Source organism: Corythoichthys intestinalis, chromosome 15 (assembly GCF_030265065.1).
Source record: "Corythoichthys intestinalis isolate RoL2023-P3 chromosome 15, ASM3026506v1, whole genome shotgun sequence".
NCBI classification, from domain to species: domain Eukaryota; kingdom Metazoa; phylum Chordata; class Actinopteri; order Syngnathiformes; family Syngnathidae; genus Corythoichthys; species Corythoichthys intestinalis.
The window spans coordinates 3,515,397-4,661,505 of NC_080409.1; the positions used below are offsets into that span (position 1 = coordinate 3,515,397).

At 41.0% G+C, this 1,146,109-nt stretch overlaps 9 protein-coding genes and 1 pseudogene across 26 annotated transcripts; 5 read left to right on the top strand and 5 right to left on the bottom strand.

The window, feature by feature from the left end:
• The first annotated feature begins 11,456 nt into the window (after positions 1-11,456).
• Positions 11,457-20,445, top strand: LOC130931275 (P2X purinoceptor 7-like). Its single transcript, XM_057859925.1, has 3 exons — positions 11,457-11,668; positions 19,709-19,945; positions 20,221-20,445. Exons 1-3 carry the CDS (start codon positions 11,457-11,459, stop codon positions 20,381-20,383), a joined length of 612 nt encoding a protein of 203 aa, XP_057715908.1. The 3' UTR covers positions 20,384-20,445.
• Positions 20,446-54,062: 33,617 nt separating this feature from the next.
• On the bottom strand, positions 54,063-56,411 carry gsc (goosecoid). The gene is made up of 3 exons (XM_057860401.1): positions 55,952-56,411; positions 54,991-55,250; positions 54,063-54,209 (listed from the first exon to the last, which is right to left on the bottom strand). Exons 1-3 carry the CDS (start codon positions 56,262-56,264, stop codon positions 54,063-54,065), a joined length of 720 nt encoding a protein of 239 aa, XP_057716384.1. The 5' UTR covers positions 56,265-56,411.
• A 23,797-nt stretch (positions 56,412-80,208) lies between these two features.
• On the top strand, positions 80,209-92,828 carry LOC130931276 (uncharacterized; annotated as a pseudogene).
• A 6,435-nt stretch (positions 92,829-99,263) lies between these two features.
• Positions 99,264-102,361, top strand: LOC130931401 (paraneoplastic antigen Ma2-like). The gene is made up of 2 exons (XM_057860165.1): positions 99,264-99,397; positions 99,618-102,361. The coding sequence occupies exon 2, from the start codon at positions 100,425-100,427 to the stop codon at positions 101,949-101,951; it is 1,527 nt and encodes a 508-aa protein (XP_057716148.1). The 5' UTR covers positions 99,264-99,397; positions 99,618-100,424; the 3' UTR covers positions 101,952-102,361.
• Positions 102,362-329,949: 227,588 nt separating this feature from the next.
• Positions 329,950-537,661, bottom strand: dicer1 (dicer 1, ribonuclease type III). 9 transcript variants are annotated; one of them, XM_057859860.1, is made up of 29 exons: positions 537,363-537,661; positions 511,787-511,879; positions 503,654-503,842; positions 501,663-501,825; positions 475,366-475,496; positions 471,407-471,541; positions 470,891-471,051; positions 469,142-469,310; positions 468,498-468,970; positions 462,162-462,294; positions 459,020-459,262; positions 444,493-444,647; positions 444,283-444,415; positions 426,823-426,898; positions 426,604-426,743; positions 425,743-425,922; positions 412,056-412,269; positions 408,266-408,419; positions 403,535-403,717; positions 398,402-398,507; positions 397,943-398,118; positions 389,301-390,003; positions 371,953-372,105; positions 358,369-358,992; positions 356,666-356,918; positions 355,026-355,294; positions 347,061-347,223; positions 340,412-340,487; positions 329,950-337,757 (listed from the first exon to the last, which is right to left on the bottom strand). In XM_057859860.1, exons 3-29 carry the CDS (start codon positions 503,765-503,767, stop codon positions 337,592-337,594), a joined length of 5,646 nt encoding a protein of 1,881 aa, XP_057715843.1. In that variant the 5' UTR covers positions 503,768-503,842; positions 511,787-511,879; positions 537,363-537,661; the 3' UTR covers positions 329,950-337,591. The 9 variants fall into 9 exon arrangements, 6 of the variants coding, with proteins under 6 accessions (XP_057715843.1, XP_057715845.1, XP_057715844.1 ...); XM_057859862.1 differs by lacking the exons at positions 329,950-337,757; positions 340,412-340,487; positions 347,061-347,223; ... (1 more) ...; positions 356,666-356,918; positions 358,369-358,992 and adding exons at positions 364,794-365,210; positions 365,278-365,386 and having other exon boundaries at positions 537,363-537,660; XM_057859861.1 differs by lacking the exons at positions 329,950-337,757; positions 340,412-340,487; positions 347,061-347,223; ... (1 more) ...; positions 356,666-356,918; positions 358,369-358,992 and adding an exon at positions 364,794-365,386 and having other exon boundaries at positions 537,363-537,660.
• Positions 537,662-537,672: 11 nt separating this feature from the next.
• On the top strand, positions 537,673-697,273 carry LOC130931246 (uncharacterized). Of its 6 annotated transcripts, none has more exons than XM_057859873.1 (14): positions 537,673-537,738; positions 611,865-611,926; positions 642,737-642,832; positions 642,939-643,022; positions 643,106-643,198; positions 647,697-647,887; positions 647,985-648,178; positions 661,466-661,548; positions 662,767-664,474; positions 669,937-670,100; positions 670,919-671,079; positions 694,264-694,348; positions 694,430-694,494; positions 695,052-697,271. In XM_057859873.1, exons 2-14 carry the CDS (start codon positions 611,906-611,908, stop codon positions 695,173-695,175), a joined length of 3,069 nt encoding a protein of 1,022 aa, XP_057715856.1. In that variant the 5' UTR covers positions 537,673-537,738; positions 611,865-611,905; the 3' UTR covers positions 695,176-697,271. The 6 variants fall into 6 exon arrangements, with proteins under 6 accessions (XP_057715856.1, XP_057715858.1, XP_057715853.1 ...); XM_057859870.1 differs by lacking the exon at positions 537,673-537,738 and adding an exon at positions 542,041-542,586 and having other exon boundaries at positions 695,052-696,011; XM_057859871.1 differs by lacking the exon at positions 537,673-537,738 and adding an exon at positions 542,042-542,586 and having other exon boundaries at positions 694,264-694,342; positions 695,052-696,010.
• On the bottom strand, positions 695,254-834,297 carry syne3 (spectrin repeat containing, nuclear envelope family member 3). Of its 4 annotated transcripts, none has more exons than XM_057859866.1 (17): positions 834,178-834,297; positions 827,721-827,883; positions 822,946-823,118; positions 819,036-819,345; positions 814,868-815,023; positions 805,660-806,016; positions 804,752-804,888; positions 754,668-754,842; positions 749,230-749,412; positions 748,859-749,002; positions 734,788-734,922; positions 724,353-724,514; positions 720,149-720,321; positions 718,459-718,918; positions 709,817-709,960; positions 707,614-707,799; positions 695,259-702,524 (listed from the first exon to the last, which is right to left on the bottom strand). In XM_057859866.1, the coding sequence occupies exons 2-17, from the start codon at positions 827,862-827,864 to the stop codon at positions 702,342-702,344; spliced, it is 3,222 nt and encodes a 1,073-aa protein (XP_057715849.1). In that variant the 5' UTR covers positions 827,865-827,883; positions 834,178-834,297; the 3' UTR covers positions 695,259-702,341. The 4 variants fall into 4 exon arrangements, 3 of the variants coding, with proteins under 3 accessions (XP_057715851.1, XP_057715850.1, XP_057715849.1); XR_009067185.1 differs by lacking the exon at positions 695,259-702,524 and adding an exon at positions 708,009-708,112 and having other exon boundaries at positions 707,681-707,799; XM_057859868.1 differs by lacking the exon at positions 709,817-709,960 and having other exon boundaries at positions 695,254-702,524.
• A 20,624-nt stretch (positions 834,298-854,921) lies between these two features.
• On the bottom strand, positions 854,922-941,619 carry gabrr2a (gamma-aminobutyric acid type A receptor subunit rho2a). 2 transcript variants are annotated; one of them, XM_057860189.1, is made up of 9 exons: positions 941,334-941,619; positions 922,605-922,711; positions 903,807-903,874; positions 901,607-901,830; positions 898,688-898,770; positions 888,014-888,154; positions 864,806-864,958; positions 860,282-860,490; positions 854,922-855,432 (listed from the first exon to the last, which is right to left on the bottom strand). In XM_057860189.1, the coding sequence occupies exons 1-9, from the start codon at positions 941,453-941,455 to the stop codon at positions 855,097-855,099; spliced, it is 1,443 nt and encodes a 480-aa protein (XP_057716172.1). In that variant the 5' UTR covers positions 941,456-941,619; the 3' UTR covers positions 854,922-855,096. The 2 variants fall into 2 exon arrangements, with proteins under 2 accessions (XP_057716172.1, XP_057716173.1); XM_057860190.1 differs by lacking the exon at positions 888,014-888,154.
• A 24,948-nt stretch (positions 941,620-966,567) lies between these two features.
• Positions 966,568-969,326, bottom strand: LOC130931523 (uncharacterized). Its single transcript, XM_057860409.1, has one exon. It carries the CDS (start codon positions 969,087-969,089, stop codon positions 968,211-968,213), a length of 879 nt encoding a protein of 292 aa, XP_057716392.1. The 5' UTR covers positions 969,090-969,326; the 3' UTR covers positions 966,568-968,210.
• A 23,629-nt stretch (positions 969,327-992,955) lies between these two features.
• ankrd6a (ankyrin repeat domain 6a) lies at positions 992,956-1,038,774 on the top strand. The gene is made up of 13 exons (XM_057860314.1): positions 992,956-993,092; positions 996,933-997,037; positions 997,124-997,222; positions 1,001,367-1,001,465; positions 1,001,598-1,001,696; positions 1,006,237-1,006,314; positions 1,006,619-1,006,750; positions 1,010,241-1,010,348; positions 1,019,119-1,019,271; positions 1,020,905-1,021,178; positions 1,024,130-1,024,320; positions 1,025,504-1,025,644; positions 1,038,089-1,038,774. Exons 1-13 carry the CDS (start codon positions 992,985-992,987, stop codon positions 1,038,272-1,038,274), a joined length of 1,773 nt encoding a protein of 590 aa, XP_057716297.1. The 5' UTR covers positions 992,956-992,984; the 3' UTR covers positions 1,038,275-1,038,774.
• Positions 1,038,775-1,146,109: the final 107,335 nt, after the last annotated feature.

The following is a 1,146,109-nucleotide window of genomic DNA, read 5'->3' on the forward strand; positions in this document are numbered from 1 at the left end:
TGCCATACCATACCATTCCATCATCTTCCGCTTGCTCCGAGATCAGATCAAAGTGGTAGCAGCTTTAGCAGGGAAGCCCTGACTTCCCTCTCCCTAGCCACTTAAACCAGCTCCTCCAGCGGGATCCCAAGGCGTTCCCAGGCCAGCAGAGAGACATTGGTTTTCCAGCGTGTCCCGGGTCGTCCCCGTTGCCTCCCGCCGGTGGTACACCTCTCCGGGGAGGCATCCGAACCAGATGCCCGAGCCACCTCAGCTGTCTCCTTTCAATGCGGAGGAGTAGTAGCTCGAAGCCGAGTCCCTGCCGGATGACCGAGCTTCCCATCCTATCTCTAAAGGAGAGCCCGGACACCCTGCGGAGAAAACTCATTTCGGCCGCTTGTATCCGGGACCTTGTTCTTTCGGTCATGGGAAGACAACATCAAGAAGTGGCCGAGGGTGACCACAAGTAAAATATTATCGTATTTTATTGACTCTATGGCAGTAGATGGAAACGCCATCGGGAACCTGAAAAGCTCAGAGGCATTCCAGTACTTGCATAGCGACAAAGTTGGATGTCCTTATACACGAACACCGGAATTTTATTTTCATGAAGGCGGATGTAGTACAAAGCCAGTGCTTCAATGCTCCTTACCACAAACCATAGGTGGTGGTAACACCGCAGGGAGACGTCGAGACTGCAGGTTGTACATGCATCGCGGGTCCTGGGCGTTCGTGTAGTCATGCCGCCGCTGTGTTATGTGCTCCAAAAATACGAATCCTAAAATCTGGCACATGAAACGACTTTTGCCTTTGCTATTGAGATGATGATGATTGTAATTATGAATAGCGCTGTCAAACGATTAAAATTTTTCGAGTTAATCACAGCTTAAAAATGAATTAATCGTAATTAATTGCAATTCAAACCATATCTAAAATATGCCGTATTTTTCCGTAATTTATTGTTGGAATGGAAAGATAAGACATAAGATGGATATATACATTCAACATACTGTACATAAGTACTGTATTTGTTTAATATAACAATAAATCCACAAGATTGCATTAACATTATTATCATTCTTTCTGTTAAAGGGATCCACAAGAAAGGCTTGTAATTCTTAAAAGATAAATGTTAGTACAAGTTATACTAATTTTATATTAAAACCCCTCTTAATGTTTTCGTTTTTAAAAATCTGTAAAATTTCCAATCAAACAATAAACTACAAACACTAAATACACCACAAGGTGTCAATGGCGAGTTTTAAATTAACTTAGAAATCAAGCCAAATAGTGTGTTTTGTCCCTCGACTGATGTCGTAGTTTCCTGGTCCATCCATTGTAATTCACATCATTTGAGTGCTGGCTTCACAACGTATGAGACATCTGATAGTTTGTATATTGTGAATAAGTATTGCCATCCAGTGTATTTGTTGAACAAAACGAAATGTTTGAATAGCGTTTGACCAAAGTCTGAGCAAGTTTTATTTGTATGTTGCATAGCTATTTTGATTGGGATTGCCAGTTCTCTTTGCACTGTTGTTTAACTGAGTGAGAATAGGGCCTCATCAATACAGATTGAAGCACTTTTCTTTTTGTGAACATTATTTTTTTTTGAGAGATATTATTTTTGTTGTGCTTTCACTAAATGATACTTATGTTTGTTGTGAAGGAGTTGCCGAAGCTTATGCCAATAAACGGCACGGTCCAATGATCACCTGTGTCCACTCGCCTGTTGTAATGTTCTGATATAGAATTATCCGAGGTACATTGAAGTGCACGCGGCGCCAATGCTGTTTACTCACATGATGCAGGAGTGAGTTAGAGTTAAGGCCTGCCAAGAGCCGTAAGCTGTGTAAATGTTCAATTCAATTCAATTCAATTCAATTTATTCACACACATTCATATTTACAAATTGTACATCATATCATAGTGCTGAACCAAGATTATGTGTGAGTCAGGTCTCCTTAAGAAGCTACTAAAAGCTTATAGTCAGGAGCCTGCGTACATCAAGGCAATGAAGAAGAAAAAAAAAAGATCAGATGAGCAGAAGGGTGAGTTGTCGTATTTTACAGTGTTCTCATTCACCCACACACATACAGAAAAAAAATAAAAATATTTTTAAAAATTTTTTAAAAAAAAATAATAATAATAATAAATGAAAAGAAATACTTCCCTAGAAAAGAATTTATAACATACGTATGTTGGAGTTGTTGTATTTACTGATCAGAATGCTTTTTAGCATCATTTTAAAGGTGGAGATGGATTTCAACACTTTTAGATTTTCGTCAAGCTCATTCCAAATCTGAGGACCTCTAGTTGCAATGCTCAGGCTAGTGCTAACAAGTCTTCTCTTTTTTCCACTGACTTTATTTCTGGTGTTATGAGTATGGAGAGGAGTCCAGACTGGAATGAGTTCAGAGAGCTTGCTATTCATATTATTTACAATTTGGAACATTATACCTGCGTTATGAAATGTGTTCAACTCAGTGAGTCGAAGAAGGCGTAAACTGTAAAACAAGGAGTTGGTGGGGGCATTAAAACTAGCCCAGGACATGGCCCGTACCATCTTCTTTTGCAGAGTTTCCAATTTCTTTAGGTGGCTGGGGAACGTATTGCACCATATGATGTTACAGTAGTTGATATGGGGCTCAAATAAGGTTTTGTACAAAGTGAGAAGTGCGGTTAAAGGGAGATGGTGTCTTATTTTGAAGAATAGACCAACATATTTGGATAGTGTTGATATAAGATGTTCTATATGGCATTTGAAATTGAGAGACTTATCAATGAAGACCCCCAGGAACTTCGTGGAATCGACTTGTGATAAATTGTCGTTGTTTACTTTCAGACAAATCCTGTTTGTGTCAATTGCTTTCTTATTTGATCTAAATACTATGTAATTGGTTTTGTTGATGTTGAGGGATAGTTTGTTGCATCTGAGCCAGCTTTGTATTTTAATTAACTCTGCGTTTAAAATGTGCTGTAGGTCTAATGGGTTTTTATGTGAAACAAACAAATTTGTGTCATCAGCAAACAAAATCATATGTAGTATGTCAGAAGAATTAACAAGGTCATTAATGTAGATAAGAAAAAGCAGTGGGCCCAAAATTGAACCCTGGGGGATTCCATATTTTATTTCCTTTTTTTGTGAAACATGATTTTTAATACCAACATATTGTTGTCGCCTGAATAAATAACTTCTGAACCAGTTGTATGCTATTCCTCTAATACCATAGTGATGCATTTTCTCCAGTAAAATATTATGGTCAATGGTGTCAAAAGCCTTAGATAAGTCCAAAAAAATGCCCACTCCGCACTTGCCCTGCTCAAAGGCATCATTAATTTTTTCAACAAGATCTAGAATGGCCATGCATGTTGAATTCTTCTTCCTGAAGCCATATTGTGAACTGGTTATGATATGAAACTTGCGAGGTATTCGCTTAGTCTATTGTGTACAACTCTTTCTAGTACCTTAGAAAGCGTTGGTAGAACGGCAATTGGGCGATAATTATTCATGTTATTTTTATCTCCGGATTTGTAGACTGGAGTGATTCTGGCAATTTTGGTCTGTTTTGGCACTACGCCATAAAGTAGGGATAAATTAATGCAGTGTGCAATTGGTTTTGCAATTAAATGGGCAATAGGAATGAGAATCCTACTGCTTATTTCATCTGCTGCTGCTGAATGGGAACTTCTCAGGTTTTTGATAATTGTACAGACTTCAGTAACGTCTGTAGGTCTAAGGAAAAAAAGAGTTTAAATAATTGCCTGAAAGATAGTGTTTGTAAAATGAACCTATAGGGGGTCTGATTTTATTTGCAAGTTCCTCGCCTATGGAAATGAAGTGGTCATTTAAGTTGTTTGCCAGTAAGGAAATGTTGCCATCCAAAGAATGGGCCTCCTCCCACGTGAAGTGCAATCGAAGTCTAGCGACACCTGCGCTCAACGTTGAGGTCCGGGGCCAAACTTTAGAGTCAAGGGTCAAAGGTCGAGCGCGATGCGGCCTCTGTCTTCAAATCGCGAAACGTTGACTGATTTGTATCAATTCTGCCCTACAATTAAATACGCCCTCTCTGATTGGTCATCAGTCCAGACTGTGGGGTGGAACCCCAACCCTGCTCTGATTGGCCAGTACTCCTTCCGGTTTGCAATCTGTGTGTGACCAACCCACTCCAATTGAACATCCCCTCCAGGGTGGCAGCTGTGAGTTTTTTGTAAAACAGTTTATGAATGAGTTTAAAGTGTATTTAAACAATGAGCACTAATTCCGGTTGCTTACTGCACTTTAGGCCCACATAGTCTAGTCAAATCATTTTCTCCATCATGTTTTGCCCGTTAAAGACTATTTAACAGATGAATGTGAGATTATTCCACTTACTTACTTCAGTAAATATTGCCATTTGTTCTTATTAAGCACATACATCTAAAAAGTTGTTCATTTTTTACCTAAATAAAAAAAATTGCTTTCAAATAATGTTTTGAACCATATTTATTCTGGAATTAAGAATATTTATGACATTTCAAAGCTTTTTAAAGATTACATATAGGAATTTATTTTAAGGAAGTGTGTTTTTGGCCAATGTAAAAGAATCCTAAATGCCTTGTTTGTTATATAAAATACGTATTCACAGATGAGCTGATTCATTCATATTTTAGGTCAATTTGTGTGTGTTGTCTTTTCTGTGGTAGTAGCAGGCGGTTGAATACGGCTGTTTGAATGTTAGAATAGAATAGGCTTTGTCATTCAAATAGTACAATGACATTAAAAATAGCAACACCCTATCAGTGCATCACACAATAAATTAATGTCAATACATAAATAAATAATATACACTACTACTACCTAAAAATAAATTTAAACTAAGCAGTGTACGAAGGATGATGTTGAAATAAATAAGATAGCTGACTCCTGAACTACGCCAATAGCAAACTGCAATATGCAAGTGTTAATCAGATATACAAGTGTTAAGAAACTAGTATTCCATTAGAAGTAAGTCACTAGGTTTTAAATTTTCATTCACGAGGTCATTCTGCCCAACAGGTAACAAGTTACCTCTGGGTGGTCTTGGCATCTTTCCATTCCGCAGGGTGGTTGAGCATCTGTTCAGAGGCTGCGGGAGGGCGGGACCAAAGTTTGACGTTGTTTCCCTCAAGTGACGTCGTAGTCCGAAGCGCAGCATTATAGATTTCATCATTACTGCGTTTTAGCTGTTGTGTTGTCTTGGCCTATTTTTTCTCCACTTTCAATTAAGGGCATTAGGACTTTTCCCAATCTCTATGCTTTAAATGTATTTGTTATAACACTCAAATTCCAGTTTTTTTCTTGTATTTCAATAAAGGAGCTATAGTACACAGTAAAAGTTAAGCAGCCTGTATTGAGTCTTAAATAAGTTTAATGATAAGCAAGTGTTTTGCAGATATTGAAGTGTTGAGAAATAAGGACTAGGTTTTTAATTTTCTGTCTGCACTCATTGGGAAAGTGCACAATATACAGGACTATATGCTATGCCGAACATACTGCATATTTGTGTGTGTAAAAAGTAGCTGAGACATGAAGTACATATCAATGTGTTTTATTTTACAAGGTCATTGACCGCCTCCTTAAAATTTACAAAGTTTTCAAAAGACCTGCCAGAAAGTCCTTTGGACGTGGACGCCTTGACCGTGTAGTTTTTTTTTTTTTTTTTTTTTTTTTGGAATATTTTTTTTGACCCTGTGCGGATTGGCCACAAAGCGCCCAGGCGCGTAGTATTTTACATTGCCAGTCTTCATCATCACCTTGTGGTGGTGGTGCTTGTTGTTGTGCTGCTGCTACTGCCGCTGCTGATGATGGTGTATTTGCTACAGCAGGTCATGTTGATAATGCTGCTAATGCTGATGCACAAGCTGACGTGAGGGGCGTAGCTGGTGCAACTTTGCCTTTAGCTCGCTACAGAACAAAAAATAAATATCACGGGTAAGCCCTGAAATGCATTAAAACACTGGCAAAGGAAATTATGTTATTTTTTAATCGACCTACTAACCTCCTCCTCCTTTGTGAGGATGTACAATCGAAATCTCTTAACGTGACATTGATGTCCTACTCCGTCATCAGTAGCCACTGACGCACAAAGCAGAAGGCTTCCTGGGCCATCTTCCATTCTTCTGCGCTTTCGGCCTGGAGATCGTTACGGATGAGCTTGGAGAAGTCATAAAACTGCCACATATCCTCGAACGTGAAGGACCGGAAGCGGCCATGCCCGCAGATGGCCCGGTCGATGTTCTGCTCCAAGTGGCATGACACCGGAGGGAACATATCCACGTAGCGTAGAAGCTGCTCCTTCAGCCTCCACTCCCCAGTTTTGGTGTCGCACCTTCCCTTCTGTCGTCGCCTCTCCTTCACGTGGCCATCGAGGAGACTTTTTAAGAGAGCATGCAGTAGTTGTTTTAAACCGACATTTTTTATTTTGGGTAACAAAGACACACAATCCACTGCCTATTATCAATTTCTTATATATACTCACTACTTGACATAGCCGACATCTTCCTCCGTAAGCCACATGAAGGTCTTGCCTTTGTATTTCCCAAAGGTCACCGTGAGCTGGCCGGGGATCTGCTGGCCTGTTGGAGCTGCGGTGACGGCAAGGCAGTTTTTCCTACCTGTTAGGTGTAAAAAAAAAAAAAAAAAAAACAACACATCAGACAAGAAGTAATAATATAGTTCAATTCATTTTTTAAATGAAGGAGATGTTTTTTTTTTTTGTTTAAAAGGCATCCAGAACAATACCTTGTTTGTACATGTACTTCTCAAGCGCAGTTTAGGCAGCAAAGCGTGGTGGCCGGTCATCGCTTCTGATGTACACTGAGAAACACAAAGGCAAGTGTCAACACAAAAGCAGGACATGACACGGAGGAAAAATTCTAGATGATGGTAATAATAAAATTGCGTTTTTGTCGGTTGTGAAGAGGATGCCTCCATTCCTAGCTGGCAATTAGAAAAAGAAAAATGACTTGATGTTCAGAGATGCTAAAATGTTGAGAGGGGTGTCTTGAGTTCATATAATTCCCAAATTCCAAATAAAAACGAAGTTATTGGGGAAAATGCAAAATTGGCCCACTTACAAAATGATGACGTCTATGTAGTACAGTATTTCTGTTTTGTTTAGTGTTTTTTTGTAATCCAAATAGGGAGCAATTACAGTGTGGGCATCATACTAGGGAGGATCACGTCACAACAAAAAATGCATTGAACAGAAGTGAAATGAATGAGTTATCGGTTAAATTTGTGACTAGTTACAAGTAATACAAGACGTATAGCACACGGAGTCATTGAACGTTAACTTTACATGCGTCGGCTAATTATTATTAGCGCGGCGCAACGCGCACAACACGGCTTATCCACACACCAGCTAGCCTAGCTAGCGTTAGCTCGAATCGGTAATTGAAAAACAACACTCGGTTTGCATCGTTTTTGGCGAATTTCATACACAATATTTACCTTTTCGGCTTGTCGATTGAGCGCGTGGGTCTTTTCGCCGATTGCGTCTTTTGGGCCAACCGCAGGCGCGTCGTAAGGAGGAGGCGGGCCGCCGCGGTCTGCGTTCGCGGAGCCAATCACGGGCGTCCGCGGTCGTAGGCGAGGAGAGCCGATTGGCCGCGGCCGAAAAAAGGAGGCGGGCCGCGGTCCACGTTTCGGCCAACGGCGACGCGGGATTTTCTAGGACACGAGGAGGAGGCGGACCGCGGTCTACGTTTCGGCCAACGGCCGCGCGCCGTCTACGCTCGTCCACGTTCTACGTTTGCACTCTCCGAGCTCCGAGTCCTAAAGAATCCGGTAGCACTGGTGACTTATGGCCTCTGTTTATGACTTTATTTAAAACTGCCCAAGTTTTTTTAGAGTCACCTTGGGCTGCACTAATATGTTCTGTATAGTAGCTGCATTTGCTTTTTCTTAAAATATGCGTGAGTTTATTTCTGTATCTATGATATTTATTTCTGTTATCGTCAGTAGGATTTTTCAAATAAGACTTATAAAGTTTATTTTTATGTTTTATGGAGTTTAGTATCCCTTTGGTAAGCCAAGGGTTACAACTATTATTACTATATGTGACTGTCTTCTCAGGAATGGAGTTGTGAATGGAATCACTTAATTCATGGATCAAGTAGTCATATGCAGTGTCGGGATCACAAGCATTGTAAACAACTGCCCATGATTTAGCCTCCAAACTTTCACAGAGTTGCTGCAAAGTTTTCGCATTCAAAACTTGGAGCGGACGGGTGCAGGTTTACATGCAAGGTTTAAAAACAAAACAATAGGAAAGTGGTCAGATATGTCAGTAAGAACTGTTCCAGACTGTAACTTTAAGTTCCGAATATTAGTGATAATATTATCAATAGTAGACTTGGATGAATAAGATACTCTAGTGAATGTATTTATGGTCAGGAAGAATGAGGAAGAATATACAGTATTAATAAATTCTTTTTTGATAGCATCATCCTTGGAGATATCTATATTGAAATCCCCAAGGAGGATGCATTTTGTGTTTTTCTTGTTTAGTGTATAAAGAGTTTCCTCTAGTTTGGTATTAAAAATGGTGGGGTTCGAATCAGGTGGTCTATAAAGCACTCCAACAATACGATTACAATTTTTACCAGTATTTATACTAACAAAAAGTGAGTCAGATTGATCATCTTCTAAAACTAAATCTTCGCACACATTGGCATGGAGTCTGGAGTTTACATATAGACACACACCTCCACCTCTTCTACCAAGTCTGTTCTTGAAATATACTTTATAGCCCTGCAGGTGAAGACCGTCAATGTATGACCTATCACCTAGCCAGGTTTCACTGCAAGCAATCAAATCAAAGCTACACCCAGTAATGGACAATAGAGAGATTAATTGATCATGGTGTTTGGTAAGGCTTCTGATATTAAAATGAATTACAGAAAAGTTATTGCTATCATTAAGGTATTTCAGTTGTTCAGGGTTGTACTGTTTGCAAGTAATATTAACATTATCATTATAGCAGTGTTGAATATCTCCATCATTGTTATCCAAGTCATCCATACCAATTTAAGTACAATTTTTCAACATTTAGAACTATAGGGAAAGTATACAAACATAAAATAGATAAGCATGCCCACAAGCACACGGACAGCCATGCATCAGTGTCTATTTTCATATAGTTGCATTCACACTCATTCATACTAAAGAACACCCATCCACTCATGTGAAATATAGAAGCTGAATGTGCTAATAAAGAAACAAAGTGCCAGCATGTCGCTTGTGGTATACTTTTGTTAAGAAAAAGCACAAAACAAGACACCTTTCTCTGCCTCTTAGCTCTCAACGTCCTCATTGTAATCTGTTTGAGGCAATGCACGAGCGGGTCATTCCGCGCATGCGTTAAATATTTTAACGTGATTAATTTAAAAAATTTATAACCGCCCGTTGCGTTAAATTTGACAGTCCTGATTATGAAGTTTAATAATTTTTACTACGACTACTGCCGCTGCTGTTGCTAGTCAGTACGTGTTGATGACATCGCATAAATCCAAGTGTTACAAGTTTTTGTACGTTTGTTTACAGATGAAAAATGCTGTTAGGCAAGGGAAGACAACTTGACCTATACGTTGATGGACATATATCGTGATATTCTGACGTGTGTTCTACTTTGATGATGGACGGCTCGACTCCTGGAGGCGCTAGCTCGCCTCGAAGCAGATCGTCAGGGCTCGATCCCATGATCCAACTATTAACTTTTTAAGTGCAGCAACTTTATGATACGATATTGGAGCTGGAATTACCGAGGACAGCGGGAGAAAGCCCTTCTGAATGCCGCCGAGGGTCTCGTAATGTCGGGTGAAAGTTTGGCTCCCTTAAGCTCTGCTGTCTGATAACACATTCCTCGTATGCTTAACCTTCGTTAATAGTTTTCTAATCATTTTATAAATTGTGATTTATTAACCTGTTTTGCTCATGCACCAATCGTTTTAAACAAAACAAAAAATGGAATCATGTTGTTCAAATGTTTATTTGCGTTCAATGGCTGTAATAAAAAATAATGACATACTATTTTTGTTTATATGTTATGTACATACCTTATAGTATTTCCTTGTAACAACAAAATGCGTCTCAGCCCTTCTGCATTTGGCAAATGTAATATAATGTTTAATTTCATCTCTTGGTCACTCAAGTGGCCGGCGTATCAATCTATACCTCATGTCAACACAGGCTGACAGGTTGTTATAATATTGTCCACGAATGATCAACAAAGTGATAAGAACAATCATACAATCTCATCAACGTCTCATCGACGTCATGCTGAATCCATTTATGGAGATTCTGTGAGTTCCTCTGCTTTAATATTGCACTTTTAACTTTGTCAAAACACTGCTTACTTCAACTGTAATTCATGATGTTTTTTTCTGAACCGGAAGTTCGAGGCAGACATTGTCCAAGATAGCGCCGCCCATATTTCGCTCAGGAAACTTGTCTATATATAATCAAACTGAAATACAAGCTTCTGTAAAAAAAAAAGTGTTTTTTTTGTGTGGTTTTTTTGCCATCAGTATTTAAAATCAAAATTTAGACATCCCTTGTTGATAGTCAATTCACACAATTCACCTCTGCTCATGCTCATCAACTTCCATCTCTCCTTCACCTCTTCTTTTACTTTGCTGCTAAAGGTTGTTTATGTTTCCTAGGTGGGTTGCCTAGCTAATCTCTGTTATTCCTCTTGTTGATTTATCCTTGCTTTGAGCAGGAAATACAATAGAAATAGAAATTAAAGAAAGGGGAAAAAAAGACATCTTTTTACAGATTACAGGGACTGCAGTAACAAAATGCTTTTAAAAAAGTTGGAAATTATGATGAGCACACATACAAAATGGTTAGAGGTTATATCCCAAAGATAGGCAATTAATTCATACAGATTGATTCTATTCACTTTGGCATTCTGGTCATATAAACGAATAGCAATAAATATCATCATTACTGATACAGTTCAAATACCACATATCATATTAACACAATATTTGACAAAGCTCTTGAATGAGAGCCTCTCACTCAAATTGCATTTAACTGTCATTGTATACAGTTACTGTAGCTAATAGACGGCAGCTAATCTGCTTCTTCAATTTGCAATGGAGTGGTTTACCGCGATTAACTGCCTGATAACTAAATAGTAAAGTTGAACTATTTAAAGGGGATGTAGTGCCCTGGGAAAATTTTAATATTCCATCATTTATCCATAAACGCATACCTTTTGTATTCATATCATGCCACTTCGTGTAATTACACACAAGAAAATGAGAGAAATTTGGCTCGATTGTCAAGCTAAAACGACCGGCGCCCGAGATCTGGCCGATTGTGTGCGTGACGTCACGTCAAGTGACAAGAGTGCCACCGGACACTAGGGGGCAGCGTTCAGAATTGACAGTGACAGTTTCTTCAACAAGGTTAAGGGTCATTACTTTTATAGTGAATGGCAGCGATGATGGCAGACAATTTCGTTTCTAGTTCCAGCGACGAATCTGACGTAGAATGTTCATCTAATGGTGATGAGGAGAGTTACAAAGCTATAAATGATGTTTTAGGTTACCAATTTGAGCCCAAACGAACGCCAACGCAGCGTACTGAAGCGGTCATTGAGGAGAGCAGTAACACTGATGAAACATCGGCAGCAGATCGTGTGGGAAACACCGAATGGTTTGTGTTGCCTTTCTTTTTGTGAAGCTGATACATGACCGCAAATTAAAGTAATATATAGAATGATTATCATTTATTGTGCTATCATAGGTTTTCGCTTTGCCAACTGTTACGTGCCAAAGATGGCTCGCGAAAGGCGTAACATAAAACAATCCACACAAATGGACAAGTGGACACAAATTTATTTACACAATAATCAAACTCGCAATGAATATGTACAAAATGCCGAGGAAGCGTGACTTCAGGGTAAGCCCAGGCCAAAACAACAAACAAAAACAACTACACTTAAACCCCACCCGCTAACTAAGCCCTGATCATGTAAAAGGAACAAAGAAAAGACAGCTTCTAACCTAACTTCCTACTCTATACAAAACAGGAGAAAACGGGTTGAACAGAAATGGCGACTTACCCTTATTTGCTTCAGTGCTCTTATTTACAGTGGTGAACAAAAACGATCCAATAACGAATAAACACAAAAGACCTCACCGAAAAAGCGGGAGTGTATCAAACTAGCGATCAAAATGCAAACGAGCGTGAATGGCGAGCAAACAGCTAGCGAGGAGGAACGCGACAGAATACTGCCAAATTGCGACCTCATAGAATGTTGACAGCGGCAAGTTTATGAAGCTTGGCGCCTTTTTCTTGGCCAATCAGCTGCGGCGACGGTCCGTCCTGCGTCGATCAGCTTCCGTCACAGTGGGAGGGGAAGCAGCCAGCTGGTGGAGGCGACGATCAGCTGACTGGAAAAATCTCAGAAATTAACTGTTAAACGGCCAGGGGCCGTCACACCCCCCACCTTAAAAACAAACCTATACCCTGGACAAAATACCTGTGCGTAATACCTGGGCATAAGGGTCCTATGATACAGGGGCGTAAGCCCGGGAAAGTGCATCAGCGATCACATTGTCAGTACCTTTTTTGTGACGAATGTCCAGGTTGAAGTCCTGGACCAAAACGGACCACCGCATTAGCCGTTGGTTGTTGTTCCGCATTTGTCGGAGGAACACCAAGGGGTTGTGGTCAGTATACACCGCGATCGGTAGCGGGCTCGAACCTAAGTAAACCTCAAAATGTTGAAGCGCCAATAACAATGATAGGGCCTCCTTCTCAATAGTGCTATAATTAACCTGGTAGGCACTGAACTTTTTCGAAAAATAGCAAATGGGATGCTCAATACCTTCTGTGTCGTCCTGCAGCAATACCGCACCTGCTCCACTATCGCTTGCGTCGACTTAGAGTTTAAACGGATGAGAAAAGTTTGGAGCGGCCAACACAGGGGTGCTGCAAAGGAGAGCCTTACAAGAAGAAAACGCATGTTGGCAGGCGGGTGACCAAATGAACGGCACTTTAGTGCTAGTCAAACTAGTGAGGGGGGCCACCACATCGGCGAAATTACGGCAAAACCCACGATAATATCCTGCCATCCCCAAAAAACGTCGCAACTCCCGCCGGGTAGTTGGCGTCGGATATTTTAGAATGGCCTGAACCTTTTCCTCAATAGGACGAACCTGGCCCTGTCCCACCTGCTTTCCCAAATAGGTAACTGTGGCCTTCCCGAATTCACACTTAGCAAGATTTAAAGTAAGATTAGCCCCCTTTAAACGGTCAAAAACTTTCTCGAGCACCTGAAGGTGTGCAGACCAAGTGTCCGTGTAGACCACCACATCATCAAGGTACACCTGGCAGTTATCCATGCCCCCCAACACGAGGTGCATCAGCCGCTGGAAGGTGGCAGGGGCGTTTCGAAGGCCAAAGGGCATGACTGTATACTGTAAAAACGCGTCAGGCGTGACAAAAGCAGAGATTTCGTAGGCTCTAGGAGTCAATGGAACTTGCCAGTAACCTTTTAACAAGTCTAATTTTGTGACAAATGTCGCTGCACCAACCCTGTCAACACAATCCTCCATACGAGGCAAGGGGTACGAATCTGCTTTTGTAACGCTGTTTACTTTCCTAAAATCTGTGCAAAAACGTTTGGTATCATCGGGTTTCGGAACTAAGAGGCATGGGGAGCTCCATGCACTAGAACTAGGGACAGCTAAACCATTTTCTAAAAGATATTGTACCTCTTTCTGGAAGAGAGCACGTTTTGTGGGGTTCACCCTGTACGCATGCTGCTTAATCGGCGCGTGGCCATCTACATCGACGTCATGGGCTATCACAGAGGTTCGCGAAGGGGTATCTGAAAACAGACATAGGAATTTAGTGATCAAGTGCATAACGTCTTGTTGGGCAGAAGCACTTAAATGTGGAAGTTGTCCCTGTAAGTCGGCTAAGTACTCAGAATTGTTCAAACGGGAACATGGTGGTCCAATTTCCTGTAGGCCGTCATTCTCAAGAGCATAAGGCACAGGAGTTACCTGTGCCACCGTACAGACACTAGTAGGCCCATCATGGTCTTGTTCATGGCAATGATAAGCTTTTAGCATGTTTATATGACAAACCCGTGTTTTGCGCCGCCGATCTGGAGTACGTAGCACGTAGTCGGTGTCACTCAGCCTCTGTTCTACCACGTAGGGTCCACTGAACTTAGCCTGGAGAGCAGAGGTTGTAAGAGGAAGAAATGCTAAAACTTTATCACCGGCCCGAAAAAATCTTTCTCGCGATCGTTTATCATAATATCGTTTCATCTTTTTCTGGGAAGCAGCCAGCGCATCCCGTCCTGCTCCCCAGGCCTGATGCAATTTTTCTCTAAAACGACTAATATATTCGAGGACACTAGTGGAGGGACTTTTAGTCCCCGAAAGGAACTGTTCTTTCAACGCACGAAGTGGACCACGAACAGTGTGGCCAAACACTAACTCAGCAGGGCTAAAACCAGTAGATTCATGAACGCTTTCGCGGGCCGCTAATAAGAGGAAGGGCAAACCTTCATCCCAGTCCCTACCGGTCTCTAGACAATATTTCCTCATCATACTTTTTAAAGTTTGATGAAAACGTTCCACAGCCCCCTGAGACTGGGGGTGATAGGCGCTAGAAGTTTTATGCCTAATGGCTAATGAAGCCAGCACTTGAGCAAATAATTTGGACTTAAAATTTGTCCCTTGGTCAGACTGAATATATTTTGGCAACCCAAAAATGGAAAAGAATCCTATGAGCCCCTTAGTCACTGCTTTTGCCTTCAAGGTGCGCAAAGGAATAGCTTCGGGAAACCGAGTGGCCGCGCACATTAATGTTAGCAAGTATTGGTGGCCCGCCTTTGTTTTAGGAAGGGGACCTACACAGTCAATGATGAGGGTTTCAAACGGCTCCCCCATGATGGGAATGGGCTGCAAGGGAGCAGGAGGAAAAACTTGGTTGGGCCTCCCACTAAGTTGGCACACATGACACGAGCGGCAAAACTTAATAATACTAGATTTCAACCCAGGCCAAAAAAAATAACGCAGTATCCGGTCATACATTTTACGAATCCCCAAATGACCAGAGACTGTGTCGTGAGCGAGGCGAAGGACCTGGGTACGAAATTGCTGCGGTACGACCACTTGCTGTACAGAGTTCCACCCCAAGTCGCCTACCGAAGGTGGGAACCAGCTACGAATTAAAACATTATTTACCAATTTGTATGCGGGTGAACCGTCAGACTGTGGCAAGGCAGCAGCTTTCAAATACGAGTTTAGGCTTGGGTCACCTTGCTGAGCCCTAATTAAAGTCTCACGGTCCACTTCGAATTTTAACTCAGCTCCAGCAGGTGGCAGCTTAACACTTTCTACTGTCTTTGTAGATCTCTTGGGCACTGTCTGAGTCCCCTCCACACATAGGAAGGTGTCCTCTAATGACTCAGCGTCAGCCATTTTACGTGCTTGTGCTCTGGTCACTACACATGACGGAAATAATTTTTGCATGTCCTCAGAAATGGACAGCACCGACTCACATATAGGGTCGTCGCTCACTTCTAGTGTTGGAAAAACTTTTTCGCCCGCCAGATCGTTTCCCAATATTAGGTGAATACCGGCAATAGGTAGCTGCCCACGCACAGCGACCTTTACTGGGCCAACAACCAGCGGACAATTCAAGTATATTTTATGCAATGGTGCCCGAAACGGGACCATTTTAACACCCCATACTAATGTGTCTCTTCCACAAAATGACGAATCCGAAAAAGGCAAAATGGACTCTAATACGAAGGACTGGCTTGCACCAGTATCACGCAGAATTGTGATAGTCACTGGATTGCTGTCATCAGCTGACAAAGATGCCTGGCCTTCAAAAGTGAATGGCCTGTAAGACTGCTCAATTTCACTAATTTTAACCCCCTTTGCTGCTAGATTGTGCGGTGCAGAAGATGGTTTGACACAACCGACGGATTTGGGCGGACTAGGAGTCCGACGTTGTTCCTTCCTTTGCAGGACAGGGCAGTCAGCAATTCTATGGCCTTTTAGGTGGCAGTAAAAACACTCCCCGTTAAAAGGAGACACTGAACTAGGCCGCGGCAAACCACTAGGCGGCACTTTTTGTCTTTTTAACGCGGAGTTAACCGAAACTCTATCGTGGCGATCAGCAGACCGCACGCCCCTATGAGTCAACACGAACTCATCTGCCATAACGGCAGCCTTCGACACGGAGTCCACCTATTGTTCATTTAAATACATGACTAAATTTTCGGACAGACACGATTTAAATTCCTCCAGGAGGAATAGTTCGCGCAGCTGCTCAAATGTGCAAACTTTGCTCGCCATACACCAACGATCTAACAGTACAGCCTTCTCACGAGCGAATTCTACAAACGTTTGAGTAGGCGTCTTTTTACACTCCCGAAATTTCTGGCGGTATGCTTCAGGGACAAGCTCATATGCCTTTAATATCGCAGCTCTCACAATGTCATAGTCCATGCTTTCGTCCATGGAGAGACACGAACACACCTCCTGCGCCTTCCCTACTAATTTACATTGGAGCAAAATGCTCCACCAATTTTACGGCCAAGCGAGAGCTGAGGCGATGCGCTCAAAGGCGTTAAAATACGAGTCGACCTCACTCTCGCGAAACGTCAGAACCAAAGCAATGAACTTACTTGCGTCAACTGGGTTCGGCTGCATCATGGGTGCATGCGGGGCTAAGGGGGTGGATGTGGATGGGGTCCGCTCCAGCTCCAAGGCCCTGATGCGCAGATGCATGAGCTCCACCTCCCGAGTTTTCATCTGGAGCTCCACCTCACGAAGTCGAAGGGCCAGCTGTAAGTCTCCCCCGTCCACCCCTGCCTGGAGTAACGCCGCCGGATCGGCGGCTGGCGGCGGGTCCGCGGCGGAGTCATCCGCGCCCGCTTGGGATCGTGAGCTGGCAGCAGCCGCGCCCACGTCCCCCTCGACAGGCGTAGCCACACCCATGTGCACTAGACGCTCCGACAAACAGGCCTTTATTTCTTTCTTACGCGCGTTTAATGGTACAGGAACGTCAAATAAGCTTGCTACCAACAGTAGGTCGGCTTTACTGCAGCGATCTAATTTCTCGATGGACGGAAAACGCGCAAACTCGTCCATGTCGAAGGTGGCGGACATAATACTGTGGAAGCTGACTTACACAACCGGGAAGAAGCGAACAAAAAAAATTTAAAAATACCACGGCCAAACGAGCACGGGCATCGCACACTGCGAGGTCAAAAAATAAACAAAAAGCGAACACAAAACACCACGGCCAAAAGAGCACGGGTAACGCACAATACGAGGGATCCAAAAATGACCCAAACGAAAAGAACACAAAACACCACGGCCAAAAGAGCACGGGTACAATCACTGCGAGAGGTCCCGGGTCCGACTCCCGGACGAGCCCCCAATTTTATGTTACGTGCCAAAGATGGCTCGCGAAAGGCGTAACATAAAACAATCCACACAAATGGACAAGTGGACACAAATTTATTTACACAATAATCAAACTCGCAATGAATATGTACAAAATGCCGAGGAAGCGTGACTTCAGGGTAAGCCCAGGCCAAAACAACAAACAAAAGCAACTACACTTAAACCCCACCCGCTAACTAAGCCCTGATCATGTAAAAGGAACAAAGAAAAGACAGCTTCTAACCTAACTTCCTACTCTATACAAAACAGGAGAAAACGGGTTGAACAGAAATGGCGACTTACCCTTACTTGCTTCAGTGCTCTTATTTACAGTGGTGAACAAAAACGATCCAATAACGAATAAACACAAAAGACCTCACCGAAAAAGCGGGAGTGTATCAAACTAGCGATCAAAATGCAAACGAGCGTGAATGGCGAGCAAACAGCTAGCGAGGAGGAACGCGACAGAATACTGCCAAATTGCGACCTCATAGAATGTTGACAGCGGCAGGTTTATGAAGCTTGGCGCCTTTTTCTTGGCCAATCAGCTGCGGCGACGTCGTTGGTCCGTCCTGCGTCGATCAGCTTCCGCCACAGTGGGAGGGGAAGCAGCCAGCTGGTGGAGGCGACGATCAGCTGACTGGAAAAATCTCAGAAATTAACTGTTAAACGGCCAGGGGCCGTCACACCAACAGACACAAATATGAATGGGATTAAAGGATTTGTTCTATATATTTTACGATCGATAATAAGTACATTACATGGTAAAACACAGGCCAATTAACATAGGACTACACAGCTGACAGCTTTTCTATGATCACTAACATCAGTATATTGTGATAAGTAGAGCTGGGAATCTCTGGGCACCTAACGATTCGATTACGATTCAGAGGCTCCGATTCGATTATAAAACGATTATTGATGCACTCCCCTCCTTTTTTTTTTCTCTCTTTTTTTTTTGTTTTTTAATGTTTTGTACATTAGTTCCAAAATTGTTCAAAAATACTCTCAGGCTAAACCACACTACTATTTCAGTATCAAGTTAACATATAGCAGTAAACAAATATACAAAAATAACATTAAATAAAAAACTCCAGTCCCCATTCTGTATCAGCAGCTTTAAACTACATTCAATTAATTTAATGTTGTGAATCAACCGTTAAATTTGTTAAAATTGCTCCCGTTATTCCATAATTTCCCTTTTGTCTACTTTCGACATGTGAAAGTTTTAAAACTATTTTAAAGATATTCAAGTCAATATTTTACCGATTTAGGAGTATTTTAGATAAAAAGTTAATTAGGTTTGCTTGGAAGGTTCGCTACAACAGCCTTTCAGGGAAGTGTACTGCTTTAAGATGGCGGCCGTTTATAACTCCCCCATCTAGCTTTTTGTAGATGTGCTGCTAACACGACCAAATCTATATATGCATCTAATCCTATATAAATGATATCGACCGTAACACTATATGGATGTAAATGTAGCAGCTTTTCGGCAGCAGTCAGGTATGTTGTTGTGTTTTTTTATCTCGTTGCATGAGTTGAGCTAGAGCCGTGAGTTGAGCATTGGCATTACCCGAGGGGCCGGGTAATGGGAAGCATGATGTTTAGTTACTCTCGCTCCGTTCCGTCCCGAAGACCGCGCGGCGCGCTGAGTGTTGTGTACTTCCGCTTTACTTCGCATATTTCAATAATCGGAATTTGGATGTTTGTGAATCGTTCTTGAATCTTCCACGGCCGAATCGCGAATAATCTAAGAATCGGAAATTTTGAACACCTCTAGTGATAAGGCTTACACATGATAGGGTTAGGGTTAGGTGTAGGCAGTCTACAATTTCCCATCAAATTTGTTATTGTACAGTGCTATATTTCACGTATTACTCATAATTGGTTGTCGGTGCCTGGAAAGTTATAATTATTAGGCAGCTTGGCTAATCACTGAAAATGTCGTATGAATAGAAAACATTCATTTCTATTTTAGTCTATGGACTTTATGATTCTAATTCACCAGTGTGATGGTAAATATTTAAATGCATTAATTTATTCACTACTTTGGTTAAAAAAAACAACTATATTCTCAGAGCCTGGCAAATAACTTATTTTCTTGTTTTATTAGTATCTGTGTTAATACCTGTATTTTTCATAATTTGTCTTATACATTTATGTATGTTTACAATTACAGCATCATCAAAGTGTATCAGGCCGAAAATGTACTGGAATATCTAAGATTTTTATGATTACATCAGAATTTAGTCAATTTATCAATTTACAGGTGCACATGTTCCAACTGTGTGGCCATGGACACTCAGATCGAGAGTCGCTGCTGCATGGAGAGACCTCAGATCCTCACAAAGATGGAGGAGTATCGGGACCAGACAGATTCAGCATTGTCCTGCATGACGGAGCACCCTGGATTTACTGCTAACTGTCTGAACCCGTGGGTACTTGAGGTGGCGTACCTGCAGTACAGACAACAGGACGAGGAAACACTGGAACTTGCACAAAATGAGTAGGTGAACATACAAAAAAATAGTATTTGCATGCTTTATAGCTTGATTTATGAACGATCGGATTGATCATGAACTATCATTTTGAGACACTTGGGCAGTTCATTTGCTGATATCCTATGTCAAAGTTGAAAAAGCAAAACAAACCGATTTGACATAATCACTGAATAAAGAACCATTGTTTTGCATTGATATGTAGATCTGCATTGATGTATTTAATATTGCATAAAAAAAACCATTGCATTCATACAATCACAGATATGCCACTCTTTTTCAGGATATACAGACACACAGCTTATCGGCAGCTGGTCAGATGGTGTTGGGGAATCGTTGGACGTAATAACAGAGTGACGTTACCTTCATGCTGTGTGAGCAAAATAAGAAACACCTTCCCAAATGCAGAGGGAGTGTACACAGGCTTTAGGTTGCCAGTTTTGTGAAATCACATTTTGTAAATTGTACAAGAAAAACTACATGTATATTAGAAATTACAATGTGAAGAACAACCTGTAATTCAAATAATAATTCATGCCTCTTTTACTGGCATATTTATGTTGTACAGGAATAATGGAGAAATTATGAATAAATATGTCAATAAACTTACACATGGCGTCTCTTAATCACTTACGATTTCTCATAGAACACATTTAATACTGGAATATATTTCCATAAATCATGCTTAACTGAATGTTTTCAAGGTTATGTATATGGCAAATACATGAACAAAAACATTTTTTTTTATTATGATGTCATGTAACAAGTTTTGAGTTGAGTGATTGGTTGTTTTTTATCTGGATGTTCAAACTGTGAACTCATTGGCAGAGGCTGGTCTTCTCTAACTTCACAGATGGAGTTGCGCAGTGTATCAGGATTATTGGAAAAAGACTGAATAATACTGTTCATCAACTTGTAAGCATACTTGTGTGTAGGTGCCGTTTTCACAGGTTTCACAGTGTGATGTCCACTCTTAAACTTTAGAAAAATCACCTGGTATTGGGGCAGCCCATCCACCGTTACAGCCTGGAGTCTCGATACGTTTTCGTTGTGGTGCATAGCTGCCAAGTATGTTCTGGCCATCGGACTAAGCCATCCAAAGTGGGTGTGCTTTGGTGCAAAACAGATGACCAAACTGTGGAAAGCTTCCAACGATGATGTCTGAAATTTTGGCGAGAGGTTCTGTACATCTGTGACCACGTTTTTTGATGTAATTATGTCTGATAAGAGTGTGCTGGCGACGCTTCCTGGCAGAAGCCACGCCTTGTCGCGGTCATACAACAGGTCATCATGGTCACAGTATGGGAAAAGCTCTGACTCATGCTCATGAATATCATTCACATGGTTGTCAAGAGCCAACCACAATGCTCGAAGGTGCTCTTTCCTGTTTTCCTGTGGAGCTTTTGCAGCAACATAGTACATGTGGTTTATGATGGATCTAGTCCACATCCTGACCTCTTCATGTTTTACTTTTTCCAGCTTCTTCCGTAGACCTTTAGCCGTGTGCCAGGTGTCGTTGTAGTGCTCCATATCTTTGCACTTTGGGTTGTTAACCCTGATGTCATCACTGATAAAAGCAGCAATAGACTTGTGCCTATCCGTGACAATGCTTTTTACGGTCAATCCCTCGGACTCTGTTATGAAAGACATGGCACGTTTAAATCCAAGCAGTTCACAAGCATTGCAACTACCTGTCTCATTGCTTTGAATAAGTTGTAGGTCGACAATTTTCTTGGTGCTTTGCTCCAAAATTGTATACGTGCCATACTTCGCAGAGTATCCCGGGCTATCGTTGCGGCAGTCACCAGCAATATGGATGCCTCCCTCAATCTCACGGACTTCCTCAACAACAGTGGCCTGCTCCTCCTTCCATGCACTAATCACTGCAGGAATTACATAGTTATTTTGATGCCTTTGGTAGGTGCTTCTGCTGTATGTTTGAACTCCAAGGATATTGAGCATTCTCAACACCTGACTGATCTGTCCACCACTAAGGAGAACAGATGCAGAGAGCATCAAGTTGCCTAGAGGCATATGATTCTTCATGGGTTGACTGTCCCATGTACGCTTGAAGCTACACTCTTGGCACTTGTGGTGTATTCGAACCAGCGTACCAAGCTTGCAGTCAACAATATGACCACGACTTTGCCCACAACAGATGGGACAAACCTCAAAAAGCTGAAGAAGATGACTGTGGAAAACAATGAACTTCAGTTCGGAGGCAGGATCCATTGTTTTGTGCTCATCCAGTTCATCAGGCATGTCCTGTTGCTGTGTTTCCAGTTCTCTTTCATCCTCACTAATTGAGATCTCAGACGGATAGTATTCCAGGTCTTTTGAGTGCTCTTTAACAGTATAAGGGATTGGCGACAATTTGATGGGACTCATGACTGGCATCTTTCTGGGAGTGCTGATATGAAAACAACCAGGTTCTGTTTGTGTACCAAAATTCTTCTTCACTTTGGTGGTGTTGGTCCCGATTGAATGTTTGCTTGATTTTCCGAACGTGACCTGTGTGCCTTTAGACCTAACAGAAATTCTGTCTGTCTGACAAGCTGAAGACACAGCGTTTGACTCTTCAACTTGAGGCTCATCCTAGTCATTGGTTTCTGTGTCATTGATGCATTCAGTGGAATCATGCAGCAACTCAAAAACATGATGAATTTGTGGTTTAGATCTTGCTTGTACAGTTAAAATAACACAAAACGTGCATGGGCAATACACTTTCAACCTAATTTAAAGATTTTAAAATGACTTTTTAACAGTAATCTGTTGACATATTGACAGTTAAACACACATTTTGATTTAAATACATGTACTGATATACATTCTTACAAATCAGAAAAAAAAAAAAATATTTTTCGTGTGTTGGATGAGATCTGTACAGGGTCTGACAATTTGACGAGTATTGTATGAGGTGAATGATAGAGAAAACAGCCAAAACGGTTCACGGAGGAATAGTATTTTAGACAATTCAGTGATTGTTCATCAAATGTAGAAAAAAATCTGATAGTGTTGTTTCTGTTAAACGGCACGAAAAAAAGACATTTTCTCAAACCGCATTAGGTCTATGCAGAGGCGTAGCAAGGGTCCCCGGGGGCCCCAGGCAACAAGCAACATGGGGCACTTCAAGCGTGTGCATGTGAAAACATTTTTAAAAATCGGAAAATTGCCGTTTACGGGCGAAACGGAAAATTTTTCGGGGCCGTTTGACACAAAGCCACAGTCACACGAAAATTCCGGACGTGTCGATACCTGAACGGTGCCGATCGGTGTAATGGTTCGGGCTGCGCGGCGCGCCGAAAAAACACGGAGAATAAGATGATTAAATAATAATAAAGTTGAGGAATAACAGTATCTGGCTTTGCTAAAATTGGCAAAGACTAGATAATAAATAATAATAATAAAGTTGAGGAATAACATTATCTGGCTTTGCCAAAAAGGCAAAGACCAGACAGTGCAGTAAAGCTGCGTGTGCTAAATCTGTTGGCCCTATGGGCCCCCTGCTTGCAATTGCCTAGTTTTCGTGACGCCCTGGGTCTATGCACTCACTAACATAATTGAAATCTTCATATGTCATGGGCAGATTACATATTCATTCATTCATTCATTTTCCATCAAATTATCAATCACAACAGCCAATAAATATAATTATTAGTGGTGTACTGCCCTGCAATGCTGTAAAATATTATAATTGCTTTTATTTATAATTTATTCATGTGTCCAATGCGTGATATGTTTTTTATAATAGAAGAGTACTCACTCTGGCCATTTCCAGCTTAGCAACTACTCTCCTTTGCTTTCCATGGGATGGTGAGGTGGTATCATCAGTGGCAGTCTTCGTCCTCTTTCTTGGTGTCTTGGGACATTTAGGTGGCTGTGCGTGTATGGTGGGCACCGCATCTGCTTTGAGCAGCAAGTTTTTAGCAAAACCTAAGTTCACTTGTCCATAATTCGAGAAGCTTTCAGGGGTAAAATGCGCACCACACAAAACCGTGCAGGAGGCTGGGTCTGCAAAATTAGCCCTCTTAGCACGGACGAAGGTTACCCATTGTCTGCGTTGTCCAGCTCTTTTTTTCGCGTTCGGGAACTCATGGACACTATATTTCGATAAATAGCTATTTGTACACCACATAGCACAGCAGTTTTGAACCATTTTTGTGATGTTTTCGCCAAACAAACCCCAACGCTACTCTGTCGTCGTTAAAAAACAATGGCACCTGGCTCCGCCTCGACTTTCATTCACTTGTCGTGACGTCGCCGCCCCATTCGGCTGTTTCCGGAACACTTTCGGGAATGTTCGTCATTTTCGATCTATTTTCGATAATTGCTCATTAATGTGATTGATTTTTTTGATAACTTTATCAATATTTGTTATCTTGGCACATAACGGTTCTATTGATGTCTCACACCCCCTTTGCCGCTACATCCCCTTTAAATTTATAATTCACATAAATAGGCAGGGGAATAACAAACATCAACACGGGGAAAAACGGACAACAAGGATGGGCAGTTTATCTGGCACTAACCTGCAAAGCAGATGGGAATACATAATTTCGCCTGTCGACTGTACGATTGGCAGTTTGGTACACACACCATAATATTGATGCTGCATTCATGTGTTGTTGGAGTAATCGATAAAATTATTCTCTATGACATTGTATCTATAAAAAGCGCAAGTCACTCAATTTGTGATGTATCGTTGGAGCATTAAAATAGGCTACTCTTCTTTGTAGCAAGTTAGCAACATTGTTTTTATCCCACATTATGACTTTACAACACATCAGAATGATTTTCCACCTCAGATCACCCGATACACTTGAACACAGCATATCTCCCGATGGTGCTTTGTAGAAGTATCAGTTCATATGCCTATCACAACCAAAGTTACGTACATAAATTACCATATTCTCCTAATAAATAAAACATATCAAAGAAACCGCAATGGGATTATAGCAAACTTTCGTGTGATACATTAAAACTATTCAGACCATAAAGACGCTCAGATTCCTATTCTCTGTGTTTAAGCAGCTGAACAGGACAGGTAAAAAATTTAAAAAATTTAAAAAATAAAAATATTGATTTAGAAACACTTAATTCTTTTCATTTTTAACATTGTCACATTCTGAGATGATTGATTTATGGCTAGCAAGGAATCGTAGTGTGACTGACAGTTTTTGTTTTGCACTGATAGGCTTTCTCATTTTTGTGTCCTGACGAATTAATGGCTCCACCACCCAGAGCTGACAGCTGAATTCTTTAACATCCATATTTAAAAGATCTCGGAAATGATTCCTATCATTGTTGGATGGAATAATGAAAAGAAAGTAAGAAGTGTTTAATAAAACCCAGATATTCGAAGATCTTGTTGATCTTCATGCGTGAACTTAATTGTTGTTGTGTGATTACATATTTACGACAGAAGAAGTGAAGACAAAGAAAAGATGTGGTTCATTGGCTATTTCAAGACATTTCTTTTTGTGTTGCTGGTGTAGCATCTACAATTCCAAAAACGTATTATTTCCTCCTCATATTTATACAACATGACGGCAGCTACAAGCAGTTAGCAAACGATGTTTGGCGAATTGGTTTTACCGCAAGTTGAGTTTGAAGGGTGAAAAGGACATCCACCTTTCACCAATGAACGAGTCCATAGTCTTCTTCTCTTCTTTTAGGAGCTTTCCAGTGGTGGGTGGTAACCAGGGTGAAAGTGGCCCGGAACGGTCCGTAACGCCGTTTCAATATTAGATTCGGGGGCGGAACTGTGCTTTCATCCCAAAAATATGATGGCAACTGTCAAACCTCCATTTAAAAAAAACAAACAAAAAAACTGCCAGGCTACCACACACACACATACACACACACACACACACATACACGCACCCCCCCTCCACACACACACACATTTCCAAAAAGAAAATAATTTACTAAAGTCAGATTTACATCCACGAGAGTTAACAACAAGCCTAATAAAGTGCTTGTGTAGATACACCAGTTTCCATCAACTGTATATTTATTATTCATTTATTTCGCGCAGTTCTACAGAGTTGTCTCAGCCTGTGTATTTGAGTCCGATGAGACCGTCGACTCACGTCGATGTGCACGCAGCGAGCCACCCTGATCAATCCTAGTTGTCCGTTCAATTGGCTGACATACTGACATGTGATCAGCATGGATAGTTTACTCTGATTGGTTAAAATGCACGTTGCTGGGGAACAAGAAAAGAAAAAAAAAATCAGCGTGTTAAATTAATGCAATAAAAAAGTGCAATGCAAAGAGTGAAAAGGCTTATTTTATTTTATTTGCTCTGATGGGGAGGTTAAAAAAAAATAGAAAAATGTCATTGCATGTTCCTATAAATTAATTTAAAGGGGAAGTTCAGATGTTTTGACATAAAGCATAAAGTGCGTGTGACAGCATGAAATAAAAAATCTTAAATAGCATTATTATGTGAATTAGAATCGTATTTTGAGACGATTCGACTATATACAACAATTTGGCAAAGCGAAGATGACAAGAAATTAGTCTTCTAATCTGCCGTTTAGCTACGCCTACCATTACACGGCTCTAGCGTCCCAAACAGGAGGATGACGTCGGCAGGAGAATGGTTTCATCTGATTTAGACTTCAGCCCATTGAGGGGGAATTATTCATGACGAGGAAAATGTGACGAAGAGAGCCGCAAAATTCCATTGTTTCAGTCTCTCTACTCCAATATTTTTTACAGGATATTCTTTTTATTTAAGTATGTTTCCCAAATAGCTAAATAATTGGTATGGTCAGTCTTGTGCTAAACGGAATATGAAATATTACAAATGCATTTATTCAGTACGACAGAGCAAAATTACTGCATAATGGGCAAACCTTCCGACCGGTATTTTATGCCACCGGAGTTCGTCCGGCTTTTGTCATTTCCCTGCCCCCGCTTCGGAGACGGAGGAAACTGCGTAAACAATGGCGCGCTGGCATTCTCTGTGAACAAACCGGCCGACGTCAAAGCGGGGAGCTGCTTGTAGCCAAGCTGAGGAAAGCACATTCTCGGCGGGCACGCAAAAATGGACACAGCGGGCTGGATCGGCCAGTCAAACCAGCTGACGTCATAGCGGGGGTGTGCTCGTTGCCAAGCCGAGGAAAGCACATTCTCGGCGGGCATGCAAAGAAAACTGGATCGGCCAACCTAACTGGCCGACTTCAAAGCGGGGGTCTGCACGTCGCAATGCCACAGTAAGCGCATTCTCGGCGGGCACTGCTTTATCGGCCGGCGACCATGGTATGCGACAAACTGCCGGTCGTCGGCAGTGTGGCCTTCTTGGTGGACATTAAAACGTGTGCCATGATCCCAGTCTTTGACATGATATAAAACACGTAGCTTACTCACCTCACAATGGCATTTTCCATTGAAAGGGAACTTTTTGAAACTCTAAAAGGCTCAAACGCCTCTCCCTGGCACATTGGGCTGGCGTGATGCAAAAAATAAACAAAATAATCTGCGAAATCAGATCACTCCGCAGTCGTTCTGCATACTGTAGTATTGGCTGTATACTGAAGATGATTATTCCGTTGACGTCACATTCGCAAACCTCATCAATCCAGGAAGTCGCTCATTTTCATGGCGCGGGATTCAAAAAGTTGAATAAATATATCAATCGCTTCTACACACATCCAAGCGGTTCATTTCATTCAGGAGTATAAAATACTGTCTGAAATATGAAATAAACATGCTTTTTGCTGTTATATGCACTTTAATCTACGAGTTAGTGGTGGTTTAATTAGTCGGTGGAGCTGATTTTCAAAATTCTTTGCAGTTTGTTAGTTATTTGTTAGTTTCAGGGCTCCAGAGTGGCTAAACTAGAGCGAGTCAATGGTGCCTGCCAATAAAAAACAACATATGGATTCATGCATGAGAATGCATGCATGACCGATGACCCATACAGTCGGTAGTATTGGCTATGTTTTTAAGATAAATTCATTAAAACCTATCATTGCATGTCAATAATTGTAGTATGAACAGCAACATTTGTAATCCGGCAGCTCTGCAGGGAACAGGCTGTCTAGGTAAGCAATGCGGAGTGATTTCGTATCAATTTTTTTTTTTTTTTTTGGAAATGTGGCAACGAAAGGGACTCCCCAGCAGACTGAGCATGAGTGGCTGAAGCACTCCTCTCTACTGCGGTCACATTACACATCTAAAAAAACAATAATCCTGCAGAATGAAATGAATTACAGCAGATTGGTGTGACATTGTTTTAGCCGCATGGGTATTTTGAACAATGATCTTCAACTGATTTTATTTGACTATTTAAAGTCATTTTTTTGGCATGCTAAGCAGGCACCATTGACTCACGCTAGTTTAGCCACTTCGGAGCCCTGTAACTAACAAATAACTGACAAACTGAACGGAACTTGTAAAATCAACTCCACTGACTAATTAAATACCCGCTAACCTGAAGATTAAATGTAATTTAAACAATTCTGAATTTAAAAAATTCTGAATTTGTTGTTTATAAAAGTTGTGAGGTATGGAGCCCCTAAGGGGACATGGGAGAAAAAAAAAACATGAAAAAAAAAAAAAAGTGCCCTGAAAGGGACACGGAAGATTTTTTTTTGTCAAAGAAAAAAAAAGAAGCAAAAAACATTTCTTTACATTGAAGCAAATAAAAAAAATTAGGACGAAGCAAAAAAAAAATAATAATAATAATAAAAACTTCTAATTGGTATTTTTAAATGTGCATTGTTGGTCCTTGTTGACTTCATTCGAAACCAATTGCTAACTCCAGACAGCTAAGATACCGGCGAGGGGCGTTGGGAGGGGCGGCTGGGTAGGATCTCCATGCGGGGCTCCCACTGCCCCAAGCCTGGCTCTCATATTTTAATGCAGTGGGCAATGGCTGCCAGTTGGGGATCTGGCAGGCACAGTAATAGGGTGGTAGGTGGGTCCCACACAGGTATTAAATTTTATTGGGGACCTTAAAGTTGGTATTGGCTTGCTTTTGAGAAATGATTAAAAATACATACAACATACATTTTCTGCTTGAGCAATGAAATAAAATACATTATGGAAAATTAAACTACTGTTACCTTTACATATTGAGTTGATTAATAGCTTAACAGAATTGAATCTTTGCTACAATTCATCAAATGCTGGAAATGAAAAAAACAACTTTTTTGATGGGCAGTAGTCATGTTAATCTAAATCAGGGGTCGGGAACCTATGGCTCGCGAGGCAGGAATGGCTCTTTTGACGGCTGCATCTGGCTTGCAGACAAATAATTAATTATTTAAAAAAAAAAAAAAAAGTTGTTATACTCCTTTGCGCATACCACGAAATGGTGACGGTCACCGGTCATACACTGGTGTTGTGCAGTAATGACTTTTATGGCGCATATTAACTTTTAAATGCTCCGACAACACTCCCGCACTTCGCACTAGATAACATCAAATAGCAACCTAGATGTGTTCCGTTAGATCCCCCCAAGTCCCATGCCATTGGCTGCGTGAGCCCAGGGTGATCATGGGACACGTAGTCCATATAATACAACCGGCAACTAGAAAGCTGGTTTTCAGTCATTTTCGTAGGAAAGTGGTAAACATACATGTCGTTATGTCTATCTATCTATTTATTTATCTATCTACTAATCGCATAGGCAACGCAGATGAGGCAGAGACCCTGTTCAGGTGGGGTTGCCGTAATTTGCTGTCAAAAATAGCGTCCTATGTGCGCTATAGACCTCATTCACGTGACGTCACAAGATCGCCCCCTGACTTGTGCCGCCATATTGTCCGTCAGCTGATCGTGTTTACATGTTACCACTACGTACATTCCTCCTATTACTGTGTGTTTTTCTGCCTGTCTAAGGAATCACCGCCTAGTAAACGAACCCAAAATCCTTCCTGACAATCGTTAACATTGTTTAATCAAAATGGTGAAGGCATGTGTGGCGGTTTGTTGCAGTAACAGGGAAGATAAATGGAGAGACTTGAAGTTCTATCGTATACCGAGAGACCCGAAGAGGAGAGCGAGATGGACTGCTGCAATTAGACGACAAAACTGGGCACCAAACGATCACCACAGACTATGTAATAGTCATTTTATATCTGGTAAGATGCATTTAATATATATTTAGAGAGTTTTGGGCTGACAAATAACCACAATTAAAATCATTTCGAGGCTAATCGCCGACAACGTACAGTTTCAGTTTCAAATTCAAGATGTTTATTTCTTCCCATTCTTGCACCATCATTAGTTTTTGAATAATATTTAGCTGGGACCAAGTGAAAGAAGCTGGCCTCGTCTACTGATCATCAGTTAAGATCTTCACATATACACAGCATATGGCCACATACTACATACACTACATAGTACATTTAGGGAATACGATCGAACACACGACGTCACATTCAGCGGCGTATATCAATCATTTATTTTTGGACATGGCAATCCACGTACTGAGATGTTAGTGAGAATAAAAGATTTTGAATTGAAAATTTCGTAACTCACCTTCCCGAGCACAAGATTCCTGTCGAATTCTCGTGGACAAGGATCTGTTTTAACCAACCAGCAATGAAGTATTTATAAGCCTCCAAGATCTTAAAGTTTTTCAAAATTTCGTGAGAATAAGCTGACTTCGTATGGACAAGATAGTTGTAGATATCCAGTAGGAGATGTCAGGCAGAGACGGCGAAGACATCGATTTGGGCATCAAATATGGATCTGGCGACTGGATTGACCGAAGCTTTTCCAAATAACGTTTTTTTATGCAACTCATCCAATAAGTTTACAGCATCTGAAAGCACCGGGGCTTCCATAATTTGCAAGTGAATCCACCTTTAGAAACTATGATCATTGACAATACGGACAAACAATGACGGACACAATAAAGCGATCACGTTATTGTGTGACGTAGGTGAATTGGGTCTGTAAGCTTCTCAGCGCCTGCATGAAGCTTAAGCCAAGCATCAACCAGACTACATAGCAATCAGAGAAACCATGCAGCACCAGAAGTCGCATTAGTGTTATGAAATGCTCAGCATTGATTAGCAACAGCATAACTATGTTATTTAAATGAATTCAGAGACTTATTGTACTCAAGAAGTGTTGAAATTACACAAAATGCGTACATTACTTGTATTTTTACTTTTAGTTTGTAGTATGGCTCTCACAGAATTACATATTTAAAAAATGTGGTGTTCATGGTGTTGCCTTGTGAAATTAAGTGAACGCTAGGGGGTGCACTTGGATAGGATAATGAAGGGCATCCTAAAATGCTGTGTGAAAAAAAAAAGAAGAGTAATGAGGAATTCAAGCCAATACACGTCTCCTGCTTGCTTTGTTACTTTCTTTGCTACAATACCACATTTTTGGCGACGAGGATGTCGATTTCAGTGCCTTTGCCTGCTCAATTCATGCCCTGCCCTGGGGAACCAACTATTCCATTTTCAACATGGATGAAAATGTTTGAAAACTACATTTTGGTGATAGGAGCTATGGGAGATGCCTGGCCTGACGAGAGAAAGCGCGCGGTACTCCTTCATGCTTTGGGAACGGAGGGCCAAAGAGTTTTCTACACACTGTCTGAAACTGGGACTACATATGCTTCTGCTATTTCGGCACTGAGGAACCATTTCGTGCCCAAAGTGAACATCGTTGCTGAGTGGCACAAGTTACGTCAAAGAGGCCAGAGACCAGATGAGACGGTAAAAGAATTCCTAGCTTCGCGACGTGTAGGCTTGCCACCCGTCCCTTAAAATACGGAATCGTTCCGTAATTGGGTATTAAAAGTTGTGTTCCGTATTGGTTCAATACGGAACGCAGTTTATCCCGTATTTCATATTCGTCCCATGGGGCGACCCCGCGCGACCCGCGGCTCCGGCGGCGCGCCCAGCCGATGCACGTCTGGCACAGACAAACACACACCTGCGCTCATGAGTGAACACTGAGCCAACAATAATGAACAAAAATGGCAGGAGATATTAAAGACAGCAAGATAGTTATCTCCCTGCCCGCTGCTGTCTGCCCTGCACTGCGCTCCACTTCCGGGTTCGTTGCCTAGTTACATCGCTTGCTCTGCTCAGTGTACCGCCCCGCGCGTTTTGAAAACAAAGATGTCTTCAACACCAGACGCTAAGAACACCCCACCTCATCCTCAAAAGAGGAAACGTCTCCAAAAAATAGACTGGAGTGGGAAGACTCGGGTAACCCGTGGCTCGATATACACTGATGATGATTATAAAGCGAACTGCAAGGCAGGCAGGAAAGTTTTTGCACTGTCTCACGGAGGTGTAAAACAGCATGCTGCAACGGACCTACACAAACGGAATATAAGATCCCAGAAGAGCCTTCGTCACAATTCTTTGTACCTGAAACATCCCCTGAGCTTGATTTGGTATGTTATTAAGCTCTTGTATATGGATAACATATAGGCTATATTTATATTTACCTTCATACATCTTGCATTGATGGGAGCATAGCTAGGCTATTTCAGTTGCTACTATGGTTGATTATTTTCAGGAATGTTTTTTTTTTTTTTTAAACATGCATTTCTTATCAATCAATATGGAATTAATTTATGTACTTATAAAGAACATCTTACTTTGTTATGCTAACTAATGATCCTCATTTGGAATTATTCCTAATAGATTAACAGCAAATAAATACTGAATAAATATTCCTACTGTCAATATAAAATATCCATTGATTGATTAATAGTGATACCAAAATTAAAGCAATAATTTGACATCATCTCACTCCTACCATCTAAATTACTGCAGCTGAGGTGACACAGGCATAGCACACATTAAAACGTGGCCAGAGCTAAAATAGCGCTGACTGTGGACACATGCTCAATCAGATGATTTTATCTGATTCCATTATGGTGAAGAAAATGACTTTGGGGAGAACAAAGCAAGAGGCACTGTTGAAACAAGTCCTGGGTCCAAAGGCAGTGGGTGGTGTGCTCAAGATCTTATCATCATCCATCCCATTCTCCATACAGACTGATGCCTCGAATAAATTGAGCAGGAAGATGTTTCCCCTTGCTGTCCAGTACTTCAGTCCAGAGTCTGGGGTCACCAACAAAATGCTGGACTTCATAGAGAATGCAGACGAGTCACCTGCTGGAAGTTAGCTTTCCTGGAACATTCCCTTAAGAAATTTGGCTTGTCAATGGGTCACGTGACAGGATTCAGTGCCAACTACACAAATGTTAATTACGATATTCTTAACTTCGTTTTCACTAACCTGCAGAAAAAGAAGAAAAAAAAACAGTCTGCTGCAAGGAAACTGCCATGCCCATATAGTGCACAATAAAGTTTTCTCATCTAAAAATAGATACATTTCTATGCATTTTCAGAGTTTTGGGATGCCCCCTTTTTTTTTTTTTTTCGCCCGTAAGGCTTAGGGCGCGTGGGGGGGCGTCCCTCATTTCTTTATCTCAAAGTGGCAAACGGACGAACGGGTTGCTAATACGTGCATATGAGACAGACTCTTACTCGAGGCAAGTTAACCCTAGACAAGGCTACTACATTAGCGCTGCAGATTGAGTGGATTGAGAGATGCTAACGTCCTTTCGGATGCTAATGCTATGGCGGCTGCTGTTGCTGCTCCGGTGAGAGCGCTTCAAAAACAGCCCAAGTCAAGTCGTTGCTGGGATAACAAGAAACCAACGATTTCTGGTCCTGCCAAGATTCAACCTGCTGGTAACAACCGCTTTTGTTATCAATGTGGCTCTACTGCTCACCTGGCTAATAACCCTGCTTGTCCAGCTGCGAAAGTTACCTGCAACAAGTGGGACATTTTTCACGTGTGTGTCGTTCAAGTCAAAAAGAGGTATGTGAAGTTGTGATCAATGAGCCCACAGTTCTTTACATGAACAATGCTGCACAGGATAAGATCCTATGCACAATACAAGTAACTGTTGATGGACAATGTAAGGACATTGAACTGATTGTGGACACAGGATCTTCTGTTTTATTGTTTCCGAGAGTATTTGCCGCACTCTTTTTCCAAAATGTGTCTTAACTGAACCTACATTTGCTATTGTTACATATGCAAAAGAGAAAATCGCTGTAAAAGGCTGCTTGAAAGCCACTGTTACACATGATGGTCACTCTACTGTTGGCACATTAGTTGTAGTTGAGTCAGGAGCTGCTCTCCTTGGCTTGGACTTATTTGAAGCTTTACAAATGAAACTTGAAGGGAGGAAAATTTTAACAACAGGTCTTTCTCAAGTTCAAGTGCCTACTCCTGCCACTGTTACTATGCAATGTGAGCCTACTATGCTAAATGCTGAACCTAATAATGCTTCAGAAGTTCTAGTGCAGGAAATTGGATGTGCTAAGAATTTTGTTCATAAAGTGCAAATACTACCCAATGCTGTTCCAATCCAACAAAAACTCAGAAGACTCCCACTGACAGTGAGACAGGCAGTTACAGAGGAGCTAAATGATCTTCAACAGAAGTGGATCATAGAACGCATTGATGCTTCTCCTTGGGTCTCTCCCATAGTTGTGACACAGAGGAGAGATGGTCGCAAGCCACGCATGTGTTTGAATTTGAGAGAACCAAATAAAGCAATCGTTGCGGATTGTCATCCCTTACCTCGTATGGATGAACTATTCTCAAATCTCAGAGGGTCAACTGTTTTCTCCACAATTGACCTGGCATCTGCCTACTACCAAATGCCACTCCATCCTGAAAGTCGTGATATTAACTGCATTTATCACACATGATGGACTGTTCCGTTTTTGTAGAGTGCCATTTGGTTTGGCTTCTGCTCCATCAGCGTTTCAGAAAATGATGTCAATCCTGCTTTCGGGTTTGTCTGGTGTACAGGCGTACCTTGATGACATCATCTGCTATGGGAAAACACCAAAGGAACGTAATGATAACTTACCCCAAGTACTAAACACGTTGACCAATGCCGGCCTCAAGCTGAACATGCAGAAATGTAAGTTCAACCAACAATCTCTGAACTACTTGGGACACAGCATTTTCAAAGATGGACTTCACCCGGACCAGGATAGAATTACAGCTGTCATCAATGCTCCAGCCCCACGTGATACATCTTCGCTGAGATCTTTCTTGGGTTTTGCATCTTGGTCTAGCAAGTTCATTCCGGATTTTGCTACGGTTGCTGAACCACGTGCAGTGCTCAGAGACTCTAGTGATGTAAACTTCAGATGGTCAAGTCAAGCAGACACTAGTTTTGCTGCACTTAAAAGCCTGATCATGAATAGCCCTGCTTTGGCTCTTTATGACCCTAAGTTGCCTACTTATGTCACTACTGATGCTTCTGATTACGGACTGGGAGCAGTACTGACACAAATGCACGTTGATCAGACTGAGAGAGTTGTAGCTTTTGCCTCCAGGACTCTCTCCGCGGCTGAACGGAAATACTCTACTGTGGAACGTGAAGCTCTTGCCTGCGTGTGGGCTGTGAAAAAATGGAGAACTTACCTCTGGGGACGTCGTTTTGTGTTGCGCACGGACCATCAGGCGCTTACGACACTACTCACTACTGAGAATCGCTAGGTGGTCAGCATGCCTGCTCTGCTTCACTTATGATGTTACATATCGCCCTGGCTATGTGAATGTGACTGCAGATTGCCTTTCTAGGTTGCCACTGGCTGATACAAATGAGGACACTGATGAACCAGACATGACTGCTGCTATATTCAGAGAATCACTGTGTGCTATTTCCCTTACAGAATTCACTGCTTCATCTGAAAATTGTCCTGAGTTTATATTATTACGGCGGCAGATTCGAGAAGGTTGGCCTAAAACAAAAAAAAGGCCTGCCACAGTATGTTGCACCTTATCTTCAGTTGCGGGATGAACTATAGGTGCATGATTCATTTGTCTTGAGAGGCACTGACCGCCTAATTGTTCCAATTTCGCTCAGGGCTAGAGTAGTTGATTTAGCACATGAGGGACATCAAGGCATTGTCCGTACTAAACAGAGGTTACGTCAGCTTTACTGGTGGCCACAACTAGACGACCTAGTTCATTCTGTCATTTCATCTTGCATTAATTGTCAATTCAGTGATAAAGTTGCTATTACTGCTCATGCACCACTTACACCTGTTGAATTTCCCAATACACCATGGGAAAAAGTGGGTGTTGACATCACTGGCCCATTTGAGAATGCTAATTGGGATTGTCATTATGCCATTGCATTTACAGATTATTACAGTAAATGGCCTGAGGTTGCATTCTCCTCTACTGTTACTACAGAAGTTGTGATTCGCTTTTTAGCCACTGTGTTCAGTAGGGAAGGAAATCCGGATTTCCTTGTCTCTGATAATGGTGCTCAGTTCACATCCCATGAAATTTGCAAATTTTCTAAAAGAGAGAGAGAAAAAAACCTGAGATCTAGTGTGTACTATCCTAAAGCAAATGGCACTGTTGAAAGATTTAACAGAGTGCTAAAGGAGTGCATACAGACAATTGAAAGAAACCGTAGACCATGGAAGGAGGCTGTTACAGAGTTCTTACACGATTATAGAGCTACTCTTCATGCGACTACTGGTGCTACTCCATTTGAGTTACTCCGTAACAGGAAAATGCGTACCAAACTAAACATTCTTCCAACTGTTAACAAAAACAGAATCCATGAACAGGTGAAAGAAACGGTGAAAAGAAAACAAAACAAAATGAAAGAATACACTGACAAAAGAATCTGAGCAAAACAACCTTCATTTAAAGTGAGTGATACTGTTCGTGTCCGCAGAGCAGAACATGTATCCAAAGGATCTTCTAAGTTTACAGAACCGTTGACCGTAATGAGAAAAGTAGGACAGAACACCTATCTTTTGAGTGATGGACGTAAGTGGAATGTTTCAAAACTCGCACACTTTCCAAAACAAGCTGTAAACGTTGCCACTGAAAATAATGGCGCCGTAATTGATTCTCTTGCATTGCCTGAAAACCCTAATGTACCTGATCCTGTTCCTAGACACAGCCAGAGATCTAGAAACACACCAAGATGGTTGGCAGGTTTTGTAAGATAGAGGGAATTAATAATACATTATTGTCACTGTTCTACAGGTAAAATAAGAAGTTAAAAAGACATGTTTAAAATGAGGGTACACAAGTGTTATTAACCATCTCAAATGTCACTGTGTAATACAGGTTGCAAAAATGTGTTATTGTACTAATTCAAATGTTACTTTGAACAAAGTTTGTTGTATGATACAAATGTAAGTAATTGCTTCAGAGAAAGGGAAAATGTTGTGTTGTGAAATTAAGTGAACGCTAGGGGGTGCACTTGGATAGGATAATGAAGGGCATCCTAAAATGCTGTGTGAAAAAAAGAAGAGTAAAGAGGAATTGAAGCCAATACACGTCTCCTGCTTGCTTTGTTACTTTCCTTGCTACAATACCACACATGGCTCTCTCAGCCATAAAGGTTCCCGACCCCTGATCAAAATGGTTTGATTAACCATTAGGTAGACTGTCTATACTGTATGTAACAATTTTGTACTTTTGATTGTATGCTTTTGCATTAATAAGGGATTTTTTTTTTTTTTTTTTTTTTGGGGAGGGGGGGGGGTGAATTGATCCACACCATCTAAAGCAACAATTTGATGGTGGATTCTTTCTTCAGAAATACTGTAATTTATTGAGGTTTTATGAACCTGCATGTAACTACAGATGTCCCTGATCATGTGATCCGATATCATCCAAAACACTTTTTTTTTCCCCCACAGAGGATCGGAATCAAATCAAGTGTAAAACACAGACAAGACTGAAAAAGCAGTTTTTGCTCTTGCTCTCCTCTTTAAAAGAAACTGCAGTATTTTAAGCCAAAACAACTGTTTTGTTTGATAGAACAATATGTCTATATGCTGCCATAGCAAATTCATGGTGCATTAAGCCCCGAACTATTTTTAATTTGTCCGTTTTACCCTGAAAACCCCGTTTACAGACGTCGTGCAACCGCTTTTGTTTCAACCTAGCCATAAAAAGAAGGTAAGTAATTATATTTATTATTCAAAATGTCTGTCATTTTTAGCTTAGAATCATTAATTGATGTCTAGTATTTACTTTAAAAAAAAAAAAAAAAAAAAACGACTTTAAAAAAATTATTCACTCGCATATTTTAATCTTTTAAACAAATTACGTCACAATGAAAAAGTCTGTAAAAAGTCACGGCTATCTACATCATGACTATCGCTTAATTGTATTTTTTTTATTACTGTCACATTTTCCCCAATATGTTAGATGATGAATAATCGATCCAAACAAAGAAAATTTTTAAAATAACGTTTAAAAGTGTAACTATATGGAAAAGAAAATCTCAACCAGTCCTTGGTGTCTGCGATTTCTGCATCGCAACCCTTGTAACATCACCATTTTTCACCCATTAAATCCCCTAAAAATCTGACAGCTGTGTCTTGACACTCAGTAATACATGCTACATGGAGTTTTTGGATCGAAACAAGGTAAGTACGCGATAATATCTCATTAAAATCGTGGCGTCTTTTACTGCTCTCGCGTGCTCTCGCCTCCAGTTAGGGTTTTGCTGTTTAGAAATTTTTTTTTTTAATTAAAATACCCTCCTGTTAAAAAAATTTCTTCCCTCAGAAAATTGAGATTTTAAGCTTTCCAATGACGCATCACACATGCATATAGGACAATTTTGAAATTTGGCCAAATTCTTGCAAGTCGCCTGAGTGTTTTGCGCCACATACTGTACATTATAATGTCCGAGACTAACGTCTGATAGCTTTTTAAGTCGTACATGTCTGTACGGATGTTTTCACGTGCATTTATACAAATGTTTGACCAAGGAATGTGAGATATTTTTCAGTCTTATGTGTGAGAGGTTATTTACTTGTGTGTATAAGAGGATCTCAGTAATGGGACTGCACAGAATCTCACATGTGTGTACAAGCGCATCTCAGTAATCAGTGTGCACAGAATCTCACTACACAATGTGAAATGTCTTTATATATTAGGAAACAGTATTGGGCCTTTTCAAAATAAGCGTATTTGCGGCGGAAGCGATATATTTTTACTTGTATGAAGCATCATTCAAGCTTGGCAATATTCTTAATAGAATAAATACATACGTGCATATAATCTAAATAAGTGTCATGGACCTTTTTATTTTGTGTTTAATCACCCTTTTCCTATTTAACATAATGTGCCTGCTTTTATTTTGTAAGGTCGTGGGGGGATTACGTTAGTTTGACCAATAAGCTACATTGTAGCTCCAGATGCAATAGACGTAGGCGTTGACTGTTCCTCCGGTTTTTAGCCCATTGAAATGAAGGCCTCAGGCCGGTACGTGGACGAATCGAGGTTTCTTGCCGTTTCGACGAAGGACGCGCGGGATGAATTGTCATACAATGACGGAATGTGGGTGCCAATGGTCGTCTGTCTCTTGGTGTTCCCTGTGATTAATCATTTCAGCATGCCGCCCGTCTTCCATTGCAAGTGTTGGTAACTCGGTGGTACAGTTCTCGCACGCCGCGCGGGAACCACGAGACCAATTCCCGGGCACGCCAATGTATCTTAGGGTGGCCTTTAGTGTTGTATTGGTCGTGAACGATTCATTCTTTTTGTATGAATTTTTTGGGTGAAGGAGACCGAACTAATCACCTTCTGCACTGATTAGTTCTAGGAAGCTTGGGCTTGCTTGCTGCGTGGGAGGGCGTTGAGCAAGCGGCAGAGTCTTGACATCGCGAATGAGCGGAAACAGAATCAGAGCGTCTGTCACTCACTTTCACGTGTGGCCAATAAGCAGCCAGCGTGCAAGCAGGGGGCAAGACTGAGTTGTGTCACTTGTGTTCACTTACTCGGTCCTCCGGCTCCTGACCGAGCTTGCTGCTAACTTGACTTTCCAGTCAAGCGGTGAATGAGTCGAAAAATGAAAGGAAATGACTTTGGCCCATATTTGTTAATGTGGAGCCGATCATATTCTGCTCAAACAGACACAAACCTAGCGAGCATGGTTTAGTGTACTACTTTTCTCAACAGACTCGGGACTACATATGACGACATACTATCAAATTTACAGTAGTTTAAAACACTTTCGCGCGTAGCTACGGGGCAAGCAAAAGCTGAGCTGCGGTCGCGTGACGGCAGTGCAGGGGGGAAGATAACTCACTGATTGGAGGCTACATGGCAGCGATATTTACCCCATGCAGAGGTTTCGCTAGACTTTATCGTTGTCTGTCATTTTGACTGATAGGGTCATAAAAATCCGGTCATAATCTATTTTTACCCGTCACTTAAATTTTTAAAATGTTAATAATGACATATTCAATAGTATTTAGTTTTCATTCATCTTTAATTAATATTCTGTCCGAACAAGCTTAACAGAGAATCCACACCGCGCCATCACACATCAAGCAGCTGTGCGTTATTAGCGCCTAGCTTGCCTTGAACACGGCTTTTTAGGAAGGGTCGGACTTGACAAGTAATAATAATTTTTAAAAAAGGGGTTTGAGGATAAGCCTGAGAATGATCGGTTTTCTCTCTGCTCCACTTAAGCAATATTTCAACATTGCTTACACGGCCGAGAGTCGGGGCAAACTGCTCGTATGTGTGTGTGACATGCACGAACAGTGCGTGCATGCTATCGATCCATATACTTTGAATATAAACCTGTACAAGGATTATTTATGCCTATTATTTGTGTCCTCTTTTTAATAAGCAAAATATGATATCCCTGGAATGACGGATGACAGCCAGCATGTGTGATTGTATGGTCATTTGTTTTGATGCTTCTGCGCATGCGGGTCGTCTTCCTCAGCACATGTCGGACTGCGAATTAGTGCGCAGATATGACAAAAAATCGGATTCGTGCATTAAGACCTGTAGTATGAACGTAGCCCTAGGCTTGTTGCTGTTAAAAAGAAGACACAAATAACAGGCATATACAGTGGGGAGAACAAGTATTTGATACACTGTCAATGGGTTTTCCCATTGGCAGTGTATCATGCTAGAGAAAGTCCGTGCGCCCCCAAGCCCAAATCCACAAAAGGAAAATGTTTAACATTGTCCTAAATCAAAATGCAACCACAAGCCACGACAGACGACGCGGAAGTTCTCCCTCAACAGCGGGGTAGAGACTAGCCTGCGAAAACAGAATGATATAGTCTGTCACTCACTTCTGAATCTGCAACGAGCGGCCGATGAGGAGCCTGTGTGCAAAAGGGGGCAGGACCAAGCAATGTCACTTCCCGTTCAGTTATATTGCTAAGCTGTCTTTGAAGATTCGTTCGGCAACGTCACTTCCCGTTCACTAACCGAACGATTCATTTGGGTGGGTGGGGGGATGAAGTGGGCGAACGAGTCTTTTTACTGAACGAAGTGGAATGGATTCGTTTCCTCAAGTGAACGACATATCCCGTCACTAGTAGCCTTTGCAGCTAGCCTAGCATCGGGGCACCAGTTCCTCTACGACAACGCAAGCAGACCAGGATTTACGGGGTTGGAAATGTCCCAAACTACAACTTCTCTACAATGGGAGGTCTACATTTTCTTCTGTTCTAAAACTATAATACTTGTAAAACTCCCATTCCATAGATATTATTTATGGTACAATAGAGAGCATATTCGCAAGAACAAATCATTATTTTATCCACACTGGTTTGAGCGCAATATTGTTTTGGTTGGTTAGTTGTTTAAAATGTGTAAAAGAAATAATGTTTGTTTTGCTTCTGGGATGAGAATTCAGTAAACAGCATATGAGCTACTAACTTGCCCCCCCAAAGTAATTAAGTTACTGAATATCTATATAAAAATGGATCTTTAACTTTAGCTTCTACACAGAGTATGGTTTGATAGTCAATATCAGTTCGCATAATAGTGATGAAAAAGGTAAAATTTCAAATTTGAAGAAGTCCATTGGAGCTGTATTTTGAAATGATAAAAAAACAAAATGACAGTGTTGCACCCCACCCCACCTTATTTCCAATTGCCAAATAAATATGCCTTGGAGGCTGAAGTGCAAATTGTGTGTTTATGCAAGATGCAAGACAGTGTTACAGTATATGAATAAAATGCTTGGTGCTGATTGCAGCTATGCTCCTGACCTTCGTTCCGTCGACTTTCGCTGGAAGTGGTGGTAAGTTAACGCAGTGCCAGCTGTACAACAACAGACGCCGAATCTCAATGACACACCCTGAGCCATCCAGGTTTAATTTTTGCAACATGTTGACAGTCGAAGTTTCTGAATGGGAAACGTTTAGGAACATAAAAATAATGCCAGTTTTAACTCCAAGGCTGGTAATGACAGCGTTAGACATCCGATCTTCGTTGCTCTCCCAGTCAAAATGGATTGGCCATGTAGCACAGTCTTTGGCACCCAAAATACAGTTTCACATGTGTACGTGTCCATCCATTCACATGTGTACGTGTGCAAAAAATGTTTCACATGTATACGTGTGAGCGTCTCAAATGTATACATGCGAGGATTTCACATGTATGCGTGCGAGCGTCTCACATGCATACGTACGAGAATTTCACATTTATGCGCGTGAGCGTCTCACATGTATATGTGCGAGAATTTCACATTTATGTGTGTGAGTGTCCTTCATGTATAAGTACGAGAATTTCACATGTATGCGTGCGAGTGTCTCATATTTTTACATGCGAAAATTTCACATGTATGTGTGCGAGCGTCTCACATGTATAAGTGACAAAATTTCACATATATGCATGCGAGCGTCTCGTGTATACGCGCGAGAATTTCAAATTATGCGTGCATGTGTCTCATGTTTACGTGCGAGGACTTCACATGTATACGTGCGAGCGCCTCACGTGTATACATGAATTTCACATGTATGCGTGTCAGCGTCTCACATGTATAGGTGAGAGAATATCACATATATGCGTGCGCACATCTCACATGTAGACGTGAGAGGATTTCACGTATGCATCAAAATCTCTCGATACATGGTCCCGTTCATTCTTTCCTATACACAGATCAGTCGTCCTGGTCCCTTTACAGAAAAACATCCCCAAAGCATGATGTTTCCACCCCCATGCTTCACAGCGGGTATGGTGCAATTGAGTATTCGTTCTCCTCCAAACACAAGAACCTGTGTTTCTACCAAAAAGTATTTTAGTTTCATCTGCCCATAACACATTCTCCCAGTCCTCTTCTGGATCATCCAAATGCTCTCTAGCGAACCGCTGACGGGCCTGGACGTGTACTGGCCTCAGGAGGGGGACACGTCTGGCTGTGCAGGATTTGAGTCCCTGGCGGCGCATTGTGTTACTGATAGTAGCCTTTGTTACTGTGGTCCCAGCTCTGTAGGTAATTCACTAGCTCCCCCCGTGTGGTTCTGGGGTTTTTGCTCACCGTTCTTGTTATCATTTTGACGCCACGGGGTGAGATCTTGCATGGAGCCCCAGATCGAGGGAGATTATCAGTGGGCTTGTATGTCTTCCATTTTCTAATAATTGCTCCCACAGTTGATTTCTTTACACCAAGTGAAGACTGAAGAGGTACAGAAAACGTTTGGCCTCCGTTATTGCCAACAAAAGGTGCATAACAAAGTATTGAGATGAACTTTTGGTATTGACCAAATACTTATTTTCCGCCATGATTTGCAAATAAATTCTTTAAAAATCAAACAACGTGATTTTCTGGGGGGGGTTTTCCACATTTTGTCTCTCATGGTTGAGGTTTACCCATGTTGACAATTACAGGCCTCTCTAATCTTTTCAAGTAGGAGTACGTGCACAATTGTTGGTTGACTAAATACTTATTTGCCCCACTGTATATATATCCATCGAGTCCGTATCCGCTTCTTCAAAAGTGTCATGGAAGATAATTCGGGGAAATCATTAGAATTTGGGAGATTCACCCAAACTCTGTCATTTGTGTAGGTGTCCTGCCCCTGGTCAATGTCTTTCTTTCTTGGGTGTTTGGGTTGAAAAAGAAGGTTGGGATTTTTCTTCCCAATTTGCTCTCCCAGTCTCAGATATTCCTCTTTGTTTTTAAAATCTTGGTTTCAGATGCAGATTCTGAAACAATTTTAACACAAATTATTGTCAGCAGTAGTTTAAGGTCATGAGTTGGTAAAACATTTTATCTGAATTAAATGTCATGCAAACAATATAGATTAGGACTTCCTGAAAAAAAATGCAAGACTCAGGTTATTAGAGTATCTTCAACCCTTCTTCCATCTTTACGATGCACCGCAACAAACACACTTGTGAATGAATGAAGAAAAATGTGAAGAAGATGGCCTATGCCATTAGGCTCAGTGATCAACATGCTTGACTGCTACAGTGGCAGCCTAAGTTCAAATCTCAGTTGGAGAGAGATGAAAATGCAGTACAGTGATGCTACCATCAGACCAATTACTATTTTACAGCTGTTTGCTGTAGAACAAGTTAAAATGCGGTTCTTTTTATAGTACCATATTTTCCGCATTATAAGGCACATCGGAGTATAATGCGTACCTCAATGAATGGCCTATTTTAAAATTGACTTCATATATAGGGCACACCACATTATAAGCAGTGTTGCTAATTTTACTTTAAAAAAGTAATTAATTACAGTTACAAATTACTTCTCCCAAAAAGTAATTGCGTTAGCAACTTGAGGTGTTGAAAACCATTCTTTTATGCAGATGTAAAGTCTAAGCAGCCTCAGTTTGGTCTTTTCATTCAGTCTGCCAACCGTTTCATCTAGAGAAACCGTTTCATCTAGAGAAAAAGGTAGCTACGTGATCACCATATGAAGTGATATATTTGCCAATTTGCTCATTAGTCATAATGGAAATTACTGCCATATCAACCGGCAAACAGAAAATTTGAGTAAATACATAACATTTAATAATAACGACTGTAAAGTTGTGTTGAGTTCATTTTGTCAACACTTTTAGATTAGTTGAAATTTTATTTTATCCCAGACAATAGTTATAGGTTGCTTTATTTACCTGACATGTTTCGGCGAACACTTCCTTCCGCCTTCGTCAGAGAGTCACTGGTGTTGGTGTGACGCGTCTTTATGAGCTGATGGATGAGGGTGTGACTCACCTGTCAGATTGACAGGCGAGTCACGCCCTCTGCTGACCATTCACTCTTCCAGGATGCCGGTCCAGGTAGTAGAAGCTAGTGATGGGCGATACCAGTGATTTTAGAATCGATCCGATACCAAGTAATACCAAGGCCAAATATTGCGATCCCCAGGCATGAAAATCTCTCACCTTTCGGCGAAATTCGCCGTTTTGAAGTCAAAAAGGATGACCTACGTGAATCGTGTAGATCCGAGGAGAATTTTTTTTTTTTTTTGGGGGGGGGGGGGTCGTTTGTAGGCATGTGCCAGTTACCTTCACGGATTACCATGCTATGAAAACGTCGCGGTTACAAAACCACTAAAATTTTCCGTCATACAGTAGTACGTATTCGTTATTTTTCATGTGTCGAAAATGCAGCCAGAATTAGCTTGGCGCGGCAGCGCTTACCCCTTCCCCTGTTTGATGCTGCGTGTGTCAGTGACGCTATTCCAGCAAACCCAAAAACAAGCACTCCAAACGCAAGGCGTAGATTCTTCAATTTATTGATCTCTCAAATCGTGGTAACTGAAATATACCAAATGAATACATTTAAAACGTACACTCGTATTTTTCCACATGTGAGTAGCTTCAACAGTTTAGCTTCATGAAAAAGTTCGTCAGAAACAAAACACACATTTTCCTTTCAAATTCAATACACAAAGTTACTAAAAACTTACAAAGACGAATGATAGGCAAGGCTTGGCTAGGACAGCAACTTCATTGAGGTTAATCACAGCCGCTGAGAGAGAAACAAGTTTGTATGCGGGGAGGAAAAAAAAAAAAAGAGCGTCAAAGATCGCTAATTGCGACAGATGATCTTGTACTAAGCACAAATTCACATTCGCTGGAGGAGGTAAAGTATCACTCCCAATTGTTTTTAGATGAATGCATTTGCCAGCATATTGAATTTAGTGAGTAATGGTTTTCGTTTTCATATTTTGTGGTATGACAAAGTTACTGCCGTTCGTTGCAGCTTGCGTTGAACACTGCCGGAGCGTCCGGTGAAAAAATAGCTCCCGTTAAGGTAGCGTCAAGCTTGTGTATTTAACGGTAATATAAAAGCAGTGTTGTCAATAACGCGGTATCGTAATGCGTAACTAATCTGATTACTTTCTTTCAGTAAAGAACAATCTAACGCGTTCATTTTTCTAAATCAGTAATCTGAGTAAAATTACTTTCCTTGATGCCTGTGTGTTACTATTTTGTTATTGCCCCATAATGTGTGTAGAATGAAGAATACTGTAGTCATGGGAGTGACATCACATGTCACATTTTTTAATCGGGGATGGAACAAAAAGGGTCACGTGTATTACCATGACGCGTGAGCGCTGGGAGTTTGCGGCCAAAACAACATAGCCTTGCTACCTCGCCAGGATGCAATGAAATAGGCAGGAGATATACTACAAACGGCTGCATTTGCACACTGGAAACACAGCCATTACTTCACTTTTTTGTCCAGTAAAGATAACAAAAATATCTCCGTGCGCTGCAAACTTTGCGCTGGCTCAAAAAGACTGTCCACCGCTATAAGCATCCAATTCAAGCACCACTTGGAATTACAGCACAACAGGTAACACGACAGCCAGGACTTTTTGATACTGCTCGTGCTCAATCCTCGGTTCAAGCTCAGTTGTTGTTGAGGGTTTTGAAAGCTTAGGTTTAAAGAAATTCTAAATATCCATCTTGCCTCCTCAGCTGTAGTTTTGGCTAAGCAATGCAAACAGCTGTCTCTAAGGTTCTATAGTCACATGATCTGTTCGAAAAATAATTTGGACCCATTATGAAATACTTTGAATGATTCCTGTTCATTTTATTCATTTGTGTTGTTTGTTTTATTGCTCTAAAACTTTTATAGACAACATTTTAAGGGCCATATTCAATGGTCTTTATTTTAAAGGGGAAGTTCAGAATTTTTTACATTAGGCTTAATCTTTGAGTTAGCCGGGGTTTAATTAGTCGTTGGAAATGATTTGAACAAATTCTGTGCAGTTTGACAGTTATTTGTTAGTTTCAGGGCTCCGGAGTGGCTAAGCTAGCACGAGTCAATGGTGGTTGAAATCAACTCCTTCAACTAATTAAACCCCCGTTAACTCGAATATTAAGCATTATGTGAAAAATTAAAATGGTCAAATTCGCCACATGTAGGACGTTTTGCCGACGGCGGACATTTTGGCAGAACGCCGGAACATATTTCCTCCACACCTTTCTCACCTTTTTAACCCCTGACCCATTTTCATGCCTGGATCCCGATCCGGTATCGATACCGGAAGTTATATATATACATATATATATATATATATACGCATATATACACATATATACTGTATATACAACCCTGCAGAGTTCTCAGCCATTCTGATGATATCTAATGTACAAAAACAGCAAGCACTCAAAAACTAATAAAAGTCTCTCTGTGTCAAATATGCATTTCAATGGAAAAACTGCTGTTTTTAATAACTAGCAAAGCAGTTTCCCTACGAACTAATCCATCAACAACAAAATCTTATTAGTCAGTCTCACTCTTTAAACATGACCCTTAAATTCATATGCACAGAACATTTCCCAGCTACACGTTGTATTTGATCAAATTTTAATCTACCTAAGTTTAATATTTTGAATCTAATAAAGACGGAATTAATAGTAGCATGTTACCGCCTTCTAAAGATAGATCATTAAAAACAAATCCAATAAACAATAGTCACTTGCAATTTAAAAAAAAAAAAAAGGAATAATAGCTAATGTTAGAAATACAGTAAGTGGAGATGTGTGTATTTAAAATATTAAGTAATAATTCATATATTTTTTATACCCAACTTGCTTGCTTGTAGTTCACTTGACTATCCTATGGAATATGATGTGGGCTGATTTGTCCTCATTGTATCAAAAACTAATAAAATGGAGACACACATTAAGGTTACAGTAATACTTCACTGTTGAATATGTCACTATGGCCATTTTACTTTTTTTTATATAATGCAGTATGAACTTTGCTTTTCACAAACAAGATGTAGCTATAACTTTCCATTACAAAGCATATTCAATAGTGCTGCAAAGTTCTTTTTATGTGAGATGACAAAAACACCATATTTATCGTTTCATATTGCACATCAGCCACTAATGCTTATATCGTCTCTGATTATCTATTAGCACCTACGTTACCTGGATAAGTCCTGCCTTTCGCAATCGCCCCTTCTAAAGTACTTTGCTTTGCTTCGGCGGCGTGCTCTTGTCTTTTCTCGTGTCCTCCTCGGCTTGAGCAGCATGTTTTTCATTTAATTCGTCGTGTGCTTCGGGATGCACATTTCTTAAGTGTTTCGTGAGGCTTTTGGTATAACCAGAATATCTGACAGTTTCGGCACAAACTGTGCACTTAGCCTCGTTGCTATTTATTAAAATGAAATATGTCCAAACCACACTTCTTTTATGATCCGTCATCGGTGCCGCAGCCATGCTACCACTAGCTTCCAAATGTTTGTTTGTTGTGATTGTGTTAGTGCCTCGTGAGAGGGGCAGAGGAAAAGCATGCTGATCGACGTATGATAGGGACGTAAAGGGGGGCGGGAGCAGACACCGGTGCTCTGCTTATGTGCGTGCACTGCTTACATGCGTGTAGAACGCGAAAGGCAAAAGTCTTACAAAAAGTGCACAAAAATATACCCAAGAAACAGCTAAAGAAAATATAATATACTGTATTTATTCCAAATATCGATACTTTTGCTTTGGGATCGATACCTAAAACTTAACGCGCTGGATCGAAATATCGATATTTTGGTATCGATCCGCCCATCCTTAGTAGAAGCGTGAAAGCCCCCTCGTCCCTGTTGATGGTCCTCGGGCCTCGCTTGCGGATCTCATTGGCGTCCCTGATCCAGCACTGATGTTTGTTTTCTTCGGTGCGGATGACTCTGGCCTTTTCCCAATTCCGTGATGGGGTTTCCCCTTTTGCAGTTTTTGGTGATGGCTAACTTGTGATGTTCCTGTTGTGCTTGTTCTTTGCCTGGGAAAAATGTATCAAAGTGCCAGTAAAGGTCTACTTTCGTCTTTGAAAAACCAAGGTTGTATCCTTCTAGGCTTTCAAAGCCGTCGTCACTGCAGTGCTGGAAACAAAGACGCAATCGAGGAGCCGGGGAGAAGTTCTTCCACTTGACTCTCACAAAAGATGTCCAAATCCTCGCAGAAGGTTTTTTGGGCCACTCATAAAGTCTCGAACCTTCGTGTGTGCAATTCATAATTACACATCGAGATGGCATGATGAATCTCGCCAGTAAAACCCAGAAAATGTTTGCAATATATGGCGAGGATAGGGTGGAGCTATACTTTCGTATTGGAGCGCAGGTGAGAACTTCGGGAATTGACGACATCAGGTAGCGGCTGGCAGCGAGGCACGTCCCTCGTTGCTAAGGTGTTGCTATGGAAGCAACTCAAAAACTATACACGGTCAATTCAAAAAAATTTGGGGAAATGTGAGGTTTGAGACAGCTAATGATGCATTCATTATAATTTAACCAACTAAAACACTCATGAATTGAAGTCTTCACCTGCCCTTTAAACGATACATGCAACACACACACACCTACACCCCCCCACACACACAAACACATACATACAAAGGTAGCGTATTAAGTGTCCATGTTCATGCTGCTGTTTAGACTTCGATTACATTGACAGTGTGAATACGCACCTTGTCTCTTGTCATGCGCTTAATATGCACGTGAAGGATATCTTTTGACTGCAAAAACCGTTCCAAGTCCTCCCCCATGATCTCTCCGACTTCCAAAACACAAAAACCTGGGGGCACAATTATCTTCCAAGATTTTTTTTTTTTTTTTGCTTCGATGTACTTTTTTTTTTTTTTCCTTCAATGTGAATTTTTATTTTATTTTTTTGTTGTTGCTTTTTTTGCCTCTTCTTCTTCCTCTTTTTTTCTCATTCCACATCACCTTAAGGCAGGGGTGGGCAAACCGGTCCTCGAGGGCCGCAGTGGGTCCTGGTCTTTGTTCCAACTGACCCAGCAAAGATAGTATAACCAATGAGGTTTCAGCAGAAATGAGAAGCACCTGACTGCAATCGACTGATTGCGCTTGTAAAACAGCAGATTGGTGAAAATGTGTCCTCTTAATGGGTTGCAACAAAAACCCGCACCCACTGCGGCCCTTTGTGGAATAGTTTGCCCACCCCTGCCTTAAGGCATAGGTGTCCAAACCTGTCATCAAGGGCCGCTGTGGGTCCTGGTTTTTGTTCCTACCAATCGAGCACAGATAGTTTAACCAATGAAGTTTGTGCTAAAACAAGCAGCACCTGACTGCAATCAACTGATTACACTTGTGAGACACCAGATTGGTGAAAGGCTGTCCTCATGATGGGTTTGAACAAAAACCCGATCCCACTGCAGCCCTATGTCGAATAGGTTGGACAACACTGCCTTAGGGGCTCCGTAGTGAAGCAATGAAACAAAACAACAAAACTGAATGAGATGAACAAGAATCCTACTAATTATTTCATAATGGGTCAAAATTATTTTTCAAACAGATCATCTGACAAGCACTTTAGAGACGGTCCTTTGCTTTGCCAAAACTAATATTTATACTTATATACAGATGAAGTGTATGAGTGCTTTGGAAGTCAGCTGCTTTAGTGAGTTCAATCAATTTATATAATTTAATTTGTTTTGTCATTTTATGTCATAAATAATAAATCAGTGATAACGAATGATATATTTAAAGTATCTACAGTACTACCTGAATAATTAGAATTGCAAGTATAAGTTTTTCATTTTGGAAATTTAACATAATGATTAAACCAACAAATTTAGATTGAGCCTTTACATGCAAATTGACATATCTCAAGCAGTTTTTTGTTGTAACTTTTCAGATTGAAAGATTTTCCATTTTATTAAAATGACAAACTTAAAAGAATTAGCAAGCTTTGTTTTTGTTGCCACGTGTGTCATTCAAAACACGTGCAAAAGGGTCCTGAGCACAGTCTCAGAACAGTTCAGAAAAACATGGGGAGACTGCTGACACGACAGCATATTTGGGAAAAACTGATGTTTATTCTATCTTTACAAGTTTAAAGTTGCCCAACTTTTGTTTCTAATTAAGCTTAAATTTGACTTATGTAAGGTGAGAGCTTACAGTGCTGGCCAAAAGTATTGGCATCCCTGCAATTCTGTCAGATAATGCTCAATTTCTCCCAGAAAATGATTGCAATTACAAATGCTTTGGTAGCAATATCTTCATTTATTATGCTTGCAATGAAAAACCACAAAACAGAATGAAAAAAAAATCATTATCATTTTACACAGAAATCCAAAAATGGGCAGCACAAAAATATTGGCACCCTTTGAAAATCATGTGATGCTTCTCTAATTTGTGTAATTCACAGCACCTGTTACTTACCTGTGGCACCTTGCAGGTGGTGGCAATAACTAAATCACACTTGCAGCCAGTTAAAATGGATTAAAGTTGACTTAGCTCTGTCTGTGTCCTTGTGTGTACCACATTGAGCATGGAGAAAAGAAAGAAGACCAAAGAACTATATGAGGACTTGAGAAGCAAAATTGTGAGGAAGCATGGGCAATCTCAAGTCAATCTAAAAAGACCTGAATGTTCCCGTGTCTACCGTGCGCAGTGTCATCAATAAGTGTAAAGCCCAATGGACTGCGGATAACCTCCCTAGATGTGGACGGAAAAGGAAAATTGACAAGAGATTTCAGTGAAAGATTGTGCATATGGTGGATAAAGTACCTCGACTAACATCCAAACAAGTTCAAGCTCTCCTGCAGTCCGAGTGTACGACAGTGTCAACCCAAACTATCCGTCGGCGTCTGAATGAAAATGCTAATGATTTAATTTTTTTTTTTCATTCTCCTTTGGGTTTTTTTTTCATTGCAAGATAAATCAATGAAGATATACCACCAAAGCATTTGTAATTGCAATCATTTTCTGGCAGAAACTGAGCATTATCTGACAGAATTGCAGGCGTGCCAATACTTTTGGCCAGCACTGTAGGTCAACTCCTGTGCCAATAAGTATTTCAAAATTAAAATATATACTGTAATTAATTATATAATTTTTGCATTAGGAAAAAAATACTATTAATCACGAGTTAACTATGGACAACATGCAATTCATCACAATTAAAATTTTAATCGCTTGACAGTACTATAAGTACATTATTTCAATATGGTAGATTATAAATACATTATTTCAATATGGTAGGTCATGATATAAAGTGGGCTAGTCTGTGGCATGAAACTCCAGGGCTGAAATGAGTCCCACTCCGGCCCTGCATGTCTTGCTACAATTCTCAAAAGAGCTGCGTGCCTTCAGTTGGGTTTAATACCGGTTGTAAAAGAGGGAACATTGGTGCGCAATAAAGTGACACACGCACTATTTACCTAAACTAAAGTCCCATGTTGTATTCCGACTACTTCAACTGCATAAGCATTGTGTGTAAGCGTTAACTTGTCGAACTGAGTTTTCCATTAACCTAAAAAAACAGTGAAAATGGTTCACTTGAAATCTCAAATTCAATCAATTTATTTATTTTTTTACAGTACGGGTGACAACGTCAGAACCACAGACGGGTTTTGTGTACGACAAGGATGCGTAAGAACCACTTGAAGACCACCCCCCCCCCCCCAAAAAAAAAAATGTTTGCCGATCCCTTCCCCCTCAGCCAAGTGAATCATACAAACACTCAGTATACAGTAATTGGAAACATTCGGAAATCTTTTCAATCAAATATTATCACTTGTTTGTAACATTAAAATATTTTATAAGCCATTTTTACTATTCTTATATCAGATATTTGCGCAATTTTAAATATACTATTAGCGATAAACATTTCACCATAATGCCCTTTTGTTTACTTGTTTTCGTCTCTCTTTTTTTTTTTTTAAATCATCTATTAGTGCTTGTTGGTCATCGTTTATCTAAATTCTATTTCAAAGAGAAACTACTGAAATATTTTTCAGTGCGATCAGCGTAAATTGTGATGATAAACACATTTTAGCTTGACCAATAAAAAATTAATTAAACACATCCTATTAATTATCCAATTAAAGAAACTATTTAGCTCGTCCATCGCTCATTGAATTTATGTAAAGTTAGAAATTATTTTTGATAAATTCATTTGATTTTAATAATTACTAGTGCAACATCCGTCCTAATCTAGCTGTCTTCATCCGAGCGGGTTGGATTTGAGGGTAACCCGCAGTGAACTTTGGCTACGATCGACAGCTGCATACAAACAACCTTTCACAATCAAATTTAACCAATTAACAGGACTTTTTTGTGATGCAAGCTGGAGCCCGTTTAGCTGCGAGCAAGCAAGGAATAGGATGCACATTTCAACACCGTTGCAAGCCGAGATTTGAATTAAGAGCCTTAAAAATGAAATTTGCACAAAAATGGAGTCCCTGTTGGACATCATTTGCAGACTATTAATATATAATAAGGTGACTCAAATGCCCCCTCATATCCTTGAAAATTACGAGGACGTTAATGTTCATAACCAATTTAAAAAATAATTAATTTTTTTTTTTTTTTAAATTAAAAACGGGGTCCTATATAAATAGTAATGTATTTTTATATGATGGCATCGACCTAAAGTGAAATATATTGTCATCCTCTATCCTTGTCATTGTTGTAAAATGAACATTTTCTGTTAGTTTACCGATGTGCCTTGAACCCGGACCGAACCGCAGTTAAATCAGACAATTTCTGGTTATTTAGGATATTTTAATGTTTAATCAACGTCCTCATTTTTTGTTATTACAAGATGAAAGCGGACACGCCAGTGTCATTTTCCGACTACGTGAATTTCGAAGCTCTTCCCAGACAAATTTCATAATTGGTGTACAGAGTGAACTCAACTTTACAACTGATATCAGAATTACAACATGAATATAGAGGTGTCACGTGTATAGCATTGTAACATAACTGAGAGTAAAGACACTGGACATTTGCGTCTCTTAATTCTCTTAACATTCAAACTTAAATAAGATATAAATAGACAACGCATAATACAACTGGAATATGTACATTTGTGCAACACATTCACCAATAGGACTGATCCAGCGAAACGCTCATGGTTCAATTCAGTCAGAGTCAACTTCATTTTTGCGCTCCTTGCTTTGTCCGACGGACGTTTTATTAGATTTGTTCAATTTCTGAGCGTTCTCTGATTCCTCCGACGACGACCTTTTCTGTCTTCTCCATTTGGCACGTCTGTTTTTGAACCACACCTGATAAGAAAGCATAACTTTAATTGTGCCCATTTATTATTTTTGTTCATTTAAATATATATTTGTTAATAAAAAAAAAAACATAAATAAGGCATATCACAAAATATTTAAACAATCTGTATGTAGAAAATAGTCATATCAATTTATACTAAATAAAACATAGCGACATGAATTAGAGCTCGACTATAAAGACAATATTATAGTAGCATATAATAGTATCACAGTAGCAAATTAGATGACTGTTAGCAAAGACCCATTTTAATTTGTATTTTAACTTATTTTTTGGGCTCAACTTTATTAATTTACCGACCTGTTTTTGTTGTTGTTGTTGTTGTTGTTTTGTTTTTTTTAATTAAGATTTCATCGTCTGGTCCAGACCAAATTGTAGTTTATTCCGCTGCTCTTTTCCACGTCCCTTTCGTGTTGTTATACTAATTTACACAAATGCGCGAACACACATATGCATATATTTGATGCATGTTAGCATTACAAGGCTCAAGATTGTAATACTACTACTACTACTACTAATAATAATAAGATTTTGGGTTTCGAATCTGCTGAACCTGTTCAATTTCGCCAGGAGTGCTCGCTGTACATCTCAAAGCCTGTACTAATTATTTTATTGAATAATTATGATCTCGTCATCAAAATAATTTAAAAATGAATTTTTACAATGAAATAATCAAAACAATTATTTTATAAAGTGATAATAAAGCCATTTCATAGATATACACGCACGAAAAATAGTAGCTAAATTAAAGAAAAATTCATTTGTTCTGACCTCGACCTTTTCCTCTCGGAGATGGACCTTGCGAGCTAGTTGTTCCCTCGTGCCTACGTCGGGGTACTTGGTCTCACTGAAGAGGCCCTCCAAAGCCTCCAGTTGCTCGTCGGTGAAGATGGTTCGGTGTCTTCGCTTCCTGCGGCAGTGCAGTTGGTTGAGAAGTTGCAGGTCACTCCGTGAAAAACTGCCCATATTGACGTAGGACATCATGTGGTTCGGCACTGGCGAGACCAACACCGAGCCCGTACTTTCATAGCCTGCGTGGCAAATGCGGTATAGCGCTCGTGAAATGGGTTAAACATGCTGCATCCTTACATGTATTTTGGAACAAATTGACTAACAAAGGTGGGATAATTCTATATTGCCAAAAATCTCACTTGAAAATGGGTTATTAAAATGGGACCAGCTACTTGGGTGATCTTGACCAAAATAGTTATTGATAATTATAATAATAATAACATTTTAGACAACAGGTTAACCCTTGATCCCTTTATGACACAGTATTTTTAAATAAACCCAAATTAAGCCGTTCTTTTGTTTTCATATTTCGTTCAGTCTGCTCCATGCAGTCAATTTTTTGGGTGGGTTATTGCAGCCTATTCAAGGACATTAGTCGTTAAGCACTCAGTTTCCATATTTTCGCATGAGATGGATGCTGAGCGGCAAATCTCTGTGTACCCAATTGTTGCACACAAGCCTGATGGATTGGTCTTTAAATATACCCACTTTGTAGATGAATATGTGGTGTGTCGTTGGAAAAATTGGGATTAGACATCTTAATGAATACTTTCCAAATTTAATCACTAAAGAATTTAAGGTGAGTTTTAGGGGGAAGAGGCCAAAACTTTCTCGGGGTATCTTGATTTTTCTGCATTCTGAACATTCGTAATAAAACATTTGAATGTACAGAATGCACGATGGTTAAAATGGAAACATGAGAAAGCAGAGAATGTCGTACCTGACATGATGCACGGGCATTGCTGTGGGCCGAGGCTGTGTACTGCACCACAGCACGGCAGCCCTCCCGTACCTTGAACGTGGAGCTGTCCATAATAATAACCATTATATCCGACTCTGGCTCCGTTCATAGACTGAACTCCGGGACCAGCGGGGGCGCACGTAGAAGCGTACAATCCATTGTAGTCTGTATAAACAGAGTCATTCAAGCACCCGGGCAGCACGACTTGGCCGCTCCGGTGGAGCAGCAGCGGCTCCTTACAACGCGGCCGTCCGGACAGGATACTGTCGATGCTAAACATCTCGGCGGGCATCACATAAACTGAAGATCGGGGGAGGTGAAGATCAAAATAATGTTTGAGAAAATGAAATCGAAGAAAAAAACTAGGTTTTCGCGTTTCTGGTTTCCCAGGAGAGAAAGAAAACTCCTATATCTGGGCCATGGTGACTCTGGAAGAAACTTTTCCCCCTTGCATTCGCGAGGCAGTGAAAGCAGCAGACTGTTGCTTTTCGCGGAGCCAACTGTGAGAAGGGCAGACTACTGGTGACGTCACGTAGCAGCGACGAATGCTGCACCAATATCAGCGCTGCGCTTAGGTGCGAACCGACTTTAAAATGATCTCAATTAACCTTATCCTGTTGTGAAACTTGAACATTTGTTGCCGAGTCAGAAATCATTTACTACACTAAACAGTCACCTTTCTGGAATATGTCGTTTCTGAAGTCACTGAAGGTGCATGTCGTTTGGCTGACTCTGGTGAGTCTGTGGTGGTGCTAGTGTTTGTGAGTGCGAATGGTTTTCCTTCTCATGTGTGTGTCCTACGACTGACTGGAAACCATTTTAGTCAGCTCGGATAGGCTCTAGCACAAGCGGTGTTGAAAATGTTGCAGAGTCAAAGATCATTTTCCCAAAACAGTCATATGATTACTTTCTAGAACACTTCGAGATTGGAAAATGCAAGATCGCATACATTTATACCGTACATGTTATAACTCCGGCAGTAATTGAATTTGAGGATAGGATTTTAATGGATGAAATGCATTAGACGTAACATTAAAATTGTATACACTTTCTTAGTCGTTTAAAACTATTGCTATATGTAATCAATATATTGTTTGAAATCTATTGCATGCGAACCAATCTGTTATCGCTGAGGCACATGCAAACAACTAAGCAAGCACATAAAAGCCAAATTAGCTCAATTTGCTTCTCTTTATGACCTTTTGTTAATAATCATCATACTTTCAATTGAGATATGAGAATTACGCACATCGAAAATTCATCTCTTTATCCTTCCTCTTCTCGCCTCTCTGCAGGAAGCTCCACAGGTCAACAAGCAGAACGTGCCCAAGACGGATAGATAGTGCTCTACTCAGCACAGAAAAGACAGCTTATATACCGCAATCAACATGGACCGAAGTGGTGGCGAGTATATGTGTGTTTGCGTGCTTGAAATGCGTATTGGCATGTGGGGAGGGGGCGCATCTAGTAGTAATTAATAACTGATTGACACGATACCGTGGCTAAACACACACACACAGCAGGTTGGCAGATGAATTGTCGTTTAGAAATATGAGTTCTGAGATAGACGCGTTGATGAAATTGTTGGCCGCTCGGCGCCCGCACCTGTGGATGTGGTTAAAAATGCTGAAAATGAGCTTTTTTCCAAACGACTCAAGACTCTATTGCCCTCATTATTATCATTTTTTAAATATTGCAACCACCTTCCATCTTCTTTCTTTTTTCGCTCTTTTTTTCTTTTTCTTTCTTTACTTCTTTCTTTCTCTCTTTCTTTCTTTCTTTCTTTTTGATGACTATACTAAGGTCCATCATTTGGAAATGTCAGAATTCATTTGTTGATGACACAACACACTAAAAAAATAACTGGTGGATTTACTTGATAAAATCATTGTAACAATTTGCACTTACTTTTATTAAGTAAATTTGACTGCTTGATTCTATCAAGTAAATCTTGATTCTATCAAGTAAATCCATATGTAACAATTTGCACTTACATTTATTAAATACATTTGACTGCTCCACCAATTACTTTGTTCAGTGCACTGCAAGCAATCAATTTCCAACCTTAATAAAGAAATGTGTAACAATCGGACGGAGGTTCAACAACAACGTCAGCAAGAATTGAGATGGTTAACATACATGGACCAAAGCATATATTAAGCCATTGCAAAGAACAATAATTGTGGACCAATAGTTCACTCTTTCAATCAAGAGAAACGTGCTAATCGTCTTGTTGCTGAATGGCCATAAGGCTTGAGATGAGTAACGAAAAGACTGGTATTCACATTTAGTTAGTGCATTTCAAACCCCTCTGCTAAAGGAATTAGTCAAGAGAGATTGCTGACTTTCAAATCTGCACTGTAAAATATGATAAATTGACTTTGCTGAAAAAAAAATGCTAACTTGTTGCCTTTTAAAAACTCAATTAACCTTTATAATTGGATTATAGTAAATTGTGTAAATTTTGAGTTTGCCATACTAAAATTGAATGAATTAGATTACGTTATTTATTTGTGAGTTGTCAGTACTTCGCTTTATTGCTGCTCGTTCATCATATGCAGCTATACCTCTTTTTTTTTATTTTACCTGAAATAATTCTACAATATACATGCCAATTTAATAAATAACACATTTTCAAACAGTAATGACTACTGATGCACCGATACGCGGGGGGGAGCCGATCCAGCCCGAATATGTGGTATCGGTTCGGCGGGTACCAACAAACAGGGTGCTGATACCATTTAACGGTTCAGTAACACTGAACGCAGCCTTTTTTTCTCCTGACACTCACTACACTCTGTGTTGTGTGATCACACGTGAGATTACTTTGCATGCCAAGCAGCTATCGCTATTGACTTGCTCCAGACCAACCTTCCTTCTTTTTATGGCTGTGCTCAAACAATAGCGGTTGCGCTGAGTCTGTAAATGGGGGTCTCCAGTATAAAACGGACAAATTAAAAATAGTTCGGAATACTGCTATGGCAGCATAGAAACATACCGTTTTATCAAACACAACAGTTCTTTTGGCTTAAAATACAGCAGTTTATTTTAAAGCGGGTTGCAAGAGCAGAAACTGCTTCTTCAGACTTGTTTTTGTTTTCCTCAGACACTGAGGTGGTTTGAAGCTCTGCGACCCCTCAATTTGGCCAGATTTCAAAATTGTCCTTTATGCATGTGTAATACATCATTGGAAAGCTTAAAGTGCCGATGACAGCAAAAAGCATTTTTATTTCGTATTTTCCGCGGTATTTTATGCTCCTGAATGAAATGGACTGCTTGGATGTGTGTGAAAGCAATCGATATATTTATTTATTTATTTTAATCCCGCACAATGAAAATTGGTTTAATGACGGCAGAAAAGTCAGAGCCACGGAGAGAGAAGAGCGGGAGTGGGAAGGACGGAAGAGTGTAGTGACGCTGTTGCAAACTCAATGCTAGGGTAGGTGGCTCCAATATTTCCTGACTGTGGCCGACAGCCCACAATCTACGCCTAGATATCACATGCATATAGAATTACATGCGAAATGACAGACTCGGCCGCGTTAGCAAACAGCCACCATTTTAAAGGAGTAGACTTCTCAGAAAGGCTCTGTTGTAGTGAACCTACGTAACGGACCTAAGCAACTTTTTATCTAAAATACTCCTAAATCGGTAAAATCTCGAGTAGAATCGATCTTTAAATGATGAAGCCATTTTAAAACTTTCTCAAGTCGAAAGTAGACAGAAGGGAACTAATGCAAAAGCGGGAGCAATTTTAACAACTTTAACAGTTGATTCACAACATGAAATGACTTCCAGACATAGCAAAGGTTACTATGTTATTTTTATTTTAAATAATAATTTCCAAAAAAAAAAAAAACATGGAAGGTAACACCAGTTACTTTGCCAAGTAACTAATTATTCTTTCATTCAGGTAACTGAATTACTAACTCAATTACTTTTAGGAGAAGTAATTTGTAACAGTAATTAATTTCTTTTTTAGAGTAATATTAATAACACTGGTCATAAAGATGAAGTCTGCAGAATGAAAAGTGACGAAATCGGAGGTTTACTTCTGCCAATTTGTTGCCGAACACAATTTGCCTGCAACTATTGCTGATCACTTCTTAGAATTAGCAAAAGAAATGTTTCCTGACTCAAAGATTGCATCGGTAAGTTCATTTTATCAATTGACATTTTAAATTCATAATTGGACACACTAACGCACTACCTTCAAGTCAAACTGAATTGCGAGCTGAAGTACCATGATGTGCAGCCATTAAGACATGATAGAAATTGCCAAAAGTGCTACATACAATTATAACAAAAAGTCACTGAAGATATTGATTCTTCTTTGATTGCACCAGGTTATATGTGACAATATTACCAACAAAATTCATATTATTTTAAACATAGACTTCATAATACTTGACAGGACACGGGACATGGGCCGAACCGTAGGGGGCCTATTTTCAAAATTAAAGCTGCTACTGACCTAAAACCAAAGCAGGCACCTACCTTAGCCATATATGAGTCTCCATGAGCGGCGGCATAAAAAAATTCAAAGTCGTTCCCTTATAAAATCCCGATTATTATTTTTTTTAAAATAGAAGTATAACTTAAAATGGCTATAAAATTCTCAGATTTTACACTAGATGCACAAAAATCACCAAATGGAGAGATAATCACCTATATTTTCAGGATCAATAGCATTATTAAACATAAATGTTTTTGCCCAAAATAGCATCTTAATTTTTTTTTTTTTTAATTTACTGCAAGTTTTCAACAGATAATGAATGACTCAATTTTCACATCAGAAACATAATAATCTGGTCTCATCTGACCAAAGCACACGGCCCCAGTTGAAGCCTGGGACCGTGTGTATTTTTGTGTGGGAAAAAAAAGATTGAGCCTTTTGGCAACAAACACTCTAACTGACGTGCCACGAAAGATGCGCATGCTGAAAAGCACCTCATACCCACTGTGAAGTATGGGGGTGGGTCAGTGATGCTGTGGGGCTGTTTCGCTTCCAAAGGCCCTGGGAACCTTGTTAGGGTGCATGGCATCATGAATGCTTTGAAATACCAGGACAGTTTAAATCAAAATCTGTTGCCCCCTGCCCGAAAGCTGAAGATGGGTCGTCACTGGGTCTTTCAGCAAGACAATAACCCTAAACATATGGCCAAATCTACACAGAAATGGTTCACCAGACACAAAATCAAGCTCCTCCCATGGCTATCTCAGTCCCCAGACCTTGTTTTGTTGGCAAAAGGGGGTTGTACAAAGTATTAACGCCAGCGGTGCTAATAATTGTGACACACATTATTTGATGTCAAATATTTTTTTCATTATGTGGGATTTTTTCCCCACTGAATGAATGCATTTGTATTGAAGTTTGGATTTTTCTCTTTTTTTCCATAAAGGTCCCATATTATTTTAATCTTTAAAAAAATATTTGAAGCTAAAAAACACATCTTTTTCAGGGGGGCCAATAATTATGAAGGGCACTGTAGGTGTTTTGATTAATCTTTTTTATAACGTGAATAATGCTGGCCACTTACCTCAGCCTCAGGACACCTGGGCAGCACCATACAGCCGTTGTTGTAGAAGCTGCTGTAGATGTTCTTCCAAAGGTGCACTGGGTCAAAGTAGATGAAGATCTGCTTGTTGCCGTCACCGTAGGGCAGTACTTCTCAAATAGTGGGGAGCGCCCCCCTGGGGGGGCGCAGAGCGATGCCAGGGGGGGCGCGTGTGACCTCGGGGAACATGCTTTTTTTTTTTTTTCTGCCGTACTGGAATAAAGTGTACTTGCGCATCCACTCAGTGGGTGGCAGTGGCGCTCTCATTTTCAGAGTGCGTGCAGTATTTTTGAACTAAGGAAGAGCACTCATCACACAGAAAACAAATATGAAGAGCAGTGCGCCGCCGCCATTTTCGAAAGCCGTTTTCCGACCGGACTCACTCACGCAGCGACCCACTGTCTTGTCCGGTTCTCACGTCGCCGCCCGAGAAGTGCCATTTTCGGCTTGGGATCGTCACGACGACTGCCCTCACCTACGGTTCTACCTCGGACGCCGAGAATGCGCTTTGTTCGTGCCGTTTGCCTTTTAGCTTTGACTTTTAATACTGTGGGTGATGAGGAAAGACTGTTTACTGTGTCTAAAAATAATTATAGCGGACCGCCAGAAGCCAAATCAATTAAGACGCCACTTAAAGACATTCGACCCCAATCTCATTGATAAGCCGCTTGATTGTTTTTCAGCGAAAACGTGCCGAATATTGCCAACAATTGTCCTGCTTTGTCAGTGTTATATCAGTAAACCAGTGAGCATTGTTAGCATGTTCATTGCAAAATGACTCCACACCATTGCAAAGGAGGTAATACTGAGTGTGAGCAGCAAAAATAAAAACTGTCCTTCTGTCCAAGGACACTCTTTTTTTCCTTTATTCATTTTTGTTTTTTCGGTCAAATTTTTTGGTATATTGTCCTCATGAGTGAATGTTTCTAATCAATTTGAATGTGTTATTATTTACTGATTTTATTACATTTTATTTTTCTGTATCAAATGGTCAAAAATGTACCTTGAGTGTATTTTTACAGTTTGAATGTGACTTTTTTTTTTTTTTTTTTAATTCAGGCAAATTGATGCACGTCAAGTCTTCTCTGTTACAAACAAAACAATGTTAATAAAGTTATACTTTATTATAAGTTGATCTATGTTACTTTTTTCTTTATTAGAAAAAAAGGACACAATATTAGGCAGATGCGTATTTATAATAGTAATTTTATAGACAAATAATACTATTTACAGTGGCGGCAGAGAGTTTGGGGGGGGCGCGAAACATTTACGTCTTGCTTGGGGGGGGCGTAGCAGAAAATAATTGAGAAGCACTGCCGTAGGGGTTGGTGTAGGACCATGGTGTTTCACCGAAAGTTATTAGATTGATATATTACATAAAATAAAACACGTAAAAGCCGATCGTTTTTAAATATGAACGCAGAGCAGAAATTTCTAAAATAAAATCTAGAGATACAAAATCCAACATGGCCGCCGTAGCAAAACAGTGAGGTTTTTACGTTGAATTTCTTGTGAATAAATGCTTGAATCCCTGAATTCTATATAGATATGGGCGTAAAACATTCTCGATTCTTGGTTAAAAGCAAAAGAAACCGTGCAGGAAGCATTTACTTCAGGTAAAAACGGCTCGTCCTTAAGCACTCTGGCACTGCCTTACCACAAGTCCATAGCAATGACAGAGCTGCCAACTTTTAGAAAAACCTAGGAATTAAATTTTGTTGGGGAAGACCAAAATTTTGCATGAGAAATTGGATGTGTGGCGTGTGTGCGTGAGAAAACAGGCAATTGCGTGTGTCTCACGCTCAGCCGCATTTTAATCGCATTTTAATGTATTCAATTAAAATGCTAACGATGGACTACGTTTGCCTATTTGGTTGACCAACGTTACAAACCGTTATGTGTGGTGACGTTTAAGATAGAATCTCGTTTAGAATACTCGCTCAAAAGGCGCTCAGTAGGCCAAGTGTGAACACTGCCTAATACTAAATAAACAATGAGCTGATGTTTTGAGCATGCTTGCAGTAGGCAATACTACGAGGCTAACAAGATGATCTCATGATCTTATGGGAACTGAGTTTACATTTACAACACAAAATCAAGTTCACACGAACAAACACAAACAAATTTCTTGCAAGATTTAAAGTTTAAAAGAGTGGGTACTTAATTGACGATATATGTCACTAATTATAACATACCTAATCTCTGTAATCTTCCAATTGGATATGACCAAGGGCGTAGGTTTGGTCTCAATATTGGTAGGGACGAAATAACAGCATAACCTCCATGTACACTTTTTGCTTGAGACGGGACATTAATAAGATCAAGCAGATTGGGTGAACGGCAGTCACGGCTACACTTCTCACCAATGTGAACCAAATTAATTGATAGGTTAAATTATTAATGCAAAGAAATCAATACAAATGTATTTAACTTCCGCACTGCAAATTTATAACGTCTTAATCTGATAATTTTTCTTAAATCTAGTCGAATAATTTTCCCCATCTTGTTCTGAGTGTTAAAGGCTGGTTAACAGATTAATGCATCAGATTCTCCCACTTACTTTAATATTACTATTACTACAGTATTTGTTCTTATTAAGGCCATACAACTAGAACTGGTTCATTTTTCACCAAAATCAAGAAAAAAATGCTTTCAAATAATGTTTTTTAACTATATCTATTCTTGAATTAAGACCATTTCTGACAAACAAGTTTTTAAAATAAATAAATAAATATACAAACGTTTTGCTTAAAATAAGTCTGTTAAGCTTATTTTCAGCTAAGTATTTTTCTTATTTCAAGAAACCTGAGTAAAATTTACTTGAAGCACTAGCAGATAATTTCACTTATTTCTAGTAGATTTACACTGAAAACAAGGGAAGTTAAGCTTTTTTCTCCGTTTTAAGAAGGTGAAGTTTTGCATTGCATATGTATTGGTTTATTTAGGTGGTACACCAGTGTCTGGATTTTATAAGCAAATTTAAATTTAGCCAAAATGTTTACTCAAGTAAGAGTAGCGTTACTTCAAAATAATATTACTCAAGTAAGAGTAAAAGTAGTCATCCATAAAATGTACTCAAGTACAAGTAAAAAGTATAGTGAAAAGAATACTCAAGTAAGAGTAACATTTTGAGTAACTGCTTATTTTTGTATCATTTTTTTTTTTAAACAATGGTATATGAACTGTTGTTATAATGATACTGGACAATAACACATTACATAACCACATTAAGCCAAAGAAATTTAAAAAAAAAAGATACATTGAAATTGTCCGTAGGTTTGAGTGTGTGCGTGAATGGTTGTATGTGTCCTTGTGCCCTGCGATTGGCTGGCAACCAGTTCAGGGTGTCCCCTGCCTACTGCCCGTAGTTAGGTGGGATAGGCGCCAGCACCTCCGCGACCCTCGTGAGGACAAAGCGGCATGGAAAATGAATGAATGAATGAATGAATTCCAATGAGAAAAAAAACAAACATAAATGAGGCATTATTCGTCCAAAGAGCATTGACGCCCTCTGGTGGAGAAAATAATTCCTAGTTTGAATAGTGAAGAATTCCTTCAGAATTACTATTTAGAAATTAAAATGAGCATATATCCTGTGTTCCATGGTCAATCAGTGCCAAATAAAAACTGAGAGAGAGGTTGAAATCCGCACTTTCGAGTCATGTTGAGAGCAGCGTTCAATATCAAATACTTCATTTTTTACGGTGCTAAAGACACATGATTGAACAGGCTGGCGTTAAGCTATAATGGCAAGCTTGTGTCTGATTGGTATAATGGAGTCATGTGATTATTTTTGCGAGGTCTCATTGGTGAAATCGGTAGAGCTACTTTCTTGCAAAAAAAATAATCTAATATTCACTTGTTTATTTTGTTATTGGACTCTCAAAGTTATGATAACTTTGAATGTAATGTAATGTAATGGTGTTTATTCACCACCACAAAAGCTTCGGGAGCAAAATAGTATCATGGTGAAAAATTTGACAGAACAGCGGCTGTGAACGTGCGTAAATGTCAAGTAATCAGCCAATCAAACTTGCGTTTGAGGGGGATTTTTGGACTAGCACATTCAGCAAATGAAGAGGGGTCAATGCAAGTCTCAACATATTGAAAGTACTTTAATTCACTTAATATTGGTAGGGTTAATTCTATCCTTACAACATGGGATGACAATTTAAATTATCTATATAATTGAAGTCATTATATAATGCAAATAAGGTTGCGTAAAAGTTGGTGGGGACAATTTAAGCATCCCGAAAAGTTGGTAGTGATATGTCCCTACCGTCCCTATGCAAACCAACGCCCTTGGATATGATTTTCTTCAGAGATTCTTTTTCCATTCGAGTTTTTCCCACGATTGTCTTCTTGAAGGTCTTCTGCTGTCGCAACTAGGATGTTTATGCAGCAAATAGAGTTACAGTGGCGAGTAGCGCCATCTACTGTCGGAGAGTTTGAAAAAGAAACAAACGAGTCTCGGCCCAAAATCAGATTTTTTTTTTTTTTTGCGTGAGAAATTGGATGTGTGGCGTGTGTGCGTGAGAAAACAGGCAATTGCGTGTGTCTCATGCTCAAAGCATGAGAGTTGGCAGCTCTGCAATGAGGTTTTTACATTGAACGTCTTGTGAATAAATGCTTAACTCCCTGGATGCTTTATAGATATGGGCGTAAAAAAGTCTGGATTCTTGGTTAAAAGCAAAATGAACGGGCAGTTTGAGTTCACTTTAACTTAACTCTGTCAAAGAATTAAGCTAGTCCGTTAGCTTTGTTGTGATAAGGGGGCTGCAACAATGGCATTTTCCGTTCAAAATTCTTGTGAATAAATGCTTAAATCACTAAATTCTTATAGATATGGATGTAAAACATTCTCGATTCTTGGTTAAAAGCAAAGGAAACCGTGCAGGAAGCATTTACTTCACGTAAAAATGGCTCGTCTTTAAAGTTTACTCTGGCGCTGCCTTACCACAAATCCATAGCAATGAGGTTTTTATGTTGAACTTCTTGTGAATAAATGCTTAAATCCCTGCATTCTTTATAAATATGGGCGTAAAACAGTCTGGATTCTTGGTTAAAAGCAAAACAAACGGGCAGTTTGAGTTCACTTTAACTTAAATCTGTCGAAGGATTAAGCTCGTCCGTTAGCTTTGTTGTGATAAGGGGGCTGCGACAATGGCGTTTTCCGTTCAAAATTCCTGTGAATAAATGCTTAAATCACTCAATTCTTTATAGATATGGACGTAAAACAGTCTCGATTAGTTAAAAGCAAAAACCGGGCAGTTATTTTACATAAAATTGTCAAAGAATGACGCTCCCATTGATTTTTTTTCACGACGTTTCAAAATGCATGCATTGTACGAAAAATTTAATTATTACCTTGAATCCTCGAACAAATCACTCCTGAGACAATCCTTGTTGTTAGTATGCGGTCCAGATTTCGTACATTTTGAAGGTAATTTCACAGTTCAGTTCAAAAGTGAGAGTCATTCCAATCGACTTCTAATAAATGAAGTTGACTCACACAGCCCCCTATGGGCTGCCATGCGCGGACAACACCTGATCTTATCCGTCAAGTATCTTGTAGTCTCTGATTTTAAAAATTGAGTTTTATTTTTGTTTCATACTGCACGCTCTATAAAACGTTGTAAGATTAGTCACCAATTTGTAAGGGCATAAGTCACTATTTGTAAGATTGCCAACGACCTCGGGTTGACAGGTATGGTACATTTACCTTGTTTCGAACCAAAAACTCCGTGTGGCGTGTATCTTCGAGTCGAAATACACAGCTGTTAATGGCCAAAGCCGGACTTTGTTTGGATCTTAGAAAGTACCTTCAAGTCTGAGGCCATAGTTCTCAGCCGGAATAGGGTGGACTGCTCGCTCCAGGTCAGGGGTGTGTGTCTGCCAAAACTCCTACAGTTTAAATATCTCGGGATGTTGTTCACGAGTGAGGGTAGGTCAGAGCGTGAGATCAACAGGCGGATTGGGGGAGCATCCGCAGTGTTGCGGGTGCTTAACCAGTCTGTCGTGGTGAAGCGGGAGCTGAGCCGTAAGGCGAAGCTCTCGATTTACCGGTCAATCTACGTTCCCGCCCCCACCCGTGGCCATTAACTTTGGGTAATGACCATTGAGGGTGTTTGGACAACTAATTAGGATGCCCCCTGGACGCTTCCCTCGGGAGGTGTTTCAGGGAACTGGGAAGAGACCCCAGGGCCGACCCAGGAGACGCTGGAGAGATTATATCTCTCGGCTGGCCTGGGAACACCTTGGGATTCTCCCAGACAAGCTTGTGGATGTGGCTCGTTAAAATCATCGTCTCTTTAATCATGCTATCTAATGCTAGCTCCTCGAGTTACCGGAAAGCCACAAAAAGACATACATTGCAGTCGAACGCTGGCGCGGGAATTATGGACACAGCAGGCTAACTGACTAGCGTGCTATCCATAATTTTTTCAACACTTGTTGCCGTTTGGATTTATTATGGGATGAGATCGATTTATTAGATCCAGTAGCTGCTTAAATAGTAAAGTTTAGGTACAGGCTTCAAGGCTATACAATAAATAGTGTTATGTACTCACGTTTATATGTTCCCTTTAGGCATGTGGAGCCTTTTATTCTCAGTATCTCACATTCAGATTCTTTAATCATAATTGAAAAAAAGTATTTTAAAAGCCCACAGCAAAAATTTAAATATTATGGTATTGGAATTTAACCTCTAAAATTCCCCTGGAATGTTTTTTTCTTTGCACAGATAAAATCAAGCCAAATCAAAAATGTATACAGTAAAGTTATCATTAACTATACAGCTTACTCCCCGTCTCGCCATGTTTATTTACAAAATACAACACAGGGCTAAATTAAATCTACATTTCCTCACACACCAATTTCCTTTGATATTTGTACATCAACCCACGTTTTTGTGCATGCATATTGATTCCGAAAGACTTGTGTAGACAAAGGGGGATCATCTTGAAGTGTTCGTTATTTATTATGTACCAGGATGGGTGTCCAAAACCTTTTTTTTTTTAAATGAAAAACTTATAGAAAATGTCAAAGGTCTCAAAAATGTTTATTTTTCACTCACCTGATTTGACCTACTTTTAAGGTGTCAAAAAATGCCCTCCTGTTCCCCCCAGAAAATAGAGATTTTAAGGTTTCCAATGATGTATCACAAATGCATATAGGAAGATTTTGAAATTTGGCCAAATTGGGTGTCTCAGAGTGGAACTTCAATACACCTGTTGTCTGCCATACTGTATATATAAGCTTGTACTTTTACTTCAGAAAAAAAAAAAATCGAGTACTTCACCCACCACTGATAACCAGAGCTCTCTTCAAAACCTTTACCTACTTCACATCAATTTGGTAAGTAAATATTGTGGCATGACAGAGACTGACTTTTGTTATTAACACTTGCTGTTTGTGTGCCCAATACAACCTGAAGAAACAGCACACTTTATTGAACAGAACACACGAAATAACAACAGCAACCACTACTCTCAGTCATGGTTGCCACAACTACCCATCATCTATTGAGGCGGAACAAATAAATAACAGTCACATACAATATTTTACTTTTTTATAAACTGTCACTGTTATTAGGAGAATGCAGCTTGCAGGAGGGGTTTATGGGGTGACAGAAAGGAAAATAAAAAAGGAGCGAGAGAGAAGAGAAGAACAAACAACAAGAAATACATTCAACGCCTACACTAATATGAATATCGTAGTGCTATCGTTGGCTGCGTAACTGTATTTCCGGTGGACACCATGTGAAAAAAAGGAGGGGTGGATAGAAAGAGGTGTGTTTAGGTCGGGTGGAGCGGACACAAATCAGCAATGTGAGGTGTAGAACCCAGTTTATGTGACTCGCTTGTAAGTGTGGATATGTTGACATCCTATTAAAGCTGCCTGATAGCTAATCCTGGCACCGATAGTTTCTCTACTTGAGTATGTCTAATTGCACTTAGTCATACGTGAATCCCATCAGACGTGTTATAGTTTTGCAGACAAGTGGAAATGCTGCGCGGGCGTTGTCCCAGGGCTAAGGCCCCTTCCCAGCCAATAAGTAAGCCAGCCCACCCCTTCGCTCGCAGCTCCAGCAAGCGGGTCGCCATCATCGCCCCGGGATCCTGGGTGATCGCCGAGACCATCCGCGGCCCAACTAACCGGCCTTAAAGGAAGGGATGAAGGGATGTGCCACTGCCCACTAGCCACGCCGCAACCCCCCAACCGACATGGCGGGACCCCCCACGGCCTACTGGGCCCAGGACAGGACATAGACAGGTCTCCACCCGGAGTGGGTTACACACAGCAGACCCACTGGCACTCAGCCAGCGACCGGCGCTGGAGCCCAAGGAGAACACCCGGGCCGAAAATATGGGGGGAAGGCAGAAGCAGGAAAGCCACCGCGGGACCGGAACCCTGACCTCCGCCCACCCCCACACCCGGCAGCCCAGACGAAGAGGAGGCCATACCCCGGCAGCCACACCATCACATATGTATATACAGAACAATGACCCCTTACTTATCGCTGTTAATGGGGACTGGAACCGTAAAGTGAAAAAACGCAAATTAGTTTAGGTTCATCCTGCAGGTCTTAATGCACGAATCCAATTTTTTCATGTTTCTCCGACTTGAGTGAGGCATTAACTTGACGGTCTGAACAGGACAAGTCGCATAGAAGCGGACCATTTTAAATCTGATCTGGGTCACTTTTGCATGTGGTTTAAATCCGATCTGGGCCACATTTTTCCAGAATGAACTTTTTAAGTCTCCCAAATCGGAATTCATGCAGCAATTACGTCATCACAGAACGAGAGAGACAGGGTGCTATGGTAGCGGCGCAGCTGTGCGTTAGCGCCTAGCTTGCCTTAACACGGCTTTTGGGGAGGAGTCGGGCTTGACAACAGTCATAAAAAATCAAATGGGTTGAGGATTAGTCTGAGAATGCTCGGTTTTCTCTCAGCTCCCTGTGAGCAATATTTCAAGATTGCCTGCGCGGCCAAGAGTTGGGGCAAACTGTCCGTAGGGGTGTGTGTGTTTGTAGGTGTGTGAGGGGGGGGGGGGGGGTGCGTGTGTGTGTGTGTGACATGCACGGACAGTGCGTGCATGCTATCGATCCATATAAACTTTGAATATAAGACTGAACGGGGATTATTTATGTGTGTTATTTGTGTCCTCGTTTTGGAATATGATCAACTTTGAATGACGTTGAGCCAGCATGGGTGGTCATTTGTTTTGATGCTCCTGCGCATGTGGGTCACTTTCCTCAGCACATCTCGGACTGCAAATTAGTGCGCAGGCTCAATGGACAAAGGCAGTCTGAACGGGGATGCCAAAAAAAACAGATATGACAAAAAATTGGATTTGTGCATCAAGACCTGTGGTATGAACCTAGCCTTAGAGTCACGTACACCCATTTTTACCATGCATTTATTTGTGTGTGTGTTTGTGTGTTTATAAAACCCTATAAATGCATGTTATCATTATAAAATTATAGCTTAAAACAAGTGGGGCAAATAAGTATTTAGTCAACCACTAATTGTGCAAGTTCTCCCACTTGAAAATATTAGAGAGGCCTGTAATTGTCAACATGGGTAGACCTCAACCATGAGAGACAGAATGTGGAAAAAAAAAAAAAAAATCACATTGTTTGATTTTTAAAGAATTTATTTGCAAATCATGGTGGAAAATAAGTATTTGGTCAATACCAAAGATCGAGGGAGATTATCAGTGGTCTTGTATGTCTTCCATTTTCTAATAATTGCTCCCACAGTTGATTTCTTTACACCAAGCTAAGAGTGAAGAGTTAAAGAAAACATTTGGCCTCCGTTATTGCCAACAAAGGGTACATAACAAAGTACTGAGATGAACTTTTGATATTGACCAAATACTTATTTTCCAGCATGATTTGCAAATAAATTCTTTAAAAATCAAACAATGTGATTTTCTCTTCTGTTTTTTTCCACATTCTGTCTTTCATGGTTGAGGTTTACCCATGTTGACAATTACAGGCCTCTCTAATCTTTTCAAGTAGGAGAACTTGCACAATTGGTGGTTGACTAAATGCTTATTTGCCCCACTGTGTATTGTAAAATCTCATTGTGCTGAAAAATGGCATTATGAAATAAGGTTATTGTGGAAAAGGGGATTATGAGATTTAGGAAAAAAAACTGTGAATAACGCTTTTAATATTGTGAAATCTTTTTTAAAATAATATTACCGTATTTTACAATTTAAGGTCCAAATTACACAATTTGTCTGTTGTTTATCAAAGGGCATTTAATTTTTTTTAATTTGGACCCTTTTGGGGTTCCATAGAGGCAGACTGTAATCAGTCCGTTTTCTTTATGGAACAGTTGTTCATATATACAATCCAAATCCAATTTCAAAGCACTCTCGTATGACAATTTACAGTTTCAATGGGAGCTTGTGTTGGAAGGAGAGTCTGAATGGGTTTGTGTGGTTTCTTTATAAAAGAAATGAGACAACCTTACTATCAGTGTTGTTAATCTTACTTTAAAAAAGTAATTAATTACAGTTACAAATTACTTCTCCCAAAAAGTAATTGAGGTAGTACCTCAGTTACCCGAATGTAAGCGTAATTAGTTACTTGGCAAAGTAACTGGTGTTACCTTTCATGTTTTTTTGTCATTACCCCCCCCCCCCCCCCCCCAAAAAAAATAAATAATAAATAACATAAAATAAACACAGTAACCTTTGCTATGTTTGGAAGTCAATTAATGTTGTGAATCAACCGTTAAAGTTGTTAAAATTGCTCCCGTTATATCATTGGTTCCCTTCTGTCTACTTTTGACATGTGAAGGTAAACTTAGTAAACAGCCACCATTTTAGAACAGTACACTTCTCTGAAAGGCTCTGTTGTAGTGAACCTTCCTTCTTTTAATCTGCCGTTTAACCCTGCCTGTCATAGTAGCGCTCTAGCATCCCCAGCTGGAGGATGACGTCGGCAGGGTCAAGATTTCATCTGATTTAGAATTCAGCCCATTGAGAGGGAATTATTCAGAATGAGAAAAATGTGACTAAGAGAGCAACAAAATGTAATTGTTTCAATCTGTCTACTCCAATATTTTTTACAGGATATTCTTTAAGTATATTTCCCCAATTGCTAAATAAATGGTATGGTCATGATAAATAACAGTCTTATGCTAAATGGAATATGAAATATTAAAAAAGCATTTATTCAGTACGACATGGCAAAATTACTCCATAATGGTCAAAACGATGGATTTCTTGCACCTCCCGAACGATATTTCCTGCCACAGGGTTAATCCGCCTCTTGTCATTTCCCTGCCCCGGCTTCGAAGAGCATAAACAAACCAGGAGGCGTGACAGCTAGCCGACATGCTATCCTGAACCAAGCGGCATTTCCAAGTTTCATTCTCGCCTTTCGAAGCGAAAAATCACACACAACTACCCCAGATCATGTCACACGGCAACGGGGTTGTGGATTGTCTTCACTGATCGGTAACTCCTCCGGCGGCAAGCAAGTTACAGCTCGTCTTTCCCCTACTGCTGGCAGGAGAGCTCGTTTGCCGGGGAAGCAGCTGGAGAATGACCGCCGGACAAGCCGGCCGACATCGGCGGAGCTCGTAGCTGCTTGAGCCCAGCCCGAGGATAGTGGTCTATTGCCGGGCACACGAAGAGGGCAGGGGGGCTTGAAGTCTAGACGATATGGAGAACCGCATGAGCATAAGCCTAGTATAGCGCTCTCCTGGGGGGCACGCGATGAGGACCGATGGGGGTGTGCGACAAGCTGCCAGTCGTCGGCATTCTCGGTGGACAAAGTGCATTGTCAGTGTTGAAATTCGCCCCCCGGCCCAGACGCACCCGGGAACAACACCAGCCAAAACAAGTGCCGCTCGGCCGACGCTGCCTCCACGCGCGCCGACCGGGAAGGCAGAACTTCGCGCGTCCTCTTATTTTAACCCTTTGTACTGACTCCATGTTTTAAAAGCTTGAAGAACACTCACTGAAAACAGGTTGACAATTTATTCGTCGACAATGGTAAAAACAAGGCAAAAACAGACGACGGAGGGACAATTCTGGATCCAAAACAAGGCTACATGTTTTCGGGCAGCAAAAAAATCTGTGTTATCTCAGTGTCCAGTCTTTTTATAGTCTTTGCTGAGGCGGGCCTTGTCGAAGGCGTTTCTGGGCGTTGCTTTTGGGTCATCCCCTCTGTGGCCGGTTTTGGGCGGCTTAGGTTCGTGCGCGGACTGGGACGCCCGCTATCAACTTTGCTGTCCGGGCTGGTTGTACTTCTTTTAGAATAAAGCGCTTTGTCCTTGGAGTTTGCTGGGAGAGCTGATTGCAAGAGTTGGTGCGTCAATCTTGTGATAAGACGGCATTGTGTATCTCTTCTATTTCTTCTCATTAAACTATGGCATGCTATTTATTTTATATTAGTAGTGTAGTCCTACCGTGAATATGAAAATGATACTATTTCCTGATTAATTATATTACGTGTGTTAAAGTAATGCAAACAGTTAGACGGTGCCTACGAGAACCTGTACCATATGTATGTGTTAGACTATATATATGTGTTAGACTAATGCAAACAATTATATGGTGTGTGCGATGACGATATCTTTTCCCCTCCATCAGCCACAAAATGCAAGCCACCTCTGTATTAAAACGTGTGCCAGCATCCCATTATTTGACATAATAGAAAACATGATGTTTACTCACTTCCTTGGTCCTTGGTCTAATCGTCCCACAGTTGCCAGACTTGTTCAATCTCGGGGTCGGGGTCTTTGAAAACCCCCCAAAAAAACTCTCCCTTGTGCAGCAACAAACCCTGCAGCACATTTTGGTGGCGTGATGCGAAAAATAAACAAATTAGTCCGCAAAATCAGCTGAATCCATCTGAATGCTATGGAGCAACGCTGTACTGTGAGATGCTGACCTGCACTCCTCCTCAAAACAGGAAGTTATTCATTTTCATGACATGGGATTAAAAAATTGGATGTATAAATTAAAGATGCACGATAATATCGGTCAGCGATAATTATCGGCTGATAATGGCAATTATGACGTCACACAGATAATCCAGATAATAAAAAAAATTCCACTGATAATGCAATCCGATAATTATATACTTGATTTAGCCTCCAAATGTGCACAACTAAAGAATTCAGCACGCCGCCTCCTCAACCCCTCCCCTCTAAAGCCCCTGAGGGAGGAGAAGTTGAGGAGGCGGAGTTACACAACAAGAAGCAATTGTATTATGTTACGGCTGGATTTATCGTGTGTGGAAAAAAAACGACACTCTCGCCATCTGTGAAACATGCACTACAGAAGTTCCTCGAGGCGGAAAGAAAGCGTCCTCATTCAACACCAATAACCCAGAAGCCATTTAAAACTCCATCACAAAAATGTTTGGAACGAATACGAGGCTGCTGCTAGCGGGAATGCTAAACCATTGTGAACACAAACTAAGCTAAACTATGGGGCTTGTGACGATACAGAGTCGGGTTGTTTGGGAATGCAGGCCAAAGCAGGTGGTAAACTTGCATCTAAGGCTAAACACCGGCATGACTCGAGACCGATAGTCGACAATTAGCCATCTTCCGACGGAGCCCACCGCTCTGGCTGGTCCGGCAGGCCGCCGCCGCCTCGCCCTGGGCGGGCAGAGCTGAACCATGCACCGAATACGCCACGGCGAGCCGGCCTGGGCGGGCGGATATCAGGTACAAACTTAGCTGTCGCCGCCACTCCGGTTCAAGACAGAGACCTGGCGTGGGTGCTAATTTGGCGGCCGGACGGACTGAAGGGCACAGGCGGGAGGAGATCCCCGAAATGACCCGATAGCCAAACCCCTGGATGAAAAAATAATGCAGTTTATACGACCACCATTCTTTGTGAAAAACATGTCGGTCACATCAGTTTCACCACGGACATTTGGACAAGTGATGTCAAGTAAGCATGTTTATCATGACGGCACAGTGGTTAGATGATAATTGTAACATGCACCAAACCACACAAAGAAGTCAGCCAGTAAAGATGTCCGGCGAACGCCCCGGTTTCTCGAGCATTCCCCCAGGCATGTGCCTCCGTCAGGAGCAGAGCCAGGCCCCGAATACGCCGCGGCGAACTAGCCGGGCCTGGCGGATTATCCGGTAGGAACGTAGCTGCAATTTTTTTTTTTTTTTTAATTACCGAAATGACCCGAGAGCCAAAGCCCCAGATTGCAGTTTTTACGACCACCATTCTTCATGAAAAGCATGCCAATCACATCAGTTTCAACTCGAACATTTGGACAAATAATGTCCAGTTAGCAAGCTTATCATGACGGCACAGTGGTTAGATGATAATTTAAACATGCAGAAAACGAAGATATCCAGTCAGTAATGCATTCAGTATGTAAAATGATGAGTGGTCAGATGACTTTGTAACGCTGCCTTTATTTTCGGCTTAACAAAACTCATACAAAACAACACGCATGGGAATGCAAGCTCCAACTCCGTCCAAATAGTACTGCCGTGTATCAGTTTAGCTGCTGTAAAGCAAGTGTCGTGAGTGCGCTGCAGAATGTATACAGTGGGGCAAATAAGTATTTAGTCAACCACTAATTGTGCATGTTCTCTTACTTGAAAATATTAGAGAGGCCTGTAATTGTCAACATGGTTAAACCTCAACCATGAGAGACAGAATGTGGAAAAAAAAAACAGAAAATCACATTGTTTGATTTTTAAATAATTTATTTGCAAATCATGGTGGAAAATAAATATTTGGTCAATACCGAAAGTTCATCTCAATACTTTGTTATGTACCCTTTGTTGCCAATAACGGAGGCCAAACATTTTCTGTAACTCTTCACAAGCTTTTCACACACTGTTGCTTATATTTTGGCCCATTCCTCCATGCAGATCTCCTCTAGAGCAGCGAGGTTTTGGGGCTGTCGTTGGGCAACACGGACTTTCAACTCCCTCCGCAGATTTTCTATGGGGTTGAGACCTGGAGACTGGCTAGGCAACTCCAGGACCTTGAAATACTTCTTACGAAGCCACTCCTTTGTTGCCCTGGCTGTGTGTTTGGGATCATTGTCATGCTGAAAGACCCAGCCACGTCTCATCTTCAATGCCCTTGCTGATGGAAGGAGATTTCCACTCAAAATCTCTCGATACATGGCCCCATTCATTCTTTCCTTTACACTGATCAGTCGTCCTGGTCCCTTTGCAGAAAAGCAGCCCCATGGTCACCATGATGTTTCCACCCCCATGCTTCACAGTGGGTATGGTGCAATTCAGTGTTCTTTTACCTCCAAACAAGAGAACCTGTGTTTCTACCAAAAAGTTCTATTTTGGTTTCATCTGACCATAACACATTCTCCCAGTCCTCTTCTGGATCATCTAGATGCTCTCTAGCGAACTGCAGACAGGCCTGGATGTGTACTTTCTTCAGCAGGGGGACACGTCTGGCAGTGCAGGATTTGAGTCCCTGACTGCGCATTGTGTTGCTGATAGTAGCCTTTGTTACTGTGGTCCCAGCTCTCTGTAGGTCATTCACTAGGTCCCCCCGTGTGGTTCTGGGATTTTTGCTCACCGTTCTTGTTATCATTTTGACGCCACGGGGTGAGAGCTTGCATGGAGCCCCAGATCGAGGGAGATTATCAGTCGTCTTGTATGTCTTTTTGTAATTTTGTAATAATTGCTCCCATCGTTTATTTCTTTACACCAAGCGTTTTATCTATTGCAGATTCAGTCTTGCCAGCCTGGTGCAGGTCTAAAATTTTGTCTGTGGTGTCCTTCGACAGCTCTTTGGTCTTGGCCATAGTGGAGTTCGAAGTGTTACTGACTGATGTTGTGGGCAGGTGTCTTATATACCGATAATGAGTTAAAACAGGTGCAATTAATACAGGTAACGAGTGGAGCCTCGTTAGACCTCGTTAGAAGAAGTTGGTCCTCTTTGATAGCCACAAATCTTGCTTGTTTGTAGGTGACCAAATACTTATTTCCACTCTAATTTGCAAATAAATTCTTTAAAAACCAAACAATGTGATTTTCTGTTTTTTTTCCCCACATTCTGTCTCTCATGGTTGAGGTTTACCCATGTTGAAAGTTACAGGCCTCTCTAATCTTTTCAAGTAGGAGAACATGCACAATTGGTGGTTGACTAAATACTTACTGTATGTCCCCCACTGTATGTTAGGAATGGCTTACTTTTAAAGGCATTTTTGTGCAACTATACAGATATTTACTCTGTAAGTAACTGTTGCCAAAAGTTTACCATTGCACAATGTCATTATTTAGATGTTGGAATTTACTACTTGTTCATATTTGATGTTGGAAAGAAAGAGCAATAAATTTTATTTTTGAACAGTAATATTTTCTCTTGTGTATACTTTAAAGTTTTTCATAAATCTTTTAAAGAATTATCGGCTTGACATTATCGGTTATTGGTTGGAATGAGGAGGAAATGATCAGTTATCGGTATCGGTTGAAAAATGTATTATCGTGCATCACTAGTATAAATCCGTCGCTTCCACACACATCCAAGCGGTCCATTTCATTCAGGAGCATAAAATACCGAGTGAAATGTGAAATAAACATGCTTTTTGCTGTCATAGGCACTTTAAGACACTGATTAGCATAATCACTCTGTGCTAAATTGTAATGTCTCATCAACAAAGAATACCAACAATACAAGTGACCTCATTTACTCACCTCTGACGGAGGCACACGGGATCTGACAACACACAAGACAATCTCACTCTCGACACTTTGTAATATTATTGATCCAGCAACCCAACCTGAATCAACTCTTTCTCTCTTTCTCTAAACACTGGTGCGCACGCGGCCTCACATTACACACAAAGCCCCAAACGGACTGCTCATAGGGGCCGCAAAAAAATCATTTTTCGAATTCGTTGGCAAATAATTTATTAATCGATTTAATCAATTAGTTGTTGCAGTCTTAACATACATACTAGTACATATACATACACATATATATTTTCGATACCAACTAAATAAAACTTGGTACATTTTCTTATTTATTGACTGTATTTTATGTAGTAGCAAGTTACATACATAGTAGCAACAAACTACAACACAATATAGTTACTGCATTGGCATTGCTTAAGTTTCTAGTTTTTATTTAACTGTCTTAACTTTCTTCACTGTCTTATGGTAATGCATGGTGGTACGTATTACGAAGATCTAACTTGAAGATTCTTGCCTGATGGAGTTGATCGAACACGGAGGACATGAGAGGCAGTGGGTTCTTGATAGCAATTGCATTTAGAGGGCTGTAGCTAATACAAGGCTTTAACGACCCATCCTTCTCAGCCACAAAAAAGAACCGAGCTCCAGCCGCTGAAGAAAATGGACAAATAAGCCCTGCCTTTAGCGAAGTTTCTATGTATTCAGTCATGGCTGCCTTCTCCGGACCGGAAACTGAGTAACGGCGACCCCTGGGAATGGTGGAACCAGGTAGTAGCTCAATGGCGCCATATCCATATAGTGACCATATAGTCATATGGTCTACGTATGTGGCGGCAGTGACATGACTTTGGATTTCCTGAAAACTTCCCGGACATGGTGGTAGCAAGAGGGCACAGTGCTCAAGTCGACCTCAGGATATGTGGCAACATGGAGAGAAATATTATTAACAGAGGCAGCAGACATCCTAGACCCAAGGTGGTGCACACGAAGATCAGAGCAGTCTTTTCCCCAACTCAGGATTGCCCCTGATCCCCAGTCTATGCGGGGTCTGTGTCTGCACCAAGCCGGCCCAGACTATGCAGCTGCTTAGGGCCACCACTAAGGGGCCCCCAATCTGGCAACCTCATTTTATACATTGTTAATAGAGCATCGTGAATAATGTGGCGCGCATTGCCGTTTATCTATGCAAACATCCATTTTCTTGTCATTACAATCTGGCAACCTGAGGAGTGACGTTGAACCTGCTTTGCCATGATTGGTGCTCAAACTTGCTTGGAAAATAGATGCACGAATACGTTAAAGAGAATTTATCCTTCTAGAGCAGAAAAACGAAAGAAGACAATCAGAGAAGAAAAGAAACAACAGTATCAAGGTAATAGAGCATGTTGTTGATGTTGTTGTTGTGCAAGACACTCCGACTTGAACGTTGTTGTAAGCTGAGCTTGTCAATATGTCGTACCGGTGTTTGCCATTAGCCGCAGGGTGAAGGCCCAGAGCTAATCAAGTAAAGCCGAGCAAGTTGTCACCTATCAACAACGACAAATGAACGGCTTCCGCTGATTGTAGTCAAACGAAATATTGGCATAATATGCATTTGGACTGGAGAGCGTAGATATACTGTAGGCTACGTCTACAGTAGGACGGATAATGGCCTTAAACGTATAATTACTTGGACTATTGTTAAACTATGCTCTCAATTATGTGTTAATTTGCCTGATTGTGTGCACCTGTGTGGTGGTGAATAAATGCCCTCCTGCATGCAGTCAGTGTGTGCAGCGAGTGACCAAGCAAGCAGCAGCGTCTCCTTGTCCTCAGTTTGTATCTACTTTTATATTCGGTGCTTTTGCTAACTGCAAAGGTACGCTACGTGTACCGCTGTGACGGTTAACTCTGCCAACAGGTTGTGGGCCCAGACACAGCAGTATTTTAAACAGTTTAGCGACAGCGTGTTTCCACTTGTGTGTAAGTGATGATAGCACGTTGCTAGCACGGTAGCACCATGAGCGGACGAGCTGACACGAGACCCAGCAGCCGCTGGCAGCGTCTCCAGTTCGATGGCGATGAGAAGAAGTACGAAATATGGGAGGCGAAATTTTTGGTACACCTTCGTTTAGAAGGGCTGCGAGACACAATTCTGACAGAGCCGACTACCGAGGAAGAGGATGAGCTGCTTGAAGACGAGCGAAAGAACGAAGAAGCATACGCCGAGCTCATTCAATTTTTGGACGACAAAAGTTTGTCACTAGTCATGCGTGAAGCTGCCGATGACGGGCGGAGAGCACTGCACATCCTAAGAGACTACTATCAAGGTAAAGGAAAGCCGCGCATAATAAGCCTCTACACAGAATTAACGTCACTGCAGAAGGCGGAAAGCGAAACCGTGACAGAGTACGTGATCCGGGCGGAGACCGCAATCACAGCGCTACGAAATGCCGGCGAGACCTTGAGCGACGGACTTTTGGTGGCGATGGTTTTGAAAGGTTTGCCCGAGTCCTTCAAACCATTCACAATTCATATCACACAGAGTGATGAAACTGTATCGTTCGCCGAATTTAAAACAAAGCTGCGCAGCTACGAAGACACTGAGAAGATGCGCGCAGCAGCAATAGATGACAACGTCATAAAAGTGCGCCAGCAGAGGAGACCCGCTGAAGCAGGTGACCGGTTAACCGAGAAGGCCACGGCCGAAATGGCGTGTTTTAAGTGTGGCATGAAAGGACACTTGGCGAGAGCCTGCCATCGTAAACTCTGGTGCAGCTATTGCAGGAGCAACACTCACCGGGACGCAACTTGCAGACGGAAGCAGCGGCGAGAACGAGACGAATCACGCACAGTTTCCGGGAAGACAGCCGACCAGGACGGCGAATACTACTTCCGAGCAAGCGAGGGAGCAGCGCGAGTGGACGTGTGGGGCCTAATGGTTAACTGTGGGGCCACCTCGCACATACTCACCGACATCGCAAAGTTCAAAAGGTTCGATGACAAGCTCCAGGCCAAGACCCACTACGTGGAGCTGGCAAACGGCACACGGTGCAAGGGCGTCGCAGAGCGCCGAGGCGACGCACAAGTTCGTCTGATCGACAACAGAGGAAGACACGTGAACGCAACGCTGAAGAATGCGTTGTATATTCCATCATATCCACAAGACATTCTGTCTGTGAGGGCAGCCACTGCAAATGGAGCGACGGTGATCTTCAAGAAGGGGAAAGACGTTTTAATCTACAAAGACGGTACGAGATTCGTTATGCACATGCACGATAGGCTATATTATTTACACACAGTAAATTATAATAATGATAACGAATGTAATGATAAATATAAAGGGTGTCATGATCTGCAAACGTGGCATGAAATACTTGGACACTGCAACTATAATGATACTCAGAAGTTGCAAGAAGTCGTTGATGGTATGGATATTAAGGGGTTAACTAACAAACCTTTAGAATGTGAAGTGTGTATCCAGGAAAAATTTTATCAAACGAGAAACAGGAACCCTGACGTACGGGCCAAAACCCCACTAGAATTGGTACATACAGACATAGCAGGACCAATTCATCCTGAGTCTAGAGATGGGCACAAATATGCACTTTCATTTACTGATGATTTGACCAATATGGTGTTTGTGTATTTTCTAAAGAATAAAAGCAACACAATATTTGCCACAGAAAAATTTATAGCGTATATAGCCCCATATGGAAAAGTAAAATGTCTCAGATCAGATAACGGTTCTGAATTTACAAGTAAAGCATACCAAACATTACTCATTACAAATGCAATTAAACATCAGACCTCAGCACCATATTCTCCCCATCAAAATGGGACAGCTGAGCGAAATTGGCGTACACTTTTTGATATGGCAAGGTGCATGCTGATTGAAAGTGGTTTGCCAAAACAATTGTGGACTTATGCAGTCCAAACTGCAGCTATAATTAGAAATCGATATTTTAATAAACGTATTGAGCAGACACCAATCCAAATGCTGACAGGAAGACGACCAAATTTGTCAAAAATGCAAAAGTTCGGTTCGGAGTGTTTTGCCTACATCCAAGACAAAAGAAAACTTGATCCAAGGAGTGAAAAATGTGTTTTTATTGGCTTTGACAAATATAGTCCGGCGTACATTGTTTATTTCCCTGCCAGCAGAAAGGTACAGAAACGGAGATTGGTAAAATTTGTGACGAAATCGGGTGAAGAAACGCTGACTAATTTTGCACCTAATAGTGATGATGATGATGACTTCATCCAAAACAGGTCTAGGTCAGACCAACCACAAAGTATTGAGATAAAGCGTGATCCTGAGTCTCCTAGACGTTATCCTACTAGAGAGAGGAGACAGCCAGACAGGTACACAGATTGTGGAGTTTTTAAAGAAGAGACTGATCAAGTCCAGAGCAACATTGATTATTGTTACCGTGTAATGTGCGGTATACCTGTGTCATTCACAGAAGCCGTAAACTCTGATAAATCAAAAGAATGGATAAAAGCAATGGACGAGGAAATGGATTCTCGTAGAGAGAATGACACATTTACCCTGACCAACCTGCCAGAGGGCAAGAAAGCAGTGGGGGGTAGATGGGTGTATACAATCAAAACGAATATTGACGGATCTGAAAAATACAAAGCCAGATATGTCGCAAAGGGGTACAGTCAGAAGATGGGTGTAGATTATGAGGAGACTTTTTCTCCAACAGTCAACATGACAAGTGTTAGAATTTTAATGCAAAAAGCAGCACAAGAAAACTTAATTTTACACCAAATGGATGTTAAAACTGCATATCTAAATGCCCCTATTGATTGCGAAATTTACATGAAACAACCAGAAGGGTACAAAGTAGAATATCGCACAGGCACAGAGTTGGTGTGCAAGTTAGAGAAGTCATTATATGGGCTAAAACAATCTGGCAGAAATTGGAATATATTGTTGCATGAATATTTGACACAAAACAAATTTTTGCAGAATCAGGCTGATAACGGTGTTTACACTCATCAAAAAGAACATGAAAAGGTGATCATTTTAATTTGGGTTGATGACTTCATCATCGCAGCAAGTGATGAAAATGCTATGAAAGTCACAAAAAGAATGCTTACAGCAAGATTTAAAATGAAGGATCTGGGGAAGCTCAGACATTTTCTTGGTAGTGATTTTGAGCAAAGCAACAACTGTGTAACAATGTCACAAGCTAAATATGTTGACAAAATTCTTGAAAGGTTTGGGATGCATGATTGTAAACCTAGATCGACGCCATGTGAACAGAAACTAATTTACACAGATAATTCATTAATGGATAATGTTGCGAAGTACAGAGAGGCAGTAGGGAGCCTAATTTATTTGACAGTTTGTACAAGACCAGATTTGTGTTTTATTGTGAGTAAACTGTCGCAGTATTTTAATGAACCCTCTGATCAAAATTTTGGAACAGTTAAACATGAGGTATCTTAAAGGTACAAGTGATAAAAAATTATGTTATAGGAAGTCAGACGAAAACTTAGGTATTCACGCCTACAGTGATGCAAACTGGGCTGGTGATGTTCAAGACCGACGAAGTACAACCGGGTACTGTTTTAGCCTGACTAAGAAAGGCGCTTTAATTTCTTGGAAAACTAAAAAGCAGCCTACTGTAGCACTATCCACATGTGAGGCTGAGTATATTGCTCTTGCCGCAACTATTCAAGAGTGTTTATATCTTTCACAGTTTTTGAGTGGCATTGATGGACATGTATATGGACTACCCAGAGTGTATGAAGACAACCAAGGAACAATTGCTTTGAGTAAGAACCCAGTGAGTCGACAGCGATGCAAACATGTTGATATTAAGTATCATTTTATTCGTTCAACTGTAACTGGGGGAAAAGTTGTATTGGAATATTGTCCAACTGAAGATATGTTAGCAGATGTGATGACGAAGCCTGCAACAAAATTTAAGTTGATGAAATTTGAAAAATTTATGTTTGGAGAATGACTGAAACAGCAGTAGTGCAATATGACAGATTGTGAATACATGTTGTACTACATATGTAATATTGCAATTGTGACATGTGTATATTTTTGTTTTTGCTTATAATGTGAGAGCAAGTGGGGGTGTTAAACTATGCTCCCAATTATTTGTTAATTTGCCTGATTGTGTGCACCTGTGTGGTGGTGAATAAATGCCCTCCGGCATGCAGTCAGTGTGTGCAGCGAGTGACCAAGCAAGCAGCAGCGTCTCCTTGTCCTCAGTTTGTATCTACTTTTATATTCGGTGCTTTCGCTAACTGCAAAGGTATGCTACGTGTACCGCTGTGACGGTTAACTCTGCCAAAAACTATACCACATGTCGGCTACACTAGTATGGATTAGTTGTTAGGCGGATAATGTTACCCGCCGCCTACGCGCCGCCTAATATGGACTGCTGTCACCGCACAACATTCGGATAGTCAGAAGGGATGTCATGCTGTCGCTGTTTTTAGTGCGGCATGACAGCATCGTAAACAATGGAGGTGGACGATCACGACGTGGCATTCCTGCTCTTTTCTTTTCCACACATTTTTCGAGAGACAGCGAGAACCAAAAGTGGTTTTTGCCATATGGCAAAAATGATTTGCCATGTGGCATTTTTTTTGCCATGTGGCAAAATGTTTTTGCCATGTGGCATTTTTTTGGCCATGTGGCAAAAATGCTTTGCCATGTGGCATTTTTTTTTGCCATGTGATATTTTTTTTTGCCATGTGGCAATATTTTTTTTTTTTTTGCCATGTGGCAATTTTTTTTCGATGTGGCAATTTTTTTCGCCATGTGGCATTTCTTTTTGCCATGTGGCAATTTTTTTGGGCCATATGGCAAAATATTTTTGCCATGTGGCAATTTTTTTTGCCATGTGGCATTTTTTTGCCGTGTGGCAAAATGGATTTTGCCATGTGGCTTTTTTTTTTTTCGCCATGTGGTATTTTTTTTTGGTATGTGGCAAAATATATTTTGGTTTGTGGGGGGGTGTATGGCATTTTTTGGGGTATATGACTGTTTTTTCAGGCCATACAAGTCCATGCCATTGACGGCTCTGCACGTCCAAATTTTATTTTCATTTTAAATGGCGGAAAAACATGTGTGGCTGTGGTGTTTGACCATTAACTTTACATTAGAGCATATCGACGTTCAACTGGCACCCAAGTAACATTCTGCCATTGACGGCTCTGCACGTCCAAATTTTATTTTCATTTTAAATGGCAGAAAAACGTGTGGCTGTGATTTTTGACCATACACTTTACATTAGAGCATATCGACGTTCAACTGGCACCCAAGTGACGTTCTGCCATTGACAGCTATGCACGTCCAAATTTTATTTTCATTTTAAATGGCAGAAAAACATGTGTGGCTGTGATTTTTGACCATACACTTTACATTAGAGCTTATCGACATTCAACTGGGACCCAGGTAAGGCTCTGCCATTGACGGCTATGCACGTCCAAATTTTAATTTCATTTTAAATGGCAGAAAAACGTGTGCCTGTGATTTTTGACCATACACTTTACATTAGAGCTTATTGACCTTCAACTGGCACCCAAATAAGGCTCTGCCATTGACAGCTATGCACGTCCAAATTTTATTTTCATTTTAAATGGCAGAAAAATACATGTGTGGCTGTGATTTTTGACCTTACACTTTACATTAGAGCTTATTGACCTTCAACTGGCACCCAAGTAACGTTCTGCCATTGTATGCTATGCACGTCGAAATTTTATTTCATTTTAAATGGCAGGAAAACATGTGTGGCTGTGATATTTGACCTTACACTTTACATTAGAGCTTATTGACCTTCAACTGGCACCCAAGTAAGGGTCTGCCATTGACGGCTATGCACGTCCAAATTTTATATTCATTTCAAATGGCAGGAAGGTCTGTTCTTTACCTCATTCTCTGCAGCCTATTTGGCATAATAAATAAAACATTATAAATATTTCTTTAAAGTCGATATGCAGAACATAAAAACAATATGTTGTTAGTTACTGTACATCCTGTCCCATGGTTGGTCAGTTTATTTAGAGGAAGGAACATTTTATTTTCGGCGTTTTAACATTTTACAACCTTAACAAACCTGACATTATCACGTCTGCATTACTTTTGTATCTTATAAATAACTAATCCATTCCATTACGCTTATCCTTTTAACTTTTAAAAGGTAATTTAACGATTGCCCAACATCAGAGGTTGCGCTAAACTTTTTCGTTGTCTGTCATTTTGACTGACAGGGTCATAAAAATCCGGTCATAATCTATTTTTACCCGTCACTTAAATTTTGAAAATGATGATAATGACATTGTGGTGATCCTTCGTTTGGCATAATTCACCTTCCGTACTTGTTTGTCCATTTGGCCGAGCGCGTTAGCGGCTACGACACAGTCACGTGACAGTGACAATTAAGAGCCGTACGTGTTCCGGCTTGAATAGAGAGTTCACAGAGAGCAGCAGAGCTACAGGGGCTGGACACAGCAATTCGAGCTAACAAGACTCTTAACATTGCATACCGCTTCAACATATTCAATAGTATTTAGTTTTCATTCATTTTAAATTAATATTCTGTCCGAACAAGCTTAACAGAGAATCCACACCGTGCCATCACACATCAAGCAGATGAATATGTAACTTTTTTCTCCGCAGTGACAAAAACAGCTGACTGTGGCCCCAGTAGCTAGGCTAAGTATGGAACAATGAAATTAACAGTTCACCTGCTGTGGCCTGAACGGAGTCTTACAGCTTCCTCCTGGTGCGCATGGACTTGAATTGTGTGCCCGCTTGTGCAGTCCCTGTTTTTTCACCTCTTTTATCAACACCCTCGTCGTTTTGGGGCTTGGGGCTAGAAAACTTCGGACACTCAGTTGCCTTGACATTTTTCAGAGTAAGGCCAATGACGTCATGCATCAAGAGAGATAATAGCTAACTAATATGCTCACTCGCCACCTTGCGGTCTGGGGTGTGAATTGCAACCTGTCAAAATGACAGGTGGACTTCAGTTTTTTCCATCACCGTTTTAAAAAATCGGTCAACGACGGAAAATATTCGGTTAACGCGACCCCTGCCCAACATATAAATATCATTATTTTATCTTTTCATACCTTACCTAAAATTAGTACACTATACGGTCGTTACCTTATGTGTCAATAAATTAAGGTTGAGAACTGAACACAACGGGATTTCGACTGAAGATTATACCGTTTATACAGCGGCGCAGTGACCGAACAGCACGAGACGCTAAACTACTGCTTCACGTTCACCTCACCCGAGGCAGGACGCCCTCAGCCCACAAGCAGCCGCAATTTCGCGCAAAAATAATGTAGCATTGATGTCATCCTCCTCAGCTCTTTTTGCCACATACATTGTTTTTTATTTCTAGCGGTGAAATTGGAGTGGCAGCCTTACAGTTGTTTGGACGGACGAAAAACTAGAATTAATACATTGCGTCAGAGTGTTTCAGTATATTTGTATGTGTAAAAAGAGAATAACAGAAAATTAAGGACCAAGTGGCACTTCATACAAAGTGTATAAGAACTGCCCCAAACTCACCAGAGCAATGGCGAGTGGCGGAGGGGGTGTGGATCCCAACGGAGGGGATCTCCACCCAGTTATTCACTTCTGCATCATTTCCCTGCTGAGCGTCGAGGCAAAGGTCTTCTTCAGTGTAATCTCAAGACAGCTGACCACCTACCTAGTAAAGAACATCTAGATTGATACATCAGTCCAGAAGGGTGGTATTCCAGGGATGCCAGGCTGTATGCAGCATACCGGTGTGGTGACACAGCTAATCCGAGAGGCCAGGGAGAACAAAGGCAACCTGTCGGTGTTGTGGCTCAACATGGCGAATGCATTCGGCTCCATTCCTCATAGGCTTGTTTTTTCTTAAATTAAGCTTAGGTTTTCTCTGGCAAAACATCATGTTCCCAGCAGTTGTAGAGACTTAATCGCTGACTACTACAACATCTTCAGGGTGAGGGTCTCTTCAGGAACAACAGCATCTTCATGGCACAAGGTAGAGGTCGGCATCATTACAGGGTGGACAATCTCTGTGGTGCTTTTATCCCTGGCCATGAACATGCTCACCAAGTCTGCTGAGCCAGATTGCAGAGGGCCTCAATCGAGATCCGGGCAACGGCAGCCACCTATCAGGGCATTCATTGATGACCTCACAGTCACAACAGAATCAGTCCCAGGCTGCCGGTGGATCCTGAAGGGTCTAGAGAAGCTGGTGAGGTGGGCCTGGATGAGTTTTAAACCAGCCAAGTAAAGATCTATAGTATTGAAGAAAGTGAGGGTGAAGGACAAGGTCCAGTTTAACATCTTAGGAAAAGTCCCCACCATCTCAGAGAAGCCAGTCAAGAGCTTAGGCAAGATTTTTGACTGCTCTCTGAGAGATGCATCATCACTTCAGTCAACTTGCATTGAGTTGGATGGCTGGTTGAAATCTGTGGACAAGTCAGGCCTTCCCAGGAAGGTTCAAAGCTTAGGTCTACCAGCAGGGCATTCTCCCCAGGATCCTGCGGCCCCTCCTCATCTACACCTTCCCAATTTCGGCAGTGGAGACACTGGACAGGAAAGTCAGCAGTCACCTCCAAAGATGGCTTGGGTTACCGAGGAGCCTAAACAGCATAGCTCTGTATGGGCATAACAACAAGCTCCAGCTGCCCTTGAGATCCCTGGAGGAGGAATTCAAGGTGTCAAGAGCCAGAGAAGTGTTGCAGTTCAGGGACTCAAGTGACCAAAAAGTGGCCAACGCTGGGATCCAAGTAAAAACTGGCAGAAAGTGGAAAGCAGAGGATGCGGTTCAAGAAGCCGAGGCAAGGCTTAGCCATAGGAACCTAGTGGGTGTGGTCCCACGAGGTCGAGCCGGGCTAGGGTCCTTCCTATCTCCCCGAGTGAACATCAAGGGAAAGGAGAGGAATCGCCTAGTTCAGGAGGAGGTTAGGGCAGTCGAAGAGGAGTCAAGATCCCGCTTGGCAGTGGCAATGAAACAACAGAGAGCCTGGACAAGATGGGAGAATGCAATGGAGAGGAAAGTGACATGGGCGGAGCTATGGAGAGCTGAGCCTCAGCGCATTAGGTTCCTCATTCAGGCAGTTTACAATGTGCGATCCAGCCCATCGAATCTGCACACTTGGAGCTTAGCAGAAACACCAGCTTGCCCCTTGTGTTCTAAACGAGAAAGCCGGGATCATATCCTTAGCAGCTGTACCAAGGCGCTTGGAGATGGAAGGTACCGTTGGAGGCACGACCAAGTCCTTAAAGCCATTGCTGAAGCTATCAGCACTGGATTGGTGTGGGCAAAGCAGGCCCAACCCTCAAGGACAACCATCACCTTTGTCAAAGCTGGGGAGAATGCAGCCCCTGCCAGAATAACATCTGCTGGCATTCTGGCTTTGGCAAGAGACTGGCAGCTACTGCACAAGGTCTTTAATTTTTCAACATACAAAACAATCATATACAAACAAAAGCAGCAATAAAATTAAGACTTTCCTTTCATTGTTGGCGAGGCTCCTGAAATAACCTGGTGGTCCAACCGCGAGCGTAGTGACCATATACCCAAGATTCATCAGTGCAGAAAGAAAGTTGACATGGAAAGGTTGACGTGCATTGCCATTTATGGCAGAGCCTTACTTGGCTGTCAGTTGAATACCAATACACTCCAATGTAAAGTGTATGGTCAAAAATCACAGCCACACGTTTTTCTGCCATTTAAAATGAAAATAAAATTTGGACGTGCATAGATGTCAATGGCAGAACGTTACTTGAGTGCCAGTTGAACGTCGATATGCTCTAATGTAAAGTGTATGGTCAAAAATCACTGCCACACGTTTTTCTGCCATTTAAAATGAAAATAAAATTTGGACGTGCATAGCCGTCAATGGCAGAGCCTTACTTGGGTGCCAGTTGAAGGTCAATAAGCGCTAATGTAAAGTGTATGGTCAAAAATCACAGCCACACATGTTTTTCTACAATTTAAAATGAAAGTAAAATTTGGACGTACAGAGCCGTCAATGGCATGGACTTGTATGGTCTGCAAAACAGCCATATAGCCAAAAACTGCCATATACCCCCCACAAACCAAGATACATTTTGCCACATACCAAAAAAAATACCACATGGCGAAAAAAAAAATGCCACATGGCATAATCCATTTTGCCACATGGCAAAAAAAAAAAAAATGCCACATGGCAAAAAAAATGCCACATGGCAAAAACCACTTTTGGTTTTCGGCCCTGCTGAAGATGGAGACATTTTTCTTGAACCTTCAAACTACGTCTCAATAATATGCTTCAATTCAGTGCCCATTTGGGATCCTCCCAACGCGGATGAGGTGGAGATGAGCGTTTTTTAGACATCGTCTCCCGAGTTGTCTCCTATAAGCCTGCTGCGGGGCTGGCCCCTCCCAACTCAATGCCGACCGAACATGAGTACTGAAAATAAAAATGCGTAGAGGAAAAGTAAACCCCGAAAAGTGACCTTCGTGGTACCCCCAGTCAAAGAGGCAATAATCCAAGAAAATTCCAACAGAATACTGTCTTTGATCAATCGCATCCGTAATAATTTCCATTGACTCCGTCAGCGCATGTGCAGTTGAGTGGTCTTTTCTAAAACCATACTGTCTATGATTTAGTAAGCTATGCTTTGATATGAACTTGTCAAGCCTGTTATGAAAAAGTTTTTCGAGGATCTTGGATAATTGTGGCAGAATGGAGATACTCTATAGTTGTTAAATACATGTGCGTCCCCTCGTTTTCTGTATATACGGGGACGACTTTCGCTATTTTCATTTCATTCTGAAATGTTCCAGTTTCAAAAGAAAGATTAAAAATATATGTTAAAGGTGGAAGAATGTCATCTATTATAAGTTTTATAAGCCTCATGTCCATGCCTTGCACGTCTGTCGAGGCTTTGTTTCCCAATGTCAGATGCCTGATCTCAGTGTCCTTCACTGGATGCAAAAATAAGGAGTGCAGAGCCCTTTGCTGTGTGTTATTGTAATGTACCTGTGGAATGTTCTCTGCTAACCTAGGAGCGATTGTAACAAAAAATTCAGTAAAATTATTTGCAATGTCATCTGTATTAGTTATCTTCAAGTCATTAGCATAAAAATAATTTGGGTACGCTTGTTCAGACTTTTTGTTTTTTTTATAATTTCATTCATGATTTTCCATAATCTACAAGTGTAGTCTCTGTTATCTTCTAATAATTTTTGTATAATGCAGTTTTTTTTACAAGCTCTCAAAATAGAGTTTAATTTATTTCGATATTTTTTGTACCTAACCTCTGCCTGTTTTGTCTTTTGGGTAATGAAATTTTTGTATAAAATATTCTTTTATCTGCAAGCATTTATAAGAGACTTGGTCATCCAAGGTTTATTTTGAGAATTGCGTTGTCTGTAAATTAACTTCATAGGACAGTGTTTATCATATAGTTGTTCTAGTTTTTTTTTTATTATTATTATTTTTTTTATTTTTTATTTTTTTTATGAAACAGCCAAACGCTTCATTTACACCACTTGTATGATCGACACAGTCCCAGCTTTGAGTTAACAAGTCCTTTTTTAATTCTGCGATATTTTGCTCTGATTTTAGTCTCCCATCGGTTGCCTGAGTTTGATTTGTGTTACTTGAGTGCAAAGTATAATTAGTGAAAATTGGTAAGTGGGCGGTAATATCAGGAATTAAAATACCACTTTGGGTCTCATTTAGCATGACATTAGTAAAGATATTGTCTAATAGGGTAGGACTGTGCGTCGTAATTCTAGTCGGCTGTGTTATCAATGGATGCAGCCCTAATGTGTACATAGTACTGGTAAAATCCTCAATATGTAAACTCTTGTTGGGCTTTAACAGATCAATGTTAAGTCACCAAAAACAAAGACATGCTTATTATTTGTTTTCGACAGAAGTTTTCCTACAGGTTCAGTGAAAAGTTCAACACTGGAGTCAGGAGCGCGATAAATACAACTTATGATTATATTTTTACCTTTTGAAAGAAGTAATTCAATTGTAATGCATTCCATAAGATTCACAATCTTAGTAGACATGTCTAATATATCAAACTTAAGGTTGTCGTCAATAAACAGAGCAACACCCCCACCGCCCTTATTAGTCCTATCCATTTTTGCCATATTATAACCTTGAAGGTTAAAGTCAGAGCCTTTGACATCCTTAATCCAAGTTTCTGATACAGCAAAGACGTTGAACTTGTTGCCTAACTTGTGTAAATAATCCTTAATGTGTTCAAAGTTCTTGTAGAGACTTCTGCCATTGAAGTGGATTAATGAAAGCTTACTGTCCAATTTAAAACAGCTGTTAAATTGATCATCACTGTAGTATACACGTCTGTTGGCGTGAAAGTATTTATCAGGATCGAATATGTCATTTGGTTCATTGGAACAATCTTCAAATTGGTATTCCAACTGTAGTTGTGATGAGAGCATAGAGTCCGCTACTTGGGTCATGATTAGTTTTCATAAGCTGCCAGATCTTCGACTTGCTTGATAACTTTCGTTTTCTGGTCTTGCGTTTTGACGAAAATTCTGCAATCTGCGGTCCATGTACTCTCAATCTTTCCGGCTTTCTTCAGTTGACGTGCCTTTCTTGCTATTTCAGCGTTGCGGCGGGTAAGATTCTCATTGCAGAAGATGTTGGATCCTTTCAAGAGACGACCTTGTTTAAGCAGAGCAATCTTGTTCTTTCGATCAGTAAGCTTCATAAGTATCATTGGCGGTTTATTCCCTCGTGAAGCTAGCGGAAAGCATTGTTGAATGAATTGCTGTTCCACTCTTATTCCCAATTCTTGTAACTTGTCAGTCACCTGTTTTTCCACCGTTGCGTGGTTTGGTTCATGGTCATTCTGAAGAACTTGCGAATATGCGCGTGTTCTCACTTTGATACCAGTGATGAGGAGATCGTTTGCACGTCCACTTTGATCCAGATCCTCTGCAAAAGCTTCCAGTTTTTTGATACGATCATCTCTCTCTTTCATCGTCTTCTTCAGTTGCTCGTTTTCAGCCTGCAGCAATTGGAATTCCTTCAAGATGTCTTGATTCTGCTTCAAAATTTGTTCTAATTTTTGCATAGAAGATTTTAAATCTTCCATGTCTTCAGTCTTGTCAGTCTTGTCTCCTCTTTTCGCTGGATTATGCATATTTGTTTGGCAGTTGTATGATATTGATTTCAACATACAAGTTAATGATGTGATGTTAGATAAAGAGTTTGTAAATTTCTTGTATTAACCGATGACAAGATCTGCTGGAACCCCTACATTAGCTATGTCCGAGCCAATCCATCACCAAGAATTTCAATTCTTGGTATGGCCAGTCATATCTTGAACACAAAATCATAACAAACTCTATAACTCTAAACTCTATCTATCATGGATCGCTTTAACAGAATGTTAATAATGTTAATGCCATCTTGTTGATTTATTGTTATAATAAACAAATACAGTCCCTATGTACCGTATGTTGAATGTATATATCCATCTTGTGTCTTATCTTTCCATTCCAACAATCATTTACAGAAAAATATGGCATATTTTATGGATGGTTTGAATTGCGATTAATTGTGATTAATTACGATGAATTCAATTCATTTTTAAGATGTAATTAACTCGATTAAAAATTTTAATCGTTTGACAGCCCTAAAATAAATAAATAACCCAAAACATAGTAACAATGCTACATTAGTCATGGTGTCATATAGGGGTCATGACATTCCTATGAGCAGATATGACGAGTTTTTTGTTCCTTAAAATTGCTTCCATACCGCACAGAAACCTTACATGCACATGCAATCGAAACTTTATGCACAGGCAAACGAACCGAAATTGGTAAGGGTCTTTCTCGATGCTACAAATTTATCAAGAAACGCCATCAATGTTGTGCATTTCCACGTTGGCTGGCGCCGAACCAGCCGCTGCTCCGCTAGATAATTGTAAAGAAATAAAGCATAGCAGTTTTCCCGTTTTGTCCTAGTTGTAGTAAGTTGTTGGCTTTAAGTACTGTAGCCCGTAATTTAGCATTTGCTACTTTTTTTGCGTTAGCTGCGGCGTTTAGTACTTACCAGAAACATTGAGCACATCGCTTATTTCCCTCCAGGCAGCATCCTTCTTGTTCTGGTCTTTCTATGTTGGCAACATCGTGTTGTAAAGGACAGTATGGTCACTCACAGCAATTATCAAAGCGCCATCCATTTTCTGAGTAGTTCGAAATGTTTGGATGTTCACCGGATGTGGTGGCAGGTTTCCAGCTCCGGCAGCTAAATTCACGTGAATGAGAAAACGTATTCGATTGGCTGCTTCCCCCTCGACGCCGAACTCTTGTCGCAGAAAGTTCAACCAAACCATCTCCTTGCGGCGCGTGAAATTTGATGCGCGACAGTCGATTTGGCGTCATCGCGACGCGTGACGTGAGGCAGCTTGAGGCGCCTATTTGCGCGTTTACATTGACTTTCAATGGGAACCCGACGCGCCACAAGCAAATGACGCCGCCGGTGTGAATGCAGCTTAAGACAGGCATAACCATGACACGATAAACCTCACCACGGTGTGACACTTAGGGGGAAACGAGCACGTGGAGTGGGACAGAACAGGCTGAGAGCTCGTGATGGCAGTCGCACTTGGCAGCAGCCCGCTGTATAATTGTTTTCAATGTTGTCACAGTGAGTGAAGCTATTTTTGATTCCTCTCCTCTCTCAGCAGAGGGCGTTACAGTATAAAGTTTGATTTATTTTTCCTACCGACACTGGTTGTGTGCTGGTCACCTATTAATTGATTTATGATGAGCCGCTAGCCTAGCTTGTTTAACAGACGGGAGTAGGAATTCGGCTAATTTAAAGAGTTGCACAGAGACAAAAGTTACTTCGCGAGACAAGCAGTTAAGCAACTGAGGTTTGGGGGGGGGGGGGGGGGGCACATACACATTATATCTCACCTCTGCCTTGGGGCTGCAGTCTAGGGCGAGGACATGGCGTGGATGGAAGCTATTGTACTGTGCTGCAGTGTGTTTCCGCGTTTGAAGGACAGAGGGCGCTGTCACAGTGACTGGCTGCGGCGCTTAGGGGGTAAACGCATTACCGTATTTTTCGGACTATAAGTTGCAGTTTTTTTCATAGTTTGGCTGGGGGTGCGACTTATACTCAGGAGCGACTTATGTGTGAAATTATTAACACATTATGATATCATTTCACATGTTATTTTGGTGTTTTGGAGTGACACTGATGATTTGGTGAACTTGTTAGCATCTTCTTTATGCTATAATTATCTGAATAACTTAATAGCTATGGCCACGTTCGCGTTCTGCCTTTGGCAATGTGTGTTCAATTGTATTATTGACTTTTTTTATATTGAAATGCATGCTTTTTTGTTTGTGGCGCTTTCACGCCCACTTGGGGGCGCACTCAAACTTGTTTACGTGAAGAAGAGCGCTCACACGCCAGAAGAAGACCGACAGCTACGTAGCTGAGTGAGTGGGCGAGTTAGCGAGAGAGAAACACGACTGCGAACCTACGTTCATTGTTTATGCTTGTAAAATAACTCACAGAGGCAACACCTGTGTGTATCATCTTTTCTGTTGTTGTTGTGTGTTTTCCACCCGCGATTGGACAGTTAGAGCCAGTTGTGTGGTTGTTTGAACTAGAGATGTCCCGATCCGATATTTGAACCGGATCAAACACCGATATGGGCAAAAAAATGTGCATCGTATCGGATTGGCCGACACGGAAAAATTCCGATCCAGACTTCCGATCCAGTTTTTTTTTTTAAAGTCCGGTTTTCCAGCGCACCGATTTACATAATCCATTACAGTTTTTGCTTCGGTTTCCCTAAAATCCGGTCCGCATTTTACGGCACACCTTTAACACACTACATGACTGTCTCCCAATTTACCGAAAGACTTTATCGGTAAAAATGTCAGCTGTGTGGGATCATTTCACCTTAAAGGACGACAAAGACGAAGAGGCAGAGTGCAACATATGCCACAATAAAGTCAAGCGTGGTGGTAAAGCTGTAAGAAGTTTTAATACAATCAACCTAATCAAGCATTTAGCGAAATACCACCACAAACAATATGAGTATGTTAAGAAAACCGAAGACAAAAAGAAAGGTCCTACACAACTAACACTGGCAGAAACCTTTTGCTATGCATGACAAACTGGCACTCGACAGTCCCAAAGCCCAGGGAATAACAAGAGTCATTGCTGAAGAATTCATTCTGGATGACGAGTCATTATCTCTCGTGAGTAAAGACGCACCATCCAACACTTAGAACCACGGTACAACATGCCCAACCGTCATTACATCCTTGAGGGATTCGGCCGTGGAAGATTTCAGAACGATTCACAAACATCCAAATTCCGATTGTTGGAATATGTCAAGTAAAGCGGAACTAATACACAGCGCGGTCTTCGGCACGCAATGAGAAACGGACCAAATTGCGTCCCGAGAGTAAACATCATTGTTACGGATGGAGAGTAATTTATCTTTTTGTTCAGGTATGTATGTTTTCCCTTTCACTTTATATTGGTTTATGTTGGTTTTCACCTGTATTTTTCCTTTGCAGTAGTTTCCACCTGTGTGATCTCAGAAGGCCTCCACAGCTGGAACCACTTCCTCATTAGCCAATCATCTATTCGTCCTGCCACTATATAAGTTGAATTGTTTGCTCTGTTCAGGAGAGGTGGTGGCAGCTCTCAATTTGGTTGTCTTAGTTTGTTGAAGCCTGTTATGTTTTGACTTAGATTTTGTTTGTGAAGTTTGCTTTCTGCCACTTGTTTATTAATGATCTCTTTTGTCTTTTTCTTTAGGCTGGCACAGACCACAGAGGTAGGGACTTTAGTTAGACACCTGCAGGTATACATCGTGTCTCCCACCTCATGTAGGTACTAACTCTCTGTATTAGTCCATTTGATAGAGCGGCAACACCACCCATGTATTTTGGGGTACACAAGGTGCCTGCTACAGTAATGCTTTAGTTTGGGGGTTGTTTTGGGTTCTAAGTTGGGGTTTTTTGGAACTTTTATTTGGCGTTTGCTGCATAGTGCAGGGGGTTGGGTAAATGTTTGTGTGCTCTGTGTCCATTGCCTTTTTCTGTTAAACTTTTTATTTGCAATTTTGATTTGTCACTGCCTTCTCCTTGCACACCTGCCGTCTTATGTTACGCTCGCGGCCCCCTGACCACCAGGGGTACTCGTAACAATCATGCTTGTCATAGACCCGGGTAATGCCAATGCATGGGTGAATAGTTGTTCTGCAAATCAAGAAATTTTCAGGTACCATAGCTCAAAGGTTTAGAAAGAAATTTCCAGGACTTTCTGAATAAAATTCGGGGGTTTGGACGGGTTTACTTTATTGTATTATTTTCACAATCCAATAGTGTGTAGGATTTTTCTTGACAGCTGTGTTGTTTTTGGCAGCCCCTTTAATTTATGTCTTAGTCTTTTGGACGAAAATACTTATTAGTCTTGGTCATATTTTAGTCATTTGAAATGTTTTCGTCTTCATCTAGTTTTATTTGCTGAAATGTCATGCAAATTTCATCTAGTTTTAGTCGACAGATACTCAAATTGTTTTCATTTGTAAAATTCAAATTCAAAGTTTGGTCCAAAAAGAAGGCAAGGGGGGCAAAGGTGCCGGGGAAGAGGAAGCAGGAACAGAAGAGTCTGCCCCGGACTCTGAACATTCGGGCAACCCATCCTGACATCGACCAGTGGATGTCCCTGGCGTGGAGGTTGCGCAACCTCCAAAGGTAAAGAGGAATCCATGCACTGTCCAGCGAAACCGTCCAAAACCAAACATGCTCATGAACTCTTCTCTTGTCACAGGTACATGCTCCCGTCGAGTCCATGTTTCCTTGGAGTGCCGTCCGCCCTCTCGCCTGCCCAGCCTTCATCAAACCAGTTTGAATAAACATTATCAGAAATCATAACCATTGTGTTATTTCGTGTCCGTGCTGGGGTCCCGTCCGTTCCGCGACACCTAACATTAATGACTAGTGTAGCCTAAAGTAGCAGTGTAAGAATATTGTGTCTTCTTCACAAAGCTACACAAGTAAAAGTGAAGTATTGTGTGGTAAACTACTCCAAGAATTTTTTGTTTCTCAAAAAGTGACTCAAGTAGATGTAATTGGGTAAATGTAACAATTACTACCAACCTCTGCTTGAGACACATCCTAAACTCTGGTGAGGAGGGAGAGGCACAGCACATTTCACATGAATGACACGACCCAAACACTGCCACAATAAAAGCTGTCATACAATATGATAATTTCACGCATTGTGAACACGTTACAGAAACTATGGTGCATTTTCGTCTCGTTGTGATCTCGTCAGGCAAAAAACTGGCATTTGCCTTGTTATGTTCGAGTCTCCTAAGCCACGTTTTTAGCTTGTTTTCGCCATGAAAAATTATTGACGAAATATTTTCTTTATAGTCATCGTTGATGAAAACAACACTGCTTGACAGCCACAATCCTGGAAGATCTAAAGAGGAAATTATTAATCCAAAGGACAAAACACCCTGTTTATGTATTGTATCATAGACTTCATAATACTTAACATGACACAGGAAACGGGGCCGATCAGTAGGGGTCCTATAGTGGGGCAAATAACTATTTAGTCAACCACTAATTGTGCAGGTTCTCCCACTTGAAAATATTAGAGAGGCCTGTAATTGTCAACATGGGTAAACATCAACCATATGAGACAGAATGTGGGAAAAAAAAAAAAAAAAAAAATCACATTGTTTGATTTAAATAATGTAACCCAAGGGAAAAAACACTACACTATTTCAATAATTAGTTAATAAATAAATAGTTAAGATAGTTATTAAAAAATAAATAAGTTCTAAAATGTTGTTCAAGAATGTTAAAATGTTGAAAATAATCCATTTACACTATGATGATGTCATATTGTTGACCAGTAATGTCTGTTAAGCAGTTTTTTTTTCTCTCCTTCCCAACTGTCCTTCATCTCATATGAATCTGTTGATTGGTTATTTGTATGTGGCCTGATGTTGTATTCCAACGGGGAGAACGACAAAGGGGAGGGACTTTGGGAGAACGAGGCAAATTGACGAGCGAAGCAGACGAGCAGAGCTCACATGAATGAGGAAAACGTCTGTCCTGGAGTTTTTTATCGTCACACAACGATAAATGCGGAGTTTATCTACAGTGTGTGGACCTTAAAACATCCCGAAGGTAAATTAAAAGGAGCAATGTAACTCATGTTGCTTTTAGTTGCTAAAAGAAGAAGCTAACCGTTATTAGCGATTAGCATATGCTAACATGCTAGCGCGAGTGGAAACGTTTTCCCCTTGTGATAGTGTGTGTGTACATTTTGCTGTTTTTGAACTCAAAAAGACTTCAGATTAGCATTGAATATTTTACACTGGCTAAGTGTAAATATCTGTTTGTCAAGGGACACGACGTGCGTGCTCCTTGGACCTTTTTTCGTTATTTGGATAAATTGCTTGAGGACCACCGAGGGGAAAAACGGGCGTCGACGGAGGTGTCGGGCTGCATGCGTCTTCCCAACGTTCTCAACGGTCATCAACCATCTTGCCACCAACCAGATGCCATCTCTCATCTCTTTTCCTTCTTCTTTCTAACTTCCATCTATCTCTCTCTCAAGAACATCTGACTGTGAGTACTGAGACACACAGAAAGTGCACTTATTGTATTTTTTTGCTGTTAAAGCGAAACGGTCACTAAGTTTATGACCTCAACGTTCACAAGCAACGACCCAGGCCTGCAACGTTTTTTTTTTATGGTGGGAAGTTTTTTTTTGCTTTATACATTATTTGATTTCCTCTGTGTATATATGAGTGTGTGAAAAGTTTAAAGTATTTCGGTTGTGTGAGTTAAAACAAAATACACATTTTTACTTTAATGAAAGACTGAAATCTTATTATTTCTTAGTAGGCTAAATATATTTAAAAATTCTACTAAGTGGAGGCACCAAACCATTTAAGTTGTTTTTTCATACTTTAATCAAATTCTAGCAACGGCACCACTTACACAAAAAATTCGAACCCAGAGCCCACCCAGCGTGTCACGTGGGTAGGGGCTACCTAAATTGGAGGCACCGCTGGGATAATTACATATACTTCTTATTATTTATTGATTGCAAAAGGTAAATAACCAAAGATTTCCTAAAGTGTTTTTTTTCCTTTTGGTAAAGTGATTTATTGAATTATAAACAACTTAGTGACCAAACATTTTAAACATGAGTAAATCAACCCAACATCAGTTGACCAACTGGTGCAGAGGGGAAGGAATTTCTGTGACACATGCCCTTTTATTGTATGATGTTTCAGAAGATGAAGACATGACTGTTATTGAAGAGACAATGCAAACTATTAAAGCCCTTGGTAGAGTTAGAGTCCGAGGCAAAATGTTTGACACCCAGACCCAGACTCTCACTGTTTTGTGTGAGTGTAGGGAGGAAGTAGATTCATCCAAAGTCCCGCCAGAACTGATTTCACCCACAAGTGGTGGACGGTGGACAGTAGTGGTAACTCAGCCGCAACAAGATGACTTCTCAGAAAAATTGGCCAAATTTCTTGAAGAGGAGGGGAAAACGTTGGAAGACATTACAACAGAGAGCACTAGTGGTAGTGCTTGGAATCCTGAATCCATAATTCGTGCTGTTGGCGATGTTCTGCGACAAAGTCCCAAACCCACAGAAAGTCACAATTACCGCCGTCTGAGAACTTTCTCAGGTATCAGCCCCACTCCAGCTGGTGAAGAAAGTTTAGATGGCTGGTTGGATCAAGCAAGATTCATGGCAGAGGAATATGAGTGCTCGGAAAGAGAGAAGAAACGGAGGATTGTTGAAAGTCTTAAAGGGCCAGCCATGGAGATCATTCAGGCTGTTCGAGGGTCCAACCCTAATGCAAGCTGTATGGAATATATACAAGCTATTGATGACACATTTGGAAGTACGGAGTCTGGAGAAGACCTGTACTTGTCTTTCAAATCCCTCTATCAGAAACCAAATGAAAGATTATCAGATTTTTTACACAGACTTGAAAAATCCCTCAGTAAAGTAATTCAAAGAGGTGGTCTGCCACACGTTGCTGCAAACAGAGCCAGGCTTGACCAACTCATTAAAGGTGCAGTTGAGTCCGACCTCATGTTAGTCCAACTCAATTTAAGAGATAAAAGAACCGCTCCTCCAACATTTCTTGATCTATTGAAAGAGATACGTGAAGCAGAAGATCTGGAAGCTGCCAGACGTTGTCTCCGAAAGCCTGCGTCTCGTCAATATGTACATGCAGTGCAAGTAGAGAAAAATTGTGAGCTAACCCAACAAAGTGAAGCCCAGTTACGAGCTGAAGTTGAAGAGTTAAAAGCCAAACTGAACGAGCAAAGAAATGTGCAGTCATTGTCGATTAATGAGGATTCTACAAAAAGGTCCAGGAAGAATAGTGATGCTAACTGTTCATCTAACCAAGAAATGCAACTGTTAAGAGCTGAAGTAAACACACTCAAAGACCAGTTAAAAGTGATGACAGTGCAGTCTTCTCACTACTCAAGAGGAAAACCTGAATACAGTAGGAACAAAGTGACATTAAATCCAAAAGCTGCTCCATTCAAACCCCAGACTGACAAAGAGTTTTCCAGATTTTTTTGCTACAGGTGTGGGGAAAATGGACATGTAGCGACCAAATGCACCGCCCCTGAAAATTCATCAAAAGTTATTAAAAAGCTCATTCGTCAGCTCCGTAACAATCCTGCTGAAGAGGGGTAGAATCCCAAAAGACCAGACAGTGATGTTGCGAGGGTGAATACAATGAAACTTTCTAATACAAAAACAGACCTACCTGAAGTTGGTCCATCTTCCATTTGCAAAATCAAAGTCAATGATCATACCTGTGATGCTCTCATAGATTCTGGATCAAATGTGACCATAATTTTCAAAGGCTGGTATGAAAAGTATCTGTCACATGTCGTCATACAGCCTATTTCTCGACTGGCCATCTGGGGTCTTGCTGAGTCTGAGTACCCCTACAAAGGTTATGTAGTGGTGGAGATGGAGTTCCCGGAAGAAATGTCAGGTGTCAAAGGTTCTGTAACTGTTCTTGCTCTCATATGCCCAGAACCTCGACATGGACAGCAGGCACCTGTCATAGTTGGGACAAACACTTTTCTATTCCACAGACTATGGGACATTGCAAAAGAGTATGGCAGTCAACACAAAGTTCACTCAATGAGAATTAGAGCACTGTATGAGCAGATACAGTCACAGTAATCTTTGCCTCAGAAAACAGCCGAGGAAGAAACAATTGGACAGGTGACATGGCAAGGTCCAGGTCCACTCACTTTAGCTCCTGGAGAGAAAAAGAGCGTCACCTGCAAAGTGGAAAAGCAAACTTTGTCATCAAACGACATGGTTCTCATCGACAATCCAGTGATGCAACAACTTCCAGCTGGTGTTATGATTCAGCCGGGGGTTCTTCCTGATTTCAACATTGACAATAACATCTTTACAGTTCTTCTGCAAAATGAGAGCCAGAAATCTACCTCAATCCAAGTCGGAACAGTTCTTGCTGAAATGTATGCTGTAGATACAGTGGCTGTGCCACATCTGTCAGACAAGTCTGATGATCCCCTTGACTTGAGTCTTTTTGACTTTGGAGACTCACCTGTCCCAGAAAAATGGAAGAAGCGACTTTGTGAAGCACTCGCAGTAAGGCGAGATGTTTTCACTCTTCATGAATGGGATGTTGGTCTTGCCTCTGGAGTGGAACATCACATTCGTTTGAGTGACTCCACCCCTTTCAGGGAACGATCTCGTCGGCTAGCTCCTGCTGACATAGATGACGTGAGAAGACATATCCAACAGTTGATTGCTGCTGGTATTGTGAAAGAATCACGATCCCCTTATGCTTCACCTATAGTGGTGGTTCGCAAGAAGAATTGTTCCATCAGAATGTGCATTGATTATCGTCTGCTCAATAGTCGAACAATACCAGACCAATACACCACTCCTCGCATTGACGATGCTTTGGATTGCCTGACTGGAAGCAAATGGTTTTCAGTATTAGACCTTCGGAGCGGGTATTATCAGATCGCCGAGTGAGCAAGACAAAGAGAAAACAGCATTCATCTCTCCAGTTGGTTTCTACCAATTTGAAAGAATGCCCCAAGGGATTTCTGGTGCTCCAGCCACTTTTCAAAGACTCATGGAGAAAGCAGTCGGTGATATGCATCTTCTTCAAGTCATTGTCTATTTAGATGATATAATTGTCTTTGGCAAAACACTGGAAGAGCATGAGCATCGCTTGCTTAAAGTTCTAGACCGTCTGAAAGAAGTTGGCTTAAAAGTGTCTCTTGATAAGTGCCAATTTTGCCAACCTAAAGTCAAATATGTGGGTCACATTGTGTCAGAGGCAGGAATTGGCACAGATCCTGAAAAGATAGCTGTTGTGAAGAACTGGAAAGAACCAACAGATCTCAAGAGCTTAAGGTCATTTCTTGGGTTCTGTGGTTATTACCGCAGATTCATTGCAAATTACTCCCGCATTGTTCGACCACTCACCGAGCTCACCAAAGGGTATCCACCCACACAGAAAGGGAGGAAAACGCAAGCCACAGTTTCCACCAAGTCTAACCTCAAGGTATCTGAGCAGTTTGGAGAGCGATGGGATCAGTCGTGCAAAGATGCCTTCAAGAAAATAATCGACTGCCTCATCAGTGCTCCAGTACTGGCTTTTGCTGACCCTGCTAAGCCATATATTCTACATGTTGATGCTAGCACGACTGGTCTAGGAGCCGTCTTAAATCAACAGCACCCTGAAGGGCTTCGGCCAGTGGCCTTTGCAAGTCGAAAGCTCAGCCAATCAGAACAACGATATCCTGCACATCAACTTGAATTCTTGGCATTAAAGTGGTCTGTAGTTGACAAATTTCACGACTACTTGTACGGAGCGAAGTTCACTGTGAGGACTGACAATAATCCCCTCACTTATGTGCTCACTTCAGCACGCTTGAATGCAACAGGACATCGTTGGCTAGCAGTTCTATCTACTTATGACTTCACAATTCAGTATCGACCTGGCTGTCAAAATGTCGATGCTGATCTGTTGTCGAGACAGTATGCTGCTGAGATTCAAAACGACTGGACAATCATTCCGCCATCAGGCATCAAAGCTCTCTGCAAATGGGCACATGCTGCTGAAAATTCGGGCATAACACAAAGACTAGTAGACCAGCTTGGTACTCCTCCACAAGTTGTTCCTGAAGTTTATGCCTGTCCAGTTAGTCTCAGTGGAAACACCATTGATCAGCTCACGCCAAAAGAGATCAAGGTTGCCCAGGATTTGGATCCTAACATAGGACCAGTTAAAACTGCCATTGGTGCTGGCAAAGTACCAGCTGCAACCACACATGACTCTCCTGATGTTGCTTTGATTTGTCGAGAAGCATCCAAGCTCCAGCTTCAAGATGGGGTACTGTACAGAGTCAAACAAACAGTGACTGGCAAAGAGGTTAAACAACTCGTTTTACCTCAGAGGTTCAAATCCATGGTCTTAAGATCTCTTCATGATGAATGCAGTCATTTAGGAATAGAAAGAACATTAGAGCTTCTAAAAGACCGGTTCTATTGGCCACATATGGCAAATGAAGTAGAACAGTATGTACAAACATGTGGAAGATGCATCTCTAGAAAACAGCTTCCCCAACGTTCTGCTACTCTGAATAAGATTACTAGTACTGGTCCATTAGATCTCGTCTGCATTGATTTTCTTCAGATTGAGCCAGACAGTAAAGGGACAACAAATGTACTCGTGGTTACAGACCATTACACCCGATATGCACAAGCTTTTCCTACAAGGGACCAAAAAGCCATGACGGTAGCAAAGGTTCTCTGGGAAAAATATTTTGTTCATTATGGTCTGCCAGCACGTATTCAGATCAGGGAAGAGACTTCGAGAGTCGAATTATTAAACAGCTCCTTTCAAGTCTTGGTATTAAAAAGTCACGAACGTCTCCTTACCATCCGCAGGGTGACGCACAACCAGAGCGATTCAACAGAACACTCTTATCAATGTTGGGTACTCTGCAGAGCGAGAAAAAACACAAATGGAGTCAACACATCAGTCAGTTGGTACATGCATATAACTGTACAAAGAACGATGCAACTGGGTACTCTCCATATTTTTTAATGTTTGGGAGGGAAGCACGTTTGCCTGTTGACCTTTGTTTCAATGTCACTCAAGGTGAAAATGCCACATCCAATCATATGCAATATGTGGAGAAGTTAAGACAAGACCTCAAGAAAGCCTACAAGCTTGCGACAGAAGCAGCAGACAAAAATCATCTCCGAAACAAGACTAACTATGATCGACGTGTGAGAGGTCAGCCATTGGCAGAAGGCGACAGAGTCTTGTTGAGAAATCTTGGCTTGACCGGGAAGCACAAACTCCAAGATAGGTGGAGATCTACTCCATACATCATTGTCAGACAGCTACCTAACTTACCCGTGTATGAAGTGAAACCAGAAAGTGGTTGTGGAACTAACAAAACCCTTCACAGAGACCATCTCTTGCCAATTGGTTATCTGGTGAGGCTGCCGGATGTCCAGGATAAGACAGAGAAAGTAGTAAACAGGCCTGCGACTAGGTCAAGAAGCAAGAACATGCACCAGCGACTTAAACAACCAATAGTGACTGGTGACTACATTGATTCTGAGTCAGATAGTGTTGTATAGGTCGCGAACGATTCGTTCTTTTTGAACGAATTGTTTTGGTGAACGAGACCGAACTAATCATCATCTGCACTGATTCGTTCTATGAAGGTGGTGCTTGTTCGCTGCGTGGGAGGGCGTTGAGCAAGCGGCAGCGTCTTCTGACATCGCACACGACCAATCAGACGCCAGCCTCATCGCGGGCAGGGGAGGGACCGGAAACAGAATCAGGGCGTTTGTCACTCACGTCCACGTGTGGCCAATAAGCAGCCAGCGTGCAGGCAGGGGGGCAAGACTGAGTTTTGTCACTTCCCGTTCAGTGACTCGGTCCTCCGGTTCCTGACCTAGCTTGCTGCTAACTTGATTTTCCAGTAATGACTATGCGGTGAATGAATCAGAAAATGAAAGGAAATGACTTTGTCACATATTTGTTAACGTGGAGCCTATCAAATGCTGCTCAAACAGACAAAAACACCACACAAATCTAGCGAGCATTGTTTAGAGTAGTACTTTTCTCAACAAACTCGTGACTGCCTATGACGACATACTATCAAATTTACAGTAATTTAAAACACGGGTAGCTACGAGGCAAGCAAAAGCTGAGCTGCGGTCGCGTGACGGCAGTGAAGCGGGCAGAGAACTGTCACTATATGGAGGCTTCATGGCAGCGATATTTACCTCATATGTGCACAGAAAAAAATATTTAGTATGATCACCATAATACTGATTTGCAATGAAACTGTATATACATGTCAATTTTTTCTCGAGTATTTTTTTTTTTTTTTTCGTGTCAGCGTGTCGGGTGTTGGTTGGTTTGACAAATTATGTCAATCCGTCCATCATGTGCTACTCAAGCGCCCAAAACAACGCACGCAGACACGGGAGATGTCGCAATATGTCTACATTTTTCTTAACAGACTAATGAGAGTAGAAAGGCGACATCGTAAAGAGCTGACAATTATTTCTCGTCAGCATTTGACGATCTGAGATGCGGGGACGACAGGGGAGCTGACCGGATTATTTTATTTATTAATACCAGTGCAAAAAAACAATATGATCACCATAATACTGATTTGCAATGAAACTGTATATACATGTAATTTTTTTCCGAGTGTTTTTTTTCTTTTCTTCGTGTCATGTGTTGGTTGGTTTGACAAATTATGTCAATCCGTCCATCATGTGCTACTCAAGCGCCCAAAAAACAAAGCACGCGGACACGGGAGATGTCGCAATATGTCTACATTTTTCTTAACAGACTAATGAGAGTAGAAAGGCGACATCGTAAAGAGCAAACAATTATTTCTCGTCAGCATTTGACGATCTGAGATGCGGGGACGACAGGGGAGCTGACCGGATTATTTTATTTATTAATACCAGTGCAAAAATTCAACACGATCATCTTAATACTAAAAAACAAAAATACAACAGAGCGAGATGTAAATATGATGTGTTGGTCGTTCCATATTCACAAATTAAACTTTCGATGTATTTTTATTTTCGTGACAGCAAACATGCTGTATATGTGATTGTATGTGTGATCAAGAACCTGCTAAAGAAAGTCCGTGCGCCCCCGCCCCCTACTCCCCTCACAAAAGGAAAATGTTTAACCGTGTCCTAAATCGAAATGCAAGCACGAGCCATGACTTTGAGCCCATAGAACTAGGACAGACGACGCGGAAGTTCTCCCTCGCTTTTGCAGCAGCAGGAGGGAGACGAGGCTGTCTGTGAAAGCAGAATGATACCGCCTGTCACTCATTTCTGAAACTACGACGAGTGGTCAATGTGGAAGAGAGGGAGGGACCAAGCAATGTCACTTCCCGTTCAGTTATACTGCGAAGCGGTCTTTGGTGATTCGTTCGGCAACGTCACTTCCCGTTCAGTAACCGAACGATTCGTTTGGGCGGGGAGGGAGATGAGGGGGGCGAACGATTCGTTGACCGATTTGTTTGAACGAATCTTTTTACTGAACGAATCGGAATGGATTCGTTTGCTCAAGTGAACGACAAATCTCGTCACTAGAGTCAGAGTGGGAAGTGGCACCTGAACTCCATTCATTTGATATGGATGAAGTTGAGAGACGTGTTTTGTATACACACCAACCATCCAGTCAGATCACTGAAATTCAAGAGGAGGACTCGGAGGTCATGGAAAGTGAAGCAAGTGAGTCAGACAGTCCAGAAAGACAATCACACAATGATTTAGAACCAGAAAACAGTGACAATGACGTAGAAGAATCAGAAAACAGTGACAATGATTTAGAAGAATCAGAAAACAGTGACAATGATCTAGAAGAAGAACCAGAAGCGACATTACCTTTAGAGCAGAGTGTTAGAACTGAAAACCTGATGAGACATTCTCAACGACAACGCAAACCAGTCATTCGCTTGACTTATGACAAACCTGGCCATTCCGTAGACCAACCGGTGACTATTGTACATCATGGCATGGTCATAAAACTTGATCTTAGTCCAAGAACTGCTGGTAGTTCTTTAAAACACAAAGACGGTACACCTTCCAAGAAGCCCCAGTCCAAGACACACAGAGTTAGATGAGGACATCTAAAACTTTTAGAAGGGGGAGGGTGTAACCCAAGGGAAAAAACACTACACTATTTCAATAATTAGTTAATAAATAAATAGTTAAGATAGTTATTAAAAAATAAATAAGTTCTAAAGTGTTGTTCAAGAATGTTAAAATGTTGAAAATAATCCATTTACACTATGATGATGTCATATTGTTGACCAGTAATGTCTGTTAAGCAGTTTTTTTTTCTCTCCTTCCCAACTGTCCTTCATCTCATATGAATCTGTTGATTGGTTATTTGTATGTGGCCTGATGTTGTATTCCAACGGGGAGAACGACAAGGGGGAGGGACTTTGGGAGAACGAGGCAAATTGACGAGCGAAGCAGACGAGCAGATCTCACATGAATGAGGAAAACGTCTGTCCTGGAGTTGTTTATCGTCACACAACGATAAATGCGGAGTTTATCTACAGTGTGTGGATCTTAAAACATCCCGAAGGTAAATTAAAAGGAGCAATGTAACTCATGTTGCTTTTAGTTGCTAAAAGAAGAAGCTAACCGTTATTAGCGATTAGCATATGCTAACATGCTAGCGCGAGTGGAAACTTTTTCCCCTTGTGATAGTGTGTGTGTACATTTTGCTGTTTTTGAACTCAAAAAGACTTCAAATTAGCATTGAATATTTTACACTGGCTAAGTGTAAATATCTGTTTGTCAAGGGACACGACGTGCGTGCTCCTTGGACCTTTTTTCGTTATTTGGATAAATTGCTTGAGGACCACCGAGGGGAAAAACGGGCGTCGACGGAGGTGTCGGGCTGCATGCGTCTTCCCAGCGTTCTCAACGGTCATCAACCATCTTGCCACCAACCAGAGCCCATCTCTCATCTCTTTTCCTTCTTCTTTCTAACTTCCATCTATCTCTCTCTCAAGAACATCTGACTGTGAGTACTGAGACACACAGAAAGTGCACTTATTGTATTTTTTTGCTGTTAAAGCGAAACGGTCACTAAGTTTATGACCTCAACGTTCACAAGCAACGACCCAGGCCTGCAACGTTTTTTTTTATGGTGGGAAGTTTTTTTTTGCTTTATACATTATTTGATTTCCTCTGTTTATATATGAGTGTGTGAAAAGTTTAAAGTATTTCGGTTGTGTGAGTTAAAACAAAATACACATTTTTACTTTAATGAAAGACTGAAATCTTATTATTTCTTAGTAGGGTAAATATATTTAAAAATTCTACTAAGTGGAGGCACCAAACCATTTAAGTTGTTTTTTCATACTTTATTCAAATTCTAGCAACGGCACCACTTACACAAAAAATTCGAACCCAGAGCCCACCCAGCGTGTCACGTGGGTAGGGGCTACAATAAAAATATATTTGCAAATCATGGTGGAAAATAAGTATTTGGTCAATACCAAATGTTCATCTCAATCCATTGTTATGTACCCTTTGTTGGCAATAACGGAGGCCAAATGTTTTCTGTAACTCTCCCCCACAAGCTTTTCACACACTGTTGCTGGTATTTTGGCCCATTCCTCCATGCAGATCTCTTCTAAAGCGGTGATGTTTTGGGGCTGTAGTCGGGCAACACGGACTTTCCTCCACAGATTTTCTATGGGATTGAGATCTGGAGACGGGCTAGGCCACTCCAGGACCTTGAAATGCTTCTTACGAAGCCACTCCTTTGTTGCCCTGGCTGTGTGTTTGGGATCAAAGTCATGCTGAAAGACACAGCCACGTCTAATCTTCAATGCCCTTGCTGATGGAATTAGATTTTCACTCAAAATCTCTCGATACATGGCCCCATTCATCCTTTCCTTTACAAAGATCAGTCATCCTGGTCCCTTTGCAGAAAAACAGCCCCAAAGCATGATGTTTCCACCCCCATGCTTCACAGTGGGTCTGGTGTTCTTCGGATGCAATTCAGTATTCTTTCTGTTCTCTAAACACGAGAACATGTGTTTCTACCAAAAAGTTCTATTTTGGTTTCATCTGACCATAACGCATTGTCCCAGTCCTCTTCTGGATCATCCAAATGCTCTCCAGTGAACCGCAGACAGGCCTGGACGTGTACTGGCTTCAGGAGGGGGACACGTCTGGCAGTGCAGATTTTGAGTCCCTGGCGGCGCATTGTGTTACTGATAGTAGCCTTTGTTACTGTGGTCCCAGCTCTCTGTAAGTCATTCACTAGGTCCCCCGTGTGGTTCTGGGATTTTTGCTCACCGTTCTTGTTATTATTTTGACGCCACGGGGTGAGATCTTGCATTGAAGCCCCAGATTGAGGGAGACTATCAGTGGTCTTGTACAGTATGTCTTCCATTTTCTAATAATTGCTCCTACAGTAGATTTCTTTACACCAAGCGTTTTACCTATTGCAGATTCAGTCTTCTCAGCCTGGTGCAGGTCTACAATTTTGTCTCTGGTGTCCTTTGACTGCTCTTTGGTCTTGGCTATAGTTTAGTTTGGAGTGTGACTGACTGAGGTTGTGGACAGGTGTCTTTTATATCGATAATGAGTTAAAACAGGTGCCATTAATACAAGTAACGAGTGGAGCCTCGTTAGACCTCGTTAGATGAAGTTAGACCTCTTTGACAGCCAGAAATTTTGTTTGTAGGTGACCAAATACTTATTTTCCACTCTAATTTGGAAATAAATTCTTTAAAAATCAAACAATGTGATTTTCTGTTTTGTTTTTTTTTTCCCGACATTCTGTCTCTCATTGTTGAGGTATACCCATGTTGACAATTGCAGGCCTCTCTAATCTTTTCAAGTAGGAGAACTTGCACAATTGGTGGTTGACTAAATACTTATTTGCCCCACTGTATTTTCAAAAACTTAAAATTCAAATATTTAAAGCTGCTACTGACTCAAAACCAAAACAAGCATCTACCTTAGCCATATATATATATATATATATATATATATATATATATATATATATATATATATATATATATATATATATATATATGTATATCCTCGAAAAATCCCCGAATTCTTTATAGATATGGGCGTAAAACAGTCTCGATTCTTGGTTAAAAGCAAAAACCGGGCAATTGTCACTTATTTTACGTACATATTGCAAGGTATGGAGCGGCTAATTTCTCCCATAGATTTTTTTCACAACGTTTCAAAATGCATGCATGGTACGAAAGATATGATAATTACCTTGAATCCTCGAACAAATCACTCCTGACACAATCCATCTTGTTAGTATGCGGTCCAGGTTTCGTTCTTTCTAAATGTAAATCCGGCTTTGTGCTCAAGAGCATGTGTGAGAGTTTCACTCCCACTGACTTCTAATAAATGAAGCTGAGTCACACAGCCCCCTATGGGCAGGTGGGGCGCAATGAATGAAGGAGCTTTAAAGTCAAGTATTTTGATGTCCATGATTGTATTTAAGTGTAAAATATTTTCTAGTTTTCTAGTTTCTCCTCCAATCAGTCCATTGTAGAAGAACTCAAATGATGTTATCCCTGGGACAGAATCTGCAACCAAAATATGTGTAATATACTCTTCCTTCAAATACAAAACATTTACTATTTGTTTTTAACTATATGTAATGTGTATTCTGTAGGATACAGTTTGTGAGAAACCATCTCAATTAAAGTGCCTGTGACACGAAAAAGCATGTTTATTTCATAATACACGCGGTATTTTATGCTCCTGAATGATATGGACCGCTTGGATGTGTGTGGAAGCGATCGCTATATTTATTTAGTTTTTTGAATCCCGCGCCAGGAAAATGAGTGACTTCCGGCTTCGGTCTTGCATTGAGGAGGAGGGCGCTGTGACGTGTACGGTAGAAGACGTCCTCTTCACGCTACAGTGTACTGTTGTGTATGAGGACGAAGGATTCAGTTGATTTTGCGGATTAATACGTTTATTTTTCGCATCACGCCAGCCAAACGGCTGCAGAAAAATCATTCTGTATGAGGGAGAGGCGTATGCGCCTTTTTGGAGTTTCAAAAGGTTCCCATTCACCGTGGATATTTACTGTGGGACCATTGGACTTACGAGGAAGTGAGTAAACATCTTGTTTTGTATTATGTCAAATACGAATACAGCGATTACAAAGTAAACACTACAAACTTCCTTTAAATGAAGGACTACTTACGTTTGATCATTGATAGGCATGTAAAAAGCTCTCCTAATGCATTAGCAGCAGCACGTTAGCTGCGTTAGCTCCAGCCACCCTCCTCCGGGGAACGAACTGTAAATTGCTCTCCGCCGGGGGGTTTGCCGATCCGCTAAGACATTCGACAACCGGGTCGTCATGTCAAATAACCCAGGATAGCTTTGTGTGATTTTCCGCTTTAAGACTTTGAAACATCACTCGGTTCGGGTTAGCATGTCGGCTAGCTGTCACTCCTTCTGGTTTGTTTACATTCTCCGAAGCCGGGGAAGGGAAATGACATATGTCCGATTTAGGTGTCATAAAGTATCGTTCGGGAGGTGCGACACTAAAGGTGAAGTCGATAGTTTTGACCTTTATGGAGTAATTTTGCCATGTCGTCTTGAATAAATGGATTTTTATTATTTCATATTCCATTTAGCACAAGATTGTTATTTGTCTTGACCATGCCATTTATTTAGCAATTGGGGAAAATACTTGGATAAAAAGAATATCCTGTAAAAATATGGAAGTAAAGAGACAGAAACAATGACATTTTGCCGCTCTCTTCGTCGCGTTTTCCTCATTGTGAATAGTTCCCCCTCGACGGGCTGACTGGTCCTTCTCAAGCCATTTATATAGCTATTGGGGGAAAATACTTGGATAAAAAGAATATCCTGTAAAAATATGGAAGTAAAGAGACAGAAACAATGACATTTTGCCGCTCTCTTCGTCACGTTTTCCTCATTGTGAATAGTTCCCCCTCGACGGGCTGACTGGTCCTTCTCAAGCCATTTATATAGCTATTGGGGAAAAATACTTGCATAAAAAGAATATCCTGTAAAAATGTTGGAGTAGAGAGACTGAAACAATGACATTTTGCGGCTCTCTTCGTCGCGTTTTCCTCATTCTGAACAATTCCCCCTCAGTGGGCTGAATAGTAAAACCGATGAGCCCAGTCTACCGCTGACGTCATCCACCTGTTGGGGACGCTAAAGCCCTATAATGGTAGGCGTGGCTAACCGGCAGATTAAAAGACTAATTTCTCGTCATCTGCGCTTTGCTAAATTGTTGTATATAGTCGAATCGTCTCAAAATATGATTCTAATTCACATAATAATGCCATTTAAGACTTTTTTTCTGGTGTCATATGCTCTTTAATCTATAAATTCAAATAGTGAAGGTGGTTTGGAGGGTGTGTTATTTCCAGTCAAAGTTCAACTGGAGTGCACGCTTAATTGGAGGCATACAACGGGCTCTGGGTTTCATCTGATTTGCAATGGCAATAAAAACAAAGTCAGCGCACCACAAGCATGCGATTTCCCGAATTAATATTGTAATGTGTTATTAGAATGGTTAAACACGATTAATTGGACCAGACACCAATCATCTAGGGATCTGGAATGTGATGGTGGTGGAATGTAAATATGTGTGTCAGGGTGTTTTGGGATATATTCCAGATGAACCAAAAATAAGCACTAACTGTCCAGGATTTTCCATTTCACTCCTCTTATGTGGGTATTTTTGTGCAACTAAGTGCCTCTCCTGTTTGCAGTTTCTCATAGCCAGCTTGTCTCAGAGCAGATTGAACACAGCTGAGAATGTTGGTCAGAGGCTGCAGCACACCATCCTGAGGGAATATGCAGGAACCACAGGGCTGGACTTGGCTTGCCCCCTTATGACAATAAAATGCCATGCAAAAAGGCAGGGGTCCAGGTGGATTGACTTGCGAGATAATTAATATGGCGGGATTTCCAATTAAACGCCTCAACTGCATTAAAGGCTATGAATCACAGTTTTTTAGCTAGCTAGCACCAAGTTCAATTTTAATTCTTCTTTTATTCTTTTGGGGTTGTTGGGAGTGATGGTCCTTTCTATAACAGCTGCCGTCTTGCTGTTAACAAGGAAAATATGCCATTATTTTACTCGATATTGCTCGAGCTGTGAGCATGAGTGAATTGGCAACCTTCCTCTTGACAGCATGGGCCAGAATAGCTCACACGGGGAGCAGACCCCCCACTTGTTTGAATGACGTATAAATACAAGCCAGAACTGACGGACAACCTAAGTCAAACTAGTTTACAGAAGGCCAAAAAAGTCAAAAAGCAGATCCTAGTGCTCACGTGTTATTATCCTTGCCTTGCATGTCACTTGGGTAATTGCAAAATCACAGAGTTGTGATGTAATCCATCACGGAGTACACACAAAAAATATACACAATAGAAAGAAAAAGGACCAAAACAGTCAAATAAATATATAGACATGATCAAGTGCTTAAGATAGAAGCAGTATTTATTGCAACCTTCTTTTTATTTATTTATTTTTTTTAATTATTTGGAGAAAATATAAACACGTGTAGACAAAATCTTTGGTACCCCTGTGTTACTGAGGGGAAAAAAGTAACAGAAGTAGCTCTTTAAAAGATTTAAATAAAAAGATTTTTTTTTCTTTTAAACCTGTCCTGTTCAGCTATACTTTTAATGTAATATACAGGAGTTTGAAATTCTCCCACTGCGGTTACTCAGTGTTTTTTTTTTGTTTTGTTTTTTTACGATCAGGAATAGCTTATGGGTCGACAGAAAGGAAAATAGAAGAGGAGAGACAGAAGAGGAGAAGAACAAACAACTACAAGAAATAAATTGGACACCAACCCTACAGATGAACATCGTAGGGCTATCGTTAGCTAATTGTATTTCCAGTGGACACCACGAAGGGGGCTTGATAACAGAGGAGAAAGAGGAGGGAAGGAGAGTCAAAGTTAGGTGGGGTGGTGCGTACACAAAACAGCAATGTGAGGTGTGGAACCCAGTATTATGTGAATCACATATAAGTGTGGATATGTTCACATCCTATTCTATGTTGCCTGATCGATAATACTGGGAAACTACAATCTTTCTACATTAGGGGTGTAACGGTACATGTATTTGTATTGAACCGTTTCGGTCCAGGGTGCTCGGTTCGGAACGGAGGCGTACCGAACGAGTTTCTGACGTAAAGTACAGTGCTATCAAATTTAGCGCGTTAACGGGCGGTAATTACTTTTTGAATTAATCACGTTAAAATATTTGACGCATTTAACGCAAGCGCAGAATGCCCGCTAATGCATTCCATAATCCCACTGTTACGTCCCACGGACGGCTCGCTAAGGGCGTAACACGTAAAACGAGCCACACACACAAGTTGCAAGTGGACACAAATTTATTCACGCAAATCGAACTCGCAATGAACAAAATGCGGAAGAAGGTGGCTTCAGCGTAAGCCGAGGCCTAACCAACACACAAAATGAAACTACACTTAACCCCACCCGCTATGTAAACCCTGATCGTAAAAAGGAAATTAAAAAAAAAGACAGGTTCCTACACTAAACAAAACAAAAGAAAACGAGTTGAACGAAAACGGCAGTTTATGCCTATGTGACGGGTACACGCAGGTCCGTGTGAGTGAGGCGGTGCGTGGAAAACCTTCCTTCTAATGCCTTCATGTAGGGACGCTAACAGATGCGCCATTGGCTTGGGCTTTATTGGCGCAGTGGTTAGCGTCCCTGCACTGTTGATGTGGAGCGCGTCGTGGGTTCGCGTCCCAGCCTGGTCAGAGAGGTGGGAGCGGATCGCGTCAGGGCGCGGCACGTTTTAAACTGCTTACTGCTGCGGTGCTCTTAATTACAGTAGTGAACAAAAACGATCCAATAACGAATGAACACAAAACACCTCACCGAAGAAGCGGGAGTGTAACAAAGAAGCGATCATATGCACAGGTGCATGAATGGCGAGCAAACAGCTGGCGAGGAGAGCAGGTATGCTGCAAATGCGAACTCTCAAGGGGGTAACACACTAGAAACATCAACGTCGCGTCAACGATCCCGCCGTGATAACGCAGTGAAACGCGGCCGTTCAAGTCAATCAGCCAATGCACACCAGTCGCAGTGCGGCCGCGTGTTGGACGCGTCCCAGAAGCGCTAAACGCGACGCACACGAAAAGAACAGCAGAGTTTGTTTTTTGACACGAGACGCGGCCCCCCTGCGTCAATACTACTAGGTAGGATCGGACGGACGGGAAGTCACTCGTGTAAAAATACGGTGGATCCGGTCGATTTTCAAAATAATATGCAATCGTAACTTACTATATAAATAAAATTATTTGAAATGAGCTAAAACACAAATAATACACCAATCCTGCTATACAATTAAATTTATTAATTTCTGCGTGGTGCTTTAACTTGAGAAAAAACCTCAATAAAGCTTAGATAAATGTTCATAAGAAAGAAATTGATTGAGGCATTTAATTTGTAAAATACATGTTAAAATCTTTGTCACTGGATTGCTTTTTGCTTTAGCACGACTTCTTTTTTCTTCTTTCTTTCAAAAAGAAAGCTGGCCAATACGCGGGGTCTGAAAGGCAAAGTGTTGTTGTTTTATTACCTTTAAATACCCGCTATTCTCGCGCGATCTTGAAATCCTCGCGTGAACCGATCGAGCCGCTCCACAGACGCGCTGCTCGTGAAACGCGTCCTATGGAAATTGACGCCGAGCGTCACTGGTGCGTTATCGCGGCGGGATCGTTGACGCGACGTTGACGTTGCTGGTGTGTTACCGCCTTCAGAGTGTTGACAGCGGCTAGTTTTTGAAGTTGTAACCCTTCCCTCGGGTCATCAGCAGCGGCGACTTCGTCTTCCCGTCCGGCGTCAATCAGAGTACGTCACGTTGGGAGGGGAGCAGCCAACTGGCGGACGTGATGATCAGCTGACTGACAGTCTCAAAAAAGATAACAATTAAACGGCAAGGGCCGTCGCACCACTCAGAAGTGCAGTGAGCAACGTGGGTAACGCTCAAATGTAAACATGGAAGAAAATCAGGTTGGCCCTCTGGGTGGGTAATTCAAATTAAAAAAGAATATAGATGGAACAACTCTCAGAAAATGTAAATAAGTTGGTTTGCCTCAACGACTGGCTAGAGGATGAGTAGGGAAGAAAGCCACATTTATGTGTACACTACACACACTTTGCACACATTATAAATAATATTGTTTTTTTTACTGTTCTAAGGCTCTGTTGTGTGTTTTTGCTGAGAAGAAGAAATTGACTTCAACAGAAAGAATGTTAATGTTAATCTTGTGGATTTATTGTTATAAACAACAAATACAGTACTTATGTACAGTATGTTGAATGTATATATCCGTCTTGTGTCTTATCTTTCCATTCCAAAAATAATTTACAGAAAAATATGGCATATTTTTTAGAGATGGTTTGAATTGCGATTAATTACGATTAATTAATTTTTAAGCTGTGATTAACTCAATTGAACATTTTAATCATTTGACAGCCCTAAACCTTACTTTTCGAGGCTGTGGTCATAAAGTTAATATGAGAAACTTGAAACTGTTCAGTGCTGCAACTGTTCAATTTTGCACATCACATATTTTTGTAAAGAAAAAGTCTGAGCCAATGTTATTTATTTTTATTTTGTTTTTCAAATTATCTACATTTCAGAATATTGTATTTTCTATTTTTGAGCAGAATTCTAGCTTTGTATATAATGTTCCTATTGCTGAAAGCACAAAAGTGTGTAATAAACATCTAGCACATTTATATTTTGCATTGTTTTCTTACTGTACCGAAAATGAACCGAACCGTGACCTCAAAACCGAGGTACGTACCGAACCGATATTTTTATGTACTGTTACACCCCTACTCTACATGAGTGTGTCTAATTGCACCCAGACATAAGTGAATCCACTCAGACGTGTGATATTCCTGCAGACAAGTGGAGATACATCGGGATGGTGAGCCAGCGTGTGTGATGGTGTAGCGTATTCTGTTTCCACCGATATTTATTATTTATTAACTCCACAAAGTTCTGCCCAGCGGCTCTGTCTCAGCATATCTGTGTCTGACAAGTCATGTTAATGTATGCATGCACGCAGCAAACCACCCTGGAGTCTCAGTTGACCGTTTACATGGCTGACAGACTGACATGTGAGCATGAATAGTTACTTCTGATTGGTTCAAATCCACGTTATCTGGAACAACAAACCACAGAGCTAAAGAACAACTTGTTGAAATAATGTGGTAAAAAGGACAATGAAATGAAGAGGCTTTTTTTTTTTAATTTCATTTTATTTGCTCTGATGGGGAGAATCGAAACATCTTCCATGTTAATGTTTAAATCCTGTGTCACACTTCAGACATTTATGCAAATACCTGTCAGGGAAGCTCAGATTGAACTCCAACACAAGTGTTACCTCGATAGCTCGATTACAGAGATGAATACGACCCCAACCATGGATTGCTTTTCTTCGAAGGCTGAATAAACAAGAACTCTTGGGTACAAAATGATGTGACCAAGCCAGAAGCTGTGATCACCCAGAAAGTTCGATGCTGTACAATAGAAGCTGGACATTTATACCGTTGAAAAGGGCGGTGCCGAAGCCCACCGTGAAACGAAACTTTACAAAGAGACGAAACTCATCATCTCACAAGCCTGGGTATTTTTCCATACAAAAACATCTTCAAGATGAGACCTTGAACACCGGTCCTGGCTGGAACAACGATAAGAAAACAGTCCTCCCTTGTATTCATTTAGGGCATATTGAAAAACAACAGAACATAACAGTCCATATTTGGGCATATGGTGATACAGTCAAGGCCATGAGAAGGCACACTCAACAGATTAATGCTATAATGTTCTCATGCAAGCATAACAAAAAGCATACAAAATATACAGTAATGTATAATGGTTGTGTTTTAAGCATGAATAAAATATATTCTTTCACAATACTCACCTTCTTTTCTTTTCACCCAATATTATCAGGAGCGCTGACCAGTCTGGAGGTTGTCACTTCCGGCATACGGTAAATATAAATAAAACAATATTGAAATCCATACATGCGCAACCACCGACCTCCCTCCCACAACGCTCTCTGCCATTTACCCAGGTGAGACGCACCTCAGTTGGTGTTAAGTTGACATTCTCCTCTTGTCCGCGATCAACTTAAACCGTCCCTCCATCCTGCAGCCCTCACTGACATTTACCTAAGAGGTGCTACCGCAGGCTTGTTCGCTGCTAAGTCGCCATCCGTGTTGTTTCCTGACACTTGCGAGACTACGACAAACTCCACACACCGTGTAAGTGTGTTGGCATCAAGTGAGTGACCGAGTATTTCAGCAGAAATAAGGAATTTGTAACCAGGAGGTCATAGCAAATGCTTGCCTCCTTACTGAAATACACCCCTCTGCGCACACAGAACCCCGTTGAAGCCAGGATTTAAAGTGAGTGAACACTTTTATTTTTGTATAATAGTGAAATAGCAAAGCTTTAGCCCTTTTCAGATTTATATCCTGCTATATTCCCGAGTAAGATGCCATTGGACTTACCTGTGTCATGGCTTTCAGCAGTGTTGTTAATTTTACTTTAAAAAAGTAATTAATTACAGTTACAAATTACTTCTCCCAAAAAGTAATTGCGTTAGTAACTCAGTTACCTGAATGTAAGAGTAATTAGTTACTTGGCAAAGTAACTAGTGATTTTTTTTTTTTTCTCAAAAAAAAAAAAACAAACAAAAAAAAAACAGGTCACACAATGTGAAGCTTAAAGGGTTTGGGGGACAATTGGCCCAAGCCCAATTCTTTACCCTCCACTTAACTAGACACAAGGGTATTGCGATAACTAGCTAGTAACCTTTGCTATGTGTGGAAGTCATTTAAAGTTGTGAATCAATCATTAAAGTTGTTAAAATTTCTCCCGTTATTGCATTAGTTCCCTTCTGTCTACTTTAAACATGTGTAAGTTTTAAAACTGTTTCATCATTTAAAGATGGATTTAAGTTAAGATTTTGCCGATTTAGGAGCATTTTAGATTTAAAAAAAATTACTTAGGTTCGCTAGGAAGGATCTCTACATCAGGGCCTTCCTGAGAGGTCTACTGCTTTAAGATGGCGGGTGTTTACAAACGCATGTAGTCCTTAAAACATGTTGGCAATGCAGCAGTGTCTGTCATCTGCATCTAGTTGTATAATATGATATCTACCGTGTCATGTGGGCGTAGTTTGTCGGCTATGGCTGCAGTCAGGTATTATTGGAGCCATCTAGCATCGCGGTTGCAACGGCGTCTTCCCCACTCCTGCTCTGCTCTCGACCCCGTGAGTCCGTTTCTCTCAGACTTTTTTTTATTTAACCAACTTAGTAACGCATAGTAACGCACGCCTTTCCCGCCTCAGTAACGGTAACGGCGTTGCCAAGATGAGAAAAGTAATTAATTAGATTACTCATTACTGAAAAAAATAACGCCGTTAGTAACGCCGTTATATTGTAACGCCGTTATTAACAACACTGGCTTTCAGACATGGGGAGATGTACCGGGAATTTCCCAGGTTGGACACTTTCAGACTTGTCCCATGTTGGCGACACGGTGTTCTCTGTGCAGGGAGGGCGGGATTTTATAACCTAGTTATTACATCATTTTTGGTTCGTTTGGTAACAAAATAAACCACACATTTCCAAAGGCTCTAAAATCCAGTATCTTTCCAGTTTGCTACTTTGATAATTGTTGTGTTTGTTTACCACTTTTCATCTTACTCCGAAGAAAGAGGAAATGACGATCAGCCCCACGATCAGCCCCCCATGATCATCAGCCTTCGCGCTGTAACCCGGGAATTAAATGGCTGCTTTCACACATGCTGCGCCCTGTGTAAACCCGGATCGTGTCCGTGTCATCTCCGTGTTCGTCGACCCAGGAAATTGTTTTCAGACATAAGGGCTACCCGTTTCAGTCCCGGGATTTAACCGATCAGCGTATGTCTGAAAGTGGCTGTAGTGTCAATGTGTAAGTCACCATACGCATTATCAACGCCCATGACCTTCCGACCAATAGACCTTCTCCATCGATGGCCTATCCGAGCACAGAGAATGCAAATTAGCTCCAGCCAGTCATTTTTGTATGGGAGCCAGAAAAAGACCACCTAAAATGGCTTAGAAAGAGACGTTCTGTGCACTTTCAATGGAAATTGCCTTGCAAACCTGGTTAAATGTCATTCAATGTTGTGAAAAATAATGCAAAAAAATAATAATAATAAAGTCAAGCACACCTTTAAAAATGTTCATACCACGTACCACTAGGAGGTGCTTGTCACAGTTTGAGAACTGAGGCTATCCTTTACATGACCCATGACCTGAGACCAGGACAGCACATTTCTCTGTAGAAAAGATTGGTAGATTTTAATTTTATTATACCCTATTAAGATCTAGACACCCCGTGCCAGATTTAGCAAAGGAGTCCCAAAGAATAACCAAGTTACATCAGTGTTTTAAAATAGGGACAGTGTATGACAACTGTGGATTGAAGAGAGTGGTTGAACACTTTTGAATGTGTAAATAATTCACTTAAATTCATTAAGTGACAATTTACACTTAAAACTTTCTCTCAGGGGTTTTGTGGTTTATCAAGCATGGAGTTTGTCAAATTCCAGTCACTTTTTTACAAGATTTACACAAAAGTTTATAAGTGTTAGTGGCCCTTCGTTAATCCTACACTGCTGGCCAAAACTAGTGGCACTCCTGCAATTCTGTTGGATAATGCTCAATTTCTCCCTCCAAATGATTGAAATTACAAATGCTTTGGTAGCAATATCTGAATTTATTTTGCTTGCAATGAAAAAACACAAAAGAGAATGGGGAAAAAATTTAATAATTATCATTTTACAAGAAACTCCAAAAATGGGCCGGACAAAAGTATGGGCACCCTTTGAAAAATCATGTGATGTTTCTCTAATTTGTGTAATTAACAGCACCTATTACTTACCTGTGGCACATAACAGCTGGTGGCAATATACACTTGCAGCCAGTTAAAATGGATTAAAGTTGACTCAACCTCTGTCCTGTGCCCTTGTGTGTACCACATTGAGCATGGAGAAAAGAAAGAAGACCAAAAGAACTGTCTGAGGACTCGAGAAGCAAAATTGTGATGAAGCACGCGCAATCTCAAGGCTACAAGACCATCTCCAAAGACCTGAATGTTCCTGAGTCTACCACGCGCAGTGTCATCAATAAGTGTAAAACCCATGGCACTGTGGCTAACCTCCTTAGATGTGGACGAACAAGAAAAATTGACGAGAGATTTCAACAAAAGATTGTGCGGATGGTGGATAAAGAACCTTGACTATCATCCAAACAAGTTCAAGCCGTCCCGCAGTCCGAGGGTACAACAGTGTACCATCCGTCGGCGTCTGAATGAAATGGGACTCTATGGTAGGATACCCAGGAAGACCCCACTTCTGACCCAGAGACATAAAAAAGCCAGGCTGGAGTTTGCCAAAAACTTACCTGACAAAGCCAAAAACGTTTCGGAAAAATGTTCTCTGGTCAGATGAGACAAAAGTCAACATAGAGTTTATAGGGAAAAAAAACAAGGCCTTTAAAGAAAAGAACACGGTCCCCACAGTCAAACATGGTGGAGGTTTGTTCAACTTCATTGGTTAAACTGTCTGTGCTCGATTGGTAGGAACAAAAACCAGGACCCACAGCGGCCCTTGCGGACAGGTTTGGACACCCATGATTCACAGGGTGCACATTTAAGACCTTTTCGCCAAGGGAGTTAGTTGGATTGTCTTCAAATTTGGTGAGACTGTTCAGGAGACATAGGAAATCTTAAGTATTCAAAATGGTGAATTTTTATTCATGGGTCTGACCTGGGCGAGGTGCCAAAGTCGGCCATTTTTTTGGCAAAACGACAAATTCAGTAAATGACTAATAACTTCCTCATGCAACGTTCAATCTTATTTCATATTTGGCATGTATGAGAGGTATCAGAGCCTGAACACGACTGCATTGAAATATTAGCCATTAGGCCTGGCGCCCCCTAGTGGGAATGGGTAATGCCCATTTTTATGAGACAGGCTCTTCCTCCAAGGGAAAAAAATCTATTAACCTCAAACATGGGAGCCTTAAGACGTGTTCAGGTGCCTGATGAAAAATATTGAGGTTTCGTTGAAGCGGTGGGGTCCAAACGGGAAAGTGAAAATGATTGTAGCCATTTTGTCCCACCACAAGTTTTGAACAGTCATAACTTGGCAGATATACAGGATATCTGCGCCATACTTCCCATATTTGGTCAGCGTCTTATCCTGAAGAGTCCTGTAGTGCTCATTCAAAAATTCTCTTGCACCCATAATCCAAACCCAACAGGAAATCATGTATGTTGGATCGAATGTGAAATTTTTATCGATTTACCGGGTGCACATTTGAGACCTTGTCGCCCAGGGAGTTAGTTGGATCCTCCTCAAAATTGGTGAGACTCTTCATGAGACATATAAGATCTTAAGTTTTCAAAATGGTGCATTTCCATTCATGGGTCTGACCTGGGCGGGGTGCCAAAGTTGGCCATTTTTTGGGCAAAACCACAAATTCAGTAAATGACTAATAACTCCTTGATACAACGTTCAATCTTTTTCATATCTGGCATGTATGTGAGGCATCCCAGCCTGAACACGATGGCATTGAAATATTTCCCATTAGGCCTGGCGCGCCCCCTGCTGGGAACAGGAAACTGCCTTATTTACGAGACTGGCTCCTCCTCCTAGGGAAAAAAAACAGTAGACCTCAAACCTGTTTGAGGGGAGCCTTTACACATGTGTTCAGGTGCCGGATGAAAAATATTAAGGTTTCATTGAAGCGGTGGGGTCCAAACGGGAAAGTGAAAAGACATCATTTTGTCTCACCACAAATTTTTAACAGTCATAACCTGCTAGATATACAACATATCTGCGCCAAACTTCCCGTGCTTATTGAGAGTCATACCCTGAAGGCTCCTGCATGGGTCATTTGCATCAATTCTGCAGCGCCAACTAGTGGCAGCAGAATTTAAGGCTTTAACAAGCTCAAAAACTCAGCAAAATTTGCACATACATGCAGCTTGGCGTAAATTTCGATATTTTTGCAACCTCTCAAAAAAACAACAAAATGGTTCAGTGGAGCCACTTGAATTTTTCAAAAAGGCCTCTCCTATAAGGTTTTTTTTTTAACATAGAGCGAATACATTTTGGTTTTGAATAAGGGCATGGCTGCACAGCTCAGTAGCGCCTCCTGTTTTGTAGGACCCTTTTCAATAGGGTTATTTTCTCTTAGGTGTGTGAATGAATTTTTAATCCCCCCAAAATAGAGGTGCGTTTGAGCAAGTTAGGTTCTAATGAGATGATGAGAAGGGGACGATCTGCCACAACCCTGACCTGCGTGCCGTCCGAGTTTGTGTGACGTCCGAGTTGCGCCAAACTGCGAGGGCCCGTTCACTCCTGCTTGCAGGCCTAGTTCATTTTTATTGTTTTTTTTTTTTTTTTTTTTTTTTTTTTTTTTTTGCTTTACAACTTTTATAGACAATATTTTACCGGAAATTTTTAATTTTAAAATCATATACTGTGTAGTATAGTCAATTACATGCAATCACACATTTCAGCCATCGGGGGCGGGGATTGGCCTTCCTGCCTCCCCCTGAAAATACGCTTATGGTTAGTTTAGTCTAGTATATTTTGCATTAAGATTACATTACTGTTTTTCAGTGTGCTTATATTACTCAAATATGTACCTAATCCAGTTTGAATAAATAATTATTTATAAATAATTCATAATATTATATATAATATTTATAAATAATACAAACAAACAGGGCTGGCTCAACCAATGAGGCGTCCCTTATTTATTTATTTATTTATTTATTTATTTATTTATTTGTTTGTTTGTTTGTTTGTTTGTTTGTTTGTTTATTTCCGAGCATTATCAACCTACTTGTACATGTCCTGGACGGTAACAATAGCAAAAATAAATAAAAATGGAGCCTTCCTTCGGGTAAAACATTGCTGCTTTTGTCCACAAGCACAGCTAAACTCAAAAACAAAAAATTATTGCTCTTGTGGGCTGCTTTAAGACCACATAAATAAAATAAAAATGACAATTGGGAGAAGGAAGTAAACCTCAATTCACTACATTTCTCACAGTTTAATTAACGTTAACAGTACAAAACACATACAGGAGGACACTTCTCTCTACGGAACTTCCTACTCGAGGTTTGCAGGTTAGTAAATTCATACAGTTTAATTTTATGCTAACTCTAATGCAGCTTGGACTTTCAGTAGCAAAATTAGTGGTGTATTCCCCACTTCCACCACGTTTAAATCTTAAACATTACTTAAAGTGACAGCTGCTGCTGCTGCTGCTTCTGGCTGGGAAAAAATAACCTTGTAATATCCCTCGTCTTCGGAGGAGGCAGCATGTTGTTGACATGTTGTATTTCTGTCAGGACTGTGAGTGTGTGTGTGGAGGGGGGGAGCTGGGGATCAAATCATCAGCCATTCCCTGTCAGGACTGTGAGTGTGTGTTTTGGGGGTCAAATCATCAGCCATTCAAACGTGCATTTGAAAATAATTCACTTAATAAAAGAGTGCCAGATATCTACCAGTGGTGTGTCCCTTTTTTCCAGCGAAGTGGAAAACCTAGGCAGCAGTGCTAGGAGACTAGTTCTATACTACAGTTTGGCCAAAATATGACTTATGCAAATACGTTAGGAGGCTAACGAAATAAATACGAGAGCAGATAAGATACAGTCCCTCAGCCAAACATCCAGTGACCTCAGAGAGTTGTGGATACAACATAATAAAAGAGGAGGAAGAGGATGATTCTAAAAGTATCACTACTTGTATGCTCCTTAAAAATTAACAATAACAATGCAGACCTTTGAAAACATTTCAAGGAAAATGTATAGGCTATATTTTTAGGACCAGTATAGGCCCCCTACCATATTTGTAATGAAATGTAGATGCGATACAGTTATTAAAGCAGAAAATTCTGTGCCGTACCTCTCTAGTGACAAGACACAGAATCTCTTCCAACAGGGAAACCATTGAATTTTGCAACAAGCTGTTGTGATTGGTAATAACATACAGCTGTGACCATGAAATCAGGACTTAGCTTAATTAGCCACTTTGAAGCGGAGATTTAATACCTAAACCTTTGACAAAATAACAGGGGATCTCGAGCAACTTGAAGATAATCTGATACCCATGTCTCTCGTCTCATGCATTTTCCCTCTTAACAACATTGCATTTTGAGCAGTGAGATGAGACGTGGATTCCATTTGAACTGTCTGTTCAGCCATGGGAAACAACAACAAAAAAAAATTGCTGTGGTGCAGCGCCCTTAATTCCCATTTTTCGGATGAACCCCAACATGACACGTGCATGGAAAAGAGAAGTATATATAATATTACACTGTTATTATGGTAGTCTTTGCCATCTGTAAAATGGTATTATTTGTGCGACTGATTTGAGTGAAGCTTTGAAAGGTGCCCCGACCCTCTACTGGGCTTCCTGAAATCAGGAATTGTAACATGGTCTGGATCTAGTCATTCTTTTTCTGTAATATTTATCCTGTTTTGGATTGCCTGAGTTAATTTCTCCTGACTTTAGAGAAAGGCTGAAATGATAATCTCATAAATATTGTGCTTACACAACACACTCTTCCAAAGGTATTGAAATGGCAATGACTTGATTTTTGCGACAGACAAGTGAATATACATGTGAAAAGATGTATATGAGATAAGGGATCAAAATTCAGCTTTTTTATTTTCAGCTTCATCATAAACCCACAATATAGCACCATTTATTGGTGGGTAGTAATGAGTGAGACATTGAATGTGTGACCTTTACTTGAGTAACTTTTGGAGAAAAATGTACTTCTAAGAGTAGTTTTACCACACCATACTTTTTACATATACAGTGATCCCTAGCTACTTCACACTTCAAACTTCGCGACCTCAGTCCATTTTTCAATAAAAATAAATAAATACTGTATTTTATTTAAAAATGCTAAGATATATGCAACTATACAGTGTATCACAAAACTGAGTACACCCAAAGGCGTAGCGTCCAATTAGACATACGCAGGCAAAATATAACATATATGCATCTAAAAACCTAAACAATTTTATTAGCAATTTTAATACTCCTTTTAGAAAGGTTCCTTGGGTATGCGGTATGCCGCTGCGTACGTTCCCATAGCAACCAGTCCTGTTATTGTCCTACGTCACAAGCGTTGCATATTCTGAGAACGAGAATAGCCGTAAGCGTAAGGTGCGCATTTCGAGCAGAGGACGGCCACCCCACCTGTTAGAGGATTAATCTGTGCGTCCATGAACGAATGTAAGTATTTCCTGTTCATGCCATAAAGTTCTTATGATAAGTTTGAGCCGTTATCAGCATGACCGTTTCGTGTCTTTCCTGTTACGTTGGTTGGTTCTCGCTGCGTCGAGGAAAGCGTTCTTCACATTATATTCGCATTGCACATTTGCTTTAAGAGGGAAGGTGTTAGTTTAGCATTTTACAATGATGTTGTGCATCCATATGAGTGTAAAGTGCTTAGTTTTGTGGTGGTGACTTTTATGGCCAAGATGACCGCATGCAGCGCGCACTCGAACCCCCCCCCCACACCACCACCCCACCTTCGTGTTCATTTTACTGCGCAAATATGTATGTGTGTCACGTGACTCAGAGTGAGAGTGGGCGGCGATCGGGCCTTTTTTTAATTGGCAAAATGAAGAGAAGTTATCCGTCTGGAAATGAAAAAAGAAAGAAAAAAAAGCAGAAAGCGAGAAGGAAGCAAGACAGCGGTGAGTGTACTATGTTACTGTAGTTTTATGTCCTAATGTAGTAGAAGCCGGGCACTTTGAGTGTCCTAAAAAGCACTCTATGAGACTGAGGCGTTATTATACTTTTAATAAATATGCTATTGCTCCAAGTCCAGCTGTCCCCCTTACTTGCACACGCTCAAAGGGCCTCATGTTGCTTGTTGCCTGGGGCCCCCTGGGACTCTTGCTACGCCTCTGAGTACACCCCTTGCATTTCTGCGGATATTTAAGTATATCTTTACATGGGATAACACTGACAAAATGACATTTTGACAGAAGGAAAAGTAGTCTGTGTGCAGCTTATATAATAGAGTTATTTTATTGTCCCCTCAAAATAACTCAAAATATAGCCATTAATATCCAAACCCCTGGCAAGAAAAGTGAGTTCAGTGATCCCTCATTTTTCGCGATTAATGGGGACCAGAACCCGCCATGATGAGTGAAAAACCGTTTTTTCACAATTTTTTTTTTTTTTTTTTTGTGTGTGTGTACGATGTATTTATTCAGATTTAGCATTGGAAAGAGATACATATGAGACATTTTTTTCACGTTTTTCAAAAGTAGTATTTTAAAAAAAATATATTTATATATACTGTCTTGTAATAAATGTTTTTTTGTATACACACGCATATTCATTCCAGCCACCCCCCCACAATCACGCAGGGCCGGCTGCCTCTAACCTTGCCACGCACACACATTACAGCGCGCACGTCCCTATCTCTCCCCACCCGCATGCACACAAAGATCAAGCTTCCATCCATTCATCTATTATCTTCCGCTTAGTGCGGGTTCGGGTCGCGGGGGCAGCAGCTTAAGCAGGGAAGCCCAGACTTCCCTCACCCCAGCCACTTCAGCCAGCTCCTCCGGCGGGATTTCAAGGCGTTCCCAGACCAACGGACCGGTGCAGAGTTCGCATCACTGCAGACGCTGCACTGATCCGCCTGTCAATCTCCCGCTCCCTCCTACCCTCACTCGTGAACAAGACCCCAAGATACTTGAACTCCTCCACTTGGGGCAGGATCTCATCCCCGACCCGGAGAGGGCATGCCACCCTTTTCCGGCTGAGGACCATGGTCTCGGATTTGGAGGTGCTGATCTTCATCCCAACAGCTTCACACTCGGCTGCGAACCGCCCCAGTGAGAGTTGGAGGTCACGGCTTGATGAAGCCAACAGCACCACATCATCTGCAAAAAGCAGAGATGCAATGCTGAGGCCACCAAACCGGACACCCTCAACGCTTCGGCTGCGCCTAGAAATTCTGTCCATAAAAATTATGAACAGAATCAGTGACAAAGGGCAGCCTTGGCGGAGTCCATTCCTCACTGGGAATGAATTCGACTTACTGCCGGCAATGCGGACCAGACTCTGACACCGGTCGTACAGGGACTGAACAGTCCTTACCAAGGTGCTCGGTACCCCGTACTCCCGGAGCACCCTCCACAGGACTCCCCTAGGCACACGGTCGAACGCCTTCTCCAAATCCACAAAACACTTGTAGACTGGTTGGGCGAACTCCCATGCACCCTCGAGGACCCTGCCGAGGGTGTAGAGCTGGTCCACTGTTCCATGGCCGGGACGAAAACCACACTGCTCCTCCTGAATCCCAAGATTCGACTTCCCGACGGACCCTCCTCTCCAGCACCCCTGAATAGACTTTACCAGGGAGGCTGAGGAGTGTGATCCCTCTATAATTGGAATACACCCTCCGGTCCCCCTTTTTAAAAAGGGGGACCACCACCCCGGTCTGCCAATCCAGAGGCACTGTCCCCGATGTCCACGCAATGTTGTAGAGGCGTGTCAGCCATACAGCCCCACAACATCCAGAGCCTTTGGAACTCTGGGCTGATCTCATCGACCCCCGGGGCCTTGCCACCGAGAAGCTTTCCAACAACCTCAGTGACTTCAACCCCAGAGATTGAAGAGCCCACCTCGGAGTCCCTAGACTCTGCTCCCTCCGAGGGAGGCGTGTCGGTGGAATTGAGGAGTTCTTCGAAGTATTCTCCCCACCAACTCACGACGTCCCGAGCCGAGGTCAGCAGTACCCCATCTTCACTATACACAATGTTAATGGTGCACTGCTTTCCTTTGCTCAGACGCCGGATGGTGGACCAGAATTTCCTCGAAGCCGTCCAGAAGTCGTTTTCCATGGCTTCGCCAAACTCCTCCCAAGTCTGAATTTTTGCCTCGGCGACTGCCGAAGCTGCAGTCCGCTTGGCCAGCCGGTACCTGTCAGCTGCCTCCGGAGTCCCACAGACCAAAAAGGCCCCTAGGCCTCCTTCTTCAGCTTGACGGCATTCCTTACCGCTGATGTACACCAGCGGGTTCGGGGATTGCCGCCATGACAGGCACCAACTACCTTACGGCCACAGCTGTGGCCGTAAGGTAAGATCAAACTTGTTAACATTTATTGGCAGTTAAACGATGATTGACATGTGCAGTGCAATCATCTGTCACCATCGTTAACTTCAATTAGCAACTCCAATGCATGCAGTGCTTGCCTGGGGAATCAGAGAGCAAAGAAAGAGGTAGGGAGCGACAGTGACACGGATCCGTGATGGACTGAGGGCGCGAAGTTTGAAGCGTGAAGTAGTGAGGGGTCAATGTACACCCCTTAGAAACTATCCATCCCAACAACCATCCCATATCTCCAAAATGTCATGTGACTCGTTACAGGAGTGCTGTCAGCATTGCTGCAGAGATCGAAGAGGTGGTGGTGGGTGGGGGGGTGTCATTCCCATTAACCATGCTTGACTTTAGCCATGACACACTTATCTTTGTACTCCTCACCTGGTCGCCACCACTCATGCTTGAGACCATTGGAACCAAACAAATTAATCTTCGTCTAATCAGACCATAGGACATGGTTCCAGTAATCCATGTGCTTTGTTGAAATGTCTTCAGCAAACTGTTTGTGGGCTTTCTTGTGGACCATCTCTAGAAGAGGCTTCCTCCTGTGGTGACAGCCATGTACACCAATTTGATGTAGAGTGCGGCGTATGGTCTGAGCACTAACAGGCTGACCCCTCACCTCTTCAATCTCTGCAGCAATGCTGACAGAACTCCTGGTAACGAGTCGCATGACATTTTGGAGGGCAAATGACAAGCAGTACTCAATTTGGACATTTAGGGATCTATGTATTTAGTAAGGGGTGTACTCACGTTTGTTGCCAGGGGTTTAGATATTAATGGCTATATTTTGAGTTATTTTGAGGGGAAACTAAATGAACTCTATCGATTATATAAGTTGCACACAGACTACTTTTCATCGTGTCAAAGTGTCATTTTGTCAGTGTTGTCAGTGAAAAGATATACTTAAATATCTGCAGAAATGCGTGGGGTGTACTCACTTTTGTGATACACTGTACACGTACAAATCATTTTCATTCATCTTATATGTGTATCTCGTTTTCATCATAACTATTAGGGTCCGAGCATTAGAGGGTGCGAGAGCCGTATTGTAATGCAAATGTTTGTTATTTATTTATTTTCAGGGAAAATGCAAATAAACAATTTGAAGGCCTTTACATGCTTGAAAACTCACCAAAATGTGGTTCAATTTCCTTGCATTTGTGAGGACTCTGGCTGCAGCATTCTGTATTTGCTACAGCTTCCTGACTGATTTTTTTTATCAAGACCTGTAAATATACCGTTGCAATAGTCCAATCTACTGAAAATGAATGCATGCATAAGTTTTTCCATGTCTTGTTGAATCAGAAGCCCCTTAATTCTGGCTATATTTTTTTTAGGTGGTAATAAGCATATTTAGTGAGACTTTACCAAACTTTAGATGGGTAGCAAATTTTAGGTCTGAGTTTAATTAATTAATTAATTAATTAATTATGCCAAGATTTCTCACTTGATTTGTAGTTTTCAGTGACATTGTGCTAAGGTGCCTGCTTATCTTTGACCTTTCCTTTTATGACCCAAAAATGATCACTTCTGTCTTCTCTACATTTAACTGGAGAAAATTCTGGCACATCCATTCATTGATTTGATGAATGCATTTACTCAGGGCAACTACAGGACAATAATCATGTGGGGACACAAAAATGTAGAGTTGTGTGTCATCTGCATCGGTGTGATAGGAGATGTCATACTGTTCCATAATCTGAGCTAGAGGACGCATATAGATGTTAAATAACAGTTGTCCAAGAATTGACGCTTGAGGGACTCCATATGTGAATTTGGTTCTTTCTGACTGATGGTTTTCCAATTGTAAGTAAGCCCGAGCCACTGTTCCAATCTGCTGAGTAGTATGTTGTGATCATGTGATTATGGGGGAACAGAAGGAGAGAGAGAGAGAGAGAGAAGAGAAGCACAAACACAACACGAAATACATTGAACACCTACACTACGTATGAATATGTTGGTGCTATTGTTAGCTAGTCGGATTTCCGGTTTACACAATGTGGGGGGCCTGATAACCAAGGAGAAAGAGGAGGGGAGATAAGTGATTTGGAGGGGTGAAGTGTACACAAATCAGCCATGTGCGGTGTAGAACTCAGTATTTATGTGAATCCCGTGTGAGTGTGGACATGCTGGCATCCTGTTCTATGATGTCACACTGCTGTTGCCATAGTGTGCACTTCCTGTGGTTGTGGTATTACAGTATAAAAGGAATCTCTGTGATGTCTCTGTGATATATATGCTGAGAAGCACACTGAATAAAGAAGTGTTGTTCCATTCAAGCCTCGGCCTTACATGTACTTAGATTAAGGAAGTACATACAGTACGGTCAGGAAAGCAGTTCCGGTATAAGATACAGGCCCAGAATGCTGTTCCGGTACACAGTGCTTTGATTCCGAAAATATGACGGCAACTGTCAAAACGCTATGTAAAAAATTTTTTTTTTTAACTTTTAAATGCTAAGCTGCCACACATACATTTCATCTCCAACAAGAAAACAATCTACCAACATCAGATTTATATACACAAGTGTTAACAACAAGCATAATAAAGTGCTTGTGTAGCGTAATCCGTTTCCACCAATATTTCTTATTTTATTCCACGAACGGCATGGAGGTTTCCCCAGGTGCTGCAGTTTTCTGAGTCACGTCAATGTGCGGCACGCAGCAAAGCAAAACGCCTGGACTCATTTATCCGTTCAATTGGCTGTCACAGTGACATGTGATCAGCAGAGATAGTTAGCGCTGATTGGTTCAAATGTGCATGTTTTCTGGAGTAGCAAAAAGAAAAAAAAAGGTTGAATTGATGCGACAAAAAAGCAGCATAAAATGGATCAAATCTTTAAGAGCAACGAAAGACATGAGGAGGCTTACTTATCATATTTAGTTTTATTTGCTCTGATGGGGAGGTTCAGAACATCTGAGCTGTCAATGTGCGCATTGGACTTAAATTTGTTCATTTATGTTAGGCTATTTATTCATATCCTTATGATTTAAAAAAGTCAATGCGCGATCTTCAAAATACTGTATATTCCATTTCACTCTGCATAATTTGTCATTTGTACTTACTTTTCTTTGCATTTCAGTAGTGTGACCCCCCCCCCCCCCCCCAAAAGAAAGAAAGAAAGAAAAAATATAAATAAATAAAATTTCTGGCTCCGTGGCAACGTTCGCGTCGTGGAGTTCCGGCAAGAAATTCTAGCCACTTTCACCCCTGGGTGGCAGGCCAGCGCAGCCCATCCCTCCTCCCACAGCCAAGCAAAGGGGCCTCCGTCATCCCCCGGGATCCATGGTGGTCCCCCAGACCATCTGCGCCCCCATCAACCGGCCTTCAGGGAGGGGCTGAGAGGATGCGGCACCACCGTCCGCCCCACCCAGGCCATGAGCCACCGCTGCAGCCCCCAACTGACATGGCACACCGCAGGAGCCCCACGGCCCAATGTGACCCACGCCGGAGCGCAGGGAGACCCAGTCCCGCCACGGGAGGGGCGCGGGATTGGGATTGGAGCCTATACCACCCCACTCCGCGGCTGGCTGTCCAGGCAGAAAGGAGGCCACAGCCCAAAGCCACACCATAGAGAAAAAGTGTGGGACCCACCTACCGCCCTATTACTGTGGCTGCCAGGTCCCCGACTGGCATCAGTTACCCAGCACCGTGATGGAATTGTGTGGGGAGGGTAGTGCAGTGTATGCATTAAAATAGGAGAGCCCAGCATAGGGCCGTGGGACTGCCGCACGGAAGTTCTTCCCAGCCGCACGTCCCACCGTGGAGTATGATCTATGCGGTGCGTTAAAAGAGGTGCGGGAATGGCGGGGCATGCTGTGAGGAGGCAACTGTGATGTCAGGAAGTGTCCCCTAAATGTCCCCAAATCAACAGGAAGTGACTCCAAAACACCCCAAAAAAAAACAACTGGGTAGGTCTTAAATCTGTATCTACCACACCAAAGCTCAATCACAGTTTCTCCAGTTATTTATTGATTTTATTAAATTTTATTTTTCAGGATCAAAAGGTCAAAAAGTTGTACCTGGAGTGTACTTTTTACGGTTTGGTTGTGCCTTTTTTTTTAATTAAGGCAAATTGGTGCTTTAAGTCTTTTCTGACAAACAAAACAATGTTAATAAAGTTTTACTTTCTTGTGCTGTAAGTTTATCTATATTACTTGTTTTAAGTACAATGTCATGCAGAGTTGCACTTATAATTAAAGTTGCACCGATACCGATACCAGTATCGGTAGGGGGCGCCGATCCGGCCTGAATTGGTGGTATCGGTATCGACGAGTACCAACATTTAGGGTACCGATACCATCTACTGGCATCACTTGAACGCAAATATACTGTACTCCCCACGTGATCTAACTTCCCAAATCATTACATCTGTCTGTCTTTGTCCCGAAATTACCAAACGAAATTTACACTTTCCTTTTCAATACTACGAATGCATGCGATGTTACGCTGCTCATCTAACATGGCATTAACAAACGATTAGCATCCATAAGCTAACGCTTGCTGTTGTAGCGCCGAAGGAATCAGAAAGCTTAAGACCGTGGGAGACTAAGCAAACTCATGGTTTCATGATGAACAATGAGTGGCAAATTAAGCGCGCCATACTTCAAACTCGTCCTGTTTATGAAAGTCGATTTTCATATGCTGGTGTTGCGCAGTAATGAGCAGAAGTGACTTCTGTGACCAGAAAACACTCAAGCGGCGCAGCGCACACACTAGATATCATCAAATAGCAACCTAGATGTCCTGTGTTAGATCCCATGCCAACTCTCGCGCGCACACACTAGATATCATTAAATAGCAACCTAGATGTGCTACATTAGATCCCATGCCATTAGCTGCGTGAGCCCAGAGCGACGCGTAGTCCATATACTACATTGATGAAATAGAAACCGCCATGACTGAATGGAAAAGCAGGCCAAATCAATCCATACCAGTGACTATAGATATTGCTGCAAATACTGTTAATTCAGTACATGTTACAGATGGACTCGGACCACAAATAGGATGTTTTGCTTATATGGTAAATATAGCTGCTAAGAGAGCTGCAGCAATCAACAGTGTGCCCCACTTTACAAACAGTAAAGATTGTTCTCAGCACTTTTATACAAAATTTCTTCATATCAGTATAAGTAAGCACATAAATATTATGCACTAAAATGCTTGTTTATATGATGGCACTGTTATTTTTTGCTTGTTAGCAAATAAATAAATATAATAATAACAGTTGTATTTTCTGTGTCAGAGCATTAAATGTATTGAATTGTATCGAAAATTGTACCGAACCGTGACTTAACTGTATCATTGCATCCCTTATACGTACACATACATATACATATATATATATATATATATATATATATGTATTTTTTTTGCTAACAGAGTGGTATCGGAATGGTATTGGTATCGGCCGATACTGCACAGCCAGGTATCTGTATTGGTATCGGGCCCAAAAAATGGTATCGGTGCAACACTACTTATAATAATCATAATTTTATAGACAAATGATACTATTTACATTAGCGGCAGAGAGTTGGGGGGCACAAAACGTTTACATCTACCTTGGGGGGCTAACAGCAAATAGTTGAGAAACACTGCCATAGAATTTAGAGACACCTCAAATAATAAAAGGTGAAATTTGGGCTGTGTTGAAAAGAAAATTAAAGGTGAATTGTTTCAAAATAATATCCCAGAAATACGTCCGAGCTAATTTGACTGATAGTGACCACCAGCAATGTAACATGAGAGCAGTTGTCAGATGATGAGGCATGAACGGACTAAATCAAGCCTCCACTCTAGGGGAGAATTGGCTGAGGTCTCCGTGCGCTCGACCTTTTAAGCTCCGTATAATGCCTTCCCTCAAGCAGCATTGGGAGGGCCTTTAATGAAGTGTTCTCAGATGGAAAGGTTTTTCCTCAATGCTTCGATCACCCCAAACCTCCCGGCAAATTCAAGTTTATATTAAAAAGAAAAACTAATGTGGTAAGCGTCTTACCACATAAGCCTATTGAATGGATCTGTACACCTCAACTCTACTTTTATAAACTCCTCTGCTATATTGATTTGTTCTTTATGTTTTGTTCAACGTTTTGTGACGCATGCAACTTCATGGTGTGCTCCTTATAATAATGACTGGGTCTCTGTTATTTTTTAAACATGTTTTATAAGCAATAGCAAGGGACCTGAAGGCCCCAGTCTGTGGATATTAGACAGTAACCTAATTTGCACTTGCTCCATGTAATGCACACCAGTGTTAAGTAGGGAGGGTAGGTAGCTACGCAGGTCACTGGTAGCCTGCTGCATTCAGTTGTGTAAAAAGGAGGTTATGTTTACATTATAACATGGGCACCTTTAGGGGTTGAGGGGGCAAAGTAAAAGAGGGGTTTAAGCAGGAGTAACGAGGTGTTTCGGGACCTGTTTTTTAGAGTCAAATTACGTCACTGTTCTTGCTCTTGAGAGCCATTGCATGCACTTTCCTCTCAAACGGATATCAGGAACATCATTATGCTTTTGTGTAAAAATGAGGTTACAACAAACAAAAAAACACACACAAGGTAATTTTATACTCTATATATATACATGCAGCTACCAACCAGCGGTCACACTACCAAATAATGGAGTGTACATTTTGATATTGTTTGAGATTAAAATATACAGATTCCTAGTTAAATATAAAAGAAGGCATTAGTTGTCATTTTAGTTGTTTTTCTTCCACTTTACATGGTCTTTAAGGGGGTGGGTGGGGCTGAATAATTAGGGGGGGAGGCATAATTGTTTTTCCAATATTTTGTGCTCAAAATGTAAGCATTACTGTATACATGTATATTTTCATTCAGAAAGCACTGATTCAAAACATCTTAATTAAAACAACCTCTTTCCTGCCTAATTTGAAGTTGAAAAATGAATGAGGATTTCACATCTCAAGATTTGATACAACACTAATAATGTTTGCAGCATATCAATAATTTGCATTTGGTTTTTTTCCACTTTCCTGTCATATGAATGGATTTTGTTTTACTCAAACTCCTACGGAAGAATACATCTTCACAAACGATTGAGGTGAAAAGAGTAACCTTGATTATAAACAGACAATCAATGATGTCAAATGTCTTTAGCTACACAAGTATTTTTTAAATTTTTTATTTAATTTTAGACAATATAAATCTCTCGTCAGGCGAACAGGGACTAAAGCTAAAGGCGGGGGGGTCACTAAGCACAAACAACTTCTTGTCTACATGGCACCTGAAGGGCAATTTTCACTTTTGACAAATAATGACTTCTTTACGATGAGTAATACGTCCATACCTTTCAGCTTTTCTTTACAGTGACAATTCCCTAGGTGTTGCAATCAGAGTATTTCTTTGTTTAACTCAGCTATGCCTCAGCTACAACAAGGACTCAGGCGAACACACATGGCCAATGTCAGCTGTAATTAACTTTGACAAGGGCATTTAGCGGTTGTAATTCAAATCTGATTCAGAGCATCTTAACCCTGAAGTCTGTCAAGTCATTTAAAATACACTGGAACACTCATGGTCCCAATCAGGTCTGTGTTTGTGCGGCAACATACTGATGTGTCAACTAAGCCAGCTGGGGTGGGCTGAGCTTCTTTTACATTGCTTTGCCTACGATGTCAGCCGTACAGTCACACCTGGAGTATTTGGCACTCTACCTTGAACGTTTAGGAGATAAACTAAGGTAGCCGGAGAAAACCCATACAGGCACAGGGATAACAAGCAGGACTGAACTGTGTATTCATCTTAGAAATTGTAGGATGCAACATGCACCAACATTCCACTCGTCACAGTATATATAAATACTATTATATATTTTATTAAATATAGTATATAAAGTTTATATATATACACATACATACATACATACATACACTACATGTATGGTCTTTGTATTATATATATTTTTTTCATATAATGAATTGTGTTTTACATGTAAATGCCTAATTCGTTCCATGCTCTCCTAGAACACCACATTAAATTTGCTGTCATATCCTCGAATGGCTGTTTTTATTTGTAATGGTTTGTCGCCACCTAATGGAGCTTAAGTGTAACTAGGTTGTTAGTCGCATTCTACAGACATTATTACATGACTACTCAAGCTGATAGCAAACACAGTGAGTTAAAAGATCAACTAACTTCTGTAGCCATTGCTTGCTTATGTCACACTTAGGCCATCACTACACCTAGCAGCGTTTTTTTTTTTTTTTTTTTTGTTTTTTATAACCGAGGATCCTGCCCTAATACGTCGGGAAAATATAATTAGGTCCACATCAGCACGTTTGTAGGGAAGAAAAAAAAAAAAAACGCAACCACATTCATTCATTTTAAGTACATTCATAACAATGCATGAAAAATAATTGTCCATAATACCCTCATTCTTCAATATGAAGTACTGCATGAGTTTGTAAATAAATGGATGCAAAAAAAACACCTGTCTAATTTACTCTAAATGTAAACCTTGGTCTCATGTGTGACGTGAGGACAAAGTTTGTTGCAGTCAGTGACGTTTCCACAGTTAAATCTTCTGTTATCAGCATCCAACATGATTGCGCTACAAACGCAGAATTCGCACATCTTCACTTTAGATGGAGGTTTTTAGAACTCCCGTTTAAATGGGCATGTGGATGATGGGCCAAACCGTATAAAAAGTTCTTTTTGCCAAATACCCTGCTACGCGTTGTCATGGCCTTAGAAAAAATGGAGCAGACTCAGATGTAGTATTCAGTTCTTCTAATTACTTAAATGGTCAGAGGCAGGAACAAACTGAGGGCGCTTCAGAAGGAGGAAATAACGGGCTATGAAACAAAATGATACAAATGAGAAACAAAGGAGCAAGGCAAAATGCACTGGAGTAGTAGACTAAAGCAAAGGACTAGGCATAAGGCATGAAATAAGAAAAAACTGAGGCAGAACACTATGAACAAACTTATGACTTAGAATTACTGTGACAATGGAGTCAGCCTGTAAAGCAGACATGTCCAAAGTGCGGCCCGGTGGCCAAATGCGGCCCGTGGTCAAATTTCATCCGGCCCCCAGCCTCTGTCATAGATCAATAACGTCTGGCCCGCACACAGACTTTTAATAAATTGGTCAGCAGTACTGCTACCGGCATATGAAGTAGCTTACACATTAAATGCTGCTCCTCATTTACCCACTAAAAGGCAGCAGCACTCTAAGCAATATTACCCCGTGTGACACTTGACTTCCAATTTTCTAAAATGGCAGCAATCAACAACAACAACAAAAAAGTTGACTGCGACAGCCGACGCTTCATGGATAGGTGGAAATTGGACTATTTCTTCACTAAAATACCCACAACTGTGTCTGCCTCATTTACAAAGAGACAGTCACTGTTTTTAAAGAGTTCAATGTGAGGCGATATTACCAAACAAGACACGCTGACATGTACCACAAGATTACAGGGAAGATACGCATTGAGAAATTGAAGCAACTTGAAGCTAGTTTAATTTCACAGCAGCAAGATACCGACAGTTGAACGCCACAAAGGCTAGTTGCGAGATTGTTGAAATTAATAATTAAAAATAATAATAATAAAGCAAATGTGACACACAGAATGGTTTGCTAAAATTTGCTTAAATATATTGTTCTACGTAAAGGACGTCAGCCAAGGTCGGCCCCACACATTTTTACCACACCAAATGTGGCCCCCTTTGCAAAAAGTTTGGACACCCCTGCTGTAAAGGCAACAAAGGATGAAGACTCTTTGGGGCACAGGTGGGAAAGAATAGGTAATTACAATCAGAGACAGGTTGCAGTAAGTGGGGTGAGTGGTGGAAACAGGAGGTTGAGGCTTCAAAATAGAACGGGAAGAGACACGCAATATACCTAGACAGGACAGAACCCTCAGCTATTGACAGCTATTTTCATCTGTCTTTCATCTGTCACTGACATCCTAAATGGAACTGGACATGTGTGTCGGTCAAATGAGTGACTTTCTGTTGCCACTAGTTGCCGTTGTACGGTTGATGCAAATAGTGCATGATTCATCAGGCACCTGAACACATGTCTTAAGGCTCCTGGGGTTGAGGTCAAATGATTTTTTTTTTTCCCTTGGAGGAGGAGCCTGTCCAGTAAAAAAAGGGCGTTACCTGTACCGAGCAGGGGGAGCCAGGCCAAATGGATAGTATTTCAATGCAGTCGTGTTCAGGCTGTGATACCTCATATACATGCCATATATGAAAATATTCAGGAGCAGGGAGTTATTGGCACCCTGCCCAAGTCAGGCCCGTGAATAGAAACTCACAATTCTGATAACTTTAGATTTCTTTTGTCTCATGAACAGTCTCACGAAATTTGAGGAAGATCCAACTAACTTCCTAGGTGCCAAGTTCTCAAATGTGCACCCTGTAAATCAGTGGTCTTCAAACTATTCCACATAGGGCCGTAGTGGGTGCAGGATTTCATTCCAACAAAACAAGATCACACCTTTTCACCAATCCGGTGTTTTATAAGTGTAATCAGTTGATTGCAATCAGGTGCTGCTTTTAGTAGAAACCACAGTGGTTAAAAGGTCTGTGCTTGATCGGTATGAACAAAAACCAGGACCCACAGCGGCCCTTGAGGACCAGTTTGGAGACCCCTGCTGTAGATCGATAAAAATGTCACTTTCTATCCAAATACCCCATTTTCTGTTGGATTTGGAATATGGGTGCAAGAGACTTTTTAGACCAGTTTTGCACAATGTATCGACTCCTTCAATTTCATCACTCTATGTTGAAAAGGCCTTTTGAAAAATTTAAGGGGGCGCGACTGAGCCATTTTGTTACGGTTTTTTACAAGGTCACAAAATTATCGAAATGTATGCCAAGCCGCATGTATGCGCAAGAGCTTTTGAGCATGTTAAGGCCTCCAAATTGGCCATTTTCATTTGCCCTGAAGAAAGAAAAAAAATAGTGAACATCCTTTGCATTTACAATAGGGCTCTCGCGCCAGTTGATGCTCAGGTCCTAACAATAGTAGTAATAATCCTTTGCATTACAACAGGGCTCTCACACTACATGGTGCTCGGGCCTTAAATATGAAGCGAAAAAAAACTTTGTGAAATGAATTTTTCACTTACCAAAGATTTCGTATCTCGAGGTATCAAAGCTGCAATTCAAATCTTATTTTCCACCAGACATTGGTATTAACTCAAATAATCCACACATGAAAAGAAATCACATTAGAGTCTATAAATAATGATTCTATGGACTATAGTGCAATAACACAGAGACAGCATGTGCAGTCATTTTGTTTTCATGCTTCTGCTCATACCGGTCAAGTTTGCTCAGTGTGTGTTAGACTGCGAGCTAGTGCGAATGTGGAATAATTGACCTGGCCTAATGGAAAAAAGGCAGTCTGAACGGTCATGTGAAACGAAGAAGGTTTTGGGAGGTAGGATTGAGGGAGTGCTAAAAAACACACCCCACACAAATTCTACTAGAAGTTACCCATTAGAAATGACATGGTGGTTTTGAAAATCAGGATACAAGCATTCACAATTCACGCCGTGCATATTTTCACCAATCTGGCACAACCCAGATTTTGAACTTAACAAAATCCCCATTTATTTTAGCACATGGGGGGAAAGAGGAATAAACAGATTATGGCATCTGTGTAAAGATAAAATATTTACCGTATGTACAGTATATGATAAAATACTACAAGATTTCCAAATCAGAGGTGTCAACTTAATTCAATACGATAAAATCAGCGCAGCCAGCAAAAGCAAATTCCCATCACTTTGATCCACCACCTTATGTAAAAGAAATAGTAAATAACCTCCCTCAACAAAAAATACTTTCTAAAGTTTATGAATTAAGTCATGAAAAAATTCTTGTTTACAATCAAAAAATGGAGTAAAGACCTTTCATTAACGCTGGATAATAATTACTGGACACAGATTTGTAAAAAATACATTTATAATGACTAAGATAGCAATCTCCAACTTCTCCATTTTAAAATACTGCATAGATTGCATATGACTCAAACTAATATGAACATTAGAATGGAATTTTCCCAATCGCATCAATGTACAAACTGTAACAAAGATACTCCAGATACATAGTTGCATGCTATTTGGCGATGTAAAGCAAATCTCTGTCTGCTTGGTGATCTCAATGCAGTGAATATCTCAAATAATTAAGCCTGTCCACTTCTAGCAATTTTAACGGTAGCTAAAAAAACAATATCGCTAAATTGGGAAAATAAACAAAATATTACTACGAACCAAGGGCTAAATTTAATCATAGAACATGTAACATTGGAGAAAATATCTGCAAAACAGACAAATAAATTGGATTAATTAAATAATGAATTAACTACAAACAACAATTCAATACAAACAACTTTTCAGTTTTTTATTTGTTAAAAAAGTTTAAATTATCCAATAAATGTTGTTCCACTTCACGATTGTGTCCCACTTGTCGTTGATTCTTGACAAAAAAATTAAATTTAATATCTTTATGTTTGAAGCCTGAAATGTGGCGAAAGGTTGCAAGATTCAAGGGGGCCGAATACTTTTGCAAGGCACTGTATATATATATATATATATATATATATATATATATATACACATAATTAATAAATAAATTAGTGCTGTCAAACGATTAAAAAATGTAATCTAGTTAATCATATGTCAACTGTGTGATTAATCATTATTAATCACATTTCCCTTGGGATAAATAAAAATCTCGGAAAATACTATAATTCAATTAAAATTTGTTTTAAGATGAAATGTATGATGTGTGAATGAGTTAATACTTAACCAAATAGAGTTTTAAAATTTTATTTAACAACTCAGCTTGTATAAAATAATAAATAAAATAAATTGTATGATACAGCAAAGAGCATTAACAGATTAAAGTACCTCAATCTAATAATGTGGCTCAAGTACCGTTTGGCATATTACCCAAAATTAACTGCCAATTTAAAGAGCAGACAAGCACAATACAGTAACAATAGCTAGTGTTTTAAAAAATGTGTAAAGGACTTGTCTGTTAAATTGAACATTTCACACAAATAAATGTAGCATTTGCAGTTTTACACTAAATGGCCTGAAAGCTGTGTGAGATATAAAAAAAATAAATTGTCAATTTTCACACACTGAACTGAAAAACGTTACACTAAACTGTGTGTAAAGGTGTTTAGAAACACTGCTTAAGTTAGCCAGTCATACTGTTTTTTTTTTTAACCAACTGCTCAGGCAAACTAGCTTGTTGACATTTTCAGATAACAGAGCAGACCTTTTCTTTTGAACAATGTGCCCTGTCAAAGAAAACAGTCTCTCGCAAGGAACGGTTGTGGCAGGTGTGACCAGATACTTTTTTTTGCATGGGCCAGCTTACTGTGGGCACCACTGTGCGCAGACCACCACAGTAGTGGACATGAGTCCATGCTGGCACTGCCTTGTACCTGTCTAGTGGTTTGTCGTTGTTGTTTGTTGTCAATGGATTTTCAACGCCCTCGTCTTTGACTATTTTAATGGGTCTACGCTCTACAGTCTCTGTCTACCCATGTAGCGATAGCAGTAGTCAACCTACTTGTTGTCTTTTGTTGACAAGTCCGAGTCTGCACTCTGCCTGTGTAGCTTGATGACTGCGGCTTGTTTTCCGCAGTGTTAGCGTCATTGCTAACACTAGCTGTGCTCGAAGGTGGTACTTTAGGCTGGTTGAGCATCGATCGAACGACAGTTCATTACATCAGTATGTGCACACAACTTTGGTTTTATCCAGATTTCCATTAGGCAGCTTTTTAAAACGGAATTTGTTCATCATCCTCACTCATCGTGGCTGGCTGCATTATGTCCTGCATTGCCGCGCGGAGAATGTAAACATCAGCGTGTGGGACTACAGGAGGCAGTTGTGGCCAAACTTAGTGTGAGCAATAAATTGTGTTATTTTTTTTAATGCGTTAATATTTCCAGATTAATCATGGTCGTTAACGTGTTATTGTTGACAGGCCTAATATATATATATTTATATATACCCCACACAATCCCGTCACGGTGCTGGGATATGGCTGCCATATATACGGCGGAAAACACAGACAAGACTGAAAAAGCAGTTTCTGCTCTTGCACTCTTCTTTAAAAAAAAAAAAAAACTACTGTATTTTAAAACAATTCAACTGTTGTGTTTGATAGAACAATATGTCTATATGCTGCCATAGTAGATTCATGGCGCATTAAGCCCCCAAACTATTTTTAATTTGTCCATTTTACACAGGAAACCCCCGTTTACAGACGTCCCGCAACCACTTGTTTCAAGCCAGCCATAAAACGAATGTAATTAATTATATTTATTATTCAAAATGTCTGTCATTTTAATCGTAGAATCATTAATTGATGTCTAATATTTCGCTTAAAAAATTATTCACTTGCATATTTTAAACTTTTAAACAAATTATGTCACAATGAAAAAAATGGTGTCTGTAAAAAAGTCACGGATATCTACTTCATAACTATCGCCTAATTTTATTTTTTTTCCTTTTGTTTTTGTCGCATTTTTTTCCGATATGATCAGGGGTTCCCAACCTATTCCACTAAGGCACACTGTGGGTGCAGGATTTCATTCTTACCAAACAAGATGACAACACTTTTTCCCCAATCTGGTGTTTTACAAGTGCAATCAGTTGATTGCAGTCAGGTGTGGCTTGTTTTAGCAGAAGCCTCATTGGTTCAACTGTCTCTGCTGGATCGGCTGGAACAAAAACCAGGACCCACAGTGTGCCTTGAGGACTGGGTTGAAAACCCCTGTGATAGATGATAAATAATCGATCCAAACAAAGAAAAATCCCAAAAAAACATTTAAAAGGGTAAATATATGAAAAAGAATATCTCGACAACATTTCGATGTCTGCAATTTCAGCATCACAACCCTTGTTATATTACCATGTTTCACCCATAAAATCCCCCAAAAATCCAGCTTTGGCCATTCACAGCTGTGTCTTGACACTCAGTGATACATGCTACGTGGAGTTTTTGGATCGAAACAAGGTAAGTACGCGATAATATCTCGTTGAAGTCATGGCGTCTGTAATTCTGCTCTCGCGTGCTCTCACCTCCAGATAGGGATTTGCTGTTTAAATTTTTTTTTTTTTTTTTTAAGAAAAATGCCCTCCTGTTTAAAATTTTCCTTCCCCCAGAAAATTGAGATTTTAAGGTTTCCAATGATGTATCACACGTGCATATCGGACAATTTTGAAATTTGGCCAAATTGGGGGTCTCAGAGTGGAACTCCAAGTCATCTGAGTGTTTTCCGCCATATTTATAAAAACATATTTTTACATGAATCTCAACATGTGTTGTTATGAATGTTTAATGTTCAAGTTGAGCTCAAAAAGTGTAGTGAAACTTGACTCTAGTTTCTTTTCTTTCTTTCTTTCTTCCTTTTTTTTTTCTTTTCTGCGCAAACTGTTCAATGCTTGATAAGTTTACATGCCAATTTGGTTTCCAATGAACAACTGCTAAGAGGTTGCAGGTACTCAAATCAACAAAAGGACAAGAATACTCCCTTATCTGCACCTGTGTCATTTTGTTTTGAGGCAAACTGCATATCTTCTGTGACTCCAATATATCTACTCTCACTACTGAAATATTACTCTGTCCATCAGTTTAATGATATTTCAAAAATGAAGTTGCTGATACAAACACTCAATGATTTATAAATGGAAATAATGTAAACAAAATCATGTCATACTGTATTTCATGTGCTTTTCTGCCTTTGTGATCATTGTCTGTGGGCATTTTGGCTTCCACCCATGATTCATTAACACCTACAATATATAGCATTCATTTACTATTAATTGGAGACTAAATTGCTCCTTCTGTTTATTTCCTCTATTTTCCAAGTGGCTCTGATGTAAAGAAAGCAATCATATAATTCAATGGCTTAAATCTCACCCCTCTGGTGCAATGTGTTCGTTCCTCTCTAGCATTTCACTTTCACAACCTGTTTATGTTACTTACTGTAAAAAGGTTATCTGGTGAATTATTCTTATTTGTGCATTTTTTATTGATTGCAACCCGCAGTGTATTTGAGATGGACGGATGGTTGGTTGGATGGATAGAACCTTTCATAAACAGTCCAATTTTATAATTCATCCGCCTCTAGATGGGTTAATGCTTCGCAGCTCTTTGAAGATTCCTTGCGCTGTAAAGACCCTTATCATCTTCTGTAATGCATAGGTAATCACATGTGTCACCTCTCAACACTTACCCTCCTTGACAGGCCAATCAGCTGGCCACTCCATGTGAAAAACATGCATTTTGCCACGTTTTTTCTGTCATCCTTTTCAGTTGCTTTTATTCATCTGTGATTGACATCTGGGGGGACTGCCTGACACTGATGGCTGTGTGAGGGCATCATTTCCATGAGTAAAATATCAAACCCGTCAGATCAGCTAGCACACACAAATTCAAACTCCAACTGTCTCCTGATGTTTTTTTTTTGTTTGTTTTTTTAAATTTCGTCCTTGAGTTTTCCTTTTTTTAAAATTGATATATCTGACTATGAAGGAAGCTTTGTATTCACATTGGAGCAGTCCGAGGACCATGCCGTATGTTACAGGTTAGATTGTCAACGTTTGAGGCTTTTGATGGTTTTTATGATGGTAGCAAAAGACAATACCCAAATACACGGAAGCAAGTAGGACAGGCGTGTACAAACAGTAAACGTGTCTTGTGAGACTGAAACATAACAAGACGACTTTTTTTTATTGTACGTGTAGTACCTCAGCCTGCATCGTAGCAGTGTTTGGGTCGTCTCACACAGGTGACATCCCCCATCTCCCGCCCATGGGTATTTAGAAAGTCCTTCAAGGGGGATGCGTCCCCTCCTGCCATCCCTGAAGGCCGGTTGATGGGCGCGCGGGTGGCCCGGGGGACCACCCTGGGTCCCGGGGGGGGGACGGTGGCTCCTTTGCTGGGCGGCGGGAGGAGGGATGGGCTGCGCATGGCCCCCCCACCCCCCAGCCCGCCCTCCCTCCCCGGGCTGGCTGGGTGGGGGCCGTGGCCCTGGGTTGGCGCCCGCGCGGTCTCTCCGCCCGTCTGCGTGGCTGTCGCGCGCCCGGTAGGGCTTGCGTGCTGCTGGATGTGGTAGGGCATGCTCGGGTTGGGGGTTCCGGTGCCGGGATTGGCGATGCGGCGGCGTAGGGTTGGTCGCCAACGGGCTTACACTCATAAGAGATTCACACGATTACTGGGTTCTAGATCACAGAACTGATTTGTGTACACTCTACCCCTTTCAATCACTTAGCTTATAGTCTTATAGACACCCCCACCCCCATTCTCCTCTTTCACTGGCCAATTGGCCCCCACATGGTGTAAACCGGAAATACATCTCGCTGACCATAGCACCAGCATATTAGTAACTAGTTTAGATGTTCGATGTATTTCTTGTTGTTGTTTGTGTATGTGTTTCTTTTCTTTCTTCTCTTGTATTTCTTTTCTTCTGTCCCCCCATAATCCCTTCCTGTTCGCTGCTTTGTCATAATAAAAAGGTATTTTGAAGGATCACAATGGGAGTATGTCAGACTCTCCATTAAAACTGTTCAGAATCCGGGCACTTTGACTTCCATTCTCTGTGTCAAACAGCTGAACAGGACAGGTTTAAAAAAAAAAAAAAAAAAAAAAATAGAAAGTCCTTCAAGCCAGTCTTGCTTGTTTTGAAACATATGGTAAGATTTGTTTTCTTATCTTGGTAAGAGAATATGCAATGTCGGTTTGTGCTGAGTGATCATCACACACAGGCTGCGTTTCAATCGCGGTTTAAATGAGCCCTTGCTCACTTGCCCTAGCCACCACCCCGCGGGGGAATCCCCGCTGCCATCTTAAGGGCCGTTCCAATTCCCAAAACAGCAAAGTGAACTTGGTGAGATGGACCCTCAGAGGGCTCAGTGATCGAGTGAAAAACGATGGTCACTCCAGAGCTTCCTGTATCCCACAATGCATTGCAATGGTGCATGGAAAATATGTCCATGCGGTGGTGATAATTAAGCTCAAACACCGTTGGCTGCTGTATACAGTATATACCACCAAAGAAGAAGAAAATGAATTAAACTGATGTTTGAATGATATACCAAACTGCCTTTCGAATTGTAAAATTCATCAGTGTTGTTAAAAAATAAAAAAATTAGACTGTATGTGGCAGTTATGGCAGAGCGTATGAAATCACAATAGTGCCAAAATAAAATAAAAAAAACACATGAATAAATAAATAAATATAAAGGTAAATAAATGACTAAATAATAATAAAGTAACTTTTCTTTTGCCATAAAAAAGGGAGGAAAACAAGAATTGTTTTCATTGATGTTTCTATTTCGCTTATCTTTTCTATTTTGCTTTTAACGAAAGGAATGGTCTGTCAATCAAATGGCATTGGGAGGGACTGAAACTAAACTTCAAATAAGTTAAATGCATTTAAACAATAAAATTGTCTACAAATTATAAGGTATTGACAGATAAAGAATTGCCCAAATAAAATTTGATACAAAACTAATAATTTCATAATTCCCTGGTACTGACGTATTGCCATCAAGCGTGGAATACCTCTCTGGCTTATTGACATGAGTCGACGTGCATTTTGTGCAATGTAGAATGTAGTCCAGGGGGTGGCCAGGCCTGGCCACGGCTCCCCCCGATGAATTTGTTGGCCACCTCACGTGCCAGTATAATGTTAGATTATCGTAGCTGCGGAACTCAAAATGTTGACTGGACTATTATGGACTATGCACATTAACACAATATAATAGTGTACAAAATACAACAAAAAAACACAATCAACAAAAGTATATCAGTAGGTGTGTCCTTAAGTCAATCTGACAGCTTTCTACTGGCCTGTTTATTACTACAACATAGTAAAAACTTGAAATGATGGCTTTTATTTTTTTGGTGTGCCACCTCAAGGTTTTAAGTGGCCCTATTTGGCCACTCCTATGAAGAATTTTTAGAGGCGCCACTGATTTGGAATTGGCACTATAGCGCTACTCCAAAACCTTGTGGTTGTTTCATGATTTTCTTGCCTGTGAGTGAACGAGGGCAGGTGTGTTCCATTTACGTCTTTCGCTCCCCCTCCGCCCTCCAAGTGACCTCCGTGTGACGTCATAGCAAGTGCTTAGGGCAAGTGAGCGAGGGCAACTCAAACCGTGATTGGAACGCAGCCACAGAATGTAACTTAGCCTTACCATTTATGTTAGCATTGGCATTCATTTTAAATGAAAAGCATCCTCTTAAGAGCAAAAATGAATTAGCGATTTTTTTCCCCCTACAAAAACAGTGACATTTTCTAAAATTCAATTCGAGGTTGAAAATGAAGATGATTATAATGGTAGTTCTATAATAGATGCTTGCATTGTAGCCATATAATTATTTGTTGTTGTTGTTGTTGAGTTGCCGCCGTGCAAAGCGCTTTTGGATTTTCGTGTACAATTAATTTAGTGTCGTGAAAGGGGGCCTTAAACCGAGGCTTATTGAACCTTTTTTTTTTTTTTTTTTTTTTTTTTAAACCTGTCCTGTTCAGCTGTTTGACACAGAGAATGGAAGTCTAAGTGCCCGGATTCTGAACAGTTTTAATGTTTCACATGGAGAGTCTGACATACTCCCATTGTGATCCTTCAAAATACCTTTTTATTATGACAAAGCAGCGAACAGGAAGGGATTATGGGGGGACAGAAGAAAAGAAATACAAGAGAAGAAAGAAAAGAAACACATACACAAACAACAACAAGAAATACATTGAACATCTAAACTAGTTACTAATATGCTGGTGCTATCGTCAGCGAGATGTATTTCCGGTTTAGACCATGTGGGGGCCAATTGGCCAGTGAAAGAGGAGAATGGGGGTGGGGGTGTCTATAAGACTATAAGCTAAGTGATTGAAAGGGGTAGAGTGTACACAAATCAGTTCTGTGATCTAGAACCCAGTAATCGTGTGAATCTCTTATGAGTGTAAGCCCGTTGGCGACCAACCCTACGCCGCCGCATCGCCAATCCCGGCACCGGAACCCCCAACCCGAGCATGCCCTACCACATCCAGCAGCACCCAAGCCCCACCGGGCGCGCGACAGCCACGCAGACGGGCGGAGAAACCACGCGGGCGCCAACCCAGGGCCACGGCCCCCACCCAGCCAGCCCGGGGAGGGAGGGCGGGTGGGGGGTTGGGGGGGCCATGCGCAGCCCATCCCTCCTCCCGCCGCCCAGCAAAGGAGCCACTGTCCCCCCCCCCCGGGACCCAGGGTGGTCCCCCGGGCCACCCACGCGCCCATCAACCGGCCTTCAGGGATGGCAGGAGGGGACGCATCACCAACCCCACGCCTACACCCACCCCCGCCCGCCCACCTGGCCCACGAGCCACAGCCCCCCAACCGGCACGGTACGCCACGGGACCCCCAGCGGCCCACCAAGCCCCAGGCAAGGCAGGGTCCCCCGCCGGTGCAGGCGACACCCCGCTTATACACCGGTGCCCAGCCAGCGACCCGCGACGGAGCGCAGGGCGGATGCCCAGCCAGAGAAGAGAGGGGAAGGCGGAGGCAGGAGAACGCCCAGGAACTGCCACGGGGCGATGCAAGATCGGAGACCCGACCCCCCAACCCACTCCCGCGGCCGGTAGCCGAGGCTTATTGAACCTTTTAGTTTTCAAATGTGTTCGTCTTTCATTGCTCTCTCTAGCTGGGGGGATTTGTATTATGACACACAGGCGCTTTTATTTCCAAAACAACAACTCCAACACTCACTAGGTGAAATAGAATGCTGTCTTTGTAGTAGCCTAGAAGTAGAACGCAGTGTTGTCAATAATGGTGTTAGTTTTTTGGGCATTACTAACGGCGTTATTTTTGTCAGTAGAGTGTAATCTACTTAATTAGTTTTCCCATCTTTGCAAAGCCGTAACCATTACTGAGGATAAACCTTGTGTGATCCACCCCCCCTTTTTTTTTTTTTAAATCAAAACAACTACAGCAAAGATAGAAGGTTGAAGAGATTCAGAGCCTCACTTGCATACTGAAAAATATATATCTATATATTTGGGGTGTGACGGGACACACAAGTCACAGTTCAGTACGAGGGTAGCGGTTCGATGCGGGTTCAGTACAACAGGAAAAACAAAAAGTTTTTTTTCTCACAGCATTTTAAAGTTAGTTTGTATACCATTACACATATGAGATGTTTTTATTGTAAAAAAAGGGTGAGCTATGTTTTTATGGAATGAAAAAGACAGCTCAATTCAATCAGTTAATATAAACATATTTGATGTGTTTGAAAATGGAAAAAGATGGGGAGGGAAATATATTTTTTGTTTTAATATGGTTTCTGTAGGAGGACATACATGACACATACATGATTCTTCTAATTCATTCTAATTAAATATAGTTACAAATTACTTCTCCCAAAAAGTATTTGAGTCTCAGTTACCTCATTACAAGAGTATCGAGTTACTCTGCAAAGTAACTGACGTTACTTTTCATGTTCTACAGTGCTGGCCAAAAGTATTGGCACCCCTGTAATTCTGTCAGATAATGCTCAATTTCTCCCAGAAAATGATTGCAATTACAAATGCTCTGGTAGTAATATCTAGACCTTAATCCCATAGAACACCTGTGGAGAGATCTGAAAATGGCACCCTTCAAATCTCAGAGACCTGGAGCAGTTGGCCAAAGAAGAATGGTCTAAAATTCCAGCAGAGCATTGTAAGCAACTCAATGATGGATACCGAAAGCGGCTGTTCGCATTTATTTCCTCTAAAGGTTGTGCTACCAAGGATTAGGCCATATGTATTAGGGTGCCAATACTTTTGTCTGGCCCATTTTTGGAGTTTTGTGTAAATTGGTAATGATTTTTTCCATTCTCTTCTGTATTTTCATTGCAAGCAAAATAAATGAAGATATTACTACTACTATGATCTCGTGCCACACCGCGGCGGCTTCTCTGTATTTCTACTTCCGCCTTCCCCTCTCTTTTCCGCCTGGGTATCCATTCGGCGCTCCAGCGCAGGTCGCTGGCTGGGTGCCAGTGTTGACTGGGAATTGCCTGCTCCGGTGGGGGATACTGCCCTGCCCTGGGATTGGTGGGCCATCGGGCTCGTGGGCTGGTTATGCGAGCGTTGGGGTTGGTGTTGCGTCCCCTTATTACATTCCTGAAGGCCGGTTGATGTGGGTGCAGATGGCCCGGGGGACCACCCTTCCTGTTCGCTGCTTTCTTCGAATAACTGAGATACTTTGAATGATCACAATGGGAGTATGCTATATTCCCTTGTGATATATATTTAAAACTGTTCAGACCAATCGGACACTCAAATTTCCATTCTCCGTTTCAAGCAGCTGAACAGGACAGGCTAAAAAAAATGGTGCTCGCCACGCTACATGCTATTGCTAACGAGAACGTTAATGCTATGCAAACACTCCAAGCCACCTAGCCAATCATCACCTCATTTGCAAGTGTCACAAGTCCCTACCCTCCTCCCCCCTTTTGCCCTGCTCTCTCCAGGGTAGGCAGGCAGGTGGATGTGTGACAAAATCAGACAACTTGCACTTCATTCAACCAAATTGTAGTAACGCGCCGCTTCTCATCCTCAGTAATGGTAATGCCGTTGCAAAGGTCCATCCATCCATCCATCATTTTCCGCTTGCTCCAGGGTCGGGTGGCGGTGCAGCAGCTTTAAGAGGGAAGCCCAGACTTCCCTCTCCCCAGCCACTTCAACCAACTCCTCCGGTGGGATCCCAAGGCATTCCGAGCCAGCCAAGAGACAGACTCTCCAGCCTGTCCTGGGTCTTCCCCGGGGCCTTTCGTCAGTGGGACATGCCCGGAACACCTCTCCAGAGAGGCATCTTTCGTGACCAAAAGAAGATCCCAGATACAAGTGGCTGAAATGAGTTTCCTCCGCAGGGTGTCCGGGCTCTCCCTTAGAGATAGGGTGAGAAGCTCGGTCATCCGGAAGGGACTCGGCGTGGAGGCGCTACTCCTCCAAATTAAGAGGAGCCAGCTGAGGTGGCTCGGGCATCTGGTTCGGATGCCTCCTGGACGCCTCCCTGAAGAGGTGTTCCGGGGTTGTCCCACCAGCGGGAGGCCCCGGAGACAACCCAGGACACGCTGAAGAGACTACCGTATTTTTCGGACTACAAGTCGCACCTGAGTGTGAGTCGCACCAGCCATAAAATGCCCAACGAAGAGAAAAAAAACATATAATTCGCACTGGAGTATAAGTCGCATTTTTGAGGGAAATTTACTTGATAAAATCCAACACATAGAACAGATATGTCATCTTGAAAGGCAATTTAATATAAAAATACAATAGAGAACAACATGCTAAATAAATATGTACAGTGCATGAACAACGAAATGCGAATATACTGTCCTCACCGTGGCGCTACGGCTCGGTCCTGGCTATACAGCGAACTCCCAAATGACGATGCTGGAAGTCCGTATAATTTTGTTAGAGTTGAAGCTAGGTTTATGTACACCTAGCTTGGCTAAAAAGAACACATGGAGGTTGTGGAGGTTGGTTGCTGCCCAGGCTGCTGTGAAGCAACCATATTTATTCAGGCAAAACAATAGGATGGGAGGGATCAGGAAGGCATCATGGGACATTGAGTAGATCACATGAGGGCCACATGGCCCAGAACAAAGGAAAGGCAAACTAGACAGAGGTTATCCTATCTGGGAACTAACTATAAGGAAAGCATAAATGTTAACTGTATGCACAACAATTCCAACAAATTTGCTGAATCAGTTTGGTCCTCGATACCAAACAGGTTCGCATCAACGTAAACAAATGATAATTAAGTGCTTTTACAGCAATGACATAACCGGTTAGCATGTGTTCCCTAGCATTAGCACATCATTCAAACAACCACACAGCTGGCTCTAAGTGTCCGATCGTGGGTGGAAAACACACAACAACAACAACAGAAAAGATGATACAAACAGGCGTTGCCTCCGTAGAGATATTTTAAAAGCATAAACAATGAACTTAGGTTCGCAACCGTGTTTCTCTCTCGCTAACTCGCCCACTCACTCAAGGCTACGTAGCTGTCAGTCTTCTTCTGGCGTGTGAGCGCTCTTCTTCACGTAAACAAGTGTGAGTGCACCCCCACGTTGGCGTGAAAGCGCCACAAACTAAAAGCATGCATTTCAATATAAAAAAAGTCAATAATACAATTGAACACACATTGCCAAAGGCAGAACGCGAACGTGGCCATAGCTATTAAGAGTTATTCAGATAACTATATCATAAAGTACATGCTAACAAGTTTACCAAACCATCAGTGTCACTCCAAAACACCAAAATAACATGTGAAATTATATCATAATGTGTTAATAATTTCAAACATAAGTCGCTCCTGAGTATAAGTCGCACCCCCAGCCAAAATATGAAAAAACGCGACTTATAGTCCGAAAAATACGGTATGTCTCCCGGTTGGCCTGGGAACACCTTGGGACCCCGCCGGAGTTGGTTGTCGTGGCTGGGGAGAGGGAAATCTGGACTTCCCTGCTAAAGCTTCTGCCACCGCTGCCCGATCCCGGATTAAGCAATGGATGGATGGATGGATGGATGGATGGATGGATGGATGGATGGATGGATGGATGGATGGATGGATGGATGGATGGATGGATGGATGGATGGATGGATGGATGGAGATAAAATACAATAGCAAAAATAAGCATGTGCTGTTGATATTCTTCCAGTATCTGTGGTCCAAAAGTCAAAGCAAACACATGTTTGAGAGTTATCTCATCTTTGAACAGTCCAACAGGAGTCTGGAATCTTTGAAATACAAATTGATTTTTTGCCTAGGATTTGGGACTAATCATCTCTGTCATTGCCAACTCTGCCTAGAGAAAGCGACACATAAGGTGAGAGAGAGAGAGAGAGAGAGAGAGAGAGAGAGAGAGAGAGAGAGAGAGAGATCTAGTACTGGGCCCTAATTAACAGCTGCCACAAATGAAAAGCAGCTGGCAACAATTACATAATTAAAGTGCCTTTGGGGGGAAGAAAAGCATAATTTCTGTAGCTATCATCATAAATCTTGTGCTGTCCAAGCTCATACGTTTAACATGAACTTTTAGGTTAATGCATTACTCATATAAAACACACACACTATGCCTTTGTGTTTGACTTAGACCTGCTTAATAACAAAGGGCCATCGGCTTTCCGTGCTCAGAAGCTTTAAAGAGCTGCTGTTGATTGAAATCGTTTCTTCATTTGAAACTAATTCTCAAAATTATGTTAAAGCTGTTTAAAAGAGATATTTTTTTTGTATTCTAGTGACTACTAAAAATCATCACATTTTTAGTGGAGCAATAAAATCCTGATATCATTTGTTTTTTCATTGGGTAATTTTGCCAAACTCAAGTCAGACAGTAATTTTCATGCTGACAGCCACCACCTAAAGAGCAATTAAGCAGTTAAGCTTAATTTACAAAGGAAGCCATAAACACCACTAAGTGTATTGTGAATTAACCCAGCCAGTAACAGCGAGTCTGTGCTAAGATTTGTTTTTGTCACTCTACAGCATTAATAGTTATTTTTTTAAATGGTTAGGACACAAATAATTTGATACGGGGGGCTATTACCACATCCATAATAGACATGTTACCATGATGAAAGCTTTGATTTGTTTTAAGAGCACTTACAGAGGTTACAAAAGCCACTCCGCTCTCCATAATCAATCATATGTCACTTAGCAGAACTGTCTTATTATAAGAGAAATGCAAATACGCTGGCTTAAATGCATGTGTCCCGACAGCTGGCTTTTCATTGCTCTTTGAATTTCTGCATTCTGTTTTCACTGTTAAGAAAATTACAAGTAGTCATTTGGCAGAAGATTTGTCCTCAATGAATGATGAAGGGGGCTGTCAGTTAGCGTAACACTGCAATGTTTTAAGAAACCGCTTGCAAACAATAACAGACACCATGAACTCACACGTCTTCCTCTATATGTATATGTAACACAGTCTTTGAAAAAATATAAAAACTTCATTCATGATGAACATTTGTACTAATTGATAACCTGGCACGCCGTGAAGATTGGTTCTTTTGTTTTATGCTACAAATCAGGGGCGTCACTAGACCTAATACAATACTGAAGCACAGCGGGGCAATGACGAGCCAGCAATTTTTTTTTCAGCACTTATCTATTATAAAAGTCAAAAATAGCGCTTTAAACTATTTACAATCACACCAAAATACACGTTTCTGTAAAAAAGTGACTGATTTTCAGCCATTAGTATTCAAAATCAAAATTGGGACATCCATTGTTTATACTTAATTCACCTCAGTTCAGGCTCATCAACTTTCACCTCCTCCTACACACTTCTGCTTTACCTTGTCTGGACAGAATTGGGGATTTATCACTGTAACTGTTATGCATTAAGTCAGTGTTTTTTCAAGTGGTAGGTTGTGACCTAAAAGTGGTTGATGTTGCCTAGGTGTGTTACCTAGCTTACCTCTCTCATTCCTCTTTGCTGATTTATCCTTTCTGCGAGCAAATAACTTTCTAATATCCCTTCACGCTATCTCTAATCCCTAATATCCCTAATGCTGTTTGAGTCAAATAGAAATAAATAAATTTAAAAAAAAAAAAAGACATCTCGTTACAGATTACAGGAAGTGCAGTAACAAATAAAATGCTTGTAATACAGCTGGAAATTATGATGAGCACACATACAAAATGGTTAAAGGTTATATCTCAAAGATTGGCAAGTCATTCCTACAGATTGATTCTATTCATTTTGGTCATATAAACAAATTGCAATAAACAGCATCAGAATAGACACAGTTTAAAATACCACATATCATATTAACACAATATTAGACAAAGCTCTTAAGTGAGAGCCTCGACTCAAATCCTATTAAATTGTCATTGTATTCATAGCCAGTTAGCTAAAACAAGGCAGCTAATCTGCAGCTAATCAATTTGCGACCAGAGTAGTTTACCGCAGTGAACTGCCTAATACGTAAAGTTGAACCATTTAAATTCACAATTCATGGGAATAGGCGACCCAACAAACATCATCACAGAGGTAAAAATGAACAACAAGGATGGGTAGTTTTTCTGACACTAACTTGTAAAGCAGGTGGGAAGATATGAATGGCACATGCACCGTAATATTGATGCTGCATTCACGTCTTATTTGAGTAATTGGCAGAAAAACGTGCGCAAACTACCAAATTAAGGAGCCATGTGCAGATTGTGTAAACGGAGTGAATAGGGTAATATGACCATGTTAAATAAGTGAATTCTCTAGATTATGCTATGTAGACTTAAAACTCCAAAGTACTGTATTTTATTTACTGAAATTTATACTGGGGCACTACAGATCAAGACTTGGGCACGTGCCCTAATGAAATATCTCTGTCGACGTCCATGGCACACACTCAATCAAACAAATCATAAATCTCCGGTTTTAAAGCGACGATGTCAAAATAAAAGCATATCATTCCTTATGTACAGTTGGGTACAGGTGGGCTACAAGTATGACACCCCTGATCTACAGCATGTAGTGCTTTTACAACAATATCAGCTGTACTAAACCATCGTATAAAAAAACAAACTAACAGTAATACAGTGATAACCAAGGAAAACATTCATTTGTATATAATTGTAATTGTATAGGCAATTTAGCTCCCTTGACAAAGGAGCTTCGCATACAGGTGGTGCAGTTTCATTCTTGTTGCAATTGCTGTGAGAAACATACAGTCGCTGTCTGAGTCCGATCAAACAGGAATTACATACAGAGTCCAACTGGCTCTTACTTATTCTTGTTTTTTCCAAATCCGGTGCAACTCTCGGTGTTATTATTCTGATCAAATTAGGGTTTAGTTTATCTATTATATATATATATATATATATATATATATATATATATATATATATATTTTTTTTTTTTTTTTTTTTTTTTTTTTTTTACAAAATGTTCTGTACATTCGATGTGCAATTATAGACAAACACTTTTATACATGCTATGAAAGATATTGTTTTAAATAACAATTCTGGTAGGTTCACAATTCTGGCAGGTTCCCTTGAGAGCGAATATTAGATTAGTTGCTTTTATTTGAAATGAAGTGAGAATAAAACATGACCACGTCCACTCCATGAAACAAGGATACAAACAAACAATCATGTATGTGTTATATTTAAATGGCTCCAAACATATTTTCTTTTTCCCCACAAGTAGTTTGATTCACAATTACCTGTGGACTCATATCTCTAAAGTCCCTAGATTGAGTCCCCCCTGTTGATGGCATTTTTCTCAATTTTGTTAAATCAAGGAGGCATGGTGTCAGACCTAACCATCTCTCATTATCATCATTGCAGGAGTACAGCATACAATTTACCTGTGGAGACACGGTACTGCTGAACGGAAATAGGCTGCGTAGGGACTGAAATGACTTAATTATGTAGTGCCATGCTGTCATCATCAGCATCATTCCCCATGATGTTACTAAAATCATTTCAATATTGGCGTTTCATCAGTCAGTATTAAAGGGGCATCCTATTTTGTTGAGGAGACGCTATTTGCACAAGGAGTGGTGAACTTCCCCACCGAGGCAGCGCAACCAAGCAGGCAAACTAGACAATTGCCTAAGGCTCCAAGTTGACGGGGGGCCCCGAGAGACAGCTGGTATTGGCCCATTAAAAATCTGCCCCCCCACCCCCATATGCACACATACACGATTATAGCTATTTAAAATTTTATTGGGAAATATGAGCCTGGCATGTTTTGTTTGATATTTATGCACTGCAGTGGCATAAGCTTGACACGAAACAACTCGCTAAAACAGTGCTTTTCATCATTTGATTCATGGCCTTCTTGTCTGGATAGGAATTGCATTGATATGATGCTGAAAACACACTTGAATCCATTCACAGTAGGACTGTTGTGAATCCAAATGTTGATGTCATATTTCTCGGAAATGTAGTCTTCTCTATCTCTTTTCTATTGGCAATTTTTTTTTTTTTTTTTTGCTCTGCTTTTCCATCTTGTGCTTATTTATTGGTTGCTAACTGTTAGACTAGAATATCCATATGATATCCAAATATGCTTATCCATTGAAGGCAAACGTAAACAAAATCTCTCAATGGGTCATTTATAATCCGGTCAATAACAACAAAACATGAAGTATATATGAAATTGCTAATTCTACATTCATTTTAATATACTGTATTATTTATGGTGGCCCCAAACACGGCATATCAAAAAACAAAACGGCAAATCCAAAAACACAATGGGAAATAATTTTTTAAAAATTTTAAATTAAAAAAAGACATAAACAAATCAAAACACACAATGGCAAATAAGTAATAATGTAATAATAAATAATAAATAAATAAGAATATTACATTAAGGAACCGGGAAAGGTAGGTACCAGTCACAAAGTACACTCATCCCTGATTGGACAAATCTACCGGAAAGGGTAGGTACTGATAAATTCGGAAGTTTTTCCGCTTCTGTGCAGCATTTGAAAATGAGCATTACCAAAGACACGAACATGGCTTCTGCTGTAAATCAACATTTTTATTTTGGACTTACATATGAAGTAAAATATTACGTCCCCGTATATCCCGGTAAAAAATATTCATTTACATATGAATGAATATTACATTGTAGCATCACCAGGAGTACTGCCCGTGCCGCGATGCTGTTCCAGCGCGACTTTCTTATTGGTGTGTTCGATGTGGCAACGCGACGCTCCCATCGGTTAGATTCGCAGGCACAAAGACTCCTGGGTTAACTGACACTACGATGGTAAATAGCAAGCATTAACAGCAGTAATATGCTTCCCTGAATTAAACACAAGAGTCAAACTCAATTTTCAACAGACGTCTTACAATATAGCTTGACAAATGTTTTAAATTTTTAATGGAATGTATGTTGTTTAGTTTTGAGAAAAAAAAAGAGTCATTGACACAATTTATATCAGCACTTTGCCGACAGAGGAAAAATATCAGTCAGCAGCACTTTTTCATTTGATTGAACAGGACTTTGCCTGACTTGTGTACTGAGAAAACGTTTTGTATTATACTCAGAACCTTTCAACAAATGTTATATACCGTATTTTCCGCACTATAAGGCGCAGCGGAGTGTAAAACGCACCTTCAATGGATGGCCTATTTTAAAACTGTTTCCATATATAGGGCACACCACGTTATAAGACACAGTAGTAGTAGTGGTTGGGGTTGTATTATGCATCCACAAGATGGAGCTACGCTAACGGGAATGTCATGTCATGAGTAACCAATACTGATCCATGTACAGGGTATATGAATACTGTCAATTTAATCCTTAATTCACCAAGGTGACTAAAATGGCACATTTACTTTCTCAAGGTCATTGTTTCACAGTGCTCATGTCTGCTAATACACAAAAATTCCTGTTTTTTATTTCAAGAATGCAATCATGCAGGCATTTAAATTCCATAATTATTTCTTAAATGGAATTACTATGAATAAAAGATTGTTCTTCCATCACTCTTGGTTTTACCTCACTTTTCACTCTTTATTTTTCTCCACACCGACCCAGGTTACGCACCATACCACTGTAAGTAATCATGGTGCAGTAACCCACCAATGGGAGGATGGCCTTGCCGTATCGAACACACCAATAAGCGTGTCGCGCTGACACATCACTGCGGCGCCAACAGTCGTCCTGCTGACGCTACAATGTGTTTCTCTTGAATTTTATTTTGTGTGCTGCATAGATTTTCTTTTGCGCTGAGTATGTGCAAGCAGTGTGCGATTGTGCACGCGCGCACCTTAGAGGGAACACTGCTTATAGCTGCCATGATATGGCAAATCGCTCACACATACGTAACTCCAAAAACTGCAGCTCTAAACTGAATTACAAATGCATACACAAACATATATTACCTGAAACAGTACGGCCTTACCAGAGCGCAACCATCCTTACAGCCATATCAGACAAGTCTGCTCCTCAGTCAAAACAAAAAACAAGGCAAGAGTCCAGCCAGACCAAACGCTGCCACCAGACGGCAGTGTGTCCTCCATCATTATACAACACAGTACTTTCAAATAAAGAGTTATTTTAGATTTAGAGGGTATTTAGGGAAACTTATCCCTTTAACACCTGAGCCTATTTTGTCTGAATTTGCATGCCTTTGATGTTGCCTTTAAAGTTCATAGAAAAAACTGCTCACAATGGTCTGGTTGGGTCCCTTTTTTCAGGACACCCTAACTGTCATGATCAAACTGTTGTTTTAGTCACTGACAAATTGTAATCAACATTTTGGACCTAAAATGACAACAAAATCCCCAAATCTTTTGTCAAAATTTGTAATATTTATGTCCCACTGACAACCAAACTTGCTCAAAGAACCTTTTTGAAGCCCGATAATATTTATTCAGCTTGTTAGCATGAATATTCAACAGAAAAAAATAAGACTGAATAGTTTGATATTCGGCAATTCAACACAAACAGCAGGTATGGACAACAGGAGTCAAAACAGGTTATATACAGTAGACCAATTGTACAAAATAGTGAAAAAAATCTAGAATACACAATATTCTAATTTCCTGACTGTCTCAGGAAATTAGAAATATTGTGTATTCTAATTTCCTGAGACAGTCCTGTATATATACACAGGACTGTCTCAAAAAATTAGAATATTGTGTATTCTAATTTTCTGAGACAGTCCAGTATATACAGTATATATATAGTGGGGAGAACAAGTATTTGATGCACTGCCAATGGGTTTTCCAATTGACTGTGTATCAACTGTGTATTTACTTGTTCTCCCCACTGTACATATAAACAGAGACAAGACTGAAAAAGCAGTTTCTGCTCTTGCACTCCTCTTTAAAAGAAACTGCTATATTTTAAGCCACAAGAACTGTTGCGTGTGATAGAACAATATGTCTATATGCTGCTATAGCAGAATAATGGCGCATTAAGCCCCCGAACAATTTTCAATTTGTCCATTTTACCCTGAAAACCCCCGTTTAAAGACGTCGCGCAACCGCTTTTGTTTTAACTCAGCCATAAAACTGCGGTAATTAATTATATTTATTATTCAAAATGTCTGTCATTTTTAGCTTAGAATCATTAAATGATGTTTAATATTTCGTTTAAAAAAAAAAACGACTTTCAAAAATTATTCACTCGCATATTTTAAAATTTTAAACAAATTATGTCACAATGAAAAAAATGACATCTGTAAAAAGTAACGGATATCTACCTCATAACTATCGCTTAATTGTTTTTTTGTTACTGTCGCATTTTCTCCGATATGTTAAATGATAAATAATCGATCCAAACAAAGAAAATTTGAAAAAAAAAAAAAAAAAAAACGTTTAAAAGGGTAAATATATGAAAAAGAAAATCTCGACCACTCCTTGATGTTTGTGATTTCTGCATCGCGACCCTTGTTATATTGCCATGCTTCACCCATAAAATTCCCCATAAATCCAGCTGTGGGCATTCACAACTGTGTTTTGACACTCAGTGATACATGCTACATGGAGTTTTTGGATCGAAACAAGGTAAGTACGCGGTAATATCTTTTTTTTTTTTAACCTGTCCTGTTCAGCTGTTTGACACAGAGAATGGAAGTCTAAGTGCCCGGATAGTCTGAACAGTTTTAATGTTTCACATTGAGAGTCTGACATACTCCCATTGTGATCATTCAACAATACATACCTCGTTTATTATGACAAAGCAGCGAACAGGAAGGGGTTATGGGGGAAAAGAAGAAAAGAAACACAAGAGAAGAAAGAAAAACACAAACTACAAAAAGAAATACATTGAACATCTAGACCAATTACTAATATGTTGGTGCTATCGTCAGCTAGATGTATTTCTGGTTGACACCATGTGGGGGGCCTGTTGGGGGCCAAGCGCAGCCCATCCCTCCTCCCGCAGCCTAGCAAAGTAGCCATGGCCCCCCCCCCCCAGATACAGGATGGTCCCCCGGGCCACCCACGCACCCATCAACCGGCCTTAAGGATGGCAGGAGGGGACGCACCACAAACCCCACGCCTACCCACCTGCGCCACGAGCCACAGCCGCAGCCCCCCAACCAGCACGGCACGCCACGGGACCCCCAGCGGCCCACCAAGCTCAGGGCAGGGCAGGGTCCCCCGCAACACCCCACTGATACACCGGCGCCCAGCCAGCGACCCGCGAGTGAGCACAGGGCGGATATCCAGATGCGGATATCCGGATATGGCCGAGGAACTGCCACGGGGCGATGCAAGATCGGAAGTGCGTGAGTTAATATGCAGGCTTTCGCGGGCGTGGCCCCATCCACCAGAACCACCGGCCGCAGGGCGGGAGAAGCGCCAAGGCCCCGATCAAAAGCGCCAAGGCCCCGATCAAAACCACCCACGGCGCCTCCACGATCGCCCCCCTCACCGCCCGAGCACCCACCCCGCACTCCAAGCAGGCGCTACGCCAAGCACCGGCGACCAGGGGACGCCTACCCCAGCGGCAAGGGACAGCAAGCCCCACCCAAGGCCTCGCGGGCTCCATCGACGACCCCGCCGGAAGGGGGGCAGCGGTGTCCGCCGCGGCCCAGAGAGGCAGACAGGGCCAGAGGCGGACCGAGGGGACGGAAGCGCACCCCCCTCCAATCCAACCCCGGGCCAGGAGGGGCGCGCGGTATGACACCAGGGGGCACCTCCCCGGCACCCGGTACAGGGAGTCGCAGCTCCGGCCGGGCCGACCCGGGAGAGAACCATGGCTGCCGCATACACCCCACAGCCCCCACCCCGGCCGGCCAGGGAAGGGTCGCGGCCCCCGGACCGGCACACCCACCCACCCACCCACGACACCAGCGCGCACCCGACGGGACCCCCGCACGGCCAGACGCAACCAGACAAGCCCCAGCTTAAAATCCCGGGGGCCAAGACCGGCGAAGAGACGGCCCAGGGCAGGACGCCAACAGACTCCACCTGTAAAGCTGACAGAAGAAGAGGTTTATCAAACACCATTAGATGTATGCCAAGGACCAATGAAGTGTATTATTTAAGCATAGTTCCTTAATTGTTCTAAGTCTGGTAGGTAATATATAGGGTGTTCCAGAAAAATTGCATACGTTCCCCAGCAGCTGGCAACCAAATTGTCTATGGGTTTCTTTGTGAATTAAACCCACTGACCGACTAAACCGTGAAGGAAGAAAAAATATTCATTACATGCTGCTGGGAGTGTATAAAGCAGTTCAGATTTAAACATGTCCAGTTTCCAGCTGCAAAAGAATGCAGCTAGAACATCAAGAACTTCCCTGGACACCCCGCATACATCAATTTATGTATACATTTTAATTATTTTTGTGGCATTCCTTCGCAGGAGAGAGAGAAGCCTTATTCTATGTTCATCATTCTTGCCACTGTTTCCCACTGTTGTTCATATTTGTCCATTTTATTTGTCTGTTTGGCAGATATTTTCTCTAATGTTATATATTCAATGATTAGATTTAACCATTGGTTAATGCTAATGTTTTGTTTGTTTTTCCAATTCAACAATATTGTCTTTTTTGGCTATCGTTAAACTTGCTAGTAGTGGACGGGTTTGATGGTTAGAGATATTCACAGTATTCAGATCGCCAAGCAGACAAAGAGTTGGAGACAATGGAATCCTGCAGTTCAATAGGAAAGAGAGTTTCTTCGTTACCTGTGACCTAAACTCTCGCACTGATTTACATTGCCAAAGAGCATGAAGGTATGTGTCTGAAGAATCTTCGTTGCAGCTTGTGCATTTATCTGATTGGGAGCACCCCATTTTGTACATTTTAGATTGAGTAATATGCCATCTGTGCAGTATTTTGAACTGTATAAGTTGAAGGTTCTTATTCTTTGTCATTACAAATGTATTTTTACAGATGTTGGACCAATAGTTATTATCTAATGTTACCGAAAGTTCGTTATTCCATTTTTCGATTGGTAGGCAAGTAGAGTTGCTACATGAGAAGGCTTAATGTACTTTTGAAAGTATTTTTTTTTGTTGAGGATGGATGTTTAGTATTTTATTTATGAAAGGTGGTGGGCCTGACGTACCCGTTAGTGATGGGAATTTGCTTCTGATGGCTGCCCTGATTTTATTGTATTGAAGGAAATTGAACCCTTTGATCTGGAAATCTTGTAGTATTTTTTCATATGACATGAATGTATAATCTTTAAACAAATGCTGTAACTGGTTTATTCCCGTATCATCTCATGTGCAGAAATAAATAGGAATTTTATTAACTCTAAAGTCTGGGTTGTGCCAGATTGGTGAACATTTACACGGGGCTAGTTGTGATTGCATAATTTCCATACCTCTCCACCAGGCTTTCAAGGTACATGCTATCATTGGGTTTTTGAAGCAGCTATGGTGCTTAATACTAGAACTAATAAAGGGGGGGTTTGCCAACTGTATTTGGTTGCAGTCTGTTTGCTCTAATTCTAGCCATGACTGTTGTTGTGTTAAGATGTAACCACCTAATAAGAAATTGTATTTGATTTGCTATATAATAGTGTTGGAAATTGGAGGCCTCTAGACCCCCCTCTGGTTTATTTCTTTGCAATTTGGCAAGGCTAATTCTGTTTTTCTTGTTCTTAAAGTAGAATATTGTGACGGCTGAGTCTAGGTCTTGAAACCATTTTTGAGTGGGTTTACAGCGGATCGTTGAGAACAAATAATTTATTTGTGGTAATATTTTCATTTTGACTGTCGCTATCCGTCCCAAAAGTGAGATGGGTAGATTATTCCAGTGTGTCAAATCGTCACATATTTTTGCTAAGAGGGGTGTATGATTTAGTTTAGTTAATTCTGTAAGTTTTGGTGAAATGTTGATTCAAAAATACTTTATATTCCCTATTGGAATATTGTAATTTAGATTTTAATCTGCAGGATTCCATGAGTTTGTTGATAAGGGCATAATAATTGATTTTGACCAATTTATAGCATAATCTGATATTTGTGAAAATGTATTTATTAGTTCAAAAATCTCATGTAGGGAGGATTCTGGTTTTTCTAGATATAATAGCAGAGCTGCCAACTTTTAGAAAAACCTTGAAGTGAGATTTTGTTGGGGGTGACCAAAATTTTGCCCTGTGAGAAATTGGATGTGTGGCGTGTGTGCGTGAGAAAATAGGCAATTGTGTGTGTCTCACGCTCAAAGCGTGAGAGTTGGCAGCTCTGTAATAGTATATCGTCTGCGTATACTGTAAGTCAATTTTGTGTTCTGATGTTTGCGAGCGGATCCCTTTGATATTAGCATTTTGTCTCATTGCAATTGCTAATGGTTCAATAAATAGAGCGAATAATAGGGGTGAGAGTGAACAGCCTTGTCGAGTTCCCCTTTGAAGACAGAAACTTTGTGAAATGACCCCGTTTGTGTTGACAGTGGCTTTTGGGGCGTTGTAGAATGTTTTTATCCAACGGATAAATGGCTCACCGAAGCCAATTTTTTCCAAAATTTTGAAGGGAAAAATCCAGTTGACTTTGTCAAATGCTTTTTCTGTGTCCAAAGAGAGGATAATTGCTTTCTGTTTATAATTCTGTACTCTATTAATGAGATTTAACAGACATCTTATATTGTTTGTAGAGTTACGTCCTTTAATAAAGCCGGTCTGGTCTTTATGAATTATAGGCAAATTTATTTATTATTTATTTATATAGCACAATTCAACACAAGGCAATTGTGTTGAATTGTAGTGGGAAGAGTTTGTTCTAATCTAGTAGCTAAAGCCTTTGCAATAATTTTGATATCTGTATTCATTAAGGATATTGGTCAATAGTTTGCTGGTTGGGTTAGGTCTTTCCCCGCTTTTGGCAGTAGTTTGATTACTGCAGTGTTCAAATTGTCTCTAATTTGACCCTTGGCACTGATTTCTTGAATCATTCTATAGAAAAGTGGTGCCAGCATATTCCAAAAGTATTTAAGATATGATGTCGGGCCCCGGTGCGCGACCTGTTGGCATGTCCTTTACGGCATTCCATAATTCAGCGAGGGTAAGTGGGGTATATAGCAAGTGTTGGCTTTCTGAAGTTATTTGGGGGATGTCAAGATTACTAACGAATAAGTCAATGTCTTCTTTGTTATGATCATTTGTCACCGAGTATAAGTTTTTGTAGTAGTTATAGAAAGTTTTGTTATTTTTTTCTGGTGATTGTGTTATTATGCCGGCTGAATCTTGTATTGTTGTAATTAATGTTTTTTCTTTGTTACGTTCAAGTTGGTTTGCTATGTATTTCCCAGATTTGTTATTATGCTCAAAGTTGGTATATTGTAGTTGTTGTAACAGAAACTGAGTTTTTTGACAGAATGCTATTGAGCCGTTCTTTGGCGCTGAAAAGTTCTTTTGTGGTATTGTCTGTGGGATTCTTGGCGAATTCCTCCGTCAGTTGTTTGATTTTTATTTCTAATTCGTTTTCCAACTTCTGTTCTTGGTTTTTTTTAATATGATGAGTATGAGATAATCTTGCCTCGAATTACGCATTTTCCTGTTTTCCAAAGCAATGATGGTGAAATGTTTGGGGAATCGTTAAGTTCCATAAAGTCTTTCCAGTCTTTCTTAACGAATGTATCAAATGCTGGGCCATCTAATAAGGTGTGGTGACCCTTTGTTTGACATAATTCACCCACCGTACTTGTGTGTCTGTTTGGCCGAGCGCGTTACTGGCTGTGTCACAGTCACGTGACACACTATAAAGAGCTGCGCGCGTTCCGGCTCATTAGAGAGTGCACAAGAGTTACAGAGCTGGACACAGCAATTGAGCTAACGACTCTATAAACATTGCAGACCGCTTCAAAGGAATCATTACAGCGCCAGGTTGTGTGGGGTATCGTGCGGGAGTCAATTTTAAGGGCTAAAGAGATTGGTACATGATCACTGATGATTATTGGATGTATTCTTGGCGAGATACTGTTAATAGCGGAGTTATTCGCGAGAAAAATATCGATTCTTGAACACGAACCATTGGCTAGGGATTGAAAGGTATATTCCCTTTTCGTTAAATTTTTTGCTCTTCAAACGTCACTTAAGCCGAAATCGTCCATATATTTCCTAAGGGTTCTTGCAGTTTGTGACTGTTTAGTGAGTTTAAAATTAGAGCTATCTATACCTGGATCAAGTGTTGTGTTAAAGTCCCCTCCGATAATAATTGTTGAGTTCACTGACATGTCACTCAATTTACCAAAGATTTTTTGGAAGAACTGTGTATCCTCGTTGTTTGGGGCATATATGTTCACTAATGTGAACAGTTTATTACTTATGGTAGCTTGTACTATTATGAATCTACCTTCAGGGTCTGCAATTGCATTATTTAGTGTGAATGAGATTCTTTTATGTATTAATATTGAAACTCCTCGATGATATCTTGTTAAAGTCATGGCGTCTGCAATTCTGCTCTCGCATGCTCTCGCCTCCAGATAGGGTTTTGCAGTTTATAAAACATTTAAAAAAAAAATTTTTAATGCCCTCCTGTTCAAACGTACGCTACGTCATACCCTACGTCGCACAGCTGTTTGCGCTGTTAGTCTGTCACTCTTCCCAACTCGCCAACTCATCCGGAGAAAACAACAAAAATTCTTTTGATTAAATAATAGATTTAGATTAATAGGTTTTCGATTCATTTCGCTCGTTTCAAAGTCGCTCGACCAATCCAACCGGTCGTCGCTGGCTACCTCGCCTCCCTCTCCTTAGGTGGCACCTTGCTCTGCAATTTATTAAAAATGTTCACATTACGTCCGTCCTTCTTGACCTCACAATGACTCCTGGGATATGTAGTCTTTCGTGGTGCTTTCCATTTTGAAAAAGGACAAGAAATGATGGAAATATGGACATAAAAACATGGTCCATGCAGCGTTTTAATGCTTATTTATGAGGGCAATAAAACTATAAAACTCAAATTAATCCATCTCCCTTTTTAGTTGGTCGATTAACTTCAACTAAAAACAGGCGTGGACCTCAAATGCGTAATTTTCATGCCCGCGCCGATTAGTGACGAGATTTGTCGTTCACTTGAGTAAACGAATCCATTCCGGTTCGTTCAGTAAAAAGATTCGTTCAAACAAATCGTTCAACGAATCGTTCGCCCCCCTCATCTCCCTCCCCGCCCAAACGAATCGTTCGGTTACTGAACGGGATGTGACGTTGCCGAACGAATCACCAAAGACCGCTTCGCAGTATAACTGAACGGGAAGTGACATTGCTTGGTCCCTCCCTCTCTTCCACATTGACCACTCGTCGTAGTTTCAGAAATGAGTGACAGGCGGTATCATTCTGCTTTCACAGACAGCCTCGTCTCCCTCCTGCTGCTGCAAAAGCGAGGGAGAACTTCCGCGTCGTCTGTCCTAGTTCTATGGGCTCAAAGTCATGGCTCGTGCTTGCATTTCGATTTAGGACACGGTTAAACATTTTCCTTTTGTGAGGGGAGTAGGGGGCGGGGGCGCAAGGACTTTCTTTAGCAGGTTCTTGATCACACATACAATCACATATACAGCATGTTTGCTGTCACGAAAATAAAAATACATCGAAAGTTTAATTTCTGAATATGGAACGACCAACACATCATATTTACATCTCGCTCTGTTGTATTTTTGTTTTTTAGTATTAAGATGATCGTGTTGAATTTTTGCACTGGTATTAATAAATAAAATAATCCGGTCAGCTCCCCTGTCGTCCCCGCATCTCAGATCGTCAAATGCTGACGAGAAATAATTGTTTGCTCTTTACGATGTCGCCTTTCTACTCTCATTAGTCTGTTAAGAAAAATGTAGACATATTGCGACATCTCCCGTGTCCGCGTGCTTTGTTTTTGGGCGCTTGAGTAGCACATGATGGACGGATTGACATAATTTGTCAAACCAACCAACACCTGACACGAAAAAAAAAAAACACTCGGAAAAAAAATACATGTATATACAGTTTCATTGCAAATCAGTATTATGGTGATCATATTGTTTTTTTGCACTGGTATTAATAAATAAAATAATCCGGTCAGCTCCCCTGTCGTCCCCGCATCTCAGATCGTCAAATGCTGACGAGAAATAATTGTTAGCGCTTTACGATGTCGCCTTTCTACTCTCATTAGTCTGTTAAGAAAAATGTAGACATATTGCGACATCTCCCGTGTCTGCGTGCGTTGTTTTGGGCGCTTGAGTAGCACATGATGGACGGATTGACATAATTTGTCAAACCAACCAACACCCGACACGCTGACACGAAAAAAAAAAATAAAACACTCGGGAAAAAATTGACATGTATATAGTTTCATTGCAAATCAGTATTATGGTGATCATACTAAATATTTTTTTCTGTGCACATATGAGGTAAATATCGCTGCCATGAAGCCTCCATATAGTGACAGTTCTCTGCCCGCTTCACTGCCGTCACGCGACCGCAGCTCAGCTTTTGCTTGCCTCGTAGCTACCCGTGTTTTAAATTACTGTAAATTTGATAGTATGTCGTCATAGGCAGTCACGAGTTTGTTGAGAAAAGTACTACTCTAAACAATGCTCGCTAGATTTGTGTGGTGTGTTTGTCTGTTTGAGCAGCATTTGATAGGCTCCACGTTAACAAATATGTGACAAAGTCATTTCCTTTCATTTTCTGATTCGTTCACCGCATAGTCATTACTGGAAAATCAAGTTAGCAGCAAGCTAGGTCAGGAACCGGAGGACCGAGTCACTGAACGGGAAGTGACAAAACTCAGTCTTGCCCCCCTGCCTGCACGCTGGCTGCTTATTGGCCACACGTGGACGTGAGTGACAAACGGCCTGATTCTGTTTCCGCTCCCTCCCCTGCCCGCGATGAGGCTGGCGTCTGATTGGTCGTGTGCGATGTCAGAAGACGCTGCCGCTTGCTCAACGCCCTCCCACGCAGCGAACAAGCACCACCTTCATAGAACGAATCAGTGCAGATGATGATTAGTTCGGTCTCGTTCACCAAAACAATTCGTTCAAAAAGAACGAATCGTTCGCGACCGATACAACACTAGCGCCGATACGTTCGGTGTCAAAGGGTTCATTCCAACTTGCTCGGAAATTTGGGTTACGTCGCCAGCACAGGAACGGAACTCGTTCAGGACTACCTGTAGTCAAGTAATGAGTATCTTCTTATCATGTTTTTTTTTTTAAAAACAATGGTTAATTTTTTTTATCAGCACTACATCATTTCCATGAACTGAAAAAATGCACAAAATCATCCAATTCCAACTAGAAAAACACAAAATTGAAACATCACCCATCCAAAGAGTGAGTGTGTTTCAGTGGAAAAAAACCTATTTCCTACCCTGAAATTAAAACGATTATATCTGCTATTGTCCATGGTCTATCAGTTCCAGATAAAAACCGGGAGAGGTCAAAAGCTGCACTATGGGTAATATTGACGGCAACGCGCTATGTGAAATAGTTTGGTTTTTTTACAGCGCTTTAAGACGCCACATGAATGAATAGGCCAGCGTAATCATAGGACTTCCGACTGCAAGCTCTTGTGTGATCATGTGACTGTATCGTTTCGTCTTATTGGTATAATAATGTCATCTGATTGTTGTTGAAACTGGGAGAGCCACTGAGGGCATCTCAGCAAAGAATAGTCAAATCCAATATCTTAATTTATACTTACCGTGTATATATATAAATGGAACTTTGTGTGTTCGTTCCTTATGGACTTCGAAACGGCTGGGAGGATTTTGACGAAATTTTACACCGTTGTACTTGTATGTTTCTGGGAGTGTTCTCTGTAGGCCTTCATATAGTATGGAAATTTCATTCGAAACTCCCAAAAATTAGCATAGAAAATCCCTGATTGTGGAGGCAACAGCACCGTCTTTTGTGCAGAAGACACATCTCATGCGATTGCAATGTTGCAGTTGGCTTTCAAACTTTACAGTTTCATGAACAAATTTAAATGTGCTGTTATGATACATTGTAGCTTCGAGTACTTCACAACAATACCCTGGATTTTTTAAAAAAAATGTACAAGTTTCCGGAATATTAAAAAGGCGTTCATTTTACTGTGTTTCACTGTGTGATAGAAAAACGATTGCCCCTTTATGGTGTCCTTTTGCTATTACTACATTACATATATTACAGATATTAGACATTAGAAGGTTTTGTTTTGTTTTTTCGGCCACAGCAGACACTGTAAGTAATGTAAAAAGACGTCAATATTGTGAAGGTGGGAAACACACCACTAATTTTGCTACACGACCTGCATCAGTGTTAGCATAATATTATAACCTGCAAAACTTGAGTAGGAAGCTGCTTAAAGAGAAGTGTCCTCCTGTATGTTTTCTACTAGTTAAACTGTGAGAAATGTAGTGAATTAAGGTTTACCCCCTTCTTCCCAATTTTTATTTTTATTTTATTGATGTGGTCTTTAAAAGCAGCTCAAAAGAGCTTTCATTTTTTAGTTGAATTTGGCTGTGCTTGTGGACAGAAGCAGTAGTGTTTTACCTGAAGAAAGGCTCAATTTTTATTATATTTAGACAATGTTGAGTGGCCTTAGGACAAATGTTTATTTTTTGCATTCTTGGACAGTTAAGAAAATAATAATAAGTCTGTATTTATTGTATATGGTAATATAATTTATGTTCAAATATTGCAATATAAATTTGCTAATAAAATCCAGACATTAGTCTGCAAGTTTTCCAAATGTATCTTTAGTAGTTTGTGAAAACTAAGGTTTGAATCGAATGCTGTAGAGGGACGGACTGGGGTGGGGGGTGGGGGGGTTGGAGTGGCCCGGGAGTCATTAAAACTCCGGCCTATTTCATGGACGGTGTTGGAAGCAACACAAGTACCTGTACCTTAATGGAAAAAAAACAGATGTTGTTTTGGACAAAAATCCTATAGTAAACATAACCCGAGCCCTTAATTAGCCTAGAGTAAAATAATACCAACAGTGTAGTGATTTTAAAGCATATAGTGATTCTAATGCAAACATGTCATTGATACAATCAATTATACAGTGGGGCAAATAAGTATTTAGTCAACCACCAATTGTGCAAGTTCTCCTACTTGAAAAGATTAGAGAGGCCTGTAATTGTCAACATGGGTAAACCTCAACCATGAGAGACAGAATGTGGAAAAAAAAATAGAAAATCACAACAGAATTAGCCTTGCCAAATTGCAAAGAAATAAACCAGAGGGGGGTCTAGAGGCCCCTAATTTCCAACACTATTATATAGCAAATCAAATACAATATCTTATTAGGTGGTTATACCTTAACACTGAACAACAGTCATGGCTAGAATTAGAGCAAACAGACTGCAACCAAATACAATTGGCAAACCTCCCCTTTATTAGTTCTAGTATTAAGCACCATAGCTGCTTCAAAAACCCAATGATAGCATGTACCTTGAAAGCCTGGTGGAGAGGTATGGAAATTACGCAATCACAACAAGCCCCGTGTAAATTCTCACCAATCTGGCACAACCCAGACTTTGGAGTTAATAAAATTCCTATTTATTTCAGCACATGGGATGATACGGGAATAAACCAGTTACAGCATTTGTTTAAAGATAATACATTCATGTCATATGAAAAAATATTACAAGATTTCCAGATCAAAGGGGTCAATTTCCTTCAATACAATAAAATCAGGGCAGCCATCAGAAGCAAATTTCCATCACTAACGGGTACGTTAGACCCACCACCTTTCGTAAATAAAATAATAAATATACATCCTCAACAAAAAAAAATACTTTCAAAAGTATATAAAGCCCTCTCATGTAACAACTCTACTTGCCTACCAATCGAAATATGGAATAACGAACTTTCGGTAACATTAGATAATAACTATTGGTCCAACATCTGTAAAAATGCATTTATAATGACAAAGAATAAGAACCTTCAGCTTATACAGTTCAAAATACTGCACAGATGGCATATTACTCAATCTAAAATGCACAAAATGGGGTTCTCCCAATCCGATAAATGTACAAGCTGCAACGAAGATACTTCAGATACATACTTTCATGCTCTTTGGCAATGTAAACCAATACAAGATTTCTGGGCACAGGTAACGAAGAAACTCTCTTTCCTATTGAACTGCAGGATTCCATTGTCTCCAACTCTTTGTCTGCTTGGCGATCTGAATACAGTGAATATCTCTATCCATCAAACCCGTCCACTACTAGCAAGTCTAACGATAGCCAAAAAAACAATATTGTTGAATTGGAAAAACAAACAAAACATTAGCATTAACCAATGGCTAAATCTAATCATTGAATATATAACATTAGAGAAAATATCTGCCAAACAGACAAATAAAATGGACAAATACGAACAACAGTGGGAAACGGTCGCAAGAATGATGAACACTGAATAAGGATTCTCTCTCACCTGCGAAGGAATGCCACAAAAATAATAGAAATGTATACATAAATGGATGTATGCGGGGTGTCCAGGGAAGTTGTATGCATCCTTCTGCAGCTGGAAACTGGACATGTTTAAATCCGAACTGTTTTATACACTCCCAACAGCATGTAATAAATAATTTTTCTTCCTTCACAGTTTAGTCGGTCAATGGGCTTATTTTACAAGGATACTCATAGACAATTTGGTTTCCAGCTACTGGGGATCATATGCAACTTTTTTTTGGAACACCCTATATATTACTTATCAGACTTGGAACAATTAAGGAACTATGCGTAAATAATACTCTTCACTGGTCCTTGGCATACATCTAATGGTGCTTGATAAACCTCTTCTTCTATCAGCTTTACAGGTGGAGTTTGTTGGCGTCCTGCCCTGGGCCGTCCCGCCGCCGGTCTTGGCCCCGGGGATTTTCGGCCGGGGCTTGTCTGGTTGCGTCTGGCTGTGCGGGGGGTCCCGTCGGGCGCGCGCTGGTGTCGTGGGCGGGTGCGGGGGCCGCGCGGGTGCCGGTCCGGGGCCACGGCCCTTCCCCGGCCGGCCGGGGTGGGGTGGAGTTGGGGTGGGGGCCGGGGGGTGTATGCGGCAGCCATGGTTCCCTCCCAGGTCCGCCCGGCCGGAGCCGCGTCTCCCTGTACCGGGTGCCGGGGAGGTGCCCTCTGGTGCCATACCGCGCGCCCCTCTTGGCCCGGGGGTGGGTTGTGGGGGGGTGCGCTTCCCTCCCCTTGGTCTGTTTCCGGCCCTGTCCGCCTCCCTAGGCCGCGGCGGCCGCGGCTGCCCCCCGGCCGGTGGGGTCATTGGCGGGGCCTCTTGGGGCCCGCGGGGCCTAGGGTGAGGCTCGCTGTCCCTTGCCGGTGGGGTGAACGCCCCCTGGTCGCCGGCGCCTGCTCGGGGTGCGGGGTGGGTGCTCGGTGGGTGGGAGGGGGGTGGGCGGTCGCGGAGGCGCCGTGGGTGGTCTGGGGCGGGGATTGATCGGGGCCCTGACGCTTCTTCCGCCCTGGGGCCGGTGGTTCTGGTGGACGGGGCCACGCCCGCGGGAGCCTGCCTCTTAACTCACACACTTCTCACTTCGGCACTGTAAATATTTTTCACCCTGGCACTTACATGCTCATACATTTCTCCGGGGAGAGTTGGGACGGGGCTTTACAGTCCCAGCCCGACTCCCCCTGTTTTTAATGCACCACACACCAAGGCTGTGGGATGGTTGGGACCTGTTGGGGGGGGGGGGGGGGGCCTCACGGCTGCCTCCTCACCACAGGCCCCGCCATCCCTGCACCTTTTTTAAATGCACCACACACATCATACTCCACAGGAGAGCTCCGGCAAAGGGCGGTGGGACGGGCGGCTGGACAGAAACTCCATGCTGCGGTCCCACTGCCCCAAGCCAAGCTCTCCTATTTTAATGCATACATTGCACTACCCTCCCCTCACACCCCCATCACGGTGCTGGGTGATGGCTGCCAGTCGGGAACCTGGCAGCCACAGTAATAGGGTGGTAGGTGGGTCCCACACTTTTTCTATATGGCGTGGCTCCCAGGGTGTGGCCTCCCCTCTGCCTCGGCTGCCGGCCGCGGGAGTGGGTTGGGGGGTCGGGTCTCCGATCTTGCATCGCCCCGTGGCAGTTCCTGGGCGTTCTCCTGCCTCCACCTTCCCCTCTCTTCTCTGGCTGGGCATCCGCCCTGCGCTCCGTCGCGGGTCGCTGGCTGGGCGCCGGTGTATCAGCAGGGTGTCGCCTGCACCGGCGGGGGACCCTGCCTTGCCTGGGGCTTGGTGGGCCGCTGGGGGTCCCGTGGCGTGCCGTGCCGGTTGGGGGGCTGTGGCTGTGGCTCGTGGCCCGGGTGGGCGGGCGGGGGTGGGTGTAGGCGTGGGGTTGGTGATGCGTCCCCTCCTGCCATCCCTGAAGGCCGGTTGATGGGCGCGCGGGTGGCCCGGGGGACCACCCTGGGTCCCGGGGGGGGGGACAGTGGCTCCTTTGCTGGGCGGCGGGAGGAGGGATGGGCTGCGCATGGCCCCCCCAACCCCCCGCCCGCCCTCCCTCCCCGGGCTGGCTGGGTGGGGGCCGTGGCCCTGGGTTGGCGCCCGCGCGGTTTCTCCGCCCGTCTGCGTGGCTGTCGCGCGCCCGGTGGGGCTTGGGTGCTGCTGGATGTGGTAGGGCATGCTCGGGTTGGGGGTTCCGGTGCCGGGATTGGCGATGCGGCGGCGTAGGGTTGGTCGCCAACGGGCTTACACTCATAAGAGATTCACACGATTACTGGGTTCTAGATCACAGAACTGATTTGTGTACACTCTACCCCTTTCAATCACTTAGCTTATAGTCTTATAGACACCCCCACCCCCATTCTCCTCTTTCACTGGCCAATTGGCCCCCACATGGTGTAAACCGGAAATACATCTCGCTGACGATAGCACCAGCATATTAGTAACTAGTTTAGATGTTCAATGTATTTCTTGTTGTTGTTTGTGTATGTGTTTCTTTTCTTTCTTCTCTTGTATTTCTTTTCTTCTGTCCCCCCATAATCCCTTCCTGTTCGCTGCTTTGTCATAATAAAAAGGTATTTTGAATGATCACAATGGGAGTATGTCAGACTCTCCATGTGAAACATTAAAACTGTTCAGAATCCGGGCAATTAGACTTCCATTCTCTGTGTCAAACAGCTGAACAAGACAGGTTTAAAAAAAAAAAAAAAAAAAAAAAAATAGACATTGTTTGATTTTTAAAGAATTTATTTGCAAATCATGTTGGAAAATAAGTATTTGGTCAATACCAAAAGTTCATCTCAATACCTTGCTATGTACCCTTTGCTGGCAATAACAGAGGCCAAACGTTTTCTGTAACTCTTCACTCTTCACTTGGTGTAAAGAAATCAATTGTGGGAGCAAATATTAGAAAAAGGAAGACATACAAGACCACTGATAATCTCCCTCGATCTGGGGCTCCATGCAAGATCTCAACCCGTTGCGTCAAAATGATAACAAGAACGTTGAGCAAAAATCCCAGAACCACACGGGGGGACCTAGTGAATGACCTACAGAGAGCTGGGACCACAGTAACAAAGGCTACTATCAGTAACACAATGCGCCGCCAGGGACTCAAATCCTGCACTGCTAGACGTGTCCCCCTGCTGAAGCCAGTACACTTCCAGGCCCGTCTGCGGTTCGTTAGAGAGCATTTGGATGATCCAGAAGAGGACTCGGAGAATGTGTTATGGTCAGATGAAACGAAAATAGAACTTTTTGGTAGAAACACAGGTTCTCCTGTTTGGAGGACAAAGAATACTGAATTGCATCCGAAGAACACCATACACACTGTGAAGCATGGGGCTGGAAACATCATGCTTTGGGGCTGTTTTTCTGCAAAGGGACCAGGACGACTGATCTGTGTAAAGGAAAGAATGAATGGGGCCATGTGTCGCGAGATATTGAGTGAAAATCTCCTTCCATCAGCAAGCGCATTGAAGATGAGACGTGGCTGGGTCTTTCAGCATGGCAATGATCCCGGGCAACCAAGGAGTGGCTTCGTAAGAAGTATTTCAAGGTCCTGGAGTGGCCTAGCCAGTCTCCAGATCTCAACCCCATCGAAAATCTGTGGAGGGAGTTGAAAGTCCGTGTTGCCAGCCACAGAACATCACTGCTCTAGAGGAGATCTGCATGGAGGAATAGGCCAAAATACCAGCAACAGTGTGTGAAAAGCTTGTGAAGAGTTACAGAAAACATTTGGCCTCCGTTATTGCCAACAAAGGGTACATATCAGAGTATTGAGATGAACTTTTGGTATTGACCAAATACTTATTTTCCACCATGATTTGCAAATAAATTCGTTAAAAATCAAACAATCTGATTTTCTGAGTGTTTTTTCCACATTCTGCCTCTCATGGTTGAGGTTTACCTATGTTGACAATTACAGGCTTCTCTAATATTTTCAAGTGGGAGAACTTGCACAATTAGTGGTTGACTAAATACTTATTTGCCCCACTGTAACATGAGTAAACCATGAGAGAACTGTAACCTAATCAAAATACACATGTATGACTTTTAATTCAAATTTTTAAAAATGTGTAATTTTCAGTTTGTGAGTAGTCAGAGAGGTCCACTACTAATACTTATCAACCTTGGCAAGAATTTATTCAGAATTTTGGATTTACATTACCACAAAAATGAGAACTGTAACATGACCAAAGTATACATGTATGACATTAAATTCCTTTTTCTACATATTGGTCCAGTAAAAATGCAGTTTTGAGTATTGGCGCAGTCAGAGAGGTCCACTACTAAAATCCACCAACCTTGGCCAGAACTTATTCATAATTGTGGATTTACATTTAATTTCTTCTTGCATTTTCCATGATGCAGGTCTGCCTATTCTACTCATGCACAAAGATGAGAGGTTCCGTCATCTCTATTCATGCATAAAGCACAAAGTTAAACCACCAGTGATAGTGCAAACTAGCGTCTTCCTCGACACTTATATTCCAAATGTCTCACTTCCGCATTCTAAGCTGTAGCGCCCCTGGCGGCCATCACAAAATGCACAAATCGCACAAATTGACCGCATCATTGCACACGCTGCACGACCCAAAATGAGGAAAAAAAGTACCGGCTTGTAGTCCGGAAATTACAGTATTCGACCACGGGAACACGAACGTCCGCAGGCTTGACCGCAATCACTAATTCCTTTTATTTTTCACGCAATTCTTATTTTACCCGTGTGCGTGTAAAATATATAGGGTCGCAGTTCGTGCATGTCTTGTGACACCAAACCCTACTTATTTTAGGAATTACGACCCTACTTATTTCTCCTGATACCACTTGGTAGCTTCTGGAAGTTTTTTCACGTCTAATGTTCCCGCTCTCTCTCTTTCAAATGGGTGGGTAGATCAAGAGATGGCGTACACTGCGCTGTGGTGCGTAGCCTAAACTCAGCGCTCCATTTAACCCAAAAATGTGGAAAATACATATTAAAATGATTTGCTGAACAAAACTGTAAGTTTATGATATCTTAAAATGATTTGTAACAACTTACCTTCCCATAGATGTCAGCGTGTCCAACTTTGATGTGCCACTTGAGATTCGTAGTACAGGTATTTTCTCCACCAAGTGTGAGGCCACAGCCGCCACACTTGTCTCCCAGGGGGAGAGTGCATTGCATGCTTCTTTCGGTTGGATCACTGTAAAATGGGACCACGAATCCTCGCTCTTGCAGCCGCCATTGTTGTTGATATATCACTGCACTGCTTCAGGGGAGGGTGGGGGCGTGAGCAAGGCACGTGAATGACAGCTCGGACGCAGGCTGACTGACTACAACACCAAAAAAAAAAAAAAAACTACATGCACAACTATCAAACATTATTGTGAACATATGACGGTACGATGGCACATTTTCATGTCGTTGTCGTCTCGTCAGACGTAAATTGGCAATCTTTTCATCACGTTAGAGTCATCCAAGATGCGTTTTCCGGTCCTCGTCATCATGACGTCATCGTCATGAAAAAAATGTTAACGAAATGTTTTCGTTGTCGTCATCGTTGACGAAAACAATAGTGGATCAAACTTAAAGCATGTGATTTGTTATGAATGAGCCAGAACGTGCCTGTCAGGCACATCAACCCAGTGGGCCGGATTAGACCCTCACGCAGCCCGCTTCTGGCCCATCGACCGTATGTTTGACCTTGTCCTAAGACTGGGACCAAATGCATGACTGTTTCATGAATAATCTATTCTTAAGAGTGAATTTATTGTGCATAATTTATAATCATTGTCATTACTAGATTCATACAGCTACCCGATTGTGTCACTTCCTGTCAAGCTGCGATGGCGCTATAGTTTCATCTATATGCGACCCGTGTTGCCACAGGTACTTTATACTTGTAATAGTAATGTGATTAGGAATTAAAGATGACTCATTTTAAAAGTAATTTAGTCAAGGTGTTTTGATTTTTAAAATTAAAAAAATATTACAAGTTACATTCAGCAGTCTCAACATAGTGGCTGCGTTTCAATAATGGTTTTATGCAACCTCGCTCACTTGCCGTAGGCACTTGCCCTTGGGGGAATCCCCACCGCCATCTTAAGGGCTATTCCATTTCCCTAAACAGCTGAAGTGAACTTGGTGAGATCGACCCTTTAAGGGCTTAGTGATCAATTCAACAACGATGGTCACTTCAGAGCGCCCTATATCCCAAAAAGCATTGCAGTGGTGCACAAAAAACATTTCCACGCGGTGGTGGCTCAAACACCGTTGGCTGCTGTCTATTCAACAGCAGGAAAGAACAAAATGAATTCAAGAACCAGTACAGTGTTTAAATGTGATACCAAACTGCCTTTCGAATTGTAAAATTCATCGTTGTTAAAAAAAAAAATGTCTGTGGCAGTCATGGCAGAACGTATGTAATCAGTTCCCGAAAATATAGAAATAAATAAATCAATAAAAATATAAAAGTATGTTTTGTTATTGAATTTCACTTTTGTCATTAAAAATCACAAAAGGAAAAAACAATGACAATTTTTGTCATTGACTTTTCTATTTCGCTTGCCTTTTCTATTTTTGCTTCTAACGAAAGGAATGGTCTATCAATCAAATGGCGTTGGGAGGGACTGAAACTAAAACTAATTTCAAGTCAACTTAAATTAGTTGAAATGTATTTAATAGTGATGCACGATAATGCATTTTTCAGCCGATACCGATAACCGATAATTTCCTCCTCGTTCCAACCGATAACCGATAATGTCAAGCCGATAATTTTATTAAAGATTTATGTAAAATTTTAAAGTATACACAAGAGAAAATATTGCTATGCAAAAATAATATTGCTCTTTTTTTTTCAACATCAAATGTGAACAAGTAGTAGTAGTAGTAAATTCCAACATCTAAATAAAGACAGATTGTCTGACATTGTGTAATGGTAAACTTTTGGCAACAATTACTTACAGAGTAAATACATAAGTTGCACAAAAATGGCTTTAAAAGTATGCCATTCCTAAAGTATAACATTACTACACAGCAAAAACACAGCTCCTTAAGACTAGTTAAAGTCCCTTGTTTTCAGTGTAAATCTATTGGAAATAAGTTAAATTAACTGCCAGCACTTCAAGTATATTTCACTCAGATTTCTTGAAGAAAAATGGCCAGCTGAAAATAAGATTAACAGCCTTATTTTAAGCAATAAATTATTATACATAATCCAAAACAACAACAAAAAACTTGTCAGAAAAATGTTCTTTATTCAAGAATATGTATGGTTCAAAACATTATTTGAAAGCAATTTTTTCTTGATTTAGGTGAAAATGACCTTATTTTTTTTAGATGTTTGGGCTTAATAAGAACAAATTGCAATATTTAGTTCAAGTAAGTGGAATAATCTGGCGCATTCAACTAGTCTTCAACACTCAAACAAGATGTGGAAAATTATTTGACTAGATTTAAGAAGAATGATCTGATTAAGACGTCATAAATTTAAAGCGTACTGAATGCATTACTGACTGGATGACTTCTTTGTGTCGTTTGGTGCAAGTTTACAATTATCAACTAACCACTGTGCCGTCATGATAAACATGGTTTGTTGACATCACCTGTGTAAATGTCCGTGGTAAAACTGATGTGATCGGCATGTCTTTCACGAAGAATCGTGGTCGTATAAACTGCATTATTTTTTCATCCAGGGATTTGGCTACCGGGTCATTTCGGGAATTTCCTCCCGCCTGTGCCCTTCATTCCGCCCGGCTGCCAAATTAGCACTCGCGCCAGGTCTCTGTCTTGAACCGGAGTGGCGGCGGCAGCTAAGTTCGTACCGGATATCTGCCCGCCCCGGCCGGCTCGCTGCGGCGCATTCGGTGCATGGCTCTGCTCTCATCCTCTACCCGCCTAGGGCGAGGCGGCGGCGGCCTGCCAGACCGGCGGGCTCCGTCGGAAGACAGCTACTTGTCAATTATCGATCTCGTGAGGTGTTTAGCCATAGATGGGAGTTTACCACTCGCTTTGGGCTGCATTCCCAAACACCCCGACTCCGGGAGGACCGCAGCGTCTCTGTATCATCACAAGCCCCGTAGCTTCCTTTATAGTTTATTTGTTAACAATAGCTTAAGCATTCATACTAGCAGCAGCCTCATATTCGTTCCAAAAATCATTGTGATGCAGTTTTAAATGGCTGCTGGGTTAGTGCTAGTGGTGTTCAATGAGGACGCTTTCTTTAGGCCTTGAGGAACTGTTTTGTAGATGGCGAGAGCATCGTTTATTTCATTTCACACACGGGAAAAGCAACGCACGCTAGTGAGAGCGCCTCAACAGTGTCATCACTGATGTGTAACACCGCCTCCTCTATGACGCCGTACTCCTAAACCCCTCCTCCCACAGGGGCTTCAGAGAGGGGAGGGGTTGAGCAGGCGGCAGTGAAAAAGTGGAGAAAACTGCTTGATTGCGCACATTTGGAGGCTAAATCAAGTATATAATTATCGGATTGCATTATCGGTTGATTTTTTTATTATCTGTATTATCTGTGTGACGTCATAATTGCCATTATCGGCCGATAATTATCAGTAGCCGATATTATCGTGTATCTTTAGTATTTAACAACTAATCTGTCGACAAATTATAAGGTAAAGATAAATAAATAAATATAATAAAATTTGATACGAAACTAATCATTCTGATGATTCCCAGGTACCGACGTATTGCCATCAAGCGCGGAATATGTCTCAGTCTTATTGACATGAGTCGCCATATATTTTGCGATTTAGAATAATGGCGGCCAGCCATGCTTGTCATGGCCCCCCCAATATATTTGTTGGCCACTCCAATGGTCAACCCCACTCGCCGGTATAATGTCAGATTGTTGTAGCTGTGGAACTCAAAATGTTGACAGGACTATGGACTATGCACATTAAATCATTAGTAACATGAAACATAGCACAATAAACCAAAGTATACGGGTAGACGTGTCCTGAAGTCTTTCTGACAGATTTTTATGGCCTGTTTACTCCAACTACATAATAAAAACCTGAAATTATGTCTTTTATTTTTTGGTGTGCCAGCCCAAGATGTTAAGTGGACCCATTTGGCCACCCCTGTGAAAAATTTCTGGAGGCGCCTCTGATTTGGAATATGCAGTATAGCGCCACCTCATGTGGTTGATCCATGATTGTCTGGCCTGTGAGTGAACGAGGGCAAGTGTGTTCCATTTACGTCTTTCGCTCCCTCGCCACCCACCTTCCCTCCGCCCTCCAAGTGGCCTCCATGTGATGTCATAGCAGGTGCCTAGGGCAAGTAAGTGAGGGAAACTCAAACCGTTATTGAAACGCACCCAGGGGTTTGGCAATGTTTTCACAATCCTTAAAACTTTCCCACACACGTAATGACCACAAACAAATCTGACTGGAATTTTAGATGAGTGAAATACAATTGTGGAGGAGAAAGAAAACTACATTATTTTATGTGTTGTTATTTATTTATTTTTTTTTTTTTTACAAATAACCCAAGCCACTCTGAGTCAATACCTTGTGGAACACCTTGGCTGCGTTTCAATAACAGTTTTAATCGCCCTCTTATCTCACTTGCCCTTGGAGAAATCCCCGCTGGCATCTTAAGGGCTGTTCCATTTCCCTAAACAGCGAAGAGAACTTGGCGAGATCGACCCTTCAAGGGCTTAGTGATCGAGTCAACAACAATGGTCACTTCAGAGCTCCCTACACTGCATTGCAGTGGTGCATGGAAAACATGTCCATGGCTGCGTTTCAATCGCGGTTTAAATGAGCCCTCGCTCACTTGCCCTAGCCATCGCCCCCCGGGGGAATCCCCGCCGCCATCGTAAGGGCCGTTCCAATTCCCAAAACAGTGAAGTGAACTTGGTGAGATGGACCCTCAGAGGGCTCAGTGATCGAGTGAAAAACGATGGCCACTATGGAGCTCCCTGTATCCCACAATGCATTGCATTGGTACATGGAAAACATGTCCATGCGGTGGTGATAATGAAGCTCAAACACCATTAGCTGCTATATATATATACATACCACCAAAGAAGAAGAAAATAAATTAAGCTGCCAGCACTGTGTTTCAATGTTATACCAAACTGTCTTTCGAAATGTAAAATTCATCACTGTTGTTAAAAAAGTAAAATTTTAAAAATTAGACAGTATGTGGCAGTTATGACAGAACGTATGGAATCACAGGAGTGCCAAAACAAAAACAAAAAAACGCATGACTAAATAATTAAAGAAATAAATGAGTAAATAAAAAACAACTTTTTTTAAATTGACTTTCACTTTTGTCATTAAAAAGCAAAAAACAATGACAATTTTTGTCATTGTTTTTTTTTTTTTGCTTTTAACGAAAAGAATGGTCTGTCAATCAAATCATTGGGAGGCACTGAAACTAAACTTCAAATAGGTTAAATGTGTTTAAACAACAAATCTGTCAACAAATTATAAGATATAAACAAAAAATAAATAAGTAATGAATTGCCCAAATAAAACTTGATACAAAACTAATAAGTCTGATAATTCCCAGGTACCGACGTATTGTCACCAATCGCGGAATGCATCGCCGTCTTATTGACATGAGTCGCCGTATATTTTGTGTGTTAATGCCACCAGGGGGTGGCCAGGCCTGGCCAAGGCTCCCCCCAATGAATTTGTTTGCCACCCCACTGGTCACCCCACTCGCCAGTATCATGTCAGATTGTAGTAGCTGCGGAACCCAAAATGTTGACTGGACTATTATGGACTATGCACGTTAACACAATAATATATAAAATACAATATAACACAATCAACCAAAGTATATCAGTAGGCGTGTCCTGACGTCTTTCTGACAGTTTTCGACTGGCCTGTTTATTACTGCAACACAGTAAAAACCTAAAATTATGGCTTTTATTTTGGATGTGCCACCTTAGGTTCCAAGTGGTCCCAATTGGACACCTCTATGAAGAATTTATGGAGGCGCCACTGATTTGGAATAGACAGTATAGCGCTAACACCTTGTGGTTATTCCATGACTTTCTTGCCTGTAAGTGAACAAGGGCAGGTGTGTTCCATTTACGTCTTTCGCTCCCCCTCCGCCCACTTTACCTCCGCCGTCCAAGTGGCCTCCGTGTGACGTCATAGCAAGTGCTTAGGGCAAGTGAGTGAGGGCAACTCAAACCATGATCGGAACGCAGCTCATGCGTTGGTGATAATGAAGCTCAAACACCATTGGCTGCTGTCTGTTTACCACCAAAGAAAAAGAAAATGAATTAAGGAGCCAGCACGCTGTTTGAATATTGTAGCAAACTGCCTTTCGAATCGTAAATTTCATCATTGTTGTTGGAAAAAATAGACTGTTTGTGGCAGTTATGGCAAAACGTATGGAATTACAGGAGTGCCAAAATAAAAAGAGGGAACAAATGAAAATATAAACGTATATTTTGTTATTGACTTTTAACTTTTGTCATTAAAAATCACAAAAGGAAAAAACAATGGCAATTTTTGTACCTGACCTTTCTATTTTGCTTGTCTTTTCTCGCTTGGCAGCTTCCTACTCAACAACTAAGACAACTAAGAGTCTCTGGTGACGTCACATCCGGTGAGTGTATTGTTTGTTTGTTTGTTAGCACTGCTACCAGTCGCTATTCTCCTAGTCGCTAATCTCTTAGTGATCCTCAGTTGGTTTTATCCCACAATTTAACAGCGTAAAAGCCTGCTCGTGGATTAAAACTACTCTACTCTCCTATTTAACTCTCTCCTCTTTAGCTCTATCTTGCTAGCCTAGCTTATCCAAGCCATGGCTAGCCCTCTACCTTCTCCCTCCTGTCTTTTCTGCTCAGTGTGCTGTATGTATAGCGAGCACCCTGGCTCCTTCATCGAGGACAGTAGTAGTTGTAGGAAGTGTAGTTTAGTCTCAGGGCTGGAGACCAGGGTTTCTGAGCTAGAAGCACGGCTCTGCACTCTAGAGATGAAAGCTAATCTGAGCTATAGCCAGGTAGTAGCAGGGCCCGCAGGTCGTGCTTGCAGTAGTAGGAATGCTAGCGCAGTTAGCCCCCCAGCGATCCCCGTGCAGTCGGGGGAAATTAAGGACGGATTTGTGACTGTACGGGGGAAGAGTAGTGGTAAACGCACAACCTTAGTGCACCAGCAGCTTCACGTCAGCAATAGGTTTGACCCCCTCAGCAACACACCAGCTGAACCAGAAACTCTTGTAATTGGAAGCTCCATAGTTAGAGACGTGAAGCACCCGGCGGTGTCTGTCAGGTGTTACCCTGGGGCCAGAGTCTGTGACATCGAAGGAAACCTCAGGCTCTTAAAGCAGAGTAGGAAGAAGTTCCGCTGTATCGTGATACACGCAGGCGGTAAAGACGCCCAGCGGAGACAATCTGAGGTGCTTAAATTAAACGTAGCATCGGTGTGTAAGCTTGCTAAGTCGATGGCGGACACCGCAGCATTCTCTGGTCCTCTGCCTAATTTGGTCAATGATGAGATGTACTCTAGGTTCTCATCATTTAACCGCTGGTTGTCTAGATGGTACCCAGAAAACAACATAGTCTTTATTGATAATTGGCGTGCGTTCTGGGGGAAGCCCAGGGTTCGTAGAGACGGCATTCATCCAACTTGGGACGGTGCTGCTCTCTTAACTCGAAACATGGCCGCCAAACTTAGTCTCCCAAAGTGACACTCCAGAGTGGGGGCCCGGGAGCAGTGTTGGAGTGTAAAACACAACTCTGTTAATTTTGATCACTCGCCTCTTTCCGAGCTGTCACAAATCCAACATTCAGGACAGAAGATACAGACTGTGTCCGTGCCTCGTATAGTGAACAGTAGAAAATATAGTACTATTGGAATGAGACCAAAGAATTTAATACATATACCCCCTGATAGCAGTGAAAATAAAATAACTCCTAATAATTATATAAAATGCGGATATTAAACATCAGGTCAATCTTACCCAAATCTCTGTTAGTTAATGACTTAATTGAGGATTATAATATTCATATTTTGGCCTTGACTGATACTTGGCTTCAGCAGGATGACTTTGTCAGACAAAGTGCATGTGACACGAAAAAGCATGTTTATTTCATAATACACGCGGTATTTTATGCTCCTGAATGATATGGACCGCTTGGATGTGTGTGGAAGCGATCGCTATATTTATTTAGTTTTTTGATTCCCGTGCCATGAAAATGAGTGACTTCCGCCTGCTGTCTTGCATTGAGGAGGAGGGCGCTGTGACGTGTACGGTTGAAGGCGTCCTCTTCACTTTCCAGCCGTACTGTTGTTTATGAGGACTAAGGATTCAGTTGATTTTGCGGATTAATACGTTTATTTTTCCCATCACGCCAGCCAAACGGCTGCAGAAAAATCTTGCTATATGAGGGAGAGGCGTGTGTGCCTTTTTGGAGTTTCAAAAGGTTCATATTCACCGTGGATATTGGCCAAAACAAGCCCGACTACTGTGGGACCATTGGACTTACCGGGAAGTGAGTAAACATCTTGTTTTGTATTATGTCAAATACGAATACAGCGATTACAAAGTAAACACTACAAACTTTCTTTAAATAAAGGACTACTTATGTTTGATCATTGATAGGCAGGTAAAAAGCTCTCCTCATGCACATTAGCTGCACGTTAGCTGCATAACAGCTGCAGCTGCCCTCCTCCGGCGAACGAGCTGAAAATTGTTCTCCGCCGGGCGGTTTGCCGGTCCGCGAAGACAATCGACAACCCAGTCGTCATGTCAAATAATCCGGGCTAGTTATGTGTGATTTTCCACTTTGAAGACTTTGAAATATCACTGGGTTCGGGTGAGCATGTCGGCTAGCTGTCACGCCTCTTGGTTTGTTTACATTCTCCGAAGCCGAGGAAGGGAAATGACATATGTCCGATTTAGGTGTCATAAAATATCGTTCGGGAGGTGCGACAGGAAAGGTGAAGTCGACAGTTTTGACCATTATGGAGTAATTTTGCCATGTCGTCCTGAATAAGTGCATTTTTATGATTTCATATTCCATTGAGCACAAGACTGTTATTTGTCACGACCATGCCATTTATTTAACAATTGGGGAAAATACTTGGATGAAAAGAATATCCTGTAAAATTATTGAAGTAAAGAGACAGAAACAATGACATTTTGCAGCTCTCTTCGTCGCGTTTTCCTCGTTGTGAATAGTTCCCCCTTGACGGGCTGACTGGTCCTTCTCAAGCCATTTATTTAGCTATTGGGGAAAAATACTTGGATAAAGAGAATATCCTGTAAAAATATTGGCGTAGAGAGACTGAAACAATGACATTTTGCGGCTCTCTTCGTCGCGTTTTCCTCGTTCTGAATAACTGAACTCAATGGGCTTAATAGTAAAACCGATGAGCCCACTCTCCTGCTGACGTCATCCACCTGTTGGGGACGCTAGAGCCCTATAATGGTAGGCGTGGCTAACCGGCAGATTAAAAGACTAATTTCTCGTCATCTGCGCTTTGCTAAATTGTTGTATATAGTTGAATCGTCTCAAAATATGATTCTAATTCACATAATAATGCTATTTAAGACTTTTTTTCTCCTGTCGTAGGCTCTTTAATGAATCCACACCCCCAAGTCACGTGAATTTTCACACAGCTAGAAGCACGGGCCGCGGAGGGGGGGTGGTAGTAATATCACACTCTTGTTTAGGTATGAGCCCAAAAAGTAAAGGTAATTACATTTATAACTCCTTTGAAAGTCTAGTACTATCAATTATAGATGCTAACTGGAAGAACCAAAAACCAGTTCTTTTCATAGTGGTTTACCTACTCACAGTTTTTGTTAGATTTCTCTGACTTTTTATCCAGTATTTTGCTAAGCTGGGATAGAATGTATATAAACCAACTCATAATCACAAGCACACCCTGGACCTGATTTTAACCTACGCTACGGAGATTAGTGATCTTAGTGTCCATCCCCACAACCCCGTACTCTCTGATCATTTTCTAATTACTTTTCAGTTTGTACTTCAAGATAATCCTTCACTAGTGACTAAATCTCAGATGAAAAGGACATTATGTGATCGCTCTGTTTCAGAGTATAAACAGATAATTCAGCCAATATTTGCCTCCACGTCATCTGATTATGAAGGAATAATGTTTGGCCTTGCTGTTAATGACGAGTTTGTTGACAGTGTCATGTTTACTCTATCAACTGCTCTCGATGTAGTCGCTCCCCCCAAATTAAAGTTTGTCAAGCCTAGACAAGCTTCTCCCTGGTATAATGCTGAAACACGTTCTCTTAAACAATCGGCACGTAAATTAGAAAGACTTTGGCGCCGTTCCAACACAGAGCACACTCTCTCTGCCTGGAAACACAGTTTAGTGACCTATAAACAGGCCTTGCGTACGACTAAAACCAGATATTACTCATCCTGAATAGATGGAAACAAGAATAATCCTAGGTTTCTGTTCAGCACTGTAGCAAGGCTGAAAAACAGTCACAGCTCAATAGAACCTTATATCCCAACCACCCTTAGCTGTGATGACTTCCTAACAGTTTTTGACAATAAAATGTCAACTATTAGAAACAAAATAAATGAATTACTTCCATCTATTAGGTCTGATAAAGTGCGGACTGAAAATTCAGAATCTCCTACAAACCCCTCTAAAATATTAAATAACTTTACCAAAATATTAAATAACTTTACCACTGTAGACCAAACCGATGTAATTTCAATTATAATGTCCTCCAAATCATCGACGTGCCTCCTAGACCCGATCCCAACCAAACTTTTTAAAGAGACCCTGCCTCTAACTATTGATATTATCCTAAATATAATAAATACCTCATTAGTTACTGGCCTCGTGCCTCAGTCCTTTAAATAAGCAGTTATTAAACCGCTTTTGAAAAAACCCTACTCTTGATCCTGACATCTTGGCCAATTATAGACCTCTCTCATCTACCCTTTCTCTCCAAAGTCCTTGAAAGAGTGGTAATTAAACAACTCTGTCAGCACCTACAGGACAATAGTTTATTTGAACGTTTCCAGTCTGGCTTTCGAGCTCATCATAGCATTAAAACTGCATTAGTCAAAGTAACTAACGACTTGTTACTATCCGCTGACGTTGGATTAGTCTCGATCCTGGTTCTGTTGGACCTGAGTGCAGCCTTTGACACAATCGACCATAATATCTTATTGCAGACACTAGAATGTGACATAGGCGTTAGAGGAACAGTCCTCTGCTGGTTTAAATCATATTTATCTAATAGGTACCAGTTTGTCAATGTAAACCAGCATCATCACCGCACTCTAGAGTTAGTTATGGTGTGCCACAAGGATCGGTCCTCGGGCCCATCTTGTTTACGCTGTATATGGTATCTAGGTAATATCATCAGAAAATATAGCATTAACTTTCATTGTTACGCTGACGACACACAACTGTATTTATCAATTAAACCTGAGCAGATCAGGCAAGTGGATAAACTAACCACCTGCGTCTGAGATATGAATACCTGGATGAGCACTAACTATCTTCTACTTAACCCTGAAAAGACAGAAGTCCTTATAATAGGCCCGAAAAGTGTCTCTTTAACTGCCCAGATAGTCACTCTGGACAATGTAAGTGTGGCCTCCAGCACCACAGTTAAAAACCTAGGGGTTCTATTTGACCCAGACTTATCGTTTAAAGCTCATATTAAACAAACCTGCAGAACGGCCTTTTTTCACCTGCGCAATATAGCCAAAATTAGAAATATTTTATCTAAAAACGATGCAGAAAAATTCATTCACGCGTTCGTTACATCTAGATTGGATTAATGTAACTCCCTACTTGCAGCTTGTCCTAAAAGTTATCTAAAAGGTCTTCAGCTAGTCCAAAACGCAGCAGCAAGACTTTTAACAGGAACTAATAGAAGAAAGCACATCACCCCTGTGCTCCAGGCCCTTCACTGGCTTCCAGTCGAGTTTAGAATTAAATTTAAAATCCTCCTTCTTACATTTAAGACCATTAATGGGTTGGAGCCATCTTATCTCACCGATGCTCTGGTTCCATACTGCCCCAACAGAGTACTCCGCTCTCAGAATGCAGGTCTACTGATAGTTCCCAGGGTTTCTAAAAGTACTGTCGGAGCCAGAGCCTTTAGCCACCAAGCCCGTTTTATGGAATCAGCTTCCAGCTAATATTAAAGAAGCCGAGACAGTCTGCACATTTAAGATTAGATTAAAAACGTCCCTACTGGACAAAGCATATGGTCAGGCTAGTTGAAGTCGGATTAGACTCACAGTTCAGTCTAAGCTGCACTAAAACCTATCATGCCGGGGGAAGTACAGCCACTGAGTTCTATCTCCTTTTTCTCACTTACCTACCACTTGTCTTACTTTATTTCTATTTTCTAATGTTAATATCTAGTTGTCTAGTCTCTTCATCACTAGTCACCCGGTGTCCCCTTTCCGTAGGGAGGGGCTATTTTTCAGCTGCATCCTCCTGACTATCCGGACCCCTGGCTGGATGGTTGTCCTCATTGCTACCCCCGTCTCATCTGGCTAGATGGACCTCTTCTTGTTCCTTTACTCTACTGCATCTTTACAGACTGTAACCCCGTCTGCTAATTCCCATTAGCAGTCCTGGTGCATCCTGTCTATCCGTCCTGGGAGTGGATCTCTCCTGACTGTGGTACTCCCCAAGGTTTCTCATTTTCTCCCAAAGAGCTTGGAGTTTTTGGAGTTTTTCCTTGCCGACATGGAGGGTCCAAGGATGGGGGATGCCCAGGACTTGAACTTTATTTATTCATCTTTGTTTATTTCATTTGGTGTTTCTGACTGTGTATCATATTGCCTCTGCAAAGTCCTTTGAGACAAACTTGTTGTGATTTACGGCTATACAAATAAAATTGAATTGAATTGAAATTGAATTTTCTATTTTGGAATGGTCTGTCAATCAAATGGCATTGGGAGGGACTGAAACGAAAACTAATTTCAACAAAAGTTGGTTAAATGTATTTACACAACAAATCTATCTGAAATTTATATGGTAATGAAAAATAAATAAATAATCAATTGCCCAAATAAAATTTGATACAAAATTAATCATTCTGACCATTCCCAGGTACCGCCGTATTGCCATCAAGCGCGGAATACATCTCCGTCTGATTGAAATGAGTCTCTGTATATTTTGTGTGATTTGGAAAAGGCAGTATAGCGCCACTTCAACAACATGTAGTTGATCCATGATTGTCTGGCATCTGAGTGGACGAGGGCAAGTGTGTTCACTCCCCCACAATGCACTTTCCCTCCACCCTCCAAGTGGCCTTCGTGCATCGTCATAGCAAGTGCCTGCGGCAAGTGAGAGAGGGTGACTCAAACGGTTATTGAAACGCCGCCACGGTGTCTGAATGTTATACCAAACTGCCTTTCAAATTGTAAATTCATCATTGTTGTTTAAAAAAAAAAAATGACTGTCTGTGGCAGTTATGACAGAATGTATGGAGTGCCCAAAAATAAGTAAAAAAAAAAAAAAAACATAAATAAACAAATAAAAATAAATGACTTAATACAAACATAAAAGTATATTTTGTTATTGACTTTCACTTTTGTCACTAAAACCACAAAAGGAAAAAACAATGACAATTTTTGTCAATGACTTTTTCTAAAGACGTAAATCTCTACAATAATTGCTATGCATATCTGGTACAGTGATCCCTCGCTATTTTGCGCCCTCAGTCAATCGCAGGTTATCTTTTCAATTAAATAAATAAATGCAGTGTTTTATAGAGCTGTCCCGATCCGATCACGTAGTCTCTCACTCTCCCTCCTGCTGCTTTTCTTGGTCAGGCAGTGCACTGTAGTTCAGACATGTCCAAAGTCCAGCCCGGGGCCAAATGCGGCCCATTGTCAAATTTCATCCGGCCCCCAGCCTCTGTCATAAAATCAATAACGTCTGGCCCGCACGCAGACTTAATAAATTGGTCAGCAGTATTGCTACCAGCATATGCAGTAGCTTACACACTAAATGCTGCTCCTCATTTACCCACTAGAAAGCAGCAGCACTCTAGGCAACATTACCCCGTGTGACCATTTACTCCCAATTTTCTAAAATGGCGACAATCAACAACAACAAAAAAACAAAATGAAAGTTGACTGCGACGGCCGACGCTTCAAGGATAGGTGGAAATTGGACTATTTCTTCACTAAAATACGCAACAACTGTGTCTGCCTCATTTGCAAAGAGACAGTCACTGTTTTTAAAGAGTTCAATGTGAGGCGATGTTACCAAACAAGACAAGCTGACATGTACGACAAGATTACAGGGAAGATACGTAGCGAGAAATTAAAGCAACTTGAAGCTAGTTTAATTTCACAGCAGATAGAGTCGAAAAAGAACGCCACAAAGGCTAGTTGCGAGATTGTTGAAATTATTCATAAAAAAAAATAATAAAGCACATGTGACACACAAAATGGCTTGCTAAAATTTGCTTAAATATATTGTCTACGCAAAGGATGTCAGACAAAGTCGGCCCCCCACATTTTTACCACACTAAATCTGGCCCCTTTGCGAAAGGTTTGGACACCCCTGCTGTAGTTGCTTGTTAAAGTTAACGATGATTGATTGGTGTTAGGGTTTGATCTTGCGGAGAAGCTCGGAAGCCGACACTTCAAGGCACCGCATGTATCAATCATCGTTTAGCTTGGTAACTCATTGTGTGAGTGAGCAGCGTGAGGGGGTTTGAGTGGACTCACTCAATGAAGCATATAAAAATGCTTGTCTTTATTATGTTATCCTTGTTTAAAAATAATTCGCTGGGACAGTAATATGTTTAAAACTAATCATAATTATTACATCTGAAGTGCTTAAAAAACCATTTATTAAAATATCTACACAAGTTTTTTCTTTTTTCTTTATTTGTACTTTGGGGGGGAAATGAAAAACAGGTATCTCTTTCCATAGCTAAATCTGAATAAATACATTTAGCACACTTTTTTTGGGGGGGGGCTACGAGGTTTTTCACCTATCGCTGGGGGTTCTGGTCCCCATCAACCGCTAAAAACGAGGGATCACTGAATTTCCTTATACCTCAGTAAATGTGCGGTCCACTTTCCTTGGTTGCACTCTGACTTTTTTCTGTTAGTTTAGACCATTGCTTTTACGTTAGGAAGCGGGAGTGAACACCAGGTAACATTTCAAAAAGGTAGAGAAACGGTGCGGGCTCAGCGATGCCCCCCGTTCGTTTGCTATTAGCCCACTAGCTTATTGAGCGGCATTCGTTTTCACCGCTGGATCGGTGCAACTAATAGCTGCAGTTTTCCCTGTTAAATTGCCCAAGATTTGGACCTTATTTCTCGGTATTATTGTGCAGCCATTGAGGTATATTTTTATTCAGCAAATATGTTTCTATTGATTTACTTTATGGCATTTTCATATGTTCTTTGTCATTATTGTATTGTATTTTCCAATACAGTGGTACCTCTACATAGGAAGTCAATTCGTTCCAGGACCTTGTTTGGAAGTCAAAATGGTCATATGTCGAGCAGTATTTTCCCATAGGAATACATTATAATTCCATTAATTCGTTCCACAGCCCAAAAACCTACACTTAATACTTAATAAATACTGCTGGTAGTATTACAAATGGCAATTACACATAGCAAAACAAATAAATTGTAAATTAAAATTGGAAAAATATAATAATAATTCCTGTAATAATATAACGACTCGGGTTAATGTGTCTGGCGTTTTTTGCTGTACCTGAACGCACCGCGTGGCTGACATGACAGAGAGAGGGAGAGTTGAGCTTGAGTTTACTTTCGTTTTCAATATTTTCTTGAGAACACAACTGCGGAAGGCATTTTGTGTTGGATAAGTTGTGAAAAAGATGATAAAAACTTGAAGAAGCTGGCGATTTCTTTGGCGGTGTTACCACAATAATAATTGTCACCGTAACTTATAAAGACTGGCTAACGGTGGTCGGAGGAGGTCCGTGAAGATGTATTGTTGAACCAGTTCACGGATGCGCACCCCACGCTCATATTCCTCTATAATTTGCATCTTCATTTAGAAGTCAAGAGTCACCTTTTTCCTTGTTTCACCTCCTGTACCAACCTTTTTGAAACCTGTGTTGGTTTCTCACACAAGAAAATCCGCCGTGCGTGCGTCCGCGGTGCTGTAATGTCGTCGTATTTTGAGCATGTTGTCGGATGTAGACACAAAAGGCGAGTCAAATTTTACGTCAGATGTCAAAAAGATCGTGTCGAAGCAATCGTGTGTTGAGGTATCACTGTAGTGTATTCATAGCTTGACTGTGACAAATTAATAAATGCCAGTTGTAAGAAGAACCATGATGTGATGGGTGTTACCAGAGGGAAGTAATATCTTTTTTTTTTTTTTTTTACTTTATTTTATTAATATGACATGTGTTTTGGATTTTAAGATTTATGGGTACTTAAGGGGTTAATTCAAATTTACACGGGAATTCGTGCTACTTTGCCAGCGTAGGAACAGAACTCCTTCCTAACCAGGGGACTACCTGTAGTCTCTTTATTCTTAACCTTCTTTACATTAGATAAAGGTTAGCAATATACTAATAAACAACCCATACGGTATATTAAAGTTTCAAATATCATTTCAGTCAGACTTTGTTTTTAAACATTGCCAAGGCTAAACGATAAACATACAGCTATAATTACGTTTTCAGTTTAATTTTGTGTAATTTTGATGACTAGAAAATCTGGAGAAATTGCATGGGGATGCTTTACTCTCTCTCTCTCGCATTAGATGTCGAATCGAGCTTCACTGAGAGGGGGTGAATGAACGTACATTGACCTATAACGACTAAATTGTCTAATTTTTTTTTTTACTTTGGATATTTTCCCCCCTTTGTCGTTTTTACATGGCTGTACCTCTTTGTGCATTTTTTTGTTTTGCATTTTCCGTGAATTTTCTTTTCTTTTTTCTATTTTGGGAGATTCTTGAGTTGTTGTTTTTTTTTTTTTTTTTTTTTTTTTTTTTTTTTTTTTTTTTTGCGGTTTTCTTTCTGGTCATGCTTTTTTTTTTCGGGGGGTTATTGTGTTTAGTTTTTTTTTTTTTTTTCAGCACAAACATAAATACGAAAAGACAGAATTCATCAACAACAATCACTAAAGCTTGTGAAATTAACCGCAGGGCTTCTCTATAGAGGACAGTAGCACTCCAATTTCCCCTATGAGCTGCATCGATCCTGCAATTGACCACTAGTGCTACCTGCTGGCGGATCTTTGTCATTACCACGGAGGATTTTAACCAACTAACTAGAATGACGAAACGGTGTACTTGTTTAATCTAGGTTTATTATAGGTGTAAAATAGTCAAGACATACAGAGGATGTAAATGTTGATGACCCTGAAATGCAGTGTTTGCATTAAAATTTACAAGAATATTTGTAATAATAAGTTGAAAATTAGCGGGCTTTTTATTGTGGTTGCCATCATCCTTGAGGGGAAATTTAAATCAGGCTGCTTAGGACAGCTATACTTTTCACCAAGATCGTCATCCATTGACTAGGGTACGCCTGCCGATGTCGTGCCAATGTAGTTACCCCCGTCAAAAATGTGTTTTGGTGATGCAGTTATCTATGAGGTTTTAAAACATGGACCGTCCATCAAAAAATCTACGACATGGACCATCCATCAAAAAATATATAACGTAACATACATACTGAACGTTAAAAAAAGGCAATGTTTTACTGTTTTACTCGTAGGATGATGTATAACTGTTATTACTGTAATTCAAGACCTGTATGGAGGTTCTCCAGTTTAATAAACGTGGATGTCCAAAATATATAACTGTGGTTCTTTTTTGGCTTCAATTATTTGTTTAAGTCGACATGACTCATAACTAATGTGTGTGTGCGCTCCCGTGGCCAGATGATACAGATGATTTTTGATGGGGGTAACTACACTGGCAAGACACCGGTGGTGGCTTTGTTGTATAATTGTATAATTAGCTCAGTAGTTGTTGTCATTTTGAAAAATTAGGTTTGAAAAAATTACGTATATCCATCTTGCCTCTTCGGTCCTCGGGTGGTTTTAGCTAAGGAAAGCAAATGACCGTCCAAAGTACTAGTCACATGATCTGTTCTAAAAATAATTTGGACCCGTTATAAAACTTTTAAAATCATTCTTTGTTCATTCCATTCATTTTTGTTTTATTGCTTTAAAACTTTTATGGACAATATTTTACCGTAAAACTCTTAGTTTTAAAATAATATATAGATAAGTCAGTTACATGGAATGACACTTTTTGGCCACCGGCCCCCCCCTTAAACTCTGTGTATGTGTAATAAGCATGTTGTGTGAGCACTGTGTTTGAATATTGCCTGGCACAGCCAGACTGTTCTCGCTGTATTTTTCAAACACTGTGAGAATAGTCTGGGACCCAGCCCATTAACGGCCTCTCCAGCAAGCACAAAATCAACCGTCCAATCAGATTAGTTTACTTGCGTGACTTGTTCATAATGACGTCACTCTTCCGCGTCAAGTCATCTCCACAACAACACGGATGGCGAACACGAGAGCCGAGAATATGTGCCAATCCACGGTAAAATCAGCGACACATGTCATTGACAACAGTCCGTCTCGCGCTAGCCATGTTGAATAAACTCCGCTCTCCTCGTATGTTTACTTCCGCGCGCAAGTCCCTCGTCGCTTAACTAACATCACGTCCGCCCGTCGCTGATTGGTCCACTCCGCTGTGTTTGCTGTGGCTTGCTCCGCCCTGGAAATGTTATCTGCTGAATGGTGGCCAGACTCAATAGCTGGAACAGCGTGAGTCTTGTGTACCAGGCTAGTTTGAATATATTTCAATTAAAGGCATATTGCACTCAAAGAAAAAAGTTGAACCCAAATACAGTATTTGGAAATTGAATTGTAACTGAAGTCAATTTGAGTTATTACGTTGTCATACCAACGCTTCTGTAAGCAAAATATTCAGTTTACAAAAGGTTTTGACGCTTTTTCGCTTCATATTACTAAAAATAAAAGCATGAAAGGTACTACAGACTGTAAAAGATCCTTATTTCCCTCTCGCAGAAAATTCGCGCCTGTACTGAACCTGCTAGACAGCGAGCTAAATTCCCAAAGTATGATGGCAAAAGTCCGTGTTTTTCGGCCTTTACTGAATGAAAATAAAAACGAAACTAGGCCGTAAAGACGACTGAACGGGCATCGCAGTTTGGCGCAACTCACACACCACACAGCTAAGGGTGGTGGCAGAATGTCCTCTCATCATCTCATGAATCTTCTAATTTGGCCAGTTGGATCAAGTATGCCAGATTTCTTGGACCCAAGTCCCTGAAGAATCTACTTTTAATAGCGAACAAAGAGTCATCGTGGCAACAGACGGACATGTGGACATGGGCCTTAAAATGTAGGCTTACAAAAGGTCTTGTAACTACATTGACCCACCTGAGAGGAACTGGACATGTCCAAGTTTAGGGTTGATGCAAATGACCCCTACAGGGCCCCTCAGGATTTGACTCTCATCAAACACGAGACGTGTTGTATATCTGCCACGTTATGACTGTTCAAAATTTGTTGCGAGACAAAATGGCGAAGGTCATTTTGACTTTCCTGTTTGGACCCCTCTGCTTCAACGAAAACTCAATATTTTAATATTTTGTCAGTAAACTAATATTTTGTGGCTGACATGCTGCTTGTCCACTTGGCCGGTCGGCTTGTCGCATATCCCCCCCGCCGGGAGAGCACGATACTCGGTTTATTGCCCTCTTCATGGGTTCCGGTGTTCTGTCAAATTTTCAACCCCATCAGAAATTGCAACTTTGCGTTAAAAATGGCCACGAATACAGCGATTATAAAGTAAACGCTACAAACTTTCTTTAAATAAAGAACTATTTACTTACGATTCATCATAGATAGGCATGTAGAAAAGATCGAAGACACATTGCTGTCTGTCATGTTAGCTGCACAACAGCTGCACGCCGCTCTTTGTTTATGTCGTCGCTGTGTAGTAAATAGGGTTGGGAATCTCTGGCATGAAGCCGATTCGATATGTATCTAGATACACAGGTTACAATTCGATTAAAAAAACGATACATTTTTAAGGCCGAGCGATTCGATACGCGTTACAGTTTAAGAACGATACGGTTCGATACAGAGTGAAAACGATACGATAGTAAACATTTGTTGTGTGTGTTCGTAGTGTATTTTAAAACTATATGCCCGTCATTTTGTTGGATGGGATTGATAATAAAATAAAACTCCAGTGACAGACAACAATAAAGTGCAGTAATTAGGGCCCAAGCGCTAGACGTGCGAAGGCCCTATTGTTTTGCAAAGGATTATTATCATTATTATTATTATTAGGGCCCGAGCACTAGGCGTGCGAAGGCCCTATTGTTTTGCAAAGGATTATTATTAGGGCCCGAGCACTAAGCGTGCGAAGGCCCTATTGTTTTGCAAAGGATTATTTTTTTATTTTATTTTATTTTTTTTTCAGGGCAAATGAAAACGGCCAATTTGGAGGCCTGAACATGCACGTAAAGTCACCAAAATTTGCACATACGTGCGGAAAATTGTAAATTTCGATAATTTTGCAACGTTGCAAAAAAATATAACAAAATGGCTCAGTGGCGCCCCCTTGAAATTTTAAAATTGGCCTATAACATTAGGGTCTGTCAGCGGAGAGCAATGAAATTTGGGGGGTCTATACCTTGTCCAAAACCGCTCCAAAAAAGCATTTACACCCATATTCCAAACCCAACAGGAAATCGGTTATTTTGGATCAAATATGAAATTTTTATCGATTTACAGGGTGCACATTTGAGACTTTTTCGCCGAGGGAGTTAGTTGGATCATCTTCAAAATTGGTGAGACTGTTCAGGAGACATATGAAATCTTAAGTTTTGAAAATGGTGCGTTTTCATTCACGGGTCTGACCTGGGCGTGGTGCCAAAGTCGGCCATTTTTTCGGCAAAACTACAAATTCAGTAAATGACTAATAGTTCCTTGACACAACGTTCAATCTTTTTCACATTTGGCATGTATGTGTGGTATCCCACCCTTAACACGAGTGCATTGAAATATTACCCATTAGGCCTAGCGCCCCCTAGTGAGAACAGGAAATGCCTTTTTTTACGAGACAGTTTCCTCCTCCAAGGGAAAAAAATCTGTTGACCTCAAACCTGCATCAGGGGAGCCTTAAGACCTGTGTTCAGGTGCCTGATGAAAAATATTGAGGTTTCGTTGAAGCGGAGGGGTCCAAACATGAAAGTGAAAATGATCATCAACAATTTGTCTCGCAAAATACTTTGAACAGTCATAACTCAGCAGATATACAACATATCTGCGCCAAACTTCCCATGCTTGTTGAGAGTCATACCCTGAAGGGTCCTGTAGGGGTCATTTGCATCAACTCTACAGTGCCAACTAGTGGCGACAGAAAGGAGTTTTAAAAAAGGCCTTTCCTATTGGGTTTTTTCAACGTAGAGCAATGAAATTTGGGGAGTAGATACCTTATGCCTAACTGCTCAAAAAAGCCTCTTGCACCCATATTCCAAATCCAACAGAAAATCGGGTATTTTGGATCGAATTTGAAATTTCTGTCCATTTCTAGTCCAGTTTACATTTGGAGGCCTGGACATGCACGAAAACTCACCAAATTTTGCACATACATGTGGCTTTGTGTGGATTTCGATAATCTTGCAACGTTACAAAAAATTGTAACAAAATGGCTCAGTGGCGCCCCCTTGAATTTTTCAAAAAGGCGTTTCCTATTAGGGTTTTTTAACGTAGAGCAATGAAATTTGGGGAGTCGATACCTTGTGCAAAACTGTTCCAAAAAGTCTCTTGCACCCATATTCCAAACCCAACAGGAAATCGGGTATTTTGGATCGAATGTGAAATTTTTATCAATTAACAGGGTGCACATTTGAGACCTTGTCACAGAGGGAATCAGTTGGATCATCTTCAAAATTGGTTAGACAATTCAGGAGACCTATGAAATCTAAACTTTTTAAAATGGTGCGTTTTCATTCATGGGTCTGACCTGGGCGTGGTGCCAAAGTCGGCCATTTTTTCGGAAAAATGACAAATTCAGTAAAGGACTAATAGCTCCTTGAAACAACGTTCAGTCTTTTTCATATCTGGCATGTATGTGCGGGATCCCACCCTTAACACGAGTGCATTGAAATATTACTCATTAGGCCTAGCGCCCCCTAGTGGGAACAGGAAATGCCTTTTTTACGAAACAGGCTCCTCCTCCAAGGAAAAAAAATCTATTCACCTCAAACCTGCATCAGGGGAGCCTGAAGACATGTGTTCAGGTGCCTGATGAAAAATACTGAGGTTTGATTGAAGCAGAAGGGTCCAACAGGAGAAGTAAAAATGACTGAAGCCATTTCGTCTTACCACAAGTTTTGAACAGTCATAACTTCTACAACATATCTGCGCCAAACATATCGTGCTTGTTGAGTCATAGTCTGAAGGGTCCTGTAGGGGTCATTTGGATCAACCCTACAGCGCCAACTAGTGGCAATAGAAAGTCACTCATTTTTTAAAATATATGTCCAGTTCTTTTCAGGTTGGTCATTGTAGTTTCAAGACCTTTTAAAATACTTATTTTACGGCCCATGTCCACATTTCTCTGTCTGTTGCTGTGATGACGCTTTATTCGCTCCTTTTTTGTAGTCTTCTGTCCAATAGGGGTTTTTATCTCTTAGGTGTGTGAATGTAGAGAGGCAACTTTCGCGCATGTTAGGTTCTAATGAGATGATTAGAGAGGACGATCTGCCACCACCCTGACCTGCACACTGTCCGAGTTGCATGACGTCCGAGTTGCGCTAGATTGCGAGGGCCCGTTCAGTCCTGCTTGCAGGCCTAGTTATTATTATTAGGGCCCGAGCACTAGGCGTGCGAAGGCCCTATTGTTTTGCAAAGGATTATTATTAGGGCCCGAGCACTAGACGTGCGAAGGCCCTATTGTTTTGCAAAGGATTATTATTAGGGCCCGAGCACTAGGCGTGCGAAGGCCCTATTGTAATGCAAAGGATTATTATTAGGGCCCGAGCACTAGGCGTGCTAAGGCCCTATTGTAATGCAAAGGATTATTATTATTATTAGGGCCCGAGCACTGAGCGTGCGAAGGCCCTATTGTTTTGCAAAGGATTATTATTATTATTATTATTATTATTATTATTTTTATTAGGGCCCGAGCACTAGGCGTGCGAAGGCCCTATTGTAATGCAAAGGATTATTATTAGGGCCCGAGCACTAGGCGTGCGAAGGCCCTATTGTAATGCAAAGGATTATTAGGGCCCGAGCACTAGACGTGCGAAGGCCCTATTGTAATGCAAAGGATTATTATTAGGGCCCGAGCACTAGGCGTGCGAAGGCCCTATTGTAATGCAAAGGATTATTATTATTATTATTATTATTATTATTAGGGCCCGAGCACTAAGCGTGCGAAGGCCCTATTGTTTTGCAAAGGATTATTTTTTTTTTTTTTTTTTTATTTATTTTTTTTTTTTCAGGGCAAATGAAAACGGCCAATTTGGAGGCCTGAACATGCACGAAAAGTCACCAAAATTTGCACATACGTCCGGAAAATTGTAAATTTCGATAATTTTGCAACGTTGCAAAAAAATATAACAAAATGGCTCAGTGGCGCCCCCTTGAAATTTTAAAATTGGCCTATAACATTAGGGTCTGTCAGCGTAGAGCAATGAAATTTGGGGGGTCTATACCTTGTCCAAAACCGCTCCAAAAAAGCATTTACATGCATATTCCAAACCCAACAGGAAATCGGTTATTTTGGATCAAATATGAAATTTTTATCGATTTACAGGGTGCACATTTGAGACCTTTTCGCCGAGGGAGTTAGTTGGATCATCTTCAAAATTGGTGAGACTGTTCAGGAGACATATGAAATCTTAAGTTTTGAAAATGGTGCGTTTTCATTCACGGGTCTGACCTGGGCGTGGTGCCAAAGTCGACCATTTTTTCGGCAAAATGACAAATTCAGTAAATGACTTATAGTTCCTTGACACAACGTTCAATCTTTTTCATATTTGGCATGTATGTGTGGTATCCCACCCTTAACACGAGTGCATTGAAATATTACCCATTAGGTCTAGCGCCCCCTAGTGAGAACAGGAAATGCCTTTTTTTACGAGACAGGTTCCTCCTCCAAGGGAAAAAAATCTGTTGACCTCAAACCTGCATCAGGGGAGCCTTAAGACCTGTGTTCAGGTGCCTGATGAAAAATATTGAGGTTTTGTTGAGGCGGAGGGGTCCAAACAGGAAAGTGAAAATGAACGTCAACAATTTGTCACGCAAAAAACTTTGAACAGTCATAACTCGGCAGATATACAACATATCTGCGCCAAACTTCCCGTGTTTGTTGAGAGTCATACCCTGAAGGTTCTTGTAGGGGTCATTTGCATCAACTCTACAGTGCCAACTAGTGGCGACAGAAAGAAGTTTTAAAAAAGGCCTTTCCTATTGGGTTTTTTCAACATAGAGCAAGGAAATTTGGGGAGTAGATACCTTATGCAAAACTGCTCCAAAAAGTCTCTTGCACCCATTTTCCAAATCCAACAGGAAATCGGGTATTTTGGATCGAATGTGAAATTTTCATGGGTTCACAGTAGGAGTTTACATTTGGAGGCTTGAATATGCACAAAAACTCGTAAAAATTTGCACATACATGCGGCTTTAGATAACGTTCGATAATCTTGCAATGTTACGAAAAAATGTAGCAAAATGCCTCAGTGGCGCCCCCTTGAATTTTTCAAAAAGGCGTTTCCTATTAGGTTTTTTTGACAGAGAGTGATGAAATTTGGGGAGTCGATACCTTGTGCAAAACTGCTCCAAAAAGTCTCTTGCACCCGTATTCCAAATCCAACAGGAAATCGGGTATTTTGGATCGAATGTGAAATTTTTATCGGTTCACAGTAGGAGTTTACATTTGGAGGCTTGAACATGCACGAAAACTCACAAAAATTTGGACATACATGTGGCTTTGCATAACGTTCAATAATCTTGCAACGTTACGAAAACATGTAACAAAATGGCTCAGTGGCGCCCCCTTGAAATTTTCAAAAAGGCCTCTCCATTTAGGTTTTTTCAACGTAGAGGGATGAAATTCGGAGAGTCGATACCTTGTACAAAACTGCTCCAAAAAGTCTCTTGCATGCATATTCCAAACCCAACAGGAAATCGGGTATTTTGGATTGAATGTGAAATTTTTATCGATTTACAGTGTGCACATTTTACACCTTGGCACCTAGGGAATTAGTTTGATCATTCTCAAAATTGGCGAGACTGTTCATGAGGCATATGAAATCTTAAGTTATCAAAATGGTGTGTTTTCATTCACGGGCCTGACCTGGGCGGGGTGCCAAAGTCGGCCATTTTTTCGCCAAAACACCGAATTCGGAAAATGACTGATAACTCCCTCATACAACGTTCAATCTATTTTAAATCTGGCATGTGTGTGAGGTATACCAGCCTGAGCAGGACTGGATTGAAAATTTACCATTTGTGCTTGGCGCCTCCTAGTGGGAACAGGAAATGCCCTTTTTTTACGGGACACACTCCTCCTCTAAAGGGAAAAAATCAATCTACCTCAAAGCTGCATAAGGGAAGCCTTAAGACCTGTCTTCAGGTGCCTGATGAAAAATATTGAAGTTTCGTTGAAGCGGAGGGGTCCAAACAGGAAAGTGAAAATGACTGTCAACAATTTTTCTCTCCAAAAACTTTGAACAGTCATAACTCGGCAGATATACAACATATCTGCGCCAAACTTCCCGTGCTTGTTGAGAGTCATACCCTGAAGGGCCTTGTAGGGGTCATTTGCATCAAACCTACAGCGCCAACTAGTGGCGATAGAAAGTCACTCGTTTTTCCAATACATGTTCAGTTCTTTTCAGGTTGGTCATTGTAGTTTCAAGACCTATTAAAATACTTATTTACGGCCCATGTCCACGTGTCTCTGTCTGTTGCCGTGACGACCCTTTGTTCGCCATTTAAAGGAAATATTTTTTTTCAGAGACTCAGGCAGCTTATAGAGCCACAATATTTGGCACACTTGGTCGAATTGGCCCACTTAGAAGATTAGTTTTGGGTTTTGAATAAGGGCTTGGCTACACAGCTCAGTAGTGGCTCCTTTTTTGTAGTACTCTCTCCAATAGGGGTTTTTGCTACTTTCGAGCATCTTAGGTTCTAATGAGATGATTAGAGAGGAGGATCTGCCACCACCCTGACCTGCACACAGTCCGAGTTGCGTGACGTCCGAGTTGCGCTAGATTGCGAGGGCCCGTTCAGTCCTGCTTGCAGGCCTAGTTAGGGCCCGAGCACTAGACGTGCGAAGGCCCTATTGTTTTGCAAAGGATTATTATTAGGGCCCGAGCACTAGGCGTGCGAAGGCCCTATTGTAATGCAAAGGATTATTATTATTATTATTATTATTATTATTATTATTATTAGGGCCCGAGCACTAAGCGTGCGAAGGCCCTATTGTTTTGCAAAGGATTATTATTATTATTATTATTATTCTTTTTTCAGGGCAAATGAAAATGGCCAATTTGGAGGCCTGAACATGCACGAAAAGTCACCAAAATTTGCACAAACGTGCGGCTTTGCGTAAATTTCGATAATCTTGTGTCGTTTTGAAAAAATGTCAAAAAATGGCTCAGTGGCGCCCCCTTGACCCTTAAAATTTTCAAAAAGGCCTCTCCTCTCAGGTTTTCAACGTAGAGCAATGAAATTTGGGGAGTAGATACCTTATGCCTAACTGTTCAAAAAAGCCTCTTGCACCCATATTCCAAATCCAACAGGAAATCGGATATTTTGGATCAAATGTGAAATTTTTATCGGTTCACAGTTTGAGTTAACATTTGGAGGCCTGAACATGCACGTAAACTCACCAAAATTTGCACATACATGCAACTTTGCGTAAATTTTGATAATCTACAAAAAAATTTAACAAAATGGCTCAGTGGCGCCCCCTTGAAATTTTCAAAAAGGCCTTTCCTATTAGGTTTTTTCAACGTAGAACGATGAAATTTGGCGAGTCGATACATTGTGCAAAACTGCTCCAAAAAGTCTCTTGCACCCATATTCCAAACCCAACTGGAAGCCAGAAATTTTGGATCAAATGTGAAATTTTATCGATTTACATTTGAGACCTTGTCGCTGAAGAAAATAGTTGGATCGTCTTCAAAATTGGTCAGACTATTCAGGAGACATATGAGATCTTAAGTTTTCAAAATGGTGAGTTTTCACTCAAGGGTCTGACCTGGGCGTGGTCCCAAAGTCGGCCATTTTTGGGCAAAATACCAAATTCAGAAAATGATTAAAAACTCCGTGATACAACGTTCAATCTTTTTCATTTCTAGCATGTATATGAGATATCCCAGCCTGAACACGACTGCATTGAAATATTACCCATTAGGCCTGGCGCCCCCTAGTGGGAACAGGAAATGGCCTTCTTTACGAGACAGGCTCCTCCTCCAAGGGAAAAAAATCTATTGACCTCAAACCTGTTTCAGGGGAGCCTCAAGACATGTGTTCAGGTCCCTGATGAAAAATATTGAGGTTTCGTTGAAGCGGAGAGGTCCAAACTGGAAGTGAAAATGACCGTCAACAATTTTTCTCGCCAAAAATTTTGAACAGTCATAACTCGGCAGATATGCAACATATCTGCGCCAAACTTTCCGTGTTTGTTGAGAGTCATACCCTGAAGGTTCTTGTAGGGGTCATTTGCATCAACTCTACAGTGCCAACTAGTGGCGACAGAAAGAAGTTTTAAAAAAGGCCTTTCCTATTGGGTTTTTTCAACATAGAGCAAGGAAATTTGGGGAGTAGATACCTTATGCAAAACTGCTCCAAAAAGTCTCTTGCACCCATATTCCAAATCCAACAGGAAATCGGGTATTTTGGGTCGAATGTGAAATTTTCATGGGTTCACAGTAAGAGTTTACATTTGGAGGCTTGAATATGCATTAAAACTCACCAAAATTTGCACATACATGCGGCTTTGGATAACGTTCGATAATCTTGCAACGTTACGAAACAATTTAACAAAATGGCTCAGTGGCGCCCACTTGAATTTTTCAAAAAGGCCTCTCCATTTAGGTTTTTCTAACATAGAGTGATGAAATTTGGAGAGTCAAAACTTTGTGCAAAACTGCTCCAAAAAGTCTCTTGCACACACATTCCAAATCCTACAGGAAATCGGGTATTTTGGATTGAATGTGAACTTTTTATCGATTTACAGTGTGCACATTTTACACCTTGGCACCTAGGGAATTAGTTTGATCATTCTCAAAATTGGTGAGACTGTTCATGAGGCATATAAAATCTTAAGTTATAAAAATGGTGTGTTTTCATTCACGGGCCTGACCTGGGCGGGGCGCCAAATTCTTCCATTTTTTCGCCAAAACACCGAATTCGGAAAATGACTGATAACTCCCTCATACAACGTTCAATCTATTTTAAATCTGGCATGTGTGTGAGGTATACCAGCCTGAGCAGGACTGGATTGAAAATTTACCATTTGTGCCTGGCGCCTCCTAGTGGGAACAGGAAATGCCCTTTTTTACGGGACACACTCCTCCTCTAAAGGGAAAAAATCAATCTACTTCAAACCTGCATAAGGGAAACCTTAAGACCTGTCTTCAGGTGCCTGATGAAAAATATTGAAGTTTCGTTGAAGCGGAGGGGTCCAAACAGGAAAGTGAAAATGACTGTCAACAATTTTTCTCTCCAAAAACTTTGAACAGTCATAACTCGGCAGATATACAAGATATCTGCGCCAAACTTCCCGTGCTTGTTGAGAGTCATACCCTGAAGGGCCTTGTAGGGGTCATTTGCATCAACCCTACAGCACCAACTAGTGGCGATATAAAGTCACTCGTTTTTCCAAAACATGTCCAGTTCTTTTCATGTTGGTCATTGTAGTTTCAAGACCTATTAAAATACTTTTTTACGGCCCATGTCCACGTGTCTCTGTCTGTTGCCGTGACGACCCTTTGTTCGCCATTTAAAGGAAATATTTTTTTTCTGAGACTCAGGGAGCTTATAGAGCCACAATAGTTGGCACACTTGGTCGAATTGGCCCAGTTAGAAGATTAATTTAGGTTTTGAATAAGGGCTTGGCTGCACAGCTCAGTAGCGGCTCCTTTTTTGTAGTACTCTCTCCAATAGGGGTTTTTATCTCTTGGGTGTGGGAATGTAAATAGGCGACTTTCGAGCATGTTAGGTTCTAATGAGATGATTAGAGAGGAGGATCTGCCACCACCCTGACCTGCACACAGTCCGAGTTGCGTGACGTCCGAGTTGCGCTAGATTGCGAGGGCCCGTTCAGTCCTGCTTGCAGGCCTAGTTATTATTATTCTTTCTTCATGGCAAATGAAAATGGCCAATTTGGAGGCCTGAACATGCACGAAAAGTCACCAAAATTTGCACATACGTGCAGATTCGCGTAAAATTTGATAATCTTGCGTCGTTTTGAAAAAATTTCAAAAAATGGCTCAGTGGCGCCCCCTTGACCCTTAAAATTTTCAAAAAGGCCTCTCCTCTCAGGTTTTCAACGTAGAGCGATGAAATTTGGGGAGTAGATACCTTATGCCTAACTGTTCAAAAAAGCCTCTTGCACCCATATTCCAAATCCGACAGGAAATCGGATATTTTGGATCAAATGTGAAATTTTTTCAGTTCACAGTTGGAGTTTACGTTTGGAGGCCTGAACATGCACGAAAACTCACCAAAATTTGCACATACATGCAACTTTGCGTAAATTTTGATAATCTACAAAAAAATTTAACAAAATCGCTCAGTGGCGCCCCCTTGAAATTTTCAAAAAGGCCTTTCCTATTAGGTTTTTTCAACGTAGAATGATGAAATTTGGTGAGTCGATACATTGCGTAAAACTGCTCCAAAAAGTCTCTTGCACCTATATTCCAAATCCAACAGGAAGTCGGAAATTTTTGATCAAATGCGAAATTTTATCGATTTACATTTGAGACCTTGTCGCTGAAGAAAATAGTTGGATCGTCTTCAAAATTGGTCAGACTATACAGGAGACATATGAGATCTTAAGTTTTCAAAATGGTGAGTTTTCATCCAAGGGTCTGGCCTGGGCGTAGTCCCAAAGTTGGCCATTTTTGGGCAAAACACCAAATTCAGAAAATGATTAAAAACTCCGTGATACAACGTTCAATCTTTTTCATTTCTAGCAAGTATATGAGATATCCCAGCCTGAACACGACTGCATTGAAATATTACCCATTAGGCCTAGCGCCCCTAGTGGAAACAGGAAATGGCCTTCTTTACGAGACAGGCTCCTCCTCCAAGGGAAAAAAATCTATTGACCTCAAACCTGTTTCAGGGGAGCCTCAAGACATGTGTTCAGGTGCCTGATGAAAAATATTGAGGTTTCGTTGAAGCGGAGAGGTCCAAACTGGAAGTGAAAATGACCGTCAACAATTTGTCTCGCCAAAAACTTTGAACAGTCATAACTCGGCAGATATGCAACATATCTGCGCCAAACTTTCCGTGTTTGTTGAGAGTCATACCCTGAAGGTTCTTGTAGGGGTCATTTGCATCAACTCTACAGTGCCAACTAGTGGCGACAGAAAGAAGTTTTGAAAAAGGCCTTTCCTACTGGGTTTTTTCAACATAGAGCGAGGAAATTTGGGGAGTAGATACCTTATGCAAAACTGCTCCAAAAAGTCTCTTGCACCCATATTCCAAATCCAACAGGAAATCGGGTATTTTGGATCGAATGTGAAATTTTCATGGGTTCACAGTAAGAGTTTACATTTTGAGGCTTGAATATGCATAAAAACTCACCAAATTTTGCACATACATGCGGCTTTGTGTGGATTTCGATAATCTTGCAACGTTACAAAAAAATGTAACAAAATGGCTCAGTGGCGCCCCCTTGAATTTTTCAAAAAGGCGTTTCCTATTAGGTTTTTTTAACGTAGAGCAATGAAATTTGGGGAGTCGATACCTTGTGCAAAACTGCTCCAAAAAGTCTCTTGCACCCATATTCCAAACCCAACAGGAAATCGGGTATTTTGGATCGAATGTGAAATTTTTATCAATTAACAGGGTGCACATTTGAGACCTTGTCACAGAGGGAATCAATTGGATCATCTTCAAAATTGGTTAGACAATTCAGGAGACCTATGAAATCTAAACTTTTCAAAATGGTGTGTTTTCATTCATGGGTCTGACCTGGGCGTGGTGCCAAAGTCGGCCATTTTTTCGGCAAAATGACAAATTCAGTAAAGGACTAATAGCTCCTTGAAACAACGTTCAATCTTTTTCATATCTGGCATGTATGTGCGGGATCCCACCCTGAACACGAGTGCATTGAAATATTACTCATTAGGCCTAGCGCCCCCTAGTGGGAACAGGAAATGCCTTTTTTACGAAACAGGCTCCTCCTCCAAGGAAAAAAAAATCTATTCACCTCAAACCTGCATCAGGGGAGCCTGAAGACATGTGTTCAGGTGCCTGATGAAAAATACTGAGGTTTGGTTGAAGCAGAAGGGTCCAACAGGAGAAGTAAAAATGACTGAAGCCATTTCGTCTCACCACAAGTTTTGAACAGTCATAACTTCTACAACATATCTGCGCCAAACATATCGTGCTTGTTGAGTCATAGTCTGAAGGGTCCTGTAGGGGTCATTTGCATCAACCCTACAGCGCCAACTAGTGGCAATAGAAAGTCACTCATTTTTTAAAATATATGTCCAGTTCTTTTCAGGTTGGTCATTGTAGTTTCAAGACCTTTTAAAATACTTATTTTACGGCCCATGTCCACATGTCTCTGTCTGTTGCTGTGATGACCCTTTATTCGCTCCTTTTTTGTAGTCCTCTGTCCAATAGGGGTTTTTATCTCTTAGGTGTGTGAATGTAAAGAGGCAACTTTCGCGCATGTTAGGTTCTAATGAGATGATTAGAGAGGACGATCTGCCACCACCCTGACCTGCACACTGTCCGAGTTGCATGACGTCCGAGTTGCGCTAGATTGCGAGGGCCCGTTCAGTCCTGCTTGCAGGCCTAGTTAGGGCCCGAGCACTCTCAGCGTGCGAGGCCCTATTGTTCTTCGAAGGATTATTATTATTATTATTATTATTATTATTATTATTATTTTTTCATGGCAAATGAAAATGGGCAATTTGAAGGCCTGAACATGCTCAAAAACTCACCAAAATTTGCACATACATCCGGCTTCGCGAAAATTTCGAAAATTTAGCAACGTTTTTAAAAAAAATCAAAAAATGGCTCAGTGGCGCCCCCTTGAAATTTTAAAAATGCCCTTTGCTTTGATGTTTTTCAACGTAGAGCTATGAAATTTGGGGAGTGGATACGTTGTCCAGAGACGCTTCAAAAAGTCTGCAGCACCCATATTCCAAACCCAACAGGAAATCGGATATTTTGGATTGAATGTTGAAAAACATAGCATTTTGGGCGAAAACCAGCATGCACGTTTCAGACCATTGCGCCGAGCCAGTACGTTGGATCTTCCTCAAAATTGGTGTACGTCTTCATGAGACATATGAGATATTAAGTTGTGAAAATGGTGAGTTTTCGTCCACGGGCCTAACCTGGGCGGGGTACCAAAGTCGGGTGTTTTTTTGGCAACGCGCCAATTTCAGTAAATGATTAATAACTTCCTGATACAAGGTCCAATCTTTTTCATATTTGGCATGCGTGTAAGGTGTCTTAACCTGAACACGACTGCATTGAAATATTTTCCATTAGGCCTGGCGCCCCCTTGTGGGAAGAGGAAACACCCTTTTTTACGAGAAAGGCTCCTCCTCCTGGTGAAAAACATCAATTGACCTCAAACCTGCATCAGGGGAGCCTTAAGACATGTCTTTAGGTATCTGATGAAAAATATTGAGTTTTCGTTGATGTAGCAGTACCCAAACAGGAAAGTGAAAAGACCCTCGGCATTTTGTCACAAAATGGCCAATTTCGAGGTCTGAACATGCTCGAAAACTCACCTAAATTTGCACATACATGCGGCTTCATGTAAATTTCATGAATTTAGCAACATTGCCAAAAGATGTAATAAAATGGCTCAGTGGCGCCCCCTTCAATTTTTAAAAAAGGCCTGTCCTATTAGTTTTTTTCGACGTAGAGTGATGAAATTTGGGGAGTGGATACGTTGTGCAAAACTGCTCCAAAAAGTCTCTTGTACCCATATTCCAAACCCAACAGGAAATCGGGTATTAGGGATTGAATCTTGCACAACATGGCATTTTTGTCTAAAACCAGCATGCACGTTTGACACCATTACGCCGAGGCAGTAAGTTGAATGCTCCTCAAAATTGGTCAGACTATTCATGACACATATGAGATGTTAGGTTATCAAAATGGTGACATTTCATTCACGGCCCTTTCCTGGCCAGGGGAGCAAATGTGTCTTATTTTTGACAATACAATTCAGTAAATGACTACTGTATTTTTCAGACTATAAGTTGCGTTTTTTTCATATTTTGGTTTGGGGTGCGACTTATACTCAGCAGCGACTTATTTGTGAAATTATTAACACATTATGATAAAATTTCCCATGTTATTTTGGTGTTTTGGACTAATGGTTTTGTAAACTTGTTAGCATGCTATAGTTATCTGAATAGCTCTTAATAGCTATGGCCACGTTCGCGTTCTGCCTTTGGCAATGTATGTTCAATTGTATAATTTACTTTTTTATATTGAAATGGATGCATTTAGTTTGTGGCGCTTTTACGCCCACCTGGGAGCGCACTCTCACTTGTTTACGTGAAGAAGAGCGCTCGCACACCAGAAGAAGACAGACAGCTACGTAGCTCTGAGTGAGTGAGTGAGTGAGTGAGTGAGTAAGTGAGTGAGTGAGTGAGTGAGTGAGTGAGTGAGTGAGTGAGTGAGTGAGTGAGTGAGTGAGTGAGTGAGTGAGTGAGTGAGTGAGTGAGTGAGTGAGTGAGTGAGTGAGTGAGTGAGTGAGTGGGCGAGTTAGCGAGAGGGAAAGACGGCTGCGAACCTGCGTTCATTGTTTATGCTTATAAAATATCTCTACAGAGGCAACGCCTGCGTGTATCATCTTTTCTGTTGTTGTTGTGTCTTTTCCACCCGCGAGCGGACACCTACAGCCAGTTGTGTGGTTGTTTGAATGGTGTGCTAATGCTAGCGAACGCATGCGAATCTGTTACGTTATTGCTGTAATAGTACCTAATTATCATTTATTTACGTTGATGTGAACCTGTTTGCTATCGAGGACCAAATCGGTTAAACAAATTTTGCGGACGTCCAGCATTGTCTTTTTGGAGTTCGCTGTATATAGCCAGGACCGAGCAGTAGCGTCCTGGTGAGGACAGTATATTCGCATTTCGTTGTTTATGCACTGTACACTGTACATTTATTCAGCATGTTGTTCTCTGTTGTATTTTTATATTAAATTGCCTTTCAAGATGACATATGTGTTCTATGTGTTGGATTTTATCAAGTAAATTTCCCCCAAAAATGCGACTTATACTCCGGTGCGACCTATATATGTTTTTTTTCTCTTTGTTGGGCAGTGGTCTCAAACCGGTCCTCAAAGGGCCGCAGGGGGTACTGGATTTCATTCCAACCAAACGAGACAAATATCTTTTCACCAATCTGGTTTCTTACAAGTGTAATCAGTTGATTGCAATCAGGTGCTGCTTATGTTAGTAGAAACCTCATTGGTTGAACTGTTTGTGCTGGATCTGTTGGAACAAAAACCAGGACCCACTGCGGCCCTTTGTGGAGTCGGTTTGAGACCGCTGTTGTTGGGCATTTTATGGCTCGTGCGACTTATACTCAGGTGCGACTTGTAGTCCCAAAAATACGGTCATAACTTCCTGATTGAAGGTGCAATCTTTTTCACATTTGGCATGAATGTGAAGTATTTCAGCCTGCACATGACTTTATTGAAATATTACCCATTACGCCTGGCCCCCCCTAGTGGGAACAGGAAACACCCTTTTCATTAAATAAAAAGGCTCCTGCTTCTCAGGGACAAAAATCAATTGACCTCAAACCTGAATCAGCGGAGCCTTAAGACATGTGTTCAGGTGCCTGATAAACAATTTTGTTTTGTTAAAGCAGAGGGGTCCGATAGGAAAGTCATAATTATTATTATTCTTTTTTCAGGGCAAATGAAAATGGCCAATTTGGAGGCCTGAACATGCACGAAAAGTCACCAAAATTTGCACATACGTGCGGCTTTGCGTAAAATTCGATAATCTTGTGTCGTTTTGAAAAAATGTCAAAAAATGGCTCAGTGGCGCCCCCTTGACCCTTAAAATTTTCAAAAAGGCCTCTCCTCTCAGGTTTTCAACGTAGAGCAATGAAATTTGGGGAGTAGATACCTTATGCCTAACTGTTCAAAAAAGCCTCTTGCACCCATATTCCAAATCCAACAGGAAATCGGATATTTTGGATCAAATGTGAAATTTTTATCGGTTCACAGTTGGAGTTTACATTTGGAGGCCTGAACATGCACGAAAACTCACCAAAATATGCACATACATGCAACTTTGCGTAAATTTTGATAATCTACAAAAAAAATTTAACAAAATGGCTCAGTGGCGCCCCCTTGAAATTTTCAAAAAGGCCTTTCCTATTAGGTTTTTTCAACGTAGAACAATGAAATTTGGCGAGTCGATACATTGTGCAAAACTGCTCCAAAAAGTCTCTTGCACCCATATTCCAAACCCAACAGGAAGCCGGAAATTTTGGATCAAATGTGAAATTTTATCGATTTACATTTGAGACCTTGTCGCTGAAGAAAATAGTTGGATCGTCTTCAAAATTGGTCAGACTATTCAGGAGACATATGAGATCTTAAGTTTTCAAAATGGTGAGTTTTCACTCAGGGGTCTGACCTGGGCGTGGTCCCAAAGTCGGCCATTTTTGGGCAAAATACCAAATTCAGAAAATGATTAAATACTCCGTGATACAACGTTCAATCTTTTTCATTTCTAGCATGTATATGAGATATCCCAGCCTGAACACGACTGCATTGAAATATTACCCATTAGGCCTGGCGCCCCCTAGTGGGAACAGGAAATGGCCTTCTTTACGAGACAGGCTCCTCCTCCAAGGGAAAAAAATCTATTGACCTCAAACCTGTTTCAGGGGAGCCTCAAGACATGTGTTCAGGTCCCTGATGAAAAATATTGAGGTTTCGTTGAAGCGGAGAGGTCCAAACTGGAAGTGAAAATGACCGTCAACAATTTGTCTCGCCAAAAATTTTGAACAGTCATAACTCGGCAGATATGCAACATATGTGCGCCAAACTTTCCGTGTTTGTTGAGAGTCATACCCTGAAGGTTCTTGTAGGGGTCATTTGCATCAACTCTACAGTGCCAACTAGTGGCGACAGAAAGAAGTTTTAAAAAAGGCCTTTCCTATTGGGTTTTTTCAACATAGAGCAAGGAAATTTGGGGAGTAGATACCTTATGCAAAACTGCTCCAAAAAGTCTCTTGCACCCATATTCCAAATCCAACAGGAAATCGGGTATTTTGGATCGAATGTGAAATTTTCATGGGTTCACAGTAAGAGTTTACATTTGGAGGCTTGAATATGCATAAAAACTCACCAAAATTTGCACATACATGCGGCTTTAGATAACGTTCGATAATCTTGCAACGTTACGAAACAATTTAACAAAATGGCTCAGTGGCGCCCCCTTGAAATTTTCAAAAAGGCCTCTCCATTTAGGTTTTTCTAACATAGAGTGATGAAATTTGGAGAGTCAAAACTTTGTGCAAAACTGCTCCAAAAAGTCTCTTGCACACACATTCCAAATCCTACAGGAAATTGGGTATTTTGGATTGAATGTGAACTTTTTATCGATTTACAGTGTGCACATTTTACACCTTGGCACCTAGGGAATTAGTTTGATCATTCTCAAAATTGGTGAGACTGTTCATGAGGCATATGAAATCTTAAGTTATAAAAATGGTGTGTTTTCATTCACGGGCCTGACCTGGGCGGGGCGCCAAATTCTTCCATTTTTTCGCCAAAACACCGAATTCGGAAAATGACTGATAACTCCCTCATACAACCTTCAATCTATTTTAAATCTGGCATGTGTGTGAGGTATAACAGCCTGAGCAGGACTGGATTGAAAATTTACCATTTGTGCCTGGCGCCTCCTAGTGGGAACAGGAAATGCCCTTTTTTACGGGACACACTCCTCCTCTAAAGGGAAAAAATCAATCTACCTCAAACCTGTATAAGGGAAACCTTAAGACCTGTCTTCAGGTGCCTGATGAAAAATATTGAAGTTTCGTTGAAGCGGAGGGGTCCAAACAGGAAAGTGAAAATGACTGTCAACAATTTTTCTCTCCAAAAACTTTGAACAGTCATAACTCGGCAGATATACAAGATATCTGCGCCAAACTTCCCGTGCTTGTTGAGAGTCATACCCTGAAGGGCCTTGTAGGGGTCATTTGCATCAACCCTACAGCGCCAACTAGTGGCGATAGAAAGTCACTCGTTTTTCCAAAACATGTCCAGTTCTTTTCATGTTGGTCATTGTAGTTTCAAGACCTATTAAAATACTTTTTTACGGCCCATGTCCACGTGTCTCTGTCTGTTGCCGTGACGACCCTTTGTTCGCCATTTAAAGGAATTTTTTTTTTCAGAGACTCAGGGAGCTTATAGAGCCACAATAGTTGGCACACTTGGTCGAATTGGCCCAGTTAGAAGATTAATTTTGGTTTTGAATAAGGGCTTGGCTGCACAGCTCAGTAGTGGCTCCTTTTTTGTAGTACTCTCTCCAATAGGGGTTTTTATCTCTTGGGTGTGGGAATGTAAATAGGCGACTTTCGAGCATGTTAGGTTCTAATGAGATGATTAGAGAGGAGGATCTGCCACCACCCTGACCTGCACACAGTCCGAGTTGCGTGACGTCCGAGTTGCGCTAGATTGCGAGGGCCCGTTCAGTCCTGCTTGCTGGCCTAGTTAGGGCCCGAGCACTAGGCGTGCGAAGGCCCTATTGTAATGCAAAGGATTATTATTATTATTATTATTCTTTTTTCAGGGCAAATGAAAATGGCCAATTTGGAGGCCTGAACATGCACGAAAAGTCACCAAAATTTGCACATACGTGCAGATTCGCGTAAAATTTGATAATCTTGCGTCGTTTTGAAAAAATTTCAAAAAATGGCTCAGTGGCGCCCCCTTGACCCTTAAAATTTTCAAAAAGGCCTCTCCTCTCAGGTTTTCAACGTAGAGCGATGAAATTTGGGGAGTAGATACCTTATGCCTAACTGTTCAAAAAAGCCTCTTGCACCCATATTCCAAATCCGACAGGAAATCGGATATTTTGGATCAAATGTGAAATTTTTTCGGTTCACAGTTGGAGTTTACGTTTGGAGGCCTGAACATGCACGAAAACTCACCAAAATTTGCACATACATGCAACTTTGCGTAAATTTTGATAATCTACAAAAAAATGTAACAAAATCGCTCAGTGGCGCCCCCTTGAAATTTTCAAAAAGGCCTTTCCTATTAGGTTTTTTCAACGTAGAACGATGAAATTTGGTGAGTCGATACATTGCGTAAAACTGCTCCAAAAAGTCTCTTGCACCTATATTCCAAATCCAACAGGAAGTCGGAAATTTTGGATCAAATGTGAAATTTTATCGATTTACATTTGAGACCTTGTCGCTGAAGAAAATAGTTGGATCGTCTTCAAAATTGGTCAGACTATACAGGAGACATATGAGATCTTAAGTTTTCAAAATGGTGAGTTTTCATCCAAGGGTCTGGCCTGGGCGTAGTCCCAAAGTTGGCCATTTTTGGGCAAAACACCAAATTCAGAAAATGATTAAAAACTCCGTGATCCAACGTTCAATCTTTTTCATTTTTACCATGTTTATGAGATATCCCAGCCTGAACATGACTGCATTGAAATATTACCCATTAGGCCTAGCGCCCCTAGTGGAAACAGGAAATGGCCTTCTTTACGAGACAGGCTCCTCCTCCAAGGGAAAAAAATCTATTGACCTCAAACCTGTTTCAGGGGAGCCTCAAGACATGTGTTCAGGTGCCTGATGAAAAATATTGAGGTTTCGTTGAAGCGGAGAGGTCCAAACTGGAAGTGAAAATGACCGTCAACAATTTGTCTCGCCAAAAACTTTGAACAGTCATAACTCGGCAGATATGCAACATATCTGCGCCAAACTTTCCGTGTTTGTTGAGAGTCATACCCTGAAGGTTCTTGTAGGGGTCATTTGCATCAACTCTACAGTGCCAACTAGTGGCGACAGAAAGAAGTTTTGAAAAAGGCCTTTCCTACTGGGTTTTTTCAACATAGAGCGAGGAAATTTGGGGAGTAGATACCTTATGCAAAACTGCTCCAAAAAGTCTCTTGCACCCATATTCCAAATCCAACAGGAAATCGGGTATTTTGGATCGAATGTGAAATTTTCATGGGTTCACAGTAAGAGTTTACATTTTGAGGCTTGAATATGCATAAAAACTCACCAAAATTTGCACATACATGCGGCTTTGCATAACGTTCAATAATCTTGCAACGTTACGAACACATGTAACAAAATGGCTCAGTGGCGCCCCCTTGAAATTTTCAAAAAGGCCTCTCCTTTTAGGTTTTTTCAACGTAGAGGGATGAAATTCGGAGAGTCGATACCTTGTACAAAACTGCTCCAAAAAGTCTCTTGCATGCATATTCCAAACTCAACAGGAAATCGGGTATTTTGGATTGAATGTGAAATTTTTATCGATTTACAGTGTGCACATTTTACACCTTGGCACCTAGGGAATTAGTTTGATCATTCTCAAAATTGGCGAGACTGTTCATGAGGCATATGAAATCTTAAGTTATCAAAATGGTGTGTTTTCATTCACGGGCCTGACCTGGGCGGGGTGCCAAAGTCGGCCATTTTTTCGCCAAAACACCAAATTCGGAAAATGACTGATAACTCCCTCATACAACGTTCAATCTATTTTAAATCTGGCATGTGTGTGAGGTATACCAGCCTGAGCAGGACTGGATTGAACATTTACCATTTGTGCCTGGCGCCTCCTAGTGGGAACAGGAAATGCCCTTTTTTACGGGACACACTCCTCCTCTAAAAGAAAAAATCAATCTACCTCAAACCTGCATAAGGGAAGCCTTAAGACCTGTCTTCAGCTGCCTGATGAAAAATATTGAAGTTTCGTTGAAGCGGAAGGGTCCAAACAGGAAAGTGAAAATGACTGTTAACAATTTTTCTCTCCAAAAACTTTGAACAGTCATAACTCGGCAGATATACAAGATATCTGCGCCAAACTTCCCGTGCTTGTTGAGAGTCATACCCTGAAGGGCCTTGTAGGGGTCATTTGCATCAACCCTACAGCGCCAACTAGTGGCGATAGAAAGTCACTCGTTTTTCCAAAACATGTCCAGTTCTTTTCAGGTTGGTCATTGTAGTTTCAAGACCTATTAAAATACTTATTTACGGCCAATGTCCACGTGTCTTTGTCTGTTGCCGTGACGACCCTTTGTTCGCCATTTAAAGGAAATCTTTTTTTTCAGAGACTCAGGCAGCTTATAGAGCCACAATATTTGGCACACTTGGTCGAATTGGCCCAGTTAGAAGATTAATTTTGGTTTTGAATAAGGGCTTGGCTGCACAGCTCAGTAGTGGCTCCTTTTTTGTAGTACTCTCTCCAATAGGAGTTTTTATCTCTTGGGTGTGGGAATGTAAATAGGCGATTTTCGAGCATGTTAGGTTCTAATGAGATGATTAGAGAGGAGGATCTGCCACCACCCTGACCTGCACACAGTCCGAGTTGCGTGACGTCCGAGTTGCGCTAGATTGCGAGGGCCCGTTCAGTCCTGCTTGCAGGCCTAGTTATTATTATTCTTTTTTCATGGCAAATGAAAATGGCCAATTTGGAGGCCTGAACATGCACGAAAAGTCACCAAAATTTGCACATACATGCAGATTTGCGTAAATTTCGATAATCTTGCGTCGTTTTGAAAAAATGTCAAAAAATGGCTCAGTGGCGCCCCCTTGACCCTTAAAATTTTCAAAAAGGCCTCTCCTCTCAGGTTTTCAACGTAGAGCAATGAAATTTGGGGAGTAGATACCTTATGCAAAACTGCTCCAAAAAGTCTCTTGCACCAGTATTCCAAATCCAACAGGAAATCGGGTATTTTGGATCGAATGTGAAATTTTTATCGGTTCACAGTAAGAGTTTACATTTTGAGGCTTGAATATGCATAAAAACTCACCAAAATTTGCACATACATGCGGCTTTGCATAACGTTCAATAATCTTGCAACGTTACGAAAACATGTAACAAAATGGCTCAGTGGCGCCCCCTTGAAATTTTCAAAAAGGCCTCTCCATTTAGGTTTTTTCAACGTAGAGGGATGAAATTCGGAGAGTCGATACCTTGTACAAAACTGCTCAAAAAAGTCTCTTGCATGCATATTCCAAACCCAACAGGAAATCGGGTATTTTGGATTGAATGTGAAATTTTTATCGATTTACAGTGTGCACATTTTACACCTTGGCACCTAGGGAATTAGTTTGATCATTCTCAAAATTGGCGAGACTGTTCATGAGGCATATGAAATCTTAAGTTATCAAAATGGTGTGTTTTCATTCACTGGCCTGACCTGGGCGGGGTGCCAAAGTCGGCCATTTTTTCGCCAAAACACCAAATTCGGAAAATGACTGATAACTCCCTCATACAAAGTTCAATCTATTTTAAATCTGGCATGTGTGTGAGGTATACCAGCCTGAGCAGGACTGGATTGAACATTTACCATTTGTGCCTGGCGCCTCCTAGTGGGAACAGGAAATGCCCTTTTTTACGGGACACACTCCTCCTCTAAAAGGAAAAAATCAATCGACCTCAAACCTGCATAAGGGAAGCCTTAAGACCTGTCTTCAGGTGCCTGATGAAAAATATTGAAGTTTCGTTGAAGCGGAAGGGTCCAAACAGGAAACTGAAAATGACTGTTAACAATTTTTCTCTCCAAAAACTTTGAACAGTCATAACTTGGCAGATATACAACATATCTGCGCCAAACTTCCCGTGCTTGTTGAGAGTCATACCCTGAAGGGCCTTGTAGGGGTCATTTGCATCAACCCTACAGCGCCAACTAGTGGCAATAGAAAGTCACTCGTTTTTCCAATACATGTCCAGCTCTTTTCAGGTTGGTCATTGTAGTTTCAAGACCTATTAAAATACTTATTTACGGCCAATGTCCACGTGTCTCTGTCTGTTGCCGTGACGACCCTTTGTTCGCCATTTAAAGGAAATATTTTTTTTCAGAGACTCAGGCAGCTTATAGAGCCACAATATTTGGCACACTTGGACGAATTGGCCCAGTTAGAAGATTAATTTTGGTTTTGAATAAGGGCTTGGCTGCACAGCTCAGTAGTGGCTCCTTTTTTGTAGTACTCTCTCCAATAGGAGTTTTTATCTCTTGGGTGTGGGAATGTAAATAGGCGACTTTCGAGCATGTTAGGTTCTAATGAGATGACTAGAGAGGAGGATCTGCCACCACCCTGACCTGCACACAGTCCGAGTTGCGTGACGTCCGAGTTGCGCTAGATTGCGAGGGCCCGTTCAGTCCTGCTTGCAGGCCTAGTTATTATTAGGGCCCGAGCACTAGGCGTGCGAAGGCCCTATTGTAATGCAAAGGATTATTAGGGCCCGAGCACTAGACGTGCGAAGGCCCTATTGTAATGCAAAGGATTATTATTAGGGCCCGAGCACTAAGCGTGCGAAGGCCCTATTGTTTTGCAAAGGATTATTTTTTTTTTTTTTTTTTTATTTTTTATTTTTCAGGGCAAATGAAAACGGCCAATTTGGAGGCCTGAACATGCACGAAAAGTCACCAAAATTTGCACATACGTCCGGAAAATTGTAAATTTCGATAATTTTGCAACGTTGCAAAAAAATATAACAAAATGGCTCAGTGGCGCCCCCTTGAAATTTTAAAATTGGCCTATAACATTAGGGTCTGTCAGCGTAGAGCAATGAAATTTGGGGGGTCTATACCTTGTCCAAAACCGCTCCAAAAAAGCATTTACACGCATATTCCAAACCCAACAGGAAATCGGTTATTTTGGATCAAATATGAAATTTTTATCGATTTACAGGGTGCACATTTGAGACCTTTTCGCCGAGGGAGTTAGTTGGATCATCTTCAAAATTGGTGAGACTGTTCAGGAGACATATGAGATCTTAAGTTTCTAAAATGGTGTGTTTTCATTCACGGGTCTGACCTGGGCGTGGTGCCAAAGTCGGCCATTTTTTCGGCAAAACACCGAATTCAGTAAATGGCTAATAATTCCTTGACACAACTTTCAATCTTTTTCATATCTGCCATGTATATGCGGTATCCCACCCTTAACACGAGTGCATTGAAATATTACCCATTAGGTCTAGCGCCCCCTAGTGAGAACAGGAAATGCCTTTTTTTACGAGACAGGTTCCTCCTCCAAGGGAAAAAAATCTGTTGACCTCAAACCTGCATCAGGGGAGCCTTAAGACCTGTGTTCAGATGCCTGATGAAAAATATTGAGGTTTCGTTGAGGCGGAGGGGTCCAAACAGGAAAGTGAAAATGAACTTCAACAATTTGTCACGCAAAAAACTTTGAACAGTCATAACTCGGCAGATATACAACATATCTGCGCCAAACTTCCCATGTTTGTTGAGAGTCATACCCTGAAGGTTCTTGTAGGGGTCATTTGCATCAACTCTACAGTGCCAACTAGTGGCGACAGAAAGAAGTTTTAAAAAAGGCCTTTCCTATTGGGTTTTTTCAACATAGAGCAAGGAAATTTGGGGAGTAGATACCTTATGCAAAACTGCTCCAAAAAGTCTCTTGCACCCATATTCCAAATCCAACAGGAAATCGGGTATTTTGGATCGAATGTGAAATTTTCATGGGTTCACAGTAGGAGTTTACATTTGGAGGCTTGAATATTCACAAAAACTCGTAAAAATTTGCACATACATGCGGCTTTAGATAACGTTCGATAATCTTGCAATGTTACGAAAAAAATGTAGCAAAATGCCTCAGTGGCGCCCCCTTGAATTTTTCAAAAAGGCGTTTCCTATTAGGTTTTTTTAACAGAGAGTGATGAAATTTGGGGAGTCGATACCTTGTGCAAAACTGCTCCAAAAAGTCTCTTGCACCCGTATTCCAAATCCAACAGGAAATCGGGTATTTTTGATCGAATGTGAAATTTTTATCGGTTCACAGTAGGAGTTTACATTTGGAGGCTTGAACATGCATAAAAACTCACCAAAATTTGCACATACATGCGGCTTTGGATAACGTTCGATAATCTTGCAACGTTACGAAAAAATTTAACAAAATGGCTCAGTGGCGCCCCCTTGAAATTTTCAAAAAGGTCTCTCCATTTAGGTTTTTCTAACATAGAGTGATGAAATTTGGAGAGTCAAAACTTTGTGCAAAACTGCTCCAAAAAGTCTCTTGCACACACATTCCAAATCCTACAGGAAATCGGGTATTTTGGATTGAATGTGAACTTTTTATCGATTTACAGTGTGCACATTTTACACCTTGGCACCTAGGGAATTAGTTTGATCATTCTCAAAATTGGTGAGACTGTTCATGAGGCATATGAAATCTTAAGTTATAAAAATGGTGTGTTTTCATTCATGGGCCTGACCTGGGCGGGGCGCCAAATTCTTCCATTTTTTCGCCAAAACACCGAATTCGGAAAATGACTGATAACTCCCTCATACAACGTTCAATCTATTTTAAATCTGGCATGTGTGTGAGGTATACCAGCCTGAGCAGGACTGGATTGAAAATTTACCATTTGTGCCTGGCGCCTCCTAGTGGGAACAGGAAATGCCCTTTTTTACGGGACACACTCCTCCTCTAAAGGGAAAAAATCAATCTACCTCAAACCTGCATAAGGGAAACCTTAAGACCTGTCTTCAGGTGCCTGATGAAAAATATTGAAGTTTCGTTGAAGCGGAGGGGTCCAAACAGGAAAGTGAAAATGACTGTCAACAATTTTTCTCTCCAAAAACTTTAAACAGTCATAACTCGGCAGATATACAAGATATCTGCGCCAAACTTCCCGTGCTTGTTGAGAGTCATACCCTGAAGGGCCTTGTAGGGGTCATTTGCATCAACCCTACAGCGCCAACTAGTGGCGATAGAAAGTCACTCGTTTTTCCAAAACATGTCCAGTTCTTTTCATGTTGGTCATTGTAGTTTCAAGACCTATTAAAATACTTTTTTACGGCCCATGTCCACGTGTCTCTGTCTGTTGCCGTGACGACCCTTTGTTCGCCATTTAAAGGAAATATTTTTTTTCAGAGACTCAGGGAGCTTATAGAGCCACAATAGTTGGCACACTTGGTCGAATTGGCCCAGTTAGAAGATTAATTTTGGTTTTGAATAAGGGCTTGGCTGCACAGCTCAGTAGTGGCTCCTTTTTTGTAGTACTCTCTCCAATAGGGGTTTTTATCTCTTGGGTGTGGGAATGTAAATAGGCGACTTTCGAGCATGTTAGGTTCTAATGAGATGATTAGAGAGGAGGATCTGCCACCACCCTGACCTGCACACAGTCCGAGTTGCGTGACGTCCGAGTTGCGCTAGATTGCGAGGGCCCGTTCAGTCCTGCTTGCAGGCCTAGTTATTATTATTATTATTATTATTAGGGCCCGAGCACTAGACGTGCGAAGGCCCTATTGTAATGCAAAGGATTATTATTATTATTATTATTATTATTATTATTCTTTCTTCATGGCAAATGAAAATGGCCAATTTGGAGGCCTGAACATGCACGAAAAGTCACCAAAATTTGCACATACGTGCAGATTCGCGTAAATTTCGATAATCTTGCGTCGTTTTGAAAAAATGTCAAAAAATGGCTCAGTGGCGCCCCCTTGACCCTTAAAATTTTCAAAAAGGCCTCTCCTCTCAGGTTTTCAACGTAGAGCAATGAAATTTGGGGAGTAGATACCTTATGCCTAACTGTTCAAAAAAGCCTCTTGCACCCATATTCCAAATCCAACAGGAAATCGGGTATTTTGGATCGAATGTGAAATTTTTTCGGTTCACAGTTGGAGTTTACGTTTGGAGGCTTGAACATGCACGAAAACTCACCAAAATTTGCACATACATTCAACTTTGCGTAAATTTTGATAATCTCCAAAAAAATTTAACAAAATGGCTCAGTGGCGCCCCCTTGAAATTTTCAAAAAGGCCTCTCCTATTAGGTTTTTTCAACGTAGAACAATGAAATTTAGTGAGTCGATACATTGTACAAAACTGCTCCAAAAAGTCTCTTGCACCCATATTCCAAACCCAACAGGAAGCTGGAAATTTTGGGTCAAATGCGAAATTTTATCGATTTACATTTGAGACCTTGTCGCTGAAGGATAAAGTTGGATCGTCTTCAAAATTGGTCAGACTATTCAGGAGACCTATGAGATCTTAAGTTTTCAAAATGGTGTGTTTTCATTCAAGGGTCTGGCCTGGGCGTGGTCCCAAAGTCGGCCATTTTTAGGCAAAATACCAAATTCAGAAAATGATTAAAAACTCCGTGATCCAACGTTCAATCTTTTTCATTTTTAGCATGTTTATGAGATATCCCAGCCTGAACACGACTGCATTGAAATATTACCCATTAGGCCTGGCGCCCCTAGTGGAAACAGGAAATGGCCTTCTTTACGAGACAGGCTCCTCCTCCAAGGGAAAAAAATCTTTTGACCTCAAACCTGTTTCAGGGGAGACTCAAGACATGTGTTCAGGTGCCTGATGAAAAATATTGAGGTTTCGTTGAAGCGGAGAGGTCCAAACTGGAAGTGAAAATGACCGTCAACAATTTGTCTCGCCAAAAACTTTGAACAGTCATAACTCGGCAGATATGCAACATATCTGCGCCAAACTTTCCGTGTTTGTTGAGAGTCATACCCTGAAGGTTCTTGTAGGGGTCATTTGCATCAACTCTACAGTGCCAACTAGTGGCGACAGAAAGAAGTTTTAAAAAAGGCCTTTCCTGTTGGGTTTTTTCAACGTAGAGCAATGAAATTTGGGGAGTAGATACCTTATGCCTAACTGCTCAAAAAAGCCTCTTGCACCCATATTCCAAATCCAACAGAAAATCGGGTATTTTGGATCAAATGTGAAATTTCTGTCCATTTCTAGTACAGTTTACATTTCGAGGCCTGGACATGCACGAAAACTCACCAAATTTTGCACATACATGCGGCTTTGTGTGGATTTCGATAATCTTGCAACGTTACAAAAAAATGTAACAAAATGGCTCAGTGGCGCCCCCTTGAATTTTTCAAAAAGGCGTTTCCTATTAAGTTTTTTTAACGTAGAGCAATGAAATTTGGGGAGTCGATACCTTGTGCAAAACTGCTCCAAAAAGTCTCTTGCACCCATATTCCAAACCCAACAGGAAATCGGGTATTTTGGATCGAATGTGAAATTTTTATCAATTAACAGGGTGCACATTTGAGACCTTGTCACAGAGGGAATCAATTGGATCATCTTCAAAATTGGTTAGACAATTCAGGAGACCTATGAAATCTAAACTTTTCAAAATGGTGTGTTTTCATTCATGGGTCTGACCTGGGCGTGGTGCCAAAGTCGGCCATTTTTTCGGCAAAATGACAAATTCAGTAAAGGACTAATAGCTCCTTGAAACAACGTTCAATCTTTTTCATATCTGGCATGTATGTGCGGGATCCCACCCTGAACACGAGTGCATTGAAATATTACTCATTAGGCCTAGCGCCCCCTAGTGGGAACAGGAAATGCCTTTTTTACGAAACAGGCTCCTCCTCCAAGGAAAAAAAAATCTATTCACCTCAAACCTGCATCAGGGGAGCCTGAAGACATGTGTTCAGGTGCCTGATGAAAAATACTGAGGTTTGGTTGAAGCAGAAGGGTCCAACAGGAGAAGTAAAAATGACTGAAGCCATTTCGTCTCACCACAAGTTTTGAACAGTCATAACTTCTACAACATATCTGCGCCAAACATATCGTGCTTGTTGAGTCATAGTCTGAAGGGTCCTGTAGGGGTCATTTGCATCAACCCTACAGCGCCAACTAGTGGCAATAGAAAGTCACTCATTTTTTTAAATATATGTCCAGTTCTTTTCAGGTTGGTCATTGTAGTTTCAAGACCTTTTAAAATACTTATTTTACAGCCCATGTCCACATGTCTCTGTCTGTTGCTGTGATGACCCTTTATTCGCTCCTTTTTTGTAGTCCTCTGTCCAATAGGGGTTTTTATCTCTTAGGTGTGTGAATGTAAAGAGGCAACTTTCGCGCATGTTAGGTTCTAATGAGATGATTAGAGAGGACGATCTGCCACCACCCTGACCTGCACACTGTCCGAGTTGCGTGACGTCCGAGTTGCGCTAGATTGCGAGGGCCCGTTCAGTCCTGCTTGCAGGCCTAGTTATTATTATTCTTTCTTCATGGCAAATGAAAATGGCCAATTTGGAGGCCTGAACATGCACGAAAAGTCACCAAAATTTGCACATACGTGCAGATTCGCGTAAATTTCGATAATCTTGCGTCGTTTTGAAAAAATGTCAAAAAATGGCTCAGTGGCGCCCCCTTGACCCTTAAAATTTTCAAAAAGGCCTCTCCTCTCAGGTTTTCAACGTAGAGCAATGAAATTTGGGGAGTAGATACCTTATGCCTAACTGTTCAAAAAAGCCTCTTGCACCCATATTCCAAATCCAACAGGAAATCGGGTATTTTGGATCGAATGTGAAATTTTTTCGGTTCACAGTTGGAGTTTACGTTTGGAGGCTTGAACATGCACGAAAACTCACCAAAATTTGCACATACATTCAACTTTGCGTAAATTTTGATAATCTACAAAAAAATTTAACAAAATGGCTCAGTGGCGCCCCCTTGAAATTTTCAAAAAGGCCTCTCCTATTAGGTTTTTTCAACGTAGAACAATGAAATTTAGTGAGTCGATACATTGTACAAAACTGCTCCAAAAAGTCTCTTGCACCCATATTCCAAACCCAACAGGAAGCTGGAAATTTTGGGTCAAATGCGAAATTTTATCGATTTACATTTGAGACCTTGTCGCTGAAGGATAAAGTTGGATCGTCTTCAAAATTGGTCAGACTATTCAGGAGACCTATGAGATCTTAAGTTTTCAAAATGGTGTGTTTTCATTCAAGGGTCTGTCCTGGGCGTGGTCCCAAAGTCGGCCATTTTTAGGCAAAATACCAAACTCAGAAAATGATTAAAAACTCCGTGATCCAACGTTCAATCTTTTTCATTTTTAGCATGTTTATGAGATATCCCAGCCTGAACACGACTGCATTGAAATATTACCCATTAGGCCTGGCGCCCCTAGTGGAAACAGGAAATGGCCTTCTTTACGAGACAGGCTCCTCCTCCAAGGGAAAAAAATCTATTGACCTCAAACCTGTTTCAGGGGAGCCTCAAGACATGTGTTCAGGTGCCTGATGAAAAATATTGAGGTTTCGTTGAAGCGGAGAGGTCCAAACTGGAAGTGAAAATGACCGTCAACAATTTGTCTCGCCAAAAACTTTGAACAGTCATAACTCGGCAGATATGCAACATATCTGCGCCAAACTTTCCGTGTTTGTTGAGAGTCATACCCTGAAGGTTCTTGTAGGGGTCATTTGCATCAACTCTACAGTGCCAACTAGTGGCGACAGAAAGAATTTTTAAAAAAAGGCCTTTCCTATTGGGTTTTTTCAATATAGAGCAAGGAAATTTGGGGAGTACATACCTTATGCCTAACTGCTCCAAAAAGTCTCTTGCACCCATATTCCAAATCCAACAGGAAATCGGGTATTTTGGATCGAATGATAAATTTTCATGGGTTCACAGTAAGAGTTTACATTTTGAGGCTTGAATATGCATAAAAACTCACCAAAATTTGCACATACATGCGGCTTTGCATAACGTTCGATAATCTTGCAACGTTACGAAAACATGTAACAAAATGGCTCAGTGGCGCCCCCTTGAAATTTTCAAAAAGGCCTCTCCATTTAGGTTTTTTCAACGTAGAGGGATGAAATTCGGAGAGTCGATACCTTGTACAAAACTGCTCAAAAAAGTCTCTTGCATGCGTATTCCAAACCCAACAGGAAATCGGGTATTTTGGATTGAATGTGAAATTTTTATCGATTTACAGTGTGCACATTTTACACCTTGGCACCTAGGGAATTAGTTTGATCATTCTCAAAATTGGCGAGACTGTTCATGAGGCATATGAAATCTTAAGTTATCAAAATGGTGTGTTTTCATTCACGGGCCTGACCTGGGCGGGGTGCCAAAGTCGGCCATTTTTTCGCCAAAACACCAAATTCGGAAAATGACTGATAACTCCCTCATACAACATTCAATCTATTTTAAATCTGGCATGTGTGTGAGGTATACCAGCCTGAGCAGGACTGGATTGAACATTTACCATTTGTGCCTGGCGCCTCCTAGTGGGAACAGGAAATGCCCTTTTTTACGGGACACACTCCTCCTCTAAAAGGAAAAAATCAATCTACCTCAAACCTGCATAAGGGAAGCCTTAAGACCTGTCTTCAGGTGCCTGATGAAAAATATTGAAGTTTCGTTGAAGCGGAAGGGTCCAAACAGGAAAGTGAAAATGACTGTTAACAATTTTTCTCTCCAAAAACTTTGAACAGTCATAACTTGGCAGATATACAACATATCTGCGCCAAACTTCCCGTGCTTGTTGAGAGTCATACCCTGAAGGGCCTTGTAGGGGTCATTTGCATCAACCCTACAGCGCCAACTAGTGGCAATAGAAAGTCACTCGTTTTTCCAATACATGTCCAGCTCTTTTCAGGTTGGTCATTGTAGTTTCAAGACCTATTAAAATACTTATTTACGGCCAATGTCCACGTGTCTCTGTCTGTTGCCATGACGACCCTTTGTTCGCCATTTAAAGGAAATATTTTTTTTCAGAGACTCAGGCAGCTTATAGAGCCACAATATTTGGCACACTTGGTCGAATTGGCCCAGTTAGAATATTAATTTTGGTTTTGAATAAGGGCTTGGCTGCACAGCTCAGTAGTGGCTCCTTTTTTGTAGTACTCTCTCCAATAGTTTTTTTACCTGTTAGGTGTGTGAATGTAAAGAGGAGACTTTCGAGCTTGTTAGGTTCTAATGAGATGATTAGAGAGGAGGATCTGCCACCACCCTGACCTGCACACAGTCCGAGTTGCGTGACGTCCGAGTTGCGCTAGATTGCGAGGGCCCGTTCAGTCCTGCTTGCAGGCCTAGTTATTATTATTAGGGCCCGAGCACTGAGCGTGCGAAGGCCCTATTGTTTTGCAAAGGATTATTATTATTATTATTATTATTATTATTCTTTTTTCAGGGCAAATGAAAATGGCCAATTTGGAGGCCTGAACATGCACGAAAAGTCACCAAAATTTGCACATACGTGTGGCTTTGCGTAAATTTCGATAATCTTGTGTCGTTTTGAAAAAATGTCAAAAAATGGCTCAGTGGCGCCCCCTTGACCCTTAAAATTTTCAAAAAGGCCTCTCCTCTCAGGTTTTCAACGTAGAGCAATGAAATTTGGGGAGTAGATACCTTATGCCTAACTGTTCAAAAAAGCCTCTTGCACCCATATTCCAAATCCAACAGGAAATCGGATATTTTGGATCAAATGTGAAATTTTTATCGGTTCACAGTTGGAGTCTACATTTGGAGGCCTGAACATGCACGAAAACTCACCAAAATTTGCACATACATGCAAATTTGCGTAAATTTTGATAATCTACAAAAAAATTTAACAAAATGGCTCAGTGGCGCCCCCTTGAAATTTTCAAAAAGGCCTTTCCTATTAGGTTTTTTCAACGTAGAACGATGAAATTTGGCGAGTCGATACATTGTGCAAAACTGCTCCAAAAAGTCTCTTGCACCCATATTCCAAACCCAACAGGAAGCCGGAAATTTTGGATCAAATGTGAAATTTTATCGATTTACATTTGAGACCTTGTCGCTGAAGAAAATAGTTGGATCGTCTTCAAAATTGGTCAGACTATTCAGGAGACATATGAGATCTTAAGTTTTCAAAATGGTGAGTTTTCACTCAAGGGTCTGACCTGGGCGTGGTCCCAAAGTTGGCCATTTTTAGGCAAAATACCAAATTCAGAAAATGATTAAAAACTCTGTGATACAACGTTCAATCTTTTTCATTTCTAGCATGTATATGAGATATCCCAGCCTGAACACGAATGCATTGAAATATTACCCATTAGGCCTGGCGCCCCCTAGTGGGAACAGGAAATGGCCTTCTTTACGAGACAGGCTCCTCCTCCAAGGGAAAAAAATCTATTGACCTCAAACCTGTTTCAGGGGAGCCTCAAGACATGTGTTCCGGTCCCTGATGAAAAATATTGAGGTTTCGTTGAAGCGGAGAGGTCCAAACTGGAAGTGAAAATGACCGTCAACAATTTGTCTCGCCAAACATTTTGAACAGTCATAACTCGGCAGATATGCAACATATCTGCGCCAAACTTTCCGTGTTTGTTGAGAGTCATACCCTGAAGGTTCTTGTAGGGGTCATTTGCATCAACTCTACAGTGCCAACTAGTGGCGACAGAAAGAAGTTTTAAAAAAGGCCTTTCCTATTGGGTTTTTTCAACATAGAGCAAGGAAATTTGGGGAGTAGATACCTTATGCAAAACTGCTCCAAAAAGTCTCTTGCACCCATATTCCAAATCCAACAGGAAATCGGGTATTTTGGATCGAATGTGAAATTTTTATCGGTTCACAGTAGGAGTTTCCATTTGGAGGCTTCAACATGCACGAAAACTCACAAAAATTTGGACATACATGCAGCTTTCCATAACGTTCAATAATCTTGCAACGTTACGAAAACATGTAACAAAATGGCTCAGTGGCGCCCCCTTGAAATTTTCAAAAAGGCCTCTCCATTTAGGTTTTTTCAACGTAGAGGGATGAAATTCGGAGAGTCGATACCTTGTACAAAACTGCTCCAAAAAGTCTCTTGCATGCGTATTCCAAACCCAACAGGAAATCGGGTATTTTGGATTGAATGTGAAATTTTTATCGATTTACAGTGTGCACATTTGAGACCTTGGCACCTAGGGAATTAGTTTGATCATTCTCAAAATTGGCGAGACTGTTCATGAGGCATATGAAATCTTAAGTTATCAAAATGGTGTGTTTTCATTCACGGGCCTGACCTGGGCGGGGTGCCAAAATCGGCCATTTTTTCGTCAAAACACCGAATTCGGAAAATTACTGATAGCTCCCTCATACACATTCAATCTATTTTAAAGCTGGCATGTGTGTGAGGTATACCAGCCTGAGCAGGACTGGATTGAAAATTTACCATTTGTGCCTGGCGCCTCCTAGTGGGAACAGGAAAAGCCCTTTTTTACGGGACACACACCTCCTCTAAAGGGAAAAAAACAATCTACCTCAAACCTGCATAGGGAAGCCTTAAGACCTGTGTTCAGGTGCCTGATGAAGAATATTGAGGTTTCGTTGAAGCGGAGGGGTCCAAACAGGAAAGTGAAAATGACCGTCAACAATTTGTCTCGCTAAAAACTTTGAACAGTCATAACTCGGCAGATATACAACATATCTGCGACAAACTTCCCGTGCTTGTTGAGAGTCATACCCTGAAGTGCCTTGTAGGGGTCATTTGCATCAACCCTACAGCGCCAACTAGTGGCAATAGAAAGTCACTCGTTTTTCCAATACATATCCAGTTCTTTTCAGTTTGGTCATTGTAGTTTCAAGACCTATTAAAATACTTATTTACGGCCCATGTCCACGTGTCTGTCTGTTGCCGTGACGACCCTTTGTTCGCCATTTAAAGGAAATATTTTTTTTCCAGAGAGTCAGGCAGCTTATAGAGCCACAATATTTGGCACACTTGGTCAAATTGGCCCAGTTAGAAGATTAATTTTGGTTTTGAATAGGGGCTTGGCTGCACAGCTCAGTAGTGGCTCCTTTTTTGTAGTACTCTCTCCAATAGGGGTTTTTATCTCTTGGGTGTGGTAATGTAAGAGGCGACTTTCGAGCATGTTAGGTTCTAATGAGATGATTAGAGAGGAGGATCTGCCACCACCCTGACCTGCACACAGTCCGAGTTGCGTGACGTCCGAGTTGCGCTAGATTGCGAGGGCCCGTTCAGTCCTGCTTGCAGGCCTAGTTATTATTATTATTATTATTCTTTTTTCAGGGCAAATGAAAATGGCCAATTTGGAGGCCTGAACATGCACGAAAAGTCACCAAAATTTGCACATACGTGCGGCTTTGCGTAAATTTCGATAATCTTGTGTCGTTTTGAAAAAATGTCAAAAAATGGCTCAGTGGCGCCCCCTTGACCCTTAAAATTTTCAAAAAGGCCTCTCCTCTCAGGTTTTCAACGAAGAGCAATGAAATTTGGGGAGTAGATACCTTATGCCTAACTGTTCAAAAAAGCCTCTTGCACCCATATTCCAAATCCAACAGGAAATCGGATATTTTGGATCAAATGTGAAATTTTTATCGGTTCACAGTTGGAGTTTACATTTGGAGACCTGAACATGCACGAAAACTCACCAAAATTTGCACATACATGCAACTTTGCGTAAATCTTGATAATCTACAAAAAAATTTAACAAAATGGCTCAGTGGCGCCCCCTTGAAATTTTCAAAAAGGCCTTTCCTATTAGGTTTTTTCAACGTAGAACGATGAAATTTGGCGAGTCGATACATTGTGCAAAACTGCTCCAAAAAGTCTCTTGCACCCATATTCCAAACCCAACAGGAAGCCGGAAATTTTGGATCAAATGTGAAATTTTATCGATTTACATTTGAGACCTTGTCGCTGAAGAAAATAATTGGATCGTCTTCAAAATTGGTCAGACTATTCAGGAGACATATGAGATCTTAAGTTTTCAAAATGGTGAGTTTTCACTCAAGGGTCTGACCTGGGCGTGGTCCCAAAGTCGGCCATTTTTGGGCAAAATACCAAATTCAGAAAATGATTAAAAACTCCGTGATACAACGTTCAATCTTTTTCATTTCTAGCATGTATATGAGATATCCCAGCCTGAACACGACTGCATTGAAATGTTACCCATTAGGCCTGGCGCCCCCTAGTGGGAACAGGAAATGGCCTTCTTTACGAGACAGGCTCCTCCTCCAAGGGAAAAAAATCTATTGACCTCAAACCTGTTTCAGGGGAGCCTCAAGACATGTGTTCAGGTCCCTGATGAAAAATATTGAGGTTTCGTTGAAGCGGAGAGGTCCAAACTGGAAGTGAAAATGACCGTCAACAATTTGTCTCGCCAAAAACTTTGAACAGTCATAACTCGGCAGATATGCAACATATCTGCGCCAAACTTTCCGTGTTTGTTGAGAGTCATACCCTAAAGGTTCTTGTAGGGGTCATTTGCATCAACTCTACAGTGCCAACTAGTGGCGACCGAAAGAATTTTTAAAAAAGGCCTTTCCTATTGGGTTTTTTCAACATAGAGCAAGGAAATTTGGGGAGTAGATACCTTATGCAAAACTGCTCCAAAAAGTCTCTTGCACCCATATTCCAAATCCAACAGGAAATCGGGTATTTTTGATCGAATGTGAAATTTTCATGGGTTCACAGTAAGAGTTTACATTTGGAGGCTTGAATATGCATAAAAACTCACCAAAATTTGCACATACATGCGGCTTTGCATAACGTTCGATAATCTTGCAACGTTACGAAAACATGTAACAAAATGGCTCAGTGGCGCCCCCTTGAAATTTTCAAAAAGGCCTCTCCATTTAGGTTTTTTCAACGTAGAGGGATGAAATTCGGAGAGTCGATACCTTGTACAAAACTGCTCCAAAAAGTCTCTTGCATGCGTATTCCAAACCCAACAGGAAATCGGGTATTTTGGATTGAATGTGAAATTTTTATCGATTTACAGTGTGCACATTTTACACCTTGGCACCTAGGGAATTAGTTTGATCATTCTCAAAATTGGCGAGACTGTTCATGAGGCATATGAAATCTTAAGTTATCAAAATGGTGTGTTTTCATTCACGGGCCTGAGCTGGGCGGGGTGCCAAAGTCGGCCATTTTTTCGCCAAAGCACCAAATTCGGAAAATGACTGATAACTCCCTCATACAACGTTCAATCTATTTTAAATCTGGCATGTGTGTGAGGTATACCAGCCTGAGCAGGACTGGATTGAAAATTTACCATTTGTGCCTGGCGCCTCCTAGTGGGAACAGGAAAAGCCCTTTTTTTACGGGACACACACCTCCTCTAAAGGGAAAAAAACAATCTACCTCAAACCTGCATAAGGGAAGCCTTAAGACCTGTCTTCAGGTGCCTGATGAAAAATATTGAGGTTTCGTTGAAGCGGAGGGGTCCAAACAGGAAAGTAAAAATGACCGTCAACAATTTGTCTCGCTAAAAACTTTGAACAGTCATAACTCGGCAGATATACAACATATCTGCGACAAACTTCCCGTGCTTGTTGAGAGTCATACCCTGAAGTGCCTTGTAGGGGTCATTTGCATCAACCCTACAGCGCCAACTAGTGGCAATAGAAAGTCACTCATTTTTCCAATACATGTCCAGTTCTTTTCAGTTTGGTCATTGTAGTTTCAAGACCTATTAAAATACTTATTTACGGCCCATGTCCACGTGTCTGTCTGTTGCCGTGACGACCCTTTGTTCGCCATTTAAAGGAAATATTTTTTTTCCAGAGAGTCAGGCAGCTTATAGAGCCACAATATTTGGCACACTTGGTCAAATTGGCCCAGTTAGAAGATTAATTTTGGTTTTGAATAAGGGCTTGGCTGCACAGCTCAGTAGTGGCTCCTTTTTTGTAATACTCTCTCCAATAGGGGTTTTTATCTCTTGGGTGTGGTAATGTAAGAGGCGACTTTCGAGCATGTTAGGTTCTAATGAGATGATTAGAGAGGAGGATCTGCCACCACCCTGACCTGCACACAGTCCGAGTTGCGCTAGATTGCGAGGGCCCGTTCAGTCCTGCTTGCAGGCCTAGTTATTAGGGCCCGAGCACTAAGCGTGCGAAGGCCCTCTTGTTTTGCAAAGGATTATTATTATTATTATTAGGGCCCGAGCACTGAGCGTGCGAAGGCCCTATTGTTTTGCAAAGGATTATTATTATTATTATTATTAGGGCCCGAGCACTAAGCGTGCGAAGGCCCTATTGTTTTGCAAAGGATTATTATTATTATTAGGGCCCGAGCACTAAGCGTGCGAAGGCCCTATTGTTTTGCAAAGGATTATTTTTTTTTTTATTTTATTTTTTTTTTTTCAGGGCAAATGAAAACGGCCAATTTGGAGGCCTGAACATGCACGAAAAGTCACCAAAATTTGCACATACGTCCGGAAAATTGTAAATTTCGATAATTTTGCAACGTTGCAAAAAAATATAACAAAATGGCTCAGTGGCGCCCCCTTGAAATTTTAAAATTGGCCTATAACATTAGGGTCTTTCAGCGTAGAGCAATGAAATTTGGGGGGTCTATACCTTGTCCAAAACCGCTCCAAAAAAGCATTTACACCCATATTCCAAACCCAACAGGAAATCGGTTATTTTGGGTCAGATATTAAATTTTTGTCGATTTACAGGGTGCACATTTGAGACCTTTTCGCCGAGGGAGTTGGTTGGATCATCTTGAAAATTGGTGAGACTATTCAGGAGACATATGAAATCTTAAGTTTTGAAAATGGTGCGTTTTCATTCACGGGTCTGACCTGGGCGTGGTGCCAAAGTCGGCCATTTTTTCGGCAAAATGACAAATTCAGTAAATGACTAATAGTTCCTTGACACAACGTTCAATCTTTTTCATATTTGGCATGTATGTGTGGTATCCCACCCTTAACACGAGTGCATTGAAATATTACCCATTAGGTCTAGCGCCCCCTAGTGAGAACAGGAAATGCCTTTTTTTACGAGACAGGTTCCTCCTCCAAGGGAAAAAAATCTGTTGACCTCAAACCTGCATCAGGGGAGCCTTAAGACCTGTGTTCAGGTGCCTGATGAAAAATATTGAGGTTTCGTTGAGGCGGAGGGGTCCAAACAGGAAAGTGAAAATGAACGTAAACAATTTGTCACGCAAAAAGCTTTGAACAGTCATAACTCGGCAGATATGCAACATATCTGCGCCAAACTTCCCGTGTTTGTTGAGAGTCATACCCTGAAGGTTCTTGTAGGGGTCATTTGCATCAACTCTACAGTGCCAACTAGTGGCGACAGAAAGAAGTTTTAAAAAAGGCCTTTCCTATTGGGTTTTTTCAACATAGAGCAAGGAAATTTGGGGAGTAGATACCTTATGCAAAACTGCTCCAAAAAGTCTCTTGCACCCATATTCCAAATCCAACAGGAAATCGGGTATTTTGGATCGAATGTGAAATTTTCATGGGTTCACAGTAGGAGTTTACATTTGGAGGCTTGAACATGCACGAAAACTCACAAAAATTTGGACATACATGTGGCTTTGCATAACGTTCAATAATCTTGCAACGTTACAAAAACATGTAACAAAATGGCTCAGTGGCGCCCCCTTGAAATTTTCAAAAAGGCCTCTCCATTTAGGTTTTTTCAACGTAGAGGGATGAAATTCGGAGAGTCGATACCTTGTACAAAACTGCTCCAAAAAGTCTCTTGCATGCGTATTCCAAACCCAACAGGAAATCGGGTATTTTGGATTGAATGTGAAATTTTTATCGATTTACAGTGTGCACATTTTACACCTTGGCACCTAGGGAATTAGTTTGATCATTCTCAAAATTGGCGAGACTGTTCATGAGGCATATGAAATCTTAAGTTATCAAAATGGTGTGTTTTCATTCACGGGCCTGACCTGGGCGGGGTGCCAAAGTCGGCCATTTTTTCGCCAAAACACCGAATTCGGAAAATGACTGATAACTCCCTCATACAACGTTCAATCTATTTTAAATCTGGCATGTGTGTGAGGTATACCAGCCTGAGCAGGACTGGATTGAAAATTTACCATTTGTGCTTGGCGCCTCCTAGTGGGAACAGGAAATGCCCTTTTTTTACGGGACACACTCCTCCTCTAAAGGGAAAAAATCAATCTACCTCAAAGCTGCATAAGGGAAGCCTTAAGACCTGTCTTCAGGTGCCTGATAAAAAATATTGAAGTTTCGTTGAAGCGGAGGGGTCCAAACAGGAAAGTGAAAATGACTGTCAACAATTTTTCTCTCCAAAAACTTTGAACAGTCATAACTCGGCAGATATACAACATATCTGCGCCAAACTTCCCGTGCTTGTTGAGAGTCATACCCTGAAGGGCCTTGTAGGGGTCATTTGCATCAACCCTACAGCGCCAACTAGTGGCAATAGAAAGTCACTCGTTTTTCCAATACATGTCCAGTTCTTTTCAGGTTGGTCATTGTAGTTTCAAGACCTATTAAAATACTTATTTACAGCCCATGTCCACGTGTCTCTGTCTGTTGCCGTGACGACCCTTTATTCGCCATTTAAAGGAAATACTTTTTTTCAGAGACTCAGGCAGCTTATAGAGCCAAAATATTTGGCACACTTGGTCGAATTGGCCCAGTTAGAATATTAATTTTGGTTTTGAATAAGGGCTTGGCTGCACAGCTCAGTAGTACCTCCTTTTTTGTAGTACTCTCTCCACTAGGTTTTTTTTTTATCTGTTAGGTGTGTGAATGTAAAGAGGCGACTTTCGAGCTTGTTAGGTTCTTATGAGATGATTAGAGAGGAGGATCTGCCACCACCCTGACCTGCACACAGTCCGAGTTGCGCTAGATTGCGAGGGCCCGTTCAGTCCTGCTTGCAGGCCTAGTTATTATTATTATTATTATTCTTTTTTCAGGGCAAATGAAAATGGCCAATTTGGAGGCCTGAACATGCACGAAAAGTCACCAAAATTTGCACAAACGTGCGGCTTTGCGTAAATTTCGATAATCTTGTGTCGTTTTGAAAAAATGTCAAAAAATGGCTCAGTGGCGCCCCCTTGACCCTTAAAATTTTCAAAAAGGCCTCTCCTCTCAGGTTTTCAACGTAGAGCAATGAAATTTGGGGAGTAGATACCTTATGCCTAACTGTTCAAAAAAGCCTCTTGCACCCATATTCCAAATCCAACAGGAAATCGGATATTTTGGATCAAATGTGAAATTTTTATCGGTTCACAGTTTGAGTTTACATTTGGAGGCCTGAACATGCACGAAAACTCACCAAAATTTGCACATACATGCAACTTTGCGTAAATTTTGATAATCTACAAAAAAATTTAACAAAATGGCTCAGTGGCGCCCCCTTGAAATTTTCAAAAAGGCCTTTCCTATTAGGTTTTTTCAACGTAGAACGATGAAATTTGGCGAGTCGATACATTGTGCAAAACTGCTCCAAAAAGTCTCTTGCACCCATATTCCAAACCCAACTGGAAGCCAGAAATTTTGGATCAAATGTGAAATTTTATCGATTTACATTTGAGACCTTGTCGCTGAAGAAAATAGTTGGATCGTCTTCAAAATTGGTCAGACTATTCAGGAGACATATGAGATCTTAAGTTTTCAAAATGGTGAGTTTTCACTCAAGGGTCTGACCTGGGCGTGGTCCCAAAGTCGGCCATTTTTGGGCAAAATACCAAATTCAGAAAATGATTAAAAACTCCGTGATACAACGTTCAATCTTTTTCATTTCTAGCATGTGTATGAGATATCCCAGCCTGAACACGACTGCATTGAAATATTACCCATTAGGCCTGGCGCCCCCTAGTGGGAACAGGAAATGGCCTTCTTTACGAGACAGGCTCCTCCTCCAAGGGAAAAAAATCTATTGACCTCAAACCTGTTTCAGGGGAGCCTCAAGACATGTGTTCAGGTCCCTGATGAAAAATATTGAGGTTTCGTTGAAGCGGAGAGGTCCAAACTGGAAGTGAAAATGACCGTCAACAATTTGTCTCGCCAAAAATTTTGAACAGTCATAACTCGGCAGATATGCAACATATCTGCGCCAAACTTTCCGTGTTTGTTGAGAGTCATACCCTGAAGGTTCTTGTAGGGGTCATTTGCATCAACTCTACAGTGCCAACTAGTGGTGACAGAAAGAAGTTTTAAAAAAGGCCTTTCCTATTGGGTTTTTTCAACATAGAGCAAGGAAATTTGGGGAGTAGATACCTTATGCAAAACTGCTCCAAAAAGTCTCTTGCACCCATATTCCAAATCCAACAGGAAATCGGGTATTTTGGGTCGAATGTGAAATTTTCATGGGTTCACAGTAAGAGTTTACATTTGGAGGCTTGAATATGCATAAAAACTCACCAAAATTTGCACATACATGCGGCTTTGGATAACGTTCGATAATCTTGCAACGTTACGAAACAATTTAACAAAATGGCTCAGTGGCGCCCCCTTGAAATTTTCAAAAAGGCCTCTCCATTTAGGTTTTTCTAACATAGAGTGATGAAATTTGGAGAGTCAAAACTTTGTGCAAAACTGCTCCAAAAAGTCTCTTGCACACACATTCCAAATCCTACAGGAAATCGGGTATTTTGGATTGAATGTTAACTTTTTATCGATTTACAGTGTGCACATTTTACACCTTGGCACCTAGGGAATTAGTTTGATCATTCTCAAAATTGGTGAGACTGTTCATGAGGCATATGAAATCTTAAGTTATAAAAATGGTGTGTTTTCATTCACGGGCCTGACCTGGGCGGGGCGCCAAATTCTTCCATTTTTTCGCCAAAACACCGAATTCGGAAAATGACTGATAACTCCCTCATACAACGTTCAATCTATTTTAAATCTGGCATGTGTGTGAGGTATACCAGCCTGAGCAGGACTGGATTGAAAATTTACCATTTGTGCCTGGCGCCTCCTAGTGGGAACAGGAAATGCCCTTTTTTACGGGACACACTCCTCCTCTAAAGGGAAAAAATCAATCTACTTCAAACCTGCATAAGGGAAACCTTAAGACCTGTCTTCAGGTGCCTGATGAAAAATATTGAAGTTTCGTTGAAGCGGAGGGGTCCAAACAGGAAAGTGAAAATGACTGTCAACAATTTTTCTCTCCAAAAACTTTGAACAGTCATAACTCGGCAGATATACAAGATATCTGCGCCAAACTTCCCGTGCTTGTTGAGAGTCATACCCTGAAGGGCCTTGTAGGGGTCATTTGCATCAACCCTACAGCGCAAACTAGTGGCGATATAAAGTCACTCGTTTTTCCAAAACATGTCCAGTTCTTTTCATGTTGGTCATTGTAGTTTCAAGACCTATTAAAATACTTTTTTACGGCCCATGTCCACGTGTCTCTGTCTGTTGCCGTGACGACCCTTTGTTCGCCATTTAAAGGAAATATTTTTTTTCAGAGACTCAGGGAGCTTATAGAGCCACAATAGTTGGCACACTTGGTCGAATTGGCCCAGTTAGAAGATTAATTTTGGTTTTGAATAAGGGCTTGGCTGCACAGCTCAGTAGTGGCTCCTTTTTTGTAGTACTCTCTCCAATAGGGGTTTTTATCTCTTGGGTGTGGGAATGTAAATAGGCGACTTTCGAGCATGTTAGGTTCTAATGAGATGATTAGAGAGGAGGATCTGCCACCACCCTGACCTGCACACAGTCCGAGTTGCGTGACGTCCGAGTTGCGCTAGATTGCGAGGGCCCGTTCAGTCCTGCTTGCAGGCCTAGTTAGGGCCCGAGCACTGAGCGTGCGAAGGCCCTATTGTTTTGCAAAGGATTATTATTATTATTATTATTATTATTATTATTAGGGCCCGAGCACTAGGCGTGCGAAGGCCCTATTGTAATGCAAAGGATTATTATTATTATTATTATTATTATTATTATTCTTTTTTCATGGCAAATGAAAATGGCCAATTTGGAGGCCTGAACATGCACGAAAAGTCACCAAAATTTGCACATACGTGCAGATTCGCGTAAAATTTGATAATCTTGCGTCGTTTTGAAAAAATTTCAAAAAATGGCTCAGTGGCGCCCCCTTGACCCTTAAAATTTTAAAAAAGGCCTCTCCTCTCAGGTTTTCAACGTAGAGCGATGAAATTTGGGGAGTAGATACCTTATGCCTAACTGTTCAAAAAAGCCTCTTGCACCCATATTCCAAATTCGACAGGAAATCGGGTATTTTGGATCGAATGTGAAATTTTTTCGGTTCACAGTTGGAGTTTACGTTTGGAGGCTTGAACATGCACGAAAACTCACCAAAATTTGCACATACATTCAACTTTGCGTAAATTTTGATAATCTACAAAAAAAATTAACAAAATGGCTCAGTGGCGCCCCCTTGAAATTTTCAAAAAGGCCTCTCCTATTAGGTTTTTTCAACGTAGAACAATGAAATTTAGTGAGTCGATACATTGTACAAAACTGCTCCAAAAAGTCTCTTGCACCCATATTCCAAACCCAACAGGAAGCCGGAAATTTTGGGTCAAATGCGAAATTTTATCGATTTACATTGGAGACCTTGTCGCTGAAGGATAAAGTTGGATCGTCTTCAAAATTGGTCAGACTATTCAGGAGACCTATGAGATCTTAAGTTTTCAAAATGGTGTGTTTTCATTCAAGGGTCTGGCCTGGGCGTGGTCCCAAAGTCGGCCATTTTTAGGCAAAATACCAAATTCAGAAAATGATTAAAAACTCCGTGATCCAACGTTCAATCTTTTTCATTTTTAGCATGTTTATGAGATATCCCAGCCTGAACATGACTGCATTGAAATATTACCCATTAGGCCTGGCGCCCCTAGTGGAAACAGGAAATGGCCTTCTTTACGAGACAGGCTCCTCCTCCAAGGGAAAAAAATCTATTGACCTCAAACCTGTTTCAGGGGAGCCTCAAGACATGTGTTCAGGTGCCTGATGAAAAATATTGAGGTTTCGTTGAAGCGGAGAGGTCCAAACTGGAAGTGAAAATGACCGTCAACAATTTGTCTCGCCAAAAACTTTGAACAGTCATAACTCGGCAGATATGCAACATATCTGCGCCAAACTTTCCGTGTTTGTTGAGAGTCATACCCTGAAGGTTCTTGTAGGGGTCATTTGCATCAACTCTACAGTGCCAACTAGTGGCGACAGAAAGTAGTTTTAAAAAAGGCCTTTCCTATTGGGTTTTTTCAACATAGAGCGAGGAAATTTGGGGAGTAGATACCTTATGCAAAACTGCTCCAAAAAGTCTCTTGCACCCATATTCCAAATCCAACAGGAAATTGGGTATTTTGGATCGAATGTGAAATTTTCATGGGTTCACAGTAAGAGTTTACATTTGGAGGCTTGAATATGCATAAAAACTCACCAAAATTTGCACATACATGCGGCTTTGCATAACGTTCGATAATCTTGCAACGTTACGAAAACATGTAACAAAATGGCTCAGTGGCGCCCCCTTGAAATTTTCAAAAAGGCCTCTCCATTTAGGTTTTTTCAACGTAGAGGGATGAAATTCGGAGAGTCGATACCTTGTACAAAACTGCTCCAAAAAGTCTCTTGCATGCGTATTCCAAACCCAACAGGAAATCGGGTATTTTGGATTGAATGTGAAATTTTTATCGATTTACAGTGTGCACATTTGAGACCTTGGCACGGAGGGAATTAGTTTGATCATCCTCAAAATTGGTGAGACTGTTCATGAGGCATATGAAATATTAAGTTATAAAAATGGTGTGTTTTCATTCACAGGCCTGACCTGGGCGGGGCGCCAAATTCTTCCATTTTTTCGCCAAAACACCGAATTCGGAAAATGACTGATAACTCCCTCATACAACCTTCAATCTATTTTAAATCTGGCATGTGTGTGAGGTATAACAGCCTGAGCAGGACTGGATTGAAAATTTACCATTTGTGCCTGGCGCCTCCTAGTGGGAACAGGAAATGCCCTTTTTTACGGGACACACTCCTCCTCTAAAGGGAAAAAATCAATCTACCTCAAACCTGCATAAGGGAAACCTTAAGACCTGTCTTCAGGTGCCTGATGAAAAATATTGAAGTTTCGTTGAAGCGGAGGGGTCCAAACAGGAAAGTGAAAATGACTGTCAACAATTTTTCTCTCCAAAAACTTTGAACAGTCATAACTCGGCAGATATACAAGATATCTGCGCCAAACTTCCCGTGCTTGTTGAGAGTCATACCCTGAAGGGCCTTGTAGGGGTCATTTGCATCAACCCTACAGCGCCAACTAGTGGCGATAGAAAGTCACTCGTTTTTCCAAAACATGTCCAGTTCTTTTCATGTTGGTCATTGTAGTTTCAAGACCTATTAAAATACTTTTTTACGGCCCATGTCCACGTGTCTCTGTCTGTTGCCGTGACGACCCTTTGTTCGCCATTTAAAGGAAATATTTTTTTTCAGAGACTCAGGGAGCTTATAGAGCCACAATAGTTGGCACACTTGGTCGAATTGGCCCAGTTAGAAGATTAATTTTGGTTTTGAATAAGGGCTTGGCTGCACAGCTCAGTAGTGGCTCCTTTTTTGTAGTACTCTCTCCAATAGGGGTTTTTATCTCTTGGGTGTGGGAATATAAATAGGCGACTTTAGAGCATGTTAGGTTCTAATGAGATGATTAGAAAGGAGGATCTGCCACCACCCTGACCTGCACACAGTCCGAGTTGCGTGACGTCCGAGTTGCGCTAGATTGCGAGGGCCCGTTCAGTCCTGCTTGCAGGCCTAGTTATTATTATTATTTTTATTATTATTATTATTATTCTTCTTTTTTCAGGGCAAATGAAAATGGCCAATTTGGAGGCCTGAACATGCACGAAAAGTCACCAAAATTTGCACATACGTGCGGCTTTGCGTAAAATTCGATAATCTTGTGTCGTTTTGAAAAAATGTCAAAAAATGGCTCAGTGGCGCCCCCTTGACCCTTAAAATTTTCAAAAAGGCCTCTCCTCTCAAGTTTTCAACGTAGAGCAATGAAATTTGGGGAGTAGATACCTTATGCCTAACTGTTCAAAAAAGCCTCTTGCACCCATATTCCAAATCCAACAGGAAATCGGATATTTTGGATCAAATGTGAAATTTTTATCGGTTCACAGTTGGAGTTTACATTTGGAGGCCTGAACATGCACGAAAACTCACCAAAATTTGCACATACATGCAACTTTGCGTAAATTTTGATAATCTACAAAAAAAATTAACAAAATGGCTCAGTGGCGCCCCCTTGAAATTTTCAAAAAGGCCTTTCCTATTAGGTTTTTTCAACGTAGAACAATGAAATTTGGCGAGTCGATACATTGTGCAAAACTGCTCCAAAAAGTCTCTTGCACCCATATTCCAAACCCAACAGGAAGCCGGAAATTTTGGATCAAATGTGAAATTTTATCGATTTACATTTGAGACCTTGTCGCTGAAGAAAATAGTTGGATCGTCTTCAAAATTGGTCAGACTATTCAGGAGACATATGAGATCTTAAGTTTTCAAAATGGTGAGTTTTCACTCAAGGGTCTGACCTGGGCGTGGTCCCAAAGTCGGCCATTTTTGGGCAAAATACCAAATTCAGAAAATGATTAAAAACTCCGTGATACAACGTTCAATCTTTTTCATTTCTAGCATGTATATGAGATATCCCAGCCTGAACACGACTGCATTGAAATATTACCCATTAGGCCTGGCGCCCCCTAGTGGGAACAGGAAATGGCCTTCTTTACGAGACAGGCTCCTCCTCCAAGGGAAAAAAATCTATTGACCTCAAACCTGTTTCAGGGGAGCCTCAAGACATGTGTTCAGGTCCCTGATGAAAAATATTGAGGTTTCGTTGAAGCGGAGAGGTCCAAACTGGAAGTGAAAATGACCGTCAACAATTTGTCTCGCCAAAAATTTTGAACAGTCATAACTCGGCAGATATGCAACATATGTGCGCCAAACTTTCCGTGTTTGTTGAGAGTCATACCCTGAAGGTTCTTGTAGGGGTCATTTGCATCAACTCTACAGTGCCAACTAGTGGCGACAGAAAGAAGTTTTAAAAAAGGCCTTTCCTATTGGGTTTTTTCAACATAGAGCAAGGAAATTTGGGGAGTACATACCTTATGCAAAACTGCTCCAAAAAGTCTCTTGCACCCATATTCCAAATCCAACAGGAAATCGGGTATTTTGGATCGAATGTGAAAGTTTCATGGGTTCACAGTAAGAGTTTACATTTGGAGGCTTGAATATGCATAAAAACTCACCAAAATTTGCACATACATGCGGCTTTGGATAACGTTCGATAATCTTGCAACGTTACGAAACAATTTAACAAAATGGCTCAGTGGCGCCCCCTTGAAATTTTCAAAAAGGCCTCTCCATTTAGGTTTTTCTAACATAGAGTGATGAAATTTGGAGAGTCAAAACTTTGTGCAAAACTGCTCCAAAAAGTCTCTTGCACACACATTCCAAATCCTACAGGAAATCGGGTATTTTGGATTGAATGTTAACTTTTTATCGATTTACAGTGTGCACATTTTACACCTTGGCACCTAGGGAATTAGTTTGATCATTCTCAAAATTGGTGAGACTGTTCATGAGGCATATGAAATCTTAAGTTATAAAAATGGTGTGTTTTCATTCACGGGCCTGACCTGGGCGGGGCGCCAAATTCTTCCATTTTTTCGCCAAAACACCGAATTCGGAAAATGACTGATAACTCCCTCATACAACCTTCAATCTATTTTAAATCTGGCATGTGTGTGAGGTATAACAGCCTGAGCAGGACTGGATTGAAAATTTACCATTTGTGTCTGGCGCCTCCTAGTGGGAACAGGAAATGCCCTTTTTTACGGGACACACTCCTCCTCTAAAGGGAAAAAATCAATCTACCTCAAACCTGTATAAGGGAAACCTTAAGACCTGTCTTCAGGTGCCTGATGAAAAATATTGAAGTTTCGTTGAAGCGGAGGGGTCCAAACAGGAAAGTGAAAATGACTGTCAACAATTTTTCTCTCCAAAAACTTTGAACAGTCATAACTCGGCAGATATACAAGATATCTGCGCCAAACTTCCCGTGCTTGTTGAGAGTCATACCCTGAAGGGCCTTGTAGGGGTCATTTGCATCAACCCTACAGCGCCAACTAGTGGCGATAGAAAGTCACTCGTTTTTCCAAAACATGTCCAGTTCTTTTCATGTTGGTCATTGTAGTTTCAAGACCTATTAAAATACTTTTTTACGGCCCATGTCCACGTGTCTCTGTCTGTTGCCGTGACGACCCTTTGTTCGCCATTTAAAGGAAATATTTTTTTTCAGAGACTCAGGGAGCTTATAGAGCCACAATAGTTGGCACACTTGGTCGAATTGGCCCAGTTAGAAGATTAATTTTGGTTTTGAATAAGGGCTTGGCTGCACAGCTCAGTAGTGGCTCCTTTTTTGTAGTACTCTCTCCAATAGGGGTTTTTATCTCTTGGGTGTGGGAATGTAAATAGGCGACTTTCGAGCATGTTAGGTTCTAATGAGATGATTAGAGAGGAGGATCTGCCACCACCCTGACCTGCACACAGTCCGAGTTGCGTGACGTCCGAGTTGCGCTAGATTGCGAGGGCCCGTTCAGTCCTGCTTGCAGGCCTAGTTTTTATTATTCTTCTTTTTTCAGGGCAAATGAAAATGGCCAATTTGGAGGCCTGAACATGCACGAAAAGTCACCAAAATTTGCACATACGTGCGGCTTTGCGTAAATTTCGATAATCTTGTGTCGTTTTGAAAAAATGTCAAAAAATGGCTCAGTGGCGCCCCCTTGACCCTTAAAATTTTCAAAAAGGCCTCTCCTCTCAGGTTTTCAACGTAGAGCAATGAAATTTGGGGAGTAGATACCTTATGCCTAACTGCTCAAAAAAGCCTCTTGCACCCATATTCCAAATCCAACAGGAAATCGGTTATTTTGGATCGAATCTGAAATTTTTTCGGTTCACAGTTGGAGTTCACATTTGGAGGCTTGAACATGCACGAAAACTCACCAAAATGTGCACATATGTTCAAGTTTGCGTAAATTTTGATAATCTTTGAAAAAAATTAACAAAAAGGCTCAGTGGCGCCCCCTTGAAATTTTCAAAAAGGCCTGTCCTATTAGGTTTTTTCAACGTAGAATGATGAAATTTGGTGAGTCGATACATTGTGTAAAACTGCTCCAAAAAGTCTCTTGCACCTATATTCCAAATCCAACAGGAAGTCGGAAATTTTGGATCAAATGCGAAATTTTATCGATTTACATTTGAGACCTTGTCGCTGAAGAAAATAGTTGGATCGTCTTCAAAATTGGTCAGACTATTCAGGAGACATATGAGATCTTAAGTTTTCAAAATGGTGAGTTTTCATCCAAGGGTCTGGCCTGGGCGTAGTCCCAAAGTTGGCCATTTTTAGGCAAAATACCAAATTCAAAAAATGATTAAAAACTCCGTGATACAACGTTCAATCTTTTTCATTTCTTGCATGTATATGAGATATCCCAGCCTGAACACGACTGCATTGAAATATTACTCATTAGGCCTGGCGCCCCCTTTGTAGGAACAGGAAATGGCATTCTTTACGAGAGAGGATCCTCCTCCAAGGGAAAAAAATCTATTGACCTCAAACCTGTTTCAGGGGAGCCTCAAGACATGTGTTCAGGTGCCTGATGAAAAATATTGAGGTTTCGTTGAAGCGGAGAGGTCCAAACTGGAAGTGAAAATGACCGTCAACAATTTGTCTCGCCAAAAACTTTGAACAGTCATAACTCGGCAGATATGCAACATATCTGCGCCAAACTTTCCGTGTTTGTTGAGAGTCATACCCTGAAGGTTCTTGTAGGGGTCATTTGCATCAACTCTACAGTGCCAACTAGTGGCGACAGAAAGAAGTTTTAAAAAAGGCCTTTCCTATTGGGTTTTTTCAACATAGAGCGAGGAAATTTGGGGAGTAGATACCTTATGCAAAACTGCTCCAAAAAGTCTCTTGCACCCGTATTCCAAATCCAACAGGAAATCGGGTATTTTGGATCGAATGTGAAATTTTCATGGGTTCACAGTAAGAGTTTACATTTGGAGGCTTGAATATGCATAAAAACTCACCAAAATTTGCACATACATGCGGCTTTGGATAACGTTCGATAATCTTGCAACGTTACGAAAACATGTAACAAAATGGCTCAGTGGCGCCCCCTTGAAATTTTCAAAAAGGCCTCTCCATTTAGGTTTTTTCAACGTAGAGTGATGAAATTTGGAGAGTCGATACTTTGTGCAAAACTGCTCCAAAAAGTCTCTTGCACACACATTCCAAATCCTACAGGAAATCGGGTATTTTGGATTGAATGTGAACTTTTTATCGATTTACAGTGTGCACATTTTACACCTTGGCACCTAGGGAATTAGTTTGATCATTCTCAAAATTGGTGAGACTGTTCATGAGGCATATGAAATCTTAAGTTATAAAAATGGTGTGTTTTCTTTCACGGGCCTGACCTGGGCGGGGCGCCAAATTCTTCCATTTTTTCGCCAAAACACCAAATTCGGAAAATGACTGATAACTCCCTCATACAACGTTCAATCTATTTTAAATCTGGCATGTGTGTGAGGTATACCAGCCTGAGCAGGACTGGATTGAAAATTTACCATTTGTGCCTGGCGCCTCCTAGTGGGAACAGGAAATGCCCTTTTTTACGGGACACACTCCTCCTCTAAAGGGAAAAAATCAATCTACCTCAAACCTGTATAAGGGAAACCTTAAGACCTGTCTTCAGGTGCCTGATGAAAAATATTGAAGTTTCGTTGAAGCGGAGGGGTCCAAACAGGAAAGTGAAAATGACTGTCAACAATTTTTCTCTCCAAAAACTTTGAACAGTCATAACTCGGCAGATATACAAGATATCTGCGCCAAACTTCCCGTGCTTGTTGAGAGTCATACCCTGAAGGGCCTTGTAGGGGTCATTTGCATCAACCCTACAGCGCCAACTAGTGGCGATAGAAAGTCACTCGTTTTTCCAAAACATGTCCAGTTCTTTTCATGTTGGTCATTGTAGTTTCAAGACCTATTAAAATACTTTTTTACGGCCCATGTCCACGTGTCTCTGTCTGTTGCCGTGACGACCCTTTGTTCGCCATTTAAAGGAAATATTTTTTTTCAGAGACTCAGGGAGCTTATAGAGCCACAATAGTTGGCACACTTGGTCGAATTGGCCCAGTTAGAAGATTAATTTTGGTTTTGAATAAGGGCTTGGCTGCACAGCTCAGTAGTGGCTCCTTTTTTGTAGTACTCTCTCCAATAGGGGTTTTTATCTCTTGGGTGTGGGAATGTAAATAGGCGACTTTCGAGCATGTTAGGTTCTAATGAGATGATTAGAGAGGAGGATCTGCCACCACCCTGACCTGCACACAGTCCGAGTTGCGTGACGTCCGAGTTGCGCTAGATTGCGAGGGCCCGTTCAGTCCTGCTTGCAGGCCTTGTTTTTATTATTCTTCTTTTTTCAGGGCAAATGAAAATGGCCAATTTGGAGGCCTGAACATGCACGAAAAGTCACCAAAATTTGCACATACGTGCGGCTTTGCGTAAATTTCGATAATCTTGTGTCGTTTTGAAAAAATGTCAAAAAATGGCTCAGTGGCGCCCCCTTGACCCTTAAAATTTTCAAAAAGGCCTCTCCTCTCAGGTTTTCAACGTAGAGCAATGAAATTTGGGGAGTAGATACCTTATGCCTAACTGCTCAAAAAAGCCTCTTGCACCCATATTCCAAATCCAACAGGAAATCGGTTATTTTGGATCGAATCTGAAATTTTTTCGGTTCACAGTTGGAGTTCACATTTGGAGGCTTGAACATGCACGAAAACTCACCAAAATGTGCACATATGTTCAAGTTTGCGTCAATTTTGATAATCTTTGAAAAAAATTAACAAAAAGGCTCAGTGGCGCCCCCTTGAAATTTTCAAAAAGGCCTGTCCTATTAGGTTTTTTCAACGTAGAATGATGAAATTTGGTGAGTCGATACATTGTGTAAAACTGCTCCAAAAAGTCTCTTGCACCTATATTCCAAATCCAACAGGAAGTCGGAAATTTTGGATCAAATGCGAAATTTTATCGATTTACATTTGAGACCTTGTCGCTGAAGAAAATAGTTGGATCGTCTTCAAAATTGGTCAGACTATTCAGGAGACATATGAGATCTTAAGTTTTCAAAATGGTGAGTTTTCATCCAAGGGTCTGGCCTGGGCGTAGTCCCAAAGTTGGCCATTTTTAGGCAAAATACCAAATTCAAAAAATGATTAAAAACTCCGTGATACAACGTTCAATCTTTTTCATTTCTAGCATGTATATGAGATATCCCAGCCTGAACACGACTGCATTGAAATATTACTCATTAGGCCTGGCGCCCCCTAGTAGGAACAGGAAATGGCATTCTTTACGAGAGAGGATCCTCCTCCAAGGGAAAAAAATCTATTGACCTCAAACCTGTTTCAGGGGAGCCTCAAGACATGTGTTCAGGTGCCTGATGAAAAATATTGAGGTTTCGTTGAAGCGGAGAGGTCCAAACTGGAAGTGAAAATGACCGTCAACAATTTGTCTCGCCAAAAACTTTGAACAGTCATAACTCGGCAGATATGCAACATATCTGCGCCAAACTTTCCGTGTTTGTTGAGAGTCATACCCTGAAGGTTCTTGTAGGGGTCATTTGCATCAACTCTACAGTGCCAACTAGTGGCGACAGAAAGAAGTTTTAAAAAAGGCCTTTCCTATTGGGTTTTTTCAACATAGAGCGAGGAAATTTGGGGAGTAGATACCTTATGCAAAACTGCTCCAAAAAGTCTCTTGCACCCGTATTCCAAATCCAACAGGAAATCGGGTATTTTGGATCGAATGTGAAATTTTCATGGGTTCACAGTAAGAGTTTACATTTGGAGGCTTGAATATGCATAAAAACTCACCAAAATTTGCACATACATGCGGCTTTGGATAACGTTCGATAATCTTGCAACGTTACGAAAACATGTAACAAAATGGCTCAGTGGCGCCCCCTTGAAATTTTCAAAAAGGCCTCTCCATTTAGGTTTTTTCAACGTAGAGTGATGAAATTTGGAGAGTCGATACTTTGTGCAAAACTGCTCCAAAAAGTCTCTTGCACACACATTCCAAATCCTACAGGAAATCGGGTATTTTGGATTGAATGTGAACTTTTTATCGATTTACAGTGTGCACATTTTACACCTTGGCACCTAGGGAATTAGTTTGATCATTCTCAAAATTGGTGAGACTGTTCATGAGGCATATGAAATCTTAAGTTATAAAAATGGTGTGTTTTCTTTCACGGGCCTGACCTGGGCGGGGCGCCAAATTCTTCAATTTTTTCGCCAAAACACCAAATTCGGAAAATGACTGATAACTCCCTCATACAACGTTCAATCTATTTTAAATCTGGCATGTGTGTGAGGTATACCAGCCTGAGCAGGACTGGATTGAAAATTTACCATTTGTGCCTGGCGCCTCCTAGTGGGAACAGGAAATGCCCTTTTTTACGGGACACACTCCTCCTCTAAAGGGAAAAAATCAATCTACCTCAAACCTGTATAAGGGAAACCTTAAGACCTGTCTTCAGGTGCCTGATGAAAAATATTGAAGTTTCGTAGAAGCGGAGGGGTCCAAACAGGAAAGTGAAAATGACTGTCAACAATTTTTCTCTCCAAAAACTTTGAACAGTCATAACTCGGCAGATATACAAGATATCTGCGCCAAACTTCCCGTGCTTGTTGAGAGTCATACCCTGAAGGGCCTTGTAGGGGTCATTTGCATCAACCCTACAGCGCCAACTAGTGGCGATAGAAAGTCACTCGTTTTTCCAATACATGTCCAGTTCTTTTCAGGTTGGTCATTGTAATTTGAAGACCTATTGTAATACTTATTTACGGCCCATGTCCACGTGTCTCTGTCTGTTGCCGTGACGACCCTTTATTCGCCATTTAAAGGAAATATTTTTTTTCAAAGACTCAGGCAGCTTATATAGCCACAATATTTGGCACACTTCGTCGAATTGGCCCAGTTAGAAGATTAATTTTGGTTTTGAATAAGGGCTTGGCTGCACAGCTCAGTAGTGGCTCCTTTTTTGTAGTACTCTCTCCAATAGGGGTTTTTATCTCTTGGGTGTGGGAATGTAAATAGGCGACTTTCGAGCATGTTAGGTTCTAATGAGATGATTAGAGAGGAGGATCTGCCACCACCCTGACCTGCACTCAGTCCGAGTTGCGTGACGTCCGAGTTGCGCTAGATTGCGAGGGCCCGTTCAGTCCTGCTTGCAGGCCTAGTTATTATTATTAGGGCCCGAGCACTGAGCGTGCGAAGGCCCTATTGTTTTGCAAAGGATTATTATTATTATTATTATTATTATTATTATTAGGGCCCGAGCACTGAGCGTGCGAAGGCCCTATTGTTTTGCAAAGGATTATTATTATTATTATTATTATTATTATTATTCTTTTTTCAGGGCAAATGAAAATGGCCAATTTGGAGGCCTGAACATGCACGAAAAGTCACCAAAATTTGCACATACGTGCGGCTTTGCGTAAAATTCGATAATCTTGTGTCGTTTTGAAAAAATGTCAAAAAATGGCTCAGTGGCGCCCCCTTGACCCTTAAAATTTTCAAAAAGGCCTCTCCTCTCAGGTTTTCAACGTAGAGCAATGAAATTTGGGGAGTAGATACCTTATGCCTAACTGTTCAAAAAAGCCTCTTGCACCCATATTCCAAATCCAACAGGAAATCGGATATTTTGGATCAAATGTGAAATTTTTATCGGTTCACAGTTGGAGTTTACATTTGGAGGCCTGAACATGCACAAAAACTCACCAAAATTTGCACATACATGCAACTTTGCGTAAATTTTGATAATCTACAAAAAAATTTAACAAAATGGCTCAGTGGCGCCCCCTTGAAATTTTCAAAAAGGCCTTTCCTATTAGGTTTTTTCAGCGTAGAACAACGAAATTTGGCGAGTCGATACATTGTGCAAAACTGCTCCAAAAAGTCTCTTGCACCCATATTCCAAACCCAACAGGAAGCCGGAAATTTTGGATCAAATGTGAAATTTTATCGATTTACATTTGAGACCTTGTCGCTGAAGAAAATAGTTGGATCGTCTTCAAAATTGGTCAGACTATTCAGGAGACATATGAGATCTTAAGTTTTGAAAATGGTGAGTTTTCACTCAAGGGTCTGACCTGGGCGTGGTCCCAAAGTCGGCCATTTTTGGGCAAAATACCAAATTCAGAAAATGATTAAAAACTCCGTGATACAACGTTCAATCTTTTTCATTTCTAGCATGTATATGAGATATCCCAGCCTGAACACGACTGCATTGAAATATTACCCATTAGGCCTGGCGCCCCCTAGTGGGAACAGGAAATGGCCTTCTTTACGAGACAGGCTCCTCCTCCAAGGGAAAAAAATCTATTGACCTCAAACCTGTTTCAGGGGAGCCTCAAGACATGTGTTCAGGTCCCTGATGAAAAATATTGAGGTTTCGTTGAAGCGGAGAGGTCCAAACTGGAAGTGAAAATGACTGTCAACAATTTGTCTCGCCAAAAATTTTGAACAGTCATAACTCGGCAGATATGCAACATATCTGCGCCAAACTTTCCGTGTTTGTTGAGAGTCATACCCTGAAGGTTCTTGTAGGGGTCATTTGCATCAACTCTACAGTGCCAACTAGTGGCGACAGAAAGAAGTTTTTAAAAAGGCCTTTCCTATTGGGTTTTTTCAACATAGAGCAAGGAAATTTGGGGAGTAGATACCTTATGCAAAACTGCTCCAAAAAGTCTCTTGCACCCATATTCCAAATCCAACAGGAAATCGGGTATTTTGGATCGAATGTGAAATTTTCATGGGTTCACAGTAAGAGTTTACATTTGGAGGCTTGAATATGCATAAAAACTCACCAAAATTTGCACATACATGCGGCTTTGGATAACGTTCGATAATCTTGCAACGTTACGAAACAATTTAACAAAATGGCTCAGTGGCGCCCCCTTGAAATTTTCAAAAAGGCCTCTCCATTTAGGTTTTTCTAACATAGAGTGATGAAATTTGGAGAGTCAAAACTTTGTGCAAAACTGCTCCAAAAAGTCTCTTGCACACACATTCCAAATCCTACAGGAAATCGGGTATTTTGGATTGAATGTGAACTTTTTATCGATTTACAGTGTGCACATTTTACACCTTGGCACCTAGGGAATTAGTTTGATCATTCTCAAAATTGGTGAGACTGTTCATTAGGCATATGAAATCTTAAGTTATAAAAATGGTGTGTTTTCATTCACGGGCCTGACCTGGGCGGGGTGCCAAATTCTTCCATTTTTTCGCCAAAACACCGAATTCGGAAAATGACTGATAACGCCCTCATACAACGTTCGAGCTATTTCAAATCTGGCATGTGTGTGAGGTATACCAGCCTGAGCAGGACTGGATTGAAAATTTACCATTTGTGCCTGGCGCCTCCTAGTGGGAACAGGAAATGCCCTTTTTTACGGGCCACACTCCTCCTCTAAAGGGAAAAAATCAATCTACCTCAAACCTGCATAAGGGAAACCTTAAGACCTGTCTTCAGGTGCCTGATGAAAAATATTGAAGTTTCGTTGAAGTGGAGGGGTCCAAACAGGAAAGTGAAAATGACTGTCAACAATTTTTCTCTCCAAAAACTTTGAACAGTCATAACTCGGCAGATATACAACATATCTGCGCCAAACTTCCCGTGCTTGTTGAGAGTCATACCCTGAAGGGCCTTGTAGGGGTCATTTGCATCAACCCTACAGCGCCAACTAGTGGCGATAGAAAGTCACTCGTTTTTCCAAAACATGTCCAGTTCTTTTCATGTTGGTCATTGTAGTTTCAAGACCTATTAAAATACTTTTTTACGGCCCATGTCCACATGTCTCTGTCTGTTGCTGTGACGACCCTTTGTTCGCCATTTAAAGGAAGTATTTTTTTTCAGAGACTCAGGGAGCTTATAGAGCCACAATAGTTGGCACACTTGGTCGAATTGGCCCAGTTAGAAGATTAATTTTGGTCTTGAATAAGGGCTTGGCTGCACAGCTCAGTAGTGGCTCCTTTTTTGTAGTACTCTCTCCAATAGGGGTTTTTATCTCTTGGGTGTGGGAATGTAAATAGGCGACTTTCGAGCATGTTAGGTTCTAATGATATGATTAGAGAGGAGGATCTCCCACCACCCTGACCTGCACACAGTCCGAGTTGCGTGACGTCCGAGTTGCGCTAGATTGCGAGGGCCCGTTCAGTCCTGCTTGCAGGCCTAGTTATTATTATTAGGGCCCGAGCACTCAGCGTGCGAAGGCCCTATTGTTTTGCAAAGGATTATTATTAGGGCCCGAGCACTGAGCGTGCGAAGGCCCTATTGTTTTGCAAAGGATTATTATTAGGGCCCGAGCACTAGACGTGCGAAGGCCCTATTGTAATGCAAAGGATTATTATTATTATTATTAGGGCCCGAGCACTAGACGTGCGAAGGCCCTATTGTTTTGCAAAGGATTATTATTATTATTATTATTATTATTATTATTATTATTATTATTATTATTATTATTCTTTTTTCAGGGCAAATGAAAATGGCCAATTTGGAGGCCTGAACATGCACGAAAAGTCACCAAAATTTGCACATACGTGCCGCTTCGCGTAAATTTCGATAATCTTGTGTCGTTTTGAAAAAATGTCAAAAAATGGCTCAGTGGCGCCCCCTTTACCCTTAAAATTTTCAAAAAGGCCTCTCCTCTCAGGTTTTCAACGTAGAGCAATGAAATTTGGGGAGTAGATACCTTATGCCTAACTGTTCAAAAAAGCCTCTTGCACCCATATTCCAAATCCAACAGGAAATCGGATATTTTGGATCAAATGTGAAATTTTTATCGGTTCACAGTTGGGGTTTACATTTGGAGGCCTGAACATGCACGAAAACTCACCAAAATTTGCACATACATGCAACTTTGCGTAAATTTTGATAATCTACAAAAAAATTTAACAAAATCGCTCAGTGGCGCCCCCTTGAAATTTTCAAAAAGGCCTTTCCTATTAGGTTTTTTCAACGTAGAACGATGAAATTTGGCGAGTCGATACATTGTGCAAAACTGCTCCAAAAAGTCTCTTGCACCCATATTCCAAATCCAACAGGAAGTCGGAAATTTTGGATCAAATGTGAAATTTTATCGATTTACATTTGAGACCTTGTCGCTGAAGAAAATAGTTGGATCGTCTTCAAAATTGGTCAGAGTATTCAGGAGACATATGAGATCTTAAGTTTTCAAAATGGTGTGTTTTCACTCAAGGGTCGGGCCTGGGCGTGGTCCCAAAGTCGGCCATTTTTGGGCAAAATACCAAATTCAGAAAATGATTAAAAACTCCGTGATACAACGTTCAATCTTTTTCATTTCTAGCATGTATATGAGATATCCCAGCCTGAACACGACTGCATTGAAATATTACCCATTAGGCCTGGCGCCCCCTAGTGGGAACAGGAAATGGCCTTCTTTACGAGACAGGCTCCTCCTCCAAGGGAAAAAAAACTATTGACCTCAAACCTGTTTCAGGGGAGCCTCAAGACATGTGTTCAGGTCCCTGATAAAAAATATTGAGGTTTCGTTGAAGCGGAGAGGTCCAAACTGGAAGTGAAAATGACCGTCAACAATTTGTCTCGCCAAAAACTTTGAACAGTCATAACTCGGCAGATATGCAACATATCTGCGCCAAACTTTCCGTGTTTGTTGAGAGTCATACCCTGAAGGTTCTTGTAGGGGTCATTTGCATCAACTCTACAGTGCCAACTAGTGGCGAAAGAAAGAAGTTTTAAAAAAGGCCTTTCCTATTGGGTTTTTTCAACATAGAGCAAGGAAATTTGGGGAGTAGATACCTTATGCAAAACTGCTCCAAAAAGTCTCTTGCACCCATATTCCAAATCCAACAGGAAATTGGGTATTTTGGATCGAATGTGAAATTTTCATGGGTTCACAGTAAGAGTTTACATTTGGAGGCTTGAATATGCATAAAAACTCACCAAAATTTGCACATACATGCGGCTTTGGATAACGTTCGATAATCTTGCAACGTTACGAAAAAATTTAACAAAATGGCTCAGTGGCGCCCCCTTGAAATTTTCAAAAAGGCCTCTCCATTTAGGTTTTTCTAACATAGAGTGATGAAATTTGGAGAGTCAAAACTTTGTGCAAAACTGCTCCAAAAAGTCTCTTGCACACACATTCCAAATCCTACAGGAAATCGGGTATTTTGGATTGAATGTGAAATTTTTATCGATTTACAGTGTGCACATTTTACACCTTGGCACCTAGGGAATTAGTTTGATCATTCTCAAAATTGGCGAGCCTGTTCATGAGGCATATGAAATCTTAAGTTATAAAAATGGTGTGTTTTCATTCACGGGCCTGACCTGGGCGGGGTGCCAAAGTCGGCCATTTTTTCGCCAAAACACCGAATTCGGAAAATGACTGATAACTCCCTCATACAACGTTCAATCTATTTTAAATCTGGCATGTGTGTGAGGTATACTAGCCTGAGCAGGACTGGATTGAAAATTTACCATTTGTGCCTGGCGCCTCCTAGTGGGAACAGGAAATGCCCTTTTTTACGGGACACACTCCTCCTCTAAAGGGAAAAAATCAATCTACCTCAAACCTGCAAAAGGGAAGCCTTAAGACCTGTGTTCAGGTGCCTGATGAAAAATATTGAAGTTTCGTTGAAGCGGAGGGGTCCAAACAGGAAAGTGAAAATGACTGTCAACAATTTTTCTCTCCAAAAACTTTGAACAGTCATAACTCGGCAGATATACAACATATCTGCGCCAAACTTCCCGTGCTTGTTGAGAGTCATACCCTGAAGGGCCTTGTAGGGGTCATTTGCATCAACCCTACAGCGCCAACTAGTGGCAATAGAAAGTCACTCGTTTTTCCAATACATGTCCAGTTCTTTTCAGGTTGGTCATTGTAGTTTCAAGACCTATTAAAATACTTATTTACGGCCCATGTCCACGTGTCTCTGTCTGTTGCCGTGACGACCCTTTGTTCGCCATTTAAAGGAAATATTTTTTTTCAGAGACTCAGGCAGCTTATAGAGCCACAATAGTTGGCACACTTGGTCGAATTGGCCCAGTTAGAAGATTAATTTTAGTTTTGAATAAGGGCTTGGCTGCACAGCTCAGTAGTGGCTCCTTTTTTGTAGTACTCTCTCCAATAGGGGTTTTTATCTCTTGGGTGTGGGAATGTAAATAGGCGACTTTCGAGCATGTTAGGTTCTAATGAGATGATTAGAGAGGAGGATCTGCCACCGCCCTGACCTGCACACAGTCCGAGTTGCGTGACGTCCGAGTTGCGCTAGATCGCGAGGGCCCGTTCAGTCCTGCTTGCAGGCCTAGTTATTATTATTATTCTTCTTTCTTCATGGCAAATGAAAATGGCCAATTTGGAGGCCTGAACATGCACGAAAAGTCACCAAAATTTGCACATACGTGCAGATTCGCGTAAATTTCGATAATCTTGCGTCGTTTTGAAAAAATGTCAAAAAATGGCTCAGTGGCGCCCCCTTGACCCTTAAAATTTTCAAAAAGGCCTCTCCTCTCAGGTTTTCAACGTAGAGCAATGAAATTTGGGGAGTAGATACCTTATGCCTAACTGTTCAAAAAAGCCTCTTGCACCCATATTCCAAATCCAACAGGAAATCGGGTATTTTGGATCGAATGTGAAATTTTTTCGGTTCACAGTTGGAGTTTACGTTTGGAGGCTTGAACATGCACGAAAACTCACCAAAATTTGCACATACATTCAACTTTGCGTAAATTTTGATAATCTACAAAAAAATTTAACAAAATGGCTCAGTGGCGCCCCCTTGAAATTTTCAAAAAGGCCTTTCCTATTAGGTTTTTTCAACGTAGAACGATGAAATTTGGCGAGTCGATACATTGTGCAAAACTGCTCCAAAAAGTCTCTTGCACCCATATTCCAAACCCAACAGGAAGCCGGAAATTTTGGATCAAATGTGAAATTTTATCGATTTACATTTGAGACCTTGTCGCTGAAGAAAATAGTTGGATCGTCTTCAAAATTGGCCAGACTATTCAGGAGACATATGAGATCTTAAGTTTTCAAAATGGTGTGTTTTCATTCAAGGGTCTGGCCTGGGCGTGGTCCCAAAGTCGGCCATTTTTGGGCAAAATACCAAATTCAGAAAATGATTAAAAACTCCGTGATACAACGTTCAATCTTTTTCATTTCTAGCATGTATATGAGATATCCCAGCCTGAACACGACTGCATTGAAATATTACCCATTAGGCCTGGCGCCCCCTAGTGGGAACAGGAAATGGCCTTCTTTACGAGACAGGCTCCTCCTCCAAGGGAAAAAAATCTATTGACCTCAAACCTGTTTCAGGGGAGCCTCAAGACATGTGTTCAGGTCCCTGATGAAAAATATTGAGGTTTCGTTGAAGCGGAGAGGTCCAAACTGGAAGTGAAAATGACCGTCAACAATTTGTCTCGCCAAAAATTTTGAACAGTCATAACTCGGCAGATATGCAACATATCTGCGCCAAACTTTCCGTGTTTGTTGAGAGTCATACCCTGAAGGTTCTTGTAGGGGTCATTTGCATCAACTCTACAGTGCCAACTAGTGGCGACAGAAAGAAGTTTTAAAAAAGGCCTTTCCTATTGGGTTTTTTCAACATAGAGCGAGGAAATTTGGGGAGTAGATACCTTATGCAAAACTGCTCCAAAAAGTCTCTTGCACCCGTATTCCAAATCCAACAGGAAATCGGGTATTTTGAATCGAATGTGAAATTTTTATCGGTTCACAGTAGGAGTTTACATTTGGAAGCTTCAACATGCACGAAAACTCACAAAAATTTGGACATAAATGCGGCTTTCCATAACGTTCAATAATCTTGCAACGTTACGAAAACATGTAACAAAATGGCTCAGTGGCGCCCCCTTGAAATTTTCAAAAAGGCCTCTCCATTTAGGTTTTTTCTACGTAGAGGGATGAAATTCGGTGAGTCGATACCTTGTACAAAACTGCTCCAAAAAGTCTCTTGCATGCGTATTCCAAACCCAACAGGAAATCGGGTATTTTGGTTTGAATGCGAATTTTTTATCGATTTACAGTGTGCACATTTTACACCTTGGCACCTAGGGAATTAGTTTGATCATTCTCAAAATTGGCGAGACTGTTAATGAGGCATATGAAATCTTAAGTTATCAAAATGGTGTGTTTTCATTCACGGGCCTGACCTGGGCGGGGTGCCAAAGTCGGCCATTTTTTCGGCAAAATGACAAATTCAGTAAATGACTAATAGTTCCTTCACACAACGTTCAATCTTTTTCATATCTGGCATGTATGTGCGACATCCCACCCTTAACACGAGTGCATTGAAATATTACCCATTAGGCCTAGCGCCCCCTAGTGAGAACAGGAAATGCCTTTTTTTACGAGACAGGTTCGTCCTCCAAGGAAAAAAAATCTGTTGACCTCAAACCTGCATAAGGGTAGCCTTAAGACCTGTCTTCAGGTGCCTGATGAAAAATATTGAAGTTTCGTTGAAGCGGAGGGGTCCAAACAGGAAAGTGAAAATGACTGTCAACAATTTTTCTCTCCAAAAACTTTGAACAGTCATAACTCGGCAGATATACAACATATCTGCGCCAAACTTCCCGTGCTTGTTGAGAGTCATGCCCTGAAGGGCCTTGTAGGGGTCATTTGCATCAACCCTACAGCGCCAACTAGTGGCAATAGAAAGTCACTCGTTTTTCCAATACATGTCCAGTTCTTTTCAGGTTGGTCATTGTAGTTTGAAGACCTATTGTAATACTTATTTACGGCCCATGTCCACGTGTCTCTGTCTGTTGCCGTGACAACCCTTTATTCGCCATTTAAAGGAAATATTTTTTTTCAAAGACTCAGGCAGCTTATATAGCCACAATATTTGGCACACTTGGTCGAATTGGCCCAGTTAGAAGATTAATTTTGGTTTTGAATAAGGGCTTGGCTGCACAGCTCAGTAGTGGCTCCTTTTTTGTAGTACTCTCTCCAATAGGGGTTTTTATCTCTTGGGTGTGGGAATGTAAATAGGCGACTTTCGAGCATGTTAGGTTCTAATGAGATGATGAGAGAGGAGGATCTGCCACCACCCTGACCTGCACACAGTCCGAGTTGCGTGACGTCCGAGTTGCGCTAGATTGCGAGGGCCCGTTCAGTCCTGCTTGCAGGCCTAGTTAGGGCCCGAGCACTCTCAGCGTGCGAGGCCCTATTGTTCTTCGAAGGATTATTATTATTTTTTTTTTTTTTTCATGGCAAATGAAAATGGCCAATTTGAAGGCCTGAACATGCTCAAAAACTCACCAAAATTTGCACATACATCCGGCTTCGCGAAAATTTCGACAATTTGGCAACGTTTACAAAAAAAATAAAAAAATGGCTCAGTGGCGCCCCCTTGCAATTTTCAAAATGCCCTTTGCTTTGATGTATTTCAACGTAGGGCGATGAAATTTGGGGAGTGGATACGTTGTCCAGAACCGCTTCAAAAAGTCTAAAGCACCCATATTCCAAACCCAACAGGAAATGGGATATTCTGGATTGAATGTTGAAAAACATAGCATTTTGGGCGAAAACCAGCATGCACGTTTCAGACCGTTGCGCCGAGCCAGTACGTTGGATCTTCCTCAAAATTGGTGTAAGTGTTCATGAGACATATGAGATACTAAGTTGTGAAAATGGTGAGTTTTCGTCCACGGGCCTGACCTGGGCGGGGTACCAAAGTCGGGTGTTTTTTTGGCAACGCGCCAATTTCAGTAAATGATTAATAACTTCCTGATACAAGGTCCAATCTTTTTCATATTTGGCATGCATGTAAGGTGTCTTAACCTGAACACGACTGCATTGAAATATTTTCCATTAGGCCTGGCGCCCCCTTGTGGGAAGAGGAAACACCCTTTTTTACGAAAAAGGCTCCTCCTCCTGGTGAAAAACATCAATTGATCTCAAACCTGCATCAGGAGAGCCTTAAGACATGTCTTTAGGTATCTGATGAAAAATATTGAGTTTTCGTTGATGTTGCAGTATCCAAACAGGAAAGTGAAAAGACCCTCGGCATTTTCTCTCAAAATGGCAAATTTCAAGGTCTGAACATGCTCGAAAACTCACCAAAATGTGCACATACATGTGGCTTCATGTAGATTTCATGAATTTAGCAACATTGCCAAAAGATGTAATAAAATGGCTCAGTGGCGCCCCCTTCAATTTTTAAAAAAGGCCTGTCCTATTAGTTTTTTTCGACGTAGAGTGATGAAATTTGGGGAGTGGATACGTTGTGCAAAACTGCTCCAAAAAGTCTCTTGCACCCATATTCCAAACCCAACAGGAAATCGGGTATTATGGATTGAATCTTGCATTTTTGTCAAAAACCTGCATGCACGTTTGAGACCATTACGCCGAAGCAGTAAGTTGAATGCTTCTCAAAATTGGTCAGACATCCCAAAAACATGCATGGTAGGCTGATTGAGCACTCTAAATTGTCCGTAGGTATGAGTGTGCGCGTGAATGGTTGTATGTCTCCTTGTGCCCTGCAATTGGCTGGCAACCAGTTCAGGGTGTCCCCTGCCTACTGCCCCGAGTTAGCTGGGATAGGCTCCAGCACCTCCGCGACCCTCGTGAGGAAAAGCGGCATGGAAAATGAATGAATGAATGAATGTTCATGACACATATGAGATGTTAGGTTATCAAAATGGTGACATTTCATTCACGGCCCTTTCCTGGGCAGGGGAGCAAATGTGTCTTATTTTTGACAATACAATTCACTAAAAGACTACTGTATTTTTCCGACTATAAGTCGTGTTTTTTTTTCTTCATATTTTGGTTTGGGGTGCGACTTATACTCAGCAGTGACTTATGTGTGAAATTATTAACACATTATGATAACATTTCCCATGTTATTTAGGTGTTTTGGACTAATGGTTTTGTAAACTTGTTAGCATGCTATAGTTATCTGAATAACTCTTAATAGCTATGGCCATTTTCATTTGCCATGAAAAAATAATAATAACGAGTGCGCTCCCAGTTGGGCGTGAAAGCGCCACAAACTAAATGCATCCATTTCAATATAAAAAAGTCAATTATACAATTGAACATACATTGCCAAAGGCAGAACGCGAACGTGGCCATAGCTATTAACAGTTATTCAGATTACTATAGCATGCTAACAGGTTTACAAAACCATTAGGCCTGGTGCCCCCTGGTGAGTGAAATTATTAACACATTATGATATAATTTCCCGTGTTATTTTGGTGTTTTGGACTGATGGTTTTGTAAACTTGTTAGCATGCTATAGTTATCTGAATAACTGTTAATAGCTATGGCCACGTTCGCGTTCTGCCTTTGGCAATGTATGTTCAATTGTATAATTGACTTTTTTATATTGAAATGGATGCATTTAGTTTGTGGCGCTTTCACGCCCACCTGGGAGCGCACTCGCACTTGTTTACGTGAATAAGCGCTCGCACACCAGAAGAAGACTGACAGCCACATAGCTCTGAGTGAGTGAGTGAGTGAGTGAGTGAGTGAGTGAGTGAGTGAGTGAGTGAGTGAGTGAGTGAGTGAGTGAGTGAGTGAGTGAGTGAGTGAGTGAGTGAGTGAGTGAGTGAGTGAGTGAGTGAGTGGGCGAGTTAGCAAGAGAGAAAGACGGCTGCGAACCTACGTTCATTGTTTATGCCTTTAAAATATCTCTACAGAGGCAACGCCTGCGTGTATCATCTTTTCTGTTGTTGTGTGTTTTCCACCCGCGAGCGGACACTTACAGCCAGTTGTGTGGTTGTTTGAATGGTGTGCTAATGCTAGCGAACGCATGCTAATCTGTTACATTATTGCTGTAATAGTACGTAATTATCATTTATTTACGGTGATGTGAACCTGTTTGCTATCGAGGACCAAATTGATTCAACAAATTATGCGGACATCCAGAATTGTCTTTTTGGAGTTCGCTGTCTATAGCCAGGACCGAGCGGTAGCGTCCTGGTGAGGACAGTATATTCGCATTTCGTTGTTTATGCACTGTACACTGTACATTTATTCAGCATGTTGTTCTCTATTGTATCTTTATATTAAATTGCCTTTCAAGATCACATATCTGTTCTATGTGTTGGATTTTATCAAGTAAATTTCACCCACAAATGCGACTTATACTCCGGTAAGACTTTTTTTTCCTTAAAGCAGAGGGGTCCAATAGGAAAGTCATAATGACCGTGTTCAGGTGCCTAATAAACACTTTTGTTTTGTTAAAGCAGAGGGGTCCGATAAGAAAGTCATCATGACCGTCGCCATTTTCTCTCCCCACTAATTCTGAACATTCAGACATGCAATATATCTGCCTGGATATCTGTCTGTTGTCGACTGCCACCGCCCCGACCTGCCTGCCCTCCGACTTTGTTTGACGTCCGAGTTGCGCCATACGCGAGGGCCCGTCAGTCCTGCTTGCAGGGCTAGTTATTATTATTATTATTATTCTTTTTTCAGGGCAAATGAAAATGGCCAATTTGGAGGCCTGAACATGCACGAAAAGTCACCAAAATTTGCACATACGTGCGGCTTTGCGTAAAATTCGATAATCTTGTGTCGTTTTGAAAAAATGTCAAAAAATGGCTCAGTGGCGCCCCCTTGACCCTTAAAATTTTCAAAAAGGCCTCTCCTCTCAGGTTTTCAACGTAGAGCAATGAAATTTGGGGAGTAGATACCTTATGCCTAACTGTTCAAAAAAGCCTCTTGCACCCATATTCCAAATCCAACAGGAAATCGGATATTTTGGATCAAATGTGAAATTTTTATCGGTTCACAGTTGGAGTTTACATTTGGAGGCTTGAACATGCACGAAAACTCACCAAAATGTGCACATACATGCAACTTTGCGTAAATTTTGATAATCTACAAAAAAATTTAACAAAATGGCTCAGTGGCGCCCCCTTGAAATTTTCAAAAAGGCCTTTCCTATTAGGTTTTTTCAACGTAGAACAATGAAATTTGGCGAGTCGATACATTGTGCAAAACTGCTCCAAAAAGTCTCTTGCACCCATATTCCAAACCCAACAGGAAGCCGGAAATTTTGGATCAAATGTGAAATTTTATCGATTTACATTTGAGACCTTGTCGCTGAAGAAAATAGTTGGATCGTCTTCAAAATTGGTCAGACTATTCAGGAGACATATGAGATCTTAAGTTTTCAAAATGGTGAGTTTTCACTCAAGGGTCTGACCTGGGCGTGGTCCCAAAGTCGGCCATTTTTGGGCAAAATACCAAATTCAGAAAATGATTAAAAACTCCGTGATACAATGTTCAATCTTTTTCATTTCTAGCATGCATATGAGATATCCCAGCCTGAACACGACTGCATTGAAATATTACCCATTAGGCCTGGCGCCCCCTAGTGGGAACAGGAAATGGCCTTCTTTACGAGACAGGCTCCTCCTCCAAGGGAAAAAAATCTATTGACCTCAAACCTGTTTCAGGGGAGCCTCAAGACATGTGTTCAGGTCCCTGATGAAAAATATTGAGGTTTCGTTGAAGCGGAGAGGTCCAAACTGGAAGTGAAAATGACCGTCAACAATTTGTCTCGCCAAAAATTTTGAACAGTCATAACTCGGCAGATATGCAACATATGTGCGCCAAACTTTCCGTGTTTGTTGAGAGTCATACCCTGAAGGTTCTTGTAGGGGTCATTTGCATCAACTCTACAGTGCCAACTAGTGGCGACAGAAAGAAGTTTTAAAAAAGGCCTTTCCTTTTGGGTTTTTTCAACATAGAGCAAGGAAATTTGGGGAGTAGATACCTTATGCAAAACTGCTCCAAAAAGTCTCTTGCACCCATATTCCAAATCCAACAGGAAATCGGGTATTTTGGATCGAATGTGAAATTTTCATGGGTTCACAGTAAGAGTTTACATTTGGAGGCTTGAATATGCATAAAAACTCACCAAATTTTGCACATACATGCGGCTTTGGATAACGTTCGATAATCTTGCAACGTTACGAAACAATTTAACAAAATGGCTCAGTGGCGCCCCCTTGAAATTTTCAAAAAGGCCTCTCCATTTAGGTTTTTCTAACATAGAGTGATGAAATTTGGAGAGTCAAAACTTTGTGCAAAACTGCTCCAAAAAGTCTCTTGCACACACATTCCAAATCCTACAGGAAATCGGGTATTTTGGATTGAATGTGAACTTTTTATCGATTTACAGTGTGCACATTTTACACCTTGGCACCTAGGGAATTAGTTTGATCATTCTCAAAATTGGTGAGACTGTTCATGAGGCATATGAAATCTTAAGTTATAAAAATGGTGTGTTTTCATTCACGGGCCTGACCTGGGCGGGGCGCCAAATTCTTCCATTTTTTCGCCAAAACACCGAATTCGGAAAATGACTGATAACTCCCTCATACAACCTTCAATCTATTTTAAATCTGGCATGTGTGTGAGGTATAACAGCCTGAGCAGGACTGGATTGAAAATTTACCATTTGTGCCTGGCGCCTCCTAGTGGGAACAGGAAATGCCCTTTTTTACGGGACACACTCCTCCTCTAAAGGGAAAAAATCAATCTACCTCAAACCTGTATAAGGGAAACCTTAAGACCTGTCTTCAGGTGCCTGATGAAAAATATTGAAGTTTCGTTGAAGCGGAGGGGTCCAAACAGGAAAGTGAAAATGACTGTCAACAATTTTTCTCTCCAAAAACTTTGAACAGTCATAACTCGGCAGATATACAAGATATCTGCGCCAAACTTCCCGTGCTTGTTGAGAGTCATACCCTGAAGGGCCTTGTAGGGGTCATTTGCATCAACCCTACAGCGCCAACTAGTGGCGATAGAAAGTCACTCGTTTTTCCAAAACATGTCCAGTTCTTTTCATGTTGGTCATTGTAGTTTCAAGACCTATTAAAATACTTTTTTACGGCTCATGTCCACGTGTCTCTGTCTGTTGCCGTGACGACCCTTTGTTCGCCATTTAAAGGAAATATTTTTTTTCAGAGACTCAGGGAGCTTATAGAGCCACAATAGTTGGCACACTTGGTCGAATTGGCCCAGTTAGAAGATTAATTTTGGTTTTGAATAAGGGCTTGGCTGCACAGCTCAGTAGTGGCTCCTTTTTTGTAGTACTCTCTCCAATAGGGGTTTTTATCTCTTGGGTGTGGGAATGTAAATAGGCGACTTTCGAGCATGTTAGGTTCTAATGAGATGATTAGAGAGGAGGATCTGCCACCACCCTGACCTGCACACAGTCCGAGTTGCGTGACGTCCAAGTTGCGCTAGATTGCGAGGGCCCGTTCAGTCCTGCTTGCAGGCCTAGTTATTATTATTATTATTATTATTATTATTATTATTCTTTTTTCAGGGCAAATGAAAATGGCCAATTTGGAGGCCTGAACATGCACGAAAAGTCACCAAAATTTGCACATACGTGCGGCTTTGCGTAAATTTCGATAATCTTGTGTCGTTTTGAAAAAATGTCAAAAAATGGCTCAGTGGCGCCCCCTTTACCCTTAAAATTTTCAAAAAGGCCTCTCCTCTCAGGTTTTCAACGTAGAGCAATGAAATTTGGGGAGTAGATACCTTATGCCTAACTGTTCAAAAAAGCCTCTTGCACCCATATTCCAAATCCAACAGGAAATCGGATATTTTGGATCAAATGTGAAATTTTTATCGGTTCACAGTTGGAGTTTACATTTGGAGGCCTGAACATGCACGAAAACTCACCAAAATTTGCACATACATGCAACTTTACGTAAATTTTGATAATTAACAAAAAAATTTAACAAAATGGCTCAGTGGCGCCCCCTTGAAATTTTCAAAAAGGCCTTTCCTATTAGGTTTTTTCAACGTAGAACGATGAAATTTGGCGAGTCGATACATTGTGCAAAACTGCTCCAAAAAGTCTCTTGCACCCATATTCCAAACCCAACAGGAAGCCGGAAATTTTGGATCAAATGTGAAATTTTATCGATTTACATTTGAGACCTTGTCGCTGAAGAAAATAGTTGGATCGTCTTCAAAATTGGTCAGACTATTCAGGAGACATATGAGATCTTAAGTTTTGAAAATGGTGAGTTTTCACTCAAGGGTCTGACCTGGGCGTGGTCCCAAAGTCGGCCATTTTTGGGCAAAATACCAAATTCAGAAAATGATTAAAAACTCCGTGATACAACGTTCAATCTTTTTCATTTCTAGCATGTATATGAGATATCCCAGCCTGAACACGACTGCATTGAAATATTACCCATTAGGCCTGGCGCCCCCTAGTGGGAACAGGAAATGGCCTTCTTTACGAGACAGGCTCCTCCTCCAAGGGAAAAAATTCTATTGACCTCAAACCTGTTTCAGGGGAGCCTCAAGACATGTGTTCAGGTCCCTGATGAAAAATATTGAGGTTTCGTTGAAGCGGAGAGGTCCAAACTGGAAGTGAAAATGACCGTCAACAATTTGTCTCGCCAAAAATTTTGAACAGTCATAACTCGGCAGATATGCAACATATCTGCGCCAAACTTTCCGTGTTTGTTGAGAGTCATACCCTGAAGGTTCTTGTAGGGGTCATTTGCATCAACTCTACAGTGCCAACTAGTGGCGACAGAAAGAAGTTTTAAAAAAGGCCTTTCCTATTGGGTTTTTTCAACATAGAGCAAGGAAATTTGGGGAGTAGATACCTGATGCAAAACTGCTCCAAAAAGTCTCTTGCACCCATATTCCAAATCCAACAGGAAATCGGGTATTTTGGATCGAATGTGAAATTTTCATGGGTTCACAGTAAGAGTTTACATTTGGAGGCTTGAATATGCATAAAAACTCACCAAAATTTGCACATACATGCGGCTTTGGATAACGTTCGATAATCTTGCAACGTTACGAAACAATTTAACAAAATGGCTCAGTGGCGCCCCCTTGAAATTTTCAAAAAGGCCTCTCCATTTAGGTTTTTCTAACATAGAGTGATGAAATTTGGAGAGTCAAAACTTTGTGCAAAACTGCTCCAAAAAGTCTCTTGCACACACATTCCAAATCCTACAGGAAATCGGGTATTTTGGATTGAATGTGAACTTTTTATCGATTTACAGTGTGCACATTTTACACCTTGGCACCTAGGGAATTAGTTTGATCATTCTCAAAATTGGTGAGACTGTTCATGAGGCATATGAAATCTTAAGTTATAAAAATGGTGTGTTTTCATTCACGGGCCTGACCTGGGCGGGGCGCCAAATTCTTCCATTTTTTCGCCAAAACACCGAATTCGGAAAATGACTGATAACTCCCTCATACAACGTTCAATCTATTTTAAATCTGGCATGTGTGTGAGGTATACCAGCCTGAGCAGGACTGGATTGAAAATTTACCATTTGTGCCTGGCGCCTCCTAGTGGGAACAGGAAATGCCCTTTTTTACGGGACACACTCCTCCTCTAAAGGGAAAAAATCAATCTACCTCAAACCTGCATAAGGGAAACCTTAAGACCTGTCTTCAGGTGCCTGATGAAAAATATTGAAGTTTCGTTGAAGCGGAGGGGTCCAAACAGGAAAGTGAAAATGACTGTCAACAATTTTTCTCTCCAAAAACTTTGAACAGTCATAACTCGGCAGATATACAAGATATCTGCGCCAAACTTCCCGTGCTTGTTGAGAGTCATACCCTGAAGGGCCTTGTAGGGGTCATTTGCATCAACCCTACAGCGCCAACTAGTGGCGATAGAAAGTCACTCGTTTTTCCAAAACATGTCCAGTTCTTTTCATGTTGGTCATTGTAGTTTCAAGACCTATTAAAATACTTTTTTACGGCCCATGTCCACGTGTCTCTGTCTGTTGCCGTGACGACCCTTTGTTCGCCATTTAAAGGAAATATTTTTTTTCAGAGACTCAGGGAGCTTATAGAGCCACAATAGTTGGCACACTTGGTCGAATTGGCCCAGTTAGAAGATTAATTTGGTTTTGAATAAGGGCTTGGCTGCACAGCTCAGTAGTGGCTCCTTTTTTGTAGTACTCTCTCCAATAGGGGTTTTTATCTCTTGGGTGTGGGAATGTAAATTGGCGACTTTCGAGCATGTTAGGTTCTAATGAGATGATTAGAGAGGAGGATCTCCCACCACCCTGACCTGCACACAGTCCGAGTTGCGTGACGTCCGAGTTGCGCTAGATTGCGAGGGCCCGTTCAGTCCTGCTTGCAGGCCTAGTTAGGGCCCGAGCACTAAGCGTGCGAAGGCCCTATTGTTTTGCAAAGGATTATTATTATTATTATTAGGGCCCGAGCACTCAGCGTGCGAAGGCCCTATTGTTTTGCAAAGGATTATTATTATTATTATTATTATTATTATTATTATTATTATTATTATTATTATTATTATTATTCTTTTTTCAGGGCAAATGAAAATGGCCAATTTGGAGGCCTGAACATGCACGAAAAGTCACCAAAATTTGCACATACGTGCGGCTTTGCGTAAATTTCGATAATCTTGTGTCGTTTTGAAAAAATGTCAAAAAATGGCTCAGTGGCGCCCCCTTTACCCTTAAAATTTTCAAAAAGGCCTCTCCTCTCAGGTTTTCAACGTAGAGCAATGAAATTTGGGGAGTAGATACCTTATGCCTAACTGTTCAAAAAAGCCTCTTGCACCCATATTCCAAATCCAACAGGAAATCGGATATTTTGGATCAAATGTGAAATTTTTATCGGTTCACAGTTGGAGTTTACATTTGGAGGCCTGAACATGCACGAAAACTCACCAAAATTTGCACATACATGCAACTTTACGTAAATTTTGATAATCTACAAAAAAATTTAACAAAATGGCTCAGTGGCGCCCCCTTGAAATTTTCAAAAAGGCCTTTCCTATTAGGTTTTTTCAACGTAGAACGATGAAATTTGGCGAGTCGATACATTGTGCAAAACTGCTCCAAAAAGTCTCTTGCACCCATATTCCAAACCCAACAGGAAGCCGGAAATTTTGGATCAAATGTGAAATTTTATCGATTTACATTTGAGACCTTGTCGCTGAAGAAAATAGTTGGATCGTCTTCAAAATTGGTCAGACTATTCAGGAGACATATGAGATCTTAAGTTTTCAAAATGGTGAGTTTTCACTCAAGGGTCTGACCTGGGCGTGGTCCCAAAGTCGGCCATTTTTGGGCAAAATACCAAATTCAGAAAATGATTAAAAACTCCGTGATACAACGTTCAATCTTTTTCATTTCTAGCATGTATATGAGATATCCCAGCCTGAACACGACTGCATTGAAATATTACCCATTAGGCCTGGCGCCCCCTAGTGGGAACAGGAAATGGCCTTCTTTACGAGACAGGCTCCTCCTCCAAGGGAAAAAAATCTATTGACCTCAAACCTGTTTCAGGGGAGCCTCAAGACATGTGTTCAGGTCCCTGATGAAAAATATTGAGGTTTCGTTGAAGCGGAGAGGTCCAAACTGGAAGTGAAAATGACCGTCAACAATTTGTCTCGCCAAAAATTTTGAACAGTCATAACTCGGCAGATATGCAACATATCTGCGCCAAACTTTCCGTGTTTGTTGAGAGTCATACCCTGAAGGTTCTTGTAGGGGTCATTTGCATCAACTCTACAGTGCCAACTAGTGGCGACAGAAAGAAGTTTTAAAAAAGGCCTTTCCTATTGGGTTTTTTCAACATAGAGCAAGGAAATTTGGGGAGTAGATACATTATGCAAAACTGCTCCAAAAAGTCTCTTGCACCCATATTCCAAATCCAACAGGAAATCGGGTATTTTGGATCGAATGTGAAATTTTCATGGGTTCACAGTAAGAGTTTACATTTGGAGGCTTGAATATGCATAAAAACTCACCAAAATTTGCACATACATGCGGCTTTGGATAACGTTCGATAATCTTGCAACGTTACGAAACAATTTAACAAAATGGCTCAGTGGCGCCCCCTTGAAATTTTCAAAAAGGCCTCTCCATTTAGGTTTTTCTAACATAGAGTGATGAAATTTGGAGAGTCAAAACTTTGTGCAAAACTGCTCCAAAAAGTCTCTTGCACACACATTCCAAATCCTACAGGAAATCGGGTATTTTGGATTGAATGTGAACTTTTTATCGATTTACAGTGTGCACATTTTACACCTTGGCACCTAGGGAATTAGTTTGATCATTCTCAAAATTGGTGAGACTGTTCATGAGGCATATGAAATCTTAAGTTATAAAAATGGTGTGTTTTCATTCACGGGCCTGACCTGGGCGGGGCGCCAAATTCTTCCATTTTTTCGCCAAAACACCGAATTCGGAAAATGACTGATAACTCCCTCATACAACGTTCAATCTATTTTAAATCTGGCATGTGTGTGAGGTATACCAGCCTGAGCAGGACTGGATTGAAAATTTACCATTTGTGCCTGGCGCCTCCTAGTGGGAACAGGAAATGCCCTTTTTTACGGGACACACTCCTCCTCTAAAGGGAAAAAATCAATCTACCTCAAACCTGCATAAGGGAAACCTTAAGACCTGTCTTCAGGTGCCTGATGAAAAATATTGAAGTTTCGTTGAAGCGGAGGGGTCCAAACAGGAAAGTGAAAATGACTGTCAACAATTTTTCTCTCCAAAAACTTTGAACAGTCATAACTCGGCAGATATACAAGATATCTGCGCCAAACTTCCCGTGCTTGTTGAGAGTCATACCCTGAAGGGCCTTGTAGGGGTCATTTGCATCAACCCTACAGCGCCAACTAGTGGCGATAGAAAGTCACTCGTTTTTCCAAAACATGTCCAGTTCTTTTCATGTTGGTCATTGTAGTTTCAAGACCTATTAAAATACTTTTTTACGGCCCATGTCCACGTGTCTCTGTCTGTTGCCGTGACGACCCTTTGTTCGCCATTTAAAGGAAATATATTTTTTTCAGAGACTCAGGGAGCTTATAGAGCCACAATAGTTGGCACACTTGGTCGAATTGGCCCAGTTAGAAGATTAATTTGGTTTTGAATAAGGGCTTGGCTGCACAGCTCAGTAGTGGCTCCTTTTTTGTAGTACTCTCTCCAATAGGGGTTTTTATCTCTTGGGTGTGGGAATGTAAAGAGGCGACTTTCGAGCTTGTTAGGTTCTAATGAGATGATTAGAGAGGAGGATCTGCCACCACCCTGACCTGCACACAGTCCGAGTTGCGTGACGTCCGAGTTGCGCTAGATTGCGAGGGCCCGTTCAGTCCTGCTTGCAGGCCTAGTTATTATTATTATTCTTCTTTCTTCATGGCAAATGAAAATGGCCAATTTGGAGGCCTGAACATGCACGAAAAGTCACCAAAATTTGCACATACGTGCAGATTCGCGTAAAATTTGATAATCTTGCGTCGTTTTGAAAAAATTTCAAAAAATGGCTCAGTGGCGCCCCCTTGACCCTTAAAATTTTCAAAAAGGCCTCTCCTCTCAGGTTTTCAACGTAGAGCGATGAAATTTGGGGAGTAGATACCTTATGCCTAACTGTTCAAAAAAGCCTCTTGCACCCATATTCCAAATCCGACAGGAAATCGGATATTTTGGATCAAATGTGAAATTTTTTCGGTTCACAGTTGGAGTTTACGTTTGGAGGCCTGAACATGCACGAAAACTCACCAAAATTTGCACATACATGCAACTTTGCGTAAATTTTGATAATCTACAAAAAAATTTAACAAAATCGCTCAGTGGCGCCCCCTTGAAATTTTCAAAAAGGCCTTTCCTATTAGGTTTTTTCAACGTAGAATGATGAAATTTGGTGAGTCGATACATTGCGTAAAACTGCTCCAAAAAGTCTCTTGCACCTATATTCCAAATCCAACAGGAAGTCGGAAATTTTGGATCAAATGCGAAATTTTATCGATTTACATTTGAGACCTTGTCGCTGAAGAAAATAGTTGGATCGTCTTCAAAATTGGTCAGACTATACAGGAGACATATGAGATCTTAAGTTTTCAAAATGGTGAGTTTTCATCCAAGGGTCTGGCCTGGGCGTAGTCCCAAAGTTGGCCATTTGTGGGCAAAACACCAAATTCAGAAAATGATTAAAAACTCCGTGATACAACGTTCAATCTTTTTCATTTCTAGCAAGTATATGAGATATCCCAGCCTGAACACGACTGCATTTAAATTTTACCCATTAGGCTTGGCGCCCCCTAGTGGGAACAGGAAATGGCCTTCTTTACGAGACAGGCTCCTCCTCCAAGGGAAAAAAATCTATTGACCTCAAACCTGTTTCAGGGGAGCCTCAAGACATGTGTTCAGGTGCCTAATGAAAAATATTGAGGTTTTGTAGAAGCGGAGAGGTACAAACTGGAAGTGAAAATGACCGTCAACAATTTGTCTCGCCAAAAACTTTGAACAATCATAACTCGGCAGATATACAACATATCTGCGCCAAACTTCCCGTGTTTGTTGAGAGTCATACCCTGAAGGTTCTTGTAGGGGTCATTTGCATCAACTCTACAGTGCCAACTAGTGGCGACAGAAAGAAGTTTTAAAAAAGGCCTTTCCTATTGGGTTTTTCCAACATAGAGTGAGGAAATTTGGGGAGTTGATACCTTGTGCAAAACTGCTCCAAAAAGTCTCTTGCACCCATTTTCCAAATCCAACAGGAAATCGGGTATTTTGGATCAAATGTGAAATTTTTATCGGTTAACAGTAGGAGTTTACATTTGGAGGCTTGAACATGCACGAAAACTCACAAAAATTTCGACATACATGCGGCTTTGCATAACGTTCAATAATCTTGCAACGTTACGAAAAAATGTAACAAAATGGCTCAGTGGCGCCCCCTTGAAATTTTCAAAAAGATCTCTCCATTTAGGTTTTTTCAACGTAGATGGATGAAATTCGGAGAGTCAATACCTTGTACAAAACTGCTCCAAAAAGTCTCTTGCATGCGTATTCCAAACCCAACAGGAAATCGGGTATTTTGGATTGAATGTGAATTTTTTATCGATTTACAGTGTGCACATTTTACACCTTGGCACCTAGGGAATTAGTTTGATCATTCTCAAAATTGGCGAGACTGTTCATGAGGCATATGAAATCTTAAGTTATCAAAATGGTGTGTTTTCATTCACGGGCCTGACCTGGGCGGGGTGCCAAAGTCGGCCATTTTTTCGCCAAAACACCGAATTCGGAAAATGACTGATAACTCCCTCATACAACGTTCAATCTATTTTAAATCTGCCATGTGTGTGAGGTATACCAGCCTGAGCACGACTGGATTGAAAATTTACCATTTGTGCCTGGCGCCTCCTAGTGGGAACAGGAAATGCCCTTTTTTACGGTGACACACTCCTCCTCCAAGGGAAAAAATTAATCGACCTCAAACCTGCATAAGGGAAGCCTTAAGACCTGTCTTCAGGTGCCTGATGAAAAATATTGAAGTTTCGTTGAAGCGGAGGGGTCCAAACAGGAAAGTGAAAATGACTGTCAATAATTTTTCTCTCCAAAAATTTTGAACAGTCATAACTCGGCAGATATACAACATATCTGCGGCAAACTTCCCGTGCTTGTTGAGAGTCATACCCTGAAGGGCCTTGTAGGGGTCATTTGCATCAAACCTACAGCGCCAACTAGTGGCAATAGAAAGTCACTCGTTTTTCCAATACATGTTCAGTTCTTTTCAGGTTGGTCATTGTAGTTTCAAGACCTATTAAAATACTTATTTACGGCCCATGTCCACGTGTCTCTGTCTGTTGCCGTGACGACCCTTTGTTCGCCATTTAAAGGAAATATTTTTTTTCAGAGACTCAGGCAGCTTATAGAGCCACAGTATTTGGCACACTTGGTCGAATTGGCCGAGTTAGAAGATTAATTTTGGGTTTTGAATAAGGGCTTGGCTGCACAGCTCAGTAGTGGCTCCTTTTTTGTAGTACTCTCTCCAATAGGGGTTTTTATCTCTTGGGTGTGGGAATGTAAATAGGCGACTTTCGAGCATGTTAGGTTCTAATGAGATAATTAGAGAGGAGGATCTGCCACCAGCCTGACCTGCACACAGTCCGAGTTGCGTGACGTCCGAGTTGCGCTAGATTGCGAGGGCCCGTTCAGTCCTGCTTGCAGGCCTAGTTATTATTATTATTATTATTATTCTTTTTTCAGGGCAAATGAAAATGGCCAATTTGGAGGCCTGAACATGCACGAAAAGTCACCAAAATTTGCACAAACGTGCGGCTTTGCGTAAATTTCGATAATCTTGTGTCGTTTTGAAAAAATGTCAAAAAATGGCTCAGTGGCGCCCCCTTGACCCTTAAAATTTTCAAAAAGGCCTCTCCTCTCAGGTTTTCAACGTAGAGCAATGAAATTTGGGGAGTAGATACCTTATGCCTAACTGTTCAAAAAAGCCTCTTGCACCCATATTCCAAATCCAACAGGAAATCGGATATTTTGGATCAAATGTGAAATTTTTATCGGTTCACAGTTTGAGTTTACATTTGGAGGCCTGAACATGCACGAAAACTCACCAAAATTTGCACATACATGCAACTTTGCGTAAATTTTGATAATCTACAAAAAAATTTAACAAAATGGCTCAGTGGCGCCCCCTTGAAATTTTCAAAAAGGCCTTTCCTATTAGGTTTTTTCAACGTAGAACAATGAAATTTGGCGAGTCGATACATTGTGCAAAACTGCTCCAAAAAGTCTCTTGCACCCATATTCCAAACCCAACTGGAAGCCAGAAATTTTGGATCAAATGTGAAATTTTATCGATTTACATTTGAGACCTTGTCACTGAAGAAAATAGTTGGATCGTCTTCAAAATTGGTCAGACTATTCAGGAGACATATGAGATCTTAAGTTTTCAAAATGGTGAGTTTTCACTCAAGGGTCTGACCTGGGCGTGGTCCCAAAGTCGGCCATTTTTGGGCAAAATACCAAATTCAGAAAATGATTAAAAACTCCGTGATACAACGTTCAATCTTTTTCATTTCTAGCATGTATATGAGATATCCCAGCCTGAACACGACTGCATTGAAATATTACCCATTAGGCCTGGCGCCCCCTAGTGGGAACAGGAAATGGCCTTCTTTACGAGACAGGCTCCTCCTCCAAGGGAAAAAAATCTATTGACCTCAAACCTGTTTCAGGGGAGCCTCAAGACATGTGTTCAGGTCCCTGATGAAAAATATTGAGGTTTCGTTGAAGCGGAGAGGTCCAAACTGGAAGTGAAAATGACCGTCAACAATTTGTCTCGCCAAAAATTTTGAACAGTCATAACTCGGCAGATATGCAACATATCTGCGCCAAACTTTCCGTGTTTGTTGAGAGTCATACCCTGAAGGTTCTTGTAGGGGTCATTTGCATCAACTCTACAGTGCCAACTAGTGGCGACAGAAAGAAGTTTTAAAAAAGGCCTTTCCTATTGGGTTTTTTCAACATAGAGCAAGGAAATTTGGGGAGTAGATACCTTATGCAAAACTGCTCCAAAAAGTCTCTTGCACCCATATTCCAAATCCAACAGGAAATCGGGTATTTTGGGTCGAATGTGAAATTTTCATGGGTTCACAGTAAGAGTTTACATTTGGAGGCTTGAATATGCATAAAAACTCACCAAAATTTGCACATACATGCGGCTTTGGATAACGTTCGATAATCTTGCAACGTTACGAAACAATTTAACAAAATGGCTCAGTGGCGCCCCCTTGAAATTTTCAAAAAGGCCTCTCCATTTAGGTTTTTCTAACATAGAGTGATGAAATTTGGAGAGTCAAAACTTTGTGCAAAACTGCTCCAAAAAGTCTCTTGCACACACATTCCAAATCCTACAGGAAATCGGGTATTTTGGATTGAATGTGAACTTTTTATCGATTTACAGTGTGCACATTTTACACCTTGGCACCTAGGGAATTAGTTTGATCATTCTCAAAATTGGTGAGACTGTTCATGAGGCATATGAAATCTTAAGTTATAAAAATGGTGTGTTTTCATTCACGGGCCTGACCTGGGCGGGGCGCCAAATTCTTCCATTTTTTCGCCAAAACACCGAATTCGGAAAATGACTGATAACTCCCTCATACAACGTTCAATCTATTTTAAATCTGGCATGTGTGTGAGGTATACCAGCCTGAGCAGGACTGGATTGAAAATTTACCATTTGTGCCTGGCGCCTCCTAGTGGGAACAGGAAATGCCCTTTTTTACGGGACACACTCCTCCTCTAAAGGGAAAAAATCAATCTACTTCAAACCTGCATAAGGGAAACCTTAAGACCTGTCTTCAGGTGCCTGATGAAAAATATTGAAGTTTCGTTGAAGCGGAGGGGTCCAAACAGGAAAGTGAAAATGACTGTCAACAATTTTTCTCTCCAAAAACTTTGAACAGTCATAACTCGGCAGATATACAAGATATCTGCGCCAAACTTCCCGTGCTTGTTGAGAGTCATACCCTGAAGGGCCTTGTAGGGGTCATTTGCATCAACCCTACAGCGCCAACTAGTGGCGATAGAAAGTCACTCGTTTTTCCAAAACATGTCCAGTTCTTTTCATGTTGGTCATTGTAGTTTCAAGACCTATTAAAATACTTTTTTTACGGCCCATGTCCACGTGTCTCTGTCTGTTGCCGTGACGACCCTTTGTTCGCCATTTAAAGGAAATATTTTTTTTCAGAGACTCAGGGAGCTTATAGAGCCACAATAGTTGGCACACTTGGTCGAATTGGCCCAGTTAGAAGATTAATTTTGGTTTTGAATAAAGGCTTGGCTGCACAGCTCAGTAGTGGCTCCTTTTTTGTAGTACTCTCTCCAATAGGGGTTTTTATCTCTTGGGTGTGGGAATGTAAATAGGCGACTTTCGAGCATGTTAGGTTCTAATGAGATGATTAGAGAGGAGGATCTGCCACCACCCTGACCTGCACACAGTCCGAGTTGCGTGACGTCCGAGTTGCGCTAGATTGCGAGGGCCCATTCAGTCCTGCTTGCAGGCCTAGTTATTATTATTCTTTTTTCAGGGCAAATGAAAATGGCCAATTTGGAGGCCTGAACATGCACGAAAAGTCACCAAAATTTGCACACACGTGCGGCTTTGCGTAAAATTCGATAATCTTGTGTCGTTTTGAAAAAATGTCAAAAAATGGCTCAGTGGCGCCCCCTTGACCCTTAAAATTTTCAAAAAGGCCTCTCCTCTCAGGTTTTCAACGTAGAGCAATGAAATTTGGGGAGTAGATACCTTATGCCTAACTGTTCAAAAAAGCCTCTTGCACCCATATTCCAAATCCAACAGGAAATCGGATATTTTGGATCAAATGTGAAATTTTTATCGGTTCACAGTTGGAGTTTACATTTGGAGGCCTGAACATGCACGAAAACTCACCAAAATTTGCACATACATGCAACTTTGCGTAAATTTTGATAATCTACAAAAAAATTTAACAAAATGGCTCAGTGGCGCCCCCTTGAAATTTTCAAAAAGGCCTTTCCTATTTGGTTTTTTCAACGTAGAACGATAAAATTTGGCGAGTCGATACATAGTGCAAAACTGCTCCAAAAAGTCTCTTGCACCCATATTCCAAACCCAACAGGAAGCCGGAAATTTTGGATCAAATGTGAAATTTTATCGATTTACATTTGAGACCTTGTCGCTGAAGAAAATAGTTGGATCGTCTTCAAAATTGGTCAGACTATTCAGGAGACATATGAGATCTTAAGTTTTCAAAATGGTGTGTTTTCATTCAAGGGTCTGGCCTGGGCGTGGTCCCAAATTCGGCCATTTTTGGGCAAAATACCAAATTCAGAAAATGATTAAAAACTCCGTAATACAACGTTCAATCTTTTTCATTTCTAGCATGTATATGAGATATCCCAGCCTGAACACGACTGCATTGAAATATTACCCATTAGGCCTGGCGCCCCCTAGTGGGAACAGGAAATGGCCTTCTTTACGAGACAGGCTCCTCCTCCAAGGGAAAAAAATCTATTGACCTCAAACCTGTTTCAGGGGAGCCTCAAGACATGTGTTCAGGTCCCTGATGAAAAATATTGAGGTTTCGTTGAAGCGGAGAGGTCCAAACTGGAAGTGAAAATGACCGTCAACAATTTGTCTCGCCAAAAATTTTGAACAGTCATAACTCGGCAGATATGCAACATATCTGCGCCAAACTTTCCGTGTTTGTTGAGAGTCATACCCTGAAGGTTCTTGTAGGGGTCATTTGCATCAACTCTACAGTGCCAACTAGTGGCGACAGAAAGAAGTTTTAAAAAAGGCCTTTCCTATTGGGTTTTTTCAACATAGAGCAAGGAAATTTGGGGAGTAGATACCTTATGCAAAACTGCTCCAAAAAGTCTCTTGCACCCATATTCCAAATCCAACAGGAAATCGGGTATTTTGGATCGAATGTGAAATTTTCATTGGTTCACAGTAAGAGTTTACATTTGGAGGCTTGAATATGCATAAAAACTCACCAAAATTTGCACATACATGCGGCTTTGGATAACGTTCGATAATCTTGCAACGTTACGAAACAATTTAACAAAATGGCTCAGTGGCGCCCCCTTGAAATTTTCAAAAAGGCCTCTGCATTTAGGTTTTTCTAACATAGAGTGATGAAATTTGGAGAGTCAAAACTTTGTGCAAAACTGCTCCAAAAAGTCTCTTGCACACACATTCCAAATCCTACAGGAAATCGGGTATTTTGGATTGAATGTGAACTTTTTATCAGTTTACAGTGTGCACATTTTACACCTTGGCACCTAGGGAATTAGTTTGATCATTCTCAAAATTGGTGAGACTGTTCATGAGGCATATGAAATCTTAAGTTATAAAAATGGTGTGTTTTCATTCACGGGCCTGACCTGGGCGGGGCGCCAAATTCTTCCATTTTTTCGCCAAAACACCGAATTCGGAAAATGACTGATAACTCCCTCATGCAACGTTCAATCTATTTTAAATCTGGCATGTGTGTGAGGTATACCAGCCTGAGCAGGACTGGATTGAAAATTTACCATTTGTGCCTGGCGCCTCCTAGTGGGAACAGGAAATGCCCTTTTTTACGGGACACACTCCTCCTCTAAAGGGAAAAAATCAATCTACCTCAAGCCTGCATAAGGGAAACCTTAAGACCTGTCTTCAGGTGCCTGATGAAAAATATTGAAGTTTCGTTGAAGCGGAGGGGTCCAAACAGGAAAGTGAAAATGACTGTCAACAATTTTTCTCTCCAAAAACTTTGAACAGTCATAACTCGGCAGATATACAAGATATCTGCGCCAAACTTCCCGTGCTTGTTGAGAGTCATACCCTGAAGGGCCTTGTAGGGGTCATTTGCATCAACCCTACAGCGCCAACTAGTGGCGATAGAAAGTCACTCGTTTTTCCAAAACATGTCCAGTTCTTTTCATGTTGGTCATTGTAGTTTCAAGACCTATTAAAATACTTTTTTACGGCCCATGTCCACGTGTCTCTGTCTGTTGCCGTGACGACCCTTTGTTCGCCATTTAAAGGAAATATTTTTTTTCAGAGACTCAGGGAGCTTATAGAGCCACAATAGTTGGCACACTTGGTCGAACTGGCCCAGTTAGAAGATTCATTTTGGTTTTGAATAAGGGCTTGGCTGCACAGCTCAGTAGTGGCTCCTTTTTTGTAGTACTCTCTCCAATAGGGGTTTTTATCTCTTGGGTGTGGGAATGTAAATAGGTGACTTTCGAGCATGTTAGGTTCTAATGAGATGATTAGAGAGGAGGATCTGCCACTACCCTGACCTGCACACAGTCCGAGTTGCGTGACGTCCGAGTTGCGCTAGATTGCGAGGGCCCGTTCAGTCCTGCTTGCAGGCCTAGTTAGGGCCCGAGCACTCTCAGCGTGCGAGGCCCTATTGTTCTTCGAAGGATTATTATTAGGGCCCGAGCACTCTCAGCGTGCGAGGCCCTATTGTTCTTCGAAGGATTATTATTATTATTATTATTATTATTATTATTAGGGCCCGAGCACTCTCAGCGTGCGAGGCCCTATTGTTCTTCGAAGGATTATTATTATTATTATTTTTTTTTCATGGCAAATGAAAATGGCCAATTTGAAGGCCTGAACATGCTCAAAAACTCACCAAAATTTGCACATACATCCGGCTTCGCGAAAATTGCGATAATTTGGCAACGTTTACAAAAAAAATAAAAAAATGGCTCAGTGGCGCCCCCTTGCAATTTTCAAAATGCCCTTTGCTTTGATGTATTTCAACGTAGGGCGATGAAATTTGGGGAGTGGATACGTTGTCCAGAACCGCTTCAAAAAGTCTAAAGCACCCATATTCCAAACCCAACAGGAAATGGGATATTCTGGATTGAATGTTGAAAAACATAGCATTTTGGGCGAAAACCAGCATGCACGTTTCAGACCGTTGCGCTGAGCCAGTACGTTGGATCTTCCTCAAAATTGGTGTAAGTGTTCATGAGACATATGAGATACTAAGTTGTGAAAATGGTGAGTTTTCGTCCACGGGCCTGACCTGGGCGGGGTACCAAAGTCGGGTGTTTTTTTGGCAACGCGCCAATTTCAGTAAATGATTAATAACTTCCTGATACAAGGTCCAATCTTTTTCATATTTGGCATGCATGTAAGGTGTCTTAACCTGAACACGACTGCATTGAAATATTTTCCATTAGGCCTGGCGCCCCCTTGTGGGAAGAGGAAACACCCTTTTTTACTAAAAAGGCTCCTCCTCCTGGTGAAAAACATCAATTGATCTCAAACCTGCATCAGGGGAGCCTTAAGACATGTCTTTAGGTATCTGATGAAAAATATTGAGTTTTCGTTGATGTTGCAGTATCCAAACAGGAAAGTGAAAAGACCCTCGGCATTTTCTCTCAAAATGGCAAATTTCAAGGTCTGAACATGCTCGAAAACTCACCAAAATGTGCACATACATGTGGCTTCATGTAGATTTCATGAATTTAGCAACATTGCCAAAAGATGTAATAAAATGGCTCAGTGGCGCCCCCTTCAATTTTTAAAAAAGGCCTGTCCTATTAGTTTTTTTCGACGTAGAGTGATGAAATTTGGGGAGTGGATACGTTGTGCAAAACTGCTCCAAAAAGTCTCTTGCACCCATATTCCAAACCCAACAGGAAATCGGGTATTATGGATTGAATCTTGCATTTTTGTCAAAAACCTGCATGCACGTTTGAGACCATTACGCCGAAGCAGTAAGTTGAATGCTTCTCAAAATTGGTCAGACATCCCAAAAACATGCATGGTAGGCTGATTGAGCACTCTAAATTGTCCGTAGGTATGAGTGTGCACGTGAATGGTTGTATGTCTCCTTGTGCCCTGCAATTGGCTGGCAACCAGTTCAGGGTGTCCCCTGCCTACTGCCCCGAGTTAGCTGGGATAGGCTCCAGCACCTCCGCGACCCTCGTGAGGAAAAGCGGCATGGAAAATGAATGAATGAATGAATGTTCATGACACATATGAGATGTTAGGTTATCAAAATGGTGACATTTCATTCACGGCCCTTTCCTGGGCAGGGGAGCAAATGTGTCTTATTTTTGACAATACAATTCAGTAAAAGACTACTGTATTTTTCCGACTATAAGTCGTGTTTTTTTTTCTTCATATTTTGGTTTGGGGTGCGACTTATACTCAGCAGTGACTTATGTGTGAAATTATTAACACATTATGATAACATTTCCCATGTTATTTAGGTGTTTTGGACTAATGGTTTTGTAAACTTGTTAGCATGCTATAGTTATCTGAATAACTCTTAATAGCTATGGCCATTTTCATTTGCCATGAAAAAATAATAATGAGTGCGCTCCCAGTTAGGCGTGAAAGCGCCACAAACTAAATGCATCCATTTCAATATAAAAAAGTCAATTATACAATTGAACATACATTGCCAAAGGCAGAACGCGAACGTGGCCATAGCTATTAACAGTTATTCAGATTACTATAGCATGCTAACAGGTTTACAAAACCATTAGGCCTGGTGCCCCCTGGTGAGTGAAATTATTAACACATTATGATATAATTTCCCGTGTTATTTTGGTGTTTTGGACTGATGGTTTTGTAAACTTGTTAGCATGCTATAGTTATCTGAATAACTGTTAATAGCTATGGCCACGTTCGCGTTCTGCCTTTGGCAATGTATGTTCAATTGTATAATTGACTTTTTTATATTGAAATGGATGCATTTAGTTTGTGGCGCTTTCACGCCCACCTGGGAGCGCACTCGCACTTGTTTATGTGAATAAGCGCTCGCACACCAGAAGAAGACAGACAGCCACGTAGCTCTGAGTGAGTGAGTGAGTGAGTGAGTGAGTGAGTGAGTGAGTGAGTGAGTGAGTGAGTGAGTGAGTGAGTGAGTGAGTGAGTGAGTGAGTGAGTGAGTGAGTGAGTGAGTGAGTGGACTAGTTAGCGAGAGAGAAAGACGGCTGCGAACCTACGTTCATTGTTTATGCCTTTAAAATATCTCTACAGAGGCAACGCCTGCGTGTATCATCTTTTCTGTTGTTGTGTGTTTTCCACCCGCGAGCGGACACTTACAGCCAGTTGTGTGGTTGTTTGAATGGTGTGCTAATGCTAGCGAACGCATGCTAATCTGTTACATTATTGCTGTAATAGTACGTAATTATCATTTATTTACGGTGATGTGAACCTGTTTGCTATCGAGGACCAAATTGATTCAACAAATTATGCGGACATCCAGAATTGTCTTTTTGGAGTTCGCTGTCTATAGCCAGGACCGAGCGGTAGCGTCCTGGTGAGGACAGTATATTCGCATTTCGTTGTTTATGCACTGTACACTGTACATTTATTCAGCATGTTGTTCTCTATTGTATTTTTATATTAAATTGCCTTTCAAGATGACATATCTGTTCTATGTGTTGGATTTTATCAAGTAAATTTCACCCACAAATGCGACTTATACTCCGGTAAGACTTTTGTTTCCTTAAAGCAGAGGGGTCCAATAGGAAAGTCATAATGACCGTGTTCAGGTGCCTAATAAACACTTTTGTTTTGTTAAAGCAGAGGGGTCCGATAAGAAAGTCATCATGACCGTCGCCATTTTCTCTCCCCACTAATTCTGAACATTCAGACATGCAATATATCTGCCTGGATATCTGTCTGTTGTCGACTGCCACCGCCCCGACCTGCCTGCCCTCCGACTTTGTTTGACGTCCGAGTTGCGCCATACGCGAGGGCCCGTCAGTCCTGCTTGCAGGGCTAGTTAGGGCCCGAGCACTCTCAGCGTGCGAGGCCCTATTGTTCTTCGAAGGATTATTAGGGCCCGAGCACTCTCAGCGTGCGAGGCCCTATTGTTCTTCGAAGGATTATTATTAGGGCCCGAGCACTCTCAGCGTGCGAGGCCCTATTGTTCTTCGAAGGATTATTATTATTATTATTATTATTATTATTTTTTCATGGCAAATGAAAATGGCCAATTTGAAGGCCTGAACATGCTCAAAAACTCACCAAATTTTGCATATACATCCGGCTTCGCGAAAATTTCGAAAATTTAGCAACGTTTTTTAAAAAAATCAAAAAATGGCTCAGTGGCGCCCCCTTGAAATTTTAAAAATGCCCTTTGCTTTGATGTTTTTCAACGTAGAGCGATTAAATTTGGGGAGTGGATACGTTGTCCAGAGACGCTTCAAAAAGTCTGCAGCACCCATATTCCAAACCCAACAGGAAATCGGATATTTTGGATTGAATGTTGAAAAACATAGCATTTTGGGCGAAAACCAGCATGCACGTTTCAGACCATTGCGCCGAGCCAGTACGTTGGATCTTCCTCAAAATTGGTGTACGTCTTCATGAGACATATGAGATATTAAGTTGTGAAAATGGTGAGTTTTCGTCCACAGGCCTAACCTGGGCGGGGTACCAAAGTCGGGTGTTTTTTTGGCAACGCGCCAATTTCAGTAAATGATTAATAACTTCCTGATACAAGGTCCAATCTTTTTCATATTTGGCATGCGTGTAAGGTGTCTTAACCTGAACACGACTGCATTGAAATATTTTCCATTAGGCCTGTCGCCCCCTTGTGGGAAGAGGAAACACCCATTTTTACGAGAAAGGCTCCTCCTCCTGGTGAAAAACATCAATTGACCTCAAACCTGCATCAGGGGAGCCTTAAGACATGTCTTTAGGTATATGATGAAAAATATTGAGTTTTCGTTGATGTAGCAGTACCCAAACAGGAAAGTGAAAAGACCCTCGGCATTTTGTCACAAAATGGCCAATTTCCAGGTCTGAACATGCTCGAAAACTCACCTAAATTTGCACATACATGCGGCTTCATGTAAATTTCATGAATTTAGCAACATTGCCAAAAGATGTAATAAAATGGCTCAGTGGCGCCCCCTTCAATTTTTAAAAAAGGCCTGTCCTATTAGTTTTTTTCGACGTAGAGTGATGAAATTTGGGGAGTGGATACGTTGTGCAAAACTGCTCCAAAAAGTCTCTTGCACCCATATTCCAAACCCAACAGGAAATCGGGTATTAGGGATTGAATCTTGCACAACATGGCATTTTTGTCTAAAACCAGCATGCACGTTTGACACCATTACGCCGAGGCAGTAAGTTGAATGCTCCTCAAAATTGGTCAGACTATTATTGACACATATGAGATGTTAGGTTATCAAAATGGTGACATTTCATTCACGGCCCTTTCCTGGCCAGGGGAGCAAATGTTTCTTATTTTTGACAATACAATTCAGTAAATGACTATAAGTCGCGGTTTTTTTCATATTTTGCTTTGGGGTGCGACTTATACTCAGCAGCGACTTATGTGTGAAATTATTAACACATTATGATAAAATTTCCCATGTTATTTTGGTGTTTTGGACTAATGGTTTTGTAAACTTGTTAGCATGCTATAGTTATCTGAATAACTCTTAATAGCTATGGCCACGTTCGCGTTCTGCCTTTGGCAATGTATGTTCAATTGTATAATTGACTTTTTTAAATTGAAATGGATGCATTTAGTTTGTGGCGCTTTCACGCCCACCTGGGAGCGCACTCGCACTTGTTTACGTGAAGAAGAGCGCTCGCACACCAGAAGAAGACAGACAGCTACGTAGCTTTGAGTGAGTGAGTGAGTGAGTGAGTGAGTGAGTGAGTGAGTGAGTGAGTGAGTGAGTGAGTGAGTGAGTGAGTGAGTGAGTGAGTGAGTGAGTGAGTGAGTGAGTGAGTGAGTGAGTGGGCGAGTTAGCGAGAGGGAAAGACGGCTGCGAAGCTACGTTCATTGTTTATGCTTTTAAAATATCTCTACAGAGGCAACGCCTGCGTGTATCATCTTTTCTGTTGTTGTTGTGTTTTTTCCACCCGCGAGCGGACACTTACAGCCAGTTGTGTGGTTGTTTGAATGGTGTGCTAATGCTAGCGAACGCATGCTAATCTGTCACGTTATTGCTGCAATAGTACCTAATTATCATTTATTTACGTTGATGTGAACCTGTTTGCTATCGAGGACCAAATTGATTCAACAAATTATGCGGACGTCCAGCATTGTCTTTTTGGAGTTCGCTGTATATAGCCAGGACCGAGCGGTAGCGTCCTGGTGAGGACAGTATATTCGCATTTCGTTGTTTATGCACTGTACACTGTACATTTATTCAGCATGTTGTTCTCTATTGTATTTTTATATTAAACTGCCTGTCAAGATGACATATCTGTTCTATGTGTTGGATTTTATCAAGTAAATTTCCCCCAAAATTGCGACTTATACTCCGGTAAGACTTATATATGTTTTTTTTCTCTTTGTTGGGCATTTTCTGGCTTGTGCGACTTATACTCAGGTGCGACTTGTAGTCCGAAAAATACGGTAATAACTTCCTGATTGAAGGTGCAATCGTTTTCATATTTGGCATGAATGTGAAGTATTTCAGCCTGCACATGACTTTATTGAAATATTACTCATTACGCCTGGCGCCCCCTACTGGGAACAGGAAACACACTTTTAGTTAAAGAGAAAGGCTCCTGCTTCTCAGGGACAAAAATCAATTGACCTCAAACCTGAATCAGGGGAGCCTTAAGACATGTCTTTAGGTATATGATGAAAAATATTGAGTTTTCGTTGATGTAGCAGTACCCAAACAGGAAAGTGAAAAGACCCTCGGCATTTTGTCACAAAATGGCCAATTTCCAGGTCTGAACATGCTCGAAAACTCACCTAAATTTGCACATACATGCGGCTTCATGTAAATTTCATGAATTTAGCAACATTGCCAAAAGATGTAATAAAATGGCTCAGTGGCGCCCCCTTCAATTTTTAAAAAAGGCCTGTCCTATTCGTTTTTTTCGACGTAGAGTGATGAAATTTGGGGAGTGGATACGTTGTGCAAAACTGCTCCAAAAAGTCTCTTGCACCCATATTCCAAACCCAACAGGAAATCGGGTATTAGGGATTGAATCTTGCACAACATGGCATTTTTGTCTAAAACCAGCATGCACGTTTGACACCATTACGCCGAGGCAGTAAGTTGAATGCTCCTCAAAATTGGTCAGACTATTATTGACACATATGAGATGTTAGGTTATCAAAATGGTCACATTTCATTCACGGCCCTTTCCTGGCCAGGGGAGCAAATGTGTCTTATTTTTGACAATACAATTCAGTAAATGACTATAAGTCGCGGTTTTTTTCATATTTTGCTTTGGGGTGCGACTTATACTCAGCAGCGACTTATGTGTGAAATTATTAACACATTATGATAAAATTTCCCATGTTATTTTGGTGTTTTGGACTAATGGTTTTGTAAACTTGTTAGCATGCTATAGTTATCTGAATAACTCTTAATAGCTATGGCCACGTTCGCGTTCTGCCTTTGGCAATGTATGTTCAATTGTATAATTGACTTTTTTAAATTGAAATCGATGCATTTAGTTTGTGGCGCTTTCACGCCCACCTGGGAGCGCACTCGCACTTGTTTACGTGAAGAAGAGCCCTCGCACACCAGAAGAAGACAGACAGCTACGTAGCTCTGAGTGAGTGAGTGAGTGAGTGAGTGAGTGAGTGAGTGAGTGAGTGAGTGAGTGAGTGAGTGAGTGAGTGAGTGAGTGAGTGAGTGGGCGAGTTAGCGAGAGGGAAAGACGGCTGCGAAGCTACGTTCATTGTTTATGCTTTTAAAATATCTCTACAGAGGCAACGCCTGCGTGTATCATCTTTTCTGTTGTTGTTGTGTGTTTTCCACCCGCGAGCGGACACTTACAGCCAGTTGTGTGGTTGTTTGAATGGTGTGCTAATGCTAGCGAACGCATGCTAATCTGTTATGTTATTGCTGCAATAGTACCTAATTATCATTTATTTACGTTGATGTGAACCTGTTTGCTATCGAGGACCAAATTGATTCAACAAATTATGCGGACGTCCAGCATTGTCTTTTTGGAGTTCGCTGTATATAGCCAGGACCGAGCGGTAGCGTCCTGGTGAGGACAGTATATTCGCATTTCGTTGTTTATGCACTGTACACTGTAGATTTATTCAGCATGTTGTTCTCTATTGTATTTTTATATTAAACTGCCTTTCAAGATGACATATCTGTTCTATGTGTTGGATTTTATCAAGTAAATTTCCCCCAAAATTGCGACTTATACTCCGGTAAGACTTATATATGTTTTTTTTCTCTTTGTTGGGCATTTTCTGGCTTGTGCGACTTATACTCAGGTGCGACTTGTAGTCCGAAAAATACGGTAATAACTTCCTGATTGAAGGTGCAATCTTTTTCATATTTGGCATGAATGTGAAGTATTTCAGCCTGCACATGACTTTATTGAAATATTACTCATTACGCCTGGCGCCCCCTAGTGGGAACAGGAAACACACTTTTAATTAAATAGAAAGGCTCCTGCTTCTCAGGGTCAAAAATCAATTGACCTCAAACCTGAATCAGCGGAGCCTTAAGACATGTGTTCAGGTGCCTGATCAACAATTTTGTTTCGTTAAAGCAGAGGGGTCCAAAAGGAAAGTCATAATGACCGTGTTCAGGTGCCTAATAAACAATTTTGTTTTGTTAAAGCACAGGGGTCCGATAGGAAAGTCATAATGACCGTCGCCATTTTCTCTCCCCACTAATTCTGAACATTCAGACATGCAATATATCTGCCTGGATATCTGTCTGTTGTCGACTGCCACCGCCCCGACCTGCCTGCCCTTCGACTTTGTTTGACGTCCGAGTTGCGCCATACGCGAGGGCCCGTTCAGTCCTGCTTGCAGGGCTAGTTATTATTATTTTTTTTTCATGGCAAATGAAAATGGCCAATTTGAAGGCCTGAACATGCTCAAAAACTCACCAAAATTTGCACATACATCCGGCTTCGCGAAAATTTCGACAATTTGGCAACGTTTACAAAAAAAATAAAAAAATGGCTCAGTGGCGCCCCCTTGCAATTTTCAAAATGCCCTTTGCTTTGATGTATTTCAACGTAGGGCGATGAAATTTGGGGAGTGGATACGTTGTCCAGAACCGCTTCAAAAAGTCTAAAGCACCCATATTCCAAACCCAACAGGAAATGGGATATTCTGGATTGAATGTTGAAAAACATAGCATTTTGGGCGAAAACCAGCATGCACGTTTCAGACCGTTGCGCCGAGCCAGTACGTTGGATCTTCCTCAAAATTGGTGTAAGTGTTCATGAGACATATGAGATACTAAGTTGTGAAAATGGTGAGTTTTCGTCCACGGGCCTGACCTGGGCGGGGTACCAAAGTCGGGTGTTTTTTTGGCAACGCGCCAATTTCAGTAAATGATTAATAACTTCCTGATACAAGGTCCAATCTTTTTCATATTTGGCATGCATGTAAGGTGTCTTAACCTGAACACGACTGCATTGAAATATTTTCCATTAGGCCTGGCGCCCCCTTGTGGGAAGAGGAAACACCCTTTTTTACGAAAAAGGCTCCTCCTCCTGGTGAAAAACATCAATTGATCTCAAACCTGCATCAGGGGAGCCTTAAGACATGTCTTTAGGTATCTGATGAAAAATATTGAGTTTTCGTTGATGTTGCAGTATCCAAACAGGAAAGTGAAAAGACCCTCGGCATTTTCTCTCAAAATGGCAAATTTCAAGGTCTGAACATGCTCGAAAACTCACCAAAATGTGCACATACATGTGGCTTCATGTAGATTTCATGAATTTAGCAACATTGCCAAAAGATGTAATAAAATGGCTCAGTGGCGCCCCCTTCAATTTTTAAAAAAGGCCTGTCCTATTAGTTTTTTTCGACGTAGAGTGATGAAATTTGGGGAGTGGATACGTTGTGCAAAACTGCTCCAAAAAGTCTCTTGCACCCATATTCCAAACCCAACAGGAAATCGGGTATTATGGATTGAATCTTGCATTTTTGTCAAAAACCTGCATGCACGTTTGAGACCATTACGCCGAAGCAGTAAGTTGAATGCTTCTCAAAATTGGTCAGACATCCCAAAAACATGCATGGTAGGCTGATTGAGCACTCTAAATTGTCCGTAGGTATGAGTGTGCGCGTGAATGGTTGTATGTCTCCTTGTGCCCTGCAATTGGCTGGCAACCAGTTCAGGGTGTCCCCTGCCTACTGCCCCGAGTTAGCTGGGATAGGCTCCAGCACCTCCGCGACCCTCGTGAGGAAAAGCGGCATGGAAAATGAATGAATGAATGAATGTTCATGACACATATGAGATGTTAGGTTATCAAAATGGTGACATTTCATTCACGGCCCTTTCCTGGGCAGGGGAGCAAATGTGTCTTATTTTTGACAATACAATTCAGTAAAAGACTACTGTATTTTTCCGACTATAAGTCGTGTTTTTTTTTCTTCATATTTTGGTTTGGGGTGCGACTTATACTCAGCAGTGACTTATGTGTGAAATTATTAACACATTATGATAACATTTCCCATGTTATTTAGGTGTTTTGGACTAATGGTTTTGTAAACTTGTTAACGGGTATTATGGATTGAATCTTGCATTTTTGTCAAAAACCTGCATGCACGTTTGAGACCATTACGCCGAAGCAGTAAGTTGAATGCTTCTCAAAATTGGTCAGACATCCCAAAAACATGCATGGTAGGCTGATTGAGCACTCTAAATTGTCCGTAGGTATGAGTGTGCGCGTGAATGGTTGTATGTCTCCTTGTGCCCTGCAATTGGCTGGCAACCAGTTCAGGGTGTCCCCTGCCTACTGCCCCGAGTTAGCTGGGATAGGCTCCAGCACCTCCGCGACCCTCGTGAGGAAAAGCGGCATGGAAAATGAATGAATGAATGAATGTTCATGACACATATGAGATGTTAGGTTATCAAAATGGTGACATTTCATTCACGGCCCTTTCCTGGGCAGGGGAGCAAATGTGTCTTATTTTTGACAATACAATTCAGTAAAAGACTACTGTATTTTTCCGACTATAAGTCGTGTTTTTTTTTCTTCATATTTTGGTTTGGGGTGCGACTTATACTCAGCAGTGACTTATGTGTGAAATTATTAACACATTATGATAACATTTCCCATGTTATTTAGGTGTTTTGGACTAATGGTTTTGTAAACTTGTTAGCATGCTATAGTTATCTGAATAACTCTTAATAGCTATGGCCATTTTCATTTGCCATGAAAAAATAATAATAACGAGTGCGCTCCCAGTTGGGCGTGAAAGCGCCACAAACTAAATGCATCCATTTCAATATAAAAAAGTCAATTATACAATTGAACATACATTGCCAAAGGCAGAACGCGAACGTGGCCATAGCTATTAACAGTTATTCAGATTACTATAGCATGCTAACAGGTTTACAAAACCATTAGGCCTGGTGCCCCCTGGTGAGTGAAATTATTAACACATTATGATATAATTTCCCGTGTTATTTTGGTGTTTTGGACTGATGGTTTTGTAAACTTGTTAGCATGCTGTAGTTATCTGAATAACTGTTAATAGCTATGGCCACGTTCGCGTTCTGCCTTTGGCAATGTATGTTCAATTGTATAATTGACTTTTTTATATTGAAATGGATGCATTTAGTTTGTGGCGCTTTCACGCCCACCTGGGAGCGCACTCGCACTTGTTTACGTGAATAAGCGCTCGCACACCAGAAGAAGACAGACAGCCACATAGCTCTGAGTGAGTGAGTGAGTGAGTGAGCGAGCGAGCGAGTGAGTGAGTGAGTGAGTGAGTGAGTGAGTGAGCGAGCGAGCGAGCGAGCGAGCGAGTGAGTGGGCGAGTTAGCAAGAGAGAAAGACGGCTGCGAACCTACGTTCATTGTTTATGCCTTTAAAATATCTCTACAGAGGCAACGCCTGCGTGTATCATCTTTTCTGTTGTTGTGTGTTTTCCACCCGCGAGCGGACACTTACAGCCAGTTGTGTGGTTGTTTGAATGGTGTGCTAATGCTAGCGAACGCATGCTAATCTGTTACATTATTGCTGTAATAGTACATAATTATCATTTATTTACGGTGATGTGAACCTGTTTGCTATCGAGGACCAAATTGATTCAACAAATTATGCGGACATCCAGAATTGTCTTTTTGGAGTTCGCTGTCTATAGCCAGGACCGAGCGGTAGCGTCCTGGTGAGGACAGTATATTCGCATTTCGTTGTTTATGCACTGTACACTGTACATTTATTCAGCATGTTGTTCTCTATTGTATCTTTATATTAAATTGCCTTTCAAGATGACATATCTGTTCTATGTGTTGGATTTTATCAAGTAAATTTCACCCACAAATGCGACTTATACTCCGGTAAGACTTTTGTTTCCTTAAAGCAGAGGGGTCCAATAGGAAAGTCATAATGACCGTGTTCAGGTGCCTAATAAACACTTTTGTTTTGTTAAAGCAGAGGGGTCCGATAAGAAAGTCATCATGACCGTCGCCATTTTCTCTCCCCACTAATTCTGAACATTCAGACATGCAATATATCTGCCTGGATATCTGTCTGTTGTCGACTGCCACCGCCCCGACCTGCCTGCCCTCCGACTTTGTTTGACGTCCGAGTTGCGCCATACGCGAGGGCCCGTCAGTCCTGCTTGCAGGGCTAGTTATTATTATTAGGGCCCGAGCACTCTCAGCGTGCGAGGCCGTATTGTTCTTCGAAGGATTATTATTAGGGCCCGAGCACTAGGCGTGCGAAGGCCCTATTGTAATGCAAAGGATTATTATTATTATTATTATTCTTTTTTCAGGGCAAATGAAAATGGCCAATTTGGAGGCCTGAACATGCACGAAAAGTCACCAAAATTTGCACATACGTGCAGATTCGCGTAAAATTTGATAATCTTGCGTCGTTTTGAAAAAATTTCAAAAAATGGCTCAGTGGCGCCCCCTTGACCCTTAAAATTTTCAAAAAGGCCTCTCCTCTCAGGTTTTCAACGTAGAGCGATGAAATTTGGGGAGTAGATACCTTATGCCTAACTGTTCAAAAAAGCCTCTTGCACCCATATTCCAAATCCGACAGGAAATCGGATATTTTGGATCAAATGTGAAATTTTTTCGGTTCACAGTTGGAGTTTACGTTTGGAGGCCTGAACATGCACGAAAACTCACCAAAATTTGCACATACATGCAACTTTGCGTAAATTTTGATAATCTACAAAAAAATGTAACAAAATCGCTCAGTGGCGCCCCCTTGAAATTTTCAAAAAGGCCTTTCCTATTAGGTTTTTTCAACGTAGAACGATGAAATTTGGTGAGTCGATACATTGCGTAAAACTGCTCCAAAAAGTCTCTTGCACCTATATTCCAAATCCAACAGGAAGTCGGAAATTTTGGATCAAATGTGAAATTTTATCGATTTACATTTGAGACCTTGTCGCTGAAGAAAATAGTTGGATCGTCTTCAAAATTGGTCAGACTATACAGGAGACATATGAGATCTTAAGTTTTCAAAATGGTGAGTTTTCATCCAAGGGTCTGGCCTGGGCGTAGTCCCAAAGTTGGCCATTTTTGGGCAAAACACCAAATTCAGAAAATGATTAAAAACTCCGTGATCCAACGTTCAATCTTTTTCATTTTTACCATGTTTATGAGATATCCCAGCCTGAACATGACTGCATTGAAATATTACCCATTAGGCCTAGCGCCCCTAGTGGAAACAGGAAATGGCCTTCTTTACGAGACAGGCTCCTCCTCCAAGGGAAAAAAATCTATTGACCTCAAACCTGTTTCAGGGGAGCCTCAAGACATGTGTTCAGGTGCCTGATGAAAAATATTGAGGTTTCGTTGAAGCGGAGAGGTCCAAACTGGAAGTGAAAATGACCGTCAACAATTTGTCTCGCCAAAAACTTTGAACAGTCATAACTCGGCAGATATGCAACATATCTGCGCCAAACTTTCCGTGTTTGTTGAGAGTCATACCCTGAAGGTTCTTGTAGGGGTCATTTGCATCAACTCTACAGTGCCAACTAGTGGCGACAGAAAGAAGTTTTGAAAAAGGCCTTTCCTACTGGGTTTTTTCAACATAGAGCGAGGAAATTTGGGGAGTAGATACCTTATGCAAAACTGCTCCAAAAAGTCTCTTGCACCCATATTCCAAATCCAACAGGAAATCGGGTATTTTGGATCGAATGTGAAATTTTCATGGGTTCACAGTAAGAGTTTACATTTTGAGGCTTGAATATGCATAAAAACTCACCAAAATTTGCACATACATGCGGCTTTGCATAACGTTCAATAATCTTGCAACGTTACGAACACATGTAACAAAATGGCTCAGTGGCGCCCCCTTGAAATTTTCAAAAAGGCCTCTCCTTTTAGGTTTTTTCAACGTAGAGGGATGAAATTCGGAGAGTCGATACCTTGTACAAAACTGCTCCAAAAAGTCTCTTGCATGCATATTCCAAACCCAACAGGAAATCGGGTATTTTGGATTGAATGTGAAATTTTTATCGATTTACAGTGTGCACATTTTACACCTTGGCACCTAGGGAATTAGTTTGATCATTCTCAAAATTGGCGAGACTGTTCATGAGGCATATGAAATCTTAAGTTATCAAAATGGTGTGTTTTCATTCACGGGCCTGACCTGGGCGGGGTGCCAAAGTCGGCCATTTTTTCGCCAAAACACCAAATTCGGAAAATGACTGATAACTCCCTCATACAACGTTCAATCTATTTTAAATCTGGCATGTGTGTGAGGTATACCAGCCTGAGCAGGACTGGATTGAACATTTACCATTTGTGCCTGGCGCCTCCTAGTGGGAACAGGAAATGCCCTTTTTTACGGGACACACTCCTCCTCTAAAAGAAAAAATCAATCTACCTCAAACCTGCATAAGGGAAGCCTTAAGACCTGTCTTCAGCTGCCTGATGAAAAATATTGAAGTTTCGTTGAAGCGGAAGGGTCCAAACAGGAAAGTGAAAATGACTGTTAACAATTTTTCTCTCCAAAAACTTTGAACAGTCATAACTCGGCAGATATACAAGATATCTGCGCCAAACTTCCCGTGCTTGTTGAGAGTCATACCCTGAAGGGCCTTGTAGGGGTCATTTGCATCAACCCTACAGCGCCAACTAGTGGCGATAGAAAGTCACTCGTTTTTCCAAAACATGTCCAGTTCTTTTCAGGTTGGTCATTGTAGTTTCAAGACCTATTAAAATACTTATTTACGGCCCATGTCCACGTGTCTTTGTCTGTTGCCGTGACGACCCTTTGTTCGCCATTTAAAGGAAATCTTTTTTTTCAGAGACTCAGGCAGCTTATAGAGCCACAATATTTGGCACACTTGGTCGAATTGGCCCAGTTAGAAGATTAATTTTGGTTTTGAATAAGGGCTTGGCTGCACAGCTCAGTAGTGGCTCCTTTTTTGTAGTACTCTCTCCAATAGGAGTTTTTATCTCTTGGGTGTGGGAATGTAAATAGGCGATTTTCGAGCATGTTAGGTTCTAATGAGATGATTAGAGAGGAGGATCTGCCACCACCCTGACCTGCACACAGTCCGAGTTGCGTGACGTCCGAGTTGCGCTAGATTGCGAGGGCCCGTTCAGTCCTGCTTGCAGGCCTAGTTATTATTATTATTATTATTATTATTTTTTCATGGCAAATGAAAATGGCCAATTTGAAGGCCTGAACATGCTCAAAAACTCACCAAATTTTGCATATACATCCGGCTTCGCGAAAATTTCGAAAATTTAGCAAGGTTTTTTTAAAAAATCAAAAAATGGCTCAGTGGCGCCCCCTTGAAATTTTAAAAATGCCCTTTGCTTTGATGTTTTTCAACGTAGAGCGATGACATTTGGGGAGTGGATACGTTGTCCAGAGACGCTTCAAAAAGTCTGCAGCACCCATATTCCAAACCCAACAGGAAATCGGATATTTTGGATTGAATGTTGAAAAACATAGCATTTTGGGCGAAAACCAGCATGCACGTTTCAGACCATTGCGCCGAGCCAGTATGTTGGATCTTCCTCAAAATTGGTGTACGTCTTCATGAGACATATGAGATATTAAGTTGTGAAAATGGTGAGTTTTCGTCCACGGGCCTAACCTGGGCGGGGTACCAAAGTCGGGTGTTTTTTTGGCAACGCGCCAATTTCAGTAAATGATTAATAACTTCCTGATACAAGGTCCAATCTTTTTCATATTTGGCATGCGTGTAAGGTGTCTTAACCTGAACACGACTGCATTGAAATATTTTCCATTAGGCCTGGCGCCCCCTTGTGGGAAGAGGAAACACCCATTTTTACGAGAAAGGCTCCTCCTCCTGGTGAAAAACATCAATTGACCTCAAACCTGCATCAGGGGAGCCTTAAGACATGTCTTTAGGTATATGATGAAAAATATTGAGTTTTCGTTGATGTAGCAGTACCCAAACAGGAAAGTGAAAAGACCCTCGGCATTTTGTCACAAAATGGCCAATTTCCAGGTCTGAACATGCTCGAAAACTCACCTAAATTTGCACATACATGCGGCTTCATGTAAATTTCATGAATTTAGCAACATTGCCAAAAGATGTAATAAAATGGCTCAGTGGCGCCCCCTTCAATTTTTAAAAAAGGCCTGTCCTATTAGTTTTTTTCGACGTAGAGTGATGAAATTTGGGGAGTGGATACGTTGTGCAAAACTGCTCCAAAAAGTCTCTTGCACCCATATTCCAAACCCAACAGGAAATCGGGTATTAGGGATTGAATCTTGCACAACATGGCATTTTTGTCTAAAACCAGCATGCACGTTTGACACCATTACGCCGAGGCAGTAAGTTGAATGCTCCTCAAAATTGGTCAGACTATTATTGACACATATGAGATGTTAGGTTATCAAAATGGTGACATTTCATTCACGGCCCTTTCCTGGCCAGGGGAGCAAATGTGTCTTATTTTTGACAATACAATTCAGTAAATGACTATAAGTCGCGGTTTTTTTCATATTTTGCTTTGGGGTGCGACTTATACTCAGCAGCGACTTATGTGTGAAATTATTAACACATTATGATAAAATTTCCCATGTTATTTTGGTGTTTTGGACTAATGGTTTTGTAAACTTGTTAGCATGCTACAGTTATCTGAATAACTCTTAATAGCTATGGCCACGTTCGCGTTCTGCCTTTGGCAATGTATGTTCAATTGTATAATTGACTATTTTAAATTGAAATGGATGCATTTAGTTTGTGGCGCTTTCACGCCCACCTGGGAGCGCACTCGCACTTGTTTACGTGAAGAAGAGCGCTCGCACACCAGAAGAAGACAGACAGCTACGTAGCTCTGAGTGAGTGAGTGAGTGAGTGAGTGAGTGAGTGAGTGAGTGAGTGAGTGAGTGAGTGAGTGAGTGAGTGAGTGAGTGAGTGAGTGAGTGAGTGAGTGAGTGAGTGAGTGAGTGAGTGAGTGGGCGAGTTAGCGAGAGGGAAAGACGGCTGCGAAGCTACGTTCATTGTTTATGCTTTTAAAATATCTCTACAGAGGCAACGCCTGCGTGTATCATCTTTTCTGTTGTTGTTGTGTGTTTTCCACCCGCGAGCGGACACTTACAGCCAGTTGTGTGGTTGTTTGAATGGTGTGCTAATGCTAGCGAACGCATGCTAATCTGTTATGTTATTGCTGCAATAGTACCTAATTATCATTTATTTACGTTGATGTGAACCTGTTTGCTATCGAGGACCAAATTGATTCAACAAATTATGCGGACGTCCAGCATTGTCTTTTTGGAGTTCGCTGTATATAGCCAGGACCGAGCGGTAGCGTCCTGGTGAGGACAGTATATTCGCATTTCGTTGTTTATGCACTGTACACTGTAGATTTATTCAGCATGTTGTTCTCTATTGTATTTTTATATTAAACTGCCTTTCAAGATGACATATCTGTTCTATGTGTTGGATTTTATCAAGTACATTTCCCCCAAAATTGCGACTTATACTCCGGTAAGACTTATATATGTTTTTTTTCTCTTTGTTGGGCATTTTCTGGCTTGTGCGACTTATACTCAGGTGCGACTTGTAGTCCGAAAAATACGGTAATAACTTCCTGATTGAAGGTGCAATCTTTTTCATATTTGGCATGAATGTGAAGTATTTCAGCCTGCACATGACTTTATTGAAATATTACTCATTACGCCTGGCGCCCCCTAGTGGGAACAGGAAACACACTTTTAATTAAATAGAAAGGCTCCTGCTTCTCAGGGTCAAAAATCAATTGACCTCAAACCTGAATCAGCGGAGCCTTAAGACATGTGTTCAGGTGCCTGATCAACAATTTTGTTTCGTTAAAGCAGAGGGGTCCAAAAGGAAAGTCATAATGACCGTGTTCAGGTGCCTAATAAACAATTTTGTTTTGTTAAAGCAGAGGGGTCCCATAGGAAAGTCATAATTAGGGCCCGAGCACTCTCAGCGTGCGAGGCCCTATTGTTCTTCGAAGGATTATTAGGGCCCGAGCACTCTCAGCGTGCGAGGCCCTATTGTTCTTCGAAGGATTATTATTATTATTTTTTCATGGCAAATGAAAATGGCCAATTTGAAGGCCTGAACATGCTCAAAAACTCACCAAATTTTGCATATACATCCGGCTTCGCGAAAATTTCGAAAATTTAGCAACGTTTTTTAAAAAAATCAAAAAATGGCTCAGTGGCGCCCCCTTGAAATTTTAAAAATGCCCTTTGCTTTGATGTTTTTCAACGTAGAGCGATGAAATTTGGGGAGTGGATACGTTGTCCAGAGACGCTTCAAAAAGTCTGCAGCACCCATATTCCAAACCCAACAGGAAATCGGATATTTTGGATTGAATGTTGAAAAACATAGCATTTTGGGCGAAAACCAGCATGCACGTTTCAGACCATTGCGCCGAGCCAGTACGTTGGATCTTCCTCAAAATTGGTGTACGTCTTCATGAGACATATGAGATATTAAGTTGTGAAAATGGTGAGTTTTCGTCCACGGGCCTAACCTGGGCGGGGTACCAAAGTCGGGTGTTTTTTTGGCAACGCGCCAATTTCAGTAAATGATTAATAACTTCCTGATACAAGGTCCAATCTTTTTCATATTTGGCATGCGTGTAAGGTGTCTTAACCTGAACACGACTGCATTGAAATATTTTCCATTAGGCCTGGCGCCCCCTTGTGGGAAGAGGAAACACCCATTTTTACGAGAAAGGCTCCTCCTCCTGGTGAAAAACATCAATTGACCTCAAACCTGCATCAGGGGAGCCTTAAGACATGTCTTTAGGTATATGATGAAAAATATTGAGTTTTCGTTGATGTAGCAGTACCCAAACAGGAAAGTGAAAAGACCCTCGGCATTTTGTCACAAAATGGCCAATTTCCAGGTCTGAACATGCTCGAAAACTCACCTAAATTTGCACATACATGCGGCTTCATGTAAATTTCATGAATTTAGCAACATTGCCAAAAGATGTCATAAAATGGCTCAGTGGCGCCCCCTTCAATTTTTAAAAAAGGCCTGTCCTATTAGTTTTTTTCGACGTAGAGTGATGAAATTTGGGGAGTGGATACGTTGTGCAAAACTGCTCCAAAAAGTCTCTTGCACCCATATTCCAAACCCAACAGGAAATCGGGTATTAGGGATTGAATCTTGCACAACATGGCATTTTTGTCTAAAACCAGCATGCACGTTTGACACCATTACGCCGAGGCAGTAAGTTGAATGCTCCTCAAAATTGGTCAGACTATTATTGACACATATGAGATGTTAGGTTATCAAAATGGTGACATTTCATTCACGGCCCTTTCCTGGCCAGGGGAGCAAATGTGTCTTATTTTTGACAATACAATTCAGTAAATGACTATAAGTCGCGGTTTTTTTCATATTTTGCTTTGGGGTGCGACTTATACTCAGCAGCGACTTATGTGTGAAATTATTAACACATTATGATAACATTTCCCATGTTATTTTGGTGTTTTGGACTAATGGTTTTGTAAACTTGTTAGCATGCTATAGTTATCTGAATAACTCTTAATAGCTATGGCCACGTTCGCGTTCTGCCTTTGGCAATGTATGTTCAATTGTATAATTGACTTTTTTAAATTGAAATGGATGCATTTAGTTTGTGGCGCTTTCACGCCCACCTGGGAGCGCACTCGCACTTGTTTACGTGAAGAAGAGCGCTCGCACACCAGAAGAAGACAGACAGCTACGTAGCTTTGAGTGAGTGAGTGAGTGAGTGAGTGAGTGAGTGAGTGAGTGAGTGAGTGAGTGAGTGAGTGAGTGAGTGAGTGAGTGAGTGAGTGAGTGAGTGAGTGAGTGAGTGAGTGGGCGAGTGAGTGAGTGAGTGGGCGAGTTAGCGAGAGGGAAAGACGGCTGCGAAGCTACGTTCATTGTTTATGCTTTTAAAATATCTCTACAGAGGCAACGCCTGCGTGTATCATCTATTCTGTTGTTGTTGTGTGTTTTCCACCCGCGAGCGGACACTTACAGCCAGTTGTGTGGTTGTTTGAATGGTGTGCTAATGCTAGCGAACGCATGCTAATCTGTTATGTTATTGCTGCAATAGTACCTAATTATCATTTATTTACGTTGATGTGAACCTGTTTGCTATCGAGGACCAAATTGATTCAACAAATTATGCGGACGTCCAGCATTGTCTTTTTGGAGTTCGCTGTATATAGCCAGGACCGAGCGGTAGCGTCCTGGTGAGGACAGTATATTCGCATTTCGTTGTTTATGCACTGTACACTGTAGATTTATTCAGCATGTTGTTCTCTATTGTATTTTTATATTAAACTGCCTTTCAAGATGACATATCTGTTCTATGTGTTGGATTTTATCAAGTAAATTTCCCCCAAAATTGCGACTTATACTCCGGTAAGACTTATATATGTTTTTTTTCTCTTTGTTGGGCATTTTCTGGCTTGTGCGACTTATACTCAGGTGCGACTTGTAGTCCGAAAAATACGGTAATAACTTCCTGATTGAAGGTGCAATCTTTTTCATATTTGGCATGAATGTGAAGTATTTCAGCCTGCACATGACTTTATTGAAATATTACTCATTACGCCTGGCGCCCCCTAGTGGGAACAGGAAACACACTTTTAATTATTATTATTTTTTTTTTTTCATGGCAAATGAAAATGGCCAATTTGAAGGCCTGAACATGCTCAAAAACTCACCAAAATTTGCACATACATCCGGCTTCGCGAAAATTTCGACAATTTGGCAACGTTTACAAAAAAAAATAAAAAATGGCTCAGTGGCGCCCCCTTGCAATTTTCAAAATGCCCTTTGCTTTGATGTATTTCAACGTAGGGCGATGAAATTTGGGGAGTGGATACGTTGTCCAGAACCGCTTCAAAAAGTCTAAAGCACCCATATTCCAAACCCAACAGGAAATGGGATATTCTGGATTGAATGTTGAAAAACATAGCATTTTGGGCGAAAACCAGCATGCACGTTTCAGACCGTTGCGCCGAGCCAGTACGTTGGATCTTCCTCAAAATTGGTGTAAGTGTTCATGAGACATATGAGATACTAAGTTGTGAAAATGGTGAGTTTTCGTCCACGGGCCTGACCTGGGCGGGGTACCAAAGTCGGGTGTTTTTTTGGCAACGCGCCAATTTCAGTAAATGATTAATAACTTCCTGATACAAGGTCCAATCTTTTTCATATTTGGCATGCATGTAAGGTGTCTTAACCTGAACACGACTGCATTGAAATATTTTCCATTAGGCCTGGCGCCCCCTTGTGGGAAGAGGAAACACCCTTTTTTACGAAAAAGGCTCCTCCTCCTGGTGAAAAACATCAATTGATCTCAAACCTGCATCAGGGGAGCCTTAAGACATGTCTTTAGGTATATGATGAAAAATATTGAGTTTTCGTTGATGTTGCAGTATCCAAACAGGAAAGTGAAAAGACCCTCGGCATTTTCTCTCAAAATGGCAAATTTCAAGGTCTGAACATGCTCGAAAACTCACCAAAATGTGCACATACATGTGGCTTCATGTAGATTTCATGAATTTAGCAACATTGCCAAAAGATGTAATAAAATGGCTCAGTGGCGCCCCCTTCAATTTTTAAAAAAGGCCTGTCCTATTAGTTGTTTTCGACGTAGAGTGATGAAATTTGGGGAGTGGATACGTTGTGCAAAACTGCTCCAAAAAGTCTCTTGCACCCATATTCCAAACCCAACAGGAAATCGGGTATTATGGATTGAATCTTGCATTTTTGTCAAAAACCTGCATGCACGTTTGAGACCATTACGCCGAAGCAGTAAGTTGAATGCTTCTCAAAATTGGTCAGACATCCCAAAAACATGCATGGTAGGCTGATTGAGCACTCTAAATTGTCCGTAGGTATGAGTGTGCGCGTGAATGGTTGTATGTCTCCTTGTGCCCTGCAATTGGCTGGCAACCAGTGCAGGGTGTCCCCTGCCTACTGCCCCGAGTTAGCTGGGATAGGCTCCAGCACCTCCGCGACCCTCGTGAGGAAAAGCGGCATGGAAAATGAATGAATGAATGAATGTTCATGACACATATGAGATGTTAGGTTATCAAAATGGTGACATTTCATTCACGGCCCTTTCCTGGGCAGGGGAGCAAATGTGTCTTATTTTTGACAATACAATTCAGTAAAAGACTACTGTATTTTTCCGACTATAAGTTGTGTTTTTTTTTCTTCATATTTTGGTTTGGGGTGCGACTTATACTCAGCAGTGACTTATGTGTGAAATTATTAACACATTATGATAACATTTCCCATGTTATTTAGGTGTTTTGGACTAATGGTTTTGTAAACTTGTTAGCATGCTATAGTTATCTGAATAACTCTTAATAGCTATGGCCATTTTCATTTGCCATGAAAAAATAATAATGAGTGCGCTCCCAGTTGGGCGTGAAAGCGCCACAAACTAAATGCATCCATTTCAATATAAAAAAGTCAATTATACAATTGAACATACATTGCCAAAGGCAGAACGCGAACGTGGCCATAGCTATTAACAGTTATTCAGATTACTATAGCATGCTAACAGGTTTACAAAACCATTAGGCCTGGTGCCCCCTGGTGAGTGAAATTATTAACACATTATGATATAATTTCCCGTGTTATTTTGGTGTTTTGGACTGATGGTTTTGTAAACTTGTTAGCATGCGATAGTTATCTGAATAACTGTTAATAGCTATGGCCACGTTCGCGTTCTGCCTTTGGCAATGTATGTTCAATTGTATAATTGACTTTTTTATATTGAAATGGATGCATTTAATTTGTGGCGCTTTCACGCCCACCTGGGAGCGCACTCGCACTTGTTTACGTGAATAAGCGCTCGCACACCAGAAGAAGACAGACAGCCACGTAGCTCTGAGTGAGTGAGTGAGTGAGTGAGTGAGTGAGTGAGTGAGTGAGTGAGTGAGTGAGTGAGTGAGTGAGTGAGTGAGTGAGTGAGTGAGTGAGTGAGTGAGTGGACTAGTTAGCGAGAGAGAAAGACGGCTGCGAACCTACGTTCATTGTTTATGCCTTTAAAATATCTCTACAGAGGCAACGCCTGCGTGTATCATCTTTTCTGTTGTTGTGTGTTTTCCACCCGCGAGCGGACACTTACAGCCAGTTGTGTGGTTGTTTGAATGGTGTGCTAATGCTAGCGAACGCATGCTAATCTGTTACATTTTTGCTGTAATAGTACGTAATTATCATTTATTTACGGTGATGTGAACCTGTTTGCTATCGAGGACCAAATTGATTCAACAAATTATGCGGACATCCAGAATTGTCTTTTTGGAGTTCGCTGTCTATAGCCAGGACTGAGCGGTAGCGTCCTGGTGAGGACAGTATATTCGCATTTCGTTGTTTATGCACTGTACACTGTACATTTATTCAGCATGTTGTTCTCTATTGTATCTTTATATTAAATTGCCTTTCAAGATGACATATCTGTTCTACGTGTTGGATTTTATCAAGTAAATTTCACCCACAAATGCGACTTATACTCGGGTAAGACTTTTGTTTCCTTAAAGCAGAGGGGTCCAATAGGAAAGTCATAATGACCGTGTTCAGGTGCCTAATAAACACTTTTGTTTTGTTAAAGCAGAGGGGTCCGATAAGAAAGTCATCATGACCGTCGCCATTTTCTCTCCCCACTAATTCTGAACATTCAGACATGCAATATATTTAGGGCCCGAGCACTCTCAGCGTGCGAGGCCCTATTGTTCTTCGAAGGATTATTATTATTATTATTATTAGGGCCCGAGCACTCTCAGCGTGCGAGGCCCTATTGTTCTTCGAAGGATTATTATTATTATTATTATTATTATTAGGGCCCGAGCACTCTCAGCGTGCGAGGCCCTATTGTTCTTCGAAGGATTATTATTATTATTATTTTTTTTTCATGGCAAATGAAAATGGCCAATTTGAAGGCCTGAACATGCTCAAAAACTCACCAAAATTTGCACATACATCCGGCTTCGCGAAAATTTCGACAATTTGGCAACGTTTACAAAAAAAATAAAAAAATGGCTCAGTGGCGCCCCCTTGCAATTTTCAAAATGCCCTTTGCTTTGATGTATTTCAACGTAGGGCGATGAAATTTGGGGAGTGGATACGTTGTCCAGAACCGCTTCAAAAAGTCTAAAGCACCCATATTCCAAACCCAACAGGAAATGGGATATTCTGGATTGAATGTTGAAAAACATAGCATTTTGGGCGAAAACCAGCATGCACGTTTCAGACCGTTGCGCCGAGCCAGTACGTTGGATCTTCCTCAAAATTGGTGTAAGTGTTCATGAGACATATGAGATACTAAGTTGTGAAAATGGTGAGTTTTCGTCCACGGGCCTGACCTGGGCGGGGTACCAAAGTCGGGTGTTTTTTTGGCAACGCGCCAATTTCAGTAAATGATTAATAACTTCCTGATACAAGGTCCAATCTTTTTCATATTTGGCATGCATGTAAGGTGTCTTAACCTGAACACGACTGCATTGAAATATTTTCCATTAGGCCTGGCGCCCCCTTGTGGGAAGAGGAAACACCCTTTTTTACGAAAAAGGCTCCTCCTCCTGGTGAAAAACATCAATTGATCTCAAACCTGCATCAGGGGAGCCTTAAGACATGTCTTTAGGTATCTGATGAAAAATATTGAGTTTTCGTTGATGTTGCAGTATCCAAACAGGAAAGTGAAAAGACCCTCGGCATTTTCTCTCAAAATGGCAAATTTCAAGGTCTGAACATGCTCGAAAACTCACCAAAATGTGCACATACATGTGGCTTCATGTAGATTTCATGAATTTAGCAACATTGCCAAAAGATGTAATAAAATGGCTCAGTGGCGCCCCCTTCAATTTTTAAAAAAGGCCTGTCCTATTAGTTTTTTTCGACGTAGAGTGATGAAATTTGGGGAGTGGATACGTTGTGCAAAACTGCTCCAAAAAGTCTCTTGCACCCATATTCCAAACCCAACAGGAAATCGGGTATTATGGATTGAATCTTGCATTTTTGTCAAAAACCTGCATGCACGTTTGAGACCATTACGCCGAAGCAGTAAGTTGAATGCTTCTCAAAATTGGTCAGACATCCCAAAAACATGCATGGTAGGCTGATTGAGCACTCTAAATTGTCCGTAGGTATGAGTGTGCGCGTGAATGGTTGTATGTCTCCTTGTGCCCTGCAATTGGCTGGCAACCAGTTCAGGGTGTCCCCTGCCTACTGCCCCGAGTTAGCTGGGATAGGCTCCAGCACCTCCGCGACCCTCGTGAGGAAAAGCGGCATGGAAAATGAATGAATGAATGAATGTTCATGACACATATGAGATGTTAGGTTATCAAAATGGTGACATTTCATTCACGGCCCTTTCCTGGGCAGGGGAGCAAATGTGTCTTATTTTTGACAATACAATTCAGTAAAAGACTACTGTATTTTTCCGACTATAAGTCGTGTTTTTTTTTCTTCATATTTTGGTTTGGGGTGCGACTTATACTCAGCAGTGACTTATGTGTGAAATTATTAACACATTATGATAACATTTCCCATGTTATTTAGGTGTTTTGGACTAATGGTTTTGTAAACTTGTTAGCATGCTATAGTTATCTGAATAACTCTTAATAGCTATGGCCATTTTCATTTGCCATGAAAAAATAATAATAACGAGTGTGCTCCCAGTTGGGCGTGAAAGCGCCACAAACTAAATGCATCCATTTCAATATAAAAAAGTCAATTATACAATTGAACATACATTGCCAAAGGCAGAACGCGAACGTGGCCATAGCTATTAACAGTTATTCAGATTACTATAGCATGCTAACAGGTTTACAAAACCATTAGGCCTGGTGCCCCCTGGTGAGTGAAATTATTAACACATTATGATATAATTTCCCGTGTTATTTTGGTGTTTTGGACTGATGGTTTTGTAAACTTGTTAGCATGCTATAGTTATCTGAATAACTGTTAATAGCTATGGCCACGTTCGCGTTCTGCCTTTGGCAATGTATGTTCAATTGTATAATTGACTTTTTTATATTGAAATGGATGCATTTAGTTTGTGGCGCTTTCACGCCCACCTGGGAGCGCACTCGCACTTGTTTACGTGAATAAGCGCTCGCACACCAGAAGAAGACTGACAGCCACATAGCTCTGAGTGAGTGAGTGAGTGAGTGAGTGAGTGAGTGAGTGAGTGAGTGAGTGAGTGAGTGAGTGAGTGAGTGAGTGAGTGAGTGAGTGAGTGGGCGAGTTAGCAAGAGAGAAAGACGGCTGCGAACCTACGTTCATTGTTTATGCCTTTAAAATATCTCTACAGAGGCAACGCCTGCGTGTATCATCTTTTCTGTTGTTGTGTGTTTTCCACCCGCGAGCGGACACTTACAGCCAGTTGTGTGGTTGTTTGAATGGTGTGCTAATGCTAGCGAACGCATGCTAATCTGTTACATTATTGCTGTAATAGTACGTAATTATCATTTATTTACGGTGATGTGAACCTGTTTGCTATCGAGGACCAAATTGATTCAACAAATTATGCGGACATCCAGAATTGTCTTTTTGGAGTTCGCTGTCTATAGCCAGGACCGAGCGGTAGCGTCCTGGTGAGGACAGTATATTCGCATTTCGTTGTTTATGCACTGTACACTGTACATTTATTCAGCATGTTGTTCTCTATTGTATCTTTATATTAAATTGCCTTTCAAGATCACATATCTGTTCTATGTGTTGGATTTTATCAAGTAAATTTCACCCACAAATGCGACTTATACTCCGGTAAGACTTTTTTTTCCTTAAAGCAGAGGGGTCCAATAGGAAAGTCATAATGACCGTGTTCAGGTGCCTAATAAACACTTTTGTTTTGTTAAAGCAGAGGGGTCCGATAAGAAAGTCATCATGACCGTCGCCATTTTCTCTCCCCACTAATTCTGAACATTCAGACATGCAATATATCTGCCTGGATATCTGTCTGTTGTCGACTGCCACCGCCCCGACCTGCCTGCCCTCCGACTTTGTTTGACGTCCGAGTTGCGCCATACGCGAGGGCCCGTCAGTCCTGCTTGCAGGGCTAGTTATTATTATTTTTTTTTTTTCATGGCAAATGAAAATGGCCAATTTGAAGGCCTGAACATGCTCAAAAACTCACCAAAATTTGCACATACATCCGGCTTCGCGAAAATTTCGATAATTTGGCAACGTTTACAAAAAAAATAAAAAAATGGCTCAGTGGCGCCCCCTTGCAATTTTCAAAATGCCCTTTGCTTTGATGTATTTCAACGTAGGGCGATGAAATTTGGGGAGTGGATACGTTGTCCAGAACCGCTTCAAAAAGTCTAAAGCACCCATATTCCAAACCCAACAGGAAATGGGATATTCTGGATTGAATGTTGAAAAACATAGCATTTTGGGCGAAAACCAGCATGCACGTTTCAGACCGTTGCGCTGAGCCAGTACGTTGGATCTTCCTCAAAATTGGTGTAAGTGTTCATGAGACATATGAGATACTAAGTTGTGAAAATGGTGAGTTTTCGTCCACGGGCCTGACCTGGGCGGGGTACCAAAGTCGGGTGTTTTTTTGGCAACGCGCCAATTTCAGTAAATGATTAATAACTTCCTGATACAAGGTCCAATCTTTTTCATATTTGGCATGCATGTAAGGTGTCTTAACCTGAACACGACTGCATTGAAATATTTTCCATTAGGCCTGGCGCCCCCTTGTGGGAAGAGGAAACACCCTTTTTTACTAAAAAGGCTCCTCCTCCTGGTGAAAAACATCAATTGATCTCAAACCTGCATCAGGGGAGCCTTAAGACATGTCTTTAGGTATCTGATGAAAAATATTGAGTTTTCGTTGATGTTGCAGTATCCAAACAGGAAAGTGAAAAGACCCTCGGCATTTTCTCTCAAAATGGCAAATTTCAAGGTCTGAACATGCTCGAAAACTCACCAAAATGTGCACATACATGTGGCTTCATGTAGATTTCATGAATTTAGCAACATTGCCAAAAGATGTAATAAAATGGCTCAGTGGCGCCCCCTTCAATTTTTAAAAAAGGCCTGTCCTATTAGTTTTTTTCGACGTAGAGTGATGAAATTTGGGGAGTGGATACGTTGTGCAAAACTGCTCCAAAAAGTCTCTTGCACCCATATTCCAAACCCAACAGGAAATCGGGTATTATGGATTGAATCTTGCATTTTTGTCAAAAACCTGCATGCACGTTTGAGACCATTACGCCGAAGCAGTAAGTTGAATGCTTCTCAAAATTGGTCAGACATCCCAAAAACATGCATGGTAGGCTGATTGAGCACTCTAAATTGTCCGTAGGTATGAGTGTGCACGTGAATGGTTGTATGTCTCCTTGTGCCCTGCAATTGGCTGGCAACCAGTTCAGGGTGTCCCCTGCCTACTGCCCCGAGTTAGCTGGGATAGGCCCCAGCACCTCCGCGACCCTCGTGAGGAAAAGCGGCATGGAAAATGAATGAATGAATGAATGTTCATGACACATATGAGATGTTAGGTTATCAAAATGGTGACATTTCATTCACGGCCCTTTCCTGGGCAGGGGAGCAAATGTGTCTTATTTTTGACAATACAATTCAGTAAAAGACTACTGTATTTTTCCGACTATAAGTCGTGTTTTTTTTTCTTCATATTTTGGTTTGGGGTGCGACTTATACTCAGCAGTGACTTATGTGTGAAATTATTAACACATTATGATAACATTTCCCATGTTATTTAGGTGTTTTGGACTAATGGTTTTGTAAACTTGTTAGCATGCTATAGTTATCTGAATAACTCTTAATAGCTATGGCCATTTTCATTTGCCATGAAAAAATAATAATAACGAGTGCGCTCCCAGTTAGGCGTGAAAGCGCCACAAACTAAATGCATCCATTTCAATATAAAAAAGTCAATTATACAATTGAACATACATTGCCAAAGGCAGAACGCGAACGTGGCCATAGCTATTAACAGTTATTCAGATTACTATAGCATGCTAACAGGTTTACAAAACCATTAGGCCTGGTGCCCCCTGGTGAGTGAAATTATTAACACATTATGATATAATTTCCCGTGTTATTTTGGTGTTTTGGACTGATGGTTTTGTAAACTTGTTAGCATGCTATAGTTATCTGAATAACTGTTAATAGCTATGGCCACGTTCGCGTTCTGCCTTTGGCAATGTATGTTCAATTGTATAATTGACTTTTTTATATTGAAATGGATGCATTTAGTTTGTGGCGCTTTCACGCCCACCTGGGAGCGCACTCGCACTTGTTTATGTGAATAAGCGCTCGCACACCAGAAGAAGACAGACAGCCACGTAGCTCTGAGTGAGTGAGTGAGTGAGTGAGTGAGTGAGTGAGTGAGTGAGTGAGTGAGTGAGTGAGTGAGTGAGTGAGTGAGTGAGTGAGTGAGTGAGTGAGTGAGTGAGTGAGTGAGTGAGTGAGTGAGTGGACTAGTTAGCGAGAGAGAAAGACGGCTGCGAACCTACGTTCATTGTTTATGCCTTTAAAATATCTCTACAGAGGCAACGCCTGCGTGTATCATCTTTTCTGTTGTTGTGTGTTTTCCACCCGCGAGCGGACACTTACAGCCAGTTGTGTGGTTGTTTGAATGGTGTGCTAATGCTAGCGAACGCATGCTAATCTGTTACATTATTGCTGTAATAGTATGTAATTATCATTTATTTACGGTGATGTGAACCTGTTTGCTATCGAGGACCAAATTGATTCAACAAATTATGCGGACATCCAGAATTGTCTTTTTGGAGTTCGCTGTCTATAGCCAGGACCGAGCGGTAGCGTCCTGGTGAGGACAGTATATTCGCATTTCGTTGTTTATGCACTGTACACTGTACATTTATTCAGCATGTTGTTCTCTATTGTATCTTTATATTAAATTGCCTTTCAAGATGACATATCTGTTCTATGTGTTGGATTTTATCAAGTAAATTTCACCCACAAATGCGACTTATACTCGGGTAAGACTTTTGTTTCCTTAAAGCAGAGGGGTCCAATAGGAAAGTCATAATGACCGTGCTCAGGTGCCTAATAAACACTTTTGTTTTGTTAAAGCAGAGGGGTCCGATAAGAAAGTCATCATGACCGTCGCCATTTTCTCTCCCCACTAATTCTGAACATTCAGACATGCAATATATCTGCCTGGATATCTGTCTGTTGTCGACTGCCACCGCCCCGACCTGCCTGCCCTCCGACTTTGTTTGACGTCCGAGTTGCGCCATACGCGAGGGCCCGTCAGTCCTGCTTGCAGGGCTAGTTATTATTATTTTTTTTTCATGGCAAATGAAAATGGCCAATTTGAAGGCCTGAACATGCTCAAAAACTCACCAAAATTTGCACATACATCCGGCTTCGCGAAAATTTCGACAATTTGGCAACGTTTACAAAAAAAATAAAAAAATGGCTCAGTGGCGCCCCCTTGCAATTTTCAAAATGCCCTTTGCTTTGATGTATTTCAACGTAGGGCGATGAAATTTGGGGAGTGGATACGTTGTCCAGAACCGCTTCAAAAAGTCTAAAGCACCCATATTCCAAACCCAACAGGAAATGGGATATTCTGGATTGAATGTTGAAAAACATAGCATTTTGGGCGAAAACCAGCATGCACGTTTCAGACCGTTGCGCCGAGCCAGTACGTTGGATCTTCCTCAAAATTGGTGTAAGTGTTCATGAGACATATGAGATACTAAGTTGTGAAAATGGTGAGTTTTCGTCCACGGGCCTGACCTGGGCGGGGTACCAAAGTCGGGTGTTTTTTTGGCAACGCGCCAATTTCAGTAAATGATTAATAACTTCCTGATACAAGGTCCAATCTTTTTCATATTTGGCATGCATGTAAGGTGTCTTAACCTGAACACGACTGCATTGAAATATTTTCCATTAGGCCTGGCGCCCCCTTGTGGGAAGAGGAAACACCCTTTTTTACGAAAAAGGCTCCTCCTCCTGGTGAAAAACATCAATTGATCTCAAACCTGCATCAGGGGAGCCTTAAGACATGTCTTTAGGTATCTGATGAAAAATATTGAGTTTTCGTTGATGTTGCAGTATCCAAACAGGAAAGTGAAAAGACCCTCGGCATTTTCTCTCAAAATGGCAAATTTCAAGGTCTGAACATGCTCGAAAACTCACCAAAATGTGCACATACATGTGGCTTCATGTAGATTTCATGAATTTAGCAACATTGCCAAAAGATGTAATAAAATGGCTCAGTGGCGCCCCCTTCAATTTTTAAAAAAGGCCTGTCCTATTAGTTTTTTTCGACGTAGAGTGATGAAATTTGGGGAGTGGATACGTTGTGCAAAACTGCTCCAAAAAGTCTCTTGCACCCATATTCCAAACCCAACAGGAAATCGGGTATTATGGATTGAATCTTGCATTTTTGTCAAAAACCTGCATGCACGTTTGAGACCATTACGCCGAAGCAGTAAGTTGAATGCTTCTCAAAATTGGTCAGACATCCCAAAAACATGCATGGTAGGCTGATTGAGCACTCTAAATTAACCGTAGCTATGAGTGTGCGCGTGAATGGTTGTATGTCTCCTTGTGCCCTGCAATTGGCTGGCAACCAGTTCAGGGTGTCCCCTGCCTACTGCCCCGAGTTAGCTGGGATAGGCTCCAGCACCTCCGCGACCCTCGTGAGGAAAAGCGGCATGGAAAATGAATGAATGAATGAATGTTCATGACACATATGAGATGTTAGGTTATCAAAATGGTGACATTTCATTCACGGCCCTTTCCTGGGCAGGGGAGCAAATGTGTCTTATTTTTGACAATACAATTCAGTAAAAGACTACTGTATTTTTCCGACTATAAGTCGTGTTTTTTTTTCTTCATATTTTGGTTTGGGGTGCGACTTATACTCAGCAGTGACTTATGTGTGAAATTATTAACACATTATGATAACATTTCCCATGTTATTTAGGTGTTTTGGACTAATGGTTTTGTAAACTTGTTAACGGGTATTATGGATTGAATCTTGCATTTTTGTCAAAAACCTGCATGCACGTTTGAGACCATTACGCCGAAGCAGTAAGTTGAATGCTTCTCAAAATTGGTCAGACATCCCAAAAACATGCATGGTAGGCTGATTGAGCACTCTAAATTGTCCGTAGGTATGAGTGTGCGCGTGAATGGTTGTATGTCTCCTTGTGCCCTGCAATTGGCTGGCAACCAGTTCAGGGTGTCCCCTGCCTACTGCCCCGAGTTAGCTGGGATAGGCTCCAGCACCTCCGCGACCCTCGTGAGGAAAAGCGGCATGGAAAATGAATGAATGAATGAATGTTCATGACACATATGAGATGTTAGGTTATCAAAATGGTGACATTTCATTCACGGCCCTTTCCTGGGCAGGGGAGCAAATGTGTCTTATTTTTGACAATACAATTCAGTAAAAGACTACTGTATTTTTCCGACTATAAGTCGTGTTTTTTTTTCTTCATATTTTGGTTTGGGGTGCGACTTATACTCAGCAGTGACTTATGTGTGAAATTATTAACACATTATGATAACATTTCCCATGTTATTTAGGTGTTTTGGACTAATGGTTTTGTAAACTTGTTAGCATGCTATAGTTATCTGAATAACTCTTAATAGCTATGGCCATTTTCATTTGCCATGAAAAAATAATAATAACGAGTGTGCTCCCAGTTGGGCGTGAAAGCGCCACAAACTAAATGCATCCATTTCAATATAAAAAAGTCAATTATACAATTGAACATACATTGCCAAAGGCAGAACGCGAACGTGGCCATAGCTATTAACAGTTATTCAGATTACTATAGCATGCTAACAGGTTTACAAAACCATTAGGCCTGGTGCCCCCTGGTGAGTGAAATTATTAACACATTATGATATAATTTCCCGTGTTATTTTGGTGTTTTGGACTGATGGTTTTGTAAACTTGTTAGCATGCTATAGTTATCTGAATAACTGTTAATAGCTATGGCCACGTTCGCGTTCTGCCTTTGGCAATGTATGTTCAATTGTATAATTGACTTTTTTATATTGAAATGGATGCATTTAGTTTGTGGCGCTTTCACGCCCACCTGGGAGCGCACTCGCACTTGTTTACGTGAATAAGCGCTCGCACACCAGAAGAAGACTGACAGCCACATAGCTCTGAGTGAGTGAGTGAGTGAGTGAGTGAGTGAGTGAGTGAGTGAGTGAGTGAGTGAGTGAGTGAGTGAGTGAGTGAGTGGGCGAGTTAGCAAGAGAGAAAGACGGCTGCGAACCTACGTTCATTGTTTATGCCTTTAAAATATCTCTACAGAGGCAACGCCTGCGTGTATCATCTTTTCTGTTGTTGTGTGTTTTCCACCCGCGAGCGGACACTTACAGCCAGTTGTGTGGTTGTTTGAATGGTGTGCTAATGCTAGCGAACGCATGCTAATCTGTTACATTATTGCTGTAATAGTACGTAATTATCATTTATTTACGGTGATGTGAACCTGTTTGCTATCGAGGACCAAATTGATTCAACAAATTATGCGGACATCCAGAATTGTCTTTTTGGAGTTCGCTGTCTATAGCCAGGACCGAGCGGTAGCGTCCTGGTGAGGACAGTATATTCGCATTTCGTTGTTTATGCACTGTACACTGTACATTTATTCAGCATGTTGTTCTCTATTGTATCTTTATATTAAATTGCCTTTCAAGATCACATATCTGTTCTATGTGTTGGATTTTATCAAGTAAATTTCACCCACAAATGCGACTTATACTCCGGTAAGACTTTTTTTTCCTTAAAGCAGAGGGGTCCAATAGGAAAGTCATAATGACCGTGTTCAGGTGCCTAATAAACACTTTTGTTTTGTTAAAGCAGAGGGGTCCGATAAGAAAGTCATCATGACCGTCGCCATTTTCTCTCCCCACTAATTCTGAACATTCAGACATGCAATATATCTGCCTGGATATCTGTCTGTTGTCGACTGCCACCGCCCCGACCTGCCTGCCCTCCGACTTTGTTTGACGTCCGAGTTGCGCCATACGCGAGGGCCCGTCAGTCCTGCTTGCAGGGCTAGTTATTATTATTTTTTTTTTTTCATGGCAAATGAAAATGGCCAATTTGAAGGCCTGAACATGCTCAAAAACTCACCAAAATTTGCACATACATCCGGCTTCGCGAAAATTTCGATAATTTGGCAACGTTTACAAAAAAAATAAAAAAATGGCTCAGTGGCGCCCCCTTGCAATTTTCAAAATGCCCTTTGCTTTGATGTATTTCAACGTAGGGCGATGAAATTTGGGGAGTGGATACGTTGTCCAGAACCGCTTCAAAAAGTCTAAAGCACCCATATTCCAAACCCAACAGGAAATGGGATATTCTGGATTGAATGTTGAAAAACATAGCATTTTGGGCGAAAACCAGCATGCACGTTTCAGACCGTTGCGCTGAGCCAGTACGTTGGATCTTCCTCAAAATTGGTGTAAGTGTTCATGAGACATATGAGATACTAAGTTGTGAAAATGGTGAGTTTTCGTCCACGGGCCTGACCTGGGCGGGGTACCAAAGTCGGGTGTTTTTTTGGCAACGCGCCAATTTCAGTAAATGATTAATAACTTCCTGATACAAGGTCCAATCTTTTTCATATTTGGCATGCATGTAAGGTGTCTTAACCTGAACACGACTGCATTGAAATATTTTCCATTAGGCCTGGCGCCCCCTTGTGGGAAGAGGAAACACCCTTTTTTACTAAAAAGGCTCCTCCTCCTGGTGAAAAACATCAATTGATCTCAAACCTGCATCAGGGGAGCCTTAAGACATGTCTTTAGGTATCTGATGAAAAATATTGAGTTTTCGTTGATGTTGCAGTATCCAAACAGGAAAGTGAAAAGACCCTCGGCATTTTCTCTCAAAATGGCAAATTTCAAGGTCTGAACATGCTCGAAAACTCACCAAAATGTGCACATACATGTGGCTTCATGTAGATTTCATGAATTTAGCAACATTGCCAAAAGATGTAATAAAATGGCTCAGTGGCGCCCCCTTCAATTTTTAAAAAAGGCCTGTCCTATTAGTTTTTTTCGACGTAGAGTGATGAAATTTGGGGAGTGGATACGTTGTGCAAAACTGCTCCAAAAAGTCTCTTGCACCCATATTCCAAACCCAACAGGAAATCGGGTATTATGGATTGAATCTTGCATTTTTGTCAAAAACCTGCATGCACGTTTGAGACCATTACGCCGAAGCAGTAAGTTGAATGCTTCTCAAAATTGGTCAGACATCCCAAAAACATGCATGGTAGGCTGATTGAGCACTCTAAATTGTCCGTAGGTATGAGTGTGCACGTGAATGGTTGTATGTCTCCTTGTGCCCTGCAATTGGCTGGCAACCAGTTCAGGGTGTCCCCTGCCTACTGCCCCGAGTTAGCTGGGATAGGCCCCAGCACCTCCGCGACCCTCGTGAGGAAAAGCGGCATGGAAAATGAATGAATGAATGAATGTTCATGACACATATGAGATGTTAGGTTATCAAAATGGTGACATTTCATTCACGGCCCTTTCCTGGGCAGGGGAGCAAATGTGTCTTATTTTTGACAATACAATTCAGTAAAAGACTACTGTATTTTTCCGACTATAAGTCGTGTTTTTTTTTCTTCATATTTTGGTTTGGGGTGCGACTTATACTCAGCAGTGACTTATGTGTGAAATTATTAACACATTATGATAACATTTCCCATGTTATTTAGGTGTTTTGGACTAATGGTTTTGTAAACTTGTTAGCATGCTATAGTTATCTGAATAACTCTTAATAGCTATGGCCATTTTCATTTGCCATGAAAAAATAATAATAACGAGTGCGCTCCCAGTTAGGCGTGAAAGCGCCACAAACTAAATGCATCCATTTCAATATAAAAAAGTCAATTATACAATTGAACATACATTGCCAAAGGCAGAACGCGAACGTGGCCATAGCTATTAACAGTTATTCAGATTACTATAGCATGCTAACAGGTTTACAAAACCATTAGGCCTGGTGCCCCCTGGTGAGTGAAATTATTAACACATTATGATATAATTTCCCGTGTTATTTTGGTGTTTTGGACTGATGGTTTTGTAAACTTGTTAGCATGCTATAGTTATCTGAATAACTGTTAATAGCTATGGCCACGTTCGCGTTCTGCCTTTGGCAATGTATGTTCAATTGTATAATTGACTTTTTTATATTGAAATGGATGCATTTAGTTTGTGGCGCTTTCACGCCCACCTGGGAGCGCACTCGCACTTGTTTATGTGAATAAGCGCTCGCACACCAGAAGAAGACAGACAGCCACGTAGCTCTGAGTGAGTGAGTGAGTGAGTGAGTGAGTGAGTGAGTGAGTGAGTGAGTGAGTGAGTGAGTGAGTGAGTGAGTGAGTGAGTGAGTGAGTGAGTGAGTGAGTGAGTGAGTGAGTGAGTGAGTGAGTGAGTGAGTGGACTAGTTAGCGAGAGAGAAAGACGGCTGCGAACCTACGTTCATTGTTTATGCCTTTAAAATATCTCTACAGAGGCAACGCCTGCGTGTATCATCTTTTCTGTTGTTGTGTGTTTTCCACCCGCGAGCGGACACTTACAGCCAGTTGTGTGGTTGTTTGAATGGTGTGCTAATGCTAGCGAACGCATGCTAATCTGTTACATTATTGCTGTAATAGTATGTAATTATCATTTATTTACGGTGATGTGAACCTGTTTGCTATCGAGGACCAAATTGATTCAACAAATTATGCGGACATCCAGAATTGTCTTTTTGGAGTTCGCTGTCTATAGCCAGGACCGAGCGGTAGCGTCCTGGTGAGGACAGTATATTCGCATTTCGTTGTTTATGCACTGTACACTGTACATTTATTCAGCATGTTGTTCTCTATTGTATCTTTATATTAAATTGCCTTTCAAGATGACATATCTGTTCTATGTGTTGGATTTTATCAAGTAAATTTCACCCACAAATGCGACTTATACTCGGGTAAGACTTTTGTTTCCTTAAAGCAGAGGGGTCCAATAGGAAAGTCATAATGACCGTGCTCAGGTGCCTAATAAACACTTTTGTTTTGTTAAAGCAGAGGGGTCCGATAAGAAAGTCATCATGACCGTCGCCATTTTCTCTCCCCACTAATTCTGAACATTCAGACATGCAATATATCTGCCTGGATATCTGTCTGTTGTCGACTGCCACCGCCCCGACCTGCCTGCCCTCCGACTTTGTTTGACGTCCGAGTTGCGCCATACGCGAGGGCCCGTCAGTCCTGCTTGCAGGGCTAGTTATTATTATTTTTTTTTCATGGCAAATGAAAATGGCCAATTTGAAGGCCTGAACATGCTCAAAAACTCACCAAAATTTGCACATACATCCGGCTTCGCGAAAATTTCGACAATTTGGCAACGTTTACAAAAAAAATAAAAAAATGGCTCAGTGGCGCCCCCTTGCAATTTTCAAAATGCCCTTTGCTTTGATGTATTTCAACGTAGGGCGATGAAATTTGGGGAGTGGATACGTTGTCCAGAACCGCTTCAAAAAGTCTAAAGCACCCATATTCCAAACCCAACAGGAAATGGGATATTCTGGATTGAATGTTGAAAAACATAGCATTTTGGGCGAAAACCAGCATGCACGTTTCAGACCGTTGCGCCGAGCCAGTACGTTGGATCTTCCTCAAAATTGGTGTAAGTGTTCATGAGACATATGAGATACTAAGTTGTGAAAATGGTGAGTTTTCGTCCACGGGCCTGACCTGGGCGGGGTACCAAAGTCGGGTGTTTTTTTGGCAACGCGCCAATTTCAGTAAATGATTAATAACTTCCTGATACAAGGTCCAATCTTTTTCATATTTGGCATGCATGTAAGGTGTCTTAACCTGAACACGACTGCATTGAAATATTTTCCATTAGGCCTGGCGCCCCCTTGTGGGAAGAGGAAACACCCTTTTTTACGAAAAAGGCTCCTCCTCCTGGTGAAAAACATCAATTGATCTCAAACCTGCATCAGGGGAGCCTTAAGACATGTCTTTAGGTATCTGATGAAAAATATTGAGTTTTCGTTGATGTTGCAGTATCCAAACAGGAAAGTGAAAAGACCCTCGGCATTTTCTCTCAAAATGGCAAATTTCAAGGTCTGAACATGCTCGAAAACTCACCAAAATGTGCACATACATGTGGCTTCATGTAGATTTCATGAATTTAGCAACATTGCCAAAAGATGTAATAAAATGGCTCAGTGGCGCCCCCTTCAATTTTTAAAAAAGGCCTGTCCTATTAGTTTTTTTCGACGTAGAGTGATGAAATTTGGGGAGTGGATACGTTGTGCAAAACTGCTCCAAAAAGTCTCTTGCACCCATATTCCAAACCCAACAGGAAATCGGGTATTATGGATTGAATCTTGCATTTTTGTCAAAAACCTGCATGCACGTTTGAGACCATTACGCCGAAGCAGTAAGTTGAATGCTTCTCAAAATTGGTCAGACATCCCAAAAACATGCATGGTAGGCTGATTGAGCACTCTAAATTAACCGTAGCTATGAGTGTGCGCGTGAATGGTTGTATGTCTCCTTGTGCCCTGCAATTGGCTGGCAACCAGTTCAGGGTGTCCCCTGCCTACTGCCCCGAGTTAGCTGGGATAGGCTCCAGCACCTCCGCGACCCTCGTGAGGAAAAGCGGCATGGAAAATGAATGAATGAATGAATGTTCATGACACATATGAGATGTTAGGTTATCAAAATGGTGACATTTCATTCACGGCCCTTTCCTGGGCAGGGGAGCAAATGTGTCTTATTTTTGACAATACAATTCAGTAAAAGACTACTGTATTTTTCCGACTATAAGTCGTGTTTTTTTTTCTTCATATTTTGGTTTGGGGTGCGACTTATACTCAGCAGTGACTTATGTGTGAAATTATTAACACATTATGATAACATTTCCCATGTTATTTAGGTGTTTTGGACTAATGGTTTTGTAAACTTGTTAACGGGTATTATGGATTGAATCTTGCATTTTTGTCAAAAACCTGCATGCACGTTTGAGACCATTACGCCGAAGCAGTAAGTTGAATGCTTCTCAAAATTGGTCAGACATCCCAAAAACATGCATGGTAGGCTGATTGAGCACTCTAAATTGTCCGTAGGTATGAGTGTGCGCGTGAATGGTTGTATGTCTCCTTGTGCCCTGCAATTGGCTGGCAACCAGTTCAGGGTGTCCCCTGCCTACTGCCCCGAGTTAGCTGGGATAGGCTCCAGCACCTCCGCGACCCTCGTGAGGAAAAGCGGCATGGAAAATGAATGAATGAATGAATGTTCATGACACATATGAGATGTTAGGTTATCAAAATGGTGACATTTCATTCACGGCCCTTTCCTGGGCAGGGGAGCAAATGTGTCTTATTTTTGACAATACAATTCAGTAAAAGACTACTGTATTTTTCCGACTATAAGTCGTGTTTTTTTTTCTTCATATTTTGGTTTGGGGTGCGACTTATACTCAGCAGTGACTTATGTGTGAAATTATTAACACATTATGATAACATTTCCCATGTTATTTAGGTGTTTTGGACTAATGGTTTTGTAAACTTGTTAGCATGCTATAGTTATCTGAATAACTCTTAATAGCTATGGCCATTTTCATTTGCCATGAAAAAATAATAATAACGAGTGCGCTCCCAGTTGGGCGTGAAAGCGCCACAAACTAAATGCATCCATTTCAATATAAAAAAGTCAATTATACAATTGAACATACATTGCCAAAGGCAGAACGCGAACGTGGCCATAGCTATTAACAGTTATTCAGATTACTATAGCATGCTAACAGGTTTACAAAACCATTAGGCCTGGTGCCCCCTGGTGAGTGAAATTATTAACACATTATGATATAATTTCCCGTGTTATTTTGGTGTTTTGGACTGATGGTTTTGTAAACTTGTTAGCATGCTATAGTTATCTGAATAACTGTTAATAGCTATGGCCACGTTCGCGTTCTGCCTTTGGCAATGTATGTTCAATTGTATAATTGACTTTTTTATATTGAAATGGATGCATTTAGTTTGTGGCGCTTTCACGCCCACCTGGGAGCGCACTCGCACTTGTTTACGTGAATAAGCGCTCGCACACCAGAAGAAGACAGACAGCCACATAGCTCTGAGTGAGTGAGTGAGTGAGTGAGTGAGTGAGTGAGTGAGTGAGCGAGCGAGCGAGCGAGCGAGTGGGCGAGTTAGCAAGAGAGAAAGACGGCTGCGAACCTACGTTCATTGTTTATGCCTTTAAAATATCTCTACAGAGGCAACGCCTGCGTGTATCATCTTTTCTGTTGTTGTGTGTTTTCCACCCGCGAGCGGACACTTACAGCCAGTTGTGTGGTTGTTTGAATGGTGTGCTAATGCTAGCGAACGCATGCTAATCTGTTACATTATTGCTGTAATAGTACGTAATTATCATTTATTTACGGTGATGTGAACCTGTTTGCTATCGAGGACCAAATTGATTCAACAAATTATGCGGACATCCAGCATTGTCTTTTTGGAGTTCGCTGTATATAGCCAGGACCGAGCGGTAGCGTCCTGGTGAGGACAGTATATTCGCATTTCGTTGTTTATGCACTGTACACTGTAGATTTATTCAGCATGTTGTTCTCTATTGTATTTTTATATTAAACTGCCTTTCAAGATGACATATCTGTTCTATGTGTTGGATTTTATCAAGTAAATTTCCCCCAAAATTGCGACTTATACTCCGGTAAGACTTATATATGTTTTTTTTCTCTTTGTTGGGCATTTTCTGGCTTGTGCGACTTATACTCAGGTGCGACTTGTAGTCCGAAAAATACGGTAATAACTTCCTGATTGAAGGTGCAATCTTTTTCATATTTGGCATGAATGTGAAGTATTTCAGCCTGCACATGACTTTATTGAAATATTACTCATTACGCCTGGCGCCCCTTAGTGGGAACAGGAAACACACTTTTAATTAAATAGAAAGGCTCCTGCTTCTCAGGGTCAAAAATCAATTGACCTCAAACCTGAATCAGCGGAGCCTTAAGACATGTGTTCAGGTGCCTGATCAACAATTTTGTTTCGTTAAAGCAGAGGGGTCCAAAAGGAAAGTCATAATGACCGTGTTCAGGTGCCTAATAAACAATTTTGTTTTGTTAAAGCAGAGGGGTCCCATAGGAAAGTCATAATGACCGTCGCCATTTTCTCTCCCCACTAATTCTGAACATTCAGACATGCAATATATCTGCCTGGATATCTGTCTGTTGTCGACTGCCACCGCCCCGACCTGCCTGCCCTCCGACTTTGTTTGACGTCCGAGTTGCGCCATACGCGAGGGCCCGTTCAGTCCTGCTTGCAGGGCTAGTTATTATTATTCTTTTTTCAGGGCAAATGAAAATGGCCAATTTGGAGGCCTGAACATGCACGAAAAGTCACCAAAATTTGCACACAAGTGCGGCTTTTCGTAAAATTCGATAATCTTGTGTCGTTTTGAAAAAATGTCAAAAAATGGCTCAGTGGCGCCCCCTTGACCCTTAAAATTTTCAAAAAGGCCTCTCCTCTCAGGTTTTCAACGTAGAGCAATGAAATTTGGGGAGTAGATACCTTATGCCTAACTGTTCAAAAAAGCCTCTTGCACCCATATTCCAAATCCAACAGGAAATCGGATATTTTGGATCAAATGTGAAATTTTTATCGGTTCACAGTTGGAGTTTACATTTGGAGGCCTGAACATGCACGAAAACTCACCAAAATTTGCACATACATGCAACTTTGCGTAAATTTTGATAATCTACAAAAAAATTTAACAAAATGGCTCAGTGGCGCCCCCTTGAAATTTTCAAAAAGGCCTTTCCTATTTGGTTTTTTCAACGTAGAACGATAAAATTTGGCGAGTCGATACATAGTGCAAAACTGCTCCAAAAAGTCTCTTGCACCCATATTCCAAACCCAACAGGAAGCCGGAAATTTTGGATCAAATGTGAAATTTTATCGATTTACATTTGAGACCTTGTCGCTGAAGAAAATAGTTGGATCGTCTTCAAAATTGGTCAGACTATTCAGGAGACATATGAGATCTTAAGTTTTCAATATGGTGTGTTTTCATTCAAGGGTCTGGCCTGGGCGTGGTCCCAAATTCGGCCATTTTTGGGCAAAATACCAAATTCAGAAAATGATTAAAAACTCCGTGATACAACGTTCAATCTTTTTCATTTCTAGCATGTATATGAGATATCCCAGCCTGAACACGACTGCATTGAAATATTACCCATTAGGCCTGGCGCCCCCTAGTGGGAACAGGAAATGGCCTTCTTTACGAGACAGGCTCCTCCTCCAAGGGAAAAAAATCTATTGACCTCAAACCTGTTTCAGGGGAGCCTCAAGACATGTGTTCAGGTCCCTGATGAAAAATATTGAGGTTTCGTTGAAGCGGAGAGGTCCAAACTGGAAGTGAAAATGACCGTCAACAATTTGTCTCGCCAAAAATTTTGAACAGTCATAACTCGGCAGATATGCAACATATCTGCGCCAAACTTTCCGTGTTTGTTGAGAGTCATACCCTGAAGGTTCTTGTAGGGGTCATTTGCATCAACTCTACAGTGCCAACTAGTGGCGACAGAGAGAAGTTTTAAAAAAGGCCTTTCCTATTGGGTTTTTTCAACATAGAGCAAGGAAATTTGGGGAGTAGATACCTTATGCAAAACTGCTCCAAAAAGTCTCTTGCACCCATATTCCAAATCCAACAGGAAATCGGGTATTTTGGATCGAATGTGAAATTTTCATTGGTTCACAGTAAGAGTTTACATTTGGAGGCTTGAATATGCATAAAAACTCACCAAAATTTGCACATACATGCGGCTTTGGATAACGTTCGATAATCTTGCAACGTTACGAAACAATTTAACAAAATGGCTCAGTGGCGCCCCCTTGAAATTTTCAAAAAGGCCTCTCCATTTAGGTTTTTCTAACATAGAGTGATGAAATTTGGAGAGTCAAAACTTTGTGCAAAACTGCTCCAAAAAGTCTCTTGCACACACATTCCAAATCCTACAGGAAATCGGGTATTTTGGATTGAATGTGAACTTTTTATCAGTTTACAGTGTGCACATTTTACACCTTGGCACCTAGGGAATTAGTTTGATCATTCTCAAAATTGGTGAGACTGTTCATGAGGCATATGAAATCTTAAGTTATAAAAATGGTGTGTTTTCATTCACGGGCCTGACCTGGGCGGGGCGCCAAATTCTTCCATTTTTTCGCCAAAACACCGAATTCGGAAAATGACTGATAACTCCCTCATACAACGTTCAATCTATTTTAAATCTGGCATGTGTGTGAGGTATACCAGCCTGAGCAGGACTGGATTGAAAATTTACCATTTGTGCCTGGCGCCTCCTAGTGGGAACAGGAAATGCCCATTTTTACGGGACACACTCCTCCTCTAAAGGGAAAAAATCAATCTACCTCAAACCTGCATAAGGGAAACCTTAAGACCTGTCTTCAGGTGCCTGATGAAAAATATTGAAGTTTCGTTGAAGCGGAGGGGTCCAAACAGGAAAGTGAAAATGACTGTCAACAATTTTTCTCTCCAAAAACTTTGAACAGTCATAACTCGGCAGATATACAAGATATCTGCGCCAAACTTCCTGTGCTTGTTGAGAGTCATACCCTGAAGGGCCTTGTAGGGGTCATTTGCATCAACCCTACAGCGCCAACTAGTGGCGATAGAAAGTCACTCGTTTTTCCAATACATGTCCAGTTCTCTTCAGGTTGGTCATTGTAGTTTCAAGACCTATTAAAATACGTATTTACGGCCCATGTCCACGTGTCTCTGTCTGTTGCCGTGACGACCCTTTGTTCACCATTTAAAGGAAATATTTTTTTTCAGAGACTCAGGCAGTTTATAGAGCCACAATATTTGGCACGCTTGGTCGAATTGGCCCAGTTAGAAGATTAATTTTGGTTTTGAATAAGGGCTTGGCTGCATAGCTCAGTAGTGGCTCCTTTTTTGTAGTACTCTCTCCAATAGGGGTTTTTATCTCTTGGGTGTGGGAATGTAAATAGGCGACTTTCGAGCATGTTAGGTTCTAATGAGATGATTAGAGAGGAGGATCTGCCACCACCCTGACCTGCACACAGTCCGAGTTGCGTGACGTCCGAGTTGCGCTAGATTGTGAGGGCCCGTTCAGTCCTGCTTGCAGGCCTAGTTATTATTATTATTATTTTTATTTTTTTTCATGGCAAATGAAAATGGCCAATTTGAAGGCCTGAACATGCTCAAAAACTCACCAAAATTTGCACATACATCCGGCTTCGCGAAAATTTCGAAAATTTAGCAACGTTTTTAAAAAAAATCAAAAAATGGCTCAGTGGCGCCCCCTTGAAATTTTAAAAATGCCCTTTGCTTTGATGTTTTTCAACGTAGAGCGATGAAATTTGGGGAGTGGATACGTTGTCCAGAGACGCTTCAAAAAGTCTGCAGCACCCATATTCCAAACCCAACATGGGAAGTTGAGGCAACCACGACCGTGAGTTGTGCTTGTCCATATTATATCATGCTTGCGGTCTCAATCTAAGTGCGCTGTGTAGTGAATGACACAAGCGCAGCATGAGAAGTAAAAGCTAAATTATCATCCCATTAAGCAATGCATTAAACTAGGCATTAGAAACCGATTCTTGTGCTCGCGATAGCCAAATTCTATCTCTACTATCGGTTCATTGAATATTTAATGGCTAATTACTGTCGAATGGTCACTTTACTATCGATACAACTGTATCTCTCACCTGTAAAACCGGATATCCGGTCGTATCGGTTTATCGTTCTCAAGCTTAGTAGTAAAGCATGATTTTTCATTATCCGGTCGTATCGGTTTATCGTTCTCAAGCTTAGTAGTAAAGCATGATTTTTCATTATATTCGTGTTGACCATGTGGCAGCTACGCGTTCCTCCGACGTCGGCCGGTTTGTCCGGCGGTACTCTCCAGCTGCTTCCCATGCGAGCTCTCCTGTCCGTAGTAGCAGGGGAACGAGCTGATTTTTCGCTTCAAAAAGTAAGACTTTCAGACGTCACTCAGTTCGGGTTAGCATGTCGGCTAGCTGTCACGCCTCTTGGTTTGTTTACATTATCCGAAGTCGGGGGGCAGGAAAATGTCAAAAGCCTGACTAACTACGGCGACATAATATAGCGTTCGGGAGGGGCGACAGTAAAGGTGAAGTCGACAGTTTTGACCATTATGGAGTAATTTTGCCATGTCGTACTGAATAAATGCATTTTTATTATTTCATATTCCATTTAGCACAAGATTGTTATTTGTCATGACCATACCATTCACTTAGCAATTGGGAAAAAATACTTTGATAAAAAGAATATCCTTTAAAAATATTGGAGTAGAGAGACTGAAACAATGACATTTTGTGGCTCTCTTCGTCGCATTTTCCTCGTAATGAATAATTACCCCTCAATGGGCTGCACACTAAATCAGATGAGCCCATTCTCCCGCTGACGTCATCCACCTGTTGGGGACGCTAGAGCCCTATGATGGTAGGCGTGGCTAGAAGGCAGATTAAATTTTGAAAACAAAATTTTGACACATGGCTAGACAGAAAAAAAAAAAAAAAAAAAAAGTCATTTTGGGAATATGAAACCCAATAAATCTATGAATTGAAAGAGTTAGGACATAACAGTACTATGCCACCACTTATCCAAAGCACACAGAATGTATTTGACAATGTCATCAAGAAAGATGAATCTGAAGTAGACATTAAATGTGGCAATGATATCACAGGCTAACAGTAAAAGTGACGTGAATTTCAAATCAAGATGAATGACATCATCTTCATAAAGCCAAGAGTTCACCCTGACGTACAGTAGAAGCGCCTGCATAATTTTTGTACGACTACATTCAAGATATCAAAACCCAGGTAAAAATTGATTTGTTATTAACGTTAGATTCATTTAAACCAGAAAGACTGGCTGCGAACACTCCTGTAACACCATTTACCATGTTTCCACGTCATCGACGGTCGCATCCATTTGGACGGGAAGTGCCGGTGTTGGGAAAAATAAGTTTGGCCTGTAAAATAAATTCGGTTTGGAGTTACTTTGCGTGCGCTAACTCCACACAAACTTATTTTACTAATACAGTGGGGCAAATAAGTATTTAGTCAACCACCAATTGTGCAAGTTCTCCTACTTGAAAAGATTAGCGAGGCATGTAATTGTCAACATGAGTAAACCTCAACCATTAGACAGAATGTGGAATAAAAAACAGAAAATAACATTGTTTGATTTTTAAAGAATTTATTTGCAAATCATGGTGGAAAATAAGTATTTTGGTCTATTTATATTTATATTTGGTATTTATATTTTATTATATTTGGTCTATACCAAAAGTTCATCTCAATACTTTGTTATGTACTCTTTGTTGGCAATAACGGAGGCCAAACGTTTTCTGTAACTCTTCACTCTTCGCTTCAGGTAAAGAAATCAATTGTGGGAGTATTATTAGAAAATGGAAGACATACAACACTTCTGATAATCTCCCTCGATCTGAGGCTACATGCAAGATCTCACTCCGTGGCGTCAAAATGATAACAAGAACGGTGAGCAAAAATCCCAGAACCACACGGGGGGACCTAGTGTATGACCTACAGAGAGCTGGGACCACAGTAACAAAGGCTACTACTATCAGTAACACAACGCGCCGCCAGGGACTCAAATCCTGCGCGGCCAGACATGTCCCCTTGCTGAAGCCAGTACACGTCCAGGACTGTCTGCGGTTCACTAGAGAGCATTTGGACGATCCAGAAGAGGACTGGGAGAATGTGTTATGGTCAGATGAAAACAAAATAGAACTCGTGTTTGGAGGAGAACGAATACTCAATTGCACCATACCCACTGTGAAGCATGGGGGTGGAAACATCATGCTTTGGGGCTGTTTTTCTGCAAAGAGACCAGGACGACTGATCTGTGTAAAGGAAAGAATCAATGGATGTATCCATGTATCGAGAGATGAAAATCTCCTTTCATCAGAGTGAAAATCTCCTTTCGTCAGCAAGGGCATTGAAGATGAGATGTGGCTGGGTCTTTCAGCATGACAATGATCCCAACCACACAGCCAGGGCAACAAAGGAGTGGCTTCGTAAGAAGCATTTCAAGGTCCTGGAGTGGCCTAGCCAGTCTCCAGACCTAAACCCCACAGAAAATCAGTGAAGGGGGTTGAAAGTCCTTGTTGCCCAATGACAGCCTCAAAACATCACTGCTCTAGAGGAGCTCTGCATAGAGGAACGGGCCAAAATACCAGCAACAGTATGTGAAAAGCTTGTAAAGACTTACAGAAAACGTTTGGCCTCCGCTATTGCCAACAAAGGCTACATAACAAAGTACCGAGATGAACTTTTGGAATTGACCAAATACTTATTTTCCACCATGATTTGCAAATAAATTCTTTAAAAATCAAACAATGTGATTTTCTGTTTTTTCCCCCCGACATTCTGTGTCTCATGGTTGAGGTTTAACCATGTTGACAATTACATGCCTCTCTAATATTTTCAAGTGGGAGAACTTGCTAAATTAGTGGTTGACTAAATACTTATTTGCCCCACTGTATACTGTGTATATTGGACTATTGAATGTTTTCTCACTGACACGTCAGAATTGCACTTACTGTACCTCAATTGCAGTCGTAGAATGTAACAAAGTACTTCATTAGTGTACTTAAGTACATTTTTGTGAATCTGCTTTGAGTACAAATATGAAGTGGTACTTTTCACTGTTACTTCACTCCATTTTACAGCACGAAGATGTACTTTTTACCCCACTACTTTTCACATTTTCGCCTGCGTTACATGTTACTTTTGTTTTTTTTTCTCACTGTGAAATGATAGTTTCGTTTCCATGCCTCCGGCGCAATCAATAAGCCCCGTGCAACTACCTGTATACTCTAATAGAGCACTAGAGGCAGCAACACGAGTACAAGCAGTTAGGCAGTTGAAGATATTGGTTCGAGCTTGTTAAGCTTCTGTTTATAGTGCAGTCAATTTTACTGCTTGTTTTTGTCTTTTCTGCACAGTTTTCAATAAAACTGAGCATTCAATGAATTATCTGTCCCTTTCTTTGAATATTGACTCAGATATCTGTACTTATGTATAATTAAAACAAAGAAAAAAAAACACGTATATTCTTTTACTTTTTACTTGTAAATTTTAAAGCAAATACCTTTTTGAGTAAATTTTTCCTTAGATACTTGTACTTTTACCAAAGTAATTTTTTGTTACACCTGTATCAGTACTATGACTTTAAAAAAGTGAATACAGGCAGTCCCCAGTTACGAAAGTTGTTCCTACGCTGGCAATGTAACCCGAATTTCCGCGCAAGTCGGACTTAACCCTTCAATACCCCTAAATCTCAAAATAACTATCCAAAAACATCGCCAAGACGTTGGAGTTACGTCCTAGCTAGACAGTGAGCTAAGCATCAAAATGATGGTCAGATGTCTTTGGGGTTTGTGGACTTCATTCAGCTGCTCATGACATCCACACTTGCAGAATAAAACTAAAATAAAATTGAAAATAAATCAGTTTCATCTACAATAGCGTTTGCGTTTATAATCAGCTGCTGAAACAGCAATAACAATACACACAAACGATTAGCATGTATCAGTTAGCGTCCGCACATCACCAAAAACGATCACATAAACTCAGCCCAAGTATTCAACCACAATTCAAAATGCACAATAAACATTACAAAATGTGTTATATACAAGTGTTGCTTCTGTGGATACTTCACAAACAACAAATGTGCACGCAGGCTTTTTTCCCCTCTCTCTTGGCTCTGCGACTTCGTGTGTGCGCGTGCACTCTTCTGCGTGTGTACATGCGCTCTTACTCGTGTGCAAAGGTACTACCTGCTCTGCGCTTCCTGCACCAAAATGAAGGAATACATCACAAGACAAAAGTCAACATAATTAAAAAAACAAAAACAAAACAAAAAAAAAACGACTGGAGACAAAATGGCGGATGAGACTCCGGCGTTGTAAAGTCGAAATCACATAAATCGGGTACGTCGTAACTAGGCATGTTTCAGTTACCGGTTTCAAGGTTTACCATGGTATTAAAACGTCACGGTTTCAAAACCAATATTTTTTTCCGTCACACCACGTACGGTATTAGCTATTTTTTATGTCCAAAAAATGCAGCGAGAAACGGAGCGGTCACCCCACCCCCTCCAGTTGTTGCTATGTCCGTCAGTGAAGCTACTCTGCGCTACAGACTAGAGATGAAACAATGGCTGAAGGTGGTGAGCTTTTTCCTCCATCAAAAATAAAACAAATCAGTGTATTTTGGCTACCGAAAAAGAAGCAGACGGCCGCAGATCAGTGGAGGAAGGACATCCCACGTGCAAGACGGAGAGTGGCTGCCAAGGGAGGCAACACCTCAAACTTGATTTCACATTTACGTGACCATCATCCGTCACTTTATACAAAATTGAAGGTAAGTAAACGCTGCCATTTACGTTTCCTACCAGCTACGGGACTTTTCCCCCAGCTTGTTTAGTGTGTCTAGCGATGGTAAAACCAATACTAACTATATATAAATACTATATACATAACTAGCTTGTTAATGAGGCAGATAATGTGGCTAGTTAGCATGCCAAGACTGCTAACCGGGTTCCTCTCTACCATTAGCCAACTTTTCTTAAGTTTTCCACACTAGGGTACTTGCCAACAGTCCTGGATCGTGCCGGACAAGCTGCAATACAGTATAGGGAATTCCGATTGGTACCGCCGCTGCCGACGGAACCAATCTGAACTTCTTTTATTGCGGGCTGCCCCACACAATCTGGGACTGTTGGCAACATTAATTCTTTCACCATTGTAAAAATCTGTTCAAAACAACATTTTCATAATACAGCCTGTGGTGTTTTTTCTCTCTGGTGAATTTCTGTGTTGAGAGGGTGTGTCTGTGTGTGTGTCTGTGTAAATAATGATTAAAATCACACTCTTTCTCTCCATTAATATTCAACTAATTAATACCGTATTGGCCCAGATATAAGACGGTGTTTTTTTGCATTAAAATAAGACTGAAAAAGTGGGAGCCATGTTATATTCGGGGTCTCGACATTATCCCCATTCACGACGCTAGATGGCGACCGATATCATTGAAGCGAATGCTGAACTTGAGGAGTAATGTTCTGTCATGACAGATCTCAGCTACTCTCAAGTTTAACCAGTTTGCATTATTTTATTGTAATGTTTTTCCTTATTCAGATTTGTTTCAAGACTACAGTTAGAGTTAGACCTCACTTTGATGGTTAATGCAGTTATTGCTATTGTGTTGTTTTATCACAATATATTGGTTTATTTACATTTCAAAAACCAGAAGCCATTCATTTACGAATGTGATTGCACTTTAGTTTACATATTTAAATGTTCAGGTATTAAGATTTCAATGAGGCAAAATAACATGCTTTTTCTCTCAAATATATTGTTATAATCATTTGTTTCAGATGTACTGTAATTATTTTCTGTATAAAAAATAATTTGGTGCTCAAAAAGTCTTTTTTCCAAACTTGAGTCTTGAAAACGAGGGGGTCGTCTCATAATCAGGGCCCTCTTATATTTGGGCCAATACGGTATTACCAGTAGTAATGGACACATCATCTCACCTCACCGCTCCAAACTTAACCCAGAAAAGGTGAACATGCTCACATTCCTGCATCATAACTTGGACTGAGTGAGAAATATGGAGAAAACGAGCAAGTCTCTGACATGTAGATGTGCCTGCAAAATATATATATTTTTTCAATTTTATTTAGAAGAGTTTACTTTTTATGGTAAATTATTTTTTATTTTTAAATTATTTTTGTTCTTGGTCTACGTTGAGCTACTTGAGCTGTGGCTGCAGGTTTACGTAAAGTTCGATGTATGTTAATTTTATTTAACATACTTATTATTTCTTGTTATTTTTATTTATTTTGACATTAAATTATTGTTGGTCTAATTTGCATATATGTTCTGAAAAATAAAAAATCCCATTCAAGGGATTTTTTTTTTTTTTTTTTTTTAACCCATGCATCTCAAAATAACACATTTTAGAACTATAATTGCAATACCGTGATACTGCGGTATTTTTGCTGACAGTTATCATAACAACAAAATCTCATACTGGCACATGCCTAGTCATAACCCGGGAACTACTTGTACTTTATCCACTACTGCTATACTGTTGTCTAGTTTGAATCATAAAAACTAACCTGGGGGAGAGGTTAAACTTTCGAGTCATAGTGACGGGAGCACCCTATGTCAAATACTTTATCTTTTACGTTGCTTTAAAGACGCCACATGATTAAACAATGAAGGTGGAACGGCAAGCTTGAGTTTGATTGGTATAATTGAGTCATGTGCTTATTGTTGCGACGTCTTATTGGTGAAACTGGTAGAGCTACTGTTGACATTGCTGGGCTGGGGGCTGTGAAGTCAAATATGTAGAATAAAGAGGAAAAATCGAACCACTAGTGTAACCCAAAGTAGTGAAGTAAGCGCAGTGTTCGTCACAAATCTACTCAAGTAAAGACTATTGCTCCGTAAAACTACTCTTAGAAGTGCATTTCTTTCTCAAAAAGCTACTCAAGTAAATGTAACGGAGTAAACGTGTTACTACCCACCTCTGGTTAAGAAGACCATCAAAATTGACATTGATACATTTCCGGGCTGTCCGGCATGATTATGAGTGCAATCTGATTACTTCCATAGGTTCACATAGCATCCAATTGGATTGTTTGTTTTTGTTTTTTTAATCCTGATAAACATTCTCAACCTAATGACAATAATTTTCTAATCTCAAAACTGGGGAGAAGATTCCCCACAGCTTGATGACAAAAAACAACGTCAAAATAAAAAGGCACCCCATAGAACAAAATACATCAAATTAAGAGGTATTACAGTTAGAGTGCAAAAAAGGTCAGAAATTCAAGCTTCATATTAAAAAAAAAAAATAGCACCCAACAAAAAGGAAAAAGCCAAATATGCATGCATGAGGTACTGAGGTGAAAATGGACATATTGACGAGAACAATATGACACCTGACAATAAGACAAACAACAATTTAAATGAACAATCTGTCAGGAGTCAGGACAAATAACATTAATGGGTTAATAGCTTGATTTTCCACGATTAATGTTTACCCCATAACTGCTAAAAGGATTTGTATTGGATTTCAAGAAAACACTTGCATGTCATAAATTGGCACCCACAAACATGAGTATATAAAGGGCAAGTTCAGAATTTTTGACATTAGGCTTGATCTTCGGGTTTAATGAGTCGGTGAAGTTGATTTCAACAAATTCCGTGCAGTTTGTCAGATATTTGTTAGTCTCCGGAGTGGCTAAACTAGTGCGAGTCAATGATACAATCTTATCATGCCAGTATAAAACAATCGATATTAACAGTCGAACATTGTCAAATACATTCAAAATACAGATCATTGTTTGAAATACCTACGAGGCCAAAACTGTCACACCAAATGGCCGTAATTGATTTTTTAAAATGCGTAATGCAACCACAATAAAGATGAGTGCTTTGGCCACTCGTGCTCATGCTGTATTCGAAGAAGGTCAACTCCCACCTTCCTCGAAGGCAGGATCAGTCTCCTGAGTTGATTGAAGGACGGCAAAATGGTGAAATGTGGAAAGTGATGGAAGAAAAATGGCAAAGGAAAGTTTCCTAAAATAAGAACGAGGAACAATATAAGCTGTGGGTACTTGCTGCTGGCTACTACATAAAAAAAAAAAAAAATCAGCTGTGATATCACGCCGCACTGCTCCCTGCAGAGCTGCTCGATTAGAAATGTTGCTGTTCCTACTACAATTATCGACATGCAATGGTAAGTTCTAATAACCTTATCCTGAAGACATACCCAACACAATTGATTGCATGGGTCTTTGGTGATTTTCATGTGAGCATATGTTGTTGTTTTTTTTATTGGCATACTGACTCGTGCTAGCTTGGCCACTTCGGAGCCCCGAAACTAAATAACAAACTGCACGGAATTTGTTGAAATCAACTCCACCCACAAATTAAACCCCTGCTAACTCGAAGATTCAGCCTAATGTCAAAAATTCTGAACTTCCCCTTAATGTGTGTAAAAAGACTGCAACATTGTGAAAATTCTGCAGAATACCGTCAAATTGATATTAAGTAGTTTGTATTTCTCTTGTCTAGTCGTAAACATAACAACAACAAAAATCTATTATTTTGTTGAAAGCCATTACAGGACAAAAAAACCCAATACTTGATCTATTCTTGGTATGAAAACATCTTTAAACCTGATAACCAAAATAATGCCACAATATTTAATCTCACGGTCATATACAAAATAATCAAAACACAAAAGAAATCCAGTTGGTACAGTTTTAGATGGGAACATGCCACCCAATTGTGGTTTGAATTACAGCCACTGGGAATGTTTTATAAGCCGATATTTTTTGCAGGATAGAACATCATTTGTGATTTTGAAACATATTTTTTTGAGTCAATTTGACCACAAAACTATCAAAATGACAGACCCTCAATGACAAAGTGTAAGAATGATTACAAATACAATTTCAAGGAAGTTTTCCAACACCACGTGTGTATGTGAGTGTTTCCCTCCAGTGTCATCTGGTCGCTACGTCTGCTGCTAGCATTTTCAAAGCAACTGTCATTTGCTTTTTTTTTCTTCTCCTTTTTGTCTCTCCCCATTATGCATGTTGATTTACAGTTTTATTGAACTATGTACAATGTGATTACATAACCTCATCTTAAAGAGAAAAAGACATTGCAACCTGACCATCTGAACACTTTGCTTAATGTTAATAAAATACTCATACACAAAAGCAAAGAGCGAAATCAAGATTGTGTTTGCGCAAAAAGGACTAAAGATATCAGACCTAAAAATCTGTTGGGGGGGGGGGGGGGGGGGGTCTTTTTCTGTTGCATCTCCAGTGTTTACTGGCTGCCTCAGATGCAAAGCAAACATAGTAATGTTTTGTGTTCGATAGCAAATACTTCTCCCCCCCCAAGCATCAATACTGTAGGTGCTTAATGCTGAGAGGAACTCAGTTGTTTTGGACCTGAGGTTGATTGGCTTTGAGGCTGCGCAGAGCTCGTCGGGCTGCTGCTGACTTGGCAATACGGTAGCTGCGTCCGACTCCTTTGAATTTCCCCTTTCCGACGACCTCCACGGTTACCCGGACCTTCCCGTCGTAGGTTCTTTCTGCAGGGCTGTGCACAATGGAGAGTATCAGAAAATGGTTTTATCAGCACATTTTCATATCAAATTATTGGGGCTGCAACCATACATAAACCCACGATACTAAAGGCCTAAACAATACTGAAAAAAACTATCATCGCGATTTTTGGGGGGTTTGTGATATTATAACTTGAAGAATTGTCATCAGATAACTTGAATAGCTCTGTTTGGGATAGGCCTGGGTGAAATTGGAAAACATTAATATTGCAATATATATTGCCAAGGCTGCACACTTACTTTTTGCATTGGTTGCACTGGTGGCGCACCAGCACAAAATGTAGGCTCACTCACATTTTTTATTGCATCACCTTTAACGCTATACTTTTAATACATTCATACAATTTATTCATTTCCCTCACGAGGGTCGCTGGGGTGCTGGAGCCTATCACAGCTATTTCCAGGCAGAAGGCGGGGTACACCTTGAACTGGTTGCCAGCCAGTCGCAGAGGACAAGAGGAAGGCCAGAGCCAGGATTGAACCCAGGATCCAAGAAATGTGAGGTGGACGTGCTAACCACTGTGATGTAATAATAATGTCATAATGTAAATCACTTTGACACAACAATACTGTAACTCAGGCCTATTTGACTCATCTACACTAAGACGGAAAATCTTTTTACCTTATAATTCGGACAATATTTTATACCTGGAGGGTGTGTTCAAATTATATAGGGATCACACTCTTCAGCCTCCCCAGTAAAGTCTTTTCAGGGGTGCTGGAGAGGAGGGTCTGTCGGGAAGTTGAATCTCGGATTCAGGAGGAGCAGTGTGGTTTTCGTCTCGGCCGTGAAACAGTGGACTAGCTCTACATCCTCGGCAGGCTCCTCGAGGGTGCATGGGAGTTCGCTCAACCACTCTACATGTGTTTTGTGGATATGGAGAAGGCGTTCAAACGTGTGCCTCGGGGAGTCGTCTAGGGGGTGCTCCAGGAGTACAAGGTACAGGGGCTGTTCGGTCCCTGTACGACCGGTGTCAGAGTTTGGTCCGCGTTGCCGGCAGAAAGTCAAAATCGTTCCCAGTGAGGGTTGGACTACCAGTGAGGGTTGGACTCCGCCAAGGCTGCCCTTTGTCACCGATTTTGTTCATAATTTTCATGGACAGAATTTCTAGGCGCAGCCGAAGTGTTGAGGGTGTCCGGTTTGGTGGCCTCAGCATTACATCTCTGCTTCTGCAGATGATGTGGTGCTGTTGGCTTCGTCAAACCTTGACCTCCAACTCTCACTGGAGTGGTTTGCGGCTGAGTGCGATGCGGTTGGGATGAAGATCAAGCATCTCCAAATACAAGACCATGGTCCTCAGCCAGAAAAGGGTGGCATGCCCTCTCCGATTAAGGGATGAGATCCTGCCCCAAGTGGAGGAGTTCAAGTATCTTGGGGTCTTGTTCACGAGTGAGGGTAGGAGGGAGCGGGAGATTGACAGGCGGAGCAGTGCAGCGTCTGGAGTGATGTGGACTCTGCACTGGTTCGTAGTGGTGAAGAAGGCTGTGAGCCAAAAAGCAAAGCTCTCGATTTACCAGTTGATCTACGTTCCTATAATCACCTATGGCCACGAGCTGTGGGTCGTGACCGAAACAAAAAGAACCCAGATACAAGCGGCCGAAATGAGTTTCCTCCGCAGGATGTCCGGGCTCTCCCTTAGAGATAGGGTGAGAAGCTTGGTCATCCGGGAGGGAGTCAGTGTCTAGCCGCTACTCCTCCGCGTTGAGAGATGACTCCTTGACGCAACCCTGGAGAGGTGTTCCAGGCATGTCCCACCAGCGGGAAGCCCCGGGGACGACCCAAGACACGCTGTAGATACCATGTCTCTCGGCTGGCCTGGGAACGCCTTGGGATCTCACCGGAGGAGATGTTTGAAGTGGCCGGGGAGAGGGAAGTCTGGCCTTCACTGCTAAAGCTGCTGCCCCCACGACCCATACCACGAGCCCCTCCCGGCCCGGTTGCACCTCTGTCCCCTTGGCCATCTGCTTCCCCAGGCCTGTGGCAGCTGCCACTGCCCCTCTGTCGGCTTAGTTGCCGGCGGGGCCCATGGGGCCTGGGGTGGGGCTTGTTATCCCCTGCCGGTGAGGTGGGTATCCCCTGGTCTCCGGCGCTCGGGGTGGCGCCTATCTGGAAGTGCGGGTGGCGTTGTTGTGGGGTGCTGGGGGTTGTCGGGGGTATGTCGGGGCCCTGGTGCTTCTCTCGTCCTGCGGCCGGCGGACGAGGCCATGCCTGCGGGAGCCTGCCTTTAAACTAACGCACTCTTCACTTTGCAGGCTAAAGTACTTAGTGCATGTCTTTTTTCCATTAGCCTCAATGTAGCAATGCTAATGTTTTACAATGTTCAAAATAGATGTTTTTTTTTTGTTTAATTCTATGGTGTGTTGATGGCCAATAAATATATGTGAAAGGAACTGGAATCCCATATGCAATCAACACGCACGTGTTCCAAGTGCACACAGCAAACGCAAACAAGCATGCACAAATGTATACATGCACGCATGCGATGTTAAATCATTGCCAGGGAAGTTACCGACTCCATTTTTATTAACAGTGCGATTAATTGACTTATTGCGTCAAGCTTAGTCTTGAATCCCTTCAGTTCTTGACAGTTCACATGCAGGAAAAGAATTGAACACACATTTTACTTACCTGAACTTAGCAGTTTCTGGTTCCATTTCGAGTAACTCCCTTACAGGTGACCGTGGTACATTTGCAGAGAATTTCTCTGCAGATCATACAAGGGTTGGACAATTGTGATCGAAAGTACATTACAACTTTACGTATTAATTTTAAACCTCTAGATCAGGTGTTCCCCAAACTTTACAGGCTGCGAAGACCAAAATTAACAGCTAGGCTGACCTATTTATTATTGAGTGGAGGGGAGTTAAAGAGGTTGGTTTCACGGTACATTGTGGAGGAAATGCTGCTGCTGAAACTACTGATGCACTGTTGTTTTGTGTCATTATATAGAAGATTCCTGCTACTGTGAAGTACAATCTTCCTCATGAATTTCGTTTTCATTCGACCTGAAGAAAGTGTATGCTGAAACGGAACGCAATGTCAAAATTGAGATGATGGCGTGACTTTGTGTCAACTGCAGTTAATATTATGACGGCGGATAACAGGAGTTTTATGGAAGTGATGATGCACTGTAAGCATTGTTATAATGCTTTGTTTGATTTAAATTCAACTTTATATACATTGCTGATGCTGCACCAATAAGAATAATGTTAACTAGAAACTGCAATTTCGGGAGAAATTACACACCTTGGTCTTTCCTCTGTGGAGATACAAATCTTAGCCCCACTCAGGTCTATCAATAGAATGGACCATAATGCCAGTCAATGCACTAAACAAAGTAAAAGCCATTAGAAAAGATTGGGAGAATTGGACGTCCATGGCCGTCAATGGCATCACCCTCCATAAGCGGCAATCCAATCGGGGACATTTGGGGGACACGTCCTAATGATATCTAGTCATTTTTTGTTGATTTTGGGGGGGAAAAAAAAATTCCTATTGAAAATGAATGGGAAAAAATTTGGACGTCCATGGACGTCAATGGTATCAATTTACATAAGCGTCAATAGAATCCAAGTACATTGGCATCAATAGAATGAACAAACATGAAGAAATGCCATTGGAAATGAATGGGAAGTTTGGACGTCCATGGACGTCAATGGCATCATCCTCCATAAGCGGCAATGCGATCGGGGACATTTGGGGGACACGTCCTAATGATATCTAGTCATTTTCTGTTGATTTGGGGAAAAAAAAAAATTTCCCATTGAAAATGAATGGGAAAAATTTTGGACGTCCATGGACGTCAATGGCAGCACCCCCCATAAGCGTCAATTGAGTTGGGGACGTTTGGGGTATACGTCCTATTGATATCTGGTCATTTTCTGTTGATTTGGAGAAATGTAGTTTTTTCCCCATTGAAAATGAATGGGAAAAATTTTGGACGTCCATGTAAGTCAATGGCGGCACCCTTCATAAGCGTCAATGGAATTGGGGAAGTTTGGGGGACACGTCCTATTGATATCTGGTCATTTTCTGTTGATTTGGGGTAATTTTGTTTTTTCCCCATTGAAAATGAATGGGAAAAATTTTGGACGTCCATGGCAGTCAATGGCATCGACATCCATATAATCAATTGAATCCAAGTACATTGGCATCAGTAGATTCGACATGCATGGCCGTCAATGGCATCAATGCAATGTAAATTCCATTGGAAATCCCATTGGAAGTGAATGGAACTTTTCCCATTCGAAATGAATGGGATAGTTTTTGGCAAATTTCCGAGGAAGCGTAATTTTTTTCCAAATTCTGTATACAACTTTTATGCCCCTCACCGTCCCGGAATTTTTGATGCCCAAATTATGTGATTTGGTCAAAAATTGTAGGACTAGATACATTTTGAAACTTTTTTTTTTGTCACGGAAAATTGCCGTTTACGGACGAACGGAAAAATTTTCGGGGCCATTTGTAAAGTTTCCTGTGTCACGCGAAAATTCCGGTCGTGCCGATACTTGAACGGTGCCGATCGGTCTAACGGTTCGGGCTGTGAAGCGCGCGTTTTTTTTCCATTCAAAATGAATAGGAAAGTTTTTGGCAAATTTCCGGGGAACCGTAAATTTTTGCCAAATTCTGTATATAACTTTTATGCCCCTCACCGTCCCGGAATTTTTGATGCCCAAATTATGTGATTTGGTCAAAAATTGTAGGACTAGATACATTTTGAAACTTTTTTTATTTTTCGGAAAATTGCCGTTTACGGGCGAACGGAAAATTTTTCGTGGCGGTTTGAAAAATTCCCATCGTCACGCGAAAAATCCGGTCGTGCCGATACTTCAACGGTGCCGATCGGTGCTACGGTTTGGGCTGTGCGTTGGCTCAAAAAAACGCGGAGAATTATTGAATAATAATAATAATAATAATAATAATTATAATAATAAAGTTGCACAATAACAATACCTTGTTCTTTCCCTTGGAAAGACCAAGGTAATAAGATCTGTTGTCATTCTGTGGTGAAGGGTAGCCGCAGTAAGTAGCTGAAAAAGTAACAGGTGATGTAACTCAGTTACTTTTGCAATAAAGTAATCTGCAGAGGAAATAAATTACTATATAAATCAGTAATTAGAGGTCAGTATTCAGATTACTCTTTTTTTTTAGGAACTGTGGCAACATATTTAATAATTAACCCCTTCAGACCTAAGCATGCTGCTGAAGGACATGACGCATTCGCGTCTCTAAACCAATAAATACACGAAATTTATTTGCTATCGACACTTCAAGGAGATGATTGGGCTAAACTTTACTCATCGAAATCACATCTTGAAGTTTAGCACGCTCTCTTTGCTTTTTTTGGCTGTTTTAAAATGGCTGTCAAAACGCAACTTCAAAAAGGCCAACGTAAGTGCTCATTTCTTATCAAAAACGCATATTTATGTGAAGGTTAATCAAACGAACTTGCTTTCTTTATAATTTGAAAATATATCACGGTATTTCTTTAGAAGTTTTTTTTTCCTAATTCGAGTGTGCCACACAGTAGACATCCGCGGTAATGCGGTGTAGTTCGACAATTATATGACTGGTGATACAAGGTGTGATGCCACTGTTTATTCATTGTGAAAATGTGTATTTCTATTCTGATTGTACATAATGTTCTAGTGTATAAGGTTGCAGACTTCCTTGAATGTCTCCTAAATGGAGATTTATCTGAACTTGACTCCTTGGGTTCAGAAAATGAGGAACAGTGTGAAATTAGCGGTAATCTTTCCAAAGTAAGTGTTTGTACACACATACACGTTGTTTTCAACAATTTCATGTTTTATATGAGGGAGGATCCAAGTGACCAAAAAGGACGCATTCAGATAGCATCACAGGACTTTCACGCCAGTCTTTGACACTTCCTTTTCACTTCCTCAAACTGATGAAAATCAGCCGATGAATCCATTTCAATATTTCAAAAAGTATATTGTATACCAAATAAAATCTTCTATATAATGGTTGACAACACTAATATTTATGTTTTACAAAGTGGCTCACTAATATCTCTTCAAACCAAATTCAAGTGAAATCAGAACCCTGATGGCAAGGGCGTAGGTTTGGTCTCAACATTGGTAGGGACGATATAACAGCATAACCTGCATGTACACTTTTTGCTGGGGACGGGACATTAACAAGACCAAACAGTTTGGGTGAGCGGGGCAAAAGGCCACATTTCTCATGAATATGAACCTAAATAATTGATAGGCTAAATGATCAATGTTAAATAAATCAGTATCGAGTGATAATAACTTTTATGTGCATTGGTTCAGGTGATACACTGTTCGATTCAAACCTCTGTTTTAAAAAATTACTAAAGAAATATTTTTGAAAACCAGAATAAATGTTTTTTATTAGCAAACATAAACAAAATGAAAATCATTCCCTAATATTGGTAGGGTCAATTTTATCCTTACAATTTATGGGAAGACAACCTAAATTCCCTATATAACTGAACTGATTATATAATGCAAATAAGGTTGCTTAAAAGTTGGTGGGGACAATTTTAGCATCCTGAAAAGTTGGTAGTGTTATGTCCCACCCGTCCCTATTCAAACCTACACCCTTGCCTGATGGGTCTTCACCTTGCCATGGGAGTGATGAAGATGCCAATGGTCTCCATGTACTGGGAAGGTGCGATCGACAGTAGTATTTTCGAAAATACAATGCCCCGTGACAGATTTTTCCAGCTCCGGTCAAATTTGCATTTGGTGAACAATTTAGAGAAGTGCTTTGTGCCACACCACAACTGCTTCCTGGCTGTTTATTGAGAATAAGATAAGGTGACAGTAGCCACGTTTACGTGCTGACTTTTATTCATACCGATTCAAATCATTCCGAATGGAAATTTCAGATAGCTGTTTACATGTCGCTTCATCTATTCCAATCCAGCGTTTACATGTGACTGCCTTTATGTCCCAAAAGGACATTTGACAACTGCCGTCTGACATGCGCAGATTAATCAAAACAAAGCGTCACGTTGCAAAACATGGAGATCGATCGTCGGAGTGTTGCTGTTTTAACTTTAACCCACTTGTTGTGTTTGTGGGGTCGTATCCGCTTCTGCTGTTTTGCTCTTTTGCCTTGTAGTAGCCGGTTTTCCACCGGTTTCTAATCTGGTCAACGCTCCGGTCTACTCCGGCTTCGTGTAACCTCTCGTGAACTTTTTTAAATAGTTCACTGTTCCTCGTTTTACGCCCGTCTAAGCGAGCAATTATATTCAATTCTTTTAAAGTTTGAATTAAATACAATCTTTCCGCTGGACTGCAATTAGGTGCGCTGTGCTTGGAAGCCATGTTGCAAGTGACGTTACTTACGTCACAAAGTGACGTCACCACGTCAGTACGGAGCATGTGCAGAAAGAACGCAACCAGACACCATTCCGCTTCCCTGTTTACATGATATAATTTTACTTCTAATCGGTTTGGGAAAAGGAATATTCCACCCCTGTGAATCGGAATGAAATTCCATTCAGTTTGGGCCTGTTCATTCCGAATGAGGTGTTTATATGGAACACATTTATTCGGTTTGAACAAATATTCCGATTGTAATTGGAATATTTGGCTCCATGTAAACGTGGCAAATGTTCAATACCAAGTGTAATTGCCAAGTTTTATAATTTAATGAAAGCAAGGTTCAGATGTCATATCTTTCTTTTTGTAGATTCAGCAATTGACTGTTGATGACCTTGGCTGTTTCCTGCCATTTCTGGACAAGGAAGTTCAAGTACATTTTCATGTTCGAATTTATTCTATGTTAGCTTTGTTAAGTTGATATGACAATTTATGGCCACATTATCCTGGCCAGTAGGATGCTCCTGTGACCACATAAAAAAATAAATAAATAAATAAATAAATAAAAAAAACGCATGAACTATCACCGACCAAAAAAATTGCACTTTGTTCTGGTGATTGAGCACAGTAAAGATCAGCAAAGGTTTTTTTTTTGCCCATCAGAAAAAAATGCGGGTCTGAAAGGGATAACAAGCAAGCATCTCAATAGCATCGTTTGTTGTTCCTGTTTTTGTTGATTCGCGACAATTAATGTTAGCAAGCTAAGTGCATGCGTATTTATTAAAGATGTCCCGATCCGATCACGTGATCAGAAATCGTGTCGATCACGCCATTTTCTAATTTAAAAATATATTGATGTTTTTCTGCTTCATGCGTGTACAGTGCCACACTCTCCCTCCTGCTGCTTTTCTTGGTCAGTAGTGCCCTGAAGTTAGCTATTTAAAGTTAACGATGATTGACAGGCTCAGCTCCTTCTTCACCACACCAAAGGTGAAGCTCTTGATTTACCGGTCGATCTACGTTCCTACCCTCACCTATGGTCACGAGCTGTGGGTCGTGACCGAAAGAACAAGATCCCGAATACAAGCGGCCGAAATTCGCAGGGTGTCCGGGCTCTCCCTTAGAGATAGGGTGAGAAGCTCGGTCATCCGGGAGGGGCTTGGTGTCGAGCCGCTACTCCTCCGCGTTGAGAGGAGCCAGCTGAGGTGGCTCGGGCATCTGGTTCGGATGCCTCCTGGACGCCTCCCTGGAGAGGTGTTCTGGGCATGTCCCACCGGCGGGAGGCCCCAGGCTCGACCCAGGACACGCTGGAGAGACTGTCGCTCGGCTGGCCAGGGAACACCTTGGAATCCCGCCGGAGGAGCTGGCTGAAGTGGCTGGGGAGAGGGAAGTCTGGGCTTCCCTGCTGAAGCTGCTGCCCCCGCGACCCGACCCCGGACTAAGCGGAAGATAATGGATGGATGGATGATTGAAAGGGATGTAACTTTGATTTTGTCAGAGAAGCTTGGTAGCTCTACCATCAAAGGTGCACATGTGTCAATCAACGTTTAGCTTGTTAAACACTAGTGGTGCTGTGGCAACTCATTGTGTAAGTGTAAGCAATTTTCTACATTATTCTTGTTTAAATTCACATTATGAAGGTGGCACGGAGGGACAGGAACATGTTTATAACTTTTGTTCCCCCCCAAATGTTTTTTTTTTTTTTTTTCATATCGGCTCGGGACTCGGTATCAGCAGATTCTCAAAACCAGGTGATTCAGACTCAGGTGCAAAAATATGTGATTGGAACATCCCTAGTTTTTATAAAAAACTCTGTATATAATTTAAGTTCCATGGAGAGTGCTTAAAAAAGGTTGGGGAACCACTGGAACAAACATGTCCAACATATGTGCAGTCAATTAATATTTAGCCATTATTAGTCTTTCACAACTAGAGGACGAAAGGATTTTTTTCCTCACCGATAAGTGGCCTCATCATCGGATAATAAACTTGCCACACTTTCTCCAATGACATGCCACTGTCCATGTAAATGGCTCCAGCGAGCGACTCGAAAATATCGCCCATAGCCTTGGGGACTTCAATGTCTTCTTCTTTCTCCTCATCTTCTTCAGAGCGTCGAAGCTAAGATGAATTAAAAAAAAAAAAAAAATTCAAGTAATGAAAGTACAAAAATAAACAGTAACACTTCACAATATTACACTTTACAATAAAAACAAAAGTTCCAGCATCATCACCTTGTCAAGACTCAAGAATCTGCAATGGACAATGTGTCAAGAGTCAAGAATCTGCATTGGACATGGTGATGATTAGAGGCGTGCGAAATTTCCGATTCTTAGATTATTCACGATTCGGATGTGAAAGATTTGAGAACGATTCACAAACATCTAAATTCCGATTATTGAATTATAACAGGTAAAGCAGAACTAAGACACAGTCAGTGCGGTGTTCGGCACGCAATGAGGAATGGAACGAGAGTAAATATCATGTACAACTCATGCCGCTAGATAAAAAAATAATAATACCTGACTGCGGCCGACAGCTGCTTCAAACAACGCCCAGTTGCTAGTTGCTAAAAACATATGGACACATACGGCTATAATAGATATCACATATATATACACGTATATGTACAGTGCCTTGCAAAAGTATTCGGCCCCCTTGAATCTTGCAACCTTTCGCCACATTTCAGGCTTCAAACATAAAGATATGAAATTTAATTTTTTTGTCAAGAATCAACAACAAGTGGGACACAATCGTGAAGTGGAACAACATTTATTGGATAATTTAAACTTTTTTAACAAATAAAAAACTGAAAAGTGGGGCGTGCAATATTATTCGGCCCCTTTACTTTCAGTGCAGCAAACTCACTCCAGAAGTTCAGTGAGGATCTCTGAATGATCCAATGTTGTCCTAAATGACTGATGATGATAAATAGAATCCAAATGTGTGTAATCAAGTCTCCGTATAAACGCACCTGCTCTGTGATAGTCTCAGGGTTCTGTTTAAAGTGCAGAGAGCATTATGAAAACCAAGGAACACACCAGGCAGGTCCGAGATACTGTTGTAGAGAAGTTTAAAGCCGGATTTGGATACAAAAAGATTTCCCAAGCTTTAAACATCTGAAGGAGCACTGTGCAAGCCATCATATTGAAATGGAAGGAGCATCAGACCACTGCAAATCTACCAAGACCTGGCCGTCCTTCCAAACTTTCTTCTCAAACAAGGAGAAAACTGATCAGAGATGCAGCCAAGAGGCCCATGATCACTCTGGATGAACTGCAGAGATCTACAGCTGAGGTGGGAGAGTCTGTCCATAGGACAACAATCAGTCGTACACTGCACAAATCTGGCCTTTATGGAAGAGTGGCAGGAAGAAAGCCATTTCTCAAAGATATCCATAAAAAGTCTCGTTTAAAGTTTGCCACAAGCCACCTGGGAGACACACCACACATGTGGAAGAAGGCGGTCTGGTCAGATGAAACCAAAATTGAGCTTTTTGGCCACAATGCAAAACGATATGTTTGGCGTAAAGGCAACACAGCTCATCACCCTGAACACACCATCCCCACTGTCAAACATGGTGGTGGCAGCATCATGGTTTGGGCCTGCTTTTCTTCAGCAGGGACAGGGAAGATGGTTAAAATTGACGGGAAGATGGATGCAGCCAAATACAGGAACATTCTGGAAGAAAACCTGTTGGTATCTGCACAAGACCTGAGACTGGGACGGAGATTTATCTTCCAACAGGACAATGATCCAAAACATAAAGCCAAATCTACAATGGAATGGTTAAAAAATAAACGTATCCAGGTGTTAGAATGGCCAAATCAAAGTGCAGACCTGAATCCAATCGAGAATCTGTGGAAAGAGCTGAAGACTGCTGTTCACAAACATTCTCCATCCAACCTCACTGCGCTCGAGCTGTTTTGCAAGGAAAAATGGGCAAGAATGTCAGTCTCTCGATGTGCAAAACTGATAGAAACATACCCCAAGCGACTTGCAGCTGTAATTGGAGCAAAAGGTGGTGCTACAAAGTATTAACGCAAGGGGGCCGAATAATATTGCACGCCCCACTTTTCAGTTTTTTATTTGTTAAAAAAGTTTAAATTATCCAATACATTTTGTTCCACTTCACGATTGTGTCCCACTTGTTGTTGATTCTTGACAAAAAAATTAACATTTTATATCTTTATGTTTGAAGCCTGAAATGTGGCGAAAGGTTGCAAGGTTCAAGGGGGCCGAATACTTTTGCAAGGCACTGTATATGCAAAATGACAGACGACGGCGACGTTAAAACATATAAAGAGAATTAGATACGAAATGACAGACTTGCCGTTTAGTAGTTGCCGCGTTGTAAACAACCGCCATCTTAAAGCAGTAGACTTCTCTTGAAGGCTCTGTTGCAGCGAACCTAAATAACGTTTTATCTAAAATACTCCTTAGTTGACAAAATCTTGACTTGAATCTATCTTTAAATGAAAAAACAGTTTTAAAACATTGACATGTCAAAATTAGACAGAAGGGAAATTATGGAATAACGATAGTAATTTTAACAACTTTAACAATTGATTCACATCATTAAATTAACTGAATGTATTTTAAAGCTGCTGATACAGAATGGGGACTTGAGTATTTTATTTACTGTTTCTAACTGTTAACTTGATAATGAAATATTAGTTTGGTTTAGCCTGAGAGGATTTTTGAACAATTTTTGAACTAATGTACAACATATTATAGGTGCGGGGGGTAAAATCAATAATCGATTTATAATCGAATCGGAGCCTCTGAATCGTAATCGAATCGTTAGGTGCCCAAAGATTCACACCTCTAGTAATGATGCTTGAACTTTTGTTTGGTGCTGTTCCAGTGAGATTTAGAAAGATGACTGCCTGAAGAAAACATCAAAATTCATTCAGTCCTTGATGATATGGGGCTGCATTTCAGGCAAAGGCACTGGGGTGATTAAATCTTCCATAAATGCACAAGTTTACGTTGAAATTTTAGACAGCTTTCTTATCCCTTCAATTGAAAATATGTTTGTCATTTTCCAAGATGACAATGCATCATGCCACAGAGCTAAAACTGTTAAAGCATTCCTTGGAGAAAGACTCATCCAGTCAATGTCATGGCCTGCAAATAGCCCAGATCTCAACCCTATTGAAAACCTGTGGTGGAAATTGAAAAAAAAAAAGGTCCACAACAAGGCTCCGACCTGCAAGGATGATCTGGCAACTGCAATTAAAGAGAGTTGGCATCAAATTGATGAAGTAAACTCATCAAGTCCCCCCCAATGAGTCATCACCTTATCGTGGTGGAGGGGTTTGCGTGTCTCAATGATCGTGGAGCTATGTTGTCTGGGGCTTTAAGCCCCTGGTAGGGTCACCCATGGCAAACAGGTCCTAGGTGAGAGGCCAGACAAAGTATGGCTCAAAAAGACCCCTTATGATGAGCAACATTAATGAACCCCAGTTTCCCTTGCCCGGACGCGGGTTACCGGGGCCCCCCTCTGGAGCCAGGCCTGGAGGTGGGGCTCGAAGGCAAGCGTCTGGTGGCCGGGCCTGTCCCCATGGGGCCCGGCCGGGCTCAGCCCGAAAAGGCAACGTGGGTTCCTCTTCCCATGGGCTCACCACCTGTGGGAGGGGCCAAAGGGGTCAGGTGCGTAGGGAGTTGGGCGGCAGCCAAAGGCGGGGGCCTTGGCGGTCCGACCCCCAGCTGCTGAAGCTAACTCTTGGGACATGGAATGTCACCTCTCTGGCAGGGAAGGAGCCTGAGCTGGTGTGTGAGGCAGAGAAGTTCCGACTAGATATAGTCGGACTCCCCTCCACACACAGCTTGGGTTCTGGTACCAATCCTCTCGAGAGGGGTTGGACTCTCTTCCACTCTGGAGTTGCCCATGGTGAGAGGCGCCGGGCAGGTGTGGGCATACTTATTGCCCCCCGACTTGGCGCCTGTACGTTGGGGTTTACCCCAGTGGACGAGAGGGTAGCCTCCCTCCGCTTGCGGGTGGGGGGACGGGTTCTAACTGTTGTTTGCGCTTATGCACCGAACAGCAGTTCAGAATACCCACCCTTTTTGGAGTCCTTGGAGGGTGTGCTAGAGAGCGCCCCCTCTGGGGACTCCCTCGTTCTACTGGGGGACTTCAACGCTCACGTGGGCAATGACAGTGAGACCTGGAGGGCCGTGATTGGGAGGAACGGCCCCCCCCCGATCAGAACCCGAGTGGTGCTCTGTTATTGGACTTCTGTGCTCGTCACGGTTTGTCTATAACGAACACCATGTTCAAACATAGGGGTGTCCATATGTGCACTTGGCACCAGGACACCCTAGGCCGCAGTTCGATGATCGACTTCGTAATCGTGTCATCGGACTTGCGGCCACATGTTTTGGACACTCGGGTGAAGAGAGGGGCGGAGTTGTCAACTGATCACCACCTGGTGGTGTGTTGGCTCCGATGGCGGTGGAAGATGCTGGCCAGACCTGGCAGGCCCAAACGTATTGTGAGGGTCTGCTGGGAACGTCTGGCAGAATCCCCTGTCAGAAAGAGTTTCAACACCCACCTCCGGCAGAACTTCTCCCTTGTCCCGGGGGAGGTGGGGGACACTGAGTCCGAGTGGGCCAGGTTCCGCACCTCCATTGTTGAGGCGGCCGATCAGAGCTGTGGCCGTAAGGTGGTTGGTGCCTGTCGTGGCGGCAATCCCCGAACCCGCTGGTGGACACCAGCGGTAAGGGATGCCGTCAAGCTGAAGAAGGAGGCCTATCGGGCCTTTTTGGCCTGTGGGACTCCGGAGGCAGCTGACAGGTACCGGCTGGCCAAGCGGACTGCGGCCTCGGCAGTTGCCGAGGCAAAAACTCGGACATGGGAGGAGTTCGGTGAGGCCATGGAAAACGACTTCCGGACGGCTTCGAGGAAATTCTGGTCCACCATCCGGCGTCTGAGGAGAGGAAAGCAGTGCACTATTAACACTGTGTATAGTTAAGATGGTGTACTGCTGACCTCGACGGGACGTCGTGAGTCGGTGGAGAGAATACTTCGAAGCCCTCCTCAATTCTGCCGACACGCCTTCCTTTGAGGAAGCAGAGTCTGGGGACTCTGAGGTGGGCTCTTCGATCTCTGGGGTTGAAGTCACTGAGGCGGTTGGTAAGCTCCTCGGTGGCAAGGCCCCGGGGGTGGATGAGATCCGCCCGGAGTTCCTAAAGGCTCTGGAGTTGTAGGGCTGTCATGGCTGACACGCCTCTACAACATCGCGTGGACATCGGGGACAGTGCCTCTGGATTGGCAGACCGGGGTGGTGGTCCCCCTTTTTAAAAAGGGGGACCGGAGGGTGTGTTCCAATTATAGAGGAATCACACTCCTCAGCCTCCCCGGTAAAGTCTATTCAGAGGTGCTGGAGAGGAGGGTCCGTCGGGAAGTCGAATCTCGGATTCAGGAGGAGCAGTGTGGTTTTCGTCCCGGCCGTGGAACAGTGGACCAGCTCTACACCCTCAGCAGGGTCCTCGAGGGTGCATGGGAGTTCGCCCAACCAGTCTACATGTGTTTTGTGGATTTGGAGAAGGCGTTCGACCGTGTGCCTAGGGGAATCCTGTGGAGGGTGCTCCGGGAGTACGGGGTACCGAGCCCCTTGGTAAGGGCTGTTCGGTCCCTGTACGACCGGTGTCAGAGTCTGGTCCGCATTGCCGGCAGTAAGTCGAATTCGTTCCCAGTGAGGGTTGGACTCCGCCAAGGCTGCCCTTTGTCACCGATTTTGTCCATAATTTTTATGGACAGAATTTCTAGGCGCAGCCGAAGCGTTGAGGGGGTCCGGTTTGGTGACCTCAGCATTGAATCTCTGCTTTTTGCAGATGATTTAGTGCTGTTGGCTTCATCAAGCTGTGACCTCCAACTCTCACTGGAGCGGTTCGCAGCTGAGTGTGAAGCGGTTGGGATGAAGATCAGCACCTCCAAATCCGAGACCATGGTCCTCAGTCGGAAAAGGGTGGAGTGCCCTCTCCGGGTTGGGGATGAGATCCTGCCCCAAGTGGAGGAGTTCAAGTATCTTGGGGTCTTGTTCACAAGTGACGGTAGGAGGGAGCGGGAGATCGACAGGCGAATCGGTGCGGCGTCTGCAGTAATGCGGACTCTGCACCGGTCTGTAGTGGTGAAGAAGGAGCTGAGCCGAAAGGCAAAGCTCTCGATTTACCAGTCGATCTATGTTCCTACCCTCACCTATGGTCACGAGCTTTGGGTCGTGACCGAAAGAACAAGATCCCGGATACAAGCGGCCGAAATGAGTTTCCTCCGCAGGGTGTCCGGGCTCTCCCTTAGAGATAGGGTGAGAAGCTCGGTCATCCGGGAGGGACTCGGCGTCGAGCCGCTACTCCTCCGCGTAGAGAGGAGCCAGCTGAGGTGGCTCGGGCATCTGGTTCGGATGCCTCCCGGACGCCTCCCTGGAGAGGTGTTCCGGGCATGTCCCACCGGCGGGAGGCCCCGGGGACGACCCAGGACACGCTGGAGAGACTATGTCTCTCGGCTGGCCTGGGAACGCCTTGGGATCCCGCCGGAGGAGGTGGTTGAAGTGGCTGGGGAGAGGGAAGTCTGGGCTTCCCTGTTAAAGCTGCTGCCCCCGCGACCCGACCCCGGAACAAGCGGAAGATAATGGATGGATGGATGGAACTCATCAAGTCCATGCCTCTGAGACTGCAAGCTGTCATAAAAGCCAGAGGTGGTGCTACTAAACACTAGAGATTAGTTTTGTTATTTCTTTGTTTGTTTCCGATGATTCCATTTTTTCCCTCAGAATGGAGTCATTCCATATATACTTTATTTCCCTGCACTTGCCCTATAAAAGTAACATTTACTGAGCACCACAATGTTTTTATTCATTTCTTTTAGTGTTTCTAAATGCTAAAGAGTTGCACTTTTGAACTAATTCATTATTTTTTTAAGCTTTTAATCAGAGTTTGTTCTACATGATAAAATGTCTGAGTGAGCGCTCGTCCGAACACTGGTGATTCTATACTTTTTGCTAGGGGTTGTACATTTAAAAAATTATATATTTATTATTGGTTATAGATATCTGTATCGGCTTTGAGGAGCAGAAAGTTATCGATATCGGTTTCAAAAAATGGATATCGTGCACCCCGAGCGTCTACACACTGCTGACTTCAGCCGCACTTCATGTTGTTCTGTCTAAACCAGAGGTCCGTTGCAGAAAATGTAAAAGATGGCGCCGCCCATGTTTCGCTTAGGAAACCTGTCTGTAGTCTGAAAATGCTATTACTTAATTAACTCTCTGGGCCATAACATCTGTTGTACTCGTCATTACGACGTCATTTTTTAACAGTATATCATTGTAAAGTAGCTTTCATTCAACACCAGATGGCAGCACTGTATTATCGTAACATAACGAGTTTTCCCGAGGCGACCGGAAAGGTCCAGTTGTAGTTCGATTTATAATCTTTCAGTAATCAAGCAATGTGTGTGATTTTCCATATTTGGCATTCGAAATTCTTCAACTTTAACTGGTTATGACACTTTCAAAAATGTAAACATTTTGGCAAAAAGTTTATGCCATAATCATTTGATGATTCAGGAAAAAAAATATGTACAATAAGGCATGTTTGAACAGTTTATTTAGTTTATAATTATTCATAGATAAATCAACCCCCTAATTTCACAAAAAAAATGCTCAGAGTGTAAAGTGTTAGTCGTATTTTATTTGTTAATTCTGTTCCATTTGTGCTGCAAAAATATGCGACTTGCCATGTGAAGGGAATGCGAAGTGACACGCATTCGTCATTTATTAAACCCAATGACATGTGACGTATTGCAGTAGTCACGGAAGTAAATATGGTCCCTTGATAGCTTCATGCGTGGTACCAAGAAATAAACCTTATTTCCTACACCTTTGTCTGCCATTGCTTGTACGTCTCTTGACTTGACTTACCTCAGAGTCCATGCCTTGCATCTCATTCTTTTCCAGTTGAAACTGCACAAAGTCATCAATAACGTGGAAAAGTTCCGGTGAGATAGATTTGAAGTACTTGTGGTAGTCATACTTCACGGCCAGAGAGGCAAAAATGGTGTTGTTGACAAGTGCTGAGCGCAGATCAGTCAGTACACCAGGCGAGTGTTGCCGTGGGTCTTCATAAAGGTGCTTTGTAATGAGGTAGTCAAGTATTGCATCACCAAGGAACTCCAATCGTTGATAACAATCTGAAGAGTCAAGGACCGTGAAATAAATGCATAATAACATACCAAAGATGACACGCATTGATGAATTAATCATTTTCAGGATTGTGGTGTCTATTTTCTCCTTTTGTCAATTTTTGTTGGCTTTTGTTGAATTAAACTCTCAACCGTGGTTTCTAAAAAAGAATTGGGTTGTGAATATTTCACATTCCATTCCAGCCAAATAAACTACTTCATTAGTCTATGTCAGTCAGTTTGTCCAAAACATTACATATTAGGGATGTCCCAATCCAATCACGCCATTTTTCAGAGGATCGGAATCGGGTGAAAAGGATCAAATTTTTAATTAAAAAAAATATATTCATGTTTTTTTGCTTCGTAATCGTACAGCCTCTCACTTCCCCTCCTGCTGCTTTTATTGGTCATCAGTGCCCTGGAGTTGGCTTGTTAAAGTTAACGAAGATTGACAGGTTTAAAGCTTTGGTCTTAGCAGAGAAGCGTGGTAGTTTTACCTTCAAAGGTGCAGATCTGTCCATCCTCATTTAGCTTGGTAACTCATTGTGTAAGTGAGAGGCTGTTCTCAGCATCGTGAGCGTCAAAGCATGAGTGGATTTGACTGGACTCACTCAATGAAGCATTTCATAAAAACACGCATTTTGCTACATTATGAAAGTGGCTAGGAGGGACAGTAACATGTTTAAATCCTTTTTTTTGTTTGTTTTAAACACTTCTTTTCGGTATCGGATCGGCACATTCTCAAAATCGGGTGACTCAGGTGCAAAAATATGCGATCAGGACATCCCTATTACATACTAGTTCTTTCTAATTATGTACAGTTCAGTTGGGCTACAAATTGCATCAATGGAGGGACACATTTGTAATTCATGTCTCTGTGGATCTTGCGTTAATCAAGCACTGGTGCACATGTTGGAACAGGAACGTGATGTCACCAGACTGTTTCGGAGTCACTGTAGATTTTGAGGCTTTTCAAGTCACTTCGTATTAATATCGGGTCATTTTTTCGCATTGGGAATCAATGGGGCCCTTGGAAATATGTATATGGGGATATTTTAATCAAATTTAGGTAGAACTGTAAAATTTTTGGCAAAAACTTATACGACTTTTGTGTGCTTTGCAAAACTGCAAAGTTTTTATGTTTTTATGTGTAAATTATGTGAATCGAATATAAAAGTGTAAGACAATAAAAAACACGATTTTGAAATGTTTTTACCATTGGAAAAGGGATATTATTTGTGGAGAGCTTTGTTTTGCAAAGCATCCCCACAAATAAACTTGTTTTACGTCGTCTTATATATTCGTCATAAAAAAAACAAAACAAAACCACCCCATGTAAACAAAATTGAAAAAAAATTGTGTCAAATTCTTAAGTTTTACCTGTGATGGTGTTGTAATGGTAGGAAGCATGAGTGAAGGCCTGCAGTACATAGGCCTTATTCTGAAAAGTGTAGTTAATCTTTTTTTCAAAATTGTCAAAGCCAGAAATCAGATGATTGAGGGTCCGCTCTGCATCTGGATGTTCAAGCATGCACCGTGGTGGGATTTTCAACCAGCCATAGCTCAATTCACCAGCTGTTTGTGGGCTGATATGAATTTCTTCTGTCAAGCTTCCTCTCTGGATTGGTAATACCTGCCACCACCCAAAAAAAAAAAAAATAATAATAACAAATGTATAGGTTAGTGATATAGGGCTAGTAACATTTCATGCTAATAACAATTTATAAATTCTAAATTACATACTGATTAAATATAAATGATAAATTTATTAATTCAATTTATTCATGAAATGAACATTTATCATCAGTGTCAATAATATCAATTATCTGTTATCTGTGAATAACTTGTAAATAAATGCCACTAAAATGATCCCTTTCACATCACTCAAATCTGCATGCCCTTTGTCTTTAAAAGCTGTGGATGAAGTACTCACTTTTCTTACTTAAGTAAAAGTACAGATACAGCTAAAAAAAAAAAAAAAAAAAAAGTACAAGTACAAGTATCTCAGAAAAAAGATACTCAAGTACAAGAGTACTTGCTTTAAAATTTACAAATATAAAAGTTTTTTTTTTTTTTCCTGATACAAAAATAATAATAATAATAAATATACATATACCGAGATCTGGGTCAATATTCAAACAAAGAACCAAAAAAAATTCACTGACTGCTCAGTTTTATGTAAAACAGAATGGGAAAAAAAACAAGCAATAAAATTGACTGTGCTGTAAAAAAAGCTGAACAAGCTCAAAAGGGTGCATTCATCTATTTTACAGGCATGAATCTGGAGTAAAGTTTCATTCTTGTTCCCAGAGAAAAAAATTACCATCCCATTCATCCCAATCATGGGGCCGAGTGAAAAGGTAAATCCGATCCAGTCCCACTCCAGTAGAATGACTCCAAATCCCGTCCCGCTCCCTGTCAAAATTACTCCCGCTCCCCCAGTAAACACATACAGTTGGGACCCATATGGATATCACTTAGGCTGGTTGGGCATGAGACGGCACGCGCGTAGACGTGACTCGCAGTCAAGATTTTTGAAGGTGCACATTAGGCTACGGCGTAGGGTCGTAAATCGGGTCTGTGTTAACGGCGTAGGTCCGCTGTCACCGCTACGCAGAAGCATAAATCAGCCTTCAGAGTGGGCTACATTGCTGGGCCCCAAATGCACTCTAGATGAGCTCTAGGCAATAGGCGGGCTACAGCTGGGCTCCACTGCCCCAAATTTTTCCTTTTGATTTTTTTATGGAAATTTTAAGAAACAAATCATGATTTTAATTATACAGAAAATACACTTACATTTGAGTCCATTATTTTTTTTCTTCATAAGGGGTCTTTTGAGCCATGTTTAGTCTGCCCCCTCAACTAGGACCTGTTTGCCATGGGTGACTCTGCCAGGGGCATAAAGCCCCAGACAACATATCATGATAGAGGACTTTTCCCATATTGCACACTACTACACACATAAATGTGTTTAACTTTAGATGAAAATTTTCTCTCTCTGCCTTTCTCTCCCAGGTATGCTTAAGTGTTCTAAAAGACAAAAACAACTTCTATTGTACAATATGGAACAAATATCACCTTACCTTCAAGCCCAATGAGCACAGGAACATCTGGGCAGCTCTCTCACCACAGCTGGTCAGATAGCAGCCAAGCAGAGCCTCGACACAGTCAGCGATGCTCTTATCTGCTATGCACTGCTCTGTGTGCAAGTCGTAAGAGATGGACTGCTTTCCAAGCTCAGTGCCATTGTTCTCCTCTGATGGATCCCAGAATCCCACCACAAAGTCGTCCTCCTCACCTGCCTTGCTGGGGTCTAAGTAGCACATGGCATCCCATGAGCTGTAGTCAAAGTCCTCGGCTGAAGATTCCGTGTGTAGTGGTTCAGAGTGATGGTGGGACAAGGGGTAGGTTTTTTTGGGAGGAGCTTTCCATTCATATGGCGTCTCTATGGATGGTGATAGGCCTGAAGCATTGGTTAGAGAAGGTGGGAAGCTGCTCAGAGAGATCTTTTTTCCAAATGCACCAGATCCTAGCAACATATTGTCGATGAACTTGATGTGTTCCTTGTAGTACTCCAAGTCATCTTCCAAGTTGACCTCATCTTTTGTTTCATCCTTTAAAAGCAGGTCTCTGTCATTATTGACCTCCTTCAACTCTTCACCACAGTCATCAACAGAAGGTCCATTAGATAGATGTACTTCTCCACCCTATATGAGGACAACAGATATAGTGCATGTATTTAAAAAAAACTTTTATATCCCTTTCCCACTGGCCAAAAAACCCATGTCAAACCACTAACAATTGGCTTTTGGTGGCAGTGGGAAAGGTGCAGCGACCGTGTCAATCAACTCGCCAAGCGACCCACGTTAAAATCACCTCGGCTCTGATCGTCATGCCGTGTGATAGCAAAACCCCGGGTCAACAGTCAACACCCTAATCTACGTGGTGACGTAGGCTCTTACGTTATGCGTCATAACAACGTGCCAGTCGCCTCCCATTTAACACGATGCTAACAACAAAGCTAGTAGAAGAAGAAGAATTCACGTCGCCTACGATGCCTCAGCACAAGCAGAGTGTTGATCCTTTGCTGCATTTCGACCAATTATGAGGGCTGTAAAAAGCATGAAAACAGAGAACACAAACGGAAAGGAGGCTTCCATGTTGCTCTGGATCGTTTACTTCCTTGAACTGAGTGAATTCGGTCGCACTTGTCGACGTTCGTCTTAGCGTGGTGACGTCATGTAACCTTACCCACGGCTGAGGAGGGGTGGGGGGTTAGACGGGTGAAAAATTTAAAAAAGACACGACTTTTTTTTTGTCAATGGGAAAGGTGCCCAATGCCAAATGCCAATTGCTAGTGGGTTGCATCGCTTGGAAAAAACGCACGTTGACCCACTAGTTTCAGTGGGAAAGGGGCATTAGATTGAAGGACACAATACTTTGAAAATCAAGCGGTTTTGTCAGCTTGTAAAAAAATTAACGATTACGCATCCTAGCAAAAGACTAAGGCAGACAAAGAACAGTTCTCGGGACTACGACTCAATTTGTATTCTCAAATTTCCCAACCTTTTTGCCAGCTGTCCCTACGGAGTCAAGGAGAGCATGTTTTTAGGACGCTTTCTTTCAAACATAGTTAAGGTCTCCCAAATCGGAATTCATGCAGCAATTACGTCAGCAAAGAGCGAGAGAGGCAGGAAGGATTACAGGGTTGGAGCTGTACATTAGCGCCTAGCTTGAACTCGGCTTATAGGCAAGAGGCGGGTTTGACAACTGTCATGAAAAAATTAAAAAAGGGGGAGGGGGAAAAGCCTGAAAAAGGCTCGTTTTTTTTTCTGTGCGCCAAACGAGCAGTAGTTCAACATTGCTTACATGGCTGAGCGTCGGGGCAAACTGTGTGTGCATCATGCGCGCACGGTGCTTGCATGCGTTCTATTAATCCATATAAATTTTGAATATAAGAATAAACTTCCTCTTTGCAGAAATCAAAATTAGGGCTGTCAAAATTATCGCGTTAACGAGCGGTAATTAATTTTTTAAATTTATCACATGAATATTTGACGCATTTAACGCACATGCCCTGCTCAAACATTAAAATGACAGCACAGTGTCATGTTCACTTGTGTTTTTTGGTGTTTTGTTGCCCTCTGCTGGCGCTTGGGTGCGACTGATTTTATGGGTTTCAGCACCATGAGCATTCTGTAATTATTGACATCAACAATGGCGAGCTAGTAGTTTATTTTTTGATTGAAAATTTTATAAATTTTATTAAAACGAAAACATTAAGAAAGGTTTTAATATAAAATTTCAATAACTTGTACTAAGATTTACCTTTTAAGAACTACAAGTCTTTCTATCCATGGATCGCTTTAACAGATTGTTCATGTTAATGCCATCTTCTTGATTTATTGTTATAATTAACAAATACAGTACTTATGTACAGTATGTTGAATGTATATATATCCGTCTTGTGTCTTATCTTTCTATTCCAACAATAATTTACAGAAAAATATGTCATATTTTATAGATGGTTTGAATTGCAATTAATTACGATTAATTCATTTTTAAGCTGTGATTAACTCGATTAAAAATTTCAATTGTTTGACAGCCCTAATCTAAATATGATCACCTGAGAATGACGTAGAGCCAGCATGTGTCATTTGTTTTGAGGCTTCTGTGCATGCGGGTCAGTTTGCTTAGTGCATATGGGACTAGTTATGCGTAGTACATGAACGGGCTAAATGGAAAAAGGTAGTCTAACGGGCACGCCAAAATGAATAGATATGAAGAAAAATCTTGCACACACGCTGAGATGCTAACAGTGAGCGTCCTCTTAAAACTTTTGGACGACAAGACAATGAGACTAATAAGTATTATTGTCCAAAAGACTAAGACAAAATTTAAAAGGGTTGCCAAAAACAATACTTAAGATTAATGGCTTATAATAACAGATTTGTTTACATTGAAAATTCCTGTATCCTTTTTTTTGTTTTTAAACATGGTGGGCAGCCGGTGGGTTTGCAAATGTTCTGTGGTAAACCCCGTTCATTAACTTTGATCTATCAAACCTTAAAACAATACATTTGCAATAGAGCAGGGCGGTAAACCGAAAATTTACCGTTACCGAAATTCTTCACGATGACCGACGTAATTTTGACCATGTCTGTAAATTCGGTAATTTAATAAAAGAAGAAAATATAGTCTTTTCATCCCGCTTTGACTCTGTGTTGTTCGGCTATGTTCATTCCCCTTTAAGAAAGCAGACAGTGTGCTTACGTTTGGAGTCACATGGTTTTCAGGAAGCCAATCAAACAGAAACCCGGTAGGCTAACGCTAGCTGCTAACGCTAGCGGCTAACGCTACAAGTAAACAGGATGAAGTCGGGCTTAAGTTAGCTTTGTCAAACTTTCACCCGACATTAAGTAAACTCTTGACGGGTTCCAGATAGGGATGGAAAAACCGAGGCTTTCTGAAACAATGAACCACTTTTAAGACAATTGCCCTAAATTGAATCACTGTTTGACACACTGCAAGAGCCCCATCTACTGGATAAACAGTGCATGTTTCTTTTTAAAAGTAAAGTTGACATATTGCCTCAGCATTACATATCTTCAATAGAATTAAGTGGATGTCGTCTATTTCAACCAGGAGATCGTGTCATTGAGTGTGATTTACACAATTAAAGTTGACCTTTTTAAGCCTGTGTCATTGCTTTTGTCTGTGAAGATGTGTTCAAAGCAGTATTTGTAATACACGACAGTGGTAGTCTTGTAAGTGGCTCGTCCTAGTTGACGGGGAGTAACTATGTATTGTTTATTCATTCATTCATTCATTTTCCATGCCGCTTTTTCCTCACGAGGGTCGCTTTTTTGTAAAAATTACAGTACAGTAAGCACAGTGCTTGGGAACAGGAATATTATTTATTGCATACTGTAAGGATTTCCAAAATCAGAAGATGTAAATAATTGAGCTGAATAAAAGAAAGGTTTGTGAAACATTTTATTTTTTAATTAAGTATAATTTCTGGGGGACGGGTGGATGTGTCGTATTTGTATCTATTCTAAATATCTAAACGTATGCCACTATCTAGTGTATAACAATGCGGAATGAATTTAATGAAATTCAAGTGATGATATTTTTCAAGTCATACAAGCTGTTATAAATGTTCACACAAGAATTCTTATTGTTTACAAGATTTTTTTTAATACTTAATTTTTAGACTGCATGTGCAATTGTTAAATTGAAAGCTGGTAAATAAATTTAAGGAGAAACTGTTAATTTGTATTCCATGCATTGATTCAAATTTTCAAATTATATAACAGTTTGCTTGGGCGAATTTATCGTCATTTATCGTTATCGAGGTAAATCTGCTCAATTTATCGTGATACGTACTTAAGGCCATATCGCCCAGCCCTAATTTGCAATGTAGTTCAGGATATAGCGCTCTTTTTGCCAAAACCTCTTTTGGGATAAGTTCCAGCAAGATCCATGACGCTTAACGGGAGGAGAAGCATTAAAATTTAATATATGTAGGTATCGATGAATCCAGGATAGTGCCACAATTATCAAACTCTACATCCAAAGTTGTTGACAGTCCAAAGCAGGGGTCGCGTTAACCGAATATTTTCCGTCGTTGACAGATTTTTTAAAACGGTGACGGAAAAAACTGAAGTCCATCAGTCATTTTGACCGGTTGCAATTCACACCCCAGACCACAGGGTGGCGAGTGAGCATATTAATTAGCTATTGTCTCTCTTGATGCATGACGTCGTTGGCCTTACTCTGAAAAAATGTCAAGGCAACTGAGTGTCGGAAGTTTCTTCAAAAAGCCCCAAAACGACGATGGTGTTGATAAAAGAGGTGAAAAAACAGGGACTGCACAAGCGGGCACGCAAGTCAAGTCCATGCGCACCAGGAGGAAAGTGTGAGACTACGTTCAGGCCATAGCAGGTGAACTGTTAATTTCATTGTTCCATATGCTACATATGGTAGGCTACCTACCTACTGGGGCCACAGTCAGCTGTTTTTGTCACTGCGGAGAAAAAGTTACATATTCATCTGCTTGATGTGTGATGGCACGGTGTGGATTCTCTGTTAAGCTTGTTCGGACAGAATATTAATTTAAAATGAATGAAAACTAAATACTATTGAATATGTTGAAGCGGTATGCAATGTTAAGAGTCTTGTTAACTGTAGGCGCACTATCCTATTCCCCTCACTATCCACTCGCGGGGGCCTGCGCTTGTCAGTGACGTTTCTTATTCTCGCTATATGATTATACAACTTTAACATTTGTTAATAATACGCTCTGTGTGTAGTATCATCCATCGCTTTTCCTTTTTAAATGGGCACTTATAAGCGAACGCAAGAAGTAACAACATGAACATTTTTAAACAGGCATTTCACGGGAGAGCATTTCGACTCTTCGGCCAATCATATAGCGAGAGCGAGTGGATAGTGAGGGGACCGCGCACGGCTCTTAAGTGTCTCTGTCACGTGACTGTCGTAGCCGGTGTAGGCGCTTGAATCTACACCGGTAACACGCTCGGCCAAATGGACACACAAGTACGGAAGGTGAATTATGCCAAACAAAGGGTCACCACAGTGTCATTATCATCATTTAAAAAATTTAAGTGACGGGTAAAAATAGATTATGACCGGATTTTTATGACCCTGTCAGTCAAAATGACAGACAACGAAAAAGTCTAGCGCAACCTCTGGTCCAAAGGTGATTCCAAAATAATGCATGCATGAATGAATTGACCTTTCGCAAACTCCTCCTAAATGGCAATCGACTCATCAAACATCTTAGAGACCATTGTTAATGGACCATATCTGGCAAACTCTCGGATGCCCCATTGTCTAATTGATAGATTTGGTGGTTTTGAGATCGCCAACTGCACTGAAACTTGACCTAAGACCACGAAAAAGATCAACATTCTGCGCACGTCCAAAATGGTAACGCAATGCACCTATTGAATATCTAAATCTGACACGGGGTACGCCAGGAGTATATGAGTATGAATAAGTTCTTTGCCTTCACAAAGCCAAAAAACAACTGGATTTTAATGGAACCCTGATGGATGGTAAAAACAGGAGTAAGTGTACCCTGCCCGGAGGAGTACCGGGGCTCCGCCCTGGAGCCAGGCATGGGGTCGGGGCCCATGTGCGAGCATGGTCGGGCCTTCGCTCATGGGTGCCAGCCCGAACCGAATACATGGGCTCATCGTCCCGTGGACCCACCACCCGCAGGGTCCGGTGCAGTGTGGACTGGGTAGCAGACCAATGTGGGGACCTTAGCGGTCCGGTTGGCTTTTGGAACATGGAACGTCACCTCTCTGTCGGGGAAGGAGCAGGAGCTTGTGGAAGAGGTTGAGCAATTCTGACCAGATATAGTCGGCCTCACCTTGACACATAGGTCTGGAATCCAAGTCCGGAGAGGGGTTGGACACTCTCCTTTTCTGGAGTTGCTCCGGGGGGGGGGCGGGGGCGGAGGGCTAGGGTGGGTCTTTTAATTGCCCCATGGCTTCCTGCCTCTGTGTTGGAGTTTACACCGATAGACGAAGGGTCGCTTCCCTGCGCCTTAGGGTCGGGAACAGGTTCTCACTATAATCAGCGCATATGCACCGAATGGTAGTACATATTACCTGCCCTTTTTGGAGTCCCTTGGAAGGCCCAGACAACTCTCTTCCCAGCTACTTCCACCAGCTTGTCTGGGAGAATCCCAAGGTGTTCCCAGGCCAGCAGAGATATATATTCTCTCCAGCGTGTCCTACGTCGGCTGTCCTAGGTCGGCGCCCAACTGGTTCCTCACGACATGGAAGAGCAGTGGCTCTACTACGAGTCCCTCCCACGGCCTAATGTGTCCTGGTGCCATGTGCACCAATGGGCATCCTTATGCCCGAACATGGTGTTCGTTATGGCCAAACTGTAGGGAGCACAGAAGTCCAATAACTAAACACCACTCGGGTTCAGATCAGGCAGGCTGTTCCTACCAACCACTCCTCTCCAGGTCAAACTGTCATTGCCCATGTGGGCGTTGAAGTCCCCCAGTAGGACAATGAAGTCCCCTTTCGGGGCGCTTTCCAGTACCCTTCCCACAACCTGGATTAAGATAAGCGGGAGACGACGACGATTTCAATGGATTGAATCATCTTGACATACGGTATCACACCAAGTGGAATGCCTAAAAAATAAACAAGCTTACAGACGTGTTCTTTCAAGGTAAAATTAAGCTAATGCCAGAGGCTAACCAGCGAGTACCAGCAACATTCAGAAAAATGATATAAAAAGTTGTATTTACATCATGTCTTGCTTAAGTCTGCTCTATAAGTGCGCAAAAATTAAAGCAAGTTATATAGCATCCTATTAAGGGCATTGAAATGATATTTTAAAATTTTCATGTAACATTTTGTGAATAGACATCTTGGTATACCAACACTTGGCGTGTCTGTGAGTGTTGAACCTGTATGCTTTTGCCTTGATTTGTGCTGCAACGAATAATCAATTTACTTATGTAATTCGATTAGAAAAAAGCTGAATAAATTTCCAAGATTCGTTTAGAGTAACTTTGTAATGGTTGTTTTGAAAGTTACATTCAATTTTATTGATTTGGGTGGATATAATGCCCTCTAGTGGTAACAGGAAATATGGCATAACTAGTCTAACATGGCTGAATCCAGCTGCTCCCTGTTAAGACCAAAATAAGGTATGTTTTATTTTGAGCTAATATTTTTGTTAATGCATTCGTTATTTAGTTTAGAAGTATATTTAGCAGGTTTTTTTTTTGTAGGAATATGTGTTTGAAAGATTTGTTAAGAGCATTGTAAAAAAATTTATAATTAAAAAAAAAAAAAAAACATTAGCATTTTAAAGCCTTTAAGCTAGTAGACTTTGCTACACAATTTAGCCAATTGTTCTTTTGTTGTATTTAGATCCTCATTTATTATTCTTTTTTTATATTGTTTAAGGCTAAGCTCAGGTATTTTTATTCTTAAATATAAATATTGCTCTTGTGAAATAAAAGTGCAATTTTGCATAGTTTGAAGAAACACTCAGGAATTGTATTTTGTATTTGCATTAAATGCTCTTTTGAAAGTGTAATTTTAGCAAGCCAAAACAAATATTATTGCAAGCATAAACATTTGCTTGTTTTACAGATGATAAAATTTATCCTGCAACACATTTTCGTAATCCGATTACTTGATTATTCAAACTGATAGATAAATTGATCACCTAATTAATTGATAGCTGCAGCGTTGATAGCTTGCTACAATTTTCCATATTTTCAATACAACCCTGCGCTGCATGTTGTAAACATTTTTGCCTCAATCTAGAGCAGTGATTCTTAATCTGGGTTCGATAAATCTGAAGGCTGGTTTATACCTGACGCATCCACGTGTTCTGAACGGCTTCACGCAGAAAAATGACATATCAGCAAATATGCCTTTCCACGCAGCACACAAAACCGTCAGATTTCCGCAACGCATACCTGCTGAATTTCTTAAACCACACGGACGTTTCCGTGCCATTTAAAATGCACAGTGTACGAGCTACCCAGGCATGAAAATGGGTCAGAGGTTAAAAAGGTGAGAAGGGTGTGGAGGAAATATGTTCCAGTACACTGTACACCCCAACAAAATATTGAGCTCTGTCGACCCACACTGTGTTTCAGCAGGGCCGTGCAGAGACCGGTGGAGGGGCGGGTGCTCGTAGATCAAAAGGAGCACATGAACAAGTATTTAATACACCTTAAAACAACATAACTTCAATTTTAACCAGCTTTAGATAATTATTGGCTGCGACTGTGACATACTTTAATTGGGAGGGGGGCAACAGTGAATAGAAATCAAAACTGTCATCAACACTTTCTGGCTTTGACTCAGTCAGTCTGCCTATTTTCTTCCCTCAACCTCTGCATCAAAACTTCCTTCCTCAACTTGTTCATCTGAGAACAAACCACATTAGATGGTCATTGAGCCACCAACAGCACAGTTTTCTTAAAACTATTATTTCATTATTATCCATACTTAACAACTCTAGCACCTAATGATTAATAAAGCAATGACATAAAATCTTATAGAAACATAACATTGTAATTGTGTTTATAATTGTATTTAATACCCGACTATCCTTGCAAACTTGTTCTTACCAGGTCTGCTATTCACCCAGCTGATGAGGTATCCACTGCCTTTAGCAGCCTCATCTAACTCCTTTTTTTTATCCCTCAATCTCCCTTCCCTACGAGGCATGTCTATGTAATGAAATATAAATATTAAAAAAAAACAAAAAAAACAGACTCCCCGGTGGCTTTAGTTTTAAAGCTTTCTTAATTTCTTTCTCTCTCAATAACGATGGAGGTAGATTTGTGTTTTTATTATTCAATCAAAAAACAAAGTTACTTCTATCAAAAACAAAGTTGCTTCAATCAAAATACAGTATATACTTTTAATCCCCAAAAAGTCACTTCAATTAAAAAAATTGTTTTTGATTGCAAAAATAAATCTGAGACAAAAAAAGCATTTGAAAACTATTTTACTTGATTGAAACAAATTTTTCCATTGAAGTAATGTTGTTTTGCGTTTGGGCCACATTTTGGCTAGGACATTTGTGTCTTTATTATTCAATCAAATAAGTTGCTTCAAACAAAAAAATACATATAAAAAGAAAAACTTTGTACACGTGTCAATCACCGTTTACCAAAGCCTGAGAGGGTTTGAATAGACTCACTATGAAGCATTTAATAAAGCCAAGTATTTTCTTACTACTTTATTCTTGTTTAAAAATAATTCGGTGGGGCAGTAACATGTTTAAAACTTATCATAATTCTTACATTTTGAAGTGCTTGAAAACCATTTATAAATGATACTTTGGTGAAAAAAGTGAAAAAACATGTCATATATATGTATCTTTTTTCAATGTAAAATCTGAATAAATGCATTGAACACGCACAAAAAAATGGGGGGGGGGGGGTACTTCGCGGTTTTCACTTATTGCGGCGGGTTCTGGTCCCCCATTAACCGCGAAAAACGAGGGATCCCTGTATTTCTGAAAAGCTTTAAGAAGCAGGACTCATTCCCACCACTCGTCGGGCCGCTGTTGTGCCGACACCGGCCGTCAGCTCAAATCCAAGCCGAAAATAACGCATCTCCGGCGGACGACGGGAGCGATGTGAGGCGCCACCTCCATCCGAGAGCATGCTGCTTAATTTGACTCAACAGTGTGTTTCTTCGTTTATATTACCGCTAAATACACAAGCTTGACGCCAATTTAACGGGAGCTATTTTTTTTCATGGGAGATTTGGCTAGCTCTGGCAGTGTTCAACGCAAGCTGCAACGAATGGCAGTAACTTTTTTATATCGCAAAATGGGAAAACGATTGAAACCATTACTCACCAAATTCAATCTGCTGGCAAATACAGGCAAGTGTGTATGCTGCGCTCTGGTCTGCCCCGGTGTGGATAAGGCCTGCTTTTTGTTTTCGCAGCTATGCAATGCCACCCGAAGGCTCTCCGAGCACTCCATGTACAGTAAGGAGTGCGCGCGTTTGGAATAATGGAACGCACCTTGGGCCGATGATTGGTTCTCGTCAGCGAAGCATCTAGAAGGATTTGCTGACTGTCCAAGTGTGACATTTTTTAAAGAACCGATTTCTTAAGTGCTCAGTTTACGTACTAAGTTAATCACATGATGATAATAATAATGTAACGTTGATAATAGTCAACCGTTTTATCAGATTGAAATTCTTTATTTGTGGAAACTTATTGAACAACACGACTGCTATCTGCCGCAGCCAACGCACATATCTCCCCCGCCAGAACAAACGTAAACACGGAAGGCACGTCCCTCGCTCTCCCGCACCTCCATCACCCCTGTACGTCATGCGGTGCATTCAGGAACACATGCTAACACCCTCGCCACATTATAACTCGATTCGTTACAATAATAATAATAATTAAATAAAACCTCCCGACCCCCACCCCCCCCCTCCCAAAAAGAATTTCTCCTCGGATCTACGCAATTCACGTAGGTCGCCATTTTTGACTTCAAAACGGCGAATTTCGCCGAAAGGTGAGAGATTTTCATGCCTGGCTACCATTGGCGGACGCGAGTGGAGGGGGCGGAAAGGACTCATCAACTCTTTTGGCAAGACATGGCGCACAAACTATTAATTACATAAGTTCACACAGTGCGCCTTGGGTGGTATGGGTCAGGGGTTGATTGGGGGCCTGGCGCTTCTACCACCCTGTGGCCGGTGGTTCCGGTGCACGGGGCCATGCCCGCGCGACCCTGCCTCTTAACTCACGCACTTCTCACTTCGGCACTGTAAATATCTTTCACGCTGACACTTACATACTCATTCATTTCTCCGGGGAGAGCTGGGACTGGGCCATACAGTCCCTGCCCAGCTTCCCCCTGTTTTTAATGCATCACATCCCAAGGTTGTAGGAGGGTAGGGACCAGTTGGGGCGGGCTTCATGGTTACCTCCTCGCGGCTGGCCCCGCCATTCCTGCACCTTTTTTAAATGCACCACACACACCATACTCCACAGGAGAGCTCCGGCATAAGACGGTGGGACCGGCGGCTGGGTAGAAATTCCATGCTGCGGTCCCACTGCCCCAAGCCAAGCTCTCCTATTTGAATGCATACATTGCACTACCCTCCCCTCACAATCCCATCACGGTGCTGGGTAATGGCTGCCAGCCGGGAACCTGGCTGCCACAGTAATAGGGTGGTAGGTGAATGTTGAATGTATGTACAGTGGGGCAAATAAGTATTTAGTCAACCACCAATTGTGCAAGTTCTCCTACTTGAAAAGATTAGAGAGGCCTGTAATTGTCAACATGGGTAAACCTCAACAATGAGAGACAGAATTCGAAAAAAGAAAAAAAAAAAAAAAAAGAAAATCACATTGTTTGATTTTTAAATAATTTATTTGCAAATCATGGTGGAAAATAAGTATTTGGTCAATACCAAAAGTTCATCTGAATACTTTGTTATGAACCCTTTGTTGGCAATAACGGAGGCCAAACGTTTTCAGTAACTCTTCACTCTTCGCTTGGTGTAAAGAAATCAACAGTGGGAGCATTTATTAGAAAATGGAAGACATGCAAGACCACTGATAATCTCCCTCGATCTGGGGCTCCATGCAAGATCTCACCCCATGGCGTCAAAATGATAACAAGAACGGTGAGCAAAAATCCCAGAACCACACGGGGGGACCTAGTGAATGACCTACAGAGAGCTGGGACCACAGTAACAAAGGCTACCATCAGTAACACAATGCGCCGCCAGGGACTCAAATCCTGCATTGCCAGACGTTTCCCCCTGCTGAAGCCAGTACACGTCCAGGCCCGTCTGCGTTTCTCTAGAGAGCATTTGGATGATCCAGAAGAGGATTGGGAGAATGTGTTATGGTCAGATGAAACCAAAATAGAACTTTTTGGTAGAAACCTAGGTTCTCGTTTTTGGAGGAGAAAGAATACTGAATTGCATCCGAAGAACACCATACCCACTGTGAAACATGGGGGTGGAAACATCATGCTTTGGGCTGTTTTTCTGCAAAGGGACCAGGACAACTGATATGTGTAAAGGAAAGAATGAATGGAGCCATGTATCGAGAGATTTTGAGTGAAAATCTCCTTCCATGAGCAAGGTCATTGAAGATAAGACATGGCTGGGTCTTTCAGCATGACAATGATCCCAAACACACAGCCAGGGCAACAAAGGAGTGGCTTCGTAAGAAGCATTTAAAGGTTCTGGACTGGCCTAGCCAGTCTCCAGATCTCAACCCCATAGAAAATCTGTGAAGGGAGTTGAAACTTCGTGTTGCCCAATGACAGCCCCAAAACATCACTGCTTTAGAGGAGATCTGCATGGAGGAATGGGCCAAAATACCAGCAACAGTGTGTGAAAAGCTTTTGAAGAGTTACAGAAAACTTTTGCCCTCCGTTACTGCCATCAAAGGGTACATAACAAAGTATTGAGATGAACTTTTGGTACTGACCAAATACTTATTTTCCACCATGATTTGCAAATTAATTCTTTAAAAATCAAACAATGTGATTCTTTTTTTTCCACATTCTGTCTCTCGTGGTTGAGGTTTACCCATGTTGACAGTTACAGGCCTCTCAAATATTTTCAAGTTGGAGAACTTGCAAAATTAGTGGTTGACTAAATACTTATTTGCCCCACTGTATGTTGAATGATCACAATGGGAGTATGTCATACTCTCAATGTGAAACATTAAAACTGTTCAGACCAACCGGGCACTTCGACTTCCATTCTCTGTGTCAAACAGCTGAACAGGACAGGTTTAAAAAATAAATAAATAAATAAATAAAAACAGGCTGCCAAAATGAGAATTTGAATGGGAATTCGCTTACAGTAGATAGAAGCTTGTTATCTTAGCTACATCAGTTTTGAATTTGTAAGACATTGCGTCATTATTTAATTACGAGTGGTTTGATGAATACACATGTAAAACTCATGGGGTTCGGTACCTTTAGCAAGGTTAAGAACCACTAATCAAGAAGATGTTGCACTGGCATTGCTCCAAAATAAATCACTTAATCCACTCCGGTATATGTATGAAGTCACAAAGCTTTTCAGATTAGCAAGCATAACTCAAGGCAAAAAATGTCAAAATACAGATTCACAGTCCACTTACCTCATCTGGATCCTGTTTGTCACTAATGGTCTTGTCCTGATTGACCACATAGCCAGGAGGCAGCCAGTTGACGGGGGGATCAAAAATGGACACCACCATCCTACTAGGAAGTCCCTTCTTTTTTCCTAAGCGGTACAGGTTGCAGTTGCTCACCTAAACATTGTGAAGGTATGAGAGGATGTGTCATGAATCCCAGAAGCTGTTGTGTACAATTCACTTTCTGTTGAGATGTGTATGTCTTTTAATTATGAAAGGAACACTGCCATGCTGGTGATCCCGCTAAAATAATTTTGCAAACAATGCACTATTGCTGGGTCTACTTTTACACATTTAATATACTGTACATTGTGACCAGGCTAGTGCTGCAACAATTAAACGATTAACTCGAGTATTTCCATTAGATAAAAAGCTTTGAATCAAATTTTGCTGCTTCGGGGATTTGTTTAATTAGAATGGCATCGTAATGGTTCATTATGGAAGTGTTTGCATTTAGTTTTATTGATTTGGGTGGACATACTGCCCTCTAGTTGCAACAATGAATATGGCATAACTCATTTAAAATGGCTAAATCGAGTTGCTCCCTGTTAAGACCAACATATGTAGGTAAGTTTTTGTTTGAGCAAACGTTTATTATATGCATTTGTAATTTAGTTTATTGGTATATTTTGCAGATTTTTGTGGGAATGTGTGTTTGAACGATTTGTTAACGGCATTATAGAAAAAAACGTTAGCGTTTTATAGCATTTAAGCTAGCAGACTTTTGCTATACAAGTTAGCCAGTTGTTCTTTTGTTGTACTGAGATCATCATTTATATATTTTTTCATACTGTTTGAGGCTAAACTCAGGTATTTTATTCTGAAATGAAAGTGCAATCCTGCATAGTTTGAAGAAACTCAGGAATTTTATTTTGTATTTGCATTAAATGCTCTTTTGAAACTACAATTTTAGCAAGCCTTTACATCTCCTAAAATGCATTATTTATTATTTTTATTATAATTTTAATTACTCCACTTTCTCCACTATTGATTATGCAGAACAGACTTGAAATAAAACTAAAAAAAAAAAAAATTATGAGAATTCAGAATAAAACTAGCTTTATCACGATTATTTTAAAAGTATGCTTGACAGAGCCAACTTAGGGCTTGCCATGCTCTGGTATGTCATCCTATAAACATGCATTTAAAAAAAAAAAATCATGTATTTTTCGGTCCTCAGATGGCTGAAAAGTCCAATTCTGGAACCAGAGACTTTTGTGTAGTGTGGGCATGGGATGTGTTACTGGGGGTGGAATTTGATGTGGATTCTTGGGTGGTAGTTTCCCTCTCCTTTCTGCACTGTCTTTTGACTGTGGCAGTCCGGCGGAGATTAAGTTCATGGAATGTGGCTCCCTTGCATAGACGGTCTCTCCATGCAGACCTATTTTAGGCAAGGTCTTCCAAGCAAGCGCTGTTGATGTTGAACTGCTTGAGGCAGTTTCTTATGTTGTCCTTGTAGCACTTCTTCTGCCCTCCAGGAGCTCTCTGGCCAGTCAGCAGCTCTGAATAAAAGACCTGTTTGGGCAGTCGCGTGTCTGGCATTCGGACAACATGGCCGGTCCATCTAAGTTAATGTTTAATGACGGTGAGGCCAATGCTGTCTTTGTTTGCCTTCCTCGATTACACTGACATTTGTCCGTTTCTGCTTCCACGTGATGTCCAAGATTTTACGTAGGCACCTCTGGTGGTAGGACTCCAGAGTTTTTATGTGCCTGCTGTAGGTGGTCCATGTCTCTGCTCCGTATAGAAGTGTAGGGATGATAACAGCCTTGTAGACAAGGATTTTTGTCCTTGCCAGCAAGTCGGGTTTTTCAAAGACCCTTCTTAGGAGCTTTGCAAAGGCTCCTCTGGCACAATAGATTCGATGGTGCACCTCAGAGTCAATGTCTGCGCGCGAGGAGAGGTGGCTGCCCAGGTAGGAAAACTGGTCCACATTTTCAAGGACTGTGTTGTCGATCTTTATTGTTGGCGGGGTAATGGTGGAATCTTGTTGAGGCTGATAGAGCACCTTGGTCTTTTTAACATTTATGGCCAGTCCTAGGAGCTTGTATGCTCTAGCAAAAGCATCAAGTATGGTCTGTAGATCTTTCTCTTTGTGGGTGACGATGGAATTGTTGTCTGCATATTGCAGTTCCACGATGGATGTATTGGAGATCTTCGTCTTGGCCTTGAAACGATTAAGATTGAAAAGCTTGCCATCTGTTTTGTAAATGATCTGGACTCCAGGGGGTAGACTGTTACTAACTAGGTGGAGAATGGTTGCAATGAAGACGGAAAACAGGGTAGGGGCAATAATATTCCCTCTTTTGACCCCAGTTTCCACCTTGAAAGAGCTCTTCTGAGGCATTGGGAGGAGTAGATGTCCATCAGGGAGGGGAGAGGACAGCCCATGATTCTCTGCGTCGTCTTGAATGCCCTCTGAAGCCTCGCCTTGTCTGCGTCAGGGCAGCTCCCGTACCAGGTGTAAATGCAGTATGTTAGCAGGCTCTCAATGGATGAGTGGTAGAAGGCCAGCAGCAGCTTCATATCCAGCTTGTTCTTTCTGAGAACTCGCAGGAAGTGCAGACGCTGCTGAGCTTTCTTTATGATAGCTGTTATATTTGCTGTCCATGAGAGGTCATCTGAGATCTGGACTCCCAGGAACCTGAAGGTGTGGACCCTCTCCACACACTCGCCGTTGATGTACAGGGGCGGCAGGTCGGTACCGTTCCTCCTGAAGTCCATGATGACTTCTTTGGTTTTGGTGGTGTTCAGGGCCAGGTTGTTGTCAGAGCACCAGGCTGATAGTTTGTGGACTTCTTCTCTTCCTGTGAGATTAGTCACTGTGGTGTCAACAGCAAACTTGACGATGGTGTTGTTCCTATGGATTGGGCTGCAGTCGTAGATGTAAAGGCAGTACAGGAGGGGGCTCAGCACGCAGCCCTGTAGTGAGCTGATGCTCAGTGTGCGGGTGGAAGAATGGTCAGGGCCAAGTCTCACAGTCTGGGGTCTGTTGGACAGGAAGTCCTTGATCCAGGAGCATGTGGGGGGGGGGGGGGGGGGGGCAGCTTGGTAATGAGAATGTCCGGGATGATCATTTTGAAATCAGAACCATAACCCACAAAGAGCATCCTGGTATAGCTCTGCTGCTGTTCCAGGTGACTCAGCACCGCATGCAGAGGTCTGGTGATGGCGTCCTATGTGGATCTGTTCGCCCGGTATGCGAACTGGTGAGGGTCAAGTGTGGGGGGAAGACTGTCCTTGATGCGCCGGAGAACCAGCCTCTCAAAGCACTTCATAATTATTGGGATGAGGGCGAAAGGGCGGTAGTTGTTTGGGCCAGATACTGGTCTCTTCTGGGGAACCGGGGTGATGGTAGCGGATTTCAGGCAGGTTGGGATGACTGGTTGGGATAGGGACAGGTTGAATATCCTGCAGAAGATCTGGGACAGCTGGTCAGCACATGCTCTGAGTACTTTCCCTAGTACTATGTCCGGCCCCGCAGCCTTCAAGGGGTTTACTGACTGTAAGACGTTCCTCACATGAGGCTCCTCTATGGTGAATGGGGCGGTGCTGGGTCCAGTGAGGGGTGGGGGCTATTTCAGTGAAATTAAAGTATTTCGGACTGAAAGCGCAAATTCACTTCTGCCCTTTTCCGTCCTTCAGAGGCCACCTGTCCTCTCTTGACCCCATCTTCCTATTCCCTTTTAACCAGGTGTCCTCCTTGGGCCTCCGCAGTGGTCGGCATGCTGTTATCGCTGGTTGGTGGTGGGGTGTCGCTCTCTATAGGTGAGGGTTCTCTCCTGTCTTTGAGGTATGTGGGGGTCTTGTGGAAAGTGGGAGGAAGACGGTGGGAGTGGTGCAGATGGATAGGTGGAGGGATGGAAAGTCTCTTAATCTTAATCCTCTTCCTGTAGGCTGGTTGGCAGCAGCGCAAATGAACTCGGGGACCACCCCGGGTTCTGGGGCGCTGATGGTGTTCCATCCGCTAAGACTGCGGCAGGGGCGGCAAGGGCGGCCCCATACCAACTTAACAGCTACGGAACATTATACAAAAAATATACCTGTTTTAGCTGGAGTTTCTTTTTATTCCCCCACCCCCCAAGAAAATCAAGACATGTTTTTGTGCCGCTATGAGGAGTGTTGTCTGTCAGTTCATTGTGCTCCAGCGAGTGGTAGGATTTCATGATGTCAGCCAAATGTTTAACATGCCAGTGGAACATTCTATGTAGGTAGAGGCTTGCCCCCACCCCCAGGTTGTCTGCTCCATCTCTTCTGCACTCTAGTGAGGTCTCTGCTGCCTGAGACATTCACTCACCAACTTATACTTCGGGCCATTTTCTTGATGTATTCTAGGAGTTTTCGATGTTTCATTCTGTAATGTGGATTTGACACTCACCCGTAATCACTAGGGCGTTGGACTTACGGTGAAAACTTTCTGGTCTGGATATCTACGGCTTCCAACTCCTCCTTTAGGCAGTTTATGATCCCCGCTGAGTATCTGATGACTCCAAATGTATACATATTGATGGATTGGATCTTGTTCTTACCTTTCAGCTGACTTGTCAGGAGTGGCCTTACTCTCTGGAGGTATTTGACTGTAGCTGACTTTCCTGTGACCTTATCATGTTTTCCTTTAGTCTGCGGGATACCAATGTACTTGTAGTTGGCTTGGTTTTTGCCTTTTTTTGGGTAGGCCTACCCCTTCAGTTCTCATAACCTTGCTTCTCTCTGAGACCATCTGGCCGAACGTATGAATGTCATCTCTTTGTTGCTGTAGATCCTGGTTGTGTAGATCAGTTAGTGAATTTCTCTCTTATTTTTAACATAATTGTGGTCATCCACGTAACGTAAGTGGCTGACTGTTTCTACCACTTCGGAATTAGTACGTGTAGCCACTCAGATATGGTTTGGTTAGGGTTAAGTAGTGATAGCACATCTCCTTGGTACAGTATATGCCAAACTTGAATTTGAATTGGCCTCTATGGGTGTCCTTCTCATTGAGTTCTAGATGGTGGCTCGTGTTCCTGTTGTTCTTTTACATTTCCAGGCGTTCTAGTATCCATGTGTCGTAGGCTTTTTATCAGTCAAGCCAGTCAGTGCACAGGTTGAACTGTGTATTCTTACAATGCACTAGACCTGAAACGAATACTCGAGTAACTGGAGTTTAAAAATTGATCCGAGTAATTTTATTCGCCTTGAGGAATCCTTTAATTTTGCCAACTTTAAGCATCACGTTTTGCCCGGACTACTTTTAATGAGGGACAACGCGCTGACGTCACATACATTCAATATTAGGTTAAATGTCTTTTCTTACAGTCTTGGCCATAACCCTTTGTGGATGAGTGAAATTTTAAATTTATTCAGACCTATGTCCTTGATGGAGTACACCATTTTAGACAGAGATACAGTATTTATGGTTTTCATTCCCAGCATAAAGCCTGGCCACAAGTCTATACATAAGAGGTGGATAGTCATTTTTTTCTCCTAAAAGGATGATGTTAGAAAACGGAACAGTAACTTCAACTTGGATTAAAAAACAACATGAAATTGTAAAAGCTGCACTGCTCAAAGTCTGGAGGGAAAGTCAAAATAGCAAGGCAAGGTGAAGTTGGGCCATGTCTACACCTAGCAGGATTTTTTAAAACCGACGATCCTGCCCTAATACGTACGGAAAAAATTATTACATCTCCACCAGCACGTCTGTAGAAAAACAAGCTTCTACAGCCAACCGCATTAATTCGTTTTTAATGTGCGAAAAATAATTGTCATTAATAACCCCATTCTTCACATGTGTTCTTCAAAGTGAATCACTGCAAGTGTTTGAAAAATAAATGTATGCAAAAAGCACCAGATTAGCCTGATTAGGTCTTTAGATCCATGTACAGTATACTCCAAATGCAAACAGTGGTCTCATGTGTGACGTAGGAACAAAGTTTGTTGCAGTCAGTAACGCTTTCACAGTTAAATCTTCGGTTAGTAGTGTCAACATGATGGCGCTACTAACGTAGAATTTGCACATCTTCACTTTGGACGGAGTTTTGAAGAACTCTGGTTTTCAATGCCCAAAATGTGCGTGTGCGTGTAGTTGATAGGCCAAACCATGGAAAAAGTTCTTTTTGCTAAACACCCTGCTACGTGTAGACATGGCCTACGAGAAAGGGGAGATTTTCAGGCATATGGTATCATGCTACAGCACTTTCAAGTAACAATTGTACCTTGAGTTGATTTGTGAAAGCTGTATACAGTGGGGCAAATAAGTATTTGGTCAACCACTAATTGTGCAAGTTCTCCCACTTGAAAATGTTAGAGAGGCCTGTAATTGTCAACAAGGGTAAACCTCAACCATCAGAGACAGAATGTGAAAAAAAAAAAAAAACAGAAAATCACATTGTTTGATTTTTAAAGTATTTATCTGCAAATCATGGTGGAAAATAAGTATTTGGTCAAAACCAAAAGTTAATCTCAATTAGAGCGGAAACAAATACTCGAGCAACTCGAGTAACTCGAGTTTAAAAACTGATCCGAGTAATTTTATTCACCTCGAGGAATCGTTTAATTTTGCTCTAAGCATCACGTTTTGCCTGGACTACTTTTTAATACGGGACAACGCGCTGATGTCACGTGCATAGAGGAAGAAGCAATCAAAAAAATACCCTACTACAGCCAACAGCCGCTACAAACTACTCCGAGTTGCTAAAAACTAGCCCGCATGATGCTACGCAGAGCATGCTACGGTGGTAGCAGGTAGCGTCTGAAACGTCTCATAGATATCACTGTTTAGTTGAACTATATGCGAAATGACTGAGTCAGCGGCGTTAGTAATCAGACGCCATCTTAAAGCAGTAGACCTCTCAGCGCCAACAAATATGACTATTGTTACTGTCACTCGCTCACGTAACGGTAGCCCTGCAGAGGGCTAGGTTTCTATTAATTTTGACCACTGTCGATGTGTGGCTAACGTGTCTAACATACAGGCTTTATTTAATCTGTGAAAACATAGCGCTGTAGAGTGGTGAGGGTGTAAAATAAAAACTTAATAATCCTAACTGTCAATTTTAGCTTAGTAGTCATTGCTATATAAAACACCAAGTAGCACTGGTCCCTAACGTGCTCCAATAACAGGTATTATACTGTAACGTTGACAAAGAGTCACCCGCTTCGTTAGGTTGCAATTATTTATTTTTTTGGAACTTGTGGAATAACCAACACACGAATGCTGTATGCGCAGCCGATGCACGCACACCTGCCAGAAGGACAACAACAACAGGAAGGCACGTTTCTCGCTCTCCCGCACCTCCCTCACCTCCGCACGTCAAGCGGTGCATTCAGGAAGGCATGCAAATATCCCCGCCATATTATAACCTGATATGTTACAATTAGGGCTGTCAAAATTATCGCGTTAACGGGCAGTAATTAGTTTTTTAAATTAATCACGTTAAAATATTTAACGCAATTAACGCATGCACGGGACCACCTACTCATGCATTACCGTAAACAGACTAAAATGGCGCCGTTTTATGTATATTGAGTGCTAAGAGGCAGAGACAAGTGAGTGAACACCAGTACAAAGAGCCGGCTCTTTGAAGTAAACGATGAGTGCCGGCACCATCTCTTGAGAGCCGACTCTCAACATTTTCCCTCTCTCTCTCTATGTCGCTCTCTTTTTTTCACGTGTCTGAAGCGAGGTTTGGCAGTGGAGTAGAGAGTGAGACACGAAGAGAAAGGGGAGGGGTGAGGGGCTTGGTACTAGGTACTGCACACTGAGCACTTGCTCCATCGCATCTGCGCAGCCACAGACAGACACAGGAGGAGGAAAGGACGACACACGAACGAGGTTTGGATGCCTTCAAGATGAGGCACTCATTGGGGCCGCGCTACTTACTGGCATATGCTTTGGCATCTCTTCCACAACAATTATAACTATTGTGGTGAGCGACGTGGGGAAGAATGACAGGAGATAAACTTTTTCTTAGCACCCTGTATTGAACATAACGCAGAGACGATATACCATTTGCAGCCACCACTGAGTCATGTTGCCCAAAATTTTACAAATTTGATTAAAACGATAACATACAGAGGAGTTTTCCTTTTAATATAAAATTACTATAACTTGTACTCACATTTATCTTTTAAGAATTACAAGTCTTTCTATCCGTGGATCCCTTTCACAGAAAGAATGCTAATGTTAATGCGGTCTTGTGGATTTATTGTTATAATAAACAAATACAGTACTTATGTACAGTACGTTGAATGTATGTATCCGTCTTCTTTCCATTCCAACAATAATTTACAGAAAAATATGGCATATTTTAAAGATAGTTTGAATTGCGATTAATTGCAATTAATTACGATTAATTAATTTTTAAGCCGTGTAACTCGATTACAAATTTCAATCGTTTGACAGCCCTAGTTACAATACATTTATTTTGAACACGGAAAAACTCAAAATCCTATCAGGACTTAGTTTAGATTAACTTAAAACTAAACTAGAACTTAGAAATAGCTTGACACAAATGGAAATTCAATTGAAACACGTGGAAATAATCACTTTTAAGTGATGTGCGTTATCAAGGGTAATGGCATTTTTAGGTAAGAAATATATAATTATATATGTTTTTATAAGATCTAAAAGTTTTTTGAGTGAAAGAAGTGAATTAGTCTTTTCTTTAATTGTAGTCACATCTGAGATGCAATTGTTGGCTGTTTTCAACAATGTACATCGAAAATAAAGACATTGATTGACTGAAAGTGGTTCAATATTAGATGAAATGTCTTGTTTTCTCATGTATATTTATAATTGCTCTTTACCTAAAAAAATGTTTTATCTGATTACTCGATTAATCGAAAGAATTTTCAGTCGATTACTCGATTACTAAAATATTCGATAGCTGCAGCCCTGATCTCAATACTTTGTTATGTACCCCTTGTTGGCAGTAACAGAGGCCAAAAGTTTTCTGTAACTCTTCACAAGCTTTTCACACACTGTTGCTGGTATTTTGGCCCATTCCTCCATGCAGATCTCCTCTAGAGCAGTGATGTTTTGGGGCTGTCGTTGGGCAACACGGACTTTCAACTCCCTCTGCAGATTTTTTATGGGGTTGAGATCTGGAGACTGGCCAGGCCACTCCAAGACCTTGAAATGCTTCTTATGAAGCCACTCCTTTGTTGCCCTGGATGTGTGTTTGGGATCATTATCATGCTGAAAGACCCAGCCACGTCTCATCTTCAATGCCCTTGCTAATGGAAGGAGATTTTCACTCAAAAACTCTGGCTACATGGCCCATTCATTCTTTCCTTTACACAGATCAGTCGTCCTGGTCCCTTTGCAGAAAAACAGCCCCAAAGCATGATGTTTCCACCTCCATGCTTCACAATGGGTATGGTGTTCTTTGGATGCAATTCAGTATTCTTTCTCCTTCAAACACGAGAACCTGTGTTTCTACCAAAAAGTTCTATTTTGGTTTCATCTGACCATAACACATTCTCCCAGTCCTCTTCTGGATCATCCAAATGCTCTCTAGCGAACCGCAGACGGGCCTGGACGTGTACTGGCTTCAGCAGGGGGACACGTCTGGCCGTGCAGGATTTGAGTCCATGGCGGCGCATTGTGCTACTGATAGTAGCCTTTGTTACTGTGGTCCCAGCTCTCTGTAGGTCATTCACGAGATCCCCCTGTGTGGTTCTGGGATTTTTGCTCATCGTTGTTATCATTTTGACGCCACGGGGTGAGATCTTGCATGGAGCCCCAGATCGAGGGAGATTATCAGTGGTCTTGTATGTCTTCCATTTGCTATTAATTGCTCCCACAGTTGATGCCTTTACACCAAGCGTTTTACCTATTGCAGATTCAGTCTTCCCAGCCTGGTGCAGGTCTACAATTTTGTCTGTGGTGTCCTTCGACAGGTCTTTGGTCTTGGCCATAGTGGAGTTTGGAGTGTGACTGACTGAGGTTGTTTACAGGTGTCTTTCATACCGGTAATGAGTTAAAACAGGTGCCATTAATACAGGTAACGAGTGGAGCCTCGTTAGACCTCGTTAGAAGAAGTTAGACCTCTTTGACAGCCAGAAAGCTGTCCAAATACTTATTTTCCACTCTAATTTGGAAATATTTTTTTCAAAAAATTAAACAATGTGATTTTCTGTTTTTTTTCCCTCCACATTCTGTCTCTCATGGTTGAAGTTTACCCATGTTGACAATTACAGGCCTCTCTAATCTTTTCAAGTAGGAGAACTTGCACAATTGGTGGCTGACTAAATACTTATTTGCCTCACTGTATTTCATACATGACTTAATATAAACTTTGCACCATGGCTGTCTCAAACGGCTGAAAACTGGATGGAGGGCGGGAGCATCGTGGCACAAGTCAGAGCAAAGAAGCGCGAGAAAAATTGTGGAGGTAAGTAATAGAGAGCGTTTCGGCAGCCTCGAATGGCAGACACCTTCTTAAACATAAGGGAATGGTTCAGAAAACCACTCCATCTGTGTTTTTACAGGCATGCAAACTGGTTAGGGGTGAAAAAGGTGACAAAGTAACATGGACACACGGCATGCGCGGAAAAGTGCATTTCATAGTGCAACCAGAGACATCTCGAATTAAACTCAAGTAGATAATAATTTAACATATAAAAGTCTAAATCTCTCATCCTGAAATCAGAACATATAAGACGCATTAATTAGCAAATTATACAAAATCTAAATTATAATATGTACAGTATGTCCCATTTGCATTAAGCAGAGAACAGCTGTACAGCATAAAATATGAATTTACAGGTACAGTATAAATTCCATTCACTGAACTATTATGTGTTAGTTAGATAAAGAAAAAAAATTAAAAGTCTTTGAAAGCATCAACTGTAGTGATCATAACTTTATTTACATTCAACCAAAGCAATTAGTCCCATGGTCCTTAACTTTGATTGATAGGACATCATACTGGATAAACAGAAGTACACCTGTAGGCTGTTTTATGAACGGGGGTGTGTACGAACAGAGCGGGAATGGGGTACTTTCAAATGCGACCTGTAGCGGAGCTCTCCGGTTTGATAAACTCTCGATGGCTAAACAAATGAAACGACCTCCACAACAAGGCAAAACTCTTCCCTTTCTGTAATTATCGGAGAGTATAGAGGGGCCTTAAAGCAGAAATGTGAAGTAATTTTATAACATGCCAAATAGGGTCACAATTAAAGTAATTAAACATTGTCCAAAAATAAAGCATGAAAAAATAATTTATATGTTGTATATTTGACAAAATAATCGCGTTTCCGAAGTTTCGAGCCTGAAAGGGGACAAACCCGGAAGTGATACGTCACACTGGGAACAGCGATGGCAGCTCCATACATACGGCCGCCATACAAAGCCTTCAAACAATGATTCAAACAGCGATATAAGCGATAGATCAAGCGCAAGGGAGGAGATCCAAGTTTTTGAAGAGTTGGAGCAAGAAGAGGAGGTTGGAATTTTATGTTGGACCTAACATGTATTAGCCAGACACTAATCAGGATGCAAACAATGTGCCTAGACTACCTGACATGGAATTGATACAAGACCCATCGAGATTACAAGATTGTTAAGCTATAGGCTGTTATTATTTTCATGATTTGAAGATGCAGGCATTTGCACATAATTTTATGTTTTTGTCTATCTGATGACATTGTTAAAAAAAATAATAATCAGACTTCATGTTCATTTTGGCAGATCCGGCAGCTCTCGTGCATATAAAATAATAATATAAAAATGTTGGGGGGAAAGAAGGAGATGAGTCGTTGATGGCTTTCTCCACTTTATTGTGGCAACAATAAGAAAACAAAATAATTGCGGACTGCCACCACATTTGACCGCGGAGTTTTGCTTCTCGCTGATCTCCTCCTCGCCTCCTACTACTCCAGCGTCTCTTAAACGGATCGTGCATAGTGTCTTGTTATGAGCTTTTTGTTTACAAATGTATCGAACACACAACGTGCTGACAACTTTGTTTCTTTATTAACACATGGAGCTAACAGTACGAACACAGCTCGGGACTCTCGGCAGGAAGTGGCGTCTAATGGCGTGAGGAAATGTAGTGTTTTTTACACAAGCGAACAGATTCCAAAGCACCACTTCAGTGTTGTCCCAAGACTACATTTCCCATGATTCACTGCGTGAACTGCGCGCTTGCTGATTCGCTGCCAGACATTAAAACCAACATGCTTGTTGTTGTCACCTGTCAGCGGCTCTCGTACGTAAAACACAAACTAGAAGGCTATCAAGCGATCACCGTGAAAGAAACGCCGAACCGTACAAATGCTTGATGCATGAAGGTGGAAATACATAATACAAATACAAATAAATGTGCAAACTCACCGGCGGTGTGTGTCTCATACGGCAACATGACCGTGAATTATCGCAACGCCGACCCGCTTATATGCACATCCACACCCCTTTCCCGATTGACAGTGATGAACCCTTTCGGACAAGATCGTAGATGACCCACAATTTAAACACGCTTAACCTAGCAAACGCAACAACAACTATGACCGGGGATTGCCACGAGTTAACTTTCGGCTAACGTCGCTAGCTTATACTGTTCATTCCACAACAGTTGGCAGCTCCGCTTTGACAAAGTCATCATCAGTCAACTATCCAAAAATCTCACTTTTTGGCAAATCCTTGATCATAAGCAGACCGGTTAAGGAAGCAGGCATCTTCGACGTGTTTGGAGAAGAGAACACTACTCGATGATGGCGTGATATTCATTCGCTTCGTGCGAACGAAAGATGTCCATTTACATGCCCTGCTATCCTTTGGCCACTCATACGACTTTTCGTTTGAGTGAGAACAAAACATTCCCACACACCGTCGTGGCATCTTACCGAGAAGCAATGCAACAAACAATAATGTTCTATGCTGGACTTCCCTCGCATTTCCCGGTGTGACGTAATTTCCGAAGATTGCCGAAGAAAAGCATTTTCGTTGTCAAGGGTGTTGCTATGGGTTAAACAAAGAATCTGGAAGGGCTGCGTTAAAAAAAAAAAAAATGAAAATATGCTTATAATTGTTTAGCCATTAATATTATTCAAAAACATTCAAAAACACCTCATTTCTCATGATTTTTTAAATTTTTATTTTATTGTTAAAAAGCGCTTTACAAAGGGGCCTTAAAGTGCCCATGACACGAAAAAGCATGTTTATTTCATAATACACGTGGTATTTTATGCCCCTGAATGATATGGGCCGCTTGAATGTGTGTGGAAGCGATGGGTATTTTTATTTACTTTTTTGATTCCCGCGCCATGAAAATGAGTGACTTCCGGCTTCGGTCTTGCATTGAGGAGGAGGGCGCTGTGACGTGTACGGTAGAAGACGTCCTCTTCACGCTACAGTGTACTGTTTTGTATGAGGACGAAGGATTCAGCTGATTTTGCGGATTAATACGTTTATTTTTCGCATCACGCCAGCCAAACAGCTGCAGAAAAATCATTCTGTATGAGGGAGAGGCGTATGCGGCTTTTTGTAGTTTCAAAAGGTTCCCATTCACCGTGGATATTTACTGTGGGACCATTGGACTTACCAGGAAGTGAGTAAACATCTTGTTTTGTATTATGTCAAATACGGATACAGCGATTACAAAGTAAACACTACAAACTTCCTTTAAATGAAGGACTACTTACGTTTGATTATTGATAGGCATGTAAAAAGCTCTCCTAATGCTCATTAGCAGCAGCACGTTAGCTGCAGAACAACTCCAGCCACCCTCCTCCGGGGAACGAACTGTAAATTGCTCTCCGCCGGGCGGTTTGCCGATCCACGAAGACAATCGACAACCGGGGTCGTCATGTCAAATAATCCAGGATAGTTATGTGTGATTTTCCGCTTCGAAGACTTTGAAACATCACTCGGTTTGGGTTAGCATGTCGGCTAGCTGTCACGCCTTCTGGTTTGTTTACATTCTCCGAAGCCGGGGAAGGGAAATTACATATGTCCGATTTAGGTGTCATAAAATATCGTTCGGGAGGTGCAACAGTAAAGGTGAAGTCGACAGTTTTGACCATTATGGAGTAATTTTGCCATGTCGTCCTGAATAAATGCATTTTTATTATGTCATATTCCATTGAGCACAAGACTGTTATTTGTCATGACCATGCCATTTATTTAGCAATTGGGGAAAATACTTGGATAAAAAGAATATCCTGTAAAACTATTGAAGTAAAGAGACAGAAACAATGACATTTTGCCGCTCTCTTTGTCGCGTTTTCCTCGTTGTGAATAGTTCCCCCTCGACGGGCTGACTGGTCCTTCTCAAGCCATCTATATAGCTATTGGGGAAAAATACTTGGATAAAAAGAATATCCTGTAAAATATTGGAGTAGAGAGACTGAAACAATGACATTTTGCGGCTCTCTTCGTCGCGTTTTCCTCGTTCTGAATAATTCCCCCTCAATGGGCTGAATAGTAAAACCGATGAGCCCAGTCTACCGCTGACGTCATCCACCTGTTGGGGACGCTATAGCCCTGTAATGGTAGGCGTGGCTAACCGGCAGATTAAAAGACTAATTTCTCGTCATCTGTGCTTTGCTAAATTGTTGTATAGAGTCGAATCGTCTCAAAATATGATTCTAATTCACATAATAATGCCATTTAAGACTTTTTTTCTCGTGTCGTATGCTCTTTAAATAACTCGTCGCAACGCCAACTGGCGACAATTCAGATCCCAACTGACGTTCGCTAACTTTACTAGCAAAGCCCTGTGTGAAAGGCGCTAGTTAGCCCCTCCACAGTTAGAGCTACCTCGAGTAACTGCGTTCTACGAGGCGGTGAAATATCTAGGACTATCTGAAGTCAGTTATCAAGAAATTAAGCAAATGCTTGTGTTATAGACACCATTACAAGCTCAGGAATTGATCGAACGACACGATAATGATTTACGAAGACTATTATAGACCATCACTCAAACTTTTAGCAATTTTTGACATTGATCCCTTACCTTGCCGCAATTTCCAACGGGTCTGTGACGGCCCCTGGCCGTTTAATGGTTAATTTTCTGAGATTCTTCCAGTCAGCTGATCGTCGCCTCCACCAGCTGACTGCTTCCCCTCCCACTGTGACGGAAGCTGATCGACGCAGGACGGACTGACGACGTCGCCGCTGCTGATTGGCCAAGAAAAAGGCGCCAAGCTTCATAAACCTGCCGCTGTCAACGTTCTAGGAGGTCGCAATTTGGCAGCATTCTGTCGCGTTCCTCCTCGCTAGCTGTTTGCTCGCCATTCACGCTCGTTTGCATTTTGATCGCCAGTTTGATACACTCCCGCTTTTTCGGTGAGGTCTTTTGTGTTTATTCGTTATTGGATCGTTTTTGTTCACCACTGTAAATAAGAGCACTGAAGCAAGTAAGGGTAAGTCGCCATTTCTGTTCAACCTGTTTTCTCCTGTTTTGTATAGAGTAGGAAGTTAGGTTAGACCAGTACTTCTCAAATAGTGGGGCGCGCCCCCCTGGGGGGGCGCAGAGCAATGCCGGGGGGGCGCATGTGACCTCGGGGAACGTTTTTTTTTTTTTTTTTTTTTTTTTTTTTTTTTGCCGTACTGGAATAAAGTGTACTTGCACATCCACTCAGTAGGTGGCAGTGGCGCTCTCATTTTCAGAGTGCGCGCAGTATTTTTGAACTAAGGAAGAGCACTCAGCACACACAAACAACAGATATGAAGAGCAGTGTGCCACCGCCGTTTTCGAAAGCCGTTTTCCGACCTGACTCACTCACGCAGCGACCCACTGTCTTGTCCGGTTCTTACGTCGCCGCCCGAGAAGTGCCATTTTCGGCTTGGGATCGTCACGACGACCGCCCTCACCTACGGTTCTACCTCGGCCGCCGTGAATGCGCTTTTTTCGTGCCGTTTGCCTTTCAGCTTTGACTTTTAATACAGTGGGTGATGATGAAAGACCACTGTTTACTGTGTCTAAAAATAATTATAGCAGACAGCAAGAAGCCAAATCAATTAAGACGCCACTTAAAGACATTAGACCCCAATCTCATTGTTAAGCCGCTTGATTTTTTCAGTGAAAACGTGCCGAATATTGCCAACAATCGTCCTGCTTTGTCAGTGTTATATCAGTAAGCCAGTGAGCATTGTTAGCATGCTAATTGCAAAATAACTCCACACCATTGCAAAGGAGGCAAATACTGTGAGCAGCAAAAATAAAAACTGTCCTGTCCAAGCACACTTTTTTTCCCCTTTTATTCAGATTTGTTTTTTCGGTCAAATTTTTTGGCACATTGTCCTCATGAGTGAATGTTTCTAATCAATTTTAATTTGGTATTATTTACTGATTTTATTACATTTTATTTTTCTGTATCAAATGGTCAAAAATGTACCTTGAGTGTATTTTTTAGTTTGGATGTGAATTTTTTTTTTTTTTTTTAATTCAGGCAAATTGATGCACGTCAAGTATTCTGTTACAAAAAAAAACAATGTTAATAAAGTTATACTTTATTATAAGTTGATCTATGTTACTTTTTTCTTTATTAGAAAAAAAGGACACAATGTTAGGTAGATGCGTATTTATAATAGTAATTTTATAGACAAATGATACTATTTACAGTGGCGGCAGAGAGTTTGGGGGGGCGCGAAACATTTACGTCCTCCTTGGGGGGGCGTGACAGAAAATAATTGAGAAGCACTGGGTTAGACGCTGTCTTTTCTTTGTTCCTTTTACATGATCAGGGTTTAGTTAGCGGGTGGGGTTTAAGTGTAGTTCCTTCTGTTTGTTGTTTTGGCCTGGGCTTACCCTGAAGTCACGCTTCCTCGGCATTTTGTACATATTCATTGCGAGTTTGATTATTGTGTTAATAAATTTGTGTCCACTTGTACAGTTGTGTGGATTGTTTTATGTTACGCCTTTCGCGAGCCATCTTTGGCACGTAACAGGGTCTGGGCAAGAAGCTGGGATGGAGAAGGGTTCAGGCTCCTCATTGCTAATTGGTGATAACTGTGCTCCCGTCTCTCACTCTTAATGTCAATCATTTGTTGTCATGAGAAGAGAGTGGCGGTGATAGGTCTAGGTGAGTGTAGTTTTGAGCATTGACTACGGTTTTGAAGTTAACGGTTTCACTCGCTCGTTGACACCCCCCCGCCCCCCCCAATTTTTTTCTCCTCGGATCTACGTGATTCAGGAGAATGACCCATTTTGATTTCAAAACGGCAAAATTTCGCCGAAAGGTGGCAAGTTTGCATGCCTGTTTTAACCAGGTAATGACCATATAGCATGATTAAAAGCTCATCGAAGTGAAATTTGGATGCATACCACCCCCCTTTAGTTACCTTATCATCATACTTGAAATGAAACTACAAGACTCACCTTCTTGCTGCGCATGTAGCTGAGCCTGCCCTCATGGGCATCTGGATAGGTACAAAAAAGATAAGTGGTAATGGCATGTTTGAGGAACGAATCACCAAGCATTTCCAGCCGCTCTAGGTTAAAACCATCACTGGCATTGGAAAGGGTTAAGGCCTGAAGTATAAGACCCGGGTTAGGCCCCAGGATTGTTATGGAGTCCCCTGCCATTTTGCTGGGATGCAAAACAGTAGAATGATTTTGTGAAGGTGCTTTGTGAGCATTGGGACACTCTTCGTGCTGGCTGTAGGCTGAGGTAGTGGAATTCCTGTGGACCGTGCTCCTTCCTGGTGTACACTGAACCCTATGATGTGGAGGACATGCATCAGGATTCTTCAAGATGTGAGAGGGCTGCACAGGAACTGAGGTAGGGATTTCCTTTGTTTCAGGGTGAAGCAGTTCAAGAAAGTTACATTGAGAACATTGGCAATTATGTTTCTTAATAAGCCTCCCGTCTGAGAGACTGTGGTCAGGAATTTGAGTAGTGATATTCACAGAGTCTTTGCTGCAAGTGACGATGGCTTGGGAATGTTGGAGACAACTGTAATCCATTAATGAAATGCAATCGGGTGACTGGTGCTTTAATTGAAGGCCATTGTCCTCACTTAATGATATGGATATTTTGCTGTCAATTGATTTCTTCCACCCAAAGTCCAAGTTTGGATACCTGCAAGATAGAAAGAATATGTATATAAACACGTATATCCATTAGATAAATATATTTTCAAACAGCATTTCAATCAAAAGCTTGATGAAAGAAAAAAATGGTCATTTGTATAGGTGTTTAAGTTTCGGACAGGGTTGTTAAATTCCTTCGGTTCATATCAGTTGTAATGAGCAAATATGGCTGGGTTTGGTGGTTAAAGGGAACCACGGATAGAAAGACTTGTCGTTCTTAAAAGATAAATGTTAGCATGAGTTATAGTAATTTGATATTTAAAAAAACCCACTTGATGTTTTCGTTTTTATAAAATTTGTAAAACTAGTTTATTAGATTGCCATTGTTGTTGACGACGCAATGCATTCTGGGAAGCAACGTCATTGGGTGGCGCTGCCTGGCTTACAGAGTAGGACTCTAGCGACAAACATATCATCTGTTGAGCCCTTGCAATTTGAACCCAAGAGGAACATTAGGACAGCACTGTGGACATTTCACAAAACGAGCAGCAAAAGCAAAATGAACAGGAAAGATGAGACGAGAGTCGGACAAAACCGGTAGTGTTCATGTGGCAAGTCCGTCTAGTGACTGTGACAGCCGCCTGATATGTAGTAGCAGACTCTGCAGGAGGTAGCTGTTCTGGGTTGACAAATGATTTGGCAGAGACAATTTTCTTGCTGAGATGTTTGTAGCGCAAAGATGCAAGAGAATCTGTATCTTTGCCACCAGACATAAAAGCCATCACCCGTCTCCCAAGGTCTTCTATGACATTATTTGCTTGATTAGGGAGCAGAAACCCATTTGCTCTGGTCTGGATGGTTGAACCACCTTTCCCAAATTTCTGGAACACAGACTTTTCCTTCATGCATGATATGCATCATTCCCTGCCACCCAGGGATTTCCTTCAGCAACATGTACACTGTCTCCTTACTTTTCTTTTAGCTTTGTTTTGAGGTAGGTCTTTCCAAATGGTTCGGAATCTGTATTTGACATAAATTCCTTCATCTTATCTTGCAAATGTGTAACTGTCAACTGTTCCTCATCATTATTCTCAAGGTAAAAGCAACCCTCATGAAGGCCTGCTCCTGATCATCATTTTTGGGCCGGCCAGACTTTCTACTCTTTGCCTCTGGGTCGTTCTGGAACTGTAGTGGTGGTAATTTCCCAGTACGGAAATTAATACCGCATGTGTGATGGTAAACACTATCCGCAGCATGTAGATCACGGGCATAAAATTCAATTCTGCGCTTGACGGTGAAGGCCCATTCATCGGAGCGACTTTCACAATACTCAACAATGGACTTGACAAATGTACCTGTCTTAACATAGCTTAAGTCTGCACTTCCATGTGTCTCTAACCCCACAAAATAGACAGTTGGTTTGGCAGTTGAAAGGACCGGTTACTATTCTGGCACTTCTCTTTGGAGGCTCTACTTTGGTTTTCTGTTGCCTTTGAATGTTTTTGGGATTTACATACTGTTGTCGACATTTTGAGTGTACTTTTTCACCAGCCGAAATAACTGTTATCCCCACTTTGGACACTTGCACTATTGATTCCATCAGCTCCCTTCTGACGAACTTCAACCATATCTGAAGAGTCTTTTATTTCTTCATGGCAGATTTTGCAAGCCTTTTTCCATCAAGAAAGAATAATAATAAAATGGGATGGACATTTATTTATCATTAGTTTATATACCTTGAAATGGGTTATCATTTTAGAGGTGTCATGAAATTAATATAGCAAAATATAGAATTTCCATATTAACTAATTGTATATCAGTGATTTTAACATGTCAAATGGATTCCTTGGTCCCAAAAATATAAGGTTAGACACAAAAAGTACTAGATAAATCATGACGGAGTAAGGCTATTTTAAAGGGCAACTGAAGAGCTTTTCGGATTTCGTTCCTGAGCGTTTTACTCAGTTGAATTGTATTAAATGCATCACTGGCTGTCTTAAAACTCATATTTAAAAAAAAAAAAAAAAAAAAAGATAATTGCCCGCTTAGTTTTTAAGTTATAGCCATAGCAACACCTTAGCAATGAGGGACGCAGCTCGCTGCCGACCGCTACCCGATGACGTAACTTCCAGGAAGCCACTCTAACACGGAAGTATAGCACTACGTGGCTGTCGCCATATATTGCAAACGTTTTCTGTGTTTTACTAGCAAAATTCATCATGCCATCTCGATGCGTAGCGATGTATTGCTCTCACGAAGGCTCAAAACTTTATGAGTGGCCCAAAAAAATATCTTCTGCAAGGATTTGGACTGCTTTGTGAAAGTGAAGCGGAAGAACTTTTCTCCTGTTCCCTCGGTCGGTACTTTGTTTTCATCATTTCAGCGACGACAGCTTTGACAACCTACTAGAATACAGCCTTTGTTTTACAAAGATGTAAGTAGACCCTTACTGGCTTTTCTAATTCTAAAATTTGATGCATTTCTGATGATATACAAGTGCAAATCCTACTTCCTGTTCGTTGAAGTGCGACATGTTTTTATAGTAGATAGGTTAGCCGACATGTCGTCTAGTCATGTGAATTTGATACATTTATTGCTAGCTCTATAGGTATTATGTCAATCAAAATGTCCTCAGCACCAAATAGGACCTTGGCTAGTTATCTTTTGGCCTGTCACAGGGTAAATATAAAGTCTACTAGCCTATGGATCCCTATACTCTTTTGTTATTCATTTCTAGGCTCCGTCTGAAGAATTTATATTATTTATATTATTTATATTATTTATATTTTGTTTTATTATTTTAATTCAATTATATTTATATCCAACTGTGATTATTTTTTTTTCAGGATGTCAACCATTAAAGATAAAGCGGCGGAAACGCCCAACACGACAAAAAAAGCGTTTCAAGTCAGTCGCTATCCAGTTTCCTGAAGTCAAAAAGAGAAAGTGGGTCGACTCGGATGACGATACAAGTAATTCAGAGTCCCTCAGTGAGTCAAATACCACTGCTCAATATTTTATTGAGTGCCAGTATCTTGTTCTCGGGGTCCACACCAGAAAAAGCATTCCGCTTATTTAGGTAGGCTTATTGATTGAAAGAGTGCTGGTCCTTGAATTGAGGTTACATTACTAAGTGTCATTTCAATTTTGCAGATTCCTGAATATACAAGGCCAATAGGTGAGGACATTTTTTAACCATCAGTCTAGCTATTTGCATGATGCCATTATGAAAACTTGGATCCAGTCCAAAGACAAGTTGTTTGCAAGGCTTCAGGGTAAACCTCTTGTTTTGGGATGGGACGCAAGATGTGACAGCATGGGGCTTTCTGCAAAATTTGGCTGTTATAGCCTTATTGAACTTGGAATGAATAAAATTCTATCAGTTCAACTGTTACAGGTTAGTACAAATTTAGTCTGAATGTTGACTTACCTAGTGTGCGACTTATAGAAGATATATGTGCTTTTTGGTAAGTAGAGTAACAAGACGAAGAGAAGTTACCATATGGAGCTGAAAGGTCGCAAGCGTTGTAAGGGAGATGTCAGTGAACTCACTATCCGGGCTCTTATAACTGACAGAAATCGCCAAGTTGCAAAGTGGGTGCGAGAGTCATGGAAGATTTCACATTATTATGACTGCTAGCATGTAGTGAACGGTTGGTAGGTTTCGAGCACATTCAATTTTGCAATGAAAGGTTTGACCATTTTTGAGCACAGACCTTCTCATTTTTAGGTCTGACTAAAAAGATTAGATGCACTGGCAAAACCTCCTCCAGTATAATCAAGGATTGGATCAAGAGCATTGCCAACCACCTGTATTGGTGTGTTGCATCTTCAACACCGGGTGATGAAGACATCAAGAGGAAGTGGTTGTCTGGTGTTGAACATATCCAAAATATACATGACTACTGTTATCATGGTCCTTTGGAGAGAGAAAAAATGGCTCAAACCAGGTAATAATTCACTCATGAGGTGAAATAAATGATAATGATCAATTCTTTTCTTTTGGCATTTCCCTTTAGGGGTCACCACAGCGAATCACTTACCTCAATTTAACCCTGTCCTCTGAATCCACTGCTTTCACATGTAGTATATACACCTTTTCATTTGTTCATTACGTATGTTTTTTCAGGAAGTGAGGCTTGTGAAAGACTTGTTGATATTCTGACCAAGAAGCACTTTGTCAAAGATGTTTGCAGCATGTCTGCTCTTGGTCAGACTAGTGGACTTGAGGCCTTTCACAGCCTTGTTAATGAATTTGCCCCCAAGATGTTCCGGTTCTCATATCGAGGAATGCACAGTAGGTCCGTAATGATTAAATAAAATTATACACATGAACATTTGAAAATTTAGCCAAGTATTTGTGATTGTTAATTTTAAATTTTCTATCTCCAGGATTTGGAGATAGAAGATTTGCCCTTCATTATAACAAGAATGCTGGAAGACCTAGGGCTTTAACAAAAGCAGGGGAACGGCGGTATAGCATTATATTCCCCAAGTACAAGAAGGGAGGTTTTTCATTGACAAATGTGTTGGTAAAACCTAGGCACTGTAAGTAAACATACAATAATGAAATTTATGACATTTATTCTTTGAAAATATTTATTTTCTCATTTTGTGTGCAGGTTGATCAGGATAAGTATTTCAATTTCAAATGCATGTAACTCACACTAAACTGTGTCTCTCGCCTTTATCATTTTTCAACGCTGCAAAAAGTCTGTTGCCATAGTAACTTTGTGCTGCTTACTAAATTTATGTCAAGTTTATGCCATTGTTATGTCACAATCTGCCAAAAACACCTGCAATTATTTTCCTATTTATTTTAAAATGAATGAATGAATGAATTTTGTTTTCGTTTCCAGTGTATGTCTAATAATTAATTAATTAATTAATTAATTAATAATGTTTCAATAATTTGATGGAGTTGGTGCTGCAAAAGCCAAGGCATAAGGCACCATCAAGGGAAGATGAGCCCCGACCACTCAGCGACTTGTACGTGAAACCAGTGAAAGCTGATGCTGTCAATTCAGTTTTATCAGGCCAACATAAATGTGGAATCATTGTTTGCTGTTGTCACCGTTACTATTGTTTTGTTTTTGTGGAATATAATGTTGAAAAAAAAAAAGGATAAATGCATTAAACAGTCATCAAAATATTACAATTTATTGTTTTACTTCTTCAATGGTGGTAGTTTGAGCCCTGTAAACACAAAATCTTCTTCTAGACCAGGAGGAGGGAAGTGTGCCCTGATGGAAGACACAAAACATGAGGGGAGTACCACTCTAATGTCTTTGCCTAGATACTCCCAGCACCAGGTGACAAATTGTCTGTAGGTGACATGTCTAAATTTGGCATCCGTGGGCCCCTCAAATGCCTTGCCACCATACAGTTGCTTGTACCTGGCCCATGCAAACTGAAGGGCCCAAGGGTTGAAACAAATGGCATTCAGGCCAGGGTGATCCAAAATGCACTCCGGCAATGTATCCGTCAGTGCTTCTACCTCCTCAAGTTTGCCTCTCACTTCTGGGATCTCCTGACGGCAAAGGCATTCTCTTGGAAGGTTCATTACTTGACAGTGGTTTACAGCTACACCTGGAAAAAAAAATGTCATTTGCTTTGAAAAATAATTAAAATCACTCCTTTATTTAGCCATATTTGGGCTCGCTAGACCATATTACTATCTTTACACAGGGTTGGCATAAGTACATTTGATTACGGTACTTTTTCTTTTTCAGCTCTTTGACACAGAGAATGGAAATCTGGGTGTCCTATTGGTCTGAATGTTTTCCAACTCGTCTGATTACTGATAATTATATTACAGAATGACGGGGTGGTGGTGGATGGTTGGGGGAGGGGGGGGTTCAGAGAGAAATGTACGATGCTAGACATAAACTTACCACTCCTCCTTACGTGATGTGTCAAGTCGCCAGTCTGCGTCATCACCACCGTCTGATGTGCTGTGTAAATCGTCATCTGACACCTCAGGTTCAAACATGTAAGGAGTTATTGTATACAGTCTTTCCTGGGACCCCTCGCCACGAAACAACGATCCTGAGGGGCTACTTTCGCTGGAAATATCAGAATCGCTGGTGCTGCTATGGTCCGCTATGTCTTCTGCTGCCTCCTGGAGCCTACGTCACACTTGCGGGTTTGGGAAGGGACATTTAACGGAGTGCAAAAAAGTTAAAAAAACCCCGCAAATTATCGTCACAGTTATGCGTTAAAAATGACATGGTTGTCTATACAAACTCGTCCAAAGTTTATATTCTTAAAATTAAACCAATATCCAAAAAGCTCTTCAGTTGCCCTGTAATGTTTTTTTTTTTTTTTTTTTTTTGTTAACCATTTTGGATGCCATCTTGAAAATAACACCTTTTCAGTGGTCATATTTTTGGAAACTTTTGATATATTGTTTAGTACACCAATCCTACAAAAAACAGTTGCAAAACCTTTTGTTGAAATTTTTTTAGGGTTAGGTGCCTTTTTTTTAATAACTGCGACTTTTTCAGCCCTCCACATCTTTGCAAGTCAATTTGGCACCAGGGACATCATTTCCGGAGAGAATTGGTAGGTTTAGCTTTGTAAACATCTCCCTCGTACATGATTTCCATTAATTTCCTATTGGGGACAAACAGTGGTGTGTCCTCCCTTAGCAAAAGTAGCTAACGTCATGAATATTAATGAACGGAAGTGACATGTGTCTTGCGGTACGCCATTAGCTTCTTTAATATTTGCAAATCCGGGGCTCCCTTGGCTTTGTCGAACACGGAGATGGCCAGTCGCCGTGTTCTACAATATGATTGACATGGCAGCACTGAATGCATATGTGTTGTATCAGGCATGCACCGGAAGGCAAGAGGGACGGGTGGACTTGTTGGTGGGTCTTGCAAAGGAATTGGCTCACTCTCATTTGGGCGCAAAGAAGGCACAGAAGGAAAAATTGCTTCCTCCAACACCTAGCCCCGGGAAAAGGGCAAAATGTCATACGTCACCACACAAATTTTTTTTTGTTTTTTATTACACTGTCCCTTTTATTGTAGGCAAACTGCAGCTTTTGGAATATGTAAAAAGGTTGTCCGCCCGATAGCCTGCCTGAGCGGTCCACTGTCCGACAAAGCAAAGGCAGCCCTGCCCTGCAAACCCTCAAGATGCTAATCGGAGCAATCCAACCCTGTGGTCATATTTGCTCAAACAGACATTTAAGACCTTATGTTGGTCTTAACAGGGGGCAGTTAGATCCAGCCATGTTAGAAGAGTTATGTCATATTCTCTGCTGCAACTAGAGGGCAGTGTATCCAACCAAATCAATAAAATAAAATGCAAACACTTTCAAAACAAACTTTTACAAAACCACTCTAATTAAACAAATCTTTAAACCAGCAAAATTTGATTTAAAGCTTTTTTTAAATCAAATTACTCTAGTTAATTGATTAATTGTTGCAGCACTAGTATTTTTGCCTCTCGTAATCTGAAATTTCTTTCATGAGGAAATATTCTCCCATTTAGGCTTGTTGTGACCTGAAAATTATGTTTGTAAAGACGTTTGTAAGTAGAGGTACCACTGTATATTTCTTTCCTAAGCACGTCATCTATATGAACTGTTATCATTATACTGAACTATATTAATGACCATATTAGGACAAAGAAATACACAAAAATCATGAAATTCCCACTTGAAAAACCTACAGACAAGAAACATCACCCGTCCAAAGAGCATGTGCGCCGTCGAGTAGAGAAAACATATCCCCTACCATGAAATAAAAACGATCATATCTCTGGTTTCTGTGATTGGCAGGGTAAAACTACTTTTAGAAGCTACTCAAGTACGGTAAATGGAGTAAAAGTAACGCATTACTACCCATCTTGTCATATGGAATACCAACGTTTAATACAGTGTTAGCAAATTTTGGCCATATGGTGGAGAGCTATTCCTTTGTTGTTCTTTAATTTTGTTAAGACAACACGTAATCTTGAAAAACTTAATTTGATACCTGAAATCAGTAGGAAGGATTTGTGATCCAACTCCAGCTTCGCTGGCTGTCTGGGATCTTAGTTCCTCTGCTGTCAGGAGGCAATGGAGACGGTAGAGGATACTGGGTAAACACACCGCCTTCCTCCAAAGGGAGGCAGGGATGGGGTGAATGGCACAAAGTTCTGGAACCAGGATCTGACAAATACAAAACTCCTTACATGGAATGATTAAAAAACATAATATGATGCATAAAAAGAAGCCTCCATTTACGAGCAAATTGGAAAGAGTTGGAACCTTGTTTAAAAAGCCAATTAAAAACAATGTCATGCATTTATAGCATGAGGTAACCAAAAGGGTAACACTCAACAGGATAAGTGATATATATCACACAATAATTAAACAACAGGGATTTATACTCCAAACCCAATAAGAAGCATCAAGATATATGAAAGATGGGAGTAACCACAAAAAGAAATACCTGTTTGTTCTGCAGACTTTCCCATTTTGCTTTCCTCTTCTCCGCACTGCTGAGGGGCAACGCTTTGCCTTTTTGGTTGAGGTGACGAGGCGTTAAGAGATTCAGTCTGTGATCGGAAGAAAATTTATTCTTCATCATTTCAAACAATTTCCATCATACGTCACCCGGTAAAAAAGGTCTCGGAAAGGTTCACTCAGTTGTTTCATTTGTGTAGAACAGAGCGGACCAATGTACAGACTGCGGTCAGGGGGTCGAATCCCCCCCCCGCTGGGTTGTTCTGCCTGACAGGCACATTGTAGCTCATTTATACTGTCCACACAAACTCATCCTTATTTTGACATTGGTACCGTAAAACCGTATATTTGCGATATGTGTGATCAGGTGTGTGCACGACTGCACTTAGCAAACTTTCGTGTCCGCAGTTGCATTCGTTCATTCGCTCCCTCCCCATCGAAATTGATAAGCCGTCTAACACTATCAAAGGTAGCCAATGAGTTAACAAGGAAATGCCCCAAAATCAACAGAAAGCAGTCTGGGAAAAAAAATCAACAGGAAATGATCCAAAATGTACAGGAACTGCTCTGTAAGTATCATAAAATGAAAAAGAAGTGAAGCTCAACCAGTGCTGTTTTCGTCAAAGATGACGCTAATGAAAATATTTTGTCAACGAACACTTTTTCATTACGACGATGAGACGATAAAGAGCCTAAAACTGCATGTTTGGGAGACTAAAACATAACGAGATGAATAGCAGCTTTCATCTGACGAGACGATGCACAATATTTTCCGTCACATGTCCATAATGTGTGACATTTCTATGTGTGTAGTTAGCCTGTATCGTAGCAGTGTCTGGTTGTGTCTCTCATGTGACGTTCTGCACCCCCCCCACCTGCCCGACTGTCTTCTCCAGTCTCCATGCAGGTTCACACACATTTAAGATTTCTTTTCTCGCCTTGACCAGAGAGAACATGCAATGTTACTTTAGCTTTTAAGGTTCACAGAACTTAAAGTGATCATCTGAGTGATCATCACACACTAAATGTAACTCGTAGCGTTAGCACAGCATTCCCATTCATGTTAGCTTTAGGCTAATGCTAACGGCGAGCATCCTCATAAACTCTCGGACGACAGTTGTTGTTTTTTTCCTTTTTACAGGTACATACAGGTCATGGCATCCAGGTGGGTATAAATTATTAGAAATAATGTACTGTTTTCCTGCTGAGTGGGTATTATCACCAAGTTGCCGTTGTCCTTGTAGATGCTACAATATGTTCTTGTCAATGTTCATTCAAAACAGTTGGACATTTATTTTGGGAGTAATTAAAAAAAAAAAATTATAGACGAAAACATTTTTTTATGAACCGACTAAAACTAGGCAAAATTAGTCTTGAGTTTTCGTCAACAAAAACTAGACGTAGAAACATTTAGAGACGACTAAAATATGACAAAGACTAATAAGTATAATTGTCCAAAAGACTAAGACGAAAATTAAAAGGCCTGCCAAAAACAACACTGAGCACACCTAAGTCAATGTCTGCCATTGACAACGATCAATGTCCAATCCACTCACACGGGAAGAACTGCCTGTGAATGTTCATCTTTCAGTGCCATTGACACAGCTAGACGTCCAATCTATTAGGACTCCTCCAGTCAAACCGGATTGGATGTCTAACACAGTCAAAAAGTGCTTGTAAGTTAATTGGAAAAAAAAAAAAAAAAAACTAGTATGGCCCACATGGGACCTAATTGCCATAAATCTGGCCCGCAAACCAAAATGAGTTTGACACCGCTTGGTCTAGAACAGTGCTTCTCAATTATTTTCTGTTACGCGCCCCCGAAGACAAACATTTTGTGCCCACAACTCTCTGCCGCCACTGTAAATAGTATCATTTGTTTATAAAAATGACTATTAATATAAGTACACCTCTGCATAACATTGTGTCCTTTTTAATATCTAAGAAAAAAATAATATAGATCAACTTAAAATAAAGTACCACTTCATTAACATTGTTTTGTTTGTAACAGAAAACACTTAAAGTGCCTATGACACCAAAAAGCATGTTTATTTCACGCAGTATTTTATGCTCCTGAATGAAATGGACCTCTTGGATGTGTGTGGAAGTGAATGATATATTTATTCAACTTTTAAATCTGGACTGCACTAATTGTTTCATGATGCTGCTATGTAGCGACTTTTGCACAATATTTATTTATTGTCTATTATTTAGTAGTATGTTTAAGTTGTGTGTTATTTTACTGCCCTGTGTCTTGTGGGTGTTTTATGGTACCACAGAGTAGCTATCTAATTTCGTTGTTTGCTCGGCTTGCAATGACAATAAAGGAATTGAAATCCCGCGCCATGAAGGTGTGTCTTCAGGCTAGAGTCTCGGGTTGAGGAAGAAGGCGGATGTGACTTCAATGAATAAGATCTGTGTACTGTATAAGAAACTTTCTAAACCGCTGCCGTGAGGACGTGCGTGGTCGTAGACAGGCATGGTTCGCCCAGGGTGTTCGACCAAACTCGCTCTATTGAAAGGAAGAAAAAGGGCTTTTTGAGGCACTCTCATTGATGGAGTAGAAAAATATTTTAAATTAACCCTAAAAATTTCGTACAGGACCTAAAATAAGATGCTGTACTTGTATTGCTGAGAGGTGGATGGAGAATCAAGGAAAGCTGAGAGAGCTACAGTGGGGCAAATAAGTATTTAGTCAACCACCAATTGTGCAAGTTCTCCTACTTGAAAAGATTAGAGAGGCCTGTAATTGTCAACATGGGTAAACCTCAACAATGAGAGACAGAATGTGGAAAAAAAAAAAAAAAAATCACATTGTTTGATTTTTAAAGAATTTATTTGCAAATTAGAGTGAAAAATAAGTATTTGGTCACCTACAAACAAGATTTCTGGCTGTCAAAGAGGTCTAACTTCTTCTAACGAGGTCTAACGAGGCTCCACTCGTTACCTGTATTAATGGCACCTGTTTTAACTCATTATCGGTATAAAAGACACCTGTCATAAACTTCAGTTAGTCACATTCCAAACTCCACTCTGGCCAAGACCAAAGAGCTGTCGAAGGACACCAGAGACAAAATTGTAGACCTGTACCAGGCTGGGAAGACTGAATCTGCAATAGGTAAAACGCTTGGTGTAAAGAAATCAACTGTGGAAGCAATTATTAGAAAATGGAAGACATACAAGACCACTGATAATCTCCCTCGATCTGGGGCTCCATGCAAGATCTCACCCCGTGGCGTCAAAATGATAACAAGAACGGTGAACAAAAATCCCAGAACCACACGGAGGGACCTAGTGAATGACCTACAGAGAGCAGGGACCACAGTACCAAAGGCTACTATCAGTAACACAATGCGCCGCCAGGGACTCATATCATGCATTGCTAGATGTGTCCCCCTGCTGAAGCCAGTACACGTCCAGGCCCGTCTGCGGTTCGCTAGAAAGCATTTGGATGATCCAGAAGAGGACTGGGAGAATGTGTTATGGTCAGATGAAAACAAAATAGAACTTTTTGGTAGAAACACAGGTTCTCGTGTTTGGAGGAGAAAGAATACTGAATTGCATCCGAAGCACACCATACCCACTGTGAAGCATTAGGGTGGAAACATCATGCTTTGGGGCTGTTTTTCTGCAAAGGGACCGGGACGACTGATCTGTGTAAAGGAAAGAATGAATGGGGCCATGTATCGAGAGATTTTGAGTGAAAATCTCCTTCCATCAGCAAGGGCATTGAAGATGAGACGTGGCTGGGTTTTTCAGCATGACAATGATCCCAAACACACAGCCAGGGCAACAAAGGAGTGGCTTCGTATTCGCATTTCAAGGTCCTGGAGTGGCCTAGCCAGTCTCCAGATCTCAACCCCATGGAAAATCTGAGGAGGGAGTTGAAAGTCCGTGTTGCCCAACGACAGCCCCGAAACAGCACTGCTCTAAAGGAGATCTGCATGGAGGAATGGGCCAAAATACCAGCAACAGTGTGTGAAAAGCCTGTGAAGAGTTACAGAAAACGTTTGGCCTCCGTTATTGCCAACTAAGGGTACATAACAAAGTATTGAGATGAACTGTTGGTATTGACCAAATACTTAATTTCCACCATTATTTGCAAATAAATTCTTTAAAAATCAAACAATGTGATTTTCAGTTTTTTTTTTTTTTTTTTTCTCCACATTCCGTCTCTCATTGTTGAGGTTTACCCATGTTGACAATTTCAAGTCTATCTAATATTTTCAAGTGGGAGGACTTGCACAATTAGTGGTTGACTCAATACTTATTTGCCCCACTGGATGTGCACACCTGCATACGTTTGGTGTAATGTTAGGAGATTGAAGCAATATGAAAAGGAAAAACGTCTTGGCATTACGAGATCAAGCTTCAACATGGTTTTGCTATGAGCTGTCCATGAAAAGCACAGGAATCCAATAGTAGAACACCAGTCAGAGTCTGGTTGCAGAAGGATCAACCATGTTTATTTCTTTTTCCTCTACTGCATTCTTGACTCTGTGCATCACACATTGCAAGTTTATTTTGTACTTGAAATTAGCACTCAGAATGGCTCCAAGGAAAGTGAAAACTGCTAAAAGGAAACGAGTGCCCATGATTAGGCATGTAAATCTCTGACCACAATTTGAAATGCTATTTCCATTGAAGGTGGGAATCTTGGGCCACTTCACGATTCAATTACGATTCGATTATTGATACAGGAGTTGATCCACACGCTCAGATGAAAGTGTGCTGCGATGTGCATTGACTCCTGCAGATGAAAAAGTTACCCAGCTGGGCAGCGACAACCATATTAGCTGCGTTGTTTCTCGAAAAATCCAAAACAATTCCACACGTCTGCTTTTAAATTTATGTGAGCAGTTCTGATCTCACGGAGAGGTTGGTAGGTTGGGTCAACCATGCTTGTATGCATGTTTTGTATCTAGCGGCATGAGTTGTGGATGGCGTGAACTCTCGGTCCGTCCCGAAGAGCGTGCTGTGTTTTAGTTCTGCTTTATTTGGCATTTTTAAATAATCGGAAGATGGATGTTTGTGAATCGTTCTGGAATCTTCCACGACCGAATCGCGAAAAATCTAAGAATTGGAAATCTCACACACCTTTAATTACCATACTACTAACCTCGATGACGTATGGTCAACATCCAGTAGAGGCTGGTTCAGGTTGGACAGATCCAGGTTGTATTTGGTTTTGTAGTACTCAGCAAATGTCTCGTATTCTGGTGAAGGAAACTTGCTGAGAGGAGTAAGGTCTGTATATACATCAGCGACGTAAAATCGATGAGGCTGGTCGAAATTACGGTACCTAGGAGAGAAATGGCAAAAAATGATGCGTTGAAGAGTAACGCGTATGCATTTCCGCAATCTGTGTAAGGTACATTCTCCAACTACAAATCATTAAATTTGCATTTACCAATGAATGGAACCACAGTATATCAGTTCTGTTGAGTTTTCTCCGCTATGACTATGCTAACTAAGCTGCCAACACACAACTGCGGGCACACAGCAAAACCAGCTTGTGTTCGATTCTGACCGGGCAGCACAGGTAGTTCCGCTTTGTTGTTATGTTAGAACAGCCTCAAAAATCGAAACATTTAGAAGCGAGACTGAAATTGATGCAGGTTCTAAATAAATGCAACGTCAACAGATTTTTAAGACCTTTCAAAATTGTATTTAAGACCTTTTCTGACATTTTATGAGAATTATAAACATTTTTAGGCCTTAAATTCAAATTATTGGATTTAAGACTTTTTATTTTTTCCCTAGATATCCTCTATAGGAAGATCTTTTGTGAAGTCATTGCTTATGTTTCACGTGTTGCACCACAGTAGCGTGTTACAAGAAACGGTGTACAGTGTTACCCTATGATACGAAATCAATTAGCTCTGGAGTGGCTTTCGTATCATTATTTTTTTTCGTATACCGTATTTTTAAGAGTATAAGTCGCACCTGAGTATAGGTTGCACCAGCCCAAAAATGCGCAACGAAGAGGGAAAAAAAACATATCTAATTCGCACCAGAGTATAAGTCGCATTTTGGGGGGAAATTTACTTGATAAAACCCGACACAAAGGCAATTTAAAATAAAAATACAAAAGAGAACAACATGCTGAATAAGTGTACAGTATGATTATGTTACATGATGCATGAACAACGAAATGCGAACGTGACCGATATGTTAACGGAACATAGGTATTAAGAGTTATTCAGATAACTATGGCATAAAGAACATGCTAAGAATTTTACCAAACCAGGTGTGTCACTCCAAAACACCAAAATAACATGTGAAATGATATAATGTGTTAATAATTTCACACATACTAAGTATAAGTTGCAGCCCAAGCCAAACTATTACAAAAAAAAAAAAAAAAAAAAAACGACTTATAGTCTGAAAAATACGGTAATAACCCGCGTTTTACATGTAAATCGCCTAATTCGTTCCGAGCACAACTAAAACACCCAATTAAGTTTTATAATAAGGGTAGAACCAGATTAAAATAACAGCTAAATACATTTGAATCATTCAATATACCTAAACAGACTGCTAATACCTGTAATGAAGTACAAATAGAAAATAATGCGCCAAAAAAATAAAATAAAATAAAAAATGTGGAACCTTATCTTTATTTTGGCGCAAGCAGCTTGGACTTCAGCATGCGAAGAACCATTTTACGTCAGCACCCAGCGTGCTTTGCGACGTCAACAACAATGGGGACCGACTATCTACCGATATTGGGAGGTTTTTAAAGATTTTTTTTTAATCAATCAAATTATTACAACTCATACTAACATTAATCTTTTAAGGACTACTAGTCTTTATATTTGTGGCTCCTTTTAACAACGGTCTCTAAGACATATGGTTGGTCAATGGCGGTGTCTGCCAAAGGCCAATTGACACATCACACCTCCATAGATTTTTATTAGTGTTTCATAAGGCAAAAAGTTGTCATTTATAGTGAGTTTAGTTTTTGGGTTATTTCAAAGATCTGCTCTTCTTTGACGGAATGTGCATTCTCCGGGCCTGGTGATTCCATGAATATTTGCCAGAAGTTTTATTTCAACGTATTTCAGATGAAACCAATTGAATTCCGTTGTGACATAAAATTGTTGAATGATGTTCACGTGTGACTATTGGTGGCCATGAGTCGGAACCTTTCAAGGTGAGGACTGTTGCACGCCAGGGTTGTGTGCTACCGAAGCTCTGTTCAACATCTTTTTTCTATGTGTGACGCAGTTGCTCAATTAGAGGACTGAGAAGGACAGTGGGGTTACCATAGATTACCGACTTGACGGAAATCTCTTCAACATCAGAAGGCTCTCCAAGCAGTCACAAAAGTAAGATCAGAGAAAGTCATCGACCTCCAATATGCAGACGACTGTGCAGTTGTGGCCCACAAACCCGAAGCAGTGCAAGCTAGTCTCTCAGCTGCTGCAAGTGCCTATGGTAGACTGGGCCTCTCTGTTAATGTGGCAAAGACTGAGGTTACAGTGTTATCACAAAAGTGAGTACACCCCTCACATTTCTCCAGATATTTAAGTATATCTTTTCATAGGACAACACTGCCAAAATGACACTTTGACACAATGGAAAGTAGTCTGTGTGCTGCTTATACAATAGAGTTCATTTATTTTCCCCTCAAAACAACTCAAAATATAGCCATTAATATCTAAACCGCTGGCAACAAAAGTGAGTCCACCCCTTGGAAAAAACGTACATCCCTAAATGTCCATATTGAGTACTGCTTGTCATTTTCCCTCCAAAATGTCATGCGACTCGTTACAGGAGTGCTGTCAGCATTGCTGCAGAGATTGAAGAGGTGGGGGGTCAGGCTGTTAGTGCTCAGAACATACGCCGCACTCTAGATCAAATTGGTTCAATTAAATTCAATTTTCAATTCAATTTTATTTGTATAGGCCTATACCACAACAAGGTGGTCTCAAAGGGCTTTGCAGAGGCAATATGATACACAGTCAGAAACAGTAGATGAATTAGATAAAGTTCAAGTCCTGGGCATCCCCCAACTTTAGACCCTCCATGTCGACAAGGAAAAACTCCCAAAACCCTTTGGGAAAAATGAGAAACCTTGGGGAGAACCACAGTCAGGAGAGATCACTCCCAGGACGGACAGGCAAAAGATGCACCAGGACTGATGGTGGGTATTAGCAGCAGGAGGTCCAGTTTGTAGTGATGCAATGGAATGAAGAAACAAGAGGAGGTCCATGGTGTGCATGGCTATCACCCCAGGAGGAAGACGGTACACAAGAAAGCCTGCCCGTCTCATCAGACCATAGGACATGGTTCCAGTAATCAATGTACTTTGTTGACATGTCTTCAGCAAACTGTTTGCGGACTTTCTTGTGTACCGTCTTCAGAAAAGGCTGACATGCACACCAATTCGATGTAGAGTGCGGCGTATGGTCTGAGCACTAACGGGATGACCCCCCCTCACCTCTTCAATCTCTGCAGCAATGCTGACAGCACTCTTGTAACGAGTCACATGACAATTTGGAGGGAAAATGACAAGCAGTACTCAATTTGAACATTTAGGGATGTACGTTTTTTTCAAAGGGGTGTACTCATTTTTATTGCCAGGGGTTTAGATATTAATGGCTATATTTTGAGTTATTTTGAGGGGAAAATAAATGAAGTCTATTATATAAGCTGCACACAGACTACTTTTTTATTGTGTCAAAGTGTCATTTTGTCATTGTTGTCCCATGAAAAGTTATACCAAAATATCTGCAGAAATGCTAGGGGTGTACTCACTTTTGTAATACACTGTATATGTCAATGGGCATCCATTCCTCCATCTCATCCACCAACCTTCACCATCTCTGATGAGCCACTTCCAGTAGTGGACTCATTTAAAAACCTGGGCAGCTATCTCTCTGATGATTGCAGTATCAACAGAAAGATACAAAACTGGATCAAGCAGGCATCAGCATCTTTTGGCAGACTCAGGAGAAAAGTCTTCCAAAACAAAGATCTTAACCTCCACACTAAGACTGCGGTTTATCAAGCCGTTGTAATGACAACTGTCCTGTATAGCTGTGAAGCATGGACCTTATACAGCCGCCAACTCAGGATGCTGCAGGCCTTCCACATCCGGTGCCTACACTGCATCCTGGGGATATCCCGGAAGGACAGAGTCCACCACACTGAAATACTATCTATAACCAACTCCACCAGTGTGGACGCAACAGTCACCCAGCACCAACTTAGTTAGCTAGGCCATGTAGTCCAGATGCCCGAGGAGCGCTTGCCCCGAAAGGTGCTTCATGGCCAGCTCCATCTTGGGTTTCGTTTGGTATGACGGCCAAAAAAACGCAATACAGATCAGGTGAAGGCTGCCATGAAAAAACGTGGTCTTAACCCGATCCAGTTGGAAACCACTGCAGCCCAACGATCCATCTGGATGCAGCTCCTCCAACACTGCGTCCACAAACTTGAGGAGGACCGAGGTGACCAACGGACCAGGAAATGTCAAAAGAGACATGAAGCCAATGCCACACCCACACTCCCAGTCAATGTCTTCACCTGCTCTGCCTGTGGCAAGCAGTGTGGATCTTGGATTGGGCTACACAGCCACATGAAGTGGGCTCACAAAAAATAGAGATGGATTGCCATCATCGAAAACGATGGACAACCTAAACGGAAAGTTTTGGGTTATTTCGAAGATCTGCTCTTCTTTGACTAAGTGTGCATTCTCCGGGCCTGGCCTTTCCATGAATATTTGCCAGAAGGTTTATTTCAACGCATTTCAGATGAAACAAACTGAATTCCGTTATGTATATTCTACATAAAATTGTTCTAACTATCCCAAAAAAGAGAGACAAGGAAAAAATGTAATTACCTAGGAATGATAACAGCATCCTGGTAATCCTCCAATTTAAAGGTGAAGGGGTTCTGTTTGGTATAATGAGTATTAGGAATACCAGTTCGGGCTTCAGACTTTTCGATATCCTCCATGAATTTGAAGTCCATATCGAGTGTGTTAGAATCTCCAACTATGGAAAAAGAATTAGAGCACATTCTGTTACTAAAATTATCTTAATATAATTTAATTACATGTGAGCCAGATCCAAATATCATACATTTTGTGCACTTTTGCACGTAATCCTGAGGGACCCCTGGGTTGTTTTTTAAAAATGGAACATTTTTTCAATTGTCTACAGATCTTTCAATTTAAATGTCAGAGGCAAGACAAGGCAAACTTATTTGCACAGCACAATTCAACACAAGGTTTAACAAGCACAATGAGCTTCATATCACATTAAAATGATCATGTGAGAAGAGAAATTTTTATTTTATTATTTTTATTTTCAACAAGCTGAACCTTTTATACTCTAACACCATTAGAAATAAGTGTTTTTTATTCATAGGAGCCTCCTTAGACACACCTGTTTTAATACACTCTAATACTGATTTGCTAAAAGATTTCCTCAGGGAAACTGAATAAATCTATTTATACCTCAACTGGTTTGAAGTGTAACGACCTACCTAAACTACATTGTAGAAATTACTCACTAACCGAAATAAATGATGTTTTTTCAGATTTGTGTTCATCCATCCACCTATTATCTACTGCTTAATCCGGGGTCGGTTCGAGGGAGCAGGAGTCTTTACTCCCTCTCAAAAAAAAAAGCTGGAAATACAACTTGAATAAATTGACAACTGGTGAGTTGGGAATTATATAGACAGTGATAGGTAGAGTAGCCAAAATTCTTACGTAAGTTTTGTTACTTCAAAAATAATGTAACTCAGGTAAAAGTAGTCAGCCAAAACATTTACTCAAGTAAAAAAAAAAAAGCATTTGATGAAAAGAACACTCAAAAATGATTAACCGCTTTCAATGTTTTGATTTTTTCCTCAGCATGTCATCTATATGAACTGTTATTATTAATCTCTCCATTACATATTAGGCCCAAAAAAGATAAATCATCAAATTTCCACTAACATGAAGCAATCATATTTCTGGTTTTCAGCTGTCTATTGGTGCCGAAAAAAAAACAACAAAAAACTTTTACTTCGTCACATTCCGCATCTGGTTGACGGCAGCACTTTATGATTAGTGGAGTCATGTGACTATTGTTGCAACGTCTCATTGGTGAAACTGGTAGAGCCACTGTGGGCCTCTGGCAAAAATTAAGTCAAATCTAATTACGTAGATTAACAAGGTAAAACAATGACTCAAGTGTAGCTCAAAGTAGCGGAGTAAGACTCTCATTTATTCTTCACAAATCTACTTAACTAAAATTAAAAAGTCTGGTGTAGTAAAACCTCTTTGAAAAAAGGATGTTCCGATCGCATATTTTTGTACCCTAGTTTAAGTTCGAGTCACCTGACTATGAGAATCTAAAGATACAGAGTCCTGCTCAGTTACCGAAAAAAAAAAAAAAAAGTTTTCGTTCAAAAAACCTCTAAACATGTACAGTTGTGGTCAAAAGTTTACATACACTTGAGAAGAACATAATGTCATGGCTCTCTTGAGTTTGCAGTTATTTCTACAACTCCGATTTTTCTCTGATAGAGTGATTGGAACAGATACTTCTTTGTCACAAAAAACATTCATGAAGTTTGGTTCTTTTATGACTTTATTATGGGTGAACAGAAAAAAGTGATCAAATCTGCTGGGTCAAAAATATACATACAGCAGCGCTAATATTTGGCAACATGTCCCTTGGCCATTTTCACTTCAATTAGGTGCTTTTGGTAGCCATCCACAAGCTTCTGGCAAGCTTCTGGTTAAATCTTTGACCACTCCTCTTGACAGAATTGGTGCAGTTCAGTTAAGTTTGATGGCTTTCTGACATGGACTTGTTTCTTCAGCATTGTCCACAAGTTCTCAATGGGGTTTAAGTCAGGACTTTGGGAAGGCCATTCGAAAACCTTAATTCTAGCCTGATATAGCCATTCCATTACCACTTGTGATGTGTGTTTGGGGTCATTGTCCTGTTGGAACACCCAACTGCGCCCAAGACCCAATCTTCGGGCTGATGACGTTAGGTTATCTTGAAGAATTTGAAGGTAATCCTCCTTCTTCATTATCCCATTTACTCTCTGTAAAGCACCAGTTCCATTGGCTGCAAAACAGCCCCACAGCATAACACTACCACCACCGTGCTTGACGGTAGGCATGGTGTACTTGGGGTTATAGGCCTCACCTTTTCTCCTCCAAACATATTGCTGGGCATTGTGGCCAAAAAGCTCGATTTTTGTTTCGTCTGACCACAGAACCTTCCTCCAGAAGGTCTTATCTTTGTCCATGTGATCAGCAGCAAACTTCAGTCGAGCCTTAAGGTGCCGCTTTTGGAGCAAGGGCTTCCTTCTTGCACGGCAGCCTCTCAGTCCATGGAGATGCAAAACACGCTTGACTGTGGACCCTGACACCTGTGTTCCAATGGCTTCTAATTCTTGGCAGATCTGCTTTTTGGTGATTCTCTGTTGAATCTTCACCCTCCTGACCAATTTTCTCTCAGCAGCAGGTGATAGCTTGCGTTTTCTTCCTGATCATGGCAGTGACAAAACAGTGCCATGTACTTTATACTTACAAACAATTGTTTGCAGTGTTGCTATTGGGACCTGCAGCTGCTTTGAAATGGCTCCAAGTGACTTTCCTGACTTGTTCAAGTCAATGATTTGCTTTTTCAGATCCATGTATGTATATTTTTGACCCAGCAGATTGGATCACTTTTTCTGTTAATAAAGTCATAAAAGAACCAAACTTCATGAATGTTTTTTGTGACAAAGAAGTATCTGTTCCAATCACTCTATCGGAGAAAAATCTGAGTTGTAGAAATAACTGGAAACTCAAGAGAGCCATGACATGATGTTCTTCAAAAGTGAATGTAAACTTTTGACCACAACTGTAACTGTCTCACGGTGCTGCCTTCATAATGTGAATTCATTTTAAACTAGAATAACGTTGAAAATGCTTGTATTTGCTTCATTGAGTGAGTCCAGTCAAATCCTCTCACACTTTTGACGCTCTCGCTGCTGAGAACAGCCTCTTTACACAATGAGTTGCCCCTGCACACTTATGGAAGTTTAACGATGACTGACACATTTGTGCCTTTGGTAGTAAAGCTACAATCTTCTTTTGAAAGATCAAAGCTACAAACCTGTCAATCATCGTTAACTTTAAGTACCAAGTGCAAGCTGGACAGTTTGGCCGCACTGCTCACAAGGAGGGAGTGTGAGAGGCTGTGGCGCTGTAAAAGCATGAAGCGGAAAAACATCAACATATATTTTTTAATTGAAAACCCAATCCTTTTCACCCAATTCTGTTCCTCTGAAAAATGGTGCGATCGACCCGATTTCCGATCACGTGATCAGATCAGGAAATCCCTACATAGAAGTACATTTTTCTCAAAAAGTTACTAAAGTAAATGTAACGGACTAAATAACTCCCGGCCTCTGGTGCCATATTACAGCACATACTGTATTTAACAATTGTGAAACTGGTCACAGAATTTACAAGTCAGAATTTTGCGTTTTAATTTGAATGAATAAAACTTATGATTTCAACACCTAAGATTTTTAACGGTGTTGGGCTGGCTTTATTCATTTCCTAGATATTTGCTAAAATGTTTTTTTGGGGGTGTTCCCCTGTACTCACAAATTCTGAGAGTGCACCTACTCACCAACATTAAGAGGTAGAACACAGTAAGCAGAATCGGCAAGTGTAGGCTTGAACTCTAGTGCAGGTTTCTCGAGGCGGAGAATATGCGAGAAGATGTACTGGTGCAGGCGAATGATTAGGTCGAGCTCTGTGGCGGTGAGATTGAAGCCGGACTTGAGAAGCTCGATGGAGATGGTCACCTCACCCGAGCGTGTGTAGACCGGGAAATGTGGGACCTATTGTGAGGAGATAAAAAAATTTATATCAGGGAAAGTGAGGAGTTGTGCCAGTTTTTACTTTAAATCAAGAGGATGACAGTAATGCCTCCAGCTGAAATATTTACAGTTGTGGTCAAAAGTTTACATACACTTGTGAAGAACATAATGTCATGGCTCTCTTGAGTTTCCAGTTATTTCTACAACTCTGATTTTTCTCCGATAGTGAATGGGACAGATACTTCTTTGTCACAAAAAACATTCATGAAGTTTGGTTCTTTTATGACTTTATTATGGGTTAACAGAAAAAGTGATCAAATCTGCTGGGTCAAAAATATACATACAGCAACACGAATTAGCAATTTCTTGTGAGTGATTATTGACTTGAACAATCATTGACTTGAACAAGTCTGGAAAGTCACTTGGAGCCATTTCAAAACAGCTGCAGGTCCCAAGAGCAACAGTGCAAACAATTGTTTGTAAGTACATGGCATGGCATGGCATGTTTGTAAGTACATGGCACTGTTTTGTCACTGCCACAATCAGGAAGAAAACGCAAGCTATCACCTGCTGCTGACAGAAAATTGGTCAGGAGGGTGAAGATTCAACCGAGAATCACCAAAAAGCAGATCTGCCAAAAATTAGAAGCTGCTGGAACACAGTTGTCAGTGTCCACAGTCAAGCGTGTTTTGCATCTCCAGTGACTGAGAGGCTGCCGTGCAAGAAGGAAGCCCTTGCTCCAAAAGCGGCACCTTAAGGCTCGACTGAAGTTTGCTGCTGATCACATGGACAAAGATAAGACCTTCTGGAGGAAAGTTCTGTGGTCAGACGAAACAAAAATCGAGCTGTTTAGCCACAATGCCCAGCAATATGTTTGGAGGAGAAAAGGTGAGGCCTTTAACCCCAAGTACACCATGCCTACCGTCAAGCACGGTGGTGGTAGTATTATGCTGTGGGGCTGTTTTGCAGCCAATGGAACTGGTGCTTTACAGAGAGTAAATGGGATAATGAAGAAGGAGGATTACCTTCAAATTCTTCAAGATAACCTAACGTCATCAGCCCGAAGATTGGGTCTTGGGCGCAGTTGGGTATTCCAACAGGACAATGACCCCAAACACACATCTAAAGTGGTAATGGAATGGCTAAATCAGGCTAGAATTACGGTGTTCGAATGGCCTTCCCAAAGTCCTGACTTAAACCCCATTGAGAACTTGTGGACAATGCTGAAGAAACAAGTCCATGCCAGAAAGCCATCAAATTTAACTGAACTGCACCAATTCTGTCAAGAGGAGTGGTCAAAGATTCAACCAGAAGCTTGCCAGAAGCTTGTGGATGGCTACCAAAGCGCCTAATTGAAGTGAAAATGGCCAAGGGACATGTTACCACATATTAGCGCTGCTGTATGTATATTTTTGACCCAGCAGATTTGATCACTTTTTTCTGTTCACCCATAATAAAGTCATAAAAGAACCGAACTTCATGAATGTTTTTTGTGACAAAGAAGTATCTTTTCCAATCACTCTATCAGAGAAAAATCAGAGTTGTAGAAATAACTGCAAACTCAAGAGAGCCATGACATTATGTTCTTCACAAATGTATGTAAACTTTTGACCACAACTGCACATTTAGTTGAGAATGCTGTGTAGACTTAAGAACAATTGTACAGCATTGTAGAAGGTAAACAATATTGTAACATTCCTCCATTTGTCTAGAAATTACAGCATAAGTAGTTTTGTTATGTAACGTAATGAATGTAAGGGCGTTAGTTCCAACACTGCTCTTAAGAAACATGAATTGGGCAACTTGTAAAGATGAATGAACCAACTTGTAAAATGGGTGGAAGCATGGTTAGCACGTCCACCTCACAGTTCTGAGATCAAGTGCCTTTCTGTGTGGAACTTTCATGTTCTCCCTGTGCTGGTTTGCATAGGGACGGACTACCAACTTTTTAGTATGCTCAAATTGTCCCCACCAACTTTTAAGCAACCTTATTTGCTAGGGTTGTTCCGATCATGTTTTTTTGCTCCCGATCCGATCCCGATTGTTTTAGTTTGAGTATCTGCCGATCCCGATATTTCCCGATCCGACTGCTTTTTTTGGCTCCCGATTCAATTCCGATCATTCCCGATAATTTTTCCCGATCATATACATTTTGGCAATGCATTAAGAAAAAAATGAATAAAACTCGGACGAATATATACATTCAACATACAGTACATAAGGACTGTATTTGTTTATTATGACAATAAATCCTCAAGATGGCATTTACATTATCAACATTCTTTCTGTGTGAGGGATCCACGGATAGAAAGACTTGGGACTTTGTGTATTGTGACTAAATACTGCCATCTAGTGTATTTGTTGAGCTTTCAGTTCAGATACTGCAGCATGCCCCAAGGCATGATGGGAAAGTGGAACCATGATGGGAAGTAAAACCATGACTGTGAGTCAACCTAACAATGGATATACCATCTGTGCTTTGGGAAATAAATTATGGAGTATAAACAATGATTTATTGACACCTTGCTTCCCCACATTGCTTCCCATGACATTTCTAGTCACAGGGAGGGAGATTGCAAGGTTTTAATCAAATGAGAGGTGGGTTCAAAGGCTGTCAAAGTTCACTCTACTCAAATAATGCTGAATTTTATCTCTCTTTGAAGGGAAAATGGCATCACAACAGATTGAGTGCGACAATGAGTGAAAGGGGCGTACGCCGCAAATATTAATAGCTTTAAATACTTTAACGTGATTCATTTATCAATCAAGTAAATGCCGCCGTTTTCGGGATATTTATGATAACCCTACGCTAAACCTAAACTAAAGACTCAGGATGAGTGTAACATATTATGTCTGCAACGTTAAATACAATTAGAATACGATTTAATTAAAAAATATATATATTAAAAAAAGGCATGGCCGATATTTTTTTGCCGATTCCGATACTTGGAAAATGACGTGATCGGACCCGATCGATCGATCGATCGGGACATCTCTATTATTTGCATTATATGTGAATTCAGTTATATACGTAGAACATTTAGATTGTCTTCCCATATGTTGTAAGGTCAGAATAGACCCTATCATTACTAAGTGAATTATTTTCATTATGTTCAGACTTACATTTATCCCTTTTCACTTGCCCTGACCGCCGTTTAATAATGTGTTTACTCTTATTAATGTCCCGTCTCCAGCAAAAAGTGTACATGCAGGTTATACTGTTATATCGTCCCTACCAATGCTGAGACAAAACCTATGCCGTTGGCTACATGGGTTTTCTTCCAGGAATTTTCAGTTTCAGTGCTGGTGATGCACTGCTTTCCCATCCTGAGATTCCGGATGGTGAACCTGTATTCCTTTGAAGCCGCCCAGATATCGTTCTCCATGGCCTCACCGAACTTCTCTCATGCCCAGGTTTTTGCCTCAGCGACCACACGGGCCATGTGCCGCTTGGTCAACTGGTACCCATAAGCTGCCTCTGGAGTCCCGCAAGCCAAAAAGGTGTGATAGGACTCCTCTTCAGCTTGACGGCATCCCTCACTTCTGGTGTCCACCAGCAGGTTCTGAGATTGTCGCCACGACAGGCACCGACCACCTTGCGGCCACAGCTCCAGTTAGCCGCTTCAGAACTTGAGGTGCAAAACATGGTCCATTCAGATTCAATGACCCCCACCTCTTCCCTGGACATCGGCGAAGCTCTGCCAGAGATAGGAGTTGAAGCTCCAACGGACGGGTGACTCCGCCAGGCGCTCTAAGCAAACCCTCATAAAACGTTTTGGTCTGCCGGGCCGGACCAGCATCTTTCCCAACCATCGGAGCCAACTCACCACCAGGTGGTGATTGGTTGACAGCTCCGCCCCTCTCTTCACTCGAGTGTCCAAGACATGCGGCCGCAAGTCCAATGACACTACTGCAATGTCGATCATCAAACTGCGGCAGAACTGTGTCCTTGTGACAAGTGTACATATGGACACCCTGATGCTTGAACATGGTGTTCATTACCGACAATCCACAACAAGCGCAGAAGTCCAGCAATAGAACACCACTCGGATTCTGATTGGCGGGGCCATTCTTCCCAATCACGCCAGTCCAGGTCTCACTATCATTGCCCACGTGAGCATTGAAGTCCACCAGCAGAACGAAGGAGTCCCCAGGAGGAGGAGCACTCTCCAGCACCCCCTCCAAGGACTCCAAAAAGGGTGAGCACTCAGAACTACTGTTTGGGGCATAAGCACAAACAACAGTTAGGACCCGTCCCCTCACCCGAAGGCGGAGAGAGGCTACCCTTTCGTCTACAGGGTTGAACCCTAATGTACAGGCGGCGAGTCGAGGGGCAATAATAATAATAATGTGTTTTATTCATAACGCACTTTACATTTGAAAAACAAATCTCAAAGTGCACATTGCCAAAAAAGAAAAATAATAATAAAATAAATTAAAAGCCTAAAAATAAAAGAGTAAAAGCAAAGCAGACACAAGCACAGATAAAATCAGATACCAATCTGATAAAAGTAAGACAGTCAAATAAAATTAGCTAGAATAAGCTTTTTTAAAAAGGTGAGTTTTTAGTCCTTTTTTAAATGCATCCACCGGGGCGCTGAGGTGGTCTGGGAGGGCGTTCCACAGATGGGGAGCAGCAGCTGCAAAGGCCCTGTTGCCCATAGACTTGAGCCATGTCCTGTACACGGTGCTGTTGGCCTGACCAGGTTCTGGCTGAAGTATGTGATGTGAGGAGTTTGGTGAGGTAGGTGGGGGCTACACCGTGTAGACAGTGATGGGTGTGAAGGAGGATTTTGAATTCAATACAGAGGTGAACAGGGAGCCAGTGTAGGGTGCGAAGGATGGGGGTGATGTGCTCATGTTTACGCACCCTCATCAGGACCCTGGCAGCGCTGTTTTGGACATACTGAATGAAGCCTTTGTAGGCTCTTGCCAGGGATTCCGATGAGGAGTGCGTTGCAATAGTTCAACCTGGAGGAGATAAAGGCATGGACGAGTCTCTCTGCAGCAGGACGGGTGAGAGATGGCCGGAGTTTGGCAAGATTGCGGAGGTGAAAGAAGGAGGTTTTGCAAATGTAATTGATGTGATTGTTAAAGCTAAGATGGGGGTCAAACCTGACTCCCAAATTAGTCACAGAAGGGGAGAGGGAAAATTTGTGGTCGAAAAAGGAGACTGAGGAAATGGGGGCGGAACGGAGCTGGTGAGGAGTACCAATGTGAATAGCTTCTGTTTTGGAGCTGTTCAGCTGCAGGAAGTTTTCACTCATCCAAGCCTTTATCTCCTCCAGGCAGGAGTCAAGTTGAGAAACAGAGGAGGAGGGGGTGGAGGACGGAGTGACCTCTAAATATAGTTGTGTGTCGTCAGCATAGCAATGGAATTGTATTCCATACCTGCTGACGACACGACCGAGGGGTAGTATGTAAATGGTGAAGAGGGTTGGACCGAGCAAAGAGCCCCGGGGGACTCTGCAGACGACAGTGTTAGGGTGGGATTTAGCATCCCACAGGGCTGCAAACTCGGTCCTTCCCGTGAGGTATGAGTTAAACCACTAAAGGGCGTTGCCAGAGATACCTATATCGTGCTGGAGGCGGTGAAGGAGGATCTGATGATCAACAGTATCAAATGCAGCAGGGAGGTCGAGAAGGATAAGGAGGGAAGTAGAACCGGAGTCAGAAGGTCATTGGTGACTCTGATGAGCGCTATCTCGGTGCTGTGGGATGGACGAAAACCAGATTGGAATTTTTCATATAAAAGGTTTGATTTCAGGTGGTTGTGGAGTTGGATGGATACAATTTTTTCAAGAATTTTGGAAATGAAGGGGAGATTGGAGATGGGTCTATAATTTGACAGAGGATCAGGGTCAAGAGTGGGTTTTTTTGAGGAGGGGCTTGATGATAGCTGTTTTGAGGGTGGCCGGAACATGCCGGGTTTGAAGGGAACCGGGTTTGAAGGGAAAGATTGATCATTTTTGTTATTAAGTGACTAATGGAGTGCCAGTGTGCTTTAAGCAGAGGGGAAGGGAAGGGGTCTAAGGAGCAAGTGGATGGTTTGGATTTATTGATGACCTTTTTGACCTCCTGCTGCATTGTGGGGGAAAAGATAGACAGGTCGTGGGTGACGGGTGCAATGTCACATAATGTGACAGAACTGTAAGTATGGGAGAAAGACGCGCGGATATTGTGTATTTTGAAAGTGAAGAAGTCCATGAATGTGTTGCACTGTGAGGCTGTCTGATTGTGGTGTGCTATAGTTGGAGGTTTAAGGAGGTGTTTGACGGTGGTGAAGAGTTGTTTGGAGTTACCTGAGTTGCTGTTAATAATGTTGGAGTAGTGAGCTAACCTGGCCTTGGAGAGTTCTTTGGCATATTTCCGTTGATGTTCCCGTTAGGCCAACTTATGCACCAGCAGTCCTGATGTAACATAGGCCCGCTCCAGGACTCGGCCAGTCCTTTTTAGTGATCTTAGCTTCTCTGTGAGCCAGGGAGCTGAACGGGTGAAGGTGACCGTCCGTTTTTTTTGTGGCGCATGAGTGTCAAGGATAGACAGGAGATAGTGGTTGTAGTAATCCATGAGTCCAGTGACTGATGTATTTGGAGGAGGGGAAAGGAGCTGCAGATGCTGACTGAGGGATGTGGAGTCGATGTTCTTGAAATTCCTGAAGGATATATGACGACGTGGTTTGGAGAGGGGGGCAGGGAGAGGGATTTTGAAGGTGACTGCATGGTGATCAGAAATGCCAATGTCCTGAATGTGAAGATCTGAAATGTAAATGGAATCTGTAATGACTAAGTCCAGGGTGTGGCCCTTGGTATGGGTGGGACAATCAACAGATTGGTGGAGATTGAGACAGTCCAGAACCTGTTTGAATTCTGCAGCCAATCGACAGGAGAGTGAGTCCATGTGAATGTTGAAATCGTCCAGTACCGGTACATTAGCGTGTAGGGTGCAAAGTGAAATGAGAAAATCATGAACTTCAGAGAGGAATGATCGATGTGGTTTTGGGGGGGGGGGGGGGGGGGCGATAAATAACTGCTGTGGTTGCAGAAGTGGCGTGATGTGAAGTGATGTTTTTACAGTTGAATACCAGGCATTCACCCCCCCCTCCCCCGGCCAGTTGTGCGAGCCTTACTGAGGCTGTTATATCCAGGGGGGCAAGCCTCATTGAGGACAGAATAAACATCCGGCTGCTGCCAGGTCTCTGTAAGACAGAGAATGTCTATTTTCTTGTCTGTGATATGATCCTGGATGAGTCCAGCTTTGTTAGACAGTGATTGCACATTGAGTAGTTCCAGTGTGGAATGGCTTGTAGAGTCCGGTCCAGTTAGTGGGCGAAGAACTCTGTGATCCACTCCGGATTTTGTCACCGTCGAGCCGCACGAACCCCCACCTCCACCATTCGAAGCAATGGCGCGCACCACCGACCAGAGGGATGCGATGCGCCCGGCACGGTCACCGAGACCCGACTGAACAAACTGGCGACCGGATCCTCCATGGATGTAGCGGGGTCGGCATGGGAGATGGAACTCACCAGAAGAGGCGCCGGTGTGACGGGAGCTCTGAAGCGGCGCAAAAATGACGGTGGAGTGGCCAGGAGCACCGGCGCTAGTCATTAGCCAGGATCCCGGCGAACGACGATGGATGGCAGCCGCGCAGCCAGGACGATCGTAAGCCCCCACAGAGATGGCAGTCCACCCCCAGACACCCACTCGAGGGCAGACAGCAAGCGGGAGCCGATAAGAGGCGAACAGATGGATGTCTGCTCAAACGGCAGCACCGAGGTGAGCTTGACAGCTAGCTCCGTGTTAGCAATGCCATTCAGGCTGAAGGTGCACCCGGCTTGATGGTCAAATGTATAAAAAAAAAAAAAAAAGGACCGATGGTGGGAACGTGGAGAGCCAAAGTAGAAAAAAAAAAAACTTATCTCGTGGAGGACGGATTTGAAGGGTTATGTGGTGTGCGGGAATGAATCCGGTATGGAGGAGCGGCGAACAGTCAACGCCAGCGTCCTCTCCCACCGACTTCCCTAGTATACCCACACCTGCTCCTCGCTTCTCATCATGGGCAACTCCAGAGTGGAATAGTGTCCAACCCCCCCTCGAGGGTACTGGTACCAGAGCCCGAGCCATGTGTGGAGGTGAGCCTGACTACATCGAGTCGGAATTTCTCTACTTCACGCACAAGCACAGGCTCCATCCCGACCAGAGAGGTGACATTCCACGTCCAAAGAGCCAGCTAGTGCAGCTGGGGATCGGACTGCCAAGGACCAATCCTTTGGCTGCCACCCATCAGTCTGCACACAAGACCTTCTTGTCCCCTCCCACAGGTGGTGATCCTGCAGGAAGGAGAACCCAAGTTACCTTTTCTGGCTGTGCCCGGCCGGACCACATAGGTACAGGCCCGGCCACCAGGCGCTAGCCATCGCGCCTCACCTCTAGGCCTGGTTCCAGAGAGGGGCCCCGGTGACCAGCATCCTGGCGAGGGTTTAAAATTGGTGCTCATTATAGAAGGTCTTTTAAACTCTATACCGGGGGGGTCATGGTAGGTCGCCAAAACCAGTCTTCATGTGTTTTAGGGACTTGGAGAAGGCGTTCGGCCGTGTCCCCCGGGGAGTCTTGTAGGGGGTGCGCCGGGAGTATGGGGTACCTGAATCCCTAATACGGGGGATCCGGTCCCTGAGTTTGGTCCGTGTTGCCGGTTGTAAGTTGGATCCATTTCCAGTGAGGGTTGGACTCCACCAGGGCTGCTCTTTATCACTGGTTCTGTTCATAATTATTATGGACAGAATATCTAGGCACTGCCAAGGCGTTGAGGGGGTTCGGTTTGGTGGCCTCAGTATAGCATCTCTCCTTTTTGCAGATGATGTAGTGTTGTTTCCATCATCAAGCTGTGACCTTCAACTCTCTCTGGAACGGTTCACAGCCAAATGTTATGCGGTCGAGATGAGAATCAGCACCTTCAAATCAGAGACCATGGTCCTCAGTTGGGAAAAGGTTGAATGCCCTCTCAGGATCAGGGATGAGGTCTTTCTCAGAGTGGAGGAGTTCAAGTATCTTGGGGTCTTGTTTACGAGCGAGGGTAGGAGGGAGCGGGAGATCGACAAGCGGATTGTTGCAGCGTCTGCAGTAATGCTGACTCTGCACCGGTCCGTAGTGGTGAAGAAGGAGCTGAACCGAAAGGCGAAGCCCTCGATTTACCAGTCGATCTACGGTCCTACCCTTTACCTATGGCCACGAGCTGCGGGTCGTGACCGAAACAACAAGATCCCAGATACAAGCAGCTGAAATGAGTTTCCTCCGTAGGGTGTTCGGGCTCTCCCTTAGCGATAAGGTGAGAAGCTCAGTCATTCGGGAGGGGCTTAGAAGAGAGCCGCTGCTCCTCCACATCGAGAGGAGCCAAATGAGGTGGCTTTGGCATCTAATCAGGAGGCCTATGGGGCGCCTCCCTGGTGAGGTGTTCTGGGCACGTCCCACTGGGAGGAGGCCAAGGGGCCGCCCCAGGACACGGTGGGGAGACTGTCTACCTGCTGGACAGGGTACGCCTTGGAAATCCCCAAGAAGAGCTGGATGAAGCGGCTGAGGAGAGGGAAGTCTGGGCTTTCCAGCTAAAGCTGCTGCCTCCGTGACCCGACCTCGGATAAGCGGGAGAAAATGTATGTATGTGTGTGAGTTTCCTCCCGCATCCCAAAAATATGCATGAAGGCTCTAAACCAGGGGTCCCCAAACTTCTTCCTGTGGGGGCCACATAACTTTTCCCTTCTCTGATGAGGGGCCGGGGTAAGTTTGTAACAGAAAAAGTGACACGATTGCAGGAATGCCTAAATGTAAAAATGTATTGTTTTTCAGAAAGCCACAATCAAATAACCCTTTTTGGATTCTTCACGGAACTAAAGTAAATAAAATAATAATATATTATATAGTAATAACTGAAAATGAGGGTTAATTTGACTGGGGATCCCTCTGTGGGTGTGTAGTATAAAGGCGGCGACGCTATGGAGTTGTGACTCCGATCAGAGAATCAACAGGGGACGTTCAGGATTTATTTGTTTGATGATGATAGGAGTACGAGATTTATTTTGATTACAAGATAACCATATGTCAGTAATATATATAACCTATAAACATATACTGTATTATAAACATATCTAAATTCATAGGAACAACTTTAAATATAATATAAATGAAATACACCCCTTACATATTGCATACAATGCTAATCATTCACAATGATGACCATGCACATTAAGCAGGAAAATAACTAACAATTTAGATAAGTGAATTGGAAACAAACAAAACTCAGCCTCCACCATGTAGCCAAAGGAGCCAGCGATTACCATTAGCGATTAGCGCTAGCGGCTAACGGTTAGCACACGGCGGCTAGCGGGTAGCTCGTGGCGGCTAACGACTACAAGGGACCCTCAGCAGGTAACTCATCTGCCAAACGTGTTTATGCACTGCCAAGGCACACTTCTGCAATACACCCACCTCTCTCATTCACACCCAACACTTGGATTGCCACTAAACAGGACGGCAGCTTGAGGAACGAACCACAGGCAGTGAAAGGAGGAAAAAGTGACTCATGTACAGTGTACACCGGCAGTGAAGGGAGGAGAGACAGTAACTCGTGCGCGCCAATGAAGGGAGGAAAGAAAGTAACTCGTGCGCGCGTCGCTTTTCTTAAAGGGATTTTAAGACAAGTAATCCTTAAAAGATAAATGTTAGTATGAGTTATAGTAATTTGATATTAAAACCCCTCTTAATGTTTTTGTTTTAATAGAGTTTGTAAAATTATTTTAAGTGATAGGTCGCCATTCTTGTTACGTCGCAGCGCGTGACGTCACGAGGCCGTTGCCGAAATTCTAGCGTGTCACTCGTTAGCTTTCCCAACATGTCGTCAGTTCTACTCTTCCCATTTGAACCAAATCTGAAAAGTGAAGGGCAGGACAGCACTGTCGGTCGTTCACAAGACGAGCTTCAGGGAAAAATGCATGCAGCAAATGCCTGATAAGACAAAAGTTGGGCAAAACTGGTGATGCACTCGCTGCAAGTGAGTCTCAATTGCAACAGAGCGAGAGAGTGCTGTTGGGAACTCCGGTTGGGAGCGAGAGTGTATGCTGTTGGGAACTCCGGTTTTATTAGCAGATATTCAAGGTAAGCATATTGCGCTTTTAAACTTATCCCAATATAATTATGTCGATTGTTAGCATCCAGAGCTGCCGTGTTCTTTACATACAGTACAGGCCAAAGAGCACACCTTGTGTAATCCATGTCTTGTACATTGTAGGATACGTGTATAAAAGTACCAAAAAGGGGAGAAGCTTCCACTTATGCACATTTATTCACAAAAAATAATATTTCCACCTTGACCACGCTTCACTCGGGAGCTCAGCAGTACGCAAACACGTGTTCCCTGACGAAGTCCAACATTGTTGTAAAGGTTGCGCTAGACTTTTTCGTTGTCTGTCATTTTGACTGACAGGGTCATAAAAATCCGGTCATAATCTATTTTTACCCGTCACTTAAATTTTTTAAATGATAATAATGACATTGTGGTGACCCTTTGTTTGGCATAATTCACCTTCCGTACTTGTGTGTCCATTTGGCCGAGTGCGTTACCGGCTACGACACAGTCACGTGACAGAGACGCTTAAGAGCCGCGCGCGTTCCGGCTTGAATATGAATAGAGACTTCACAGAGAGCAGCAGAGCTACAGCGGCTGGACACAGCAATCCGAGCTAACAAGACTCTTAACATTGCATACCGCTTCAACATATTCAATGGTATTTAGTTTTCATTCATTTTTAATTAATATTCTGTCCGAACAAGCTTAACAGAGAATCCACACCGTGTCATCACACATCAAGCAGATGAATATGTAACTTTTTCTCCGCAGTGACAAAAACAGCTGACTGTGGCCCCAGTAGGTAGGCTACATATGGAACAATGAAATTAACAGTTCACCTGCTGTGGCCTGAACGCAGTCTGACACCTTCCTCCTTGTGCGCATGGACTTGAATTGCGTGCCCGCTTGTGCAGTCCCTGTTTTTTCACCTCTTTTATCAACACCATCGTCGTTTTGGGGCTTTTTGAAGAAACTTCGGACACTCAGTGGCCTTGACATTTTTCCGAGTAAGGCCAACGATGTCATGCATCAAGAGAGACAATAGCTAATTAATATGCTCACTCGCCACCCTGTGGTCTGGGGTGTGAATTGCAACCTGTCAAAATGACAGATGGACTTCAGTTTTTTCCGTCACCGTTTAAAAAATCGGTCAACAACGGAAAATATTCGGTTAACGCGACCCCTGGGTCCACGTCAGAGTCACTGTCGTCACCGTAGCGTGCCATAGTGCTTTAATTATTTAGTATGATTTGGGGAAAACTCCCACGAAGAATAGTCAACAAAAAAGATAGTAATCCAAATCCGCGTTTTTTACACACTCGAAGATCCAGGAATTAGACCGATCCCATGGCAATGTTGCAGCCGCGATCAGGCCATCAATTTCACAAAATAGACTTATCCGAAAAGCCGCTGTGGGACCAACGAATAAAAAAAAATAGACTGATCCCTTACTTGATTGAGGATCCAGGAAAAATGTTCGGGCGCCAGTTGTAACGCGGCGGTGGGTGGGATACGTGCATACAGGGACCAAAAAAGGGGAGAAGCTTCCACTTATGCACATTTATTCACTAAAAATAATAATTCCACCTTGACACTCACTTCACTTCCCTTGTTTCCATTTGACTGGAAATTGCATCCAAAAACAGCACATCGTGGCATTTTACTTCGCGAGTTTAGGCAGCAATAAGCAATTGTTGAACACGCTACACATTTGGAAAAATCCCAATTACGTCATCACTGCGAGCCCGCAAACCATGGCGCCAACTAACGGTCAAAATATGTACTAAATATTATAAAATATTGCCATTGATTTAACATTTTATGTGTTTCTAACAACATATTTTAGTACAAGAGAACAATTGTGGTTTATTAGAGCTTACATGTATTTAAGTTAGAGGATCACTTTAAAGGGCCAGCATAGAAACAATTAAACTAAAGCACAAACATGCAATGGGGCTTTCCTACAATAACACTATTAATTAAATAGACAATAACCAAATAACCCTCTCTGGGTTCTTCACAGAAAAAAAGCCAGGAAATAAATAACACTATTGGGGGGAAAAAAAATCAAAATGCTCTCTGGTATTGTTCAGGGGGCTGGACCAAATGTGGAGGCGGGCCGTAGTTTGGGGACCCCTGCTCTAAACCATTGTTTTTTAACATATTTTGACCCACCACACACTTTTAGCATGGAAAATGGCACACCACCAGCAAAACATGAAACATTTATTTCTGTAGCTTAACAATATTAAGTCATGCATTGAGTAAGAACCATACAAACACAAAAAAACACATTTTATAATCATTTTTACTCACTCAGTGTGGGCTTGATGTATTGGAGTGGGTATCATTTCATATTATTCAATTTTAACTTACTCGTGGTATCGGTTTAGCAGTCAGGATGCCAAAACAGCGTGTGCTGTCCTCTGGTGGGTAAAGCTTCCTTCTGCGGAAGTTGAGCTCGTCAGGAAGTGGCGTAGTGAGGTTCATCCCAATCACATATAGGTAGTAAGTATGCTCAGGTACAGCATAACTCTCCTGCAAACACTCTGGTATCTGATCATAGGGAAAGAATAAAGAATTACATAATAAATGAATGTAACAATACCTCCGAAGCGCTAATTTAAAAAAATGTAAATGCTTAAGTATAATCTGCTGTTTAGTATGCCCACCAAAATCATACTTCCAAATCATTGTTTTGTTTGTAGCCATTCATTCAACACTGCCCCAGATTTGCTGGTAACTGTAGATATACTGTATATTTTCATATAGTCATATATAATCACACCTATTTGCTCTATGCTGTTTCATCAGTGTGTTCAATTTTATGCACAAAAGTGTTTGTCTCCCATTTGTAACGAAAATCTGCTCAGAGCAGATAAGCTCGGAATTTATCGTTTACTCTTTGCCACTTGCTAGTCATTTTTCTATCATGTACAGCCCAGGCCCGCCCCTTTTTCTATCATGTACAGCCCAGGCCCGCCCCTTGAACTGCTCATTTGTAGGGTTTTGGAGGAGTCGGTAATGTGAGTGAGCTTTTCAGTATTAGATGTCTGACAGCGACAATACAACTACAGCTGTATATTGCATTAGCAACAAACATTTCAATAGCTCAAGCTATAAAAAACAACAACTAAACACTCCCTGAAGACGCCTCCTTAGTCACAACAATTGAGTTTTTATCAAAAAATGTCACAACATGAAAAACGTTACTGTTCATCCAAATGAATCCCTCACAGCTTTAGGATAACACTGTCTCCTCTTCGTTGAGCCCGGTCGGCCAGGGACGCAAGTTTCCTCTTCATCATGAAGATCCAGCTCTTCCTCATACTTGACAGTCTCCTTCCCGACGGGCATCAAATGATCATCCAGTTCACCTTGGAGAGACGATAAACCTTAAAATACAGGAATAACATACTACCAGTAATACTAAAATAAACAATTTCCAAATTGTACCTATTTGATGTAGTTTCTCACAACAAAGTAATGCAACTGCTTTCTCTGCTAATCTGGCACAATTCATGTTGGGACCCTGTGAAGATAGAATGTCTTTAAAATTAATGTGTTTGCCAAAAAAAAAAAAAAAAAAAAAAAATATATATATATATATATATATATATATATATATGTATGTATGTATGTATACACTGCTCAAAACAATTAGAGGAACACTTCGAAAACATCAGATCTAAAAAAAATAGAAGGGGGGGGGGGATTACCTTGAATATCACAAAAAATTTGTTTTTATTTATATTTCTTTAAATATACACTGCAAACTAGTAACCCAGCGTTCCACTGCCCATAAGCCAAAACTCCTATCATAACAAGAAACTGACGAGATGATGCTCTCCCGGCAGACGACCCGCACTCCGGCTGTGGAAAGGGGCGGGCGGCGGGGCGGCTGCTTCATCAGCCGTGGCGCGCCGAGTCCCGCTTCGCACCTCTGGGAATCCCCCGCGATTCCGCGGCCGGCCCCACAACTGGGGCTGTTGCGGTGGGTCAGTGAGGGATCCTCTCCCACCCCACCTACGACTGCGTCGCCCTAAACGCGCGTACCGAATGAACCATGGTAAAACAATGCTATGGCAAGGGGGAGCCAGGACCAACGGTTAGCGGGGAATGCCATCACCACCCCAACAATTCGACATTGTATTTGATGGGGCTTGGTACCGGTACCCAAACGGGCTCAATCAGGCTCAGAAGAGCTGCTGACCCACAAACGAAGATCATGAAACAAACAAAGACTAACTAGCCTGGTACACCAGACTCACCGCTGTTCCAGCTATTGAGTCTGGCCACCATTCAGCAGATAAAATTTCCAGGGCGGAGCAAGCCACAGCAAACAGACAGCGGAGTGGACCAATCAGCGACGGGCGGACGTGACGTTAGTAAAGCAACGAGGGACTTGCACGCGGAAGTAAACATACGAGGAGAGAAGAGTTTATTCAACATGGCTAGCGCGAGACAAACTGATGTCAATGACTTGTGTCGATGTGTTTTTGGTCATTTAAAACTGATTTTACTGTGGATTGGGACATATTCTCAGCTCTCCTGTTCGCCATCTGTGTTGTTGTGGAGACGACTTCCGACGCGGAAGAGTGACGTTGCTCGTTAAGAACACGTCACGCAAATAAACGAATCTAATTGGAGGGTTGATTTTGTTCTTGCTCGAGAGGCCGTAAATGAGCTGGGTCCCAGACTATTCTCACAATGTTTGAAAAATACAGGGAGAACAGTCTGGCCGTGCCAGGCAAAAGACTAACAGCCCAGGCCACCCAGTCAAAGAGATAAACCAAGGAGGGCGAAGCCAGTAGAATAAACAAGATGTTCTCCACCAAACCAGCCGAAGTGTACTCTCAGTGGCAGGGAAAAAAACAACCGGTCAGACCCACCAAGACTGCAGACGAAGGAGAGCGGACCACAGCAAAATCTGACAACAAGAACCAGCAACCATCTGAAGGGCAGACTTCCAAGAAAGAGGATTAAAGATGAAGAGCTGGACAGCGAACGCCTAGAAGCACACATGAACCAGGGAAAAAAATTCCTGATCTTGAAAGACCTCCAGACAGACCAATCCCATCCAACTCCCGACCAATAACCTGTCTCTGCACAAAAGAACGGACCAGAACAGAACCTGTCCACTGCCTGATCGACTACAGGAAAGCCTACCCACTCGATACTTGAATTGCTGTAATGTATAAGACCAAAAGGGATCCAAGAACCTTCATCCAGAACTGAATGGGGATGTCGAGAAAAAACAGAGGCCTACTCAAGGTGAATTGCCTAAATCAACATCAAGTGTGGCATATACCAAGGGGATGCTATTGAGCATAAGTCAGAAACCCCAGAGGTAACAAGGGGCTTAAAGAGCAGTTGGAGCGAAAGTGGAAGGTGAAGACTAGCATGGTTCCTATAGTAGTGGGAGCACTCGGGGCAGTAACCCCCAAGCTGTGAAAAGCAGATCCCGGAAAACAACATCTGAAGCCTCAGTCCAGAAGAGTGCAGTCCAAGAAACAGCTAAGGTACTGTGCAGACATCTGGAAGAGGACCCGGTCTTGAAGATGACACAGATACCACCCCACGAGGGGTGAGATATATATATATGTAAATTAGGGATGTACCGAAAGCTAAATTCTTGTCCGAAACCTGAATATTTTTTCGTTCTACTTTTAAAAATTATTTCATCATTTTCCTATGGTAGTGGTAAATGGTGTTATACTTGTTTAGCCTTTTCACCTTTCAAGGCCCTCAAAGCGCTTTAGACTGCATCGCCATCCACCTACTGGTGATGCAGCACCAGGAGCAACGTGGAGTTCAGTATCTTGCTCAAGAATACTGTACTTGGATAAGTTCATCGGGGCGGAGAATCGAATCCACACCTCAGGATTGAGGGACAACTACTCTACTAGTGAGCCACGCCAGGCCACACCTACTGCCCTTTGCCTTGGTTCTGAAATTTAGTGTGAAAGGTGCCGACTCTGAAACCTCATGGAAGTCGTGCGGCGGTGCTTCTAGGATTTTTCTGAAACAGGGGCCAAGAAGGGGCCCCGTGTAACCTTCAACGGCCATGTGTCGCTGCCATCTTTGTTCAGAGTTTGTTTTGCTCAACAAGGCAGTACGCAGATTTTCCTGCATGAGGCGGTGAAAACATCTTCGAAGAACTACTACTGGTAATAACCAGTAACGTTAGTAATAATTTGAATGTAATCATAATGTGTGCAAGTAAGCATTCTCTTTTCTGGCACTGGGCACTGGTCTCCAACCATTTCTTGGTGCCATTTTAGATATGTTTTGGGTTAATATCCTGTTGAAACACCCACAACCGGCCCAAAACATTTTGATAGTCTCTATATTTTATGACTCCTTGCACACTGTCAAGGCACCCAGTGCCAGGAAAAAAAAGAAGGCCTACAAAAAAAGAACACAGTGCCTATAGTCAAACATGGTGGGGGTCCAATGATGTTTTGGGGTTGTTTTGCTTCCTCTCGCACTGGGTGCATGGACAGTGTGCAAAGAATCATGAAATATGGAGACTATCAAAATGTTTTGGGCCAGAATGTAGGGTGTCGTGTCAGAGAACGGGGTCTGTGTCAGAGGTCATGGGTGTTCCAACAGGACAATGACCCAAAACATACTCCAAATAGCATCAAGAAATGTTTGAAGACAAAGCGCTGGAGAATTCCCAGGTGACCATCAATGAGTCCGGATCTAATCATATTAATCACTATGGAGAAATCTCAAAATTGCTGTTGCAAATCTGAGAGACCTCGAACGGTTCGCAAAAGAAGAGCGGTCCAAAATTCCATCTGAGAGGTGCACGAAACTTGTTGATGGTTATAGGAAGCGAATGCTTTCTGTTATTTCTTCTAAAGCAGGGGTGTCCAAACTTTTTGCAAAGGGGGCCAGATTTGGTGTGGTAAAAATGTGGGGGGCCGACCTTGGATGACGTCCTTTACGTAGAACAATATATTTAAGCAAATTTTAGCAAGCCATTCTGTGTGTCACATTTTCTTTATTTTATTTATTTTTTATTAATAATTTCAACAATCTCGCAACTTGCCTTTATGGCGTTCTCTTTTGACTCTCGGGCTCTTGCGAAATACTGCTGCTGTGAAATTAAACTAGCTTCAAGTTGCTTCAATTTCTCGCTGCGTATCTTCCCTATAATCTTGTCGTACATGTCTTGTTTGGTATTATTGCCTCACATTGAACTTTTTAAAAACAGCTACTGTCTCTTTGCAAATGAGGCAGACCAAGTTGTTGCATATTTTAGTGAAGAAATAGTCCAATTTCCACCTATCCTTGAAGCATCGGCCGTCGCAGTCAACTTTCTTTTTTGTTGATTGTCGCCATTTTAGAAAATTGGAAGTACATGGTCACACGGGGTAATGTTTCTTAGAGTGCTGCTGCCTTTTAGTGGGTAAATGAGGAGCAGCATTTAGTGTGTAAGCTACTTCATATGCTGTTAGCAGCACTGCTGACCAATTTACCGTATTGGCCCGAATATAAGACAGCCCTGATTATAAGACGACCCCCTCTTTTTCAAGACTCAAGTTTGAAAAAAGACTTTTTGAACAACAAATTAATTTTTATTCAGAAAATAATTACAGTACATCTGAAACAAATGATTATAACAATATATTTGAGAGAAAAAGCATGTTATTTTGCCTCATTCAAATCTTAATATCTGAACATTTAAATATGTTAACTAAAGTGCAATCACATTTGTAAATGAATGGCTTCTGGTTTTTGAAATGTAAATAAACCAATCTATTGTGATAAAACAACAAAATTGCAATAACTGCATTAACCATCAAAGTGAAGTCTAACTGTAACTGTAGTCTTGAAACAAATCTGAATAAGGAAAAACATTGCAATAAAATAATGCAAACTGGTTAAAATTGAGAGTAGCTGAGATCTGTCATGACAGAACATCGCTTCAATGATATCTGGTGCCATATAGTGTCGTAAATGGGTATAATGTCTGGACCGCGAATATAAGACGACCCCCACTTTTTCAGTCTTATTTCAATGCAAAAAACACCTTCATATATTCGGGCCAGACATAATTGATTTTATGACAGAGGCTGGGGGCCAGATGAAATTTGACCGCGGGCCGCATTTGGCCCCCGGGCCGGACTTTGGACATTTCTGTTCTAAAGGATGAGCAACCAAATATGGAGTTGAGGGTGCCAACAATTTTGTCCGGCCCATTTTTTGCATTCTGTGTAAAATTGTGTACATTTTGGCTCTTCTATTCTGCTTTTTTTGTGTCTTTCCAATGCACATCCAAGAAATAATCACATTCATACTGAAAACATTTGTAATTGCATTCATTTCTGTGAGAAATGCTGTATTTTCTGGAAAAATTCCAGAGTTGCCAATAATTTCGTCCATGACTGTATGTTCAATTTCACTATAATACTGTGTTTTGCGTCACACCTGAGACATCATTAGCCTTGCTAAATGGTAGTTTTACAATGAAAGAAATGGAAATCACTCATCTACTACAAGTCATACATGGGCTGCTTACCCGAAATTAAAGTGTTACAAGTTTGTTTATAACTTACAGGTGGAAAATGCTGTTAGGTAAAGAAGGACAATTTGATGTGCCTCACAACAACTTACTGTACGTTGATGGACATATATCGAGACAACGTGCATTCTACTTTTCACACATGCTGCCTAAAGCTGTGGATGACTGTTGATGGAAGGCTGGAGTTATGCTTCACCTGCGTTATTATTTTTCTATTAATTTTTATAAATTGTGATTTTATTGACCTGTTTTGCACATGCACAATTGTTATAAATAAAATAAGAAATTAAATCATGTTGTCCAAAAGTTTTATTGTGATCAATAGCTGCAATAAAAAAAGACATACCGCTTGTGTTTATATGGATTTGCATTCAGCAACTGTCATATTATTTGTAATTTTGTCTCATTTTGGTCACTCAGGTGGCAGGCGTATGAATCCCCACCTCATGTTAACACAGGCTGCACAGACTGTTAGAATTTAGTCCACGAACGATCAGCGAAGTGATAAAGAACATATAATCTTTTAGATGGATCCTTTAAGTTTTAAGCGAGCCACATCCTTAACTTATTGTCTACTGCTGGTTTCGATTTAAGATGTATGGTGAGTTAGATCCACACTGGCGCTTCTGTAGCAGCTGGTTGCTAATCAAAACATTTTGCTTCCAACCATATATTTAGGCGCTTTGAGGAGTTGAAACAACCACGCACAGCACACAAAGTCCTGTAGTGTCATCTACGTCGTGCTGAATCCATTTTTGAAGATTCTGTGGGTTCCTCTGGTTTGATTTTGCAGTTTTTAATTAGTCTAACACTGCTTACTTTAGCCGCACTTCATGTAGTTCTGTCTAAACCGGAAGCCCGGAGCACAAAATGTCAAAGATGGCGCCGTCAATGTTTCGCTCAGGAAAATTGTCTATAGACGGGGGAAATCAAAGACACCCCAGTGAAAGTGAAAAAATGATGCAACAGACTGCTCCAATTTCCCAAAATATTATTATAGCAACTCAAAACGATTTTCAGTCATTTGTGTGGCCCCCATGTGCTTGTATGCATGCTTGACAACATCAGGGCATGCTCCTGGTGAGACGAAGGATGGTGTCCTGGGGATGTCCTCCCAGATCTGGACCAGGGCTTCACCGATCTCCTGGACAGTCTGAGGAGCAACCTGGTGGTGCCACATGTACCAAAGCATAATATCCCAGAGGTGTTCTATTCGGTTTAGGTCAGGTGAACTTGGGGCTGGTCAATAGTATCAATTCCAACATTCTCCAGGAACTGCCTGCATCCTCTAACCACATTAGGTCGTGGTTCTGGAGGAACCCAAGTCCCACTGCACCAGCGTACGTTCTGACTATCGGTCCGAGGATTTCATCCCAATACTTAATAGCAGTCAGAGCGCTATTATCCAACTCAGAGAGGTCTGTGCATCCTTCAAGCAATATGCCTCCAAATCATCACTGACCCACCACCAAACCGGTCGTGCTAAATGATGCTGCAGGCAGCATAACGTTCTCCACGGCATCTCAAGACAGCTTTCACATCTGTCACATGTACTCAGGTTGAGCCCGCTCTCATTGGTGATCAGCACAGGGTACCAGTTCTTGCCAATTCTGCTGGTCTATGGCAAATGCCAATCAAGCTCTACGTGCTGGACAGTAAGCACAGGGCCCACTGCAGGATGTCGGGCCCTCAGGCCAACTTCATGGAGCCTGTTTCTGACTGTTGGGTTAAAAACATTCGCATCACTGGACTGCTAAAGGTCATTTTGTAGGGCACTGGCAGTGCTTGCCTTGTTCTTTCTGGCACAAAGGAGCAGATATCTATCTTGCTGATGGTTTAAGGACCTTATATGGCCCTGTTCAGCTTTCCTAGAGTAACTACCTACTAAATTGCCTCCATGCTGTTGTGGTGAGAGACACCGCAAACCTTCCTTTAACAAGTATTGATGAGAAATCCTGGAGGAGTTGGACTACTTGTACAACCTCTTTAGCATCCGGCTAACGCCCCATGATATCGACAGAGATGTTGATCAATGCCAAATGAAAAATTGCAGCAGTAGAAAGTCAGTCAGTTAAAAAAAAAAAAAAAAAAAAAAAAAAAAAAAAAATCAGCCAAAAGAGACGAGGAAGGAAGAAAAGTATCTGTGGCCTCAACCGTGAAAATCATCCTTGTTTTGGGGATGGTGTCATTGTTGCCCCTCTGATTCACCTGTAATTGAGCCCATTCACAACCACCCCCTCTGTTGCTTAACTGACCAGATCAACAACCCAGTTTGACTGATAGGTTGCTACACTCTTTTTAAAAAGTGTTCCTCTACGTTTTTGCCAAAATAAAACAACTTTTACTTGATATTCTAATATTACAGTAATGTACATATAAACACCTACATACAGGGTGTCCCCCGAAAAAATATGCTCTCAGCAGTTAGTCACTAAACAGTCAATGGATTTTTTTGTAGACGAAACAATTGAATCAGTGATGGCAGCCAGAATAAACTTTGAAGGAAGGAAATTCATTTTCAAATGCTTCTGGAAGTATGAAAATGCAGTTCAAGAGTGTCAAAGTATCAGCTGCAAAAAGGTGTATTCGTTTTTTGGGACACCCTGTACAGACATATACAGTATATATTTAAATAAATACACATACATAGGCCTGTTCCGATAAGATGTTGTCTGCAATATTATTGATTATTGTGAGAAAAACATTCTTTAACCTCTAAAGAAGTGTGAATATACAGTGGTACCTCGACATACAAATTTAATTCTATCCAGGACCTGGTTTGTATGTCGAAAAGGTCATATGTCGATACGGAATTCCGCATAAGAATACATTATCATTCGATTAATTTGTTCCACAACCCAAAAACCTACAATAAATCCCCAAAAATGCTGTAGGTACAATTTACAAATAGTAATTACAAATAGCAAAACTAATACATTATAATAATAATAAAGTGTTTTCATTGTCACCTTAAGTTATAGAGACTGGCAAACGGAGGTCGGAGAAGACGGTGGCACTGGAGGTAGAAGAGGATACGGTGAGCTGTGTTCTGTCCAATTCAAAATTAGACAAATGTAATGCAATTATGAATAAATAAAAAATGAAAAAAAGGTTTTTTTATTGTCACCTTAACTTACTGGTGAACGAAGGTAGGAGGCGAGAGCGGGTGTGTTGGTAGAGGAAGATATGGTGAGTCATGTTCAGTCTAATTCCCGTTCCCTCACACGCAAACCACGTTCATACAAGAGCTGCAGTTATCGATTATTTAGGGAATCGATTAATCTATCCATTAGTTCGAATAATCGAGTAATCGGATTACAAACATTTAGTGCATTGCTGAATAAATTTTAGGATGTGTAAACAAAGTGTTTATGCTGGCAATAATAATCAATTTTGGCTTGCTAAGATTACCGTACACTTTCGAAAGAACATTAAATGCGAATACAACATTCCTGAATGTTTCTTCAAACTATGCAGAATTGCACTTTTATTTCGCAAGATCAGTAAATATATTTTAAACGATACCAAAAAAAAAATAAATGAAGACCAAAATACAAAAAAAAAAAACAATTGGCTAACTTGCACAGCAAAAGTCCTGTAGCTTAAATGCTATAAAATGGTAACGTTTTTAGGTTTTGTTTTTTTCTGAATGCTCTTAACTAGTGATGCAGATAATGAATTTTTCAACAGATACCGATAACCGATAATTTCCTCCTCATTCCAACCGATAATGTCAAGCCGATAATTCTATTAAAAGATTTATGTAAAATTTTGACGTATACACAAGAGAAAATATTACTGTGCAAAATAATATAATTTATTGCCCCCTTTTTAAACGTCAAATAAAAAAAGTAGTAGTAAATTCAACATCTAAATAATGACAGATTGTCTGACATTTTGTAACTGTAAATTTTTGGCAAGAATTACTTACAGAGTAAATACCCAAGTTGCACAAAAATGCCTTTGAAATTAAGCCATTCCTAACATATTATTAAGATGACATTACTACACTGCAAAAACACACCTCCTTAAAATTAGTCAATTTTAAGTGTGAATCTATTGGAAATAAGTGAAATTATCTGCCAGCGCTTCCAAGTGTATTTCACTTAGATTTTTTGGAAGAAAAATAGCTAGCTAAAAATAAGATTAACAGCCTTATTTGAAGCAATAAATGATTATACTTAATCCTAAAAAAAAACTTGTTTGTCAGAAATGTTCTTGATTCAAGAATATGTATGGTTCAAAGCATTATTTGAAAGCAATGTTTAAATTCAGAAGTGTTAATGAGTGCCAAAACGTTTTGATTATCTACTGTGACTACAGACATTTAAATAATTTGAAAAGTGATTGCTAATATTACATGCGTTGTTGCACACTGTGAAAAAATGATTAACTCAAAAGCGGGAGAGGTCATGTATCCATTGTACAGCGCTTTGTTTACATTTGCAGCACTCACGACACTTGCTTTACGGCAGCTCAGCTGATACACGGCAGTATTATTAGGCCGCAGTTGGAGCTCGCATCCCTGTGCGTGTACCTGAGTTTTGTTAAGCCGAAAATAACGGCAGCGTGGCTGCATTTATCCTTGTGTAAAAAAAAATATCCTCTCGCCTGTGCCCTTCAGTCCGTCCGGCCGGCCGCCAAATTGGCACCCGCGCCAGGCCTCTGTCTTGCTCGATGAGGGGAACCGGAGTGGCGGCGGCAGCTAAATTCGTAACAGATATCCGGCCGCCCCGGTCGGCTCGCCGTGGCATATTTGGGTCCTGGCTCTGCTCCGGACGGAGGCGCACGCCTCGCGTCCCGCACGGCGTAGGGGAACACTCGAGAAACCCGCCTCGCCCTAGGCGGCCTGCAAGGACTGGCCAGAGCGGCGGGCTCCGTCTGAAGACGGCTACTTGTCGACTATCGGTTTCGTGCCGGTGTTTAGCATTAGATAGAGTTTACCACTCACTTTGGGCAGAATGAGGACGCTTTTTTTCCGCTTCGTGAAACTTCTACAGTGCATGTTTTGCAGATGGCGAGAGCGTAGTTTTTTTTTTTACACAAATCCAGCCACGCGACAGCAGCCATTATCTCAAACTGTTTCTGTTGTGTAACTCCGCCTCCTCAACCCCTCCTCCCTCAGGAGCTTCAGAGAGAGGAGGGGTTGAGGAGGCAGCGGTGCTGAATTCTTCGGTTGCGCACATTTGGAGGCTAAATCAAGTATATTAAGTATATAGTATAATCTGATTGCATTATCGGTTGATTTTTTAAAAAATCTGGATTATCTGTGTGATGTCATAATGGCCAATATCGGCCAATATTTATCGGTAACCGATCTTTACCCTTAACGATTCGTTCGAACACATATTCACACAAAACACTGCTAAATATACTTCTAAACTAAATAACAAATGCATAAACAAACATATTAGCTCACACAAAAACTTAACTTATGATGGTCTTAACAGGGAGAAGCAGGATTCTACCATCGTACATAAAAAGTACTCAAGTACAAGTAAAAAAGTATCCATTGAAAAGAATACTCAAGTAAAGAGTAACATTGTGAGTAACGGCTCATTTTTGTTTTATTTTAAACTTTTTTTTTTTTTCTCAGCACATACAGTGGGGAGAACAAGTATTTGATACGCTGCCGATTTTGCTGGTTTTCCCACTCGCAAGCAATGTAGAGGTCTGTAATTTGTATCATAAGTTCTCTTCAACTGTGAGGGACGGAATCCAATACAAAAATCCATATTTTTAAATAATAAATTTTTATATACTGCATGAAATAAGTATTTGATAAATTACCAACTAGTACATATTTCGGCTCTTAGTTCTTTTTTGAGAACCCCTCCTGTTCTCCACTCATTGCCGGAAGTAACTGCACCTGTTTGAACTTGTTACCTGTATAAAAGACACCGATTCACATGCTCAAACAAACAAACAAACAAACAAACAAACAAACAAACTCCAACCTCTCCACAATGGCCAAGACCAAAGAGCTGTGTAAGGACATCAGGGATAAAATAATAGACCTGCACAAGGCTGGCTGGAAGCTGGCTACAGGAAAATAAGCAAGCAGCTTGGTGAGAAGGTAACAACTGTTGGAGCGATTATTAGAAAATGGAAGAAGTTCAAGTTGACGGTCAATCTGCCTTGTTCTGGGGCTCCATGCAAGATCTCACCTCGTGGGGCATCAATGATCATGAGGAAGGTGAGGGATCAGCCCAGAACTACACGGCGGGACCTGGTCAATGACCTGAAGAGAGCTGGAACCACAGTCTCGAAGAAAACCATCGGAAACACATTACGCCGTCATGGATTAAAATCCTACAGTGCACTCGCTGCTGAAGCCAGTGCATGTCCAGACATGTCTGAAGTTTGCCACTGACCATCTGGATGATCCAGAGGAGCAATGGGAGAAGGTCATGTGGAGACCAAAATTGAACTTTTTGGTCTAAACTCGGCTCGTCGTGTTTGGAGGAAAAAGAAGGATGAGTACAACCCCAAGAACACCATCCCAACTGTGAAACATGGAGGAGGAAACATCATTTTTTGGGGCTGCTTCTCTGCCAAGGGTACAGGACGACTGCACCGTATTGAGGGGAGGATGGATGGGGCTATGTATCGCCAGATCTTGGCTGACAACCTCCTTCCTTCAGTGAGAGCCCTGAAGATGGGTCGTGGCTGGGTCTTCCAGCATGACAACGACCCAAAGCACACAGCCAAGGCACCTAAAGAGGGGCTCCGTAAGAAGCATCTTAAGGTCCTGGAATGGCCTAGCCAGTCACCAGATCTGAACCCGATAGAAAATCTATGGAGGGAGCTGAAAGTCTGTGTTGCCCGGCAGCAGCCCCGAAACCTGAAGGCTCTGGAGAAGATCTGCATGGAGGAGTGGGCCAAAATCCCTGCTGCAGTGTGTGCAAACCTTGTCAAGGACTACAGGAAACGTTTGGTATCTGTAATAGCAAACAAAGGTTTCTGTACCAAATATTAAGTTCGATTTTTGTGATGTATCAAATACTTATTTCATGCAATTAAATGCAACTTCATTATTTAAAAATCATACAACGTGATTTTCTGTTTTTTTGTATTAGATTCCGTCCCTCACTGTTGAAGAGAACTTATGATACAAATTACAGGCCTCTACATGCTTTGCAAGTTGGAAAACCAGAAAAATCGGCAGTGTATCAAATACTTGTTCTCCCCACTGTACCTATCTGTATGGACTGTTATAATGATACTGTACAATGACCCATTACATAACCACATTTAGCCAAAGAAATACAAAAAAAAAAAAATTTAATCATAGAATTCTGGTGAGAAAAAAAAAAAAAAAGAAGCATTATTTGTCGAAAGACTGAGTGCACTCTCGCGGAGAAAATAGTTCCTAGTTTGATTAGTGAATACTGTAGTTCCTTCATAGTTACTATTTTGAAATTAAAAGGATCATATCATTTTTTCCGTGGTCAATCAGTGCCAAATAAAACTGGGAGAGAGGTTAAAAATCCGCTCTTTCGAGTCATGTTGAGGTCAGCCCTCTATGTCAAATACTTTATTTTTTACAGTGCTTTAAAGACGCCAAGTGATTGAATAGGCTGCCGTGATCATAGAATGGCAAGCTTGCGTCTGATTGGTGTAATGGAGTCATGTGATGATTGTTGGGACGTCTCATTGGTGAAATTAGTAGTGCTACTCTTTGCATCGCTGGCAAAAAAAGAAAATAATAAATCTAATATATAGACTAAAGAGGAAAAATATAACAACTCGTGTAGCCCAAAGTAGCGGAGTAAGAGTAGTGTTTTTTCTTCACAAATCTACTCAAGTAAAAAGTATAGCTTAGTAAAACTACTCTTAGAAGTACATTTTTCTCAAAAAGTTGCTCAAGTAAATGTAACGGAGTACGTGTAACCTGTGATTACCCACCTCTGGCACTAGCTCATTTTTTTCTATGATTTCTTCCATCATTTCAACTTCTTCTTGGGACCCATGATTTCTCCCACAAGAAAAACTGACGAGCTGCCCTCTTGCAACCAAAGTCCAAAGTCTCCAAAGTCCTTGAAAGAGTGGTAATTAAACAGCTCTGTCAGCACCTACAGGACAATAGTTTATTTGAACATTTCCAGTCTGGCTTTCGAGCTCATCATAGCACTGAAACTGCATTAGTTAAAGTAACTAACGACTTGTTACTTGCCGCTGATGTTGGATTAGTCTCGATCCTGGTTCTGTTGGACCTGAGTGCAGCCTTTGACACAATCGACTAGGCCTGAACGATATATCGTTTAAACATCGCCATCGCGATGTGCGCATGTGCAATAGTCCCATCGCAAGGACGTGCGATAGTTTCTAAATTTCATTTTTTTTAATCCACAAACGTTTGTTTTGAGGAAGGAGAGGGGAAAAAAGCGCACAGCTTCTCTTTCTCTCCAGCAAGTCATCGGCTCCTCCCCCTCCCCCTGCAACAGCGGAGTGGAGGGAGGAGGGGCCGAACAGCAGAGCGGAGGGAGGAGGGCCCGTTCTCAAAGTGAAAGCAAGCAATCAACACGTTGGAGGAGCAAGGAAGACTGTATCCAAAAGGAGTTTTGGAAGTATTTTGGCAAGAACAAGACTATAAGGGACAAAAAACAGCCCTGTCGACAGTGCCTCGCCATGGTTGCCTCAACAAGAAGTAATCTGTCAAACATGTGGGACCATTTAAAACGCAGGTATCTATGCATTCCTGCTACGAGCTCCCCATCAGAGGCTTTTTAGCACAGGTGGGAACATTGTTACGTGCCAACGTTCTTGTCTCAAGCCTGCTATAGTGGATAAACTAATAGTCTTGGCCAAAAACCTATGAGACCCAGTTGAGAATTGCTGAGCAAGGGAGGTGGACGATATGCAGACAAATACATAACACAGCTGAAGGAATGTCTTTTCTTCTTTTTATTCATGTGACAGCTATCAGGAAGGCAGGAAATTTGGGAGTTAAAATGGTTCTGTTAGTCATCACAGTTATTTGCAGTTATTCAGTTCAATTATTTACAAGTTCAATTGAGTTTGTTTCTTTTATATTTAAATTTATTGTAAACCGTATTTTTCAAATAACTATATATAGTACAGCTGCACATAAAGTTTTGATACTTAATATTTTTGTTGAAATATTTTTACAACTTTGTTGCCGTTTTGCAGTTTTATATTGTTATATTTTGTGTAAACAACTCAGGGGACTACTGCACTTGCATTTTTATTAGTCAGATTTAATATTTAAGTTCAAATATGTTGACAACTTTGTTGTTTAACTGAGGTTTTTATGTATTGTTATAGTTTGTGAACTCTTTTGTCATATTTAATATTTTTGTTCAAATATGTTGACAACTTTGTTGTTTTACTGAGGTTTTTATTTATTGTTATAGTTTGTGAACAACTCTTTTATTTGTCATATTTAATATTTTTGTTCAAATATGTTGACAACTTTGTTGTTATTTTACAGAAGTTTTTATTTATTGTTATATTTTGTCAAAAACTTAGGGGACTAATGCACCTGCTCTTTTATTTATCATTTAATGTATTTGCTGCTGTTGAAGTGTAAAATATTGTATTCAATAAATGATCTATTTTGTGCAGACATGACTTCCTGGATACCTTCATACAGAAATCTTCATCATTCACAAATTAAACGGTATTATATGAATACACTGTGGTCACGGTGTGTTATGTAAAGTATTTCCAAACAGCTATTCAAGTCATTTAGTGAAAATTTCTTTAAAAAAGATAGATCTTTTTTTTTTTAAATATTGCAATATAATATCGCAATATATTGCAAACCTAAAAAAAAATCGCAAGAATAGTTTTTTCCAATATCGTTCAGGCCTACAATCGACCATAATATCTTATTGCAGAGACTAGAATGTGACATAGGCATTAGAGGAGCAGCCCTCTGCTGGTTAAATCATATTTATCTAATAGGTAGCAGTTTGTCAATGTAAACCAGCAATCATCATCGTACTCTAGAGTTAGTTATGGTGTGCCGCAAGGATCGGTCCTCGGGCCCATCTTGTTTACGCTGTATATGCTTCCTCTAGGTAATATCATCAGAAAACATAGCATTAACTTTCATTGTTACGCTGACGACACACAACTGTATTTATCAATTAAACCTGAGCAGGTGAGGCAAGTGGAAAAACTAAGCTCCTGCGTCCGAGATATAAATACCTGGATGAGCACTAACCATCTTCTACTTCACCCTGAAAAGACAGAAGTCCTTATAATAGGCCCGAAAAGTGTGAGAGACTCTTTAGCTGCCCAGATAGTCACTCTGGACAATGTAAGTGTAGCCTCCAGCACAACAGTTAAAAACCTAGGAGTTTTATTTGACCCTGACTTATCATTTAAAGCACACATTAAACAAACCTGTAGAACGGCTTTCTTTCACCTGCGCAACATCGCCAAAATTAGAAATATTTTATCTAAAAGCGATGCAGAAAAATTAATTCACGCGTTCGTTACATCGAGATTGGATTACTGTAACTCCCTACTTGCAGCTTGTCCTAAAAGTTCTCTAAAAGGTCTTCAGCTTGTCCAAAACGCAGCAGCAAGACTTTTAACAGGAACCAATAGAAGAGAGCACATCACCACTGTGCTCCAGGCACTTCACTGGCTTCCAGTCGAGTTTAGAATTAAATTTAAAATACTCCTTCTTACATTTAAGACCATTAATGGGTTGGGGCCATCTTATCTCACCGATGCTCTGGTTCCATACCGCCCCAACAGAACACTCCGATCTCAGAATGCAGGTCTACTGGTAGTTCCCAGGTTTTCTAAAAGTACTGTCGGAGCTAGAGCCTTTAGCCACCAAGCCCCTGTTTTATGGAATCAGCTTCCAGCTAGTATTAAAGAAGCCGAGACAGTCTGCACATTTAAGATTAGATTAAAAACGTTCCTATTCGACAAAGCTTATGGTTAGGCTAGTTGAAGTCTGAGTAGACTCACAGTTTAGTCTAAGCTGCACTAGAAGCTATAATGCTGGGGGAAGTACAGCCACTGAGTTCTTTTTCTCACTCTACCTACCACTTGCCTTACTTTATTTCTATTTCCCAATGTTAATATCTAGTTGTCTAGTCTCTAGGGAGGGGCTATTTTTCAGCTGCAGCCTCCTGACTGTCCGGACCCCTGGCTGGATAGACGTCCTCGCTGCTTCCCCCGACTCATCTGGCTAGATGGACCTCTTCTTGCTCCTTTATTCCACTGTATTTTTACGGACTGTAACTTCGCCTGCTAATTCCCACTAGCAGTTCTGGGGTTCCTGTCTATCCGTCCTAGGAGTGGATCTCTCCTGACTGTGGTACTCCCCGAGGTTTCTCATTTTTCTCCCAATTGACTCTGGAGTTTTTGGAGTTTTTCCTTGCCGGCATGGAGGGTCTTAAGGATAGGGGATACCCAGGACTTGAACTGTATCTATTCATTTTTGTTGCTTCATTTCTGTAAAGCCCTTTGAGACATTGTTGTTGTGATTTAGGGCTATACAAATAAAATTGAATTGAATTAATTCCAACCTTGTTGTAAATCGTCATACAGTGTATTTCAAGCATGTCGTGTAATTTCAAGACAGATGACAAGTCAAATTTTATGTCGTAAGTCGAAAGAGTCTTATGTCGATGCGTTCGTATATCGAGGTACCACTGGATCATAATATGGCAAGTACACGCATTCAATTGCAATGAATGTTATATATACTGTATGTGTGTGTGTGTATATATATATATACATATATATATATACAGTACTGTGCAAAAGTTTTAGGCAGGACACCTGCCTAAAACCTTTGCACAGTACTGTATATTTTTATTATATTATGTATATACAGGATATACTGTATGTATATATTTTCCCTAAGTGGAAGCTTCCATGATCCTAATAAATTTAATAATTAAAAAAATATATATACAGTACAGTGCAAAAGTTTTAGGCAGGCGTCCTGCCTAAAACTTTTGCACAGTACTGTATATATTACATAAAACTATGACAAAATAATTATCAAAAGATTAAAAAAAAAACACCACAAAAAAAAACAAAAATAGACCCTTGCACTGTTAAGTTACTTGCACCAGGACTGCACTCTTTAAGAACACACTATTTTGTGCTACACAGTTGGTGTCGCCGAACACGTTTGTTACGTTCATGCCATTTGGCTCATCTTTGTAGTATGGATTGGAGGCAAAATATTCATAATAAAATAAAATAAAAAATAAAATTCAAAATAGCACAGTGAGCTCTCATGTCGCAGCATGTCGCGTCGCTAGACAACCGCTGCAAATGACAGACTTGGTTTTTATTTTATTGCTTATCGCAACAGGCTTATGCAGTATATCCATAGATTTGTTGACATGAATTCAATAGAGCAGTAGTTTATACCACACCTTAACAGGAACCCTGAGTGGGGAGTTGATGGGTAAATAGAGTGTGGACTGGAATCTTCCATCTTGCATCTCCCTAGTTTTACATTTGGGAGCCAAGTGGGTAAAGGGATCACTGGGCAGCCGAGCACAATATCTGAGTGATTTTAATAAAGTATTTTACTTTTTGGGGAACGGTTTTGATTTACAAACAATTCAAACGCAGAAGCATACCTGTTAATGTGTCCGATGGCCGTATTGATGGTAACCCGAGGACCTCCATCCTCCGATCGAAGCACGTACGGAGGAAGTATGTTGTCATCATCTAACACGTGCTCAATTTCAAACTCATCAACTTCTGCAGACTTGGAGCACTTGTTCCTCAAGATCTGCTTAGAATAAAAATGAAAACCTTATCATTCTAAAGATGTTGGGAGGGCACATTTTCAGATAGCTGCGTTTAGACCAGAAAATGCAGAGGACAGATGAGGTTCATTATGAATTGCTCTGCCACCCCGAACACTAGCTGTGAGTAACATTCTTTCACAGCCCGAAATTCAAAAAATTAGAGATGACAGGTAATCGACATTGTTTTGTGGCCACTTCATATTGTAGGCTGTACTGCATTTGCAACTGAAACAAGTTTTAATTACATAGTTTTGTTTTTTGTAACATTGTTGATATCCTAACATGACACATTGTATCGTGACTCTGGCATATCGACTTGTATCACGAGTATATAAGTTTATCGTCCCATCCCTAGTGTGCAAAGTGCAATATTAAAATGAAAGATAGCGAGAACCAAAAGTGTTATTTGCCATCTGGCATTTTTTTTTACCATGTGGCAAAATGATTTTGCCATGTGTTTTTTTTTTTTTTTTTTGCCAACGTGCAATGTTTTTTTTGGTATGTGGCATTTTTTGGGGTACATGGCATTTTTGCAGGTCATGCACGTCCAAATTTTCCATTCATTTTAAATGGCAGAAAAACGTGTGGCTGTGATTTTTGACCATCCACTTACCATTACAGTGCATTGACATTTAACTGGCACCCAAGTCAGGCTATGCCATTGACGACTATGCACGTCCAAATTTTCTATTCGTATTAAATGGCAAAATAACATGCCACATGGCAAAACCCATTTTGCCACATGGCAAAAAAATGCCACAAGGCAAAGAAAAAATGCCAGATGGCAAAATCCATTTTGCCATATGGCAAAAAAAAAAAAAAAAAAAAAAAAAAAGCCACATGGTAAAATCCATTTTGCCACGTGGCAAAAAAAAAAAAAAAAAAAAAAAAGCCTCATAGTAAAATCCATTTTGCCACATGGCAAATACCACTTTTCCACACCGGACAAGCACCTACAATGAAAATTTTAAACCCGCCCATCATTTCTCAGTAGGAAAACAAAATCGCAGGGTGTTCAAATACTTATTTTCTTCACTCTAGGTGTACTAATACTAAGGTTGTGGCATCTTTAAAAAGGCTTGAGGCTTTTATTCCTGCCAAAAGTGGATCAATATAGTACCAAGAAATTGGTGTGAATAAGTATGTAAATGTTACTTCTTAGTTCTTTCAAAAAATTTGACCCAATTGTTTTTTTTTTTAAACTTATTTAAGACTATGACGGCAACTGTCAAAACCCAATGCCAAAAACAACCTGCCTGACTGCCGCATAGGTATCTCCAAGAGGAAAACAATCTACTAACGTCAGTGTGTTAACAACAAGAATAATAAAGTGCTTGTGTAACATCTGTTTCCACCGATATTTATTTATTTATTCCACGGACAGCACTGAGTTTTCTGATGTGTTGTTTTGATTTGTGCACGCACTCAGCTAACCACCCTGCCTGGCCAGTACTCCAGTTGTCTTTCCAAGTGCCTGAAATACTGACATTTTATCAGCATGGATAGTTAGGTCTGATCGGTTCAAATGCACATTTTCTGGGACAAAAAAATAAAAGAACAAGCTTGTTGAATTAATGTGATTTAAAAAAAGGGCAATGCAATGGAAAATTGATCAGATCTTTAAGAGAAAGGAAAGATTTGAAGAGACGGATTTTATTTTCTCTGATGGGGAGGTTCAGAACATCATGTTAACCCTATGATGCCTGACCCCAGAAATAATGAATATTCTTTTTTTTTTTCAATTTGAAAGCTCTATGTGGTCTTTAAACGTAATAAAAAAAGATTTGGACATTTTTTAAAAATTTGTATCTATATGTTCTCTAATTTGTATCAAAAGACACATTAAGCATGTTGCATTATGCGGTTCTGTATTAAAACAAACCGTTTTTTTTTTTTTTTTTGTTACTGCAATGAGGTCCAGAAATATTTTTTTCAAATGTGACACAACTGACCGTATAGTTTATGTGCACTTTGGACTTTTTTTTTTCATGTACCTATGTAAGGCTATTTATTTCCTTATAATATAAAACAGTCAATGTTTGTATTATCTTCAAAATAAATTCCATTTCATTGTGCATAATATGTCATTTGTACTCATTTTGTCCATGTACAGTACTGTGCAAAAGTTTTAGGCAGGACACCTGCCGAAAACTTCTGCACAGTACTGTATATTTTTATTACATTATGTATATACAGGATATACTGTATGTATATATTTTCCCCAAGTGGAAGCTTCCATGATCCTAATAAATTTAATACTTAAAAAAAAATATATATACAGTACTGTGCAAAAGTTTTAGGCAGGTGTCCTGCCTAAAACTTTTGCACAGTACTGTATGTTCAGGGTTTCCCCTGCATAGAGAAGACTGCGGCGCACCGCCATATCATATTTAAAGCTTTTTTTTTGTTTGTTTTAAAGATGCATTTAATTTACAATTTGTATAATTAAACATGACATCTAAATGAATGCATTGGGCGGAAAACACTCAGGTGACTTGAACTTCTGCTCTGAGACCCCCAATTTGGCCAAATTTCAAAATTGTCGGATATGCACGTGTGATAAATCATTTGAAAGCTTAAAATCTCTATTTTCTGGAGGAAGAAACATTTTGAACAGGAGGGCATTTAAATCTTTTTTTTTTTTTGAAAGCAAAACTCTAACTGGAGGCGAGAGCACGCGAGAACAGAATTAAAGACGCCACAATTTTAACGAGATATTATCGCATACTTACCTCGTTTCGACCCAAAACCTCCATGTAGCATGTATCACCGAGTGTCAAAACACAACTGTGAATGTCCACAGTCGGATTTTTTTTTTTTTCATTTTATGGGTGAAACATGGTGATATAACAAGGGTCGCGATGCAGAAATCGCAGACAACAAAGGAGTGGTGCAAGTGAATAATTTTTTTAAGTTTTTTTTTTTTTTCCCCAAAACTAAATATCAAACTTAATATTAGACATCAATTAATGATTCTAAACTGAAAATGATGGACATTTTGAAAATTAAATTTAATTACTTACCTTTTTTTATGGCTAGGTTGAAACAAAAGCGGTTGCGCGACGTCTGTAAACGAGTTTTCAGGGTAAAACAGACAAATTCCAAAATAGTTCGGAGGCTTAGTGCGCCATGAATCTGCTATGGCAGCATATAGACATATTATTCTATCAAACACAACAGTTGTTTTGGCTCAAAACACAGCAGTTTCTTTTAAAGAGGAGTGCAAGAGCAGAAGGCTTTTTCAGCCTTGTCTTACGCACTACTCGCCGTGGGTCGTCTGAAATAGCAGGTCAAATACAATTGTTCCTTTACACGCTTTATTTTGGAAATCACATATCGGCTCTCCTGTTATGAGATTGCACCTGACATAACCGAAGCAAAGTTCGAAACAGGAGAAAAATCTACAGAAAGGTATTTCAAGTTAACAAATAAAGGTAATTCTGGTTTAATCCTATGATAACGACTGCAATATTAACATTTGACGTAAGTCACCAATTTTTTTTATGTGTCATAAACGTTACGGGAACGTTTAAGTTGTTTATGGCGTGTATTTGGCCCGAGTCGTTGTGTCCTAGCTTAACATGAGTTCGTTGCTGATTCGTCACTGGTTGTAATTTCAGATGAGTATTTTGGCAAAATTCCTGAGGACGAGGGTCAGGTAACAATAGGACTATTATTGTTGTGGTGATGTAGACAGTTAAGTTCTGAAATCTTTATTCAGCCAGCGAAACGTTTGGCTATTACACACACACATATACAGTGCTGCTCGAAAGTTTGTGAACCCCACAGCGATGGTCAGATTTTTTGTAAAAAAAACTAAAATAACCTTATTAAATGTTAAGTTATACCCAAATCCACAATACTGACATTCCAAATAATGGACTGAAACAAAAGAAATAGTTATATTGTCATTCTTTATTTAACACAAGTGGTTGATTTAAGAAAAACTCAGATATCATGTGTGCAAAAGTATGTGAACCCCTTCAGTTAATAGGATATTGCGCCTCCTTTTGCAGAGATTACCTCAACCAAACGGTTTCTGTAGTGACTAATCAGCCTCTCACATCTACTTTGGGGGATTTTTGCCCATTCTTCCTTGCAGAACGCAGTCAGTTGAGAGAGGTTTGATGGGCGTCTGGCATGAACTGCTCGCTTCAGGTCCCGCCACAGCATTTCAATGGGATTTAGGTCAGGACTTTGACTGGGCCAGTCCAGAACACGAATCTTCTTCTTTTTCAGCCATTCCTTGGTTGTATTGCTGGAATGCTTTGGATCATTATCATGTTGCATGATCCACCTTCTGCCAAGCTTTAACTTCAAAACAGACGGCGTCAGGTTATGTTCTAGGATTTGACAATATTCCTCAGAATTCATGATTCCCTGGACTATGTGGAGTTGTCCAGGTCCTGAGGATGAAAAGCAAGCCCAGATCTTGACATTCCCACCTCCATGCTTCACTGTTGGGAGAAGGTTCTTTTGGTGGTATGCAGTGTTGACTTTTCGCCAGACATGGCGGTTTTGGTTGTGACCAAACAGTTCAATTTTGCACCTACATCAGTTGATGAAAACTCTTTTTAATTTAGTCTCGACAACACAACTGTTAAAAAAACAAAAAAAACCTACTGAATTGATTGATTAGGAAATCAGGTTGAAATAATAGAAAATTCCAAAATGTTGAGGGGGTTCACAAACTTTTGAGCAGCACTGTATATATATATATATATATATATATATATATATATATATATATATACAGGACACCTGCCTAAAACTTTTGCACTGTACTGTATATATATTTTTTTAATTATTAAATTTATTAGGATCATGGAAGCTTCCACTTGCGAAAAATATATACATACAGTATATCCTGTATATACATAATATAATAAAAATATACAGTACTGTGTATATATATATATACACACACATATATATATATATATACACACACACAGGGGTGCACATAAGTGGGCCGCATGTCAAAATGTCAAAGAGGCACGCCCCACTGAGTAATTATTTCCGTGTTCCCCCACTCCCGTCAAAAGACAGACAGACGACAGAGACGTCACCGGAGCTACCGAAAAAAAAAGACTTTTGCTGAAAAGTGGCTGCAGGAGTTACCATGGCTAGAAGCAAATGATGCTCGCATGGAAATGTGGTGCAAAACTTGCCGTGAGGATCCCAATATCGCTGATAAGAGCAGCGCATTTTATGTAGGGTCAAAGAATTTCAGCCATCCAAACTTTGAAAAGCACGAAAAAAACAGGGAGCATGTGGCAATTAAGCAATCGATCGATGTCAGACAGGACTCAACTCGCCCTCTGGACAAGTGGCGGAATAAAGTTAATGAAGAACAGTGCCATGCACTGACAAACGTGTTTTTGCTCGCATTTTACAAAGCTAAACATGGGAGGACATCCCACTTTTACAAAAGCTTGGAGTTAATGTGGGAGCCGCATATGAATGCCCTTTATTTTGAATGAGTGATTATATGTTTATTTCTTTACATTTCACTTCAAAGTAATGGCAATTTTGTTGTGCCAGTTGATGTTAATCAAGCGTTAATTGTTAATATAATTAATTAAAGGTAATTGGCACTAAGCAAAGCTTGTCATAATTTTATCGCATCAGGCGGGTTGGCTCTCAAGCTCAATGAGGACCAAGTCACAGGTCCTCCTCTGAGAACCTGGGAAAAAAAAATATGTGCACCCCTGTGTTTATATGTATATACAGTATATACTGTATATATACGTATTATATTGCCAACCGTCACTTGAAAAACCGCATTCAGAAACAAAAGGTTTCAAGAGACGTGCGAATTGAGACGGCGTGAAGGAAGGAGGAATCTGGAGACTGAGATCTTGAAAGTGCACAGAGAAGTCACCAAGAAAAAAAAAAAAAAAAAAAGCAAACATGGCAAATTTGCATTGAAATAAGTATTTTTCATCTCATTTGAAACAAATAATTATTTTATATTAGTTTGCACGAGGGAATAATTATAAAACAATCAGAAAAGTATCTACTACAAAGACACTTGGTACATAAAGGGTTAATTCCGATTTACACGGATATCCAGATTACGTCGCCAGCATAGGAACGGAACTCGTTCGTAACCCGGGGACTACCTGTAAACAAATATAATTTGTAGTAAGGCTGTCACTTAACTATATAATTACACCTGCCCCTCCCGCACAATCCACCACCCACCCACCCACACACACAGTCACCTCCAAAAGTATTGGAATGACAAGTTTGTTTTTGTTATATACAGAAGACATTTGTGTTTCAGATTTGATGAACACGACACAAAAGAATTCCAGCTGTCATTCTGTTGTTACATCAAAATCCGTGAAACAACCCAGGAGAGATGACCTGTTCTGTAAACCCAGTCCCTTTTCAAGTGAGCAAAAGTATTGGAATATGTGACTGATAGGTGTTTCTAGTTACCCAGGTGTTGCCTTTTTGATCGGGTTTATTGTACTGGTTTACTAAGCAAAAACAACAAAAAAAGTCAGCCCAGGTTAACAACAGCAAAATCAGCAAACAACAGCAAAAAAAATTAAACAACAAAAGCCTAACTGAAGATGAGAGCATGCGAAAGCATGATTAAAGATGCCATGATTTTAACGAGATATTGTCGTGTACTGTCCTTGTTTCAATCCAAGTACTCCATGTAGCATGTAACCATCGAGTGTCAAGACACAGATGTGAATGGCCACAGCCGGATTTGGGGGGGGGAGTGTATGGGTGACACTGTAATATAACAAGGGTCGCGATGCAGAAATTGCAGACATCAAGGAGTAATCGAGATTTTCATATACAGTGTCCTCCATAATTATGGGCACCCCGGGTTAAGATGTGTTTTTTAAGCTTCTAATATTTTTTTTTATTCAAATAATATGGGACCTTAATGGAAAAAAAGAGAAAAATCCAACCTTCAATACAAGTGCATTTATTCAGTGGGGAAAAATCTTACATAAAGAAATAATTATTTGACATCAAATAATGTGTGCCACAATTATTAGCCCCCCTGGTGTTAATACTTTGTACAACCCCCTTCTGCCAACAAAACAAGGTCTGGGGACTGAGATGGCCATGGGAGGAGCTTGATTTTGTGTCTGGTGAACCATTTCTGTGTAGAATTAACCATATGTTTAGGGTCATTGTCTTGCTGAAATACCCAGTGACGACCCATCTTCAGCTTTCGGGAAGAGGGCAACAGATTTTGATTTAAAATGTCCTGGTATTTCAAAGCATTCATGATGCCATGCACCCTAACAAGGTTCCCAGGGCCCTTTGAAGCGAAACAGCCCCACAGCGTCACTGACCCACCCCCATACTTCACAGTGGGTATGAGGTGCTTTTCAGCATGCGCATCTTTCGTGGCACGCCAGACCCACTTAGAGTGTTTGGTTCCAAAAAGCTCAATCTTGGTCTCATCTTACCAAAGCACACGGTCCCAGTTGAAGCCAATAATTATGGAGGGCACTGTATTTACCCTTTAAAACGTTTTTTTTTTTTTCCCCCAATTTTTCTTTGTTTGGATCGATTATTTATCATCTAAAATATCGGGGAAAATGCAACAGTAACGAAAAAAAAACAATAGCGATAGTTATGAGGTTGATATCCGTGACTCTTTACAGACGCCTATTTTTTCATTGTGACGTCATTTGTTTAAAGGTTTAAAATATGCGAGTGAATACTTTTTCTAAAGTCATTTTTAAAAACTAAAATATTAGACATCAATTAATGATTCTAAGCTAAAAATGACAGACATTTTAAATAATAAATATACTTAATTACTTTCTTTTAATGGCTGGGTTGAAACAAAAGCGGTTGCGCGACGTCTGTAAACGGGGGTCTCCATGGTAAAACAGACAAATTAAAAATAGTTCGGGGCTTGATGCACCATGAATCCGCTATGGCACCATATAGACATTTTTTTTTTATCAAACAACAGTTTTTTTGTCTTAAAATACAGCAGTTTCTTTTAAAGAAGGTGCAAGAGCACAAACTGCTTTTTCAGTCTTGTGTGTGTTTTCCGCCATATATATATATATAAAATCGGTGAGGAGCAGAAGTACCGGTATTTCCACACCTTGTGATTTTGCAAGTTCACCCACTTACAAAATAGGTAGACATCTGAAATTTCAATCATAGATGCATTTCCACTTATAGAGACATAATCTAAAATAAAAATCCGGAACTCACATTGTATGATTCTTCAATAATCTATTTGTACTTTACTAGGGTTCATAAGCATTTGTACCCCTGAGAAAATCAGTGTTAATATTTAGTGCAGAAGCCTTTGTTTGCAATTACAGAGGTCAGGCATTTTCTATAGACCCCAATCACGTGACGTCACAACTCCGCCTCCCTGACTGGTGCCGCCATATTGTCAGTCAGCTCATTGTGTTTACATATTACCTACATTCCTCCTATTACTGCATGTTTTTCTGCTTGTCTAAGGAATCACCGCCTAGTAAACGAACCCAAAAACTTTCCTGACAATCGTTAATATTGATTAATCAAAATGGTGAAGGCATGTGTGGCGGTTGGTTGCAGTAACAGAGAAGATAAACGGTAATTTTAGTAGTTGCTGTGTGCCCATTGTTGAAAGGGCAAATTTCGAGAGCAGCGCGGTTTGTTTATCTCGGTCCATGATGCGTTTATGTTGACAGCCGTTAGACAGCGGCGAAAACATCAATATGATGCCAACACGATCGCAGACATCATCAGACGGAGACTACGAAGCTCGTCGCCACAGTGGTGCAGCAAGCAGATGAGCGCAACAACAACAGGTGTTGTGCCGAAAAATAGCCGCCCTGCGTTTCATTTTACAATCGTGACAACGGTGACGCTCGGCTGACCAAATGTCGGTTTATATTTGGGCCGGTGCTGATTTTGGGTACCCGACTCCTCATCGTGAGATAAACTGGAGGATGATTGGAAATTTTGTGGTCTCAGGACGAGCTCTGACGCACAGGACGGGACCGGACGGGAGGAAACATCGGTTTGGGCATCAAATATGGCTCTGGCGACTGGATCCACCGAAGCTTTTCTAAATAACGGCTTTTATGCAACTCATCCAATGAGTTTACAGTGTCTGAAAGCACTGGGGCTTCCATAATTTGCAAGTGAATCCACCTTTAGAAACTACGATGTTGATCAGTCTCTGACTGAGGGAAGGATGTTATGGCATAAAATCTGAGATACATTTCACCATTCATCCTCTGCTTCATACAGTACAGTCATCCTGTCTCCTTTGCTGTAAAGCAGCCCCGAAGCATGAGGTTTCCACCCCCATACTTCAAAGTAGGGATGGTGTTCTTGGGACTGTACTAATCCTTCTTTTTCCTCCACCCATGAGGAGTTAAGTTTGCACCAAAAAGTTTTAATTTGGTCTCATCTGACCACATGACTTTCTCCCATGACCCCTTTGTAACATTCAGATGGTCCCTGGCAAACTTCAGACGGGCCTTCAGATGTACAGGCTTCTGAGCAACACGATTTTAAAACCATTGCATCATAGTGTTCTACTGACAGTAGCCTTTGAAACTGCATCCAGCTCTCTTCAGGTCATTGACCAGCTCCTGCGGTGTAGTTCTAGCTGAGCCCTCACTTTTCTCATCATGGGTGATGCACCACGGGGAGAAATTTTACATGGAGCCCCAGTCTGATAGATTATCAGTCATGTTTAGCCTTTTCCATTTTGTAAAAATTGCTGCAACTGTTGATTTATTCTCACCAAGCTTCTTTCTAATTGTCCCATCACCTTTTCCAGCTTTGTGCAGCTCAACATTTTTTTTCTGGTGTCTTTTGAAACCTCTCTGGTCTTGCCAATGGTAGCAGTTGGATTGTGACAGACTGTGGGATAAAATATTAAGCTCAAACGGGTGGTGGGCGGGTGGTTATTCATGGGGTAAAGGTGGACTTTTGTTTAAGGTAGACTGCCTCTTCGAGTCATAATTATTGCTGATTCTCAGGAGTATAAATACTTATGAACCCCAGTAAATTACAAATAAACTTAAACATACAGTGTGATTTCTGGATTTTTTTAGATTATGTCTCTGAGTGGAAATGCATCTATAATTGAAATTTCAGACCACTACCTATTTTCTAAGTGGGTGAACATGCAAAATCACAAGGGGTGCAAATACTTCTGCTCTTCACTGTATATAATGTTGAATCATTTGATGAAAAAAAGCATTAAACATACAATGACAGCTTTCCCCTCCTAACATTTCTCCTTCTTATTTGCAACATATATTAAAAACAAGGGCATATATGTAGACATGATTAAAATATTTTCTTAGCTAGTGAAATACTTTCCCTCCCAAAAAATAATTTCAAGCCAAACACTTTGAAAAAGTTTTTTTTTTTTTTTTTTTTTTTTAAATAAAATTGAATAACAAATTATCTTTATAGTACTTGTTGCTTTTGGTTCATAGTAACACAACCACATTTGCTCCAAGACCACTTAATTGCACTATACAGCAAATTAACTGGCAAGAAGCTTTGACCCATTTGGCTGCAAATATTGTAAAATGTTCAAATATCATGTTCTGTGATAATTATTTCTTCAGTTAGCGCTCCAGTTGTTTCATTACTTGCTAATAATGATATTCTAGTTTATTGTTGTCATCATTTTAGTTTTGTTATGAAACCATGAATTCAAATGCCATTTGGTTTAATGACTTGCTTTTATTTCTGTCTCTAATTGGGTGAATATAAGCTTATGCATTTGTAAACACAATGTAAGTGCAGTTTGATCAATGACGGATTTGTTAATGATCCAGATCTTCACAGACTGATGTACTCCGATAATACACAGCACAGAACTACCAACGATTCTAAATGATTACTCATTACTCTAGAGGTCACATTAAAGACCAAATGTGAAGGTTGGCCAACCATGTTTTTTAATATTATCAATGGCTAAACAATTATAAGCATATTTTCCTTATTTTTTTTAACGCAACCCTTCCAGATTCTTTGTTTAACCCATAGCAACGCCCTTGACAACGAAAATGCTTTTCTTCGACAATCTTCGGAAATTATGTCACACAGAGAACTGCGAGGGAAGTCCGTAATAGAACAGTATTGTTGCATTGCTTCTCGGTGTGGCAATGTATTGTTTTCAATTTAAATAGGGTTGTACGAGTGGCCAAAGGATACCAGGGCACGTAAATTGACATCTTTCGTTCGCACGAAGCGAATGAATTTCACGCCATCATCGAGTAATGTTCTCTGATACAAACACTTCGAAGATGCCTGCTTCCTCAACCAGTCTGCTCATAATCAAGGATTTGCAAAAAACTGATTTTTGGATAGATGACTGATGACTTTGTCAAAGCAGAGCTGCCAACTGTTGTGGAATGAACAGTAGAAGGTAGCGACGTTAGCTGAATGGTAACGAGGCAAAACCCCGATCATGTTGTGGAATGAACAGTAGAAGCTAACTCGTGGCAATCCCCGATCATAGTTGTATTGAGTTTATTTTGCTTACACTTATAAATTCGTCAAAACCTTTCTTTTATCCCAGGCAATAGTAGGTGGTTTATTTACCTGACATGTTTCGGCGAACACTTCCACCTTCGTCAGAGGGTCCGAAGGCGGAAGTGTTCGCCGAAACATATCAGGTAAATAAAAGCTAACGTCGCTAGCTTCTACTGTTCATTCCACAACATAATCAGGGATTCGTCAAAACTTTTCTTTCATCCCAGGCAATAGTAGGTGGTTTATTACCTGACATGCTTCAAATCATAAAAATAACAACAGCCAACCAATCTTGTAATCTCGATGGGTCTTGTCCCCAGTCCATGTCAGGTAGTCTGGGCACATTGTTTGCATCCTGATTAGCGTCTGGCTAATACATGTACGGTCCAACATAAAATTCCAACCTCCTCCTCTTCCTCCAATTCTTCAAAGACTTGGATCTCCTCACTTGCGCTCCATCTATCGCTTATAACGCTGTTTGAATCATTGTTTGAAGGGCTTTGTATGGCGGCCGTATGGAGCGCTGCCATCGCTGTTCTCAGTGTGACGTGTCACTTCTGGGTTAGTCCCATTTCAGGCTCGGGCTTCGGAAACCCGATTATTTTGTCAAATATACAACATATAAATTATTTTTTCATGCTTTATTTGTTGGACAATGTTTAATTACTTTGTGATCCTATTTGGCATTTTATGAAATTACTTCACATTTGGTCACATTGCTGATGTCCTAAACTGCGACCAGTAAGTACATACAAACGTTTCACATATTAACAACATATCAAGATACTGACGATATAAGATCCCCGTGACGATATGACATTCTATATCATTTTGATGATATATATCGTAACATTGTACATCACTACTGCCAACCTCTACAGGGCAGGAGTGGAAGTGTCATAATCCACTGTTCGAAGAAGACTTTGAGAGAAGGAATATAGAGGCTAACACAAGATGCAAACTACTCATCAGCACAAAGAAACAGGTAGTCAGTTTGGATTTTGCAAAGTGCAGCGATCAGCTACAAGGGGTTTGGAAGTGTTATGGACTGATGAGACCAGGATTAACCTTTACCAAAACGATGGAAAGACCAAAGTGGTGAAAGAAAGGATCTGCTCATGATCCAAAACATACAAGTTCATCTGTGAAACATGGTGGAAGTAGTGCCATAGACTGGGCTTGCATGGCTGCTTCTGAAATGGGCTCACTAGTCTTTATTGACGATGTAACTCATGATGGTAGCAACACAATGAATTTCGATGTCTATGAAACCTTTATGTCCGGCAGTTTACCAACAAATGCATCCAAACTTACAGTGTATTACAAAAGTGAGTACACCCCTCGCATTTCTGCAGATATTTAAGTGTATCTTTTCATGGGACAACACTGACAAAATGACACTTTGACACAATGAAAAGTAGTCTGTGTGCAGCTTAGAAGAGTTAATTTATTTTCCTCTCAAAATACAGCCATTAATATCTAAGTCCCTGGCAACAAAAGTGAGTACACCGCATGGGAACTACGTACATCCCTAAATGTCCAAATTGAGTCCTGCTTGTCATTTTCCCTCCAAAATGTCATGTGACTCATTACAGGAGTGTTGTCAGCATTGCTGCAGAGATTGAAGAGGTGGGTGGGGGGGATCAGCCTGTTAGTGCTCAGGCCATATGCCGAACTCTACATCAAATTGGTGTGCATGGCTTTCACCCAATGAGGAAGCCTCTTCTGAAGACAGTACACAAGAAAAGCCGTAAACAGTTTGCTGAAGACATGTCAACAAAGCACATGGATTACTGGAACCATGTCCTATGGTTTGATGAAACGGGCGGCCTTTCTTGTGTACCGTCTTCAGAAGAGGCTTCCTCCTGGGGTGTCAGCCATGCACACCAATTTGATGTAGAGTGCGGCGTATGGTTTGAGCACTAATAGGCTGACCCCCCACTTCTTCATTCTGTGCGGCAATGCTGACAGCACTCCTGTAACGAGTCACGTGACATTTTGGAGGGAAAATGACAAGCAGTACTCAATTTGGACATTTAGGGATGTACCTAGTTTCTAAGGGGTGTACTCACTTTTGTTGCCAGACGTTTAGATATTAATGACAAAATTTTGAGTTATTTTGAGGGGAAAATAAATTCACTATTATATAAGCTGCACACAGACCTCTTTTCATTGTGTCAAAGTGTCATTTTGACAGTGTTGTCCCATGAAAAGATATACTTAAATATCTGCAGAAATGCGAGGGGTGTACTCATTTTTGTGATACACTGTATCGAGAGAAGCGTAATCATGCAACAAGACAATGACTCAAAGCAGACTGCCACCACAACAAATTAAGTCAATCACTGGATCTTAACCCAATTAAACATGCATTTAACCTTCTGACTGAGGGGAGAAACCCCCATAAACAAAGAAGAACTGAAAGAGACCGCAGTAAAGGCCTGGAACAGCATTTCTAACGACGACAAAACAGCCGGGTAAAGTCAATGGGTCTCAGGCTCTATGCAGATATTGCAAGTAATGGTTATGCCACTAAACATCAAATGATATTTACTTTTAATTTCATAATGTCTGTCCCAATCCTTTTCCTCACTTAAAAGTGGGCGGGTTCATGGAAGAGGTCATTTTTCAGTTTTTTTTAAAACACATCTTGATGTAGCAACCACGAAATAAAAGATGGAATTCTGGATGACAAAATGACAGAATGACAAAATGGAACTTCATCATTTTATCTGAAACCCAAATGTATTCAGTACAGAACTAAAACAAAGGAATTGAACTTGCTGTTCCAATGCTTTTGGAGGTGACTGTGTTAATTCCCCCAATAAGTGAAAAGAAAAGAGAAAAAAATGACCTTTTCTATTGCCTTGTAGGTAGTGAGATCACTTTCAAAGCATTTGGTCTTCTCACTATCAGCCAGCATAACATAGTTGGAGACAGGAGCTCGAGCTCTGCCTTTGGACTGGACGTAGGACCTGTATTCAGTTGGCAAGTCAAACCGCACCACCAAGTTACACTTCGGAATGTCCACACCTTCTTCCACAATGCTTGTGGCAATCAGCAGGTTGGTTTCATGAGCCCGGAATTTGCGTAGGACCTTGAGTAAAAAGATGTAAGTTAGTTAAGATTTACTGCACACTTAAACTCCTGGGGACCATAAATGGTCCCTCTCATTGTTAAAGGCTTAGACACACGTAGTGGTACCTAGCAGTGTTGTTAATCTTACTTTAAAAAAATACAAATTACTTCTCCCAAGAAGTACTCGAGTTAGTAACATTATGAGGCTTATCCTTTTCTTCATTGTATTTTTTTTACGACTGAGGTCAAGTTAGGTGCTAACGCTAATGAACAGCTGCATCGCTGCCGTATTGCCTGCTGCTCTCGCTCTTTGCTGACGTAATTGCTGCATGAATTAGAATTTTTAAAACTTAACAGTTCAGACCGCCGCCACAGTCTGGAAAAATGTGGCCCAGATTGGATTTAAAACACAAACAAAAGTGACCCAGATCGGATTTGAAATGGTCCAGAGAGAGGGAGAGAGAGACTGGGTTGGGAATTCTCCATTTGCCTTCACATTACTGCCTGCATTGCTTTTTGGAAGTCATCATGCCACATAGATCTTCACAGCGGATTAAAGAAATGAGGTAGAAAGACTCGAATAAATATAACATTGCATCCCTTCCCCACGCTACCCTGTATCCTTGCACCTCCTAGTAAATTTGATTCATACGTCGCTAACAGTAAAAGTCTAACAACTTTCGGTTCACGTAACCAAAAAAAAAGGACATCAAATACATATAGGGATGTCCCGATCGCATTTTTTTTTCACGCGAGTCCGAGTCACCGATTTTGAGATTTTGACGATACTGGGGGAAAAAAGTTTTTTTTACAATAGTTCCAGACATGTTACAGTACTTTACTGTTTACAGTACTTATTCCTCTGGGAGTGTTGAGGGGGATAAAACATATATTTCTACTTCTCTTGGTAATGCCATTGTATTTCTGGATTATTTTGTTACTTTTAGCCCTTAAAAATAATAGACATATACTAGTATACAGAAATTGCAACAAAGAAACATGCATGCATTCAATACCAATGCAGACTTCACGCTACAAACTACAGTATAGGTATAGGTTAGCTTCCATACAGAAAGACTTATTAACAAATTTCGTTCATATAGCTTTTCCCCATAAACACATACTGTATACATTGCATAATAACAGGTTGGTAAAGATGTAAAATACTTTCAATTATATTGTTTCCAAGGCAGAAACGTAACAGAAAACACCCAACAGGGTCAATGCGACCAACAGGATGTGACCTATGCGCATCATCAATCAACATCAATGAGCCTGTGTTCCAAACTCGTTACACGATGGATGCAATGAATTATATTATGACCAAAAGGTGGCAGTAACATACTGGATAATGTCAACTAGCTCTAAACCAGTGGTTCTTAACCGCGCTAATGCTATTGAACCACCACCATGAGTTCACACTTGCATTCACCATACCCTTTGGAATTAGAAAAATCTTCTTTTTTTTTTTTTCAAATTCAAAATTGATAGCTCTACGTGATATCCATTTAAATTTCTTCTCATTCAGACAGCATGTTTTTTAAACAGGCCAAAATGTATGTTTTTATCTTTATGCCTGCAGTATCATCAGACCACAAAAGCAAGACTGGCCCAATGTGCATATCTAAAAAGTTTTCAATCAGATTTTGAGGAATAGATCTTATACTGTTCAACATTAAACCTGCTTGGCTGCATTAACTTTGACTGTACAGTTTGTCATGTTTACGTCTCAAATGATAATGACTGCCAAATTTGTACACAAAGTCATTATGTTAAAAAAATCTCACAAATCTAATAAACTGTTAATTTACAACAAATTATTTTGCCTTTTGATTTGCTTTTCATTTTGGAAAATGAAATTAAACCCGATTCAATTTACATTGTTTCTTTTTGTTTTCATGTCGACATTCTCATTCTATCGTATCCTTGCCTCACATACTATTTTCATTGCGTAAAATGTGATGCAAATGTTGTTTTTCTTTATGTCAACGCAGTGCACTACACCCGTAGGTCTGTTGTACTTCCTCATATGAAGTGAGAGTCAACATTCCACTGAACAAACCAGTTTCTGCTCCCATCAGATAGAAGACTAGCAATTGAAAGATCTGGAATAAAACCTGTAAGTTGGGGACTAACCAGTCCAAAACCTAGTTTAAAACGACACTTTGCCTGGATTTAGTCAGCTTCCGAAAATAGGGCCCTGCGTGTCTTAACCTTCGCCGAACCTCTCAAGACTGACTCACCAAAGCCAGGTAAGAACCACTGCTCTAAACACTGGCAACTCTAGCCAGCACAGTAAGTTTCTTTTAAATTAAAAACCCGATCCTTTTCACCCGATTTCGGTCCTCTGAAAAATGGCCCGATCGTTCACAAATGGGCCGATCATGTGATCAGCCCGGGGACATCCCTAATTACGTAACTAATCGGGTTACAATTAGTAACGAATCGGGTTGCATGTATGTTTCAGGTTGCAATGTTGATGTGTTGAGTGATGTTTTCTGCTCTGTCCTTAAACGCACCGTTTATCTGACTGGCGGAAGGGAGGGAGAGAGAGAGGGGTGAATTGGTTTTGTTGGCATCAGATACGGACTACAGTAGCCATGTAAATAAAATAAACTTGAAAACCTAAACTCTCCATCCACCTCTCAGCAATAATACTAAGTACAGAATCTTATTTTTTTTATTTTTTTATTTTTTAATGCAGTTTACTTTTTTAAAAAAATTTTTAGGAAGTATTTTTTTTAATTTTGACTTTAACCGTGAAATCCAATTTACGTGGAAATTAAGGATACATCACCAGCGTAGGAATGGAACTTATTCATAAGTAGAGCAGTCCCTGTATAATTTTTATCATTGTGAGATGAATAATCTAAAAATGTGTTGCCTGATTTGTTAGCATTCTGGCAGTGTTTTTATACCTCCTCTTGCTTTCTGAATTCCACCTCCATCTGCTTGTTCCGTGGCTGGTTCTTGCCAATGCTATGGCCAGTGATGAAGTTGTTGCTGATGTAAGCCAGCTCTGGGTCCTGTTTTCCTGCCTCTTTGATCAGACTAAAAAAAAGTTCAGAATTTCACAGAAAAGTTCAATTTTAGTTTAATAGAAAATGACATTGGCATGCGTGTTCATGAGGGTTGTTTATCATGTTCGGTTAGGTCCACTTGCGTGGCGTTTTGATTTTGTTTCATACTTTTTTTTTCATAAAACATATTATTCGTGAGCACTAAGAGGTGCTTGCTGAACAGAAGCCCAGTGGGAGTTTCTGCACAAACGCTTCAAGCATCGGATGCTCAGGGCTCTGAATGAGTAGTGTTTGCAGCAGTGTTTTCTTCATTAACGATAACAGAAATATCTTGTTGACTAGGGCTGCAGCTATTGAATATTTTAGTCATTGAGTAATCAACATAAAATTCTAGAGATGACCCGATCCAATATTTGGATCGGATCGGACACCGATATGGGCAAAAAAATGCGCATCGGTATCGGATCGGCCAACACGGGAAAAATTCCGATCCAGACTTCCGATCCAGTTTTTTTTTTAAAGTCCGTTCCGGGTTTTCCAGCGCACCGATTTATATAATCCATTCCAATTTTTGCTCCGGTTTCCCTAATATAAGGTCCGCATTTTATGGCACACCTTCAACACACTACATTTACATTACCGTCTCCCAATTTACCGAGAGACTTTATCGGTAAAAATGTCAGCTGTGTGGTATCATTTCACCTTAAAGGACGACAAAGACGAAGAGGCAGAGTGCAACATATGCCACAATAAAGTCAAGCGTGGTGGTAAAGCTGTAAGAAGTTTTAATACAACCAACCTAATCAAGCATTTAGCGAAATATCACCACAAACAATATGAGGAGTATGTTAAGAAAACCAAAGACAAAAAGAAAGGTCCTACGCAACTAACACTGGCAGAAACTTTTGCTATGCGTAACAAACTGGCACTCGACAGTCCCAAAGCCCAGGGAATAACAAGAGTCCTTGCCGAAGAATTCATTCTGGATGACGAGCCATTATCTCTCGTGAGTAAAGACGCACCATCCAACACTTAGAACCACGGTACAACATGCCCGGCCATCATTACATCCTTGAGCGATTCGGCCGTGGAAGATTCGAGAACGATTCACAAACATCCAAATTCCGATTATTGAAATATGTCAAGTAAAGCGGAACTAATACACAGCTCGGTCTTCGGGACGCAATGAGAAACGGACCGCATTGCGTCCCTAGAGTAAACATCATGCTTGTCATAGACCCGGGTAATGCCAATGCTCAACTCACGGTTTTAGCTCAACTCATGCCGCTGGATAAAAAACACAAGAATACCTGACTGCTGCTGACAGCCGCTACAAACTCTGTCAACATTGTTTTACTGTAGATCGGGGTCGGCAACCTATGACACGCGTGTCAGCACTGGCACGCGAAGGGTTAACCAGTGACACGCGATGGCATGGCAAAAAAAAAAAAAAAAATGCGTGTTATGTTTATTGTCGGTTGTATCTTTATCAGTTGCTGAAGTGCCCCATCTTGTGGCCGTTTTATTTATTGGTTCTAAAACAGTAGAAGAAAAATGCAAATAGGAAGTTCTTCAAATGGGATTCAGTGTGGTACATGGCAGCTCCACTCTCACAACTTGAGTGGCATTTGTGTTCTTTAGAGCAACGTCTGTGAGTATTTTGTTGTCAAATTGAGAATTACACTCTTTATATTGTCTTTAGGTTGCATGTTTGAGGGGAAATGTGTTTGATATTTCTAATTAAGAATTACTGAATACAGGCTAATTGTGTTTGCATATATGGATGGCATTTTTGTTATTTGCAGCATTGTTGCTGATTGCATGTATTTTTTCATTGTTTTAGTTTCATAAAAAACGAAAAGAGACACATAAAGGATTACTGAAAACATCCGGAGTGTGAACCTTTTCATGTTTAGCTGTTTGGATATCGGAAGCGAGCCCATTTACAATGCTCCTTTTTACCGGAAATTAAGGCATTTTCAGTTGTGCGCCCTGTTATTTAGGGGCTTTACGGGACCGCCCCTCTCACCCACTCTACCTGTGGCGTTATATGCGAGCAATAATGGATTTTGAGCACACCTCCACCTCTTTCCCGATTTCTCGACTCCTGCGCTTGTCGGATTTTTTTCTCTGCGCGTTTAATTCAGCCCACGCTACTAACATGTCACGAAGCCGACCAATCAGAGAGCTGGCGGAAGTACACTGTGTTACCAATTGCACTTTTTGGTAATTGCAACTCTGCACCGTAGTGTGTAGTGGACAGGCGATTAACGTGGCGTGTTGTCGTCGATTCGCCCGGTGCTTACTTCAGAGAGGTGGTGATGTGTATAAAAACACAGTGACACATTGGATTGTCTTTTGCTGGAGACTTATTAACAAAACTAAAACCAGCATGGGACACAGCCACTTTTCACGGCACTCTTCGCACAACTCTCTCTCAACACCTTGCTCCCTGCCTCTCTTTTTCTTACGCTTAACTAGTAAGCTGGTCATACCGTAGGGGACAGCGGCCCCTTGGGGGTGCCGGTAACAACTGGTTGGCTGGTTACTTCCGCTTGCTCTGTGCATTATGCCTCGAGAGCGTTGTGTGTGTGTCGCACAACAAGTGTCAAACGCCACTACGAGACAAAACATGAAATTCATGAAAAACAGGGCCAGGGATCACATTAAGGTAGGCATATTTTGTATTTGTCATATAAAATCTAAAACTGTGCATAGAATTCACTGTTAGTGAAAAAGACAAAGTAGTCGCCTGTTCTGACTTTGAAGGTTAAAACAGCCTGCTCTGTACTGTGAGAGACCTGCACTGAGAATCACGCTTGTTCCCCTTTTCTTGCTGGGTTGTGTGTGTGTGATATGTTTACATAAGATGATGCTCAAGTATTGATATTTTCTACAATATACTTTTATTTTTTAGTTATTTGATAAAGAAGAATGGTAGTTGTAAGATTTCAACGTATGTTCATGTTGTTTTCTTTGGAGTAAAATTACTGCTCTGTTCGATATAAACATTCGGATGTGTCATTAATCTTGGTGTGGCACACTGATTGACAAGAAAATTTGAAAGTGGCACGCCACACCAAAAAGGTTGCTGACCCCTGCTGTAGATAATAGATATCTTATGTATATAGAACTAGATGCAACATGACAGACTCGACGGCGTTAGCAGCATTGAAGTATTGAAAACTAGTTGCGTTAGTAAACAGCTGCCATCTTAAAGCAGGAGACTTCCCTTGTAGGCTGTTGTGAACCTTCCAAGCGAACCTAATTAACTTTTATCTAAAATACTCCTAAATCGGCAAAATCATGACTTGAATCTATCTTCAAAACAGTTTTAAAACTTTCACATTAATTTTTCACATTAAACAATCACATTTAATTTTTCAAAATTGTGGAATAACGGGAGCAATTTTAACAACTTTAACAGTTGATTCGCAAAATTAAATGAATTGAATGCAGTTTAAAGCTGCTGATACAGAATGGGGACTTGAGTATTTTATTTACTGTTTTAAAATGTTAACTTGATACTGAAATAGTTGTTTTTTTAAACCTGAGTGGCTTTTTATACAATTTTTGTAACTAATGCACGAAACATTAAAAGCATCTAATAGCTTGGGGGGGGGGGGGGGTTGGGATTTTCCACTAAGGTTGTTTGTGTGTTTTGCTTTTTTAAGACAGTTTACAATATTGTTTGCACGTTTTACTGACTATGCCATTTCTGTTTGTTATTTATAATGTTTTGTGTTTGTCACTGAATAAACAGGTCAGTTTCTTGTTACCAACCGTTGTGTGTTATTCAAACTCACCAAATTCAGCTGGCTAGTTGTTATCAAGAGTACTAAAACCTTTTTCAACATGAGTCTGACAAATAAGTAAGGAGGCTAAATAACTTTAAACTTGAACACATGCTCAGATAGGCCAGTATCGGTATCGGCCAGTATTGGTATCGGATCAGAAGTGCAAAACTATATCGGTATCGGATCGGAAGTGCAAAAACCTGGATTGGGACATCCCTATAAAATTCTATCGATTAATCGAGTAATCGGATAAAACATTTTTTTTTAGGTAAAGAGCAATTATAAATATACATGAGAAAACAAGACATTTCATCTAATATCGAACCATTTTCAGTCCATCAATGTCTTTATTTTCGATGTACATAGTTGAAAACAGCCAACTAGTACTAACTACTACTATTATTGACTCTTGACATCTTGACCAATGCAGATTCTTGACTTTTGACAAGGTGATAATGCTGGAACTTCTGACATGATAAAATGTCTGAGTGAGTGCTTGCCCGAGACTGTCGATTTCATACGTTTTGCTAGGGGTTGTATGATACCTGCTGTATTGGAGCACAATGGGGACCAGTGCTACTTGGTGTTTTATCCAGCAATGACTAGTGAGCTAAAATCGACAGTTGGCAGTATTAATAGAGGAGTTCCAACACGTGACGTGACGGTTCAATTACGATTCATAAAGGTTCAAAAACTATGCTTTCCCTCATAACTTGATGGCAGCCGCTCATAGCAGAACAAAATTCAAGACACGTCTGCCGCCCGGGCACCGTTAACGGGCGCACGGACGTTATGATGGATGCTGCCGGTTACTCAGAGAGAGATTTACTGCTTTTTAAAAGACTGGAAAATAAATTTGTGAATGAGACAGGCAGTACCAGAAGCGCGACCCAATGGTCGCGCTTTTGTGCGCAAGTTATTTTTTTGGGGAAGAGGGGAAGAGAGATAGTTCGTTGCTCCTTGTCTTTCTGATGTCCTGCAGTAGTTTTAAGGCATTTCAATTAAAAAATGTCCTGAGTGTGTTGCTAAGATCCGTGTGCATCTATAAGAGGTGAGTACAGGAACCCTCTTGTATTGTTTAGCCTTTATTGTTTTTGTTTTTGAAATGTTAATAGTTAGCGCCGAGCGCTAAGCTAATTAGCTAATTCGCTAACGTGCATTTCATATGCAGAACGTGTAAAAACACAATAAAGTACAGCGGTAACACTACAAACATGCAAAATAGTACAAAAATCTGTGAAAACATGTATAGTGGTTAAAAGAAGTCTTATTTGTAAAAACACTTTTTTTCCAGAAAATGTGGAATTCTTTCCACCTGTGTAAATTTCATTGTATTGTTGAGAGAAATAAGTACTCCCTTTAAAATGGTTAACGTTTTTGCACGTTCTTGTAAAAAAAAAATAAATAAATAAATAAATAAATAAATAAATAAAGCAGCTTAAGGGAAGCTTTTTGTTGTATGGGCATGTTCCCATCGTTCCTGTTTAATCATTAGGATATTTTAAATTAATAATAGACATACATTTGTTTGGCTACTGAATTAATTAGTAATGTACGATGCATCCATAATCATGATAATCGCGATAACAGCGATCATCGCCAACACTGCGATCATCGTTCAATAATCGAATCGAATCTTGGGGTGCCTAAGATAGCACACCCCTAATTATTAAGTTTGTATTTTATACCCTCATCACTCTACAGCGATGTTTTCACAGATTAAATAAAGCCTGTATGTAAGACACGTTAGCCACGCATCGACAGTGGTCATAATTAATAGAAACCTAGCCCTCTGCAGGGCTAACGTTACGTGAGCAAGTGACTGTAACGTTAATGTTATTTATTAGCTCTGAGAAGTGTACTGCTATAAGATGGCGGCTGTTTACTAATGCTGCCGAGGCTGTCATTTCGCATCTAGTTCTACATACGTGTGATATCTATGAGACGCATCAGACGCTACCTGCTACCACCGTAGCATCATGAGGGCGTAGTTTTAAGCAATGTCGGCGTAGTTTGTAGCGGCTGTCGGCTGTTATAAGGTATTTTTTTTTCTATTGCTTCTTCCTCTACGCACGTGACGTCAGCGCGTTGTACCGCATTAAAAGAAGTCCGGACAAAAAGTAATGCTTAGAGCTGGCAAAATTAAACAATTCCTCGAGGCGAATAAAATTACTGGAATCAGTTTTTAAACTCTAGTTGCCCGAGTATTCGTTTCAGCTCTAATCCATATTATCTTCATTGTTACTTACAACATGCCTAAAACAACTCCAAGTTAAATTGTTAAATTAAAAAAAAGTGACATTTATCCGATTCATTGTTTAATTAATCATCTGATTATTCGATTATAAAAAATAATCGCTAGTTGCAGCCCTAATTATGTATGAATAGCCCTGTAGAGGTTGCGGCTCTCACAGAAAAAGAATTGTTGTAATCCTACCGATTCAGGACGACTGCAGTGTAACGCCTCTCCACAAAAATAATTCCACATAGAATGTTAGTGAATGGTGAAGGAAAGTTGGCTTCAGGCCTTTCCTTGGTCTCTGACTCTTCATCGTCATCTTCCTCTTCAGAATCACTCCAAGAAACATAGTTGTCTTGGTTCCGGTTGTTGTACCACTCCACACTCTCAAACTGCTGCCTCTCAAAGGGCTTGTATTCATGCAGGATCTCCAAGAGACGGAGTACCTTAGGTGTGACAAACTTCAGGTCCAGGGAGGCTGGAGAAAAATGTTCCTCACAAAGGGCATGTACTTTTCTGAGAATGGTGTCAGTGAACAGTAGAAACTTGCGGTTAATTGCCCCCTGTTCGTGCTTGATGTACTTCTGAAGCTCGCGCACCATGATACCTGCTGCTTTATCTGCACACCAGGGCCCAAGCACCTGCAGCACAGCCCTGCAGTCACTTAAGATCTGAAAAAGATAAAAATCCCGAAAAAGCAATTTGTACCCCTGTACACGGTTTTTAAATAATGTATAATAATGTATTTTATGATAGAGAACTCTCAGCAATTGCTGCTACGGCACTAATAATTTCTATCACTTACTCCTAGGGACCTCAAAACGACATGTAATCCTTCTGACCTGCCGTGAGATGACTGTAGGACCCTTATCTTCTCTTGCAATCGATATGTTACACTCATTCAAGAAGTCGAGCGCTTCATCTAACTCCACTTGGAGACGTGAGGAGAGTCCATTCTTATCTAGATAAGGGCCACAGTCCAGCACCACCTCTCTTGGCTGGGAGGCATATCTTGAATGAGTTTAATAGAAAACACATTTTACCATTTCCAGTCTTATGACCACAAACTAAACCATAGGTGAACTGGCACAGCAAAATGAGTCAGAAGTTGTACAGTGAAATTCTGAGACAAAAAGAAAAACATGTTTTACAAAGCGAAAATTTCCTCATCATATTTTCAATAGCGTACCACACGAATGCTATATTTAGACCGTGACATCGCCATTGTAACGCAGAAGTGGGACATTACAGGCACGCCCTCGCATACAATCCATGTTATTTCTGTTTGTTTTCTCCGATAGTCTTTCAAAAAAGAACATGCCAATTAAACACTGCTGCTAGTAAACTTGTAAACACGACTCTACACTTTACGATATATGAAGGACGTTTTTTTCATACGTTTCCCGAAACCAAAAACTCAGAGGAAAAAATGTGAAGAATGGATCAACTGGCGCGGACGTCCAAAAGACCAGTTTAACGCTAGCAAGGTGAAGCTATTCACATTTCATATACAGTTAACATTTTGTTGGGGGCCATGGTCCTACAGAGGACAAAGAGGTAAGCCATTTTGATATTTTTACTTAATTTTTAGCATGGCGTTTTGCTGTCCTGCTTCTGTCTGATAATGAATGACCTAAAAAACATTAAAATGGTATCTGACTGCCACGGTTACCTTTTCTGTTGTAAAATAAAAAAAATTTAGTAAGGGGAAAGTGTAAATAAATTATAGAATTAGGATTTGTTATTAAAAGAAAAATGAAAAGTGTTCGTTGGCTGTTACCGAGTCGCATTTGCAATTGCTACATTAAAAAAAAAAAAAAAAAAAAAAAGCAATGTAAATTTGCCCCAAGAACGGTCAGAGACATAAGACAACCAGAGGATATAAGAAAGACAGGGCATATGGTGGTAAAGGATAGATTGTTGAAACAGGAGAATATCATTGTTAGTGCCGTAAGGCATTGCACACAAGAAAAAGGTGTCAATAAAAAAGCGAACTCAGGAACACGTTTTTTTTTCAGCCCTCGACACTCAAGCCATCTCGTTAACTGAACATTTGTATGTTCTTCCACATCTTTACCAGTGAATTTGGCACCAGAGACATAATTTTCGGACAGAATTGGTAGGTTTAGCTCATTTATTTTAATTTTATTTCTTTATTTTTTAACTTAACATTATAACTATGTTCTAATTTGCTTGTATGTTTGGAAAACCTTGAATTTGTTACATTTAACATTAGTAACGCATGCAGTGGGACATCACAATACGATGAGCCATAATATTTTAAGTCCACATCCCCACTTATCGATATCGGTGTTGAATTTTTGGAGATGGGCAACATTTTTTTTTTTTTTTTAAATCAACAATGTGCCGAGCAGTAAACATTGAGTTGCAATTTCTTGGAGCTGAGAAGTTGTAGCGAAATCATTGTTTTGTTACAAAGATTAAACTCTTTTTGATTGTGTCAAATGTATGAACGCACCATATACACCTGTTTTAAAAAAATGTGACTCATTTTACTGTGCCCGTCACTTACGTAAATATATATACATATATGTATATATACATATGTATATTTAATGGTATTAAAGGACCTGTCAAGAACTACAAGGTCAGTGGCAGTTTCAGCGTTGCTCTTCAGGACTTGCTCTAAATTCTGGATTTTCTGCTCAAGATCTGTGGGGTCGCAATTGCCATTGAGAATGGAGGCTGTGAGACCAAGAATACGAGGACTGCCGTTGTTGTCATCAAAAAGCTGCAGAAAGCCAAACAAGAGCAAAGGATTAAGAATTCATAGGATTCCCCATTATTATCCATTTGCATCCCACTATTACAGAAGTACAGTGGTACCTCAGGATACAAAATCAGAGTAAATTACATATCATGATCTTTTTCATGTCATGAACTGCATATTACATTTAAATTGCCTAAGTAGTTCCAATCTCTACTAAAACACCACATTAACCAATCAAACAAAATGTTGTAAGAAATAAAATAATAAAACTCTCTAAAGTCACCTTTCAAAATGATTATATTTTTGTTGAATTATCTTTTATGTTATTTTATCGGGTTTGCCAGACAATGTGGGTTGAAAATGCTACCACGCTCACCTTCATTATCTCACAGTAGGGGTGATCCGTGATGGCAAGATGACAATCATCAAAAACCACCAGGTTGATTTTTGACAAGGGTAAAATCTGATTTTTCAGTACATGCAGAAATATATGGCAAGTCATAACCAGCACCTAAAACAGAAAGATCAGTATGAGAAAAAGATAGGATCTATTACTGCAAAAATATACAACAATCCAGTCCAATTAAAAATAAAATGTCACAAGTACAGGGTGTCTGAAAAGTAACAATACAGGATACAAAAATCCTGAATAAATGCCCAGGAAACTGAGTGCGTTCTTTTTTTTTTTTTTTTTTTTTTTTTTTTTTTTTTTAAACAACAACAAAGTTGTCACTGAGGTTTTAGTTACTAAAATCTTAATTATGTTTCAAAGGCTTGATAGCTCACTGTATATCTGGTGGATGGATCATCCCCAATGAGCTCTGTGTTCCTCTGACCTACTGTACACCTTGTGACAATTATCTATGGGGCTATACAGTGCCTTGCAAAAGTATTCGGCCCCCTTGAACCTTGCAACCTTTCGCCACATTTCAGGCTTCAAACATGAAGATATAAAATTTTAATTTTTTGTCAAGAATCAACAACAAGTGGGACACAATCGTGAAGTGGAACAAAATTTATTGGATAATTTAAACTTTTTTAACAAATAAAAAACTGAAAAGTGGGGCGTGGAATATTATTTGGCCCCCTTGCGTTAATACTTTGTAGCGCCACCTTTTGCTCCAATTACAGCTGCAAGTCGCTTGGGGTATGTTTCTATCAGTTTTGCACATTGAGAGACTGACATTCTTGCCCATTCTTCCTTGCAAAACAGCTCGAGCTCAGTGAGGTTGGATGGAGAGTGTTTGTGAACAGCAGTCTTCAGCTCTTTCCACAGATTCTTGATTGGATTCAGGTCTGGACTTTGACTTGGCCATTCTAACACCTGGATACGTTTATTTTTGAACCATTCCATTGTAGATTTGGCTTTATGTTTTGGATCATTGTCCTGTTGGAAGATAAATCTCCGTCCCAGTCTCAGGTCTTGTGCAGATACCAACAAGTTTTCTTCCAGAATGTTCCTGTATTTGGCTGCATCCATCTTCCCATCAATTTTAACCATCTTTCCTGTCCCTGCTGAAGAAAAGCAGGCCCAAACCATGATGCTGCCACCACCATGTTTGACAGTGGGGATGGTGTGTTCAGGGTGATGAGCTGTGTTGCTTTTACGCCAAACATATCGTTCTGCATTGTGGCCAAAAAGTTCAATTTTGGTTTCATCTGACCAGAGCACCTTCTTCCACATGTTTGGTGTGTCTCCCAGGTGGCTTGTGGCAAACTTTAAACGAGACTTTTTATGGATATCTTTGACAAATGGCTTTCTTCTTGCCACTCTTCCATAAAGGCCAGATTTGTGCAGTATACGACTGATTGTTGTCCTATGGACAGACTCTCCCACCTCAGCTGTAGATCTCTGCAGTTCATCCAGAGTGATCATGGGCCTCTTGGCTGCATCTCTGATCAGTTTTCTCCTTGTTTGAGAAGAAAGTTTGGAAGGACGGCCGGGTCTTGGTAGATTTGCAGTGGTCTGATGCTCCTTCCATTTCAATATGATGGCTTGCACAGTGCTCCTTGAGATGTTTAAAGCTTGGGAAATCTTTTTGTATCCAAATCCGGCTTTAAACTTCTCCACAACAGTATCTCGGACCTGCCTGGTGTGTTCCTTGGTTTTCATAATGCTCTCTGCACTTTAAACAGAACCCTGAGACTATCACAGAGCAGGTGCATTTATACGGAGACTTGATTACACACAGGTGGATTCTATTTGTCATCATCGGTCATTTAGGACAACATTGGATCATTCAGAGATCCTCACTGAACTTCTGGAGTGAGTTTGCTGCACTGAAAGTAAAGGGGCCGAATAATATTGCATGCCCCACTTTTCAGTTTTTTATTTGTTAAAAAAAGTTTAAATTATCCAATAAATGTTGTTCCACTTCACGATTGTGTCCCACTTGTTGTTGATTCTTGACAAAAAAATTAAATTTCATATCTTTATGTTTGAAGCCTGAAATGTGGCGAAAGGTTGCAAGATTCAAGGGGGCCGAATACTTTTGCAAGGCACTGTATATAAGTTTAAGAAACTAAGCCCAGTGACTTGTCACATATTGGCGAAAGGACCCGCATTGCTTGTACTGAAATGAGGGAAGAGATGTTGCAAAATGCCAGGGAGGCATGCATCCGTAGTTTGGCAGGGGATAATGAAAATGGAGTCATTCAAGTGCAGTTATACAGCTAGTTGTATGTGCATGTTGTGTATACTAAGGGAGTGCCAAAAAATTGATTATTAGATGCATCACAATTCGACACGTGACGATTCGATTATGATTCATAACTGTTCAAAAACGAAGATTTTCCTTAATAACTTTATGAAAGCCACTCGTAGCGGAATGAAATTCAAGACAAATCTGCCGCTCGGACACCTTTAACGGACGTACGCACAACGTTATGATGGGTGCTGCCGGTTATGAGCGAGTCTTTTCAAAAGAATGGAAAATAAATTTGTGTATGAGACAGGCAAGGACTCTGCGGTAACGCTTCCGCGTGCAAGTTATTTTTTGGAGTGAGAGGGGAAGAGAGAGAGTTCGTTGCGCCTTGTCTTTCAGTTGTCCAGCAGTAGGTTCAAGTTGTGTTGATTGGAAAAAAGTCCCTAGTGTTTTGCTAAGTCCCGTGTCAGTCTATCAGAGGTGAGTACACAAACCCTCTTGTACTGTTGAGCCTTTATTGTTGTTGTTCTTGAGATGTTACTAGTTAGCACCGAGCGCTTTGCGAATTAGCGACTTCGCTGGTGGTGTACATTAGTTACTCCAGATGCAGAACGTTTAAAACCAGGATTAAGTACAGTGGTAACACTACAAACATGGAAGGGGTCTAGTTTGGTGGTGATAGGATCTCATCTCTGCGTATATGCAGTTGATGTGGTCCACAGCTGAGTGTGAAGTGACTGGGATGCGGATCAGCACCTCCAAGTCTGAGGCCATGGTTCACAGCCTTTTCCGGCTGTGATTCCGGGTGGATTGCTTGTTTCAAGTCAGGGGTGAGTGCCTGCCCCATGTGAAGGAGTTGAAGTATCTCGGGATCTTGTTCACGAGTGAGGGTAGATCAGAGCGTAAGATTGACAGGTGGATTGGGGTGACATCTGTAGTGTTGCGGACCCTTAACCGGTCTGTCGTGCTGAAGAGGGAACTGAGCCGGAAGTCGAAGCTCTCGATTTACTGGTCAATCTATGTTCCTACCAATGGCCAATGGCCATGAACTTTGGGTAATGACCGAAAGAACAAGATTGCGGACACAAGCGGCAGAAATGAGTTTCCTTCCACTCTATGGTGGCCGGGCTCAGCCTTAGAGATAGGGTGAGCAGTTCGGTCATCTGAGAGGGACTCAGAGAAGAGCCGGTGCTCCTCTGTGTCGAGAGGAGCCAGTTGAAGTGATTGGAACATCTGGTTTAGATGCCCCCTGGACGCTTCCCTCAGGAGGCGTTTCAGGCATGTCTAGCTGGGAGGAGACATAGGGGTCGACTCAGAAGCCGCTGGAGGGATTTGGGAATCCCCCAGATGAGCTGGTGGAAGTGGCTGGGCCTCTTTGCTGAGGCAACTGCCCCCACAACCCGGATTCGGATAAGCGGGAGACGACGACCCTAAAAACTTAACCAAAATTTAGTATGTACACCAAGACATATTTATTGCCATAAAACTGTGACTGTATTTTCACTCAACTTTCAGGTTCAATAAGACTGTCGAGGTTCCCAGTTCCCAGTAAGCAAGTTTCTCAACACGAGCATGGATAGTTGGCGTTTCTACTCCTGTTATGCTTTGTACTCGAAAAAATGCGTGATCCGTAAACTGTTACCTGTGTCACCCTGAGTATCAGTCACAGCCCTATCTAAAACATATATACCTGGTTGTTGTTCATCTCTTCACTCCATTGATGATTAGTCCATACTGACGTCTCCTCCATCTCTGTGTACTCTCCCACTTGGAGGTCAGAGTGAGTCCTGACTGCAGCTGCTTGCTGATTAGCAGACATGGCTGCACAAAAATAATAATGACCAAGTTTAGATTTTCCCCCAGAAAAAAGCCTAGTGGAAGAGAAGTCAACCTGCAGTCCACCATGTTTTAACAATGAAGGAATGTAAATAAACAGGTACACTTTATGGCGCAAAACACTCAGGTGACTTGAAATTCTGCTATGAGAGCCCAAATTTGGTCAAATTTCAAATTTGTCCTATATGCATGTGTGATACATCATTGGGAACCTTAAAATCTCCATTTTCTGGGGAAAGAAACATTTTTGACAGAAGGGCATTTAAAAAAAATAATAATAATAACAGCGAAACCCCAACTGTAAGTGAGAGCATGAGAGAGCATAATTAAAGACGCCGTGATTATAACTAGTGATGCACGATAATACATTTTTCAACCGATACCGATAACCGATAATTTCCTCCTCATTCCAACCGATAACTGATAATGTCAAGGCGATAATTCTATTAAAAGATTTATGAAAAACTAAAGTATACATAAGAGAAAATATTACTGTGCAAAAATATAGTTTATTGCTCTTTCTTTCCAACATCAAATATGAATAAGTAGTAAATTCCAATATCTAAATAATGACATTGTCTGACATTGTGCAATGGTAAATCTTTGGCAACAATTACTTACAGAGTAAATACCTGTATTGTTGCACAAAAATGCCTTTAAAAGTAAGCCATTCCTAACATACAGTGGGGGGCATAAGTATTTAGTCAACCACCAATTGTGCATTTTCTCCTACTTGAAAAGATTAGAGAGGCCTGTAATTTTAAACATGGGTAAACCTCAGCCATGAGAGAGAGAATGTGGAAATAAAGCAGAAAATCACATTGTTTGGTTTTTAAAGAATTTATTTCCAAATTAGAGTGGAAATAAGTATTTGGTCATCTACAAACAAACAAGATTTCTGGCTGTCAAAGAGGACAAACTTCTTCTAACGAAATCTAACGAGGCTCCACTCGTTACCTGTATTAATGGCACCTGTTTTAACTCATTATTGGTATAAAAGACACCTGTCCACAATGTCAGTTAGTAACACTCCGAACTCCACTATGGCCAAGACCAAAGAGCTGTCGAAGGACACCACAGACAAAATTGTAGACCTGCACCAGGCTGGCAAGACTGAATCTGCAATAGGTAAAACGCTTGGTGTAAAGAAATCAACGGTGGGAGCAATTATTACAAAATTACAAAAAGACATACCTCGATTTGGGGCTCCATGCAAGATCTCACCCCGTGGCGTCAAAATGATTACAAGAGCGGTGAGCAAAAATCCCAGAACCACACGGGGGGACCTAGTGAATGACCGACAGAGAGCTGGGACCACAGTAACAAAGGCTACTATCAGTAACACAATGCGCCGCTAGGGACTCAAATCCTGCACTGCCAGATGTGTCCCCCTGCTGAAGAAAGTACACGTCCAGGCCTGTCTGCGGTTTGCTGAAGAGCATTTGGATGATCCAGAAGAGGACTGGGAGAATGTGTTATGGTCAGATGAAACCAAAATAGAACTTTTTGGTAGAAACACAGGTTCTCGTGTTTGGAGGAGAAAGAATAATGAATTGCATCCGAAGAACACCATACCCACTGTGAAGCATGGGGGTGGAAACATCATGCTTTGGTCTGTCTGCAAAGGGACCAGGACGACTGATCTTTGTAAAGGAAAGAATGAATGGGGCCATGTATCGAGAGACTTTGAGTGAAAATCTCCTTCAATCAGCTAGGGCATTGAAGATGAGACGTGGCTGGGTCTTTCAGCATGACAACGATCCCAAACACACAGCCAGGGCAACAAAGGAGTGGCTTTGTAAGAAGCCTTTCAAGGTCCTGGAATGGCCTAGCCAGTCTCCAGATCTCAACACCATAGAAAATCTGTGGAGGGAGTTGAAAGACCGTGGTGCCCAACGACAGCCCCAAAACATCACTGTTCTAGAGGAGATCTGCATGGAGGAATGGGCTAAAATACCAGCAACAGTGTGAGAAAAGCTTGTAAAGAGCTACAGAAAATGTTTGGCCTCCGTTATTTGGCACATAACAAAGTATTGAGAGGAACTTTTGGTATTGACCAAATACTTATTTTCCACCATGATTTGCAAATAAATTCTTTAAAAATCAAACAATGTGATTTTCTGTTTTTTTCCCCACACATTGTCTCTCATGGTTGAGGTTTACCCATGTTGACAATTGCAGGCCTTTCTAATATTTTCAAGTGGGAGAACTTGCTCAATTAGTGGTTGACTAAATACTTTTTTCCCCACTGTATATAACATTACTACACTGCAAAAACACACCTCCTTAAAACTAGTCAGTTTTAAGTGTAAATCTATTGGAAATACAGTTCCTTGCAAAAGTATTCGCCCCCCTTGAATCTTGCAAGCCAAACATAAAGATGTGAAATTTAATTTTTTTTTGTCAAGAATCAACAACAAGTGGGACACAATCGTGAAGTGGAAAAACATTTATTGGATAATTTAAACTTTTTTAACAAATAAAAAACTGAAAAGTGGGGCGTGCAATATTATTCGGCCCCTTTACTTTCAGTGCAGCAAACTCACTCCAGAAGTTCAGTGAGGATCTCTGAATGATCCAATGTTGTCCTAAATGACCGATGATGATAAATAGAATCCACCTGTGTGTAATCAAGTCTCCGTATAAATGCACCTGCTCTGTGATAGTCTCAGGGTTCTGTTTAAAGTGCAGAGAGCATTATGAAAACCAAGGAACACACCAGGCAGGTCCGAGATACTGTTGTGGAGAGGTTTAAAGCCGGATTTGGATACAAAAAGATTTCCCAAGCTTTAAACATTTCAAGGAGCACTGTGCAAGCCATCATATTGAAATGGAAGGAGCATCAGACCACTGCAAATCTACCAAGACCCGGCCGTCCTTCCAAACTTTCTTCTCAAACAAGGAGAAAACTGATCAGAGATGCAGCCAAGAGGCCCATGATCACTCTGAGAGAACTGCAGAGATCTACAGCTGAGGTGGGAGAGTCTGTCCATAGGACAACAATCAGTCGTACACTGCACAAATCTGGCCTTTATGGAAGAGTGGCAAGAAGAAAGCCATTTCTCAAAGATATCCATAAAAAGTCTCGTTTAAAGTTTGCCACAAGCCAACATGTGGAAGAAGGTGCTCTGGTCAGATGAAACCAAAATTGAACTTTTTGGCCACAATGCAAAACGATATGTTTGGCGTAAAAGCAACACAGCTCATCACCCTGAACACACCATCCCCACTGTCAAAACATGGTGGTGGCAGCATCATGGTTTGGGCCTGCTTTTCTTCAGCAGGGACAGGGAAGATGGTTAAAATTGACGGGAAGATGGATGCAGCCAAATACAGGAACATTCTGGAAGAAAACCTGTTGTTATCTGCACAAGACCTGAGACTGGGACGGAGATTTATCTTCCAACAGGACAATGATCCAAAACATAAAGCCAAATCTACAATGGAATGGTTCAAAAATAAACGTATCCAGGTGTTAGAATGGCCAAGTCCAGACCTGAATCCAATCGAGAATCTGTGGAAAGAGCTGAAGACTGCTGTTCACAAACATTCTCCACCCAACCTCGCTGAGCTCGAGCTGTTTTGCAAGGAAGAATGGGCAAGAATGTCAGTCTCTCGATGTGCAAAACTGATAGAAACATACCCCAAGCGACTTGCAGCTGTAATTGGAGCAAAAGGTGGCGCTACAAAGTATTAACGTAAGGGGGCCGAATAATATTGCACGCCCCACTTTTCAGTTTTTTATTTGTTAAAAAAGTTTAAATTATCCAATAAATTTTGTTCCACTTCACGATTGTGTCCCACTTGTTGTTGATTCTTGACAGAAAATTAAAATTTTATATCTTTATGTTTGAAGCCTGAAATGTGGCGAAAGGTTGCAAGGTTCAAGGGGGCCGAATACTTTTGCAAGGCACTGTAAGTGAAATTATCTGCCAGCGCTTCAAGTGTATTTCAGATTTCTTGGAATAAAAATAGCTAGCTGAAAATAAGATTAACAGCATTATTTTAAGAAATAAATTATTATACTTAATCCTAAAAACTTGGAAGAAGGAAAGATTATGAATAATATTTGTGGCTACAGAATATTATTGTCATTTCATTACAAAAGGAATGTGCATATTTAAATTGATAAGTGTTAATAAGTGCCAATAAGTTTTGATTATCTACTGTGACTGTTATTGAGCAGACAAATAAGTTAGATAATTTGAAAAGTGATTGCTAATGTTATAGGCTTTGTTGCACACTGTGAAAATGATTAACTCAAAAGAGCAAGATGTCATGTATCCATTCTGCAGCGCACTCTCGACACTTGCTTTACAGCAGCTCAACCGATACATGGCAGTACTATTTGGACGGAGTTGGAGCTCGCATTACCGTGCGTGTTGTTTTGTGCCCGAGTTTTGTTAAGCCGAAAATAAAGGCAGCGTTACAAAGTCATCTGACCACTCGTCATTTTACATACTGAATGCATTACTGACTGGCTATCTTCGTTTTCTGCATGTTTAAATTATCATCTAACCACTGAGCCGTCATTATAAGCTTGCTAACTGGACATCACTTGTCCAAATGTCCGTGTTGAAACTGATGTGATTGGCATGTTTTTCATGAAGAATGGTGGTTGTAAAAACTGCAATTTTTTTTTTTTTTATCTGGGGCTTTGGCTCTCGGGTCATTTCGGTTAAAAAAAATAATAATAATAATCGTGTCTCATCTCGGCAGCTACGTTCCTACCGGATAATCCGCCAGCCCTGGCTGGTTCGCCACCGCATATTCGGGGCCTGGCTCTGCTCCGGACGGAGGTGCACGCCTGGGGGAACGCTCGAGAAACCGGGGCGTTTGTGTGGTTTGGTGCATGTTACACTTATCATCTAACCACTGTGCCGTCATGATAAACATGCTTACTTGACATCACTTGTCCAAATGTCTGTGGTGAAACTGATGTGATCGGCATGTTTTTCACAAAGAATGGTGGTCGTATAAACTGCATTATTTTTTCATCCAGGGGTTTGGCTATTGGGTCATTTCGGGGATCTCCTCCCGCCTGTGCCCTTCAATCCGTCCGGCCGCCAAATTAGCACCCGCGCCAGGCCCTATCTTGAACCGGAGTGGCGGCAGCAGCTAAGTTTGTACCGGATATCCGCCTGCCCTGGCCGTCTTGCCGCGGTGTATTCGGTGCATGGCTCTGCTCTGCCCGCCCAAGGCGAGGCGGCGGCGGCGGCCTGCCGTACCGGCCAGAGCGGCGGGCTCCGTCGGAAGATGGCTACTTGTCGACTATCGGTCTCGAGTCGTGCCGGTGTTTAGCCTTAGATGCGAGTTTACCACCCGCTTTGGCCTGCATTCCCATACAACTCGACTCTGTATCGTCACAAGCCCATAGTTTAGCTTAGTTTGTGTTCACAATGGCTTTAGCATTCCCGCTAGCAGCAGCCTTGTATTCGTTCCAAACATCTTTGTGATGCAGTTTTAAATGGCTGCTGGGTTAGTGGTGTTGAATGAGGACGCTTTCTTTCCGCCTCGAGGAACTTCTGCAGTGCATGTTTTGTTTTACACACGATAAATCCAGCCGTAACAGCCACCTTAATACAATTGCTTCAGGGTTAAACGGACAAATTAAAAATACAGTGCCCTCCATAACTATTGGCACCCCTGGTGAAGATGTTTTTATTCAAATAATATGGGACCTTAATGGAAAAAAGAGAAAAATCCAACCTTCAATACAAGTGCATTTATTCATTGGGGAAAAAAATCCCACATAAAGAAATAATTATTTGACATCAAATAATGTGTGTCACAATTATTAGCACCCCTGGTGTTAATGCTTTGTACAACCCCCTTTTGCCAACAAAACGAGGTCTGGGGACTGAGATGGCCATGGGAGGAGCTTGATTTTGTGTCTGGTGAACCATTTCTGTGTAGAATTAACCATATGTTTAGGGTCATTGTCTTGCTGAAATACCCAGTGACGACCCATCTTCAGCTTTCGGGCAGACGTCAACAGATTTTGATATAAAATGTCCTGGTATTTCAAAGCATTCGTGATGCCATGCACCCTAACAAGGTTCCCAGGGCCTTTGGAAGCGAAACAGCCCCACAGCATCACTGACCCACCCCCATACTTCACAGTGGGTATGAGGTGCTCTTCAGCATGAGCATCTTTAGTGGCACGCCAGACCCACTTAGTCTTTGTTGCCAAAACTATCAATCTTGGTCTCATCTAACCAAAGCACACGGTCCCAGGCTTCAACTGGGACCGTTGAGGGCAAGTTGTTGCCCTCTGCCCGAAAGCTAAAGATGGGTCGTCACTGGGTCTTTCACCAAGACAATGACCCTAAACATATGGCCAAATCTACACAAAAATGGTTCACCAGAAACAAAATCAAGCCCCTCCCATGGTCATCTCAGTCCCCAGACCTTGTTTTGTTGGCAAAAGGGGGTTGTACAAAGTATTAACACCAGGGGTGCTAATAATTGTGACACACATTATTTGATGTCAAATAATTATTTCTTTATGTGGGATTTTTTCCCCACTGAATAAATGCACTTGTATTGAAGGTTGGATTTTTCTCTTTTTTTCAATTGAGGTCCCATATTATTTGAATACCAGGAGTGCCAATAATTATGGAGGGCACTGCAGTTCGGGGGCTTAATGGGCCATAAAACTGCTATAGCAGCATTAAATCATTATATAAATAATATTTTTAAAAATTATAATCATAAATTATATTAAATAAAAATAAATTAAATCCACCAAAAAGATGCTGCCGTTTGAATGCATGCATATGGGTGTACTCCTTAAATGCCACCTCAGGTGTAGAGGTGGGTAGAGTTAAGCCTGTCACAATATGCAATAATTCCATTTATCGCACGGTAAATGAAAATGAAGGCGGTAATTTTCCCGCTGCGATTTATCGCCTCACATGTATTATAATATTTGCTGCCCCGTCAGAGTGTGGGCCATTTTTCACTAAAAGGATTTTAAACTGTCAGTTCAAATAGGCTACGTTCATACTACAGGTCTTAATGCACGAATCCGATTTTTTGTCATATCTGTTTTTTGGCGTGCCCGTTCAGACTGCCTTTATCCATTGAGACCGTTCAAGTATTACGCATGCGCACTAATTCGCAGTCTGACACGCGCTAAGCAAGAAGACCCGCATGCGCAGAAGCATCAAAACAAATAACAGACGTCATCCGTCATTCCAGGGATATCATATTTTGCTTTTCAAAAGGAGGACACAAATAACAGACATAAATAATCCCCGTTTAGGCTTATTTTCAAAGTTTATATGGATCGATAGCATGCACGCACTGTCCGTGCATGTCACAAACACATACGGGCAGTTTGTCCCGACTCTCGGCCGTGGAGGCAATGTTAAAATATTGCTCACTTGGAACAGAGAGAAAACTGAGCATTCTCAGGCTTATCCTCAACCCATTTTTATTTTTTATGACTTGTCAAGCTCAGCCCTTCCTCAAAAGCCGTGTTCACTGCAAGCTAGGCGCTAATAACGCACAGGTGCATTGCTACGGTAACGACTCTCTTGCTATTTGATGACGTAATTGCTGCATTAAATCCGATTTGCGGGACTGGACAGTACAGACCGCCGCGACAGTCTGGAAAAATGTGGCCCAGATCGGATTTAGACCACATACAAAAGTGACCCAGATCGGATTTGAAATGGTCCCGTTCTATGCGACTTGTCACGTTCAGACCGTCAAGTTAATGCCTCACTCGAGTCGGAAATACACGAAAAAATCGGATTCGTGCATTAAGACCTGTAGTATGAACGTAGCCATATTGTGTTGGAGAACTTGCAATACTTAAAATGGAAATGCAAGAACTTTAAAGCACACATTTATTCTGTCTGGCAATTTACCTGAGGCCAGTAAATAGTTTTTTTTTTTAACTGCTATGACAAAGACACGTTTATTGTAATCTTGTATTTGTTTATTACTTATAATTTATTATATATTTGCTGCCCCCGTCAGAGGGTGGGCCTTGTTTGCACTAATTTAAAGATTTTAAACTGTCAATTCAAATATCGTATTGGAGAAATTGCATTACTTGAAATAAATCTATTGCAACTTATCAGTCCCAGTTCTTGTCTACAACACTGTACAAACATTGTCAATGCATATTCCATATAGAATAACAAAATTAAATCACCTGCCTTTGTAATTATTACACCTGTTTATTATGAAGAGCTGAAGTAAACAAACAATTAACAGTTTGTCAAGAACTTGTTCAGGTCATGTTTTTGTATTCACATTTTATTGACTTTTCACAACACTTGGGCTCATGTTTGGGAGAGCACAGCAAACAGAAGTTTCAGCGTGCACTCTTCGCCTTTCCAACCTCTCATAACGCTCTGATGTGGTGCGCTTGACCTCAGAATAACTCAAGAAGAGAGACGGTGACCAATCGGGATGTGTTGTCAGCATTTCATCGCTGGTTACCTAGGAACACGACAGGTTACACAACGGTAAAAAAAAAAAAAAAAAACGTATTGAAACCAAAACAGTGGATAAATCGTTCAACTTACAACAGTAGAGATGACGGGAACACACTCTCATTCCAGCAGAAATATGATAAAAAGAAGTTCTTTTCCGACGAACCGCTGCGACCCAAGTCATCCGTCGTGCCTTCGTGATCTGATATTTGGTCATCCATGCAGGAAAACGGTTTTCCTTGCCCTTTTTTGTCGTGGGTGGGAGAGCTGTTGCACCCGGTAACACATCAATACACACCCATAATTTCTTTCTAATACACCGAAGGAATTAGCTTAGCACTACCACACGTTACAATCCCCGTTGAGTTTGGCGGGCCGGAAGTAAAGCATATTACCAGCATGGAGGTGCGTCCAAACAATGAAGTAGTACGTCCCATTCCCTATTGGAACCCGATCTGGGTCACTTTCGTATGTGGTCTAAATCCGATCTGGGCCACATTTTTCCAGAATGTGGCTGGCGGTCTGAACTTTCAAGTCTTCCAAATCGGAATTCATGCAGCAATGACATCAGCAAAGCGAAAGCGGCAGGCAGGACGGGAGCGATGTAGCTGTGCATTAGCTTCTGGCTTGAACTCTGCTTTTATGCACGAAGCGGGCTTAAACACGGTCATAAAGAAATACATGAAGAAAAGGATAAGCCTGACAATTTTCGATTTTTATTCTATGCGCCGAATGAGCAATATTTCAGTGTTACTTACATGGCCGAGACGGGGCAAATTGACACACCCACGTCATGTCATGCACACAAGTCAAGGCTTATGTGCATGCGTGTATGCGTTCTATCAGTCCATATAAACTTTGAATAGGACTAAACGGGGATTATTAACGTCTGTTTTTTTTTCTCATCTTTTTGGAAATCAAAATATGATCACCCTGGAATGACATACAGCTAGCATGAGTAATTTGTTTTGATGCTTCTGCGCATGTGGTCACTTTGCTGAGCGCTCTCTGACTGCGAATAAGTGCGTATGCGTGATACTTGAACGGGTTCCATGGACAAAGGCAGTCTTAAAAACAGACATTACAAAAAATTGGATTTGTGCATTAAGACCTGCAGTATGAACCTAGCCTTAGTGAAGCCAAATTTTTGTTACTGCTACTTACTGGTAATTAATCTATTTTTCTCTGTTGTCGTTGACGTGCGATTGTTAGTGTTATTACAACTATATACCTCTGTGCCGAAATGCTTAAGTTATTGAAGTGCAATTTTATCTTTCCTTGAAAAAGACATTTAATTATTCTGTGTTTCTGTGCGGTATTGATATTGTTGTCTTTAACTTGAAAGAGGCCTGGTCTATTGTTTTTGTTGTGAGTAAACGTTTATTGGATTTAAATAGGTGTACATAAAATTACTTAGTATTTTTAATATGTACTGTATTCTTACTGTGTTATTGTAAATTGGTTAAAAAAATAATTTGGGGGGGCGCAATAAATCATGAGAGAATTTGTTAAAATTTGTTATCGCGACAGGCCTAGGTAGAGTAACCAAAAATTAGCGGTACTTCAAAAAAAATATTACTGTAATTTCCCAAATATAACGCGCACCCGTGTATAACGCGCACCCCGACTTTACCTGTAAAATCTAGGGAAAATTCTTGTACCCGTGTATAAAGTGTACCCTAATTTTAGCACCAATAAATATGAGCCTCGTGTCTCGAACTTATATAAAGTAAGCGGTTGCAGCATTTTTTTAATCCTTTTGTCAAATATTTTTTCTAAAAAATAGAATATTAATTTTCTGTGGTAAAATTGCTCACAGTATACGATAATAATTTTCAGAAAGTAAGGAGTTGTAGCGAGTTTTAACAGACTTCACCAGCGGAACTAATGTTGGCAAGTTGTGTAGTTCCCGGGGGGAAGAGTTTAGTAAAGGGAACAGCCGGAAGTAAACAAATGTCCCGCGATTTTCAATGTAAATAAAACAACGCGGCTTGGCTCAGTGGTTCGACACGCTTCCTCAGACTCCTGTCCTAGCTCGCCACATGGTCAACATTTATACGAAACGGATCGCCGTTACGTTCTCTTCAAGACAACATCGCCATGTGGAGGCATGTTGCGACGATAAGGGAAGAAAAATGTACCGGTAAATAATAAACGAATAGTACAAAAAAACATTTTCATTTTATTAGATGTGAAAAATATCACGAAAACAATTATTTACCACATGAAACTTGATTATTATATCACTGTTGTTTGGATTAGGTGATATTGTGCTGGTCCATGCTTACAATGGAACATGAATCACGATGAATTTTTTTCTGTCTCCGTCCCTGTACCCGTGAATAACGCGCACCCATGATTTTACAAGTAAATTTTGGGGAAAAAAGTGCGCGTTATAGTCGGGAAATTACGGTACTCAAGTAAAAGTAGTCATCCAAAAAAATACTCAAGAACAGGTAATAAAATAAGTACTGAGTGAAAAGATTTTTTTTTAATTGTATATTTTTTGTCTCAGCACAACAATTCTATTACTGCTGCAACGATCAATCGATTTACTCAAGTAATTTGATTAGAAAAAAATGTGAATTTTGCTACTTCGAGTATTTGTTTAATTAAACTGATGTTGTCGTGGTTTGTTTTAAAGTGTTTGCATTTAGTTCTATTGATTTGGGTGGATACATTGCTCTCTAGTTGCAACAGTAAATATGACATAACTCCTTCCACATGGCTGAATCCAGCTGCTCCCTGTTAAGACCAACATAAGGGTATATTTAGCCATGTTTTATGTAGATATGTGTTTGAACCATTTGTTAAGAGCATTGTATTTAAAAAAAAATAAAGTTTGCATTTAATAGCATTTTAGCTAGCGGACTTTCGCGATGCAAATTAGCCAATTGTTCTTTTGTTGTACTTAAAAAAAAAAAAAATTTTTTTTTTTTTTTTTTAATACCGTTTGAGGCTCAGCTCAGGTATTTTATGTTCCTTATCCGATTACTCGATTATTTGAACTAACTAGTTCATTGATTAATCAACTACTAAAATCATCTATAGCTGCAGCCCTAAAATCTATATGAACTGTTATACTGTACTATAACAAATAAATGACCATATTAGGCTAAAGAAATACAAAAAAACACAAGAAAACAGGGACTATTTCAAGGAGTAGGCATTATAATAGCCGTGTCAAGAGTTTTACTAGTTTCGATAAGAAGGTAAATAGTTTTTTTGGTTATCCGTAAACTACGGATAACGGATTTTCACACAAACGCACATCGGGGTATCATTTATCTTAACAAGAAGAGGTGTGACAGTTATTTTTCGAGCGCCCAAGAACTCATAAAAAAAACTTTGAAAAAGCGCATTTAGCAAGGTTTCGTCATTCGAGATTTGCGTGTATCCGTCCTCCGAAACAGCCTGATAGAACAGATATTAATATGCCTGCCCCTCTGCTATCGGATGAGTTGTTGACATCAGCGTGGCAGCGCTTTGAAAACAGAAAAAGTCTCTACTTTGGGTCTGCTCCATTCAAAACGGCCGCCTCGACTCACTTTCATTGAGAAGTCCCCTCCCAGGTACACAACAAATGGAATGCCGCACAGCCTTTCCAGGGTGTCTACAGGTATCATCAAATGTCATTTAATGCTTTTTAATGTCAATTTAAACAAAGTTAATGCCCATGCCCGAGTGCAGATCGCTTCACACAGACAAATTCTAAGTGTTAAACAATGAATGTTTTTAATCATTGAAAATACAAATGCAACTTAAAAAGCTTGATGCAACTTCTGTTCCAGGGAGAACACAAGGCTCAGGAAGGCGGTGCATACATTAAGGGAAGCTAGGAGAGGAACTCAAGTTGCTGAAGGGTATTACCTTCAGCGCCAAAATTAGCAACCAGAGTAACTACCGGTACATAGGAGCAAATACTGGGCTTAAAGCGGAAATGTGAACTAAGGTTGACCAACCATGTTTTTGAATAATATCAATGGCTCAACAATTATAAGCATATTTTCATTATTATTTTTTTTTTAACGTAACCCTTCCAGATTCTTTGTTTAACCCATAGCAACACCCTTGACAACGATAATGCTTTTCTTCGGCAATCTTCGAAAATCTTCGGAAATTACGTCACACCGGGAAGTGCGAGGGAAGTCCGCCATAGAACAGTATTGTTTGTTGCATTGCTTCTCGGTAAGATGCCACGGCAGTGTGTGGCGATGTTTTGTTCTCACTCAAACGAAAAGTTTTATGAGTTGCCAAAGGATAGCAGGGCACGTAAATGGACATCTTTCGTTCGCACGAAGCAAATGAATTTCACGCCATCATCGAGTAGTGTTCTCTGCTGCAAACACTTCGAAGATGCCTGCTTCCTTAACCGGTCTGCTTATGATCAAGGATTTGCCAAAAAGTGTGATTTTTGGCTAGATGAATGATGACTTTGTCAAAGCAGAGCTGCCAACTATTGTGGAATGAACAGTATAAGCTAGCGACGTTAGCCTAAAGTTAACTCGCAATCCCCGATTATAGTTGTTGTTGCGTTCGCTAGGTTAAGCGTGTTGAAATTGTGCGTCATCCACGATCTTATCCGAAAGGGTTAATCCACTGTCAATCCGGAAAGGGGTGTGGATGTGCATATAAGCGGGTCGGCGTCGCGGTAATTCACGGTCACGTTGCCGTAAGAGACACACACCGCCGGTGAGTTTGTGCACATTTATTTGCATTTGTATTATGTATTTCCACCTTCATGCTTCAAGCATTGCATTGCATTTGTACGGCTCGGAGTTTCTTTCACGGTGATCGCTTGATAGTAAGCCTGAACGATATATCGTTTAAACATCGCCATGCGCGTGCGCGATAGTCCCATCGCAAGCACGTGTGGTAGTTATTTTTTTTAATCCACATAAGCCTTGCTTTCTGCTCTGTGCACAGCCTCACACCCTCCCTCTCCCAGCCCTTTGTTCCTCTCAGTCACTGCGGCACTTGCTTATGAAAGTTAACGATGGCTTTGATCTGCCCAAAGAAGCCGGGCAGCAATCTGTCAATCATCGTTTAACTTGTTAAAACAGTTTCTGCAAGGAAGCCACCCTGGAATGAATGTGTTTGTGTGGAGACAGAGACATATAAATGCCGGAAGTGATCATGAGGAGTCTGAAATGTATACAGTGGGGAGAACAAGTATTTGCTATAGTGCCGATTTCCCACTTGCAAAGCATGTAGAGGTCTGTAATTTGTATCATAAGTTCTCATCAACTCTGTGAGGGACGGAATCTAATACAAAAAACAGAAAATCACGTTGTATGATTTTTAAACAATATATTTGTATTTAACTGCATGAAATAAGTATTTGATACATCACAAAAATCAAACTTAATATTTGGTACAGAAACTTTTGTTTGCTATTACAGATACCAAACGTTTCCTGTAGTCCTTGACAAGGTTTGCACACACTGCAGCAGGGATTTTGGCCTACTCCTCCATGCAGATCTTCTCCAGAGCCTTCAGGTTTCGGGGCTGCTGCCGGGCAACACGGACTTCCAGCTCCCTCCATAGATTTTCTATCGGGTTCAGATCTTGTGACTGGCTAGGCCACTCCAGGACCTTAAGATGCTTCTTACGGAGCCACTCTTTAGTTGCCTTGGCTGTGTGCTTTGGGTCGTTGTCATGCTGGAAGACCCAGCCACTGTTAGGAATCCTGACCCCTGAGCCCTGCTCCTCCGTGTGTGTGTGTGCATCTTGATTGCAGGATTGGACAGATGGGTGAGCCTGGGACCAGGTGCAGGTGATCGTCGTTAACAGCCTACTTAAACCTGTCCCTGGCCTCACCTCATCGCCAGATCAACAACTCAGCTCAAAGAGTTGGTGACTCCAGCCTCAGTCAGAAAACCTGAAAAATACTATTTAGCTAATTCTTCTTTTATTCCCTAGATCCTGCAATATTTGCCTGCTTGCCCATCTGCTCATCAATTGCAAAGACTCACCTGACTATTTCAACACCTTCCGCCAACCCTGTCAATAAAGTGTTATCACTGCCAGTTTTGCCAGTCATCTCTGCGCTTAGGTCCCCCCATAACCCAGAACCACAACAGCTTGATCTGGCCACATTATGGACCCAGCAGAGACCAGCCCGCTCCGCCGTCGATTAGCTGCACAGGACGGTCTTCTGGAGCAGCACGGCGAAGCAATCACAGCCCTAATGAGTCAGGTTCGTATGTTCGCTGAAACCCTTACTCGCCTCCAGACTGGGCTTTCCTCCCTTCCGAGCGCACACCGCCTACTGCCGAGCCATCTAACACTGTCCCTTATGCCGTCAGAGAGCCGTTTGATCCGGCACCGGCTCCTTATCATGGTGACCTAGGGGCGTGCCGGGCCTTTCTGATGAAATGCGCGCTTGTTTTCAAACAGCAGCCCCACATGTATGCTTCTGACGACGCCAAAATAGCATACCTTATAGGCTGCCTTCGGGGCTCAGCACTTGAATGGGCCACGGCCACGTGGGAGGGGCGATCTCCTACCTGCTCCTCTTATGATGCCTTCACAGAGGAAATGAAAAAGATATTCGATCACCCAGTGCGAGGTAAGGAAGCAGCAAACGTCTCATGTCGCTCCGGCAAGGCTCTGACAGCATGGCAGACTTTGCTATTCTCTTCAGGACGCTTGCCGCGGAGTGCCACTTCAACGATGAGGCACTCCCAGATGTCTTCCGGGGTGCTCTCAATGACTCAATCAAAGATGAGTTGGCCGCCCGCGATGAGCCCGCCAATCTTGACCAACTTGTCGATCTGTCCAACCGGCTTGATTGTCGTCTCCGTCAGCATCGCAGGGAGCGCTCGAGACGGCAGGGGCCTCTGCCTTCGTTGGCCACCCTGCCACACGGCCTTCTATCCCCCTCGCTTTATGAGTCTAACGACTCCCCAACTGTGTTGCCTCCTAGTGTGGGACCCGAGCCGATGCAGCTGGGACGCGCCCGGCTCTCCAGTGAAGAGAGGGAGCGCCGCCGGGATGGCAATCTGTGCCGTTACTGCAGGGGAAGTAATCACTTTCTCGCCAACTGTCCACTGCGGTCGGAAAGGAGGGCCACTCCCCCTTCCAATAGGAACAGCCAGGTGAGTAATAACCACACCACAACCACTGTTCGCTTAAAACTATCTGCTACGCTTAATTGGAGGGACCAGTATATGCCGTTATATGCTCTTGTTGATTCTGGTGCAGATGACAACTTAACTGACCGCAGTCTGGTGGACCAGATGGGAATCACACTGCAGCCTCTGAACACCTCAATCAAAGCTCGGGCCCTCAATGGTCATCTATTGCATTGTGTTTACCAAGTGACTGTCCCGTTATCAGTAGTACTCTCTGGCAACGACAGAGAGGTAACGAGATTTTATGTTTTTGAGAATTTGCAAGTGCCCTTAGTTTTTGGCCTTCCTTGGTTAAAGACCCACAACCCCAAAATTGACTGGAGAGAGGGCAGCATAACGGCCTGGAGTGACTTTTGTCTCAACAACTGCCTGGGTTCGGCTACCGGTGTCGCAGTCTCACCTCCAGTACCCGAGCAAGTAGATCTGTCTACTGTCCCGGTCTGTTATCATGATCTTGCTCCTGTTTTTAGTGAAAAATGTGCCAAGACGCTGCCTCCCCATAGACCCTACGACTGCACCATTGACTCGAAGCCGGGTGCGCCTCTGCCATTAGGTCGTTTGTTCAACATATCACGCCATGAACGGCAAGCTATGGAGGAATATATCACTGAATCTTTGGCTGCCGGCATCATCCGTCCCTCCTCTTTGCCGGTGGGGGCTGGGTTTTTCTTTGTTAGCAAAAAGGACAAGACCCTGCGACCCTGTGTGGACTACAGAGGCCTCAACGCTATAACTGTCAAGAACAGGTACCCGCTGCCCCTAACTGAGTCTGCCTTTACTCCCCTTCATGGTGCCACAATATTCACCAAGCTCGACCTGCGCCGTGCCTACCATCTCGTCTGCATTCGTGAGGGGGACGAATGGAAGACAGCCTTTAATACTCATCGTGTCCACTATGAGTACTTGGTGATGCCCTTTGGCTTAACTAACGCACCTGCTGTCTTCCAGTGCCTGGTCAATGACGTCCTGCGGGACATGATAGGCAAATTTGTGTTCATTTACCCGGACGATATACTTGTTTTTTCAGAATCCCCAGCAGCTCACGTAAGCCACGTGCGACAAGTGCTCCGGAGACTGCTTGAGAATCAGCTGTATGTCAAACCAGAAAAGTGTGAATTCCACGTCTCCCAAACCACATTCCTCGTTTTGTCGTCGCTGAGGGGAAGCTCAAGATGGACCCTGCCAAGGTGATGGCTGCTGCTGAGTGGCCAAGGCCTGCCACACGGAAAGGGCTGCAGCGCTTCTTGGGCTTCGCAAATTACTACAGGCGATTCATCAGGGACTACAGCCGGGTGGCCACCCCCCTCACAGTCCTGACTTCGCCATCAACCCCATTCAAATGGTCTGGTGCAGCTGAGGTGGCATTCAGTTACCTCAAGAAGCTATTAAGTTCCGCACCAATCCTGTGTCACCCCGACCCATCTCGCCAGTTCATTGTCGAAGTGGACGCCTCAGATCTGGAGTGGGCGCAGTGCTTTCCCAGCGCTCACGGGACGACAAGGTACACCCTTGTGCTTTCTTCTCCCGAAAGCTTTCTGCAGCAGAGCGCAACTACAGTATCGGCGACAAAGAGCTCCTGGCAGTGAAACTGGCCCTGGAGGAATGCCGCCACCACCTGCAAGGGGCAGAGCACCCATTTATTGTATGGACCGACCATCGGAACCTTGAATACATCCGGTCAGCGAAGAGGTTGAACTCCAGGCAAGCCAGGTGGGCTCTTTTCTTTGACCAATTCTTCTTTACCCTGTCCTATCGACCAGGGTCGCAGAACATCAAGCCCGATGCCCTGTCCCGTCAGTTTTCGCCCAGCTGCAACATACTAGACCCTAAACCCATTCTGCCCTCTGCCTGTTTCGTCGCTTCACTCAATTGGGAAATAGAGTCAGTGGTGAAGCAGGCCCAAGCAAAGCAGGCGGACCCCGGAGGCGGCCCCAGGAACCGTTTGTTTGTGCCCGACTCGGTCCGAGCCCAGGTGCTAGAGTGGGGGGACTCCACACCCCTGACATGTCACCCTGGCATGAGCAGAACCCTAGCGTTTATTAGGCGGCGGTTTTGGTGGCCCTCCATGGAAGGAGACACAAGAGCCTTCGTGACGGCTTGCACAGTTTGCGCACGAAATAAAACCTCCTCCAAGCCCAGTTCCGGCCTTCTTCAGCCACTCCCTGTTCCTGGACGCTCATGGTCGCACATAGCCGTGGACTTTGTCACTGGTCTCCCGCCTTCCAAGGCCAACACAGTCGTGCTCACTGTCATAGACCGGTTCTCAAAGACTGCTCATTTCATAGCACTACCCAAGCTTCCATCCACTAAAGAAACAGCGGATCTGTTACTACACCATGTCATCCGTCTACACGGAATCCCTGTTGACATGGTTTCTGACCGTGGCCCCCAGTTCATCTCCCAGGTTTGGAAGGCTTTCTGTACGGCCCTGGGCATCAAGGTTAGTCTGTCCTCCGAATACCATCTGCAGACTAACGGGCAAGCAGAGAGAGCCAACCAACAACTGGAGTCCGCCCTGCGCTGTATGTCCAACACACACCCATCTTCCTGGTCACATCTCGCCTGGGTCGAGTATGCGCATAACACGTGACCGAGCGCTTCCTCAGGTATGTCACCCTTCCAATGCTCCTTGGGATACCAACACCCCTTGTTTCTATCACAGGAAAGTGAATGCACTGTTCCATCGGTGCAAACCCACATGCGCAAGTGTGCCAGAGTCTGGAAGACTGCTCGCGATGCCCTGCTCCGTGCAGCCTCAACTTCCAAAACGCAAGCTGATCGCCGACGTATACCAGCGCCATCTTACACCGTCGGGCAGAGGGTCTGGCTCAGCACCCGTAACCTCCCACTCAAGGTGGAGTCCAAAAAACTATCACCACGATTCGTGGGCCCCTACGAGGTCGCAGCAGTGATAAACCCATGCGCTGTTCGCCTCAAGCTCCCTGCATCCTTCAGAGTCTACCCCACGTTCCATGTGTCTCAGGTAAAGCCAGTTTCACCCAGTCCGTTGTCTGCTCCAGTGCCGGCCCCTCCTCCTCCTCAGCTCATCAACGGGCATCCTGCCTTCTCCGTCCAGAAGCTGTTGGACGTGCGTCGATGAGGTCGAGGTCTCCAGTACTTAGTGGACTGGGAGGGATATGGGCCCGAGGAGCGCAGCTGGGTCCATGCCCGCCATGTGCTATGCCGGTCGCTTATCCGTGACTTTCATCATCAGCACCCTGGTCGCCTGTCTCGCGCGCCAGGTGACGCCCGTAGGAGGGGGGGGGTACTGTTAGGAATCCTGCCCCCTGAGCCCTGCTCCTCAGTGTGTGTGTGTGTGTGTGTGTGTGTGTGCATCTTGATTGCAGGATTGGACAGATGGGTGAGCCTGGGACCAGGTGCAGGTGATCGTCGTTAACAGCCTACTTAAACCACTCCTTGGCCTCACCTCATCGCCAGATCAACAACTCAGCTCAAAGAGTTGGTGACTCCAGCCTCAGTCAGAAAACCTGAAAAATACTATTTAGCTCATTCTTTTATTCCCTAGATCGTGCGATACTTGCCTGCCTGAACACCTGCTTGCCCATCTGCTCATCAATCGCAAAGAATCACCTGACTATTTCAACACCTTCCGCCAACCCTTTCAATAAAGTGTTGTAACTGCCAGTTTTGCCTGTCATCTCTGCGCTTGGGTCCCCCCCTAACCCAGAACCACAACAGCCATGACCCATGTTCAGGGCTCTCACTGAAGGAAAGAGGTTGTCAGCCAAGATCTGGCGATACATAGCCCCATCCATCCTCCCCTCAATACGGTGCAGTCGTCCTGTACCCTTAGCAGAGAAGCAGCCCCAAAAAATGATGTGTCCCCCCCCCCCAATGTTTCACGGTTGGGATGGTGTTCTTGGGGTTGTACTCATCCTTCTTTTTCCTCCAAACACGACGAGCCGAGTTTAGACCAAAAAGTTAAATTTTGGTCTCATCCAACCACATGACCTTCTCCCATTGCTCATCTGGATCATCCAGATGGTCAGTGGCAAGTTTCAGACGTGTCTGGACATACACTGGCTTCAGCAGCGGGACCTTGCGTGCGCTGTAGGATTTTAATCCATGACGCCGTAATGTGTTTCCGATGGTTTTCTTCGAGACTATGGTTCCAGCTCTCTTTAGGTCATTGACCAGGTCCTGCCGTGTAGTTCTGGGCCGATCCCTCACCTTCCTCATGATCAGTGATGCCCCATGAGGTGAAATTTTGCATGGAGCCCCAGAACGAGGCAGATTGACCGTCAACTTGAACTTCTTGGTTTTTCTAATAATCGCTCCAACAGTTGTTACCTTCTCACCAAGCTGCTTGCTTATTTTCCTGTAGCCCATCCCAGCCTTGTGCAGGTCAAATATTTTATCCCCGATGTCCTTACACAGCTCTTTGGTCTTGGCCATTGTGGAGAGGTTGGAGTTTGTTTGAGCATGTGAACAAGTGTCTTTTATACAGGTAACGAGTTCAAACAGGTGCAGTTACTTCCGGTAATGAGTGGAGAACAGGAGGGGTTCTTAAAAAAAGAACTAAGAGCCGAAATATTTACTAATTGGTAATGTATCAAATACTTATTTTGTGCAGTTAAATACAAATCTATTATTTAAAAATTATACAATGTGATTTTCTGGATTTTTGTATTAGATTCCGTCCCTCACAGTTGAAGAGAATTTATGATACAAATTACAGACCTCTACATGGCTTGCAAGTGGGAAAACCAGCAAAATCTGCAGTGTATCAAATACTAGTTCTCCCCACTGTACATGTCACTCTACCTGTCACAGCTAAGGTAGATAAACAGAAGCATTTAATAAAGCCAAGCATTTATCTACTACAGTACTTTATTCTTGTTAAAAAAATGATTTGGTTGGACAGTTATGTTTAAAACTTAACATAATTATGACATTTGAAGTGCTTAAAAACCATTTATTTATATACATTTTTACATGTTTACTAACGCATCTTGTTTTCAATACTTCAATGTTGCAAAAGCAGTCGAGTCTGTCGTGTACCATCTAGTTCTCCATCCATCCATCCATTATCTTCTGCTTATTCCGGGGTCGGGTCGTGGGGGCAGCAGCTTCAGCAGGGAAGCCCAGACTTCCCTCTCCCCAGCCACTTCAGCCAGCTCCTCCGGCGGGATTCCAAGGCGTTCCCAGGCCAGCCGAGCGACATAGTCTCTCCAGCGTGTCCTGGGTCGACCCCGGGGCTTCCCGCCGGTGGGACATGCCCGGAACACCTCTCCAGGGAGGCGTCCAGGAGGCATCCGAACCAGATGCCCGAGCCACCTCAACTGGCTCCTCTCAACGCGGAGGAGTAGCGGCTCGACACCAAGCCCCTCCCGGATGACCGAGCTTCTCACCCGATCTCTAAGGGAGAGCCCTGACACCCTGCGGAGGAAACTCATTTCGGCCGCTTGTATCCGTGATCTTGTTCTTTCGGTCATGACCCACAGCTCGTGACCATAGGTGAGGGTAGGAACATAGATCGACCGGTAAATCGAGAGCTTCGCCTTTTGGCTCAGCTCCTTCTTCACCACAACGGACCGGTGCAGAGTCCGCATCACTGCTGACGCTGCACTGATCCGCCTATCAATCTCCCGCTCCCTCCTACCCTCACTCGTGAACAAGACCCCAAGATACTTGAACTCCTCCACTTGGGGCAGGATCTCATCCCCGACCCGGAGAGGGCATGCCACCCTTTTCCGGCTGAGGACCATGGTCTCGGATTTGGAGGTGCTGATCTTCATCCCAACCGCTTCACACTCAGCTACAAACCGCCCCAGTGAGAGTTGGAGGTCACGGCTTGATGAAGCCAACAGCACCACATCGTCTGCAAAAAGCAGAGATGCAATGCTGAGGCCACCAAACCGGACACCCACAACGCTTCGGCTGCGCCTAGAAATTCTGTCCATAAAAATTATGAACAGAATCGGTGACAAAGGGCAGCCTTGGCGGAGTCCAATCCTCACTGGGAACGAATTCGAGTTACTGCCGGCAATGCGGACCAGACTCTGACACCGGTCATACAGGGACCGAAAAGCCCTTACCAAGGGGCTCGGTACCCCGTACTCCCGGAGCACCCTCCACAGGACTCCCCTAGGCACACGGTCGAACGCCTTCTCCAAATCCACAAAACACATGTAGACTGGTTGGGCGAACTCCCATGCACCCTCGAGGACCCTGCCGAGGGTGTAGAGCTGGTCCACTGTTCCACGGCCGGGACGAAAACCACACTGCTCCTCCTGAATCCGAGGTTCGACTTCTCGGCGGACTCTCCTCTCCAGCACCCCTGAATAGACTTTACCAGGGAGGCTGAGGAGTGTGATCCCTCTATAATTGGAACACACCCTCCGGTCCCCCTTTTAAAAAAGGGGGACCACCACCCCGGTCTGCCAATCCAGAGGCACTGTCCCCGATGTCCACGCGATGTTTTAGAGGCATGTCAGCCATGACAGCCCTACAACATCCAGAGCCTTTAGGAACTCCGTGCGGATCTCATCTACCCCCGGGGCCTTGCCACCGAGGAGCTTACCAACCGCCTCAGTGACTTCAACCCCAGAGATTAAAGAGCCCACCTCAGAGTCCCCAGGCTCTGCTTCCTCAAAGGAAGGCGTGTCGGTGGAATTGAGGAGGGCTTCGAAGTATTCTCCCCACCGACTCACGACGTCCCGAGTCGTTGTCAGCAGTACACCATCTTCACTATACACAGTGTTAATGGTGCACTGCTTTCCTCTCCTCAGACGCCGGATGGTGGACCAGAATTTCCTCGAAGCCGTCCGGAAGTCGTTTTTCATGGCCTCGCCGAACTCCTCCCATGTCCGAGTTTTTGCCTCGGCGACCGCCGAAGCCGCAGTCCGCTTGGCCAGCCGGTACCTGTCAGCTGCCTCCGGAGTCCCACAGGCCAAAAAGGCCTGATAGGCCTCCTTCTTCAGCTTGACGGCATCCCTTACCGCTGGTGTCCACCAGCGGGTTCGGGGATTGCCGCCACGACAGGCACCAACTACCTTACGGCCACAGCTCTGATCGGCCGCCTCAACAATGGAGGTGAGGAACATGGCCCACTCGGACTCAATGTCCCCCACCTCCCCCGAGACAAGGGAGAAGTTCTGCCGGAGGTGGGTGTTGAAGCCCTTTCTGACAGGGGATTCTGCCAGACGTTCCCAGCAGACCCTCACAATACATTTGGGCCTGCCAGGTCTGACCAGCATCTTCCCCCACCATCGGAGCCAACACACCACCAGGTGGTGATCAGTTGACAGCTCCGCCCCTCTCTTCACCCGAGTGTCCAAAACATGCGGCCGCAAGTCCGATGACACAATCACAAAGTCGATCATCGAACTGCGGCCTAGGGTGTCCTGGTGCCAAGTGCACATATGGACACCCTTATGTTTGAACATGGTGTTTGTTATGGACAATCCGTGACGAGCACAGAAGTCCAATAACAGAACACCGCTCGGGTTCTGATCAGGGGGGCCGTTCCTCCCAATCACACCCGTCCAGTTCTCACTGTCATTGCCCACATGAGCGTTGAAGTCCCCCAGCAGAACGAGGGAGTCCCCAGAGGGGGCACTCTCCAGCACACCCTCCAAGGACTCCAAAAAGGGTGGGTACTCTGAACTGCTGTTTGGTGCATAAGCACAAACAACAGTCAGGACCCGTCCCCCCACCCGAAGGCGGAGGGAGGCTACCCTCTCGTCTATTGGGGTAGACCCCAGCGTACAGGCACCAAGCCTGGGGGCAATAAGTATGCCCACACCTGCTCGGCGCCTCTCACCGTGGGCAACTCCAGAGTGGAAGAGGGTCTAACCCCTCTCGAGAGGACTGGTATCAGAACCCAAACTGTGTGTGGAGGAGAAGTCCAACTATATCTAGTTGGAACTGCTCTGCCTCACACACAAGCTCGGGCTCCTTCCCCGCCAGAGGTGACATTCCATGTCCCAAGAGTTAGCTTCTGTAGCCGGGGGTCGGACCGCCAAGGCCTTTGGCTGCCGCCCAAATTGCTACGCACCCGACCCCTTTGGCCCTTCCCACAGGTGGTGAGCCCATGGGAAGGCGGACCCACGTTGCCTTTTCGGGCTGTGCCCGGCCGGACCCCATGGGAAAAGGCCCGGCCACCAGACGCTCGCCTTCGAGCCCCACCCCCAGGCCTGGCTCCAGGGGGGGGCCCCGGTAACCCGCGTCCGGGCAAGGGAAACTTGGATCCTGTAATTTTCTCCATCATAAGGGGTCTTGTGAGCCATTCTTTGTCTGGCCCCTCACCTAGGACCTGTTTGCCATGGGTGACCCTGCCAGGGGCTTAAAGCCCCCAGACAAAATAGCTCCTAGGATCATTGGGACACGCAAACCCCTCCACCACGATAAGGTGATGACTCAAGGAGGAGCCATCTAGTTCTATATACATATATCTATTATCTCCAGTAAAACAACGTTGACGTAGTTTGTAGCGGCTGTCAGCAGCAGTCAGGTATTCTTGTGTTTTTTATCCAGCGGCATGAGTTGAGCTAATGCCGTGAGTTGGCATTACCCGGGTCTATAACAAGCATTATGTTTATTTTCGGGACGCAATGCGGTCAGTTTCTTATTGCATCCCGAAGACCGAGCTGTGTATTAGTTCCGCTTTGCTTGATATATTTCAATAATCGGAATTTGGATGTTTGTGAATCGTTCTCGAATCTTCCACGGCCGAATCGCTCAAGGATGTAATGACGGCCGGGCATGTTGTACCGTGGTTCTAAGTGTTGGATGGTGCGTCTTTACTCACGTGAGATAATGGCTCGTCATCCAGAATGAATTCTTCGGCAATGACTCTTGTTATTCCCTGGGCTTTAGGACTGTCGAGTGCCAGTTTGTCACGCACAGCAAAAGTTTCTGCCAGTGTTAGTTGCTTAGGACCTTTCTTTTTGTCTTCGGTTTTCTTAACATACTCCTCATATTGTTTGTGGTGGTATTTCGCTAAATGCTTGATTAGGTTGGTTGTATTAAAACTTCTTACAGCTTTACCACTACACTTGACTTTATTGTGGCATATGTTGCACTCTGCCTCTTCGTCTTTGTCGTCCTTTAAGGTGAAATGATCCCACACAGCTGACATTTTTACCGATAAAGTCTCTCGGTAAATTGGGAGACTGTAATGTAAATGTAGTGTGTTGAAGGTGTGCCGTAAAATGCGGACCGGATTTTAGGGAAACCGAAGCAGTAAACTGGAATGGATTATGTAAATCGGTGCGCTGGAAAACCCGGACCGGCCTTTTATAAAAAACTGGATCGGAAGTCTGGATCTGAATTTTTCCGTGTTCCGATCCGATACCGATGCGCATTTTTTGCCCATATCGGCGTCCGATCCGGACATCTCTAGTTTTAATGTCTGGCAGCGAATCGGTGAGCGCGCAGGTCGCGCAGTGAGTCATGGGAAATGTAGTCTCGGGACAACACTGAAGTGGTGCTTTGTAATCTGTTCGGTTGTGTGAAAAAACTACATTTCCTCACGCCATTAGACGCCACTTCCTCCCGAGAGCCCCAAGCTGTGTTCGTACTGTTATCTCCATGTGTTAATAAAGAAACAAAGTTGTCAGCACGTCGTGTGTTCGATACATTTGTAAACAAAAAGCTCATAACAAGACACTTAACATAACAAAACTTCACGGTCGAATGTGGCGGCAGTCCGCTATTATTTTCTTTTGTTATTGTTGCCACAGTAAAGTGGAGAAAGCCATCAACGACTAATCTCCTTCTTTCCCCCCAATGTTTTTATAGTATTATTTTATATGAACGAGAGCTGCCGGATCTGCCAAAATGAACATGAAGTCTGATTATTAATTTTTTTTAACAATGTCATCAGATAGACAAAAACATAAAATTATGTGCAAATGCCTGCATCTTCAAATCATGAAAACAGCCTATATCTTACCAATATTGTAATCTCTAAGGGTCTTGTATCCATTCCATGTCAGGTAGTCTCGGCACATTGTTTGCAACCTGATTAGCGTCTGGCTAATACATATTAGGTTCAACATAAAATTTCAACCTCCTCTTCTTCCTCCAACTCTTCAAAAACTTGGATCTCCTCCCTTGCGCTCGATCTATCACTTATATCGCTGTTTGAATCATTGTTTGAAGGGCTTTGTATGGCGGCCGTATGTATGGAGTTGCCATCGCTGTTCTCGGTGTGACGTATCACTTCCGGGTTTGTCACCTTTCAGGCTTGAACTTCGGAAACGCGATTATTTTGTCAAATATACAACATATAAATTATTTTTTCATGCTTTATTTGTTGGACAATGTTTAATTACTTTAATTGTGACTCTATTTGGCATGTTATGAAATTACTTCACATTTCTGCTGTAAGATAACGTAACTCTTATAGGGAGCAAAACTGAGAATGGTAAACACATAAACCTTATCGCCATTCATACAAAAAAGGTTATCGGTTTGGACAAGGAGGAAATTTTTGGTTTTTATTTCGGTGGAGAAAAAAGTGATTGTGCTTTCCCATTATCAAATAAACGGTTACTTTGGGACACACAAAAACACACTAGAAATGGAATTGCAAGTACCTGAGTTGACAAGAAATACAGTCCTCTTTGCATTTCCTTGGTATTGTCCACGGATTTGATGGGAAAGCTCTTTTGTTAGGAGAACTGCAATAAATGTCTTCCCTGAGCCAGTATTTAAACAGACGATAGTGTTATGTTCAAGTGCTGCTTCAAGAAGTTCTACCTGTGTAAGAAAGTTCAAATAATTAAGTGTTTGTAAATACACGGAAACCAAAATCCAAATTCATCAGAACATTACAACTTGTAAAGTAGAAATAAATTCCATTCCATACAAAGACTGATGAGGTGAAGCTTCAATTTTTCTACCATCAAAAATAAACAAAACAGTAACATTTCATTTGAATGCCGTTAATCTCCTCTTTAGAGCAAATGGTCAATGAGGTAACCCATGCAGTTATTTAGATGCTTAACTCATTCACTCCCAGACATTTTCACCGGAGCAAGGCCCTTCACTCCCGGCCGTTTTACTGGATTTTGACCGATTTTGCAAGGCCCACAGAAAATTCTGTTCTATAGCTATATAAACATGGAACCCACCAAAAGAAAGATTAGACTCTCTTCTTTGAGTATAATTTTTTTTTTCGTTCATATCTTTTTCCATTCTTTAGAAATCAGCATTAGAAAATAGCTTAGTTTGAGCAATTTTCCAAATTCTGATGAAAAAACAGAGAAATTGAGCTTTTTGTGAAAGCATACATTTCAAACTTAACTTCGACTTTAACACAGCTATTTTTCGCTTATGTGACATCCCAAACATCTAAATAATGTTTTTGTTCTACAAAATAATAAACAACAAGACAAATAGAGCTTTTGATCGCAAAATAAGAGATTATTTACACATAACTAAACTATTGAACTGTTGAACTACAGTATTTGCGCACATAACAACGGGGAAGGCTCTAGGCTGCTCCCGGTTGAATGAGGTGGCTCCCAGTAATCTGATGAGTCCGGAGCAATATCGGTCTCACTTTTTTCATCACTTTCATTGTTGGTTTCAACCTCGGGCTAAGGAGTAACGCAACGTGAGCTCCGCAGAACGCGTGTGGAACCTGACGCTGTTGTGGACGTCAGCGTCTGTCTCATCTAAATAGATTTTTTTGAATCCTTCTTCGACAAAGGTTTTCTTTTCTTTTCAAAACACTCCTCCAGTGTCATTCGACGTACTGTGCGTTCAGAAATGCTCTTCTGCCTACCTTGGTTGTAAAGGGTGGTTATTTGAGTCACTGTTGCCTTTCTATCAGCTCGAACCAGTCTGGCCATTCTCCTCTGACCTCTGGCATCAACAAGGCATTTTCGCCCACAGAACTGCCGCTCGATGGATATTTTTTCTTTTTCGGACCATTCTCTGTAAACCCTAGAGATGGTTGCGCGTGAAAATCCCAGTAGATCAGCGGTTTCTGAAATACTCAGACCAGCCCTTCTGGCACCAACAACCATGCCATGTTCAAAGTCACTCAAATCACCTTTCTTCCCTATACTGATGCTCGGTTTGAACTGCAGGAGATTGTCTTAAACCATGCCTACATGCCTAAATGCACTGAGTTGCCGCCAGGTGATTGGCTGATTAGAAATTAAGTGTTAACGAGCAGTTGGACAGGTGTACCTAATAAAGTGGCCGGTGAGTGTGTGTGTGTGTGTATATATATATATATATATATATATATATATATATATATATATATACACACACACATATATGCAGTATATATATAAATATACACATATATATATATTTTCTGAAGGCGCACCCGCATTTTTTATTGAATCACCTTTAAGGCCATACTTATGTGTTGATTTATTATGCTATCAATCTTTTAACATTACAGTACTTTAAATCTATTGTAACCAGAATACTGTGGTTATCCATAGTTAATTTTGTGCAAGGTCTCTACAGGTTTCAACAAGCCAAATTAAGACTTTTTAAAGACCATTATGAATACAGTTTTAGAACCATTTTACATGAATACCAGCAAAAAATGCTAACTATTTACCTGATATTTTCTAGGTGTATAGATGTTATCGTGGATTGCCTCCTGCTGCCATGGCAGTCCAAAAAAAGGACCCATGGAAGATGTGGCCGGGGTAACGAGCTTCAGGCCTGCCATTCTTCAAAGTGGAGAGAGTGGGAAGAACTCCTCCCTTCTGCTTTACTTTATTTCATGTTGTTTGTCACAAATTCACTATTTAAAAAAAAAAAAAAAAAAAAGGATTCAGATATCACGTCAATAAAAGAAAGCAGTTGCCAAATAAAGTGTTGAAAAGTAAAATTGTCCAGAGATGCCAACCAATCTGCCCCTTAAATGTTTCATGTGCCTAGGCATACGCACAAGCTTCTTGAGAACACTTTAAAGGGTATGAAAACACTAACAGGCTGTGAGATATCAATAGAACCATTATGTAGCAAGATAACAAATATTAATAAAGTTAACAAAAAAATAAATCGCATTCATGAGCAATTATCGAAAATAGATCGAAAATTACGAACATTTCCGAAAGTATTCCGGAAACAGCCAAATGGGGCAGAGACGTCATAACAAGGAAACAAAAGGTCGAGGAAGCTGCCATCGTTGTTTATTGACGGGAGAGTTGCGTTCGTGTTTTATCAAAAAATCGCTAAAATGGTTCAAACCTGTCATGCTATGTGGTTTACAAATAGCCATTTGTCGCAATGTAGTACCCATGAGTTCCCGAACGCGAGAAAAAGAGCTGGACTACGCAGACAATGAGTAAAGTTCGTCAGTGCTAAGAGGGCTAATTTTGCAGACCCAGCCTCCGGCACGGTTTTGTGTGGTGCGCATTTTACACCTGAAAGCTATACGAACTATGGACAAATGAAATCAGGTTTTGCTAAGAAATTGCTGCTGAAAGCAGATGCGGTGCCCACCTATACGCGCAGCCACCTAAATGTCCCGAGATAACAAGAAAGAGGACGATGACTGGCTCTGATAAGACCACCCCACCACCCCAGGCAAAGCAAAGGAGGGAAATGGCCAGAGTGAGTACTCTTTTATAATAAACATATCACGCATTGGATATAGGACTGGACACATGCATAAATTATCGCTCGTAAAATATATAAAACAAATCCTCTAATCCCATTCATATTTGTGTCGGTTGGCAGAGCGAAAACCGATGATAGCACATTAAATGATAATTATTCTATACATTACTTTATTTTGCGGTCACGGTGTATCAGCTTCACAAAAAGAAATGCAAAACAAACCATTTGGTGTTTCTGTTGCCGCCGGTGTTTCGTCAGTGTGATTGCTCCCCTCAATGATCCTTTCATTAGGCTGCATTGGCTTTCGTTTGGGCTCAAAATGATAACCCAAAACACCAAAGAAAGGTTCATAACTCTCCTCGTCACCATTAGAAGAATGTTCGTTACGTCGGATTCGTCGCTGCAACTAGAAACAAAATTGTCCGCCATCATCGCCGCCATTCAGCACTAAGCACTGAGCCGGTTGTTTCCTTATAGTGACGTCACACAAACGATATGCTAGATTTCCGGCATCTCGGGGGCGGGTCGTTTTAGCTTGACAATCGACCTAATTTCTATCATTTTCTTAGTGTTGCGATGTGTGTAATTACACGAAGTGGCATGATATGAATTCAAAAGGCATGCGTTGATGGATAAATGATGGAATATTAGCATTTCCCCAGGTGTTGTCATAACCTTTAAAGAACATTACACGCCAGTATTACACCTGTTCAAAACCTTGAATCATGCCAAAACACCCAGCTTATCAAAAGAATCAAATTATAGCAGCAATTTTTATTACGGATAACCCGATGGCATATTTTTGCACCCGAGTCCAATCACGTCAATGGATTGGACATCCCTCATTTTTATTCTTTCAGTCAAATGAAAATTGCTGTTGTAATCACTTATATTAATTGTTCTAATATAATCGTTTTGGCTGACTCAATACGAAAAAGACTAAACTGATGTTCATCACCAGCTTTCTGGTATAGACACATACTGTACTTTGATGGCAAGTTGTCACGTCAGATGGCATATTGTCAACAGGACTCCAGAGTCACATTTTTTTTTACCAGGAGCTCAGTAGGCCCCTAACTTAAAATTTTAGGGGCACAAGCAGAAGATGAAGGGGTGCACACCATAAATCTACATGCAAAGTTTTCCTCTAATTTTCACTGTTTAACCGATAAATACTTTCATAATAAATGCATACAACTTCAAATTTATGAATCTATCGTTTATTGTCTATCCGTTTTGACCTTAACCAGTATACTATTTAAAAAATAACATGGGAATTTTTATTAGTGAGACCCAGCTGTAACATGGATGAGGAGTGTCCCATTCATGACAAAAATATGTATATGAAAAAAGTAGGGCTGTCAAACGATTAAAATTATTAATCGAGTTAATTACAGCTTAAAAATTAATTAATCGTAATTAATCGCAATTAATCGCAATTCAAACCATCTATAAAATATGCCATATTTTTCTGTAAATTATTGTTGGAATGGAAAGATAAGACAAGATGGATATATACATTCAACATACGGTACATAAGGACTGTATTTGTTTATTATAACAATAAATCAACAAGATGGCATTAACATTATTAACATTCTGTTAAAGTGATCCATGGATAGAAAGACTTGTAGTTCTTAAAAGATGAATATTAGTGCAAGTTATAGAAATGTTATATTAAAACGCCTCTTAATATTTTCGTTTTAATAAAATTTGTAAAATTTTCAATCAAAAAATAAACTAGTAGCCCTATTCTGTCCTCAATGTGTGTGAGTACACAAACTGACAGATAGCGAACATAAGTTCCAAAAAGAAATCAGATGGTGTGGCAAAGTTGCATGGGCTTTACTGAAGTCATCTCTTTTAGACAGTAGCACGTTTCTTGTATTTTTGTAAAACTGAAAATAACAAGGAAATGTGTCAATAACTTGCATAAATCACAAAATAACATAAAATGTACACACACGTGTCCATTTGAGCAGTAGCACTAGCCAATTAGCTCACAAGCATCTAACAATGTAACTGCATTTCACCTTATATGTGAACAAATTCAAATACACATCATCAATAACTATCTAATGCTCATGAATATAAACAAAGGAGGAATATAACTCACAAGCGATGCATGTATTAGACACAAACAGTGTGATGGGGCTATGAGAACTGCCACTGAATACTGGATGCGGACGTTAGCTGGTCTGAATAGCACTGTCTATTAGTGTGAGTTCGCGTCGACATATAATCACGTCAGAAAAGCGCGCCGAAAGCCAAATAATCAGCTGCACTGAATCGCCAGCAGAGGGCGACATTACGCCACATAACATATGCAAGTCACACCCAAGCGCCAGCAGAGGGCGGAAAAACTCCATAAAACACAATTAACAAGTTGGCCTTTCACTGTACTGACATTTAAATCTGTCTGAGCGGACCTAGTGTGTTAATTGCGTCAAATATTTTAACGTGATTAATTTAAAAAATTAATTAACGCCCGTTAACGCGATAATTTTGACAGCCCTAGAAAAAAGTTTTTATAAAAGAATCTTAAAATAGTCAGGGGTTTAGATCAGGAACCTTTTTGATCGAGAGAGACAAAACACCTAACATATTTTAAAATGTGATTTCACGAGAGCCATACAGTGTGTGCGTATATTAGACATGTGCCGGTATGAGATTTTGACAGTATAATAACCTTGAGCAAAAATACCGTGGTTTCACCGTATTGCAATTATAGCTCCAAAATGTGTTTAGATGTATGGGTTGGGATTTAAAAATAAATAAATAAATTTAAAAAAAAATTCCATTGAACAGGATTTTTCATTATTCACAACATATTAGCAAATTGGAACATGAATATAATGTTAAAATAAACAAATTAATAATTATTAAATAAATAAATAATAATTATTATTAATTGACAAAATTAACGTAAATGCAATTTATAAACTATACTCACAGCCACAGCTCAAGTTACTCAAGATTAGAGCAAAAACAAAAAAATAATTATTTGCGATTAAAAAGGTAAAAACACGTCTAAATAAAATTAAAAATGTACAGTATATATATATATATATATATATATATATATTGCAGGCACTTCACTGACTTTAAAGCTCCATCTCAATATTTTTTTGAATTGCTCATTTTCTACATATTTTTCTTTAAATCCAACTTATGATGCAGGAATGGGAGCATGTTCACCTTTTCTGGGTTAAGTTTGGAGTGGTCAGACGAAAATAGTTAGCCGTCTTGGCATGCTAACTAGTCGCATGATCTGCCTTGATAACAAGCTGACTTAGCATACCGTTATTTCCAGACAACAAGCCGCTACTTTTTTCCCTCATTTTGGATCCTGCGGCGTGTGCAATGATGCGTCCAATTTGTGCATTTTTCTGACTGCCGCCCGGGGTGCTCGAGCATGGAATGTGGGAGTGAGACACGTGGGATATAAGTGTCGAGGAAGACGCTTGTTTGCACTATGACCGGTGGTTTAACTTTGGATGTTGTGCATGAATACAGGTGGCAGACCCTTGTCTTTGTGCATGAGTAGAATTGGCAGATCTGCATCATGGAGAACGCGAGAAAAAATTAAATTGGGCATCCGAGTTGTATGGGAAGTTTTGATGACTCGCAGCGAGAGATCGTTTGCCAAGACTCGCCTCATGCGAAGAGCAGCTATTGCACAGGTATGCTGGGGGAGCCTGGCAGCGTGAGGCAGTGTGAAAGAAGTCCGCCATCACCAACAGGTTTTGAGGGGCCAGTCTGCTGCGTGCCGAAGAGTACAGCACGGGCTCAGGAATGCATTTGCCTCATTATGGGAGACATTGAAGGCGACGGCGTAGGAGAGATTGAGTAGGTGCGTGGCGAAGTGTATCTGAGCGTCTTCATATCCGACACTGAAGGTGAAGACTTCCATGGTTTGAGTGCACAGGAGGAAGATGAAGATTGCTAACAAAGACTTTTATGTTTTTAATAACCAGCCCAATTTGTGCTGTACCGCCATGTTGATGCTATTTAACTTCCGTGCCGCTGCTATATAACTGCCGTGTTTGCTGGCGCTGTTTGGAACGAAAAGTTAAGGTATGTTATTAAAATTTTGAAAACTCTTGTCTATTTCTTTGTCAATATCTCATGTTACTAAGTGGGCACACGCGGCTTATAGCCAGGAAAGGCTTATGTATGTACAAAATGTTTTTTCCTTTAAAAATGTACTGGGTCCATTATGGAGAAGCTGTCATTTTCACTTATATTGCAGATGGATAGATTTTACTTGATATGGTCCAAATGGACTGAGTACGTGAAACCAGTTAGAATGGATTTTAATTGACGCTCAAACAAAAAAGTACACCCCTGTCTTGCTGGGTAAGAAAACAATTCCTGATGTGCTCCCAAATTCTTTATTTATTTATTTTTTTCTGTTGTTGTTTTTTTTGTTGTTTTTTTTTTTCAAGTTATTGTGTTATTTTTTTCTCGTTTCCTTTAAGAGGAAAAGCAATGAATCGAGAAATGGACGATCTTTATTCACTATTGTAAGTACAAAGTACTGTGTATTATTTGTGAGTCGAAAAAAATAAAAAACTTTAAAAAATAAATAAATAAATAAATAAAAAATAAAAATGTACTGGGTGAGCCTTGTAATCAGGGGTGCCCAATAGTCCAGAAATTACGGGATTTGTTTTACCATCTCTAGTAGCAGCCGCTCTCGAGCACCACCTCCATGGACTCCAAAAAGTGGGGGTAATCTGAGCTGCTGTTTGGTGCATAGGTACAGAAAAAAAACAGGACCCGTCCTCACTGGGAAAGTCCAAGTGAACCTCATTTCAGGCACATTTTCTTTGAGGAACCATTGCAACATGTCTGTAATAGCAGACCACCGTACATGGCAATTGCCCGAGACAAAATACTTACAAATGTAAAGATTGAGCATAGAGCAGGGCGGTAAACCGAAAATTTACCGTCACCGAAATTCTTAACGATGACCGACGTAATTTTGACCATGTCGGTAAATTCGGTAAATTAATAAAACAAGAAAATATAGTCTTTTCATCCCGCTTTGATTCTGTTGTTCGTCTATGTTCATTCCCCTTTAAGAAAGCAGTGAATGTGCTTACGTAGGGAGTCACGTGATCATCAGGAAGCCAATCAAACAAACGCTAGCAGCTAACGCTACAAGCAAAACGTGATGGAGTGTGGCTTAAGGGAGGTTCACCAAACTTTCAACCGACATTTAGTAGACTCTTGGTGGCATCCAGACGGGCTTTCACCCGATGTCCTCCTTTGTTCTCACGATTTCCGGAGATGGTGCTTTCAGTGCTTTCTACTGATAGCCAGGCTAACGCTAGCTAGCGGCTAACGCTACAAATGAACGTTATGGAGTCGGATAGAGGCTCTAACCTTGTCGAAACGGCTGAATTTAATGAGTGGATTGGGCACGGACTGCATCTAGCAATTACTATGTGGCGTTATTTTGTATCTGTGTGTGATTCCTCTGAAAGCTTTTGTGATGGTAAAGAATTCCGCATAAAGTACAATCCAACGGCGAAACTTATAATGACCGAGAAATGGCCCCAGCTATTTTTATTGTGCGTGCATTTATTAAAAAATGCACTGGGGGGAAAAAAAACCTTAAACCATAAAGTAAACACTTGTATTTAATAATTATATCACAGCAGCCATTAACAATAAGTTGTCTTTTTGAAGTGTACTGTTCAAGCTGCAAGTCATTTGTGTTACAATTACATGTTTGCACAGGCATATTGATTTTGACAATGTACATTGTTCAAGTCATACACGCTGTTATAAATGTTCATACTTGAATTCTTATTGCTTACAATACATTTTTATAAACTTAATGTTTAGACTGCATGTACAATTGTGAAATACAGTATATCAAATTGAATGCTGGTAAATCAACAAGAAATAGTTAATCTGTATTTCATGCATTGATTCAGATTTTCAAATTACCGTATTTTTCGGACTACAAGTCGCTCCTGAGTATAAGTCGATCCAGCCATAAAATGCCTAACGAAGAGAAAAAAAACATATACAAGTCGCACCGGAGTATAAGTCGAATTTTGGGGGGAAATTTACTTGATAAAATCCAACACATAGAACAGACATGTCATCTTGAAAGGCAATTTAATATAAAAATACAATAGAGAACAACATGCTAAATAAATATACAGTGTACAGTGCATGAACAACGAAATGTGAATATACTGTCCTACGCTACAGCTCGGTCCTGGCTGTACAGCAAACTCCCAAAAGACAATGCTGGACGTCCGTATAATTTGCTGAATCAATTTGGTCCTTGATAGAAAACAGGTTCGGATCAACGTAAATAAATGATAATTAGGTACTATTAGTAATAAGTAACAGGTTAGCATGCGTTCGCTATCATTAGCACATCGTTCAAACAACCACACAACTGGCTCTAAGTGTCCGATCGCGGGTGGAAAACACACAACAACAACAGAAAAGATGATACACGCAGGCGTTGCCTCTGTAGAGATGATTTTAAAGCATAAACAATGAAAGTAGGCTCGCAGCCGTCTATTCTCTCTCGCTGTAACTCGCCCACTCACTCAGAGCTAAGTAGCTGTCCGTCTTCTTCTGGCGTGTGAGCACTCTTCTCCACGTAAACAAGTGCGAGTGCGCCCTCACGTGGGCATGAAAGCGCCACAAACTAAATGCATCCATTTCAAGATAAAAAAGTCAATAATACAATTGAACATACACTGCCAAAGGCAGAACGCGAACGTGGCCATAGCTATAAAGAGTTATTCAGATAACTATAGCATAAGAACATGCTAGCAACTTTACAAAACCATCAGTGTCACTGCAAAACACCAAAATAACGTGAAATTATATCATAATGTGTTAATAATTCCACACATAAGTCGCTCCTGAGTATAAGTCGCACCCCCAGCCAAAATATGAAAAAAAACGCGACTTATAGTCCGAAAAATACGGTATATAACAGTCCGCTTGGGCGAATTTATCGTCATTTATCGTTATCGAGATAAATCTGCTCAATTTATCGTGATACATGTTTAAGGCCATATCGCCCAGCCCTAATTGAGCATCTCGGAATATTAATCACACGATATTGAAAAAATATACTTACAGGTAGTAATCTGGAACGTTACTTGGTTAGAGAGAAATGGGACCTTGGATCCATTTTTAAATCTCTTAACTTCTTACACTTCCATGGACAGGCCTGGAAAGAAAGAAAATTGTTATGGAACCCTGCATTAATGACACTGCGATTGAAATGTCAAAATATTTCAAATATACAAAACTTTCTTAAATATGGACAGAACAACAATGGCACCGTTCAAATGTTCGCTAGCGTTTCTGGAGAACACATCACTCGTGAGGAACTGGCCACTCACATCACCTTTTCCACAATGCTATCCAGAAAATTTACAAATCTGGGGTTTCTGCAGGTATCCACAAATAGTATTTAACCCTTGGATGCACATGTTACTGGACCCTACACTCTTCCATAAGTGGGTCAAAAATGACCCATATTAGAACCAATGTGTTTTTTATGCCATTTTGGTGAAGAAGAATCACTTGTATATTAATTAGTATTATATTTAGGGCCACACAAGAATGATTTCATGCTTGAAATATCTTTATGATTTATTTAACATTTTTTGAAGAAAAAAAAAAAAAAAAGGAAAAATAGAACAGCAGCATACTTTATCCTTCCTTGTATTTTATCATCAATGATGAAGAGCTCCCATGCATCTTTTTGGTGATACAGCTTTGCTAAGACCTTGCGGAGGCACTGCCCGATTTCTGTGGATATTGTGGCTCTGTGTTCTGACCAGGGTGGTAGGTCATTCTCTCTAGTAAGAGCCCTACCAACTTTTCTGTTGGCCATGATTTGGACACTAGTCAGAGGACACAAAAGTGGAATCTTATGAGTCAGATTGATCCTGTTCAGTTGGATTTCCAGGTGAACAACTGCCACTGCCACCTCGACAATAGTCTGGGTCCTCATCAACAGAAAGTTTAGACACTTGAGTCCAACCCTGTCCCTGCCTCTCCATCATCCAACATCTGTAGGACCATTTCAGCTTTAAATCTAGCAGTTATGACATTTTGGATAAGGAAACATAAGAGTAGTGTTTTCAATAGATCAATATGTAGCTGTATAATTAAATACACACACACAAACTATATACTGTATATACAGTAATGTTTGCTAAATTAGGCTAGGTTCATACCGCAGGTCTTAATGCACAAATCCAATTTTTTCGTGTTTTTCCGACTCGACTGAACGGGAAAAGTCGCATAAAAGTGGACCATTTCAAATTCGATCCAGGTCACTTTCGTATGTGGTTTAAATCCCATCCGGGCCACATTTTTCCAGAATTTGGCTGCGGTCCAAACTGTCAAGTCCCCCAAATTGGAATTCATACAGCAATTAACGTCAGCAAAGAGCGAGAGAGACAGGGCGCTACGGTAGCGATGCAGCTGTGCATTAGCGCCTAGTTTAAACGCGGATTTTGGGGAAGGAGCAAGCTTGACAACAGTCATAAAAAAATAAAATGGGTTGATGATTAGTCTGAAAATGCTCGTTTTTCTCTCTGCTTCAATACTCCTGTGCATGCGGGCCAGTTAGCTAAGCGCATCTCGGACAGCGAGTTCGAGCGCTCAATGGACAATGGCAGTCTGAACGCGCACGCCAAAAAAACATATGACAAAAAAATCGGAATTGCGAAGTAGGACCTGCTGTATGAACCAAGCCTTAGTTAGCTAGCTAGTTATGAAGTGGGTTAATTTGTTGATAAATAATTTTTAAAAAGTCATGAAAGACACACACATAAAATACTGTATGGACATAATACTTACAGTCCACATATCAGCTCTTGTTGTGTAAAATTATCTTCTTAAGGGATGTCACTTTTTACATACCTAGTCTGTGTGGTCCACGGTAAATCTATTCCTGACAGCAAACGTTAATAAGAATGACAGATTCCCATTGGATTCCATAGAAAATGCATGTGGATCATTTTTGACCCACTTGTGGAAGCTTAGGGCATTAATACAAAAATGACAATTTCTTCAAATGTTCAAAAAGTTCATCAAAAATTTGAATGGCATTATATCAAAAACATGTTTTTGAGGAATACCTGGAATATGAATTGATAACCATTTTTCAATCCGAAGATATTTCAAGAAAACAACCTCACCGGGTCATTTTTGACCCACTTATGCATCTAAGGGTTAATTCTTTTTCACGCCACTTTTAATTTATGTTATGCCCATGTCTAACTGCAGATAGTTCCACAAACAGTGTGGGGCTCACGGACACTGCTTCAGTGGATGAAATCTTATTTCCAAGATAGGGATTTATTTTTGGTCAAACGCACAACTCTAAATTTCAGTGTCCCCAAATGGCACGTAGTCCATAGTCCATTTGAGTTACTGTATTCATAAGTTACTGTATTCATCAAATTAATGAATTGATGTGCCAGAACTAAATGCTGGAAAGAGGTCATCATTTTCGGGGCAAAAAGGTTAAGGTCAAAGATCAGCACTCACCCTTGGCTCAATGTCACTGACAGCTACAAATCAAGCTAGAAACTACTAACTTTTAACGCCGAACGCAAGTTTTGACAGTCGCTTGACAGTCATTTGACAGTTTGTAAAAACAGACATTAGCAACTGGAATCGAAAATTCCTTGTGACTTTTTGAAAACACTGGAAGGAATTTTAGGAAGTTTTATGTCACGTTTTCGCCCGCCTTGTTCGGATTTTTTGCTTGGAACTAAAAGTTAGCCGGCGCTAGGTGGAAGCTAATCAGCGTCGCTAGCAAAATGGGTCCAAAGAAGGCATTGACTGCCGAGGAGGGAGGCGATATCAAGAAATCTCTTGACTTCTTATCAGAAGAGATATCAGTGATCAAGCTACAGCAAAAATCGATCCTGAACCTAGTGGAGGAAGTAAAGGCTCTCCGAATCCAGAATGCCGAGAAGGACCGCCGATTGGCGCAGTTGGAGTGCCGAGTGGCGGAGTTGGAGCAACACACACGGATTAACGATGTGATCGTAACTGGGCTCCGGATCCAGCCGTGGTCATACGCCCGGGCTGTGACCGATAGCGTTGGGGAGCCCAGCGAGCAGGATGTCGGATCCGTTGAGCAACAGGTGGCCGGCTTTTTCCAGTCCAAAGGGATTGAGGTGGACCGGAATACCATCGAGGCCTGCCACCCTCTACCCCGGAGAGCCGACAGCGACAAACGAGCTGTCATCATCAAGTTTGTCAATAGAAAGCACAAAACCGCACTGTTAAAACAAGGAAGGAAACTGAAGGGAACCGACGTGTTCATGAACGAGCATCTGACAAAACAAAACGCTGATATCGCAAGAAAAGCACGACTAATGAAAAAACAAGGGAAAATTCAACAAACATGGACATCGAACTGTAAAATATTCATCAAACTAAATGGGTCACCCGAAGAAGCTAAAACATTGGTCGTCAGGAGCATAGAGGAATTGGCCAGGTATGAATAAGCAACACGGACTTGTGAGGTATGAAGACACACACCATCATGACACATCCATCACCATCTAGAGACAATAGCGATGTATTCCAAAGGATTGATCAACATGGGGAACTAGAGCTCAGAACATTTCAACATATCGAACACAAATCATTCGAGCTGGAGCATGATATTGATCCGGACAATAATTTCTTTTTTAATACCAACATCAACTGCTGCTATTACACCGAGGAACAGTACAACTCTACCATTAAAATGAACAATAAATTATCAATAATACATCTCAATAGCAGAAGTATGTATGCTAACTTCAGTCATATAAGAGAGTATCTGAATCAATTTATAAAACCATTCAAAATAATTGCCATATCAGAAACATGGCTCAAAGCAGATAAAGGAATGGATTTTGAACTGGATGGTTATGAATTTAACTGTGTAAACCGAAAGAACAAGAGTGGAGGAGGTGTCGCTTTGTATGTGGATAAAAATCTGAACTACAAAGTTGTAGAAAACATGACAACTGTGGTTGATAACCTGTTGGAATGTATAACAATTGAATTAGATGATGAAAAAAGCAAGAATGTCATAATCAGCTGTATATATAAAGCACCTGGCTCTAGTATTGAAGCATTCAAGGATTGGATAGGAGAAATGTTTTTAAAAGCTATTCAGAAAATTGTGTTCATTTGTGGGGATTTCAATATTGATTTGCTCAATCCAAACAAGCACCAAGCAGTTGATGAATTTATCAATACCATGTACAGTTTGAGTTTGTATCCAAAAATCACCAGACCGAGCCGAATCACAACCAACAGTGCTACTTTAATAGATAATATATTCTCCAATGACATTGAACTTAATACAGTAAGCGGACTGTTAATCAATGATATTAGTGACCACCTACCAGTTTTTACAGTTTATAACGGCACCCAGTTTAGAAATTTGCCAGCGCAAATTGTCAAATACAGGCGAGTGAGGACAGAGGAAACTCTGAACTCATTTAAAAAGGATTTATTAGAACAAAACTGGGAAAATGTATGCAATGGAAGTGACATAGACTGTGTATATGAAAGGTTTTTGAATATATTCACATCATTATATGATAAAAACTGTCCATTAAAACAGTACAGCAGAAAACAAAAGCCCAAAGATCGACCATGGTTCACGAAAGGATTACAGAACTCATGTAAGAAGAAGAATACACTGTATAGAGAATTCATAAAAGAAAGAACTACAGAGGCAGAAAATAAATACAAAAAATATAAAAATAAACTGACTAATATTATAAGGGTATGTAAGAAAGAATATTATAGTAAAATTTTGTATAACAACAAAAACAATATTAAAGGAATATGGGATATATTGAATGGAATAATTAAAAATGGTAGTAAACAACAGAGTTATCCTCAATACTTTGTGGATAATGATATGAAGAAGAAGAATATGGATGACATTGTCAGCAGCTTCAACACGTTCTTTGTAAATATTGGACATAATCTGGCAAAAAAAATTCCAAATGTAAGTTTATCTGATGAGTGGAATGACAACCTCATCAAAAGGAATCCCAGCTCAATGTTCCTTACAGCAGTTGTAGAAGAAGAAATAATCGATACTGTAAATAATTGTAAATGCAAAACATCCACTGACTTAAATGACATTGACATGACAGTTGTGAAAAAGGTCATTGAGGGGATTTCAAAACCACTAACATACATCTGTAACTTATCATTTCAAACGGGTACATTTCCAAACAAAATGAAAATAGCTAAAGTAGTGCCATTATACAAGACTGGGAATAGACACCACTTCACAAATTACAGGCCTGTTTCTCTACTTCCACAATTTTCCAAAATTCTGGAAAAATTATTCAGCAAACGATTAGATAATTTCATCAGTAAATATAACTTACTTTTTGATGGTCAGTATGGATTTAGGGCAAACAGTTCAACATCACTAGCCTTAATAGAATCAGTTGAGGAGATCACTAACGCTCTTGACTAGAGCAGGGCGGTAAACCGAAAATTTACCGTCACCGAAATTCTTAACGATGACCGACGTAATTTTGACCATGTCGGTAAATTCGGTAAATTAATAAAACAAGAAAATAGTCTTTTCATCCCGCTTTGATTCTGTGTTGTTCGTCTATGTTCATTCCCCTTTAAGAAAGCAGTGAATGTGCTTACGTAGGGAGTCACGTGATCATCAGGAAGCCAATCAAACAAAAGCCCGGTAAGCTAACGCTAGCAGCTAACGCTACAAGCAAAACGTGATGGAGTGTGGCTTAAGGGAGGTTCACCAAACTTTCAACCGACATTTAGTAGACTCTTGGTGGCATCCAGACGGGCTTTCACCCGCTGTCCTCCTTTGTTCTCACGATTTCCGGAGATGGTGCTTTCAGTGCTTTCTACTGGTAGCCAGGCTAACGCTAGCTAGCGGCTAACGCTACTAATGAACGTTATGGAGTCGGATAGAGGCTCTAACCTGGTCGAAACGGCTGAACTTAATGAGTGGATTGGGCACGGACTGCATCTTCCAATTACTATGTGGCGTTATTTTGTATCTGTCTGTGTGTGTGATTCCTCTGATAGCTTTTGTGATGGTAAAGAATTCTGCATAAAGTACAATCCAACGGCGAAACTTATAATGACCGAGAAATGGCCCCAGCTATTTTTATTGTGCGTGCATTTATGGAAAAAATGCACTGGGGGGGGGGGGGGGAAACCCTTAAACCATAAAGTAAACACTTGTATTTAATAATTATATCACAGCAGCCATTAACAATAAGTTGTCTTTTTGAAGTGTACTGTTCAAGCTGCAAGTCATTTGTGTTACAATTACATGTTTGCACAGGCATATTGATTTTGACAATGTACATTGTTCAAGTCATACACGCTGTTATAAATGTTCATACTTGAATTCTTATTGCTTACAATACATTTTTATTAGGGCTGTCAAACGATTAAAATTTTTAATCGAGTTAATTACAGCTTAAAAATTAATTAATCGTAATTAATCGCAATTCAAACCATCTATATAATATGCCATATTTTTCTCTAAATTATTGTTGGAATGGAAAGATAAGACGCAAGATGGATATATATTTTCAACATGCGGTACATAAGGACTGTATTTGTTTATTATAACAATAAATCAGTTCTAAATCAGTTATAGAAATTTTATATTAAAACCCCTCTTAATGTTTTCGTTTTAATAAAATTTGTTAAATTTTCAATCAAAAAATAAACTAGTAGCCCGCCATTGTTGATGGCAATAATTACTTACACTAAAAAATCAGTCGCACCCAAACGCCAGCAGAGGGCAGCAAAACTCCGCAAAACACAATTAACAGGTGGGCCTTTCACTCTAGTGACATTTAAATATGTCTGAGCTGGGCAAGTGCGTTAATTGCGTCAAATATTTTAACGTGATTAATTAAAAAAAATTAATTAACGCCAGTTAACGCGATAATTTTGACAGCCCTAATTTTTATAAATTTAATGTTTAGACTGCATGTACAATTGTTAAATACAGTATATCAAATTGAATGCTGGTAAATAAATCAACAAGAAATAGTTAATCTGTATTTCATGCATTGATTCAGATTTTCAAATTATATAACAGTCCGCTTGGGCGAATTTATCGTCATTTATCGTTATCGAGATAAATCTGCTCAATTTATCGTGATACATGTTTAAGGCCATATCGCCCAGCCCTACTCTTGACCACAAATTACATTCAGTTGGAATATTCATAGATCTACAGAAAGCATTTGACACTATTAACCATGACATTTTAATTAATAAACTTGAAAAGTATGGGATCAGGGGGGTGGTACTACACTGGGTGAAGAGTTATTTAAGTAACAGGAAACAATTTGTGAAGTTGGGTGACTATGCATCATCATGCTTGGACATTGCTTGTGGCGTCCCACAGGGTTCAGTGTTAGGTCCAAAACTGTTCATTCTTTACATAAATGACATATACAAAGTTTCAAGCAAACTAAAATTAGTTTTATTTGCAGATGACACTAGTATCTTTTGCTCTGGGGGGGACTTACATGAACTCCTGGGGAGGGTTTCTGAGGAGATTTGTAAACTGAAAGCATGGTTTGATAGAAACAAACTATCATTAAACTTAAGTAAAACTAAATTTATGTTATTTACCAGCCACAATAAATATAGTCACGTACAGATACAGATAGATGGGGTGAATATTGAAAGGGTCCATGAAAATAGGTTTCTTGGCGTTGTGATTGATGACAAGGTTAATTGGAAAGCTCATATAAAACATATACAAAGTAAATTAGCAAGAAGCATTTCAGTACTGAATAAAGCAAAACACCTTCTTGATAATAAATCACTCCACATTCTTTACTGCTCTTTAATCCTGCCATATTTACACTACTGTGCAGAGGTCTGGGGTAATACTTATAAATGTACAATAAATTCACTATCCATTTTGCAAAAAAGAGCCATAAGAATAATACATAATGCTGGTTATAGGGCTCATACTAATATATTATTTTTAAAATCCAGAACTTTAAAACTCACGGACTTGGTTCATTTTCAAACAGCTCAGCTCATGTATAAGGTTATCCACATGTTACTTCCTGGCAATATACAGAAGTTGTTTTCTAACAGAGAAGGTCATTACAGTTTGAGAGGGGAGCTTCACTTACAGCATCAGAGAGTACGGACTACATTAAAAAGCTTTTGTGTTTCTGTTCGTGGAGTAAGGCTGTGGAATAAGTTAGATGAGGGGCTCAAGCAATGTCCAAGCATGACCCAGTTTAAGAAGTGGTACAAACACATGGTTTTCACAGGGTATAGGGAAGAGGAAGGGTTGTAATATAGGGGTTTTCACATATCTGTTATTGGCTGGTACTTTTTATTTCATTTTATTTTTATTTTGTCTTGCATCTTATGTATATGGTTGCATTATTTCTTTGTTGATATGAGGCCTAATTAAATAAGGCGGACTGATATTATTGAGGAATAGAAAAGGGGGGTAGGTTTTAATAAGCATATGCTTCATCCTACTCCTTTTTGGACACAATGAATAAATTCTAATATTTATTATTGTTATTGTCTTAAATATTGCTGCTGTTATCTCAAGTATTATAATTGGTTTGTATTTTTTGTTTTTTTGTTTGTTTTGTTTGTTTGTTTATTACTTTTATTTTCTCATGTCCAAAATAAAGCATTCTCATTCTCATTCTCATTCTCAACCTGAACTTTGACAGCCATCCAAATTTGATCAATAAATCTGCCTATTACCACCTCATAAATATAGCCAGAAGTAAGGGGGTTCTGTCCAAAGATTGGATTATTATTGCCTTTGCTGGTGTTGACAAAAGAAGCTGCAGCTAGCGTTAAACAAGACCTATTTTTAATGGAAAGTACTTCTATAGTGCTTTATCTACATTGTTACAATGCCCAAAGCGCTTTACATTAGCACACATTTACCCTTTCACGCACACATTCAAACACCAATGGTGCTGCTGCCATGCAGGGCGCTGCCAAACCATTGAGGGCAAGTTAGGGTTCAGTGCCTTGCCCAAGGGCACTTCCACAGTGGGCAGTCATAGCCGGGAATCGAACCGCTGAACCTTCAGTCCCAGGACAACTCAAGCTACCAACTGCGCCACGGCCGCAGGTAGTGCCTGGTTTACGAACGAGTTCCGTTCCTGCACTGGTGGTGATGTAACCCAGATTTCCGCGTAAATCAGAATATATCCTTTAAATACCCCAAAAAAACCACTAAATTTATTAAAATAAAGAAAATAAAAACCCTGTCCAAAAACACGTATTATAATTCATTGTCCTTGCCAAGACATTGGCGCCTAATGCATCCTGCTGTTAGAGCAACGTTAAGCACAAGTAATGCCAAAAATAAGCCAATCAGCGCAGAGCTCATAGAACGTAAGCCCAAGTAATGCCAAAAATAAGCCAATCAGCGCAGAGCTCATGGAAAGTAAGCCCCAGTAAGGCCAAAAAGGAAACCAATCAGCGCAAACCTCATGCGTACGCGCAAATCGCTGCCTCAGCTGGTGGGTATATTTGTCTGCCGTCGTGTGGTTTCTTCATTCTTCATTGCAAGTTATCAGGACGACTGTCTGCTTTAGTGAACGGTAAGTTTGAAGATATCTTTGTTAACAGATACAGTGGGGCAAAAAAGTATTTAGCCAACCACTGGGGATGGCGTGGCTCAGTGGTGGAGTAGTTGTCCCCCAACCTAGAGGTTGTGGGTTCGATTCTCCACCCTGATGAACTCGCCTAAGTATCCTTGAGCAAGATACTGAACCCCGCATTGCTCCTGGTGCTGTGTCACCAGTAGGTAGATGGCAATGTAGTGTAAAGCGCTTTGAGTACCTTGAGAGGCAGAAAAGCGCTATATAAATATAACACCATTTACCACTAATTGTGCAAGTTCTCCCACTTGAAAATATGAGAGAGGCCTGTAATTTTCAACATGGGTAAACCTCAACCATGAGAGACAGAATTTGAAAAAAAAAACAGAAAATTACATTGATTTTTAAATAATTTATTTGTAAATCACGGTGGAAAATAAGTACTTGGTCTATCCCAAAAGGTCATCTCAATACTTTTGTTATGTCACACACTGTTGCTGGTATTTTGGCCCATTCCTCCATGCAGATCTCATCTAGAGCAGTGATGTTTTAGGGCTGTCGTTGGGCAATACCGACTTTCAACTCCCTCCTCACCCCGTGGCGTCAAAATGATAACAAGAACAGGGAGCAAAAATCCCAGAATCACACGGGGGACCTAGTGAATGACCTACAGAGAGCTGGGACCACAGTAACAAAGGCTACTATCAGTAACACAATTAGGGCTGCAGCTATCGAATATTTTAGTAATCGAGTAATCGACTGAAAATTCTATCGATTAATCGAGGAATCGGATAAAACAAATATATTTTTAGGTGAAGAGCAATTATAGATATACATGAGAAAACAAGACATTTGATCATTTTCAGTCAATCAATGTCTTTATTTTTTATGTATATTGTTGAAAACAGCCAACAATTGCATCTCAGATGTAACTAGAATTTAAAAAAAAAAAAAAGATTAATTCACTGCTTTCACTCAAAAAACCTTTAGATCTTAAAAAAGTAAATATACACACCTAAAAATGCCTTTACGCTTGATAACACACATCACTTAAAAGTTTGGATTTTTTCCCACGTTTTTCAATTGAATTTCTATTTGTGTCAAGCCATTTTTAAGTTCTAGTTAAGTTTTAAGTTAGTCTAAACTGTAAGTCCTGATAGGATTTTGAGTTTTTGCACTGTTCAAAATAAATGTATGATACAGGCTGTATTGGAGCACATTAGGGACTAGTGCTACTTGGTGTTTTATCCAGCAATAACTACTGAGCTAAAATTGATAGTTAGCATTATTGAGTTTTTATTTGACACACTCATCACTCCACAACGCTATGTTATGTTAAAGCCTGTATGTAAGACACGTTAGCCACGCATCGAAAGTGGTCTTAATTGAAACCTAGCCCTCCGCAGGGCTAACGTAAGGTGAGCTAGTAGTGACAGTAACGTTAATCTTATACAGGTATATTAGCGCTTAGCGCTCTTTATTAGCGCTTAGCGCTCTACTGCTTTAAGATGGCAGCTGTTTGCTAACGCTGCCCAGACGCGGCCTAGTCTGTCATTATGCATCTAATTCAACATACATGTGATCTCTATGAGACTCATCAGACGCTACCTGCAACTAACGTAGCATGTGCGGGCTAGTATTTAGCAACGTCGGCGTCATTTGTAGCGGTTGTCAGCTGCAGTAAGTTTTTTTTTTTTTTTTTCTTCTTCCTCTACGAACGTGACATCAGCGCGTTGTCCCGCATTAAAAGTAGTCCGAGCAAAACGTGATGCTTAGAGCTGTCAAAATAAACGATTACTCGAGGTGAATAAAATTACTCGGATCCGTTTTTAAACTCGAGTTACTCGAGTTGCTCGAGTAGTCGTTTCAGCTCTAAACACACTGCGCCGCCAGGGACTCAAATCCTGCACAGCCAAACGTGTCCCCCTGCTGAAGAAAGTACATGTCCAGGCCCGTCTGCGGTTTGCTGGAGAGCATTTGGACGATCCAGAAGAGGACTGGGAGAATGTGTTATGCTCAGATAAAACCAAAATAGAACTTTTTGGTAGAAACACAGGTTCTCTTGTTTGGAGGAAAAAGAATACTGAATTGCACCATACCAACTGTGAAGCATGGGGGTGGAAACATCATGCTTTGGGGCTATTTTTCTGCAAAAGGACCAGGACGACTAATCTGTGTAAAGGAAAGAATGAATGGGGCCATGTATCGAGAGATTTTGAGTGAAAATCTCCTTCAATCAGCAAGGGCATTGAAGATGAGACGTGGCTGGGTCTTTCAGCATGACAATGATCCCAAAAACACAGCCAGGGCAACAAAGGAGTGGCTTCGTAAGAAGCATTTCAAGGTCCTGGAGTGGCCTAGCCAGTCTCCAGGTCTCAACCCCATAGAAAATCTGCGGAGGGAGTTGAAAGTCCATGTTGCCCAACGACAGCCCCAAAACATCACTGCTCTAGAGGAGATCTGCATGGAGGAATGGGCCAAAATACTAGCAACAGTGTGTGAAAAGCTTGTGAAGAGTTACAGAAAATGTTGGGCTTCCGTTATTGCCAACAAAGGGTACATAACAAAGTATTAAGATGAACTTTTGGTATTGGCCAAATACTTATTTTCCACAATGATTTGCAAATAAATTATTTAAAAATCAAACAATGTGCAGGCATGAAAATGGGTCAGGGGTTAAAAAAGGTGAGAAGGGTGTGGAGGAAATATGTTCCAGTACACTGTACACCCCAACAAAATATTGAGCTCTGTCAACCCACACTGTGTTTCAGCAGGGCCATGCAGAGACCGGTGGAGGGGCGGGTGCTCGTAGATCAAAAGGGGCACATGAACAAGTATTTAATACACCTTAAAACAACATAACTTCAATTTTAACCAGCTTTAGATAATAATTGGCTGCGACTGTGACATACTTTAATTGGGAGGAGGCAACAGTGAATAGAAATCAAAACTGTCATCAACACTTTCTGGCTTTGACTCAGTCAGTCTGCCTCTTTTCTTCCTTCAACCTCTGCATCAAAACTTCCTTCCTCAACTTGTTCATCTGAGAACAAACCACATCAGATGGTCACTGAGCCACCAACAGCACAGTTTTCTTAAAACTATTATTTCATTATTATCCATACTTAACAACTCTAGCACCTAATGATTAATAAAGCAATGACATAAAAATCTTATAGAAAAATAACATTGTAATTGTGTTTATAATTGTATTTAATACCCGACTATCCTTGCAAACTTTTTCTTACCAGGTCTGCTATTCACCCAGCTGATGAGGTATCCACTGCCTTTAGCAGCCTCATCTAACTCCTTTTTTTATCCCTCAACTCCCTTCCCTACGACGCATGTCTATGTAATGAAATATAAATATTTAAAAAAACAAAAAAAACAAGACTCGCCGGTGGCTTTTAGTTTTAAAGCTTTCTTAATTTCTTTCTCTCTCAATAACGATGGAGGTAGATTTGTTTTTATTATTCAATCAAAAAACAAAGTTGCTTCAATCAAAATACAGTACATACTTTTAATCCCCAGAAAGTCACTTCAATAAAAAAAAATTGTTTTTGATTGCAAAAATGAATTTGAGACAAAAAAAAGCATTTGAAAACTATTTTTCTTGATTGAAACAAATTTTTCCATTGAAGTAATGTTGTTTTGCGTTTGGGCCACATTTTGGCTAGGACATTTGTGTCTTTATTATTCAATCAAATAAGTTGCTTCAAACAAAAAAATATATATAAAAAGAAAAACTTTGCACATGTGTCAATCACCGTTTACCAAAGCCTGAGAGGGTTTGAGTAGACTCACTATGAAGCATTTAATAAAGCCAAGCATTTTCTTACTACTTTATTCTTGTTTAAAAATAATTCGGTGGGGCAGTAACATGTTTAAAACTTATCATAATTCTTACATTTTGAAGTGCTTGAAAACCATTTATAAATGATACTTTGGTGAAAAAAGTGAAAAAAAAAACCATATCTTATATATATACCTTTTCTCCAATGTAAAATCTGAATAAATGCATTGAACACGCCCAAAAAAATGGGGGGGGGGGGGGGGGGGGGGGCTACTTCGCGGTTTTCACTTATTGCGGCGGGTTCCGGTCCCCATTAACCGCGAAAAACATGGGGGGTCCCTGTATTTCTGAAAAGCTTTAAGAAGCAGGACTCATTCCCACCACTCGTCGGGCCGGTGTGGTGCCGACACCGGCCGTCAGCTCAAATCCAAGCCGAAAATAACGCGTCTCCGGCGGACGACGGGAGCGATGTGAGGCGCCCCCTCCATCTGAGAGCATGCTGCTTAATTTGACTCAACAGTGTGTTTCTTCGTTTATATTACCGCTAAATACACAAGCTTGACGCCAATTTAACGGGACCTATTTTTTTTCATGGGAGATTTGGCTAGCTCTGGCAGTGTTCAACGCAAGCTGCAACGAATGGCAGTAACTTTTTTATATCGCAAAATGTGAAAACGATTGAAACCATTACTCACCAAATTCAATCTGCTGGCAAATACAGGCAAGTGTGTATGCTGTGCTCTGGTCTGCCCCGGTGTGGATAAGGCCTGCTTTTTGTTTTCGCAGCTTTGCAATGCAAACAAAGGCTCTCCGAGCACTCCATTTACAGTAAGGAGTGTGCGCGTTTGGAATAATGGAACGCAGCTTGGGCCGATGATTGGTTCTCGTCAGCGAAGCATCTAGAAGGATTTGCTGACTGTGTTCTTAAGTGCTCAGTTTACGTACTAAGTTAATCACATGATGATAATGATAATAATAATTAAATAAAACCTCCCGACCCCCCCCCCTCCTCCCAAAAAGAATTTCTCCTCGGATCTACGCAATTCACGAAGGTCACCCTTTTTGACTTCAAAACGGCGAATTTCGCCGAAAGGTGAGAGATTTTCATGCCTGAATGTGATTTTCTGTTTTTTTTCCACATTCTGTCTCTCATGGTTGAGGTTTAACCATGTTGACAATTACAGGCCTCTCTAATATTTTCAAGTGGGAGAACTTGCACAATTAGTGGTTGACTAAATACTTATTTGCCCCACTGTAAATGTGTAATACGTACTGTTATACTCATTAATGAACTCATTCATTAGGAATATTGAGTCTCATCATATCTATAACTTAAATCTCCGTTTATTCAAACCCTCTTTGCTTTACAGAGATTCTGTCCCTCTGAATGCAGTACATTGATCACAGTGCCGTCGTTTTATTAATTATCATCAACGCTATACCGCTGAATACAGTACATTGATCGCAGTACCGTCATTTTATTATCATCAACGCTATATTGTGTGCGTTCCATAATTGTATGAGATCATATATCCCACCCAAAGTAAAAGAACAATTTACCCGATATTATACGATATTATACAAGCAATTGACATTTTCATGAATAACTTGACCTAATTATATGAATTCATTCTAAATATTACGATGTGTGTTATGTGTATATATGGCAGAAAACACAGACAAGACTGAAAAAGCAGTTTCTGCGCTTGCACTCCTCTTTAAAAGAAATTGCTGTTTTTTTCAGCCAAAAGAACTGTTGTGTATGATAGAACAATATGTCTATATGCTGCCATAGCAGATTCATGGTGCATTTAAGTGCACGTGACACGAAAAAGCATGTTTATTTCATAATACACGTGGTATTTTATGCTCCTGAATGATATGGACCGCTTGGATCTGTGTGGAAGCGATCGCTATATTTATTTAGATTTTTGAATCTCGCGCCATGAAAATGAGTTACTTCTGGCTTCCGTCTTGCATTGAGGAGGAGGGCGCTGTGACGTTTACGGTAGAAGGCGTCCTCTTCACTATACAGCGTACTGTTGTGTATGAGGACGAAGGATTCAGCTGATTTTGCGGATTAATATGTTTATTTTTCGCATCACGCCAGCCAAACGGCTGCAGAAAAATCATTCTGTATGAGGGAGAGGCATATGCGCCTTTTTGGAGTCTCAAAAGGTTCTCATTCACCGTGGATATTGGCCAAAACAAGCCCAACTACTGTGGGACCATTGGACTTACGAGGAAGTGAATAAACATCTTGTTTAGTATTATGTTAAATATTAATACAGCTATTACAAAGTAAACACTACAAACTTTATTCAAATAAAGGACTACTTACGTTTGATCATTGATAGGCATGTAAAAAGCTCTCCTCATGCACATTAGCAGTACGTTAGCTGCACAACAAATGCAGCCACCCTCCTCCGAGGAACGAACTGTAAATTGCTCTCCGCCGGGCGGTTTACCGATCCGCGAAGACAATCGACAACCCAGTCGTCATGTCAAATAATCCAGGCTAGTTATATGTGATTTTCCGCTTCGAAGACTTTGAAACATCACTCGGTTCGGGTTAGCATGTCGGCTAGCTGTCATGCCTTTTGGTTTGTTTACATTCTCCAAAGCCGGGGAAGGGAAATGACATATGTCCAATTTAGGTGTCATAAAATATCGTTCGGGAGGTGCGACAGTAAAGGTGAAGTCGACAGTTTTGACCATTATGGAGTAATTTTGCCATGTCATCCTGAATAAATGCATTTTTATTAGGGCTGTCAAAATTATCGCGTTAACGGGCGGTAATTATTTTTTTAAATTAATCACGTTAAAATATTTGACGCAATTAACGCACATGTCCCGCTCAGACAGTATTCTGCCTTTTGGTAAGTTTTACAGCAAGGCTTTTTGTGCTGTCTAAAAGCGAACTCTTGTGGTCGCTTTGCGACATGGTTTATTGTTGTCTTGCCAGTTCAATGTGGCTGCACGACGTCTCGGGCCGACGCCTACGTTGTAATTAGAGGTGTGCAAAATTTCCGATTCTTAGATTATTCGCGATTCGGCCGTGGAAGATTCGAGAACGATTCAAAAACATCCAAATTCCAATTATTGAAACATGCCAAGTAAAGCGGAAGTACAACACACTCAGCTTGCCGCGCGGTCTTCGGGACGCAATGAGGAAGAATGGAGCAAGAGTAGCTAAACATCATGCTTCTCATTACCCGGCCCCTTGGGTAATGCCAATGCTCAACTCACGGCTCTAGCTCAACTCATGCCACGAGATAAAAAAACACAACAACATACCTGACTGCTGCCGAAAAGCTGCTATAAAGTACATCCACATAACGTTATGGTAGATATCATTTATATGGGACTAGATGCAAATTGGATTCGGTAGCGTTACCAGCACATCTACAAAAAGCTGAAAGCGGGCGTTAGTAAACGGCCGCCATCTCAAAGCAGTACACTTCCCTGCAAGGCTGTTGTAGCGAACCTTCCAAGCAAACCTAATTAACTTTTTATCTAAAATACTCCTAAACCGGTAAAATATTGACTTGAATCTATCTTTAAAATAGTTTTAAAACTTTCACATGTCGAAAATAGACAAAAAGGAAATTATGGAATAACGGGAGCAATTTTAACTTTAATGGTTGATTCACAACATTAAATTAATTGAATGTAGTTTAAAGCTGCTGATAAAGAATGGGGACTGGAGTTTTTTATTTACTGTTATTTTTGTATATTTGTTTACTGCTATATGTTAACTTGATACTGAAATAGTAGTTTGGTTTAGCCTGAGAGTATTTTTGAACAATTTTGGAACTAATGTACAAAACATTAAAAAAAAAAAAAAAGGAGGGGGGTGCATCAATAATCGTTTTATAATCGAATCGGAGCCTCTGAATCGTAATCGTAATCGAATCGTTAGGTGCCCAAAGATTCCCAGCTCTAGTTGTAATGTTGTGCTTATATGATCCTTGGACAAGATTTGTCCGTAAGTATGGTTGTTGTAAAGAATGCACATATTATGTTAGTAAGCGAAATGTTATATTTTTTGTATGAGACGCTTTTTGTTTATGTTTAGTGAACCTGTATAGCGTGCTAAGCTAACGTTGTTGCTAATGCAATGCTTGTGTACTTTTTTTTGTAGTTTTACGACGGTCTAAAGAGGACAATGGTTTGACGCCATTTTATTAATAAATCAGATGAAAAAGGAAGAAGTCTGATTATTAAGCAGGCATGAAAATGGGTCAGGGGTTAAAAAGGTGAGAAAGGTGTGGAGGAAATATGTTCCGGCGTTCTGCCAAAATGTCCGCCGTCGGCAAAACGTCCTACATGTGGCGAATTTGACCATTTTAATTTTTCACATAAGGCTTAATATTCGAGTTAACGGGGGTTTAATTAGTTGAAGGAGTTGATTTCAATCACCATTGACTCGTGCTAGCTTAGCCACTCCGGAGCCCTGAAACTAACAAATAACTGTCAAACTGCACAGAATTTGTTCAAATCATTTCCAACGACTAATTAAACCCCGGCTAACTCAAAGATTAAGCCTAATGTAAAAAATTCTGAACTTCCCCTTTAAAATAAAGACCATTGAATATGGCCCTTAAAATGTTGTCTATAAAAGTTTTAGAGCAATAAAACAAACAACACAAATGAATAAAATGAACAGGAATCCTTCAAAGTATTTCATAATGGGTCCAAATTATTTTTCGAACAGATCATGTGACTATAGAACCTTAGAGACAGCCGTTTGCATTGCTTCGCCAAAACTACAGCTGAGGAGGCAAGATGGATATTTAGAATTTCTTTAAACCTAAGCTTTCAAAACCCTCAACAACAACTGAGCTTGAACCGAGGATTGAGCACGAGCAGTATCAAAAAGTCCTGGCTGTCGTGTTACCTGTTGTGCTGTAATTCCAAGTGGTGCTTGAATTGGATGCTTATAGCGGTGGACAGTCTTTTTGAGCCAGCGCAAAGTTTGCAGCGCACGGGGATATTTTTGTTATCTTTACTGGACAAAAATGTGAAGTAATGGCTGTGTTTCCAGTGTGCAAATGCAGCCGTTTGTAGTATATCTCCTGCCTATTTCATTGCGAGGTAGCAAGGCTATGTTGTTTTGGCCGCAAACTCCCAGCGCTCACGCATCATGGTGATACACGAGACCCTTTTTGTTCCATCCCCGATTAAAAAATGTAACATGTGATGTCACTCCCATGACTACAGTATTCTTCATTCTACACACATTATGGGGCAATAACAAAATAGTAACGCACAGGCATCAAGGAAAGTAATTTTACTCAGATTACTGATTTAGAAAAATGAACGCGTTAGATTGTTCTTTACTGAAAGAAAGTAATCAGATTAGTTACGCATTACGATACCGCGTTATTGACAACACTGCTTTTATATTACCGTTAAATACACAAGCTTGACGCTACCTTAACGGGAGCTATTTTTTCACCGGCCGCTCCGGCAGTGTTCAACGCAAGCTGCAACGAACGGCAGTAACTTTGTCATACCACAAAATATGAAAACGAAAACCATTACTCACTAAATTCAATATGCTGGCAAATGCATTCATCTAAAAACAATTGGGAGTGATACTTTACCTCCTCCAGCGAATGTGAATTTGTGCTTAGTACAAGATCATCTGTCGCAATTAGCGATCTTTGACGCTTTTTTTTTTTTTTTTTCCTCCCCGCATACAAACTTGTTTCTCTCTCAGCGGCTGTGATTAACCTCAATGAAGTTGCTGTCCTAGCTAAGCCTTGCCTATCATTCGTCTTTGTAAGTTTTTAGAACTTTGTGTATTGAATTTGAAAGGAAAATGTGTGTTTTGTTTTTGACAAACTTTTTCATGAAGCTAAACTGTTAAAGCTACTCACATGTGGAAAAATACGAGTGAACAACGTTTTAAATGTATTCATTTGGTATATTTCAGTTACCACGATTTGAGAGATCAATAAATTGAAAAATTTACGCCTTGTGTTTGGAGTGCTTGTTTTTGGGTTTGCTGGAATAGCGTCACTGACACACACAGCATCAAACAGGGGAAGGGGTAAGCGCTGCCGCGCCAAGCTAATTCTGGCTGCATTTTCGACACATGAAAAATAACGAATACGTACTACTGTATGACGGAAAATTTTAGTGGTTTTGTAACCGCGACGTTTTCATAGCATGGTAATCCGTGAAGGTAACTGGCACATGCCTACAAACGACCCCCCCCCCCCCCCCCCTTAAAAATTTTTCTCCTCGGATCTACACGATTCACGTAGGTCATCCTTTTTGACTTCAAAATGGCGAATTTCGCCGAAAGGTGAGAGATTTTCATGCCTGATTAAGGCGTCGTTCACTAGCTGTCTAGCTTTGGAAAAAGTAGACGCTTCGGAGTGAGGACAGCATAGACAGATTTAAATGACAGTAGAGTGAAATGCCCACTACAGTCCTTGTGTACCGTATGTTGAATGTATATATCCATCTTGTGTCTTATCTTTCCATTCCAACAATTTATTTTACAGAATATATACAATACTGTGCAAATGTTTTAGGCAGGACACCTGCCTAAAACTTTTGCACAGTACTGTATATATATTTTTTTTAATTATTAAATTTATTGGGATCATGGAAGCTTCCATTTGGGGAAAATATATACATACACTATTTCCTCTGTATACATAATATAATAAAAATATACGGTACTGTGCAAAAGTTTTAGGCAGGTGTCCTGCCACACCTGCCTAAAACTTTTGCACGGTACTGTATATAAGTTACAGAAAAATATGGAATATTTTATTAATGGTTTGAATTGCGATTAATTGTGATTAATTACGATTAATTAATTTTTAAGCTGTAATTAACTCGATTAAAAATTTTAATTGTTTGACAGCCCTAATTTTTATTAATTCATATTCCATTTAGCACAAGACTGTTATTTGTCGTGACCATGCCATTTATTTAGCAATTGGGGAAAATACTTGGATAAAAAGAATATCCTGTAAAAATATTGAAGTAAAGAGACAGAAACAATGACATTTTGCAGCTCTCTTCGTCGCGCTTTCCTCGTTGTGAATAGTTCCCCCTCGACGGGCTGACTGGTCCTTCTCAAGCCATTTATATAGCTATTGGGGAAAAATACTTGGATAAAAAGAATATCCTGTAAAAATATTGGAGTAGAGAGACTGAAACAATGACATTTTGCGGCTCTCTTCGTCGCGTTTTCCTCGTTCTGAATAATTCCCTCGCAATGGGCTGAATAGTAAAACCGATGAGCCCAGTCTACCGCTGACGTCATCCACCTGTTGGGGATGCTAAAGCCCTATAACGGTAGGCGTGGCTAACCGGCAGATTAAAAGACTAATTTCTCATCATCTGCGCTTTGCTAAATTGTTGTATATAGTCGAATCGTCTCAAAATATGATTCTAATTCGCATAATAATGCCATTTAAGACTTTTTTTTTCTCCTGCCGTATGCTCTTTAAGCCGCCGAAATATTTTTAATTTTTCCATTTTACCCCGGAAGCCCCCATTTACAGACGTCTCGCAACCGCTTTTGTTTCAACACAGCCATAAAACGAAGGTAATTTTTTATATTTATTATTCATTTTTAGCTTAGAATCATTAATTGATGTCCAATATTTGGTTTAAAAAAAAAAAAACACTAATTTACTCGCATATTTAAAACTTTAAAACAAATTACATCACAATGAAAAAAAATGGTGTCTGTAAAAAAGTCACGGATATCTACCTCATAACGATTCCTTAATTGTATTTTTTGTTACTGTCGCATTTTCTCTGATATGTTAGATGATAATCGATCCAAACAAATAAAAATTGAAAAAAAACCTTTAAAAGAGTAAATATATGAAAAACAAAATCTTAACCACTCCTTGATGTCAGCGATTTCTGCATCGCGACCCTTGTTATATTACAGTGTTTCACCCATAAAATCCCCCCAAAATCCAGCTGCGGCCATTCACAGCTGTCTTGACACTCAGTGATACATGCTACATGGTGTTTTTGGATCGAGGTAAGGTAAGTACACGATAATATCTCAATAAAGTCATAGCGTCTGTAATTCTGCTCCCGCGTGCTCACACTTCCAGATAGGGTTTTTCGGTTAAAATGTTTTGGTTTTTTTTTAAACTGCCCTCCTGTTCAAAATTTTTCTTCTCCCAGAAAATAGAGATTTTAAGCTTTCCAACGATGTATCACACATGCATATCGGACAATTTTGAAAGTTGGCCAAATTGGGGGTCTCAGAGCTGAACTTCAAGTCACCTGAGTTTTTTCCGCCATATATATACACTCACTGGCCACTTTATTAGGCAAACCTGTCCAACTGCTCGTTAACACTTAGCCAATCACCTGGCGGCACAACCATCTCCAGGGTTTACAAAGAATGATCCGAAAAAGAAAAAATATCCAGTGAGCGGCAGTTCTATGACCTCTGTTGATGCCAGAGGTCAGAGGAGAATGGCCAGACTGGGTCGAGCCGATAGAAAGGCAACAGTGACTCAAATAACCACCCGTTACAACCAAGGTAGGCAGAAGAGCATCTCTGAACACACAGTACGTCAAACTTTGAGGCAGATGGGCTACAGCAGCAGAAGACCACCCCGGGTGCCACTCCTTTCAGCTAAGAACAGGAAACTGAGGCTACAATTTGCACAAGCTCATCGAAATTGGACAATAGAAAATTGGAAAAACGTTGCCTGGTCTGATGTGTCTCGATTTCTGCTGCAACATTCGAACGGTCGGGTTAGAATTTGGCGTCAACAACATGAAAGCATGGATCCATCCTGCCTTGTATCAACGGTTCAGGCTGGTGGCGATGGTGTAATGGTGTGGGGAATATTTTCTTGGCACTCTTTGGGCTCCTTGGTACCAATTGAGCATCGTTGGAACGCCACAGCCTACCTGAGTATTGTTGCTGACCATGTCCATCCCTTTATGACCACAAAGTACCCAACTTCTGATGGCTACTTTCATCAGGATAATGCGCAATGTCATAAAGCTGGAATCATCTCAGACTGGTTTCTTGAACATGACAATGAGTTCACTGTACTCAAATGTCCTCCACAGTCACCAGAACTCAATCCAATAGTGTGATGTGTGTGATCTGTGTGATGCCATGATGTCGATATGGACCAAACTCTCTGAGGAATGCTTCCAGCACCTTGTTGAATCTATGCCAAGAAGAATTGAGGCAGTTCTGAAGGCAAAAGGGGGTTCGCCCCGTTACTAGCATGGTGTACCTAATAAAGTGGCACCAGCACCTCACTGCCGGTGAGTGTATATATACACCAGTGAGGTGCTGGAAGCATTCCTCAGAGAGTTTGGTCCATATTGACATCATGGCATCACAAGGTGCAGATCTGTCGGCTGCACATCCATGATGCGAATCTCCCGTTCCACCACCTCCCAAAGATGCTCTATTGGAATGAGATCTGGTGACTGTGGAGGCCATTTGAGTACAGTGAACTCATTGTCATGTTCTATACATTTATATATATATATATATATATATATATATATATATATGCATATACAGACTGACTGACGCGCGCCTCTCGAATTTTCTAACCTTCGCGTCGCGTAGACACGTATGACTTAGCAGAAACGGACTGTGATTGGTCCGCTCAGACTGTTGTTTCCGGTTTAGCGCGAAATCACCGCCATTGTAGAATAGAATCAAACATTATTTTCTACACGCAAAAATGGACCAAGCCGACGGGAGTATCATCATAGAGCAAGTCTCGTCAAGACATTATTGTAATTGCCAAATGACAAGGTCGGCGAATGAAAAAAAAAAAAAAAAAAAAAATGGAAGAACCACCGAGACGTGTGTGTACGGAATCGAGTTGCCACACGAAGCGGTGACCTAGTCGGCCAAAAACTGCAAACTTTTTATCACTTTATGTCGTATTTTTGGTTGGTGCACTTCAGCATTTATTGGGTACATATGTTTGCTGTGAGTCTGTGACTGCTGTGAGTCTGTGACTTATTTACGTGTCACACTTCAAGTATATGAAGAATAAAGCACAGATTTGGTGTCAAAAGAGTTGTTTTGATCTTTAATTTTCAATAACAGTTCACACACGATACATCATCACTGATTAAGAGTGCCTTGGTGCTTTTTATGATAACGTTAAAATCAATGCTCCCAACGCAGTTTGGTAAGTTCCATAGACGCCAGAAATCTGCTATGGCTTCCCACTGGCTGGTTGTAGGACACGGCAAACAAATCGGGCTGGAGGACTTTGCAGACCTTGAATGCAGTGCTCGACGCCAGTTTGAAGCTAGCCGCCACAGCTAGCTCTCTCCCCCAGAGTCTAAAACTCTCTGTGCGGCATCAAAAGTCGGCCAGACCGCCTCGAAACAGTCTTCTGCGTCGCCTGTCCCTCAACATTTGTATGTTCAATATTTATTCAGTGTTGTTGAGCAGAATATTTACTTTCAAGAGTTCCATCTTGCATTGTTTATTTTTTCTCCGACTAGCGGAAGTCAACAAGCATGCCCCAAAACCATACAAACATAATGCCACACCCCTCTAGTGGCTTGGCGGTGAATTACAGAGCAACGCGTTCCCTCACCGCAGAACTATCGAATGTCGAATAACGCCGTAGTCGCTGCGCCGTCACCGCAACGCAATAACTCAGGCTTTACTAGATAAGCGTAGAAGAAGTGGGCGTCTGGGCGAGAAAACCAGAGGCAGCGAAGCAAGGTGTTGACAGAGAGTTGCGCAGAGAGAGCCGTGAAAAGTGGCTGTGTCCCATGATCGTTTTTGTTTTGTTAATAAGTCTCCAGCAAAATGCTATCCAACGTGTTTTTATACACATCGCTACCTCTCGGAAGTAAGAACCAGACAAATCGACAACAACGAGCCATGTTAATTGCCGGTCCAATCCACACTACTGATTGTTTGGCTTCGTGACACAATAGTAGCGTGGGCTGAATTGAGTGCGCAGAGAAAAAAAAAACCACGAGCGCAGGAGTTGAGAAATTGAGGAAGAGCTGGAGGTGTGGTCAAAATCTATTATTGCTCGCATATGACGCCATAGGCGGTGGAAGGGGCGCTCCCGTAAAGCCCCTAAATAACAAGGCCCGCAACTGAAAATGCCTTAATTTCAGGTAAGAAGGCGCATCTTTTTTTTTTTTTGCCATGCGCTCGTGTGTCACTGGTTAACCCTTCGCGTACCAGTGCTGACACGCGTGTCATACGTTGCCGACCCCTGATTTAGAGGTACCACTGTATTTTCTTTGAGGTGTATCAAGCTAAATATAGGTTGAATAGGACTTGCAAATTATTGTTCTAATTTTATTTGTTTAACACAACATACCAACATCATTAGACTTAAAGTTGTAAAATAAGAGGAAAAATGTTATTTTAGAATTTAGCACCATTTTTTTTTATAATATACCTACTTTTGACGTTTCCCCACATTAACTGTCAATAATGACTATAATCTTGGGAGGGGGAATTGTCAACAGGAAAATTTAAATTTCTATCAACCGCTAAAAGTGATTTTTGAAATTCCCTCCCGCTTGACAGCATTTAAATTAATTAAACTATGAGGGTTGAGATATTTTTAAAGCAGCCCCTTGGGGTGCTTAGGCGGTCCTTGGATGCCACCAATTGGTGACTCCTGGAACTGGGGAAGTCTCCAGACATAAATCGTTTCAAGCAGAAACCACAGTGAATAGAACGCGAAGCATTAAGCGCCTTTTAAGAAAAATAAGACAAGGCCACACAAATCCCTTTTTTCCTGATCTTTAAATTGATTTAGATTTCATATTTGATTCCCCTCCGTAACACACCTGTGAGAAAAGCTGGAACAGCTTTTAGCAAAACACATGGCTATTCTAACTGTAACGGGAGGTTTCGGTTGTGTTAATTTCTTGTAAATACTTGGAGAATCACTTGTTAAATCGTTCCAAAACCTCGAACAGCATAGCATAAATAAACACAACAAACTACAGTAGTGATAGTTTTTCGTACCTTGGCTTGCTACCATGAAAATGTATCTCGAAGTATGATAGTCAAGTGGAAAAACGTCTTTTTGAACGCTCACTTGTGTCTTGAAATTATGAAAAATGAAAGGCATACTGGTCCTAAACATAATACAGAGTAGAAACATTTACTAAAGCGACCATGCACAATCACCGTATTAGCTTGCTCGCTAGCTAGGTTATAGCTAACAAGGTAAACAACTCTTATTTGATTATCTAAACATAGACATATTATGGATATATAACCTCACCTGTTACAGGTTCAGTGGATCCAGAATATTTTGTTGGGAATCCGTCTATCTTATTCACTCAGCTGTACCAATTTGTGTGTCCGCTTGTCACTGTGGGATCATTTCCTGTGAATTGGGCCTTAGCTACGACCAAACGATGACGTAAATTGCGTAAACACCGCATTTCCACACTTACAATATTCGACTAAAGTCATGGTGAATCTCCGTAACGCATTCGCGCTGAACACATTTTACACCTTTGATACCACATATGAGTCTAGATGGCATAAGATGGTGTCGGCGTCGGTAGACTGCCTCTTGAGTGCTATGGCTGACTCTACCATAGATATCCCATTGACAGATACAATGCCAGATGGCTAGAGGCGGAGTCTGCAACGTAAGTACCTGGCGGCCCTCTTACATCGGGAAAGTTTTCTGGTGGGCACTATTTCTAGCGGACGGAAGGTGATTTTCTCCACGAATATACTCTTTATTAGCTACAGTCTGGGCTATTGACAAACGGTTTGGTTTATCACAAATCGTTTTAAATTATATAAATATTGATAATTAAGCAGCAAAATTACTGCATCCACATCAGCAGCCCCCTGGTGGCAGCAAAAACTAACTTCCAACTACCTGCAAAGTGAACTGTACAGGGTTAACATTAGGGGTGTATATCTTCCACTCAAAAAACAATTCGATTAATATCTCGATTCATAGTCTATGGTTAAAAATTGGTAAATGATTCAAACCAAATTATTCCAGCTTTATAGGAGCTATCTCCTTGTTGCCCTGTCTTTGAAGAGCCCGATGATCTCACTATGGTTTTGCTCGACAATATGACCAACAACATGAATAAGTCTGCTTGGTGACACAACACAACACAGCACACACAATACACAGCTAATTTTATGTTGGGCATTTAGCAAATTATTGATGCTGGTAGCCTGCACTGTTGTCATAACTGTGGATGCGTTCCAATCAAGGTTTTATGTGCCCTCGCTCACTTACCAAAGGCACTTGCCCTTGGGGGAATCCCCGCCGCGACCTTCAAGTCTGTTCCATTTCTCTAAACAGCTAAAGTGAATTTGGTGAGATCGACCCTTTGAGGGCTTAGTGATCAAGTCAACAATGATGGTCACTTCAGAGGTCCCTATATTCCATAATGCATTGCAGTGGTGCACGGAAAATATGTCCATGCGGTGGTGATAATGAAGCTCAAACACCGTTGGATGCTGTCTATTTACAACCAAAGAAGAAGGAAATGAATTAATGAGCCAATGAGCCGGTGTTTGAATGTGATACCAAACTGCCTTTCGAATTGTAAAATTCATCAATGTTGTTTAAAAAAAAAAATAGACTGTCTGTGGCAATTATGGCAGAACGTATGTAATCACAGGAGTGGCACAAATTAAAAAACACATGAATAAATGAAAAAATTTAAAGAGAAATAAATGAATAAATGAAAATATAAAAGTATATTTTGTTTATGACTTTCACTTTTGTTTGTCATTAAAAAATAGAAAAGGAAAAAACTATGACAATTTTTGTCATTGATTTTCTGTTTGCCTTTACTATTTTGCTTTTGACAAAAGGAATGGTCCGTCAATCAAATGGCGTTGGCGTTAGGAGGGAATGAAACTAAAACTAATGTCAACTAAACTTAAAGGTTAAATGTAATGTACAACATATCTCTCTACACATTATAAGGTGAAGACAAAATAAAGAATTACCAAAATAAAATGTGATACAAAATTAATAATACTGATAATTCCCAGGTACCTACATATTCTCCGTCTTAATGACATGCGCACTAATTTGCAGTCCGAGATGCGCTGAGAAAACTGACCCGCATATGCAGGAGCATCAAAACAAATGACTACATATGACGCACACACACAGATACGGACAGTTTTTCCTATGTGTAAGCAATCCTGAAATATTGCTCATTTGGAGCAGAGAGAAAACCGAGCATTCATAGGCTTATCCTCAGCCTATTTTATTTTTTATGACTGTTGTCAAGCCCGCTCCTTCCCAAAAGCCGCATTCAAACTAGGTGCTAAGGCTAATGCACAGCTGCACCGCTACCGTAGCTCTGCTCTCTCGCTCTTTGCTGACTAATCGGTTCATGAATTCCGAATTGGGAGACTTGACAGTTCAGACCGCTGCCACATTCTGGAAAAATGTTGCCCAGATCGGATTTAAACCACATACGAAAGTGACCAAGATCGGATTTGAAATGGTCCACTTCTATGCGACTTGTCACGTTCAGACCGTCAAGTTAATGCCCTGCGAGCTAACACCAGGCTAGTTAGTGTGTAGATACGCTGACAATGTGTGCGTGTGCCGCACTAACAATAAGGTGAAGTGCGTGCATGCCTGCACTTGGCTATTTATTCAATAACTCCGTGTGCGCACTTGCAAAAACATGATTTAGGTTGTTGTATACGTCTTGTACTACTTGTTCACAAATTCAATCAAAAACTCAGAAACTTGCAAAACTTTTTTTTTGTCTTGGATGTGAAATATGAAGTTACTCTGATGATGCCACACACCTAAAAAATGGACGGAGATGCCCACACTTGTAGATTCTCCCTATTTGGGATTAAAAAAAAAAAAACAGAAGTACTACGTTAGAGCTGAAACAATTACTCGACTAATTCGAGTAACTCGATTTTAAAAATTGATCGAGGCATTTTCTCCGCCTCAAGGAATCGTTTAATTTTGCCAGCTCCAAGCATGACGTTTTGCGTGGACTACTTTAAATGCGACACAACGCGCTGGCATCACCTTAGTAGAGGAAGAAGGGAGAGGTGGCGAATATGTTTGATTTCAATCATACATAAATATAGAGGTAACAACGAAAAAGCCGAAGAAAGCAAAGAGAAAGGCACCGAGAAAAAGCAGAAAATGTCAAAAGTGTGGGAGCATTTCAAGCTGGAGACCAAGGCGAACACTGTTTCATGTATTCACTGTAAGACAGCGCTTGCATAACACTATAGCACGACCTTCAATACACACCCACACGCACAGGCATATGCTTTCATACTTGTGGTATAGTGAAGTATACACTCACCTAGACGTGCTGCTATTATACTGTCTGTCGTTGTGATGTACATAATAGTGGGCAGAAGATGTTATTGAGAAAGTGTTGAGCATTTCAAGTTTTGAAAATCGAACGTACTGATTTAAACGTTTCTAACATAGTTTTAACCAGAAAAGTCGGTTTCGGTTCAAAATCGATTGATCGAACAACCTTTGGCCGAATAAAATTTGGCATTTTCCCCAATAAGGCTTATTCCTGATTTCTTTCTATATTTCTCTGGTACCAGACATGGCGTGGACAAACAAGGCCTGTCCTTGATGAAGGACTGTACGGAGGGGAACAATATGAAAAAGCTCCTAAGTCAAATTCTGGAGAGGCACAGTGAGGATTACCCAGAGACGTCGCATCCCATTAGGCAAACCAGGCAATTGCCTAGGGCCCCGAGCCAGCAGGGGCCCTCAGAGGGCCAATAGATTTTGCACACACAGCTTTACTGCGCCATCGCAGTGACAAGTGTAGGGAGTGTTTCAAAACCATGGAATCATTTGGCAGATTATCTAACAATTCTGTTATCAATCCCTATCAGCACTGACCATGTCACATAGATTTTTCATATTTAAGGAAGTACAATCAGCCAGTAATACCACATGATTGTTTAAAGACTCAACAAGTACTCTCTGGAAAGTCCTTACCAAGTTGTTGAATGTTGATTTTCACAGGCCAGCTCATTATTCATGTGACTATTTAAAGAAATGGTGATTTTTCCCCAAAAAAAGTCTATTAATGGGTCTATCATATTCCTCGTCGAATACTCTATAGGAAAAATATAACATATATGCATCTAAAATAATCCTAAACAATTTTATTAGCAAATTTAATACTCATTTCGGTCGGTAGTCCACCAATCAGTGGTTTTTACAGAATAATTTGAATTTGGTGAGTCGTAGGGCCAATCTGACTACTGATTTCACACAAAGGCATATACCTCCACATCCGATGGTGGTATTTTTGTGTTGCTACTCTTTCTTCTAACTGTCCCCCTTACTTGCACACGCTCGAAGGGCCCCATGTTGCTTGTTGCCTGGGGCCCCCGGGGACTCTTGCTACGCCTCTGGGAATACCTGTACAGGCTAAACTTCTACACCACCCTCAGCCAAATTAGCAAAGCAGGCAGGATTGCCAGTGAATGCATTCTGTTGAAATGTTAATACTGCTGAAGAACAGGACCACACACGCTACCACACTTTCTTTATGATTTCCACAATATTTTATTAATGTTTGTGGTGTTAAATTAATATTCTCTTGAACATATTTATTGTTGTCCACCTTCAACTGGTTTAATCCCGTTAATCCATGTAACATTTGGTCAGCCGCTGTTTTTTAATTTTTTTTTTTTTTTTTTTGCGTTAATACATGTAACATTTGGTCAGCTGCTGTTTTTTTTTTTTCTTGGGGGGGGTCGGCGTTGGGGGCGAATGCTTCTTGTCGCCCAGGGTACCATGTAGGCTAGGAACGCCACTGCCTGATACATCGAGTTGGCTGAGTGGGGGTTGTTAATACTTTATCATCATAATAATAGTTGCTATGATGACGATCCAATCAAGATTATGACCAATCGTGAGCTGTTATAGTAAAATTGAGGGTTTTTTTGTTTTGTTTTTGTTTTTTTGCGGCCAGAGTTTTAAAAAAAAAGTGCTCCCCAATTTTGTTTTGTCCCCTTCGTGGTCATTGAAATGTGCAGTGCAGGCTTCAGTAAATTTGAAAGGGGCAAGTGGATGGTAGGCGGGGCAAACTGTGATAAAGACCCATCCTTCCTCGGAAATACCAACCAGGTGGAGGCTAGGTTTTGTTTTAGCGAACTACGCCATCGCCCACACGGGCTGTTTTCACTGTGAAGAAGAAGAAGGAAGAAACGTTATTCCTCTCTGCCAACGCGTCTTTCGACGGAGTGGAAACGTTCCGCCATCTCTGCCTTGCATTCGGCGGATTGAATGGCTCGCTGTCATTTGACTGGACAATAGACAGCTTGTTTGCTCGCTGCAGATAGCAACTTCATCTTAATTTGGACCTCGAGTGTGTCTCTTCCTGGGTTTCACAACTTTTGACTGATACTGATGGCTGGACACGAATGGGATGACTGGTTCGACCGGGAGGAATTTATTGGACAGATAAGCGACATGCGAGTGCAGAACCTGCAAGGTAAGGAGCATCCCGCAGCTTCCCAGCTTAGCGTTTGAATAAAGTCAAATGAATGCAAATCCTAACGTGGAAAAGATGTACGCAGAAACCTAAATCAATACCCGATTTATCAGGATTCACATCTGACCAAATGAACGTCAACACGCATATAGGCACATGCGTGGGTGGCTAACTTCGAAATAGACGCACTCCGTGCTTCAAAGAAGGTTGAAATAAAGAATATTCATGTATCCTATAGTATTACCTTACATTAACCGTTACATTTACTTGAGTAACTTTTGAGAAAAATGTACATCTGGGGAGTTTTACCACGCCATACTTTTTACTTTTACTTAAGCATATTTAAGAAGAAGCGACGCTACTCCTTCTTTGATAACATACTTTGGGGTACACGAGAGTTCTTATGTTTTTCCTCTTTATTCTGCATATTTGACTTAATTTTTTTTTTTTTTTTTTTTTTCTCGAAGTGGCTCTATCACTTTCACCAATTAGACGTGAGACGTATCAATTAAGCCTGGGCGGTATGACAAAAATTGTTATCACGATAAAACTTTTCTCATCAGTCGATATCGATAATTATTACAATAATTTTTTATTTCAGATTTGAAGAATTTTTGCCACTGAGTGTAAGTTGTAAGTTAGCTTCCGTAGCTGGGGGTTGGACTGCCAAGGCCGCCGCCTCCGCCTTGGGCTGCCGCCTAACTCCCTTCGCGCCCGCCCCCTTTGGCCCCTCCAACAGGTGGTAAGCCCATGAGAAGGGGGACCCAGTGTTGCCTTTTCAGGCTGTGCCTGGCCGGGCCCCATGGGTACAGGCCCAGCCACCAGATGCTCACCTTCAAGCCCCACCTCCAGGCCTGGCTCCATAGGGGCGCCTCGGTAACCCGCGTCAAGGCAAAGGAAACCTGAGTCAATTTATTTTTTTCGTCATAAGTGGTCACTTTGAGCCATGATTTGTCTGGCCCCTCACCTAGGACGTGTTTTGCCATGGGTGACCCTACCAGGGGGATAAAGCAGACAACATAGCTCCTAGGATCATTGGGACACGCAAACCCCTCCACCACGATATGGTGATGGCTCACGGAGGGGGGACTTCAATGCTCACGTGGGCAATGACAGTGAGACCTGGTGATTGGGAGTTTTCGTCCCGGCTGTGGAACAGTAGACCAGCTCTCCACTCTCGGCAGGCTTCTCGAGGGTGCATGGGAGTTCGCCCAACCAGAGTACATGTGTTGTTTTGTGGATTTGGAGAAGGCGTTTGACCGTGTGCCTTGGGGAGCCCTGTGGAGGGAATACTGGGTAGTCCCTTGGTAAGGGCTGTTCGGTCCCTGTACGACCGGTGTCAGAGTTTGGTCCGCATTGCCGTCAGTAAGTCGAATTCGGTCCCAGTGAAGGTTGGACTCCGCCAAGGCTGCCCTTTGTCACTGATTCTGTTCAGAATTTTTATGGACAGAATTTCTAGGCGTTGTGGGGGTCCTGTTTGGTAGCCTCAGCATTGCATCTCTTTTTGCAGATGATGTGGTGCTGTTGGCATTGGTTGGTCTGCACCGGTCCATAGTGGTGAGGAAGGAGCTGAGCCGAAAGGTGAAGCTCTCGATTTATCAGTCATCGAGTCCCGTTTTTTTTTTTTTTATTAATTTTGAGTTTTGTTTTGTTGATGCATGTGTTTGGCGTCTGGGTGCAGGAAGCGTAGAGCAGGTTGCACGTCCGCACACGAGAGCAGTTACACAGCCCACACATGGGGCACACAGACATGAGGAAGCAGCCGAGTGAAGAGGTGACAGCCTGCGCGCAACATTTCCTGCTTGTGAAGCATCCAGACGCGACAGCTGTGTATAACATCTTTTGTAGTGTTTATTATGCGTTTTCAATTGTGGTTGAACACTTAGGGGGAGTTTATGTGATTGTTTTTGATGATGTACGGATGCTAGCTGATACCAATTAATCGTTTGTTATTGCCGTATCATCAGCAGCTACGCAGTAGTAAACGCAAATTTGATTTGCTGTTATTAAAGATGAGACTGATTTTATTTTCATTATATTTTAATTTAATTCTGCAAGTGTTGATGTCATGAGCAGCTGATTAAAGTCAGTAAACCACACGGATTCTATACCTGTCCACACTTCGTTTAAGGTGCGTTTAAGCCCCCTCCACCCCCACTTCTGCAAGGCACGCATGCATTTGCGCAAACTACGCATGCGTAAAAAGGAGAAGCCTCATGTGTTACGTCATCACCCGCGTGGTTTACCTCTAAACCGGAAACTCAACACTCGCCGGCGGGAAATTTACTACACCTACTAGACCAGGGCTCGGGAACGCCACCTTGTGATCACTGTTTTTTTTTTCTTGAACGCATCATGCGAGAGTGGTGAATGGAGGGCACGCTCTGCTTTTATGAGCAGTTGCAGAGTTGTGATTGGAATAAATATTTACAAAACAACAACGAAAGCCTGACATTGTTACTTGAGATATTACAATTGATGCTGAGTTATGCTCTCACCACTTGGAAATTAACAAACAGAAACATATGGTGTGGCGCTGCGTATATTTCCTGGAAGTGGAAACTGCCGCAAGGTTGTACTGCGGTAGCAGTCCATATTAAGCCGTGGGTAATATTACCCGCTTACATTATCCGTGTAGCAACCAATCCGGACAAGTGGTGTATACTAGTGTGGCCGGCATGCTATATAGTCTAACTAATTACACGTTTAAGGCCATTTTCCGTCCTAGTGTAGATGTAGCCTAATGCAAACTTTTTCGATGGTCACGCCACTCTAATTAAACGAACCCTCGAAGCAGCAAAATTTGATACAAAGCTTTTTTCAATGAATTACTCGAGTTAATCGATTAATCCTTGCAGCACTAATATATTTGTAATTGTTGTTCATATTTTTGCTACAGAACTCTGTATTTTATTCTTAGGTGGAAGGGTTTATTCCATTAGAATTCAGATAGCTTGCGTTGTCAGGTCACATGAAATCTCCTGAGGCTTCTATTTACCTTATATAGAAATGGAAAAAGTTTGTCACCCAAAGCATTGGACCCTAGTTGCCCCCAGCTTTTCACTGGTCAGAGCACCGAAATGACAGTTGCCATATTTGGAGTATTTGGGCAGTACAGGAATTTCCCCAGGTGGGTTAGTCATGCTTTTGTTTCCGTTGCCTTCTTTGATTTATCCATGCATATAAATTGTGAATCTTTGAAACTTTTTTTTTTTTTTTAACTCACTGTCATTTTTATTTTCACTTTTATTTATTTATTTTTAATTTTGGCAGCATTGGTTCTCCCTCATTAGATAACTTGTTTGGGCCCATCCAAAAATATCTGGCCTGCTGAAGACGTGAAAAAGACTCAGAAATGTAACATTTAATTATTCTCATTTTTTTGCACGATTTCAGCTTGGGCTGCAACTAACAATTAAAAAAAAAATCTATTTAATCGGACGATTAATTACACGATGACCCGATTAATTGGGATAAATGTCACTTTTTTGCAATTACCTTCTCAATTTAACTTGAAGTCATTGTGGGCAAAGTAACAGTGGAGACAAAATGAATTACTATTTTCTTCAAATATAATATTTTATTACAGCTTCTTGACTTACCTGTACTGTTTTAAGTACAGAAAAGGTTGTGAGTATAAAACATAAAAAGAATTTCTCTGTACACAAATCAGACAAAAGCCCTGTTCATTCAAAGAAAAAAATAGTGCTGCTGATTGAAATCTTTTTCTTGTGGGCAAAGTGCTGATATGAATTGTGTCAAAGACTCATTATTTTCATACAACAAATTAAACAACACATTTGAATGAGGAGGCAGACTAATGAATCCGTTTTCTTTATCAAAAACAGTTGTTCATAAATACAGTCCAATTTCAAAGCACACTCTCTTGTATGATAATTTACAGTTTGAATGGGAGTTTGTGTTGAAAGGAGACTCTAAGCCAGGGGTGTCCAAACTTTTTGCAAAGGGTGCCAGATATGTTATGGTAAAAATGTGGGGGACCGACCTTGGCTGACGTTTTTTATGTAGAATAATATATTTAAGCAAATTTTAGCAAGCCGTTCTGTGCGTCACATTGGCTTTATTATTTATTTTTTATTAATAATTACAACAATCTCGCAACTAGCCTTTGTGGCATTCTCTTTCGACTCGGGCTCTTGCGAAATACTGCTGCTGTGAAATTAAACTAGCTTCAGGTTGCTTCAATTTCTCACGACGTATCTTGCCTGTAATCTTGTCGTACATGTCAGCGTGTCTTGTTTAGTAATATCGCCTCACATTGAAAAACAGCGAATGTCTCTTTGCAAATAAGGCAGACAGTTGCGTATTTTAGTGAAGAAATACGTCCAATTTCCACCTATCCTTGAAGCGCCAGCCGTCGCAGTCAACTTTCTTTTTCTGTTGATTGTCGCCATTTTAGAAAATTGGGAGTAAAGGGTCACACGCGGTAATGTTGCTTAGAGTGCTGCTGCCTTTTCGTGGGTAAATGAGGAGCAGCATTTAGCGTGCAAGATACTTCTTATGCTGGTAGCAGTACTGCTGACCAATTTATTAATTCTGTGTGTGGGCCAGACTTTATTGATTTTATGACAGAGGCTGGGGGCTGGATGAAATTTGACCACGGGCCCCATTTGGCCACCGGGCTGGACTTAGGACATGTCTGCTCTAAGCTATTATATGAATGGGTTTTTGTGTGTGGTTTGTTTTATAAAAACAAACGAGACAACTTTATTATCTAACAGTATCTCAAGTGCTAATATGCTTCACCAAGACACAATACAAATGGACACTTAACACTGATTAGCATGATTGCTAATTAGCTTAGTGTGCCGTGCTAAGTAGGAACATCTCATCAACAAAGAATACAAATGTTACAATTGGCTTCATTTTTCTCACCTCTGATGAAGGCCCACTGGATCTAACAACACCCATGACTAAGACAATCTAACTTTTGCGTAAATATTATTGATTCAGCAACTAAGCCTGAGTGTAGCAGTGAATTCTCTCACTCTCTTGCTCTATTCACTGGCGTGCGTGTGCAGCCTCGCATTGCACACAAACAAGGACCCAAACGGACTCCTCATAGCTGCCGACAAAAATCGATTATCAAATTATATCTAATTTATAAATCGATTTAATCGTTTACCATAATTTCTCGAATATAAGGCGCACCCGTGTATAGTGCGCACCCCAAATTTACTTGTACATGGTACCCGCGGGTTATTAAAAGTATTTAAAGAAAAAGCAATGAATTTAGTTTTCCATTATTAAAGGTAATTAAAAGTATTAAATTAGCTGTTGTAAGTCTGGAATTTTATTTATGAATTTATTTATTTATGAATTTATTGTCATTGTCATCATCATCATCAAATCATCATAAAAAAAATCATCAAAATCATTATCAAAATCATTAACAGTTTGAGAGTGTGGAACATTTTCAGAGTGCGGAATTTTGTTTACTCGAAGGAAAGACGACGTGGTCTTAATTTTCAAGAACGTCTCAGTGCAACCTAAATTATATCCGTGACGAAGTTTTTTTTATTTTTTTAAATCCATAACGAAGATGATGCATAGAATTTTTATGATGCACTGCACTACAAATCGACATGCAGATTTGCACAACCGGCAAAACGGAGAATCCATCCACCTCTGCATCGGGAATGCGTCCGTTTGTCGGTGGAACGAAAACCCTGCAGGCAGAAGTATTGTGGATTCTGAACACCAAAACTGACCACCATTCATATACTTCAAATGAGTCCATTGGTGATCTGTTTCGGATATTACGTCATTTTTGGTCGGCATCGGCTGTCACAGTGTTGGTCATATTGCGTTTTGTCCCAGAAGGAGCGTTCCCGATGTCGTAATTGTCTTTTGTAACGAATTTTCAGTTGGCAGAAAAAAAAACTGCACAGTTTCTTAATGTTTAAATAGTCTACCTATTTCTATGATCATTATAAATGCATTTACGCGATGGAATAACGCTGGAAAAGTTTGTGAAACATAATGTTGGTCAAATCGTGTTTTTTTGTCCGGAGGGAGCATTCCCGACTTCGTAACTGCAGCCAATTTAAGCTCATCAAGACTTTGATATAGAGGTAAAATCGGGCCTAAAAAATCCAGCCCGACCCTACCTGGTCCGCGGGTATTAAAGCCCGACCCGCGTTTTGTGTGATAACATTTGTGACGATGTCTGCATAAAAGCCTGTCTTTTGTAACGAATTCTCGGTTGGCAGAAAAAACCCCAAACATTTTCTTAATGTTTAAATAGACTACATATTTTTATGATCATTATAAATTTATTTACACAACGAAATAATGCTGGAAAAGTTTGTTAAATATATATAAACAGATGCGGTTTTGCGGACTCGCAGAGGGGAAAATTAAAAAGGGCGTATAGGCACGCTCTGGCTCTGCAATGACCATACAGCGCCTTCTTTTTTTATCCAAAATATTTATTTTATAACAAGTATTCCTTAGTTTATCATTCATACATCGTTAAAAAGTTAGCGAGAAAATGTCATTTCACTGACTGGTGAAACACAGCACAAGCATAGCACATTGGTAGTTCAAAACATTACCATAAACTGACAATATTTACGGTAATAATATGATTTGACAACTTCTCCAATTTACCAGAATCTAGGAGAAAACAAAACAGATGTGACTTTTCTTTTAAAGGCTGCTGTATAACTTTTTTTTACCTTAGTATTACCGAAATTTTTCGGTATTTATTATTACCGAAACACAATGGTGACGTCACATACCGTAATGGTCGGCAACAGGTCCCCGCATACATTTCTTCAACACAACGTGCCCGTGTCTATTAAAAAAAATCGGTTTATATATATATATATATATATATATATATATATTAGGGCTGTCCCAAACAACTAATTTTCTCCCAATTAATCAGCCGACTATTTTTACGGTTAGTCGACGAATCTTTTATTTTATTTTATTTTTTTATTTTTTTACTAATTTAGCAATGGAATTTTTGTTGACGCTTATCAATTCACAAAAACTTTTTTTTAAAAACTAATTTAGCAATGAAATTTTTGTTGACGCTTATCAATTCACAAAAACATTTTGGAACACTTAAATTCTTTATTAAAGTACAAATAAACAGATAAATAACAATAATAAATCACAAACAATGAGTTCAAATGCTGATCAAATTAATTTGTGCAAAATAATGGAATGTAAACAGATTCAGACCACTGACTTCACCTTTCCAACATGATTCAAAACAATTCTTAAAAAATACCTAGCATTAATATTATAGTATACTGTAGTACTATATATAATAGTATTATAATAATTATTCATTGCCAATCACTTTTCATAAAGGGTGTCATTTTAAAGGTATTCTTAGTGTACAATCTGAAGTATGTGGGATTAACTCCAGAAATCGTTATTTAAATGACGAACATGACATGCTTTTATTTTGAAATGTTCACCGGAAGTACGCGCGCTAAACCGCTAACTTATGCTTTACATTCTACAAAAAAAGCACTTTTTGTCATTGCATGTGGTGTCAGTAATAGATTTTTTGTCCTTTTGCAAATGCTGTTAACCAGCGATTTTTCATGTCCGAAGTGTCACCTTTTAACTGCAAGTTTTGGACAAGGCTACTGCTGTTTTATAGCCGGCTAAAGTAGGTCGTCTTTTTTCCCCATTCACCTCAATGTAGCAATGCTAACGTATATAGTGTTTAATATAGATGTGTTTTCTTATTTTGTATGTCTGAACTTAAATTCTACAGTGTGTTGATGACAGAAAAGAACTGGAGTCTCATATGCCATCAGCGCACACACAAATGTATGCACGCACGCGCAGCGATAAAACGCAGCCGTGAAAATGGCCGCCCTCATTTTTATTTCCCATGCGATAAATGGAATCATTGCATATCGCGACAGGCTTAGCAACTTCAATAAAACATGTCATTAGTTAGATGGACTTACAATCTCCTGTCGCTATCATTCACGGCCGACGTGCGGCCAAGCTTGGCATTGAAGAGACAGGACACAACAGTGTACCCTCCTTTGTTTCTTTAAAAATAAGTCAATGTTTTGGACTCTCTGGTGCGCTTTTTTGGCTTTGTGCTGATTTCCCCGCTTGCAGTACCCGTTTATAATGCGCACCATGATTTTACAAGTTGATTTTGGGGAAAAAAAGTGCACGTTATATTCGGGAAATTGCGGTAGTTGTTGCTGCCTTAATTTCAGCACTTATCCTGAAATCTATTTCATGTACGTGTCTTTAGAAAAAAAATGTTGAAAATTACTTCACAATACCTTTACAGTATGTGCTCGCAACACTTTTGTTTTTAAACACAATTATGAAAAAAAGAGGCAGGGGTTTTATTTTTGTTGCCAGTCCTTGCAGAATTGCTAAATAGGCCATAACCACCTGATAAGTTGATTTAAAGTAGTGCTGCAACGATAAATGGATGAACTCGAGTAATTCAATTAGGAAAAAAAGCTTCGAATCAAATTTTGCTGCTTCGAGGATACATTTAATGGTGTACCGCACTCTACATGCCACTTCCGCTCATTAATATTCATGATGTTAGCTAATGCTCTAGAGGGACACGCTGCCGTTTGTCCCCAATAGGAAGTGAATGGAAATCGTGTACGAAAGAGATGTTTACAGAGCTAAACCTACCAATTCTGTCCGAAAATGATGTCCCTGGTGCCGAATTCACTGGTAAAGATGTGGAAGAACATACAAATGTTTGGTTAAAGAGATTGCTTGAGCGTCGAGGACTGAAAAGGACGAAAAAAACAAGCTGACCAAAGCATAGCCTTAGCTTTTTTTATCGACACCGTTTTCTTACGTGACTGACAATCACATTCTCCTGTTTCAGCAATCTATCCTTTACCACCACATGCCCTGTCTACCTTATACAGTATATTATATCCTCTGGTTGTCTGACGTCTCTGACCGTTCTAATGGGCAATTTACAGTGCTATTTTTGTGTAGCGATCACAAATACTACTTGTTGACAGCCAACGAACACTTTTCATTTTTTCATAAAAAACAAATCTTAATTCTATAATTTATTTACACTTCCCCTTTACTAAAGTTTTATTTATTTATTTATTTTTTTACAACAGAAAAGGTAACAGTGGCAGTCAGATACCATTTTAATTTTTTTTTTTTTTCAGGTCATTCATTCTCAGACAGAAGCAGCATGGTCAAACGCCACGCTAAAAAAGAAGTAAAAAATATAAAAATGGCTTACCTCTTTGTCCTCTGAAAGATCATGCCAACCCAACAAAATGTTTACTGCATATGAAATGTGAATGGCTTCACCTAGAATGGCGTTAAACGTCCGCGCAAGGCGATTCATTCTTCACATTTTTTTGGTTTTTGGTGTCTTGAAACGTATGAAGAAAACATCCTTCATATGTCGTAACGTCTAGAGTTGTTTTTACAAGTTCCATAGTAGCAGTGTTCGATTGGCATTTTCTTTTTTGAAAGTTTGCCGGCGAAAAGAAGCAGAAATAACATTGATTGTATGCGAGGGCATGTCAATAATGTGCCAGTTCCGCTTTACTTCCGCTATACGATACGACATCACGGTCTAAAAATAGCAATTGCGCGGTCCGCTATTGGAGTGACGTTATAAAGGTTTGTTTTGAAAATGTTGCATTGATTTTTATTTTTTTGAGGTGGATAAATTGCCCTCTAGTGGCAACAGCGAATTTGCTATAACTCATCTAACATGGCTGAATCCAGCTGAACCCTGTTAAGACCAACATAAGGTATAATATATACTGCATTAAAAAAAAAAATTGTCGTCTCGCCCACCCGGGCAGTATGGTCTCTCCTTTCAAGCTCGGGTCCTCTACCAGAGGCCTGGGAGCTTGAGGATCCTGCGCAGGATCTTAGCTGTCCCTAGGATTGCGCTCTTCTGAATGGAGACGTTGGACGTTGTTCCTGGTATCTGTTGGAGCCATCCACCCAGCTTGGGGATTACTGCCCCTGGCGTCCCAATCACTACTGGCACCACTCTTGCCTTCACTCCCCACATTTTCTCCAACTCTTCCTTCAACCCTTGATATTGCTCCAGCTTTTCATGTTCTTTTTTCCTGATGTTGCTATCGCTCGGGATTGCTACATCTATCATTACTGCTGTCTTCAGATATATATTACGGCTGTCAAAATTATCGCGTTAACGGGCGGTAATTAATTTTTAAAATTAATCACGTTAAAATATTTGACGCAATTAACGCACATGCCCAGCTCAGGCAGATTTAAATGACAGTACAGTGAAATGCCCAATTGTTAATTGTGGTTTATGGAGTTTTGCCGCCCTCTGCTGGCGCTTGGGCGCGACTAATTTTTTAGGCTTCAGCACCCATGAGCATTGTGTAAGTAATTATTGACATCATCAATGGCGGGCTACTAGTTTATTTTTTTGATTGAAAATTTTACAAATTTTATTAAAACGAAAACATTGAGGGGTTTTAATATAAAATTTCTATAACTTGTACTAACATTTATCTTTTAAGAAGTCTTTCTATCCATGGATCGCTTTAACAGGATGTTAATAATGTTAGTGCGATCTTGTTGATTATTTGTTAATAAACAAATATACAGTCCTTATGTACCGTATGTTGAATGTATATATCCTTCTTGTGTCTTATCTTTCCATTCCAACAATAATTTACAGAAAAATATGGCATATTTTATAGATGGTTTGAATTGCGATTAATTACGATTAATTTTTAAGCTGTAATTAACTCGATTAAAAATTTCAATCGTTTGACAGCCCTAATATACATATATATATATATATATATATATATATATATATATATATATATATATATATATATATATACACACACGGGTGCACATATTTTTTTTGCCCAGGTTCTCAGAGGAGGACCTAGAGATGTGACTTGGTCCTCATTGAGCTTGAGAGCCGACCCGCCTGATGCGATAAAATTATGACAAGCTTTAGTTAGAGCCAAAACCTTTTATCAATTATATTAACAATTAATGCCTGATTAACATCAACTGGCACAACAAAATTGCCATTACTTTGAAGTGAAATGTAAAGAAATAAACATAAAAGCAGTACTAATTCAAAATAAAGGGCATTATGCGTCTCCCACATTAACTCCAAGCCTTTGTAAAAGCCTCCTCCTCATAAGAGCTCATTGAACGTGCATGTTTAGCTTTGTGAAATGCGGGCAAAAACACGTTTGTCAGTGCATGGCGCTGCTCTTCATTAACTTTATTCCGCCACTTGTCCATAGGGCGAGTGGGGTGCTGCCTGACATCGATAGTTTGCTTAATTGCCACATGCTCTGTTTTTTTCGTGCATTTCAAAGTTTGGATGGCTGAAATTCTTGGACCCTACATAAAATGCGCTGCTCTTATCAGCGATTCTCACGGCAAATTTTGTACCACATATCTGTGCGAGCAACATTTGCTTCTAGCTATGGTACCTCCTGCAGCCACTTTTCAGCAAAAGTCCTTTTTTCCGTAGCTCCGGTGACGTCTCTGTCGTCTGTCTGTCCTTTGACGGGGGTGGGGGAACACGGAAATAATTACTCAGTGGGGCCTGCCTCCGACATTTTGAGAAGTGATTATCTTGTGTCCGCCGCAAATACAGTGGTCAGCCATCGGTACGCAAAAGCGTATGGAAACCGTTGAGGGCCAGCGCGTTTGTATACGTCCAGTACGCATGCGCGCATGCGGACCACTTATGTGCACCCCTGTATATATATGTATATATGTATATGTTTATATATATGTATATATATGTATATATGTATATGTGTATATATGTATATGTGTGTGTATATACTGGACTGTCTCAGAAAATTAGAATACACAATATTCTAATTTTCTGAGACAGTCCTGTATATTGTTCTATGTAAAGGACGTCAGCCAAGGTCGGCCCCCCACATTTTTACCACGCCAAATCTGGTCCCCTTTGCAAAAAGTTTGGACACCCCTGCTTTAAATGGTGGATTAATGTACAGGACTGTCTCAGAAAATTAGAATATTGTGTATTCTAATTTTCTGAGACAGTCCAGTATATGTATATATATATATATGTATGTATGTATGTATATATATACAAGGGTGCACATAAGTGGTCGGCATTCACGCATGCGTACTGGACGTAGACAAACGCGCTGGCCCTCAACAGTTTCCATACGCTATTGCGTACCGATGGCTGACCACTGTGTTTGCGGCGGACACGAGAAAATCCCTTCTCAAAATGTCAAAGAGCCAGGCCCCACTGAGTAATTATTTCCGTGTTCCCCCACCCCCGTCAAAAGACAGACCGACGACAGAGACGTCACCGGAGCTACCGAAAAAAAGAACTTTTGCTGAAAAGTGGCTGCAGGAGGTACCATGGCTAGAAGCAAATGATGCTCGCACGGAAATGTGGGATTCTCACAGCAAATGTTGCACCAATGTCGCTAATAAGAGCAGCGCATTTTATGTAGGGTCAAAGAATTTTAGCCATCCAAACTTTGAAAAGCACGACTTTGAAAAGCACGAAAAAACACAGAGCACGTGGCAATTAAGCAAACTATCTATGTCAGACAGGACCCCACTCACCCTATGGACAACTGGCGGAATAAAGCTATTGATGAACAGCGCCATGCACTGACAAACGTGTTTTTGCTCGTATTTCACAAAGCTAAACATGCATGTTCACTGAGCTCTTATGAGGAAGACATCCCACTTTTACAAAGGCTTGGAGTTAATGTGGGAGCCGCATATGAATGCCCTTTATTTTGAATTAGTGCTTGTATGTTTATTTCTTTACATTTCACTTCAAAGTAATGGCAATTTTGTTGTGCCAGTTGATGTTAATCAAGCGTTAATTGTTTATATAATTAAGGTAATATATATGTATATATGCAGGGGTGCACATAATTTTTTCGCCCAGGTTCTCAGAGGAGGACCTGGAGATGTGACTTGGTCCTCATTGAGCTTGAGAGCCGACCCGCCTGATGCGATAAATTTATGACAAGCTTTACTTAGAGCCAATTAACTTTAATTAATTATATTAACAATTAATGCTTGATTAACATCAACTGGCACAACAAAATTGGCATTACTTTGAAGTGAAATGTAAAGAAAAACATAAAAGCACCAATTCAAAATAAAGGGCATTATGCGGCTCCCACATTAACTCCAAGCCTTTTTAAAAGTAGGATTCCTCCTCATAAGACCTCATTGAACATGCATGTTTAGCTTTGTAAAATGTGAGCAAAAACACGTTTGTCAGTGTATGTCGCTGTTCATTACCTTTATTCCGCGACCTGTCCATAGGGCGGGTGGGGTCATGTCTGACATCGATAGTTTGCTTAATTGCCACATGCTCTCTGTTTTTTTCGTGCTTGTCAAAGTTTGGATGGCTGAAATTCTTTGACCCTACATAAAATGCGCTGCTCTTATCGGCGACATTGGGATTCTCACGGCACATTTTGTACCGCATTTCCGTGCGAGCATCATTTGCTTCTAGCCATGGTACCTCCTGTAGCCAATTTTCAGCAAAAGTCCTTTTTTTCGGTAGATCCGGTGACGTCTCTGTCGTCTGTCTGTCTTTTGACGGGGGTGGGGGAACACGGAAGTAATTACTCAGTGTGGCCTGCCTCTTCGACATTTTGAGAAGTTATTTTCTCGTGTCCGCCGCAAATACAGTGGTCAGCCATCGGTACGCAAAAGCGTATGGAAGTCATTGAGGGCCAGCGCGTTTGTCTACGTCCAGTACGCATGCGCGCATATGGACCACTTATGTGCACCCCTGTATATATGTATGTTCATGTATGTCTATGTATGTATGTATGTATGTATGTATATGTGTATATATGTGTATGTATGTATGTATATGTGTGTGTGTGCCGTAAATTCCGGATTACAAGCCGCTACTTTTTTCCCTCATTTTGAATCCTGCGGCGTATGCAATGATGCGGCCAATTTATCCATTTTTCTAACGACCGCCAGGAGCGCTCGAGCATAAAATGCAAGCATAAGACACGTGGAATATGTGTGTCGAGGAAGACGGTAGTTGGCACTCTTACCCGTATTTTAACTTTGTGCTTTGTGCACGAATAAAAGTAGCAGACCCTCATCTTTGTGCATTAGTAGAATTAGCATAGCCTGGTACTCCAGACTCACTGCTGTTCCAGCTATTGAGTCTGGCCACCATTAAGCGGATAAAATTTTCAGGGCGGAGCAAGCCACAGCAAACAGACAGCGGAGTGGACCAATCAGCGACGGGCGGGACGAGAGACTTGCGCGCGGAAGTAAACATACGAGGAGAGCGGAGTTTATTCAACATGGCTAGCGCGAGACAGACTGTTGTCACTGACTTGTGTCGATGTGTTTTTTGTAATTTAAAACTGATTTTACCGTGGATTGGAACATATTCTCGGCTCTCCTGTTCAGCTTTGTTGTGGAGACGACTTCCGACGCGGAAGAGTGACGCCGCTCGTTAAGAGCACGTCACGCAAATAAATGAATCTGATTTATCGATTGATTTTGTACTTGCTCGAGAGGGCGTTAATGGGCTGGGTCTCAGACTATTCTCTCAGTGTTTGAAAAACACACGGAGAACAGTCTGGCCGTGCCAGGCAAGAATTAGCATACCCGCATCATGCTAGAAGAAATGGATATGATGTGCCGAGTTGAATTGAAGGCTTGGATGGCCAGCGGCGTCAGATCGTTTACAAAAGTGGTCGTATGCGAAGAGCAACTTTTGCAAAAGTCTGACAGCGTGGAGCAGCGTGAAAAAAAATTCACCATCACCAACAGGTTTCGAAAAGCCGGTCTGCTGCGTGATGAAGAGGACGACACGCTAAGGAGTGAGCTTGAGGAGTCAGCTAAGTGCCGTGTTGCTGGCGCTGTTTGGAAAGAAAAGTTAAGGTATTGTAACGATGACAAATAGTAACCCGTTAAGTTAGGTTGCAATTCTTTATTTTGGAAACTCGTCGAACAACACACGACTGCTGCCTCTAGCAGCTGACGCACACACACAGACACACCCGCAACAACAACGACAGCAAGTCTCTTGCTCTTCCGCACCTCCCTTACCTGTAAGTCACGCACTGTATCATAACCCGATTCGTTAAAATATGGTATTTAAACTTGGAAAACTGTGTAGTTCTTTATAAATATTTCAGTTTAATATGTGGGCACACGCGGCTTATAGGCAGGAGAGGCTTATGTATGTACAAAATGCTTTTTCCTTTAAAAATGTACTGGGTGAGGCTTGTAATCCGGGGCGCTCAATGGTCCGGAATTTACGGTATATATGTGTATATTTTTTTTCCCCACGTATATTTAGCATTTTTATGGGAATATGTGTTTGAACAATTTATAAAGAGTTTTGGGGGGGAAAAAACGCTAGCTTTTAATTGCATATAAGATAATGGACTTTTGCTATGCAAGTTAGCCATTTGTTGTACTTAGATTTTATTTTTTTATACCGTTTGAGGCTATGTTTAATTTATTTTTCAATGCATTCATTGCTCTTGTGAAATGAAAGTGCAGTTCTGCATTGTTTGAAGAAAAACAGGAATTTTATTTTGTATTCACATTTCATACTCTTTTCAAAGTGCAATCTTGGCAAGTCAAAATAAATGTTATTGAAGGTATTAACACTGGTTTATATTTAAAAATCTAAAATTTATTTCGCACCACGTTAAATATTCGTAATCCAATTACTCAATTATTCAAACTAATTAATACAGGAGATAGATTAATCTATTACCATAACAGGCCAGTTAACGTGAGAGTGCATTTCCCTCTTGCTTTACTGTGCTGCAGTCTCTAAACTGAATGTTCCCACATCCCACACTCTTTCTGTCCCACTCAAGCCTTCTGCACATGTACGCACAAACCCCGCACACATTCACACATTAGTCAAGTCACATTTATTCATCCTAGAAGGAGCAATATGTAAGCTCTGCACTTCAATTATTCATTAACCCTTTGAGGTCCGGGCCGATTTTGTACAATTTTGCATGCCTTTGATGTTACATTTGTATTTGAAAGATAGAATTGGTGTGGTTTGTTCCTTTTTTTCCAGGACAGCATAATCTTTATCTCCAAACTGTTGTTTTCTTTACTTACCAATTATATCCACATTTTGGGCCCATAAAGACAAAAAAAAAAAAAATCCTCAATTTGTCAAAATGTGTTATCTTATTGACCTATTTACAACCAAACATGCTCAACAAACTGTTTTGAAGCTTGATAATATTTATTCAACTCGTAACACACTACGTTAAGTGCATAGTTGCTTATTCAGCTACATTAGCCCCAAATACTCTGTCGTACGACCCACATGAAGACAACTTCAATAAAAAAAAAAGGTAGTTATTTGGACTTATGATCCGCCAGCTTGTTGTCTCCTGTCCTCTTCCAAAATTATACCTGGGAGACGGCGCTTCAGGTGTTCATTCACGACTGAAGTGCTGCCGTGGAATGCAGTCTTGGTGTACAGTGTATTCTCCTTTGTTTCGTTGATATAGGTCCATGCTTTGGTCACTCTTTCTTGGCTTTGTGCCGCTTTCCCCGCTTGAATCCCGAGCGTTGGCCATTCTCAGCTTTCCACGCATATATATTTTTTAACCCTTTTATTAACCGTTGACCGGATGGTGTGCTCTTCGACGCATTCACGTCATCGAAGACGTCGACTTTCGGGACAGCTCTAATAGATACTAGTGGTGTGTAATTGCCTCATATCTGGCGATACAATCTGTGTCACGATTGATTTGATTCTGATTAATCCCGATTAGGGCTGCAGCTATCGAATATTTTAGTAATCGACTGAAAATTCTATCGATTAATCGAGTAATCGGATAAAACAAATATATTTTTAGGTGAAGAGCAATTATAAATATACATGAGAAAACAAGACATTTCATCTAATCTTGAACCATTTTCAGTCAATCAATGTCTTTATTTTCGATGTATATTGTAGCTAGAATTAAAAAAAAAAGACTAATTCACTGCTTTCACTCAAAAAACTTTTAGATCTTAAAAAAAAAAAAAAAAAATATATATATATATATATATATATATATATATATATATATTGCCTAAAAATGCCGTTACGCTTGATAACACACATCACTTAAAAGTTAGGATTTTTTCCCATGTGTTTCAATTGAATTTCTCTTTGTGTCAAGCCATTTTTAAGTTCTAGTTACCTTGGTCTTTCTGAAAGAAAGAACAAGGTATTGTTATTGTGCAACTTTATTACCTTGGTCTTTCCAAGGGAAAGAACAAGGTTATGTTGTTGTACAACTTTATTGTACTTTTTTTTATTACCTTGGTCTTTCCAAGGGAAAGAACAAGGTTATGTTATTGTACAACTTTATTGTACTTCTTTCTTTCTTTCTTTTTTTATTTATTATTATTCAATAATTGTTGACGTTTTTTTCGGCGCGCCGCGCAGCCCAAACCGTAGCTCCGATCGGTACCGTTCAAGTATCGGCACGACCGGAATTTTCGCGCGACGATGGGAATTTTTCAAACGGCCCCGAAAAATTTTCCGTTCGCCCGTAAACGGCAATTTTCCGAAAAAAAAAAAAAGTTTCAAAATGTATCTAGTCCTACAATTTTTGACCAAATCACCTAATTTGGGTATCAAAAATTCCGGGACGGTGAGGGGCATAAAAGTTGTATACAGAATTTGGCAAAAATTTACGGTTCCCCGGAAATTTGCCGAAAACTTTCCTATTCATTTTGAATGGAAAAAAAACGCGCGCTTCACAGCCCGAACCGTTAGACCGATCGGCACCGTTCAAGTATCGGCACGACCGGAATTTTCGCGTGACACAGGAAACTTTACAAATGGCCCCGAAAATTTTTCCGTTCGTCCGTAAACGGCAATTTTCCGTGAAAAAAAAGTTTCAAAATGTATCTAGTCCTACAATTTTTGACCAAATCACATAATTTGGGCATCAAAAATTCCGGGACGGTGAGGGGCATAAAAGTTGTATACAGAATTTTGAAAAAAATTACGCTTCCTCGGAAATTTGCCAAAAACTATCCCATTCATTTCGAATGGGAAAAGTTCCCATTCACTTCCAATGGGATTTCCAATGGAATTTACATTGCATTGATGCCATTGACGGCCATGCATGTCGAATCTACTGATGCCAATGTACTTGGATTCAATTGACTATATGGATGTCGATGCCATTGACGTCCATGGAAGTCCAAAATTTTTCCCATTCATTTTCAATAGGGAAAAAACAAAATTTCCCCAAATCAACAGAAAATGATCAGATATCAATAGTACGTGTCCCCCAAACTTCCCCAATTCCATTGACGCTTATGAAGGGTGCCGCCATTGACTTCCATGGACGTCCAAAATTTTTCCCAATCATTTTCAATGGGGAAAAAACAAAATTTCTCCAAATCAACAGAAAATGACCAGATATCAATAGGACGTATACCCCAAACATCCCCAACTCCATTGACGCTTATGGGGGGTGCTGCCATTGACGTCCATGGAAGTCCAAAAATTTTCCCATTCATTTTCAATAGGGAAAAAACAAAATTTCCCCAAATCAACATAAAATGACCAGATATCAATAGGACGTGTCCCCCAAACTTCCCCAATTGCATTGACGCTTATGAAGGGTGCCGCCATTGACTTCCATGGACGTCCAAAATTTTTCCCATTCATTTTCAATGGGGAAAAAACTAAATTTCTCCAAATCAACAGAAAATGACCAGATATTAATAGGACGTAAATCCCAAACGTCCCCAACTCCATTGACGCTTATGGGGGTTGCTGCCATTGACGTCCATGGACGTCCAAAATTTTTCCCATTCATTTTCAATAGGAATTTTTTTTTTTCCCAAAATCAAAAGAAAATGACTAGATGTCATTAGGACGTGTCCCCCAAATGTCCCCAATTGCATTGCCGCTAATGGAGGGTGATGCCATTGACGTCCAGGGACGTCCAAACTTTCCATTCATTTCCAATGGCATTTCTTCATGTTTGTTCATTCTATTGATGCCAATGTACTTGGATTCCATTGACGCTTATGTAAGTTGATACCATTGACGTCCATGGACGTCCAAAATTTTTCCCATTCATTTTCAATGGGAATTTCTTCTTTTGTCCCCAAATCAACAGAAAATGACTAGATATCAATAGGACGTGTCCCCCAAATGTCCCCGATTGCATTGCCTCTTATGGAGGGTGATGCCATTGACGTCCACGGACGTCCAAACTTCCCATTCATTTCCAATGGCATTTCTTCATGTTTGTTCATTCTATTGATGCCAATGTACTTGGATTCCATTGACGCTTATGTAAATTGATACCATTGACGTCCATGGACGTCCAAAAATTTTCCCATTCATTTTCAATGGGAATTTTTTTTTTCCCCCAAATCAACAGAAAATGACTAGATATCATTAGGACGTGTCCCCCAAATGTCCCCGATTGCATTACCGCTTATGGGGGGTGATGCCATTGACGTCCATGGACGTCCAAACTTCCCAATCATTTCCAAAGCCATTTCTTCATGTTTGTTCATTTTATTGATGCCAATGTACTTGGATTCCATTGACGCTTATGTAAGTTGATACCATTGACGTCCATGGACGTCCAAAATTTTTCCCATTCATTTTCAATGGGATTTTTTTTTTTTTTTCCCAAATCAACAGAAAATGACTAGATATCATTAGGACGTTTCCCCCAAATGTCCCCGATTGCATTGCCGCTTATGGAGGGTGATGCCATTGACGTTCATGGACGTCTAAACTTCCCATTCATTTCCAATGGCATTTCTTCATGTTTGTTCATTTTATTGATGCCAATGTACTTGGATTCCATTGACGCTTATGTAAGTTGATACCATTGACGTCCATGGACGTCCAAAATTTTTCCCATTCATTTTCAATGGGAAATTTTTTTTTTTCCCCAAATCAACAGAAAATGACTAGATATCAATAGGACCTGTCCCCCAAATGTCCCCGATTGCATTGCTACTTATGGAGGGTGATGCCATTGACGTCCAGGGACGTCCAAACTTCCCATTCATTTCCAATGGCATTTCTTCATGTTTGTTCATTCTTTTGATGCCAATGTACTTGGATTCCATTGACGGTTATGTAAGTTGATACCATTGACGTCCATGGACGTCCAAAATTTTTCCCATTCATTTTCAATGGGAATTTTTTTTTTTTCCCCAAATCAACAGAAAATGACTAGATATCATTAGGACGTTTCCCCCAAATGTCCCCGATTGCATTGCCGCTTATGGAGGGTGATGCCATTGACGTTCATGGACGTCTAAACTTCCCATTCATTTCCAATGGCATTTCTTCATGTTTGTTCATTTTATTGATGCCAATGTACTTGGATTCCATTGACGCTTATGTAAGTTGATACCATTGACGTCCATGGACGTCCAAAATTTTTCCCATTCATTTTCAATGGGAATTTTTTTTTTTTCCCCAAATCAACAGAAAATGACTAGATATCAATAGGACCTGTCCCCCAAATGTCCCCGATTGCATTGCTACTTATGGAGGGTGATGCCATTGACGTCCAGGGACGTCCAAACTTCCCATTCATTTCCAATGGCATTTCTTCATGTTTGTTCATTCTTTTGATGCCAATGTACTTGGATTCCATTGACGCTTACGTAAGTTGATACCATTGACGTCCATGGACGTCCAAAATTTTTCCCATTCATTTTCAATGGGAATTTTTTTTTTTTCCCCAAATCAACAGAAAATGACTAGATATCATTAGGACGTGTCCCCCAAATGTCCCCGATTGCATTACCGCTTATGGGGGGTGATGCCATTGACGTCCATGGACGTCCAAACTTCCCAATCATTTCCAAAGCCATTTCTTCATGTTTGTTCATTTTATTGATGCCAATGTACTTGGATTCCATTGACGCTTATGTAAGTTGATACCATTGACGTCCATGGACGTCCAAAATTTTTCCCATTCATTTTCAATGGGATTTTTTTTTTTTTTTCCCAAATCAACAGAAAATGACTAGATATCATTAGGACGTTTCCCCCAAATGTCCCCGATTGCATTGCTACTTATGGAGGGTGATGCCATTGACGTCCAGGGACGTCCAAACTTCCCATTCATTTCCAATGGCATTTCTTCATGTTTGTTCATTCTTTTGATGCCAATGTACTTGGATTCCATTGACGCTTACGTAAGTTGATACCATTGACGTCCATGGACGTCCAAAATTTTTCCCATTCATTTTCAATGGGAATTTTTTTTTTTTCCCCAAATCAACAGAAAATGACTAGATATCATTAGGACGTGTCCCCCAAATGTCCCCGATTGCATTACCGCTTATGGGGGGTGATGCCATTGACGTCCATGGACGTCCAAACTTCCCAATCATTTCCAAAGCCATTTCTTCATGTTTGTTCATTTTATTGATGCCAATGTACTTGGATTCCATTGACGCTTATGTAAGTTGATACCATTGACGTCCATGGACGTCCAAAATTTTTCCCATTCATTTTCAATGGGATTTTTTTTTTTTTTTCCCAAATCAACAGAAAATGACTAGATATCATTAGGACGTTTCCCCCAAATGTCCCCGATTGCATTGCCGCTTATGGAGGGTGATGCCATTGACGTCCAGGGACGTCCAAACTTCCCATTCATTTCCAATGGCATTTCTTCATGTTTGTTCATTTTATTGATGCCAATGTACTTGGATTCCATTGACGCTTATGTAAGTTGATACCATTGACGTCCATGGACGTCCAAAATTTTTCCCATTCATTTTCAATGGGAATTTTTTTTTTTTCCCCAAATCAACAGAAAATGACTAGATATCATTAGGACGTGTCCCCCAAACTTCCCCGATTCCATTAACAATTATGAAAGGTGCCGCCATTGACGTCCATGGACGTCCAATTCTCCCATTCATTTCTAACGGCTTTTACTTTGTTTTTTGCCAATGACTGGCATTATGATCCATTCTATTGATAGACCTGAGTGGGGCTAAGATCTGTGTCTCCACAGAGGAAAGACCAAGGTGTGTAATTTCTCCCGAAATTGCAGTTTCTAGTTTATTATTATTATAGGTCAATAATTGTTGACGTTTTTTTCGGCGCGCCGCACAGCCCGAACCGTACCTCCGATCGGTACCGTTCAAGTATCGGCACGACCGGAATTTTCGCGCGACGATGGGAATTTTTCAAACGGCCCCGAAAAATTTTCCGTTCGCCCGTAAACGGCAATTTTCCGAAAAAAAAAAAAAGTTTCAAAATGTATCTAGTCCTACAATTTTTGACCAAATCACATAATTTGGGCATCAAAAATTCCGGGACGGTGAGGGGCATAAAAGTTGTATACAGAATTTGGCAAAAATTTACGGTACCACGGAAATTTGCCAAAAACTTTCCTATTCATTTTGAATGGAAAAAAAACGCGCGCTTCACAGCCCGAACCGTTAGACCGATCGGCACCGTTCAAGTATCGGCACGACCGGAATTTTCGCGTGACACAGGAAAATTTACAAATGGCCCCGAAAATTTTTCCGTTCGTCCGTAAACGGAAATTTTCCGTGAAAAAAAAAAAAGTTTCAAAATGTATCTAGTCCTACAATTTTTGACCAAATCACATAATTTGGGCATCAAAAATTCCGGGACGGTGAGGGGCATAAAAGTTGTATACAGAATTTGGAAAAAATTTACGGTTCCCCGGATATTTGCCAAAAACTATCCCATTCATTTCTAATGGGAAAAGTTCCCATTCACTTTCAATAGGATTTCCAATGGACTTTACATTGCATTGCCATTGACGGCCATGCATGTCGAATCTATTGATGCCAATGTTCTTGGATTCAATTGACTATATGGATGTCGATGCCATTGACGGCCATGGACGTCCAAAATTTTTCCCATTCATTTTCAATGGGGAAAAAACTACATTTCCCCAAATCAACAGAAAATGACCAGATATCAATAGGACGTGTCCCCCAAACGTCCCCAACTCCATTGACGCTTATAGGGGGTGCTGCCATTGACGTCCATGGACGTCCAAAATTTTTCCCATTCATTTTCAATGGGGAAAAAACTACATTTCTCCAAATCAACAGAAACTGACCAGATATCAATAGGACGTATACCCCAAACGTCCCCAACTCCATTGACGCTTATGGGGGGTGCTGCCATTGACGTCCATGGACGTCCAAAATTTTACCCATTCATTTTCAATGGGAATTTTTTTTTTTTCCCCAAATCAACAGAAAATGACTAGATATCAATAGGACGTGTCCCCCAAATGTCCCCGATTGCATTGCTGCTTATGGAGGGTGATGCCATTGACGTCCTGGGACGTTCAAACTTCCCATTCATTTCCAATGGCATTTCTTCATGTTTGTTCATTCTATTGATGCCAATGTACTTGGATTCCATTGACGCTTATGTAAGTTGATACCATTGACGTCCATGGACGTCCAAAATTTTTCCCATTCATTTTCAATGGGAATTTTTTTTTTTTCCCCAAATCAACAGAAAATGACTAGATATCAATAGGACGTTTCACCCAAATGTGCCCGATTGCATTGCTGCTTATGGAGGGTGATGCCATTGACGTCCACGGACGTCCAAACTTCCCATTAATTTCTAATGGCATTTCTTCATGTTTGTTCATTCTATTGATGCCAATGTACTTGGATTCCATTGACGCTTATGTAAGTTGATACCATTGACGTCCATGGACGTCCAAAATTTTTCCCATTCATTTTCAATGGGAATTTTTTTTTTTCCCCAAATCAACAGAAAATGACTAGATATCATTAGGACGTGTCCCCCAAATGTCCCCGATTGCATTGCCGCTTATGGAGGGTGATGCCATTGACGTTCATGGACGTCCAAACTTCCCATTAAATCCCAATGGCATTTCTTCATGTTTGTTCATTCTATTGATGCCAATGTACTTGGATTCCATTGACGCTTATGTAAGTTGATACCATTGACGTCCATGGACGTCCAAAATTTTTCCCATTCATTTTCAATGGGAATTTTTTTTTTCTCCCCAAATCAACAGAAAATGACTAGATATCATTAGGACGTGTCCCCCAAATGTCCCCGATTGCATTGCTGCTTATGGAGGGTGATGCCATTGACGTCCATGGACGTCCAAACTTCCCATTCATTTCCAATGTAATTTCTTCATGTTTGTTCATTCTATTGATGCCAATGTACTTGGATTCCATTGACGCTTATGTAAGTTGAAACCATTGACGTCCATGGACGTCCAAAATTTTTCCTATTCATTTTCAATGGGAAATTTTTTTTCTTCTCCCAAATCAACAGAAAACGACTAAATATCAATAGGACGTGTCCCCCAAATGTCCCCAATTCCATTGACGCTTATGAAGGGTGCCGCCATTGACTTCCATGGACATCCAAAATTTTTCCCATTCATTTTCAATGGGATTTTTTTTCCCCAAATCACATAATTTGGGCATCAAAAATGGTTCAATTCTATTGATATCAATGTACTTGGATTCCATTGATGCCTATGTAAATTGATGCCATTGACGGCCATGGACGTCCAAAATTTTTCCCATTCATTTTCATTCGGGAAAAGACAAAATTTCCCCAAATCAACAGAAAATGACCAGATTTCAATAGGACGTGTCCCCCAAACGTCCCCAATTCCATTGACGCTTATGGTGGGTGCTGCCATTGACGTCTATGGACGTCCAAATTTTTTCCCATTCATTTTCAATGGGAATTTTTAGGACGTCGGCGTCATCCGCACGTTGGACTTCGGCGACTGGACGTCGGCGTCATCCGCACGTTGGATGTCGGCGACGTTTGCTAGTTGGACGTCTTCACCGTCCGCTCGTTGGACGTCGGCGCCGTCTGTACGTTGGATGTCGGCAGCGTCAGCACTTTGGACGTTAGCAGCGTCAGCACGTTGGACGTCGGTGACGTCCGCTCGTTGGACGTCGCCAAACTTTGGACATCAGCGTCGTCCACTCTTTTGACGTCGTCACCATCCGCTCGTTGGACGTCGGACGGTGCATTCTGCACTTTTGACGTTTGCTTGTTGAACGTCGTCATTGTCCCACGTTGGACGTCGGCACCGTCCGCTCGATGGACGTCGGCAGCGTCAGCACTTTGGACGTCGGTGTCGTCCGCTCGTTGGACGTCGGCGCCGTCAGCACTTTGGACGTCGGTGATGTCCGCTCGTTGGACGTCGGACGGCGCATTCTGCACTTTTGACGTTTGCATGTTGAACGTCATCATTGTCCCACGTTGGACGTCGGCACCGTCCGCTCGATGGACGTCGGCAGCGTCAGCACTTTGGACGTCGGTGACGTCCGCTCGTTGGACGGCGCATTCTGCACTTTTGACGTTTGCTTGTTGAACGTCGTCACTGTTCCACGTGAGATGTCGGCACCGTCCGCTCGATGGACGTCGGCGTCATCTGCTCTTTCGACGTCGGTGACGTACGCTCATTGGACATCGCATTCTGCACTTTTGACGTTTGCTTGTTGAACGTCGTCACTGTCCCACGTGGGACGTAGGCGTCTTCTGCACTTTTGACGTCGGCGGCGTTTGCTCGTTGGACGTTGTCACCATCCGTTTTGCGTCGGCGCCGTTTGCTCGTTGGACGTCGTCACCATCTGTTCGTTGATCGTCGGCGCCGTCCGCTCGTTGGATGTCGTCACCATCTGTTCGTTGATCGTCGGCGCCGTCCGCTCGTTGGATGTCGGCTTCATCCGCACTTTTGACGTCGGCGACGTCCATTCCACTCTGAGGTATTACGCATAAAGTAGGAAACTTCACGCTGATCGGGGATCGAACCACCATCCTCTCGTACCAAGGGCAGCGATATTAACACTGAGCTATCCATCTGCTATATGCAGTGTTGTGTGATATGTATATAAAGTCATCATCTATGTGGTGAGGCATTGGATTCTACTTCATGTTTGTTCATTCTATTGATGCCAATGTACTTGGATTCCATTGATGCTTATGTAAGTTGATACCATTGACGTCCATGGATGTCCAAAATTTTTCCCATTCATTTTCAATGGGAATTTTTTTTTCTTCCCCAAATCAACATTAAATGACCAGATATCAATAGGACGTGTCCCCCTAACTTCCCCAATTACATTGACGGTTATGAAGGGTGCTGCCATTGACGGCCATGGACGTCCAAATTTCCCATTCATTTCTAATGGCTTTTAATCATGTTTTTTCATTCTATTGATGCCAATGTACTTGGATTCCATTGACCCCTATGTAAGTTGATACCATTGACGTCCATGGACGTCCAAAATTTTTCCCATTCATTTTCAATGGGAATTTTTTTTTTTTCCCCAAATCAACAGAAAATGACTAGATATCAATAGGACGTGTCCCCCAAATGTCCCCGATTGCATTGCCTCTTATGGAGGGTGATGCCATTGACGGCCACGGACGTCCAAACTTCCCATTCATTTCCAATGGCATTTCTTCATGTTTGTTCATTCTATTGATGCCAATGTACTTGGATTCCATTGACGCTTATGTAAATTGATACCATTGACGTCCATGGACGTCCAAAATTTTTCCCATTCATTTTCAATGGGAATTTTTTTTTTTTCCCCAAATCAACAGAAAATGACTAGATATCAATAGGACCTGTCCCCCAAATGTCCCCGATTGCATTGCTGCTTATGGAGGGTGATGCCATTGACGTCCAGGGACGTCCAAACTTCCGATTCATTTCCAATGGCATTTCTTCATGTTTGTTCATTCTTTTGATGCCAATGTACTTGGATTCCATTGACGCTTATGTAAGTTTATACCATTGACGTCCATGGACGTCCAAAATTTTTCCCATTCATTTTCAATGGGAATTTTTTTTTTTTTCCCCAAATCAACAGAAAATGACTAGATATCAATAGGACGTTTCCCCCAAATGTGCGCGATTGCATTGCTGCTTATGGAGGGTGATGCCATTGACGTCCACGGACGTCCAAACTTCCCATTCATTTCCAATGGCATTTCTTCATGTTTGTTCATTCTATTGATGCCAATGTACTTGGATTCCATTGACGCTTATGTAAGTTGATACCATTGACGTCCATGGACGTCCAAAATTTTTCCCATTCATTTTCAATGGGAATTTTTTTTTTTTTCCCCAAATCAACAGAAAATGACTAGATATCATTAGGACGTGTCCCCCAAATGTCCCCGATTGCATTGCCGCTTATGGGGGGTGATGCCATTGACGTCCATGGACGTCCAAACTTCCCATTAAATACCAATGGCATTTCTTCATGTTTGTTCATTCTTTTGATGCCAATGTACTTGGATTCCATTGACGCTTATGTAAGTTTATACCATTGACGTCCATGGACGTCCAAAATTTTTCCCATTCATTTTCAATGGGAATTTTTTTTTTTTCCCCAAATCAACAGAAAATGACTAGATATCAATAGGACGTTTCCCCCAAATGTGCCCGATTGCATTGCTGCTTATGGAGGGTGATGCCATTGACGTCCACGGACGTCCAAACTTCCCATTCATTTCCAATGGCATTTCTTCATGTTTGTTCATTCTATTGATGCCAATGTACTTGGATTCCATTGACGCTTATGTAAGTTGATACCATTGACGTCCATGGACGTCCAAAATTTTTCCCATTCATTTTCAATGGGAATTTTTTTTTTTTCCCCAAAATCAACAAAAAATGACTAGATATCATTAGGACGTGTCCCCCAAATGTCCCCGATTGCATTGCCGCTTATGGAGGGTGATGCCATTGACGTCCATGGACGTCCAAAATTTCCATTCATTTCCAATGGCATTTCTTCATGTTTGTTCATTCTATTGATGCCAATGTACTTGGATTCCATTGACGCTTATGTAAGTTGATACCATTGACGTCCATGGACGTCCAAAATTTTTCCCATTCATTTTCAATGGGAATTTTTTTTTTTCCCCCAAATCAACAGAAAATGACTGGATATCATTAGGACGTGTCCCCCAAATGTCCCCGATTGCATTGCCGCTTACGGAGGGTGATGCCATTGACGTTCATGGACGTCCAAACTTCCCATTTATTTCCAATGGCATTTCTTCATGTTTGTTCATTCTATTGATGCCAATGTACTTGGATTCCATTGACGCTTATGTAAGTTGATACCATTGACGTCCATGGACGTCCAAAATTTTTCCCATTCATTTTCAATGGGAATTTTTTTTTTTTTCCCCAAATCAACAGAAAATGACTAGATATCAATAGGACGTTTCCCCCAAATGTGCCCGATTGCATTGCTGCTTATGGAGGGTGATGCCATTGACGTCCACGGACGTCCAAACTTCCCATTAATTTCCAATGGCATTTCTTCATGTTTGTTCATTCTATTGATGCCAATGTACTTGGATTCCATTGACGCTTATGTAAGTTGATACCATTGACGTCCATGGACGTCCAAAATTTTTCCCATTCATTTTCAATGGGAAATTTTTTTTTTTCCTCAAATCAACAGAAAATGACTAGATATCATTAGGACGTGTCCCCCAAATGTCCCCGATTGCATTGCCGCTTATGGAGGGTGATGCCATTGACGTTCATGGACGTCCAAACTTCCCATTCATTTCCAATGGCATTTCTTCATGTTTGTTCATTTTATTGATGCCAATGTACTTGGATTCCATTGACGCTTATGTAAGTTGATACCATTGACGTCCATGGACGTCCAAAATTTTTCCCATTCATTTTCAATGGGAATTTTTTTTTTTTTCCCCAAATCAACAGAAAATGACTAGATATCAATAGGACGTTTCCCCCAAATGTGCCCGATTGCATTGCTGCTTATGGAGGGTGATGCCATTGACGTCCACGGACGTCCAAATTTCCCATTCATTTCTAATGGCATTTAATTATGTTTTTTCATTCTATTGATGCCAATGTACTTGGATTCCATTGACGCCTATGTAAGTTGATACCATTGACGTCCATGGACGTCCAAAATTTTTCCCATTCATTTTCAATGGGAATTTTTTTTTTTTTCCCAAATCTACAAAAAATGACCTGATATCAATAGGACGTCTCCCCCAAACGTCCCCAATTCCATTGACGCTTATGAAGGGTGCCGCTATTGACGGCCATGGACGTCCAATTCTCCCAATCATTTCTAATGGCATTAATTTGTTTAATGCCAATGACTGGCATTATGGTCCATTCTATTGATAGACCTGAGTGGGGCTAAGATCTGTATCTCCACAGAGGAAAGACCAAGGTGTGTAATTTCTCCCGAAATTGCAGTTTCTAGTTACCTTGGTCTTTCCAAGGGAAAGAACAAGGTTATGTTGTTGTACAACTTTATTGTACTTTTTATTACCTTGGTCTTTCTGAAAGAAAGAACAAGGTATTGTTATTGTGCAACTTTATTGTTCTTATTATTATTACCTTGGTCTTTCTGAAAGAAAGAACAAGGTATTGTTATTGTGCAACTTTATTATTATTACCTTGGTCTTTCCAAGGGAAAGAACAAGGTAATGCTGTTCTGCAACTTTATCGTACTTATTTTTATTACCTTGGTCTTTCCTATGGAAAGAACAAGGTATTGTTATTCTGCAACTTTATTCGCCTTATTATTACCTTGGTCTTTCTGAAAGAAAGAACAAGGTATTGTTATTGTGCAACTTTATTGTTCTTATTACCTTGGTCTTTCTGAAAGAAAGAACAAGGTATTGTTATTCTGCAACTTTATTTTTTATTATTATTATTCAATAATTCTCCGCGTTTTTTTGAGCCAACGCACAGCCCAAACCGTAGCACCGATCGGCACCGTTGAAGTATCGGCACGACCGGATTTTTCGCGTGACGATGGGAATTTTTCAAACCGCCACGAAAAATTTTCCGTTCGCCCGTAAACGGCAATTTTCCGAAAAATAAAAAAAGTTTCAAAATGTATCTAGTCCTACAATTTTTGACCAAATCACATAATTTGGGCATCAAAAATTCCGGGACGGTGAGGGGCATAAAAGTTGTATACAGAATTTGGCAAAAATTTACGGTTCCCCGGAAATTTGCCAAAAACTTTCCTATTCATTTTGAATGGAAAAAAAACGCGCGCTTCACAGCCCGAACCGTTAGACCGATCGGCACCGTTCAAGTATCGGCACGACCGGAATTTTCGCGTGACACAGGAAACTTTACAAATGGCCCCGAAAATTTTTCCGTTCGTCCGTAAACGGCAATTTTCCGTGAAAAAAAAAAAAGTTTCAAAATGTATCTAGTCCTACAATTTTTGACCAAATCACATAATTTGGGCATCAAAAATTCCGGGACGGTGAGGGGCATAAAAGTTGTATACAGAATTTGGAAAAAAATTACGCTTCCTCGGAAATTTGCCAAAAATTATCCCATTCATTTCGAATGGGAAAAGTCCCATTCACTTCCAATGGGATTTCCAATGGAATTTACATTGCATTGATGCCATTGACGGCCATGCATGTCGAATCTACTGATGCCAATGTACTTGGATTCAATTGATTATATGGATGTCGATGCCATTGACTGCCATGGACGTCCAAAATTTTTCCCATTCATTTTCAATGGGGAAAAAACAAAATTACCCCAAATCAACAGAAAATGACCAGATATCAATAGGACGTGTCCCCCAAACTTCCCCAATTCCATTGACGCTTATGAAGGGTGCCGCCATTGACTTACATGGACGTCCAAAATTTTTCCCATTCATTTTCAATGGGAAAAAAACTACATTTCTCCAAATCAACAGAAAATGACCAGATATCAATAGGACGCATACCCCAAACGTCCCCAACTCCATTGACGCTTATGGGGGGTGCTGCCATTGACGTCCATGGACGTGCAAAATTTTACCCATTCATTTTCAATGGGAATTTTTTTTTTTTTCCCCAAATCAACAGAAAATGACTAGATATCAATAGGACCTGTCCCCCAAATGTCCCCGATTGCATTGCTGCTTATGGAGGGTGATGCCATTGACGTCCAGGGACGTCCAAACTTCCCATTCATTTCCAATGGCATTTCTTCATGTTTGTTCATTCTATTGATGCCAATGTACTTGGATTCCATTGACGCTTATGTAAGTTGATACCATTGACGTCCATGGACGTCCAAAATTTTTCCCATTCATTTTCAATGGGAATTTTTTTTTTTTCCCCAATTCAACAGAAAATGACTAGATATCATTAGGACGTGTCCCCCAAATGTCCCCGATTGCATTGCTGCTTATGGAGGGTGATGCCATTGACGTTCATGGACGTCCAAACTTCCCATTCATTTCCAATGGCATTTCTTCATGTTTGTTCATTTTATTGATGCCAATGTACTTGGATTCCATTGACGCTTATGTAAGTTGATACCATTGACGTCCATGGACGTCCAAAATTTTTCCCATTCATTTTCAATGGGAATTTTTTTTTTTCCCCAAATCAACAGAAAATGACTAGATATCAATAGGACGTGTCCCCCAAACTTCCCCGATTCCATTAACAATTATGGAGGGTGCTGCCATTGACGGACATGGACGTCCAATTCTCCCAATCTTTTCTAATGGCTTTAACTTTGTTTAGTGCCAATGACTGGCATTATGGTCCATTCTATTGATAGACCTGAGTGGGGCTAAGATTTGTATCTCAACAGAGGAAAGACCAAGGTGTGTAATTTCTCCCGAAATTGCAGTTTCTAGTTACCTTGGTCTTTCCAAGGGAAAGAACAAGGTATTGTTATTGTGCAACTTTATTGTTCTTATTATTATTATTATTATTCATCTTATTCTCCGCGTTTTTTTGAGCCAACGCACAGCCCAAACCGTAGCACCGATCGGCACCGTTCAAGTATCGGCACGACCGGATTTTTCGTGTGACGATGGGAATTTTTCAAACCGCCACGAAAAATTTTCCGTTCGCCCGTAAACGGCAATTTTCCGAAAAATAAAAAAAGTTTCAAAATGTATCTAGTCCTACAATTTTTGACCAAATCACATAATTTGGCCATCAAAAATTCCGGGACGGTGAGGGGCATAAAAGTTGTATACAGAATTTGGCAAAAATTTACGGTTCCCCGGAAATTTGCCAAAAACTTTCCTATTCATTTTGAATGGAAAAAAAACGCGCGCTTCACAGCCCGAACCGTTAGACCGATCGGCACCGTTCAAGTATCGGCACGACCGGAATTTTCGCGTGACACAGGAAACTTTACAAATGGCCCCGAAAATTTTTCCGTTTGTCCGTAAACGGCAATTTTCCGTGAAAAAAAAAAAAGTTTCAAAATGTATCTAGTCCTACAATTTTTGACCAAATCACATAATTTGGGCATCAAAAATTCCGGGACGGTGAGGGGCATAAAAGTTGTATACAGAATTTGGAAAAAAATTACGCTTCCTCGGAAATTTGCCAAAAACTATCCCATTCATTTCGAATGGGAAAAGTCCCATTCACTTCCAATGGGATTTCCAATGGAATTTACATTGCATTGATGCCATTGACGGCCATGCATGTCGAATCTACTGATGCCAATGTACTTGGATTCAATTGACTATATGAATGTCGATGCCATTGACGGCCATGGACGTCCAAAATTTTTCCCATTCATTTTCAATGGGGAAAAAACAAAATTTCCCCAAATCAACAGAAAATGACCAGATATCAATAGGACGTGTCCCCCAAACTTCCCCAATTCCATTGACGCTTATGAAGGGTGCCGCCATTGACTTACATGGACGTCCAAAATTTTTCCCATTCATTTTCAATGGGGAAAAAACTAAATTTCTCCAAATCAACAGAAAATGACCAGATATCAATAGGACGTATATCCCAAACGTCCCCAATTCCATTGACGCTTATGGGGGGTGCTGCCATTGACGTCCATGGACGTCCAAAATTTTACCCATTCATTTTCAATGGGAAATTTTTTTTCCCCCCCAAATCAACAGAAAATGACTAGATATCAATAGGACCTGTCCCCCAAATGTCCCCGATTGCATTGCTGCTTATGGAGGGTGATGCCATTGACGTCCAGGGACGTCTAAACTTCCCATTCATTTCCAATGGCATTTCTTCATGTTTGTTCATTCTATTGATGCCAATGTACTTGGATTCCATTGACGCTTATGTAAGTTGATACCATTGACGTCCATGGACGTCCAAAATTTTTCCCATTCATTTTCAATGGGAAATTTTTTTTTTTCCCCAAATCAACAGAAAATGACTAGATATCATTAGGACGTGTCCCCCAAATGTCCCCGATTGCATTGCCGCTTATGGGGGGGTGATGCCATTGACGTCCATGGACGTCCAAACTTCCCATTCATTTCCAATGGCATTTCTTCATGTTTGTTCATTCTATTGATGCCAATGTACTTGGATTCCATTGACGCTTATGTAAGTTGATACCATTGACGTCCATGGACGTCCAAAATTTTTCCCATTCATTTTCAATGGGAATTTTTTTTTTTTTTCCCAAATCAACAGAAAATGACTAGATATCATTAGGACGTGTCCCCCAAACTTCCCCGATTCCATTAACAATTATGAAAGGTACCGCCATTGACGTCCATGGACGTCCAAACTTCCCATTCATTTCCAATGGCATTTCTTCATGTTTGTTCATTCTATTGATGCCAATGTACTTGGATTCCATTGACGCTTATGTAAATTGATACCATTGACGTCCATGGACGTCCAAAATTTTTCCCATTCATTTTCAATGGGAATTTTTTTTTTTTCCCCAAATCAACAGAAAATGACTAGATATCATTAGGACGTGTCCCCCAAATGTCCCTGATTGGATTGCCGCTTATGGAGGGTGATGCCATTGACGGCCATGGACGTCCAATTCTCCCAATCTTTTCTAATGGCTTTTACTTTGTTTAGTGCCATTGACTGGCATTATGGTCCATTCTATTGATAGACCTGAGTGGGGCTAAGATCTGTATCTCCACAGAGGAAAGACCAAGGTGTGTAATTTCTCCCGAAATTGCAGTTTCTAGTTACCTTGGTCTTTCCAAGGGAAAGAACAAGGTATTGTTATTGTGCAACTTTATTATTATAATAATTATTATTATTATTATTATTATTATTCAATAATTCTCCGCGTTTTTTTGAGCCAACGCACAGCCCAAACCGTAGCACCGATCGGCACCGTTGAAGTATCGGCACGACCGGATTTTTCGCGTGACGATGGGAATTTTTCAAACCGCCACGAAAAATTTTCCGTTCGCCCGTAAACGGCAATTTTCCGAAAAATAAAAAAAGTTTCAAAATGTATCTAGTCCTACAATTTTTGACCAAATCACATAATTTGGGCATCAAAAATTCCGGGACGTTGAGGGGCATAAAAGTTGTATACAGAATTTGGCAAAAATTTACGGTTCCCCGGAAATTTGCCAAAAACTTTCCTATTCATTTTGAATGGAAAAAAAACGCGCGCTTCACAGCCCGAACCGTTAGACCGATCGGCACCGTTCAAGTATCGGCACGACCGGAATTTTCGCGTGACACAGGAAACTTTACAAATGGCCCCGAAAATTTTTCCGTTCGTCCGTAAACGGCAATTTTCCATGAAAAAAAAAAAAGTTTCAAAATGTATCTAGTCCTACAATTTTTGACCAAATCACATAATTTGGGCATCAAAAATTCCGGGACGGTGAGGGGCATAAAAGTTGTATACAGAATTTGGAAAAAAATTACGCTTCCTCGGAAATTTGCCAAAAACTATCCCATTCATTTCGAATGGGAAAAGTCCCATTCACTTCCAATGGGATTTCCATAGAATTTACATTGCATTGATGCCATTGACGGCCATGCATGTCGAATCTACTGATGCCAATGTACTTGGATTCAATTGACTATATGGATGTCGATGCCATTGACTGCCACGGACGTCCAAAATTTTTCCCATTCATTTTCAATGGGGAAAAAACAAAATTTCCCCAAATAAACAGAAAATGGCCAGATATCAATAGGACGTGTCCCCCAAACTTCCCCAATTCCATTGACGCTTATGGGGGGTGCTGCCATTGACTTCCATGGACGTCCAAAATTTTCCCCATTCATTTTCAATGGGGAAAAAACTAAATTTCTCCAAATCGACAGAAAATGACCAGATATCAATAGGACGTATACCCCAAACGTCCCCAACTCCATTGACGCTTATGGGGGGTGCTGCCATTGACATCCATGGACGTCCAAAATTTTTCCCATTCATTTTCAATGGGGAAAAAACTAAATTTCTCCAAATCGACAGAAAATGACCAGATATCAATAGGACGTATACCCCAAACGTCCCCAACTCCATTGACGCTTATGGGGGGTGCTGCCATTGACATCCATGGACGTCCAAAAATTTTCCCATTCATTTTCAATGGGAAATTTTTTTTTTCTCCCCCAAATCAACAGAAAATGACTAGATATCAATAGGACGTGTCCCCCAAATGTCCCCGATTGCATTGCTGCTTATGGAGGGTGATGCCATTGACGTCCAGGGACGTCCAAACTTCCCATACATTTCCAATGGCATTTCTTCATGTTTGTTCATTCTATTGATGCCAATGTACTTGGATTCCATTGACGCTTATGTAAGTTGACACCATTGACGTCCATGGACGTCCAAAATTTTTCCCATTCATTTTCAATGGGAAATTTTTTTTCTTCTCCCAAATCAAAAGAAAATGACTAAATATCAATAGGACGTGTCCCCCAAATGTCCCCGATTGTATTGCTGCTTATGGAGGGTGATGCCATTGACGTCCATGGACGTCCAAACTTCCCATTAATTTCTAATGGCATTTCTTCATGTTTGTTCATTCTATTGATGCCAATGTACTTGGTATCCATTGACGCTTATGTAAGTTGATACCATTGACGTCCATGGACGTCCAAAATTTTTCCCATTCATTTTCAATGGGAATTTTTTTTTTTTCCCCAAATCAACAGAAAATGACTAGATATCAATAGGACGTGTCCCCCAAATGTCCCCGATTGTATTGCTGCTTATGGAGGGTGATGCCATTGACGTCCATGGACGTCCAAACTTCCCATTAATTTCTAATGGCATTTCTTCATGTTTGTTCATTCTATTGATGCCAATGTACTTGGTATCCATTGACGCTTATGTAAGTTGATACCATTGACGTCCATGGACGTCCAAAATTTTTCCCATTCATTTTCAATGGGAATTTTTTTTTTTTCCCCAAATCAACAAAAAATGACCAGATATCAATAGGACGTGTACCCCAAATGTCCCCGATTGTATTGCTGCTTATGGAGGGTGATGCCATTGACGTCCATGGACGTCCAAACTTCCCATTAATTTCTAATGGCATTTCTTCATGTTTGTTCATTCTATTGATGCCAATGTACTTGGTATCCATTGACGCTTATGTAAGTTGATACCATTGACGTCCATGGACGTCCAAAATTTTTCCCATTCATTTTCAATGGGAATTTTTTTTTTTTGCCCAAATCAACAAAAAATGACCATATATCAATAGGACGTGTACCCCAAATGTCCCCGATTGTATTGCTGCTTATGGAGGGTGATGCCATTGAGGTCTATGGACGTCCAAACTTCCCATTAATTTCTAATGGCATTTCTTCATGTTTGTTCATTCTATTGATGCCAATGTACTTGGTATCCATTGACGCTTATGTAAGTTGATACAATTGACGTCCATGGACGTCCAAAATTTTTCCCATTCATTTTCAATGGGAATTTTTTTTTTTTCCCCAAATCAACAAAAAATGACCAGATATCAATAGGACGTGTCCCCCAAATGTCCCCGATTGTATTGCTGCTTATGGAGGGTGATGCCATTGACGTCCATGGACGTCCAAACTTCCCATTAATTTCTAATGGCATTTCTTCATGTTTGTTCATTCTATTGATGCCAATGTACTTGGTATCCATTGACGCTTATGTAAGTTGATACCATTGACGTCCATGGACGTCCAAAATTTTTCCCATTCATTTTCAATGGGAATTTTTTTTTTTTGCCCAAATCAACAAAAAATGACCAGATATCAATAGGACATGTACCCCAAATGTCCCCAATTACAATGATGCTTATGGAGGGTGCTGCCATTGACGGCCATGGACGTCCAACTCTCCCAATCTTTTCTAATGGCATTTCTTCATGTTTGTTCATTCTATTGATGCCAATGTACTTGGTATCCATTGACGCTTATGTAAGTTGATACCATTGACGTCCATGGACGTCCAAAATTTTTCCCATTCATTTTCAATGGGAATTTTTTTTTTTTGCCCAAATCAACAAAAAATGACCATATATCAATAGGACGTGTACCCCAAATGTCCCCGATTGTATTGCTGCTTATGGAGGGTGATGCCATTGACGTCTATGGACGTCCAAACTTCCCATTAATTTCTAATGGCATTTCTTCATGTTTGTTCATTCTATTGATGCCAATGTACTTGGTATCCATTGACGCTTATGTAAGTTGATACAATTGACGTCCATGGACGTCCAAAATTTTTCCCATTCATTTTCAATGGGAATTTTTTTTTTTTCCCCAAATCAACAAAAAATGACCAGATATCAATAGGACGTGTCCCCCAAATGTCCCCGATTGTATTGCTGCTTATGGAGGGTGATGCCATTGACGTCCATGGACGTCCAAACTTCCCATTAATTTCTAATGGCATTTCTTCATGTTTGTTCATTCTATTGATGCCAATGTACTTGGTATCCATTGACGCTTATGTAAGTTGATACCATTGACGTCCATGGACGTCCAAAATTTTTCCCATTCATTTTCAATGGGAATTTTTTTTTTTTGCCCAAATCAACAAAAAATGACCAGATATCAATAGGACGTGTACCCCAAATGTCCCCAATTACAATGATGCTTATGGAGGGTGCTGCCATTGACGGCCATGGACGTCCAACTCTCCCAATCTTTTCTAATAGCTTTTACTTTGTTTAGTGCCATTGACTGGCATTATGGTCCATTCTATTGATAGACCTGAGTGGGGCTAAGATTTGTATCTCCACAGAGGAAAGACCAAGGTGTAATTTCTCCCGAAATTGCAGTTTCTAGTTATTATTATTATTCATCTTATTCTCCGCGTTTTTTTGAGCCAACGCACAGCCCAAACCGTAGCACCGATCGGCACCGTTCAAGTATCGGCACGACCGGATTTTTCGTGTGACGATGGGAATTTTTCAAACCGCCACGAAAAATTTTCCGTTCGCCCGTAAACGGCAATTTTCCGAAAAATAAAAAAAGTTTCAAAATGTATCTAGTCCTACAATTTTTGACCAAATCGCATAATTTGGGCATCAAAAATTCCGGGACGGTGAGGGGCATAAAAGTTGTATACAGAATTTGGCAAAAATTTACGGTTCCCCGGAAATTTGCCAAAAACTTTCCTATTCATTTTGAATGGAAAAAAAACGCGCGCTTCACAGCCCGAACCGTTAGACCGATCGGCACCGTTCAAGTATCGGCACGACCGGAATTTTCGCGTGACACAGGAAACTTTACAAATGGCCCCGAAAATTTTTCCGTTCGTCCGTAAACGGCAATTTTCCGTGAAAAAAAAAAAAGTTTAAAAAATGTATCTAGTCCTACAATTTTTGACCAAATCACATAATTTGGGCATCAAAAATTCCGGGACGGTGAGGGGCACAAAAGTTGTATACAGAATTTGGAAAAAAATTACGCTTCCTCGGAAATTTGCCAAAAACTATCCCATTCATTTCGAATGGGAAAAGTCCCATTCACTTCCAATGGGATTTCCAATGGAATTTACATTGCATTGATGCCATTGACGGCCATGCATGTCGAATCTTTTGATGCCAATGTACTTGGATTCAATTGACTATATGGATGTCGATGCCATTGTCTGCCATGGACGTCCAAAATTTTTCCCATTCATTTTCAATGGGGAAAAAACAAAATTACCCCAAATCAACAGAAAATGACCAGATATCAATAGGACGTGTCCCCCAAACTTCCCCAATTCCATTGACGCTTATGAAGGGTGCCGCCATTGACTTACATGGACGTCAAAAATTTTTCCCATTCATTTTCAATGGGGAAAAAACTAAATTTCTCCAAATCAACAGAAAATGACCAGATATCAATAGGACGTATATCCCAAACGTCCCCAATTCCATTGACGCTTATGGGGGGTGCTGCCATTGACGTCCATGGACGTCCAAAATTTTACCCATTCATTTTCAATGGGAAATTTTTTTTTTTCCCCAAATCAACAGAAAATTACTAGATATCAATAGGACCTGTCCCCCAAATGTCCCCGATTGCATTGCTGCTTATGGAGGGTGATGCCATTGACGTCCAGGGACGTCCAAACTTCCCATTCATTTCCAATGGCATTTCTTCATGTTTGTTCATTCTTTTGATGCCAATGTACTTGGATTCCATTGACGCTTATGTAAGTTTATACCATTGACGTCCATGGACGTCCAAAATTTTTCCCATTCATTTTCAATGGGAATTTTTTTTTTTTTCCCCAAATCAACAGAAAATGACTAGATATCAATAGGACGTTTCCCCCAAATGTGCCCGATTGCATTGCTGCTTATGGAGGGTGATGCCATTGACGTCCACGGACGTCCAAACTTCCCATTCATTTCCAATGGCATTTCTTCATGTTTGTTCATTCTATTGATGCCAATGTACTTGGATTCCATTGACGCTTATGTAAGTTGATACCATTGACGTCCATGGACGTCCAAAATTTTTCCCATTCATTTTCAATGGGAATTTTTTTTTTTTCCCCAAATCAACAGAAAATGACTAGATATCATTAGGACGTGTCCCCCAAATGTCCCCGATTGCATTGCCGCTTATGGGGGGTGATGCCATTGACGTCCATGGACGTCCAAACTTCCCATTAAATACCAATGGCATTTCTTCATGTTTGTTCATTCTTTTGATGCCAATGTACTTGGATTCCATTGACGCTTATGTAAGTTTATACCATTGACGTCCATGGACGTCCAAAATTTTTCCCATTCATTTTCAATGGGAATTTTTTTTTTTTCCCCAAATCAACAGAAAATGACTAGATATCAATAGGACGTTTCCCCCAAATGTGCCCGATTGCATTGCTGCTTATGGAGGGTGATGCCATTGACGTCCACGGACGTCCAAACTTCCCATTCATTTCCAATGGCATTTCTTCATGTTTGTTCATTCTATTGATGCCAATGTACTTGGATTCCATTGACGCTTATGTAAGTTGATACCATTGACGTCCATGGACGTCCAAAATTTTTCCCATTCATTTTCAATGGGAATTTTTTTTTTTTTCCCCAAATCAACAGAAAATGACTAGATATCATTAGGACGTGTCCCCCAAATGTCCCCGATTGCATTGCCGCTTATGGGGGGTGATGCCATTGACGTCCATGGACGTCCAAACTTCCCATTCATTTCCAAAGGCATTTCTTCATGTTTGTTCATTCTATTGATGCCAATGTACTTGGATTCCATTCACGCTTATGTAAGTTGATACCATTGACGTCCATGGACGTCCAAAATTTTTCCCATTCATTTTCAATGGGATTTTTTTTTTTTTCCCCAAATCAACAGAAAATGACTAGATATCATTAGGACGTGTCCCCCAAATGTCCCCGATTGCATTGCCGCTTATGGAGGGTGATGCCATTGACGTTCATGGACGTCCAAACTTCCCATTCATTTCCAATGGCATTTCTTCATGTTTGTTCATTTTATTGATGCCAATGTACTTGGATTCCATTGACGCTTATGTAAGTTGATACCATTGACGTCCATGGACGTCCAAAATTTTTCCCATTCATTTTCAATGGGAATTTTTTTTTTTTCCCAAATCAACAGAAAATGACTAGATATCAATAGGACGTGTCCCCCAAACTTTCCCGATTCCATTAACAATTATGGAGGGTGCTGCCATTGACGGCCATGGACGTCCAATTCTCCCAATCTTTTCTAATGGCTTTAACTATGTTTAGTGCCAATGACTGGCATTATGATCCATTCTATTGATAGACCTGAGTGGGGCTAAGATCTGTATCTCCACAGAGGAAAGACCAAGGTGTGTAATTTCTCCCGAAATTGCAGTTTCTAGTTGTACTTATTATTATTCATCTTATTCTCCGCGTTTTTTTGAGCCAACGCACAGCCCAAACCGTAGCACCGATCGGCACCGTTGAAGTATCGGCACGACCGGAATTCTCGCGTGACGATGGGAATTTTTCAAACCGCCACGAAAAATTTTCCGTTCGCCCGTAAACGGCAATTTTCCGAAAAATAAAAAAAGTTTCAAAATGTATCTAGTCCTACAATTTTTGACCAAATCACATAATTTGGGCATCAAAAATTCCGGGACGGTGAGGGGCATAAAAGTTGTATACAGAATTTGGCAAAAATTTACGGTTCCCCGGAAATTTGCCAAAAACTTTCCTATTCATTTTGAATGGAAAAAAAACGCGCGCTTCACAGCCCGAACCGTTAGACCGATCGGCACCGTTCAAGTATCGGCACGACCGGAATTTTCGCGTGACACAGGAAACTTTACAAATGGCCCCGAAAATTTTTCCGTTCGTCCGTAAACGGCAATTTTCCGTGAAAAAAAAAAAAGTTTCAAAATGTATCTAGTCCTACAATTTTTGACCAAATCACATAATTTGGGCATCAAAAATTCCGGGACGGTGAGGGGCATAAAAGTTGTATACAGAATTTGGAAAAAAATTACGCTTCCTTGGAAATTTGCCAAAAACTATCCCATTCATTTCAAATGGGAAAAGTCCCATTCACTTCCAATGGGATTTCCAATGGAATTTACATTGCATTGATGCCATTGACGGCCATGCATGTCGAATCTACTGATGCCAATGTACTTGGATTCAATTGACTATATAGATGTCGATGCCATTGACTGCCATGGACGTCCAAAATTTTTCCCATTCATTTTCAATGGGGAAAAAACAAAATTACCCCAAATCAACAAAAAATGACCAGATATCAATAGGACGTGTCCCCCAAACTTCCCCAATTCCATTGACGCTTATGAGGGGTGCCGCCATTGACTTACATGGACGTCCAAAATTTTTCCCATTCATTTTCAATGGGAATTTTTTTTTTTTCCCCAAATCAACAGAAAATGACTAGATATCAATAGGACGTTTCCCCCAAATGTGCCCGATTGCATTGCTGCTTATGGAGGGTGATGCCATTGAGGTCCACGGACGTCCAAACTTCCCATTAATTTCCAATGGCATTTCTTCATGTTTGTTCATTCTATTGATGCCAATGTACTTGGATTCCATTGACCCTTATGTAAGTTGATACCATTGACGTCCATGGACGTCCAAAATTTTTCCCATTCATTTTCAATGGGAAATTTTTTTTTCCCCAAATCAACAGAAAATGACTAGATATCATTAGGACGTGTCCCCCAAATGTCCCCGATTGCATTACCGCTTATGGGGGGTGATGCCATTGACGTCCATGGACGTCCAAATTTCCCAATCATTTCCAAAGCCATTTCTTCATGTTTGTTCATTCTATTGATGCCAATGTACTTGGATTCCATTGACGCTTATGTAAGTTGATACCATTGACGTCCATGGACGTCCAAAATTTTTCCCATTCATTTTCAATGGGATTTTTTTTTTTTTCCCAAATCAACAGAAAATGACTAGATATCAATAGGACGTGTCCCCCAAATGTCCCCGATTGCATTGCCTCTTATGGAGGGTGATGCCATTGACGGCCACGGACGTCCAAACTTCCCATTCATTTCCAATGGCATTTCTTCATGTTTGTTCATTCTATTGATGCCAATGTACTTGGATTCCATTGACGCTTATGTAAATTGATACCATTGACGTCCATGGACGTCCAAAATTTTTCCCATTCATTTTCAATGGGAATTTTTTTTTTTTCCCCAAATCAACAGAAAATGACTAGATATCATTAGGACGTGTCCCCCAAATGTCCCTGATTGGATTGCCGCTTATGGAGGGTGATGCCATTGACGGCCATGGACGTCCAATTCTCCCAATCTTTTCTAATGGCTTTTACTTTGTTTAGTGCCATTGACTGGCATTATGGTCCATTCTATTGATAGACCTGAGTGGGGCTAAGATCTGTATCTCCACAGAGGAAAGACCAAGGTGTGTAATTTCTCCCGAAATTGCAGTTTCTAGTTAAGTTTTAAGTTAGTCTAAACTGTAAGTCCTGATAGGATTTTGAGTTTTTGCAGTGTTCAAAATAAATGTATGATACAGGCTGTACTGGAGCACATTAGGGACCAGTGCTACTTGGTGTTTTATCCAGCAATGACTACTGAGCTAAAATTGATAGTTAGCATGATTAAGTTTTTATTTTACACCCTCATCACTCCACAATGCTATGTTATGTTAAAGCCTGTATGTAAGACACGTTAGCCCGCAACGACAGTGGTCATAATTAATTGAAACATAGTCCTCCGCAGGGCTAACTTTACGTGAGCTAGTAGCGACAGTAACGTTAATCTTATTTAATAGCGCTTAGCGCTCTTTATTAGCGCTTAGCGCTGTACTGCTTTAAGATGGCAGCTGTTTAATAACGCTGCCCAGATGCGGCTGAGTCTGTCATTGCGCATCTAGTTCAACATACATGTGATCTTTATGAGACGCATCAGACGCTAGCTATTACCAACGTAGCATCGTGCGGGCTAGTATTTGGCAACGTCGGCGTCGTTTGTGGCGGCTGTCAGCTGCAGTAAGTTTTTTTTTTCCCCTTCTTCCTCTCCGCACGTGACAGCGCGTTGTCCCGCATTAAAAGTAGTCCGAGCAAAACGTGATGCTTAGAGCTGTCAAAATAAACGATTACTCGAGGTGAATAAAATTACTCGGATCAGTTTTTAAACTCGAGTTACTCGAGTTGCTCGAGTACTCGTTTCAGCTCTAATCCCGATACTACAGATGACTGAAGATGATTATTGAAATATTTGTGCATAGGCCTGTCGCGATAACAATATTGTAGTGTGCGATAATTTATCTCATAAATTATTGCGATATGTGATATTATTGCTGTTATGTACTTCCTTAATCTAAGTACATGTAAGGCAGAGACTTGAATAGAACAGAGATTCCCTTTATACTGTAATACCACACCCACAGGAAGTGCACACTATGGCAACAACAGTGTGACATAAATATGTAACAATTGCGCCCCCCCATTTTTAAAAACTAATTTACAATAACACAGCAAGAATAAAGTATATGGTGTTATACTTGTATAGCGCTTTTAACCTTTCAAGGCTCTCAAAGCGCTTTACACTACATCGCCATACACCTACTGGACCACCAGGAGCAATGTGGGGTTCAATAGCTTTCTCAAGGATACTTAGGCAAGTTCATCAGAGCAGAGAATCAAACCCACAACCTCTAGGTTGGGGGACGACTACCCTCACTGAGCCACGCCATCCTCATAGATCAAGTATACCCATTTAAACGTAATAAATGTTTACTCTTCAATTCAAAAATATTTTTTAAGAAATCACAAAAACAATAGATCATGCCTCTTTTAAGTTAAAGACAACTGTTGAGGTGGTTGCAGCTCAACGTTGCATTCGTAGGAAAAATTGACGGAGAATAAGTTGTCTTTCAGCCAAAACTCGGCGTATTTAATTTCCATCGACATTAGGGCTGTCCCAAACGACTAATTTTCTCCCGATTAGTCAGCCGACTATTTTTACGATTAGTCGACTAATCTAATAATTTTTTTTTTAATTATTTTTTTGGGGTTTTTGTTTACTAATTTAGCAATGAAATTTTTGTTGACGCTTATCAATTCATAAAAAACATATTGGAACACTTAAATTATTTATTAAAGTACAAATAAACACGTAAACAACAATAATAAATCGCAAACAATGAGTTCAAATGCTGATAGAATTAACTAGTGTAGCATCTCGATTGAAAAGGTGGTCTCTTAAACTGATGTTTTACAACTTTTATTCCATCCTTGATGTAATCACACTGTAAGAGCTGCGGTGCACACAAATAAAACAACACAATTAGAAATTAACAAAAACTTTTCACCTTTTTCCTTTTAAACCTTATTTATATATCAATGAATTGCCTTTACCTTAATTCAGACATGTCCAAAGTCCGGCCCGGGGGCCAAATGCGGCCCGTGGTCAAATTTCATCCGGCCCCCAGCCTCTGTCATAAAATCAATAATGTCTGGCCCACACACAGACTTAATAAATTGGTCAGCAGTACTGCAACCAGCATATGAAGTAGCTTACACACGAAATGCTGCTCCTCATTCACCCACTAAACGGCAGCAGCACTTTAACCCTTTATTGCCAAATGTATCACATTTTAAAGACCTACAATTTCATGATTTTGAGACTAATTTAGAATTTTGACATTTTGAAAAAAAGATGGATGCAAGTCAACACATTCATCTGCAGGTTCCATGAGAAAAAAACATGATTTAGCATGGGTTATTGATATTAGAGCACTTGTTACACATATTCATTTTGACTCTCTTTTTACAAATTTGAAAAAAAGGTTTCATTAGGACCTTATTTTTCAAATTTTGGGATTCTCGAATAATTGCTTCATGTTGCAGGTATTTAAGGGCTAAGCAACATTACCCCGTGTGACCCATTCCATTTTCTAAAATGGCAAAAATCAACCAAAAAAAGTTGACTGTGACGGCCGACGCTTTAAATATAGGTGGAAATTGGACTATTTCTTCACTAAAATATGCAACAACTGTGTCTTCATTTGCAAAGAGACAGTCGCTGTTTTTAAGATTTCAATGTGAGGCGATATTACCAAACAAGACACGCTGACATGTACGACAAGATCAGAGGGAAGATACACAGCAAGAAATTGAAGCAACTTGAAGTAGAGCAGGGCGGTAAACCGAAAATTTACCGTCACCGAAATTCTTAACGATGACCGACGTAATTTTGACCATGTCGGTAAATTCGGTAAATTAATAAAACAAGAAAATATAGTCTTTTCATCCCGCTTTGATTCTGTGTTGTCCGTCTATGTTCATTCCCCTTTAAGAAACCGTCAATGGGCTTACGTAGGGAGTCACGTGATCATCAAGGAGCCAATCAAACAAAAGCCCAGTAAGCTAACGCTAGCAGCTAACGCTACAAGCAAAACGTGATGGAGTGTGGCTTAAGGGAGGTTCACCAAACTTTTAACCGACATTTAGTAGACTCTTGGTGGCATCCAGACGGGCTTTCACCCGCCGTCCTCCCTGCTGTTCTCACAATTTCCGGAGATGGTGCTTTCAGTGCTTTCTCCTGGTAGCCAGGCTAACACTAGCTAGCGGCTAACGCTACAAATGAACGTGATGTAGTCGGATAGCGGCTCTAACTTGTCGAAACGGCTGAACTTAATGAGTGGATTGGGAACGGACTGCATCTAGCAATTACTATGTGGCATTATTTTGTATCTGTCTGTGTGTGATTCCTCTGATAGCTTTTGTGATGGTAAAGCATTCAGCTTAAAGTACAATCCAACGGCGAAACTTATAATGACCGAGAAATGGCCCCAGCTATTTTTCTGTATGTGCTTATTTCTGTGTCATTATTGCTATCATAAAATCTTAAGCGTTTCATTTGAAGAAGATCAATATAGCTTTAATGTGTGTGTGTCTCTCTCTGTTTGTTTGGGGTTTCATTTGTGCGTGCATTTATTAAAAAATGCACTGGGGGGGACCCTGAAACCATAATGTAAACACTTGTATTTAATAATTATGTCACAGCAGCCATTAACAAGTTGTCTTTTTGAAGTGTACTGTTCAAGCTGCAAGTCATTTGTGTTACAATGACATGTTTGCACAGGCATATTGATTTTGATAATGTACATTGTTCAAGTCATACACGCTGTTATAAATGTTCATACTTGAATTCTTATTGCTTACATTACATTTTTATAAACTTAATGTTTAGACTGCATGTACAATTGTTAAATACAGTATATGAAATTGAATGCTGGTAAATAAATCAACAAGAAACAGTTAATCTGTATTTCATGCATTGATTCAGATTTTCAAATTATATAACAGTACGCTTGGGCGAATTTATCGTCATTTATCGTTATCGAGATAAATCTGCTCAATTTATCGTGATACATGTTTAAGGCCATATCGCCCAGCCCTAACTTGAAGCTAGTTTAATTTCACAGCAGAACTATTTCGTAAGAGCCCGAGAGTCGAAAGAGAAAGCCACAAAGGCAAGTTGCGAGATTGTAGAAATTATTTATTTTTAAAAAATAATAAGGCAAATGTGACACACTGAATGGCTTGCTAAAATTTGCCAAAATATATTGTTTTTAAATGTAGTGTAAAGGACATTCGCCAAGGTCGGCCCCCCGCATTTTTACCACACCAAATCTGGCCCCCTTTGCAAAAAGTTTGGACACCCCTGCCTTAATTTATTACCTTATCATTGACAATCTCTCCCTTGAGTGCAATTACTGTATATACTGTATATATTTATGACCTTTTAACCTTATATAATTTTCTATACCATAAAATAAACCATAACATGAAATAAACCTTTCAGTTAGCATTAAGGACAATACTAATAGCACCATTTATAGGCCCGTTGTCAATTAAACATTATTATTCAGTAAGGCGACAGCACCCTCTGGTGTACAAAAAATGAAAAAAAAAAAAAAAAAATTACAAACTGGGTGACGGCATTTGAGGTGTTTATTCACGGCCTACGTGCAGCCAAGCTTGGCATTGAAGAAACAGGACAGAAGAGTGTACCCTCCGTTGTTTCTTTGAAATAAGTCAATGTTTTGGACACTCTGGTGCGCTTTTTTTGGCTTTGTGCCGCTTTCCCCGCTTGCATTCAGAGCATCCGACATTCTGAACTTTCCACGCATATATATTTTTTAACCCTTCATTTACCGTCGACGGGATGTTGTGCTCGTCGACGGATTTACGTCATCGATGACGTCGACTATGTCGACTAGTCGGGACAGCTCTAATCGACATGCGGAGACATCCTCTCTCATTGCGGTCTTCACAGGCAATCCCACAAATCAAAGTAATCAAAGTCAAACACAAAGAAGTAATAAATGTAGCACTTTAGACATTTAAGTCCCATCCTGCCATCTTGTTGAGAAAAGATAATATGTCAATAATAACAAGCAATAGGAACATTACTTCAACATCAACTGAGGACACATTTATGAATACAAAACATTTCCTCCACCATTTCTCTCAACACCCCCACTTGTTCGCATGTTGATGCCTTTTTAACAACCAAATGAAATTTTACATTTCAAATGACAAAAATAGCACTGTCAAACTTCTTCAATTTTAACTTTGTTACAGGTTTTGTCATGATATCAGCTATCATGTCATCCGTTGGACAATACGTCAATGTTACTCTTCCCTGATTCACAGTAGATCAAATAAAATGATATTTTATGTCTACGTGCTTGCATCTCTGTCTGTTAACAGGATTTTTGGCAAGAGCGATTGTCTCTTGGTTGTCATCGTGTACAATTGTTGGAGTGTACTGATAATGATCAATGCTACCTAGTAGTTGTTCTAAATAGGCATTCTTGTATGGTTGAAGCCAGTGCCATATATTCAGCTTCACAGGTAGATATTATTATTATTATTTTTTTTGTCTTTTGGCGCATCTCTCATTATTAATGAAAGGCTTTTATCATCAAGAAGTTGTATCATTTCAGCATATGCGTCCGCATTTTTCATTTCATCATTTTCTCTCTCGGCTTCAGTGTTTGGGCCTACCAGCACTGTCTTCTTTAGCCCGATTAGATGAAAATGTCCCAACATTTTAGTTTCCCAGAGTCCATATTTAGCTTAATCTCCGTCAAATGCCAGTCGAGGTAACCTACTTGTTCCTCGTGGATCCATGTTGCCTGTTAGCTTTTTCCGCTAATCAGCAGTCCATGAGCAAGCTGTCCTTCGCGACCTTCTACACGGTGGAAACTGACTTTACCTTCGAATGACTCCTGGGCCCATAACCTGTTGAGGTGGTTGCAGCTCAACGTTGCATTCGTAGGAAAAATTGACGGAGAATAAGTTGTCTTTCAGCCAAAACTCGGCGTATTTAATTTCCATCGACATGCGGAGACATCCTCTCTCATTGCTGTCTTCACAGGCAATCCCACAAATCAAAGTCATCAAAGTCAAACACAAAGAAGTAATAAATGTAGCACTTTAGACAATTAAGTCCCATCCTGCCATCTTGTGGAGAAAAGATAATGTCAATAATAACAAGCAATAGGAACATTACTTCAACATCAACTGAGGACACATTTATGAATACAAAACATTTCCTCCACCATTTCTCTCAACAACAACAATGTTAATACCGCACAGAAACACAAAATAAAATGTCTTTTTCAAGAAAAAAATAAAATTGTAACTGAAGCATTTCGGCAAATGAAAACTTTTCCCCTCATAGCTTCTGCTATGGGGTTCAATGTGCAATATTCTGATTGGATGTTTTCCGAGGCACCCTGAAGCGCACGCGACGGTGATGTTTTTTGGGTTCATGTGACGCGGCAGTGAGAGACACAGACACAGCCTGCCGAGAGCCTGGTTGAGGAAGTGTTGTTAGCGCCGTGTGTTAATTAAAAAGTTTTCAGCACGTCGTGTGTTTGTTATCATTGCCAGAAAAACACACATAATAGGATACCATACAGCTTCCTTTTTAATGTTGTCCCTATATTAAGGGTGTAACGGTACGTGAACTGTTTCGGTTCTGGGTGCTCGGTTCGGAACGGAGGCGTACTGAACGAGTTTCTGACGTAATGTAACCCTTACTTTTCGAGGCTGTGAGTTGATCGGGTTACAGTTTCTTTGTATAGATTATATTTACTCCGTCTTCACTACTATAATGAGGACCAACACGGTAGGACAGTAAGAAACGTCAACGGCGCAACAACGTGGCCGCCACGAGAACGCAGTGAAACGCAGGTGTAAAGTCAATCAGCCAATGCACACCAGTCGCAGTGCGGCCGCACACGTCCCAGAAGCAGCTTAATGCGACGCACGCGAAAAGAACGGCAGAGTTTATTATTTGACGCGAGACGCGGCCCTCCTGCGTCAATACTTCTAGCTAGGCTCGGGCAAACCAGAAGTCACTCGTGTAAAAATAAGGTGGATCCGGTCGATTTTCAAACTAATATGCAATCGTAACCCACTTTTGAGTCCATCAGATCTCTTGAGTGGTAGATCGGGGCACAGTTGACTTGTCTTTGTTGATTTACTGCTGTCTTCTATGCTATAATTACCAACAAGGCCCCGTGTTCACTACAAAACTCTCCTACCACAACAAAACAAGTAGGAACTAATATTCACATAGGAACTAAAGTTATATAAAATATACAATATAAATGGATACTACATCACATTTGTGAAATATAAACACATAATAAAATAAAATAAATTGAAATGAGCTAAAACACTTGTAATTAAATAATAAGAATAATATACAGATCCTGCTTACACAATTAAATGTATTAATTTTTGTGTGGCGCGTAAACTTGAGAAAATCCACCAATAAAGCTTTTGAAAACCGTTCATTAGAAAAAAAAAATGATTCATTGAGGCATTTCATTTGTAAAATACATGTTAAAATCTTTGTCATTGGGATTTCTTTTCTCTTTAGCACAGGACTTCTTTTTTTTTTTCTTTCTTTCAGAAAGAAAGCTGACAATACGCGGGGTCTGAAAGGCAAATTGTTGTTGGATTATCTTTAAATACCCGCTACTTTTTGAGCAGAATTCTAGCTTTGTATAGGCTAATGTTCCTATTGTTGAAAGCACAAAGGTGTATAATAAACAACTAGCACATTTATATTTTGCATTTTGTTTTCTTACTGTACCGAAAATGAACCGAACCGTGACCTCAAAACCGAGGTACGTACCGAACCAAGATTTTTGTGTACCGTTACACCCCTACCTTATATTGATGATCTGCTGCGTCATAAATCAATTAGTGACTTTCCAGCTCCACGGAGCGTTCTTTGTCCATGCTTGCTGGTTAAACCGCGAATAAGCAACTGGGCTGTTGACTCCACGCACGGCTCCGCCCATTTTGACGGATGCGTCTCCGGCAAAAATAGAAAATATCCTAAACCATCCATCGGGCTCCGGCACGCTGGAGATGGTCCGCAGTCAATCTGCAGCACTGACGCAGCCAGTATACGTTGAACAATAGGATATAATGGGAACGGATGGGCTCCGGCGCTATTTTTTGCCGGACCCGGATCGAAGATACATTTTGCGTAGTTGGTAACAAGGAAGCCGAACATTTAACGGCACGTCTGCTGCACGTGCGTAAGCACGTGCACGCGAGGCGATAAATCGCAGCGGAAAAATTACCACCTTCATTTTAATTTACCGTGCGATAAATGGAATTATTGCATATTGCGACAGGCTTTTTTGTATATCACTTTAGAAAAAAAAACAAATCAAAATGGAAATGAAAGAATAGGTCGAGTTTGACTTTTGTGGGAGGGAGGGGAGCAAAACATGAAACAAAGAAATTTCAAATATCCTTCTTGCCTCCTCAGGTGTAGTTTTGGCTAAGCAAAGCAAAGGACCATCTTTAAGGTGCTAGTCACATCATCTGTTCGAAAAATAATTTTGACCTATGCCCAAAGGATGCCCTCTGTAGGATTCTAGTTTATTTCAATCATTTTTATTTGTTTGTTTTATTGCTTTAAAACGTATGTACAACATTTTACTAGCTAGATCTTTATTTTAAATTCATATATATACAGTGGGGAAATAAGTATTTAGTCAACCACTAGTTGTGCAAGTTCTCCCACTTTAAAACATGGGTAAACCTCAACCATGAGAGACAGAATGTGGAAAAAACCCCAGAAAATCACATTGTTTGATTTTTATTTTTATTTTTATTTTATTTTTTATTATTATTTGCAAATCATGGTGGAAAATAAGTATTTGGTCTATACCAAAAGTTCATCCCAATACTTTGTTATGTATCCTTTGTTGGCAATAACGGAGGCCAAACGTTTTCTGTAACTCTTCACAAGCTTTTCACACACTTTTGCTGGTATTTTGGCCCATTCCTCCATGCAGATCTTCTCTAGAGCAGTGATCTTTTGGGGCTGTCGTTGGGCAACACGGACTTTCGACTCCTTCCACAGATTTTCTATGGGGTTGAGATCTGGAGGCTGGCTAGGCCACTCCAGGACCTTGAAATACTTCTTACAAAGCCACTCCTTTGTTGCCCTGGCTGTGTGTTTGGGATCATTGTGCTGAAAGACCCAGCCATGTCTCATCTTAAATGCCCTTGCTGATGGAAGATTTACACTCAAAATCTCTCGATACATGGCCCCATTCATTCTTTCCTTTACACAGATCATTTCCCCTGGTCCCTTTGCAGAAAAACATTCCCAAAGATTGATGTTTCCACCCCCACGCTTCACAGTGGGTATGGTGTTCTTTGGATGCAATCGAGTATTCTTTCTCCTCCAAACACGAGAAGAGAGATGTCCCGATCCGATATTTGGATCGGGTCGGACGCCGATATGGGCAAAAAAATGCGCATCGGTATCGAATCGGCCAACACGGAAAAATTCCGATCCAGACTTCTGATCCAGTTTTTTTTTATATCTCTCCGGTCCGGGTTTTCCAGCGCACCGATTTACATAATCCATTCCAGTTTTTGCTTCGGTTTCCCTAAAATCCGGTCCGCATTTTACGGCACACCTTCAACACACTACATTCACATTACCGTCTCCCAATTTACCGAGAGAGTTTATCGGTATAAATGTCAGCTGTGTGGGATCATTTCACCTTAAAGGACGACGAAGAGGCAGAGTGCAACATATGCCACAATAAAGTCAAGCGTGGTGGTAAAGCTGTAAGAAGTTTTAATACAACCATCAAGCATTTAGCGAAATACCACCACAAACAACATAAGAAGTATGTTAAGAAAACCTAAGACAAAAAGAAAGGTCCTACGCAACTAACACTGACAGAACCTTTTGCTATGCGTGACAAACTGGCACTCGACAGTCCCAAAGCCCAGGGAATAACAGTAAGAGTCATTGCCGAAGAATTTATTCTGGATGACGAGCCATTATCTCTCGTGAGTAAAGACGCACCATCCAACACTTAGAACCACGGTACAACATACCCAGCCGTCATTACATCCTTGAGCGATTCGGCCGTGGAAGATTTGAGAACGATTCACAAACATCCAAATTCTGATTATTGAAATGTCAAGCAAAGCGGAACTAATACACAGCGCGGTCTTCGGGACTCAATGAGAAACGGACCGCATTGCGTCCCTAGAGTAATTCAATTCAATTCAATTTTATTTGTATAGCCCTCAATCACAACAGAAGTCTCAAAGGGCTTTACAGAGGCAATATGATACACAATTAGAAATGAAGCAACAAAGATGAATAGATACAGTTCAAGTCCTGGGTATCCCCTATCCTTAAGACCCTCCATGCCAGCAAGGAAAAACTCCAAAAACTCCAGAGTCAATTGGGAGAAAAATGAGAAACCTTGGGGAGTACCACAGTCAGGAGAGATCCACTCCCAGGACGGATAGACAGGAACCCCAGAACTGCTAATGGGAATTAGCAAGCGAAGTTATAGTCTGTAAAAATACAGTGGAGTAAAGGAGCAAGAAGAGGTCCCTCTAATCAGATGAGACGGGGGTAGCAGCGAGGACGTCTATCCAGCCAGGGGTCCGGACAGTCAGGAGGCTGCAGCTGAAAAATAGCCCCTCCCCAGAGGGGGGGGGGGACACCGGGTGACTAGTGATGAAGAGACTAGACAACTAGATATTAACATTGGAAAATAGAAATAAAGTAAGACAAGTGGTAGGTAGAGTAAGAAAAGGAGATAGAACTCAGCGGCTGTACTGCCCCCAGCATTATAGCTTCTAGTGCAGCTTAGACTAAACTGTGAGTCTACTCTGACTTCAACTAGCCTAACCATAAGCTTTGTCGAATAGGAACGTTTTTAATCTAATCTTAAATGTGCAGACTGTCTCGGCTTCTTTAATACTAGCTGGAAGCTGATTCCATAAAACAGGGGCTTGGTGGCTAAAGGCTCTAGCTCCGACAGTACTTTTAGAAACCCTGGGAACTACCAGTAGACCTGCATTCTGAGATCGGAGTGTTCTGTTGGGGCGGTATGGAACCAGAGCATCGGTGAGATAAGGTGGCCCCAACCCATTAATGGTCTTAAATGTAAGAAGGAGTATTTTAAATTTAATTCTAAACTCGACTGGAAGCCAGTGAAGTGCCTGGAGCACAGGGGTGATGTGCTCTCTTCTATTGGTTCCTGTTAAAAGTCTTGCTGCTGCGTTTTGGACTAGCTGAAGAGCTTTTAGAGAGCTTTTCGGACAAGCTGCAAGTAGGGAGTTACAGTAATCCAATCTCGATGTAACGAACGCGTGAATTAATTTTTCTGCATCGCTTTTAGATAAAATATTTCTAATTTTGGTGATGTTGCGCAGGTGAAAGAAAGCCGTTCTACAGGTTTGTTTAATGTGTGCTTTAAACGATAAGTCAGGGTCAAATAAAACTCCTAGGTTTTTAACTGTGGCGCTGGAGGCTACACTTACATTGTCCAGAGTGACTATCTGGGCAGCTAAAGAGTCTCTAACACTTTTCGGGCCTATTATAAGGACTTCTGTCTTTTCAGGGTTAAGTAGAAGATAGTTAGTGCTCATCCAGGTATTTATATCTCTGACGCAGGCGCTTAGTTTTTCTACTTGCCTGACCTGCTCAGGTTTAATTGATAAATACAGTTGTGTGTCGTCAGCGTAACAATGGAAGTTAATGCTATGTTTTCTGATGATATTACCTAGAGGAAGCATATACAGCGAAAACAAGATGGGCCCGAGGACAGATCCTTGCGGCACACCATAACTAACTCTAGAGTACGATGATGATTGCTGGTTTACATTGACAAACTGGTACCTATTAGATAAATATGATTTAAACCAGCAGAGGGCTGCTCCTCTAATGCCTATGTCACATTCCAATCTCTGCAATAAGATATTATGGTCGATTGTGTCAAAGGCTGCACTCAGGTCCAACAGAACCAGGATCGACTAATCGACTAATCCAATGTCAGCGGCAAGTAACAAGTCATTAGTTACTTTAACTAATGCGGTTTCAGTGCTATGATGAGCTCGAAAGCCAGACTGGAACTGTTCAAATAAACTATTGTCCTGTAGGTGCTGACAGAGCTATTTAATTACCACTCTTTCAAGGACTTTGGAGAGAAATGGTAAGTTAGAAATAGGTCTATAATTGGCCAAAATATCAGGATCAAGAGTAGGTTTTTTCAAGAGCGGTTTAATAACTGCATATTTAAAGGACTGCGGCACGTAGCCTGTAACTAATGAGGTATTTATTATATTTAAGATAGTGTCAATAGTTAGAGGCAGGGTCTCTTTAAAAAGTTTGGTTGGAATTGGGTCGAGGAGGCACGTTGATGGTTTGGAGGACATTATAATTGAAATTACATCAGTTTGGTCTACAGTGGTAAAGTTATTTAATATTTTAGAGGGGTTTATAGGAGATTCCGAATTCTTTGTCTGCACTTTATCAGACCTAATAACTGGAAGTGATTCATTTATTTTATTTCTAATAGTTGCGATTTTATTGATAAAAATTTTTAGGAAGTCATCACAGCTAAGGGTGGTTGGGATATAAGGTTCTATATAGCTGTGACTGTTTGTCAGCCTTGCTACAGTGCTGAACAGAAACCTAGGATTATTTTTGTTTTCCTCTATTAAGGATGAGTAATATCTGGTTTTAGCCGTACGCAAGGCCTGCTTATATGTCACTAAGCTGTGTTTCCAGGCAGAGAGGGTGTGCTCTGTGTTGGAACGGCACCAAAGTCTTTCTAACTTACGTGTCGATTGTTTAAGAGAGCGTGTTTCAGCATTATACCAGGGAGAGGCTCGTCTCTGCTTGATAAACTTTAATTTGGAGGGAGCGACGACATCGAGGGTAGTACGAAACGTAGACATAACACGATCAACAAACTCGTCATTAACAGCAAGGCCGGACATTATTCCTTCAAAATTAGATGACAGGGAGGCAAATATAGGCTGAATTATCTGTTTATACTCTGAAACAGAGCGATCACCTAATGTCCTTTTCATCTGAGTTCTAGTCACTAGTGGCGGATTATCTTGAAGCTTAAACTGAAAGGTAATTAGAAAATGATCAGACAGTACGGGGTTGTGGGGATGGACACTAAGATCACTAATCTCCGTACCGTAGGTTAAAATCAAGTCCAGGGTGTGCTTATGACTATGAGTTGGTTTATTTACATTTAGAATGAAGCCAGTCCCATCTAGTAGGTCGTTAAAGGCCTTACCAAGGGAGTCACTTTAATCGTCAACATGTATATTAAAATCCCCTACAATTATAATTAGGCCTGAACGATATATCGTTTAAACATCGCCATCGCGATGTGCGCATGCGCAATAGTCCCATCGCAAGGACGTGCGATAGTTTTTTCATTTCATTTTTTTTAATCCACAAACGTTTGTTTTGAGGAAGGAGAGGGAAGGAGAGCGCACAGCTTCTCTTTCCCTCCAGCAAGTCATCGGCTCCTCCCCCTCCCCCGCGGCAGCGGAGTGGAGGGAGGAGGGGCCGAACAGCAGAGCGGAGGGAGGAGGGGCCGTTCTCAAAGTGAAAGCAAGAAAGCAACACGTTGAAGCAAGGAAATGAGGCAAGACCGTCTCCAGAAGGAGTTTTGGAAGTATTTTGGCAAGAAAAAGACTATAAGGGACAAAAAACAGCCCTGTCGACAGTGCCTCGTCATGGTTGCATCAACAAGAAGTAATCTGTCGAACATGTGGGACCATTTAAAACGCAGGTATCTATGCATTCCTGCTAAGACCTTCCCATCAGAGGCTTTTTAGTACAGGTGGGAACATTGTTACGTGCCAACGTTCTTGTCTCAAGCCTGCAATAGTGGATAAACTAGTAGTCATGGCCAAAAACCTATGAGACCCAGTTGAGAATTGCTGAGCAAGGAAGGTGGACGATATGCAGACAAATACATAACACAGCTGGAGGAATGTCTTTTCTTCTTTTTATTCATGTGACAGCTATCAGGAAGGCAGGAAATTTGGTTCTGTTATTCATCAGTTATTTGCAGTTATTCAGGTCAATTATTTACAAGGTCAATTGAGTTTCTGTTTCTTTTATATTTAAATTTATTGTAAATCGTATTTTTCAAATAACTATATATAGTACTGCTGCACATAAAGTTTTGACACTTAATATTTTTGTTTAAATATTTTTACAACTTTGTTGCCGTTTTGCAGTTTTATAGTGTAATATTTTGTGTAAACAGCTCAGGGGACTAATGCACTTGCACTTTTATTAGTCAGATTTAATATTTAAGTTCAAATATGTTGACAACTTTGTTGTTTTACTGAGGTTTATATTTATTGTTATAGTTTGTGAACAACTCTTTTATTTGTCATATTTAATATTTTTGTTCAAATATGTTTACAACTTTGTTGTTATTTTACAGAAGTTTTTATTTATTGTTATATTTTGTCAAAAGCTTAGGGGACTAATGCACCTGCTCTTTTATTTATCATTTAATGTATTTGCTGCTGTTGAAGTGTAAAATATTGTGTTCAATAAATGATCTATTTTGTGCAGACATGGCTTCCTGGATCCCTTCATAAAGCAATCTTCATCATTCACAAATGAAACGGTAATATATGAATACACTGTGGTCACGGTGTGTCAAGTAAAGTATTTCCAAACAGCTATTCAAGTCATCTATTGAAAATTTCTTTAAAAAAGATTAAAAAAAAAAATATATATATATAATATCGCAATATAATATCGCAATATATTGCAAACCTCAAAAAAATTGCAACAATAGTTTTTTCCAATATCGTTCAGGCCTAATTATAATTCTATCCCAGCTTAGCAAAATACTAGATAAAAAGTCAGAGAAATCTAACAAAAACTGTGAGTAGGGACCAGGGGGACGGTAAACCACTATGAAAAGAACTGGTTTTTGGTTCTTCCAGTTAGCATCTATAATTGATAGTGCTAGACTTTCAAAGGAGTTATAAATGTAATTAGCTTTACTTTTTGGGCTCATACCTAAACAAGAGTGTGATATTACTGCTATCCCCCCTCCACGGCCCGTGCTTCTAGCTGTGTGAAAATTCACGTGACTTGGGGGTGTGGATTCATTAAGTCTAACAAAGTCATCCTGCTGAAGCCAAATTTCAGTCAGGGCCAAAATATGAATATTATATTCCCCAATTAAGTCATTAACTAGCAGAGATTTGGGCGAGATTGACCTGATGTTTAATAATCCGCATTTTATATATTTATTAAGAGCTATTTTATTTTCACTGCTATCAGGGGCTATATGTGTTAAATTCTTTGGTCTCGTTCCTATAGTACTCTGTTTTTCCCTGTTCACTATACGAGGCACGGACACAGTCTCTATCTTCTGTCCTATCTTCTGTCCTGAATGTTGGATTTGTGACAGCTCGGAAAGAGGCGAGTGGTCACTACTAACAGAGTTGTGTTTTACACTACAACACTGCGCCCGGGCCCCCACTCTGAAGTGTCACATCAGAGTAAACATCATACTTGTCATAGACCCGGGTAATGCCAATGCTCAACTCATGGCTTTAGCTCAACTCAATGCCGCTGGATAAAAAACACAAGAATACCTGACTGCTGCTGACAGCTGCTACAAACTACGTCAACATCGTTTTACTGTAGATAATAGATATCATATGTATATAGAACTTGATGCAGGATGACAGACTCGACGGCGTTAGCAACATTGAAGTATTGAAAACTAGTTGCATTAGTAAACAGCCGCCATCTCAAAGCAGGCTGTTGTGAACCTTCCAAGCGAACCTAATTAACTTTTTATCTAAAATACTCCTGAATTGGTAAAATCATGACTTAAATCTATCTTCAAAACAGTTTTAAAACTTTCACATATCGAAAGTAGACAGAAGGGAAATTATGGAATAACGAGAGCAATTTTAACAACTTTAACAGTTGATTCGCAAAATTAAATGAATTGAAAGTAGTTTAAAGCCGCTGATACAGAATGGGGACTATTTTATTTACTGTTTTAAAATGTTAACTTGATACTAAGCCTGAACGATATATCGTTTAAACATCGCCATCGCGATGTGTGCGTGTGCGATAGTCCCATCGCAAGGACGTGCGAAAATTTTTATTTTTTTAATCCACAAATGACTTGCTTTCTGCTCTGAGCAGAGCCTCACACACTCTTTGAACCTCACAGTCACTGCAGCACTTGCTTATTAAAGTTAACAATGCTGGTATTTTTGATCTTGCCAAAGAAGCGGACATCACAGCGCAGCAGCTGTCAATCATCGTTTAACTTGTAAAACAATTTCTTCAAGGAAGCCGCTTTGAAATGAATGTGTGTGTGTGTGTGTGTGTGTGTGTGTGTGTGTGTGTGGTGTGTGTGGAGACGTTTGAGACATATAAATTAAATGCCAGAAATGATCGTGAGGAGTTTGTAATTTCTACATGTCCAACAAGAGTCACAGCTAAGGTAGATAAACAGAAGTATTTAATAAAGCCAAGCATTTTTCGACGACAGTACTTTATTCTTGTTCAAAAATGATTTGGTTGGACAGTTATGTTTAAAACTGATCATAATATAACATAACATTTGAAGTGCTTAAAACCATTTATTAATATATACATTTTTTAAAATCATACTTTGGGGAAAAGTTGAGAAAAAAAACATGCCTTATATGTATCTCTTTCCAATGCTAAATCTGAATAAAAACATTGAGCACACACACACAAAAAAATAAAAATTTGGGGGCGGGGTGCGCAACTTTGCGGTTTTTCACTTATCGCGACGGGTTCTGGTCCCCATTAACCGCGAAAAACAAGGGATCACTGTATACTGGTCATTGGTAGTCATCCAAAGTCTTTCCAAACAGCTATTCAAGTCATCTAGTGAAAATTTCTTTAAAAAAAAAATAAAAAAAAATATATATATTAGGGCTGTCAAAATTATCGCGTTAACGCGCGGTAATTAATTTTTTAAACACGTTAAGATATTTGACGCAATTAACGCACATGTCTTGCTCAGACAGTATTCTGCCTTTTGGTAAGTTTTACAGCAAGGCTTTTTGTGCTAACAGCGAACTCTTGTGGTCGCTTTGCGACATGGTTTATTGTTTTCTTGCCAATTCAATATGGCTGCACGACGTCTCGGGCTGTAATGTTGTGCTTATATGATCCTTGGACAAGATTTGTCCGTAAGTATGGTTGTTGTCAAGAATGTACTATTATGTTAGTAAGCGAAATGTTATATTTTTTGTATGAGACGCTTTTTGTTTATGTTTAGTGAACCTGTATAGCGTGCTAAGCTAACGTTGTTGCTAATGCAATGCTTGTGTACATTTTTTTTGTAGTATTACGACGGTCTAAAGAGGACAATGGTTTGAGGCCATTTTATTAATGAATCAGATGAAAAAGGAAGAAGTCTGATTATTAAGGCGTTGTTCACTAGCTGTTTAGCTTTGGAAAAAGTAGACGCTTCGGAGTGAGGACAGCACAGACAGATTTAAATGACAGTAGAGTGAAATGCCCACTACAGTCCTTATGTACCGTATGTTGAATGTATATATCCATCTTTTCTTTCCATTCCAACAATTTATTTTACAGAATATATATATCATTTACAGAAAAATATGGCATATTTTATAAATGGTTTGAATTGCGATTAATTGCGATTAATGAAGATTAATTAATTTTTAAGCTGTAATTAACTCGATTAAAAATGTTAATCGTTTGACAGCCCTTATATATATATATATATATATATATATATATATATATGTGTACATACTTTTTCTAATATTGCAATATAATATCGCAAACCCCCCAAAAATCGCAGCAATAGTTTTTTCCAATATCGTTCAGGCCTACTTGATACTGAAATAGTCGTTTATTTAAACCTGAGAGGCTTTTTATACAATTTGTGTAACTAATGCACGAAACATTAAAAGCATCTAATAGCTTGGGGGGTTTGTGGGATTTTCCACTGAGGTTGTTTTTGTGTTTTGCTTGTTTAAGACAGTTTACAATATTATTTGCATGTTTTCCTGACTGACTATGCCATTTCTGTTTGTTATTTATAATGTTTTGTGTTTGTCATTGAATAAACAGGTCAGTTTCTTGTTACCAACCGTTGCGTGTTATTCAAACTCACCTAATTCAGCTGGCTAGTTGTTATCAAGAGTACTAAAACTCTTTTCAACATGAGTCTGACAACTAAGTAAGGAGGCGAAATCACTTTAAACTTTAACAGATGCTCAGATAGGCTGGTATCGGTATCGGATCGGAAGTGCAAAACAATATTAGTATCGGATTGGAAGTGCAAAAACCTGGATCAGGACATCCCTAGTGCTAATAATTGTGACACACATTATTTGATTCAAATAATTATTTCTTTATGTAGGATTTTTTCCCCCCACTGAATAAATGCACTTGTATTGAAGGTTGGATTTTTCTCTTTTTGCCCATTAAGGTCCCATATTATTTGAATTAAAAAAAAAAATATTAGAAGCTAAAAAACACATCTGAACCAGGGGTGCCAATAATTATGGAGGGCACTGTATGTACTTTTTTGGCACTGTGTTGGTGGATTGGGATGTGTGTGTTTGTAAATCAAGCGCTCCCTTTCTATGACGTCACGCTCAAGTGTGCTGCACGGCCGGCGAGAAAGGAATAGGTGGATTGGGATGTGTGCGTTTGTAAATCAAGCGCTCCCTTTCTGTGACGTCGCGCTCAAGTGTGCCGCACGGCTGGCGAGAAACACATCTTAATAAGAGCTGCAAATGAAGCTGCCCATCCAATTCCAAAGTCCGCTAATAAGCCGGGGTTGTACCATTTAAGGAGGCCTTTGAAAAGTTTCACAAAGATGAACATAGAAATGATGGCGCTAGACAACCAACCCTTTCCCCCCGTCGAAGACATAGGATTCAGGCGGCTACTTCGTCATTTGGAGCCAGGTTCATCATTCCAAGCCTCCGCCACTTTTCAGATGAATGTTTAACGGCAAAGTATGATGAGATGTCCACACGCTTCCATACTTCGATCGGCAACCATGTAAGGCACGTAGGTTTTCACCACGGACATACAGTATAGACGTGTAATGTTAGTCTTGTCAGCATGCCTGATAGGATTTCGGACTATGCAGATAAGAAACCTCATACTTCATTGAAAATGGGTTCACTCACTGCTGTTTACATTGATTATTATAAGGCAGTACTTCTCAAATGGTGGGGCGCGCCCCCCCAGGGGGGCGCAGAGCGATGCCAGGGGGGGCGCGAGTGACCTCGGGGAACATGCTTTTTTTTTTTTTTTTTTGCCGTACTAGAATAAAGTGTACTTGCACATCCACTCCGTGGGTGGCAGTGGCGCTCTCATTTTCAAAGTGCGTGCAGTATTTTGGAAGTAAGCAAGAGCACACGGAAGAGACTCATGCAGAGCAGGACTCACGCAGCGACCCACTGTCTTCTTCGGTTCTCACGTGTCCGGCCGAGAAGTGCCGTTTTCGGCTTGGGATCGTCACGACCACCGCCCTCACCTACGGTTCTCCCTCGGCCGCCGAGAGTGCGCTTTTTTCGGGCCGTTTGCCTTTGACTTTTAATATAGTGGAAAATGAGGAAAGACCACTGTTTACTGAGTATAAAAATGATTATAGCGGAGAAGCCAAATCAGTTAAGACGCCACTTAAAGACATTAGACCTCAATCTCATTGATAAGCCGCTTGACTATTTTTCAGCGAAAATGTGCCGAATACTGCCAATTTCCACAATCGTCCCGCTTTGTCAGTGTTATATCAGTAAACCAGTGAGCACTGTGGTGAATCAGCGAAAATAAAAACTTTCCTTCTGTCCAAAGACTGCCCCCCCCCCCCTTCTATTCAGTTTTGTTTTTTTTTTTTCGGTCAAATTTTTTGGCATGTTGTCCTGAAGAGTAAATTTTTCTAATCAATTTGAATTTGTGATTATTTACTGATTTTATTACATTTTATTTTTCAGTATCAAATGGTCAAAAATGTACCTTGAGTGTATTTTTACAGTTTGGATGTGACTTTTTTTTTTTTTTTTTTTTTTTTTTTTTAACTTCAGGCAAATTGATGCGCGTTAAGTCTTTTCTGTTACAAGCAACACAATGTTAAAAAAGTTATACTTTATTATAAGTTGATCTATGTTACTTTTTTTCTTTAATAGAAAAAAAAAAGGACACAATGTTAGGCTGAGGCGTACTTATAATAGTAATATAGACGAATGATACTATTTACAGTGGCGGCAGAGAGTTGGGGGGGGGCGCGAAACATTTACGTCTTCCTTGGGGGGGCGTAACAGAAAATAATTGAGAAGCACTGTTATAAGGCAAGCCATTAATCCTTTTTGTTCTACCATATTTTTGTTTTGAGGAATGAGTGATGAACCTTACTACTGTACAGTGTTGGGCACGTTACTTTAAAAAAGTAATTAGTTACATTACTCACTACCTCTTCCAAAAAGTAACTGAGTTAGTAACGGAACTACTCCATAGTAAAAGTAACTAATTACCAGGGAAAGTAACTATTTCCGTTACTTTAAAAAGAACTTAATGTATGTCAAAGAATTTGAAATTTTCTGAGCAGTATTCGAGTCAGTGTAATAGAGAAGAACAGACAGGTAGTTAACTTGTTAGGTGCTTCAGCAGATTTGAATTACTTACCACAGATGTCGACAAAAGCTTTGCCCCGGGACATAAATTACACATTACATGCAGGTTCTTTCCTTTAATTTAGACAAACTTGAAATAGTGTCTATATCACCACCTCTTAAAGGACATTTTTTCTTCTGAATGCTCTGCCATCCCGACCCTGTGCATCTGTTTTGCGTGTGTGTGTTTGACGCACGCGCTGTTCCGGTTTGCTTGTGAAATCACCGGCTCTGATTGGCTTACCACGACACATGACTCTAACCCTCAGCCAATCACAATCACACGCTTCCATCGCATCTCTCGAGGGGCTGCATTCAGGTAGGCGTTTCCCAACAATTCACGTCACCTTCAAAGCGTCTGCCGTCCTCAAGATGGAAGCAGAATTATTGCTGGCTGACAGTGGGAGATGGGAACGAGGCTAGCATCAGGTGTAGCAAACGCAGAAACGTTACCAAACTTTGGAAAGCATTGTCTAATTGAATGAGCAGGGACAAACAGCTTGGAGTCAGAAGTAAATGTGCTATTCTCGAACCTGAACGCACCCCAAGTCTTGGATGACAAATCAACAGAGCAGAGAGTCGACTCGACACGGCTGGTAGTTTCTTCAATTTATTCAGAGTAAGTAACGCATCGCTTTTGACCGTCAGTAACGGTAACGGCGTTGTAACGGCGGAAAAAGTAATTAGATTACCCTGTTATTATGTCATTATGAAAAATCTGGGTAGGTCGAAGGCAAATCTATGTTGAATCACCGCTAGTTATTTTTAAACCTCCAGGTGTTCAAAAACTCGGGTGAATATAAATTTAAAAATTATTATCGTGTATCTTTATAATAAATATATATCGGTCACCGATAATTATCGGCCGATAATGGCAATTATGACGTCACACAGATAATCCAGATAATAAAAAAATTCAACCGATAATGCAATCCGATAATTATGTACTTGATTTAGCCTCCAAATGTGCGCAACCAAAGAATTCAGCACGCCGCCTCCTCAGCCCCTCCCCTCTCTGAAGCCCCTGAGGGAGGAGGGGTTAAGGAGGCGGAGTTACACGACAAGAAGTAGTTGAATATTATGGCGGCTGTTACTGAAAAAACGACGCTCTCGCCATCTGCGAAACATGTACCGTAGAAGTTCCACGAGGCAGAAAGAAAGCGTCCTCATTCAAAACCACTAATCCAGCAGCCATTTAAAACTGCATCACAAAGATTTTTGGAACGAATACGAGGCTGCTGCTAGCGGGAATGCTACAGCTATTGTAAACACTAACTAAGTTAAACTACAGGGCTTGTGACGATACAGAGTCGGGCTGTTTGGGAATGCAGCCGAAGGCGGGTGGTATATTCGCATCTAAGGCTAAACACCGGCACGACTGGAGACCGATAGTCGGCAAATAGCCGTCTTCCGACGGAGCCCGCCCCTCCGGGCCGAGCCCTGTTCCCCGGCCTCGGGACCTCCGGCGAATACCCCGGTTTCTCGAGCATTCCCCCACGGCGTGCGAGCAGAGCCAGGACCCGAATATGCCATGGCGAACCGGCCGGGGCGGGCAGATTATCCGGTACGAACGTAGCTGCCGCCGCCGAGACAAGACGTTTTTTTTTTTTTTACCTAAATGACCCGAGAACCAAAGCCCTGGATAAAAAAATAATGCAGTTTATACAACCACCATTCTTCGTGAAAAAGTTATGTCCAGTAAGCAAGCTTATAATGACGGCACAGTGGTTAGATGATAATTTAACCATGGAGAAAACGAAGTCAGCCAGTCAATAATGCATTCAGTATGTAAAATGACGAGCGGTCAGATGACTTTGTAACGCTGCCTTTATTTTCGGTTTAACAAAACTCAGGCACAAAACAACACGCACGCTGATGCGAGCTCCAACTCCGTCCAAATAGTACTGCCGTGTAGCAGTTTAGCTGCTGTAAAGCAAATGTCGTGAAAGTCGCAAATGTAAACAAAGCGCTGCAGAATGGGTACATGACATCTCGCTCTTTTGAGTTAATCATTTTCACAGTGTGCAACAAAGCATATAACATTAGCAATCACTTTTCAAATAATTTAACCTATTTCTCTGCTCAATTAGTCACAGTAGATAATCAAATTCTTAAATCAATATTCTGTAGCCACAAATATTATTCAAAATCTTTCCTTCTTCCAAGTTTTTTTTTTTTTTTTTCAGGATTAAGTATACTAATGTATTGCTTAAAACAAGGCTGTTAAGATTATTTTCAGCTAGTAATTTTTCTTCCAAGAAATCTGAGAGAAATACACTTGAAGCAATGGCAGATAATTTCACTTATTGCCAATAGATTTACACTTAGAACTGACTAGTTTTAAGGAGGTGTGTTTTGCAGTGTATTAATGTTATATATGTTAGGAATGGCTTACTTTTAAAGGCATTTTTGTGCAACTTAGGTATTTACTTTGTAAGTAATTGTTGCCAAAGGTTTACCATTACACAATGTCAGACAATCTGTATTATTTAGATGTTTGAATTGACGACTTGTTCATATTTTATGTTGAAAAAAAGAGCAATAAATGATACTTTTGCACAGTAATATTTTCTTTTGTGTATACTTTAAAATTTTACATACCGTATTTTTCGGACTACAAGTCGCTCCTGAGTATAAGTCGATCCAGCCATAAAAAGCCCAACGAAGAGAAAAAAAACATATACAAGTCGCACCCGAGTATAAGTCGAATTTTTGGGGGGAATTTACTTGATAAAATCCAACACATAGAACAGACATGTCATCTTGAAAGGCAATTTAATATAAAAATACAATAGAGAACAACATGCTAAATAAATGTACAGTGTACAGTGTATGAACAACGAAATGTGAATATACTGTCCTACATTACGGCTCGGCCCTGGCTATACAGCGAACTCCCAAAAGACAATGCTGGACGTCCGTATAATTTGCTGAATCAATTTGGTCCTCGATAGAAAACAGGTTTGCATCAACGTAAATAAATGATACATAGGTACTATTAGTAATAAGTAACAGGTTAGGATGCGTTCGCTATCATTAGCACATCGTTCAAACAACCACACAACTGGCTCTAAGTGTCCGATCGCGGGTGGAAAACACACAACAACAACAACAGAAAAGATGATACATGCAAGCGTTGCCTCTGTAGAGATGATTTAAAAGCATAAACAATGAAAGTAGGTTCGCAGCCGTCTATGCTCTTTTGCTAACTCGCCCACACTCACTTACTCACTCAGAGCTACGTAGCTGTCCGTCTTCTTCTGGCGTGTGAGCACTCTTCATCACATAAACAAGTGCGAGTGCGCCCTCATGTGGGCGTGAAAGCGCCACAAACTAAATGCATCCATTTCAAGATAAAAAAGTCAATAATACAATTGAACATACACTGCCAAAGGCAGAACGCGAACGTGGCCATAGCTATAAAGAGTTATTCAGATAACTATAGCATAAGAACATGCTAACAACTTTACAAAACCATCAGTGTCACTGCAAAACACCAAAATAACATGTGAAATTATATCATAATGTGTTAATAATTCCACACATAAGTCACTCCTGAGTATAAGTCGCACCCCCAGCCAAAATATGAAAAAAAACGCGACTTATAGTCCGAAAAATACGGTAAATCTTTTAATAGAATTATCGGCTTGACATTATCGGTTATCGGTTGGAATGAGGAGGAAATTATCGGTTATCGGTATCGGATGAAAAATGTATTATCTTGCATCACTAATTTATTATCAGTTATTGATATCGGTATTGGGTTTTAAGAGCAGCAAATTATCAATATTGGTATCGGTTTCAAAAAGTTGATATCGTGCACCCCTGGTAAAAACAAATTTTTTTGCATAGTTCCATTCATTTTCAGCACCGCTAAGCAGCTCAGCCATAGCAGCACCGTGTGGCTTTCATACATTGCTCTTGTTAGAAGCATGTGTGCTTTCAGCTCCCACTCATCGGTTATGAAATTGGGAGTTACTGTAACAAATGATTCAGTGGCTACAGATGGCCAAGTATTCCACGTAACAGTGACTTGGTCTACATTCGACAGCGAGGACATGATTTCTTCTTTCGTCTGCTTGTAGAGAGCTCGGACTGCCGTGTGAGGGAAATAGCGTCGGGATGGGATGACGTAACTCGGCTCTATTGCTTTTGACTTTCTTCAAAATTCCCTATTCTCTACAACGCAGTAAGGCTGCAAACCCATCGCAATGAGTTCTGCGATGCCTTTCGTAATTTGTTTTTCCTTTTGCAATGTCAGTGGCAGTGTACCTAGAGCAGTGGTCTCAAACCGGTCCTCAAAGGGCCGCAGGGGGTACTGGATTTCATTCCAACCAAACGAGACAAATACCTTTTCACCAATCTGGTTTCTTACAAGTGTAATCAGTTGATTGCAATCAGGTGCTGCTTATGTTAGTAGAAACCTCATTGGTTGAACTGTTTGTGCTGGATCTGTTGGAACAAAAACCAGGACCCACTGCGGCCCTTTGTGGAGTCGGTTTGAGACCGCTGACCTAGAGTGTCCTCAATGGTTTTCTGGCTGCTGCTAGCAATAACGGCCAGCTTTCTCACTCCTTCTCTCGGGTGGTATCGTGCTGTGTGGCTTCTCATATTTGCTGTGTTGCCAAATTATTTCACTTTGGCGTTTACAAATACATGAATGATTATTGTTTACCAGATATTTTTATATACTTACTGTTTACACTGAATGTACAATTGTCAAATGTTAAATTGAAAGCTGGTAAATGAATCAATGAGAAACGGTTAATTTGTATTTCATGCATTTATTCAGATTTTCAAATTATACGTCAGTCTGCTTGGGCGAATTTAATGTTATCGAGGTAAATCTGCTCAATTTGTTGTGGTAAGTACTTAAGGCCATGTCGCCCATCCTTAATTAGAAATATTGCCTCTTCTGGCAGCCACCTTTCGCAAACATGTTTTACATGTCGTTTGGCCCTCCTCCTCTAAGCTGCGGCCATCCTGCGGAAAAAGTTCAGGTGTTCCAGCCATTGTGTAGCACAGCTGAGCAACAACTGGAGGGCGAAGGGTGAGCTCTGCAGCTGCAAGCGAGGAATTTCTCCCTACATTTTTGGGATATAAAAAAATAGCTAATATCGTAGCAACAGTATGACAGAAAATGTTAGTGGTTTTGAAACCGTGACGTTTTTATACCACGGTATACCTTGAAACCGGCACACGTCTAATCCTGACAAGGGTAAGTGGACTTTAAAAATGGATGGATGGGAGAATAAGTTTTACTTCAATGATTCAGATGAAACACTACAATTTAAAAATATGAAATTCAGATTTTCCCCCCTCAAATCCAACTATTCTACTGTAGTTTACCAATATAAATAAAATGTAAATAATTCAGATGAAGTTTCCGATGACACATATCACAGCCCACATATACTCTCTTTGAATACTCCACTCATGAATCAGTTAATGTAAAAAATATTTTGTCCTTATGTCTCTGTTGCAGTTGAGAGAGAAGTGGTTCAGAAGAGGACCTTTACTCGATGGATGAATCTACATTTAGAAAAGGTTTGTTGATGTTTTGTCAACAGTATAAACATTAAAACATTTGCTTTCTTTTTCACCATTTTCATCATTGTCAAGAAAAACACTATGTCACAGGATGAGAAAAGATCGTAACTTGAACTGCTCGTACATAATGCATACTGTAAATGGAAAATGTAAATAAAAAAATCACTAATTCTTTACCCACTTTTAATAACACTAGAACTACCAAGGGTGGATCAGTTGATACAAATCACTTTTGTTACCAGAGAAGGGTCATCCGACTCTAATCAGCATATCTTTTGTGAGCATTGAGGTCCTCATTAGTCATTCCCATTCACACTCGCAAAACCACAGGGTTGGATTGCTCCAAGTAGCATCTTGAGTGTTTGCAGGGCAAGGCTGTCTTGGTTTTGTCAGACAGTGGATCGCTCAGGCACGCAATCGGGCGGACAACAGTATGTACTGTATACTGAAGCTTGTGTTTGCTGTGACAAAACAGCCTGTGAAAAGTTCTTTGGTCATTGTATACTTCAACATAACAAACTTTGAACCTTGACAATAGTGGTGTCAACAATTTTCGATGCGGCGATGCATCCCGATGCGGGGCATGGACGATTCGATTCGATGCGGGCAACAAGCCGAATCGATTCAGAATGTTTTAAAATATATAAGTACGTTCATAAATCTTCCCTGCGCAATTCCGGTGATGCAATGGATTTGGTTTGCCCATTTGTATTATTATTCTCATGTTTCATTTTTTACACGCTGCATAACTCTGGTCAAGTTTCCCACCAACCTAGTAGAAGCCAAAATGACTCCAGATGTCTGGTTTGAATGTCTTAGGTGCATCAATAATCTTTCTCGCTCCCTCTTTCTCTGCTTCAGCCATTGTTATGTTATGTCCTATCTCTTAGAGGTTAGATCTTGTGCCCGAACCCGAACGGGTCAGGTCGGGCCCAAAATGTTAAGCATTCACATTCGGGTCGGGTCGGGCTGCGCGCTGGACTGATAAATTATATATTTAAAAAAAAAAAAAAAAAAAAGGGGGGGGGGGGGATAAAACCGAGAGCAGGTTCCCTGTATTGTGCATTTGCTTGTGCACGGCGCCGCCCGCTTTTTCTTATTCTCCTTCGCTGTGGCGCTTAAGATTCGTTATGAAAGACACTTTTATTTATGCACGCAAAGGCAACACAAATGTGATCCTTTTGAATCTTCTCCTCTGTGTGTCTGCAAAATCGCATGTTTTTTTTTTTTTTTATATTAAACTTTCCCAGCGTTATTTCGTTGTATAAATGCTTTTATAATGATCATAAAAATATGTAGACTATTTAAGCATTAAGAAAACTTGCGCTTTTTCTGCCAACTCGAAGAAATGAAAATAAATTGCTGCTGCTGCGTTTTCTTTTTTCGCGGCACTCCAAGCCGGGTCGGGCTTCAATAGCAGCCGGCCATGTCGGGTCGGGCTGGATTTTTTAGGCCCGATCTAACCTCTACAATGTCTCTGCTCTCTCGATTGCAAAAAAACTGATATTTCCTCCTGTTGAAACATTGTTATGGCTGCTAAAATGCTGCTCCACTTCATTTTAATTCATTATTTTTTATTGTTATGTGGTAGTTACTGATTGCATTTCTAAGTTGATTGCACATATATAGTGGGCTAGGCCTACATTTTACTTTTGTTCTTCATTGCAATTTAGTTGATGTTTTGTTTGCAACTGAACTGATCCCTGGATTGATATTGCGATAAAGATGCTGCTTCACTACAATATTTTCTTTTTCGTTTTCTTTAATATTTACTTGAATATTTTTATTGATGGGTTGTTGTGACTGTTATTACTGATTTTGCACAGGAGTTCAGATGTTGCACTGTGTGAAAGGCTGCTATATTGTGTGTAAAAAGAGAAAGCCCTGGTCTCATTCAAAGCACCAATTAAATGCTGTGATCTGTTTTTTTTTTTTTTTTTTTTAATATATCTGAAAGTATTTTCATTTGACTTCAACCAGGAGTGACACAAGAGGCAATAAAAAGTTGTTTAATGTCTGACCGCTTGTGTTGCCTCATGATTCACGAAAAATATGCTTTGCTTTAGAATTTTAATGCATCCCAGGCTTAAGGCATCGCGATGCATTGCCGAATCGAATCGAACCGAATCGAATCGTGACCCTCCGAATCATAATCGAATCGAATCGTGAGGGCAGTGCCGATGCACACCTCTACTTGACAACTGAATGTTGGACTTGTCAAGACAAAGTAAAGCTGCTTGATTGGTTTGTCCCAGATGTTCTAACACTCAATTTTCTAAAATGTAGACAGTTTGGTTCAGCTACAGTTCTGGATGCTAGTCGTAGTTTCCTGATGCCACATGGCCCTCTCACCATTTTTACAGTAACCCAGGAGTTAACAAGTCTGGATTTGCAAATATTCAAGATGCTAATTGCAGCTATCCAGAGTGAAACCCCCCTTCATACTTAGGCTGCTTGATTGCTTGTTTGAGTGGTCTATTGTTTGACAAAACAACGTAGTCAGTTTGATATTGGGGTCATTTGACGCCTTTCTGGTATTTCTTTATCGCCCAAAAAACTTCCAGTGTTAACTGTAAATATTTGACACTTTGCCCACTTCTATACTCCTTCAGGGGCTTCAGCGGGAGTTGGGACAGGGCTGTATAGTTCTGGACCAGCTCCCATTAATTTTAATGCATCATACAATGAGGGTGTGTGGGGTGAGGGCATTGAGACAAATGCCTGCCCGTCCCCAGCCTGTCTTTCCCACACATCTTTTAATACACCCCACACATTGTACTGCACAGGGGATCGATGGCGGGGGGAAAAGACAACCGGGGTTAAGGTTTTGCTATTTTAAAACACACTGCACCGCCCTCCACACAATCGCATCAAGGTGCTGGGCAGTTGCTGCCTGCAGGGCAGCCAGAGTGGGTGTGTCCCACTTTTCTATGGTGTGGCTCCTGGGGCTGGGCATCCCCCTCATCCGGACTGTTGGTTGTGGTGGGGGGACTCATGCCTCATTGTGGCCTCCTGTCATTCACTTCCTTGAAAACCCGGCGGCATTTGGTGCCCTTGAGGTGGCGGGGTGTGGCTCCCTCCTGGTGGAGATCCTCTCCTGCCCTGGGCATTGGGAACGATGGGGGTCTCGCTGTGACTGTGCATGCGGCAGGGTCCGTTTGCGTGGGTGATGTTTAGAGGCGTGCAAAATTTCCGATTCTTAGATTATTTGCGATTCGGCCGTGGAAGATTCGAGAACGATTCACAAATATCCAAATTCCGATTATTGAATTATACCAGGTAAAGCGGAAGTAAAACACAGTCAGAGCGGTCTTTGGGACGCAATGAGGAACGGACCGAGAGTAAATATCATGTTCAACTCATGCCGCTAGATAAAAAAAAAAAAACAATCATACCTGACTGCGGCTGACAGCCGCTACAAACAACGTCCAGTTGCTAGTTGCTACAAACATACGGCTACAGCAGATATCATATATATGTAGATCTAGATGCAAAATGTCTGTGTTAGAACATGTATTGTTGAACAGAGATGCGAAATGGCAGACTTTCCAGCGTAAGTAAACAGCCGCCATCTTAAAGCAGTAGACCGCTCTAGAAGGCTCTGTTGTAGCGAACCTAATTAACTTTTTATCTAAAATACTCCTAAATCGGCAGAATCTTGTCTTGGATCTATCTTTAAATGATGAAATTGTTTTAAAACTTTGACAAAAGTAGACAGAAGGGAAATTATGGAATAAAGGGAGCAATTTTAACAACTGCAACAGTTGATTCACAACATTAAATTAATTGAATGTAGTTTAAAGCTGCTGATACAGAATGGGGACTGGAATTTTTTATTCACTGTTATTTTTGTATATTTGTTTACTGTTATATGTTAACTTGATACTGAAATAGTAGTTTGGTTTAGCCTGAGAGGATTTTTGAACAATTTTGGAACTAATGTACAAAACATTTAAGTAAAAAAAAAAAAAAAAAAGGAGGTGGGTGCATCAATAATCGTTTTATAATCGAATCGGAGCCTCTGACTCGTAATCGAATTGTTAGGTGCCCAAAGATTTCCAGCTCTAGTGGTGGGGGGGTTCGGTGAAAGTGGTGTTTGCACATCTCTTCATCCTCTTCTTGAAAGCTAGTAATTGGTAAGAGGTAATAACACACATTTACTACAGTGGTTACGAATTGGATCTGCAAGCGAATGGCAGCTGTGCTGTGTAGGTCCGGGATAAGAAGCAGTATTGTCACAGATTACTTGAAAAAGTAATTTAATTACTGATTACGCCTAAAAGAAGTAATCTAGTTAATTCATTATCGAAGTAACTAAGTTACTTTTAAAAGTAATTTATCAGTTACTTTTTACCAATTTTTGTCCCTTTGCCACCTCAACATCAGAGTGACAACAGAAAAATGTCATCACATGTAATTGACTCACCGATAATTGAATTTAGAGATCAGAATTTTTCACATAAAGCTTAATCTTCGGGTTAGCAGAAGTTTAATTAGTCGATGGAGTTTATTTCAACCACCATTGACTTGCGCTAGCTGAGCCACTCCGGAGCCCTGAAACTAACAAATAACTGACAGACTAATCGAATTTGTTGAAATCAACACCACTGACTCATTAAACCCCACTAACTTGAAGATTAAGCCTGAAGTTAAAAATTCTGAATTTCGATTTAGGATTAACAGCATATCAGTGCCAATGTAAAACAATGCAAATTAATGGCACAATTATCAACAACACACAAATGAACTGCACAGTGCAATAAACACAAAGGTTGGGGCGGGCACGGATGCTCGCGCACAACCCGGAAGTACGCCGTACACACACGCGGTCAATTTGGCCACAAAACGCGGCGCAAGTAAGCACTTTATAATCAATCGGACTTGCAACACATCCCAAAGATGCTAATCGAACACCTCACCTCATGGCATAAATGTGCAACACGAATATGATGTAAACGATGCTTGCCAACCTGGAATGATGACGGCCCGTCGTTGCAACGAAAGCTATGCGCGTGTAGGCGGTCCAAACTATCGCTGATACCCTCCAGAATGAAGGAAAAATACTCACATTCATTCACGGATGAACACAGATCCGCATTACCTTGCACAGCTCAACACTCTGCTCAATTGTGCACCCGCACTGGCAGCCTGGCCCACGCCTTTCTCACTCCCAAAACACTTAGCGTGTGTGACTCGAGACCAAAACAGAAAGTAGCTGTGAGCGGTTACCATGGAACCACGTACCAGGAAATTTTTTCTAGCATTTTCTATTTAAATTGCTCTTTGTATATGACGACAATATTCTTCTTTCTACATACATTATGAGACAATAATAAAATAGTAACACACAGACACTAAGGAGACTAACTTTAATCAGATGACTGGTTTGAAAAAATGAACGCGGTAGTTTACTCGTTACAGAAAGTAATCAGATTAAAGTAACGCGTTATTTAGGAATACGTTACTTACTAACGCGTTACTGACAACACTGGTAAGAAGTGGTGAGGATATGTATTTGTTTCATTTGTGACATGTGTCCAGAAAGAGAAAGTGATGCAGAGGGTTCAGAATTTGTCAGATTATCAAAATGTCTGATCCACTCAAGCATGCCCAATAGGGGTGTGCCATTTTAGGCACCCCATGATTCGATTCGATTACGATTCAGGGGGCTACAATTCGATTCTTCAACGATGATCACGGTATTGACGATGATCACGGTTATCACGATTATTACGATTATATCGATGCATCGTACATTACTAATTAATTTAGTAGACAAACAAATTTATGTCTATTATTTATTCAAAATATCCTGATGATTCAACAGGAATGATGGAGGCTTATTTCTAAAGACACTTTGTTTCCAGAAAAATGTGGAATTCATTCAACCTGTGTAATTTTTATTCTATTGTTGAGTGAAATATGTACTCCCTTTGAAATGGTTAATGTTTTTGCTTTTTCTTGTAAAGATAAATAAATAAATAAAAAGCAGCTTAAGGGCAGGTTTTTGTTGTATGGGCATGTAACCAATATACTTTGTTTTCACAGATTTCTTACTATTTAGCATGTTTGTAGTGTTACCAGTGTACTTAATTATGGTTTTACACAATCTGCATATGAAATATACGTTAGCTAATTAGCTTAGCGCTCGGCGCTAACGATTAACACCTCAAAAACAACAAAAACTAGGCCTGCAAGCAGGACTGAACGGGCCCTCGCAGTTTGGCGCAACTCGGACGTCACGCAGGTCGGGGTGGTGGCAGACAGCCGCCCTCTACATCTCCCAAGTTATGACTGTTCAAAATATGTGGAGAGAGAAAATGATGACAGTCATAATCACTTTCCTTTTGGACCCTTCTGCTTTACCCAAACCTCAATAATTTTCATCAGCCATCTCAACACGTCTTAAGGCTTGCCTTATGCAGGTTTGAGGTTGATTGATTTTTTTTTTTCCCTTAGAGGAGGAGTGTGTCCCGTAAAAAAGTGCATTTCCTGTTCCCACTAGGAGGCGCCAGGCACAATTTGTAGTATTTCAATCCAATCCTATTCAGGCTGGGATACCTCACACACATGCCAGATTTAAAAGAGATTGAACGTTGTATCAGGGAGTTATCAGTCATTATCCGAATTTGGCGTTTAGCCGGAAAAAATGGACGACTTTGGCACCTCGCCTAGGTCAGGCCCGTGAATGAAAACACACCATTTTGATAATTAAGATTTCATATGTCTCATGAACAGTCTCGCCAATTTTGAGGATTTCCTGTAGGATTTGGAATGTGTGTGCAAGAGACTTTTTGGAGCAGTTTTGCACAAGGTTTTGACTCTCTGAATTTCATCACTCTATGTTAAAAAAAAACCTGAATGGAGAGGCCTTTTTGAAAAATTCAAGGGGGCGCCACTGAGCCATTTTGTTACATTTTTTCGTAACATTGCAAGATTATCGAACGTTATCCAAAGCCGCATGTATGTGCAAATTTCGGTGAGTTTTTGTGCATATCCAAGCCTCCAAATGTAAACTCTTACTGTGAACCCATGAAAATTTCACATTCGATCCAAAATACCCGATTTCCTGTAGGATTTGGAATATGGGTGCAAGAGACTTTTTGGAGCAGTTTTGCATAAGGTATCTACTCCCCAAATTTCCTCGCTCTACGTTGAAAAAACCCAATAGGAAAGGCCCTTTTTAAAACTTCTTTCTGTCGCCACTAGTTGGCACTGTAGAGGTGATGCAAATGACCCCTACAAGAACCTTCAGGGTATGACTCTCAACAAACACGGGAAGTTTGGCGCAGACATGTTGTATATCTGCCGAGTTATGACTGTTCAAAGTTTTTGGCGAGACAAATTGTTGACGGTCATTTTCACTTCCAGTTTGGACCTCTCCGCTTCAACGAAACCTCAGTATATTTCATCAGGCACCTGAACACATGTCTTGAGGCTCCCCTGAAACAAGTTTGAGGTCAACAGAATTTTTTCCCTTGGAGGAGGAACCTGTCTCGTGAAAAAAGGCATTTCCTATTCTCACTAGGGGGCGCTAGGCCTAATGGGTAATATTTCAATGCACTCGTGTTAAGGGTGGGATACCGCACATACATGCCAGATATGAAAAAGATTGAACGTTGTGTCAAGGAACTATTAGTCATTTACTGAATTTGTCATTTTGCCGAAAAAATGGCCGACTTTGGCACCACGCCCAGGTCAAACCCGTCAATGAAAACGCACCATTTAAAAAACTTAAGATCTCATATGTCTCCTGAACAGTCTCACCAATTTTGAAGATGATCCAACTAACTCCCTCGACGAAAAGGTCTCAAATGTGCACCCTGTAAATCGATAAAAATTTCATATTCGATCCAAAAAAACCGATTTCCTGTTGGGTTTGGAATATGGGTGTAAATGCTTTTTTGGAGCGGTTTTGGACAAGGTATAGACTCCCCAAATTTCATCGCTCTACGCTGACAGACCCTAATGTTATAGGCCAATTTTAAAATTTCAAGGGGGCGCCACTGAGCCATTTTTTTTACATTTTTTGCAACGTTGCAAAATTATCGAAATTTACAATTTTGCGCACGTATGTGCAAATTTTGGTGACTTTTCGCGCATGTTCAGGCCTCCAAATTGGCCGTTTTCATTTGCCCTGAAAAAAAAAAAAAAAAAAAATCCTTTGCAAAACAATAGGGCCTTCGCACGCATAGTGCTTGGGCCCTAATAATCCTTTGCAAAACAATAGGGCCTTCGCACGCATAGTGCTTGGGCCCTAATAATCCTTTGCAAAACAATAGGGCCTTCGCACGCATAGTGCTTGGGCCCTAATAAAGGCTAAACAGTACAAGAGGGTTTTTGTACTCACCTCTTGTAGACGCACACGGGTCTTAGCTACACACTCAGGACATTTTTCAATTGACATGACTTCAAAGTACAGCTGGACATCTGAAAGACGAGGAGCAATGAACTATCTCTCTTCCCCTCTTGGCCGAGGGAGGGAGGCCGAGGACTAGTGAGCATCAGAGCCACTATTCAGGAGGAAACTACATCCCTCCTAGAGTACATCATGAAAATGGCCCCCAGTGATGACCTGCTCAGTGAATGCCTCAGGCAACAGTAGCCCAGTAAGGAGGAGGACCCTGAGGAGATATCATGGAAGGACAAGCCCCTGCATGGTACGTACCACCGACAAATTGAGGGGGTGGCTGACATGGTAAAAACATACCAGTGGCTGGAAAAGGCCGGACTGAAAGACGGCACAGAGGCACTGATCATGGCAGCACAAGAACAGGCCCTAAACACAAGATCAACAGAGGCCGGGGTCTATCACACCAGACAGGACCCCAGGTGCAGGCTATGCAAAGAGGCCCCTGAGACAGTCCAGCACATCACAGCAGGGTGTAAGATGCTGGCAGGCAAGGCATACATGGAACAACATAATCAGGTAGCAGGCATAGTGTCCAGGAACATCTGTGCCGTGTGCGGACTTGAGACCCCAGAGTCAAGGTGGGCGACACCTCCAAAGGTGATCGAGAACAACCGAGCCAAGATCCTGTGGGACTTCGATCCAGACAGACAAACTGGTGATGGCCAACCAGCCTGACATAGTGGTGGTGGATAAACATCAGAAGACAGCAGTAGTGATAGATGTAGCAATCCCGAGTGATAGCAACATCAGGAAAAAAAGAACACGAAAAGCTGGAGAAATATCAAGGGTTGAAGGAAGAGTTGGAGAAAATGTGGGGAGTGAAGGCAACAGTGGTGTCAGTAGTGATCGGGACACTAGGGGCAGTAACCCCCAAGCTGGGTGCATGGCTCCAACAGATACCAGGAACAACGTCCGACATCTCCGTTCAGAAGAGCGCAATCCTAGGGACAGCTAAGATCCTGCGCAGAACCCTCAAGCTCCCAGGCCTCTGGTAGAGGACCCGAGCTTAAGAGGAGAGACCATACCGCCCGGATGGGCGAGACAACCATTTTTTTCCACATATATTACACATAATATACATAATACATAATACATAATATAATATATACATATATTAGGGGGGTAACGGTACATGTATTTGTATTGAACGGTTTCGGTACGGGGGGCTCAGTTCGGAATGGAGGCGTACCGCACGAGTTTCTGACGTAATTTAAATTGCTGTCAAATTTAGCGCGTTAAGGGGCGGTAACCAATTTTTTGAATTAATCATGTTAAAATATTTGACGCTTTTAACGCAAGCGCGGAATGCCCACTTATGCATCCCATAATCCCACGGTTACGTCCCACGGACGGCTCGCAGAGGGCGTAACATAAAATGAGCCACACACACAAGTTGCAAGTTGACACAAATTTATTTAAGCAAGTCGAACTCGCAATGTACAAAATGCGGAAGAAGCTGGCTTCAGCGTTAGCCCAGGCCCAAACAACAAAATTAAACTACACTTAAACCCCACCCGCTAAGTAAACCCTGATCGTAAAAAGGAAATAACAAAAAGATAGCAACTACCCTGGCTTCTACACTAAACAAATCGGGTTGAACAAAAACGGCCTCTTCTGCTGCGGTGCTCTTATTTACAGTGGTGAACAAAAACGATTCAATAACGAATGTACACAAAATACCTCACCGAACAAGCGGAAGTGTAACAAAGTAGCGATCAAATGCACAGGAGAATGAATGGCGAGCAAACAGCTGGAGATGAGGTACGCAGCACGTATGCCGTCAAATGCGAACTCTCAGAGTGTTGACTGTAAAATGACGAGCGGTCAGATGACTTTTGTTAGCGCTGCCTTTATTTGGTTAACAAGACTTGGGCAGAATTAGGGCTGGGCGATATGGCCTTAAGTACGTATCACGATAAACTGAGCAGATTTACCTCGATAACGATAAATGACGATAAATTCGCCCAAGTGGACTGTTATATAATTTGAAAATTTGAATCAATGCATGGAATAAAAATTAACCGTTTCTCATTAAATTTATTTAACCAGCTTCCAATTTAAAAATTGCAAATGCAGTCTAAACATTAAGTATTTAAAAAAATCTTGTAAACAATAAGAATTCTAGTGTGAAAATTTATAGCAGCTTGTATGACTTGAAAAATGTACAGCATTATAAAAATCAACATGATGACTGTGCAAACATGTTATTCCAACCCAAATGACTTGCAGCTTTAACAGTACACTTCAGACAACTTATTGGTAATGGCTGCTGTGAAATAATTATTCAAAACAAGTGTTTACGTCAAGGTTTCAGGGTTTTTTTTTCCCCTAAACATTTTTTAATACATGCACCCACCTACACAGACACAACCAGATTAAAGCTGTATTGCTCTGATGCCAATGAAACATTTAAGGTTTTATTATGGCAGAATACAGCAAACACATACAGAAAAATGGCTGTGGCCATTAAACTGTCGTATTATATATAGGCTTCACTATTGGATTGCAGTTTATGCTGAGTGCTTTACCATCATGAAACCTTTCAGAGAAATCACAGAGATGCCAAATAACGCGACATGATGATTGCTACATGAAGTCTGTTCCCAGTCCACTCATTAATTTCAGCTGTTTCGACAAGGTTAGAGCTGCTATCCGACTCTTTCACGTTCATTTGTAGCCGCTGTTAGCCGCTAGCGTTAGCCTGTGGCTTGGTTACCAGAACAAAGCACTGAAAGCATCCTCTCCTGATATAGTGAGAACCAGGGAGGACAGCGGGTAAAAGTCTGTCTGGAACCCGCCAACAGTTTTGCCGTGTTGCCCCCGTGCTCATTCGGCGCATAGAATGAAAATCGAAAATTGTCAGGCTTATCCTTTTCTTCATTTATTTTTTTATGACTGTGGTCAAGCCCGCTTCTGCATAAAAGCAGAGTTCAAGCTAGAAGCTCATGCACAGCTACATTGCTCCCGTCCTGCCTGCCGCTTTCGCTTTGCTGACGTCATTGCTGCATGAATTCCGATTCGGGAGACTTGAAAATTCAGAACGCCAGCCAGATTCTGGAAAATTGTGGCCCAGATCGGATTTAGACTAGATACGAAAGTGGCCCAGATCGATTTGAAATTGTCCAGTTCTATGCAACTTGTCACATTCAGACCGTCAAGTTAATGCTTGAGTTGGAAAAACACGAAAAAATCGGATTTGTGCATTAAGACCTGCAGTGTGAACCTATCCTAAGTGTCAAACAACATTAAACAGAGGTAAAATGGTTTCATTTCTTCAGCAATGTAGCGGACTACACTTTCCGTGAGGGAACGCCATTTTGCGGGATCTCGTTTGTATTTCTCAAATCAAGCGATTACCTCTGTAATTGTTGATTGACGTGAGGAGGAAGTCTCCGCTTGTTGCGATGCAGTTTGCTTACCAAGCAGTGAAAACTAAAGAAGGTGATAGTCTTTCAAATGAGCATGTAGATTTGTTGTGATGGCAGTCTTTGTTGAAACAACGTTCAAAGACATTTTGCAGACTGGTTCGTCCTTTTTGGTCGCCTCGCCATTTTCATTTGGTTTAAAATCAAAATATTCCCACACCCGTCTGTGGTGTTTGGCTTTGAAATCAGCATTTTCCGTCCATTTTCATCTTCCTCATTCTGCTCGCTCGAGCCGACAGTGCACTCGGCCCCGGGCCTCCCCCCATTGAATGATGGTCACGCAAACTCAAATGTATAAAACGAACATATCCAGAGGTCAATAAAACAGAGGGAATCCTCGTCATAGCATATTGCGCTGTTGGTAACAAGGAAGCTGAACTTTTAACAACACGTCCGCCACACTTCTGCTGCACGTGCGCGCGCGCATGCACGCACATTCACACGCATGTGAGGCGATAAATCGCAGCGGGAAACTTACTGCCTTCATTTTCATTTACCGTGCGATAAATGAAATTATTGCATATCGAGACAGGCTTAATGCCATCTTGTGGATTTATTGTTATAATCAACAAATACAGTACTTATGTACAGTATGTTGAATGTATATATCCGTCTTGTGTCTTATCTTTCCATTCCAAAAGTAATTTACAGAAAAATATGTCATATTTTAAAGATGGTTTGAAATGCCATTAATTACCATTAATTAATTTTTAAGCGGTGATTAACTCAATTAAAAATTTTAATCGTTTGACAGCCCTAATAACCCTGACTTTTTGAGGCTGTGGTCATAAAGTTGATATGAGAAACTTGAAACTGTTCAGTGTTTCAACTGTTCAATGCCAATGTTATTTATTTTTTTATTTTGTTTTTCAAAATATCTACATCTCAGAATATTGTATTTTCTATTTTTGAGCAGAATTCTAGCTTTGTATACAGGCATGAAAATCTCTCACCTTTCGGCGAAATTCGCCGTTTTGAAGTCAAAAAGGGCGACCTACGTGAATTGCGTAGATCCGAGGAGAAATTCTTTTTGGGAGGGGGGGGGGGGGTCGGGAGGTTTTATTTAATTATTATTATTATTATCATCATGTGATTAACTTAGTACGTAAACTGATCGGTTCCTTAAAAAAGTGACACGGACAGTCAGCAAATCCTTCTAGATGCTTCGCTGACGAGAACCAATCATCGGCCCAAGCTGCGTGCCATTATCCAAACGCGCGCACTCCTTACGTGAAACAAGAAGTGCTCGGCGAGCCTTTGGTTGCATTGCAAAGCTGCGAAAACAAAAAGCAGGCCTTATCCACACCGGGGCAGACCAGAGCGCAGCATACACACTTGCCTGTATTTGCCAGCAGATTGAATTTGGTGAGTAATGGTTTCAATCGTTTTCACATTTTGTGATATAAAAAAGTTACTGCCATTCGTTGCAGCTTGCGTTGAACACTGCCAGAGCTAGCCAAATCTCCCATGAAAAAAAAATAGCTCCCGTTAAATTGGCGTCAAGCTTGTGTATTTAGCGGTAATATAAACGAAGAAACACACTGTTGAGTCAAATTAAGCGTCATGCTCTCGGATTGAGGGGTCGCCTCGCATCGCTCCCGTCATCCGCCTTAGACGCGTTATTTTCGGCTGGGACTTGAGCTGACGGCCGGTGTCGACACAACACCGGCCCGACGAGTGGTGGGAATGACTCTTGCTTCTTAAAGCTTTTCAGAAATACAGGGATCCCTCATTTTTCGCGGTTAATAGGGACCAGAACCCACCGCAATAAGTGAAAACCACGAAGTACCCTCCCTCCCATTTTTTTGTGTGTGTTCAATGTATTTATTCAGATTTTACATTGGAAAAAAAGATACATATATATAAGACATGTTTTTTAACTTTTTTCACCAAAGTATCATTTATAAATGGTTTTCAAGCACTTCAAAATGTAAGAATTATGATAAATTTTAAACATGTTACTGCCCCACCGAATTATTTTTAAACAAGAATAAAGTAGTAAGAAAATGCTTGGCTTTATTAAATGCTTCATAGTGAGTCTACTCAAACCCTCTCAGGCTTTGTTAAACGGTGATTGACACATGTGCAAAGTTTTTCTTTTTATATATTTTTTTTTGGTTGAAGCAACTTATTTGATTGAATAATAAAAACACAAATGTCCTAGCCAAAATGTGGCCCAAACGCAAAACAACATTACTTCAATGGAAAAATTTGTTTCAGTCAAGAAAAATAGTTTTCAAATGTTTGTCTCAAATTTATTTTTGCAATCAAAAACAATTTTTTTTATTGAAGTGACTTTTTTGGGATTAAAAGTATAACTGTATTTTGATTGAAGCAACTTTGTTTTTGATAGAAGTAACTTTGTTTTTTGATCGAATAATAAAAACACAAATCTACCTCCATCGTTATTGAGAGAGAAAGAAATTAAGAAAACTTTAAAACTAAAAGCCACCGGGGAGTCTGTTTTTTTTTTTTTTTTAGTATTTATATTTCATTACATAGACATGCCTCGAAGGGAAAGGAGATTGAGGGATAAAAAAGGAGTTGGATGAGGCTGCTAAAGGCAGTGGATACCTCATCAGCTGGGTGAATAGCAGACCTGGTAAGAACAGGTTTGCAAGCAATTATAAGCACAATTACAATGTTATTTTTCTATAAGATTTTATGTCATTGCTTTATTAATCATTAGGTGCTAGAGTTGTTAAGTATGGATAATAATGAAATAATAGTTTTGAGAAAACTGTGCTGTTGGTGGCTCAGTGACCATCTGATGTGGTTTGTTCTCAGATGAACAAGTTGAGGAAGGAAGTTTTGATGCAGAGGTTGAAGGAAGAAAAGAGGCAGACTGACTGAGTCACAGCCAGAAAGTGTGGATGACAGTTTTGATTTCTATTCACTGTTGCCCCCTCCCAATTAAAGTATGTCACAGTCGCAGCCAATTATTATCTAATGCTGGTTAAAATTGAAGTTATGTTGTTTTAAGGTGTATTAACTCATTCACTCCCAGCCATTTTCACCGGAGCAAGGCCCTTCGCTCCCGGCCATTTTACTGGATTTTGACTGATTTTGCACGGCCCACAAAAAATTCTGTTCTATTGCTATATAAACATAAAAAACCACCAAAAGAAAGATTAGACTCTCTTCTTTCAGCAGAAAAAAAAGTAAGTTCATACGTTATTTCATTCTTTAGAAATCAGCATTAGAAAATAGCTTAGTTTGAGCATTTTTCCAATTTCTGATGAAAAAACGGAGAAAATGAGCTTTTTGTAAACGCAAAAATTTCAAACATAATTTTGACTTTAACACGGCTATTTTTAGCTTCAGTGACATCCCAAACATCTGAATAATGTTTTCCTTTTACAAAATAACATGAACAACCAGCCAAATAGAGCTTTTCATAGCAAAGTAACAATTTATTCACACTTACCTAACTGAGAGATGACGTTTGGTGGCTGCGACAGCGGTTAAACTTTTCCCTCATTGCCGACTGTCTCGTAAAGATGGATTTTTTTAAAAGTCTTTTTTTGTGGTGACCACTGTCTCGTTCACCAGGGGAACTTATGTTCCTGGGGGGGAACTGGTTTGGCCGTGCGCGTTTCCGTGCAGGACCCTCGAGCGTGCGGTGGAAGTGAGCAGCAAGCTGCGGAGGGGCTCTGCTAGCTTCCCTAATAAAGTTGTACTGTTTGAATTGAGTTGTGGGCTCTTAACAAAGCGCTACTGCCCTCAAGTGGCCAGTTTTATTGCTTTAAAATGGGTTTTGAGGCTTGTTTTTTTGTTTTGGCGATAGATCGAAAGCTCTAGATGCTTCTTGTACAAAAAAACCGCAAAAGACGTATAAATACGTAATCGGGACACTGAAGCATTTGGAAATAGAACGTATTTATACGGTTCCGGGAGCAAATGAGTTAAATACTTGTTCATGTGCCCCTTTTGATCTACGAGCACCCGCCCCTCCACCGGTCTCTGCACGGCCCTGCTGAAACACAGTGTGGGTCGACAGAGCTCAATATTTTGTTGGGGTGTACAGTGTACTGGAACATATTTCCTCCACACCCTTCTCACCTTTTTAACCCCTGACCCATTTTCATGCCTGTGTATAGGCTAATGTTCCTATTGTTGAAAGCACAAAAGTGAGTAATAAACAACTAACACATTTATATTTTGCATTTTGTTTTCTTACTGTACAGAAAATGAACCGAATTATGACCTCAAAACCGAGGTATGTACCGAACCAAGATTTTTGTGTACCGTAACACCCCTAATATATATATGTATGTATATATATATATATATATATATATATATATATATATATATATATTAGGGCTATCAATATTATCGCGTTAACTGGCGGTAATTATTTTTTTAAATTAATCACGTTAAAATATTTGACGCAATTAACGCACATGCCCCGCTCAAACAGATTAAAATGACAGCACAGTGCAATTTCCACTTGTTACCTGTGGTTTTTGGAGTTTTGTCACCCTCTGCTGGCTCTTGGGTGCGACTGATTTTATGAGCTTAAGCACCCATGAGCATTGTGTAATTATTAACATCAACAATGGCGGGCTCCTAGTTTATTTTTTGATTGAAAATTTGACAAATTTTATGAAAACGAAAACATGAAGAGGGGTTTTAATATCAAATTTCTATAACTTGTACTAACATTTATCTTTTAAGAACTACAAATCTTTCTATCCATGGATCGCTTTAACAGAATGGCAATAGTGTTAATGCCATCTTGTTGATTTATTGTTATAATAAACAAATACAGTACTTATGTACCGTCTGTTGAATGTGTATATCCATCTTGTGTCTTATCTTTCCATTCCAACAACAATTTACAGAAAAATATGGCATATTTTATAGATTACTTACGATTAATTAATTTTTAAGCTGTAATTAACTCGATTAAAAATTTTAATCGTTTGACAGCCCTAATATTAGGGGTGTAACGGTACACAAAAATCTCGGTTCGGTACGTACCTCGGTTTTGAGGTCACGGTTCGGTTCATTTTTTTGTCACCTCTCCGGCAGGGAAGGAGCCCGAGCTGGTGTGCGAGGCAGAGAAGTTCCGACTAGATATAGTATGACTCTCCTCCACACACAGCTTGGGTTCTGGTACCAATCCTCTCGAGAGGGGTTGGACTCTCTTCCACTCTGGAGTTGCCCACGGTGAGAGGCGCCGAGCAGGTGTGGGCATACTTATTGCCCCCCGGCTTGGCGTCTGTACGTTGGGGTTTACACCGGTAGACGAGAGGGTAGCTTCCCTCCGCCTTCGAGTGGGGGAACGGGTTCTGACTGTTGTTTGCGCTTATGCACCAAACAGCAGTTCAGAGTACCCACCCTTTTTGGAGTCCTTGGAGGGTGTGCTGGAGAGCGCCCCCTCTGGGGACTCCCTCATTCTTCTGGGGGACTTCAACGCTCACATGGGCAACGACAGTGAGACCTGGAGGGGCGTGATTGGGCGGAACGGCCCCCCCCCTTCAGAACCCGAGTGGTGTTTTGTTATTGGTTTTGTTATTGTTATTGGTGCTCGTCACGGGTTGTCCATAACAAACACCATGTTCAAACATAAGGGTGTCCAAATGTGTACTTGGCACCAGGACATTCTAGGCCGCAGTTCGATGATCGACTTCGCAATCGTATCATCGGACTTGCGGCCGCATGTTTTGGACACTCGGGTGAAGAGAGGGGCGGAGCTGTCAACTGATCACCACCTGGTGGTGTGTTGGCTCCGATGGCGGGGGAAGATGCTGGCCAGACCTGGCAGGCCCAAACGTATTGTGAGGGTCTGCTGGGAACGTTTGGCTGAATCCCCTGTCAGAAAGAGCTTTAACACCCACCTCCGGCAGAACTTCTCCCTTGTCCCGGGGGAGGTGGGGTACATTGAGTCCGAGTGGGCCATGTTCCGCACCTCCATTGTTGAGGCGGCCGATCGGAGTTGTGGCTGTAAGGTAGTTGGTGCCTGTCGTGGCGGCAATCCCCGAACCCGCTGGTGGAGACCAGCGGTAAGGGATGCCGTCAAGCTGAAGAAGGAGGCCTACCGGGCCTTTTTGGTCTGTGGGACTCCGGAGGCAGCTGACAGGTACCGGCTGGCCAAGCGGACTGCGGCTTCGGCGGTCGCCGAGGCAAAAACTTGGACATGGGGGGAGTTTGGCAAGGCCATGGAAAACTACTTTTGGACGGCTTCGAGGAAACTTTGGTCCACCATCCGGCGTCTGAGCAGAGGAAAGCAGTGCACCATTAACACTGTGTACAGTGAAGATGGGGTACTGCTGACCTCGACTCGGGACGTCGTGAGTCGGTGGGGAGAATACTTCGAAGACCTCCTCAATCCCACCGACACGCCTCCCTTGGAGGGAGCAGAGTCTGGGGACTCTGAGGTGGGCTCTCCAATCTCTGGGGTTGAAGTCACTGAGGCTGTTGGAAAGCCCCTCGGTGGCAAGGCCCCGGGGGTCGATGAGATCCGCCCGGAGTTCCTAAAGGCTCTGGATGTTGTGGGGCTGTCATAGCTGACACGCCTCTACAACATCGCGTGGACATCGGGGACAGTGCCTCTGGATTGGCAGACCGGGGTGGTGGTCCCCCTTTTTAAAAAGGGGGACCGGAGGGTGTGTTCCAATTATAGAGGAATCACACTCCTCAGCCTCCCCGGTAAAGTCTATTCAGGGGATGCTGGAGAGGAGGGTCCGTCAGGAAGTCGGATCTCGGATTCAGGAGGAGCAGTGTGGTTTTCGTCCCGGCCGTGGAACAGTGGACCAGCTCTACACCCTCGGCAGGGTCCTCGAGGGTGCATGGGAGTTCGTCCAACCAGTCTCCATGTGTTTTGTGGATTTGGAGAAGGCGTTCGACCGTGTGCCTCGGGGAGTCCTGTGGAGGGTGCTCCGGGAGTACGGGTTACCGAGCCCCTTGGTAAGAGCTGTTCGGTCCCTGTACGACCGGTGTCAGAGTCTGGTCCGCATTGCCGGCAGTAAATTTCTAGGCGCAGCCGAAGCGTTGAGGGTGTCCGGTTTGGTGGCCTCAGCATTGCATCTCTGCTTTTTGCAGATGATGTGGTGCTGTTGGCTTCATCAAGCCGTGACCTTCAACTTTCACTGGGGCGGCTCGCAGCCGAGTGTGAAGCGGTTGGGATGAAGATCAGCACCTCCAAATCCGAGACCATGGTTCTCAGCCGGAAAAGGGTGGCATACCCTCTCCGGGTCGGGGATGAGATCCTGCCCCAAGTGGGGGAGTTCAAGTATCTTGGGGTCTTGTTCACGAGTGAGGGTAGGAGGGAGCGGGAGATTGACAGGCGGATCGGTGCAGCATCTGCAGTGATGCGGACTCTGCACCGATCCGTTGTGGGGAAGAAGGAGCTGAGCCAAAAGGCGAAGCTCTCAATTTACCGGTCGATCTGCGTTCCAACCCTCACCTATGGTCACGAGCTGTGGGTCGTGACCGAAAGAACAAGATCCCGGATACAAGCAGCCGAAGTGAGTTTCCGCCGCAAGGTGTCGGGGCTCTCCCTTAGAGATAGGGTGAGAAGCCCGGTCATCCGGGAGGGGCTTGGTGTCAAGCCGCATTTGACACGGTTGATCACAACATACTACTCAGCAGATTGGAACAGTGGGTAGGGCTTACTGACACTATTCTTCAGTGGTTCACATCCTATTTACATGATAGAGATTTCTTTGTGTCAATTGGAAACTATCAGTCAGAACGAACCAAATTCACGTGTGGAGTCCCTCAAGGGTCAATTCTTGGACCACTCTTATTTAACATCTATATGCTTCCGTTAGCTCAGATAATGGAACAGTATGACATCTCTTATCACGCCTATGCAGCATGCACACAACTGTACATTTCTGTGTCCCCACATGATTATAGTCCCTTAGTCTCCCTGAGTAAATGCATTCGTCAAATCAATGAATGGATGTGCCAGAATTTTCTCCAGTTAAATGTGGAGAAGACAGAGGTGATCATTTTTGGGCCAAAAAAGGAAAGGTCAAAGATAAGCAGCCAACTTAGCACAATGTCACTTACAGCTACAAATCAAGTCAGAAACCTTGGCGTAATTATTGACTCAGACCTAAAATTTGATAGCCATCTAAAGTCCGTCACTAAATCCGCTTATTAACACCTAAAAAATATAACCAGAATTAAGGGGCTTCTGACTCAACAAGACATGGAAAAACTTATGCATGCATTCATTTTCAGCAGATTGGACTACTCCAACGGTATATTTACAGGTCTTGATAGAAAATCAGTCAGGAAGCTGCAGCTAGTACAGAATGCTGCAGCCAGAGTCCTCACAAATACAAGGAAGCTGGACCACATTACACCGGTTTTGAAATCGCTACACTGGCTTCCAGTGAGTCAAAGGATAGACTATAAAATACTACTGCTCGTCTACAAAACACTTAATGGCCTTGGACCAAAATACATGCTTGACTTGTTAGATTCCTATGAGACATCTAGACCCCTAAGGTCGTCTGGAACGGGTCTTCTGCATGTTCCAAGAACAAGAACCAAGCAGGGTGAGGCAGCATTTAGTTATTATGCTCCTCACCTCTGGAACAAGTTACCTGAACGTCTGAAGTATGCTCAAACTGTTAGCTCCTTTAAATCAGGGCTAAAAACGCTTTTGTTTGGCACTGCATATCCATAACTGTCTATATATTTCAACCTACCTGCCTTCTATTCCTCTTGTGCTTATCTCCATTGCTGATTTCAAGGATTATTAGTAGTAGTAGTTTTTGCTTTATTTTTATTTTTGTTTTATTTTTATTATTTTTATTCTGTGATTAAATGCGATCATTTGTCTTGGTTTTTACGTTGTGTTGATTTAAATGTGATTTTTATGGTCTTAATGTGATGTAAAGCACTTTGAATTGCCTTGTGTTGAATTGTGCTATATAAATAAATTTGCCTTGCCTTGCCTTGCCTTGCCTTGCCTTGCTACTCCTCCGCGTTGAGAGGAGCCAGTTGAGGTGGCTCGGGCATCTGGTTTGGATGCCTCCTGGACGCCTCCCTGGAGAGGCGTTCCGGGACGCCTCCCCGGAGAGGCGTTTCGGGCATGTCCTACCGGCGGGAGGCCCCGGGGTCGACGCTGGAGAGACTGTCCCTCGGCTGGCCTGGGAATGCCTTGGAATCCCGCCGGAGGAGCTGGCTGAAGGGGCTGGGGAGAGGGAAGTGTGGGCTTCCCTGCTAAAGCTGCTGCCCCCGCGACCTGATCCCGGACTAAGGGGAAGATAATGGATGGATGGATGGATGGATGATGTGCAAAATTGAACAGTTGCAACACTGAACAGTTTCAAGTTTCTCATATTAACTTAATGACCACAGCCTCGAAAAGTAAGGGTTATTAGGGCTGTCAAACGATTAAAATTTTTAATTGAGTTAATCACAGCTTAAAAATGAATTAATCGTAATTCATCGCAATTCAAACCATCTCTACAATATGCCATATTTTTCTGTAAATTACTTTTGGAATGGAAAGATAAGACACAAGACGGATATATACATTCAACATACTGTACATAAGTATATATACGAGGGGTATTTATAAAGTAATGCACCTTTACCAACTTTATTATGTACAAACAAATTATAATGGCAGCATATATTATACATCAAAAGAAAGGTACAAGTGTGAGGATTACATTTTTACTTCTCCACATAGTCTCCACCTCTCTCAAGAGCTACAGTCCACCTATGAACGAGGGCATGTATACCAGTTTTGTAGAACTCAGCCGGTTGATCTCTAAACCAGTTCTTGACAGCAGTTTTCACTTCGTCATTGCCATATCGGTTGCCCTGGAGTCCTTCTTTCATTGGACCAAAGAGGTGGTGGTCTGACTGTGCCAAATCAGGATAATATGGCGGATCTGGTATCACAGTCCATCCAAATTAAGTGATGACCTCCATGGTCCTGATGGTTGTGTGAGGACGTGCGTTGTCATGCAAGAGGAGCACATTTGCAATGTCCAAGTTAGGCCGAACACGTCGAATTCTTGCTTTGAGCTTCCTAAGAGTCTCAATGTATACCTCAGAGTTAATGGTTTCCCCCTTCGGCAAAAAAGGATTACACCTTGAGAATCCCAAAAAACGGAGGCCATAATTTTGCCAGCTGATTTTTGGGCCTTGAACTTTTTGGGTTTATCAGCTATGCTGGCTTTATCCACCTCTTCGTGGTCTTCAGTACTGTTTTTAAATCGCAGCACCCATCTTTTTACAGTACTATAGTCCAGGGGTTCCCAACCTATTCCACTAAGGCACACTGTGGGTGCAGGATTTCATTCTTACCAAACAAGATGACAACACTTTTTCCCCAATCTGGTGTTTTACAAGTGCAATCAGTTGATTGCAGTCAGGTGTGGCTTGTTTTAGCAGAAGCCTCATTGGTTCAACTGTCTCTGCTGGATCGGCTGGAACAAAAACCAGGACCCACAGTGTGCCTTGAGGACTGGGTTGAAAACCCCTGCTATAGTCTATGGTATCATCCTTGTAGACATTTTCCAGCTGGGGTTGAATCCTCAGAGGGGTTTCTCCCTCTGCAACAAGGAATTCGATTACAGCTCTTTGTTTCTGACGAGCTTCAAGAGGGGCAGCCATTTTGGAAGCTAGTTTGTTTTAAAAATCTGAAAATAAGAAAAACACATATAACAATCGCAAGAAGGTTTGTCCCATCATGTTTGTGCCAAATATAAAAAAGATTGGTAAAATCCTGTACGAGCAATGCACTTCAGTGCATTACTTTTTGAATGCCCTTCGTATATATGTATATATACGAATACGACATATAGGAGTTCATGGCCATATATATATATATATATATATGTATGGCGGAAAACAGATAAGACTGAAAAAGCAGTTTCTGCTCTCGCACCCTTCTTTAAAAGAAACTGCTTTATTTTAAGCCAAAACAACTGTTGTTTGATAGAACAATATGTCTATATGCTGCCATAGCAGATTCATGCCGCACTAAGCCTCAGAACTATTTTTAATTTGTCCGTTTTACCTGAAAACCCCCATTTATAGATGTCGTGCAACCGCTTTTGTTTCAACCCAGCAATAAAAAGAAGGTAAGCAATTATATTTTTTATTCAAAATGTCTGTCATTTTTAGCTTAGAATCATTAATTGATGTCTAAATATGTTTAAAAAAAAAAAAAAAACTTTTTAAAATTACTCGCATATTTTAAACAAATTACAGCACAATGAAAATTTTTTGGGATCCAAACATGGTATGTAAGTGATATCTCGTTAAAATTGTGGCGTCTTTAATCCTGCTCTCGCGTGCTCTTTAAAAATGTTTATTTTTTAAATTTTTTTTTTTATTTTTAAATGCCCTCCTGTTCAAAATTGTTCTTCCCAAAGAAAATTGAGATTTTAAGCTTTCCAATGATGTATCACACGTGCATATCGGACAATTTTGAAATTTGGCCAAATTGGGGGGTCTCAGAGCAGAACTTCAAGTCACCTGAGTGTTTTCCGACACAAATATGTAAATATACAGTATGTAATTTTATATATATATATATATATATAATATACACACACGTATAAAAGAATTCAAAGAAAAAAGCAGAATCTAAAGATAGCCATGGGTTTAAGTCAGGGATCGGGAACCATTTTGACCAAGAGAGCCAAAACACCCAACATATTTTAAAATGAGCACTGTTTCGTTTCGTTTCGCATTTGAATGCATCACACGGGAGGGAGAGTGTGGTCACGCTCTGCTTTTACAAGCGGTCGCAGAGTTGCGATTGAAATAAATCTTGAGAAAACAAAAAAGTTTAACATCCTTACTTAGGATTTTACAATCGTTGTGCAATTAGCACTTGGACAATATCAAATAGAAACATAGTGTGGCGCCGCGTATATTTCCTGGAAGTGCAAACCACAACCGGAGACTACCAGAAGGACATTGCGTAAATGTGGCCGAGGCAGGCGGAGCCTCTCTGAGTGGCCGTTTATTGAGTCTCGCTCTCTCTTCTTTTTTCTTCTGTTGTATTTTCCCTTGGCAAACCAGCACGTTAGATTACCTTGAAGTAGTCGATTTAAGCGTGATGGAGTCACGCTTTAAAAAAAAAAAAAAAAATGCTTACTGGTCGCAATTATGCGAATAGATGAAAAAAATACTCACACTGGCTCTACTTTTTAGTCATAAAATGCCTCCATTTGGTTGCAGTCTGAAGCCCTGTCATATGTCGAGCTGTATTTTCCCATGAGAATACAGAATTCGATGAATTCGTTCCACAGCCCAAAAACATACTTCATAAATACTACAGGTAAAATTACATATAGCAATTACACAAAGCAAAACAAATTATGAATTCAAATCTTAATAGTAACAATGTAATAATGTAACGAATGGGGTTCTCATGTGGCGATAGTGTTTAGCATGCTGTTCCTGATAAGAGAGTGAGAGAGGTGTGGAAGAGTGGGAAGTTTTTACTTTCACATTTTATGTTTTGTAGTTATTGGCGTCGGCTTGGGCAAACAGTAGCCGTGTTGTGTTGCACAAGTTCTCAAATAAATAATTAAAATTCTGACGAAACTGGCGACTTCCTTACCAATGTCACAATAATAGTAAATGTCACCTTAACTTATGGTGAACAGAAGTCAGAAGAGGACCGTCGAGATTGTAGACATATGCCATTATTTGTATCTTAATTTCAATAGTAAGCTTCATCTTTTTCCTTTTGCACCACCTGCACTAAACCGTCTTGAGACCCCATATTGATCTCTCTCACAAGAAAATCCACTGTGCTGCCGTCTTGCGGGAAAAACGCTGCCTCAAAGCGGAAGTTCAGAATTTTTGACATTAGGCCTAATTTTCGAGTCTGCTGGGGTTTAATTAGTCGCTGGAGTTAGTTGTCAGTTAATTTTTCATTTCAGGGCTCCAGAGTGGCTAAGCTATCGCGAATCACGAGTGCCATCCTAGCATGCCGATAAAAAAATGATATTAACATATCTGACATAGTCAATGAATTCAAAATGAAGATCGTTGTTCAAAATACCCATGCGGCCAAAACAATGTCACACCACTACCGTAATTCATTTATTTCTGCGGGAGTATTTATTTAGATGCATGATGTGACCACACTCCGTTTTGTGAGCAATATTTTTTTCAGGAGCGGAGTGCAGGGACGGAGAGCATGATCAGCTTTTACAAGCAGTCGCCGAGTTCTGATTAAATTTTTTTAGAAAACAACAACGAAAGCCTGACATCGTTAAACAAGTGTTCTGTTGAATAGCAAAAGAAAACTCCCTCCTAACACTGTAATTAACGGAACAATAAAACTTGCAGACATTTTGACAGGCATCTCGTCGTCGTCATCTCCCGCTTATCCGAATCTGGGTCACGGGGGCACCTGCCTCAGCAAAGAGGCCCAGACAGCCCTCTCCCCAGCCACTTCCACCAGCTCATCTGGGAGAATCCCAAGGCGTTCCCAGGCCAGCTTAGAGATATAATCCCTCCAGCATTTCCTGTGTCGACCCCAGGGTCTCCTCCCAGTTGGACATGCCTGAAACACTTCTTGGGGGAGGCGTCCAGGGGGCATCCTAACCAGATGTCCAAACCACCTCAACTGGCTCCTCTTGACATTGAGGAATAGCGGCTCTACTCAGAGTCCCTCCCGGATGACCGAGCTCCTCACCCCATCTGGAAGGCTGAGCCCGGCCACTCTGCGAAGAAAACTCATTTCAGCCGCTTGTATCCGCGATCTTGTTCTTTCGGTCATTACCCAAAGTTCATGGCCATAGGTGAGGTTAGGAACATAGATTGACCGGTAAATCAAGAACTTCGCCTTCCGGCTCAGCTCCCTCTTCACCACGGCAGACTAGTTAAGCACCCGCAACACTGCGGACGCCGCCCCAATTCTCCTGTCAATCTCACGCTCTGACCTACAGTACCCTCTCTCGTGAACAAGATGCCGAGATACTTAAACTCCTCCACCTGGGGCAGGAACTCACCCCTGACCTGGAGCGAGCAATCCACCCTTTTCCGGCCGAGAACCTTAGCCTCAGACTTGGAGGTGCTTATTCTCATCCCAGCCGCTTCACACTCTGCTGCGAATTGTACTGGGTCTCCGCCCTGGAGCCAGGCCTGGGGTTGGGGCCCATGTGCGAGCGCCTGGTGGTCGGGCCTTCGCCCATGGGGCCCGGCCGGGCACAGCCCGAACCGGATACATAGGCTCGTCGTCCCGTGGACCCAACACCCACAGGTTGAATCTGCAGGGTCCGGTGCTATGTGGATCGGGTAGCAGACCAAGGCAGAGACCTTGCCGGTCGGATCCCCGGTTGTGGAAACTAGCATTTGACAGGCATCATTAATTTTATAAACTTGCATTCAAGACATAAGTTGTTGTGTAATATAAAATAAGAATAACAATAATCAATTGAAGACACAGTGTCATGCCTGCAAATACTACCCATTTGGAGCCCTGAGTGTCTGATGTTTATGCTGTCGTAATTATTGTAAATACCACTTCTCGAGTTGAAAATGGCATGTAAAACCCCCCTCAAGTCGTATTTGCTACTGGAGAACTGGGATTTTATTATGATATCAGAGTCAGAGATGGGACGACCTTTTACTTTTCTTTAAAATGGCGGACTGCGAACAAAAAAGGGTTAGTAAGAAACTAAGTTTTTAAAGATTTATCATCAATTTGCATGTTTATTTTGCATAACTTTCTGTTTGGATTTTGATGCAGTCACTTCTTGTCGTAGATTAATTAATAAGTCTAAAATGATTTGGCCCACACAACAAAACAAAATGAAGCCCATGTCTGTTTTTTTTTTTTTGCAACAACCACTAAAAGTGGGATTCTTTGGGCACCTAACGATTCGGATTACAATTCAGAAGCCACGATTAGATTATAAATCAATTGTTGATGACATCCAACAACCTACCAAGCTATTAGCTGCTTTTAATGTTTCGTACATTAGTTACAAAAATTGTACAAAAAGCCTCTCAGGCTTAACTAAACTACTATTTCAGTATCAAGTTAACAGTTCAAAACGGTAAATAAAATACTCAAGTCCATATTCTGTATTAGCAGCTTTTAACTACATTCAATTAATTTAATGTTGTGAATCAACCGTTAAAGTTGTTAAAATTGCTCCCATTTTTCCACAATTTCCCTTTTGTCTACTTTTAATGTGTAATAATAATAATAACACATTTTATTTTTTGAGCGCTTTTCAAACCAAACAAAGACGCTTCACAAGAGACATGGAATCACAGTACGACAAAAAAGGTATTAAAAGGTTAAAAGATCAAAATCACAATAGAGAGAAGTAAAGATAAACAGAGCCAGGGGTTATGGTGGGTAAGAAAGAGTGAACAGTGATGTGTGAAAGTTGTAAAACTGCTTTAAGGATAGATTCAAGTCAAGATTTTTCCGATTTAGGAGTATTTCAGATAAAAAGTTAATTAGGTTTGCTTGGAAGGTTAGCTACAACAGCCTTCTAGGGAAGTCTCCTGCTTTTAAGATGGCAGCTGGCAAGTCTGTCATTCGCATCTAGTTTTCTATACATGTGCTGCTAACGCCGTCGAGTCTGTCATTTCGCATCTAGTTCTATATACATATGATATGTATTATCTACCGTAGCCTTATGTGGGCATAGTTTGTAGTGGCTGTCGGCAGCAATCAGGTATTTTAGTTTCTTTTATCTAGTGGCATGAGTTGAGCCAGAGCAGTGAGTTAAGCATTGTCATTACTCGGGTAATGACAAGCATGATGTTTACTCTCGGTCAGTTCCTCATTGCGTCCCGAACACCGCGCTGACTGTGTTTTAGTTCCGCTTTACTTGACATATTTCAATAATCGGAATTTGGATGTTTGTTAATCGTTCTTGAAACTTCCACGGCCGAATCGCGAATAATCTAAGAATCAGAAATTTCGCACACCTCTAACGACCACATAATCTTTTCTAGAGCATTTGAAGGCAGCATTAAACTCGCATAGGTTCCACACGAAGCACTTAGCTCGCGCTAATTATATCTTATGAGGAAAAAAATGGGGGGGAAAAAAAATGTAGATCCTGGTTGCAGTTCCACTTTTGGCCACCAATCTTACACATGGCTCATTTCAATATGTAGCGAATCATTCATTTGCTCAAGAGCAGTTGACAGTTAAAAAAAAAAATTACCAAAAGCAGTATAAGAATGAGTGAAGGTGAGGTAGTGCTCCTTCACAAATTAGGGGCCAATGAGTCTGTCTCTAAGGAGCTGACTGAGTCCTTCCATGGCTCCCACCTGTAGCAGGTGGGAGTCATTGTTCAAAAGTGATAATAGCATTGCTGCCATTCTCCCCTCCTCTGCATCTCAGTCTCGAGGACAGAGCTGTTCACTGTCAAGAGCTGCTCTACAATCCTTGAAAAATACAAGTACATCAGCCAGTTTGTCTTTTTGTCCAGATTAAAAATATTTCCAGATTGCTTTTAATTTACAATTATGAATGTCACCCAGGACCCTGGTCTTTTTGGATCCGGAAGCAGAATTTACTTTCGGGGCCCTCTCACTGATCGGCAAAAGTTACCAGGCATAATTATTGGTGACTCAAAAGCCCAAATTGAAATGTGACTGTGGCGTCCTCTCAATTTACTGTATACATGTTGTAAACGTATGTAAACATTGGATCATTTACTGCCACAGTAGAGGCCAATGACTGAATCCCAGAAAACTAGTGATGTCATGAGGTGCACAGAGTCTTCGAAGCGTGTGTCTAATAATGAAGGGACTTTTCTGCGAAGCGCGTACAGAGGCTCGCTTCGTTTAGGGGAGGTTCCGAAAATGATGACGTCCGAAGCCTCGCTGCTAAACTGTACCATGTGATCGCTTCATTGAGTGCTTTAGATTTGCTGCACGGTTTGACAGCTCGCTTCCGTCTATCAACACCTCTGGCTGCATTGAAAATGTGGGTGTTAGCAGGAGAGTTGTGATCAAGTGAGAGTTTGGATAATTTGGAGGTGGTTTGGAGAGTGAAAAGTTTAAGTTGAAAGAAAGGTACAGTAGTTGATACTAGGATGAAGCCAGCAAGAGAGACGTGGGGAAAAAAAAATAAAACAATGAAAATCCCCACCATTCTGTCGCTTCATCAATGTCCAAATGGCACAAGCATAATCGGTAACCTTTTTCATGTTACACGAACATGTTTACTGTTCTCTCTGATGACGTGAAACGGATTCACGCAAGTCCGTTGTGTCGAAACCGCTCTTTCCTCATGTGGGTGCGCTGGTAGGCAAAGAGGGTACCCCGGGCTTCTGGCTTGGTGGTCAGAGTAGCTGCCTACCGTGCTGGACGTGTCATGCAAGTGAGTTCGAGTTCTGTCCTGGGTAAGGGTACGGATTGCGTCGCGCGGCCCGGATCCATGCAACACTGGCGACATACGCACATGTCATTACCAGAAAAAATAACATTGCACAACCTACCATATTATGATAATGCTATTAATGAAATTATTTTCACACAGACTACATTAAAAATATACACATATATATTGTAGGTTTTACTTCATTAGTGACATATGAGACTGTGACTATGTGACAACTCCTCTTACTGAACCCAAAAGTTCAAACGTTTACTGTATATAACCTATAATTTGTTGTATGTTGAATTTTGTGGAGCTGCTTGGCACTGCTGACCTACAGGAGACATCATATCATATATTTTATGACTCTGAGGTGATGTTTATGTGTGCGTTTTTGTTTCATATGTATAGGTCCTGTTTTGATTTGATTTTTGATTCAAGGGGTACTATCCCCCCCCCCCCACCCCCCACCCCCCCATACATCATGGTCACTCAGGTTATGAGTTTGATCCCAATGCTGAAGATGTTTGCTAAATTTAACTTCTGTGACTGGAAAACAGTGAATAGAAAGTTGAAGAAAAATATATACATTATGCCTATGTGATAATCTATGTACATGGAGGAGGATTTGGTCAGACAATATTTTGCTAAATAATGCCTTCCCAACAGACACACACACATAAATTAACAAATCCCTAATGTGGCTGGGAGACAAATGACTGAATACACAGTTAGCCAGTAGATGGTTCCCTGGACACATGAAGCTCCAAGAAATGAACCCTTTCTCGAACCAATTGGCTCAAGTGGTGCAAGGCTTCATGAGGCTTCATCTCACCCTCACTACAGAAAACTCTCTATTTCCCTGCTCCTTCATGCATTGGTTGTTTATATATGGTCCAGGTGACTGTAGTCATGGCAAGGTGACAGGTAACGCTCGTAGGTTGCTGAAAGTGCTAACAAACTCTCACTGAGGCAGAGGGCTGTGGGTGAAAAAGTAGGGAGACTATGATGACTATCAGGTGTGCAGTACAAGTGGGTGGAATGAGTGCTGCTTGTTAATTTTTTTCTTATCTTGGCTAGATATGACATGTTGTTTTAGCCTTTAAAGGTCTGTGCTGCTGAGTGATCATCACACACGAAATGTAACTCGCAATGTATAAATTATATAAAATAGGCGTTTGCGTTAGCATTTAGCGTGGTGAGTGCCGTCCCTTGCAAAACTTTTTACATACAGTTCATGGCGTCCAGGTGAGTTTAATTCATTGAAAACAATGTACAGTTTTCCTGTCGAGTGTGTATTATCGTCACAAAAATGGTGATGTACTTGCACGCTCTACATTTATTTGCTCGTCTGTCAATGTTCATTCGAAATTGTTGGAAACCTTTATTATTTATTCATTCATGGACTAAAAGTTTACAGACGAAAACATTTTGAGTAATTGTCAACTAAAACTAGACAAAATTTTGACCAAAACCAGACGAAGACGAACACAGTTTGAAATGACTAAGACGAAAAAGTATTTTCGTCTAAAAGATTAAGACAAAATTAAAAGGACTGCCAAAAACAACATTAATTCGTGCTAAAGACAAAACATGAGAATTGCACATAGCATCTATGTACTGTGCTCAGTTCGATCCTGTTCTTTTCTCTTTCCATTTTTTCTCAGTGTAATCCACCCATTGAAGTCCAAGATCTTTTCCAAGATATTCAGGATGGGCATATCCTCATGGCGCTTCTGGAGGAGCTGTCTGGCTGCAAGCTGGTCAGATCTCCGCTCTTTATTTGTACTTTTTTCTTCTGTTAAAATCACTGAATGTAATTATACGATATTTCTTTTGTTGCTGTCAATATGTAACATGATTGTTTAGCTTCACGGATTCAAGAAGTCGTCACATCGAATTTTCAGACTTAACAATATTGTCAAAGTCTTGTCTTTCCTTGAGGAGAGAAAAGTGAGTGCAAAGCTGACGTACAGTATACTATCCCAAAACTGTGAGGATCCAGTGTTCATACAATTGCGTGCTGTGCTCAACAGGTGAAGCTCGTTAGCATTGATGCTGCCGATGTTGTAGATGGAAACTCATCAATCATCTTGGGACTTATCTGGAACATTATTCTCTTCTTTCAGGTTGTTATACTTGTTTTCCCTCATCTGCGCGTAATGTTTCCATCTCCCATTATATTCTTGAAAGAATTGTTGCCCTCAAGCTGACAAAGCAAAAACAAAACGTTTACCTATATTTTCAGGATGAATAGCAAGATTTCACATATCATATAAGTTTTTGCCCAAAATAGCAACTTCACAAGGCCCTCCTGCGTCAATACTACTAGCTAGGATCGGGCCGGAAGTCACTCGTGTAATAATACAGTGGATCCGGTCGATTTTCAAACTAATATGCAATTGTAACCTACTTTTTGAGTCCATCAGATCTCTTCAGTGGCCGATCGGGGCACAGTTGACTTGTCTTTTTTTACTGCTGTCTTCTCTGCCATAATAACAACCAACACGGCCCCGTGGGCAATACAAAAGTAACAAAACCCTCCTACCACAACAAAACAAGTAGGAACTAATATTCACATAGGAACTAAAGTTATACAACATAAAATATACAATATAAATGAATACTACATCACATTTGTAAAATATAAACACATAATAAAATAAATAATAGCTCATTTAAGTAAAATAAATTGAAATGAGCTAAAACACCTGTAATTAAATAATAATAATAATAATACACACATCCTGCTTACGCAATTAAATTTATTAATTTCTGTGTGGCACTTAAACTTGAGAAAATCCACCAATAAAGCTTTTGAAAACCGTTCATACGAAAAAAAATGTTTCATTGAGGCATTTCATTTGTAAAATACATGTTAAAATCTTTGTCATTGGGATTGCTTTTCTCTTTAGCATAGGACTTCTTTTTTCTTCTTTCTTCCAGAAAAAATACGCGGGGTCTGAAAGGCAAATTGTTGTTGGATTATCTTTAAATACCCGCTACTTTTTGAGCAGAATTCTAGCTTTGTATAGGCTAATGTTCCTATTGTTGAAAGCACAAAAGTGTATAATAAACAACTAGCACATTTATATTTTGCATTTTGTTGTTTTTACTTCACCGAAAATGAACCGAACCGTGACCTCAAAACCGAGGTAAATACCGAACCGAGATTTTTGTGTACCGTTACACCCCTATTCAATATACAATGAAAACCTATTGAACTTACTGAATTCCAATGTCACAGTTGCCACAGCATGTTCTGTCAGCTATCTGGCCCTTGTCTTTCAACTATCACATTGCCTCTTGGCCTATGACTTGTGGGCCCCGGTCAGCTTCCTGGACTTGTACCAGTCCCTGTTCCTCGCCATCACCTTCCTGCCCGCCACGACTCTGCTCCTCTTCCTGCCGGTCGGCCACGCCAAGGCCTTGTTTTTCCTCGCTTCTGGTGTCACATCCTTGGAGAAGTTTGGACCAAAACAGTGGAAGAGGGACCTCCTGATGTGCGGCAAAATGGTGTCTGCCAGCCTGTGCCCCTGCTGGCACCTGTACCCCTGCAAGGTCAGGGGGGTCTGAGGCTGCCAGGAACTCCAGCAGGTGTCCGAAGCCATCCCTGTGGTGCATGGCAAGGGCAAGGAACCTAACCCTGCGCCCCTTCTTGTCCTCCCTGCACATCAGGGAGACCCACAGCGACATCCCGAAGGACGCCATGTGGGCCATGGGGAGAGATGGCCGCTTAAGGACCACCCGGCCAGTCTCCAGCCCGAGCAGGGTGTCGAAAATCACAGAGGGCGGGTCACCCCTCTCGAGCTCCAAGGGGATCTCCATGTTCTCCTACTTGAAGCACTCAGCCAAAGAGGAGTTCGCCTGGACCTTTCTGGCCAGGTAGCCGGCATAGTAACTCTTCTGTCTGCAGGTCTGACTGACCGTCGGCCAGCTCCCTGGCAAGCTCTACCTAGATCTCCTCGTCATCCTCTTTTCCGTCTGCCTTGGCGTGGTCCAGGTCGGCCTGCACGTCAGCGTGGAAGAACCCGACGAGCTTTAGCAAGTGCAGGCGCAGTAATTGGTGCCGCACATGTGGCGGCGCTTGCCAAAAGAATGCTCCGTCGGGTGAGAGTTGGCCTTCCCCAGATACACATACTTGACACCGGGGATCTGGCGAAGGATGAGGTCCCTGTAGGAGGCGGGCAGGGCATTGCACGTGATGTGCAGAGCGGAGGCGGTGGGCACCAGCACCTTCTGGGTCAACTTGTAGCCACCTTAACAGACTTGTAGTTCCCTCAACACTTCTTCCCCATGGTGCTGCACTGAAAGTTTTTAGATTGAAATGTTACATGAAAAAACACGTGAAAGCAATTTTTTTTTTTTTTAATGGACGCAGAATTTTTTTTGCCCAAAAACAGGCAGTCGGCCTGCTAGTACACTATCGTGTAAAAATAAAAAATCCAACATGGCGGCCGTCACAAAACAAGAGGTTAAGTTAAAAAATTCCTGTAAATAAATGCGTAAATCCTGGAATTCATTTTATGTAAATATTTCAAGCTATTTTTTCCACAACTTTTCAAAGCGCATGCATGTTGCTATTTTATATAATAATTACGTTGAATCCTCGACCAAATCAGTCTTGAGACACTCCTGCCTGCTTGTATGCAGTAAAACTTTAGTCCTGTTTCCACCTAAATCCGACGTTAGAATGCAGCGTGTGCAGGGGTGAAAGTGGCTAGAATTTCTTGCCGGAACTCCCCGACATGAAGGTCGCCACAGAGCCAGAAATGTTATTTATTTATTTATTTGTTTTTCATTTGTGTGTGTGTGTGGGGGGGGGGGGGGGGGGCAAACCTCTTAAACTACTGAAATGCTGAAACTGAACTGAAAGAAAACTGTTTTAGCACAGTTATTTGTATAACATACAAAAACGGATTTGCATTCAAAATTGTATTTTTTCAATGATTTGCAAAATAAAAGTTAACAAAAACAGCAATAACCCCAACCTCTCCTAATTTTTATTTTCCCTCATTTCCGCACAAACTAAATGCCCAATCTGAGTTTTAACTACTTAAGAACATAGGATGTATATAAAAATTGAAGTTAAAGGAAATGTTTCCTTTTTTTTTTTTTAAATAACAAATATATAAGTAACATACATTCAGATAAATAAGTACAAATGACTTATAGTATGCAGAGTGAAATGGAATATATTTTGAAGATCGTGCAAACATTGACTTTTTTTTTTTAATCATAAGGAAATTAATAAGTAACAAGCCTAATAAGTAACAAGCCTAACATAAATGAACAAATTTAAGTCCAGAGTGCACATTGACAGCTAAGATGTTCTGAACCTCCCCATCAGAGCAAATAAAACTAAATATGATAAGTAAGCCTCCTCAAATCTTTTGTTGCTCTGAAAGATTTGATCCATTTTATGTTGCATTGCCCTTTTTTGTCGCATCAATTCAACAACCTTTTTTTATTCTTGCTGTTCCAGAAAACATGCACATTTGAACTAATCAGAGCTAACTAACTCTGCTGATCACATGTCAGTATGACAGCCAATTGAACAGATAAATGAGTCCAGGCGTTTTGCTTTGCTGTGTGTATTCGTACATTGACGTGACTCCTTATCATCAGACTCAGATAACTGCAGCAGCTGGGCAAACCTCCATGCCGTCCGTGGAATAAGATACATAATAAATATTGGTGGAAACGGATTACCCTACACAAGCACTTTATTATCCTTGTTAACACTTGTGTATGTAAATCTGATGTTGGTAGATTGTTTTCTTCTTGGAGATGAAATGCATGTGTGGCAGCTTAGCATTAAAAAAAATTTTTTTTTTTACATAGTGTTTTGACAGTTGCCGTCATATTTTCGGTATCAAAGCACTGTGTACTGGAACAGCATTCCGGCCCTGAATCTTATACCGGAACTGCGTTCCTGACCGTTCTGGCCCACTTTCACCCCTGAGCATTGTATGAGTTTATCACAGTGAAAGCCACCACAAAGCTTTGCCTGGGCTGCTCTCCTACGGGAAGGTGTGGTGCAATGTCTATAGGAGCCGTCTCGTCAACTGACGGTTAACTATATGAAATAGGTTGTGGACTACACATGCTGTTTGTTCATATACCTGTAATCATTGCTAACATTAATGCGTACGGTAGCTTATTAGCCTGTTTTTTTTTTCAGTTTGAAAGGCAACATCGGTATAATAACGCAGCATGCACCTATTTGCCAACCCGAAGCGGGAGTGCATGTTGAGCTTGCCAATATTTTGATCCTGGTTAGTACCACTTTTGGCCGTCAATCTTTCAGATTGCTTCTTTAAAACAGTGTATATTTTGGCTGATGCAATGTTCATTGTATGGTCTCTTGCTTTTTCAATGGGGGAAAACCCCAAACTCTTTTAAGGTTCTTTATTGGCTGTGCACTTGACTATTACATGGCTGTAGGCTAAAACCACAGTTGTCAGTTGACCACAACTGATATGGCATCAAAACGTTTCCCAAAACAAAATTAGAGATTTTTTTTCCCACTTTAAGCTATGACTGTGTCCAAGAAATACTATAACACCTTTCACATGTACTCACTCACACGCAAGAATTTTTCAATGATTTACTGTATCCCTCCAGATTAAGGAGTTGACTGGCAACATACGGAGCCAATTCCCTTCAACCTCCAGCTTGGCATCCATACCTACCAGCACCGACATTTCCAAATGCAACACTTCATTGGCTGAAAAAGAGATGACAACCACAGCCAGAAGAGTACACAGTAAAGCCTACAAAAAACTACTCCAATGGGTACAAAAACAAACGCGCAAGTGAGTGTGAGCTTTCTCTAGAATCGATTTTTGCTGCGCTTTCAGTTTACCAGTTTTGAGGAACATTCAACGGTGCATGATCATTTTTGTTCCAAAGGTATGGCGTAGCCGTTCAGGACTTTGGGAAAAGTTGGACAAGTGGTCTTGCTTTCCTTGCAGTCATTAAGTCCATTGACCCCAGCCTAGTAGACATGAGGAAGGCCCTGCTTAGAAGTGCACAAGAGAATCTTGAAGACGCGTTCAAGATTGCCCACTACAGCTTGGGTATCCCACCCCTTTTGGAGTCTAAAGGTGTGCTGCTTTTTTTTGATCACACTAATTGTAATACAATGTGATCTCAGTACTGATTTGAAATTTGATTTCAAATCAGCAAAGGTGAGTGCTTATTCGTGCTGTAAGAAACAGTTTTATAATTTGAAATTTGATTTCAAATCAATAAAAGTGAGTGCTTATGCTTTCATTAACAAGAGGGATAACAACACCAAAGCATGTGTGTGTATTGTTGTGATAAGAAGTTATGCTGAAGGCAAGAACGAATCGATGCATTCCAATCAATATGCCATGTGAGTTTTTTTGTTGTTTGTATTTTTTTGAGAGACTGGGTTACAATCTTCCCCCAGACATTTCTTTCTGCCCTGATTAAATGTGCCAAATACGAAGACACGCGGCAGAATGAACAGAGTTGTTTTGAGCAGTATATTTGTGGCAGACAACATATGTACAGATGCTGCAAGTAAAATAATTACAATTTAGGAATAAAAAAATATATATCATCAAATAGGTGAAAAATAAATACAGACTAGGCTTGCAAGCAGGACTGAACGGGGGCTCGCAGTTTGGCGCTCGGGGAGCACGCAGCTCAGGGTGTTGGCAGATCCTTCCCCTCTCATCATCTTATGAGAAACAAACATGCTTGAAACTCAACTCTTTTTTTGTGTAGAACCTCTTTTGTGTTGTGGGCATGGCTGACAGAGATGTTTTTGTATATCCTGAGATGAGAAATACATTCACACACCTAGGTGGAAAAAAAAACCCTTTTGAAGAGGGTCCTACAAAAAAGGAAGCGCTACTGATTGCCATTTTTAAAAATGGCAATCAAAAACTAATTTAATTTGGTGTGATCCGCCTTTTGCGGCAAATACAGCCTAAATTCTCCGAGGTATTGATTCGTACAATTTATGAATTGTTTCCAAAGGGATTTTAAGCCATTCCAGGGTTTCCTTTAAGATTTTTTTTAAGCTGTGGTGGTGGGCTGCTTCGGAGTCGGACAGCCTCACCATGTCGTGCCATGGCGAAATTGCATCATATCATGACAAATGAGATTTTTTTTTTCACATTTTTTTCCCAAGAAGAACCATAACAAAGATCTATTTGAAATATTTCATTAGGCAGGCTAATGTCATAGCTCTCTGCTACAGTACATGTACGTAAAATGCGTAGCAGCTGCATTACCCTACGTAATAATCTTTTTTTCTCGTAGCAATCGTACGACTTAAATGTCGTAGTCCTTTTTCCTTTTATTTGGCCCTAATTTGAAATGAGCTGAACATGTAGAAATCCATCTCCACCTTTAAAACAATGCTAAAAAACATCCTGATCAGTAAATATAAAAATTCCAACATACCTAGATTCTAAATTCTGTTGTTTTGTCTGTGTGCGTGTATGTGTGTGTGTGTATGTATTTTGTGTTTAATGTTATTGTTTGTCTGTATGTTATTGTATGAGGATACTATAATATGACACAATTGACCCTTTCTGCTCTTGTTATATTTCTTAGGATTGCCTGACCTGACTCACACATGATCCTATCTCAGCATTATGAGATTATCTACTGTACACTTTGTCAATATAAATGTGTGTGTGAACAAGTTGAAATTTAAATTAATATGTACTATATTACCGCAACAATACTAGTCTTTCAGTTGACGGACCCATTTCAAGGAGTAGGGAGAAATTCTTAAAGCCTCGTAAAGAGTTTTACTAGTTTTGATGAGAAGGTGAATAACTTTTTTTGTTGTTCGTTAACTACATTTCCACACAAGCGCACATCCAGGTACCATTTAGCTTAACAAGGAGAAGTATGAGAGTCATTTTTAGAGTGTCCCAGAGCTCGTGAAACTTGGGTGGGGGGGGGGCGCATTTATGAAGGTTTCATCAGCCGTGATTTCGTTTATCCGTTCGCTGAAACAGCCTGATAGCACAGATCTAAGTACGCCTGCCCCTCTGCTATTGGATGCGTTGTTGACGGCCCATCTCTTGGCACAAATTGATTCAAACTTGCCGTTCCGTTTAAGACTGCCGTCCACTGCTCACTATCACCGAAAAGTCTTATCCAAAATTCTGTAATGTCCCGGATAGCGGGAAGGAGAGGAGTCTGTATTGACTTACCCACTTTATTGTGGCAACAATAATAAAGGAAAAACAATGGCAAAATAACAGCGGGCTTCCGCGACATGCGACAGCTATCTCTCGCTATCTTGCCCGTTCTCCCATTCGTCTTACTCGCTTTCCTCTACGTCACAGCTCGCCAGTCCGACCGTCTCTTAGTTACGGACATTACAATACATAATGAATAGGTTGACTCTTTACACTAGGCTGCCACTAGTTTGAAACGGCCCTTAAAAAAAAAAAAGAAAAAAAATCTCTTTTGCAAAGAGTGGCGGCTTTCATTTTATTGTGGCGGTGCGCCACATTTTGTGTGTGTAGGGGAAACCCTGGAATTCTTCAGTTAGAATACCCTCTAACTTTTACAGACAATGGCGGTGGAAATCGACATCTTCTAAGAGGCTCAACTTCATTAGAATGTCCCTCATGACATTCTTTCACAATTATCTTCAATGATTATGATGCCAAAATGTGAGGCGTTTCCATTATTTTGTCCAACCCCTATAGTATTACAAAAAGTCTTGTAACTACACTGACCAACCTGAAAGGAACTGACTAAAGATCTCATGAGGTCTTGTAACTACACTGACCAACCTGAAAGGAACTGATTAAAGATCTCATGAACAGTCTCACCAATTTCGAGGAGGATCCAACTAACTCCCTAGTAGGCATGTGCCGGTTACCGGTTTCACGGTTTACCGTGGTGTGAAAACGTTGCTAAAATTTTCCGTCAGACCGTAGGACGGTATTCGTTATTTTTCTTGTGTCAAAAATGCAGCCAGAAGCGGCTTGGCGCAGCAGCGCTCACCCCCTCCCGTTTGTTGCTGTGTGTGAGAGTGACGCTATCGGCTACACTGCCAGCTAACCCAAAAACAATTACTCCAAACATGAGGCGTACTGTTCTTCAATTTATTGAGCTCTCAAATCGTGGTAAGTTTAATATACAAAATGAATACATTTAAAATGTTGTACAATTAGATTTTTCCATGTGAGTAGCTTCCACAGATTAGCACCATGGAAAAAGTTCGCCAAAAACAAAACACACATTTTCCTTTCAAATTCTATATACAAACTAAGTAAAAGCTTACAAAGATGAATGTTAGCCTAGGCTCAGCTGGGAGAGCAACTTCGTTGAGTGTTACAGCCGCAGAGTGAGAAAACAAGCTTGATTCGCTTGAATGAAGGGGAAAAAGTGATAGCATCAAAGATCGCTAATTGCGAACGATGATCTTGCCCCAAGCACAAATCCACGTTCGCTGGATCAAGGTGAGGTCTCACTCCCAATGTGTTTTTTTTGTTTTGTTTTTTTTTGTGTTTTTTTTTAGATGAAACCTTTCCACAACAATATTGACATTTTAACTAACTTATACATTTTTACCTAACTTATGAACTCCTTATGTTCTTTTTAACACAAAGGCATGACATCATGTAGACTAGAGTTGACACAGTGGCTGAAAATGGCGAAACTTCACTTAAGCTTTTCCACCCTCAAAAAAAAGTCATGCAGCATAAATTTTTAAAAATTTTATTCAGAAGTGTTTTTACTTTATAGAACTTATTTTGTTCTTGCTGTAATCTTGTGCAACTTGAGCTGTGGCTGTGAGTATAGTCTATAAGTTATAATAAGTTTATATACGTCTAATAAGTTAAAATATTTTTTTATCGACAATTTATTTATTTTAACAATATATTCATGTTCCAATTTGCAACTATGGTCTGAAAAAAAAAAATCCTTTTCAATGGAAAAAAAGTTGTTTTTTTAAACCCATACAACTCAAAATGTTTGGGAGCTATAATTGCAATACCGTGATACCGTGAAACCGCGATATTTTTGCTCACGGTTATCGTACCGTCAAAAAATCATACCGGCACATGCCTACTCCCTAGGTGCCAATATCTCAGATATGCACCCTGTAACTAGATATAAATTTCACATTCAATCAAAAAATACCCATTTTCGTTTTGGGTTTGGAATATGGGTGCAAGAAACTTTGTGGAGCAGTTTTGCACAAGATATTGACTCCTTAAATTTCATTGAAATAACTGAATGGAACAGGCCTTTTTGAAAATTTCAAGGGGGCGCCACTGAGCAATTTTGTTACATTTCTTCACAAGGTCGAAAAATTATCTAAATTTACATCAAGCTGCATGTATGTACAAATTTTGGTGAGTCGCTGCTAGTAAACATTCAAAACTTCAAACATGGGGGAAGGTCGGCTTTAATTTACCGTTTTAATAATATTTTTAATTTAAACATTTTATGTTTGCGTTTTGTTCTTTTTGAAGCAAAAGAATAAACCGTGTGGTCGCCATTGCTTCGAGTTGTTCAAAGCTGTTGTCAAGGAAGTGCATCATTGGCTGTTGCCTTGTCAAACTGCACTACCCCCTAGGGCCTAGCATGAATACTACATTCTTTTAATGCGGAATTGGGACATTGTTCAAATCAAGGCTGAACCAAGACGGAGCCATGTAAATGCAAACGTGAAATGAGTCGTATTCTCGGCGCATTTCCATGTAAACGGCCCCTAACACTAGATGAAATTTGTCTTGAGATTTCATTGACTAAAATTAACACATTTGAAATGACTAAAAAGACTAAAAAGTATTTAAGACAAAAATTAAAATGGCTGCCAAAAACAACACTGCTTGGCTAAAAAGAACAGACATTAAGTCATTGTTGCTGCTGCTGCCCCCAGTTTGTGGGCTGGCAACTCTATTTATTCAGGTAAAAGTAAAGGAGGAGCAAGCAAGGAGCATAGACATACAAGGAATGGATTACATGGGGGCCACCTTCTCAAAAAATTAGCATATTGTGATAAAGTTAATTATTTTCTGTAATGTACTGATAAACGTTAGACTTTAATACATTTTACAATTTTACAATGTAAATATTTTTCACCTTGGCACTTACATGCTCATACATTTCTCCGGGGAGAGTTGGGACCGGGCTTTACAGTCCCGGCCCGGCTCCCCCCTGTTTTTAATGCACCACACACCAAGGTTGTGGGATGGTTGGGACCTGTTGGGGGTGGGGGTACCTCACGGCTGCCTCCTCACCACAGGCCCCGCCATCTCTGCACCTTTTTTATATGCACCACACATCATACTCCACAGGAGAGCTCTGGCAAAGGGCGGTGGGACGGGCGGCTGGGCAGAAGCTCCATGCTGCGGTCCCACTGCCCCAAGCCAAGCTCTCCTATTTTAATGCATACATTGCACTACCCTCCCCTCACACCCCCATCACGGTGCTGGGTGATGGCTGCCAGTCGGGAACCTGGCAGCCACAGTAATAGGGTGGTAGGTGGGTCCCACACTTTTTTATATGGCGTGGCTCCTGGGGTGTGGCCTCCCCTCTGCCTCGGCTGCCGGCCGCGGGAGTAGGTTGGGGGGTCGGGTCTCCGATCTTGCATCGCCCCGTGGCAGTTCCTGGGCGTTCTCCTGCCTCCGCCTTCCCCTCTCTCCTCTGGCTGGGCATCCGCCCTGCGCTCCGTCGCGGGTCGCTGACTGGGCGCCGGTGTATCAGCGGGGTGTCGCCTGCACCAGCAGGGGACCCTGCCTTGCCTGGGGCTTGGTGGGCCGCTGGGGGTCCCGTGGCGTGCCGTGCCGGTTGGGGGGCTGCGGCTGTGGCTCGTGGCCCGGGTGGGCGGGCGGGGGTGGGTGTAGGCGTGGGGTTGGTGATGCGTCCCCTCCTGCCATCCCTGAAGGCCGGTTGATGGGTGCGCGGGTGGCCCGGGGGACCACCCTGGGTCTCGGGGGGGGGGGGACGATGGCTCCTTTGCTGGGCTGCGGGAGGAGGGATGGGCTGCGCATGGCCCCCCGCCCTCCCTCCCTCCCCGGGCTGGCTGGGTGGGGGCTGTGGCCCTGGGTTGGCGCCCACGCGGCTTCTCCACCCGTCTGCGTGGCTGTCGCGCGCCCGGTGGGGCCTGCGTGCTGCTGGATGTGGTAGGGCATTCTCGGGTCGGGGGTCCCGGTGCCGGGATTGGCGATGCGGCGGCGTAGGGTTGGTCGCCAACGGGCTTACTCATAAGAGATTCACACGATTACTGGGTTCTAGATCACAGAACTGATTTGTGTACACTCTACCCCTTTCAATCACTTAGCTTATAGGCTTATAGACACCCCCACCCCCATTCTCCTCTTTCACTGGCCAATAGGCCCCCACATGGTGTAAACCGGAAATACATCTCGCTGACGATAGCACCAGCATATTAGTAACTAGTTTAGATGTTCAATGTATTTCTAGTTGTTGTTTGTGTATGTGTTTCTTTTCCTTCTTCTCTTGTATTTCTTTTCTTCTGTCCCCCCATAATCCCTTCCTGTTTGCTGCTTTGTCATAATAAAAAGGTATTTTGAATGATCACAATGGGAGTATGTCAGACTCTCAATGTGAAACATTAAAACTGTTCAGAATCTGGGCACTTAGACTTCCATTCTCTGTGTCAAACAGCTGAACAGGACAGGTTTAAAAAAAAAAAAAAAAAAAAAAAAAATACATTTTAGATTCATTACGCACAACTGTATGGAGGACCAAAGCTGCCAAAATTCAAAATAAAAATAAAAATAAAAATAAATCAATCAATAAAAAGCAAAATAAAAACGAAAATAAATACAAAAATAAGAAATATGATACAAAAATTAAATATAAATACAAAAATACATTTGGAAATAAGTAGCTAATTAAATAAAAGTAGAAATAAAAATGAATATATATACAAAAATAAGAAATTACATTAAAAATGTAAGAATAAATACAAAAATAAATGTGGAAATAAATACAAAAATAAATATATTGATTGAAATAAATGTCAATCAATAAATAAAAATGCTTTGCCATATATTTACTTATTTCATTGTCAGTGCCAACGTTCAAGTGGAAATGTTATTCAAATGAGGGGGCGGTACTACATGTGTTGAACTATTCACCCATTGGTCGATCGACATGCCAGTTCAGTGATCCTCTCGATCGACGAAGTAATGTCTGCCTTCCTGCTGCTTGCTTGCTTGCTTCGTAAAATAATGGGACGAGACGAGAAGGTCTGAATCCAAGCGGCTACGGGATGCTGGCAATCGGTTGGATGAGGAAAAGGTACGTATTAAATTGGTAATTTGGTGTGTGTTTTTTTACTTAAGTCCAGTTGAGGTATGTTGAATCTATATAATCTTCCATAAGCTAATACCTTGCGTTGGGTCTCAGGAAGGGGAGGCAAGGCGGGACATGGATAAAGCTGCTAACAGCATTAAACTCACAAGGAATAGTTTAGCGTTAGCGCAATTTAGTGAAGCAAAATTCACACATTCAAATTCGTGTGGTGCTCCGGGAGACTGTTTGCACCGGCTGGTGTCTCGTTTAATGCTTTCATAGCTAATCTATTATACCATTTTGCCGTTGTCATCTATTTTCTTCTAGATACTTCTGAGGAAGGTTGGGGTGTCGTTCCCCAACAATAAGACATCTCTCGTCCTCACTTATCTACGTGCTTTTTTTTTTTTTTTTTTTTTTACCCTAAAGCTCCCCGAAGACGCAATAAATTTACATTTCAGGGAATGCTGATGGTGAGCAGTTGGCCAGTATTAGGGGAAAAAGTTACTGACCTTAAGTGGCTCATGTTGGTGTCCAGTGGACAATTTTTTTGATGAACGAGTTAGTTGTGCTGGAAGTCCTTTTTTGTACATCAATTGCCTGTTTATCATTTGTATTGTATTACACTGGTCATCAATAAAATATTACTTTGCAGAAAAACAATCATTGCCTTTATTATTTCTTCACATTATTGAGGTACTGTCACATCAACGACAACCAACATTCTATGCTGTCATTTAAAACAGGTCCAAATATTTGACGCAGGATGGATAGTCTCGTTGTAGACATTCAATACATTAGAAAATTCTGACATCTGCTGAATTTCTTCAGGAGTCGAGGCCTGTCGCAGCTGCACTTCTGGGACTGACATCGACATGGGGGTGATGACCATGTGGACCATCACATAAAAATGCAAATATGTAATTTAAAGTTGAACCAACTAGTCCTAAAATATAACTAAACATGCACACATCGTATATGGCAAATTTAGTTATTGATTAGCCTCATCTGTATGTGCCTAGCCCTAGACTGTGAAAGTGTTTGCATTTATATAATTTTATTTAACTTTTTTGGTCAGGGATATTTCATGCTTTTATTGTTTTTTTTTTTTTTATGTTATGTTTTTGATTAGAAACGTGCACTTTACATTATCCCTTTTGAAGTTGAACTTGTTAAGCCATTTTCAAAGAGCCAACAAGCAAAGAGGGCGTGCCACACCTCATAATTTGATTTTGATGGGTAAAATTTCATCCAATCATCTCCCAGAAGTGGCAACTAAAACTATACCAACATTTCTGCAATAACAGACAATGTGTTGCAGGACCCAGAATTTTTTTTCTTAATTCTGAGACATAACATTTTTGGGTTTCTTATTTTTGCAAGCCATAAACATCAACATTTAACTCATTGGCTGCCATTGACAGCGCTTGACATCCAATCAATTTTTGACTGGGAGAGGCTGGCAGCGAAAGCACTCCAAATCTAAATGAATTAGATTCCTAGCGCGTAATAAATAATAAAAGCATGAAATATTTAAACTTAATTTAAAATGGTCTATATTATACTGTATATGGGTTTATCTTGGTCTTAATAATGGTCTTAATATATTTTTGTACTTCCTTCCGAGTCCCCCAATATAGAGCTTTAATTTATGACTTAATGGTTTCCACTTGCAAGTTGGCGCTGACAATGAAATAAGTAAATATAAGGCAAAGCGCTTTTATTCATTGATTGACATTTATTTCAATCAATATATTTATTTTTGTATTTATTTCCACATTTATTTTTGTATTCTTACATTTTTAATGTAATTTCTTATTTTTGTATATATATTCATTTTTATTTTTACTTTTATTTAATTAGCTATTTATTTCCATATTTATTTTTGGATTTATTTTTAGTTTTTGTATCTTAATTCTTATTTTGTATTTATAGTCGTTTATATTTTGCCTTTTATTGATTTATTTTTAATTAGTTTTATTTTTAATTTTGGCAGCTTTGGTCCTCCATACAACTGAAGTAGTTCAAGGCTTTTATTGTTTTAATATTGATAATTTTGGCACATTAGTCAAGAAAAAACAAAAATCCCTATCTCAAAAAATTAGCATGTTTCATCCGAGCAATACAAAAGTTTTTTTTAAATACAAAAAGATTTAACCTTCAATTATATCAGCTATGCACTCAATACGGCTAGGTTCATACTACAGGTCTTAATGCACAAATCCGATTTTTTGCCATGTTTTTTTTGGCGTGCATGTTCAGACTGCCTGTTCAAGTATCACGCATGCGTACTACTTCGCAATCCGAGATGCACTCAGCAAAGAGACCCGCATACGAAGAAGCATCAAAACAAATTACACATGCTAGCTGTATGTCATTCCAAAGTGATATTTTTATTTCCAAAAAGAGGACACAAATAACAGACATTAATAATCCCCGTTTAGTCTTGTATTCAAAGTTTATATGGACTGATAGAACGCATACACGCACACACGAGCCTTGACGTGTGTGCGTGAAATGACGTGGGTGTGTCAGTTAGCCCCGACTCGGCCATGTGTGCAGTAATGAAATATTGCTCATTCGGCGCACGGAATTAAAATTGAAAATGGTAAGGATTATTCTTTTCTTCAGTTTATTTTTTTTATGACTGTGGTCAAGCCCGCTTCGTGCTTAAAAGCAGAGTTCAAGCTAGGCGCTAATGCCTACATGGCTGCCGTCCTCAGTGCCTCTTGCTCTTTGTTGACGTAATTGCTGCATGAATTCCGATTTGGGAGTCTTGACAGTTCAGAACGCCAGTCACGTTCTGAAAAAATGTGGCCCAGAATGGATTTGAATCACATCCGAAAGTGACTCAGATCGGATTTGAAGCGGTCCACTTCTATGCGACTTGTCCCGTTCAGACAGTCAAGTTGATACTCGGTCGGGAAAAACACGAAAAAAATCGGATCTGTGCGTTAAGACCTGTAGTGAGAACCTAGCCTACTTGGTCAGGAATCCTTTTGCAGAAATGACTGCTTCAATGGGTTGTGGCACTGCTGAGGTGTTATGGAGGCCCAGGATGCTTCGATAGCAGCCTTAAGCTCATCCGCAGTATTGGGTCTGGTGTGTCTCAACTTCCTCTTCACAATATCTCACAGATTCTCTATGGGGTTCAGGTCAGGAGAGTTGGCAGGCCAATTGAGCACAGTGATGCCATGGTCAGTAAACCATTTACCAGTAATTTTGGCACTGTGAGCAGGTGCCAGGTCGTGCTGAAAAATAAAGCTTTTCAGCAGATACAAGTAGTGCTGTCACGACTAGTCGACGTTGTCGACGTCATCGATGACGTAAATACGTCGACGGGCAAAACATACCGTGGACGGGTAATGACAGGAAAAAATTACATGCGGATAAAGTTTATAATGGTGGGCGCTCGCGATGCAAGTGGTGAAAAAAAGCGGACCAAAATGGCCAGAGCCTGGAATTATTTCAGGGAAAATATGGAGGGTGCCACTGTGTGTACAGTACTCTTGCCAAGCCGAGCTCGCATACCCGCACGTAGCACGTCGGCAATGAACGAACACTTGAAGCGCCGTCACCCAAGTGTAATTTTGGAACACAACAACAAATGACAAGCCATGAGACATCGTCAGGTGTGCCGCGAGAAATCGGGCGGAGGTGCAGTTGGAGGGAGGAAGGAGTAGGTAGAAAGTTCTGGTCGTGTGCAGATGAGCGAGGTAGTGCTCTTGCCGCGTTCAAGAACTGCTCGGATTTCTAGCTATCAGCGACCTTGCTGTCCACGACAGTGTTGACCCCAGCACGTCTACTGCACATCATTTGGTTAGACTGGTCGTGTGTCGATTATACTGAAAGTGTCCTTGAAAAACACTGGCGGATTGTAATTATTTTTTTTAATTGAAGTTGCCTTTATGTGCGTCTTCTCAATTTGCATCATTGTTTTTTCCACATGTACTTCATTTTATTAATCTACTCTGCTGCTGTCCCTGAAAGCTGTAGATCTCGACATCTCTGTGCACAGCATACAGATTGTATTTATTAGAATCATGGAAGCTCCCACTTGGGGAGAAAAATATATACAGTATTTATACATAATATAATAAAAATGTATATGGAAACACAGCACTGGCCTGCTTACTATAATCCATGACTGCGCCAATGTTACTTTATATTTTAAAGTATTATTGTGAATATACATATAGCAGTATACTATCAAATTAGCACTATATACAGTATTTAATTTTTGATACTATGATTATGTGTGCCTTTCATTCAAAATAATTGTAAGATTTCCGTGTGCCTTCTGCTTGATCTATTTTCAGATTAAAACAAAAGTTGAACAGTTTTTCCCCTCCCCCAAAAATGCGGAATGCGCACCAGAATGAGCATCTGAACTCACACAAAGTATTCTGAAAATAATTGTCTGGGACATTGCAATTCATTTTAACATTTAGAACAATATAGACATACCACAAAAAAAGGTAAGAATTGTTTTGACTCCTGTTAAAAAGGTGAGGTCACAGTGTTTCCGTTTACATTTTTTTGCAGTAGTTAATGCCAGCAGCATTTGACCTCATTGTTTGTGATTTATTATTGATATGTATGTTATTTATTCATACGTTAATAAAAGAATTTAGGTGTTCCAAAATGTTTTTTGTGAACTAATAAGCTTCATCAAAAAAATCATTACTAAATTAGTAAAAAAAAAAAAAAAAAAAAAAAATTATTAGATTAGTCGACGAATCGTAAAAATAGTCGGCTGACTAATCGGGAGGAAATTAGTCGTTTGGGACAGCCCTAGATGCAAGCATGAAGTGCTCCAAAATCTCCTGATAGCTAGCTGCATTGAACCTGCCCTTGATAAAACACAGTAGACCAACACCAACAGCTGACATGGCACCCCAGACCATCACTGACTGTTGGTACTGACACTGGACTTCAGGCATTTTGGCATTTTCTTCTCCCCAGTCTTCCTCCAAACTCTGGCACCTTGATGTCCGGATGACATGCAAAATTTGCTTTCATCTGAAAAAGTACTTTGGACCACTGAGCAACAGTCCAGTGCTGCTTCTCTGTAGCCCAGGTCAGGCACTCATGCCCCTGTTTCAGGTTCAAAAGTGGCGTGACCTGGGGAATGCGGCACCTGTAGCCCATTTCCAGCACACGCATGTGCACTGTGGCTCTGGATGTTTCTACTCCCAACTCAGTCCACTGTTTCTGCAAGTCTGGAATCGGCCCTTCGCCACAATCTTTCTCAGGGTGCGGTCACCTTTTCTGGTTGTGCAGCGTATCCTGCCACACTTTTTCCTTGCCACAGACTTCCCACTGAGGTGCCTTGATACAGCACTCTAGGAACAGCCTATTCGCATAGAAATTTCTTTCTGTGTCTTAGCCTCTGGCTTGAGGTTGTCAATGATGGCCTTCTGGACAGCAGTCAGGTTGGCAGTCTTGCCCATGATTGTGGTTTTGAGTAATGAACCAGGCTGGGAGTTTTCGCAGGGGTTTTGAGTTAATTTGTTGATTCAAATGATTAGGTTAGTGGCTTCTTTAGAGTACCGTTTCATGATATGCAAATTTTTTGAGATGGGGAGTTTTGGTTTTTCTTGACTTTTTTGTCAAAATCATCAATATTAAAACAATAAAAGGCTTGAACTGCTTCAGTTGGGTGTAATGAATCTCAAATATATGAAAGTCTAATGTTTATCAGTACATTACAGAAAATAATGAACTTTATCACCGTGCATTTGCGGTGATGGCGCCCAGGCTGTGGAACCAATTACCACTTACTATTAGACAGGCCCCCTCACTTACGGATTTTAAATCACGTCTTAAAACATTTTATTTTTCTTCAGCTTTTAATGTGCAATGACAGTTTATGACCTCGTCTTTTATTTATTTTATTTTATGTGATTGTTTTATCTTTCAAAGTTGACTTATTTTGCTGTGTTTTGCTATGTAAGGCACTTTGGTCTCCTTGGCGGATTTTTAAATGTGCTATACAAATAAAGTTGATTGATTGATTGATTGATATCACAATATGCTAATTTTTTGAGGAGGACCAGTATATGGTTTGCATTTCAGTAACTCCAGTGAAACCCTTGTTTTCTGTACTCCAGATGTGACTATCAGTGCACCAGATGAACAATCCATCATGACATACGTTGCGCAGTTCCTTCAGCACTTTCCTGGGATGGAAGAGGTAAAAATTTCTGAGCTTGTTTTTCATTACATAACTTACCTACACTACCGTTCAAAAGTTTGGGGTCACTTAGAAATGTCCTTTTTTTTTTTTTTTTTTTAAAGAAAAGCACTATTTTTTTCCCAATTAAGATAAGATTAAACAAATCAGAAATGCGTTGTATACATTATTAATGTGGTAAATGACTATTCTAGCTGCAAATGTCTGATTTTTAATGCAATATCTACATATTTTTAAAGTAGCCCATTTCTAGCAACTGCCAATTGCCTCTGAGGGATAATAGATGATTGGAAAACCCTTGTGCAAAGATGTTGGCACATTTAAAAACAGTTTAGCTGGTTAGACAAGCTGTAAAACTGACCTTTCTTTGAGGTAGTTGAGTATTTGGAGCACCGCATTTGTGGGTTCAATTCAACTCTCAAAATGGACAGAAAAAGAAAACTTTTATGTGAGAGCAGCACAAACAGGCTCTTACCAGAGTAGAAAGAGAAGTGGGAGGCCCCGGTGAGCAAGAACACAAGTACATTGGAGTATCTACTTTGAAAAATAGAAGTCTGACAGGTCCTCATATTGCAGCTTCATTAAATAATACTCGCAAAACGCCAGTGTCAACAGTGAAGGGTGAAAAGACTACGGGATGCTAGCCTTCAGGGGCGAGTGGCAAAGAAAAAGCCATATCTGAGAAGAAAAAAGGAAATGGTGATCTTGAGCAAAACAACACAGACATTGGACAGAGAAAGGTTGGAAAAAACTTATGGACAGACAAATCCAAGTTTGAGGTGCTTGGATCAGAGAAGAACTTTTGTGAGATGGAGAGCAACTGAAAGGATGCTGGAAGGGTGCCGACGCCATCTGTCAAGAATGGTCGATGTAACGTGATGGTCTGGGGTTGCTTTGGTACTGGTAAAGTGGGAGATTTGTACAAGGTAAACTAGATTTTACAAAAAGAAGGCTATCACTCTATTTTGCAACGCCATGCCTGTAGAAAACGCTTGATTAGAGCCAAAGAAAATTATTATATCAAATAAAAATCCTGATTTCTAACCTTGTCAATGTCTTGCCTATATTTTCTATTCATTTTGTAACTCATTTGAAAAATAGAAGTGTGACTTTTCAAGGAAAACACAAAATTGTCTGGGTGACCCAAAACCTTTGAACCATAGTGTATATAGGATGATGATGATTTGTGCACTGATTTTTAAACGTTGACTTCCTTAGCGATCAGAGCCTTACCCCATCATCCAAAGCAGTATTTCAATGGGACGACTCAACATCAGTGAACTTGACACCCACGTTTTGGGAAATGGTATTCATGGCAACAGAGTGAGAGAGAGATGCATGATGTTCCAGGCGGAATGTGCAAAAGCCCCACCCAAAAGATTTCCTTTTGTGCCAGCCGACAGAAGGGACAGTTCACCGTCCATTCTACCGTGGCTAAGTGAAGATGTCTTAGCCGATTTCACTTCCACGGAAGACAATTCAAGAAGTGCAAACAAAAATTCTGAAGAACCTTTGGACGAAGTCTTAACTGACATAACTGACAACCCTCTACCATTGACACACAGTGACTCTCTCTTTGATTCTTCATTGCCTGAGTTGATTCAATCTGTGTCAGTCATGGATGATTCTGCTATCGGCTCTCCGAATTCCTGGGCGGAAAGCGAGGATGGAGTAATTCAAGTGAAATCTTATGAGAGTCCAAGTGACTGTTCATTGTGGGATTGTGACACTTCTTGGAGCGTACACTGTACAAGCCATATTGAAATGACCTCTGTTGATGGAGTATCTGTTCCCATTTCACGTGACGTGCAAGTTGACCGGTCAAATATTGATGAAGGTATTTATTCCCTCACGCCTATGGAAGAAACGCAAGAAAAATTGCTAGGAGAGGAAAAAGTTGATGTGACACTTAGAAAAGAGACAGAAGTAGATTTCAAAAACAATTCCAAAGACTTTTTACAAACACCATTGAAAGAAATTAAATTCAACAATGAGAACAAAGAGGATCAGTATCAACAGATGGAAAAAAATGACCGTTCTAAAGAGGAAGAACATCCCAGTATAAGAGAGACATTATTTGGAGCGAACTATCAAAAAAGTGATGATACGAACCATTCCCGTTCATATCCCGAAACTGAACTCTGTTTCGACCGACCACGTTCAGATAAATTCAGTGTTATATCAAGTGCTGATGAAGAACAGGAATATTCGAAGCGAGTTATGGATCTTGTGGAGGATTTACAGTTTGATGAAAAGATAGTTGTTGATCAACCTGTCGAAGGAGTTGAACTGGAAAACAACTTACAAAAACCCAAAAATGACCAAACAGATTTTCAATATAAACAAATGGATGCAAATTCTTTCGTAAAAATCGATGTTACTCTCAGAGACGACTCCCCCGCTGTGCACTATGATGCAGATACAGTTGTGTCATGTGTAGATAACGATCAGATGGAAAGTGATACCCACCAAGCCCCGTGTTTTACCAAAATTGAACAATATTCTTACCAACAACCGAATTGTGACGAGCAGAGTTTTTTTCATCAAGCTATGGATAATACAATGGATTCACATGTAAATGAAAGACAAATTGACTGTCAGATAAGTGTTAATATTGATGCAGAAGTGGAAGAGGAACAGGAGAAAACTGCTTGTCCATTGGCAGACCAAAGGGAGGGGGAGAACATTTTATGTTTTGAGGCTGTCACAAAAATGCAAATCAAAGCAATTGATGCCGAGAAAACAGATTGCCCACCTCTTCAGCCAAAATTGAACTCCGAGAACAAATATGAAGACTTCACTTCAAAACAGAACACAGGAAGTTATCCTGTGAACACAAAGAACATGTCTTCAGCTGTTCAAGCAGCTAAAGACCAAGATGACCAACAACATAATACATTCCATTCCGATAAACTCGGACCCAGAGGTAAGAATATGGATTTATTTCATTTAATGTATGTTGCGGACCTACTATAGATAGTCATAAGTTCAAATAAAGAAAATTTTTAAAAATTGGACCACGAGAATATACTCATTGTATTACGAGCTTTAGGGGCAGTTTACTTGGTGACTCTGCGACACCAAGACACACTGACTGTTGCGGAGTGGCCTCGCGTTCCTATGGTGTCGGCGGAGAGGGACGGCAAAGATGCAAACCTTGGAATCCTGCCTCCAAAGTGGTAGGATTTGATTGCGGGGGCTTGCTCTGCATCCATATCAAACTGAACACTCCAGCGCCGAAAACGTCAGCACTCGCACATGTCGCATTGGGCATGTGCAGCAGTGCTAATAAATATTAAAAAGGCAAATGACAGAATGTCGGCTTTAATTTACTGTTTTAATATTTTTAACTTAAATATGTTGAATGTTTCCATTTTTGTGCCTTTTGGAGCAAAAGAAAAATGTCATTGCTTGGAGTGGGCGGGCATGTTGACTTCCGGGCTGAGGAGGTTGTTGGGGTCAAAGTGCATCATTCGCTGTCGCCTTGTAAATCTACACTGCCTCGAGGGCCTGGCATGAATACTACACCATTTTGATGCGGAATTGCGACATTGGTCGAATGGAGACGGAACCATATTTATGCAAACATGAAATTTTTCGTCTTCTCGGAGAGTCACCATGTAAACAGCCCCTTAGAGAGATCCACATACATAAAGACTTGTAGTTCTTAAAATGAGTTATAATAATTTGATTTTAAACCCCCTCTTGATGTTTTGGTTTTTATAAATTTTGTCAAATTACTTTAACTACTAAGTCGCCATTGTTGTTGACGTCAAAATGCACCCCGGGCGTGACGTCAACGGTTAGCGCTGCCGGGCTTTCAAATGATGACTCTTTAGCGACACAAAGATTTCATCTGTTCAGCCCGTTCAATTTGAACCGGAGCGGAACATTAATAAGCAGGACAGCATTGTCGATAGTTCTCAAAATGAGCAGCAAAAGCAAAATGAACAGGAAAAACGGGACGGGACGAGAAGAAAGTAGGACAAAACCGGTAGTGTTCATGTGGCAATTTCGTCTAGTGACTGTGACAGCAAACACTCTCCTTCTCCGTCACTGCAGGAGAGTATTTGCTGTCACAGTCACTAGACAAGAATTGTTTTTTCTTTACAGAACTCCACGGTAAACTTTGTGAAATCAATAGGGGTGTAACGGTACACAAAAATCTCGGTTCGGTACGTACCTCGTTTTTGAGGTCACGGTTCGGTTCATTTTTGGTACAGTAAGAAACCAAAATGCAAAATATAAATGTGCTAGTAGTTTATTACACACTTTTGTGCTTTCAACAATAGGAACATTAGCCTATACAAAGCTAGAATTCTGCTCAAAAAGTAGCGGGTATTTAAAGATAATCCAACAACAATTTGCCTTTCAGACCCCGCGTATTGGTCAGCTTTCTTTCTGAAAGAAAGACGAAAAAAGAAGTCCTGTGCTAAAGAGAAAACCAATCCCAATGACAAAGATTTTAACATGTATTTTACAAATTAAATGCCTCAATGAAACATTTTTTTTTCTTATGAACGGTTTTCAAAAGCTTTATTGGTGGATTTTCTCAAGTTAAAGCGCCACACAGAAATTAATAAATTTAATTGTGTAAGCAGGATGTGTGTATTATTCTTATTATTTAATTACAGGTGTTTTGGCTCATTTCAATTTATTTTATTTAAATGGGATATTATTTATTTAATTATATGTTTATATTTTACAAATGTGCTGTAGTATTCATTTATATTGTATATTTTATGTTGTATAACTTCCTATAACTATAACTATCCTAAGTTCCTATGTGAATATTAGTTCCTACGTGTTTAGTTGTGGTAGGAGGGTTTTGTATTGAACAAGGGGCCGTGTTGGTTATTATCATAGCAGAGAAGACAGCAGTAAATCAACATAGACATGTCAACTGTGCCCCGATCTACCACTCAAGAGATCTGATGGACTCAAAAAGTAGGTTACGATTGCATATTAGTTTGAAAATCGACCGGATCCACCGTATTATTACACTTCTGCCCCGATCCTAGCTACCAGTAGTAGTATTGACGCAGGAGGGCCGCGTCTCGCGTCAAATAATAAACTCAGCCGTTCTTTTTGCATACGTCGCGTTGAGCCGCTTCTGGGACGCTTCAAGGACGCATCTAACACGCGGCTGCACTGCGACTGGTGTGCATTGGCTGATTGACTCTAACGTCCGCGTTTCACTGCATTCTTGCGGCGGCCACGTTGTCGCGCCGTTGACATTCCTGGGTTGTACTATCCTACCGTGTTGGTCCTCATTATAGTAGAGAAGACTGAGTAAATATAATCTACACAAAGAAACTGTAACCCGATCGACTCACAGCCTCGAAAAGTAAGGGTTACATTACGTCAGAAACTCGTTCGGTACGCTTCCGTTCCGAATCGAGCACCACGTACCGAAACGGTTCAATACTATTACATGTACCGTTACACCCTTAGGAATCAAACTTATACACCCTTAGTAATGCAACTTTTTCCAATATAGTTATGGAGATTGTTAGCATCCAGAGCTGTCACGTGCTTCAAATATGATTAGGATATATAGACCCTACTCACCAACGTCACAGAATGACGTGTCGCTGTATCCGGCCGCCATATTGTCCGTCAGTGTTTATCCGTATTCTCAATGGTTTCAATTTGTCGTGCAATTCATGGAAGCCCCGGTGCTTTCAGACCCTGTAAACTCATTGGATGCGACGCATAAAAGGCGTTATGTGGAAAAGCTTCAATCTATCCATTCGCCAGATCCATATTTGATGCCTAAATCTATATTTTTCGACCCGCTGTCTTCGCCCTCTCTGCCTGACATTGGCTACCCTGATATCTACAACTATTTTGTCCACACAAAATCAGCCTATTCTCACGAAAGTTTGAAAAACTTTAAGAGCAGCACTCTAAGCAACATTACCCCGTGTGACCCTTCCAATTTTTATGGCCGACGCTTCAAGGATAGGTGGATATTGGAGTATTTCTTCAATAAAACACGCAACAACTGTGTCTGCCTCATTTACAAAGAGACAGTCGCTGTTCGATGTGACGCAATATTACTAAACAAGACACGCTGACATGTACAACATTACAGGGAAGATACGCAGCGAGAAATTATAGCAACTTGAAGCTAGTTTATTTTTTCACAGCAGCAGTATTTCGCAAGAGTCCGAGTGTCGAAAGAGAAAGCCAGAAAGACGAGACTGTTGAAATTATGAATTAAAAAAAATAATAGAGCAAATGTGACACACAGAAGGGCTTGCTAAAGTTTGTTTAAATATATTGTTCTATGTAAGTCAGCCAAGGTAGCCCCCCGCATTTTTACCACACCAAATCTGGCCCCCTTTGCAAAAGGTTTGGACACACCTGTTTAACTTCTTTCACTTGGTACCAGCTAAATATTATTCAAAAAATAATGATGGTGGAAGAAATAAACATCTTGAATTTGAAACTGTATGTTGTCGGCGATTAGCCTCGCAATTATCTTAATTGTGGTTGTCAGCCCAAAACCCTCTAAATATATATTAAATGCATCTTACCAGATATAAAATGACTACTACATAATCTGTAGTGATCATTGGGTGCCCAGTTTTCTCATCGAATTGCAGCAGTCCATCTCGCTCTCCTCTCCGGGTCTCTCGGAATACGGTAGAACTTCAAGTCTCTCCATCTATCTTCTCTGTTATTGCAACCAACTGCCACACACGCCTTCACCATTTTGATTATTAATGTTAACGAGCAGAAAAACACACCATAATAGGAGGAATTTACGTAGCGGTAATGCTTAAACCCGACGAGCTGACGGACAATATGGCGCGGATGCGTGGTTGTGACGTCATGTGAGTAGGGTCTATAGTTAAACACAGCAGTTTGATTGTTTTTGCAGACATCCGAGCACACAGCAACTTTGGGCTCCGCCTCCATAACCGATAGAGTGCCGCTTTAACCGATTGGAACCTGTTCACCAACCATCCTATTTTTGTCACGTTACAGCGCTGTCCAGATTGATGATCGTCTTGACGGTGTTCTCGGATTTTGCGTCCTTCTCAGTTGTTGCTCCCCAAGCTTTTGTGGCACTGATTAAGCACTCTTTTATATTCAGTTGGACTTTCATGTTCCAAAGTTGCTCAATAAAGAAGTTACATCATAAATGTCCATATGCAACATGAATACGGAGTAAATGAATGCTTCAGATGGATAAGCGACACGGAAAACGAATGAATTAATGTATTACTTAGTTAGATTGCTGGCATATCGTATCATTTTCTGCCCAACAGATTATAATGACACCTTATTTTGCACATTGAGATAAAAGAGGATGTGTATTTTATTTGCACTGTAAGCATGTTCGCTGCATGCAGGTAGCATTCATGACCACACTGGTAACATTAGCTAACACTACAGGAACCAGCTCCGTAACAAAACAATCAGACCAGCAGCAGAATGTGACGAGATCATGCCAGTTGTCATACTAGCTTTGCTAGTATCGAGCACAGCTATTCTCCCAGTAACCCCCCACCCAACTGTCATCACCCCCAGCGCGCATTGCGCGCATAAAACATGGCGCCCTCTGTAGGTCAAAACATATGCGAATATCAATGGCAATATTTTATGTGTTTCTAATAATACATTTTAGTACAAGACAACAATTGTGGCTTATTAAGGCCTACAAGTCTTTATACTCGTGGATCCATTTAAGTCTAAATATTACGGGAATGAGGTCATACGTTGTAATAATGCAAGAAAAAAAGTCCTCAATACTACGAGAAAATGTTCATGTCATGCTACGCGTCTTTGCGTTGCCTAATATATATAGATGCAGTACTACTTGACATAGTGTTGTACTGACTTCTTTAAAATGAACAAATAAATTGGGAGCCTTGACAAAGTAATCGGATAAATCCTTATATTGATTATTTTTTAATGTAGCTGTCTCAAAAGATTAAGGATATCCTTATTTGTGAAACCTTTTGTAAAATATAGAATCAAAAGACGCTCTTAATATTGTTAATTTTAACCGAAAAGGCGAAGCACTACTTAAACTACATAATTTAGTATAATAATCCCCAACGCATCCATACAACCACTTTAATCACATAATATTATCTCTTATTTGTCGTACACGTTTACATTTTCATTTTAAATTTCGGACAATTTTTTTTTTTTTTTTAATAAATCATGTATCACCTTGTTCTCTTAATATTAATTTAATCTCATAATATTATGGCTTCATTCTCATAATCCTATTTTGTTTCCTTTATTTATTCTGCCCTAATAGTCCATCCAATGAACCTATTGGTACATCAAGCGAAAATAATGAGTTTTCCACAGGCTTAAACCAAGATTGTGACTTTACCGTGCCTATGCCTTTTTACCCATAAAAAGAAGAAACCTCTCTTACAGAGCTACTTGATAGTAAAACGCAGAGCCGACAGTCTGTTTTGAGTGTAGCTGCCTTGGAGCCAGTGGCAACCGAGACTCTACCTGAAGCTCAACCTTTGAATATTATGGTTGAAGACGTCTTTGTCAAGTTGATTAATGAAGACAAGGTGAGTGAACTATTATGAATTTCATTTTTTTCTTGTGGTAACTGTAGCAAAACATGCACAGAGCAGGTCCGAGACATTTGCCAACCAAGCCACCCGAGAGCGCCAAGAAATTTTTATAAATATAGTTTGAAAGTGAACTTTTAATTGTACAATGAGGCTGAATGAGTTACAATGAGGAAATTAAGTATTTGAACACCATGCGATTAGTTCTTCCACTTAGAAATGATGGGGGCTCTAAAATCTTATCGTAGGTGCTTGTCCACTGTAAGAGACAGAATCTTAAAAAAAAAAAAAAAAAGTCCAGAAATCACATGCATGATTTTTTAAAACAATTTATCTGAGAGGAGCCAGCTGAGGTGGCTCGGTCACCTGGTTTGGATGCTCTGGAGAGATGCTCCGGGCATGTCCCACTGATGGAGGCCCCGTGGACGACTCCGGACACGTTGGAGAGACTGTCTCTCGAATGGCTTGGGAACGTCTTGGGATCCCGCCGGAGGAGCTGGTTGAAGTGGCTGAGGGGCTTCCCTGCTAAAGCTGCAGCCCGACCCCGGATTAAGCGGTAGATGATGGAGTATCCCCTATTGTCATGAAAATCATGCAGTTTAACAAACTGCACACATGGTCGCTCCAAGAAAATTGGCTGGTACACTTGTTGCTCAAAGAGCGTATGTCATCAATACAATAGTGATTTTACATACAGTAAAAAGTATGCTGAAGTTGCAAGCAGAATCATTTGTTACTGAATGAGGCTTATTGTCTCTCACTTTTCTTATTGCACAACACAAACACCACCCTTCCTTTTGTCTTCCTCGTATTAGGAGAAGACTGCGATCAAACCTGAAACTTCTGATTGCAAAGAGGAGTGGCAGTTCCGTGGGGGGCAACTCGGAGGACTCAAAGAAAGTGTTGACTGCAGCAATATAATTGAAGCTCAGCAGAGTAAACTCTGCTCTTCCTGGAGGGGCACAGACTCAATGAGGTAACTTTTTGTTCTTACTGGATTTTGGAAAGTAACCAGTGTTATGGCAATGGAGATTTTCAGATTTGGAATGCCCTGGTTAATTTGGTATTGCCGTTAATGAACTAGACAATTACTTCTTCTAGGGTATGAATGAATTTCTGCGGGTCATTAAAAAGCATGAAACGTAATGAAATCATTTTTGTGAACATTTAGGCATTAAATGGAATGAAAAACCAGAACTTAAACGTATAAGGCATCAGAAATTACTTGATTACATGATACTTGACAGTAGAAAGAGAATTTTTTTTTTTTACACGAGTTACCATATTTTCCGCACTGTAAAGTTCATTGGAGCATAGGGCGCACCTTCAATAAATGGCCTATTTTAAAACTGTTTTCAATAAGAAGGCATTATAAGTCGCAGTAGTACAACCACTAGCAAAAAGTATGGAATCACCAGTCTCGGACGAGCACTCACTCAGACATTTTGTCATGTAGAACAAACTCAGATAAAAAGCTTGAAAAAATAATGAATTAGTTCAAAAGTGCAACTCTTTAACATTCAGAAACACTACAAGAAATGAATAAAAACATTGTGGTGGTCTGTCAGTAAATGTTAATTTTATTGAACAAGTGCAGGGAAATATATATGGAATCACTCCATTCTGAGGAAAAACAATATGTAATCCTGAGAAAAAAAAACAAAGAAATAACAATCAAAACACATCTCTAGTATTTAGTAGCACCATCTCTGGCTTTTATGACAGCTTGCTCTTCTTCAGGCAGTCAACTTTGTGAGTCTCACTGGAACAGCACCAAACAAAATTCCCAGCATCATAGCCTTTTCAAGAGTCAAGAATCTGCATTGGACAAGGTGATGATGCTGGAACTTTTGTTTGGTGCTGTTCCAGTGAGATTTACCAAGATGACTGCCTGAAGAAGACATCAAAATTCCCTCAGTCCTTGATGATATGGGGCTGCATGTCAGGCAAAGGCACTGGGGAGATGGCTGTGGTTGAATCTTCAATAAATGCACAAGTTTACATTGAAATTTTAGACAGCTTTATTATCCCTTCAATTGAAAATATGTTTGTCATTTTCTAAGATGATAATGCATCATGCCGCAGAGCTAAAACTGTGAAAGTACTCCTCATCCAGTCAATTGCCACGTTTACATGGAGCCAAATATTCCAATTACAATTGGTTTAGATGTTCAAACCGAATAAATGTGTTCCATATAAACACCTCATTCGGAATGAACAGGCCCAAACCGAATGGAATTTCATTCCGATTCACAGGGGTGGAATATTCCTTTTCCCAAACCGATTAGAAGTAAAATTATATCATGTAAACAGGGAAGCGGAATGGTGTCTGGTTGCGTTCTTTCTGCACATGCTCCGTACTGACGTGGTGACGTCACTTTGTGACGTAAGTAACGTCACTTGCAACATGGCTTCCAAGCACACGCACAGCGCACCTAATTGGAGTCCGGCGGAAAGTTTATATCTATGAATCCCTCCACCAGCCCACACAACTTTTTAAATGAACGGCGTGTCATTCTGAAGTTTTGTTTCCACTCGAAAAGTTAAAACAGCAGCTCATCTGACGATCGATCTCCATGTTTTGCAACGTGACGCTTTGTTTTGATTAATCTGCGCAAGTCAGACGGCAGTTGTCAAACGTCCTTTCGGAATACAGGCAGACACATGTAAACGCTGGATCGGAATAGGTGAAGTGACATGTAAACAGCTGATCTGAAATTTCCATTCGGAATGATTTGAATCGGTATGAATAAAAGTCAGCATGTAAACGTGGCTATTGTCATGGCCTGCCAAAAGGCAGGATCTCAACCGCATTGATAACCTGTGGTGGAAATTGAAAAAAAAAAAGGTCCACAGCAAGGCTCCGACCTGCAAGGATGATCTGGCAACTGCAATCAATGAGAGTTGGTACCAAATTGATGAAGAATACTCATCAAGTCCATGCCTCAGAGACTGCTAGCTGTCGTAAAAGCCAGGCCAGAGGTGGTGCTACTAAATGCTAGAGATATGTTTTGATTGTTATTTCTTTGTTTCTCATGATTCTATATTTTTTTCCTCATAATGGAATGATTCCACATATATTTCCCTGCACTTGCTCTATAAAAATGACATTTACTGACCACCACAATGTTTTTTATTCATTTCTTTTAGTGTTTCTGAATGCTAAGGAGTTGCACTTTTGAACTAATTCATTATTTTCTCAAGGTTTTTATCTGTGTTTGCTCTACATGATAAAATATCTGAGTGAGTGCTCGTCCGAGACTGGTGATTCCATACTTTTTGCTAGGTGTTGTAGTCGTGGTTGGGGTTGCGTTATGCATCCACTAGAAGGAATTGTGCTAAAGGGACTGTCATGCGGTGATTAACCGATATTGTTCAATATGTAAGGTGCTCCGGATTATGATGCGTACTTTTGAGAAAATTGAAGGCTCTTAGGTGCGCCTTACAGTACGGAAAATACGGTACTTGGAATCAAGGGCATAGGTTTGGTCCCAACATTGGTAGGGACTGAGCAACTTCCGGGTGACATAACGTAAATATAATAATATACTGACTTTAACCCCATTATTTGACTACTTTTCCCCCCTAGTCTTGCTTCAGTCTTCATACATAACGCCAAAAGTACGTTTCTGTTGAGAAAAACATTGCATTGGTAAAAGTCTCATCTTTTTTTTTTTTTTTTTTTGTTCAGCTGTTTGACACAGAGAATGGAAGTCTAAGTGCCCGGGTTGTCTGAACAGTTTTAATGTTTCACATTGAGAATCTGATATACTCCCATTGTGATCATTCAAAATACCTTTTTATTATGACAAAGCAGCGAACAGGAAGGGATTATGGGGGGACAGAAGAAAAGCAACACAAGAGAAGAAAGAAAAGAAACACATACACAAAAAACAACAAGAAATACATAGAACATCTAGACTAATTATTAATATGCTGGTGCCATCGTCAGCGAGATGTATTTCCGGTTTACACCATGTGGGGGCCTATTGGCCAGTGAAAGAGGGGGACAGGGGTGTCTATAAGCTAAGTTATTGAAAGAGGTAGAGTGTACACAAATCAGTTCTGTGATCTAGAACCCAGTAATCATGTGAATCTCTTATGAATGTAAGCCCGTTGGCGATCAACCCTACGCCGCCCCATCGCCAATCCCGGCACCAAGACCCCCAACCTGAGCATGCACTACCGCATCCTGCGGCATGCGAGCCCCACCGGACGCGCGACAGCCACGCAGATGGGCGGAGAAGCCGCGCGGGAGCCAACCCAGGTCCACGGCCCCCACCCAGCCAGCCCGGGGAGGGAGGGCCGGCAGGGGGTCGGGGGGTCCAGCGCAGCCCATCCCTCCTCCTGCAGCCAAAAGCAAGGGACCCCCCCCCCCCCCCCCCCCCAGGATCCGGCACGCACCCATTAACCGGCCTTCAGGGATGGCAGGAGGGGACGCACCACCAACCCCACATCTATCCCCACCCCCGCCCGCCCACCCGGGCCACGAGCCACAGCCGCAGCCCCCCAACCGGCACGGCACGCCACGGGAACCCCAGCAGCCCACTAAGCCCAAGGCAGGGCAGGGCCCCCCGCCGGTGCAGGTAACACTTTGCTGATACACCGGCGCCCAGCCAGCGACCCGCGACAGAGCGCAGGGCGGATGCCCAGTCAGAGAAGAGGGGAAGGCGGAGGCAGGAGAACGCCGAGGAACTGCCACGGGGCGATGCAAGATCGGAGCCCCGACCCCCCCACCCTACTCCCGCGGCCGACAGCCCAGGCAGAGGGGAGGCCACACCCCAGGAGCCACGCCATGAGGAAAAAGTGTGGGACCCACCTACCACCCTATTACTGTGGCTGCCAGGTTCCCGGCTGGCAGCCATCACCCAGCACCGTGATGGGATTGTGATGGGAGGGTAGTGCAATGTATGCATTAAAATAGGAGAGCTTGGCTTGGGGCAGTGGGACAGCATGGATTTCTGTCCAGCCGCCCGTCCCACCGCCCTTTGCCGGAGCTCTCCTGTGGAGTATGATGTGTGTGGTGCATTTAAAAAAGGTGCAGGGATGGCGGGGCCTGTCGTGAGGGGGCAACCGTGAGGTACCCCCCCCCCCCCCCCCCAACAGGTCCCAACCATCCCACAACCTTGGTGTGTGGTGCATTAAAAACAGGGGGGAGCCGGGCCGGGACTGTAAAGCCCCGTCCCAACTCTCCCCGGAGAAATGTATGAGCATGTAAGTGCCAGAGTGAAAGATATTTACAGTGCCGTAGTGAAAAGTGCGTGAGTTAAGAGGCAGGCTCCCGTGGGCGTGGCCCCGTCCACCAGAACCACCGGCCGCAGGGCGGGAGAAGCGTCAGGGCCCCGATCAATCCCCGCCCCAGACCACCCACGGCGCCTCCACGACCGCCCCCCCCCCACCCCTCCACCTACCGAGCACCCGCCCCGCACCCCGAGCAGGCGCCAAGCCGAGCGCCGGCGACCAGGGGACGTCCACCCCACCGGCAAGGGACAACAAGCCCCACCCAAGGCCCCGCGGGCCCCAAGAGGCCCCGTCGACGGCCCCGCCGGCAGGGGGGCAGCGGTGGCCCAGAGAGGCGGACGGGGCCGGGGACAGACCAAGGGGACGGAAGTGCACCCCCCACGACCCACCCCCGGGCCAGGAGGGCCGCGCGGTATGACACCAGAGGGCACCTCCCTGGCACCCGGTACAGGGAGACGCGGCTCCGGCCAGGCGGACCCGGGAGGGAACCATGGCCGCCGCATACACCCCCGGCCTCCACCCCACCCCGGCCGGCTGGGGAAGGGCCGCGGCCCCAGACCGGCACCCGCGCGGCACGCCCAACCGCCACCACCAGCGCGCGCCCGGCGGGACCCCCGCACAGCCAGACGCAACCAGACAAGCCCCGGCCGAAAACCACGGGGGCCAAGACCGGCGACGGGACGGCCCAGGGCAGGACGCCAACAAACTCCACCTGTAAAGCTGACAGAAGAAGAGGTTTATCAAACACCATTAGATATGTGCCTAGGACCAGTGAAGTGTATTATTTAAGCATAGTTCCTTAATTGTTCCAAGTCTGATAAGTAATATATAGGGTGTTCCAAAAGAGTTGCATACCTTCCCCAGCAGCTGGAAACCAAATTGTCTGTGGGTTTCTTTGTACATTAAACCCATTGACTGACTAAACTGTGAAGGAAGAAAAAATATTTATTATATGCTGCTAGGAGTGTATAAAACAGTTCGGATTTAAACATATCCAATTTCCAGCTGCAAAAGGATGCATACAACTTCCCTGGACACCCCGCATACATCAATTTATGTATACATTTTATTATTTTTGTGACATTCCTTCGCAGGCGAGAGAGAATCCTTATTCTATGTTCATCATTCTTGCGACCGTTCCCCACTGTTGTTCATATTTGTCCATTTTATTTGTCTGTTTGGCAGATATTTTCTCTAATGTTATATATTCAATGATTAGATTTAGCCATTGGTTAATGCTAATGTTTTGTTCAGGCATGAAAATCTCTCACCTTTCGGCGAAATTCGCCGTTTTGAAGTCAAAAAGGGCGACCTACGTGAATTGCGTAGATCCGAGGAGAAATTCTTTTTTGGGGGGGGGGGGGGGGTCGGGAGGTTTTATTTCATTATTATTATTATTATTATCATCATGTGATTAACTTAGTACGTAAACTGAGCACTTAAGAAATCCAGTCAGCAAATCATTCTAGATGCTTCACTGACGAGAACTAATCATCGGGCCAAACTGCGTTCCATTATTCCAATCGCGCGCACTCTTTACGTGTACATGGAGTGCTTGGAGAGCCTTTGGTTGCATTGCAAATCCAGAGCGGGGCAGACCAAAGCGCAGCATACACACTTGCCTGTATTTGCCAGCAGATTGAATTTGGTGAGTAATGCTTTCAATCGTTTTCATATTTTGCGATATAATAAAGTTACTGCTATTCGTTGCAGCTTGCGTTGAACACTGCCAGAGCTAGCCAAATCTCCCGTGAAAAAATAGCTCCCGTTAAATTGGCGTCAAGCTCGTGTATTTAGCGGTAATATTAAGGAAGAAACGCACTGTTGAGTCAAATTAAGCGGCATGCTCTCAGATGGAGTGGGGCGCCTCGCATCGCTCCCGTCGTCCGCCAGAGACACGTTATTTTCGGCTGGGACTTGAGCTGACGGCCGGTGTCGGCACAACACCGGCTCGACGAGTGGTGGGAATGACTCTGGCTTCTTAAAGCTTTACAGAAATACAGGGATCCCTCGTTTTTCGCGATTAATGGGGACCAGAACCCGCCGCAATAAGTCAAAACCGCGAAGTAGCGACCCCCCCCCCCTTTTTTTGTGCGTGTTCAATGTATTTATTCAGATTTTACATTGGAAAAAATATACATATATATAAGACATGTTTTTTCACTTTTTTCACCAAAGTATCATTTATAAATGGGTTTCAAGCACTTCAAAATGTAAGAATTAAGATAAGTTTTAAACATGTTACTGCCCCACCGAATTATTTTTTAAACAAGAATAAAGTTGTAAGAAAATGCTTGGCTTTATTAAATGCTTCATAGTGAGTCTACTCAAACCCTCTCAGGCTTTGTTAAATGGTGATTGACACATGTGCAAAGTTTTTCTTTTTATATATATATTTTTGTTTGAAGCAACTTATTTGATTGAATAATAAAGACACAAATGTCATAGCCAAAATGTGGCCCAAACGCAAAACAACATTACTTCAATGGGAAAATTTGTTTCAATCAAGAAAAAAAGTTTTCAAATGCTTTTTTTGTCTCAAATTTATTCTTGCAATCAAAAACAATTTTTTTATTGAAGTGACTTTTTGGGGATTAAAAGTATATACTGTATTTTGATTGAAGCAACTTTGTTTTTGATAGAAGTAACTTTGTTTTTTGATTGAATAATAAAAACACAAATCTACCTCCATCGTTATTGAGAGAGAAAGAAATTAAGAAAGCTTAAAACTAAAAGCCATCGGGGAGTCTTTTTTTATTTTTTTATTTTTTTAAATATTTATATTTCGTTACATAGATATGCCTCGTAGGGAAAGGAGATTGAGGGATAAAAAAAGGAGTTGGATGAGGCTGCTAAAGGCAGTGGATACCTCATCAGCTGGGTGAATAGCAGACCTGGTAAGAACAAGTTTGCAAGGATCGTCGGGTATTAAATACAATTATAAACACAATTACAATGTTATTTTTCTATAAGATTTTATGTCATTGCTTTATTAATCATTAGGTGCTAGAGTTGTTAAGTATGAATAATAATGAAATAATAGTTTTGAGAAAACTGCTGTTGGTGGCTCAGTGACCATCTGATGTGGTTTGTTCTCAGATGAACAAGTTGAGGAAGGAAGTTTTGATGCAGAGGTTGAAGGAAGAAAAGAGGCAGATTGACTGAGTCACAGCCAGAAAGTGTTGATGGCAGTTTTGATTTCTATTCACTGTTGCCCCCTCCCAATTAAAGTCTGTCACAGTCGCAGCCAATTATTATCTAAAGCTGGTTAAAATTGAAGTTATGTTGTTTTAAGGTGTATTAAATACTTGTTCATGTGCCCCTTTTGATCTACAAGCACCCGCCCCTCCACCGGTCTCTGCACGGCCCTGCTGAAACACAGTATGGGTCGACAGAGCTCAATATTTTGTTGGGGTGTACAGTGTTCTGGAACATATTTCCTCCACACCCTTCTCACCTTTTTAACCCCTGACCCATTTTCATGCCTGTTTGTTTGTTTTTCCAATTCAACAATATGTTTTTTTTGGCTATCGTTAAACTTGCTAGTAGTGGACGGGTTTGATGGTTAGAGATATTCACTGTATTCAGATCGCCAAGCAGACAAAGAGTTGGAGACAATGGAATCCTGCAGTTCAATAGGAAAGAGAGTTTCTTCGTTACCTGTGCCCAGAAATCTTGTATTGGTTTACATTGCCAAAGAGCATGAAAGTATGTGTCTGAAGAATCTTTGTTGCAGCTTGTGCATTTATCTGATTGGGAGCACCCCATTTTGTACATTTTAGATTGAGTAATATGCCATCTGTGCAGTATTTTGAATTGTGTAAGCTGAAGGTTCTTATTCTTTGTCATTATAAATGTATTTTTACAGATGTTGGACCAAAAGTTATTATCTAATGTTACCGAAAGTTCGTTATTCCATTTTTCGATTGGTAGGCAAGTTGAGTTGTTACATGAGAGGGCTTTATAGACTTTTGAAAGTATTTTTTTTTTGTTCAGGGTGGATATTTATTATTTTATTTACGGAAGGTGGTGGGTCTAACGTACCCGTTAGTGATGGGAATTTGCTTCTGATGGCTGCCATGATTTTATTGTATTGAAGGAAATTGACCCCTTTGATCTGGAAATTTTGTAGTATTTTTTCATATGACATGAATGTATTATCTTTAAACAAGTGCTGTAACTGGTTTATTCCCGTATCATCCCATGTGCTGAAATAAATAGGATTTTTATTAACTCCAAAGTCTGGGTTGTGCCATATTGGTGAAAATTTACACGGGGCTTGTTGTGATTGCGTAATTTCCATACCTCTCCACCAGGCTTTCAAGGTACATGCTATCATTGGGTTTTTGAAGCAGCTATGGTTCTTAATACTAGAACTAATAAAGGGCAGGTTTGCCAATTGTATTTGGTTGCAGTCTATTTGCTCTAATTCTAGCCATGACTGTTGTTCAGTGTTAAGATATAACCACTGAATAAGATATTGTATTTGATTTGCTATATAATAGTGTTGGAAATTAGGGGCCTCTAGACCCCCCTCCGGTTTATTTCTTTGCAATTTAGCAAGGCTAATTCTGTTTTTGTTGTTCTTAAAGTAGAATTTTGTGACGGCTGAGTCTAGGTCTTGAAACCATTTTTGAGTAGGTTGAAAGGGGATCATTGAGAACAAATAGTTTATTTGTGGTAATACTTTCATTTTGACTGTTGCTATCCGGCCCAAAAGTGAGATGGGTAGATTATTCCAGTGTGTCAAATCTTCACATATTTTTGCTAAGAGGGGTGTATGATTTAGTTTAGTTAATTCTGTAAGTTTTGGTGAAATGTTGATTCCAAGATACTTTATATTCCCTATTGGAATATTGTGATTTAGATTTTGATCTGCAGGATTCCATGAGTTTGTTGATAAGGGCATTATAATTGATTTTGACCAATTTATAGCATAAGCTGATATTTGCGAAAATGTTTTTATTAGTTCAAAAGTCTCATTTAGGGAGGATTCTGGTTTTTCTAGATATAATAGTATATCGTCTGCGTATAAGTTAATTTTGTGTTCTGATGTTTGCGAGCAGATCCCTTTGATATTAGCATTTTGTCGTATTGCAATTGCTAATGGTTCGATGAATAGAGCGAATAATAGGAGTGAGAGTGGACAGCCTTGTCGAGTTCCCCTTTGAAGACAGAAACTTTGTGAAATGACCCCGTTTGTGTTGACAGTGGCTTTTGGGGCGTTGTAGAATATTTTTATCCAACGGATAAATGGCTCACCAAAGCCAAATTTTTCCAAAATTTTGAAGAGAAAAATCCAGTTGACTTTGTCAAATGCTTTTTCTGCATCCAAAGAGGGGATAATTGCTTTCTGTTTATAATTCTGTGCAATATTAATAAGATTTAACAAACGTCTTAAATTGTTTGTAGAATTACGTCCTTTAATAAAGCCGGTCTGGTCTTTATGAATTATAGTGGGAAGAGTTTGTTCTAATCTAGTAGCTAAAGCCTTTGCAATAATTTTAATATCTGTATTCATTAAGGATATTGGTCTATAGTTTGCTGGTTAGGTTAGGTCTTTCCCCGCTTTTGGCAGTAGTTTGATTACTGCAGTGTTCATATTGTCTCTAATTTGACCCTTGGCACTGATTTCTTGAACCATTCTATAGAAAAGTGGTGCCAGCCAAAAGTGTTTAAGATATGATGTCGAGAACTCATCGGGCCCCGGTGCGCGACCTGTTGGCATGTCCTTTACAGCATTCCATAATTCAGCGAGGGTAAGTGGGGTATCTAGCAATTGTTGGCTTTCTAAGGTTATTTGGGGGATGTCAAGATTACTGACGAATAAGTCAGTGTCTTCTTCGTTATGATCGTTTGTCACCGAGTATAAGTTTTTGTAGTAACTATAGAAAGTTTCGTTAAATTTTTCTGGTGATTGTGTTATTATGCCTGCTGAATCGTGTATTGTTGTAATTAATGTTTTTTCTTTGTTACGTTCGAGTTGGTTTGCCAAATATTTCCCGGATTTGTTATTATGCTCATAGTTGGTATATCGTAGTTGTTGTACCAGAAACTGAGTTTTTTTAGGCAGAATACTATTGAGCTGTTCTTTGGCGCTGAAAAGTTCTTTTGTGGTATTGTCTGTGGGATTCTTGGCGAATTCCTCCGTCAGTTGTTTGATTTTTATTTCTAATTCGTTTTCCAACTTCTGTTCTTGTTTTTTTTTAATATGATGAATATGAGATAATCTTGCCTCGAATTACACATTTTCCTGTTTCCCAAAGCAGTGATGGTAAGATGTTTGGGGAATCGTTAAGTTCCATAAAGTCTTTCCATTCTTTCTTAACGAATTTATCAAATGCTGGGTCATCCAATAAGGAATCATTACAGCGCCAGGTTGCGTGGGGTATCGTGCGGGAGTCAATTTTAAGGGCTAAAGAAATTGGTGCATGATCACTGATGATTATTGGATGTATTCTTGGCGAAATATTATTAATAACGGAATTATTCGCTAGAAAAAAATCTATTCTTGAACACGAACCATGGGCTAGGGATTGAAAGGTATATTCCCTTTTTGTTAAATGTTTTGCTCTCCAAACGTCACTTAAGCCGAAATCGTCCATATATTTCCTAATGGTTCTTGCAGTTTGTGACTGTTTAGTGAGTTTAGAATTGGAGCTATCTATACTTGGATCGAGTGTCGTGTTAAAGTCCCCTCCTATAATAACTGTGGAGTTCACTGACATGTCACTCAATTTACCAAAGATATTGTGGAAGAACTGTGTATCCTCGTTGTTTGGGGCATATATGTTCACTAATGTGAACAGTTTATTACTTATGGTAGCTTGTACTATTATGAATCTACCTTCCGGGTCTGCAGTTGCATTATTTAATGTGAATGAGATTCTTTTATGTATTAATATTCATACTCCTCTTTGTCTGCTGTTATAGCTGGCTGAATACATCAAGTTAAAATTTGAGTGTTTAAGATATTTCTCTTCGGATTTGGCTAGATGTGATTCTTGCATAAAGAAGAGGTCTGCCTTTAATTTGGTGATGTATTCCATAATTTTAGTTCTCTTTGCCTGCGATCGGAAGCCATTCACATTAAATGAAACAAAATTTATATATGTCATAAGCGGATATTCATAGGTATCCTAAGGAAAGTAATGATCTCAGGATGTGTGATATAATATTTGGTCCTGAATGTCATCAACCATTCACATTCATTAGAAGCCATACGAGTATGTAATAAACCAAATTCTAATAGAACTGAATGCAATTTTTTGTAAACCGCTTGGCATAATTCACATGACATTAAGACGTTGTTAGAAAGATTACATACATGGGTAGCATCAACACTAAATATTACAATTTTAAAGCGTGTACTTAGTGTGTGTTTGAAAACAGCGGTGTGGAAAAGGTGAAACAAATAACCCAGAAAAAGAAGAAAAGATATGAGCGCCAGTACAGAAATATGTAGTGTGAGACATGCGTGACTCTTATAGACTAAGTGATTATCATGCAACCCTGATCTGTACGTGTGCATTGTTGAAATCAAATCGACTTAATACGGCCTTATGTACATATTGGAAGTGTTTAGGAAGTACAGACAAAGTGATTATCGTGCAATCCTAATCTATACATGTGCCTTGCTCAAACAAAAAAAACAACTTTCAGCATTATATACGAACTGGAAGTGTTTCAAAGGTACAGACGAAATAATTATCATACAGCCGTAATCTGCATATGTGCCTTACTCAAACCAAAACAATTTAATTCAGCACTATATGCGTACTGGAAGTGTTTAGGAATAGCAAACTAAGTATTAAGCATCCCTAATCTATAAATCACGACAGCTACATTCAGCATTGTATGCATAATAGAAATATTTAGGCATTACTTATCGGTCAGAATAGCCATGGGGTGAGCACTTGGTTTCGATATAGTTGACCATCAATGTAAAGTTTGTCGACTGTGATAACCGCACGTTTGCCCTCTGCTCTGGAACGCTTCAGAATTGGATAGAGGATTTTCCGTCTTTCATTGATCTCGCGCGGGAAATGATCATTCATACCGAATCTTGTTCCTTGTAATTCTCTTCCTTTGGATTTCACCAGTGCTTTCTGCTGGTAGAGCTCGAACTTGGCGATTATTGGACGCGGACCGCTTCCTCTTTCCCAAGACGGTGTACCCTCGTAAACTTTATCGAGTCCACCATTTCCTTGGGCAGCTTGAGAGATGTTGCCATAAATGACTTAACGAGGGCTTCTGGTTTGTCTACTGTGTTTTCTTCGATGCCAGAGAAAATTAAATTGTCCGTCATGCTCCTTGATTGAAGATCCAAAATAGATTCTTTCATTATCTTGTTCTCTTTTTTCATGGATTCTAATAGTCCTGCCGTCGACTCGAAGGCGCCTTTAAGGATATCGTTTTGCGACTTGAGATATACTTCCTCCTGTTGTGTAAACACGAGGCTTTCTTTTAACTCTTTAATCTCGGCTTGAAGGATTTCTAATGCTATCGATATTTTCTTATCGATTGATCCAATTCCCTCGCTAAGTGACTTTGTGTATTCGGGTGGGCTTGCTAACAACAGATCGTTGGTCGATGTAGCCGAATCAATAGAATCTGCCTTCTTACGCTTCGCCGGGAGATCACTGCGTTTACTAGATGTTGCCATGGCGTTTCCTTGATGTGTGGCGGAGTCGGAGAAAAAAAGTAAATCACGATCGTGATAATTTTGAGGGAAAAATTAGTTCAAATCTTCTTGAGCAAAGTTACTTGCTAGCCTAGCCAGTTGATTGCGTCATGCGTCTACGGAGTCTCGCGAGAGTAACGACGTCACAGCATGCTCCTAGCCTAAAAAAGTCTCATCTATTGAGACCAAACAACTTCCGGTTCACGTAACGTTAAAATAAGCAACAAGATGACTTTCATCTCATAATATTATTATTTTAATCCTTTAATTTTACAGTATATCGCTTAATACTCGTATTATGACTTTATTCTCGTAACATTACAATTTTTCTTTCGTAATACTACAATGTATGACTTCATTCTCAAAGTATTGCAACTTTTATCTCGTAATATTTTGACTGTACTCGTACTGCTATTTTCTTTCTCGTTTTTTTGGATTTATATTGACTGGATGTTGAAGTTTCCGGGCAACTAAAGTCACGTGAATGATGAACCATATTTGATTGGCTGCTGCCTCGTATTCGCCGAAATCTGTCGCAGAAAGATCAAATCGGCCATCTTCTCTGCAGCGCGGAATTTTAACATGCAACATCGCGGGGTGCGGCCTACCTGGTCGAAGTGGCGACATCGCGTCACGCCTGACGCGTGTCTCCCGTTGCGAGGCCGTCTACTGCGCTTCAATGCATGGTTACATTGACTTTGTATGGGAACCAATTGTGCGACGAGGAAAAACCGCGTACGGTAAAGAAAAAAAAATCACATTGCTTGCGATCGCACCCACTTTGTGACGTCAGTTATACCAGTGTTTTTCAACCGCTGTGCGGCAACACGGCACAATGCTGTGCCACGGCCAATATTGTTAATCTTACTTGAAAAAGGTAATTAGTTAGTTACAAATTACTTCTTCCAAAAAGTAACCTCATTGTAAGAGTAAGTAGTTACTCAGCAAAGTAACTGACATAACTTTTCATGTTCTACACGTTATTAGAGCATACACTATATAATATCTTTCACATCAAGGTCACACTTTTTACTTTTTTTTTTAATTTCAGTAATATAAGGGTGTAATGTTATGCGAACGTTCAAATGCTGTGAGAAAAAAAAGCCTTTTTGTTTTTCCTGTTGTACTGAACCCGCATCAAACCATGATCCCCGTACTGAACCGTGACTTGTGTGTATTGTCACACCCTTATAATATACAGTATATACCCCTAATATTTTTCAATATGTAGGTTAAGCGCTGAATCTCCGGCCTCTCCTGTCCTTGCTCAAGGGGTCTAGATTAAAAAACATCACACAAAATTCATGGATACATCATTCAAGAAATGTTTAGGGCAAGTATTTCATTTATATATATTAGGGCTGTCAAAATTATCGCGTTAACAGGCGGTAATTAATGTGTAAAATTAATCACGTTAAAATATTTGACGCAATCAACGCAATGCCCAGCTCAAACAGATTAAAATGACAGCACAGTGCAATTTCCACTTGTTACTTGTGTTTTTTGGAGTTGTGTCGCCCTCTGCTGGCGCTTGGGTGCGAATGATTTTATGGGCTTCAGCACCCATGAGCATTGTGTAATTATTGACATCAACAATGGCGGGCTACTAGTTTATTTTTTGATTGAAAATTTTACAAATTTCATTGAAACGAAAACATTAAGAGGGTTTTTAATATAAAATTTCTTTAACTTATACTAACATTTATCTTTTAAGAACTACAAGTCTTTCTATCCATGGATCGCTTTAAGAGAATGTTAATAATGTTGATGCCATCTTGTTGATTTATTGTTATAATAAACAAATACAGTACTTATGTACCGTATGTTGAATGTATATATATCCATCTTATGTCTTATCTTTCCATTCCAACAATAATTTACAGAAAAATATGGCATATTTTATAGATGGTTTGAATTGTGATTAATTACGATTAATTAATTTTTAAGCTGTGATTAACTCGATTAAAAATTTTAATCGTTTAACAGCCCTAATACATATATATATATATATATATAATTTTTTTTTTTTACCTGTCCTGTTCAGCTGCTTGACACAGAGAATGGGAATCTGAATAAATGAATGAATCTAATATACCGTAATTTCCCGGATATAACGCGCACATGCAAACTCCACACAGGAAGGCCGAAGCCCGGGATTGAACCCTTGATGGTGGCTTCACTGTACATATAAATAAATAAATATATATATATATATTTATATAAACCGATTTTTTTTTTTTTTTATTGACACGGCCACGTTGTGTTGAAGAAACGTATGCTGAGATCCGTTGCCGACCATTACGGTACGTGACGTCACCATTTTGTTTCGTTAATACTTCACTCTGTTCGGCCGAATGATTAAGTCTGTGTTAAATTCTGCTTTTTTCACTCTTCATAAAGCACAGAATTTAGTTTCTTTATCTCCTTTGAGTCAACGTTTATTGCAGCTCCGCAACTTGGACCATAACAAACGTAACAACAGACTTCCCCTGTGTGTCCGTCAACTATATCTGTCCCTCGGGAAACTCAAACCCAAATAACAATAGTTCCTATTGTTACTGTCGTGTCTGTTTTATCTTCTCTTGATAAAAACTAGAATACTTCGAGTGCCGTGTAAAACGTTTAATTTCTTGCTTTCAATGAACTTAAATGCCTCAGTGGCCCTCTGGCTCTTAGACAATCACAACATAGATATGACAATACAGCAGCATGGATCCACCAGTGCCACAACATAGAACAACATAACATAGAATACCAATATGCCACAGTGTTGACAGCGATGAGCTCTCTCGGATTTCCGACTTACGTTCTCACTTTCATTTTACCGTATCAATCCATGGAAGAAACATCTATTCATCATGATGAAACGAGCAAGTTATACAGCAGCCTTTAAAAGAAAAATCACATCTGTTTTGTTTTCTCCTAGATTCTGGTAAATTGGAGAAGTTGTCAAATCGTATTATTACCATAAATATTTTCAGTTTATGGTAATGTTTTGAACTACCAATATGCTATGCTTGTACTGTGTTTCACCAGTCAGTAAAATGACATTTCTGTATCTGTACACGAGGTCTGTTTTCTTGTATTCTTCTATTTATTGGTGCTAAAATTAGGGCGCGCGTTATAAATGGGTACAATAATTTCCCCCAGATTTTACAAGTAAATTTGGGGTGTGCATTATGCACAGGTGCGCCTTATATTTGGGAAATTACGGTACTCGCATTGTGATTACTGATTGTCGTTAATAGGAGAAAGCAGTGAGCAGGAAGGTGTTAAGGGGGGACAAAAATTGCATATACATATATTTATTATATTGTAGTGTCTGCAAGGAACAACGCCAACTTGATGATGATAATGACCACTCAGCAGGAAAACTGTACATTATTTTCAATTAATTATACCCATCTTGACGCCACGAACTGTATGTTTAAAAAAAGTTGCCTGAGACTTTAGGACGATGCTCGTCATGCTAATGTAAAAAAGACTGTGAATGCTTTGCTAACGCTCCGTCCCACCTAGCCAATCATCATCACATTTGCAACCGTGTCACCGCTCCCTTCTCTTCACGCTTCTCCCGCTCTGCTCCATCCAGACGCTGTCAAAATCAGACACCTCGCGTTTCATTCAACCAAATTGTAGTAACGTGCCCCTTTGCCCATTTCAGTCTGGATGTCGGCCACAACACAGCACCGAGACCTTGCTTATCAAAGTCCTAAATGACATTCGTCGGAATACGGACGCAGGCAAATCATCTGTTGTGCTACTATTGGATCTCAGTCTACTCAGCAGATTGGAACAGTGGGTAGGGTTCACTGACACTGTTCTTCAGTGGTTCACATCATATTTACATGATAGGGATTTCTTTGTGTCAATCGGAAACCATCAGTCAGAACGACCCAAATTCACATGTGGGGTCCCACAAGGGTCCATTCTTGGACCACTTTTATTTAGCATCCATATGCCTCCCCTAGCTCAGATCATGGAACAGTAGGACATTTACTATCACTGCTACAAAGATGACACACAACTCTACATTTCTGTGTCCCCGCATTATTATAGTCCCTTAGTCTCCCTGAGTAAATGCATTCATCAAATCAATGAATGGATGTGCCAAGATTTTTTCCAGCTAAATGTGGGAAAGACAGAATTGATCATTTTGGGGACAAAAAAATGTATGGGCAAAGATACAGCTACAAATCAAGTCAGAAATCTTGGCGTAATTACCGTATTGGCCCGAATATAAGACGGTGTTTTTTTGCATTGAAATAAGACTGAAAAAGTGGAGGTCGTCTTATATTCGCGGTCTGGACATTATACCCATTCACGACGCTAGATGGCACCAGATATCATTGAAGCGATGTTCTGTTGTGACAGATCTCAGCTATAAAATATATATATGTATATATATACAGCGGGGAAAATAAGTATTTAGTCAGTGGTGGGTTGTAACGCATTACATTTACTTGAGTAACAGAAGTACATTTTTCTAAAACTAAGAGTAGTTTTAAATATGTCCATGCAGTGGTGATAATGAAGCTCAAACACCGTTGGCTGCAGTGTTTACAGTGGGGCAAATAAGTACAGTGGGGAGAACAAGTATTTGATACACTGCCAATGGGAAAACCCATTGGCAGTGTATCAAATACTTGTTCTCCCCACTGTATGTAGTCAACCACTAATTGTGCAAGTTCTCCCACTTGAAAATATTAGAGAGCCTTGTAATTGTCAACATGGGTAAACCTCAACCATGAGAGACAGAATGTGGAAAAAAACAGAAAATCACATTGTTTGATTTTTAAAGAATTTATTTGCAAATCAAGGTGGAAAATAAGTATTTGGTCAATACCAAAAGTTCATCTCAATACTTTTTTATGTACCCTTTGTTGGCAATAACGGAGGCCAAACGTTTTCTGTAACTCTTCACAAGCTTTTCACACACTGTTGCTGGTATTTTGGCCCATTCCTCCATGCAGATCTCCTCTAGAGCAGTGATGTTTTGGGCCTGTCGTTGGGCAAAACGGACTTTCAACTCCCTCCACAGATTTTCCATGGGGTTGAGATCTGGCGACTGGCTAGGCCACTCCAGGACCTTAAAATGCTTCTTACGAAGCAACTCCTTTGTTGCCGTGGCTGTGTGTTTGGGATCATTGTCATGCTAAAAGACCCAGCCACGTCTCATCTTCACTGCCCTTGCTGATGGAAGGAGATTTTCACTCAAAATCTCTCAATACATGGCCCCATTCATTCTTTCCTTTACACAGATCAGTCGTCCTGGTCCCTTTGCCAAAAAACAGCCCCAAAGCATGATGTTTCCACCCCAATGCTTCACAGTGGGTATGGTGTTCTTCGGGTGCAATTCAGTATTCTTTCTCCTCCAAACACGAGAACCTGTGTTTCTACCAAAAAGTTCTATTTTGGTTTCATCTGACATTAACACATTCTCCCAGTCCTCTTCTGGATCATCCAAATGCTCTGTAGCGAACCATAGACGGGCCTGGACGTGTACTGGCTCCAGCAGGGGGACACGTCTGTCAGTGCGGGATTAGAGTCCCTGGCGGCGCATTGTGTTACTGATAGTAGCCTTTGTTACTGTGGTTCCAGCTCTCTGTAGGTCATTCACTAGGTCCCCCCTTGGGGTTCTCGGATTTTTGCTCACCGTTCTTGTTATCATTTTGAGAACACAGGGTGAGATCTTGCATTGAGCCCCAGATCGAGGGAGATTATCAGTGGTCTTGTATGTCTTCCATTTTCTAATAATTGCTCCCACAGTTGATTTCTTTACATCAAGCGTTTTACCTATTGCAGATTCAGTCTTCCCAGCCTGGTGCAGGTCTACAATTTTGTCTCTGGTGTCCTTCGACAGCTCTTTGGTCTTGGCCATAGTGGAGTTTGGAGTATGACTGACTGAGATTGTGGACAGGTGTCTTTTATACCGATAATAAGTTAAAACAGGTGCCATTAATACAGGTAACGAGTGGAGCCGTTAGACCTCTTTGACAGCCAGAAATCTTGCTTGTTTGTAGGTGACCAAATACTTATTTTCTAGAGCTGGGAATCTTTGGGCACCTAACGATTCGATTACGATTACGATTCAGAGGCTCCGATTCGATTATAAAACGATTATTGATGCACCCCTCTCCTTTGTTTTTTTTTTTTTAATGTTTTGTACATTAGTTCCAAAATTTTTCAAAAATCCTCCCAGGCTAAACCAAACTACTATTTCAGTATCAAGTTAAAATATAACAGTAAACAAATACACAAAAATAACAGTAAATAAAAAAGTCCAGTCCCCATTCTGTATCAGCAGATTTAAACTACATTCAATTCATTTAATGTTGTGAATGAACTGTTACAGTTGTAAAAATTGCTCCCGTTATTCAATTATTTCCCTTCTGTCTACTTTTGTCAAAGTTTTAAAACTATTTCATCATTTCAAGATAGATTCAATGCAAGAGTCTGCCGATTTAGGAGTATTTTAGATAAAAAGTTAATTAGGTTCGCTACAACAGAGCCTTCTAGAGAGGTCTACTGCTTTAAGATGGCGGCTGTTTACTTACGCCGGAAAGTCTGTCATTTCGCATCTCTGTTCAATAATACATGTTCTAACACTGACATCGTCTGTCATTTTGCATCTAGTTCTACATACTGTATATATGATATCTACTGTAGCCGTATGTTTGTAGCAACTAGCAACTGGGCGTTGTTTGTAGCGGCTGTCAGCCGCAGTCATGTAGATTGTTTTTTTTATCTAGCGGCATGAGTTGAACATGATATTTACTCTCGATCCATTCCTCATTGCATCCCAAAGACCGCGCTGACTGTGTTTTACGTCCGCTTTACCTGGTATAATTCAATAATCGGAATTTGGATATTTGTGAATTGTTCTCGAATCTTCCACGGCCGAATCGCGAATAATCTAAGAATCGGAAATTTCGCACGCCTGTATTATTTTCCACTCTAATTTGGAAATAAATTCTTTAAAAATCAAACAATGTGATTTTCTGTTTTTTTTTCTTCCACATTCTGTCCCTCATGGTTGAGGTTTACCCATGTTGACAATTACAGGCCTCTCTAATCTTTTCAAGTAGGAGAACTTTGTAACACCTATGACGTGATTACAGTCAATTAATTATGCTATGGGCTAGTACTAGGTTCGGCTACTGAAGCAGTATGTGCATAAACCAAACAAATGACTCGGACAAGTTTTGTTTTGAACTGCCGGCCTATTTTTTTTTTTAATACAAACAAAACACATACAACGTACATACAATGACATACAGTTAACAAAGATTTGAAAAAATTATAAATTTCACAAATGGAAATTTGTTCCCTTATTGAATAAGTCAAATTTTTTTCCGTTAAGTCCTCTTCCTCTGTTATAATCAGTTATTTTTGATTATTTGTAGGATCTATTTATCAAGTATTTTTCCTATATTATAATCAGTTATTTTTGATTATTTTTAGGATCTATCAACCCGGGTTGTTTTTGTTTTTCAGATTTCTAATTTTTCTTTTTAATCAATTGATTTCTTCAACTTCCTCAATTTTATAGACGTTTGATTTCTATTTTGAATTTCAATATTCAATTTTTTCCCATTCCCATTTTTCAAATGGTTTTGCTTTTGTTGATCAACAAAATTCTTTAGTCAATAAGACTTAAAGTATTAAAGACAGATGCATGAAAAATAAAAATGACAAGAAGCGTTAACGCAAAACAATTCAGCAAAAGGCTGAACGGCTCCAATAGAGAGGAGTCTGTCTTTTCGCTGTATTAATGTCCGTTTTTACAGTCTCTTTTGGCTGCTTTCTTGTGAAAAAAATCTTGGTGGATCCTACCAGATTGAAGGATGTCAAACGGAAGTCTCGCGTGCGTCTCGCTCCGACGTGAGGCACAGTTCAATGGTTCGTCTTGGGATTAGCTCGCCATCTTGTATCGCCGTTGGAATTTCTCGCTCCAACAATTGTTCAGTCACTTTTGAATCAAGCTTTAATAGCCTATCGAATTCAGTAAAATACATAAATAAATAAACTAATTCGCACACTAAAGAGGTCTAAGTATGTTTTAAAATAAAGTTATCGTCGAGTGAAGTCGACAAAAGTGCAGTGACTCACGTTATAAACCGACAGAGCAGGTGGCTAGGCTAGGCAAAAAGGAGACATTTTGCGACGTCATACGTTCAATTAACCACCATTTCTTGGTTTACAACAATCGTGTGACAAAAATATCATGAATTGACACTTTTAGCATACACTGGCTCAAATAATATGAACTAAAATATTTAACAAATATAAGCAAGTATATTTTTGAACTCACCAAGTCCCTTTCAGCAAGCAGTTTGTCACAAAGATGAACAGTGCTTGTGAGTAATCCAAAAATACACCTTTCACAGTTAAAACAAAAGTTTTAGTGTCATAGTTTTAATGAATTTTTAATCTTTTGAGCAGTACCTCTAAGTGGACTTACCGCTTCCCTTCATCAATCACAAATGAGCAATTGCGGTGAAAGTGTGCATTCTACAGGTTAGTGCATTTCGCCAATTGAGATTTTCAAAATAAAAGCGTAGCAGAAAATTTTAACTTTTTATTTCTTTTAAATCAAATAATTGGTAGTTTATTGATTATATCAGGTTTTAAATATTTTTTAAACATAGATTTTTAAACAACTTTCCAATTTAATGTTTAATAATGTAAACTTTTTAAGGTTGTCTTTATCAATGGGTTCTTAATTTGATGACTATGTTAACCTGGGTTACAACTTGCACAATTGATGGTTGACTAAATACCTATTTGCCCCACATATAAAATTAATTTGGTGTTCGAAAAGTCTTTTTTCAAGCTTGAGTCTTGAAAAAGAGGTCGTCTTATAATCAGGGCCGTCTTATATTTGGGCCAATACGGTATTGACTCAGACCTAAAATTTGATAGCTTCTAAAGTTTGTCTCTAAATCTGCTTATTACCGCCTAAAAATATAGCCCATATTAAGTTCTTAAAGTTAAGTTCTTAAGTTAAATTCTGACTAAACAAGACATGAAAAAACGTATGCATGCATTCATTTTCAATAGATTGGACTATTGCAACGGTATATTTACAGGTCTTTATAAAAATCAGTCAGGAAGCTGCAGCTAGTACAGAATTCTGCTGCCAGAGTCCTTACAAATGCAAGAAAACTGGACCACATTACACCGGTTTTGAAATCGTTACACTGGCTTCCAGTGAGTCAGGATAGACTATATAATACTACTGCTTGTCTACAAAACACTTAATGGCCTTGGACCAAAATACATGCTTGATTTGTTGGATCCCTTTGAAGCTTCTAGACCCCTAAGGTCGTCTGGAACCGGTGTCCTGTATGTTCCAAGAACAAGAACCAAGCCGGATGAGGCAGCATTTAGTTATTATGCTCCTCACCACTGGAACAAGTTAGCTGAGGGTCTGAAGTGTGCTCAAACTTTTAGCTCATTTAAATCAGGGCTAAAAACGTTTTTGTTTACCACAGCTTATTCATAACTGTCTATATACCGTATTGGCCCGCATATAAGACTATAAGACGACCCCCTCTTTTTCAAGACTCAAGTTTGGAAAAAAAACTTTGTGGTCACTCCTTGGGAGAGAAGCAACAGTGCCAAACTCTCCATTTGTAGACACTTCTTTGTCGATTGATGAACATCCAGACTTTTAGAGATGGTTTTGTATCCTTTCCCAGCTTTATACAAATCAACAATCCTTGTTCGCAGGTCTTCTGACAGTTCTTTTGACCGAGCCATGATGCACATCAGACAATGCTTCTCATCAAGACAATTCTTACCCAGTGTGTGTTTTATAGTAGGCAGGGCAACTTTAAACCACTCATCAGTGATTTAAAATACTTGGTAAAAATTGGTTTCAATTGCTCTTTAAGTCTCCTTAGGCCGAGGGTTCACCTACCCAAACCCCCAACCCCCCGCCCCCCCGTCTGTTTTTGCATGCTGTCCTCATTAAAATATGAAAACTTCTACATGTTTGGGTGGCTTTAGGTAAAGCAGACACTGTTTTTCATCTATGTGATTTTGACAAAAATGAGATCGCATTTGAGGGTGATTTTATGCAGAAATATGAGAAATTCCAAAAGGTTCAGATACTTTTTCATACCACTGTATGTATGTATCGAAAGGCAATATCGTGTGTTATTTCATTATTCATTCGGTTTGTTTTGCACCTCTTACTTAACTACCAACTAACTACAATCTTCCTTTCAGAGACGGCACAAAAATTCCCAGTCAGGACAAAGTCTTGAACCCACCAGTCCTGCGTCAAAGAAAGGGAGTTTTTTCTCAGGCAACGGTTGACTTTATTCTCTATTCTAACTTTTGTTGAGCCGGACTGCATACATACTTTAACTTCAAGTTTGTTTTTTTCTAACAGGACAATCTGTCAATGATGGCTGCATATTCCAGGCAATATAAGAAGAATGTGGAATGTGAATTCTGGTAAGAACTGTTTCTTCACCTTATTTTGCACAAAGCAACTTGGTATGCCACCTTATATGATGCTAACAATGCTCGCTGGTTTACTAATGTAACACTGACAAAGCGGATTGTCGGCAATATTCGGCACATTTTTCCTGGGGGGAAAAAAAATCAAGTGGCTTATCAATGTGATTTGTGTCTAATATCTTTAGGTGATGTCTTCATTGATTTGGCTTCCTGCTGTCCGCTTCAAACATTTTTAGACAGACAGACAGTAAACAGACTGCTCTTTCCTCTTGTCCCACTGTATTAAATGTCAAAACCAAAAGCTACATACACTTCGTCATATTTCCACATCATAGCTCTTCGTATCTCCAGTGCTCTTTGTTGTGTGTTCGTTTATGTTAAGAAATTACTGCGCACACTCTGAAAATGAGCACGCCACTGCCACTCACTGAGTGGATGTGCAATTACACTTTATTCTAGCACGGCAAAAAAGTAGGTTCCCCAACGTCACATGCGCCAACCCAAAGCGTGCACAACTTTTGAATGTTTTTTTGTTTTTTGTGTATGCTTAGTTGGATTGACAGCTGGGAGCTTTACCTGCTGTTCTTGCTATGGCTGCTGCTCTACTGCTTCTGGCTCTTGCCACAAATGGACCTGAAGACTTTGCTCAGTTTGCTGTTCAACAATAACCACTGAAGTCACACTTGCACATATGCTTGTTTTACACTTCTTAAGAAAATATCTTGTATTTTGTTACCAAGATTACAGACTATTCTCCTCTAAGTGAATGATGAAAAAAAATATATATTATTTTTGGATTTTTAAATAGACTGGAAGCCTTTCAGGGAGTTATGTCCAAACAAGACATGGAAAAACAACCATACTTTTTTTTTTTTTTGTGATTGGGCTATTGTAATGGTATATTTAAAGATCTTAAAAACATGAACCAGGAACCTGCAGCTAATAGATTGCTACCGTCCTTACAAATACAAGCAAACTGGACCATATTACACCAGTAATTAAATATTTTCACTAGCTTCCTGTGAGTCAAAGGATAGACTATAAAATCTTAATGACCTTGCACATGCTTGGTTCAACCCCTAACAGGCATCTAGACTCCTAAGGTCATCTGGAAATCAAATCGTTAGCTCCTTTAAATCAGGGCTAAAAAAAACTATTGTTTACCACAGTGTATTCATAACTGCCCATATACTTCAAATGTCATGTTATGACTTTTGCTTTACATTCAATTTTTGGGTTGTATTTCTATTTCCTGTTTTGTTTTCAACAGTCTTGATGATTTAACATGATTTTATGTATCATTTTATTTGTGCTTTGGATTTTTATGTGATGTAAAGCACTTTGAATGACCTTGTGTTGAATTGTGCTGTACAAATAAATTTGCCTTGCCTTAACAGTCAATAGCAGTGAACGAGTTAATATGGTGTAAGCTTTATCACTCCAACTTAAGTAGCAAAATAATATTTCCAATTTTGAGTCTTGCAGCCATTAAATTCTATTTCCACAAATAAAATAGAAAACCTCCTAGTGGTATGCATTGTAACTGCAATATGTTTTTTTTTTCAATTGGTTTGCTGCTTTTTTTCACATCAACTTTTAAATTTTGTACATTAATGCAATGAGTGAAAACTGAAAATCCAAGTGCATAAAACTTCTAAAGCACATCAAATGCTTGAAATGGACAGCCCATTCATCAAAAGCAAACAAGTATTTAAAATAACAGTGACAGACATCAAAATGAGGTCATTTTTATTTTTTTCAAACTATTTTAAAGATTACAAAAGGTGAGCTCTCATGCAGTACTAATATACAAAATAAAAGACAAATGAAAATATAAACAGGTCTGAGATGATCATCCAATAATGCAAATTGTCTGCATTGAACAAATACCTCACTTTACAAGTTTTTGATGATACGAGCGCTTAATGAGAGATGGTCTCCTTATGCGAGCAAATTTTCATCATACAGGTAACAGAAGAAATCTAGAAAAGCCTTTCTCTTGTCATGTCTCGGAGATGCGATTAGGCGGAGTGGAACGTACGCAATTCAGCAATGTGGTGTGGGGGAACCTAGTATTATGTAAGTATGGATATGTTGACATCCTATTCTATGCTACCTGATCCCTGATGCTGGCACCGACAATCTCTCGACCTGCGTGTCTAATTTCCACCCAGTAATGCGTGAACCCACTCAGACGTGTAATTGTCCTGCAGAAAAATGGAAATGCTGCGTGGAGGCAGCCCCAGCACCACCCCAGCCAATCGGGAGGGAGCAAGCGCAGCACCCCCCATGGGTGCGATAAAACCAGCCCTCAAGGAAGGGATGAGGGGTCCCACCCGGATCCCCAACCACCCCAACAGACGCGGCACACCGTAGGATCTTCATGGCCCACTAGGCCCGGGGCAGGAAGGGATCCCCTCCTGGACTGGGCGACACCCTGCGCCCTCGCCTGGCATCCACACTGGGGCCCAAGGAGGATGCCGAGGTAGCAAAAAGAGAGGAAGGGGGAAGCAGCAGAATGCTGAGAGGCGGCGCGGGACAGGAGCCCAAACTCTCTCGCAACCGACAGCCCTCACAAAGAGGAATCCCTGCCCCGGGAGCACCGCCATATAGAAATGTGTGGGACCAGCCTGTCGCCCAGCTAGGGCGGCAGACAAAACCAACTGGCCCCTACCCAGCACCGTGATGGGTTTGTCTGGGAAGGGTAGTGCAGTGTATGCATTAAAATGGGAGAGCCCAGCTGACAGGGCAGTGGGACCGCCGTGTGGAACTTCTTGTCATCCACACACCCCACTGCCCCTCGCCGTAGCTCTCCCTTGAAGTATGTATGGAGTGCGGGAATGGCAGTGGGAGGGCAACGGTCACGTCACCCACCCCACATCCTCGGGCTATGGTGCATTAAATTTTAGGGGGTGCCGGCCCGGGATCCCAACTCTCCCCGAAACCTCTGAATGAGTGTGTAGGTGCCCAAAGTGAAAGCCAGGGATTCCCCTATATTCAACAGATTGTGGCGCACCGCCACACTAAAATGAAAGCCGCCACGCCTGGCAAATGAGATGTATTTTATTTATTTATTTAAATATAAAAAAATTTTTAAGGCCGCTTCAAACTAGCGGCAGCCGAGTGGGAGGAGTACAGCGGACACCTATTCATTGTGTATTGTAGCCTAATGTTCGTAACTATGCAGGCCCCCCCTTAAGAGACGCAAGGGGAACGAGTAGGAAGAATGGGAGAACGAGCGAGATAGCGAGAGATAGCGGTCGCATGTCGTAGCAGCCCGCTGTTATTTTGTTATTGTTTTTCTTTATTATTGTTACCACAATAAAGTGGGTAAGCAAATTAGAGCTGAAACGAATACTCGAGCAACTCGAGTAACTCGAGTTTAAAAACTGATCCGAGTAATTTTATTCACCTCGAGTATTCGTTTATTTTGACAGCTCTAAGCATCACGTTTTGCTCGGACTACTTTTAATGCGGGACAACGCGCTGATGTCACGTGCGTAGAGGAAGAAGCAAAAAAAAAAAAAACTTACTGCAGCAGACAGCCGCTACAAACGACTCCGACGTTGCAAAATACTAGCCTGCACATGCTACGTTAGTTGCAGTTAGCTCTGGTGAGTCTCATAGAGATCACATGTATGTTGAACTAGATGGACAATGACAGACTAGGCCGCGTCTGGGCAGCGTTAGCAAACAGCCGCCATCTCTCTGGTGAGTCTCATAGAGATCACATGTATGTTGAACTAGATGGACAATGACAGACTAGGCCGCGTCTGGGCAGCGTTAGCAAACAGCCGCCATCTTAAAGCAGTAGAGCGCTAAGCGCTAACAAAGAGCGCTAAGCGCTAATATATAAGATTAACGTTACTGTCACTACTAGCTCAAGTAACGTTAGCCCTGCGGAGGGCTAGGTTTCTATTAATTAAGACCACTTTCGATGCGTGGCTAACGTGTCTTACATACAGGCTTTAACATAACATAGCGTTGTGGAGTGATGAGGGTGTCAAATAAAAACTCAATAATGCTAACTATCAATTTTAGCTCAGTAGTCATTGCTGGATAAAACACCAAGTAGCACTAGTCCCTAATGTGCTCCAATACAGCCTGTATCATACATTTATTTTGAACACTGCAAAAATTCAAAATCCTATCAGGACTTACAGTTTAGACTAACTTAAAACTTTACTTGAACTTAAAAATGGCTTGACACAAATAAAAATTCAATTGAAAAACGTGGGGAAAAATCGTAACTTTTAAGCGAAGTGTGTTATCAAGCGTAAAGGCATTTATAGGTGTGTGTATATATATATATATATATATATATTTATATATAGTGAATTAGTCTTTTTTTTTTAATCCTAGTTACATCTGAGATGCAATTGTTGGCCGTTTTCAACAATACACATCAAAAATAAAGACATTGATTGACTGAAAATGATAAAATGTCTTGTTTTCTCATGTATATCTATAATTGCTCTTCACCTAAAAATATATTTGTTTTATCCGATTACTCGATTACTAAAATATTCGATAGCTGCAGCCCTAAAGCAAATACAGACTTCTCTCCTTCTTGCCCATATCCGGGGCATTACAATAATTTGGATCGGACTTTTCGGCGAAAGTGAGCGGTGGACGGCCGTCTTGGACGGAAAGCAAACTTTGACTAACTTGCGCTGAGAGACTGCGGAGAGGCGGGGCCCAAAATAAAGCCTTGCTCTATTTTCAGAGCGTTGGTCACAGTAAACGATTTATCAGTTCAAGCAGAGTAAAATGATACATATTCACGGTACAAGAACGTCGTTTCTGGTTCCATCGATTGGTAAGAAAAGGCTGTTTGTACGAGTGACGTGTGGGCGCTCCCGTCAGGGGAGACATTTCACGTGGAGTGGCTATTTTTCGGCACAACACCGGCGCGCCAACTTCAGACAATTACGGCTGACGAAACTTTGATAAATGCGCCCCCCCCACCCAAATTTCGCGAGCTCTGGGACACTCGAAAAATGACTCTCATACCTCTCCTTGCTAAGTTAATGGTACCTCGACGTGCCTTTGTGTGGAAATTTAGTTTACGAACAACGGGGAAAAAACTATTCACCTTCTCACCGAATCAAGTAAAACTCTTTACACGGCTATTAGAATTCCCCCAGTGCTCTAAATGGGTCAGTTGACAGAAGGACTGTTATTGTTGTGGTAATGTAGTACTTATGAGGGTCAAATAAAAGGAAAAAGGAGGACTACGACCACGGTCTGCAACCCACGGCTCTCGGGCCGCATGCGGCTCTTTAGCGATGCTTCGGAGCTTTTTTTTTTTTTTTTTTTTAATGGAAAAAGATGGGGGAGGGAAATATATTTTTTTGTTTTAATAGGATTTCTAGGAGGACAAACATGACACAAACATTCTTTCAATTCATTAATATTGTAATGAAGTTAAACTTGTGGTGGCATAGTACAACAGAGTAGTCACGTGGTGCGTCATTCTCTATAGGATCCACTGCAGGGAAAATAAACATTTAATCATGAAGGCTAATTACGTATTTCTAGCCAACTTAGTCATTTCTATAGTAGGCTAATATAGCTAGTATCGATAATTATAAGGCTTGTACAAGGCTTTTAATTTTTTGTGGCTCCAGACATACTGTATCAGTTTTTTTTTTGTTTTTTTTGGGGGTCAAATATGGCTCTTTCATCAGTTTGGGTTGCCAACCCTGAGTCACTACGAGATGTAAGTCGTACTATTGCCACGAGAAAAAAAGTCGCATTAGTACATCGGGTAACGTAGCTGTAATCAGCTACGCATTTTACATACATGTACTGTAGCTGAGAGGTACAACATTAGCCTGGCTAATGAAATATTTCAAATATATCTTTGTTATGGTTCTTCTTGGGGGAAAAAATGAAGAAAAAAAAATTCGCTGTGGCACGACATGGTGAGGCTGTCCGACTCCGATGCAGCCCACCACCACAGCTTCAAAAAATCCTAGGGGAAACACTGAAAGCTATTTACAGTGCAAGGTGAAGAGTCCTTTCGGTTGCAAATAAACCATTGAAATAAAGTTGGGGTTGTCACAGCAGATAAAGCCTTGATAAACGTTCATTCTTAAAAGTTACTGAACACATTTTCCAACTTTGTGATGACACAAAGGTGCTAAATCAAGGCCAAACATACTGTTATCTGAAAAGCGATTGAGGAAAAAAAAATTTGAAAATTTAATTTTTCTGGAATTCTGGAAACACATTTTTCCAGTTGCAAAGATATTTTCAGGTATCTTATTTTCACCATGTTTTTTTTTCTCTCCCCAATTTCACAACTTTTGGCCGTGTTTTGGCGCAGGGGCCATGGTCTCAACGGGAGACATATTTTCTTGAGGGACAGCAAAACAAGTACAGTGATCCCCCGTTTATTGCAGTCAATGCCCCCCCCCCAATAATCGAAATCCACGAAGTAGAGGTTTATTTACAGAAAAATTTTCCTTTTTTTTTGAGATACAGATGAGACATGATTTTCCCCCAAAGTATAATTATTAAATTCTGCTGTCATGCTGCTAGAACGGCACACAACAAAACAAGTTGCCATAGCGACTACAGCCAATATTTAACAAGTTAAACGAGGCGGCCTTTGAAAAGGCTTCTCTAGCAACTTCAAAGCAGCTCCCTTGTCACTCATTGTTAACTTTACCAAGCTGCAGCTGCCGGTGAGAAAGGAACGCTTCAGGATGGAGATTGAGAGGCTGTACGTGACCGGATGAAAATCCTGCATTTATTATTATTTTTCATTCACTTTCCATGCCGGTTTTCCTCACGAGGGTCGGGGAGGTGCAGGAGCCTATACCAGCCAACTACGGGCAGTAGGCGGGGTACACCCTGAACTGGTTGCCAGCCAATCGCAGGGCACATTGACGCACTCACTCATACCTACAGACAATTTAGAGTGTTCAATCAGCCTACTACGCATGTTTTTGGGAGGAAACCGGAGTCCCCGGAAAAAACCCACGCAGGCACAGGGAGAACATGTGAAGGCCGGACCCCGGGATTGAACCATTCATCTCAGAACTGTGAGGCGAATGTGCTGACCACTCAGCCACCGTGCCACCTATTCATTTTTTAAATTGAAAACAATCTGCGATGATACTGAGGGCACGACGTTTGAAGCGCAAAGTAGCAAGGGATCACTGTAATCCCAAATGATGTTGCATTCAGGAAACGTGGGTACTTTGATGGATTACGAGTCCACACTTTCTCCACTTTATTTTTACTTGATACCTGTAGATAAAGTAATGCTAAAGGGGGTGGGCGGACTTAAGTCATTCTAGACAACAACCTGACATATTTACCAACTTTTATTCATCAAAACTGACTAAGTGTAATAATAAGGAACAGACAGGAATAACGTTGCCTTGCTGCAAGTGGCAACGATCTATTAAAGTACATATTATCTTTTGTATGATAAACTTTTCATAACGTGAAGCAAAAAAAAAGCTTCAAAAATATAAAATGACTTTTTCATGTACCGAAGCTTTCGTATCTCGAGTTACCACTGTTCATTTTTTGACACACTAGCACAGCCAAAGATAAAAACTAATGATACAGTGGTTAAAAATATATATAAGTACAACTCATTGTTATAGCATTATGTTAAGTTACAGTTGTGCATGTAGGCAAGCATTGTCAAAAAAAGGCTAAAAAAAGATTCAAAGGCTGTATAAGCTTAATAAAATATATAAACTGTGATGCAATAAAAATGATAGAATGGCGTTTACATTCTGAAGCTGAAAACTTGTTAGATGTCTCTTCAGAATATTATAAGTGAGTAATTTGTTGTAACAAAGTAAAATAGGCTGCAGCTATGTAGGTGGTGGTCCAGAATACCGCAGCATAACGCTAAAAGATCTTGCAAAGTTGTTGGAGATGGAGCAGCTGTTGCCTTCATCGACGAGAGGCAAGATAAAGGCCAACAGCAATAGAGCCAGGAAGAGGATCCAAAGAGGAAGAGCCAGTCGACACACCCTCTGCAGCAGCCCAGGTTTCTGCAATAAGAGAATAGCATTTAATAGAAAGCCATTATTGTCACTGTGCAGAGTACAACGAGATTGAATACTTTGCCATAACCTGCATCACAAAAAACAAAGGTAAAATTAGACTAATATGAAAACACAGGTACACATATTGGGAATAAAGGGATTTACAGCAAGTAGTAAGGTAATAGTAATGAGTGCCTGAATGACAATTTACAGTATTCAGACCAGGAGGCAGATGGCTGACTTGATATGATAGTGGAAATGACAGTTTGTACATAGATATTGATGTAACAGTGCAAAAATACCATCACGCAACAATGCAGGTATTGCATATGCAGGAGATTGAGACTAATATCTGAGAACATATTACTGAAAATACAATCATCTGCAAATACACATTTGATTGTGGAGTATCTTATAAACATAAATTGTCTCGATCAATCCATGTTTTGTGTTGACCCCTGCTATGTCTTTCGGTGCCCCCAAAAAATGGAAGCGAGGTTGAAATCAGTGCTTTCGAATAATGCTGACGGCAGCGTTCGATGCCCATCCATTTTCTCCCGCTTATCCGAGGTCGGGTCACGGGGCCAACAGCTTCAGCAGGGAAGCCCAGACTTCCTTCTCCCAAGCCACTTCATATAGCTTTTCTTGGTCGATTCCAAGACATTCCCAGGCCAGCCGGGAGACATAGGCTGCGTTCCAATCACGGTTTGAGTTGCTCTCGCTCACTTGCGATGACGTCACACGGAGGCCACTTTGAGGGCGGAGGGAAGCGAAATGCATCACACCTGCCCTCATTTACTCACAGGCAATAATATCATGGAACAACCACAAGGTGCCCATACTGCCTATTCCAAATCAGTGGCGCCTCCAGAAATTCTTCATAGGGGTGGCCAATGTTGCCTGGTACACCAGACTCTCCGCTGTTCCAGCTATTGAGTCTGGCCACCATTCACGCGGATACAATTTCCAGGGCGGAGCAAGCCACAGCAAACAGACAGCGGAGTGCACCAATCAGCGACGGGCAGACGTGACGTTAGTAAAATGAGGAGGGAAGGACAAGGGACTTGCGCGCGGAAGTAAACATACGAAAAGAGCGGAGTTTATTCAGCATGGCTAGCGCGAGACAGACCTGTTGTCAATGACTCGTGTCGATGTGTTTTTGGTAATTTAAAACTGAGTTTACCATGGATTGGAACATATTCTCGGCTCTCCTGTTCACCATCTGTGTTGTTGTGGAGACGACTTTCAACGCGCAAGAGTGACGTTGCTCGTTAAGAACACGTCACGCAAATAAACGAATCTGTTTTGTCGATTGATTTTGTAACTGCTCGAGAGGCCGTTAATGGGCTGGTTCCCAGACTATACTCTCAGTGTTTGAAAAATACAGAGAGAACAGTCTGGCAGAGCCAGGCAAGGCCAAATGGGGCCACTTAAAACCTTGAGGTGGCATACCAAAAAATAAAATCCATAATTCCAGGTTGTATGTTTGGTATGTTGTAGTAATAAACAGGCCAGTAGAAAACTGTCAGAAAGACTTTAGGACACGCCTACTGATATACTTTAGTTGATTGTGTTATATTGTATACTACTATACTGTGTTAATGTGCATAGTCCATAATAGTCCAGTCAACATTCTGAGTTCCGCAGCTACTACAATCTGACATAATACTGGCGAGTGGGGTGGGCAACAAATTCATTGAGCCGTGGCCAGGCCTGGCCACCCCCTGGTGGCACCATTATTCAAAATCGCACAAAATATATGGCGACTCATGTCAATAAGACTGAAACGTATTCCGCGCTTGATGGCAATACGTCGGTACAGGGAAATTAGGAGAATTATTAGTTTTGTATCAACTTTTACTTGGGTAATTCAATATTTATTTGTCTATACATTATAATTTGTAGACAGATTTGTTTTTTAAATACATTTAACCTATTTGAAGTTTAGTTTCAGTCCCTCCCAACGCCGTTTGATTGACAGACCATTCCTTTCATTAAAAGCAAAATGGAAAAGGCAGAAACTTTTTTTTTTCTCCTTTTTTTTAATGACAAAAGTGAAAGTCAATAAAAAAGTTACTCTACTTTTTATTAATTCAGTTAGTTCTCTTTAATTTTGGCACTCCTGTATTCCATACATTCTGCCATAACTGCCACATACAGTCTAATTTTTAATTTTTTTTTAAACAACAATGATTAATTTTTTCGAAAGGGCAGTTTGGTATAACATTCAAACACCGTGCTGGCAGCTTAATTCATTTTCTTCTTTGGTGGTATGTATGTACACACAGTGGGGCAAATAAGTCTTTAGTCAACCACCAATTGTGCAAGTTCTCCTACTTGAAAAGATTAGAGAAGCTTGTAATTGTCAACATGGGTAAACCTCAACCATGAGAGACAGAATGTGGAAAAAAAAAAAACAGAAAATCACATTGTTTGATTTTTAAAGAATTCATTTCCAAATTAGAGTGGAAAATAAGTATTTGGTCACCTACAAACAAGCAAGATTTCTGGCTTCAGGTCTAACGAGGCTCCACTGGTTACCTGTATTAACTCATTATCGGTAGAAAAGACACCTATCCACAACCTCAGTCAGTCACACTCCAAACTCCACTATGGCCAAGACCAAAGAGCTGTCGAAGGACACCAGAGAAACAATTGTAGACCTGCACCAGGCTGGGAAGACTGAATCTGCAATAGGTAAAATGCTTGGTGTAAAGAAATCAACTGTGGGAGCAATTATTAGAAAATGGAAGACATACAAGATCACTGATAATCTCCCTCGATCTGGGGCTCCATGCAAGATTTCACCCCGTGGCATCGAAATGATAACAAGAACGGTGAGCAAAATCCCAGAACCACACGGGGGGACCTAGTGAATGACCTATAGAGAGCTGGGACCACAGTAACAAAGGCTACTATCAGTAACACAATGCACGGCCAGGGACTCAAATCCTGCACTGCCAGACGTGTCCCCCTGCTGTACAGTACACATAGCCAGTACACGTCCAGGCACGTCTGCGGTTCGCTAGAGAGCATTTGGATGATCCGGAAGAGGACTGGGACAATGTGTTATGGTCAGATGAAACCAAAATAGAACTTTTTGGTAGAAACACAGGTTCTCGTGTTTGGAGGGAAAAGAATACTCACTTGCATCCGAAGAACACCATACCCACTGTGAAGCATGGGGGTGGAAACATCATGCTTTGTGGCTGTTTTTCTGCAAAGGGACCAGGACGACTGATCTGTGTAAAGGAAAGAATGAATGGGGCCATGTATGGAGAGATTTTGAGTGAAAATCTCCTTCCATCAGCAAGGGCATTGAAGATGAGATGTGGCTGGATCTTTCAGCATGACAATGATCCCAAACACACAGCCAGGGCATAAAAAGGACTGGCTTCGTAAGAAGCATTTCAAGGACCTGGAGTGGCCTAGCCAGTCTCCAGATCTCAACCCCATAGAAAATCTGTGGAGGGAGTTGAAAGTCCGTGTTGCCCAACCACAGCTCCAAAACATCACTGCTAGAGGAGCTCTGCATGGAGGAATGGGCCAAAATTCCAGCAACAGTGTGTGAAAAGCTTGTGAAAAGTTACAGAAAACGTTTGGCCTCCGTTATTGCCAACAAAGGGTACACAAAAAAGTATTGAGATTAATTTTTGGTATTGACCAAATACTTATTTTCCACCTTGATTTGCAAATAAATTCTTTAAAAATCAAACAATGTGATTTTCTGTTTTTTTTTTCCACATCCTGTCTCTCATGGTTGAGGTTTACCCATGTTGACAATTACAGGCCTCTCTAATATTTTTCTACGTTATTCCCATTTAAAAACAATTCACATTATGAAGGCGGGGGTACAGTAAAATTTTGGAAATTTTATTACAAAAAAACAAAACAAAAAACTAACAGGATTGGGACAAAACCAGGTGACTCGGACTCGGGTGCAAAAGGGATCGGGACATCCCTAGTGACTATTATTTATTTACACATAAAACATTTTTAAAAATAAAAGCATTGTAATCATTTCTTTTCCTGCTTTTTTTGTACCATGAAGAAACCGAACCGAACACTTTAAAAAAATGAGCCCAACTGAAATTTTAGTGTACCGTTCCCAACTCTACAACACCCGGTCAAAAATTTCAAGTGTGTTTTTTTCAAATTTGATAATTATGGCAAAAAGACATGGACAAAAAGACATTATCGCGTTAACGCGCGGTAATTAATTTTTTTAATTAATCACGTTAAAATATTTGACGCAATTAACGCACATGTCCCGCACTGTCCCATGTCAGACAGTATTCTGCCTTTTGGTAAGTTTTACAGCAAGGTTGTTTGTGCTGTCTAACAGCGAACTCTTGTGGTCGCTTTGCGACATGGTTTATTGCTTTCTTGCCAGTTCAATATGGCTGCATGACGTCTCGGGCTGACGCCTACGTTGTAATGTTGTGCTTATATGATCCTTGGACAAGATTTGTCCGTAAGTATGGTTGTTGTAAAGAATGTACATATTATGTTAGTAAGCGAAATGTTATATTTTTTGTATGAGACGCTTTTTGTTTATGTTTAGTGAACCTGTATAGCGTGCTAAGCTAACGTTGTTGCTAATGCAATGCTTGTGTACTTTTTGTAGTTTCACTACGGTCTAAAGAGAACAATGGTTTGAGGCCATTTTATTACTAAATAAGATGAAAAAGGAAGAAGTCTGATTATTAAGGCGTCGTTCACTAGCTGTCTAGCTTTGGAAAAAGTAGACGCTTCGGAGTGAGGATAGCATAGACAGATTTAAATGACAGTAGAGTGAAATGCCCACTACAGTCCTTATATACCGTATGTTGAATGTATATATCCATCTTGTGTCTTATCTTTCCATTCCAACAATTTATTTTACAGAATATATATATAATTTACAGAAAAATATGGCATATTTTATAGATGGTTTGAATTGCGATTAATTACGATTAATTAATTTTTAAGCTGTAATTAACTCGATTAAAATTTTTAATCGTTTGACAGCCCTAATTTTAACATAACATGATTCATGAAAAATAAAGAAGCAATAAGTCTGGGTGGACAAATCCCAAGGGGTTAGTCAACTCACCTTTGAACTGTACGTAGTCCCAAGACCACCTACAGCTTTCAGCTTGGACTTATAGAGCATCCAGCGGTAGCGCAGTTCTTCCAGACTTGCATTTACTGCTTGACCTGAACGAGTCTTATGAACTCCATTTTCCTGAAGCAAAAGTTGGAACTGCTCCTGACCCCAGGTTACCCTTGACCACAGGGCCTGCATAAAAACAGCGAAACAACTTAAGGGTTGCTCTAGCATTGTTTGTTTATCTGTTTTGTTTTAAATAACAATTTGCCATATTAAAAAAGTTCTACTGCATTTTAATTCATCTATTTATACACCATATGGAAGGGGTAAAGAGAATGGGAGTGAAACATTTTAAAATCATTATCATTCACCTCTGTCCTCGTTCATCCGATACTTACATATAGTGTATGATAAGGTTTGGGCACCCCAGACAATGTCCATTATTTTCATTTATATATCATTGGGTGTTTTGACCAGCGACTTCACCTAAAATATCAAAAAACTGATGGACAGAGCAACATTTCAGAACAGTGTACCGCACGAATGCTATTTTTTTTTTTTTAGACCGCATAAACCAGAAGGGGGTCAACATACAAGCGCGCTAGTTTTCTGCCGGTAATCTTTCAAAAAACAACATGCTGAGTTAACACTGCTACTATGGAACTTAGAGAAACGACTCTAGACATTACGACATATGAAGGATGTTTTCTTCATACGTTTCCCGAAACCAAAAAGAGGAAAAAATGTGAACAATGGATCAACTTGCGCAGACATCAAAAAGACCAGTTTAACGCCAGTAGGGTGAAACCATTCACCTTCATATGCGGTAGACATTTTGTTGGGGGCCATGGTCCTACAGATGACAATGCTGATCCATTGCCTGCCACAGCCTGCCCTGAAGAGGTAAGCCATTTTGATATTTTTACCTATTTTTTTAGCATGACGTTATACTGTGCTGCTTCTGTCTGACAATGAATGACCTGAAAATAATTAAAATGGTATCTGACTGCCACTGTTGTCACACTTTTTGTTGTAAAGAAACAACTTCAGTAAGGGGGAAGTGTAATTAATAAAATTAAGATGTGTTACTAATGAAAAAATTAAAAGTGTCCGTTGGCTGTCACTGAGTAGCATTTGCGATCGCACAAAAATAGCAACATAAATTACCCCAAACAACTGTCAGAGACGTAAGACAATCAGAGGATATAATATATCAGGAAGACAGGGCATATGGTAGTAAAAGATAGCTTGTTGAAACAGGAGGCTTTGTCACTGTCAGTGGTGTAGGGCAATGCACACAAGAAAAGGTGTCGATAAAAAAGCTAACTCTGGATCAGGTCAGCTCTTTTTCAACACTCAAGCCATCTCTTTAACTGGACATTTGTATGTTCTTCCACATCTTTACCAGTGAATTTGGCCCCAGGGACATCATTTTGAGACAGAATTGGTAGGTTTGGCTCAGTAAACATCTTGTTCGTACACTATTTGCATGCATCTAGCATGAGGGACAAACGCGAGTTTGACCCCACAATTGCTAACGTCATGAACATTAATGAGCAAAAGGTGACGTGTTACGTGCGGTACGCTATTGAAACTAGCTTTATCCGGTATCGGAATAGGGTGCCAAAAATGGTATACGTGCAACCAGTCATCTTTTACTTAACAATAACAAAATTTTTTAGTTGCCAATTTTTTTTTCTTGACGAGGACGTGATGATGACGAGCAAAAAACACGTCTTGGATCACTGTACCATAAGGAGACAAATGCTAGTTTTCGTCTGACGAGACGAAAATACGACATAACTCTCTGGCAAATGTTAACAATATATGACATTTGCTTATTGTAGGTGTAGTAGTCAGCCTGTATCCTAACCATGTTTGGTTGTGTTCACTCACGTGACATGTACTGTGCGCACCCCTGCCTTCCCCCGAGACAGTGTATTATATACCAGAGGTGGGCAAAGTATTCCACAAAGGGCCGCAGTGGGGATAGGTTTTTGTTTAAACCTAACATGAGCACAGCCTTTCACCAATCTGGTTTCTTACAAGTGGAATCAGTTGATTGCAGTCAGGTGCTTCTTGTTCCCACTGAAACATCATTGGTTAAACTGTCTGTGCTGAATCAGTTTGAACAAAGACCAGGACCCACTGCGGCCCTCGCGGACTGATTTGCCCACCACTGGTGTAAACAAATGTAGTAACTCACGCTTAGGGTATCCTGCTGCATCTTGAGTTTTTTGCCCTTGAGTATTGCTCCCTGGTTGCTAAGGATGCTTGAAAGTAGTTTATTTTCTTTACAGAGCCATGCCTCAAATTTTCGCCTCCTAGACTCATATAGATCTGCTTTCATCTGTAAAAATAGAATTCAGCATATTAAAATGAAACACCATTTATAGTATTCTGTTTCTGTACATACGTGCCTAAAAGTGTAGCTACCCTTCTGTTCATGAAAAAAAAAAAAAAACTAAAGATGTAATGAAATGACTTTAGTTAAAAAAAAAATTCTTGAAGTTGAATTTTGTTTCAACAGAACGGTTCCAGTTTATGGTACAAAACCATTAATTGGAGTCAACAAAAATGATGATAAATCATGGTACCTTCAGTGTTGCAGCCTGGCATAAATAATTTAAAGCTAACTCAAGTGAGCAACTCAAAAGTGAGTCTCTCGGATGCAATATTCAAGATAAAATTGGGGTCGTGATTAAGATATACAAATTGTGTACCCTTTGAGTAACAGCAAGCCGGTGCCCGAAAATAGTGAGCTTCAGGCGCCTATGAGAGAGGAGCGAAGCAGGGGCAAGAGGGAGCAGTGCTCCCTCAAATAAATGTCTTGCCACCTCAAATCAAAATTTGAGAAAGCACATTTTAAATATACTCACAATTAATACAAGTTGAACGATTAATTTGCTGTTCTGGAAAAATATCTGCCGAAACGGGGACACGAAGACAATATCGTATCAGTTCTCTCCCATCTGTCTTTACCTCTGCTGTGTGTATTTACTGGGCGCGCACAGCCCCCAGTAAACATCCAATCACTGTTAGTATGTACAGTAAATGAGCCTAGACATCGCCGGACAATGTGGTGTCAGGTTTTAGCGCGGCCACGGAGCGGAAAGACTTTGATGCAGCAGCTGTTTTCTCAGGGCGCTTTCACACTAGACCAAGAGGACCAGGGTCCGGTTGGAGAGCTACCTCACAGCAACACATGCAAATAAGTTGTTGAAAAGGTTCAGTATTCACATTGCGCCAACCAAACTTTCTGACTAGCATGAAATGGACGAAAGACGCACTCATTGATTAGACAACTTTAGAGGAGGAAATAACTCCTCTTCCTAGAGGCGAGAGAGCGTAGCGCATCACAGCTGTAACATATTATTTTTAATGTTAAATTGTATATATTTATATTTTTTAATTACTGTCCTATTTTGCAATGTGTATCTGTATGTGTCATTTTTTGTCAGTAGAAGTTTGTATGCATGCAAGTTTCAATTAAAAAAAAAAACGTCATGTAGCACAGGATAGCAAGTCGCCGCTGTCGTCGCTCCTCCCGACTCAATGCCGAGTGAACTGCAGTATATAAAAAATGTATAGGGGAAAATTAAACCACGAAAGGGACCCTAAGTCACACAGGCGTGCAGTCGCTCTCTTTAGTGACTTTTTGGACTGTCAAATTGTCGTCATGGCCAAGAGAGAGAGCGAGACTCACCAAACGGATGGAGCATGATGTGTACATATGATGCCACCAACACATTTCTGACTGCCCCCTCATGCATGCCTGTCTACAACCGGCCCTCGTTCTTAGCTGCATTTTCATCGAAAAGTGCTTGAAAACCTTCACATTTTTTCAGTCAACATGTTCATTCGCAATTTATCAGTACATTGCAGCTGAATAAAAGACAATAAATGCCACAATCTGCCTCACAGTGCCACATATTGGGCTAAATTGTGTGTCTCGGGTGGACATGAGCACTGCGCAAAAAACTAAGAGGTTCATAGCTGCATTTTCATCCAAATATGCTCGAAAATCACCATAATGGGTCGTGCCAAGGGGCCAGGCGGGTTCACGCTCATAACACCGCCTCGATGTGCCCCATTTTGTCCATTATAACCCAACGTTTCACCTGAAAACCAGGATTTCACTCTAGCTGTCTGGGCCAACTGTGGCGGCCACGGGAGCGAACACGTTGTCTTGAGGACTAAGCTACGGGGTCTGTGGAGGGCTAGAATTAATCATATGTTTAATAAATGTAAATTGGACAAAATGAACTATAAGGCCCTTAATGACAAACTCATTGAATCCTGAAGATAAAAATTGAAATCACAATATTCCAATAGGGAACATAAAGCATCTTGGAATCAACATGTCATCGAAACTTACAGAATTAGGTTAAATCATATACCACTTTTAACAAAAATATGGGAAGACTTAACACATTGGAATACTATAACTATCTCACTTTTGGTGTGAATAGTGACAGTTAAGTTGAACATATTACCACAAAAAAATTGTTTTCAATGATCCTCATCAACCCTACATCTTCGCTGCTTTCTCCTAATGAATAAAACATAACGAACAACCACAAATCAATGTGATTTTCAGTTTTTTTCCTCACATTCTGTCTTTCTTGGTTGAGGTTTACCCTTGTTGACAATTATAGGCCTCTCCAATAATTTCAAGTGGGAGAACTTGCACAATTAGTGGTTGACTAAAAACTTATTTGCCCCACTGTATATGAAACTCCCATGTGATACATTAAAACTGATCAGACCACAAGGACACTTGGATTCCTATTTGTCCGTGTCTAAGCAGCTGAACAGGACAGGTAAAAAAAAAAATAAAAAATCATATCTGTATGCGAGTCCTTATAAATATAGAGTGTGTGAGTATATATCTATATCTATATACAGGGGTGCACATAAGTGGTCCGCATGCGCGCATGCATACTGGACGTAGACAAACGCGCTGGCCCTCAACGGCTTCCATACGCTTTTGCGTACCGATGGCTGACCACTGTATTTGCGGCGGACACAAGACAATAACTTCTCAAAATGTCGAGAGGCAGGCCACACTGAGTAATTACTTCCGTGTTCCCCCACCCCCGTCAAAAGACAGACAGATGACAGAGACGTCACCGGAGCTACCGAAAAAAAGGACTTTTGCTGAAAAGTGGCTACAGGAAGTACCATGGCTAGAAGCAAATGATGCTCGCACGGAAATGCGGTACAAAATGTACCGTGAGAATCCCAATGTCGCCGATAAGAGCAGCGCATTTTATGTAGGGTCAAAGAATTTCAGCCATCCAAACTTTGAAAAGCACGAAAAAAAACAGAGCGCATGTGGCAATTAAGCAAACTATCGATGTCAAACAGGACCCCACTCGCCCTATGGACAAGCGGCGGAATAGGGCGGAATAAAGGTAATGAACAGCGACATGCACTGACAAACGTGTTTTTGCTCGCATTTTACAAAGCTAAACATGCACGTTCAATGAGGTCTTTTGAGGAGGACATCCCACTTTTAAAAAGGCTTGGAGTTAATGTGGGAGCCGCATAAAGCCCTTTATTTTGAATTGGTGCTATTTATTTCTTTACATTTCACTTCAAAGTAATGGCAATTTTGTTGTGCCAGTTGATGTTAATCAAGCGTTAATTGTTTATATAATTAATTAAAGGTAACTGGCTCTAAGTAAAGCTTGTCATAATTTTATCGCATCAGGCGGGTCGGCCAATGAGGACCAAGTCACATCTCCAGGTCCTCCTCTGAGAACCTGGGCAAAAAAATATGTGCACCCCTGAATATATATATATATTATATATACACAGTGAAGAAAATAAGTATTTGAACGCCCTGCTATTTTGCAATGAGTTACTAGCATGGTGTACCTAATAAAGTGGCCGGTGAGTGTATATACTCACCGACCACTTTATTAGGTACACCATGCTAGTAACGGGTTGGACCCCACGGTGATTATATATATAATTATATATATAATTATAATTGTAATTATAGCTGCAATTATATATTAATTACAGCTTAAAAATTAATCGTAATTAGGGCTGCAGCTATCAAATATTTTAGTAATCGAGTAATCGACTGAAAATTCTATCGATTAATCGAGTAATCGGATAAAACAAATATATTTTTAGGTGAAGAGCAATTATAGATATACATGAGAAAACAAGACATTTTATCATTTTCAGTCAATCAATGTCTTTATTTTTTATGTATATTGTTGAAAACAGCCAACAATTGCATCTCAGATGTAACTAGAATTGTAAAAAATGACTAATTCACTGCTTTCACTCAAAAAACCTTTAGATTTTATTTAAAATATATATATATATATATATATATATATATATATATATATATATATAAACACACACCTAAAAATGCCTTTACGCTTGATAACACACATCACTTAAAAGTTAGGATTTTTCGCCACGTTTTTCAATTAAATTTCTATTTGTGTCAAGCCATTTTTAAGTTCTAGTTAAGTTTTAAGTTAGTCTAAACTGTAAGTCCTGATAGGATTTTGAGTTTTTGCACTGTTCAAAATAAATGTATGATACAGGCTGTATTGGAGCACATTAGGGACTAGTGCTACTTGGTGTTTTACTCAGCAATGACTACTGAGCTAAAATTGAGAGTTAGCATTATTGAGTTTTTATTTGACACCCTCATCACTCCACAACGCTATGTTATGTTAAAGCCTGTATGTAAGACACGTTAGCCACGCATCGAAAGCGGTCTTAATTAATTGAAACCTAGCCCTCCGCAGTGCTAACGTAAGGTGAGCTAGTAGTGACAGTAACGTTAATCTTATATATTAGCGCTTAGCGCACTTTATTAGCGTTTAGCGCTCTACTGCTTTAAGATGGCCGCTGTTTGCTAATGCTGCCCAGACGCGGCCTAGTCTGTCATTGCGCATCTAGTTCAACATACATGTGATCTCTATGAGACTCACTGGACGCTACCTGCCACTAACGTAGCATGAGCGGGCTAGTATTTAGCAACGTCGGCGTCGTTTGTAGCGGTTGTCGGCTGCAGTAAGTTTTTTTTTTTTTGCTTCTTCCTCTACGCACGTGACATCAGCGCGTTGTCCCGCATTAAAAGTAGTCCGAGCAAAACGTGATGCTTAGAGCTGTCAAAATAAACGATTACTCGAGGTGAATAAAATTACTCGGATCAGTTTTTAAACTCGAGTTACTCGAGTTGCTCGAGTATTCGTTTCAGCTCTAATCGTAATTAATCGCAATTCAAACCATCTCTAAAATATGCCATATTTTTCTGTAAATTATTGTTGGAATGGAAAGATAAGACACAAGACGGATATATACATACAACATACTTTACATAAGTGCTGTATTTGTTTATTATAACAATAAATCCACAAATGGCATTATTAACATTCTTTCTGTTTAAGTGATCCACGGATAGTAAGACTTGTAGTTCATAAAAGATAAATGTTATAGTTACAAGTTATAGTAATTTTATAATAAAACCCCTCTTCATATTTTCGTTTTAATAAAATTTGTACAATTTTCAATCAAAAGTAGAGTTAATATAATAATAAGAAGAATAAAAATAACAATAATAAAAATTGAGTGACCAAAGTCTGAGTAATGCCAGTTCACTTTGCATTGTTGTTTAGCTGTGTGAGAATAGGGCCTCATTACTACAGACTGAAGTGCTTTTCTTTTTGTGAACATTATTTTTTTTTGAGAGATAGCAATATTATTTTTTTTGTGCTTTCACTAAATGATACTTCTGTTTGTTGTGAAGGAGTTGCAGAAGCTTATGCCAATAAACGGCGCAGTCCAAAGAACGCCTGTGTCCACTCGCCTTTATAACAGATACACTGTATCTCTGTGCATATCTTACCCAAAATACAACAAGAGACACATAATTGCCACTAAAAGAAAGCGAACTTACCAAAATATGTGTGGAGCACAAAGCAACAGCATAAACGTCTCACAACTACTAATTCTTCCACTATTAGAAGGAATAACATTAGTATGGAACGGCGCTGCGCTTTCCCCAAGCGGCCGATGGCATTCTCTTCACTCTTAATGTCCATAAACGGCGTCACTGAAATCTGTCTGAGGCAATGCGAGAGCGGCTCATTCAGTGCATGCGTTAATTGCGTCAAATATTTTAACGTGATTAATTCAAAAAAATTAACGCCCGTAAACGCGATAATTTTAACAGCCCTAATACCGTTGTTGTGTGTTTTCCACCCGCAATCGGACACTTGGAGCCATTTGTGTGGTTGTTTGATTGATGTGCTAATGCTAGCGAACACATGCTAATCGTTTATGTCATTGCTGTAAGAGCACCTAATTATCATTTATTTACGTTGATGCAATCCTGTTTGGTATCGAGGACCAAATTGATTCAACAAATTATACGGACGTCCAGCATCATCATTTGGGAGTTCGCTGTATAGCCAGGACCGAGCCGTAGCGTCCTGGTGAGGACAGTATATTCGCATTTCGTTGTTCATGCACTGTACACTGTACATTTATTCAGCATGTTGTTCTCTATTGTATTTTTATATTAAATTGCCTTTCAAGATGACATATATGTTCTATGTGTTGGATTTTATCAGGTAAATTTCCCCCCAAAATGCGACTTATTCTCCGGTGCGACTTATATGGGTTTTTTTCTCTTCGTTGGGCATTTTATTGCTGGTGAGACTTATACTCAGGTGCGACTTGTAGTCCGAAAGATACGGTACATATTATATAATTATTATATATAATATATATTATAGATATATATTTTGTGGATTTAATGGCAGTGGATGGAAACTCAATGAGAAACCTAAAAAGCTCCGAGGCATCCAGTACCTACCTGCACAGCAACAAATTTGAACGTATCCTGATAGATGAATACGGGAATTTTGCGTTTATGAAGGCAGATGTGGAACAAAGGCAATGCCACCACAAAGCAGTAATAGGTACATTTATGTTCAATTTGACTACAATTCTGTGTGTTGCATCACAGCTGAGACATCATTAACACTCATCTACTACAAGTCATATACTGTACAGGCTTTTTACCCCAAATGCATAAATTAGAATGTTAAACGTTTTTTGTTCATTTGTTTACAGGTGGACAACGCTGTTAGGCAAAGGAATACAACTCTATGTGGCTCACAATACTTATGTTGATGGACATATTTTGAGACTGTGCATTCTACCTTGGTGATGGAAGGCTCAATTCATGCTTCACCTTCCTTTCTTTCTTTCTTTCTAATAATTTTATAAATTGTGATTTATTGACCTGTTTTGCACATGCACCAATTGTTTTAAGTAAAACCAGATGATCCATGTTGTTCAAAAGTTTTTTGCGATCAATATCTGCAATAAAAATGAATTTTGTGTTTTTATGTACATGTGTGATGAGCTCTCAATACCATAACTATAATCCAACCAGAGGAAAAATACCTTATAGTAGTTCCTTGTAATAACAAAATCCGTGTCAGCATTTGTAATTTCACCTCACTTTGGTCACCCAAGTAGCCGGCGTATCAATCTACACCTCATGTTAACACAAGCTGCACAGATTGTTAGAATTTTGTCCACGAACGATCCACAAAGTGATAAGAACAAACATACAATCTTTTAGGTTTAAATCACACCCTTATTGTTTGCTGCTGGTTTCAGTGTAAGGCGTATGGCAAGGTAGATCCACACTGGCACTTTTTAGCTACTAGCTGGTCGCTCATCAAAACTTTCCATTTCCAACCATATATAGGTGCTTTCAGGAGTTCACGCACAGCACAGAAAATCCCAAAGCCTCATCTATGACGTGCTGAATCCATTTTTGGTTCCTCTGGTGTTATTGTGCAGTTGAAACTTTTTCTCTACACCGTTTACTTAAACCGCACTTCATGTTGTTCTGTCCAAAACAGAAGTCCGTAGCAGAAAATGCCACAGATGGCGCCGCCTGATTTTTCCTTAGGAAACTTGTCTATATTGTCAAATCAGAAAATGTTAATTTTTCTTTAGCCTAAGGATAAAGTCATTGAAACACTGAGGAAGCATTTATTTTTGCACTATTTTAAGAGATGCTTTTGAGCTTTGGCACTATTTACACATTCTATTATCGCAAATATAAAAATATATATTGTGTGGGAGTGGATGTTCACTAGTAATGATTTAAAGTTAACTTTGTGTAATCAAACATTGAAAAAAGCAGTATAATTTTTTTTATAAAAAAGTTGCCAGCTGGCGAGTGCTACCTGACTTTAACTGTTACCTCAGTTAATCCCTATACTGTGAATTAACAAATGTTAAAACAATAAAAGGTTTTCTATTTATTTTGCACTTTTAGATGAGCTGCTTTTTAGTTTTAGCCAATAGAAAAAAACTTTTAAACGCTCTGATAAAACCTTTTTGTATTTTTCTGTTGTTCTGAACCCATACTGAACTGTGAACCCCGTACCGAAGTACATACCCAACCGTGACTCGTGTGTACCGTTACACCTTTATTTATTTATTTTTATTTACTCCTAAATCATCACTAGGTCCAGCCTGCAGCTTTCGTAATTCTTCTAGGAAATATAAACGCTGCTAAAATGAGGACCCAAGTTCTCGCTATGAGACACTGTTGAAACGTTGTGCTTAAATTTACCACCAACACACTCCGGCATTACCGATTTCAAAATCAGAACACTCATGTTTCGTTGTGGCTTCCCTCCCAAAGCCTGGGCAGAAAATGCTACTGGACTGGATGTGGTTCATGAGCCGTGAAATGCTATGGTCTGCTACGATATTATATACAGTATCAACTACAGTGCCTTATATAATGTGTTAGAATGGGAAGGTTTTACAATATACCGTTTTGTCTTGAGTTGATGTGATGGCTTGCAGCTTGGCTGAAGCATCTCTGAAAATCATGGCTTTGCCGATAGCTTGGCTCTCCTCTATTGCCATGGCTCCTTCTTCTGGACTCATTGTTCCCTCTTCAGGACTAACAACCAGACTGCTTTTCGCTGTGTTCAAGGTATAACTGTCACCCGCTCTTGATATATCAGTCTTAGGATTTGTATCCTCTGGAGATTCTTTGGCAAGAGGCAGACCTGCTTTACTCTGGATGGTCCAAGTAGACAAATCATATTCATCTATAGCATGAGAATGGTGGCCACCCATGCCTTTTCCTGATAGTTTGGGATGTTCATCTTGCATACCAGGTAGTATGGATTGGCCTTCACTATGAACAGTGCATTCACCGTCCACTTCCCTGACACTCATATCGGTCGTGACAGACTGTCCCTCGTCTATGGAGCCATTCAGTAGCCTTAGAGGGGGTAAAAAAAAAAAAAAATTAATGATAACGTTTACAATGCACAGTTGCATATTGTGGAAAATTGACTTTTTAATTGACCAATTTTCAGAAGTAGTCAGGTTTGAAGTTACAAAACCATTGTAAATAAATATTGCGCGTATGTTACTTAACATTCTATACAGCTAATTTACTTACATCCTTGTAGTATTACACCATAAGTGGCAAACTGCTCTAAATTCAGGCTTATTTATTATTTGCCACGGCCCACCTTGAGCTCACTGCCTGCATTTGTAACTGCTTAGCTAAAATCAGAAGGGAACAACTAGCAATCACGAGCTACTGGTAGACCGTGGACTAATGCCAAGTCAACTGTGAGGGGTGTAGCAAAAAATTACATGTAATAAAATGACAAATGTGTTTCCTTATAATTTTTTCTTTGTGATTATCTATACCATAGCCTCTGCATTAATCCATCTCACTTTCACTAAAAAAGTATTTTTAAAAACTGGGGAGAGAGCAAGAGAGCGAGTCATTGATCGGGATGGGATAGAACAGTCACCTGAGACTGTAAGAATAGACAGACCTATGAGAGACTTCATCCAGAACTCAATAGGGATGTGGAAGACAAGTCAAGTCACCTTTATTTATATAGCCCTTAACCACAACAAATATCTCAAAGTGCTTCACAGGCCAACAGTTGACAACTACAATATCCAGTGATCTGAACCCCCAAAAGCGAAAGGAAAAACCCCAACAGGGAAAAATAGGAAACTTTGGGAAGGGTTACGGATGGGTGTTCCTTCCCTCCAGGATGGCCAGTCAACAATGGATGTTAAATCCCTAATGTGAACAATAACAAGTGGAGCTGACTAACATAGTGCCCAACAAAGCAACTAAATCAGGATGTACTAATCTTAAAGAAGGGTATTATGCAAATTGAATTTTGAGTCCCATTTTCAGCTGTTTTAGGCAGCCATGATGCTAAGGCAATTTGCTATTAATTTTAATTAAGTATACACTATGTAGTTTTCACAAATCCACTCAAGGTGAAATTGTTACTTGAATGTGTTTTAGAATGATGCCATATGCCTGAAAAATAAGCAATATCCCCCTTTATGCAAACATTAATTGGCTAGGGAGGAAAAAAAGAAAAAGCAAAATTTCCGGCTACCTTTATAATGTGTAACTGTAACCTGTAACTGCTAACAAACAAAGTTTTCTTGTACATTCATCTTGCTTTACCTGTGAATATTGAGACTCATGCTGTACAACGCCAACCAGGATTCCTGAAGATGCTTCATATCTCCAACAATGTGGACTCTTCCTTCCTCGGACGTATTTTTCAAAACCCTATGACCATGCATCTCCATCTGTTGTAGCTGAAACTCCTTTTCTGGAAACTCTCCAAGTGCTCTCTGGGGAAGAGTCAATGCAAAACAAAGAAAAAGAATAAAAAGAAAACTAAATTGCTCAATGCCAGGTCTGTCATCAACATGCAGAAAAAAAAACGTTTTCTAATGAGTACAGACACATTTGGGTTCTGTCTTTTTATGGACTCTTGTAGTGACTAACAGCAATAAGTTAAGTGATTGGCTGAATGGATCCCGGAGTCTGGCTAGTTGCACTAGCATTTCGTAGCGTTACTTTCTCAGACTCAGAGAAGTTGTGAACCGGCTGGATAGTAATGAACGGCTTTTACCTCAGCCTGAGCGAGAATTTCAGCAGTAGTGTGTTTTTTGATTAGATGCTTTCTGGAAGTTTACCTATCAGTTCATCGAGGCTACCAAATGCTAGCGCAGCTAGTCAGAATCCACAATCGAGCCAATCACTTAACTGACTCCGCCTTATGTATTCGATCGACAGCACATGCTTCATTGTGCTGAAAAATGACATTATGAAATAAGAAGGCCATTGTGGAAAAAGACATTATGAAAAAAATGACTGCGTAAAATCTCAATGTGCTGAAAAACGACATGAAATAAAAAGGCTATTGTGGAAAAAGGCATTCTGAGATTAAAAAAAAAAAAAAAAACACTGAAAAACGCTTTTAATCTTTAAAATCTTTTTCATAATAATATTATTTTACAATTTAAGGGCTACATTACACAATTTGTTATCTATCAAAGGGTATTTTATGTTGTTTTATCTAATTTTGATCCTTTTGGGGTTCCATACGATATATATGCATATCAGGGAACTGCAATATGCAGATGACAATGCCATCATCGCCCACAAAGAGAAAGATCTTCAGATCATACTTGACGCTTTGTTAGAGCAAACAAGCTCCTAGGATTAACCATAAATGTGAAAAAGACCAAGGCGCTCTATCAGCCTCAACCAGACTCCTTCATAACCCTGCCAACAATAAAGATCGACAACACTGTCCCTGAAAATGTGCACCAGTTTACCTGCCTGGGCCGTCACATCTTCTCGTGCGCAGACATCGACTCTGAGGTGCACCGTCGAACCTATTGTGCTGGTGGAGCCTTTGCAAAGCTCCTAAGAAGGGTCTTTGAAAACCCAGACCTGTCGGCAAGGACAAAAATCCTTGTCTACAAGGGAGTTATCCTGCCTACACTTCTATATGGCGTAGAGACATGGACCACCTACAGATGGCACATAAAAGTTCTAGAGTCCTACCACCAAAGGTGCTTGCGTAAAATCTTGTACATCACTTTGAACCAGAAGCGCACAAACGTCAGTGTGCTTGAGGAGGCAAACATTGACAGCATTGGCACCACTGTCATCAAACATCAACTTAGATGGACAGACCATGTTGTCCGAATGCCAGACACACGTCTACCTAAACTAGGGGTGCACGATATCCATGTATTGAAACCGATAACTTCCTGCTCCTCAAGGCCGATACCGATACGATAACCGATAACATATCTATAATTTTAAAATGTATATTCACCTCAGTTTTTGAACACCTGTAGGTCAAAAATACTAGTGGTGGATTCAGCATAGATTTGCCTTTGACCTAACCAAAATTTTCATGATGACAAACATTATTATAATGAACAAAACAAAGACAAGAACAGTTTTGACTTCAAATAAAGGGCCCATATTTATTTTTTCAAATAAATATAATTTGAGTCAATCACAATCAATCAGTCTATATCATTGATGATGTATTCCCCTGAACAACGAGTAATGAACTAAAACCAACATAAACCCAACAGGTATTGTGCTTTGTCAGCAGATAAAACATTTGGTGCAAAAGGAGAGGAGACTTTTGTGGTCTTGGTCCATAAAACTTTCTTAACCTGGCAATTGTAGGACAGCAAGCCTATCAATAACCAAAAGGCCTCTCAAGAACTTGTAAACACAATGTAAAATGCAATCATTTGCTAATTGCCATTGTAAGGTTTATCACTTAGTGATGGAAAAATACAGCCTCTACAACAGTAACAAAACTTTGCATTACCGGCAAAACAGGAGCGGAAACAAACACACACATCCCAATCCACCGACACAGTGCTAAAAATATTATACATTATCGGGCCAGTTAATAATGTTAGCTGATTTATTGGGATGACGACATAATTCCCATTATCGGACCGATTACTATCGGACCGATAATTATCGTGCACCTCTGACCTAAACAGGTTCTTTACTCAGAGCTGCTGACTGGCCAGAGAGCTTCCGGAGGTTAGAAAAAGTGCTACAAGGACAAGCAAAGAATCAGCCTCAAGCAGTTCAATATCAACAGTGCTTGCTGGGAAGACCTTGCCTAAAATAGGTCTGCATGGAGAGAAAGTCTATATAAGGGAGCCAGACTCCACAAACTGAATCTCCGCCGGGCTGAGAGTCAAAAGACAGCACAATAAGGAGAGGGAAAACTACCACCCACGAGGCCACACTCAATTCCACCCCCAGCAACACACACCCATGCCTAGACTGCACTGCACATACTGTAATTCCGTGGTTCCAGAATTGGACTTTTCAGCCACCTGGGGACCCTCAAATTGACCCCACCAGGAGGACCATCATACTTGACTTTGAGTGATCGTCGATGAAGATGATGATTATGTACTGCACTGTACTGTACTGTACATGGTATTTTCAATGAAGGAATGGTATTTTTGCTAACATGCTAATGGATAGACATGCCTGCTTCAATTGTTTTAGTGAATAATTAAAGATATTAAACCAAAGTGTCATCAACTATAAAATTCATCTAAAATATGAGTGCATGAAAGAGAATGTTTGTGTGGGCAACCGAAAGAGCCCTGTATGCAAGAAATGAGTAACTGATAAGAACAGGCCAGTATGCTGACAGTTGATGAACCACATCTTACCCTCGCCATATGCTAATGGTCGGATGGAACGTGCTAAGCTGATGTCGCGCACCAAGTGAGCCACCTTTCGGCTGACAGAAGATAATCAGTGCCCCCCGACAACAATGACCACAAACTCTTACGTGTCATAAGACTGATGACACCGCTAGTCAAAGCCCGGACAGCCCATCCAATCCAATCCGACGCCCCGCCTCACGGCACAGACGTCGTCACTTCTCTGGACGCCTTGGGGCAAGCTGTTAGAATGGGACCTTGGGCCCGGTTTTGTCCCTCTGTTTGCCTGACAGTTTTTGTTGTTCTTTTTATTTTTAACTACTATACTTTTCGTCGCAGTTTTTTTTTTTTTTCTCTCCATAGTTTGGCTGGGGGTGCAACTTATACTCTGGAGCGACTTATGTGTGGAACTATTAACACATTATTATATAATTTCACATGTTATTTTGGTGTTTCGGAGTGAAACTGATGGTATGGTGAACTTGTTAGCATGATCTTTATGCTATACTAGTAGTTATCTGAATAACCTTAAAAGCTATTTTTCGCTAACGTACTGGCCACGTTTGCATTTCGTTGTTCATGCATCATATAACACAGTATATTTTCATACTGTACACATATTCTTTAGTATTAATTATGTGGTTCTCTATTGTGTTTTAATTTTGAATTGCCTTTCAAGATGACATATCTGTTCTATGTGTTGGATTTTATCACATAAATTTCCCCCAAAAATGCGACTTATACTCCGGTGCGAATATATGGGTTTTTTTCCTCTTCGTTGGGCATTTTATGGCTGGTGCGACTTATACTCAGGTGAGACTTATAGTCCGAAAAATACGGCATTCTCGACTTGAATTAAATTGTCAACCTTTTGGAAAGTCGTCGTTACAACTTTTCCTTACATTATCAAAGATAGTGTTCTTGGAATCACACAGCGGTTACAACAACATAAACATGCTGCACCCATTAAGCACACTGTGGCACAAATTCTACGGCATAAATAATTACATTGAATTACTAAAGATTCATATTTTGGATGATGAGATTTACATACAGTATGTACATAGAAAAAAGAATCGAGAAAGTAAAATCAATGACTGCTTCAAGGAGTGGTGATACATGAAAAAAAAAAAACACTGAAGTCAGACCTGTGCCTCATGCTCACGACTTTCAATGCTCCACTCTCCTTTTGGGCTCTTGAAGGACTCCAGCTTCTGCTTCATGATCATCAACCATTTTTGCAGGTTTAGGAGACGGTCATGAAAATTTGAATGATCTGCAATACGCTCCTCACTTTCTTGAAGCTTTACCTGGAAACAAAAACAAAACCTCTACTTGTATCACCTTTGAAGATACCTCCGTTAAGTAAGTTGGCCCCCTATCAGATGCAAATTTATAGAAACGGGATGTCATTCGTTTGTGCTGAAATTTCTTCATTTTTGAGGTAATAACAATGGACCGCTTGGGCTGCAAGTCCCATCATCACTCGAAATTAATATCTCAAAGCCCCCCCATTTACTGCAAAATGTACCCGAAGGGGTGCTATTTGTTTGTGCTATGTTTGCACTAGCTGTTGGGACACCCCTCTGTTATTGCGAGAGTTAGTATGCTTCGTCAGCCGCGACAGAGGTGCTGCGATTTACGTCATTACTCGAACTTAATATCTCAAAAACGATAGCAGCACAAAAGAAATTTTTTTAAAAAGTCAAAGAATCCAGAACAGTGAATAGTCCCTTGATCGTAAAACAAGGATTTTTATTGAGATATTTTCATTAATTTTAGGCTTTTCCCTACATATAAAAGTTTGTGGTGCACTGCCATACCAAAATAAAAGCCGCCATGCCTTGCAAATGAGATTTTTTTTTTTTTAAAAGACACATTCTAATATACGTACAGTATAATTTGCATAACTTCACATGACGTCTAAATGACTATACACTGCTCAAAAAATAAAGGGAACACTAAAGTAACAAGGTAGATATGAATGAATGAAATATTTTTATGAAATACTTTGTTCTTTCCATAGTATAATGTGCTGACAACAAAAGTTGTAGGGATGTCATACAGCTATGCGGAGGCCACAAGGGTATTAGATAAAAGTTGGACCAGCCTAAAGTGTATTTATCCACTTTAATTTTGAGGAGAACTCCAAATCCTGACCTCCATGGGTTGATAAATTTGATTTTCATGGATAATTTTTGTGTGCCTGTTGTCAGCACATTTAACCATGGAAAAACAAAGTATTTAATAAAATTATTTCATTCATTCAGATCTACAACATGTTTTATTAGTGTTCCCTTTAATTTTTTTGATTAGTGTATACAGCTCATTATTTATGCACTATTTGCCATAAGTCCGTCTGAAATAGCATGTCAAATACAAATTTTCCTTGACATGCTTTATTTCGAAAATCACATCGGTTCTCCTGTTGTAAGGTTGCGCCTGACTACTACGCTTCAGTTTTAATTTAAATTAAATAGAGTAACATAAACTGTGGAAAAAATGGGATTGAAACAGTGCAGTCTAATGGCTAATCCATTGAATGTGTTTCAGAATATGGACCAGGTCAATATGACATCAAAGATGGCATCACAGACTGAGGAATGGCAGGACTGTACCATTAATTGAGATAACTGTCTTCCTTTGCGTTGATAGTGCCCATCTCAACAGTGAACTGTGAAAGATTTCTCTGCAATGAACGGGGTAAAACATTTGGTAAACTGTGCACACTAAGTAAGAGATGCTTGTGTGTCTTCATTTCCCTGATCCAGGGTCCCCCCAGGATTGATAAATCTAAATTCAAGACTTTTGAGACCTTATTTAATGCCATTTCAACTGAAAATTAATACTTTTCTCGCACCCATTATTTAGATCATATAGAATCATATTAAATAAATAAAGCACTGAACATCAAATTTAACCTCAATTACTAAGCGTGTTTGACAAAAGAATACACATATATTGAAGATATAATAATAATAATAATAATAATAATAATTGTTTTTTTTTTTTTTAAACCTGTCCTGTTCAGCTGTTTGAAACAGAGAATGGAAGTCTAAGTGCCCGGATTCTGAACAGTTTTAATGTTTCACATGGAGAGTCTGACATACTCCCATTGTGATCATTCAAAATACCTTTTTATTATGACAAAGCAGCGAACAGGAAGGGATTATGGGGGGACAGAAGAAAAGAAATACAAGAGAAGAAAGAAAAGAAACACATACACAAACAACAACAAGAAATACAGTGATACCTCGGCTCACGAACGCTTAAGCTCACGAACTTTTCGCCTCAAGAACATTAAATTCGCGAGCATATAGTCTCTGCTGGCGAACTAGTTTTCGGCGGACGAACCAAGCCACGCGGTCGGACAGCGCCACGAGAAGCTGACGCACGCTCACGGCGTCCCAGTTCGTCCCCTCCCTTTCGTTGAGTGCGGACGTGGTTTGTGTTTGATAGACATTTTGGACCATATTGAGTGTACTTTTGCTATTATGGGACCGAAAAAGAGTTACATACAGTCCTTATGGAAGGTGACTCGTGTTACCAATTCGCCCTCGACTGGTAATTGGCGGTGCTTTCAGCTTCCCACCGTCGTGAGAAGTGGACCGGCGAGTCACGTTGGCTCGTTGTCGTCAGTTGTCTTCGGTTCGCCCGATTTCCTCTCCAGAAAGGAGGCGGCGTGCATACAAACACCCAGAGGCGTCGGATGGCTTTTATTAACAACCAAAAGCATGTGGTGGGCACAGCAGTGGAGTCTACGCTAACTGCGCACTTTGCCGGTAACACTCTCCTTCCAAACAGTAACTCCCTCCCTCCTCCTCCCACTCCTCCCACTCCCATACCATCGCAAAGGTAAATAAAACAACTTTATTATACAGTACAGTTTATTTCTTTAATTATAATACAATAGCACACTTATTATACATAAAATAAGGTATATTTTTGTGTAGTTTTAAGGCTTATTTAGTAGAAAATTATGTTTTATGGGGACCTGGGAACGGATTATTCTCATTTTAATGGTTTCTTATGGGAAATAAATGTTCGGAAGACGAACTTTTCGCCTCACGCACACTTTCTGGGAACCAATTATGTTCGTGAGCTGAGGTATCACTGTACATTGAACATCTAAACTAGTTACTAATATGCTGGTGCTATCGTCAGCGAGATGTATTTCCGGTGTACACCATGTGGGGGCCAATTGGCCAGTGAAAGAGGAGAATGGGGGTGGGGGTGTCTATAAGACTATAAGCTAAGTGATTGAAAGGGGTAGAGTGTACACAAATCAGTTCTGTGATCTAGAACCCAGTAATCGTGTGAATCTCTTATGAGTGTAAGCCCGTTGGCGACCAACCCTACGCCGCCGCATCGCCAATCCCGGCACCGGAACCCCCAACCCGAGCATGCCCTACCACATCCAGCAGCACGCAAGCCCCACCGGGCGCGCGACAGCCACGCAGACGGGCGGAGAGACCGCGCGGGCGCCAACCCAGGGCCACGGCCCCCACCCAGCCAGCCCGGGGAGGGCGGGCGGGGGGTCCATTGCGCAGCCCATCCCTCCTCCCGCCGCCCAGCAAAGGAGCCACCGCCCCCCCCCCGGGACCCAGGGTGGTCCCCCGGGCCACCCGCGCGCCCATCAACCGGCCTTCAGGGATGGCAGGAGGGGACGCATCACCAACCCCACGCCTACACCCACCCCCGCCCGCCCACCCGGGCCACAGCCACAGCCCCCCAACCGGCACGGCACGCCACGGGACCCCCAGCGGCCCACCAAGCCCCAGGCAAGGCAGGGTCCCCCGCCGGTGCAGGCGACACCCCGCTGATACACCGGCGCCCAGCCAGCGACCCGCGACGGAGCGCAGGGTGGATGCCCAGCCAGAGAAGAGAGGGGAAGGCGGAGGCAGGAGAACGCCCAGGGACTGCCACGGGGCGATGCAAGATCGGAGACCGGACCCCCCAACCCACTCCCGCGGCCGGCAGCCGAGGCAGAGGGGAGGCCACACCCCGGGAGCCACGCCATATAGAAAAAGTGTGGGACCCACCTACCACCCTATTACTGTGGCTGCCAGGTTCCCGACTGGCAGCCATCACCCAGCACCGTGATGGGGGTGTGAGGGGAGGGTAGTGCAATGTATGCATTAAAATAGGAGAGCTTGGCTTGGGGCAGTGGGACCGCAGCATGGAGTTTCTGTCCAGCCGCCCGTCCCACCGCCCTTTGCCGGAGCTCTCCTGTGGAGTATGATGTGTGTGGTGCATTTAAAAAAGGTGCAGGGATGGCGGGGCCTGTGGTGAGGAGGCAGCCGTGAGCCCCCCCCCCCCCCCCCCCCAACAGGTCCCAACCATCCCACAGCCTTGGTGTGTGGTGCATTAAAAACAGGGGGGAGTCGGGCTGGGACTGTAAAGCCCCGTCCCAACTCTCCCCGGAGAAATGTATGAGCATGTAAGTGCCAGGGTGAAAAATATTTACAGTGCCGAAGTGAGAAGTGCGTGAGTTAAGAGGCAGGCTCCCGCGGGCGTGGCCCCGTCCACCAGAACCACCGGCCCCAGGGCGGAAGAAGCGTCAGGGCCCCGATCAATCCCCGCCCCAGACCACCCACGGCGCCTCCGCGACCGCCCACCCCCCTCCCACCCACCGAGCACCCACCCCGCACCCCGAGCAGGCGCCACACCAAGCGCCGGCGACCAGGGGGCGTTCACCCCACCGGCAAGGGACAGCAAGCCTCACCCTAGGCCCCGCGGGCCCCAAGAGGCCCCGCCAACGACCCCACCGGCCGGGGGGCAGCCGCGGCCGCCGCGGCCTAGGGAGGCGGACAGGGCCGGAAACAGACCAAGGGGAGGGAAGCGCACAACCCACCCCCGGGCCAAGAGGGGCCCGCGGTATGGCACCAGAGGGCACCTCCCCGGCACCCGGTACAGGGAGACGCGGCTCCGGCCGGGCGGACCTGGGAGGGAACCATGGCTGCCGCATACACCCCCCGGCCCCCACCCCAACTCCATCCCACCCCGGCCGGCCGGGGGAGGGCCGCGGCCCCGGACCAGCACCCGCGCGGCCCCCGCACCCACCCACGACACCAGCGCGCGCCCGACGGGACCCCCCGCACAGCCAGACGCAACCAGACAAGCCCCGGCCGAAAATCCCGGGGGCCAAGACCGGCGGCGGGACGGCCCAGGGCAGGACGCCAACAAACTCCACCTGTAAAGCTGATAGAAGAAGAGGTTTATCAAACACCATTAGATGTATGCCAAGGACCAGTGAAGTGTATTATTTACGCATAGTTCCTTAATTGTTCCAAGTCTGATAAGTAATATATAGGGTGTTCCAAAAAAAAAGTTGCATATGATCCCCAGTAGCTGGAAACCAAATTGTCTATGAGTATCCTTGTAAAATAAGCCCATTGACCGACTAAACTGTGAAGGAAGAAAAATTATTTATTACATGCTGTTGGGAGTGTGTAAAACAGTTCGGATTTAAACATGTCCAGTTTCCAGCTGCAGAAGGATGCATACAACTTCCCTGGACACCCCGCATACATCCATTTATGTATACATTTCTATTATTTTTGTGGCATTCCTTCGCAGGTGAGAGAGAATCCTTATTCTATGTTCATCATTCTTGCGACCGTTTCCCACTGTTGTTCGTATTTGTCCATTTTATTTGTCTGTTTGGCAGATATTTTCTCTAATGTTATATATTCAATGATTAGATTTAGCCATTGGTTAATGCTAATGTTTTGTTTGTTTTTCCAATTCAACAATATTGTTTTTTTGGCTATCGTTAGACTTGCTAGTAGTGGACGGGTTTGATGGATAGAGATATTCACTGTATTCAGATCGCCAAGCAGACAAAGAGTTGGAGACAATGGAATCCTGCAGTTCAATAGGAAAGAGAGTTTCTTCGTTACCTGTGCCCAAAAAATCTTGTATTGGTTTACATTGCCAAAGAGCATGAAAGTATGTATCTGAAGTATCTTTGTTGCAGCTTGTACATTTATCGGATTGGGAGAACCCCATTTTGTGCATTTTAGATTGAGTAATATGCCATCTGTGCAGTATTTTGAACTGTATAAGCTGAAGGTTCTTATTATTTGTCATTATAAATGCATTTTTACAGATGTTGGACCAATAGTTATTATCTAATGTTACCGAAAGTTCGTTATTCCATTTTTCGATTGGTAGGCAAGTAGAGTTGTTACATGAGAGGGCTTTATATACTTTTGAAAGTATTTTTTTTTGTTTAGGATGTATATTTATTATTTTATTTACGAAAGGTGGTGGGTCTAACGTACCCGTTAGTGATGGAAATTTGCTTCTGATGGCTGCCCTGATTTTATTGTATTGAAGGAAATTGACCCCTTTGATCTGGAAATCTTGTAATATTTTTTCATATGACATGAATGTATTATCTTTAAACAAATGCTGTAACTGGTTTATTCCCGTATCATCCCATGTGCTGAAATAAATAGGAATTTTATTAACTCCAAAGTCTGGGTTGTGCCAGATTGGTGAGAATTTACACGGGGCTTGTTGTGATTGCGTAATTTCCATACCTCTCCACCAGGCTTTCAAGGTACATGCTATCATTGGGTTTTTGAAGCAGCTGTGGTGCTTAATACTAGAACTAATAAAGGGGAGGTTTGCCAATTGTATTTGGTTGCAGTCTGTTTGCTCTAATTCTAGCCATGACTGTTGTTCAGTGTTAAGGTATAACCACCTAATAAGATATCGTATTTGATTTGCTATATAATAGTGTTGGAAATTAGGGGCCTCTAGACCCCCCTCTGGTTTATTTCTTTGCAATTTGGCAAGGCTAATTCTGCTTTTCTTGTTTTTAAAGTAGAATTTTGTGACGGCTGAGTCTAGGTCTTGAAACCATTTTTGAGTGGGTTTAAAGGGGATCATTGAGAACAAATAGTTTATTTGTGGTAATACTTTCATTTTGACTGTTGCTATCCGGCCCAAAAGTGGGATGGGTAGATTATTCCAGTGTGTCAAATCTTCACATATTTTTGCTAGGAGGGGTGTATGGTTTAGTTTAGTTAATTCTGTAAGTTTTGGTGAAATGTTGATTCCAAGATACTTTATATTTCCTATTGGAATATTGTGATTTTGATTTGCAGGATTCCATGAGTTTGTTGATAAGGGCATTATAATTGATTTTGATTTGATTCACTTAAGCCAAAATCGTCCATATATTTCCTAATGGTTCTTGCAGTTTGTGACTGTTTAGTGAGTTTATAATTGGAGCTATCTATACTTGGATCAAGTGTAGTGTTAAAGTCCCCTCCTATAATAATTGTTGAGTTCACTGACATGTCACTCAGTTTACCAAAGATATTGTGGAAGAACTGTGTATCCTCGTTGTTTGGGGCATATATGTTCACTAATGTGAACAGTTTATTACTTATGGTAGCTTGTACTATTATGAATCTACCTTCCGGGTCTGCAATTGCACTATTTAATGTGTATGAGATTCTTTTATTTATTAATATTGATACTCCTCTTTGTCTGCTGTTATAGCTGGCTGAATACATCAAGTTAAAATTTGAGTGTTTAAGATATTTCTCTTCGGATTTGGCTAGATGTGATTCTTGCATGAAGAAGAAGTGTATTGAAGAATATTGAAGATACAATTAAAACACATTTAAAGTAACATTATAAAGTCTGTCAGAATTTTTTACACACACACGCACACAATAATTATGGAAAAAAAGAGGAGAAGGACAGGACTCAGACCAGCCATCTTCTGTAACAGGCTAGCCGCTAGTGCAACTGCCAAGACCCCAGTGAACATGGCTAACTCTTGAGTTGAAACGGCGAAATTCACATTCACTCGAAAGGCAAACTGAAATGTTTAAGCAGGTCCACTGCCTTCGCATGACCCATAAACTGAAACCTAAAGTATCTGGATGTAACTTGAGCCCCTATCACATACTCCAAAACAACGGGAATATCGCGGGACTTAACCGTGCAGCAGTTGTGTGTGAAAACTGCTTCCCATGTCAGTCGACACGGGAAGCAGTGTGCATGAAAGCAGGCGTTAAATTCCCGGGTCACGGCAGATGGCTGATGACTTAAATATCATAGCGGCGGCTGATGTAACTTCCTCCCTCTACGCAGTAAGAGGAAAAGCGGTAAACAAACATCGCAATTATAAACATAGCATGCTGGAAACAGCTAAATTAAACTGAAAACATGACCAAAATTAAAATTTCAATTATTACGTTGGGCCGGGCCAGGGTTCTTTCTCGCTAACTTTTTGAAATAACTATATATTAACGATGTATGAATGATAAACTAAGGAATACTTGTTGTAAAATAAATAATTTGGATAAAAAAAAAAGAAGGCACTGTATGGTCATTGCAGAGCCAGAGCGTGTCTATACGCACTTTTAATCTTCCCCTCTGCGAGTCCGCAAAACCGCATCTGTTTATTCATATTTTACAAACTTTTCCAGCGTTATTTTGTTGTGTAAATAAATTTATAATGATCATAAAAATATGTAGTCTATTTAAACATTAAGAAAATGTGCGTTTTTTTTCTGCCAACTGAGAATTCGTTATAAAAGACAGGCTTTTATGCAGACATCGTCACAAATGTTCGGGTCGGGCTGGACTTTTTAGGCCCGATTTTACCTCTATCTTAAAGTCTTGATTTGCTTAAATTGGCTGCAGTTACGAAGTCGGGAATGCTCCCTCCGGAGAAAAAAAAACACGATTTGACCAACATTATGGTTAACAAACTTTTCCAGCATTATTTCATTGTGTAAATGCATTTATAATGGTCATAAAAATATGTAGACTATTTACACATTAAGAAAATTTGCGTTTTTTTTTTCTGCCAACTGAAAATTCGTTACAAAAGACAGTTAAGACATCGGGAACGCTCCCTCTGGAACAAAACGCAATATGACCAACATTGTGACAGCCGATGCCGACCAAAAATGACGTAATATCCGAAACAGATCACCAATGGACTCATTTGAAGTATATGAATGGTGGTCTGTTTTGGTGTTCAGAATCCACAATACTTCTACCTGCAGGGTTTTCGTTCCCCCGACAAAGGGACGCATTCCCGATGTAGAGGTGGATGGATTCTACGTTTTACCGGTTGTGGTGGTTTGGCAAGCACGAGTTGCATTTCGATTTGTAGTGCAGTGCATAGTAAAAATTCTATGCGTCACCTTCGTTATGGATTTTAAAAAAAATTTTTAAACTTCGTCACGGATATAATTTAGGTTGCACTGAGATGTTCTTGAAAATTAAGACCACTGTGAAAAATTCCAGACTTACAACAGCTAATTTAATACTTTTAATACCTTTAATAATGGAAAACAAAATTCAATGCTTTTTTAATACTTTTAATAACCGGCGGGTACCCTGGATTCTTTGACACATTGACTATAAATGTGACCTCCCATAGCGGATTTCGCTTATAAAAGAGCCATCAAATTGTTTTTTTGGTTTTTTTTAAATCCAGGAAAATCAAGTACAGCCAGAATGCAAACTTTTCAAATAGATATTTGTTTTGGTACTTCTTGGAAAAATAAATGTTTTTTAAAAAATTCTTATTTGTCATGATATGAAACAATTTCCCCGCGGCACGTTGTCTGACTCCGATGCAGCCCACCACTAGCCTGGTACACCAGACTCACCGCTGTTCCAGCTATTGAGTCTGGCCACCATTCCCGCGGATACAATTTCCAGGGCGGAGCAAGCCACAGCAAACAGACAGCGGAGTGGACCAATCAGCGACGGGCAGGGCAGACGTCACGTTATTAAAGCGACGAGGGCAGGATGAGGGACTTGCGCGCGGCAGTAAACGTACGAGGAGAGCGGAGTTTATTCAACATGGCTAGCGCGGGACAGACTGTTGTCAATGACTCGTGTCGATGTCTTTTTGGTAATTTAAAACTGATTTTACCGTGGATTGGAACATATTCTCGGCTCTCCTGTTCAGCTTTGTTGTGGAGACGACTTCCGACGCGCAAGAGTGACGTTGCTCGTTAAGAGCACGTCACGCAAATAAAGGAATCTGATTTGTCAATTGATTTTGTACCTGCTCGAAAAGGCTGTTAATGGGATGGTTCCCAGACTATTTCTCTCAGTGTTTGAAAAATACAGGGAGAAAAGTCTGGCAGAGCCAGGCAAGCCCACCACCACCACAACTTCAAAAATCCTAGGGGAAAACCTAAATTTCTATTTTCTGACAAGGCATTTCGGATCTCTGCGTTGCTTCTTTCTTTTTAAAAGGAGGAGGATGCCACCTTTGAGATTGTGGTACAGCTGTTTCTGTGGAGATAATTATGGGAAGTGGCTTTTCTGTCTGCTGCACTGCAAAGAACTCTGTAGCACTAAACGTGTGGCTAAAGGTTGAGCTAATAAACATGCGTGACTAACAACACAAATGTGTGGTTAAAAGATTTTACACACTTAAGCAATGTTGGTTAAAAGGTTTCATGACCTAGCACCATCTATGCGTTGGCAGATATCAGCTAATGATTCCATTTCGAGGAAAATAATTCATTAAATCGTGTGATTACAACAGTTATCTTAAGTATGAAAAAAATTAGTACTTCTACCAACCCCAATTGTCTTGTGAAGATGTTTCCAGTCAGCATACAGCTTTTCAAACTGAGTTTGGTTGTTTTGACAGGATGATATTAGAGTTTCAAGAGCTATGATGTGGGCTTCACAGTCTTCAACATCCTTTTGGATCACCTTAGAAACAAAACAAAACAAAACAAAACCGTGTGAATATCTTTTTTTTTTTTTTTTTTAAATGAAAAGTGTCATCAATCCAAGTCAAAATTCTTGTAGGTTTCAAAAAGTGAAATTCACACTTGGAACAGAATTAGGCTAGGTTCATACTGCAGGTCTTAATGCAAAATTCCGATTTTTTGTCATGTCTGTTTATTTGGCGTGCCCGTTCAGACTGCCTTTGTCCATTGTGCCCATTCAAGTATTACGCATGTGCACGAATTCGCAGTCCGACATGCGCTGAGCAAACTGACCCGAATGCGCAGAAGTAGCAAAACAAATAATTATGCACTGTGCGTGCATGACGATGACGCACACACAACACAGGTATTGCGGGACCAGGACAATCTGATGTCAAGTGGGCTACTGGAACAAGACACAAGACGTAGGACGGCGAACAGGGTGTTAATGGAGTGCTACTACAGCAGCAACCCCTGCGAAAGGGGGTACATGCAGAGAATGTGGGAAGAATGGTTACTTCTAAATCCCACATCCACACTAACCAAGATCCCCCCAACATCGAGATTGGGTACTAAGCGCCAAGAGCAGCGGAAGAGAATGAGAGCGCAGCGGACCTGAGACAGAAGATCATGAAGTCCTGGGGGAACTCAACTACCTCCTGCCTGCCAAGGCTAACGAACAAAGTACCAGAAGTACCAGTCAGAATCTCTACTCGAGGATGTAAATACAGCACTGCTGAACACCCCCACTGTAAACATCACTGAGACCAATCAGCTGATATATGCAGCAGCATCAGTCATCCTAGAGTCACTTGGCTAAAAGATAAACAGCGCCAGTAACCGGAAGGAGCCTCCATGGAAACGAAGGCTAAAGGCAAAAATCACGGCAACACGGAGAGAAGTTAGCCTCCTAACAGAGCTGAGCAAAGGCATGAAACCTAAGAAGGAACTGCCCACGAAATATAGCAAGCTGTCCACAGCTGTGGCACTGGAGACTGCTAAGCTAGCCGCCTAAAGAGGTACACAGGAGAAGTTGAGGCCAGGAGAATAAACACTAAGTTCTCCAATAATCCAGCTAAGGTCTACTCTCAGTGGCAGGGTAGCAAGACCACAGCAGATCCACCCAGGGCTGAGACTGAACGATACTGGAAGAGTATCTGGGAAAAAGAGGCGTCTCACAACACTTACGCCCAATGGCTGGCAGACCTGCAGTCAGAACATCTTAACATACCAGAACAAGACCCAGTAGTCATCACAACAGCAGACATTCAGACAAGACTGTCCAAAATGAAGAACTGGACAGCTCCAGGGCCCAACAAGATTCATGCCTATTGGCTTAAGAAGCCTACTGCACTCCATGAACGCCTCCTCTGCACTTGAGCAAATCATTAATAGTGAACTAAAGAAAATAGATACATGGTTCAAATGTAATAAACTCTCTCTAAATATCAATAAAACAAATTACATTGAATTTCGCTCCTATAAAAAACAGCCCATCAAACAAATTTGTTTAAACATAAATGGAGAAACCATTAAAAGAGTCTGCTCTACAAAATTCCTGGGGATCCATATTGATGAGTACCTTAATTTTAAAAAACATCGATGAGCTCACAAATAAACTGTTGAAATATGCCGCTCTGTTTTTTAAACTGCAACATTATATCCCACTATCTGCACTTCTCACCCTGTATAAATCTTTATTTGAACCACATCTACAATATTGTAATATCATATGGTGCAACACATTTCAAACCTATCTAAAAAAGCTTGAAACACTGCAGAAAAAAAGTCATACGTGCCATAACATGGTCCGGGTTAAATTAATATTTCACCATCACCACCTTCTGAAGCTGAAAGACCACAACTACTTTCAAAATGCTTGCACAATGTATCAGGTCATCCATAAACTAAACCATAAATTAAGTGATCTCATCCCAATCTATTACTCCTCAGCACACATATACTACCAGAAGAAAAAATCACATCACAGGAAAAAACAGAAGGCTAAAGTCTACAAGCTTTGGCATTGTGTGCAGAGGACCACAGATCTGGAATGAACTGGACGAAACACTTAAAATGTCACACTCCATCTCTATTTTTAAGAAAAAACTGAAAACTCATCTCCTTGCAATGTATGCTTAATATGCTGTCTTTGAATAACATTCCGAAGGTATCACATGTCAAATCCGATGTAATCAGAATTTTGAAATTTCCCATAATTAATTGTATGTATGTGTATGGATGTGTGTATGTATGTGTTTTTTGACTGGGCCCCTACTAAAAGCTTTAAATAGCTTATTCGGAGTGTCCCTTTCATGCATCTTGTCAGATGAACTGCTTGTATATATGACCATGTTCTTGTGTGTACCATGATACGATGTGTGAATAAACTAAACTAAACTAAACTAAACTAAACTAAACTAAACTAAACTAAACTAAACTAAACTAAACGCCTAGCAGGACTACTGAACCAGTTGTTGAAGTTGGGGACCCACCCAGAGTGGCTAACCCAAGGTCGGACAGTCCTCATCATGAAGGACCCCCAGAAGGGAACAGTACCATCCAACTACCGGCCTATCACCTGCCTCAGCACCACATGGAAGCTCCTATCAGGCATCATCACAGCTAAAATGAGCAGGCACATAAAGCAATGCATGCACAGGGCACAGAAGGGGATTGGCAATAACACCAGGGGAGCCAAGCACCAGCTACTGGTGGACAGGGCAGTCGCCAGAGACTGCAAGGCCAGGAGCACCAACCTGTGCACTGCCTGGATCGACAACAAGAAAGCCTATGACTCAATGCCACACACATGAATACTGGAATGCTTGAAGCTGAATAACATCAACAGGACACTAAGGACCTTCCTCCAGAACTCAATGGGGCTGTGGAAGACAACTCTATAAGCCAACTCAAAGCCAGTTGCACATGTGAGGATCAAATGCGGTATCTACCAAGGAGATTCTCTGTCACCCCTGCTGTTCTGCATAGGCCAAAACCCCTTCAGCCAGATCATCACCAAGAGTGGTTTCGGGTACTGGTTCCAAAGTGGAACAACCATCAGTCACCTCCTCTACATGGAAGATATCAAGCAGTATGCCAAGAACGAGCGTGATATCGACTCCGATTCACATCACGAGAATATACAGCAATGACATGTCATTCGGACTAGATAAGTGTGGGCGAATGGTATCCAGAAGAGGGAAGATGACCTCAACTGAAGGGGCTGAACTACAGTACCTGAAGGCAACATAACAGATGTGCAGGACAGCTACAAATACCTGGGGATCCCACAGGCAAATGGAAACCATGAGGAAGCAACTAGGAGGTCTGCCACAACCAAATACTTAAAGAGGGTGAGGCAGGTCCTCAAGAGTCAGCTGAATGGCAAGAATAAGATCCAGGCCATTAACAGCCACGCCCTACCAGTAATCAGATACCCTGCCGGCATCGTATCCTGGCCGCTGAAAGAGATGCAAGCTACCGACATCAAGACAGGAAGCTCCTTACAATGCACGGAGGGTTTCACCCTAAGTCCAGCATCCTGAGGCTCTACACAAAGCGGAAAGAGGGAGGCCGAGGACTAGTGAGCATCAGAGCCACTATCCAGAAGGAAACTACATCCCTCCATGAGTACATCATGAAAATTGCCCCCAGTGATGACCTGCTCGGTGAATACCTCAGGCAACAGGAGCTTAGTAAGGAGGAGGACCCTGAGGAGATATCATGGAAGGACAAGCCCCTGCATGGTATGTACCACCGACAAATTGAGGTGGTAGCTGACATGGAGAAAACATACCAGTGGCTGGAAAAGGCCGGACTGAAGGACAGCACGGAGGCACTGATCATGGCAGCACAAGAACAGACCCTAAACACAAGATCAACAGAGGCAGGGGTCTATCACACCAGACAGGACCCCAGGTGCAGGCTATGCAAAGAGGCCCTTGAGACAGTCCAGTACAACACAGCAGGGTGTAAGATGCTGGCAGGCAAGGCATATATGGAACGACATAACTAGGTAGCAGGCATAGTGTAAAGGAACATCTGTGCCGAGTACAGACTGGAGACCACGGAGTCAAGGTGGGCGACACCTCCAAAGGTGGTCGAGAAAAACCGAGCCAAAATCCTGTGGGACTTCCAGATCCAGACAGACAAACTGGTGATGGCCAACCAACCTCACATAGTGGTGTTGGATAAACATCATAAGACAGCAGTAGTGATAGATGTAGCAATCCCAAGCGATAGCAACATCTTGAAAAAAGAACACGAAAAGCTGGAGAAATATCAAGGGTTGAAGGAAGAGTTGGAGAAAATGTGGAGAGTGAAGGCAACAGTGGTGCCAGTAGTGATCGGGACACTAGGGGCAGGAACCCCCAAGCTGGGTGCATGGCTCCAACAGATACCAGGAACAACGACCGACATCTCCCTTCAGAAGAGCGCAATCCTAGGGACAGCTAAGATCCTGCGCAGAACCCTCAACCTCCCAGGCCTCTGGTAGAGGACCCGAGCTTAAGAGGAGAGACCATACCGCCCGGATGGGTGAGACGTTTTTTTTTTTTTTTTTTTTTTTTAAATATGTATAGGGTTTTTTTTATTTTTTTTTTACTAATTTAGCAATGACATTTATGGTGACACTTATTAATTCACAAAAACATTTTGGAACACTTCAATTCTTTATTAAAGTACAAATAAACATGTAAATAACCATGTAAATCACAAATAAACAATGAGGTCAAATGCTGATAGAATTAACTAGTGAAAAAGATGGAACGTAAACAGATTCAGAACACTGAGTTCACCTTTCCAACATGATTCAAAACAATTCTTAAAAAAATATCTAGCATTAATATTATAGTATACATCCATATATAATAGACTTATAATAATCATAATAATGAAAAAAAAAAAAAAGATTTTTCATTAAGGGTGTCATTTTAAAGCTATTCTTAGTGTAGAATCTGAATTCTGAAGTATGGGTGATTAACTCCAGAAATCCCTATTTAAATTATGAACATGACGTACTTTTATTTTGTGATTTTCCCCGTAAGTACGTTCGCTAAACCACTAACCGTAAGCTTTATGTCAGGGGTGCCCAAGTCCGGTCCTCAAGAGCCCCTATCCAGCTTGTTTTCCATGTCTCCCTTCTTGAACACACCTGAATCAAATGATCAGCTCATCAGCAAGCTCTCCAGGAGCCTGATAATGATCCTGATTATTTGGGTCAGGTGTGTTGGAGGAGGGAGAAATGGAAAACAAGCTGGATAGGGGCTCTCGAGGACTGGACTTGAGCACCCCTGCTTTACACTCTGCAAAAAAAGCATTTGTTGTCATTGCATGTGGTGTCAGTATTTTTTTTCATCTTTTCATTTGCAAAGGCTTTTAACCGGCGATTTTTCATATTTGAGGTGTCACCTTTTGACCGCAAGTTTGCGTTTTGTAGAAGACTGCCAATGATTTATAGCGGGCTGAAGTAGGTCGTCTTTTTTCCCCATTAGCCTCAGTGTAGCAATGCTAACATTTACAGCAGGGGACCCCAAACTTTTTCCTGTGAGGGCCACATAACTTTTCCCTTCTCTGATGAAGGGCCGGGGTCAGTTTGTAACAGAAAAGGTGTGACGATTGCAGGAGTACCTAAATGTAAAAATGTACTGTTTTTCAGAAAGACACAATCAAATAACCTTCTCTGGATTCTTCATGGAACAAAAGTAAATACAATAAAAATAAAAATAATAATAACATAATATATTATAATATAATAAATAATAATAACACTATAAATTAAATAGATAATAACCAAATAACCCTCTCTGGTTTCTTCACAGAAAAAAGGCAGGAAATAAATAACACCATTGGAAAAAAAAAAATTCAGGGGGCCGGACCAAATGTGGATGCGGGCCATATATTCGGCGCGGGCCATAGTTTGGGGACCCCTGATTTACAGTGTTTAATATAGATGTGTTTCTTTTAGAGCTGAAACGAATACTCGAGCAACTCGAGTAACTTGAGTTTAAAAACTGATCCAAATAATTTTATTCACCTCGAGTAATCGTTTATTTTGACAGCTCTAAGCATCACGTTTTGCTCAGACTACTTTTAATGTGGGACAACGCGCTGATGTCACGTGCGTAGAAGAAGCACAAAAAAAACAAAAAAAAATTACTGCAGCTGACAGCCGCTACAAACGACGCCGACGTTGCTAAATACTAGCCCGCACGATGCTACGTTGGTAGCAGGTAGCGTCTGATGCGTCTCATAGAGATCACATGTGTGTTGAACTGGATGCGAAATGACAGACTCGGCCGCGTCTGGGCAGCGTTAGTAAACAGCCGCCATCTTAAAGCAGTAGAGCGCTAAGCGCTAATAAATAAGATTAACGTTGCTGTCACAAGCTCAAATAACGTTAGCCCTGCGGAAGGCTAGGTTTCTATTAATTATGACCACTGTCGATGCGTGGCTAACGTGTCTTACATACAGGCTTTAACATAAGATAGCGTTGTGGAGTGATGACGATGTAAAATAAAAACTTAATAATGCTAACTATCAATTTCTAGTCATTGCTGGATAAAACACCAAGTAGCACTGGTCCCTAATGTGCTCCAATACAGCCTGTATCATACATTTATTTTGAACACTGCAAAAACTCAAAATCCTATCAGGACTTACAATTTAGACTAACTTAAAACTTAACCAGAACTTAAAAATAGCTTGACACAAATAGAAATTCAATTGAAACACGTGGTAAAAATCCTAACTTTTAAGTGATGTGTGTTATCAAGCGTAACGGCATTTTTAGGCAAGATATATATATTTTTAATAAGATCTAAAAGTTGTTTGAGTGAAAGCAGTGAATGAGTCTTTTTTTTTTATTCTAGTTACATCTGAGATGCAATTGTTGGCTGTTTTCAACAATATACATCGAAAATAAAGACATTGATTGACTGATAATGGTTCAAGATTAGATGAAAAGTCTTGTTTTCTCATGTATTTTTATAATTGCTCTTCACCTAAAATTATAGTTGTTTTATCCGATTACTCGATTAATCGATAGAATTTTCAGTCGATTACTCGATAACTAAAATATTTGATAGCTGCAGCCCTAGTTTCCTTATTTTGTATGTCTGAATTTTAATTCTATGGTGTGTTGATGACCAATAAACATCTGTTAAAGGAAATGGAGTCTCATATGCCATCAACACCCAAGTACAAATGTATGTTCGCTCGCACGCACGCACGTGGCAATAAAACGCAGCCATGAAAATTACCGCCCTCATTTTTATTTACCGTGCGATCAATGGACTTATTGCATACTCCGACAGGCTTAGCAGCTTCAATAAGACATGTCGTTAGTTAGTTAGATGGACTTACGATCTGCCAGCTTGTTGTCTCCAGTCATCTTCAAAAATTACAACTTGCTGACGGCGCTTTAAGTGTTCACGGCCGACGTGCAGCCGACCTTGGCATTGAAGAGACAGGACAACAGTGTACCCTTCTTTGTTTGGTTGAAATAAGTCAATGTTTTGGCCACTCTGGTGCGCTTTTTTTGGCCTTGTACCGCTTTCCCTGCTTGGATACCGGCGTCCGACATTCTCAACTTTCGACACATATATATTTTTTTAACCCTTCATAAACAGTTGAAGGGATGTTGTACTCGTCGACGCATTTACGTCATCGATGACGTCAACTACATCGAATAGCAGCTCAAATACGAAAGTCACCCAGATCGGATTTGAAATGGTCCACTTCTATGTGACTTGTCATGTTAAGACCGTCAAGTTAATGCCTCACTCGAGTCGGAAAAACACGAAGCAATCTGATTTGTGCATTAAGACCTGCGCTCTGAACCTAGCCTTAGAGCCAATTTCGAGGCAAATTTCCTGGCCAATGTCACTAAAAATATCACTCCCAAAATGCCAGAAAATTTTACAGGCAATGCAGGGCAATTTAAAGGAATCCTCGGACTTAAAGACTAGCTACAGCTAGCTATATTATAGCTATTATAGCTAGCTATAAGCTGCCACAATTGTTCTCTTTTACTAAAATATATTATTATATACTAGTATATCTTCTCCGTGAGCCGTCACCTTATCGTGGTGGGGAAGTTTGAGTGCCCTAATGACCCTAGGAGCTATGCTGTCGGGGGCTTTTGCCCCTGCTAGTGTTTCACATGACAGATTGGTCCTAGGCGAAGGGTCAGACAAAGAACGGTTCAAAAGACCCTGATGGAATGTAAAAACAGGAGTACGTGTACCCGGCCCGGAGGAGTACCGGGGCTCCGCCCTGGAGCCAGGCCTGGGGTTGGGGCCCGTGTGCGAGCGCCTGGTGGTCGGGCCTTCGCCCATGGGGCCCGGCCGGGCACCGCCTGAACCGGATACATGGGCTCGTCGTCCCGTGGACCCACCACCCACAGGTTGAATCCACAGGGTCCGGTGCTATGTGGATCGGGTAGCAGACCAAGGCAGGGACCTTGGCGGTCTGATCCCCGGTTGTGGAAACTGGCATTTGGAAAATGGAACGTCACCTCTCTGGCGGGGAAGGAGCGGGAGCTTATTGAAGAGGTTGAGCGATTCCGGCTAGATATAGTCGGCCTCACCTCAACACATACAGTAGCTCTGGCTTTGGAACCCAGGTCCTTGAGAGGGCAGTGTTTCCCACAGGATTTTAGGAGACTGTGGTGGGAGGGTCTCTGACCATAGGATTTTTTTAAACTGTGGTGGTGGGCTGCATCGGAGTCGGATAGCCACACCATGTCGTGCCACGGCAAATTTTTTTTTTTTTTTTCCATTATTTTTTTCCCCCAAGAAGAACCATAACAAAGATATATTTGAAATATTTCATTAGCTAGGCTAATGTTCTCGCTCTCAGCTACGGTACATGTATGTGAAATGCGTTACAGCTACGTTACCCTATGTAATAATGCGACTTTTTTTCTCGTAGCAATAGTACGACTTACATCTCGTAGTGACTCAGGGTTGGCAACCCAAACTGTTGAAAGAGCCATATTTGACCCCCCCCTCCAAAAAAAACTGATACAGTATGTCTGGAGCAGCAAAAAATTAAAAGCCTTGTACAAGCCTTATAATTATCAATACTAGCTATATTAGCCTACTATAAAAATGAATAAGTTGGCTAGAAATACATAATTAGCCTTCATGATTAAATGTTTATTTTCCCTGCAGTGGATCCTATAGCGCACCACGTGACTACTCTGTTGTACGATGACACCACAAGTTTAACTTCATTACAATATTAATGAATTGAAAGAATGTTTGTATCATGTTTGTCCTCCTAGAAATCCTATTAAAACAAAAAATATATTTCCCTCCCCCATCTTTTTCCATTAAAAAAAAAAAAAAAAAAAAGCTCCGAAGCAGCACTAAAGAGCCGCATGCGGCCCAAGAGCCGCGGGTTTCAGTCCGCCGTCGTAGCCCTCCTTTTTCCTTTTTATTTGACCCTCATAAGTACTACAGTACCACAACAATAACAGTCCTTCTGTCAACTGACCCATTTACAGGACTGGGGGAATTCTAATGGCCGTGTAAAGTTTTTCTTGATTCGGTGAGAAGGTGAATAGTTTTTTCCCCGTTGTTCGTCAACTAAATTTCCACACAAACGCACATCGAGGTACCATTAACTTAGCAAGAAGAGGTATGAGAGTCATTTTTCGAGTGTCCCAGAGCTCGCGAAATTGGGGGGGTGAGGGGGGGGGGGGCGCATTTATCCAACTTTCGTCTGAAGTTGGCGCGTCGGTGTTGTGCCGAAAAATAGCCACTCCACGCGAAATGTCCCCCCGACGGGAGCGCCCACACGTCACTCGTACAAACAGCCTTTTCTTACCAATCGATGGACATGGAAACGACGTTCTTGTACCGTGAATATGTATCATTTTACTCTGCTTGAACTAATAAATACTTTACTGTGACCAACGCTCTGAAAATAGAGCAAGGCTTTATTTTGGGCCCCGCCTCTCTGCGCAAGTTCAATCAAAGTTTGCTTTCCGTCCAAGACGGCCGTCCACCGCTCACTTTCGCCGAAAAGTCCGATCCAAACTATTGTAATGCCCCGGATATGGGGAAGAAGGAGAGAAGTCTGTATTTGCTTACCCACTTGATTGTGGTAACAATAATAAAGAAAAACAATAACAAAATAACAGCGGGCTGCTACGACATGCGACCGCTATCTCTCGCTATCTCGCTCGTTCTCCCATTCTTCCTACTCGTTCCTCTTGCGTCTCTTAAATGAATAAATAAATAAATAAAATACTACTCTAAAATGCTGCTCTCACTCGCGCGGGTAGTAGAGTGGAGTGGACTACAGCTGTGTAATCGGCTGACTGACGCATCTGATTAGTATGTTTTTTTTTTTTTTTTTCGGCGGGGGGGGGGCGCAAACGAGACTGTGGCGGGCCGCCACAGTCTCTTTCATTGGTGGGAAACACTGGAGGGGTTGGACATTCTCCTTTTCTGGAGTTGCTCCGGGGGGGAGGCGGAAGGCTGGGGTGGGTCTTTTGATAGCCCCATGGCTCTCTGCCTCTGTATTGGAGTTTACCCCAGTGGACGAAAGGGTCGCTTCCCTGCGCCTTAGGGTTGGGGAACGGGTTCTCACTATTATCAGTGCATATGCACTGAATGGTAGTGCAGATTACCCGCCCTTTTTGGAGTCTCTTGGAAGGGCACTGGAAAGTGCCCCGAGAGGGGACTCCATTGTCCTACTGGGGGACTTCAACGCCCACGTGGGCAATGACAGTGTGACCTGGAGAGGAGTGGTTGGGAGGAACGGCCTGCCTGATCTGAACCCGAGTGGTGTTCAGTTGTTGGACTTCTGTGCTACCTACAGTTTGGCCATAACGAACACCATGTTCGAACATAAGGATGTTCATCGGTGCACATGGCACCAGGACACCTTAGGCCGCCGGTCGATGATCGATTTTGTAGTCGTATCATCAGACCTGCGGCCTTATGTTCTGGACACTCGGGTGAAGAGAGGAGCAGAGCTGTCAACTGACCACCACCTGGTGGTGAGTTGGATCAGATGGCAGGGGAAGAGGCCACGCAGACCTGGTAGGCCTAAACGAATAGTGAGGGTCTGCTGGGAACGCTTGGCGGAGGAACCTATCAGACTGATTTTCAACTCGCACCTCCGGCAGAGCTTTGACCACGTTTCGGGGGCAGTGGGGGACATTGAGTCTGAATGGGCTTTGTTTCGCTCTGCCATTGTCAAGGCGGCTGCTGAGAGCTGTGGCCGCAAGGTAGCTGGGACCAGTCGTGGTGGTAACCCTCGAACCAGATGGTGGACACCGGAGGTGAGGGGGGCCATTAAGCTGAAGAAGGAGGCATACATGGCATGGTTGGCCTGTGGGTCTCCTGAGACAGCTGACTGGTACCGGCGGCCAAGCGGAGTGCAGCTTTGGCAGTCGCCGAGGCAAAAACTCGGACGTGGGAGGAGTTCGGTGAGGCTATGGAGGAAGACTATCGATCGGCTCCAAAAAGGTTCTGGCAAACCGTCCGACGCCTCGGGGGGGAAGGCGGCATCTTGCCCACACTGTTTACAGTGGGGGCGGGGAGTTACTAACTTCAACTGAGGACATAGTCGGGCGGTGGAAGGAATACTTTGAGGACCTCCTTAATCCCACTAACACGCATTCCATGGAGGAAACGGAGCCGAGGGACCTAGGGTTGGTCGGGTCAATCACTGGGGCAGAATTTGCCAAGGTAGTGCAATTACTACACGGCGGCGGAGCTCCAGGGATTGATGAAGTCCGCCCTGGGTATCTCAAGGCTTTGGATGTTGCAGGGCTGTCTTGGTTGACGCGCCTGTGCAACATTGCGTGGTCATCGGGGGCAGTGCCTTTGGAATGGCAAACCGGGGTGGTGGTCCCTATCTTTAAGAAAGGCGACCAGAGGGTGTGTTCCAACTATCGGGGGATCACACTCCTCAGCCTCCCCGGGAAAGTCTACGCCAGGGTACTGGAAAGGAGGGTCCGGTCGATAGTTGAACCTCAGATCGAGGAGGAACAATGTGGTTTTCGTCCTGGCCGTGGAACCACGGACCAGCTCTTTACCCTCGCGAGGGTGCTTGAGGGGGCATGGGAGTTCGCCAATTCAGTCCACATGTGTTTTGTGGATTTGACCGTGTCCCCAGGGGCACCCTGTGGGGGGTACTCCGGGAGTATGGGGTGGATGGCCCTCTGCTAGGGGCCATCCAGTCCCTCTACCACAGGAGTATGAGTCTGGTCCGTGTGGCCGGCAATAAATCGGACCAGTTCCCGGTGAGAGTTGGACTCCGCCAGGGCTGCCCTTTGTCACCGGTTCTGTTCGTGACTTTCATGGACAGAATTTCTAGGCGCAGCCGGGTGGTGGAGGGGGTCGAGTTCGGTGGTGGGAGGATCTCATCTCTGCTTTTTGCGGATGATGTGGTCCTTCTGGCTCCATCAAACAGCGACCTCCAGCTCTCGCTGGAACAGTTCGCAGCCGAGTGTGAAGCGGCTGGGATGAGAATCAGCACCTCCAAGTCTGAGGCCATGGTTCTCAGCCGGAAAAGGGTGGATTGCTCGCTCCAGGTCGGGGGTGAGTTCCTGCCCCAGGTGGAGGAGTTTAAGTATCTCGGGATCTTGTTCACGAGTGAGGGTAGGTCGGAACGTGAGATTGACAGGCGAATTGGGGCAGCATCAGCAGTGTTGCGGGCGCTTAACCAGTCTCTCGTGGTGAAGAGGGAGCTGAGCCGGAAGGCGAAGCTCTCGATTTACCGGTCAATCTACATTCCTACCCTCACCTATGGCCATGAAATTTGGGTAATGACCGAAAGAACAAGATTGCGGATACAAGCGGCTGAAATGAGTTTCCTTCGGAGAGTGGCCGGGCTCAGCCTTCGAGATAGGGTTAGGAGCTCGGTCATCCGGGAGGGACTCGGAGTAGAGCCGCTGCTCCTTCATGTCGAGAGGAGCCAGTTGAGGTGGTTTGGACATCCGGTTAGGATGCCCCCTGGACGCCTCCCTCGGGAGGTGTTTCAGGCATGTCCAACTGGGAGGAGACCCCGGGGCCGACCCAGGACACGCTGGAAGGATTTTATCTCTCGGCTTGCCTGGGAACGCCTTGGGATTCTCCCAGATGAGCTGGTGGAAGTGGCTGGGGAGAGGGCTGTCTGGGCCTCTTTGCTGAGGCTGCTGCCCCCGCGACCCGGATTCGGATAAGCGGGAGACGACGAATACGAATACGAATACTAGCATATATTAGAAACACATATATTATTGCAATTGTTTTAAAAATCTATAATAGTTAGTAAGTTTTGACCACCGGAGAGCGCCATTATTTACGTGTGCAATGCACGCAGATATTTTAGTATATCATTTCATTGAACAACACTGACAAAATGACACTTTTACACAATGAAAAGTAGTCTGTGCAGCTTATATAATAGAGTTAATTTATTTTCCCCTCAAAATAACTCAAAATATAGCCATTAATTTCTAAGCCCCTGGCAACAAAAGTGAGTACACCCCTTAGAAACTATGTACATCCCTAAATGTCCAATGTCTAATTTAGGATCTGAGCATAACAACAGAGACTGACCCAGACTGGATTTAGCTTCGAAAATGCCATATTGTCTACATGTGTAGATAAAGTCCATATAAATCTGTCTGTGATACGCTCATTCTCCTCCCTTTCAACACAAATGGGCACATTAACCATTCTGCGGGAGATTTGTTTTATAATAGAGTTGTAGAGAATCAAGTCCTTATACTCCTTAGGTTAAAATAAACAACTGGAAACAAGTGACTACACTGCTAATATCAACTGTCTACTGTGTGTTGTTACATATTTGTAGTAAAATATCCTCTTGATATTTTTAACAGCTTCTTTTGGTTAAAAGGTTTAGTTTAGTTTAGAAAGTTTAGTCTCACCAATTTTATTAGCTCAGATCTTACCTTAAATCAAACTCACCATGAATTGATCAGATTGACTTTTTTTAGCCAGGATGTCAGGCTGGGGTCTTTCAATTGCCATCATCCTATCTGTGAGACTGGTCAATTTTGAGCGAATCACAACGTAGGCATCTCCAAAATCATTGGTTCTTGAAATTAAACCCTGAGAAAGTCAAAATAACATTCCTTTGAGAGAAAGATTTTAGTTGAAACACTTTGTCAAAAACGAATAACACTCAGTGCAATTCATTGCAATGATCATAAATAAAATGAAACCATTCATGAAACCAAATTCATTAAAACAGCTTTGCAACATTTTACTCTGATCTTTGGCAACCGCTTGATTCAGGTTTGGGAAAAGCTTGTGAGCGAATGCTTTCTCTTTCCCACCTGTAGTCTTGCCTTTCTTTGAATAAGCTGAACATGTAGCAGTTCTCTGTCCCTGATAGCAGTACTCAACTCGCTCCGAAGACCATCAGACTTTTCGGGACCAAAAAGAGAGTCGCACAAGTCCTCTATTGTCCTGAGATCATTCAAACGATCCTGCAGCTGGATACTGTCCTTCAACAGCCGCTGAGGGAAGAGGACATAAACAACAATAGAAAATCAATTATCATTTTTGTTGCAATAATTGTTAATCATGCATTATTCCTGGATAGGGATGGGAATCGAAATCCGATTCCAATTCCGAACCGGTTCCAAGTGTTTCAAGGCCTCGACATCACAATGAAAAAGCCTTAAAGATCCCTTTAACCCTTGAGAGTCGAAGGACGCGCCGGCGCATCCTCAGCGCACGTCGTCTTTGAAGCGCCCTCACGTTTTAACTACGTCACCCACATGCCGTTGGTTGGTCTCGTGTTAAAGTGCGGAAGTTGCGGTTTACTCTCGTTATTATTTGAAGTCAATCGACCAACTAAAACGTGAGATACTGTCATTTAAGTTTTACAGTTTTATCGTCCTCTCAAAAAAACATTAAAACGCTGCATGGATCATTTGTTTATGTCTATATTTCCATCATTTCTTGTCCTTTTTCAAAACACAAGCTCCATGAAAAAAACACAAATCAAACGAACCCTTTCGAAGTCACAGTGGAAGCACAAAATGTGTTTTTTTTTAAAAATAAATATAACTGCCGTGCGAGGTTCCACTGAACGAGAGGGAGGAGTGCTCTGAAGCAGCGAGGTGGCGAGCGACGGCCGTTTGGTTCGAGCGAGCGACTTTGTGTGACTTTGAGAATGAACGGAAAACTAAATTTAGCGCAAGCAATTGTGCTTTTTAATCAACTTGAGGAAGAGGATGGTCCAAATTCGTCATCATCGTCTTCTTCGGAAGAGTCCTCCAGTGAAGATAGTGACGGATTTGAACACGTGGGTGACGCCATCGATGAGCAGAGGTAAGCCAACTCACTTTTTTTTTTTTTAATGCTGAAAAAGTCTCTTTTGAAAGTTTATTTTGATATTGCAAGACAAAGTTAATTTTGATGCAATATAAGTGTGTGTTTGTGTATATAATAATAAAATGTGCATATCAGATCAAAGTCTTACGTGCACTGTGTGTATCCCAGGCAGGAATTTATCATTTGTGGTGTTCTTCTTTCTATATGAAGATTAGGGATGTAGCACATATTCAGCTATGGTATTCTTTCTATTGTCATACATATAGATTTCCATTATTATTTATTGCTGTATATATTTTTATTTTATACTTTATTATTTTCATAAATACTGACTTTTTTTCATGTACATTTATAGTGACAATGAAAGTAAAGTGAAATGAAAATGGAAGGGTGGAAAGAGGACCAACACCCCATGGAAGTGTGGGCTGTGTGATGTAGCCCTGTGTAATTCCACGACGAAACTGCTTTTCGGAGTGGCATGCCTGAAAAAAATGTAACTTGTTTAATGTAAATATTTTTGAAAATACTTTTTTTCCCAATGTTATATATATATATATATATATATTCCCCCCCCCCCCCCCCCCCCCCCCACAATCAGTCTTCTCAATTTGTGTATATAAATAAGTGTTCAAGAAGCTTGATTGTGTGTACATAGTTTTCATCAGGTGATGGGCCGCAATACCTAAACTCATAAAGAGATGGCCTCTAAACACTTTTTGTGTTAGATGGTATATATTTTTTCACTGTTCTTCCCTGTTTGGTCTGCTGTACATAACCTGTTTTGACTAGAGCATGTATAAAGGCAAAAAACGCCTATGACTATACCTGTTGTTTATGTTGAATTGTCAAATATAAGACTATTTATTCTAAAATTTTTTTGGTTGAATGTTCATCCTAACATGTTGAATAAATATTACAAAGTTTCAAAACGGTTGGTTACGCATGTATGGTTGTCAATTGGACATCAATATTAAAAAATTTTGACAAAACGATTTTGGAATTTTTGGTCTTTTTGGGCCCAAAATGATGATTTATAATTGGTCAGTGAAGGAAACAAGAGTTTCGACATGAAGTTCAAGGTGTCACAAAAAACGGACCAAACCAGGCCATCGTAAACAATTCTTTCTTTGAAATATAAAGGCAACTTCAAAGGCATGCAAAATCAGACAAAATAGGCCCAGACCTTAAAGGGTTAACTTAAGACGCGTAAACGGTAAATGGTGTTATACTTTTATAGCGCTTTTCCACTGCATCTTCACATGACGCGTCTTGTTGTCCAGACGCATCCTGTACGCATCAAACTAGGATGGAGCCAAGAAACACCGCTTTAAAGTTTGGCTACACTTCACCAGGAAAGAGTGTGAAAATGAAAGGTTACGATGGTTTAGAACGAGCATTGCAGCCGTAAACATAACAATGACAAAACGTATGTTCAAACGCTCGAAAGTGTGTCTTCACTTCACGAGGAAAAATAACAACAAAGCGACTTGCATTCATTCAGGCATGAAAATCACTCACCTTTCGGCTTAAATTTTCTTTTTTTTACTGATTTAGCGATGAAATTTTTGCTGACGCTTACTAATTCACAAAACTATTTTGGAACACTTAAATTCTTTATTAAAGTACAAATAATCATGTAAATAACAATAATTAATCTAGAGCTGAAACGAATACTCGAGCAACTCGAGTAACTCGAGTTTAAAAACTGATCCGAGTAATTTTATTCACCTCGAGTAATCGTTTATTTTGACAGCTCTAAGCATCACGTTTTGCTCGGACTACTTTTAATGCGGGACAACGCGCTGATGTCACGTGCGTAGAGGAAGAAGCAAAAAAAAAAACTTACTGCAGCAGACAGCCGCTACAAACGACGCCGACGTTGCTAAATACTAGCCTGCACATGCTACGTTAGTTGCAGGTAGCGTCTGATAACTCTCATAGGGATCACATGTATGTTGAACTAGATGCAAAATGACAGACTAGGCCACATCTGGGCAGCTTTAGCAAACAGCCGCCATCTTAAAGCAGTGGAGCGCTAAGCGCTAACAAAGAGCGCTAAGCGCTAATATATAAGATTAACGTTACTGTCACTACTAGCTCACGTAACGTTAGCCCTGCGGAGGGCTAGGTTTCTATTAAGACCACTTTCGATGCGTGGCTAACGTGTCTTACATGTAGGCTTTAACATAACATAGCGTTGTGGAGTGATGAGGGTGTCAAATAAAAACTCAATAACGCTAACTATCAATTTTAGCTCAGTAGTCATTGCTGGATAAAACACCAAGTAGCACTAGTCCCTAATGTGCTCCAATACAGCCTGTATCATACATTTATTTTGAACACTGCAAAAATTCAAAATCCTATCAGGACTTATACACACATAGTGAATTAGTCTTTTTTTTTTAATTTTTTTATTCTAGTTACATCTGAGATACAATTGTTGGCTGTTTTCAACAATAGACATCTTAAATAAAGACATTGATTGACTGAAAATGATAAAATGTCTTGTTTTCTCATGTATATCTAATTGCTCTTCACCTAAAAATATATTTGTTTTATCTGATTACTCGATTAATCGATAGAATTTTCAGTCGATTACTCGATTACTCAAATATTCGATAGCTGCAGCCCTAAATTAATCACAAATAAACAATGAGGTTAAATACTGATAGCATTTACTAGTGCAAAAGAATGGAAAGTAAACAGATTCAGAACACTGACTTTGCCTTTCCAACATTATTCAAAACAATTCTTATAAAAAATTCTGGCAATACTATTATAGTATACTACTATATATAATAGTAGTATAATAATTATTCATTGCCAATCATATTTGTCATGAAGAGAGTCATTTGAAAGTTATTCTTAGTGTAGAATCTGTATTATGTAGTATTTACTCAACATATTATAATATTAATTCTGAAGTATGTCGGATTAACGCCAGAAATCATTATCTATATGACGAACATGACGTGCTTTTGCTGTTAACCAGCTGTTGAGTGTTATTGTATGACCACAGGGTGTGTTGTCGTGTATTTTATGTTCAGTGGGAAGAGGAAGAAGGTTAAAAGAGGCATTTGAGACCTGTTCTCAACTGAACTTCTCCTTCACTGCACTTTGGCTCTCATGGAGAGCACGTTCGCTCATGTGTTCGAAATAAACGATAGACGACGTCCAAAGTAGCAAGTGAGCTGTAAAAATACCAAGCTTAGTGGCGTGAAAACCGCGGGGAGAGCTAAGTGAAGCTAACGAACAGCTAAGCGGAGCTAAGTGATGCTAAACGGCGCTAAATGAAGCTAAGCGACTGATACTCAGTCCGTCGTCGTGGAACAGTCCATTGTAGTGCGTGTGTGTGTGTGTGTGGGGGGGGGGGGGGGTAATATAAATGCAGCAATTAAAATGGCTTTCATTTTTGTTTTGTTATTTGTTTGTTTGGTATGCTGACATAATATAGTTATAGTTAGAATAGTTAGGGGTGCTGCTGGCTTCGGTGACCCAAGCCGTTGCTCGTTGGGGCAAGGACAGCTGGTTGGGGGCCCCCTACTGGTTGGGGGCCTAAGGCGATCGTCTACTTCGCCTGAATAGTAGATCCGCCTATAACTATCATAATTATGACATGACATTTGCATGAGCATTAATGAATGCTTGTCACATATGTCATTTAGTTTCATTTCGCAAATTATCTCACTTTTGAATGGATGTAAAAGATCCGAGCTGGGCATAAATGAAATTAGTGACAAAAATTGCCAGATGACACTTAATAATGACATCTGTCATAAGCATTCATTAATGAACATAGCAGTGTCATGTCATAAGTATGAAGGTCTTATGACGGTCTAATGACGCCGCTGTCAAATAAAGTGTTACCTATTGACCCAAATTAATCAACAAATAAGCCGCACTGGACTACAAGCCGCAGGATTCAAAATGAGGGGAAAAAAGTAGAGGTTCATAGTCAGAAAAACGATCTATAGTATTTTTGATTGTTTTGTTCCCTGTACCTTTGGACTTTTTTGTTGCTGTTCTATTTGTAATACAAATCAATAAATGTATTTTTAAAACCCCATCTTTTACATCTAATTCCGATCTTCTAAAGAAATGATGTGATGAGCCCAAGGATATCTTTAGCATTTCTATTCACTTTCAATGGATTCCATAAGTGCCTAAATAGCTGCTAACAGCTGTACTTTTTAAAATTCCTACTATTACGATATTCTTTATTTTTTCAAATGTGTACATCAATCCACTCTCAGATGTGAAAATCAATGCCTTCCACCTCATGATAAATCATCTAAACACAAACACGTATGTCAACAAATGTATGTGTATTTCCTCATCTAACTGTAATCTGGTATTTCGTCATGATTAAAACAAAAACAAACATATGGTCTATAGAGAATACCTTTTCATTCGGATAATGTGTGTGTTTTACCTCAGTATTTTGGACCAACGTGACAATATGGGAGAAGTCCATGACCTCAGCAGAAGTTTCCAAAATCTGAGAGACCGTATTCCGCCACTGTGTAAAGAACACCAACTTTTCCTGGAACATGTTTCTCAGGCAGGCCTCTGAGTCGGAGCACAATTTTGTCGCTTTGCATTTCACACTGGAGTGGAAACATGAGCAAAGAAGAGTTGCCAGGGTTAAAAGTCGACATAGTTTGGAACGTCGACCATTTCAGCCCAAAGGTTTCACAGGCACACTGTTATGTTAACCACACAGATCTCGCAAGCATACAGTACATGTACTACAGTTGTCTGCATGAATCCAAGGCGCCTCAGGATCAATTTACAGTCTATTAACACCTTCTATTGGAGAACGGTTGATACTGTAGAAGGGGCACATTAATAAGGGTTCGTACACCTTTTTCATGGCCAAATTCAAGCACATTTTTAAAGGGGATGTTTCGGCAAAGGGGGTGTGAGACATCAATAGAACCGTTATGCGCCAAGATAACAAATATTGATAAAGTTAACAAAAAAATCAATCACATTAATGAGCAATTATCGAAAATAGATCGAAAATGACGAACACTACCGAAAGTGTTCCGGAAACAGCCGAATGGGGCGGCGACGTCACGACAAGTGATTGAAAGTCGAGGCGGAGCTAGGTGCCATTGTTTTTTAACGACGAGAGAGTAGCGTTGGGGTTTGTTTGACCAAAACATCACAACAATGGTTCAAAACTGCTGTGCTATGTGGTGTACAAATAGTTGTTTATCGGAATATAGTATCCATGAGTTCCTGAACGCGAAAAAAAAAGCTGGACTACACAGAAAATGGGTAAAGTTCGTCCGTGCAAAGAGGGCTAATTTTCTAGACACAGCCTCCGGCACGCTTTTCTGTGGTGCGCATTTTCCAACTGAAAGCTTCTCGAACTATGGACAAGAGAAATCGGGTTTTGCTAAAAGATTGCTGCTCAAAGGAGATGCGGTGCCGACATACAGGCACAGCCACCTAAATGTCCCGAGATATCAAGAGAGAGACGATGACTGCTAAAGGAGGCTAAAGCTACGCAAAGAAGGGAGCAGCCAAGCTTGAAATGGCCAGAGTGAGTACTCTTTTATAATTAATAAAAAAAAAATGTCACGCCTTTGGATACAGGACTCGACACATGTATAAATGATCGTTCGTAAAATATATAGAACAAATCCTCTGATCCCGTTCATATTTGTGTCTGTTGGCAGAGCGAAAAGCTATGATAGCGCAATAAATTATAATTATTCTATGCATTCCTTTATTTTGCAGTCACGGTGTATCAGCTTCACAAAAAGAAATGCTAAACAAATCATTGGTGTTTCCCACACGATCTGCTGCCGATGTTTCATCAGTGTCATTGCTCCCCTCAATGACCGTTTCATTACGCTGCATTGGCGTTCGTTTGGGCTCAAATTGGTCACCTATAACACCGATTAAAGCTTTGCAACTCTCCTCGTCACCATTAGATGAACATTCGTTACGTCCTTCTACGTCGGATTCGTCGCTGAAACTAGAAACGAAATTGACTGCCATCATCGCCGCCATTCAGTATTAAAGCACTGAGCCTTTTTCTTGTTGAAGAAACAGCCCTCACTGCCAACTCTGAATTCTCTTTTATTGACAACGAGCGGTGTTTCTTCATGAGGGAACCTGGAATATGTGCAGGACGAACACAATGCATCAGCATAAACAGCTCAAAACACCCCTAATTCTCCCCACACTAGAAGGAATTATATTGATGCAGACAGGCGCTGCCCCCCTAGTGGCCGGTGGCACTCTCTTCACTTGACGTGACGTCACGCACACAATCTGCCAGATCTCGGGCGCCGGTCGTTTTAGCTTGACAATCGAGCCAAATTTCTCTCATTTTCTTGTGTGTAATTACACGAAGTGGCATGATATGAATACAAAAGGCATGCGTTTATGGATAAATGATGGAATATCAAAATTTTCCCAGGGCGCTACATCCCCTTTAATACAGTTTTTCCAGCACCTTTTAAATGTTATCCTAAAGATCAAAAGCCAGGCTAGTAGGTCTAATGTCCTAATGAATGAATGAAGTCCTAATGGCGACGGAGCCGTGCGAAGTGGCTCCTGGCCAGTAAACAGCAACTGACAGAGGGTGTGTGGAGGTCGCGAAAAACAATGTGACAAAAGAGGAAATCGTCATGCGATAAAAGTCTTGTACTAAAACACAGCGAATGCATATGTATGCATTTAAATACTACACTCTTTGTATATAGTTCGCCTGATTCATCTCCAAACTACTAACGCACAGACTCAAATGCACACTACTCTTGGGAGCAACAATGTGATGTAGGACACCAAGGGATAACAACTTTAGAACGAATGTGTAGCAGCGATGAAGCAAATTTATTTTAAGTTCCTTAATTTAATAATCTATATTTTTAGACAGGATGCTAAGAAACATTGTGTGCCTAACATTTCCAAGCATTTTCAAGGACTTTAGGGTTTCCAATACATACAATAGATTGCGGCGCACCGCTACACCAAAATTAAAGCTGACTTGCCCTTGCAAATAAGAATTTTTTTTAAGATAAATTTTAATTTATAATTTGTATAATTCAAACCAACAATAGTAAATTTTTCAAGCTTTGTAAAATATTTTCATAACATTCGTGAAAATCTGTCGACTGACAACTAATTGAACGACGCCTCTTTTAAATCTTGAGGGGTTTGTATCGCTTTTGCCGGCACTACGGTAATTAACTCTGAGGAGCACACACACACACACACAAAAAAAAAAAAAAAAAAAAAAAAAAAAAAACTACAAACATGTACACTACAAACTACAAACGACTGCTTTACGGCATTAGTCGTTACGGCATTAGTCATTTCACCCTTTCCCCATTCATTATAGAAACGGAAGTCGATGCAAACGCTTTTGCACGAATTCTGTAAATATGGCAGAGCAACAAAGAGACTAAAAGTTTGTCTGAGGAGGAAAACCACTCTCTGGCGTGACGCCAACCCCCCCAACCGTCTTCGCTGACACCATATGAAGGCGAGGCCACTTCGCAAACCAGTCATTGCGTCTTTGTGTAGCAGAGTTGCCATGTAAACTGCCCCTATGCCACACGGTTGCTACCCGTCATATGCTATTGTGTAGCCACAACTGGATTCATTACCTTATTACTATTCATCCTTCACACAGCCACTGGAAACAGAAATGTTGTTTAACCCATTTGCAGGCGACCGGGAGGTTGATTTTTAATTGATCGATGATTTTACGACACTTTGGGGTATGCGGTGGTCCGCATGGGAAATGCAAGCTTCCTTAAGGCAAAACACTACCACTTGTGTAGTGCACCAGCGTCGCTAAAATCAACAAAAACTGAAAAGCTACCAATTGTTTCTTTGAATGAATGTATATTAGGGCTGCAGCTATCGAATATTTTAGTAATCGAGTAATCAACTGAAAATTCTATCGATTAACCGAGTAATCGGATAAAACATTTTTTTAGGTAAAGAGAAAATTATAAATATACATGAGGGAAAAAAAAGACATTTAATCCAATATTGAACCATTTTCAGTCAATCGACGTCTTTATTTTCGATGTACATTGTTGAAAACAGCCAACAATTGCATCTCAGATGTGACAAGAAAAAAAATTCACTGCTTTCACTCAAAAAACTTCTAGATCTTATTAAAAAAAAAAACATATTTCTTACCTAAAAATGTAATTACGCTTGATAACACACATCACTTGAAAGCTACATGTTTTTCCCACGTGTTTCAATTAAATTTCGATGTGTGTTAAGCTAGAAGTCTACTGCTTAAAGATGCGGCTGTGTACTAATGCTGCCCAGACGCGGCCGAGTGTCATTTCGCATCTAGTCCTACAGTAAATGCATGCGATATGAGACACATCGGACACTACCTGCTACCACACTAGCATCATGCGGGCGTAGTTTTTAGCAACGTCGGCGTAGTTTGTAGCGGCTGTCGGCTGCGGTAAGGTTTTTTTTTTTTTTTTTTTTTTTTTTTAAATTGCTTCTTCCTCTGTTCACGTGACGACAGCGCGTTGTCCCGCATTAAAAGTAGTCCGGGCAAAACGTGATGCTTAGAGCTGGCAAAATTAAACGATTCCTCGAGGTGAATAAAATTACTCTGATCAGTTTTTAAACTCGAGTTACTTGAGTTGCTCGAGTATTCGTTTCAGCTCTAATGTATATAGTTCATTATTTATGCACAACTTGCCATAAGTCGTCTGAAATAGCATGTCAAACACAATTTGCTCCTTTACACGTTTTATTTTAATATCACACATCCGATCTCCTGTTGCAAGCTTGGAAGTTGGAAATCGAGAGAAAAATCTATAGAAAGGTCTTTGAAGTCAATGAGATTCTGATTTAAGCCTGTGAAAACGCCCTAAATATTGACATTGACACATTTCAGTTTTTCACAGAGTCTTTTTGGCCTCACGTACTCGCTAAACATTAGGTCATCGCTAACTCGTCATTAGTTGTAATTTCAGATGAGTATTTTGATTTTGGATAAAGAAAAGTTCCTGAAGAGTAGGGTCAGGTTACAAAAAGACTATTATTGTTGTGGTGATTAGACCATCACGTTCTGAAATATTTCATTAGTGTAATTTTCTGATTGTTTATTTATTTTATTTTTTTTATTGATTTTCTTCAAATGTCACCATACAAAAGAAAATATAAGACAGCAAATTAAGGCAAACCGACAATAACATACAACAACAAAAACAGCTAGCTGCTAGCTGGGAATAGTAAACAGGTACATCATGAAAAGGAGTGCCATACAGTGAAATGTATATAAGGCGGAAAGTACGACATCACACAAATGCAATCATCAGAATGGCAGAAACACTGTCGTGAGTGTAGTCCAGTCCAGGAATGGTTTCTATGATCGTTCAAAAACATCCATTTGGAGTGCGAAAGACATGTTACTGTAGATAGTCCAGTGGAATATATTCCATTATTATCCTGTGCCATTAGTGAGGGAGCTTTATCCATGATCCAGTGCATGAGGATATTTTTCCAGGCACAATAAGTCAGAATATTATAAAGTCTCCTGATATTTATCATGAAAACGGTCATTTGTAAGACCGAAGATACTGGGTCCAAATCAAGCCGTGTTATTAAGTCATTTGCTCCCAATAACGTATAAATTCGTTCTATTTTTAATTGCTTCAGTGTCCCAAAAACGTATTTATATGTCTTTTGCGTTTTTTTTTTTCCCCACAATCGGCATCTACAGGTTCCCATGTATCTTAGATAGAATGCACAAAGCTCAAAACCCATTTTAAAGCAATAAAACTGGCCACTGGAGGGCAGTAGCACATTTGGTAGGACCCCCCCAACCCGATTCAACCAGCACAGCGTAGTTGTTACCGTGCTGCTCGCCTAGCAGAGCCCGCTCCGCAGGCTCACCACTCGCGTCCCCCGCACCCTCCAGTGTCCCGCACGAAAACACGCACGGCCAAACCAGTTCCCCCCAGGAACACAAGTTCCCCAGGCGAACGAGGCAGTGGTCACCACAAAAGAAAGACTTAAGAAAAAAAGAAAAAAAATCTTTATGAGACAGGCGGCAATGAGGGAAAAGTTTAACCCACCGTCGCGGCCACCAAGCGTCAACTCTCAGTTAGTTATGTCTGAATAAATTGTTATTTTGCTATCAAAAGCTCTACTTGTCTAGTTGTTTATGTTATTTTGTAAAAAGAAAACATTATTCAAATGTTTCGGATGTAACTAGAGCAAAAAATAGCTGTGTTAAAGTCAAAGTTGTGTTTGAAATGTATGCGTTTACAAAAAGCTCATTTTCTCCGTTTTTTCATCAGAAATTGGAAAATTGCTCAAACTAAGCTATTTTCTAATGCTGATTTCTAAAGAATGGAAAGAGATATGAACTTACTTTTTTCTGCTGAAAGAAGAGAGTCTAATCTTTCTTTTGGCGGGTTCCATGTTTATATAGCAATAGAACATAATTTTCTGTGGGCCTTGCAAAATCAGTCAAAATCCAGTAAAACGGCCGGGAGTGAAGGGCCTTGTTCGGGTGAAAATGGCTGAGAGTGAATTAGTTAACCTTTTCTGTATTGCAGACAGGATATCACTCCAATATTTCTGTATTTTAATACAGGACCAATAGCAATGTGTTAGATCACCAATTTCTGTCTAACATTTAGAACAAACAGGAGAAACATCTTTACTACATTTAGAGAAACGGTTGGGAGCAACATGTGCTCGATGTAAAATCTTTAATGGAGTCGCTCTTGTTCGTTTAGTTTTTTTTGTTTTTTTTTGCATTTGTCCAAATGTTGTCCCATATTTCTGCAGCTATTTCAACACCAAGTTCCCTCTTCCAGACCCCCTTCAGTGACTTACAGTGCCTTGCAAAAGTATTCGGCCCCCTTGAATCTTGCAACCTTTCGCCACATTTCAGGCTTCAAACAAAGATATGAAATTTAATTTTTTTGTCAAGAATCAACAACAAGTGGGACACAATCGTGAAGTGGAACAACATTTATTGGATAATTTAAACTTTTTTAACAAATAAAAAACTGAAAAGTGGGGCGTGCAATATTTACTTTATTATTTATTTACTTTACCTTTACTTTCAGTGCAGCAAACTCACTCCAGAAGTTCAGTGAGGATCTCTGAATGATCCAGTGTTGTCCTAAATGACCGATGATGATAAATAGAATCCACCTGTGTGTAATCAAGTCTCCGTATAAATCAGTACTTCTCAAATAGTGGGGCGCGTCCTCCTGGGGGGGCGCAGAGCGATGCCAGGGGATGTTGCATGATGATGCATGTGACCTCGGGGAACATGTTTTTTTTTTGGAATACTGTACTGGAATAAAGTGTACTTGCACATCCACTCAGTAGGTGGCAGTGGCGCTCTCATTTTCAGAGTGCGCGCAGTATTTTTGAACTAAGGAAGAGCACTCAGCACACACAGACAACAGATATGAAGAGCAGTGTGCCACCGCCGTTTTCGAAAGCCGTTTTCCGACCGGACTCACTCACGCAGCGACCCACTGTCTTGTCCGGTTCTCACGTCGCCGCCCGAGAAGTGCCATTTTCAGCTTGGGATCGTCACGACAACCGCCCTCACCTACGGTTCTACCTCGGCCGCCGTGAATGCGCCTTTTTTCGTGCCGTTGCCTTTTAGCTTTGACTTTTAATACAGTGGGTGATGATGAAAGACCACTGTTAACTGTGTCTAAAAATAATTATAGCAGACAGCCAGAAGCCAAATCAATTAAGACGCCACTTAAAGACATTAGACCCCAATCTCATTGTTAAGCCGCTTGATTTTTTCAGTGAAAACGTGCCGAATATTGCCAACAATCGTCCTGCTTTGTCAGTGTTATATCAGTAAGCCAGTGAGCATTGTTAGCATGCTCATTGCAAAATAACTCCACACCATTGCAAAGGAGGTAAATACTGTGAGAAGCAAAAATAAAAACTGTCCTGTCCAAGGACACTTTTTTTTAATTTTTTTATTCAGATTTGTTTTTTCGGTCAAATTTTTTGGCACATTGTCCTCATGAGTGAATGTTTCTAATCAATTTTAATTTGTTATTATTTACTGATTTTATTACCTTGGTCTTTCTGAAAGAAAGAACAAGGTATTGTTATTGTGCAACTTTATTGTTCTTATTACCTTGGTCTTTCCAAAGGAAAGAACAAGGTAATGACATTCTACAACTTTATTGTACTTATTACCTTGGTCTTTCTGAAGGAAAGAACAAGGTTATGTTATTCTACAACTTTATTACCTTGGTCTTTCCTATGGAAAGAACAAGGTATTGTTATTCTGCAACTTTATTCGCCTTATTATTATTATTATTATATCATCAAATTATTCTCCGCGTTTTTTCGGCGCGCCGCGCAGCCCGAACCATACCACCGATCGGCACCATTCAAGTATTGACACGACCGGATTTTTCGCGCGACGCAGGGACTTTTTCAAAATCCCCCGAAAAATTTTCCGTTCGCCCGTAAATGGCAATTTTCCGAAAAAAATAAAAAGTTAAAAAATGTATCTAGTCCTACAATTTTTGACCAAATCACATAATTTGGGTATCAAAAATTCCGGGACGATGAGGGGCATAAAAGTTGTATACAGAATTTGGCAAAAATTTACGGTTCCCCGGAAATTTGCCAAAAACTTTCCTATTCATTTTGAATGAAAAAAAAACGCACGCTGCACAGCCCGAACCGTTTGACCGATCGGCACCGTTCAAATATCGGCACGACCGGAATTTTCGCGCAACGATGGGAATTTTTCAAACGGACCCGAAAATGTTTCCCTTCGCCCGTAAACGGCAATTTTCCGGGAAAAAAAAAAAGTTTCAAAATGTATCTAGTCCTACAATTTTTGACCAAATCACACAATTTGGGCATCAAAAATTCCGGGACGGTGAGGGGCATAAAAGTTGTATACAGAATTTGGAAAAAAATTACGCTTCCTCGGAAATTTGCCAAAAACTATCCCATTCATTTCGAATGGGAAAAGTCCCATTCACTTCCAATGGGATTTCCAATGGAATTTACATTGCATTGATGCCATTGACGGCCATGCATGTCGAATCTACTGATGCCAATGTACTTGGATTCAATTGACTATATGGATGTCGATGCCATTGACTGCCATGGACGTCCAAAATTTTTCCCATTCATTTTCAATGGGGGAAAAAAACAAAATTACCCCAAATCAACAGAAAATGACCAGATATCAATAGGACGTGTCCCCCAAACTTCCCCAATTCCATTGACGCTTATGAAGGGTGCCGCCATTGACTTACATGGACGTCCAAAATTTTTCCCATTCATTTTCAATGGGGAAAAAACTAAATTTCTCCAAATCAACAGAAAATGACCAGATATCAATAGGACGTATATCCCAAACGTCCTCAATTCCATTGACGCTTATGGGGGGTGCTGCCATTGACATCCATGGACGTCCAAAATTTTACCCATTCATTTTCAATGGGAATTTTTTTTTTTTCCTCAAATCAACAGAAAATGACTAGATATCAATAGGACCTGTCCCCCAAATGTCCCCGATTGCATTGCTGCTTATGGAGGGTGATGCCATTGACGTCCACGGACGTCCAAACTTCCCATTAATTTCCAATGGCATTTCTTCATGTTTGTTCATTCTATTGATGCCAATGTACTTGGATTCCATTGACGCTTATGTAAATTGATACCATTGACGTCCATGGACGTCCAAAATTTTTCCCATTCATTTTCAATGGGAATTTTTTTTTTTTTCCCCAAATCAACAGAAAATGACTAGATATCAATAGGACGTTTCCCCCAAATGTGCCCGATTGCATTGCTGCTTATGGAGGGTGATGCCATTGACGTCCACGGACGTCCAAACTTCCCATTAATTTCCAATGGCATTTCTTCATGTTTGTTCATTCTATTGATGCCAATGTACTTGGATTCCATTGACGCTTATGTAAGTTGATACCATTGACGTCCATGGACGTCCAAAATTTTTCCCATTCATTTTCAATGGGAATTTTTTTTTTTTCCCCAAATCAACAGAAAATGACTAGATATCATTAGGACGTGTCCCCCAAATGTCCCCGATTGCATTGCCGCTTATGGGGGGTGATGCCATTGACGTCCATGGACGTCCAAACTTCCCATTCATTTCCAAAGGCATTTCTTCATGTTTGTTCATTCTATTGATGCCAATGTACTTGGATTCCATTGACGCTTATGTAAGTTGATACCATTGACGTCCATGGACGTCCAAAATTTTTCCCATTCATTTTCAATGGGATTTTTTTTTTTTTCCCAAATCAACAGAAAATGACTAGATATCATTAGGACGTGTCCCCCAAATGTCCCCGATTGCATTGCCGCTTATGGAGGGTGATGCCATTGACGTTCATGGACGTCCAAACTTCCCATTCATTTCCAATGGCATTTCTTCATGTTTGTTCATTTTATTGATGCCAATGTACTTGGATTCCATTGACGCTTATGTAAGTTGATACCATTGACGTCCATGGACGTCCAAAATTTTTCCCATTCATTTTCAATGGGAATTTTTTTTTTTTTCCCAAATCAACAGAAAATGACTAGATATCAATAGGACGTGTCCCCCAAACTTCCCCGATTCCATTAACAATTATGGAGGGTGCTGCCATTGACGGACATGGACGTCCAATTCTCCCAATCTTTTCTAATGGCTTTAACTTTGTTTAGTGCCAATGACTGGCATTATGGTCCATTCTATTGATAGACCTGAGTGGGGCTAAGATTTGTATCTCCACAGAGGAAAGACCAAGGTGTGTAATTTCTCCCGAAATTGCAGTTTCTAGTTATTATTATTATGCAATGGTTTCTCCGCGTTTTTTCGGCGCGCCGCGCAGCCCGAACCGTACCACCGATCGGCACCGTTCAAGTATCGACACGACCGGAATTTTCGCGCGACGATGGGAATTTTTCAAACGACCCCGAAAATTTTTTCGTTCGCCCGTAAACGGCGATTTTCCGATTTTTTACAACTTTTTCAAAACGCTACTTGTCCTACAATTTTTGACCAAATCACATAATTTGGACATCAAAAATTCCGGGACGGTGGGGGGCATAAAGATTGTATACAGAATTTGGAAAAAATTTACGGTTCCCCAGAAATTTGACAAAAACTTGCCCATTCATTTTTAATGAGAAAAATAAAATTTCAAAATGTATCTAGTCCTACAAATTTTCACCAAATCACACAATTTGGGCATCAAAAAATCCAGGATGGGGAGGGGAATAAAGGTTATTAACACAATTTGGAAAAAATATACGGTTCCCCGGAAATTTGCCAAAAACCTGCCCATTCATTTTTAATGGGAAAAAAAGACAACTTTCAAACTGTTACTAGTCCGTCAATTTTTGACGAAAACACACAAGATGGGCGTCAAAAATTCCGGGATGGTGAGGGGCATAAAAAATACCGAGAAATTTTTTTTGATAAAATGTACGGTTTCCCGGCAAATTGCCAAAAACTGGCCCATTCATTTTTAATGGGAAACAAAGAAAAGTTTCAAATTGTATCTTGTCCTTCAATTTTTGACCAAATCACACAATTTGGGCATCAAAAATTCAGTGATGGTGAGGGGCATAAAAGTTGTATACAGCATTTGTAACAAATTTACGGTTTCCCAGAAACTTGCCAAAAACTTTCCCATTCATTTCTAATGAGAACATTTCCCATTCACTTCCAATGGGATTTCCAATTGAATTTTTTTTTTTTTACATTGCAGTGATGCCATTGACGGCCATGCATGTCGAATCTATTGATGCCAATGTACTTGGATTCAATTGACTATATGGATGTCGATGCCATTGACGGCCATGGACGTCCAAAATTTTTCCCATTCATTTTAAATGGGGAAAAAACTACATTTCCCCAAATCAACAGAAAATGACCAGATATCAAGAGGACGTGTCCCCCAAACGTCCCCAACTCCATTGAGGCTTATAGGGGGTGCTGCCATTGACGTCCATGGACGTCCAAAATTTTTCCCATTCATTTTCAATGGGGAAAAAACTACATTTCCCCAAATCAACAGAAAATGACCAGATATTAATAGGACGTATACCCCAAACGTCCCCAACTCCATTGACGCTTATGGGGGGTGCTGCCATTGACGTCCATGGACGTCCAAAATTTTTCCCATTCATTTTCAATAGGAATTTTTTTTTTTCCCAAAATAAAAAGAAAATGACTAGATATCATTAGGCCGTGTCCACCAAATGTCCCCGATTGCATTGCCGCTTATGGAGGGTGATTCCATTGACGTCCATGGACGTCCAAACTTCCCATTCAATTCCAATGGCATTTCTTCATGTTTGTTCATTCTATTGATGCCAATGTACTTGGATTCCATTGACGCTTATGTAAGTTGATACCATTGACGTCCATGGACGTCCAAAATTTTTCCCATTCATTTTCAATGGGAATTTTTTTTTTTTCCCCAAATCAACAGAAAATGACTAGATATCAATAGGACGTGTCGCCCAAATGTCCCCGATTGCATTGCCTCTTATGGAGGGTGATGCCATTGACGGCCATGGACGTCCAAATTTCCCATTCATTTCTAATGGCTTTTAATCATGTTTTTTCATTCTATTGATGCCAATGTACTTGGATTCCATTGACGCCTATGTAAGTTGATACCATTGACGTCCATGGACGTCCAAAATTTTTCCCATTCATTTTCAATGGGAAATTTTTTTTTTCCTCAGATCAACAGAAAATGACTAGATATCATTAGGACGTGTCCCCCAAATGTCCCCGATTGCATTGCCGCTTATGGAGGGTGATGCCATTGATGTCCATGGACGTCCAAACTTCCCATTCATTTCCAATGGCATTTCTTCATGTTTGTTCATTCTATTGATTTCAATGTACTTGGATTCCATTGACGCTTATGTAAGTTGATACCATTGACGTCCATGGACGTCCAAAATTTTCCCCATTCATTTTCAATGGGAATTTTTTTTTTTTTCCCCAAATCAACAGAAAATGACTAGATATCATTAGGACGTTTCCCCCAAATGTCCCCGATTGCATTGCCGCTTATGGAGGGTGATGCCATTGACGTCCATGGACGTACAAACTTCCCATTCATTTCCAATGGCATTTCTTCATGTTTGTTCATTCTATTGGTGCCAATGTACTTGGATTCCATTGACGCTTATGTAAGTTGACACCATTGACGTCCATGGACGTCCAAAATTTTTCCCATTCATTTTCAATGGGAATTTTTTTTTTTTTTCCAAATCAACAAATAATGACTCGATATCATTAGGACGTGTCCCCCAAATGTCCCCGATTGCTTTGCCGCTTATGGAGGGTGATGCCATTGACGTCCATGGACGTCCAAACTTCCCATTCATTTCCAATGGCATTTCTTCATGTTTGTTCATTCTATTGATGCCAATGTACTTGGATTCTATTGACGCTTATGTAAGTTGATACCATTGACGTCCATGGACGTCCAAAATTTTTCCAATTCATTTTCAATGGTAAATTTTTTTTTTCCCCAAATCAACAGAAAATGACTAGATATCATTAGGACGTGTCCCCCAAACTTCCCCGATTCCATTAACAATTATGAAAGGTGCCGCCATTGACGTCCATGGACGTCCAATTCTCCCATTGATTTCTAATGGCTTTTACTTTGTTTTGTGCCAATGACTGGCATTATGATCCATTCTATTGATAGACCTGAGTGGGGCTAAGATCTGTATCTCCACAGAGGAAAGACCAAGGTGTGTAATTTCTCCCGAAATTGCAGTTTCTAGTTACCTTGGTCTTTCTGAAAGAAAGAACAAGGTATTGTTATTGTGCAACTTTATTGTTCTTATTACCTTGGTCTTTCCAAAGGAAAGAACAAGGTAATGATATTCTACAACTTTATTGTACTTATTATTACCTTGGTCTTTCCAAGGGAAAGAACAAGGTTATGTTGTTGTACAACTTTATTGTACTTTTTATTATTATTATTACCTTGGTCTTTCTGAAAGAAAGAACAAGGTATTGTTATTGTGCAACTTTATTGTACTTATTATTTATTCATCTTATTCTCCGCGTTTTTTTGAGCCAACGCACAGCCCAAACCGTAGCACCGATCGGCACAGTTCAAGTATCGGCACGACCGGAATTTTCGCGTGACGATGGGAATTTTTCAAACCGCCACGAAAAATTTTCCGTTCGCCCGTAAACGGCAATTTTCCGAAAAATAAAAAAAGTTTCAAAATGTATCTAGTCCTACAATTTTTGACCAAATCACATAATTTGGGCATCAAAAATTCCGGGACGGTGAGGGGCATAAAAGTTGTATACAGAATTTGGCAAAAATTTACGGTTCCCCGGAAATTTGCCAAAAACTTTCCTATTCATTTTGAATGGAAAAAAAACGCGCGCTTCACAGCCCGAACCGTTAGACCGATCGGCACCGTTCAAGTATCGGCACGACCGGAATTTTCGCGTGACACAGGAAACTTTACAAATGGCCCCGAAAAATTTTCCGTTCGTCCGTAAACGGCAATTTTCCGTGAAAAAAAAAAAAGTTTCAAAATGTATCTAGTCCTACAATTTTTGACCAAATCACATAATTTGGGCATCAAAAATTCCGGGACGGTGAGGGGCATAAAAGTTGTATACAGAATTTGGAAAAAAATTACGCTTCCTCGGAAATTTGCCAAAAACTATCCCATTCATTTCGAATGGGAAAAGTCCCATTCACTTCCAATGGGATTTCCAATGGAATTTACATTGCATTGATGCCATTGACGGCCATGCATGTCGAATCTACTGATGCCAATGTACTTGGATTCAACTGACTATATAGATGTCGATGCCATTGACTGCCATGGACGTCCAAAATTTTTCCCATTCATTTTCAATGGGGAAAAAACAAAATTACCCCAAATCAACAGAAAATGACCAGATATCAATAGGACGTGTCCCCCAAACTTCCCCAATTCCATTGACGCTTATGAAGGGTGCCGCCATTGACTTACATGGACGTCCAAAATTTTTCCCATTCATTTTCAATGGGGAAAAAACTAAATTTCTCCAAATCAACAGAAAATGACCAGATATCAATAGGATGTATATCCCAAACGTCCCCAATTCCATTGACGCTTATGGGGGGTGCTGCCATTGACGTCCATGGACGTCCAAAATTTTACCCATTCATTTTCAATGGGAAATTTTTTTTTTTCCCCAAATCAACAGAAAATGACTAGATATCAATAGGACCTGTCCCCCAAATGTCCCCGATTGCATTGCTGCTTATGGAGGGTGATGCCATTGACGTCCAGGGACGTCCAAACTTCCCATTCATTTCCAATGGCATTTCTTCATGTTTGTTCATTTTATTGATGCCAATGTACTTGGATTCCATTGACGCTTATGTAAGTTGATACCATTGACGTCCATGGACGTCCAAAATTTTTCCCATTCATTTTCAATGGGAATTTTTTTTTTTCCCAAATCAACAGAAAATGACTAGATATCATTAGGACGTGTCCCCCAAACTTCCCCGATTCCATTAACAATTATGAAAGGTGCCGCCATTGACGTCCATGGACGTCCAATTCTCCCATTCATTTCTAACGGCTTTTACTTTGTTTTTTGCCAATGACTGGCATTATGATCCATTCTATTGATAGACCTGAGTGGGGCTAAGATCTGTATCTCCACAGAGGAAAGACCAAGGTGTGTAATTTCTCCCGAAATTGCAGTTTCTAGTTATTATTATTATTATTCAATAATTGTCGACGTTTTTTTCGGCGCGCCGCGCAGCCCCAACCGTACCTCCGATCGGTACCGTTCAAGTATCGGCACGACCGGAATTTTCGCGCGACGATGGGAATTTTTCAAACGGCCCCGAAAAATTTTCCGTTCGCCCGTAAACGGCAATTTTCCGGAAAAAAAAAAAAGTTTCAAAATGTATCTAGTCCTACAATTTTGGACCAAATCACATAATTTGGGCATCAAAAATTCCAGGACATTGAGGGGCATAAAAGTTGTATACAGAATTTGGCAAAACTTTACGGTTCCCCGGAAATTTGCCAAAAACTTTCCTATTCATTTTGAATGGAAAAAAAACGCGCGCTTCACAGCCCGAACCGTTAGACCGATCGGCACCGTTCAAGTATCGGCACGACCGGAATTTTCGCTTGACACAGGAAACTTTACAAATGGCCCCGAAAATTTTTCCGTTCGTCCGTAAACGGCAATTTTCCGTGAAAAAAAAAAAAGTTTCAAAATGTATCTAGTCCTACAATTTTTGACCAAATCACATAATTTGGGCATCAAAAATTCCGGGACGGTGAGGGGCATAAAAGTTGTATACAGAATTTGGAAAAAAATTACGCTTCCTCGGAAATTTGCCAAAAACTATCCCATTCATTTCTAATGGGAAAAGTCCCATTCACTTCCAATGGGATTTCCAATGGAATTTACATTGCATTGATGCCATTGACGGCCATGCATGTCGAATCTACTGATGCCAATGTACTTGGATTCAATTGATTATATGGATGTCGATGCCATTGACTGCCATGGACGTCCAAAATTTTTCCCATTCATTTTCAATGGGGAAAAAACAAAATTACCCCAAATCAACAGAAAATGACCAGATATCAATAGGACGTGTCCCCCAAACTTCCCCAATTCCATTGACGCTTATGAAGGGTGCCGCCATTGACTTACATGGACGTCCAAAATTTTTCCCATTCATTTTCAATAGGGAAAAAACTACATTTCTCCAAATCAACAGAAAATGACCAGATATCAATAGGACGTATACCCCAAACGTCCCCAACTCCATTGACGCTTATGGGGGGTGCTGCCATTGACGTCCATGGACGTCCAAAATTTTACCCATTCATTTTCAATGGGAATTTTTTTTTTTTCCCCAAATCAACAGTAAATGACTAGATATCAATAGGACGTGTCCCCCAAATGTCCCCAATTGCATTGCTGCTTATGGAGGGTGATGCCATTGACGTCCAGGGACGTCCAAACTTCCCATTCATTTCCAATGGCATTTCTTCATGTTTGTTCATTCTATTGATGCCAATGTACTTGGATTCCATTGACGCTTATGTAAGTTGATACCAGTGACGTCCATGGACGTCCAAAATTTTTCCCATTCATTTTCAATGGGAAATTTTTTTTTTCCCCCAAATCAACAGAAAATGACTAGATATCAATAGGACGTTTCCCCCAAATGTGCCCGATTGCATTGCTGCTTATGGAGGGTGATGCCATTGACGTCCACGGACGTCCAAACTTCCCATTCATTTCCAATGGCATTTCTTAATGATTGTTCATTCTATTGATGCCAATATACTTGGATTCCATTGACGCTTATGTAAGTTGATACCATTGACGTCCATGGACGTCCAAAATTTTTCCCATTCATTTTCAATGGGAATTTTTTTTTTTTTCCCCAAATCAACAGAAAATGACTAGATATCAATAGGACGTTTCCCCCAAATGTGCCCCATTGCATTGCTGCTTATGGAGGGTGATGCCATTGACGTCCACGGACGTCCAAACTTCCCATTAATTCCCAATGGCATTTCTTCATGTTTGTTCATTCTATTGATGCCAATGTACTTGGATTCCATTGACGCTTATGTAAGTTGATACCATTGACGTCCATGGACGTCCAAAATTTTTCCCATTCATTTTCAATGGGAAATTTTTTTTTTTCCCCAAATCAACAGAAAATGACTAGATATCATTAGGACGTGTCCCCCAAATGTCCCCGATTGGATTGCTGCATATGGAGGGTGATGCCATTGACGTCCATGGACGTCCAAACTTCCCATTTATTTCCAATGGCATTTCTTCATGTTTGTTCATTCAATTGATGCCAATGTACTTGGATTCCATTGACGCTTATGTAAGTTGATACCATTGACGTCCATGGACGTCCAAAATTTTTCCCATTCATTTTCAATGGGAATTTTTTTTTTTTCCCCAAATCAACAGAAAATGACTAGATATCATTAGGACGTGGCCCCCAAATGTCCCCGATTGCATTGCCGCTTATGGAGGGTGATGCCATTGACGTTCATGGACGTCCAAACTTCCCATTAAATCCCAATGGCATTTCTTCATGTTTGTTCATTCTATTGATGCCAATGTACTTGGATTCCATTGACGCTTATGTAAGTTGATACCAGTGACGTCCATGGACGTCCAAAATTTTTCCCATTCATTTTCAATGGGAAATTTTTTTTTTTCCCCAAATCAACAGAAAATGACTAGATATCAATAGGACGTTTCCCCCAAATGTGCCCGATTGCATTGCTGCTTATGGAGGGTGATGCCATTGACGTCCACGGACGTCCAAACTTCCCATTCATTTCCAATGGCATTTCTTAATGATTGTTCATTCTATTGATGCCAATATACTTGGATTCCATTGACGCTTATGTAAGTTGATACCATTGACGTCCATGGACGTCCAAAATTTTTCCCATTCATTTTCAATGGGAATTTTTTTTTTTTTCCCCAAATCAACAGAAAATGACTAGATATCAATAGGACGTTTCCCCCAAATGTGCCCCATTGCATTGCTGCTTATGGAGGGTGATGCCATTGACGTCCACGGACGTCCAAACTTCCCATTAATTCCAATGGCATTTCTTCATGTTTGTTCATTCTATTGATGCCAATGTACTTGGATTCCATTGACGCTTATGTAAGTTGATACCATTGACGTCCATGGACGTCCAAAATTTTTCCCATTCATTTTCAATGGGAAATTTTTTTTTTTCCCCAAATCAACAGAAAATGACTAGATATCATTAGGACGTGTCCCCCAAATGTCCCCGATTGGATTGCTGCATATGGAGGGTGATGCCATTGACGTCCATGGACGTCCAAACTTCCCATTTATTTCCAATGGCATTTCTTCATGTTTGTTCATTCTATTGATGCCAATGTACTTGGATTCCATTGACGCTTATGTAAGTTGATACCATTGACGTCCATGGACGTCCAAAATTTTTCCCATTCATTTTCAATGGGAATTTTTTTTTTTTCCCCAAATCAACAGAAAATGACTAGATATCATTAGGACGTGTCCCCCAAATGTCCCCGATTGCATTGCCGCTTATGGAGGGTGATGCCATTGACGTTCATGGACGTCCAAACTTCCCATTAAATCCCAATGGCATTTCTTCATGTTTGTTCATTCTATTGATGCCAATGTACTTGGATTCCATTGACGCTTATGTAAGTTGATACCATTGACGTCCATGGACGTCCAAAAATTTTCCCATTCATTTTCAATGGGAATTTTTTTTTTTCCCCCAAATCAACAGAAAATGACTAGATATCAATAGGACGTGTCCCCCAAATGTCCCCGATTGCATTGCCTCTTATGGAGGGTGATGCCATTGACGTCCACGGACGTCCAAACTTCCCATTTATTTCCAATGGCATTTCTTCATGTTTGTTCATTCTATTGATGCCAATGTACTTGGATTCCATTGACGCTTATGTAAGTTGATACCATTGACGTCCATGGACGTCCAAAATTTTTCCCATTCATTTTCAATGGGAAATTTTTTTTTCTTCCCCAAATCAACAGAAAATGACTAGATATCATTAGGACGTGTCCCCCAAATGTCCCCGATTGCATTGCCGCTTATGGAGGGTGATGCCATTGACGTTCATGGACGTCCAAACTTCCCATTAAATCCCAATGGCATTTTTTCATGTTTGTTCATTCTATTGATGCCAATGTACTTGGATTCCATTGACGCTTATGTAAGTTGATACCATTGACGTCCATGGACGTCCAAATTTTTCCCATTCATTTTCAATGGCAAAAACAAAAAATGTCCCCAAATCAGTAGGAAATCACCAGATATCAATAGGACCTTTACCCCAAATGTCCCCGATAGCATTGATGCTTATGGAGGGTGATGCCATTGACGTCCATGGACGTCCAAATTTTTCCCATTCATTTTCAATGGGGAAAAAAAAAAAAATTCCCAAATCAACAGAAAATGACCAGATATCAATAGGACTTGTCCCCTAAACGTCTCCGACTCTATTGACGCTTATGGAGGGTGCTGCCATTGACGGACATGGACGTCCAATTCTCCCAATCTTTTCTAATGGCTTTTACTTTGTTTAGTGCTATTGACTGGCATTATGGTCCATTCTATTGATAGACCTGAGTGGGGCTAAGATCTGTATCTCCACAGAGGAAAGACCAAGGTGTGTAATTTCTCCCGAAATTGCAGTTTCTAGTTCTTATTATTACCTTGGTCTTTCTGAAAGAAAGAACAAGGTATTGTTATTGTGCAACTTTATTGTTCTTATTATTATTATTATTACCTTGGTCTTTCTGAAAGAAAGAACAAGGTATTGTTATTGTGCAACTTTATTGTACTTATTATTTATTCATCTTATTCTCCGCGTTTTTTTGAGCCAACGCACAGCCCAAACCGTAGCACCGATCGGCACAGTTCAAGTATCGGCACGACCGGAATTTTCGCGTGACGATGGGAATTTTTCAAACCGCCACGAAAAATTTTCCGTTCGCCCGTAAACGGCAATTTTCCGAAAAATAAAAAAAGTTTCAAAATGTATCTAGTCCTACAATTTTTGACCAAATCACATAATTTGGGCATCAAAAATTCCGGGACGGTGAGGGGCATAAAAGTTGTATACAGAATTTGGCAAAAATTTACGGTTCCCCGGAAATTTGCCAAAAACTTTCCTATTCATTTTGAATGGAAAAAAAACGCGCGCTTCACAGCCCGAACCGTTAGACCGATCGGCACCGTTCAAGTATCGGCACGACCGGAATTTTCGCGTGACACAGGAAACTTTACAAATGGCCCCGAAAAATTTTCCGTTCGTCCGTAAACGGCAATTTTCCGTGAAAAAAAAAAAAGTTTCAAAATGTATCTAGTCCTACAATTTTTGACCAAATCACATAATTTGGGCATCAAAAATTCCGGGACGGTGAGGGGCATAAAAGTTGTATACAGAATTTGGCAAAAATTTACGGTTCCCCGGAAATTTGCCAAAAACTTTCCTATTCATTTTGAATGGAAAAAAAACGCGCGCTTCACAGCCCGAACCGTTAGACCGATCGGCACCGTTCAAGTATCGGCACGACCGGAATTTTCGCGTGACACAGGAAACTTTACAAATGGCCCCGAAAATTTTTCCGTTCGTCCGTAAACGGCAATTTTCCGTGAAAAAAAAAAAAGTTTCAAAATGTATCTAGTCCTACAATTTTTGACCAAATCACATAATTTGGGCATCAAAAATTCCGGGACGGTGAGGGGCATAAAAGTTGTATACAGAATTTGGAAAAAAATTACGCTTCCTCGGAAATTTGCCAAAAACTATCCCATTCATTTCGAATGGGAAAAGTCCCATTCACTTCCAGTGGGATTTCCAATGGAATTTACATTGCATTGATGCCATTGACGGCCATGCATGTCGAATCTACTGATGCCAATGTACTTGGATTCAAGTGACTATATGGATGTCGATGCCATTGACTGCCATGGACGTCCAAAATTTTTCCCATTCATTTTCAATGGGGAAAAAACAAAATTACCCCAAATCAACAGAAAATGACCAGATATCAATAGGACGTGTCCCCCAAACTTCCCCAATTCCATTGACGCTTATGAAGGGTGCCGCCATTGACTTACATGGACGTCCAAAATTTTTCCCATTCATTTTCAATGGGGAAAAAACTAAATTTCTCCAAATCAACAGAAAATGACCAGATATCAATAGGACGTATATCCCAAACGTCCCCAATTCCATTGACGCTTATGGGGGGTGCTGCCATTGACGTCCATGGACGTCCAAAATTTTACCCATTCATTTTCAATGGGAATTTTTTTTTTTTCCCCAAATCAACAGAAAATGACTACATATCAATAGGACCTGTCCCCCAAATGTCCCCGATTGCATTGCTGCTTTTGGAGGGTGATGCCATTGACATCCAGGGACGTCCAAACTTTTTCCCATTCATTTTCAATGGGAAATTTTTTTTTTCCCCCAAATCAACAGAAAATGACTAGATATCATTAGGACGTGTCCCCCAAATGTCCCCGATTGCATTGCCGCTTATGGAGGGTGATGCCATTGACGTTCATGGACGTCCAAACTTCCCATTCATTTCCAATGGCATTTCTTCATGTTTGTTCATTCTTTTGATGCCAATGTACTTGGATTCCATTGACGCTTATGTAAGTTGATACCATTGACGTCCATGGACGTCCAAAATTTTTCCCATTCATTTTCAATGGGAAATTTTTTTTTTCCCCCAAATCAACAGAAAATGACTAGATATCATTAGGACGTGTCCCCCAAATGTCCCCGATTGCATTGCCGCTTATGGGGGGTGATGCCATTGACGTCCATGGACGTCCAAACTTCCCATTCATTTCCAATGGCATTTCTTCATGTTTGTTCATTCTATTGATGCCAATGTACTTGGATTCCATTGACGCTTATGTAAGTTGATACCATTGACGTCCATGGACGTCCAAAAATTTTCCCATTCATTTTCAATGGGATTTTTTTTTTTTCCCAAAATCAACAGAAAATGACTAGATATCATTAGGACGTGTCCCCCAAACTTCCCCGATTCCATTAACAATTATGAAAGGTGCCGCCATTGACGTCCATGGACGTCCAATTCTCCCATTCATTTCTAACGGCTTTTACTTTGTTTTTTGCCAATGACTGGCATTATGATCCATTCTATTGATAGACCTGAGTGGGGCTAAGATCTGTATCTCCACAGAGGAAAGACCAAGGTGTGTAATTTCTCCCGAAATTGCAGTTTCTAGTTATTATTATTATTTATTCATCTTATTCTCCGCGTTTTTTTGAGCCAACGCACAGCCCAAACCGTAGCCCCGATCGGCACCGTTCAAGTATCGGCATGACCGGAATTATCGCGTGACGATGGGAATTTTTCAAAACGCCACGAAAAATTTTCCGTTCGCCCGTAAACGGCAATTTTCCGAAAAAAAAAAAAAGTTTAAAAATGTATCTAGTCCTACAATTTTTGACCAAATCACATAATTTGGGTATCAAAAATTCCGGGACGGTGAGGGGCATAAAAGTTGTATACAGAATTTGGAAAAAATTTACGGTTCCCCGGAAATTTGCCAAAAACTCTCCCATTCATTTCTAATGGGAAAAGTTCCCATTCACTTCAATGGGATTTCAATGGAATTTACATTGCATTGATGCCATTGACGGCCATGCATGTCGAATCTATTGATGCCAATGTACTTGGATTCAATTGGCTATATGGATGTCGATGCCATTGACGGCCATGGACGTCCAAAATTTTTCCCATTCATTTTCAATGGGGAAAAAACTACATTTCCCCAAATCAACAGAAAATGACCAGATATCAATAGGACGTGTCCCCCAAACTTCCCCAATTCCATTTACGCTTATGGAGGGTGATGCCAATGACGTCCATGGACGTCCAAAATTTTACCCATTCATTTTCAATGGGAATTTTTTTTTTTTCCCCAAATCAACAGAAAATGACTAGATATCATTAGGACGTGTCCCCCAAATGTCCCCGATTGCATTGCCGCTTATGGAGGGTAATGCCATTGACGTCCATGGACGTCCAAAATTTTACCCATTCATTTTCAATGGGAATTTTTTTTTTTCCCCAAATCAACAGAAAATGACTAGATATCAATAGGACGTGTCCCCCAAATGTCCCCAATTGCATTACTGCTTATGGAGGGTGATGCCATTGACGTCCAGGGACGTCCAAACTTCCCATTTATTCCAATGGCATTTCTTCATGTTTGTTCATTCTATTGATGCCAATGTACTTAGATTCCATTGACGCTTATGTAAGTTGATACCATTGACGTCCATAGACGTCCAAAATTTTTCCCATTCATTTTCAATGGGAAATTTTTTTTTTTCCCCAAATCAACAGAAAATGACTAGATATCATTAGGACGTGTCCCCCAAATGTCCCCGATTGCATTGCCGCTTATGGAGGGTGATGCCATTGACGTTCATGGACGTCCAAACTTCCCATTAAATCCCAATGGCATTTCTTCATGTTTGTTCATTCTATTGATGCCAATGTACTTGGATTCCATTGACGCTTATGTAAGTTGATACCATTGACGTCCATGGACGTCCAAAATTTTTCCCATTCATTTTCAATGGGAATTTTTTTTTTTTCCCCAAATCAACAGAAAATGACTAGATATCAATAGGACGTGTCCCCCAAATGTCCCCGATTGCATTGCCTCTTATGGAGGGTGATGCCATTGACGGCCACGGACGTCCAAACTTCCCATTCATTTCCAATGGCATTTCTTCATGTTTGTTCATTCTATTGATGCCAATGTACTTGGATTCCATTGACGCTTATGTAAGTTGATACCATTGACGTCCATGGACGTCCAAAATTTTTCCCATTCATTTTCAATGGGAATTTTTTTTTTTTCCCCAAATCAACAGAAAATGACTAGATATCAATAGGACGTGTCCCCCAAATGTCCCCGATTGGATTGCCGCTTATGGAGGGTGATGCCATTGACGGCCATGGACGTCCAATTCTCCCAATCTTTTCTAATGGCTTTTACTTTGTTTAGTGCCATTGACTGGCATTATGGTCCATTCTATTGATAGACCTGAGTGGGGCTAAGATCTGTATCTCCACAGAGGAAAGACCAAGGTGTGTAATTTCTCCCGAAATTGCAGTTTCTAGTTATTATTCATCTTATTCTCCGCGTTTTTTTGAGCCAACGCACAGCCCAAACCGTAGCACCGATCGGCACCGTTCAAGTATCGGCACGACCGGATTTTTCGTGTGACGATGGGAATTTTTCAAACCGCCACGAAAAATTTTCCGTTCGCCCGTAAACGGCAATTTTCCGAAAAATAAAAAAAGTTTCAAAATGTATCTAGTCCTACAATTTTTGACCAAATCACATAATTTGGGCATCAAAAATTCCGGGACGGTGAGGGGCATAAAAGTTGTATACAGAATTTGGCAAAAATTTACGGTTCCCCGGAAATTTGCCAAAAACTTTCCTATTCATTTTGAATGGAAAAAAAACGCGCGCTTCACAGCCCGAACCGTTAGACCGATCGGCACCGTTCAAGTATCGGCACGACCGGAATTTTCGCGTGACACAGGAAACTTTACAAATGGCCCCGAAAATTTTTCCGTTCGTCCGTAAACGGCAATTTTCCGTGAAAAAAAAAAAAGTTTCAAAATGTATCTAGTCCTACAATTTTTGACCAAATCAAATAATTTGGGCATCAAAAATTCCGGGACGGTGAGGGGCATAAAAGTTGTATACAGAATTTGGAAAAAAATTACGCTTCCTCGGAAATTTGCCAAAAACTATCCCATTCATTTCGAATGGGAAAAGTTCCCATTCACTTCCAATGGGATTTCCAATGGAATTTACATTGCATTGATGCCATTGACGGCCATGCATGTCGAATCTACTGATGCCAATGTACTTGGATTCAATTGACTATATGGATGTCGATGCCATTGACGGCCATGGACGTCCAAAAATTTTCCCATTCATTTTCAATGGGAAAAAAACAAAATTTCCCCAAATCAACAGAAAATGACCAGATATCAATAGGACGTGTCCCCCAAACTTCCCCAATTCCATTGACGCTTATGAAGGGTGCCGCCATTGACTTACATGGACGTCCAAAATTTTTCCCATTCATTTTCAATGGGGAAAAAACTACATTTCTCCAAATCAACAGAAAATGACCAGATATCAATAGGACGTATATCCCAAACGTCCCCAATTCCATTAACGCTTATGGGGGGTGCTGCCATTGACGTCCATGGACGTCCAAAATTTTACCCATTCATTTTCAATGGGAAATTTTTTTTTTCCCCAAATCAACAGAAAATGACTAGATATCAATAGGACGTGTCCCCCAAATGTCCCCGATTGCATTGCTGCTTATGGAGGGTGATGCCATTGGCGTCCACGGACGTCCAAACTTCCCATTCATTTCCAATGGCGTTTCTTCATGTTTGTTCATTCTATTGATGCCAATGTACTTGGATTCCATTGACGCTTATGTAAGTTGATACCATTGACGTCCATGGACGTCCAAAATTTTTCCCATTCATTTTCAATGGGAATTTTTTTTTTTTCCCCCAATCAACAGAAAATGACTAGATATCAATAGGACGTTTCCCCCAAATGTGCCCGATTGCATTGCTGCTTATGGAGGGTGATGCCATTGACGTCCACGGACGTCCAAACTTCCCATTAATTTCCAATGGCATTTCTTCATGTTTGTTCATTCTATTGATGCCAATGTACTTGGATTCCATTGACGCTTATGTAAGTTGATACCATTGACGTACATGGACGTCCAAAATTTTTCCCATTCATTTTCAATGGGAATTTTTTTTTTTCCCCAAATCAACAGAAAATGACTAGATATCATTAGGACGTGTCCCCCAAATGTCCCCGATTGCATTGCCGCTTATGGGGGGTGATGCCATTGACGTCCACGGACGTCCAAACTTCCCATTCATTTCCAAAGGCATTTCTTCATGTTTGTTCATTCTATTGATGCCAATGTACTTGGATTCCATTGACGCTTATGTAAGTTGATACCATTGACGGCCATGGACGTCCAAAATTTTTCCCATTCATTTTCAATGGGAATTTTTTTTTTCCCCCCAAATCAACAGAAAATGACTAGATATCAACAGGACGTTTCCCCCAAAAGTCCCCGATTCCATTTAGGCTTATGGAGGGTGATGCCATTGACGTTCATGGACGTCCAAACTTCCCATTCATTTCCAATGGCATTTCTTCATGTTTGTTCATTTTATTGATGCCAATGTACTTGGATTCCATTGACGCTTATGTAAGTTGATACCATTGACGTCCATGGACGTCCAAAATTTTTCCCATTCATTTTCAATGGGATTTTTTTTTTCTCCCAAATCAACAGAAAATGACTAGATATCATTAGGACGTGTCCCCCAAATGTCCCCGATTGCATTGCCGCTTATGGAGGGTGATGCCATTGACGTTCATGGACGTCCAATTCTCCCATTCATTTCTAACGGCTTTTACTTTGTTTTTTGCCAATTACTGGCATTATGATCCATTCTATTGATAGACCTGAGTGGGGCTAAGATCTGTATCTCCACAGAGGAAAGACCAAGGTGTGTAATTTCTCCCGAAATTGCAGTTTCTAGTTATTTATTCATCTTATTCTCCGCGTTTTTTTGAGCCAACGCACAGCCCAAACCGTAGCCCCGATCGGCACCGTTCAAGTATCGGCATGACCGGAATTTTCGCGTGACGATGGGAATTTTTCAAAACGCCACGAAAAATTTTCCGTTCACCCGTAAACGGCAATTTTCCGAAAAAAAAAAAAAGTTTAAAAATGTATCTAGTCCTACAATTTTTGACCAAATCACATAATTTGGGTATCAAAAATTCCGGGACGGTGAGGGGCATAAAAGTTGTATACAGAATTTGGCAAAAATTTACGGTTCCCCGGAAATTTGCCAAAAACTTTCCTATTCATTTTGAATGGAAAAAAAACGCGCGCTTCACAGCCCGAACCGTTAGACCGATCGGCACCGTTCAAGTATCGGCACAACCGGAATTTTCGCGTGACACAGGAAACTTTACAAATGGCCCCGAAAATTTTTCCGTTCGTCCGTAAACGGCAATTTTCCGTGAAAAAAAAAAAAGTTTCAAAATGTATCTAGTCCTACAATTTTTGACCAAATCAAATAATTTGGGCATCAAAAATTCCGGGACGGTGAGGGGCATAAAAGTTGTATACAGAATTTGGAAAAAAATTACGCTTCCTCGGAAATTTGCCAAAAACTATCCCATTCATTTCGAATGGGAAAAGTCCCATTCACTTCCAATGGGATTTCCAATGGAATTTACATTGCATTGATGCCATTGACGGCCATGCATGTCGAATCTACTGATGCCAATGTACTTGGATTCAACTGACTATATAGATGTCGATGCCATTGACTGCCATGGACGTCCAAAATTTTTCCCATTCATTTTCAATGGGGAAAAAACAAAATTACCCCAAATCAACAGAAAATGACCAGATATCAATAGGACGTGTCCCCCAAACTTCCCCAATTCCATTGACGCTTATGAAGGGTGCCGCCATTGACTTACATGGACGTCCAAAATTTTTCCCATTCATTTTCAATGGGGAAAAAACTAAATTTCTCCAAATCAACAGAAAATGACCAGATATCAATAGGACGTATATCCCAAACGTCCCCAATTCCATTGACGCTTATGGGGGGTGCTGCCATTGACGTCCATGGACGTCCAAAATTTTACCCATTCATTTTCAATGGGAAATTTTTTTTTTTCCCCAAATCAACAGAAAATGACTAGATATCAATAGGACCTGTCCCCCAAATGTCCCCGATTGCATTGCTTCTTATGGAGGGTGATGCCATTGACGTCCAGGGACGTCCAAACTTCCCATTCATTTCCAATGGCATTTCTTCATGTTTGTTCATTCTTTTGATGCCAATGTACTTGGATTCCATTGACGGTTATGTAAGTTGATACCATTGACGTCCATGGACGTCCAAAATTTTTCCCATTCAGTTTCAATGGGAATTTTTTTTTTTTCCCCAAATCAACAGAAAATGACTAGATATCAATAGGACGTGTCCCCCAAATGTCCCCGATTGCATTGCCTCTTATGGAGGGTGATGCCATTGACGGCCACGGACGTCCAAACTTCCCATTCATTTCCAATGGCATTTCTTCATGTTTGTTCATTCTATTGATGCCAATGTACTTGGATTCCATTGACGCTTATGTAAATTGATACCATTGACGTCCGTAGACGTCCAAAATTTTTCCCATTCATTTTCAATGGGAATTTTTTTTTTTTCCCAAATCAACAGAAAATGACTAGATATCATTAGGACGTGTCCCCCAAATGTCCCCGATTGCATTGCCGCTTATGGAGGGTGATGCCATTGACGTTCATGGACGTCCAAACTTCCCATTCATTTCCAATGGCATTTCTTCATGTTTGTTCATTTTATTGATGCCAATGTACTTGGATTCCATTGACGCTTATGTAAGTTGATACCATTGACGTCCATGGACGTCCAAAATTTTTCCCATTCATTTTCAATGGGAATTTTTTTTTTCCCAAATCAACAGAAAATGACTAGATATCATTAGGACGTGTCCCCCAAACTTCCCCGATTCCATTAACAATTATGAAAGGTGCCGCCATTGACGTCCATGGACGTCCAATTCTCCCATTCATTTCTAACGGCTTTTACTTTGTTTTTTGCCAATGACTGGCATTATGATCCATTCTATTGATAGACCTGAGTGGGGCTAAGATCTGTATCTCCACAGAGGAAAGACCAAGGTGTGTAATTTCTCCCGAAATTGCAGTTTCTAGTTATTATTATTATTATTCATCTTATTCTCCGCGTTTTTTTGAGCCAACGCACAGCCCAAACCGTAGCACCGATCGGCACCGTTCAAGTATCGGCACGACCGGATTTTTCGTGTGACGATGGGAATTTTTCAAACCGCCACGAAAAATTTTCCGTTCGCCCGTAAACGGCAATTTTCCGAAAAATAAAAAAAGTTTAAAAATGTATCTAGTCCTACAATTTTTGACCAAATCACATAATTTGGGATTCAAAAATTCCGGGACGGTGAGGGGCATAAAAGTTGTATACAGAATTTGGCAAAAATTTACGGTTCCCCGGAAATTTGCCAAAAACTTTCCTATTCATTTTGAATGGAAAAAAAACGCGCGCTTCACAGCCCGAACCGTTAGACCGATCGGCACCGTTCAAGTATCGGCACGACCGGAATTTTCGCGTGACACAGGAAACTTTACAAATGGCCCCGAAAATTTTTCCGTTCGTCCGTAAACGGCAATTTTCCGTGAAAAAAAAAAAAGTTTCAAAATGTATCTAGTCCTACAATTTTTGACCAAATCACATAATTTGGGCATCAAAAATTCCGGGACGGTGAGGGGCATAAAAGTTGTATACAGAATTTGGAAAAAAATTACGCTTCCTCGGAAATTTGCCAAAAACTATCCCATTCATTTCGAATGGGAAAAGTCCCATTCACTTCCAATGGGATTTCCAATGGAATTTACATTGCATTGATGCCATTGACGGCCATGCATGTCGAATCTACTGATGCCAATGTACTTGGATTCAACTGACTATATAGATGTCGATGCCATTGACTGCCATGGACGTCCAAAATTTTTCCCATTCATTTTCAATGGGGAAAAAACAAAATTACCCCAAATCAACAGAAAATGACCAGATATCAATAGGACGTGTCCCCCAAACTTCCCCAATTCCATTGACGCTTATGAAGGGTGCCGCCATTGACTTACATGGACGTCCAAAATTTTTCCCATTCATTTACAATGGGGAAAAAACTAAATTTCTCCAAATCAACAGAAAATGACCAGATATCAATAGGACGTATATCCCAAACGTCCCCAATTCCATTGACGCTTATGGGGGGTGCTGCCATTGACGTCCATGGACGTCCAAAATTTTTCCCATTCATTTTCAATGGGAATTTTTTTTTTTTCCCCAAATCAACAGAAAATGACTAGATATCATTAGGACGTGTCCCCCAAATGTCCCCGATTGCATTACCGCTTATGGGGGGTGATGCCATTGACGTCCATGGACGTCCAAACTTCCCAATCATTTCCAAAGCCATTTCTTCATGTTTGTTCATTTTATTGATGCCAATGTACTTGGATTCCATTGACGCTTATGTAAGTTGATACCATTGACGTCCATGGACGTCCAAAATTTTTCCCATTCATTTTCAATGGGATTTTTTTTTTTTTTTCCCAAATCAACAGAAAATGACTAGATATCATTAGGACGTTTCCCCCAAATGTCCCCGATTGCATTGCCGCTTATGGAGGGTGATGCCATTGACGTTCATGGACGTCTAAACTTCCCATTCATTTCCAATGGCATTTCTTCATGTTTGTTCATTTTATTGATGCCAATGTACTTGGATTCCATTGACGCTTATGTAAGTTGATACCATTGACGTCCATGGACGTCCAAAATTTTTCCCATTCATTTTCAATGGGAAATTTTTTTTTTTCCCCAAATCAACAGAAAATGACTAGATATCAATAGGACCTGTCCCCCAAATGTCCCCGATTGCATTGCTACTTATGGAGGGTGATGCCATTGACGTCCAGGGACGTCCAAACTTCCCATTCATTTCCAATGGCATTTCTTCATGTTTGTTCATTCTTTTGATGCCAATGTACTTGGATTCCATTGACGGTTATGTAAGTTGATACCATTGACGTCCATGGACGTCCAAAATTTTTCCCATTCATTTTCAATGGGAATTTTTTTTTTTTCCCCAAATCAACAGAAAATGACTAGATATCATTAGGACGTGTCCCCCAAATGTCCCCGATTGCATTACCGCTTATGGGGGGTGATGCCATTGACGTCCATGGACGTCCAAACTTCCCAATCATTTCCAAAGCCATTTCTTCATGTTTGTTCATTTTATTGATGCCAATGTACTTGGATTCCATTGACGCTTATGTAAGTTGATACCATTGACGTCCATGGACGTCCAAAATTTTTCCCATTCATTTTCAATGGGATTTTTTTTTTTTTTTCCCAAATCAACAGAAAATGACTAGATATCATTAGGACGTTTCCCCCAAATGTCCCCGATTGCATTGCCGCTTATGGAGGGTGATGCCATTGACGTTCATGGACGTCTAAACTTCCCATTCATTTCCAATGGCATTTCTTCATGTTTGTTCATTTTATTGATGCCAATGTACTTGGATTCCATTGACGCTTATGTAAGTTGATACCATTGACGTCCATGGACGTCCAAAATTTTTCCCATTCATTTTCAATGGGAAATTTTTTTTTTTCCCCAAATCAACAGAAAATGACTAGATATCAATAGGACCTGTCCCCCAAATGTCCCCGATTGCATTGCTACTTATGGAGGGTGATGCCATTGACGTCCAGGGACGTCCAAACTTCCCATTCATTTCCAATGGCATTTCTTCATGTTTGTTCATTCTTTTGATGCCAATGTACTTGGATTCCATTGACGGTTATGTAAGTTGATACCATTGACGTCCATGGACGTCCAAAATTTTTCCCATTCATTTTCAATGGGAATTTTTTTTTTTTCCCCAAATCAACAGAAAATGACTAGATATCATTAGGACGTGTCCCCCAAATGTCCCCGATTGCATTACCGCTTATGGGGGGTGATGCCATTGACGTCCATGGACGTCCAAACTTCCCAATCATTTCCAAAGCCATTTCTTCATGTTTGTTCATTTTATTGATGCCAATGTACTTGGATTCCATTGACGCTTATGTAAGTTGATACCATTGACGTCCATGGACGTCCAAAATTTTTCCCATTCATTTTCAATGGGATTTTTTTTTTTTTTTCCCAAATCAACAGAAAATGACTAGATATCATTAGGACGTGTCCCCCAAATGTCCCCGATTGCATTACCGCTTATGGGGGGTGATGCCATTGACGTCCATGGACGTCCAAACTTCCCAATCATTTCCAAAGCCATTTCTTCATGTTTGTTCATTTTATTGATGCCAATGTACTTGGATTCCATTGACGCTTATGTAAGTTGATACCATTGACGTCCATGGACGTCCAAAATTTTTCCCATTCATTTTCAATGGGATTTTTTTTTTTTTTTCCCAAATCAACAGAAAATGACTAGATATCATTAGGACGTTTCCCCCAAATGTCCCCGATTGCATTGCCGCTTATGGAGGGTGATGCCATTGACGTTCATGGACGTCTAAACTTCCCATTCATTTCCAATGGCATTTCTTCATGTTTGTTCATTTTATTGATGCCAATGTACTTGGATTCCATTGACGCTTATGTAAGTTGATACCATTGACGTCCATGGACGTCCAAAATTTTTCCCATTCATTTTCAATGGGAATTTTTTTTTTTTCCCCAAATCAACAGAAAATGACTAGATATCATTAGGACGTGTCCCCCAAACTTCCCCGATTCCATTAACAATTATGAAAGGTGCCGCCATTGACGTCCATGGACGTCCAATTCTCCCATTCATTTCTAACGGCTTTTACTTTGTTTTTTGCCAATGACTGGCATTATGATCCATTCTATTGATAGACCTGAGTGGGGCTAAGATCTGTGTCTCCACAGAGGAAAGACCAAGGTGTGTAATTTCTCCCGAAATTGCAGTTTCTAGTTATTATTATTATTTATTCATCTTATTCTCCGCGTTTTTTTGAGCCAACGCACAGCCCAAACCGTAGCCCCGATCGGCACCGTTCAAGTATCGGCATGACCGGAATTATCGCGTGACGATGGGAATTTTTCAAAACGCCACGAAAAATTTTCCGTTCGCCCGTAAACGGCAATTTTCCAAAAAAAAAAAAAAGTTTAAAAATGTATCTAGTCCTACAATTTTTGACCAAATCACATAATTTGGGTATCAAAAATTCCGGGACGGTGAGGGGCATAAAAGTTGTATACAGAATTTGGAAAAAATTTACGGTTCCCCGGAAATTTGCCAAAAACTCTCCCATTCATTTCTAATGGGAAAAGTTCCCATTCACTTCAATGGGATTTCAATGGAATTTACATTGCATTGATGCCATTGACGGCCATGCATGTCGAATCTATTGATGCCAATGTACTTGGATTCAATTGGCTATATGGATGTCGATGCCATTGACGGCCATGGACGTCCAAAATTTTTCCCATTCATTTTCAATGGGGAAAAAACTACATTTCCCCAAATCAACAGAAAATGACCTGATATCAATAGGACGTGTCCCCCAAACGTCCCCAACTCAATTGACGCTTATAGGGGGTGCTGCCATTGACGTCCATGGACGTCCAAAATTTTTCCCATTCATTTTCAATGGGGAAAAAACTAAATTTCCCCAAATCACCAGAAAATGACCAGATATCAATAGGACGTGTACCCCAAATGTCCCCAATTCCTTTGCCGCCTATGTAAGTTGATACCATTGACGTCCATGGACGTCCAAAAATTTTCCCATTCATTTTCAATGGGAATTTTTTTTTCTCCTCCAAATCAACAGATAATGACTAGATATCAATAGGTCGTGTCCCCCAAACTTCCCCAATTACATTGACGCTTATGGAGGGTGCTGCCATTGACGGACATGGACGTCCAATTCTCCCAATCATTTCTAATGGCTTTTACTTTGTTTAGTGCCATTGACTGGCATTAAGGTCCATTCTATTGATAGACCTGAGTGGGGCTAAGATTTGTATCTCCACAGAGGAAAGACCAAGGTGTAATTTCTCCCGAAATTGCAGTTTCTAGTTACCTTGGTCTTTCTGAAAGAAAGAACAAGGTATTGTTATTGTGCAACTTTATTGTTCTTATTATTATTATTATTATTACCTTGGTCTTTCCTATGGAAAGAACAAGGTATTGTTATTCTGCAACTTTATTCGCCTTATTATTACCTTGGTCTTTCCTATGGAAAGAACAAGGTATTGTTATTCTGCAACTTTATTCGCCTTATTATTATTATTTATTATATCTTCATCTTATTCTCCGCGTTTTTTCGGCGCGCCGCGCAGCCCGAACCATACCACCGATCGGCACCGTTGAAGTATCGGCACGACCGGATTTTTCGCGCGACGCAGGGACTTTTTCAAAATCCCCCGAAAAATTTTCCGTTCGCCCGTAAACGGCAATTTTCCGAAAAAAAAAAAAAGTTAAAAAATGTATCTAGTCCTACAATTTTTGACCAAATCACATAATTTGGGTATCAAAAATTCCGGGACGATGAGGGGCATAAAAGTTGTATACAGAATTTGGCAAAAATTTACGGTTCCCCGGAAATTTGCCAAAAACTTTCCTATTCATTTTGAATGAAAAAAAAAACGCACGCTGCACAGCCCGAACCGTTTGACCGATCGGCACCGTTCAAATATCGGCACGACCGGAATTTTCGCGCAACGATGCGAATTTTTCAAACGGACCCGAAAAATTTTCCCTTCGCCCGTAAACGGCAATTTTCCGGAAAAAAAAAAAAGTTTCAAAATGTATCTAGTCCTACAATTTTTGACCAAATCACACAATTTGGGCATCAAAAATTCCGGGACGGTGAGGGGCATAAAAGTTGTATACAGAATTTGGAAAAAAATTACGCTTCCTCGGAAATTTGCCAAAAACTATCCCATTCATTTCGAATGGGAAAAGTCCCATTCACTTCCAATGGGATTTCCAATGGAATTTACATTGCATTGATGCCATTGACGGCCATGCATGTCGAATCTACTGATGCCAATGTACTTGGATTCAATTGACTATATGGATGTCGATGCCATTGACGGCCATGGACGTCCAAAATTTTTCCCATTCATTTTCAATGGGGAAAAAACTAAATTTCCCCAAATCAACAGAAAATGACCAGATATCAATAGGACGTGTCCCCCAAACTTCCCCAATTCCATTGACGCTTATGAAGGGTGCCGCCATTGACTTCCATGGACGTCCAAAATTTTTCCCATTCATTTTCAATGGGGAAAAAACTAAATTTCTCCAAATCAACAGAAAATGACCAGATATCAATAGGACGTATACCCCAAACGTCCCCAACTCCATTGACGCTTATGAAGGGTGCTGCCATTGACGTCCATGGACGTCCAAAATTTTTCCCATTCATTTTCAATGGGAAATTTTTTTTTTCCCCAAATCAACAGAAAATGACTAGATATCAATAGGACGTGTCCCCCAAATGTCCCCGATTGCATTGCTGCTTATGGAGGGTGATGCCATTGGCGTCCACGGACGTCCAAACTTCCCATTAATTTCCAATGGCGTTTCTTCATGTTTGTTCATTCTATTGATGCCAATGTATTTGGATTCCATTGACGCTTATGTAAGTTGATACCATTGACGTCCATGGACGTCCAAAATTTTTCCCATTCATTTTCAATGGGAATTTTTTTTTTTTCCCCAAATCAACAGAAAATGACTAGATATCAATAGGACGTGTCCCCCAAATGTCCCCGATTGCATTGCCTCTTATGGAGGGTGATGCCATTGACGTCCACGGACGTCCAAACTTCCCATTCATTTCCAATGGCATTTCTTCATGTTTGTTCATTCTATTGATGCCAATGTACTTGGTATCCATTGACGCTTATTTAAGTTGATACCATTGACGTCCATGGACGTCCAAATTTCCCATTCATTTCTAATGGCATTTAATTATGTTTTTTCATTTTATTGATGCCAATGTACTTGGATTCCATTGACGCCTATGTAAGTTGATACCATTGACGTCCATGGACGTCCAAAATTTTTCCCATTCATTTTCAATGGGAATTTATGGGACGTCGGCGTCATCCGCACGTTGGACTTCGTCGACTGGACGTCGGTGTCATCCGCATGTTGGACGTCGGCGACGTTTGCTAGTTGGACGTCATCACCGTCCGCTCATTGGACGTCGGCGCCGTCCGCTCGTTGGAAGTCGGCGCCGTCTTTATGTTGGATGTCGGCAGCGTCAGCACTTTGGACGTCGGCAGCGACAGCAATTAGGACGTCGGTGACGTCCGCTCGTTGGACGTCGCCAAACTTTGGACGTCGGCGTCGTCCACTCTTTTGACATCGTCACCATCCGCTCGTTGGACGTAAGACGGCGCATTCTGCACTTTTGACGTTTGCTTGTTGAACGTCGTCATTGTCCCACGTTGGACGTCGGCACCGTCCGCTCGATGGACGTCGGCAGCGTCAGCACTTTGGACGTCGGTGACGTCCGCTCGTTGGACGGCGCATTCTGCACTTTTGACGTTTGCTTGTTGAACGTCGTCACTGTTCCACGTGAGATGTCGGCACCGTCCTCTCGATGGACGTCGGCGTCATCTGCTCTTTTGACGTCTTGGACGTCGGCGTCGTCCACTCTTTTGACATCGTCACCATCCGCTCGTTGGACGTAAGATGGCGCATTCTGCACTTTTGACGTTTGCTTGTTGAACGTCGTCATTGTCCCACGTTGGACGTCGGCAGCGTCAGCACTTTGGACGTCGGTGACGTCCGCTCGTTGGACGTCGGCGCCGTCAGCAGTTTGGAAGTCGGTGATGTCCGCTCGTTGGACGGCGCATTCTGCACTTTGGACGTCGGTGACGTCCGCTCGTTAGACGGCGCATTCTGCACTTTTGACGTTTGCTTGTTGAACGTCGTCACTGTTCCACGTGAGATGTCGGCACCGTGCGCTCGATGGACGTCGGCGTCATCTGCTCTTTTGAGGTCTTGGACGTCGGTGACGTCCGCTCGTTGGACATCGTATTCTGCACTTTTGACTTTTGCTTGTTGAACGTTGTCACTGTCCCACATGGGATGTCGGCGTCATCTGCTCTTTTGACGTCGGCCTCTCACGCTAACTTTTGACGTCGGCGCCGTTTGCTCGTTGGACGTCGTCACCATCCGTTTGTTGATCGTCGGGGACGTCGGCGTCATCTGCTCTTTTGACGTCTTGGACATCGCATTCTGCACTTTTGACGTTTGCTTGTTGAACGTTGTCACTGTCCCACGTGGGATGTCGGCATCATCTGCTCTTTTGACGTCGGTGACGTCAGCCTCTCGCGCTAACTTTTGACGTCGCCGCCGTTTGCTCGTTGGACGTCGTCACCATCCATTCGTTGATCGTCGGCGCCGTCCTCTCGATGGACGTTGGCGTCATCCGCTCTTTTGACGTCGGCGACGTCCAATCCACTCTGAGGTATACGCATAAAGTAGGAAACTGACCGGGGATCGAACCACCATCCTCTCGTACCAAGGTCAGCGATATTAACACTGAGCTATCCATCTGCTAAATGCAGTGTTGTGTGATATGTATATAAAGTTATCATGTATGTGATACAGGCATTGACAAAAGCTAACTTGGTATTGACAGAGGTTCGATCCTACGACCTCCCGCATCAAAGTCATTTTCAATTGGAATTTTTTTTTTTTCCAAAAATCAAAAGAAAATGACTAGATATCAATAGGACGTGTCCCCCAAACTTCCCCAATTCCATTTACACTTATGGAGGGTGATGCCATTGACGTCCATGGACGTCCAAATTTCCCATTTATTTTTAATTATGTTTTTTCATTCTATTGATGCCAATGTACTTGGATTCCATTGTAAGTTGATACCATTGACGTCAATGGACGTCCAAAATTTTTCCCATTCATTTTCAATGGGAATTTTTTTTCCCCCCAAATCAACAAAAAAACGACCTGATATCAAAAGGACGTGTCCCCCAAACTAGTCCAATTCCATTGACGCTTATGAAGGGCGCCGCCATTGACGGCCATGTACGTCCAAATTTCCCATTCATTTCTAATGCCATTTAATTATGTTTTTTCATTCTATTGATGCAAATGTACTTGGATTCTATTGACGCTTATGTAAGTTGATACCATTGACGTCCATGGACGTCCAAAATTTTTCCCATTCATTTTCAATGGGAATTTTTTTTTTTTCCCCAAATCAACAGAAAATGACTAGATATCAATAGGACGTGTCCCCCAAATGTCCCCGATTGCATTGCTGCTTATGGAGGGTGATGCCATTGACGTTCATGGACGTCCAAACTTCCCATTCATTTCCAATGGCATTTCTTCATGTTTGTTCATTCTATTGATGCCAATGTACTTGGATTCCATTGACACTTATGTAAGTTGATACCATTGACGTCCATGGACGTCCAAAATTTTTCCCATTCATTTTCAATGGGAATTTTTTTTCCCCCCCAAATCAACAAAAAATGACTACATATCATTAGGACGTGTCCCCCAAATGTCCCCGATTGCATTGACGCTTATGGAGGGTGCTGCCATTGACGGACATGGACGTCCAATTCTCCCAATCTTTTCTCATGGCTTTTACTTTGTTTAGTGCCATTGACTGGCATTATGGTCCATTCTATTGATAGACCTGAGTGGGGCTAAGATCTGTATCTCCACAGAGGAAAGACCAAGGTGTGTAATTTCTCCCGAAATTGCAGTTTCTAGTTATTATTTATTATATCTTCATCTTATTCTCCGCGTTTTTTCGGCGCGCCGCGCAGCCCGAACCATACCACCGATCGGCACCGTTGAAGTATCGGCACGACCGGATTTTTTGCGCGACGCAGGGACTTTTTCAAAATCCCCCGAAAAATTTTCCGTTCGCCCGTAAACGGCAATTTTCCGGAAAAAAAAAAAAGTTAAAAAATGTATCTAGTCCTACAATTTTTGACCAAATCACATAATTTGGGTATCAAAAATTCCGGGACGATGAGGGGCATAAAAGTTGTATACAGAATTTGGCAAAAATTTACGGCTCCCCGGAAATTTGCCAAAAACTTTCCTATTCATTTTGAATGAAAAAAAAACGCACGCTGCACAGCCCGAACCGTTTGACCGATCGGCACCGTTCAAATATCGGCACGACCGGAATTTTCGCGCAACGATGGGAATTTTTCAAACGGACCCGAAACTTTTCCCTTCGCCCGTAAACGGCAATTTTCCGGAAAAAAAAAAAAGTTTCAAAATGTATCTAGTCCTACAATTTTTGACCAAATCACACAATTTGGGCATCAAAAATTCCGGGACGGTGAGGGGCATAAAAGTTGTATACAGAATTTGGAAAAAAATTACGCTTCCTCGGAAATTTGCCAAAAACTATCCCATTCATTTCAAATGGGAAAAGTCCCATTCACTTCCAATGGGATTTCCAATGGAATTTACATTGCATTGATGCCATTGACGGCCATGCATGTCGAATCTACTGATGCCAATGTACTTGGATTCAATTGACTATATGGATGTCGATGCCATTGACAGCCATGGACGTCCAAAATTTTTCCCATTCATTTTCAATGGGGAAAAAACAAAATTACCCCAAATCAACAGAAAATAACCAGATATCCATAGGACGTGTCCCCCAAACTTCCCCAATTCCATTGACGCTTATGAAGGGTGCCGCCATTGACTTACATGGACGTCCAAAATTTTTCCCATTCATTTTCAATGGGGAAAAAACTAAATTTCTCCAAATCAACAGAAAATGACCAGATATCAATAGGACGTATATCCCAAACGTCCCCAATTCCATTGACGCTTATGGGGGGTGCTGCCATTGACGTCCATAGACGTCCAAAATTTTACCCATTCATTTTCAATGGGAATTTTTTTTTTTTTCCCCAAATCAACAGAAAATGACTAGATATCAATAGGACCTGTCCCCCAAATGTCCCCGATTGCATTGCTGCTTATGGAGGGTGATGCCATTGACGTCCAGGGACGTCCAAACTTCCCATTCATTTCCAATGGCATTTCTTCATGTTTGTTCATTCTTTTGATGCCAATGTACTTGGATTCCATTGACGCTTATGTACGTTGATACCATTGACGTCCATGGACGTCCAAAATTTTTCCCATTCATTTTCAATGGGAATTTTTTTTTTTTTCCCCAAATCAACAGAAAATGACTAGATATCAATAGGACGTGTCCCCCAAATGTCCCCGATTCCATTAACAATTATGGAGGGTGATGCCATTGACGGACATGGACGTCCAATTCTCCCAATCTTTTCTAATGGCTTTAACTTTGTTTAGTGCCAATGACTGGCATTATGGTCCATTCTATTGATAGACCTGAGTGGGGCTAAGATTTGTATCTCCACAGAGGAAAGACCAAGGTGTGTAATTTCTCCCGAAATTGCAGTTTCTAGTTATTCATCTTATTCTCCGCGTTTTTTTGAGCCAACGCACAGCCCAAACCGTAGCACCGATCGGCACCGTTCAAGTATCGGCACGACCGGATTTTTCGTGTGACGATGGGAATTTTTCAAACCGCCACGAAAAATTTTCCGTTCGCCCGTAAACGGCAATTTTCCGAAAAATAAAAAAAGTTTAAAAATGTATCTAGTCCTACAATTTTTGACCAAATCACATAATTTGGGCATCAAAAATTCCGGGACGGTGAGGGGCATAAAAGTTGTATACAGAATTTGGCAAAAATTTACGGTTCCCCGGAAATTTGCCAAAAACTTTCCTATTCATTTTGAATGGAAAAAAAACGCGCGCTTCACAGCCCGAACCGTTAGACCGATCGGCACCGTTCAAGTATCGGCACGACCGGAATTTTCGCGTGACACAGGAAACTTTACAAATGGCCCCGAAAATTTTTCCGTTCGTCCGTAAACGGCAATTTTCCGTGAAAAAAAAAAAAGTTTCAAAATGTATCTAGTCCTACAATTTTTGACCAAATCACATAATTTGGGCATCAAAAATTCCGGGACGGTGAGGGGCATAAAAGTTGTATACAGAATTTGGAAAAAAATTACGCTTCCTCGGAAATTTGCCAAAAACTATCCCATTCATTTCGAATGGGAAAAGTCCCATTCACTTCCAATGGGATTTCCAATGGAATTTACATTGCATTGATGCCATTGACGGCCATGCATGTCGAATCTACTGATGCCAATGTACTTGGATTCAACTGACTATATAGATGTCGATGCCATTGACTGCCATGGACGTCCAAAATTTTTCCCATTCATTTTCAATGGGGAAAAAACAAAATTACCCCAAATCAACAGAAAATGACCAGATATCAATAGGACGTGTCCCCCAAACTTCCCCAATTCCATTGACGCTTATGAAGGGTGCCGCCATTGACTTACATGGACGTCCAAAATTTTTCCCATTCATTTTCAATGGGGAAAAAACTAAATTTCTCCAAATCAACAGAAAATGACCAGATATCAATAGGACGTATATCCCAAACGTCCCCAATTCCATTGACGCTTATGGGGGGTGCTGCCATTGACGTCCATGGACGTCCAAAATTTTTCCCATTCATTTTCAATGGGAATTTTTTTTTTTTTCCCAAATCAACAGAAAATGACTAGATATCAATAGGACCTGTCCCCCAAATGTCCCCGATTGCATTGCTGCTTATGGAGGGTGATGCCATTGACGTCCAGGGACGTCCAAACTTCCCATTCATTTCCAATGGCATTTCTTCATGTTTGTTCATTCTTTTGATGCCAATGTACTTGGATTCCATTGACGGTTATGTAAGTTGATACCATTGACGTCCATGGACGTCCAAAATTTTTCCCATTCATTTTCAATGGGAATTTTTTTTTTTTCCCAAATCAACAGAAAATGACTAGATATCATTAGGACGTGTCCCCCAAATGTCCCCGATTGCATTGCCGCTTATGGAGGGTGATGCCATTGACGTTCATGGACGTCCAAACTTCCCATTCATTTCCAATGGGGAAAAAACTAAATTTCTCCAAATCAACAGAAAATGACCAGATATCAATAGGACGTATATCCCAAACGTCCCCAATTCCATTGACGCTTATGGGGGGTGCTGCCATTGACGTCCATGGACGTCCAAAATTTTACCCATTCATTTTCAATGGGAATTTTTTTTTTTTTCCCCAAATCAACAGAAAATGACTACATATCAATAGGACCTGTCCCCCAAATGTCCCCGATTGCATTGCTGCTTTTGGAGGGTGATGCCATTGACGTCCAGGGACGTCCAAACTTCCCATTCATTTCCAATGGCATTTCTTCATGTTTGTTCATTCTTTTGATGCCAATGTACTTGGATTCCATTGACGCTTATGTAAGTTGATACCATTGACGTCCATGGACGTCCAAAATTTTTCCCATTCATTTTCAATGGGAAATTTTTTTTTTTCCCCAAATGAACAGAAAATGACTAGATATCATTAGGACGTGTCCCCCAAATGTCCCCGATTGCATTGCCGCTTATGGGGGGTGATGCCATTGACGTCCATGGACGTCCAAACTTCCCATTCATTTCCAATGGCATTTCTTCATGTTTGTTCATTCTATTGATGCCAATGTACTTGGATTCCATTGACGCTTATGTAAGTTGATACCATTGACGTCCATGGACGTCCAAAAATTTTCCCATTCATTTTCAATGGGATTTTTTTTTTTTCCCCAAAATCAACAGAAAATGACTAGATATCATTAGGACGTGTCCCCCAAACTTCCCCGATTCCATTAACAATTATGAAAGGTGCCGCCATTGACGTCCATGGACGTCCAAACTTCCCATTAAATCCCAATGGCATTTCTTCATGTTTGTTCATTCTATTGATGCCAATGTACTTGGATTCCATTGACGCTTATGTAAGTTGATACCATTGACGTCCATGGACGTCCAAAATTTTTCCCATTCATTTTCAATGGGAAATTTTTTTTTTCCCCAAAATCAACAGAAAATGACTAGATATCATTAGGACGTGTCCCCCAAATGTCCCCGATTGCATTGCCGCTTATGGAGGGTGATGCCATTGACGTTCATGGACGTCCAAACTTCCCATTAAATCCCAATGGCATTTCTTCATGTTTGTTCATTCTATTGATGCCAATGTACTTGGATTCCATTGACGCTTATGTAAGTTGATACCATTGACGTCCATGGACGTCCAAAATTTTTCCCATTCATTTTCAATGGGAAATTTTTTTTTTTCCCCAAATCAACAGAAAATGACTAGATATCAATAGGACGTGTCCCCCAAAAGTCCCCGATTGCACTGCCTCTTATGGAGGGTGATGCCATTGACGTCCACGGACGTCCAAACTTCCTTTTTATTTCCAATTGCATTTCTTCATGTTTGTTCATTCTATTGATGCCAATGTACTTGGATTCCATTGACGCTTATGTAAGTTGATACCATTGACGTCCATGGACGTCCAAAAAGTTTCCCATTCATTTTCAATGGGAATTTTTTTTTTCTCCCCCAAATCAACAGAAAATGACTAGATATCAATAGGACGTGTCCCCCAAATGTCCCCGATTGCATTGCCTCTTATGGAGGGTGATGCCATTGACGTCCACGGACGTCCAAACTTCCCATTCATTTCCAATGGCATTTCTTCATGTTTGTTCATTCTATTGATGCCAATGTACTTGGTACCCATTGACGCTTATGTAAGTTGATACCATTGACGTCCATGGACGTCCAAAATTTTTCCCATTCATTTTCAATGGGAATTTTTTTTTTCCCCCAAATCAACAAAAAATGACCAGATATCAATCGGACGTGTCCCCCAAACTTCTCCAAATCCATTGACGCTTATGAAGGGTGCCGCCATTGACGGCCATGGACGTCCAATTCTCCCAATCTTTTCTAATGGCTTTTACTTTGTTTAGTGCCATTGACTGGCATTATGGTCCATTCTATTGATAGACCTGAGTGGGGCTAAGATTTGTATCTCCACAGAGGAAAGACCAAGGTGTGTAATTTCTCCCGAAATTGCAGTTTCTAGTTATTATTATTATTCATCTTATTCTCCGCGTTTTTTTGAGCCAACGCACAGCCCAAACCGTAGCACCGATCGGCACCGTTCAAGTATCGGCACGACCGGATTTTTCGTGTGACGATGGGAATTTTTCAAACCGCCACGAAAAATTTTCCGTTCGCCCGTAAACGGCAATTTTCCGAAAAATAAAAAAAGTTTAAAAATGTATCTAGTCCTACAATTTTTGACCAAATCACATAATTTGGGCATCAAAAATTCCGGGACGGTGAGGGGCATAAAAGTTGTATACAGAATTTGGCAAAAATTTACGGTTCCCCGGAAATTTGCCAAAAACTTTCCTATTCATTTTGAATGGAAAAAAAACGCGCGCTTCACAGCCCGAACCGTTAGACCGATCGGCACCGTTCAAGTATCGGCACGACCGGAATTTTCGCGTGACACAGGAAACTTTACAAATGGCCCCGAAAATTTTTCCGTTCGTCCGTAAACGGCAATTTTCCGTGAAAAAAAAAAAAAGTTTCAAAATGTATCTAGTCCTACAATTTTTGACCAAATCACATAATTTGGGCATCAAAAATTCCGGGACGGTGAGGGGCATAAAAGTTGTATACAGAATTTGGAAAAAAATTACGCTTCCTCGGAAATTTGCCAAAAACTATCCCATTCATTTCGAATGGGAAAAGTCCCATTCACTTCCAATGGGATTTCCAATGGAATTTACATTGCATTGATGCCATTGACGGCCATGCATGTCGAATCTACTGATGCCAATGTACTTGGATTCAACTGACTATATAGATGTCGATGCCATTGACTGCCATGGACGTCCAAAATTTTTCCCATTCATTTTCAATGGGGAAAAAACAAAATTACCCCAAATCAACAGAAAATGACCAGATATCAATAGGACGTGTCCCCCAAACTTCCCCAATTCCATTGACGCTTATGAAGGGTGCCGCCATTGACTTACATGGACGTCCAAAATTTTTCCCATTCATTTTCAATGGGGAAAAAACTAAATTTCTCCAAATCAACAGAAAATGACCAGATATCAATAGGACGTATATCCCAAACGTCCCCAATTCCATTGACGCTTATGGGGGGTGCTGCCATTGACGTCCATGGACGTCCAAAATTTTACCCATTCATTTTCAATGGGAAATTTTTTTTTTTCCCCAAATCAACAGAAAATGACTAGATATCAATAGGACCTGTCCCCCAAATGTCCCCGATTGCATTGCTGCTTATGGAGGGTGATGCCATTGACGTCCAGGGACGTCCAAACTTCCCATTCATTTCCAATGGCATTTCTTCATGTTTGTTCATTCTTTTGATGCCAATGTACTTGGATTCCATTGACGGTTATGTAAGTTGATACCATTGACGTCCATGGACGTCCAAAATTTTTCCCATTCATTTTCAATGGGAATTTTTTTTTTTTCCCCAAATCAACAGAAAATGACTAGATATCATTAGGACGTGTCCCCCAAATGTCCCCGATTGCATTGCCGCTTATGGGGGGTGATGCCATTGACGTCCATGGACGTCCAAACTTCCCATTCATTTCCAAAGGCATTTCTTCATGTTTGTTCATTCTATTGATGCCAATGTACTTGGATTCCATTGACGCTTATGTAAGTTGATACCATTGACGTCCATGGACGTCCAAAATTTTTCCCATTCATTTTCAATGGGAATTTTTTTTTTTTCCCAAATCAACAGAAAATGACTAGATATCATTAGGACGTGTCCCCCAAATGTCCCCGATTGCATTGCCGCTTATGGAGGGTGATGCCATTGACGTTCATGGACGTCCAAACTTCCCATTCATTTCCAATGGCATTTCTTCATGTTTGTTCATTTTATTGATGCCAATGTACTTGGATTCCATTGACGCTTATGTAAGTTGATACCATTGACGTCCATGGACGTCCAAAATTTTTCCCATTCATTTTCAATGGGAATTTTTTTTTTTTCCCAAATCAACAGAAAATGACTAGATATCATTAGGACGTGTCCCCCAAACTTCCCCGATTCCATTAACAATTATGAAAGGTGCCGCCATTGACGTCCATGGACGTCCAATTCTCCCATTCATTTCTAACGGCTTTTACTTTGTTTTTTGCCAATGACTGGCATTATGATCCATTCTATTGATAGACCTGAGTGGGGCTAAGATCTGTATCTCCACAGAGGAAAGACCAAGGTGTGTAATTTCTCCCGAAATTGCAGTTTCTAGTTACATTTTATTTTTCTGTATCAAATGGTCAAAAATGTACCTTGAGTGTATTTTTTAGTTAGGTTGTTAATTTTTTTAAAAAAATTCAGGCAAATTGATGCACGTCAAGTCTTCTCTTTTACAAACAAAACAATGTTAATAAAGTTATACTTTATTATAAGTTGATCTATGTTACTTTTTTTCTTTATTAGAAAAAAAGGACACAATGTTAGGCAGATGCGTATTTATAATAGTAATTTTATAGACAAATGATACTACAGTGCTGCTCGAAAGTTTGTGAACCCCACAGCGATGGTCAGATTTTTTGTAAAAAAAACTAAAATAACCTTATTAAATGTTAAGTTATACCCAAATCCACAATACTGACATTCCAAATAATGGACTGAAACAAAAGAAATAGTTATATTGTCATTCTTTATTTAACAAAAGTGGTTGATTTAAGAAAAACTCAGATATCATGTGTGCAAAAGTATGTGAACCCCTTCAATTAATAGGATATTGCGCCTCCTTTTGCAGAGATTACCTCAACCAAACGGTTTCTGTAGTGACTAATCAGCCTCTCACATCTACTTTGGGGGATTTTTGCCCATTCTTCCTTGCAGAACGCAGTCAGTTGAGAGAGGTTTGATGGGCGTCTGGCATGAACTGCTCGCTTCAGGTCCCGCCACAGCATTTCAATGGGATTTAGGTCAGGACTTTGACTGGGCCAGTCCAGAACACGAATCTTCTTCTTTTTCAGCCATTCCTTGGTTGTATTGCTGGAATGCTTTGGATCATTATCATGTTGCATGATCCACCTTCTGCCAAGCTTTAACTTCAAAACAGATGGCGTCAGGTTATGTTCTAGGATTTGACAATATTCCTCAGAATTCATGATTCCCTGGACTATGTGGAGTTGTCCAGGTCCTGAGGATGAAAAGCAAGCCCAGATCTTGACATTCCCACCTCCATGCTTCACTGTTGGGAGAAGGTTCTTTTGGTGGTATGCAGTGTTGACTTTTCGCCAGACATGGCGGTTTTGGTTGTGACCAAACAGTTCAATTTTGCACCTACATCAGTTGATGAAAACTCTTTTTAATTTAGTCTCGACAACACAACTGTTAAAAAAACAAAAAAAAAACTACTGAATTGATTGATTAGGAAATCAGGTTGAAATAATAGAAAATTCCAAAATGTTGAGGGGGTTCACAAACTTTTGAGCAGCACTGTATTTACAGTGGCGGCAGAGAGTTTGGGGGGCGCGAAACATTTACGTCTTCCTTGGGGGGGGCGTGACAGAAAATAATTGAGAAGCACTGGTATAAATGCACCTGCTCTGTGATAGTCTCAGGGTTCTGTTTAAAGTGCAGAGAGCATTATGAAAACCAAGGAACACACCAGGCAGGTCCGAGATACTGTTGTGGAGAAGTTTAAAGCCGGATTTGGATACAAAAAGATTTCCCAAGCTTTAAACATCTCAAGGAGCACTGTGCAAGCCATCATATTGAAATGGAAGGAGCATCAGACCACTGCAAATCTACCAAGACCCGGCCATCCTTCCAAACTTTCTTCTCAAACAAGGAGAAAACTGATCAGAGATGCAGCCAAGAGGCCCATGATCACTCTGGATGAACTGCAGAGATCTACAGCTGAGGTGGGAGAGTCTGTCCATAGGACAACAATCAGTCGTACACAGCACAAATCTGGCCTTTATGGAAGAGTGGCAAGAAGAAAGCCATTTCTCAAAGATATCCATAAAAAGTCTCGTTTAAAGTTTGCCACAAGCCACCTGGGAGACACACCAAACATGTGGAAGAAGGTGCTCTGGTCAGATGAAACCAAAATTGAACTTTTTGGCCACAATGCAAAAAGATATGTTTGGCGTAAAAGCAACACAGCTCATCACCCTGAACACACCATCCCCACTGTCAAACATGGTGGTGGCAGCATCATGGTTTGGGCCTGCTTTTCTTCAGTAGGGACAGGGAAGATGGTTAAAATTGACGGGAAGATGGATGCAGCCAAATACAGGAACATTCTGGAAGAAAACCTGTTGGTATCTGCACAAGACCTGAGACTGGGACGGAGATTTATCTTCCAACAGGACAATGATCCAAAACATAAAGCCAATGGAATGGTTCAAAAATAAACGTATCCAGGTGTTAGAATGGCCAAGTCAAAGTCCAGACCTGAATCCAATCGAGAATCTGTGGAAAGAGCTGAAGACTGCTGTTCACAAACACTCTCCATCCAACCTCACTGAGCTCGAGCTGTTTTGCAAGGAAGAATGGGCAAGAATGTCAGTCTCTCGATGTGCAAAACTGATAGAAACATACCCCAAGCGACTTGCAGCTGTAATTGGAGCAAAAGGTGGCGCTACAAAGTATTAACGCAAGGGGGCCAAATAATATTGCACGCCCCACTTTTCAGTTTTTTATTTGTTAAAAAAGTTTAAATTATCCAATAAATTTTGTTCCACTTCACGATTGTGTCCCACTTGTTGATTCTTGACAAAAATATTAAAATTTTATATCTTTATGTATGAAGCCTGAAATGTGGCGAAAGGTTGCAAGGTTCAAGGGGGCCGAATACTTTTGCAAGGCACTGTATTTCCCGAACCTGAGCAATCTCCTAAACTAGCATAAAAGGTCCTAATGGCAGCCTTCCACTGGGAAATAAGTACCTGTTTCTCCATTTGTGTGACAATAATATCTACGAGCTAAGATGTATCTTTAGTAATAAAATTTCTGACATGAAAATAAAAATTTAATTTTTAATTAGCATGCTAATTAAATATTTTGGAACGTGAGCCTCACGCTTCCAGGTGCCCTTCAGTTCCGAAAGTATTTAGCTCTCACGTTCCGAGGAATAGAAATAAATAAATGGTTAAGGCAAGTGTTGTATTTTAATATAGAGATAAAGTTTTCAAAAATTGAACGAGGCGAGATGACAGCAGGAGACGCAGATCTAGAAGACGCACAGTCCAGGGAAGGCCATCTGCGGAACCCCACGATTCGATTACGATTCAGGATGCTACGATTCAATGATTGAACGATTATTACGGTATTATGATCACAGGCATGTTTGTAGCATCACCACTGTGTTTAATTCCGGTTTTACACCTTCTAACTACTAGCATCCTGCGCTGTGAGAAGACATTGGCGAGTTGGGAGTTGAGGAGCGCAGCGCGTCAAATGAGTGGAACTACCTGACACTGTTACGATGCAGGCTAACTGATATGAAAGGTCACACATTGTGAACATGTGATGGAAACTACTGCGTATTTTCATCTCGTTCTCGCCTCATTTGACAAAAACTGCCATTCGTCTGTTATGTTTTAGTCCCCCAAAGCATATTTTTAGCTCATTATCGTCCTGTTATCATTATGACAAAAGTGTTCATAGGCGAAATATTTTCGTTATTGTCATCGTTGACAAAAACAACACTGCAGTTGTCCCACTCACACAGGCCCACACATGCACAATGTAGGAACTCAAAGTCAGCGAATCAAAAATTAGTTATGATATTGTTAATTAATTGCTAAGAATAAGTTAACCGAAATCATTCCACATCCAAAAGAGAAGCCTATAAATCAGCGGTGGCCAAACCGGTTCTCAAGGGCCGCTTTGGGTCCTGGTTTTTGTTCCTACCGATCGAGCATAGACAGTTTAAACCAATGAAGTTTCAACTAAAACAAGCAGCACCTGACAACAATCAGCTGATTACACTTGTAAGACAACAGAATGGTAAGAGGATGCAGTCTGTTTTGTTGGAATGAAATCCAGCACCCACTGCGACCCTATGTGGATCAGTTTGGACACATGTGCTATAAATGAAGAAAGGCAAGCTATTGGACACATACCTCTGGTGTTCTTTGACAACGTCAAGGACATGATCAGAAATATGTCGAGAATCCTCTGAGAACCTGAAAAGCTCTTTGAGCTGCAATTTTAGGTGGTCCACTTGGGATTCCTCACCTATCAGAGTCTTCCTTACACGCTAAAAGACAAGCAAAATTACTGAGAACAAAAGACATACAGGTCTTCTAATAAAAACAGTTTATTGTTCATTATATTCCTTAACTATCGGATAAAAATTAAACTTTCATATATCTTAGATTCATTAACTTACGAAGGAGCGTTTTTAATAATAATAATTTAAAAAAAAGTCAATCTTCAAATAATTATGTTCAGTTATGAACATAATACTTGGTCAGGAATCCTTTGGCCAAAATTACTGCTTCAATGCGGCATGTCATGGGTGTAATCAGCCTGTGGCACTGCTGCATAGCTAACCCCTTTTTTAATGGTCGGACGAAATACGCTAATTTTTTGAAATAAGGATTTTTAATTTTACCTTTTTTCCAAAATCATCATTATCAAAACAATAAAAGGCTTGAACAACTTCAGTTGTATGTAATGAATCTAAAATGTACAAGTTAAAATTTTAACATTACATTATTGAAAATAATGAACTTGTAATAGATGTAAAAATATTTGGCCAAAACTGAAAACCAAACATTAGAAAACAGGGGCTGAAAACTGAAACCAATTTCACTGGTCAACAATATAATTTTGTGTTCGCATTTAATGTTCTTTTTAAAGTGCAGTGTTGACGCCAATGGATGAGCACGTCAAAATAAATGTTTTTGCACACATAAACACTTGTTTACCTCTCCTAAAAAAATTGCAACGCAACAAAACAGAGGACAAAAATATTTATATGATAATGTTTAATTGGTATTGACAATTGGGACTTTTTCAAACTCACCATGTAGTTTCTCCACTGGTCCACCTGCTCGTCAATGCTATCAGTGTCATCACCAACATTACAATCCTCCTTTAGTTCCAGGTTCAGCTCCTGGAGTCGTGATTGGAGGCGTCCGATATCTTGCTCCAGTCGCTTGCATCTTGTCGTGTATTCATTGTGTGTATAAAGGGTGGATTGCAGACCCTCCTCAACCTCAAATATGCCTTGCCTTAGTCTCTGCCAACCGAGCCTGAGCTCTTCAGCCTCGTCTACAACCACGTCTGCGCCAGCAGGAGAGGTCTTCGCTCTGACAGATTCAGCTACACTCTCTATATATTGCAGAGTTTTTTCTTCATTGCCTACAATGTCATCAAAGACCTGAAAGAGGTACAGATAAATATGATTTCGGTTGCCGAGTCAAGAAGGTTAGAATACAATTAGATTCAGGAAATTGTATACCAAAGATGGGAGACATGATTTGACCGAAGTCAGATTTGTAAAGCCTATTTTCGGACGTGCGATTTGATTGACGATTTATTTACAATCCACTTGCCTCCAAGTGAACTAAAGTATATAAATAGCGTACCACACGAGTGCTATTTTTAGTAGGGATGTCCTGATCCAGGTTTTTGCACTTCCGATCCGATACCGATATTGTTTTGCACTTCAGATCCGATACCGATACCGGCCTATCTGAGCATGTCTTAAAGTTTAAAGTTATTTAGCCTCCTTACTTAGTTGTCAGACTCGTGTTGAAAAGGGAATTAGTACTCTTGATAACAACTAGCCAGCTGAATTAGGTGAGTTTGAACAACACACAATGGTTGGTAACAAGAAAATGACCTGTTTATTCAGTGACAAACACAAAACATTCTAAATAACAAACAGAAATGGCATAGTCAGTCAGTAAAACGTGCAAATAATATTGTAAACTGTCAGTGGAGAACCCCACAAACTTCACAAGCTATTAGATGCTTTTAATGTTTCGTGCATAAGTTACAAAAATTGTATAAAAAGCCTCTCAGGTTTAAATAAACGACTATTTCAGTATCAAGTCAACATTTTAAAACAGTAAATGAAATACTCAAGTCCCCATTCTGTATCAGCATCTTTAAAGTACATTCAATTAATTTAATTTTGCGCATCAACTGTTACAGTTGTTAAAATTGCTCCTGTTATTCCATAATTTCCTTTCTGTCTACTTTTGACATGTGAAAGTTTTAAAACTGTTTTGAAGATAGATTCAAGTCAAGATTTTGCTGATTTAGGAGTATTTTAGATAAAAAGTTAATTAGGTTCGCTTGGAAGGTTCACTACAACAGCCTACAAGGGAAGTCTTCTGCTTTAAGATGGCGGCTGTTTACTAACGCACGTAGTTTTCAATGCATGTGTTGCCAACGGCGTCGAGTCTGTCATTGTGCATCTAGTTCTATATACATATGATATCTATTAGACAAGCATGATGCTTATGCTGCATTCCAAAGAAGTGGGAAGTCGGATTTATCCCACTCGGATGGTACCAGTTCCGACCTCAAAGCGTTCCAAGCAAATGTAAACAACAATGATGGCTGATCGCGACGAGGTGTTTTTTTATTTTGGCCATCCATAGACATTTTGACCTCCAGCGAACCTGCCTTCCTATAAGCGATCAAATAGTAGAGGAAAAACGACGGCTGCGTTATAGCCCACACTGTAAACTGCCTTTTTTAGTTACGTCCTTTGCTGATCGTCAATATAAAATCAGAGCACAAAAAAGATGATGTCGGACTTTTCCGGCCTCCAACTAGGAAAATATCATTGGAACGCCACTCGAACTGGGAGGTCCAAGTCGCGACGTCGGAGAAAAAATAACTACCCAGACTTCCAAGTTGTTTCAATCTGACATCACTGGACAAAATGGCGCTCAAGAAAACGTATTGAATGATAACACAATAATGAAGTAAATCAAGTTTATTTGAGACGCCATGTATTTTTTTCTCATACAGTGAATTATCTTTGTTGTTTACATTTGCTTGGAACGCTTTGAGGTCGGAACTGGTACCATCCGAGTGGGATAAATCCGACTTCCCACTTCTCTGGAATGCAGCATAAAAGTGTTGGATGGTGCATCTTTACTCACGAGAGATAATGGCTTGTCATCCAGAATGAATTCTTCGGCAATGACTCTTGTTATTCCCTGGGCTTTGGGACTGTCGAGTGCCAGTTTGTCAAGCATGGCAAAAGTTTCTGCCAGTGTGAGTTGCGTAGGACCTTTCTTTTTGTCTTCGGTTTTCTTAACATACTCCTTATATTGTTTGTGGTGGTATGTCGCTAAATGCTTAATTAGGTTGGTTGTATTAAAACTTCTTACAGCTTTACCACCACGCTTGACTTTATTGTGGCATATGTTGCACTCTGCCTCGTCTTTGTCGTACTTTAAAGTGAAATGAACCCACACAGCTGACATTTTTACCGATAAAGTCTCTCGGTAAATTGGGAGACGGTAATGTAAATGTAGTGTGTTGAAGGAGTGCCGTAAAATGCGGACCGGATTTTAAGGAAACCGAAGCAAAAACTGGAATGGATTATGTATATCGGTCCGCTGAAAAACCCGGACCGGATTTAAAAAAAAAAAAAAAAAAAAACTGGATCGGAAGTCTGGATCGGAATTTTTCCATGTCGGCCGATCAGATACCGATGCGCATTTTTTTGCCCATATCGGCGTCCAATCCGATCCAAATATCAGATCGGGACATCTCTAATTTTTAGACCGCAAGGCCGCGTGACATTAAGAGCGTAAACGGGAAGGGGGTCAAGATAGAAGCGCGTTTGAAGAAGACAAATGCTAGAACTGCTTATTCTCTACCGGTTAGCTATAAAAAAAATAAAATAAAAAAAAAAAGAACATGCCGGGTAAACACTGCTGCTATGGAACTTGTAAAGGCGATTCTAGACATTACAACCATCCACATATGAAGGATGTTTTCTTCATTGGTTTCCCGAAGCGAAAACCTCAGAGGGATAAATGTGAACGATAGATCAACTTGTGCAGATGTCCAAAAGACCTGTTTAACGCCAGCAAGGTGAAGCCATTCACCCTCATTTGTAGTAAACATTTTGTTGGGGGCTTTGTTCTTACAGATGGCAATCCTTATCCACTGCCTGTGACAGCCTGCCCCAAAATGTTAAGTCATTTTGATATTTTTATTTATTTTTTAGCTTGGCATTTTGCCGTGCTGCTTTTGTCTGACAATGAATGACTTGAAAAAAATTAAAATGGTATCTAACTCCCACTGTGATTCACTCTGTCGTGTGTTGCCAACAGTCCGATTGCCTCACACATCATTCATGATATTTATGAACAATCTTTTTTATTTAGTTGTTGAGAATTGGAAATCAAGAATTTGTTGTTGAGAACTAAGGCCTCACCTACAGTTACATGTTTGTGAAGTTATTATCAGTCGCAGTTAGCAGAGGTTTTGTGGAGTTTTGTAAAGAATTCTGGTTTATTGTTGCAGGTTGAACGTAATGACAGGCACAAGAGAAAAGCACCAACACCACGGCTATTCGCAAGCACTCCAGCGACAAAAAGAAGGAAACTAGTGGACTCTGCAAACACTGAACTTGACGCAGGAAACCTCTTGTTGGATCTCTAAATCAGGGGTCCCCAAACTATGGCCCGCGGGCCGAATACGGCCCACCTCCACATTTGGTCCGGCCCCCTGAACAGTACCAGAGAGCATTTTGATTCCCCCCCCCCCCCCCCCCCCCCAATAGTGTTATTTATTTCCTGGCTTTTTTTCTGTGAAGAACCCTGAGAGGGTTACTTGGTTATTATCTATTTAATTAATAGTGTTATTGTAGGAAAGCCCCATCGCAAGTTTGTGCTTTAGTTTAATTGTTACTACGCTGGCCCCTTAAGAAAAGCGGCGCGCCCACGAGTCACATCGGCTAGGCTCATACTACAGGTCTTAATACACAACTCCGATTTTTTGTCATATCTGTTTTTTTGGCGTGCCCGTTCAGACTGCCTTTGTCCATTGAGACCATTCAAGTATTACGCATGCGCACGAATTCGCAGTCCGACACACGCTGAGCAAGACGAACCGCATGCGCAGAAGCATCAAAACAAATGACCACACATGTTGGCTGTCATCCGTCATTCCAGGGATATCATATTTTGCTTTTTAAAAAGAGGACACAAATAACAGATATATTCAAAGTATATGGATCGATAGCGTGCACGCACTGTCCATGCATGTCACACACACATACGGGCAGTTTGCCCCGACTCTCAGCCGTGTAAGCAATGTTGAAAAATTTGCTTATATGGAGCAGACAGAAAACCGATCATTCTCAGGCTTATCCTCAACCCATTTTTATTTTTCCTATAACTGTTGTCAAGTCCGACCCTTCCTAAAAAGCCGTGTTCAAGGCAAGCTAGGCACTAATAACGCACAGCTGCACCGCTACCGTAATGTCTCTCTTGCTTTTTGATGACGTAATTGCTGCATGCATTCCGATTTGAGAGACTGGACAGTACAGACCGCCGCGACAGTCTAAAAAAATGTGGCCCAAATCGGATTTGAACCACACACGAAAGTGACCCAGATCGGATTCTAAATGGTCCAGTTCTATGCGACTTGTCATGTTCAGACCGTCAAGTTAATGCTTCACTCGTGTCGGAAAAACACGAAAAAAATCGGATTCGTGCATTAAGACCTGTAGTATGAACGTAGCCTTTCTCTCCTCCCTTCATTGGCGCACACGAGTTACTGTCTCTCCTTCCTTCACTGCCGGTGTACTCGAGTCACTTTTTCCTCCTTTCACTGCCTGTGGTTCGTTCCTCAAGCTGCCGTCCTGTTTAGTGGTAATCCAAGTGTTGTGTGTAAATGAGAGAGGTGACTATATTGCAGAAGTGTGCCTTGGCAGTGCATAAACACGTTTGGGAGATGAGTTACCTGCTTAGGGTCCCTTGTATTCGTTAGCCGCTAACGCTAATCGCTAATGCTAATTGTTGGCCCCTTTTGCTACATGGTGAAGGCTGAATTTTGTTTATTGCCAATTCACTATCTAAATTGTTAGTTATGTTCCTGCTTAATGTGTATGCTCATTATTGTGAATGATTAGCATTGTATGCATTATATAAGCAGCATATTTCATTCATATTTAATGTTGTTCCTGTTAATTTAGATATGTTTATAATACAGTATATGTTTATAGGTTTTATATATTATATTACTGACCTGTTATATGGTTATCTTGTATTCACAGAAACCACAATACAACAAAATAAATCTCTGCGTCGCTGGTATAGACCCTACTCACATGACGTCACAACCACGCCTCCGCGCCATATTGTCCGTCTACTCGTCGTGTTGATGCATTACCGCTACGTAAATTCCTCCTATTATGGCGTGTTTTTCTGCTCGTTAACATTAATAATCAAAATGGTAAAGGCGTGTGTGGCGGTTGGTTGCAATAACAGAGAAAATAGACGGAGAGACTTGAAGTTCTACCGTATTCCGAGAGACCCGGGGAGGAGAGCGAGATGTACTGCTGCCGAGAAAACTGGGCTCCAAACGATTACCACAGATTATGTAGTAGTCATTTTATATCTGGTAAGATGCATTTAATATATATTTAGAGGGGTTTGGGCTGACAACCACAATTAAGATCATTGCGAGGCTAATTGCCGACAACATACAGTTTCACATTCAAGATGCTTATTTCTTCCACCATCATTACATTTTGAATAACATTTAGCTGGTACCAAGTGAAAGAAGCTGGCCTCATCTACGGATCATCAGTTAAACAGGTGTGTCCAAACCTTTTGCAAAGGGGGCCAGATTTGGTGTGGTAAAAATGCGGGGGGCTACCTTGGCTGATTTACATAGAACAATATATTTAAACAAATTTTAGCAAGCCCTTCTGTGTGTCACATTTGCTTTATTTTTTTTAATTCATAATTTCAACAGTCTCGTCTTTGTGGCGTTCTCTTTCGACACTCGGACTTAGGGATGGGAATTGATAGGATTTTTACAATTCCGATTCCATTATCGATATTGCTTAACGATTCGATTCTTTATCGATTCTCTTATCGATTCTAATTTGGGAAAAAAGAAGAACAAACGTTTTGATTGGCATCGAGTTTGTTTAATCAGAACTCACAACCTTACAAACTCACAACGAAATCAAAAGAGGCCCAAAGCCTCAATGTTAACTGTGGCAATAAGTGGCAAATACACAAGAATGTGTAACATTTTACTGAAACATTTATCTAATAGAAATAAAAAATATTGGTATATATTGGCAGATAGGTTGTTGTTCTGCCTTTGGCAATATGTGTTAAAGCAGGGGTCCCCAAACTTTTTCCTGTGAGGGCCACATAACTTTTCCCTTCTCTGATGAGGGGCCGGGGTCAGTTTGTAACAGAAAAAGTGTGACGATTGCAGAAGTGCATAAATGTAAAAAATTATTGTTTTTCAGAAAGCCACAATCAAATAACCCTTTCTGGATTCTTCACGGAATGAAAGTAAATAAAATAAAAATAATAATATAATAATAATAATTAATAATAAAAACACTATCAATTAAATAGACAATAACCAAATAACCCTCTCTGAATTCTTCAAGGAAAAAGGCCAGGAAATAAATAACACAATTGAGAAAAAAAAAAAAATTCAAAATGGCCGGACCAAATGTGGAGGCGGGCCGTATTTGGGCCGCGGGCCGCAGTTTGGGCACCCGAAGAAATGCCGCATCCAAGCGAGTGAGCGAGCGAAGTGAGAGAGGGAAACACTTCTACGAGCCTACGTTCTTTGTTAATGTTAATATCTACAGAGGCAACGCCTGTATGTACCATCTTTTGTGTTGTTGTTGTTGTGTTTCCACTCGCGATCGGACACTTAAATCCAGTTGTGTAGTGGTTTGAACGATGTGCTAATGCTAGCGAACGAATGCTAACCATACTGTTATTAGCAGCTAATCATCGCTGATTTACGTTGATGCAAACCTGTTTGTTATTGGGGACGAAATTGATTTGTTTCATTTCTATTCTTAGTTTCACTCTTCAAGTGATGGTTGAATAAAGTCAGCAAATTATACCAACGTCTTCTACATCGTCATTTGGGAGTTTAGCTAGCTGTATAGCCAGAACTGAGCCAGTCGCTTTGTTGTAATTTTTCCTCGTGAAGTGAAGACACACTTTCGAGCGTTTGAACCTACGTGCTGTCATTGTTATGTTTATGGCTGCAATGCTCGTGCTTACCCGTCATAACCTTTCATTTTCACACTCTTTCCTGGTGAAGTGTAGTCAAACTTTGGAGCGAGTGGTTCTTGGCGCCATGCTAGTTTGATGCGTCTGGACAACAACACACGTCACGACGCAATACGCGTCTTTAGGAATCGTTAAAGGGATCGTTAAGGCTTTTTCATTGTGATGTCGAGGCCTCGAAACACTCGGAACCGGTTCCGAATTGGAATCGGATTTCGATTCCCATCCCTACTCGGACTCTTGCGAAATACTGCTGCTGTGAAAAAAAAAACCTAGCTTCAAGTTGCTATAATTTCTCGCTGCATATCTTCCCTGTAATGTTGTCGTACATGTCAGCGTGTCTTGTTCAGTAATATTGCGTCACATCGAACTCTTTGAAAACAGCGACTGTCTCTTTGCAAATGAGGCAGACACAGTTGTTGCGTGTTTTATTGAAGAAATAGTCCAATATCCACCTATACTTGAAGCGTCGGCCATTGCAGTCAACTTTTTTTTTCAGTAATCAGGTTGTGCGCATTCACGTGGGAGCGAGCGAGCAAACAAGGTGTGTTTACGCCCTCGGACAGCAACGGTTGCTGCATAAATGTAAAGGTTGTTATTAAAACACGGAACCACTGCGAATTCATGTGAGGTAAGATTTTTTTCTTTTAATCAACGCATTACTTTTACTGGCCCCATGGGAGCACTCTGGTGGCCTGACGGTTTTAAAAGTACATCCGGGCAATTTATATTGTCGACCTCTGCCAGGCAAGTGGGCAGAGTTCTAGCAGTGATAAAGTCGCTCTCGGCCGGATTAAACAGCAACTGGCGGAGGGGGTGTGGAAGTCTCGGAAAGAAAATGTTACAAAAGGTGCAAGTGATCATGCTATAAACGTATTGTGTACGGATGCAAAAATACTCGGTTTTATATTGAACCGTTCCATACGCCCTCTTCGATTCAATACGCAGACTTTCGATCCCATTGAAAAAGCTCCTAAAATGTATTTTCTGAACTTTTTGGGTAGTCTTGTAAATAATAGCCTTGTAAATAAAGCTATGAGAAGGCTCCTCCCTGTTAGCAGCCCCTCCCTCCACTCCTCCCCCAAACTGCCTGAAGTGCGGGAGCCTTGGCGCACGAGGACCATTGCTCGTGAGTAAACACAGAGGCGGCTTGCTGGTTTCAACGTCGTACAGATCCGTTGTGCGGCAGCATTTAAGGTTTGTGATACACTATCCCCACTCGTAGATGTTTAACAGACACTGTCTTTACGGATTTGTACAACAATGTCCGCTAATATATTGTTACCGACTTGGCTGCTACGGATAGCCTCAGTTTGACACCAGACAGCTTAAATACAGAGTGCTAACTCACGGTTACATGATAAACAATTAGTGGCAAATTAAGAGCGCTGTACTTCAAACTCGTCCTGTTAATGAAAGTCGATTGTCAAATGCTGGTGTTGTGCAGTAATGAGAAGACGTGATCTCTGTGGCGTTAACTTTTTTTAAAGCCCAACAACACTCTTGTGCACACACTAGATATCATCAGCTAGCAACCTAGATGTGCTACGTTAGATCTCATGCCAAATGCATGTTTATATGATGGCATTGTTATTTTTGCTTGTGAGCAGAATAAAAAAAACATAAAAAAAATAAATGACACCTATATTTTTTTTTCCCGGAGCATTAAATGTATTGAATAGAACTGAAAATTGTGTCCTTCGTATCGAAAATCGTACCGAACCGTGACTTGTATCATTGCATCCTTAGTATTGTGCATTTAAATTCTAATTTCTATACTGTTCATGCAATTAAACTCCAATACTCACGCACGGGCTCAAATGCACCACACTGTGTTTTTTTGTTTTTACATTGACCATGAATCTAGAATAAAATTTGAACAGAATTGTTTTGAATTGAATTAGAATTATTAGAATTTCTAAACCCCATGGAGCATTGTAGTGTTTCTGCAAATAGATACCATTTCAGTCTTACTTGTAAGGCCTGTAGCTTGTTTTCTGTTGTGTCTTCCTTTTCCATAAGGTCTGTAAGCTCTTTGGTTTTTGACAGCAGCCATGACTGAAATCTCTGAACACTGCCCTGGTATGTCTGGTGCTCCTCAGCTATCTCCTGAAGCAGCGACAGACGTTCCTAGAATGGTGAAGGACATACTTTAAGGGTGCTATGAAATACCACAGCAGGTGACTTTAAAAAGATAGCACACCATATTTTGGACACAAATCTATCCAGGTGACAGACAACGCTTATGGGCTAGACACATGGGAGGCGACGTCGCTCACGTTCAATACATTTTCTATGGCACGCGAAGTCTTGCGGAGAAGCAACACGCGATGTTCGTGCGCGTGAAATTTCACACTCGTGCATGTAGAAAGAAAATATTAAATGGTTCTATTTCTGTCACTATCAGTGATGTCACAGATTACTTGAAAAAGTCATTTAATTACTAATTACTCCTCAAAAAAGTAATCTAGTTACTTTACTGATTATTATCAAAGTAACTAAATTACTTTAAAAGTAATTTGTCAGTTACTTTTCCCAATTTTTCTCCCTTTGCTGCCTCAACAGAAAAATGTCATCGCATGTAATTGAATTTTTCAGATAAGGCTTTATCTTCGAGTTAGCAGGGGTTTAATGGAGTTGATTTCAACCACCATTGACTTGCGCTAGCTCAGCCACTCCGGAGCCCTGAAACTAACAAATAACTGACAAACTGCACAGAATTTGTTCAAAACAACTCCAACGACTAATTAAACCCCCATTAACTCGAAGATTAAGCCTAATGTTAAAAAATTCTGAACTCCCCCTTTAAAATAAAGACCTAGCCATTAAAATGCTGTCTATAAAAGTTGTAAAGCAATAAGACAAACAACAAAAACAAATGAAATGAACAAGAATCCTAAAAAGTATTTCATAATGCATTCAGTATGGGCCAAAAGTTTGGAGACACCTCAAGGGTGGATACTTAGATATGTCCAAAGTCCGGCCCGGGGGCCAAATGCGGCCCGTGGTCAAATTTCATCCGGCTCCAAGCCTCTGTCATAAAATCAATTAACGTCTGGCCCACACACAGACTTAATAAATTGGTCAGCAGCACTGCAACCAGCATATGAAGTAGCTTACACACGAAATGCTGCTACTCATTTACCCACTAAAAGGCAGCAGCACTTTAACCCTTTATTGCCAAATGTATGACATTTGATACACCTAAAATTTCATGATTTTGAGACTAATTTGGAATTTTGACATTTCTTTTCGACAAAAAAAATGATGGATGTAAGTCTACACATGCATCAGCAGGTTCCATGAGAAAAAAACATGATTTAGCATGGGTTATAGATATTAGAGCGCTTATTACACATATTCATTTTGACTTTTCTTTTTACAAATTTGAAAAATAGGTTTCATTTTGGGATTCTCTGATAATTGCTTAATGTTGCAGGTATTTATGGGCTAAGCAACATTTCTCCGTGTGACCAATTACTTCCATTTCCTAAAATGGAGAGTCAAAAAAAAAAAAGAAAGTTGACTGACGGCCGACGCTTCAAGGATAGGTGGAAATTGGACTATATCTTCACTAAAATACGCAACAACAGTGTCTTGCCTCATTTGCAAAGAGGTGATATTACCAAACAAGACACGCTGACATGTACGACAAGATTACAGGGAAGATACGCAGCGAGAAATTGAAGCAACTTCAAGCTAGTTTAATTTCACAGCAGAAGTATTTCGCAAGAGCCCGAGAGTCGAAAGAGAACACCACATAGGCTCGTTGTGAGATTGTTGAAATTATTCATTTAAAAAAATAATAAAGCAAATGTGAAACACTGAATGGCTTGCTAAATTTTGCCTAAATATATTGTTCTACGTAAAAAGGACGTGAGCCAAGGTCGGCCCCCAACATTTTTACCACGCCAAATCTGGCCCGCTTTGTAAAAAGTTTGGACACCCCTGATGTACAATATACAGGGTGACCCAAAAAAAAGTTTACACCGCCATAATACAACTTAAATGCCATGTTTATTCAGCTTAGAATTAGAATTTAATCAGAAATTATACATTATTGTAAAGAACATGTACAGTACACTCTATTTTTCAATGTGTCCTCCCGTAAGTGTCACAACAGCCTCCAGGCGCCTACGGAAAGCTTGACAGGTCTTCTTTATGTAGGATGCTGTCATCTTTTCCCAAGATCTAACAATGGACCTCTCCAAGGCTGCCACAGAAGTTTGTGGCTTCTCACAGGCACTGCCCTCCACAGTTGCCCATATGCTATAATCCAGGGGATTGAGATCTGGACTCTGGGGTGGCCACATATCACCTTGTCAATCAACGTTTTGGTCCGCACAGATCGGTACTTCCAGACCCAGGTTTTCGTGAGGCTGTTCCAGTATCTTTCAGATTCTTTTTAACTTTGTAGACTGCACATCTGGATATTCTCAGATTTGCTGCAATCTCAGTAGGTGTCAGACCGGCACGCAGCAATTCAGGTACAGCTAAAGTTTTCTTCATTTTCAGCAGAAGCACAGGAATTGTAGAGACGAGAGATTACCAGCTGCATTGAGTGACCTTAATGAATCACTTAAGCATGACAACCTATTTAGATATGTTTCAATGGCTTTTAAACAAGCAGTCAACTGAGTGTAAACTTTTTTTTTGGGTCACCCTGTAAAACTTGTTTTCAAGAACATAATTCCTCATGTTCATTCATAGTTTTAATATTTTCACTGAGAATTTACAATGGTAGTGAAAATATATAAACAGCACAAATGATGAGGCGTGTCCAAACTTTTGACTCACTCTTTTGTCACCCCCCCCCCCAACACACACACACACACACACACACACACACACACACACACACACACACACACACACACAAAGTCACACTCCACCTATGGTTACAAACTATAAAATGTACGTAAAGGCTGGTTACAAACTGTAAAATTGCTGGCTGTCTCATTACCTGTTGGCTTTGTTTCGATTTTTGTCGCGTTAGTAGATTTACACTGAAAACAAGGGCATTTAACTAGTTTTAAGGAGGTGTGTTATTGAAGTGTAGCTGCTCAGACATGGACAATAGGAATCTTGAGTGTCCTTATTGTCTGAACAGTTTCAATGCGGGAGTTGATACACTGTACTCCCATTGTGGTTCTTCATTATTTTTATCCATTTACACACCCATGCCACAACTGGACTTTACCCTGGCCAAAGCAGGACTCTTCCTATGGTTAAAGTAGGACTCCCACATATATAACAATGTACACATCTCATGAACAGCAAGATTTTTGTCTTTTTTATTTTAAGTGGGCCAAATCAATTGTAATAAAAGTAAACCTATTAAAATTGCTGATGTAATTTCATTCATTTAATAAGCTATGTATGTACCTTACTATGATCCAAGGTTTTAAACAGGCGTTATACTGGTGTGTGGCCAGAGTGTACACATCTGATGTTGCTCACAGTGGTCTGCAGTGTGCTGAGGGAGCTTGTGTGTTTGTTCAGACACATAAAAAAAATAGCGAAACCATTGCCTACAACCATTCTGCATATAATATTTGGCTAAGAGCTAGTAAACGAGGCAACAAATGCACTGAGAGCATCACACCTCATGGCGAACAGTATTGCTAAAGCCAACAAACCTTTCACAATTGGCGAAGAACTCATTATGCCTGCAACCAAGGATATTTGCCGTCAAGTTTTAGGAGAGGCCGCTGTTTAAAAAAAGTTGATTCAGCGTCCGTTGAGTTACATTTTCCCTGCATTAAATGTTCATTTTGAGCACTATCGTTTTTCTGCCACACATTGCCGGTCCATGGAAAAATAGGCCCACATCACACCGGTCCATGGTGCAAAATGGTTGGGGAACTGCTCTCATGTTCTCTCACATGACAAAAATATCATGCTCGATTTTTTCCCCCTCTCCTTAATACATTTGTTGTGGTATCGGATCGGGACGCAGTATGAGCAAATCCTAAAAATCAGGTGACTTGGGTGCAAAAATATGTGATCAGGACATCTAGAATATAACTATCAAATTTCATTCTGAACCATCCCCGAATAATGGATGGAGGAGTAGCAATTTTAGTTTGAGTCCACCTCAAGAACAAGAAGAAGCCATGTCATATTACAAGAATGACCTTACCTCAACCTTATCTCTAATGTCACTGTAGGTCTTCAGCAGTTTCTCCCGGGCCTGGGAGTCCAGACTAGGATCTTGGGTTCTGTTGTGTAGCACGGCAGCTTCATCTATCAGCCTTTCCAGTAAGGCTTTTTGCCCATGGACGTCACTTACAACCACTCTCTGTTGGTCCACTTGCCATAGCTTTTCCTTCAGTCCCAGTTGCAACTCCACACCAACATCCAGGTCAAGTTGCTGCCTTGTAAGCCACAACACAAACTCCTGGTGGGCCTTCAAATACTCACTCCAGTGGAGCCACACCCACTCAATTCGACTGAGAATGGAGATCAAGAAAATGAACAAGAATCAAGTCAGACAAAAGTGTGTTCATTTTTTGAAAATAAACCATGCAATGGAAGTGTAACAATTTACTTGTGATTCATACTTATTTATTTGATTTACACTTAGTTTTGATCATGTTTTCATGTATTTGGAGATTGTGTAGAACAGGGGTTTTCAACCCAGTCCTCAAGGCACACTGTGGGTCCTGGTTTTTGTTCCAGCCGATCCAGCAGAGACAGTTGAACCAATGAGGCTTCTGCTAAAACAAGCCACACCTGACTGCAATCAACTGATTGCACTTGTAAAACACCAGATTGGGGAAAAAGTGTTGTCATCTTGTTTGGTAAGAATGAAATCCTGCACCCACAGTGTGCCTTAGTGGAATAGGTTGGGGACCCCTGGTGTAGAACACGTAAAGGGTTTAAACCTCAAGTCTAGGGTGTTTTCTGTTCAGTTTTCTTGGTTTATGTACTGAAGCCCAGCTTTTTTAGCAAAGAACTTTTTTTCTCAAGTTGATTCTTTTAACAGTGTAATTAACAGAAATTAACTCATCTCTGATTGGGAACTGGGAAGAGACGGGAGTATTAAGGCGCTTTCACATTACATCAATAGGACTAGGGTACGGTTGGAGAACTTCCTTGCAACAACACTTGCAAATGACTTGTTGAAAACATTCAGCATTCGTACTGTGCTAACCGAACTTTCAGAGAAGCATCACATGGATGAATGGCGCAATCACTGATTGGAAAAATAATAGAGGAAATATCTCCCTCCTGGGAGGAGAGGGAGCATGCACGTAATATAGCATAAATTAAGTCGCCGCTCGGCCAGTGGCGGGGTCGCTCCCTCCCGACTTGATGCAGAGCGAACTGGAGTATATAAAAAATACATAGGGGAAAATTAAAACAAAAAAGGGAACAGTGTGGTAGCCCAAGTCACAAAGGCGCGGTCTCATTTTTGTGACTTTTTGGACTGTCAAATTGTCGCCACCTCCAGGAGAGCGAGACTCACAAAACGGCCGCCCCGAGTGGCTCCACCTGTCTCGGCCACTGTCACTCTCACACGGTCCGTTCAGGAACAGCTTGCAAAACGCAACCGCCACATTGGAACCACATTTTGTGTTTCGAATGCAAGTGCTTGACGCAGCACAGCAACATTTAGCTATGGTTAATTGTCTGTCATTTTGCCATTGTTGATTTTGAGTAGCGTGCGCGCTGTACTTTCGCGTCCAAGGATGCCCTGCGTGTAGCGCCACAGCTCCAAACTATGACGCTGCACATAAAGTAGCAAAAGAGCACCCTGCTCCGGTTGCATTCACAAGCTAAGCAGGGTGTGCTTCAAGCAGACCAAGACCAACGATTTTTGAGCAGGCCAGAGTTCGCTTCTTTTGTCTGAACTAGAGTTTGGATGCGCGTTCAAATTTACAGTGTACCACAGAAGTGAGTATACCCCCAGTATTTCTGCAGATATTTAAGTATATCTTTTCATGGGACAACACTGACAAAATGACACTTTGACACAATGAAAAGTAGTCTTTGTGCAGCTTATATAACAGTTAATTTATTTTCCCATCAAAATAACTCAAAATATAGCCATTAATATCTAAGCCCCTGGCAACAAAAGTGAGTACACCCCTTAGAAACTACGTACATCCCTAAATGTCCAAATTGAGTACTGTTTGTCATTTTCCCTCCAAAATGTCATGTGACTCTTTACAGGAGTGCTGTCAGCATAGCTGCATGGATTGAAGAGGTGGGGGGGGGGGGGGGGGTCAGCCTGTTAGTGCTAGGACCATACGCCGCACTCTACATCAAATTGGTGTGCATGGCTGTAACCCCAGGAGGAAGCCTCTTCTGAAGACGGTACACAAGAAAGCCTGCAAACAGTTTGCTGAAGACATGTCAACAAAGCTCATGGATTACTGGAACCATGTCCTATGGTCTGATGAGACGGGCGGGCTTTCTTGTGTACTTTTGTGATACACTGTACAAAACAAAGAGGACTATCAGAGGAAAAAGAACTTTAGTCCGTTTGGAACGGACCAAACAGTGCTAGTGTGAAAGCTCCCTTAGTGAGGATCTAGGGTTGCCAGCGTGACATGGATGTTTTTTTTTTTTTTCCTGATAATCTAAGTTTGGTTTATAAATGGGTATTTTTCTAATACTAGTACACAAGAATGTGACGAAGAGAGTCAAATTTTAAATGATTTGTAAGGTGGTGGCAAGCTCTTTCCTGAAATTACAGATTATGTGGTAATACAACATATAAATTAGTAGTTCTGCATTATTCAATTAAAATGAGAAATTTGATTAAGAAAAAAGCTTTGACTCCCAATCTATTTCAGGTTGTCATGACTATGTCCCTAAAATCTTCAAAGTTGATCTCGCCACCCGACAAGGCGGGAGGGTCGACTTTCATTCAGAAATGTCGTCGGATTTCACCCGCGACCTTCGTTTTCTCAGTTATTCTCGCTTGACGCTTGGCTTCAATGTGCTTGAGGACTCCAATGCTTTTGGGCTCATTCAAAATGGGTACACTTTTTAGCGAGGGCGTGGGCTTCCTCCGAACTATCTTTTGACGCCGAATGCATTGAGAGCAGTCCCGAGTCCCTACGACCTCCCATTCTCGAGTTATTCCCGCTTGTGTCATGGACGCAAAACCGCTTGGAATGAGAATTGCACCCTACACTTTTGTGCCCCTAATTTAAAAAATGGTACACTTCTTGGCGAGTGGTTCCCCAGAAAAGTCTTTCTCTGCCAAACGCTGGTGCTGGTCCAGAGTCTCTACGACCTCTCTACGAAGTTACGCCCGAAAAAACAAATAAAATGGCCAAAACTCCCCCAGAACCTCAAAAATCTGCAAATAACTAAAACCGTAGATTTCGACGCGCAAATTTGCGAGGGATCTTTGTATTTATTTCCTATAACTTCACTTGAAGCTGTTCTCTTATTTTTCACAGAATGTTTATCTTATTTGGAAAACCTTGAAATTGTTACATTTACAGTATCATTATTAAAGCCTCTAGTGGGGCATCACAATACAATTATCAATAACATGTTAAGTGCACAACCGCATATACTGGTATTGGTATGGGATTTTTACTAGGAATATTGGTTAAAAAGCCATTATCGGATAACTCGAGTTTTTAGTATAGCTTGGAATGAATTAGGCGATCTTCATGTAAAATGTGATTCATTATACGAAAAAAGGGAGCTTTTGAGCAAGGAGTTACTGAATGGAAAAACACAAGGAGAAGACTTGTATGAACACGTGTCCGCTGTCAACGAAAGAATGAAGCTACTGTGGGGGAACTAGGAGAAGTAAGATGAGCCCTGAAAGCGTTTTACTATAGGAGATGTATGTGTATTTTAAGTGTTTACTTCCTCACCTAGTTACTAAACCCACTTAATGTTTTAAAATGGTGGGGGAAAAAATTGTAAATGGAGCAGTGCAAAACACAGAAAAACTTAAGCCAAGAAAATATATATTTTTTTGTACAAGTAAGGTTATTTTATGATAGTTTATTCTCCCTGTTTTGTTATTTTAGGAAGTCATGATACTTTTGAGCAAAACAAGTAAAAGAGTGCAGCACCTGTGGCAGTGAATGATGTAGGTACAAGTTTCCTCCCAAAAGCTTTTCAGGTCTTTCAGTTTCGCAAGGGTGTGGTTCCTCAGTTTTTCATCCCCGCTCTCTAGAAGATGCTCAGCCGCGACTAGTGCCATGTCCATCTTTACATGACCATCATGCTCCGATTGGTGGATTTTCTTAAAAGTGAAAATGAAAAATATATCATGAGCTGGGTTTGTTTCTATGACCCTCTGAAATACGTAAAATGCAAATTACAAAATAGCAATATGGTAATGGAAACAGAAATTTCAAAAACGTTTCAAATATCATACAATATAAACGTTTTTCACGCTCACACTACACAAGGTGGTATTTCAGATGTTTCCATGTTAAAATATATCGGCAAAAGTGAAATGAAAAAACTTTTTGAGATTAAAGGGCCATTTCCATGGTGAAGCACAAGAATACGACAAACTTCATATTTGCATTTACATGGTTAAGTCTTGGTTCCATCTCCATTCAAACGTAGGCTTGTGTTGGTATGAGATTTTGACGGTAAGATAACTGTGAGCAAAAATACCGCGGTATCACGGTATTGCAATTAGGGCTGTCCCAAACGACTAATTTTCTCCCGATTAGTCAGCCGACTATTTTTACGATTAGTCGACTAATCTAATAATTATTTATTTATTTTTTAATTTTTTAAACTAATTTAGCAATGAAATTTTTGTTTTTTTGACGCTTATCAATTTAAAAAAAACATATTGGAACACTCAAATCATTTATTAAAGTACAAATAAACACGTAAATAACAATAATAAATCACAAATAAACAATGAGTTCAAATGCTGATAGAATTAACTAGTGTAGCATCCCGATTGAAAAGATGGTCTCTTAAACTGATGGTTTACAACTTTTATTCCATCCTTGATGTAAACACACCGTAAGAGCTACGGCGCACACAAATAAAGCAACACAATTAGAAATTAACAAAAACTTTTCACATTTTTCCTTTTAAACCTTATTTATATATCAATGAATTGCCTATATGAATTGCCTTTACCTTATTACCTTATCATTGACAATCTCTCCCTTGAGTGCAATCACTGTATATACTGTATATATTTATGACCTTTTAACCTTATATAATTTTCTATACCATAAAATAAACCATAACATGAAATAAACCTTTCAATTAGCATTAAGAACAATACTAATAGCACTTATAGGCCCATTGTCAATGAAACATTATTATTTAGTAAGGCGACAGCACCCTCTGGTGTACAAAAAATGAAAGAAAAAAAAAAAAAAAAACCTTACAAACTGCGTGAAGGCGCTTGAGGTGTTTATTCACGGCCGACGTGCAGCTAAGCTTTGCACTGAAGAGACAGGACAGAAGAGTGTACTCTCCTTTGTTTCTTTGAAATAAGTCAATGTTTTGGACACTCTGGTGCGCTTTTTTTGGCTTTGTGCCGCTTTCCCTGCTTGCAAACAGAGCATCCGACATTCTAACTTTCCACGCATATATTTTTTTAACCCTTCATTTACCGTCGACGGCATGTTGTGCTCGTCGACGGATTTACGTCATCGATGACGTCGACTACGTTGACTAGTCGGGACAGCTCTAATTGCAATTATAGGTCTAAAATGTGTTAGTTTGAGATGTATGGGTTAAATAAAAAAAATCCATCTAACATGATTTTTTTTCCAGAACAAGATTAGAGCAAAAACAAAATAATTGCTATAATAAAGTAAAAACACTTCTAAATAAAATTAAAAAATATATATGGCGGAAAACATACAAGACTGAAAAAGCAGTTTCTGCTCTTGCACTCCTCTTTAAAAGAAACTGCTGTATTTTAAGCAAAAACAACTGTTGTGTTTGATCCAACAATATGTCTATATGCTGCCATCGCAGATTCATGGCGCATTAGGCACCCGAACTATTTTTAATTTGTCCGTTTGACCCTGGAAACCCGTTTCCAGACGTCGCACAACCGCTTTTGTTTCAACTCAGCCATAAAAAGAAGGTAAGTGATTATATTTCTTATTCAAAATGTCTGTCATTTTTAGCTTAGAATCATTAATTGATGTCCAATACTTTGTTTAAAAAAAAAAAAAAAAAAAAAAGACCTAAAAAAATTATTCACTCGCACATTTTAAACTTTTAAACAAATTATGTCACAAATGGTGTCTGTAAAAAAAGTCACGGATATCTACCGCATAACTATCGCTTAATTGGATTTTTTTTGGTACTGTCGCATTTTCTCCGATATGTTAGGTGATAAATAATCGTTTCAAACAAAGAAAAAGTAAAAAAAAAAAAAAAAACATTTAAAAATGGTAAATATATGAAAAATAAAATCTCAGCCACTCCTTGATGTCTGCGATTTCTGCATCACGACCCTTGTTATATTACCATGTTTCACCCATAAAATCCCCTAAAAATCCAGCTGTGGCCATTCACGGCTGTTTCTTGACACTCAGTGATACATGCTACATGGAGTTTTTGGATCGAAACAAGGTAAGTGCGCGATAATATCTCGTTAAAGTCATGGCGTGTGTAATTCTGCTCTTGCGTGCTCTCACCTCCAGATAGGATTTTGCTGTTTAAAATTTTTTTTTTTTTTTTTTTAAATGCCCTCCAGTTCAAAATCCCCCCCCCCCACGAAAATTGAGATTTTAAGCGTTCCAATGATGTATCACACATCTCACAGCAGAACTTCAAGTCACCTGAGTGTTTTCCGCCATATACTGCATGACTTCTATTTTGAGGGTGGAAAAGCTCAAGTGAAGTTTCGCCATTTTCAGCCACTGTGTCAACTCTAGTCTACATGTCATGGCTTTGTGTTAAAAAGACAAAGAATTCATAAGTTAATAAGTTGTTAAAAATGTATAAGGTAGTTACAATGTAAATGTTGTTGTGTAAAGGTTTCATCTAAAAAAACATTGAGAGTGAGACCTCTCCTCGTCCAGCGAACATGGATTTGTGTCGAGGGCAAGATCATCTGTCGCAATTAGCGATCTTTGATGCTATCCTTTTTTCCCCCCTTCATTCAAGCTCGTTTCTCACTAAGCGGCTGTGAGACTTAAAACCTCGACGAAGTTTCTCTCCCAGCTAAGCCTAAGCTAACATTTGTCTTTGTAAGTTTTTAGTTAGTTTGTATATTGAATTTGAAAGGAAAATGTGTGTCTTGTTTTTGGTGAACTTTTTCATGGTGCTAACCTGTTGAAGCTACTCACACGTGGAAAAATACATTTGTACAACTTTTTAAATTTATTCATTTTGAATATTTCACTTACCACGATTTGAGAGCTCAATAAATTGAAGAAAAGTGCGTCTTGTGTTTGGAGTGTTTGTTTTTGGGTTCGCTGGCTGTTTAGCAGAACAGCGTCACTGACACGCACAGCAACAAACAGGGGAAGGGGTGAGCGCTGCCGCGCCAAGCCACTTCTGGCTGCATTTTTGGCACATAAAAAATAGCGAATACCGTACTACGGTATGATGGAAAATTTTAGTGATTTTGAAACCACGATGTTTACATACCATGGTAAACCGGGAAACCGGTAACCGGCACATGCCTATTCGAACGATGTCGCAATTCCGCGTGAAAACGATGCAGTATTCATGCCAAGCCCTAAGGGGCAGTGCAGTTTTACAAGGCGACAGCCAATGATTCATTGACATGTCAACAACCTCCTCAGCCCGGAAGACAACATATCCGCCCACTCGAAGCAATAGCGTCAATGCAGTTTTTTTCTTTTGCTTTAAAAGGCACAAAAACATAAACAAATTAATTATATATACATAAAATATATTAGGATTTTATTTTTTTTTAAAAAGGTATATTAAAGGAGACGTTCCACTATGTTTGTGGTTTTGAATGTTTACTAGCAGCGAATGTGCATGCCAAAGGTGACATGTGTGAGTGCTGACATAAATTGTGTCAATGGCTCATTTATTTTCTATATACAAACAAAACAACAAAAAATGAATAAGGAGGAGGCAGACTGTAATGAATCTGTTTTCTTTATCATACAGTTGTTCATGAATGCAATACAAATCCAATTTCAAAGCACACTCTCTTGTAATATAGTTTACAGTTTGAATGGGAGTTTGCGTTGAAAGGAGGCTTACCTGTTATACGAATGGGTTTCTATACAAAAAGAAATGAGACAACTTTACTAAATGACAATAACTCAAGTGCTAATATGCTTCTCCAAAACACAATACAGACACGTAAGACACTGATTAGCAGCATCGCTAATTAGCTTAGTGCTCGGTGCCAAGTAGCAACATCTCATCAACAAAGAATATAAACAATTCAATTGGCTTCATTTACTCACTTGTGATGGAGCCACGCTGGATCTAACAACACAAAAGACAATCTAACGCTCGACACTTCTTAGTATTACTATATTGATTCAGCAACCCAACATGAGCGTAACAGTGAACTTTCCCTCTCTTGCACCAAGTTCCGGCTGAGGCAACTGAAGTCACGTTAATGAGAAAACGTTTTTGATTGGTTTCTTCCTCGTCGTCGCTTAAATCTGTCGCAGAAAGATCAACCCAGCCATGTTCTCTGCGGTGCAAAAATTCATTGTGCAACATCACGGGCGCGGCCTATCTAGTCAAACTAGTGACAGAGCTCGCGTCTGATGTGTGTCGCCCTTCCAAACGTGATCACACTGACTTTGTATGGGATTTAGTCAATATTTTATTTTTTAGGAATCTTATGAGGCGTAATAGAATAGCACCAGAGATGATGGTCATCTACACTGGACCTATATGAATGTACCTCAGTCTCTCGGAGTCGTGCTTCAAGGGCATTCCAAGGCCCTTGGGTGTTATCATTTTCCCTCAGGTTCTCCTGTACAGCCTTCATCCAAGAAAGTGCCTCTTCCAATCTTTCTATGAAGGTCTGCTGCTCCTGTTCAGTCATGACCTCTCACGGTTCAGGCCTGAAAAATAAAAGACTGGTCAGACTATCGTATATTTTTCATATTAAAAAGAATCATAAATTATTTTTCATCCAAAGCTATTTGTTTTGCTGACAAATACAGCACGGAATGTAGGATGGACGGTAGTACAGCGCACAATATAAAATTCACCAGAAACGTACTGTAGCATCACTCGGACTACTGTCAACACCACAGTGATGTGTCAGCGCAACACTCTGATTGGTTTGTTCGATACGAGAGCGCGACTCTCCTATTGGTGCGTTCGATGCGGCACCGCAACCCTCCTATTGATGCGTTCGATATGGCAACGCAACACTTCCATTGGTGGGCAGGGTCCCCCCAGAATTGATCAATCTAAATTCAAGACTTTTAAGACCATTATTAATGCCATTCCAACTGAAAATTAATATTTTTCTTGCACCCTTTATTTAGATCATATTGAATCATATTAAATAAATAAAGCACTGAACATCAAATTTAACCTCAATTACTGTGTTTGACAAAAGAATGCACATATATTGAAGATACAATGAAAACACATTTAAGGTAACATAAAGTCTGTCAGAATTTTTTTAAACACACACACGCACACATAATTATGGACAAAAAGAGGAGGAGGACAGGACTCAGACCGGCGATCTTCTGTAACAGGCTAGCCACTAGTGCACCTGTCAAGACCCCAGTGAACATGGCTAACTCTTGAGTTAAAAACAGCGAAATTCACATTCATTCGAAAGGCAACCCGAAATGTTTAAGCAGGTCCACTGCCTTCGCATGACCCATAAACTGCAACCTAAAGTATTTGGATGTAACTTGAGCCCCTATCACATACTCCAAAACAACGGGAATATCGCTGGACTTAACCGTGCAGCAGTTGTGTGTGAAAACAATTTCCCGTGTCGATTGACATGGGAAGCAGTGTGCGTGAAAGCAGGCGTTAGATTCCCGGGTCACAGCAGATGGCTGATGACTTAAATACCATAGCGGCGGCCGATGTAACTTCCTCCCTCTTCGCAGTAAGAGGAAAAGTGGTAAACAAACATTGCAAATATAAACATAGCAAGCTGGAAACAGCTAAATTAGACTGAAAACATGACCAAAATTAAAATGTTAATTATTACGTCAGGCCGGGCCGGGGTTCTTTCTCGCTAACTTTTTGAAATAACTATATATTAACGATGTATGAATGATAAACTAAGGAATACTTGCTATAAAATAAATAATTTGGATAAGAAAAGAAGGCGCTGTATGGTCATTGCAGGGCCAGAGCGTGCCTATACGCCCTTTTTAATCTTCCCTTCTGCGAGTACACAAACCCGCATCTGTTTATTTATATTTAACAAACTTTTCCAGCGTTATTTCGTTGTGTAAATAAATTTATAATGATCATAAAAATATTTAGTCCATTTAAACATTAAGAAAATGTGCGTTTTTTTTTTTTTCTGCCAACTGAGAATTCGTTACAAAAGACAGACTTTTATGCAGACATCGTCACAAATGTTATCAGACAAAACGCGGGCCGGGCTTTAATACCCGCGGACCAGTACGGGTCAGGCTGGATTTTTTAGGCCCGATTTTACCTCTATCTTTAAGTCTTGATGAGCTTAAATTGGCTGCAGTTACGAAGTCGGGAATGCTCCCTCCGGAAAAAAACACGATTTGACCAACATTATGTTTAACAAACTTTCCCAGCGTTATTTCATTGTGTAAATGTATTTATAATGATCATAAAAATATGTAGACTATTTAAACATTAAGAAAATGTGCGTTTTTTTTCTGCCAACTGAAAATTCGTTACAAAAGACAGTTACGACATCGGGAATGCTCCCTCTGGAACAAAACGCAATATGACCAACATTGTGACAGCCGATGCAGACCAAAAATTACGTAATATCCGAAACAGATCACCAATGGACTCATTTGAAGTATATGAATGGTGGTCTGTTTTGGTGTTCAGTATCCACAATACTTCTGCCTGCAGGGTTTTCGTTCCACCGACAAACTGACGCATTCCCAATGCAGAGGTGGGTGGATTCTCCGTTTTGCCGGTTGTGGTGGTTTGGCACGCATGAGTTGCATTTCGATTTGTAGTGCAGTGCATCGTAAAAATTCTATGCGTCATCTTCGTTATGGAGTTAAAAAAAAAAAAAAAAAAACAACTTCGGCACGGATATAATTTAGGTTGCACTGAGATGTTCTTGAAAATTAAGACCACGGTGAAAAAATTCCAGACTTACAACAGCTAATTTAATACTTTTAATACCTTTAATAATGGAAAAATAAATTCAATGCTTTTTTAATACTTCTAATAACCCGCGGGTACCATGGGTGGGTTACCACTCCACGATTGTATATAGTTGTGAGGTGGGTGGGTGCGGCGAAAAATAAAGATTGAAAAGTGAGCTAGACTCCTGTGCTGATTTACTGAAGCAACATTCCGCTGCCAATTTTTGCAAGCGTTACAGTATTTATTAATATCTCATTTTCAAACTGATATAATGTAGTTCATTAGACCAAAAAAAATGTTATCTGCAACCATTTTGCAACGTAATTCAATGAGCAACAGGTGTCCCGCTAATAATACGATACAGTTCACTTGCGCTAACGCAGCCAATCAGAGCATTGACAGTGTTACGCATATGCGCACTACCCATACGAGCCGTGCAGATTAGCAACAACAGTGCAGCGGAGGAGACGCAAATGCTAACCCCCCATCATGGCGAAAGGAACGGTCAACGATACTACACTCAACAAGCCAAAGTAAAAAAGAAATGTGGTTCTTTTAAGATGGAATGGCTGTCGGAGTCTAAAGTAAGCACAAGCGATGAACACTGAGAATATGAATCTTAAGTATCTTTACTGTCTGAACAGTTTTAATGTGAGAGTGTGATATACTCCCATTGAGGTTGTTCATTATGTTTTATTTATTAAGAGTCTTATTTAAGTTATTTCAGCCAAAGGGGGTAACGCTAGGTATTAGGTTGTTGGGTGTCCTAAGTTTTTCCTCAGTTAGAATATGCATTTTTGTTGCTTAATTTGGTTTAATGAGTAAAACAACGTTATTTTTTTATGTTTACCTGCTGTTAAATAACTTTCTTTTCCAGAGACAAGATCAGACATTGATATGCAAACATTTCTTAATAGCGAACTGAATATTTAAGGGGGTGTCTTAATTTTTTCACATGACTGTAACTTGCTACGATCCAAGGTTTTGACCAGACGTATAACTGGGATGTGGCCAAACGTACTAGTGATCAACCAATATAGGTTTTTCAGGACCAATACCGATTATTAGTTGTTAGAGGGTCCGATAACTGATTTTTGAAGAAGATATTCCTTTGCATTAAAAGTGTATTGGAATTTTTTAAAAAATTAAAAATGCAAACACGGAACTTCATTGAAATGCCTAAAGCATGTTTATGGAATCACACAAATAAGAAATAATAGCTAATAATAGGGGGTGGTGGTGTTCAGTGGTAGAGTAGCCGTTCCCCAACCTAAAGGTTGTGAGTTCGATTCTCTGCTCTGATGACCTTGTCTAAGTATCCGTGAGCAAGATACTAATCCCCACATTTCTCCAGGTGCTGCGTCACCAGTAGAGGTGGGAATCTTGGGTACCTTACGATTCAGAGGCTACGATTTGATTATAAATCGATTATTGATGCATAACATCAGGCGGCTGCTAGCTACATTCACTAACAGACTAGCATTGTACTTCCATATATTTACATAAAATAAATGCTTACTGCACAGTTTTTTGCTTTTAACCAAGGATCTAGACTGTTTTATGTGCATATCTATAAAGAATTCAGGGATTTAAGCATTTATTCACAAGAATTTTCACCGTAAAAGCTCTGTTTACATCAGGCGGCCCTAGCTACCGGTACATTCACTAACAGACTAGCATTGTACTTCGACATATTTACGTAAAATAAATGCTTACTGAACATTTTTTTTTTTTTTTTTGCTTTTAACCAAGAATCGAGACTGTTTTACGTCCATATCTATGAAGAATTCAGGGATTGAAGAATTTATTCACATGAATTTTCAACGAAAAAAGCTCTTTGTCTGTGATTCCACTCTGTCAGCTTTGACGGCCTCGCCAACAATGCAGACCCCGTATTTATCGGCCCTGCGCCTCTTGTCCCGTCAATACATTATGAAGTCTATGAAACACCTTTAGTCACCAGAAGGTAGATGAAGATATACAGTAGTGTGAAGCGCTTTGAGAGCCTTAAAAAGGTGGAAAGGCCCAATACAAGTGTAACTCCATTTACCATTACCATTTAACCAATTAGAGGACAGTGTGAATACTAGTGCAGGAGAGAGAGGCGCGACTACATCTGAGCTGAAATAACCCAGTTTTAATAATTTTTTTTTTTTTAAAAACGGCCAATGGGGGAAAAAAAGGGCCGATATCGATGTACGTCACATTTCCAAATAACGGTGCTGATACGCAGCCCGGCTGATAATCGATCTATTTCTACAGCGTACACATCTGATGTTGTTCACAGTGGTCCTCAGTGTGCTATCTATTTCAGTTACATTGCAATTTTATTTTATTTATTGTGAAATTCACAAGAGGTGCTGCTGAGCCTGAGAACTCACCTGAGAAAAAAAATCTGAGCTATTCATTTAACCTTTTATTCAACATTATAAGAGATGTTTCTGAGTCTAGGAAATTCGGGCACTTCTGGAACTATTATTTTCTATTTGTGTGATTCAATAAACATGCTTCAGACTTCAATGAAGTTCAGCGTTTGATTATTCAATTTTTTTACGCCAATTTTGACACGTTTACTGCAAATGAATATCGGCTCCAAAAATAAGTTATCGGCCCTTACAACTACTAACAATCAGTGTCGGTCCTTAAAAACCCCTATCGGTCAATCTCTAGTATTTATTATTACAGCTACATATTGATATAGTGAAAACATTACTGCACTCTTTGGTTTCCTTATCCAAGGTGTCATGGCTGCTAGATACACAGCTGAAATGGTCTTAAAGATGCTGGATGATGGAGAAGCAGTAACGGGGTTGGACTCAAGAGTCCGAAATGCCAGATGACGAGGACCCAGACTGTCTGTGACATTCGTCCACCTGGAAATCAAACTGAACAGGATCACTTATACTTGTAAGATTCCAGTTATGTGTCCTCTGAAGAAGAAAGTGTCCATATCATGGCCAACAGAATGAGTTGGTAGGGCTCTCATTGGAGAGAGTTATCTCCCACCCAGAACACAAAGCCACAATATCCTCAGAAGTCAGTCAGGGCCTGCACAAGGACTCAGCACCACTGTCTCGTCAAAAAGATGCATGGGAGATCTTCATCACTGATGATATAATACAAAGGGGATAAAGTCTATTGCTGTACTGGGTAATTTTGTTTTTCAAAACAATGTTAAGTGAAAAATAAAGATATTTCAAACATGAATCATTCTTGAAGGACCCTGTGATAGTGATTATTTTTCACCAAAATGGCATGAAAACACATTGATTCTAATATGGCTCATTTTTGATCCACTTATGGAAGAGTGTAGGGTCCAGTCACTTGTGCATCGAAAACTAATGCAACAGTCAATCTAAAATGGACGGAAAAGACGCCTTAAGGAAGACGCTAAGGCAACAGTCAGCCCAAAAACAAGAAAAAGACGAGTCGTGACATTTTTACACGATGGTTTTTCGGGGGTGGGTTTTTGTGTTGTTTTTTTTTTGTTTGGTTTTTTTTTTGTTTTGTTTTGTTTTTTTGCTGTGTTGCAAAACAGTCACGCAGAAGCTGTTTTTGTAATACTAGGAAAATGTGAACATAATTTCTATATTCGTATGTTGATTGAACTGTACCCACGCATTATCTGTTGCCCAATTCGCACTAACGTTTTTATATGTTCACGTTTGCTTATACTGTACTGTCCAATCTAACGACAGACGCAATGTCTTGGCTCTTTTTTTTTGCATGCTGAGCTTCGGCAAATTGAATTATCCATGAACTGTACATAAAAGGAACATACAACTTTCCTTCGATAGCTGTGAAAACGATCATCCATTTCCGACGGTCGTTGACGGGGTGATGTGAACAAGATGAGGTAAATACATTAACTTATAATTTACGTAATGTTATTGTAGGGGGGGGAAGTCATCTAATGTGGCGCTAGAGACAAGAGGACCAACATGTTATTCAAGTTTTGGCCTATTATTAAAATCTAGCTAGGAAGTATTCATTGAAAAAGTATCTTCTATGATAAACAACAAGAATAACAATAGTTAATCCAACGAAAACAAAACAGTAATACTCACGACGTTGTTTAATCAGGTTACAGCAACTACGTGAAGATACTATTGATGTTTTTAGCAGTCGGTGGAGTTGACTGCTTCTTCTTTAATAGTTTATTGGTGGTTGCAAAACCGACATAATGGCGCAGTGCTGCCACTTACCGGACTGGAGTGTGGAGGATAAAAGGCAGGAAATGAAAAAATACAGTACATGCTACTAATTAAGACTGTTTAATTTAAAAAATATAAATAAGTTCGACTAAAACAACCATCCGTAGAAGATTCTACTAATTAAGACTGTTTAATTTAAAAAATATAAATAAGTTCGACTAAAACAACCATCCGTAGAAGATTGCCAGATTATTGCCCTTATCTTACCGCTAATAATTTTCTTTCATTTTTATATGCCCTGCATCCATCACCACATGAAGAATTTTTTTTTCAATATTTATATACATATTTTTAACACAAACTTCAGGTAATACTTCGGAAACCAAAGCTGAGTGGTTTGACTGTGTAAAAATTACTTTTAAAAAATGATAGTGATTAAACTAAAACAGTTTTCCATTTACCTTTTTTTGTCAGGAGCGGATAAATCAGTGCTTCTCAATTATTTTCTGTTACGCCCCCCCAAGGAAGACGTAAATGTTTCGCGCCCCCCCCAACTCTGCCGCCACTGTAAATAGTATCATTTGTCTATAATATTACTATTATAAGTTCGCCTCAGCCGAACATTGTCCTTTTTTTCTATTAAAGAAAAAAGTAACATAGATCAACTTATAATAAAGTATAACTTTATTAACATTGTTTTGCTTGTAACAGAAAAAAGACAACGCGCATCAATTTGCCTGAAGTTAGAAAAAAAAAATGTCACATCCAAACTGTAAAAATACACTCAAGGTACATTTTTGACCATTTGATACTGAAAAATAAAATGTAATAAAATCAGTAAATAATAACAAATTCAAAATGATTAGAAACATTTACTCTTCAGGACAACATGCCAAAACATTTGACCGAAAAAACCAAAACTGAATACAAGGGGGGGGGGGGGGGGGGGTCTTTGGACAGAAGGAAAGTTTTTATTTTCGCTGATTCACCACAGTGCTCACTGGTTTACTGATAGAACACTGACAAAGCGGGACGATTGTGACAATTGGCAATATTCGGCACGTTTTCGCTGAAAAACAATCAAGCGGCTTATCAATGAGATTGAGGTCTAATGTCTTTAAGTGGCGTCTTAACTGATTTGGCTTCAGACTCTCCGCTATAATCATTTTTAGACTCAGTAAACAGTGGTCTTTCCTCATTTCCCACTATATTAAAACTCAAACCCAAAAGGCAAACGCCCCGAAAAAAGCGCATTCTCGGCGGCCGAGGGAGAACCGTAGGTGAGGGCGGTGGTCGTGCTGATTCCAAGCCGAAAACGGCACTTCTCGGCTGGACACGTGAGAACCGGAGAAGACAGTGGGTCGCTGCGTGAGTCCAGCTCTGCATGAGTCTCTTCCGTGTGCTCTTGCTTACTTCAAAAATACTGCACGGCGTGCACGCACTTTGAAAATGAGAGCGCCACTGTCACCCACGGAGTGGATGTGCAAGTACACTTTATTCTAGTACGGCAAAAAAAAAAAAAAAAAAAAGCGTGTTCCCCGAGGTCACTCGCGCCACCCCTGGCATCGCTCTGCGCTCCCCTGGGGGGGGGGGCGCCCCTGAAGTACTGGGATAAATCCAACTCGCTTATGTTTGCACATTAAGTTCACTCTATTTAATATCTTAAATATCATTTAGAACTTAAATAAACTCAATTGCTCAAATTTTGCATCTAAAATGAGTGCTATGATATATATGTGTTAAGATTTAAAGTGATCCTCGATTTTAAAGACATGTAGGCTCTAATAAACCACAATTGTTCTCTTGTATTAAAATATGTCGTTAGAAACACATAAAATGTTAAATGAATGGAAATATTTTATAATATTTAGTGCATATTTTGACCGATAGTTGGCGCCATGTTCTGCGGGCAAGGAGTGATGACGTAGATGATATTTTTCCAATCGTGTAGCGTGTGTACAACAACTGTGTATTACTGGCTTAACTCGCGAAGTAAAATGCCACGATGTACTGCTTATGGATGCAATTTCGAGTCAAATGGACACAAGGAGAGTGATGCGAGTCTCCACAAATTTCCTGTTGACAAGAAGAGGAGAAAGGTTTGGGAAAATGCCTGTAGACAAGCAAATCTTCCCAAACAACCAAGGCTTTGTTGTCGCCAGTTTTCTCCTACCGCGTTTGAGGATTTTAGAAGATGACAACTAATGAAAGATCTCACCGGAGCGGCTAGATATAAGTGCAGACTAAAACCAAATGCTGTTCCAACTATTTTCCCGCACAAGAAGCCTCAGCCTGCTCGGATATCGAGTGAAATGCGCGCAATGAAGCGAGACGGACGAGACACTCTGGCCGCCCTCTTAAGCACCCAAGCCGCTCCTGTCGCTACAGCGGGAGGCGAACCTTCGGGCGTACCGCTAGTCACAGAGGAAGCTAATAATTCACCTATACTGTCAGTTCATCAGGCAGTAAATGTGTGTGTTCAGTATTCAGCTAATATGAGTGATGCTGCCACTCAAACTGATCAAAGCACATCCAATGCAATTCATTCAATGCAACACAAATGTCCCAACCCCATTGATAAAGCAATAAATTCTCCTTGTCGGAATGGCATACATGTGAAGTCAAAATCCATTTTAGGGGACTCCCTCTGAAAGCTCATCGCGAGAATGGCAAGAGTGCCAAACAGTAATCAGAGAAAAGGGTGGCTACTTTGAAGATACTAGAATATTACACGTTTTTAGTTATTTCATCTTTTTTCTAAGTACACAATACACACATGTGCATTTGTAGCAAGTTATAACAGAATTCACCGGCGGAAATTATGTTGGCAAGTTGTGTGGTTGGGGGGGGGGGGGTACTTTGTGAAGGGAACAGCTGGAAATAACGTTACCTTCCGCGGGTCGCATGCCAGACAGACATTGCTATTTCTTGCAGCCTAAATGTCAATAAAACAATGCGGATTAGCTCCGTGGTTTGATACTCCGCCTCCTTCCCTAGCTCGCCACACATTCATAGTTTTATTGCCTTCAGTGAGAGTTTATAATGTCAATGGTCAAGAAAATAAAAAGGCACGAATGCCAAAGTGTTTTGGCCTGTACTGTATGTAAAGCATACGACAGCTCTGGATGCTAACAATCTACACAATTATATTGGAATGAGTTTGATGACGCAATAACTATCCTTGAAGATCTGCTGACAAAAACCTGAGTTCTCGACAACATACCGCAAGTACACCAGAAGTTTAGCCCAACTCTTGCCTCATCAGGTATTTCTTGCTCTGCATTTCGCCTTTGCTGCTCGTCTTGTGAACGACCGACAGTGCTGTCCTGCTCTTCACTTTTCCGCTCTGGTTCAAATTGGAAGGGACGAACCAACGACATGTTGCTAATGAATGACACGCTGAAGTCCGGTGTTGTGCCGAAAAATAGCCGCCCCGCGTGAAACGTCCCCCTGACGGGAACGCTTATTTATAACGCTTTATTGAGCGTTTATTTGATTAATTTGTTTATTTATTTTATTATTGAGTGCCGAGACGTTACTCCTACAGCTTTTTCTTACCAATCGATGGACATAGAAACGATTTTTTTGTACCGAGAATATGTATTTTTTTACTCTGCTTGAACTAATAAATGTCATACCTGTGTGATTGTCATTGAGATATGGTCGTGAAAACCTGTAGACTAATATATTTCTGTTCAAAGATGGTTATGTGACCCAGTCCACGATTTTTTACTAAAATAAAGTACTAGTATTTTGTCTAGTTTATTTATTTAAAACTGATTTTACAGTCGTAAATCCATTACTGTAATGCGTCCATGAAAACATTTGATGTTTTCACCTCAATAAAGCGTTAAAAATAAGCGTTCCCGTCAGGGGGGACATTTCACGCGGGGCGGCTATTTTTCGGCACAACACCGGCAACGGGACTTGTGACGTCACAGCACTGCGACGTCAACAACCATGGCGAACAATCAGTTAAAATAATTTTACAAATTTTATTAAAACGAAAACATTAAGAGGGATTTAATGTCAAATTATTATAACTCATACTAAGATGTATCTTTTAAGAATTACTTGTCTTAAAACTAGAGGATCACTTTAAAAAAATAAAAAATAAAAATACTGACAAAAAGGCTTGCAAGCAAGGCTTTGCAGGCAGAGATTCTTGTTCACTGGACCAACTACTTCAAAGACATGTCTCTTATCTTTTGGTGGGCACTTTAATACCTTATTTCTTGATGTATGACGACAAATTAGCATCTGGTTTTGTAGTGCAGTACAGAGTTTGATTTATATAAGCTATCTCTTTAGAAGACAGCTTGACCACCCGACATGAGTTGTTGAGGTTACAGAGGAAGGTGTGATGTGGTGCATTATAAGGAAATAAATTAGTAGCCTAACATGGGTACTTGAACAAAAATAATTCCCAAGTGCACATTAACTATATTGTCAAATGTATCACATTTGAGGCGAGCATTTCCGGACCTCACTGCAGCTAAAGAAAAAAATGTTTAAAACCTTGTTATGTTCAATCTCACTTTAGTTACATTTGTTTTACCACAAGAACTGCATGTCATGCTCAATGTATCATTTATGCAAATTACAGAACGTATATACATAAATAAATATTTATATATATGTATATATTAGGGCTGTCAAAATTATCGCGTTAACGGGCGTTAATTAATTTTTAAAATTAATCACGTTAAAATATTTGACGCAATTAACGCACTAGGGCCGCTCAGACAGATTTAAATGTCAGTACAGTGAAAGGCCAACTTGTTAATTGTGTGTTATTTTTCTGCCCTCTGCTGGCGCTTGGGTGTGACTTGCATATGTTATCTGGCGTAATGTCGCCCTCTGCTGGTGATTCAGTGCAGCTGATTATTTGGCTTTCGGCGCGCTTTTCTGACGTTATTATATGTCGACGCGAACTCACGCTAATAGACAGTGCTATTCAGACCAGCTAACGTCCGCATCCAGTATTCAGTGGCAGTTCTCATAGCCCCATCACACTGTTTGTGTCTAATACATGCATCGCTTGTGAGTTATATTCCTCCTTTGTTTATATTCATGAGCATTAGATAGTTATTGATGATGTGTATTTGAATTTGTTCACATATATGGTGAAATGCAGTTACATTGTTAGATGCTTGTGAGCTAATTGGCTAGTGCTACTGCTCAAATGGACACGTGTGTGTACATTTTATGTTATTTTGTGATTTATGCAAGTTATTGACACATTTCCTTGTTATTTTCAGTTTTACAAAAATACAAGAAACATGCTCCTGTCAAAAAGAGATGACTTCAGTAAAGCCCATGCAACTTTGCCACACCGTCTGATTTCTTTTTGGAACTTATGTTCGCTATCTGTCAATTTGTGTACTCACACACATTGAGGACAGAATAGGGCTACTAGTTTATTTTTTGATTGAAAATTTTACAAATTTTATTAAAACGAAAACATTAAGAGGCGTTTTAATATAACATTTCTATAACTTGTACTAATATTCATCTTTTAAGAACTACAAGTCTTTCTATCCATGGATCACTTTAACAGAATGTTAATAATGTTAATGCCATCTTGTTGATTTATTGTTATAATAAACAAATACAGTCCTTATGTACCGTATGTTGAATGTATATATCCATCTTGTCTTATCTTTCCATTCCAACAATAATTTACAGGAAAAATATGGCATATTTTATAGATGGTTTGAATTGCGATTAATTGCGATTAATTACGATTAATTAATTTTTAAGCTGTAATTAACTCGATTAAAAATTTTAATCGTTTGACAGCCCTAGTATATATATATATATATATATATATATATATATATATATATATATATACAGTGCCTTGCAAAAGTATTCGGCCCCCTTGAATCTTGCAACCTTTCGCCACATTTCAGGCTTCAAACATAAAGATATGAAATTTATTTTTTTTGTCAAGAATCAACAACAAGTGGGACACAATCGTGAAGTGGAACAACATTTATTGGATAATTTAAACTTTTTTAACAAATAAAAAACTGAAAAGTGGGGCGTGCAATATTATTCGGCCCCTTTACTTTCAGTGCAGCAAACTCACTCCAGAAGTTCAGTGAGGATCTCTGAATGATCTAATGTTGCCCTAAATGACCGATGATGATAAATAGAATCCACCTGTGTGTAATCAAGTCTCCGTATAAATGCACCTGCTCTGTGATAGTCTCAGGGTTCTGTTTAAAGTGCAGAGAGCATTATGAAAACCAAGGAACACACCAGGCAGGTCCGAGATACTGTTGTGGAGAAGTTTAAAGCCGGATTTGGATACAAAAAGATTTCCCAAGCTTTAAACATCTCAAGGAGCACTGTGCAAGCCATCATATTGAAATGGAAGGAGCATCAGACCACTGCAAATCTACCAAGACCCGGCCGTCCTTCCAAACTTTCTTCTCAAACAAGGAGAAAACTGATCAGAGATGCAGCCAGGCCCGGAGTGACTAATCGGGAGCTTCTGGACGATTCCAGAAGGGCCGGCCGGCCAGATGGGCCGGTCCGGGTTTTATTTAAAAAAAAAAAAAAAAAATTACACTGTTATCATTTTTTGTTTGCTATTTATTTGTGACAGTGTCACTGAGTATAACTTACATTCTGTTACCGCTGTCCCTGTGGGCCGTCTTAAAAAAAAAAAAAAAAAAAACTATTTTTTTTCCAGACTCATCCTCACGTGTGCAGACGAAAAATACAGCATGCAGCTCCGCCCCCTAATTGTAGTCTGTATTGAGCCAAATTAGCTGCTAACTCGGTGCTCGGATGGATAAAAAGAGCAAGGGTGGCGCTGAAAAATAAGAATTAAAAAGAGAAAAGCACTCGTGAAAGAATCGGCAAAATGCGCAAAAATAGCTAATTTTTTTCATGCAACGACCTTGCTGCCTCAAACTACAGAGGATTACAACGAAAGTGGTAAGGCCAGATGGCGAATAAAATGCAACTTGCACCGTGTGATACGACAATATGTAATTGTGGAAACTTTGGCTTCTTGTAGCACCTCACAAGGGATATGTAGCAGCAAGCATTAGCCATAATGAACACACCACAGACGCAGAGCTGGAAGGTAGGATTGCCATGTCGTTCAGCGAGTTAACATTAGAATTAATATAATCAATTACGTGGCGTTTTTAAAGTGGAAATGGAAAATGGATAATAGTATCATTAGAAGTTGTTACAATGTGCAATACGTATTCTTTATTTTTCATATTGTTATGTTGCTATGTTTGTTTTATCTGTAAGCACTCATTTTGTTAATATTTGATGTTGCAGAAAAGGTCTTATTGATTCATTTATTTTAGGGCTGTCAAAATTATCGGGTTAACGGGCGGTAATTAATTTTTTAAATGAATCACGTTAAAATATTTGACGCAATTAACGCACATGCCCTGCTCAGACAGATTTGAATGACAGTACAGTACAATGACATGCCCACTTGTTAATTGTGTTTTATGGAGTTTTGCCGCCCTCTGCTGGCGCTTGGGTGTGACTGATTTTATAGGCTTCAGCACCCATGAGCATTGTGTAAGTAATTATTGACATCAACAATGGCGGGCTACTAGTTTATTTTTTGATTGAAAATTTTACAAATTTTATTAAAACGAAAACATTAAGAGGGGTTTTAATATAAAATTTCTATAACTTGTACTAACATTTATCTTTTAAGAACTACAAGTCTTTCTATCCATGGATCGCTTTAACAGAATGTTCATAATGTTAATGCCATCTTGTTGATTTATTGTTATAATAAACAAATACAGTCCTTATGTACCTTATGTTGAATGTTTATATCCATCTTGTGTCTTATCTTTCCATTCCAACAATAATTTACAGAAAAATATGGCATATTTTATAGATGGTTTGAATTGCGATTAATTACGATTAATTTTTAAGCTGTAATTAACTTGATCAAAAATTTTAATCGTTTGACTGGCCTAATTTATTTTTCAAATGTATCATTTAATATAGTTTTTTTTTTTTAAACCCATTTTTAAATTTGTTCAAAATATGTTGTGTTGCACTTGTTAAAATAGAGCCACCTTGTTAAACAACCATTACCTGCACTGAATTGGAATACACAGAATTACAGTACACGGCTTTAGAGAACACTGAACTTAACACGTGTATGCATAATGACATAATTTTAAATGAGTGGGCCGGTCTGAGGCATGAAATTCCAGGGCCGAAAATGAGTCCCACTCCGGCCCTGGATGCAGCCAAGAGGCCCATGATCACTCTGGATGAACTGCAGAGATCTACAGCTGAGGTGGGAGAGTCTGTCCATAGGACAACAATCAGTCGTACACAGCACAAATCTGGCCTTTATGGAAGAGTGGCAAGAAGAAAGCCATTTCTCAAAGATATCCATAAAAAGTCTCGTTTAAAGTTTGCCACAAGCCACCTGGGAGACACACCAAACATGTGGAAGAAGGTGCTCTGGTCAGATGAAACCAAAATTGAACTTTTTGGCCACAATGCAAAAAGATATGTTTGGCGTAAAAGCAACACAGCTCATCACCCTGAACACACCATCCCCACTGTCAAACATGGTGGTGGCAGCATCATGGTTTGGGCCTGCTTTTCTTCAGCAGGGACAGGGAAGATGGTTAAAATTGACGGGAAGATGGATGCAGCCAAATACAGGAACATTCTGGAAGAAAACCTGTTGGTATCTGCACAAGACCTGAGACTGGGATGGAGATTTATCTTCCAACAGGACAATGATCCAAAACATAAAGCCAAATCTACAATGGAATGGTTAAAAAATAAACGTATCCAGGTGTTAGAATGGCCAAGTCAAAGTCCAGACCTGAATCCAATCGAGAATCTGTGGAAAGAGCTGAAGACTGCTGTTCAAAAACACTCTCCATCCAACCTGACTGAGTTCGAGCTGTTTTGCAAGGAAGAATGGGCAAGAACGTCAGTCTCTCGATGTGCAAAACTGATAGAAACATACCCCAAGCGACTTGCAGCTGTAATTGGAGCAAAAGGTGGCGCTACAAAGCATTAACGCAAGGGGGCCGAATAATATTGCACGCCGCACTTTTCAGTTTTTTATTTGTTAAAAAAGTTTAAATTATCCAATAAATTGTGTTCCACTTCACGATTGTGTCCCACTTGTTGTTGATTCTTGACAAAAAATAAAAATTTTATATCTTTATGTTTGAAGCCTGAAATGTGGCGAAAGGTTGCAAGGTTCAAGGGGGCCGAATACTTTTGCAAGGCACTGTATATATATATATATATATATATATATATATATATATATATATATAATTTAAAAAAAGTTCGTTTTTTTAATTTAAGGACCACATAAAGTTTTTTTTAAAAAATCTGACTTTTCATTATTTCTGGGATAAGGCATCATAGGGTTAACATGGAAGCGTAAATCAGAAAAAATTAAATAAAATACAACAACAAGCTTTTTTTGTGTTGCCTCAAAAACATGTGCATTTGAACCAATCAGAGCTAACTATCCATGCTGATCAAATGTCCAGTCCAGGAAGGGTGGATAGCTGTGTGCACATCGACACAACTTGTCAGACACATGCTGGGAGAACCCCGTGGAATAAATCAATCGCGAATATCGTTGGAAAGGGGTGACGCTACACCAGCATTTTATGAGGCTTGTTTTTAACACTTGTGTATGTCAATCTGACATTTGTAAATTGTTTTATTCTTGGAGATGTATGTGTGGCAGCCTGGCAGTTTTTTATTTAACATTGAGGTTTGGGAGTTGCTGTCATATTTTTGGGATCTAAGCACTGTTTCGCAACACTCTGCCCCCGAATTTTAAAACAATGTTGTTCGTTGGAAAACTTTTTTTCAATAATTTTCCATGCCGCTTATCCTCATTAGGGTCACGGAGGTGCTGGAGCCTATCCGCTAACTACGGGCAGTAAGCAGGGTACACTGTGAATTGGTTGCCAGCCAATCACGGGGCACAATGAGACAGACAACCATTCACGCACACACGCATACCTATGGACAATCTAGAGTGTTCAATCAGCCTACCACACGTTTTTGGGATGTGGGAGGAAACTGGAGTCCCCAGAGAAAAACCATGCAGGCACAGGGAGAACGTGCAAAATCCACATGGTAAGGCCGGAGCCCGGGATTGAGCCCTTGATCTCAGAACTGTGAGGCAGATGTGTAGATTGTTTTTAGACTAAAATCTTTGAATTTATACAGATGAAAACATCTCTGAGTATTCGTTGACTAAAACTACACTACAACTGCTTTAGTATTCGTCGACAAAAACTAGACAATGACTAACCCATTTTGAAATGAATAAAATCTAACTACGACTAATAAGTTTTATCATCCAAAAGGCTGAAGAGAAAATTAAAAGGGCTTCCAAAAAGAACACTGCTCCTGCTGGTGAGGTGGTGAGGGAATTGATCATGAGGGCGTGAATCATAGGGTGTGAAAGTGCCAACAGGGCCGAGAACCAAAAGTGATATTTGCCATCTGGCAAAATAGATTTTGCTATGTGGCATTTTTTTTGCCACGTGGCAAAATTAATTTTGACATATGGCATTTTTTTCCCCGTAAATGGCATAGCCTAACTTGGGTGACAGTTGATTGTCAATACGCTATAATGTAAAATGTATGGTAAAAAATCACAGCTACACGTTTTTTTTTGCCATTTAAAATGAATGGAAAATGTGGACGCACATAGCCGACAATGGCATTGCCTGACTTGGGTGCCAGTTGAATGTCAATGTGCCCTAATGGTAAGTGGATAGCAAAAAATCACAGCCACAGGTTTTTCTGCCATTTCTGAAATTTGGACTTGCATAATGACTATGCACGTCCAAATTTTCCATGCAAAACTGCCATATACCCCCAAAAATACCACAAATCAAAATCCATTTTGCCACATGGCAAAAAAAATAAATGCCACATGGCAAAATCAATTTTGCCACATGGCAAAAAAATGCCACATGGCAAAATGTATTTTGCCACAAATATCACACATGGCAAATACCACTTTTGGTTCTCGCTGTCTCTCGAATATGTATCAGTCCAGTGTAACGCCGTGGTGGAGTGGGGGCGGCCTTACTCTCTTTCAGGAGAAAAGGCTGCCGAGGCCACAAAGACAAAGTTGTTAAGTCACAGTGTGAAGGGAGACTGCATTCCGGTCCCACAATGTCAAATTTGTCGAATCTTCCTGCCTTTTCTCTCATGTCAGGTCGCCCATCCACATCTAGGTGGCATCCCTCGTACGGAGGAGGTCAAGCACCGCGTCCTGTTTGCGTTTAACACCAACAGCCCGATCAGCCACCATTGTAGCTGATAGTTCCCCCAATTTTGTGTGCGCCGCCCACACCCTTCGAAAATAGCGTTAGGCCAGGGATTGCCAACTCAGATCAGCATGAATCCTACAACCATCAAATAGGCATCTTCCACATTCTTGACGTACAGTTTGGACAGGCACACCATCTTCCACTTACTCCAGGAGTCCATCGTCTAATTGGCCAGATAAGTTCCGCCGGGTTAAACAGGCTCTTTGCTCTTTGTTCAGTAAATATGGTCAAGAAAGCTGAGGGACCTTTTCCATAATTTCCCCCCTGAAAAGAAGCAGATCACGGCTCATAGACAGATATAAGACAAAGAGCGGGAGTGGGGGTATAGAAAAGGGAGCAACTGCAAAAGTGACCACAAGCAGAATATCATCACAATTGGACACGGATGAAGGTGAATAACCATCTCATGGGTTATCAGAAGAAATGGGGAGCACCTGAAATAAATATGAGCGTCCCAGCAAATGATCTGAAACTCTGAATACTTAGGGCACTTTCACATTATACCAAGAGGACCGGTTGGAGAGAACCTCGCAACAACACTTCCAAATGACTTGATGAAAAGGTTAAGCATTTACACCTGTGGACCAGGTATTTAGCTAAGTCCATGCAGAGGCTAAATGTAGCCTATAATGATGCTTTGAGGCTGTCATTGCGTGTGGCTAGATGGCATAGCGCCAGCCAATTATTTTTCAGTTCTGGGTTACCCACCTTTAAAGCGCTATTAAGAAATCTGATGTATAAGTTAATGTGTCGATTAAGTGACTCTGAAAATAGTATTTTAATGAAATTAACAGACCCTGCAAATAGTTATAGATTCAGGTCAAGCATGTGGCGCCATTGGCGTAAAAGCCTGTTTGTTGCACACAGATAGTTTGTGCCCGTTTAAAGGGCAGCTGAAGAGCTTTTTGGATTTTGGTGTAATTTTACTAATATAAACTTTGGACGAGTTCGTCAAAACAACCATGTCATTATTAACTCGTCATTGCAAGGATAATTTGCGTTTTTTTAGTTTTGTTGCACTCCGTTAATGGTCCCTTTCCAAACCTGGAAGTGTGATGTAGGCAACAGAAGACTATCCACAGCTAGCATAGAAGCAACAACGATATCAGTGATATTTTCACCAAAGGTAACCATTCAGGATCGCTCTTTCGTGACGCTATCGATGGCAAAGGCTTCCGGGAAAGATGATCTACAACCAATCCCTACATGTTTGAACCTGAGGCATCAGATGACGATGCTCTCCACATAGCTGAAACTGGATATTAGGTTATGGGACAGCTCCTACCCATATAAATATGGTAAAGCTAGTCCAAATTTGGCTAAATAAATGATTCATGGTATTTATTTTTCAAAATAAATGACAAAACAATTTCATTTTCCAGGTGTTGCTGTAAATGTTCAAGTAATTACCCTTCCAAGAGAGTGCCTGTGTCATCAGGAGATCCCAGACGTGAGAGCCAAACTTGAGGAGGCTGAAGCACTGACAGGGCATGAATTACATTAAAAAATAAAACCATAAATTGTAAACAACATTGACATATTTTGTTGACTGATTAATGTATTATAGTGGTATATAATATATTGTAATTATACAACATTCAGAAACAGTATTCAATTGGCCACAATAATAACAATACCACATGATTTATGTTGAATCAGCATCAGCTTTCACTGTCAGATTGTGACACAACATAGAAAGCTAAGTTATACCAAGCAAACAATGGCACATATCAAACAACATAAACTTGGTAAGCAACACAGTTAGGATAGCAACGGACTAGCGCAACATTGAAAAATGATAATAGCAAAAGACTGAAAAGCAGTTTAGAGTGGGAAAAAATGTTATCTTTTCTGTACCATTATGTGTCTACTCTGTACAAAGATAAATCATCATAATTATTAAAATGTGAAGGTATCTAGATTTTTCTTTTATAAATGTGTGCTGTAAATGTGATTAGTTTATGAATCATTTAATCAAAATTTGCTACATTTATTTCTCCTATGTCATTGTCATCTGATGTCACAGACAGAAGAAATTTAGCATCTGGAGGGCCTCAGGATATCTTCCGTCGTCTTCGCTGGACACCGCATCTTTTGGGTCATCATATGACTCAACCCACTCTCTCTTGGTTTGGGGAAACTGGGTGGCGACTGACTTCCAATGCTTTTTTATCGTGCTGAGGGTTTCCACCGCTTAATTTTTTGTTTGGCTTCCTGGGAAAAAAAACATCACAGCAGCATGAAATATAGGATGAATCCTAATTTTAATTTAATAATTGTTATTAATAATTTCTTGGTGATCATATAATAATGCCCCAGTTAAAGCAGCATCTATTTGACGCTATTGTTCCCTCTTCAAATAGGCAGACCTTGATGTTGATGCTGTAGTACAATAGTCATTGTTTTATTGAGATGTATTTGGTACATCAAGGCTTGGCAGGTGGATTGTTTTATATATAGGCTTTATATTTACCCTATGACAGGCCAAAAAATAACTAGCCAAGGACCTATTTGGTGCTGGGGACATTTGAATTTACATAACACCTATTGATATAGTAATAAAATCACATGAGAAGATGACCTGTCAGCAAACCTATCTAGTTATGACAGGCCAACAGCAACAACAACAAAAAAAGTCTCTCTTCAACAAACAGGCAGGAGGATTTCCCCTCGTTTATCAACAGAAGTGCATCAAATTTTAGAATCAGAAAAGCCAGTAAGGGCCTACTTACGTCTTCGTAAAACCAAGGTTGCACTGTTGTAGGTTTTCAAAGCTGTCGTCGCTGAAATGATGAAAACAATGAGCCGATTGGGGACCTGTATGCATGCTCACAAAAATGGTCCAAACCTTTCCAGGAGAGGTATTTTTTGGACCACTCATAGTCTCGAGTCTTCTTGAGAGCAATTCATCGCTACACATCGAGATGGCATGACGAATGTCGCGAGTAAAACCCAGAAAATGTTTGCAATATATGGCGAGGATAGCGTGGTGCTATACTTCCGTGTTCAGAATAGTGGCGAGGCTCCTTGGAAGTTACATCATCAGGTAGTGGGTCGGCAGGGCGGCGACTTTTTGAGACAGTGAATGATGCATTTAATACAATTCAACCGAGTAAGGCACTCAAGAACGAAATCTGAAAAGCTCTTCAGCTGCCCTTTAATGTTCTTTCTTTATTAGTTTCTGTTCCTGTGTTTTCTTATGTCATTTTTCTGTTGGTTTGTGTTGGGTTGTGCTATGGACACCTGGTGTGACTCCTGAATAGAGATCATATATATTACACTGCGTCAACCCAACTATTCTCCCCATCCCTGCTGGAAAAACTAAAAAAAACCACCCGAAAAATGGAGCTTCTGGTGCAGACGTTTGTTTCCCTAATACTGTAACAACAACAAAGAAGTCACCAACTTCGTCAGGTTTGTAATTCTTTATTTTAGAACTTGTGCTACACGTCTACTGTACGCTGTAGGCGACACCAACCACAACAGAACATAGAAAGTGAAAGTATCCCGCCCAACGCTTCTGCACTCTCACACGGTGCGTTCAGGAACAGCATGCAAAACACAACTGCCACGTTAGAACTCAATTTTGTGAATCAAATCCAACTGCTTAGCGGAGCACAACAACATTTGGCCATGGTTAATCGTCTGTCCTCTTACCATTGTTGATTTTGAATAGCGTGCATGCTGTACTTCCGCTTGCAAGGATGCACTGCGGGTAGCATCACAGCCTGCAGCATCACAGCTCCACACTGTGACGCTGCACATAAAGTAGCAAAACCGCATCCTGCTCCGGTTGCATTCACAAGCGAAGCAGGATGCGCTTAAAGCGGACCGAGACCCACGATTTTTGAGCGGACAAGAGTTTCTTTGTTTGGTCCAAACTAGAGTTCAGATGTGCGTTCAAAACGAAGCAGACTATCTGAGACAAAGAACTCTGGTCCATTTAAAACAAACCAAAAAGTGCTAGTGTGAAAGCGCCCTTAATGTCCATATAAGAATGCAGTTTTCAGTGGCGGATGAAGTACTCACTTTTTTTGTTAATTGTTTGTGTAAAACTCAAGTAAAAGTACAAAAGTACATGCTTTAAAATGTTCAAGTAAAATGTAAAAGTATTTTCTTCTGATGCAAAAATGTCATGTGTATATATTTTAAATATAAATATATTATACATCCTTTCATAACAGAAAAAATAAAATAATAAATTGACTGCCCTGTAAACAGAAGCTCAACAGAGTGTGCAGCACTCATTTAAAGATGCGCTGCTTTCACTGTTGTTTTGTATTGGTCAATATCTTGTTAACCTGCCTAATCTTGCTTGTTGCTCCCTCTAGTGCTCAATAATAGTTGCACAGGGCTTAAATGAAAACGAAACCATCAATTCACAATGAGAGAAAAACAAACAAACAAAAGTAAAGTTTAATGCAATCAACAATTTGAAAAGTAGTGGAGTAAAAAGTACAGATACGTGTTGTAAAATGTAGTAAGTGAGTAAGTAAGTTAAAAGTGAAAAGTACCACTTCATATTTGTACTTAAGTAAAGTACAGATCAAGGGCGTAGGTTTGCAGAGGGCAGGTAGGGCCATAACACTAGCAACTTTTCAGGAAGCTCAAATTGTCCCCATCAACTTTTAAGCAACCTTATTTGAATTCTATAACGATTTCAGTTATATAGGTAATTTAGATGTCTTCCCAAGGATATAATTGACCCTACCATTTTAAGTGAATTATTTTCATGATGTTCAGACCTTAGAATTACCCTCTTCACTTGCTGAATGAGCCGGTTCATTTTTTCCCCCTCAAACGCAGGTTTGATTGGCTAATGACTTATACAACATGTCGACAACATGACACTTCCTTCAACCCCTTCGAGAGGAGGGATGTTTTTTTGGCCAGCAGCAGCCACTGTAAGTAATGTAAAAAGAACTCAATGTTGTGGAGGTGGGGAACACAACACAAACTTTGCTACTGAAAGTCAGACTTGCAAGTTAGCATAACATTAAACTGGGGGGATTTTGCTAACCTGCAAAAATTGAGTAGAAATCTGCTTAGAGCAGGGGAATCCAACTCTGGTCCGTGAGAGCCCCTATCCAGCTTGTTTTCCATGTCTCCCTCCTTCAACACACCTAAGTCAAATGATCAGCTCATCAGCAAGCTCTACAGGAGCCTTATAACGATCCTGATGATTATTATTAGTTTTTAAACCAAAACAAAGATTTTGAAAACAAAAGTTGTTTCTTTAGTAGTTTTTTAAAACAAAGGATTGAATCGAACAGTGTATCACCTGAACCAACACACATGAAAGTTTTAGCTTATCAATTTATTAGGTTCATATTTGTGAGATATGTAGCCAGGGGTTAATTTGTGCCGATCCTGCCGGTACAAGATCCGGCACTTCTTGATTTTGGCCTCCCTCTGTTCCGGGACTTATTCGGGCAGACCTGGCACTTCTTGTGTATAGAAAATAATAGTAATATGTGGACCGGCGATTTCTGTGGCTCGTTCGTTGTCGCTCCTACGTCAGGTTCTTCCTTCAGGGAGGTGGTGTATTGTATAAAAACACAGAGACGCCTCGGATGGCTGTTCATGGAGGCTTTTATTAACTAAACAAAAACCAGCAGGGGACAGTCAGAAAGTCGACAACACGCTCCTGCGCAACTCTCCTTTTCGCGCCCTCTTCTCTACGCGCTACGCTTGCCCACTTCTTCTTCTACGTCAAATTGACAATGCTGGTCACACTGAAACGGGGCAGTGGCCCCTTTGGGGATGCCGGTAACAATGTTGTTTATAAAAATTTAACGTCATTTGAAAGAGTCGAAGAACTGAAAATCTGGACCAACAAATCACGCCCCTGACATAAAAAAACAAAACTTTGGGAAATTAGTGGCATCTGGGGAGCAAGCAGCCACGATCAAACGGTATTTCAACATGGCAAAAAGACAGTTGCATTTCCTGTCCTTTTTCAAAAAGAAGGAAGATAATTCAAAATGAGTCAGAAAAGCAACAACCGGCGACGAGCGCAGCTGCAGCGATCATGCTAATGGGCAGGAGAAGGCAACCGCTGCAGCAGTTAGCCAGGTTCACGGACAGACAGCCAAGCCGGGGCAGGAGGCTGCTACCGTCGCAGCAGCTGGTCAGGTTAAGCGTCACCCGGAGTGGGGGCCAGCTACAGCGCCAGCAGTCAGCCAAGTGGACCACCAACAGCCAGAGCAACAGGCCAGTACTCTTAAGAGAAATTCGGGTTTGGGCTGCACAATTTGTAAGGTGGCGGGAACTTTGGGGCCGGAGAAGACGGGGGGGATGAAACTCGCAAAAGAATGGGTTTGTGTTATTTCTTGTAATCTCAAATTTTTTTTTTTTTTTTTATGTTTTACAAGTTAGACCTGTTGAGAAACTACAAGTTAGACCTGTTGAGAAACTAATTGCTGACTGTGTACTGAAAGTCCCCTCCGTGGTTATGTGGCAATTGCCCGTGCTGTGAGTATAGCCTAGATAATTGTAAATTGTTGTCATAACATTTATACCATAGATATTATGTGAAATTGAGGCTTGTAAGTCCCACAGCATGGCAAGTGGACATTTGCGTGTTGTTTTCAGCACCATTTTCTGCATATGTTCCGGGACCTGTGCCCGTCTCGTCATTCCTGCGCTGTCGTATATACTTTGCCTTACAAATTAAGCACTGAATGTAGCCCTGACCCCCGTTCACCCAACTGTTCTTATTAATGTCCCAATCCAGCAAGAAGTGTACATGCAGGTTATGCCATCCCTACCAATGTTGAGACCAAAGCTACGCCCTTGGTACAGATACACAAAAATGTACTTGAGTACAGTATTACGTTACATTCCACTACTGGCAGTTTTTCTTTTTCAATAAATCTGCAAGAAACTAATAAAGTGTGTGTTTTCTGTCAATATAGGGCGCTGTGTCAACATTTATGAGTAAAATATGGACATCAAATGATATTAGCAAATGGCTTCAATATAGCAAAGAATGAACAATTTTAAGTGGGTCTGAAAACTTTCCGTGCCCATTAGGGTGTGTCAAGAAATAAAAAGTTGAGAAATGAGAGGGGGCCCTATGTTTTCAAGTTGTCATATGATATACTTGATCAGAATCAAAAGCAAAAAAATAGTTTTGACTTTATTTACCTACCCCCTTTTTTGATTGAAAAAAAAAACAGCATTTTTTGGGCGTTTTTGCATTTTTTGACCATTTCCACCTAAACCCTGTTTTTTTATTTTAGATATGTAATTTTTTATGCAATATTTATCATCTCCATTTAAAACCAGATATTTACTACAGTTGAAAATGGTCCTTTTAAAAATTAAACTTATTTAGTTTCCAATAAAACTTTTACTCTTCTAACATGCCAAGACGTGCTGCCGGCCATCACAGATCATTAAGAGAACACTTTGTACCCGAACATATTTGAATTGAACTGTTGAACCTTTTTATTGATAACTCCTATTGAGATGGGTCCCAAGACCAGGCATGAGGCTGGCACTAGTCTGGCTGATGTGACAGGTCCAGGAGAAGCAATGATACAAACTGAGCTCCCTACCCTCCGGGGTGTCCTGAGGCATGGCATCTACCTGCAGGAAAAGAGGCTGTTGGAGGATGGGGTGGATAGAAGGAACTACAGCATCAACCAGCTGGTCAAGGATGTCAGGGTGGAGTTGGTGGGCTGTTGGCAGAGGGCAAATGCTCAATTCAGTCCCCCAGTCACCATAACAGACAAGTCCGTAGAACGGAAAATCCAGGTGGCCTGGACTGCTCTGGAAAACTTCGCCTGGAACAGAGGGGGCATGAATTAGTCACCAGGATTGCCTCAGAGTGAGCAAACCATGCAGAGGACCGGACAGTCGGCATGACGGTCAACTGCACCACCTTGGGCTGGGTGCGGAGGCAGGATGGCTCAAACAGGACATTCCTTGGACCATCCACCCAGCTGTTGTTGACCTTTACTTGGAACCAGCAGGGGAAGTACACATTAATTATGAAGGAGACAATGTCCTACAGTCTGGCCAGGAGCTTGCCCTTAAGTTCATGACTGAAGTTGCTACCGACTGTCAGATCTCTGGAGAGAACCCTTAGCTTCCTGGCAATTTCAGGGAAGACAAGTCTCCCTGATATTCCTGACAAAATAGTGAAAGACCTCTCCTCAGACCAGCACTATGGATACAGGATCAACAAAACTATCAGAAGTGGCAAGATGGACAATGATCTTGCTGCACTGACAGTTGGCAAGACCGGACACAGCCGGTGGCTCACCACAGCTAACCTGTTCTGTGACTGGTGGTGCCGCAGTTATGGACTTAAGGGCAAGCTCCTAGCTAGACTGAAGGAGATTGTCTCCTTCATAATTAATGTGTACTTCCCCTGCTGGTTCCAAGTAAAGGTCAACAACAGCTGGGTGGATGGTCCAAGGAATGTCCTGTTTGAGCTGTCCTGCCTCCACACCCAGCCCAAGGTGGTGCAGTTGACCGTCATGCCGACTGTCCGGTCCTCTGCATGGTTTGCTCACTCTGAGGCAATCCTGGTGACCAATTCATGCCCCCTCTGTTCCAGGCGAAGTTTTCCAGAGCAGTCCAGGCCACCTGGATTTTCCGTTCTACGGACTTGTCTGTTATGGTGACCGGGGGACTGAATTGAGCATTTGCCCTCTGCCAGCAGCCCACCAGCTCCACCCTGACATCCTTGACCAGCTGGTTGATGCTGTAGTTCCTCCTATCCACCCCATCCTCCAACAGCCTCTTTTCCTGCAGGTAGATGCCATGCCTCAGGACACCCCGGAGGGTAGGGAGCTCAGTTTGTATCATCGCTTCTCCTGGACCTGTCACATCAGCCAGACTAGTACCAGCCTCATGCCTGGTCTTGGGACCCATCTCAATAGGAGTTATCAATAAAAAGGTTCAACAGTTCAATTCAAATATGTTCGGGTACAAAGTGTTCTCTTAATGATCTGTGATGGCCGGCAGCATGTCTTGGCATGTTAGAAGAGTAAAAGCTTTATTGGAAACTAAATAAGTTTAATTTTTAAAAGGACCATTTTTTTTATTTTTAAAGGGACCATTTTCAACTGTAGAAAATATCTGGTTTTAAATGGAGGTGATAAATATTGCATAAAAAATTACATATCTGAAAAAACAGGGTTTAGGCGGAAATGGTCAAAAATGCAAAAACGCCCAAAAAATGCTGTTTTTTCAATCAAAAAAGGGGGAGGTAAATAAAGTCAAAACTATTTTTTTAAATTTTGATTATGATCAAGTAAATATAAATCATAAGACAACTTGAAAACATAGGGCCCCCTCTCATTACTCAACTTTTTATTTCTTGACACACCCTAGTGCCCATTTCTAGCACCATTTCAATATACATTACACTGTAGTTTTCAGAACAACCAGTTTGGGTTGTGTTTATAACTGTCCATCCGTGACTTGAAGCACCAGATGTTTGAATCCAGCAAATCAGGTGCAAAACACACATTCAGCAGTAGACACACCAATAAATTAAGTTGAAAAAAATATATGACCCAGGAAAAATCATACGGGAGTATTTGTCAATGGCGTGTGTGTTTTGGATAATGTTTAGGCCGCGTAGGCTCTTCTTCTTCTTAGTGGTGGTGGACTCACTGCTCACTGACAGATGAACCACCATATTTTCAGTTTTCTCTGAAATGTCACGCATTTCTTCTGGCTCCTCCTCGGGCACCATGGGCTCTTCGGTGTAGCCGGCGAGACTGTTGGTGTCGGCCTCGCTGTAGGTACCGTCTAACATTGCCATGGTTCTTGTTTGGGAAATACCACATGTGCAGGGCAGTGACTATTAGGGAAGAAACAAGCAATTTAATGAGAAACATGTAAAGATAACATGACATTGTAAAAAAAACAAACAAATGCAAACAAAACTTATGTATCATGTAGAAAAAAATACCCTTTGTATGTACCTCCTATTTTACATTTATTGTTGCGTAACTCCAAAAATGTGTTATTTGGATTTACGCCAAAATTACGCATTATGTTATTTGAGTTAAAAAAAAAAAAAAAAAAAAAAAAAACACCAAAAGCTCTTTAAGTGTGGAAAAACAAAATATATTCTATCATTTATCTATTAGAGCAGAGGTGTCAAATGTACAGCCTGGGGACGGAAGCGTTGAAGCAAGAAATATCCTGGAAATACCCACATATAAACAGGAAATGATCCAAAATTGACAAGAAGTGACCCATAAGTATCTTAAAATTACAAGTAAGTGACGCAAAATTAACTCATTGCCTGCCATTGACAACGATAGACATCCAACTAACTTGAACTGGAAGCACTGGCCATGAATGCTCCTCTTTTAGTTCTATTGACGGCGCTAGACATCCAATCCATGACTGGTAGGGGCAAATTCATGTGCCCCCTCGCTGCATGGCATTGTGTGCCTTTTAATATTAGAGGAAAAAAGTAATTGTTAAGCATTGTTTTACGTGTGTGCTCTTACTCAATATAGTGCGTTAGCATATGGATGTACTGTATGTGTGTTCAACACGCCTTGTTATGACGTAATCCTCCCTAGCAGTTAGAGCTGTTTGGAGCGCGCCGATGCGAGCATGTTTTGTAAAATTGTGAATGCTCAAAAAAATACGCGCGTTTTGGCTGAATGTCAAGACCTGATTATTTCACCACGCACGGACGAGAGGTCGCCACCACTGCGCGTAAACCTTGTTACAGTGATATAGAGCAACTTGAAATGAAGTATAACTTTATTAACAGTTGTTTTGTCTGTAACAGAAAAGACTTCAAGTCTATCAATTTGCCTGAATTTTAAAAAATGTCACATCCAAACTGTAAAAATACACTCAAGGTACATTTTCTGACCATTTGGTACTGAAAAATAAAATGTAATAAAAGCAATTAATAATAATAAATTCAAATTGATTCGCAACATTATCCCATGAGGGCAATATGCCGAACAATTTTGACCGAAAAAAGAAAAATTAATAGAGCAAAAACGATGGACAGAGGGACAGTTTTATTTTTGCTGCAGGCAGTATCAGCTCCTTTGCTATGATGTGGGGTTATTATACACAGAGCAACTTGGTATGCCACCTTATATGATGCTAACAGTGCTCGCTGGTTTACTGACACAACACTTACAAAGCGGAACGACTGTTCGAAATATTCGGCACATTTTCGCTGAAAAAAAACCTTAAATGGCTTATCAATGTGATTGGGGTCTTTAAGTGACATATTAATTTATTTAGCTTAATGCTGTCCGCTGCAAACACGTTTAGACACAGTAAACAGACTGGTCTATCCTCGTCTACCACTGTGTTAAAAGTAAAAGCCAAAAGCCAAACGCTACATATGCTTACTCATATTTCCTTGTCTTAGCTCTTCATATCTCCAGTGCTTTTAATGTGTGCTCTGTGTGGTTCAAAATACTGCGCACACTCTGAAAATGAGAGCGCCACTGCCACCGACTGACTGAATGTGCAATTACACTTTATTATAGGATGACAAAAAAAAAAAAAAAAGTTCCCCTGAGGTCACATGTGCCACCCCCGGCATCGCTCTGCACCCCAATGAGAAGTATTGAGCTAGAGCAATGTTTCCCAACCAGCCACATTTCCTCATTGGAAAAAAGCTCACAGCACAACATCTAATAAAATGTCCACAACGGGTTACTTTAGTACCTTTTACCATATATTTTGCCTGTTACTATTTGTCATTAGCATTGGTAGCTGGTTTTTGTTTTGTTTTGATTTCTTGTCCAAATTAGTGACATTGTTTTTACTGTAACACACCTGGGGCTTGAGTTAGTTGTGTGGATTTTCTATTGAAACATGGCATATGGTCAAATCCCCCCCAAAATGCCATATGCTCAAAAAGGTTTGCGCACGCATGAATCCAAGCACATTTCCTTTATACATCCCAATTAACGTAGAACTGAGCTGGATTAATTGAAAAATGGAATTAATGAAACAGCTATACCTTTATAGACAATGATCATGTTATAGACATAGCGATGACATCCTAGTAAGATATAATATTCGATAACAGCAGTGGTGCCGGAAGTGGGGAGCTGAGGGTGCTGCAGCACCCTTGGTGTTCGGTAGATTTATGTTGTTGTTGTTCAAAATAAATCAATAAATAAAACATTTAAACAATAGCATACATATTTAACTTTGGGGATTAAATATATGTTGTTTTTTGTTTGTTTGAAACCTTGTTTGCTACCAGGTCATGTTCGGTAAGGCACTGTTGGAATGGAAACTGTTGAGAGGAGGCGTTAAAATGGCGCAAAATATGAATTTGTGATTTTTTTCTGTACGAGAACAGTGAAATTTTCTAAAATTCAATTCAAGGTCAAAAATGAAGATGATTATGATAGTTTAAAATCGTGTCCAGCAAGGAAAAGTTAGCTGCAGATTTAGATTAACTTCAAATAGTTTGCGTTGTAGCCATATTATTGTTTGTTGTTGCTGTTGAGCTATTGCCGTACAGAGCACTGTTAGAGGCTTATTGGACCATTTAGTTTTCAAATGTGTTTGTGTGTCATTGCGCCATCTGGCTGTGAGGATTTGCTGTATAATACACGGGTGCTTTTATTTCCAATATAAAAACTCCAACACACACACTGTAGGTGAAATAGAACGCTGTCTTTGTAATAGCCTAGTAGTAGTACTTAACTTATCCAGCATGCGTGTGTACTGCCATTGTGCATGCCTTGTATGGAGAAAAAGCATTAGCATGACAAATTTGGACCAAAACAGTTGTTTTTAGATTGGAAAAACAAAAGACAATCTTCAGCACCCCCTGTTGAGAGTGACTTAGAGCGCCCGTGGATAACAGTAACTACAACTTTGATATCCGTTTGATGAATGTTATTGCCTCTACTTGAGCATTTTCGGCAAGGCAGCTCACTCATAAGCCTCTCGTGTTTGCTTAATCTTTCCTGAAGAACACAAATGTTTGCTTGTTTATTTAGGAGACGTACACTGTAGATGGGAGTGATGTCGTACGTCCAGATAGTTTACTCCTTTGGAATTAAGCAGGGTTTTTTTCTGGCTTTTGGAAGGAAAAGAACTGCATTCATACTGAAATACTCTCTCGGTACCTCATGTCCGATTTAGCACATCGCTCCACTATTTTGGACATCTGCAACTTATTGAGCTTTTTCGCCTTCCTCCATAAAGTTCTATGGCAGTTGGCGATCTCAAAACCACCAAATAAATGGGGCATCCGATTGTTTGATGGATCATGTTCACTCAATGACATTGCCAGGACATATGATTGCTCAGTTGCCATTTGGGGGGCAGAGTTTGCGAAGGATACATTGAAGACACTTTGCCCGATGCCACAGTACAGACGTTTTGTTCCTCCACAGTCCCTGGTGTCACAAGTTCGGGGGAAGATTTGTTCCACGTGCCTCTTATGTATTCCATTGTCACTTCTAAATGTTGCCCAACTATCAACTGCAGCTATGAAGTTTTAAGTTCACTTCACTCTTGATACGCCTGGACTTTGCCGTCAAAAAGAACATATTTGTGCTTACGCACCCTTTGTACATGAGGCCCCTGATGATGTCAAACAGCACACTAGTTTACCAAGGTTGAGAATCACTGCATTTAAGAACCGTACACTATACCGTAGAGTGACAATCTGCTTAAGTGAGGCTACCGTAGAGCGCCGTCTCTCTCGGTCTTTGAGGACGTAATTGCTGGAGGAATTCCAATTTGGGAGACTTGCCAGTTCTGGCCGCCGCGACGTTCTGGAAAAATGTGGCCCAGATCGGATACATACGAATGTAACCCAGATCGGATTTGAAATGGTCCACTTCTATGCGACTTGTCCCGTTCAGACCGTCAAGTTAATGCCTCACTTGAGTCGGAAAAACATGAAAAAATCGGATTTGTGCATTAAGACCTGCAGTATGAACGTAGCCTTTGTCTCAAACAAGGTACGTCTTTCGTGTTTTGGGCAAGTCAGGTCAAGTCGAGTCACAGGGTTATGTCAAGTTAAGTCGAGTTAAGTTATAAGGTTATATTGAGCTAAGCCAAGTCACAAGTGTGTCAAGGTGAGTGGCATTAAGTCACAAGGTTGTCAATTTGAGTCACAGATTAGTCACGTTCTTCAACCATGTGCTACAAAGCACTCGTCTCCAACCCTGTCCTTAAAGGCCTGCTGTGGGCCGTGTTTTTTTTTCCTGCCGATCCAGCACTAATAGTTAAACCAATGAGGTTTCTGCTAAAACAAGCAGCACCTGACTTCAATCAACTGATTGCATTTGTAAAACATGAGATTGGTGAAAAAGTGTAGTCATCTTGTTTGGCTGGAATGAAATCCTGCAGCCCAGTGGGCCTTTGTGGAAGAGGTTGGAGACCCCTGCTACAAAGCACTCGGGCTTATGTTTTTAAGATCCTTGCAGTCTGTCACTGGTAGTCAAATTTGACACTCAATTTAACTGAGAATTTTACATCTTATTACACTATTGAGTCGAAACATTGAAAGCACAGCTCTTGGATGTGTAGACACACTTGTTACGGCAAAGTTGCTGAACGGTATCCGGACACCTCAGACATCAGACTTAAGTGACACACAAACTACAACTATCTTTCTTTTCCTCAGGACAGAAGACTTAGAAGACTTTTTCATAGTGTCGTACAATCAACAGAAATAAACCTACTTGTGATCGTGCCCGCTCTCTCATTTTACGTTCCCGACGGTCCTGGGCGGTGGACAGGTAATTGACTGCAGCATATTCCAACACAGATAAGAAGACAAAGACGAAGCTGACCCAGAGGTAAATATCCACTGCCTTGATGTAAGATACTCGAGGCATAGATGCATTCACACCAGTGATGATGGTGGACATGGTTAGCACAGTGGTAATACCTAGATATAAGAAACATAATGTTACTTCATGTTTTGAAACATTGCCCCCCAATTTTCACATTATGGCTACAAAGAAGAGAGCTGGTTCCAAAAAAAAAAAAAAAAAAAGCTTCGTTTTCATGGTAATTGCTTAACGTCTGTTGCCATTGGCAAAAAAACGGAGTTGACACACAAATACTGAGAGTCTCAAGGTGCAGTCAAACAATAAACCAAAACTTTTTAATGAATGAGGCACACACATTTCAGAATCTGACTCCAATACAGTGGTACCTCTACATACAAAGTTAATTAATTTCAGGACCTTGTTTGTAAGTTGAAATGGTTGTATGTTGAGCAGGATTTCCCCGTAACAATACATTTTAATTCCATTCATTCGTACCACAGCCCGAAAACCTACACTAAATCCTTCATAAATACTGCTGGTACTATTGCAAATGAAAATTACACAGCGCAAAACAAATAAATTATGAATAAAAATAGGAATAATGATATAATAATAATAATAATAATAATAATAATAATAAAACCTGTAATAATGTAACAAATTGCGTTCTAATGTGGCGAATGTGTTTTGTGTGGTGTACCTGACCGCGTGGCTGACGTGACAGATTGAGAGAGGACTTTTTACTTTCACTTTTCATGTTCAGCTGCGGTGGATTTACTTTCACTTTTCATGTTCAGCTGTGGTGGACAGTAGGCATGTTATGTTGCACAAGTTCTGAAATAAATGATTAAAAATCTGACAAAGCTGGCAAGTTTGTAGACATTTTACGGCCGTATCGCCTAGCTAGTTCACGAACGTGCACGCCACGCATTTTTCTATCATTTCCATCTTCATTTCAATGGTAAGCCTCACCCTTTTTCTTATTTACCACCTGCACTAACATTCTTGGAACCCATGTTGAGTTCTCTCATAAGAAAATCCGCCCTGCGTCTGTCTTGCTGGAAAACAAAGAAACTGCGGCGCTGTCTGGAATCGTCGTTTTTCGAGCATGTCGTCAGATGTAGAAATAAATGGTGAGTCAAATTTTATGTCAGATGTCGAAAAGATCATGTGTCGAAGTGATCGTATGTTGAGGTACCACTGTCTATACCTGACATTTTATAATCCAGTGGGCGTTTACTTTAATCATTCAAACCATTGGTCAATAGTTCTGGGGGTTGTCTGTGACTTCCCCTTATTTGATTATCAAAGACTTGAGCAAAAAAAAAGGGGATCATGTTACACCTTTGTGTTCTTCAAGAGATTGAGATAAATGGGCTGACTTCTACGACACCAATTGGTAAACTCGTATGTTAAAACTAACCAAAATGTGCATGCATGATTGCTTTGACTAAGAATAAAAGCCTACCTAATGCATATAAGTTAATATATAAATATGAGCACATAACACGTCACAAAAAGAACGGAGAAAGGAAAGAGAAACTGACGAACATCGGTACTTCTTTTTGGGTGTGTTCAATGTAGTTATTCAGATTAAGCATTGGAAAGAGATAAATAAAAGACATGTTTTTTCCCCATAGTACAATTCTTTATGAAATGCTTCATTGCTGTGCTTAGAACAGCACACAACTAGGTCTGTCAAAAAAATAAAATTTTTAATCGAGTTAATTACAGTTTAAAAATTAATTAATCGTAATTAATCGCAATTCAAACCATTTATAAAATATGCCATATTTTTTCTGTAAATTATTGTTGAAATGGAAAGATAGGACAGTAGGCGGATATATACATTCAACATACGGTACATAAGTACAGTATTTGTTTATTATGACAATAAATCAACAAGATAGCATTAACATTACTAACATTCTCTTAAAGCGATCCATGGATAGAAAAACTTGTAGTTCTTAAAAGATAAATGTTAGTATAAGTTATAGAAATTTTATATCAAAACCCCTCTTAATGTTTTCGTTTTATTAAAATTTGTAAAATTTTCAATCAAAAAATAAACTAGTTGCTCGCCATTGTTGATGTCAATAATTACACCATACTCACTCCCCAAACCCATGAAATCATTTGGACCCAAGCGCCAGCAGAGGGCGCCAAACAACAAAAAACAAGTAACAAGCGGACATTACACTGCTGTCATTTTAATCTGTTTGAGTGGGGCATGTGCGTTAATTGCGTCAAATATTTTAACGTGATTAATTTAAAAAATTAATTACCGCCCGTTAACATGATAATTTTGACAGCCCTACACACAACACACTACTGCTAGTGTTTAACAAGCGAAACGACTCAGCGCCTTTAAAAGGTAGCCCTACCAAGCGTCTCTGGCTAGATCAGCAGCACCCTTGTCACTCATTGTTAACTTTAACAAACTGCAGCTGCCTGCTGAGCAAGAACAGCAGAGGCTGTACGTGATCGGATCAGGACAACTCAATAAAATACTATATTTATTTATTTTGTAATTGGAAAAAAATCTGTGATGGACTGAGGACGCGTTTGAAGTGTGAAGTAGCCAAGGATCACTGTATTCTGTTTCCGCTCCCTCCCCCGCTGCTGCAATAGTGAGAGAGAAATTGTCATAATTGTATGGGATCAAAGTCATGGCTTGTGCTTGAATTTTGATTTAGGATACGGGTAAACATTTTCCTAAACATTTTTTTCTGGAAGCACAGACTTTCTCTAGCATGATTAAGATCACATATTGTAGAATATTGCAATACAATAAAATTACAATAATTAAAAGAGAAACCTAAACTTTAATTTCTAAATATGGAACAACAAACACATCATATTTACCTCATGCTTAATTGTATTTTAGTTTTTATGCTGATCACTATCAGCTCTATCACCTCTTGTCGTTCTTACACGGAGAAGGTAGGCGAGTAATATTACCCACCGCTTAATATAGACGGCAGTCTTCGTATAACAATTGGATGCTAAGGAAGTGAGCTCATGGAGTGCGCCATTGCCATTTTTAGTTCGGCCTGACGGCATTGTAAACAGTGGAGATGAAGTCGTGGCTTTCCTGCTCCTCTTTTCTTTTCCACAGTCATTGTTTACAGTTTATCATCTGGAGTGTAGAACGTGTCAGGAACCTATGTTTTGCTCTTATGATGAGTGCATCTGCCACTCCGCCAACCCGTAATTTTAAATGTGGTACCGGCTGGCTGGCTCGACTTGATTGCATTCACGCCATTTTTTTTTTAACCTTCAAACGTACTTCGCAATAATATGCTTCAATTCAGTGCCCATTGGTGGTCCTCCCATTGTGGATTACACTCAATGCTGACTGAACTGGAGTATATAAAAATGCTTAGAGGAAGATTAAACCCCTGAAGTGTGAACTGTGTGGTACCCCAAGTCACAGAGACGCTAGATCAGTTTCATTTTAATGACATTTCCCCCTGTCAAAACTGTCGCCACTTCCAGGAGCGCCACTGTTATGCACAAGCAGTCCTGGTTGCGGTATGCACTTCCAGGAAATATACGCAGCGCCACACCATATGTTTCTATCTGTTATTGTGTGGTGAGTGCGCAAATGAGCATCGATTGTAACATCCCAAGTAACGATGTCAGGCTTCCATTGTTGGTAACGATGTCAGGTGTCCGTTGTTGTTTTCTAAAGATTGATTTCAATCACAACTCAGCGACTGCTCGTAAAAGCCGAGCATGCTCTCCCTTCACTCTCGCGGTCTACATTCACGAATCCAGAAAAAAACGGAGTTCCCGACCCCTGGTCTAGAAGGTGTAGTAATTTCGAAATTTCCCGGCGGTGAGTAATGAGTTTACGGTTCAGAGGTAAACCACACAGACGATGACCTAAAACATGAGGATGCTCCTTTCTACAGGTGCGTAGTTTGCGCAAATGCAGGCGTACCTTATAGAAGCAGGGGGGCCTTAAACGCACCTTAAACGTAGTGTGGACAGGTATAAAAATAGTCGGCAAAATACCCCGGAGAAAATGATCTGTTCTAGTGTAGACGTAGACTCAGCAATTTCGGTCAGGACCGAGTAAGTGCACGGGAAGTGGCATAACTCAATCTTGCCCCCTGCCTGCACACCGGCTTCTTTTTGACCACACGTGGAAGTGAGTGACAGACGCTATGATTCTGTTTCCGCTCCCTCCCCTGCCTGCGATGAGGCTGGCGTCTGATTGTTCGTGAGCAATGTCAGACGCTGCCGCTTGCTCAACGCCCGGCCACGCAAGTCCCAACTTCCTTAAGAATGATCCAGTGCAGAAGGTGACCCGTACAGTCTTGTTCCTCCAAACGATTCGTTCAAAAAGAACAAATTGTTCGCGACCGACACAACACTAGTATTGTACATTTGCTCCAGAAAGCTTGCTATTTATTTATGTATTACCAAGGGAAACTCTGGCTGGCACAGCCCGACGGTCAATCCAAAATGACACCCATGATAGCATCACCATTAGTGTGGCAGGAAAATATGTCTGTAGCAGAAAGAAGAAGATGTGGCGTCTCAGCGTGAAGTTGATGTACAGGCGATTGTACCAGCCTGAAAACACAGAGAGAGAACAACACAGTTGGACGTGCATAAGGATCAGAGGTGGGTAGAGCGGCCAAAAATTTCAACCACGTAAAAGTATAGTTACTTCAAAATAAAATTACTCAAGTAAAAATAGTCATCTAGAAAATTCACTCAAGTACAAGTGAAAAGTATTCAGAGAAAACAATAGGAGTGATGAGTAACTGCTTATAATGTCTAATTTACAACTATTTTTAAAACAATAGTATACTTTTTTTCAAAGCACAATGTCATCTCTATGAACTGTTATTATTAAAATACTACACTGCTGGCCAAAAGTATTGGCACCCCTGCAATTCTGTCAGATAATGCTCAATTTCTCCCAGAAAATGATTGCACTTGCAAATGCTTTGGTAGTAATACCTTCATTTATTTTGCTTGTAATGAAAAACACAAAAGAGAATAGGGAAAAAAAAAACATTATCATTTTATACAGAACTCCTAAAATGGGGTGGACAAAAGTATTGGCTACCTACTTGGTAGCCCAAACTTAAGACAAATACCTGCGAACAACCGGTTCCGGTATCCATCATTGAGTTTCTTGCAATGCTCTTCTGGAATTTTAGACCCTTCTTCTTTGGCCAACTGCTCCAGGTCTCTGAGATTTGAAGGGTGTCTTCTCCAAACTGCCATGTTCAGATCCCTCCACAGGTATTCTATGGGATTCAGGTCTGGACTCATTGCTGGTCACTTTAGAAGTCTCCAGTGCTTTCTCTCAACCCATATTCTAGTGCTTTTTGAAGTGTTTTGGGTTATTGTCCTGCTGACAGACCCATGACCTCTGAGAGTGAGCCAGCTTTCTCACACTGGGCCCTACATTATGTGGCAAAATTTGTTGGTAGTCTTCAGACGTCATAATGCCATGCACACGGTCAAGCAATCCAGTGCCAGAGGCAGCAAAGCGTTTTTGGCTTTCAGACGCTGACGGATAGTACGGGTTGACACTGTTGTACCCTCGGACTGCAGGACAGCTTGAACTTGTTTGGATGTTAGTCGAGGTTCTTCATCCACTATCCACACAATCTTTTGTTGAAATCTCTTGTCAATTTTTCTTTTCCGTCCACATCTAGGGAGGTTAGCCACAGGGCCATGGGCTTTACACTTATTGATGACACTGCGCACAGTAGACACAGGAAAATTCAGGTCTTTGGAGATGGAATTGTTGCCTTAAGATTGCCTATGCTTCCTCAAAATTTTGCTGTCAAGTCCTCAGAGAGTTCTTTAGTCCTTTTTCTTTTCTCCATGCTCAAAGTGATACACACAAGGAGACAGGACAGAGGTTGAGTTAATTTTAATCAATTTTAACTGGCTGCAAGTGTGATTTAGCTCTTGCCACCACCTGTTGTATGCCACAGTCAAGTAACAGGTGCTGTTAATTACACAAATTAGAGAAGCATCACATGATTTTTCAAAGGGTGCCAATACATTTGTCTGGCCCATTTTTGGAGTTTTGTGTGAAATGATAATGATTTAATTTTTATTTCTCGTTCTGTTTTTTCATTGCAAGCAAAATAAATGAAGATACTACTACCAAAGCATTTGTAATTGCAATCATTTTCTGAGAGAAATTGAGCATTATCTGACAGAATTGCCGGGGTGCCAATACTTTTGGCCGGCAGTGTATAACCCAGAGAATTGCATGAGTCCCTCTGATCCGACTCTCAAGAAAGTCCAAAGTCTTTCCTGTTTTGGGCAAGTCGAGTTGAGTGACCAGGTTATGTTAAGCCCAGTCGCAGGTTTTTCAAGCCGAGTCAACAGAGGTGGGTCATAACACTTTAAATTGACACCTTTTGAGAAAAAGAGAAGTTTTACCTCACAATACTTTTACTTGAGTAGATTTGTGAGACACTACTCTTACTCCGCTACTTTGGGCTACACTAGAGTTGTTACATTTTTAGAAATAATGAATAATTTGTTAACAGCCGCAATCTGGCCTGTGCCTCTTTACTACCGTTAATCCGAGCAGAGATTTGTGTACGTCGCCCTCTAGTGGTTGGGCGCCATTACTGGTATGTTTGCACACCTATAGACCCCAATCACCAACGTCACACAATCACGTGATCGCTGTGTTGTGCCGCCATATTGTCCGTCATTGTGTGTCCATATTCTCAATGGTCTCAATTTATCGTGCAATTTATAGTGCAATTCATGGAAGCCCCGGTGCTTTCAGATGCTGTAAACCCATTGGATGTATTGCATAAAAGGCGTTATGTGGAAAAGCTTCGGTCGATCCATTCGCCAGATCCATATTTGATGCCTAAATCGATATTTTTCGACCCGCTGTCTTCACCGTCTCTGCCTGACATCTGCTACCCTGATATCTACAACTATCTTGTCCACAGAAACTCAGCCGATTCTCACGAAACTTTGAAAAACTTTAAGAGCAGCACTCTAAGCAAAATTACCCCGTGTGACCCTTTACTTCCAATTTTCTAAAATGGCGACAATCAATGAAAAAAAAAAAGTTGACTGCGATGGCCGACACTTCAAGGATACAGTAGGTGGATATTGGACTATTTCTTCAATAAAATACGCAACAACTGTGTCTGTCTCATTTGCAAAGAGACAGTCGATGTTTTCAAAGAGTTCGATGTGACGCGATATTACCAAACAAGACACGCTGACATGTACGACAACATTGCAGGGAAGATACGCAGCGAGAAATTATACCAACTTGAAGCTAGTTTAATTTCACAGCAGCAGTATTTCGCAAGAGCCAGAGTGTCGAAAGAGAACGCCACAAAGGCGAGATTGCTGAAATTATGAATTAAAAAAAATAATAATAAAGCAAATGTGACACACAGAAGGGCTTGCTAAAATTTGTTTAAATATATTTTTCTACGTAAATCAGCCAAGGTAGCCCCCCACATTTTTACCACACCAAATCTGGCCCCCTCTGCAAAAAGTTTGGACACCCCTGTTTAACTGATGATCCGTAGACGAGGCCAGCTTCTTTCACTTGGTACAAGCTAAATATTATTCAAAATATAACGATTGCGGAAGAAATAAACATCTTGAATTTGAAACTGTATGTTGTCGGCGATTAGCCTCGCAATGATCTTAATTGTGGTTGTCAGCCCAAAACCCTCTAAATATATATTAAATGCATCTTACCAGGTATAAAATAACTACTACATAGTCTGTGGTGATCGTTTGGTGCCCAGTTTTCTCGTCGAATTGCAGCAGTCCATCTCGCTCTCCTCATCGGGTCTCTCGGAATACGATATAACTTCAAGTCCAACCGCCACATACGCCTTCACCATTTTGATTATTAATGTTAACGAGCAGAAAAACACGCCGCAATAGGAGGCATGTACGTAGCGGTAATGCGTAAACACGACGAGCTGACGGACAATATGGCGGCTAAAGTCAGGGGGGGCGGAGTTGTGACGTCGTGATTGGGGTCTATAGCAGCCCAGCGTCAGTCAATGTAAAACAGTGACGACTTTAGACAGCTTTTTTACGGGGAAAAGGCCACCTGCTGAGCCAGAAGAGGAGCCTACAACCTAGTCCATTCTGAAAAAGTAAAACTAAAAAACATAAATTAATAAAAAAAAAAAACCAAGCCCGTTCTTCATAATATGTGGCTAAAAGCTAGCAAACGGGGTGACAAAAGTGAATGCACTAATAGCATCATACCTCGTAGCGAATCAAGAAAGCCAAGAAACCTTTTACAATTGGAGAAGAACTCATTATGAATATTTAGGATATACTGTAGGATATTTGCTGTCATGTTTTAGGAGTGACCGCTGTTAATAAAAGTTGTTTCAGCGTATGGTGACTTAAATTTTCCCTCCATTTAATGTTTGTTTTAGCCCTGTTGTGTTAATTTTATATTTACTATTATTCCTGTTGTGTTATTTTATATTTACTATTAATTTCTGCCACACATTGCCGGCATCGTACCAAGGTAGGTATCCCCGTCAGAAAGTGTTTCCTCTGGCTGTAGCATATACACCCCAGTCCAAGACATGACATAGCCAAACAAGGATGTGCTTCCCAGGGGTAACTAATTGATCGGTGATGATGCAGATCATCCTAGCAATATATTAAAGTTTGTTATGTCATACGAAAGAAAAGTGTTTTTTGGTCGATGGGCCATGTTGCAAATCCTGGTACATAACTACAACATCAAAACACTGACATCACTCAAATCAAGCGCAGTGCTGTTGCTCTCCACATTCCCTGAATGCATGCGTGCTCCTGCGGCAAGGGGAAACATTTTTTGATGGGGATACCTAAAATGGTAAGACACCTGTCCGTGATGCAAAAAAGGTTGGGGACCACTGGGCTATAGTACAGTATAATAACAGCATCTCTAATAGAGTTGTGCTGAAAAGAAAAAGTACCATTATTTTTTTTTTATTATGTATTTTTTTTATACACTGGAAGCAGTTACTCACAATGTTACTCATGACTTGAGTATTCTTTTGAACTCTGCTTTTTTACTTGTACTTTAGTACATTTTTGAATGACTACTTTTACTGTGTCCTGAGTAATATTATTTGGAAGTAATGCTACTCGAGTAAATTTTATGGCTACCCTGCACACCTCTGTGAGTCAGGTCAAGTCACAAGTTTGTCATGTTGAGTCAAGCCCAATCACAAGGTTGCCAAGCTGTAGTTCAGCGAATTTTCTAAATGACTTTTACTTGAGTAATGTTATTTTGAAGAAATGGTACTCTTACTTGAGTCAAAATTTTGGCTACTCTACCCAACTCTGCCATTCAGTACATTGGTAAAATGATTCAATGTAAGGACACAAGTAAATTATGGCCATTATTTTCATCTATTAAATTCCCAAACTTTAAACAAAATACCTCCTTGTAACATCATTTATCCAATACAGGTACAGTGGGGCAAATAAGTATTTAGTCAACCACTAATTGTGCAAGTTCTCCCACTTGAAAGTATCAGAGAAGGCTGTAATTGTCAACATGGGTAAACCTCAATCATGAGAGACAGAATGTGAAAAAAAACAACCTGAAAATCACATTGTTTGATTTGTAAATAATTTATTTGCAAATCATGGTGGAAAATAAGTATTTGGTCTATACCAAAAGTTCATCTCAATACTTTGTTATGTAACCTTTGTTGGCAATATCGGAGGCCAAACGTTTTCTGTAACTCTTCACAAGCTTTTCACACACTGTTGCTGGTATTTTGGCCCATTCCTCCATGCAGATCTCCTCTAGAGCAGTGATGTTTTGGGACTGTCGTTGGGCAACACGGACTTTCAACTCCCTCCTCACCCTGTGGCGTCAAAATGATAACAAGAACGGCGAGCAAAAATCCCAGAACCACACGGTGGGACTTAGTGAATGACCTACAGAGAGCTGGGACCACAGTAACAAAGGCTACTATCGGTAACACAATGCGCCGCCAGGGACTCAAATCCTGCACTGCCAGACGTGTAAGTCGTAACCCTGCTGAAGAAAGTACACGTCCAGGCCCGTCTGCGGTTCGCTAGAGAGCATTTGGATGATCCAGAAGAGGACTGGGAGAATGTGTTATGGTCAGTTGAAACCAAAATAGAACTTTTTGGTAGAAACGCAGGTTCTCTTGTTTGGAGGAAAAAGAATACTGAATTGCACCATATGCACTGTGAAGCATTGGGGTGGAAACATCATGCTTTGGGGCTGTTTTTCTGCAAAGGGACCAGGACGACAGAGCTGTGTAAAGGAAAGAATCAATGGGGCCATGTATCGAGAGATTTTGAGTGAAAATCTCCTTCCATCAGCAAGGGCGTTGAAGATGAGACGTGGCTGAGTCTTTCAGCATGACAGTGATCCCAAACACACAGCCAGGGCAACAAAGGAGTGGCTTCGTAAGAAGCATTTCAAAGTCCTGGAGTGGCCTAGCCAGTCTCCAGGTCTCAACCCCATAGAAAATCTGCGGAGGGAGTTGAAAGTCCATGTTGCCCAACTACAGCCCCAAAACATCACTGCTCTAGAGGAGATCTGCATGGAGGAATGGGCCAAAATACCAGTAACAGTGTGTGAAAAGCTTGTGAAGAGTTACAGAAAACATTTGGCCTCCGTTATTGCCAACAAAGGGGACATAACAAAGTATTGAGATGAACTTTTGGTATTGACCAAATACTTATTTTCCACCATGATTTGCAAATAAATTATTTAAAAATCAAACAATGTGATTTTCAGTTTTTTTCTCCACCTTATGTCTCTCATTGTTGAGGTTTAACCATGTTGACAATTACGGGCCTCTTTAATATTTTCAAGTGGGAGAACTTGCACAATTACTGGTTGACTAAATACTTATTTTCCCCACTGTAGTCCCCGGGTTACAAATGGGTTCCGTTCCTAGGCTGGCGATGTAACCCGAATTTCCGAGCAAGACGGAATTAACCCTTTGAGTATCCCGAAATACCACTAAACCTCAAAAAACTTGTCCAAAAACGTATAAAATGTATTATATGTCATAATATGTCATATTAATAAGATAAAGTAAAAAATAAGATACTGCGAGGTACATTGTGTTAAATGTTGTTATATTCAACGACTATTCGGGCTTTAAAAAATTTAAAGGGCTTTACTCCCTAGTGAGTCGCCTGGCTGAGAGAGAAGGGCGCTGTGAAAATATTGCCTCTTGTTACAAAAGACATTTCAGGATACAAAAGGCAAAAACACAGTATGGCTGGTACTTGAAGCTTCCAGTGTTTACAGAACTTAACATACTTATAGTTGCTCTGCCATTGGCACTGCCTGGCATCCATTTGGCAAAGGGGGACCTCCACTGTTTGTGAGTGTGTGTATGCCAGCGTCCTCTGCATTCTCCCGCCGTTTCCCGACAGCTTTACGTGAGTGTGTTAACTTATATTCTTTACTCGTTTTTTTTTTTTTTTTTTTTTTTTAAATTGAATGCAACTCTGATCTTATGTTTATTGTGCAAAAATGTAATTGTAACATACAGTGCCTTGCAAAAGTATTCGGCCCCCGTGAATCTTGCAACCTTTCGCCACATTTCAGGCTTCAAACATAAAGATATGAAATTTAATTTTTTTGTCAAGAATCAACAACAAGTGGGACACAATCGTGAAGTGGAACAACATTTATTGGATAATTTAAACTTTTTTAACAAATAAAAACTGAAAAGTGGGGCGTGCAATATTATTTGGCCCCTTTACTTTCAGTGCAGCAAACTCACTCCAGAAGCTCAGTGACGATCTCTGAATGATCCAATGTTGTCCTAAATGACCGATGATGATAAATAGAATCCACCTGTGTGTAATCAAGTCTCCGTATAAATGCACCTGCTCTGTGATAGTCTCAGGGTTCTGTTTAAAGTGCAGAGAGCATTATGAAAACCAAGGAACACATCAGACAGGTCCGAGATACTGTTGTGGAGACGTTTAAAGCCGGATTTGGATACAAAAACATTTCCCAAGCTTTAAACATCTCAAGGAGCACTGTGCAAGCCATCATATTGAAATGGAAGGAGCATCAGACCACTGCAAATCTACCAAGACCCGGCCGTCCTTCCAAACTTTCTTCTCAAACAAGGAGAAAACTGATCAGAGATGCAGCCAAGAGGCCCATGATCACTCTGGATGAACTGCAGAGATCTACAGCTGAGGTGGGAGAGTCTGTCCATAGGACAACAATCAGTCGTACACTGCACAAATCTGGCCTTTATGGGAGAGTGGCAAGAAGAAAGCCATTTCTCAAAGATATCCATAAAAAGTCTCGTTTAAAGTTTGCCACAAGCCACCTGGGAGACACACCAAACATGTGGAAGAAGGTGCTCTGGTCAGATGAAACCAAAATTGAACTTTTTGGCCACAATGCAAAACGATATGTTTGGCGTAAAAGCAACACAGCTCATCACCCTGAACACACCATCCCCACTGTCAAACATGGTGGTGGCAGCATCATGGTTTGGGCCTGCTTTTCTTCAGCAGGGACAGGGAAGATGGTTAAAATTGACGGGAAGATGGATGCAGCCAAATACAGGAACATTCTGGAAGAAAACCTGTTGGTATCTGCACAAGACCTGAGACTGGGACGGAGATTTATCTTCCAACAGGACAATGATCCAAAACATAAAGCCAAATCTACAATGGAATGGTTCAAAAATAAACGTATCCAGGTGTTAGAATGGCCAAGTCAAAGTCCAGACCTGAATCCAATCGAGAATCTGTGGAAAGAGCTGAAGACTGCTGTTCACAAACACTCTCCATCCAACCTGACTGAGTTCGAGCTGTTTTGCAAGGAAGAATGGGCAAGAATGTCAGTCTCTCGACGTGCAAAACTGATAGAAACATACCCCAAGCGACTTGCAGCTGTAATTGGAGCAAAAGGTGGCGCTACAAAGTATTAACGCAAGGGGGCCGAATAATATTGCACGCCCCACTTTTCAGTTTTTTATTTGTTAAAAAAGTTTAAATTATCCAATAAATTTTGTTCCACTTCACGATTGTGTCCCACTTGTTGTTGATACTTTACAAAAAATTAAAATTTTATATCTTTATGTTTGAAGCCTGAAATGTGGCGAAAGGTTGCAAGGTTCAAGGGGGCCGAATACTTTTGCAAGGCACTGTATATTTCTTATTTGTTTTGATGCATTTTTGTGCATTATAAAAGATTTATGTGTGAATTTTGGGGGGCTTGGAACAGATTAGGGCATTTACATGAAAAATGCTCTCTATTTACAGAATTTTCAAGTTACGAAACTACTTCCAGAACCAATTATTTTCGCAAGTAGAGGTACCGCTGTGTACCTATTTATGATTATTAGATTTATTTCTGCATATCCCACAACAATGTGTTCACGTCACACATCAACGAAGGGTTTGGATCTGTGTTGAAATGATTTTTCTCGGTTTGTACATTGGCAAAAGTCGGCCTCTTCGCATTTATTTTAAGTCGATGAAAGTCACAACGCATTTGTTTTGAGTTCACCTTTGTAAACAAGAAAACCTATTGCCTTACTCCTATTAAATTTACATATACATATTTAGGATTATTCCATTTAATTCAGCATATCCAACAACACATTAATGTGTAACATCAATGAAGGGTTTGGATCAGTGTTAAAATGATTACCCACCACAATGAAATGTATGTACTGTATATTTAAACCTGTTAAACTATTATGTTATCCGTATTAAATTTACATCTATATTGCATTTAATTGAATTGTTTCAGTATATCAAACAGAAATTTAATGTGTTACATCATCTTGAATCATTTTTATCAGTGTAGCTTGAGAAAATGTCACAAAACCATTGACCTTGGGTGTAATGTTTTCATTCTTTAGGTGGACAAACCTTTAACATCGACATGCCCAATAAATTATAATTACCTGCTGTAAGCAATATTTTGCAAGCATTATCCAATATCCAATTTGTTTTAACAATGTTCTCAGATTAGCTAAAATGAAATAAAGTAATAATAATAATAAATAAATAAAAAACTGAAACAAAATGATAATCTATTGTACAAGTCATGTTAGAAAACAAATCTGATGGATTCTGTCAATATCAAATATTAAGTCAAAATCAAATCAACAGACACATGGTTGACATTAAAAATTGAAATATATAAAAATAAATAAGTAATATCGATAATATTTATGAATAAATAAATGCATTGACGAAACAGAAAACAAGAGTAAATTCCAATTTTTGCTGCATTGCGATACAGTGGAACCCCTTATATTCGTGGGACCTGCTCATACATCTATTTTATGTTGTTGGTTTTTTTTTGACAGGGGCGGGGGGTTGCATGATTAATAATTATTCGTTTTTAAAATGTTCTTGAAGCCTAACTAACTTTCTTTGTCAGTGTATATTCAAGTATACTTGGGTTTGAAGAAGTAAATAAATGTGTGTGGGGACCCTGTGTTTTCAGGTTTTCTGATGATATACATAATTATAATATAGAACAAAAAATTTTCACCTTATTTACCTAACCCCTTTTTTGATTGAAGAAAAAATGCATTTTCTGGCCATTTTGGCATTTTCTGACAGTTTTTCATATTTGTAAAAAATTTTTGGGGTAGTTTTCATCATTACCATTCAAAACCAAATGTTCACAACAATGGCGCTTATAAAAGGAAAAGACAAAAACAAAAATTTTCATGTAGTTTCCAATAAACTCTTTATTTTTTGTCATGCAAAGATGGCCTTTGGCATTTTTTGGGGCATATCGACAAAATCTGCCAAAACCCTATTTTTGTAGATGTGTCTGCTTCTTTACATCCCTGGACCTCATACAGACACACCATCTCCTACCTTAAAGTGCCTATGAAAGCAAAAAGCTTGTTTATTTAATATTTCACACGGTAATGTATGCTCCTGAATGAAATGGACCGCTTGGATGTGTGTGGAAGCGATCATTTTATTTATTCAATTTTTTTAATCCGGCGCCATTAAAATGAGTGACAACCCAGTGTCGGGTTGAGGACGAATGCGAATGTGACGTCAACCGGGTCAGTGTCTCGCAATACAACATTGCTTTATAGCATGCAGATGGACTGTGGATTCAGCTGATTTTGTGTATTAATTTTTTTATTTTTCGCATTACGCCAGCCTAACGTGCTGGAGGTTTTTTGTTGCTGCACCAGGAAGAGGCGTTTGAGCCTTTTTGAGTTTCTAAAAGTTCCCATTCACCGCGGAGATTGGCCAAAACAAGTCAGACAACTGTGGGACTATAGGACTTATGAGGAAGTGAGTAACTACGTGTTTTGTATTATGTCAAATTCTGGGATCATGGCACAGGCATTTAATAAGGAGGTGGCTTGCATTTCGTAGGTGACAATGCTCCTTGTCCACCGAGAAGGCCACTCGGCCGACGACCGGCGGCTTGTGGCACACCCCACTATGTCCTCTTCGCGTGCCCACCGAGAGAACGCTATACTCGGCTTATGCTAATGAAGCCCTTCGCTCTTGTCTGCGGTCCGCCATATCGTCCAGACTTCAAGCCCCCTCTGCCCTCTTCGTGGGCCCGGCAATAGACCACTATCCTCGGGTTGGGCTCGGGCAGCCACACGCTCCTCCGACATTGGCCGGTTTGTCCGGCGGTCATTCTCCAGCTGCTTCCCCCTCAACGTGCATTTGTGCCCACAGCAGGGGAACGACGAGCTTGCTCGCCGCCGATTGGTGAAAGCTGTCACCCTTGCCGCTGTGTGTGACATGAGTTGGGGTAGTTTTGTGCTTTTTTTGTTTTCGAAAGGCGAAAAGATTGGAACAGCCGCTCAGCAGTCATTCTCCAGCTGCTTCCACCTCAACGAGCTCTCCTGCATGCAGCAGGGTAACGACGAGCTGTAACTTGCTGGCCACAAGTTGTCAGTAAAGACAGTCAACCCCGCCGCCGTGTGACATGATCCGGACCCGTAGATTTGTGTGCTTTTTCGTTTTCGAAAGGGGTGAATAAAAATTGGAAACGCCACTCGGTTTGGGTTAGCACGTCGGCTAGCTGTCACGCCTACTCCTTTGTTTACGATCCTTTCTCTGTCTCCGAAGCTGAGGGCAGGGAAATGACAAAAGCCGGATTAACTCTGGTGGCATAAAATACCATTTGGGAGGTGAAAGAAGTCAACAATTTTGACCATTATGCAGTAATTTTGCCGTTGTACTGAATAAATGCATTTTGAATACTTCATATTCCATTTAGCACAAGACTGTTATTTGTCATGACCATACCATTTATTAAGCAATTGGGGAAAAATACTTGGATAAAAAAATATCCTGTAAAAATATTGGAGTAGAGAGATTGAAACAATGATGCCATTTTGTTGTTGTGTGTCGTATTTTCCTCGTTCTGAATCTTCCCTCTCAATGGGCTGAATTCTAAATCAACTGAAATCGTGACCCTGACGACGTCATCCTTAGGCTGGGGACACTCGAGCGTTATAATAACAGGCGTGGCTAAATAGCAGATTAAAAGACTAACTTCTCATCATCTGTCCTTTGCCAAATTGTTGTCTATAGTCGAATTGTCTTAAAATATGATTATAATTCACATAACAATGCCATTTAAGTTTTTTTTTTATGCTGTAGCAGGCACTTTAAGCTTGGTATAGCAGCTCATAACATTATGCAATACCAAACCATGGTCAGCCAAAGACAAAAGAAGCCGAGAAAAGCTATTTATTCAACTTAACTCTGAAATATTTTTTTTTGTTTTCAAAATGTTTTATTCACTTTATAAACAACACGAAATGCATACAAAAACAGCGTGTATACATACAACTTATGTAATCACTTCACTAGAACATATACATTCATTAGAAATCAAGCTTTATACCAATTCTATTTGATTGTGTAGCTACTTGTTGGTAAGCTTTGTGTCGCCGATGACGTCCTGCTTGCTGTTTATCCTCGGCACCAGCTCAATGTGCTGTGCCCTCCCCAAGATGAATCCATCCCTCTTCTCGGTGCCACTGGCTGTCACTTCCTTCACAGCTCTCTCTATAAACTGCGTGTGGCAGGGGAAGTACTCTACCTCCATGGGCTTCTGCATTAATTCCAGCTGCACTGTCTTGGTCAGTTTGCAGTTGATGACAGGCTCAGTGTGCCCTCCCAGTCTATTATGTTCTCTAGAGTGGTCACCTGTGTGTTGAGGTAGGGCAGAGTGCGCAGCCTGAGTGAGGTGTTTCCCAGCTCCTGCTCTCACCTGGTGGAGATGATCTCTAGGACTGTGAACCTCGTCACCTCCTCCACCTCGCTGCCGAGCATGGTCACCAGCATTGCCTCGGAGTGAGCAAACCATGCAGAGGACCGGACGGTCGGCATGACTGTCATCTGCACCACATTGGGTTGGGTGCGGACGCAAGACAGCTCGAACAGGACATTCTTTGGATCGTCCACTCAGCTGTTGTTGCTCTTTACAAGGAACCAGCAGGGGAAGTACACATTGATTTTGAAAGAGGCAATCTCCCTCTGTCTAGCCAGGAGCTTGCCCTTAAGCCCATGACTGCCGCACCGCCAGTCACAGAACAGGTTGGCTCTGGTGAGCCAGAGGCTGTGTCCATACTTGAGTATAGTATGGTAAAATAATACCATGCAAGGCCTATACACCAATTAAGCCATCGCGTGAAGCCCCAGATGCACTAAAACGCCCCACAATGCGAGTGTATATTGCATGTTGTGTTTACGTGCAATGTATGCTCCAGTTGCAGCGCAAAAGAGCACTAATGAAGCAATTCAATGCTACATGTGCCTCTGAAAAGTTTATATTTAAGATTAAAAAAAAAAAAAAAACAATACAAGATTTCTGGGCACAGGTAACGAAGAAACTCTCTTTCCTATTGAACTGCAGGATTCCATTGTCTCCAACTCTTTGTCTGCTTGGCGATCTGAATACAGTGAATATCTCTATCCATCAAACCCGTCCACTACTAGCAAGTCTAACGATAGCCAAAAAAACAATATTGTTGAATTGGAAAAACAAACAAAACATTAGCATTAACCAATGGCTAAATCTAATCATTGAATATATAACATTAGAGAAAATATCTGCCAAACAGACAAATAAAATGGTCAAATACGAACAACAGTGGGAAACGGTCGCAAGAATGATGAACATAGAATAAGGATTCTCTCTCACCTGCGAAGGAATGCCACAAAAATAATAGAAATGTATACATAAATGGATGTATGCGGGGTGTCCAGGGAAGTTGTATGCATCCTTCTGCAGCTGGAAACTGGACATGTTTAAATCCGAACTGTTTTATACACTCCCAACAGCATGTAATAAATAATTTTTCTTCCTTCACAGTTTAGTCGGTCAATGGGCTTATTTTACAAGGATACTCATAGACAATTTGGTTTCCAGCTACTGGGGATCATATGCAACTTTTTTTGGAACACCCTATATATTACTTATCAGACTTGGAACAATTAAGGAACTATGCGTAAATAATACACTTCACTGGTCCTTGGCATACATATAATGGTGTTTGATAAACCTCTTCTTCTATCAGCTTTACAGGTGGAGTTTGTTGGCGTCCTGCCCTGGGCCGTCCCGCCGCCGGTCTTGGCCCCCGGGATTTTCGGCCGGGGCTTGTCTGGTTGCGTCTGGCTGTGCGGGGGGTCCCGTCGGGTGCGCGCTGGTGTCGTGGGCGGGTGGGGGGGCCGCGCGGGTGCCGGTCCGGGGCCGTGGCCCTTCCCCGGCCGGCTGGGGTGGGGTGGAGTTGGGGTGGGGGCCGGGGGGTGTATGCGGCAGCCATGGTTCCCTCCCAGGTCCTCCCGGCCGGAGCCGCGTCTCCCTGTACCGGGTGCCGGGGAGGTGCCCTCTGGTGCCATACCGCACGCCCCTCTTGGCCAGGGGGTGGGTTGTGGGGGGTGCGCTTCCCTCCCCTTGGTCTGTTTCCGGCCCTGTCCGCCTCCCTAGGCCGCGGCGGCCGCGGCTGCCCCCCGGCCGGCGGAGTCGTTGGCGGGGCCTCTTGGGGCCCGCGGGGCCTAGGGTGAGGCTTGCTGTCCCTTGCCGGTGGGGTGGACGCCCCCTGGTCGCCGGCGCTTGGTGTGGCGCCTGCTCGGGGTGCGGGGTGGGTGCTTGGTGGGTGGGAGGGGGGTGGGCGGTCGCGGAGGCGCCGTGGGTGGTCTGGGGCGGGGATTGATCGGGGCCCTGACGCTTCTTCCGCCCTGGGGCCGGTGGTTCTGGTGGACGGGGCCACGCCCGCGGGAGCCTGCCTCTTAACTCACGCACTTCTCACTTCGGCACTGTAAATATTTTTCACCCTGGCACTTACATGCTCATACATTTCTCCGGGGAGAGTTGGGACGGGGCTTTACAGTCCCAGCCCGACTCCCCCCTGTTTTTAATGCACCACACACCAAGGTTGTGGGATGGTTGGGACCTGTTGGGGGGGGGGGCCTCACGGCTGCCTCCTCACCACAGGCCCCGCCATCCCTGCACCTTTTTTAAATGCACCACACACATCATACTCTACAGGAGAGCTCCGGCAAAGGGCGGTGGGACGGGCGGCTGGACAGAAACTTCATGCTGCGGTCCCACTGCCCCAAGCCAAGCTCTCCTATTTTAATGCATACATTGCACTACCCTCCCCTCACACCCCCATCACGGTGCTGGGTGATGGCTGCTAGTCGGGAACCTGGCAGCCACAGTAATAGGGTGGTAGGTGGGTCCCACACTTTTTCTATATGGCGTGGCTCCCGGGGTGTGGCCTCCCCTCTGCCTCGGCTGCCGGCCGCGGGAGTGGGTTGGGGGGTCGGGTCTCCGATCTTGCATCGCCCCGTGGCAGTTCCTGGGCGTTCTCCTGCCTCCGCCTTCCCCTCTCTTCTCTGGCTGGGCATCCGCCCTGCGCTCCGTCGCGGGTCGCTGGCTGGGCGCCGGTGTATCAGCGGGGTGTCGCCTGCACCGGCGGGGGACCCTGCCTTGCCTGGGGCTTGGTAGGCCGCTGGGGGTCCCGTGGCGTGCCGTGCCGGTTGGGGGGCTGTGGCTGTGGCTCGTGGCCCGGGTGGGCGGGCGGGGGTGGGTGTAGGCGTGGGGTTGGTGATGCGTCCCCTCCTGCCATCCCTGAAGGCCGGTTGATGGGCGCGCGTGTGGCCCGGGGGACCACCCTGGGTCCCGGGGGGGGGGGGGGGGGCGGTGGCTCCTTTGCTGGGCGGCGGGAGGAAGGATGGGCTGCACATGGCCCCCCCATCCCCCCCTCCCTCCCCGGGCTGGCTGGGTGGGGGCCGTGGCCCTGGGTTGGCGCCCGCGCGGTTTCTCCACCCGTCTGCGTGGCTGTCGCGCGCCCGGCGGGGCTTGCGTGCTGCTGGATGTGGTAGGGCATGCTCGGGTTGGGGGTTCCGGTGCCGGGATTGGCGATGCGGCGGCGTAGGGTTGGTCGCCAACGGGCTTACACTCATAAGAGATTCACACGATTACTGGGTTCTAGATCACAGAACTGATTTGTGTACAGTCTACCCCTTTCAATCACTTAGCTTATAGTCTTATAGACACCCCCACCCCCATTCTCCTCTTTCACTGGCCAATTGGCCCCCACATGGTGTAAACCGGAAATACATCTCGCTGACGATAGCACCAGCATATTAGTAACTAGTTTAGATGTTCAATGTATTTCTTGTTGTTGTTTATGTGTTTCTTTTCTTTCTTCTCTTGTATTTCTTTTCTTCTGTCCCCCCATAATCCCTTCCTGTTCGCTGCTTTGTCATAATAAAAAGGTATTTTGAAGGATCACAATGGGAGTATGTCAGACTCTCCATGTGAAACATTAAAACTGTTCAGAATCCGGGCACTTAGACTTCCATTCTCTGTGCCAAACAGCTGAACAGGACAGGTTTAAAAAAAAAAAAAAAAAAAAAAAAAAACGAGCCTCGCAATCATATGACACTACTATACCAAATGCGCTGAGTGGTTGATGCTACTTTGACCACCTCTGGCCATTTAGCAGCATGTCGAAAAGACACTAACCTTCAGGAGCAGATAAATGAAAGGAGAAAAAAATTAAGAACAGAAAGAACAATCTCAAGGTAAGTTCAGGGGACGTTTGTGCTGTGTGTTTGAGGGAAAAATAGAACAGCAAGGTATGTCATCTTTCCCTGTAAAGAAAAACAACGTTCGGTGTAGCAGTAGTAGCATACAAGGGCATAGCAGGCAGCAACCACCTGTTGTTATTTTACACTTGACTAACCGACCTGGGTGCTGTAATATAGGGTTCTCAACTCTTACGAAGTGAATGCGAGATACACGTTTCAGACCATCTATGCCGCACCCTAAATTTCTCTGGCAATAATGTTAAAATGATAATTTTATCAATACAGTGATGAGAATGTATCTTTGTTTATCTATCTGTCTGTCTGCTGTCACTCTTTGTGTTTACATAAGTCTCACTGAACAATTTTTATAGTAAATTATGATAACACAGAAGTGGCAATTATAGCTTATTGTTCCTGAATAGTTTTTCTTTCTACTGATAATAATGTAATGGAATGTATCTTTGACTACACAGGCTAGTCAAAGACACAGTCACAGGCTATTGATACATATTTTAGCCTTGGAAGTGGAGTGCCAACCAAATCCTGAGATGTTCATGAGATGACTAAAGATTATGGTAATGCCTGATATTGATAACTTGTAAATTCATGACTAAAATTGTAAAATTGAAATAAACCCCCTTTCCTCTCATAGCAAGTATTTTGCTCTAGTTGTTTTATTAGCTTTACCATTGATTATTGCATGATGATACCTTTTTTTTTTCTTTTTAACCAGCAGAAGAACCTCCAAAATCTTTTTATGTTGAAAAGCAAAGTGTTGATGTTGCTTGTAAATTCAAATCTAGCCAATATGAAATCTATATCAAACTCAGGGTAATATGACTCAAGATAATATTTGTTTGTTAGTTCAATTATTTTGTTGAGAGCCTAATTTAATGAAATAAACAATATATTTTCCATTTTGTATGTTGTATGTTATTTTTATAATTATTTTTTGTTTAGCACCACCTAATGTGCATTCTGTGTGCCTAAAATATACTGTACTGTATTTATTTGGCAGCAGCAAAAGAATACAACGCTAATGTTAAATTTTACCTTTGATCTTATACACTGCAGGCCAAAAGTATTGGCACCCCTGCAATTCCGTCAGATAATGCTCAATTTCTCCTAGAAAATGATAGCAATTAAATATGCTTCAGTAGTAATATCTTCATTTATTTTGCTTGCAGTGAAAAAACACAAAAGAGAATGAAAAAAAAAAAATTAAATCATTATCATTTTACACAAAACTCAAAAAATGGACCGGACAAAAGTATTGGCCCCCTCAGCCTAATACTTGGTAGAACCATCTTTAGACAAAATAACTGCGAACAACCACTTCTGGTATCCATTAATGAGTTTCTTACAATGATTCAGGTCTGGACTAATTTCTGGCCACTTAAGATATCCCAGTTCTTTCTCTCAAACCATTTTCTAATTCTAATAGCTTTTTGAAGTATGTTTTGGGTCATTGTCCTGCTGGAAGACCCATGACCTCTGAGGAAGACCCAGCTTTCTCACACTGGGCCCTACATTATGCTGCAAAATTTGTTGGTAGTCATCAGACTTCATAATGCCATGAACACGGCCAAGCAGTCCAGTGCCAGAGGCAGCAAAGCAACCCCAAACATCAGGGAACCTCCGCCACGTTTGACTGTGGGGACTGTGTTCTTTTCTTTGAAGGCCTCGTTTTTTTCCCCTGCCTTTTCCCAAAAAGCTCTACTTTTGTCTCATCTGACCAGTGAAAATTCTTCCAAAATGTTTGTGGCTTTCCCAGGTAAGTTTTGGCAAACTCCAGCCTGGCTTTTACTTTTTTAATGTCTCTGGGTCAGAAGTGGGGTCTTCCTGGGTATCCTACCATAGAGTCCTTTTTCCTTCAGACGCCGACGGATAGTACGGGTTGACACTGTTGTACCCTCGGTAGGGATGGGAATTGATAAGATTTTTATGATTCCGACTCCATTATCGATATTGCTTAGTGATTCGATTCTTTATCGATTCTAATTTGGACCAATGGACTGTATGAAGTTCTGGTTTTAATATGATTTATGGTTCATTTGCCTCGGAGTGTCGGTTAGAACACAAGGAGCGGAGAGTGGAGTTGGTCTTTGGCACTTTTAATCCTACTTGGCAACAGGCACAACTATTCACAGGCAATGGCACTTGATATGAGAATCACTCAATGAGCAGATGAGTGCATGCGTGGAAAGATGTTGATGCATTTGTATGTGTGTGGAAGAAGACTGGAATGTGTGGGTATATGTGTGGTTCTGAAAGGAAAGAAAATTATATTATGTTAGTGCTGATGCTATAAACAATCCAGACTGACTGTAAAGCAGTCAATAACACACATACATGACTCGCACATGTTAATGAACAAAAAGGTGGGGTGGCGTGAGTGCTCGCGCACAACCCGGTTGCACGCTGCATGCACATGCGGTCATCTTGCCCATAAGAGTGGCGAAAACTAAGCACTTTACACTCATATGAATGTACAACATCATCTTAAGATGCTAGACCAGGGGTTCCCAACCTATTCCACTAAGGCACACTGTGGGTGCAGGATTTCATTCTTACCAAACAAGATGACAACACTTTTTCCCCAATCTGGTGTTTTACAAGTGCAATCAGTTGATTGCAGTCAGGTGTGGCTTGTTTTAGCAGAAGCCTCATTGGTTCAACTGTCTCTGCTGGATCGGCTGGAACAAAAACCAGGACCCACAGTGTGCCTTGAGGACTGGGTTGAAAACCCCTGTGCTAGACTAACACATTCCCTCTAAACACAAATGTGCTTGCCTGGCACGGCCAGACTGTTCTCCGTGTTTTTCCAAACGCTGAAAGTATAGTCTGCGACCCAGCCCATTAACAGCCTCTCGAGCAAGTACATAATCAATCAACAAATCAGATTCGTTTATTTGAGTGACGTATTCTTAACGAGCAACGTCACTCTTCCGAATCGGAAGTCGTCTCCACAACAACACAGATGGCGAACAGGAGAGCCGAGAATGTGTTCCAATCCACGGTAAAATCAGTTTTAAATTACCAAAAACACATCAACACAAGTCATTGACAACAATCTGTCTCACGCTAGTCATGTTGAATAAACTCCGCTCTCCTCGTATGTTTACTTCCGCGCGCAAGTCCCTCGTACCGCCCGTCGCTGATTGGTCCACTCCGCCGTCTGTTTGCTGTGGCTTGCTCCGCCCTGGAAATTTTATCCGCTTAATGGTGGCCAGACTCAATAGCTGGAACAGCGGTGAGTCTGGAGTACCAGGCTACAAATGTGCAACGCGAATATAATGTAAAACAATGCTCTCCTTGTTGCAGAGAGGACGAGCGGGAGCAACTAGCCAACGTAACAGTAAAAACACGAAATGGTCGCGCTGATAACGGCTCTGACTTATCATAAGAACTTTACGACATGAAAAGGAAATACGTTTGTTCATGGATGCACACAGATTAACACTTCCTCGCACACATTTTAACAGGTCGCCGCACTCTGCTCGAAATGTGCACCTTACGCCTATTCTCTGTCCCAGAATACGCAGCGCGTGTGACGTAAGACAATAACAGGAAGTAACTGACTGGTTGCTATGGGAATGAACGCATACCCATGAAACCTTTCTAACTGGAGTATTAAAATTGCTAATAAAATTGTTTAGGATTATTTTAGATGCATATATGTTATATTTTTCTTATAGAGTATTCGACAAGGAATACGATAGACCCATTAATAGGCTTCTGGGGGGAAAAAAAATCACAATTTCCTTAAGTAGTCTCATGAATAATGAACTGGCCTGTGAAAATAAATGTTAAAGTATTCGGCGACGACTCTTCAGATTATACAAGGTGAGTGGTCGCTCTTTGAGTCAACATGTAGTTGTACTTGCTGAATCAAATTTGTGTTACATGAGTTAGTTTCCCTCGGACTGCAGGACAGCTTGAACTTGTTTGGACGTTAGTCGAGGTTCTTTATCCACCACCCGCACAATCTTTTGCCGAAATCTCTTGTCAGTTTTTCTTTTCCATCCACATCTAGGGAAGTTAGCCACGGTGCCATGAACTTTACAATTATTGGTGACACTGCGCACGGTAGACACAGAAACAGACAGTTCTTTGATCTTCTTTCTTTTCTCCATGCTCAATGTGGTACACACAAGGACACAGGACAGAGGTTGAGTTAACTTTAATCCATTTTAACTGGCTGCACGTGTGATTTAGTTATTGCCACCACCTGTTTTGTGCAACAGGCAACAGGTAAGTAACACGTGCTGTTAATTTCACAAATTAAGAGAAGCATCACATGATTTTTCAAAGGGTGCCAATACTTTTGTCCTACCCATTTTTGGAGTTTTGTGTAAAATGATAATGTCCCCCCCCCCCCCCCCCCCCCCCATTCTGTTTTGTGTTTTTTCATTGCAACCAAAATAAATGAAGACATTACTACCAAAGCATTTGTAATTGCAATCATTTTCTAGGAAAGAAATTTAGCATTATCTGACATAATTGCACGGGTGCCAATTCTTTTGGCCAGCAGTCTACCACGAATTGTGATATCAAGGCATTGAAGGGAAAAATGAATTAAATTAGATGCAATTATTGGTACTAATTAAGTTGAGATATTTTTACCATATAATTCATAAATACTGCAATCTGACTCTTATCTGATCTTGAGTTGAAACGGTCTATTTCTGTACTAATCACTTTATAGCATTGTGTAAATACAATGATTTAAGCAAGTTAAGACGCATGAGGAGGTAAGAAAGTGAAAACATTTTGAGGTGCAGCCAATGACCTCTATTGTGATGCTGATGGACACAGAAATGATCCATTGCTGTAGCGGTACACTGTCAGTCACATTTACATTTTGGGCTTTTGAGTCATCAGTAGTTCTGATTAATTGCTGCTGGGCCGCCAGGGTAAGTTATGCATAGGGCACCCAGAAGGCCAGACCCTGATGCTATACCAAGTTTAGGGTAGGGATGGTAAGGTTGAATGAGGTCCTGGGATGTAGACAAACGGCCACATCTACACAAATGGGGTTTTGGCAGATATGGTGGAAATGCCCTCAAAACGCTAAAGGCTGTCATCTTTGCATGCCAGAAAAAACATACTAAAAGCTACATGAAAGTTTTTTTTTTTTTTTTTTTTTTAAATAGGAGCCCTTGCTGTGAATATTTGGTTTTGAACAGTTATGATGAAAACTACCCCCCCCCAAAAAGAAAGAATTAAAAAAAAATATATACATGTATATATATATCAGATAATGCCAAAATGGCATTTAAAAACATTTTTTTTTCCCAAATAAAAAAGGGGTTCGGTTCGGTCAAAACATTTTTTTTTAGTTTTTGATCATCTAAAATGTCATGTGACTCGTTACAGGAGTGCTGCAGAGATTGAAGGGGTGGAGGGTCAGCCTGTTAGTGGTCAGACCACATGCCGCATTCTACAACAAATTGGTGTGCATGGAGGAAGCCTTTACTGAAGACGGTACACAACAAAACCCGTCCGTCTCATCAGGCCATAGGACATGGTTCCAGGATTCCATGTGCTTTGTTGACATGTCTTCAGGAAACTGTTTGCGGGCTATCTTGTGTACCGTCTTTAGAAGAGGCTTCCTCCTGGGGTGACAGCCATGATCATCATCCATCATTTTGGAGGGAAAATGACAAGCAGTACTCAATTTGGACATTTAGGGATGTACGATTTTTCAAGGGGGTGTACTCACTTTTGTTGCCAGGGGTTTAGATTTAATCAATGGCTATATTTTGAGTTATTTTGAGGGGAAAATAATTTAACTCTATTATATACTGGTAAGCAGCACACAGACAAAGTTCAAAGTGTCATTTTGTCAGTGTTGTCCCATGAAAAGAGATACTTAAATATCTGCAGAAATGCGAGGGGTGTACTCACTTTTGTGATACACTGTATGTACAGTATACTGTACATGCAGTGCTATGAAAAATAACTTTTTTGTTTTGTTTTGCATATTTATCACTTTTAGAGTTGGTCTAATATATACAGTACATATTTATATATATATATATGGACTGGGCTCTGACATGACCCATGTGTACGGGCGGATGTAAAAGGTGAAGGCTAGCGAGGTTCCCATGGTAGTGACAGTAACCCCCACACTGGCTCCGGTAGAACCAAGTAAGAGCATCTGAAGCCTCAGTCTAAAAGAGTCAGTCCTAGGAACAGCTAAGATACTGAAAGAAGAACTCTCAAACTCCCAAGCCTCTGGTAGAGGATGACACAGATACCACTCCACGATGGTTAGAGGGATTTTTTTGTTTTTTTTGTTTACATGTATAAACTGGTATGTAAAAATTATATGGTATGTGAATCTTGAGGTTCGGTATTTTCGGTATTTTCACAGTATTGAGATCACAGGACTCTATTTATTGAGATTTTGAGTCATGCTGGCACACAATTCTAATAATGAGTTTCACAAAATTGTGATTTTCTGTTTATTCATTTTATTTCTACGACTATACCATTTTTCTATAGGTGGTACTTATCCCCTGTGAATGGTGGGGATTCACTGTATTCCCAATCTACCTGTGCTGCTGTAGAAGGCCAAACGAGATGTGGTGTGGAACTTCTGAATGAGGAATTGTGATAATGATATACGATCATCAGTACTTAGGGACTCATCACCACTTTTCCAATAAAGCATCAAGTCTTCATCTGTATATGCATCTGTAAAATATCAGTGAGCATGGTTTTAAATGCACTTTAAAACATCCCGGCTACTGCTATAGATACACTTATTTCCCATTTGTAATATTCCTACTTCTTCCTACTTTCTCTTTGCCCAGTAGTCGTGTTCCTGCTGCCTGCGGTGCAGTCAAAAACAAGAGCTTCCTCAGCAGAGTTGTTGTAAGCAACATCAAGCTTTATAATAGCAAAACTACTTTCATTACTCTATCATGATGGAGCGGTAGTGTTCACAGCATATTCAACTGACCATTTAATGTACTATATTTGACGTCACATCCAATGCTATAATTCTCTGGCTGAAGCCCAACTTGCTGGCAAATTGTTCAAAGTGATATGGTAAGCACTTTTAACATTTAATAACTAAAATGATGTACAATATTTTGAAAATATCTGGAAAAAACAAACAAAAAATATCAGGCTACAGATATACAGTTAAATGCCATTGTTCTTGTCCACAATTGCCAATTGCCACAATTGCAGCCTTATTTTGCTGAAGTCAAATGACATACTGTAGATAAGTCTTCTGGACTATTGTTGTTAGATTCTCATCTGAGCAATCCACATTTGAGTTGCAAGTACCTGCTACTTGAATTACACATATCTGCAACTAAATTGACCTTTCGCATACTCCGCCTCCTAAACAGCTATCGAGCAATCTTCCATCCCATTGTTAAAGGAATGTGATCCGTCTATCTCTCTATCTGTCATCTGTTCATCCATCCGATCCAACAATTCTAAGATGCCCCATTGTCTAATTGTTTGATTTGGTGGTTTTGAGATCGCCAACTGCCATAAAACTTTACGGAAGAAGATGTTGGTGGTGAAGCCATTAGAGGTCGACCAATTTTCAAATGCCGATGCCAATTCCGATATCTTAAAAAAAATTGCCGATATTCAAAACTGATTTTGTAAACCGATATATTTTTTTTTAGCATTTACTGTAGATTAAGAAAGGCATTTACAAAAATGATTCAAATTTACGATGATGACCTGAGATTTAAAGGGTTAATTCGTTCTAGTGCTACCAAACCATGAAACGCAACACTTGTTTTTATCATTATACACACTCAGCAAGAACAGCACATTATTTTCAAATAATTAAAGCCACCAGGACGGCGCGACGAAATACAAACAAGTTAGAGTGGGAGTTTAAAAGGAAGCTCACTATGATAAAGCTAATGCTAACGCGAATGGTATGAGTTACATCTAGAGTAGTCTTTTCGCCCCCCCCCCCCCCCCCCCAAAAAAAAAAAAAACTAGATGAAGACAAACACATTTTGAAATGACTAAAATATGACTGAGACATAGAGTTCATAATGTATTAACAGGACACAGGATGCGGGCTGATAAATAGGTGGCCTGCATTGTTGGCGAGGCCGTCAAAGTTGACCGAGTGGAATCACAGACAAAGAGCTTTTTTCGTTGAAAATCTTGTGAATACATGCTTAAATCCCCGAATTGTATATAGATATGGACGTAAGACAGTCTCGATTCTTGGTGAAAAGCAAAAAAAAACAAAAACAAAAAAAAACTTGCAGTTAGCATTTATTTTACGTAAATATGTCAAAGTATGATGCTAGTCTGTTACTCAATGAGGTGGCCGCCATATGTAAACAGAGCTTTTCGGGTGAAAATTCTTGTGAATAAATGCTTAAATCCCTTAATTAGTTATGGATATGGACGTAAAACAGTCTCGATTATTAGTTAAAAGCAAAAAAAAAGTGCAGTTAACATTTTTTTTTAACGTTTTTATGTTTTTTTCTTTTGAATAAATGCTTAAATCCCTGAATTCTTTATAGATGTGGATGTAAAACAGTCTCGAATCTTTGTTAAAAGCAAAAAAAAAAAAAAGGTAGCAGGTAGCATTTATTTTACGCAAATATTGCGAACTAAGAGGCTAGTCTGTAAGGAAATTAGCAGCCGCCATATATAAACAAAGAGCTTTTTCCGTTGAAAATTCTTGAATAAATGCTTAAATCCCTTTATAGATATGAATGTAAAAGAGTCTCAATTCTTGGTTAAAAGCAAAATAACCGGGCATTTGCATTTACTCTACGTTAATATGCTGAAGAATGATGCTAGTTCGTAGCTTTTAATTTCTCCCACTGATTTTTTTCACAACTTTTCAAAACGCATGCCTGGTATGAAAAATATAATAAATGACGTTGAATCCTCAAACAAATCACTCCTGAGACAATCCTTCCTGTTTGTATGCGGTACAAACTAAATCAGGCGTCGTTTCAACGTTTCAAAATGCATGCATGATACGAAAAATATAATAAATGACCTTGAATCCTCGAACAAATCACTCCTGAGACAATCCTTCCTGTTTGTATGCGGTACAAACTAAATCAGGCGTCGGATCACTGCATGTGTTGACTCTGCGACCGACTGTGAATAACTGAAGCGCTCTGTAGGGCGGCCCCCAACTTAAAGGCATTGCCCAGTGAAGGTGGAATCTGACCTGTCAATCATTATGAAGTCTATGACTAAGACTAATAAGTATTATCGTCCAAAACACTAAGATGAAAATAAATTCGCTACCAAAAACACTGGACAGAACACAAAAATATAATACAATTGCTGAAAATAAAATACACAGAGATGAACAGGAAAACAATTTATCGTCATTTTGAACGTGCCTTTTACTCAAGCTTCACTCAAATCTCATCTCCCACACTCAATGTTGTCTTACGGTAGGGTGACCAAACGTTCTCTTTTGCCTCTTTTGTCCACTTTTCACGTCCTGTCCTTATTGCCTGGTCTGGTTTTATAAATTCACGAAAAGGTCCGGTATTCATGATTTTTCCCGGGACCAATTTGAAGAGAATCCCTCCAGCCGCTGGGGGGCAGCGCCTGCCTGTGATGACGTGGCTCCTACTATTAGGGGGAGAAGGAGTAGTTCTAAGAGACGTTTATGCTGTTGTATTGTGTTACCGGCATCCCCAAGGGGCCGCTATCCTTTTTCAATATGACTGGCATTACAAATATAGAGCAGAGGAAGAAACTGGGCAGAGCGAAATGAGTGAGAGCGAGGAAGGTGTTGAAGTTGCGCGCAAGCGCCGTGTTGAGTGGCAGTGTCCCACGCTGGTTCTGTTTTGTTACTAAAAAAGCCCTCACCGAAAAAGCCATCCGATGCGTCCATGTGTTTTATACAATTTGCCATCCACTCGAAAAAAGAACCGGATCTGTAAGTTTATCTCTTATTAATGTCGATCATGTGTCTTCTGTTGTATATTGGGTTATACCGTGGTATGAAAAAGTCTCTGAACCTTTTGGAATTTCTCACATTTCTTCATAAAATCCCCATCAAATGTGATCTGTTCTTTGTCAAAATCACAGAAAAAACACTGTTGAAAATACAGTGTCTGCTCTAACTATACCACCCAAACATTTATGTTTTCATATTTTAATGAGGATAGCATGCAAACAATGACAGAAGGGGGAAAAATAAGCAAGTGAACCTTCTGCCTAAGGAGACTAAAAGAGCAATTAAAACAAATTTTTACCAAACCTTTTAAGTCAGGTGTATGCTCAATCACTGATGAGTGGTTTAAAGCTGCCCACTATAAAACACACCTGGTAAAAATTGTCTGGATGAGAAGCATTGTCTGATGTGCATCATGGCTCGGTCAGAAGAGCTGTCTGAAGACCTGCGATCAAGGACTGTTGATTTGTATGAAGCTGGGAAAGGATACAAAATCATCTCTAAAAGTCTGAATGCTCATCAATCAACAATCAGAGAAGTAAAAAAATGGAGAGAGTTTGGCACTGTTGCTTCTTTCCCAAGGAGTGGCCATCCACCAAAGATGAGGCCAAGAGTTCAGCGCAGAATACTCAGAGAGGTAAAAAAGAACCCTAGAGTGTCTGCTAAAGACTTACAGAAATCACTGGCACAGTCTAATATCTCAGTGCACATATCAAGTATATGTAAAACTATGGCCAAGAATGGTGTTCATGGGACATTGTTACTCGTTTAATGTTCGCAAAAAGGCACTTAGACACTCCACAGACGTTTTGGCAAAATATTTTGTGGACTGATGAAACCAGTCGAATTGTTTGGGAGTAACACTCAACATCATGTGTGGAGGAAAAATGGAACAGCTCATCAACATCAACACCTCATCCCCACCGTGAAGCATGATGGAAGGAGCATCGTGATATAGGGCTGTTTTTTTTTTTTTGCCTCAGGGCCTGGACAACTTGCAATCATTAATGGAAGAATGAATTCAAAGGTTTATATGGATGTTTTGCAAGAAAACCTGAGGCCGTCTGTCAGACAGTTGAAGCTAAAAAGAGGATGGATGCTGCAACATGACAATAGTCCAAAACACTCAAGTAAATCAACTTCAGAATGGTTTCAGAAGAACAAAATACACGTTCTAGAGTGGCCAAGTCAAAGCCCAGACTTGAACCCCATTGAGAAGATGTGGCATGACCTAAAGACAGCGATTTATGCCAGACATCTCAGGAATCTGACTGAACTACAGCCGTTTTGTAGAGAAGAATGGGCCAAGATCATTTCTGAGTGATGTGCCAGACTGATCTGCAGCTACAGGAAGCATCTGGGTGAAGTTAATGCCGCCAAAGAGGGGGCCACAAAATATTAAATGTGATGGTTCACTTACTTATTTTTCCCCTTTCTGTCATTGTTTGCATACTATCCTCATTAAAATATGAAAACCAAATGTTTGGTTAGTTTTAGTTAACGCAGACACTGTTTTTTCATCTGTATCATTTTGACAAAGATCAGATCACATTTGATGGTGATTTTATGCAGAAATGTGAGAAATTCCAAAAGGTTCACATACTTTTTCATACCATTGTATGTGTACACAGAGATACAGTATATTGTATTAGTCTTGTAGTAATTGTTCTGCATTCGTGTATTTGGTTGAATGTTAGTATTGTATTCTAAGTAGCAGGGTTTCTTATGCCTCAGGGTTCCGTCATCTAAGTTAATAAAAGGAAATTCCAAATTGACACGGAGGAGTGTTTCTTCACAATTAGCATGTGTTGAAATTGACTAACACTTTGCACAGAATACTACGATACTGTGCTGCCTATGACGTGTTCCCAGAGAGCCTGCACAGTTGTTGATTTTTTTTTTTTTTTTTTTTTTTACAATCAATACGTATACTGTGTAATCAAATGCTCGTGTACCCAAAAGAGTAATTAAGTTGAAAATACTTTTATTTTATTTTGGACATGTTTGCGCATGCGTGCGCAGTCACAGACTGTATAAATAAATATATTTCCATGGGTCTGCATTATATCATTATTTTTTTAATCATTATTTTATTTTATTTTGTTGTTGTTGTTGTTGTTGTTGCGTTTTTATTGTTCAGTTTATTTTTTTTTTAGGAAGAATAAAGCCTGTTGAGTAACCTGTAACCTGTTGAGTAAAATAAATATACAGTGGGGAGAACAAGTATTTGATACACTGCCAATGGGTTTCTCCAATGGCAGTGTATCAAATACTTGTTCTCCCCACTATATATAGTATCATAGACTGCGCCATGCCTTCAAGTAGGGGGCCATCCCACAATCTGCTTCAGTTATTTGCAGTCGATCGTAGCGACACATACAGCGATCCAACGCCGGATTTATGTTACAAAAGTAAGAAAGGTGTACCGCATACAAACAGGAAGGATTGTCTCAGGAGTGATTTGTTCGAAGATTTAAGGTAATTATTATATTTTTCATTTTTTCACAAAAATTTTCAACGTAAAAAGCTCTTTGTTGTAAGGCTGCTGCCACATTGACTTACAGACTAGCATCATTCTTCGACATATTTGCGTAAAATTAATGCTAACTGCATGTTTTTTTGCTTTTAACCAAGAATCGAGACTGTTTTACATCCATATTTATAAAGACTTCAGGGATTTAAGCATTTATTCACTAGAATTTTCAAGGAAAAATCTCTTTGTCTGTGATTCCACTCGGTCAGCTTTGACGGCCACGCCAACAATACAGGCCCCTAACTAATTGGCCCCATGCCCTGTGTCCCATCAATATCATTATGAAGTCTATGATACAATGTAATATACAGTGGGGAGAACAAGTATTTGATACACTGTCAATGGGTTTTCCCATTGTATACTATAAGGTAATATTTATTTATTTATTTTTTTTTAAGCAGTTTTTTTTTTTTTTTAGGGCTGTCAAAATTATCGCGTTAACAGGCGTTAATTAATTTTTAAAATTAATCACATTAAAATATTTGACGCAATTAACGCATGCACTGAATGATCCGCTCACGCATTGCCCCAATAGGTTACAATGACGCCGTTTATGGACATTAAGAGTGAAGAGAATGTCACCGGCCGCTTGGGGGTAGCGCCGTTCCATACTAATGTTATTCCTTCTACTAGTGGGAGAATTAGTAGTTGTGAGACGTTTATGCTGTTCCATTGTGCTATTTGTGCGCCACACATATTTCTGTAAGTTTTCTTTCTTTTAGTGGCAATTATGTGTCTCTTGTTGTATTTTGTTGTAAGATATGGACAGAGATATATATGTTATAAAGGCGAGTGGACACAGGTGTTCTTTGGACCGCGTCGTTTATTGGTTATAAGCTTCGGCAACTCCTTCACAACAAACATAAGTATCATTTAGTGAAAGCACAACAAAAATAATATTCGTATCTCTCAAAAAAAAAAATGTTCACAAAAAGAAAAGCACTTTAGTCTGTAGTAATGAGACCCTATTCTCAAACAGTTAAACAACAATGCAAAGTCAACTGGCATGAACTGGCAACTTCTTATTATTGTTATTTTTATTCTTATTATTATTATATTAACTCTACTTTTGATTGAAAAGTTTACAGATTTTATTAAAACAAAAACATGAAGAGGGGTTTTGATTAGAGATGTCGGGATGCCGATTGATCGGGTCCGATCACGTCATTTTCAAATTATTGGAATCGGCAAAAAAATATCGGACATGCCTTTTTTTTAATATACAGTATATATATATTTTTAATTAAATCGTTTTCAAATTTTATTTAACGTTACAGACAAAATGTCTTACACTCATCCAGAGTCTTTAGTTTTGGCTTAAACTACGGCTATCATGTCGCGTTCAGTCTAAAATGGCACCGTTTTACGTATACATAGAGTTAAAAGGCAACGTTAATGGAGTAGAGAGAATTTTGGCAGCCTTTGAAGCTTTTTTTTAATTGGCTTAAGCCTTACAATCCCTCTCTCAACAATTAGAAATATCGTGGGAAGCAATGTGGGGAAGAAAGGTAGTACTTCATCTTTTTCTTAACACCCTATTTTATTTCCCAACGCAGAGAAGATATATCAATTGGTACCACTACGCACAGTCATGGTTGCACTTCCCATCATGCATTTGGGCAGAAGTTAAATGGCTACAGTATCATTTACTGAAAGCTCAACAAATACACTAGATGGCAATATTTAGTCACAATATACAAGGTCACATTTATCCTTTAAGAATTACAAGTCTTTCTATCCGTGGATCCCTCTCACAGAAAGAACGTTAATAATGTAAATGCCATCTTGAGGATTTATTGTCATAATAAACAAATACAGTACTTATGTACTGTATGTTGAATGTATATATTCGTCCGAGTTTTATTCATTTTTTTCTTAATGCATTGCCAAAATGTATATGATCGGGAAAAATTATCGGGAAATATCGGGATCGGCAGATACTCAAACTAAAACGATCGGGATCGGATCGGGAGCAAAAAAACATGATCGGAACAACCCTAGTTTTAATATAAAATTACTATAACTTGTAACTATAACATTTATCTTTTAAGAACTACAAGTCTTTCTATCCGTGGATCCCTTTAACAGAAAGAATGTTAATGATGTTAATGCCATTTGTGGATTTATTCTTCTAATAAACAAATACAGTACTTATGTACAGTATGTTGTATGTACTGTATATATCCGTCTTGTGTCTTATCTTTCCATTCCAACAATAATTTACAGAAAAATATGGCATATTTTAGAGATGGTTTGAATTGCGATTAATTACGATTAATTACGATGAATTAATTTTTAAGCTGTGATTAACTCGATTAAAAATTTTAATCGTTTGACAGCCCTAGTTTTTTTCTATCCAGACGGATGAGGCACACTTTAAATATATTAAAGTTATATAGGCACCTTTGAGTTAAATTCAAGTAAAATTTAAGTATCTCGAGGCCGGGCTGAGGAACCTCTTTTTTGGAAATCAAATATGGTCACCCTATCTTACGGTATTATAATGACAAACACAGTTTCGCGACCAATGATATTAAAAAATGTCAAAAAGCAGGAGAGGCAGGGAAATGCGTCTCCCTGCATATTCTTGTAAAGCAGGGGTGGGCAAACCGGTCCTCGAGAGCCGCAGTGGGTCCTGGTTTTTGTTCCAACTGACCCAGCACAGCTAGTATAACCAATGAGGTTTCAGCAGAAATAAGAAGCACCTGACTGCAATCGACTGATTGCACTTGTAAAACAACAGATTGGTGAAAATGTGTCCTCTTAATGGGTTGCAACAAAAACCTGCACCCACTGCGGCCCTTTGTGGAATAGTTTGCCCAACCCTGTTGTAAAGCTTCATACCACTATTTGTTCAGTCTACAAATAAGACATTATTTTTGAGTTTCAAGATAATACAGGAAAAAACGCTTCCCTATAAAAGACATTACGGGACACATCATTTTCTAACCCTCCAGCCAATGCGTATTGTAAATCCTATTGCCTCAATCTGGAGAATTTTGCACTGGTATTTGTCCAAAATAAATCTCTTAAAACACTCTGGTATATGTCTGAACAGGGGTGAAAGTGGCTAGAATGTCTTGCCGGAACTCCCCGACATGAAGGTCGCCACGGAGCCAGAAATTTAATTTTAATTTTTTTTTTCTTTCATTTTTGGGGAGTGGGGGGTAAAACCTCTTAAACTACTGAAATGCAAAGAAAACGGTTTTAGCAATTATTTTTGTAAGACATACAAAAACTGATTTTCATTCAAAATTGTATTTTTTCAATGATTTGCAAAGTAAAAATGAACAAAAACAGCAATAACCCCATCCTCCATCTCCTAATTTTTATTTTCCCTCATTTCTTCACATACTTAATGCCAAATCTCAATTTTAACAACTTACGAACATAGGATGTATATATATATATATGTATATATATATATATATATATATATATATATATATATATATATATATATATATATATATATATATATATATTAAAATTGAAGTTAAAGTAAACATTTACTTTTTTTTTTTTTTTTTTTTTTTTTTTTTTAATAATAAAGATATAAGTAACATACACTCCAAAAAAATAAGTATAAATGACTTATGCATTAATGGAATATATTTTGAAGATCACGCAAACATTGACTTTTTTAAATCATAAGGAAATGGATAAGTAGCCTAACATAAATGAACAAATATAAGTCCAAAGTGCACATTGACAGCTAAGATGTTCTGAACCTCCCCATCAGAGCAAATCAAACTAAATATGATAAATAAGCCTCCTCAACTCTTTCATTCCTCTAAAAGATTTGATCCATTTTATGTTGCATTGCCCTTTTTTCCCCCGCATCAATTCAACCACCTTTTTAAAAAAAAAAAAAAATATTTGCTGTTCCAGAAAACATACACATTTGAACCAATCAGAGCTAACTATCTCTGCTGATCACATGTCAGTATGTCAGCCAATTGAATGGATAAATGAGTCCAGGCGTTTTGCTTTGCTGCATGCATTCGCACATTAACGTGACTCATCATCGTCAGACTCAGATAACTGCAGCAGCTGGGGAAACCTCCATGCCATCCGTTGAATAAAATCAATAATAAATGTTAGTGGAAATGGATGACGCTACACAAGCACTTTGTTATTCTTTTGTTAACACTTGTGTATGTAAATCTGATGTTGGTAGATTGTTTTCTACATGAAATGCATGTGTGGCAGCTTTACATTTATTTATTTTTTATTTTTTTAAAATAGCGTTTTGACAGTTGACGTCATATTTTCGGAATCAAAGCACCGTGTACCGGAACAACATTCCGGCCCTGAATCTTATACCGGAACTGCGTTCTGGCCCTGAATCTTACACCGGAACTGCGTTTCTGACCGTTCTGGCCCACTTTCACGCCTGCGTCTGAAGTCACGAAGCTTATCAGTTTAGCAACCTTAACTAAAGTAGGCGGAGCATTTGTGAAAGGTCAATTGTTGATAATAGAAATTAGGGTCCAAAAAAAGAAATCCAAGAAATATTTAATGAATCTCACTTAAGAATATTTACAAGTCCCTTTCCAGATAGTATATCTCTTGTTTATCTTGCAGCTTACATTCCAGGCTAAAGGTTCACACAGCATTGCATTTAAATTTCCCAATCCTAGAGAAATGATCTTATCCTACCACTAACTCTCTCTCTCTCTTGCACCCCCCCCCCCACCCCACAAAATGATTGATAAATCGATATGTAAAATATGTAAGATGATATGTGATTAAGAAGTGTTCAACTCACAGCTCTCCAACTCCAGGGAACAAGTCTGAGAATCCAGAGGAAATCGACTGAAGTCCATATTACAAGCTGCAGTCACAGTGACTCTGAGAGCAAGTAAACACAGAAGGAATCATGCGATGGCGTGCATTTTTCATGAGTACTCAAAGCTGTCAGGGAGATAGATAAATGTTTTTTCACAATCGCAAAAATATGAATTCCCTTTTTCTAAAGCAAATAAAAAGTAGCTCAGTTCTGTTTTGCAACACCATAAACAGACTCTCAATCAAAATAAACAGGGATGAAATGAACAGGGGTGAAACTCCCTGACATAAAGATGGCCAAGGAGCCAGAATTTAAAAAAAAAAAAGAAAAAAAAAAAAAAAACTTTTTTGAGAGGGGTGTCAAACCTCCTCAAATCAGAGGAATGCAAGGAAAACTACTTTTGGCACCAAAGGCAAAGGTTTGCATAGGGACGGTTTTCAGGATGCTCAAATTGTCCCCACCGACTTTTAAGCAACCTAATTTGCATTATATAATGAGTTCAGTTATATAGGTGATTTAGATTGTCTTCCCATATGTTGTAAGGATATTATTGACCCTATACCAATTTTTTCCCCAAACGCACGTTTGATTGGCTGTTGAATTGACTCCCCTCCACCCCCCCCACACACACTCACGGTCCAGACAGAAATAAAACATGTTTAAAACATGCCGCCTCCTCCTCCCCGTTCGAAGAGGAGTGATTTTCCAAGTTTTTCTTTTTGTTTTCGGCCAGCAGCAGTAGCAGCCACTGTAAGTAATGTAAAGATGTTGTGGAGGTGGGGAACACATCACTAATTTTGCGACTGAAAGTCCGACCTGAATCAGAGCTAATCATTAAACTTTGAATTTGCTAATCTTCAAAACTCGAGAAAGAAACTGCTTGGAGAGAAGTGTCCTCCTGTATGTGTTTTCTACTGTTAATGTTAATTAAACTGTTTGACTGTTTGTATTACTCCAGAACTATTCCAGTATACGTATTTGAGTATACGGATTTATTATAATGTATATTTTTGCCGGACTAGAATAAAGTGTGATTGAACATCCACTCAGTGGGTGTTTCTGATGCTCTCATTTTCAGAGTGTGCGCAGTATTCTTGACCCAAACAAGAGCACACAGCAAAGATATATGAAAAGCTGTGCGCCATTTTCAGGCTAGGCTCACGCAGCCACCTATTGTCTTCTTTGGTTTTCACGTGTCCGCCAAAGAAGCGCCATTTCCGGCTTGGGAGCATCACGACGACCGCCCTCATCTCTGGTCCTACCCCGGCGGCCAAGAATTTGCCGTTTTCGGCCCGTTGGGCTTTTGGCTTTGACTTTTAATACAGTGGGAGACGAGGAAAGACCACTCTATTTACTGTGTCTAAAAATGTTCATAGCGGACAGCGGGAAGCCAAATCAATTAAGACGTCACTTAAAAACATTAGACCCCAATCTCATCGATAAGCTGCTTGATTGTTTTTAAGAGAAAACAATCGTCCCGCTTTGTCAGTGTTACATCAGTAAACCAGCGAGCACTGTTTAGCATGCTCAGTGCAAAATAACCCTACACCATTGCAAAGGAGCTGATACTGCCTGCAGCAAAAATAAAAACTGTCCCAATGTCCAATGACACTGTCAATTTTGTTCCTTTCATTTTTGTTATTTTGGTCAAGTTGTTTGGTGTATTGTCCTCATGAGGTAATGTTGCCTATCAATTTGAATCTATTACTATTTATTGATTTTATCAAATTTTATTTTTCAGTATCAAATGGTCAAAAATGCACACTGAATGTATTTTTTCAGTTTGGATGTGACTTTTTTTTAAAATTCAGGCAAATTGATGCGCTTTAAGTCTTTGCTGTTACAATCAAAACTATGTTAATAAAGTTAATCCGTTTTTGTCAGTTGATCTATGTTACTTTTTTCTTTTACCAGAAAAAAAGGACACAATGTTAGGCAGAGGTGTACTTATAATAACAATTTTGTAGACAAATGATCGTATTTACAGTGGCGACAGAGAGTTGGGGGCCAGGTGTTACAGAAAATAATTGAGAAGCACTGTATTACTCGAACACAATATAAAATAAATAGCATATAAATTCCAACAAATTTTCATTTTTATTTTATTTATGTGGTCACAAAAATCAGTTGTAAAAAAATCTAGTTGTATTTCCAGTTGACGCCATGTAGGGGGCCTGATGACCACCATGTGTGGTGTAGAACCCAGTATTTGTGTGAATCCCTTGTGAGTGTGAGTATGTTGGCAACCTATTCTATGCTGCCTGATCGTTAATCCTGACGTCGTTTTTCTACTTGAGTGTGTTTAATTGCACCTAGTCATACGTGAATCCTATCAGTCATGTGGTAGTCCTGCAGACGAGTGACAATGCAGCGCAGGAGCCGCCCCAGGTCACCTTGCCCAGCCAATTCGGGGGTGGGGGGGACAGCGCAGCCCATCCCTCCTCCTGCAGCCTGGCAAGGGTGCCGCCGTCATTCCCCCGGGATCCAGGGTGGTCCCCCGGGCCATCTGCGCCCCCATCAACTGGCCTTCAGGGATGGGTTGAGGTGACGCGCCACTACAGCCCACAATTTATGGTAAATATCGTAAAAAACGTTATTACTTTATTACTTTATTTATGTGAATATTGGGCGTATTATGTGTATTTATTTATTTGGAAAACTGATGGGGAACTTAGGACTTATTAGGCCAAAAATATACTGGTGCGGCTCATTTTACATCTAAGTGCTGTAAATGTGTCCCGTGAAACAAAATGAGTTTGACACCCATGCGCTATAGTTGTTTTTTTGTCTGAGGGTTGGACAGGTTGCACTTTCTAATTCCTATTGTAACCTTAATATCAACTATAACAAATACATAAAACATCCAAAAAAATGTGTTGACTTTATATCGATGCACACCTGAGACTGTAAAGCACGTGACCATCAGGAAAGACACGCAGCATGATGTTGTCTGTGGTTGTGTCATGGATGAAAGATCTCTTCGAGTGGACAAAAAATACATCAGGAACCCAGATCTTTTTCACCAGACGGCCATCAAATGTCATGCTCTTGTTGGTACTGCTGGTGAATGACAGACGCTCATCTTTCCAATAATGTCTCAGGTACAATGTCATGGTAAAGTCCTGTTGGAAAATGGAGTGAAAGTGAACCAGATTATATTGACGATGCAGAGTCAGCAGCTTTTGTAGTAAAAATGAGTAGAACTGTCATCATCATCTTATCTCATAGAAAAGTTGTGAGACCAATTTGAGCTTCTCATATTTGTCTCATTCTGTGACCATTGTTTTCTTAATGACTACTTCTTCAACTGTGTGATCTGGATCACGATGAATTTTTTCTCATATCGTCTATCTATCTAAAAAAAATTTCCACATTTTGTTTAACTTGATTTTCACCTATTTTTTACTGGTCGATTTAAAGAATCTGCAATTACAATAAAAGAAAATGTGCGTAGTCTAACATATTATTCACATATGAAGTAAATGGATTTTGCAGATGTCCCTGATCCGATTACTAGCTCAGAAAAATCACATTTTACAGAGGATCGGATGAAAGATTTTAAAAATGTATTTCTCGATTTTTATTTAAAATTTTTAAGGGTCACAACATAGCAAAATAATCCAAAGTTACAAAGACATTGCCAAAATAAACAGAAATATATACGTCTTACAATACAAACTCTCTGAGTAATTTCAAAAGCATGTATCGACTAAATTGAGTGCTGCTGATGTTTCACTCGCCCCAGCACTGTTTACAACTACAAGTTTGTTTGATGTCACGTTAATGACAGTGATTGGAATAGAAAATGTGTTGGCATTATCTTACAACGCTATGTTACAGTACTAAAAGAATGCTTTACTCTGGGTCCTGTGATCACGTCGGCATGATCAATATTTGGTGTCTTAAAAAAAAAAAAATACAACTTTCACATAGCGCGTCACTATTACTCAAAACTGTGTTTAAAACACTTCCTATTTTTATATGGGAATTATAGACCACAGATAACCAGAAATATGATCATTTTAATTTTATGATAGAAAATATATGGTGGTGTGTATTAGACAAAGCAATGATTGATGCTGGTGGTGGCCACATTGAGCAGTTGTAAAACATGAAATAAAACTTATTATGTTTAACACGTGCCCAGCTAGAATTTTGTAATATTTTTTAAAAGATTTTTGTACACGATGATTTTGCCTCATTCTTTTTGAATGACCCTGTATTTGTGTACTGTAGTACCTCTATTTACAAAATAATTGGTTTTGGAAGTAGTTTTGTAACTTGAAAATTCTGTTAGTAAAGACGCATTTTCCAAGCGCCCGAATATTCAGACATAAATGTTTTTATAATGCATAAAAATGCATCAAAATATGTAACAAATATATGTTACAATTAGATAACTGCACAATAAACATTGAAAAAAAAATAATAAAAAAAATTAAAAGAATAAAAGTTAATACACTAATGTAAAGCTGTTAGAACATGGGAGGCGAATAAAGAGGATGCTGGCATACACACATACAGTAGAAGTCCCTCTTAGCCAATTGGATGCAGCAATGCTAGGCAGTAGTCAATGGCAGAGCAGCTATAAGAATGTCACGTTTAGTAAACTCTGGGAGCTGCAAGTACCAGCCATTTTTGCCTTTCGGATTCCTGAAATTTCTTTCGTAACAAGAGGCAATACCCCCCCCCCCCCCCCCCCAATTGAGCCGTGTGTTAACCTGAAAATTCTGTATTTAGAGACATTCGTAAGTAGAGGTACCACTGTATATGAACTTCATCAAAGTTTTTGTAGAAAAAACAAATGAATTGATAAAAGGTTTTCCATGTTTAGCTCTCTCTTTTTTTCTACATTTTTCTACATTTGAAGACGAGGATATGAAGCCCCCAAAGAGAAATTGGGAGCATTTTTTTTTTTTGGTTTCACATTAGAATGAGCAACTTTCTCGTTTGGGTGCAAAACCTCATTTAGCTAATTAGCAACGAATGAGAATGTGGCTAGAATGCTGATTCCTTTCCACTCATGGAGAGTGGGGGGTATTTGAGTGTTCACTATTGTTATGACATATCAGAAAATATTCGAGAAGCACTGCCTTACCATATCAACTTCAGAGATGCTGTCTAAGCTCTCCACCTGAACATCCACTCCCACAGGGATGGCAGGGCCTTAAGAACAAAAACAACACATTAAGGCAAGATACATATGTTACTGTGTGCTGCCTAGTAAAGGCACATCCAGTATACCAAACATATGCTGAGTCTGAAAAACATGTTGATGTTCCCAAAATGTAGTGTCAGCAATAAAATTCATTTACAAATATATGTATGTATATGTATATATACGTAGATTTATATACTAGTATATGTACAGGTAGTCCCTCAGGTTACGACGACGTGACACCAATAAATTGGAATTAGGCCTGTAAAAATAACTACCCAAAAACTCCAAAAGGTATTTTATTTTGTTTAATAATGGAGAATACACTGCCCTCTGGTGGCAGCATTAGGTGTCGCTGGAATGTCGCCTAGGCTTCTATGACTGAGTAAGAGACTCGTGTGACATAGCTATAGGACAGCATAGGACCCGACATTTTTTTAGCCTACTGGAAAGCCCAGAAGGGGATCAGATGATCCCCACAACTCTGGGTATCCACAATTAGCATCTGTATATGTGCAAATGAGTGTGTCATTGTCTCTCAAATAGGCCACTCAAGCACACAAGCAAACAACCTTACTCTAACCCACAAGGGTTGGTCAGTTTACACTGACTCTTGCCATGATAGTTTCAGTTATTATTTGAGAGTTTTATTTTTGAATATGGTTTTATTTTATTCATTCATTGCTCTGCCCATTTTTTCTTCTTCTCCTATAGCACACACAGGCAACTTTATGTATAAATTACTGCAATGAAATAAACAAACGCACAGACCATTGCAACGTGTATAAAGTTATAATGAATGAAATAATCAATACATTTGTGACGACAAAAAAATCTCAAATGTTTTGGTCTCACAACCTAACCCAAGTGTGATCAGCTCTGCCATGTGGCTTTCTGAATACAAAGTGCTAACTACGTCACCCCCCATGAGTCATCACCTTATCGTGGTGGAGGGGTTTGCGTGTCTCAATGATCCTAGGAGCTATGTTGTCTGGGGCTTCAAGCCCCTGGTAGGGTCACCCATGGCAAACAGGTCCTAGGTGAGAGGCCAGACAAAGTATGGCTCAAAAAGACCCCTTATGATGAGCAACATTAAGCTGCTTCCTACTCAAGTTATGCAGGTTAGCAAATTCACACAGTTTAATGTTATGCTAACACTGATACAGGTTCAGTAGCAAAAATTAGTGGTGTGTTCCCCACCTCCACAACATTGACGTCTTTTTATATTACTTACTGTGCCTGCAGCTACTGCTGCTTGCTGAAAAACCCCCCAAAAATTTCTAATATCCCTCCGGAGGCGGAGGAGGCGGCATGGGGCTGAGGCTGTGACTGCATGTGCGTGTGTGTGTGTCGGGGGGTTGCAATTCAGCAGCCAATCAAACGTGCATTTGAGTTGAAAAAAAATGGACTGGCACATTCAGCAGTGAAAAGGGGTAAATGTAAGTCTGAACATAATGAAAATTATTCATTTTATAATGGTAGGGTCAATTCTATCCTTACAACATATGGGGAGACAATCTAAATTTTCTATGTAACTGAACTCATTATATAATGCAAATAAGGTTGCTTAAAAGTTGGTGGGGACAATTTGAGCATCCTGAAAAGGTGCTAGTGTTATGTCCCTACCGTCCCTATGCAAACCTATGCCCTTGGTGTCAGCACATTCCAGCAAAGCAAGGCTGTCTTTGTCCTGTTGTTCTTGTCTCGGTTTAGGGTTAGGGTAGTCAAAGCTTCAAGGCTTCTTCAAGGCAAGGCAAGGCAAATTTATTTATATAGCACAATTCAACACAAGGCAATTCAAAGTGCTTTACATCACATGAAGACCATAAAAATCACATTTAAATCAACACAACGTAAAAACCAAGACAAATGATCGCATTTAATCACAGAACAAAAATAAATGAATAAAAATAAAATAAAAATAAAGCAAAAACTACTACGACTAATAATCATTGAAATCAGCAATGGAGATAAGCACAAGAGGAATAGAAGGCAGGTAGGTTGAAATATATAGACAGTTATGGATATGCAGTGCCAAACAAAAGCGTTTTTAGCCCTGATTTAAAGGAGCTAACAGTTTGAGCATACTTCAGACGTTCGGGTAACTTGTTCCAGAGGTGAGGAGCATAATAACTAAATGCTGCCTCACCCTGCTTGGTTCTTGTTCTTGGAACATGCAGAAGACCCGTTCCAGACGACCTTAGGGGTCTAGATGTCTCATAGGAATCTAACAAGTCAAGCATGTATTTTGGTCCAAGGCAAATTAAGTGTTTTGTAGACGAGCAGTAGTATTTTATAGTCTATCCTTTGACTCACTGGAAGCCAGTGTAGCGATTTCAAAACCGGTGTAATATGGTCCAGTTACCTTGTATTTGTGAGGACTCTAGCTGCAGCATTCTGTACTAGCTGCAGCTTCCTGACTGGTTTTTTATCAAGACCTGTAAATATACCGTTGGAGTAGTCCAATCTGCTGAAAATGAATGCATGCATAAGTTTTTCCATGTCTTGTTGAGTCAGAAGCCCCTTAATTCTGGTTATATTTTTTAGGTGGTAATAAGCGGATTTAGTGACGGACTTTAGATGGCTATCAAATTTTAGGTCTGAGTCAATAATTACGCCAAGGTTTCTGACTTGATTTGTAGCTGTTAGTGACATTGTGCTAAGTTGGCTGCTTATCTTTCACCTTTCCTTTTTTGGCCCAAAAATGATCACCTGTCTTCTCTACATTTAACTGGAGAAAATTCTGGCACATCCATTCATTGATTTGACGAATGCATTTACTCAGGGAGACTAAGGGACTATAATCATGTGGGGACACAGAAATGTACAGTTGTGTGTCATCTGCATAGGCGTGATAGGAGATGTCATACTGTTCCATTATCTGAGCTAACGGAAGCATATAGATGTTAAATAAGAGTGGTCCAAGAATTGACCCTTGAGGGACCCCACACGTGAATTTGGTTCGTTCTGACTGATAGTTTCCAATTGACACAAAGAAATCCCTATCATGTAAATAGGATGTGAACCACTGAAGAATAGTGTCAGTAAGCCCTACCCACTGTTCCAATCTGCTGAGTAGTATGTTGTGATCAACCGTGTCAAATGCGGCGCTGAGATCCAATAGTAGCAGAACAGATGATTTGCCTGCATCGGTATTCCGACGAATATCATTTAGGACTTTGATAAGCATGGTCTCGGTGCTGTGTTGTGGCCGAAATCCAGACTGAAATGAGTTAAAAAGATTGTTTTGCATCATAAAAGTCTGGATCTGTTCAAACACAACCCTTTCGATAATTTTCCCCAGGAATGTCAGATTTGATATTGGCCTGTAATTACTAATGGTTGAGGCATCCAGATTAGGTTTTTTTAGGAGAGGTTTTATCACTGCAGTTTTTAAAGTCTGAGGAAACTCTCCTGTTTGGAGGGAAGTATTTATAATCTGAAGTATGTCTGGGGCTATGCAATGAAAAACAGTTTTGAAAAAGTTTGAAGGAAGGATGTCAAGGCAGCATGTTGTGGGCTTTAATTTCGACACAATTTCTGTTAAAGTGGCATAGTCCAGGAGGCTAAACTGTCTAAGATTGACGTGGGGGACATTTTGGGAGGTGTTTAGTGTAACATTTGACAATCCGGAGTTGCACACAGCCTGTCTAATCTTTAGTACTTTGTGTGTAAAGAATGCTGCGAAATTATTACAGGACACCTCAGATGCCAATTCCTGAGGTATTGATGCTTGTGGGTTTGTCAGTTTGTCAACAACAGAAAATAGTGTGCGAGTATTGTTGGTGTTTCTACTAATGATCTCTGAAAAATATGATTGTCTAGCATTTTTCAGTTCCTGGTTGTATTTGCGAAGACTCTCTTTGTAGATATCATAAAAAACTAGGAGTTTGTTTTTTCGCCATCTGCATTCTGCTCGTCTATAAACTTGTTTTTGTTTTATAGCTAGTATGGCATTTCTCCAGGGTGACCTCTTCTTTCTTGACAAAGTTTTTGTCTTAATCGGGGCAATAGTGTCCATTACAGTCATCACACTGGAACTGAAACTATTTACAAGTTCTTCCACTGGAGCTATTGTAGAGGTTAATGATGAGGCATAGGCCTGTGTGAATAACGCACATGTGTTATCACTTATGTAACGCTTCCTAATCACCTCTGTTTCCCTTTTCAGAGGATGGACAGGGGTGGTCATTTTAAACATAATGCAGTAGTGATCAGACAGAGCAACATCATTCACTGTGACCTGAGAGATGTTAAGACCTTTGGATATTATTAAGTCCAGTATGTGCCCTCTGTTATGTGTTGGAACTGTGACATGCTGAGATAAACCAAATGTATCCAAAATATTTAAAAGCTCTCTAGCACATCCTTCTTCAGGATTATCAACATGAATGTTAAAGTCACCCACTAAAACAACACAATCAAAGTCCATGCAGACGGAAGACAGTATTTTGGTAAGCTCATCAAAAAACATTGTGTTATACTTCAGTGGTCTGTAAATTGTTACCAAGGCAGCTCTGCAAGGGCTTTTTAGCTGAATGACAATATATTCAAAGGAATCAAACTGACCACATGAAATATTCGTGCATTGAAAACTGTCCCTGATCAGACTGGCAACCCCACCTCCTTTCTTATGGGTTCTTGGCGCACTAAAGAAATTGAAGTTTGTGGGGGTTGCCTCAATCAGAACTGTCGAACTCTTATCTTGATCTAACCAAGTTTCTGTTAGGAACAACATGTCAAGGTTACGTTTACTGATAAAATCATTAATTAAGAAAGATTTGCCAGCTAAAGATCTAATATTTAGCAGAGCCAATTGGAGATTCCAGACTGGATTCACTGGTGAGTTTTGGGAATGACTTACTATGCTTAACAGGTTGGCAGAGTTGATTGAGCGTTTTTTATTTCTCACCAGTCTAGCCCTTTTTTTGTTGTTTATCACCACTGGGATTGTTGAGCATACATACTGTACTCCATAAGGCCCCGGCTTTTGCTGGGACAGAACAGTCTTTGTAATGTTGTCACAGCCTGGACCCGGTGCACATCATATTGGTGTCGCAAACATGGCTTCCTCCATAGAAGGATAATACCGTGTAGTTCCAGAGTTGTAGTGCTTTGGCTTTGCCCCGAGAGAATTCCAGGGGAGGCTGGTTGGTTTGTTGCCATCTTCCCCTGGCACCTGTCGGGTGTGACAGGTACAGGGTGGAAGCGAAGACATGAACTTGAGGAGATCAAGAGACTGGTTAACCTTGCTATCTAGATCCATGGAGTCCCAATCAGGTTGACTCATTATTTCATCCAAACTAAGTCGTCGGCGGGGTGGCTTCCGGGACTGTGGGGATTTAGGCCTTGATGAGGCCTTAGCCTGACTGAGTCGGCGGAGTGGTGGCGTCTTGGAGTGTGAAGATTTGGTGCTGGATGGGGCCTTATCCTGGAGTCGGCGGCGTGGTGGCGTCTTGGAGTGTGAGGATTTGGGGCTGGATGGGGCCTTATCCTGGAGTCGGCGGTGTGGTGGCGTCTTGGAGTGCGAGGATTTGGGGCTGGATGGGGCCTTAGCCTGGAGTCGGCGGCGTGGTGGCGTCTTGGAGTGCGAGGATTTGGGGCTGGATGGGGCCTCGACAGCAGAGGATTGCACGGTCGGGTCGTTCTCCTCCTGTTGAGCTGATGGAGCCACTTCTTGAGTCTCGTCTGAAGGGGGTCGATCACCTGCTACCAGGGTCTCCTCCCGTTGAGGCAGTGGAGCCTCAGCAGAGGAGGGTTGGTCACAGCCTGGCAGGGCTGGCTTAGTCACTTCCCCTTCAGCGACTATCGGCTCCATTTTTGGAGGAGACATTGATTCTGCATGCACACTGTCTGATTCAGCACTCATCCCAGCCACCATGTTTATCCGATGTTTTGGGACAGCTTGCCTCCTTTCCTCGAGATAAGCAGACTGTCTGTGCCTCAAGAGATAAAACATGCTGCTGCTTAGTAACCGCACTCCTGACTTATTTAGGTGAAGGCCATCGTTCTTAAAGAGATGCCTGCGCCCTGAAAATGTTGAAATTGTCAATGAAGTACATCGATTGTCCAGCGCATGTTGCTTTGAGCCATTTGTTGAGCATCATCACTCTGCTGAAACTTTCATCCCCCAGCCTGGGCGCGGGTATGGGTCCACTGAAAAACACCTCAGTATTTAAAGTTCTGACTTTGTTTATCAGTTCAGTGAAGTCTTGCTTTAAAAGCTCTGATTTTTGCTTCGCAATATCGAGGGCTCCTGTGTGTATTATCAGAGTAGTGGCTGTTGGATGCTGAGCAGCAATGCTCAGGATTTTTTCAGAGATAACAGACACCGTAGCTTTGTTAAAACAACATACTCTGGTATTGTTGCTACAAAAGTGTTTCATCCCATTCACAGCAAAGTCGCCCACCATCAGAGTGCGGGGCCCATTGGGTCGCTTTCTCTGTAGCCTGCTAGCACATGCATTAGCATCGTACCTCTCTTTCGAGCTGGGTGTTCCAACTTTCCCTGGGTCAGGAGTCTCGGAGAGTGGCGTAAATCTATTTTCCAGTTGAATTCCAGCAGCTTGAGGCACTTTGCTTTGAGCCTTTGTTGTTGCCTTGATCTGTGATAATTTTCTTTCTGGTGCCGGAGTAGATGACGCTGTCTTCTGCAGAGGTGGCCATTCCTTTTCATCGTAAATCTGCCAGTGCTGGGTTCTGCCAGGGTCCCGTTGAGTCTCGATGGTGTTTGTTTGCATTCTGTGGGTCCGCTCCCACTCGCTGTTTTGGGAGATCGGCAGAGTGGTTTCATTCCCGAGCTGTCCATTTACCTCCATATTCACTTCAAGCCGGTAGATTTTTGTTTCCAGTACTGCTATCTTCTGGAGCAGTTTGTGGTAATCATCCATAGACAGGGGAGGCATGTTGCTGCTACTTAGCTTTCGTTAGCCGAATTCCTCAGCTCTGATAAGGCAGACTTGTGTTCCAGTAACGACAAAATAGCACTTTAAAAGGCTCAAAAATGCTCAAAAAGCCTTTGTTTGAATATAAACAAGATTAAAAGAAAATTCCAAGACTTACTGAGTAATTTAGAGGTGATTAAAAATGATTAAAAAGATGATTGAAGCTTGAGAAGCAGGAGCAAAGCAGAGAGACGTCTGCACAGTAGCGAAGCGAAGTAAAGCCTCAAGGCAAAGCATTCCTTCATTGTGAGCAATAATAAGCAAAACATCTCTTCATTGCGAGCAGGAATTTATTAAAGCAAATACGTAATAAACATCTTAATAAAAATCTATCTATCTATCTATCATCTATCTATCTATCTATCTATCTATCTATCTATCTATCTATCTATCTATCTATCTATCTATCTATCTATCTATCTATCTATCTATCTATCTATCTATCTATCTATCTATCTATCTATCTATCTATCTATCTATCTGTCAATCTGTCTATCTGTCTATCTGTCTGTCTGTCTGTCTGGGTGTCTGTCTGTCTGTCTGTCTGTCTGTCTGAGTGAGGACGTGCATTGTCATGCTAGAGGAGCACATTTGCCATGTCCAAGTTAGGCCGAACAAGTCGAATTCTTGCATTGAGCTTCCTAAGAGTCTCAATGTATACCTCAGTGTATACCTCAGAGTTAATGGTCCCCCCCCGGGCAAAAAATCTACAATGATTACACCTTGAGAATCCCAAAAAACGGTGGCCATAATTTTGCCATCTGATTTTTGGGCCTTGAACTTTTTGGGCTTATCGGCTATGCTGGCTTCACCCACCTCTTTGTGGTCTTCAGTACTGTTTTTAAGTCGCAGCACCCATCTTTTTACAGTACTATAGTCTATGGCAGGGTTGTCCAAACTTTTTGCAAAGTGGGGCAGATTTGGTGTGTTAAAAAAGTGGGGGGGCCGACCTTGGCTGACGTCCTTTAGGTAGAACAATATATTTAAGCAAATTTTGACAAGCCATTCTGTGAGTCACATTTGCTTTATTATTTTTTTAAATTAATAATTTCAACAATCTCGCAACTAGCCTTTGTGGCGTTCTCTTTCGACTCTCGGGCTCTTGTGAAATACTGCTGCTGTGAAATTAAACTAGCTTCAAATTGCTTTCAAATTCTGTCTGTCTGTCGGTCGGTCGGTCGGTCGGTCTGTCTGTCTTTCTGTCTGTCAGTTAGTCTGTCTGTCTGTCTGTCTGTCTGCCTGTCTGTCTGTCTGTCTATCTATCTATCTGGTGGAAAACACAGACAAGACTGAAAAAGCAGTTTCTGCTCTTGCAACCCTTTTTAACATAAACTGCTGTATTTTAAGCCAAAACAACTGTTGTGTTTGATAGAACAATATGTCTAATGCTGCCATAGCAGATTAATGGCGCATTAAGCCCCCGAACTATTTTTAATTTGTCCGTTTTACCCTGAAAACACCCGTTAACAGCAACCGCTTTTGTTTCAACCCAGCCATAAAATGAAGGTAATTAATTATATTTATTATTCAAAATGTCAGTTGTTTTTAGACTCATTTATTAGTGTCTCATATTTCGTTTAAAACAAAAACAACTTTTAAAAAATTATTCACATATTTCAAACTTTTAAACAAATTATGTCAGAATAAAAAAAATGGCGTCTGTAAAATAGTCACGGATATCTACCTCATAACTATCGCTTAATTGGATTTTTTTTTGTTACTGTCGCATTTTCCCCTATATTTTAGATGATAAATGATTAATCCAAACAAAGAAAAACTGGAAAAAAAAAACAAAACGTTTAAAAGGGTAAATATATGAAAAAGAAAATCTCGACCACTCCACTGATTTCTGCATCGCGACCCTTGTTATATTACCATGTTTCACCCATAAAATCCCCAAAAAATCAAGCTATGGCCCTTCACAGCTGTGTCTTGGCACACAGTGATACATGCTACATGGAGTTTTTGGATCGAAACAAGGTAAGTACGCGATAATATCTCTTTAAAGTCATGGTGTCTGTAATTCTGCTCTCGTGTGCTCTCACCTCCAGATAGGGTTTTGCTGTTTGAAAAACATTTAGAAAAAAAATGCCCTCCTGTTCAAATTTTTTCTTCCCACAGAAAATTGAGATTTTAAGCTTTCCAATGATGTATCACACATGCATATAGGACAATTTTGAAATATGGCCAAATTAGGGGTCTCAGAGCGGAACTTCAAGTCACATGAGTGTTTTCCGCTATACAGTGATACCTCAGCTCACGAACATAATTGGTTCCCAGAAAGTGTGCGTGAGGCGAAAAGTTCGTCTTCCGAACATTTATTTCCCATAAGAAACCATTAAAATGAGAATAATCCGTTCCCAGGTCCCCATAACACATAATTTTCTACTAAATAAGCCTTAAAACTACACAAAAATATACCTTATTTTATGTATAATAAGTGTGCTATTGTATTATAATTAAAGAAATAAACTGTACTGTATAATAAAGTTGTTTTATTTACCTTTGCGATGGTATGGGAGTGGGAGGAGTGGGAGGAGGAGGGAGGGAGTTACTGTTTGGAAGGAGAGTGTTACCGGCAAAGTGCGCAGTTAGCGTAGACTCCACTGCTGTGCCCCCCACATGCTTTTGGTTGTTAATAAAAGTGCCCACAAAAAGCCATCCGACGCCTCTGGGTGTTTGTATGCACGCCGCCTCCTTTCTGGAGAGGAAATCGGGCGAACCGAAGACAACCGACGACAACGAGCCAACGTGACTCGCCGGTCCACTTCTCACGACGGTGGGAAGCTGAAAGCACCGCCAATTACCAGTCGAGGGCGAATTGGTAACACGAGTCACCTTCCATAAGGACTGTATGTAACTCTTTTTCGGTCCCATAATAGCAAAAGTACACTCAATATGGTCCAAAATGTCTATCAAACACAAACCACGTCCGCACTCAACGAAAGGGAGGGGACGAACTGGGACGCCGTGAGCGTGCGTCAGCTTCTCGTGGCGCTGTCCGACCGCGTGGCTTGGTTCGTCCGCCGAAAACTAGTTCGCCAGCAGAGACTATATGCTCGCGAATTTAATGTTCTTGAGGCGAAAAGTTCGTGAGCTTAAGCGTTCGTGAGCCGAGGTATCACTGTATATATATATATATATATATATATATATATATATATATATATATATATATATATATATATATATATATATATATATATATATATATATCTGTGTATGTATGTGTATGTATATATATATATATATATATATATATGTACAGTGCCTTGCAAAAGTATTCGGCCCCCTTGAATCTTGCAACCTTTCGCCACATTTCAGGCTTCAAACATAAAGATATGAAATTAAATTTTTTTGTCAAGAATCAACAACAAGTGGGACACAATCGTGAAGTGGAACAACATTTATTGGATAATTTAAACTTTTTTAACAAATAAAAAACTGAAAAGTGAGGCGTGCAATATTATTCTGTTTAAAGTGCAGAGAGCATTATGAAAACCATGGAACACACCAGGCAGGTCCGAGATACTGTTGTGGAGAAGTTTAAAGCCGGATTTGGATACAAAAAGATTGCCCAAGCTTTAAACATCTCAAGGAGCACTGTGCAAGCCATCATATTGAAATGGAAGGAGCATCAGACCACTGCAAATCTACCAAGACCCGGCCGTCCTTCCAAACTTTCTTCTCAAACAAGGAGAAAACTGATCAGAGATGCAGCCAAGAGGCCCATGATCACTCTGGATGAACTGCAGAGATCTACAGCTGAGGTGGGAGAGTCTGTCCATAGGACAACAATCAGTCGTACACTGCACAAATCTGGCCTTTATGGAAGAGTGGCAAGAAGAAAGCCATTTCTCAAAGATATCCATAAAAAGTCACGTTTAAAGTTTGCCACAAGCCACCTGGGAGACACACCAAACATGTGGAAGAAGGTGCTCTGGTCAGATGAAACCAAACTTTTGAACTTTTTGGCCACAATGCAAAACGATATGTTTGGCGTAAAAGCAACACAGCTCATCACCCTGAACACACCATCCCCACTGTCAAACATGGTGGTGGCAGCATCATGGTTTGGGCCTGCTTTTCTTCAGCAGGGACAGGGAAGATGGTTAAAATTGACGGGAAGATGGATGCAGCCAAATACAGGAACATTCTGGAAGAAAACCTGTTGGTATCTGCACAAGACCTGAGACTGGGACGGAGATTTATCTTCCAACAGGACAATGATCCAAAACATAAAGCCAAATCTACATTGGAATGGTTCAAAAATAAACGTATCCAGGTGTTAGAATGGCCAAGTCAAAGTCCAGACCTGAATCCAATCGAGAATCTGTGGAAAGAGCTGAAGACTGCTGTTCACAAACACTCTCTATCCAACCTCACTGAGCTCGAGCTGTTTTGCAAGGAAGAATGGGCATGAATGTCAGTCTCTCGATGTGCAAAACTGATAGAAACATACCCCAAGCAACTTGCAGCTGTAATTGGAGCAAAAGGTGGCGCTACAAAGTATTAACGCAAGGGGGGCGAATAATATTGCACGCCCCACTTTTCAGTTTTTTATTTGTTAAAAAAGTTTAAATCATCCAATAAATTTTGTTCCACTTCACGATTGTGTCCCACTTGTTGTTGATTCTTGACAAAAAATTAAAATTTTATATCTTTATGTTTGAAGCCTGAAATGTGGCGAAAGGTTGCAAGGTTCAAGGGGGCCGAATACTTTTGCAAGGCACTGTATATATATATATATAAATATATATATATATATATATATATATATATATATATATATATATATATATATATATATATATATGTATATATATATATATATGTATGTATGTATGTATGTATGTATGTATGTATATGTATATACATATACATATATATATATATATATATATATATATACATACATATACACAGTATTTGATACACTGGCAATATTCTGTCATAGCAGTTTTATGCCGCATTAAGCCCCAGATTGTTTTTAATTTGTCCAATTTACCCTGGAGTACCCGTTTACAGACACCGCGCAACTGCTTTTGTTTCAACCCAGACATAAAAAGAAGCGAAGTAAGTATATTTATTATTCAAAATATCGATTTTGGGATTTGGACAATACTGGGATATCGGTTAAAAAGTCATTATCGGACAACTTGTAGTATGTAGGGAGTGTGAATCCGGAGAGTGTTTTTGTGTGTGTACCTTTTTGCAAGACATGTTACGCAATATGCAGTATACAAAATACACATTTTCCTGTAAACATTCCTGGTTTCTGAGGCATTGCATCTTTTATCGGAATTCAGTACACCACCTTCACTAATCTCTGGCTGTACCTACAACTACTTTTGGAAATGTTCCTATTTTTGTGCTTGTTTCTTAGTTGTGACAAAGTGTAATTTGCAGAGTAACATCTGGTTGATGGTGTAACAGATTGGTGGCAACACAAATGTAAACGATAAGCAGGAAGAACGGCTGCCAACATAATCTGCTCAGTATTGCAGGGGTGGGTGCCGGCCAGATAGCTCACTATGCACCATCAGAGTTACATTTCAAGCCACCAAAAATAATGCTAATGATGCAGGTTAATAGCGAAGACCCTCACATACTTTGAACCAACATATTTTATGGGCTTGTGTTGTTAACCGGTAATATAAAATGGTCATCATTGTTCCAAAATGGCAACTTTCGCATATCCCTAACAGATTACATCACATGTCATGTTGGTGCGCAGGGATAAAGCAGCTGACACCAAGGCTTTTCTCCAATGAGTATTAGTTTGGCCATGGCAACGTAGTTACGGTTGCAAAAGATTTACTCCATTTAACAACTTTTCAAAATTAATTTTAAATTATTTAAATGTATTTTTTATATATGGATGTAAAGATTTTAAAAAAATATCTGTTACAAATATAACAGAAATTCATTCATTTTCAACTGATTTTTTTAAAAAAATTTATTGAACAGAAATATGAATACATGTATTATGCAGAAGATACAAAGTAAAGTTAAAAAAAAAAAGGAAAAAAAAGTCATAATCATTATCATTAGTGTGGTTGGGTCGTAAGTCTGTAAAAAGCTAGTGATACCTGACTCGCCTTATCTCTACTGGAGGAAATATTTCAATACGCTTATCTGAAATCCATCATGATGCTATGTTGTCATCTGGTATCTTCATGACTAGCAACAGCACCTCAAACAATCAGATTCAAATTCAGAATATTTATTGTCATTGTTACAAAGAGCACAACGAAACTTTATTTGGAGCATCCATACAGCTATGTTGGTAAAGTGGAAATATAATAAATACCCTGAAGAACCAAGTGCAAACATTGACACAATATTGGACATAAGTACAACTAAGATTCAACAGTAGCATAAAGTCATGTCAGTGCTAAAGTGCAGAGCAAAATACTGGACTGTCTCAGAAAATTAGAATATTGTGTATTCTAATTTTCTGAGACAGTCCAGTATACCAGATAAAACCAGTTATAAATCAGTGCAAAAACCAGATAAGTTAATCAAGTATAGCCTACTGGTTATCAACCAATGGGTAAGGGTCAGGGAGGAGGAAGTAGTGGGTAGTGACATACTGCAACAATGCAAACCAGCTCAGAGTTATTGTTGTTGGTGGATGTGGATTATTATCCGTAAGAGGGGGGCAGAGAGGGGAGAGGGGCAGAGTTCAGTAGCCTCACAGCCTATGGGTACAGACTGTTGGCCAGTCTTGATGTTCTGGCCTGTATGGACCTGTACCTTCTGCCTGAGGGCAGCAGGTGGAAAAGGTTGTGAGCAGGATCGTACTGGTCCCGCAAGATGTTGTGCACTCTTCATAAACAGCAAGTGGAGTAGATGGTGCTGATCTCAGGGAGAGTCATTTCTATGATTCTCCTGGCAGCTTGCGCCACGCTTTAGCACCTTCTGGTCAGCCTTAGTGCAGCTGGAAAACCACACTAAAAATCCATATGTCAGAACACTGCTTATGGTAAAGTTGTAAAAGTTCACCATCAGAGGTCTGGGAATGTGAGTGCTCTTCAGCTTCCTCAAGTAGTAGAGGTGTTGTTGTGCCTTGCCCACCGCTGTGGAAATGTGACCCCCCCCAGGACCAGTCCTCAGTCACCGTTACCCCAAAGAATTTGAAGCTTCTCACCTTCTCCACTACATCGTTGCCGATAGAGAGAGGCTGATGGATGATGATTTTGTATCGTCGCTCATTGTTCACATAGCAGAAGGGACAGGGAATAGGTTTCCTACATACAGTATTTCTAAAAAGCGTCTGATCAGTATTGGTTCATCCTAGTTTAGCAGTCTAGAGTTTAATGCTAATATGGGCAGAGGTGGGTAATAACGCATTACATTTACTGCTTTATATTTATATAAATGTGATATATAAGTACTCTCCATTTACCGTTTAACATTTATTTGAGCAACTGTTGGAGAAAAATGTACTTCTGAGGGGCCATTTACACGACAACAGAACGGGGTGACAACGGCAATATTTTTTCAGCGATCCCTATCATTTACATGACAACGTCAATGGTGGTAACAACCAGTGGCGTCGTTAGGCATATTTTAGGGGGGCTTCAGGTGTTGTTTTATTTAAAACAAAAAATGCTGACATATTCACTATAAAGTTTCCAGAATATTAGTTGAAATCAATAATCATACAACCTATAATTATTAACTTAAATATGTTCATAAATCTGTCAGTTTCCCCTCACTTTATAGAGTAAGGTGGAGAGCCCCTTTAGTGCGTAATTATCTAGATTATTCTACTTGTTCATATAGAGAACGCCCACATCACTGAAAATGCACTCTGCGTTTTCCCTGTGACCTTGCTCGAAGTCAGTACCAGGCAAGGCCAAGTATAACAGCGTTTTTTGTTTTGTTTTTTTTTTCAGTAGTGAGTAATCGAATTAATTAACTTTTTCCATCTTTGCAACCGTTACTGAAGATGTGAAGGGGCACATTTCTACAATTTGGTTTAATGAGAGGCGAGTTGTCTGATTTTGCCAGCTTTCTGGATAGAGCAGAACGTGAATAGATGGATGAATGACGGACATAAGAAGTTTTTCCAAGAAAGTATTTATCACTGCTGGTAGAAACAGTTTGTTCCAGCCCCCGACTAACACCAGAAGGTACCATGTAATTAATAAACCAACTGCTCTGTGTTTCATGAATAAAAACCTGGCTTGCACACTACAGACAATCTCTGCGTACGTCTTACCTTTGTTGTTTTGCAATCAAAAGTTACATCCTTGCTCAAAAATAACGCTGCTACTTAGCTGCTGCTAGCTAGTTAGTCTGAAATGCATTGTGAAGGTCCTGGTTCGAGTTAAGTGTGAACTCTTTTTACCATTATTTTCCGGCTGACTTCCCTCTGGAGTACCAGCTGTGTTTCTCACTTTACGTATAGATGAGTACAGGAGTTAAGCTCATTCACATACTGTATGATTATCATCAGTGGATAGTCAATATAATACAGTATAATACACGAATAATAATCACTCCACCACCTTTATTGACCTGTAGGAGTCAGAGCAGAGTGACAGACCACTATTCCATACAAAATTACTTTGCATGACGAGCTTCGCCATGTTGTTATTTGACTGGGACGAAAGCGGAAAAAGCATCATGAAAGGATGACATGCAGGAAGTTTTGGTGGCGCTGCCACCTACACATTGGGAATGTATACCACATTGACAAATGGGAGGTTTCATGTACTTTTGCACTTTTGTGCATTTTCCCCACACATAATGGTGGTTGTAAATGCGGAATTAAAAAAAACAGCAAAATGCCACTTTTGCGTTATTGTGTAAGATCATTGTCATGTAAACATGGCCAAAATTTTTACTTTTATTTGAGTATATTTTTGAAGAAGAGACACTACTCTTGCTCCGCTACTTTGGGCTACACTAAAGTCCTTACATTTTTTTTCTTTATTCTACAAATTAGATTTTACTTTGCCAGCGGAATGGCTCTACCAGTTTTTCCAGTGAAGCGTCAGAACAATAATCACATGACTCCATTTTATGAATCATATTTAACAATACAGCCACATGACCACATGCAATATTTACCCACCTTTAATAAGGGACAGAGCCCGCCGCTTGTCAGCTCAGTACTTTTGCTTCTGAATACAATTTGATTCCGCTGTTCAAGGCACGGTTGGCAAACCTATTGATGGGTGTCAATGTCAGGCACTATTAGATACCCATCAAACTATTGTTTACATAGGGGATTCCCAAACACTGGGCCGGGGACCGCTACCGGTGCGTGGCGCATTTGCTACCGGGCTGCAGAGAAATGATAAATAATTTGTTAAAGACCGCAACCTGGCCTGTGACTCTTGACACATCAATATGCCTGTACTGACTAATCCGTGTAGAGATTTCTTTACGTTGCCCGACCGCCATTACTGGGATGTTTGCACACCTATAGCAGCCCAGTGTCAGTCAATGCAAACAGTTACGTTAGCTGCTGTTAGCTATGTGCGTGGGCTTCACACCTCAGCAATGGCGGACAGGGTACTTCCAGTCGTTTTGCTTGAATTAGTCTTGTTCTCGCTAATGACGTAGGAGTATCAGATTTGTTCCCATAAATAATAAGCCCACACGTTAGCGAAGTTGACTGAAAAACAGAAGTCTTTGGACAGCTTTTTCACGGGGAAAAGGCCACCTGGTGAATTAGAAGAGGAGCCTACGACCAAGTCCATTCTGCATATTATTTGGCTAAAAGCTAGCAAACGAGTCAACAAAAGCAAAGGCATTGAGAGCATCATACCTCGTGGTGAATCGTATTGCTAAATCCGAGAAACCTTTTACGATTGGAGAAGAACTCATTATGCCTGCGACCAATGATATTTATCGTTTTGGAAGAGGCCGCTGTTACAAAATAAAAAATAGAAAATAAAAAAAAAAAAAAAGGTTGATCCAGCATATGGTGAGTTACATTTTCCATGCAGTTTTAATGTTCGTTTTTAGCCCCGTCGTGTTATATTAACTGTAATTTTCTGCCAGACACTGTTGGTCCATGAAAAAAAGGCCCACATAACACCGGTTTGTGGTGCAAAAAAAAGTTGGGGACTACTGGTTTACATAATTTAATTGTTGAGCACGCTTGGTTTCTTTGTGGTAGTGTGCCTTGATTTCACCACCCACAAACACATGCAACAAACACACACACACACATCCCCATGTACACACATAAAAAAATCCACGAGTTTTTCCACCACCACTCCCTGCAGCCACCATATGTCCTGGGTTGTCGGCTACAACCTCCCTTACCCATTTCCCAGAGCAGTCTAGATGACTACGGTACTCAGTGTCCTAGCCATCCCTTATAGCAATGCATGTGACTAATTATATTATATATATATTATATTGCTGAAGGAAGGTCTACACTCCTAATGACCTACATTTAGGCATGGGCAACTGGCATACATGCCCCCATTTTGCTCAGTGTGGCCTGAGAGTAGCGGGAGGTCTTTTAACCAAATGAGCATCACATTTTTTCAGTATACGATACCAATAAAAGGTGCTATGAAGTGGTGACCATGTCAAAGAATAAAAATGACAGCATTAAACTGCCTATCACAGCAAAAAGCATGTTGATTTCATATTTCACCTTGTTTTTTATGCTCCTGAATGAAATGGACCACTTGAATGCGTGTGGAAGTGATTGATTTATTTATTCAATTTTTTTAATCCCACGCCATGAAAATGAGTGACTTCCTGGATTAAGGAAGAATGCGAATGTGACGTCAGTCGGGTCACCACAATGCAGCCACTACTTTATAGCATGCAGAGTGACTGCGGATTCAGTTGATTTTGCGGATTAATTTGTTTATTTTTCGCATCATGCCAGCCGAATGTGCTGCAGGATGTTGTTGCTGCACCAGGCAGTGGCGTGTGAGCCTTTTTAGGTTTCAAAAAGTTCCCGATCACCACGGAGAATGGCCAAAACAAGTTCGACAACTGTGGGACAGTTGGACCGACGAGGAAGTGAATAAACTACGTTTTATTTAATTATGTCAAATACTGGGATCATGGCACAGGTTTTAATAAGGAGGTGGCTTGCATTTTGTGGGTGACCATCCGCTGTGACATCACAACCAGAATTGATAATCAAGCCTAGCTTTCTAGTGCTGCGCTAGCGAGTACATGTTGACAGAATAACAAATCGGTCTCAAGGCAACAAGAGAATAGAAAGCCTATGGATAGCACAGCTAGCATGCTGCAAATATCTGCTGCTCATTCTCGCTGTAATGTCATCATCTGTTTAGTAATTGGTAAACGGAGTTACACATGTACTGTATAGCGCCTTTCCACCAGCAAGAGTACCTTGTGCTCCTCATTTACCCACTGATGATGCAGCATCAGAGGCAATGTGAGATTCAGTATCTTGTTCAACGATACTAAGGCGAGGTCACCAGAGCGGGGAATCGAACCGACAACCTCTGAGTTGGTGAACGACACTGAGCCGCAATTTTTGAGTTGGTGGTGCTAAGGCAGTTGTGACAGGAAGACTAATACAGTACAGGAACTAATTTCATTATTAAGCCTTTTCTGTCTCTTTTTGGGATGTAGTTGCATCCAAAATATGCTCTGCTCTCATTTTAAAGTCACTTGCTGTCGTATTTCATACCACCTTTTAACTTTATTGGTTTATTTTATCATATTATTTAATATATTATTGAGGATTAAGAGCTGCAACCCGTCCCACATGTCTCTATCATTTAGCTTAGAAATGTGAGGCAGATATTATCCACAAATTACGAGAGTTACCTACCTCCAAAGGCTGGCCTCATGGTGAAGTCATGATCATCCACTTTGATTAGATGCTCTGTCTTCATTTTGCGAGACTTGGTCACATCTGGGGGCTTCTTTGCCAAGGAGCTAAAGGAAAAGAGTGAATCATGTCAATGTTTTGACCAACAAATGACGCACACCTTTTCTTGTTCTTTATTTTCTCAAGGTGCTGATTACACCATGGACTGACAGCAACTCAGTTTACCCCAGGTCACAAAGTGAGGTCCATCATTCATTCATTCATTCATTTTCCATGCCGCTTTTCCTCACGAGGGTCACGGAGTGAGGTCCATCAACGCTAGTTAAATTACTTTAATATAAAAGAACCAAAAAGGCTCCAGCCTCAACACATTTTTTTTGGAAAGAAAACTATGGGGCGCTGTTTGTAAAGCAGCACATGCTGAAAGCTACAACGACATTTTGTCACATTTAGCGCCAAACAGTGTTTAAAATGTGGTGTGAAAACCAATGTCACTATTTTTCTTCTCACATTTACAAAACTATTTACCAATTTAAGCATTTATTTCAAAATAATGCTACAGTAACAGTGCACAGTAGTGCTACACTAAAATAATTAATCAAGAACTTAATATTTAATTTAAATCTTACATCAAAATCCTAAATATTAAATCTAAATAATATATACAGAGGAGCAGAAGTATTTCTACCCCTTGTGATTTTGCAAGTTCACCCATTTAGAAAATGGGTAGAAGTCTGAAATTTCAATCATAGATGCATTTACACTTATAGAGACATAATCTAAAAAAAAAAAAAAAAAAATCCAGAACTCACATTGTATTATTTTTCAATAATTTACTGGGATTCATATGTATTAGTACCCCTGAGAAAATCTGTACCAATATTTGGTGCAGAAGCCTTTGTTTGCAACTACAGAGGTCAGACACTCTCTGTAGTTCTTCACCAGGTTTTCCCATATGGAAATAGGGATTTTGGCCCATTCTTCCACACAAATTTTCTCTAGATCTTTCAGGTTTCGGGGCTGTCGTTGAGAAACATGAAGTTTCAGCTCCATCTAAAGATTTTCTATTGAATTGAGGTCTGGAGACTGGCTAGGCCACTCCAGAACCTTGATATGCTTTTTACGCTTTGGTAAGCTTGGCTTTGTGTTTCGGATCATTGTCATGTTGGAAGATCCAGCCACGACTCATCTTCAAGTCTCTGACTGAGGGAAGGAGGTTGTGAATCAAAATTTGACAAAACATTTCACCATTCATCCTCTGCTTTTATACAGTACAGTCGCCCTGTTCCCTTCGCTAAAAAACAGCCGCAAAACATGAACAACAGGGGAACCTTCTGAGCAATGCATGATTTTAAACCATTGCACCGTAGTGTTCTACTGACGGTAGCCTTTAAAACTGTGCATCCAGCTCTGTTCAGGTCACTGACCAGCTCCTTCTGTGTATTTCTAGTCTGAGTCCTCACTTTTCGAATCAGTGATGCCCCATGAGGAGAGATTTTACATGGAGCCCCAGTCCGAGGTAGATTATCAGTCATGTTTAGCCTTATCCATTTTTTAACAATTGCAGTAACTGTTGGTATATTCTCACAAAGTTGCTTTCCAATCGTCCCATAGCCTTTTCCAGCTTTGTTGAGCTCAACATTTTTTCTCTGGTGTCTTTCAAAAGCTTTCCGGTCTTTCCCTTGGTAGCAGTAGAATTATGACTGCCTGTGGGGTGCACAAGTGCCAATAATAAGCTCAAATTGATTGTGGGTGGGTGGTTACTTCTGAGGTAAAGGTGGACATTTTTATGGTAGACTGACAACTCTTTGAGCGTAATAATTATTGCTGATTCTCAGGTGTACAAATACTTATGAACTCCGGTAATAAATTATTGAAAAATCATACAACGTTAGTTCGTTCCATTGTTTTTTTAGATTACCGTACTTTTCGGACTATAAGTCGCACCTGAGTATAAGTCGCACCAGCCCAAAAATGCACAATGAAGAGGGGAAAAAAAATATATAAATCAAACTGAGGTATAATTCGCATTTTTGGGGGAAATTTACTGGATAAAATCCAACACATAGAACAGATATGTCATTTGAAAGGTAATTTGAAAAAAAAAAAAAAATACAACAGAGAACAGCATGCTGAATAAGTGTACAGTATGATAATGTTACATGATGCATGAACAACGAATGTTAACATAGCTATTCAGTTATTCAGATAACTACTGTATAGCATAAAGAACATGCATTGCATGTCTACCAAACCATCAATGTCACTCCAAAACACCAAAATAACATGTGAAATGATATAATAATGTGTTAATAATTTCACACATAAGTCGCTCCAAAGTTTAAGTCGCACCCCCAGCCAAACTATGAAAAAAACTGCGACTTATAGTTAGAAAATTATGGTATGTCTTTATCAGTGGAAATGAGTCTATAATTGAAATTTCAGACCTTTACCTATTTTGTAAGTGAGTGAACTTGCAAAATCACAAGGGTGCAAATACTTATGCTCCTCACTGTATATCTTATATTTAAAGCTTAAATGTGAAATCTAAATAACACATTAAATGGGTGAAACTGCTTTACAAATGACGCCCAATATCAGTGAGCCAGACGTTCTCATGCATAAGTATCAGGGGAGAAGGGAAGAGATGTTATATAGTAATATTGTACTGTAAATATATTGTATATTGTATAATTTATTGTATATGATACACATACAGTATGTCTTGTACGGACATGCTTACCGTTGATAGCTTTTACTTTCAGTTTCTATCTGGAACACTTGTATGATTAACATTAGGCCTATAGGTCTGTTCCACGTGTATATGATGATCCTTTGATGATGATTATGATTCTTTTAATGTTTGGACACAATTTTTGTTGTTGTTTTTGGACTTTTTATTGCTTCTAAATATTCAGATTTCTTCCCGGCTTCCGAGTCCCTTAAGTCTTGTTCAACCATTCCACAAAGCCAGCAGCACTTGAGCTTTGAATAGAGAAACCTTGTAATATGCTGTTACAAGGGAAGTAAATTAACAAGAGAAATAACATGAAAATGTGTACTGCGGCCGAACTTAAGATCTGATTGTCAATTTTCCAGATCCAAAAAGTACACACACGCAGAGAATATCATGATGCACATTTGCATCATTTCCGCATTGTATGTGTCGATTTAAAATACGAATCCTTAGGTAGACATTTACAATATTACCCATAATAAGGAGAGAAGGCACTCAATTTGGTTGAAAAGCTTGTAAGGAGAAAGATGGGGAACTATCCAGCTTCCGCAATCGTTCTCACCAGCCCCTCCTTCACCTCGCTTTTTTTTTTGTGACGGCCCAAGCAAAAGACGGGTATCTTGCCCTAAAAGGGGAAGCAAGCTGGTGACACCTCTTGTCTTTGGCTATGTGTGTGCATGTAGGTGGAATTATATACATATGTGTCAGCACATTTCAGCAAAGCAAAGCGGCGTTTTCTGACTTTGACCAGGCAAGACAAAACATTCTTTCTTTGTGAACAATAATAGTAAGCAAAAGCATTTCTTCATTGCGGGCAGCAATAAGCAAAAGCATTTCTTTATTGCGGGCAGCAATTGATAAAACCATATATACAGTATTATAACAACTTAATGATTATAATTCCTAAATGTATTGAAGTTGACCTGTGGAATCTAGGCCGGTTCAAACTGGTCAGAATGCCAAGGCAGTATTATCAAGAGCTAAACATGTCTATAGTTATCAATTCCAAAATTGTCTCTTACTGCAATCAATCATGGATCATCCTATTATAGCAATAAATACTTTATGAGCCATCGTTGGTAAAAGCAAATATTTAACAACCATTTAATAAATATGTTATCAGAATGTATGACAGATTAGCCAAGGAAAAGCGTAAAAACATTGTTTCCTGCCCAAAAAAACCTTCTCGTGACGATTTTACTCCTTTTATTGTGAGGGCATTAAGTGTATTTCTGACAAAACCTAGGAAATTGACCTATTTACAAGAACTGTAATAGTACTGTAATAGAACCATAGTATTCAACTGGATAGTTGTCCCGGTCATATCTGCAGCCTTCCCTCTTTCCCTTGATTGGCTCAGTCATCAGATGGCCGCGAAGTGGTTGGACACTCGAGGTTGGCAAGACTATACTGCATGATGAACCAGTGAAAAATGAAAATGAAATCTCGCTATCTCTATTCTTTCAAGCAACAATAAAAGATATAATGTTGAAGTCATTCACTGCAATAAAAAAAGTATTAATGAGTTACCTTCGAACTCCAAAAATGTGAATCACTGTTTTGCCAAATACGCAACAGCAAGTACTTCCTGTACTCAATAGAGCTGGATTCCTTTGATATGAGTCCATGGAGCAAAGGTGGGTAAAGTTGCCAAAAACTTTACTCAATCGACAGTACCATTACTTTAAAAAATAGTACTCAAGTAAATGCAAAAGTAGCAGTCCAAAAAATTTACCCAAGTACAAGTAAAAATGTATTTGGTAAAAAGAATACTCAAATAATGAATAACATTGTGTGTAACTGCTTACATTTGTTTTAAACAATATATTTTTTTTTCTCCGCACAACGACATGTGCAGTATATGAACTGTTATTATTATGCAGTACTATAACATGTACCATATTAGAAAAAAAACAGATACACAAAAAATATTGAATTTCGACGAAATGAAACAGCACCCATCCAAAGAACATGAATGTCCTCAAGCAGAGAAAACATATACCTGTATCCTCCCATGAAATGAAAACCATCATATCTCTGCTTTTCCGAGATTTATCAGTACTAAATAAAAACGAAAGGTTGAAATCCGCGTTTTCCAGTAATGGTAAAGCAGCTCTCTATGTCAAATAGTTGGCATTTTTATGGCGCTTTGTAGACGCCGCGAGATTAAACTGGCCGGCGTGATCAATGAACTTCCAACTGCAAGCTTGTGTGTGGTCATGTATTGTTAACTATGATTGGTATAATGGAATCGTGATTATTGTTGCCACGACTTGTTGGTGAAACTGGTACAGCCACTGGGCTGGCAAACATAAAGTCAAATCTAGTATCTAATAAAACAAGGAACCATGTGAGTCTAGTGTAGACCAAAGTAGCAGAGTAGGAGTAGTGTATCTTCACAAATATACTCAAGTAAAAGTAAAACTACTCCTAAGCCTCTTTCACACATACCTGAACACTGTTTAAATCCCGGGATTTAACCGGTAGCCCTTATGTGTGAAAGCAATTTCCTGGGTCCACTGAACGGAGATTACGCGGACATTTACCGGGTCTCGTCCTAGTATAATGTCCGGGACATGGCATGTGTGTAAGCAGGCGTTGAATTCCTGGATCACAGCACAAAAGCTCATGACGTAAATATCATGACGGCCTGATCATCATTTCCTCTTTCTTCGCAATGAAACGAAAAGCGGTAAACAAACATCGCAATAATCAACATGGCAAACTGAAGAAGTAGCAAATTTAAACTGGAAATATAACGAAATTAAATTGCTACAACATCGTAGAGCTGAGGAAGAGAGTCCATCATCTATCTTTGAAAATGTGTGGTTTATTTTGTTGCCGATGCTGACCAAAAATTACGTAATATTCGGGTTGTAAAATCGCGCCAGTCGTCCTCCGCGCAGAGAGCGGCAAGTTGCCAACACGGGACAAGTCTGTGAAAGTGCCCACCGGGTAATTTACGGGATATCTCCTGAAGGGAATAGTATCTTTTCTCATATTTACCGTTCGACTGTTTGTATTACTCTAAATCACCCAATATAAAATAGCATTTACTGTATATAATTGCTTAAGGAAGACAAGCAGAATATATTTGACATAGGACGTAAGAGATACATGACGCTTTCTGATCACGGAAGCCCAACGCGTGCATCATGCAGCTGACTAAGCAAGATTGACACTGACAACCAGGTGATAGGCAAGACATCTACAAGCCCACATCTGCAACACTAAATCCCGCAATCAGTTCTTTAAGACAGTCCAGAACAAATGGCGGGACGTCCTGTCCTATTAGGAACACTGGCCCGATATCCAACTGATAACAGGACTGATAAGACTCCAAGTGCTCGTCTGACGCTGAGGCGGGCAAAATCTCCCATTACGGCAGACCCGGCGGCATGGGCGGGCATTAGGGGGCCGTGCCCGCCCTGAGGTACGGCCGTGCCCGCCCTAGTTCGATTAAACTGTACTGTGTAATTTTTTTTTTTAATCTTCCACAAAAACAAACACACACGGAGAGAATGAACCCTATATTCCAGTGTTTTTCAACCGATGGTGCCGCCGCCGTGAGAGATCGTCAGGTGTGCCGCGAGAAATTATCCAATGTCGCTTTTTTTTAACATCGTCGGGCAAAGTTGCAGTAGGAAGGAAGGAATGGGCAAAAAGTTCTCGGTTGTGTGCAGATGAGTCGTGTTGCGTTCAAGAACTGCTCGGATTTCTAGCCATCAGCCACCTTGCTCTCCGTAACAATGTGGACCCCAGCACTTCTACTGTTCATTATTTGACTCGTCAAGTGTCGATATACACAAAAGTGTCCTTTCCATTTTATCCATATGTGACGACCGTTAATCCTCCCTCTATGTTTTATTCCAACACATTATCGAGGACAGCAAGGTGGGAGATGGCTAGAAATCCGAGCAGTTCTTGAACGCGACACGAGCGGCTATCTAGCCCCATACAAGCTTAAACGTCATCTCCAAATGAACGCCCGTCGCTTCAGAACAAGTCGATGGACTATTTTTTACGACTTCGTGAAAACACAGAGAAATGGGCAACTTTTTTGAGAAAAACTACAAAGGTAAATAAGAAAGCCAGTTACTTTGTTGCTAAATCCCAAAAGTCCCAAACTGTGGCAGAGACGTTAATACTACCTGCCTGCAAAGCCATTGTCAGCGAGACGACCAGCTCTGATGTGCTTAAAGACATTGCTCAAGTCCCCTGTCTGATGGTTTTTCAAGCCTAATTGCTAAACGTTTCACACTGAGTAAGTATAAATAATGAGAAATTATTTTATAATTAAATATACTGTACAGAAAGTAATTTTGGAACATTTTGGTGTGGTGTGCCGCGAGATTTTTTCCAACGTAAAAACGTCCCGTGACTCAGAAAAGGTTGAAAAACAGTGCTCTAGTCATCGTATCTTGATCTGTCGTCATTCATTTCAACCAATCAGAGCAGCGATTGTAGGCAATTTCTAGCCAATCACAGATAAGGGGGGCGGGCTGAGTAGTCGGCCATTGGGTACTGCGATTGGATAGGGATTGCTCCGGTCACAGAAATGGCGATTGAGTGGCTCCTCCGTTGCTAATTCAAATTGGAACGGACATCCGTGTTTTTTTCAAGAAACTAAAGACGAACTCAAGCCATGACAAAGACGCGGCCGAATGTCAACATGAAGGGATAGCGCTGCCACTTCCTGCAGTTTCACTGACTGACACTATCATCAGAAAATATAACGGGTAAAAACGCCACTGTTACGGCTAAATTTACATTGAAGAAGTGTGCCCCCCCCTAAAAAAAGGCAATGCCCCCCCTGTAATTTCTTTCTGCAGCCGGGTCTGCATTACGGTTGCCTCAGTAATGGTGACTCAGCAACTGTGACGCACGAACTAAACAGCCCAAACTGGAATAGAAGGTAATCCTGAACAACGCCTTAACACACCTTTCTTCCTGCCCACAGCTCACCCCGAGAAAGCCTTCAAAAAGACTGAATGTTTAACTAATCGTTTTCATTTTTCTCGGGAAGCCTTTTGTTGACTTGTGATATGGTTTCCTCTTTGCCTGGGTCTGTCGCTGATTTGCCTTGCTGTTTGATCGCTTTTGATGCGAATAAATCGTCAACTTGTGTTTCGAAGCCTTCTTCCAGCTTTCAAAATGGAGTCAGTACAAGGAGTTAAGACTAAGGTGAACACGCAGAGTTTGGCCTTTTGTGGCCTTTCCAGCTTTCAAAATGGAGTCAGTACAAGGAGTTAAGACTAAGGTGAACACGCAGAGTTTGGCCTTTTGGCCGGGTTGTTAGGGTTTCGCCAGCCTGGGTCGTTGGAGCTGCGTCAGCGCGGGTCGGCAGTTCAGCTGGCGTGATTCCGGTAATCTGGCTAAAAGGTCCGATTCCCCATGTCTGAAAGCCATGACACGGGCAAATCCAGCGACACTTTACACAGGAATTTACCTGGATATAAGTCTGAAAAGTGCTTTAGAAGTACATTTTTCTCAAGTAATGTAAATGTAACAGAGTAAATATAACACATTACTATGTATTGTAGATACACTTTCTCCCAAATAGCCTGTATTCATTTATTTTACTAGGTCTAATCATTTCTATATTGCTTGTCTTATTCACTAAGTTTCTATAACAAAGTGACTCTATTTGGATAAGATATGCATGGGAAACAATAGCAGTTCCTGCCGCGGGCAGGTTGTGTAGTCGCCCAGGGGGCCAAATTACTAGGGGCACGAGTAATTGTCCACTATTAGAATTGGTGCCCCTAGCATTGCAATGACGTCCCATGCAGACCACAGTTAATGTCTGAATACAACACCACAAGGAGAAGGAGGTGGGTGTGGTGTGTGGATCTCTCCCAGGGTTGACTTTGATTCTTAATGTGCAAAGAATAAAAAAAAAAAAATATCTTGAACATTTGACTCAGTTGTACAATGTACTGTTAATGGCGGAAAACACTCAGGTGACTTGAAGTTCCGCTCTGAGACCCCCAATTTGGCCACATTTCAAAATTGTCCTATATGCATGTGTGATACATCATTGGAAAGCTTAAAATCTCAAATTTCTGGTGGGAGAAAAGGTGAGAGCACGCGAAGCATTATTCAAGACGCCATGATTTTAACGAGATATTATCAATTATTATTAAACATTTATTAAATATATTATTATTATCAATTAATGATTCTAAGCTAAAAATGACAGACATTTCAAATAATAAATATATAATAATATATATAATATAATAATATAATATATAATATATAAATAACTTACCTTCTTTTTATGGCTGGGTTGAAACAAAAGTGGTTGCGCGACGTCTAAACGGGGGTTTGCAAGGTAAAACGGACAAATTAAAAATAGTTGGTGGGCTTAATGCGGAATGAATCTGCTATGGCAGCATATAGACATATTGTTCTATCAAACACAACAGTTCTTTTGGCTTAAAATACAGCAGTTTATTTTAATGAGGGGTGCAAGAATAGAAACTGCTTTTTCAGTCTTGTCTGTGTTTTCTGCCATATGTATTTTTTTTTCCTTCTTCAAGTCATTTAATAGTTTAGCTGTTTAATGAATTTACTTTCTATTTAAAGCGGCACTTTGATTTTGGAAACAGCTCATTGTTTTATTTCCGGTTCTGCATTTCCTGGTTCATGCATCTGCTCCCTCGATGGTGTGAGTATGCCTTGTAAAGTGAATTAAAGGCACGACATATAAATCGTGAAGATTCCTCACAATGCTAGGTGGAGGAATAGTTGTGCTGAATGTGTTTTTGTGTCTGTCTTTTCTTCAATTGGTCACACACGTAACTTGTAGTTGTCAGCTTGTTTTTTGTTTTTTTTATCGCCTACAACTGTTAGCATCATATCAAAATAATTCATGTGAGCTGTGAATGTAGTGGCTTGACGGGAGATAGCATTCATATGTTCACGATACAGTAGTTGGTTTATAGTTAAAATTATGTGGTTTAATGTTGAATAAACTAAACATATTAAGAGGTCTGTAAATGTTGAGTATAAGTCTGTATGTTATTCACCAGATACTAAATGTGTGTACATATACACTGCTGGCCAAAAGTATTGGCACCCCTGCAATTCTGTCAGATAATGCTCAATTTCTCCCAGAAAATGATTGCAATTAGAAATTAATTGGTAGTAATATCTTCATTTATTTTGCTTACAATGAAAAAACACCAAAGAGAATGGAAAAAAAAATAAATCATGATAATTTTACACAAAAGTCAAAAAATGGGCTGGACAAAAGTATCGGCACCCCCAGCTTAATACTTGGTAGCACGACCTTTTGACAAAATAACTGCAAACAACCGCTTCCGCTAACCATCATTAATATTCTTGCAATGCTTTGCTAGAATTTTCAACCATTCTTCTTTGGCCAACTGCTCCAGGTTTCTGAGATTTGAAGGGTGCCTTCTCCGAACTGCCATTTTCAGATCTCTCCACAGGTGTCCTGCAAACCATTTTCTAGTGCTTTTTGAAGTGTGTTTTGGATCATTGTCCTGCTAGAAGACCCATGACTTCTGAGGGAGACCCAGCTTTCTCACACTGGGCCCTACATTATGCTGCCAAATTTGTTGGTAGTCTTCAGACTTTATAATGCCATGCACACGGTCAAGCATTCCAGTGCCAGAGGGCGCAAAGCAACCCCGAAACGTCAAGGACCCTCCACCATGTTGGACTGTGGGGACCGTGTTGTTTTCTTTGAAGGCCTGTGTTTTTTTTCCCCTGCAAACTCTATGTTGATGTCTTTGCCCAAAAAGCTCTACTTTTGTCTCATCTGACCAGAGGACATTCTTTCAAAACGTTTTTAGCTTTCTCAGGTAAGTTTTTGGCAAACTCCAGCCTGGCTTTTTGTATGTCTCTGGGTGAGAAGTGGGGTCTTCCTGGTTATCCTACCATAGAGTCCCTTTTCACTCAGACGCCGACGGATGGTACGGGTTGGTATTGTTGTACCCTCGGACTGTAGACAGCTTGAACCTGTTTGGATGTTAGTCAAGGTTCTTTATCAACCATATGCACAATCTTCAAGTCGTTGAAATCTCTCTGCAATTTATCTTTTGCGTCCACATCTAGGCAGGTTAGCCACAGTGCCATGGGCTTTACACTTATTGATGACACTGCGCACAGTAGACACAGGAACAAACAGGTCTTTGAGATTGCCCATGCTTCCTCACAATTTTGCTTCTCAAATCCTCGGACAGTTCTTTGGTCTTCTTTCTTTTCTCCATGCTCAATGTGGTACACACAAGTACACAGGACAGAGGTTGAGTCAACTTTAATCCATTTGAACTGGCTGCTAGCGTGATTTAGTTATTACAACCATGTGTTATGTGCCACAGGTAAGTAACAGGTACTGTTAATTACACAAATTAGAGAAGCATCACATGATTTTTCAAAGGGTGCCAATACTTTTGTTTGACCCATTTTTGGAGGTTTGTGTAAAATAATAATGATTAAAAAAAAAAATCTATTCTCTTTTGTGTTTTTTGATTGCAAGCAAAACAAAGATATTACTACCAAAGCATTCGTATTACAATCATTTTCTGGGAGAAATTGAGCATTATCTGACTAAATTGTAGGGGTGCCAATACTTTTGGCCAGCCGTGTATGCACACCTGCACATGAGCCCAAAAACGTACTTGAGTTCATCTGTTATGCTCTCTAAAAGGAGCCCCTGAAATCAACACATCTGAGCCAGTTAGTCACAAGTAGAATCTGTGACACTTTCTTTATTATTTCTACAACATTTTATCAATGTTTGTGATGTTAAATTAACACTGTTGAACAGTAACAGAGGTCCAGGCCAGCCTGGTTTGTTCATTCATGACTACATGTATTTAGTAGGGCTGTCAAAATTATCGCGTTAACGCGCGGTAATTAATTATTTAAATTAATCACGTTAAAATATTTAACGCAATTAACGCACATGTCCCGCTCAGACAGTATTCTGCCTTTTGGTAAGTTTTACAGCGGGCTTTTTGTGCTGTCTAACAGCGAACTCTTGTGGTCGCTTTGCAACATGGTTTATTTTTTTTCTTGCCAGTTCAATATGGCTGCACAACGTCTCGGGCTGACGCCTACGTTGTAATGTTGTGCATATATGATCCTTGGACAAGATTTGTCCATAAGTACGGTTGTTGTAAAGAATGTACATATTATGCTAGTAAGCGAAATGTTCTATTTTTTGTATGAGACACTTTTTGTTTATGTTTAGTGAACCTGTATAGCGTGCTAAGCTAACGTTGTTGCTAATGCAATGCTTGTGTACTTTTTGTTGTTGTAGTTTTACGACGGTCTAAAGAGGACAATGGTTTGAGGCTATTTTATTAATACATCAGATGAAAAAGGGAGAAGTCTGATTATTAAGGCGTCGTTCACTAGCTGTCTAGCTTTGGAAAAAGTAGACGCTTCGGAGTGAGGACAGCATAGACAGATTTAAATGACAGTAGAGTGAAATGCCCACTACAGTCCTTATGTACCGTATGTTGAATGTACAGTGGGGAGAACAAGTATTTGATACACTGCCAATGGGTTTTCCCATTGGCAGTGTCATCTTGTGTCTTATCCTTCCATTCCAACAATTTATTTTACAGAATATATATATAATTTACAGAAAAATATGGCATATTTTATAGATGGTTTGAATTGCGATTAATTACGATTAATTAATTTTTAAGCTGTAATTAACTCGATTAAAAATTTTAATCGTTTGACAGCCCTAGTATTTAGCTTAGGTGATTATCTTCTTTTTGCTCCTGTATTGTGTGTCGTCATCTCCTGTTAATTCAAGAGAATTATAGAACCTTTGATAAGAGAAAATTGACTATTTTATTCTTCATCATTCACTTCTGCCAAGGGGCAGGGCGCAGGCGGACAGTTTGTAGGGATGGTTGGGAGCAGGACAGAAGTGCATGTACACGGGTTAACTTTTTAAATGGAGCTTGGCTTCACGCCACGTAAATGATTTTGAGACACATACACCCGCACTATCAGATAGCAGACACAGTGATCTGGTTGAGGAATGGCAGCAATTTACAGGTGCTTTTTGACTGGTTGAAAGTATTACTATAAATTAGTTTTATTAGCATTCCAATCAGTGTTGTTCATGACGGCGTCAGAGTATAACGGCGTTGCTAACGGCATTATTTTTTTCAATAGTGAGTAATCTAATTATTTACTTTTCTCATGCCACGCCGTTACCGTTACTGAGGATGTAAAGGCGTGCGTTACTATGTGTTGTTACATTGGTTGAATGACGCAAGAAAAGTCTGAGAGACACGGACTCACTCACTCACTCAGAGCAGGAGTTGGGAGGAGGGAAGGGAGTTGTGATGCCGTTGCAAACGTGATGCTAGGTGGCTCCATTAATACATTACTGTAGCCCAGGGGTCAGGAACCTATGGCTCACGAGCCAAATCTGGCTCTTTTGACAGCTGCATCTGGCTCGCAGACAAATCTTGAATTATTAAAAAAAAAAAACGGAAACGGAGAAGGTCACCGGTCATACGCTGGTGTTGTGCAGTAATGAGCAGACATGACTTTTGTGGCGTGTTAACTTTTTTATTGCTCCGACAACACTCCTGCAATTTGCACTAGATATCATCAAATGGCAACCTAGATGTGTTACGTTAGATCCCCCTAAGTCCTATGCCAATGGCTGCGTGAGCTAATGGTGATCTTGGGAAGTAGTCCATATACTACAACCGGCGACTAGAAAGCCGCTTCGCAGTAATTTTAGTGGGAAAGTGGCATACATACATGTTGTTGTATCCATTTATCTATCTATCAATCGCATAGGCGACACAGATGAAGCAGAGACACTGTTCAAGTGGGTATAAGTGGGTTCGCCGTATTTTGCTGTCGAAAATAGCGGCCGATGTGCGCATGTGCGTGTAGTAAACTTCCCTTGTTTTTAGTTTTGTTTTCCGCATTGTAAGCTAATTTTAGAAACCCTTTAGAGAAGATGGATAAAAGAAAAAAAAGAAGAGGAGTATCGTACTTTTCAGCAGGAATGGACAGAGGAATTTGCCTTTGTGGAGAGTTTCTGATGACTTTTCGGATAAAGACAATTAAACGGATAAAAGGCAAGCCTCTGTCGGCAAAAACTGTTTACGATCGTACCATCATGATGTCAAATCAAATTGAGGCAACGCAAGTGAAGGACATAAATGTGACACTGTTTTTTTCTTCGCTTTGGATGAGTCAACAGACGTAAGCAATTGATCCCAGTTCAGCGTGATTGCAATGTTTTGACTATGAAAGGAACAACAATAGGGGAGAATTTGTTAAGTCCTTCACTGAGTTAGCTAAAGAAAAAAAAATCTACCAATGGAAAACTTGTTTCGGTGTGCACTGATGGTGCTCCATGCGTGGTGGAGAAAAACGGGATTCGTGGCACTTCCTGAACATGAAAAGAGATGCATCCTAAGTTCCTCAACGCCTGTATGAAGCTTAACCGCACCAAGTATCAACCAGACTTCAAAGCCATCAGCAACACCATGCAGCAACAGAAGTCGCATTAATGGTAAGAAATACTCATCATTAATTAGCAACAGCATAACAATGTTATTAAGAATAATTCAGACTTATTGTACTTTAAAAGTATTGAAATTACATAGAATGCACACATTACTTGTAGTTTTAGTTTTAAACATATTGTACGGCTCTCACAGAATGACATTTAAAAATATGTGGTGTTCATGGCTCTCTCAGTCTACAAACTACACCCACCCACAAGATGAGAGACAGCGAGAACCAAAACTGATATTTGCCATGTGGCAAAACTTAATTTGCCACGTGGCAAAATGTATTTTGACATGTGGCATTTTTTATTGGTATGTGGCAAAATGGATTTTAGTTTGTGGCATATACTATATATATACACACACACACACATATATATATATATATATATATATATATATATATATATATATATATATATATATATATACACACACACACACACACACACACACACACACACACACACACACACACACACACACACACACATATATATATATATATATATATATATATATATATACAGTGGGGAGAACAAGTATTTGATACACAGTCAATGGGAAAATCCATTGGCAGTGTATCAAATACTTGTTCTCCCCATTGTATATATATATATATATATATATATATATATATATATATATATATATATATATATATATATATATATATATATATATATATATATATATATATATATATATACAGTGCCTTGCAAAAGTATTCGCCCCCCTTGAATCTTGCAACCTTTCGCCACATTTCAGGCTTCAAACATAAAGATATGAAATTTAATTTTTTTGTCAAGAATCAACAACAAGTGGGACACAATCGTGAAGTGGAACAACATTACTTGGATAATTTAAACTTTTTTAACAAATAAAAACTGAAAAGTGGGGCATGCAATATTATTCGGCCCCTTTACTTTCAGTGCAGCAAACTCACTCCAGAAGTTCAGTGAGGATCTCTGAATGATCCAATGTTGTCCTAAATGACCGATGATGATAAATAGAATCCAAATGTGTGTAATCAAGTCCCCGTATCAATGCACCTGCTCTGTGATAGTCTCAGGGTTCTGTTTAAAGTGCAGAGAGCATTATGAAAACCAAGGAACACACCAGGCAGGTCCGAGATACTGTTGTGGAGAAGTTTAAAGCCGGATTTGGATACAAAAAGATTTCCCAAGCTTTAAACATCTCAAGGAGCACTGTGCAAGCCATCATATTGAAATGGAAGGAGCATCAGACCACTGCAAATCTACCAAGACCCGGCCGTCCTTCCAAACTTTCTTCTCAAACAAGGAGAAAACTGATCAGAGATGCAGCCAAGAGGCCCATGATCACTCTGGATGAACTGCAGAGATCTACAGCTGAGGTGGGAGAGACTGTCCATAGGACAACAATCAGTCGTACACTGCACAAATCTGGCCTTTATGGAAGTGGCAAGAAGAAAGCCATTTCTCAAAGATATCCATAAAAAGTCACGTTGAAAGTTTGCCACAAGCCACCTGGGAGACACACCAAACATGTGGAAGAAGGTGCTCTGGTCAGATGAAACCAAACTTTTGAACTTTTGAACTTTTTGGCCACAACGCAAAACGATATGTCTGGCGTAAAAGCAACACAGCTCATCACCCTGAACACACCATCCCCACTGTCAAACATGGTGGTGGCAGCATCATGGTTTGGGCCTGCTTTTCTTCAGCAGGGACAGGGAAGATGGTTAAAATTGACGGGAAGATGGATGCAGCCAAATACAGGAACATTCTGGAAGAAAACCTGTTGGTATCTGCACAAGACCTGAGACTGGGACGGAGATTTATCTTCCAACAGGACAATGATCCAAAACATAAAGCCAAATCTACAATGGAATGGTTCAAAAATAAACGTATCCAGGTGTTAGAATGGCCAAGTCAAAGTCCAGACCTGAATCCAATCGAGAATCTGTGGAAAGAGCTGAAGACTGCTGTTCACAAACACTCTCCATCCAACCTCACTGAGCTCGAGCTGTTTTGCAAGGAAGAATGGGCAAGAATGTCAGTCTCTCGATGTGCAAAACTGATAGAAACATACCCCAAGCGACTTGCAGCTGTAATTGGAGCAAAAGGTGGCGCTACAAAGTATTAACGCAAGGGGACCGAATAATATTGCACGCCCCACTTTTCAGTTTTTTATTTGTTAAAAAAGTTTAAATTATCCAATAAATTTTGTTCCACTTCACGATTGTGTCCCACTTGATGTTGATTCTTGACAAAAAATTAAAATTTTATATCTTTATGTTTGAAGCCTGAAATCTGGCGAAAGGTTGCAAGGTTCAAGGGGGCCGAATACTTTTGCAAGGCACTGTATATATGTATATATATATATATATATATATATATATATATATATATATATATATATATATATATATATATATATATATATATATATATATATATATATATATATATATATATATATATATATATGTTTTACCACATGGCAAAAAACATGCCACATGGCAAAATCCATTTTGCCACATGGCAAATACCACTTTTCGTTCTCGGCCCTGCTGCACATGATGCTAGGTAGATATCACATGTATATAGAACTAGATGTGAAATGATAGACTCGCCGTCGTTAGTAAACAGCCGCCATCTTAAAGCAGTAGACTTCTCGGGAAGGCTCTGTTGCAGAGAACCTTCCTAGTGAACCTATGTAACTTTACTATAATACTCCTAAATTGGCAAAATCTTGATCTTTAAATGATGAAAAAGTTTTAAAAGTTCCACATGTCGACTCAACTAACGCAATAACGCATGCAGTAACGGGAACAATTTTGACAACTTTAACGGGTCATTCACAACATTAAATGACTTCCAAACATAGCAAAGGTTACTATCTAGGCATCGCAATATCCACAATATCCCTGTGTCTTGTTAGGTTTAGGCTAAAGAATTGGGCTGGGGCCAATTGTCCCAAAAACCCTTTGAAATTCACATAGTGTGACCTATGTTTTTTTTTTTTGGAATGAAAAGAAAAGAAAAAAACAATGAAAAGTAACACCAGTTACTTTGCCAATTACTAATTACTCTTACATTCAGGTAACTAACTCAATTACTTTTTGGGAGAAGTAATTGTTAACTGTAATTAATTACTTTTTTAAATTAGGATTAACAACACTGGTTCCAATGACAAATTTTCATTTGCCCTGAGAAATCTGTATCGGTTAACTTCAAGTCCTTTAATCTTTTATGGAAGAAGACGATTACTTTTGATACAGTACTGGCAGTCTTTCTTTCATTCAGCAATATCTCATTTCACTACTCATATTCCCGCTATTAAAGTCCCAATCTTGATTATGGATCATTTTTAATTAATGTATACAAATACAGTGTAAATGTCCCAATGTTATATTTGTTGCAACTCTTGATTACTATACCATTAAACAGTACGTCCATAAAGCATTGGAATTGAGATGTTTGTCTTGTAATTATGAGGGGTGGGGGGGGTGGGGGGTCTTTGTGTACGTTATGTAATGGTATTTTGATTTTATGAAGATTATTTTGAAAAACACTTAAAACAGCTGGAATGCTCCTCTTCAAACCCCACTTTTTCTCCAAATTATTTGCAGAGCAAAGCTCGTCACATATAAAGTCCTTCTTTTTTCTTCTTCTTTCTTCTTCTTTTTTGGACATACATACATTTGAAAATGTAAACCTTTTATTTATTTAACATAAATATGATATATAAGAATTCAGGAAATCAAAAACTGTGTACAGTGTTTTTACAAAAACACAACCTTTAAGCCTTTCACCCAAATTTGACAAGAATATTCCCATTCATTTCCAATGGGAAAAATGATCTCATACTGACAGGAAGTGATCTAAAAAAGTCTACAGGAAGTGACACAGAAATACCTTAAACACAGTGGGAAATGATCCAGAATGTACATGAATGACTCTGGAATGCCCCAAATTGTAAAGAGAGCGATGCAGGAATGAGCCAAAATATACAAGAAGTGACCGAAATGAACACCAAGTCACTCATAAATGGCCAAAATCAACAGGTCACCAATGAACAGGAAGTGACCGGCAAATGCCATAAAATCAAAGGTTTACCCCAGAAGTACTGGAACTGAACTGAAGAATGCACCTATTGTGCAGAAAGTGATCCAAATTCAATAGGATGTGACACCTATAATTAACAAGATAGTGACCAAAATTAACTCATTACCCGCTCTGACAAACACAGACATCCTATAAATTTAATATGCGAGTATTAGCTGTGCATGCTCATCTTTTGCTTCTCCAGGTCAAAATGGATCGGACGTCTAGGGTCATCAATGGCAGCCGATAAGTTAACAAGGAAAATGAATAGCAATTGACCCAAAATGTAAACGAAGTGAGAGCAAAGCATCCCCATGCAATTTCTCCAAAAAATGCATCTTGTAGAGTTGAATTTAACACTCACATGCCATGCTTTTGGGAATCCACAGTGCCCGTCCATCTCCGCTCCCGTTGACTGTTCTTACGACATTCTCCAGTCATAAGTAGACACAGAAATAAAATAAGAGGTTTGGTCAAATTGGACATTTTGATGAAACAAATCCACAGGTGGGACTGCTGAACCCTCCCTTTACGCGGTTCATTCCAGCAAGACTCAGGCAGAACATGTCTCTCAGCTGAGGATGGGTGATTCCTCAGTCATAGCATCAGACTCAGCAGTTGGAGGAAAGCTTGCTCATGTGCTTCACCGTCTGCACTTTTCACACCAGGGCAGAGGAGGGGGATGAACGAACAGCTGCAGCACTGGTCGGAGGAGAGCGATAAACATGCGCGCGCTCACGTCACTCACGTGCGCGATCGCACACACATGCACTTACTGGGATTTGCAGATCAGCGTGGCTCAACACGAGAGGGAGATTATTCCTCCCTCTGGTAAAAAAAAAAAAAAAAAAAAAAAAAAACTGGAAAAAAATACTACGAACATTTTTTTCATAGCATTGTTTCCCCCAACAAACATAAAGGCTGTAGAACAGGGCTTAACCTGTTCTCACATTTCTGCATAAAATCACCATCATATGTGATCTGATCATTGTCAAAATCACACAGATGAAAAAACAGCATCTGCTTTAACTAAAACCACCACAAAACATTTACAGGTTTTCATATTTTAATGAGGATAAGATGCAAACAATGACATAAGGGGGAAAAATAGGAAAAGGAACCATCACATTTAATATTTTGTCCCCCCACCTTTGGCAGCAATAACTTAAACCAGACGCTTCCTCTAGCTGAAGATCAGTCTGACACATCGATCAGGACTAATCTTGGCCCATTCTCATACTTTTTCATACCACTGTATATATGACTCATCCCTCCCCCTCCCCCATCTCCCCTGGGAGGGAGGGTGGCTGTTCATCTCAAGCTAGGGTGTACCAGAGGCCTGGGAACTTGAGGGTCCTGCGGAGTATCTTTGCTGTTCCTAGGACTGTGCTCTTCTGGATGAAGATGTTTCTCTGGGCATCTGCTGGAGCCACTTCTCCAGTGTGGGGTACATGGCCCCCAGTGCTCCTATGACCACGAGCACCACTGTTGCTTTCACCTCCCGGGCTCTTTACTGCTCTTCCTTGAGCCGTTGGTATTTCTCTAGTTTCTCATGTTCCTTTTTCCTGATATTGCCATCATTGCACCGCTACACCGGAACTATCAAATGCAGTCTTACTAACACTTTCTGAATTTCATATTTTTTAATCACGAAATGTTTATTTTGCTCTAGCTAGCCCTAGGCTGAATACAATGAAACACTGAGTGAGTATTTATTTTTGCATTATTTCAACTCAAGAGATGATTTGTCTGGTTTGGAACAATTTGTACATTTTAGCCAAAATAAAAATATATCTAAAGTATATCAGAGTGTATGTTCAGTGCTACTGGTTTATAGTTAACTGTGTGCAATCCAAAACTGGAAATGGTAATATCTTATTTTGTCCAACTTTAACTGTTACGTCAGTCGATCCTCACAAAAAAAGGATGTTGTATATTTTTGCACATAAAATGTGAGCTAAAAAAAATGTTAGAACAAATAAAAACAAAAATTCACAAGTTCAATGTTTTTCTTCTATAAATATATATATATATATATGTATATATATATTTTCTTCTATATATTATATGCACTTTAATATGAAGTGCTTTTCCGTTATACCCGGAACGGTAACAGTGCATCTCAGTATTAATTCTCCTTATACTCTGAGGATACTCTGTGATACCCCACTGAATATACTCTCCATTCTCTGTACGACCTAGAAAATCAAATTCTTTTTGTGTAACAGTTGAGCTATCTGTATTTTCATCAAAAGTACTTTGAAATAAATATACACTATGAGAAAAACTGTTCCCTCACTCCCATGCCAGCGCCACGCCATGACCTCTTCAGCATCAATTTATTGGAGCTTTTGGATATTTTCTCTAATTCCCTAAATCTGTGGTAAAATGATGGGCTCACCGGACACGAAGCCGTAATGGTCAAAGACTTGCCCCGACTAAAAATAGCAAACTAATACTATAAACTACTGAAAGTAAAAAATATACACATATCTTTGGAAAATCAGCTTATACTGCATTTAGTAGTGTAGCTGATCTGTGACCTTTTAATAACGTTATATCCAATGTAAAAAAAAACTTGCTCTTAACGTATAACATCACCACAACGGGTCGGTTAAAAGTGACAGTGAACACACCACATAAGCTTGACCTTGACCCCCAACTACTACTTTTCTGTTACGGCTCTTGCGATTGTGATTAGAAGGTATATTTTGTATTTCTTTGTTGTTTGTTTGTTTGTTCTATCCCACATCTTTTAATTGGATTTTTATGATGGATTATACATACAGAGTAAGAAGATTTAAGTTCAAAACACAGATCAAGCAAAAAATAAACAAACAAAAATAAACAAAGACAAAAACAAAAACAAACAACAAAAACAAAAAACCCTTACCACCCCAGGAGAGAAGACCATTCAACAATACCATATGAAAGCAGACCTTGTTGTACTTTGCTCAATTTCTTAGAGGCTTCTTCCAGTACCTCAAGAATAATAAACAAATGGTGTGGTTTGATCGTAGTCCCCATGACCTCCGACATAATGCCAAAATTATCAGTCCAGAATGAGTAAATTGTGGGGCATGTCACATACTTATGATGATTTGCTGCTGCTTGTTGGCGCTGAATTCATAATACAAGTTAGTTGCTTAACACTATTAAGATCTTGGGGCTGGATCAAGTGACCCAACACCCAAAACAACAAAATATCTGTGCCTTTTCAACTTACACTGCCGCGCTTTAATGACTTTTCCCAAAACGGATTGTTTTCCTTTTTTTAAATCACTTCAAGAAATGTCACTTGAACATCATTTCAGCCTTACCGTATTCAAAATGCACCCAGCCGTTTTTTAAGGCTACTTTTCCAATTACGCCTTTCAGATGTCTCATTTCCTCGCCCGCCCTCCCACTCGTCTTCTCTTCCTCCTGCTACAGGGAATGATGGCCCATCATTCATTCAAAGTCATCAAAGTCTTGACAAAGGAGGCCAATGGCGTACCGCACGCCATACGTCACTTCAACTCATTAATATTCATGACGTGAGCTAATGTTGCTAAGGGGGGACAAACGGGAGCTTGTCCCCAATAATAAACAAATGGAAAAAGTGTACGACGGAGATGTTTACAGAGCTAAACCTACCAATTCTGTCCGAAAATGATGTCCCTAGTGCCAAATTCACTGGTAAAGATGTGGAAGAACATACAAATGTTCAGTTAAAGAGATGGCTTGAGTATCGAGGGCTGAAAAAGAGCCGAGCCGACTTAGCCTGGTCTTAGCTTTTTTATCGACACCTTTTTCTTACGCCACTGACAATGACATTCTCCTGTTTCAACAATCTATCCTTTACCACCATATGATCTGTCTATCTTATAAATTATATCCTATGGTTGTCTTACGTCTCTGACCGTTCTTTTGGGCAATTTATATTGCTATTTTTGTGTAGCGATCGTAAATGCTACTCATTGACAGCCATCGAAAACTTTTAATTTTTTCATTATAACAAATCTTAATTCTATAATTTATTTACACTTCCCCCATACGGATGTTTTTTTTTTTTTTTTTTTTTTTACAACAGAAAAGGTAACAGTGGCAGTCAGATACCATTTTAATTCTTTTCAGGTCATTCATTGTCAGACAGAAGCAGCGCGGCAAAACGCTACGCTAAAAGTGAGTAAAAATATCAAAATGTCTCTTTGTCCTCTGAAGGACCATGTCAACCCAACAAAATGTTTACTGCATATGAAATGTGAATAGCTTCACCTTGCTGGCGTTAAATGTCCGCGGAAGGTGATCAATTCTTCACATTATTTCCTCCGAGTTTTTGGTTTTGGGAAACGTATGAAGAAAACATCCTTCATATGTTGTAATGTCTAGAGTCGTTTCTACAAGTTCCATATAAGCAGTGCTTGATCGGCATGTTCAATTTTGAAAGATCACTGGAGAAAAGTAGCAGAAATATAAAGAGTTTCTATGCGAGGGCAGGTCTATAGTGTCCCACTTCTGCTTTACTTTCGCTTTACAATAAGATGTCACGGTGAGGGGCCGTTTACATGGTGACTCTCCGAGAAGATGAAAAATTTCATGTTTGCATCTATATGGTTCCGTCTCCATTTGACCAATGTTGCATATCTACATCAAAACGATGTAGTATTCATGTCAGGCCCTACGGGGCAGTGCAGATTTACAAGGCGACAGCAAATGATGCACTTTGACCCTAACAACCTCCTCAGCCCGGAAGACAACATGCCCGCCCACTCCAAGCAATGGCATTTTTCTTTTGTTCCAAAAGGCACAAAAATAGAAACATTCAACATATTTAAATTAAAAATATCATAAAAACAGTAAATTAAAGCCGTCAATCCGCCATATTTGCTGTTTTTAATGTTTAGTAGCACTGTTGCGCATGCCGAATGTGACATATACGAGTGCTGACGTTATCGGCGCGGGTTCCGCGCCGGCACCATACGAACGCGAGGCCACTACGCAACACAGTCATTGTGCAGAGCCATGTAAACTGCCCCTGAGTTATGATTCTGCGCTGCGGTGACGGCAAAGTAACTAGGGCATCAATGAGCATTCGATAGTTCTGGGGCAAGGGAACACATTGCTCTGTAAATCATCGGCAAGTCCCAGAGGGGTGTGGCGTTGTGGTTGTACGGTTTTGCGGGACTTGTCGACTTCCTCTAGTTTTCTTCCGGTTACACAACAATGCCGACGGAGAAAAATAAATAAATAAACAAGCCAACGGAGATGGAATGCTTGAATGTGGATTTTCAGCTCGGCAACATTGAACAACAAATGTTGATCATACAAATGTTGAGGCGCAGGCGACGCAGAAGACGGTTTCGGAGGTGGTCTCTTCGACTGTTGATGGCGCACAGAAACTTCTAGCCTCGGGTGGAAGCCAGCAAGCTGTGGCGACTACCTTCAAACTGGTGTTGAGCACTGTGTCCAGCGTTTTATCCGAGGTCTGCAAAGCATTGTGGACAGCCCTCCAGCCCAATTTTTGCCGTGTCCTACAACCAGCCAGTGGGAAGCCATAGCAGATTTCTGGTGGCTACCGAACTTCCCAAACTGCTTTGGAAGCCTTGATGGTAATCACGTTATCATAAAATTACTGAGGCACTCTCAATCAGTGATGATGTATCAAGTGTTTGAACTGTCTGTTGTTGAAAATGAAACATCCAAACAAGTCTTGACACCAAACCTGTGCTTTATTCTTCATATACTTGAAGTGTGAAATGTAAATAAGCCACAGACTCACAGCAAACATATGTACACAATAAATGATGAAGTGCACCAATCAAAAATACGACACAAAGTGATAAAAAGCTGGCAGTTTTTGGCCGACTGGGCTGCTTCGGGTTGCCATTCGCTTCCGAACACACACATTCTTCCATTTTTTTATGCAATCGCTGACCTTGCCATTTGGCAATCTTTATAATGTTTGAAAATGGTGATTTCGCGCTGAATCGGAAACAACAGTCTGAGCGGACCAATCACAGTCCATTTGCGCCACATCACCACAGGTTGGCGTCGCACAAGTCAAGATTTTGTTGAGGTGCACGGCAGGCTACGGCGGAGGGTCGTAAATCGGGTCTGCCTTGACGGCAAAGGTCTGCCGCAGAAGTATAACTCGGCCTTTAGAATCATTGAGGATAAATCAGAAATCTCCTTTTCCATCTCTAATTTTGCTGATAATCCCAAACTTTGAGTGTGTATTTCTCCGAATATTTTTTTTTCATTTTATTCAAACGTCATCAATCACGTGACAGTTTGTGCTTGATACTGATAACTTTGCGAGCCTGACAAGGATGAGTGGTGTTGAAAATGAATGAATGATGAACTAATTTATTTTTCGCCTCTAGAACTACAGTGGGGCAAATAAGTATTTCGTCAACCACTAAATGTGCAAGTTCTCCCACTTGAAAATATTAGAGAGGCCTGTAATTGTCAACATGGCTAAACCTCAACCATGAGAGACAGAATGTGGAAAAAAAGAAAAAAGAAAATCACATTGTTTGATTTTTAAAGAATTTATTTGCAAATCATGGTGGAAAATAAGTATTTGGTCAATACCAAAAGTTCATCTCAATACTTTGTTATGTAACCTTTGTTGGCAATAACGGAGGACAAACGTTTTGACACACTGCTGCTGGTATTTTGGCCCAATCCTCCATGCGGATCTCCTCTAGAGCAGTGATGTTTTGGGGCTGTCGTTGGGCAACGCAGACTTTCAACTCTCTCTACAGATTTTCTATGGGGTTGAGATCTGGAGACTGGCTAGGCCACTCCAGGACCTTGAAATGCTTCTTATGAAGCCACTCCTTTGTTGCCCTGGCTGTGTGTTTGGGATCATTATCATGCTGAAAGACCCAGCCACGTCTCATCTTCAATGCCCTTGCTGATGGAAGGAGAGTTTCACTCAAAATCTCTCGATACATGGCCCCATTCATTCTTTCCTTTACACAGATCAGTCGTCCTGGTCCCTTTGCAGGAAAACAGCCCCAAAGCAAGATGTTTCCGCCCCCATGCATCACAATGCGTATGGTGTTCTTCGGATGCAATTCAGTATTCTTTCTCTTCCAAACACGAGAATCCTGTGTTTGTACCAAAAAGTTTTCTTTTGGTTTCATCTGACCATAATACATTCTCCCAGTCCTCTTCTGGATCATTCAAATGCTCTCTAGCGAACCGCAGACGGGCCTGGACATGTACTGGCTTCAGCAGGGGCACACGTCTGGCAGTGCAGGATTTGAGTCCCTGGCGGCGCATTGTGTTACTGATAGTAGCCTTTGTTACTGTGGTCCCAACTCTCTGTAGGTCCTTCACTAGATCCCCCCGTGTACTTCTGGGATTTTTGCTCACCGTTCTTGTTATCATTTTGATGCCACGGGGTGAGATCTTGCATGGAGCCTCAGATCGAGGGAGATTATCAGATTATCATTTTAGAAAAAAAAAAATTAATAGTAAAAAAGTAAAATTGTAAGTGCTATAACAAAATGCATGCCCAGTAACTTGCTCAATAACTGCATAATAAAATAATGTACAGTGTAGTGCTGCAACGATTAATCGATCAACTCAAGTATTCGATTGGAAAAAAGATTCAAATTAATTTTTGCTGCAATGAGTACTCGTTTAATTAAAATGGCGTTTTGATGGTTTGTTTTGAAAGTGTTTGCATTTTGTTTTATTGATTTGCGTGGATACACTGCCCTCTACTCTGCCTCATTTCACATGGTTTCACATGAATTTCACACTGAAATCAGCTGCTCCCTGTTAAGACCAACATATGCTAAGTTTGTGTTTGAGCTAATGTTTTTTTTTTTTTTTTTTTTTTTTTTTAATGCAATCTTAATTTAGTTTAAAAGTATATTTAGCCGTTTTTTTGCGGGAATATGTGTCCGAACCATTTGTTTAGAGCATTAAAAAAAAAAAAAAAAAAAAAAGCTAGCCTTTTGTAGCATTTAAGCTAGCGGATTTTTGCTATGTAAATTAGCCAATTGTCTTTTGTTGTACATAGATCCTCATTTTTTATTATTATTTTTCTATATCGTTTGAGGCTCGGCTTAGGTATTTTAATTTTTATGTTCCTTATCCGATTACTCGAACAAAGTAGTTCATCGATTAATCGACTACTAAAATATTCAATAGCTGCAGCCCTAGTACAGTGTATCACAAAAGTGAGAACACCCCTCGCATTTTTGCAGATATTTAAGTATATCTTTTCATGGGACAACATCGACAAAATGAAACCTTGACACAATGAAAAGTAGTCTGTGTGCAGCTTGTATAATAGAGTTCATTTATTTTCCCCTCATAATAACTCTAAATATAGCCATTAATATCTAAACCCCTGGCAACAAAAGTGAGTACACAACTATCAAAAAATGCACATCCTTAAATGTCCAAATTGAGTATTGCTTGTCATTTTCCCTCCAAAACGTCATGTGACTCGATACAGGAGTGCTGTCAGCATTGCTGCAGAGATTGAAGAGGTGGGGCGGTCAGCCTGTTAGTGCTCAGACCATACGCTGTACTCTACATCACATTGGTGTGCACCCCAGGGGGATGCCTCTTCTGAAGACGGTACACAAGAAAGCCCGTCCGTCTCATCAGACCATAGGACATGGTTCCAGTAATCCATGTGCTTTGTTGACATGTCTTCGCAAACTGTTTGTGGGCTTTCTTGTGTACCGTCTTCAGAAGAGGCTACCTCCTGGGGTGACAGCCATGCACACCAATTTGATCTAGAATCTCCACGGTCCTCCTCCGACCTCCCTTCGTCAATCTTTATAAGTTAAGGTGACAATTACTATTGTGGTAACATCGCCAAAAAGTCCCCAGCTTTGTCAGGTTTTTAATCATTTATTTCAGAACTTGTGCAACAAAACATGCCTCTTGTCTGCACCAGCTGAACTAAGTGAAAGTAAAAAGTCCTCCCTACCCCCTTCACTCTGTCAACTCAGCCACGCGGTGCGTTCCGGTACACCACGCAAAAACACATCTGCCACTTTAGAACGCTTTTCGTTAAATTATTAGAGGTATTATTATTATAATTATTATTATTATTACTATCAGATTTTAATCAGATTATTTATTTGTTTTGCTCTGTGTAATTGCTATTTGCAGTAGTACCAGCAGCATTTGTTAAGGATTTACTGTAGGTTTTCAGGCTGTGGAATGAATTAATGGGATTATATCAAGGGCATAGGTTTGCATAGGGACGATAGGGACATATCACTACCAACTTTTCAGGATGCTTAAATTGTCCCCACCAACTTTTACGCAACCTTATTTGTATTATATAATGACTTCAATTATATAGGTAATTTAAATTGTCTTCCCATGTTGTAAGGATGGAATTAACCCTACCTTTATTAAGTGAATTACTATACTTTCAATATGTTCAGACTTACATTGACCCCTCTTCACTTGCTGAATGTGCTAGTCCATTTCCCCCCCTCAAACGCAAATTTGATTGGCTGATGACTTGACCCCACCCCTACATTCACACATGTGTTCACAGCCGATGTTCTGTGAAATTTTTCAGCCTGATACTATTTTGCTTCCGAAGCTTTTCTGGTGGTGAATAAGCACTCTTTTACATTCAGTTGGACCCACAAAGTTATCCAAAGGTGCTAAATAAACAAGAGATTATTACATTAATTAGATTATTGTTTTTGCCAGCGATGCCGAGAAGCTGTAACAGCTGTAGTAGTAGCAAGTAGCTCTTCCGATTTCACCAATGAGACATCGCAAAAATAATCACTTGACTCCATTATACTCTTCAGACGCAAGCTTGCCGTTCTAGCTTCACGCAAGCCTGCTCAATCATAATAATAATACATTTTATGTATAACGCACTTTGTGGTCTTTCGCACCGTAAAAAATGAAGTATTTGATATTGAGCGTTGCTCTCAACATGACTCAAAAGTGCGGATTTCAACCTCTATCCCAGTTTTTATTTGGCACTGATTGACCATGAAAAACCAGATATATGCTCATTTTGATTTCCAAATAGTAATAATGAAGGAACTCTTCATTGTTAAAACTAGGAACTGTTTTCTCCACCAGAGGGCACTCATCCTCTTTGGACGAATAATGCCTCATTTACTGTATGTTTTTTTTCTCTCATTGGAATTCAATGATTTAAAAAAAAAAAAAAAAAAAAAAAAAAAAAAAATTCCCCTTTGGTTTAACGTGGTTATGTAATGTGTTATTGTCCAGTATCATTGGAACAACAATTCATATACCATTGTTAAAAAAAAAAAAATCAAACAAAAATAAGCAGTTACTCAAAATGTTACTCTTATTTCACTGTATATTTTTTACTTGTACTTCAGTATATTTTTGGATGATTACTTTTACTCTTACTTGAGTAATAATATTTTGAAGTAACGGTACTCTTACTTGAGTAAAAGTTTTTGGCCACTCTACCCACCTCTGCATTTAAATATTGCAATTTAAATTTGCCTTTAAAATCAGACACTTATTCTGAAAGTTTTCAAAATTTTTCTTTAGTAGTTTTTAAAAACAAAGGTTTAATCAAACAGTGTGTACCACCGAAACCTATACATATGCACTGCAACCCCCCCCCCCAAAATTCCCTTGTTTTATCTGCTAGTGCTGCTAAATCTGCTAAATTTTACTCACTTAGATTTCTTGAAATGAGAAAAATACCTAGCTGAAAATAAGCTTTAAAAAAACTAGTCAGAAATGTTCTTAATTCAAGAATAGATATTGTTCAAAACATTATTTGAAAGCATTTTTTTTCTGGATTTAGGTGAAAAATGACCAACTTCTAGTTGTATGGCCTTAATATGAACAAAGTAATAGTAATGTTAAAATAAGTGGGAGAATCTGATGCATTGATCTGTTAACACGCCTTTAACACTTAGAACAAGATGGAGAAAATGATTCGATTAGATTTAAGAAAAATTATCAGATTAAGACGTTTTAACTTTGCAGTGTTGAAGTTAAATAAATTTGTATTGCTTTATTTTGCATTAATAATTTAGCCTATCGATTAATTTGGTAGTGTAGCCCTTACCACCGTTCACCCAGTCTGCGTGGTCTTATTAATGTCCCATCTCAACCAAAAAGTGTATATGGAGGTTATGCTGTTATATCGTCCCTACCAATATTGCGACCAAACCTACGCCCTTGGATTATATAATGTATTCTTATGGGAAAATCATGCTCGACATGCGACCATTTTGACTTACAAACAAGGTCCTGGAACGAATTAAGTTCGTATGTAAAGGTACCATTGTAAGTGTCTTACTAGCCGTGGTTCCCTTTAAAGGAGAGCACAGACACCCTGCGGAGGAAACTCATTTAGGCCGCTTGTATCTTGTTCTTCCGGTCACGACCTACAGCTCGTGATCATAGGTTGGGGTAGGAACATATATCGACTGGTAAATGGAGAGCTCCGTCTTTTGGCTCTGCACTTGTCGATCTCTCGTTCCCTCCTGCCATCACTCGTGAAGAAAACCCCAAAATACTGCTGATAAAATTACTAATAGTAATTACAAATAGCATAACAAATGAATTATAAATACAAATTGCAATAATAATAATTATTATTATAATAAATGGAAATTTTAAGAAGTGTTTTTATTGTCAACTTAACTTATGGACACTGGCCAACAGAGGTCAGAGGAGACTGCAAGTGCATGTGCTGAACCGTGTTCTGTCTAATTTAACAAATGCATTAAATAAGACACATGTAAAACAAATTATGAAAAAATAAGAAATAAAAAAAGCGTTTTTACTGTCATCTTAACTTAACAGTGGGTATGTATTTAGACGCGGGCAGTGGGGACCGGTGAGGCCCGTTGGAGTTTATGAGGTTTATTGTAATTATAATTTTTTTCTGTGTGTGTGTGTGTGTGTGTGGGGGGGGGGGGGGGGTGTTCAGAACATCTTCCATGTTAATATGCACATTGACTTATGTTTGTTCATTTATATATGGCTACTTACCATAATATTTGGAATATAAGCCGCTACTTTTTTCCTTCATTTTGAATCCTGCTGTTCCAGTGCTGTTTATTTATTGATTTATTTGGGTCAATAGGTATTTTATTTGACAGCGTCGTCATAAGACCGTCATAATTATGACGTGACACTATCATGGGCATTACTGAATGCTTATGACAGATGTCATTAAGTGTCATCCGACAAATTATGTCATTAACTCCATTCATGTCCAGCTCGGATCTTTTACATCCATTCAAAAGTGAGATCATTGGCTGGATAATAACATCTGTTATAAGCATTGATCCCACCACGGTGCTGGGTAATGTCTGGCAGCTGGGGACCTGGCAGCCACAGTAATAGGGTGGTAGGTGGGTCCCACACTTTTTCTCTATGGCGTGGCTCCCGGAACGTTGCCTCCCCTCTGCATGGGCTGCTGGCCACGGGAGTGGGGGGAGGTCGGGGCTCCGATCTCATGTCGCCCCCCTCTCTTCTCTGCCTGGGTATCCGCCATGCGCGCCGTCGCGGGTCGCTGGCTGGACGCCGGTGTGTCGGCTTGGTGTCACCTGCTCTGGCGGGGGAACAAGCCCTGCCCTGGGCTTGGTGGGACGTTGGGGGTGCCATGCCATCCTCTGAGACAACCTTGTTGTAATATAGGACTATACAAATAAAATTGAATTGAAATTGAATTGAATGTTGAATGTTGCCTGCGACTGTGGCTCGTGGGCCTGGTGGGCGGACGGGGGTGGGTTTTGTGGTGCGTCCCCTCTTCCTATCCCCGAAGGCCGGTTGATGGCTGCTTTATGGGGGCATGGGTGGCCCGGGGGACCAGCCTGGTATACCGAGGGGCCGACGATGGCCCCTTTGCTGGGCTGCGGGAGGAGGGATTGGCATCCAGAAAAGTTGGTAGTGTTTGATCCCTATCGTCCCTATGCAAACCTACACCCTTGCTCTCTGGATATCTTTATTATTTAATAAAAAAGTAAATCTTTACATTGGCTTCAATTTTAATGTACATCCTATGTTCTTGAATAGTTCAAATTGAGGTTTTACATTTAGATTTGAGGAAATGAGGGAAAATAAACATTTTGAATGGAAATCAGTTTATCATTTTTACCTTTTTCCACTGAAATGCAGTAGCCTAATGCTTGAGTGAAACCTTTCAATCATTTTCTGAGCCGCTTATCCTCACGAGGGTCACGGAAACGCTGGAAGCAATCCCAACTAGCTTTGGGCAGTATGCGGGGTACCCCTTGAATCGGTTGCTAGCCAATCGCAGGGCACTAGGACATGAACCACCATTCGCGCTCACACTCATACCTAGGGACAATTTAGAATGTTCGATCAGCCTACCCTGCATGTTTTTCGGATGTGGGGGAAACCGGAGTACCCGGGGAAAACCCACGCAGGCATGGGGAGAGCATGGAAACACCACACAGGAAGGCCGGAGCCTGGTATTGAAACCTTGATCTGTGAGGCGGATGTGCTAAACACTGTGTGTGTAAAACATGTTGTGTTTTATTATGTGTTATATTTATAACTGTGCCTAAAGCAGTTTTTGCATTTCGGTGGTTTGACGAAGGCATATTCACAGCAATGTAAATCTGTGATTATAATTAACTGCTAATACAACAATAAAGCCTATGTAAACAGTGAGCATCAATTAGCTAGCGTTCGCATATCATCCAAAACCATTACATAACTCGTTTTAAGGGTCTGATTACAAGCCGCGAGGCACCAACAAATACGAGCTCAATTAAAGACACACCGATTTCAACCAAATGTTATCGTGTACTTACCTTGTTTCGATCCAAAAACTCTGTGTAGCATGTCTCACCGAGTGTAAAGACACAGCTGTGTATTGGCACAGCCGGGCTTTGAGATTCAGATACGGAATATTTATTGTCATTGTTACAAAGAGCACAACAAAACTTTGTTTGAAACATCCATACAGCTAAGTTGGTAAAGTGCAAAATAAATACCCTTAAGTGTAAACATTGAAACAGTATTGGACATAAGTACAACAAAGATTCAACAGCAGCATAAAGTCACGTCGTTGTTTGGCTTTTATAGCTGGAACACGGTCATTTAGCAAGGGGCGCGACGCAAAAGTCATGGACAATAAGGAGTGGTCGAGATTTTCTTTTTCATATATTTAATTATATTAAACATGAACATTTAACATATAAATGTAAACATAAAAAATGTCTAAACTTTTTTTTTTTCCATTTTTTGGGGGGATTGATTATCATCGAAAATATTTGGTAAAATGCGACAGTAACAATAACAAAAAATACAATTAAGCGATAGTTATAAGGTAGATGTTTGTTACCTATTCACAGATTTTTTTCCTTGTGACTTAATTTGTTTAAAAGTTTAAAATATGCGAGTGAATCACTTTTAAAGTCGTTTTTCTTTTTAAAACTAAATATTAGACATCAATTAATGATTCTATGCTAAAAATGATAGATAATTTGAATAATAAATATAATTACCTACCTTCTTATTATGGCTGGGTTGAAACAAAAGCAGTTGCGATGTGTCCGTAAAGGGGGGTCTCCAGGGTAAAACGGACAAATCAAAAATAGTCCCGGGCATATTATGCCATGAAACCACTATGGCAGCATAAAGACATATTGTTCTATCAAATACAACAATTCTTTTGGCTTAAAATACAGTACTTTATTTAAAAGGCGGTTTCAGCCTTGTGTCCGTTTTCCGCAATACAGTGGTACCTCGACATACGATTGCTTCGACACACGATCTTTTTGACTCGCCATTTGTTTCTTCATCCGGCGGCATGCTCGAAATACGATGACATGACAGCACCGCAGACGAACGCACCGCGGACAGCACCGCAGACGAACGCACCGCGGATTTTCTTGTGACAGAAATCAACACAGGTTTCAAAAAGGTGGGTACACGTGGTGAAACAAGGAAAAAGGTGATGCTTACCATTGGAATGATGATGCAAATTATAAAAAAAATATAAGCGAGGGGTGCGCATCTGTGAACTGGCTCAACAATACATCTCCACGGTCCTCCCCCGACCACCGTTCGCCAGTCTTTATAAGTTAAGGTGACAATTATTATTGTGGTAGAAATCGCCAGCTTCGTCAGGTTTTTATCATTTATTTCAGAACTTATCCAACACTAAACGCCTACTCTCCGCTGCAGTTGACTGTGTTCTCATGAAAACATTGGAAGTGAAAGTATTAAGCTCTCAACCCTCTCTGTCACGTCAGCTGCGCGGCGTGTTTAGGTACAGCAAAAAAGTCTGCCACATTGGAACCCGATTCATCACATTATTACAGAAATTATTACTGTCCTGTTCAACTCCTCAGATATGGCGAATAGCAATCTGAGGTTTTTATGGTCTGAATTGTATTGGGGTTTTTCATGGGCGTTAGATACAGTATAATCCCATTGTGGTTGTTCATTGTGTGTTATTTATTAGGAGAAAGCAGTGAACAGGTAGCGGCTTGGGGGGACAGAAAGGAGGGAGGCAGACCAAAGAGGAGAAGAACAAACAACAGAAAAAAATAATACATAATTAAATGACTATGGTACCCATGAACATAGTGATGCTATCTTTATCTACAGTAGTAATATTTACCCGTGGACATCATGTGGGGGCCCTGATGACTGAGGAGAAAGAGGAGGGAAGGTATTTCGAAAGGAAACGTGATTGGGAGGGTGGGGTGTAATGTGCAATGTGAGGTGGGGAACCCAGAATTATGTAGATCACTTGTAAGTGTGGATATGTTGACAGCCTATTCTGTGCCACCTGATCGCTAACCCTGGCACTGACAATCTCATTTACCCTCATTATAAAATGTAATGTGGTGTTTTTGGTAGTGCTTAGAACAAATTAGGCGATTTACATGTAAAACGTGGTTCATTATTTCAAAAAAAATCATGATACGAAAGCCACAAATTCAATTCAATTCAGTTTTATTTGTATAGCCCTATATCACAACAAGGTTTTCTCAGAGGGCTTTGCAGAGTCAATATGATACACAGTCAGAAACAGTAGGTGAATTAGATGAAGTTCATGTCCTGGGCATCCCCCATCCTTAGAGCCTCCATGTCGGCAAGGAAAAACTCCAAAAACCCCAACGAGGACGTCCATCCAGCTAGGGGTCAGGATAGTCAGGAGGCTGCGGCTGAAAAATAGCCCTTCCCCTAGAGGGGATGGCGGAAAGTGGACACCGGGTGACCAGTGATGAAGAGACTAAACTAGATATTAGAATTAGAAAAGAGAAATAAAGTAAAGACAAGTGGTAGGTAGAGTGAGAAACAGGGGATAGGACTCAGTGACTGTACTTCCCCCAGCATTACAGCTTCTAGTACAGCTTAGACTGAACTGTGAGTCTAGACCCATTTCAATTAGCCTGACTAAGCTTTGTCAAATAGGAACGTTTTTAGTCTAATCTTACAGTTTTTCTCGATTGCTAAAGCACAATTTCTTGATCTCCGAGCACAATGACCAGTTGCCGAAACACATTTATTAAATCAGGCCGCTAGTTGGCTTAACTATAAACACATTTCACCTCAGTTTCCAATTTCACAAAACTCTAAACACAATTGCAGTTCTCTAAACACATTCACACTTAGGCTAAACACTTTCGCTCTTCCTAAAACACACTTTGCGCAATCATATGAACACATTCTCATTCACTAAACACATTTTGCTCTCACAATGCAAAAAACTCAGACATCAAAAGTTGAACACAATGAAAGCACAGGCGTCATTGCTTAAACACGGTAACTCAAAACTGAAGACACATGAGACTATCCACGTTGGCCTCTTGAGAATGCACAACGACTCAAAATTGATGCTCTCCGTGGGTCCTTCAACAACCAGTGTCTGCTCACGTTCTTGGGAGAGCTAAAGGACATCCTGATTGACTGTGAGCAGCAGAATCTGGTTCCAGCACAGCCTCCTCCTATCTATGTCATCATCTGGGACAACATCGGCTTTCACTGCACCAACCAGATTAGAGAGTGGTTCAATATACACCATCAATTCTTCAATGTATGTCTGCCACCCTACACACCTTTCCTCAACCCCATAGAGGAGTTCTTCTCATCATGGCGGTGGAAGGTGTACGACGGGGAACTATATAGTGGAGAGAACCTCCTCAGGGCCATAGACCTGGCCTGTGATGATGTGGGGGATTACTCAGGTTGGGCCAGAGCTTTCTTCTTCCGCTGCCTGGCGAGGGAAAACATAGCCTGCAATGTGGACGAGGTCCTGTGGCCTGAGCCCACCCGACGACGTGATGTGCAGGCCCCCGCACAGGCCCCCCCGCAGACACCATAGTACCTCTTTCCTGTACATACAAGAATTTGTGACATGTATCCATTCCCCATGTAGGCTTTTGTTCTCTTTTGAAATATTTGTTTTGGGAAAAGTACATTTGTACAGGTTGTCGTCAATAAATGGGGTTCAATTCCCCTAAAAAATAATCTGTGACTTACTATTGATTACTATACAGATGACGGGGTACTTAGAACATCACACCCTAAACATTGTGTTTTAAATTTTTATTGAAGTGTGCGATAGCTATCCAATAGTGTTTACATTTCTGCAAGCTGTGGGGACCATTTTGTTGTCAAAGTTTGGTCATAGCCATTGGAGCAACAGTTTTGAGGTGAAAGTTTGGGTTTTGGAGTGAGAGTTTCGTTTTGCAAAGAGAATTCGAGTTTTTGTGGAGCTAGCTTGAGAAAAGTGTTTCGTGTTTAGAGTTTAGAGAAAACGGAGGGCAGTTTCCTTAACTGTGTTCTAACATTTGAGAAAAACTGTAAATGTAGAGACTGTGTCAGCTTCTTTAATACTAGCTGGAAGCTGATTCCATAAGACAGGAGCTTGGTAGCTAAAGGCTCTAGCTCCCACTGTACTTTTAGAGACCCTGGGAACTACCTGTTGACCTGCATTCTGAGAACAGAGTGTTCTGTTGGGGCGGTATGGAACGGAACCAGGGCATCAGTGAGATAAGATGGCCCCAAACCATTAATGGTCTTAAATGTAAGAAGGAGGATATTAAATTTTATTCTAAACTCGACTGGAAGCCAGTGAAGGGCTTGGAGCACAGGGGTGATGTCCTCTCTTCTATTAGTTCCTGTTAAAAGTCTTGCTGCTGCGTTCTGGACTAGCTGAAGACCTTTTAGGGAACTTTTAGGACAAGCTGCAAGTAAGGAGTAATCCAATCTAGATGTAACGAACGCGTGAATTAATTTTTCAGCATCGTTTTTAGACAAAATATTTCTAATTTTGGCTATGCTGCGCAGGTGAAAAAAGGCTGTTCTGCAGGTTTGTTTAATATGAGCTTTAAATGATAACTCTGGGTGAAATAGAACTCCTAGGTTTTTAACTGTGGTGCTGGAGGCTACACTTAGTTTATCCACTTGCCTGATCTGCTCAGGTTTAATTGATAAATACAGTTGTGTGTCGTCAGCGTAACAATGAAAGTTAATGCTATGTTTTCTGATGATATTGCCTAAAGGCAGCATATACAACGTAAACAAGATGGGCTCGAGGACCGAGCCTTTTGGCACACCATAACTGACTCTGGAATACGGTGATGATTGCTGGTTTACAATGACAAACTGGTACCTATTAGATAAATAGGATTTAAACCAGCAGAGGGTTGCTCCTCTAATGCCTATGTCCCATTCTAGTCTCTGCAATAAGATATTATGGTCGATTGTGTCAAAGGCTGCACTCAGGTCCAACAGAACCAGGATCGAGACAAATCCAGCAAAGCAGGGTGACTATGTTGAAAAATGTAAATGTAACTTTTGTATTGTATTAAATAATAAAAATGGAGTGCAGATACTTATTGATTTACTCTGATAAAATTACTATTGCCAAAAAAAGATTTGGTTAGATGTCAGTCTGACTCCCAGTATCTGAGTCGGTCAGAGCCAGGGTGTCTTCCCAGCTTGGATTTTTTTTTTGTAACTAGAATTGGGCAACAAATTGAGGAGTCTGTGTGACACAGAAATAAGTTAAAGTGCAAAGCTTGGTCAGGATGGAAATCCCAGATGGTAAATCCTCAGGCAACACAGGTCGGATTATAACAGAACATAAAGTAGTCTTATGTAACACATGGTAGTGCAGACGAAAACCGCCAGCAGCTGTTATGCAACTACCCGCGTGACTTCGAATCAGCGTGTGTGACCTTACCCTCTGTGGTATATCACACGCACGCACTAGTTTATGAATGTGCAACACTACATAAGAAACTAGAAAATACAATTCCTGAGAAATCGAGTCGGGATGCTTTGCTGCCGGAGATTTTCAGTTACTTGCATTTAAGTTTGGGGCATTTTTGGGTCACTTCATTGTTTAGTTGCCATTGACGGTGCTCGATGTCCAATTCCTTTTGACTGGGAGGGGCAAATGAGCATTTTGTTTATTCGCTCCTCACAGTCAAAAGGGATTGGACGTCGAGCAACATCAGTGCTAAGTTTGCCTTATTAAAAGTGAAACTAAAAGTTTTCCTTTTTTTGTAGTTTGTTGGTATCTTATTCGCAGTTCCCGTTCAATTGTCACTTCCTTTAGACTTTGAGGCTTTTTGGAACACTTGCTGTTAATATTGGGTCATTTCTTGCCCAGTTGAAATAAATGGGGGATATTTTTGTTAAAGTTTAGTGGAACCATATGTTTTTTTTTTTTTAGCAAAAACTGTACAACTTTTGTGCATATCGATTTCCTGATATTTTTATAATGTATTTGTATATTTATATGTAATTGTAAATTCTGTGAATTGGTTGAAAAATATAGGAAGAGCTACATTTTAAAATTTTAAGTTTTTGCCATTGGAAATGAATGGGGCTTTTTTTGGGGTCCAAAAACCTTAGATTCCCTCTTCTGTAAATACTGTATGACGCAAAATCAAAAGCCTACCCTGCCTCACATGAAATCTTGGAACGTTTGGAAGTTGGAACGGTGAGAAGTGCTTGGGCTGTGCAGCATGCCAAAATGTGGCAAAAAAAATGGGGGGGGGGGGGGCATGCTTGCCATGAAATCTCTATCCCGGTTCTCACTCAGATAACATGGACGTTCACCTGCAGCAAAATGCCAAAAGGCATCCAGGGGATTCTTCACTACGATTACCATGGAGTTAAATCCTGGGCTGGTTTTACTCCTACCACAAAGCAACTTCCTGTCGGACATCGGAAATACTGTATTTCCAAATTGGTGCTGACTTTTTATCTCGGTAAACCCTTCATGCCCTTCCAGAAACTTTTAGCAGTCCTGCCCTCCAGCATGGGAGCTTTTGCCTGAAAGTTACAGACACCTGATGATTCAAAAATGTCACCCATTATAGAATATTGCCCAGTAGTTTTCATAACAGACCCCAATTGCAAATGTAATAGATTGAAAATGTCCTATGAATGGTGAAATTCATAAATATGATTAAAAACGTTTGTTAAATGTGAAACTGAGTCTTATAAAAAAAGAGGTTACAAACAGGGTTTTAAATGGTTAAAATCAATTCAAACTTTATTGTCTCACTGTAGTGCATACTGTTCAAGTTCTGTAACTGTTCATCTTCCTAATAGCTTGTGGAAGGGAGCTGTGAAGTAGTTCCGTCTCTGATGCTCCGGAAACGCTTACCAGAAGGGAAAAGTTCAAAGTGCTTATGCAGAAGGTGAGAAACATTTCTCATAATGTTCAGTGCCCTTCTCCTGTACCGGTTCTGGAAAGTTCTTGGACACAGGGGAGGGAAACTCCAACAAGCGTCTCAGCTCCCCTAACTGTCCATTGCAGGACTTTTTTGTCTGACATACTGCAGCTGGAGTACCATGTGGCAATGCACTATGTCAGAACACTCTCCATCGCACCGTTGTAAATGGACCTCAGCAGGGCTGTCACCAGACTTGCAGAGGCCGGGGACAAGAGACCGTTATAGGACCCCCCCCCCCCCCCCCCCCCCCACCCCTGCCACCAGCTTGTCACAACAACATATGCAGTACTTTAAGGCTTTGCAAGCAATGACAATGTAAATTTTCAAATTATTTAATTTGAGATGGACAGTTAAATTTAACAGACCGTAATGTGACACAATATAAAAAAACAATTTCCATCTATAAACAAACAATATCCATTTATTGTCCCATGTAGGCTACAACGACGGCAACGAAACAGTATAACTAAACATCCTGTGCCTGCCACCTCCACATCTTTGGGGTTATCCAGCCCTCAAACAGTGCAGTTTTTGAGCAAGCTCACGCTCAATGGAGAGCATGGTGCATCCCCAAGGGGCCGCTGTCCCCTACAATATGACCGGCTTTACCAATTTGCCGCGGACGAAGAGGTGGTGAGCGTAAGGGGGTGAAATAGGAGTTGTTGAGAGTTGAGTGGCTGTGAGTCCCCCATTGTTACTAAAAGTTCCAGCAAAAAACCATCCGACGTGTCTCTGCGTTTTTATGCACATTGCCACCTTCCCGAAGAAGAAGAAGGAAGACCCGGATGAACTGAGTACAAACGAGCTGTCCACACGTCCACTCCACACTACGGTGCGAAGTTGAGAGCACTGCAACTTACCATAAAGTGCAGTTTGGTAACAATGGCTAGGTTGTTAAGCCTGCCCTGTGATATGGTGGAGCATAGGTAGTTTTTTTAGTTTCATTTTATTGAATGCTCGTTCTCCTCCAGCTACAGTCACTGGCAAAGACAAGAACATGCGTAGCACTTGAGCGTGCCAGGGTGTGACAATTAAGGGTGTAACGGTACATGTATTTGTATTGAACCGTTTCTGTACGTGGTGCTCAGTTCGGAACGGAGGCGTACCGAACGAGTTTCTGACGTAATGTAACCCTTACTTTTTGAGGCTGTGAGTCGATCGGGTTACAGTTTATTTGTGTGGATTATATTTACTCCGTCTTCTCTACTATAATGAGGACCAACACAATGGGACAGTATATCCCAGAAACGTCAACGGCGCGACAACGTAGCTGCCATGAGAACGCAATGAAACGCGGGCGTTAAAGTCAATCAGCCAATGCACACCAGTCGCCACGTGTTAGACGCGTCCCAGAAGCGGCTCAACACGACGCACGCAAAAAGAACGGCAGAGTTTATTATTTGACTCGAGACGTGCCCCTCCTGCATCAATACTACTACCGGTAGCTAGGATCGGGCAGACCGGAAGTCACTCGTGTAAAAATACGGTGGATCCGGTTGATTTTCTAACTAATATGCAATCGTAACCCACTTTTTGAGTCCATCAGATCTCTTGAGTGGTAGATCGGGGCACAGTTGACTTGTCTTTGTTGATTTACTGCTGTCTTCTCTGCTATAATAATAACCAACACGGCCCCGTGTTCAATACAAAACCCTCCTACCACAACAAAACAAGTAGGAACTAATATTCACATAGGAACTAAAGTTATACAACATAAAATATACAATATAAATGAATACTACATCACATTTGTAAAATATAAACACATAATAAAATAAATAATAGCCCATTTAAATAAAATAAATTGAAATGAGCTAAAACACCTGTAATTAAATAATAAGAATAATACACAGATCCTGCTTACACAATTAAATTTATTAATTTCTGTGTGGCGCTTTATCTTGGGAAAATCCACCAATAAAGCTTTTGAAAACTGTTTAAAACAAAACAAAAAAAAAAGATTCATTGAGGCATTTCATTTGTAAAACATATGTTAAAATCTTTGTCATTGGGATTACTTTTCTCTTTAGCACAGGACTTCTTTTTTCCTCTTTCTTTCAGAAAGAAAGCTGACCAATACATGGGGTCTGAAAGGCAAATTGTTGTTAGATTATCCTTAAATACCTGCTACTTTTTTAGCAGAATTTTAGCTTTGTATAGGCTAATGTTCCTATTGTTGAAAGCACAAAGGTGTGTAATGAACAACTTGCACATTTATATTTTGCATTTTGTTTTCTTACTGTACCGAAAATGAACGGAACCGTGACCTCAAAACCGAGGTACGTACCGAACCGAGATTTTTGTGTAACATAACACCCCTAGTGACTATATATTAAAATGGTGATATATCATTATACTTTGCATCCGAAAAGGTTATCGTTACGCTCCTGCCAAGAATCGAGATATCATTTAAAAAAAGGTATCAATGTTTATACAAACAAACAAACAAAAACAAGAACCAACAAGTTGATACCAAAATCTTACTACATAATAGTGTTTCAGTTAACTCAATGGCAGCCATTGAAAGTCACTCTTTCCGATTTTCAGGGCATTTACAGGTCACTTTCTGTTCATCTTAGGGCATTTACAGGTAACTTCCTTTTGAGTTTGAGTCACTGCCTATTAATTTGTTGGATTCCCGGCTCACTTTCTGTACTGTAACCCAAAATCAGCAGGAGGTGCCCATAGAATGCCCCAAATGACCTGAAATGGCCCAAAATGACTCCTTGCCTGGCATTAATTGGCCTGCTTGAAGTGGGAGGGGTTCATTTGCTGGCATCCTCCCAGTTCAATTCAATTTTCAATTCAATTCAATTTTATTTGTATAGCCCTCAATCACAACAGAGGTCTCAAAGGACTTTACAGAGGCAATATGATACACAATTAGAAATGAAGCAACAAAGATGAATAGATACAGTTCAAGTCCTGGGTATCCCCTATCCTTAAGACCCTCCATGCCGGCAAGGAAAAACTCCAAAAACTCCAGAGTCAATTGGGAGAAAAATGAGAAACCTTGGGGAGTACCACAGTCAGGAGAGATCCACTCCCAGGACGGATAGACAGGAACCCCAGAACGGCTAATGGAAATTAGCAAGCGAAATTATAGTCCGTAAAAATCCAGTGGAGTAAAGGAGCAAGAAGAGGTCCCTCTAGTCAGATGAGACGGAGGTAGCAGCGAGGACGTCTATCCAGCCAGGGGTCCGGACAGTCAGGAGGCTGCAGCTGAAAAATAGCCCCTCCCCAGAGGGGAGGGGGGAAAGGGGACACCGGGTGACTAGTGATGAAGAGACTAGACAACTAGATATTAACATTGGAAAATAGAAATAAAGTAAGACAAGTGGTAGGTAGAGTAAGAAAAGGAGATAGAACTCAGCGGCTGTACTGCCCCCCAGCATTATAGCTTCTAGTGCAACTTAAACTATGAGTCTATTCCGACTTCAACTAGCCTAACTATAAGCTTTGTCGAATAGGAACGTTTTTAATCTAATCTTAAATGTGCAAACTGTCTCGGCTTCTTTAATACTAGCTGGAAGCTGATTCCATAAAACAGGGGCTTGGTGGCTAAAGGCTCTAGCTCCGACAGTACTTTTATGAACCCTGGGAACTACCAGTAGACCTGCATTCTGAGATCGGAGTGTTCTGTTGGGGCGGTATGGAACCAGAGCATCGGTGAGATAAGATGGCCCCAACCCATTAATGGTCTTAAATGTAAGAAGGAGGATTTTAAATTTAATTCTAAACTCGACTGGAAGCCAGTGAAGTGCCTGGAGCACAGGGGTGATGTGCTCTCTTCTATTGGTTCCTGTTAAAAGTCTTGCTGCTGCGTTTTGGACTAGCTGAAGACCTTTTAGAGAGCTTTTAGGACAAGCTGCAAGTAGGGAGTTACAGTAATCCAATCTCGATGTAACGAACGCGTGAATTAATTTTTCTGCATCGCTTTTAGATAAAATATTTCTAATTTTGGCGATGTTGCGCAGGTGAAAGAAAGCCGTTCTACAGGTTTGTTTAATGTGTGCTTTAAACGATAAGTCAGGGTCAAATAGAATTCCTAGGTTTTTAACTGTGGCGCTGGAGGCTACACTTACATTGTCCAGAGCGACTATCTGGGCAGATAAAGAGTCTCTAACACTTTTCGAGCCTATTATAAGGACTTCTGTCTTTTCAGGGTTAAGTAGAAGATAGTTAGTGCTCATCCAGGTATTTATATCTCGGACGCAGGCGCTTAGTTTTTCTACTTGCCTGACCTGCTCAGGTTTAATTGATAAATACAGTTGTGTGTCGTCAGCGTAACAATGAAAGTTAATGCTATGTTTTCTGATGATGTTACCTAGAGGAAGCATATACAGCGTAAACAAGATGGGCCCGAGGACAGATCCTTGCGGCACACCATAACTAACTCTAGAGTACGATGATGATTGCTGGTTTACATTGACAAACTGGTACCTATTAGATAAATATGATTTAAACCAGCAGAGGGCTGCTCCTCTAATGCCTATGTCACATTCTAATCTCTGCAATAAGATATTATGGTCGATTGTGTCAAAGGCTGCGCTCAGGTCCAGCAGAACCAGGATCGAGACTAATCCAACGTCAGCGGCAAGTAACAAGTCATTAGTTACTTTAACTAATGCGGTTTCAGTGCTATGATGAGCTCGAAAGCCAGACTGGAACTGTTCAAATAAACTATTGTCCTGTAGGTGCTGACAGAGCTGTTTAATTACCACTCTTTCAAGGACTTTGGAGAGAAATGGTAAGTTAGAAATAGGTCTATAATTGGCCAGAATATCAGGATCAAGAGTAGGTTTTTTCAAGAGCGGTTTAATAACTGCATATTTAAAGGACTGCGGCACGTAGCCAGTAACTAATGAGATATTTATTATATTTAAGATAGTGTCAATAGTTAGAGGCAGGGTCTCTTTAAAAAGTTTGGTTGGGATTGGGTCAAGGAGGCACGTTGATGGTTTGGAGGACATTATAATTGAAGTTACATCAATTTGGTCTACAGTGGTAAAGTTATTTAATATTTTAGAGGGGTTTATAGGAGATTCCGAATTCTTTGTCTGCACTTTATCAGACCTAATAATTGGAAGTGATTCATTTATTTTATTTCTAATAGTTGCGATTTTATTGTTAAAAAATTTTAAGAAGTCATCACAGCTAAGGGTGGTTGGGATATAAGGTTCTATTGAGGTGTGACTGTTTGTCAGCCTTGCTACAGTGCTGAACAGAAACCTAGGATTATTTTTGTTTTCCTCTATTAAGGATGAGTAATATCTGGTTTTAGCCGTGCGCAAGGCCTGCTTATATGTCACTAAGCTGTGTTTCCAAGCAGAGAGGGTGTGCTCTGTGTTGGAACGGCGCCAAAGTCTTTCTAATTTACGTGTCGATTGTTTAAGAGAGCGTGTTTCAGCATTATACCAGGGAGATGCTCGTCTCGGCTTGACAAACTTTAATTTGGAGGGAGCGACGACATCTAGGGTGGTACGAAACGTAAACAGAACACGATCAACAAACTCGTCATTAACAGCAAGGCCGGACATCACTCCTTCATAATTAGATGACATGGAGGCAAATATAGGCTGAATTATCTGTTTATACTCTGAAACAGAGTGATCACCTAATGTCCTTTTCATCTGAGTTCTAATCACTGGTGGTGGATTATCTTGAAGCACAAACCGAAAGGTAATTAGAAAATGATCAGACAGTACAGGGTTGTGGGGATGGACACTAAGATCACTAATCTCAGTACCGTAGGTTAAAATCAAGTCCAGGGTGTGCTTGTGACTATGGGTTGGTTTATTTACATTTTGAATGAAGCCAGTCCCATCTAGTAGGTCATTAAAGGCCTTACCAAGGGAGTCACCTTCATCGTCAACATGTATATTAAAATCCCCTACAATTATAATTCTATCCCAGCTTAGCAAAATACTAGATAAAAAGTCAGAGAAATCTAACAAAAACTGTGAGTAGGGACCAGGGGGACGGTAAACCACTATGAACAGAACTGGTTTTTGGTTCTTCCAGTTAGCGTCTATAATTGATAGTGCTAGACTTTCAAAGGAGTTATAAATGTAATTAGCTTTACTTTTTGGGCTCATACCTAAACAAGAGTGTGATATTACTGCCACCCCCCCTCCACGGCCCGTGCTTCTAGCTGTGTGAAAATTCACGTGACTTGGGGGTGTGGATTCATTAAGTCTAACAAAGTCATCCTGCTGAAGCCAAGTTTCAGTCAGGGCCAAAATATGAATATTGTAATCCCCAATTAAGTCATTAACTAACAGAGATTTGGGCGAGATTGACCTGATGTTTAATAATCCGCATCTTATATATTTATTAAGAGCTAATTTATTTTCACTGCTATCAGGGGCTATATGTATTAAATTCTTTGGTCTCGTTCCTATAGTACTCGGTTTTCCCCTGTTCACTATACGAGGCACGGACACAGTCTCTATCTTCTGTCCTGAATTTTGGATTTGTGACAGCTCGGAAAGAGGCGAGTGGTCACTACTAACAGTGTTATGTTTTACACTACAACACTGCGCCCGGGCCCCCACTCTCAAGTGTCACTTTGGGAGACTTAGTTTGGCGGCCAAATTTCGAGTTAAGAGAGCAGCACCGTCCCAAGTCGGATGAATGCCGTCTCGGCGCATGAGCCCGGGCTTGCCCCAAAACGCGTGCCAGTTATCAACAAAGACTATATCGTTTTCTGGGCACCATCTAGACAACCAGCGGTTAAATGATGAGAATCTAGAGTACATCTCATCATTGACCAAATTAGGCAGAGGACCAGAGAAAACTACGGTGTCCGCCATCGACTTAGCAAGTTCACACACCGAGGCTACGTTTAATTTAAGCACCTCAGACTGTCTCCGCCGGGCGTCGTTACCGCCTGCGTGAATCACGATACGGCGGAACCTCTTCCTACTCTGCTTTAAGAGTCTGAGGTTTCCTTCGATGTCACCGACTCTGGCCCCTGGGTAACACCTGACAGACACCGCCGGGTGCTTCACGTCTCTAACTATGGAGCTTCCAATTACGAGAGTGTCTGGTTCAGCCGGTGTGTCGCTGAGGGGGGCAAACCTATTGCTGACGTGAAGCTGCTGGTGCACTAAGGTTGTGCGTTTACCACTGCGCTTCCCCCGTACAGTCACAAATCCCTCCTTAATTTCCCCCGGCTGCACGGGGCTCGCTGGGGGGCTAACTGCGCTAGCAATCCTACTACTGCAAGCACGACCTGCCACTACCTGGCTATAGCTAGGACTAGCTTTCGTCTCTAGAGTGCAGAGCCGTGCTTCTAGCTCAGAAACCCTGGTCTCCAACCCTGAGACTAAGCTACACTTCCTACAGCTACTACTGTCCTCGACGAAGGAGCCAGGGTGCTCGCTATACATACAGCACACTGAGCAGAAAAGACGGGAGGACGAAGGCAGAGGGCTAGCCATAGCTCGGATAAGCTAGGCTAGCAAGATAGAGCTAAAGAGGAGAGGAGAGTAGTTTTAATCCACGATCTGTCCGATCGTGGGATAAAACAAAATAAGGAGCACTAGGAGAGCCGAACTAGCCTAGGATCGATTCTCCGATGTGTCCGTTGGATAAAACAAATTGAGGAGCACTAGGAGATTAGCGACTAGTAGCAGCGCTAACAAACAAACGATACACTCACCGGATGTGACGTCACAGGAAACTGTAAAAATGGAAATTCAAAAAAAATTCAAATGGATTGGACGTAAACTTACAGCAGAAGGATGAAGATACCTTAATTTTCTGTTTATTAGTTGTTTTGTAGAATGATTTCCTGACCAATCAGGCATGAAAATAGGTCAGGGGTTAAAAAGGTCAGAACGGTGTGGAGGAAACATGTTCCGGCACACTGTACAACCCAACAAAATATTGAGCTCTGTCGACCCACACTGTGTTTCAGCAGGGCCGCGCAGAGACCGATGCTCATAGATCAAAAGTGGCACATGAACAAGTATTTAATACACCTTACAACAACATAACTTCAATTTTGACCAGTTTTAGATTATAATTGGCTGTGACTGAGACATACTTTAAATGGGAGAGGGCAACAGTGAATAGAAATCAACACTGTCCTCAACACTTTCTGGCTGTGACTCAGTCACTGCCTCTTTTCTTCCTTCAACCGCTACATCAAAACTTCCTTCCTCAACTTGTTGCTCATCTGAGAACAAACCACATCAGATGGTCACTGAGCCACCAACAGCACAGTTTTCTCAAAACTATTATTTCATTATTATCATCCATATTTGACAACTCTAGCACCTAACAATTAATAAAGCAATGACATAAAATCTTATAGAAAAATAACATTGTAATTGTGTTTATAATTGTATTTTGTACCCGACAATCCTTGCAAACTGTTATTCTTACCAAGTGTGCTATTCATTCAGCTGAAGAGGTATGCACTGCCTTTAGCAGCCTCATCCAACTCCTTTTTTTTTAATCCCTCAATCTCCTTTCCTTACGACGCATGTTTACATAATGAAATATAAATCTTAAATTGAAAAAAAAAAAAAAAAATCAGACTCCCCGGTTGTTTTTATTTTCAAAGCGTTCTTAATTTCTTTCTCTCTCAATAACTATGGAGGTAGATTTGTGTCTTTATTATTCAATTAAAAAAAAAGTTACATTGATCAAAAACAAAGGTGCTTCAATCAAAATATATATTTTCAATCAAAAAAAAGTCACTTCAATAAAAAAAATGTGTTTGAATGCAAAAATAAATTTGAGACAACAAAAAGCATTTGAAAACTATTTTTCTTGATTGAAACAACTTTTTCGATTGAAGTAATGTCGTTTTCCATTTGGGCCACATTTTGGCTAGGACATTTGTGTCTTTATTATCCAATCAAAAAACAAGTTGCTTCAAACAAAAAAATATTTTTAAAAAAATCACTTCAATCAAAAAAAGAAATCAATCATAGAAAAAGTTCGCGTCAATCATCGTTTAACTAAGTGAGCAGCTTGAGAGGATTTGAGTGGACTCACTATGAAGAATTTGATAAAGCCAATCATTTTCCTACTACTTTATTCTTGTTTAAAAATAATTCGGCGGGACAGTAACATGTTTTAAACTTATCATAATTATTACATTTTCATAATTATTACATTTTGAAGTGCTTAAAAACCATTTATAAATTATACTTTGGGGGAAAAAAAGTGAAAAAACATGTCATATATATGTATCTTTTTTCCAATGGTAATCTGAATAAATACATTGAACACGCACAAAAAACAAACAAACAAAAAAATAGGGGTGGGGGTGCGCTACTTCGCAGTTTTCACTTATCGTGGCGGGTTCTGAAAAGATTTAAAAAGCAAGCAACATTTCTACCACTCGTCAGGCCGGCCGTCAGCTCAAGTCGCAGCCGAAAATAACGCGCCTCAGGTGGACAACGGGATCGATGCGAGGCGCCGCCCTCCATCCGAGAGCATGTCGCTGAATTTGACTCAACAGTGTGTTTCTTCGTTTTATATTATCATTAAATACACAAGCTTGATGCTAACATAACAGGAGCTATTTTTTCACGGGAGATTTGGCTAGCTCTGGCAGTATTCAACGCAAGATGCAAGGAACGGCAGTAACTTTATTATATCGCAAAATACGAATACGATTGAAACCATTACTCACCAAATTCAATCTGCTGGCAAATGCAGGCAAGTGTGTATGCTCCGGCGTGGATAAGGCCTGCTTTTTGTTTTTGTAGCTTTGCAATGCAACCAAAAGCTCTCCAAGCACTCCATGTACACGTGAAGAGTGTGCACGTGATTGGAATAATAGAGCACTGTTTGGGCCAATGATTGGTTCTCGTCAGCGAAGCAGCCAGAAGGATTTTCTAACTGTCCAAGTCCAACTTTTTTAAGGACCGATTTCTGAAGTGCTCAGTTTACGTACTAAGTTGATCACATGATCAGATATATTTAGTTGAGAGTACAGGTAGATGTAGCCTGCTGAGCATAACTGCTTGTTGCACCTCCGACGGTGCCAATAGGCCCGCTGCAGGGTCGTCAGCCGTCACCCCTCATTGATGTTTCGCCCCTTTCATCCCGGACATCTCTGGGTGGTGGGGCAGTGTCAGGGACGTCTCCCTGCTACTGCCTGCAGCTGGCTTGTGGGCTGAGCCCCAATGGACTATGCATGGCAGGGGAGTCCAAGGCCCTGACTCAAGTGCAGGCCTGACCGCATACCGAGCAAACGTGGAGGTCCTACGCTGCTTGTTTCCCCCACGTTTGATCTTTCCTGCGGAGTCAGAGCCAGAAACTGCCTTGCTCTGCTTCCTCTGCCAGGTAATATATATATATATATGTATATATATATATATATTAGGGCTGTCAAACGAAATGTCAAACAATGTCAAACAAAAATTAATTAATTGTAATTAATCGCAATTCAAACCATCTATAAAATATGCCATATTTTTCTGTAAATTATTGTTGGAATGGAAAGATAAGACACAAGATGGATATATATATATATATATATACATTCAACATAGGGTACATAAGGATTGTATTTGTTTATTATAACAATAAATCAACAAGATGGCATTAACATTATTAACATTCTGTTAAAGCGATCCATGGATAGAAAGACTTAAAGTTCTTGAAAGAAAAATGTTAGTACAAGTTATGGAAATTTTATATTAAAACCCCTCTTAATGTTTTTGTTTTAATAAAATTTGTAAAATTTTCAATCAAAAAATAAACTAGTAGCCCGCCATTGTTGATGTCAATAATTACTTACACAATGGTCATGGGTGCTGAAGCCTATAAAATCAGTCGCACCCAAGCGCCAGCAGAGGGCGGCAAAACTCCATAAAACCACAATTTCACAAGTGAGCGTTTCACTGTACTGTCATTTAAATCTGTCTGAGCGGGGCATCTGCGTTAATTGCGTCAAATATTTTAACGTGATTGATTAAAAAAATTAATTAACGCCCGTTAACGCTATAATTTTGACAGCCCTAATATATATATATATATATATATATATATATATATATATATATATCTCCCGATCCCCCCCCCCCCAAAAAAAACAATTCATCCTCGGATCTACGCAATTCACGCAGGTCACCCTTTTTGACATCAAAACGGCGAATTTTGCCGAAAGGTGAGACATTTTCATGCCTGCCAGTGTATCGATAATCGCTGTATTGCTATATGTGAGATCATCGTTATCGTGAGCTTCATATCGGAAATCGTATCGTATCGTGAGGTACCAAGAGGTTAAAGCTATATGAACGAAATTTGTTAATAACTTTTGCTGTATGGAAGCTCACCTATACTTATAGCTTATAGCTTAAATTAAGTGTGGCGTCTACATGGTATTTGTATACCGGCGTGTGTTGTGCCGTTGTTTTGAATGCATACATATGTTTTTGTTACAGTTTCACAAACTTAAACGAATGACTTCATATAAAAGCAAGAAAAGACCACGCCTTGTGTTTTATTGAAGGACATTCAATGTTGGCTAGCTGTTGGGCAGTGCACCAGGAAACGAAGTTTTGAGCAGTACACTTATATATTTTTTAAGACCTAAAAAGTAACAAAATATTGCAGAAATACAATGGCATAAAAAAAAAAAAAAAAAAAAAAAAAAAAAAAAAAAAAAAAACAATGTTTATCCTCTGCAACACTCCCAGAAAAAGAGGAAAAGGAAGTACTCTTTGGGACAAGTTTTATCGGCAGATTCTCAAAATCCGGTGACTCAGACTTGGGTGCAAAAACATCCCTATTTTAAATAATATAAAGTCAGCCGGTCTGAGGCATGAAATTCCTGAAAATGAGTCCCACTCTGGTAGGAATAAACTCTTATGTGAATAGATTAAGATGTACACTCAGTCAAAAGATGGCATCGAATATAACAGTTGGACAGCAGTCTCAAGTATGAGGAAAAAATGAAAATGGGAAAGAGGATTTAGGCTGGGATTAGAGCCTAAATGAACCCTTATGAGAAACTAACGCTTTCCTAACAATTGTGCTGAATAAACTCAAAGCCTCAAGATTGTAGTGAAGGTGACATCTGGCGGACAACTGAAGCCATAGCAACCAATAAAGTGCATGACTGAAGCGCTCACAGGGTTTCAATCCCTTCATAGCAATAAAAAGTCTGTGTGGTCTTTCAAGTGTTTGTTTATTTATCCATACCAAATTATGATTACATCGTCATTACAAGAAAATATACACATGGGCTCCTCCACACTCCTAAATACACTCCAGAATCCTGAACCTAACCAGAAAAATGAAACGTCTAATCAAGGGACATCTCATATAAATGACCTTCACGTGAAAGACGGTTGCTCAAAGTATTTATGAGCGGCCACTTCCTGGAAATACTAGGCTTTTATTTATTTTATTCTCCACAAATACTAAAAAGTTGTTGTTTTTTTCTTCAATTTACTAAACAAGATTCCTTCAGCTGGGATCATTGGTGAAAGTGGATAGATTTTTTTTGTGTGCAGAAACTCCCTGACATAAAAGTCGCCACGGAGCAAGCCAACCACCGAAATGTAAAGAAAACTGCTTTTGGCACTGTTAACGCACAATAAATCACAACAAATTTTACACATGCATTAAGCTTCTGCATGTAACAAGCAAAGGCGTAGGTAAGGTCTCAACATTGGTAGGGACTATATAACAGCATAACCTGCATTTACACTTTTTTCTGGGGACGGGACATAAATGATCATTGCAAAATAAATCTGTATTGACTCATACTAACCTTCATGGGTATTGGTGATACACCGTTCGATTTAAACCTTTGTTTTCAAAAACTACTAAAGAAACATTTTGAAAACTTCCAGAATAAATGTCTGGATTTTATCAGCAAATTTAAAGTGCAATATTTGAACACAAATTATATGAACATACACAAGAAATACAAACCTATAAGTGGGTTAGCCTTAGTTTTCTACATTTCTTAGTTTAAATAACGTTAGCAGTAAGAAACATACTGGAGGAGTTCGAGAAATTCACACAGATAAATGTTATGCTAATTCTGATGTAGGTCGGACTTTCAGTAGCAAAATTAGTGGTGAGTTCTCCACCTCCACAACATTGACGTCTTTTTACATTACTTACAGTAGCTGCTGCTGGCGTTAAAAAAACTTTTAATATCCCTCGTTTTCGAAGGGGGCGGAGGCGGCATGTTGTATTTCTGTCGGGCTGTGAATGCGTGTGTGTGGGGGGGTCAAGTCATCAACCGATCAAATGTGTGTTTGAGGGAAAAAAATGAACTGGCACATTCAGCAAGTTAAAAGGGATCAATGTAAGTCTGAACATAATGAAAGTACCGTAATTCACTTAATAATGTTCGGGTCAATTATGTCCTTACGAGACATGGGAAGACAATCTAAATTACTGTGGATATATAACTGTCATCATATAATGCAAATACGGTTGCTTACAAGTTGGTGGGGACAATTTCAGCAGTCTGAAAAGTTCGTAGCGTTATGTCCCTACCGTCCCTATGCAAACCTACGCCCTTGGTAACAGGTCATACATGACAAAGTGATTGTCATTCAGAATTGTATTTTTTCAATGATGTGCAAAATAACAATGAAGAAAAACACCAGTAACCCAACCTCCATCTCCTGATTTTTATTTGTCCTCATTTCCACAGATATGAATGGAAAACCTCAATTTCTAATACAGTACTTTAAAATGAAATAAAAACATCGGATTTATGTTTTCATTTTTTTTTTTTACAAGGACAGTGCATATTAACATTAAATCTCATTGCAAAATATGCAGGAATTAGCCAAAAAGCTAGTTTTCATCTGTAATCCTCGGCAGGATGTACATTGGCACCCTGGAAATAGTATTTTATTAATAATATTTGCATTATAAAATGCACAGTAGAGAGCATTACAAAATCATCATGGTAAAAAATAAACAAACAAAAAAAGAACAACGAAAGGCAGAACAGTACAAAGTTCCAAAGAACAGGAGGCTGTGTGAAGGTTCAGTGCTGACAGGTCTGACAACTAAGGAGCCAACGTTTTAACTGAAGCGAAATAAACTGTAACTGGTGATTTCTCTGATTGATTTGTGAATACTATTCCACACTTTTGAGGTTTTAACCAGTGGTGAAAGTGGCTAGAATTTCTTGCTGGAACTCCCTAACATGAAGGTTGCCACGGAGCCAGAAATCTTTTTTTTTTTTTTTAAATTTATTATGTCATTATCGAAATGCAAAGAAAACTGCTTTGGCACAGTTGTTCCTATAACACATTAAAACTGATTTTCATTCAATGATTTGCTAAATAAAAGTTAACAAAATCAGAAGTAACCCCAACCGTCATCTCGTAATTTTTATTTTCCCTAATTTCCTCACATTTAAATGCAAAATCTCAATTTTAATTATAAGAACATAGGATGTACACTGCTGGCCAAAAGTATTGGCACCCCTGCAATTCTGTCAGATAATGCTCAATTTCTCCCAGAAAATGAATGCAATTGCAAATGCTTTGGTAGTAATATCTTCATTTATTTTATAATGAATTTATTTATAAAATATAATCAAACATCGACAGCAGTCACTCACAAAGTTACTCATTATTTGGGTATTCTTTTCACCAAATATTTTTTTACTTTTATCTGAGTACATTTTTTGGATGGCTACTTTTACCTGACTATTTTTATTTGGAAGGAAAACTACTCTTACTTGAGTAACATTTTTGGCTACTCTACCCACCTCTGTTTTATGTCCTTCTGAGTCCAAATGTGCACATTAACATGGAAGATGTTCTGAACCTACCCATCAGAGCAAATAAGATAAAATAAAATAGAATAAAATCAAATAAGCTCCCAGGTTTGTTTTGAAAGGTTTATAAAATTGTAGTGGGATCAGCGATGTGCATAGGCGGATTTACTTTCAGGCGAAGTAGGCCTTAGGGCCCCAACCTGTAGGGGGCCCCCAACCAGCTGCCCTTACCCCAACAAGCAAGAGCTTGGGCCACCGGAGCCAACAGCACCCCCAACTATTCGTCATGTATAATTATGCCAGCATACCAAACAAACAAATAACAAAACAAAAAAGAAAGCCATTTCATGCATTTATATTATCTCTCCCACACACACACACACTACAATGCACTGTTTCACGACGACGGACTGCGTATCAGTCGCTTAGCTTCATTTAGCACCGTTTAGCTTAGTTTAGCTCCGTTTAGCATCGTTTAGCTCCCCTTAGCTGTGCGTTAGCTTCACTTAGCTCTCCCGCGTTTTTCACGCCACTAAGCTAACTATTTTTACAGCTCACTTGCTACTTTGCACATCGGCTATCGTTTATTTCGAACAAATGAGCGAACGTGCTCTCCATGAGAGCCAAAGTGCAGTGAGGGAGAAGTTCAGAACAGGCCGCTAATGCCTCTTTTAACTTTCTTCTTCTTCTTCACACCGAACATAAAATACACCACAGCACACCCTGTGGCAAAACAATGCAGTACAGTTCCAATCCAATAACACTCAAGAGCTGGTTAACAGCATTTGCTAACAAAAAACAAATTAAATCTATTAGTGAATTCACAAGCAATGACGAAGAATGTTTTTTTTACGGAGTGTAAAGCTTTCGGTCAGCGGTTTAGCGAACGTACAGTACTGTGCAAAAGTTTTAGGCAGGACACCTAACTTATATATATATTTTTTAATTATTAAATTTATTAGGATCATGGAAGCTTCCACTTGGGGAAAATATATACATACAGTATATCCTGTATATACAGTACATAATATAATAAAAATATACAGTACTGTGCAAAGGTTTTAGGCAGGTGTCCTGCCTAAAACTTTTGCACAGTACTGTACCTCCGGTGAACATTTCAAAATAAAAGCAAATCATGTTCGTCATATAAATAACGATTTCTGGAGTTAATCCCACATACTTCAGAATTAATATTATAATACGTTGAGTAAATACTACAGAATACAGATTCTACACTAAGAATAGCTTTCAAATGACACTCTTTATGGCAAATATGACTGGCAATGAAAAATTATTATAATTATTACACTACTATTATATATATTAGTATACTATAATAATAATAATGATGCTGGAATTTTTTTTTGAAAGAATTGTTTTTGAATAATGTTGGAAAGGCAAAGTCAGTGTTCTGAATCTGTTTACTTTCCATTCTTTTGCACTAGTAAATGCTATCAGCATTTAACCTCATTGTTTATTTGTGATTAATTATTGTTATTTACCTGATTATTTGTACTTTAATAAAGAATTTAAGTGTTCCAAAATGGTTTCGTGAATTAATTAGCATCAACAAAAATTTCATTGCTAAATTAGTAAAAAAAAAAAAAAAGAAAGAAAACTATTCGATTAGTCGACTAATCGTAAAACTAGTGAGCTGGCTAATCAGGAGAAAATTTGTCGTTTAGGACAGCCCTAGTGTACTGGAACATATTTCCTCCACACCCTTCTCACCTTTTAAACCCCTGACCCATGAAGAGGGCCCCTGGATATGTTCGCCTTAGGCCCCAAAATTGCCAAGTCCACCACTGGCGATGTGTATGGTCTGCAGAAAAGACAGGAGGCAGAGCTGGAAATGTCAGAAGTGAAGATGCTGAGGTTCTCTTTGGGGGTGACCAGGATGATGGATAGTGTTATGTCGCTCCTTTTTATGTCTCAATGTAAACACTTTTACATTGACACTTAGCTACGCAGACACAGCTGGCTGGTGCACACTTTTTCATTTATTTATTTCTCTTTGCTTCCTACTTCCCATAATCAACATGTAAAACATGGACAACTGATACCATCTTGTGGTAAAATCGTGAATAACAAGTACATACATAACACAGGATCAAGAATGAGCATATCAGAGGGATAGTGCATGTTAGGGGATTTGAAGATAAAGCCAGAGAGGCCAGACTGAGATGGTTTTGACATGTCCAGAGGAGAGATATTGGAAAAAGGATGCTGAATTTATATATGTCAGGCAGGAAGTCTAGAGAACGACCAGGTTTATGGATGTAATGAAAGAGGACATGACGGTAGCTGGTGTAAGAGCAGATGATGCAGAGGAAAGGGTTCAATGGAGACAACTGATTCGCTTTGGCAACCCTTGAAGGGAAAAGCAGAAAAGAAAAGAAGAATTATCAATTGATTTGATCAAATTTTATTTTTCATTATCAAAATGTCAAAAAATATACCTTGCGTGTATTTTTGCAATTTGGATGTGACTTTTTTTTTTTTAATTCAGGCAAATTGATCCGCTTTAAGTCTTTTCAGTTACAAACAAAACAGTGTTAATAAAGTTATACAGTGATCCTTCGCGCTTCAAATTTCACGCCCTCAGTCCATCGCAGATTTTTTAAAATAAAAATTAAATGAATGCTCATCGCGTAGTCTCACTCTCCCTCCTTCCCTCCCCCCCACTCTCTGCTCTTTGTTGGTCTGCAGTGAACTTGAGTTGCATATTTAAGTTAACGATGATTGTAAGACGTTTATTGTTCGCTCTTGCCAGTAAAGTGAACTTCAGAGCGCCGCATTCATCAAGCATCATTTAACTTGTTAAACATTTGCAGTGGCAACTTCTTGTTAATGAGCTGCTTGAGCACATTTGAGTGGACTCACTCAATGAAGCATTTAATAAAGCCAAGTAAGATGTTTAAAACATTATAATTATTACATTTGAAGTTCTTTACAACCATCCATCCATCCATCCATCCATCCATCCATCCATCCATCCATCCATCCATCCATCCATCCATCCATCCATCCATCCATCCATCCATCCATCCATCCATCCATCCATCCATCCATCCATCCATCCATCCATCCATCCATCCATCCATCCACATTAAAGTTTTACTTATACTTAAATTATACTTTGGGGGGAAAAAGGGATAAAACGTCTTCTATGTATCTCTTTCCAATGCTAACCTGAATAAATACAATCGAACACAAACACACACACACACACACGCACGCACGCACGCACGCACACACACACACACACACACACACACAAAAAATATATACAGTTCCTTGCAAAAGTATTCGGCCCCCTTGAATCTTTCAACCTTTCGCCACATTTCAGGCTTCAAACATAAAGATATGAAATTTAATTTTTTTGTCAAGAATCAACAACAAGTGGGACACAATCGTGAAGTGGAACAACATTTATAGGATAATTTAAACTTTTTTAACAAATAAAAAACTGAAAAGTGGGGCGTGCAATATTATTCGGCCCCTTTACTTTCAGTGCAGCAAACTCACTCCAGAGGTTCAGTGAGGATCTCTGAATGATCCAATGTTATCCTAAATGACCGATGATGATAAATAGAATCCACCTGTGTGTAATCAAGTCTCCGTATAAATGCACCTGCTCTGTGATAGTCTCAGGGTTCTATTTAAAGTGCAGAGAGCATTACGAAAACCAAGGAACACACCAGGTAGGTCCGAGATACTGTTGTGGAGAAGTTTAAAGCCGGATTTGGATACAAAAAGATTTCCCAAGCTTTAAACATCTCAAGGAACACTGTGCAAGCCATCATATTGAAATGGAAGGAGCATCAGACCACTGCAAATCTACCAAGACCCGGCCGTCCTTCCAAACTTTCTTCTCAAACAAGGAGAAAACTGATCAGAGATGCAGCCAAGAGGCCCGAGATCACTCTGGATGAACTGCAGAGATCTACAGCTGAGGTGGGAGAGTCTGTCCATAGGACAACAATCAGTCGTACACTGCACAAATCTGGCCTTTATGGAAGAGTGGCAAGAAGAAAGACATTTCTCAAAGATATCCATGAAAAGTCTCGTTTAAAGTTTGCCACAAGCCACCTGGGAGACACACCAAACATGTGGAAGAAGGTGCTCTGGTCAGATGAAACCAAAATTGAACTTTTTGGCCACAATGCAAAACGATATGTTTGGCGTAAAAGCAACACAGCTCATCACCCTGAACACACCATCCCCATTGTCAAACATGGTGGTGGCAGCATCATGGTTTGGGCCTGCTTTTCTTCAGCAGGGACAGGGAAGATGGTTAAAATTGACGGGAAGATGGATGCAGCCAAATACAGGAACATTCTGGAAGAAAACCTGTTGGTATCTGCACAAGACCTGAGACTGGGACAGAGATTTATCTTCCAACAGGACAATGATCCAAAACATAAAGTCAAATCTACAATGGAATGGTTCAAAAATAAACGTATCCAGGTGTTAGAATGGCCAAGTCAAAGTCCAGACCTGAATCCAATCGAGAATCTGTGGAAAGAGCTGAAGACTGCTGTTCACAAACACTCTCCATCCAACCTCACTGAGCTCGAGCTGTTTTGCAAGGAAGAATGGGCAAGAATGTCAGTCTCTCGATGTGCAAAACTGATAGAAACATACCCCAAGCGACTCGCAGCTGTAATTGGAGCAAAAGGTGGTGCTACAAAGTAACGCAAGGGGGCCGAAGAATATTGCACGCCCCACTTTTCAGTTTTTTATTTGTTAAAAAAGTTTAAATTATCCAATCAATTTTGTTCCACTTCACGATTGTGTCCCACTTGTTGTTGATTCTTGACAAAAAATTTAAATTTTATATCTTTATGTTTGAAGCCTGAAATGTGGCGAAAGGTTGCAAGGTTCAAGGGGGCCGAATACTTTTGCAAGGCACTGTATATATATTTTTTTTAGGGGATGTGCTACTTCATGGTTTTTCACTTATCGTGGCAAGTTCTGGTCCACATTAACCGCTAAAAACGAGGGATCTTCTGTACTTTATTGTAAATTGATCAAAATTACTTTTTTTAATATTAAAAAGGACACAATGTAATGCAGAGGTGTACTGATAATAATACGTTTATAGACAAGTGAGACTATTTTCAATGGTAACATAGTGTTGGGGGGCTCGTATTTTCAATGGTGGCAGAGAGTTGGGGGGCACGAAAACTTTGCCTTCCTTCCCTTGGGGCGAAAAAGAAAATTATTGCTTTGCTTTAAAATGACTGAACACAACATCTCACCCTCACGCACAGTCTCTTGACCAATGAAATGGCACTGACATAGCATATACAGATGCCGTGCAGCAGAGGAGATTTTGACAATGTTTAGTACGATGGCCTCCTCCGTGAGTCATCACCTTATCGTGGTGGAGGGGTTTGCGTGTCCCAATGATCCTCGGAGCTATGTTGTCTGGGGCTTTAAGCCCCTGGCAGGGTCACCCATGGCAAACAGGTCCTAGGTGAGGGGCCAGACAAAGCATGACTCACAAGACCCCTTATGATGAATAATATTAATGGACTCAGGTTTCCCTTGCCCGGACGCGGGTTACCAGGGCCCCCCTCTGGAGCCAGGCCTGGAGGTGGGGCTCGAAAGCAAGCGTCTGGTGGCCGGGCCTGTCCCCATGGGGCCCGGCCGGGCACAGCCCGAAAAGGCAACATGGGTTCCCCTTCCCATGGGCTCACCACCTGTGGGAGGGGCCAAAGGGGTCGGGTGCGCAGAGAGTTGGGCAGCAGCCAAAGGCGGGGGCCTTGGCGGTCCAACCCCCAGCTGCAGAAGCTAACTCTTGGGACATGGAATGTCACCTCTCTGGCAGGGAAGGACCCTGAGCTGGTGGGTGAGGCAGAGAAATTCCGACTAGATATAGTCGGACTCTCCTCCACACACAGCTTGGGTTCTGGTACCAATCCTTTCGAGAGGGGTTGGACTCTCTTCCACTCTGGAGTTGCCCACGGTGAGAGGCGCCGAGCAGGTGTGGGCATACTTATTGCCCCCCGGCTTGGTGCCTGTACGTTGGGGTTTACCCCGGTAGACGAGAGGGTAGCCTCCCTCCGCCTTCGGGTGGGGGGACGGGTTCTGACTGTTGTTTGCGCTTATGCGCCAAACAGCAACTCAGAATACCCACCCTTTTTGGAGTCCTTGGAGGGTGTGCTGGAAAGCGCCCCCTCTGGGGACTCCCTCGTTCTACTGGGGGACTTCAACGCTCACGTGGGCAATGACAGTGAGACCTGGAGGGGCGTGATTGGGAGGAACGGCCCCCCCCGATCGGAATCAGAGTGGTGTTCTGTTATTGGACTTCTGTGCTCGTCACGGTTTGTCCATAACGAACACCATGTTCAAACATAGAGATGTCCATATGTGCACTTGGCACCAGGACACCCTAGGCCGCAGTTCAATGATCGACTTTGTAATCGTGTCATCGGACTTGCGGCCACATGTTTTGGACACTGGGGTGAAGAGAGGGGCGGAGCTGTCAACTGATCACCACCTGGTGGTGTGTTGGCTCCGATGGCGGGGGAAGTTGCTGGCCAGACCTGGCAGGCCCAAACGTATTGTGAAGGTCTGCTGGGAACGTCTGGCAGAATCCCTTGTCAGAAAGAGTTTCAACACCCACCTCCGGCAGAACTTCTCCTTTGTCCCGGGGGAGGTGGGGGACATCGAGTCCGAGTGGGCAATGTTCCGCACCTCCATTGTTGAGGCGGCAGATCGGAGCTGTGGCCATAAGGTGGTTGGTGCCTGTCGTGGCGGCAATCCCCGAACCAGCTGGTGGACACCAGCGGTAAGAGATGTCGTCAAGCTGAAGAAGGAGGCCTATCGGGCCTTTTTGGCCTGTGGGACTCCGGAGGCAGCTGACAGGTACCGGCTGGCCAAGCAGACTGCGGCTTTGGCGGTCGCCGAGGCAAAAACTCGGACATGGGAGGAGTTCGGTGAAGCCATGGAAAACGACTTCCGGACGGCTTCGGGGAAATTCTGGTCCACCATCCGGCGTCTGAGGAGAGGGAAGCAGTGCACTATTAACACTGTGTAGTGAAGATGGTGTACTGCTGACCTCGACTCGGGACGTCGTGAGTCGGTGGAGAGAATACTTCGAAGCCCTCCTCAATTCCACCGATACGCCTTCCTTTGAGGAAGCAGAGTCTGGGGACTCTGAGGTGGGCTCTTCGATCTCTTGGGTTGAAGTCACTGAGGCGGTTGGTAAGCTCCTCGGTGGCAAGGCCCCGGGGATAGATGAGATCCGCCCGGAGTTCCTAAAGGCTCTGGATGTGGTAGGGCTGTCATGGCTGACACGCCTCTACAACATCGCGTGGACATCGGGGACAGTGCCTCTGGATTGGCAGACCGGGGTGGTGGTCCCCCTTTTTAAAAAGGGGGACCGGAGGGTGTGTTCCAATTATAGGGGAATCACACTCCTCAGCCTCCCCGGTAAAGTCTATTCAGGGGTGCTGGAGAGGAGGGTCCGTCGGGAAGTCGAATCTCGGATTCAGGAGGAGCAGTGTGGTTTTCGTCCCGGCCGTGGAACAGTGGACCAGCTCTACACCCTAAGCAGGGTCCTCGAGGGTGCATGGGAGTTCGCCCAACCACTCTACATGTGTTTTGTGGATTTGGAGAAGGCGTTCGACCGTGTGCCTAGGGGAATCCTGTGGAGGGTGATCCGGGAGTATGGGGTACTGAGCCCCTTGGTAAGGGCTGTTCGGTCCCTATACGACCGGTGTCAGAGTCTGGTCCGCATTGCCGGCAGTAAGTCGAATTCGTTCCCAGTGAGGATCGGACTCCGCCAAGGCTGCCCTTTGTCACCGATTCTGTTCATAATTTTTATGGACAGAATTTCTAGGCGCAGCCGAAGCGTTGAAGGTTTCCGGTTTGGTGGCCTCAGCATTGCATCTTTGCTTTTTGCAGATGATGTGGTGCTGTTGGCTTCATCAAGCCATGACCTCCAACTCTCACTGGGGCGGTTCGCAGCCGAATGTGAAGCGGTTGGGATGAAGATCAGCACCTCCAAATCCGAGACCATGGTCCTCAGCCGGAAAAGGGTGGCATGCCCTCTCCGGGTCGGGGATGAGATCCTGCCCCAAGTGGAGGAGTTCAAGTATCTTGGGGTCTTGTTCACGAGTGAGGGTAGGAGGGAGCGGGAGATTGACAGGCGGATCGGTGCAGCGTCTGCAGTGATGCGGACTCTGCACCGGTCCGTTGTGGTGAAGAAGGAGCTGAGCCAAAAGGCGAAGCTCTCGATTCACCAGTCGATCTACGTTCCTACCCTCATCTATGGTCACGAGCTGTGGGTCGTGACCGAAAGAACAAGATCCCGGATACAAGCGGCCGAAATGAGTTTCCTCTGCAGGGTGTCCGGGCTCTCCCTTAGAGATAGGGTGAGAAGCTCGGTCATCCGGGAGGGGCTTGGTGTCGAGCCGCTACTCCTCCGCGTTGAGAGGAGCCAGTTGAGGTGGCTCGGGCATCTTGTTCGGATGCCTCCTGGATGCCTCCCTGGAGAGGTGTTCCGGGCATGTCCCACCGGCGGGAGGCCCCGGGGTCGACCCAGGACACGCTGGAGACACTATGTCACTTGGCTGGCCTGGGAACGCCTTGGAATCCCGCCGGAGGAGCTGGCTGAAGTGGCTGGGGAGAGGGAAGTCTGGGCTTCCCTGCTAAAGCTGCTGCCTCCGCGACCCGACCTCGGACTAAGCGGAAGATAATGGATGGATGGATGGATGGATGGATAGTACGATGGCCGAGAGGTGTCAGACCAAATGCAAAGTCCAAACACTTTGCAAATAGAAAAAGCACGAACCCCAATTGCAAATGCTTTGCAAAAGAAAAAAAGCACGGATGCAAACTGCCACAACACGATCCCCAGTTCCTAAAGCGTGATCGCAAATTGGCAAAAGCACGAACCCCAATTGCCACAACACGGCAGCAAATGGCTCGCAGCACGAATGCAAATTGCCACAACACAATCCCCAATTCCTAAAGCGCGATTGCAAATTGGCAAAAGCACAAACGCCAATTGCCACAACACGACAGCAAATGGCTCGCAGCACGACCGCAAAAGGCTCGCAAGACAATTGCAAAGACGATGACCCAGAATTAAAATAAATAAATAAATAAAATAAATAAAACAAATAAATAAATAAAGACGTCACTTTGTATATTGCTATATGTGCTTTGTGACCATCTCTACGGGCCTCCGTAAAGTTGCCCCCCCCATCAGACGCAAATTTATATAAGAAAAAGCTACGAGTGACGTCCCTACTCGAAATTAATATCTCAATAAAAGCATAATACTGTATCTACAAAACCGTTGCAGCTCAAACGATTAACATAATTTTTATATAAATTTGCGTCTGTCTAATGGGGGGGGGGGGGCAACTTTACGGAGGCCCGTTGAGATGGTCACAAAGCACATATAACAATATAAAAAGTGACGTCCTTTTTATTATTATTATTATTATTATTATTAGTATTATTATTATTAGTATTATTATTATTAACTTCTGGGTCATCGTCTTTGCAACAAAATAATTAAAACAATTTCATAACATAAAAATTCGTTAGATGCACAGCAATTTTAAAATGATAAAATAATCTGTATATATTTTGATAATAATAATTCTATAAATGACAACATTAAAATCATATTTTTTTATCACTCATTAATAAGGGTGTAACGGTAGACAAAAATCTCGGTTCGGTACATACCTCGGTTTTGAGGTCACGGTTCGGTTCATTTTCGGTACAGTAAGAAAACAAAATGCAAGATATAAATGTGCTAGTTGTTTATTACACACTTTTGTGCTTTCAACAATAGGAACAGTAGCCTATACAAAGCTAGAATTCTGCTCAAAAAGTAGCGGGTATTTAAAGATAATAATCCAACAACAATTTGCCTTTCAGACCCAGCGTATTGGTCAGGTTTCTTTCTGAAAGAAAGTAGAAAAAAGAAGTCCTGTGCTAAAGAGAAAAGCAATCCCAATGACAAAGATTTTAACATGTATTTTACAAATGGAATGCCTCAATGAAAAATATTTTTTTTTCTTATGAACGGTTTTCAAAACCTTTATTGGTGGATTTTCTCAAGTTAAAGTGCCACACAGAAATTAATAAATTTAATTGTGTAAGCAGGGTCTGTGTATTATTCTTATTATTCAATTGCAGGTGTTTTAGCTAATTCCAATTTATTTTATTTAAATGGGCTATTATTTATTTTATTATGTGTTTATATTTTACAAATGTGATGTAGTATTCATTTATAGTGTATATTTTATGTTGTATAACTTTAGTTCCTATGTGAATATTAGTTCCTACTTGTTTTGCTGTGGTAGGAGGGTTTTGTATTGAACACGGGGCCGTGTTGGTTACTATTATAGCAGAGAAGACAACTGTAAATCAACAAAGACAAGTCAACTGTTCCCCGATCTACCACTCAAGAGATCTGATGGACTCAAAAAGTGGGTTTCGATTGCATATTAGTTTGAAAATCGACCGGATCCACCGTATTTTTACACGAGTGACTTCCGGTCTGCTAGCTAGTAGTATTGACGCAGGAGGGCCGCGTCTCGCGTCAAATAATAAACTCTGCCGTTCTTTTCGCGTGCATCGCGTTGAGCGGCTTCTGGGACGCGTCTAACACGCGGCCGCACTGCGACTGGTGTGCATTGGCTGATTGACTTTAACGCCTGCATTTCATTGCGTTCTCGCGGCGGCCACGTTGTCGCGCCGTTGACGTTTCTTACTGTCCTACCGTGTTGGTCCTCATTATAGTAGAGAAGATGGAGGAAATATAATCTACACAAAGAAACTGTAACCCGATCGACTCACAGCCTCGAAAAGTTACATTACGTCCGAAACTCATTCGGTACGCCTCCGTTCCGAACCGAGCAACAAGTACCGAAACGGTTCAATACGAATACATGTACCGTTACACCCTTACTCATTAATATTTTTTTGTTATTATTATTCATTCTTATTTCAAGAATTAATTTTGTCCACCCCAAAATGGATCCTTCAATTCATTCGTTGATTTTATTTTAAATAATTTCTATATTTTGTAAATGCCCATCGCAAAACACGTGTGTGCAACAAATAACAAATCAAAAGCGGGAGACACGTTGAGGAATCATTGCTGTTTCCCTAATAAGAAACATAATGTATGCCATAAACGGCAACACACCTTATTTGGAGCTTAGGCCACAGTCGTACTGTCCAATTTGGATTTTTTGTGTGGCGTGGCTCAGCGGTAGAGTAGTTGTCCCTCAACCCAGAGGTTGTGGGTTCGATTCTCTGCCCTGATGAACTTGCCTAAATATCCTTGAGCAAGATACTGGACCCCACATTGCCCCTGGTGCTGCGTCACCAGTAGGTGGATGGCAATGTAGTGTAAAGCGCTTTGAGCACCTTGAAAGGTGGAAAAGCACCACAAAAGTATCACATCCTTTACCATTCATATTGTATTAACAAAAGCAGCTTCTATAGCTGAATGGAGCACACATCAGTAATGTGAAACGCATGTGCACAGAACATCTCACACATTGTGTTTACAAAAGTAAGTGTGGTGCTATTTGGTGGGCTCGATCATCACCAGGGGCGTCACTTTTCACAATTACGTCAGCAAACAGTGAAAGTGGCAGGCAGGATGTCAGCGATGTCGCTGTGCATTAGTGTTAGCACTTAGCTTGAACTAAGCTTTTACGCAGGACACAGGCTTGACCACAGTCATAAAAAAATAAAATGAAGAAAATATGAGCCTGATAATGCTCAATTTTCTTTCTGTGCGCCAAATAAGCAATATTTCAGTATTGCTTACATGGCCGAGTAGGGGCAGACTGACGCACACACATAAGGCTTATGCATACCTTTCAAGTTGTACGGTTTTGGCGTAATTTGTACAAGTGAGCACTGATTTTTAAATGTGTACGGCGTAAGTTCGAAATCTGTACGTTTTCGTGCATTACGTTTTTTTTTCTCCGTTCGTATTTTGTCACCGTTTCGGCAATGAGACAATGTGCGTTACTATGCGTTACTACGTTGGTTGAATGACGCGAGAAAAGTCAGGGACACGGAGAAAAAAGAGCGGGAGTGGAAGTGGGGGAGTTGTGACGCCGTTGCAAACGCGATGCTAAGCTAGGTGGCGTCAATAATTCCTAACTGTAGCCGACAGCCTACAAACTACGCCCACGTGATGCTACGCTAGACATCACATGTAGGCTATATGAACTAGGTGCGAAATGATACACTTGCCGGCGTTGGTAAACAGCCACCATCTTAAAGCAGTAGACTTCTCAGAAAGGCTCGGTTGTCGTGAACCTTCCTAGCGAACCTAAGTAACCTTTTATCTAAAATACTCCAAAATCGGCAAAATATTGACTTGAATCTATCTTTAAATGATTAAACAGTTTTAAAACTTTCACATGTCGAAAGTAGACAGAAGGGAACTAATGCAAAAACGGGAGCAATTTTAACAACTTAAACGGTTGATTCACAACATTAAATGACTTCCAAACATACCAAATGTTACTATGTTTTTTTTTTTTTTTTTTTAATGAAAAAAAAAAAAAACTTGAACGGTAACGCCAGTTACTTTGCCAAGTAACTAATTACTCTTACATTCAGGTAAGTGAGTTACTAACTCAATTACTTTTTGGGAGAAGTAATTTGTAACTGTGATTAATTAATTTTTTAAAGTAAGATTAACAACATTGGTCATAAAGATGCAGTCTGCAGAATGAAAAGTGACGAAAACGGAGATTTGTGCCAATTTGTTGCCGAACACAATTTGCCTGCAACTATTGCTGATCACTTCTCAGAATTAGCTAAAGAAATGTTCCCTGACTCAAACATTGCATCGGTACATTCATTTTATCAATTGACCTTTTTAATTTATAATTGGACACACTAACGAACTACCTTCATGTCAAACTGAATTGCGAGCTGAAGTACAGCCATCAAAAGACATGACAGAAATTGCCAAAAGTGCTACATACAATTATAATAAAAGTCACTGTTAAATTTTAGTAATGAAGTTCAGCTTTATTGTCAAATATGCATATACGTAGAACATACAGCACAGATGAAATTGCTTTCCACTCTCCCCACGTGCAAACATGCGTATAAAAACACAGCGCATAAAAAAATAAAGAAATAATAATAATACATAAAAATAATAATAAATAACAAAAAGACTATGTACAAACAAAATGAATATAATTTAAAAATGTAATATGGTGCAAAGATGTGTACAAAAGTGGCTTGAAGTTAGGTAGTGCATTTTCAAAAGAGAAAGAAATAGCAGCTGTATATAACAGTCCAGAGTGAATATTAAAGTACGCTAGTGCATTGGACGGCAGGGGTTGATGGAAGGGGGGTTACCTCATTTGGCAGAAGGTTGAGGAGTACGAAGGGGTAGTGCAGGGCGGGAGTTCAGAGCCCTGACAGCCTGGTGAAAGAAGCTGTCCTTGAGCCTGCTGTTTCTGGCCCGAAGACTCCACAGTCTTCTCCCCGACGGCAGCAAGCTGAAGAGGCTGTGGGATGGGCGGGTGGGGTCACCCGCAATCCTGGTGGCTTTGTGGATGAGGCGGGAGTTGTAGATATCCAGGAGGGGCGTGAGGCGGGCACCGATGACCTTCTCAGCTGCTCTCACGATGCGCTGCAAGGTCTTGCGGCAGGCCACAGTAGAGGTTCCATACCACACGGTAATGCAGCTGGTCAGGATATTCTCGATAGTGCCCCTGTAGAATGAGAGCATGATGGGGGCCGGGGCTCTTGCTTTCCTGAGTTTACGGAGGAAATACAGGCGCTGATGGGCTTTTTTGGCCAGTGACGCGATGTTCTGACTCCAGGAGAGGTCCTCACTGATGTGGAGGACCCAGGAACTTGGTGCTGCTCACCCTCTCCACTGCAGCACCGTTGATCGTAAGTGGGGCGTGCTGGGTGTGCGCTCTCCTGAAGTCGACAACAATCTCTTTGGTCTTCTCCACATTCAGGTGGAGATTGTTGTCCTTGCACCACAAGGCCAGCCTGCTCACCTCACTCCTGTAGGCTGTCTCATCGCCGTTATTGATGAGACCCACCACAGTTGTGTCGTCCGCAAACTTTATGAAGATGTTGGAGCTGGATGACTGGGTGCAGTCGTGGGTCAGCAGAGAGAAAAGGGGGGGGCTCAGCACACATCCTTGGGGGACCCCAGTGTTCATTGTGATGGTGCTGGAGATGTTATTGCCAACCCGGACTGCCTGTCGTCTCTCTGTCAGGAAATCTAACAGCCAGTTACACAGGGAAGCGTTGAGGCCTAGCTGGTCTAGTTTGTGGATGAGCTTATTGTGTTAAATGCTGAGCTGAAGACCATAAACAGCATTCTGACGTGGGGGTCTTTGGTCTCTAGATGGGTGAGGGCTGAGTGGAGGGCCATTGAGATGGCGTCGTCGGTTGAGCGATTTGGCCGATATGCAAACTGTAAGGGGTCCAGGGCGGGGGGGAGGGCGGATTTGATGTGCGTCATGACTAACCGCTCGAAGCACTTCATGATGATGGGAGTGAGTGCCACCGGGCTGTAGTCATTGTAGCTGGTGGGAGACGACTTCTTCGGAACTGGGATGATGGTGGTGGCTTTGAGGGATGAGGGGACAACGGCGTGGCTCAGAGAAGTGTTGAAGATGTCGGTGAAGACATCTGTGAGCTCCACAGCACAGTCTCTCAGAACACGACCAGGGATGTTATCGGGACCTGAGGCTTTCCGGACATTAGTCCCTCTGAGTGATTACCTCACGCTGTCTGTGGATAATGTCAGCACCTGGTCGTCGGGAGAAGGAGGGGACTTCCGCGCCGTGGTGGAGTTGTCTGCCTCAAAGCGGGCGAAGAAGTCATTGAGAGCAGCAGAGAGATGGAGCTGTCGCAGGTCTGCGGAGATGATTTATAGTCCGTAATGGTCTGGATCCCCCGCCACAGGTTCCTGGTGTCTCTGCTGTCGTTGAAGCGATCGGCAATCCTCCTGGAGTACTGTCTCTTGGCCAATCTGATGCCACGTGACAGGTTGGCCCTGGCTGTTCTTAGGCTCACCTCGTCCCCAGCTCCGAAGGCAGCATTCCGAGCCCTCAGTAGCCTGTGGACCTCTCCAGTTAGCCATGGCTTCTGGTTGGCCCGGATAATGATGTTCTTGGTGACTGTGACATCCTCCATACATTTCCTCATGTAGGACGTGACAGTGTCCGTGTACTCCTGGAGGTCAATATTGTTATTGTAAGTAGCTGCTTGTCTGAATACACTCCAGTTAGTGGTGGAAAAACAGTCCTGGAGTGCCTCTGATGACCCTTCTGGCCACACCCGCACCTGCTTAGTAGCTGGCTTAGAGACTTTAACCACTGGCCTGTATGCTGGCATTAGCATGACAGTGGTGTGGTCTGAGGCCCCAAGGTGGGGGAGGGGGAAGGCTTTATAGGCTCCTTTGTGAGCAGTGTAAACATTGTCCAGTGTATTGGTGCCTCTTGTGGCCATGGAGTTGTGGAAACACGCTCTTGGTTGAAATCATGATGTAGCTGAAGATATTGATTGTTCTTTGATTGCGCCAGGTTATATGTGACAATATTACCAATAAATTCATGTTGTTTTAAAAATTGAGTTTTATTTTTGTGTCATGTTGCACGCTATATAAAGCGTTGTAAGATTAGTCACCAATTTGTAAGGGCATACTCTACTATTTTTAAGATTGCCAATGGCCTCGGGTTGACAGATTTGCTTATGTGCATGCGTCATGCACGCGCAGTGCATGCGTTCTATCAATCTATACAAACTTTGCATATAAGACTGAATGGGGATTATTAATGTCTGTTATTTGTATCCTCTTTTTGGAAACCAAAATATGATCACCCTGGAATGACAAACTGTCAGCATGTGGAGTCATTTGTTTTGATGCTTCTGCGCATGCGGGTCAGTTTGCTCAGCGTGTGTCGGACTGCGAATTAATGTGCATGCGTAATACTTGAACAGGCTCAATGGACAAAGGCCATCTGAACGGGGACGCCCCCAAAAAAACAGATATGACAAAAAATCGGAATTGTGCATTAAGACCTGTAGTATGAACCTAGCCTAATTAACACCACGACAACCACCACCATTTTCCAATTCCTGCACTCTGTGACAAAAGACTCATCTCATATAATTATCCAGGGTCAAGCAGGATCAGCGTGAGCTTGTGTCCCCCTCAATTTTAGTGACCAGTTTACGTACAGAAGTGGAATAAAGCAGATGGAGTCACAGATTTCCATTGACCATCTCCTGAATCTTTCCCTTAAGGATAAAACGCTTTTGAGAAAGAATCATCAAAGGCATTCGGCGTCAAGTGTCCATCAGTGTGTGTGCATTTGTGTGCGTGTGTGTGAATCAGCTGACATGCTTTGTATTAATTTGGCAGCACAGCTGAACGGAAGATGATTAAATGTTTTAACAGTATCCAAGCATGGATTAAGTATTGGGTAGGTGTACATGTCGTGTCCTATTTGCTTTCTCTCTAAGCATCTCTAATGCACTACAACAGCTGGCATCATTTCAACACACTTTCGCAGATGGAACAGGATGTTGGCACAGCAGTAGTTATCATCCTCTTATGCAGCACTGCCACTCGCTCTTTGCAAGGTTTTGTGGGATTTTTTTCTGGATGTTCTTTGTTTTTATTCAAAACAGCGTAAGAAGTCTGCAGCGTATGGAGGGCAGGGTAAAACATTTTTTGTTTTTCAAATAATAATAACAATTTTATTTATTCTGCAAACTGGTTCAATGTACTGCAGTTGCCTTTATCAATTGTCTTTTAAAAAATTACAAAAATGCACTATATCTCAAAAAGGCAGTTCTGGAGAACTAGTTGACATGAAAATATTAAGTAAATGTTTCGCCTAGTGAGGGGCGTTTCTTGTTCAAACCTGTTTGTCATATACAGTATTTAAATACAGTATGATCATTTAGTTTAATGTTACATTTCTTACTTTATGCTCTCGAAAAATTTTAGTTACGTTACATGCAAGTTTATGTCATGTATTGAAACATCAGATTTTAGTTGTAATGGATCCACAACTGGGAGGAAATGGATATAACCTATTGCCTTCTCTAAAATCTAATTTAGAATAAAACGACGATGGCTCCTTTGCTGGGCTGCGGGAGGAAGGATGGGCTGCGCTGCCCTCCGCCCGCCCTCCCTCCCGGGCTGGCTGGGTGGGGGCTGTGGCCCTGGGTTGGCGCCCGCGTGGCGTCTCCGCTCGTCTGCGGGTCGGTCGCCAACGGGCTTACACTCACAAGGGATTCACACGATTACTGGGTTCTAGATCACAGAGCTGATTTGTGTACACTCTACCCCTTATAGACTCCCCCACCCCATCCCCTTCTTTCCCTGGTCAACAGGCCCCCCACATGGTGTCAACCGGAAATACATCTAGCTGACGATAGCACCAACATATTAACAGTGTAGGCATTCAATGTACAGCCCCTGACAAAAGCCGTGTCGCTTATCCAAATTGTAGAAACAATTGCTAATAGCCTGACTTATTCAACTGGTTTCAGAAATGGCTCATATGAAAGCTAAGACCCTCCCAAATGATGTTAAATGTACGAAAATATATTTGTTTCACTGAAAAAAGATTTATCATTTAATGAAGACATAAAGGTCAAATTTTGACACGACAAAGGTTTTGTCGCCTACAGAAAGTAGTGTGAAAATTGAACAAAAAATGTGCTTCAAATACAAAAATATGTTACATGTAAGGGTGTAAAGGTACATGTAATAGTAATGAACCATTTCGGTACGTGGTAGTCAGTTCGGAACGGACGCGTACCGAACGAGTTTTTGACGTAATATAACCCTTACTTTTCGAGGCTGTGAGTCGATCAGGTTACAGTTTCTTTGTGTAGATTATATTTACTCCCTCTTCTCTACTATAATGAGGACCAACACGGTAGGACAGTCCAGAAACGTCAAAGGCGCGACAACGTGGCCGCCGCGAGAACGCAATTAGAGTCAATCAGCCAATGCACACCAGTCGCAGTGCGGCCGCGTGTTAGATGCGTCCCAGAAGCCGCTCAACGCGACGCACGCGAAAAGAACAGCAGAGTTTATTATTTGACGCGAGACGCAGCCCTCCTGCGTCAATACTACTAGCTAGGATCGGGCCGGAAGTCACTCGTGTAATAATACGGTGGTTCTGGTCGATTTTCAAACTAATATGCAATCGTAACCTACTTTTTGAGTCCATCAGATCTCTTGAGTGGTAGATCGGGGCACAGTTGACTTGTCTTTGTTGATTTACTGCTGTCTTCTCTTCTATAATAATAACCAACACGGCCCCGTGTTCAATACAAAACACTCCTACCCAAATAAAACAAGTAGGAACTAATATTCACATAGGAACTAAAGTTATACAACATAAAATATACAATATAAATGAATACTACATCACATTTGTAAAATATAAACACGTCATAAAATGAACAATAGCCCATTTAAATAAAATAAATTGAAATGAGCTAAAACACCTGTAATTAAATAATAAGAATAATACAAACATCCTGCTTACACAATTAAATTTATTAATTTCTGTGTGGCGCTTTAACTTGAGAAAAACCACCAATAAAGCTTTTGAAAACCGTTCGTAAGAAAAAAAAAAATTTTCATTGAGGCATTTCATTTGTAAAATACACGTTAAAATCTTTGTCATTGGGATTGCGTTTCTCTTTAGCACAGGACTTCTTTTTTCTTCTTTCTTTCAGAAAGAAAGCTGACCAATACGTGGGGTCTGAAAGGCAAATTTTTGTTGGATTGTCTTTAAATACCCGCTACTTTTTGAGCAGAATTCTAGCTTTGTATAGGCTAATGTTCCTATTGCTGAAAGCACGAAAGTGTGTAATAAACAACTAGCACATTTATATTTCGCATTTTGTTTTTTTCCTGTACCGAAAATAAACCAAACCGTGACCTCAAAACCGAGGTACTTACCGAACCGAGATTTTTGTGTACCCTTACACCCCTAGTTACATAACATAAGCGAATTAAGTAGTGGTGCTGTGAGATCCAAATTTAATATTTTGTATGACTTCCATGGGCTTTGGCAAGGATTCTTACAATTTATTCATGAAGTCATCAGGAACATCAAAGAAAGCAGTCTTGCATGCCTCCCAGAGTTCATCAACATTCTTGGGTTTCGTCTTCCATGCTTCCTATTTCATCTTGCCCCAGACATGCTCAATGATGTTCATCTCTGGTGACTGGGCTGGCCAGTCCTGGAGGAACTTGATCTTCTTTGCCTTGAGAAAATTTGAGGTAGAGATATAATTATGCGATGGAGCACCATCCTGCTGCAGAATGTCTCCCTTTTTCTGGTTAGGAATGTAAGAGACTGCTAATATTTGTTGATATTTCAGACTATTTATGTTGCCTTCCACCCTGCAGATCTCTCGCACACCCCATTCTGGATGCAACTCCAGACCATGATTTTGCCACCCCCAAACATCACTGTTTTCTGAATAAATCTCGGATCCATGTGGGCTCCAGTAGGTCTCCTGTAATATTTGTGGCAACTGTGGTGTAATTCAATGGAAGATTCATCTGAAAAATCCACCTTTTACAACAAAACAGTGAAGTTGAAATGAATAATTAAAAGTCAGGTTATTAGTCAGGTTATATTTAAAAGTCAGGTTATTAGCAATTGTTTCTACAAAATGGACTTTTGTCAGGGACTGTAATTGTTTCGGTGGTTTTAGTTAAAGCCGACACTGTCTCACTCACTTTGTGATTTTGACAAAGATCTGATCACATTTGATGGTGATTTTGTGCAGAAATGTGAGAAATTCCAAAAGGTTCGGATACTTTTTCTACCACTGTAAGACAAATGGGAAAGTGGATGAACAGTTGTAGTTTGCAAGAAAGTACTGCATGACAAATCAATGAAATAGGAACAATCCAATGTTTAAACTGTTAAAAGAAAATACAAATATAGGTGCGCATTTCTTCTTCTAGCGGAAAAAACTTGTTTTATTTGCACAAACCCACATTTTCTTCATTAATGTATCTTTTTAAAGTTCAAAGTTTCTTTGTAACTACAAAAATGGAACGAACTGGTTACATTCCAGGTGTTAAGATGAAATTTGTTCATTTAATTAGATTTATCTATTTCATTGGCCGTTGGTTGAGCTCATGTGCACGCACAATAAGTTGCTATTACAATGGGTTAACTTATAATGGGTCAATTTTTTGCATAATGGACTTTAATGTAATTAATTTATAATGATATCTATTTATATCTAATGTAACAAAATACTGTATATCACTCTGTAGTAAATACAGATACAATACTGGATACTACTTTCCTTATACAGTACACATGTACTGTATTTTTGGCACCCTGAACCCTTCTAGCAGACATTTAAGGATATTTTTAGTCTTTACCTTGCTCTGATATTGAATGGATTAAATGGAAATGTTTTCAGAAAGAAAAGAAGACTGTAAATTTAAATGTACATATCATGACGTTGAAGTAAAAAGTTTACTAACCATTCAATATTCTTACAGTTCCTTGGCCACCAGACAGTATTACATCAGGCTGCTGTCTTGGGAAATAGTGAAGCCATCGCAGCTCTAATTCAAGCTGGCTGTGCACTAGACCTCCAAAACAGAGTGAGTTGCGTTTATTGCACAGTAAACATTGACATTCAGAAGCCACAATTTATGTCTGATTAAATCGTTTTCTGGATTCATTTGAGGACGGCAACACTGCTCTGCATGAAGTTTCGTGGCATGGTTTCCTTAAATGTGTGAAATTGCTGATCAAAGCAGGAGCTAATTTACACATAAAAAATAAGGTATGTTTTTTTTTGTTTTGTTTTTTGTAGGGGGTAGAAGGGAAAGGGGCGAACAGAAAGAACAAGGGGGATGGTGATGAAAAAAAAAACAAAAACAAAAAAAACGATTGAATATACTGTATAAATGCTATCTGGTTATACTTAGAGTTACAAGCTTATTACGACTTCAGTTACTGCAGGGACACCATGCGTTGAGTGAATACACCTAATGACCAATGAGACAGAAAGAAGACAAGAAAGGTTCAGGTATGACAGAGAGAGTGCGCAAGAAATGCCAATGTTGTGCGCTGGTTAACCCAGTAATACAGTACCAACTCACTAAACCAAAAGTGCAGATGTCTGAACACATGTAATAAGACTAGCTTGGATTTTTCATATTACCACAAACACAATATACATAAAGACTTAATTCACTCTTCATTCAATTCAAAGACTTGGAAAAAGTACGAAAGCTGTACAGCATACAAACAGGAAGGATTGTCTCAAGAGTGATTTGTTCGAGGATTCAAGGTAATTATTATATTTTTCGTACAATGCATGCATTTTGAAACGTTGTGAAAAAAATCAATGGGAGAAATTAGCCTGTACTGCATTGGCATCAGAGTTCACAATATTTACGTAAAATAAATGCTAACTGCCCTTTTTAAAAAAAAAAAAAAAATTCTGCTTTTAACCAAGAATCGAGACTGTTTTACGCCAATATCTAAAAAGAATTCGGGGATTTAGGCATTTATTCACATGAATTTTCACCGGATATGCTCTGTTTACATAAAATGGTCGCTAGCTACTTTCACTAACAGACTACCATTGTACTTCGACATATTTGCATAAAATAAATGCTAACTGCACAGTTTTTTGTTTTTTTTGGCTTTTAACCAAGAATCGAGCCTGTACGTCCATGTCTAGAATTTGGGGATTTAAGCATTTATTCACAAGAATTTTCACCGGAAAAGCTCTGTTTACATAAGGCAGCCGCTAGCTACATTATACTAACAGACTAGCATCGACTAGTTTCGACATATTTAAGTAAAATAAATACTAACTGCACGGGTTCTTTTTGCTTTTAATGAAGAATCGAGACTGTTTTACGTCCATATCTTTAAAGAATTCAGGAATTTAAGCATTTATTCACAAAAATTTTCAACTTTTCAATTTTCTGTGATTCCACTTTGACGACCTCGCCAACAATGCAGGCCCCCTATTTATCGGCCCCGCGCCCGTGTCCCGTCAATACGTTATGAAGTCTATGATATTTTCCTTTTTCGCCCTTCTTTTATCACAATACAGTGGGGCAAATAAGTATTAAGTCAACCACCAATCGTGCAAGTTCTCCTACTTGAAAAGATTAGAGAGGCCTGTAATTGTCAACATGGGTAAACCTCAAACATGAGAGACAGAATGTGGAAAAAAAAAAAAAAAACAGAAAATCACATTGTTTGATTTTTAAAGAATTTATTTCCAAATTAGAGTGGAAAATAAGTATTTGGTCACCTACAAACAAGCAAGATTTCTGGCTGTCAAAGAGGTCTAACTTCTTCTAACGAGGTCTAAGGAGGCTCCACTCGTTACATGTGTGTTAAAGGTACCTGTTTTAACTTATTATCGGTATAAAAGACACCTGTCCACATTCTCAGTCAGTCACACTCCAAACACTACTATGGCCAAGACCAAAGAGCTGTCGAAGGACACCAGAGACAAAATTGTAGACCTGCACCAGGCTGGGAAGACTGAATCTGCAATAGGTAAGACGCTTGGTGTAAAGAAATCAACTGTGGGAGCAATTATTACAAAATGGAGGACATACAAGACCATTTATAATCTCCCTCAAACTGGGGCTCCATGCAAGATCTCACCCCGTGGCGTCAAAATGATAACAAGAACGGTGAGCAAAAATCCCAGACCACACGGATGGACCTAGTGAATGACCTACAGAGAGCTGGCACCACAGTAACAAAGGCTACTATCAGTAACACAATGCGCCGGCAGGGACTCAAATTCTGCACTGCCAGACGTGTCCCTCTGCTGAAGTCAGTACACGTCCAAGCCCGTCTGCGGTTCAATAGAGAGCATTTGGATGATCCAGAAGAGGACTGGGAGAATGTGTTATGGTCAGATGAAACCAAAATAGAACTTTTTGGTAGAAACACAGGTTCTCGTGTTTGGAGGAGAAAGAATACTGAATTGCATCCAAAGAACACCATACCCACTGTGAAGCATGGGGGTGGAAACATCATGCTTTGGGGCTGTTTTTCTGCAAAGGGACCAGGACGACTGATCTGTGTAAAGGAAAGAATGAATGGGGCCATGTATCGAGAGATTTTGAGTGAAAATCTCCTTCCATCAGCAAGGGCATTGAAGATGAGACGTAGCTGGGTCTTTCAGCATGACAATGATCCCAAACACACGGCAACAAAGGAGTGGCTTCGTTAGATGCATTTCAAAGTCCTGGAGTGGCCTAGCCAGTCTCCAGATCTCAACCCCATAGAAAATCTGTGGAGGGAGTTGAAAGTCCGTGTTGCCCAACGACAGCCCCAAAACATCACTGCTCTAGAGGAGATCTGCATGGAGGAATGGGCCAACAGTGTGTGAAAAGCTTGTGAAGAGTTACAGAAAACATTTGGCTTCCGTTACTGCCAACAAAGGGTACATAACAAAGTATTGAGATGAACTTTTGGTATTGACCAAATATTTATTTTCCACCATGATGTGCAAATAAATTCTTTAAAAATCAAACAATGATATTTTCTGTTTTTTTTTCTCACATTCTGTCTCTCATGGTTGAGGTTTACCCATGACAATTATAGGCCTCTCTAATATTTTCAAGCGGGAGAACTTACACAATTAGTGGTTGACTAAATACTTATTTGCCCCACTGTATGGTCCCAAAAAATAAAGCTAGGTCTTCTAGGTCCAACCAATAGAAAACAATTAAGCTTAACATCCAAAAAAGGAGGGGGAGAGGAGACACCGACGAACATCAATAATTACAGTATATCTTGCGTTCAGACCAAAGTTAGACCGCTGTGCGAAAACGCCTTGCTCGTCACACAATGCAGTTTTGTGTTACCACTGACCATACGTCACAAGCAGTCAAAGTACGTGAAACTAAACACCTTCCTGTTCACGTAATGTAAATAATGACAGTAATGTAACAAATTGGGCTGCATGTATTCTTCAGGTTGCAATGTTGAAGTGCTAGATATCGTGTTTTCTGGGCTGTCCCTAAACACACCGCGTCTCTAACTTTGAGAGAGCGAGGGGTGGATGAGATGGTGGGTTGCTTTCATTTTCGTCTTGGCCTCGGCTGCGGCCTACATTTGTCGTGTTCCGTGATTTCGGCTGCAAATAACTGACTGAAAACCCAAACGAAGTTGCTGTTGTCCTTGCAGGCAGTACAGTAACATAACGACTTTAATCCCGTAATTCTACGTCTTTTTTCTTGTAATGTTACTTCAATCTCCCAAAATCACACCAAAAGCAGTATGTGCAGCAGTGCACATAGTGTACAAAATCAATACGTTCCAAAAAAAGAAATTGTGAATCTCTCCACCAAAACAATACAGCAGTGTTGAACAAAAATTTACTTCAAATAGTTTAGCCTATTGCTGTTCCTTCTCATGTTGGAAAAAGAAACTCACTTTATTTTACACTGCTCCTTTTTTTGTATCTCTACATTGTCATTCTATTGTCGCATCCTTGCATCGTACCCTATTTTCATGGCATAAAATGTGATACAAATGTTTTTCATGCCAGCACAGTCCACGCTGTCTGTTGTACTTTCGAATACCAAGTGCAAGTCAACCTTCCACTTAGCAAACCTCCGATCTCCTCCTACCAGATAGTGGACTAGCAGTTGAGAGAAATAAGGAATAACGCCTGTAAATTGGTTGCAACCCAGTCCAAAATCTGCTCTAAAATGCCACTTTGCTGAGATTTAGCCGTCATACATAAATAGTCTTAAAAAAATAATTTTAACGTAGGTGTGGGTGAAAAGTTTGTCTGTTCCCTAGATACTGTCACTGTGCCCATCTTTAAGACACATAAGGCATCCAATCATTGTTTACACTCTACATATGGCTTATGGATTGATTGAGTGATGGTTTTGTGCAATAACTACATTCCACTGTTTATGTTGTTATTGTAGGCAGGGAACACAGCACTTCATCTGGCCAGTCAAAATGATCATTTTCCGACTGCTCGCCTTCTGCTTCTTGGAGGAGCCACCCCAGACACAACAAACAGTGTGAGTTGGTGATTCTGTCAGTCTCTGGAAAATTAAGATTCAGTGTGCAAATGAATGTGTTATGTTATTCTTGTTTTAACTTGAGACCTCTGAATGTTTCAGGGTGTGATACTTGTTGTGTACTATTTGCAGAAAGGGGAAACAGCTCTACACGTGGCAGCTACTTTGAGTCATAAGAGGACAGTTAAACTTTTATTGGATTTTGGGGCAAATGCATACATCAGAAACCATGTGAGTATATCTATATTTTACTCTTAAACAACTATGCATAATCTATGACTGAAACAGTTTGTGGGCTTTGTGACTTAGTTAAAGGAACAGACAAGGCCTAGTATAAATGACCTTCATGTGAAATAAAGTTTTTTTTCCCCAGTCATTATTTAGCTTTTATTTAACTAGGTTAGTACCACTGAGAACAAAGATCACCTTTACAAGGAAGAGCTGGCCAAAACTAACCTAGCACGCCAGATTGGATGTTTCATATGTCTGCTACGTATATTTTACAAAGATCAATCTGGACAAGATGCATTGGGGACCGTTTTCAGCGAAGGAACCATCAAAAAATATATGGCTATTGGATGACTAATTTTGTGACTTTTGCGAAAGCATTGTTTCCGATCAAAAAAGCTTTATTGACGTTCTTTGCTCCTCTTTTAATAAGGAAATGAAGTGTTCTTCAGACAAAACTTCGTATATAAACCTATCTACAAGAACCGCTTGGCGCTCCGTCATAGTATTCAATAAGATATTTGCTTCCTCGTCACGTCTCCAGCTCCCGCCTCTTGCTCCTGATTGGCTCGGTCATTAGATGGCGCAAAGTGGTTAGAAACCTGAGGTTGGCAAGACAGTACTGCATGATGAATTAATGAATGAGACAGGCTTACTTGCAAGGATAGGAGAAAACAGGAGTATGTGGAGAAAACCCATCGAGGAATGGAGAGAAAATGCTCCCCACAGGAAGGCCGCAGGATTTAATGCTTGATCTCACAGCTGATGTTAGAGAGAAGATGGATAAAATTGACAACAAATCTTGCTCAAACATAACACTTGATAAAAGACCACAGAGAATGTATGTATGTCACCAAAACTTTAAATTTATTCAGTCTTAAAATACATTCCGTTTTGCACACAAAAAAATTCAGATGTTAGGTACTGACATGCTAAACACAGAAATAACCTGCTATCTTGGATCTGTAAGTGTTCATATTTAGTAATTGGTATCTGGGCATGCAAATGTCTTAGACCTCTGATAATAAAGAGAAAATAATGTATAAACACAGTGCAAAAACATACTGATACACTTAAGTAGAGGTTCATGTAATAATCAATATTACGGCTGTTTAACATTTGTGGTAGCCAGTGTGAACGAATGTCTCCAAAAGCGCAACACGTTGACAAAAGGAATACGTAGGGCTGATGTAGACGCGATTGGAAAGTGAAGAATGGGGGCCCCAGTAAGCCTATTTACTATAGTACCAAGCACCGATGCATTTATTTTTCATTGTGCATGAGAAAACAGCGACTTTTCTTATTATAAGAAGTAGGGGAGATTATAGTAACAGTGTAAACAGCCTTACTAGTTTCAGCAAGAGCATGAAGTTTTTTTGCTGTTCGTGAACTACAGTTCCACATAATTCTACATTGAGATATTATTAAGCCTAACAAGGACAGGTGTGAGACACGTTTTGAACATCCCAAAGCTCGGGAAACTATAAAAAGCGCATTTATCAGGTTTCCTCGGCTGTTGCTTGGTTGTATCCCTCTGGACGCTAGATATTAAAGTAGCATTTTTCATGGAAATACAAACACGGTTCTCAATGGTTAAACCAAGATTTTCCCATTTTAAACGTCGATTGTAAGCTTGTAAAAGTTGTTATTGTTTTATTTGTTTATTCATTTATTTGATAAGGACAGTGCACATTAATGAAAATCTATCCAGACACATCTAAAAGACGTAAATATGCCGCATTATAGTAAAAATGTTAATTTACATCAGCAGGTAACTTAACAGAAAGACACAACAATACATAAGAAAGAACAAGAGGTTACCATAAAGCACAGTACAGTAAATTACTAAGAAGTTAAAAGTTCTGGGGACAGGACTGGTTGATTTTCACCCACTGCTTGAGGTGATTTTTGAAAGTTTGTAATGAAGGACACATGAAAGACACTGCCTGATGGTGAGTAGTAGACTGTTCCAGGTATTACCGGGTTTTACAGAGAAAGAGTTTTGACCAAAGGCTGTTATTCTGAGTGGGAACTCACAGTCCCCTCTACATGAAGCCCTGGTCCTGAGACCACTGTGAGTCCCCCGCCCCCTTTTTTTTTTTTAAGGTTTGACTTTTGATTATGTGCTTATAATGGATGTCCCCCCGCTCCACCAATCGTCAGAAAATGGCGGCACCTTGGAATGTGTCATTTTCAGCAGTGGCAAGGGAGAAAGAAAGTGTTTTGGTAGATTCTTTTTTGTTGTTGTTGTTGTTAAAATAATTTTTTGTTGTTGCTGTTGAAAATAAATATATAAAACATATTGGTACAATAGCGTATTTAATTTTGGGGATTAAATCTATATGTTCTAATGTTATTTTGTTTTTGTTTTTTTGTTAATAATTTTGTTAATAACACTCACCACCTGACTCCTTGCTTGCTACCTGGTCACGTTGAATACAACGCTATTGGAACGGAAAGTTGACTGTTGACAGAGGAGGCGCAAAAACGATTTTTTTCTTCACGTTAACAGCAAAATTTTCTAAAATTCAATTCGAGGTCCAAAATGAAGATCATAATAATGATATTCTATAATAGTGCCCAGCGAGGAAAAGTTAGCTGCAGATTTAGATTGTGGAAATTATTCTGGTGAATCACTAGTCCAAGCGGGAGCAACGTACCACTGACAACTAAGCCTCAAGCTCCTGAATGCCACGGCGCCAGAGCAACTCCTGTCTATTACTGGATTTGACGATCCTTGTCAGCCAGACATGTGGTTTCCTGGGAAGAGGTTTGGATTCGAAAACTTCAAGAGGCCATTTTAGAGGCATTGGCAGTTTGCATTGCAGCTATATTATTGTTTGTTGTTGCTATTGAGCTACTGCCATGCAGAGTGCTGTTGGATATTAATGTGCAAACTCTTGACAGAAATAATTTTTTGGAAACAGGTAGTCCCCGGGTAACGAGCGAGTTCCATTCCTCTGCTGGTGACATAACCCGAATGTTCGCACAAATCGGAATTAACACTTTAAATACCCATAAATACTCCTTAAATCTCAGAATAACTTTGAAAGTACTGTATTGTATTTTGTTTAATGATGGAGGATTTAATAATGAATTTGCCTAATTTTACATGGGCCTATCAATCAGACCAGTTGGATGTTTGAACACCAATTATTTTGTGTCAAGTGTTTTATTTTTTAAGTGTGTGTCGTTTTGAAAATAAGTGTACATATGTGTGTGTGTTACAGTTTTACAAATTGTCAAAAGTGAAAAAAGTACAGAGCTTCAGAAACCACAATTTCCTTGTTTGCTGTCTGTCAAGGTGAACAACTTCACGTTTAGTGAGGACAGAACACGTTCATAAAATTAAGTAAAAAAATAAGATAATGTGAGGTACAATGAGGTACTGTTTACACAACAACAAAAAAAACAAACAAAAAAACAACTGAAGACAAAATGGTCGGCTAGACTTTGGCGTCGTAAAGTCGAAAAAGTCGGGTACTTCATAACCTGGGAACTATCTGTATTTGCATATTTATTTCACATGAAGGCCATTTATACTCAAAGGTTACTATTGCTTAAAAAAAAGTATAATTTTACGTAGACACACCATATCTTTTCTGTATGAAGTAAAGGTGAGACTATTGGTTATTATCAGAGGTGGGTAGAGTTTGCAAAAAATTGTACTCAAGTAAAAGTAGCGTTACTTCAAAATAATATTACTGAAGTAAAAGTAGTGAGCCAAAAAATGTACTCAAGTAAAAAGTATTTGGTAAAAAGAATAACCAATTAATGAGTAACATTGTGAGTAACTACTTACAATTTTTTTTTTTTTAACAATGTTTTTTTTTTTTCTTTTAAGTTATTTATATGAACTTTTGTTACAGTAATACCGTACAATAACCCATAGCATAACCACATTAAGCACACACATTTATTAAGAAATACAAAAGTATATATATCATTGAAATCCTTCGAGAGAAAAAAAATGACAAAAATGAAGCATTATTAGTCCAAAGAGCATGAGTACCGTCTAGTGGAGAAAATAGTTCATAGTTTGAATGGTGAATAGTTCCTTAATAGTTGCCATTTTCATCTCTCCGGTTTTCCGTGGTCAATCGGTACCAAATAAAGAGTTGGAGAGAGGTTAAAATCCACGTTTTCGAGTCATGTTGGGGCAGTGCTTTACGTGAAATACTTCATTTTTTACGGTGCAATAAAGACACCACGTGATTGAACAGGCTAGCGTGATCATAGAACGGCAAGCTTGTGTCTGATTGGTTTAATGGAGTCATGTGATTATTGTTGCGACGTCTCATTGGTGAAATCAGTCCCAAAGTAGCGGAGTAAAAGTAGCGTTTTTTTTTTTCTTCAAGAAACTACTCAAGTATAAGTAAAAAGTATGGCTTAGTAAAACTACTCTTAGAAGTAATTTTTTTGTAAAAAAGTACTCAAGTAAATAAACATAGTAGCTGTAACGCGTAAAGAACTACCCACCTCTAGTCATTATTAATATTTTTTGTTTAATTTTTAAAACTTTTTTTATTTTATGCACTTCTAGGAAGGTCAGATGGCATTGGACATAGCAAAAGAGAATGACCACAGACGTGTCGTACTTCTGCTGAGCAAGTATTCTCAGGTCCGTATTTTCATTGGCGTCTGAAATGACTGGTTTAAGAGTGCACTCTGATGGGGATTTAACAGCAGTCTAGCAACATATAGACTCCATGGTCAAGCAAATCAGTATTTGGTCCGCATCTATCAAATTGTATTTTTTTTTTTTTTTTTTTTTTAATAAACCATGGTTTTGCTGCTTCATCAAGTCAACTCTCACTGGAGCGGTTTGCAACTGAGTGTGAAGCTGTCAGGACTATAATAAATATGAGAAGTGTCAGATTTACAATATATTGTATTAAATTGTGTCCATTCTGACTTTGTTCTAGCAAAAAAGCTTGTCATTTGCGATGGAAATGCACAGTAGTGAGCCAAGAGACAGCACACAGGAGAAACAGTTGCAAAGCCATTTTACCCTTGCTGCCATCAAAAGCTCCAAAGGGAAAAGATTCAAAGATCAGGTGGGTTTTTTTTTCACAAATTTTAAACAGTTACACTGTCATATGTATGTTGTATACAGTGGTTCCTTGATTTATGAATTGACTTTGTTCATTAGCCACGTCAAATAATTCAGATCTCAAATTAACCTTCACAATCAAAATTAATGGAAATGCCACTACAATGATGCCTCGCAATTTAGCGGTTTCACGTTTCACAGATTCTGTGCATCGCAGATTAAAAAAAAAAAATTCCTCTAAAAATAGAAATGATAAAATATTTGTTGTTTCATTTTGGGTTGCAGGTGTTTCGCTGCAAGACAAACATGACTCAGGGGCTTTGTACATACCCACGTGCACTCATGCAAGGCGTGTGATTGGTTCCTGCTATGTGATTGACACATGAGAGCACCAGTGAGCATTGCAGCCAACGTTCCCTCTTAGCAGTGTGTGCGCAATCAGGCACTGCTTGCACAGACTTAGCGCGCAAGAAAATCTATGCACCGCACAAAATAAAATTCAAAAGAAAAGTATTGTAGCAGCACTAGGAATACTGTCGGCGCCACAGAAATGTGTTAGCGCGATGCTCCTATTGGTGCGTTCGATACGGCAACGCAGCGCTCCCATTGGTGGGTTACTGACACCACGATTGTTTATAGTTGTGAGGTGCATGACTTCAGGAGTGCCTAGCGAAAAATGAGTAAAACTCCTCTGCTGCCAATTTGTGCAAGCGTTACAGTATTGATGAATATACAGTCCCTGACAAAAGTCTTGTCGCTTAACCATTTTGTAGAAACAATTGCTAATAACCTAATTATTCAGTGGGTTTCAGAAATGGCTCATATGAAAGCTAAGACCCTCCCAAATGATGTCGAATGTACGAAAATATATGTTTCACTGAAAAAAGATTCATCATTTAATGAAGACATATAGGTCAAATTTTGGCACGACAAAGGTTTTGTGGCCTACAGAAAGTAGAGTGAAAATTGAACAAAAAAATATACTTCAAATACAAAAATATGTTAAGTAACACAAGCGAATTAAGTAGTGATGCTGTGGGATCCAAATTTAATATTTTGTATGATTTCCATGGGCTTGAAGGACTGCATCCATGCGGTTCGGCAAGGATTCATACAGTTTATTGATGAAGTCATCAGGAACATCAAAGAAAGCAGTCTTGCATGCCTCCCAGAGTTCATCAACATTCTTGGGTTTCGTCTACCATGCTTCCTCTTTCATCCTGCCCCCGACATGCTCAATGATGTTCATGTCTGGTGACTGGGCTGGCCAGTCCTGGAGGATCTTGATTTTCTTTGCCTTGAGGTAGAGATTGAAGTATGCTATGGAGCACCATCCTGCTGCACAATTTGTCCCAGTTTATGGTTAGGATTGTAAGAGGCAGCTAAGATTTGTTGATATTTCACCCTGCAGATCTCTCAGGGCGCAGACAATTAAAAAACAGTGTGACATTTGCCAAGGCCCACAGCCTGTCAAAAGGATGGACACTGGAAAAATGGCAAAAGGTGGACTTTTCAGATAATTCTTCCACTGAATTACACCACAGTCATCACAAATATTGCAGGAGAACTACTGGAGCCTGCATGTATCCGAGATTCACTCAGAAAACAGTGAAGTTTGGTGGTGGCAAAATCATGGTCTGGGGTTACATCCAGTATGGGGGTGTGCGAGAGATCTGCAGGGTGGAAGGCAACATAAATAGTCAGAAATATATATAGCCACTTACCTTGTTCTATCTCCAGTCTCACTGGGGAATTTCAACACCGGACTTCCCGGGTCATTTTCAATGGTATTTTTCTTTTTACCCACTTTAGCCCGCTACAAACCTCCGGGGAAGTTTTTAACCTTTTTTTTTTTTTTTTTTTTTTTAACCCAAAAATGGAGGGATCACTGTAATCCATTCCACCCCCCATAAAAAACACCAAAACCATATACACTCTTCAGTATTGTACAGGGAGGGCGGAGGCGAAAAAAAAAACAACAACAAAAACTACAATGCTCAAGTAGGTCGAAATCCAACGTAGGGCTACTGCACCTTAATACATGTTTTGTTTTCTCCTAGAGATAACTGTTGTTTTGATTTGGTCTAAACAAATAAAAGTTGATTTGATTTTATTTGACTTAGAACACATCCATAACTGAACAGTATGGACATGCAGGTGACAATGTTTTTTTAAAAAAAAATTTTTATGTAACCTATTGTGGTTACTTGGTTTTATTATTATTATTATTATTATAGCTATTCTTTGTTCTGCAGCCCCTTTGAGCTCAATTTGACCCCCTTAGAATGCTTCAAAATGCACCAAAATCGGCAGGCACATCACATCAGTACTATATGAATGGGATACCATACACGGTGCCCAGACTGCCGTTAGTACTACATCCAGTTTTCTTTGGGTGGGCAGAGCGTGTCCGTTGGTGGGCACTGCCACCCCCCCGGTAACGCCCCTGACTCCTGGCAAAAATTATGAACTCCTCGGTCTCGGGATGTTCGAGTTGTTCAAAGCTGTAGAGCAGGGGTGTCCAAACTTTGTGCAAAGGGGGCCAGATTTGGTGTGGTAAAAATGTGGGGGGCCGACCTTGGCTGATGTCCTTTACGTAGAACAATATATTTAACAATATATTTGAGCAAATTTTAGCAAGCAATTCTGTGTGTCACATTTGCTTTATTATTATTTTTAATGAATAATTTCAACAATCTTGCAACTAGCCTTTGTGGCGTTCTCTTTAGACTCTCGGGATCTTGGCGAAATACTGCTGCTGTGAAATTAAACTAACTTCAAGTTGCTTCAATTTCTTGCTGCGTATCTTCCCTGTAATCTTGTCGTACATGTCATTGTGTCTTGTTTGGTAATATCGCCTCACATTGAACTTTGTTGTTGTTGTTGATGTTGATTGCTGCCATTTTAGAAAATTGGAAGTCAAGGGTCACACTGGGTAGTGTTGCTTAAACAGCTGCTTCCTTTTAGTGGGTAAATGAGGAGCAGTAAGCTACTTCATATGCTGGTAGCAGTACTGCTGACCAGTTTATCAAGTCTGTGTGCGGGCCAGACGTTATTGATCTTATGACAGAGGCTGGGGGCCGGATGATATTTGACCAGGGGCCGCATTTGGCCCCCGGGCCGCACTTTGGATGCAGTCTGCTGTAGAGGAAAAAAAACATCAGTGACATGATCCTAAACTAAATGGCAACTTTCTGTCTTGGTTAACACATGTGCCTTACAGTTCTGAGTCCTAGGATTCAACCCCAGCCTTCCTTTGTGAAGTTTGCGTGTTCTCCTCATGCCTGTGTCCCTCCGGTAATGCTTATAAAAAGTGTTTTAAATGCAATTACATAAAGTGTTTTAAATGCAATTACATACTTAGGGAACTGCCTTCAACCCATTATACACAATAGACACTGAATGGTATGCAGTTACATTTTTTTTTCAACTCAAAATTCAAGAGAAATACCGAAGTCAAGCCTGGATATGATGTTTTATATCTGTTTTTGCAGCAATCCCGCCTAAAGGATCCAATCGTTAGGGACAATTCATGGACACATTATAGAAATACTTTTCAGCTTTACTCTTTGTATCGTGACGCAGATGGAAACATTCGACAGGTTAGTGATGTTTTTTGCCTTTTTTTTTTTACAAGGAGTTAGATAATTAGATATTTCCATTCATGCAGGTAGAGTATAGGCCTCTTCATACTACTACGTCAATGTGTCATTGCCGCCGTAATGTCACTGTGGCGATCATGCATGCAGTTTGCCTTGAGTGTATAGACTCCACTGAAGACACACCGCTCATCCCTCCTTTTAATGGCAACGTAGTTGTGATTTATGAGTTTCCACCTTCGTTGGCACTCTGACAAATCTGCTACCTTTGAAATCTCACGTCAGGAGTTCATGTGCATTCTGGTTGCATTTGCTACCACCCTCTGGAAAAAGTTGTGGAATTCCGTTTCAGAGGATCTTCACTCAGTTGTTTGAATTTTCAGAAAGATCATTGTGATCTAAAACACGTGATCTAAAACAGGGGTCAGCAACTTTTTTGGTGTGGAGTGCCACTTTCAAATTTTCTTGTCAGTCAGTGTGCCACACCAAGATTAATGACGCACATCCGAATTTTTATATCCGGAGCTGTAATTTTACTCCAAACAAAACATGGACATAGGGGGCCGCTGTCTCCTACAATATGACCGGATTACTAGTTAAGTGTAGAAGAAGAAACGAGCGTCTGGGCGAGGAAAAGAGAAAGCGAAGCAAGGTGTTGAGAGAGTTGCGTGGAGAGCTCCGTGAAAAGTGACTGTCTCCCCCGCTGGTTTTTGTTTTGTTTATAAAAGTCTCCAGCACAAAGCCATCCGACGTGTCACTGTGTTTTTATACACATCGCCACCTCTCCGAAGTAAGCACCAGACGAATCACCGAAAACGAGCCACATTAATCGCCGGTCCACTACAGTGCGGAGATGAGAGCACCGCTATTACCAAAAGTGCAGATTGGTAACACAGTGCACTTCCGCCATTTCTCTGATTGGTTGGGTTCGTGACACGTTAGTAGCCTGTGCTGAATTGGGCGCGCAGAGAAACTAAATGACGAGCGCAGGAGTCGAGAAATTGAGGAAGAACTGGAGGTGTGCTCAAAATCTTTTTTTGTCTCGCATATAATGCCATAGGCAGAGGGGGTGGGAGGGGCGCTCCCGTAAATCCCCTAAATAACAGGGCGCGCAACTGAAAATGTCTTAATTTCAGGTAAAAAGGTGCTTAATCCTACGCATGCCAGTGCTGACACGGGTGTCATAGGTTGCCGACCGCTGATCTAAAACTAAAGTCAATTCAAACAGCAATTTTCTGTCTTTAATGGTAATGGTGTTATACTTATATAGCGCTTTTCCACCTTTCAAAGTAGAGATGTCGACGATCGATCGGGTCCGATCACGTCATTTTCAAAGTATCGGAATCGGCAAAAAAATATCGGCCATGCCTTTTTTAAACATATATATATTTTAATAAATCGTTTTCAAATTGTATTTAACGTTACAGACATAATATGTTGCACTCATCCAGAGTCTTTAATTTAGGCTTAAGGTAGGGTTATCAAAATTATTCCAATAACGGCGGCAATAAATGTATTAAAATATGTGTCAGGTTTATATATGTAATGCTCAAAATATATGCGCTGCACTACCTTTTCACTCATTGTCGCGCTCAATCTGTAATGACGCCGTTTTACCAACATAGAGAGATAATAGGCAGCGCTAAACAAGTAGAGTGAAATTTGGTGGCCTTAGGAGCCTCCCTTTAAACAGTTATAACCTTGCAAACCCTCTCCCTATGATTAGAAATATCATAGGAAGCAATGTGGGGAAGCAAGGTAGCAATAGATCTTTGTTTTAACACCTTAACCTATTTCCCAAAGCAGAGAAGATATATCCATTGGTAGCATGACGCACAGTCGTGGTTTTACTTCCCATCATGGTTTCACTTCCCATCATGCATTGGGGAATGCTGCAGTATCATTTACTGAAAGCTCAACAAATACACTAGGTGGCAATATTTCGTCACAATACACAAAGTCCGTGGATCCCTCTCACAGAAAGAATGTTAAAAATGTAAATGCCATCTTGAGGATTTATTGTCATAATAAACAAATGCAGTACTTACGTACTGTATGTTGAATGTATATATTCATCCCAGTTTTATTCATTTTTTTCCTAATGCATTGCCAAAATGTATATGATCGGGAAAAATTATCGGGAATGATTGGAATTGAATCGGGAGCAAAAAAAAACAATCGGATCGGGAAATATCGGGATCGGCAGATACTCAAACTAAAACGATCGGGATCGGATCGGGGGCAAAAAAACATGAACGGAACAACCCTACTTTAAAGGTGATATGGCAGTGAGCATTTTAAAAAATGAAAATGACATTACTATTATAATTTTACATGCAGAAAATAAATTTGGCAATCAAAACAATGTATCATGAAACGGTCACTTTTTTTTTTTTTTGCTTCTTTTTGTATCCCGTCCTGTTCAGCTGCTTGGGCATAGAGAATAGGAATTTGAGTGTTCTTATGGTCTGAACAGTTTTAATGTATCATATGGGGAAACACAAAAGAAGGAAGCAGACAGATGAGCGCAAGAGCAAACAACAACAAGAAATACATTTTTATGAACCTACACTTTTTCTCTATGGTGGGTTCTCTTTGCCTGGCTGCCAGTTGCAGGGGTAAAGCGGGGGTGAGGGGCTCCGGTCCCGCGCCACCCCACGTCGGCTTCTCGGCGATCTCTGTCTTCCGCCTTCCCCTCTCTTTTCAGCCCGGCTCCTTGGGATCCGTCTTGGGTCGCTGCCCGAGTGCTCATGGGTCAGTGGGGTGTCACCCACTCATATCAAGGGCTAACAACACCGACAATATGGAACACTTCTTCACAATCACATCGCCTGGAGCTTTTGACTTCGAGCCGAGATCGTGGCCCACCTGGATTAAACGTTTCTAGCTCTTCAGACTCGCTTCAGGACTGAAGGAGAAGGACAGTAAACTCTCTCATTTACAAGATGGGCGAAAAGGCAGACGACATTTTGAACTCTTTTCAATTAGAGCAGGGGTGTCCAAAATTTTTGCAAAGGGGGCCAGATTTGGAGTGGTAAAAATTTGGGGGGCCGACCTTGGCTGACGTCCTTTATGTCGAACAATATATTTAAGCAAATTTTAGCAATCCATTCTATGTGTCACATTTGCTTTAGTATTTTTTTAATTAATAATTTCAACAATCTCGCAACTAACCTTTGTGGCGTTCTCTTTCGACTCTCGGGCTAGTGCGAAATACTGCTGCTGTGAAATTAAACTAGCTTCAAGTTGCTTCAATTTCTCGCTACCAATCTTCCCTGTAATCTTGTCGTACATGTCAGCGTGTCTTGTTTGGTAAAATCGTCTCACATTGAACTCTTTAAAAGCAGCAACTGTCTTTTTGCAAATGAAGCAGACAGTTGTTGCGTATTTTAGTGAAGAAACAGTCCAATTTCCACCTATCCTTCAAGCGTCGGCCGTCGCAGTCAACGCTCTTTTTTTTTGTTGATTGTCGCCATTTTAGAAAATTGGGAGTAAAGGCCACACGGGGTAATGTTGCTTAGAGTAATGCTGCCTTTTTGTGGGTAAATGAGGAGCAGCATTTAGTGGGTAAGATACTTCATACGCTGGTAGCAGTACTGCTGACCAAATTATTAAGTCTGTGTGTGGGCCAGACGTTATTGATTTTATGACAGATGCTGGGGGCCGGATGAAATTTGTCAACGGGCCGCATTTGGCCCCCGGGCCGGACTTTGGACATGTCTGAATTAGAGGCACCTGAAAAGGCCAATTATGATAAGTAAAAAAGGCTTTGAATGAGCACTTTTTTGGCGTCCACAACGTAATTTATGAACGAGCCAAATTTAATAAGAGATGCCAAGAAGTCGGCGAATCGGCTGAGAACAGTGCATAAGCTTGTCAAACACTGCAATTTCTGTGTCCAGCGCGAGGAATTGATCTGAGACAGGATTGTCGTGGGCATACGAGATGCTAAATTGTATGAAAAATGCAGCTAAATGACAAGTTGGATTTAAAGATGGCAATAACTCAAGTGAGGCAGAACAGAGAGATGAAAAAGCAACAGGCGGTTCTCCACTCAGCCGAGGCATTGGGGCATGTGCATGCAATCTCCCATTGCAGGAGGAAGCCAAGCGAGAAAAAGTACGTACAGATAGCCACCAAGGCAAAACAGTGTGGGAAATGTGGAAAAACCCCAAAAGATTCATGGATAGACTGCCCAGCAAAAGACGTTGAGTGCAGGAAATGTTTTAAAAAGGTACACTTTGCTGCAGTACGCAGATCTGCTAAAAAAATAAGAATCCATAGAGGAGGATGACTCAGCAGCTCATTTGGGAGCTGTGAACCATCCACAGTCATCTACATGGACTGAGACATATGCTGTAAATGGTGAGTCAGTAAGTTTTCAAGTGGACACTGGTGCTTCTGTGACAGCCATTCCTGAAATTGAATACGATGAACACAAACAAGGCAATTACACAGCAGCATGCATGCCTCTTCTGAGGCTATCTAACCAGCCGCTGAAGGTCATGGGGCAAATGACAGCAGTCATAGAGAGGGGAGACAAGAAGATTAAGGAGGAGGTCATCTTCGAGGAGGTTGACTGAGATCCGTTTCCTAGGTCAAGTCGTCAATGCCCAGGGCATCAGAGCAGACCCGGACAAAATCAAGTCGATCCTCGACATGCCTGAACCAAAAGATGTGGCAGATGTTCGCCGCTTCATGGGCATGGTGAATTTTGTTGGCAAATTTTTACCCCGCCCGCTGACCTCACAAAGCCCATCCGTGACCTGCTGAAGACGGAGAACAGCTGGACATGGGGGTCACCCAGGCAGAAAGCGTTCAGAGAGATGAAGCGAGAACTGGGGTCTGAGACTGTGTTAACCCAATCCAGGCCAAACCATGAAACCATGGTGTCTACAGATGCCTCCTCGTATGGGCTAGGGGGTATCTTGACACAAAAACAGCCAGACGGTGAGTGGAGACCGGTTGTCTTCATTTCACAAAGCCTCACCAAAGCAGAATCAAGATATGCCCAAATTGAAAAACAGGCACTGGCGTTAACGTGGGCATGCGAGTGCCTGCGAGGATACCTATATGGTCGGGATTTTACCATTAGAACGGACCACAAGCCACTCCTCACACTTCTGAAGTCCAAAGCACTTGATGACCTGCCGCCAAGGATCATCAGGTTTCAGCTTAGGCTGCTCAGATTCAACTTTAATATTATCCATGTCCCAGGCAAAAACATGATAACAGCTGACATGTTATCGAAAGCGCCTCTACCAGCCCCAGGCACTGACGTGGAGCATGACCTTGAAAAAGGATGTCAAGTTTACTTGGACAGCATGTTGGAAAGCTTGCCAGCTACACCTGCAAAGCTGGACCAGATTAAAAGTGCCCAACACACAGATGACACCTGCATACGCCTCAGCCATTACATTGCAAACGGCTGGCCTAACACCGACGCGGCGTGCATGAACTGCTGCTGGCCCGGCATCACGTCCGCTGTGAAGCAGATGATGGAAAGATGCGAAACATGTGCACGAGAAGCTCAGGCACCTCTGGAGCCCCTCCTCACTACAGAGCTCCCAGGTAGGCCCTGGCAGAGAGTCGCAGCAGATCTCTTCCAGTGGCAGAACGGGAACTGCGTAGTTCCCACATAGTCCTACATAGATTACTTCTCTCGCTATATCGAAGTTTGCACGCTGCGCAGCCCCTCTGCAAAACAGCCAATAGCCAGATTCAAAGCTGTGTTCGCAAGGCGCGACTCCCCTGAAGTGTTAGTCAATGACAATGGTCCCCAGTTTTCATTAATGGAGTTCTGCAGTCCCCGTTACGCTCGTAGCAACGGGGAAGAAGAACGGGGCGTCAGGACCGTCAAGGCTCTCTTGGAGAAAGAGGGAGACTTTCACAAGGCTGTGTTAGCCTACAGAGCCACTCCACTAGCCCATGGGTTCTCTCCATCACAGCTGCTAATGGCAGAAGGATCAGAACTTTGGTTCCAGTGTCTCCAACACAGTTACAACCACAGTGGCCAGATCTTCAAACAATTAGGACGAAGGACATTGCAATGAAGCTGCAACAACAACAGGCGTACAACCGGAGACATCGGACTCAAACTCTGCCACCTTCAACCAGGGCAGCAGGTGTGGGTCAGACGTACAAACACCAGAAGAACTCTAGTGGGGCCGGAGCACACACCTCGCTCGTACAAAGTTGAGAGAGCAGAGGAAAGACAGCTTCGACGCAACCACTATCACCTCAGGGAAGTACCAGTACCTCCAGACCCAGGTGAGACTGTAACAACTAGGTCTGAGAGACCATCTAGGCCTCCTCTAAGATTGGACATTTGAACAAAAGACACAGAAGAAAAAAAAATGTCATGGTTAAGTATTGTTTAAAATGTTTAAAAAGGTAATTTTTAGATACGTTTCATAGTATGCACAATGTTCAATGCAAAAATACAAGATGGCTATAGTGAAGTATTATTCCTTTATTAGGGTATATCCTTAAATGCTGGAGCTTTAAGTTTCAATTTAGAAATTTGAAAGGATAACAGTGAAATTTTAAGTTACTGTGCAAATGAAAACAAGAACATACCCCCAATGCTTGAAAATGTTATGTTAACGGTTTGCTTAAAACAGTTAAAAGGCCCGCTAAAAGGGGGAGATGTAATGGTTAATAATAACTGTAATGCTTGGACATGACCAGCAAGCGGCAGGGTGTAGTCATGTACAGTGCCTTGCAAAAGTATTCGGCCCCCTTGAATCTTGCAACCTTTCGCCAAATTTCATGCTTCAAACATAAAGATATGAAATTTAATTTTTTTGTCAAGAATCAACAACAAGTGGGACACAATCGTGAAGTGGAACAACATTTATTGGATAATTTAAAATTTTTTAACAAATAAAAAACTGAAAAGTGGGGCGTGCAATATTATTCGGCCCCTTTACTTTCAGTGCAGCAAACTCACTCCAGAAGTTCAGTGAGGATCTGTGAATGATCCAATGTTGTCCTAAATGACCGATGATGATAAATAGAATCCACCTGTGTGTAATCAAGTCTCCGTATAAATGCACCTGCTCTGTGATAGTCTCAGGGTTCTGTTTAAAGTGCAGAGATCATTATGAAAACCAAGGAACACACCAGGCAGGTCCGAGATACTGTTGTGGAGAAGTTTAAAGCTGGATTTGGATACAAAAAGATTTCCCAAGCTTCAAACATCTCAAGGAGCACTGTGCAAGCCATCATATTGAAATGGAAGGAGCATCAGACCACTGCAAATCTACCAAGACCCGGCCGTCCTTCCAAACTTTCTTCTCAAACAAGGAAAAACTGATCAGAGATGCAGCCAAGAGGCCCATGATCACTCTGGATGAACTGCAAAGATCTACAGCTGAGGTGGGAGAGTCTGTCCATAGGACAACAATCAGTCGTACACTGCACAAATCTGGCCTTTATGGAAGAGTGGCAAGAAGAAAGCCATTTCTCAAAGATATCCATAAAAAGTCTCGTTTAAAGTTTGCCACAAGCCACCTGGGAGACACACCAAACATGTGGAAGAAGGTGCTCTGGTCAGATGAAACCAAAATTGAACTTTTTGGCCACAATGCAAAACGATATGTTTGGCGTAAAAGCAACACAGCTCATCACCCTGAACACACCATCCCCACTGTCAAACATGGTGGTGGCAGCATCATGGTTTGGGCCTGCTTTTCTTCAGCAGGGACAGGGAAGATGGTTAAAATTGACGGGAAGATGGATGCAGCCAAATACAGGAACATTCTGGAAGAAAACCTGTTGGTATCTGCACAAGACCTGAGACTGGGACGGAGATTAATCTTCCAACAGGACAATGATCCAAAACATAAAGCCAAATCTACAATGGAATGGTTCAAAACTAAACGTATCCAGGTGTTAGAATGGCCAAGTCAAAGTCCAGACCTGAATCCAATCGAGAATCTGTGGAAAGAGCTGAAGACTGCTGTTCACAAACACTCTCCATCCAACCTCACTGAGCTCGAGCTGTTTTGCAAGGAAGAATGGGCAAGAATGTCAGTCTCTCGATGTGCAAAACTGATAGAAACATACCCCAAGCGACTTGCAGCTGTAATTGGAGCAAAAGGTGGCGCTACAAAGTATTAACGCAAGGGGGCCAAATAATATTGCACGCCCCACTTTTCAGTTTTTTATTTGTTAAAAAAGTTTAAATTATCCAATAAATGTTGTTCCACTTCACGATTGTGTCCCACTTGTTGTTGATTCTTGACAAAAAAATTAAATTTCATATCTTTATGTTTGAAGCCTGAAATGTGGCGAAAGGTTGCAATATTCAAGGGGGCCGAATACTTTTGCAAGGCACTGTATATTAGGTAATGGCAGAAGTAAGCAGGGGGCAATAGTATATAAAGACGAGTTACAATCATCCTGACTGTTGGTTCTTAATCGTGTCGTACACACACGTAAGGAACAATACAATAACCTGCATCATTCTCAGTCATGCGTGTTTACAATGTTCTGCGCCATGCATGTCAAGCGACAGAGAGGGACCCTCTGCGTCAGTCATGTGATGGAATACGTGCGTCGGCACCCACGTTGAAGTGGTCGTATGGAGGCCTGAAGAGCCACTGCAGTGTTGCAATGTGCCCCCCCCCATTCAAAACAAAAGGGTTTTAAAGAAAACAAAACAGTTGAATGACGCAGCTGTGAAATAGGTTATTGTAATATGTGTAACATACTGTATCTGATGAATTTACAGATCGGAGCTTTGTTAACTCTTAAATGTGTTCTCCAGGAACCAGCCAAAGGCTGCCCTTGTGGGCCCAAGATAAAAAAACTAGAAGAGCGACTGAAAGACATAGAAAAGGAGCTGAGACTGCACATGCTGACCATGCATGAACAGTTTGACAGCAGGCTGTGTAAGATGGACCACAAGAGCAAACACCAGGTTTGCTTTAATGTATGCAAATGGGTTGTACTGTATATTTTAATTAATATCGGTAAAGAGCTATTATGGGTCACTTACTTTTGATTTTTGGGTGACTTTCTGTTGATGTGGGGGCAATTCCCAGTTCACTTCCTATTAATTTTAGGTAATTTCCTATTGATTTTCGGGCAATTCTGGGTAACTTACAATTGGTTTTAGGGCTACTTTCTGTCGCTTCCTTAAAATTTCAAATCACTTTCTGTTGAATTTGGGGCAGTTTCAGGTCAATTCCTATTGGTTCTTTACAAATTCTGGGTCTATCTCTGTAATAGGCCATTAGATTTTTAATTGAGCATAAGATTTTGATCAATTCCTCAAGCAGAGTCCAATGTTGATGGTTTTCAAATAGTTTGTTACAGTCCAGTTGAGGTTAACTGTAAGCACACATACCAAAGAAAATTGCACATTATGTTCATTAAAATGCAATAGAAAAACGGTTCTTAACCCTGCTAGATGAACCCCACACTTTTCACATGTGCATTCACCGAACCCTTCGGAATTCAATAATTAAGTGATGTTTTTTTTTTTTTTTTTTTAAATCCAGAACCGATATAGCTATCAAGCTAGTATTTAAGTGAATTCCTGTTCAAATTTCAAATATATTAAAAATAATTGGCTTTTGCTGTTGATTTTCCCGTTGGAAAATGAAAGTCATTTCTTCTCACACTGCTCCCCTTTTTTTCTTTTTTAATGTCTACATTCTCATTTTGTCACATCCTTGCATCACATACTATTTTTATGTCATAAAATATTTTTTAAATTATTATTTTCTGGGTAGTTTATTCTACCTGTAGGCCTGTTATGCTTCCTCATAGCAAGTGCAAGTCAACTTTGCACGAAACCAACCAGTTTCTACTAGCATTACATAGAGGGCTAGCAGTTGAAAGAAATTGAATGAAACATTTAAAATGGTGGCAATCCAATCCAAAACCTGGTCTAAAACGATTACTCGCAGTATACTCCTGTACTTAATACTGCATTCTCCCGATCTTGAAGTATGTACACTTGGGTTCTTGCAGTTAAAGGTGAATTTAGCGGTTGTAAAATTAATTGGAAGATTGAAAAATCAAATTGAATTCACCATTTCATGACTGAAGCTTCTTTTCGCTTCATTAACATGTTTTTTTTTGTTTTAATAGGTAAAAGTATGAGTGCCATTTTGCGACTTTCCGAATTTCAGGAATTCACCATGTTCCGACCACCCAACTTTAAATTGCAATTTCTTATAGATAAAATGTCGTAGTGCAATGGTTGGTTACATTGCAAGCTGAGATCGTTCTCTTTTTGACTTACGGTATTTAAAACCAGTTTTTCAAATGGATCACTCAGCCTTATTTTGTTAGACTGGCTCACATACAAGTCAGGTATAATTAGCAAATCAGATTGTGTATTTTCTTAAATTGTCTCTATCAAGTACACGTTTGATTGTTATTACAATGAAAAAGTTACTCTTGCTTTAACGTAGAAGTTAACACCTTACAGTAAGGCAAAATATTTTAGGTCAAGTTTTTAAATGCAGCTCAAGGAATGTGTTCAGTTAATATTCAGTTTTATGACTGAATATTGTGAAATGCATATTCTTTCTCTCAAACAGAAAGAAATGAATCATAATCTGAAGAGGTGGAGGACGACCAAGATTCCAATAGCAGTTGAATCCCTGCATTACAATCTGCTTCCTGCCTCCCCTGCGGAGCCATCAGATCCTGGACTGGAATCCACTCCCTTGCTGTCTATGGTATCTGCAGATAGCAGCACATCAGTGGCTACTTATGTGAACATTCTTCCACCCAAATCTATCTTCATAGAAGACAAAAAGGAGTGGACTCGGAGTGAGAAATATTTTGAAATGAAGAAAAATGGGTCACCTGGTAAGAGGGGGGGGGGGGGGGGTTCAAGTTTTGGGATGTAGTGAATGGGATAAACTTCTCAGTAGTGTTGCTCAGGCCCATAGGGACATTGCCAGAGCAGGATTATTTTTGCCTTCCATTCATTTAACAGCTGGCTGAATATTGCTGTGTGCTTTGAAAAGGCAATTACAAATACAAAACCACTATCACTGTATAATTATTCACAGGACAAATGGTTCAAATACAGGGGAGCTTGATTACATACTTATCTACTGATTAGACGGAATGAAAATTAACCCATTAGGTTTATTTTCCACCATTCTAAAACAAGACTATGATCCTGGCTTTTTATTTATTTAAAAAAAAATGCAGTTGGACAGAAAGAAAGATGAAACATGATTAATCACACATGCTACCTAATGTAAGTAGTGTAGCTATCGCAATATGACTATTCTTGTCAGAGGACACCATACGGGGAGGGAGACACTCTGCAACGGGAGGAAAAGACAAAGGGGGACAGGTCAGATTGAAAGATGACAGGGCAAGGTAAGTACACGGGCAGTTTCAGTAAAGTGCAATAAGTGAACCCAATATCAAGACAAATCTCCTGGGATAATAAAAGAGTATGTGATCTCTAATTCTGGCATCGACAAATTTACCTGAACATTGCACTGGTTGCAGCGAGTCGTGTGTACCCATTGTGGTGTGTGTTAGACAGGCAGAAATTGAAAATGTTGGGCAGGATCCATTAGGTAGGCATGGCACCGACCCCGCCAACCGAGGGGGGATTGGACACGACACGCCTATCCGCCTGCACTCCTAGCGCCACACCACCAGCACCCCAGGACTCAGAGCGGTACCCCAGCCCATCCAACTTGCCCCCAACCAACCTTTGGCAATAGAATGAAGAGACGCGCAACCACCTCCCCATCACATTCCGATCCACACCGCGTGCCACCGTTGGCGCCCTCCACCCGACCGGGACCCCAGCAAAACCCCCACGGACTTAAAGGTCCGGGGCAGGGGAGGACCCACAACTGGAGAGAGCGCTTCCCCAATGGCACTAACAGCACGGCGACCGTTGCGGAGTCCCAAGAAGCACACCCCGAGAGAGGGCAAGAGGAAGATTGGGGCAAGAAATAGACAGGACTACTGCCAGGTTCCTAACTGAAAGCCTTTACCCAGGACTGTGATGGAATCGTTTGGGGGGTGTAGTGCAGTGTATGTTTTAAAATAGGAGAGGCCGGCCAGGGATCAGCATGAGACCAACGGGGGAGTGCTTGTCCACCATCAGCTTTCTCGCCTCTCATTGTAGCTCCCCTGTGGAGTATAATCGATACATTAAAGGAGCTGCGGGGCAGGCAACTTTATAAGTGAAGAGCAGGGTGACAGCCCGAAGTCCATAAAAGTGCAAGTAGGAGGAGGAGGCAGGCTCAGAGGAACTCCCTCCCATCCCCGGGCCAAGAGAGGGCACCCAGTATGCAGGGGTGAAAGTGGCTAGAATTTCTTGCCGGAACTCCCCGACTTGATGGTCGCCACTGAGCCAGAAATTTTGTTATTTATTTTTTTATTTTCATTTTTTTGGGGAGGGGGGTCAAACCTCCTAAAACTACTGAAATGCAAATAAAAATGTTTTGGCACAGTTATTTCAATAGCACATACAAAAACTGATTTTCATTCAAAATTGTATTTTTTCAATGATTCGCAAAGTAAAAATTAACAAAAACAGCAGTAACCCCAACCTCCATCTCCTAATTTTTATTTTCCCTCATTTCCTCACCTACTAAATGCTAAATCTCAATTTTAACTACTTAAAAACATAGGATGTATATTAAAATTGAAGTTAATGTAAACTTACTTTTTTGTAAATAATAAAGATTAAAGATATTATGCAGAGTGAAATGGAATATAATTTGAAGATCTCGTAAACATCGACTTTTTTTAAATCATAAGGAAATGAATAAGTAGCCTAACATAAATGAATATAAGTCCAAAGTGCACACTGACATCTAAGATGTTCTGCACCTCCCCATCAGAGCAAATAAAACTAAATATGATAAATCAGCCTCCTAAACTCTTTCCTTGCTCTTAAAGATTTGATCCATGTTCTGTTGCTTTGCCCTTTTTTGTCGCATCAATTCAACAAACTTTTTTTTTTTTTTTTTTTGCTGTTCCAGAAACCATGCATATTTGAACCAATCAGAGCTAACTATCTCTGCTGATCACATGTCAGCCAATTAAACGGATAAATGAGTCCAGGCGTTTTGCTTTGCTGCGTGCATTCGCACATTGATGTGACTCATCATCGTCAGACTTGGATAACTGCAGAAGCTGGGGAAACCTCCATGCCGTCTGTGGAATAAAATAAATAATAAATATCGGTGGAAACGGATTACGCTACAGAAGCACTTTATTATGCTTGTTGTTAACATTTTTTTATGTAAATCTGATGTTGGTAGATTGTTTTCTTCTTGGAGATGAAATGCATGTGTGGCAGCTTAGCATTTTTTTTTTTTTACTACATAGCGTTTTGGCAGTTGCTGTAATATTTTCGGATTTAAAGCACCGTGTACCGGTAAAGCAGTCCAGCCCTGAATCTTGTACCGGAACTGCGTTCTGGCCCTGAATCTTATACCGGAACTGCGCTCCCGACTGTTCTGGCCCACTTTAACCCCTGCCAGTATGGTGGAGGGCACTTCACTTTTTTCCCCACTTATTGTCACAAGGGTTGCAGGAACCTGGCTTCTTTTGTTTAAATAATTATCCCACACTTTCTGTGCCTTGATTATTTTTATTGTTATTTGCACCTCTCAAATATTGCTGTGGATGTCAGCTCTTTGATATATTTAACTGAATTGCTGATATAGTCATATAGTCAATGATTTATCAAGAAGTATTCTTGAAAATAATCATGGGTCTCTTATGACACTTGTAAATGTTGTTTTTATGTATGTTTTCCTTTCTCCGGTCAGGTGACAACCAGCATAAAGCCCTTTCCTCATTGTGTAACTGCCATGGTTTTGGATTCCTTTTGGATTCTAACAACTTCTGCTGCCAAACTCCAAGAGTGCGTGATGGGAACATAGCTGTGGCTATGTGTGACCAGAGCTTCTCAAACAGTAGCAGCAACCAGTGCGACATGAATGACCAGGACCCGTTGAAGGTGACGGTTGGCTTTTGTTTGCATTATTTTTGTTTTATGTCATTTAATCAGGTTTGCCAGACAATTTGCATTGAAAATACCCATATGTCCAATCAGTAATATGTTAATTTAAATATGTAACATTTGACCTTGGCCATTGGCGAGTTGGTGGCAAATATTTATACAACCCCAATTCCAATTAATTTTGCTCGATCATCAAACAAGCCGATAGGGTGCCAGTCAGGCAGCCATGGCAACCTACATTGTGTGTGGAAAACAAATGAATGCATTTCTACTCAGTATTATGAGGAAAAGCACACACTGTTTACTGTCAATCCTGTGGGTGTAACCAGAGGTCGGTAGTGGTTACATTTACTCCATTGTATTTTTCCATTATACCATACTCTTTACTTTTACTTAAGTGAAGAAACGCTACTCTTTGACTAGAGTGACCAAAATACAGTACATTGTTCCTCTTTTTTATTCTGCATTTTCTTTATTTTTGCCAGTGATGCCCACAGTGGCTCTACCAGTGAGACATGTCAACAATCATCACAAACTCATTATAACACATTATATCAATCAGACGTAACAATACAGTCACATGACAACACACAAGCTTGCAGTCGAAAAACCTACAGTATGATCACGCCAGCCTGTTCAATTACATGGCGTCTTTGAAGCGCTGAAAAGCATAAACTATTTCACGTTATAGCTTTCAACATTACTGGAAAGCATGGATTTCAACATCTCTCCCTTCTTTTATTTGGTACCAATAGATCACGGAAAATCAGAGATATGTTCATTTTAACTTCATGGAAGGACATATAGAGGGCACTCTTGCTTTTTGGACGAGTGATGTTTCTCTAGAATTTTGTAGTCACAATTCGAGAATCTTTGTGTCTTTCTTTTTTTTGTGCTTAGAAAAAAAAATATACAAATGTTTCCTCTCAGGCTGACTATAATAAAATACCACTTCTGAAATGTGTAATGATTCCGCCCAAACAAGTTGAAGCCAACTATAAACTTGCCTGAGTTGGGCTGACGTAAGCAGCCTTGACTATCATGAATACAGAGACGCCTTTCCTCCTCAACACTCCTGAAATGAGTGGTTGCGTTGGAACCATGAAGTGGGCAGAAACTTGCATAGTAAGACACAATATGGTGTCACATCGTCACGGATTTCAAATCTGCTTGTTTGTAGAGAATTTTGACCTGCAAAAGTGGAAGCAATCAAATCCCAAGCCAGATCCAAGTTGATGACACCAGAACTCTGGAGTCCTTTGTCGACCCTCAGTCCGAGGCCACATTATTTCAAGAAAGAAACCATCTGCATGCAATGGAGGTGATTCATTTCAGGCACATTTTATCATCAAAATAACAATATACTGTATACTAAAATCGTTTGGTCTGAAAAAACAAATACCTTTCCTCACAAAAATAAAAGTTTATCGTTACGCTGGCAATTTATAATTGAAGATCAAATTATATATATATATACATATATATATATATATATATATATATATATATATATATATATATTTGGGCTGTCAAAATTATCGCGTTAACGCGTGGTAATTAATTTTTTAAATTAATCACGTTAAAATATTTAACGCACACGTCCCGCTCAGACAGTATTCTGCCTTTTGGTAAGTTTTACAGCAGGCTTTTTGTGCTGTCTAACAGCGAACTCTTGTGGTCACTTTGCGACATGGTTTATTTTTTTTCTTGCCAGTTCAATATGGCTGCACGACGTCTTGGGCTGACGCCTACGTTGTAATGTTGTGCTTATATGATCCTTGGACAAGATTTGTCCGTAAGTATGGTTGTTGTAAAGAATGTGCATATTATGTTAGTAAGCGAAATGTTCTATTTTTTGTATGAGACTTTTTTGTTTATGTTTAGTGAACCTGTATAGCGTGCTAAGCTAACGTTGTTGCTAATGCAATGCTTGTGTACTTTTTGTTGTTGTAGTTTTACGACGGTCTAAAGAGGACAATGGTTTGAGGCTATTTTATTAATAAATCAGATGAAAAAGGGAGAAGTCTGATTATTAAGGCGTCGTTCACTAGCTGTCTAGCTTTGGAAAAAGTAGACACTTCGGAGTGAGGACAGCATAGACAGATTTAAATGACAGTAGAGTGAAATGCCCACTAAAGTCCTTATGTACCGTATGTTGAATGTACAGTGGGGAGAACAAGTATTTGATACACTGCCAACTGTATATATCCATCTTGTGTCTTATCGTTCCATTCCAACAATTTATTTTACAGAATATATATATAATTTACAGAAAAATATGGCATATTTTATAGATGGTTTGAATTGCAATTAATTACGATTAATTAATTTTTAAGCTGTAATTAACTCGATAAAAAATTATATTCGTTTGACAGCCCTAATATATATATATATATATATATATATATATATATATATATATATATATATATATACAGTGCTGCTCGAAAGTTTGTGAACCCCACAGCGATGGTCAGATTTTTTGTAAAAAAAACTAAAATAACCTTATTAAATGTTAAGTTATACCCAAATCCACAATACTGACATTCCAAATAATGGACTGAAACAAAAGAAATAGTTATATTGTCATTCTTTATTTAACAAAAGTGGTTGATTTAAGAAAAACTCAGATATCATGTGTGCTAAAGTATGTGAACCCCTTCAGTTAATAGGATATTGCGCCTCCTTTTGCAGAGATTACCTCAACCAAACGGTTTCTGTAGTGACTAATCAGCCTCTCACATCTACTTTGGGGGATTTTTGCCCATTCTTCCTTGCAGAACGCAGTCAGTTGAGAGAGGTTTGATGGGCGTCTGGCATGAACTGCTCGCTTCAGGTCCCGCCACAGCATTTCAATGGGATTTAGGTCAGGACTTTGACTGGGCCAGTCCAGAACACGAATCTTCTTCTTTTTCAGCCATTCCTTGGTTGTATTGCTGGAATGCTTTGGATCATTATCATGTTGCATGATCCACCTTCTGCCAAGCTTTAACTTCAAAACAGATGGCGTCAGGTTATGTTCTAGGATTTGACAATATTCCTCAGAATTCATGATTCCCTGGACTATGTGGAGTTGTCCAGGTCCTGAGGATGAAAAGCAAGCCCAGATCTTGACATTCCCACCTCCATGCTTCACTGTTGGGAGAAGGTTCTTTTGGTGGTATGCAGTGTTGACTTTTCGCCAGACATGGCGGTTTTGGTTGTGACCAAACAGTTCAATTTTGCACCTACATCAGTTGATGAAAACTCTTTTTAATTTAGTCTCGACAACACAACTGTTAAAAAAACAAAACAAAAAACTACTGAATTGATTGATTAGGAAATCAGGTTGAAATAATAGAAAATTCCAAAATGTTGAGGGGGTTCACAAACTTTTGAGCAGCACTGTATATATATACAGTATGTGTGTATACGGCTTGGCCGTGCGGCTTGGCCGTTTGTTGCCGTTGAATCGGGTTGCAGGTCTTACCATATGCGCTACTGCCCTCCAGTGGCCAGTTTTATTGCTATAAAATGGATTTTCAGCTTTGTGCTTTGGAGCTAAATTGAATCAGAACCCAGAGATGTCTTTTAAAAAAAAAAAAAAAAAAAAGTAAAAGACGTATAAATACGTCTTTGGGACACTGAACCAATTAAAAATAGAACGTGTTTATACGTTTTTGGGAGCAAATGAGTTAATAGGCCCGATAATATATAATGTTATTGGAGTTATTGGTATGACGTCATAATTTCTATTATTGGACTGATAATTATCGAACCGATAATTATCGTGCATCTCTAGTTATACATATATCAATCATATATCCCACTCGCAGCATTGCAATAATGTAAATACGTTTGATTATAAATGTAAACAAACAAAATATACATACCACAATGTGCTACACATATCAGGTGCGAGACAGGGGAACCAGATGCGTATTGCGAACACAGGGTTTTATCGATGTTGGCGGACAATGAAAATGCTCAGGACTCGGAGGAATGGTGTGGTCAGACTGAGCAAGGTGATCAGGTTTGGAGACTGGCGTCATTGGGACGAGGAGGAAGGGCATAGCGGGTCAAGCGGTCATGGACAGTCGACATGCAGGTGTGCGCCGAGTCGCTGACGCTCTGACAATGAATGTTTGGAGGTTGTGCCTTAAATGAACAGCTGTTATCAGGTTGTAGGTGGTGGAAATTAGGTGTTATTGGGAAATGAACTTCATGATAGATGGAGTGGAAGCAGGTTGAATGTGTTGCAATATCACTAGTGATGGCCAATGAAGCTTCATGTGAAGTTCCGAACCACTTGGCCAATTGATTCGAAAATAGGTTCAGTTCATGAAACTTCAATACCAGTGTCATCTCCTGGTAAAAGTGTGATGCACACAGGAAAGCTGATTTTGATAGGCGATTATTGTAAGAGGATGACGAAATAGCACAAGTCACTTTATTTAGGGTTTTATTTATTTATTTATTTATTTTTCGAAAACATGAAATACTGTACCAAATTCTCATTACACTGTATTGATGATTAATTCCATTTCAGGGGCAGAATTGAGTAATCCGTTTGACTAAGGATGTAGCCAATTTTAGTAGAGGTGGCCAGCATCCTGAGGAAATGTTCAAGGGGGGCTGGAGTAAATATTTGTTCAAATATGGTGTAGGCAAATATTTTAAGAGAATTACTTTTTACAAATAATAAGCTATGAATATGTTTTGTGGGGGGGATTTGCAGTGTGCTTGTGTAACTATGGTCATTATGTGGGATGGGCACCATTCAAAGATTTTTATTGAGGTACATAATTATCTGCAGAGTTTTTGGATTGAGTCGATTTATTTTTTGCTTAAAACTTCTCCACATTTAGAAAATACTATCTCACAGGAAACAGATGATGATGGTCTGCATAAATAATGTTTTGCTGAATGGAATTTAAGTGAGGGTACACATTCTGATGATTTTGTCAGTAAATAAGTGGGTTTTCGGCTCTTCCCAGGGTTGGATCAGTAAACTATCGCTGCACCTCCTTCGTTGCATCTGCTGAGGCATTCCTTGACCTCCCGGTATCAGATGCATCTATGGCAACAACTTTAATTATTTAATAATTATTTCTTTTTTTTAACGCAACCCTTCCAGATTCTTTGTTTACCCCATAGCAACGCCCTTGACAACGAAAATGCTTTTCTTCGGCAATCTTCGGAAATCTTCGGAAATTACGTCACACCGGGAAGTGCGAGGGAAGTCCGCCATAGAACAGTATTGTTTGTTGCATTGCATCTCGGTAAGATGCCACGGCGGTGTGTGGCGATTTTTAGTTCTCACTCAAACGAAAAGTTGTATGAGTGGCCAAAGGATAGCGGGGCATGTAAATGGACATCTTTCGTTCGCACGAAGTGAATGAATTTATCGCCATCATCGAGTAGTGTTCTCTGCTGCAAACACTTCGAAGATGCCTGGTTCCTTAACCGGTCTGCTTATGATCAAGGATTTGCCAAAAAGTAAGTGTGATTTTTGGATAGATGACTGATGACTTTGTCAAAGCAGAGCTGCCAGCTGTTCTGGAATGAACAGTATAAGCTAGCGACGTTAGCCGAAAGTTACTCGTGGCAATCCCCGATCATAGTTGTTTTGCGTTGGCTAGGTTAAGCGTGTTTAAATTGTGCGTCATCTACGATCTTGTCCGAAAGGGTTAAACCACTGTCAATCGGGAAAGGGGTGTGGATGTGCATATAAGCGGGTCGGCGTCGCAGTAATTCACGGTCACATTGCAGTAAGAGACACACACCGCAGGTGAGTTTGTGCACATTTATTTGTATTTGTATTATGTATTTCCACCTTCATGCTTCAAGCATTGCATTGCATTTGTACGGTTCGGCATTTCTTTCACGGTGATCGCTTGATAGCCTTCTAGTTTGTGTTTTACGTACAAGAGCTGCTGACAGGTGACAACAACTGCGTGTTGCTTTTAATGTCTGGCAGCGAATCAGCGAGCGCGCAGGTCACGCAGTGAATCATGGGAAATGTAGTCTTGGGACAACACTGAAGTGGTGCTTTGTAATCTGTTCGCTTGTGTGAAAAAACTACATTTCCTCACGCCATTAGACGCCACTTCCTCCCAAGAGCCCCGAGCTGTGTTGTACTGTTAGCTCTATGTGTTAATAAAGAAACAAATTTGTCAGCATGTCGTGTGTTCGATACATTTGTAAACAAAAAGCTCATAACAAGACACTATGCACGATCCGTTTAAGAGACGCTGGAGTAGTAGGAGGCGAGGAGATCAGAGAGAAGCAAAACTTTGCGGTCGAATGTGGCGGCAGTCCGCTATTATTTTGTTTTCTTATTGTTGCCACAATAAAGTGGAGAAAGCAATCAATGACTCATCTCCTTCTTTCCCCCCAACGTTTTTATATTATTATTTTATATGCACGAGAGCTACTGGATCTGCCAAAATGAACATGAAGTCTGATTATTATTTTTTTTAACAATGTCATCAGATAGACAAAAACATAAAATTATGTGCAAATGCCTGCATCTTCAAATCATGAAAATAATAACAGCCTATATCTTTACCAATCTTGTCATCTCGATGGGTCTTGTATCCATTCCATGTCAGGTAGTCTAGGCACATTGTTTGCATCCTGATTAGCGTCTGGCTAGTACATTTTAGGTCCAACATAAAATTCCAACCTCCTCTTCTTCCTCCAACTCTTAAAAAACTTGGATCTCCTCCCTTGCGCTCGATCTATCGCTTATATCGCTGTTTTGTTTTGTTTGTTTGAAGGGCTTTGTATGGTGGCCGTATGTATGGAGCTGCCATCGCTGTTCCCGGTGTGACGTACCACTTCCGGGTTCGTCCCCTTTCAGGCTCGAACTTCGGAAACACGATTTTTTTGTCAAATATACAACATATAAATTATTTTTTCATGCTTTATTTGTTGGACAATGTTTAATTACTTTAATTGTGACCCTATTTGGCATGTTATGAAATTACTTGACATTTCTGCTTTAAAGTTAAAATAAGCTGGCAGTTTTTGGCCGACTGTGTCACCACCTCGGATGGCCATTTGCTTCCGAACACACAAATACACGGTGGTTCTTTCATTTTTTTATCCAATCGCTGACTTTGCCATTTGGCAATCTTTATAATGTCTTGACGAGACATTGTAGTCTTATGTTACAATATGGATCCAAACACAGACTTTGAAATTAGAAGTATTTATTACAAAAAACGAGAACAAAGGGAGCACGCCAAAGTAACGCGAGTAAGAAAATACAACTGAGAGAGCACGCTAAGTAACGCGGGTAAGAAAATACAACAGAGAGCACGCTAGAAAACGCGGGTCAGAAAATACAACTGAGAGAGCACGCCAAAATGGCGTGAATATAACAGTACAAAATTATAATTACAAAATCCCAATAAAACACAAAGGTAAATGAGATCAAACCAGAACACGATCGAAGAATGTCGGGAAGCACCAAGGGTGACGATGAGCACACAGCGGTAAGCAAAGCAGGTAACAAGCAAATGCAATAGTCCGACACTCTCAGACGGTGACAGGAGTCCTTAAATAATGAGCGCTCCAAATGTGCCACAGGTGTGCAGCACAGCCCCGCCCATCCAGCTGCATAATGTGCTGGAAAGGAAAGAAAAGAACTGAGAAGGCACATAAACATGACAGAACCCCCCCCTCAACGGACGCCCCCTGGCGGACCACCTGGTTTCAACGGATGGAGGGAGTGGAAATCCCGCAGAAGTGACGGGTCGAGAATCCAGGAGCGGGGTACCCAGGAACGTTCCTCAGGGCCATAACCTTCCCAGTCGACCAGGTACTGCACCCCCCTACCCCTCTTCCTGGAATCGAGAATGACACGCACCGTGTACACTGGTCCACCGTCGACTATGCGAGGAGCAGGAGGAGGCACTGGCGGAGGGTTCAGAGGACAGGTGGAGACAGGCTTGAGCAGCGAGACGTGGAAAACGGGGTGAATCTTCATCGAGCTGGGAAGCTTCAGCCTGACTGCGACAGGGTTCACCACAGAGTCCACCGCGAAAGGGCCCACGAATCTAGGGCCTAGCTTCTTAGAAGTCCCAGCAAGGCGTAAATCCCGCGCCGACAGCCAGACCATCTGGCCCGGACGATAAGCTGGAGCGGGTCTCCTATGGCGATCAGCAATCAGACGGTTGCGGGCTGCCGTGCGGACAAGTGCCGCCCTAGTGTCTCTCCAGACCCTATGGGCTCTCCGCAGGTGCACCTGGACAGATGGCACAACGACCTCGGCCTCCTGAGACGGGAATAGCGGCGGCTGGAACCCATATGCGGTCATGAAAGGTGACCTCCCGGTGGCTGAGCAAACGAGGGTGTTGTGAGCGTACTCCACCCAAGGGAGGTGTGAAGACCAGGAAGCTGGGTGCAGGTGACAGACGCAACGGAGGGCGGCCTCCAGCTCCTGGTTGACCCGTTCAGTCTGCCCGTTGGACTGTGGGTGGTAACCAGAAGACAAACTTGACGTGGCCCCCAAGGCTTTGCAGAACGCTGCCCAAACCCGGGAGACAAACTGGGGGCCCCTGTCGGAGACGAGGTCACACGGGATGCCATGAGTCCGAAACACGTGCGTTACCAGCAAGTCAGCGGTTTCCAGAGCCGAAGGCAACTTTGGGAGAGCGACGAAGTGTACCATCTTGGAGAATCTGTCCACCACTGTCAAGATGACGGAATGACCCCTGGAGCGTGGAAGGCCAGTGATGAAGTCAAGTGCAACATGGGACCAAGGGCGAGATGGAACAGGCAAGGGACGCAAGAGTCCTGCTGGAGCACGGTGGACTGCCTTGCCCCGAGCGCAGACGGAGCAAGCAGAAACATAGTCCATGACGTCCTTTCTCATACCTGGCCACCAAAATTTTTGGGAAAGTAGGAAGAATGTGCGGGACACACCCGGGTGGCAGGCGAACTTTGAAGTGTGACTCCACTTCAGCACTGCTGCACGCTGAGCAACCGGAACAAATAGCCTGCCAGCAGGACAGCCTCCAGGCACCTTAACGCCTTGCAGGGCCTCTTCCACAAGCCGTTCGACCTCCCAGCGTAGCGCGCCGACTATCAGGTTTCCAGGAACAACAGGCTCCTCCGAAGGCTCCTCCCCCGCTGGCTCATGAAGCCTTGAAAGTGCATCGGGCTTCCCGTTTCTTGAACCTGGACGGTAAGTGATCACGTAGTTGAATCGCGTCAGGAGTAATGCCCAACGGGCCTGGCGTGAGTTGAGACGCTTGGCGGCCCGAAGGTATTGCAGGTTCTTGTGGTCGGTAAGTATTTGGAACGGTACCTCTGTGCCCTCCAACCAGTGCCTCCATTCCTGCAAAGCCTGGACTATAGCGAGCAGCTCCCTGTTGCCCACATCGTAATTCGCCTCGGCAGGGGTGAGGCGGCGGGAGTAGAAGGCACAGGGGTGCAGTTTCTGGTCGACTGAAGACCTCTGGGACAGGATTGCCCCCACTCCGGAACTCGACGCGTCAACCTCGACCACAAAAGGAAGATCTGGGTCAGCATGGACAAGGACGGGCGAGCTCGTGAATGACCGTTTAAGACTTACGAATGCGGCCTCTGCCACTGGAGACCACACAAAGGGGCGTTTGTTAGAGGTCAGCCTGGTCAGGGGCTCAGCCCTCATACTATAATTTTGGATAAAACGCCTATAAAAATTGGCAAACCCAAGGAATCTTTGTAATTGCTTACGTGAAGTGGGAGTCGGCCATTCTGCTACTGCCTTAATTTTAGCTGGGTCAGGTCGTAGCTGCCCTTTTTCCACAATAAAACCAAGAAACTGGATTGACCCTTGGTGGAACTCACACTTTTCAGCTTTGACAAACAGTTTATTTTCTAGTAGTCTTTGCAGAACCATGCGGACATGTTGGTGATGTTCCTGCAGGCTTCTAGAAAATATCAGAATGTCATCTAAATAAACAAAACAGAACACATTTAGCATGTCACGCAATATATCATTTATGAGGCTCTGAAAAACAGCAGGTGCGTTAGTTAGGCCGAAAGGCATGACCAGGTACTCGAAATGCCCGAGCGGGGTTTTGAAAGCGGTTTTCCACTCGTCTCCCTCACGAATCCTGACTAAGTGGTAAGCGCTGCGCAAGTCTAATTTGGTGAATACTGTGGCTGATTTCAACGGAGCAAAAGCCGAATCCAACAACGGCAGCGGATATTTATTTTTGATAGTGATCTCGTTGAGACCCCGATAGTCGATACACGGCCTAAGACCCCCATCTTTTTTGCCGACGAAGAAAAACCCCGCCCCCAAAGGAGAAGATGACGGGCGAATAAGGCCAGCAGCCAAGGAAGAGGAGATGTATTCCCTCATTGCCTCTTGTTCCGGTTTAGAGACCTGGTATAATCTAGAGCTAGGCAACGCGGCATTAGGCAATAATTCAATTGCACAGTCGTACGGACGGTGCGGTGGCAGGGTCTTGGCACGCTCTTCGCTAAAAACGTGCTGGAGGTCATGATATTCGGCCGGAACATTCTCCAAATTGACCGGCTCGATGGCCGCCTGCGTTTGACCAGGAAGTAAACATGCAGAACGTAAGCAGTGCGCATAACAAAATGAGCTCCACGTCACTACTTGTGTCTTGGCCCAATCAATATTAGGGTTATGCACTTTTAACCAGGGGAGCCCAAGTACAACTGGAGCCGACTTGCACGGCATCACTAAAAAACTACGGATCTCAAAATGATTACCGGAAAGCTTTGTTTTGAGCGGAGGCGTAATAAATCTCACGTCCGCCAGGGGTCGCCCATCGAGATCTAAAACCTTTTTAGGCCGAGCTAGTTTTATCAACGGACATTTAAGAGCGTCAACAACACTTCGGTCTATAAAGCAGTCATCCGCCCCCGAATCAACTAAAGCAGTAAACCTAAAATTAATCCCACTATATGACACCTCTCCCGGCAGTTGCAGTCTCAAATCACCTCGAGGGTGTATTGGTTCATTTAATTTGTCGCGAGGCAACTCGTTCGATGGACTGCGGTCATGCCTGAATCTCGTTCCCCCTCGGGCGAGGGGAGCCCCAGCGGCCGAAGATCCGAGGCGACCTGAAGGGATCGCGTCACAGGCGGCGACATGGTGCCCCGGCAAGCCGCAGTACAGACACAAACCCGTTGTCATCCGTCTCCGTCGCTCCGCTGCAGAAAGACGACCGCCACCGAGTCGCATAGGCTCCACTCCTGTCGAGCCTGGACCCCGCGTCGGCGTGGAGACAAATGACGGCTCGACGAAGCCATCTGCACGGTCCGCTGTCGGGCCGCCCCGCGGCGAAGGCCAACGACGTCCCCGAGTCTCCATGGCTCGTTCCCTCTCGCGCTCCTTCAGACGATTGTCCAAAAGCACGGACAGAGAAATCAGGTCCTCCAGACCCGATGAATCATCCCGGGCCGCCAACTCATCTTTGACAGCAGGCGACAGCCCCCGCCGAAAAATACCACACAGAGCCGTTTCGCCATAACCGCACTCCGCGGCCAAAATGCGGAACTGAATGGAGTAGTCCGCCACAGACAGATCGCCTTGAAAAAAATCCAGCAGGCGGCTGCCTGCCTCCTTGCCTTTAACCGGATGGTCAAAAACCCTCATAAACTCAGTCTTAAAAGTCTCGTATGACTGACGGATCGTGGGTGTAGAGTTGCTTACCGCCATGGCCCACGTAGCAGCTTTACCGGCGAGGAGACTCATGGCATATGCTACACGGGAGCTATCACTCGCAAATGTGTATGGCTGTTGGTCAAAAACAAGGGAGCACTGGTGCAAAAATTGTCGGCAAGCACCGGGTTCTCCCTCATATCGATGGGGGTGTGGCAACACCGGCTCCCGAAAGGACGCCGGCGGACCCATCGAAGAGGGAGGGAGCTGATCGGGCGCCACCGCAGCGTCAACTATGCCACAAGACTGTGAAGGTGACGTCATCTTTTCTACTCGTGTAATTAGCGAGCCGATCGCGTTTGCTAGTTCACGCAGTGACTGTTCGTGCTGGCTGATCACGTGACCGTGACAGGCGATTACACGACGAGTACTTTCAGAATCTGTGGGATCCATGGTCGGACTATTCTCTTATGTTACAATATGGATCCAAACACAGACTTTGAAATTAGAAGTATTTATTACAAAAAACGAGAACAAAGGGAGCACGCCAAAGTAACGCGAGTAAGAAAATACAACTGAGAGAGCACGCTAAGTAACGCGGGTAAGAAAATACAACAGAGAGCACGCTAGAAAACGCGGGTCAGAAAATACAACTGAGAGAGCACGCCAAAATGGCGTGAATATAACAGTACAAAATTATAATTACAAAATCCCAATAAAACACAAAGGTAAATGAGATCAAACCAGAACACGATCGAAGAATGTCGGGAAGCACCAAGGGTGACGATGAGCACACAGCGGTAAGCAAAGCAGGTAACAAGCAAATGCAATAGTCCGACACTCTCAGACGGTGACAGGAGTCCTTAAATAATGAGCGCTCCAAATGTGCCACAGGTGTGCAGCACAGCCCCGCCCATCCAGCTGCATAATGTGCTGGAAAGGAAAGAAAAGAACTGAGAAGGCACATAAACATGACATGTAGAAGTTGTTGCACTTGCTCTTTGATGATACTCCCGTCAGCTTGGTCCATTTTTGCGTGTAGCACAACAATGTATGAAACTGGCGGTGATTTCGTGCTGAACCGGAAACAACAGTCTGAGAGGACCAATCATTTGCGCCACGTCATCACGCGTTGACATCGCACAAGTCAAGATTTTGTTGACGCGCACGGCGGAGGGTCTTAAATCAGGTCTGCCTTGACGGCGCTGGTCTGCCGCAGAAGCATAACTCGGCCTTTAGTGGAAATTGGCCAGGCTCATGACAGCACAATGCTCATGTATATGAAACAGAAGAATATAACTGATAAGCGATGCTTTATCGAGGCACAAACAGCGAGATAAAATAGCAAGCAATGGCTGCCGAAGTTCTTGCGTCTTTTAGCACTCCCTGTTTGCTATGAGCTTGAGTAGTCATGTGAAATGAGCTGGAACTTACAAGCTATTTACACCATGGTGCCACTTGGAGGTGACAAAGAATTACAAAGACGTGACAGCAAATTTAATGTGTTTTAGTAGAGCTTGGAAAGAATTAGTTAGATTTATATGTAAAATTCAATATGCGAAAAAAAAAGTTGATACCAAAACCACTTCAGAACGAATTAATTTCATATCTTCAGGTACCATTGTATATACAGTACATACATAAATTAATGAATATAAATTATATTAAATTAAAAAAAAAAAAAACCTGCTTCTGCAATGTCACAATTTTTTCCCATCTAGTGTTGCATAAAGTTTCCTTGAAGATTTTGCCTTTAGAGTTGGACCACAGCGCACAGCCTTCTCTAGCAGATCCCAAAGATTCTCAATGGGCTTGGACGGTAGGCACTAGACATGATGGGTGGATCACTTCATATCTCTCTTCATCACTCTTAAACATGGTAAACCTGGACTCATCAGCCCACGTGACCTTCTTCAATGACTACAGAGTCCGATCTTTATGCTCCTAGCAAATTGAAACCTTTTGAAGCAATGGAAGTCTCAGTGGTCCACCTCTATTTGTCTAAAATACTATCATATACTCATACACTATTCATATAAGTTTACTGTATAAGAATACCTACTTTTGCATTGCTCTAGGAAAAACAATACTTTAACTGCCAAAATTGCAATCTGATGCTTATTTCCACCTGTGCTTTTATGTGGTTGCAAGGTGACGCAGCAATTCTTTGAGACAGTGTCCATTCAGCTGGAGCGTTGGTATGAAAGAAAAATCCTGGAAGTGGAGAAGCAGACGAAACTCAAAATGCAGCAGGAGAGACAGGAGTTACTGCAACACATCAACAAGTTAGAGGAGGAGCTACAGAAGCTGAAAACGGATGAGAAACCTGAACTCTGAAAAAAAGGAAGAAAAAAATTTGAACAATTTTCTTTTTGTCTACGTGCTAATCCAATTTCCGAGGGATACATTTTAGACTAGGGAATAATTTGTATTGAAAACAGATATCATGTATGGGAAACTGGGGCGAGCAAAAGTTGTTTTTGGCAGCCCTTTTAATTTTTGTATTAGTCTTAGTCATTTGTCTTATTTGTCTTAGTCATATTTTAGTCATTTCAAAATGTGTTTGTCTTTGTCTAGTTTTGGTCGACGAAATCTCATACAAATGTAATTTATTTTTAGTCGATAGTTACTCAAAACGTTTTCGTCTGTAAAATTCAAAAGTTTTAGTCCAAAAATAAACATTTCCGGTACATAATTTTCAATGAAAGCCACAAACTGGCACATGGCTTGAGAGGTAAGTACATTTAGATAAAAATAAAGTTTCAGGTAATTGGTGCCACAAAGCCTTGTGGTGTATTGTGCCACTGGCACATTTGATTATTTCTTTATCACCCAGAGAGAGAGCGAGAGAAAGAGAGAGCGAGAGAGAGAGAGAGAGAGAGAGAGAGAGAGAGAGAGAGAGAGAGAGAGAGAGAGAGAGAGAGAGAGAGAGAGAGAGAGAGAGAGAGAGAATCTAACAACACGTTTTCATACCTGTCAACCCGAGGCCTTTGGCAATTATACAAATAGTGGGCTATGCCCTTACAAATTGGTGACTAATCTTATAACGTTTTATATAGCGTGCAATATGAAACAAATATAAAACTCAATATTTTAAATAATATGATTTTATTGGTAATATTGTCACATACAGTATAACCTGGTGCAATCAAAGAACAATATCTTCAGCTACATCATGATTACTAAAATTTAACAGTTACTTTTGTTATAATTGTATGTCGCACTTTTGGCAATTTCTATCATGTCTTTTAATGGCTGCACTTCATGGCACTTCAGCTCGCAATTCACTTTGACTTGAAAGTAGTTCGTTAGTGTATCCAATCATAAATTAAAAAGGTCAATTGATAAAATGAACTTACCGATGCAATCTTTGAGTCAGGGAACATTTCTTTTGCTAATCCTGAGAAGTGGTCAGCAACAGTTGCGGGCAAATTGTGTTTGTCAACAAATTGGCAAAATAAAATCTCCGCTTTCGTCACTTTTCATTCTGCAAACTTCATCTTTATGACCAGTGTTGTTAATCTTACTTTTAAAAAGTAATTAATTACAGTTACACATTACTTCTCTCAAAATGTTATTGAGTTAGGAACTCATTTACCTGAATGTAAGTAATTAGTTACTTGGCAAAGTAACGTGTTACCTTTCGTGTTTTCTTTTTTTCATTCCAGAAAAAAAACAACAACAACATATTAACCTTTGCTATGTTTGGAAGTCATTTAATGTTGTGAATCAACCGTTAATTGTTAACCGTTAATTAATTACACATTATTTCTCCCAAAAAGTTATTAAGTTAGTAACTCATTTACCTGAATGTAAGTAATTAGTTACTTGGCAAAGTAACTGGTGTTACTTTTTGTGTTTTTGTTTCATTCCAAAAACAAACAACAATAACATAGTAACCTTTGCTATGTTTGGAAGTCATTTAATGTTGTGAATCAACCGTTAAAGTTGTTAAAATTGCTCCCGTTTTTGCATTAGTTCCCTTTTGTCTACTTTCGACATGTAAAAGTTTTAAAACTGTTTCATCATTTAAAGATGGATTCAACTTGAGATTTTGCCACTTTAGGAGTATTATATATATAAGGTTATTTAAGTTCGCTAGGAAGATTCACTAGAACAGAGCCTTTCTGAGAAGTGTACTGCTTTAAGATGGTGGCTGTTTACCAATGCCGGCAAGTGTATCATTTCGCATCTAGTTCATATACATGTGATATCTAGCGTAGCATCATGTGGGCGTAGTTTGTAGGCTGTCGGCTACAGTCAGGTATTATTGGAGCCACCTTACCTAGCATCGCGTTTGCAACGGCGTCAAAACTCCCCCACTCCCGCTTATTCTCCGTGTTTCTGACTTCTCGTGTCATCCTACCAACGCATAGTAACGCACATTGTCTTGTTACTGAAACGGTGACAAAATCCGAACGGAGAAAAAAAAACGTAATGCACGAAAAACGTACAGATTTTGAACGTACGGCGTACACATTTAAAAATCAGTGCTCACTTGTACAAATTACGCCGAAACCGTACAACTTCAGAGGTATGCGTTTTACAGTTACAGTGCAGTAGTTGTAGATTTCACACTCGCGTTCGCAAGCAGCTCAGCTTCAGATCTGGCGACATCCAGTGGCGACTTCTCAGCCATGTTTACCATGCGTAAATACGTTCTATTATACAGGTAGTCTGCAGGTTACGACGGAACTGACTTACGCGATTTTGACTTCATGACGCCTGCGTGTCGTCGTTTTTTTCTTTAATGTCGACTTTTGTTTTGTGACGCATGCTTTTATTTTGGCGCAGGGAGCGTAGAAAAGGAAGCGAGTGCAGTCCACTTATAGACCCTACTCACATGACGTCACAACCACGCCCCCGCGCCATATTGTCTGTCAACTCGTCACTGTTGATGCATTACCGCTACGTAAATTCCTCCTAATATGGCGTGTTTTTCTGCTCGTTAACATTAATAATCAAAATGGTGAAGGCGTGTGTGGCGGTCGGCTGCAATAACAGAGAAGATAGATGGAGAGACTTGAAGTTCTACCGGATTCCGAGAGACCCGGAGAGGAGAGCGAGATGGGCTGCTGCAATTCGACGAGAAAACTGGGCTCCAAACAATTACCACAGATTATGTAATCTGGTAAGATGCATTTAATATATATTTAGAGGGTTTTAGGCTGACAACCACAATTAAGATCATTGCTAGGCTAATCGCCGACAACATACACTCAGACGTTGTGAATAAACTACCTGAAAATATATAATTATAAGGGGATAATAAGACAGTTGTCATACAATTAATTTGCAATTTCACTATTGAGGTCAAAAGCCAAAAAATAAATTCAACTAGGGACAATCTGGAGTAGTGCTATCGCACTTCATATTTATTACATATTATATATGTATGTAGTGAGAGTGCTATCGCTAAACCATATAAACATTAAAAGCCCTAGCTCCATTGACAAATGACATGAAATACATTAGACTTGACAGTGGATGTTAGCAAGAACAAAAGATTTTGAATTGAAAAAGATTCCTGACGAATTTTTGTGGACGAGGACCTGTTTCACCCAACCAGCAACGAAGTATTTATAAGCCTCCAATCTCTTAAAGTTTTTCAAACTATCGTGAGAATAGGCTGATTTTGTGTGGCCCAGATAGTTGTAAATATCAGGGTAGCAGATGTCAGGCAGACACGGCGAAGACAGCGGGTCGAAAAACATCGATTTAGGCATCAAATATGGATCTGGCGAATGGATAAACTGAAGCTTTTCCACATAACGCCTTTTATGCAACGCATCCAATGAGTTTACAGCATCAGATAACACCGGGGCTTCCATGAATTGCTCTATAAATTGCACGACTAATTGAAACCATTGAGAATAGGGCTAAAAAATGACGGACAATATGGCGGCCGGATACAGCGACGCGTCATTTTGTGACGTAGGGGAGTAGGGTCTATAGACGTGCCCGCCTACCCCACACAGAGCAGGCGAAAGACAGAGGAAAAAGCCTGCTTGCACATTTGTTGCTTGTGAAGCATCCAGAGGCGACGGCTGTATATAACTCCTTTTGTACTGTTTACTGTGCTTTTAAATTGTGGTCGAATACGTGGGGTGAGTTTATGTAATTGTTTTTGATGATGTGCGGACGCTAACGGATAGATGCTAATCGTTTGTTACTGCTGTATCAGCTTCCATCCATCCATCCATCCATTATCTTCCGCTTAGTCCGGGGTCGGGTCGCGGGGGCAGCAGCTTTAGCAGGGAAGCCCAGACTTCCCTCTCCCCAGTCACTTCAGCCAGCTCCTCCGGCGGGATTCCAAGGCGTTCCCAGGCCAGCCGAGCGACATAGTCTCTCCAGCGTGTCCTGGGTCGACCCCGGGGCCTCCCGCCGGTGGGACATGCCCGGAACACCTCTCCAGGGAGGCGTCCAGGAGGCATTCGAACCAGATGCCCGAGCCACCTCAACTGGCTCCTTTCAACGCGGAGGAGTAGCGGCTCGACACCAAGCCCCTCCCGGATGACCGAGCTTCTCACCCAATCTCTAAGGGAGAGCCCGGACACCCTGCGAGGAAACTTATTTCGGCCGTTTGTATCCGGGATCTTGTTCTTTCGGTCACGACCCACAGCTCGTGACCATAGGTGAGGGTAGGAACGTAGATCGACCGGTAAATTGAGAGCTTTGCCTTTTGGCTCAGCTCCTTCTTCACCACAACGGACCGGTGCAGAGTCCGCATCACTGCAGACGCTGCACCGATCCGCCTGTCAATCTCCCGCTCCCTCCTACCCTCACTCTTGAACAAGACCCCAAGATACTTGAACTCCTCCACTTGGGGCAGGATCTCCTCCCCGACCCGGAGAGGGCATGCCACCCTTTTCCGGCTGAGGACCATGGTCTCGGATTTGGAGGTGCTGATCTTCATCCCAACCGCTTCACACTCGGCTGCGAACCGCCCCAATGAGAGTTAGAGGTCACGGCTTGATGAAGCCAACAGCACCACATCATCTGCAAAAAGCAGAGATGAAATGCTGAGGCCACCAAACCGGACACCCTCAACGCTTCGGCTGAGCCTAGAAATTCTGTCCATAAAAATTATGAACAGAATCGGTGACAAAGGGCAGCCTTGGCGGAGTCCAATCCTCACTGGGAACGAATTCGACTTACTGCCGGCAGTGCGGACCAGACTCTGACACCGGTCATACAGGGACCGAACAGCCCTTACCAAGGGGCTCGGTACCCCGTACTCCCGGAGCACCCTCCACAGGACTCCCCTAGGCACATGGTCGAACGCCTTCTCCAAATCCACAAAACACATGTAGACTGGTTGGGCGAACTCCCATGCACCCTCAAGGACCCTGCTGAGGGTGTAGAGCTGGTCCACTGTTCCACGGCCGGGACGAAAACCACACTGCTCCTCCTGAATCCGAGATTCGACTTCCCGACGGACCCTCCTCTCCAGCACCCCTGAATAGACTTTACCGGGGAGGCTGAGGAGTGTGATCCCTCTATAATTGGAACACACCCTCCGGTCCCCCTTTTTGAAAGGAGGGACCACCACCCCGGTCTGCCAATCCAGAGGCACTGTCCCCGATGTTCACGCGATGTTGTAGAGGCGTGTCAGCCATGACAGCCCTACAACATCCACAGCCTTTAGGAACTCCGGGCGGATCTCATCTACCCCCGGGGCCTTGCCACCGAGGAGCTTACCAACCTCCTCAGTGACTTCAACCCCAGAGATCGAAGAGCCCACCTCAGAGTCCCCAGACCCTGCTTCCTCAAAGGAAGGCGTGTCGGTGGAATTGAGGAGGGCTTCGAAGTATTCTCCCCACCGACTCACGACGTCCCGAGTCGAGGTCAGCAGTACACCATCTTCACTATACACAGTGTTAATGGTGCACTGCTTTCCTCTCCTCAGACGCCGGATGGTGGACCAGAATTTCCTCGAAGATTTTTTCCATGGCCTCGCCGAACTCCTCCCATGTCTGAGTTTTTGCCTCAGTGACCGACGAAGCTGCAGTCCGCTTGGCCAGCCGGTACCTGTCAGCTGCCTCCGGAGTCCCACAGGCCAAAAAGGCCTGATAGGCCTCCTTCTTCAGCTTGACGGCATCCCTTACTGCTGGTGTCCACTCGCGGGTTCGGGGATTGCCGCCACGACAGGCACCAACCACCTTACGGCCACAGCTCCGATCGGCCGCCTCAACAATGGAGGTGCGGAACATGGCCCACTCGGACTCAATGTCTCCCACCTCCCCCGGGACAACGGAGAAGTTCTGCCGGAGGTTGGTGTTGAAACTCTTTCTGACAGGGGATTCCGCCAGACGTTCCCAGCAGACCCTCACAATACGTTTGGGCCTGCCAGGTCTGGCCAGCAACTTCCCCCGCCATCGGAGCCAACACACCACCAGGTGGTGATCAGTTGACAGCTCCGCCCCTCTCTTCACCCGAGTGTCCAAAAATGTGGCCGCAAGTCCGATGACATGATTACAAAGTCGATCATTGAACTGCGGCCTAGGGTGTCCTGGTGCCAAGTGCACATATGGACACCCCTATGTTTGAACATGGTGTTCGTTATGGACAAACCGTGACGAGCACAGAAGTCCAATAACAGAACACCACTCGGGTTCTGATCGGGGGGGCCGTTCCTCCCAATCACGCCCCTCCAGGTCTCACTGTCATTGCCCACGTGAGCGTTGAAGTCCCCCTAGTAGAACGAGGGAGTCCCCAGAGGGGGCGCTCTCCAGCACACCCTCCAAGGACTCCAAAAAGGGTGGGTATTCTGAGCTGCTGTTCAGTGCATAAGCGCAAACAACAGTCAAAACCCGTCCCCCCCACCCGAAGGCGGAGGGAGGCTACCCTCTCGTCTACCGGGGTAAACCCCAACGTACAGGCACCAAGCCGGGGGGCAATAAGTATGCCCACACCTGCTCGGCGCCTCTCACCGTGGGCAACTCCAGAGTGGAAGAGAGTCCAACCCCTCTCGAGAGGATTGGTACCAGAACCCAAGCTGTGTGTGGAGGAGAGTCCGACTATATCTAGTCGGAATTTCTCTGCCTCACCCACCAGCTCAGGCTCCTTCCCTGCCAGAGAGGTGACATTCCATGTCCCAAGAGTTAGCTTCTGCAGCTGGGGGTTGGACCGCCAAGGCCCCCGCCTTTGGCTGCCGCCCAACTCTCTGCGCACCCGACCCCTTTGGCCCCTCCCACAGGTGGTGAGCCCATGGGAAGGGGAACCCATGTTGCCTTTTCGGGCTATGCCCGGTCGAGCCCCATGGGGACAGGCCCGGCCACCAGACGCTTGCCTTCGAGCCCCACCTCCAGGCCTGGCTCCAGAGGGGGGCCCCGGTAACCCGCGTCCAGGCAAGGGACACTTGAGTTCATTTGTTTTACTCATCATAGGGGTCCTTTTGAGCCATGCTTTTTTCTGGCCCCTCAAGGGACCTGTTTGCCATGGGTGACCCTGCCAGGGGCTTAAAGCCCCAGACAACATAGCTCGTAGGATCATTGGGACACGCAAACCCCTCCACCACGATAAGGTGATGACTCACGGAGGAGGCTGTATCAGCTTGTAAACGCAAATTTGAATTTCTGTTATTGAAGATGAGACTGATTTAATTTCATTTATTTTCGTTCTGGAAGTGTTGCTGTCATAAGCAGCTGAATAAAGTTAGCAAACCACACGGACATCTGACATCATCATTCGGAGCTTAGCTCACTGTCTAGCTAGGACTTAGCTCCAACGTCTTGGCGAGGACAGTACATTTAAAAATTTTTTTTTTTTTAAACTTAGTGTTTTGAGGTATTTAAAGGGTTAATTCCAACCTACGCGGAAATCCGGGTTACATCTTCAGCGCAGGAACGGAACTCATTCGTAAACCGGGGACTACGTGTAATAGTGCATTGTGCAACACCGAGTCTGCACGCTGCAGACTTTTTTCAGTCGGTGCACACTTTACCACCAATGCATTGATTTTTTTTATTTGGGCATATAAACTACCATAATCATTCACAAACATTAGCGCTGCTCCACACCCCTCACTCGCTGGCTTCGCTGAGTTGGATCCTCGCTGTGATGATGCCGGTGCCCGTTGGGTCCTATAGCTTTCCGGTACCACTCCACCAGCACACAACAGCTACTCCAGTCATCAAATTGGCCACAGCTTGTATGATCCACAAAAATCCCGAAGAAGGCATATCCATTGTAAAAAAAACTTTTTGCTGGTAGTAATTATGATCCATATAAAATTCTATAAATTAACCTTTTGAAACAGATTATATCACTTAATTTAATACCTATTAAAACTGACTATTATTTACTCATGATTGTAGTGTAGTGTATTTGTAATGTATATTTCACCGAATGTTTATTAGTAAATATTAATTTAAATATCAACTTAGTTATTACTTTTGCAGATAAGGTTTGTTTTACCCGAAAGTCATTGCACACAAGAAAAGCATTTGATTGTCAACTGTTTTTATTGATTTAATTTGCTCATTAAATTTATCATTTACAAATTGTCTGCCCAGTAAAAATTGCATGCAAACATTTTCCTTTATAGTTTGAGTTCAAGTACAATATCAACTGATGTGTGAAAAACACGAGGGCATCAGTTTAGATTAAGAAATATGCAAACAACATGAGTTTAAGAACAGTTTTACCTGAATAGTGAACAACACCAGTATATCGAGCATCTTTCTGTTTGAGATACAAAAAGGGAAGCAAGCTGTATTATATGGTGTTAAATCAAGGCTTTGATTTAACACCGTAGTATCATAGATGTTTGAACCCCACAGGAGTTCTATTTTGTAGCATGTTAAACTACTGTGCAGAAAACGGAGAAAAAGGTCCTGCCTCAAATTGTATTAGTGGTCACCCGCGAAAAATCTGTGCTGAGCAACTTTGCGCTTTTAACTTTTATGTTGAAAATATCCTTTCCCCAGCAGAGGGCGCCAGCATCATAGAAGCGATCTCTTGTGGTACCTGTTGCCAAAAATGCAACCCCATCACACAAAATAACTTCTGGCCAGTGGCGTTAACATGATAAAGCAGTTTGAAAATATGGTTAAAGTAAAAATAAAATACTACAGAAAACTGAGTCTTTACTTGACCCAATGCAATTTGCATACAGATATAATAGAAGTGCAAAATGCCACCACTACTTTGCTTAATCAAGTGAATAAACATTTTGAAGGCAGAACGAACCTTTTTTGTCGATTATTCATCAGCTTTTAATACCATCCATCCTCATGTTTTAACAGATAAACTTGTTGATTTTTTTTTTTGGCTTGGACATTTGTCTTGTTGCTCGAATTGTCAATATTCATACAAATAGAAGCCAGCAAGTAAGGGTAAATGAGGCAGTGTCCAGTCTTTTTACGTCCTCCACTGGATCAATTCAAGTATGTGTCTTGTTTGCAGCTTTATACATTTTATATACTAATGATTGTTCCTGGCAGTACACCAACAGTTCCATCATAAAATACAGTATGCTGACCATACATTCATTGTAAGCCTGTTCAATGACTGTGAGGATAGTCATTGTCAGGTTTTGATGATTTTTTAAATATATGGTGCAAGAAGGCTTTCTATTCAATTAAAGTTCTTAAACCAGTTAGCATTTACAAGTATCCTGGTAAACCAATAGAGGATGTGCTAAAATTTGATACTAACTGTGAAATTATGTGTAAAAAGGGCCGGAAAGGACTATATTGTCTTCGGAAACTTGCTAAATTCCGAGTGGATGTGAGCCTGACGAATGTGTTTTGTAATTCTTTGATTGACACCTATTACTTTTTTGATAATGTGTTGGTATCAGCGGAACCTTGCCTTAAAAAACAATAACTCTGCACGGAGTATTGAGCATGCGGCATATAAAGTTCCTAGGGTGGAATTTAGCCTTCCAGATGAAATTCTTGAAACTCAAATGCACAAAAAAGCCAAGTCTACCCAGATGAACACGACCCTCGCTCTCAACCGGGAATACAGATGGCTTCCTTCTTGTGTCCGTGTTGCTAAACATTAACAACACTGGCAGTAACTGTCACATGGCTTTCAAATGACACCAATTATGAAAAATGTGATTGGTAATAAATAATTGGGCCTCACATTTGCTAACATAAGCGCTTTGCAGGCCAAGATGACAATAATTTTGGATTAAATAAACACTTTTGATGTGCTTTAAAGGGCAACAGAAGAGCTTGAGTGTTTTACTCAGTTGAATTGTATTAAATGCGTCATTCGCTGTCTCAAAAAGTCACATAAAAAAAAATAAATAATAATTGACCGCGTAGTTTTTGAGTTATGGCCATAGCAACACCATAGCAACGAGGGACGCGCCGTCCTGCCGACCGCTACCTCATGACGTAACTTCCAGGAAGCCTCGCCACCACTCGGAACACGGAACTATAGCACTACGCGATCTTCGCCATATATTGCCAACATTTTCTGGGTTTTACTCGCGGGATTCGTCATGCCATCTCGATGTGTAGTGATGAATTGCTCACTGGAAGACTCGAGACTCTAGGAGTGGTCCAAAAAAACTTGCAAAGTCCTGCAAAGGTTTGGACCGTTTTTGTGAGCATGCATACAGGTCCCCAATCGGCTCATTGTTTTCATCATTTCAGCCACAACAGCTTTGAAAACCTACAACAATGCAACCTTGGTTTTACAAACACATAAGTAGAGATGCTTAATGGCTTTTATGATTCTAAAATGTAATGCACTTCTGTTGATAAACGAGGGGGACTCCTACTGCCTGTTTGTTCAAGTGCGTCATTTTTTTTTTTTGTTGCTGTTACCCTGTCATAAGTAGATAGGTTTGCTGACAGGTCTACTCGTGTGATTTTATGACTATATCAATAGGTATTATGTAAATTCAAATGTTACCAGCACCAAATAGGTCCTTGGCTCGTTGTTTTTTGGCCTGTCACAGGGTAAATATAAAGCCTATATATTAAACAATCCTCTGCCAGGTCCTAATGTATCAAATACATCTCAATAAAACAATAACTATTATACTTCAACATCAAGGTCTTCCTATTTGAAGAGGGAACAAGTGATGCGGTGTCCAGCGATGACGACTGAAGAGATCCTATGAGGCCTGCCAGATGCTGAATTTCTTCCGTCTGCGACATCAGATGATGATGACTTAGGAGAAATAAATGTAGCAAATTTTGATGACATGAAATCATAAACTAATCATATATACAATACACACTTTTTAAAAGAAAAATCTACCTTCACATTTTAATGATAATGCATTATCTTTGTATAGAGAACACCTAATGCTACAGAAAAGAGTAAATACACATTTCCCACTGCCATTATCATTTTTCAATGTTGGGCTAGTCCGTTGCTATCCTAACTTTGTGTTGCTTACTAAATTTATGTTCTTTGATGTGTGCCATTATGTGCTTGGTATAACTTAGCTTATATGTTGTGTCACAATCTGACAGCGAAAGCTGATGCTGATTCAACATAAATCTGGTATCATTTATTATTGTGGCCTATTGAATTTTTTTCAGAATGTAATATAATTACAATACATTATATACCAATAGAATACATTAAACAGTCAACAAAATGTGTCAATGTTGTTTGCAATTTATGGTTTTATTTTTTTTAATGTAATTCATGCCCCTGTCAGTGCTTCAGCCTCCTCAAGTTTGGCTTTCACGTCTGGGATCTCCTGTGGTCACAGGCATACTCTTGGGAGGGTAATTACTTGACGGTTTACAGCAACACCTGGAAAATAAAATCGTTTTGTCATTTATTTTGAAAAATCAATAACATATCATTCATTTAGCCACATTTGGGCTAGCTTTACCATATTTAGATCAGTAGGAGCTGTCCCATTACCTAATATCCAGTTTTAGCTATGTGGAGAGCGTGGAAAAATATACAACCATGTAATCGCATTCTCTCTAATAAAAAAATCACGATGCTGGACTTAGGCTTACCACTCACTCGAGCTGTCAATTGGCGTCATGACGCCATCTGCTGTGTCAAGTAAATCGCCGTCATCTGACGCCTCAGGTTAAAATATGTAGGGATTAGTTGTAGTTCATCTTTCCTGGGAGCCTTTGCCATGGGTAGCGTCACGAAAGAGCGATCCTGAATGGTTACCTTTGGTGGAAATATCACTGACATCGTGGTTGCTGCTATGCTAGCTGTGGGTAGTCTTCTGTTGCCTACGTCACACTTCCGGGTTTGCGAAGGGACCATAAACGGAGTGCAAAAAAAACTAAAAAAAACCGCAAATTATCCTTGCAATTACGTGTTGATAATGTCATGGTTGTTTTGACGAAGTCGTCCAAAGTTAATATTTGTAAAATTGTACCAAAATCCGGAAAGGTCTTCAGTTGCCCTTTAATTAGATGAGAACAAAAATGATGTTAGCTTTCTCGCCTTTTTTATATTCTAAACTAAAGCCCCTTTCACACACATATCCAGAAAAACTCACACGCATCATTGCTTTCACGCATGTAGAGATGTCCTGAGAATGACGCGGGTTGGACACTTTGACAAACTTATCCCATGTTGCCCACTGGCACTCTATGTGCGGGGAGGGCCGCTGGTGCGATTTTATAACCCTGACATTACGTCATTTTTGGTCGACATCAGCTGTCACAATGTCGGTCAAATCATGTTTTGTTCTGGAGGGAGCGTTCCCGATGTTGTAACTGCAGTCAATTACAGCTCATCAAGACTTTATTTAAGCCCAGGCGATCCAAGAGAAGGGTGGAAGGAAGAATCCCACTGGCTTTGTTTTGATGCTGTCTGCCTACCGCTTAAGTTAATATTTTATTGATTCCAGACGACCTACTGTCATGGACCCATTTTGTTTTTTCCCCTTTTCCGCGATCGCGTGTATTTTTGTATTTTATAAAGCCTTGAACGCATCCCTCTGTTGTTTATTGCTTTGAAGTACAACCTTGTTTCCGCAGTAGCGGACCCTAACATCGGCAACAAACTAAACAACACATTTCCAAAGATGGAAATGTGTTGTTTAGTTTGTCGTGGACGATGGACTCTCTTCCTTGGTTCTATGATTGCGTAGCAATTTAATTCAGTTACTGTATGTTTTCAGTTTATTTTAGCTACTTCCAGCTTGCTATGTTGATAATTGCGATGTTTGTGTATCGCTTTTCTTCTTACTGTGAAGAGGGAGGAAGTGATGATCTGCCCGCCATGATAGCCATCATCAGCCATCGTGCTGTGACCCGTGAATTTAACGCCTGCTTTCACGCACACCGCTTCCGGAAAAAGTCCCGGAAATTATATTAAGACGCGACCCATGAAATGTCCATGTAATCTCCGTGTCAGTCGACCCGGGAAATTGTTTTCACATACAACTGCTGCATGGTTAAATTGTTCGATATTCCCAATGTTTCGCAGTACATTTCGGAGTATTAAACTAATGTAATGGGGGCACCATAGGCGGAGTTTGACTTTTATGGGGGGATAAAACATGTTGATGACCCCGAAATGCAGTGTCTGCCATAGAATTAAGTTACTATTTATATACAGTATATGTAAATACATCTTGACACTGTCCATGTTCAATCCTCGGTTCAAGCTCAGTTGTTGTTGAACCTTTTGAAATGTTAGATTAAAGAAATACTAAATCTTGCTTCCCCAGTTGTAGTTTTGGCTAAGCAAAGCAAAAGACTGTTTTTAAAGTGCTAGTCACATGATCTGTTTGAAAAATGACCCATTATGAAATACATTGTAGGATTCTTGTTCATTTAATTCATTTTTGTTGTTGGTTTTTATATATTTAATTTAATTTTTTATAAACCACATTTTAACTGTTAGGTCTTTATTATAAAAGGGGGAAGTTCAGAATTTTTGTCATTAGGCTCTTTCTTCAAGTTAGTGGGGGTTTAATTAGTCAGCGGAGTTGATTTCAACAAATTCTGTGCAGTTTGTCAGTTATTTGTTTGTTTCAGGGCTCCGAAGTGACTAAGCTAGCGCGAGTCAATGGTACCTGTTTAGCATGTCAATGAAAAACGATATTAACAGATCCAACATAATCAAATAAATTCAAAATGTAGATCATTGTTCAAAATACTAATGCGGCCAAAACAATGTCACACCAAACTGCCGTAATTCATTTCATTCTGCAGTACTGTTTCTTAGATGCACAATGCGACCAGAATAGTGAAGAGTGCTTGAGGTACTCGTGCTCAGTCTGCTTTTGTTCCAACAAAAAAAAATATCAGTGGTGAAAAAAACGATGTGATGTCACTCCGCCCTGCTTGCTCAGATAGCCTGTTCCCTGCAGTGCTGCTGGATTACAAGTGTTCACACTACAATTACTGACATGCAATGGTAAATTCTAATAACTTTATTCTGAAAACATAGCCAACACTATTGATTTCATGGGTCATCGGTGATTCTCATGCATGCATGCATGCATGCATGTAGTTGTTTTTATTAGCATGCTAAGTATAGGGTGACCATATTTCGATTTCCAAAAAAGAAGACACTTGGCACTCGACATACTTAAATTCAGTGTTGTTAATAACGGCGTTACTTACGGCATTATTTTTGTCAGTGGTGAGTAATCTAATTAATTGCTTTTCCCATCTTTACAACGCCATTACCGTTACTAAGGATGTGAAGGCTCGCGTCACTACAATTTGGGTGAATGATGTGGGAGACAAGGAGAGAGCAGAGCGGGAATGGCTAGCATTAGCATTTAGTGTGCCGAGCATCATGATAAACGCTCGGGAAACTTTTTACATACAGTTCGTGGCGTTCAGGTGGGTACAATTAATTGAAAATATTGGACTGTTTTCCTGTTCAGTATGGATTATCATCACCAAGTGGGTGTTTTCCTTGTAGATGCTACAATATAATAATAATTTGTTTTTGTTTTTTATCACCAAAAATAGTCACTTACCCTAAACTTTTAATGAATGACATATCCATAAACCGTATGTGACTTATTTATTTATTTTTTTTTAAATCAAAACAAACAGAGAAAAGATAGAAGAGGGAGGAGATTCAAGCCTCACCTGCATATTGAAAAATATATCTATATATATTGACGGTACACACACGTCACGGTTCAGTACAACAGGAAAAAGGCTTTTTTTGTCACAGCATTTGAAAGTTAGTTTGTATACCAATACACACTTATTAAGATGAAATTTTCAAAAAATGTAAAAAGGGTGACCTATGTTTTTTTTGAAAGAAAAAGACAGTTCAATTCAATGAGTGTGATGTGATGTGAAAGACATGATAGAATGGAACATGTAATAACGTGCAGAACAGTTACTTTGCCAAGTAACTAATTCCTCTTACGTTGAGGTAACTGAGTTACTAATGCAATTACTTTTTTGGGAGAAGTAATTTGTAACTCTTAACTAATTACTTTTTTAAAGTAAGATTAGCAACACTGCTTAAATTATACAGTCCCTGACAAAAGTCTTGTCGCGTATCCATTTTGTAGAAACAATTGCTAATAACCTGATTTTAATTATTCAACTGGTTTCAGAAATGGCTCATATGAAAGCTAAGACCCTTCCAGGTGATGTTGAATGTACAAAAATATATTTGTTTCACTGAAAAAAGATTTATCATTTAATGAAGACATAAAGGTCAAATTTTGCCAAGACAAAAGTTTTGTCGCCTGCAGAAAGTAGTGTAAAAATTTAACATAAAATGTACTTGGCACCGTGGCTGAGTGGTTGGCACGTCTGCCTCACAGTTCTGAGATCAAGGGTTCAATCCCGGGCTTCGGCCTTCCTGTGTGGAGTTTGCATGTTCTCCCCGTGCCTGCGTGGGTTTCCTCCGGGAACTCCGGTTTCCTCCCACATCCCAAAAAACATGCATGGTAGGCTGATTGAACACTCTAAATTGTCCGTAGGTATGAGTGTGTGCGTGAATGGTTGTATGTCTCCTTGTGCCCTGCGATTGGCTGGCAACCAGTTCAGGGTGTCCCCTGCCTACTGCCCGTAGTTAGTTGGGATAGGCTCCGGCACCTCCGCGACCCTCGTGAGGAATAAGCGGCATGGAAGATGAATGAATGAATGAATAAAATGTACTTCAAATACAAAAATATGTTACATAACACAAGCGAATTAAGTAGTGGTGCTGTGAGATCCAAATTTAATATTTTGTATGACTTCCATCGGCTTGAAGGACTGCATCCATGCGGTTCGGCAAGGATTCATGCAATTTATTGATGAAGTCATCAGGGACATCAAAGAAAACAGTCTTGTATGCCTCCCAGAGTTCATCAACATTCTTGGGTTTCGTCTTCCATGCTTCCTCTTTCATCCTGTTCATGTCTGGTGACTGGGCTGGCCAGTCCTGGAGGATCTTGAGCTTCTGAGTTTGATGTATGCGATGGAGCACCATCCTGCTGCAGAATCTGTCCCTCTTTATGGTTAGGAATGTAAGAGGCAGCTAAGATTTGTTGATATTTCAGACTATTTAGGTTGCCTTCCACCCTGCAGATGTCTCGCACACCCCCATACTCGATGTAACCAGTGGACATGTCCGAGCAAAATAGGATGTTTGGTCACCCTAGCTAAACAGGCACCACTGACTCGCCCTCATGCCCTGAAACTAACAAATATCTGACGGACTGCACAGAATTTGTTGAAATCAACTCCACGGACTAATTTAACTTAAGCCTTATGTAAAAAATTCTGAACATCTCCTTTAACTTGATTGTTTATAGGAAAGTCGATTACATGCGGTTCCATTTTTCGGCCATCAGGGGGGCCACTCAATCCCCCCCCACCCCAGCAGGTCTATTGTGTGCGCTGCATAGGAAACATCTGTCCCGATGCCTTCAAGAGAGCGCACTGGCTGATGATTGATTGAAATATTAATACTGTACACAAAATAGTAAATACAGGCTAAACCTTGATTTCAGGAAGATTTTATTATTTCAGTTGTTAAAATCCAAATGTTTTGATGCAAATCTGAATTAGCATGCAGCCAGAGGACATTTTTTCTAATTTTTGTATTTTTTTTTTTTTTTGGAATTAAAAATGAAATTTCATTTAAAGAGTCGCCTTGGCCGTCTGCTGTTGCTAATTCTAGAACTTGTGAGTACACCCCTCGCATTTCGCAGATATTTATATCTTTTTATGGGACAACACTGACAAAATGACACTTTGACACAATGAAAAGTAGTCTGCGTGCAGCTTATATAGTAAACCATAGGACATGGTTCCAGTAATCCGTGTGCTTTGTTGACATGTCTTCAGCAAACTGTTTGCGGGATTTCTTGTGTACCGTCTTCAGAAGAGGCTTCCTCCTGGGGTGACAGCCATGCACACCAATCTGATATAGAGTGCGGTGTATGGTCTGACAGTACTTCTGTAATATTTTGGAAGGAAAATGACAAGCAGTACTCAATTTGGACATTTAGGGATGTACGTAGTTTCTAAGAGGTGTGCTCGCTTTTGTCGCCAGGGGTTTAGATATTAATGGCTATATTTTGAGTTATTTTGAGGGGAAAATAGATTAACTCTACTATATAAGATGCACACAGACTACTTTTCATTATGTCAAAGTAACATTTTGTGAGTGTTGTCCCATGACAAGATATACTTAAATTAAATATCTGCAGAAATGCAAGGCGTGTCCTCACTTTTGTGATACACTGTAGGTGCAGATGGTTGATTTGACATTCTTGCCATAATTGTCCTTTTTGTGTTTATGCTTGAAAGTATTCACAACTTACACATGCATTGCTTCTGTGATGTGTATTGATTGTAGCTTTGCCAGCTTTCTCAAATGAATAAATCAGCATTGCTGGGTTGAGGTGAACTCTCATTAAAGCTGTGTCTTGGTGCTTCACTGCAGGCATCCTGACTTTGTTGTTGTTGTCAGCATCACTTTTTCTTGGTGGGTTTTCTTTTTCATGCCGCAACAGGGAGAGAGCTGAGCGTCAGTGCCGTATGGTGGATGAATATTTGATAGACCTTAATGGACCTCTCGCCCTCGTGCCGTCGCTCTGCTTCTCCCATCCCGTGCAGCACAGCGCCATGGTTTGGCATCCTTTTTTGGTTCTTTCCCCGGTGAATTTAGTTGCCGGTCTGTGCTGTATAGCTAAGCAGCTGCACAGATTTCATCATAGTAGTTGGCGGCCTGGCAACAAAGTTGAGGCCCAGAGGTGGGTAGTACCGAGTTACATTTACTCCATAACATTTATTTAAGTAACTTATGGTGAAAAATGTATTTCTAAGAGTAGTTTTACCTCGTCGTACGTTTGACATTTTTCCTAATTTTTTATATATATATATATATATATATATATATATATATATATTGTGGTGCTGCATGGTACATAACTCACTTAGACGAATGTATGTATCTTTTGAGTTCTCCTCGACTACTACACTCTGTTTTGTGTGTAGAGGTAAGATCGGGCCTAAAAAAATCCAGCTTGACCCGATCCGGCCCCCGGGTATTAAAGCCCGACCCGGCCGATGAATTAACTTGATTTGTAGGCCCGAGCCCCCCAAAAAACGAAATTTTATGTTTTATTTGTAGGCCCGAGCCCGAAAAGCCTGAAAAAAAAGAAAATTTTATGTTTTATTTGTAGGTTATAGCACGAACACCGCCCCCCCCCCCCCACCAGCACCACCACCACAGTTTTCCGTATAGCATTTTCAACAATCAATTTTAAACCTTTTCCACCAAACCAATTTTAAACACTATTCTTCAGTGGTTCACATCCTATTTACATGATAGGGATTTCTTTGTGTCAATCGGAAACTATCAGTCAGAACGAACCAAATTCACGTGTGGAGTCCCTCAAGGGTCAATTCTTGGACCACTCTTATTTAACATCTATATGCTTCCGTTAGCTCAGATAATGGAACAGTATTACATCTCCTATCACGCCTATGCAGATGACACACAACTGTACATTTCTGTGTCCCCACATGATTATAGTCCCTTAGTCTCCCTGAGTAAATGCATCCATCAAATCAATGAATGGATGTGCCAGAATTTTCTCCAGTTAAATGTGGAGAAGACAGAGGTGATCATTTTTGGGCCAAAAAAGGAAAGGTCAAAGATAAGCAGCCAACTTAGCACAATGTCACTTACAGCTACAAATCAAGTAAGAAACCTTGGCGTAATTATTGACTCAGACCTAAAATTTGATAGCCATCTAAAGTCCGTCACTAAATCCGCTTATTACCACCTAAAAAATATAACCAGAATTAAGGGGCTTCTGACTCAACAAGACATGGAAAAACTTATGCATGCATTCATTTTCAGCAGATTGGACTATTGCAACGGTATATTTACAGGTCTTGATAAAAAAAATCAGTCAGGAAGCTGCAGCTAGTACAGAATGCTGCAGCCAGAGTCCTCACAAATACAAGGAAGCTGGACCACATTACACCGGTTTTGAAATCGCTACACTGGCTTCCAGTGAGTCAAAGGATTGACTATAAAATACTACTGCTCCTCTACAAAACACTTAATGGCCTTGGACCAAAATACATGCTTGACTTGTTAGATTCCTATGAGACATCTAGACCCCTAAGGTCGTCTGGAACCGGTCTTCTGCATGTTCCAAGAACAAGAACCAAACAGGGTGAGGCAGCATTTAGTTATTATGCTCCTCACCTCTGGAACAAGTTACCCGAACGTCTGAAGTATGGTGAAACTGTTAGCTCTTTTAAATCAGGGCTAAAAACGCTTTTGTTTAGCACTGCATATCCATAACTGTCTATATATTTCAGTCTACCTGCTTTCTATTCCTCTTGTGCTTATCTCCATTGCTGATTTCAATTATTATCAGTAGAAGTAGTTTTTGCTTTATTTTTATTTTTGTTTTATTTTTATTTATTTATTTTTATTCTGTGATTAAATGCGATCTTTTGTCTTGGTTTTTACGTTGTGTTGATTTAAATGTGATTTTTATGATCTTCATGTGATGTAAAGCACTTTGAATTGCCTTGTGTTGAATTGTGCTATATAAATAAATTTGCCTTGCCTTGCCTTTTCGTATCCCACTTCGGCCAAAGTTGTTTGTTTTTCAGTTCCCCTGTCTTTAGTTTGTTTTTCACTTCTATAGCTGCTCCATATCGAAAAGGAAATACCAGGATGCTCGCGGAGGGCTCCACGGCGCGGGATGGGAAAACTGAAAAGAGAGCGAGGCCACTGCGTTCATGTGCGCAGGCATGCACAGCGCTTTCTCTGGTTTATCCAAATTATTTATTTTATTTAACATCCATACATCGTTTTAGTATAAATATACGAATATATATTTATTTTTAAAAAAGTTAGCGAGAGAGAAGTCGGCCAGACCTGACCGTAAATATTCACACATAATTCTGAATTGCTGAATAACTGATTGCATTATCAGTTGAATTGTTTTTAATCTAGATTATCTGTGTGACGTCATTATTGCCATTATCGGCCGATGATTATCAGTCAGGGATCTTATCTGGCATCTTTAATAAATATACACGTTTTTAGAAATAACCTCTGCATACAACTAACTGGTGGTGATGCCGGATTCAGTGGTAGATTTACAATACGCCAAGGCTACCTCTGGCCACACGTAGCCTGCAGCTGGTTGTTTCGCCCTGTCAATGAACTTGTTGCCTCCAAAGCCACTAGATCGTCCGTCATCTATACCACCGAGGGACTGCGTCATCTTATAAGTCATCCCACATACATCTGGACACAAGTCAATATTTACGTCTACAGAGTATGAAACATTGTCCGCACCAATCCGGTTGAGCAGATTAAGATCTTTACTGAGGAGACAAATGACCCAGCCTGTCTTTCCAATTAGGAAAGTGACAGTGAGACAAAGCAACTATGCATTTGCTTGGTGACCTCATCCTCTTCACAACACACTCGGTAATTTTGACAAACGGTCACCCCCTACCAAATTTCTAAGGTTGTTTTGGTGGTTTAATGGGATTACTCTGTTTTTGGGTGCTGCGTGGATCTGAGATGAAGGGCATGAATGAGGAAAAGAAACTTGCTTGGCTTCACGCTGGAATGTGGCATATATGCGGTGTGTGTTGGTGTGACGTGCACCTGTTTTATACCGTCCGTGCATGTTTAAGCCTGTTTATAATGCAGCGTCACAGCTGCATCTCACATCACACTGCTATTTTGGAGCTTCCAGCAAAGGACAAAGGAGTCACTAAGTTGTGCTTTCCCACCAAACAATCAAGAAAATAGAAAAGCAGTCTTTATTGTCATTTTAAAGAGTAATCTAGGTTACAGAATGCACTTGTACGTGTAAAGTAACCCTTGCGCTTGTAAAATGTTGTAATCAACAATGAAAATGAACGAAATGACTAAAACTACATTTGAAACACATTTTCTGAAACTTAATAAATAACCTATATTTAAAAAAAATACAGTGTATCACAAAAGTGAGTACACCCCTCACATTTCTGCAGATATTTAAGTATATGTTTTCATGGGACAACACTGACAAAATGACACTTTGACACAATGAAAAGTAGTCTGTGTGCAGCTTATATAATAGAGTTCATTTATTTTCCCCTCAAAATAACTCAAAAATATAGCAATTAATATCTAAACCCCTGGCAACAAAAGTGAGTACACCCCTATGAAAAATGTACATCCCTAAATGTCCTAATTGAGTACTGCTTGTCATTTTCCCTCCAAAATGTCATGTGACTCGTTACAGGAATGCTGTCAGCATTGCTGCGGAGATTGAAGAGGTGGGGGGGTCAGCCTGTCAGTGCTTAGACCATGCGCTGCATTCTACATCAAATTGGTGTGCATGGCTGTCACCCCAGGAGGAAGTCTCTTTTGTAGACGGTACACATGAAAGCCCGCAAACAGTTTGCTGATGACATGGCAACAAAGCACATGGATTACTGGAACCATGTCCTATGGTCTGATGAGACGGGCGGGTTAGGGTTAGGGGTTTTTTCATTGTGTCAAAGTGTCATTTTGTCAGTGTTGTCCCACGAAAAGATATACTTGAATATCTGCAGAAATGCGAGGGGTGTACTCACTTTTGTGATACACTGTATATACTATATATACACAGTATTGTAATTGTATTAATAAAATCTAACTAAACTGACAAATCTATCATTTCAATAGAAAACGATTTTATTTTCCTTAATGAAAAGTTATTAACTCTCTGTATGACAGCCCAAAAATTGCCTTTATTCAACAATATAATTTTAGCAATTTCTTATTGCTAAATAAGTCAAGTCAACATTTGAAACAGAAGCCAGTGATGATACATTGAATACTATTGTTGTTATTTTGTCTACACAAAATATAATAGGGTCATTATTTTATAGTGCGCCATTTGGACGTAAAGGTGTTGTTATGCTTCTGCGTTGGGGCGGCGCTGTAGCTACACCGTCGAAGCCGTTCCCTGCTTGGACCCTACATCGTAGCCTGACGTGCGCCTCCCAAAAATCCTGTCTACGCGTCGCGGTGACACGTTGCTATGTGAACGGCAAGAACTGTGATTGGTCCACACAAAACGTCATTTCCGTGATTGCTTTTTTATTATTATTATGCTGTGTTTTTGGTGGTGTGATGTTAAAGGTTGAATTCGGTGCAGAAGATCGTTTCATCTTCCCGCTGATATCTGAAAATATCAAAAGTGCATCTCTTCATCCATGCCACTCAGTGGGTGAACAAGTGTGGCAAATTCACCTGTTCTCTGCCTCGACTGGTTCAGTGGCTGGAGAGACCACCTCCGCAAACGTTTTCTGCATCTCCTGCATTTTAACATTTGGAGCAATTCTTTTTCGATTTCAATTAGCTCCAGCTCGAGATACAGCTGCACCGTCTCTTGACGTTAAAGAAATCAAGGAGTGCTCTGTGAAGCCCTTTGAAAGCCTGCAAATTCACACAAATACAAGGATGCACCCCCCTAATGACTTGGCGGAGCACTTCAGCACAACGCGTCACTTCTATGCAAGCGTGGCGACGCTGTTGGCCTGACGCAGTAGATTAAACCATGCATAACAGAGTGGACATTAACAGAGGGCACATTTTGTGCTAAAGTTAGCCCTCAGCATAGCTTTGCTAGCACAATAGCTAACATGACTTTGGACACTTGACGAGAAATCTAGTTTTACAAATAAGCCTTTTGAAATGATTCAATTGAATTATTTTCTTTGATATTTTGCTTTGGCAGAGTGAACACATGATCAACCACACTGAACGTACTTTATAAAACTGTTAATCTGATTTGTAATTGAATTTTTTATTTTATAAAAAAATAAAATTGCTTACCACAGTTGTATTTCGCGCCAATATTGTGATGTTATCACAGAAGAGTGATGTTATTAATAAATAGGGAATTCTCTTAAAGGAACACTAACACAACAGTGTGGAGAGTGACACTGGGGAGAAATAGATTTTTTTTTTTTAAACAACACACAATTTATGATAGTTTATCCAGGACAAATCATAACAATTCTTTGGGATTTTTTTTTTCTAAGTACAGTATATTAATTTTCTTATAGACTGAATTTGAATGAAACACATTGGATAGCAGGATTCAATAACAATATTTTACCAGAAGTAAATTATAAAAAATAAAATAAAATAGAAATGAGGACCCTGGACCCTTTATTTTATTATACATTAGTAGGCAATTGATAATACACAAAAATAAGTTTAAATAGATTTTTGTCCAACTTTAGTGTAAATAAAGCTCCATTTATACTGGGGACATAAATGGCACCCTGTAAAAAAAAAAAAAAAAAAAAGACCCAATAACTGCATGACTGCTGAAAAGCTCATATTGAATCACTTTAAATGAATGTTTGTTTTTCTGTTTCATAGATTAACTAATTAAGCATTTCTCTTACAAATGATTATAATTCATGTTGTGTCCAAACTGAATATCACACAAAGGAAGAATAAAAACATGAAGTGGGATTTCTCACATTAATTTCAATCACTTCTCTTTTACAAGGTCGCAGGCGGCACCCGAATGAAGGCCACGCCTCCTCAAACATTCAACGCGCAACAAATGCAAACATGAACAGACTAAGCTGTGACTGTCTGACGTGAAAGAGCTTAACGAGAAGGAATTTCTATCCTCAAGGTCACCTAAATATATGAAAGCACTGTTTGTCACATCAGAGATACACAATTATTCCACTTGCACTCTTGACATTCAAGGCCTCTTTTTAAATAGTACTATCAGGAACATATTCATTGAACTTTTAATATAGCTTTATTATTAGAGTTGTCTTGATCACATATTTTGTCATTTGATCCATCTTAATTATTTCATTGCTTTGTAGCAATTAAAAATAAGCCTCTAAAAATGTTGCGTATTTCAAAACAATTTTTTGTTTGTTTGTTTTGACAATAACCTACATTACATTTTGTTGGTTTGTAGCCCTTAAATTAAAAGGAATCTGAAAAAAAAACAGATCTTTTTAAACAGATATCGCTCGGGGCCCGATTTCTGATGACGTCGATCGGATTGCGGACTTGTCTAATCGTTATACCTCTGGAATATTTTGTTTCATCACAACTTTTTCACCCGATTCTAATCGACTAAAAATGACGTGATCATGCCCGATTTCTGATCATGTGATCGGATCTAGGACGTCCCTAATAATTATTATTAATTTCACTTAAATTGTTGAGTCGATCTCATTAGCTTCAGCAGGTATTCTATGCCTAATGTTGTGGAGCGATATTACAGCTATACATCCAGTGCTTATGACATTATGTATAATGCAGGGGCGTCACTAGGTTTTAAGAACGGGGCGTCTTAGCCCCCAGGAGTTACACAGGATGTAAGTGAACGTAGCGTACAAGCACAAAACTTCACAAACAGCTAAAAAAGACTAATAATGACTAGGCCTGCAAGCAGGACTGAACGGGCCCTCGCAATCTAGCGCAACTCGGACGTCACGCAACTCGGACTGTGTGCAGGTCAGGGTGGTGGCAGATCCTCCTCTCTAATCATCTCATTAGAACCTAACAAGCTCGAAAGTCGCCTCTTTACATTCCCACACCCAAGAGATAAAAACCCCTATTGGAGAGAGTACTACAAAAAAGGAGCCACTACTGAGCTGTGCAGCCAAGCCCTTATTCAAAACCAAATTAATCTTCTAACTGGGCCAATTCGACCAAGTGTGCCAACTATTGTGGCTCTATAAGCTCCCTGAGTCTCTGAAAAAAATATATTTCCTTTAAATGGCGAACAAAGGGTCGTCACGGCAACAGACAGAGACACGTGGACATGGGCCGTAAAAAAGTATTTTAATAGGTCTTGAAACTACAATGACCAACATGAAAAGAACTGGACATGTTTTGGAAAAACGAGTGACTTTCTATCGCCACTAGTTGGCGCTGTAGGGTTGATGCAAATGACCCCTACAAGGCCCTTCAGGGTATGACTCTCAACAAGCACGGGAAGTTTGGCGCAGATATCTTGTATATCTGCCGTGTTATGACTGTTCAAAGTTTTTGGAGAGAAAAATTGTTGACAGTCATTTTCACTTTCCTGTTTGGACCCCTCCGCTTCAACGAAACTTCAATATTTTTCATCAGGCACCTGAAGACAGGTCTTAAGGTTTCCCTTATGCAGGTTTGAGGTAGATTGATTTTTTCCCTTTAGAGGAGGAGTGTGTCCCGTAAAAAAGGGCATTTCCTGTTCCCACTAGGAGGCGCCAGGCACAAATGGTAAATTTTCAATCCAGTCCTGCTCAGGCTGTTATACCTCACACACATGCCAGATTTAAAATAGATTGAAGGTTGTATGAGGGAGTTATCAGTCATTTTCCGAATTCGGTGTTTTGGCGAAAAAATGGAAAAATTTGGCGCCCCGCCCAGGTCAGGCCCGTGAATGAAAACACACCATTTTTATAACTTAAGATTTCATATGCCTCATGAACAGTCTCACCAATTTTGAGAATGATCAAACTAATTCCCTAGGTGCCAAGGTGTAAAATGTGCACACTGTAAATCGATAAAAAGTTCACATTCAATCCAAAATACCCGATTTCCTGTAGGATTTGGAATGTGTGTGCAAGAGACTTTTTGGAGCAGTTTTGCACAAAGTTTTGACTCTCCAAATTTCATCACTCTATGTTAGAAAAACCTAAATGGAGAGGCCTTTTTGAAAATTTCAAGGGGGCGCCACTGAGCCATTTTGTTAAATTGTTTCGTAACGTTGCAAGATTATCGAACGTTATCCAAAGCCGCATGTATGTGCAAATTTTGGTGAGTTTTTATGCATATTCAAGCCTCCAAATGTAAACTCTTACTGTGAACCCATGAAAATTTCACATTCGATCCAAAATACCCGATTTCCTGTTGGATTTGGAATATGGGTGCAAGAGACTTTTTGGAGCAGTTTTGCATAATGTATCTACTCCCCAAATTTCCTTGCTCTATGTTGAAAAAACCCAATAGGAAAGGCCTTTTTTAAAACTTCTTTCTGTCGCCACTAGTTGGCACTGTAGAGTTGATGCAAATGACCCCTACAAGAACCTTCAGGGTATGACTCTCAACAAACACGGAAAGTTTGGCGCAGATATGTTGCATATCTGCCGAGTTATGACTGTTCAAAATTTTTGGCGAGACAAATTGTTGACGGTCATTTTCACTTCCAGTTTGGACCTCTCCGCTTCAACGAAACCTCAATATTTTTCATCAGGGACCTGAACACATGTCTTGAGGCTCCCCTGAAACAGGTTTGAGGTCAATAGATTTTTTTCCCTTGGAGGAGGAGCCTGTCTCGTAAAGAAGGCCATTTCCTGTTCCCACTAGGGGGCGCCAGGCCTAATGGGTAATATTTCAATGCAGTCGTGTTCAGGCTGGGATATCTCATATACATGCTAGAAATGAAAAAGATTGAACGTTGTATCACGGAGTTTTTAATCATTTTCTGAATTTGGTATTTTGCCCAAAAATGGCCGACTTTGGGACCACGCCCAGGTCAGACCCTTGAGTGAAAACTCACCATTTTCAAAACTTAAGATCTCATATGTCTCCTGAATAGTCTGACCAATTTTGAAGACGATCCAACTATTTTCTTCAGCGACAAGGTCTCAAATGTAAATCGATAAAATTTCACATTTGATCCAAAATTTCCGGCTTCCTGTTGGGTTTGGAATATGGGTGCAAGAGACTTTTTGGAGCAGTTTTGCACAATGTATCGACTCGCCAAATTTCATCGTTCTACGTTGAAAAAACCTAATAGGAAAGGCCTTTTTGAAAATTTCAAGGGGGCGCCACTGAGCCATTTTGTTAATTTTTTTTGTAGATTATCAAAATTTACGTAAAGTTGCATGTATGTGCAAATTTTGGTGAGTTTTCGTGCATGTTCAGGCCTCCAAATGTAAACTCCAACTGTGAACCGATAAAAATTTCACATTTGATCCAAAATATCCGATTTCCTGTTGGATTTGGAATATGGGTGCAAGAGGCTTTTTTGAACAGTTAGGCATAAGGTATCTACTCCCCAAATTTCATTGCTCTACGTTGAAAACCTGAGAGGAGAGGCCTTTTTGAAAATTTTAAGGGTAAAGGGGGCGCCACTGAGCCATTTTTTGACATTTTTTCAAAACGACACAAGATTATCGAAATTTACGCAAAGCCGCACGTATGTGCAAATTTTGGTGACTTTTCGTGCATGTTCAGGCCTCCAAATTGGCCATTTTCATTTGCCCTGAAAAAAGAATAATAATAATAATAATAATAATAATAATAACTAGGCCTGCAAGCAGGACTGAACGGGCCCTCGCAATCTAGCGCAACTCGGACGTCACGCAACTCGGACTGTGTGCAGGTCAGGGTGGTGGCAGATCCTCCTCTCTAATCATCTCATTAGAACCTAACATGCTCGAAAGTCGCCTATTTACATTCCCACACCCAAGAGATAAAAACCCCTATTGGAGAGAGTACTACAAAAAAGGAGCCACTACTGAGCTGTGCAGCCAAGCCCTTATTCAAAACCAAAATTAATCTTCTAACTTGGCCATTTCGACCAAGTGTGCCAACTATTGTGGCTCTATAAGCTCCCTGAGTCTCTGAAAAAAAATATTTCCTTTAAATGGCGAACAAAGGGTCGTCACGGCAACAGACAGAGACACGTGGACATGGGCCGTAAAAAAGTATTTTAATAGGTCTTGAAACTACAATGACCAACATGAAAAGAACTGGACATGTTTTGGAAAAACGAGTGACTTTCTATCGCCACTAGTTGGCGCTGTAGGGTTGATGCAAATGACCGCTACAAGGCCCTTCAGGGTATGACTCTCAACAAGCACGGGAAGTTTGGCGCAGATATCTTGTATATCTGCCGAGTTATGACTGTTCAAAGTTTTTGGAGAGAAAAATTGTTGACAGTCATTTTCACTTTCCTGTTTGGACCCCTCCGCTTCAACGAAACTTCAATATTTTTCATCAGGCACCTGAAGACAGGTCTTAAGGTTTCCCTTATGCAAGTTTGAGGTAGATTGATTTTTTCCCTTTAGAGGAGGAGTGTGTCCCGTAAAAAAGGGCATTTCCTGTTCCCACTAGGAGGCGCCAGGCACAAATGGTACATTTTCAATCCAGTCCTGCTCAGGCTGGTATACCTCACACACATGCCAGATTTAAAATAGATTGAACGTTGTATGAGGGAGTTATCAGTCATTTTCCGAATTCGGTGTTTTGGCGAAAAAATGGAAGAATTTGGCGCCCCGCCCAGGTCAGGCCCGTGAATGAAAACACACCATTTTTATAACTTAAGATTTCATATGCCTCATGAACAGTCTCACCAATTTTGAGAATGATCAAACTAATTCCCTAGGTGCCAAGGTGTAAAATGTGCACACTGTAAATCGATAAAAAGTTCACATTCAATCCAAAATACCTGATTTCCTGTAGGATTTGGAATGTGTGTGCAAGAGACTTTTTGGAGCAGTTTTGCACAAAGTTTTGACTCTCCAAATTTCATCACTCTATGTTAGAAAAACCTAAATGGAGAGGCCTTTTTGAAAATTTCAAGGGGGCGCCACTGAGCCATTTTGTTAAATTGTTTCGTAACGTTGCAAGATTATCGAACGTTATCCAAAGCCGCATGTATGTGCAAATTTTGGTGAGTTTTTATGCATATTCAAGCCTCCAAATGTAAACTCTTACTGTGAACCCATGAAAATTTCACATTCGATCCAAAATACCCGATTTCCTGTTGGATTTGGAATATGGGTGCAAGAGACTTTTTGGAGCAGTTTTGCATAAGGTATCTACTCCCCAAATTTCCTTGCTCTATGTTGAAAAAACCCAATAGGAAAGGCCTTTTTTAAAACTTCTTTCTGTCGCCACTAGTTGGCACTGTAGAGTTGATGCAAATGACCCCTACAAGAACCTTCAGGGTATGACTCTCAACAAACACGGAAAGTTTGGCGCACATATGTTGCATATCTGCCGAGTTATGACTGTTCAAAATTTTTGGCGAGACAAATTGTTGACGGTCATTTTCACTTCCAGTTTGGACCTCTCCGCTTCAACGAAACCTCAATATTTTTCATCAGGGACCTGAACACATGTCTTGAGGCTCCCCTGAAACAGGTTTGAGGTCAATAGATTTTTTTCCCTTGGAGGAGGAGCCTGTCTCGTAAAGAAGGCCATTTCCTGTTCCCACTAGGGGGCGCCAAGCCTAATGGGTAATATTTCAATGCAGTCGTGTTCAGGCTGGGATATCTCATATACTTGCTAGAAATGAAAAAGATTGAACGTTGTATCACGGATTTTTTAATCATTTTCTGAATTTGGTGTTTTGCCCAAAAATGGCCGACTTTGGGACCACGCCCAGGTCAGACCCTTGGATAAAAACTCACCATTTTGAAAACTTAAGATCTCATATGTCTCCTGAATAGTCTGACCAATTTTGAAGACGATCCAACTATTTTCTTCAGCGACAAGGTCTCAAATGTAAATCGATAAAATTTCACATTTGATCCAAAATTTCCGGCTTCCTGTTGGGTTTGAAATATGGGTGCAAGAGACTTTTTGGAGCAGTTTTGCACAATGTATCGACTCACCAAATTTCATTGTTCTACGTTGAAAAAACCTAATAGGAAAGGCCTTTTTGAAAATTTCAAGGGGGCGCCACTGAGCCATTTTGTTAAATTTTTTTGTAGATTATCAAAATTTACGCAAAGTTGCATGTATGTGCAAATTTTGGTGAGTTTTCGTGCATGTTCAGGCCTCCAAATGTAAACTCCAACTGTGAACCGATAAAAATTTCACATTTGATCCAAAATATCCGATTTCCTGTTGGATTTGGAATATGGGTGCAAGAGGCTTTTTTGAACAGTTAGGCATAAGGTATCTACTCCCCAAATTTCATTGCTCTACGTTGAAAACCTGAGAGGAGAGGCCTTTTTGAAAATTTTAAGGGTCAAGGGGGCGCCACTGAGCCATTTTTTGACATTTTTTCAAAACGACACAAGATTATCGAATTTTACGCAAAGCCGCACGTATGTGCAAATTTTGGTGACTTTTCGTGCATGTTCAGGCCTCCAAATTGGCCATTTTCATTTGCCCTGAAAAAAGAATAATAATAACTAGGCCTGCAAGCAGGACTGAACGGGCCCTCGCAATCTAGCGCAACTCGGACGTCACGCAACTCGGACTGTGTGCAGGTCAGGGTGGTGGCAGATCCTCCTCTCTAATCATCTCATTAGAACCTAACATGCTCGAAAGTCGCCTATTTACATTCCCACACCCAAGAGATAAAAACCCCTATTGGAGAGAGTACTACAAAAAAGGAGCCACTACTGAGCTGTGCAGCCAAGCCCTTATTCAAAACCAAAATTAATCTTCTAACTGGGCCAATTCGACCAAGTGTGCCAACTATTGTGGCTCTATAAGCTCCCTGAGTCTCTGAAAAAAAATATTTCCTTTAAATGGCGAACAAAGGGTCGTCACGGCAACAGACAGAGACACGTGGACATGGGCCGTAAAAAAGTATTTTAATAGGTCTTGAAACTACAATGACCAACATGAAAAGAACTGGACATGTTTTGGAAAAACGAGTGACTTTCTATCGCCACTAGTTGGCGCTGTAGGGTTGATGCAAATGACCCCTCAGGGTATGACTCTCAACAAGCACGGGAAGTTTGGCGCAGATATCTTGTATATCTGCCGAGTTATGACTGTTCAAAGTTTTTGGAGAGAAAAACTGTTGACAGTCATTTTCACTTTCCTGTTTGGACCCCTCCGCTTCAACGAAACTTCAATATTTTTCATCAGGCACCTGAAGACAGGTCTTAAGGTTTCCCTTATGCAGGTTTGAGGTAGATTGATTTTTTCCCTTTAGAGGAGGAGTGTGTCCCGTAAAAAAGGGCATTTCCTGTTCCCACTAGGAGGCGCCAGGCACAAATGGTAAATTTTCAATCCAGTCCTGCTCAGGCTGGTATACCTCACACACATGCCAGATTTAAAATAGATTGAACGTTGTATGAGGGAGTTATCAGTCATTTTCCGAATTCGGTGTTTTGGCGAAAAAATGGAAGAATTTGGCGCCCCGCCCAGGTCAGGCCCGTGAATGAAAACACACCATTTTGATAACTTAAGATTTCATGTGCCTCATGAACAGTCTCGCCAATTTTGAGAATGATCAAACTAATTCCCTAGGTGCCAAGGTGTAAAATGTGCACACTGTAAATCGATAAAAATTTCATATTCAATCCAAAATACCCGATTTCCTGTTGGGTTTGGAATACGCATGCAAGAGACTTTTTGGAGCAGTTTTGTACAAGGTATCGACTCTCCGAATTTCATCCTTCTACGTTGAAAAAACCTAAATAGAGAGGCCTTTTTGAAAATTTCAAGGGGGCGCCACTGAGCCATTTTGTTACATGTTTTCGTAACGTTGCAAGATTATTGAACGTTATGCAAAGCCGCATGTATGTCCAAATTTTTGTGAGTTTTCGTGCATGTTCAAGCCTCCAAATGTAAACTCCTACTGTGAACCGATAAAAATTTCACATTCGATCCAAAATACCAGATTTCCTGTTGGATTTGGAATACGGGTGCAAGAGACTTTTTGGAGCAGTTTTGCACAAGGTATCGACTCCCCAAATTTCATCACTCTATGTTAAAAAAACCTAATAGGAAACGCCTTTTTGAAAAATTCAAGGGGGCGCCACTGAGGCATTTTGTTACATTTTTTCGTAACATTGCAAGATTATCGAACGTTATCCAAAGCCGCATGTATGTGCAAATTTTTACGAGTTTTTGTGCATATTCAAGCCTCCAAATGTAAACTCCTACTGTGAACCCATGAAAATTTCACATTCGATCCAAAATACCCGATTTCCTGTTGGATTTGGAATACGGGTGCAAGAGACTTTTTGGAGCAGTTTTGCATAAGGTATCTACTCCCCAAATTTCCTTGCTCTATGTTGAAAAAACCCAATAGGAAAGGCCTTTTTTAAAACTTCTTTCTGTCGCCACTAGTTGGCACTGTAGAGTTGATGCAAATGACCCCTACAAGAACCTTCAGGGTATGACTCTTAACAAACACGGGACGTTTGGCGCAGATATGTTGTATATCTGCCGAGTTATGACTGTTCAAAGTTTTTTGCGTGACAAATTGTTGACGTTCATTTTCACTTTTCTGTTTGGACCCCTCCGCCTCAACGAAACCTCAATATTTTTCATCAGGCACCTGAACACAGGTCTTAAGGCTCCCCTGATGCAGGTTTGAGGTCAACAGATTTTTTTCCCTTGGAGGAGGAACCTGTCTCGTAAAAAAAGGCATTTCCTGTTCTCACTAGGGGGCGCTAGACCTAATGGGTAATATTTCAATGCACTCGTGTTAAGGGTGGGATACCACAAATACATGCCAAATATGTAAAAGATTGAACGTTGTGTCAAGGAACTATTAGTCATTTACTGAATTTGTCATTTTGCCGAAAAAATGGTCGACTTTGGCACCACGCCCAGGTCAGACCCGTGAATGAAAACGCACCATTTTCAAAACTTAAGATTTCATATGTCTCCTGAACAGTCTCACCAATTTTGAAGATGATCCAACTAACTCCCACGGCGAAAAGGTCTCAAATGTGCACCCTGTGAATCGATAAAAATTTCATATTTGATCCAAAATAACCGATTTCCTGTTGGGTTTGGAATATGCGTGTAAATGCTTTTTTGGAGCGGTTTTGGACAAGGTATAGACCCCCCAAATTTCATTGCTCTACGCTGACATACCCTAATGTTATAGGCCAATTTTAAAATTTCAAGGGGGCGCCACTGAGCCATTTTGTTATATTTTTTTGCAACGTTGCAAAATTATCGAAATTTACAATTTTCCGGACGTATGTGCAAATTTTGGTGACTTTTCGTGCATGTTCAGGCCTCCAAATTGGCCGTTTTCATTTGCCCTGAAAAAAAAAAAAAATAAAAAAAATAAAAAAAAAAATAATCCTTTGCAAAACAATAGGGCCTTCGCACGTCTAGTGCTCGGGCCCTAACTAGGCCTGCAAGCAGGACTGAACGGGCCCTCGCAATCTAGCGCAACTCGGACGTCACGCAACTCGGACTGTGTGCAGGTCAGGGTGGTGGCAGATCCTCCTCTCTAATCATCTCATTAGAACCTAACATGCTCGAAAGTCGCCTATTTACATTCCCACACCCAAGAGATAAAAACCCCTATTGGAGAGAGTACTACAAAAAAGGAGCCACTACTGAGCTGTGCAGCCAAGCCCTTATTCAAAACCTAAATTAATCTTCTAACTGGGCCAATTCGACCAAGTGTGCCAACTATTGTGGCTCTATAAGCTCCCTGAGTCTCTGAAAAAAAATATTTCCTTTAAATGGCGAACAAAGGGTCGTCACGGCAACAGACAGAGACACGTGGACATGGGCCGTAAAAAAGTATTTTAATAGGTCTTGAAACTACAATGACCAACATGAAAAGAACTGGACATGTTTTGGAAAAACGAGTGACTTTATATCGCCACTAGTTGGCGCTGTAGGGTTGATGCAAATGACCCCTACAAGGCCCTTCAGGGTATGACTCTCAACAAGCACGGGAAGTTTGGCGCAGATATCTTGTATATCTCCCGAGTTATGACTGTTCAAAGTTTTTGGAGAGAAAAATTGTTGACAGTCATTTTCACTTTCCTGTTTGGACCCCTCCGCTTCAACGAAACTTCAATATTTTTCATCAGGCACCTGAAGACAGGTCTTAAGGTTTCCCTTATGCAGGTTTGAAGTAGATTGATTTTTTCCCTTTAGAGGAGGAGTGTGTCCCGTAAAAAAGGGCATTTCCTGTTCGCACTAGGAGGCGCCAGGCACAAATGGTAAATTTTCAATCCAGTCCTGCTCAGGCTGGTATACCTCACACACATGCCAGATTTAAAATAGATTGAACGTTGTATGAGGGAGTTATCAGTCATTTTCCGAATTCGGTGTTTTGGCGAAAAAATGGAAAAATTTGGCGCCCCGCCCAGGTCAGGCCCGTGAATGAAAACACACCATTTTTATAACTTAAGATTTCATATGCCTCATGAACAGTCTCACCAATTTTGAGAATGATCAAACTAATTCCCTAGGTGCCAAGGTGTAAAATGTGCACACTGTAAATCGATAAAAAGTTCACATTCAATCCAAAATACCCGATTTCCTGTAGGATTTGGAATGTGTGTGCAAGAGACTTTTTGGAGCAGTTTTGCACAAAGTTTTGACTCTCCAAATTTCATCACTCTATGTTAGAAAAACCTAAATGGAGAGGCCTTTTTGAAAATTTCAAGGGGGCGCCACTGAGCCATTTTGTTAAATTGTTTCGTAACGTTGCAAGATTATCGAACGTTATCCAAAGCCGCATGTATGTACAAATTTTGGTGAGTTTTTATGCATATTCAAGCCTCCAAATGTAAACTCTTACTGTGAACCCATGAAAATTTCACATTCGATCCAAAATACCCGATTTCCTGTTGGATTTGGAATATGGGTGCAAGAGACTTTTTGGAGCAGTTTTGCATAAGGTATCTACTCCCCAAATTTCCTTGCTCTATGTTGAAAAAACCCAATAGGAAAGGCCTTTTTTAAAACTTCTTTCTGTCGCCACTAGTTGGCACTGTAGAGTTGATGCAAATGACCCCTACAAGAACCTTCAGGGTATGACTCTCAACAAACACGGAAAGTTTGGCGCAGATATGTTGCATATCTGCCGAGTTATGACTGTTCAAAATTTTTGGCGCGACAAATTGTTGACGGTCATTTTCACTTCCAGTTTGGACCTCTCCGCTTCAACGAAACCTCAATATTTTTCATCAGGGACCTGAACACATGTCTTGAGGCTCCCCTGAAACAGGTTTGAGGTCAATAGATTTTTTTCCCTTGGAGGAGGAGCCTGTCTCGTAAAGAAGGCCATTTCCTGTTCCCACTAGGGGGCGCCAGGCCTAATGGGTAATATTTCAATGCAGTCGTGTTCAGGCTGGGATATCTCATATACATGCTAGAAATGAAAAAGATTGAACGTTGTATCACGGAGTTTTTAATCATTTTCTGAATTTGGTATTTTGCCCAAAAATGGCCGACTTTGGGACCACGCCCAGGTCAGACCCTTGAGTGAAAACTCACCATTTTGAAAACTTAAGATCTCATATGTCTCCTGAATAGTCTGACTAATTATGAAGACGATCCAACTATTTTCTTCAGCGACAAGGTCTCAAATGTAAATCGATAAAATTTCACATTTGATCCAAAATTTCTGGCTTCCAGTTGGGTTTGGAATATGGGTGCAAGAGACTTTTTGGAGCAGTTTTGCACAATGTATCGACTCGCCAAATTTCATCGTTCTACGTTGAAAAAACCTAATAGGAAAGGCCTTTTTGAAAATTTCAAGGGGGCGCCACTGAGCCATTTTGTTAAATTTTTTTGTAGATTATCAAAATTTACGCAAAGTTGCATGTATGTGCAAATTTTGGTGAGTTTTCGTGCATGTTCAGGCCTCCAAATGTAAACTCAAACTGTGAACCGATAAAAATTTCACATTTGATCCAAAATATCCGATTTCCTGTTGGATTTGGAATATGGGTGCAAGAGGCTTTTTTGAACAGTTAGGCATAAGGTATCTACTCCCCAAATTTCATTGCTCTACGTTGAAAACCTGAGAGGAGAGGCCTTTTTGAAAATTTTAAGGGTCAAGGGGGCGCCACTGAGCCATTTTTTGACATTTTTTCAAAACGACACAAGATTATCGAAATTTACGCAAAGCCGCACGTTTGTGCAAATTTTGGTGACTTTTCGTGCATGTTCAGGCCTCCAAATTGGCCATTTTCATTTGCCCTGAAAAAAGAATAATAATAATAATAATAACTAGGCCTGCAAGCAGGACTGAACGGGCCCTCGCAATCTAGCGCAACTCGGACGTCACGCAACTCGGACTGTGTGCAGGTCAGGGTGGTGGCAGATCCTCCTCTCTAATCATCTCATTAGAACCTAACATGCACGAAAGTCGCCTATTTACATTACCACACCCAAGAGATAAAAAACCCTATTGGAGAGAGTACTACAAAAAAGGAGCAACTACTGAGCTGTGCAGCCAAGCCCTTATTCAAAACCAAATTAATCTTCTAACTGGGCCAATTCGACCAAGTGTGCCAAATATTGTGGCTCTATAAGCTGCCTGAGTCTCTGAAAAAAAATATTTCCTTTAAATGGCGAACAAAGGGTCGTCACGGCAACAGATAGAGACACGTGGACATGTGCCGTAAATAAGTATTTTAATAGGTCTTGAAATTACAATGACCAACCTGAAAAGAACTGGACATGTATTGGAAAAACGAGTGACTTTCTATTGCCACTAGTTGGCGCTGTAGCGTTGATGCAAATGACCCCTACAAGGCCCTTCAGGGTATGACTCTCAACAAGCACGGGAAGTTTGGCGCAGATATGTTGTATATCTGCCGAGTTATGACTGTTCAAAGTTTTTGGAGAGAAAAATTGATGACAGTCATTTTCACTTTGCTGTTTGGACCCCTCCGCTTCAACGAAACTTCAATATTCTTCATCAGGCACCTGAAGACAGGTCTTAAGGCTTCCCTTATGCAGGTTTGAGGTAGATTGATTTTTTTCCCTTTAGAGGAGGAGTGTGTCCAGTAAAAAAGGGCATTTCCTGTTCCCACTAGGAGGCGCCAGGCACAAACGGTAAATTTTCAATCCAGTCCTGCTCAGGCTGGTATACCTCACACACATGCCAGATTTAAAATAGATTGAAGGTTGTATGATGGAGTTATCAGTCATTTTCCGAATTCGGTGTTTTGGCGAAAAAATGGCCAACTTTGGCACCCCGCCCATGTCAGGCCCGTGAATGAAAACACACCATTTTGATAACTTAAGATTTCATGTGCCTCATGAACAGTCTCGCCAATTTTGAGAATGATCAAACTAATTCCCTAGGTGCCAAGGTGTAAAATGTGCACACTGTAAATCGATACAATTTTCATATTCAATCCAAAATACCTGATTTCCTGTTGGGTTTGGAATACGCATGCAAGAGACTTTTTGGAGCAGTTTTGTACAAGGTATCGACTCTCCGAATTTCATCCTTCTACGTTGAAAAAACCTAAATAGAGAGGCCTTTTTGAAAATTTCAAGGGGGCGCCACTGAGCCATTTTGTTACATGTTTTCGTAACGTTGCAAGATTATTGAACGTTATGCAAAGCCGCATGTATGTCCAAATTTTTGTGAGTTTTCGTGCATGTTCAAGCCTCCAAATGTAAACTCCTACTGTGAACCGATAAAAATTTCACATTCGATCTAAAATACCCGATTTCCTGTTGGATTTGGAATACGGGTGCAAGAGACTTTTTGGAGCAGTTTTGCACAAGGTATCGACTCCCCAAATTTCATCACTCTATGTTAAAAAAACCTAATAGGAAACGCCTTTTTGAAAAATTCAAGGGGGCGCCACTGAGGCATTTTGTTACATTTTTTCGTAACATTGCAAGATTATCGAACGTTATCCAAAGCCGCATGTATGTGCAAATTTTTACGAGTTTTTGTGCATATTCAAGCCTCCAAATGTAAACTCCTACTGTGAACCCATGAAAATTTCACATTCGATCCAAAATACCCGATTTCCTGTTGGATTTGGAATACGGGTGCAAGAGACTTTTTGGAGCAGTTTTGCATAAGGTATCTACTCCCCAAATTTCCTTGCTCTATGTTGAAAAAACCCAATAGGAAAGGCCTTTTTTAAAACTTCTTTCTGTCGCCACTAGTTGGCACTGTAGAGTTGATGCAAATGACCCCTACAAGAACCTTCAGGGTATGACTCTCAACAAACACGGGAAGTTTGGCGCAGATATGTTGTATATCTGCCGAGTTATGACTGTTCAAAGTTTTTTGCGTGACAAATTGTTGACGTTCATTTTCACTTTCCTGTTTGGACCCCTCCGCCTCAACGAAACCTCAATATTTTTCATCAGGGACCTGAACACAGGTCTTAAGGCTCCCCTGATGCAGGTTTGAGGTCAACAGATTTTTTTCCCTTGGAGGAGGAACCTGTCGCGTAAAAAAAGGCATTTCCTGTTCTCACTAGGGGGCGCTAGACCTAATGGGTAATATTTCAATGCACTCGTGTTAAGGGTGGGATACCACACATACATGCCAAATATGAAAAAGATTGAACGTTGTGTCAAGGAACTATTAGTCATTTACTGAATTTGTCATTTTGCCGAAAAAATGGTCGACTTTGGCACCACGCCCAGGTCAGACCCGTGAATGAAAACGCACCATTTTCAAAACTTAAGATTTCATATGTCTCCTGAACAGTCTCACCAATTTTGAAGATGATCCAACTAACTCCCTCGGCGAAAAGGTCTCAAATGTGCACCCTGTGAATCGATAAAAATTTCATATTTGATCCAAAATAACCGATTTCCTGTTGGGTTTGGAATATGCGTGTAAATGCTTTTTTGGAGCGGTTTTGGACAAGGTATAGACCCCCCAAATTTCATTGCTCTACGCTGACATACCCTAATGTTATAGGCCAATTTTAAAATTTCAAGGGGGCGCCACTGAGCCATTTTGTTATATTTTTTTGCAACGTTGCAAAATTATCGAAATTTACAATTTTCCGGACGTATGTGCAAATTTTGGTGACTTTTCGTGCATGTTCAGGCCTCCAAATTGGCCGTTTTCATTTGCCCTGAAAAAAAAAAAAAAAAAAAAAAATAAAAAAAAAAATAATCCTTTGCAAAACAATAGGGCCTTCGCACGTCTAGTGCTCGGGCCCTAATAATAATAACTAGGCCTGCAAGCAGGACTGAACGGGCCCTCGCAATCTAGCGCAACTCGGACGTCACGCAACTCGGACTGTGTGCAGGTCAGGGTGGTGGCAGATCCTCCTCTCTAATCATCTCATTAGAACCTAACATGCTCGAAAGTCGCCTATTTACATTCCCACACCCAAGAGATAAAAACCACTATTGGAAAGAGTACTACAAAAAAGGAGCCACTACTGAGCTGTGCAGCCAAGCCCTTATTCAAAACCAAAATTAATCTTCTAACTGGGCCAATTCGACCAAGTGTGCCAACTATTGTGGCTCCATAAGCTCCCTGAGTCTCTGAAAAAAAATATTTCCTTTAAATGGCGAACAAAGGGTCGTCACGGCAACAGACAGAGACACGTGGACATGGGCCGTAAAAAAGTATTTTAATAGGTCTTGAAACTACAATGACCAACATGAAAAGAACTGGACATGTTTTGGAAAAACGAGTGACTTTCTATCGCCACTAGTTGGCGCTGTAGGGTTGATGCAAATGACCCCTACAAGGCCCTTCAGGGTATGACTCTCAACAAGCACGGGAAGTTTGGCGCAGATATCTTGTATATCTGCCGAGTTATGACTGTTCAAAGTTTTTGGAGAGAAAAATTGTTGACAGTCATTTTCACTTTCCTGTTTGGACCCCTCCGCTTCAACGAAACTTCAATATTTTTCATCAGGCACCTGAACACAGGTCTTAAGGTTTCCCTTATGCAGGTTTGAGGTAGATTGATTTTTTCCCTTTAGAGGAGGAGTGTGTCCCGTAAAAAAGGGCATTTCCTGTTCCCACTAGGAGGCGCCAGGCACAAATGGTAAATTTTCAATCCAGTCCTGCTCAGGCTGGTATACCTCACACACATGCCAGATTTAAAATAGATTGAACGTTGTATGAGGGAGTTATCAGTCATTTTCCGAATTCGGTGTTTTGGCGAAAAAATGGAAGAATTTGGCGCCCCGCCCAGGTCAGGCCCGTGAATGAAAACACACCATTTTTATAACTTAAGATTTCATATGCCTCATGAACAGTCTCACCAATTTTGAGAATGATCAAACTAATTCCCTAGGTGCCAAGGTGTAAAATGTGCACACTGTAAATCGATAAAAAGTTCACATTCAATCCAAAATACCCGATTTCCTGTAGGATTTGGAATGTGTGTGCAAGAGACTTTTTGGAGCAGTTTTGCACAAAGTTTTGACTCTCCAAATTTCATCACTCTATGTTAGAAAAACCTAAATGGAGAGGCCTTTTTGAAAATTTCAAGGGGGCGCCACTGAGCCATTTTGTTAAATTGTTTCGTAACGTTGCAAGATTATCGAACGTTATCCAAAGCCGCATGTATGTGCAAATTTTGGTGAGTTTTTATGCATATTCAAGCCTCCAAATGTAAACTCTTACTGTGAACCCATGAAAATTTCACATTCGAGCCAAAATACCCGATTTCCTGTTGGATTTGGAATATGGGTGCAAGAGACTTTTTGGAGCAGTTTTGCATAAGGTATCTACTCCCCAAATTTCCTTGCTCTATGTTGAAAAAACCCAATAGGAAAGGCCTTTTTTAAAACTTCTTTCTGTCGCCACTAGTGGGCACTGTAGAGTTGATGCAAATGACCCCTACAAAAACCTTCAGGGTATGACTCTCAACAAACACGGAAAGTTTGGCGCAGATATGTTGCATATCTGCCGAGTTATGACTGTTCAAAATTTTTGGCGAGACAAATTGTTGACGGTCATTTTCACTTCCAGTTTGGACCTCTCCGCTTCAACGAAACCTCAATATTTTTCATCAGGGACCTGAACACATGTCTTGAGGCTCCCCTGAAACAGGTTTGAGGTCAATAGATTTTTTTCCCTTGGAGGAGGAGCCTGTCTCGTAAAGAAGGCCATTTCCTGTTTCCACTAGGGGGCGCCAGGCCTAATGGGTAATATTTCAATGCAGTCGTGTTCAGGCTGGGATATCTCATATACATGCTAGAAATGAAAAAGATTGAACGTTGTATCACCGAGTTTTTAATCATATTCTGAATTTGGTATTTTGCCCAAAAATGGCCGACTTTGGGACCACGCCCAGGTCAGACCCTTGAGTGAAAACTCACCATTTTGAAAACTTAAGATCTCATATGTCTCCTGAATAGTCTGACCAATTTTGAAGACGATCCAACTATTTTCTTCAGCGACAAGGTCTCAAATGTAAATCGATAAAATTTCACATTTGATCCAAAATTTCCGGCTTCCTGTTGGGTTTGGAATATGGGTGCAAGAGACTTTTTGGAGCAGTTTTACACAATGTATCGACTCACCAAATTTCATCATTCTACGTTGAAAAAACCTAATAGGACAGGCCTTTTTGAAAATTTCAAGGGGGCGCCACTGAGCGATTTTGTTAAATTTTTTTGTAGATTATCAAAATTTACGCAAAGTTGCATGTATGTGCAAATTTTGGTGAGTTTTCGTGCATGTTCAGGCCTCCAAACGTAAACTCCAACTGTGAACCGAAAAAATTTCACATTTGATCCAAAATATCCGATTTCCTGTCGGATTTGGAATATGGGTGCAAGAGGCTTTTTTGAACAGTTAGGCATAAGGTATCTACTCCCCAAATTTCATCGCTCTACGTTGAAAACCTGAGAGGAGAGGCCTTTTTGAAAATTTTAAGGGTCAAGGGGGCGCCACTGAGCCATTTTTTGAAATTTTTTCAAAACGACGCTAGATTATCAAATTTTACGCGAATCTGCACGTATGTGCAAATTTTGGTGACTTTTCGTGCATGTTCAGGCCTCCAAATTGGCCATTTTCATTTGCCATGAAGAAAGAAGAATAATAATAATAATAATAATAATAATCCTTTGCATTACAATAGGGCCTTCGCACGCCTAGTGCTCGGGCCCTAATAATAATAATCCTTTGCAAAACAATAGGGCCTTCGCACGCTTAGTGCTCGGGCCCTAATAATAATAATAATAATAATAATAATAATAATAATAATAATAATAATAATAATAATCCTTTGCAAAACAATAGGGCCTTCGCACGCTTAGTGCTCGGGCCCTAATAATAATAATAATAATCCTTTGCAAAACAATAGGGCCTTCGCACGCTGAGTGCTCGGGCCCTAAATATACTGTATATGGCGGAAAACACAGACAAGGCTGAAAAAGCAGTTTCTGCTCTTGCACCCCTCTTTAAAATCAACCCCTGTATTTTAAGCCAAAATAACTGTTGTGTTTGCTAGAACAATATGTCTAAATGCTGCCATAGCAGATTCATGGCGCATTAAGCCCCTGAACTATTTTTAATTTGTCCATTTTACCCTGGAAACCCTCGTTTACAGACGTAACGCAACCGCTTTTGTTTCAACCCAGCCATAAAAAGAAGGTAAGTAATTATATTTGTTATTTGAAATGTCTGTCATTTTTAGCTTAGAATCATGAATTGATGTCTAATATTTAGTTAAAAAAAAAAAAAACGACTTCAAAAAATTACTCACTCTCATATTTTAAACTTTTAAACAAATTATGTCACAATGAAAAAATTGGCGTCACAGATATCTACCTCATAACTATCGCTTAATTGTATTTTTTTTGTTACTGTCGCATTTTCTCCCATATGTTAGATGATAAATAATCAATCAAATCAAAGAAAAATTGAAAATAACATTCAAAGGGTAAATATATGAAAAAGAAAGTCTCGACCACTGCTTGTTGTCTGCGATTTCTGCATTGCGGCCCTAGTTATATTACCATGTTTCACCCATAAAATCCCCCCCCAAAAAATCAGTCGGTGACCATTCACAGCTGTGTCTTCACACTGGGTGAAACATGCTACAGTTTGTAGAGTTTTTGGATTGAAAAGAGGTAAGTACGCGATAATATCTCATTAAAATCGTTGCGTCTTTAATTCCATTCTCTCATGCTCTCACCTCCCGGTAGGGTTTTGCTGTTTAGAAATGTGTTTTTTCCTAAAATGCCCTCCTGTGCAAAATATTTCTTCACCCATAAAATTGAGATTTTAAGCTTTCCAATGATGTATCACACATGCATATAGGACAATTTTGAAATTTGGCCAACGTGGGGGTCTCAGAGCAGAACTTCAAGTCACCTGAGTGTTTTCAGGCATATACGTTTATATATACATATGCTAGGGCTGTAATTATTTTTTTTAATTAATCACGTTAACATATCAGCGCATTTAACGCATGCGCGGCCCACGACCCACTCACGCATTGCAGCAAACAGACTACAATGGCGCTGTTTTACGTATATACAGAGCTAAGAGGCAGCGTCAAGTGAATGGAGTAGATACAAGCATTCATTGGGGCCGTGCTTATAACTGACAAAAGCTTTGACATCTCTTCCACAACAACTATATCTATTGTGGGAAGCAACGTGGGGAAGAATGACAGTTGATCTTTTTCTTAACACCCTGTATTGTTCCCAATGCTGAGTAGATATACCATTTGCAGCCACCACACACAGTCATGGTTGGCCCACTTCCCATCATGCATTTGGGCAGAACAGTTAAGTTGCTACAGTATCATTTACTGAAAGCTCAACAAATACACTAGATGGCAATATGTAGTCACAATATGCAAACTCACATTTATCCTTTAAGAATTACAAGCCTTTCTATCCATGGATCCCTTTCACAGAAAAAATGTTAATAATGTTGATGCCATCTTGTGGATTTATTGTTATAATAAACAAATACAGTACTTATGTACAGTATGTTGAATGTATATATCCGTCTTGTCTTATCTTTCCATTCCAACAATAATTTACAGAAAAATATGGCATATTTTAGATATGGTTTTAATTGCGATTAATTATGATTAATTCATTTTTAAGCTGTGATTAACTCGATTAAAAATTCTAATCGTTTGACAACCCTGACATATACATATAAAATCATAGAGGCTAAAGCCATGACTTTCACTCACAATACAGTAATTGCTTCTTCCCAAATATTGGTAAGTCGCATTTAGGGCACATGAGGAACAAAAACGGATGTAATTTTAAACCCTGAAAAATATGACTAATTACTTGAATTTGAGTAATATCTGGATCAGGCTAATTTGCCTTTACACGCACACAAACATATATCCAAACATTATACATACCACAATACAGGCCAAAAGTTTGGATACACCTGATTCAATGCAATGCAATGCAAATGAAGGTCCCAACCCCATTGATAAAGCAATACATTCCATGAATTAACCCTGAAAAGGCATACCTGTGAAGTCAAAAACCATTTTCGGTAAATCTTTCTTGAAGATCATCAAGAGAATGGCAAAGGTGTGGGGAAAAAAAGTAATCAGAGCAAACGGTGGCTACAATGAAGATACTAGAATATTATACGTTTTTAGTTGTCACGCTTTTTTACCAAGTACATAATTCCACACGTTTATTCATAGTTTTATTAACTTCAGTGAGAATTTACAATGTAAGTCGTCATGAAAATAAAGAAAACGCATAGCTAAATGAGAAGGTCTGTCTAAACTTTTGGCCTTTACTGTATATGTGTGTGTATAGTTTGGCAGAGGGTGCAACTTATACTCTGGAGCGACTTATGTGTGATTAATTATGGTCGGGTCGGGCCGACATCTCTCTCGCTAACTTTTTAAAAAAATAAATATATTATCCATATATTTATACTAAAACGATGTATGGATGTTAAATAAGATAAATAATTTGGATAAAACAGAGAAGGCGCTGTGCATGCCTGCGCACGTGAACGCAGAGGCCTCGCTCTCTTTTCAATCCTCCCCTCCTGCGCCATGGCGCCCTCCGCGAGCATCCTGGTATTTCCTTTTCAGCAGCTATTAGAGTGAAAAACAAACTAAAGACAGGGGAATTGAAAACCAAACAACTGCGGTAGGAGTGGGATATGGAAAGGATTCAAATTGATTGTTGAAAATGCTATACAGAAAACTGTGTCGGCTTTGCTGAATGTAAACGAATGTGGCAGTTTGGTCTCATATGAAAAATATATTTAACAAATTTTTCAAGCGTTATTTCGTTGTGTAAATGCATTTATAATGATCATAAAAATATGTAGACTATTTAAACATTGAGAAAACTTGCGGGGTTTTTTTCTGCCAACTCGAGGAGATTAAAATAAATGTCAAATCCATTATCCGCCTGTTAGAACAGACACGCAAATAGAAAAGATATAACTTTTTATTGAATATCTATCTTACAGTTTTGTTTAACTGGGAGAATTCGTTACAAAAGACAGGCTTTAATCTGTTATTATTATGTATATACGCACCGGAATCATCACAAACGTGATCCCACAAAGCGCAACCACGCATCGCATCCCCGCATTTCCTCCTTCACCTGAGTCCTCACAAGTAAAACATAAAATATTGTTTTTTTTTCGGGCTCGTTCCTACAAATAAAACATAAAATTTCTGTTTTTTTCAGGCTTGGGTACGCAAATCAAGGTAATTGATCGGGCTCGCCGTGTCGAGCTTTTAATACCCGTAGGCTGGTCGGGTCGGGCTGGATGTTTTAGGCCCGATCTAACTTCTAGTGTCATGTAATGTTAGCATACCGTACACCTGTTCAGCTTGTTGTTCTCTATTGTAGTTTACATTGCCTCTCAAGATGACATGTCTTTTCTTGGTGCTTAATTCTATCAAATAAATTTCCCCCCAAAAATGCGACTTATACTACGGTGCGACTTGTATGTGTTTTTTTCCTTTTCACTGCGCATTTTTTGGCTGGTGCGACTTATACTCAGGTGCGACGTATAGTCCGAAAAATACGGTATGCTGTATATAATCATCTTCTTGGCTTTCTCCACTTTCTAATCATTACTCTCCTACTCACCTTTTAAATAGAGGTCTCTCCCGTCACCCTCTTATCCCCTCTGCTCTGACACCTACAGGTACCTACAGGTAAATAAAGGTGGTGGAGTTATTATTATTAGTGTATTATTATGACTATCACCTGATGATAATCATACGTGAAAGAGCTTAGCTCCTGTACTCATCAATGTGTAAAGTGAGAAACATAGCTGATGCCCAAGAAGGAAGTCACCCTGAAGATCATGGTAACAAGAATGCACATTTAACTCTACTAGGACCTTCACAATGCTTTTCAGACTAACTAACTAACAGCAGCTAAGTAACAGTGTTATTTTAGAACTGGGATGTATCTTTTAACCGCAAAACAACAAAGTTAAGACGTGCGCAAAGACTGACTGCGGAAAGGGCAGACTGACAGATTTCTGATCATATATAAGTTAATAATGACAGGTGATATGATTATTGATTAAAATTAATATTCTGGCAACTTCATAGTGAATATGTCAGCATTTATTTATTTTTTTTTTTTGATAAAACAACACCAGATTATTTAGGAGGGGGTTGAGATATTTGCTCTGCTTAAATAGGCCTAACGACGCCACTGGTATAACGTGATCAAACAGACATGTTGTGTAAAAAATACCTTACCTTTGATGCCTTAACTTTAATTGAGAAAAATCAAAATAAAGCACTGGAAGAATATATGAGTCGATAAAAATACTATTAAAAAAGATAAAATACAGAATATTGAATGGAAAAATACAGTTTAAAATGAAAAATCCCAAAATAAAAACATCATAAAAAGATTAGAAAAAAAAATTAATGAATGTTTAAGAAAATAAAAAATAATTCATAATAAATTAAAAAATGTTAAATTATATTTTAGATTTTCCCGTAAATTTTTCTCTTTATTTACAAATGTTTTATTCTTAATTCATTTTCTATATTTTCCACTATTTCTACAGATATCTTGACTGTTTTAGTTCAATATTGTCCTATTTTTAGTTGTATTTTTTGATTGGTTTTCCATGTATTGTTCTATTGTGAGTCATTTTTCATGCAAATTAAAATCCCCCCCCCATGCTTTTTATGTGTATTTGTTTTAACTCATTCACTGCCAGCCCAGGTATATGTATAGTATTCATAGCGTATGTGTTGTGGTAATTGGTAAAAGAAGAATTACATGTATATTATAAAAATCCATTGTTGGTGGTCCACCTCAAATCCATTTTGACTCGGAAAGGTGAATGAACATTTGCCCCTCCCAGTCAAAATGGATTGGTGTCTAACACCGTCAATGGCAGCCAATGAGTTAATAACTAAAGGTAAATTCATTTTAAAAACCCTATCTTTTTCACCTTGATTCCGATCTTTTAAAAATCACTTGATTGTCCCCGATTTCTGATCACCTGATTGGCTTGTGGACATCCCTAATTATCATTTATTATAGATTTTATTTAAATTGTTGGTACATCTCATTCTCTCCTGCAGGAATTCTTGGATTAATGTTGTGGCCAATGAGTGGTAGCATTGTGCAAAGTACACTGTTAAACAAAAAAAAAAGTTTCAAACAGAGTTAGGAGCAGTGGACTTGAAATCATCAAGCAGTGCAACTGCATGTTGGTGGGACCACACTGAGGTGTGAAGGGCTCGAGAGAGGGCTGGCAGGACTGAAGATCACAAACTTTGAAACCTTTTCACAATAGAGGTGTGAACTAGCAGTAGACTGTGAAGGCATTTGGAATAAAAGACTAGGAATGCGGATGCGCAGGTGATGGCCGGGTGATGATTGTTCATCGGGGGACGGTCAGGAAATTTTGGAGGGAGCTTATGACCTTTTATCTAGATAATGACAGAGGTCGCGGGGTGAGCACTGTTTCACATATACATGAAAATGTTGACTTCAGCTTTGGAATTCAGGTGCTAAAAACAGGTTTAGTCACATCCATTTCAGCCTCTTGACCATTTCCGCTGCAAGGCATCTCAAGCATAATCTCTTGGTCATTAAGTGGATTTAAAAAAAAAAAACTGCAATTCTGTCAAATAATGCCCAATTTCTCCCAGAAAATGATTGCAATACAAATGCTTTGATATTAATATTTTCATTTCATTTTTGCTTGCAATGAAAAAACACAAAAGAATGATTTTTTTAAAAAAATCATTATCACGTTACACAAAACTCCAAAAATGGGCCGGACAAAAGTATTGGCACGCTCAGCCTAATACTTGGTAGCACAACCTTTAGACAAAATGACTGCGAACAACCGCTTCCGGTATCCATCAATGAGTTTCTTACAATGCTCTGCTGGAATTTTAGACCATTCTTCTTTGGCCAACTGTTCCAGGTCTCAGATTTGAAGGGTGCCTTCTCCAAATTGCTATTTTTAGATCTCTCCACAGGCGTTCTATGGGATTCAGGTCTGGACTCATTGCTGGCCTCTTTAGAAGTCTCCAGAGGCAGCCAAGCAAACCCAAAACATCAGGGAACATCCGCCATGTTTGACTGTGGGGACTGTGTTCTTTTCTTGGAAGGCCTCGAATTTGTCCTGTAAACTCTATGTTGATGCCTTTTCCCAAAAAGCTCTACTTTTGTCTCATCTGACCAGAGAACATTCTTCCAGAACGTTTTTGGCTTTCTCAGTTAAGTTTGGGCAAACTCCAGTTTGGATTTTTTATGTCTCTGGGTCAGAAGTGGGGTCTACCTGGGTATCCTACCATAGAGTCCCTTTTCATTTAGACGGTGACGGATAGTACGGGTTGACACTGTTCTACCCTCGGACTGCAGGACAGCTTGAACTTGTTTGGATGTTAGTCGAGGTTTTTTATCCACCATCTGCACAATCTTTCGTTGAAATCTCTCATCAATTTCTCTTTTCCGTCGACATCAATGGAGGTTAGCCACTGTGCAATGAGCTTTACACTTATTAATGACACTGTGCACGGTTGACACAGGAGCATTCAGGTCTTTGGAGATGGGCTTTTAGCCTTGAGATTGCCCATGCTTTCTCACAATTTTGCTCCTCAAGTCCTCAGACAGTTCTTTGGTCTTCTTTCTTTTCTCCATGCTCAATGTGGCTCACACAAGGACACAGGACAGAAGCTGAGTCAACTTTAATTAATTTTAACTGGCTGCAAGTGTGATTTAGTTATTGCCACCCCCTATTGTGTGCCACAGGTAAGTAACATGCTCTCTTAATGACACAAATTAGAGAAGCATCACATGATTTTTCAAAGGGTGCCAAGACTTTTGTCCGGCCCATTTTAGAAGCTCTGTGTCAAATGATAATGAGATTTTTTTTTTCCATTTTCCAGTCTCTTTTGTGTCTTTTCTTTGCAAGCAAAATAAATGAAGATATTACTACCAAAGCATTTGTAATTGCAATCATTTTCTGGGAGGAATTATTATTATTATTATATGACAGAATTGCAGTGGGGGGGGGGGGGGTGGCAATACTTTTGGTTAGCAGTGTATATATATATATGTATATATATATATATATTAGGGCTGTCAAAATTATCGCGTTAACGGGCGTTAATTAATTTTTAAAATTAATCACGTTAAAATATTTGACGCAATTAACGCAGATGCCCCGCTCAGAGAGTTTTAAATGACAGTACACAATGAAACGCTCACTTGTTGTGTTTTATGGAGTTTTGCCGCCCTCTGCTGGCGCTTGGGTGCGATTGATTTTATAGGCATCCATGAGCATTGAGTAAGAAGTCATTATTGACATCAACAATGGCGGGCTACTAGTTTATTTTTTGATTGAAAATTTTACAAATTTTATTAAAACGAAAACATTAAGAGGGGTTTTAAGACAAAATTTCTCTAACTTGTACTAACATTTTTCTATTAAGAACAACAAGTCTTTCTATCCATGGATCGCTTTAACAGAATGTTAATAATGTTAATGCCATCTTGTTGATTTATTGTTATAATAAACAAACAGTCCTTATCTACCATATGTTGAATGTATATATCCATCTTGTGTCTTATCTTTCCATTCCAACAATAATTTACAGAAAAATATGGCATATTTTATAGATGGTTTGAATTGCGATTAATTGCGATTAATTACGATTAATTAATTTTTAAGCTGTAATTAACTCGATTAAAATTTTTAATCGTTTGACAGCCCTAATATATATATATATATATATATATATATATATATATATATATATGTATTTTTATAAATGTATATATAGATATATAAAGTATGATTTCACTGGCCAATCCACTGATGTTACAAACTGATGATTTCATCACGGGGGTTGAGTTTCATACAAGCGGCAGACACACTTGCTCTGGATATTTTGACTGAAATGGTAGACTGTGTGACCAAAGTTTTCTTTACTTCCTCTATTAGCGGCAGCAGTCTCTGGTTAGCCGCCGCTTCAGAAAAAAGGGCTCTTCCTTTGATTGGTGTAATACTGTCATAGAAGTGCCACTTTCTGCCAGGCAGTAGACAGAATGACGTCATTCTCTTTGTGTTGCAGTATTGTGTCCGTGACTGTCTGTAATTTGTCTGAAGTGCTGCCAGCAGCTTGATTTGTCTGTCTGCCCGGTGTCTGCTAGGAATCCTTGCCTGGCATTGCGCCAAGGACAAAATTTGTCATCGGCGATTGAACGCAATCCCGTCCCCTAAAATTGAAAGGGTTTCCAGATGAGAAAGACAATCTCCAGCAAAATCACAGCGTAAAACCCGCCCAGTTCAACAAAAACCAGACCGAAGTTCAGTTCGAGGTAGAATGTTTCAATAATACAACTCAATTTATATTTTGATATTATAACCAGAAAGCAAATAAATCAATAGTGGGAAACACATTGTAGAGGAATCATTGCTGTTTTGCCAGTAAGCATCATGGGGGTTGTTGTTCTCAGAAAAGGTTTCAATTATTGCATTCTCTTAATTGTAATAAACAATAATTAACCATTTCATGTATGATATGTGTTTGCTTTTTTTTCTTAAATATTTTCCGTCACATTCATATGCAGTTGTACAGGAGTCTCAAACGTACTGCCCAGGGGCCAATTGCTGCCTCAGAGGCAATAATTTTGCATCCCTCATTTGACATCCAATTGTAGTAGCTGTGTTGCCCGCTCGTATTTTGCGATGGGCAACAACAAAAATATTTTTAAAAATTACAATAAAATCAATGAATTCATTGAATTTAATAAGAAGAAAAAAACAAAAACAAATCATATTTGATTTGTTTAATCATGAGTGATAAAAAAAAAAAAATCTTTCTGAATAAAATAATATTGATAAAAAAACAAATACAGTGCATCAAACGCATTTTGGTGTTATATCAATTTTACAATTTTAATTATCAGGTTTTAAGATTTTTTTTTTTTTTTTTTAGCCCAGCAGAAAAAAATGCGGGTCAGGAGGGGTTAATGTGTGACTGAGGGGAGACAATTTGGGACAGACTAGAGCCAGAAAGGAAACATAATTGGGTGTTTTGGGACACTTGTTCTTCAGAAAGGCTTGACATTTCCAAATTTTGTAGATAGCTTACATTTATTAAAAAAAAAAAAGAAAAGAAAAAAAGGTTGCCCAGATGGTTTCTGGGGACGTGTCTCGATTCATAGGAAGCAAATGTGCCACTGTTAGCTGACACAGTTTCAATCGAAACCTCGATCGTCTGAAACTTTGCTTACGTGATCGTCTTGTTTACAGTCGTCTGATTTGCACTGGTGGTCGCAGGGTTTATTGTAAACACGAGACACAGCAGCTGTCCCTTTCTGTAGTGTAGAGTGGGATGCATTACTGTCACCACTTCTCAGACTAGTTGGTCAGATTCGAAAACCCATTTATTCATTAGCTTGGACGTGACAACTGCTGCTGCTTTGTTGGGATGTATTGATTAAAAGCAATCTCTCAGCCCTCCTTGCTCCTCAAAGGGGAACCTAAACAGCCATCCTTCGTGACCTCAAAGGCTTCTCTTTGTTGAGGACAATGGCGTGATCATTCCTCTTTTGCAGGTGGCCAGGAGCTTCCTGCTGAGCCGGGGAGAATCCCAGAGTCAGCACATTAGCTTGTCAAAAGAAAGCAGATTAGGCAAGTGGGGATGGCTAGAGGGAAAGAATCCGAACCCCCACAGAGACCCCCCCAGTGACTGCTTTCCAGCTGTAAGTGCTTATAATTAACAAGCATCAACTTAAATACGTTAAAAAGGAACCAAATAATTCATCAGTCCATTAATGGCTGATTATAGGTAATGTGTGAATTAATTTGTGTGCACAAGATCCTGGATACAAGCGGCCAAAATGTGTTTCCGCCGCAGGGTGTCCGGGCACTCCCTTAGAGATAGGGTGAGAAGCTCGGTCATCCGGGAGGGACTCGGTGTCCAGCCGCTTCTCCTCCGCGTTGAGAGGAGCCAGTTGAGGTGGCTCGGGCAGATGGTTCGGATGCCACCTGCTCGTCTCCCTGGAGAGGTGTTCTGGGCATGTCCCACCGGCGGGAGGCCCCGGCGGCAACCCCAGGACACGCTGGAGAGACCTTGGTGCCGTTTACATTGTGAGGCTCTGAGAATTCGACAAATTTCATGTGTGCATTTATATGGTTCCGTCTACATTTAAACGATGTCGCAATTCCGGGTGATAACGATGTAGTATTCATGCCAGGCCCTAGGCGGCAGTGCAGATTTACAAGGCAACAGCCAACAACCTCCTCTGCCCAGAAAACAACATAACCGCCCACCCCAAGCAATGGCATTTTTCTTCTGCTCCAAAAGGCACAAAATTGCAAACATTAAACATATTTAAATTAAAAGTATTATAACAACAGTAAATTAAAGCCGACATTCCGCCATGTTTGCTGTTTTTAATGTTTAGTAGTAGTGCTGCGGATTCCCAAAGCGACGTGTGCGAGTGCTGACCTCATCGGCGCGAGAGCTTTCCATTTATATGTTTGCAGAGCAAGCCCCGCAATCAAATCCTTCCATTTTGGAGCCCGTAATCAAAGGTTTGCGTCTTCGCCTTCCGTTTTTGCTGTCACTATATAAAGGCGAGGCCATTCTGCAACACAATTGTAGCCTCTTGGTTTCGCAGTGTCACCATGTAAACTGCCCCGGCCCTATGTCTCTCGGCTGGCCTGGGAATGCCTCAGGATCCCGCCGAAGGAGCTGGTTGAAGTGGCTGGGGAAAGGGAAGTCTGGGCTTCCCTCAAAAACCTGCTGCCCCTGCGACCCGACCCCGGATCAAGGGGTAGATGATGGATGAATGGATGGTCGGGTGGATGGAGTTAAATACTCTATTGTTTCAACCTGTTTTATTTATCTATTTATTTATTTATTTATTTTTAACAACAACTGGGACTGGGAGTCGAAATGGATTGGATGGGCTATTTGCAGCCGGCAGGCTATACATTTGACACCCTTGATTTAAAGCAACACTACGTAACCTTTTTAGCTTTTGTCAATTTTAGGTTTCAACAATTGTTGATCGTGATCAAATGTCGATTTCAGGTGGACAGAAGCGGTAGTGTTATGCCTTCGGGAATACTGCGTTTCCCATGAGGACCTCCACACAGCGTTGTAAAATCCTAATCTCGCCTGCAGATGGATTAAACGACATCTTCTGTTTGCAGGGGCAGTGTGAAGGATGACTAGTAATGAGGTAATGAATCCAGTTGTGGCTAAACAATAGCATATGATGATTTTGAAAAGTTACCTAATGCTGCTCTAAGTGAAAAGATGTGTGACAAAATCAAACTCAAATTAAAACGATAACTAATCTGTCTGGAAATATACGAACATGACCCCCTCCATGTTCACAGCAGCAAAGGTAGAAGGGCTTCAGAAGCTCAAGGTGGGATTCGAGTAATAAAAAAAACCTCACAGCACATTTGTTTGGTGTGAGAAATCAATAAATCTTTCTTCGTCTGAACTTCCCGGGAAAGAATGACCCAGAAACACTCAGTGAGCTACTTCAGTGATTATGCTGAGTTTCTTCCCAGCAGGACTCAAAACAGCCAGCAGTTGCCTATGGGCAAGTGAAAGGGCAGAAAGACAAAGAAGTTTTTATTTTTTCTTTCACTCACCATATGGGGCAGCCCACATTAAATATGAATGTTAATCCATGTGCTGAATGTATTGCCATGCATATTTAACATTCTAGCCATGCAGATACATATATGTGAGCTTTACATAGTCTTATACCCCTACATCCCCTAATTTTCCCCTGTTGCTGCAATCAATGAATGATCATGCTTGACAATCAAAAGCCTGCCAGGATGAAACCAGATCAAACATTTTTCACTGACCACCTGAATCCAAACATGAAAGAGCAGGACGGAAATATTGATCAAGCTTTGTGGCGCGTCGTGTTGAGTTCAAGTGCAAGTGAATGCGTCGCGAATGGGTCTGGCTGCTCATACTGCGGTTAGACAGACACTGGGGTTATGCAGAGGTAGGGGTGACAGGTTCAACCTCCTTGCAGCTGTGGAGTGAAGTCTGAAACTTTCGCAGAGATTACGTTCATCTTTTGTTCTTACATTTTCTCTGCTTCAAGACTGAGTGACTACATACTACAATAGACATTGGTTTAAGCTCGGCTGCAAATCCAGTTTTAAAAGGATTTTTTTAATGCCCTGAGGACAGTATTTGTGCATGGATTTTCTTTGATTTTCATTATCCAAATTCTCTCCCATATGAAAGGGGACCCTTCCCCTCTATTAATAATTGACATTTTAGGACTTTCCCTCTCTACATGCCACGCTTGTGCTTTGATGCGAGCGCTGTTCGCGTCGTGTATTGATCGTCTCGCAGATAAGCCCAATCAAAGGGATTCCTCGTGGGGGAGTCAACACATGGTCACATCGCACTCCTGGAATGTGCTGGGACTTCTTGTTTGGCTCATCCTGTCTGAAAGGACCTTTCTCTGGGTTAAGTATTCACGCATAATAACAAAGCTCTGAAAATGACATCATTTGAAGAGGAAAGGGAGGAAATTGGGGTATTAAAAGTTGTTTAAACGCCAAAGGTATGCCATTAGAAAGGGCTTTTTTTTCAGGGGGGGGGCTCAGTATATCATTTCTAAATAATGCAAACAGAAACTACATAATTACAGTAAATAAGTACATGAGTGGAAGGTGTAAATTGTTACTTCAAGTCACAGTACTGTGCATTTGTTCCTTTTGAAATGATCATTGAAACCAAGGGCGTAGGTTTGGTCTCAGTATTGGTAGGGACGATATAACAGCATAACCTGAATGTACACTTTATGCTGGGGATGGATCATTAATAAGACCAAACAAATTGGGTGAATGGCGGTGCAGGGCTACATTACTCATCAATAAGAACCTAATTAATTGATAGGCTAAATGATTAATGCAAAATAAATCTGTATTGACCTTTACAAACTTTCACACAGCAAAATTACAGTATAATGTCTTAATCTGATAATTTTTCTTAAATCTAGTCAAATAATTTTTCTTCATCTTGTTTTGAGTTTTAATGGCTAGTTAACAGATTAATGTATCAGATTTTTCCACTTATTTTAGTAAATATAACCATTTGTGGAGGCACGGTGGCTGAGTGGTTAGCACATCTGCCTCACAGTTCTCCCTGTGCCTGCGTGGGTTTCCTCCAGGAACTCCGGTTTCCTCCCACATCCCAAAAACATGCATGGTAGGCTGATTGAACACTCTAAATTGTCCGTAGGTATGAGTGTGTGCGTGAATGGTTGTATGTCTCCTTGTGCCCTGCGATTGGCTGGCAACCAGTACAGGGTGTCCCCTGTCTACTGCCCGTAGTTAGCTGAGATAGCCTCCAGCACCTCCGCGACACTCGTGAGGAAAAGCGGCATGGAAAATGAATGAATGAATAACCATTTGTTCTTATTAAGCCCATACATCTAATTGTTGGTCATTTTTAACCTAAATCAAGAAAAAAAAGTGTTCAAATAAGGTTTTGAACAATATCTATTGTTGAATTAAGAACATTTCTGACAAACAAGTTTTTTTTTTTAGATTAAATCTACAAACTTTTTGCTTAAAATAAGCCTATTACGCTTATCGTCAGCTAGCTTTATTTCTTATTTCAAGAAATCGGAATTTACTCGAAGCACAGGCATATAATTTCACTTATTTATAGTAGATTTACACTGAAAACAAGGGAAGTGTTTTTTTTCCCCTTCGTTTTAAGGAGGTGGGTTTTTGCAATGCATATGCATTGGTTCAGGTGATGCACCGTACGATTCAAGCGTTTGTTTTCAAAAAGTACTAAAGAAACATTTTGAAAACTTCCAGAATGAATGTCTGGATTTTATCAGCAAATTAAAATTGCATTATTTGAATACATATTATGTTAACATACACAAGAAATACAAAGTTTTTAATCATCTCTTAACTATACAGAAATGCAAAAACAAACATTTGTCTTAATACTAGGGCTGTCAAATTTATCGCGTTAACGGGCGGTAATTAATTTTTTCAATGATTCACGTTAATCTATTTAACGCAATTAACACATGCGCAGAACGACCTACTCACGAAGTACCGCATACAGCCTGAAATGGCGCCGTTTTAATTATATACAGTGCTCAGTGGCAGCATCAAGTGAGTGGAGTAGAAACGAGCAATCAGTGGAGCTGTGCTTTTAATTGACATCGCCTACAATAAATATCGATAGTGTGGGAATCGAAGTGGGGAAGAATAACAGTAATTGCCCTTTTTCTTAACACCATGTGTTGCACACAACGCAGAGAAGATATAGCATTTGCGGCTGCCACACACAGTCATGGTTGCACCACTTCCCATCATGCATTTGGGCAGAAAAGTTAAATCGCTACAGTATCATTTACTGAAAGCTCAACAAATACACTAAATGGCAATATCTAGTCACAATATACAAACTCACATTTAACCTTTAAGAATTACAAGTCTGTCTATCCGTGGATCCCTTTCACAGAAAGAATGTTAATAATGTTAATGCCATCTTGTGGATTTATTGTTATAATAAACAAATACAGTACTTATGTACAGTATGTTGAATGTATATATCCGTCTTGTCTTATCTTTCCATTCCAACAATAATTTACAGAAAAATATGTCATATTTTAGAGATGGTTTGAATTGCGATAAATTACGATTAATTAATTTTTAAGATGTGATTAACTCGATTAAAAATTCTAATCGTTTGACAGCCCTACTTAATACCAATCAAAATTGTCTGTCTAAATAAATATAACACAAAAAAAATAGTCAGGGAATAAAAAATAAATGAATAAAAATGGAGCCTTCCTTCAGGAAAAGCATTATTGCTTTTGTCCACAAGCACAGCCAAACTCAACATAAAATCAAAGCTCCTTCGGGATGCGTTAAGAACAAATAAGCAAAATAAAAATGAAAACTGGAGAGAATGGGGTAAACCTTGGTTCACTACATTTCTCACAGCTGAGCAGAGTTCACTGTATTTCTCACAGTTTAATCAACGTTAACATAGTAGAAAACACATACAGGAGGACACTTCTCCTCAGAAGCTTACTATGGTCATGCTTAAACTGTGATGCAGGTCGGCCTTTCAGTTGCAAAATTAGTGGTGCGTTTCCCACCTTCACAACAATGACTTTTTACATTACTTACAGCGGCTGCTGGCCGAAAAAAACTTCTAATATCCCTCCTCTTCGAAGTGGGTGGAGGAGGCAGCATGACATGTAACGTAATTCTGTACTGTGAGAGTGTGCGTGTGTGTGTGTGGGGTGTGTGTGGGTGTGTGCGTGTGTGTGTGCGTGTGTGTGTGTGTGTGGAGGGGGGACCATGGTCAGGTCATTAGCCAATCAAACATGCGTTTGAGAAAAAAACATGGACTGGCTCATTCAGCAAGTGAAAAACGGGTAAATGTAAGTCTCAAAATAAAGAAAATAATTCACTTAATAATGGTAGGGTCAATTCTATCATTACAACATATGGGAAGACAATCTAATTGACCTATATAACTGAACACATTTTATAATGCAAATAAGGTTGCTTAAAAGTTGGTGGGGACAATTTCAGCATCCTGAAAAGTTGTGTTTTGGCCCTACAGTCCCTATGCAAACCTACGCCCTTGATTGAAACGTATGGAAAACAAATAAAGGTTATTCACTGTCACGTGAATCTTTATGTGTTTCCGCTCAGATGTAAACATTCTTCCATCTCGGACCTTCTGGTGGCATCTTTTCCCCACACGAAAAAAATGGACATTTCCAAAAAAATACAACAAATACCAGCATTAAATAGAGATAAAACATTATGTTAGCTTTCAAGCTGCCATATTGAGATTACCCGGACATACTGTACGTAGTCACCTGATAAACATGAGGAGTACAGTGGTATGAAAAAGTCTCTGAACATTTGGGAATTTCTCACATTTCTGTATAAAATCAACCTTCAAATGTGATCTGATCTTCCTCAAAATCACACAGATGTAAAAACAGTGTCTGCTCTAACTAAAACCACCCAAACATTCATAGGTTTTCATATTTTAATGAGAATAGCATGCAAACAATGACAGCAGGGGGAAAATAAGTAAGTGAACCATCTGCCTAAGGAGACTTAAACAGCAATTGAAACCAATTTTTACCAAACAATTTAAGTCAGGAGTGTGCCCAATCACTGATGAGTGGTTTAAAGCTGCCCTGCCCAGGACAAAACACACACCTGGTAAGAATTGTCTTGATGAGAAGCATTGTCTTATGTGCATCATGGCTTGGTCAAAAGTGACACGGCTCAGAGAACAAACGGACCCAATAATGCAGTGCTCAGAGCAGATTTATTAACAATGGTTCTGAGAGGAAGAAGTCTTGGCCCTTGGAGAAGCACGGAAGGCTGTTCGAGCAGGAGGGGGACGAGCAAGGCGAAGGCCCAGGCAGGATGCGTCTAGATCCGGTCCTGTAGCAGGGTTCAGGTCACAGAGAAAAGGCAGAGGCACAGACGAGGAGCAGGCTAGAGGCAAAATCCACAAGGTCAAAAAGGTGTATCAAAGGCAGAGGCACAGACGAGGAGCAGGCTAGAGGCAAAAATCCACAAGGTCAAAAAGGTGTATCAAAAATCCGGCAAGACAAGGTAACTAGAAACGCTCGTAAGTTGCAGTGAAGGCTAACAAACTCGCAATGGAGCAGAGGGCTGTGTGTGCTTATGTAGGGAGGCTGTGGTAATGACCAGGTGTGCAGGACAGGTGTGTGGAATGAGTGCTGATTACTGGGAGAGTAGGAAAAAAAAGGAAAAGGCATACAGGCCTGCTGTGGGGCTTTAACAGAACCCCCCTCCTAGGGACGGACTCCGGACGGACCAGGCGCGTCGGGGTGGAGTCGATGGAAGTCCCGAATGAGGTCAGGGTCCAGGATGTGGGAGGAAGGGACCCACGAACGTTCCTCGGGGCCATAGCCCTCCCAGTCCACGAGATACTGGAAACCACGACCCCGCGGTCTGGACTTTAGGAGTCTCCTCACCGTATAGGCCGGACCACCGTCAATCAATCGAGGAGGTGGAGGAGGCGGAGTGGGGGGAACAAGAGGGCTCTCACAGACCGGCTTGAGCTGTCCAACATGGAAGGTCGGATGGACCCTCATGGTCCTGGGGAGTCGCAACCGTACAGCCACTGGATTGATGACCTTGGAGACTGAGAAGGGGCCAACAAACCGGGGAGCCAGTTTGCGACTCCCAGCCCTGAGAGGCAGATGTTTGGTAGACAGCCACACTTTCTGACCCACCTTGTAATTGGGGTTGCTCGACCGATGGCGATCTGCAGACTTCTTCATACGGGCCGTGCTTCTGATGAGACTGGCTCTGGCTTGGCTCCACACCCTCTTCTTGCGGCGGATCCACAACAACGCAGAGGGCACTCGGGTGGGTGTCTCTGTCTGTGGGAATAGAGGGGCTGGATACCCAAAGACAACGTGAAACGGGGAAAATCCCGAGGAAGAGCAAGGCAGACAGTTGTGTGCGACCTCGACCCACATGATGTTTCTGGCCCATGTGGTGGGCTGTTTGGAACTCAAGCAGCGCAGGGTTGTTTCCAGCTCTTGGTTCATCCTCTCCGCTTGCCCATTGCTCTGAGGATGGTACCCTGACGATAGGCTGACTGTGGCACCGATGAGCCCACAGAATGCCTTCCAGAAACGAGCCACAAATTGTGGCCCTCTATCAGACACTACGTCAGACGGAAAGCCATGGACCTTAAATACCTCGTCAAGCAGAGCGCTGGCAGTTTCTTTAGCGGTGGGTAGTTTAGGGAAGGTGATGAATCGGACCATCTTTGAAAATCTGTCCACCACCGTTAACACGGTGGTCTTCCCCTGTGAGGGAGGCAGTCCGGTAACAAAGTCCACCGAGATGTGTGACCAGGGTCGCGTCGGAACCGTCAAAGGGAGCAGTTCGCCCGCAGGTGACCTCCTAGGCGTCTTGTTGGTGGAGCAGACCACACACGCCGCCACATAATCCCTGACGTCATTCTTCATGTGCGGCCACCAAAATTTTCGGGCCAGGATAGCCAGCGTGCGTCTGCTCCCTGGATGGCCTGCAAATCGGGATGTGTGGCTCCAATGAATGACCTCCCCTCGGAGGCCCTGCGGCACAAACAGCGACCCTGGGGGGGTACCAGGTGGGTTGGTCAATCCCTTGGTGGCCTCCTGGACCTTCTTGATGATCTGCCACTGGAAACCCCCCACCAAGCATGACTTGGGAAGGATGGGTTCGGGTTCCTCCATGTGTCCCTCCGAGGGAAACACCCGGGAAAGGGCGTCTGGTTTGGTGTTCTTGGCACCGGGTCTGTATGACAAGATGAAATTAAAGCGTGTGAAAAACAAGGACCACCTGGCTTGACGGGCGTTGAGTCTTTTGGCTGTTTTGAGGTGCTCCAAATTTCTGTGGTCGGTCCACACAACAAATGGCTGTTCAGCCCCCTCTAGCCAGTGTCTCCATTCTTCTAAGGCCACTTTGATGGCCAATAACTCCCGGTTTCCCACGTCATAATTTCTTTCTGCATTGGTTAGTTTCTTGGATAGGAACGCACATGGGTGGATTTTTCCTGTAAGGGGAGATCGCTGGGATAGCACAGCACCAACTCCGGTGTCTGAGGCGTCGACCTCGACTATAAATTGGAGAGCTGGATCAGGAAATCTGAGGATCGGAGCGGAGGTAAAAAGCCGTTTCAGTCTACAGAAGGCCGCCTCGGCCTTGGGGTCCCACTGAAAACGACACTTGAGAGACGTCAAACAGTGTAGCGGTGAAGCCACCGAGCTGAATCCCCTTATGAATTTTCTGTAGAAATTTGCAAATCCCAAAAAGCGTTGTACCTCCTTACGTGAACTGGGCCTCGGCCAATCCTGGACAGCTCGAACCTTTTCTGGGTCCATGCGTATTTCCCCTTCTGCAATGACAAAACCTAGGAACTGAACAGATGGTTTGTGAAATACACATTTCTCTGCCTTGACAAAAAGGCCGTTTTGTAATAATTTTTCAAGAACTGAGCGAACATGTTTGATGTGGGTCTCCAGGTTGGGGGAATAAATCAAAATGTCATCCAAATAGACGAAAACAAAGACATTCAAAAATTCCCTCAGAACATCATTGACCAAGGCTTGGAAGACAGCCGGGGCATTTGTCAGGCCGAACGGCATGACCAAATATTCGAAGTGGCCAATGGGTGTGTTAAAAGCGGTCTTCCACTCATCCCCCTCCTTTATGCGGACAAGGTGATATGCATTGCGCAAGTCAAGCTTTGTGAAGATTTGGGCATCTTGGAGCATCTCAAAAGCAGATGACATTAACGGTAGTGGGTACCGATCACGGACAGTTATTTCATTGAGCCCCCTATAATCAATGCAGGGACGGAGTGACTTGTCCTTCTTTTCGACGAAGAAAAACCCAGCACCGGCAGGAGAGGAGGATCTCCTGATGAGCCCTGATGCTAACGACTCATTTATATACTTTGTCATGGCCTGGGTTTCTGGGCCGGACAACGAGTACAAGCGACCCCTGGGGGGGATTGAGCCCGGTTGTAGGTTTATGGCGCAGTCGTGAGGACGGTGTGGGGGGAGGCTAGAGGCCTTGAGCTTATTAAACACCTGCTTGAGGTCATGGTAACAGGCCGGGACCTTATCGAGGTCAGGGAACTCAGCTTGTTTTTCTTTCTTCGTGATAAATGTGGTGGAGGCTATCTGGGCTGAGTGAGTCTTGTCCGTCTTCGCCGTACCGTCTGTGATGCACGTTCCGTCACACGACAGGCTCCAGGAGACCACCCCCCCGGTGTCCCAGTCAATGTGGGGGTTGTGTCTTTTCAGCCAAGGCAATCCGAGGACGAGTGGTTCGTTAGGGGAATGGTACACATGAAAACTGATATTTTCGGTATGACGACCCGGAAATTCCATTTGGATAACGGGTGTGCGGTGCGTTACCCGCCATAGAGGGCTTCCGTCCAGGGCCACGGCTTCCAGAGGAGAAGGTATTTCGATGAGCTGCAATCGAAGTCGTTTAGCCAGATCCATGTTTATCAGGTTGGTGTCTGATCCCGAGTCAATCAGGGCTTCCTGTTGGAGAGAGAAGGCATGTGAACTTAAAACCACTGTGGGTTGAACCCGTGAAGTTATCCCCAAGGAGATGGCGCGACTGATAGACACTTTGTGTTTGTGTATGGGACTATGCCTCTTGTTGGGGCAATTAAGAGCGAAATGCCCGGGTCTCCCACAGTACAGACAGAGCCTTGTCGATAATCGGTGATTGCGCTCCTCTACGGACAACCTAGTTCTGCCAATCTGCGTCGGTTCTGGGTGGGGGGGTGTGGCCTCAGCGCCCCCACGGATAACTGGGGTCACAACAGGGGAGCTGGCGGAACGAGGCCTCCACTGGGCGATTTGATCAGACACCTCTATGGCGGTATTGATGACCTCATCTAGTGTTGAAAAACGGCACCTGAGTGCTATCTCCATTCCAATTTCTGGGTCAAGTCCAGCCTTGAACGACGATAACAGGGCCTTGCTACCCCAGCAGGATTCGACCGCCAGAGAATGAAACTGACTGACATACTCCCTGATGGGTTTTCGGTCTTGCCTCATCTGAAGGAGGAGTGTGCCGGCTTCCTGTTCGCGTAGTGGGTGGTCATAAATTTTCTTCAGCTCCGCTGCAACGAGTTCATATGTGGCCAGAAATGGAGAATTCTGCTCCATTAGGGCATTGAAGTAGCCCAACGGCGCACCCTCCAGGAGATTTGCTAGAAAGGCGATCTTGGCTGTCTCCTGGGAAAAACGACAGGGCTGAGAAGCAAAAATTAGTTTCAACTGGTTAAAAAAGCTTCTACACGTTGTTGGGTCACCTGAGTATCTTGAGGGTGGTGGGATGTTGGGCTCTGACCACATTTGTGATTCCCTTTCAGCAGCGGGTTGATTGTGGTATGAGGCAGCCATGTGGGAAAGCTGAGACACACTTTGGGTCAGAAAAGACAGGAGCTGCTCATGCTCACCTAATCGTTGGCCTTGGTACTTGATGGCCTGCTCATACCGGGAAGAGTCTGCTGGGTCCATGTTATGGCGAGTTTGTTCTGACACGGCTCAGAGAACAAACGGACCCAATAATGCAGTGCTCAGAGCAGATTTATTAACAATGGTTCTGAGAGGAAGAAGTCTTGGCCCTTGGAGAAGCACGGAAGGCTGTTCGAGCAGGAGGGGGACGAGCAAGGCGAAGGCCCAGGCAGGATGCGTCTAGATCCGGTCCTGTAGCAGGGTTCAGGTCACAGAGAAAAGGCAGAGGCACAGACGAGGAGCAGGCTAGAGGCAAAATCCACAAGATCAAAAAGGTGTATCAAAGGCAGAGGCACAGACGAGGAGCAGGCTAGAGGCAAAAATCCACAAGGTCAAAAAGGTGTATCAAAAATCCGGCAAGACAAGGTAACTAGAAACGCTCGTAAGTTGCAGTGAAGGCTAACAAACTCGCAATGGAGCAGAGGGCTGTGTGTGCTTATGTAGGGAGGCTGTGGTAATGACCAGGTGTGCAGGACAGGTGTGTGGAATGAGTGCTGATTACTGGGAGAGTAGGAAAAAAAAGGAAAAGGCATACAGGCCTGCTGTGGGGCTTTAACAAAAAGAGCTCTCTGAAGACCTGCGATCAAGGATTGTTGATTTGTATAAAGCTGGAAAAGGATACAAAACCATCTCTTAAAGTCTGGATATTCATCGATCGACAGTAAGAGAAGTTGTCTACCTCTAATGGAGAGAGTTTGGCCCTGTTGCTTCTCTAGCAAGTGGTGACCGTCCACTAAAAAAGACCCCAAGACTTCAGCGCAGAATACTCAGAGAGGTAAAAAGAACCCTAGAGTGTATGATAAAGACTTACAGAAATCACTGGCACAGTCCAATATCTCTATGCACACTTCAACTATCTGTAAAACTATGGCCAAGAATAGTGTTCATAGGAGGACTCCACGAAGGAAGCCCCTGCTGTCTAAAAAAAACATTGTTGCTCGTTTAATCTTCGCAAAAAGGCCCTTGGACACTCCACTGAAGTTTTGGCAAAATATTTTATGGACTAATGAAACCAAAGTTTCAAGCTGTTCCAAAAATGGAACAGCTCACCAACATCAACACGTCATCCCCACCGTGAAGCATGGTGGAGGAAGCATCATGATTTGGGGCTGTTTTGCTGCCTCAGGGCCTGGACAACTTGCAATCATTAATGGAAGAATGAATTCAAAAGTTTAACAAGATGTTTTGCAGGAAAACCTGAGGTGGTCTGTCAGACAGTTGAAGCTAAAAAGAGGATGGATGCTGCAACAAGACAATGATCCAAAACACAGAAGTAAATCAACTTCAGAATGGTTTCAGAAGAACAAAATACACGTTGTGGAATAGTCAAGTCAAAGTCCAGACTTGAACTCCATTGAGATGCTGTGGCATGACCTAAGGACAGCGATTCATGCCAGACATCCCAGGAATCTGATTGAATTAGAGCCGTTTTGTAGAGAAGAATTGACCAAGATTAGTTCTGATCGATGTGCCAGACAACTTTGCACCCTCAGTCCATCGTGGATTTTTTTTTTTCAATTTAAAAAATACAATAAAACAATACAGATGAGCTGTCCCTAGGCAATAGCGTCGTCTCATTCTCTCTCCCTCTCCCTGCTCTTTGTTGGTCAGGCAGCGAGTGCACTGGAGTTGCTCATTAAAGTTAATGTTGATTGACAGATGTTTACTGTTTAATCTTGCCAGAGAAGCAAACTTCAATGCGCTGCATGCGTCAATCCTTGTTTTGTTTTTTTTAAAAACTTGTAATTTTTCTGCTTTATTAATGTTTAAAAATAATTAGGTGGGACAGTAACATGTTTATAACTAACAATACTATACTACTACTACAAATACTATATAATAATAATTACATTTGAAGTGCTTAAAAACCATGTATTAAAATATATTGATACATAAAAGGTTTTTTTATTATTCTTTGGGAAGAAAAGTGAAAAGCATGTCTTGTATATAAGTTTCCAAAGCTAAATCTAAACAGATACATTGCAGCCCCCCGACACACACACCCCAAAAAAAAAAAAAAAAAAAAAAAAAAAAAAAAAAAATATATATATATATATATATATACATACAGTGGGGAGAACAAGTATTTGATACACTGCTAATGGCTTTTCCCATTGTGAGTGTTATATATATATATAAATATATATATATTAGTGCTGTCAAGCGATTAAAATATTTCATCGCGATTAATCGTACAAATGTCATAGTTAACTCGCGATTAATCGCACATTGATCACAACATTTTATCTATTATAAAAGTCCCTTGAATTATTTTAATACTCTTATCAACATGGAAAAGTGGATAGGCTTGCTTTGTGCATTTTTTTTTAAATTGAAAACAATATGTAGTGTTATATTTTGCAGTACCATTCTCACTTAGAGCATTCATTCACATTTCAAGCAATATCTCACACAAGTTCAGACGCGTACCTGCAATAATATAAAGAAGCTCTTCAGTGTTGTTAGTCACATAGAGCTCGCTCGCTCGCTCACTCACTCACTCACTCACTCACTCACTCACTCACTCACTCACTCACTCACTCACTCACTCACTCACTCACTCACTCACTCACTCACTCACTCACTCACTCACTCACTCACTCACTCACTCACTCACTCACTCACTCACTCAATCACTCACTCACTCACTCACAGATACACTCTAAAAAATTTGACCCATGGTTACTCAAAAAAATTGTGGCAACAAAGTGACACTCAATATAATTGAATAGATTTAAAGCGCTATAATTTTGATTAAAAAGTATTGAATACATTAACTTAATTTAAACCCAAAAAATTAAATACATGTTAATAAAAGCAACAGCAGAAATGTGTTGGATGTACTAATAGACAACACATGATGAGTTATATCACCAAAAAATATTGAGTAAATCTTACTCAATTTCACAAGGAAAGCTGATTTATGTTAACTAAGACTCTCGAGCAAAAATAATTTACATTCACTGAATATCTGGAGGAAACTGATTCATATTTATTGATAATCTAGTTGAAATTGAGTTATCTTTGTTAATTACATGGGTGAAATTGATTCACATTTGCTAAGTATATGCATAAAAATTATTTGGATTAAGTAAATAAAGTAAGTTATATCAACTCATATTCTAGCACATTGTTGCTTAATTCAACACATTTACACTGTTTTTATTTTTCTGTACCTAAAATAATTGTCTAATTTTTTATTTTTAATTTGTATGACGGGATTTTATTCTACTCAATAATATTGAGTGTCACTTTGTTGCCATAATTTTTATGGGTCTAATTCACCCAATATCCTGACCAAAATTAAGTAAAATGTGGCATCAAGAAACATCAACAGATTTCAATGCATTAAACAGCATAAAACATTTATTTGAAAAACTAGAAAATTTAACATATTAACATACTTTTAATAATTCACAAGAAAACATTGAAGTAACCAAGAAAAAATTCAACATATGAACATATTTTAACAACACGAAGAATTGAACAACATTGTAAATTAACAACAAAGGAAAATTCAACAGATTAACATGTTAATCTGTTGAATTTTCCTTTGTTGTTAAACTATTAACAATTTCACAACAAAGGTCTCTTCTGTTAGGCCAGTAGCCTGTTCTTCAAGCTATTGATTTTTGGGGAGAGCTTTGTATCATCGAGGCCAAGGAAAAGTTTTTGAAACACTTCAAATGTGTTCTTGAGTTCCTTTGGATATGCGAGATTCAACACATAAGCAATCCCAACCAGAAGGGAGCAAGCCCTCGGAAGATTTTCCAGACCAGTCAGCACTTTGACGCCCTCCACCACAATACCGATGTCTGGTGCCTCTGATGGGTTCGGTTTGATGTAGATCTTCAATGTTTGAAGTGCAAGATCTTGGAGTATTCGGTCCTCATCAGCATCCTGTAATAGCAAGAACATTGCGCATATCAGACAATAAACCCAAGGGAGGCACTATTTCCCAAATTGCTTCAACTGTTTGGACAAGAAAAACTGGAGTTTGTCATAGCTATTGTTCCTATTGCACTCCATTTATGTCAGTGTTTTAAACAAATCTTACATAACACTTAAAAATATGCATAAAATCTTTTTTTCATACCAGGTAAATTTTAAATGATCTCATCAGTTTACCACAAATCAAAACAATTCAATCACACCATCAAGGTTTTAGCAGTTACAGTAGTAAATATATGTAAATGAAATCAATCCATTACATCTTTTTTACCTGGGACTGTTGTGATTAATCCAATCCAAACTATTAACATACTAATCCGTATTGTACCATACTGATAGTGGTAACAAAAGTTGTGGCACTGTAAGTTCATTCCTGACGCTATAAAATTTATAAATTTTCCACAGCAATTGGTTCAACTTTGCTCTCATTTACTTATTATTAAGTTGCCTCAGTCTCTGTAAAAATGTATTTGTATTCACAAAGCAGCTCTTTGGCCAGCATTTCTTAGGTACTTCTTAGGCACCAATTATTAAGACTTTAAAACTTTTAAATTCTGCTAATTGGTGCAATCAAATAACACCTCCTATTTATGCACTTGCACTTAAAAGTTCCATGATGGAAAATAAACACTTTTAAACACTTAATAGAGGTCAATGATGTAGTTTGCCAAGACCTACTGGGAGAAATACAGTTAAAGCTATTTTGTGATTTGACTTCCCCAAAACATATTAAGTCAAAGAGATGAGAGTGATGACCTTCTTTTATTTTAACATGTAATTCAACTTACATCGTACTCTCTTAAGAGTTGCTCTGACGATTCCCCGAGGAACTTCATCGAACATCTAATGACGATCTCTCGCTTCATGTGGATATTTGGGTTGCTTGGAGTCTGAAATGGAAAAATAAACACAAGGTGTTTTATATTACTGTTAATAAGGCCCTATCAAGGATCCTTCCTATGCCGTCTCTGGGACCTGAATAAGGAAATACTAATGAAACAAATTCTCATGCAATTATTTCATCACAGGATAACATTACCTCCTCTAAAGTTGATATTCCTAGAACACTGTATTAGCAAACATAATGCTCAATGAAGGGTACCTTGAGTAAGATAGCCTGCAACTGCAGCCCCATGCTTCCGCCCTTGGTATGGAAGAGTTTTAATAGTTGAGGCGTAAATTCGTCCAGCTTGGACATGAACTTTGATTCAAGATGAACCATTGTTATTCGATAAAACTCATCCTGGATCTGAAAGACAAATCATAAAACCAGTTTTAAATCCTCAAGTATATCATATGGTAAATGGTAAATGGTGTTATACTTATATAGCGCTTTTCCACCTTCCAAGGAGCTCAAAGCGCTTTACACTATCTCGCCATCTACTCATATAAAGTGTTACCGGCTCATATCTTTTGGTGTAAATATTCCTTAATAGAGTGAGGACCGCTGCAGCTTATAGTCCAGTGCGGCTTATCAATTAAAAAATGCAATTTTCGTGTCAAATTTGGTGGGTTGCGGCTTACAGTCAAGTGCGCCTTATAGTCCGAAAATTACGGTCGTGTTTTTCAAAGAAAATGAGAACAATAATGCAAAATATATATATATATATATATATATATATATATATATATATAATATGTATATAATTATATTAAATATAATTAATTGAAAACATAACAATTAGATATTTGTTTTATAAATCGTTCAGCCCTATAATATACAATTATATGTAAAAGACTGTGCGCCTTATAATATTTATCATTTGTCATTTGTTGATATGCATATTACCTTAGAATTGGTTTTATATTTTTGTCAGACATCCTAAAGGTTCCTTTTATTGAAGTGGGATTTTATAAGGTATTTATCCATAGTTAGTGTCTTACCTGCACCAGTGTGTTCCCAATGACATTTATACTGGTACAGACGCTATGCCACGTACCAATGTTTTAAAAAAAAAAAAAAAAAAAAAAAAAAAAAAAAAAAAAGGATTATCCCTTAAGAATGTCCACAATAAACTTTTTTGCTGTCACATTATTACAGGACATAATTATTATTGATTAATGTCACAGCAGTGGAAAAGTATGTACAAATCATTAACTTACCTGCTAGTCTGAGAAATCTTCCTCACCTGAGGTAGACTATCAGCTAACCCAACATTATAGGGTATATTAGTTATACAAGAAAACGTATTCTGGTCGTTTTCCATGTGTCGTTTTCCTAGCTTTGGACTAAACATATAGCTCGCTAACCCAATAATCTCGCTTTGTGATATACCCCCCAGAACCTAGCATTTCGCAAAACAGCCATTGTGCTCAAAACACATTAACAGACGAACCAGTGAAAATGCGACAAGAATTCTGCATTTAACACGCTACTTGAGTAAAAATTTTACGAATACAATTCTATTGTGAAAACTAAATGCAGTAACTTCAGATAAAACTCCTAAATTGATTATACTCACCACTGAGACACAAGTGTGCTCCTCCGTGTCGGTGTGCTGGCTTGTTAAGGTGGGGGGAGGGGAGGTTAACTTGACTGTGGCCAGGAGCCAGGACGCTAAATTAAATAAAAGAAGAATAGTTTGTACTTTACATCCATTATATAACAGTATTACGCTATACTCGGTAAAACACATTAAATTGTGAAATTCACACTACTTTTTCAATCATTGCAATGCTTTTAGTCGAACCAAACTTTTTCAATCATTGCAATGCTTTAGTTGAATCAAAGACGACACAAACTGACTTCAGTCAGTAAGACTAGAACTTAATTTTGACTGAAAGTACAGTAAACTTGGCACGTTTAGCAATTTGTAGTAACACAAAGCAATGTTTAACTGATACAGACACTGGGGTCGTTACCTAAGAACAATTAAACAGCTCTTACCTTTAAGCCAACGGTCTGTGAAATGGTGGCTGACTTGCTGTTGTGTGAAGAAAAATGCCTTGGGCGGGAAAATAAGACCTTCCAATGAGTAAAATTTATCAATTTTCTGCAGTTTTGACTTTGCTTATACAAATAAATGAATTCTACTCACTGATTTTAAGTTGGTTTTAGATTTAAAAAATACTAATTAAAATGCTATTAATAAATGATTAAAAATTGGTAAATTCTGCTCACTTTGATTGCAAACTGCACACAGTCATTTTTATTATGTATAGTCTACTTTTATTTATTTCGTAAATATTATCAAAACCTGATCACAGTTTTTACAGTGTAGCCCACACTGGTATCAGTAAAGTAGTATATGGGGAGAGAGGAGGGATATGTCTCTGTCTCTGTCTCTGTCTCTTTGTCTCTCTCTCTCTCTCTCTCTCTCTCTCTCTCTCTCTCTCTCTCTCTCTCTCTCTCTCTCTCTCTCTCACACACACCCACACACCCACACACACACATTAACATTACTGTTCTGAAATATATCTACCTTGATTATTAAATTAACAGGCACATGACATGGACAAACTATGAGTTACCTGCACTACTCCAACGCAGCTTTGAGCTTCCTCATTTTCTCCAGCTCGGTAGCTGTTCGCATGGCGACACTGGTTGGGTGGAGGGCCAGCGCATTTCTCAGATGTCCCGTATTGTGCTGGACGTGCTTGATCATTTCAAGGGCACTGTTCCATCTAGTTGACACTTCCTGTGTGAGGGACTCTTTCTTCTGATGGTGTGCGATCTGTTGCTGCTCTAGCTCCACGGCATTTGCTGGGCTGTGTTTGAAATGTCCAACTTTTCGGCATTTTGCCAATGCGCTGTCAAACGGGCTGTTGTGTAAAGAAACCGTGACTGCTTGGTGCACACTGTGTGCGATGCACGGCAAGTGTTCAAAAGGAAGCTGTCTGGCCATAGCAATCAAGTTGCCTGCACTATCAGTGGTCAGTGAGACCACTTTGTGTTCAATGTTCCAGTCTTTGGCTACTTGCATGAAATTCGCTGCAACAACGTCGCTGAAGTGCCTCTCTTCGGTCTTCCTAACAGTCAAAGCATGCGACTGAAGTTCCCACATTGGGTCGAAATAATGTGCTGTGACCCCGTGGTAGTTATCATTACTGAGGGACGTCCAGTAATCTCCAGTGAGCGCAACTGTGTTTGTCTGCTCCAACGCGCGCTGTACCTTGGACTTCGTGAACTTTCCGTTCAGAATTGTTTTTGTTTCCATTTCGTTTCACTCAAACAGCCTACTCTTTCACAGCGAGTGAGCAGGCAAGATCAAGCACATGCGCGGGGCGTGCCTATTGTTTTGGTTCCGGGTTACAACTTTTTTTCTCACGTTGCAACCAGTGGCCACAGTTGATAAAAACTACAAGTCCACTTGGTCACAATGAACGTTAATCTCTCGATTAAAAAAATGACGACGTTAAAATTGATTTTTGTTAACGCGTTAGTGACGCACTATTTTTGACAGCAATTTTATATATACTGTATATATTCTTTTTTTTTTAATGAGAGGGGCGCTACTTCGTGGTTTTTCACTTATTGCAGCAGGTTCTGGTCCCCATTAACCGCAAAAAACGAGGGATCACTGTAATAAAAGTACACCCCACCCCCTGCTGTTGAGGTAGATCGCAGGAGGTTGTCTCCTTGAAAAGTGGATCTTACAGCAAAAAAGTCTTAAGACTTCATGCACAACAGTGTGGAACCCCGAAAGGGTCCAAATTAAATAAATAAAAACATTTTGAAATAAATACCATTTTGATAAATACCACAAATTGTGAATATGACCCATTAAATGTCAAAAAAATTAATGTTGTAAAAATCTATTATTTTATATTTATTTCATTTATTATTTTATTATTGAATAACATTTTGTTGCTTTTTAGCCCTGAAATGACTCAAATCTTTTTCTCCCAATTCCACTTTACTAAAAATGACCTTATCTGGTCATGTGATCAAAACGGGGAAAACCGTAGTGATAATCACTGACAACTTCAAAATAGCCCCTACATTACAGTGCTATTGTTTATGATTTAAAAACAAAGGAAACACGCTCAGGATGACATAAACAGTACAAGCAAGTACCTAACGCTATTCCTACACTCAGCATGCTTAATAAATCTAGGAGATTTACATAATCCATCTATAAATATATTTACATCTCTGTTTATACCTCTCGCATAAATACTATTTATCCATCTTCGCGTCATGCAGATTTAAAGGCCGAGCATTGATTGCTATTCGACACGGCGAGATCCATCGCCGAAAGCACTTACGCAAAGCACGGCGTGGTCGTAATGAGCGCCTCCTATGAAATGAACAAATAATGGCCACGTATGAAAAGACACAGTCCATTTTCTGTGGTGAACACTTAGAGACCATTAGGAGTAATGTAAAAGCTGGCCATCTTTCCATCATCAATATCAGATAAGTGGGTCGTGGCGAGTATGGCGAGGGCCCGGCCTGCTAAGATTCTCCCAGGCTGACGCCGCCAACGTTGTTTACGTCCAGTCTGATTGACAGCCCTTTTTTTTCCATGGATTAGGTAATCTGACTTCATCCCTGTCCGCGAGGGAGTTCACGTAACGCCGTCTCGAGGTCACTCCACCCATGTGACCCCTCCTGACCGAGCCCGGGCAATGGACGTGCGCCTACTCGCGCAGGACCGTGTATTCATGGAGTATACTTTAACACACTCCCGGTTCCTCACGGTGCAAGTGTAAATTTTTAATGATATATACATTAAGGGGCATTCACAGTCTGATACGTGCTGTTTTCCCCGCAGCTAATATTTCAGGAGCCTGAAAATCACTTCTAGACGGAATGATTGATTTTCTATCAGGCTGCTTTTCTTAAATGAATAATTCAGTGTTATAGCTTGAGATGCTTGTGACACCTTCGGCATATTCCATTACATGCCTTTCGCCACAACATTCCGTTTGATGTTCAAAGTTAACGCCGCCAATTGTGGAATTGGATACCAACAATTAGGTGGTTCGCTATAAGATATAATTCTTCAGAGCAGCTGTTTGTGCGAGTTCGCCGTATAGTCATCGTGTGGAGTTTGAAGGTCGACTTTCTCTCCCAGCCTTCTGTCTGCGCAAAGAAATGAGAGACGACCGCGTCTGAGGTCACACGCTGATTACTTGTCCCCGTATAGGGTCAAATGACTCTTAAATGCTTTGTTTACAGTTCTTTAACCACGTCCTGCCTCTGACCCAAGTAAAGTGAACCATTAAGGTTGCATAAAGCTCATTAGACACAGCATGTTTGCTGCTAATAAATCTGATGTTACGCTGTAGTCAAGGTGAATCTGACAGTTAACGTCACAAATGCCAAGAATGATAAATTACGTGCCATCCGCTGCTATTTTATTAGGTACATCTGAGCAGTTGATGAGAGCTAATACAAGATGATCAAAACTTTCTTTGTAAAGACACAGCACCACCGCATAATACTGAGAGGTGATTTAACCCTTAAAGGTCTGGGCCTATTTTGTCTGCGTTTGCATGCCTTTGATGTTGCCTTTATATTTCAAAGAAAAAATAGGTGTTCTTGTTGGGTCCCTTTTTTTCAGTACACCATAACCTTCATGTCCAAACTGTTGTTTTCGTGACTGACCAATTATAAAACCAGGGCCGGAGTGGGACTCATTTTCAGCCCTGGAATTTAATTCTTCAGACCGGCCCACTTTAAATCATTTCAAACAGGGATGTCCCGATCGCATATTTTGCATCCGAGTCTGTGTCACCTTCTGCCGATACCCAGTCCTGATCTGATATCGCGGCGGGAGGAGCATATATACTGCATATAGCATATATATGGCAAAAAACACAGACAAGACTGAAAAAGCAATTTCTGCTCTTGCACTCCTCTTTAAAAGGCACTGCTGTATTTTAAGCCAAAACCACTGTTGTGTTTGATAGAACAATATGTTTATATGCTGCCATAGCAGATTAATGGCGCATTAAGCCCCTGATCTATTTTTAATTTGTCCGTTTTACCCTGAAAACCTCCGTTTACAGATGTCATGCAACCGCTTTAGTTTCCACCCAGCCATAAAACAAAGGTAATTAATTATATTTATTATTCAAAACATCTGTCCTTTTTAGCTTAGAATCATGAATTGATGTCTCATATTTTGTTTAAAAAAAAAAAACGACTTTAAAATATTATTCACTCACATTTTTAAACTTTTGAACAAATTATGTCACAATGAAAAAATGGCGTCTGTCAAAAAAGTCACGGATATCTACCTCATAGCTATTGCTTGATTGTATTTGGGGGGGTTAAACCTCCTAAAACCACCGAAATGCCAAAACTGTTATAACAAATAAAACACAAAAGGTTTTACACATGTATTAGGCTACTGCATTACATTGAAACAAGGCATAAATGAGAAACGGATTTTCATTCAAAATAGTTTTTTTTTCACTGAGTTGCAAAATTTAATCCAACCCACCCCTCCCCCCATTATTTCCATAAATCTAAATGCAAAACATCAATTTAAACTACAGTATTTAAGAACACAGGAGGTACATTAAAATTTAAGGTAATTTAAACATTGACTTATTTTTTTCAAAATAATATGGATATACAGTATGTAACATACATGAACAAAAATAAGTACAAATGACTGAGATAATGCAAACATTTTTTTAAATTATAAAGAAACAATAAGTACGTTGACATAAATGAACAAAAATAAGTCCAAAGTACACATTAATTTGGAAGATTTTCTGATTCTCCAAGTCAGAGCAAATAGAATAAAATAAACCTCTTCAACTCTTTCCTTTCTCTTAAATATCTTAACAATTTTCCATTGAATTGCCCTTTTTTATCGCATTAATTCAACAAGCTTGCTGTTCCAAATAAACATGTGCATTTGAACCAGTCAGAGCTAACTATCTATGCTGATTACATGTCAGTATGTCAGCTAATTGAACAGACAACTGGAGTCCAGATAGGGTTGTTCACTCCGCGCATGCGCACATCGACGCGAGTCGACCGTCTCGTCGGACTCGGGTACTCAAGCTGGGAAAATTCAGTGGAATAAATAAATGATAACTATCGTTGGAATTCGATAACGCTACACAAGCACTTTATGCGGCTTGTTGTTAATATTTGCATAATGTAAATCTGACAAAAATCTGCGGTATTGTTCTTCTTGGAGATGCGTGTGTGGCAGGGTCTTTTTTTCAACATGGGGTTTTTACAGTTGGTGTCATATTTTCTTGTTACACCGCTGTTAGACCTAAAACAACAGATTCATTTTTTTCCCAAAAAATGTTTCCCAGTCTAGCTCTTGGGTTAAAAAAATAATCTTATGAAGAATTATCATGTTTTCACATTTGGCTGTTTATTTGCAGAATAAGATTACTGTGAATGGTTGTCTCTCAGCACTCCCACTTTAAGTATTAGACGCTCGTGCTGAGATGACAACCTGACACTGGTTGCTTACTGTCAAACTAAATGCGCTGCAGGATACTTGAAGAGCATGAGTCACTATATTTAGTTTCACCTGCATGACAATAACAAAGGCAGGTGGTTGCCTGAGTCATATTTGACATCCAAGTTACACCTGAGGCAGGTGACGTCACCGTGAGCCTAAACAGATGACCCAGCAGCAAAACAAGCAGTTTTTGTATAGTTAAAGGATGAGGGCTTGTTTTTTCTTTTGACTGTCCTTAGAACCTAAAACTACTGAAAAGAAAATATCTTGCATGAAAACCACATCTTTCTGAGAAAGTAGGGAACTGAGGCGCTAACCCTCTTCAAAGGATCTTGAGTCACTTGGAGAACTGGCTCCCTCTCACGCAGCCGTTGATGCATGCATCTTGATACGTATGCTGTTACCATTTGTTGTCATAAGTGACTCCATAATGATTTTTTCCCTAATTTTTCCTATCAGGTGATGTGTTTTCAGCCTACTGTATAACAAAGTGTGATTAAATATGAATGCTAAGTGTTTGGTGGCTGCAGCCCAAAGCTGTAACCGGATCCATTCTGGGCCACAGGCAGCATAATTAGTAGTTGATGATAGATGTCATTAATGGCACTCGCAAGCCTCTAAGCTGGACCTCCAATACTGCCGCAGCCTTTGAAGCATCTTGTTAATTAAGCTGCAAATAAATAGATCTTATTATAGCTGCTGGTTGCGATTGTAATCAGCTTTATTTGAATTGTTTAAGTGATTAAATATTAAGCTATTTGTTACTTTTATTTGATCTTCTCTGTAGTCTAACCTCTGGCTATATCATGTTGAAAGCATGATGAAAATCCTGCAGAAAACCATATCACCATTTCAAAGCCTTCAAAGGCCAGTGTGATGCCTTTAATGGCAGCGAAAAGCTTTTTGTGCGCACTGCATTGGTTTGGAAGGTTCTTTGGATTGTCATAGCCCCGGTGTGAGATTGACGCATTCACGACGAAAGCTTTCCAAGTTTTCATCCAATGCCTCTTTGCGGCAAGGCTTTGGACACTGCTGTGCTCGCACTCTTCAGAGGGAGGCAGAGTCATGTCCACGGCTGTGAGGACATGCCCGCTTTAAGGCTTTAATTTACCGAGCAGATTAAACAGCCTGGCTTTGTTAGGTGGTCAATTGCACAAACTCTTTGGATGTTTCTGGACCACTTGTGTTGTTGACCATCCTCAAAGCCCAAAAAGAGTGAGCAACATTGCTACACACTAGGGATGGGACAATACACTTAAACTCACAATACGACGCACCTTGATATGGTAGGGGTAAAGATAGGATACATCAAACACTTTAGGAAAGCTATTATTTCGAAATAAAAATGAACACCTTATCCTTGTTGCATTTTATTCATATACACAAGCACAGTCATATCATTGTCTTAAACAAATAGCCAGGAATAGCCCTACGCAAAGCTCCGCCCCTTTGTAAAATGCGGTCAACCCGAAGCGCTGTCAAATTCTCTCAGGGATAGTGATTGAGTGAATCAACGATTTATGGATGATGGCGGGAGTTCAAATTTCTGAATTTGCACTACCAGAGCTAGATATAGACCTGCTTTTTTATTTATTTTTTTAAAAGTCAGTGAACTCTGGTGAGGCAAAGCGATTGGAACATGGAAGCTGTGATTGACGCATTCTATCACAGTCTGGCGGACTACATCAAAGATGAGCTTGTCTCCTATGATTTACCCAGAACCCTTGATGAAGCCATTGCCCTTGTCAACCGCATTGATCGTCGGATTCAGACCCGACGGCGAGAGAGGGGAGGTCGGAACGCACCCGCTGCCTCTCAGCCTGTTCCAGTAGCTGCCTCTCAGCCTGTTCCAGTTGCTACTCCCACTCATTTAAACCAGCCTGTGTCCATGGAGATCGGCCGTGCTGTCCTAACTCCTGAAGAGCGCCAGCGACGTTTCACCTCTAACCTGTGTCTGTACTGCGGAGGTGAGGGTCATCGAATCGCAACCTGCCCAGCAAAAGCCAGAGCTCACCAGACGTCAGGGAGATTCGGGTGAGCTCAACGTGTCTTCTGTCTCCCCCCATTCCTAAACCCCTTCTCCAAATTCGTCTCCTGCTGACTGACACCACCCATCACTTGACCGCTCTCATCGACTCTGGAGCGGAGGCCAACATCATGGATGTGGATCTGGCCCAGCAGCTCGGCATTCGACGTCACCAACTTTCCCCATCCGTTCCTGCACGAGCTCTGGATGGACATCTACTCGGCACAGTTACCCACATCTCAGCCCCGGTGACCATGCTTCTGTCTGGAAACCACCACGAGTCCATTCAGTTCCATCTGCTTCCCTCACCAGGTCAGCCTGTCATCCTTGGGTATCCATGGCTGCGCCAGCACAACCCTAACATAGATTGGGAAACTGGAGCGGTACGAGAATGGGGCAGTAGATGCCACCAGACCTGCCTGAGGGAGGCGATCATACCCACCAACCCTGAACCTGTCAGTCCTGTTAACCTGGAATCCTGCCTAGTTTTCACGCTGACCTGGGACATTGAGGAGCAGGTTAAAGAAGCCATCCGGGATCAGCCAGGCCCCAGCGCCTGCCCCACTGATCGCCTCTTTGTTCCTGATAATCTGAGGTCCCAGGTGATCCAGTGGGGCCACAACTCCCACCTGGCTTGCCACCCTGGGGTCACACGCACCATCCACCTGCTCTCCCAGCGATTCTGGTGGCCATCGTTGAGAACAGATGTCCAAGACTTCGTGAAGGCCTGCCCCACCTGTAGCCAGAACAAGACCACCAGCCGTTCCCCAGCCGGCTTGCTCCAACCCCTGCCAGTCCCCAAACGCCCTTGGTCCCATATATCAATGGACTTTGTAACTGGACTCCCTCCTTCTGAAGGAAACACTGTCATTCTCACGGTCGTGGACAAGTTCAGCAAGATGGCCCACTTCATCCCGCTGCCAAGATTGCCCACTGCTAAGAGGACGGCACAGGTGGTTATGGAGCAGGTGTTTCCGAATTAATGGACTACCGAGGGATGTCGTATCTGACCGGGGTCCGCAGTTTGCATCCTCTTTCTGGAAGGAGTTCTGCCGCCTCCTGGGAGCCACAGCGAGCCTCACGTCAGGCTATCACCCCCAGTCAAACGGCCAGTCGGAAAGGCTCAACCAAGAGCTTGAGACATCCCTCCGCTGCATGGCTTCACGAAACCCCCATTCCTGGACGCAACATCTGGTGTGGGTGGAATACGCTCACAATTCCCTTCCCAGCTCTGCCACCGGCCTGTCTCCCTTTCACACGGTCTTCGGCTATCAACCGCCCCTGTTCGCCAGCCAGGAAGGTGACGCTTCCTGCCCTTCCGCCCAAGCCTGCGTACAGAGATGTCGTCGAATCTGGTCTCAAGCTCGTACCGCTCTTTTAAAGTCTGTTTCTGGTTATGCCATCAGAGCCAACCGACGACGGACCGCAGCCCCTGCTTACCAAGTGGGCCAGAAGGTATGGCTTTCTTCGCGGGATCTGCCACTCCAAGTGGAGTCACGTAAACTGGCACCCAGGTTCGTTGGTCCGTTTCCCATCGAGAAGATCATCAGCCCATCAGCTGTCCGACTCAAACTACCCAGGTCTATGAGGGTTCACCCAACCTTCCATGTCTCCAAACTAAAGCCAGTCCATGAAAGCCCCTTGGTCCCCAATGCGGCACCACCTCCCCTGCTCGCCTGGTGGAAGGCTGTCCTGTCTACACAGTTCGCCGCCTGCTCAAGTCACGCCGTCGGGGCAGGGGCCTCCAATATCTGGTGGACTGGGAAGGATATGGCCCTGAGGAGAGGATGTGGGTTCCAGCTGGGCGGATTGTAGATCGGACCCTCATATCAGACTTCCACCGCCTCCATCGGGACCAACCGTCCGTCCGGCGGGGTCGACCTAGAGCGACTTGCTCTCAGCCCATGCCTGCATCTGACTCTGACTCTGAACCCGAACCTGTGCCATCGGTAGTTGATTCCTCCACTGGCGAAGAGGAGATTGAGCCAATGCCCTCAGAGGATGAGGCCATGGACTCTGATTAGTAGCCCTCGGTGGGCTCAATCCTTGGGACTTCTGGAGCCGTCCCTTGAGAGGGGGGTTCTGTCACGTATTAATGTTTCTGCCATTAATGTTTAATGTTTCTGCCATTAATGTTTCATCTTCTTGCATGTGTAATATTTCAGCTAGTAATGTTTCATCATATTGCTTCACACTCATGCATCACAAAGTCCTTTATTATGTCATAAAGAATAACTGAGGACACTATATAAGCCTCGAGCAGACAACATCCAGTGTCAGGTCGTCAGCGATCCAGTATAGATCTGCATGTCAACTTGTCATTATCGCTTGACCTGATAGTTTTCCCTTGCCTGTCAACATCAATAAAATCCTGTGTCTGCGATACGCAACTGGGTCCTCCGTCTCGTACATGACAGTGTCCCACTTGTTGTTGATTCTTGACAAAAAAATTAAATTTCATATCTTTATGTTTGACGCCTGAAATGTGGCGAAAGGTTGCAAGATTCAAGGGGGCCGAATACTTTTGCAAGGCACTGTATATATATATATATATATATATATATATATATATATATATATATTTTTTTTTAAACAACAACAAATTATTTAAGGGGGCTTAAGAGTATTTTGGGGGAGCTGAATCCCCCTTAAAATAGGCCTAACAGCGCCACTGGAGAGGAGAGGCGAAATGCGACCACTCGCAACTTAAAAAAGAGAAACCCCACAGGCCGAATATCTATCCAGCCATAACGTCAGCTCCTTAGTAACGTTATGTCATGTGTACTGTCAGATTTTTCTCTCGAAGCTTTTGTGGCGATGAATAAGCCATCAGAGGTGTTACTTACATCATTAACATACATGTGCAACATGAATACGACCTAAATAAATGCTCAATGTTGAGAGAGTGGCGTGCATTCCAGTTGACCGCAGCTAAATGCTAGGTGTTTGTTCGTGAGGAGATCTTTGTGTGCGTCCGTCACCAAATGTAAGTACATCTTCCTTTTTTTATAGAAAGTTTGTGGCATTTACTTTGGACATTCAGTGCTGGGGTCTTGACAGCTTAGATCGGTTACATTTTATTCTATTTGTGTCGTGACAAGCTAGTAAACAAGTAAGCAGTCAAATGCTAGAAACTATGAACCAATGTTAATAGTTAAGTCTACGTTTTTACTACATGCTATCAATTCTTTACAAATTGATTAATTAAGTAATGATTAACTTACCTTTTGAGCAAGCATAAGTATTCTTGGGTGACTGTCTTGACATTCAGTTGTTTATGTAGTCGAGGACATAGCCTTATCCATAGTGTACATTTGGCAAGTCTTCTTTTAGGATTTGAAAAAGGCACAAAAAATTCCTTCCCCCCTTTCATCTTTCAAGGCACCTGGTGTCGGTATTTCATGTACCCAACACATTAAGATCACACATCAGATTATTACTATTCCTAAATAAGAAAAAAGATGTTTCAAGTCACGACCACACAGTATTCCAATGCATCTTTACGACTAGGTGTCCCACTTTGGGGGCGTGGTTTTACAATAGTTCAATTCTCAACACTGTTGGCCTCTTGGGCATCAAAACCACTTGAAAACGCCATAGAGCAAATAAACCTCCAAGAAGCTTTCAACCAATTGGATAACAAGCTTCATTGCTTCAACAAGCTTCATTTGGCCATCACTGCTCCTTTGGGAGACGGACAAACTCTGCTGTCATATTATATCAACTCTGTTGTTGTCCAACATTCCTCCCAGCATGCATTGCAGCACTACAGTAAATGTAAATAACATAGAAACTTCATGTTCATGCTACAAATTTCTTCAGTTAGTGATCCCGTTGTTTCATTAATTGCTAGTTCTGCTATTTAGTTTTTTGTTATTTGATCATTTTAGTTTCCTTTTGAAACTGTTGAGTTTGAATGACCTTTGATTTAATAACCTGCTATTACTTGTCATTGTATTGTGGGTGGAAGAAAGTTTGGAGTCAAAGGCAATAAGGCAGCAATGTTAGGAGAAGACGTCCAATTCATTTAAACAAAGAGGACTGTCTGTGGGTTTGAATGTTCATTTTTCAGTGCCATTGACTGCGCTAGACGTCCAATCCCTTTGGAATTGGAGAAGGCACCATCTCCCAGTCCAAATGAGCTAATGTGTTAAGTGTGACATAACACCAAGAACTTGCAACTTGGATTCAGTTCCCCTTCAGTAACACTGTTTTTTTAAACTTTTTTTTTTTGGCCTCATTTGTAGTATCACAAAAACTGAAACTGAAATCCAAATGAACACGGCTGTTATTTATTTTAATGAGGAAAATGTTCACACTCCCAAACAAAAGTATTACAAAAATTGGATGCAGATGCCAGTAATGTACCTTTTGCACAATATCAACTTCAGAAAATTTGATGTGCACAACTGGATCAACTTAAAAACAATTTAGAATGAGGTGATCAAGTTCCTACTCTTTTATTTTGTTATTCGTAGTACCGGTATGTTATTTAAGCCCAAAAAGGCTACTTGAGAGGAGGTCACTTGGTCAGACAAGGACGCATGGTGGCTGCCTAGTCATCTCAGTTTCAAGGCTCAGATCAGGTGGCCTTGCTTCATTTCTAGGCTATGTTCTTCTACTTCACATTTTTCAAAAACACCTGGGACTCTCTACTCAAATTCATTCGTCTTCCAAGCCCCCTGTCCTCACGAGGGTCGCGGAGGTGCCGAAGCCTACCCCAGCTAACTATTGGCAGTAGGTTGGGTACAACCTGAAACGGTTGCCAGCCAATCTAGGGCAGAAGGAGACTGACAAGCATTTATGCACACACTCACTCCCAGAGGTGGGTAGTAACGCGTTACATACACACCGTTACATTTACTTGAGTAATGTTTTGAGAAAAATTTAATTCTAAGGTTAGGTTTACTAAGCCATACTTTTTACTTTTACTTGAGTATATTTATAAATAGGAAACGTTACTCTTACACCGCTACTTTGGGCTATACTAGTCGTTACATTTGTCCTCTTTATTTACATTTACCGGTACTTTTTTTGTGCCACAGACGCCAAGTGGCAAACAGACAGTGGCTCTACCAGTTTCATCAATGACACATCGCAACAATAATCACATGACACATCATTTGCTGTGTCAAAACTAATGCTACAAAAAAAAAACTGAATTGACCGCATAGTTTTTGAGTTACTGCCATAGCAACACCTTGGCAACTCGCTTACTGACCCATACCTGATGACGTCATTTACAGAAGACCTCGCTAGCACTTCAATATAGAAGTATAGCACTATGCTATCCTCTCCGTATATTGCAAGGTTTTCTGGGTTTTATTCGCGAGATTCATCATGCCATCTCGATGTGTAATGATGAATTGCGCACACAATGGCTCGAGACTCTATCCGGGCCCCAAAAAAATTCTTCTGCAGGGAATTGGACATGCGTTTTTGAGAGTCAAGCAGAAGAACGTTGCCCCGGCTCTTTGATCGCTTCTTTGTTTTAAACATTTCAGCGACGACAGCTTGGAAAGCCAGGATAATACAACCTTGGTTTTCCAAAGACGTAAGTAGACATTACTGGTTTTTCTAATTCTATAACTTTATGCAATTCTGTTTATATAGGACAGTATATCCTGCTGGCTGTTCGTTAAGGTGCGACCCTTTTTTTTTATTATTGTTGTTGCTGGCCTGTCATAAGTGAAGAAGACAGCTGACAGGTTGTCTAGTCATGTGAATTTGATACATTTATTACTAGATCTATATAACTACTTATCCGTTTTTGTAATTACTGATAATTATATCACAGAATGACCGGGGAAAGAAAGGTTCAGAGAGAAATCACCGGTGTTGTTAATCTTACTTTACTCTTCTCATGAGGTAACCCATTATTTTAATTTTTTACTCAGCAAAGTAACTGAAGTTGTTTTTCATGTTCTACGCGTTATTATACATTTCATAACATCTTTCAGATCATTTTGTTTTTTTACATTAACTGATATTTTCACCCCCACACCCCCCGCCCCCCCCAAATGTAGGTCACACGTTTTATTTTTATTTTTTTCTTCTTCAATTTCACCTATATAAGAGTGTAATGGTATACAAACCGTGACTCCCATACCGATATACGTACTGAACCGTGACTAGCGTGTATCGTCACAACTCTAATAAATGGCGGAAAACACAGACAAGACTGAAAAAGCAGTTTCTGCTCTTGCACTCCTCTTTAAAAGAAACTGCTGTATTTTAAGCCAAAACAACTTTTGTGTTTGATAGAACAATATGTCTATATGCTGCCAGAGCAGATAAATGGCACATGAAGCCTCAGAAACTATTTTTAATTTGTCCGTTTTTCCCTGAAAACCCCCGTTTACAAACGCCACGCAACCGCTTTTGTTTCAACCCAGCCATAAAACGAAGGTAATTAATTATATTTATTATTCAAAATGTCTGTCGTTTTTAGCTTGAAATCCTTCATTGATGTCTCATATTTTGGTTAAAAAAAAAAAAAAAAAATTAAAAAGATTATTCACTCACATATTTTAAACTTTTGAACAAATTATGTCACAATGAAAAAAACGGTGTCTGTAAAAAAGTCATGGATGTCGACCTCATAACTATCGCTTAATTGTATTTTTTTTTTGTTACTGTCGCATTTTCTCAGATATGTTAGATGATAAATAATTGATTCAAACAAAAATAGTTGAAAAAAAAAGGGTAAATATATGAAAAAGAAAATCTCTACCACTCCTTGATGACCATGTTTCACCCATAAAATCCCCCCAAAATCCAGCTGTGGCCACTCACAGCTGTGTCTTGACTTGATACATGCTACATGGAGTTTTTGGATCGAAACAAAGTAAGTACGTGATTATATCTCTTTAAAGTCATGGCGTCTGTAATTCTGTTCTCGCGTGCTTTCACCTCCAGATAGGGTTTTGCTGTTTAAAAAATATTTAAAAAAAAAAAAAAAGAATGCCCTCCAGCTCAAAAATTTTCTTCCCCCAGAAAATTGAGATTTTAAGCTTTCCAATGATGTATCACACATGCATATCGGACAATTTTGAAAGTTGGCTAAATTGGGGGTCTCAGAGCGGAACTGCAAGTCACCTGAGTGTTTTCCGCCATATATATATATATATATATATATATATATATATATATATTTTTTTTTTTCAATATGCAGGTGAGGCTGACTCTCTGCTGCTTCTATCTTTGCTCCAGTTTTGATTAAAAAACATCACACAAGATTCATATAGAAAAAAAAATACAGCTTGCTCCAGAGTTTAAAATGATGCTCGCAACACTAACTCCAAATGCTCACGAGAACGCGAATGCTACACTCCAAACCTCCTAGCCTATCATTATTGTTTTTGCAACGGCGTCACCACCCCACTTCCCTCAACCCACTCTAATCTGTCTCCATCTTCATTCAACCAAATTGTAGTAACACACTAACGGCCATCATACCCTAACGCCGCTAACAACACTGGAAATCACGATACTAGACATAGGCTGACCACTCTTCCTTTGATTGATTGATTGATTGATTGATTGATTGATTGATTGATTGATTGATTGATTTATTAGAGCAATAACAATGAAAAACAACAAGAATAGAGAATAAAAATGAAACAGTAATGCTGATTATAACAGAAATAATAACACTACATACATGTGTAGCTCGAAAAGGAGTTGGAAGAAGCCGAGCTTTTTTTAAGTCACACCCCCATTTCACTCCCAAAATTCCATAAGAATGCAGTCACTTCCCAATATCATCATCATCATCATCGCATCATCACTATCACGACGGCGTTCACTACCACCGCCATCATCGTCGTCATGAACGCTGTCCCTATATATTAATCGTACATCAAAATATATGTAATAACAGCTTTAAGGTGCTCATGATGATAACCATTGATCTTGAGATGTGTGTTATTCACTATCCAATGTAGTTTGTGGGCCTAAATGTCCTAACTGCACATGAAAAGACAATATGTTGGGAGCCTGTGCCAAGGGGTTAGCCTCCAGCATCAGAGCTCCTCCTGGATAGCCCTATGCTTACCGGTATATAAACTTGTTTGCATACTAGTTTTCATCTATATAGATATGTATATGGCGGAAAACACAGACAAGGCTGAAAAAGTAGTTTCTGCTCTTGCACCCCTCTTTAAAATAAACTAGAACATTATGTCTATATGCTGCCATAGCAGATTCATGGCGGATTAAGTCCCAGAACTATTTTTAATTTGTCCGTTTTACCCTGGAAACCCCCGTTTACAGACGTCACACAACCGCTTTTGTTTCAACCAAGCCATAAAAAGGTAAATAATTGTATTTATTATTCGAAATGTCTGTCATTTTTAGCTTGGAATCATAATTGATGTTTAATATTTAGTTTAAAAAAAAAACACACACAAACACTTTAAAAAATTAGTCACTCGCATATTTTAAACTTTTAAACAAATCACGTCACAATGGAAAAATTAGCGTCTATAAAAAGTCACGGATGACTACTTTTACTGGAGTGATATAATTTGAGAGACAGCGAGAACCAGAAGTGGCATTTGCCAGGTGGCAAAATGGATTTTGCCATGTGGCTTTTTGTTTTTGCCATGTGGCATTTTTTGCTATGTGGCAAAATTGATTTTGCCATGTGGCAAAATGGATTTTGCCTTCTGGCATTTTTTTTTTTTTTTTGCCATGTGGCAAAATGGATTTTGCCATGTGGCATTTTTTTGCCATGTGGCAAAATGTATTTTGGTTTGTGGAATTTGTGACAAAATCCATTTTACCACATGGCAAAAAAAAATGCCACACGGCAAAATCCATTTTTCCATATGGCAAAAAAAAATGCCACATGTCAAAATCAATTTTAACACATGGCAAAAAAAAAAAAAAAATGCCACATGTCAAAATCAATTTTGCCACCTGGCAAAAAATGCCACATGGCAAAATCCATTTTGCCACCTGGCAAAAAAATTGCCACATGGCAAAATCCATTTCGCCACATTTCAAAAAATATGCAACATGTCAAAATCAATTTTTCCACAAGGCAAAAAAATGCTACATGTCAAAATCCATTTTGCCACATTGCAAAAAATGTGCAACATATCAAAATCCATTTTGCCACATAACAAAAAAATGCCACATAGGAAAAACAAAAAGCCACATGGCAAAATCCATTTTTCCACATGGCAAAATATATGCAACATGTCAAAATCAATTTTGCCACATAACAAAAAAATGCCACATGGGAAAAACAAAAAGCCACATGGCAAAATCATTTTTTCCACATGGCAAAAAAAAAAAAAAAAGCCACCTGACTAAATCCATTTTGCCACATGGCAAAACATGAAATATGTCAAAATCCATTTTGCCACCTCGCAAAAAATATGCAACATGTCAAAATCGATTTCGCCACATAGCAAAAAAAAATGCCACATGTCAAAAACAAAAAGCCACATGGCAAAATCCATTTTTCCACATGGTAAAAAAATGCTACATGTCAAAATCCATTTTGCCACATGGCAAAAAAAAAAAAAAAAAAAAAACGCCACATGGCAAAATCAATTTTTCCACATGGCAAAAAAATGCCACATGGCAAAAAATGCAAAATTCATTTTGCTACGTGGCAATTACCACGCTTCGTTTTCGGCCCTGCTGAATTATTTTGAGGTCACTTGAGTAAACTTTTTGGCTACTCTTCCCACCTCTGCTCACATCTACAGACAATTTGGCGTGTCCTGGACTCCAATATACTTTTTTTCATTCAATGCTTCTTTACCTGAGAAGACCTGTGGGAGCGGAGGGTGGACAAACTAAACTAAGATCCAATTGACTCAGCAACCACTCCAGACTGTTGTCAAATTCAAGATATAAACACAGTATGCTACACACAAGCCTTGCATGTCAGAGTCTTAAAGTTGCAGCAGATAATAAGCTTAAAACAACAGATCACTTTGATGACACAATAACAGACCTAATCTCTTAAGAGGTTTAACATTTATGCTTACTGTATATGGATGTTCAAGTCAATGTGTACAAACATTGCAATCAAGATTAGGATGCGGTCGCCTCCTTTGTGGCTAATCTGATTTAGTTCATCCTGACAATGTAATATGCTTGGAATTTTAAGAAAAATAAATCGAAGGAAATGGATGAGTGTCATGTTGTGATTTTGTTTCCTTCATAATTTCAAGAGGAACGCCAGGAAAAGCAGAGGCGTAAACCCCCTCGTTGTTATCGGGTCACTGCTCTGGCGCTATCGCTGCCATTGGGTCAGTGTGCCACATGTCTCATCTAACAGGCCAGCAATCAGGATGCGGTTGCCACGGTTGTCATGGAGCCTGTCCATGAGCGGCAAATGAAATCACCTCTTTTCAGTTTCGAGGCAGGATTCCGGCTTTGTTTTGGATTGGAAACAGTGCACGTGTAAGATACACGTGCCCGTATACTGTAAATATCATGAGAGAGGGAGAATAGGCTTTTGAGGTTACAGGGGAAGTAGGGCGTGTGATTGTGCAGCCATGTGTGTTCGGCATATGTATGTGAGCGCGCACTGGCATCTGCAAGTGTGCATGTGCAAGCATAGCTGCTGTGGAACAACTCTCTGATGTAACAAAAACTGATGCCTGCCCGCTCTCTCCCAGGCATCTAAGGCGTCCTCGTGAAACTGTTTGTGAAATGCAGCCCTCCACCATTGAATACATATGTCAAAAACCATGTTCGTATGGTCACACCTCTTTATTATTAAGTAATATGTGATAGTGGATTTCAATGTTTTCAACGAGCTTGCTGTCAGAAACAAATCAAGTTCATCTATTTATATCATGTTAAAAGGTACAAGGACTTTGACATGCTTCCATTATTAATGGAAGCTGTTTTAAATGCCATTCTAGTAGCACTGAGAGTTACCTTCCAACCAAATGCTAAAACAAACAGTCACATGTGTGATTAATTAATCATGCTTGTTTTCTTATGATTTGTATACTAACATCAATGTCTTGGTCTTGGTCTAGACTAGGGGTCTCAAAGTCATTTAGGTTTGCAGGCCACTTTTACAATGCTGGCCAAAAGTATTAGCACCCCTGCAGTTCTGTCAGATACGGCTCAATTTCTCCTTGAAAATGATTGCAATTACAAATGCTTTGGCATTAATATTTTCATTTATTTCGCTTGCAATGAAAAAACACAAAAGAGAATGAAAAAAAATTACATCATTATCATTTTACACAAAACTCCAAAAATGGGCTGGACAAAAGTACTAATACTAATTCTTGGTAGCACAAGCTTTAGACAAAATAACAGCGAACAACCGCTTCCGGTACCCATCAATGAGTTTCTTAAAATGCTCTGCTGGAATTTTAGACCATTCTTCTTTGGCCAACTGCTCCAGGTCGCTGAGATTTGAAGGGTGCTATTTTCAGATCTCTCCACAGGTGTTCGATGGGATTCAGGTCTGGACAACTTGCTGGCCACGTTAGAAGTCTCTAGTGCTTCCTCTCAAACCATTTTCTAGTGCTTTTTGAAGTGCATACCTGTCAACCCGAAGCCGTTGGCAATCTTACAAATAGTGACGTATGCCCTTCCAAATTGGTGACTTAATCTTACAACGTAGTATATAGCGTGCAATATGAAACAAAAATAACTCAATTTTTAAAATAATATGAATTTATTGGTAATATTGTAACATATAACCTGGTGCAATCAAAGAACAAGCAATATCTTCAGCTACATCATGATTACTAAAATTTAACTTTTTGACTTTTTATAATTGTATGTAGCACTTTTGGCAATTCCTATCATGTCTTTTGATGGCTGCACTTCATGGCACTTCAGCTCGTAATTCAGTTTGACTTGAAGGTAGTTTGTTAGTGTGTCCAATTATAAATTAAAAAGGTCAATTGATAAAATGAACTTACCGATGCAATCTTTGAGTCAGGGAACATTTCTTTTGCTAATTCTGAGAAGTGATCAGCAATAGTTGCGGGCAAATTGTGTTTGGCAACAAATTGGCAGAATAAAATCTCTGCTTTCGTCACTTTTCATTCTGCAGACTTCATCTTTATGACCAGTGCTGTTAATCTTACTTTTAAAAAGTAATTAATTACAATTACAAATTACTTTTCCCAAAAAGTAATTGAGTTAGTAACTCAGTTACCTGAATCTAAGAGTAATTAGTTAATTGGCAAAGTAACTGGTGTTACCTTTCTTTTTTCATTTTTTCATTTTTTTTTTTTTTTCCAAAAACAAAAAACAAAAAACAAAAAGCAAAGCAAACAAAAAAAGTAGCCTTTGCTACGTTTGGAAGTCATTTAATGTTGTGAATCAACCGTTAAAGTTGTTAACATTGCTCCCATTTTTGCATTAGTTCCCTTTTGTCTACTTTCGACATGTGAACGTTTTAAAACTGTTTCATCATTGAAAGATAAATTCAAGTCAAGAGTTTGCCAATTTAGGAGTAGTTTAGATAAAAAGTTACTTAGGTTAGCTAGGAAGGTTCACTACAACAGAGCCTTTCTGAGAAGTCTACTGCTTTAAAATGGCGGCTGTTTACCAACGCCGCCGAGTCTGTCATTTCGCATGTAGTTCTATATGCATGCGATATCTAGGTGTAGATTGTAGGCTGCCAGCTACAGTAAGGAAATACTGGAGCCACCTAGCCTAGCATCGCGTTTGCTACAGCGTCTTAGCAAACACTCTTCTCTCTCAGTGTCTCTGACTTTTCTTGCATCATTTCACCAACGTAACGCATAGTAGCACACATTGTTTCGTTGCCGAAACGGTGACAAAATCCGAACGGAGAATTAAAAAACGTAATGCACGAAAAACGTACAGATTTTGAACGTACGGGGTACACATTTAAAAATCAGTGCTCACTTGTACAAATTACGCCGAAACCGTACAAGTGTGTTTGGGTCATTGTCCTGCTGGAAGACCCATGACATCTGAGGGAGACCCAGCTTTCTCACACTGGGCCCTACATTATGCTGCAAAAGGTGTTGGTAGTCTTCAGACTTTATAATGCCATGCACACGGTCAAGCAGTCCAGTGCCAGAGGTAGCAAAGCAACCCCAAAACATCAGGGAACCTCTATCATGTTTGACTGTGGGGACAGTTTTCTTTTCTTTGAAGGCCTTGGGTTTTTTTTTTTTTTTTTGGGGGGGGGGGGGGTGTCCCTGTAAACTCTATGTTGATGCCTTTTCCCAAAAAGCTCTATTTTGTCTCATCTGACCAGAGAAAATTCTTCTAAAACTTTTTTGGCTTTCTCAGGTAAGTTTTGGCAAACTCCAGCCTGGCTTTTTTATGTCCCTGGGTCAGAAGTGGGGTCTTCCTGGGTATCCTACCACAGAGTCCCTTTTCATTCAGATGCCAACGAATAGTACGGGTTGACACCGTTGTACGCTCGGACTGCAGGACAGCTTGAACTTAGATGTTAGTCGAGGGTTCTTTATCCACCATCCGTACAATCTTTCATTGAAATCTCTCGTCTCGTCTTTTCCGTCCACATCTAGGGAGGTTAGCCACAGTGCCATGGGCTTTACACTTATTGATGACACCGCACACGGTAGACACAGGAACATTCAGGTCTTTGGAGATGGACTTGTAGCCCTGAGATTGCCTATGCTTCCTCACAATTTCACTTCTCAAGTCCTCAGACAGTTCTTTGGTCTTCTTTTCTCCATGCTCAATGTCGTACACACAAAGACACAGGACAGAGGTTGAGTCAACTTTAATCCATTTTAACTGGCTGCAAGTGTGATTTAGTTATTGCCACCATGTGTTATTTTTGGAGTTTTGTGAAAAATGATAATGCTTTTAGAAAAAATTCTATTCTCTTTTGTGTTTTTTCATTGCAAGCAAAATAAATTTTGATATTACTAACAAAGCATTTGTAAGTGCAATCATTTTCTGGGAGAAATTGAGCATTATCTAACAGAATTGCATGGGTGCCAATACTTTTGGCCAGCACTGTATGGCATTGGGAGATCATGTGGGCTCTAAGGCTGCAACAACTAACTGATTAAATAAATAATAAGGTGCTCCTAATGTGACTTACTTAGAGTGTTGCTGTAAGTATTAATGATGATTTGCAATAACGCTGCAACAAGTAATTGATTAAATCGATTAATAAATTAGTTGCCAATGAATTTAATGCCTCAGTCAGAGGTGCGTAAATGAAGCCAATTGTAATGTTTGTATTCTTTGTTGATGAGACGTTACTACTTAGCGATTATGCTAATCAGTGTCTTAAGTATCCGTTTGTACTGTGTTTTAGAGAAGCATGTTAGCACTTGAGTTATTGTTAGAGAGTATAGTTGTCTTTTTTCTTTTGCTAAAAAAAAACAAAAAAAAAAACTAACACATAACCCCATTCATATAACAGCTTTGAGTCTCCTGTCAACAAAAACTCAAACTATAAATTGTCATACAAGTGAATGTGCTTTAAAATTGGATTTGGACTGTATTTATGAACAACTGTTTGATAAAGAAAACAGACTCATTACAGTCTGCCTCCTCCTTATTCGATTTTGTTGTTTAACTTGTTTAAAAAAAAAAAGAAAGTGTTTCTTACTTTACGCATAGAGCCGAGCTCATTCACATACAGTACAGGCCAAAATTTTGGACACACCTCATTCAATGAAACACAAATGAAGGTCCCAACCCCAAATGGCAAGAGTATGCAAAAAAGTAATCAGAGCAGAGGGTGGCTACTTTGAAGATACTAGAATAGTGTACATGTTTTTAGTTATCTTTCCTTTTTTGCTAAGTACATAATACCACACATGTTCATTCATAGTTTTATTACCTTCAGTGAGAATTCACAATGTAAATAGTCATGAAAATGTAGAAAACGCATGAATGAGAAGGTCTTTCCAAACTTTTGGCCTGTACTGTATGATTATCATCAGTGGATGGCCTTAATAATACACTAATACTTATCACTCCACCACCTTTATTGACATGTAGGGATCAGCGCAGAGGAGCAAAGAGGGTGAGAGGGGAGACCTCTATTGTAAAGTTGAGTAGGAGAGTAATGATTACAGCGTGGAGAAAGCCATGAAGATGATTATATATAGCATACACACACCCACCCACACACACATATATATTCAGTATAGTATGTATGTAAAATATTTGGATATATATTTGTGTGTGGGGTTGTGTATGAGTTTTTCAGGGTTTGAAATTACAGTTACTTTTGTTACATATGTGCCCAAAATGTAATCTGTGCTATTTACAAATATTTGGGAACAAACAATTACTGTGTTCTGAGCGAAAGTCTTTACTGTTACTGTTGATTTGGAGGAATTTCCTGGTTACGTGATTTTGGGTCACTTCCTGTTGATCTGGGACATTTTTTGTCACCTTGTTAATTTATTGGCCGCCATTGACGTCTCTAGACGTTCAATCCATTTTGACTGGGAGGAGGAGGATGAATGAATGGGACAGTGGACACAGAAATGAGCCAAGAGTAATAATGCACACATTCAATCACACAAATCACAAATCTCCGGTTTTACGGCACCAATGTTAATGTTAAAAGTTAATGCCATAGGCGGGGGGGGGGGGGGGGGGGGGTGCGAAAAATGTCACTGCATGTAATTAACTTTCCAATTAATTAATTTAAAGGGGAAGTTTAGAATTTTTGACATAAGGCTTAATCTTCCAGTTTAATTATCGTAATTTCCCAAATATAACGCGCACTTTTTTCCCCCCAAAATCAACTTGTAAAATCATGGTGCGCATTATAAACGGGTACATGGATGGAGACAGAAATATATATATGTATACATCAGGGGTCGCATTAACCAAATATTTTCCGTCGTTGACCGATTTTTTTAAGTCCATCTGTCATTTTGACAGGTTGCAATTCACACCCCAGACCACAGGGTGGCGAGTGAGCATATTAATTAGCTATTGTCTCTCTTGATGCATGACGTCGTTGGCCTTACTCTGAAAAATGTCAAGGCAACTGAGTGTCCGAAGTTTCTTCAAAAAGCCCCAAAACAACGATGGTGTTGATAAAAGAAAAAAGAGGGACTGCACAAGCGGGCACGCAATTCAAGTCCATGCGCACCAGGAGGAAAGTGTAAGACTGCGTTCAGGCCACAGCATGTGAACTGTTAATTTCATTGTTCCATATGTAACCTCATCTGCTTGATGTGTGATGATGGCACGGTGTGGATTCTCTGTTAAGCTTGTTCGGACAGAATATTAATTTAAAATGAATGAAAACTAAATACTATTGAATATGTTGAAGCGGTACGCAATGTTAAGAGTCTTGTTAGCTCGAATTGCTGTGTCCAGCCGCTGTAACTCTGCTGCTCTCTGTGAACTCTCTATTCAAGCCGGAACGCGCGCGGCTCTTAAGTGTCTCTGTCACATGACTGTGTCGTAGCCGGTAACGTGCTCGGCCAAATGGACACACAAGTACGGAACGTGAATTATGCCAAACAAAGGGTCACCAAAATGTCATTATCATCATTTAAAAAATTTAAGTGATGGGTAAAAAAAATATATATATATATATATACTGTAACCGATTTTTTTTTTTTATTGACACGGCCACATTGTCTTGGAGAAACGTATGCGGCGATCCGTTGCCGACCATTACGGTACGTGACGTCACCTTTTTGTTTCGGTAATACTTCACTTTGATCGGCCGAATGATTTCGTTTGTGTTAAATTCTGCTTTTTTCACTCTTCGTAAAGCACAGAATTTAGTTTCTTGAACTCATTTGAGTCAACGTTTATTGCAGCTCCGCAACTCGGACCATTACAAACGTAACAACAGACTTCCTGTGTGTGTCCGTCAACTATATCTGTCCCTCAGGAAACTCAAACCCAAATAACAATAGTTCCTATTGTTACTTTCGTGTCGACAGCGATGAGCGCTCTCGGATTTCCGACTTACGTTCTCACTTTCATTTTACCGTATCAATCCATGGAAGAAACATTTATTCATCATGATGAAACGAGCAAGTTATACAGCAGCCTTTAAAAGAAAATCACATCTGTTTTGTTTTCTCCTAGATTCTGGTAAGTTGGAGACGTTGTCAAATCATATTATTACCGTAAATATTGTCAGTTTATGGTAATGTTTTGAACTACCAATATGCTATGCTTGTGCTGTGTTTCACCATTCAGTAAAATGACATTTCTGTATCTGTACACGAGCTCTGTTTTCCTGTATTCTTCTATTTATTGGTGATAAAATTAGGGTGCGCGTTATAAACGGGTACAATCATTTCCCCTAGATTTTACAAGTAAATTTGGGGTGTGCATTATACACGGGTGTATTTCAATAAATTCTGTGCAGTTTGTTAGTTATTTGTTAGTTTCAGGGCTTCAGAGTGGCTAAGCTAGCGTGGGTCAGTGGTGCCTGCTTAGCATACTAATAAAAAACAACATATGCTGTATTAGAATCACCCATGCAATCAATAGTGTTGTCTATCTTTTCAGGATAAAGTTATTAACATACCATGTCATGTCAATAATTGTAGTATCAACACCAGCATTTGTAGTCCAGCAGCTCTGCAGGCTGTCTACGCATGCGGGGCGGAGTGATATCTAATTGGTTTTGTAACCTTTTTTATTTTTTTTTTTGCGGGTATGAAAGGGACACCCCAGCAGACTACTGAGCATGAGTGGCCGAAGCACTCTTCTCTATGGTGGTCGCATTAAAAAATAGTCCCACAGAATGAAATGAAGTACGTCAGTTTGGTTTGACATTGTTTTGGCCGCATGGGTATATCGAACTATGATCTGTATTTAGAATTTATTGAACTATGTTAGATCTGTTAATATTGTTTTTTATCGGCATGATAAGCAGAAACCATTGACTCGCGCTAGCTTAGCCACTCCAGAGCCCCGATACTAATAAATAACTGACACACTGCACAGATTTTTAAAAAAACCAACTCCACTGACTAATTAAATCCCCGCTGACTCGAAGATTAAGCCTAATGACAAAGATTCTGAACTTCTCTTTTAAAATAAAGACCTAGCCTTAAGAATGTTGTCTATAAAAGCTGTAAAGCGGTAAAACAAACAACAAAAATGAATTAAATGAACAAGAATCCTACAATCCTGCAGTCCTTCTATTTTTCAAACTGATCATGTAACTTGCATCTTAGAAACAGTCCTTTGCTTTGCTTAGCCAAAACTACACCTGAGGAACTTAATATTTCAAAAGCTTCAACGACGACTGAGCTTGAACTGGGGATTGAACATGAACAGTGTCAAGATATATGTATTATTTGTATATTCACATATATTTGTAAGTTAATTTTATTGCTGACACTGCTTTTTGGGGTCATCAACATGTTTTGCCGCCCCTCCCACAAAAGTCAAACTCCGCCTAAGGTTAATGCTGAATACTCAAGTGCTTCTTACAGTATATGTCCTTTTTCTGGTTATTTTTTCATTGTTATAATATCTGCATGACAAAGGATAATGTACTCTAGCAATTACATGTGTTTCCTTGACAGTCAGACGACGCTCCTTTGTTTTGTTCAAGCACAAAGGGAAGCTGCAACTAATGCTTGCACATCTTTTTCTTGTATACAGCGATCACTCATGCAAGAGGTGCTCATCTTTCCAATATCTCAATGGACAAGGAATCCAATCCCTACTTCCCACATTGCATCCACGCCTCCAACTAGTCATCGAGGGGATCAAAGTACAAATCTCACAGTTTGTCCAACATTAGAAAGACAGAAGAAGCAGAGACCCATGACTTCACACACAGCTCTGTTGCAGGGGACAGAGGAGATAAAGGGGGGAGGGTCTGGAAGGAAATGCTGAGGGTGAACCAGCTGGCCTTAGTTTTATTGATCAGCAACACTTCATCTCCACAACAATACTGTACAGGGGTACCTCGAGATATGAAAGCTTCTGTTTACAAAAAATGTATTTCACGAATTTTTTTTAGTAGCTTTTCCGCTTCTTGTGACAGACAATTATTCATCATAGAAAATATAATACATATACTGTAATAGATCATTCCTGCTCGCAGTTAATCAACAATGTAGCTACATTTGACTATATATAAATGTAAAGAAACGAAATACTGTATACTAGTGCTTCTCAATTATTTTCTGTTAAAGAAGACATAAATGATTCGCCCCACGCCCCCCAATTTTCTGCCCCCACTGTGAATAGCATCATTATCTGGCTCTTTAAAAAAAGACCCAGACAGTGTTATTTATTTATTTATTTTTTCGAATGGGATTTCTTCTGCACGCCGCACAGCCCGAACCATTTGACCGATCGGAACTGTTCGGATAGCGAAAAAAACGGAATTTTCACGCGCCGCAGGGAATTTTTCAAACGATCCCGAAAAATTTTCCGTTCGCCCATAAATGCCGATTATTCGGAAAAAATAATTTCAGAATGTATCTAGTCCTACAGTTTTTGACCAAATCACATAATTTGAATATCAACAAATCCGGGACGGTGATAGGCATAAAAGTTGTATACAGAATTTTGAAAAGATTTACGGATATTTGCCAAAAACTTTCCCATTCATTTTTAATGGGATACAACATTGAAATTTCCCCATTCACTTTCAATGAAATTTGCAATGAAATTTACATTGCATTGATGCCATTGACGGCCATGTATGTCGGATCTATTGATGCCAATGTACTCGGACTCCATTGAGGCATATGTAAGTCGAAGCCATTGACGGCCATGGACATCCAAATTTCTCATTCATTTCCAATGCCATTAACTTTGCATTGAAGCCAATTTAGGCATAAGCCATTGACGGCCATGTAAGTCATTTCTCTTAATGCCAATGTACTTGGATTCCATTGACGCATATGGATGTCAATGCCATTGACAGCCATGGACGTCCAAATTTTTTCCCATTCATTTTCAATGGCAAAAAATCTAATGTCCCCAAATCAAAAGGAAATGACCAGATATCAATGGGACGTGTACCCCAAATGTCCCCGATTTCATTGACGCTTATGGAAGGTCATGCCACTGACGGACATGGACGTCCAAATTTCCCATTCATTTCCAATGACATTTACTTTGATTAATGCCATTGACGGGCATGTTTGTCCATTCTATTGATGCCAATGTAATTGGATTTCATTGACACCCACGTAGGTCAATGCAATTGACGGCCATGGACGTCCAAAATTTTTCCCATTCATTTTCAATTGCAAAAAAAAAAAAAAACAATGTCCCCAACAGGAAATGACCTGATATGACCAGATATCAATCGGACACCCCCCCCCCCCCCCCAAATAGTCCCACATTACCTGATATGACAAGGGCACGCCCCTCAAAAGTCCCCATATGACCTGATTTGACCAGGTCACGCACCTCAAATGTCCCCATATGACCTGATATGACTAGGCCACGTCCCCCAAAGGTTCCTAAATGAGCTGATATGACCAGGACCCGCCCCCAAATGTCCCACAGGAAGTGACCTGATATGGTCCCCGAAATGTCAACAAACCAACCTGGGCGGGGCTAAGATCTGTAACAACACAGAGCAAAGACCCAGGGTAATTTCTTCAGAAATTACAGTTTGTAGTTTGTGTAACAAATTATTATCAACATTATAAGTATACCTTTGCATAACATACTTTTGACAGTTTTATTTTTATTTTTTCTGCTGCAGGCAAGTATCAGCTCCGTAGCTATGGTGTGGGGTTATTTTGCACGGAGCAACTTGCTATGGCACCTTATATAATGCTAACTGCTCGCTGGTTTACTGATGTAGCGCTGACAAAGCGAGACGATTGTTAGCAATGTATGGCATGTTCACGCTGGGGAAAAAAAATCAGGCGACTTATCATTATGATTGGGTCTAATGTCTCTAAGCAACGTCTGCATTGATCTGGCTTCCTGCTGTCCGCTGCAAACATTTTTAGACACAGTAAACAGTAGGAGTGGGAACCTCTTGTTACCTCACGATACGATACGATTTGCGATACAAAGCTCACGATAACGTTGATCTGACGATATGGCGATACAACGATTATGGATAAACAACTAATAACAGAAAAACAAGCTTTTGCCGTGAATTGGAATGAGTTTATCTCTAGTAGACGTCCAATCCATTTCAACTGGGAGGGTAGCAGCGAATGAACGAAATGTCTATGGCTGTCATTGGCAGCCAATGCCAGGCAATGAGGTAATTTTGGGCCATTAGTCATTAACCTGTTGACTTTCAGTTACTTCCTGTTGATTTGGGGGTATTTTATGGGTCACTTCCTGTTTGAGTTGCAGAACAGGAAGTGACCTGGGAATCACCCAAATGACTAGATAGTGACTCAAACTCAACAGGAAATGAACTGTAAATGAACAGCAAGTTACATGTAAATGCCCCGAAAAATTGGACACAATGACTGCGAATGCTCTGGTGTCGAATTAGTGCTGCAACGATTAATTGACTAACTCGAGTATTCGATTAGAAAAAAAGATTCAAATTGGATTTTGCTGCTTCGAGTATTCTTTTAATTAAAGTGGTGTTGTAATGGTTTGTTGTGAAAGTGTTTGCATTTATTTTAATTGATTTGAGTGGATACACGGCTCTCTGATCTTTCATTTCACATGGCTGAATCCATCTGCCTCCTGTTAAGACCAACATAAACTAAGTTTTTGTTTAAGCTAATGATTATTTTGAATGCATTCGAAATTTAGTTTAAAGGTATATTTAGCCATTTTTGTGGGAATTTGTGTCTGAGCGTTTTGTTAAGAGCATTGTAAAAAAGTGTTTGCATTTTATAGCATTTAAGCTAGCGGAATTTTGCTATGTAAGTTAGCCAGTTGTTCTTTTGTTGTACATATGTTGTACTTTTTTATATATATATACCGTGTGAGGCTCAGCTCAGGTATTTTAATTTTTTATGTCCCTTATCTGATTACTCGATTATTTGAAATCAATAGTTCATCGATTAATTGGCTACTAAAATAATCGATAGCTACAGCCCTATTTCGAATGAACGAATGTTTCCAGTCTAAATGGTTTGGCGTCGAGCACCGTCAATGGCAGCTTCAGAGTTACCTGACACACTATTATGGTGGAAGGATTTTTTTTTTTTTTTTAAACACTGACACCTTTTTAAAACGATATCTCAATTCTTGGCAGGAGCATATCGATAACCTTTTGGGATCCAAAGTATCACGATATATCACCATTTTGATATTTTGTCAAAAGCCTAGTAAACAGACTGGTCTTTACTCGTCTCCCACTGTATTAAAAGCCAAACGCTAGGTCATATGCGCCACCCCCGGCGTCGCTCCGCACCCCGCTGGGGTGGTGCGCCCCTCTATTTGAGAGGTACTGCTGTATACACAGCACAATGTGCTAGACAATGATTGATTGATTGCACCTGTATATGAAACAAAAGAATATAACTCACAAGCGATGCTTTATCAAGACACAAACAGTGAAATGAAATAGCTTGCAAGTAATGGCTGCTTCAGTTAGCTGGTCTTTTAGCACTACGTGTTTTTTGATGAGCTCAAGAAGTCATGTGATAATGTCTGTAGGATGTAATGGAACCTAACAAACTAGCTATATTTAAAGGGGTGACAAAGCATTACAAATAAAGACAGGCAATCAGAGGATACGACAGCAAATTTAATCTGGTGTTGCAACAGGGGAAAAAATGTGATTTTCACTTAAAATGTGATTCAAGATACGAAAAATTTACAAGAAATCCCTTCCGTGCTGATGAATGCATTTCCTATCTTGAGCCACCACTGTACTTCAAACAGCTCGGTGAGACTACTGGTTAACTCTTGGCTGCTATTAATGCTGCTAGACCTCCAAACCGTTTGGACCTGGAAGGGCAATGAATGAACATCCACCCCTCCCAGTGTCTGTACGATTTATCAAAAAAAGAATTTGCCAACATGCAAAACTGGTCTTAATGCAGCCCAAAGGAGCTTTCATATTTTTTTTTTTTTGGGGAGTGCTTGTGGACAAAAGCAGTAGTGTTTTACCTGAAGGATGATGCCATTGTTATTTATTATTCTTATTCCCAAACAAATGTTTATTTAGTTTTATTTAATTTCTTTATTTAGACATACAATGATTATTTTTTGCATTACTGGATAGTTAAGTGATTATTAACGAGTTTGTATTTATCCTGTATGTTAATGTAATTTAAATCATGTTCAGACATTTATCCTGGACATTTTCAAAATGTTTCCCCAGTAGATTTTGAAAACAAAGGTTTAAATTGAACGGTGTGTCACCTGAAGCAATACATATGAAAGTTAGTATAAGTCAAAACAGATTTATTTTGCATTGATCATTTTGCCTATCAATTAATTAAATTCATATTTATGAGAAATGTAGCCCTAACCCCCGTTCACCCAATCTGTTTGGTCTTCTTAATATCCCTTCCTCATTAAAAAGTACATGCAGGTTATGCTGTTATATCGTCCCTACCAATGTTGAGTCCAAACCTACGCCCTTGGTTTTATCTAACATTTTATCCGCTTAACTCATTAATTATGCTAGACGTTCAATCCATTTGGACATCTAGCGCCATCAATGGCACTGAAAGATGAGCATTCAAAATCAGTCCTCCAGTCTAAATGAATTGGACATCTGTCGTTTTCAATGACAGGCAATAAGTTAATGTCCAAAAACACCAGGTATGTCATATTTGTATGCCTTCTCAGTTGTTTTTTCTTTCCAGCATCTGATTCAGCTGGATGGGCGGGGCCGTGGCCGCACACCTGTGGCGCATTAGGAGCGCTCACTATTTAAGGACTCCTGTCACCGTCTGCGAGTGTCGGACTATTGCATATGCTTGTTCCTGCCTTGCTTACCGCTGTGTGCTCATCGTCATCCTCGGTGCCTTCCGACGTTCTTCGGTCGTGTTCTGGTTTGATCTTATTTACTTTTGTGCTCTTCTGGATTTTGTAGTTAGGATTTTGTACTCTGTTATATTCACGCCATCTTGGGTGCTCTTTTAGTTATACTTGTTATATCCGCGTTTTCTAGCGTGCGTCCTAAATTGTACTTGTTATATCCGCGTTTTCTAGCGTGCGTCCTAAGTTGTACTTGTTATATCCGCGTTTTCTAGCGTGCGTCCTAAGTTGTACTTGTTATATCCGCGTTTTCTAGCGTGCGTCCTAAGTTGTACTTGTTATATCCGCGTTTTCTAGCGTGCGTCCTAAGTTGTACTTGTTATATCCGCGTTTTCTAGCGTGCGCCCTAAGTTGTACTTGTTATATCCGCGTTTTCTAGCGTGCGCCCTTTGTTATACTAATTAAACACAAACATTTGCTCTATTGATCTCCTGGTCTGTGTTTTTTGGATCCACATTAACGGCTTGCCGTCATAACAGAATAGTCCGACCATGGATCCCACAGACTCGGAGGGTATTCGCCACGCGCTTGCCGGTCATGGTCATATGATCAGCAAGCATGAACAATCGTTAAATGAACTAGTGAACGTGATCACCGCGCTAACCACTAGAATTGAAAATATGGCCCCACCTGCACAGTCCGGTGGCGTAGGTAACGCTGCCGCGGCGCCCGATCACTCCGCCCCGTCTCCGGTTGTTCCACCGGCTGCTTTCCGGGAGCCAGTGTTGCCACACCCCCATCGTTACGAGGGAGAACCCGGCGCTTGTCGACAATTTCTGCACCAGTGCTCCCTTGTATTTGACCAGCAGCCATATACGTTCGCGAGTGACAGGTCCCGTGTAGCGTATACCATGAGTCTACTCGCCGGTAAAGCGGCCACTTGGGCAATGGCGGTAAGCAACGCTAATCCCGCAATCCGTCAGTCATTCGAGACTTTTAAAACAGAGTTTGTGAGAGTATTTGATCACCCGGTTAGAGGCAAGGAGGCAGGCAGCCGCCTGCTGGATTTTTTTCAAGGCGAGCTTAGCGTGGCGGACTACTCCATCCAATTCCGCATTTTGGCCGCGGAGTGCGGTTACGACGAGGCGGCGCTGTGTGGAATTTTTCGGAGGGGGCTGTCGTCTGCGGTGAAGGACGAGTTGGCGGCCCGGGAGGATTCCTCGGGCCTGGAAGACCTTATCTCCTTGTCCGTGAAGTTGGACAATCGACTGAAGGAGCGCGAGAGGGAACGAGCCTTGGAGCAGCGGGGCCATCGTGGGTCGTCATCGCGGTACGGTCCGGCAACGTTACGTGCAGACGGCTTCGTCGAATCACCATCAACCTCTACGCCGACGCGGAGTCCGGTCCTGGCGGGGGAGGAGCCAATGCAACTCGGCAGCGGTCGTCTTTCTACGGAGGAGCGGCGGAGACGGATGAGGGCGGGCTTATGTCTTTACTGTGGCTTGCCGGGGCACCACGTTGCCGCCTGTGACGCGATCTCTTCACGTCGTCCTGGATCTTCGGCCCCTGGGGTTCCTCTCGCCAGAGGGGGGACCAGGTTCGTACATTATGGCAATCAGTCAAATGATTTGCCTCGCAACGAGTCGATTGAACTAAAACAAACTCGAGGTGAAATGAGACTGCAATTGCCGGGAGAGGTTTCGCATGGGGGGGTTAATTTTAGGTTCACTGCTTTAATAGATTCAGGGGCAGATGAATGTTTTATAGACCAGAGTGTTGTTGATGCTCTTAAATGCCCATTAATAAGACTCTCTACTCCTAAAAAGGTTCTAGATCTCGATGGGCGACCCCTGGCGGACGTAAGGTTTATAACGCCCCCGCTTAAAACAAAGCTGTCCGGGAACCATTTTGAGGTTCGTAGCTTCTTGGTTATGCCATGTAAATCGGCTTCGGTTGTGCTAGGGCTCCCCTGGCTAAAGATGCATAACCTTAATATTGACTGGACTAAAACACAAGTAGTGACTTGGAGTTCCTTCTGTTACGCGCACTGCTTACGCTCGGCGTGCCTACTTCCGGATCAAGCCCAAACAGTTGCCGAGCCTGTAAATTTAGTAAATGTTCCTGCCGAGTACCATGATCTCGAACAGGTTTTTAGTATAGACCAGGCTAAGACCCTGCCTCCGCACCGCCCTTACAACTGCGCCATTGACTTGCAGCCCAATGCCCCACTACCTAGCTCGAGGTTATATCAAATTTCTAAACCTGAGCAGGAGGCTATGAGAGATTATATAACCTCTTCCTTGGCAACTGGCCTAATTCGCCCTTCGTCCTCACCGTTGGGAGCGGGGTTTTTTTTCGTTGGCAAAAAAGATGGGGGTCTTCGGCCGTGCATTGACTACCGGGGCCTTAATGAGATTACTGTTAAAAACAAATATCCGCTGCCATTATTAGATTCGGCCTTCGCACCGTTAAAGTCAGCCACCATATATACCAAGTTAGACTTGCGCAGCGCTTACCACTTGGTTAGGATTCGGGATGGAGATGAGTGGAAAACCGCTTTCAAAACCCCGCTCGGACATTTTGAATACTTAGTCATGCCTTTTGGTCTGACCAATGCACCCGCTGTTTTCCAGAGCCTCATAAATGATGTGCTTCGTGACATGCTAAATGTCTTCTGTTTTGTTTATTTAGATGACATCTTAATATTTTCTAGAAACTTGCAGGAACACCGCCAACATGTCCGCATGGTCCTCCAAAGGCTTCTGGAAAATAGGCTGTTTGTCAAGGCCGAGAAGTGCGAGTTCCACCGCGGGTCAATGCAATTTCTTGGTTTCATCGTCGAAAAAGGGCAATTACGGCCTGACCCAGCCAAAATTCAGGCAGTTGCAGATTGGCCAACCCCCACTTCACGTAAGCAGTTACAAAGGTTCCTCGGGTTTGCCAATTTTTATAGGAGTTTTATCCGGAACTATAGTATGAGGGCCGAGCCCCTTACCAGGTTGACCTCTAATAAACGCCCGTTTGTGTGGTCCTCTGTGGCGGAAGCCGCTTTTGTAGGTCTTAAAAGGGCATTCACTAGCTCACCTGTCCTTGTTCACCCTGACTCAGATCTTCCTTTTGTGGTCGAGGTTGATGCGTCGAGTTCCGGAGTGGGGGCCATCCTATCCCAGAGGTCTGCAGTCGACCAGAGACTACACCCCTGCGCATTCTACTCCCGCCGCCTCACCCCCGCGGAGGCAAATTATGACGTCGGCAACAGGGAGCTGCTCGCTATAGTTCAGGCTTTACAGGAATGGAGGCACTGGTTGGAGGGGACGGAGGTGCCGTTCCAAATACTCACCGACCATAAGAATTTGGAGTACCTCCGGGCTGCCAAGCGCCTCAACACACGCCAGGCCCGTTGGGCGCTGTTCCTGACACGTTTCAACTATGTGATTACTTACCGTCCGGGATCACGCAACGGGAAGCCCGATGCCTTGTCAAGAATTCATGAACCGGTGGAGGAAATGTCTTCAGAGGAGCCTGTTGTTCCAGAGAACCTGATCATCGGCGCACTCCGATGGGAGGTTGAGCGGCTGGTGGAAGACTCTCTACGGGGTGTTAGGGTGCCCGGAGGCTGCCCTGCTGGCAAACTTTTTGTTCCGGACGCTCAGCGTGCAGGAGTGCTAAAGTGGGGGCACACCTCGAAGTTTGCCTGCCACCCGGGTGTGTCCCGCACTTTCTTCCTCATTTCCCAGAGGTTTTGGTGGCCGGGTATGCGAAAGGACGTCATGGACTACATTTCTGCGTGTTCCATCTGCGCTCGGGGCAAATCGGCCCATCAAGCTCCAGCAGGACTTCTGCGTCCGTTGCCTGTTCCATCTCGTCCTTGGTCCCATGTTGCACTCGATTTTATTACTGGCCTTCCACGCTCAAGGGGATATTCCGTCATCTTGACAGTGATTGACAGATTCTCCAAGATGGCGCACTTCGTCGCTCTCCCCAAGTTGCCTTCAGCTCTGGAGACCGCTGACCTGCTGGTAACACACGTTTTTCGAACCCATGGCATTCCGTCTGACCTAGTTTCTGACAGGGGACCCCAGTTTGTGTCTCGGGTTTGGAGAGCATTCTGCAAAGCTCTGGGGGCCACGTCAAGTATGTCTTCCGGCTACCACCCACAGTCCAACGGACAGACAGAACGGGTCAACCAGGAGCTGGAGGCTGCCCTCCGTTGCGTTTGCCAACTGCATCCGGCCTCCTGGGCCTCACACCTGCCTTGGGTGGAATATGCCCACAACACCCTCATTAGCTCAGCCACTGGGAGGTCGCCTTTTATGTCGGCATACGGGTTCCAACCACCACTGTTCCCTTCTCAGGAAGCCGAGATCGTCGTGCCGTCCGTCCAAGTGCACCTGCGGAGGGCCCATAGAGTCTGGAGGGACGCTAGGGCTGCACTAGTCCGCACTGCAGCCCGCAACCGCCTGATTGCTGACCGCCACAGAAGACCCGCTCCGGTCTATCGTCCGGGCCAGATGGTCTGGTTATCAACACGGGATTTGAACCTTGCTGGGACTTCCAAGAAGTTGGGCCCTAGGTTCGTGGGCCCTTTTGCTGTGGACTCTGTGGTGAACCCCGTCGCGGTCAGGCTACAGCTTCCCGGTTCAATGAAGATCCACCCAGTCTTCCACGTGTCTCTGCTCAAGCCGGTCTCCACTAGCCCCCTGAACCCTCCACCAGTGCCTCCTCCTGCCCCTCGCGTGGTTGACGGTGGGCCGGTATATACGGTGCGTACTATTCTCGATTCTAGGAGGCGGGGAAGGGGGGTGCAGTACCTGGTCGACTGGGAAGGTTATGGCCCTGAGGAGCGCCAATGGGTCCCCCGCTCCTGGATCCTCGATCCATCGCTTTTGCGGGATTTCCACTCCCTTCATCCCTCGAAACCAGGTGGTCCGCCAGGGGGCGTCCGTTGAGGGGGGGGTTCTGTCATATTTGTATGCCTTCTCAGTTGTTTTTTCTTTCCAGCATCTGATTCAGCTGGATGGGCGGGGCCGTGGCCGCACACCTGTGGCGCATTAGGAGCGCTCACTATTTAAGGACTCCTGTCACCGTCTGCGAGTGTCGGACTATTGCATATGCTTGTTCCTGCCTTGCTTACCGCTGTGTGCTCATCGTCATCCTCGGTGCCTTCCGACGTTCTTCGGTCGTGTTCTGGTTTGATCTTATTTACTTTTGTGCTCTTCTGGATTTTGTAGTTAGGATTTTGTACTCTGTTATATTCACGCCATCTTGGGTGCTCTTTTAGTTATACTTGTTATATCCGCGTTTTCTAGCGTGCGTCCTAAGTTGTACTTGTTATATCCGCGTTTTCTAGCGTGCGTCCTAAGTTGTACTTGTTATATCCGCGTTTTCTAGCGTGCGCCCTTTGTTATACTAATTAAACACAAACATTTGCTCTATTGATCTCCTGGTCTGTGTTTTTTGGATCCACATTAACGGCTTGCCGTCATAACAAGGTAAAGCAATGAATTTATTTTTCAAATTTTAGTAGTCCATGATGATATTCAGTGAACAATTTAGTCTGAATGTGTAAATCTATTTCTCCCTGTTCTGTGACACTGCGGCAACGGAATGGAAAGATTTGAAGAGGCTTATTTTATTTTATTTTCTCTGATGCAGAGGTTCAGAACATATTCCATGTTAACCCATTAATGCCTGACCCCAGAAATAATAAACAGAACATTCAGATTAAAAAAAAGAGAAAGAAAATACCTTTTATGTGGTAACATAACAATAACAACATCAACATAATTTTTAGAATAATTTTGACAAATTAGTTTGTATATACGTTATCTAATTTGTATCATAAATTATACATTAAGCACTCCATGCCATTTTCGTGGTAAAACAAATATAAGGAAAGTGATATTGAACACAATAAGGTTTAAAACAATATTTTTTCAGCCTGCAATGAGGTCCAGAAATGCTTGTCTCAAGTGTGATGCATTTGGCAATATAGTTCATGTTCACTATGGATTTATTTTTGTTCATTTACCAATATGAGGCAGCTAATTTTTGGTCATTTAGCTATATTAGGCAACTTATTTTTTGCCTTATAATATAAAAAAGTCAGGATTTGTGTTATCTTCAATATATATTCCATTTCATTGTGCACAATGTAAGTAATTTGTACTTCTTTTTGTTAATAAATGTTACTTTTTTTCTTATATAATACTAGTTATGTTTACATCATCTTCAAATTTAATGTACTGTACATCTTATGTTCTTTAGAAGTTAAAATTGAGATTTTACAGTCAGATGTGAGGAAATGAAAGAAAATAAAAATGAGGAGATGGAGGTTGGGGTTACTGTGTATAGTGTTTTTCTTGACTTATTTTGCACATCATCGGAAAAAAATATAATTTAAATGAAAATCAGTTTCTCATGTATGCCTTGTTACAGTAGGTGTAATGCATTAGCCTAATG

Coding starts and splice junctions, on each gene's coding strand:
- LOC130931275 (XM_057859925.1), top strand. CDS start 11,457: ATGGCAGACAATTTCGTTTCTAGTTCCAGCGACGAATCTGACGTAGAA. Junction 11,669..19,708: donor CGTGTGGGAAACACCGAATG/GTTTGTGTTGCC, acceptor ATCAATTTACAG/GTGCACATGTTCCAACTGTG. Junction 19,946..20,220: donor CTGGAACTTGCACAAAATGA/GTAGGTGAACAT, acceptor ACTCTTTTTCAG/GATATACAGACACACAGCTT.
- gsc (XM_057860401.1), bottom strand. CDS start 56,264: ATGCCCGCCGAGATGTTTAGCATCGACAGTATCCTGTCCGGACGGCCG. Junction 55,251..55,951: donor ATGCCCGTGCATCATGTCAG/GTACGACATTCT, acceptor TTTGCCACGCAG/GCTATGAAAGTACGGGCTCG. Junction 54,210..54,990: donor TCCGAGAGGAAAAGGTCGAG/GTCAGAACAAAT, acceptor CTTTCTTATCAG/GTGTGGTTCAAAAACAGACG.
- LOC130931401 (XM_057860165.1), top strand. CDS start 100,425: ATGAGTAAATCAACCCAACATCAGTTGACCAACTGGTGCAGAGGGGAA.
- dicer1 (XM_057859860.1), bottom strand. CDS start 503,767: ATGGCAGGCCTGAAGCTCGTTACCCCGGCCACATCTTCCATGGGTCCT. Junction 468,971..469,141: donor CTACAGTCATCTCACGGCAG/GTCAGAAGGATT, acceptor TATCTTTTTCAG/ATCTTAAGTGACTGCAGGGC. Junction 459,263..462,161: donor AATTCAGAAAGCAAGAGGAG/GTATAAAAACAC, acceptor TTTTTACTCAAG/GTCCTACGCAAATTCCGGGC.
- LOC130931246 (XM_057859870.1), top strand. CDS start 542,502: ATGGCTGGACACGAATGGGATGACTGGTTCGACCGGGAGGAATTTATT. Junction 611,927..642,736: donor TGAATCTACATTTAGAAAAG/GTTTGTTGATGT, acceptor ATTTTTTCTCAG/TGTAATCCACCCATTGAAGT. Junction 648,179..661,465: donor ACCCCTTTTGGAGTCTAAAG/GTGTGCTGCTTT, acceptor TCTGTACTCCAG/ATGTGACTATCAGTGCACCA.
- syne3 (XM_057859866.1), bottom strand. CDS start 827,864: ATGACTGAACAGGAGCAGCAGACCTTCATAGAAAGATTGGAAGAGGCA. Junction 823,119..827,720: donor CACGACTCCGAGAGACTGAG/GTACATTCATAT, acceptor TTCACTTTTAAG/AAAATCCACCAATCGGAGCA. Junction 709,961..718,458: donor CATCAACTCAAGACAAAACG/GTATATTGTAAA, acceptor CTATTTTTACAG/ATGAAAGCAGATCTATATGA.
- gabrr2a (XM_057860189.1), bottom strand. CDS start 941,455: ATGTCCAATTTGACCAAACCTCTTATTTTATTTCTGTGTCTACTTATG. Junction 860,491..864,805: donor GCCAGCCAGAGTTTCCCTTG/GTAATACATAAA, acceptor TCTTATATCTAG/GTATTACCACTGTGCTAACC. Junction 855,433..860,281: donor GAGAGCGGGCACGATCACAA/GTAGGTTTATTT, acceptor CTTCCCTAATAG/TCACTGCCCTGCACATGTGG.
- LOC130931523 (XM_057860409.1), bottom strand. CDS start 969,089: ATGGCTAGCCCTCTGCCTTCGTCCTCCCGTCTTTTCTGCTCAGTGTGC.
- ankrd6a (XM_057860314.1), top strand. CDS start 992,985: ATGCAGCACTGCCACTCGCTCTTTGCAAGGTTTTGTGGGATTTTTTTC. Junction 1,019,272..1,020,904: donor ACCACAAGAGCAAACACCAG/GTTTGCTTTAAT, acceptor TCTCTCAAACAG/AAAGAAATGAATCATAATCT. Junction 1,024,321..1,025,503: donor ATGACCAGGACCCGTTGAAG/GTGACGGTTGGC, acceptor GCTTGTTTGTAG/AGAATTTTGACCTGCAAAAG.